At 44.3% G+C, this 1,153,433-nt stretch overlaps 4 protein-coding genes, 2 long non-coding RNA genes and 1 pseudogene across 9 annotated transcripts in view; 5 read left to right on the top strand and 2 right to left on the bottom strand.

Moving 5' to 3' along the window:
* RELA (RELA proto-oncogene, NF-kB subunit) overlaps window positions 1-14,818 on the top strand; it is a 130,705-nt gene extending 115,887 nt beyond the window's left edge. For all 3 annotated transcript variants that reach the window (XM_040409478.1, XM_040409477.1, XM_040409480.1), the window contains 3 exons: window positions 4,287-4,367; window positions 11,681-11,740; window positions 14,061-14,818. In XM_040409478.1, coding sequence (XP_040265412.1) covers window positions 4,287-4,367; window positions 11,681-11,740; window positions 14,061-14,644 — 725 coding nt within the window. In that variant the 3' untranslated portion in view covers window positions 14,645-14,818. The remainder of the gene's footprint in view (window positions 1-4,286; window positions 4,368-11,680; window positions 11,741-14,060) is intronic.
* A 2,145-nt stretch (window positions 14,819-16,963) lies between these two features.
* LOC120980392 lies at window positions 16,964-20,819 on the bottom strand. Its single transcript, XR_005774521.1, has 3 exons — window positions 20,808-20,819; window positions 18,273-18,279; window positions 16,964-17,584 (listed from the first exon to the last, which is right to left on the bottom strand). It is a non-coding gene; the product is annotated as an uncharacterized LOC120980392 (long non-coding RNA).
* A 143,375-nt stretch (window positions 20,820-164,194) lies between these two features.
* Window positions 164,195-164,289, top strand: LOC120981315 (annotated as a pseudogene).
* Window positions 164,290-182,946: 18,657 nt separating this feature from the next.
* On the bottom strand, window positions 182,947-619,922 carry PGGHG (protein-glucosylgalactosylhydroxylysine glucosidase). The gene is made up of 14 exons (XM_040409837.1): window positions 619,777-619,922; window positions 578,193-578,452; window positions 521,401-521,599; window positions 470,096-470,525; window positions 468,273-468,392; window positions 412,975-413,106; window positions 406,532-406,643; window positions 405,737-405,809; window positions 392,759-392,895; window positions 331,499-331,632; window positions 291,069-291,164; window positions 255,551-255,648; window positions 237,871-238,082; window positions 182,947-183,023 (listed from the first exon to the last, which is right to left on the bottom strand). Exons 2-14 carry the CDS (start codon window positions 578,443-578,445, stop codon window positions 182,959-182,961), a joined length of 2,061 nt encoding a protein of 686 aa, XP_040265771.1. The 5' UTR covers window positions 578,446-578,452; window positions 619,777-619,922; the 3' UTR covers window positions 182,947-182,958.
* LOC120980625 lies at window positions 206,420-208,949 on the top strand. Its single transcript, XR_005774556.1, has 3 exons — window positions 206,420-206,429; window positions 208,665-208,671; window positions 208,791-208,949. It is a non-coding gene; the product is annotated as an uncharacterized LOC120980625 (long non-coding RNA).
* Window positions 356,581-357,660, top strand: LOC120980624 (E3 SUMO-protein ligase ZBED1-like). The gene is made up of 2 exons (XM_040409838.1): window positions 356,581-356,891; window positions 357,084-357,660. Exons 1-2 carry the CDS (start codon window positions 356,589-356,591, stop codon window positions 357,564-357,566), a joined length of 786 nt encoding a protein of 261 aa, XP_040265772.1. The 5' UTR covers window positions 356,581-356,588; the 3' UTR covers window positions 357,567-357,660.
* A 140-nt stretch (window positions 619,923-620,062) lies between the features above and the next one.
* On the top strand, window positions 620,063-808,476 carry LOC120980783 (USP6 N-terminal-like protein). 2 transcript variants are annotated; one of them, XM_040410062.1, is made up of 14 exons: window positions 620,063-620,174; window positions 710,019-710,092; window positions 711,412-711,497; window positions 715,998-716,037; window positions 718,447-718,527; window positions 728,723-728,830; window positions 737,873-737,982; window positions 739,106-739,154; window positions 746,529-746,649; window positions 782,182-782,276; window positions 783,933-783,998; window positions 788,363-788,462; window positions 789,480-789,632; window positions 806,301-808,473. In XM_040410062.1, exons 2-14 carry the CDS (start codon window positions 710,027-710,029, stop codon window positions 807,713-807,715), a joined length of 2,490 nt encoding a protein of 829 aa, XP_040265996.1. In that variant the 5' UTR covers window positions 620,063-620,174; window positions 710,019-710,026; the 3' UTR covers window positions 807,716-808,473. The 2 variants fall into 2 exon arrangements, with proteins under 2 accessions (XP_040265996.1, XP_040265997.1); XM_040410063.1 differs by lacking the exons at window positions 620,063-620,174; window positions 710,019-710,092; window positions 711,412-711,497; ... (1 more) ...; window positions 718,447-718,527; window positions 728,723-728,830 and adding an exon at window positions 736,911-736,967 and having other exon boundaries at window positions 806,301-808,476.
* Window positions 808,477-1,153,433: the final 344,957 nt, after the last annotated feature.

Genomic DNA, 1,153,433 nt, shown 5'->3' with positions numbered 1-1,153,433 from the left:
GACACCTATATCTATATGTGAGGGACAATTATTTACTTTGTGATGTTCCTGGGGGTGTTTTTTATGGCCAGTGGAGTAGGGCAATGGTAACTTGCTGAGGCTGCCAGATCGTCAGAGGCAGGGGAACGGGCACACTGGTGGTCACAGGGAGGGAGCGGGCACAACATTGAATCTTTCCGCCCCGCTGCCGTCACTGGTAAGGTTCGCGCATGCGCGATCCCTCACAGGAGCCGCGGAAACCAGAGGAGAGAGAGAGAGGAGGGGGGTGCGGGCACACAAGGCTCTGACGTTTCGTGTACAAGGAGAAGCCTGTGCACGAGACGTCACCAACGGAGCCTGGTGGATGACATCAGGGTCACTTGACTCGCATCGGCCGTTCAGAAACACTGCAGAATAAATAATGAGTAAATTACAAATGTATTTATAATAATGTTATAAGCCACCATAACATAGATATAACTCGGGCAACCCCTATAAGCTGGGATGCACAACACCTCCTAAAAACAATAGTGTGAGATGAATTGAATCTACATCCGCATATTTTCACATTCACCAAAACCAAGTTATCACTGCTAGAACACAAAGGGAGAAAATATTATTGGTCCTTAATGCTTTAAATGTATTTTCACTAATGGGTTAAAAATGAAGTAACCTTTTTGGAGCGTTTTTCCCATTTAAAAGCGACTGTTAGGTTAACCCCTTAGTGACCAAGCCTGTTTGGGCTTTAATGACCAAGCCAAATTTTGGAAATCTGACGTGTCATTTTAGCTTAGAATTACTTTGTAAGGCTGGTTTCATACGGGCGTTGCGGGAAAATGTGCGGGTGCGTTTTTTCAGCGCGAGTGCAAAACATTGTAATGCGTTTTGCACGTGCGTGAGAAAAATCGTGCATGTTTGGTACCCAAACCTGAACTTCTTCACAGAAGTTCGGGCTTGGGATCGGTGTTCTGTAGATTGTATTATTTTCCCTTATAACATGGTTATAATGGAAAATAATAGCATTCTGAATACAGAATGCAAAGTAAAACAGCGCTGGAGGGGTTAAAAAAAAAAAAAAAAAAAAAATTTAACTCACCTTAGTCCACTTGATCGCGGCTCGGCATCTCCTTCTGTCTCCTTTGTTGAATAGGACCTGTGGTGAGCATTAAATACAGTTACAGGACCTTTGATGACGTCACTCCGGTCATCACATGGTACGTCACATGATCTTTTACCATGGTGATGGATCATGTGATGACCGGAGTGACGTCATCAAAGGTCCTGAAACTGTATTTAATGCTCACCACAGGTCCTATTCAACAAAGGAGACAGAAGGAGATGCCGGCTGTGCGATCAAGTGGACTAAGGTGAGTTAAATTTATTTATTTTTTTTAACCCCTCCAGCCCTATTTTACTTTGCATTCTGTATTCAGAATGCTATTATTTCCCCTTATAACCATGTTATAAGGGAAAATAATAATGATCGGGTCTCCATCCCGATCGCCTCCTAGCAACCGTGCGTGAAAATTGCACCGCATCCGCACTTGCTTGTGGATGTTTGCGATTTTCACGCAATCCCATTCACTTCTATGGGGCCTGCGAATATAGAGTATGCTGCGAGTGATGCGTGAAAAATCACTGCTCATCTGAACAGCCCCATAGAAATGAATGGGTCGGTATTCAGTGCGGGTGCAATGCGTTCACTTCACGCATCGCATCCGCGCGGAACACTGGCCCGTGTGAAAGGGGCCTAACTGTTTTGCACATCAAAGTAATTCTGACATTGTTTTCTCGTCACATATTGTACTTTACTTAGGTGGTAAAATTCTACTGATAAAATATGCGTATCTTTATAAAAAAAAAAGTGAAAATTTTCCTATTTTCAACTGCAATATTTCATACATACACAAATACTATTAAATATTTTTATCAGAAATATATTTCCACATCTTTACTTTATTTTGGCTGCACTTACAAAATTATTTTTACATATTTTTATTTTTTATTTAGGAGACTTTTTTAACATAAATTTAAAAATTTTTGAAGTACATATTTTTTCCTGCAACAAGCCAAGTTTGCAGAGGCTTATAAGTGTCAGAATAATAGAACCCCCTAAAAGTGAACCCATTTTAAAAACTAGGCCCCTTAACGTATTTATCTATTGGTGTAATGAGTTTTTTGACCCACTAGTTTTTTAAAGAAATGAATGCTAAGAAGGTGAAAAAAAAAGAAAATCTGTGTAAATTTTTTTTTACACAAAAGTATTAATTTAAAGACATATTTTTCCTACAGAGCACATTATTATTGGTCCCTGATGGTTACTGTGCTGAAGGCAGATCTTCAGCACAGTAACCAGTGCGCATGTCTGCGCCATTTTTTTTATTTTTTATTAGATGTGTTGGGGGGGCACCCTAATAACTTGAGAGACCTTACTGTGAGCGGCGGCCGGCTTTCAGTCTACACATGCGCCGGAGTTACGCCATCTTTCTTGAGGGTAAGGGGGGGTGGGGGTGTGGATCGGGACCCAGCTTAAGGCCAGAAGCGCTGGGAGACCCGATCGCTGCACCGGAGACTTTCTCCCTCCTCTCTTAGATGAGAGGAGGGAGAAAGTTTAGTGCGGGCAGCTCCGCTGCCGGCATTTTCTGTGATCGCCGTGATAAAGTGTATCACAGCAATCACGTGATCAGAGACCGCTTGTCACGGTCTCTGATCACTGCCCCGAGCCCTCAGCTACCTCCGGTAGCTGCGGCCACGGAGCTACAGCGATTGATTTTATCGCTAACTTGGGCTGAAGTGCCGCCGTAAAAAGGCGGGGCTCCAGCCCAAGGCCCCTTAGTGACCGCCGTAAAAACACGTATGGGTGGTCACTAAGGGGTTAAAGGGGGTTTCCAAGATTTTAATGCTGACGACTAGTGTTGAGCGTTTAAATACTGTACGGAGATTCTGCTCTGTATAGTATTCAAAAGTATAAGCTCCTCAAGTGAAATAACTTCAGTGGATAACTTTTAGACATCGATTTATTAAATTGGAAATCCATTTTAAAACAGGTATCCAAAGTCGGCTTAGATACCAGCTGGTACCTCTGTACCGAAGCAGGCTTTGGAGCTAAGTTTTAAAATGGTTTTCAAGTTGAAAAATCAAATCTCGAAGTTATTCACTGAAGTCCTGCGAGACTTCGATGATAACGAATTTGTCTCGCTGGAGCCCATACATTTTAATGCCTTACAGAGACAGATCTCTACAGCATTTAACTGAAGTTTGGAGCGAAGTGACTTTGGATCTAGGATCCGAAGCTCGCTTTGCTCATCCCTACTAGATAGGTCATCAGTATCTGATCGCTGGGGGTCGTACACCTGGGAACCCATTTGATCAGCAGTTTGAGAGGGCATCGGCTCTGCTATGAGCACCGCGGCCTTCTAACAGCTTTTCCTAGGCCAGTGATGTCACATGGCCTATGCGCAGCTCAGCCCCATAGAAGTCAATGGGGTTGAGCATGATACTAAGCACAGCCACTATACAATGTACGGAGCTGTGCATGGTGAGCACGGAGATGGCTGTGGTGCTCACAGGAGCACTTGTGTCTTCTCAAACAGCTGATTGGTGAGGGCCCCGGGTGTTGGACACCCACCAATCACATACTGATTACCTATTCTGAGGATAGGTCAACAGTATTAAAGTCTTGGAAATAATAAGCCTGTCTGCTCCCCTGAGAATTTTAAAAACTGTTGATGTCCCCTTTAAAATATCACTTTACATCACACATATTGTGCATAGTAGATTCAACCAAATTTGACCAGTAAGGCTGCTTTCACACTAGCGTTCAGAGCGGGTCCGTCTGATGTCTGCTCAGACGGATCCGCTCCTATAATGCAGACGTTTGTATCCGTTCAGAACGGATCCGTCTGCGTTATAGTTTAAAAAAAACTAAGTGTGAAAGTAGCCTGAACGGATCCGTCCAGACTTTACATTGAAAGTCAATGGGGGACGGATCCGCTTGAAGATTGAGCCATATGGTGTCATCTTCAAGCGGATCCGTCCCCATTGACTTACATTGTAAGTCTGGACGGATCCGCTCGCCTCCGCACGGCCAGGCGGACACCCGAAGGCTGAGCGCTGGCAGGCGGATGCATTCTGAGCGGATCCGCCTCCACTGAGAATGCATTAGGGCTGGACGGTTGCGTTTGGGGCCGCTTGTGAGCCCCTTCAAACGGAGCTCACGAGCGGACACCTGAACGCAGGTGTGAAAGTAGCCTTATATGTGATAAAACAGAAATGATTTGATGTTTTGCATTTTGTGTATTTTCTAGGTGATCTTCATCATATTGATGAAAAAAGAAAGAGAACTTTGGAAAGTTTCAAGCATATTGTAAAAAAAAGCCCTTTTGCTGGTAAGCATACATTTCTGCATTTGTTACATTCACTGTATGTATAGTAGTGCTGTTGATATGCACTTTCTCCTATGTACAGCATTATTTAATAGCTTAGGATGTATCTGATTGTGGGCTGATTATATATTTTTGACAACCAATAAAAAATATTTTGTGCTCTGATTTCTCGGTGAGAAGAACCTGCAGTTTTCAAGGACTGAGAACCTGACCATACTGCTCTGCCTACATATACAGCTCTGAGCGCTCTCCTTTCTTGCTCAGCCTCTCACTGTGTGAAGTGCAGTAGACTAGAGCCAGGGATTATTTGCAAATTGTTAATTTCTTTGTAATGTCATGTAATGCTATGTACTGCGCCCAGTATAACCATGTATGGATGGCACAGCCAAGTTTAACAATCCTGCCTTAGCCCTTGTAAGATGTTAGGTGTGGACTGGCTCCATCCTTGGCTCTATTCAGTATTGGCCATCTTCTTAGGCCAAAAAAGCTATAGAGACTCACTGATCCTGGCATGATCTACAAACAGAGAGGAGGAGTAAGACTAGAAAAGCTAGAGTCTGCATGGTAGAGCCTTGGAGTCTGTAAGATAACCTGATACCGAAATCTGTTAAGACTTTACTGCAGTGAGGGATTCTGTTAAGACAACCTTGCCAGTTGTATCTCTATAACCCTGTATCCCCAGTGGATTTTACAGCCACCATTGCAAGAGTAGGATTGCCCACTATCGATTCTGCAGGAAGAGACATGAGACAAATAGAAAAGAGAGAGGGCCATAACTCCTAACCTTGTTTAAGTTCGTTATCTGGAAATAATTGCACTGTGTACAGTTGGAGCTGTGTCTTGCTATTGCTGGTTGTAGTGCAATGTTTATTCTGCTACACCTGGCCTGGTTGCTGACTCCTGCACCATACACTGACTAATGCATTCTGGTATGAGAGAAAAAAATGTAGAGGGTTAATCACAAGACTTGGAACCCAATCCAAGAAGTCTATATAATTAGTTGCAGGGCGCCAGAGGAGGAAAGAATAGAAGTAAATAGGGCAAAGAGTTAGGTCGGGTGATTGATAGGCAGCCAAATGTGGTCGGTAGTGTGAACTAGTTCAACACATACATGGAGTAAAGGAGAAAAAAAATTTTGAACTGCCGCCTCTTCCTAAGACCTTTGAAGCGATCCAGGATTGGGAGGAAACTTTTTGGGTGTCTTGAGCTTTATCCCTCAAAATTTCCTCCCAGTGAGTGGAGACCATTATTATTTATTGATTTTATATGGATTATATGCATTTATATTTATTTATATGTATTGGCCCTGCATGGGTCCAAAACATGTTAGTACCATTGTGATTTTTACCACTATTTGATTTTAGTGTACGATACCCACTCAGGATCTGATTGCTCAGGGTGTAATCCCGTTTTGCACCCCTTTTACTGTTATCACCGCGATTAAGTGACCAAGAATTGGTCCTAATTTTCTATACCTCTAGTGTGATTAATATTATTGATCCGTATGGGTTGAATATACATACCTTACAGACATTGTCATTGTTATTTTTCCTGCCTTGACTGGCGCCTCACATTGTGGTCTCTCACTCTATTTTTTTCTCCTTAATGCATTCTGTACATCCTGCCTTGCACCCATACAAACCCTTAACATCACGGGCATCCCGACTACCATCAGGCAGGAGCCCAAACATCAGGGTGTACCTTTTTCTTTTTTCCACTACGTGGCCCAAGGGGTCAACGGTTTGAGACCCCTGCTGTATTTGACTGTTACTGTCTGAGCCATTACTACTTCCATCCTCTGCTCCCGCTCTTCCTGGGCTGCTGCACAAGCTTCAGGCTCTCCCTCTTCTTGAGCTGTCTAGCAGACAGTCTATGTGGGGCATTTGTGAAACTTCTAGAGAGGAGGCAAAGGCAGAACGATCTGCCTCGGCAAGCTATGACCGATACAGAGTGAGAGCTACAGTAGAAAAGACACTACCCCTGAGCCTCCAGCCTGAAGAAAGTCTAGCTTATGTAGCAATGAATGGGACAATCTCTGGATCAATGTGAGGTACAAGACTTGTTCTACCTTTTGTTAGAAAGAGATTGTCGGGTACTATATGATGTCCGAATAAACAATTAAGCTGTACTGGTCTATAATTACTTGGGGAAAAAACATGCATCCCTTTTTGAAAACTGATACCATCATTTTCTTTGCACCAGTTCCTTGGCATAATCTGTGCTTTTACATTAAAAGGGTTGTCTGCTTTTTAAATATTGATGACCTGTAGGATAGTTCATCAATATCAGATTGGAAGGGGGGCGACTCTTGGCACACTTGCCAATCGGCTGTTTGAAGAGAAGACCGGCTTGTGCTGGTTGCGATGGTGCGCAGATGTAATTGCAATCTATCCCATTCACTTCAATGGGACGGCTCCTTCCTATATAAGGAGCCGTCCCATAGAAGTGAATGGGACGGCCTAGGTGTAATTAGATCTGCTCTCTGCTGCGGTTACAATGGTGAGCAGAAGAGAAGTGCTGGTCTAAGCATGGCCTGTCCCACGGCATCTACTGTGTAGACAGGAAGTCAGTTCCTCTATTCATTGCTGAGAGGGCCTTATTGTCAGTCTCGTAAAGATAGAAAATGCTGTGGGATCCAGCAAGTCTCATCAGGGGTTACATGATTTAACTGTGGAAATAAGAGGCTGAAAATACACAATTACATCTATGTGCAGTAGGTTTATTAACTGATTATGTACTGCAAATGGGTATTAAAATGACTTACTGCTCAATGATGTGACCATGTTAACTCAAAAGTACAGTCTCCCTAGACTGTTTTCACTATAATCCAGTGTGATCAATCTTCCACCCCACCAAAACGTGCTTTTGCGCTGCTGGGATCGCCAGTTCTGCAGGAAGAGGAAATCAGGAACAAGATCAGCGGCAAAAGCAAATTTGGATTTCACAGCCGGGCTCCTGCTGCAACCGCCGATCCCTCTAGATGCCACATTCAGTGGTGACAGCAGTATTTAGGTGGATAGACAGAGGGAGGGGCTCCTTCTGTCTTACTACTGGTCCCCACCCAACACAATTGTGTGGTGCTAATTGGTGCTATGGCAGCTGGGGGGTCTAGCATTGTCCCCTAGGGCTGTCATGTAAATATGCCTATTAAATCCTGTCAGAAGTAGAGTCTAATAGGCTGCCTGTCTGTATATTATTGACAGGAATAATGCAGTGCAATACTTGAGTGATCAGTTGAGTGATAAGTTTCCTAGTTGAATTCCGGCAAAGGGAGATTAAATTTTGACAAAATAAAAAAATCCTCCTCTAAAAATGGTTTGTCACAAATGAAAATGAAAAAAGTACAGTGTGAGGAATATGGATTAATATTTACTGTCAGCCATGTCTCCACGCCCACCATTTGCTGAAAGATAGCAGAGGTAGTGAACTCCACAGGAGGGTCCTGCTTCAAAGCCCCAGCCATATGGCAGGGAACTTCTTGCAGGCCACCTTTGTTTACAATTTTACACCCCATTCAGACAGCATGGATCCTGCAGGAAAACCTCCCTGCAGGGGGTCTAAGCCATTCCCCAGTTCAATCAAATCTAGCAGACAGCATGGAACCGGCGATTTATAAGGAATTATGAATCGCCCGGCCATCACAGGTGCAAACCAGATACATATTTGTGTCCCGGTGGCCACGATGCACATGCCCATGGTCTGTTTGGTGAGATGCCAGGGAAGGGAGATATACATATCTCCCCACAGAAACCTAATAACTGTACCCTGCTTGGACTCTACTGGTAGCTGGACCCAGGTGGATCCGTTGGTCCCAGAACCATCTCCCTGTGACCTTCTGGCCTGGAGCTATGAACCCTAAAAGGTTTTGTGGGTCATTTGCTGCCAGTCCAGCAGAGGGGGGGTGGACCCCTCCCCAAAGGCTGGGAGGGGAGGGACTGGCTACAGTTTCAAAGGCTTGTGCCAGCAAGCGGGCGTGTCTTTCTCTGAAAGGGGGTCACATCGTGCCATGTGTTTGGAGAGACCTGGAAACTGCTGACATCACTGCCCTCATGTGACCGCAGCCAAGGACTATTACACAATCATAACCCAAAGGAACATTTATCTACCAGGTAACTGACTTGTACTCTGTGTAATCCTGTTTGTACCATATTACCTGTAACCTCAGACCACTGTATATATTCTTTGTGTGTATAGTGTTATCTAGTGTGCCCTTAAGGCTATTAAATATATAATTTTAGCTTGTGCTGTCTTGTATCTCGATCACGAATCCCCACGTCCGTGTTTCGGCTTATTTATAAGCTACCGCGGGTTGGCTTCTCACCCTATATAATCCCGTTAGCGGACCGGGCTTATATCAAACGAGAAGCTGGTGGCAATATACCCGGGCTGAGAGAGCGCTGTTTCACTGCGGCAGTGAAAAGGCTCTCAGCTTGTTGCCTCTCTGCCCGTGTGGACAGGAGGAGTCTGTGTAAACTGTACCAAGCTGACCTTACATGCTCCTCTGGGAGGGCGTAATGTCGTGTCTTAGTACCCAGTGACCATACTGCGTCCCGTGAGCTCGATGTAGTTGATGTCAAGCGGGCACGAGGGGTGGTATCCCTCACATACAGGTTATCACCATACCCTTAGGGTTCATTCACACGTCTGCATGAATGGGTCCGCATCCGTTCCGCAAGTGCGGACCCATTCATTTCAATAGGGCCGCAAAAGATGGGGACAGCACACCATGTGCTGTCCGTATCCACACTTCCATTCTGCGGCCCCGTAAAAAAGCTAAAGCATGTCCTATTCTTGATCGCAGTCACGGTCAAGAATAGGCATTTCTATCATAATGTCGGCCATGTGCGGTCCCCAAAATGCGGAATGGCCGGTGTCCATGTTTTCCGGCTCTGCAATTTGTGGACCGCAAAACACTTGCGGACGTGTGAATGGACCCTTTTAAGAGTTTTCTGAAAATTAAGTTATTGATTACCTATCCACAGGATAGGTCATAAATATTACAGTGTCACCCCTACTGATCAGCTGCTTGAAAGAGGCTGTGGCCTCCTCATAACATGCCAAGTTCAGCTCCATTCATTGTATAGCAGCTGTGTTTGGTATTGCAGCCTAGGCCCATTCACTTCAATGGGACTGAGCTGCGCCTAGGCCATATGACTGGTGAACATGCTGTCACTGGCCTAGGAAGAGGCCGCAGCTCACTGAAGTGCTGCAGCCTCTTAAAACAGCTAATCTGCGGTGGTGCGGGGAGTCGGAGTCCCACCGACCAGGTATTGATGTATCCTGAGGGTAGAACATTAAAATTCTAGTCCGAGAAAACACTTTTAATGACCTGACCTATAATGTATATCATGTTGTTTAACCCACATGGTCAATGCCAAAAAAAGCTGTAATTAATGTGCCCCAAAATGGTGCCATTGAAAAATACAACACTCCCACAAAAAACATGCCAACATACAGTTATATTGATGGGAAAATAAACGTTATGGCTCTTGCAATGCAAGGATAAAAAATAAAAAAATAAGGATAATATTGCAATATCTTTGGAGAGAACCTGTCATTATGAAATGCAATGCAGTCTACAGGCAGCATGTTATAGAGCAGGAGAAGCTGAGCAGATTGAAGTATCGTTTTGAATGTGTAACTTGAAAATCTAAGGCTACTTTCACATTAGTGTTTTTGCAGGATGTCAGGGTTCAGCTAAAACGCTTCCATTACTGATCACAAAACCGTCTGCGTCCGTTATGAACGGATCCGGTTGTATTATCTTAAAATTAGGCAAGAGTGATCAGTCATGAACTCCATTGAAAGTCAATGGGGAACGGATCCGTTTTCTATTGTGTCAAAGAAAACAGCTCCGTCCCCATTGACTTGCATTGTGGATCATGACGGATCCGTCTTGCTCCGCATCCCAGGACGGAAAGCAAACATCAGCATGCTGCAGTCTAAATATCTGCTATTTTTTATTTCATTGTTTGTAGGGTAGGTGTTTTCAGTGACTGACAGCTATCAATGGTGATGTGTTGGAAATGGGGGGAAAAGTTTCAAATTTTGGCACAAACCAGACCTTGCGCCAAAGGTTATGATTTTTATTTATTTTTTACACCTGAAAACTGGCTTGGAAGCTTAATAGACCTCCCCCATAATTTTATAATCAAAAAGCAAACTAAAATTAAATTTACTGACCTACATTACTTATTGTCAGGTATTACTATATGGAACAACTTGTTCCAGTGTAAATTTTTGAGGGCAAATTTAAAATACATTAAAGGGATAGTCCCAAGAAAAATATTCCACAGTTTTCAAACCAGCACCTGGATCTGAATACTCTTTTTTTCATTACATGCAATTACAAATGTATTATAACCCCAGAGTTAGGCTACTTTCAGACTAGCGGAACGGACCTCCGGCAGACTGTTCCGTCAGGTGAACAGCCTGTCGGATCCGTCCTGCCACTAGTGAAGGTGTGCCCCCGGACTGCCGCTCCATCCCTATTGACTATAATGGGGGCGGGGCGGAGTTCTAGCGGAGGCACAGCAGCGCACGGCGAGGGGCTGCCGGAATAAAACTACGACATGTCCGACATTTATTCCGGCAGCCTCTCATAGTGCGCTGCCGTGCCTCCACCGGAACTCCGCCCCGCCCCCATTATTCGTCAATGGGGACGGAGCGGTAGTCCGGGGGCACATGTTCACTAGTGCCAGGACGGATCCGACAGGCTGTTCACCCGACGGAACCGCCTGCTGGAGGTCCATGCCACTAGTGTGAAAGTAGCCTTAGGCTGCATTCACACGTCCGTGCTGTGTTGCGGACCCGCAAATTGCGGATCCGCAACACACCCGCCTGGCATGCCTATCTTTTTGCGGAGCTGCGGACCCAAAGATCGGGGCCGTGCTCCGCAAATCCGGACAGCACACTGAAAATAGCCTTATTCGATTAAATCTATCTGTATAGCCCCACCTGCTGTCTGCTCAGCTTTTTTTCTCTTCCCTGCTCACTGAGATGGAAGCATATGCGCCGTTCCATCCTTCAACTGCCTCCAGCTGCAGAATACAGGGGACGTGTCCCTTCTCGCGTTGTGATCTAAGCTGACAGCTCGAAATAAATCTAGCAAAGCAATGGATCTATGGATCCATGTGAGGTACAGGGCTGGTTCTAGCTTTGTTTGAATGAGGTTGTCATGTACTATATTATGTATGTTTTCACTTTTTTATATTTGATAGATAACCCCCTTTAAATGTGATTTATCAAAGTGAAAAGTCTTTAGTATGAAATTTGTGAAGCAGACTTATAAACAAGCTCTGATTTCTACTTTTTAGCAGGTGAAGTGAAGAGCCAACGAAAAATTGCTGTTCCTGCACGCAACTTTACAAAGACAGGTGTGTGATTTTGATACATGTAGTTTTCTAGTAGATTTATTGTAGGTATTTAACCCCTTAAAGACGAAACCTATTTTGGCCTTCAGGACATAGACCCATTTTTCAAATCTGACACTTGTCACTTTGTCACTTAACTTTGGAATGCTTTCACTTATCTAAGCGGTTCAGTAATTTGTTTTTCCGTGACACATTGTACTTTATTAGTGGTAAATTTCAGTTGATTTGCCATTTTTGTATTTTTCCACTTTTAAAGCTAGTTTCACACTAGCGTTCAGAGATTTGGCAGGCTGTTCCGGCTAGGAATAACCTGCTGGTGCTCTCTGGTTCTGACATTGCTGAATGCTGCCTGAATGCCCGCCTGCCCTATTAACTATAATGGGAACTGTCCCCACAAATATGCTGAGTTCAGTCTGCAGAAGCGTCAAAGATTCTTAACTGTAAGAACGGCGGGTGGTGATCGGAACTGGGTGCCTGCTGAAATCATGGGTGCCTGCTGAAATCAATCAGCAGGCACCATGTGACCTCCCCCGTATCTGCGATCGCTGCGGATTAACCCCTTCTATGCCGCTGACCGCGGCATAGAAGGGGTTTGTGTTTGAGTGAGCCCATTGAGTCCCCGCGCTGCTGTGGTGGGGACTCTGTCTCAGAAGGCAGCCCGATGCCGTGCAGAGGCTGCCCAATGCCTTGCACGGCATTGGGACCTGCCTTCTACAGGAGCCGAGGAGATCCAGCCTCAGGCTGAGTCTCCTAGGCAACCTGTTAGTGTTTGACTCCGTGTCATACACTTACAGGCAATGCATTACAATACAGATGTACTGTAATGCATTGCAGAGGGCATCGGACCCCCAAAAGTGATCAGAAACAAAGTAAAGAAAAAAAAGTTTAAAAAAGGTTTTTTAATAAAATTAATAAAGTAAAAAGAAAGAAAAACAGGGGGAAAAAATGGCATTCACAAAATGATCCAAACATGAAGTAGACATATGGGGAATGTAAAGTAATAACTATTTTTGGAGGTATTACTATCTATTATAAAAGTAGAGAAATTGAAATTTGCTAATTTTTCCAACTTTTTGGTAAATTTTTAATTTTACCAGTGTCATGAAGTACAATATGTGACGAGAAAACAGTCTCAGAATGGCCTGGATAAGTCAAAGCGTTTTAAAGTTATCACCACATAAAGTGACACATGTCAAATTTGCAAAAAATGGCCTGGTCCTTGAGGTGAAAAATGGTCCGGTCCTTAAGGGGTTAAAAGTAAAATGACATTAATGCTTATGAAAACGTGTAGAAATCTGAGTCTCATTTCCTTCTGGGATTCATGGACTTATGTATTTTTTTCAACCGTATTAACGATGTAACTATGTAATTGGCCGGACAAATACCACTGCATTCTGCTTGTATACTCTGACTAACGATGTGGCTACTTAGTGTGGCTAGCCACTTTGCTTCTTTGCAAGGGAAGGTTTCTCTCTGCTGTAATCTCCTTCACACACTCCCACCAGCTGTAGTGTGATCTCATAACACTTACCCTAAGTTCACACCTGAGCGTTTTACAGCGCGTTCCTACGCGCTGTAAAACGCACAACAAGGAGAAACCAATGCTTCCCTATGGGAATGGTTCTCACCTGGGCGGTTTACAGCGCGTACGATCGCGCTGTAAAACGCCCGACGCTCAAACAAGTACTTGAGCTTCTTTGGGGCCTTTTGTCGCGCGTTCCCGTACATAGACTTTCGGGAACGCGCGACAATGGGCGTTCGCTTGTCTCTGTATGCACGCTTGTAAACGCCCGTACAATCGCGCATACAGAGCGCTCCTTTCAGAACGCTCAGGTGTGAACCCAGGGTTACTAATTCTTGTGTGACCATGCCGCAGAATATCTCCTGTCAGGACAGTGTTTCACTGACCAAAGTGAGACTTCACCGGTGAGAGGAGACTCTGGTCTCAGTGAGACACTGTGCCAACAGAAGGCACAGCGGCGTTCTTAGGGAAGCAAGACTAGTTGGATTATATAAGCAGCAAAAATTTTTGTTTTGGTGACAGGTCCTCTTTAACATGGTTGTGCCAAGATATCAATGTATCCCCTATCCTGTGTGGATAGGGGATAAGCATCTGATTGGTAGGTGTCTGGCCTTTGGGACCTCCACTGTTCAGATTCTATACTCAACCTGTGGGTAGAGGATAAGTTAATATTCTGGCACAGTCCTTTAACTACGGTAGAAGTGACTGTATATGTCCTATTATAGGCTGGGAGTATGCTTGGGGGGAAATTTGGTTACTTTTCACAGTGCTTCTTGACAATAATTATAATCTCTTTCTTAGAACCTTTACAAAGAAACACTCAGATGTCAATGCAGATGACTCCCTCAGGCTCTCAGTACCCAATTCCAATGGTAAAAGTGGATACATCAAATCCAATGACCCCCCTCTTCACTGTAAATGCTAATGATTTCAGCAGCCTGGGATTCTCACCTCTACCTTCTGCACCACAGCCTTCAGCATCAGTCGATGAACGTCTGGACTCTATGTTGGGCTACCCTTCCTTTACAGATGATGGAAATCTCGACCTAGTAAACATGCTGCAGAATGACCCTGACAGCCATTGTGCAAGTCTTAGTTCTATTGACAATAGTGATTTTGGACAACTTCTGAGCGAATCTCAGTCTTCAAGTACTCTTTCACAAGGTCTTCATGAGCCTGGGACTAGCCAGAATACCCTCATGGCTTATCCTGAATCTATTGCTAGGCTCATGGCTGCTGGAACCAGTGAGGAGGCAGGTGGTAGTGAGAATTCAGAAAGGCTTGAGAATGCTCTAATTAATGGGATTTTTGATATGCAGCAGGGAGAAAGTTTAAATTCTTTTTTGGATCTGGACTTTGCATCTTTCATGGGTGCCATGAAATGAAATGTATTCTTATGAAGGCACTATACTCAGCTCAGTAAACATTGTGCAATATACATTCGCCTACCTGGATCTCGTGACAACAGTGGCCAACAGAACGGTATTGGTGTTGTGTTGGTCATACTGGAACTCAGACTGTGCTGGCCCATTAAAATTTGAATGAGTTTGTGAAGAAGTTTTTGCTTTTGAAAAACCACCATACCTTCTGTAAATCATTGCAGAAGCTGGACATTCTTTAAATTTTCAACAGAAGGCACAGTTTTAATCAACTAGGAGGCTTTTTTTGCACTGCTACACCCAAATTTTACCATTTGGAGTGCAGACCTTTGAATAAATATTTCTTAATTACTTTCTGTCTTCATCATCATATCCCTCGAATAAGTTTATTGTATGCACTGGACTTCTACTGTCTCAAACAGCATGTATGATATATGGTATATATCAGTCTTATAAATGTTTGGTGTTCTGATTTGTAACAAACCAGTATATTTCAGTCTCATGATGTAGCCTATTTTTTTTACTTTTTCTAGTTGAAGCTTTTAGAGGTTTACTTATTGAGATTAGCTGAACTTTTCTAAATAAATCACTAGTACTCTTCATATTTATAAAGCTAACCCCAAATGCCGTAACCTTCTAATTGATTCAGATCATGAAATTCAAGTTTAAGCGTTCCCTAACTAGATCTATGGGTATGGTAGCGGCCTCTTTTAAAGGTGTTCTCATCTCACTGTTACTGCGGTGAGAAGACTCCAAACCTTTGCCACCATGCGGCCAGTTAACAGCACTGCGGGCCTGTACTGTGCTGCTTCCGTAGGGACCTATAGTGCATGGGGGCTACCCAAACAACGTAGCACAGCAGGCTATGCTGTTTGCCAACTCTGGAACCAATTACCATAGAGTTTGGACTGAGGTTACAGTGGTTTCAACATACAATGGTTGTCCCGAAACCAATTAATATTTTACCTAAAGGGACCACTGTACATGCTTGTTGACCTACAATCATGTAAATATAAAAACAAATGTAAATATAAATGTTATGTTAATTCAAAGATAAAGGTGATGCATATGACTCATATAATTATTAACAAATAATCCAAATATTTCCTTCAGATATTGGCTGCTTTGGCAGAAAACAATCTACTAGTTTCTGACAGACTGTTTTTCCAGTGTGGAGCCTGCATATTCAGTCTGACCAATCATTGCGGACAGTGTCAAACTCTCTAAGGGGATAGGTCTACCTAGCTTGATGTAGTTCTGCAGCTTCTGGTCTGTCTCCTCTGCATCCTCGCTGGCTTATTTGCGCTATTTTCTCTTTCCCCAATGAGGCTTCGGTCAGAAAACTCTGACCATCGGACCAGCCTGGCTCTGCATGATGTTTTAGGATATAATCATATCTCGAGACCACATAATAGAGTTCATTCCAGGCCAAAGATTTCAGACTGAAACATCTTCAAGAAGAAGGTAGCAACATAGGTCTGGAGGAAGCGGGCCAGAAGATGCTGCACTACATCAAAGTAGAAGAATCCCCCTATTGACAAGCCTGACTGTTCAGCCACGGTGTGCAATTGTTGGACAGCGTTACACTGAATATACAGACTCCATCCCCAGGGAATTTCTGCCCCAATGGTCACCCTAGTGTACCATATAAAGTGGCAAAAGAAAGAGGGGATATAACTTGTGAACAGGAGGTCCAGTTCTAATAAAAAAAAACGCAGTACATGGGGCAACAGTGGCAATAAAACAAGTCTTTAAAGGGATTCTGTCACCAGGATTAACGATATGGAGATATTTATATGTGCCCATTAGTCTTAATGCAGTGTTTCCAATCATCCCTCTGTTTATGACCTGTGTGCCTTATATTCTTATAAAATTCAATCCTATTCATATGTCAATCACCTCTGTCAGGAGCCCAAGAGGTTGTCCCACGATCTCCTGGAGCCCAGCACCGCCCATCGATCCGGAGCCCAGCACCGCCTACTACTTTATATTCAATGCACTATCCTGACGTCATGTGTCTGCGCCCGTGCGGACTACTGGCATCGGCTTCCACTTGTCCGCTGCACATGCGCCAGCTCCCTGGTCAGGATAGTGCAGTGAATATAAAGTAGTAGGCGGTGCTGGGCTCCGGATCGATGGGCGGTGCTGGGCTCCAGGAGATTGTGGGACAACCTCTTGGGCTCCTGACAGAGGTGATTGACATAAGTAAGATCGATTTTTATAAGAATATAAGGCACAGAGGGATGATTGGAAACACTGCATTAAGACTAATGGGCACATATAAATATCTCCATATTGTTAATCCTGGTGACAGAATCCCTTTAATTGGTAAAGCTCACGAAAGGTCCTTTTAAAACATAACTTTTCTTAATATAATTATTTTAATGAATTAAGTATGTTTAAACGTTTTGTGAGGCACGTAACGTACTATAATGTATCACAGTCCATCACACAGGGTTTAGATGGGAAACTGTGTAAGCGGGTTGTGGTGTGTAACACGATCCAAACCACTTGTCATGTTGCCGGGCCACTTGCTAGGTAGGCTGATGCTGTTGAATCAGGTTATGGCTTTTACAGGCCATGGAAGCTGTATCAAGCCATTATTTTAAATGAAAAATTTATTTAGGGTCATTGTAGGGCTAGTTCAGCCACTTTACAAACTACACATTTTATGCATATGTTGATATTTTCTTAAGTTACAATTAAAGGGGCTGTGTTATCTCATACATTGGTGACATCATTGTCTGAGATGAGGCAACTCCTTTAAGTTAATTAATAATTCTGTGAAATGGTGCTTTCAGCAGTGGGTATCATGTATACAGGTGACATCTTTTTTCCCATGTGTTTAACCCTTAAGATGCTATGGCCAAAAGTGACTGCTACAGGATCCCAGGCCTGTCATGTCTGTGCCAGACATGATATATTGCAGTGTATTATGGAAGTAATCTATGTACCCTAGAATGGTGCCATGAAAACTAAACCCCCTCCCACAAAGCAAAAAGAATAAATTATACAACTATACAAGAATGTGTCGAGAAAACATTGGTATTACAGTTATGACGAACTGTATAAAATTTATGTTTTAGGTCTACATATTTCAGTGTTTTGATCTGTGATTTTTATTAGACTTGAGTGAATTGAGCTTCGGACATCAATCCGAAGTAGATTCGTTCAAACACTTTATTTTAATGCTGTCCGGAGACCTGTCTCTATACAGCATTAAAATGTATTGTCTCCTTGGATGCAAAATTAGTTTCAGCCGGTCACGCAAGACTTCGGACTATGAATTCTGCATCTTTAAAAACATTTAAAATTCAGAATCCAAAGTCTGGGTTTGATACCGGCTGATACCTCGATACTAAACCAGACTTCCGATTTGCTATCTCAAAATGTTTTTTAAAGACTCAGAAGGTATTATCAAATTCATTCGCTGAAGTCTCGCGTGACTTCAGCAGAAACAAATTCTGTGATCCGAAGCTCTATTCGCTCAACACAAATTTCTATCAATGATTGGGAGCCAAAACCCGGTGTGGGTAAAAAACACCGAACAGGTGCAAATCTTTCAAATATACCCGATCTCAGTGTATCCTCCACTCCTAGTTTTCGCTAACAATCATTGATGCAAATCACTGACCAAAACACTGACGTGAACTACTCCTTATATTGCATGGTGTACCATGTCAAAACAGATCCTGAAGGCAGTGGTATAAAAATTATTTATACCAAAATATCTGTACCCCTAGGTATTAATATCTAAATGTGGGTAAATGCAAAAAAATATCACCGCATACTGGTCAGATTAAGTGATACATTCTCTGTATACGATGTTTAAATGATCAAATATTGATATGTCCTATTAAAAAAAATAAAAATTCTTTGCATGAGTTGTGCTTTTTCACCTGACTGCAAATGGTAGACTGGTGCTCGTTTCCTAAATATTAAAATACATTTTTCTCAATTAGGCCCCTTTCCGATGAGACTAGTTAAGGGTGTGCAAACAACTTTCAGGATACAAACTGGGTGACACTGCCCAGATTCCTCTTTTAGGTCTCTGATCTCAAGTCAGGTCTTTTCCCCCACTGTCGGTGGTGCTCTGCTCTAAAGTCTTCATATACATATCCCACAAAAGAAAAACACATGAGCGGTGTTGGGGTAAAGACTCCAATGCCGGATGAGCAGTGGATTCCGAATGAGAAAATGTGAGTACACAGCAATGCGCCTGAGTACTAAGTGTTTCTAGATTATTGAAAAAAGGAAGCAGAGTTAGTAACATAGTACATAAGGCCGAAAAAAGACATTTGTCCATCCAGTTCGGCCTGTTATCCTGCAAGTTGATCCAGAGGAAGGCAAAAAAAAATTTTTTACCCACTTTAGGGGAATAAAAAATTCCTGTATATAATATAGCCTGTAAATATTATTACGCTCCAGAAATACATCCAGGCCCCTCTTGAATTCCTTTATTAAACTCCCCATCACCACCTCCTCAGGCAGAGAGTTCCATAGTCTCACTGCTCTTACCGTAAAGAATCCTTTTCTATGTTTGTGTACAAACCTTCTTTCCTCCAGACGCAGAGGATGTCCCCTCGCCACAGTCACAGTCCTGGGGATAAATAGATGATGGGAGAGATCTCTGTACTGACCCCTGATATATTTATACATATTAATTAGATCTCCCCTCAGTCGTCTTTTTTCTAAAGTGAATAACCGTAATTTTGATAATCTTTCAGGGTACTGTAGTTGCCCCATTCCAGTTATTACTTTAGTTGCCCTCCTCTGGACCTTCTCCAGCTCTGCTATGTCTGCTTTGTTTACAGGAGCCCTGAACTGTACACAGTACTCCATGTGTGGTCTGACTAGCGATTTGTAAAGTGGTAGGACTATGTTCCCATCTCGGGCATCTATGCCCCTTCTGATGCAACCCATTATCTTATTGGCCTTGGCAGCAGCTGCCTGACACTGGTTTTTGCAGCTTAGTTTGCTGTTTATTAAAATTCCTAGATCCTTTTCCATGTCAGTGTTAGAGTGTTTTACCATTTAGTATGTACGGGTGACTTACATTATTCCTTCCCATGTGCATAACTTTACATGGTGACCACAGACCACTTCTCAGTTCCTATGCTTCCTGGCTGATGTTTTGGTCACTTTTGAATGCTGGCGGTGCTTTCACTCTAGTGGTAGCATGAGATGGAGTCTACAAACCACACAAGTGGCTCAGGTAGTGCAGCTTATCCAGGATGGCACATCAATGCCAGCTGTGGCAAGAAGGTTTGCTGTGTCTGTCAGCGTAGTGTCCAGAGCATGGAGGCGCTACCAGGAGACAGGCCAGTACATCAGGAGACGTGGAGGAGGCCATAGGAGGGCAACAACCCAGCAGCAGGACCGCTACCTCCGCCTTTGTGCAAGGAGGAACAGGACGAGCACTGCCAGAGCCCTGCAAAATGACCTGCAGGCCACAAATGTGCATGTGTCTGCTCAAACGGTCAGAAACAGACTCCATGAGGGCCTGACGTCCACAGGTGGGGGTTGTGCTTACAGCCCAACACCGTGCAGGACGTTTGGCATTTGCCAGAGAACGCCAAGATTGGCAAATTCGTCACTGGCGCCCTGTGCTCTTCACAGATGAAAGCAGGTTCACACTGAGCACATGTGACAGAGTCTGGAGACGCCATGGAGAATGTTCTGCTGCCTGCAACATCCTCCAGCATGGCCGGTTTGGCATTGGGTCAGTAATGGTGTGGTAGCCCTCCATGTGCTCGCCAGAGGTAGCCTGACTGCCATTAGGTACCGAGATGAGATCCTCAGACCCCTTGTGAGACCATATGCTGGTGCGGTTGGCCCTGGGTTCCTCCTAATGCAAGACAATGCTAGACCTCATGTGGCTGGAGTGTGTCAGCAGTTCCTGCAAGACGAAGGCATTGATGCTATCACTGGCCCGCCCGTTCCCCAGACCTGAATCCAATTGAGCACATCTGGGACATCATGTCTCGCTCTGTCCACCAACGTCACGTTGCACCACAGACTGTCCAGGAGTTGGCAGATGCTTTAGTCCAGGTCTGGGAGGAGATCCCTCAGGAGACCGTCCGCCACCTCATCAGGAGCATGCACAGGCGTTGTAGGGAGGTCATACAGGCACTTGGAGGCCACACACACTACTGAGCCTCATTTTGACTTGTTTTAAGGACATTACATCAAAGTTGGATCAGCCTGTAGTGTGTTTTTCCACTTTAATTTTGAGTGTGGCTCCAAATCCAGACCTCCATGGGTTGAAAAATTTGATTTCCATTTTTTAATTTTTGTGTGATTTTGTTGTCAGCACATTCAACTATGTAAAGAACAAAGTATTTCAGAAGAATATATAATTAATTCAGATCTAGGATGTGTTATTTTTGTGTTCCCTTTATTTTTTGAGCAGTGTATATACCTGGGGGAGAGCCATGGCAGATACAAATATATAGATGTATGCACTGCTTACACACATCCATATATATATATATATATATATATATATATATATATATATATATAGTTATAGTATATACATCCATATAGATGTTTGGGGCACATCTACCTGCATGTACATATACACAATATAATTCTGGGGCATAAATGGACAGTAATAAGCCCACCTGCCTATGGATATATTATACATAGAGATGTATGCTGACAAGGGGGCATACATACATCTCCATGTATACACCCATACCACCTGGACCGACCCATGCAAAAGGGCCAATATACATGCATATATGTAAGGGCATATATACATATATATTTAAACCCAACACTTCCCTCAACAGTCTGGACGGATCCGTCTGACTAACTTTCAGACTTAGAATTTTTTCTGAAAGATAATGCAGACTGATCCGTTCTGAACGGATCCCATCGCTTGCATTATAGGAGCGGATCCGTCTGTGCTGACACCAGACGGATCCGCTCCGAACGCAAGTGTGAAAGTAGCCTTAGATATCTGACTTCTTTATTTGTATTATAAGTTTTATAGATATATATGTAGTGGTTTTATAATACGATGAGAATAAATTAAAGAGGAAATCTGTATGTACATTTATTATCAGATATACGCCAGTATTAACCACTTCCCGCAACTGTAACGCCGAAAGGCGTCATTGCGGCGGCTCCCCCAGGCTACGCTAACGCCAATAGGCGTCATCTCGCGTGAGCCGAGATTTCCTGTGAACGCGCGCACACAGGCGCGCGCGCTCACAGGAACGGAAGGTAAGAGAGTTGATCTCCAGCCTGCCAGCGGCGATCGTTCGCTGGCAGGCTGGAGATGTGTTTTTTTTAACCCCTAACAGGTATATTAGACGCTGTTTTGATAACAGCGTCTAATATACCTGCTACCTGGTCCTCTGGTGGTCCCCTTTGTTTGGATCGACCACCAGAGGACACAGGTAGCTCAGTAAAGTAGCACCAAGCACCACTACACTACACTACACCCCCCCCCCCGTCACTTATTAACCCCTTATTAGCCCCTGATCACCCCATATAGACTCCCTGATCACCCCCCTGTCATTGATCACCCCCCTGTCATTGATCACCCCCCTGTAAAGCTCCATTCAGACGTCCGCATGATTTTTACGGATCCACTGATAGATGGATCGGATCCGCAAAACGCATCCGGACGTCTGAATGAAGCCTTACAGGGGCGTGATCAATGACTGTGGTGATCACCCCATATAGACTCCCTGATCACCCCCCTGTAAAGCTCCATTCAGATGTCCGCATGATTTTTACGGATGCACTGATAGATGGATCGGATTCGCAAAACGCATCCGGACGTCTGAATGAAGCCTTACAGGGGCATGATCAATGATTGTGGTGATCACCCCATATAGACTCCCTGATCACCCCCCTGTCATTGATTACACCCCTGTCATTGATCACCCCCCTGTAAAGCTCCATTCAGATGTCCGCATGATTTTTACGGATGCACTGATAGATGGATCGGATCCGCAAAACGCATACGGACGTCTGAATGAAGCCTTACAGGGGCATGATCAATGACTGTGGTGATCACCCCCCTGTCATTGATTACCCCCCTGTAAAGCTCCATTCAGATGTCCGCATGATTTTTACGGATGCACTGATAGATGGATCGGATCCGCAAAACGCATCCGGACGTCTGAATGAAGCCTTACAGGGGCATGATCAATGATTGTGGTGATCACCCCATATAGACTCCCTGATCACCCCCCTGTCATTGATTACACCCCTGTCATTGATCACCCCCCTGTAAAGCTCCATTCAGATGTCCGCATGATTTTTACGGATGCACTGATAGATGGATCGGATCCGCAAAACGCATACGGACGTCTGAATGAAGCCTTACAGGGGCATGATCAATGACTGTGGTGATCACCCCCCTGTCATTGATTACCCCCCTGTAAAGCTCCATTCAGATGTCCGCATGATTTTTACGGATGCACTGATAGATGGATCGGATCCGCAAAACGCATCCGGACGTCTGAATGAAGCCTTACAGGGGCATGATCAATGACTGTGGTGATCACCCCCCTGTCATTGATTACCCCCCTGTAAAGCTCCATTCAGATGTCCGCATGATTTTTACGGATGCACTGATAGATGGATCGGATCCGCAAAACGCATCCGGACGTCTGAATGAAGCCTTACAGGGGCGTGATCAATGACTGTGGTTATCACCCCATATAGACTCCCTGATCACCCCCCTGTCATTGATTACACTCCTGTCATTGATCACCCCCCTGTAAAGCTCCATTCAGATGTCCGCATGATTTTTACGGATCCACTGATAGATGGATCGGATCCGCAAAACGCATCCGGACGTCTGAATGAAGCCTTACAGGGGCGTGATCAATGACTGTGGTTATCACCCCATATAGACTCCCTGATCACCCCCCTGTCATTGATTACACTCCTGTCATTGATCACCCCCCTGTAAAGCTCCATTCAGATGTCCGCATGATTTTTACGGATCCACTGATAGATGGATCGGATCCGCAAAACGCATCCGGACGTCTGAATGAAGCCTTACAGGGGCATGATCAATGACTGTGGTGATCACCCCATATAGACTCCCTGATCACCCCCCTGTCATTGATTACCCCCCTGTAAAGCTCCATTCAGACGTCCGCATGATTTTTACGGATCCACTGATAGATGGATCGGATCCGCAAAACGCATACGGACGTCTGAATGAAGCCTTACACGGGCGTGATCAATGACTGTGGTTATCACCCCATATAGACTCCCTGATCACCCCCCTGTCATTGATCACCCCCCCTGTCATTGATCACCCCTCTGTAAGGCTCCATTCAGACATTTTTTTGGCCCAAGTTAGCGGAATTATTATTTTTTTTTTCTTATAAAGTCTCATATTCCACTAACTTGTGTCAAAAAATAAAATCTCACATGAACTCACCATACCCCTCACGGAAACCAAATGCGTAAAAATTTTTAGACATTTATATTCCAGACCTCTTCTCACGCTTTAGGGCCCCTAGAATGCCAGGGCAGTATAAATACCCCACATGTGACCCCATTTCGGAAAGAAGACACCCCCAGGTATTCCGTGAGGGGCATATTGAGTCCATGAAAGATTGAAATTTTTGTCCCAAGTTAGCGGAACGGGAGACTTTGTGAGAAAAAAATTAAAAATATCAATTTCCGCTAACTTGTGCCAAAAAAAAAAAATTTCTATGAACTCGCCATGCCCCTCATTGAATACCTTGGGGTGTCTTCTTTCCAAAATGGGGTCACATGTGGGGTATTTATACTGCCCTGGCATTCTAGGGGCCCCAAAGCGTGAGAAGAAGTCTGGTATCCAAATGTCTAAAAATGCCCTCCTAAAAGGAATTTGGGCACCTTTGCGCATCTAGGCTGCAATAAAGTGTCACACATCTGGTATCGCCGTACTCAGGAGAAGTTGGGGAATGTGTTTTGGGGTGTCATTTTACATATACCCATGCTGGGTGAGAGAAATATCTTGGTCAAATGCCAACTTTGTATAAAAAAATGGGAAAAGTTGTCTTTTGCCAAGATATTTCTCTCACCCAGCAAGGGTATATGTAAAATGACACCCCAAAACACATTCCCCAACTTCTCCTGAATACGGCGATACCACATGTGTGACACTTTTTTGCAGCCTAGGTGGGCAAAGGGGCCCATATTCCAAAGAGCACCTTTAGGATTTCACAGGTCATTTACCTACTTACCACACATTAGGGCCCCTGGAAAATGCCAGGGCAGTATAACTACCCCACAAGTGACCCCATTTTGGAAAGAAGACACCCCAAGGTATTCCGTGAGGGGCATGGCAAGTTCCTAGAATTTTTTATTTTTTGTCACAAGTTAGTGGAAAATGCAGATTTTTTATTTTTATTTATTTTTTTCATACAAAGTCTCATATTCCACTAACTTGTGACAAAAAATAAAAACTTCCATGAACTCACTATGCCCATCAGCGAATACCTTGGGGTCTCTTCTTTCCAAAATGGGGTCACTTGTGGGGTAGTTATACTGCCCTGGCATTCTAGGGGCCCAAATGTGTGGTAAGGAGTTTGAAATCAAATTCTGTAAAAAATGACCTGTGAAATCCGAAAGGTGCTCTTTGGAATATGGGCCCCTTTGCCCACCTAGGCTGCAAAAAAGTGTCACACATCTGGTATCCCCGTACTCAGGAGAAGGTGGGGAATGTGTTTTGGGGTGTCATTTTACATATACCCCTGCTGGGTGAGAGAAATATCTTGGCAAAAGACAACTTTTCCCATTTTTTTATACAAAGTTGGCATTTGACCAAGATATTTATCTCACCCAGCATGGGTATATGTAAAAAGACACCCCAAAACACATTCCTCAACTTCTCCTGAATACAGAGATACCAGATGTGTGACACTTTTTTGCAGCCTAGGTGGGCAAAGGGGCCCATATTCCAAAGAGCACCTTTCGGATTTCACAGGTCATTTTTTACAGAATTTGATTTCAAACTCCTTACCACACATTCGGGCCCCTAGAATGCCAGGGCAGTATAACTTCCCCACAAGTGACCCCATTTTGGAAAGAAGAGACCCCAAGGTATTCGCTGATGGGCATAGTGAGTTCATGGAAGTTTTTATTTTTTGTCACAAGTTAGTGGAATATGAGACTTTGTATGGAAAAAAAAAAAAAAAAAAAATCATCATTTTCCACTAACTTGTGACAAAAAATTAAAAATTCTAGGAACTTGCCATGCCCCTCACGGAATACCTTGGGGTGTCTTCTTTCCAAAATGGGGTCACTTGTGGGGTAGTTATACTGCCCTGGCATTCTAGGGGCCCGAATGTGTGGTAAGGAGTTTGAAATCAAATTCTGTAAAAAATGACCTGTGAAATCCGAAAGGTGCTCTTTGGAATATGGGCCCCTTTGCCCACCTAGGCTGCAAAAAAGTGTCACACATCTGGTATTGCCGTACTCAGGAGAAGGTGGGGAATGTGTTTTGGGGTGTCATTTTACATATACCCATGCTGGGTGAGAGAAATATCTTGGCAAAAGACAACTTTTCCCATTTTTTTATACAAAGTTGGCATTTGACCAAGATATTTATCTCACCCAGCATGGGTATATGTAAAATGACACCCCAAAACACATTCCTCAACTTCTCCTGAGTACGTAGATACCAGATGTGTGACACTTTTTTGCAGCCTAGGTGGGCAAAGGGGCCCACATTCCAAAGAGCACCTTTCGGATTTCACTGGTCATTTTTTACAGAATTTGATTTCAAACTCCTTACCACACATTTGGGCCCCTAGAATGCCAGGGCAGTATAACTACCCCACAAGTGACCCCATTTTGGAAAGAAGAGACCCCAAGGTATTTCGTGATGGGCATAGTGAGTTCATAGAAGTTTTTATTTTTTGTCACAAGTTAGTGGAATATGAGACTTTGTAGGAAAAATAAATAAATAAAAAAAAATCATCATTTTCCGCTAACTTGTGACAAAAAATAAAAAGTTCTATGAACTCACTATGCCCATCAGCGAATACCTTAGGGTGTGTACTTTCCGAAATGGGGTCATTTGTGGGGTGTTTGTACTGTCTGGGCATTGTAGAACCTCAGGAAACATGACAGGTGCTCAGAAAGTCAGAGCTGCTTCAAAAAGCGGAAATTCACATTTTTGTACCATAGTTTGTAAACGCTATAACTTTTACCCAAACCATTTTTTTTTTACCCAAACATTTTTTTTTATCAAAGACATGTAGAACTATAAATTTAGAGCAAAATTTCTATATGGATCTCGTTTTTTTTGCAAAATTTTACAACTGAAAGTGAAAAATGTCATTTTTTTGCAAAAAAAATCGTTAAATTTCGATTAATAACAAAAAAAGTAAAAATGTCAGCAGCAATGAAATACCACCAAATGAAAGCTCTATTAGTGAGAAAAAAAGGATGTAAAATTCATTTGGGTGGTAAGTTGCATGACCGAGCAATAAACGGTGAAAGTAGTGTAGTGCCGATTTGTAAAAAAGGGCCTGGTCTTTAGGGGGGTATAAACCTGTGGTCCTTAAGTGGTTAAGACACACTGGTCTTAACAAATGACCCCCATAGTTTTATAAGCTAAGTTTACCTTTTCAGTTTACCTCCTAAATAAGACCATTTTTGGTGGAAACATGTTGGCTTGATGTTTCATTCATATCAGGAGAATCTTTTAACCACGTTTGAATAAAGGTAGACTTTTATGCACGCTGGATATTCCCATTTTAATTTGTACACGGAAAATAAACTAGACTAGAAGAAGATACAAAAGTATATGGTAGGAAATGCACATAGCAATGGTTATTTCCACTAAGGCTGGATTCACATAACAGTTTATTTTTCTGCTCTGACGGATTAGAAGAATGGAAAAGTAAAGGAAAAAATTGATCCTGTATTTTAAGCATCCATTATGCTCAGTTATGCACGTTTGGCATCCGTTTTAGCCCTTTCTGGCCGAGATCCATTATTCTAGATGGAAAAAAAAAGTCCTACATGCAGGACTTAAAATACAGAATCCATTTTTTTTTCTTCTGTTCTTCAGAAGAATCAGAAGAATGGATAAATAAACTGTGATGTGAACCCGGCCTACCCAGAGTAAAGCCTGGATATGTAAAGGCCAAGCTAGGTAGTAACCAGTAGTGATGCGTGAAAGTCCTTAAATTTATTTTGGGTCCTATGCCCTGAAAAGTTGTGTATAACACGCTGAGGTCTCCTAGGACTGTATATCCTTTTCACGGTCTTAAAACCAGGATAGCGTTAGTAATGTCAGGGTGACAACAACATCCAGGGCTATGGGCAATTGGTTGGTAGTCAGTGATTTAAAAAAAAAAAAAAAAGCCAATTTGAAAACATACTGTGTCGGATTTGTTAGGCTTTTTAAAATAAAAAAATGGTCCAGAAATTTTTTGAGGGTCAGATGCTTGCCAGTGAAGTCACATGGTCTATCTACTAAAAGTACACTGTATTGTTGGACAGATTCCAGTATGATTTCTGTGTAAGTGTGACGCACAACAATACGCCAGGTATAGTGTGATAAACTGAACTTAAAGGGGTATTCCAGTAAAGTAACTTAATTTTTGAAAAACTGCATTAAGGCTGCAAGCGGTGACCCAACCAGAACCCATACCTATTCATATAACCCGAGTTTCAATTTACCTTGCAATCCATTTGTCTAGCTCTTATGTGAGCCTGCAACACAGAGTATCATGGTGCTTGATCTTCCCTCACAAAACTTCAAAGACCAATCCCCACAATCCCTAGCTGTCCTGCTGAGTGTTGATATTTACTGATTGGCTCCCTGATATCACGGTCCGGTGACGCCCCCTCTTCTCAGTAATCACCAGCACACTAACACGCCCTTTGTTTCACAAGGTATTCAGCTAGAGAATTGATAGCAACACAAGGAGCATGCTCGACCTAACAAAGGCTCAGAGCTACAGGTCGATGCCATGGTAATTTATGAGGAAATAGTGGGTAGTGGAAGAAGAAAACTACTTTTATAACTACTGAATGGTAAATATGTGAAATTTACATTATTATGTTTTAGACTAATTCGATATCAATAACTACCTATGTTATATTTATGGTAACCCCTTTAAATCTTAAGAAAAAATTGAAAAACTTGGATGGAGTTCAGTGTAATTGCTGTAGAAATGGTGCAGAACAATACACTAGGCACACTGTCGGCACCAGGATTAATACAATATTATTTAGAAAAAACAATAAAGACCAAAGGTGCCCAATTGGTAAAAAACGGTAAACCGTGTCCACCCAATACAACCAAAAGGACACCCGTAGTTGTAACTCGGTACTAGCTTCCGAGTAAAACAAGCGAAAAAACAAGAAAACAGAGCTCATAGTACCAAAAGTAAAAATATAATTTTATTGTAACATGATTAAAAAATATAAAGCAATAAGTGATATGCTGTTAAAAAGTGAATGGAAGCAGAAAAAGAACGCCACCCTGGGATAGCACACGTGTCAAATGTAAAAAATAATGATCAATGGAATAGATTATATACGGTACAATGACCAGCCAATGACCAAAAAATGCAGCATAAATAACATGAATTGTAGAGGTATTTAGATTTTTTGGTATCCAAGAAGTTTTGATTGAAAAAAAGTAAAATATGCACAAACTATCAAGGCAGACTGATCAGAAGAGATGACAAGGATTTCCTTACAATTATAAAGCAAAATAATAGCAATTAGCATATGTACTATATGACTTATATAAAATTACAGAAACAAAAACATAACACAAACCTCAAGCAAGTGATGGAGGTGAGACTCCAAAATATGTAACCATCAGTCATATTCATCATAAGGTCAGGTTATAATAAGGCAACATATGAATATAATAAGGTAACATATGAATCTTGTAGAGTGATGTGTTTGCAGAGGAGTAAGTGGATAGAGATAGACCTGTCCAAGATGTCTATCAGAGCAAACAGTAGCCCATACTACCTTTAGAAGTGGCAAAGTGTAAATTGTTCTGGAAATGCAAAAAGTCTACTGACATCAAAAAGGTTAAGAGCCTCAGTAGATGTTCCACCATTTCACAATGTAGAACTGGGTTGCTATAAGAACTGGCCATCTTAATTGTAAAGGGATATTGTTCACATGAATATCTAATAGAGCTAAGGCCAGAGATGGATAGAGTTTGGAACCCATATATTCTGAAATGTACAGGAGAATTTTTCATAAAGCAAATTCTGATTTACATGACCACCATAATTGATATAGCATGCCTCTAGAGCCGCAATTTTTCCAACACATGACTGAAGCCCCAATTGACTTACCAGCGAAATTGAATCTTTTGAACAGCTTCTATGTAGTTAACAGAGGTGTGTGAAGTTTTACCCAATTTTCCAAAAATGTCCCGGCTGCAGAGAGCCTGTATATTGGTGTACAAAACTGCATTGCAGAAACATGCATAGCTAGTCGGCTGTGGTAGTGAAACAGTTACTGTACGTCAGTATGACAGGCAGTTGACAGGTGTCACTCTTAGAATCACTTCACTGATTTGTTCAGTTACGGGCCAAAACTGACTAAATAACTCGTGTGAACTCAGCCTTACAGGTCAATGTTAGTATCGGGTAAACGCGATCCCTGGATAACACTGGCAGCTCTGGCATGTCGCTGTGAATGCTGCTACTACCCCCCTTCTTCTGCCAGCTCCAGGAACATTTTTGCCACTGCCTGTTCCCTTAGGAGGGCCTGGCACCTGACTGTCGGACATACTAAGTGTAAAATAGCAGTACTGTCAGGGCGCATTTTCACCCCAGAAACAAGGATGAATGGATGTACTTTATATATAAAATAACATGAGCACCATAAAATCTGTAGTATCAAGCCACAATTTCACCCCAATTAAGGATTAAAAGATTGAATTATGTGAAAGAGAACGTGAACACCCTAAAATCTGTAGTATCAGGCCACAATTTCATCCCAGTTACACAATTAAGGATTTACGGATTTACTGATGTATAAAAGAACATGAACACCCTAAAATCTGTAGTATCAGGCTGCCATTTCACCCCTGAATCAAGGATGAATATGAATGATAAAAGAACGTGAACCCCCTAGAATCTGTAGTGTTAGTCCGCAATTTCACCCTAGAATCAAGGATAAACTTGTATATAAAAAAATCTGAACACCCCAAAATTCGTAGTATCAGGCCACAATTTCACTCCAATTACACAATTAAAGATGAACGCATTTATTTATGTAAAAAAGAATGTGAACACCCCAAAATCTGTAGTACCAGGCTGCAATTTCACCCCAATTACACAATTAAGGAGAATTGAATTATGTATAAAAGAACGTGAACACCCTACTGCAATCTCACACCAATTACCTTATCAAGGATTAACAGATTGAATTGTATATAAAGGAACGTGACCACCCCAAAATATGTAGTATCATGCCGCAATTCCACCCCAATTAGACAATCAAGAATTAATGGATTTACTTATGAACACCCCAAAATCTGTAGTATTATAAAAAAAATTAATTAGTGCAGCAAGTTGTAATAGAATAGCTCCTATTAGCCAAGCTTACACTGTTCTTTTGGCCCCTGAACTCTTCCCTATAGTGTGTATAAATCATCCCTATTATATCCCTACACTATCTCTAAGCTGTGCCTGAACTGCTTAATAGTAATATTCTGTGAATAAAGTCTTTCTTAATCACTGTTTCTAGTTTACTGGAAAATGGAGGAGACCTGGCAGGAGGAGACTTTTAGTCAGTGGAGGAAAGCTGCATTTACATGCAGCTATCTCCTCCACTGTATTGGTATGAGCAATGGCTCCTGCCAGGGGCGTAGCTAAAGGCTCATGGGCCCTGGTGCAGGAGTTCAGCTTGGGCCCCCTTCCCTCAGTGCTTTGTGGCCAGGGACAGGGAAGCACATAGCCTTCCTGCTGCCTGAGGCAAAAATTTAAACAGCACCGACGTGCCAAATTGTTGACCTAACTCCTTCCAGCCAGAGGTGTAACTTGATCAGCATGCATTTTCTATAATACCGGTGTCTTCTTACTGGGCACAAAGGTCTTTGGGCCCCCTCAGGCTCCTGGGCACAGTAGTGACTACTACCTCTGCATCCCCTATAGCTACACCCCTGGCTCCTGCCATCATTGGTCCTCGTACAGATTAATTGTTTCTGGACAGCAGACCTTAGCTCACAAATCATGATCTGCTGCCCAGAAAATATAATTTAAGGAGATTATCAATATCCGATCAGCGATGGTCGGATTCCCGGGATTTTGTTGATCAGCTGTTCGAAGAGGCTGCCTTGCTCCGTGAGTGCTTAGGGCTTTTCCTTGGCCAGTGACATCACCATATATCGGTAACATGGCCTAGGAGCAGCTTAGTCCCATTAACGTGAATAATCTGTGCTGTGTAGAGAGAGCAAAAAACTCTAGATTCTTTTCGGGTCCAGTTCAAAGAATTTTAGAAAAAGTTCTGTTTGGACCCGAACTGATTCAGGCTGAACCAAAGTTGCTTCAATTGCCCTGAAAGTTGGTATGTAACCCCCTCTAGCCTCCTAGGACTATTTTTTGGGGAAATTTGATATCTCTTTTAATAAAATTTTTTATAAATTTATTTTCCTTTCTTTCCCCTCCCCAAGCTCTGGAACACAATGACAGCAATAGTAAATGATGACTGAGTGACATTGACATACATAGCTGTAGGTTAACACACTTTTAATGGCAATAACATACAGCATGTTTAAAAACACATGGTGTCAGCACATGTGTTATGATTCTTCATATTCCAAAGGTTCCAAAAATTGTCCCTTATCAGGGGCAGATGATGTTTAAGCACACACAGGGTTATGGTATGAAGAAATAACAAGTGGCTTTTGGGACCAAGGGTCCAAAAATTATGCCTTGACAAGGTCGGAATGCCTGCCCATATGACACGCACAAGTGTTGATTGTCATAAGAAAAAGTGGCTAATTGTGAACGAGCCTAAAAAAATTCTCCCTTATAATTGGAATCGGCTGTGCAGTGTGGATGTGGAAAGGATACGGTACGGATAGTGGCGTGCAGCCGCAATAAGTTGTGGCAGCATAAGCAGAGTAGCTTGGAACATACAAGGCAGTAGGTTGGCTGTCGGTGGGTAGTAGTAGTGATGTTAGTGGCAGATGCTCTGCACTAGATGTCAGCAAAATGCAGCTGTACAGAACGTGATGGTAGGCAGGTTGCAGCAGTGGCGCGATGGCGGCAGCAGCCATACAGAATGTAATGGTAGACAGGTCGAAGTAGTGGTATGATGGAGGTGGAGGTTGTCCATGTGCCTGGCGTGGCACATGGACAAACTGCCCCATCATGTTGATGAGACTGAAATGGCTGCTGCTGCGGCTTCTGCTAATGGTGGCGGCAGGAAGGGGGTGACTCTGCGGGGTTTTGGAGAGGGGTCTCTTTTTCAGACACGCTGGCGGCAGGTTTCTCCTTGCTGTAAGCTGCGTACACACTGTTTCCTGGTAATAACGTAATTTGACCTCCCTTTCTGTGAGGGGAAAACATTCCCCCACTTAGCTGTGAGGGTCTAAAAGCAAAGCTATCCAGTAATAATCAGACTGCTTAATGTCAACAACACACCTGTCACTGCGTAAGCAAGCAAGCATACAAGTCACCGTTCTGGCCAGTGTGCCCAAGGAGCCAGAACTTTCTGGCTCCACCCTCCACTGAGATGTGTGGGTGTCCTGGCTGGTTTCACCATCATCATGGTCCTCTTGATCCGCCACCTCTTCCTCCTCTTGCAGTGGCAGCTCCTCATCTTCATTATCCTCCGCCATGGCAAATTCCCTTTGTGTGTCCAACAGCTATAGGGTGGACAGCAAGATGCATCTGCTGCTCTTCTACTGCTGTGTTCCTGCTGACAAACTTTGTGGCCTCTTGGAATGGCTTCAGCCCCAGACAGGTGTCCTGGATGAGCTGCCACTGCCTGACCTTAAAGCAACACATGCTCCCTGCTGCTAAAGCTGTCTGGTGCATGCCAAAATCGTTCACAGCTTTCCGTTGCTCGTACAGAAGCTCGAGCATGTGCAATGTTAAATTCCAGAGAGTTGGCATGTCGTGGAATAAGCTGTGTAGCAGCAGGTTGTTCTGTTCTACAAGTCCAGGAGAGCGTTCCTCACCATGTAAGAGTGGCTAAAGTGCTTGGACAGTCTCCTGGACTTTGCCAGCACCTTGTAACAAGCCAGTGTACTTATTTAGAAAGCGCTGCACCACTAGGTTGATGACGTGAGGGAGCATGTGTTATTTTACCCAGGTTCAGGGCAGCCAAGATGTTGCGCCTATTGTCACTGACCACCTTGCCCAGTTGGAGTCGGCGGAGTGAAAGTCATGGGGATGTTTGCTGCTTGATGTACTTGAGCAACTGCTTGCTGGTGTGGCTACTCTCTCCCAGGCCATTCAGCATCAACACGGCATAGCAACAGTTGACTTGACACAGGAGATAGGAAGGAGAGATCGTGCAAGCGACTGTGTGCCCTGCTGCTGTTGGTGACGGGAACGTATCCATGGAAGGAGGATGAGGCAAATCCTGACCAGGAGAAGGAGGGAACTTCTGCTGCGGTGGCTGGCTACCAGTTCTGTTTGCCCATGGAATGGGGTGATCCCGCTTCATGTGGTTCAATGTGTTGCCTATGTTTGTGTTTGCCTGCCCTCGTATTAAACCAAACAAACATTGGACACCTCCACACATAGGTATTTTACAAACTCAGTAATTTATTAAAGATGATATCAAAAATATCTGCAACAGCAGACTGTGGTACACAGGGCAAATATCTAAGCAACATTTTTATTAAAGAATGATATCAAACATATAGAACAGCATAATTAAATACTGGAGTAAGCAGCAGATAAGAACAGACAGTAAAGGACTGATGGACCCAGGGGAGGGCCAAGGGGTCGGCCACAGCAAAGATTCTGGCTAAAAATAAAGTGAAAATAATTCTAGTTATAATAATATTAATAAACAAGACTGCCAGCAAGAGGGAACAAAAACAGATCCCCGGAAGAAGCCTTCACAGGTGAAACGGCGTTGGAAGGGTGTGACCGAGGGGCCGACACGCAGCAGCTGGTTGTACACTTTTACTCTTTTTTTGACAGTTTACTTTTGGCTGCCAGCTTGTGGATCCTTGTACCTAGTTTCTTTGAAACAGGTTTATTTAATACTTGGTTTTTTTGCCTCTTGCTGGCAGTCTTTAATAAATTACTAAGTTTGTAAAATACCTATTTGTGGAGGTGTCCAATGTTTGTTTGGTTTAGTGACTATATATTTTGTCCTCCCGACATTTTTACACATGTATATAATTGCCCGGCCTTTCTAATAGGTGTACTGCCCACGTATTAGTTTGCTCTTGCACAAAGCAATGCTTTCGTCTTCCGGCATGGCGGAGAAAAATGCCAGATGGGAGATAATTGCACAGCAGAGCTAGAGGCAGCTGAGCTCGGCTTAGCTCTGGCACGGTTTGGGCCTAACCTACCCACAGCGTCATCACCAGATCCAGAAGCAGATGTCCCCCTGGCTGTTTTTTGTGAGGTACATGGCCTATGCTCTTTAGTGCTGCCACCATCACCCCCTGATTTTGCGTCCTCCTCAGCACCCTGATCCTGGTCCTGTCCAGCACACAATTGTCATCGGAGTCCTCACCCTTCCTTCAGTCTGTGGGATATAATGGTGGGTTCTTTGGCACCCCCCCCCCCCTGCTCTGGCCCGACTGCCACTGTCAGGTGCCACTACTACCACTACCAACACAGCTATGTCTGAGCAGTCTGTACCTGATGAAGGGGTGTTTTCTGCCCCGAAACGCATTGTACCACCTGCTAAACCATTAAATCAAGAGAATGCCAAGAATCAAAGCAAAAGGTGGCTACTTTGAAGAACCTAGAATATGACATATTTTCAGTTGTTTCACACTTGTTTGTTATGTATATACTTCCACATGTGTTAATTCATAGTTTTGATGCCTTCATAGTCATGAAAATAAAGAAAACTCTTTGAATGAGAAGGTGTGTCCAAACTTTTGGTCTGTACTGTATATATGTATATACAAGACATTAAGCCCGTTATAATAACGGGCGCTAGAACAGTAGTGTATAAACATTAGTAGAAACAGTCTATATTAAATAGTAAGATAATTTAACCACATTGTATTTCTTGTTTTATTTTCTTTTGTCAAAAATATTTTGGAAAGAAGTCAAAAGTAAATTAATAATAAAAATAAAATGGAAACGTATATATCACGATACAGTAAGTATAGTTTGTAACAATGTACAATATACAATACCTGAATCAGATATTCAGGAAAAAGGTATTTTTTAACCTCTTGAAATTTTTCTATAAAATTTCTTTATACACAACATTTCTTGTAAATATTCTATCTGAATTTGGCAACAGTTTGCCTTGTTCAGGACCATCTACAACCTTTACAACCACATCTGAAAAAGTTCTAACTCTAGATAATGCAACATATAACTGACCGTGGCAGAATACTGGTTCTGGCAAGTAAATGCCAACTTTTTGTAAGGTTTGCCCCTGAGCTTTATTAATTGTCATGACAAAGGCTAATGCAACTGGAAATTGTCGTCCTCCTAAGGTAAATGGCAAATTTGTGGAGGATGGAGCTAAATCAATACGTGGAATAAAGACCATGTCCCCTTCTGCTGAACCTGTTATTACTTGAGCAATAATGAGGTTTCTTTTCAAGTCTTTAACAAAGAGGCGGGTTCAATTGCACAATCCTCTTTTAGTGTTTATATTTCTGAGGAGCATAATTATTGCTCCCTTTTTAAGGTTCAATTTATGCCTCGGCATTCCTGTTGGAGTTAACTCATTAAGAAACTCAATAGGATAGTTCTGCATATCTTCCTCAGTTGAGTCATCAATTGAGTTTGAGCTAAGGAATGTCACAGTATCTCCTTCCAAAATGTTTAGCACCTCTTCATTTATGCTATCAACATCAGAGTTCTTTGGGCAAAGAATACTTTTTTTGTTATCTTTGAGACATCAGCAACTAAAATTCTTTCTCCAAAAAAGTTGTTGACAATATTTCCTGTACATAAAATTTTTGAAGGGATTTCAATTATTAGTCAACTCAACAAAAATGAAGTATCCAAATACCAATTCATATATCAAAGTTTATTGTCTTATCATTAAAAACACATATACAGTACAGACCAAAAGTTTGGACACACCTTCTCATTCAAAGAGTTTTCTTTATTTTCATGACTATGAAGGCATCAAAACTATGAATTAACACATGTGGAATTATATACATAACAAACAAGTGTGAAACAACTGAAAATATGTCATATTCTAGGTTCTTCAAAGTAGCCACCTTTTGCTTTGATTACTGCTTTGCACACTCTTGGCATTCTCTTAATGAGCTTCAAGAGGTAGTCCCCTGAAATGGTCTTCCAACAGTCTTGAAGGAGTTCCCAGAGATGCTTAGCACTTGTTGGCCCTTTTGCCTTCACTCTGTGGTCCAGCTCACCCCAAACCATCTCGATTGGGTTCAGGTCCGGTGACTGTGGAGGCCAGGTCATCTGGCGCAGCACCCCATCACTCTCCTTCATGGTCAAATAGCCCTTACTTTCAAAGTTTTCCCAATTTTTCGGATGACTGACTGAGCTTCATTTCTTAAAGTATTGATGGCCACTCGTTTTTCTTTACTTAGCTGCTTTTTTCTTGCCATAATACAAATTCTAACAGTCTATTCAGTAGGACTATCAGCTGTGTATCCACCTCACTTCTCCTCAACGCCACTGATGGTCCCAACCCCATTTATAAGGCAAGAAATCCCACTTATTAAACCTGACAGGGCACACCTGTGAAGTGAAAACCATTTCAGGGGACTACCTCTTGAAGCTCATCAAGAGAATGCCAAGAGTGTGCAAAGCAGTAATCAAAGCAAAAGGTGGCTACTTTGAAGAACCTAGAATATGACATATTTTCAGTTGTTTCACACTTGTTTGTTATGTATATAATTCCACATGTGTTAATTCATAGTTTTGATGCCTTCAGTGTGAATCTACAATTTTCATAATCATGAAAATAAAGAAAACTCTTTGAATGAGAAGGTGTGTCCAAACTTTTGGTCTGTACTGTATATATACAAAATGTGGAAACAAAGTAAAGTGCCAACGTGCAATAGTGGTTTTATTAGAGGAATGCTAGCTATTGCACGTTGGAACTTTACTTTTTTTTCCACATTTTGTATATATATATATATATATATATATATATATATATATATGTGTGTTTTTAATGATAAGACAATAAACTTTGATATATGAATTGGTATTTGGATACTTCATTTTTGTTGAGTTGAATAATATATAGAGGAGGTACACCTGTGTACGTACCTGCTGTATTGATCTAGTTGGATAGTATTATAATTCTGTGCTGTTTTCACAGATTATTGATTGATCGCAGTGATGAATCTGGGAGCCAGAGAAGTGGTATGGCTCACTAAAGTTAATGATATTTTTAAAGTGGAAACAAATAAAGTTTTTAATCAAGCTACAGTACATATTAAGGAACAGATGAAAACATACAAAAATCTCTGTCACAAAAAAATTACATTTTGTGGAATAAAGTATCCTTAGAAAACTATAGAGATAAAAACATCAAACCTAGAGGTTTGAGAATACAAAAATTTCAGAGTTTTAGCTTGGAAGATGAAGAATTATGTGAAAAATGGGAAAATTTGATCAATAGATGCTCCTTGGAGATGATTGATCTAATTATGGAAGCCAATAATAGGAAATTACTAATAATGGAGAAAGATCTGGAAGAACTGCAAAACAGATTGATAACCACCTGGAGAGTGGACAAAAATCTAGCTTTCAAGAAGAAATGGGAAAGGCCGTGACAACATGGTAGAAAGAAATTATAGATCAGAAAACAAAAAAATTCTAGAGATGTAGGTGACTACAATAACAAAAAAGTATATAAATGGCAGAAAAAATCAGAGGAAAATCAGTCAAGGATAAGAACATCCTCATTTGCCTCCACTAATTCGGAAATGTCCGAATCTAATGGAGACATCAATCTAGGACAAATACAAAGACCTACCAGGGCCCAGAAAAACTGGCTTAACAATAAAAATCAAGGAGGAAAACGAAAAATGGATGAAAAGATGGAAAATAAAAGCAAAAAGGGGAAGGATGACACACCTCAGGTAATCAATCTATCATCAATACCACTAACCAAAGATCAGATAAATGTATTAAATAAAGGGCTACATTTATCACCTGCCAATAACTTTGATCTCTTCACAGTAACAAAGGATTTACATTTATTTGCGAGAAAATTACTTTAAAAAAAATTACATAACAATAAAAAGACCAATCATGATGGGCTAGACTCAGAAGAAGAAATCAAAGCATTAAAAATCTTAGAAGATTTGGCAAATGAAGAAGATCAGACAAAGGTAAGTGTAATCCCCATGGAATTGAACAAAAAATTCACCAATTTCCCTCCACTTCAACTTTGTCCTGCTATTGAAATTTTTGTTAAACTAGTAAGGGAGGAATTAACGAGACTATCGGGTCAGAAAAGGAAAAAGGAAGATAACTTAAGTAAGAAAGAAAAAGAGGCAATAGATATATAGAAAAATATGAAAGGAGTCTTGATTAAACAGGCCGACAAAGGGGGTAATGTGGTGATCTGGCCAGAGGAAATGTATATACGACAAGCATACAAGATATTGAAAGATAAAAAATGTTACTGAAAATTAGACTCTAACCCGCTATTTATATTTCAGAAAAAACTAGATGACATTCTAGATAAGGCCGAAGAAGATTGCATCATCTCAAACAAAGTCAGTACCTTGCTAACAAATCCATTTCCAAAAATTTCGACCTTCTATATGACTCCGAAAGTTCATTAAAACATCAAAGACCCTCCAGGTAGGCCCATAATAGCAGGAAATGGTGGATTATATGAAAAGATGGGCCAGTTTATTGACCACCATTTGAAACCTCTGGTGAACACACTGCCATCATTTATACAGGACACCACAGCGGCACTGAACAGATTGACAGACATACAAGTTGAAGACAATATGATCTTAGTAACAGCAGATGTAGAGGCTCTATACTCAAACATCAAACATGAAGATGGATTGAAAGCAGTTGCCGAATTTCTGAAAGGTAACGACATGAAGGTGGGTTTCAATTAATTGATTCTGGCCTTGCTTGAATTTATATTGAATCACAATTTTTTTCTGTTTAACCCTTTAAGGACTTAGGACGTATCGGTACGGCATGGGTCCCGAATCCTTAAGGACCCATGACGTACCGGTACGTCATGGCTTTAATTCGAGATTCCGGCGCCGCGGGGGTTAATCGGAACGGGATGCCGGCTGAAATCATTCAACCGGCATCCCGTAACAACGCTGGGGGGGTCATTTCCCCGTATCGACGATCGCAGAAAACCGCAGGTCAATTCAGACCTGCGGTTTGCTGCACTTTTAGCCGATTCTGATCCCCGCGGTCTCTGACCGCGGGGATCAAACTTTAAAATGCCCCAAATAAAGTTTTATTAACCCCTGAATGATATTATGTGGGTGGGTGGTGCAGGAGGGGTGTCGCAGGCGGTGCGATCCCCCGCCCGCCTCCCCTTGAATAATCGTTGGTGGTAAGTGGTTATACCAGGATGTCAGCACATTGCTGACACCCTGGTATAAACGGCTGACATCGGTGATGCGATGTCAGCCGTTTAACCCTTTCCATACAGCGGTCCGTACGGACCGCTGTATGGAAAAGGTTAACAGCTCAGGGAGCTCCCTCCCTCTCCCATCAGGGGGCTGCTGTGCCTTTGCAGCCCCCCGATGGGAGAGGGAGAGAGCCCCCAGACAGCCCCGTCCTTACCCTTCCCCGTCTGCGAAGTTCTGACCAGTACTGAGCAGACGGGGAAGGTTCCCATGGCAACAGGACGCCATCTCAGGCATCCTGCTGTCCATGGTGCTGAACAGATCTGTGCTAAAGGCAGAGATCTGTTCAGACAAAGTGTAAGTAAAATACAGTACAGTACAATATATATTGTACTGTACTGTATTATACAGACATCAGACCCACTGGATCTTCAAGAACCAAGTGGGTCTGGGTAAAAAAAAAGTTAAAGAAAAGTGAAAAAAGTTAAGATTAAAAAAAACACATTTATCACTGAATAAAAAAAAAAAATACACTACACATATTAGGTATCGCCGCGTCCGTAACGACCTGATCTATAAAACGGTCATGTTACTTTCCCCGCACGGTGAACGCCATAAAAATAAAAAAATAAAAACTATGAGAAAATTGAAATTTTGCCCACCTTACTTCCCAAAAAAGGTAATAAAAGTGATCAAAAAAGTCGCATGTACGCCAAAATAGTACCAATCAAACCGTCATCTCATCCTGCGAAAATCATACCCTACCCAAGATAATCGCCCAAAAACTGAAAAAACTATGGCTCTTAGATTATGGAAACACTAAAACATGATTTTTTTTTTGTTTAAAAAATGAAATCATTGTGTAAAACTTAAATAAATAAAAAAAAAGTATACATATTAGGTATCGACGCGTCCGTATCGACTGGCTCTATAAAAATATCACATGACCTAACCTAACTGGTGGTGCAGAAACCACTGTCACTGTGACTGGTGGCTAATACGCTTGGCACTGACTGTTGATGCTGAGACTGCTGTCACTGTGACTGGTGGGTGATACGGCTGGCACTGACTGCTGGTGCTGAGACCACTGGAACTGTGACTGGTGGCTGATACAGCTCGCACTGACTGGTGGTGCTAAGACGGCGGGCACTGTGACTGGTGGCTGATAGAGCTGGCACTAACTGGGTGGTGCTGAGACCACTGGCACTGTGACTGGTGGCTGATAGGGCTGGCACTGACTGCTGTTACTGTGACTGGTGGCAATGATTGATGGCTGGCAATTATTGCTGGCACTGATTGGTGGTGCTGGCTAATACTGCTGGCAGCAGCTGCAGTGTGTATCTGAGAGCAATTTCTGTCACTGTGCATGTAATGGCGGCGCTTCTTATGCACTCTGCTTCTTATGCACTATGCTCCAACTGACACCACACACCATAAGAGGCGGTTATTGGCCAGCGGCACAGTTGTGGGGATGGTGTGATTGGACGGCTCCATGCTGTGGGAGGTCCGTACAGCGTGTGGTGTGCCGTGTGTTTATTGGCTGGCGCAATTGTGGGCGGTCCGGGTGGCGACTTTGATTGGACGGCCGCTCTGCTGTGGGCTGTCGGGGCTGCATGTGATGCGCCGTGTTTTTATTGGCCGGCGGCGCGGTGCTTTGGGCGGTCCCTTTGTGTGTGTGTGGAGTGTGTGCTGATTGGTTTGTGCGCCGCGCATGCGCACTTCACTAAGGCTACTTTCACACTGGCATTTCAGGGTCCGCCTGTGAGATCCGTTTTAAGGCTCTCACAAGTGGCCCCAAACGGATCAGTTTAGCCCCAATGCATTCTGAATGGATGCGGATCCATTCAGAATGCATCAGTTTGGCTCCATTCCTCTCTTGCGGTGCGGAGCTGAACGGATCCGTCCTGACTTACAATGTAAGTCATGGGGACGGATCAGTTTACATTGACACAATATTGTTGCAATTGTAAACTGATCCGTCCCCCATTGACTTTCAATGTAAAGTCAGGAGTCCCTATTAATATACCATGGGATCAGAGTTTTCTCCAATCCGATGGTATATTTTAACTTGAAGCATCCCCATCACCATGGGAACGCCTCTATGTTAGAATATACCATCGGATTTGAGTTAGATCGTGAAAACTCAGATCCGACAGTATATTCTAACACAGAGGCGTTCCCATAGTGATGGGGACGCTTCAAGTTAGAATATATTAAGAACTGTGTACATAACTACCCCCTGCTGCCTGGCAGCACCCGATCTCTTACAGGGGGCTGTGATCTGCACAATTAACCCCTCAGGTGCCGCACCTGACGGGTTAATTGTGCGGATCTCAGCCCCCTGATCTGGTGCTGCCAGGCAGCAGGGGCCAGACCCCCCTCCCTCCCCAGTATTAACAGCATTGGTGGTCAGTGCGGCCCCCCCTTCCCTCCCTCCCCAGTATTAAAAGCATTAGTGGCCAGTTCGCCCCCCCCCCCTCCCTCCCCAGTATTAAAAGCATTGGTGGCCAGTGCGGCCCCCCTCCCTCTCTCCCTCCCCAGTATTAAAAGCATTGGTGGCCAGTGCGGCCCCCCCTCCCTCCCCAGTATTAAAAGTATTGGTAGCCAGTGCGGCCACCCCCCTCCCTCCCTCCCCAGTATTAAAAGTATTGGTAGCCAGTGCGGCCACCCCCCTCCCTCCCTCCCCAGTATTAAAAGCATTGGTGGCCAGTGCGCCCCCCCTCCCTCCCCAGTATTAAAAGCATTGGTGGCAGTGTGCCCCCCCTCCCTCCCCAGTATTAAAAGCATTGGTGGCCAGTGCGGCCCCCCTCCCTCGTATTAAAAGCATTGGTGGCCAGTGCGGCCCCCCCTCCCTCCCTCCCCAGTATTAAAAACATTGGTGGCCAGTGTGGCCCCCCCCCCCTCCCTCCCTTCCCAGTATTAAAAGCATTGGTGGCAGTGGCCACAGGATAACAACCCCCCCATCATTGGCGGCAGCGGAGCAGCATTTTCGATCGGAGTCCCAGTTTAATCGCTGGGGCTCTGATCTGTTACCATGGCAGCCAGGAAGCTACTGCAGTCCTGGCTGCCATGGTTACTTAGCTTATACTTACATGCGCTGTCTGTGGCCGGCCAGCGCTCCTCCTACTGGTAAGTGACAGGTCTGTGCGGCGCACTGCAGTAGCATCCTGGCTGCCATGGTAACCGATCAGAGCCCCAGCGATTAAACTGGGACTCCGATCGGAAATGCCGCTCCGCTGCCACCAATGATGGGGGGGTGTTAGCCTGTGGCCACTGCCACCAGTACTTTTAATACTGGGGAGGGAGGTGGGGGGCTGCACTGGCCACCAATGCTTTTAATAATGGGGAAGGAGGGTGGTCTGGCCCCTGCTGCCTGGCAGCACCCGATCAGGGGGCTGAGATCCGCACAATTAACCTCTCAGGTGCGGCACCTGAGGGGTTAATTGTGCGGATCACAGCCCCCTGTAAGAGATCGGATGCTGCCAGGCAGCAGGGGGCAGTTATGTACACAGCGCAGGTGTGAAAGTAGCCTAATCGGCACACACACACGGACAACAGCCCTGAGCACGGTTGATGCGCCTTGTTTTTATTAGCCGGTGGCGCGGTGCTTTGGGCAGTCCCTGCTGTGTGTGTGGAGTGTGTGCTGATTGGTTTGTGCGCCGCGCATGTGCACTTCACTAATCGGCACACACGCACGAACAACAGCCCTAAGCACGTACACAGGGCTTTTATTAGTATAAATAGGATGCACTATACAAACTTTGAGGGAGCGTATGAACGAGCATCGTTCCAACATAAAACGGAAGATAGTCACACACAGTGTATCTAAACATTTCTCGCTATACCACGAGGGGGATCCAAAAGGCCTAAAAGTGCTGGAATGGGTCCCACAATCCTACAGACATTATCAAGAAAAGAAATGTTCTGGATTTATAAACTAAATACACTTACACCCTTCGGACTCAATGAGGCCCTGGAATATACAAATTATTGATCTCCTTAATCAGGCAAACCAATATTTTGACTAGAGAAAAATGGATAGGTTGGAGTTGAAATGTATAGTTTTTGTTTTATATATATTTATATTATTTTTTTTTATATGTATTTTTATATATATATTTCACTACTATTTATCATAATTTTTAGATTTTTTAATGATTATTAAGTTTTAATGAATTTTTTATATCAATTTTTTACTGTTACTTTCATTTGTCATTTTTTACACTCGTTTCTGTGCTCCTATGTGTCCACATATCATCCCCCTTCTTTTTTTATTTTTTTATTTGTTAAACACCGCTGTCTGGATATAATTGTCATGAAATAAAAGTAGAAATAATAATAATAATAATAATAATAATAATAATAATAATAATAATAAAAAATAGAAATAAAAATAATTTTTATATAATTTTAGGGTAACAATTTTTATGGGTCTTGAGGGAATGTACCCACTCATCTACACTGCGTGCAGAATTATTAGGCAAATGAGTATTTTGACCACAGCATCCTCTTTATGCATGTTGTCTTACTCCAAGCTGTATAGGCTCGAAAGCCTACTACCAATTAAGCATATTAGGTGATGTGCATCTCTGTAATGAGAAGGGGTGTGGTCTAATGACATCAACACCCTATATCAGGTGTGCATAATTATTAGGCAACTTCCTTTCCTTTGGCAAAATGGGTCAAAAGAAGGACTTGACAGGCTCAGAAAAGTCAAAAATAGTGAGATATCTTGCAGAGGGATGCAGCACTCTTAAAATTGCAAAGCTTCTGAAGCGTGATCATCGAACAATCAAGCGTTTCATTCAAAATAGTCAACAGGGTCGCAAGAAGCGTGTGGAAACACCAAGGCGCAAAATAACTGCCCATGAACTGAGAAAAGTCAAGCGTGCAGCTGCCAAGATGCCACTTGCCACCAGTTTGGCCATATTTCAGAGCTGCAACATCACTGGAGTGCCCAAAAGCACAAGGTGTGCAATACTCAGAGACATGGCCAAGGTAAGAAAGGCTGAAAGACGACCACCACTGAACAAGACACACAAGCTGAAACGTCAAGACTGGGCCAAGAAATATCTCAAGACTGATTTTTCTAAGGTTTTATGGACTGATGAAATGAGAGTGAGTCTTGATGGGCCAGATGGATGGGCCCGTGGCTGGATTGGTAAAGGGCAGAGAGCTCCAGTCCGACTCAGACGCCAGCAAGGTGGAGGTGGAGTACTGGTTTGGGCTGGTATCATCAAAGATGAGCTTGTGGGGCCTTTTCGGGTTGAGGATGGAGTCAAGCTCAACTCCCAGTCCTACTGCCAGTTTCTGGAAGACACCTTCTTCAAGCAGTGGTACAGCAGTGGTACAAGTCTGCATCCTTCAAGAAAAACATGATTTTCATGCAGGACAATGCTCCATCACACGCGTCCAAGTACTCCACAGCGTGGCTGGCAAGAAAGGGTATAAAAGAAGAAAATCTAATGACATGGCCTCCTTGTTCACCTGATCTGAACCCCATTGAGAACCTGTGGTCCATCATCAAATGTGAGATTTACAAGGAGGGAAAACAGTACACCTCTCTGAACAGTGTCTGGGAGGCTGTGGTTGCTGCTGCACGCAATGTTGATGGTGAACAGATCAAAACACTGACAGAATCCATGGATGGCAGGCTTTTGAGTGTCCTTGCAAAGAAAGGTGGCTATATTGGTCACTGATTTGTTTTTGTTTTGTTTTTGAATGTCAGAAATGTATATTTGTGAATGTTGAGATGTTATATTGGTTTCACTGGTAAAAATAAATAATTGAAATGGGTATATATTTGTTTTTTGTTAAGTTGCCTAATAATTATGCACAGTAATAGTCACCTGCACACACAGATATCCCCCTAAAATAGCTAAAACTAAAAACAAACTAAGGCTACTTTCACACTAGCGTTCGGGTGTCCGCTCGTGCGCACCGTTTGAAGGGGCTCACGAGCGGCCCCGAACGCATCCGTCTGGCCCCAATGCATTCTCAGTGGAGGCGGATCCACTGAGAATGCATCCGCCTGCCAGCGTTCAGCCTCCGCTCCGCTCAGTGAGCGGACACCTGAACGCTGCTTGCAGCGTTCGGGTGTCCGCCTGGCCGTGCGGAGGCGAGCGGATCCGTCCACACTTACAATGTAAGTCAATGGGGACGGATCCGCTTGAAGATGACACAATATGGCTCAATCTTCAAGCGGATCCGTTCCCCATTGACTTTCAATGTAAAGTCTGAACAGATCCGCTCAGACAACTTTCACACTTAGAAAATTTTCTAAGTTTTAATGCAGACGCATCCGTTCTGAACGGATGCGAACGCCTGCATTATCGGAGCGGATCCGTCTGATGAAACATCAGACGGATCCGCTCCGAACGCTAGTGTGAAAGTAGCCTAAAAACTACTTCCAAAAATATTCAGCTTTGATATTAATGAGTTTTTTGGGTTCATTGAGAACATGGTTGTTGTTCAATAATAAAATTAATCCTCAAAAATACAACTTGCCTAATAATTCTGCACTCCCTGTATATATTTGGGTCTCCCCCTTTTTCTCACTAATTTATTGCCCCCCATATGCGAATACATTGTTGTATCAAGTCACCCATATGCATCCCATATATCCAGCAGCAAATTTATATATATATATGGATCTGCAGGGGGGTCCATATGTATACACTTATGTTGTACATATGCTGCTTAGATCCCATATATACAGGTAGTTCTTACCTTTATATGTGGTGATTTCCACTGATATTCTTCATATGTTTTATATATACTTTTTATATATTTTCCATACTGATTTATAGTTTTATATACAGCAATCCATAGACCTATACATATTTACATATGTCTTTAGAAAGTCATATAGGTGAGACTTTCCAATCGTGTTGTCATTTACCAACATCTACGATCGATGCGATCAGCTTCTGTACACAGTGAAGGATGTGCTTCACTGTTGATACGCACAGGCTCCTCCCCTGGGCTGCTCTCCTCCCGAGTGCGTTCCACTGTTGGAGCGCACCCGAGCGGATATGACGCCATTGACAGCCAAGGACGCAGCCGGCATGTGTTCTATCTGCAGCCGACATGCGTTTCACTGGACCGGAAGTTGCGGAATACACGCGACTTCCTGTTTTTCATGCGTTCCACTTGACCGGAAGTCGCGGAATACATGCGACTTCCTGTTTTTCAAGAATCAGAAGCACGGAATGGGATGTGTTGGATACATAGGAGCATATAAATATGTGAGTAATGTATGTGTAATGTTTAATAGTCTGCTCCTGAGGAAGGGGTCTTTTATGTACACCCCGAAACGCGTTGAGCCCTGTTTATTGATTAAAGAGAGTGAAGAGAACCTGGCCGGTGGGGTACTGTGTCAGGCGTCTTGAGCTTAACCTGTTTGACAGCCCCCCAGTGAAGTGAGTAGCAACTTCCAAAGTGTGTGTTCTGTAATATAGATTCTTCATTTATGATTTTGCGTGCTGACTTCAACCTCTAAGATACTTTAAGCGATCTTGGCCGGGGGGATACTGTCTCAGGTGTCTCGAGTATAACCTGTTTGACAGCCCCCCAGTGAAGTGAGTAGCAACTTCCAAAGTGTGTTTTTATAATACAATTCCCCATTTATGACGCCAATAGTTCTTAAAAGTACTGTATAGAGAAATATCTATTATATTTTTTTACCACTGATTCTTATCATTGATGTTTTTGGGGATTAGGTGCTTTTTGTGTAGCTGTTAATTAAGAAGGTCGATAACATTATAGACCAAAATTTTATATGCACTTTTTCTCCTGACTATCAAAGCGTTTAGCCTGCTGCTAACACTATTTTTTAGCAGCCTCCCCTATTGTTATTGTTTTTCTTTTTTAGAGATTTATACGTTAATAATCTACCAATAGTCCTATTACCGTTGGTGCCTTTTGAGTGGGATATTCCTTGTCTAAAGGTCTTCCTAACCACCTCCTTTATTGTTTTGTTTGTTTTACTGTTATATATAGCCATAGGTAAGGACATGGTTGATGGTGTTAACAAACAGTAGGGGAGATATCTCCTTTGTGCCAGAAAAGTGGTGTTAAAAAGTTGTATCTGCGACTTTTTAACTGCAACTTAAAAATAAAAATAAAAAAAGGTCGCATTTGCCACTTTTCACCGTCTGCGCCACGTTTCTGAAAGGAGGCATAGCCAAGGCGGGGAAGAGGATGTTGTGAGCTGCCCCAACAAATTTATCTTCATTTAGGCCAGTTTTCTGGCACAAATGAAGCCAGAAATCTCCGGCAGCTCTGAGCTGTCGTAGATTTCTGTTTAGGCACACGGACAGCAGGAGGATGTGCCTGATTTATGACAAGGCGTGTGCCTCGTCAAATATTAGGCGCAACCTCCAGCAGCGCAAGGGATATTAAGACAGGCGCAGAAAGCACCACTATTGATAAATCTCCCCCAGTGTGTTTAAAAACACACTGCACCATCGTTTGTGTTATGCTTTTTCATATTAAAAAGCTTTCAAAAGTAGCCATATGGCATGTAACATGATGGTAGACAGGCAGACAGCGGCAGTGCCATGATGGCAGCAGCAGCCATACAGTACAGAACATGATGGTGGGTAGACAGCAGCAGCCATATGGTACTGAACATGATGGTAGGCAGGCAAACAGCAGCAGTGGCATGATGGGGGCCCCGTAAGCAAGGGCAAATCTATTTATCAGTGTCAGCTAAAGTTGTGTAAACATACTCACAGATCCATTAGGGTACTTTCACACTTGCTGACAGGGTGAACAGCCTGTCGGATCCGTCCTGCCGCAAGTGTGAAAGTACCCTAATGGATCTGTAAGTATTTTTACACAACTTTAGCTGACACTGATAAATAGATTTGCCTTTGCTTACGCTATTTCGCCATGCTGCCGCTCCACCCCCATTGACTATAATAGGGACGGGGCGGAGTTCCGGCGCAGCGCGGCGGTGCGCGGCGAAAGGCTGCCGGACTAAAAGTCCTGCATGTCCGACTTTTTAGTCCGGCGGCCTCTCACCGCGAACTGATGCACTGCGCCAGAGCTCCGCCCCGTCCCCATTATAGTCAATAGGGACGGAGCGGCGGTCCTGCGGCACGGCGAAATATCGGAAGGACGGATTCGACAGGGTGAACAGCTGTCACGACTGTGACTAATCCAGACAGGTCTGGGAGGAGAAGGTCGCAGCGACTTGCTACTCGTGATAGCTTGTGAGTTTGCTCCGTGGTTCAGGGTATGTCATCTGGGTTTTGCCTTGTGAACCTTTTTGTCCTGACTGGGAGTTTGTAGGCATCCTTCTCAGGTGAGTCCTGTCTGCCACTCCCAGCTACTATATTAGTTTCACTTTCACTTGCAGTCATTGCCAGATATAGTCCTTACTTCCAGTTCTATTCTGACCTTTGAAGGAGATCGTTTGATGGTGTTGCTGTGGAGCTCTTGTCCGGCGTGGACTGTCGTGATTGGGATCGCCTTCTCTGCTCGTGACTGGATAAGTCTATCTCTGATATAGTTTGTTTGTTGCTGTCTTCCCCTGCTGTTCTCCTAGACATGAGTGATGGTGACCAGTGCTCCCATCGGCCTTTCCCCACTCTAGGCTTGTTAGGGTGACTGAAGGTTTTAGGCATCCTGCTCGCCGCACAGGTTCACACCCCGTCTAGGGTATCAGGGCAGACAGGTGCCAGCTTAGGGTTAGTCAGGGGTGGCCATACTATTCCCATCCGTAGATAAGGGTCCCCCTTCCCCTCCATCTGGTGCGACACGACTGCTGCTCGGGTAGCGGTCGTGACAACAGCCTGTCGGATCCGTCCTGCTGCAAGTGTGAAAGTACCCTAATTTATTCATTTTGAGAAAAGTGATACTTAGTACTCTGACGGAGGACAACTTTTTCCGTTTGGCTGTTACAATGCCACCTGTCATGCTGAAAACCCTCTCTGAGACTTGAATCTATTTCCACAGTTTTTTGTCAGTGGTTTCTCTACAAACTTCCAGTCAACCGTCGAGTATTCAGTCAGGCTTGACCACATCGACATATTCAGTCCCTCATACTATCCAAGCGGCAGGAACATCTGGGGTAAAGAATACATCTATTGCACCTCTTTTTTTTAGGGCAGCTGAGGATCCAACTACGGGATCCAGAGAGTTGGGGCTACAACAAGTAGGTTATTAACCTGTCCGCTCACAAAATTATATAGTAACAGATGACCCTTTTCCCCAGCACCACAGTGCAATATGTTTACCTGGATTAAAGACATAATCTTTTTGCACGGAAACTAGCCTTACATAAAGCACACCTACATTCTGAACATGATGTGAGAAAAGTCTATGAAAATACAGGAAGATGCAAGTCTATACAGGGGCGTAGCTAGAAATGCATGGGCTCCATAGCAAAAAAAATGCCCCCCCCCCCGTGCCATCCACAGATCCCCCTCCCCTAAATAGTGCCATCAACAGATCCCCTTCCCCTAAATAGTGCCATCAACAGATCCCCTTCCCCTAAACAGTGCCATCCACAGATCCCCCTCCCCTAAATAGTGCCATCCACAGATCCCCCTCCCCTAAATAGTACCATCCACAGATCCCCCTCCCCTAAACAGTGCCATCCACAGATCCCCCCTCCCCTAAACAGTGCCATCCACAGATCCCCCTCCCCTAAACAGTGCCATCCACAGATCCCCCTCCCCTAAACAGTGCCATCCACAGATCCCCCTCCCCTAAACAGTGCCATCCACATATCCCCCTCCCCTAAACAGTGCCATCCACAGATCCCCCTCCCCTAAATAGTGCCATCCACAGATCCCCCTCCTCATAACAGTGCCATCCACATATCCCCCTCCCCTAAACAGTGCCATCCACATATCCCCCTCCCCTAAACAGTGCCATCCACAGATCCCCCTCCCCTAAATAGTGCCATCCACAGATCCCCCCTCCCATAAACAGTGCCATCCACAGATCTCCCTCCCCTAAATAGTGCCATCCACAGATCCCCCTCCCCTAAACAGTAACATCCACAGATCCCCCTCCCCGACGCTCACATGAGTACATTTATAAACTAATCAGTAACTACTTTAACTTTAATCATTGACATTGCTGATCTGTTTACTGGGATATCTTACTCTGTCTTAGCTCCGGTAACAGCAGGCAGTGCGGGAGGGCGGTGCTCACTCACTGACGTCACGCGCCTGCTCCTCCCACTAGGCGGCGCAGGCGCGTGACATCAGTGAGTGAGCGCCGCCCTCCCGCATTGCCTGCTGTTACCGGAGCTAAGACAGAGTAAGATATCCCAGTAAAGAGATCAGCAATGTCAATGATTAAAGTTAAAGTAGTTACTGATTCGTTTATAAATATAATCCTGTGAGCGGCGTGGCCCTTGTATATTCTAACCCCCAGGCAAGCGTCCCTGTCACCATGGGAACACCTGGGGGTTAGAATATACCATCGGATTTGAGTTTTTACGATCTCACTGAGCTTGTGAAAACTCAGACCTGATGGTATATTCTAACCCCCAGGCAAGCGTCCCCGTCACCATGGGAACGCCTGGGGGTTAGAATATACCATAGGATCTTCTGAGTTACTCAGTGGCCTGGCTGGAGCCTCCCCAGCCACTGTGTCGGCTCGGCCCTGCGTGCGCCCTGCTCCAGTCCTGACTCCTCCCCAGCCAGGCCCGAGCCGCGGACCGCCCGCGCCCTGCCCACTACACTAGTCTAGTGTAGTGGGCGGGCGGTCCGCGGCTCGGGCCTGGCTGCCTGTGTGTGGTGTGTATGTAAATAAAAAAAAATAAAAAAAATCGTAGGGCCCCATAGCCACTGCTATGGTTGCTATGGCGATCCTTACGCCACTGAGTCTATACATCCGCCCTACAGTGGGGAGTTTGCTAAATATCAGGCTGATTAATTTAATCAATACTACGCGGAATAAAGTTATACATTACCCGAGAATGCAGATGATGTGCAGAGACTAAGGAAAGTCAGCTCCAAAGTCTGTCCTGGTCATTGGGATCTTTCTCCTGGGCCTTCTTTGTTTCTCTGTGTTTCCCTCGTTCCCTCTGTCTTTTTCCTGTTGCTCTGTGTGTGTGGTTTACGATCACAAACTTATCAGTTAGACACACCTTCCTAATTTTGAGTTTTCCAATCATTGTCGGCTAGGCGTCTAACTATGATAATGACTGTGATGTCATTGTATTACCCAAAATGCATTTCTGATGTTGGTGTAATGTTACTCATTTACCCCTAGGTGACACTATTACCTAAGCAATTAGTATCATCCTAGTATCATCATCAAGGGTTAAATATCTAAGTTTGACTTTATCTCACATTCTACACACATGACATATGGAACCTTAAATCAGAGCTGAGAGATTCATTTTGACACAAAAATTAACTAAAACACAGACTTTTTGGTACCATTTGGATGTTTCTCACACTTGTTAAATTATGTTACAGATAATAATATAATGGACATTGTACTCTCATAGATATCTGTGCCTCCTCTGCTACTCCAATGGGTGATTGATGGTTAGTTAAAATAACACATCTTTCCCTAGCCAGAGACTCATTAACAATGTTTATAATTAACCTGTTCTCAACATACTCTAGGAATGTATGCGTTCCTACTGAGAAATATATATATGATAACAGATACATAAATGTCCTTAATAATATGTAACAATATAAAACAATACATAGGTCCTATTGATTTTTTTTACACAAAAACTAGGTTAATTATACGTGTATATAGATATTGCAGATTTTCGGCTTTATTAATAGATACCAAACTGTAGAGGTAGTTAGCACCAGCTGCGTCTAGAAAATATCCTTATCTTAGTAATAAATCTATAAGAAGACAAGAATGCCTTTTCTCAGACTGGTACATCCATGAGAAGAAATCTTATGAACACTGTCCTTCCCATGAACTTCTCTCGGCCATCTTTAAAATACATAACATATAACAATATGGCCTCTTATAGGTCTAATCAAATCCACTATAATTAGGATATTTAGATATAGATATTATATACTTATGAAAAAGCACAACAAGTAGAACTGTTCCCATGGCCCATATTTATCAGATGGATACTTTCTCAAGATATACATCCCCAGGATGGTTGGTTGGTTGGAGGTATTCCATTGTCAATATTAAAGGATGACAACCCAGGGGCCCCCCTTTGTCTGTGGGATATTTTTGACATGTTTTGAGATGGGTTTTTCTCCATATTCTTGCTACTTAAATGAATTCTGGTTACAAGAGGTTTTCCCCTTTTATCTTTCCTTTGCATCCCCTCAACTGGTTTGTATCCCCAGCTGACTCCTGTATTGGTAAGTACATCTGACCAGGCTGCACAATAGTCATTATTGGTCCTGATAACACATTGTCACGATTCTATAGGAGATAGTGCAGCCCTAAGCTCCACCCACTCCACTATCCCTACCTACTTGCACGGTCCGTCCTAACCGACGGTGTGCAACTGTTTGGCAGTCCCTAGCTTAAGTACATGCAGGGGTCTACAGTGAGGGAACAAGGTGGGAGAAAACTAAGTCTAACAAAGAAACATAAGCTACCAGGCTGGGTAGTAACCAAACAAGCAAATAACCAACCATAAGCAAAACCAGAATAAAATGGAAGCTGAGGTCAAGTGTAAGGAGGTCATATCAGTACAAAGGAATAACACAGGATCAGGGTCAAATACAAGCTGAGGTCAGGAGCGAGGAGATCACGTCAGTACAAAAGGATAATACAGGATCGAGGTCAAAATACAAGTCGAGGTCAGGAGCCAGGAGGTCACATTAGAACAAAGGGATTACGCAGGATCAAGGAGTCAAATACAGGCCGAGGCCGAGTTCACAAAATGACACATGCTGGAAAACGCTAGTGGATAAATAAGACCAATCACAGGCAACTTATGGCCAGACTGAATGATCACATGAGGTGGCCAGCGTCACGTGACCCTGCGTCAGCCCCAGCCAAAACCCTGAGCGCCGACTCATCCGTGCGCTCGTTCCTGCCCCGCTCATTGCCTAGGGGATGGAGGACGCCGGCCGCGCTGAGGAAGCGTGCACCGCCGGGTCCTCCCCACCCCCTTGTTGCCAGGGAGATGAGGACGCCGGCCACATCCGACGCCGGCTCTTTCTCAATTTTATCAGCGGGACGACGGCGGTGCTGCAAGGAGGGAGCGCACCGCCGGTTTCCTGTTACACACATACATAATATTGCAGTGAAGCAAAATCAAACATCCGACTGTCATGGCATCTGCAATCAGCAACATCACAGAAGTCAAATTCAAATACTTGGATTGGCTCTGTAACATTTACCCAGAAGACCCATGTACCCCTTGAGGCGTCTGAAGCCCAGTATGAGCATTAAGTCGTAGATGTTCCCACAAGACCCACACCCCCTCCCAACAGGAAGACCAAAAAGGATATCATTCTTAGCAGGCCTCTGTATGGGGGACTGGAACCTTCTTGCAGTGGGAGGCGTGTGTCCAGGTCTTCTTCCCCTCGAGTTTCTCTGAAGTGGGGGTAGTTAGCAGAACCTGGAATGGGCCATCAAATCTGGGCTCTAGAGTCTTTCTGACGTGCCTTTTCACCAGAACCCAATCTCCTGGTTGAAGGGTATGACTTCCAGGAATCTGGCTGGGATATGGAAGTGAAGAAAAGACTCCGAAATGTAGGTCAGTCAGATGTTTACACAGAGCAGCTACATAAACAGACAAGCAATCATGTTGTAAAACAAGTTCTTAGGGAAAATACTGTCCTAACTTGGGGGCACTCCCAAACAGAATCTCAAAAGGGGACACCTTCTTTTTTCCCCTAGGGGGATGTCTGACACTGAAAAGGGCAATTGGAAGAGTCTGCGGCCATGGTCTTCCAGTCTCTTGAGCCATTTTCAGCATTTTTTAGTTTTATTGTGCCGTTCCGTCTTTCCACTTTGCCGCTGCTTTGTGGTCTGTACGGGGTATGGAAAGCAAGGTTGGTCCCCAGTGCGGCCCATATCTCCTGGGCGGTACTATATGCTATATACCTGTACCTGTTGAGAAAGGCTTGCATGCCGAAACGCGTCCTGGTTGTAGGACTCTTTACTTTCATGAAAAAATAAAAAGAAGCTTATTCACAAAGACACAGCAGCTGGGATTCCAACATGTATGCCGAGGCCACTCTATACCTTTCCTTGTACCAGACAGCTTCCAATGAATGTAGTGAGAGCAGGCCACAGCTTTATACAGAAACTAATTAAAATCAGCCTATGGGGCAGACAGGCTAATCAGGAGTGCACCTCCCAGTGCGCAGGAGCACGCTGCCATGGCAAAGACCTAGAGAAAAAAAGACAATGCAACAGCACCCTGCAAATCTGATAAAGTACAATAATGCCATAGTCACAAAAATTATAGTGCTAATGCTACGCTTATTTATAAAGTGAGATGCTTGGCAAATGCATTTTGTGCAAAACCATCTGAGCTCGTCTGCCGAACATCAAGGCGATCTCTGTAAGACGGGTCCTAACACTAAATACTACCTGTTATGCGCCATAATGGCCGCCATAAAGTTCAGGGAGTGTTGGATCCACATGCATGCTGGGTCCACTCTGCCTTTTACCATTTTTGGTGCCATAATGGCCTCCATTACAAGGGATGCAGGTACCAACATGCATATCGAGCCCACTCTATACCTTTCCTTGTGCCAGACAGCTTCCAATGATTGTAGTGAGAGCAGGCCACAGCTTTATACTGAAACTAATTAAAATCAGCCTATGGGGCAGACAGGCTAATCAGGAGTGCACGACTCGCTGGAGTGGCACATCTCCAGCATTGTAAATCTGCAAAAAAAAAAAAAGAAAGGGGGTTAGTCAGCACCTCCCAGTGCGCAGGTGCACGCAGCCATGGCAAAGAGCTAGAGAAAAAAAGACAATGTAAATATTTAATAGCAAGCTCCATCTTGTAATGATTTCTTCACTAACAGCAGCACAGCATACATCACATATGAAACATCAAGGAGGCGAGTTCTCTTCAGTAGGATGGAACCTTCGTGCTTTGGAGAAGATAAGGCGTTGTCTGAGAGTTGGAGTATATAGGAGTCATCTTGCAGCATTAAGAATGATATCCACATCTCCATCAGTATAGTCGGTCCAACATATGAAGGGTGGAATTCCAACAGGTGGAAACATCGCATATCAGCCTATGTTGGGAGATGCCGTTCTGCCGCTGCAGCTCAAGGAGGGTGTGTTTTGCGATGTACGAGTGGCTGAAGTGCATGCAAAGTTTCCAGGCCATTTTTAGGATGTCTTGCAGATGGGTGGAAGACTTCAGGAACCGCTTGACAATCAGATTGAACACATGTGCCACGCAGGGCGCATGGCTCAGGCTTCCTTGACGCAGCGCCGACACCATGTTCTTCCCGTTGTCGGTTAGCATGGGTCCACTTTTCAGTTGTAACGGAGAAAGCCAGGTTTCAATTTCTTGATGCATCACATGAAGCAGTTCCTCCCCTGTGTGACTCCGTTCGCCAAGGCAAACCAGGTACAGAAAAGCATGACACCGCTGAGCCCGGCACATGTGGTATGCTGGAGGGGCACTGTGACTTGTCCCTGCAGTGGAGGCTGAGGACATAATGGAGGATGAGGAGGCAGAGGCGGACATTGTTGCAGGACCAACGGCGTGACAACGTGGACGCGGAAGCGGCGTGACCTGGCCAAGTTGCTGGTGTGGCTGTGCAGGAACCACATTCACCCATTGGGCCGTAATGGACATGTACTGTCCCTGACCGTAGTTACAGCTCCACACGTTGGCGCTGCTGTGCACTTTGGCACCCACAGGCTCAAGGACTGGCACACCTTCTGTTTGACATATTTGTGCAGGGCTGGTACTGCCTTTTTCTCAAAGAAATGACAGCTTGGGACACTCCACCTCAGCTTGGCACAAGCAATCAGTTCTCTGAAAGGTGCAGAGTCCACCACTTGAAAAGGGAGGGACTGCAGCACCAGTAACTTGAACAGGAGCACATTGAGCTTCCGCACCATTGGATGCGTGCATGCATACTGCTATCTCTTGGCAATCCCTTCAGTGATCGATTGCTGACGGAATAACTGAAGGGGAGTAGGAGGAGGAGGAGCAGGAGCATCTGGACCAGCAGAAGATCGGACTGACAGACAGCTCCCTGAGGTGGTGGAGCCTTATCTGGTTGAAACCGGGTGCGTGCCACTGGGTGATGCAGCGGTTGCTACAGCAGGCTGGACCACCACATCGGAGCCACGATTCTCCCAGGCCACTTTATGGTGACACTGCATATGTTGACGCAGGGCCGTGGTGCCAACATTGGCACCCTGGCCACGCTTAACCTTCTGCCCACATATTCTACATATGACCATGTTAACCTCCTCCGGTGGCTTAACAAAAAACTGTCAGACCGCCGAGTAGGTGATTTTCCCCCCAACATTCCGCACTGACTGACTGCTACCGCTGCTGCCTCCGTGGACCCCTGCACCAGTACTTCACGAGCAGGTAGGCTGCTGCGAAGCAGGTGGTCTACCCTGGGCACATTTGGCTCCCGACCTCTCACTGCTGCCACCCTGCTGACTCCCAGCCATGCTACCACCTTGCTGGCTCAGCTGTTGCCTCACGGGCAAGCTGCCACCCTCTTCTCCTGATGATGATGAAGCCCCTTCTGCACTCGGCTCCCAAGTACGATTGGCTTCATCATCATCGAGTAGTGTCTGCACGTCACTGATGTCCTCCTCAATGGTCTCTGGGTCAGGAGCCTGACTGCTCACAACACCACCTCCCACGCCACTTTCCTCATGACTACTTGCCCGCCTAGCGGAGGAAGCGGCAGAGGTCTTCTCCAGATCTTGGCTGGGCGGTAGCTGCTGACTCTCCTCTAGTAGATCGTCCGCTCTGTATAGTGGAGCTGAGCCCACAGCATACAATACTTCTGTGGCTGAGGGAACAGAAAAAGACAGAGGCAGGTTGAGGACTGGTGAGGGCACAGGGCCTGCTCCCGGGCCATGCCAACTAAGGGTTGTCTCTGACGAACCCACTGACTGTTGGCTGGGGGTGTCTGATGTCACTTGGGATGAAGTGGATGACCGAGTTAACCAATCAAGAACCACTGGGTTGCTGGTCAAGACACGACCTCTAGATGACACCGGGAGCTCAGGCCTCTCGCTTCGACTCCTGCTGCCCCCCCACTTACTCTACTGCGACCTCTGCCAGAAACATTTAGGCCTCTGCCACTCCTCTGTGCATGGCCTGGCACTTCTCTGTCTGACATACTTTTAGCTGAACTAAATGAATTAAAAGCAAATTAAAACACCCCTAAAAGCGACAAATATATTTTTCTTTTTGTACTGAAATAGGCCACTAAACACTTTCACCACAAATAATTGCAACAGTGAAGTGCATATATTTTTTTCTTTTTGTACTGAAATAGGCCACTAAATGCTTTCACCACATATAAGAGTATATATATATATATATATATATACACTCACCTAAAGAATTATTAGGAACACCTGTTCTATTTCTCATTAATGCAATTATCTAGTCAACCAATCACATGGCAGTTGCTACAATGCATTTAGGGGTGTGGTCCTGGTCAAGACAATCTCCTGAACTCCAAACTGAGTGTCAGAATGGAAAAGAAAGGTGATTTAAGCAATTTTGAGCATGGCATGGTTGTTGGTGCCAGACGGGCCAGTCTGAGTATTTCACAATCTGCTCAGTTACTGGGATTTTCACGCACAACCATTTCTTGGGTTTACAAAGAATGGTGTGAAAAGAGAAAAACATCCAGTATGCGGCAGTCCTGTGGGCAAAAATGCCTAGTGGATGCTAGAGGTCAGAGGAGAATGGGTCAACTGATTCAAGCTGATAGAAGAGCAACGTTGACTGAAATAACCACTCGTTACAACCGAGGTATGCAGCAAAGCATTTGTGAAGCCACAACACGCACAACCTTGAGGCGGATGGGCTACAACAGCAGAAGACCCCACCGGGTACCACTTATCTCCACTACAAATAGGAAAAAGAGGCTACAATTTGCACGAGCTCACCAAAATTGGACTGTTGAAGACTGGAAAAATGTTGCCTGGTCTGATGAGTCTCGATTTCTGTTGAGACATTCGAATGGTAGAGTCCGAATTTGGCGTAAACAGAATGAGAACATGTATCCATCATGCCTTATTACCACTGTGCAGGCTGGTGGTGGTGGTGTAATAGTGTGGGGGATGTTTTCTGGGCACACTTTAGGCCCCTTAGTGCCAATTGGGCATCGTTTAAATGCCACGGGCTACCTGAGCATTGTTTCTGACCATGTCCATCCCTTCATGACCACCATGTATCCATCCTCTGATGGCTACTTCCAGCAGGATAATGCACCATGTCACAAAGCTCGAATCATTTGGTTTATTGAACATGACAATGAGTTCACTGTACTAAAATGGCCCCCACAGTCACCAGATCTCAACCCAATAGAGCATCTTTGGGATGTGGTGGAACGGGAGCTTCGTGCCCTGGATGTGCATCCCTCAAATCTCCATCAACTGCAAGATGCTATCCTATAAATATGGGCCAACATTTCTAAAGAATGCTATCAGCACCTTGTTGAATCAATGCCACGTAGAATTAAGGCAGTTCTGAAGGCAAAAGGGGGTCCAACACCGTATTAGTATGGTGTTCCTAATAATTCTTTAGGTGAGTGTATATATATATATATATATATATATATATATATATATATAAAAAGAGAAAATGATGGCGGCACTGGAAAAAAAAGCAATGTGGGTGCTAAGTCCAGGGATGTAGCTGCTTACCCCAAATGAATAGTGATGAAAAACGGACAGCACTCCAAGTAAAAAGCAATGGTGTTTATTCACCCATGTGGATGGCAACGTTTCAGCTCATACAAGAGGCTTGAAAAAGGCTCTTGTATGAGCTGAAACGTTGCCATCCACATGGGTGAATAAACACCATTGCTTTTTGCTTGGAGTGCTGTCCGTTTTTCATCACTATGTATTAAGGCAGATTGCCTGGATTTGTGGGAGGGGCTGAGGTCCGCCTCCAGCCTATTTAGGGCACTCCCCTTACCTGGCTCCTGCATCATTGAGGTCTGAGCTTTGGAGAGAGGAGGTCGCTTGTGGAGTGTCTGGAGAGTTGCCTGCGAGTCGCTGAATTCCTGGGAGTTTTTTCGTTGCCATCAGTTCTGGATTTGGAGCATTTCGGTTCTATTTTTCCGGCTTTACTCAGGTTCACTGTGGGTCACGTTTGCCCGTTAAACTGCGAGTCATCTATACGGTACAGCCGGGGCCTCACGGTTGCCCCCTGTACCGGTTCAATTCATTTCACCAAACGCTGCACCAATGTCACTGTTTTCTCATACAAGTCACCAGTATTTCATTTCTGTCACGCCTTGTTCAGGCACAATTTGTCTACATGGTACCACCATTCCGGTCAGCACCCCTGCGGCAAGCATGCAGTCGGTTCCTGGGCAATCCCCCATTTCTGTTCATTTCGTTTCACCGAACGCTGCAAATGTCACAGCTTTCTCGCCCAGGTCACCAGCATTTCATTTCTGTCATGTCTTGTTCATGCGTAAATTTATCTACACCGTATCACCACTCCGGTCAACACCCCTGCGGCATGCAGGCAGTGGTTTCTGAGTCATCCACACGGTACAGCCGGGGCCTCACGGTTGCCCCTGTACCGGTTCATTTCTTTTTCATCATACGCTGCACCAATGTCACGGTTTTCTTATACAAGTCACCAGTATTCATTTCTGTCACGCCTTGTTCATGCGCAATTTGTCCACACCGTACTACCATTCCGGTCAACACCTCTGCAGCATGCGGCATGGTTTCTGGCCTAATCCCCCATTTCTGTTTCATTTCATAGACGCTGCGCTAATGTCACGGCTTTCTCACAGTCACCAGCATCTCTTTTTGTCATGTCTCGTTCAGCAATCTTCCCACAGGCACAACACTGCGGTCAGCACCCCTGGGGTCCAGGCTCGTTCCCCATTTCTTTTTCAGTCCATATCACCCCACAATCATCCACATTCATGCCCCCCCCCCCCCCCTCCTCATGTTCATGTGCACGGCTGCAGGAGCACAAATGCGTATGAGTTATTTCATACGGTACAGCAGGGCCTCACTTCATCAATGCGCACCAATGTCACGGTTTTCATGTAAGTCACCAGCATTCATTTCTGTCACACCTGTTTCATGCATATTCATTCACAAACCGCACCACCATTCCGGTCAACAGCTCTGGCAGCATGCGACCAATGGTTCGTGGATTAAATCCCCCCCTTTTTTTTCCATGGTTCTTTTCACACACACTGCATCCATGTCACGGCTGCTCGCAGCAATCACCGGCAGCTCATTGCTCATGCCTATTCTGGCGTCTCCCCACAGGACCGTCACTCCGGTCAGCCCCCTGATGGTTCCAGCCCCATTCCCCATTTCTGGGTTTCACCCCTCAAACATCCAACATTCATGCCCTCCCCCCCCCTCCACACCAGGCGCAAGCTGTCGTTTCATGAACAACCGCCATGATCCTCCCGGTCGTGTATATGTACCATATGCATTAGCACATTTCATCACACTATTTTATGTCTACCCTCCCCCTTTCTTTTTTCAGGCGATCAACCTATATTGTATTTTGCACTACCATGTATCCGGAGAATTTTTCTTACCACCAGGTACGTTCACCTGCTCATTAACAAAAGTCTTCCTTACATTTCGAATAATCCCGTTAGGGTCAGCGTGCTAGCTTTAGGGGCACCATCATCCCACTAGGTTACCCCCTTCTTGGCTTCGCCAGCAGTTAGTGGTCCCGCGAGGCTGACACCCCGCCTCAAACGTACAGAGGCACCCGCCCAACGCGCCACCTCGTTAGTAAGCCGCCTCGCGTGTTGCATAGAGAGGGCCTCACCTGTCACTCCCTTCCCCTAGTCCTGTCTTACAGTCACCGAGAGGCCAACGCTCCTGCCACTACCACAAGTGGCCTCAGTAACCCCTCGCGCCAAATCATAGGTAGAGCCTCTCAAGCCACTTGGCAATTAGCAGGGCCTCATCTGTCACCATGCAAGTATAATTTTTTCGCCGTCCGGCCTAGCTAGCCAGCACGATCCTGTGTTTCCCCAAGCTAATCAACTGTTTTGTTTTACTATATCTCTGGAAGGGAAAGAGAACTTCTCCCTACCTGGCACCCCTGCTAGATCCGTCACTGCTACCCAGGGAGACGGTCTAGCCAGTCCAGCACCCATCAGATCCTGGGCAATCCCGCACATAACGACGGAGTCAAGGTGACGGCATGTTCCCTTCCCCGCAGAGCAGAGCTTTTCCGGCTGCTGCGCACGCCAATCGATAACAGGGAGGCAGGGGAGGACCTAGCCAGTCCAGCACAGGGGATATACATACCATGCTGTCCTCCCTAAATGTCATCCATGTCTAAAGTCAACGCCAGGTTGGAGAGGCTGGAATCGGTCACTGCGACCCTCTCCTTGGCGGGGCCACCACCGGCAGCGTCACCAGCCGGATTGCCAGTGATCACGTCGACCGTTAGCCTGGAGGACCAAGAAGTCAGCCCGACGCACATAATACCGGAGGAGGAACCGGGGGTACCCATCGCCACCAAGAAGACAGAAGGGCCAGACACGGTCATCACCTTTCCTGGGTACCCAGTTGGATTCAGCCAGTTTGCCATCCGGGAAGATCCAGGACATTCTCGCCCACATAGGCAACTACCTTCAACTCAGCACCGGCAACCGCAAAGAACTGCAGTCCCTGCTGGGCTCCCTGATCTTTGCCATGCGCATCCACCTCAGTGTCGCTCATTTATATCACGGCTCCTGCACCTCTCCCCTTTTCCTACACGACTCGCACAGGTTGTCCCTGGATGCCCACGCTGCAGGCAGGTCTGGGCATGTGGGGGAGATTTCTGTCCACCTGGAATGGCGGGAGCTTGTTTCTCCCTCAGCCGTCGGACTCTTCCCCCTCTATCTGGTCAGATGCGGCATCTACCACAGGCTTCGCGGCCATTTTTGGGAACGATTGGCTGTGGGGCAGCTGGCCTCCTGCGGTCCGGGGTTTGGAAGGATTCTCCACTGCCTCAGCGCTTTTCAAGATCTACCCCATCGTGGCGGCGGCCGTAGCATGGGGTCATTCATGGGCAACATGTCGGTCCGGTGCTATTCAGACAACCATACGACCTGCCAGTTCATCAACAGGATTGTTCCAAATCTCTCACAATCGTAAGGTTTCTGCGGAGACTTCCTTGGTTGGCCGCTTGCAATATTTTCTTCTTGCATTGTTTCCATGTCCCGGGGGTGGGCAATACGGCAGCTGACAGTCTGTCTCGCGTCAAATTTCAGGAATTTCATCAAGCTCTCCCATCAGCGTCACCCACGGCCTCCATCACTCCATCATTTCAAACAGCTCATTCTGGATTAGAAGGCATCATGCGGCATAGCCAGTCTTTGTCCCGCTTAGCACTATCAGACGATACACATAGAACATACGACAGAGCGTTCACACTATTCAACAGGTCCTGTTGGAACACAACATCACGCACCCTTTTTGTCATGACGTCTCTTCCGGGGTTGGCTTCTTTTTGCCACCTCAAACTCATGTCATACAACACCATCAAACCATATCTCACTGGCATTTCAACATCATATGCAATCATACACCCCAATAACATCAGCTTCATGTCCTCGCACCAGATCAAATCCATACTCAGAGGTATTCAGGAAACGGAACCCGCACGTCCAGCCCAGAGGCTACCCATAATCAATCATATCTTCAAAGCATTATCCGACTTACTGGACGCCACGCCTCTGGAAACAGATACCAACTCCATCATCAATACGGCATTTACTTGACCTTCTACGGATTCCTGAGTTCCGGGAAATTCACTACAGCCTCCACGACCCGAACCTCACCTTGTCTTCTTGTCTCCCACTTGTCAAACACATGGTTCACTACATCCTGTCCTTACCTCACTCCAAGAATAGTCAGCACTTACCCGTCAACATTTCATATTACCCCATGCACAACAGATGGTGTCCAGTCAGGGTCCTGGATGCTCACAATCAGCGTCACAAGTTCTACCCTCTCAACCGCTACTTCAACTACATGGTTCGGTACTCACCACCACCACCACCTTCATGACCCATGTCGGGTCATCCCTCACACAACTAGGCCTCAACGCAGCCAACTACTCAGGGCACTCCTTTCGCATTGGAGCCATGTCCACGGCCTCCAGTGCCAACATCCTCACTCATGGCATCAGGGGATTGGGGCGCTGGGAGTCATCCGCTTACGCGCAATACATTCCCCAATCCAACACAAGAGTTTAAGAGTGGCTTTCCAAAACATGTCGGGTTAAGCTATTGATACATCAATTGGCTACAATAAACTGGTTATTTCCATTTTTGCCCTCTTCTTTCTCAGGCCTACCTCATCCTCGGTTTCGGCACACCACAACCGACTGCACTCATTCCCTGCTTTCCCAGGGCTCTTCACTGTACTACCGTAAGCCCCTTACACAAGTATTAAGGCAGATAGCCTGGATTTGTGGGAGGGGCTGAGGTCCGCCTCCAGCCTATTTAGGGCACTCCCCTTACCTGGCTCCTGCATCATTGAGGTCTGAGCTTTGACCCTCCCACCACTCCACTCATTTACAACTCATTTCTTCCATATCTTTTCCTTGGGTAGGCCCTCTTCTTTCTCAGGCCTACCTCATCCTCGGTTTCGGCACACCACAACCGACTGCACTCATTCCCTGCTTTCCCAGGGCTCTTCACTGTACTACCGTAAGCCCCTTACACAAATATATATATATATATATATATAAAATACATCCGTGTGTGTGGATATGTACATAGGTGTACAGGGTGTGTATGTGTGTATATATAAAATGTGTGTGAAGATGGAGAAATATCTATCCATTCTCATTTACATCTCTATATCGATCTAGATCTACTGTGGTAATGTGTACCTCAGCTGGGTGAGATAACTGAAATCCAGAAAGCTGCAGTGGTTTCAGCAAAGTTTAGTTTGCTGAGACAGGTTTGCTTAGATTCTGTACTGGGTTTCTGCTGTTTTAAAAAGACCCAGGGCTAATGTCTGTGATTGACCATAATGCCGATTGCAGACAGATGCCATGGTCTTTTGTAACCACAGAATCTGAAGTGGCTTTCCCCAAGAGTGCTGTACCACATATAGTGGTCCGCAATGCACAGGTACCAGCCGAGTGCAGGCAGTTTGCAGATGTAGACCCATTCACTTCAATGGGTCTGCGATCCGCACGATACGTTCCGCACCACAGAAAGATAGAACACGTTCTATTTTTTTGCGGTGCAGAAGCACAGAGAGAAATCCTTTGGAAGCACTTTGTACTGCTTCCATGGGCTTCTGATCGGTGCCACCGCTACATACCACTCTGTATCTAGCAGATTGCAGACCCATTCAAGTCAATGGGATGTTTGCTGTCCGCAATACAGGAACGGGTGCATGAGCCCTTAGACTAATGCTAATTCACAGCAGTCTATAGGAGAAGCAATCTAAAGAACGCATGTTCAGATCCCTTAGTAGGGCTTTTAAATAAGAAAGGATTTTTAAAATATTAAAATTAAAATCATCCCTCTTTCTCCAAAATAAAGATAAAAATAAATATAAAGTAAAAATATAAATAATCTTTGGCACCGCCACTTAAAAAAAAAAAAAGCTATCACTATTAAAATATGTATCCCATAGGGTAGATGGTATAACTGAAAAATAAAATCCAAATGACCAATAAAAAAAAATAAAAAAGAGAATAAAATACACTCCAAAGTGGTGTAAACAATAAAACTACAGATCACAACGCAGAAAATTAGCCCTAATTCATCAATGTACACATAATTCTAAAACAGAAATGGGGATCAGAATATGGAGATGCAAAGAAAAGAATATATTTTTTTGAAATGATCTTTTTCAGTATTAAAAGAAAAAAATTGCAAATGTGGTATCACTGTAATTACACTGTCAGATGAATTTTTTACAATACACCCCATCTCTATTTTACAGCTTTACACCACAGTAAATTCAAAAGTAGATGGTGCCAATAAAAAAATACTATTTGTCCCGCAAAAACAAACAAGCCCTCATACAGGTATTTGAATGGAAAATTATAAAAGTTATGGCTCCGGGAAGGCCAAAAGTAAAAGTTGGAAAATGGCCTGGTCCTGAAGGGGTGAAAGGGGTTGTACTTCCATATATATTCATGATCAGGGGCGGACACTGGCCACAGAGGGCCCCTGTGCAAAAAATGTGCCTGGGCCCCCCAACCCCACATATAGAAATAAACATAGGCCATAGCTAAAGATTAATACAATGAGGTGTGGCAGCAGAAGGGACCCCAATTTATCATCTTCCCCCAATCCTACAGGGAGAGGTGATCAGTCGCATCAAAGATAGTGGAAACCCTTTAGATTCTGTGGTGCGTATTAATGTCCTCTTAATGCTCCTACATAGTAATTTTTGCCCCTTTGTGCCAGCACACAGTAGTAATATCCACATTGTGCCCCCTCCACAGTAGCTATGGACAGATATGTACCCCCTGGCAGTAGTTATGCCAGATATCTGCCCCCTTACAGTAATTATGCCCAGATATGTGCCCCTCACAGTAGTTATGCCCAGATACGTGCCCACCACAGTAGCTATGCCAGATTATTTGCCCATCACAGTAGTTATGCTAGATTATGTGTCCTTCACAGTAGTTATGCCAGATATGTGCCCCCTCACAGTAGTTATGGTAGGTTATGTTCCCCCTCAAAGTAATTGTGACAGATTATGTGCCCCCTCACAGTATTTATGCCCAGATATGTGCCAACTTCACAGTAGTTATGCCAGATATGTGCCCCCCTCCCAGTAGTTATGGCCAGATATGTGCCCCTCACAGTAGTTATGGCCAGATATATGCCCGCTCACAGTAGTTATGGCCAGATATGTGCCCCCTCACAGTAGTTATGGACAGATATGTGCCTCCTTTACAGTAGCTATGCCCAGATATTGTCCCCCCCTTAACAGTAGTTGTGGTCATGGCTACGGCAGAGAGCTAGTGCCCCGAACGTGCCGAGACCTGAGAGAGGAAACCAACCTGCCTAAACTGATATGGCTGGAGAGGTGCCCTTAGCCATGCCGCGGGTAAGCCTAAAAGGGGGCATACCCTGAGGAGTATGGAAAGAAAAGGGGAGGGAGGGTGGGGCACCGAAAACGCCCGCACATGAGGAGAGGGCGTGCCTCCTTTTAAGAGCGCCTACGCCCCTCCCACAAATGCAGGCTGACATGTCAGCCTTAAGCTACTTGTGGTCATGGCTACGGCAGAGAGCTAGTGCCCCGAACGTGCCGAGACCTGAGAGAGGAAACCAACCTGCCTAAACTGATATGGCTGGAGAGGTGCCCTTAGCCATGCCGCGGGTAAGCCTAAAAGGGGGCAAAAATACATATGAGTAGGGAGAGAGAACCTCTGCCACTGACCAAGTTACAAAACCAAACTGTGGAATGCCTGGGATATCTTGGCCTGAGGGTAGGTATGTAACGTAGGAAGCCTGAGGAGCGCCAGCGACCCATTTGCGGATGACGTGGCCGGGGACGTTGTGCTTGAAGCCGCGGATGCAGCTCCAATACGGAAGGAGTGTCCTGAAATGGTCTTGGGGTTAAAACCCAAGCCCGCCGCCAGAGTGCGAACGTGGGAGATGAAACTGCGAGGCCGTGCGGGCCGAGACCTGGAACGGGAGCAATGGGCGGTCAGGGGCGGAGTCCCCCAGAGCTGCCAGCCAGCTCCTGAGCACCTTGACCGGGCACCATGCGTTGGTGGACTGGAAGAACTTCACCTCCACTGGTGATCCCACCTGTGAGGTTGGAAGTGAGGAGCTGTGAGGAGAAATGGTCGTCGGGCCATACCAGCTGACCCCCGGTTAAACCCTTGGACCTGACTGAACTGTGGGTGAATTCGCTGTGTCCTAAGAACCCGCGGAACTAAAGTACATGGCAGCCTTTATGACAGTGCTGGAAGGAGCCCAAAAGGAAGACCATCTAGGGAGGTGGAAAGCTTCTAAATAATCCCCTGACACAGCCTGCCTGCTCGGGACGACCGCGTGACTACTCTCCTGAACACCCCCTAACCGTTTGGGACAGAAAAACCGACCTACTTTCGGGGTCTTCCAACATGGAGAAATGTTGGACTTCGGCCAAATATGGTGTTAAAGGATAGTTGTGGAACAGGATGGCCTGGATCTTGAGGACACATCAGCTGGGGGTGAGCCCTGAAACATGCATGAAGGGGCCCTACATTCGTTGTAATGACAAGCAGTTTGGCTGCGACAGGGAATGAAAAGCGAGGGAGCAGTCTTGGTAGCGTACGGAACCCTACCTGGGGGAACGGGCCCTAGGGGCTAGAGTGGACTGGGCAGGTGGCAGCCCCCCGTAGGACTTGACGGCCAAGAGGCTGGACTGGACGTCCGAAACCAAGGAGGCGACGGAGTTCATCCCGGCATGTAGCTGCGCCAGGGACACCTGAAGGGTGGACATGGAGACTTGCTCCAAGTCCGGGGCTGCTGGTTCAACCATCAGTAGCCGATACAGCTCTGCTTTACGGCGGAAGCAGGGTATTGGAACCCTCTCCGGTTAAGCTCCGTAACCAACTTCAGAATTGACCAACTCCTTAGGGCCGCTTGGATGCGGGTGTTTCCGGTACAGATAGGCCTTCTTCGATGTTGGAAATGCGACATACTGCAGCTGCAAAGTGACAAATAGAAAATAACATTTGACCAGGAAGCCCCGTACCTTGCAAGCGACACCCGAGACGTGAATGGTGGTTAAAGGAGGACTAGCGAGTGTCTAGTGCTCTGAACGGCGGGACCATGGACTAAGCGTGAAATGACGTGAGAAGGCTAACCGTACTTGGCCCCAGACAGGAAAAAGAAAACTGAAGAGAAAACAAACATCAAACCTGAAATTGTACCGGAGAAAGGACTACCGAATCGAGTCTAAAACATGACAGGTGACAGAAACAGTAAATTAACAGTGTGAACCTGAAGTGACAGGTAACAGAAAATAAATGATACCACGTAAGACTTTGAGTGATCCGGACCCTTATGTACGCCTGAGCGCGATAACCATGGCATGAGAAGTGACGAACGTGGACCCTAAACGAAAGAGGCAACGAAAACTGGAAACGTACATCGATGCGCAGCCGGTGGCAGACACGGCGTGACATGAACGTAAGCCTGAAGCGTGACAGGCAACACCTGAAAAATAAAAAACACGTAAACCTGAAGCGCAACAGCAGCAGATAATTGATTGAAACGTGACAAATTGAAAACGTAAGCCTGAAACGTAACAGGCAACAGATAATGAAAATAACACGTAAGCCTGAAGCGTAATAGGCAACCTAAGATAAATTAGAAACGTAAGCCTGAAACGTAACAGGCAACAGATAACGAAACTAACACGTAAGCCTGAAGCGAGACAGGCAACCTGAGATGAATTAAAACGTAAACCTGAACGTAACAGGCAACAGATAATGAAAATAACACGTAAGCTTGAAGCGTAACAGAAACAGATGATGAATTGAAAACGTGAGCCTGAAACGTGACAGGCAACAGATAAAACATGGCAAAAAGATGAGATTGAAACGTGCGTTTGAAACGTGACAGGCAACAGATGATACACTGAACAAAAAACGTGAGCTTGAAACGTGGCAGGCACCCGACATGGTGAGATGTGCACGTGAGCCTGAAGCGCAAAAAGTGGCAATGGTAATAAAGCGTGAGTCTGAAACATGACAGGCCAATGATTGAGAAAGGAACGGACGCCTGAACAGAACAGGCCGTGGGAGGCAAGAGGCGTGAGCCTGGCCGTGACCGCCAATTGATACATAGGCCTGACACGTGACAGCAACAGCCTGTCGTGGACAGGTATGACAGAGAAACAAAACATGGTGACATGAACAAGAAGTGACCTGGGACGTGACTGGAGACAACCTGGTGACTACGACGTGACCCTGACGCGGGTGACAAAGGAATAGGAAGTTGCATAGCAGCGAAGCCTGGAAGACCGCGAATGTGTGGTAGAAAATGAAGCAGTCGCCGGAAATGTCCGTGGATGTAGAGAGTGGAAAGCGATGGTCGGCAAACGGGACAAATGAGCGCAACCTGGCTGACGAGCGCAGCCAGAATGGCGCAGCACCCGGGGACTGCAAAATAATTGGTAACGTGAGGGGGAGACTACGCAGACCGGAACGCGCCAATGCGTCCCAACCGTGACATGGGGAACCATCATTTATTTTTTTTTATTTTTTTTAAAGACTTCGATGCTGCTGCTTGACTGTGTGGAGAGAATAAAAACTTTGGGTGTGACTGGAGTGAGAAGGACTAAAAAACCAGCACCTACCTGTTTGAACCCTGAGTGGGGAATTTTATGACCTCTGTAAGGATGCATGGATCCCTGGTTGAAGATTAACGGCAGAGTACACAGGGTCTGCAACAATAATTTTTTATTTTTTTTTATTTTTTGGAAAAAGAACACAAAACTGGGGTCGTACTGTAGAAAATAATATTGATCGAATCTGGAAAAAATGACAGCGACAAAGAATAGTGATTAACAGCATGAACCTGGCCTGTAACCGGAAATGGATGAAAAAACGTAAACCTGAAGCGTAACGGGGAATAAATACATAAGAGAAACGTAAGCCTGACACACGTGACAGGCCACGGACGTGGTACGGTGGATACGTAAGCCTGAAACGTAACAGGCGACAAAAATAAAAGAAAAACGTAAGCCTGAAGCGTAACAGGCAACATAATACATTGGGAACGTAAGCCAGAAACGTAACTGGCAACAGAAAAGAAAAACGTAAGCCTGAAACGTAACAGGCAGCAGACATGATAGATTAGAAACGTAAGCCAGAAACGTAACTGGCAACAGAAAGGAAAAACGTAAGCCTGAAACGTAACAGGCAGCAGACATGATAGATGAGAAACGTAAGCCAGAAACGTAACAGGCAACAGACATGATATATTAGAAACGTGACCCTGAAACAGGCACTGACGGCAAATAATACGTAAGCCTGAAGCGTGACTGGCAACAGGTATAGTCTGGGAAAACCGTAAGCCCGTGGCGACATGGGCAACAAATGGTAAGAATGATGCGTAAGCCTGACACGGAACAGGCCACAGACATGTTGGAGCATGAAAGACATGCGTGAAACATGAAGAAAACCCGGCAATGAACATGGTGGGATGACATGGAAGCAAACCCGCCGTGTGACTGGTGACAGAACGGTGACCGAAAATAAGTATTTACCGAACAACGTCCGCAGATGTAGCAGAATGGAACAGGCGGTGGTCGACACGGGCGGAATTTGTTTGAAAACCTTGGCAGACGATGGATGGCAAGCACGGCAGAGTAAACAGAGTCTGCAACAATAACCAGTGGCGTGGGGGGGGGGGGGGGGTTGGTGGCCCCTGCTACGCCATTACTCGACCCTTGACCCAGAGAACTGCGAGTCCCTGTGATCTAATGAGACTGTGTGTGTGGGAGCTGACGTGTGAGGTGGCGGAACCGCTGCCGTGGGGTGTGGAGGGTTAACTGGTCTGCTGCTTTAACAAGACAGGGGAGGGCACGTGGGAGCTAGCGGTGTGCCATGACCCTGGCAAGCAGCTATGCTATGTATGTGCTGGCGAGGGCCTGTGGTGGGGCTTATTATGACGAACCAGTGTGTAGACCAATGCTTTCAAGTGTGTTTTTTTTTTTTTTTCAAACTTTATTGATGGTAAACAGCAGCCGGCCGCCGGCCAGTAGCTGCGTGGGAAGAAACGGCACCCCTGGGTCTGGACGGACCCGCCCGTGGGGAGAGCGCCAGGACCAGCCAGACAAGGGGGGTGTGAGCTGCTGCGGCGGCCGGCGCCAGGAAGAGAGCCCGACAGCAGAGGCCGGCCGGGACGCAAGCTCCGTCGTCAAGGCAACGGAAGCGCTGCCCGGCGTCCCGCGAGATCTGCTCAGGGCGGCGCCTGAGCGAGGACGTGCCGGCCGTACCACCCGGGATGCGAGGTGGGTAGCGAGCGGACCGGACCGGGGGGGGATGGGTGGACATGCCGGAGAGGGGTGCGGGAGGAGCGTGAACTTACCCAGGCAGCTGAGCGGGAAGTGTTGGAGGGGAACCCTCGGTAAACTTGCCTGCACAGCAGCACAGCAGCACAGCAGCACAGCAGCACAGCAGCACAGCAGGACGGGGCGTGACGTCAGGCGGGAAAAGGCACCGCACCGAAAACGCCCGCACATGAGGAGAGGGCGTGCCTCCTTTTAAGAGCGCCTGCGCCCCTCCCACAAATGCAGGCTGACATGTCACCCTTAAGCTACTTATGTACAGATATGTGTCACGACTGTGGTCATGGTCGTGACTCAGGATCCGCATGCAGTTGCCTGCGGTTTGGTTTTATTGTCAACCACATGGTGAGGGCTGTTGGTATGTTGCCTCACGTGTGGTTGCCGCTGGCAACATGATTTGGTACTTGGCAGTATAGCAGCCTGAACTGTTGCTAGGCAGCTTGCTGTCAAGTGCATGCGGTTACACCTGGTTGGGTGTGTGTGTATGTATGCACTTTGTATGTCTGGTGTGAACGAGGTTTATGTAGGTGTGCACTGTGACACTTCCCTTCACTGTGGCTGTCTGTGGCAACGTTTGGTATTGTGTACATGTGGTGGCAGTGTCTCGGCCTTCTGGCTGACTCCCAGGACATGGTTGCCACGCATGTCGTTGCCTGCGGTAACAGCTGCGGTGTGATGTTTATTTGGACACTTCCCCTTTAAGTGGCTTTTTCCCTTGCCTGGTGTAGGAAGGGTTAACTCCCTTCTTAGTTTGTGAACACTGGGTGTGGCCACTTGGGGCTATTTTGCTCCTGCTGGATGCCAGACTCTGAGGGGTACTTCAGCCATGGTTAGCTGAAGTCATCCTCCTGGCTAATACCATCTGTCAGTGAGGGCCACCCTTGTGGTCATAAATTATGTTATATGGTGTTATGAAGGTGTGTGTGTGGTCTCATTGTTATTGCATCTTATGGTCCTGGGTTCCTGTGTGATGTGTGGTGTGTGCTGTCTTCATTTGTGTTCTGGACAGCAGCACTTGCACATGGGTTCCAGGCTTTGTTGTCTGTGGCAGGTGAGTGTTGTGTTTGTTGCATTTACCTGCCATTGCCATAAGTTGTTTCTGTTCCCCTCGTAGCTTGGCCACTTTAAACTCCTGTTTCTCCGCCTTCAGGAGGAACGGGCTGTCTACCCAGCTCCTAGTTCAGGGATCGGCGGAGGGTCAGAAGGGATCTGAGGTTCCGGAGCATGAGCCCTCCTACCTTCAAGGGCGGCTCATGCAGCTAGGAGTCAGGGTCAGATTAGGGATGCGCTAGGAGGTGACCTGCTCCCTAAGGCCTCATGCACACGACCGTTGTGTGCACCCGTGGCCGTTGTGCCGTTTTCCGTTTTTTTTCGCGGACCCATTGACTTTCAATGGGTCCGTGGAAAAATCGGAAAATGCACCGTTTTGCAGCCGCATCCGTGATCCGTGTTTCCTGGCCGTGAAAAAAATATGACCTGTCCTATTTTTTTCACGGCCAACGGTTCACGGACCCATTCAAGTCAATGGGTCCGTGAAAGAACACGGATGCACACAAGATTGGCATCCGTGTCCGTGATCCGTGGCCGTAGGTTAGTTTTTATACAGACGGATCCGAAGATCCGTCTGCATAAAGCTTTTTCAAAGCTGAGTTTTCACTTCGTGAAAACTCAGAACCGACAGTATATTCTAACACAGAAGCGTTCCCATGGTGATGGGGACGCTTCTAGTTAGAATACACTACAAACTGTGTACAAGACTGCCCCCTGCTGCCTGGCAGCACCCGATCTCTTACAGGGGGCCGTGATCAGCACAATTAACCCCTTCAGGTGCGGCACCTGAAAGGGTTAATTGTACTATCATATCCCCCTGTAAGAGATCAGGGCTGCCAGGCAGCAGGGGGCAGACCCCCCCCCCCCTCCCCAGTTTGAATATCATTGGTGGCCAGTGCGGCACCCCCCCCCTCCCTCTATTGTAATAATTCGTTGGTGGCACAGTGTGCGCCCCCCCCCCCCTTCCTCCCTCTATTGTAATAAATCGTTGGTGGCACAGTGTGCGCCCCCCATTGCCCCCCCCCCCCCCCCTCTATAGCATTAACAACGTTGGTGGCCAGTGTGCAGCCTCCCATCTCCCCCCCCCCTCCCCCCCATCATCATTGGTGGCAGCGGAGTTCTGATCGGAGTCCCAGTTTAATCGCTGGGGCTCCGATCGGTAACCATGGCAACCAGGACGCTACTACAGTCCTCGTTGCCATGGTTACTTAGCAATAGTACAATAGTAGAAGATTAATACTTACCTGCTGCTGCGATGTTCGTGTCCGGCCGGGAGCTCCACCTACTGGTAAGTGACAGTGACAGGTCTGTGCGGCGCATTGCTAAATGAACCGTCACTTACCAGTAGGAGGAGCTCCCGGCCGGACACGAACATCACAGCTCCCAGGTAAGTATGAATCTTGTACTATTGCTAGTAACCCGCTGCCACCAATGATCGGGGGGGGGGGGGGGGGGGGGCGCAAGATGGGAGGCCGCACACTGGCCACCAATGTTGTTAATGCTATAGAGGGAGGGGGGCCAATGATTGCCACCAACGATTTATTACAATAGAGGGAGGAAGGGGGGGGGGGGAGGCGGGGGGGGGGGCCACACTGTGCCACCAACGAATTATTACAATAGAGGGAGGAAGGGGGGGGGGCGCACACTGTGCCACCAACGATTTATTACAATGGAGGAAGGGGGGGGGGCCGCACTGGCCACCAATGATATTCAAACTGGGGAGGGGGGGGGGGGGTCTGCCCCCTGCTGCCTGGCAGCCCTGATCTCTTACAGGGGGATATGATAGTACAATTAACCCCTTCAGGTGCGGCACCTGAGGGGTTAATTGTGCTGATCACGGCCCCCTGTAAGAGATCGGATGCTGCTAGGCAGCAGGGGGCAGTCATGTACACAGTTTGTAGTATATTCTAACTAGAAGCGTCCCCATCACCATGGGAACGCCTCTGTGTTAGAATATACTGTCGGAAATGAGGTTTCACGATCTAACTCATATCCGACAGTATATTCTAACATAGAGGCGTTCCCATGGTGATGGGGACGCTTCAAGTTAAAATATACCATCGGATTGGAGAAAACTCCGATCTGATGGTATAAAAGGGACTCCGGACTTTACATTGAAAGTCAATGGGGACGGATCCGTTTGAAATGGCACCATATTGTGTCAACGTCAAACGGATCCGTCCCCATTGACTTGCATTGTAATTCAGGACGGATCCGTTTGGCTCCGCACGGCCAGGCGGACACCAAAATGACTTTTTTTTCATGACCGTGGATCCGCCAAAAATCAAGGAAGACCCACGGACGAAAAAACGGTCACGGATCACGGACCTACGGACCCTGTTTTTGCGGACCGTGAAAAAAAACGTTCGTGTGCATGAGGCCTAATTCTGTGGTCCTGGCCAAGTAGCGACCTTCCATCTTCTGGCATCGCACGGCTGAGGGTTTCCCCCATCCTCAGCCGTGACAGTATGTGCCCCTCACAGTAGTTATGTCCAGATATGTGCCCCCTCACAGTAGTTATGTCCAGATATGTGCCTCCTTTACAGTAGCTATGCCCAGATATTGTCCCCCCTTCACAGTAGTTATGGCCAGATATGCGCCCCTCACATTAGCTATGCCCAGATATGTTCCCCTCACAGTAGTTATTGCCAGACATATGCCTCCTCACACAGCGCCTCTTTATAACATCAGCAGAACCACTTCCAGTTTAGGGGTTATTAAGACCGGTGTCTAAAACACCAGTCTTAATAAATGACCCCCTGCATGTCTGGGCAACACTTTTAACCCATTTACACGACACGGACCATATGTATTTTATGATCTGCAAATTACGGATGACACCCATGTGCCATATGCATTTTTTTGCAGACCTATTAATTAGCCTGCATGTTGCGGACCAGTATAGGACATGTCACATTTTCTATCCTTTGCGGAACAGACATACGGATGCGGAAAGCTAATGATTTCCATGTGCTTTCTGCATCTGTATGTCCGTTCTGCACAAGATGGAAAATGTTACGTGTCCTATATTTCTCTACAAAATGCGGACTGCAGACCCATTTAAGTTAATGGGTTTGCAAAAATATACAGATCGCATATGAACGGCATACATATCTTGCAGATCCGCGGACCGCAAAATACATTGTTAATGTAGCCTCACAGTATGTGGGTATTGGACAGTCACAGGAGGGCCAGAGAGGGACAGGTGGGATGGGTGGTGTAAAAAACAACAACATGCCAAGTCAAGTTCAGTGTCTGGCAGAGACTGTGATCACTGGGGCAGCCTCCGGTCCTCACTCACTTCCTCCTAAGTTGCTGCAGGCCTCACACATTAAAGGGTTTCTACCACCAGATTTTCACCTATTTAGCTGTCTGACACTAGCGATGCTGTACCTAACCATGTTCAGGTATTACCTTTGTCTGGAGCCGTTAAGCTTAAAAACATAGTTTTATTTATATGCAAATGAGCCTCTAGGTGCTATGGGGGCGTTCACCTGAATGGAGTGAGTACTTTTATTACACTGCACTTGCGAGACGACAAGCAGTGTAATGAAGAGGAAGCAGCGCTCGCATGGAGCACTGCCTCCTCTTCATCCAGCTGATTGGCAGGGATGCCAGTTTTCAGGCCCCCACCGATCAGATACTGATGACCTATCCTGAGAATATGTCATCAATAGATCTGGACGGTCCCTTTAATCCTTTCAGGACCAAGCCATTTTTCACCTTTCTGCCCAGGCCATTTTTTGCTAATCTGACATGTCACTTTATGTGGTAATAACTTTAAAACGCTTTTACTTATCCAGGCCATTCTGAGAGTGTTTTCTCATCACATATTGTACTTCATGACAGTGGTAAAATTGAATCAAAATATTTCATTTTTATATATGAAAAAATACCAAATTTACCAAAAATATGAAAACATTTCCAAAACCCACTTTTTAAGGACCAGTTCAGGTCTGAAGTCACTTTGTGAGGCTTACATAATAGGAACCACCCAAAAATGAATGGATTTTAGAAACGACACCCCTCAAGGTATTTAAAACAGATTTTACAAACTTTGTTATCCCTTTAGGTGCTCCACAAGAATTAAAGGAAAATGGAGATGACATTTCAGAATTTCACTTTTTTGGCAGATTTTCCATTTTAAATAATTTTTTCCAATAACAAAGCAAGGGTTAACAGCCAAACAAAACTTAATATTTATTGTCCTGATTCTGAATTTTACAGAAACACCCCATATGTGGTCGTAAACTGCTGTACGGGCAAACGGCAGGGTGCAGAAGGAAAGGAATGGCATATGGTTTTTGGAAGGCAGATTTCACTGGGATAATTTTAAGCTGCTATGTCACATTTGAAGACCCCCTGATGCACCCATAGAGTAGAAACTCCAAAAAAAGACACCATTTTGGAAACTAAGGCATAAGGTGCCAGTTTTGTTGGTACTATTTTAGGGTACATATGATTTTTGGCTGCTCTATATTACACTTTTTGTGAGGCAAGGTAACAAAAAATAGTTTTGGCACAGTTTTTATTTTTTGTTATTTACAATGTTCACCTGACAGGTTAGATCATGTGGTATTTTTATAGAGCAGGTTGTTATGGACGCGACAATACCAAATATGACTACTTTTTTGGTTGTTTGTTTCAGTTTTACATAATAAAGTATTTTTGAAAAGAAATGTATTTTTTTGTGTCTCCATATTCTGAAAACCATAGATTTTTTTTTTTTTTTGGGTGACTGTCTTATGTAGGGGCTCATTTTTTTCGGTATGAGATGACGATTTGATTGGTACTATTTTAAGGTGCGTATGACTTTTCGATTGCTTGGTATTACACTTTATGTGATGTAACGTGACAAAAAATGGCTTTTTTACACACTTTTTATTTTTATTTTTTTACGGTGTTCACCTGAGGGATTAGGTCATGTGATATTTTTATACAGCAGATTCTTACGGTCGCGGCGATACCTAATATGTATACTTTTTTTTATTTATTTATAGTTTTACACAATAACAGCATCTTTGAATTTAAAAAAAAATCATGTTTCAGTGTCTCCATATTCTGAGAGCCCTAGTTTTTTTATTTTTTGGGTGATTGTTATTTTTCGCGGCATGAGATGACGGTTTGATTGGTACTATTTTGGGGTGCATATGACTGTTTGATCGCTTGGTGTTGAACTTTTAGTGATGTAAGGGGACAATTTTTTATTATTTTATCTTTTTTACGGTGTTCACCTGAGGGGTTAGGTCATGTGGTATTTTTATAGAGCAGGTTGTTTCAGACGCGGCGATACCTAATATGTATACTTTTTTTTTTTTTTTTTTTTACATTTAACACAATAATATTTTTGAAACAAAAAAAAATCACGTGTTAGTGTCTCCATAGTCTGAGAGCCATAGTTTTTTTTAAAAAATTGGGCGATTGTCTTAGGTAGGTGCTTTGTTTTTGTGGGATGAGGCGACGGTTAAATTAGTACTATTTTGGGGGGCATACGCCTTTTTGATCGCTTGGTGTTGCACTTTTAGTGGTGCAAGGTGACAAAAAAAAGATTTTTTTAGCACCGTTTTTAATTTTTTTTTTTGACGGTGTCCACCTGAGGGGTTAGGTCATGTAATATCTTAATAGAGCCGGTCGATACGAACATGACGATACCTAATATGTGTACTTTTCTTTTTTTACCAATTTTTTTTACTTTATTTTGGGAAAAGGATGCTTTTAATTTTTTTGTAAAACGTTATTTTTTTACTTTACTTTTTTGTCCCACTCTGCGAGTTCAACTTTTGGGGGTCTGATCCCCTTTACAATGCATGACAATACTTCTGTATTGTAATGCATTGGCTGTAAGTGTATTACCAGTGTAATACAGGGAGCTGGATCTCACAGACTGTCACGGAACGCAGCTACGATGCCTAAGGAAGGCATCGGGCTGCCTTCCCTGCCATCGGGTCCCCGTCACGGAGCATTAACCCCTACACAGCCACAGTCAGCGCTGACCACAGCACGTGCGGACTTCAGACATGTGCGCGGGGACCCAATGGCCACCCCGCACATGTCTGAAGTCCGCACGTGCTGTGGTCAGCGCTGACTGTGGCTGTGTAGGGGTTAATGCTCCGGCATCGGGTATTTCACTGATACCAGCACATACAGCAGGGGTCTGGCTATCAGTAACTGTCGGACCCCTGCAGCGGATCGGGCGGGGACAGCTCCTGCACCCGCCCGATCAGAGCGCTCGTTAAGTCATGTCCGTTTGCACCGTACATGTACGTCGCTGGTTATTAAGGGGTTAAATATATTTTATTTTTAAAGTTAACACATACGCACACTATATTTATATATATATACACTGCTCAAAAAAATAAAGGGAACACTTAAACAACACAATGTAACTCCAAGTCAATCACACTTCTGTGAAATCAAACTGTCCACTTAGGAAGCAACACTAAGTGACAATCAATTTCACATGCTGTTGTGCAAATGGGATAGACAACAGGTGGAAATTATAGGCAATTAGCAAGACACCCCTAATAAAGGAGTGGTTCTGCAGGTGGTGACCACAGATCACTTCTCAGTTCCTATGCTTCCTGGCTGATGTTTTGGTCACTTTTGAATGCTGGCGGTGCTTTCACTCTAGTGGTAGCATGAGACGGAGTCTACAACCCACACAAGTGGCTCAGGTAGTGCAGCTTATCCAGGATGGCACATCAATGCGAGCTGTGGCAAGAAGGTTTGCTGTGTCTGTCAGCGTAGTGTCCAGAGCATGGAGGCGCTACCAGGAGACAGGCCAGTACATCAGGAGACGTGAAGGAGGCCGTAGGAGGGCAACAACCCAGCAGCAGGACCGCTACCTCCGCCTTTGTGCAAGGAGCAACAGGAGGAGCACTGCCAGAGCCCTGCAAAATGACCTCCAGCAGGCCACAAATATGAATGTGTCTGCTCAAACGGTCAGAAACAGACTCCATGAGGGTGATAGGAGGGCCCGACGTCCACAGGTGGGGGTTGTGCTTACAGCCCAACACCGTGCAGGACGTTTGGCATTTTCCAGAGAACACCAATATTGGCAAATTCGCCACTGGCGCCCTGTGCTCTTCACAGATGAAAGCAGGTTCACACTGAGCACATGTGACAGACGTGACAGAGTCTTGAGACGCCGTGGAGAACGTTTTGCTGCCTGCAACATCCTCCAGCATGACCGGTTTGGCATTGAATCAGTAATGGTGTGGGGTGGCATTTCTTTGGAGGGCCGCACAGCCCTCCATGTGCTCGCCAGAGGTAGCCTGACTGCCATTAGGTACCGAGATGAGATCCTCAGACCCCTTGTGAGACCATATGCTGGTGCGGTTGGCCCTGGGTTCCTCCTAATGCAAGACAATGCTAGACCTCATGTGGCTGGAGTGTGTCAGCAGTTCCTGCAAGACAAAGGCATTGATGCTATGGACTGGCCCGCCCGTTCCCCAGACCTGAATCCAATTGAGCACATCTGGGACATCATGTCTCGCTCTATCCACCAACGTCACGTTGCACCACAGACTGTCCAGGAGTTGGCAGATGCTTTAGTCCAGGTCTGGGAAGAGATCCCTCAGGAGACCGTCTGCCACCTCATCAGGAGCATGCACAGGCGTTGTAGGGAGGTCATACAGGCACGTGGAGGCCACACACACTACTGAGCCTCATTTTGACTTGTTTTAAGGACATTACATCAAAGTTGGATCAGCCTGTAGTGTGTTTTTCCACTTTAATTTTGAGGGTGACTCCAAATCCAGACCTCCATGGGTTGAAAAATTTGATTTCCATTTTTTTTTTTTGTGTGATTTTGTTGTCAGCACATGCAACTATGTAAAGAACAAAGTATTTCAGAAGAATATTTAATTAATTCAGATCTAGGATGTGTTATTTTTGTGTTCCCTTTATTTTTTGGAGCAGTGTATATATATATATATATATATATATATATATATATATATACATACACACACACACACACACAATATACATACTTTTTTAATTTTTATATATAATATATATACACTCACCTAAAGAATTATTAGGAACACCTGTTCTATTTCTCATTAATGCAATTATCTAGTCAACCAATCACATGGCAGTTGCTTCACTGCATTTAGGGGTGTGGTCCTGGTCAAGACAATCTCCTGAACTCCAAACTGAATGTCAGAATGGGATAGAAAGGTGATTTAAGCAATTTTGAGCATGGCATGGTTGTTGGTGCCAGACGGGAAGGTCTGAGTATTTCACAGTCTGCTCAGTTACTGGGATTTTCACGCACAACCATTTCTAGGGTTTACAAAGAATGGTGTGAAAAGGGAAAAACATCCAGTATGCGGCAGTCCTGTGGGCAAAAATGCCTTGTGGATGCTAGAGGTCAGAGGAGAATGGGCCGACTGATTCAAGCTGATAGAAGAGCAACATTGACTGAAATAACCACTCGTTACAACCGAGGTATGCAGCAAAGCATTTGTGAAGCCACAACACGCACAACCTTGAGGCGGATTGGCTACAACAGCAGAAGACCCCACCGGGTACCACTCATCTCCACTACAAATAGGAAAAAGAGGCTAAAATTTGCACGAGCTCACCAAAATTGGACTGTTGAAGACTGGAAAAATGTTGCCTGGTCTGATGAGTCTCGATTTCTGTTGAGACATTCAAATGGTAGAGTCCGAATTTGGCGTAAACAGAATGAGAACATGTATCCATCCTCTGATGGCTACTTCCAGCATGATAATGCACCATGTCACAAAGCTCGAATCATTTCAAATTGGTTTCTTGAACATGACAATGAGTTCACTGTACTAAAATGGCCCCCACAGTCACCAGATCTCAACCCAATAGAGCATCTTTGGGATGTGGTGGAACGGGAGCTTCGTGCCCTGGATGTGCATCCCTCAAATCTCCATCAACTGCAAGATGCTATCCTATCAATATGGGCCAACATTTCTAAAGAATGCTATCAGCACCTTGTTGAATCAATGCCACGTAGAATTAAGGCAGTTCTGAAGGCAAAAGGGGGTCCAACACCGTATTAGTATGGTGTTCCTAATAATTCTTTAGGTGAGTGTATATATGGTTTATATACACATATAATTATGTATCTACTGTAAATATAACACACATGTATATATATTTATATACTGTGTGTTTATCTACATATATATTATTTATTTTTGTAAAATCTAGGCTCCACCCACTTTTTGTTAGCCCCACCCTTTTGGGTTGGGTCAGCGACCAGAAAAAATAAATTCAAATGCCTACTGTACAGAGGGGCTCAGGAGGGTGTTATGTCAGGGAACTTCAGGGAAGCACATCCTTCTTCTCCACCAACTGCTGATTTCTTTCACACTCGGAGGGCACCAGTGATGGGAGAAAATTGTACATGTTCTGCTCTTACAGGTGGGCGAGAAGTGTGCAGACGCAGATAGACTGCACAGATGTTCTGGCATGGATGAGCTTGTTGTGAAGCTCCTCTATGTCGCGTGTAGCTATGGACGGATTCGGCTGCAGGGCAGAGCGGGCTCAGAGGGCGTGGCTTCAGATAATAGAAAGGCAGATCTGCTTAATGACATATATTAGGAAATTAACTTTTTCCCTGCCTCCAGTAGTAGCAAATACTTGGATAGTGGCCAAGTCCTTTAAGGTAAAACAAGGAACTTGCAGTTTATATAGATAGAATACTCAGTAGGACAGGTCAATCAATAAAAGTTCCACAAACAAATGTCTATTATATATCCAATTCATCCAACAGTTAGACTGCTCCATTTAATTCATAATGTTGTATCCAAGTATCGATTAATAGCGCTTTGAAATATCCAAATGTCAATTCATAAAATGTCCAGATATCAATTCATAAAATATCCAAATACCAATCAATAAATGACAGTTCATAAAAAAAATGTAATAAAAATGTCACTTCTAGGCACTGTTCATAATTGCATGGGGTTTATATATGGTTAGGTTTAAAAGTCAGTAGTTTTAATGATCCGAGGTTAGTTAAATGGTTATTCCCATTTCATAGGTCATTGTTTATGACTATCAATCATTATTCACGGTTCTTCATAGTTATTAGTACATAATGCCATACCTCTAAGATAGTGTTTGATTAGATTTTATCGTGATCCAGGCTTCTATGAGAGCAATCCCTGGTTAAGAGGTTCGTATCTCGCTCCCCGGTAGCGGCGTCCGGCTCCTTGCATCTTAGACTTAGACTGTAGATTGCCTATGTTCGGTGTGTCACGTGGCGTCCCACTTGTCAGATTCACAGGCCGAGCCTCCGATTCAGCACGCTGTCTCGGTGTAGCTACAAGTCTTATGAGGGAAGTTTCAATTCAGGTTTTATTGTTTCTCCGTGTTATGGGAATATCCTTTTAAGTTATTATAGTTCTGTCATACGCGTTTCGGAGCGCCCTGCCCCTTCATCAAGTGGCTAATTTTCAAACCCCATACATTTGCGCCTTTTATAGTCCAAATAGAGGTGGAGCAACATTTGGATTGGATTTTGGGAACAATGGATGTAAACTCACTGTATACAATAATAGATCACACACAAGGAATCAACTCTATGAAAAATAGATATTAACAGAATGGTAAGATCCACAAAGATCAAATTGACTTTATAGCAGAAGGTGTGTAATATATACTTTCACACAACTATTTTTACTATGGCTCAGACTTCTATTTACAAACAAGGGGTACCGCCATGGGCACCAAGTTTTCCCCCAGCTATACCAACTTATTCATGGCACAATGGGAAAATGAAGTTATTCTCCCAAGGCTGGGGGAGAGCCTGGTGCTCTGGCGAAGATATATAGATGACATCATATTCATCTGGTGTAAATCAGAAGGCGATTTAAACCAATTCATACAAGAGATCAATATAAATGACAAAAACCTAAACTTTACCAGAAACATAAGCAAAGAAAAAGTTGACTTCCTGGACTTAACAGTAAAGAAACAAAATCATAACCTAGTCTGTAATACATTCCAAAAGTCTGTTGCAAAAAGGTGGCTAACAAATATACCTACAAGCCAATTCAGACGTTTAAAAAGAAATTGTACAAATAAAGATCAATTTGAAACGGAAGCGCAACAATTAAGTGAGCAATTCTCAACAAAACAATACCCTCCAGAAATAATTGACATATCACTCAAAAAAGTAAGAACTATGGAGAGAGACTCTTTCTTTACAGAGGATAAAAACACAAAAAAAATAGATGACTCTACTTATTCTTCCTAGTAATAGTCATTATAAAAAGATAGAAAGAATATTAAAAAGACACTAGCACTACTTCTTAGAAGATAAAATAATTGGTCCCACACTAACCTCACTACCAAAAATAACTTACATAAAAGCACTGAATTTAGGTTTAAAAGTCGCCCTTCATACAAAAGAGCCAGAACAGGAGAAACACATAACTGGTTGAACCCAAAAGGATTTTTTAGACTACCAATGTACACTCCACACAAAATATTTTCAATTTAGATATCAAAGATCACTTGACATGTAACTCAACGGTATTTAGATCCTACAATGCCCTTGTAATAAACAGTATATCGGCAGACCCAAACGTGTGTTCAAGAAAAGAATATCAGAACATATTAATAACATCAGCAAGGACTTTGAACAACACTCTTTATTAAAACACTATAAAGAAATCCATAACCAAGATTCATCAACACTTACCTTTAGAAAAAGTGAGAAGATCATGGAGGGGTGGGGACCATGTAGCGTCTATGTCAAGACTGGAGTCCAGAAGGATTTTTGAATTCGAGACACGGATCCCCAATGGTTTAAATGCGGAAATGGAGCTCTTTGGGTTTCTTTAGTACTGGGTTGGGTGCCTTTCCAGGACGTGACATCGAGGTCAGGCTGTCTACCAGCACCTCAATCTCATTTCCGGGGGAAGGGGGACCCTTGTCTTCACTCCGAGTACTCCTGTATCTGAATATAATCTAGATGAGAAAAGAGAACACATATTGCATTGACATAAAAGGAAAGCTGGAACATAACATCATTATCTCAACCACATTTAATCACCTTAAGGACTTGGCCATTTTTTGCAAATCTGACCAGTGTCACTTTAAGTGCTGATAACTTTAAAACGCTTTGACTTATCCAGGCCATTCTGAGATGTTTTTTCGTCACATATTGTACTTCATGACACTGGTAAAATGAAGTCAAAAAAATTCATTTTATTTATAAAAAAATACCAAATTTACCAGAAATTTGTAAAAAACTGCAAATTTCCAAGTTTCAATTTCTCTACTTCTATAATACATAGTAATACCTCCAAAAATTGTTATTACTTTACATTCCCCATATGTCTACTTCATGTTTGGATCATTTTGGGAATGATATTTTATTTTTTGGGGATGTTACAAGGCTTAGAAGTTTAGAAGCAAATCTGGAAATTTTTCAGAAATTTTCAAAAACCCAATTTTTAGGGACCAGTTCAGGTCTGAAGTCACTTTGCGAGGCTTACATAATAGAAACTGAAAGGAATCCATGTTCTTTATTATGTCAAAATCAATTATGCTTTTTGCTGAAGTTTTGTTTCTATGTTAGGTACTAACTCTGATTGCTGTGAAACTAATATACTGTAAGGTTTCTATTCTCTGTAACCCTGAATCTTATCTCTTTGGCACTACTCCCGGACAATATTCCTAATATGGAAGTTCCATTTTTGTTTCTATTTCTCTGACTGCAGAATGATACGTGTTAATATGATAGGTTAAATACATAACATACGATGATATGCTAATAAAGAGGGTAAAGCCCCCTCTATATAACCTGTGTGCATTAAAAATAAACCTCAGAGTGTTCATTCAGTACATCACTGTTGTGTCTTTCATTACCTACTGAGTGAAGCGCTCTCCTGACGTCAGAAAGGGACTCAAACCAAGCCGATACTAGAAGTTTGGTGCCAGGGGTACCAAGTGGGACGTTGAGATTCCTATCAGTTTGGGGGCTCGTGTCCGGGGATCGAGAAGGTTTTCCTCGTGTTCGGTAAGGAAGGCATCTGTTATTGTCCTCTGGCCGATCCGAGGACCACGTCTCGATCTAGTAAGTAGAACCTACAACTTCTAGTATAATTACTGTATCAGGGATGCAGGGTACAGACTCCGGGAGTCTGGGGGAGTGACCCGGGGACTCCGGGAGTCCGCCGTGAGGATCACTCAGAGAAAATATAGTGCGCACTACATAATATTGTCTCAGGGAGACAAGGATGGAGCTTGGTTTGACTCTTTTAACGTTGTTTTAAAGTATAAGATTATTAGAGTTGAGATAAGGATACTGATGTCCGGGTGGTAAGTGTACGGACTGAAGTTCACTATTTGCATAGAGTTTTAAGGACATTGCATTGTTGTTTTACTGTGTTGCGGAGGTCTGCAATACGCCCCACCCCCGGCTGGGAGCAATCCATTAACCCGCAGATAGGTGAACACAAGCGGCAGACCAAAGCAACAAATTATATGTTTGATGAGACACTCTGATATTTTCTGATCAGACCTGAGTCCTTTGCCTAGTTGACAGCATTAATTTGTCGAATCCTTAACGCTTCAGTACAGCCAGTCCTAGGAAAGTGCATCATTAAAATATCAGACGGAATGGGGTCACAAGGGTCTAAAACAAATCATCCCAAACCTGAGACGGGAGAAACATGCAAAGTTTATGTTGCACGGTGTAGTCCCACAAATTACTTCCTATTTAACCCATGGGTGGATAACTTAGCTGGATGGACTGAGTTCATGCAAGCTGCTAGCCCCTTTTCCCAGGGACGGCGATAATAGCCCGTACCACATGGACATGATAAAGGGTCTTTGTCTGGAAGACAAAGAAGCATGGCCACATTTTGACCATGACCCGTCCTAGGATATGGATTACATGATACAAAGGAGTAGGGAATCCTGCAGAGTAAGTGTAATATTATATGTGTAATATTATTATAGAAGACAAAAATTGTTCAATAATTTTCTTTCCCCAGCAGTGTAATGTGAGAATCCAGTTTTTAACAAGAATTATTATATATGTACAACATTAACTAAGAACACCTGACATATAAAATGATTTGGGTTTAACAAAATGACTTTATGATTATAACATGTATATTGTCTTACAGCGACAGACCATCAGCAATTCTGTGTGTGGTGTGGCTGTTTCCCGGAAAGCTGTGTTTGTCTGTGCTGCAAGTTTTGGGATGAAACAAAGACAATTGTGTGATTAGGTTGGAAGACAAATGATTCAGTGGAATGTGAATGGGTGTGGCTCTGAGTTGTAGTGGAGTTGAAAGTGTGAAAGAGCCCTAATGGATGCTTTAGGAGAGCTGTGTGTGCAATTCAGTTTTTATGTGTAAGGGCGTGGTTATGAGCTGTTTTGTGAAGATGAGTACATGAAATGTATATGAATGTGTATGGAGTACGATATTTGTTTTCATATAATATGCGCATTGAGAATTTTATTTTTCTTGGAAGTTTTTGGTTTTTATTGGTGCCAACAGCATTGATCAAGCTGTACATTTTTTTTTATCGAAGTTAATGAAAAGTTTCTTATGGGCCCTTTGTGTGTTCATGTCTGTATTGTCAGATCTGTTTGTTTCAATGTTTGAAGTTACGTGTTACATGTTAAGTGTTGTGCTTCACATCAGAGCTCTGTCCTCATGGACAGCTGGGACACTAATGACAGACAGAAGGTGGCCCACAGCGTCCGACTAAAAGGGGTGGACTTAGATGACTCAGAGTAGGATTCATGGTAGATAGCAGTGCAACCTCAAGTGTGTTAAGTAAAGATTTGTTCATTAAGCTTGACTTACAAGTGTCAGCCAAAAATCAGGGCATAAGAGTACACTCAGATCTCATTCCAATCTCTACACCAGTACCACTGATTCTTGCAAACATACAGAACCACCCAGAACTTAACAACATTAACCCTGCATTATGGTCTTCAAATGAATATGACACAGGATTCATAGATTGCACACCTTACAAAGCTACTGTAAAACCAGGTGTCATTTCAGTGTTCCAGAAACAATACCTACTGCCAAAAGAGAAACTCGATGGACTTAGGCCAATGATAAAAGAATTCCTACAAAAGGGAATCCTGGAAGAGGTGATTTCACCCTACAGCACGCCCGTGAATCCAGTGACAAAGGCAGATGGTACTACCCGCTTTGTACAGGATTTAAGGGCCATCAACAACATCCTTGTGCCTATAGCCCCTGTTGTACCTGACATCACTCAATTACTATCTGCCATTCCAGCAGACGCTGTTTGGTTCAGTGTGATAGATCTGAAAAATGCATTCTTTTCTATCCCAGTTGACAAGAAGACCAGACTACATTTTGCTTTTTCCTTCGAGGGGCGACAACTAACCTGGGCAAGAATGCCCTAGGGATGTGCTGATTCACCTGTAGTGTACAGCATAGTCCTCCAAGCCACGTTAAAACCATGGCACCCCCCCCAAGGTTCCGTGTTGTTGCAATACGTGGATGATTTACTGTTGTGCAGTATGTCAGTGGAGGCCAACATTGAGGATGGTATATCACTGTTACAATGGTTGTTTGAATGTGGACACAAAGTGTCATTAGGGAAAATGCAATGGTGTAAACAGCAAGTCGAATACTTGGGGTTTGTCCTCAAAAGGGGGAAAGGAGGATCAGTCCAGGAAGAGTTCAGTCTGTAGCGGGCTTGGTCACCCCGCTCTCCAAGAAGGAAATGCTATCCTTCCTTGGAATGATAAACTACTGCAGACAATGGATCCCAGACTGTTCCTACTATGATAATATCTTGAGACAGGCAACACTGCAGGACAAACCTGATTTAATAAGATGGTCTTCAGAAATGTACAATGCATTTGATTATCTGAAATGTTCATTAATGTCAAGTCCAGGATTGGGCCTCCCTGACTACAAACTTCCACATGTTTGCACGACAAAATTGTAAAACCATGGATGGTGTACTGACACAAGAACACGGAGGCAAGTTGTATCCTTGTGTATTTTTCTCAAAGGTAATGCCCACCCCTGTTCAAGGGATGCCGGCATGTCTGTGTTCTCTTGCAGCCTGTGCTATGATGGTAGAGTTGGCAACTCCTTTCACAATGTGACGTTACACCATTTTTGCACACTACACATGATGTTATAGACCTACTCAAGGGCATCCACACTCAACACAGCAGGCAGCTGAGCTCATTGCACTCACTAGAGCATGTATTCTACATACTGATAGATCTGTCACCATTTATACTGATAGTAGGTATGCACATGGGGTAGTGTGGGACCATGGTATGATTTGAGGAGAGGATTCACGGCAGCAGATGGTAAGGATCATGTCTCACAGGGCAATGCGCTGGCAGATAAGGTGGCGAAACGAGTGGCCAAATGCAACCCCACAGGTCCGTGTAACCATTGGGAGATGCCATGTTTGGCATCTCCAACCCCTGAGATGTTGCAAATGCTTACTGATCTTCAAAGATATTCCACTGAACAGGATCAGCAAGACTGGTGTTATCCAGTATTGCAGAAAAATCCTAAGACAGGATTAGTCTGCAAAGAGGGGGTAGGATATAACAGCATTGAGAATCCTTACAGATACTCATGGGAAGGCCTTTCCCCACCCCCTGGGCAAGACGCCCAATGATAGTGCAGGAAGGTGATCTTGATTTAATTAGGGAAGAATATGTCACCAAATTGATACAGGTTCTTAATAAAACTGAGGAAAAAATTGCTTGTAAGTCTCCCTCTCTTCCACAGGAACCCACCCACCCATACAGGGTGGGGGATGAGGTAGTTATCAAAACACTGAAGAAAGGAAAATCCCAAGGTGACTTCGCATATGGCCCACCCACTATCGTGGTTGCAGTGACCAGAACAGCTGTGCTGACTGAACAGTCTCCAACTTGGATCCACGCCACCCGAGTGAAGCTTGTGAGAACAAGAGAGGAGGCAGGAACGGAGGCAGACAGCCCTGACCTCCAACAAGGCCCAGAGGTACTAACGGGGGCAGACAGCCCTGACCTCCAACATGATGAGCTCCTCACCCCTTTCTGGGAAATGGTTGAATGTACTGACTAAGATTGCTTCAATAATCTTGTTGATTTTACCAATTAGTAGTAAGGGAGAAGTAGCCGCAACTAGCAAGGGCGGCGTCATCACCTTTTGGTATAATTCATCTAACACTCACGTAGCTACCTACACCTTTTGCCTTTGTGATATATTGAAAACATGTTCATATTATAACTATTGTTCCAACGACTATGTAGAAGGACAGGCCTATATATGTGTAACAGACTCATACTGGGGAAAAGGTTGTGGATACTGGGGATCAGTAGGGTGGAATACAGGGACAAAATGGGGATATAAACCAGAAAGCGCCCTCAAAAGGAGGGATAAAAATGACACTCCTTGAGAGAGGGACGTGTTATGTGGACACCTCCTCATTGAATTATTGCAAAAAAAGGTCAGCGGAAATGAAGATTGTATTGACAATAGACAACCCTGGTAAATATGATGAAGGAGATTATGTATTGGGATGGTACTTCCATAAAATGTGGGGAGACTTCTCAGGTAACACAAATGTTCAAACTTAGAGATATGTATAAGTCTAAGGAACACCAGCCCATCACAGGTGTCCCCAAAAACCCACTAGCCCCGCATATAGTTTCTCTAAAAAACCTAAGGGCCATATCTAATCCCACATATGAGGATACTTTGGCCATGGGGATGGGTTTTTCTGATGTTAATTTGTGGCTGGAGTGGATGAAATATAGTGCAGCCTCTGTGAATAAAAGTAACTGTTACATATAGAAACATAGAAACATAGAAACATAGAAACATAGAATGTGTCGGCAGATAAGAACCATTTGGCCCATCTAGTCTGCCCAATATACTGAATACTATGGATAGCCCCCGGCCCTATCTTATATGAAGGATGGCCTTATGCCTATCCCATGCATGCTTAAACCCCTTCACTGTATTTGCAGCTACCACTTCTGCAGGAAGGCTATTCCATGCATCCACTACTCTCTCAGTAAAGTAATACTTCCTTATATTACTTTTAAACCTTTGCCCCTCTAATTTAAAACTGTGTCCTCTTGTGGTAGTTTTTCTTCTTTTAAATATGCTCTCTTCCTTTACCGAGTTGATTCCCTTTATGTATTTAAAAGTTTCTATCATATCCCCTCTGTCTCTTCTTTCTTCCAAGCTATACATATTAAGGTCCTTTAACCTTTCCTGGTAAGTTTTATCCTGCAATCCATGTACTAGTTTAGTAGCTCTTCTCTGAACTCTCTCTAGAGTATCTATATCCTTCTGGAGATATGGCCTCCAGTACTGCGCACAATACTCCAAGTGAGGTCTCACCAGTGTTCTGTACAGCGGCATAAGCACTTCACTCTTTCTACTGCTTATACCTCTCCCTATACATCCAAGCATTCTGCTGGCATTTCGTGCTGCTCTATTACATTGTCTTCCCACCTTTAAGTCTTCTGAAATAATTACTCCTAAATCCCTTTCCTCAGATACTGAGGTCAGGACTGTGTCAAATATTCTATATTCTGCTCTTGGGTTTTTACGCCCCAGGTGCATTATCTTGCACTTATCCACATTAAATTTCAGTTTCCAGAGTTATTAACATTCTTCTAGTTTTCCTAAATCCTTTTCCATTTGGCGTTTCCCTCCAGGAAAATCAACCCTGTTACATATCTTTGTGTCATCAGCAAAAAGACAAACCTTACCAGCGAGGCCTTTTGCAATATCACTTATGAAGATATTAAACAAAATCGGTCCCAGTACAGATCCCTGTGGAACCCCACTGGTAACATTACCTTGTTTTGAATGTTCTCCATTGACTACAACCCTCTGTTGTCTGTCACTCAGCCACTGCCTAATCCACTCAACAATATGGGAGTCCATGCTCAATGACTGCAGTTTATTGATAAGTCTTCTATGTGGGACAGTGTCAAAAGCCTTACTAAAATCTAGATATGCGATGTCTACTGCACCTCCACCGTCTATTATTTTATTCACCCAGTCAAAAAAATCTATAAGATTTGTTTGACATGATCTCCCTGAAGTAAACCCATGTTGTTTTTCATCTTGCAATCCATGGGATTTTAGATGTTCCACAATCCTATCCTTTAATAGGGTTTCCATTAATTTGCCTACTATTGATGTCAGACTTACTGGTCTATAGTTGCTCGATTCCTCCCTACTACCTTTCTTGTGAATGGGCACGACATTTGCCAATTTCCAATCTTCCGGGACGACTCCTGTTACTAATGATTGGTTAAATAAATCTGTTAACGGTTTTGCCAGCTCACCACTAAGCTCTTTTAATAATTTTGGGTGTATCTCATCAGGCCCCTGTGACTTATCTGTCTTCACCTTAGACAGCAAACTTAGAACATCTTCCTCTGTAAAGATACATGCATCAAACGATTTAATAGTCATTCTTTCTAGTGGAGGTCCTTCTCCTTTTTCTTTTGTAAAAACTGAACAGAAGTATTCATTAAGGCAGTCGGCTAGCCCTTTATTCTCTTCTACATACCTTCCGTCCTTTGTTTTTAATTTAGTTATTCCTTGTTTTAATTTCCTTTTTTCATTTATATATCTGAAGAATGTCTTATCCCCTTTTTTCATAGACTGAGCTAGTTTTTCTTCTGCCTGCGCTTTAGAAGTTCTTATAACTTGCTTGGCCTCTCTCTGCCTAATCTTGTAGATTTCCTTATCTTCATTGCTCTGGGTTTTTTTATAATTACAAAATGCTAGCTTTTTATTTTTAATGATTTGGGCCACTTCTGCTGAGTACCACATTGGTCTCCTCCTTTTTTTGCTTTTACTGACGAGTCTAATGCAATTTTCTGTTGCCTTCAATAATGCACCTTTTAAGTAGTCCCATTTCTCCTGGACTCCATGTAATCCGTTCCAGTCTGATAAGGACTCATTTATGACTAATTTCATTTTTGAAAAGTCTGTTTTTCTAAAATCTAAAACTTTTGTTTTTGTGTGGTGGGACTCTTTCACAGTTCTTATATTAAACCACACTGACTGGTGATCACTAGATCCCAAGGTTTCGCCTACAATGACATCATATACTGAATCCCCGTTTGTGAATACCAAATCCAAAATGGCCTCCCTCCGGGTTGGCTCCTCAACCACTTGTTGTAGAGATAACCCCAGTAGGGAATTTAGAATATCTGTACTCCTGGTAGAACTTGCTATTTTGGTTTTCCAGTTTATATCTGGAAGATTGAAATCTCCCATAATGATAACTTCTCCTTTCATTGTCATTTTAGCTATTTCATACATATGCGGTGCTGCCAAGCCACACCTAGGTACCGTACCCCTAGTGTTACCAGAAAGTGTTGAAGAATGTTTTTTGACTCTTTTTTGTTAATATGTCTTATAACCACAGTGCATGTACAGAATGGAAATCAAAATACCCTCTTTTGTTAAAAAAATCCTCGCCCAGGGGCAGGCATCCAGGTATATCCAGGTAACTACACATGTTACAAGGGGAGTACACATGGGAGGGATGTACAGAATTTCACCAAAGGTTATTGTCACAAATACAGCAATCTGAACATATCCCTCACTCAGAACCAAGTGTACTCCATAGGAGATGTGTACTGGATCTGTGGAGATGGAAAGATAAGATCCAGACTGGAAGGTGCCTGAAAAGGTGAATGTGCGCTTGCCAAAGCTATAATGAACATGCACATTTTTACTGAATCAGATATTATAGACAAAGGGGTGCTAAAGAGAAACAAAAGAAGCACCCCCCTTTCAAGTTTTGATCCCCATGTGTATATAGATGCAATAGGTGTTCCAAGAGGGGTCCCAGATGAGTTCAAAGCTAGAGATCAAGTAGCTGCCGGATTTGAATCAATATTTCCAATCATTACTGTGAATAAAAATGTGGATTGGATAAATTACATATACTACAATCAGCAAAGGTTTGTAAACTATACCAGAGATGCATTTCTAGGGGTAGCAGAAGAACTACAAGCAGACTCAATCATGACATTCCAGAATCGAATGGTGTTGGATATGATTCTTGCAGAGTAGGGCGGGGTGTGCCGAGTATTGATTGATCCAACCTCCTGCTGCACATACATACCAAATAATACTGGCCCCACTGGTAAGGTCACAATAGCTATAAAGAAGCTTAAAGATCGGTCAGTAGAACTGAAAAAGAACTCAGGTATAAATGATCCATGGGATCAATACTTTGGGTGGTTCACAAATTGGAAACAAGGTCTCATGCAACTAGGGATTGTCATACTAATTGTAATTGTAGTAATAGGTGTAGTAGCATTATGTGTTATTCCCTGTGTGAGACGAATGCTAGAAAAAGGGCTCTCAAATATGTCATTATATCAGACTACTGTACCCCAGGAGGATCGAAGCCCAGATGGGTATAAGAATTACCTAATATCATATAGAGAAAAAAAGGACAAGAAAGGAAAGAACCATGTAGTGTGATACACTAAAGGTTCTTAAGAGGGGATTTGAAAGGAATCCATGTTCTTTATTATGTCAAAATCAATTATGCTTTTTGCTGAAGTTTTGTTTCTATGTTAGGTACTAACTCTGATTGCTGTGAAACTAATATACTGTAAGGTTTCTATTCTCTGTAACCCTGGATTTTATCTCTTTGGCACTACTCCCGGACAATATTCCTAATATGGAAGTTCCGTTTTTGTTTCTATTTCTCTGTCTGTAGAATGATACATGTTAATATGATAGGTTAAATACATAACATACGATGATATGCTAATAAAGAGGGTAAAGCCCCCTCTATATAACCTGTGTGCATTAAAAATAAACCTCAGAGTGTTCATTCAGTACATCACTGTTGTGTCTTTCATTACCTACTGAGTGAAGCGCTCTCCTGACGTCAGAAAGGGACTCAAACCAAGCCGATACTAGAAGTTTGGTGCCAGGGGTACCAAGTGGGACGTTGAGATTCCTATCAGAAACCACCCAAAAATGACCCCATTCTATAAACTACACCCCTCAAGGTATTCAAAACTGATTTTACAAACTTTGTTAACCCTTTAGGTGTTCCACAAGAATTAATGGAAAATTGAGATACAATTTCAAAATGTCACTTTTTGGGCAGATTTTCCATTTTAATAATTTTTTTCCAGTTACAAAGCAAGGGTTAACAGCGAAACCAAACTCTATATTTATGGCCCTGATTCTGTAGTTTACAGAAAGACCCCATATGTGGTTGTAAACCGCTGTACGGGCACACAGCAGGGCGCAGAAGGAAAGGAATGCCATACGGTTTTTGGAAGGCAGATTTCACTGAGAGTAGAAACTCCAAAAAAGTGACCCCATTTTAGAAACTACGGGATAGGGTGGCAGTTTTGTTGGTACTAGTTTAGGGTACATATGATTTTTGGTTGCTCTATATACACTTTTTGTGAGGCAAGGTAACAAGAAATAGCTGTTTTGGCACAGTTTTTATTTTTTGTTATTTACAACATTCATCTGACAGGTTAGATCATGTGATATTTTTATAGACCAGGTTGTCACGGATGCGGCGATACCTAATATGTATACTTTTTTTTATTTATGTAAGTTTTACACAATGATTTCTTTTTTGAAACAAAAAAAATTATGTTTTAGTGCTTCCATAGTCTGAGAGCCATAATTTTTTCAGTTTTTGGGCGAGGGTAGGGTATGATTTTTGCGGGATGAGTTGACGGTTTTATTGGCACTATTTTGGGTTGTGTGTGACTTTTTGAACGCTTGCTATTACACTTTTTGTGATGTAAGGTGACAAAAAACTGTTTATTTAGCACAGTTTTTATTTTTTATTTTTTACGGTGTTCACCTGAGGGGTTAGGTCATGTGATATTTTTATAGAGCCGGTCGATACGGACGCGGCGATACCTAATATGTATACTTATTTTTTATTTATGTAAGTTTTACACAATAATACCATTTTTTTTTTTTTTAAATCAAATCGTTTTTATTAAACAATAGATACATAATAAAACATAAAACAATACGTTGTGTTTTCTTTCCTTTACATTATCCACCGTGTGGAATCAGTGAACAACAGTAATCATAAATATATCACCACTCAGTTTTAACACGAATCCATACAATACGTGTACACTTGCTAAAACAAATATTTTAGACATAGAATTACCATAACTTAACCCTCCCAACCTCCCTCCCCCCCTTACCCTGCCCCAACCCCCCCAACCCTAACAGCTGGTCTTGACCGTCACAAGTCTATATAACCACATGGGTATGAGATAACCATTCACTCCACATTTTATCAAACTTCTGAGGACACCCTCTCTTCACATACACCCCTTTTTCAAGTATCAGCATGTCATGCACCTTCCGTTCAAACTCACTCAGTGTGGGCGGACTCCCCTGGATCCACCTCATAGCAATCAGTTTCCTGGCCACATATAGCAATCTCCCCACAGCGACCTTAACCGGTTCAGTCCCTCCAATTTCAGACACATACCCCAGAATACACACCTTAGGATCTTTTTGAATTTTCAATGTCAGTTTACTATTAATCATATTTCTAACTCCCTCCCAATAATTACCAACTACTGGACAAGACCACAGCATATGCAACAAGTCTGCACCATCTTCCATACACTTTGGGCACTTGTCATCACTTCTTACTCCTATCTTTTTCAGGAACACCGGTGTTTTGTACACTCTATGTATGATAAATAGTTGGGACAGTTTGCCCTGTTCACTTAAGGACACCTTGGGGACTGCTTCTAATATATCTTCCCACTTATCCTTAGACATATCTCCCACGTCAGCCTCCCATTTTTTCATTCTTGAAAGCGGATATCCCTCTAAAAATTTTTCCAGTAAAAGAGCGTACACCTGTGATATTAACCCTCTTTTTCCCCCACCTGTCGGAAGAACAAGCTTATGAACCACCTCCATTTGAGCTATCTCACATCCTTTCCGCAACGTGACCTCAAGGGCATGCCTTATTTGAAGATATTTATAGAACCACTCCCTTGGAATATTAAATTCCTGCTGCAGGTTTTGAAATGACTTACATATCTTGTCCTTAATTAATTGTCCAATTCTCGTCACTCCATAAGTTTCCCAGTTCCTAAGTCCTGGTATGGCAACTAGTTCTGGCAACAAGTGGTTCTTTCCAATAGGAGAAAGTTCACTAATACCTCCAACTCCTCTTAGCAGCTTCACTTTTGCCCAAACTTTTTTCATAAGTTCAATAAGAGGGAGTTTATCCCTCCCTGCATGCATTCCTGAGCCTTCTAGAATGCCCATGAGGTCACGACTGCCCAGCCAATGCTGCAATATCTGCCCAGTCATGTCCGGTGCTTGAAGATCAATCCATCCCTTAAAATGCTGACATTGGGAAGCCAAAAAATAAATCCATGCGTTAGGGACAGCCAGGCCCCCTTCCGACTTAGAATACTGTAATGTCTCCAGTTTGATCCTAGCCTGTCCATACTTCCAAGTAAGATCTCTAAATATAGAGTGAATTTTCTTGAATCTATCCAGAGGGATCCAAACTGGAGCATTATTCAGTATATATAGCAACTGGGGCATCATAACCATTTTTAAAAGGTTAACTCTACCTACCACCGAAAGAAAGAGTCTACACCATGACCTCACTTTAAGCCTAAAAGTAGCCAGCAATGGGGACAGATTAAGTTCTTCAAAATCCGATAGCCTCGGTGTTATATGTAATCCCAGATTTTTAAATTTATCCACCCAGGGCAACAAACTATCTACTTGTCTGCCTGCCAGGGCCTGCCCATCAATTGGCATCAAAGAGGATTTTTGCCAGTTTATCCGCAGTCCAGAAAAGCTACCAAATCTGTCAATCAATGCCATGGCCGCATCCAGAGACGCACCAGTATTGCCCATGAAAAGTAGAGTATCATCAGCGTACATAGCCACTTTATTGTGCAGCCCACCGTATCTAAACCCCTCTATACTTGTTGATAAACGAATATGTGCCGCTAGCGGCTCTATTGCAAGAGCAAACATTAAGGGCGACAGTGGGCATCCCTGCCTGGAGCCCCTGGCAAGGGGAAAACAGTCTGACAACCCTCCATTAGCTCTAATTCTCGCCTTAGGACTAGAATACAGAACCTGTACCCACTGAATGAACCGCTCACCAAAGCCCATAGTTCTCAGGACCCCCCACAAATACCTCCATTCCACACTGTCAAACGCCTTAGCGGCATCAAGCGCAAGCAAGGCCCTGTCTCCACTGTTATCCGCCGGAATATTTAAACTAGTGTACAGCCTACGAAGATTAATAGCCGTCGATTTCCCTGGCATAAACCCCGTCTGATCCGGGTGTACTATGGTCAGAATTACTTTGGACAGCCTGTTCGCCAACACCTTCGCCAGGAGCTTAACATCAGCCGTGAGAAGTGAAATTGGCCTGTAGGAATCCGGTATTTTAGGATCCTTTCCAGGTTTAGGTATAACCACAATTATAGCTTCCTGCATCGAATGTGGTAACGAACCTGCCTCCAATGAGTGCTCAAACACCTTAAGTAATTCAGGGAGTAATATCCCCTGCAGCTTTTTGTATACCTCTACTGGGAGGCCATCAGCTCCAGGCTCCTTACCACTTGCCATGTCCCCAAGTGCAGCTTCCAGTTCCTCAAGTGTAATCGGCTCCTCTAGCCTTTCTCTATCCTCTTCTGACAGCACCGATAACTGCGCCTCCCCTAGGAAATCATTCAGGGCCTCATCAGAACTCGATCCAGTGGAAGTATATAGAGATACATAAAAGCTTTTTAAAATATCTAATATTCCTTTCGTGTCCTGGCTACTGTTCCCCATGTCATCTCTCAATTCCTGAATGCAAGAGGAGCCCCTCTGGGCCTGCGAGACCACCGACAACAAATGACCTACCTTCTCTCCTTCCTCAAAAGATCTCTGACGATAAAAGCTTCTCTTTCTATCTGCGGCCTGGACCAAATGACATCTCAACTGCTCCTGGGCTACCTCCAGCGCCTCACTACTAACCGTGGTGGGGGATCTACTAAACTCTCTCTCAGCCTCAGCCACTAATACATGCGCCTTGACATCCGCCTCCCTGGATCTGGATTTATGCTTGTTAATTTCTTTCATCAGAACTCCCCTCAGGAATGCTTTCATGGCGTCCCATACACCTGGTATCGAAGCCGACCCTGTATTGATATCGAAAAATTCCTTAATTTCCAGAGAAATCCCAGACAGGTCACCCAACACATTCAGCCAATGAGGATTACACTTCCACAGCCTCGGTCCCTGTCTGAGCACCCCCAGGCACAAGTCAATCTGCACCAGAGAATGGTCCGACAACGACCGAGGATGATAAACGACACCCTTAACTAGTGGTAGCATTATGTCGTTAACAAGGGCCAGATCTATACGCGATAGCGAATGGTGCGTGGCGGATCTACACGAGAATTCACGCTTATCTGGGTTACGCAATCTCCATACATCCTGTACTCCTACCTCACCCAAAATATTCCTGAGAGCCGCACTCCCCGGTGAACCACCTGCTCCCTCCACCCGGCATCTATCTAGGGAGTCATTCAGCGTGCAATTAAAGTCCCCAACCAACAGCCACGGCAACCCAGGGAAGTCCGCCACAAAGCCCATGATCTCTCTTATTAACGGAGAAGCAAACGGCGGAGGCACATACACAGACACCAACACCACCTGTATTCCATCCACCTTACACACAACACACACATATCTACCCTCAGCATCCACACAATCCTGCATATGTTCATACCTAATACTCCTATGCACAATCATACTTACACCTCTAGAATGAGAGGAATGAGTTGAATGTAACGCATGAATCACCCAATTTTTACTCATCCAGTGTAAATTTTCTCCAGTCAAATGCGTTTCCTGAAGGCAACATATAGCCGGCTGAAACCGCCCCAAATACTGAAAAATACACTGTCTTTTCCGTGCATCAGCCATCCCTCTCACATTCCAGCTTAAGACTCTAATCACCTGTGACATGGTAAAACTTCAAACCATATTTGAATCTCACAGCCCACTCAGATAACATTCGCTAATAGTTCAAGACCTTAACCCTTCCCCCCAACCTTCTCCCTGCCCCCCCACCCCCCTCCCTCCCTCTTGTAGTCAGGTTACTGTAACAGGGGATCACTGTCCCCTCAGTATCCACTTCACACATTAAAACAGGGCAATCCGAGAGCAACCTGCCCCCCAACCTACAATAAACATAACAGTTTATAACACATTCCCTCAGGTAGAGAATCCTCCCCACATCTGAGAAATACATCTTACTATCATTACCGCCTGCTCCCTCCTCAGGAACTACCATGTGGTAGCATTACATAATACACTCCCTAACTGGTGCAACATTTAAAGCAATCCTATAGTGCAAATGCATATATAAAGTGAACATAAGAAACATATATCTGCCTCCTTCAAGTGTCCAGGGCACCACTTCTCAATTGTCGCTCGTGGACGTCCAGCCACTGCGCCGCCTCCTCCGGATCTTCAAAAAATCTGGTGGATCCCAATGCCACCACACGCAGTTTAGCAGGAAACAGCATAGCGTACTGGACTTGTAGAGCTCTCAGCCTTTTCTTTATATCCATAAATCTGCTTCTCCTCCGCTGCACTTCGTTGGAATAATCCGGAAATATGGACACTTTAACCCCATTCAGGACCATCTCCTCATTGTCCCTTGATTGCCGCAGGATAGTGTCCCGGTCTTTAAAATGGAGTATCTTCGCCAGTATGGGACGGGGAGGTCTGCCAGGCGGAAGCGGCCGCATGGGGACTCTGTGCGCCCGCTCCACCGCATATAATGAGGATAGACCTTTTTCATGAAATAGTTGGTGCAACCATTTTTCCACAAATTCAGTGGCATTATCCCCCTCCGTCTTCTCTGGCATACCCACAATCCGCAGGTTATTCCTTCTGGACCTGTTCTCCAGATCATCTGTTTTGGCGTATAAGGCAGCTATATCTTTAGCAGTTGTTTTTGCCGCCATTTGCAAGGGCTGAATAACGTCCTCAATAGTGGACACCCTCTTCTCCAATTCAGAGTGCGTTCTGTGATTTTGTGTAGGTCATGCCTAATTAAAGACACATCCGACCTCAGGCTGCCAACCTGTACTGTAAGCACCTTCAGTGTGCTGTTACAACTGGCCACAGCGGCCATAATATCTTTTAGAGTAGGCTCTGCATCAGTCACAACTTTAGGGCCTACCGCGTCTTTTGCCGGCCGTGCAGGGGTTAATGGCGGCCAATTCACCGCATCTAGGGCCTCCCCATCAGTGGATTCATCCTCCTGTCCAGAGGAGATATGAGCGTCCATCTCCTTCTCCTCAGCCCAGTCTCCCCCAGCACTATCCGTGCGAGCAAACCTGCTCAGCTTTGCGGCCGCAGTCTGTCTCAGCTTGGGCTGTAAGGCCGGCCCCTCTTCTTCCTCGGCGCCATGCCGGCTCACCTCTGGCCTGTCATATCGCGGCCCTTTACCGGACTTCCTCGGCATGTCGGCTCTCAGAAATTTAGCACAGCACCCTCCTGTCGCCTCTCAACCATCAGGTAGGAAAAGATCGGCGATATAGGGGGTTGCTACCACTCTAAAGTCAGGATGTCTGCAGGAGCTCAGTGCGGTGCGACCTACTCCATGCGCTCTCAGGCCACGCCCCCAATAATACCATTTTTGAAACAAAAAAAAAATCATGTTTTAGTGTCTCCATATTCTGAGAGCCATAGTTTTTTCTGTTTTTTGGTGATTATCTTAGGAAGGGTCTCATTTTTTGCGGGAAGAGATGACTGTTTGGCACTATTTTGGGGTGCATATGACTTTTTGATCGCTTGCTATTACACTTTTTGTGATGTAAGGTGACAAAAAATGGTTCATTTAGCACAGTTTTTATTTTTTATTTTTTACGGTGTTCATCTGAGGAGTTATGTCATGTGATATTTTTATAGAGCCAGTCGATGCGAACGCGGCAATACCAAATATGTATACTTTTTTTTATTTATGTAAGTTTTACACAATAACAGCTTTTTTAAAACAAAAAAAATGATGTTTCAGTGTCTCCATATTCTGAGCCATATTTTTTTTTATTTTTTGGGCGATTGTCTCAGGTAGGGGCTCATTTTTTGCAGGATGAGGTGACGGTTAGATTGGTACTATTTTGGTTGGCAAACGCCTTTTTGATTGCTTGCTGTTGTACTTTTTGTGATGTAAGGTGACAAAAAAAATTGTTTATTTAGCACAGTTTTTATTTTTTATGGTGTTCATCTGAGGGGTTAGGTCATGTGATATGTTTATAGAGCCGGTCGATACGGACACGGCGATACCTAATATGTATACTCCCCCCCCCCCCCCCCCCCCTACTTTTTACCAATTTTTTTTTAACTTTATTTGGGGAAAATGACGTTTTTGTTTGCTTTTACTTGAAACTTTGAATTTTTTGGGGGGAAAACTTTATTTTATCAACTTTTTTTTTTGTCCCACTTTGGGACTTGAACTTGTAGGGGTCTAAACATTTACAATGCATTCCAATACTTCTGTATTGGAATGCATTGGCATGCATTGGCTGTATGAGTAATACTGTGTGTATTACTCATACAGCTTCCGGCCTGTGAGATCCAGGGGGCTGGATATCACAGGCTAGTCACCAGAAGGCAGCGCGATGCCTTCCTTAGACATCGTGCTGCCTTTCATGCCATAGGGTCCCCCCACAGCCCCATGGGGACCCGATGGCACCACCACCGCCGCCGCAACTTAGAAAAGCCGCAAACCGCAGGTCTGAATTGACGACACGGGCATTTAGCCGAGGTGCCTGCTCAATGATTTGAGCAGGCACCTTGTTCCGATCACCGCCCGCCGGTGATCGGAACAACACATGACGTACCGGTACGTCATGGGTCCTTAACCCTTTCATGACCAAGGGTCATTGATGCCCCAATGTCCAGGTCAAAATTTACAGTTCTGGTATGCACTGTTTTAAATAATAATATCTTTACAAGTGCTTTGCATATCATAACTGTTTTGACTTTATTTTTCCAAGACACATAGGGTAAATATTTTATTGACTGATTTAATAAATTACTGTGTTTTTTTTTTTATTATGAGCAGAGAAATAGTGAAAAAAGTCTTTTTTTTTACTTTTTTTTGTTAATTTGGCAACTACTCTCCCTTGATTAGTAGTACAAATGCAAATATTGATACCAAAATATATTACCTTACTGATCAGGACATATAGAATATCTGAATTGTGTACGTCGCCCACTCCCAGGGCACTTTATGGCGCCCAGAAGTAAAGGCATACCTTTCACCTTTAAAGTGCAATTTTTTCCATAGGCCATCAGATAGCAGCATGTTGTCTTTGCAGTGGCCCTATGCAACCAAAACATAAAAAATCACCCAAAAAGGACACTACTGGGTAAAATAGACATCTTAAAGTATTCAACGAGGGGTATATTGTAAAAATGCCATTTTCCATTTTTTTCCACTTTTTGTTGGAAAATGGAACAAAAAATAAAAAAATAGCATTTTTTCACTCTGCTGCTAATTTAGCCCAAATTACTGCAAACATGCTGCAAGCAATCAAGAAAAAGCACCCCAATATCAATGCAGGAAACTCTCCTGCACAAAATGACACCCCAATTGTGTACGTCGCCCATTCCCAGGGCACTTTATAGCGCCCAGAAGTAAAGGCATACCTTTCAGCTTTAAAGTGCCATTTTTTCCATAGGCCATCAGATAGCAGCATGTTGTCTTTGCAGTGGCCCTATGCAACCAAAACATAAAAAATCACCCAAAAAGGACACTACTGGGTAAAATAGACATCTTAAAGTATTCAACGAGGGGTATATTGTAAAAATGCCATTTTCCATTTTTTTCCACTTTTTGTTGGAAAATGGAACAAAAAATAAAAAAATAGCATTTTTTCACTTTGCTGCTAATTTAGCCCAAATTACTGCAAACATGCTGCAAGCTATCAAGAAAAAGCACCCCAATATCAATGCAGGAAACTCTCCTGCAAAAAATGACACCCCAATTGTGTACGTCGCCCATTCCCAGGGCACTTTATGGCGCCCAGAAGTAAAGGCATACCTTCCAGCTTTAAAGTGCCATTTTTTCCATAGGCCATCAGATAGCAGCATGTTGTCTTTGCAGTGGCCCTATGCAACCAAAACATAAAAAATCACCCAAAAAGGACACTACTGGGTAAAATAGACATCTTAAAGTATTCAACGAGGGGTATATTGTAAAAATGCCATTTTCCATTTTTTTCCACTTTTTGTTGGAAAATGGAACAAAAAATAAAAAAATAGCATTTTTTCACTTTGCTGCTAATTTAGCCCAAATTACTGCAAACATGCTGCAAGCTATCAAGAAAAAGCACCCCAATATAAATGCAGGAAACTCTCCTGCAAAAAATGACACCCCAATTGTGTACGTCGCCGATTCCCAGGGCACTTTATGGCGCCCAGAAGTAAAAGCATACCTTTCAGCTTTAGGCTACTTTCACACTAGCGTTCGGAGCGGATCCGTCTAATGTTTCATCAGACGGATCCGCTCCGATAATGCAGACGTTTGCATCCGTTCAGAACGGATCCGTCTGCATTATTACTTAGAAAATTTTCTAAGTCTGAAAGTAGCCTGAGCGGATCCGTTCAGACTTTACATTGAAAGTCAATGGGGAACGGATCCGCTTGAAGATTGAGCCATATGGTGTCATCTTCAAGCGGATCCGTCCCCATTGACTTCCATTATAAGTCTGGACGGATCCGCTCGCCTCCGCACGGCCAGGCGGACACCCGAACGCTGCAAGCAGCGTTCAGGTGTCCGCTCACTGAGCGGAGCAGAGGCTGAGCGCTGGCAGGCGGATGCATTCTCAGTGGATCCGCCTCCACTGAGAATGCATTGGGGCCGGACGGCTGCGTTCAGGACCGCTCGTGAGCCCCTTCAAACGGAGCTCACGAGCGGACACCGGAACGCAGGTGTGAAAGTAGCCTTAAAGTGCCATTTTTTCCATAGGCCATCAGATAGCAGCATGTTGTCTTTGCAGTGGCCCTATGCAGCCAAAACATAAAAAATCACCCAAAAAGGACACTACTGGGTAAAATAGACATCTTAAAGTATTCAACGAGGGGTATATTGTAAAAATGCAATTTTTCATTTTTTTCCACTTTTTGTTGGAAAATGGAACTAAAAAAAAAAAATAGCATTTTTTCACTATGCTGCTAATTTAGCCCAAATTACTGCGAACATGCTGCAAGCTATCAAGAAAAAGCGCCCTAATATCAATGCAGGAAACTCTCCTGCACAAAATGACACCCCAATTGTGTATGTCGCCCATTCCCAGGGCACTTTATTGCGCCCAGAAGAAAAGGCATACCTTTCAGCTTTAAAGTGCCATTTTTTCCATAGGCCATCAGATAGCAGCTTGTTGTCTTTGCAGTGGCCCTATGCAGCCAAAACATAAAAAATCACCCAAAAAGGACACTACTGGGTAAAATAGACAATACAAAGTATTCAACAAGAGGTTTATTGTAAAATAACTTTTTCCATTTTTTACACCTTTTGTTGGAACATGTAACAAAACTGAATTTTTTCACTATGCTGCTGATTTAGCAAACTACAAAAAATAAATAAATACTAGTATTATGTACTAAAAATACCAAAAGAGAACAGCAATATTATATATATTTTTCTTCATCAAGAAAATTTAAAAGCGTGCCCGTGTATACACTTTAAAACAGTTTCCAATACACAGTGCTGGCCGAGATGGGCAGTCAGGGCAAAAGTATCTTGTGTCTCGTCTGATGCCTCTTTTTGAGCAGACACGGCACCTCCTTTGTGGATGTCTTTGGTTTTGTGTTGGGGGTATAGCTGCAATAAAGTGCCTTTCAACTAAACTCCTTATTTCTTCTGCTTCCAGTGGGAGGGTGGGGCCTCTAATGGGGTACATTAATTTCTCAATAACTATTTCTTTTTTTTTTTTTTTTATGTTGAATCACACACATTAGAAAATGACAGTCGGACCAAGCCGACTGACATCATTGAACATAATCCAACAATACACATACAATACCACAGTCAGTGTTTGATATTCAGCTTGCGGTGACAATAAAGCACCTTGATTCATCTGACAAAAAATCATATAGAAAAACACAGGCCAAGAAGACATGGCCTCTGCATGAAATTAAAAGACAAATCAACAATCAACAACATAAATGAAGAGGGGGAGCACAGGACAAGGATACAAAAGGGAATAGGGGGGACAGAGAGTTAAGGTAGAGGTGGAGGGAGGAGTGGAGAGTACATTGGTGTCCAGACGAGACTCTCAGGCCAGCAAATTCCGGTACTCCGTTGAGTCTTGGAAGGTGAACCAGGGGGTCCACATAGCAACAAAAGCCCTGTTACTACCTTTCATAGAGGCTGTAAGTTCCTCCATTCTTCGTATCTCTTCAACCTTCTGAATCCACATTCCCATAGAGGGAGGAGAGGCAGACTCCCACCTCGCAGGGACACAAGCTCTAGCCGCTATAACCAGGTGGCGCAAACAGGATCTCCGAAATAAGATCAACGGTAAGTCCGAGAGAAAGAGCAACAAAAACTCTGGTGTGTTAGGAATAGAAAAGGGAAAAATGGAAGCCAGAGTCCCATGAACAGATTCCCAGAACGGTCTGATTTTATCACAATGCCAGAAAATATGCAGGAGAGAACCTGGGTGGGAGTCGCAGCGCCAACATAGAGGAGATGCCGACGGGAACATTCTCTGGAGACGAGTTGGGACATAATACCATCTCGATAGCAATTTGTAACTGGCCTCCTGATACTTACTGGCAATGGATGATTTATGGGTAAATTGGAAAATCCTAAGCCACTGGTCGGAGGAGATATCCTTCTGCAAATCCTGAGCCCACTTGGCCGAATAAGAGGGGAGATAGTCCGACCCCGGCGTTACCAATGCCTTGTATATTTCTGAGAGAGAATGCCAATAAAGGCCGGAGCCGATACAATTTTTTTTAAAAGGAGTGAGTGCCCTGTCAGACCCCTGAGAGGGGGGGATAGAGGAAAGGAAGTGGTGAAGTTGTCTGGATCTCCAAGGACCTAGAGGGCAAGGGTCCATCTGTCCTAAAATTTCCGAGTAAGTGAGCCTCCTACCGGAGGTTCTAAAGAATGGTGCCCGACACCTGCCGCTCAATCTCCACTGAGAAAACGGTCCCCCAGAGTTACCTGCCGGGAAGTCCGGATGTCCCAAGACAGGAAACATTGGGGAGGGCGTAGGGGAGATAGTAGAGATCTGATGATACTTACGGAACTGAGTCAGGGTAGGACCTATGAGAGGATGAGAGGAGAGGTCACTAGGAACCCTCCCATCAGTCCATGGCAGTAGTGCCAAAGGGGTCCGGGAAGAAAATTGCTCAATAGAGATCCATTGTTTGAACATGGTGTGTCGGGACCAATCTACTACACGTTGAAACATTGAGGCTGCATAATACTTCCTTAGATCAGGGATCCCCAAACCCCCCTTTTCCTTTGGTACATGTAATAGGGATCTAGATATTCTTGAGCTTTTCCCCGCCCATAGAAATTTAAAGAGGTCACGATGTGCAATAGAAAAGAAGCTGGCCGGAATGTGGACTGGAAGGGTCTGGAACAGATGCAACAGACGTGGAAGGACATTCATCTTAAAAATGGCACACCTGCCGAACCACGTGTAAAGGCCTTTGGACCACCTCTTAAGATCTTCTCTGATCCGACTCAAGAGGGGGGTAAAATTTCTTGGGAATAGCTCTCGTAAGTCTTTGGGGATCATCGTGCCCAAGTATTTAATGACGCCTCCCGTCCAGCGGAAAGGCAAGGAGCTCGCCAGTTCAGCCTCAAGGGTGGGTGGAATGGAGACATTAAGCGCTTCAGACTTTTGCAAGTTAATTTTCAGATTGGACAAGTTATGGAATACTTTGAATTCCTCAATTAGGTTGGGGAACGTAACCCTAGGCTTGGTGATCATAAACAGCAGGTCATCTGCATATGCTGCTATCTTAAACTCCCTATCTCTCACCATCAGACCGGAGATATCAGGGTTTTTCCTTATAGTCCTCAGAAGTGGTTCTAGCATGAGGACAAAGATTAGAGGCGATAAGGGGCAACCCTGGCGTGTACCATTCCTAATCTCAAAAGGAGGCGAGAGGACACCATTAACCTTTGTGGCTGCCGAGGGAGAAGAATATAAGGAGCGGATCCATGTCAATAGAGAACCCTCCACACCCACATGGTTTAATACTGCAAATAACCATGGCCATCCAACCCTGTCAAAAGCTTTTTCGGCATCCGTGGACAGGAGACATAGGTTGGAACGTTGGATCTTGGCCAGATGGATCAAGTTCAAAACTTTTGTGGTGTTGTCTCTCGCCTCCCTTGAGGGAATGAAACCAACCTGGTCTAAGTGTATCAGGTCCGCCAGGAAAGGGGTCAGGCGGGTGGCCAGGACTTTTGCGAAAAGCTTAATGTCTACATTAAGTAGAGATATGGGCCGGTAACTGGCACAAGCGGTCGGGTCCTTACCTTCCTTATGGATAACAGTAATGTGTGCATGCGACATATCTTTAGGCAGAGGGACTCCGGAACTTAATTTATTCAAGGCATTGGTAAGAGGAGTACTCAGAAGGGGGAGGAATCTCTTATAATAAGAGGCCGGTAGGCCGTCGGGGCCTGGAGCCTTACTAGGCTGCATTGACTTCAAAGCCTCCTCAATCTCATCAGCGGTGAACGGACTGTTTAAACCCTCAAGGGCCTCACTCGGCAGTTTTGGTAAACCTGACCTAGTCAAATAGGAGCTCATGGCCGAGTCCAGGGCCTGATTCTTTTGACTGGACTGAGGAAGATTGTAAAGGTTCTGATAGAAGTGGGAGAAAGCCTCTGTGATAGAGTCAGGGTTGTGCAATACCGGTCCCCGCGGTGGAGTAATGCGTGGAATGTAGTTCCTTGCCCTTTGTTCCCGTAAGGATCTAGCCAAGAGTCTACCACACTTATTGCCATATTCAAAAAAGTGTCTCCTACCCTGCGAAAGGAGGTGTTTTGTACGAGTGTCTAGTTTATCTCTAAGCTTGCACCTTGCCTGTGTGAGCTCAGTTCGAACAGACTGAGCATGGGAGCGTTTGTGTATCTGTTCCAACTCGGAAATGTCCTTCAAAATCTGGGAGATTTCCAAAGCCCTCTCCTTTTTACGCCGTGCCCCATGTCTGATGAACTCCCCTCTGATCACGCACTTATGCGCAGCCCACACCATAAGGGGGAGGCATCGTCTACTAGGTTTTCCTCAAAGTAGTGCGAAAGGGCCGAGTCAATACCCTGCGCCACTTCCAGATCCTGAAGTAAGGACTCATTAAGACGCCATCTCCACGATCTAGGCGAAGGCAGAGGGGATTTCAGAGAGACATGTAGCATGGCATGATCTGAAAATGTAATTGGGTCAATAGAGGAAGAGGCAATGAGGGGTACTGCCGAGTGTCTAAGCAAAAAATAATCCAATCTGGAATATACATCCCTAGGGTTGGAATAAAATGTGAAGTCCCTGACCTCAGGGTTAATCACTCGCCACGCGTCCACCAGCTGATGAGAGTGAAGCAGGCTCCTGAAACGGCGAGTGTATGAGTAAGGTAGATGAGAGGAGCCCTTAGAGACATCCACCAATGGGTCCAGGGCTACATTAAGATCCCCTCCGACCAGAAGCGTGCCCTCAGCAAAGCTCTCCAATTTGGACAGTATTCCCGTGAGGGCTCTCAATTGTTTCGTGTTGGGCAAGTACACATTTGCCAGGGTATACAACTGGCCCCCTATCTTTCCCTTAAGGAACAAAAATCTGCCCGTATCATCAGAGCTAGAGTCTAGAAACTCCCATGGGGCGGATCTAGCAATGAGGATACTCACACCTCTCGATTTAGAATCACTATAGCAACTATGGTAAGCGTCAGGATAACGGGGGGAGCTAAATTTCGGCATAGTATCCCTGCGGAAATGAGTCTCCTGAATGAAGGCAATCTGTACCTTTTTACTCCATAGGAGCCGAAGAATGAAGGAACGCTTCTCAGGGGTGTTCAGCCCGTTAGCATTAATGGATGAAAAAGTGATCTCCGACATGGTCTGGACCTATGAAAAACAAAAAGCCGGGGTGGGGAGAATATATAAGGGGGGGGGGGGGGGGGGGGGGAACAAACACAAGGACGGGTAAACACCACTAAGGAATAGACAAACAAGTGCAAACACGCCTGTAGGGCGAAGTATCAGAACCAGCTATTCCGGTTCAGATAGAATTGTAAATCAAACAAATCTAACAGTGGAGAAAGCAATCCACTATGCGACTCTTGGGTGGCCCCCGAAAAGAGCCAACCAAGACTCACGGACCTAGTGGGGGGTGAGGAAGAGCACTCCGTACAGCTGCCCTTTCCCCCGGCCCGGTAAATAAAGCAACAACAATAACAAGTAAGGGGGAGGGTACAAGGAACAGGCCGCCGCCCCTGAACCATAGGGTACCAGCGACAAGAACGTCTAGGCAGCATCCTGCTCCCCGCACCATCCCCCACACTGGCACAATCTCAGGTATTGTAGTTGAAGAGCAGGGGATATAATCAGCCCCTAAGAACTAGAGCAATTTGAACCCAGGAAGTCCTCTATCCAGGCGAGTGTGGGACTGAAGGACGAGCTTGGCGGGGACCATCAGGCAGACGTGGGGGAGGACCCCCCATTGGGATTGAGAGAACTGGGACATCTAGCTAGTCCGGTAGGGAGATGAGAGGACAGTCCAGGAATCGACTGAGCTCACCCGCTTGGTCTGGGGAGTGTAAAGCAAACGAAACACCATTCTTGCGGATGATTAGATGAAAAGGGTGACCCCAGCGGTATGTGGCCCCAGCATTTGTGACAATCTGCAGAAGGGGTTTGAGCGTGCGTCTCATGAACAAAGTTCTCCTTGATACGTCCGGTAGAAGTTGGATCTGGCATCCTCTGAAAGGGATAGGACCCTGTCTCCAGGCCCGTTGCAAAAGGTCCTCCTTTTCCCTAAAAAAGTGAACTCTGCATAGGACGTCACGGGGGGTGGAATTCTCTGATCGTCTAGGGCCCAGAACTCTATGAACCCTGTCAAGCTCGATAACAGACTCCTCCGGCTTGTCAAGAAGCGAATTAAATACCGCAGACACCACCTTTCTCAGGTCGGCAGACGGAACCTCCTCCGGGATCCCACGAATTTTAATGTTGTTACGCCTGCCCCTGTTTTCTTGGTCATCTATCTGTAGTAGCAGGTGTCTGTTTAAAATCTGTTGTGATGAGACCATCTTTTCCACATCAGATAAACGGGCTTGTAATTCTGATGAAATTTGGGCTTGTGAAGTCACCTTGGTGGTTATAGATGTTAAGTCCGCCTTGACCTCCACAATAGCCTGGTCATGTTTGGCCTCAACCCTCTGTATGATTACCTCCAAGTCTGCTTTAGTCAGGAGTTTGGCGGGTTTGCCCTGGGAAGAGGAGGCAGATGACGATTCCCCGGATGAGTCAGGGGCAGCTAACGGGTGAAATATAGCTGGAGTACAGGGTAGGTCAGGCGAGTGAGTCTGGGTAGGCCGGTCACTCCTAAACATTGCCTGTGCTCCACTCGGGGCCTGTAAATCTGGAGCGTGTAACCAGGGCCCTTGCATGGTAGTGGGCTCCCCCGACTGTGAGGCAGGGACTCCCAGGTGACCGAGAGGGTGCTTTGGGGCTGCTAAGGCATTGGCTGGTAGCCTAGGTGGGAATTCCCGGCCTGTCGCACTCACCGGAGCCAGAACGGAGGTCCCGCCAATGTCCTTAGACCCATAGGCCGACGCAGGAAGCGGCGCTTGTGGATTGTCTCCAGGCGCGGCAGAAGGTAAGTGAGCCCGCTGTTGTGTAGCTTGTGGGAAAGGTCCTGGTGGTGCAGGCGACACCGGCGCCTCCATCTCTTTCGGATTATCCGCCGCCATCTTAGGCCAAGAAGCCGCCTGGACATATGATCTCTTGCCCGGCCCGTACGTATGGTTCACCGGCATAGAAGATACAACCGGCCAGTCCTCAGACTGTGAGAGCGGTGGCGGAGATTCCGCTTGTGGCTGCAAGGAGCCTCCATCTCCCGGCAGCGAGGGAGCGATCTGCAGCGCGGCCTCCTCTTCCATCGGCGCCATCTTGGAGGGGACTGGCGCGGAAGCCGACGTGGCCGTAAAATATCTAGCAATATTAGGATCCGAGGACATAAAGGTAGACCTACGGCGGCCCGAACGTCTGACCATGTTTTTTAGGCCAGTAGCATTTGAATCGTTGCTCAAAATCTCGGTTATAAGGGCGTGTTCACCGCTGCATGCTCAGGCCACGCCCCTCAATAACTATTTCTTGATAGCAAAGAAATGTTTGTGTTCCACCAGACTTTTTGCACAGCACATAAGAATTGTACATTGTCATCTGTAGCAAATAGATAGATAACTTTTTATACCATACATAGGACTTGCGCATTACCTCTAGTGGCGTCGCTATGTTGTTCTTTGCCCCCCCGCTGATTCCCCCAGGTGAATACTAATGAGCGCTTCCATTATGGAAGCGCTCATTAGAACCGAGGGTCCAGGAAGTGGTGAACGCTCTGTACTTACCACTTCCTGGTCCTCGTCTGTCGGCTGTGCAGGGCTGCGCACAGCGTGAGGGCGCTCTGTGACCTCACGCTGTGCGTGCCAGTTCAGAGCACAGTCGACTGAGGAGAGGCAGGCGGCGTCCAGGAGCAGGAGAGGTAAGTGTTTTTTTATTTTATAAAAAAATGTGGCTGCTGGGGGCATAAGGGGGCTAATGATGAGAGGCATATGGGGGCTAATGATGAGAGGCATATGGGGGCTAATGATGAGAGGCATATGGGGGCTAATGATGAGAGGCATATGGGGGCTAATGATGAGAGGCATATGGGGGCTAATGATGAGAGGCATATGGGGGCTAATGATGAGAGGCATATGGGGGCTAATGATGAGAGGCATATGGGGGCTAATGATGAGGCATATGGGGGCTAATGATGAGAGGCATATGGGGGCTAATGATGAGAGGCAGCATATGGGGGCTAATGATTAGAGGCATATGGGGGCTAATGATGAGGCATATGGGGGCTAATGATGAGAGGCATATGGGGGCTAATGATGAGAGGCATATGGGGGCTAATGATGAGAGGCATATGGGGGCTAATGATGAGAGGCATATGGGGGCTAATGATGAGAGGCATATGGGGGCTAATGATGAGAGGCATATGGGGGCTAATGATGAGAGGCATATGGGGGCTAATGATGAGAGGCATATGGGGGCTAATGATGAGAGGCATATGGGGGCTAATGATGAGAGGCAAATGGGGGCTAATGATGAGAGGCATATGGGGGCTAATGATGAGAGGCATATGGGGGCTAATGATGAGGTATATGGGGGCTAATGATGAGAGGCATATGGGGGCTAATGATGAGAGGCATATGGGAGCTAATGATGAGGCATATGGGGGCTAATGATGAGAGGCATATGGGAGCTAATGATGAGGCATATGGGGGCTAATGATGAGAGGCAGTATATGGGGGCCAATGATTAGAGGCATATGGGGGCTAATTATGAGGCATATGGGGGCTAATGATGAGAGGCATATGGGGGCTAATGATGAGAGGCATATGGGGGCTAATGATGAGAGGCATATGGGGGCTAATGATGAGAGGCATATGGGGGCTAATGATGAGGCATATGGGGGCTAATGATGAGAGGCAGCATATGGGGACTAATGATGAGAGGCAGCATATGGGGGCTAATGATGAGGCATATGGGGGCTAATGATGAGAGGCATATGGGGGCTAATGATGAGGCATATGGGGGCTAATGATGAGAGGCATATGGGGGCTAATGATGAGAGGCATATGGGGGCTAATGATGAGGCATATGGGGGCTAATGAGAGGCATAATAAGTGTCATCCACAGATGCGCCCATTACAGTGTGTCTTCACAGATCCACCATAACAGTGTGCCTGCGCACTGACGAGAGACAGAAAGAAGGGGAAAGAATCCGCGGAAGCAAGCAGAGGACGGCACAGCAGACGACTGAATAGCTTCTTTTGTAAGTAAATAGTTTTATTATAAATGTATCCCTGCATACCGCAATTCTCTCGTATTTTGTAATCTTATTTATATATACTTATTTTGTTTTTGCCCCCCCATTTTTGACTGTGGTATCTTTGTGCCCCCCCTATATATTGTTCCTAGAGTCGCCACTGATTACCTCGTATGGTTTAAGTACTTGATCAGACAGGTCAGTGCCCCCAATGTACTTATTGTATTCTAGTATGCAAGTCGGTTTTTGCTTATCGGTGGTTGACCCCCTTTCTCTTACTGGCACTGTGGCTTCTGTGTGAATCGTACTTAGCATAAGTACATCTTTTCTGTCCTTGTAGCGTAGTGCCAGCAGGTTGCCACTACGAAGGGCATCAGATTGTCCTCTTTGTACTTTTTTTGCCAGCAGGGATTGTGGAAAACCTCTGCGATTTCTCCTGAATGTTCCACATGCTCCCGTATTTGCTTCTTGCAGGCTCTGAAAAAGGGGAATACTTGTGTAATAATTGTCTATAAATAATTTGTATCCCTTTCGTAACAGTGGACCCATTAGTTCCCAGACAACTTTTGCATTTGTTCCTAAACCAGCTGGGCATCCTTGGGGGTTTAATTCGCTGTCCCTCCCTTGGTACACTCGAAATGCTGAAGTGTAACCTGTTGTGCTTTCACACAACTTGTAAAGTTTGATGCCATATCTGGCCCGCTTGGATGGAAGGAATTGCTTGAAATGTAACCTTCCTTTAAATTTTACAAGTGACTCATCAACTGAGACATTTTCAGAGGGGGTATAAACCATTAAACATTTTTCTGACAGATAATCTAGAAGCGGCCTAATTTTATATAACCGGTCATAATCCGGAGAAGAATTTGAGGGGCACTGACTGTTGTCATTGAAATGGAAGAACTTGAGGAGTATTTCATATCGCTGTCTGGACATAACAGTTGCAAAACTTGGGGTGCTATGGATGGGACTTGCCTCCCAATAAGACCGTATTGTAGTTTTTTTTACGATACCCATTGAAAATGTTAAGGCCAAAATTTTTTTCATTTCTTCCACATTTGTGGGTGTCCATTGTCCAGGCCGGGCATAGTAAGAGGAGGGGTTATTTGAAATATATTGAGCACCATATAAATTTGTCTCTTTTACAAAAAGCTCAAAAAGGTCGTCCGGTAAAAACAGCTGAAAAAACTGTAGTGGGTCAAATCCAGTTACATCCACTGTAATACCTGGTACAGCATTAAATTCTGGGACAAATGGGATGCCTGTACTTGGGGGTTGCCAATTCAGAGATGCAATTTGAGGGAGCGTTTCAGGCACTTGTGCCTCTCTGCTGGAAGTTGGTATAACTCTGCTGGTGCTAGGCGTGTCTGAACTTGGTGCACTTGTAGTGGTGACATCTCTGCTGGTGCTAGGCGTGTCAGAATTTTGTGGTTTGGTGGTTCTGCACCTCTTTGATAATCGTCCAGCGTGCACACTACTGTCAGAGCTCTCTGTGTCCCTCTCCTCAAAACCACAGAAACTGACATCACTATCAGCGTTATCAGACAGCTCACTGTCTAAGCACAGCAGTTCGTAAGCCTCATCTGCAGTGTACTGTTTCTGAGATATTTCTGCAATAAAATTTTTAAAATAACTATCAGTGAACACACTATTATTTATTCTCCATTTAACTATATTAGGATGGATTAAAACAGAAAGTGTTCCTTTTGTTTTCCGTTATACCAATTCTGTTATTTTTCATTATAACCATGTTATACGGAAATCAAAACGCTTATGTGAGTAACCCCCCCCCCCCCACTTGCAACCTAATTAGCCCTATGTGACTTTTGGTCAGTTATTTCCATTAGTTATTGTGAGCCAAAACTAGGTGCAAATCTTTCCATCATACCTTATCTCTGAGTAAGCGTCACTACTAGTTTTGGCTCATAAAAACTGATGAAAATCACTGATCAAATAACTGAAGTGTGAACTCAACCTTACAGTTCTGGAATGTATTGTATACAGTAACACTGACAGCATTATGCAAGGGATACACTGCATCATAAATCAATATAATGCTATGTGACCCCGTCAGTGCTGGAAGGTCAGGATGGGTGCTCTCGCTGACACGTGCTGAGAGACCAATGCGTGGAGCTCGCTTGTGTAAAAGGGATGCAACACAGGTGTCATGCAGATATAAATTTTGTGGCGGATCTTTGTTTTGCGGACTGCAAAATTCATACGGTCATGTGCATGAGCCGCAGCACATCCAACTTTATGGGTGAATAAAGGACACTACTCTTTTCACTGAAATTGGATATTGTGCGGCTTTTTTTTCTTCTCTAAAGCCTCATTCACACATCAGTGTTCCATGCAAGTGTGCAGGATGCCATCCGTGTTTCGTGGATCATTAGAACGAAAAAACTAAGACAGATCCTTTATGGATGCATCACTGACCACATTTTCACGGATTTGAGCACGGACACGGATGTGTGAATGAGACTTAACTGTCAGATGGTTGATCCCACCTAAACTGCTGTCACTCTGTCTGTCACTTTTTTTCCATACCTGCCTAATCAAGTTAGTAAAAAAAAAAATATATTATATATATATGTATTAAGGCAATTTGCCTGGATTTGTGGGAGGGGCTGAGATCCACCTCCAGCCTATTTAAGGCACTCCCCTTACCTGGCTCCTGTACCGTCCAAGGTCAGAACTGCTTGAGAGAGAGTCGCTTGTGGAGTTACTGCAGAGTTACTGGCGAGTTGCTGAGTTTCTGGAAGTTTCGATTGCCATCGGTGTTCTGGATTTGGAGCATACCTGTTCCATTCGTCCTGCTTCACCCGGTTTCACTGTGGGTCGCGTTTTCCCGTTAAACTGTAAGTCATCCACACGGTACAGCACGGGGCCTCACTGTTTTGTCCCCTGTACCAACTCATTTCATTTCACCACCAAATATATATATATATATACAGGGTGGGCCATTTATATAGATACACCTTAATAAAATGGGAATGGTTGGTGATAATAACTTACTGTTTGTGGACCATTAGTATATGTGAGGGGGGAAACTTTTCAAGATGGGTGGTGACCATGGCGGCCATTTTGAAGTCAGCCATTTTGTATCCAACTTTAGTTTTTTCAATAGGAAGAGGGTCATTTGACACATCAAACTTATTGGGAATTTCACAAGAAAAACAATGGTGTGCTTGGTTTTAACGTAATTTTATTCTTTCATGAGTTATTTACAAGTTTCTGACCACTTATAAAATGTGTTCAATGTGCTGCCCATTGTGTTGGATTGTCAATGCAACCCTCTTCTCCCACTCTTCACACACTGATAGCAACACCGCAGGAGAAATGCTAGCACAGGCTTCCAGTATCCGTAGTTTCAGGTGCTGCACATCTCGTATCTTCACAGCATAGACGATTGCCTTCAGATGATACGAGATGTGCAGCATCTGAAACTACGGATACTGGAAGCCTGTGCTAGCATTTCTCGTGCGGTGTTGCTATCAGTGTGTGAAGAGTGGGAAAAAAGGGTTGCATTGACAATCCAACACAATGGGCAGCACATTGAACACATTTCATAAGTGGTCAGAAACTTGTAAATAACTCATGAAATAATAAAGTTATGTTAAAACCAAGCACACCATTGTTTTTCTTGTGAAATTCCCAATAAGTTTGATGTGTCAAATTACCCTCTTCCTATTGAAAAAACAAAAGTTGGATAAAAAATGGCCGACTTCAAAATGGCCGCCATGGTCACCACCCATCTTGAAAAGTTTCCCCCCTCACATATACTAATGTGCCACAAACAGGAAGTTAATATCACCACCCATTCCCATTTTATTAAGGTGTATCCATATAAATGGCCCACCCTCTGTATCTCCCCTTCCCCTGACCTCAGATCGGGGAGCCGCCGCTGGGTTATGTGTGCAGAGTAAGCTGCCCTAACTCAATAAGATATATGTAAAATCAGCAGACAAAAAACCTGATCTTTGAAATAAAGGAGAACTCACTTGTGTATAAAATTAACCATCATATCACGTGCAGCACGAAAGGAGTAATATACTACATGTCCCTGCCAGAAAATATATGTAGGTAGGACCAAACGATTGTCACATTTCTCGCTTGCAAGTCACTTGCCATATTTCATGTCTGTCATGCCTTTCTTGGATTATGCATAAGGATACGACTGCACAGGAGCTCCGCTCCAGTCACCAACCCTGCAGTAAGCCAGCCCAGGTTATTGTTTCCTGTGCATATTACCTCCCATTCTAGTTCTCATTCGGTCCACCACCCTGCAAACTCACATACAACGTGCCCCCTTTTTCTTGTTAAGCAGCCATGGCCAGAAAGTTCACACACTTGCTTACATGACCCATCGGATGCTCACAGGCAACACAGGCCACACTGCATACACCCTCCCTTCATGGACATCACCGCTGGGCACGCGCCGCTGCTTCAGGTCCCCCCCTCTGCCTCCGGTCCCGTTCCGCCACTCCTCCTACCACGCTGCCGATGGCACATGCGCGGTGTCCCGGCAGCCGTCCGCCGGCGCGGCTGGTGCGGGGAGCCGCCGGCAGGTCTGTCCGGCCTCCTGACTAGCCAGCGGAGCTCCGGACCAGGCAATCAGCAACATGCCTCCACCCACATAGGCAGCACAGTCCGTGGGGGCATCCAAGCCTTGATCGCTTCCAAACAACCACTTCATGTTAAGCATCCCTCCAACATCAGGTCAAGCAGCTCCCCAAAACAATAAAACAGAAACCCGCCACATCACCCTCATGGTCACATGGTCCACGCAAAAAAAAAAAAAAAAAAAACCCCGCCATATAGTCCCATGGTCACACATTCAACTACGTATTTAAAAAAAAAAAAAAAAACGCCATAGTCACACATTCCAAAAAAATAAAATTAAAATAAATAAAAAACACATGGTGTGGCGCCTACGTAGACCATGCGGTCACACGTTCACGACGGTCTTTTCAGCCCACATGCGAAGCCTCATTTCTCACTTCTCGATCCAACCAGTCACACGCGCAAGCATGTACTTGTTTTCACACCCACGTTCATGATCCCATCAAGGTCATGTGTCCGTTCGCACCACAGTCCACACTCATCTTAACACTTTCTTTTAACCCCTTTTAGGCGGTCTAGCATAGACATATTTTTCTCTACACATGTGTTCTGTGAATTTTCTTACCACCAGGTACGTACACCTGCTCTCACGATTTGCATTTCTTTTAATTTCTAGGCCTATAAGAGTGAGGCACCACTCACATCCAGTGCTGCATTCACCCACTTGTTCTTACATCATGCGTTTTACCCTGCTTCCACTAATGCTGCATTTCTTTTCATTTCTAGGCCTACAATGTTCACAAGTTGGTTATTCGTTTGTCACGACAAGGGTCTTCTCTTAGCGAGCTGCAATGCCTCTGGCTCTTGTTTTCTCCATCAGTTCAATTTCACGGTTCGCGGTTGATTAATGTTTCGGTTGTGCACGTGGTTCGGATCACTACTGTCCATGCATTTTCCATCAGGTCTGGCTCATGGTTAACTACTTATCATCACCGTGAGGTCATCCAGTTCAGTCCCTTGGCTTCGGGGGCCCGGTGACCGTTCTTCGTGTTGTCCATTAGGGGTACCATACGGTTGTCGGCGGCGCAGTGTCTCAAGTTCATTATCGGAGATAGTCATGGTTATGCGAGTCCTATTGGTGCCGCATAAGAGAAAAAAAAAAATCTGCCATTAGTCGCCCACGCATGGCTTCTCCGTTTTAGTTTTACACACAGAACTCTGCCATTGGTCTCCCACGCGTGGCTTCTCCTGTTAGTACGCACATACGACTCCACCATTAGTCGCTCCGTTCAGTTGTATACATACGGCTCCGCTATTTGAGTCTCACGCATGGCTCCGCCATTAGAGTCTCTCAGGCATGGCTTTCTCAATTTTGGTGTGTCACATACAACTCCGCCATTAGAGTCTCTCACACATGGCTTCTCTGTTTTAGTGTTTCACATATGACTCCGCCATTAGAGTCTCTCACGCATCACTTCGCCGTTTAGTTTACACACATTACTCCGCCATTACAGACTCTCACGCATTTCTTCGCCGTTTTAGTTTACACATACAACTCCGCCATTAGAGTCTCTCACACGTTACTTCGCTGTTTACTTACACACATAACTCCGCCATTAGAGTCTCTCACACATGACTCCGCCATTAGAGTCTCTCATGCATGGCTTCTCCGTTTTAGTGTTACACACATGACTCCGCCATTTAGTCTCACGCATGGTTTCTCAGTTTAGTGTCACGCACATGACTTTGCCAGTAGAATCTCTCACGCATGGCTTCTCCGTTTCAGTGTTACACGTATAACTCCGCCATTAGAGTCCCTCACGCATCACTTCGCCGTTTAGTTTACACACATTACTCCGCCATTACAGACTCTTACGCATTTCTTCGCCGTTTTAGTTTACACATACAACTCCGCCATTAGAGTCTCTCACGCGTTACTTCGCCGTTTACTTACACACATAACTCCGCCATTAGAGTCTCTCACATATGACTCCGCCATTAGAGTCTCACGCATGGCTTCTCCGTTTTAGTGTTACACACATGACTCCGCCATTAGTCTCACGCATGGCTTCTCCGTTTAGTGTCACGCATATGACTTTGCCTGTAGAATCTCTCACGCATGGCTTCTCCGTTTCAGTGTTACACATACAACTCCGCCATTAGAGTCTCTCACGCATTACTTTGCCGTTTTAGTTTTACACATATGACTCCGCCATTAGTCTCACGCATGGCTTCTCCGTTTAGTGTCACACACATGACTTCGCCAGTAGAATCTCTCACGCACGGCCCTGCCATTAGAGCCTCTCACGCATGGCTTTTCCGGTCTAGTTTTACACATATGACTCCGCCATTAGAGCCTCTCACACATGGCTTCTCCGCGTTAATTTTACACACATGGCTCCACCATTAGAGTCTCTCATGCATTGCTCCGCCATTAGAGTCTCTCACGCATGGCTCCGCCTTTAGAGTCTCTCACGCATGGCTCCGCCATTAGAGTCTCTCACGTATCGCTTCCCCATTTAAATTCTACACACATAACTCCGCCAGTTGAGGCCGGCTGCATGGTCCCACAACCAGTAGGTTCCATGTCTTTTCTGCCTTCAGACCCGCTCGCATGGCTCGGTCATCTGTGGCTTGCAATACAATTATCTTGTGGTGACTCGCACACGTTATTTTGCGCCATTAGAGTCTCTCTCACGTTATCGTTTTCTCTGACTTTTATTTTCTAGGTTGTCAGATTCCTCCTGGAACATAACATCACGCACCCTTTTGTCATGTCTTCTCTTCTGGGGTTTGCTTCTTTCTGCCACCTTAAACTCAAATGTCATACAACGCCATCATACTCTATCTCACTGGCATTCAACACCACATGCTAATCTTACACCCTAATAACATCAGTTTCATGGCCTCTCACCAAATCAAAACCATACTCAGAGGTATTCAGAAAGCGGAACCCGCACGCACAGCCCAGAGGCTACCCATAGACAATCATGTCTTCAAGGCGTTATCCGACCTACTAGACGCAAGGCCTTTTGACACAGATACAAACTCCATCTTCAAAACAGCGATATACTTGACTTTCTACGGATTCCTAAGGCCGGAAGAATTTACTACATCTTCCACGACCCAAACTACGCCTTTTCTCCTTGTCTCCCACTTGTCAAAACACATGGATCGTTACATCCTGACCTTACCTCACTCCAAGAACAGTCAGCGCATTCCTATCAACATTCCGTACTACCCCACGCACAACAGATGGGGTCCAGTCAGGGTTCTTGATGCCTACAGGCAGCGTCATAATCTTCTACCCTCACAGCCATTTCTACAGCTGCAAGTTCTGTACTCACCACCACCACCTTCATGACTTATGTCAGGTCTTCCCTCTCACAACTAAGCCTCAACGCGGCCAACTATTCAGGGCACTCCTTTTGTATAGAGCTGCATCCACAGCCTCCAGTGCCAACATCCCAACTCATGTCATCAAAACATTAGGGCGCTGAAAATCATCCGCTGACTCGCGATACATACCCATCCAGTTCAGGAGGTCAGGGTTGCTTTCAAAACATGTCTGGTTGAGAAATACGTGTATTGTTTGTCTGCAATAAACTTGTTCTCTTCATTTTTGCCCTCTTCTTTCTCAGGCCTACCTCATCCTCGGTTTCGGCACCACAACCGACTACGTTCATTACCCTATTTCCTAGGGCTCCTCACTGTACTATTGAAGGCACCTTACACAAGTATTAAGGCAATTTGCCTGGATTTGTGGGAGGGGCTGAGATCCACCTCCAGCCTATTTAAGGCACTCCCCTTACCTGGCTCCTGTACCGTCCAAGGTCAGAACTGCTTGACCCTCCCACCACTCCACTTATTCACACTCATTCCTTTCCATATCTTTTCCTTGGGTAGGCCCTCTTCTTTCTCAGGCCTACCTCATCCTCGGTTTCGGCACACCACAACCGACTACGTTCATTACCCTATTTCCTAGGGTTCCTCACTGTACTATTGAAGGCGACTTACACAAATATATATATATATATATATATATATATATATATATATATAAAATTAGGGCAGCACTCTCAGTGTAGGAATAAATCGTGTGCCTTACCAATTATCTGCTGTATAAAAAAGATAAAAAATCAGCGTCACATGCAGATAAAGTGAAAAAAGTGGCGTCCTTTATTCACCCAAGTAGCGATATTTCAGTTCTCTTACTGGTACTAAGCAGATTATATAAAAGAACTGAAACATCACTAAAGGACGCCACTTTTTTCAATTTACCTGGATGTGACACTGCTTTTTTTTCATATACTGTATAGATATCAAATGGAAAATTCAAGGCAGCACAAAATTGTAACCAAAGTATGGATTGCCCGTAATAAGACGCAACCCACCGTCTTGAAATACAAAGAAGAAAAGACTGCAGCACTTTTAAATCGGTGAAAAAAATGTGAGGTCCTTTATTCACCCATGCAACGTTTCAGTCCGCTTTCTGGGACCGTTCTCAATTTTGTGCTGCCTTGAATTTTCCTTTTGATATATAAATATGTACACAATATATATGAAGAAAAGCTGCGTCACATCAAGATGAAGTAAAAAAAAAAGTGGCGTCTGTTATTCACCCAAGTGGCGATGTTTCAGTTCTCTTACTGGGGCTAAGTGGATTATCTTCCAGTAAAAGAACTGAAACATCACTAAAGGACACCACTTTTTTCAATTTACCTGGATGTGACGTGTATACATATATATATATATATATATATATATATATATACCCTTATAGAAATATCTTTTCATTTTTTTATTTTTTTTTTATTTTCCTACCTGACTAATCTGGTTGGGGCAAATGATAGATAATATGGAGATAATAATCTATCTACACTCACCTAAATAATTATTAGGAACACCTGTTCTATTTCTCATTAATGCAATTATCTAGTCAACCAATCACATGGCAGTTGCTTCAATGCATTTAGGGGTGTGGTGCTGGTCAAGACAATCTCCTGAACTCCAAACTGAATGTCAGAATGGGAAAGAAAGGTGATTTAAGCAATTTTGAGCGTGGCATGGTTGTTGGTGCCAGACGGGCCGGTCTGAGTATTTCACAATCTGCTCAGTTACTGGGATTTTCACGCACAACCATTTCTAGGGTTTACAAAGAATGGTGTGAAAAGGGAAAAACATCCAGTATGCGGCAGTCCTGTGGGCAAAAATGCCTTGTGGATGCTAGAGGTCAAAGGAGAATGGGCCGACTGATTCAAGCTGATAGAAGAGCAACGTTGACTGAAATAACCACTCGTTACAACCGAGGTATGCAGCAAAGCATTTGTGAAGCCACAACACGCACAACCTTGAGGCGGATGGGCTACAACAGCAGAAGACCCCACCGGGTACCACTCATCTCCACTACAAATAGGAAAAAGAGGCTACAATTTGCATGAGCTCACCAAAATTGGACTGTTGAAGACTGGAAAAATGTTGCCTGGTCTGATGAGTCTCGATTTCTGTTGAGACATTCAAATGGTAGAGTCCGAATTTGGCGTAAACAGAATGAGAACATGTATCCATCCTCTGATGGCTACTTCCAGCAGGATAATGCACCATGTCACAGAGCTCGAATCATTTCAAATTGGTTTCTTGAACATGACAATGAGTTCACTGTACTAAAATGGCCCCCACAGTCACCAGATCTCAACCCAATAGAGCATCTTTGGGATGTGGTGGAACGGGAGCTTTGTGCCCTGGATGTGCATCCCTCAAATCTCCATCAACTGCAAGATGCTATCCTAGCAATATGGGCCAACATTTCTAAAGAATGCGATCAGCACCTTGTTGAATCAATGCCACCTAGAATTAAGGCAGTTCTGAAGGCAAAAGGGGGTCCAACACCGTATTAGTATGGTGTTCCTAATAATTCTTTAGGTGAGTGTATATATCTATATACTATGTATAAAGATATATAGAGAAGTGTTACACTGTGTCTTCTTCTTCTTCAGTCCTCCTTCACTGGATCGCTGTGAAGTGAAGGAGGAAGGAGGAGAAGGGGGGCTGAAATAAGGACAGGAGTGCTGTGTCATGTAAACATTTGACCACCACAATTGGACAATCGTGGTGGTCAACAGAAACTATTCTGCCCAGAAACCGATGCTATAGGCTCGGTTATCCCTGGGCAGAAGAAGGAAGCAGGGGAAGATCTTAGGTATGTCTTTATTTCTTAGCGATGTCCAGGAGGAGGCGGGAGGAGGAGGGAGGAGGCGGAGTGAGTCGGAGGCAGGCTGAGGCTGAAAAAAAAGCAAGGGGAGCGCCGGTTCATGTAAGCCATACGACCACCACGATTGGACAAAAATCGTGGTGGTCAACAGATACTATTCTGCCCAGAAACCGATGCTAAAGGCTCGGTTATCTCTGGGCAGAAGCAGGAAGCCGGGTACATTGCGGGGAAGCGCTGCATAGAGCAGTGAAGCAGCGCTTCCTCTAATTAAATCTCCCGACGTCTATACATGTGATAACTGCATGGGGCATGTGTAGTTATCACGTATATAGACGGATTGCGGACGGGAAAGGGTTAAGGACTCGGGAACCATGCCATACCGATACGTCATGGGTCCCTAAGGGGTTAAACACCCAAGAGACTGCATACTTGTCCAAATAGGTATGGGGGGAATAGTATAATGGAGAAAAAGACGAAAAGTTGGAAACGCATCAAAAAACAATTTTTTTTACATTTTTATATCTTTATATATTTTTTTATATGTTTTTGAACTATTTACTCTTATTTATGGATCCAGAAGAGAAAAAAAATGAACAGAATAATTTGTCCAGATAGGTATGGGGGAATAATAAATTGGAGAAAAAAAGAAAAATTGGAAGCGCATAAAAAACGCAACTGCGTCCTTTATATATCCCTCATCATTTCTGTATGTTTTTTTATGTTAAGTTGTCTGAATCTAGAAAAGAAAAAGACTAATAGAATAACAAATAATAGATGAGGACACATTAAAGTTGCGTTAGTGATGCGTTTTTATCAAATTTTATATCCGTTTTATATGATTTTTACTTACATACATTTATGTAGAGATAAAAACTCTGACATTATACACAGAGTTATCTATATAATAAGCGACATTATTGAAGCTAATCTACTCTCTTAGAGGATGGAAACAATATACACTGCTCAAAAAAATAAAGGGAACACAAAAAGAACACATCCTAGATCTGAATTAATTAAATATTCTTCTGAGATACTTTGTTCTTTACATAGTTGAATGTGCTAACAACAAAATCACACAAAAATAAAAAAATGGAAATCAAATTTTTCAACCCATGGAGGTCTGGATTTGGAGTCACACTCAAAATTAAAGTGGAAAAACACACTACAGGCTGATCCAACTTTGATGTAATGTCCTTAAAACAAGTCAAAATGAGGCTCAGTAGTGTGTGTGGCCTCCACGTGCCTGTATGACCTCCCTACAACGCCTGTGCATGCTCCTGATGAGGTGGCGGACGGTCTCCTGAGGGATCTCCTCCCAGACCTGGACTAAAGCATCTGCCAACTCGTGGACAGTCTGTGGTGCAACGTGACGTTGGTGGATAGAGCGAGACATGATGTCCGAGATGTGCTCAATTGGATTCAGGTCTGGGGAACGGGCGGGCCAGTCCATAGCATCAATGCCTTCGTCTTGCAGGAACTGCTGACACACTCCAGCCACATGAGGTCTAGCATTGTCTTGCATTAGGAGGAACCCAGGGCCAACCGCACCAGCATATGGTCTCACAAGGGGTCTGAGGATCTCATCTCGGTACCTAATGGCAGTCAGGCTACCTCTGGCGAGCACATGGAGGGCTGTGTGGCCCTCCAAAGAAATGCGACCCCACACCATTACTGACCCAATGCCAAACCGGTCATGCTGGAGGATGTTGCAGGCAGCAGAACGTTCGACACGGCGTCGCAAGACTCTGTCACGTCTGTCACATGTGCTCAGTGTGAACCTGCTTTCATCTGTGAAGAGCACAGGGCGCCAGTGGCGAATTTGCCAATCTTGGTGTTCTCTGGCAAATGCCAAACGTCCTGCACGGTGTTGGGCTGTAAGCACAACCCCCACCTGTGGACGTCGGGCCCTCATATCACCCTCATGGAGTCTGTTTCTGACCGTTTGAGCAGACACATGCACATTTGTGGCCTGCTGGAGGTCATTTTGCAGGGCTCTGGCAGTGCTCCTCCTGTTCCTCATTGCACAAAGGCGGAGGTAGCAGTCCTGCTGCTGGGTTGTTGCCCTCCTACGGCCTCCTCCACGTCTCCTGATGTACTGGCCTGTTTCCTGGTAGCGCCTCCATGCTCTGGACACTACGCTGACAGACACAGCAAACCTTCTTGCCACAGCTCGCATTGATGTGCCATCCTGGATAAGCTGCACTACCTGAGCCACTTGTGTGGGTTGTAGACTCCGTCTCATGCTACCACTAGAGTGAAAGCACCGCCAGCATTCAAAAGTGACCAAAACATCAGCCAGGAAGCATAGGAACTGAGAAGTGATCTGTGGTCACCACCTGCAGAACCACTCCTTTATTGGGGGTGTCTTGCTAATTGCCTATAATTTCCATCTGTTGTCTATGCCATTTGCACAATAGCATGTGAAATTGATTGTCATTCAGTGTTGCTTCCTAAGTGGACAGTTTGATTTCACAGAAGTGTGATTGACTTGGAGTTACATTGTGTTGTTTAAGTGTTCCCTTTTTTTGAGCAGTGTATATACTAATATGGAGATCCAGTCCACCCCTATTCTATCTATCTGAATGAAAGAAAAAATGTTGCTCCCGCTCTATTAGGACTATAAAAGGTGCAAATGTATGGGGTTTGAAAATTAGCCACTGATGGAGCAGGGCGCTCCGAAACACGTATGGTGGAACTATAATAATTTAAAAAGATATTCCCATAACACGGAGCAACAATAACCCATGAATTGAAATTTCCCTCATAAGACTTGTAGCTACACCGAGACAGCTCGCTGAATCGGAGGCTCGGCCTGTGAATCAGACACGTGGAACGCCAAGTGACACGCTGAGCAACATGTGACACGCCGAACATACTGTAGGCAATCTACAGTCCGAGAAGCAAGGAGCCAGACACCGCTACCGGGGAGCGAGATATGAACATCTTAACCAGGGATTGCTCCCACAGAAGCCTGCATCACGGTAAAACCTAATCAAACACCATCTTAGAGGTATGGCATTATGTACCCTATGTAAAAAAAAGAGGTAAATAACTATGAATAACCGTGAATAATGATTGATAGTCATAAACAATGACCTATGAAATGGGAATAACCATTTAACTAACCTCGGATCATTAAAACTACTAACTTTTAAACCTAACCATATATGAACCCCATGCAATTATGAACAGTGCCTAGAAGTGAAATTTTTTATTCCAATTTTTTATGAACTGCCATTTAATGATTTGGTATTTGGATATTTTATGAATTGATATCTGGATATTTTATGAATTGACATTTGGATATTTCAAAGTGCTATTAATCGATACTGCTTTGAAGGAAGTAAGCTGGCAGCAGGAGCGCGTCCTTCCTTACTGCGCCGAATACTAAACGGGACGGCGCAGGCATGGGATTTGCAGGAATGGACACTGAGGAGAACTCGAAAGTCAATCAACTGGACCTGGGCATGCCAAAGGGTGCGTAGAAGCAACGCCCTAATAGCACCTAGAGGCTCTTTAGCATATTTTAAAAGTCTTTATTTTGAGAACGGCGGCAGCCAGGGAGTTATAAAGCATACTGTTATGTACTGCTGACATCTATTAGCTATCTATCTTTCTAGCTACCTATCTATAGTTTATCTATCCATCTATTTGTTTTCTATCTATCTACTTATCTATAGTCTATTTTTCCATCTATCTATCTATCTATCTATTATCTATCCTTCTATCTATCTATCAATTATCTATATTTCTATCTACCTATCTATAGTCTATCTTTACATCTATCTGTTATCTATCTTTCCATTTATTTATCTATCTATCTATGTATCTATACAGCCATATACCCCATCTATCTAAAGTCTATCTATCAATGTATCTACCTATCTATCCTTCTATCTAACAATTATCTATCTATCTTTCTAGCTACCTATCTATAGTCTATCTATCCATCTATCTGTTTTCTATCTATCTACTTATCTATAGTCTATTTTTCCATCTATCTATCTATCTATCTATTATCTATCCTTCTATCTATCTATCTATCTATCTATCTATCAATTATCTATATTTCTATCTACCTATCTATAGTCTATCTTTACATCTATCTGTTATCTATCTATCTTTCCATTTATTTATCTATCTATGTATCTATACAGCCATATACCCCATCTATCTAAAGTCTATCTATCAATTTATCTACCTATCTATCCTTCTATCTAACAATTATCTATCTATCTTTCTATCTACCTAGCTATAGTCTATCTTTCTAGCTATTTCTATCTATCCATTTTATCTATCAATCTATTTTTATCCAGACAACTGTCTATCTATCTATCTATCTATCTATCTATCTATCTATCTATCTATCCAACTATATATTATCTATGTATATATACATCCATATACCCCATCTATCTAAATTCTAGCTATCAAACATCTATTTATCTATCTAACTGGCTGTCTTTCTATCTTTCTTTCTATCTATTATCTATCTAACAAATGTATCTGTATATCTATCTAACTGGCTGTCTTTTTATCTATTTTGCCTATCAATCTACCCATTTATCTAACAATTTATCCATTTATCTATTTCTAACCATCTAGCTACTATAACAGGGCTAGCTATCAAACATTTATTTACATTTCTATCAAACATCTATTTATCTTTCTACCTATCTAACTGTCTGTCTTTCTATCTATTATCTATCTTTCTATCTATTATCTATCCATCTTTCTATCTAGTATCTATATGTCTTTCTATCTATTTAGCTATCTATTTATCTAGCTTCTAATATCTATCTAACTTCCAATCTTTCTATCTATTTTCCTATCAATCTATCCTTTTATCTAACAATTTATCCATTGATCTGTCTTTCTATCTATCTTTCTATCAATTTTTTCTATCTATCCAGCTATCTAACAATTTATCCATTTATCTATCTATGATCAATTTATCCGTATATCTGTGCCAATATAGACAGACAAACCCCACCACTTGTGTCAATACACAATTTGAAATGTTTACACAATACAAAATTTCAAAAATGTTGTACAATATGCTGTAAAAATGTCAAAATGATCAATTTATCCGTATATCTATCCCAATCTAACGTTTCAATAGATAAATATTTTATCTATCTATATACCTATCAATCTATATAACATTTTATCCATTTATCTATCTATCTTTCTATCTATTTCTAACCATCTAGCTACTATAACAGGGCTATCTATCAAACATCTATCTATTTACATTTCTATCTATCAAACATCTTTCTATCTATCTAACTGGCTGTCTTTCGATCTGTTTTGCCTATCAATCTATCCAGTTATCTAACAATTTATCCATTTATCTATCTATCTATCTATCTATCTATTTCTAACCATCTAGCTACTATAACAGGGCTATCTATCAAACATTTATTTACCTTTCTATCAAACATCTATTTATCTTTCTACATAGCTAACTGTCCTTCTATCTATTATATATCTAGCTTTCTTTCTATCTATTATCTATCCATCTTTCTATCTATTATCCATATGTCTTTCTATCTATTTTAGCTATCTATTTATCTAGCTTCAAATATCTATCTAACTTCCAATCGTTCTATCTATTTTCCTATCAATCTATCAATTTATCTAACAATTTAGCCATTGATATGTCTGTCTATCTATCTTTCTATCAATTTTTCTATCTATCCAGCTATCTAACAATTTTTCCATTTATCTATATATGATCAATTTATCCGTATAGCTGTGCCAATATAGACGGACAAACCCCACCACTCTGTCAATACACACAGCAATGTTGCAAAGTTGTATTCATTTGAAATGTTTACACAATTCAAAATTTCAAAGTGTTGTACAATATGCTGTAAAAATGTTAAAATGCTCAATTTATCCGTATAGCTATCAATCTTTCTATCCTTCTATCAATCTATCTATTTATCTTTCTATCAAACATCTATTTATCTTTCTATCTAACCATCTATCTAGCCACTATCTTGCTAGCTATCACATATCTATTTATCTATCTATCTATCTATCTATCTATCTACATATCTAGCTATCTACCTATTTGACTATTTATCTAACAATTTATCTAGACATCTATCTATCAATTTATCTATGAACAATCTAACTATCTGCCTATCGATCTATTTTATCTATCTTATCTATCTATGTATCTAGACATCCATATACCCCATCTATCTAAATTCTATCTAACCTTCTATCTATCTATCTATCTATCAACTATCTATCTATCTAGCTATCTTTCTATCTATAGTCTATCTATCCATCTACCTGTTTTCTAGCTATCAATATCTATCTATCCACTTATCTGTAGTCTAGCTTTCCAGCTATCTATATTTATAGTGCTTGATATTAAATGTTATATTGCTTGATATTAAATTTATATTGCTTGATATAAAATTTATATACTGTTGTGCACTGTCACAGATGTCCTAAGACATAACCTACACAACCAACCCCCAACACTCTGTGTCAATACAAACCTTAGTATTTCTCGGGGCCAACCATCACCACCACTCTGTGGCAATACACACCGCAATGTGGCAAAGTTGTATTCATTTAAAATGTTTACACAATACAAAATTTCAAAAATGTTGTACAATATGCTGTAAAATGTCAAAATGATCAATTTATCCGTATATCTATCTAGCACAATCTAACGTTTCAATAGATAAATATTTTATCTATTTATCTATCAATCTATCTAACAATTTATCCATTTATCTATCTATCATTCTATCTATTTCTAAGCATCTAGCTACTATAACATGGCTATCTATCAAACATCTATCTATTTACCTTTCTATCTATCAAACATCTATTTATCTTTCTATCTATCTAACTGTCAGTCTTTCTATCTTTATTTATATCTATTATCCATCTTTCTATCATTTATCCATTTATCTAACAATGTATCCATTATCTGTCTTTCTATCTAGCTATCTAACAATTTATCCATTTATCTATCTATGAGCAATTTATCCGTATATCGGTGCCAATATAGACAGACAAAACCCACCACTCTGTCAATACACACAGCAATGTTGCAAAGTTGTATTCATTTGAAGTGTATACACAATTCAAAATTTCTAAGTGTTGTACAATATGCTGTAAAAATGTCAAAATGATCAATTTATCCATATAGCTATCTATCTTTCTATCCTTCTAGCAATCTATCTATTTTATCTATCTATCCATTCTGTCTTTCTATCTATCTTTCTATCTATTATCTATCTTTCCATTATCTTTCCATCTATAACATATCTATTTATATATCTATCAATTTATCAATCAACAACCTATCTATCCATACAACTATTTATCTAGCTTCCAACAGCTATTAATTTATCTAACTATCTATTTATGCATATATCTATGTATACGTATATCTATTTATAAAGCTTCTCATATCTTTCTAACAACATATCTTTCTATCTAGCGATCTATCTATAACACGGCTATCTAACACGGCTATCTATCAAACATCTATTTATCTTTCTATCTAACTGTCTAGCTTTCCACTATCTTTCTATCTATCACATATCTATTTATCTAACAATTTATCTATCAACAATCTATCTAAATATCGGCCAATTTATTTATCTAGCTTCTAATATCTATCTAACAGCCTATCTTTCTATCTATCTTTCTATCAATCTATCTATATATCGACCTATCTATTTTAGCTGTCTTTCTATCTATCTTTCTATTATCTATCTTTCCATTATCTTTCTATCACATATCTATTTATCTATCTATCAATTTATCTATCCATTTATCTTTATATCTATCTTGCCATTAAGCTGTCTATATATCTACCTATCTGTCCACTTTCTATCTATCCATAGATAGGGTTTTACGGGACGCCGATCCGGGTGATTTCATACAATTGCATTTAGACGGCGGCAAAACGTTTGATTCGATTTTTTCTAATAGGTCTTCTAGAGATGGATTTAGAGTCGAAACATTTTTGGACAATATCGCTAACGCTTTACAGAGTAACGCGTATAGTCGGATTATTGATTGTAAAAAACAACATTTATACGATTTTAATAATTCCGATAATAACGTCTGTCTGGCCCCCCACCACGGCGACACCTGACAATGATGCCAACTAGTTTAAGTGTATTACCGGCTATGCACTCCGCGTTACTCTGTAAAGCGTTAGCGATATTGTCCAAAAATGTTTCGGCTCTAAATCCATCTCTAGAAGACCTATTAGAAAAAATCGAATCAAACGTTTTGCCGCCGTCTAAATGCAATTGTATGAAATCACCCAGATCGGCGTCCCGTAAAACCCTATCTATGGATAGATAGAAAGTGGACAGATAGGTAGATATATAGACAGCTTAATGGCAAGATAGATATAAAGATAAATGGATAGATAAATTGATAGATAGATAAATAGATATGTGATAGAAAGATAATAGAAAGATAGATAGAAAGACAGCTAAAATAGATAGGTCGATATATAGATAGATTGATAGAAAGATAGATAGAAAGATAGGCTGTTAGATAGATATTAGAAGCTAGATAAATAAATTGGCCGATATTTAGATAGATTGTTGATAGATAAATTGTTAAATAAATAGATATGTGATAGATAGAAAGATAGTGGAAAGCTAGACAGTTAGATAGAAAGATAAATAGATGTTTGATAGATAGCCGTGTTATAGATAGATCGCTAGATAGAAAGATATGTTGTTAGAAAGATATGAGAAGCTTTATAAATAGATATACGTATACATAGATATATGCATTAATAGATAGTTAGATAAATTGATAGCTGTTGGAAGCTAGATAAATAGTTGTATGGATAGATAGGTTGTTGATTGATAAATTGATAGATATATAAATAGATATGTTATAGATGGAAAGATAATGGAAAGATAGATAATAGATAGAAAGATAGATAGAAAGACAGAATGGATAGATAGATAAAATAGATAGATTGCTAGAAGGATAGAAAGATAGATAGCTATATGGATAAATTGATCATTTTGACATTTTTACAGCATATTGTACAACACTTAGAAATTTTGAATTGTGTATACACTTCAAATGAATACAACTTTGCAACATTGCTGTGTGTATTGACAGAGTGGTGGGTTTTGTCTGTCTATATTGGCACCGATATACGGATAAATTGCTCATAGATAGATAAATGGATAAATTGTTAGATAGCTAGATAGAAAGACAGATAATGGATACATCGTTAGATAAATGGATAAATGATAGAAAGATGGATAATAGATATAAATAAAGATAGAAAGACTGACAGTTAGATAGATAGAAAGATAAATAGATGTTTGATAGATAGAAAGGTAAATAGATAGATGTTTGATAGATAGCCATGTTATAGTAGATAGCTGGTTAGAAATAGATAGAAAGATAGATAGCTAAATGGATAAATTGTTAGATAGATTGATAGGTAGATAGATAAAATATTTATCTATTGAAACGTTAGATTGGGGTAGATATACGGATAAATTGATCATTTTGTCAGCTAGATGGTTAGAAATAGATAGAAAGATAGAAAGACAGATAGATAAATGGATACATTATTAGATAAAATGGATAGATAGAAAGATAAATAATAGATAGAAAGAAAGAAAGAAAGATAGAAAGACAGACAGTTAGATAGATAGAAAGCTAAATAGATGTTTGATAGATAGAAATGTAAATAGATAGATGTTTGATAGATAGTCATGTTATAGTAGCTAGATGCTTAGAAATAGATAGAATGATAGATAGATAAATGGATAAATTGTTAGATAGATTGATAGATAAATAGATAAAATATTTATCTATTGAAACGTTAGATTGTGCTAGATAGATATACGGATAAATTGATCATTTTGACATTTTACAGCATATTGTACAACATTTTTGAAATTTTGTATTGTGTAAACATTTTAAATGAATACAACTTTGCCACATTGCGGTGTGTATTGCCACAGAGTGGTGGTGATGGTTGGCCCCGAGAAATACTAAGGTTTGTATTGACACAGAGTGTTGGGGGTTGGTTGTGTAGGATATGTCTTAGGACATCTGTGACAGTGCACAACAGTATATAAATTTAATATCAAGCAATATAAATTTAATATCAAGCAATATAACATTTAATATCAAGCACTATAAATATAGATAGCTGGAAAGCTAGACTACAGATAAGTGGATAGATAGATATTGATAGCTAGAAAACAGGTAGATGGATAGATAGACTATAGATAGGTAGATAGAAAGATAGCTAGATAGATAGATAGTTGATAGATAGATAGATAGATAGAAGGTTAGATAGAATTTAGATAGATGGGGTATATAGATGTCTAGATACATAGATAGATAAGATAGATAAAATAGATCGATAGGCAGATAGTTAGATTGTTCATAGATAAATTGATAGATAGATGTCTAGATAAATTGTTAGATAAATAGTCAAATAGGTAGATAGCTAGATATGTAGATAGATAGATAGATAGATAGATAAATAGATATGTGATAGCTAGCAAGATAGTGGCTAGATAGATGGTTAGATAGAAAGATAAATAGATGTTTGATAGAAAGATAAATAGATAGATTGATAGAAGGATAGAAAGATTGATAGCTATACGGATAAATTGAGCATTTTAACATTTTTACAGCATATTGTACAACACTTTGAAATTTTGAATTGTGTAAACATTTCAAATGAATACAACTTTGCAACATTGCTGTGTGTATTGACAGAGTAGTGGGGTTTGTCCGTCTATATTGGCACAGCTATACGGATAAATTGATCATATATAGATAAATGGATAAATTGTTAGATAGCTGGATAGATAGAAAAATTGATAGAAAGATAGATAGACAGACATATCAATGGCTAAATTGTTAGATAAATGGATAGATTGATAGGAAAATAGATAGAACGATTGGAAGTTAGATAGATATTTGAAGCTAGATAAATAGATAGCTAAAATAGATAGAAAGACATATGGATAATAGATAGAAAGATGGATAGATAATAGATAGAAAGAAAGCTAGATATATAATAGATAGAAGGACAGTTAGCTATGTAGAAAGATAAATAGATGTTTGATAGAAAGGTAAATAAATGTTTGATAGATAGCCCTGTTATAGTAGCTAGATGGTTAGAAATAGATAGATAGATAGATAGATAAATGGATAAATTGTTAGATAACTGGATAGATTGATAGGCAAAACAGATCGAAAGACAGCCAGTTAGATAGATAGAAAGATACATTTGTTAGATAAATGGATAGATAGATTGAAAGATAGATAATAGATAGAAAGAAAGATAGAAAGACAGCCAGTTAGATAGATAAATAGATGTTTGATAGATAGAAATGTAAATAGATAGATGTTTGATAGATAGCCCTGTTATAGTAGCTAGATGGTTAGAAATAGATAGAAAGATAGATAGATAAATGGATAAAATGTTATATAGATTGATAGGTATATAGATAGATAAAATATTTATCTATTGAAACGTTAGATTGGGATAGATATACGGATAAATTGATCATTTTGACATTTTTACAGCATATTGTACAACATTTTTGAAATTTTGTATTGTGTAAACATTTCAAATTGTGTATTGACAGAGTGGTGGGGTTTGTCTGTCTATATTGGCACAGATATACGGATAAATTGATCATAGATAGATAAATGGATAAATTGTTAGATAGCTGGATAGATAGAAAAAATTGATAGAAAGATAGATAGAAAGACAGATCAATGGATCAATTGTTAGATAAAAGGATAGATTGATAGGAAAATAGATAGAAAGATTGGAAGTTAGATAGATATTAGAAGCTAGATAAATAGATAGCTAAATAGATAGAAAGACATATAGATACTAGATAGAAAGATGGATAGATAATAGATAGAAAGATAGATAATAGATAGAAAGACAGACAGTTAGATAGGTAGAAAGATAAATAGATGTTTGATAGAAATGTAAATAAATGTTTGCTAGCTAGACCTGTTATAGTAGCTAGATGGTTAGAAATAGATAAATGGATAAATTGTTAGATAAATGGGTAGATTGATAGGCAAAATAGATAAAAAGACAGCCAGTTAGATAGATATACAGATACATTTGTTAGATAGATAATAGATAGAAAGAAAGATAGAAAGACAGCCAGTTAGATAGATAAATAGATGTTTGATAGCTAGAATTTAGATAGATGGGGTATATGGATGTATATATACATAGATAATAGATAGTTGGATAGATAGATAGATAGATAGATAGATAGATAGATAGATAGATAGATAGATAGACAGTTGTCTGGATAAAAATAGATTGATAGATAAAATGGATAGATAGAAATAGCTAGAAAGATAGACTATATCTAGGTAGATAGAAAGATAGATAGATAATTGTTAGATAGAAGGATAGATAGGTAGATACATTGATAGATAGACTTTAGATAGATGGGGTATATGGCTGTATAGATACATAGATAGATAAATAAATGGAAAGATAGATAGATAACAGATAGATGTAAAGATAGACTATAGATAGGTAGATAGAAATATAGATAATTGATAGATAGATAGAAGGATAGATAATAGATAGATAGATAGATAGATAGATAGATGGAAAAATAGACTATAGATAAGTAGATAGATAGATAGAAAACAGATAGATGGATAGATAGACTATAGATAGGTAGCTAGAAAGATAGATAGATAATTGTTAGATAGAAGGATAGATAGGTAGATACATTGATAGATAGACTTTAGATAGATGGGGTATATGGCTGTATAGATACATAGATAAATAAATGGAAAGATAGATAACAGATAGATGTAAAGATAGACTATAGATAGGTAGATAGAAATATAGATAATTGATAGATAGATAGATAGATAGATAGAAGGATAGATAATAGATAGATAGATAGATGGAAAAATAGACTATAGATAAGTAGATAGATAGAAAACAGATAGATGGATAGATAAACTATAGATAGGTAGCTAGAAAGATAGATAGCTAATAGATAGATATAATTTAGATAGATGGGGTATATGGATGTATAGATACATAGATAGATAACAGATAGCTGGATATAGCCAGATAGTTGGATAGACCTATGCATGTACGGGGATACGTTTCTCTGTGCTAACCATGCACAGACTGTGTCCTGTTTTATATCGGCGGGTCCTGTTGTAAAACACATGTTGCAACTATTAGCACATTCATTAGTTGCTGTCTCTCTTCAGCATCCTGTTTTAGCACTAACAGTAATCTGAGAAGAATGTCTGCGGGGTGTTGCCCTCTGTAGTAAGAAGCTGGCAGAAGTGGTAAGACCTTAATGGACAAATACTCTTTATAACAAACCATATAAGGCAATATAAACTTAATATCAAGCAATATAAAATTAATATCAAGCAATATAAACTTTATATCAAACAATATCAAGCGATATAAAATTAATATCAAGCGATATAAACTTTATATCAAACAATGATATAAATTCCTATCAAATTCATATCAAACTGGGTAGCTTTATATCAAAACTTAAATGTTGTAAACGAGTTATGAGATGATATAAAATTACAAAATTTATTTATAAAACAGCCATGTGGCAATGTCCAGATGTTTTAATGAGCATGTCTGTAGAAAAGTCATTTAGACCCGTATCGATTACAAGAATGCAGTCTGTGGCCTATCCTAAAAGCTGTGCTTTGATGTACTTGACAGGTGTCACGACCTTGTAGGGCAGCTCCGGGGACATGGGTCTGGTAAATCATTAATTAAGCAATATGTTTACAGACATTTGTGATATGCAGTTTAGCAGGCATCTGAGAAGTGCCAATATAAACTAATATCAAGATATATAAACCTAATATCATGCGATATAAAACTAATATCAAGCGATATAAACTTTATATCAAGCGATATAAAAGGGGGCGTGTAAAAGGGGGCGTGGTACCTGTCACTTTGACGAAACATATACCCTCTTACTACTCAGAGCTGTATAATGGCTATTTGGATCCCTAAATAATCTTTCCGTGCACTTGTAAATCTCTTTTCTAGCACTGTCCCTAGTGCCTTCTGACGTCTCTTCCTGCACTAAGATGCTGTGAAATGATTCCTCCCTATCCTTTCCCTGCACTTATAAATCATTTTTTCATATTTTTTTTTTTCACAATAGAGTTTTTCCTATTGCTGTCCCTAGCGCCTTCTCACGTCTGTCCCTGCACTCAGAATGCTGTAAAATGTCTGAATCTAAGATGGCCACCATATTTATAGGGCTCTGACATCACAGGGTTGGCTGGCTGCGGATTGGCTGCATCCCGCCTTCCCAGACTTCCTTTCTCCATGTCTTCACACGTGCAGCAGCCATTTTAGGAAAAATGTGATTCGTTACAAAGAAGCGTGAGCAAATTCGCATTCGTTGCAAATTAAATTTTTCCTGAAATATCGTATCTATCCATAATGTCAATGTACAATGCCCCATCTGCTAGAGTATTGATAAACGACACATGGTCCCTGTCCTTTTCTATCCGCAATGGTACTTGGAAGGGATGCCTTCTTCCCCCCTTGCTCTTTGTCCTTACTATTGAGCCCCTGTTACAAGCATTTAGACTAGATAACAGGATTGAAGGCATCACTCTCAATCACCACCAACATCAGTTGGTGGCCTTTGTAGATGATTTATTATTAATATTTACAAACCCTTATGTGGCTTTTCCGGCTGTCGCCAACATTCTTGACCATTTTAGTTCCCTGTCCAATTTTAAAATAAACCTAAGTCACAAGTGTTAAATGTTACACTGATGGCCTCAGCACCACAGGCTCTGGAGAGGTCCACTCCGTTTGTATGGTCCAATAAATCCATCAAATTCCTGGGCATTAATGTCACCTCCCAACTTGGACATCTCTTTCGCGAAAATTTCCAAGAGTTACCATCATCTATCAAAAAGATTATTAACTCCTGGGACGTACCGTTTATTTCATGGTTTCGATTGAGGGCTTTAATCAAGACCTCCCTAAATTCTATTAATATATACAAACCTTTCCCATTTACCTTCTGCGTTCTTACTTTTTACAGATTAAAAGTATACTAACCAGGTTTTTGTGGCATAATGGAAGACCCTGTTTATCCCACTCTCTTATTTCCCAACCATGTTCAAAGGGAGGTTTAGGAGTCCCTGATTTCCACATCTATTACAAAGCAGTATAGGGGATAAGAGGGTTGGAGTGGCTTAGAAGTGATGAGGAGAACAAGCTACTATGTCTGCCCCTCTCAGATTGCTCCTGTTAAAGGGGTTGTCTCACTTCAGTAAGTGGCATTTATCATGTAGAGAAAGTTAATACAAGCCACTTACTAATGTATTGTTATTATCCATATTGCTTCCTTTGCTGGCTGGATTCATTTTTCCATCATTATACACTGCTCGTTTCCATTGTTACAGAAAACCCTGCAATCCATTAGTGGTGGTCGTGCTTGCACAAGATAATATCCAATATATATGCAACATTGTTGGAGCACAGTAGTTTTGTCAGAATATTTATACTGCTTCCGATAAACAGCCTAATTTATTTATGTAAACAAATTAGGATCTATAATAGGAAATTCCAATTTGTTTTTATTAACAAAAAGCTCACAAGAGCTCTTGATATGCGTTGAATCGAAGACGAAAAGAACCCAGTTGTAAACAAAATATATACAGTTGCAAGAAAAAGTATGTGAACCCTTTGGAATGATATGGATTTCTGCACAAATTGGTTATAAAATGTGATCTGATCTTCATCTAAGTCACAACAATAGACAATCACAGTCTGCTTAAACTAATAACACACAAAGAATTAAATGTTACCATGTTTTTATTGAACACACCATTTAAACATTCACAGTGCAGGTGGAAAAAGTATGTGAATCCCTAGACTAATGACATCTCCAAGAGCTAATTGGAGTGATGTGTCAGCCAACTGGAGTCCAATCAATGAGATGAGATTGGAGGTGTTGGTTACAGCTGCCCTGCCCTATAAAAAAACACAAACCAGTTCTGGGTTTGCTTTTCACAAGAAGCATTGCCTGATGAGAATGATGTCTCGCACAAAAGAGTTCTCAAAAGACCTATGATTAAGAATTGTTGACTTGCATAAAGCTGGGAAGGGTTATAAAAAATATCTCCAAAAGCCTTGCTGTTCACCAGTCCACGATAAGACAAATTGTCTATAAATGGAGAAAGTTCAGTACTGCTGCTACTCTCCCTATGAGTGGCCGTCCTGTAAAGATGACAGCAAGAGCACAGCGCAGACTGCTCAATGAGATGAAGAAGAATCCTAGAGTGTCAGCTAAAGACTTACAAAAGTCTCTGGCATATTCTAACATCTCGGTTAGCGAATCTACGATTTGTAAAACACTAAACAAGAATGGATTTCATGGGAGGATACCACAGAGGAAGCCACTGCTATCCAAAAAAAAATTGCTGCACGTTTACAGTTTGCACAAGAGCACCTGGATGTTCTACAGCAGTACTGGCAAAATATTCTGTGGACAGATGAAACCAAAGTTGAGTTGTTTGGAAGAAACACACAACACTATGTGTGGAGAAAAAGAGGCACAGCACACCAACATCAAAACCTCATCCCAACTGTGAAGTATGGTGGTGGGGGCATCATGGTTTGGGGCTGCTTTGCTGCGTCAGGGCCTGGACGGATTGCCATCATTGAAGGAAAAATGAATTCCCAAGTTTAGGTCTCATGCACACGACCGTTGTGTGCATCTGTGGCCGTTTTGCCGTTGTTTTTTTTCGCGGACCCATTGACTTTCAATGGGTCCGTGGGAAAATCGGAAAATGCACCGTTTTGCAGCCGCATCCGTGATCCGTGTTTCCTGTCCGTCCAAAAAATATGACCTGTCCTATTTTTTTGACGGACAACGGTTCACGGACCCATTCAAGTCAATGGGTCCGTGAAAGAACACGGATGCACACAAGATTGGCATCCGCATCCGTGGCCGTAGGTTACTTTCATACAGACGGATCCGAAGATCCGTCTGCATAAAAGCTTCGTGAAAACTCATATCCGACAGTATATTCTAACACAGAGGCATTCCCATAGTGATGGGGACGCTTCTAATTAGAATATACTACGAACTGTGTACATGACTGCCCCCTGCTGCCTGGCAGCACCCGATCTCTTACAGGGGGCTGTGATCCGCACAATTAACCCCTCAGGTGCTGCACCTGATGGGTTAATTGTGCATATCATAGCCCCCTATAAGAGATCAGGGGCTGCCAGGCAGCAGGGGGCAGACCCCCCTCCCTCCCCAGTTTGAATATCATTGGTGGCCAGTGTGCGGCCCCCCCGCCCCCTCTATTGTAATATCATTGGTGGCCAGTGTGCGGCCCCCCCTCTATTGTATTAATATCATTGGTGGCCAGTGTGCGGCCTCCCCTCCCCCCCTGATCATTGGTGGCAGCGGAGATTCCGATCAGGGACCCAGTTTAATCGCTCTGGGGCTCCGATCGGTAACCATGGCAACCAGGACGCTACTGCAGGCCTGGTTGCCATGGTTACTTAGCAATATTACAATATTAGGAGCATCATACTTACCTGCTGGCTGCTGCGCTGTCTGTGTCCGGCCGGGAGCTCCTCCTACTGGTAAGTGACAGGTCTGTGCGGCGCATTGCTTAATTATCTGTCACTTACCAGTAGGAGGAGCTCCCGGCCGGACACAGACAGCGCAGCAGCCAGCAGGTAAGTATGATGCTTCTAATATTGTAATATTGCTAAGTAACCATGGCAACCAGGCCTGCAGTAGCGTCCTGGTTGCCATGGTTACCGATCAGAGCCCCAGAGCGATTAAACTGGGACTCCGATCGGAATCTCCGCTGCCACCAATGATCGGGCAGGGCGGGGGAGAGGGGAGGCCGCACACTGGCCACCAATGATATTACAATAGAGGGGGGGCTGGGGGGGGCCGCACACTGGCCACCAATGATATTACAATAGAGGGGGGGGGCCGGGGGGCCACACACTGGCCACCAATGATATTACAATAGAGGGAGGGAGGGGCCGCACACTGGCCACCAATGATATTACAATAGAGGGGGGGCCGGGGGGGGGGGCCGCACACTGGCCACCAATGATATTCAAACTGGGGAGGGAGGGGGGTCTGCCCCCTGCTGCCTGGCAGCCCCTGATCTCTTACAGGGGGCTATGATATGCACAATTAACCCCTTCAGGTGCGGCACCTGAAGGGTTAATTGTGCTGATCACAGCCCCCTGTAAAAGATCGGGTGCTGCCGGGCAGCAGGGGGCAGTCATGTACACAGTTCGTAGTATATTCTAACTAGAAGCGTCCCCATCACTATGGGAATGCCTCTGTGTTAGAATATACTGTCGGATCTGAGTTTCACGATGTAACTCAAATCCGATGGTATATTCTAACATAGAGGCGTTCCCATAGTGATGGGGACGCTTCAAGTTAAAATATACCATCGGATTGGAGAAAACTCAGATCCTATGGTATATTAACTCCTGACTTTACATTGAAAGTCAATGGGGGACGGATCCGTTTGAAATTGCACCATATTGTGTCAACGTCAAACGGATCCGTCCCCATTGACTTGCATTGTAATTTAGGACGGATCCGTTTGGCTCCGAAAAGGCCAGACGGACACCAAAACGACTTTTTTTTCATGTCCGTGGATCCTCCAAAAATCAAGGAAGACCCACGGACAAAAAAACGGTCACGGATCACGGAAAAACGGAACCCGTCGTGTGCATGAGGCCTTATCCAGACATTTTGCAGGAGAATTTAAGGCCACCAGCTGAAGCTCAACAGAAGATGGGTGTTGCAACAGGACAACAACCCAAAGCATAGAAGTAAATCAACAACAGAATGGCTTAAACAGAAGAAAATACGCCTTCTGGAGTGGCCCAGTCAGAGTCCTGACCTCAACCCGATTGAGATGCTGTGGCATGACCCCAAGAAAGCGATTCACACCAGACATCCCAAGAATATTGCTGAACTGATCTGCAACTACAGGAAATGTTTGGTTGAAGTTATTGCTGCCAAAGGAGGTTCAATCAGTTATTAAATCCAAGGGTTCACATACTTTTTCCACCTGCACTGTGAATGTTTACATGGTGTGTTCAATAAAAACATAGTAACATTTAATTATTTTAGTGTTATTAGTTTAAGCAGACTGTGATCGGTAACAATAGTATTATAATAATCAAAGATATGCAATCAGGAAACCCTAAACAACCCAAAGAATATGACTCTAGTCAATAATGAAAATAGATTTCTTAATAATAACCCAATGAGACAATTCCTTAACTTTCTCCCATGTATCAGATTAAAGAATGGAATGATGGGTGGATCTGAATGGATCAAAAAGTGGCTCTCCAGAAATGAGTGGATCCCCCTGGATGGCTGGATAGGTGGTAGTGGTAGTCGTCCCTTCTCCCCACTTATGCAGCCTTTTTATCCCATTTAGAAGTGGGATTGGTCAAGTTGATCAGTAACTATTAACATCAGCGAAGTTACTCCACCCACCTATTTTGCAACACCTGTCTTAATGTCCCCTACCATTAGATGGCACTACAGATCCATGTAAAAAGATTTTTCAATTACAGCTATTTTCCATTTTGTCTTTTAATTTGAAGTAGGGATAATCTTTAACTGAGATTTTAGACAGAATTTCTAAAACAATAGAATGCAAACATGAATGTGCATTAGAGATTTAGCCCTCTATTCCCACAGACATCTTAAGTATACACTCCCACACATGACTAAGGCCTTTTCCATTCATAAGGAGAAAAACAAAGTCGTATAACACTTGTCCTTATTGTCTCTGTGAAAAAAAAGTATGGCTTTTTCAGCATTTTGCAGTCTGTTTTTCATGGATCTGTTGTTCCGTTTTCTGTTTCCGTTGTGTTTCCGTTTCTGTTCCGTTTTTCCATATGGCATATACAGTATACACTACAAGAGAATTTAGACCAGAACCTTCAGAAATCACAGGTGCATATCCATAAAGCAAACACGATTATAAAAAATAAAATGGCTGCACACCATTATACATACAAACAATATAGAGCTAAGATATGGGGGTCATTCTAAATAAAAGTGGTACAATACCGACTATAAATGAGTTAATAGAAGCTCTTAGCGCACATATTTGATCAAACGTGTGTCGGGCCCATCTACCAGGCGTCAAGGTGGCTTCAGCAGATGGGTCCCTAACACTAATATACTGCCTCACTTTGGACTTACCTAAGCCTACAATATTCAGGGCAGTGTAGGAACCAGCTACATACGTACTCTGCTCAGAAGTCCCAGGTAGATGGGCGTGTTCAGTCTAAAAGAGGCGCTACCCTCAATATATACAAGAGAATTTAGACTAGAACCTTCAGAAATCACAGGTGCATATCCATGAAGCAAACATGATTATAAAAAATAAAATGGCTGCACACCATTATATATACAAATAATAGAGCTAAGATATGGGGGTCATTCTAAATAAAAGTGGTACAATACCGACTATAAATGAGTTAATAGAAGCTCTTAGCGCACATATTTGATCAAACGTGTGTCGGGCCCATCTACCAGGCGTCAAGGTGGCTTCCACAGATAGGTCCCTAACACTAATATACTGCCACTCTTTGGACTTACCTAAGACCCACCTAAGCCTACAATATTTTATTTAAAATGACCTCCATATCTTAGCTCTATTGTTTGTATGTATAATGGTGTGCAGCCATAATCATGTTTGCTTCATGGATATGCACCTGTGATTTCTGAAGGTTCTAGTCTAAATTCTCTTGTAGTATATATTGAGGGTAGCGCCTCTTTTAGACTGAACACGCCCATCTACCTGGGACTTCTGAGCAGAGTATGTATGTAGCTGGTTCCTACACTGCCCTGAATATTGTAGGCTTAGGTAAGTCCAAAGAAAGGCAGTATATTAGTGTTAGGTACCCATTTGCGGAAGCCACCTTGACGCCTGGTAGATGGGCCCGACACACGTTTGATCAAATATGTGTGCTAAGAGCTTCCATTAACTCATTTATAGTCGGTATTGTACCACTTTTATTTAGACTGACCCCCATATCTTAGCTCTATTGTTTGTATGTATAATGGTGTGCAGCCATTTTATTTTTTGTATACAGTAATTACATAGAAAAAATTGGGCTGGACATAAAATTTTCAATAGATGGTTCCGCAAAAATGGAACGGATACGGAAGACATACGGATGCATTTCCGTATGTGTTCCATTTTTTTTGCGGACCCATTGACTTGAATGAAGCCACGGAATCTGATTTGCGGGCAATAATAGGACATTTTCTATCTTTCAACAGAACAGAAAAACGGAAACGGAATGCATACGGAGTACATTCCGTTTTTTTTATGGAACCATTGAAATGAACGGTTCTATATACTGGCCCATAAACGTAAAAAAAAAACGGCCATGTAAAAGAGCCCTAAGAATGTGTACCTAATTAACTCTACACCATTCTGTGACACAGTGCAACTATAAATGAATATAATATAATTACCACACTTCTAGGTATTTAAAACATACAATTTTAGGACATATCATATAAAAACCCAAATACATTCATATGATGATTAATATAAACATTACAATGAATAATACAATTATATCCTCCTTCTATTCACTGGGAATAACCAAAACTCATCACATTCCCTCCATTTGGTTACCTATCTACAGACTTTTATGTGTTAAACCCCCTTCTCTCAAGAGAATACTTATACGTACATTTCTGCACAAATCCTTAATCTCGGGGTTAGGGATTCTAAGTCCAAAAGGTTTGAACTCATATTGCCCTTTTGACAAAACTAGACAAGATGGCTTCTTCTAATGTTCATTTCCATATACAGTCAGGTCCATAAATATTGGGACATCGAAACAATTCTAACATTTTTGGCTCTATACACCACCACAATGGATTTGAAATGAAACGAACAAGATGTGCTTTAACTGCAGACTGTCAGCTTTAATTTGAGGGTATTTATATCCAAATCAGGTGACCGGTGTAGGAATTACAACAGTTTGCATATGTACCTCCCACTTGTTAAGGGACCAAAAGTAATGGGACAATTGGCTTCTCAGCTGTTCCATTGCCAGGTGTGTGTTATCCCCTCATTATCACAATTACAATGAGCAGATAAAAGGTCCAGAGTTCATTTCAAGTGTGCTATTTGCATTTTGAATCTGTTGCTGTCAACTCTCAAGATGAGATCCAAAGAGCTGTCATTATCAGTGAAGCAAGCCATAATTAGGCTGAAAAAAACAAAACAAACCCATCAGAGAGATAGCAAAAACATTAGGCGTGGCCAAAACAACAGTTTTGAACATTCTTAAAAAGAAGGAACACTCTGGTGAGCTCAGCAACACCAAAAGACCCGGAAGACCACGGAAAACAACTGTGGTGGATGACCGAAGAATTCTTTCCCTGGTGAAGAAAACACCCTTCACAACAGTTGGCAAGATCAACAACACTCTCCAGGAGGTAGGTGTATGTGTGTCAAAGTCAACAATCAAGAGAAGACTTCACGAGAGTGAATACAGAGGGTTCACCACAAGATGTAAACCATTGGTGAGCCTCAAAAACAGGAAGGCCAGATTAAAGTTTGCCAAACGACATCTAAAAAAGCCTTCACAGTTCTGGAACAACATCCTATGGACAGATGAACAGATGAGACCAAGATCAACTTGTACCAGAGGGATGGGAAGAGAAGAGTATGGAAAAGGAAAGAAACTGCTCATGATCCTAAGCATACCACCTCATCAGTGAAGCATGGTGGTGGTAGTGTCATGGCGTGGGCATGTATGGCTGCCAATGGAACTGGTTCTCTTGTTTTTATTGATGATGTAACTGCTGACAAAATCAGCAGGATGAATTTTAAAGTGTTTTGGGCAATATTCTCTGCTCATATTCAGCCAAATGCTTCAGAACTCACTGGACGGCGCTTCACAGTGCAGATGGACAATGACCCAAAGCATACTGCAAAAGCAACCAAAGAGTTTTTTAAGGGGAAGAAGTGGAATGTTATGCAAAGGCCAAGTCAATCACCTGACCTGAATCCGATTGAGCATGCATTTCACTTGCTGAAAACAAAAAACTGAAGGGAAAATGCCCCAAGAACAAGCAGGAACTGAAGACAGTTGAAGTAGAGGCCTGGCAGAGCATCACCAGGGATGAAACCCAGCGTCTGGTGATGTCTATGCGTTCCAGACTTCAGGATGTAATTGACTACAAAGGATATGCAACCAAGTATTAAAAAGTGAAAGTTTGATTTATGATTATTATTATGTCCCATTACTTTTGGTCTCTTAACAAGTGGGAGGCACATATGCAAACTATTGTAATTCCTACACCGTTCACCTGATTTGGATGTAAATACCCTCAAATTAAAGCTGACAGTCTGCAGTTAAAGCACATCTTGTTTGTTTCATTACAAATCCATTGTGGTAGTGTATAGAGGCAAAAATGTTAGAATTGTGTCGATGTTTATGGACCTGACTGTATCTATATAGGCCTTATACAATGGACTCTTTTTATATCCAATAGTTCTAACAAATCTCCCCCCCCCCCCTTCCTTTTCTACATTAGTCAAGTATCAACTTTAGACTTAACTGGGAAAAAGGTCAGAAGAAATATCAAGTCCATCAAAATATATATTTTTAATTTGAAGGAGGTTGCCCCTTGTCTATCCATTATGATGAAAAAAACGGTATTGTCTTTCTTGGAACTCTGTCTATTAAATCTTTCATATTAGTCTTTTATTAGTATCAAAATGTTAGATCCTGGAAAGGTTCCTTTTAATGGATATCCAGGATCCAAACTTCGCAAAAGACTTCCTGAGATAAATTTTCCTTTTCCTTTTCCTTCAATACGAATCCCGGAACATCTGTAACATGACTCCTGATGAAGGATCCGGTTCGCTGACAGGTTCTGTCCCAAACGAGGCACCAAGGATTAACACTATCCAGACGACATCTGTAGCCTTGATGGTCATCATCGTCTTGGCGGATCACGTCTTCGGCGGATCACGAGAGTCACTTTTTCTATTAAAGAAATTGAGAGTATGATTATATATTCTTAATAATTGATATTTACAGTTTCTGGTTATACTAATGAGAAACATTTTGTAACCAAACACAAAATCTGAAAATCTGTAAGCTGAGCGAAATCATAATGTAAATTATTTATCACATTTTAGTGAGATCCTTATTAATTCTCTTCTTCAGCATTACCTTCCATTATTCTCAATTGAGACCTAGGATGACAAACACGTAATTGATTGACATGGACCCATTTCTCTACACAGCCATCATTTTTGTCAATTTTCACCTTATATACCACAGGTGAGATTTTATCGATGATGTCATATGGACCTTTCCATGATGGGAGAAATTTATTTTCTTTCACTCGATCCCAAGCAAAATTATAGAGATATACTTTATCACCTACCTCATACTCCTTTTAAGTGGTTTTAAGATCATAATACGTTTTATTACTTACTGCTGTTACTAACGCTTGTTGAAGATGCTGACGGAGATTCTCCACATACTGATATGTTGTGGCTGCCTTGATCAAATTCTGATCCGATGTACGATACAACAGATGTTGTGGAAGTATCATTCTCCTACCCGTCATCAACTCAAAGGGCGACATCTTGGTAGCCGTACTCAGAGTTGCAATAATAGCCATGAGCACTAATGGTAACTTCACGTCCCAGTCTTTACCTGATTCTTTAACATACTTCTTCAGGACATTGACAATGGACTGGTTATAGCGCTCAACGAATCCACTAGAGGCTTGATCATAAGCAATATGCAGTCTCCGTTTTACACCCAAAATCTTCCACATTTTAGACATTACCTCACTCACAAAGTGTGATCCACGGTCTGAATCGATCCTCAAAGGTAACCCAAATCTGGAAAATACTTGGTTAATAAGTAAAGCGGCACATGTCTTGGCTGTGTTATTACAAGCCGGTAAACACTCTACCCACTTGGTAAATACACAAGTGACTGTTAACATATTTTTTTTTCTTTGGGATGACCTGGTAACAGGACCTATAAAATCTATCTGTATATCGGACCATGGCAGTGAAAAACCCTTTTTCTGAAGTGGGGCGCGATATGTTGGACCTTGAGGTTGGAATTGAGCACAAACCAAAAATTATTGACAGTAAATTTGGACATCTTTCAACATATGAGGCCAATAAGCATAATCACGTAATGATTCATAAATAATATTCTCCCCACGATGACCAGCTGTAGTTGCATCATGGGCATGTTGTAACATTAGGCCTTGAAACGGAGTAGAAACTTCCCACTGTCGGATACGATTTTTTGAGGTTCTCATCAATAAACCATCTCTAATACTAAATTGAGATTTAGTTTTCACAAGTAAATGGAGAGCTTCTTTTTGTGCATAATCATCCTCCGATATGGGATTACTACTACTAGGATCTTCAATATGTTTATAGAAGATTCCAAGTATAGGATCTTCCTTTTGACTCTTAATTAGATTCTCACTTGTAGACTCTTGACTCCATTGAACCACATTCTTTGCCGACTGTTCCCTAGCTTGACACCTAGTGACAGCTTCAATGGGTATCATTTCTAATAGATCATCTATGTCTACATGATCACCATTTATGTCACCTTGTTTGGCATGTTTATCGGCTAGATCATTACATTCTTTGTCCATGTTTTGGGTTTTAGAATGACCTTTAGTTTTCTTCAAATAAATGATTAAACTATTATCTTAGACTAACTTGTCTATGGCACAACATAACTTGGTATGTTTCATTGGTTTGCTATTGGACCGTAACATGTTATTCCTTTTCAAGGTAGGCATATATTGGACAAAACTGTTCCGTACATAATTGGAATTGGTGACTATGACAAATTCTTTAATATTGTGCTCTAGAGCAATTTGAACAGTCTGGTATACAACGGCTAATTCTGCTACTTGGCTATTTTTAGCACCAATACTGTATCCTACTGAGACATTGGGGAAGTCATCTGTCTAAGTAACTCCAATTCATGCCACTAGTTTCCTTTCATCTCCTACGGTGGTGTGATAAGCACAACCATCAATGTATATGCAGGGAAGTAAAGGAAAATAATATTCATCATATGTTTTGTAAAGGGAAGATTTTTGTTCCTCTAGGAAATCATCTACTAGCTCTTCCTTATGAGAATGAGTGGCACAATCATGAAGTTCGGCTAGTCCAGTGGTCGGCAAACTGCGGCTCGCGAGCCACAAGCGGCTCTTTAGCCCCTCAAATGCGGCTCTTACAGGTGACCTGTGTGGCGGTGCTACTAAGTTTTCTAACTCCGCTACTGTCGAGCAGTCCGGACTCATATGGAAAGGAGGGGGCCCCCCGCGGGCGGCTGCTCTGAGCCCCGCTCTGCCTGCCTCTTTAAGAGACTCGACGAGCAGTGGCTGTGAGTGAGCGTGCTGCGTCTGTCTGATGTTGCCACAGCTCCGCCCCCGGAGCAGAGAAGAAGAACCAGCGGCAGCCAGCCACAGCCCACAGACTCTGCCAGGGAAGGCCCGCGGCCCGCCGCCCACACACAGAAGACTCTTCTGAGACTGTGACAGGAGGCAGCCAAGTTCCAACAGTTACTGGTAGGTAGGTTGGTTAATTATAACAACTTAGTTACTGAATCCCATTCCCACCATCTCACCCGTCCCAGTAGTGCCAACCAGTGTACTCTGTAACTAGCCCGTCCTGGTTCTGTTTGGACTGGACTGGAGAAATGTGCATGGGGCGGGGGGAGTCATGAGAGAGATGTCTGTGCATGTGCTGGCACTGCTGGAGAAATGTGCCATGGGGCCGCCCTGGTTCTGTTTGAACTGGAGAAAGGTGCATGGGGGGGTGAATGACTCAGAGTCATGAGAGAGATGTGACAGAACCAGGGTGGCCCCATGGCACATTTCTCCAGCAGTGCCAGCACATGCACAGACATCTCAGATTCATTAAGAAGTGGCCAAAGGAGGAAAAAGGCGCTCATAGAGTGAGTAGGTTCAGAACAAGCTTCCAAATACAGGAAGAGTGGTACTGCTCACCTGTTATTGTTGCACCTAATGTTTGGTGCAACTATACTGGAGGCGAGTAGGAGTGGTTTAGGTGTTGCTGGTTGGTGCTGCCGGTTACGTCCGTGTTCACCTTTGGCGGGGGCCAAGCCGCCATCTGGGTCAGTGTATGAAGTATATATCCACTGGACTCTGGGGTCGAGTGGAGGGTGGACCATAGGCGCAAAACACAACCAGAGTTTGTTTCAAACCAATAGGTTTTTTTAATTGTTTTTGTTAAAAAACCTATTGGTTTGAAACAAACTCTGGTTGTGTTTTGCGCCTATGGTCCACCCTCCACTCGACCCCAGAGTCCAGTGGATATATACTTCATCTATCTCAGATTCATGAGAGAGATGTCTGTGCATGTGCTGGCACTGGCACTGCTGGAGAAATGTGCCATGGGGCCGCGGCCGTCCTGGTTCTGTTTGGACTGGAGAAATGTGCATTGGGGGGGGCCCTTATTGTTTTTCGCCCAGGGCCCCATTTCACCTAGAACCGGCCCTGCCTGTGGAACGCATTTGCGTTCCGCAAAGCTGGAGAGAGCGTGTACATCTCATATCACCCATATTTCATCCCACTATTATCATTACACAGGTAGCTGGAGTAATCGAAGGTGTACACACCTCCTTCCAAACGTCGGAATGTGCTGCGTCACAACAGGAAGTGACGAGGGTAGTGAAAGGTAGTATAAGAAATTTTGGCTCTTAAAAGAAATTTCAATCAAGGTTTTGTTGATATTTGGCTCAGTTGACTAAAAAGTTTGCCCACCACTGGGCTAGTCCTTGGGCTACCAAACACTTCTTATTTTGTTTGTACCGGACTTCCAATGGCCATCCTTGTAAAGACAAGGTCCAAGTAGTGATTCTGATATTTGACAAATTAACATCCCTGATTGTGTCACTTAAATATTGTAGGGGTTGTTGTACCGTTTCGATGTTGATTTTCTCACCCTGAATATAACTTCTAAAGTTCTGAAGTGCCCAGACTGTGGCTAATAAAGCTTTTTCACAGTCATTAAATTTTACTACTACAGGTGACAGGGACTTACTAGCATAAGCAATAACTTTATGCAATTTATCTTGTTTTTGACATAGTACAGCACTGATATTGAGGTTTGTAAACCCAGTTTCCAGATAAAAGGGTTTACCCCCCTCAGGATAAGCTAGACATGGGGCTTGGGTGAGTTTTCTTTTAAGCTCAATCATGGCTTGCTCCTGATCTTCCCCCCATTTCCATGATATGCCTTTCTTCAGTAAAATCAACAATGGTTTACTGATTTCAGCATAGCTGTCAATAAACATATGTGAATAATTCATCATACCCAAAAATGACCTCCATTCACTGACACTGGTAGGCGTTTTAGACTTCATCAAAGCCTCCACCTTTTTCTTTTGGGGATTTAGGCCTTCAGAAGTAACCTCATGTCCCAAGAAGTTGACCTTAGTACGACACCATTGGGCTTTCTGTAAAGAGATTTTAACACCTGCCTCTCTCATCTGATTAAGCACATGTCTAATCTCTTGGACATGCTTCTCAAATGAGGTACTTTTCATCAAAATGTCATCCACATAGTTCAAATTTCCTCTTTCAGTTGCATCAGGCATTGCCTTATGTAAAAACACAGCGAATTCGTGACCTGAGTTAATATAACCAAACGGTAGTCTGGTCCAGGCAAACTGCTACTTACCAAAAGTAAATGCCAATTTATATTGGTCTTCAGGACTTACCTTGATGGTCCAATATCCCTGAGCACAATCTAGTGTGGTAAAGATCCTGGCACCTTGCATTTGTACCAAGCATTGGTCAATATATGGCACGGGCCAGCCGAATATATATACTCGTTTATGGAGCTGTCTGAAATCAGCACATAAACGCCATTGACCATTTGGTTTAAGGATACCAAAAATAAGATTATTATAAGAACTATGCACCGGTCTTATAATACCTCTTTCCTTGAGATTCTTTATTATTTCCGCTAACGAATCATAAGAAGTTAGTGGAAGTCGATATTGCTTGATAGGAATCTTTAGCAAAGGCATCCTTGAATTCTAAGAGAACTTCTTTTAATTGTTGGCGCTCTAGGTCATTGGAGCATCCATCCGATAAGGATATTTGCTGCTGGACCATCTCCAGGAAACCTGGAAAAACTTCAGGTTCGCCTATCTCATAGGCTTCCTCAAGCCTGTCAGTGAGGTCATGATTTGACTTACCAACCTTTTTGGCAAACTCACAATATTCCTCAGTTTCTTGATCATTAAGGGTATGATCAAAGGTGAGAGAGGATTCCTCCACCTTGCAGGTACCTTCTTCAGGATTAAAAGGAAATACTGAACTAATGGTGAACAATCCTTCAGGAGAAGAATAGAATGTTTGTTCAACCATTTACTCCTCGGTAAGTTAGGCCAATAATTAAATTTTGAAACCCAAAGGTATAAGAATTTGAATCTAAGGCCATACCAATTATAGTGTCTTTAGATAATTGGACTTCAGTTGGCATACCATTATTAACAATTATTTGGGTTTTACAGGGTTGTAAATTCACCATAGGCGTAGAATTTACTTAAATTCCTGTTGGATAGGCATAAGAATTCTTTAACTTTTGATACCTGAATGGGTAACAAGAAATTACTAGTAGTACCTGGAGGGATACTAACATCTTCTGGTACTAATATACTGGATGCATATGGCAGTATCTGGGATGATTTGAGGGCTTCACGTTCATCCATAAAATTATCAGGATTTCCTTTTAATCTTGTCCACAATGTGGAATTCACCATATCCACTTGTATGGCAAAACAATGTAATATATCGTTGCCAATGTAAATAGGATACTGTTTTCTTGGTGTAAATTCAGTTGAGCCCTTTTAGCTCTCCCCAGGTCATTAACTCATATGGGAAATAACACATCATCCACCTTTTCAATCCCCAATAGGAATTGTTTATGATCACTGAACCCAATAGGGTCAGAAGATTCTGGATGTAGATGAATTGTGAGAACATCACCTTCCAAGCAAACATCTCTAACTCTTTCAGGAGATACACATATGGTGTTGTCCTCCTGTCCACCTACAGTGGAGGTTGAGGTTGCTTGTAAGAATGAGACATCGGGACACTGGCTATTTCTGAAGTGGATCTCAATAGAATCCGGCCTTTCCTCTATCACATGGCAGTTACGCAGACTGTGATAGGATTGGGATTGTTCATAATTAATGGGGCTTCTCATCTGGGACCAGATAACCTCATTGATAAGATCAACAATGGGATTTAATCTTTTGAGGAAATCGATGCCAAATGATTAAACGATCAGAGGGCATATCCACTATCAATGTGGAATGGCTGATTACCTTATTTCCCACTTTGAAATCCAGCCACACCTTACCCAAAACCTTGAGGGCAGTACCTAAATCACTTACAAGATTAGCATTAAAACGGTTTAACTTATACCTTTCAGAAGATACATCCTGTAATTGTTGAAAATACTTTTGAGATAATAAGGTCGCTTGGCTATCTGTATCTATTAAAGCCAGTATTTGTTGAAAATTTTCAAACAATTCCACCTTAATAAAATATCAGTGTTCTATTTCCTGTAAGGCAGTGTTTCCCAACCAGTGTGCCTCCAGCTGTTGCAAAACTACAACTCCCAGCATGCCCGGACAGCCTTTAGCTGTCCGGGCATGCTGGGAGTTGTAGTTTTGCAACAGCTGGAGGCACACTGGTTGGGAAACACTGCTGTAAGGAACACAAATATTTTGAATGACCCATGAAATTGTTTTCCTGTTCTGCAGGCATTCTTACCATTGACCCTCCTTTCTATTCTGTACCAGCAGGATTGCATGTCATTCTTTGCACAGCTGGAGACTTTGCAGGCTGTAAAATAGAATCACAAACACGTCGCCCATCCCCCTTGCCATGTGGCTTTGTAAGGGGGTAAATTCTCTTCAGGGATACTGACATTTGTGTTCTTTTGCTCACTTTTGCTTACATTTAGATCATCAGCCTTTGCAAGATTTGACAAGCTTACCTGCTTCCCCCCATTTATAATTGGGGAGTGCTTTCTACAAAAGTAGCTGCCCTTAAAAAAGGATTTTTGGGGTTAGCAGTGATAGCTTTGGATAATTCTTCCATCCGTTGCATCATTACTCCAAACTGGCTCTGGATTTGATCCATTCGATCATATAAATTACCTCTACTTTTCCCATAACCTTTTGGAGGTTGATTTTGGAATTTAGATGATTGAGATTTACCTGAACCATTTTGAACCCTTCCCAGCCCAAGTTGGAATCTCCTGAAATTCCCTCCTTTCCAAAGATACCAGAGAGGTTATCGCCTATTTCTAAACTGACTCTTTTTATCTGGACTTTTGGCTACATTGGGCACCTTATTATTATCTGGCCTAGGCTGAACTATATTTGGCTGGGGCGGCCTGGATTTCTTTACAACTTCAGCGTAACTCCTCCTAGGGGCCTCAAACTGTCCCTGATCCCTTTTAATATGCGTCTCAGCTATTTCATCCAGTTTTTTAAAACTCCTATCTGGGGACTCCTCGCTATTTAGTAAAGCGGCATACAGGGTTGTACTCTCTGTAGGCAACCAATCCAAAGTTTTTCTGGGATGGTAATCCCTGGCCAATATAAATTTTATTTTATTGGAAAAAGCATCATGAAACAACTGGATGAATTCATGGCTTTCAAAATTAGGATCTCTCTCAGCCAGGCTATAGGCATTTTTGAGAACGGACAAAAATTCCATAGGACTTTGGTTAGGCCGACATTTCAAGGTAAACATGGCCCCCTATAGGGACCAAACTCTGTCTTTATCTTTGACACTACCTCTGACCAGGTATCTTTGCCCATATCTCTGAGGGAATTAAAGAAGTACCGATGCTTTGGCACAAATACCCTGGAAAGAAATTAAATTCTTCTATCATGTTCTAAATGTAGAGTGTTCATCGCCTCTTCATAGGTTTCTATATAATTAATTATAGAAGGTGTTCCTTTCTTAGTAAACATCCTCACAGTCTCTCTTAAAAATTGTATCACTTTGATTATATCAACCATAGGTTGATAGATCTTACTATCACGCTCATGGGACAACCTTTTGGAGAACTTAGGAGGAGAGATGGGTTTTAATTTATGAAGAAAACATTCCTTAATGAAAGTCGGTTCTTCTTCTTTAGAGGGGCTACTATAACCACTTTCTACATCTGATTCCCCCCTGGAAGGTTTAACCTTTACTCTGCTGGTGGATTTTTCCTGTCTTAACCACAGAGGAGCTGGATCCCGGCTATATATCTCTTTTTGCAATTTTTTACTATCATTATACATCCTTTTGCATTCCTTTTCTAGATCTGATTTTAACTTTTTAAACTGATATTTCACTAGAGGCTTCACCTAATTTCCTTTCAAGAGTGTGAATTATTTCTCTATTCTGGTTATCTCTGTCACCATATTCTGATAATTTAGCAGACAATTGTGCTAATTCACCAGAAATTGTGGCTTCCTTAATTTCAATCCCATTATCTCTTTTTGTAATTGTTAATTTTCATCAGCCTGTTGACCTTTTTTATTTTTGCCTTCTCTAATTGTTTGGCCAATTCACAAATCAAATACATAAATGCAGGCCAAGATTGAAGTACCAATAGGTCCTTCTATTTCTTATGTTTAGCATGAGCAATGTGACAGATAATCAGCAAACCTGGATTCCTTAGACCAAACATCATTTACATATTCTGCAACTTTCCTCTCCAGACCAATTACCCATTCCTTCATATTCTCCTTTATTCAAGATAGATTGGATATAAACGATATCACATGATATTTTACCACTTCTTGAGTTTCATCACTATGCATATCAGTCCTAACTTCTACACTAGCCTGAATGGCTTGGCTAGCCTCACTGTTGTCTCCAAGCATTTTAACTTTGCACTATCAACTATTCTTTAAACGGTTATATAAAAATATATATTTCACACAACAAATTTTGTTTCAATTACAAGCAGATCTCAGCAATGCCTCCAAAATGTGTCAGAATATTTATACTGCTTCTGATAAACAGTCTAATTTATTTATGTAAACAAATTAGGATCTATAATAAAGGAGATTCCAATTTGTTTTCATAAACAAAAAGCTCACAAGAGCTCTTGATCTGCATTGAATCGAAGACAAAAAGAACCCAGTTGTAAACAAAATATATATTTACTAATAACAATTCAGTGCAAAAGTCAAAATAATATAAAAATTGGTGACAATTAAATAATAATCAATTATAAAATCGGTAAAAATAGTATTATAGTAATCAAAGATATGCAAACAGGAAACCCAAAACAACCCAAAGAATATGACTCTAATCAATAATGTAATTAGATTTCTTAATAATAACCCAATGAGACAATTCCTTACCTGTATACTTGATTTCTCCCAGCCACGGATGTATCAGATGTCCATCATATTTTCATGTATATATATATATATATATATATATACACTGCTCAAAAAAAATAAAGGGAACACTTAAACAACACAATGTAACTCCAAGTCAATCACACTTCTGTGAAATCAAACTGTCCACTTAGGAAGCAACACTGAGTGACAATCAATTTCACATGCTGTTGTGCAAATGGGATAGACAACAGGTGGAAATTATAGCCAATTAGCAAGACACCCCCAATAAAGGAGTGTTTCTGCAGGTGGTGACCACAGAGCACTTCTCAGTTTCTATGCTTCCTGGCTGATGTTTTGGTCACTTTTGAATGCTGGCGGTGCTTTCACTCTAGTGGTAGCATGAGACGGAGTCTACAACTCACACAAGTGGCTCAGGTAGTGCAGCTTATCCAGGATGGCACATCAATGCGAGCTGTGGCAAGAAGGTTTGCTGTGTCTGTCAGCGTAGTGTCCAGAGCATGGAGGCGCTACCAGGAGACAAGCCAGTACATCAGGAGACGTGGAGGAGGCCGTAGGAGGGCAACAACCTGGCAGCAGGACCGCTACCTCCGCCTTTGTGCAAGGAGGAACAGGAGGAGCACTGCCAGAGCCCCAAAATGACCTCCAGCAGGCCACAAATGTGCATGTGTCTGCTCAAACGGTCAGAAACAGACTCCATGAGGGTGATAGGAGGGCCCGACGTCCACAGGTGGGGGTTGTGCTTACAGCCCAACACCGTGCAGGACGTTTGGCATTTGCCAGAGAACACCAAGATTGGCAAATTCGCCACTGGCACCCTGTGCTCTTCACAGATGAAAGCAGGTTCACACTGAGCACATGTGACAGACTCTGGAGACGCCGTGGAGAACGTTCTACTGCCTGCAACATCCTCCAGCATGACCGGTTTGGCATTGGGTCAGTAATGGTGTGGGGTGGCATTTCTTTGGAGGGCCGCACAGCCCTCCATGTGCTTGCCAGAGGTAGCCTGACTGCCATTAGGTACCGAGATGAGATCCTCAGACCCCTTGTGAGACCATAAGCTGGTGCGGTTGGCCCTGGGTTCCTCCTAATGCAAGACAATGCTAGACCTCATGTGGCTGGAGTGTGTCAGCAGTTCCTGCAAGACGAAGGCATTGATGCTATGGACTGGCCCGCCCGTTCCCCAGACCTTAATCCAATTGAGCACATCTGGGACATCACGTCTCGCTCTATCCACCAACGTCACGTTGCACCACAAACTGTCCAGGAGTTGGCAGATGCTTTAGTCCAGGTCTGGGAGAAGATCCCTCAGGAGACCGTCCGCCACCTCATTAGGAGCATGCACAGGCGTTGTAGGGAGGTCATACAGGCACGTGGAGGCCACACACACTACTGAGCCTCATTTTGACTTGTTTTAAGGACATTACATCAAAGTTGGATCAGCTTGTAGTGTGTTTTTCCACTTTAATTTTGAGTGTGACTCCAAATCCAGACCTCCATGGGTTGAAAAATTTGATTTCCATTTTTTTTTTTTTGTGTGATTTTGTTGTCAGGACATTCAACTATGTAAAGAACAAAGTATTTCAGAAGAATATTTAATTAACTCAGATCTAGGATGTGTTATTTTTGTGTTCCCTTTATTTTTTTGAGCAGTGTGTGTATATATATATATATATATATATATATATATATATATATTCAACTATATGTGACTAGAACTAAAACAGTTCTTTGGAGATGATACGGTAATATGATTTATCTCCCAATACTGAAAAAGGTACACTTGATACTGCAGGTACAAGACCCCAATTCAGTATGTATCCTACACACAAAATATAGTTGATACAATATATACATATAAAAATAATGAAATGAATGTATAGAAATTTATACTATACCAGAGAATCTGACTGGATGAGATCAGAGTCAAAGTTCAGGAATATAGACTGGTCTGGTCCTATTTGTCCCCATATTGTTGTGGCCTCCTCGGATAGATTGAAGAATGGAATGATGGGGGGGATCTGAATGGATCAAAAAGTGGCTCTCCAGAAATGAGTGGATCCCCCTGGATGGCTGGATAGGTGGTAGTGGTAGTCGTCCCTTCTCCCCACTCATGCAGCCTTCTTATCCCATTTAGAAGTGGGATTGGTCAAGTTGATCAGTAACTACTAACATCAGCGAAGTTACTCCACCCACCTATTTTGCAACACCTGTCTTAATGTCCTCTGCCTTTAGATGGCACTAGAGATCAATGTAAAAAGGTTTCGCAATTACAGCTATTTTCCATTTTGTCTTTTAATTTGAGGTAGGGATAATCTTTAACTGAGATTTTAGACAGAATTTCTAAAACAATAGCATGCAAACATGAATGTGTATTAGGGATTTAGACCTCTATTCCCACAGACATCTTAAGTACACACTCCCAAACATGAGAAAGGCCTTTTCCATTCATAAGGAGAAAAACAAAGTCGTAAAACACTTGTCCTTATTGTCTCTGTGAAAATCCATTGTTTGCTTTTGAACACTTATGTTCACAATCCCCCTTCAAGAGATCTTCTAAGAATGTGTACCTAATTAACTTTACACCATTCTGTGACACAGTGCAACTATAGTGGAAATTCACCTTATTCTAACACTAAATGAATATAATATAATTACCACACTTCTAGTTATTTAAAACATACAATTTTAGGACATATCATATAAAAACCCAAATCCATTCATATGATGATTAATGTAAACATCACAATGAATAATAAAATTATATCCTCCTACTATTCACTGGGAATAACCAAAACTCATCACATTCCCTCCATTTAGTTACCTATCTACAGACCACATTTTATGATGAGTCTCTGCAAATGCATGAAGACGTTTATGATGCGTTAAACCCCCTTCTCTCAAGAGAATACTTAGGCCCCTTCCACACGGGCGAGTTTTCCGTGCGGGTGCAATGCGTGAGTTGAACGCATTGCACCCGCACTGAATCCGGACCCATTCATTTCTATGGGGCTGTGCACATGAGCGGTGATTTTCACGCATCACTTGTGCGTTGCGTGAAAATCGCAGCATGCTCTATTTTGTGCATTTTTCACGCAACACAAGCCCCATAGAAGTGAATGGGACTGCGTGAAAATCGCAAGCATCTGCAAGCAAGTGTGGATGCGGTGCGATTTTCACACACGGTTGCTAGAAGACGATCGGGATGGGGACCCGATCTTTATTATTTTCCCTTATAACATGGTTATAAACAATAGGGCTGGAGGGGTTAAAATAAATAAAAAAATAATTTAACTCACCTTAATCCACTTGTTCGCGCAGCCCGGCTTCTCTTCTGTCTTCTTTCTTCCGGACCTGGGTAAAGGACCTGTGATGACGTCACTGCGCTCATCACATGGCCCGTCACATGATCCATCACCATGATAAAAAGATCATGTAATGGACGATGTGATGAGCGCAGTGACGTCACCACAGGTCCTTTACGCAGGTCCTGAAGAAAAAAGACAGAAGAGAAGCCGGGCTGCGAAAACAAGTGGATTAAGGTGAGTTAATTATTATATTTTTTTTTTAACCCCTCCAGCCCTATTGTACTATGCATTCTGTATTAAGAATGCTATTATTTTTCCCTTATAACCCTGTTATAAGGGAAAATAATACAATCTACAGAACACCTAACCCAAACCCGAACTTCTGTGAAGAAGTTCGGGTTTGGGTACCAAACATGCCGATTTTTCTCACGCACGTGCAAAACGCATTACAATGTTTTGCACTCGAGCGGAAAAATCGCGCATTTTCCGGCAACGCACCCGCATCTTATCCGGGCAAAAAACATGACGCCCGTGTGAAAGAGGCCTTATACAAACATTTCTGCACAAATCCTTAATCTCTGAGTTAGGGATTCTAAGTCCAAAGGGTTTGAACTGATATTGCCTTTTTGACAAAACCAGACAAGATGGCTTCTTCTAATGTTCATTTACATATATCTATATTGGCCTTATACTATGGACTCTTTTTATATCCAATAGTTCTGACAGTTTCTTACTGAATGGCAGTGAGATCTGGGGACTTCCTTCTCTCCCAGAGAACAGAAATACCGTCTGGTGCTCACTCCCAAAATGATGTATGCGACTGCAAGAAAGCTACTATAAGATTTTAACACGCTGGTACTACACCCCTGAGAGGTAACATAAATTATTCCCGTTTGCTAGCCACTTGTGCTGAAGATGTGGGAAACAATTGGGTTCTTTTCATCATATATGGTGGCTATTTGATGGGGTGAAAATGGTGTCAGATGAGAGACGCCTGGGACATCACCTGTGTGCAGTGGTCAGAACATTAGAGGCCACTGGAAATCAGAATTTCCACCCTCCCTTTTATAGTGGCAACTCAAATGTGACCAGGTTTATAGATTACAGCAAATAGCGCACTGTGTTATGGTTACACCTCATCTATTTCATAGGGTTTGGGCCCCTTGAAGACAGTATAAACATCTTGCCTTGACAGAGTCGTCGAAAGATATCATAACCCCATGGCAATCACCTTCCCTTATGGTGAGTTAAATGTACTAAAGATATATGTTCTTGGCTGACCATGGACCTATAACTACCCCCCTTTTCCTCACCGTCTTCTCTTCTATCTTTGTTATCATGGTTCAGTCTCTTCATGGTACTATACTAGATAGGAGTAAATTGCTATGTCTACTGTACTGGTTACTTATTGATAATCACACAATCCATATCGCTTGTGTGAAAGAGTCCTAAGCTATAACAAATGTGTGTACTTGGAGTACATACACTGCTCATTATTTCAGAACAGGTGGTTTACGGGTGACATATGCCAGTGTATGTCTATACATTGGCATATGTCAGAGACTTAATCGTAGTAATACATTGGGAAATAATCAGACATACAATGCAAATGCAGTGTGAAAAGGACCTTTATTAAAGGGAGATTGTCACCTACTTTGGACATATTAAACTGTTATCACTGTCCTGTAGGCAACAAACAGTTAACAGATCTTACCTTTCTTATTTCTGTATGTTTGGCGTTGAATAAACAAAGTTTGAAGATATATGCAAATGAGCTGCAAGTGCCCAGGGGCGTTCCTCTCTGAATTCAAGTGCCCATGTTCTCCTGAGAATGCCGTTATCACTCTTCCCATGCTTCAAATCCCACGACAGCTCGCGCCGGTCCCGAGCATGCGCTGTACACTGTGCACTGTTGGCAGCTTCATCAGTAAACTGATCGCTTCTCGGCCTTTATGGCTAAGATCAAGTGTAGTATCTGTTCTCATCAGTCTGCCTTGACTTGCCGGCCCAGGTCCATGTGGTTACCCCCTGCACTCTGCCTTTGAGCATCGTCGATTAAATTCAGCTTCGGCTCACTGCTGCTATTGGGTGTAGGGCTATTCCCAGAGAACAAGAGTGCTCTGGTCTCTGACCTCCCCTTGGCCTGTGGCTTAATAGTCTTGGTGTACAACGTTAGACAGTGCTTACTTGGAGCTTGACAGCCGAAGACTACTATTAGAAGATTTTCTCTGACGGCGATCAAGGAGAAGACTTTGTGAAGACTCCACGAGGAACCCCGACGACGAGGACTGAAGACTCCGGCCTCGGGGAACCCCGACGAGGAAAAGAAGCTCGGCAAAGACCTTCCCCAGAAGAAGCTCCGCCCAGCAAGAAGGAATCTGCATAGCCCCGCCCCCTGTGGCAAAAGGGACACTTTGCGAAGATTTTCCAGGGAGAGCAAGGCAGGAAGAAGCCATGGCCTCAACCTCAACCTCCAAGCCTCCCAAGAACAAGAAGATTTGTACAGAAGGAAGAAAGGCCACGGAAGATGCCCTCCAGGACCCTTCAGCTTCCACTTCATCGGCTACTGATCTGGCGGCGCCCCTTTTTCCCGAAGCAACAGGAAAGCCAGAAGCCCGGCCCCTCAGCCCTGGAGCCTTGGATGAGGCAGACCGTCATCCTGAAGATGAAGGAAGTGGACGGGAGAGTGCCGCACATGAGCCAGGATGTGTTTGGCAAGAAGATGGTCCTGAAACAGGGATTCGCAAAGCCAGAAGTGGTGAGCATCCATTCGTTCTTTACAGGGATGTTCTGGATCACTTTTGCTTCCGTGGCCATCTCTAAAAGATACTGGGAGATGGTGAAAGCAGCGAGACCGAAATCCCCTTTCAGGCGCTTTGTGGGCAGCTGCCCCGTACAGAGGGAAGAAAGGAGAGTGATAGTCTCTATGCGGAATCCACACATCCCAGGCAAGGATATCATCACCTTTCTGAAGCGGTTCTGCACCGTGGTGAGGGATCCCACCCACATCTTGGACGGAAACGGATTCTGGACTGGCAAGTGGTCTGTCATTGTCCATCTCAACAAAGACCCTTCAGACCCGGATGGCGTACAGCACCTGCCACAGTCATTTTCCTTGGGCAACTCTTCGGCCCTCATCTACTACCCCGATATGCCACAGATGTGCAGGAAATGCAGCAAGAAGGGCCACCAGATGAAGGACTGCAAGGAGGAAGCTTGCAGGATCTGTCATGTGGCAGGACATGACTTCAAGGACTGCCCCAAGAAGACGTATGCAATCTGTGTGGTCTGGTCTCCCGCTCCTTCGTCACCACCATTGAGGATTCCCATACAACTGCCCATTACCTCAGTGGCACCTTCCACTGCCCCCAGCCCAACCCACCCCATTGCCACCACTGCAGCAGCATTAACCTCTCCTCTAGCTCAGGTGTCAGCCAAAAAAAAGGGGAAAAGAAAGGTGAGGAACAGCCCAGCCGCTGACCACTCCAAGAAAAAGATGGTCGAGGCAGTGGAAATCCCCCTGCCCGAAAAAGAAGAGGAAATGGAGCAGCAGGTGGAAGAACCGGCAGCCATCGAGGCCCCGACAAGCAAAACCTCCACACCACAGAGAGCCTCGACGAGACCAAAGTGGAGGTAACAGTGGCCAGCGTTGAAACCATCAAGCCGCAAGAAGTCCCCCAGAAATCCGAAGCCCTAGACGAGATTGCAGAACAGTGCCGGCTGTTGGAGAGGTCACTCACAGACAGCGGGCAAGATGAAGAGAAGCCGCCGGACGAGTGGTAACTAAGATGTATTGTTTCCGCTAACCTCTTTCTTTCTCTTACATGATGGCAAATTTTAAACTTTTTTCCATCAATGTTAGGAGCATTAGGCTCCATTCACACATCCGCAATTCCATTCCGCATTTTGCGGAATGGAATTGCAGACCCATTCATTTCTATGGGGCCACACGACGTGCAGCCCTGATCCGGAATTGCGGACCCGCACTTCCGGGTCCGCAATTCCGATCCTGAAAAAAATAGAACATGTCCTATTCTTGTCCGCAATAGCGGACAAGAATAGGCATATTCTCTTAGTGCCGGCAATGTGCGGTCCGCAAAATGCGGAACGCACATTGCCGCTGTCCGTGTTTTGCGGATCCGCAAAACACACACGGATGTGTGAATGGACCCTTAGGGTTAGGTCTAGACGTCAGCCGGTACTAACCTTTCTTACTTCACAGGTCACCGACGTGTTTATGTTGCAGAAGTGTACTTTGCCCCCCTCTGTCAGACAACCATCCGGCCAGGGAGTGGTTCCACGGCCCCTCCTACTGGTCCGGTGGTGGCGACTGTAAGTCGGCTGGGGTTGCCATCCTCCTCAGGGGCAGACTTCTTGTCGTAGACGGCTCCTGGGCGGGAGAGCCTGGTAGGCTCATCAACATGTATGTTAGTGACTGGAGCTCTTCCAGGACCTCCAACTGCAACTCACTACCACTAGGACCGTAGTGATAGCCCGGGATTTCAACTGCCTGATCGAGGAGGACGGACGCAGCTCCGGGACGTCAAGCAAGCTTGATGCCACTTCCAAACTGCTCATTGAGATGGTGACAGAAGCGTCCCTGCAGAATGTTGTGGGCTCCATGGGGAAAGGCTCCATAAATTATACCTGGTGCCGACCCGATCTCTCGGGCAGTCAGGCTGCGTAGGCACTCTATGGTAGAAACATAGAAACAACACGGGTTTCCTGGAAGCTGAACTGCGCCCTATTGAATCGTGAGGACGTGCTTGCGAAACTTAGAGAGGTCTACATAGCCTGGCAGAATGACAAATGCTTGTTTAAACGGACTAGTGACTGGTGGGAGTATGTTAAAGTCCAGTTTCGTTGTTTCTTTCAGGCCAAGCAACATCATCAGGCGTGTGAGAAGAGGGCCTTCAGAGCGCTGCAGCGTGAGTTGCGATCCCTGCAAGACCTTCACCGGTGCGGTTGGAACGTTAGAGAGGAGCTGGAGGAGACCAAAAAGAGGCTGAAAAGGCACTTCGAGGAGGAATCCAGGCGAATCGTCTTCCGTTCCACAGTGGAGAACCTGGAGAAGAGTGATAAGTGTAACTCATTCTTTTTTACGCCGGCCACACGCCCCTGAACAAACTTCGAGACAAAGACGGCAATATGCGTTCGGGGAAAGAGGAAGTAATGGGAGTAGTCACAGACTACTACAGCGACCTCTACTCCCTGAAGAACACCGACCAGACGGCCGCCGATAAATTCCTGTCAGGTTTCACTAACCACCTTGACCCTGCAGGTACGGAGGCAATGGATGACCCTCTGACGGTGGGGGAGGTGCTCTCTGCCGCTAGATCCTTTAGGTTCGACAGGACCCCGGGCAGTGACAGCCTCCCAGCGGAGCTCTATGTATCGCTGGAGGATCTGATCTGTCCGGACCTGCTGGAACTCTATGAGGAGATGGCGGTGGAGGGTAGAATGCCCCCATCATTGAGGGAAGGAATGATCACAATCCTGTATAAGCGGAAGGTGGAGAGATGTGACTTGAAAAACTGGCGTCTCATCTCTCTCCTAAACATGGACTACAAGATCCTCGCCAAGGTGCTAGCCAACCGGCTGAAGGTTGTCATCAGCAGAATCGTCTACCCAGACCAGACCTGCGGCATTCCTGGCCGCAGGATTGCAGACAGCCTCACCCTCATGAGAGACACGGTACAATACATCAAAGACCGCCGTGTGCATGCGGCCCTGGTCAGCCTTGAGCAGGAGAAGGCCTTTGACAGAGTGTCTCATGAATTCATGGGCAGGGCTTTACGCAAGCTGGGTCTTGGCAGGAGATTCTGTTCGTTTGTTTACCTGATGTACCTTGATATTTGCAGCACGGTGCTGGTGAACGGCTGGAAGACTGACCCTTTCCTATCCTCTCTGGGGTCAGACAAGGCTGCTCTCTTTCACCTCTCCTTTTTGTTTGTGAGAATCCTTATAGAATCCTTCGCAGAGGCTATCCGGCAGAGCGGAGAGATCAGAGGGATCACCGCACCAGGACTGTCATGCCCCACTCTGACGATGTGCGGAGGTCAGCCAGGATTGCAGCACGAGTCTAGTATTGTTTTGATGCTGTGCTGGATCCGCCTCGCATCAGGTGCACTGGGTGGAGTCATTAGTTTAAATAGTCTCCAGCTAAAGTGCTCTGAGCGGATTATACTCATCATTGTGGTCTTGGAAGCTAGGAAGGAAGGTTGGCTGTTTGTTCCTGCTCTCAGCAGATAAGTGTCTTTTCTTGTTTGGTTGTTTATGTCATCTTACCCATCCAGGTTCTGTGCGAGCTGGCAGCTCCTTTCTCCCCACTTCCCCATCTCAGGGAGTTCAGGGTTCTGTTAGTATAGGCTGGTGGACACAGCAAATCTACCATCAAGATTTGTCTGTGGGCTGAGCATTAGTGGTGTCCCGGAGGTTCTGGTGGACAGGCATAAATTAGGAGGTGACCCTTCCCCTGTCTCTCGTCCAGAGCCTGGTTGGTGTGTTATCTGTTTAACTGTGCACGTCCGCCGTGACATTATAATCCGCCATACTGTGACTGCCATTTCTCAGTGTTTACGTGATGGCATCAATTGAAGCACTGGTTGACCGCATGCAGGGTTTGTCCCTGGAGGTTGCGGATCTACGTAGTACGGTCACACAGTGTCAGAGGGTGTTGGCTTCAGGTACAGGTCAAATTGTTGGGGAGCCTAAAGTCGCTCTTCCGGAGAAATTTGCAGGGGGTACTGATGATTTTTTCCGTTTCAAGGAATCATGTAAGTTGTACTTTCATTTGTGCCCATTTTCATCAGGTAATGAGGATCAGAGGGTGGGTATCGTCATGTCTTTGCTGAAAGGGGACGCGCAATCCTGGGCTTTTTCCCTGCCGCCCGGTTCTCTGGCTCTCCGGTCGGTGGAGGAATTTTTTAAAGCCCTGGGATTGATTTATGATGACCCAGATCGAGTTTCAATGGCAGAGTCAAAATTACGTAACTTACTACAGGGTAAACATACTGCTGAGGTTTACTGCACAGAGTTTAGGAGGTGGGCTACCGAGTCGGGTGGAATGACCCCGCGTTACGTAGCCAGTTTTGTCAGGGGTTATCTGAAAGGTTGAAGGATGCTCTGGCTTTTCATGAATACCCTGATACTTTGGAAAATGCAATGTCTTTGGCGATACGTTTGGATAGACGTATCAGAGAGAGGGGTAAGGGTCCCTCTGTGCAGGGGATTCCTCCCGCGTGTAGTTTTGTTCCACCAGCTGCCCAGAGAGATATTGCTTGTTATTCTGGCCTAGGAGAGGAACCCATGCAGTTAGGTCAGATATCTTTCCATTCGGATAGTAGAGACTTTTGTAAAGCGCACAATTTATGTTTCTTTTGTGAAAAGAGGGGTCATTTTGTTTTTTCTTGTCCGTATGTTGAACCACAGGGGAGAGTGATAAAGAAAAAAGAAAAAGAAAAAAAAACCTCCCTCACACTTGGTAGTATGGATGGTGTGGTAGAGCAGACTGGTATGCAAGTTCCCTGCAGTTCCCGTTTTCTCCTTTCAGCTATGGTGGCGCTAGAGTCTCGAAATGTGTTTGTTGATGTTTTTAGTGATTGTGATGCTGGGGTAAATTTAATTGACTTTCTGTTTCTTGAGGGTTTGGGACTAAGTATTTGCACGTTCGAGAACGAGATTCGTGTTTTTGCCATTGATTCTTCCCCTCTTTCTCAAGGGAGCCTTACTCACGTTGTTCATGATATTCATTTAAGGGTGGGTGATTCACATGCTGAGATTATTTCCTGTTTCGTCATGAAGGATTTGCCAGCTCCAATAGTTTTGGGGTTGCCATGGTTGTCTAAACATAACCCAATTATAGACTGGCAGGCGAGACAAATCATTGGTTCGAGCAAGTTTTGTTCGGATAATTGTCTTGTCACATCTATTTCTGAAGTGTCCGTTACGGCCTTGCCTCAGTATCTCTCAGATTTTTCGGACGTGTTTGCGGAGGGTTGGGCTCAGGATCTGCCCCCTCATCGTGACTATGATTGTCCTGTGAATCTCATTCCGGGGGCTAAGTTGCCTAAATCTCGGCTCTACAACCTCTCTCAACCCGAGAGAGAGGTCATGCGAAAGTATGTCGCCGAGAGTTTGGCAAAGGGTCATATTAGACCATCTAAGTCTCCAGTGGCTGTAGGTTTGTTCTTCGTGAAGAAGAAAGATGGATCACTGAGACCGTGTTTGGATTTCCGGGAGCTGAATCGTATTACAGTCCGGGATCCATATCCCCTGCCTTTGATCTCTGATCTTTTTGATCAGATTGTTGGAGCCAAGGTGTTCTCCAAGCTGGATTTGAGAGGAGCATACAATCTGATCAGGATCAAGGAGGGGGATGAGTGGAAAACGGCCTTCAATACGCACGAGGGTCATTTTGAGAACCTGGTAATGCCTTTTGGGTTGACGAATGCGCCAGCGGTATTTCAGCGATTCGTCAATGATATTTTTCATCATTTGGTGGGGAGGTTCGTAGTAGTCTACCTTGATGACATTTTAATTTATTCTCCTGATCTGAAGACCCATCAGGATCATGTGAGACAGGTTTGACAATCCTGCGGGAGAATAAGTTATACGCCAAATTGGAAAAATGTTTGTTTGCGGTGCAAGAGGTTCCATTTTTGGGATACATGCTTTCTGATTCTGGTTTTCGTATGGACCCCGAAAAGGTCCGGGCGGTTCTGGAGTGGGACCGACCGGAGAATCAGAAAGCTTTGATGCGATTTTTGGGGTTTACGAATTATTATAGAAAATTTATTTTGAATTATTCCACGCTAGTCAAACCTCTTACTGATATGACCAAGAAGGGCGCTGATGTCTCTGTCTGGTCGGATGAGGCATTGCAGGCCTTTTCGGCTATTAAGGAGCGTTTTGCGTCTGCTCCCATTCTGGTGCAGCCGGATGTATCTCGGCCATTCGTGATCGAGGTTGATGCATCAGAGGTGGGGGGTTGGGGCGGTGCTTTCGCAGGGTCCTTCTCCTGGCAAGTGGGTCCCATGTGCCTTCTTCTCCAGGAAGCTCTCGGTCGCTGAGAGGAATTATGATGTTGGAGATAGGGAGTTGTTGGCGATCAAGTTGGCCTTTGAAGAATGGCGTCACTGGTTAGAGGGGGCTTCTCACCCCGTTACTGTGTATACAGACCATAAGAATTTGGCTTACCTGCAATCTGCCAAGCGTTTGAACCCAAGACAGGCCAGATGGTCATTGTTTTTTACCAGGTTCAATTTCGTGGTTACCTTTCGCCCAGGGGTCAAGAACGTCAAGGCAGATGCCTTGTCTCGCAGCTTCCCTGGGGGAGGTGATTCAGAAGATCCAGCGCCGATTTTGGCGGATGGAGTGGTGGTCTCCGCTCTGTACCCTGAATTGGAGATGGAGGTGTTGGGAGCTCAGGAGGGGGGCTCCTGGTTCGTGTCCCCCAGGGAGGTTGTTTGTTCCTGAGGGCCTACGATACAAGGTGTTAAAGGAACATCACGATACTGTTCTCGCTGGACATCCTGGTGGTAAGTCCACCTGTGATCTGGTGTCCCGGAGGTTCTGGTGGCCAGGTTTGCGTAAGAGTATTGAGAATTACGTGGCAGCTTGTGAAACCTGCGCTCGGTCTAAGGTTGCTCATACTCGACCGCCTGGTTCACTTCTTCCATTGTCTATTCCATCTCATCCTTGGACACATTTGTCCATGGACTTTATTACGGACCTACCGAGTTCCTCCGGGAGAACAGTGATTTTGGTGGTAGTCGATCGTTTCAGTAAAATGGCTCACTTTATACCACTAACAAGTCTGCCTAACGCTAAGACTCTTGCGCAGATTTTTGTGGATAATATTGTTAAATTGCACGGTATTCCTTCGGATATTGTCTCTGATAGGGGCACGCAGTTTGTCTCCAGGTTTTGGAGGGCGTTCTGCTCTCGACTTGGCATTCAACTTTCTTTCTCGTCGGCTTTTCATCCACAGTCGAATGGTCAGACGGAGCGTACCAATCAAAACCTGGAGACCTACTTGTGGTGCTTTGTGGCTGAGAATCAGGAGGACTGGTCCTCATTCTTGCCCTTAGCAGAATTTGCATTGAATAACCGTAGGCAGCCATTTTTTGGCTCATATGGTTTCCATCCTCAGTTTGGTACCTTTTCTGGGTCTGGTTCCTCCGGGATGCCAGAGGAGGAGAGATTCTCTTCTGCCTTATCCTCTATCTGGCGGGGGATTCAAGGGAATTTGGAGAGGATGGGTGAGAGGTATAGACGAATGGCTGACAGGAGACGTGTGACTGGTCCGGACCTGTGTGTGGGTGATTTGGTGTGGTTGTCCACTAGGAATATCAAGTTGAGAATGCTATCTTGGAAACTGGGTCCAAGATTTGTTGGTCCATATAAGATTTCTGCTGTGATCAATCCTGTGGCATTTCGACTTGATCTGCCGCAGACTTGGAGGATCCACGATGTCTTCCACAAGTCTTTCAAAAAAAAAATATGTTAAACCGGTGGTACCATCGCCATTGCCTCCTCCTCCTGTTCTAGTCGAGGGAAACTTGGAGTTCGAGATCTCCAGGATTCTCGACTCAAGAGTTATGCGGGGTTCCCTCCAGTACCTGGTTCACTGGAGGGGACACGGTCCTGAGGAGAGGATGTGGGTTCCGGCGTCAGAGGTCAACGCCAGCCGTCTGGTGAGGGCCTTTCATAGGTCCCATCCGGATAAGGTTGGTCCAGGGTGTCCGGAGGTCACCCGTAGAAGGGGGGGGGTACTGTCATGCCCCACTCTGACAATGTGCGGAGGTCAGCCAGGATTGCAGCACGAGTCTAGTATTGTTTTGATGCTGTGCTGGATCCGCCTCGCATCAGGTGCACTGGGTGGAGTCATTAGTTTAAATAGTCTCCAGCTAAAGTGCTCTGAGCGGATTATACTCATCATTGTGGTCTTGGAAGCTAGGAAGGAAGGTTGGCTGTTTGTTCCTGCTCTCAGCAGATAAGTGTCTTTTCTTGTTTGGTTGTTTATGTCATCTTACCCATCCAGGTTCTGTGCGAGCTGGCAGCTCCTTTCTCCCCACTTCACCATCTCAGGGAGTTCAGGGTTCTGTTAGTATAGGCTGGTGGACACAGCAAATCTACCATCAAGATTTGTCTGTGGGCTGAGCATTGCAGGGAAAGAGGTCAGTGATAAATTAGGAGGTGACCCTTCCCCTGTCTCTCGTCCAGAGCCTGGTTGGTGTGTTATCTGTTTAACTGTGCACGTCCGCCGTGACAAGGACCTGGACACTACGAGGTCAAGTTCTCGCTGTACATGGATGACGTGACCATCTTCTGCGCTGACCGGCGTTCGGTGACTGCACTCGTCCAGACCTGCAAGGAGTTTGGACAAGCTTTAGGAGCCAAAGTCAACTGTGGCAAGTCAGAAGCCATGCTCTTCGGGACTGGCAACTGGCTTCTTCTCCCCCCTTCCCATTTACCATCAAATCGGACTTCATCAAGGTTCTGAGAGCCTGGTTCAGGAAGGAAGGCGCAGCCCTCAAGTCTTGGGAAGAACGCTTGGCCAAAGTCAATCAAATAATCGGACTAAGGAACCTCAGATTGAGGGCAAAGCACTCGTCCTGCGAAATGAAGTTTTGCCTGTGCTACAGTAGACCACACAGGCATGGCCCCCTCTTGCCACCGTTTCCAGGGCCACCCCCAGGACAGTGTTTCGCTTCGTCTGGGGATTTAAGATGGACAGAGTGAAGCGAGCAATCAAGTGCAAAGAGCCCCGCAAGGGCGGAAAGGGCATTCCGGACCTGCCCACTTTACTGCGGATCGCCTTGTGACAGCGTTCGTCAGACTCTGAGAACTGCCAACAGCTCTGCGGGCAAGGCTATGTCTCGCTTTTTCCTCCTGCCCCTCTGGAGGGGCCTGTGCTGGGACAAGTGGGACAGCTCCATCTCTTACAACTGGCTCGCTCCCTGGTTCTACGGAGATGTCGTCAGGTTTGTGAGGGAACATCAGCTAGAGGGCCTCAAGCCCGACTTGTGGAAACCAAAGACTATTCACAAACTCATCAGAGCAAAGGATGCGGTTGAGTCAATTTCAGGGATCCATGACGACACCGTAGAGACAGTTTGGACTAATGTGTCGTCAGACAGGTTAAACAACGGGCACAAGGACTTATCATGGATTGCCATACAGGGAGGACTGCCAATTCGGTCTTCATGCACGCCCGCAACCTGTGCAAAACCCAGTACTGACCCAGGTGCCCTTCATGAAGGAAACATTGTACCACCTGTTTTGGGAGTGCCCCTTTGCGCAGGGCCTGCTGGATGCCCTGGAACATGAACTCAAAGACTCTGTGCCCAGGAACAGCCTGCAATACACTTCGGTGCTGTACGGACTATTTCCTGGGACTCATACTGTTGGAGCCATCCAGGAGGCCTGGCGCCTTATGAACTGCTTTAAGGACGCTATTTGGTTTGCTAGGAATTGGCTCATTCTTAGGAGGGAGAACAAGTCCGTCCTGGACTGCCGCAGACTTATCCACAGCCTGCTGCGGGATTACAACATCTTGGACGTCGACGACAAAGAAGTGGACTAAACCCCTTTCCTTCCCCCTTTCCCCCGTTTGTTTCTGTCTTCTCAATAAAGCCGAGGGCATGTGATTTCCCCTCCCTACCCCCTCCTTCCCACCCCCCTTCCCTCATCACTGTCTAAATGCTTTGTTGGAAGGATTTGTGATTCATTAGGTATGCTAGTGTAGCATTCATTGGGATGTATAGTCTAGGTTAGCCTGTGCATTACATAACAATGCCATGCTCGCAAAGATGACCAAGTAATTTATTAAGTGCTTACTCGTGGCCTGTGCTGCGTCACAGTACTAAAGTATGTATGTATAACTATTGATTGTAATAAAGGTGTTTTCAATCAAAAAATCTGTAAACTGACTGTGCATGCCCGCGCCCAGCTCTGATGCAAACTGTCGCAGGATTTCAAAGAGCAGAGTCCATGATGTCAGGGTACTGGGTTGGCTTACATTGAAATATGGGAGGAGCGATAACTGAATTCTCAGGAGAACATGGGCACTTGCATTCAGAGAGGAACGCCCCTGGGGACTTGCAGCTAATTTGCATATATCTTCAAACTTTGTCTATTCAACATCAAATATACAGAAAAAAGAAAGAAAGGTACAATCTGTTAACTGTTTGTCACCTACAGGACATTTATAACAGTTTAATATGTCCAAAGTAGGTGACAGACTCCCTTTAAAAAATTTTTTTATGTAAGCATGTAAAACCCCAAAATGACAGTAATGTGGTGTTGGTCACTGGGGATCGAGAGAAGGCAGAGCTCCTAAATGTTTTTTTTATTTTTTTTAGCTCTGTATATATGAAGGGAATTGTAGCTATTGTATTGCATAAAATCAGACATCCTTTGTAGTGGCAACAATGCCTTTGATATGGATTAACAGATTGTCTTTAATAAAATATTTTTTAAAGTAAAAATAAAATGGGTAGGTGTCATAAACAGGTGACATGACTGTAGTGTCACAAGTCATAAACCGGGTTAATTTCTGCAGGAAAGGCCATAAAACTTTGTAGGTGCTGGACCATGGGGCCAGAGGGGTGGGGATCTGTCTTTTGGCCAGTAAAAGTGTGAGATTTGGGGGTACTCTCTCTCCTTGGAGAGAGAGACCCTTAATCGGCGTGAGGAGACTTAGGCCCCTTTCAGATGAGTGAGGGTCACGCGTCCTGAACTTGCAGCACTGCCGGGGTCGCATAGCATTATATTGATTTATGATGCTATGTAACTCTTAGAGGTCTGGAATGTACTGGATAACACTGGCATAAGGCCTCATGCACACGACAGTGTTTTTTCACTGTCAGTGATTTGGCTTCAGTGGTCAGTGTCCGATTTTGCTTCAGTTGTGTTTCCTTGTGTCTTCCTTTTTTTTTGTCTGACAGGGGAAAAAAAAGGAAGGTTAATGAAAAGTGTAATTTTATTGCACCAAGGTCTTGTAGAAAAAAAATGGACGCGGACACAGATGACATACCAGTTGTGCATCCTTTTTTTTTGACGGACCCATTGACTTGAATGGGTCCGTCCTCTGTTTTCCACTGACAAGAATAGGACAGGTTATATTTTTTTGATGGACTGGAATCACGGATGACGGACGCAGAGAAAAAACGGAGGGCTATCAGTTTTTTTTCACAGCTCCATAGAAATGAATGGGACCTCCGCTTAACTGTGAAAAATGACGGAACGGACGCACACAATGGTCGTGTGCATGAGGCCTAATGCTGAGAAAAATTATGTTTTAAGATTTGCAAATGAGCCTATAGGAGCAACGGGGGCATTGATGTTACACCTAGAGGCTCAGCTCTCTCTGCAACTGCTGTGTCCTCTGCACTTTGATTGACAGGGCCAGACAGTGAAAACATATAGTACATGACAATACCTTCCTAAAAAAGCTAGAACCAGCCCTGTACTTTACATGGGTCCAGAGATCTCCACATTCACTGCTCCAATTGCTCTGCTAGATTATCTTCAGGCTGGCAGCTCAAGTGGAGTGTCCTTTCTGCTACAATTCTCCCTTTGTGACTTCCACAGCTTCTAACAGAACAGGTAAAGATTTAGGCCTCCTGCACACGAATGTGTGCTTCCCGTTGCTGTATTGCGGACCGCATTTGCAGATCTGCAATACACGGGTGCCGTTCTGTGGGCATTCCGGATCACGGATCCGGACCCATTCACTTGAATGGGTCCGCAAATCCGGAGATGCGGAATGGAAGCACGGAATGGAACCCTGCAGAAGCACTACGGAGTGCTTCCGTGGGGTTTCATCCCGTACTTCCCTTCTGCAAAAAGATCGAACATGTCCTATCTTTTTGCGGAACGGCCGGATCGCGGACCCATTCAAGTGAATGGGTCCGCGATCTGCTGCGGCTGCCCCACGGACTGTGCTCGTGCATTGCGGCCCACATTTTGCGAGCAGCAGCACGACCACGGGGTGCACACGTTCGTGTGCAGGGGGGCCTTAAACTGAGCACATTTGACCAGCTCAGTGAAAAGGACAAAAAATAAGGAAAAGGACAAAAAATAAGGAAAAGGACAAACAGGTGGTGTTATACAGATACATTTTATTGATTAGCTCATTGGCTATGCTAATTTTTTTATTAAATGCAATTAGAAAAGTATTCAGATATATCAGCTGGTTCGAAAAAAGTTGAATATGTTTTGTGACACAACCCCTTTAAGTTTATGCTTCCATGATATACATTTTTCTTTCTTTTGGGATTTGGACCTGGACTACACTAGAAGTTTTTCTAGTGCTACTGACTGATTTTAATGAATGAGTGACAGCCACAGTCCACAAATATGCATACAGCATTCTTGTAATCTGTTCCAGCAGGGTAGCAGAATAAAGGAATTGCCAAAACTGCCGGGGCCTGCCAGATACCCATTTTACTGTAATGGGATCTGTCACGGTTTGCAGCACATCGTAACAGTTTATAAGGCTGAAAAAAGACATCTGTCCATCTCGTTCAGTCTGTTTTCCTGATAACAGCCTGATATAAAAACCATTTGCTTCACCTCTCATGTAATGTTACCCTTCTGGCTCTTTCACACGAGTGAGTACTAATGTATAGCATCTGGACCAAATCCCATTAATTTCAATGGGTCTGTACACATGAGCGTTGCTTTTCAAACATCCTCTCTGCGTTCAGGAAAAATGGCAGCATGTGCTATATTGTGCATTTTTCACACAGCTCTGGTTCCACAAAAGAGAACGGGGCTTGCGTGATAGACAGAAAGCATACGGATGCAATCCATTTTTCAATGATGGCTGCTGGGAGATGTACATTGTTATTCCTCAGTTTTTCTTCACGTGTGTAAAAAAAAACGCATGCAATCTGGATACAAACTGGACGAAAAAAGTGCACAAACTATGTAATTGCAGAAAAAAAATTGCAGAAAAAAAGATCCTGACACAATCCGTATCACCTGTGTGAAAGAAACAATCCATATCGCTTGTGTGAAAGAGTCCTAAGCAATAATAAATGTGTGTACTTGGAGTACATACACTCCTCATTATTTCAGAACAGGTGGTTTACGGGTGACATATGCCAGTGTATGTCTATACATTGGCATATGTCAGAGACTTCATCGTAGTAATACATTGGGAAATAATCAGACATGCAATGCAAATGCAGTGTGAAAAGGACCTTTATTAAAGGGAGTCTGTCACCTACTTTGGACATATTAAACTGTTATCACTGTCCTGTAGATGACAAACAGTTAACAGATCGTACATTTCACATTCTTATTTTTGTATATTTGGCGTTGAATAAACGAAGTTTGAAGATATATGCAAATGAGCTACAAGTGCCCAGGGGCGATCCTCTCTAAATGCAAGTGCCCATGTTCTCCTGAGAATTCCATTATCACTCCTCCCATGCTTCAAATCCAATGACAGCTCGCGACGGTCCCGAGCAGGCGCTGTACACTCTGCACTGTGGGCAGCTGCTTCAGTAAACTGACTGCGCATGCCCGGGCCCAGAACTGACGCGAGCTGTCGCAGGATTTTAGAGAGCAGAGTCCATGATGTTAGGGCACTGGGATGGCTTACACTGAAACATGGGAGGAGCGATAACAGCATTCTCAGGAGAACATGGGCACTTGTATTCAGAAAGGAACTGTCACGGTACCTTCTGTGACAGAGGTTAGAAGATCAGAGAGACTGACTGCACATGAGGTTAACTGACAGTCTCTTGATTCTCAGTGTTGTTGTTTAGTAATGACCACACCTCTTGTCAGATGCAGCTGGCGGTCATTACCGCTTCCCTATTTAGTTTGGTTTCACACTTCATACCATGTGGTTGATATTCTCTGCTTGGATTTGGAGGAGTTGGTGTGTGGACCTTGCTTGTGTTCCTGCTCATCCATTATCTATAAGATAAGTTGTACTGCTCTTTGTATTTGGTTGTTCCCTTGTGCTTGTTGTTACTAGGCCTCAGGGAGACGCTGGTTCGTTCACCTAGGAAGGAACCAGTAGTCTCATTCCCTTTCACTACCTTTAGGGCATCTCAGGGCTCCTAGGGTTTAGGTTCCGGCGTATGTATTTTCCCACCTTCAGGGTCTATACATACGGACAGGAGTCAGGGCTAGATCTAGGGGTTTTGTAGGAGGTGACCTTTCCCTTCTCCCTAGCCTTGAGGCTTTCTTTGTCCTCTCCCTTATTGTCTTTCTGGTGTCCCTCTTTTCCCCATTATTCATTACAGGAACGCCCCTGGGGACCTGCAGCTCATTTGCATATATCTTCAAACTTCGTTTATTCAACATCATATATACAGAAATAAGAAAGAAAGGTACAAACGGTTAACAGCAGTGGTCCCCAACCTTTTTTGCACCATGGACCAGTTTCATGCAAGACAATTTTCCCAGGGATTGGGTGGGGTGGGGGGTGCTGGTCGGCGTTGACTGATTCATGCGCATAACAAAACACAAGGTGCATATTAATAAGTAAGTAACCTCATCATGTGTACCTCACATTAATGGTAACCCAATGTTGGCCATTATTTGATGAGGTGCTTGGGGCCACTTACTTTTAATGTGAGGTACATAGGGGGTATTAATGTAATAGCACCATATACCTCAGATTAATAATAGATGACCCCATCTTCTCAAATTATGGCTACTGGCAACATTGCGGTTATCGAGTCACATTAACCCCAAATGTTGGATCCAGAGCTATCTGGATCCAAAATTGCTGGATGTTACCGGAATGCCAGCTAGCTCCATTGACTAACCAGTGGTATTTCTCCAGCCGAATCCTGGGTAGCGGCTGGATCTCTGCCAGACTCCAATATAGTCCATGGGAACGGAAGACATTATGGGAATGGAAGACATTCTGGTAACATCTGGCAATGCCGGAAACAGATAGCTCTGGCAGGTTGTTCTCTGTAGAACAACATGCAGGGACTATGCCAGCAGTGTGAAATAGACCTTACTATTATATTGATATCTCCCTGCCTTTATTTCAGGCTGACATAGTAACTATACCTAAATTGGCTGCACAAAACTGACTAGGGTCTAGTGGTCACTGGGCTCTGCTGCACTGCTGATATTTTCAAGGTGACATGGAAGAGGAACTCCAGGTCATTCTCCCGCTCACTCCCTCAGATACTAGCTGAAACTGGATGCCGACAAACCCCCTTCCCCCTCGGGCTGTCATGTTTATTTCCATTGGTGGGGCAGTGAGACCCAACCAATCACTCCCTCACAAGCCCTTTTCAGCTTTTTCATTGGTGCGGCAGTGGGACATAAGCAATCTCTGCCTCACTAGCCCTTTTTAAGCATTTTATTTGGTGGCAGTGGCTGGCCGGCATCACAGTTCGAAGGAAGAAACACTCTCCTTCCTTCCCACTGTACGGCCGCGCGCTGTGTGTGATGTGCGCGTCGGGCGCGCATGTGCCTGGCGTCTCCGCTCCTCTGTATTGCCGCGGCCCAGCAAACAATCTTTCAGGGCCTGGTCCTGGGCCGCGGCCCGGCGGTTGGGGACCGCTGACCTACAGGACAGTGATAACAGTTTACTATGTTCAAAGTAGGTGACAGACTCCCTTTAAAAAAAAATGTATGTAAGCATGTAAAACCCCTAAATGACGGTAATGGGGTGTTGGTCACTGGGGATCGAGAGAAGGCAGAGCTCCTAAATGTTTTTTTTAGCTCTGCATATACAAAAGAAGAGAGGGCATATCATGAGGGTGGTACCACTGGTGGCAATACCTCAAATAACATACTTGCCTGGTTGATTTTAAATATGATTCCTAATATGCTAAAAAAATTAAAAGTGAACAAGGCCCCAGGTCCAGATGGATTAAACCCTAGAGTTCTAAAGGAGCTCCGTTCAATTATTGCTTTGCCTATGTTCATAATATTTACAGATTGTTTAATGACATTATACTAAACGACTGTCGCAAGGTGAATTTGGTGCCCATTTTCAAAAAGGGTGCTAGGTCTTCACCAGGAAATTATAGACCTAAGCTTTACATCCATAGTGGGAAAAATGTTTGAGGGCCTTCTACGGGACTAAATACAGGATTATGTTACTGTCAATAATATAATAAGTGATAGCCAACATGGTTTTAGTAAGAACAGAAGCTGTCAAACTAACCTGATTTGTTTTTATGAGGTGAGTAGAAGCCTGGACAGAAGGAAGGCTGTCGATATTGTGTTTTGGACTTTGAAAAGGCATTTGATACTGTCCCACTCAGACGACTAATGGGTAAATTGAGGTCTATTGGTTTAGAAAATATAATTTGTAATTGGATTGAAAATTGGCTTCATGATTGTATCCAAAGAGTTGAGGTCCATGATTCCTACTCTGAATGGTCCCCGGTTATAAGTGGTGTACCTCAAGGTTCTGTGCTGGGTCTGCTATTATTTAACTAATTCATTAATGACAGAGAGGATGGGATTAATAGTGCTGTTTCTATTTTTGCAGATGACACCAAACTTACAGTCAGTGTAATACAGTCCAGTCTATGGAAGCTGTTAATAAGTTAAAAGCTGACTTGGACAAACTTACTGTTTGGGCCTCCACTTGGCAAATGAGGTTCAATATAGATAAATGTAAAGTTATGTACTTGGAGGCTAATAATCTGCATGCAGCATATGTCCTAGGGGGAGTAACACTGGAAGAGTCGCTTGTTGAGAAGGATCTGCGTGTATTAGTAGATCATAGACTAAATAACAGCATGCAATGCCAGTCAGCTGCCTCTAAGGCCAACAGAATTTTGTCTTTTATTAAAAGAGGTATGGACTCGAGTGACAAGGATGTAATATTGCCACTATAGAAAGCGTTGGTGCAGCCTCAACTGGAATATGCAGTTCAGTTCTGGGCACCAGTCCATAAAAAGGATGCCCTGGAGTTAGAAAAAGTACAGAGAAGAGCAACTAAAATCATAAAGGGCCTGGAAGATCTTCGTTATGAGCAAAGATTAAATGAACTGAATTTGTTTAGCCTTAAAAAAAGATGTCTAAGGGGGGCCATGAATAACCTGTACAAATATATAAACGGACCATACAAAAAATATCAAGGGAAGCTATTCTGTGTTAAACCCCCTCAAAAACAAGGGACCACTTCCTACAACTGGAGAAAAAAAATATTCAGTCATAAGAGGCGACAAGCATTCTTTACAGTAAGATCTGTGAATCTCTGGAATAGCCTGTCGCAGGAGCTGGTCATAGCAAATACAGTAGATGGCTTAAAAAAAGGTTTAGATGACTTTTTAATTCAAAATAACATTGAGCCTTATGACAATATATAGAAATCTTGCTCTACACACCCTTTCTCTTTGGCCCAACCCCTTTTTGAAGGGAAGATGGACATTGATCCAGGGATGGATATAGCAGGATTACAGGTTGGACTTGATGGACTTTTGTCTTTTTCCAATCTTAACAACTATGTAACCAATTTATATTTCTGAACATGCACAACTCCGTGTTAGGCTACTTTCACACCTGCGTTTGTGCAGATACCAGACGGATCCGCACCTATAAATGCAAACTATGGTATCCGTTCAGTACTAATCCGTCTGCATAACTTAGTCAAAAAAAGTCTAAGGGTAAGTCAAACGGATCCGTCCTGACTTTACATTGATAGTCAATAGGGGACGGATCCGTTTACAATTGCACCAATATTGTGTCAATTATTTAACTCCGGAAGTCTTCGGCTGAACCCGGCCTGCTTTGGTTGAAAAGGACACTGGTTCACCTATAGAACAAAAAATAGACATACTTATTTTATCAATCCATCTATTTACAGTCTCATGCAACCATTAGAAAATCAGATTTTAAGTGAAAAAGACACAATCTCTGTCAGGAACAAACCTAAATGGTCATTGTACTTTCAGACAACTTTGCATAAATCAATAGTACAAGTAAATATAAGAAACTATGTAATACATTTTATATGAGAATTGTCATACACACCCCAACATGGTTTTATTGAAAAGTACAGAGCGCCCCACAAAAAATGGGCCCCCACACAGCTCTGCATACATAACTACAAAAATCGTCAGAATATGGCGATGAAAATAAATAAATAAATCTTTTCAAGTTTTTTTTTTGTTCAGTATTAAAACACAAGAAAAACTATACATATGTGGTATCCCCGTAATTGTACTGACCTGGAGAAGAAATGTAACAGGTCAGTTTTACTGCATAGGAAATGGTATAAAAAAAAACCATAAAAATGTGGCAGAATGGTAATTGCAACTGTATATGGTTACATTAGAAATTGCATCTTGTCCAGCAAAAAAAAAAACAAGCCCTCCTACAGCTATATGAATGAAAAAATAAAACAGTTATGGCTTTGGGAGGGTTGGGAGTAAAAAAAAAAGAACATTTTCACAGTCCTGGGGATAAATAGATGATGGGAGAGATCTCTGTACTGACCCCTGATATATTTATACATAGTTATATTTCCCCTCAGTTGTCTTTTTTCTAAAGTGAATAACCCCAATTTTGATAATCTTTCAGGAAACTGTAGTCCCCCCATTCCAATTATTACTTTAGTTGCCCTCCTCTGAACCCTCTCCAGCTCTGCTATATCTGCCTTGTTCACAGGAGCCCAGAACTGTACACAGTACTCCATGTGTGGTCTGACTAATGATTTGTAAAGTGGTACAACTATGTTCTCATCACGGGCATCTATGCCCCTTTTTGATGCAACCCATTTTCTTATTGGGCTTGGCCGCAGCTGCCTGACACTGGTTTCTACAGCTTAGTTTGCTGTTCACTAAAATTCCTAGGTTCTTTTCCATGTAAGTGTTACCCAGTGTTTTACCATTTAGTATGTACTGGTGACTTGCATTATTCCTTCCCATGTACATAACCTTACATTTTCAGTGTTAAACCTCATCTGCCACTTCTCTGCCAAAGCTTCCAATCTATCCAGATCTATCTGTAGCAGTATACTGTCCTCTTCCGTGTTAATTACTTTACACAGTTTAGTGTCATTTGTTTTCCATCTTGCATAACGGGAACAGGTCCATTATGATTCCAATAGACTTCTATTATGATGGATCAAAACGGAATTCCTCTTAAAGGCTTCCGTTTTGACTTCCGTCTTATGGATTCCATAACCGTGATTTGAACACGACCTTACTTGTAACATATCCACCCTGCCATCATGCACCTCAGCAAAATGTCTCGAAGCAGCTGACATATTGGGGCACAATTACTAAAAAGTGTTTGTACCTGTTGTTAGTAAAAAAAAAAAAAAAAAAAATGCTGTTTTAGACAGTTTTATTTTTTTATTGGCATTTCCTACTGAAATTGCACCTGTTTTGGAGGCCTTTCTCCCTCGTTTAGATTTTTTTTTAGACAAATTCGGAACTTTTGTAATATTTTTTCTGACCTATTTATGTAGTCCTGTAGGGCTGTTGTAGTTTTATTAGTTTGTTTTCAGTGGTGTAGTGCGATTTCTTTCTTGCAATAAAAGTCACACTGTCCGGGAGACATGCGACTTTTCTCCACAAAGATGTGACTTTTTTTTAATGCATAAATACATTTAGACCAGTCTAACTGAAAAGAAACCTGTCTAACTGAAAAGCAGCCACCAGAGGTGAGACTAATAAAAATAAGCCAAGTCTAATGCTTTGTGACTTTTAATACTCAGTAAAAGAAAGCCAGCCGAATAATATATGCCTGTCTAATTTTATGGCCAAAAACAGACGAGCTTGATAAATGGGCCCCATTGTGTGAATTAGGACTAACAATATGTGATGCATGCTAACCAATACTTTTTCATAGAGATCACATTGTACTTCCCACATATTGTTTTTTCACATTCAACACGTTATTTTATATATATATATTTGTGGTCAGGGCGCCGGTCCCTGGACGTAGGAGCTAGCGCCACCATCTGGCTTGGAAATGCCGGAAGCCTGTAACGAGGATAGGCCTAAAAGGGGGCCTACCCTTAAGGAAGAGCTAAGAAAAAGGGAAGGGAGGGTGGGGGTAACTGGCTGCACGTCCCGTCCCTTGCACTCCTCGGGTTTTATAGCAAAAGGGGGCGGGGCCTATGCCCCTCCCACAAATACAGGCTGCACGGCAGCCTTAACTACATATATATATATATATAACATATCTGAAAGAACAATTAATGAAATCACCTATAATGTATGTCTCCCCTATTGCTGTCGATATGATCTCTTTTGTGTTACTAATAAATCTATGAGTACATATCCCACAGCATGTAGTACCACATTTATAAATACCCATTGTATGAAGCCAAGTTTTGCTTCTGCCCTTTTGTTATTTTATCTGATTTTTTGACAATAGATCATTCCTGGATGCAGCTATATTTCTAGCTTTTATTTTTAAAATGGGCATTAATGTAACAGCTCCTTTTTAATATATATATATATATATGTAGTTAAGGCTGCCGTGCAGCCTGTATTTGTGGGAGGGGCATAGGCCCCGCCCCTTTGCTATAAAATCCACGGAGTGCAGGGGACGGGACGTGCAGCCAGTTACCTGGCACTTCCGGTTCACGTCTGGTTCCTGCACGTCCCGCTCCTTTGAGTCTCGGTCTGGGTAAGTATTGGTCGGCGTTCGGCTCGTCTCGTTTTTCGTCCAGGTAAGCAGGGTGGTGACCGCACGGCGGGTCGGGTCCTCACCCCGGCGGGGGGGGGGGGGGGGGGGCAGCGCACGGCTGATCATGGTCCTCACTGCGGTACATGGGCGGTGCAGGCACGTTGGGGGGTATGCCGTGGCCGGCAGGCTTCCATGAGGCAGGCCGGGCAGCGCAGGCTGTTTGTGTGCGGGCGGGTGTTCCAGGAGCAGCCGCGTGTGCCGGTTGCTAGGCACGCCCTGCGGCTCCGCCCCTGGTAATGCTCGCGCCGTGTATAGGAACCCCGCCCACAAGTGATAGTATCAAGTACCAGCTTTTCCTGCATGGCTGGAGTATCACATATATACCGACAGTAGATGTGATTTTGACACTATACTGGATATACTATCTTGTGGTCTATATCCTTGCTATACGTGTGATAGTTATCAGGCACCAGCTTTTTCAACATAGCTGGAGTCTCACACATATACTAACGGTAGATGTGTTTTTTGATATTTTATTTCATTTCATCTAATTGTATTATACATATATAGGTTGTATTAATAAATACCTTGTTATATGTGCCCACTGTTTCCATCAGGCACGTTGCTGATCATCATTGGGTCACATTTGCAGAGGCGCATGCACGTCAGCACGTGCACTTGGCTAGGCACGTGGCTGGTTTTTCATGGGAGCTGTTACCCATTCACCTATTTAGTTTTCTGTCTGTGAGTGCCATATTGAATACCTCAAGCTTCTAGATATCTTTACTTTTCCTGCTCTAGAGCGGTGTTGTTGGGCTCTCCGTACGGGAGCAGCAGTGCCTGTGTTCTGTGGGAAAGCTGAATAAAAAAAAAAAAAAACTTTACATTATTGTCTTGCATCATCATATTGCAGTGTCTGCTTCTGGTCGGTTATCTGATGCTCCACTCCGTTTCAAGGATTCCTTACTTGCAGTAGGTGGTACGTCCTGTTTTCTATACGGTAGGGCTGAAACGATTACTCGATTAAATCGAGTAATTCGACACAAAAAAATCCTCGATGCAAATTTTTTGCATCGAAGATTCGTTTGTGTCATGTGACCATGGAGCGGGAGTGAAGCGCTTGCTATTACTCCCGCTCCATGGTCTCCTGCGGCGCTTGGAATACTTACCTTTCCAGCAGGCGGCCTCCGGACACTCCACAGTACGTCCATGGTCCCGCGCTGCTCTGACCTCCTGACGTACGCACGCCGTGACCCGACGCACTGTGTGACGTCAGGAGCAGAGCAGCGCAGAACGATGGAGTGTCGGCAGCGCCCCTGCTGGAAAGGTAAGTGGATGAAACCGAGGGGGTGGGGGCGCAACTAAGGCCAGGCGCCTGGAGTGCACAGCGTCATAGAAACCAGTGACGCTGTGCACTACGGGTGTCAGGAGGAGCATGGCAACAGAGCTGATGGCACAATGGGGGCAGAGCTGATGGCACAATGGGGGCAGAGCTGATGGCACAATGGGGGCAGAGCTGATGGCACAATGGGGGCAGAGCTGATGGCACAATGGGGGCAGAGCTGATGGCACAAGGGGGCAGAGCTGCTGATGGCACAAGGGGGCAGAGCTGCTGATGGCACAAGGGGGCAGAGCTGCTGATGGCACAAGGGGGCAGAGCTGCTGATGGCACAAGGGGGCAGAGCTGCTGATGGCACAAGGGGGCAGAGCTGCTGATGGCACAAGGGGGCAGAGCTGCTGATGGCACAAGGGGGCAGAGCTGCTGATGGCACAAGGGGGCACAGCTGCTGATGGCACAAGGGGGCAGAGCTGCTGATGGCACAAGGGGGCAGAGCTGATGGCACAAGGGGGCAGAGCTGATGGCACAAGGGGGCAGAGCTGATGGCACAAGGGGGCAGAGCTGATGGCACTGGGGGGAACTGATGCACTTGGGCTGATCGCACAGTGGGGAACAAAGGGTGTTGGGGGCTAATGGCAGGGCGTCTGAGTTTTTATAAAGGAAAACAGTATTATTTTTTTCTTATTAGATTACTCGATTAATCGTAAAAAATAATCGATAGAATACTCGATTACTAAAATAATCGTTTACTGCAGCCCTACTATACGGGTATGGTATGTGTCACGGGGGTTTGGCCGCAGGCACTTTCACACGTCCCATATGTGATGTCCGCCGCACCCGTGGCATGTGGTCCCTCGTGGCACGTCCAGGTTGTCATACCCGTCTTTCTCCCTCGTTGCTCGTCTGCTTGAAACGTTCAGGCGCTATTCTGTCGGCCACCCCGGTGGCACATGATTCTGCCTGGAACGTCCAGGTTGTCACTTTGTCTATTGTGGTACGTCTGCTTGAAGCGTTCAGGCTTTGTTGCGTCCGCCACTCCGGTGGCATGTAGTCCTGCCCGGTACTCCAGGTTGTCTCATTGTTTATTGTGGTACGTCTGCTTGAAGCGTTCAGGCATTGTTGCGTCCGCCGCTCTGGAGGCATGTGGTCCGGCCTTGAACCCCAGGTTGTCATTTTGTTTATTGTGGTACGTCTGCTTGAAGCGTTCAGGCAAATGTCACGTCTGCCACTTCGTGGCACGGTGTCCTGGATCCCAGGGTGTCTCGTCATCTCATGTGGTACGTCCGCTTGAAGCGTTCAAGCGGTATTATGTTGTTCACTCCTGGAACGTCCAGGTTGCCATGCTCGTCTACTGTTGCACGTCTGCTTGAAACGTTCAGGCAAAGTATGTCTGCCACGCTGGTGGCACGTGGTCCTGCCTGGAACGTCCAGGTTGTCATATTCATCTCCTGTTGTACGTCTGCTTGAAACGTTCGGGCAAATATTACGTCCGTCACCCCGGTGACACGTGGTCCTACCTGGTACGTCCAGGTTGTCTTACTCGTCTCTTGTTACACGTTTGTCTGAAGCATTCAGGCAATGTCGCGTCAGCCGCCCCGGCGGCATGGTGTCCTGTCTAAGTACGTCCAGGGGTCTCTTTTTTTCACCAATCTTGGCACACATCCGCCCATAGCAGCATGCTTGACCTAGCAGCACGCCCGGGGGGCACGTCATCCTGGTTTGTTGGCTCTTCTGTCCTCAGCATTGTGTGAATTAGGACTAACAATATGTGATGCATGCTAACCAATACTTTTTCATAGAGATCACATTGTACTTCCCACATATTGTTTTTTCACATTCAACACGTTATTTTATATATATATATTTGTGGTCAGGGCGCCGGTCCCTGGACGTAGGAGCTAGCGCCACCATCTGGCTTGGAAATGCCGGAAGCCTGTAACGAGGATAGGCCTAAAAGGGGGCCTACCCTTAAGGAAGAGCTAAGAAAAAGGGAAGGGAGGGTGGGGGTAACTGGCTGCACGTCCCGTCCCTTGCACTCCTCGGGTTTTATAGCAAAAGGGGGCGGGGCCTATGCCCCTCCCACAAATACAGGCTGCACGGCAGCCTTAACTACATATATATATATATATATAACATATCTGAAAGAACAATTAATGAAATCACCTATAATGTATGTCTCCCCTATTGCTGTCGATATGATCTCTTTTGTGTTACTAATAAATCTATGAGTACATATCCCACAGCATGTAGTACCACATTTATAAATACCCATTGTATGAAGCCAAGTTTTGCTTCTGCCCTTTTGTTATTTTATCTGATTTTTTGACAATAGATCATTCCTGGATGCAGCTATATTTCTAGCTTTTATTTTTAAAATGGGCATTAATGTAACAGCTCCTTTTTAATATATATATATATATATATATGTAGTTAAGGCTGCCGTGCAGCCTGTATTTGTGGGAGGGGCATAGGCCCCGCCCCTTTGCTATAAAATCCACGGAGTGCAGGGGACGGGACGTGCAGCCAGTTACCTGGCACTTCCGGTTCACGTCTGGTTCCTGCACGTCCCGCTCCTTTGAGTCTCGGTCTGGGTAAGTATTGGTCGGCGTTCGGCTCGTCTCGTTTTTCGTCCAGGTAAGCAGGGTGGTGACCGCACGGCGGGTCGGGTCCTCACCCCGGCGGGGGGGGGGGGGGGGGGGCAGCGCACGGCTGATCATGGTCCTCACTGCGGTACATGGGCGGTGCAGGCACGTTGGGGGGTATGCCGTGGCCGGCAGGCTTCCATGAGGCAGGCCGGGCAGCGCAGGCTGTTTGTGTGCGGGCGGGTGTTCCAGGAGCAGCCGCGTGTGCCGGTTGCTAGGCACGCCCTGCGGCTCCGCCCCTGGTAATGCTCGCGCCGTGTATAGGAACCCCGCCCACAAGTGATAGTATCAAGTACCAGCTTTTCCTGCATGGCTGGAGTATCACATATATACCGACAGTAGATGTGATTTTGACACTATACTGGATATACTATCTTGTGGTCTATATCCTTGCTATACGTGTGATAGTTATCAGGCACCAGCTTTTTCAACATAGCTGGAGTCTCACACATATACTAACGGTAGATGTGTTTTTTGATATTTTATTTCATTTCATCTAATTGTATTATACATATATAGGTTGTATTAATAAATACCTTGTTATATGTGCCCACTGTTTCCATCAGGCACGTTGCTGATCATCATTGGGTCACATTTGCAGAGGCGCATGCACGTCAGCACGTGCACTTGGCTAGGCACGTGGCTGGTTTTTCATGGGAGCTGTTACCCATTCACCTATTTAGTTTTCTGTCTGTGAGTGCCATATTGAATACCTCAAGCTTCTAGATATCTTTACTTTTCCTGCTCTAGAGCGGTGTTGTTGGGCTCTCCGTACGGGAGCAGCAGTGCCTGTGTTCTGTGGGAAAGCTGAATAAAAAAAAAAAAAAACTTTACATTATTGTCTTGCATCATCATATTGCAGTGTCTGCTTCTGGTCGGTTATCTGATGCTCCACTCCGTTTCAAGGATTCCTTACTTGCAGTAGGTGGTACGTCCTGTTTTCTATACGGTAGGGCTGAAACGATTACTCGATTAAATCGAGTAATTCGACACAAAAAAATCCTCGATGCAAATTTTTTGCATCGAAGATTCGTTTGTGTCATGTGACCATGGAGCGGGAGTGAAGCGCTTGCTATTACTCCCGCTCCATGGTCTCCTGCGGCGCTTGGAATACTTACCTTTCCAGCAGGCGGCCTCCGGACACTCCACAGTACGTCCATGGTCCCGCGCTGCTCTGACCTCCTGACGTACGCACGCCGTGACCCGACGCACTGTGTGACGTCAGGAGCAGAGCAGCGCAGAACGATGGAGTGTCGGCAGCGCCCCTGCTGGAAAGGTAAGTGGATGAAACCGAGGGGGTGGGGGCGCAACTAAGGCCAGGCGCCTGGAGTGCACAGCGTCATAGAAACCAGTGACGCTGTGCACTACGGGTGTCAGGAGGAGCATGGCAACAGAGCTGATGGCACAATGGGGGCAGAGCTGATGGCACAATGGGGGCAGAGCTGATGGCACAATGGGGGCAGAGCTGATGGCACAATGGGGGCAGAGCTGATGGCACAATGGGGGCAGAGCTGATGGCACAAGGGGGCAGAGCTGCTGATGGCACAAGGGGGCAGAGCTGCTGATGGCACAAGGGGGCAGAGCTGCTGATGGCACAAGGGGGCAGAGCTGCTGATGGCACAAGGGGGCAGAGCTGCTGATGGCACAAGGGGGCAGAGCTGCTGATGGCACAAGGGGGCAGAGCTGCTGATGGCACAAGGGGGCAGAGCTGCTGATGGCACAAGGGGGCACAGCTGCTGATGGCACAAGGGGGCAGAGCTGCTGATGGCACAAGGGGGCAGAGCTGATGGCACAAGGGGGCAGAGCTGATGGCACAAGGGGGCAGAGCTGATGGCACAAGGGGGCAGAGCTGATGGCACTGGGGGGAACTGATGCACTTGGGCTGATCGCACAGTGGGGAACAAAGGGTGTTGGGGGCTAATGGCAGGGCGTCTGAGTTTTTATAAAGGAAAACAGTATTATTTTTTTCTTATTAGATTACTCGATTAATCGTAAAAAATAATCGATAGAATACTCGATTACTAAAATAATCGTTTACTGCAGCCCTACTATACGGGTATGGTATGTGTCACGGGGGTTTGGCCGCAGGCACTTTCACACGTCCCATATGTGATGTCCGCCGCACCCGTGGCATGTGGTCCCTCGTGGCACGTCCAGGTTGTCATACCCGTCTTTCTCCCTCGTTGCTCGTCTGCTTGAAACGTTCAGGCGCTATTCTGTCGGCCACCCCGGTGGCACATGATTCTGCCTGGAACGTCCAGGTTGTCACTTTGTCTATTGTGGTACGTCTGCTTGAAGCGTTCAGGCTTTGTTGCGTCCGCCACTCCGGTGGCATGTAGTCCTGCCCGGTACTCCAGGTTGTCTCATTGTTTATTGTGGTACGTCTGCTTGAAGCGTTCAGGCATTGTTGCGTCCGCCGCTCTGGAGGCATGTGGTCCGGCCTTGAACCCCAGGTTGTCATTTTGTTTATTGTGGTACGTCTGCTTGAAGCGTTCAGGCAAATGTCACGTCTGCCACTTCGTGGCACGGTGTCCTGGATCCCAGGGTGTCTCGTCATCTCATGTGGTACGTCCGCTTGAAGCGTTCAAGCGGTATTATGTTGTTCACTCCTGGAACGTCCAGGTTGCCATGCTCGTCTACTGTTGCACGTCTGCTTGAAACGTTCAGGCAAAGTATGTCTGCCACGCTGGTGGCACGTGGTCCTGCCTGGAACGTCCAGGTTGTCATATTCATCTCCTGTTGTACGTCTGCTTGAAACGTTCGGGCAAATATTACGTCCGTCACCCCGGTGACACGTGGTCCTACCTGGTACGTCCAGGTTGTCTTACTCGTCTCTTGTTACACGTTTGTCTGAAGCATTCAGGCAATGTCGCGTCAGCCGCCCCGGCGGCATGGTGTCCTGTCTAAGTACGTCCAGGGGTCTCTTTTTTTCACCAATCTTGGCACACATCCGCCCATAGCAGCATGCTTGACCTAGCAGCACGCCCGGGGGGCACGTCATCCTGGTTTGTTGGCTCTTCTGTCCTCAGCATTGTTGCCTAAAACGTTTAGGCCATGTTTCTCTTTTACCCTTAGGGGCAGGTTGTACGGCCTGACGCTACCAGGTTGGTTATATTCCCGATGCATTTAGATTTTCATACTTGTTCTTTGTTTATACGGCAGCACGTTTGGGGTCTCGGTGCCTGCAGTTTCCCATAAAAAAGGCCTCCACCTCGGTCGGTGGTACGGGCCTCCAGTACAGTATCGTTATCATTTTCACCAAATTCCATAACCAGGTGAGTATCAATTCAGGTTCGTCAGGCCGGCCATAATCTAGGGGCGGTCTTTCTGGTAAAGGCCAAAAAAAAAAAAAGGGTGGGGGGCCATCGGGATGTCCTAGACGCGCCTAGTGTCCGCACAAGTAACAAAGGTTTTGTCCTCAGGTGTTATCCAGGGCGTAGAGTTCTTGCAGCGCGATCAACATGTCCCAGGCCTCAGACATCGACGATGCCTCGTCCATCTCCGGGTCCGTGGTTTTCGGTCTGGCTGGTCATGGATCCCTGAGGAACTGGACAATTCCAAAACTGGTGGCCGAATTAAATAGAAAGGGCATTAGTCACCCGGCTTTGGCCAGGAAAGCCGAACTTTATAGGCTACTGGTATCTAGCCCGGTTCCAGCCAGCGAGCAGCTGGCAGTACCTACTATCCAGTCAGCACTGGCTCAATTAAATGCCACTATGGGGAGTCTGGCTGCCTCGGTAGCGGACATCCAGCACAGGGTCATGGAGCTGGAGTCCAGGGCCTCTACCTCTTCGCAGTCAGTGGCGCCCGTGTCGGCAGTGTCGGGGCCGTTGGCGGGTTCCCCAGGTATGTCTTCTACTCCGCCGGCCATTGTCCCGGCTCATTTTGTGGCGGAGAATATTAGGAGGGATATACTGGCAGGTAAAGAAGTCAACCTGGCATCTATCCTCATAGCTTCGCACGATGCTAGCGAGCACAGAACCATTGATTGCGGGGAGGTGTCAGTGGTGATGAGGTCTAAAGATGCCAGGTTGAATCGCAAGCTGTCTATACCGGAATTTGTTCTCGCATTTAGCTTGTTCAGAGACGTCATCTGCTCGGCGCAGCCCAATAGAAGGGAGGAGCTGGACGCCTATTTGTATCAAGTTACTGATTTGGGTCACAAGTATGGGGGCTCGGCGTTCTATGACTATCACCGGTCCTTCGCGGCTAAAGCCGCAGCCTCCCTAGCACAGTTCCAGTTTATGACTAATTGGGCTGTGCTGGACATGGAGCTTTTCTGCAGGCATTTTGCTGGTCTCCGAGCCCCCACTTGTGGCGCATGCCAGTCTATTTTCCATGCCATGGAATGGTGCCCCAACGAGGCGTCTGCCCATCCGGACAGAGCCCTTCCGGGAACATCGGGTGTCCCCAGGGGCCCGGCCCTCATGGACAAGTTTGGCAGGCATATTGTGTATCTGGGCAAGAGCCAGATATGCAATAATTTCAACTTCGGTCACTGCATGTTCAGCGGGTGCAGGGCCCTTCACGTGTGCACGGTCTGCTTTCGGGCACATCCCAGGTCCACCTGTCCCAAAAAATCTGCCAAGCAGGCATGACTGACTGACGTCAACGTGGATCTCCTGGAGGCGCTCCTGGAAGGTCATGACGACCGGCAGTTCGAGCAACACTTGATCACTGGCCTTTCACTAGGGTTCCACACAGGATTGGTGGCCCTGCCACATTCGAATTGGGAGTGTGAGAACCTCCTCTCTGCAAGACAGGATTCTGAGGCGGTGCAAGCGGCATTATCCTCGGAATTGGATAAAGGCTTCATCATCGGCCCTTTTGACTCGATTCCCTTTGAAGTTTGGAGGGTCAACCCGATTGGAGTGGTGGCTAAGAGAGGCTCAAATAAAAAAAGGCTGATCTACGATCTCTCGGCTCCTCATTCCTCGCACATCCCTAGTATTAACTCTCTCATACCATCAGAAGAGTTCAGCATGAAGTACTCCTCTATCGATGAGGCCATTCAGTTCGTTCTCAAGGCAGGCAGGGGGGCCTGGTTGTCTAAAACTGATATTGCCGATGCCTTTAAGTTGCTCCCGACTCTCCCGCAACTGTGGCAATATTATGGCATCAAATGGGCAGGCAGATACTACTTTGCCAATCGTCTTACGTTTGGCTCGAAAAGCAGCCCATGGCTGTTTGACCGGCTGGCCCAGGCCCTGCACTGGATTCTGGTCGAACATGGGCAGGCTCCTATGTGTATCCACTACCTGGATGATTTCCTGCTGGTGGAACACCCCTCCCGTCAGCCCTCCGGTTTATCCTCCCTGCTGGAGTTGTTTTTGGCGCTTCAGGTTCCTGTCGCCACGGGGAAGACGGTCGGTCCTTCCTCAACGATCACCTCCCTGGGGGTCATTCTGGATTCGGTTAAGTTGGAAGCAAGGCTCCCCGAGGAGAAGTTACAGCAGATCCGGTTAGCCATCCAGGAGGCTGCCAAATCCTGCTTCCTGACCAAAACAAGCCTCCAATCCTTGCTGGGCCGGCTGAATTTCGCCATGAGGGTCATGCCCCAGGGGCGCACCTTCGTGTCTCGGCTCTTGCTGCTCCTGCCATCAGCCCCGGAACAAGACAGTGTCATTCGTTTGGACCAACAGGCCATGGCAGACCTGTCCATGTGGAGCACGTTCATGTCCTCATGGAATGGCGTCAGGTTGTTCATTCCCCCCCGGGACCCGTCCTCTCCCACGGTCTATTCCGACGCGGCCGCATCCAATGGCTTTGCAGCCATATTTGGCAACCACTGGCTGGCCGGTGCCTGGCCGTCCCAGATTATGCTGGACGGGCAGGCCCTTAGGTCTTCTACCTTGTTGGAGTTGTATCCAGTGGTGGCAGCGGCCCATGTGTGGGGCCACGTTTGGTCTAACTCAAGGGTATTATTCATTACCGATAGTCAGGACTTGGTCGACATCATCCGCAATGGCAGAGCCAAATCCCCTAAAATCATGGCTCTTATGCGTAGGCTGGTTTGGTTGTTCATGGTACACAATTTCTGCATTGAGTGCTCCCACATACAGGGTTCCAAGAATACGGCTGCTGATGCGCTGTCCAGGTTTAACGTCAATGTCTTCTTTCAGAACATGCCACTCGCAGACGCAACGGGGGCAGGCGTTCCGGCGTACAGCGACCTGGTGTGGGACTAACATCATTAATCACCAAAGCAAAAGACCTGTTGCACCAGAGCCTGTCTGAAAATACAGTCAGGAACTATCGTGGATGACGTGGATGACGTGTCATTCATTATGGCCTTCATCGCGCATTGCCATGCCAACCTCGGGCTCGCTCACAATACCATCCGCCTGTATTTAGCAGGGGTACAACATCAATTCACGTTGGACAATCCGGCCCGGATCACTTTCTTGACATCACAGGCCATCAAGGCCACACTCCGGGCATTAAGAAAGCTGGTGCAAGCAGGCCGGTGGTCCGGCAACCCATGTCCGGCTCCTTATTTAGGCTATTGTCCTTGGCTCTGGATGGTGATCCTTTTGGGCCCTTGATTAGCACAATCATTAAAGCCGCCCTTTACCTGGGGTTTTACGGGTTCCTTCGTCCAGGGGAATTCACCACCTCCGTCCGCAGTGGCCGTCATCTCCAGAAGCAGCACTTGACCTGGCATCACGACCTGTTTGTACTGAGCATTCCATCTACCAAGACCGCTCAGACAGGGCCTCCAACCCTGGTTTCTTTCTACCCCTCGCACAACGACTGGTGCCCGGTCAAGGTGCTGCGACAGTTGTCTGTGGCTCTGCAAGCGGCAGCAGCAGATAGTCCCCTACTCCCCTTCAAAGGAGGGCCGTTGTCCACGCCCCAGTTCATGTCACATGTGCGTTCATTGGTGGCAGGGTTGGGTCAAGACCCGAAGGGCATCTCGGGACACTCCTTTCGTATTGGGGCAGCCTCTGCGGCATCGAGGCACCAGATACCTCCTCATGTCATCAGGTGCATGGGGCGCTGGAGGTCATCATGTTTTTCTAGATACATTCCGAATCCTCAATCAGAGATCCGTGATGCTTTCTGTTCTCTTGCCCTGTAACAGTGCAATAAAGAATCTGTCCATATGTTTGTCTCCTTTTTGGCCCCTTTTAGGCCTATCCTCGTTACAGGCTTCCGGCATTTCCAAGCCAGAGGTTGGCGCTAGCTCCTACGTCCAGGGACCGTCGCCCTGACCACAAGTAGTTAAGGCTGCCGTGCAGCCTGTATTTGTGGGAGGGGCATAGGCCCCGCCCCTTTGCTATAAAATCCACGGAGTGCAGGGGACGGGACGTGCAGCCAGTTACCCCCACCCTCCCTTCCCTTTTCTTAGCTCTTCCTTAAGGATAGGCCCCCTTTTAGGCCTATCCTCGTTACAGGCTTCCGGCATTTCCAAGCCAGAGGTTGGCGCTAGCTCCTACGTCCAGGGACCATCGCCCTGACCACAAATATATATATATACACATATACACTACTTACAAAAAGTTAGGGATATTTGGCTTGTGGGAGAAATTTCAGGATGAACCTAAAATGCACTCTAACCTTTACAGGTGAACATAATGTGACCTTCTCTAAACTTTTGAATGCACATCTCCAACTGTTCAATGTTTCAGTACTTTTTGCACAAATTGCTATTCTCTAACAAGGAGCTTAACTGCAAAATTGACAAAAGGTGTTTGATCCATGAATCTCCCCAATACATTTTCTGGTCCAAGTGTCACGCCAGACCATTCAAAACCATTTATATCAGCATGGTCTGCGTGCTAGACGACCTGCATCAGCCACTGTTGTCACCAGACGAGCCCTTAATGGTGGTGGTGTTACAGTGTGGGCAGGTGTGTCTAGTCAATACAGAACTATACTTTGTCACTGGAGATCATTTACAAACTTTGTTTCCTTCCTGCGCCAGTGGAGAAGGTACCTAATTTATGACGAGGCTTATTTCGCTTTTACAACTGATCTAGGTGTAAAGGATAGTAAATATGTCAGGCCCAATGTCCCGGCCCCTGCCACAGCTCACAGAGACAGAGACCTTGAATAAATAAATGCAAATACTGATGTGAACACAAAACTATATTAGCCAACAATTTTCCTGTAGATATAAAAGGTCTGCACAATTCCCTTGTTTGGGTGAGATATTCAAGTTGCTTTGGTTGTATCTGTTCTGATATTTATCTATCCAGTCAACTCTCTCTTGGCCAGGAGGAAAAAAATGGCTACTGTAGTTCTCCTAGTAGTCTCCTCTTACTCTGCCATATACTGATACGGATTATGCAGCCTGTGAGGGAATGAAGTCAGTAAACAACAAAGAGCACATATTTTTCAATTTTAGATATAAACTTTAATATTTACACAGTGGTTTAAAAGAAAAGAATAATCATTGTAATACCAAGGATTGTTCTACATGATTTATATAAATATGCACAATACAACCAGGGGTGGACTGAGAACCCTCATGGCCCCCGGGCAAAATAGATCAAGAGCCCCCTTTCAGGCCCCACCCATGTTCCGCCTCCAGCCACACCCATATCCCGCCTCCACTCCCCGGTCGCACTGCGATCGTTAGGCCCCTGATCACTACAGAAATACAGTGCCCCATACCTCTTACATCCAGTGACGTCTCCTTTAATGTAGATGTTCTCTGTCCTCGTCTTCTCCTTTCAGATCAGACCACCATTTTGTCACTATTTTCCGTCTCTGCAGTTTGACAACAACAAAAAAATGATATTCGTTTACTATTTTTTCATCATCCTCCCATCTTCTGGACAAATCATCCTACTACCCCCAATACTGTGCCAATGTGCTCCCCAATACGATACGGCAGAAACAGATAATACCCCTGATAATACTAGTACCACACAGAGCCCCCCATATAAAATACCACTTCTTTGTGGCCTCAGTAGAAACCCTGATAGTGCCCCATAATAATGTGCCAGTAACAAGTGCCTCTCTCCCCCCCATATGCCAGTAACAAGTGCCTCTCCGCCCCATATGCCAGTGACAAGTGCCTCTCTTCCCCCCCATGTGCCAGTATCAAGTGCCTCTCTTCCCCCCAATGTGCCAGTATCAAGTGCCTCCCCCCCAGTGCCAGTATCAAGTGCCTCCCCCATGTGCCAGTATCAAGTGCCCTCCCCCCATGTGCCAGTATCAAGTGCCCTCCCCCCATGTGCCAGTATCAAGTGCCCTCCCCCCATGTGCCAGTATCAAGTGCCCTCCCCCCATGTGCCAGTATCAAGTGCCCTCCCCCCGTGTGCCAGTATCAAGTGCCCTCCCCCATGTGCCAGTATCAAGTGCCCTCCACCATGTGCCAGTATCAAGTGCCTCCCTCCCATGTGCCAGTAACAAGTGCCTCCCCCCCATGTGCCAGTAACAAGTGCCTCTCTTCCCCCACCCCATGTGCCAGTAAGAAGTGCCTATCTTCCCCCATGTGCCAGTATCAAGCGTCTCCCCCCCCATGTGCCAGTATCAAGTGCCTCTCCTCCCCCCATGTGCCGGTAACAAGTGCCTCTCCTCCCCCCATGTGCCAGTAACAAGTGCCTTCCCCCCCATGTGTCAGTCCAGTAATAAGTGCCCCCCCCATGTGCCAGTAACAAGTGCCTCTCTCCTCCCGCCCCCCATGTGCCAGTAACAGATAGTCCGGTATAAAAAAATAAACAAAATTACTTACCTCCGCTGCGATGCAAGCCTCTTCCGGCCTGTGTCCCGCGCTGTACGGTTCAGGCGGCGCGATGACGTCATCGCACCGCCTGCATCGGCCTCTGACAAGGCCCGCAGCCTATCAGAGGAACAGGGAAGGGAGACGCCTCTCCCTCCCCTGCCCCACAGCACAGCCATCTGTATCGTTGTCCTGAGGACGGCGATACAGATGACTATGGAGATGAACGCTTCCACAATGGAAGCGTTCATCTCCCTGTGACCTGCCGCCGCGGGCCCCCTTCCCGGCCGGGCCCTCGGACCGTATCCGAAGTGCCTGACCGCTCAGTCTGCCCTGAATACAACTCTATGTAATGTGTAGGTAAAATTGTTGCCACTTTTTAAACACTGATACATTAAAGGATAACTGTCATATTTTTTATTTATTTGCTAGTTTATTAGAGCTAGGCATGTATACCTGAGTTAGTCTGTCAAAAGATCTGTAATTACCTTATAACAGCTTTCATTAATGTTTCCTGTCCCTTGCCACTGCTCCCTTAAAAGACCGTTGTTATGGCTCATCTGTCTCCCAACTTAATGTAAACAGAAGACACACTGCATGCCTACATTAGGTTTCAGAGTGAGGAGGCATGTCTCTCATTAATCCAATCTGATTGGCTGGAAGGAAGCTGCTGGCTACAGCAAGTGTGCATGTGACCTGAGGGAATGCAGTTTTGGCCTCAGAGAACTGGCAGAGGAGCCATCTTGAAAAGATCCTCATAATGTAGGATTCAAAACAGCCGTAACTAAGGGGAAAACTCAAGGAAAACGGTGGTATGTGAAGAAACTAAAAAGATTGTTTTATGCATAATGCTGCTGCAGCAGTAACATATGATACAATTTTATTTTTTTTTTTAAAACATGACAGTTATCCTTTAAAACATTTGTGGTGGTTTACAGTTGTGTTCAAAATAATAGCAGTGTGTTTAAAAACGTGAATAAAGCTAAAAATGCTTCTAATAGCTTTTATTCACATACACACAAATGCATTGGGAACACTACACATTCTATTCCAAATCAAAACATGAAGAAAAATATATCAAATTTGTGTTGTTCCTCTAAAAAAAATTGAACAGTGAATATTAGACTGTTCAAAAAAAATAGCAGTGTTTGTATTCTTCTTTACAAACTCAAACATTCACTATATAAACTGAAAAATGTTTGAAGATTTTGCTTTCCTTTGAATCACAACTAATATGTAGTTGTATAACTACTGTTTCTGAGAACTGCTGTACATCTGTGTTGCATGGAGTCAACCAACTTCTGGCACCTGTGAACAGGTATTCCAGCCCAGGATGATTGGACTACATTCAACAGTTCTTCTCGATTTCTTGGTTTTGCCTCAGAAACTGTATTTTTGGTGTCACCCCACAAGTTTTCTATTGGATTAAGATCCGGGGATTGGGCTGACCACTCCATAACGTCAATCTTGTTGGTCTGGAACCAAGATGTTGCACGTTTACTGGTGTGCTTGGGGTCGTTGTCTTGTTGGAACATCCATTTCAAGGGCATTTCCTCTTCAGCATAACCTCTTCAAGTATTCTGATGTATTCAAACTGATCCATGATCCCTGGTATGCGATAAATGGGCCCAACACCTTAGTATGAGAAACATCCCCATATCATGATGCTTGCGACACCATGCTTCACTGTCTTCACTGTGTACTGTGCAGGGGCGGATTAAGTGCATGATAGGCCCGGGGCTGTCTACCCAACTTGGGCCCCCTCCCCCCTCCATTTTAGTTTTTTTTTTTTTGTATGAAGAGGCTGCGGTGCTTCATGGGAACCAGAGTCTCTTCTTAGGCCATATGACATCTTCAGACTAAAAAAAAATACCCCAAATTGGGTCCTAAACTGAAAAATTTGGTCGCAAAATTTAAAATACATATAATTGTAATAAAAAAGACATGGAGGAGAATACAGCACCACATACCTCTTACATCCAGTGACATCTCCTGTCATGTAGACCTTCTCTTTCCTCTTCTCCTCCATTTGACCCAGACCACCATGGCAAATTCTTTCAGCCGCATCTCGTCTCTACAGTTTGTAACACAGACATGTTAGATTTCTCAATTTTTCCATCAACCTCCTCATCCTGGTGTCCCCACAGTGTCATCCTGCCACCCCCAATACGGTGCCCGTTGTGCCCCCCAATGCCCCAGGTACTATACTGCTGAAAAAATAGTGACCCTAATAGACATAATTGGGGTAATTTATCAAACTGGTGTAAAGTAGAACTGCATTTCCAAAAGAGCTGTCAAATATGAAAGGTGGAATCTGATTGGCTGCTATGGGCAACTAAGCCAGTTCTGCGTTACACCAGTTTGATAAATTACCCCAAATGTTCCTATAGTGTCCACAGCAGCTATAATGTCCCCTAGAGTGCCCCCAGTAATAATAACACCCAATACTGTGCTCCAGGCAATAATCCCTGTATAGTGTACCCAGAAATAATAGAATTGCCCCTACAGTGGCTCCCCAATAGCAACACCCCCATATAGTAATTTCCACCACACTGCCCCCACATAGTAATCCCCCCATTAGTAATTTGCCCCCACACAGTAATTTCCCCCAAACTGCCCCCATATAGTAGTTTGCCCCCACACAGTAATTTGCCCCACACTGCCCCCACATAGTAATTTCCACCACACTGCCCCCACATAGTAATTTGCCCCTACACTGCTCCATATAGTAATTTGCCCCCACATAGCAATTTCCCCACACTGTCCCCACATAAAAATTACCCCACACTGTCCCCACATAGCAATTAGCCCCACACAATAGTTTCCCCCACACTGCCCCATATAGAAATTTGTTCCCACATAGTAGTCCCTCCCATAATAATTTGCCCCCCACACTGCCCCCACATAGCAATTTGCCCCCACACAGCCCGATCTAGTAATTTGCCCCCACATAGTAGTCCCTCCCATAATAATTTGCCCCACATAGCAATTTGCCCCCACACTGCCCCAACTAGTAATTTGCCCCCACATAGTAGTCCCTCTCATAATAATTTGCCCCCACATAATAATTTGCCCCCACATAGTAGTCCCTCCCATAATAATTTGCCCCCACATAGCAATTTGCCCCCACACTGCCCCAACTAGTAATTTGCCCCCACATAGTATTCCCTCCCATAATAATTTGCCCCCATACAGCCCCCACATTCCCCCCCAATGTACTCGATTTATCTTCCCTAATATGTCCTCCTGTGTGTCCCCCCCCCCCAAAGTAGGCACATGAAATAAAAAAATAGAAAATGAACAAAAAATGAAAAGATAAATACTCACCTATGTCCAGGGCCAGGCGCTTGCTCGCAGAGGAAGGCGGGATGAGTCAGCCGTGTCACAGTGCTGCGTCCCGGCACAGGCACGCGATGACGTCATCACGCACGCCTGCGCCGGGATTTCACTACCGCATAGGCCTCAGGCCTACAAGGCCTGAAGCCTATGGCGGTGATCGGCGACGGGAAAGGAAGCTATGCGCTCCCGTGCCCCGCCGCAGTATGTGGGCGTTCGGGTCAGCGTTGGGCCCCCCATCGGTGCTGGGCCCGGGGCTGCCGACCCGAACGTCCCTATTGTAATCCGCCACTGGTACTGTGGCTTGAATTCAGTGTTTGGGGGTCGTCTGACAAACTGTCTCCGGCCACTAGACCCAAAAAGAAGAACAATCTTACTTTCATCAGTCCAAAAAATGTCTCTTTATGCCAGTCAATGTGCTCTTTGGCAAATTGTAACCTCTTCAGCACATGTCTTTTTTTTCAACAGTGGGACTTTGCGGGGGCTTCTTGCATAGCATATAGCTTGGCTTCACATAGGTGTCTTCTAATTGTAACAGTACTCACAGGTAACTTTAGACCTTCTTTGATCGTCCTGAAGCTGATTGTTGGCTGAGTCCTTGCCATTTTGGCTATTCTTCTATCCATTCGAATGGTAGTTTTTCGCTTTCTTAGACATCTTTTAGGTTTTGGTTGCCATTTTAAAGCATTTGCGATCATTTTAGCTGAGCAGCCTATAATTTTCTGAACTTCTTTATATGTTTTCCCCTCTCCAATCAACTTTTTAATCAAGGTACGCTGTTCTTCTGAACAATGTCTGGAACGACCCATTTTCCTCAGAATTTCAGAGAGAAATGCACTGTAACCAGCATGTACAACATTTGCTGCCTTCCTTCCTTAAATAAGGGCAATAATTGCCACCTGTTTTTTAAAGAATGCATGACCTCACTCATTGAACTCCACACTGCTATTATTTTGAACATGCCCCTTTAAATTAGTGATTCAATTACACAGAATCAGCAGCATGCATGTCATGACTGTTGGGTCTGTTAGATTTCTATTACTCTACTACACCTGCTAGTAAATTATTTGCCATGTAGAAATATCATTTCTACCAAAAACAGTGATTGATCAGGTTAGTGATGTCTGACTGCTATTATTTTGAACACAACTGTACATGTATCTGCTACCTAAGTTTGCAATATCCATTTCTTGACTTTTCACTATTTTTTTGCCTCCAATACATACTAACATGATATAGCACAGTGCTGAAGATACTACTTTCCATTATATACCAGGGAATACTATATTTAATATGCTATACTTTAACCAAAGTGTGTAGCTGGTGCCATGTGATATGATAAATAAAAGGCAGACTATTGAGTTTAGTTTACCATTAGAGATGAGCGAATTTCATATTTTGAAATTCGTTCACACTTCATTTGTTAAAGGTGAATTGCGTTATGGATTCAATTACGACGGACCATAACGCAATTCTATGACGGAATGCATAACGGAATGCCTTTAGAGGCATTTCGTTATTCATTCCTTCATAATAGAAGTCTATGGGCTGCAAAATTGACCCGTCCTGTTTCCGTTATGCAGGGGAGTCCCATCTTTTGCTATATCATGCAGATCGTGGACACTGCCATGATCTGTAGTATAATTACACTACCACCCTCCTCCTCCAGATGTGTTCAGTTTTAATATATATATAAACCATGAACTATATACATGCCACATATGCTAATTTGACAGAACCTGTGGGTGGTCCCATGAGTTGGTAGCCACCCACTGGTGCAGTTTTTTGGCGGTTTTTATGTGTATATGTACCCCACACTGTATAAGCTATTAATGTCAACCTGATGAAGGGAATCTGAACTCCCCGAAACGCGTTGTTTTTACTTGAGTGCATTTTTAATGGAATAAAGAAACCTTTCTACATCCAAGACTGTCTAAATTGGGTTTGAAGCTCCGGGGCAGGATTTCCTTTTTACCTAAAGCACCTTTCGGGAGGGACTGGACATCCCTTCTGAAGGAACCCTGACCTGCGGTAGTACACCCAAGGACCGACTGTTGTGTGACAAGCCTTCAATAGGGTTGTGCCTATATTAGCACAACCCCACAAGGTGATCCTTTAGTGTACACCTTTGTTACCATCTAATTGAATGTACTACTCTATTGTGCGCTTTCTTGAGCCTCAGGCTTGTTCAAACTGGTAGTCAGTCAGGATTTTGGTTAGGGTTTTCACTAGGTGTCCATCTTCCTTCCCTAGTTCTTAGGCCTGATTCCCTGTTTCGCCCTTCCCTCCTATGTTCGGTGTGGTGTTTCCCTCCCACAACCAAGCGTGACAACTGCCCCCTCCTAGCGGAGAGCCTTTTTTTTTTCCTAAGAAGAGGAAACAAAACCCTACGTGCTATAGTCTAACTGTTGAACAGTCAACATTCGTACTCGCATGAGGTTCAGGCTGAGGTGGCGGGCCTATGCATAGCTGTGTTGATGGTGATAGTAGTTGCACTTCTAGCAACGGTGGTTGCACTAGGGCACTGGTAGTGACAGTAGCACTCAGAGGAAATAGAGAAAAGAATTAGGATGGGGACCAAAGAAGCCCATGATGACATCACAGTCTGATAAAAGTGGCGTGGAGGGTAAGCATTATGATGATTGTATGTTGGACAGGATCTGGAAGCTGGTTTGGAGGGCTTAGGAGGAGGTAACATCAGAAGAGGACGGTGGTGGCCATGGTGGCAATAAAGAGCAGAAGCAATGTACGTCCAGAACCAGGCTCACAATGTGCCAGACCCAAGCCAAGCTCGGCTGCTGCTAGCTATGTGCAGAGTGTGTGAATATCTCCAATCTGGCAGTTTTTCTCCGCAGTGCTGGAAGAAAAAAACATTTCTGTGTGCAGGATGAGAATAAGCTGTGGGGGTTAAAACACAAATGTAGCTACCATGGCTCTATTGCAGCATATGAGGCGTCATCACCAGTTACTGTGGGAAATTATAAGTGTTCGCCAGCTACCGCAACCAGAGTGTCCTTCTCCCAGTCTCCTTTGCAGCAGCTAGGCTGCATCCACATGCAGTAGAGTGTCCTTGTCATCGTCATCAGTTACTGCTTCTCCGGGCTCAGACTACTTTTCGTCCTCTGCTCCATAAGCAAGCATCAAAAATGGAATGCGTAGTCAGGAAACAATTATAGACCCCCCCCCTTTACAATCCACTGGAGGACAAGCTTAAAGGGGTTGTCCGGGATTGGGGACATTGCTCTAATAGTACAAGTGTGGCATACACATTACATACAAGCAGGTAGTACCTTTGGCACAGATTTTTGCAGCCCCGTTTTCATCTTTGAAATTCATGGCCGGAAGTTACTGGTTTCTTCTCCTCAGTGACGTACCGGGTCCCTTGCAGGCAAGCAAAGCTTCCTCTTCCGCTGATCAGGGAGCCCGGTGACGTCACTGGCAGTGAATGAATGGTAATGGCTAAATACTATATTCGGGAAGAACCTGCTGACGTCATAACATCACGTGGCACTCCTAGATCACGTGGATCGGAAACAGGAGAGCCGCGCTCTTTTTCACATGAATCATACTATCATGGACCTCGCTAGTGTCAGCAGCGCGGGGAGTGAACTAAAAAACTCCTGCAGTGTTGTAGAAGTACGCGGAACCTACTGATTTAGTAACTTATTTTGTACTGAAACTGTTGGGGATGTGCTGTGAGGGATTGTACACCGGGGGAGGGGGGAGGAGCTGCATGGATGCTGAGGGAGGGGGTATCTTGTATGGGGGGGATTCTGAGGGAGGGGGTATCTTGTTGTATGGGGGGATGCTGAGGGAGGGGGCATCTTGTATGGGGGGGCAGCTGCATGGATGCTGAGGGAGGGGGTATCTTGTATGGGGGGGGGGGTAGCTGCGTGGATTCTTGGGGGGGCAGCTGCGTGGATGCTGAGGGAGGGGGTATCTTGTATGGGGGGGCAGCTGCGTGGATGCTGAGGGAGTGGGTACCTTTTATGGGGGAATGCTGAGGGAGGGGGTATCTTGTATGGGGGGGCAGCTGCGTGGATGCTGCGGAAGGGGGAATCTTGTATGAGGGGGCAGCTGTGTGGATGCTGAGGAAGAGGATATCTTGTATGGGGGGGACAGCTGCATGGATGCTGAAGGAGGGGATATCTTGTATGGGGGGACAGCTGCATGGATGCTGAGGGAGGGGGTATCTTGTATGGGGGGCAGCTGCGTGGATGCTGAGGGAGGGGGTATCTTGTATGGGGGGCAGCTGCGTGGATGCTGAGGGAGGGGGTATCTTGTATGGGGGGGGCAGCTGCGTGGATGCTGAGGGAGGGGGTCTCTTGTATGGGGGGATGCTGAGGGAGGGGGTTTCTTGTATGGGGGGATGCTGAGGGAAGGGGTATCTTGTATGGGGGGGCAGCTGCGTGGATGCTGAGGGAGGGGGTATCTTGTTGTATGGGGGGGATGCTGAGGGAGGGGGTATTGTTAAAGATGAGTGAATTTTATTCTATATTTTTTATCTCTAGGACTGTAATGAGTTAACTTTTTCTTCTCCAAGTGCCCACCCACCCACCCCTCCTCTTTGTTTCAAGACTGGAGAAGAGAGGGGGGGGGGAGCAAAGAGCTGTGCTATGAGAAGTGTCTGATTTCTCATCCTTGTACAGGTGACCCAAAGGAGGTATATAGAGTGTGAAGGAGTGCATAAGCCAATCATATGGCTCGATGATATGTATATATTATTCACTGCCTATAGAGAAGCACCTCTTTGAAGTGTCACATATGACGTATGCAGTATTATTGTTAGAATAGAAGCCATTACAAAATGGCGATGGTAACCAGATGTTTACATTAGTTCACATTCCAAAGTAGGGCCCAGTGCGCAGATGCTGGTGTATTATTTCCTCTCTCTTATCTTTTCTTCCTTTTTGACCAATGAAACAATGTTTAAGCCTCAGTGAGGACTGCCCTCTTCTGAAGATGTATATACGCTTACCCCATGTAATAAAAGTTAGAGATTGCATTGACCATCTATGTGTCAGCGTCTAGTCTCTCAGCCAAGCGTGGATATTAACCCCTGGGGGGGTACATTGATTTGGAACACCAGAGTGTATCTTAAATGCCCTAATTAGGGCGTCTTCATCAAAATGGCGACCACGAAGGGACTCTGAGCGAATGTAGCATCAAACAGCTGACAAGACGGGCCCCTGAGCTTGACGAACGGCAGAGGGGAGAGGATTGCAACCTCAAAGAAAGGTGAGAAAACTTTTTATCTCATCTGCCTTTCTGCTATTTACTTCGTCATGCTCAGATAGCTCAGTCTGCTGTGAGGTGGTACCGATGTAAGTATAGTAGTCGGCTGTAATGCTGAAAGATTGGAGTCTATAGAACCAATAGTCTGAAATTATAGATCACTCTGGTGTGTATATGTTTTGTGTGTGTCTGTAATTTATGTGAGGAGTGAGTTGAGCACAGACGGTAAAACCACAGACAAAGGGAGGGGACAGTAACCTCCTGGTTTGGAAGGGGGCGCTGTAGCGCCGAGGTGTGGGACAAAGTAAACTCCGGCTGACCTGGCAGGGAGACGCGTAGAGCCGTATGACCCTTAAATCCTTGAGATAAGGGAAGACTGTGGAGATATTCTACACCTGACCTCAGGAAGACGCATGGAGCCGTATGACCCTTAGATCCTTGAGATAAGGGAAGACTGCGGAGATATTCTCCACCTGACCTGACCCCAGGAAGACGCGACGGAGCCCGTCTGACCCCTGGAGCAGGGGAAGACGTGCGGGGAGTCCCAGCTGACTAGTCAGACGTGATAGTCAGATTTGAGCCAACCAGAGGGAGGGTGAATCCTTTGTCTGCGGAGGAAAGGGTTAAAGGTGCTAATCACTCCTCTGTTTTGTGTGTGTGTCAGTCTGAAATACTGTTGTTTTGAGATGGGTCAGTCCCACTCACATGAAGAAGGAAAATTGAAAGTTAAAATGTGACAAAGAATGTTAGAGAAAGTGTGGCCCCGGACAGCAGGTGGCCCGGCTGGCAACAGGGATGAACATCTGTAAGAAACTGTGAAGTTAGAGCTTAAAGACTGTGGGCATCAGAACTCCTATGATGTTGAAGGGGGGGGGTTCTAATAGGTGGGAAAACAGAGCAGTGTCAGGATGTTAATTGATGGCATTAGCAAGAAAGAAAGTGCCCCAGTGTCTGCAATTAGAAAGGCGCTTGTGTTAAATGTTCAGAAATGAACTGGTTAAGTTTTGTTACCCTAATGATATGTGTGTGTTTAAATAGGGAAGATCCAAAAGATGGTCAGTTAATGGAAGTGTTGTATCCGTGTGAACTAGAGAGATTCACTTTCCCCTGCCTTCACACAGAAACATTCCTGAGATAAGAGGAGCGGGGAAAGGGGGGAGGGAATCATGCAGAGTAAGTGATGTTATATGTGCAATATTATTATAGAAGACAAAAAAAAAAAAATTGTTCAATAATTTTCTTTCTTCTTTCCCAAGCAGTGTACTGTGGGAATCCAGCTTTTAACAAAATGACTGTATGATTATAACATGTATATTGTCTTACAGCGACAGACCATCAGCAATTCTGGGTGTGGTGTGGCTATCTGTCTCCAGGAAAGCTGTGTTTGTCTGTGCTGCAAGTTTTGGGATGAAAACAGTGTGGCTGGGTTGGAAGACATAAATGATTCAGTGGAATGTGAATGGGTGTGGCTTTGAGTTGTAGTTGAGGCGAATATGTGTGAAGACTGATTATGAGCTGTTTGTGAAAATGAGTACATGAAAACATGAAAAAAAAAAGAATGCTTATGGAGTACGGTATTTTATTTATTTATTTATATATTTTAATAATATGCGCATTGAGGATTTTATTTTATTTTCCTTAGAAGATTTTTGTTTTTTTATTGGTGCCAACAGTGTTGATTAAGCTGTACATTTTTTTAAATTGAAGTCAATGAAAAGTTTCTTATGGGCCCATGTCTGTATTGTCAGATCTGTTTGTTTCAATGTTTGAAGTTACGTGTTACATGTTAAGTGTTGTGCTAAACATCAGAGCTCTGTTCTAATGGACAGCTGGCACATTACTGACGGACAAAAGGAGGACCACAGCGTCCGACTGAAAGGGGTATACTTAGATGACTCAGAGCGGAGGGAGGAGGATAGGGGTGGACATTACAGACAATGACAGCCCTTGTGACCATCCCCTAGTTATAAGACACTCCCCTGGAAGATGAGAAGTCCTGTTTTGTTTTTCCAGTCTATTAATTCCGCGATAGGAAAAGTTGGATACTTCTGTAAGCCAAAATGCAGAGTAACATCAAGCGGCATTGGGTGGTTCAGTGGTGCCAACCATAGGTAGTGTTCCTTTGGCATTGCTTCAGCCCTGATGTCAAACGCCTCATTGAAGTGAGGAAAAAGTAAGTCTGCCACCCTATGATGGGCCTGCAGAGTCTGTGGGACCCAGATCCCAGAAGAGAGAGTGTTGTGCTGTGTGTGGTACTCCTCGTCCACACCACACGAGAGGATTGTATTCTATGTTGACCATGCCCGGATCACTGTCCGTCCCCACAGACACCCATATTTTTTGTCATAAGGAGAACACAAATACAGGGAGGGGGGGGGAGTTAGATCAAGATTAGGAAACAGGGAATCCAGTATCGGCTCTACTTTTAAACATTTTTAGCAGATTCAGTCTGGCCCAATGATATCCCTCACTCTGGGCGATAAAGAAGTAGTCCCGTTTTTGATTGATACTGGAGCAGCCAAGACAGTTGTGCACAAACATGGCCTCCCCTGATTTACTCTCCAAGGACACTAGTCTTTGGGTAGAAGTGGATGGGAAAGTAGTACGCTCCCTTTTCAACAGGAACCATCCATATTAGATTTGCCCCTAACCAAGATGCGCTTGCCCGTTTGCTGGTCAGTGGTAACGCCCCTTGTTGCCTCCTAGGTGCAGATTTGCTTGCAAAAGTACATGCTGGTATCCCATATCAGGAGGACGGCACTGTGAAGCTTACAGGTGCCCTCAACGACCAGGAACTTTGTTTGTTGGCCATTAGTGATAAAATTCCCTGGTCCATGTTTGTATCAGTACTCCCAGAAGCTGAGAAAAGCAAAACCACTCACTATTGGATGGTACATGACCTACATGCAGTTAATGAAGCCACAGTTTCTAACACCCACATCGTGCCCAATACACACACCTTGTTGACTCAGGTTCCCATTACCACCACTCACTCCACTGTGATTGATTTGTCCTTTAGTCCCTACCGCCTCACAGATGAGGTGGTAGATGCTTTTATGCCTAGAACTGGCAATTTTGTGTTCCCCCACACTGAGCCTATCAGATTATTACATTTAGATTGTATTGTTATGAAGTGAGTGGCCATGACTCAGCTGTCCTCACCCAACTGCATGGCCAGCAATAACGCCCCGTAGCATATTATTCAGTCAGACTTAACCCTTTGGCCAGAGGTGCCCCTTTCTGCATCAGAGCTGTAGTAGTTGTACTAGCTATGCTTGATGAAAGCTCTGAGATAGTTCTGAACCACAAAGGGATAGTGATATCCTCATGAACGTACAATCCAAATGATTGTTTTGTTGCTCGTTATTTGAGAATGCAGTGTTCCATTTTGTTGCCTGACAATGTTGCTCTCCAAAGGTGTAATACTTTGGACCCAGCCACCCTGTTGCCTCTGGATCAAGGGGAGAGAGAAGAGTTAAACTTTTCTTCCAGATTCAAAGGAAAAGGCTCCTGACTGTTTGCAGATGATGTCACAAGAGGTAGTGGGATTTGGTAAATCAGCCATTAGGTAATCTAGATCATGTGCTCTTTGTGGATGGATCGAGGTATGGCCAGGATGGCAGGTACTACACAGGTTGGGCAGTGGTGATTAAACGTGATCTACCACACATGTCTGCTCAAGAAGTGGAGCTAAAAGACTCTAAACATGGCTTGCAGATATGCAGATGGAAAAAAGACAACATTTACACTGATTCCAGGTGTGCTTTTGGGATAGCCCATGACTATGGGCCCATATGGAAAGCCAGAGACTCCTTGATCGCTTCAGGTAAACCCATCGAAAATGGGGAAGCAGTGAGGTCTCTGATGGAAGCCCTCTTGTCACTAACATGAGAGGTGATGATAGCAACGAAAGGCCACTGTAAACAGATGCAGAGGAGGCAAAGGGGAAAGCCACGGCAGATCAGGCGGCAAAAATGGCTGCCAAATTACCTAAGCAGACCCCTGTCTTAAGTGGCCACAGTTCAGGTCCCTGAAATAACTCCTCCTGTCTCCCGAAAGTTCTTAAGACCTTACAGAACCAGATGGGGAAGGAGGAAAGGGACTGGTGGATGGAAAAGGGGGGACTACAAATAAGAAGGGAAAACTTTGCCTTCCCAGGTCCCTCTACTCCACGATGGCACAGGCAACCCATGGAGTGATGCACCAGACAAAAAACTGCTATGTGTGATTTAGTACGTAGCATATGGCACGCCCCAGGGTTCAGCACTGTAACAGTCAGACATACTCAAGGATAAATGGTTTGTGCCCAGAACAACGTGGGCAAGGTGGTTAAAAGTACCCAAGAAACACGTCTTGCTTTTTGTATCTGTTTCAACATTTGCAGACTACCTTCAACTACCCAAGGTGGGCATGTATGAGTATGTATTGATATGTGATGACTTGTTTTCAGGATGGCCAAAACCGTACCCAAAGAAGTAAAGAAGATTATGGCCGAAGTTGTGTGCAGGTATGGGGTACTTTAGATCATTGAAAGTGACACAGGTGTTCACTTCACAGGTGAAGTGATGCAAGAGATGATGAAGGTTTTGGGTGTAGGACAGGCCTTACATGCTTCGTACCATCCACAAAGCAGCAGTAGAGTAGGGAAAAGGAACTGAACGGGACACTAAGTTAAAGATTCAAAAAGCCTCAGAGTGCCTGCTGGTAGCCCTCTTTTAGTAAGGTGTACGCCTAACCGTGAGACAGGCCTTTGTCCCTATAAGGTCCTTTTTGGGTCAGCCCCTAGGATAGGATTTTATTTCCCACAGCAGCTTCAGATGCAACATGGTTGTCTGGCAGATTATGTGATCAGTTTTGTACAAGCATTTGACTAAAGTACATTCTCGAGTTTTTGCTTCACTTTCAGGTTTTGATAAAGTACCAGGAACCCACCCACTTGTGTCTGGAGATTGGGTGGTAGAAAAAGACACGTTAGGAAAGTCCTAAAACCCTGGTTTGATGGTCCATTCCGAATGTTGTTGACCACATGCACAATGAAGCTCAAAGAAAAGCATAATTGGATTGATTTCAAGGAAGTGTTGAGACTGGTTTTCCCTTGTGTGACTGTTGATCATGACTCAAAAGAATATGGAAAAATTGTATGAAAACATCGATCCAGAAAATCAGGAGCATTGATGATCTTTCCCTAACTGGCGTTGACATTATATGGGGGGACTGGAGGTCATCTGACTTCCCCGTGCTCAAATCCAGTGTCACGGGAGGCTGTTCGCTAGGTATGGCTTGTCGTGGAAGCTGGTGAATGTCAAAATGAATTTATACTATGAAAAAACGCATGTGTGGAAAATAACCGCACTGAAAACGCATGAAAAAGCGCATGCGATTTCTTTCAGCTGAAAGCTAATCCAGTGATCCATGATTTGGGGCAAGGTGTGGACATAAAAGGCGGAGCAAGACAGGTGTTGCCGTACCACTGACGAAGGGAAAGAGTTCCCGAAACGCGTCTGGGCCGCACACCTGTGACAGAAGTTTCTCCGCACCCTATGCATGGCCATGCAAAGATTACTATAAGTGGAAGAATTTGGATTCCTAGGACGCCGAGTGCAGAATCTGTAAAGTAGCGCTTTGTGTCGTCCAGGACATACATCACCTCCGAAATCCCGCGAGATCCGGGAACAACGCATCACAGCAGCCAACATCCAGACGCCGGAACTACTCTTTGCCATCTATCCACCGCATACGTCCATAGAGACGTCCTCGGGACTTACCAAGAGGAAGGTAGGAACACTACATTTGTATACTGTATGCGACGAGGCATACTATGTGAAAGTGTACGGCAACTTTATTGAAATTACCGGCATCTAAGGACACTAAGGCACGTGTCTGTACAAATAACTGTTTGATTCACCTGCCTAATTGCTACACCAGCGCTGGGACAGCGCATACTAGCCAACGAAACTCATTGATTATTTCAAGTGCGCATGGGACAGTGAAGCGCATGGTTGCCAACAACCCTTCAGGTTGATTATATGCATACCAGTTGTCTTGATTATCAGTGACCGCTACCATTCACTTATCCCTTCATATGGTTTTCGATACTATGTATTTTATTTTTAGATTTTAGATTTTATGGTTGAAATATACACGTGTTATGTATTGTGATTTAATAAATATTAAATTTACTACTTCTGTGGTCCAAGTGCTGAGTGCTCGCCCTGATTTTGATTTTAGCTATATATTTAATACTAGAGGAGGGGTGTTCCTCTATATTGGGCTAGAAGCACCTTATCCAGAACCCCGCCTGAGGTGAGCCACCATTTTCGAGTCTTTAAAATAACTGTTTTACCCGCAGACAAAGGCAAGTCAGTGATAAAATCCATTGACAGATGTGTCCATGGTGTATTGGGAATGACGAGTGGTAATAGAGACCCTGCAGGACGTGTATGCGAAACTTTTGCGCGCGCACAGGTAGAACAAGAAGACACAAAATCCAATACATCCTGACACAACCTTGGCCACCAAAAACGACGAGACAATAGCTCCAAGGTTGCTTTACTACCCGGGTGCCCAGCAAGTGCCGAATTATGATGTTCCTTTAATAATTCGAAACGCAGGTTCAACGGTACAAACAATTTCTCTGAGGGGCAAGATACCGGGGCGTCCCCCTGGGCCTCTAACACCTTCACCTCCAGAGCAGAGTGTACCGCAGAAACAACCACTCCTCTTTGAAGAATGGGTACCGGATCACTCACATTACCCCCTCCAGGGAAACAACGAGATAGTGCATCAGCCTTGGTATTCTTTGCCCCAGGACGATAGGTAATAACAAAGTTGAACCTGGTAAAAAAATAGCGACCACCTAGCTTGTCTAGGGGTGAGACGCTTAGCTGATTCAAGGTACAGAAGATTTTTGTGGTCCGTAATCACAGTGACGGGGTGGACTGCCCCCTCTAAAAAGTGACGCCATTCTTCAAACGCTAGTTTAATAGCTATTTCCCTATTGCCAATATCGTAGTTCTTTTCTGCTGCAGATAGTTTTTTAGAAAAGAAAGCACAAGGACGCCATTTGCCAGGAGACGGACCCTGAGACAGCACCGCCCCCACTCCCATCTCTGACGCATCGACTTCAACAATAAAAGGCTGAGAGACATCAGGTTGGACTAGTACAGGTGCCGAGGTAAACCTCTCTTTTAGAGAGGAAAAAGCAACTTTAGCGGCGTCAGACCATTTAGAAAAATCAGTCCCCTTCCTAGTCATGTCAGTAAGGGGTTTTACAATAACTGAATAATTTTTAATGAATTTCCTATAGAAATTTGCGAAGCCCAAACCTGACGAGTAGTTCCTCCTAGCTGCATAGGCTCGTCTAAGTCCGTACAGACTAACTGCTGCTTGGGAGGGGTGACCAATTGCTCCGGTTTTTTCAACCTGTCCCTAAGGCGTCTATCTATACGGATAGAAAGGGACATAACCGCTTCAAGGGAAAAGGGGGTCTCATATAATGCAAGCGCATCCTTTACCTTTTCGGATAACCCAGAGCAGAACTGACTCCTGAGAGCCGGGTCGTTCCATTGGGTATCCGTAGCCCACCTACGGAAGTCAGAGCAATATTCCTCTACCGGCCGCTCTCCTTGTAGGAGTCTCCGTAATCTTGATTCAGCCAGTGCGACTCGGTCAGGGTCGTCATATATGAGACCCAAGGCCCCGAAAAACTCATCCACTGACCGAAGAGCCTGGGAATCAGTGGGTACAGAGAACGCCCAGGACTGCGGGTCCCCCTGCAGCAGGGAAATAACAACCCCCACCCGCTGTTCTTCATCACCAGAGGAGTAAGGGCGCAGTTTAAAATATAATTTACAGGCCTCACGGAATGTCAAAAACTTGTCCCTTCCCCCAGAAAATCTGTCAGGGAGAGGGACCTTGGGTTCCGCAACAACCTGGTTACCAGTAGCAACCGCTGGGCTTGCGGTCAGTTGTAATTGCTGCTGTTGCTGGAGGACCGACGCCTTCAATCCTGCCACCTCCAAAGACAGGCCATGAAATTGTTTGGACAGAGCAGCAATTTGATCCATACTGGATTCTAAGTAGGTAAAAAAAAAAAAAATTTTTTTTTTTTTACCTACACAAAATAAGGGCCAGATATAATGTAATGACCGGCGTCACACACAGGGAGGGAAAAGGGAAAGCCTTGCCCAAGGGAGAGGGAAAGGTGGTGACCCCTGACTCACCTTGCGGCTGGCACCTGACTGCCCTGACGTCCCTAGACGGGTTCCTCACCCGTGCGGCGATCACGTGCCTAAACCCTGGCTTTCCCTAGAATGAGCCCTAGATAGTGAACGGGCCGGTGAAATTGCTAGTCCGCACCACTGACACTAAGAGGGAAACACCAGGGAGAGGACAGACAATACAGACAAACACATACACCCAGGGCGACCACAGCAGACCACAAAGGTCCAACAGGGATCCGGAGGGTAACGTTCTGGACCAACTACCAGAGAACGCAGCAACACAGCTCCAGAGGGTCAGAATAGAAGTCCAGGCAGGAAGCTCTATATCTGGCAACCAGAGAAGTGTGAGAGGGGAATATAAGGAGGTTAGGAGTGCTGGACAAGGAACAGCTGAGGAGAAGGAGCTACGGATCCCTGAGTGAGCCAAAAAGGGTTGCAAAGCAAACTCAGAAAGTTACCATAAGGAAACAGCCCTATCTTACATAGAGCGCGCAGCCAACCGCTGCGACTTCCTGACCCCGGGTATAACGGAGTGAGGCGTGGTTCTTGACACCCTCGTGACAGCCCCACACGCACCTCACACTGCCCCACACGCTTCTAATACCACAGGCACCTCACACTACCCCACACGCTTCTAATACCACAGGCACCTCACACTGCCCCACACGCACCTCATACTTCCCCACACGCTTCTAATACCACACGCACCTCAAACTGCCCCACACGCTTCTAATACCACACGCACCTCATACTGCCCCACACGCTTCTAATACCACATGCACCTCACACTGCCCCACACGCTTCTAATACGACACGCACCTCACGCTGCCCCATACGCTTCTAATACAACACGCACCTCACGCTGCCAGACACGCTTCTAATACGACACGCACCTCACGCTTCCCCACACGCTTCTAATACCACACGCACCTCACGCTGCCCCACACGCTTCTAATACCACACGCACCTCACACTGCTCCACACGCTTCTAATACCACACGCACCTCATACTGCCCCATACGCTTCTAATACCCTAATACCACATGCACCTCACACTGCCCCACACGCTTCTAATACCACACGCACCTCACACTGCCCCACACGCTTCTAATACCACACGCACCTCATACTGCCCCACACGCTTCTAATACCACATGCACCTCACACTGCCCCACACGCTTCTAATACCACATGCACCTCACACTGCCCCACACGCTTCTAATACCACATGCACCTCACACTGCCCCACACGCTTCTAATACCACACGCACCTCACACTGCCCCACACGCTTCTAATACCACACGCACCTCACACTGCCCCACACGCTTCTAATACCACACGCACCTCACACTGCCCCACACGCTTCTAATACCACACGCACCTCACACTGCCCCACACGCTTCTAATACCACATGCACCTCACACTGCCCCACACTCTTCTAATACCACACGCACCTCACACTGCCCCACACACTTCTAATACCACATGCACCTCACACTGCCCACACACTTCTAATACCACATGCACCTCACACTGCCCCACACGCTTCTAATACCACATGCACCTCACACTGCCCCACACGCTTCTAATACCACATGCACCTCACACTGCCCCACACGCTTCTAATACCACACGCACCTCATACTGCCCCACACGCTTCTAATACCACATGCACCTCACACTGCCCCACACGCTTCTAATACCACATGCACCTCACACTGCCCCACACGCTTCTAATACCACATGCACCTCACACTGCCCCACACGCTTCTAATACCACACGCACCTCACACACGCTGCACCCCACGCACTGATGTGTGTGTGAGATGCATGTAGCGAATGCAGGCTATTAAAGCCAAGTGGTAAAGTACAGGGAGGATCCGCCATATTGGACCGGATTTTATCACTTCACTATAATTACCTCATGTTATTTAGACCAGTAACAGTTTCCTGCATGCTCACCTCTTAGGCCCCGTTCACACCACCACTATTTATTTCTGTTCTGCTCTGTTAGATGAGCAGAACAGAAATGAAGGAAGTTCTGGATGGGGTACGTAAGGGTGGCTTTTTGTCAACATACACAAAAAAACATTATCGGACGCCTCACTGACGCCATACTGTGGCATTCGTCACCAAAGAGTTCCATTGTAAAAAAAGTAAAGCAAAGGTTTGTTGTAGGACTCTGCAGGATGGGAAAAGTGTAGTGTACCACTGCGGCAGTTTTCCATCCTGGAAAAAAAAAGTGGTATAGGCTACCGTATATATTTTTTTTACACTATGGTACTCTAAGGTGATGCCACAGTATGGCATCTGTCTGAGGCACCTGGTAACATATATACATTTTTTGGCGTACATTAAATGTATGACAAAAATGTGATATGAGCCCGGCTTAACAGACAGGGAAGAAGCTGAACAGACCCCGCCGACTATGATGGAGTCCGTTCAGTTTCTGTTTAGGATCTGACTTTATACCAGACAAAAAAGTGCTGCATACATGGCTTTTTTTGTCTGGGATGGAAAAAAGAATCTAGCCAGCAATGGAGGCAATGTGGAGAATCACAATACATTAGAAGGTGGCTTGTATTAACTTTATCTACATCAGGGATGCTCAACCTGCGGCCCTTCAGCTGTTGTAAAACGACAACTCCCACCATGCCCTTCTGTAGGCTGAAAGCTGTATGATGTTCGGGAATGATGGTAGTTGTAGTTTTTCAACAGCTGAAGGGCCTCAGGTTGAGCATGCCTGATCTACATGATGAATGCTATGTCCTGAAGTGAGAGGACCCCTTTAACTGGGTTAGAGGTGGGCTAGGTGAGGATTTAGGGAGTACAGTGTCGGCACGTTTATAATGGTGTACTACTGGTTAGGATTCTGTGGGTGCACTGGGGTAACATGGTTTAGCACTGGCACGGTGTGCTGGAGGGACATAGAGGATGGTGGCATGCTTGAGATGTTTTTTTTTTGTCCATTATGAAAGGTATATGTAAAGCTTGTGGGGTGCTGGTAACAGTGTGGGTGTAGTCTGGGGGTACATGGGGGACCAGTGGGGTGCTGGTAACAGTGTGGGTGTAGTCTGGGGGTACATGGGGGACCAGTGGGGTGCTGGTAACAGTGTGGGTGTAGTCTGGGGGTACATGGGGGACCAGTGGGGTGCTGGTAACAGTGTGGGTGTAGTCTGGGGGTACATGGGGGACCAGTGGGGTGCTGGTAACAGTGTGGGTGTAGTCTGGGGGTACATGGGGGACCAGTGGGGTGCTGGTAACAGTGTGGGTGTAGTCTGGGGGTACATGGGGGACCAGTGGGGTGCTGGTAACAGTGTGGGTGTAGTCTGGGGGTACATGGTGGACCAGTGGGGTGCTGGTAACAGTGTGGGTGAAGTCTGGGGGTACATGGGGGACCATAAGTGTTAGAATATTGCCACTCCTCTGTAGAAGATTACAAATCACTGACATGGGCAAGATTACATTGTTATTGCGGTCCCCAGTGCATGGAACGGGCGGCACATATGTCTCAATATGGGAGCATCTCACCAGATAAAAAAAGGTCCTGTTTGAAAGAGTGTGACGTGCCCTACAATGCTGTTTAGTTTAGTATTTTTAATCCTGCATTTTTTTTTTTTATAGGGATAACCATAATTTGTGGTTAAATAAATGTTATGTTTTAGATGAATAAAATATGTAAACATTTCAAATAATTGTCGTCTTTTTATTTTGATAAATTATCCAGTTTTATTTATTTTTATTTTTTTAAATAACTATATACTTTGGCCGTGCATGTGTCTCCGATGGCACACTCTGGGGGAATTTATCATAAAGAGAATATTTGAAGTCAATTTTGCTTGAGTTTGTGTTGGAGAACTTTATTCCACATTCATCACATGTCACAGGTTGTCTGATAAATGTGGCTTGTTCTTACACCCAACACTTCTTCTAGAGAAGCTCCTCCAGTTTTCCTATTTTTCCCTCCTGGAGTGAGATTGCGACTTTTAAAAAAAGTCTCAATGATAAATCTGGAGTAATAATCATTAACATAGCTAACCACACCCACTTTTCCATCCATATTACAAAACTGGCATGAGTTGTGTAAAAATGCAAAATTTGGCGCAATTAATGGCAAAAAAAGTTGCAAAAGCCATATTTTGCACTTTTTGATGCCAGAATTCTGGAGTGAAGTTCTGATAAATCAGGGCCTATGTATGATGTAACAGACACACGCATTCAACAGCCTTGGTGACCTTTGCTACTAAGGCCTCATGCACACGACCGTTTTGTTTTGCGGTCCACAAAAACGGGTTCCGTTTTTCCGTGATCCGTGATCGTTTTTTCGTCTTCCTTGATTTTTGGAGGATCCACGGACATGAAAAAAAAGTCGTTTTGGTGTCCGCCTGGCCGTGCGGAGCCAAACGGATCCGTCCTGCATTACAATGCAAGTCAATGGGGACGGATCCGTTTGATGTTGACACAATATGGTGCAATTTCAAACGGATCCATCCCCCATTGACTTTCAATGTAAAGTCAGGAGTTAATATACCATAGGATCAGAGTTTTCTCCAATCCGATGGTATATTTTAACTTGAAGCGTCCCCATCACCATGGGAACACCTCTATATTAGATTATACCATCGGATTTGAGTTACATCGTAAAACTCATACCCGACAGTATATTCTAACACAGAGGCGTTCGTTGCTTCTAGTTAGAATATACTACTAACTGTATACATGACTGCCCCCTGCTGCCTGGCAGCACCCGATTTTTTACAGGGGGCTGTGATCAGCACAATTAACCCTTCAGGTGCCACACCTGAAGGGGTTAATTGTGCGTATCATAGCCCCCTGTAAGAGATCAGGGGCTGCCAGGCAGCAGACCCCCCTCCCTCCCCAGTTTGAATATAATTGGTGGCCAGTGTGCGGCCCCCCCGCCCCCCCCCTCTATTGTAATATCATTGGTGGCCAGTGTGCGGCCTCGGTCGGCCCCCCTCCCTCCCTTTATTGTAATATCATTGGTGGCCAGTGTGCGGCCTCCGTCTGCCCCCCTCCCCCCCTCTATTGTAATTTCATTGGTGGCCAGTGTGCGGCCTCCGTCGCCCCCCCTCCCTCTATTGTATTATCATTGGTGGCACAGTGTGACTTGTGACTTTTTGTCACAAGTTAGCGGAAAGGGAGACTTTGTGAGAAAAAACAAAAAAAAATCAATTTCCGCTAACTTGTGCCAAAAAAAAAAAACTTCTATGAACTCGCCATGCCCCTCACGGAATACCTTGGGGTGTCTTCCTTCCAAAATGGGGTCACATGTGGGGTATTTATACTGCCCTGACATTTTAGGGGCCCTAAAGCGTGAGAAGAAGTCTGGAATCCAAATGTCTAAAAATGCCCTCCTAAAAGGAATTTGGGCCCCTTTGACCACCTAGGCTGCAAAAAAGTGTCACACATGTGGTATCGCCGTACTCAGAAGAAGTTGGGCAATGCGTTTTGGGGTGTCTAAGGTATTTCGTGATGGGCAGCGAATACCTTAGGGTGTCTACTTTCCGAAATGGGGTCATTTGTGGGGGGTTTCTACTGTCTGGGCATTGTAGAACCTCAGGAAACATGACAGGTGCTCAGAAAGTCAGAGCTGCTTCAAAATGCGGAAATTCACATTTTTGTACCATAGTTTGTAAACGCTATAACTTTTACCCAAACCAATAAATATACACTTATTGCATTTTTTTTTATCAAAGACATGTAGAACAATAAATTTAGATAAAAATTTATATAGAAATGTAGTTAAATGTAGTAAATTTCGATTAAAAACCAAAAAAGTAAAAATGTCAGCAGCAATGAAATACCACCAAATTAAAGCTCTATTAGTGAGAAGAAAAGGAGGTAAAATTCATTTGGGTGGTAAGTTGCATGACCGAGCAATAAACCGTGAAAGTAGTGTAGTGCAGAATTGTAAAAAGTGGTCTGATCATTAAGAGTGTTTAAGCTAGGGGGGCTGAGGTGGTTAAAGATCAACTAAATCCTAATAACCAGATCAGGGACCAGGTCCTTATGAAGTATAGTATTTAGCCAACTCACTGTGAACTGGCTATATACTATTTCAGTTAAAGACCTGACCACTAGGGGGAAAACCTGGTCCTTACCAGTGATAGTAAATAGCCGACTCAGTGTGAGCTGGCTATTTCCCATCACTGGTAAGGACCAGGTCCTTACGAAGTATAGTATTTAGCCAACTCACTGTGAGCTGGCTAAATACTATTTCAGTTCAGGACCAGACCACTAGGGGGCAAAAAGGTCCTTCCCGGTGAAGGAAAAAGGCCAGCTCACACTGAGTCGGCTATTTACTATCACTGGTAAGGACCAGGTCCTTACGGAGTATAGTATTTAGTCACAACCGTGAATGAATGGCGGTGAATATTGATGAGGGGCAGAGTTACAGCGGCTGGCCGACATCCCGCTAAGCCCCGCCCCTTGACAACCCACTAAGCCCCACCCCTCCAGTCCGGTGAGCTTCAGAATGAATGGAGGTGAATATTGATGAGGGGGCGGAGTTACAGCAGAGCAGAGAGACAGCTGTAACCATCTGATGCTGCGCTGCCCCAGGACCCACAGGGCAGTGCAGCCGGAAGTCAGGGAAAGATAAACATATAAACAATGAGTGGGGGACCGTTGGAGCCACATAGAAGTGTCAATAGCTGAAAATATATGGAGGCACCTTTATTTTGTACATTGTGAGTAAACGTGTTTTTTTTTAAAAACATTTGGTCCCGGACAACCCCTTTAACTCCCAGTTGGCCAAGTTGCTGGTGGTGCGGTCACTATCATACCACTTAGTGGATTGTGTTGCCTTTAGGGAGCTGATGGCGTGCACTTAGCCTCGGAAAATACCTAGCCGACATCATTCCTCCAAAAAAGCAATTTGTGCCTTGTACTGTCACGTGGTGGAGAACGATGGCTGCTCCTTTCAATTATCGCTGTGCGTCAAGGTGCATGCCACCATTGACACCTGAAGCAGCTGTTATGGGCTGGAACAGTACATGTTTTTCATGGCCCACTGAGTTGGGCCTCATTCAGAAGGCCGTATGCTGTCCGCAAAAAAAAACGGATTGCACTCCGTTTTTTTGCTGACCCATAGTCTTCAATGGGACCATTGAGTTCTATGAATTCGAGGACCTCATTTTCAGGACCAGAATAGGACATGTTCTATCTTTACTGGAACTGACATAAGGATGTAGAAAACACACTGATGATGTCCATGTGCTTTCCACATCTGTATGTCAGTTCTGCAAAATATAGAACATGTCCTATTCTGGTCCTCATAATGCAGATCTAAAACCCATAGAACTATGGGACTGCAAAAAAATGTGAATTGCACACGGATAGTAACCTCATTTAGTGGATCCGCCCCTTGTGTGCCATCCAGTGACCCCATTGCCAGTCAGTACCCTTTGCCATCCGCAGTGCAACTTTGCCATCCACAGTGCCCCTTGTGTGCCATCTAGTGCCCTGTTTCCATCCCCAGTGCCCTTTGTGTGCCATCCAGTGCCCCTTGTGTGCCATCTAGTGCCTCCATTGTCATCCAGTGCCCCTCATGTGCCATCCAGTGCCCTTTGTCTGCCATCCACAGTGCCCCTTGTGTGCCATCCAGTGTCCCTTGTGTGCCATCCAGTGTCCCTTGTGTGCCATCCAGTGTCCCTTGTGTTCCATCCACAGTGCCCCTTGTGTGCCCTCTGCCATCCTCATTCCCTCTTTTGCCATCCACAGTGCACCTTGTGTGCCATCCAGTGCCCCTTTGTGTGACATCCAGTGCCTTCTTTACCATCCCCAGTGCCCCTTGTGTGCCTTCCAGTGCCCCCATTGCCATCCCCAGTGCCCCATTGCCATTCTGTGCACCTCATGTGTCATCAAGTACCGACTTTTGTGCCATCCAGTGCCCCCTTTGCCATCCACGGTGCCTCTCGTGTGCCACCCAGTTCCCTTTGTGTGCCATCCACAGTGCACCTCATGTGCCATCAAGTTCCCTTTGTGTGCCATCCAGTGCCCCCATTGCCATCCACAGTGCCCCTCATGTGCCATCCAGTGCCCCCTCTGCCATCCACGGTTTCCCTCGTGTGCCATCCAGTGCCCTTTGTGTGCAATCCACAGTGCCCCTTGTGTTGTATCCAATGCCCCCATTTCCATCCACAGTGAACCTCATGTACCATCAAGTGCCCTTTGTGTGCCATCCAGTGACCCCTTTGCCATCCACATTGCCCCTTGTGTGCCATCCAGAGCCCCCTTTGCCATCCACAGTGCCCCTCATGTGCCTTCCAGTGCTCCTTTCCCATTCACAGTGCCCCTTGTGTGCCCTCTTTGCCATCCTCAGTGCCCCTTTGGCATTCACAGTGCCCCTCATGTGCCCCCTTTGCCATCCACAGCACTCATGTGCCCCTTTGCCATCCACACTGCTCTAGTGACCTGTAAAGCATGCTGTGGCTGATCGCTATGCTGAGACTCATACACAGCGCTTACATTGCGCTACGTATCAGTCAGTACAGGCTTCTCATAGAAGCCTGTACACTGAAAAGACGGCCGGGTCCCGGCGCATGCACAGTAGTGTACATGAGTCGGGAACTGAGAAGGGCAGCAGGAGGCGGTGACGTCAGTGATGATGTTCTGTCTCCTGCCTCAGGCAGGAAAAAAAGAAGACGGTGTTGGACCGAAAGCCTGGAAATCGCGTTTGGAGCGGTCACGAGACTGTGAAGAGGATCCTATGAACGGCTGCTCTGCAGAGGGTAATTATACCTGTAATATACACTGCTCAAAAAAATAAAGGGAACACTTAAACAACACAATGTAACTCCAAGTCAATCACACTTCAGTGAAATCAAACTGTCCACTTAGGAAGCAAAACACTGAGTGACAATCCATTTCACATGCTGTTGTGCAAATGGGATAGACAACAGGTGGAAATTATAGGCAATTAGCAAGACACCCCCAATAAAGGAGTGGTTCTGCAGGTGGTGACCACAGAGCACTTCTTAGTTCCTATGCTTCCTGGCTGATGTTTTGGTCACTTTTGAATGCTGGCGGTGCTTTCACTCTAGTGGTAGCATGAGACGGAGTCTACAACGCACACAAGTGGCTCAGGTAGTGCAGCTTATCCAGGATGGCACATCAATGCGAGCTGTGGCAAGAAGGTTTGCTGTGTCTGTCAGCGTAGTGTCCAGAGCATGGAGGCGCTACCAGGAGACAGGCCAGTACATCAGGAGACGTGGAGGAGGCCGTAGGAGGGCAACAACCCAGCAGCAGGACCGCTACCTCCGCCTTTGTGCAAGGAGGAACAGGAGGAGCACTGCCAGAGCCCTGCAAATTGACCTCCAGCAGGCCACAAATGTGCATTTGTCTGCTCAAACGATCAGAAACAGACTCCATGAGGGTGATATGAGGGCCTGACGTCCACAGGTGGGGGTTGTGCTTACAGCCCAACACCGTGCAGGACGTTTGGCATTTGCCAGAGAACACCAAGATTGGCAAATTCGCCACTGGCGCCCTGTGCTCTTCACAGATGAAAGCAGGTTCACACTGAGCACATGTGACAGACGTGACAGAGTCTTGAGACGCCGTGTCGAACGTTCTGCTGCCTGCAACATCCTCCAGCATGACCGGTTTGGCATTGGGTCAGTAATGGTGTGGGGTGGCATTTCTTTGGAGGGCCGCACAGCCCTCCATGTGCTCACCAGAGGTAGCCTGACTGCCATTAGGTACCGAGATGAGATCCTCAGACCCCTTGTGAGACCATATGCTGGTGCGGTTGGCCCTGGGTTCCTCCTAATGCAAGACAATGCTAGACCTCATGTGGCTGGAGTGTGTCAGCAGTTCCTGCAAGACGAAGGCATTAATGCTATGGACTGGCCTGCCCGTTCCCCAGACCTGAATCCAATTGAGCACATCTGGGACATCATGTCTCGCTTTATCCACCAACGTCACGTTGCACCACAGACTGTCCAGGAGTTGGCAGATGCTTTAGTCCAGGTCTGGGAGGAGATCCCTCAGGAGACCGTCCGCCACCTCATCAGGAGCATTCACAGGCGTTGTAGGGAGGTCATACAGGCACGTGGACCACACACACTACTGAGCCTCATTTTGACTTGCTTTAAGGACATTACATCAAAGTTGGATCAGCCTGTAGTGTGTTTTTCCATTTTAATTTTGAGTGTGACTCCAAATCCAGACCTCCATGGGTTGAAAAATTTGATTTCCATTTTTTTATTTTTGTGTGATTTTGTCGTCAGCACATTCAACTATGTAAAGAACAAAGTATTTCAGAAGAATATTTAATTAATTTAGATCTAGGATGTGTTATTTCTGTGCTCCCTTTATTTTTTTGAGCAGTGTACTTCTCTCCACAGGTAATTAAAGTTCCCCAAAATTAAAGAAGAGGATGGAGAACCCCTTTAATGCTTTTCACAATGAGGCATCACTGCAGCAGCAAAGCCAGTTCATATTGATACTGCCATGTTTGTGTTAGTCTGGTTCTGATACCAGTTGTTTATCCGCCTCCTCCACATCCTCCTCCATGGTCAACTAACCGTCTCCAACAGATGCAGTGAAGAGCTTTGTTCCTATTCCCCCTCCTATCATATGTTTAAAGTGAAGTGTTGCCATGTTGTGTAAGAGCTGATCGGTCTTGGTGAGAGTAGCCACACAGTCAATCAGTTGCTAAAGTGCATCAAACATCCTGCAGGCTGTCTCCCCACCAACTCCAACTGGGCATGGTCATCAGAAACAAATGGCAGGAACATCGTGGCCATGGTACATTTGGGGGAAATGACACATGCTCGCTGCATGGCACACATGATAAATTTAGTCATGCAACCATTTTGGAAAAAAGCACAGTGGATTGCAAAGGCTGTTGGACATATCCAGTAGACTATCCTCACATTTCAGCCATTCTTATGTTGCAAGGAATGCCGTTCTGGACTTGCAGCAACAGAATGGTCTTCCATTCCACTCCTTGATCCACAACGTTCCAACTTGCATATGCTAGAGCATCTGTACGAGCACCATAAAATGGTGAATGATTTTGTTATGCATCAGACCAACTAAATAGGAAGCATATATTGTTTCGAGGTCAGACAGTGGCAGTTCATCAGAGATGCCTGTCGTGTACTCAGACCCTTCAAAGAGGCCACCAGATTGGTCAGTAGCGTCAATTATGGCATAACCTGTCATCCCCCTGATAATTTATCTTAGAGCAGACACTCACACTGATGCAACAAGGTATGGACAAAGAAGAACTTATTATGCATCTTGCTGACCATCCTACAGCTATTGGGGACCAACAGAGAAAATCCAGTGGAGGAGAAAGTGAAGGATGAGGAGCTCCCACTGGAGGGGAAAGAGTTGCTTGTGCAGGAGAATGAGGTTGATGATGATGATGATGACGACGATGACAATGGCCATGATGACCAGTTATCCCATTGGGTCTTTGGGCACACTGGCAAGAATGGCAAGCTGTATGCTTGCTTGGTTAAGTTATGACAGATGAATCATCCAAATGAAACAATCTGATGGTTAGTGGACACCCATTCTAGTGGACACTATCAAAGCAAAATGGGGGAATGTTTTCCTATTGCTGAAAGGGAGACCAAATGGCTTTACTACCAGGATACACTGTGTATACAGCTTGCCACAGCTTTCAGCAAGCAAACATCTGCTGTTTGCGTATCTTACCAGGAGGCCCCTTTCCGCCCCCTCTTGTTACCTACCTCCCGCTGCCTCTGCTTCCACAAGCAGCAGAAGAAGCCAGTTCATTGTCATCAACATAATGGGGAAATGTTTTTATTTGTCATGCCAGGCTGATTCAAATCAGCAATCAGATACATACCACCTGAACACCCAGGTTCAGTCCTAGCTGCCTAACCCTTGAAGTAGTCTCTGATTAACTGCTGCCCCAGGGCAGACATGATACTTTGAAGGCTATGCACACCAGGGAGAGCAGTAAGACATGGTGGGGAAGCACCTATGGAGGCCTCATATTGAGTAAGTGGCACTTAAGAGTGCCTCATGCTATATGTGAGGTACTTATGGAGGCCTCATACTCTGTATGGGGCACTTATGGAGCACCACTATATATGTGGGAACTTAAAGAAGCTTCATACTGCATGAGGGCACCATGTCCTTAGGCAGTTCCCAGTGAAGAGGAAGAGAGAAAACAGTTCCGTGGAGACTGTTTGCCATCCGTCTCAGGCACCTGGCAGGGCTCTGAAGCTGCAATTTTAAAAGGTTTCTACTCTTATCACAGTTTGTGCTGTGCTCTGTCAGCCTGACAGGAGTGAGGGAGGCCTGCTACATTGTCAGCTACTGGCTGTGTAAGCTAGTCATTTCTGTTCCCAGTAAAAATAAATAGATAAAAAAGGCTAATTTATTAATTAAAATATATAAATATATATTTGCACACACTGTGTGAAAAATGTTTACTTTTTATAGTAAAGTCTATTTTTTATACAATTTATATTTTTTATACAATGACACAGATATATACTTTGTATTCATATCTATATGTGTGTATGACTATTAACATTTAATATATACATATAATAGTACAGTGCGTGTGTATATATACGCTAACATACTGTATAATATATATATATATATATATATATATATATACAGTACAGACCAAAAGTTTGGACACACCTTCTCATTCAAAGAGTTTTCTTTATTTTCATGACTATGAAAATTGTAGATTCACACTGAAGGCATCAAAACTATGAATTAACACATGTGGAATTATATACATAACAAACAAATGTGAAACAACTGAAAATATGTCATATTCTAGGTTCTTCAAAGTAGCCACCTTTTGCTTTGATTACTGCTTTGCACACTCTTGGCATTCTCTTGATGAGCTTCAAGAGGTAGTCCCCTGAAATGGTTTTCACTTCACAGGTGTGCCCTGTCAGGTTTAATAAGTGGGATTTCTTGCCTTATAAATGGGGTTGGGACCATCAGTTGCGTTGAGGAGAAGTCAGATGGATACACAGCTGATAGTCCTACTGAATAGACTGTTAGAATTTGTATTATGGCAAGAAAAAAGCAGCTACCGTAAGTAAAGAAAAACGAGTGGCCATCATTACTTTAAGAAATGAAGGTCAGTCAGTCAGCCGAAAAATTGGGAAAACTTTGAAAGTAAGGGCTATTTGACCATGAAGGAGAGTGATGGGGTGCTGCACCAGATGACCTGGCCTCCACAGTCACCGGACCTGAACCCAATTGAGATGGTTTGGGGTGAGCTGGACCGCAGAGTGAAGGCAAAAGGGCCAACAAGTGCTAAGCATCTCTGGGAACTCCTTCAAGACTGTTGGAAGACCATTTCAGGGGACTACCTCTTGAAGCTCATCAAGAGAATGCCAAGAGTGTGCAAAGCAGTAATCAAATCAAAAGGTGGCTACTTTGAAGAAAGTAGAATATGACATATTTTCAGTTGTTTCACACTTGTTTGTTATGTATATAATTCCACATGTGTTAATTCATAGTTTTGATGCCTTCATAGTCATGAAAATAAAGAAAACTCTTTGAATGAGAAGGTGTGTCCAAACTTTTGGTCTGTACTGTATATATCTATCTATAGTGGTAAGGGGAACATAAAAGTGTATGGTAAAGTCCTGGAAGGGGTGTATATCCCACCCAGCTTCCTCAACTGAGTGAGGCAAATAAAATCCAGGAGGTTAAAATTGTCTCAGCAATGTGTAGGTTGCTGAGACAGTTTTGTTAAGTTTATGGGCTGGATTTTATTGGACTGGGAGAAGGTAGACTTGGTAGAGGGACCTCCCCAGTCCACCCCATTCCGGGACAGGTTTTCCCCTAGCCTGAGGGATCCCCAGCTGAAGCCAGCTGGGATCGTCAAGGGGAAATAAAGCACAGTCCAGGCTGTCAGTCCTAGGAGAGTAATTCCTGGAGAAGGTCTGGGAAGATGGCTGTCCCACGTGTGACCTGTGTTCAATAGGTGAGCTAGGATCTTCACTGTATTAGCCAGAGCCCAGACAGGCAGGTGTTTATTTTGGGTTGGTTTATGTTTTGAGCGCTGGATCTTCACCTTACCCAGTGAATTATAACTGGGGTGCCTGTATTGCTGGAGTGTTATAAATAAAGCAACATTTGGACTTTAACCCTGTGGTCTGCAAGAGAATCTGTCATCGCCGCCCTGCCTGAGAGTGTAACCCCTTACAATTGGTGGAGGATGCGGGCACACGTCCCTGCTGGAAAAAAGGCAATAGCAGGTTGCTAAGGGCAACGGCATGACAGTTGATGATTTAATGTCCTGGGTGAAAGCTGCTGCAGCATTACAAAGTTCATCAGATACCATGGAGGAAATGATGAAGATGTTTTTGAAGGCCAGTATGGAGGATAGAAAAAGACACAAAGAAGTCTTACGTGTCCAACAACAGGCCATGGCACAGCAACAGAAGAGGCATGAAGAGGCCTTATATGCCCAACAGCAGGCTCAGACAGAGGCCCAGGCTCGCCAACAGGAAACAAATAGTTTGCTGATGGAGCATATTGCTGCAACAAGAGAGACTGCTGTAACTCCAGCCCCACAAGTGGAGGTAAGCCCCCCAGAGAATGTGAGGAGGGCTGTGCAGCGAGCCTTGCAAAAACTGACACTTGATGATGATATCGAGGCCTACCTGACCGTATTTGAGAGGGTGGCGGAAAAAAAGAGCGTTGGGCGTTACAACGGCGGTTCGTGCCCGGAGGGTCCACACGTGGAGCTACACCATGGACAAGCCTGCCCGATCTCAGGTGTCTTCTACACCGGACCAGATCGTGGAGAAAGTAGTGGTGGATCACTACTTTAGAGCCCTCCCGGTGGAGCTACAATGGTGGGTCAGACATGGAGACCCCAAAACTGCGGATCAGCTCGTGAACATGGTGGAAAGGTTCCTGGCGACTGAGGACTATCTCAGTGATGTCCCTACCGCACCAACACCTCCCTGTGGGTGGTACACCGAGGTACGTATTGGGGTGATTTTGAACAACTTGCACAACTCTTTTATGACCTTTGACATAAAGGGGGTACCCTGGTCTGTGAGAATTTCTTTAGGGATCCCCGTGCGGGAGAACATGAAAAATAATTCCCGGGCAATATTTTTGGGTGCCATATTTCGCAAGGGTACCGCTTTCGGGTATCGTGTGGCATAGTCCAACACAACCAAGATATACTGGTGCCCCCTAGCTGACTTAACAATGAGACCCACCAAGTCCATGGCAATTCTTTCAAAAGGTACCTCAATGATGGGAAGAGGCACCAAGGGACTCCGAAAATGTGAGGTCGGGGCACTTATCTGGCAGGTTGGAAGGAACTCGCAGTACATTTCCACTTGCTTGGCCAGAAAAATTTTAGGCCAGAAAAATTTTAGGCCAGAAAAATCAGATGGGTTGGTCGAGAGGTTTAACAAAACGCTGAAACAGATGTTAAAAAAAAGTGGTAGAAAAGGATGGTCGGGACTGGGACTGCCTCCTACCATACCTTATGTTCTCTGTTAGGGAGGTGCCTGAGGCTTCTACAGGGTTCTCACCATTTGAGTAACTATATGGCAGTCACCCGAGGGGTTTACTCGATGTAGCTAAAGAAACCTGGGAGGCTGAGGCTACTCTCTATAAGAGCGTCATCGAACATGTGGCTGACATGCAAGACAGAATAGCGACCGTGATGCCCATTGTTAAAGAACACCTGCAAAGAGCTCAGGAGGCTCAAAGCAGAATTTATAACAGGTCTGCCAAAGTAAGGGACTTTAATCCCAGGGACAGGGTCCGGATTCTAGTTTCCACTGTATAAAATAAGTTTCTGGCAAAGTGGCAGGGTCCCTACGAGGATGTGGAAAAAGTGGGCGAGGTGAACTATAAGGTGCACTAACCAGGAAGGAAAAGACCCTACCAGATTTACCACGTAAATCTGATCAAGCCATGGAAAGATCGGGAGTCATTAGTGGCCGCACAGACCATGAGTAAGGAGGTGTCACCACCAATTCCTCCGGTAAAATTTTTTGAAGCATTGTCAGTACTTCAGAAACAAGAAGTAAAGGAGTTTCTACAGAAAAATAGAGGAAGGTTTTCTGACCTACAAGGCCGTACCCACGGATAAAACATTCCGTGAGAACTGAGCCCCACAGTAAGGTGAATCTAAAGCCCTACAGGATACCAGAAGCACGCAGAAAAGCAGTATCCTCTGAGGTCAGGCGCATGCTTACAAAAGGTTATTGGCAGATAACATTATTAGATGATGCAAAAGAAAAGACGGCATTCTCCACTCCAGAAGGGCTGTTCCAGTACAGTGATGTCGTTCGGTTTACATGGAGCCCCTGCTACATTTCAGAAAGGCCCTAAGTCAGTAATAATGAAGTGGACCCCCGAGGCAGAAAAGGCCTTTCAAAGCCTAAAGTCCGCTCTCTGTCAACAGCCGATGCTCATTTCCCCAGATTTCAGAAAAGCGTTTCTGGTCCAGACTGATGCATCTCAGACAGGCTTGGGAGTAGTCTTGTCACAGGTGATAAATGGGGAGGAGCACCCAGTGATGTACCTAAATAGGAAGTTGATCCCGGCAGAATAAAATTATGCCATAGTGGAATGAGAGTGTCTAGCCATTAAATGGGCTCTGGAGTCACTTAAATATTACCTGCTGGGTAGGAAATTTCTGTTGGTAACAGATCACGCGCCTTTAACTTGGATGAAACAGAACTGGGAGAAAAAAGCAAGAGTGACCAGGTGGTTTCTCTCCCTGCAAAATTTAAATTTCAAGGTTGAACATAGGCCGGAGAAATTACAGGGGAATGCAGATGCTTTGTCCAGGATACACTGTTGGCTAAAAATATCCTGGAGAAAGGGGGGGGGGGGGGGGGGGGAATATGTGGTAAGGTGAACAGAAAAGTGTATGGTAAAGTCCTGGAAGGGGTGTATATCCCACCCAGCTGGGATCGTCAAGGGGAAATAAAGCACAGTCCAGGCTGTTAGTCTGAGGAGAGTAATGCCTGGAGAAAGTCTGGGAAGATGGCTGCCCCCCTGGCTAGAGAAGCCGAATTCTCTGTGTGATCTGTGTTCAATAGGTGAGTTAGGATCTTCACTGTATTAGCCAGAGCCCAGACGGGCAGGTGTTTATTTTGGGTTGGTTTATGTTTTGTGGTGCTGGATCTTCACATTACCCAGTGAATTATAACTGGGGTGCCTGTATTGCTGTAGTGTTATAAATAAAGCAATGTTTGGACTTTAAACCTGTGGTCTGCAAGAGAATCTGTCATCGCCACCCTGCCTGAGAGAGTGTAAAGCCTTACTATATATATATATACACTCACCTAAAGAATTATTAGGAACACCTGTTCTATTTCTCATTAATGCAATTATCTAGTCAACCAATCACATGGCAGTTGCTTCAATGCATTTAGGGGGGTGGTCCTGGTCAAGACAATCTCCTGAACTCCAAAGTGAATGTCAGGATGGGAAAGAAAGGTGATTTAAGCAATTTTGAGCGTGGCATGGTTGTTGGTGCCAGACGGGCCGGTCTGAGTTTTTCACAATCTGCTCAGTTACTGGGATTTTCACGCACAACCATTTCTAGGGTTTACAAAGAATGGTGTGAAAAGGGAAAAACATCCAGTATGCGGCAGTCCTGTGGGCAAAAATGCCTTGTGGATGCTAGAGGTCAGAGGAGAATGGGCCGACTGATTAAAGCGGATAGAAGAGCAACGTTGACTGAAATAACCACTCGTTACAACCGAGGTATGCAGCAAAGCATTTGTGAAGCCACAACACGCACAACCTTGAGGCGGATGGGCTACAACAGCAGAAGACCCCACCGGGTACCACTCATCTCCACTACAAATAGGAAAAAGAGGCTACAATTTGCACGAGCTCACCAAAATTGGACTGTTGAAGACTGGAAAAATGTTGCCTGGTCTGATGAGTCTCGATTTCTGTTGAGACATTCAAATGGTAGAGTCCGAATTTGGCGTAAACAGAATGAGAACATGTATCCATCCTCTGATGGCTACTTCCAGCAGGATAATGCACCATGTCACAAAGCTCGAATCATTTCAAATTGGTTTCCTGAACATGACAATGAGTTCACTGTACTAAAATGGCCCCCACAGTCACCAGATCTCAACCCAATAGAGCATCTTTGGGATGTGGTGGAATGGGAGCTTCGTGCCCTGGATGTGCATCCCTCAAATCTCCATCAACTGCAAGATGCTATCCTATCAATATGGGCCAACATTTCTAAAGAATGCTATCAGCACCTTGTGGAATCAATGCCACGTAGAATTAAGGCAGTTCTGAAGGCAAAAGGGGGTCCAACACCGTATTAGTATGGTGTTCCAAGTTTAAGACCACTTGAAAAATGGCAAAAAAATCTGATTTAGTATGGCTGGATCTTAACAAGGTTCCAAGTAGAGCTTCAACATGCAACAAGAAGAAATGAGAGTGAGAAAACATTTTTTGAGCATTCAATTTAATGAAAACAACGAATAAACTGAAACAGGCTGTTTTTCAGCTGATCAAAATTTTAGGACCACATGCTTTTAAAAGGCCAAATCTGTGCAAAGATGTGGATTCATTGTCATTTTCTGTCATGTAGTCACACGTTGTGATGGCAAAGGCAAAAAAACTCTCCTTTTTTGAACGTAGTCGGGTTGTTGAACTGCATAAGCAGGGTCTCTCACAGCGCGCCATTGCTGCTGAGGTGGGACGCAGTAAGACAGTCATTTGGAATTTCTTAAATAATCCTGAGGGTTATGGAACAAAAAAGTCAAGTGGAAGACCCAAAAAAATTTCATCAGCACTGAGCTGGAGGATCCAATTGGCTGTCCGTCAAGACACTGGACGATCCTCGACCCAAATTAAGGCCCTTACTGGTGCTGACTGCAGCCCCATAACCATCAGACGGCATCTGAGACTGAAGGGCTTCAAAAACAAAAATCATCTTCAAAGACCTCGTCTCCTTGAACGCCACAGAACTGCTCGTTTGGACTTTGCGAGAGAGCACCAAACATGGGACATTCAAAGGTGGAAGAAAGTTATATTCTATGATGAGAAAAAATTTAACCTTGATGGTCCTGATGGTTTCCAACGTTACTGTCATGACAAGCAGATCCCACCTGAGATGTTTTCTACGTGCCACAGTGGAGGGGGCGCGATAATGGTCTGGGGTGCTTTTTCCTTCAGTGGAACAATGGAGCTTCAGGAAGTACAGGGGCGACAAACGGACGCTGGCTATGTCCAGATGTTGCAGAGAGCATTCCTCATGACTAAGGGCCCTCGTCTGTGTGGTAACGACTGGGTTTTTCAACAGGACAACGCTACAGTACACAATGCCCGCAGGACAAGGGACTTCTTCCAGGAGAATAACATCACTCTTTTGGCCCATCCTGCGTGTTCCCCTGATCTAAATCCAATTGAGAACCTTTGGGGATGGATGGCAAGGGAAGTTTACAAAAATGGACAACAGTTCCAGACAGTAGATGGACTTCGTGCGGCCGTCTTCACCACTTGGAGAAATGTTCCTACTCACCTCATGGAAATGCTTGCATCAAGCATGCCGAAACGAATTTTTAAAGTGATAAACAATAACGGCGGAGCTACTCATTACTGAGTTCATGTTTGGAAGTTGGATTTCTGTTTTGGGGGGGTTGTTTTTTTTGGGAGGTGTGGTCCTAAACTTTTCATCAGCTGAAAAACAGCCTGTTGAATTCTCCAAAAATGTTTTGTCTCACTCCCATTTCTTCTTGTTGCATGTTGAAGCTCTACTTGGAACCTTGTTAAGATCCAGCCATGCTAAATATGATTTTTTGCCCTTTTTATAAGTGGTCTTAAACTTTTGATCAGGACTGTATATATATTTTTTTATTATAAATAAATTAGCCTTTTTTATATATTTATTTTTACTGGGAACAGAAATGACTAGCTTACACAGCCAGCAGCTGACTATGTAGCCGGCCTCCCTCACTCCTGTCAGGCTGACAGCGCACAGCACAAAGCCGAAAACTCTGCCGCAGAGAAATGATTTGTGACAATGTAGCAGGCCTCCCTCACTACTGTCAGGCTGACAGAGCACAGCACAAACTGTGATAACAGTAGATTCCTTTTAAAATTGCAGAGCCCTGCCAGTCGCCTGAGACGGATCACAAAAACAGTCTCCAGGGAACTGTTTTCTCCCTTCCTCTTCATTGGGAACTGTCTGAGCACAGTGCGCATGCTCTAATATGTGCGTTCATGTCTCACTAGCAGTCAGCTCAACCAGGAAGTAGCTGTTACCTCAGGCTGAACAGTTTCTCGGGCTGCTGGTATTGACGCAGCCCGTCCTAGTGAGTGTACATTCTAGGACGTATTTCTGACGCAATGACTTGATGGCAGCCTTTTTAGGGTCCCACAATGATCACTCCCTAGGGAAAACGAGCTTCTTTGATAAATAAAGGTACTTATGAATGTTTTTACTATGACATAATATTTCTTTTTTTAATTTAGTTTAGTTTCCCGGAGAACCCCTTTAAGGGACATCCCTGTGTGCAGAAATGCTTATGGGAACCTTCTACTGTGAGGGGAGCACTTAGGTACCATTTTAGGATAGCACTTAGGGGCCTCATTGTGCATGGGAGGGCACTAAGGGTACATCATACTCTGTGGTAAGGCACTAAGGGGGTATCATACTGTGTCAAGGCACTACGAGGACATCCTTACAGTGTTGGCAAACTAAGAGTGTATTTTAACTATGTGTGGGGCACTATTACTGTGTAGAAGCACAAAGGAGACTGGGCAGTATTGGGCTTGTATGGATAGACATTGGCAGAGGTTAGAGGGTAAACACAAATGCTACCATCGATGCTGTCCCTCCTTTGGCTTTTCAAAAGTTGGGAGGTATGGTTTATACTAGAGCACATGTCTTGGAACTGTCAACATCCAAATAATATCTGGATCTAATATTAAATTATATGTTTTTTTCTATAATCCACTTAAAAACCTCTTAGGCCTCTTGCACACCAAGGTATGTATTTTGCGGTCTGCCAAAAATACGGATGACATCCGTGTGCATTCCGTATTTTGCGGAACTGAACAGCTGGCCCCTAATAGAACAGTCCTATCCTACTCCGTAATGTGGACAATAATAGGACATGTTCTTTTTTTTTGCAATCGCTGATTTTGACTCAAAATGACCTGGGACAAAATCCTCAGCTGATTTACGCCACAAAGGTTTTAGTAAAAAAATATTTTAAGCTGAAAGCTTACAAAAAATAACAATACTGAATCAAATGGAAAGATCCCCAAGCTTTTGCACACGCCAAAATTCACATTTCATTTTTTTGTATAATGATGGTTTGCTACCTTAAGAGGTTATATTAACTTAATTTCAATTAGACGTTCAACAAAACATTGGATTGAACAGGGAGAGCTCAAACGTTTGCATAAAAAATATGGAGAATAGTAAAATGACACTGAATTCTTTTATCATAAAAAAGTATTACAAAGTGTATGATTTCTATACAGTTAGTTAGAATGCACAATTCACAGATAAGACTTGTAACTTGCAGGAAAGGAAAGAAACTATACTTTGCGACTTACCAATATACAGCGGTATAAATGGTGTTAAATCATCAAATGCAATAACCAGTGCATACTTCGGAAAATCAAGAACTGAAGTCAACTCCACTGTTGTGAGTGTCTTTGAAAAAGTGAAATTAACTTTATTACCAAGATAACACACTCCAGTAATGTATAATGCTGTGACATCATCAGTGAAAATGGGATCAAACTCCAGACACTTCTCTGCGATTCTAGATAAAAGACAAAAATTGAAAAAATCAAACGGAGTCATATACGTATATTATAAAAAAAGGGCTGTTCAGACGAATAAAAAATAAAGAGCAATGTTTGTGTTGGCATTATAGAATAAACTTACTAATAAGATTCAATTTCCACTTTTGACTCTGACCCCATTATGCCAAGTGGGCAAGAACCTGAAGAGTTTGACGTTTAATTGTTGCAGTAACACTTGCTGCCTGCCGATCATGTAAAGCTACTTTCACACTAGCGTTAATGTTTTCCAGTATTGAGATCAGTCATAGGGTCTCAATACCGGAAAAAAATGCTTCAGTTTCGTCCCCATTCATTGTTTAGGGGACAAAACGTAACTGAACAGAACGGAATGCTCCAAAATTCTCATACTGGAGAGCAAACTGCAGATCCTTCATGACCCACAATGCAAGTCAATGGGGACGGAGCTGTTTTCTCTGACACAATAGAAAACGGATCCGTCACCCATTGACTTTCAATGGAGTTCATGACGGATCCGTCTTGGGTATGTTAAAGATAATACAACTAGATCCGTTCATAACGGATGCAGATGGTTGTATTATCAGTAACTGAAGTGTTTTTTGCTGAACCCTGCCGGATCCAGCAAAAACACTAGTGTGAAAGTAGTCTTATCCTCCTCCAGCTTCCCCTGTCCCTTACATTGAAGTTGACAGCTTCCTGTCTTGTAGCCACATTTAAGGCTTGTTTCTATAGCAGAGGCATACATAATTTACCTCTTTATGGAGCCTGCTTTGTGCACTGTCACACTTTAACAGTGCACATCTTTATGGAGCCTGCTGCCACAAAGTTGGAATCATACAACTGTCTAAAATGTTTTGTATGCTGTATCATTTATTATCATTGATTGAAAATAAAGAAGTCCTGCCCAAAACCACAAAACCAGACCTATATTATTATGCTACTTGCCCAAAAGTTTTCAGTAGGCACCATGTATTCTGGTGGACATCTTTCTCAGGCATCTAGCAAACTCAGATGTGTGCATCTGACTGCCAGAATCATATGACAATACCATATATAAGACTAGGTTCACATTAGCATTTTTTAAATTCCGGTATTCTGCTCCGGCATAGGAACAGAATAACGAAATTGCCAAATCTGGCATGTGCCGGACATAATGCCTCATGACTCAACGCAAATTTATGATGTTTTTTTAGAAGGGATTTTTATAAATGTGTGAACTACATTTTTTCCGGATTTTTTCCAGCCCAAAAGAAACATCAAAAGCTACATCGTGTTGCATTTTAAATGCCCGTAGCAAAAAAAATTAAAAATTAAAGTGTCCTGCGTTTCATATTTCCCCATATACTGGCAGCTTACATCTAGAGTTCGCCACAGACACTAAGAAAAAGAGACCCACACCGGGACTGCTATCCAGACACAACGTGTAAAAGCAGCGCATAAAACGTGCAAAATCAGGCATTATACAGTTAAAAGTAAACCATACACAAACCTATACACAAAAAAAACCTCCCCCTTGGGTAGTGGGTCAGAGGTCAAAAATAATCCTAAAACTACATAAAATGTAGAAATTCATATTACTTACACGAGTTAAGCTGCCTAAAACATACATGAATAACAATGTAAATAAAAAATAAGAATATAGTTAAAATATGGTGGATAAATAAATAAATTAAAGTAAGAGCGTTCTGTGTGAAAACCAGAAGTAGATGGTCACTGAGGTCCCTTGCGGTATCCAAATTAGGTATTGGGGAATTGCAACTGATTAATTAATAAATAATCCAGTTCCTAAATAGAAAGAGTTTTTATGTACATTAACTTATTAAAGAGAACCTGTCACCGGGATTTTGTGTATAGAGCTGAGAACATGGGTTGCTAGATGGCCACTAGCACATCCGCAATACCCAGTCCCCATAGCTCTGTGTGCTTTTATTGTGTATAATAAACGATTTTATACATATGTAAATTAACCCGAGATGAGTCAGAGCTTGAAAATATGACTCTTCTCTCATCACACAAGTAAGATATGACTCTTTTATGTTAATTTGCATATGTATCAAATCGGTTTTTTTACACAATAAAAGCACACAGAGCTATGGGAACTGGGTATTGCGGATGTGCTAGTGGCCATCTAGCAACCCATGTCCTTAGTTCTACAGGGAGTGCAGAATTATTAGGCAAGTTGTATTTTTGAGGATTAATTTTATTATTGAACAACAACCATGTTCTCAATGAACCCAAAAAACTCATTGATATCAAAGCTGAATATTTTTGGAAGTAGTTTTTAGTTTGTTTTTAGTTTTAGCTATTTTAGGGGGATATCTGTGTGTGCAGGTGACTATTACTGTGCATAATTATTAGGCAACTTAACAAAAAACAAATATATACCCATTTCAATTATTTATTTTTACCAGTGAAACCAATATAACATCTCAACATTCACAAATATACATTTCTGACATTCAAAAACAAAACAAAAACAAATCAGTGACCAATATAGCCACCTTTCTTTGCAAGGACACTCAAAAGCCTGCCATCCATGGATTCTGTCAGTGTTTTGATCTGTTCACCATCAACATTGCGTGCAGCAGCAACCACAGCCTCCCAGACACTGTTCAGAGAGGTGTACTGTTTTCCCTCCTTGTAAATCTCACATTTGATGATGGACCACAGGTTCTCAATGGGGTTCAGATCAGGTGAACAAGGAGGCCATGTCATTAGATTTTCTTCTTTTATACCCTTTCTTGCCAGCCACGCTGTGGAGTACTTGGACGCGTGTGATGGAGCATTGTCCTGCATGAAAATCATGTTTTTCTTGAAGGATGCAGACTTCTTCCTGTACCACTGCTTGAAGAAGGTGTCTTCCAGAAACTGGCAGTAGGACTGGGAGTTGAGCTTGACTCCATCCTCAACCCGAAAAGGCCCCACAAGCTCATCTTTGATGATACCAGCCCAAACCAGTACTCCACCTCCACCTTGCTGGCGTCTGAGTCGGACTGGAGCTCTCTGCCCTTTACCAATCCAGCCACGGGCCCATCCATCTGGCCCATCAAGACTCACTCTCATTTCATCAGTCCATAAAACCTTAGAAAAATCTTGAGATATTTCTTGGCCCAGTCTTGACGTTTCAGCTTGTGTGTTTTGTTCAGTGGTGGTCGTCTTTCAGCCTTTCTTACCTTGGCCATGTCTCTGAGTATTGCACACCTTGTGCTTTTGGGCACTCCAGTGATGTTGCAGCTCTGAAATATAGCCAAACTGGTGGCAAGTGGCATCTTGGCAGCTGCACGCTTGACTTTTCTCAGTTCATGGGCAGTTATTTTGCGCCTTGGTTTTTCCACACGCTTCTTGCGACCCTGTTGACTATTTTGAATGAAACGCTTGATTGTTCGATGATCACGCTTCAGAAGCTTTGCAATTTTAAGAGTGCTGCATCCCTCTGCAAGATATCTCACTATTTTTGACTTTTCTGAGCCTGTCAAGTCCTTCTTTTAAACCATTTTGCCAAAGGAAAGGAAGTTGCCTAATAATTATGTACACCTGATGTAGGGTGTTGATGTCATTAGACCACACCCCTTCTCATTACAGAGATGCACATCACCTAATATGCTTAATTGGTAGTATGCTTTCGAGCCTATACAGCTTGGAGTAAGACAACATGCATAAAGAGGATGATGCGGTCAAAATACTCATTTGCCTAATAATTCTGCACGCAGTGTATACCCAAAATCCCGGTGACAGGTTCCCTTTAAATGTTAGTAAAAAAAAAATTAAATACAGTCAGCGCGTTACGTTCTCTTTCCTCATCTTCTCCATTCAGACCAGACCACATTGATGACTTCATTAAGCTGTGTCTTGCCTCTGCAGACTTTGACATACAGATATATTAGATCCCTCACTTTTCCATCCTCCTCCTCCTCCTGGTGCCCCAACAGAGTTATTCTGCTGCTACCCCCAATATTGTGCCCGCTGTACCCCCCAATACTACTTCACTGCAAAAATAACAGTGCCATGCAGATAGACCACCCCATAGTAACAGTTCTCCCCAAAGTTCCACCAATAGTATTAATTCTCTTTTAGACTGCTCTGATTAGTAATAGTGCCCCCTACAGTACCACCAATAGCAATAATGCTCCCCAAGAGTGCCCCCATTAGCATCAATGCCCGCCATATTGTGCTCAATAAGAAAGGCCCCACTGTACCCCCAGTACTAATAATGCCACCATAGTGTCCTCAGTAGAAATAAGGCATCCCTATAGAGCCCACAGTAGTAATAAGGCCCCTTATAGTTCTCCAACTGTTATAATGCCCCCTATAGCGGCCCCAGTATTTATAAAGCCCCCCTGTAGTAGCCCTAGTCCAGCCTGCAATTAAGTATAAAGTCCCCTTGTAGCACCCCCTTCCCCCGTAGTGACCCTGTATTGCCAGTATGTATAATGCTCTCTAGTAGTTCCTGTATGCATTATTCCCCTTTGTATTATAATGCCCCCTAGAGTGTCCACTGTATTATAATGTCTCCCTACAGTGCTCCAGCCTGTAACGTCCCCTGTAGTTCTGCAGCCTGTAAGGCCCCGGTAGTCCTCCAGCCAGTAATGCCACTCCCTGTAGTGATCCACCCTTTAATACCACCCCATGTAGTGCTCCAGTCTGTAACGCTACCCTCCCTGTACTGCACCAGATTGTAATGCCATCCCCCTGCAGTGCTCCAGCCTGTAATGCTACCCTCCCTATAGTGCTCCAGCCAGTAATGCCACTCCCTGTAGTGTTCCAGCCTGTAATGCCAGCCAATATAGTGCTCCAGCCTGTAACGCTACCCTCCCTGTACTGCACCAGCCTGTAATGCCATCCCCCTGCAGTGCTCCAGCCTGTAATGCTACCCTCCCTATAGTGCTCCAGCCAGTAATGCCACTCCCTGTAGTGTTCCAGCCTGTAATGCCACCCCCTGTAGTGCTCCAGCCTGTAACGCTACCCTCCCTGTACTGCACCAGATTGTAATGCCATCCCCCTGCAGTGCTCCAGCCTGTAATGCTACCCTCCCTGTAGTGCTCCAGCCTGTAATGCCACCCCCTGTAGTGCTCCAGCCTGTAATGCCACCCCCTGTAGTGCTCCAGCCTGTAATGTTACCCTCCCTGTAATATTCCAGCCTGCAATGACACCCCCCTGCAGTGCTCCAGCCTGTAACACAACCCACTGTAGTGCTCCATCCTGGAATACCACCCCCCATAGTTGTCCAGCCTGTAATGCCAACCCCTCCCCGTAGTGCTCCAGCCTGTAATGCCATGCTCCCTGCAGTTCTCTAGCCTGTAATGCCACGCCCCCTGCAGTGCTCCAGCCTGTAATGCCATGCCCCCTGCAGTGCTCCAGCCTGTAATGCCACGCCCCCTGCAGTGCTCCAGCCTGTACTGCCTCCACATATATTAAAAAGAAAACAAAATACCCATCTGACTCCTGTCCTCTTCCAGCCCGACTTGCCACGTCCCAGGTGGTGCAATGACTTTATCATGAACGCCTGAGTCCTGTGCTGTTCTACTGCCTTATAGGCATCAAGTCTACTGGTCTGCGGTCTATGATGCTGAACGGGGGAAGGGGGGGGGGGGGGGTAGTCAAACGTTCCTGTGCCCACCATGTGAATGTTTACATGGGGTGTTCAATAAAAACATGGTAACATTTCATTCTTTGTGTGTTATTAGTTTAAGCAGACTGTAATTGTCTATTGTTGTGACTTAGATGAAGATCAGATCACATTTTATGACCAATTTGTGCAGAAATCCATATCATTCCAAAGGGTTCACATACTTTTTGTTGCAACTGTATCTAATTTATCTAATCAACAGTATCTGCAATTTGCAATATAAGGGACACATCATACAGCAGTTGCATAACCGTCTAAATAAACACGGATCTAATTGCAAACACGTTGCAAACAAATAACTGCAGTAAAATAATCTGTACAAACCAAGTGGCAGCTATTATTATAGGCTTAGTGGCCATTGGGAAAACTGAAAGAGTTTATGGTTTTTGTTTAAATATAAAGATTGAAATGGAACATTAAAAATAACCACCAAAAATTATTTTAAAATATTTGTTAAATATAAAAATGTGATTCAAAAAATAAGTCATTTTCTGATTATACATTCTCTTTAATACAAGGCACTTATTAACACCTTCTACCCCGGGCCAGTTTTCACCTTCCTTTTTCAAATCTGACACGTGTCACTTTATGTGGTAATAACTTTGGAACGCTTTCACTTATTCAAACCATTCTGAGACTGTTTTCTTGCGACACATTGTACTTCATGACAGTAGTAAATTTGAGTCGATATATTTCACATTTATAAAAAAAAAATCCCAAATGCACAAATTCAGTTATAAAGTGATTTTGAAGGGTTCATAAATGAATTGATTTTAGAAACTACACCCCTCAAATTATTCAAAACTGACATTACAAACTTTAATTCTTGTGGAACACCGTTAACAAAGGAAAGTGGTGAAATTTCAAAATTTCATTTTATTTGCAGATTTTTCATGGTAATCAATTTTTTCTTGCAACACAGCAAGGGTTAACAGCAAAATAAACCTCAATATACATTACTCTTTTACTGCAGTTTACAGAAATACCTTATATGTGGTAGTAAAGTGCTGTAGGGGCACATGGCAGTGGTCAGAAGCAAAGGAGCGCCATATGGTTTTTGGAGGCAGATTTTGCTAGAATGGTTTTTAGGCACCATTTTGTATTTGAAGAGACCCTGACATACCCCTACAGTGGAACCCCTCAAAAAGTGACCCCATTTTGGAAACACCCCTCAAATAATTTATTAAGGTGTGTACTGAGCACTTTGACCCCATAAACATTTTACAGAATTTAAAAACACATTGCAGTGAAAATGAAAAGTTTAATTCCTTCCAAATTTTTCATTTTCACAAGGGGTAACAGGAGAAAAAGCACCCCAAAATGTGTTTCCCATTTTCTCCTGAATACAGCAACACCCCATATGTGGTGGTAAACTGTTGTAGGGGCACATGGCAGAATTCAGAACAGAAGGAGCGCCATATGCCTTTTGCAGCACAGATTTTGATAGATTGGTTTACGGGTGGGTTTTGATTTTTTGAGTGATTGTCTTATGTGGGGGTTAATTTTTTGGCGGGATGAGGTGATGTTTTCTTTGATACCATTTTGTTGTACATATAACTTTTTGATCACTCAATATTATGCATTTTGTAAGGCGAGGTGACAAAGACTGTTCTGGCACAGTTTTTATTTATTTATTTTTACAGCATTAACCTGAAAAGGCATATCATGTGATATTTGTATAAAGCAGATCGTTAGGGACGCGGCAATACCTAATATGTGCATTATTTAAATTTTTGTTAAGTTTTACAGTAAAAGCATTTTTGACAAGAAAAATATCTTCTTTTTGTGTTGCTATTCTGAGAGCCATATTCTTTTTATTTTTTGAGCAACTGTCTTAGATAGGGTCTCATTTTTTGCAGGATGAGAGGACGGTTTGATTGGTACCATTTTGGGGTACATATGACATTTTGAACACTTGTTATTACACTTTTTGTGATGCAAGGAGACACAGTTTTTATTTTTTACAGCATTCACCTGAGGGGGCATATCATGTGATATTTTTATAGAGCAGGTTGTTACAGATGCAGCAAAATTCAATACAAATAAGTCACAGGGGCCTGATGGGATACACCCAAAGCTATTAAAAGAGCTCAGCGGTGAACTAGCAAAACCATTAACAGATTTATTTAACCAATCACTGGCAACAGGAGTCGTCCCAGAAGATTGGAAATTAGAAAATGTTGTGCCGATTCACAAGAAAGGTAGTAGGGAGGAATCGGGCAACTATAGGCCAGTAAGCCTGACATCAATAGTGGGGAAATTTATGGAAACCATACTTAAGGAGAGGATTGTGGAACATCTAAAATCCCATGGATTGAACGATGAAAAACAGCATGGGTTTACTTCAGGGAGATCATGTCAAACTAATCTTATTGATTTTTTTGATTGGGTGACTAAAACAATAGATGGCGGAGGTGCAGTAGACATCGCTTATCTAGACTTCAGTAAGGCTTTCGATACTGTCCCACACAGAAGGCTTATCAATAAATTGCAGTCTTTGGGCTTGGACTCCCATATTGTTGAATGGATTAGTCAGTGGCTGAGGGACAGGCAACAGAGGGTTGTAGTCAATGGAGTATATTCAGACCAATGTCTTGTTACCAGTGGGGTACCTCAGGGATCTGTTCTGGGACCCATATTGTTTAATATCTTTATCAGCAAAATTGCAGAAGGCCTCGATGGTAAGGTGTGTCTTTTTGCTGATGACACAAAGATTTGTAACAGGGTTGATGTTCCTGGAGGGATACACCAAATGGAAAAGGATTTAGGAAAACTAGAGGAATGGTCAAAAATCTGGCAACTAAAATTTAATGTGGATAAGTGCAAAATAATGCACCTGGGGCGTAAAAACCCAAGAGCAGAATATAAAATCAGTGATACAGTATCTGAGGAAAGGGATTTAGGGGTCATTATTTCAGAAGACTTAAAGGTAGGCAGACAATGTCATAGAGCAGCAGGAAATGCTAGCAGAATGCTTGGGTGTATAGGGAGAGGCATTACTAGTAGAAAGAGGGAGGTGCTCATGCCGCTCTACAGAGCACTAGTGAGACCTCATTTGGAGTATTGTGCTCAGTACTGGAGACCATATCTTCAGAAGGATATTGATACTTTGGAGAGAGTTCAGAGAAGAGCTACTAAACTGGTACATGGGTTGCAGGATAAAACTTACCAGGAAAGATTAAAAGACCTTAACATGTATAGCTTGGAAGAAAGACGAGACAGAGGGGATATGATAGAAACTTTTAAATACATAAAGGGAATCAACAAGGTAAAAGAGGAGAGAATATTTAAAAAAAGAAAAACTGCTACAAGAGGACATAGTTTTAAATTAGAGGGGCAAAGGTTTAAAAGTAATATCAGGAAGTATTACTTTACTGAGAGTAGTGGATGCATGGAATAGCCTTCCTGCAGAAGTGGTAGCTGCAAATACAGTGAAGGAGTTTAAGCATGCATGGGATAGGCATAAGGCCATCCTTCATATAAGATAGGGCCAGGGGCTATCCATAGTATTCAGTATATTGGGCAGACTAGATGGGCCAAATGGTTCTTATCTGCCGACACATTCTATGTTTCTATGAAACCTAATATGGCTATTTTTTGTTAAGTTTTACACAATGAAAGCATTTTGACAAGAAAAATATCTTGTTTTTGTGTTGCCACTTTCTGAGAGCCATATTATTCTTAGGTAAGGTCTCATTTTTTGCAGGATGAGATGACAGTTTGATTGGTACCATTTTGGGGTACATATGAGTTTTTAATAACTTGGTATTACACTTTTTGTGAGACAAGGTGACCAGGAAATGGCTGTTTTGGCACTGTTTTTCTTTTTTCGACGTTCACCTGATGGGGTGGATCACATGATATTTTTATAGAGCCGGTCAATACAAATGCGGCAATACCTAATGTGTCTATTTTTCTTTTCTTTTTTCTATTTTTTAAATTTTTTATAAGGGTGAGTTCACATCAGCGTTATAGATTCCGTTTTTGTTTTCCGTTATAACGGAAAATTACGGAATCCATAAGACGGGTTTCAAAACGAAAGCCTTTAAGAGGCTTTCAATTTTGACCCCATAATACAAGTCTATGGGCAGCATAACAGATCCGTCTAGTTCCCGTTATGCAGAACGGAATTTTTTTTTCCCAACCATCGGGTCCCCGTCACCGCTGTGCAGGGAACCGATGGGGACTGGGAGGGAGCTCCCTCCACACACCCTGCACATGTCGCGGTCAGCGCTGACCGCGGCACAGCTAGGGTTATTGCACCAGCATCAGTGTTTTAACCGATGCCAGTGCATACAGCAAGGGTACGGCTGTCAGGAACTGCCGGATACCTGCTGCTGATCTGGCGAGCGCGCAGCTCCTGCATCTGCCCGATCAGCAGCACCATACTATTCCAGCACTGTTGGGAAGGGGTTATTGTATTGTAATTGTCCATATTGCCTCCTTAAGCTGGCTTGATTCATTTTTCCATTACATTATACACTTCTTGTTTCCATGGTTATGAGCACCCTGCAATCCAGCAGTGGTGGCTGTGCTTGCTCATTATAATAAAAAGCAACAGCCATTGTGCAATTCCACAGTCTTGGCCATCAGAGATGCTGGCACTTTTTGCCACTTTTTTCCTATAGTGTTCAAGCATGGCCAACTCTGTTGGGTTGCAGGGTGGTCGTAACCATGGAAACAAGAAGTGTATAATGCAAAGGAAAATGAATCAACCAAGCATAGGAAGCAGTATGGATAATAACATTACATTATTAAGTGTCTTGTATTAAAGGGGTTGGTCACTTTCAGGTTATTGTTGATCAATGTGTTTGCAAGATGATTATATGAGAGTTACTAATATAGTTTTTGTTTAAATTCTGCACCATTTTCTATATTTCATGAGATATGTCCCCTTGTTTACAAAGTCTTTTCTGCTGTCCACACAGAGGTCCTGTCCATAAAATGGCTGCTGATGGAGGGTCATGTGACGAGGCAGGTCATGTGACGAGGCAGATCATGTGATGTCTCCTCCATTAAGATACAATGCACCTGAACTAAACTCCCAACAAAACAAGTGCAAATGGCAGGTGAAGGCGATTTGCCTGGTCACATGACCCGTTCATTAGCAGCCATTTTATGGACAGGACCTCTGTGTGGACAGCAGAAAAGACTTTGTAAAGAAGGGAACATACCTCATGAAATATAGAAAATGGTGCAGAATTTCAACAAAAACCAAATTAGTAAGTCTCATATAATCATCTTACAAACACATCGCTCAACAATAATCTGAAAGTGGTCAACCTCTTTAATACAAGAGACTTACTAATGTAATGTTATTATCCATACTGTTTCCTATTCTGGCTTGATTCATTTTTCCTTCACATTATACACTTCTTGTTTCCATGGCTAAGACCACCCTGCAACCCAACAGTGGTGGCCATGCTAGAAAATGGTGCAGAATCTCAACTTTATTAGTAAGTCTCACATAATCATCTTACAAACACATTGGTCAACATTGACCAGAAAGTGGTCAACCCCTTTGACTTTGTCTACATTATAAATGCCGTTTGCTGAAGTGAGTCAACCACTTAAAAAATCTGAAATAATTACAAAATCCACCTCTCTTTTTTTGGTATACCATAAGGTATTGCCCTATGTGCACTGTTTGTTTAGAGACTGTTACATCTGGAGTTGGCATTTTTACTGCAAAACACATAAAAATACGCAGGTGCAAAAACTGACACTAAACCACAAAAGCGCAGAAAAACATTGCTAAGCCTATGTATTACAAGGCCTGTATTACACCAACAGATTATCTGACAGATTTTATGACCAATTATTGGTCATCTGTTAGTGTAATATAGGCCTAAAGGTCACTTTACACGGGATGATATTACAGCAGATTGTGGGGAAGGAAGTGTAAGAAAAAGTGCTGGTCTCTCTGGTGGCAAGGACCATGGGAGTGCACATAGGCTAGTGCTTTTTCCTATAGTGTGCAAGCACGGCCACCGCTGATGGATTGCAGGGTGGTTGTAACGCTGCAACGCTGGCCGCTAGCTAGCACAACAAGAGTGTTTTCCCTTCTCCTGGTCTTCTTTGCAACAGCCAGGCTACATTGACAAGCACTACAGTGTCCTTGTCATTATCACTTACTGCTACTTCTGCTCAAGATGATAACTTCTACTCCTAATACACCCAGTCCCCAGCCATTGATAACGGAATTTGTTGATAGGAAAAAGTCAACGCACCCATCGATCTGCTAGTGCGCAAGCTTAAAGGGGTTCTGCAGTTTCTTTAAACTGATGATCTATCCTCTGGATAGATCATCAGAATCTGATCGGCAGGGGTCCGACACCCGGGACCCCTGCCGATCCGCTGTTTGAGAAGGTAGCGGCACTCCAGCAGTGCCGCGGACTTCTCACTGTTTACCGCTGGCTAAGTGACGTCACGACTAGCATCAACTGGATGAGGATAGATCATCAGTTTAAACAAACTGCACAACCCCTTTAAGTGCCAATTGGCCAAGTTGCTGGAGATGCAGTAACTATTATACCACGTAATGGATTCGGCTGCCTTTAGGTAATGGATGGCGTGAGCTCAGCCTCACTCGAATATACCTAGCTAGCATTATTTCTCTAAAAAGGCCATCTCTGTCTTGTACTGTCACGTGGCAAGAACATGGGCTGCTCACTGCAATTGCTGCTGTGCCACAAGGTGCACCTGGAGCAGCTGTGATGGGCAGGGACAGTACATGTCTTTAATAGCCAATTAGGTTAATGTTTTTCAAGGTGAAGCATCACCGCAGCAATGAGGCCACCTCCATGCCTGTGTTGGTCTGGTTCTCACATGTGGTTATCTGCCTCCTCCATGGACATCCTCCCATCTCCGACATAAGCAGGACAGAATGTCACTTCTGTTCCCTCTCCCTCCTATCCAATGTGTAAAGTGAAGTGTTGCCATGCTGTGTTGAGCAAACTGGCCTGGGTAAAAATAGCCACACAGCCAATCTTTGGCTATAGTGCATCAAACAGCAAATGAAAAAAGTAAACTGAAAAAGTATAGTGGCTTGCAGAGGGTCCTGGCCATGCCCAGGAGACTGTTCTCGCATTTCAGCCATTCTTATGTGGCAAGGAACCCACTACTGGGTTTGTAGCAACAGAATGGTCTGCCATGGCATCACTTGATCCGCAACATTCCAACTCACTGTAAATTCCATTTTTCACATGCTAGCGCATCTCTACGAGTAATGTAAAGTGGTGAATGATTTCATCATGCACCAGACCACCTCAGCAGGTAGCATGCATTGTTTCAAGGTCAGGCACGGGCAGTTCATCAGAGACACGTGTCGCATACTCAGGCAACCAGATTTGTCAGCAGGGACAACTGAACAATGTAATCACCCTCATATTTATCTAAGAGCAGATGCTCACGCTGATGTAACAGTTTACAATTTTTGCTGGCCAGCTTGTAGTTGTTGGGGACCCACATGGACAGTAAAAGTGGAGGATGTTGATTAGGAGCTATCACTGGAGGAGGAGGAGCAGTAGGTGAATGAGTCGCTTGTGCAGGAGATCGAGGCCTTCTGACAATTAACTTGCGTGTATATTAATATGGGAAGGTATTCTGCCCGTTAATTTTTAGATGCTTGTGCAAGCCACTGTTTCGTATGACATTAAGATATGTGTATAAATGGGGCAGCAATTTACCTCCATTAAAGAATAATATTTGGACCCTTAGTCCCAGAAGCCACTGTTTTTCTGAAAACATTTGCCAATTTTGGAAGGTTTCTATATGAAAAGACAAAACACATGCGACAGAGCAGTGTGTTTTTAAATTTAAACATGCTGTTTGTTAACACTGTCAACCAGGCATTTGTTTACCCATACCTATATACTGTATCTCAGTGTCACTCTGACGCTTTTTTTTTATTGCCGTCACTGTGTTAAAGATCTTAACCCTTTGTACCCAGGGCCGGTTTTCACCCTCCTGCCCAGGCCACCATTTTTTGCAAATCTGATATGTGTCACTTTATGTGGTAATAACTTTGGAACACTTTTACTTATTCAAGCCATTTTGAGATTGTTTTTTTGTGACACATTGTACTTCATTGCAGTCATAAATTTGACTCAATATATTTCACCTTTATTTATAAAAAAAATCCCAAATTTACCAAAAATTTTGAAAAATTAGCAATTTAAAAAATTTCTATTTCTCTGCTTTTAAAACAGAAAGTGATACCATATCAAATATTTATTATTACTTAACATTCCTAATATGTCTACTTTATGTTGGCATCATTTTGTAAAAATAATTAAAATTTTTAGGACGTTAGAAGGCTTAGAATTTTAGAAGCAATTCTTAAAATTTTTAAGAAAGTTTCCAAAACCCACATTTTAAGGACCAGTTCAGGTCTGAAGTCACTTTGTGGGGCTTACATAGTGGAAACCCCCCACAAATGACACCATGTTAGAAACTAAACCCCTCAAGTTACTCAAAACTGATTTTACAAACTGTGTAACCCCTTTAGGTGTTCCACAAGAATTAAAGGAAAATGGAGATGAAATTTAAAAATTTCACTTTTTTGGCAATTTTCCATTTTACTATATTTTTTTAACTTTAACACATCAAGGGTTAACAGCCAAACAAAACTCAATATTTATTACCCTGATTCTGCGGTTTACAGAAACATCCCATATGTGGTCGTAAATAGACATAAGGGCACACGGCAGGGAGCATAAGGAAAGGAGCGCCGTATGGTTTTTCGAAGGCAGATTTTGCTGGACTGGTTTTTAGACACCATGTCCCATTTGAAGTCCCCCTGATGCACCCCTACAGTTGAAACTCCCAAAAAGTGTTGGAAAATACGGGATAAAGTGAGTTTTATTGGTACTATTTTGGGGTACATATGATTTTTAATCGCTCTATATTAAGTTTTTTGTTGGGCAAGGTAACAAAAAAATGGCTGTTCTGGCACAGTTTTAATTTTTTTTACAAAGTTTATCTGACAGGTTAGATCATGCGCTATTTTATAGAGCAGGTATATGATATCAAATATGTCTACTTTGTTTCAGTTTTGAAAAAAATGTTTTTGTGTCTCCATTTTCTGAACACCATATTTTTATTTTATTTTTCTTCCGATCGTCTTGTGCAAGGGACTCGTTTTTTGCAGGAAGAGTTGACGTTTTTATTGGTACCATTTTTGGGTACATATGATTTTTTGATAAAAGTAGGGGTCGTTGATCCAGGGAGTTATTCTGATTGCCTGATTGGAGTCGGGAAGGAATTTTTTATTCCCCTAAAGTGAGGAAAATTGGCTTCTACCTCACAGGTTTTTTTTGCCTTCCTCTGGATCAACTTGCAGGATGACAGGCCGAACTGGATGGACAAATGTATTTTTTCGGCCTTATGTACTATGTTACTACTATTACACTTTATGGGGCAAGGTGACCAAAAAAATTGGTTGTTTGGGCAGTTTTTATTTATTTATTTTTACAGCGTTCACCTGAGGGGTTAGGTCATGTGATATTTTTTATAGAGCAGGTCGTTACGGACGTGACAATACCTAATATGTATACTTTTCTTATTTATTTAAGTTTTACACAATAAAAGCATTTTTGAAACCCAAATTATGTTTTAGTGTCTCCATAGTCTGAGAGCCATAGCTTTTTTATTTTTTAGGCCGAATGTCTTAGGAAGGGTCTTATTTTTTGCAGGATGAGGTGACAGTTTGATTGGTACTATTTTGGGGGGCATATGCCTTTTTAATTGCTTGGTGTTTCAATTTTTGTGATGTAAGGTGACAAAAAATGGCTTTTTATGGCACAGTTTTTTTTGTTAGTTTTTACGGTGTTTACCTGAGGGGTTAGATCATGTGATATTTTTATAGAGTTGGTTGTTACGGATGCAGCGATACCTAATATGTCTTTTTTTTTATTATTTCACTTTAACACAATAATAGCATTTTTTTAAACAAAAAAAATGATGTTTTAGTGTCTATATTCTGAGAGCTATAATTTTTATTTTTTTCTGGGCGATTGACTTATGTAGGGGCTTATTTTTTGCGGGATGACATTACGGTTTTATTGGTATAATTTTGGATCACTTGGTGTTGAACATTTTGGATCACTTGGTGTTGAACATTTTGTGATGTAAGATGATAATTTTTTTTAAAGTTTTTATTTATTTTACGGTGTTTATCGGACGGGGTGGATCATGTGATATTTTTATAGAGCCGGTCGTTACGGACGCAGCGATACCTAATATATGTGTTTTTTTCTTTATTTTCCCTCTATTTTTTATTATAAAATCAGGGAAAAGGGGTGTTTTTTTCATATTTTTTATTGAAACTATTTTTTTATTCATAAAAATTTTTTTTTTTTACTTTTTTCTGTCCCACTCTGGAACTTTAACTTTTGAGCGTCTGATCCTCTCTTCAATGCATTACAACACATCTGAGTAATACACTAACAGGTTGCCTAGGAGACCTAGCCTGGGGCTGGATCTCGTAGTCTTCCATAGAAGGCAGATCCCGATGCCTTGCAAGGCATTCGGCAGCCTCTGCTAGGCATCGGGCTGCCTTCTCACCTATCAGATCCCCTTCACTGCAGAGCGGGGACCCGATGGGCTCCTTCACTGACCGCAAACCCCTTCTATGCCACAGTCAGCGATGACCACAGCATAGAAGGGGTTAATCTGCCGGCATTTCTGTAAAAGTAGGAGCCCGGCTATTAGTGACTGCCGGGCCCCTGCCCGATCACCATGAAGCAGTAGTACGTAAAAATGCAGCAAGTCACCAGCCGCCATGACGTACTATTACGTCATGTGTCAGGAAGGGGTTAAAGGGGTTGTCCCATCTCAGACATTGGTGGCATAGTGCTAGGATAAGCCCCCAATGTCTAATAGGTGCGGGTCCTATACTTAGAACAAAGCCAGCAAAGTCCTGGAGGGCGCACCCTGCATGCACGGCCGTCCTCCATTCATTCCTATCGGAGCACCGAAAATAGCCGAGCGCCATTCATTGAAATGAATGGGAAGTGCACCGCACAAGCGTGGCCACTGCTCCATTCACTTCAGAACTCAGCTATTTTGGCGCACCTACAGGAAGGAATGGAGGGCAGCTGCACATGTCTCCTAGGCAACCCTTATGGTCTTTGTGGGATTCGTTCTAGGTATAGGTTCCGCACTTATCAAAAAGTGGGGGCATATCCTAGCAAATTGCAGGCCCCTAACCAAACAGTCCTATCCTTGTCTGTAATGCAGACAATAATAGGACGAGTTCTATTTTTTTGTGGAACGGCAATGAGGATACACGGAAATTGAATGTACACAGAGTAATTTCCGTTCTTTGGCAGCCACATTGAAGTGAATGGTTCCGCATACGAGCCGCAAAAAAAGGAACTTAGGCGGAAAAAAAAATATGCTTGTGTGCATGAGCCCTTAGGGACAACGGGGAACATTTATTAAGACTGTCGTGTTAATAAAGGCCTCTCCATAACTTCAGCGTATCCACCGCCAGTTCTAAATGTAAGACAGCTTTTTCTAAGTCTAAAACAGGTGTAGAAAATTGTGAATGAGATGGGCTTGCCCACAATTCTAGAAAATTTTTAACCGTTGCGCTGCCATTTGCGCCTAATATAGGCGTATTTCAATATAATAAATGATCCTCAATATTTTGTATTTCACTTTGTATAGTACTGTAATTGTCTGTGAATATTGAGTTTAAAAAGAACCCCTTTCTGACCATTTTAACTTTCTCAATTTGGATTGTGAGTATCACTGCAAGTGCTAGAAACAATGTTCTCAATATCTTTACAAAATAGAAAAGAAATTCCATTTACAATTAAACAGCCAGATACAGACCTGAATCCAGTATAACCAAACAGCACAGCCTGTAAAAATCCTCCCATGCCAGTAAGGAAATTGACAGCTCCAGTACCATCAGCATTTTCAGTCCATATCTAGAAACATTAATAAAATGTGTATGGTACACAATATATTGCAGTTAGCCAAGTAATGTTCCTTCAATGCATCTTAAAGAGGTTTCCATGATTAGAAAAAAAATGTCTGCCATCTTTCAGAAAGGGTGCTACAGCTATCCATGGGTTGTGTTTGGTTTTGCAACTCAGCTCTATTAAAGGAGTATTCCGGTAAAGTAACTTAACTTTTGAAAAACTGCATTAAGGCTGCAAGCGGTGACCCAACCAGAACCCATACCCAGGGCCGTCTTTACCGCAGGGCAAAAGGGGCAGCTGCCCCGGGCCCAGTTGCTCCTGGGGGGCCCAAGCAGCATTTTACTTGGATTTTACTTGGGCCCCCTATATTTTGTTGCCGCCGCCGCCCGCCGGCCATCTAACAGCACAAAGTCACGGTCCGGTCTATAGAAATAGACTGAGTGAGGAGGGGGCATGGGGGCCGCGGCCGCTCTGCGCTCCGCTCTGCGCTCCGCTCTGCTGCCTGGCCTCCTGTCTCTTTAACAGAGCAGACCAGTGGCTGCTGGAGCGTGATGCAGCTGAGCTGCCGCACAGGCAGAGAGAGAGGAAGGAAGGCGGAGCCCCAGCCAGCAGCCACAACACACAGCCTGAGCCAGCCAAGCAACTGACAGAACTTACAGGTATTTGGTAGCCCGGGGGGGGGGGGGGGGGGGCGTCCCTGTGTGTGTGTGTGTGTGTGTGTCCCTTTGTGTGTGTGTGTGTGTCTGTCCCTTTGTGTGTGTGTGTGTGTCTGTCCCTTTGTGTGTGTGTGTGTGTCTGTCCCTTTGTGTGTGTGTGTGTGTGTGTCTGTCCCTTTGTGTGTGTGTGTGTCTGTCCCTTTGTGTGTGTGTGTGTGTGTCTGTCCCTTTGTGTGTGTGTGTGTCTGTCCCTTTGTGTGTGTGTGTGTCTGTCCCTTTGTGTGTGTGTGTCTGTCCCTTTGTGTGTGTGTGTCTGTCCCTTTGTGTGTGTGTGTGTGTGTGTCTGTCCCTTTGTGTGTGTGTGTGTGTGTCTGTCCCTTTGTGTGTGTGTGTCTGTCCCTTTGTGTGTGTGTGTGTGTCTGTCCCTTTGTGTGTGTGTGTGTGTGTGTGTCTGTCCCTTTGTGTGTGTGTGTGTGTCTGTCCCTTTGTGTGTGTGTGTGTGTGTCTGTCCCTTTGTGTGTGTGTGTGTCTGTCCCTTTGTGTGTGTCTGTCCCTTTGTGTGTGTGTCTGTCCCTTTGTGTGTGTGTGTGTGTCTGTCCCTTTGTGTGTGTGTGTGTGTCTGTCCCTTTGTGTGTGTGTGTGTGTCTGTCCCTTTGTGTGTGTCTGTCCCTTTGTGTGTGTGTGTGTCTGTCCCTTTGTGTGTGTGTGTGTGTCTGTCCCTTTGTTTGTGTGTGTGTCTGTCCCTTTGTGTGTGTGTGTGTGTCTGTCCCTTTGTGTGTGTGTGTCTGTCCCTTTGTGTGTGTGTGTCTGTCCCTTTGTGTGTGTGTGTGTCTGTCCCTTTGTGTGTGTGTGTGTGTGTCTGTCCCTTTGTGTGTGTGTGTGTCTGTCCCTTTGTGTGTGTGTGTGTCTGTCCCTTTGTGTGTGTTTGTGTGTGTGTGTCTGTCCCTTTGTGTGTGTGTCAGTGTGTCTGTCCCTTTGTGTGTGTGTGTGTGTGTGTCTGTCCCTTTGTGTGTGTGTGTGTCTGTCCCTTTGTGTGTGTGTGTCTGTCCCTTTGTGTGTGTGTGTGTGTCCGTCCCTGTGTGTGTCTGTCCCTTTGTGTGTGTGTGTGTGTCCGTCCCTGTGTGTGTCCCTGTCCCTTTGTGTGTGTGTGTGTCCGTCCCTGTGTGTGTGTCTCTCCCTGTGTGTATCACCATGCCCACAGTGTTCCTATGTCTTGACGCAGCTGCTTCAGAACGTTCTGTGCGGGGCAAGAAGAAGAAGATGGAAGAGGAGGCAGCGCCAGCATGGAGTCCGTGCGATAGACACAGGGAGGCACACTAAGGACGAAGGTAACACTTCCACATGATCTACACTAGTGTTATCTGTGGTTTTACATAGGACTGCAGGTAACACTACTACATTATTTAGCACTAGTGTTATCTGTGGTTTTACATAGGACTGCAGGTAACACTACCACAAGGTTAGCTCACACAGGGCGCCTGAACACCTAAGGCCGGCCCTGGCTGCGCACCCCAGCGCCAAGGGATGACATCACTGATGTAATATGCCTCTTATATGTGGAGAGCGGTGATGTCACTGATGTAATATATGACTTATAAGTGATCTATTACATCAGTGACATCACCACTCTCCACACATAAGTAATATATTACATCAGTGACATCACTGCTGTCCACATATACCGGTAAGTAATATATTACATCAGTGACATCACCGCCCATCACATATATGTGGACAGCGGTGATGTCACTGATGTAAAATATCACTTATATGTGGAGAGCGGTGATGTCACTGATGTAATATAACATTATATGTGGAGAGTGTTCATGTCACTGATGCAATACAGCGCTCCAGATGGCGACCAAAATGGTCGCCAATGCGCCTTAAAATTTGCAGATGGCGACAAGACTTGTCATAGGCTACAGGCCTGAGGTCTATTTGGTAGTGAAATCCCAGCGCAGGCAGGCGTGATGATGTCATCACGCCCGCCTGTGCCAGGACGCGGTAAGGTGTGCGCGTCTGCGTTGCACCATCCCTCGCCGTACCAGCAGCTAGTGAGCGCCAGTGAAAGGACACAGGTGAGTATAAGATTTTCGCTTTTTTTTAAGGTGTGGGAAGGCGGGATCCAGGGGGCCCAAGTAAATTCTTGCCCAGGGTCCAATCAATATTAAAGACGGCCCTGCCCATACCTATTCATATAACCCGAGTTTCAATTTACCGTGCAATCCATTTGTCTAGCTCTTATGTGAGCCTGCAACACAGAGTATCATGGTGCCTGATCTTCCCTCACAAAACTTCAAAGACTACAATCCCCACAATCCCTAGCTTTCCTGCCGAGAGTGTTGATATTTACTGATTGGCTCCCTGATATCACGGTCCGGTGACGCCCCCTCTACTCGGTAATCACCAGCACACTAACACGCCCTTTGTTTCACAAGGCCTTCAGCTAGAGAATTGATAGCAACACAAGGAGCATGCTCGACCTAACAAAGGCTCAGAACTACAGGTCGATGCCATGGTAATTTATAAGGAAATAGTGGGTAGCGGAAGAAGAAAACTACTTTTATAACTACTGAACGGTAAATATGTGAAATTTACATTATATTAGGTAATTATTGATGATAAATTAGTCTAAAACATAAGTTATATTTATTGTAACCAGAATACACTTTAACTTCAATGCAGCTGAGCTGGAATGCCAAACAAAACCCATCGACAGGTGTGGCGCTTTTTTTTTTTTTTTAAGAAAGAGGACAAGCCCTTCAACGAGAATCTGTCATCATAAACTGACCTATTGTTTAAATTAAGTTTCATGTTAAACATATTTTTACAGAAATTTTTTGCAATGTTATTTTTAATTTTCAATGTCCCTATCTCTATTAAAAAAAAGTCCTTGGTTTTTACAGATCACATTTCAACAGTCCTCTCATTATTATCACAGGCAGGATTACAATGACATATCTATATATACACATATCTATATATTTATATCCACCATATTGACAATAGATGATGGTGACATTTTATTTACTCCCCTCTGCACAGGTCTCAAAGTATGCCAAGAAAACTATTCCACTAAAGTCAATGAGTCCCCTCAACTCTACTGTATCTAGGGCCCATGGTGGCTGCTGTAAAGCATATCTCTAAATGCTGTTATCAACAGCTCAGACAAGATGGCAGCCCCCATATTCATGTTCCGGAAATAGAATAAGAAATCTACAATCAGAGAATAAAAACGGATGAGAAAAAAGGAGATGTCTCAATATCTGGTTTTAAATGGCAGAGAAAAAATATATATATCGGTGACACATTCACATACATGTTTTTTTCACTACATTTAACCCCTTAAGGATGCTGCCATTTTTCACAATTTTTAGCAAATCTGAAATCTGTCACTTTATGTGATAACTATAAAACGCTTTTACTTATCCAGGCCATTCTGAAATAGTTTTCTCGTCACATATTGTACTTCATGACAATGGTAAAATTGAGTAAAATAATTGCATCTTTATTTTAAAAAAAAAATTACAATTTACAAAAAATTTTGAAAAATTAGCAAATTTCAATTTCTCTACTTTTATAATAGATAAACCTATAAACGAACGCTGAGAATTGATAAGCTATAAAAATACTATTTTATTGAAGTACATGATTAAAACATACAAAGGAGATGACAGACAAGTGCATGATTGAAAAAAGTGCGGCACAATCCTGGGAGAATTTTTTAGAGTACAAGAAACAAGTGACCTAAACACAAGAGCCTACGGACAGAATGCTGCTGTATAAAATATATATATGCATATAGATGTCCACAATCAATGAGAGTGCGAAATACCATTAAATATAAAGTGCCTGTGCAAACTGCAATATAGGCAGTAAAGAATAGCAGCTCTCAAATATAGATCATTGATTGAATAGGCATCTATTTGATCCAATGCAGCTGATACCATAAATAAAGTGCATGTGCAAGCCAAACTCAGATGGCAAAGGGGTATGGTAAAAACCTGTTCAAGAGGGCTCAACAACAATGGTGTGTGTTAAATAAGCGAAAAAAGGTCACATACCGTATTTTTTAAGATAACAGATCCACAGGAAGACCGCACATGCCGACGCGCGTTTCGATTGAAACCTTCCTCTGGGGGTACGGTCCTCCTACTAGAGAAGATATATTTAAATGGGTGCCCCTCCAATCAGGGCACACCAATCAGACCCAGGAAGAAGTACATCAGCGACTTAAAAAGATTAAAATAGACAAATCGCCAGGACCGGATGGCATACACCCCCGTATCCTAAAGGAATTAAGTAATGTCATAGCCAGACCCTTATTTCTGATATTTGCAGACTCTATACTGACAGGGAATGTCCCACAGGATTGGCGCGTGGCATATGTGGTGCCAATATTCAAAAAGGGGCCAAAAACAGAGCCTGGAAACTATAGGCCGGTAAGTTTAACATCTGTTGTGGGTAAACTGTTTGAAGGTTTTCTGAGAGATGCTATATTAGAGCATCTCAACGGAAATAAGCAAATAACGCCATATCAGCATGGCTTCGTGAGGGATCGGTCATGTCAAACTAATTTAATCAGTTTCTATGAGGAGGTAAGTTCTAGACTTGACAGCGGCGAATCAATGGATATCGTATATCTGGACTTCTCCAAAGCATTTGACACTGTACCGCATAAAAGGTTAGTATATAAAATGAGAATGCTCGGACTGGGAGAAAACATCTGTATGTGGGTAAGTAACTGGCTGAGTGATAGAAAACAGAGGGTGGTTATTAACGGTACACACTCAGATTGGGTCACTGTCACTAGCGGAGTACCTCAGGGGTCAGTATTGGGCCCTATTCTCTTCAATATATTTATTAATGATCTTGTAGAAGACTTGCATAGTAAAGTATCAATTTTCGCAGATGACACTAAACTGTGTAAAGTAATTTACACTGATGAGGACAGTATACTACTACAGAGGGATCTGGATAGATTGGAGGCTTGGGCAGATAAGTGGCAGATGAGGTTTAACACTGATAAATGTAAGGTTATGCACATGGGAAGGAAAAATGCAAGTCACCGGTACATACTAAATGGTAAAACACTCGGTAACACTGACATGGAAAAGGATCTAGGAATTTTAATAAACAGCAAACTAAGCAGCAAAAACCAGTGTCAGGCAGCTGCTGCCAAGGCCAACAAGATAATGGGTTGCATCAAAAGGGGCATAGATTCCCGTGATATGAACATAGTCCTACCACTTTACAAATCGCTAGTCAGACCACACATGGAGTACTGTGTACAGTTCTGGGCTCCTGTAAACAAGGCAGACATAGCAGAGCTAGAGAGGGTTCAGAGGAGGGCAACTAAAGTAATAACTGGAATGGGGCAACTACAGTACCCTGAAAGATTATCAAAATTAGGGTTATTCACTTTAGAAAAAAGACGACTGAGGGGAGATCTAATTAATATGTATAAATATATCAGGGGTCAGTACAGAGATCTATCCCATCAGCTAGTTATCCCCAGGACTGGGACTGTGACGAGGGGACATCCTCTGCGTCTGGAGGAAAGAAGGTTTGTACACAAACATAGAAGAGGATTCTTTACGGTAAGAGCAGTGAGACTATGGAACTCTCTGCCTGAGGAGGTGGTGATGGTGAGTACAATAAAGGAATTCAAGAGGGGCCTGGACGTATTTCTGGAGCTTAATAATATTACAGGCTATAGCTACTAGAGAGGGGTCGTTGATCCAGGGAGTTATTCTGATTGCATGATTGGAGTCGGGAAGGAATTTTTTATTCCCCTAAAGTGGAGAAAATTGGCTTCTACCTCACAGAGTTTTTTGCCTTCCTCTGGATCAACTTGCAGGATAACAGGCCGAACTGCATGGACAAATGTCTTTTTTCGGCCTTATGTACTATGTTACTATGTTACTAATATAAAGTTCATAAATATGGTGTTGAATGGGCTCACTGTCCTATAGCCGTCCTTCTAAGGGGTGGAGGCACAGGTGGACCGTGCGGTGGCCAATCGCACGAGTTCAGATGATGGACCTTCAGTGACGTCATAATCCCGCAAGATGTTTGGCGGTCACGTGATGGCCTGTCACGCGGCCGGCGAAGTCAGGGGGATGAATCACATGATCGCAAGTCGCGATCACATGATCCGCACCAGCACTAAGGCCGGGAGATGGAATGTAAGAAGAAGAGATCACATGATCGCGGATCGCGGTCAAGTGAATAGAATGATTCAAATAGTGGAAATGTTATCCATAGGGGAATAAGATGCATAAATACATCATTTTATATGTGAATTGATACATAAGTGAGCCAAAGGTCACTTCAATAAGTGAATAGACAGAGTGTAATCATAAAGTATATACATAGTGGCATGAACAAATACAATATGTTATATTACATATGAAAGTGAAACTAATTAATGAATATAGAGGTGCAGGAAGAAATGGTGATATGTGAACTATGATGAGAAAGTAAAACCCTGATTGGTAAAGGGGAAGAGACAATAGTGTGACATTTCCATCTTCAATTTTTGATCTTGATGACGCAGATGGTCCGGTAGAGTATACCTGAGGTCCTTATAGAGAAGTGAAAGTAGATATGTTAACCTATATGCAAAAAGACAGCGTTAGTACAAAATCTCTAGTAGGAAGACACAAAAAAAATACATGAACATGAAACCTGTTAAAAAAAGAACAAAAATGTAAAAGGGTTATTTTGGTGAATTAAAAATGTATCTACATGTTCACTGCAGGAAGGGGGCATAAGACAGAGCATCATTGAGGCCTTTCGGTTGCGTGGTTTCCAAGGTCCAAATCCACTTTGTCTCTAGTTGGGCCAGGCGTTTCATCAGGTTACCACCACGCATCCCTAGGTCTATGTGGTCTATCCCACAGACCTTCAAAAGTGAGGGGTCACTATCATGAAAGTTCCTAAAATGTCTCGCAATCGGTTTCAGATCATCCGCATTAGTAGAGTCCTTTGATTTCACAATGTCTCTACATGTTCACGGACTCGTGTTTTTAGTTCCCTGCTTGTCAGGCCGACATAAATTTTTGGGCATGGACAGGTGGCATGGTAAATTACCCCTTTAGTGGAGCAAGAAATGCAATGTGTGATTTTATATGTTTTGGTCTGCGTGGAGTTCATGAACTCTGTGGTCCTCAGGATGTTATCGCAGGCCACACATTTACCACAAGGGGAACAGCCCCATTTAGGCCCTTTAGAGCCAAAAATTGTGCCCTGCACTTGAGGGGCATAATAGAATCTGACCAAATGGTCTCCCAGATTTTTCGCCCTTCTAGGTACGACAGATGGATGTGAGGGTAATATCTTGTCCAAAATTGGATCCGCCCTAAGTATCGGCCAAAATCTCTCCAATATTCCTCGCATGTGTTGCCACTGCGAATGGTAGGGGGTGATATATCTTACCGTATCAGATGTTTCCTTTTTTGGTTTAGGATGGAAGAGATCTTGTCGTGCTGAATGTTTAGCCCGATTGTATGCCCTCTTCACTGATCTCTTACTATATCCTCTTTCTAGGAACTGTTCTCGTAAGATGTTTGATTGGGCCTCAAAATCCTCATTGGTGGAACACACTCTCCTAATCCTAATAAATTGGCCAGTGGGTATTGCTTCGATGGTCTGGGGAGAGTGAGAGGATGATGCATGTAAGAGTGCATTGACGGCAGTCTCTTTTCTATATATATCAGTTTGCAAGCATCCCAACGAATCACGTTTAATTAGAACATCCAGAAATTCTATTTGCTCCATATCATGTTTATAGGTAAGGTGGATGTTATACTTATTATCATTAAGACTATCCATGAAGGACCCAAGAGCATCTGAGGTGCCCTGCCAAATTAAAAAGATACCGTCGATGTACCGGGCCCAAAAAATGACCCGGTCCATCGACATATGCCCATCAGACATAAAGAGCTCCCCATCCCACAGCCCCAGGAAGAGGTTGGCATATGAGGGCGCACAGGCCGCCCCCATTGCCGTCCCCTGGAGCTGTAGGTAGAAAGAGCCGTTAAAGGTAAAAAAAATTATGCGTGAGGGCAAACTGTAATAAATCAATAAGGCAGGCAGAGAAATTTTTGTCACCATTCGTCATGGACAAAAAGTAGGAAACAGCTCGTATCCCATCCTTATGATTGATGCTGGTGTACAGTGATTCGACATCACATGTCACCAGCACTATATCAGGATCGAGATGGATACCGTCGATCTTCTGGAGCAGATCTGCTGTGTCCCGCGTATATGACGGTAAGCAACTATAGACCAGTGAGTCTGACATCAATAGTAGGCAAATTAATGGAAACCCTATTAAAGGATAGGATTGTGGAACATCTAAAATCCCATGGATTGCAAGATGAAAAACAACATGGGTTTACTTCAGGGAGATCATGTCAAACAAATCTTATAGATTTTTTTGACTGGGTGAATAAAATAATAGACGGTGGAGGTGCAGTAGACATCGCATATCTAGATTTTAGTAAGGCTTTTGACACTGTCCCACATAGAAGACTTATCAATAAACTGCAGTCATTGAGCATGGACTCCCATATTGTTGAGTGGATTAGGCAGTGGCTGAGTGACAGACAACAGAGGGTTGTAGTCAATGGAGAACATTCAAAACAAGGTAATGTTACCAGTGGGGTTCCACAGGGATCTGTACTGGGACCGATTTTGTTTAATATCTTCATAAGTGATATTGCAAAAGGCCTCGCTGGTAAGGTTTGTCTTTTTGCTGATGACACAAAGATATGTAACAGGGTTGATGTTCCTGGAGGGAAACGCCAAATGGAAAAGGATTTAGGAAAACTAGAAGAATGGTCAGAACTCTGGAAACTGAAATTTATTGTGGATAAGTGCAAGATAATGCACCTGGGGCGTAAAAACCCAAGGGCAGAATATAGAATATTTGACACAGTCCTGACCTCAGTATCTGAGGAAAGGGATTTAGGAGTAATTATTTCAGAAGACTTAAAGGTGGGAAGACAATGTAATAGAGCAGCACGAAATGCCAGCAGAATGCTTGGATGTATAGGGAGAGGTATAAGCAGTAGAAAGAGTGAAGTGCTTATGCCGCTGTACAGAACACTGGTGAGACCTCACTTGGAGTATTGTGCGCAGTACTGGAGGCCATATCTCCAGAAGGATATAGATACTCTAGAGAGAGTTCAGAGAAGAGCTACTAAACTAGTACATGGATTGCAGGATAAAACTTACCAGGAAAGGTTAAAGGACCTTAATATGTATAGCTTGGAAGAAAGAAGAGACAGAGGGGATATGATAGAAACTTTTAAATACATAAAGGGAATCAACTCGGTAAAGGAAGAGAGCATATTTAAAAGAAGAAAAACTACCACAAGAGGACACAGTTTTAAATTAGAGGGGCAAAGGTTTAAAAGTAATATAAGGAAGTATTACTTTACTGAGAGAGTAGTGGATGCATGGAATAGCCTTCCTGCAGAAGTGGTAGCTGCAAATACAGTGAAGGGGTTTAAGCATGCATGGGATAGGCATAAGGCCATCCTTCATATAAGATAGGGCCGGGGGCTATCCATAGTATTCAGTATATTGGGCAGACTAGATGGGCCAAATGGTTCTTATCTGCCGACACATTCTATGTTTCTATGTTTCTATGTTTCTACCAAAGGCTTTTGACTGTGATCTTGAAATTTACATACATTCTCCAGAAAACCCCCACAGCCTGATATGATCAGCCTACCTGTTGGTTTTGTAGGGCTCTTGTGGATCTTGGGCAAGAGATATAAAGTGGGTATTGAAGGATGTCGTACAGTTAATGCCTCACACAATTGTCGAGATAAAACATCATCAGTTACTGCTGCTTCCAATAAGTCCAGCAGTAGTTGACTGTGTAGGAGGAAAGGGGGTTGAAGGTTAGTTTTTTATAACACACCATGTCCCTCAATTGGCGATAAGCCTCCGTCTCGTACATTTTACGAGGCCAGATAACAATATTCCCCCCCCTTGTCTGCCGGTTTGAAGACTGCGTCCTTCCAGGACCGTAGATTCTTCAAACTTCTGCGTTGATCAAACGTCAGGTTATCATAAGTTCTCTTATCAGTCAATTGTGAAAGTTCTTTGGATACTGATCTCACAAATTTTTCGGAGCATTTTCTAATAATCATAGGAACCTTACCCGAGGTTTCTCTCTGTTCCTCTAATAAACAAAATATTCAAAGTTTCTTCTGTGGGTACGCCTGAGGGATTTTCTTCTACAGGTTTAATGAAATGATCCACATCAGGATTAACCTTTCTGATCACGATCTTTCCAATGTGGACATTTCTGTCCTACAGAAAGTACTTACTTTTTCACCCTCTGCTCCTCTTGATACTTTTACAGCGATAAAAGATCTTCATTTGTTCGGCCGATCACTCATTTTCAAGAGGTGGTTCTTTAAACCTGTAGAAGAAAATCCCTCAGGCGTACCCACAGAAGAAGAAACTTTGAATATTTTGGAGAGTTTATTAGAGGAACAGAGAGAACCCTCGGGTAAGGTTCCTATGATTATTAGAAAACGCTCTGAAAAATTCCCCTCCTTGTCACTATGTCCAGCAGTAGATCTCTTTGTGAGATCAGTATCCAAAGAACTTTCACAATTGACTGATAAGAGAACTTATGATAACCTGACGTTTGATCAACGCAGAAGTTTGAAGAATCTACGGTCCTGGAAGGACGTTGTCTTCAAACCGGCAGACAAGGGGGGGAATATTGTTATCTGGCCTCGTAAAATGTACGAGACGGAGGCTTATCGCCAATTGAGGGACATGGCGTGTTATAAAAAACTAACCTTTAACCCCCTTTCCTCCTACAGTCAACTACTGCTGGACTTATTGGAAGCAGCAGTAACTGATGATGTTATATCTCCACAATTGTGAGGCATTAACTGTACGACATCCTTCAATACCCATTTTATATCTCTTGCCCAAGATCCACAAGAGCCCTACAAAACCAACAGGTAGTCTGATCATATCAGGCTGTGGGGGTTTTCTGGAGAATGTATGTAAATTTCTAGATCACAGTCTAAAGCCTTTGGTAGAAGGCTTACCGTCATATACACGGGACACCGCAGATCTGCTCCAGAAGATCGACGGTATCCATCTCGATCCTGATATAGTGCTGGTGACATGTGATGTTGAATCACTGTACACCAGCATCAATCATAAGGATGGGATACGAGCTGTTTCTTACTTTTTGTCCATGACGAATGGTGACAAAAATGTCTCTGCCTGCCTTATTGATTTATTACAGTTTGCCCTCACGCATAATTTTTTTACCTTTAACGGCTCTTTCTACCTACAGCTCCGGGGGACGGCAATGGGGGCGGCCTGTGCCCCCTTATATGCCAACCTCTTCCTGGGGCTGTGGGAGAGGGAGCTTTTTATGTCTGATGGGCATACGTCGATGGACCGGGTCATTTTTTGGGCCCGGTACATCGACGATATATTTTTAATTTGGCAGGGCACCTCAGATGCTCTTGGGTCCTTCATGGATAGTCTTAATGATAATAAGTATAACATCCACCTTACCTATAAACATGATATGGAGCAAATAGAATTTCTGGATGTTCTAATTAAACGTGATTCGTTGGGATGCTTGCAAACTGATATATATAGAAAAGAGACTGCCGTCAATGCACTCTTACATGCATCATCCTCTCACTCTCCCCAGACCATCGAAGCAATACCCACTGGCCAATTTATTAGGATTAGGAGAGTGTGTTCCACCAATGAGGATTTTGAGGCCCAATCAAACATCTTACGACAACGGTTCCTAGAAAGAGGATATAGCAAGAGATCAGGGAAGAGGGCATACAATTGGGCTAAACATTCAGCACGACAAGATCTCATCCATCCTAAACCAAAAAAGGAAACATCTGATACGGTAAGATATAGGACCCCCTACTATTCGCAGTGGCAACACATGCGAGGAATATTGGAGAGATTTTGGCCGATACTTAGGGCGGATCCAATTTTGGACAAGATATTACCCTCACATCCATCTGTCGTACCTAGAAGGGCGAAAAATCTGGGAGACCATTTGGTCAGATCCTATTATGCCCCTCAAGTGCAGGGCACAATATTTGGCTCTAAAGGGCCTAAATGGGGCTGTTCCCCTTGTGGTAAATGTGTGGCCTGCGATAACATCCTGAGGACCACGGAGTTCATGAACTCCACGCAGACCAAAACATATAAAATCACACATTGCATTTCTTGCTCCACTAAAGGGGTAATTTACCATGCCACCTGTCCATGCCCAAAAATTTATGTCGGCCTGACAAGCAGGGAACTAAAAACACGAGTCCGTGAACATGTCCGAGACATAGTGAAATCAAAGGAATCTACTTAGGGCTCTTTCACACTTGCGTTGTCCGGATCCGGCGTGTACTCCATTTGCCGGAATTACACGCCGGATCCGGAAAAACGCAAGTGAACTGAAAGCATTTTAAGACGGATCCGTCTTCAAAATGCGTTCAGTGTTACTATGGCAGCCAGGACGCTATTAAAGTCCTGGCTGGCATAGTAGTAGTGGGGAGCGGGGGAGCAGTATACTTACAGTCCGTGCGGCTCCCGGGGCGCTCCAGAATGACGTCAGAGCGCCCCATGCGCATGGATGACGTGATCCATGCGATCACGTCATCCATGAGCGTGGGGCGCCCTGACGTCACTCTGGAGCGCCCGGGGAGCCGCACGGACGGTAAGTATACTTCTCCCCCGCTCCCCACTACACTTTACCATGGCTGCCAGGACTTTAGCGTCTTGGCAGCCATGGTACCATTCAGAAAAAGCTAAACGTCGGATCCGGCAATGCGCCGAAACGACATTTAGCTTAAGGCCGGATCCGGATTAATGCCTTTCAATGGGCATTAATTCCGGATCCGGCCTTGCGGCAAGTGTTCAGGATTTTTGGCCGGAGCAAAAAGCGCAGCATGCTGCGGTATTTTCTCCGGCCAAAAAACGTTTCGGTCCGGAACTGAAGACATCCTGATGCATCCTGAACGGATTTCTCTCCATTCAGAATGCATTAGGATAAAACTGATCAGGATTTTTCCGGCATAGAGCCCCGACGACGGAACTCTATCCCGGAAGAAGAGAACGCAAGTGTGAAAGAGCCCTAATGCGGATGATCTGAAACCGATTGCGAGACATTTTAGGAACTTTCATGATAGTGACCCCTCACTTTTGAAGGTTTGTGGGATAGACCACATAGACCTAGGGATGCGTGGTGGTAACCTGAAGAAACGCCTGGCCCAACTAGAGACAAAGTGGATTTGGACCTTGGACACCACGCAACCGAAAGGCCTCAATGATGCTCTGTCTTATGCCCCCTTCCTGCAGTGAACATGTAGATACATTTTTAATTCACCAAAATAACACTTTTACATTTTTGTTCTTTTTTTAACAGGTTTCATGTTCATGTATTTTTCTTGTGTCTTCCTACTAGAGATTTTGTACTAACGCTGTCTTTTTGCATATAGGTTAACATATCTACTTTCACTTCTTTATAAGGACCTCAGGTATACTCTACCGGACCATCTGCGTCATCAAGATCAAAAATTGAAGATGGAAATGTCACACTATTGTGTCTTCCCCTTTACCAATCAGGGTTTTACTTTCTCATAATAGTTCACATATCACCATTTCTTCCTGCACCTCTATATTCATTAATTAGTTTCACTTTCATATGTAATATAACATATTGTATTTGTTCATGCCACTATGTATATACTTTATGATTACACTCTGTCTATTCACTTATTGAAGTGACCTTTGGCTCACTTATGTATCAATTCACATATAAAATGATGTATTTATGCATCTTATTCCCCTATGGATAACATTTCCACTATTTGAATCATTCTATTCACTTGATCGCGATCCGCGATCATGTAATCTCTGCTTCTTACATTCCATCTCCCGGCCTTAGTGCTGGTGCGGATCATGTGATCGCGACTTGCGATCATGTGATTCATCCCCCTGACTTCGCCGGCCGCGTGACAGGCCATCACGTGACCGCCGAACATCTCGTGGGACTATGACGTCACTGAAGGTCCTTGATCTGAACTCGTGCGATTGGCCACCGCACGGTCCACCTGTGCCTCCACCCCTTAGAAGGACAGTGAGCCCATTCGACACCATATGTTTGAACTTAAATTGATTGGTGTGCCCTGATTGGAGGGGCACCCATTTAAATATAGCTTCTCTAGTAGGAGGACCGTACGCCCAGAGGAAGGTTTCAATCGAAACGCGCGTCGGGGTGTGCGGTCTTCCTGTGGATCTGTTATCTTAAAAAATACAGTATGTGACCTTTTTTCGCTTATTTAACACACACCATTGTTGTTGAGCCCTCTTGAACAGGTTTTTACCATACCCCTTTGCCATCTGAGTTTGGCTTGCACATGCACTTTATTTATTGTATCAGCTGCATTGGATCAAATAGATGCCTATTCAATCAATGATCTATATTTGAGAGCTGCTATTCTTTATTGCCTATATTGCAGTTTGCACATGCACTTTATATTTAATGGTATTTCGCACTCTAATTGATTGTGGACATCTATATGCATATATATATTTTATACAGCAGCATTCTGTCCGTAGGCTCTTGTGTTTAGGTCACTTGTTTCTTGTACTCTAAAAAAATTCTCCCAGGATTGTGCCGCACTTTTTTCAATCATGCACTTGTCTGTCATCTCCTTTGTATGTTTTAATCATGTACATCAATAAAATAATATTTTTATAGCTTATCAATTCTAAGTGTTCGTTTATAGGTTTCTCTAGTCTTTTCTGAGTCAAGCTCTCTTTGGTGAGGGGCTCCTATTGTTACGGTATTGCTTTACGCATTTTCTATGTAACCTATTTTCGTATCTAATCATTTTATAATAGATAGTAATACCTCCAAAAATAGTTATTACTTTACATTCCCCATTTGTCTACTTCATGTTGGATCATTTTGAAAATTACATTTTATTTATTTGGGACGTTAGAAGGCTTAGAAGTTTAGAAGCAAATCTTACACAGGACCGTAGGTATAGCTGCTTGCTGCCACTAGGAGATGACACTAGGCTGAAAAGTGATAACTCCTTCCCTGCCGGCTATACCCCCTCCAGCCTGGAGAGAGCATATCAGTTTGTGCCCAAGCAAATAGGAGTAGGAGAAAAAAAACATACGGTAAACAACCAATAACTGACAAATGTCAGTTGGACCGAACCAGGACTGAGGACCATACTGGCCCACCAACCGCCATCATTTGCGGCAAACAGAACCACTGGGTGGGAGCTGTGTCCCCAAAAATCTTGTTTTCTCGCTCGTATCATTGAGGGACATAGGACCATGGGACGTCCTAAAGCAGTCCAAGGGGAGGCTAACAAATCACACGCCCATGTAGAAAAACGCCCCCAAGGATGCGTAATCCACTGCCGCCTGCAAGACCTTGCTGCCCGGAGCAGCATTTGTCGATGCCTAGGAAGGCACCCGGAAAAACTTGAACGTGTGCCTGGAAGACCAAGACACTGCCTTCTACAACTGGAAAGCTAACGCATGGAGTAGATGACCCCGAAAAGCGCCGACTGCCGGTCAGGTAGGGCATACCTCCGCTGGGCGGTGCCTTGCTCTAGGAGCGGAATGTCCGAGCAACCGTCAAACAGATATACCTGGAGAACATCCCTTTGGAGGTCGTCAGCTTTGACAAGGACCTCCAGGAAAAGACCAGGTGAAAGTCTGTACGTCGGAAAGCGCTAGTTATGGACCAACAAACCTCAGAGGCCAAATCACATGGCTGATGAAGAGCCCACTCTGTATAATGCGAGGGAGAAATTAGAGAAAGCCATGTCTGAGATGACTTGGAAAGAGGCGACTACCTTCTGCAAAGAAAGAAGATACTGGGCAGAGCACTGCCTTAGGATAATGACAAAAGAAAACTGTACGTACAAGAAGGCGCTATCAACACCGAAAACCGCCGGGTGGAAGATCTCGCCACCCGGAATGCTGCCTTCCCAGAAATAAAGAAGAGGACGTCCCAGAGGGAGGACCTGTTACTCACAAACACCTCCAAACGATCCACAGGTCGATTGGACGAAGCTGACTCCTGGCCGCAACTGTGGAAGCAGAACCAAAATCCAGATCTGCAGGATCCTCCTCTGGTTAAGAGAACGTCCCCTTAGGTAGCGGTAAATTGGTAGACCAATGCCCCTAGAGCCGTAGAGGCTTGTGGTGAGACTTCTAGCGAGAGAAGCTGCTTGAGAAACCACTGAGGAAAAAATTCCTGAGCCAGGCATGCCCAACTGCAGGCCAAAGAACCAATACCTCAGAGAAAGGTAGAAGTAAAGCCGATGTGAGCATCACCAGCAATGGGAAGCCCAGTCAGTTACTATATACTGACAATGAGGAAACCCTGCCTGGAAAGGCAGATGACCAACATGAAAGAAATATTCTTGCCTGGAGGAGTGCGATAACGATGTCCAACGCCCTCACCGTACCCGGGGAACCCTGGTCACGTGGAAAAGATAGAGATGGGATTCCATAGCCGTACAACCTATGGTTACAGTCACTGCCAGTTCTGTGAGAAGGTCTGTTAGACGTTCTTCTCTACCTCTTGCATGAGGTTCTTTGGTTTGGTTTCACTTTGTCATCTCCTTTCCTTCTCCCAGCTGTCACCTATTTAAACTAATTGTAATAAGTAATATAACAGGGCACTCAAGAAACCGTGACCATGTGGTTCATATGGTTAAACACTTTATTTGCAGTTATAATCAAAATGCTGGTATTGGATGGTATTATCATAAAGATGATTGATATTAGGCAGCAAAAATAAAAATAATTCGATTATCACAATGGATACATCAATTTGTGCAATATACCAGTAATGATAAATATAATAATATGACTTGCAACTATGGATCAATAGTCCCAAAAATATCTTGAATGGGTTGGTCAATCAATAGATCAAAACATAATTGTTACACCTGAGTGTCGATGTATAAAATCAGATGTATAGTAGCAAATGTATAAAAATCAAGTCTCTGTGTCCACCCTCAGTATCAGCAGCGTCCCACCGATACGAGGCAAGTAGCGGCGTCCCGCTACGTAATTACTTGCAAGTTTTAAGCTGGTTACCTTGTCTCTGACCACAGATTGTTAGACTTCCTCTCCCTTGATGTGCGCAGCACAATGTATCAGGAGGCTTTTCCTCGACGGCTCTGTCGTTGTATTTCACGTCACTGCCTGGATTTCCGGCTTACGGCCTCTAAGTAAAGGATTCCGCGATGGTATTATACCGGAGGTTTTTGCAGCAGTGTTAGATCAGAGGTTTCTCGTCGGGAACGATGTCCAGTGGTCGATTTAAGGTGCTTGGATCTTTCAGTATAAATAAGCAGGGGGTGTAGCACCAGACGCGTTTCGGGGTCTAACGTATTGCCCCTTCCTCAGTGGTATGCTTCACCCCTACCATTGCCCCTCTTATATACAGCCTCTTCTATGGTTTCATTGGTCACTCAATTAAACATCCGAACCTGTTTGTTAATTAGCCCAGGTGTTGAAATTACTAATCAAACTTCGTCTCAAAAAATAACTTGTCTTAAAAGGATATTTGTACCTCTTAGCAATGTAATATAGTTGTGTAATTTCACCCACTGGTATAACTAGGAGTTATGTTTCTCCTGAGGAAAAAACGCATGGTTACCCCATGCGTTTTTGATGCGGTTTCCATGCGTTTTTTCATTTTTCTTTCTTTTCATGTCTCTTTCCCTCCACATAAACCATTACTCACATACAGGCATTCTCATATAGTTGTGCTTCATATTAATCAACACAAGTGAGGAACATTACTATAATATAAATATAAATGTATATATATGTATATATATAAAACTTTACAATATTAAGTAGCATATAAAATATTAAAATGGGAAATATACGAATATAAAATTTTGACAAATATAAATAGTTATAAATAGTTATAAAAAAATTATAAAATAGATGTATAAAGATGGAGACCCCTGTGTAGAGGACAAACCGCATGCAATATATCAACATGCGGTTTATCGTCGACACATGGATCCCCATCTGACTCATAAAAATCCAAAGAGTTCAAATTCTGCGTTAAGACCCTTCGGTATCAGGGAATCAAATTCAAATATTCTCTTTGTTTCAAGTCTAGACATTCTCTCTATATGATTGCCTCCTCTCCATTCTTTTTCTACTTTGTCTATGGCAAAAAACTTCATACCTGAGGGATCTTGATTAAAGAAAGAAAATTTACAGGCATTTTTGGAAGATATCAATTCCAATGACAGAAATTTAAAATTCACAGGTACCACAAGTCAGACCAATATAGAATATCTGGACTTAAACATCAAAATTCAGAATCAGGATATGATTTGTAGTACTTTTACCAAACCCACTGCCAGAAATAGTTATATTTTATTTGATAGTTGTCATCTCCCAAGTTGGCTAACCAACATTCCACAGGGACAATTCCGGAGGACAAAAAGGAATTGTACATTAGAAGATCAATTTGATTTGGAAGTAGATAAAATGAGAAGCAACTTTTTGGAGAAAAATTACCCCACCGAGATTTTGGACAAAGCATTACAAGAGGTGAAAAATATGGATAGGAAGTCCTTTTTTGAAGAGAAAACGACACAACAATCTGACACATTAGAGCAAACTGTGCGGATGGTCCTGCCCTTCAGTGATAATTATAAGAAAATACGCCAAATAATGATGAAACATTGGCATTTGTTACAGAAGGACAAGATCATAGGCACATTAATACCACAAAATCCAAAAATCACATTTACAAAGGCCCCAAATTTGGGTTTAAAGGTGGCTCCCACAGTTAAAAAACAACAGCATAATAGGGACTTAACCATTTCAAATTGGATTGGCCTACAAGGCTTCTTTAGGTGTGGCATCTGTGGTAATTGCAGAGTAACATCCTTTTCGAAAAGAACCAACGAATTAGTATCCACTAGTAACAACCACCGCCATTTAATTAGAGACTGTCTGACTTGTAATTCCGACAATGTAATTTACGCTATTGAATGCCCATGTAAAAGAATATACATTGGTAGGACAAAAAGGACATTAAAAAAGCGGATTTCGGAACACATGAACAATATACGGAAGGGAGTAGAAACCCACTCATTATCATATCACTTCAAAATCAGTCATAATCAAGATCCCTCAGGTATGAAGTTTTTTGCCATAGACAAAGTAGAAAAAGAATGGAGAGGAGGCAATCATATAGAGAGAATGTCTAGACTTGAAACAAAGAGATTTGGATTTTTATGAGTCAGATGGGGATCCATGTGTCGACGATAAACCGCATGTTGATATATTGCATGCGGTTTGTCCTCTACACAGGGGTCTCCATCTTTATACATCTATTTTATAATTTTTTTATAACTATTTATAACTATTTATATTTGTCAAAATTTTATATTCGTATATTTCCCATTTTAATATTTTATATGCTACTTAATATTGTAAAGTTTTATATATATACATATATATACATTTATATTTATATTATAGTAATGTTCCTCACTTGTGTTGATTAATATGAAGCACAACTATATGAGAATGCCTGTATGTGAGTAATGGTTTATGTGGAGGGAAAGAGACATGAAAAGAAAGAAAAATGAAAAAACGCATGGAAACCGCATCAAAAACGCATGGGGTAACCATGCGTTTTTTCCTCAGGAGAAACATAACTCCTAGTTATACCAGTGGGTGAAATTACACAACTATATTACATTGCTAAGAGGTACAAATATCCTTTTAAGACAAGTTATTTTTTGAGACGAAGTTTGATTAGTAATTTCAACACCTGGGCTAATTAACAAACAGGTTCGGATGTTTAATTGAGTGACCAATGAAACCATAGAAGAGGCTGTATATAAGAGGGGCAATGGTAGGGGTGAAGCATACCACTGAGGAAGGGGCAATACGTTAGACCCCGAAACGCGTCTGGTGCTACACCCCCTGCTTATTTATACTGAAAGATCCAAGCACCTTAAATCGACCACTGGACATCGTTCCCGACGAGAAACCTCTGATCTAACACTGCTGCAAAAACCTCCGGTATAATACCATCGCGGAATCCTTTACTTAGAGGCCGTAAGCCGGAAATCCAGGCAGTGACGTGAAATACAACGACAGAGCCGTCGAGGAAAAGCCTCCTGATACATTGTGCTGCGCACATCAAGGGAGAGGAAGTCTAACAATCTGTGGTCAGAGACAAGGTAACCAGCTTAAAACTTGCAAGTAATTACGTAGCGGGACGCCGCTACTTGCCTCGTATCGGTGGGACGCTGCTGATACTGAGGGTGGACACAGAGACTTGATTTTTATACATTTGCTACTATACATCTGATTTTATACATCGACACTAAGGTGTAACAATTATGTTTTGATCTATTGATTGACCAACCCATTCAAGATATTTTTGGGACTATTGATCCATAGTTGCAAGTCATATTATTATATTTATCATTACTGGTATATTGCACAAATTGATGTATCCATTGTGATAATCGAATTATTTTTATTTTTGCTGCCTAATATCAATCATCTTTATGATAATACCATCCAATACCAGCATTTTGATTATAACTGCAAATAAAGTGTTTAACCATATGAACCACATGGTCACGGTTTCTTGAGTGCCCTGTTATATTACTTATTACATATCTTTTTTTGATTGAGTGAGTGGTCTCAATTATACAGGAGCACCAGTTTGGGGTCTAGTTTTCCTAGTGCGACATCTTACTAGATTATCTATTTAAACTAATTGTCTCCCTTTATATTCCCTCCCATACTGCCTCACTTTGCGGTTTATACTTCTTCCTGGATGAGTTGTTCACTGCTGGAGGCTCCTACTGCTGATTCCTCAGATAAGTCCTTTTCCTTTATTTGTGTTTCCTTACTGGCTTGATTCTAGGTGACCCTGACTCTGTTCGTATTAAGTGCAGGGAGCCGGTGGTCGTGTCCCCTTACTATTATAGGGTTTTCAGGTGTCACACAGTATAAGGTACGTGGGCATGCAATCGTCTACCATAAAGACCTTTGCATGGGCATAGCAGTCAGGGAGAGCTCTAGGGGTTTTATAGGGCTCACCCATATGCTCCTTAGTTTGTGATCAAGCCAGTCGGATGTTTATTTATAAGTTCCAGCTTTCTGCATCACCATCCGTGACATTATAAACCGCCATAACCGTCTTAAGCATGGATCCGGTTTCAGCCTTGATTGACCGCATGCAAGGTCTTTCGCTGGAGGTAGCAGATCTCCTTAAAACTGTGTCTCAGTTTCAGGTGACCGGTTCTGCTGGCGTTCATGGAGTTTGTTCCGAGCCTAAGATCTCGCTTCCGGATAAGTTCTCCGGGGGTAGTGAGAATTTTGTTCGCTTTAGAGAGGCTTGCAAACTCCATTTTCGCCTACTTCCCCATTCCTCTGGTGATGAGGAGCAGAGGGTGGGGATCATCATCTTGCTGCTCAGGGATAACGCTCAGTCTTGGGCCTTTTCGCTGCCGGTGGGGGCACGGCCCCTCCGATCAGTGGATGAATTTTTTGTAGCCCTGGAGCAGATATATGATGACCCGGATTGTATTGCTCTGGCTGAATCTAAACTGCGTCTTTTATGCCAGGGTAAACAGTCCGCAGAGATAGATGGGCAGCTGATACTGGTTGGAATGATGCTGCACTCCGAAGTCAATTTTGCCATGGTCTTTCGGAAAGATTGAAAGATGCATTTGCTTTTCATGAGAGACCAGCCTCGTTAGAATCTGCCATGTCTCTAGCTGTTCGTATTGACAGTCGTCTTAGAGAGAGAGAGGAGACTACTCCTTCCTGTCATATTCAGTCCAAGGACAGTGGGGCTGTCTCATTCAGTGCGCAGGGGTCTCAGTCTCTCTCAATCCCCTCTGAGGAGGAGGCCATGCAGCTGGGTTTGCTTGCCTCTGATAGCAGAGAATTCATCTCTCAGAGGAGGGTTTGTTTCTGTTGTGGGGGTATAAATCATTTGGCTAATGTTTGCCCCTCTAGGAGATTCATGGAGTTTTCTGAGGGTAATAAAAGAAAAACAAAAAGAAAAAAACCCTCTAAAAACTTTCCTCTTGCTACTATTGGGAAGGTTGATGCGGAAATTGAAGGTTTGCCGTTTACTTGTAGTTCCCGTTTTCTCCTAACTGCCAGGGTGGCGCTAGACAGCAAGAACATTGTTTGTGAGATTTTTGTAGATAGTGGAGCAGCTGTCAATTTCATTGATAATCAATTTGCAATAACGCATGGTTTCCAGGTATGCACTTTGGAAAAGGACATACCTATTTTTGCTATCGATTCAGCTCCACTTTCTCAAAGATCATTTAAAGGGCATAGTTCATAATATCCGTTTGACTGTGGGTGACGCTCATGTTGAGGATATGTCATGTTTCGTCTTAGGCGGATTACCTACTCCTCTAGTGTTGGGGCTACCCTGGCTCACTAAACATAACCCCACCATTGATTGGCAAGCAAGGCAAATAAATGGTTGGAGTGAGTTTTACAGAGAGAATTGCCTCACGGCGTCTCTTTCAGAGGTTTCTACCAAGACTGTGCCATCTTTTCTCTCTGAATTTTCGGATGTGTTTTCCGAGAGTGGTGTCCAGGAGTTGCCCCCGCACCGGGAGTACGACTGCCCTATTAATCTCATCCCAGGCGCCAAACTGCCAAAATCACGTTTATACAATCTCTCCCAACCTGAAAGAGTCGCTATGCATACTTATATCTCTGAGAGTCTGAGAAAGGGATACATCTGACCCTCGAAGTCACCTGTTGCCGCTGTTTTTTTTTTTTGTTAAGAAAAAAGATGGTTCTTTAAGACCTTGTCTGGATTTCAGGGAGCTGAACTGTATCACGATTCGTGACCCATATCCGCTTCCTCTGATCCCGGACCTGTTTAACCAGATTGTTGGGGCTAAGGTTTTTTATAAGTTGGATTTAAGAGGGGCATACAACCTGGTCAGGGTCAGGGAAGGGGACGAATGGAAGACGGCCTTCAATACCCCTGAGGGTCATTTCGAGAATTTGGTTATGCCCTTTGGTTTGATGAATGCTCCGGCCGTCTTCCAACATTTTGTGAACAGCATTTTTTATCATTTAATGGGGAAATTTGTACTGGTGTATCTAGATGACATTTTGATTTTTTCCTCCTGATTTCAAGACTCATCGAGACCACCTACGTCAGGTCTTGCTGATTCTGTGGGAGAATAAATTGTACGCTAAACTGGAAAAATGTGTGTTTGCGGTTCCGGATATTCAATTTCTTGGTTTTCTTCTCTCCGCTTCTGGTTTTCGCATGGACCCTGAGAAGGTCAGCACTGTGCTTAATTGGGAGCTTCCTGAGAATCAGAAGGCGCTGATGCGGTTTTTGGGTTTTGCCAATTATTACAGAAAGTTCATTTTGAATTATTCCTCTGTTGTTAAGCCACTCACTGATATGACTAAAAAGGGGGTAGATTTTTCTTCGTGGTCGGTAGATGCACTTAAAGCCTTTTCTACTATCAAAGAGAGTTTTGCTTCCGCTCCCATTTTGGTACAACCTGATGTCTCTCTAACGTTTATTATTGAGGTGGATGCTTCTGAGGTGGGTGTGGGTGCGGTCTTATCTCAGGGTCCCTCTCCTGCCAAATGGCGACTGTGTGCCTTTTTCTCAAGGAAACTCTCCTCTGCAGAGAGAAATTACGATGTGGGAGATAGGGAGTTGTTGGCCATCAAATTAGCTTTTGAGCAATGGCGCCATGGGTCAGAGGGAGCCAGACACCCTATTACCGTGTTTACTGACCATAAGAATCTGGCCTACTTGGAATCGGCCAAGCGTCTGAACAAGAGACAGGCCAGATGGTCTTTGTTCTTTTTTTAGATTTAATTTGGTTGTTACGTTCCGCCCTGGGGTTAAAAATGTGAAGGCGGATGCCCTGTCACGTTGTTTTCCGGGAGGGGGGAACTTTGAAGACCCGGGTCCCATTTTGGCTGAAGGGGTGGTCGTCTCTGCTCTTTATCCTGATTTGGAGATAGAGGTTCAGGCAGCCCAGGCAGAGGCTCCTGATCTTTGTCCCCCTGGGAGGTTGTTTGTGCCTCTCGCTTTACGACACAAGGTTTTTAAGGAGCACCACGATACTGTCCTTGCTGGGCACCCGGGGAGTAGAGCCACAGTGGATCTCATTGCTCTGAGATTCTGGTGGCCGGCTCTTCGCAAGACGGTTAAGGGTTTTGTGGCAGCCTGCGAGACCTGTGCTCGTGCCAAGGTCCCTCATTCACGGCCATCGGGTTCTCTCCTCCCGTTACCCATTCCTTCCCGTCCTTGGACGCATCTGTCTATGGACTTCATTACGGACCTGCCTCGTTCCTCGGGGAAGACTGTGATTCTGGTAGTAGTGGACCGTTTTAGCAAAATGGCGCATTTCATTCCCTTTCCTGGTTTACCCAATGCTAAGACGCTGGCGCAAGCGTTTGTTGATCACATTGTTAAATTGCATGGCATTCCTTCAGACATCGTTTCTGATAGGGGCACGCAATTTATTTACAGATTCTGGAAGTCCTTCTGTTCTCGCTTGGAGGTTCGGTTGTCGTTCTCTTCTGCTTTTCACCCGCAGTCGAATGGTCAGACCGAACGCGTCAATCAGAATCTGGAGACATATCTGCGCTGTTTTGTGGCGGAGAATCAGGAGGATTGGTGTTCTTTTTTGTCTCTTGCTGAGTTTGCTTTAAAGAACCGTCGCCAGGAGTCCTCTGATAAGTCACAATTTTTTGGTGCATATGGGTTTCATCCGCAGTTTGGGACATTCTCTGGAGAGGGATCTTCTGGTTTACCTGATGAGGAGAGATTTTCTTCGTCTTTGTCATTTATTTGGCAAAAGATTCAGGGTAATCTGAAGAGGATGAGTGAGAGATATAAGCGTGTGGCGGATAAGAGACCTGTGCCTGGTCCGGACCTGAATGTGGGTGATCTGGTGTGGTTGTCTACAAAGAATATAAAACTGAAGGTTCCCTCCTGGAAGTTGGGTCCTAGGTTTATTGGGCCTTACAAGATCTTGTTCGTCATCAATCCCGTTGCCTTCCGTCTTGATCTTCCTCAGACTTGGAAGATCCATAATGTTTTTCACAGGTCCCTTTTAAAACCTTATGTCCAACCCACTGTACCCTCCTCTTTGCCTCCTCCTCCGATTGTTGTTGATGGTAATCTTGAATTTCAGGTCACTAGGATTGTGGATTCTCGCATTATCCACAGTTCTCCCCAGTACCTCGTTCATTGGGAGGGTTATGGTCCTGAGGAGAGGATGTAGGTCCCAGTGGCGGACATTAAGGCCACTCGTCTCGTCAGGGCTTTCCATAGGTCTCATCCTGAGAAGGTGGGCTCTGGGTGTCCGGAGTCCACCCGTAGAGGGAGGGGTACTGTCACCGCCAGTTCTGTGAGAAGGTCTGTTAGACGTTCTTCTCTACCTCTTGCATGAGGTTTTTTGGTTTGGTTTCACTTTGTCATCTCCTTTCCTTCTCCCAGCTGTCACCTATTTACACAAATTGTCTCCCTTTATATTCCCTCCCATACTGCCTCACTTTGCGGTTTATACTTCTTCCTGGATGAGTTGTTCACTGCTGGAGGCTCCTACTGCTGATTCCTCAGATAAGTCCTTTTCCTTTATTTGTGTTTCCTTACTGGCTTAATTCTAGGTGACCCTGACTCCGTCCGTATTAAGTGCAGGGAGCCGGTGGACGTGTCCCCTCACTATTATAGGGTTTTCAGGTGTCACACAGTATAAGGTACGTGGGCATGCAATCGTCTACCATAAAGACCTTTGCATGGGCATAGCAGTCAGGGAGAGCTCTAGGGGTTTTATAGGGCTCACCCATATGCTCCTTAGTTTGTGATCAAGCCAGTCGGATGTTTATTTATAAGTTCCAGCTTTCTGCATCACCATCCGTGACAGTTACTGGTCAGCTAGACCGAAGGGGAAGGTGGTCAGCCATCCAGCTCGAGGAGGGACAGGAAAAGAAACGGGTGCTCTGCCCGGCGTGGGGAGACACGTAGTCCACCCCAGGAATGAGCAGTAAAAAGAATGACCACCATCGGCTTGAGGTGGCGTAGACAGTACTTATATCTGAATAGATGTAGCACCGATGAAAACACGGCAACTATTAGCACCCCAGTCCCGCTTATAACGGTAATCTAATGGTAGACGAGTGCTGCAGGGACTAAGCTAACCAGCAGAGCGCACCGGAAGATAGGTGCTGATCAGCTATGGCAATTACGCCATCGCAAAGCCCGAGTTGACAACAGAATGACAACAGTTGTAAGAGCAACGGACAATTATCGGTAGTGTAAACCATTAAAAGGCCAGGGCTGAAGCCCATTCCCATCTGAGACTGGCACTCTACAGAATCTACTCGTAATGCAATACTCTGCATGAGGAGGAGGCCATACAAGGGAAGACACAAGCGTAATGCTAACACCATACTCCAGCTGCGGAGGAGGCCACACCGTAGAGGTCACCGATTCCAGTGTCAGAAGAATCCGTCACCTGACGAAGGAACTGTGCAGTAGGAACCCTAGTATGTAGTGGTGAGGCAAATACCCCTTGTACAGTAGGAGCTACAGCATGCTCCGCCAGTGTAAAACTGAGGGGAAGGCCTAAGGACACCCAGTATAAGTCTGGTACCATGCTGTCCCAGTTAAGTAGAGCTAGTCTTAAACACTCCACCTAAAAAGGGTGCTGACCAGGAGCAACCGCTGAAGCAGTGCCAGGGTAGAATCCCTACCTGAGGTGGGCTGCCCCACTGCAGTGACTACGATCTCTAGCCCTAGCGTAAAAACTTCCCCTGCTGAGAAGAACACACTGAAGTAGCCATAGCAGAGTGCCAGCAAAACACCCTCACCTAGATAAGGAAGAGTGGTGGACAAAGAATACAGAGTCAGTGAAACATTCAGCTCACTGGATCGTAATCATAATATTTTGTGTAATGGCTTGCACACTACACGTTGTCAAGGACCAATACCATGACCGACCTGAACGGTGGAGGCCCATTGGGATGGGGGGTCTCTAGGACACGTAAGGGTGACCCCCCTGAGAGAACAAAGGTCGACATATTTGCGCGCCCAACTTGCACCGGAAGAAAAAGGAAGGATACAATATGGAAGTAGCCATAGAATCCATTGGCAGTATCCATATAGCACTAGATGAAGAGTACAAGGCACCCACGGTACCGACTGTTTCCACGGCCCACCTGTGAAGAAAGCCAAGGTATCTAGTGTCGTGGCGTAGTTGAATTATAGCATGCAAATATGCTTAGTGATTCTCCCATTAACGGATCGCTTGTAGAAGGGGGTAATGCCACGGAAGTATGGTGAAGGCAAACAACTGATGGAATAGCATGCAGTGGTAGTGCAATCCTCCGGTTAAAGAAGGGGGGTAGCGTGATAATCAGAACCGTATCCAACGGTAGTGTAATTACCCCACCTATGGAGGGAGGTAATGTCTACGGTAAGCACTGCACTCAGTAGTAGTGCAATTACTCCAAATGTGAAGGGGAGAAACATATACAGGAAGTACTGTATCCCGAGGTAGTGCAAGAACCTCACCTATGGAAGGGGTTAATGCACACAGCAGGAACTGAATCCAATGGTAGAGAAATGACGCCCCTTATGGAAGGGGGTAACGCATATGACTATTCCTGTACCCAGTGGGAAGTGCAATTACTGGGGGTAATGCATACAGTAAACACAGTGATAATGCTTTAACGCCACCTATGAAAGAGGCTAATGCATACGGCCAGTACTGTACCCAGTGGAACTGCCATTCCACCACCTACAGAAGGGGGAACACCTATGGCTGGCACTGAGACCAGTGCTAGTGCGGTTAGGGCACCTATGGAAGAAGGTAATCCATAAGGTAAGTACTGTATCCAGTAGTAGTGCACAAGCTGCCTAAGAAAGGGGGGTAATGCATACAATCAGTACTGCTGTCTAGCATGGACTCAATCTCCGAAGATTGAACTGGATTGTCAGTGTCCGAATAACTGATCCCCCCCCCCCTCAGAACCAACCCCTTCAGGAAGGGAGGGTTCTGAACGTGACCCTAGGGAGGAAGGGTGGAGGTGACCGAGGAGGAAATATGTCCTGCTCTGGCCCGCTCGAGCGCAGTTCTACCTCAGCATCTAGCCATGGCAGTTGCAGGCTGCGCCAGAGCTGATATAACAATCAAACCACCCAGCGGGTGGAATATGAACTTCTACAGGACCACTCACCGGACTGTGCAGGCGGTGCTTAATCAACCAAACGACCCAGGAGGGTGGATTGGGAATCCATCAGACGTGCTCCCCTGGATTTGCGCAGGTGGAGTATTATCAACCAAACGGCCCCGGAGGGCGGATTGGGAACTTCCAGAGGTCTTCTATTGTTTTGCGCAGGCGGTGTTTTATCAACCAAACGACCCGGAAAGTGGATTTGGAACTTGAAGAGGTCCTCCATTGGATTGCGCAGGTGGTGACATATCAACCAGACGACCCAGAAGGGTGGTTTGGGAATCCTCCACATGTCCTCCACTGGATTTGCGCAGGTGGAGAGGTATCAACCAAACGGCCCCGGAGGGCGGATTGGGAAACTGTGAGCGATCCTCCACTGTCCGGGATAGGACACGGGCCCCGTCTGGTACCACACCATCAGGGTAGTCCTGCGGTGATGTGGGCTGAGGGGGGCAGGACTACCTGTGATGCCCCCGCTAAATGGACAATAGGCAGGAAGGGGTTAAATTCCTTAAAATCAAGGTATTTGGCCTGCAGAGAGGAAACACTGGATAATCCGATGCTGGTGGCAAAAAGAGTGGCTTACTATGAAGGGTTTCACCAAGCTTTGAGGACCAGAGGCGGAGCTCAGCGGGCTCCTGGGGGAGGGGGAGAGCTAGGCGGGAAGAATTTGCGCCTGAGCGGCGAACCCGCCCCCTCCATATCTGGAATTAAAGTTGCGGCCTTGTAGGCCGCAAAGCCGGGACATAAAGTTCGTCAGTAAAGTACTGCCGGTCGGCTGAAAACAGAGTACTGCCGGTCGGCTGAAAACAGAGGGACTTGGATCGGTGCGCGGGATGTGTCCATGGGGCACAGGAAACGGCGCGGGCCAAGTACAGGTAGGCCCGAAGGGAAGTCGGGGCCTAAATTTTGGGCGCCCGGCCGAACGATTAGCCGGCTGGGGAGCTGAGGGCCGAGAGCGGCGATCTCAGGCGCCCTGGTTGCATACCAGCCGCGGGAGCCCACCCCGCAGGCCAGGAACCATAGGCACAGGCCGCAGGATCTAAGGAACTGATAGGGGAACCCTGGCCCCCAGACATGGACAGAGGCCCAAGACGTACATTGGGGCTGAAAAAACGGAGGGCCCTCCCCAGGGCATGGCCCACCCTGAGGAAAATGTCACCCATTTTAGAACGAGGTGAACAAGGGGGGAGGAGGGCTGAGAATACTGCCCTGCCGCCCCCCCCCCCCCCCCCCCCTTGGTCACCTGCAAAAGCAGGGAGGTCTGCCTTCTACGACACTAAGCTAAAAACTGATATGCTTTCTCCAGGCTGGAGGGGGTATAGCCGGCAGGGGAGGAGTTATCACTTTTCAGCCTAGTGTCGCCTCCTAGTGGCAGCAAGCAGCTATACCCACAGTCCTGTGTCCCCCAATGATACGAGAGAGAAATCACCCATAAATCACCCCATTTTAGAAACTACACCCCTTAAGGTATTCAAAACAGATTTGACTAACTTTGTTAACCCTTTAGGTGCCCCACAAGAATTAAATTAAAATGGGAATGAAATTTCAAAATTTCACTTTTTTTTTGTTGCAGATTTTAAAATGTAATTGACTTGCTGCAACACATCAAGGGTTAAAAGCCAAAAATAACTCTAAATCTATTACCCTGAATCAGGAGATTACAGAAACATCCCATGTGTGCTCAAAAACTGATGTATGGGTGCACAGAATGCTTCAGAGTGGAAGGAGCACTATATGGCTTTTGGAGAGTGGATTTAGCTGGAATATTAATTGGGAGCTATGTCACATATGAAGACACCCTGAGGTGGCCCTACAGTGGAAACCCCCAAAAAGTGACCCCATTCCGGAAACTACACCCCTCAAGGAAAATTTCAAGGTGTGTAGTGAGCACTTTGACCCATTGGGCGTTTCACAGAATTAGCAGAATTGGCAGACATGTATTTTAGGTGCCAAGTCGCATTAAATAAATTCCTGAGGTCCCCAGAAATGAAAAAACCCCAACAAGTGACCCCATTTCGCAAAGAGCACCCCAGTATGAACATTTAAAGTGGTGGAATACGTACTTTTCAGCAAACAGGTGTGTCACAGAAGGCAGAAATACTAGAGAAAGGATTTCAAAGCACACATTTGTAAAAATGAAAAATTACTAGCAGACCCCAATTTTTCACTTTCACAAGGGGTTAAAGGAGAAAATGCACCCAAGTATATGTTCCCCATTTTCTCCCCTTTTTGCAAACACCCCATATGTGCTTGTAGCCTGCTTTATTGGCGCACAGCAGGACTCTAGAGGCAAAGTGCAAACTGGTTTTTGGAGGCCTGAATAAACAGACATGTACACTGCCTGTCCAAAAAAAAAGTCACACACTCTAATATTTTGTTGTACCGCCTTTAGCTTTGATTACGGCATGCATTCACTGTGGCATTGTTTCGATAAACTTCTGCAATGTCACAAGATTTATTTCCATCCAGTGTTTCATTAATTTTTCACCAAGATCTTGCATTGATGATGGGAGAGTCTGACTGCTGCGCAAAGCCTTCTCTAGCACATCCCAAAGATTCTCAATGGGGTTAAGGTCTGGACTCTGTGGTGGCTAATCCATGTGTGAAAATGATGTCTCATGCTCCCTGAACCACTCTTTCACAATTTGAGCCCGATGAATCCTGGCATTGTCATCTTGGAATATGCCCGCGCCATCAGGGAAGAAAAAAATCCATTGATGGAATAACCTGGTCATTCAGTATGTTCAGGTTGTCAGCTGACCTCATTCTTGGAGCACATACTGTTGCTGAACCTAGACCTGACCAACTGCAGCAACCCCAGATCATAGCACTGCCCCCACAGGCTTGTACAGTAGGCACTAGGCATGATGGGTGCATCACTTCATCTGCCTCTCTTCTTACCCTGATGTGTCCATCTCTCTGGAACAGGGTAAATCTTGACTCATCAGACCACATGACCTTCTTCCATTGCGCCAGAGTCCAATCTTTATGCTCTCTAGCATATTGAAGCCTTTTTTTCTGGTTTGTCTCACTGATGAGTGTTTTTTTTATGGCTACACAGCTGTTTAGTCCCAATCCCTTGAGTTCTCTTTGCATTGTGCGTGTGGAAATGCTCTTACTTTCACTATTAAACATAGCCCTGAGTTCTACTGTTTTTTTTCTTCGATTTGATTTCACCAAACGTTTAAGTGATCGCCGATCACGATCATTCAGGCTTTTGTTCCTGCCACATTTCTTCCTCGAATACGATGGGTCCCCACTATCCTTCCAGTTTTTAATAATGCGTTGGACAGTTCGTAACCCAATTTTAGTAGTTTCTGCAATCTCCTTAGATGTTTTCTCTTCTTGATGCATGCCAATGATTTGACCCTCCTCAAACAGACTAACATCTTTTCCACGACCACGAGATGTGTCTTTCGACATGGTTGTTTAAGAAATGAGAAGCAACTTATTGCACCAGTTGCGGTTAAATAACTTATTGCCAGATGAAAGATAATCGCCCATGCAGTAATTATCCAGTAGGAGGCTCATAACTATTTGCTTAGTTAAATCCAGGTGGCGACTTTTTTTTTTTGGACAGGCAGTGTATTTTAGGTGCCATGTCACATTAAATAAATTTCCTGAGGTCCCCAGAAATAAAAAAAAAAACAAGAAGTGACCCCATTTTGGAAAGAGCACACCTGTACGAACATTTTAAGGGGTGGAAAGGGCACTTTTGACCTAACAGGTGTTTCACAGAAATGAATATGTAGTGGTTGGTGAAAAGTGGATATGTAAGCTATGTGGACTAGATCAGAGATATAAGGTGGTAAAACTACAGGGTACATCATGGATGAAATTAAATTAATACTCCATGATGAGTGGTAGATTCTGTAGCACTCTTGCATGCACAGGCCTACATACACCCTGCATATTTTTTGGGTCCTTCCCTTCCTTGCTGTCTGGGGGACTTGACCTGGAAAATGTTGCCCTGGTACAACACGGGCACCATAACTTCTGGAAGTACTGGGACCCTCCCCGGCCTGGCTTTGAAAAATTAGGGCCTTGATAACCACCTCTTGGAACTGAAGGAAAGTTAATCTGTGGCCTGCAGAATGAAATAGCACGTACGCATTGCACATTGCCATCTGTACATTGTGTACGGCAAGCTTTTTGTACCACACTTTTGTTTTTCATGTGGCACTGTAGGGCTTCATAAGTTGATTTGCAAGATCCACCCCTCCCATGTGCCTGTTGTAGTCCAGAATACAAACTGGTTTGAAGGTAGTGGTTGTGGTACCTAGTACAGGAGCAGGGGAGCTGGCATAAGTGTGAATGGTGGTCAGTACAAGGACGTCCCTCTTGTCCTTGTACTTAACCACCAGCATGTTCTCATTGCGGAGAGCCCTACTTTCACCCATTCTCAGTGGTTGCACTACCATGGATCTAGGGAGGCCTCTCTGATTTTTGCGCACTGTGCCACAAGCCACAGTACCTCTGGCAGTTAAGGACCTGAATAGAGGTATGCTGGTATAATAGTTATCCACATAGAGGTGGTAACCCTTATCCAACAGTGGGTGCATTAAGTCCCACACAATCTTCCCACTAACTCCTAGGACGGGGGGCATTCTGGGGTTTCTATCCTGGAATCTTTCCCTTCATAAATGTGGAATTTGTGGGGGCAACAGGAGCAACTCTCACAGAGTTCGTATATTTTTATGCCATACCTTGCCCGTTTGTTAGGCAGGTACTGGCGGAATCTAATCCACCCTTTGAACAGTAATAGCGACTCATCTATACATACATTTTTCTCTGGGTTGTACAACTCAGCAAACTTGGTGCTGAAGTGGTCAATGACAGGCCTAACTTTGAACAGACGGTCAAATGTCGGGTCGTTTTGGGGTGGGCACTGTGCATTGTCATTGTAGTGTAGGATTTTCATAATGGACTCAAATCGCTTCCGGGTCATGGTCTGACTGTAAATTGGAGTCTGGTAGAAAATGTCCAAACTCCAATATTGCCTAACGTTTTTTTTTTTTTTTACTACGCCCATATGCAGCACGAGTCCCCAAAACTTCATCATCTCTGCTGCACTTACTGGGGTCCAACCTAGGGGTCTAGCATATGACGAAGTAGGGTTCTGGAAAATAAATTGTTGGGCGTATAAATTGGTTTGGGCCACCATTAAATTTCCAAAATCTTCAGAGAAAAAGATTGGAAAAAAATCTAGCTCAGTGAAGCCCGCACATTCTATCTGAATTCCTGAGTTGCCCACAAACTCAAGAATTTGGGGCTGATATTCGTCAGGGGGTGGTGTCCATATGGGGTGACTCTGGGGGCTACCTCCTCTGCTATCCTGGGGCACCTTCTAGACGGTCCCTCATCAGTGGATGATGATAATGATGAGGGGGTAGAGGAGTAAAGGAAAGTGGCATCCTCTTCTCCCTTACTGTTAGACTCCGTATCAGAGGCAAGCATGGGGTATGCCTCTTCAGCTGAGTACACTCGTTGGGATGGACGGGCCATTTTTATTTTATTGAGGCTTAACGTGTGAAATAAACCTTTATTTAGTGTGAGGGGTGTGTATGTAGTGTTTTCACGCGTGAAGAGGCTTGTAATAAATTTGAAATATAGAGAAAAGGAGTAGAGAAAAAAAGTTGTAGAAAAACAAAGTATTTTCTGCAAAAAAAGTCTTTTCTGCACATAAAAGTCTTTGCTACACAAAAAAACTATTTTCTTCAAAAAAAAAAAAAAATTGCAGTGCAAACTGAGCAGACGCGATCAGTAATGGACACTACTGATCGGTACTCAGTGATTGCAGAATGCACGCGCGCAGATGGTGCGATGCGCATGCCTGAAGAATACAGCCAATAGCAGTGATGGGGGCTGCAGGGGGGCGGTTCAGCACCATGCTGCCCTTACCTGGCATGGCTGCCTGCCGGTAAGAGCAGGTATGGTGCCGCGATTCCACCCGATCCTTCCCTGGTCCTTAAGTCACGGACATCTCCGCCGTACATGTACGGCGCGGGACCTTAAGGGGTTAACATACACATATACGTTTGAAAAAAAAAGGATACAAAAGCGTAGTACACTATGCCTTTTCATCCTATAAAGTGCAGTAAAAATCTGTATATATTAATGTATACTTCTTTTAGAATGGAACTCTATGGTGACGGATGCCATTGTAAGGCATCAGTTAGAGGCATCTGTTTAACTTATGCGTTTTTTGTATACGTTAAACATAAGACAAAAACATGATGTGAACCCAGCTACTGTGTGCTAAAGACGTCCCCTAAGAAAACCGATTATCTCCTTATTATTAGGCTCATGGTAATTGATGATATTCTATGGCTAAAACGACCCCACTGTAATTGTTTTGAGGATCTACTAGACAGCACGCATGTTAAAATTCCATTCATTTCTTTCATTATACAGAAATTCTAGAGATTTATGAACAAGCTTTGTTCTGACCTTAAATGGGTCTGTTATGTTTGCAAAGCATTTCTTAAACTGCTGGTGTGCCATTTTGGCTTCTTTTAATTCCATATAGCCAATTGAAAACATGCTCTGAAAAAGAAAATAATGTTGCAGCTACATGTTACATATATGTCATCTCAATTTTAATCAGAGGCATTACATGAAAACTTTAGATTATATTTATACAGTAACCGTAAATAGTGTTTGATGGTGAATATAATCAGGCTAAATTTCAAGCTAAAAGTTCTTAAGATGCTGCCCCACAGTCAGTTTTCCTGATGCAGTTTTGGAAGCCAAAATCAAGAGTGGCTCATAAAAGCAGAGAAAGTATAAAGGACAAATACGATTTTTAAAAAAAAAATTTTTATTCTCTTCTAGTTTTGGCTTCCAAAACTGCATCAGGAAACCTAAATGTGTGGTCATAGCCTTACTTACACTACAAGGGTTCTCACTGAGATGACTTTCATCCACTGTTTCACATTTAACTATCTACATTATGGTTCTTTATAAACTCAGTCCTATAAGCCAGCCATGCACTTGCATTCTCTTTCCAGTCTCTTGAGCAGTTGTCTATACTTCTCCTGTGCCTGGTTCATAAAGATCCATCCACACGTCCGCAAAATGGGTCTGCATCCATTCCGCAATTTTTCGGAACGGGTGCAGACCCATTCATTTTCAATGGGGCCAGAATGTGCTGTGCGACTTGCTTCACCATTCCCCTGCCAGCCGCATTGTGCTGTGCTGTCTGCGGCATCATAACATCATAGAATTTCGTCTGCTTGCGCTGAAACCCTGATGACGAATGGTTAAAAAAGGAGATGAAAGAAGGGGAACATGGTGTAAGACAGTATTTACTGTATATTGGAGGCAATATGGGGCATCACTCCATGGGGACACCTAAGGGGACATAATACTGTGTGTGGGGCGACTTAAGGAGGCATCACTCTGTCAGGGCACTAAAGAGGTCATCACTGTGATGGGGGTACCTAAAGAGTCATCATACTGTGAGGAAGCAACGTAAGAGGACATCATACTGTGAGTGGGGGGCACTTAGAGGGCAAGACCGGGTGTGTGTGGGGCTCTTAGAGAGCATGACTGTGTGGGGGACACTTAAGGGGGCATCATATTGGGTGTGTGTGTGGCACTAGGAGGGCATCGCTTTATGTGGGGGCCCTTATTCTGTGTGGTGGCACTTAATATCCTGCTGTGAAAGGAACACTTGGTGGACATCCTACTGTGGGGAAGGCACTTAGGGGGCTCATACTGCATGACTGCATGGGGGTTTATTGAATTATTACCCCCGACACACAGCACCAGGGTAGCCCTTACTAGGGACACCAGACTCCCTGAGTCCAGTAGAGCCTCCGCCAGAGTGTCTCTTACTTCCTCCTGGCACAAGTGATCTAGAGACTCTAGGGTACCTGTTGCACACAGCGACTGACGGTAGCCATAGTTAGTGTCCATGGGCTCAACCCGATGGGGCTCCTGACACCACCAGCAGACTATAGGAGCCAGCCCGCCGTGGGTACATCCCGGGCAGGTTTTATCGGCTCAAATCTCCGGGCCTGGGGTGGAGATTTCCAGGGTTTGCAGACCCCCCTCCCGACAGAACCCTCCTTTAGATTCCTGGTATCTTCATAGCTTTCTACCATCTCAAGGGCATTGCAAGAAGACACCTGACCGATCCAGTGTTGGAGAGGGTATGGCAAAGCCCTCCAGAACATATCAGCCCAGCAGCACATGCTGGTAGGAAAATACCTGTTTTCCCAGACAAAACCTCTCACTGTGTCACACATTATACACTGCTTGTTTTCATGGTTACGACTACCCTGCAATCCAGCAGTGGTGGTCGTGCTTGTACACTACAGGAAAAGGCCGTCCACCAGTAAGGCCAGCGCCTTTTTCTATAGCAGGGGTAGGCGACCTTCGGCACTCCAGCTGTTGTGAAACTACAACTCCCAGCATGCATACTTACTCAGCTCTTCTCTAAACTCCCATAAAAATGAATGGAGCATGCTGGGAATTGTATTTTCTTTTTTTTTTTTTTATAAAAATTTTTTTTTTCCATTTAAACATATCAACTCAGCAATCATATTTCGGTATCCACAGGAGATAATTACATTTTCATTTTCTCCAGAGCCAACTGATTTTTATATACATACAAAATTGTTTTTACTCCCCTTTTACCCACCCACCACCCTTGTGGGGGGAGGGAGAGGGGCAGAACGTGAGAAAAAATAAATAAATAAATAAATATATATATATATATATATAAAAAAAGAAAGAAAAATTAAAAGATAAAAAAATAAATGAATAAAATAAATAAATAAATAAAATTATATATTAAGTTTTCCAACAATCCAGCCCTAAAGTATCCAGTTTTTCCAAACTTCATCAATACTTTTTTAATATGGCCCTCCATCGCCCGTTCTTCCTTAATCAGATTATCAACTGCTTTTCTCCACTGTTCCACTGTCGGAGGATCTACCCCTATCCATTTCTTAAGTATGAGGAGTCTAGCTTGAAACAACACCTTACAGAGAACCGTTCGTATATCTCTATTTAAATTCAGATGTTCGGTTGCCCCTAGTATGCAAATCACAGGATCTTCAGATATTTGGACCTTCAAAATTAAATTAGCAGTCTCTACTATTTCTGTCCAATATCTGAACAATCTTGGGCATCTCCAAAAACAATGTATTAAATCGGCACCCTCTCCCCCACATTTTGAACATTTATCCGAGGTTCTCACACCCATTCTTTTCAATATCCGTAGGGATCGATGCAACCTATGGACTATGAAAAACTGTGAGATCTTATGTGAGCCCCTATCAGAGACTCCAGAATAACTTCTGAGGGCATCTTTCCATTTCTCTTCCATAAAAGATTGAAGTTCATTTTCCCATTTTTTTTGGGCGAGTATTATAATCAGTTTCTTTTTGCCCTCCATCAATATCCTGTATCTTTTTGCGGTTATTCCTCCACTTTCGCCCTCATTAGTAAATTTATACATTATATCTGATTTTTCTATTCTATATCTATCGTCCTGCACAACTGTCCGCAACGCATTCCTAAGCTGAAAGTATTTATACATATCTTTTTGGGGGATCCCAAACTCTCTAACCATTGTATTGAAGTCTTTCAGTTTACCCTGTTCAAATATCTGGCCAAGGTATTTCATCCCTTTTTTCCCCCAATCTATATAGATCTTAATCGTCTGCAGTTCCTTAAGATTTATATTTTTCCAGATAGGTGTGTAGTGCAAAAACCCTTTAATATCTAATATTTTTTTTAATCTCCACCCATATATATTCCAATAGATTTAATATTCTATTCCCTGTATTCTTTTTCCCCAGTGTACCTGATTCCAACACCTCTAAATAGTTCCATTCCTCTTTCCACCCCAATCTATTTATAACCTGTTTACCCACTAAACCATTTAAACTACCTTTTATGTGACCATATTGTGATATTAAATAATAGAAAAACCAATTCGGAACAGCCAATCCACCCTCTCTCACTGGGAGCTGTAGCACTTCTTTCTTTATCCTAGGGATCGCACCTTTCCAGAGAAAATCCCCCATTAAACTATCAAGTAACTTAAAAATATTCTGCGGTAGCCTCAATGGGGCGTTTGAAAGGACGTAAAGTATTTTAGGGAGAAAAATCATTTTTATTAAATTTACCCGACCCTGTATTGACATTGGTAATCTTCGCCAAATATGTATTTTGGTCCTGAGTTCTTTTAATAAGGGGAGTACATTTAATTTTTCATATTCTGCTATATTTACAGAAATTTGTATACCTAAATATTTAAAATTCTCATGTTTCTCGAGCGCATGCACCCTTAAATATCCCTGTGGTTGTATATCACCTAACATCAACATATGTGATTTCCCCCAATTAATGTTTAATCCAGAAAAGGATCCAAACTTATCTATTATATCTATAACTCCATTAAACTGATCTCCAATATTGTGCATAAATAACAAAATATCGTTCGCATACATTAGCAGTTTTTCTTCTCCTCCCTCATACTGAAAGCCTTTAATCTCCCTATCATTTCTTATTATACATGCCAGGGGCTCGATCGCAATAGCGAATAATAGTGGAGAGAGAGGGCATCCCTGCCTAGTGCCCCGATACAGGGCAAGGGGCAGGGACAAGCTCCCGTCCATCATCACTCTAGCCCTAGGGTTGTAGTATATTAGCTAAATCCATCTTATAAATCCCTCCCCTATACCAACCCTTTTTAATACTGCCCACAAATATTCCCATTCAATACAGTCAAATGCCTTTTGGGCATCCAGTGATAGTACCGCTTTCTCCCCCGGTGCTAATCTATTAGCTTCGATGTTTAGGAACAGTCTTCTTATATTTGAATATATCGTTCTACCAGGTATGAAACCTGTCTGGTCTTCATTCATAACTCCACTAATCACCTTCGATAGCCTATCGGCCAAAACCTTTGCCAAGATTTTAACGTCCGTATTTAAAAGAGATATTGGCCTGTATGATCCAGGGTCTAGTTGTTCTTTACCCTTTTTTGGGATTAGGGTAATAATTGCCTCTTTCATGGAGTCTGGTAGGTCACCTATTTTTTTTGCCTCATTCAGTGTTGTTTTTAATTCAGGTACTAACACCTGAGAGAACATTTTGTATATTTCAAAAGGGAGCCCGTCACAACCTGGTGCTTTATCGGATTTTACCTTCCCCAGGACCTCATTTATTTCCGCCATCGATATTTCTTTTTCTAGATATTCTTTTTGGGCCTGAGATATTTCTCCAAGAGATATCCTGTCTAGGTATAGGTCCAGATCTTGTTTTGAGTATTGTATCCTAGATTTATATAGTTCCTTGAAATATTCCAGAAACACTTCTTTAATTCCTTCCGGTGTGCTAATTATTTGTCCCCTTTTATCTTTAATCGTCCCTATCCAGGATTTCCCTCTTTGATTTCTTACTATATTTGCCAAAATTTTACCAACCTTTTCTCCCTCTGAAGTTAAGCGGATCTCTTGAAAAAGTAGTTCTTTCCTACTTCTATCCATTTGATATGCCTTTAACTTTTCTTGTTCTTCCTCCCATACTTTCCTATTATACTCCGTAGGGTATGTTATGCAAGTTATTCTTGCTTCTTGTAGTTTTTTTTCCAATGCATTTCCTACTTCTCTAGTGCTTTTTTTTCCAATAGTTCACCTTTTTAAAGAGCAATCCTCTCAGGCATGCCTTAGCGGTATTGTTATTCACCGAAATTTTTTTTTTAGTTCTTCTATTATACTCTCTTTATCTGGGATCATCGTTAACCAGTGGGAGTTAAACTTAAATGGTAGCAAAGCATTATTTTTAATCAGATCTAATTCCATTACCAGTGCACTGTGGTCTGATAAAGCCATGGGCAAGTACTTTATCTTTATCCTATTTTGGGACATTACATTTTTATTTCCCAGGACCATATCTATTCGTGACCAGGTTTGATGTGTTTTGGAATAACAGGAATACATGGTTTCATCCGGGTTCTGGAAACGCCAAACGTCAACCCAATTGAATTCTTGGACTAGTTTAAAAAAAGTCTACTTTTGGTGCTCCTCCGCCTCTACCAGACATTCTATCCCTGAGTGGATCCATCACCGCGTTGTAATCTCCTATCGCAATCATTTTAGATTCCTGTCTATTCAGCATAAATCTATACAATTGGTACAAGACATCTGGCTTATATGGTGGTGGAATATATATATTTGCAATAACCATTTTAACCCCTTCTACATTACAATATAAAAAGAGGTACCTGCCATAGTCATCAGCCTCATATGCCAAACACTCAAATTTAATCTTATTGTGTATCAAAATTGAGACCCCTCTAGAATAGGTAGTGTATACTGAGTGGTACCCTTCTACTATCCATCTCTTCTCCAACCACCTTAAAGATTCCTTGTCCAAATGTGTCTCTTGGAGGCAGATGATGGCTGGCAAGAACCTCTTCATCCACTCAAGGATAGCATATCTCTTTACTCTCTCACGTAAACCTCTCACATTCAACGAGAGAATCCTAACCATCTAGCAGAGGTGGAGGAGCAAAAAAAATAAAAAATAAAATAAAAAACACGTCCCCCTCTCCCTCCTCCCATAGCTACCCCCCCACCCTAGATAGCCCCCCCCTCTGCTGAACAGCAGTCGGGGCGACTCCATATCTTAGCATATGACTCCTTTCCCCTCCGCCCCCCCCCCCCCGACCTCAAAGGCCCTCCTCATCCGCCCACTCACTAGCCTCCTCCGGAGTCAGAAAAAAAATGGTCCTGGCTTTATATTCCCTTAGTTTTGCCGGGAAAAGTAAGCTATACTTTAGACCTGCCTCCCTCAATCTCTTTTTAACAGCAATATACTCTTTCCTATGGGCCGAATAATCTGGAAATAATCTTATCCTTTCGCCCTGTATCTGATATTTTTCAGAGTTCCTCGCGTCGAATATTATTTTATCACGGTCCTTAGCAAGTAGGCATTTGACCAGTATCTGTCTGGGATATTCCCCAGGAACCCTCTTTTTTGTAGGGACCCTATGTGCTCTTTCAATGGCAAAAAAGGGGGAGAGAGTACCCGCCTTACAATTCTCCCTTATCCAACTCTCCATATATTCAGTACAGTTATCTCCCTCTGCCCGCTCTGGGATCCCTATACATCTTATATTGGATCTTCTTGATCTATCTTCTTGACTTATAAATTTTTGTTCCATCTTGGTATTCATTTCCTTTAAGAAAACTACCTCCTTCTCTAAATTCTTTACCGAATGTTCCAAGCCAGGGACCCTTTTCTCCATCTCATGTAAACGCTGCCTAATTTTCTCCATCTCGTCCCGTATTATACTGACATCCGTCTGCACTGCCCCGATCTGGGACGCTATGTTCCCCATTGCATTCTCCATCCTCGAGACAGCGCAAAATATGTCCATCATCCTTGCATCTATTTCTGTAAATGTCACTGAAGCTCCCCTCTCTCCCCCTCCCCCCATAGCCCCATTCTCGTGGATCAGACCATGGGGCCCTGGCTCTGTAGTTTTTTCTTTTTGTGGGGATCTAAAACCTGGCGAATTCGGAGCTAGAAATTTATTTAAACCCTGTTGTTTGGGCCCAGTCTCTAACCCTGTTACTGATCTCCTACTGCTAGCACCCGTAGGGCCACGCTGTTCCTCCTTTTTCTTGGGTGGCATTTTAAACTCCCTTTCTCTGACCTTCTTTCCCCTCTTTAACCCAAGCCACCACCACTACCGAATTACCAGAATATGAAAAGAAAGCAAATCATAAAGTGAAAACAATTTGTTAATAGCCCAAAAACAAATAAATATCACAAGGGGAGGGGGGGGGGTAAAATAGATGGACAAAAAGTCCAGCAACTAGCTTGTAAATAGTCTCTTAATATCCGGCAAGGACCCTAATCTGGTCAAAGAAGACGTTGTCCGCTTTTTCCAGAACTAGCACTGAATCGTCCCAAATACATCACAAACAAATGTCCATTTTGCTATTGAGATTGCAATTGAGTGAAGATAAGGCTGAAGTTGTTAGTCGTTAGTCCTAGTATAATCCAAGAAGGTTTGGAGGTAGAGATGTTAAGAGGATTAGGGGTTAATACCGTAAAGGGGGTTCTTCAAACGGTTAGTCAAAGTCAAGCTGAGAGTATCGGTATAAGTGTGACTAAGACAACTATCTTACCCTGTAATAAACGACCAGCTAAATACTCCCCCCCAGCCGCTATTTTTTTTTTCCCCCACTCTTCTTTTCCGCCCTCCTTTTCCCCTTTCTTTCTCTTTTTTCTCACTCTTTTTCCTTTTGGACTTTTTTTCTTTCTTTTCCTTTCCTTGCTCTTGCACTTTTTTCCTTTTTCCTTTTTTCCTTCCCCTCTTCCTCTTCGTTACTCTCCTTCAACAATAGTAAAAACACACAACCCCATCGCTTTTTCGACACTGCCTCCGCCTGGTACGCTCTCACTCTAATTTCCAACGCCCCACAAATTTAATCAGAAGAGACATTGTCCACCATTCTAAAAAAAAAAAAAAGAAAAAAAAAGGGGAATGAAAGCGTCACGGATATTCGGCGAAACAAATGTCCGGTTTATACTGTTAAATGCGAGGGTGAAGCTGCTTAGGAGTAAATTAGTCCCTGATTAAGCCGGGAGAGTTTGGAGGTGTTTAGAAAGGAGGTTAGTCCTATAGAAGAAGTTCTTCAGAGGGTTAGGATCAGAGTCCAAAATAGAAGTAGCAATGGGAGTATAAATACGGGAGTATAAATACGGCTGCTATACCATGTTCGACAGCCGACTCAATATCTTCACTCCTCCCTTTTTTTTTTCTGTTTTTACTTCACTCTTTATCTCCCTCTTCCCTCACTTGTTACTTTTTGTCTTCCAACAATACTGAGGACACTTTACATAATAACCTCCACCCTCCGCACTCCAGCTTCCAACCCCTGTATATTCACTCCTTAGGAGGCATCAGTGCAGACATGGAGAAGAGAAAAAAAAAAACAACAAAAACAGCAGGCTCACTCCAGGGGAGAGGATGCAAACAGCCCCGCAAATCCTATACAAGTGCTGCAATCTCCATCTTTCACCCCCAGCCGCTCCAACTCCGTTAGCTCACTGCTATCTCCGATATATGTTTTCTCTGTTCCTCAGCACCAACTGCGTCGGTGACTCACCACCCAAACAGCGACATCTCCATCAGGCGGCTCCGCTCACAAAATGGGGGGCAGAGTGTGATATGTGATTTTAGCCAGTGTGTGCAGTGCGGAGCATGAATACATGACATGACTGATATACTCAGTACACTAGGAGAACGCTCAATATCTAAAGGTAGCGCACTGTGGAATTAACAGAGCGCAAAACCGACTGTGATAATCGCTACAGTGTTACAGTGGAAACTATTAGATAAACAGTCAGGGAGCCCTCCAGTGGTTAAGAGCATATATACAAAGTACCCTATTATATATGCAACAGTGCAGGCACCACTGATAATTTAAAAATGTGAGTTCTAGTTAATTTTTATAGGAAAGAAATAAAAGCTATATTTTAATACTAGTTATCCTGAAGCACGTGTTAACCAAGAGACTACTAATGGTCTTAGTGACCAATTGAAAATGTGAATATATTGAGTCTCAACACGTGCGAGTGGGTCTCATGTAACTAAAATACACATATATACAACACATCTACTTAAAACGGCCAACAGCCACAGCCAACAGTCTCGGCCACCATCCACGGCGACCAGTCTAAGCGACCAGTCAGTGCCAGCAGTCTCAGCCACCAGTTAGTGCCAGCTGTCTCAGCCATCAGTCAGTGCCAACAGTCACAGTGCCAGCAGTCTCAGCCACCAGTCAGTGCCAGCCGTCTCAGCCACCAGTCAGTGCCAGCCGTCTCAGCCACCAGTCAGTGCCAGCCGTCTCAGCCACCAGTTAGTGCCAGCCGTCTCAGCCATCAGTCAGTGCCAACAGTCACAGTGCCAGCAGTCTCAGCCACCAGTCAGTGCCAGCCGTCTCAGCCACCAGTCAGTGCCAGCCGTCTCAGCCATCAGTCAGTGCCACCAGCCACCAGTCGCTGCCAGCAGTCTCAGCACCACCAGTCAGTGCCAGCAGTCTCAGCCATCAGTCAGTCCCACCAGCAACAGTGCCAGCAGTCTCAGCCACAGCCACCAGTCTTGACCACCAGCCACATGCACCAGTCAGAGCCACAGACATCAGTCAGTGCAAGCAGTCTCAGCCACCAGCTGCAGCCAGAGGTCTCAGCTACAGCCACCAGTCAGTGCCAGCAGTCTCATCCACCAGCCGCAGCCAGCAGTCAGTACCAGAAGTCTCAGCCACAGCCACCAGTCAGTGCCAGCAGTCTCAGCCACAGCCACCAGTCAGTGCCAGCAGTCTCAGCCACCAGTCGCAGCCAGCTTTTAGTGCCAGCAGTCTCAGCCAGTAGTCTTAGCCACATCCAGCAGTCAGTGCCAGCAGTCTCACCCACCAGTCAGTGCCAGCAGTCTCAGCCACAATAACCAGTCTCGGGCACCAGTCAGAGCCACAGCTATCAGTCAGTGCAAGCAGTCTCACCCACCAGTCTCCGCTACAGCCACCAGACAGTGCCAGCAGTCTCAGCCACCAGCCGCAGCCAGCACTCTTAGCCACAGCCAGTGCTAGCAGTCTCAGTCACAACCAACAGTCTCGGCCACCAGCCACAGCCACCAGTCTCAGCCACAGTCGCAGCAAGCAGTCTCAGCCACAGCCAGCACTCAGTGCCAGCAGCCACAGTCTTAGCCACAGCCAGCACTCAGTGCCAGCAGTCTCAGCTGCCAGCCACAGCCAGCACTCAGTGCCAGCAGTCGCAGCCAGTAGTCTTAGCCACAGCCAGCAGTCTCAGCCACCAGTCTCACCCACCAGTCAGTGCCAGCAGTCTCAGCCACAGCCACCAGTCTCGGCAACCAGCCACACGCACCAGTCAGAGTCACAGCCATCAGTCAGTGCAAGCAGTCTCAGCCACCAGCCGCAGCCAGCACTCTTAGCCACAGCCAGAGCCAGCCACACGCACGAGTCAGAGTCACAGCCATCAGTCAGTGCAAACAGTCTCAGCCACCAGCCGCAGCCATCACTCTTAGCCACAGCCAGTGCTAGCAGTCGCAGTCATAGCCAACAGTCTCGGCCACCAGCCACAGCCACCAGTCAGTGCCAGCAGTCTCAGCCACATCCACCAGTCAGTGCCAGCATTCTCAGTTACAGCCAGCACTCAGTGGCAGCAGTGTCAACCACAAGCCGCACCCAGCAGTGTTAGACACAGCCACCAGCCACAGTCAGCAGTCTCAACCACAAGCCGCAGCCAGTAGTCTCAGCCACAGCCACCAATCAGTGCCAGCAGTCTCAGCCACAGCCACCAGTCAGTGCCAGCAGTCTCAGCCACCAGCCACAGCCAGTGCCACCAGTCTTAACCACCAGTCAGTGCCAGCAGTCTCAGCCACACACACCAGTCAGAGCCCCAACATTTTTCCTGAATACCTGCACACTAAGGCAATAATAATACTTTCACCTTCTTGTGTTACAGACCCCTGTACAATTTAACAATCTTCTTTAATACACAGACATTTAGATTCATACATTTCCTACACTGGCCCAAATGCGTTGCCAGTGACCAACTGTCTGTGCTCAGTCCTACGCGTAACCGTCGCAAGTGCATGAGGAGCGGCGGATGTGGCGGCGAGGTCCGAGAGCTACGTGGGGGTGGAAGATCCGGGAGGGGGGCCCATAATTTTTTTTTGCTATGGGGCCCAGTCATTTCTAGCTACGCCCCTGGGACTGGGTATTGCGGATGTGCTAGCAGCCATCTAGCAACCCATGTCCTCGGCTCTATACACAAAATCCCAGTGACAGGTTCCCTTTAATGTCTAGCATTTTATAATAGGTCCCCCACACTGCTTCTCTCAAACTCCAATGCATTAGCATTGGAGTCCATGAGAATTTGAACCTATCTGCGGCAGCCTCAGATCATTAAGGAGGAACAAGGCTGCCATGCACAACATCCTGCTCCCCCGAGCTCCACTAGGGTGAAAGGGGCGGGGGGGGGGCATTACAAACTTGGGCCCCCAGATGCTGTTGTCACATTTGCCCACGGCATCTGAGAGGTTAAATGTGTGCGATCTATATCTAAAACAGCATCGGGAAATGTGCGGCCGGGAAAGGGTTAAATTATAAAAAGAAAACCTTCCAAAAAAGTCCCTTTTTTATTGTAGATTTTGAATTTATGTCTGAAGTGAATATACAGTAGTTGGCACACAGCTCAGATGACAAATGCATTTTTACCTTTTTAACCCCTTAGTGACAAATAATTTAAGCCTTAAAGTGGACCTTTCACCACTCCTGACATGTCTGTTTTAATAGCTTCATGCATCCGCTATGTAATAACAATTCCGGAGCATCTATTCTTATGGCTGTATGTTGTGCAATTCCTTTATTATTTCTACTAGAAGTTGTGAATGAATTGCTAGCAGTTTGCAGTAAGGGCACATAGGGGAGGTAACCAGTTGGAGGTGTGTACCTGAACGGTCTGATGGCAGCACTGATTGGATAGAGTAAGTCTGTGCCGGGACACCCCCCCCCCCCCAACTGGTTACCACCCCTCTGTACCCTGTACTGCAGACTGATAGCAATTCATTCATAACTTCTAGTAGAAATAATAAAGTACTGTTACAACATACAGACATAAGAATAGATGCTCCAGAATTGTTATTACATGGGTAATGCATCAAGCTTTTAAAACAGACATGTCAGGAGTGGTGACAGGTCCTCGGTGATACCCTTGATACTTATATTTATTGTTATTTAGGTATTTATTTTTTAATTATATCGAAAGAAGGGTAATTTTAACTTTTTTTATTTTTTAAATATTTAACTTTTTTTTTGTGTGATGATTTTGAAGTTCATATATGAGCCAATAAATTGTTTTTTTAATTTTAAATTTTGTACTATCAGGGATATTTAAAATGGGTTTTGGATTGAAAATTGCTAATTTTTTATCCTGGCCTGCTATCTGGTGGCCAAAAAAAAGAATTGCAGCAGGAACAATATAAGTCTCGTCAGCGAGGCTAATAGTGTTCAGCGCAACTACCAATGCCGCCATTGGCCGCACGGGGTGTCGGTAAGAAGCCCGGAAGCACCAGCTTCCGGGTTTTTATGCATTTAGATGCCATGATCATACTTGATCACAGCATCTAAAGTCTTTAATTACCGCGATCGCCATTATTGCTGGTCACGGTAATTAGGCGCAGGTCTCTGCTGTTTTAAACAGCAGACTTGCTAGCCATGACGTTCGCTGCACATGTGAGCGGGCGCCATGTTCGCACATCGCTCCAGCGCCACGGGTTAATGTAAAAAATAAAAATCAGAAATCATATAGTAAATGACAATCTCTAAGAAAGCTAGAACCAGCCCTGTACCTCACATGGATCCAGAGATCTCCCAATTCATTGCTCTCCTAGATTTATATCAAGCTGTCAGCTCAGGGGGGTGTGTCAATTCCGCTGTAGCTCTCTCCCTATCACAGCTCAGGAGGTGGGTGAGACAGACAAAAACAAAATAATAGAAAACAGCAGATGGCGCTATACACATACATTTTATTGAATAACTCAGTGACTATGCTAATTTTTTAATTACATTCAATTACAAAAGTATTCAGATTCAGGTGCTAGTTTGAAAACTGTAGAATATTTTTCATGGGACAACCCCTTTAACCCCATAGGGACACAGCCTTATTTCACCTTAAGGACCAGGCCATTTTTTGAAAATCTGACCACTGTCACTTTAAGTGCTGATAACTTTAAAACGCTTTGACTTATCCAAGCCGTTCAGAGATTGTTTTTTCGTCACATATTGTACTTCATGACACTGGTAAAATGAAGTCAAAAAAATTATTTTTTTTGCACAAAATAATACCTAATTTACCCAAAAATTGGAAAAATTAGCAAATTTCAAAGTTTCAGTTTCTCTACTTCTGTAATACATAGTAATACCCCCAAAAATTGTGATGACTTTACATTCCCCATATGTCTACTTCATGTTTGAATTGTTTTGGGAATGATATTTTATTTTTTGGGGATGTTATAAGGCTTAGAAGTTTAGAAGCAAATCTTGACATTTTTCTGAAATTTACAAAAACTCAATTTTTAGGGACCAGTTCAGGTCTGAAGTCACTTTGCGAGGCTTACATAATAGAAACCACCCAAAAATGACCCCATCTAAGAAACTACACCCCTCAAGGTATTCAAAACTGATTTTACATACGTTGTTAACCCTTTAGGTGTTGCACAAGAGTTATTGGCAAATGGGGATGAAATTTGAGAATTTCATTTTTTTGTCTAATTTTCCATTTTAACCCATTTTTTCCACTAACAAAGCAAGGGTTAACAGCCAAACAAGACTGTATCTTTATTGCCCTGACTCTGCCGTTTACAGAAACACCCAATATGTGGCCGTAAACTACTGTACGGCCACACAGCGGGGCGTAGAGTGAAAGGTGCGACATTTGGTTTTTGGAAGGCTGATTTTTATGGACTGGTTTATTTACACCATGTCCCATTTGAAGCCCCCTGATGCACCCCTAGAGCAGAAACTCCCTAAAAGTGACCCCATCTAAGAAACTACACCCCTCAAGGTATTCAAAACTGATTTTACATATGTCGTTAACCCTTTAGGTGTTGCACAAGAGTTATTGGCAAATGGGGATGAAATTTGAAAATTTAATTTTTTTGCCTTATTTTCCATTTTAACCCATTTTTCCACTAACAAAGCAAGGGTTAACAGTCAAACAAGACTGTATCTTTATTGCCCTGACTCTGCCGTTTACAGAAACACCCAATATGTGGCCGTAAACTACTGTACGGCCACACAGCGGGGCGTAGAGTGAAAGGTGCGCCGTTTGGTTTTTGGAGGGCTGATTTTTATGGACCGGTTTATTTACACCGTGTCCTGTTTCAACCCCCCTGATGCACCCCTGGAGTAGAAACTCCCTAAAAGTGACCCCATTTTGGAAACTACGGGATAAGGTGGCATTTTTTGGAGGACTATTTTTAGGGTACATATGATTTCTGGTTGCTCTATATTACATTTTTGTGAGGCAAGGTTACCAAAAATTGAAATTCTGAAATGTCATCTCCATTTGCCATTAACTGTTGAGGAACACCTAAAGGGTTAATAAAGTTTGTATAATCAGTTTTGAATACCTTGAGGGGTGTAGTTTCTTAGATGGGGTCACTTTTAGGGAGTATTTACTCTAGGGGGCCATCAGGGGGGCTTCAAAAGGGACATGGTGTCAATAAAAAAGGCCATCAAAATCGGCCTTCCAGAAACCATGTCGGTCCTTTCCTTTTGCGGCCTCCCTTTTACTGATACAGCAGTTTACGACCACAAATGTGGCATTTCTGTAAACTGCAGTATCAGGGTAATAAATATAAACTTTTGTTTGGTTGTTAACCCTTGTTTTGTTACCGGAAAAAAACGGATTGAAATGGAAAAGTGCCAAAAATTGCGTTTTTGGCACCGTTTTTATTATGTTTCTTAACCGTGTTAATCTGGGGGGTTAGGTCAAGGGATATTTTTATAGAGGAGATTCTTACGGACGCGGCGATACCTAATAAGTCTACTTTTTTTTACAATTATTTAGGTTTTTGACTATATTATCCTTTTTGATACAAAAATTAATTTTTTGTATCTCTAAAGTCTAGGTGTCATTTTTTTATTTATTTTTTATCCGATTATCTTATGTGGGGGCTCATTTTTTGCTGGACGAGCGGACGGTTTTATTGGCACTATTTTGGGGGCTATATGACTTTTATCGCTTGCTATTAAATTTTTTGTTATGTTTGGTGACAAAAAAAAATCGTTTTTTGCACCTTTTTTATTTTTTTGACCGTGTTAATCTGGGGGGTTGGATCATGGGGTATTTTTATAGAGGAGATTCTTGTGGACGCGGCGATACCTAATAAGTCTACTTTTTTTACATTTATTTAGGTTTTAGACTATATTATCCTTATTGATACCAAAAAAATAATTTTGTATCTCTAAAGTCTAGGTGTCATTTTTTTATATTTTTTTATCCGATTATCTTATGTGGGGGCTCATTTTTTGCAGGACGAGCGGACGGTTTTATTGGCACTATTTTGGGGGCTATATGTCTTTATGATCGCTTGCTATTAAACTTTTTGTTATGTAAGGTGACAAAAAAAAATCTTTTTTTGCACTTTTTTTTTTTTTTTTTTTCCTTGACCGTGTTAATCTGGGGGGTTAGGTCATGGGGTATTTTTATAGAGGAGATTATTACCGACGCGGCAATACCTAATATGTCTACTTTTAATAAATTATTTTAGTTTTTTTGGGTGTCTCAAGTCTGAGAACCAGTTTTTTTATCCGATGTCAGTGCTAAATTGGGATATAAATTTAGTACTCCATGGAAGTGTGATACTCCCTGAAGCAACCAATAATGCAGAGGCTCGGATGATCGGGGCACGTGTCACATTGAGTTGTGGTGTCCTTCCGTATCCCCTTCCTGTGACACACTCTGCACCTTTTTTGGGTTCGTCCCTTCTTTCCAGTATGGGGGACCACACCTGGAAAGTGTTGGCCAGGGACGATCCGGGCACCTACAGTTCCCGAGGTACTCCGGCCTGCTCTTTCCCGGTCCGAAAAGATCAGAGCCATGAGGACTGCCTCATAGAACTGGAGGAATGTCCCTGTGCTGCCAGCGCTTCGGGATAGTACAAAAGAGTTGTACATGGCAACCTGCACCAAGTAGACCGCAACTTTTTTGTACCATGCCCGTGTTTTGCGCATGGCCTTTATATGGCTTGAGGACTTGATACGAGAGATCAACTCCTCCCATATACCGATTGTAGGCGACGATACAATTGGGCTTGAGGACCGTTGCCGCGGTACCTCGCACAGGGACAGGGGTGATGCCGTTACCATGAATTGTGGACAGCATAAGGACATCCCTCTTGTCCTTATACCTGACCAGCAACAGGTTTCCAGTGGTAAGGGCACGGGTCTCACCCCTGGGGATAGGTACCTGGAGGGGGAGGGCAGGGAGGCCGCGTTGATTTTTCCGCACGGTCCCAGAAGCGAACGTGGATCTGGCGGCAAGGGACTGGAACAAGGGGATACTGGTATAAAAGTTATCCACGTACAGGTGGTAACCCTTATCCAGCAGTGGGTACATAAGGTCCCACACAAGTTTCCCGGTAACACCCAGAGTGGGGGGACATTCTGGGGGTTGAATCCGGGAATCTCGCCCCTCGTATATACGAAATTTGTAAGTGTACCCTGAGGTACTCTCACAAATTTTGTATAGCTTCACGCCATACCTCGCCCGCTTGGAGGGCACATACTGGCGGAAAATGAGTCTCCCCTTGAACGCAATGAGAGACTCATCAACCGCGACCTCCCTTCCAGGTACATAGGCCTCCATGAATTTGGCCCCAAAGTGATCGATGACCGGCCGTATCTTATACAGACGGCCATGGGCAGGATCACCTCGGGGGGGACATGCTGCATTATCGGAATAATGCAGACATTTCCGGATGGCCTCAAACCGGGAGCGTGTCATGGCCGTACTGTAAAGTGGGGTCTGGTATAGGACGTCCCCACTCCAGTACAGCCTGACACTGGGTTTCTTGACCAGGCCCATATGCAGCACGAGGCCCCAAAATGTCCTCATTTCGGCTGCACTGACCGGCGTCCAGCCACCGGGCCTGGCTAAAAAGGAGCCCGGGTGTTGATCGACGAACTGTTGGGCGTACAGATTCGTCTGCTCCACCATCAGATTTACCAGTGGGTCACTGAAAAAATGATGAAAAAAGTCATATTCAGTGTAGCCCACTGTGGAAATCTGGATTCCTGATTGGCCTACAAAATCAGGAATCATGGGCTCGTATCGCTCTGGGCTACACCAGACAAGTTCACCGGCAGGGTGCTCCGGTGGATTTAACTGGTGGGCCGGGAAACCAGTACGAGCCCCAGAGCTGCTCGTACTAGGCTGGGCCACAGGGTCCCTAACATGGCGGTCCCCTTGCTCCGCCTGGCGGCGTCTCAGCCGCCTTGGGGGCTCATCATCATCGCTGGATGATGAGGAGGATGCGGATGACAACAGGAAAGTGGGGTCATCCTCGTCCTCACTGGGACTCTCGGAGTCGGAGGCAAGCTGGGCGTATGCCTCCTCGGCCGAGAACGTCCGGCGGGCCATAGGGGAGTGTGTGTCTGCGTGTATATGTGCGTGTGTGTAACTCTTTATTTTGTGTGCGTGTGTGTGGGGGCACGGGTGTTCACAAACTCACCCTAAAACTAACAGAAAAAAAAAGAACTAAAAAAAGGGCAAAAAATGTGAAAAAAATTCAAAACCGCTGATCAACCGTCCGAAGTTGATCAGCGGTGGGGTGTGCGATGCGCTAACAGTGGCCGGACACTAAGTGCCGGCCACAGTCAGCGTACACCAAAAAAAAAAAAATGCACCCTAAAAAAGGTGGGGGGGGGGGGGAAGTGGCAGCACCCCTGGGGGGTCTAGGGTCACACAATGATTTGAGCAGGCACCGGGTTCCGATCACCGCCCGCCGAGCGGCGGTGATCGGAACCATTCATGACGTACCGGTACGTCATGTGTCCTTAAGAGGTTAAAGGACCAATAACACTTTTCCCACTCTGCATTCCAGTGGTCATAACTTTTTTATTCTTTCTTCCATTTTGCTATATGAGACCTTGAATTTTGCAGGACGAGTTGTATTTTTTTTTTTTTAGCAACTATTGTACACCTAATTTATTAAAAACTTTTATTATTTTATTTTTAGGGGAAAGATAAAAATAAAACTACTCAGCAGAAGATATTAGGAGTAGTGATGGCCTTGAGGTTGGCCCGGTGGTCAGTTCGCGTTCTTTTGCATTGAGCCGAACTTTGACCCATGACACATCCATCAGGTGGGACAGGACAGCCAATTGAGATGTTTCAGCACATGGACACACCCCCACCCTATAACAGAACCCAATATGGCAGCCATTTAACATTCTGTATTTTGTCAGTGTAGGGAGAGGTTGCTTTGTGGAGCAGGGACAGGCTGTTAGGAACACCTAATGCTATCTAATAGGGCCACCAAAGTCCTTTTAAGGACTGGTATAGGTGTGCTATCGATATGTGTGATATACAGAGGGGTGTGATATACAGGGAGTGCAGAATTATTAGGCAAGTTGTATTTTTGAGGATTAATTTTATTATTGAACAACAACCATGTTCTCAATGAACCCAAAAAACTCATTAATATCAAAGCTGAGTATTTTTGGAAGTAGTTTTTAGTTTGTTTTTAGTTTTAGCTATTTTAGGGGGATATCTGTGTGTGCAGGTGACTATTACTGTGCATAATTATTAGGCAACTTAACAAAAAACAAATATATACCCATTTCAATTATTTATTTTTACCAGTGAAACCAATATAACATCTCAACATTCACAAATATACATTTCTGACATTCAAAAACAAAACAAAAACAAATCAGTGACCAATATAGCCACCTTTCTTTGCAAGGACACTCAAAAGCCTGCCATCCATGGATTCTGTCAGTGTTTTGATCTGTTCACCATCAACATTGCGTGCAGCAGCAACCACAGCCTCCTAGACACTGTTCAGAGAGGTGTACTGTTTTCCCTCCTTGTAAATCTCACATTTGATGATGGACCACAGGTTCTCAATGGGGTTCAGATCAGGTGAACAAGGAGGCCATGTCATTAGATTTTCTTCTTTTATACCCTTTCTTGCCAGCTACGCTGTGGAGTACTTGGACGCGTGTGATGGAGCATTGTCCTGCATGAAAATCATGTTTTTCTTGAAGGATGCAGACTTCTTCCTGTACCACTGCTTGAAGAAGGTGTCTTCCAGAAACTGGCAGTAGGACTGGGAGTTGAGCTTGACTCCATCCTCAACCCCACAAGCTCATCTTTGATGATACCAGCCCAAACCAGTACTCCACCTTGCTGGCGTCTGAGTCGGACTGGAGCTCTCTGCCCTTTACCAATCCAGCCACGGGCCCATCCATCTGGCCCATCAAGATCACTCTCATTTCATCAGTCCATAAAACCTTAGAAAAATCAGTCTTGAGATATTTCTTGGCCCAGTCTTGACGTTTCAGCTTGTGTGTCTTGTTCAGTGGTGGTCGTCTTTCTTACCTTGGCCATGTCTCTGAGTATTGCACACCTTGTGCTTTTGGGCACTCCAGTGATGTTGCAGCTCTGAAATATGGCCAAACTGGTGGCAAGTAGCATCTTAGCAGCTGCACGCTTGACTTTTCTCAGTTCATAGGCAGTTATTTTGCGCCTTGGTTTTTCCACACGCTTCTTGCGACCCTGTTGACTATTTTGAATGAAACGCTTGATTGTTCGATGATCACGCTTCAGAAGCTTTGCAATTTTAAGAGTGCTGCATCCCTCTGCAAGATATCTCACTATTTTTGACTTTTCTGAGCCTGTCAAGTCCTTCTTTTGACTCATTTTGCCAAAGGAAAGGAAGTTGCCTAATAATTATGCACACCTAATATAGGGTGTTGATGTCATTAGACCACACCCCTTCTCATTACAGAGATGCACATCACCTAATATGCTTAATTGGTAGTAGGCTTTCGAGCCTATACAGCTTGGAGTAAGACAACATGCATAAAGAGGATGATGTGGTCAAAATACTCATTTGCCTAATAATTCTGCACGCAGTGTACTTGTAATATACTTTCTAACATAGAAAGTATATTATAGTGTATTTGTACTGTGCAGCAGTTGTGTGCGGTTCTCCTGCGATACCCCAACTATATAAAGGAACAAAAGCTATTGGAACAACTAATTGCAACGGGTGTGATATACCTGTAGACCCCCCAAAAAACTGATTGAGGCAGGGGTGTGATATACCTATAATATACTTTCTATATAGTGCATTTGAACTGTGCAGCGTGCGGTTCTGTTGTGATACCGCAGCTATATAGAGGTTCAAACGGTTTTGGAACAACTAATTGCAATGGGTGTGATATACCTGTAGACCCCCAAAAAAACTGATTGAGGCAGGGGTGTTATATACCTATAATATACTTTCGATATAGTGCATTTGAACTGTACAGCAGTTGTGTGCAGTTCTGCTGCGATACTGCAGCTATATAGAGGGACAAACGCTATTGAAACAACTAATTGCAACGGGTGTGATATACCTGTAAAACCTCCAAAAAAACTGATTGAGGGGTGTGTTATACCTGCTTCCACAAAAGACTGATTAAGGGGTTAGATATACCTGCTTCCACAAAATATTGATTGAGGCCTGCAATATACCTGCTTCCACAAATACTGCTCTTCTCTAGGGACTTAGACAAAGGGTCATTTTGAAAATGACAGGCAGAGGAAGAGGCAGGCTGTTCCGCAGGGGTGGTAGGGGTCAGGCAGGTGCACCAAGCCGTAGCCTAAGAGGTAAGTTGGAGAAGGTGTGTGTGATTACTTCAAAGGACGCACCAGAGTTGATCGAGTGGCTCACTCACCCTTCCGCTTAGACCCCCGGTACAAATACAAAATGGCAGACAGGTTACCAGCATTACAGAGGGCTGGCAGAATGCAGCATTTCCAGGCCTTGCTGCAAGAGATGCTGCATTCTGTTGTTGCAGGCGCTGGCAGAGGAATTTCCACCCACAGCGAAACAGGTGAGGGTACCAATCCTACCGCGCCTGCAAGAAGAGGGCGGTTTGAAGATGTGTTGGTCACTACGGATATGAGATCATTCTTGCAACCAACCCATCGACAGCCGCCCTCCGGATCCAGCTTCTCGGAGGAATTCAACACCTGTGACGACCACGTGCAATTGAATTTACTCATGCCAGCTCACACATATCCGCCACCATCCAGAACAAAGAATGGTCCTTGTCTGATGTATATACAGCGGCATAAAAGGCTTTTTCTGTCAGGTTAATGCCTAATTTTTGGGGCCTCTTCTTCAGTGGCCTAGAGTGCAATTGTTATCAAGTGACCGCCTAATGTACCTCCAGCCACAGAATCCCAAGTGCTTTTGTGTCAGGTGAATGCCTAATTTTTGGGGCCTCTACTCCAGTGGCCTACAGTAAAATTTATATCCAGTGAACACCTAATGTACCTCAAGCTACATCAGCCAAAGTTCTTTTGTCCAGTGAATGCCAAATTTTTGGGGCCAGTACTCCAGTGGCCTACAGTAACATTTTTATCCAGTGAATGCCTAATATATCTCCAGCCACATCAGCCAAAGTTCTTTTCTGTCCGGTGAATGCCAAATTTTTTGGGGCTGTACTGGTCTACAGTAACATTTTTATCCAGTGAACGCCTAATGTACCTCCAGCCACATCAGCCAAAATTCTTTTGTCTGGTGAATGCCAAATATTTTGTGGCCTATGCTCCCGTGGCCTAAAATAACATTTCTCTAAGCTCCAGCAGGGCACATTTTTGAGAGTTTCCCTTTAAGACGCATAAAAATGGCCCCTGATTAAAATACATATTTTTTGTGGCAATTTTTGGCAACGATTCCCCCATGGCATATCACCCCCTAGTGCTCCACACAAGTGACTTTTAACCCTTGTGGTTCAGCAATCACTTCAGCAAAGCATACTCCAAGAGGATGCAGCATGGTGGTTCCCCTGCAGTGGAGTCCAGTTCATTGTATAGGGTTTAACCCGAAGATTAAGAGGGCCACTTAGAAAATATCCTTAGTAGAATCCCCAAGCCAAATCTGTTCACCTTACACTGCCGATCCACATCCATTTTGTTACAGTTTACTGCATGGGTCCCATGACTGCCCCATCAACCTGTTTCCAGAAACCCCTCCACCACATGAATGTATCTGCCTGCTGTCTCTGCCTGAGACTCGGCCTGTGTCAGATTATGTCAAGATGAACCTGGAAAGAGGTGCAATCCAGAACTCGATTCCTCTTTGATAAGAAAAAGAATGCTTCCCTGGTCTAAATAAGATCATGGTAAGGAACAAGCACCCTCTGTGTCACGACTGTGACTGATCCAGACAGGTCTGGGAGGAGAAGGTCGCAGCGACTTGCTACTCGCGATAGCTTGTGAGTTTGCTTCGTGGTTCAGGGTATGTCATCTGGGTTTTGCCTTGTGAACCTTTTTGTCCTGACTGGGAGTTTGTAGGCATCCTTCTCAGGTGAGTCCTGTCTGCCACTCCCAGCTACTATATTAGTTTCACTTTCACTTGCAGTCATTGCCAGATATAGTCCTTACTTCCAGTGCTACTCTGACCTTGGAAGGAGATCGTTTGATGGTGTTGCTGTGGAGCTCTTGTCCGGCATGGACTGTCGTGTTTGGGATCGCCTTCTCTGCTCGTGACTGGATAAGTCTATCTCTGCTGTTGTTTGTTTGTTGCTGTCTTCCCCTGTTGTTTTCCTAGATGTGAGTGATGGTGACTAGCGCTCCCATCGGCCTTTCCCCAGTCCAGTCTTGTTAGGGCGACTGAGGGTTTAGGCATCCTGCTCGCCGCACGGGTTCACACCCCGTCTAGGGTATCAGGGCAGACAGGTGCCAGCTTAGGGTTAGTCAGGGGTGGCCATTCTATTTCCCATCCGTAGATAAGGGTCCCCCTTCCCCTCCGTCTGGTGCGACACGACTGCTGCTGGGATAGCGGTCGTGACAGTATATCTGGCCTTTTTAAAAAAAAAAAAAAAAAGTGACATTTCTTTTTTTTTTTTTTTTTGTTGCTTGCTGTTTTGCTTTGTATTTTGTCTGTTCCACTATGGATCCGGTTTCGGTTTTGGCGAAACAATTACAGGGGTTATCCCTTGAAGTGGCAGGATTAAAAGCAACAGTGCTACAGCAGCAATCCTTGGGTTCCACCGTTGCTACGGGAAAGTGGCTTTACCTGATAGGTTCTCTGGAGGGAGAGACCAATTTGTAACCTTCAGAGAAGCTTGCAAATTGTTCTTCAGGTTACACCCTAGATCCTCCGGCGGTGAGGAACAACGGGTGGGCATTGTAATTTCTCTCCTGCAAGGAGATCCGCAGGCTTGGGCTTTCTCCCTACCATCAGACTCTCCGGCCTTACGATCAGTGGAGGAGTTTTTTGAAGCCCTGGGTCTCGTATATGATGACCCGGACAGGGTCTCACTGGCTGAGTCTAAGCTACGTAGACTTCAGCAATAGAACCGGTCTGCTGAACTATATTGTTCCGAATTCCGTAGGTGGGCTACTGATACGTTATGGAACGACTCGGCCCTTAGGAGTCAGTTCTGCCAGGGGTTGTCTGAAAAATTAAAAGACGCGCTGGCAGTATACGAGGTCCCTGGGTCTCTTGAGGCTGCTATGTCTCTGTCCATAAGAATCGACAGACGACTCAGGGAGAGACTATTAAATTTTACGGAGGCCTCTATAGGGCAGGGATCGGTCTGTTATGGTCCAGTCGAACCAATGCAAATAGGGGGCGCCACTAGACGGGTGAATCCTCCTAAGTTCCGCCGTAGGTCAGAGGTTTGTTTTCGTTGTGGGGGGAGGGGTCATTTTGTAAAAGTTTGTCCCTCAGAACCCAAAAGACCACAAACAAAGGAGCCGCCGGAAAACTAGAGTCCCCAGATTGTGCGGAGGAGAACAGTCTGGGCGTATTCGTTTCCTCCATACGCATGTCTCAGTTTTTGTTGTCCGCTACCATTGAGGCGGGCAATAAAACTGAGATCTGTTCCGTCTTTTTGGACAGTGGGGCGGGGGTCAACTTGGTGGATTCACGGTTTGCTCAGGCTCTGGGTTTTACTCCGGAACCGGTATGCAGAACTATTCCTGTGTTTGCCATCGACTCCTCCCCTCTTACTCAGAGAGAGTTAACTCAGATCATCCATAATATCCATCTGCAGGTAGGGGACCTCCATAAAGAGCATATCTCTTGTTATGTCCTGGACGGTCTTCCGGCTCCTATGGTATTGGGGCTTCCCTGGCTGGTGACTCACAATCCAGTGGTGAATTGGCAGGCCGGGGAGATTGTGGAGTGGAGTGAACATTGTAAGGACAACTGCTTGAGTAGTAGGTGCTCTACACTCTCTGTAACATCTTTACCTGCCTTTCTGTCATATTTTATGGATGTGTTCTCTGAGAAGGGTTGTCAGGGGTTACCACCTCATCGTCCATATGATTGCCCGATTAATCTATTACCTGGGGCAAAACTACCTAAAACCCGGTTATACAATCTTTCCGGCCCGGAGAGGAAGGCTATGAAAGATTATATTTCGGAGAGTTTGGGTAAGGGACACATCAGACCCTCTTCTTCACCTGTGGCTGCAGGGTTCTTTTTCGTTAAAAAGAAAGATGGGGGCCTACGTCCTTGCCTGGATTTCCGGGAATTAAACTGGATAACTATCCGAGATCCCTATCCTCTTCCTCTCATTCCCGACCTCTTTAATCAGGTTGCTGGTGCTAAATGGTTCTCCAAAATGGATCTCAGAGGAGCCTATAACCTGGTTCGCATCAAAGAGGGGGATAAGTGGAAGACGGCTTTTAATACTCCGGAAGGGCATTATGAAAATCTGGTCATGCCATTTGGTCTTACTAATGCGCCTGCGGTATTCCAACATTTTGTCAACGATATTTTTAGTCACCTTATCGGGAGATTTGTTGTGATATATCTTGATGACATCCTGGTCTATTCCCCGGATCTGGATACACATAAGATCCATGTGAGACAAGTGCTGCAGATATTAAGGGCCAACAAATTGTTTGCTAAGTTAGAAAAATGTGTGTTCGCCGTAAAAGAACTGCCATTTCTGGGGTATGTGTTGTCAGATTCAGGTTTCCGCATGGATCCAGAGAAAGTCCGGGCGATTATAGACTGGGATCTGCCTGAGAACCTGAAGGCATTGCAACGCTTCCTGGGGTTTGCCAATTTTTATAGAAAGTTTATAAAGAACTATTCCTTGGTGGTGAAACCACTGACGGACATGACCCGAAAGGGATCCGATTTTTCCAAATGGTCACATGCAGCCAAAACTGCCTTTGCATCTCTGAAGGAGAGATTCACCTCGGCCCCTATTCTCCTACAGCCAGATGTCTCGCTTCCTTTTATTGTAGAGGTTGACGCATCAGAGATAGGGGTGGGAGCGGTACTATCTCAGGGCCCGTCCCCTGGTGAATGGCGTCCGTGTGCTTTCTTTTAGAAGAAATTGTCTACTGCAGAAAGGAACTATGATATTGGCAACAGGGAACTTTTGGCTATTAAGTTGGCTTTTGAGGAGTGGCGTCTTTTTTTGGAGGGGGCGGTTCATCCCGTCACGGTGATTACTGATCACAAAAACGTATTATATCTGGAGTCTGCTAAACGTCTCACCCCTAGACAGGCTCGGTGGTCGTTATTTTTTACTAGGTTTAATTTTGTAATAACCTATCGCCCGGGGGCAAAAAATACTAAGGCGGATGCATTGTCTCGAAGTTTTCCTGGAGGGGGTGATGTTGAGGTACCAGAGCCCATTTTGCAAAAGGGGGTGGTAGTCTCTGCATTACACTCAGGTTTGGAGGGGAGGGTGTTGGAAGCTCAGGGGGACGCCCCGGCCTCCTGCCCCTCGGGTAAACTGTTTGTGCCAGAAAATTTACGACTGGAGATACTAAAAGAACACCATAACTCCACACTGGCAGGACACCCAGGTAGTAGGGCAACCTCTGAGTTAGTGTCTCGTCGGTTCTGGTGGCCTAAATGGCGCCAGGAGGTGTTGAATTTTGTGTCTGCATGTGCTACCTGTGCTCGTTCTAAGGTAGATCATACTCGTCCGGCAGGGCGTCTTTTACCTCTGACCATCCCCAACAGGCCTTGGACGCACCTGTCAATGGATTTCACTACGGATCTACCAGTATCAGCTGGGAAGACTGCTATTCTTGTAGTTGTTGACAGATTCAGTAAAATGGTGCACTTTATTGCTCTTGCCGCATTGCCTAATGCTAACACACTGGCTCAGGTTTTTAGTGACCACATCGTGAAGCTTCACGGGGTCCCTTCCGATATTGTTTCGGATCGTGGTACCCAATTCGTTTCTAAATTTTGGAAAGCTTTTTGTTCTCGTTTAGGGGTTCATCTGTCGTTTTCTTCATCTTTCCATCCACAGTCCAACGGTCAGACTGAACGCACCAATCAAAACCTAGAGACATATTTGAGATGCTTTGTTTCCGAAAATCAGGAGGAATGGTCATCTTATTTACCGTTAGCCGAGTTTGCCATTAATAATCGTCGTCAAGAATCCACCGATAAGTCACCATTTTTTGGTGCGTATGGTTTCCATCCTCAGTTTTGTACGTTTAGTGAGGGGGGGCCGTCTGGGATTCCCGAGGAGGAACGATTTGCGTCTTCACTTTCTTCAGTGTGGCAGAGTGTGCAAGAAAGTTTGAAGAGAATTGGTGGTAGATACAAACGTGCGGCTGATAGGAAGCGCTCTGAAGGTCCGGACCTTGGGTTGAATGACTTGGTGTGGTTGTCTACCAGAAATATCAAGTTGAAGGTTCCCTCGTGGAAATTAGGTCTGAGATTTATTGGTCCTTATAGGGTAATTAAGATCATTAACCCGGTGGCTTTTCGTCTGGAGCTACCTCAGACTCTAAGGATCCATAATGTCTTCCACAGATCTCTGCTTAAGAGATATGTAGAACCTCCTGAACCATTGCCACTACCGCCTCCACCGGTGGTTGTTGATGGCAGTCTTGAGTTTCAGGTAGAAAAGATTGTTGATTCACGATATGTTCGCCGCTCTCTTCAGTACCTGGTGCACTGGAAAGGTTATGGTTCCGAAGAGAGAATGTGGGTTCCAGCATCAGAGATAAAAGCGGACAGACTCATTCGGGCTTTTCATAGCTCCCATCCGGAGAGGCCTGCTCTTGAGGGTCCAGGGGCCCCTCGTAGAAAGGGGGGTACTGTCACGACTGTGACTGATCCAGACAGGTCTGGGAGGAGAAGGTCGCAGCGACTTGCTACTCGCGATAGCTTGTGAGTTTGCTCCGTGGTTCAGGGTATGTCATCTGGGTTTTGCCTTGTGAACCTTTTTGTCCTGACTGGGAGTTTGTAGGCATCCTTCTCAGGTGAGTCCTGTCTGCCACTCCCAGCTACTATATTAGTTTCACTTTCACTTGCAGTCATTGCCAGATATAGTCCTTACTTCCAGTGCTACTCTGACCTTGGAAGGAGATCGTTTGATGGTGTTGCTGTGGAGCTCTTGTCCGGCGTGGACTGTCGTGTTTGGGATCGCCTTCTCTGCTCGTGACTGGATAAGTCTATCTCTGCTGTTGTTTGTTTGTTGCCGTCTTCCCCTGTTGTTTTCCTAGACGTGAGTGATGGTGACTAGCGCTCCCATCGGCCTTTCCCCAGTCCAGTCTTGTTAGGGCGACTGAGGGTTTAGGCATCCTGCTCGCCGCACGGGTTCACACCCCGTCTAGGGTATCAGGGCAGACAGGTGCCAGCTTAGGGTTAGTCAGGGGTGGCCATTCTATTTCCCATCCGTAGATAAGGGTCCCCCTTCCCCTCCGTCTGGTGCGACACGACTGCTGCTGGGATAGCGGTCGTGACACTCTGCTCCTAATCCCTGAGCTTTTTGACAGACTCCATACAGCCAGTAGTGTTAATGAAGTTGGATCTCTGAGGGGCTTACAACTTAGTCTGTATACGAAAAGGCGATGAGTGGAAGACAGATTTTTATACTGATGGAAGCCATTATGAGCATCTGTCTATGCCCTTTAGTATGTTCAACACTAACGCTGTCTTTCAAGAATTTTCTAACATCTTCTGATTGATGTGTCTTGGTCTACCTGTACAATTTTCTCTCCAGATCTGACTTCCCGTCCGATTCTGGGCTATAATATCTAACTGTGTTGTTAAGATGCACCCCGAAAAGTTGACCACAGGACTACCAGCCAACCAATGGTCCTTGGGCTTTCCAATTATTACAGGCAATTTATCACTTCTCCACTCAGCAGTTAACTGCAAACGGGTGAACGCTAAGGAATGGTGATCTGAGGCGGAATCGGCATTCCAGACCCTCAAGCAGGCCTCCTTCTCAGTCTCAATTTTGCATTGTCCCGATGCCTCTAAGCAGTTGTTCTTTGAGCTTAGAGGTGGATGTGTCCTCTGTGAGAGCCAGAGCTGTCCTCGCCCAAAAAGGTTCCTCCAGTAAGACAGTAAGATGGTTACTACAAAAACCATCCCAGTGAGTCCTTCTCCCCTGCAGAATGCAATTATTCCATTGAGGACAGAGAACAGCTTGCAATCAAGTTGGCTCTTAAAGAATGGAGACATCCCTGGAGAGTTCCCACCATACTTTTTAATCTATATGGACCAAAAGCATTTGACATATCTGTAATTAGCTCAAATTTTTAATCCTAGTCAAGCACAGTAGTCATTATTCTTTACTTAATTTTACTTTGTTCTGCATTTTCGGCCGGCAGAAAAGAATATCAAGGCGGATGCCTTTTTGCATTCATTTGAGTCGACTGACCATGTAGAGCAGGCATCCTCAAACTGTGGCCCTCCAGCTGTTGCAAAATTACAACTCCCACAATGCCCTGCTGTAGGCTGATACCTGTAGGCTGTTAGGGCATGCTGGGAGTTGTAGTTTTGCAACAGCTGGAGGGCTGCAGTTTGAGGATGCCTGATGTAGAGGAACTTTAGCATATTTTCAACCCCACTCGCATTATCTTTGTCGCTCCAATTCTGCTCAAGGGCATACCAACTGCCAAAACATGTGGCCAAGGGGAGCTGGGATTTAGCTTAGGCTCATTGCTTCAGAATCGTTAGTCATCCAGGTCTCCACAAGGCTGCTAGCCTGACTACTTGACATTACTGGAGGCCTACAATTTAAAAAGGATGTCCAGGATTATGTAGTCGCTTGTTCCATTTGTGCCCAGAACAAGACTCCAAAACAAAAACCTATAGACTCTTACTATCTTTGCCAGTACCTGATGTCCAATGGCAACACCTGGCTATGGATTACCTCACTCATCAACTGTCTTCAACAGGATGCATTGTAATCTGGGTGGTGATTGACAAATTTCCTAAGATGGCCCTAAGGTTAATATAACAAACCGCTGGAAAGAGAGGGCTCCTTCATGAGTAGTCTCCTGCAGGGTATGATTTAGGCCTTTCTTCCAGGAATGGGATAATGGAGGGCAAGTGAAGGATCTTCCCACATAGTATGGGCATTTCCTGGCTTACACTACCCTGGTTCTGAATGTAGTTTGCCGGTGCTGTCTGAGAATGTGGGAAATTGGGACTCTGTCAAGTAAACTCCTCGACAAATGTGTTCTGTTGAACCATTTCCAGAAACTTCTAGCCCTCAGGGACTGCTCAAGTTGGGATCTAGAGGTTGGGTTACAGGTATATTAAACTAAATAAGGATACCATTCAAGTTTTGGGACTTAACTTGGCGCTGCTTTCATGGGAAGCTATATGTGAGGGACAATCTGAAATACAGAAATTCTGAGGATCTGGGTTGTCCCCGGGAGTAGTGCAGTGGCATACTGAAAAGAAATGGACCATTTCTTGCTTTAATGTCCTTTTAATGTAGAGGTGAACAAATGGGTGGGTGCCTCCATTGGCTGGGCTAGGCTTGCTGACCTTTACTATACAGAGTGGGCCTATGGCTCATTCAAATGCTTGAGCAGTTGGGACGATGTACATTATTCTTAGTTAGCTTAATGCCTTAGTCCTACACCTGAAATGCATGATTGTTAGTAATGATGGGTCAGGAAGTCTTCCCTATGGTTGAAGGTGAGCAGGAACATTCTGGGTGACCTGGTAAAGGATCTCTCTCTTATGCATGAGAGACTGGATGCAAGTCGGGCCTCTCTCTTGTGGAGAGGTTTTTCCTTAAGTGTACCTTAGTCTAGTTGTGCTCCTTTCTGGTGTTGTGCTAGTACTGTCACTTTAGACTTTCATTTTGAGAAGTTAGTATAGTAAAGGGTGTGCATGCACTGAACTTGGGTCTAGTTTGGTATAGTATTGCATAGGTTGGGATATTTTTAAAGGCATCCTAAACTCTAATTGTGAGAGCTAAATACTTTGTGATTAAAAAAAATGTGGATAAATAGAATTGTAAAGAAAGCAATAAAATGACAAAAAGAAATCATTTAAATCACCAAAACAGGAGGGTAGCGAGGAAGCACTGAAAAACTATAAGGAAAAAAATTGAATATATAAAAGACAGATAAAAGCAACCAAACTAGAGACAGAGAGAATCATTGCCAAAGAGTAAAACTAATCCTAAAATGTTCTTCAATGATATAAATGGTAAAAAGTATAACTGAAGGTGTCGGCCCTTTACAGAGTGATGGGGGGGTGGGGGAGTTGCAGACTGTGATGAGGAGAATGCAAAGCTTGTAAATATATTTTTTTTCTCCACTGTATTCATTGAGGAAAATAAACTGTCAGATGAAATGCAGAATGTAAAAGTAAATTCCCCATTAAAAGTGCTCCATCTGACCCAGGAAGAAGTGGAGCTGCATCTTAAAAAGATTAAAATAGATAGATCGCCAGGACCAGATGGCATACACCCCATGTACTAAGTGAATTAAGCAATGTCATAGCCAGACTCTTATTTCAGATATTTAACCTCTTGGGGACACAGGGCGTACAGGAATGCCCTGATGTCCCGGTACTTAAGGACACAGGGCGTACAGGTACGCCCTGTGTATTTCCGGTCACCGCCCGCCCCCACTCATTTCCAGGATGGCCGAGTGGTTTTAACAGAGTGTCAGCACATTGCTGACACTCTGCTTGAAACGGCTGACATCTGTGCTGTGATGTCAGCTGTTTAACCCCTTCCATGCCGCTGTCCGTAGGGACCGCTGTATGGAAGGGGTTAATAGGGAGGGAGCTCCCTCCCTCTCCCATCTCCGATTCTTGATGGGATCACAGAGGGAGGGGGCCCCCCTCCCTCCCCATCACCCGCTGCTCTGTTGTGGCAATGGGTGATGGTTACCATGGCAACCAGAGCCTTTACAGGTTTCCGGCTTGCCATGGTAAGGCTAAGTCTGATCAGACTAAGTGTAAAGTAAATATACAGTACAGTACACTATATAGTGTACTGTATTGTATTATACAGACATCAGACCCACTGGATCTTCAAGAACCAAGTGGGTCTGGGTAAAAAAAAAAAAAAAAAGTAAAATGCACTACACACCGCACGGTGAACACCATAGAAAAATAATAATAAAAAACTATGATGAAATTGAAATTTTGCCCACCTTACTTCTCAAAAAAGGTAATAAAAGTGATCAAAAAAGTCGTATGTACGCCAAAATGGTACCAATCAAATAAGCACCTAATCTCGCAAAAAATGAGCCCCTACATGAGACAATCGCCCAAAAAGTAAAATAAATATGGCTCTCAGACTATGGAGAAACTAAAACATGATTTATTTTTTTCTAAAATGCTGTTATTGTGTTAAAGAAAAATAAAAAAACTATACATATTAAGTATCGCCACGTCCGTAAGAACCTGCTCTATAAAAATATCACATGACCTAACCCCTCAGGTAAATACAGTAAACAAAATTAAATAAAAACAGTGTCAAAAAAGCAATTTTTGATTCCATGTCCCATTTGAAGCCCCCTGATGTACCCCTAGAGTAGAAACTCCCAAAAATTTACTCCATCTAAGAAACTACACCCGTCAAGGTATTCAAAACTGATTTCACAAACTTTGTTAACCCTTTAGGTGTTCCACAAGAGTTATTGGCAAATGGAGATGAAATTTCAAAATTTATATTTTTTGTTACCTTGCGTCAAAAAAAAGTGTAAAATAGAGCAACAAAAAATCATATTTACCGTAAAATAGTACCAACAAAACTGCCACCTTATCCAGTAGTTTCCAAAATGGGGTCACTTTTTTGTTGTTTCTACTGTAGGGGTGCATCAGGGGGGCTTCAAATGGGACATGGTGTAAATAAACCAGTTCAGCAAAATCTGCCTTCCAAAAACCATATGGTGTTCCCTTCCTTCTGTGCCCTGCCGTGTGCCCGTACAGCAGTTTACGACCACACATGGGGTGTTTTTGCAAACTACAGAATCAGGGCAATAAATATTGTTTTGTTTGGCTGTTAACCCTTGCTTTGTTACTGGAAAAAATGGATAAAAATGGAAAATTTGCCCAAAAATTTAAATTCTGAAATTTTATCTCCATTTGCTATTATTTATTGTGGAACACCTAAAGGGTTAACTAAGTTTGTAAAATCAGTTTTGAATACCTTGAGGGGTATTGGGTGGTTTCTATTATGTAAGCCTAACAAAGTGACTTCAGACCTAAACTGGCCCTTAAAAAGTGGGTTTTGGAAAATTTCTGAAAAATTTCAAGATTTGCTTCTAAACCTTGTAACATCCCCAAAAAATAAAATGGCATTCCCAAAATGATCCAAATATGAAATAGACATATAGGGAATGTAAATTAATAACTTTTTTTAGGTATTACTATGTATTATAGAAGTAGAGAAATTTAAACTTGGAAATTTGCAAATTTTAAAAATGTTTTGGTAAATTTGGCATTTTTTTATAAATAAAAATGAATTTTTTTTACTCCATTTTACCAGTGCTATGAAGTAAAATATGTGACGAAAAAACAATCTCTAAATGGCCTGGATAAGTAAAAATTTAAAAGTTATTCACACATAAAGTGACACTGGTCAGATTTGCAAAAAATGGCCTGGTCCTTAAGGTGAAAATGAGCCCGGTCCTTAAGGGGTTAAAGACTCAATATTGACAGGTAGTGTTCCACAGGATTAGCGCATATCAAATGTAGTGCCATTATTCAAAAAAAGGTAAAAAAAAACTAAAACTTTGAAACTATAGGCCAGTAAGTTTTACATCTGCCATGAGTAAACTGTTGGAAGTTTTTCTAAGAAGATGCTATCTTGGAGTACCTCAATGAAAATAAGCAAATAACGCCATATCAGCATGGCTTCATGAGACATTGGTCATGTTAAACTAATTTAATCAGTTTCTATGAGGAGTTAAGTTCTAGACTTAGCAGCGAATGAATGGATGTCGTATAATTAGACTTCTCCAAAGCATTCAACACTGTACCACATAAATGGTTAGTAGATAAAATGAGAATGCTCGGACTGGGAGAAAATGTCTCTATGTGGGTAAGTAACTGGTTCAGTGATAGAAAACAGAGGTTATTAACAATACATAATCCGATTGGGTCACTGACATTAGTGGGGTACCACAGGGGTCAGTATTGGGCCCTATTACATAGAAACATAGAAACATAGAATGTGTCGGCAGATAAGAACCATTTGGCCCATCTAGTCTGCCCAATATACTGAATACTATTCTCTTCAGTACATTTATAAATGATCTTGTAGAACGCTTGCACAGTAAAATATCAATTTTTGCAGATGACACTAAACTGTGTAAAGTAATTTACGCGGAAGTGGACAGTATACTGCTACAGATGGATCTGCATAGATTAGAGGCTTGGGCAGAGAAGTGGCAGATGAGGTTTAACACTGACAAATGTAAGGTTATGCACAGGGGAAGGAAAAATGTATGTCACCAATACATACTAAATGGTAAAACACTGGGTAACACTGACATGGAAAATGACCTAGGAATTTTAGTGAACAGCAAACTAAGGCTACTTTCACACTAGTGGCATGGACCTCCAGTAGGCTGTTTCGTCGGGTGAACAGCCTGACGGATCAGTCCTGCCGCTAGTGAACGTGTCCCCCCGGACTGCTGCTCCGTCCCCATTGACTATAATGGGGGCGGGGCGGAGTTTAGGCGGAGGCCCAGCAGCGCACGGCGAGAGGCTGCCCGAATAAATGTCGGACTGGTCGTAGTTTTATTCCGGCAGCGTTATGCCGTGCGCTGCTGTGCCTCCGCCGAAACTCCGCCCCCACTCCCTTTACAGTCAATGGGAATGGAGCGGCAGTCTGTTTAACCGACGGAACACCCTGCCGGAGGTCCGTGCCGCTAGTGTGAAAGTAGCCTTAGCTGCAGAAAACAGTGTCAGGCAGCTGCTGCCAAGGCCAATAAGATAATGGGTTGCATCAAAAAGGGCATAGATGCCAGCGATGAGAACATAGTCCTGCCACTTTACAAATCACTAGTCAGACCACACATGAAGTACTGTGTACAGTTTTGGGCTCCTGTGAACAAGGCAGACATAGTAGAGCTGGAGAGAGTTCAGAGAAGGGGAACTAAAGTAATAACTGGAATGGGTGGACTACAGTACCCAGAAAGATCAAAAATAGGGTTATTCACTTTAGAAAAAAAGACAACTAAGAGACGATCTAGTAACCATGTATAAACATATCAGGGGTCAGTACAGAGATCTCTTCCATGATCTATTTTCCCCAGGACTGTTACGAGCGGACATACTCTGTGTCTGGAGGAAAGAAGGTTTGTACACAAACACAGATGAGGATTCTTTATGGTAAGAGCAGTGAGACTATGGAACTCTCTGCCTGAGGAGGTGGTGATAGTGAATTCACAAAGAGAGATCAAGAGGGGCCTGGATGTATTTTTGGAGTGTAATAATATTACAGGTTACAGTTATTAGATTTCTGGAAAAGGGTTGTTGATCCAGGGAGGTATTCCAATTGCCTGATTGGAGTCTGGAAGGAATTTTTTTCCCCCTAAAGTAAGGGAAAATTGGCTTCTACCTTACAGGTTTTTTTTTTGCCTTCCTTTGGACCAAATTGCAGGATAAGAGGCCGAACTGGATGGACAGATGTCTTTTTTCAGCCTTATAACTAGGTTACTAAGTTACAGATAGGATCTGAATAAACTCTATATTAGGACTTAGGATAGGAATAGTTCTTTTTAGATAGGGATAGATAGATAGATAGATAGATAGGTTCGGAAGGTGGCATGAGTTTTCTGGGAGGCCTACATAGAGCCCTGGACTATGTGAACATGAAGTGACAGGCTGGATTTAGGTGGGTGATGGGGAGTACAGGCTGGCCTTGGATTAACCCCTTAAGGACCCATGACGTAAATGTACGTCATCTCTGGCCGTAAATTAAGGACCAGAGAAGTACATGTACGTCATGGTGATCGGGCGGGTGCAGGAGCTGCGCCCTCCCAATCAGAGGAAGGGGTCCGTCGGTCACCGATAGCCGGACCCCTGCACAGCCGCGGTCAGTGCTGACCACGGCACGTGCGATGTCCGTGCAGGGAAAGCAGCCATCGGGTCCCAGTGCTGCTGTGATGGGGACCCAATGGCATGGAAGGCAGCACAATGCCTTCCTTAAGCATCGTGGCTGCCTTCCGGGAGAGCCTGTGAGATCCAGACCCCTGGATCTCACATGCAGGAAGACTGTAAGTGTATTACAGTGTGTAATACACATGCAGCCAATGCATGACAATACAGAAGTATTGTCATGCATTGTAAAGGAGATCAGACCCCCAAAGGTTGAAATCCCAGAGTGGGACAAAAAAAAAAAAAAAAAGTTTTACAAAAAAAATATTAATAGCAGCAAAGACAGGTGCACTCTGCGGTCTTCCTAAAACCTCAAACTGATGTTAAAATTGAGAGATTAGCCAACATGTCCTACTGTGGAGGACATGTCTGAGCCAATTTAAATGTGCCTGTTTTCCATTCACAGGCTACATTTAGGTGCACTTGTGAGGCCTGGACCATATCAGCCAGTCTTGAGTGGGACTCGCAGACTCCTCCCTCCTCCCATTGCTAGCATGGTTACATGCTGGAGGTAACTCACGCTCCTGTAATTCGCCCACTGGCCCCTTTTATTGCCCATACGGCTCAGGTAGGTGAGTGTTAAGACACAAGCTACTTTAGAAACCTTAGTGCGGTGCTCGGGCTCAGACATGTCCTCCACAGTAGGATATGTTGGCTAATCTCTCAATTTTAACATCAGTTTGAGGGATTAGGAAGACCACGGAATGCACCTGTCTTTGCTATTATGATATTGTTATATTGGTTATCACATCCACATAATTGCTATCTTGTGTAGGATGTTTATTGTGGTACTTGTGGTCCGCTGTGGGCATCCTCCACTCCACTGTATGCATTTTTGCTGGGGATCGCCATTAGCATCGGGCCACAAGTGCAGAATTTGCTCCCCTGTATATATATGCACAACTACATATGGGTTTGAGCACTTCCTGCCTGTTTAACACCACACCATTTTTATCAGTTTGTTTAAATACAAAAACAAATTAAAAGTTTCAAGTAAAAAAATAAAATAAAATAAAAAAAATATATATATATACAGTACAGACCAAAAGTTTGGACACACCTTCAAATTCAAAGAGTTTTCTTTATTTTCATGACTATGAAAATTGTAGATTCACACTGAAGGCATCAAAACTATGAATTAACACATGTGGAATTATATACATAACAAACAAGTGTGAAACAACTGAAAATATGTCATATTCTAGGTTCTTCAAAGTAGCCACCTTTTGCTTTGATTACTGCTTTTGCACACTCTTGGCATTCTCTTGATGAGCTTCAAGAGGTAGTCCCCTGAAATGGTTTTCACTTCACAGGTGTGCCCTGTCAGGTTTAATAAGTGGGATTTCTTGCCTTATAAATGGGGTTGGGACCATCAGTTGCGTTGAGGAGAAGTCAGGTGGATACACAGCTGATAGTCCTACTGAATAGACTGTTAGAATTTGTATTATGGCAAGAAAAAAGCAGCTAAGTAAAGAAAAACGAGTGGCCATCATTACTTTAAGAAATGAAGGTCAGTCAGTCAGCCGAAAAATTGGGAAAACTTTGAAAGTAAGGGCTATTTGACCATGAAGGAGAGTGATGGGGTGCTGCGCCAGATGACCTGGCCTCCACAGTCACCGGACCTGAACCCAATCGAGATGGTTTGGGGTGAGCTGGACCGCAGAGTGAAGGCAAAAGGGCCAACAAGTGCTAAGCATCTCTGGGAACTCCTTCAAGACTGTTGGAAGACCATTTCAGGTGACTACCTCTTGAAGCTCATCAAGAGAATGCCAAGAGTGTGCAAAGCAGTAATCAAAGAAAAAGGTGGCTACTTTGAAGAACCTACAATATGACATATTTTCAGTTGTTTCACACTTGTTTGTTATGTATATAATTCCACATGTGTTAATTCATAGTTTTGATGCCTTCATAGTCATGAAAATAAAGAAAACTCTTTGAATGAGAAGGTGTGTCCAAACTTTTGGTCTGTACTGTATGTACATATATATATATATATATAAATATAAAAATATATATATCCTTTTGCTAAAAGGGGGAAAATACAATAAAAAAAAAAGTAAAAAAAAAAAAAGTAGACATATTCGCCGTGTCCGTATCGACCGGCTCTATAAAACTATCACATGACCTAACCCCTAAGGTGAACACCGTCAAAAAAATAAAATAAAAACTGTGCTAAATAAACAATTTTTTTGTCACCTTACATCACCAAAGGTCTAAAAGTGCAACACCAAGCGATCAAAAAGGTGCATACCCCCAAAAATAGTACCAATCTAACGGTCAGCTCATCCCGCAAAAAAAAAAAATGAGCCCCTACCTAATATAATCGCCCAAAAAAAAAATAATACTATGGCTCAGAATAGGGAGACACTAAAACATAGTTTTTTTGGTTTCAAAAATGCTGTTATTGTGCAAAACTTAAGTATATTGCCGCATCCGTAAGAACCTGCTCTATAAAAATACCACATGACCTAACCCCTCAGGTGACCATCGTAAAAAATAAAATAAAAATGGTGTAAAAAAAGCAATTGCAAAGTGTAATAGCAAGTGATCAAAAAGTCATATGCACCCTATAATAGTACCAATCAAACAGTCACCTCAACCCGAAAAAATTAGCCCGAAAAAATCTTTTCAAAAATGCTTTGTTACGTAAAACTGAAACAACCAAAAAAAGTAGTCATATTTGGTATTGTCGTGTCCGTAACAACCTGCTCTATAAAAATACCACATGATCTAACCCCTCAGGTGACCATCGTAAATAATAAAAAATAAAGTGTCAAAAAAGCAATTTTTTGTCACCTTACATCACAAAAAGTGTAATAGCAAGCGATCAAAAAGTCATATGCACCCTATAATAGTACCAATCAAATCGTCATCTCATCCCGACAAAAATGAGCCCCTACACAAGACAGTTGCACAAAAAACAAAAAAAATAAATTACGGCTTTCAGAATGTGGAGACACTAAAAAAATCTTTTCAAAAATGCTTTGTTACGTAAAACTGAAACAACCATAAAAAGTAGTCATATTTGGTATTGTCATGTCCGTAACAACCTGCTCTATAAAAATACCACAGGATCTAACCTGTCAGATGAATGTTGTAAATAACAAAAAATAAAAACGGTGCCAAAACAGAATTTTTTTTTTACCTTGCCTCAGAAAAAGTGTAATATAGAGCAACCAAAAATCATATGTAACCTAAAATAGTACCAACAAAACTGCCACCTTATCCCGTAGTTTCCAAAATTGGGTCTTTTTTTGGAGTTTCTACTCTAGGGGTGCATCAGGGGGGCTTCAAATGGGACATGGTGTTAAAAAACCAGTCCAGCAAAATCTGACTTCCAAAAACCATATGGCGTTCCTTTCCTTCTGCTTAATGCTGTGTGCCCGTATAGCAGTTTATGACCCCATATGGGGTGTTTCTGTAAACTACAGAATCATGGCCATAAATATTGAGTTTTGTTTGGCTGTTAACCTTTGCTTTGTAACTGGAAAAAAATGGATTAAAATGGAAAATCTGCCAAAAAAGTCAAATTCTGAAATTTCATCTCTATTTTCCATTAATTCTTGTGGAACACCTAAAGGGTTAACAAAGTTTGTAAAATCAGTTTTGAATACCTTGAGGATGTATAGTTTCTAAAATGGGGTTATTTTTGGGTGGTTTCTATTATGTAAGCCTCACAAAATGACTTCAGACCTGAGCTGGTCCTTAAAAAGTGGGTTTTGGAAATTTTCAGAAAAATTTTGAGATTTTCTTCTAAACTTCTAAGCCTTCTAACATCCCCAAAAAATAAAATGGCATTCACAAAATGATCCAAACATGTAGTAGACATATGGGGAATCTAAAGTAATAACTATTTTGGAGGTATTACTATCTATTATAAACGTAGAGAAATTGAAATATGCAAATGTTTCCAAATTTTAGGTAAATTTGGTATTGTTTTATAAATAAAAATAAATTTTTTTGATTCCATTTTACCACTGTCATGAAGTACAATATGTGACGAGAAAACAATCTCAGAATGGCCTGGATAAGAAAAAGCGTTTTAAAGTTATAATCACAAAGTGACACATCAGATTTGCAAAAAATGGCCTGGTTTTAAGGTGAAATATGGCAGGGTCCTTAAGGGGTTAAAAGCTCATGATATGGACATGAGGTAGGGGGCTTGCCTTGGGGCTATGTGTGTGGGTTGAAGGATAGTTAGAAGGGGTAGTTAGTAGTAAGGAAAAGTAGTAGGAATTGTAAAACTGTAAATTGTTTGTTATGATGGGACCTCTTTGTGGACAGCACAAATAACGTGGCCAACAAGCAGACATATCTTATATATAAAAAGGCACAGAATTTCAACAAAGGTTATTTTAATAAGTGCCATACAGCCATCTAATAAATACATTGGCAAACAGAAACCAGAAAGTGGTCAACCCCTGATTGCCCACAACATTTTACTGCACATTTTATGGCAAAATGCATGTAAAACATTAATACTACTGGCTAGACACAATAAACATCCATTACATTTTCCACTGAATCTAGCTTTCTACCTAAAATACGGAGCACACTTTATGCTTGTTGCCAATATTGCTGTATCTTTTTTTATGACACTTTATTGTAGCAGATGTTTAAAAGGAATATAATACAGAGAATGAAATAGAAAATAACTTATTCTTCAAGTAAATGTGGTTGTGGCTGGTTAACTATTAAGCATTTACTGTACTTTAAATCAAGTATTTACCCACGTCATGGCAGGTCCGGCAGAATCTGTAACTCTCTCATAGATTTGAAGATCATTTTTGCGATATTCTTGAGACATTGGAAACATCAGAGGGTAACCAAGCAACACCACATCTGCCTGTTTAACCTCATCACCTGTTTAGATGTAGAAGGCAGGAAGGTAAGAACAAGACACCACAAACCATGCGAAACTTAACCTAAACAATATAAACTCCCTAATGTTTAACTCTCCATGAAGTATAAATACTGCAATAAGTTCAGAATAAAATAAAAGTTCTCAGTTACACTGTCCGTAGATGGCGCTGCAGGTCCCAGGTGAAGCGGGTTACTTTCACACGGTGCGTCAATGTACAGTATTTCAATTAAGGACCGCGCTGCCTCAAATTTCTAGAAGTTGTTCAGCTCAGAGTTAAGCTAGTAAAACCGTATCAATATAGGCAAACATCGATTGTCCACAAGAAGTTGACCGTTTTCCAGGGTGGATAAAAATCTATGATTTTTAACCCCTTAAGGACTCAGCCCTATTTCACCTTAAGGACTTGGCCATTTTTTGCAAATCTGACCAATGTCACTTTAAGTGGTGATAACTTTAAAACGCTTTGACTTATCCAGGCCATTCTGAGATAGTTTTTTCGTCACATATTGTACTTCATGACACTGGTAAAATGAAGTAAAAAAAAAATCATTTTTATTTATAAAAAAATACCAAATTTACCAAAAATTTGTAAAAAATAGCAAATTTCCAAGTTTCAATTTCTCTACTTCTATAATACATAGTAATACCTCCAAAAATAATTACTTTACATTCCCCATATGTCTATTTCATGTTTGGATAAATTTGGGAATGATATAAGTTTAGAAGAAAATCTTGAAATTTTTCTGAAATTTTCAAAAACCCACTTTTTAGGGACCAGTTCAGTCACTTTGTAAAGGCTTACATAATAGAAACCACCCAAAAATGACCCCATTCTAGAAACTACACCCCTCAAGGTATTCAAAACTGATTTTACAAACTTTGTTAACACTTTAGGTGTTGCACAAGAGTTATTGGCAAATGGAGATTAAATTTGAGAATTTCAATTTTTTGGCAAATTTTCCATTTTAATCCATTTTTTCCAGTAACAAAGCAAGGGTTAACAGCCAAACAAAATGCTATATTTATTGCCCCGATTCTGTAGTTTGCAGAAACACCCCATATGTGGCCGTAAACTACTGTACGGGCACACAGTAGGGCGTAGAGGGAAAGGTGCGCCGTATGGTTTTTGGAAGGCAGATTTTGCTGGACCGGTTTTCTTGACACCATGTCCCATTTGAAGCCCCCCTGATGCACCCCTAGAGTAGAAACTCCATAAAAGTGACCCCATCAAAGAAACTACACCCCTCGAGGTATTCAAAACTGATTTTACAAACTTTGTTAACCCTTTAGGTGTTGCACAAGAATTAATGGAAAATAGAGATACAATTTCAAAATTTCACTTTTTTGGCAGATTTTCCATTTAATATATTTTTTTTCCAGTTACAAAGCAAGGGTTAACAGCCAAACAAAACTCATTATTTATGGCTCCGATTCTGTAGTTTACAGAAACACCCCATATGTGGTCGTAAACTGCTGTACAGGCACACAGCAGGGCACAGAAGGAAAGGAATGCCATACGGTTTTTGGAAGGTAGATTTTGCTAGACTGTTTTTTTGGACACCATGTCCCATTTGAAGCCCCCCTGATGCAGTAGAAACTCCAAAAAAGTGACCCCATTTTAGAAACTACGGGATAGGGTGGAAGTTTTGTTGGTACTAGTTTAGGTACATATGATTTTTGGTTGTTCTATATTACACTTTTTGTGAGGCAAGGTAACAAGAAATAGCTTTTTTAGCACCGTTTTTTGTTGTTATTTACAACATTCATCTGACAGGTTAGATCATGTGGTGTTTTTATAGAGAAGGTTGTCACGGACGCGGCGATACCTAATATGTATACAATTTTTTTATTTATGTAAGTTTTGCACAATGATTTCATTTTTGAAACAAAAAAAAATCATGTTTTAGTGTCTCCATAGTCTGAGAGCCATAGTTTTTTCTGTTTTTGGGCGATTATCTTAAGTAGGGTGTCATTTTTTGTGGGATGAGATGACGGTTTGATTGATGGGGTGCATATGACTTTTTGATCGCTTGCTATTACACTTTTTGCGACGTAAGATGACAAAAAATTGCTTTTTTTACACCGCTTTTATTTTTATTTTTTTACGGTGTTCACCTGAGGGGTTAGGTCATGGGATATTTTTATAGAGTCGGTAGATTCGGACGCGGAGATACCTAATATGTATACTTTTTTTTAATTTATGTAAGTTTTACACAATGATTTCACAAAAAAAAATCATGTTTTAGTGTTTCCATAGTCTAAGAGCCATAGTTTTTTCAGTTTTTGGGCGATTATCTTGGGTAGGGTATGATTTTTGCGGGATGAGATGACGGTTTGATTGGTACTATTTTGGCAACATGCAACTTTTTTGATCACTTTTATTACCTTTTTTGGGAAGTAAGGTGGGCAAAATTTCAATTTCCTCATAGTTTTTATTTTTATTTTCTTATGGCGTTCACCGTGCGGGGAAAGTAACATAAAAAGTACATACATATGGGTCCGCACTAGGCTTCAACAGGCAGGCGTTTCACTAACAGGAAGATTCTATAGAGGTTCCACGATGTCACCGGTGCATCTCCAATATGACTCTCGATACCAACCAGCAAAGCTCTCTCCTTACCGAGGAACAAATCATAGTGCAATACCCGGATGTTAAATACACGGTAAGGTTTATTCTACTTACAAACATTGACTTGAACACAGAGTGTAAATATGCCCGCGGAAAGTAACATGACCGTTTTATAGATCAGGTCATTACGGACGTGGCGATACCTAATGTGTGTTGTGTATTTTATTTTTTTCATTTTTATTCAGTGATAAATGTTTTTTTTTTATCTTTTCTTTTTTCACCTTTTTTTTTTTACATTTTTTTGACCCAGACCCACTTGGTTCTTGAAGATCCAGTGGATCTGATGTCTGTATAATACAGTACAGTACACTATATAGTGTATTGGACTGTATTTTACTTACACTTTGTCTGAACAGATCTATGCCTTTAGCACAGATCTGTTCAGCACCATGGACAGCAGGATGCCTGAGAAGGCGTCCTGTTGCCATAATAACCTTCCCCGTCTGCTCAGTTGTGGCCACAACTGAGCAGATGGGGAAGGGTAAGGAGGGGGGGCTCCCTCTGTGACCCCATCCTGTCGGGGGGCTGCAAAGGCACAGCAGCCCCCCGATGGGAGAGGGAGGGAGCCCCCTCTTACTGTTAACCTTTTCCATACAGCGGTCCGTACGGACCACGGTATGGAAAGGATTAAACGGCTGACATCACAGCACAGATGTCAGCCGTTTATACCAGAGTGTCAGCAATGTGCTGACACTCTGGTATAACCACTGGACACCAATGATTTTTCAAGAGGAGGTGGGCGGGGGATCACGATCCCGCCTGCCGCACCGCCCGCCTGCAACATCCCCCCCCTGCACCACCTGCCGGCATAAAATCATTCAGGGGTGCAGGAGGGGGTGAAAAAAACTTTATTTGGGGCATTTTAATCTGCAGAAAGCGCAGCAAACCGCAGGTCTGAATTGACCCCCCCCCCCCCCCGCCCCCGGCGTTGTGACAGGATGCCCGCTGAATGATTTCAGCAGGCATCCTGTTCTGATTAACCCCCGCAATCTCGTTTTAAACTCATGACGTACCGGTACGGTATAGGTCCTTAAAGACTCGGGAAACATGCCGTACCGGTACGTCATGCGTCCTTAAGGGGTTAAAAAAACAAAGAAATCTGATTTTTTATATTTAAATCTGATTTTTTTTTATATAAAATGCTTTTTGAAGAAAAATATATTACCATCCAAAGGTTATTCCATCATGAAATAAAGAAAAGTTGTTTTAATTATGTAGAATAAGGCTGTATATGTTTATTTTTTTTTGTATATCAATTCCTTTAATCCATTCACAATGTCATGCTCTTCCAGAGGTTTTTGTAAGATTATTGGGCAGTTTCTCTGCCTACAAGATATTATCACAGATGCTTGGTTTACTTTTGCAGTTCTCAAAACTGAATTTGACTCAGCAGAGATCACATGCCTCTTCTTCACAGCAAAAATGTTATAACATGAACAGAGTTGAGAAAAAGACCTTAATCCTAACTTCTACAAACCTATGAATACAGAATCAACCCCTTCATTGCTAAGTTTAAAGAATTTCAGTGAATAGAATAGAAACAATATTTTTCTGATTGTTTGGAGTGGAATAGATCTGCACAAGAAGATGTTTAAGCAAATAACATATGCTGTATTGTTATTGTTTCAGTTGAATAAATCTATTTAAATTGTTATTATTAAGGTAAAGATTATTTTTCTCCTTCCTAAGTACAACAGAAAAGTTGTCCAAATATGGATGATTAACCTATTAAACTGGGGATAAAAAAAACTAATATGAAAAGCTGTTATTCTAAAAATCTTCATCTACTTGCATATTATAAGTTATACCAGCAAGAATTAGTCTTTATGTAGAAAACTATGATTTAAATCAAGCCTTTCTGACTAGTGATTTAAATCAAATCCACCCTGCCGTTTTCCAACCGATCTTTCTGTGGATACCAGATAAATGCCAAATGGTGACAAACCACCAACACAAATAAAATAAATTGGTGTTTATTATACTCACAAGAGTAGCAGAATAAATAGAATTTCGTAAAAAAGTGTTGATCCTCATATTACAGCCTGACCTAGGTTTCGCTTCATCAGGGGTGCATACTCCACCCTCCTATGGCTGTAAACCACCCATTCTTTTCCTCCAGGATTACATATATCACATAACATATAGTGAAGCAGGATCATCACATATAAAACCCTTTAAAACATTCCTATTCTAAAACTTCCATGTAAATCTTAAACGTGCCTTACTAAAAACATATCCTCCTAACAAATACTAGTCCACCTTTTTCCTATCTACTAATCTCCAGGTGGTACACACTTTCCCATTCATAACAAGTATTACAATCACGTGGTAAGAATCAACCAATAGGAAGGAACTTACAACTAGCTTTCTTCACAGAGCACACCAGAGCTTTTCGTCATGAGGCGGAGTCTCCCATTGATAACAAGGATTCCGATCACTTAGTAAGAGTAAACCAATTGAAACTTACAACTTACTTCATTCACAGAAGCATACAACGGCTTCAATCCCCACCCTTTTCATTAGTATTATGCATTACGTTTATCCGGCCAACAGTTAGTATCTGCCGGCCGCCACCATTCACAAACCATTAGGAGCACTTCGGGATAAGATGGAAAAGAAAAGGAACCTTACACCAAACATGGTTTAAAGCGTACCTATCATCAACTTTATGCTGCCCATACTAACGGCAGTATAAAGTAGAGACAGGTGAGTTGACTTCAGCGGTTGGTCATTTAAAAGTTAAAAGTAAGTGGTTGCCGAGAACCAACATCACAATTATTGCAGACTGGGCCTGGAATAGAGTCACGGCCACCTGAGAAGAGTCATGGTTATTCAAGAATTCCTGCTCTCCCGCCCACCTGCTGATTGACAGTCTTCTACCTAGTTTTCTCCCTTTCTCTCTAGGAGAGAACTGCCAATCATCAGCAGATGGGCGGGAGAGCAGGAGATTATGAATAACCATGACTCTTCTCAGGTAGATTTGACTCTTTTCCAGGCCTGTGCTGCAATGATTATGATGCTGGTTCTCGGCAACCACTTACTTTTAGCTCATGAGTGACAACGCTGATATCAGCATTTCTGTTACTATTTTATGCTTCCCTCAGTGAGGTCAGCATAAAGTTGATGACAGGTTCCCTTTAACCTCTTCAGGACACAGGGCGTACAGGTACGCCCTTATGTCCTGGTACTTAAGGTACGCTGCGCGGTGATCGGAACCTGGTGCCTGCTCAAATCAGTGAGCAGGCACCTGGGGCAAATACGCCGGGGGGTCCTGTGACCCCCCCGTGTGGGCGATCGCAGCAAACCGCAGGTCAATTCAGACCTGCGGTTTGCTGCGTTTCCGGGTTATTCGGGTCTCTGAAAACCCGATAACCCGGAACAGGATGGTGATCGGTGGTGTGTTTTTACCCCACCAATCACCATCCTTAGATCCTGAGTGGTCATGGTGACATCACATCTCAGGATCGCCTCTGATTGGTAGGAGGGCGGGCCGGCGGGAGATTCAAATCATAGCAGCGCTCCTCTCCTCCTCCTATTGTGTCCGGAGCCTGAGGAGAGAGGAGCGCTCATTTGTGCCCCAGCATCCATCCTTGCCCCCAGGATCCGATCTGTGACCCAGCACCCCCCATCTGATCAGCAGGTAATTAGGGAAAGTATAGGAAAAGGTTGGGCTAGGCAGGGATAATAAAGGGAAAGTTAGTGTGAAAAAAAAGTTTTATTGCATCACCCTAAGTAGGGTGTCTGGGGTCCACAGCACAGCTCTGTGACCCTAGACCCCCCCAGGGGTGCTGCCGCTTGCCCCCCCCCCACAACTTTTTTGGGGCACAGGCATTTTTTTTTTTTTTGTGCGTACGCTGACTGTGGCCGGCACTCTTAGCGTCCAGCCACTGTTAGCTCATCGCACACCCCACCGCTGATCAACTTCTGACGGTTGATCAGCGGTTTTGATTTATTTATTTTTTTCACATTTTCCCCCTTTTTTTAGTTAGTCTTTTTTTTTTCGGTTAGTTTTAGGGATAAGTCCGCGAACACCCATGCCCCCACACACACGCACACCAAATAAAGAGTTACACACACGCACATACACACGCAGACACACACTCCCCTATGGCCCGCCGGATGTTCTCGGCCGAGGAGGCATACGCCCAGCTTGCCTCCGAGTCAGAGGATGACCCCACTTTCCTGTTGTCATCCGCGTCCTCCTCATCATCTAGCGATGATGATGAGCCCCCAAAGCGGCAGAGACGCGGCCAGGCGGAGCAAGGGGACCGCCATGCTAGGGACCCTGTGGCCCACCCTAGTATGAGCAGCTCTGGGGCTCGTACTAGTTTTCCGGCCCACCAGTTAAATGCACCGGAGCCCCCTGCCGGTGAACTTGTCTGGTGTACCCCAGAGCGATTTGAGCCCGTGATTCCTGAGTTTGTAGGCCAATCAGGAATCCAGATTTCCACAGTGGGCTTCACTGAATATGACTTTTTTAGTCTTTTTTATCAGTGACCAACTGGTAAATCTAATGGTGGAGCAGACGAACCTGTACGCCCAACAGTTCGTTGCTCAAAACCCAGGCTCCTTTTTGGCTAGGCCCGGTGGCTGGATCCCGGTCAGTGCAGCCGAGATGAGGACATTTTGGGGCCTCGTGCTGCACATGGGCCTAGTCAAGAAACCTAGTGTCAGGCATTACTGGAGTGGGGACGTCCTCTACCAGACCCCTCATTACAGTACGGCCATGACACGTACCCGGTTTGAGGCCATCCGGAAATGCCTGCATTATTCAGATAATGCAGCATGTCCCCCCCAAGGTGATCCTGCCTATGACTGTATAGGATACGGCCGGTCATCGATCACTTTGGCGCCAAATTTGTACAGGCCTATGTACCTGGAAGGGAGGTCGCGGTTGATGAGTCTCTCATTGCGTTCAAGGGGAGACTCATTTTCCGCCAGTGTGTTCCCTCAAAGCGGGCGAGGTATGGCGTCAATCTGTACAAACTTTGTGAGAGTACCTCAGGGTAAACGTACAAGTTTAGTGTGTACGAGGGGCGAGATTCCCGTATTCAACCACCAGAATGTCCCCCCACTCTGGGTGTTAGCGGGAAACTTGTGTGGGACCTTATGCACCCACTGCTAGATAAAGGTTATCACCTGTACGTGGATAACTTTTATACTAGTATCCCCTTGTTCCAGTCCCTCGCCGCTAGATCCACCTCCGCTTGTGGGACCGTGCGGAAAAATCAACACGGCCTCCCTGCCCACCCCCTCCAGGTACCTATCCCCAGGGGTGAGACCCGTGCCCTTACGAGTGAAAACCTGTTGCTGGTCAGATATAAGGACAAGAGGGATGTCCATGTACTGTCCACAATTCATGGTAACGGCATCACCCCTGTCCCTGTGCGAGGTACCGCAGCAACGGTCCTCAAGCCCGATTGTATCGTCGACTACAATCGGTATATGGGAGGAGTTGATCTCTTTGATCAAGTCTTCAAGCCATATAATGCCATGCGCAAAACCCGGGCATGGTACAAAAAATTTGCGGTCTACTTGGTGCAGGTTGCCTTGTACAACTCTTTTGTGCTGTCCCGGAGCGCTGGCAACACAGGGACATTCCTTCAGTTCTATGAGGCAGTGCTCAAGGCCCTGATCTTTTCGGACCGGGAAAGAGCAGGCCGGAGTACCTCGGGAACTGTAGGTGCCCGGATCGTCCCTTGCCAACACTTTCCAGGTGTGGTCCCCCATACTGGAAAGAAGGGACGAACCCCAAAAAAGTGCAGAGTGTGTCGCAGGAGGGGCATACGGAAGGACACCACTACTCAGTGCGACACGTGCCCCGATCATCCGGGCCTCTGCATTGACGGTTGCTTCAGGGTTGCGTCGGTAATAATCTCCTCTATAAAAATACCCCATGACCTAACCCCCCAGATTAACATGGTCCAAAAAAAAAAACGGTGCAAAAAAAACCTTTTTTTGTCATCTTACAAAACAAACATTTTAATAGCAAGCGATCAAAAAGTCATATAGCCCCCAAAATAGTGCCAATAAAACCGTACTCTTATCCCGCAAAAAATGAGCCCCTACATAAGATAATCGGCTAAAAAAAATAAAATAAATGACTCCGACTTTAGAGATCCCCCAAAAATTTTTGGGTATCAAAAAGGATAATATAGTCTAAAACCAAAATAATTGAAAAAAAAAGTAGACTTATTAGGTATCGCCGCGTCCGTAAGAACACGATAAAAAATAAATAAAAAACGGTGCCAAAATTTTTTGGGCACTTTTACATTTTAATCAGTTTTTTCCGGTAACAAAGCAAGGGTGAACAACCAAACAAAACTTAATATTTATTACCCTGATACTGCAGTTTACAGAAACGCCACATTTGTGGTCGTAAACTGCTGTATCACTAAAAGGCAGGGCGCAAAAGGAAAGGACCGACATGGTTTCTGGAAGGCCGGTTTTGATGGCCTTTTTTATTGACACCATGTCCCTTTTGAAGCCCCCCTGATGCACCCCTAGAGTAGAAACTCCCTAAAAGTGACCCCATCTAAGAAACTACACCCCTCAAGGTATTCAAAACTGATTTTACTAATTTTATTAACCCTTTAGGTGTTCCTCAACAGTTAATGGCAAATGGAGATGAAATTTCTGAATTTCAATTTTTGGTAACCTTACCTCACAAAAATGTAATATAGAGCAACCAAAAATCATATGTACCCTAAAAATAGTCCCAACAAAACCTCCACCTTATCCCGTAGTTTCCAAAATGGGGTCACTTTTAGGGAGTTTCTACTCCAGGGGTGCATCAGGGGGGTTGAAACAGGACACGGTGTAAATAAACCGGTCCATAAAAATCAGCCCTCCAAAAACCACACGGCGCTCCTTTCCCTCTACCCCCCGCCGTGTGGCCATACAGTAGTGTACGCCCACATATGGGGTGTTTCTGTAAACGGCAGAGTCAGGGCAATAAAGATACAGTCTTGTTTGGCTGTTAACCCTTGCTTTGTTAGTGAAAAAAATGGGTTAAAATTGAAAATTTGGCAAAAAAAAAAATTCCCAAATTTCATCCACATTTGCCAATAACTCTTGTGCAGCAAGTATTCCATCAGGGTAATCAAAATAGAGAAAGAAGCAGGTCCCAGTCATATTTGGAAACTAATGATGAGACTTTGACGCAAAATGAGCAAAATTTTCCCCACCAAGCCATAAAGGGAATACAGAGGGAGAACCTAGTAGAACGCAAAGAGAAACTAGAGGAAAAAAAACGAGGACCCCTGTAAAAAGAAGGTTAATAGAGGGAAAAGAGGAAAAGAAAAAAAACTGTCCAATGCCCAAAAAGAGCAAGGAGAAATAAGAGGAGTATTTAAAATGAGCGGCTATAAACTTTCGGATCCAGAAAAGAGAGTACTGGGAAAGGTCTAAAGTTTGCCCCTACGAAAGGACCAAACACATTTGAGATCTTCCTAGATGTGCATAAATACATAAGAAAGCTTAATTTAGAGAAATATACCCTTACTAACCCTATTATGTAAAATACAGATACGTTTAATAATAAGGTCCTACATACCAACCTTAGAGAAAGATCAAAATTCTTCCCTAAAAATAAAGAAAATGAATGCATTGAAGCATTCAAAAGAGGGGTACTAAAGGAACTTGAGAGGAAGGATACTAAACCTAAATACCATAATTTAACATCAGAAGAGAAGATTGCCCTTAAGAGTTTGAAATCTAACCCCCGTATTGTAATAAAATCGGCAGATAAGGGGGAGGGGTAGTTGTGATAAATGTAGAGAAATATGAAGGAGAGTTACGAAGATTACTCTCGGATCAGGAGACTTATCAAATTCTCAAAAAAGACCCTACGGGTTGTTTTAAAGGTGAAATGGAGAAGCTGTTAAAAGAGGGCCATAAAAATTGTATCATTAACAAAAAAGAGTTTTAATATTTGAATGTGAAGTTCCCAGTAATCCCCGTTATATACCAGCTGCCGAAAATTCATAAAAGTTTAACGGATCCTCCCGGGAGACCAATAGTCTCCGGAATAAATTCTCTCACCAGTAGACTTACCGAATATGTAGACAACTTCCTCCAGCAATATGTAGTTAAAACCCCGTCCTACCTAAAAGATACTGGTAGCATTATCGATGTCATTAAAAATCTGGGCACAAGTTGTGCTAACACCTGGCAAGCTACAGTCGACGTAGCCTCCCTCTATACTGTTATACCAAAAAATATGGGAATAGGAGCTGTTAGTGAAAAAAATGATAATGACCCACATATGTCCATAGAACAGGGCAAATTCATTTTCATTTGGTTTAATAATACCTATTACTTACAGCGAACTGGGACTGCGATGGGGCAAAATTCGCCTGCAATTTCACAAACCTCTTCATGGCTTTGTAGGAAAAGGAGACTATGGAACAGATTTTACTTAAAATACTGAAAGGTACACTAATGTTGTGGAAACGCTATACAGTTAACTGTTTGCTGATATGGGTTGGAGAGTGACAGGTTCTAGAAGATTTGATTACTGACATAAATAGGAACGACTGGAATCTAGCATTCACAAGCACTATAAGTTCCACTTCTGTTAACTTCTTAGACTTGACTATCTTTATTCAGAATAATTCTTTTAAGACCAAAACTTTCTTAAAATAGACGGATGTTAATACATATATTGATTTAAAAAGTTCCCATCATACTCCATGGTTAGAAAATATCCCTAAAGAACAATTAAAAAGGATTCATCGCAAATGTACCGATGTATTAGATAACAGAGAACAGAGCAGGGTAATTCAAGATCACTTTATTGAGAAATGATAGTCAAAAGAACAATTAGCCAAATGTAGCAAAAATATAGAAGAATGCAGTAAAGGCAAGATAGAGGAACAGCAGATGAAAGTTAAAGAAAAAGACTTTAGGTTGACATTTTTCACCCAATCTAAGGTACATGCAGGTCTAATAAAAAATGCTGTAAAGAAAAATTGGGCAGTACTAAAGAATGATCCCATATTGGGGACCGTGATTCTGAAACAACCAGATATTAAATATAAAAAAGCTCCCAATCTACGAAACTGCTTAGTTTATAGCTATATCCCTACGGACAATGGCAGCGCAAAGAGGAACAAATTTACATGGTGCGGCTTTTGCCTTCCATGTAAAAATTCAAAAAAAGAAAATAGAAAAAAAGGTGTCCAAACAGTCTGATCTACGAAGAAAGATTCTGATTTTAAAATAAAAGGTGAAATTACATGCGAACACACAGGGGTTGTCTACCTATTGGAGTGCCCCTGTGGCCTCCAATATGTTGGACGTACCAAGAGGAAACTCAAAACAAGAATACAGGAGCACAGTAGGAATATTAAGAAAGGCCTAGAGACACATAGTGTTCCCCTGCATTTTAAAAAAGCACATGGTAAAGATCCCAGTGGATTACTGTTTACTGTAATTGAAAAGGTTAACCAGAAGTGGCTGGGAGGGGATCCACTAATGAAAATAAATCACTGTGAGGTAGAGTGGATTTATAGGCTTGAAATCCTACAACCTCATGGACTTAACATTGAATTTGACCTGAAACCATATTTGGTGTAAGGTCCCTTTTCTTTTCCATCTTATCCCGAAGTGCTCCTAATGGTTTGTGAATGGTGGCGGCCGGCAGATACTAACTGTTGGCCGGATAAACGTAATGCATAATACTAATGAAAAGGGTGGGGATTGAAGCCGTTGTATGCTTCTGTGAATGAAGTAAGTTGTAAGTTTCAATTGGTTTACTCTTACTAAGTGATCGGAATCCTTGTTATCAATGGGAGACTCCGCCTCATGACGAAAAGCTCTGGTGTGCTCTGTGAAGAAAGCTAGTTGTAAGTTCCTTCCTATTGGTTGATTCTTACCACGTGATTGTAATACTTCTTATGAATGGAAAAGTGTGTACCACCTGGAGATGAGTAGATAGGAAAAAGGTGGACTAGTATTTGTTAGGAGGATATGTTTTTAGTAAGGCATGTTTAAGATTTACATGGAAGTTTTAGAATAGGACTGTTTTAAAGGGTTTTATATGTGATGATCCTGCTTCACTGTATGTGATGTGATATATGTTATCTTGGAGTAAAAGAATGGGGGGTTTACAGTTACTTTTTGAGCATATAAAAAGAACGCCCATAGGAGGGTGGAGTATGCACTCCTGATGAAGCGAAAGCGAAATCTAGGTCAGGCTGTAATACGAGGATCAAAACTTTTTTACAAAATGCTATTTATTCTGCTACTCTTGTGAGTATAATGAACACCAATTCATTTTATTTGTGTTGGTGGTTCTTCACTATTTGGCGTTTATCTGGTATCCACAGAAAAACCGGTTGGAAAACTGAACTTCTTGTGGACAATTGATGTTTGCCTATATTGATACAGTTTTACTGGCTTTACTCTGAGCTGAACACCTTCTGGAAATTCGAGGCAGCGCGGTCCTTAATTGAGATACATATAAGTACTGCAATGCTTACAAAACCTAGATCGAGCTTCCTCTGAACAGGATCAAGTTCCATAGCTGCTGGGCGCCTGCTGAAACTGTGGGTCAATGTCTGTGATTAGTAATAATGCCAATTGCAGACATTTACCACTCAGATGCCTTGGTCAAATGTGACCATGCCATCAGAAAGCTGAAAACCTAGAAAACTGCCATATCCTCAAGGGTTAATATTGTAAAAATGGTCCAAATAAGGTCACTTTTGTTTAAGGATCATAAAATTTACACATATAAATATAGTTGCCACATAAATAAGGTTCCATCAGTGCATAGTAATCCCTTAAATTTTATGTACACCTTCGGGGGGATTTTTTATTATTATTATCAATATATATAAAGGACGTATATATGTATGTATATATGTTCCGCGATCACTCAAAAATGAACCATCGATGTCAACGAAATTCGGTATACACATCTCTTGCTACCTGGAAAGAAATCTTGTGGGGGTCTCAGCTCTCTAGGACGTACCGTTCCTGAGATATTCCCCAAAAATTACCTGCATTAGCCAATACAAGCCTGCAAGTCTTTCTCTTCATATCCCAACTGCCATACACACGATCACATGTCCCTTATCAGCCAATAAAAGCTTGAGGGCCCTTAGTCTCCACATACACACAGCTTTACTTCAGGTTTTCAAAACAACTCAGCCATTTGTCTTCACTGCTGTAGGTCAGCTTTAGGCTAGGGCTGCACGAAACATAGGGCACAACTACACTGCTACATGCATCCATCTTGAATAGATTTTTGCGACTGTCGTGTCACAGTTGCAACATGTCGCAGTGCGACACCATAGCCTATCATTATAAAAATTGGTGCACGACATTGGTGCGACAAATGTCGTCATGTAGCCCTAGCCTTAAAGGGGCAGAGCGCTGTGAAAGTCACTATTAAGGGGGCAGGGGCCACTATTAAAGGGGTGGGCACTGTGGAGGTCACAGTCTAAGGGCCGTTTACTGTGTAGGTCACTGTTAAAGGGAACCTGTCACTTCCAAAAACCATCCCAAGCTGCCAGCAGTACCTGAGAGTAGCCAGCAGTGTGTTTCTGGCGATCCTGAAGGCAGATGCAGCAAAAGCTCTGAAAGCGTTCTTTTATCCCCTGCCTGCACGATTTTCTAGTCATGCTTGAAGTTAAGGGGGCAGCGGCCTCCTTGCTTCAAGTCAAGGTAACAGCGCCCCCTTCCCTGCCCCTTCGCCTGTGACTGACGGCCGGCAGATCGGCAAAGCCAGCCAAACTCTGGTGCATAAGCGCTGTCAGTCACAGCGAAGGGGTAGGGAAGGGGGCACGGATGGCGCCGCTGCTCCCTTGCCATCAAGCATGACTAGAAAATTGCACGGGCAGGAGATAAAATAATGTTTTCAGAGCTTTTGCTGCATCTGCCTTCAGGAAGAAAATGATCACCAGAAACACACTGCTGGCTACTCTCAGGTACTGCTGGCGGCTTGGGATGGTGTTTGGAGGTGACAGGTTCCCTTTAAGGGGGCAGGGGCCACCATTAAAGGTGTAGGGCGCAGTGGAGGACACAAGTTGCCACGGGCCACTATTGATAGGGCAGCTGCTGTGGAGGTCACTATTAACCACCTCAGCCCCCAGTGCTTAAACACCCTGAAAGACCAGGCCACTTTTTACACTTCTGACCTACACTACTTTCACCATTTATTGCTCGGTCATGCAACTTACCACCCAAATGAATTTTACCTCCTTTTCTTCTCACTAATAGAGCTTTCATTTGGTGGTATTTCATTGCTGCTGACATTTTTACTTTTTTTGTTATTAATCGAAATTTAACGATTTTTTTGCAAAAAAATGACATTTTTCACTTTCAGTTGTAAAATTTTGCAAAAAAAACGACATCCATATAGAAATTTTGCTCTAAATTTATAGTTCTACATGTCTTTGATAAAAAAAAAATGTTTGGGTAAAAAAAAAATGGTTTGGGTAAAAGTTATAGCGTTTACAAACTATGGTACAAAAATGTGAATTTCCGCTTTTTGAAGCAGCTCTGATTTTCTGAGCACCTGTCATGTTTCCTGAGGTTCTATAATGCCCAGACAGTACAAACACCCCACAAATGACCCCATTTCTGAAAGTACACACACTAAGGTATTCACTGATGGGCATAGTGAGTTCATAGAACTTTTTATTTTTTGTCACAAGTTAGCGGAAAATTATGATTTTTTTTTTTTTTTTTTTTTTTCTTACAAAGTCTCATATTCCACTAACTTGTGACAAAAAATAAAAAGTTCTATGAACTCACTATGCCCATCAGCGAATACCTTGGGGTCTCTTCTTTCCAAAATGTGGTCACTTGTGGGGAAGTTATACTGCCCTGGCATTCTAGGGGCCCAAATGTGTGGTAAGGAGTTTGAAATCAAATTCTGTAAAAAATGACCAGTGAAATCCGAAAGGTGCTCTTTGGAATATGGGCCCCTTTGCCCACCTAGGCTGCAAAAAAGTGTCACACATCTGGTATCTCCGTACTCAGGAGAAGGTGGGGAATGTGTTTTGGGGTGTCATTTTATATATACCCATGCTGGGTGAGAGAAATATCTTGGCAAAAGACAACTTTTCCCATTTTTTTATACAAAGTTGTCATTTGACCAAGATATTTATCTCACCCAGCATGGGTATATGTAAAAAGACACCCCAAAACACATTCCTCAACTTCTCCTGAGTACGGGGATACCAGATGTGTGACACTTTTTTGCAGCCTAGGTGGGCAAAGGGGCCCATATTCCAAAGAGCACCTTTCGGATTTCACTCCTCATTTTTTCCTGAATTTGATTTCAAACTCCTTACCACACATTTGGGCCCCTAGAATACCAGGGCAGTATAACTACCCCACAAGTGACCCCATTTTGGAAAGAAGACACCCCAAGGTATTCCGTGAGGGGCATGGCGAGTTCCTAGAATTTTTTATTTTTTGTCACAAGTTAGTGGAAAATGATGATTTTTTTTTTTATTTTTTTTTTTCATACAAAGTCTCATATTCCACAAACTTGTGACAAAAAATAAAAACTTCCATGAACTCACTATGCCCATCAGCGAATACCTTGGGGTCTCTTCTTTCCAAAATGGGGTCACTTGTGGGGTAGTTATACTGCCCTGGCATTCTAGGGGCCCAAATGTGTGGTAAGTAGGTAAATGACCTGTGAAATCCGAAAGGTGCTCTTTGGAATGTGGGCCCCTTTGCCCACCTAGGCTGCAAAAAAGTGTCACACATCTGGTATCTCTGTATTCAGGAGAAGTTGAGGAATGTGTTTTGGGGTGTCTTTTTACATATACCCATGCTGGGTGAGATAAATATCTTGGTCAAATGCCAACTTTGTATAAAAAAATGGGAAAAGTTGTCTTTTGCCAAGATATTTCTCTCACCCAGCATGGGTATATGTAAAATGACACCCCAAAACACATTCCCCAACTTCTCCCGATTACGGAGATACCAGATGTGTGACACTTTTTTGCAGCCTAGGTGGGCAAAGGGGCCCATATTCAAAAGAGCACCTTTCGGATTTCACAGGTCATTTTTTACAGAATTTGATTTCAAACTCCTTACCACACATTTGGGCCCCTAGAATGCCAGGGCAGTATAACTACCCCACAAGTGACCCCATTTTGGAAAGAAGAGACCCCAAGGTATTCGCTGATGGGCATAGTGAGTTCATGGAACTTTTTATTTTTTGTCACAAGTTAGTGGAATATGAGACTTTGTATGAAAAAAAAAAAAAAAAAAAATCATCATTTTCCACTAACTTGTGACAAAAAATAAAAAATTCTAGGAACTCGCCATGCCCCTCACGGAATACCTTGGGGTGTCTTCTTTCCAAAATGGGGTCACTTGTGGGGTAGTTATACTGCCCTGGCATTTTCCAGGGGCCCTAATGTGTGGTAAGTAGGTAAATGACCTGTGAAATCCTAAAGGTGCTCTTTGGAATATGGGCCCCTTTGCCCACCTAGGCTGCAAAAAAGTGTCACACATGTGGTATCGCCGTATTCAGGAGAAGTTGGGGAATGTGTTTTGGGGTGTCATTTTACATATACCCATGCTGGGTGAGAGAAATATCTTGGCAAAAGACAACTTTTCCCATTTTTTTATACAAAGTTGGCATTTGACCAAGATATTTCTCTCACCCAGCATGGGTATATGTAAAATGACACCCCAAAACACATTCCCCAACTTCTCCTGAGTACGGCGATACCAGATGTGTGACACTTTTTTGCAGCCTAGATGCGCAAAGGTGCCCAAATTCCTTTTAGGAGGGCATTTTTAGACATTTGGATACCAGACTTCTTCTCACGCTTTGGGGCCCCTAGAATGCCAGAGCAGTATAAATACCCCACATGTGACCCCATTTTGGAAAGAAGACACCCCAAGGTATTCAATGAGGGGCATGGCGAGTTCATAGAAAATTTTTTTTTTTGGCACAAGTTAGCGGAAATTGATATTTTTAATTTTTTTCTCACAAAGTCTCCCGTTCCGCTAACTTGGGACAAAAATTTCAATCTTTCATGGACTCAATATGCCCCTCACGGAATACCTGGGGGTGTCTTCTTTCCGAAATGGGGTCACATGTGGGGTATTTATACTGCCCTGGCATTCTAGGGGCCCTAAAGCGTGAGAAGAAGTCTGGAATATAAATGTCTAAAAAATTTTACGCATTTGGATTCCGTGAGGGGTATGGTGAGTTCATGTGAGATTTTATTTTTTGACACAAGTTAGTGGAATATGAGACTTTGTAAGAAAAAAAAAAAAAATTCTGCTAACTTGGGCCAAAAAAATATCTGAATGGAGCCTTACAGAGGGGTGATCAATGACAGGGGGGTGATCAATGACAGGGGGGGTGATCAATGACAGGGGGGGTGATCAATGACAGGGGGGTTGATCAATGACAGGGGGGTGATCAGGGAGTCTATATGGGGTGATCACCACAGTCATTGATCATGCCCCTGTAAGGCTTCATTCAGACGTCCGGATGCGTTTTGCGGATCCGATCCATCTATCAGTGCATCCGTAAAAATCATGCGGACATCTGAATGGAGCTTTACAGGGGGGTAATCAATGACAGGGGGGTGATCAGGGAGTCTATATGGGGTGATCACCACAGTCATTGATCACTCCCCTGTAAGGCTTCATTCAGACGTCCGGATGCGTTTTGCGGATCCGATCCATCTATCAGTGGATCCGTAAAAATCATGCGGACATCTGAATGGAGCTTTACAGGGGGGTGATCAATGACAGGGGGGTGATCAGGGAGTCTATATGGGGTGATCACCACAGTCATTGATCATGCCCCTGTAAGGCTTCATTCAGACGTCCGGATGCGTTTTGCGGATCGGATCCATCTATCAGTGCATCCGTAAAAATCATGCGGACATCTGAATGGAGCTTTACAGGGGGGTGATCAATGACAGGGGGGTGATCAGGGAGTCTATATGGGGTGATCACCACAGTCATTGATCACGCCCCTGTAAGGCTTCATTCAGACGTCCGGATGCGTTTTGCGGATCGGATCCATCTATCAGTGCATCCGTAAAAATCATGCGGACATCTGAATGGAGCTTTACAGGGGGGTGATCAGGGAGTCTATATGGGGTGATCACCACAGTCATTGATCACGCCCCTGTAAGGCTTCATTCAGACGTCCGGATGCGTTTTGCGGATCGGATCCATCTATCAGTGCATCCGTAAAAATCATGCGGACATCTGAATGGAGCTTTACAGGGGGTTGATCAATGACAGGGGTGTAATCAATGACAGGGGGGGTGATCAGGGAGTCTATATGGGGTGATAACCACAGTCATTGATCACGCCCCTGTAAGGCTTCATTCAGACGTCCGGATGCGTTTTGCGGATCCGATCCATCTATCAGTGGATCCGTAAAAATCATGCGGACATCTGAATGGAGCTTTACAGGGGGGTAATCAATGACAGGGGGGTGATCAATGACAGGGGGGTGATCAGGGAGTCTATATGGGGTGATCAGGGGTGATCAGGGGCTAATAAGGGGTTAATAAGTGACGGGGGGGGGGTGTAGTGTAGTGTAGTGGTGCTTGGTGGGACTTTACTGAGCTACCTGTGTCCTCTGGTGGTCGATCCAAACAAAGGGGACCACCAGAGGACCAGGTAGCAGGTATATTAGACGCTGTTATCAAAACAGCGTCTAATATACCTGTTAGGGGTTAAAAAAAACACATCTCCAGCCTGCCAGCGAACGATCGCCGCTGGCAGGCTGGAGATCAACTCTCTTACCTTCCGTTCCTGTGAGCGCGCGCGCCTGTGTGCGCGCGTTCACAGGAAATCTCGCCCATCGCGAGATGACGCATATATGCGTGACTCTGCGCAGGGCTGCCACCTCCGGAACGCGATCCTGCGTTAGGCGGTCCGGAGGTGGTTAAAGGGGCAGGCACTGTGGAGTTTACTATTAAAGGATAACTGTCATATATATATTTTTTTATATTTTTGGATTTGTCTCATTGTATTTACATTAGTGCCCTAGTTTATACTTTTGCCTAGGTACTAAATTACCATGTAATTCCTGCATGTCCGGACCTCCCTCTGGCATTTTAGCTTTGCTGCTAAAAGAGTGATGCTAGGTGTCCTCCATCTCCCAGCTTCTTCATTCAGAAAACGGAGGACGTAGAAGTGGACAGTCCCTCACCCTGCGTGCTCGCTCTCGTCTGAACCAGGAAGTTACTTCCTACATAGAGAGCTGTAAATCACGTTCTAAGCATTACACCAGGTACCCAGCCACGTGTAAAAAATGGAAATATACATAAACCCCTGCACTGACGTTCAGCAGCGCGGCTCCGATCCCCTCAGTGAGTGTTTTGGAGATCGGGCTGTGCTGCTGTGTTTCTGTGACCTGATCTCCTGTTCAGGATAGCAAAGCTGGAGAAAATGTTTATTTCAGACAGGGAGGCAGTCCATCCCCCCACCCCTTCTCTCCCCTGCAATTGAACAGGATGGCCGAGCGGTTCAGTAGATTGTCAGCTGTAACATACAGCTGTAAATCTACTGTAACTGCGGACTTTAGTGGATGTCTGCCGTTTAACCCCTACCTTGCTGCGGTCCGTAGGGACCGCTGTATGGAAGGGGTTAACGTGGAGGAAGCTCCCCCGTCCGCCCTCCCAGCGCTTCGCTTCTCTGCTGCGGCAGGCTCCGGATTCCACATAACAGAAGGAGGGAGCTCTCTCCTTCCACCCTCCCATCAGAGGCTGCTCTGCTGTAGCAGCGTGTGATGGTTACCATGGCAACTGGACGCCATACACAGGCATCCAGCCTTGCCATGGTATGTAAGCTTGACAGGCTCCTGCTAGAGGCAGCAGTCTGATCAGGCTTCCTATGAATGGAAAATACACTGCACTACACTATACAGTGTACTCCAGTGTATTTTAGAACCCTCAGACCCATAACCGGGTGAGCATTTCCTCCGCATGCGGTCCGCAGACAACGGCAATCCCCAGCAAAAAAGGCGTACAATGGAGGATGCCGGGGCGGACCGCATGCACCACAAGAACATCTTACACAAAATGATACATTGTGAAAATGAAAAAATATACATACAAAAATCAGTGCAAAAAATGCACCAAAATGATACGCAACTGACACAACTAGCCAATTCCTCAGGCCGATGTTAAAAGTATCATTTTGTGTAAGATGTTCTTGTGGTGCATGTGGTCCGCCCTGGCATCCTCCATTGTACGCATTTTTTGCTGGGGATTGCCGTTGTCTGTGGACTGCATGTGGAGGAATTGCTCCCCCGGTTAAAGACACGCTACACTGTCTGGGTTTGGAGCATTTTCACCCATTTAGGCCACTTTTTTCAGTGAGTTTTTGTCTTTATGTGTATGGAATGTGCCACTTTATTTTATTGGTAACATTCTTTTGCACCTGGTAGCTTCTGTGTTACATGGTCTGTTGTGGGTGCGGCTCACAGCCTTATCCTACCTCACAGTGCATTGGTGATACCACTATGGAGGCATGTGAGTCTGGCTGTGAGTTGGTTTCTAGCACTGTTCAGACCCTGTTCACACACCACGGGCAGTTGAGTGGTAGGACCCCATGCGTGCTGAGACACCGTGACGTGGTGCATGAGGGGCTTTGAACATCGACCTGAGGAATTGGCTAGTATTGTCAGTTGTAGGGCTGTCGAATATAATCGATGCAGCGATGCATCGCGATTCGACCCCCGGCGATTCTGTTTCGATGCGGTTGCTTTAAAAAATCGATGCATGTTGATGACGTCAGCGTCGCGTCCGCCGTGCAGAGCCGAGTCAGAAAAAAAAGTTTTTTGGCGCCTTCTTTCCCGCCTCCCGCTGACGACAGTGACACCCCCCCCCCCCCCCCCTGTGTCGCACGCGTGAGTCGACTCGTGAGGAGGACTGGAGAGGAGACGGACGTGCAGCATGCAGCAGCACTGAACATAGCGGACCCGTCCTCGTACCCCCAAGAGCGCTCAGAACTTTCTCTTCGGTCGGCTAACTGTGCTGTGCACAAAAGAAAAAAAACAGGCTGTCTTGCGGGGGGACAGAGGAGGAGGAGACCCAGTGGAGAGTGACCCGAGCTAGGCCGCAATCGCCAGTGCCACACAGACAACAGCAGCACGCAGTGACTGCAGCAGCACACAGTAAGTTAGTAAGTTACCCTTCTGCATTTTTTGGGGGGATTTTTATTATTTTTGGGGGGGAGATGATGATCTGCTTCTGCACAATTGCACACTGAGTGTCTGACTGTCTGGCATATCTTTGTATTACTGTGATGCATGTGATCAGTGATCACTCACTAAGACCTCTAACTTAGTTTACAGCATTGCAAAAAGCTGCAAGTCAAATACACTATGTGTATTGAATACACTACAGTCAGTGGCAGCTTTTTGCAATGCTGTAAAGTTAGAGGTCTTAGTGAGTGATCACTGATCACATCATTTACAAAGATATGCCAGACAACACTGTCTGCAACTGTGCAATACTGCTGTTCTTGGGATTGTCATGTGGTTTAAAGCACAACTATTTAACAATATAACATGCCTGCCTGCCTGTTTGGTTACTTAAAAAATAAAACATTTTGACTGTTCTTTGTTCTGTCCCATACATCTTGAACTGGGTATTTTACAATTTTTAATTTTACCCCCCTTTTCACTTTCCAGTTTCGTGATGCAATCAATCAATCAATTGCTATCTTTCTTTTTAGGAGAGGGAGACCAGCCCATCCGTTACCCGGCTCGCAGGACAGGGAGCTAGGCCGCAGCTGCCAGTGCCACACACTCCGAGTCCCTTCATCATCACAGGCAGCAGGAGAGGAGACCCGCAGGTGCCACGTGCCAGCCAGACTCTGCCACCTTGTTGTGACAGGTAGGTGACCATCACACAGATACACCACTCACAGAGACTGCAGCTGGTCACTGCCTGTTACCGTACCTAAAAAAAAAAATTGTCACTTGTGTCACCTCACCTGTCCGTTTTTCCTTCACTCCTCAGGCTCAGTCCAGTCCACCACAGGCAGGAGGAGAATCGCTCCACCACCAGCAGCCAGCAGTGCCACCACCACCACCACCACCAGCACCACCGTCGTCGTTATCATCGTATCATCATTAATCAGGTAGGAAAACTAATAAACATCATCTTTCACATTATATTAAATAACTATGTCATGAAAGGTTTAATGAGTTTAAGTGACAATCACCAGACCATACCATTGCCATTTAATTAATTATGGTTACGTTTATGACTGTAGGTCTGCTGGTCTAGGTCTATATATCTCTATCTCTAATCCATTGAAATGAATGTTCTGTCCTGACCATTTGTCCACTTGTCCAGTGTGACTGTCTTGTCTTAGTGATGAATGATGATTGTTTGATCACAACTTTATTGATACTTTTTGATTTATGGTTTTGCTCATCACTGCCCCAGCCCCACACATGCTGCAGCTGCACTGCAAGGCAAGTGCATTGTGTGTGGGGCAGTAATGATGAGCAAAACCAAAAAGCATCATATTACAAATACAAACAAGGTAAGTATGAACTTGTGAATTGTGAATCAATCACCAAGACAAGACATTCAAATGATGCATAAAACCAGAATTAATGAAATGGGTGGCACTGGCATTATGTCATTGGGGGGGGGGGGGGGGGATGTTGGCGGGACATGTTGTTGTTGTGTTGTAGCAGCCAGTTTGTGATCTCAAATAATGCCAGTGTACCAGATTGGAGAAGGAGAGAGAGTGCGATATAACGTGACCGGCTGTCGCTGACTCTCTGAGACTGTGACCATTGCAATGCCAATGCATTGACCAATGAGTCATGACCACCAGTTGAGTTGACCAACCACCGGCGGCAGACGAGATGAGGGGCCAGGGCGCATTTTTTCTTTTACACATGATGAATAATGATAGTTGACACTTGACAGCGACTGCGACTAACTGCGTGTGTGGGGGGTAGAATAATAAATGAGGATTTTACATATCATACAATTACATACATACTAGAAAGAAACGTGTTACTTTTTCTGTTGATCTCGTGGCAGGCTTTAGGCTTAGTCACTCAAATTTTTTTTTTTTTTTTTTTAAACTGACAGAGTTTGACAACATCATCGTCACGTCAAGACTTGTGTCATCCCTACTCACAAATTCACATAGATGCCTGGCATGCATTGCATTTGCTAGTAAATAAAAATGGCAGAAGTAGAACAAAAGGAACGAGAGATAAAAAATGCACCTAGCTTTTTAAAAGCAAACATCTGGGAACATTTTGGCTTTTATGAAAAAAGTAGGAAGCACGAATTGGACAAGTCATACGCTGTGTGTAAAATCTGTCACACAAAAATTAAATATCTAGGGAATACTACTAATCTGAGAAACCACGTCAGCCGTTTTCACCCAGAAATGCTAAAACCTACCACCACCACCACCACCAAGGAAATGAACCCAGATCAGCCAAGAATTGATGCGATGTTACAGTCAACTTTGCCGCCCAACTCTGAAAAGGTAAAGAGAATAACAAAAGCTGTGGCAGCTTTCATAGCGAAGGACCTGCGCCCTTACTCTGTTGTGGAAAACAGTGGGTTTCGCTACCTTTTGAAGACAATAGAGCCGCGTTACAAGATCCCGTCACGAAGTCACTTTACAGAAAACGTCATACCTGCACTCTACCACGAAACCAAAGCTAAGATAATTGCATCAATGAGCCAAGCAAGTCGAGTCGCAATAACGTGTGATTCCTGGACTTCAGTCACGACAGAGTCTTATGTTACAATAACAGCACATTACGTTAGTAAGGACTGGCAGATTTTGTCGCATGTACTGCAAACGAGAGCCATTTATGAGTCTCACACGGGTGCTCATCTGGCAGAGCTACTTTCTCATGTTGTGGAAGAATGGCAGCTGTCCGATAAATCTGTAGTGCTTGTGACCGACAACGCGTCAAACATGATAGTTGCAGCTCAAGTTGGAAAATTCCCCCATGTGAAATGCTTCGCCCATACACTGAATCTTGCATCCCAGCGAGCGTTGAAAGTGGCCACTCTCTCTAGGCTTCTTGGCAGAGTACGTCGGATATCCACATTCTTTCACCGCAGCACTAGAGCAAGCCACTGTCTAAAAGAGAAACAGAAATGTCTTGGCTTGAAGAATCATAAGCTGATAACTGATGTGGCAACAAGATGGAACAGTGCATACGACATGGTCGAGAGGTTCTTGGAACAACAACCTGCAGTCTGTGCCACCTTGCTGTCTCCAGAAGTCAGAAGAGGAGAGTCCGATCTCTGCACTCTAAACGAAACAGATGTGTCAAATGCAGAGGACACCGTGAGTGCATTAAAGCCAATGAAGGATGCAACCATGCTGATGTCAGAAGAGCGCAATCCAACAGTTTCTCTCATTGCCCCTATAAATGCACAACTTCTCCAGAGCATGACAGACACGATGGGAGACACACCCATGATCCATGAGATCAAGAATTCTATTAGAACAGATCTCCAGAAGAGGTACAGCAGTGAGGCCGAGAAGAAGATCCTTCATACAGCCTCTGCACTGGATCCTCGCTTTAAGGGACTGCCTTTCATCCTCACAGATGAAGAAAGATTGGAGATATTTAAAGGAGTCACTGAGGAAGCTGCATCCTTGGAGGTAATTAAATTAATTTGAAGAATTCCATCATGTTTCTTCTTGAAACGACAGTAGCACAAGCACTACCACGCTTCTGAATCTGATGCGGTGCGGGAACTGTACTGTCCGTTTCCTGTGCTTTTTCATCACCCCATCAGAATCAAAGGCATTGACATTTGTGTTTTTACTTATTGTTTTTTTTCCGTTTCACAGATTACATCAGATGAGAGTGAGAGGACACAAGAGGATCATCAAGTGCCTAGAAGAAAACAAACTCTGGAAGAAGAGGACAGTTCACCCATCGAAGACAACCATTCTCCACCATCTCCTCCCAAAAAGGCCAGATCGCTGCTCGTGAGTTTGCTGGGACAGTCTTTCACTGACACTGAAGGTACAATAGAACCCAAAAAGACCCCCTATGCCAAGGCTGAAGAGGAAATGGAAAACTATTGTAAAGCCCCACCTCTGCCTCTCACTGAGGACCCTTTGAACTGGTGGCGTGAGCATGAGGTCATATTTCCCCTCCTTTCTCGGCTGTCAAAGCAATACTTGTGTATCCCAGGTACAAGCGTGTCTGCAGAGCGGGTTTTCTCCACTGCAGGAGATGTGGTAACTGCAAAAAGAAGCGCCCTCAAACCAGACCATGTAGATCAATTGGTGTTCTTACAGAAAAATCTACATGTTCCCAAATGCTGAGCAGTGTTTTTAATTTTATAGATTTTGTTTATAGCATTGTCTCTGCCACTGAAATTTTTTATTTCTCTGTCTCCCCTGCCAGACTCCCCTTTTCCCTTCCCCTTCCCTTTTCCCCCTTCCCATTCCCCTTTCCCTTCCCCTCCCCTTTTCCCCCTTCCCCTTTCCCTTCCCCTCCCCTTTTCCCTTTCCCTCCCCTGATTATTCTGATTAATCAGAATATATGATATTATTCTAGCTTTTAGCAGCACTGGAGTGGAGAGGAGATGGAGAATGGTTTTCTATTATGCGACTGTCCGTCCGATGCATTTTGTATTTTTACACTGACGTGTTTTTTGGTGTTTTCCCAATGTGTCTGTCATGCTCTGTGAATTTCTGACTCTGTTTAGGGGTTTAACCTTCAACCAAAAGAATTCTGTATTTAATTCCAGACAACTGACGCCCGCCAAGCCACCAGAGGAAGGCAAATCCTTGAAAGAATAAATTGAAACTTAAAACCTGGAGTAAATCTTTATTGGATCACACAAATACACATTCACACAAACCAAAAAAACACACACCGACCTTCTGACATCATGTCTGACTATGGTGGCTGTGCCACATTGCCCGTCCTGTGGCCTGCCCTTTACCATTATGATTCAGTGAGGAGGATGTGTGTTTATTTTTTTTCTGGTATTCTGTGGTGTGTGTTTGTGATCCCATAAAGATTTGTCCAAGGTTTTCAGATTCAGTTGAAAATGTATTCTGTCAAGGATTTTCCAGCTTCCTCTAATGGTGGCATGGCTTGGCTTCAGTTGATGTATCGTGGTAGAGTGCTTGCTGAGTGCTCAGTGCAGGTAACGTTTTCTGTAAAGTGACAACTCTGAGAGCTTATAGCACTGATCTAGACGTACTACCCATCTGGTGCTGGTGGTGGTGCTGGTGGTGGTGCTGGTGGTGGTGGTGGTGCTGGTGGTGGTGCGCTCCTGCTGCCAAAACAATCACGGTGAACCAGGAAGTTCTGCAACACAGACAACTTGAACACACTGTGTGACAGACAGTTCCTGACTGGCAAACATCACAGTGAGTGAACCTATAACACAGTCACTGACTGTGTTTATTATAGGTTCACTGACTCACTGTGATGTTTTACAGTCAGGAACTGAAGGGCTCCTTTTTTTGTAGGTACTGTTTAAAGTGTTTAATATTATATAATATATATTATATGGTAAAACTATTGTAAAACTTATAAACTAACTGCACCAGCCAGGCCAGCACAACAGTTTAATGTTACAGAGACACTGACAGTACTGTTTTAAATAAATACTGTTGTCTGCTGCACTGTTTTGTTCATTCAGACTTTGCTATATGATATGCAGGGAACTTGGTATGATTTGTTTAAATAGCAGATACAAATAAATATTTTTGTGCAATTTCTGACTGATTGAATTAATTTTTTTATGTAAAATTGAAAAACAAGGGGACTTGGGTAATAATCTTGATGCATCGTGATGCATCGCCGAATCGAATCGAATCGAATCGTGGACTTGATAATCGTAATCGCATCGAATCGTGAGACGAGTGAAGATGCGCAGCCCTAGTCAGTTGCGTATCATTTTGGTGCATTTTTTGCAGTGATTTTTATCGCCGTGTCCGTAACAACCTACTCTGTAAAAATATCACCTTACCTAACCCCTCAGGTGAACACAAAAAAAAAAAAACATTTCCAAAAAAGGAAATTATTTTGTTACCTACCATCACAAAAAGTGAAACACTTAGCTCATTGTATATGGTTATGTCCTCGGGTGCAGGCTTTCTGGAGTCAGGTCAGGAGCTGGCTTGGGAGAATTTGGAAAACGGACCTGAACTTAACACCTGAAACTATGCTATTTCACGATTTTGGGTCCTCTCGAAGCCCCACCCCTTTGATAGTGGATGTAGCTTTGTTGGTCTCACTGCGTTGCCTTCTTCAGAAGTGGCTGAAGCCTGAGATACCAGGGACCCAAGAGGTTAAGTCTCAGTTGACGCGTTTAATGTACATTGATAAACTTGACACAGAATCTAACAAAGATAAGAAAACTAAGGGGTTTTTCAAAAAATGGAAAACCTTTATTACAAATAACTTCAAACAAGAGGTCATCAGAGAGATTATGCTGTCATTTCAATATACAGAGTGGTACAACCTGGAGGCCCTCAAAGGCACCTTGGGGAAACTAGCCATTTGATTGATTCGACTTGAGTATACAAGGTCCTATAGTAATTGTCAAAGATCCTGAGGGGAAACATTAGTAATCTGTTGGAATTATGGGGGGGTGGGCAGCATGCGCTGATTTGACCGAGTTGTTTGGGGGAGGGGGGTGGGAGTGGGGTTCTGGGTACTGTATTAAAATTGTAAACGGGTATTGTCACTCTACTCATGTAACTGAAAAGTTTGTAAAATATGTATTTTGGCAACACCAATAAAAATTATTTACAAAAAAAAAAAAAGTGAAACACTAAGGGATCAAAAGGGCAAGTGCCCCCCAGAATAGTACCAATCAAACTGTCACCTCATCCCGCAAAAAATGAGACCCTACATAAGACAATCGGCCAAAAAATAAAAAAGTTATGGCTCTCAGACTATGGAGACACCAAAACATTTTTTTTTGTTTCAAAAATGCTTATATGTGTGTAAAATTTTAATAAATTTGAAAAATATACATATTAGGTATTGCTGAGTTTGTAATGACCAGCTCTATAAAAATATCACATGACCTAACCCCTCAGGGGAACACTGTAAAAAAAAAGTAAAGTATAGTCTGAGAGCCATAGCTTTTTATTTTTTGGCCGATTGTCTTATGTACGGCAGGGCTTGACAAATTTCCTTGGAATCTAGGAGCCAGCTAAAAAAGTTAGGAGCCAGGCGGAGCCGAGTCATAAAATCTATATTGCGATATAATTTTAAGCATGTGCGATATGCGATATATATCGCGATATGTTGTTTTCTATATTTGGGGGGGGTGTTTAAACTTTTTTTTTTTACTTTTTATTTAATAACTATTAGCCTCCTTAAGGGCTAGAACCCTTGTCATATTCACCCTAATAGAGCTCTATTAGGGTGAATAGGACTTTACACTCTCCCTGCTGCCCTGTGCTTTGTGCACACAACAGCAGGGAGCTGACCATGGCAGCCAGCCTATCATGTGCCCTCCAGCCTCTGATCAGTGCCTCCAGCCTCTGATCAGCCCCTCCAGCCTCTGATCAGCCCCTCCAGCCTCTGATCAGCCCCCCTCCAGCCTCTGATCAGCCCCCTCTGGTAACAAACCCACCCCCCCTCCCTCCCCAGTATTAATCATTGGTGGCAGTGGCCACAGGGTCCCCCTCCCCACCCCCATCATTGGTGGCAGTGGGCAGTTCCGATCGGAGTCCCAGCAGTGTAATGCTGGGGCTCCGATTGGTTACCATGGCAGCCAGGACGCTACTGAAGTCCTGGCTGCGATGGTATGTTAGTGAGCAGCATTATACTCACGTGCGCCGCCGGGAGCTCCTTCTTCTCATAGGTCTGTGCGGCGCATTGCTAATGCTATAAGCATTAGCAATGAGCCGCACAGACAGAAGAAGGAGCTCCCGGCGGCCACGGCGCACGTGAGTATAATGCTGCTCACTAACATACCATCGCAGCCAGGACTTCAGTAGCGTGACTCCTGGCTGCCATGGTAACCGATCGGAACTGCTCACTGCCACCAATGCAGACAAACATTCCCGGCACCCGACCTGTGATAGGACGCTGTGATCCGCGCGATTAACCCCTCAACTGATGGGTTAATCGCGCGGATCACAGTGTGAAGTCATAGGGGCCGGGATATGGCCGGCACATTGGTATTCAAGCATTCATTGGTGGCGCAGTGGCCACAGTCCCTCCCCTCCTCCTCCTACTCTGTTCTCATTGGTGGTCAGCGGCAGCTGCGCACAGTGGGGAGGGAGGGACTCCTCTCCTTCTCCACTGTGCCGGCTCAGGAAACCATGGTGCGCGCCGAGAGCGCATCTTTGAAAACGGGCTGACAAATACCCAAGCGCCAGGACCAAATTCCTGGTCGCCATGGCGACCTGGGATTTGTCGAGCCCTGATGTAGGGTCTAATTTTTTGCGGGATGAGGTGACGGTTTGATTGGTACTATTTTGGAGGGCACATGCCCTTTTGATCACTTGCTATTTCACTTGAGGGGTTAGATAAGGTGATATTTTTATGGAGTAGGTTCTTACGGACGCGGCAATACCAAACATGTTTAGGTTATTTTATTTTATTAATTTTTTGTAATTATAAATATGCGTATACGGGAAAATGTTAGACTTTTTAAAATTATTATTATTATTTTTTTTTAGACAGACCCAGTTGGTTCTTGAAGATCAAGTGGGTCTGAGGGTTGTAAAATACACTGGAGTACACTGTATGGTGTAGTGCAGTGTATTTTCCATTCATAGGAAGCCTGATCAGCCTGTCAAGCTTACATACCATGGCAAGGCTGAATGCCTGTGTATGGAGTCCAGTTGCCATGGTAACCATCAAACGCTGCCACAGCAGAGCAGCCTCTGATGGGAGGGTGGAAGGAGAGAGCTCCCTCCTTCTGTTATGTGAAATCCGGAGCCTGCCACAGCAGAGAAGCGAAGCGCAGCGCCAGGAGGGGAGGGGGGACAGGGGAGCTTCCTCACCATTAACCCCTTCCATACAGCGGTCCCTACGGACTGCAGCAAGGTAGGGGTTAAACGGCAGATATCCACTGAAGTACGCAGTTACAGTAGATTTACAGCTGTATGTTACAGCTGACAATCTACTGAACCGCTCGGCCATCCTGTTCAATTGCAGGGGAGAGAAGGGGTGGGGGATGGACTGCCGCCCTGTCTGAAATAAACATTTTCTCCAGCTCGGCCATCCTGAATGGGAGATCAGGGCACTGAAACACAGCAGCACAGCCCGATCTCCAGAACACTCACTGAGGGGATCGGAGCCCAAAGGCAGGGACCCCTGTGATTGCTCCTCTGCCGGGTGCCCTGACAACTCTGCTTACCATTGTTTTTATGTGTCCAGGCTAAACAGCCACTTGCTAAAATGTATGGGCACTGAGGAGGAAGAGGGTGTGAAGTGTGGACAACTCAGGCAGCGCATTCCCGAGATTAGCACAATGCATTCTGGGTAGTGAGGGAAGGCGGGCTAAGCCTCAGGGTGAGGGCTTGGTGGCCATCTTGAGAGGAGAGGCAGAATGAAGTCTGTTGAATAACTACATATGTGAAAATTGAATTTTGAGTTAAAATATGACAGTTATCCTTTAAGGGGGCAGGGGCCACTATTCAAGGGGCATCTGCTGTGGAGGTCACTGTTAAAGGGGCGAGCACTGTGGAGGTCACTGTTAAGGGGGCGGGCCCCTGAGGAGGTCACTGTCAAGGGAGTGGGGTGCTGTGAAACTTACTGTTAAAGGGGCGGACTGCTGTGAAGGTCAAAGTGAAAAGGGAAGGGCTGCTGTGAAGGTCCCATTTTAAGAAGGCTGGGCACTGTGGGTGGGTCAGTGTTAAGGGGTGGAGGGGCTGTGGAGGTCACTGTTATGGGGGATACTGTCGATATCTTTTAACGACACACACAAACATTAAGTGAAATAGATGAAATATACCCATGCGAAGCCGGGTCCTTCTGCTAGTCTTTTATATATATAAAGAAGGACGTATATATGTGTATTAGGGTTGTTTCAATACCAAAATTTTGATTCGGTTTCGATACCATAAAAAAGTATTGGGCTATACTCGATACCATTCGATACCACACCAAAAAAAAAAAAAAACACCAAAAAAAGCTGGTTGCATTACAGCCCATAATAGAACTGTCCGATCCTATTTTTTGGGGGGGACAAGGTGACAAAAAAAAAAAATGGCGAATCACGCAGTGTTTATTTATTTTTTTATATTTTAATAGTTTAGACTTTTCAGACGTGGCGATATGTAATATGTTAATTTATTTATTGTTTATATATTTTATATGTAAAATTGGGAAAGGGGGTGGTTTATACTTAATATTTTGATGTTTTAAAAAAAAAAAAAAAAATTATTTTTTTACTTTTTATTTATTAACTATTTCCACCCTTAGGGGCCAGAACCTGGGATCTTTTAATCCCTTGTCCTATTCACCCGGATAGATCTCTATTAGGGTGAAAAGGATCTTACACTGTCCCTGCTGCCCTGTGCACACAGCAGCAGGGAGGTGACTAAGGCAGCCAGGGCTTCAGTAGCGTCCTGGCTGCCATGGTAACCGATCGGAGCCCCAGGATTACACTGCTGGGGCTCCGATCAGAACTGCCACCAATGAGAAGGGGAGGGGACCCTGTGGCCACTGCCACCAATTATTTCAAATACTGGGGGGGCGCACTGCGCCACCAATTATTTTAGTATTGGGGTTTGAGGGGAGGAGGCCCACTGCGCCACCAATGATAATATAATTAACATTTAATACAGGAGGTGCCTGAGGGGTTAACTGCCGCTAATCTCAGCTCCCCGCCACCACCCGCCTCAGGGATTTGTATTAAAGAGGACCTTTCATCTGGCAAAAAATTCTGAACTAAGTATCATGATATGTACAGTGGCGCACAGGGATCTCACTGCACTTACTATTATCCCTAGGCGCAGCTCCGTTCACCCGCTATGTCCTCCGGTATCTTCAGGGACTAGGTTATACTGGGTGGAGACTGCCCTTGTTCTCCTAGGCGTCTCCTTCTCCCAGGATGTAGCGCTGGCCAATCGCAGCGCAGAGCTCACAGCCTGGAAGAAGGAGACGCCCAGGAGAACAAGGGCAGTCTCTGCCCAGTATAACCAAGTCCCCGAAGATACCGGAGGACATAGCGGGAGAACGGCGCGGCGCCCAGGGATAATAGTATGTACAGTGAGATCCCTGGGCGCCACTGTACATATCATGATACTTAGTTCAGAATTTTTTGCTAGATGAAAGGTCCTCTTTAAACATTTACTTTCATTGGTGGCGCAGTGCGCCCGCCCCTCTCTCCTCATTGGTGGCAGCAGTGGCACAGGGGGGAGGTAGAGACTGCTTCCTTCTCCCCTGTGCTGCTGAGAACACGGAGCGCGCTGAGAGCAGCGCGCTCATGTTCTCTGATACTAGACTGCGCAATAGTGAAGCCTAGTATCAAAAAAAGGCAAATCCTGATATCGAGGTCGATAACAGGCAAAAGTATCGATTGGGTATTGAAAATTCGATACCCAAAACAACCCTAGTATGTATGTATGTTCCGCGATTGCTCAAAAACACAACCATCGATTTCAACGAAACTTGGTATACACATCCCTTGCTACCTGGAACGAAATCTTGTGGGGTCATACGCCCCTACACAGCAGCTGCATGGAGTTTGTATGCTCCAACAGTTTTTGCTACACACATATTGCTCTGTAACTCAAAAACTCATCTATCAATTTCTGCTGAACTTGGTACACATATCACTTACTGTCTGGGAAATAATACTGTTGAGGTAACATGCCGGTACACAATGAGTTTCTGTCTGTCCCCACGTCTGTTTGTCTGTCTGTTCTTTATGTGCGACCAAATGACTAGACCGATCTTCACCAAATTTGTCACACAGGTACATCAGGTGTCCGGGAAGGTTTTAGACCGGGTCACAACTCTCTAGAAAATACCGTTCCTGAGATATTCCCAAAAAATGACCTGCATTAGCCAGTACAAGCCTGCAAGTCTTTCTCTTCATATCCCAACTGCCATACACACTGTCACAAGTCTCTTATCAGTCAATAAAAGCTCGTAGGCCCTTAGTCTCCACACACAGTTTTACTCCAGGTTTCCATAACAATCCAGCCATTTTTTTTCACTGCTGTAGGTCAGCTTTAGGCTAGGGCTGCACGACACATATGGCACTGCCACATGTGTCGCGCGACATTGATGTTGCACCAATGTCGCACGACAATTTTTATAATGATAGTCTATGGTGTTGCACTGCGACATGTGACATGCTGCGACGCAACAGTCACAGAAAAATCCATGTTGGATGGATTTTCTGCGACTGTCGTGTCGCAGCATGTCACATTGCGATACCATAGCCCATCATTATAAAAATTGTTGAAACAAAATGTTGCGCGACACATGTCGTCGTGTAGCACTAGCATTAAAGGGGAAGGGCACTGTGGAGATCACTGTTAAAGGGGCGGGCACTGTGGAAGTCCTTAAAGGGGACAGGGGCCACTATTGAAGGGGAAACTGCTGTGGAGGTCACTGTTAAGGCAACAGGGTACTGTGAGGTCACCGTTAGGCTATTTTCACACTTGCGGCAGTGTGATACGGCAAGCAGTTCCATCGTCGGAACTGCCTGCCGGATCCGCCGATCTGGATGTGACTGAAAGCATTTGTGAGACGCATCCGGATGCGGATCAGTCTCACAAATGCATTGCAAGAACAGATCCATCTCTCCGCTTGTCTTGTATCTTTTTTTCATATTTTTATGAAACGGATCCGGCATTTTGAATGGCAGCTCTGGCACTAATACATTCCTATGGGGAAAAATGCCGGATCCGGCATTCAGGCAAGTCTGCTACGGTTTTATCTTTTGCCTGATCAGTCAAAATGAATAAACTGAAGACATTCTGATGCATCCTGAACGGATTACTCTCCATTCAGAATGCATGGGAGTATGCCGGATCAGTTCTTTTTCGGTATAGAGCCCCTGTGACAGAACTCTATGCCGGAAAAGAAAAAGCTAGCGTGAAAGTACCCTTAAGGGAGCGGGGTACTGTGGAGGTCACTGTTAAGTGGGCGGGCCCCTGAGAAGGTCACTGTCAAGGGAGTGGGGTGCTGTGAGACTTACTGTTAAAGGGGCAGGCTGCTGTGAAGGTCAAAGTTAAGGGGATGGGCTGCTGTGAAGGTCCCATTTTAAAGTGGCAGGGTCAGTGTTAAGGGGTGGGGGACTGTGGAGTTCACTGTTAAAGGGGCGGGGATGGGGTGCTGTAGAGGTCACTGTTATGGGGCATACTGTCGATATCTTTTAACGACACACACGAACATTAAATTAAATAGATGAAATATACCCATGAGAAGCCGGGTCCTTCTGCTAGTTATAGTATTACATATTATAACATATTATTTATTACAGCTTTCATTTTCACTGTACTGTACACTGTTGCTTCTCCTTTTCAATGAATTCCATGGGAAAGCTGCACTGGTGGCTTGATTTATAGCCTTCATCGCTAGTTCATCGACAGATGCGCTTGTTGATGGATTTCAGTAAGAAGGAATAGCAACAGTCTACAATTGCAGTGAAAATGAAGGCTGTAGAAGACAAACTGTTGAATTTTTTTTAATGAAGATTAGTTGGAAAAATATTTTTATCTCAAGTTAAGTAGAATGTAATGATAAGTCCATAACCTTTAAAAAATTCCCAAATGCCCATAGACTATAAACATCTTGGCGGTCCGGACTTATTTCTGAACGGATAACAGGGCACCCCATAAAGAAGGCAGGAACCATTGCACAGTGTCCCTGCCTTCTGGATCGCTGTGTACATAGCGCTGTGTATACAGATCAGGAAGCAATACGCCACTTCCTGTTCCGGCCCTGGTGGTCATGTGACTGTGGGGTCCGGGAGACTGGAGGAGCTGCCAGGTCTACCTTATACCTCGATCAGCCCTGCAGCGAGACTGTACAATACTGTACAGCCTCTCCAGGGCCTGTAGTCCCTCCTATACCTGGGGCTATGCCAGCCTGACTAACAGGAGAAACCAGCAATTACATTTTATCAACCCCTAATCAAGTAATTAAAAAATTGTAAAAAAAAGTTAAAAAAAAAAAGTTATATTTGGTATCGCTGCATCCATAAAAACTGGCTATATAAAAATATGATATGATCTATCCTATCTGGTGAACGCCATAATTTTTTTTATAAAAAATGATGTCAAAACATCTAGTTTTTAGTCACCTAACCTCCTAGAAAACATGATATTAAATAATTAAAAAGTCATACGTACCCCAAAATGGTACCAATAAGAATGTTGCCTCATCCCACAAAAAATGAGCCTTCACACAAGACCATCGCCAGAATTTTTTTTAATAATAGGGCTCAAATAAAATGGCCACCCAAAAACAAGATTTTATTTTTCAAAAATGCTTATTATGTAAAACTGTAAAAAATAAAATAGACATATTTAGTATCATTGCGTCCATAACGACCAGCTCTATAACAATATTGCCAATACAAGGGTGTGGAGTAATTGTGATCCACCGTTTTATCGATACTTCTTGGCGCAAAGATACGACCTCAGATAGTTGTAGATAGTTTCTTTATTGTTTATATAGAGAGGTGACAACGCGTTTCGGAGTTGTAGATATCCTTTTTCATGTCTGGAATTAAAGAGAGACGTCCTCTGTACAGACAGCACGTTTTTCTTAGCGTGACGCAATAAACAATAAAGGAACTATCTACATCTACCTGAGATCGTATATTTACGTCAAGAAGTATCGAAAAACGGTGGATCACAATTACTCTACACCCTTGTATTGTCTTTTCATCGCTCCTCTGGAGGACTGGCAACTCTACAAGCGAGAAGAGAACGATACTGGCAGCACCGACCACTGCCTAATCACACGCCTACACTAGTGTTGTGCCTATGCTTGCACAACTTATTTCTCTTGTCAACTATTTACCCCAAAAAACGATTACCCTAGGGGGCGGAGCCTAGCCGCTGAAGCAGATGGCAGCGAGAATCTTTAGCTCCTCTGCACCCAAGCACTAAAACCCATTTATTTAGCAAGCAACCGGACCCTAAAATGGTGAAATATGGGATAGAAAGGGGTCCCGACCCTGAAGAATCCCCAAATAATCGAAAGACCCAGCATGATATGCAAAGATTTCTCACTAAGAGAGACAACCAGCAGCCCAGAGCGGGTTCCAAGATGGCGGCGGGCCCGCAAGCCACACCACACACAGCGGTGCCACCCGACACAGAAAACAACCCTGACACTGAAAGAGATGAGGTGGAGGACACCAACATCTCCAAATCCTTCTTGACCAGAGCTTTGGAGCAAGCCCTCAAACCAGTGTTAGCCGAACGATCGGTCATCAAGTCGGAACTCTCACACATAGGTAACCGAGTGGAGACTTTGGAATCCACGACCGCAGAAGTCGTGGCGCACTCCACGGCAATGGCAGACCAAATAGCTGTGCACACAGAGGAAATAAACAGAGCCCTCCCCATGATAGAGGACCAGTAGAATCGGAGTAGGTGGAGAAGCATCCGAATTAAGGGGCTCCCTAAAACCTGGGCAGCAGAAGCGCTACATAAAGTGCTGATGAAGGTGTTTGCATACCTCCTGGGCCAGGAGACAGCTCGATCAATAATAAGAGCGCATACACCGGGTGCTGAGATCGTCGCCAAAGCCCTCAGAAAGGCCAAGGGACGTGGTTTGCAGCCTACTATCATATGTGGACACAGCGAGCATCTTTTCGGCGGCCAGAGAAAAATCAAGAATAACCTACGAGGGAGCTGACCTGGCATTCTATGAAGACAGGGTTAGGGAAAAAAGAAGAGGGTTAATCCTGTACTCCTATGGAGGGAGATATAGGATATAGACGCAGGGCGCCAAGGGTAAAGGCCAGAGTGGATATAGATGTATTACAAATGAGAGAACATGTCCTATAGTAGGGCATATAATAAAAGAACAGAAGCCGAAAAAGAGTAAGGCAGCCGAAGGTGTTAAACTATAAGCAGAAACGCTATATAGTGACAATAGAATAGAGGAAATAGAGAAAAAAGATACACCTGATGGCGCCAAACTACTAGCGGATAAAATAGCTGTATGATAAAATCATATGTAAATAGATGCCCCTTACCAATAAATAGTAAGATAATCATTAATCGGTGACCATATGGTAGAACTATCCACCACCCGGTTCCGTTCTACAATCTAATATAGCATGCATAAAACCATATAATTTACTTAAAAAAACATAAAAGACAGGTGGGAAACACCACACTCACTTCACCAGGGAGGGGTGATGTGGGATAAAGCTCAAGACACCCACGACAGCCTCCTCCCTCGCCTGGCTCGCTCGTAGGGTTAGTGGAATATACGGCAGTCCAACGCACTGTACTTCTGGTATAATCCTTTAATAAGATAAGTCAGGTGTAGCTCAACGCGTTTGTGGTAAACTCCTGAGGGACCAATGGTTCATTTGCTTCTTTATTTCAAGCAGACAAGTGCTTCATGCGGCAAGGTAGCAGTTAGCCAGATTCACATACCAGTGGCGACGGCCGTTTCGCACACGAGTGATCGTGCTTCCTCAGGCCACTGGTGGATAGTTCTACCATATGGTCACCGATTATTGATTATCTTACTATTCATTGGTAAGGGGCATCTATTTACATATGATTTTATCATACAGCTATTTTATCCGCTAGTAGTTTGGCGCCATCAGGTGTATCTTTTTTCTCTATTTCCTCTATTCTATGAAGACATTGCTCCTTCCATGCTGGCAAAAAGGCGCCTTCTGAAACCTCTACTGGAAGTCCTCCGAGAAGCCTAGTTACCGTACACCTGGCTCTATCCTTTCGGCATCTCCATCCTCAGAGGACGACGCATACTCATACACACACCGGAGTACCTGAAGAGAGCGTAGCACGCTCTCGACCTACCGTCGGTGGATATTCCATCCTGGCTGTCGGTGTCCCTCCCCACTCATCTACTTGTCTGGAGCCATGGCACAGAGTCACCAAGAAGCAATTCTCAAAGTCAGCTAGACCACAAGCTACAAGGGAGCCACAACCTACCTGAGCCTACAGAAGGCCGGCCCAAGGAGATGGCGACACGAGCTAAAAAGGATGCAAGGTCTGTGAACCTATGAGGGTGGTGGGATGGGGGGCCCAGGACACGTCTGGCTGGAAAGAACTGCCACGAGGCCTATTCGAACCTGGGACCCTTGCCTTGCCGCTGCCTCTGGCTTCTCCGGAGCCCCGCCGCATGGTGATGGCTCTTTCAACAATGTTTGATTGTGGTGCCCAGACCCCACGTTTTATATTTGGGGATTCAAGTTATATGCTTTATGCTTCATGATTTTTCTACTAGTCTCAGACATAGTTATATATGTCACCTCATAATTTTAGTTAAGGCTCAGCACTCAAGGCAGTTCAAAAGGTGGATATCCAGATAATGGTGGGCTATATTTAGTCGAGGTCAGGCCATGTCTGCTCTTTGTGCCCCCTCGCTTTCAAGTAATATTATGTGGCTAAAATGTGCTTTCCGGGACAGCTGGCGGCACGGAACCCAGACATCCCAAAGAGAATGGGTCTCTAACAGGCCATGTTGGGTTACCACTATACCCCCGGTTCGCAAGTTCACTTATTGATTTTATCTCTTATGTAGTGGGTGGAAGTGCTGGGGTCTTGTGCTAGGTAATTGTAAAAAGTACCACCCCAGATCACATCTGTCCCCCCCGACACTGTTCATTGAAATAATAGTATAGACACCGATCACTTAGGGGTGTGTAGCCTATGACCCTCATAGGGCCGCTAAAGTTAAGGCAGCGAAAAGGTGGAACTTTGCTCTGCCTAAGAACCCCTACCTCCTGCGAAAGTTGAAAGAGAAGGTCTCCCCCCCCCTTCAAACCTTAGCTTCACCCCCGATCACCTCCTCTCTCACCCCCCACTCCCTTCTCCCCCCAATCTTTTAGTTAAAAATCTGTTGACTTCACTCCTCCGAGTTCTCCATCTATGTGCTCTACATTCATCCAACCCCCAGATCCTGCTGTGTGTGGTTATATTGCTCGAAACTCAAATGGCCGACATATCGGTTACCACTTTAAATGTAAAAGGCATGAACTCCCCTAACAAGAGGGGCCAGCTCGTAAACTTAAATCACAGATAATTTTACTCCAGGAAACACATTTCAAACAAGGGAAAATACCTAAGGTGCCTTTATACCCATTTAAGCGATGGTTCCATAGCTGCCACCCTTCGTCTGCGTCCAAGGGGTTGTCCATAGGTCTCCATCACTAAGTGCCCTTTACTCTTCATCAACAACTATCAGACGCAGAGGGAAGATTGCCGCTTCTTAAAGGGGTAATGGCCTCCCAAAAAAATCACCCTAGACAATTTTTACGCTCCTATTAGCTCCACAGCCTCATGGCTCTTCAAGGACCTGGACACTGAAGGCATTTATGGAAGGCCCAGTGATACTGGGTACAGACCTTAACCTAGTTCTAGATCCCCTCATAGACTCATCAGGTAAATCTCACATCTCGCAAAAACATCTAAGTAGACTTCACTCTAAACTACAAGCATTGAATCTCAATGATGTCTGGAGACATCTCAACCCCACTACGAAGGACTATTCCTTCTACTCCAACCCCCACGCATCATATCAGAGATTGGATTATGTAGACCTCCTACAGAACTGCAAGCTGGCCAAGATGGGATCCATTACGATCTTGGATCACGCTCTCTGCACAGTGTCTCTTACCCTGGCCTCTCTTACTCGCGAAAACTGGAACTGGAGACTAAATAAGTTCCTGCTATATAACCCCGGCCACTGCGAGCAAATCAGGGAAACTATTTCCTCTTTCTTCCCCATCAATGTTACTGCAGATTGTAAATACCCCGTTGTGTGGGAAGCGCACAAGGCGGTGGTAAGTGGGAGCTTCATTGCATTAGGCACTAGAGTGAAAAAAGAGAAACAAAAAGCCATAGATTCCCTTTTGGCACAAATAGCAACAATGGAAAGGCTTTATAAACGATACGGCACCGTAAAGGTGCGAGCCAACTTAACGTCTGAGACTGGAGCTGAAAAAACTTCTAGCCCAGAATGTAGTAAAACATTTACTCTACTTTCGGCACAAAATATACACCCATGGGAACAAAGGTTCTAAAATGATGACTTCACTGTTGAAAAAAGCTAAACAGACAAAATTTGGGATAAAAAAAGGCATTCTCAAATCAGACACCCCATCGATAGCTAAATCTTTATCGGGAAAGAGCCCTGGACCAGACTGTTACTTGCTAATCTACTACTCAAGAAGTTTTACTTCCCCACCTCACAGCAGTTTGCAAAGGAAAGGCGAACCGTTCCCTAGACAAACGCTTAAATCATGCATCATACTTATACCCAAAGAAGGCAAAGACCCCCTGAGCTGCGGTAGCTACAGACCAATTTCACTACTAAATATTGACTTAAAAATATGGGCAAAAATTTGGGCCCTGCGATTAAACACTGTGATGCCGTTGCTAATAGGGTGCGAACAGACTGGCTTTGTGAAAGGAAGAGAGGGCAGAGACAATGCCCATTGCATTTTTCACTCCATTCATGTGGTCCGAACTAGGAAGCTTCCTTTAGTATTGCTAAGCATTGATGCTGAAAAAGCATTTGACAGAGTAAACTGGGCTTTTTTGAGGTCATCACTCTGTAAATTTAACATTCCAGAAACATTTGGAAAAGCAATCTTCTCGCTATATGATCAGCCACATGCTAAATTGCAAATAAATGGGACCTTGCACACCTTTGAGATAACCAACGGCACAAGACAGGGGTGCCCCCTCTCTCCATCCCTCTTTATTTTGGTGGCAGAGATATTAATCTAATCTATACAAAAAATACAAAAAATACTAAGCAGGTGGCTCACTATGATTTGCCACGACAGGTGCACAAGTTCAGAAAACACCCCTTGGTTCTATTAAGTGAATATGGATTGGATAGAACCGGCACTCAAAACAATCGGAATATACGTGGAAATAGATTAAAATTATTTATTAATCAATAAACGCTAGATAAGCTATATCCTGTGTACATCAGGGTAAAATTCATAAAAATGACATAAAAAGCATATAAAACATATGTGTAAACCAATTGAATATATATCTCTAATGTAGAGAGATCTCAATGCTGAGCACAGCAGGCTGCATCCGTGTCCCCCCCGGTTGGGTGAGGCTATTGGATCGCAGGCGTCTGCGACAAAGCAGAGTTATTGTGTTTGAAATATATTCGGTGGTATATTTGCATACAATAGTACTATGTTTAGGTGGATTCAATAGCATATATCCCACATAGTCCTAATTGCATATGATTGCACCAACGTATAGGATAAGGGATAAAGGATAATCAAATATGGTCTGTATTTTGAACCATGGATGGATTGTCCAGCGCCTGTAGCGGTCTCAGATTCAAAGTCAATTATCCAGCACGTCTGTGATCACAGTACCTGTGCCGCCTCTCATGCAGAAAATCAGTATAGTTCCACTGAACTTGATGTTACTCACTGTGTCCCCGTGTAGGCTCACTCGGTTAGGTCTGCGGAGGGATTTCTACCGTGGCGTCCCACGCTTCAGCCTTTCTCCGCTGTGTTTGTGTCGGGTCCGGTTTGCACTAGGATCCCGTCTCTACTCTCGCGAGAGACCTGTATTGGACCTGTGTTAGCTGTTTCAGCTGTTGCACTTCGGTGAGTCTTACAACACTTCTTGATCTTCTGTAAGTGGATATGTTCTCCGTCCTTTTAGTACATGGCCATGCACCGCTGAGATGATTCTTTCACAGGTAATACGCCCAGACGCGTTTCGAGATATCTTATCTCTTCCTCAGTGGGTATAACCTGTGAACACTAGTCCTGTGTTTTATATACTCTCATCTCAATTAATTGATTACTTTCACCTGTTCCAAAACTTGTGTAAGGAAATAGAGGCTTTGCTTTTCATTAACCTTTTCTTTTCCATATAGTATTTCTATCTTAGAATCCTCTTTCGATAACATTAATAGTATCAAACATCTCTGCATATATATATGTATTCACATATGGCAACTATATAATCAAATATAAAAATAAATAAATAAAAAAGAGTGAATAAACCACTACTCAATAATATAAAATTATATGTTAGCAGACATTTGAAGTCCTACATTGTGGGGAAATGTTTTTATATCACCATCATGTAGTAAATAATTCTCCACCCATATATTCCAATATGAATATCTTGAAATATAGATGTCCATGGTCGTCTCATTAGAGATTTTTGAGATTTTTTACATATCAGTCCTGAAGGGTATAACTCAATCCCCATCCTCTTAAGGGCTGATTAGCTAAATCTCAGAATGCTGTTGAAATTTTATTGTTGCTTTTCGGGATATAGTCCTCATTTTCAATCTATTTTCCTTCTTATATACATCTTTTTCTATAATCTTTGTTCCTTATTTCAATATAATTCATACCTGCGATTTTCCAGCAATTTTTTAACAGTTGCGTTTTTTTATTGCGGTTTTTTTCATGCGGTTTTTTTCTGCGGTTTTTCTGGGGATGCGTTTTTTTCAAAAAAAATTCTTATTTTTATTTTTATATATATATATAGAATGGTTTTGTCTTCCTTCTGTTTAGGGGATTTTTAATTCCATAGATATTATTATATTTTCCATTTTCCTATATCTCAAAATCATTCCTTGTTTTTTCATCTTCATAGTCAATCTTTATTTTCATCTATACTGCTCTAAGTGACTTGCAACTTATAATATAAATAAAACCAAAAATCTCCAAGTCTGAGTTCAACCCCGCAGGGAGGAGGCTGCCAAAATCATAGATTCTTCTGGACTCAGCCCGTGACATTCTCATAATGTGATTACCTCCTCTCCAGTGTATGTCCACCTTTTCCAGGGCCACAAAAGAAAAGCCCTTGGGGTCACTATTATGTGACACTTTAAAGTGTTTGGATAGAGAGTGATTTTCATATCCTTTTCTAATATTATTTAGATGTTCTGTTATTCTCACTCTCAAGGGTCTTTTAGTTCTGCCAATGTATTGTTTCTGGCAGGGGCACTGGAAAAGGTAGACAACACTGGAGGGGTCACATGTCAAGCAACCCTTAATATCCAAACTAAATTGATTTTGAGTGGATTGGACCTTACTTATCTTTTTTGGGAATGTTGAGTTTTTACACCCCGAACATCTCCCACATCTATAAAACCCATTCATATTCAGCCATTTTTGGAGTGTGGGTGCCTCTTTTTTCTTGTGATTAATTATTGAAGGTGCTATTTTTAAACCTAGGTTAGGTGCCTTGGTGAAAGTGATTAGTGGGGAAGTGTGCAACATGGGTCCAATGACCTTATCTCTTAGTAGAAAGTGCCAGTGTTGATTTATGATGTGCCGTATTTGTTTGGATTGTGAACTGTAAGGTAAAATTAATCTCAATTCCCCTTCCTTATTTGTGTTTTTGTGAGTATTTGGCTGAAAAAAGGTCTCTCTCTCTGTTTCTCTTATTTTTACCAGAGCGTCTGTCAGGACTTTTTCGGGGTAACCTTTACATTCAAATTGTTCTTTCATTTTGAGGGCCTCAATTTCAAAATGCACTTCCTCTGTACAATTTCGCTTGATACGGCGAAATTGCCCTGAGGGAATATTTAGTAGCCACTGGGGTAGGTGGCAGCTTGTTAATGGTATAAAGCTATTTTTCGCTGTTGGTTTATAATGGATATTACACCTGTATTTATTGTCACATTGTGTAATCTGGATGTCCAGAAACTCTATAGATATTTCCTTAATTTTGGACAAAAAAAAATCAAATTTTTGTCATTATGGTTCAGGGCCTCTAGGAATTCTTGCAATTGATGTTCATCTTTTTTCCATACAAACAGGACGTCATCTATGTAGCGACGCCATAGGGCCAGGTCCGTCCCCAGTTTGGGGGTGATGTTTTCATGTTCCCACTGTGCCAAAAATAAATTTGCATAACTGGGGGCGAACCTGGTCCCCATGGCCGTCCCACACAGCTGCAAATAGTGATCGCCCTCAAAATAAAAATAATTGTGATGGAGTATAAATTGAATACCCTCCATCAGGAATTCAATTTGTTTAGGGCATAAAGTCCCATCTATTTCTAATTGTGACTTTACTGCTGCTATACCTTGGTCATGTCTTATACTGGTATAGAGAGACTGGACATCTAATGTCCCAATGATCCAGCCTGGTTCTACATCAAAACCCTCTAACGTCCCAACAATGTAGGACTTCAAATGTCTGCTAACATATAATTTTATATTATTGAGTAGTGGTTTATTCACACTTTTTTATTTATTTATTTTTATATTTGATTATATAGTTGCCATATGTGAATACATATATATATGCAGAGATGTTTGATACTATTAATGTTATCGAAAGAGGATTCTAAGATAGAAATACTATATGGAAAAGAAAAGGGTAATGAAAAGCAAAGCCTCTATTTCCTTACACAAGTTTTGGAACAGGTGAAAGTAATCAATTAATTGAGATGAGAGTATATAAAACACAGGACTAGTGTTCACAGGTTATACCCACTGAGGAAGAGATAAGATATCTCGAAACGCGTCTGGGCGTATTACCTGTGAAAGAATCATCTCAGCGGTGCATGGCCATGTACTAAAAGGACGGAGAGAATATATCCACCTACAGAAGATCAAGAAGTGTTGTAAGACTCACCGAAGTGAAACAGCTGAAACAGCTAACACAGGTCCAATACAGGTCTCTCGCGAGAGTAGAGACGGGATCCTAGTGCAAACCGGACCCGACACAAACACAGCGGAGAAAGGCTGAAGCGTGGGACGCCACGGTAGAAATCCCTCTGCAGACCTAACCGAGTGAGCCTACACGGGGACACAGTGAGTAACATCAAGTTCAGTGGAACTATACTGATTTTCTGCATGAGAGGCGGCACAGGTACTGTGATTACAGACGTGCTGGATAATTGACTTTGAATCTGAGACCGCTACAGGCGCTGGACAATCCATCCATGGTTCAAAATACAGACCATATTTGATTATCCTTTATCCCTTATCCTATACGTTGGTGCAATCATATGCAATTAGGACTATGTGGGATATATGCTATTGAATCCACCTAAACATAGTACTATTGTATGCAAAAATACCACCAAATATATATGCAAAAATACCACCAAATATATTTCAAACACACTAACTCTGCTTTGTCGCAGACGCCTGCGATCCAATAGCCTCACCCAACCGGGGGGGACACGGATGCAGCCTGCTGTGCTCAGCATTGAGATCTCTCTACATTAGAGATATATATTCAATTGGTTTACACATATGTTTTATATGCTTTTTATGTCATTTTTATGAATTTTACCCTGATGTACACAGTATATAGCTTATCTAGCGTTTATTCATTAATCTAATCTACTCACTAGGACCCGTTGATAAAAGGGATCCGTTATGGGGAGAGAGATCTTAAGTGCACAGCATTTGCTGACGATCTGTTGTTCCTGATCATCTGGTAGCTCTAAATAACAAACTGGAAGCCTTCAGCGCTATCTCCGACTTTAAGGTTAACACCGCCAAATCTGACATGTTGAACCTTACACTAACTGAGGAAATACTTGCGAGACTGAGGGTCACCTCCCCCTTTCCGATGTCAAAAGGTCCTTTGACATACTTGGGTATACAGATACCACGGGATCTTCGAAATCTCTACAAAGAGAATTACGTCCCTTTGATGGAGAAGGTAAGGGAACTTTTAAAGAAGTATGACATCCCTTTTCTATCATGGATGGGTCGTAAAAACGTACTAAAAGCATATATTTTCCCCAAAATCCTATACACACTCCAGATGGTTCCAATCTTACTCCCTAATACTTTCTTTTCAGAAATTAAAAGGGCTTTCTCGAGATTATTATGGAACAAAAAGAAGCCTAGGATCCCTCATCACTTACTAATCAGAGGGAGAGAGGAAGGGGGCCTAAGTCTACCTGACATCCACTTGTACTATCAGGCCATCCAGTTAAACAGATGGCTTGAACTGGCGGTCCCAAGGAAACAAGATGTAACCAAATTAGCAGAATATTCCGTGGGCCCCTCAATCCTCCGACGTCTGTGGCTCCCCTAAGGCCCCTCACAGGTCTCAGGGACAAATTACCCATTACTGGAGGGTCTATTGGAGAATAGGGCAAGGCTTCACAAAAAACTTTTCCAGGACCCTTCCCCATTGATGCCAGCCAGACCTTTTGGGATCCCCAACTGGAACCTACCATGAACTCTGGGGTTGTTTCTCTGCGACTCCTCTAGAAGAGTTCTTTCATAAACATCAATTTCCGCCAACTGAAGCTCTCCCCCCCACACCTTAGGTAATCGACATCCTTATCTCTATGCCAAGCTCACTTTAAATCGATCTGCCATAGTGCGCTAAAGGAATGTGTAGTAGAAGCCTCGTTGTCTCCCTTCGAAAAAAAACGAATAGACTCACGAATCTTGAAACATAGGAAAGTCTCCACCCTCTACACGCTTCTGAGAGGCCAGGGTGAAACAGATAGACCTTCCTTTCTGACAGAGTGGGAAAATTAGTTCGATTTAACACTGTCGGACAGAGAGGTAAAGAGGATACTGTCCTCTTCCCATGGTTTCTCGTTGTGTATACGCATGCAGGAGGGTCACTATAAACTATTATCCAGATGGTACAAAACTCCTGAGTTTATGTATAACAGGGGAATACTGCCAATCCCAAGCTGCTGGAGATGGGGTGGAGTGGGCTCTTTATCTCATATATGATGGAATTGTTCGGAGATATGCTCCTTCTGGGATGGGATTCAGGGCTATTTAAGTAAACTTTCACGCCAGGAGGTTAGGATCTCCTTGGACATGATAGTCCTAGCGAGACCCAACAAGACATTTATAGCGTCCAAAAAAGATCTGATCACACAGTTACTTTCAATTGCAAGATAACTAATCCCCTTACATTGGCTAGATAAGAACCCCATAACCCCCCCACACCCCTGGGTCCAGGAATGGAAAAAGAAAGTAGATTTGCCAATTCGAGGAGGTATGCAGTTGGATCAACAGAACACACGATAGGTTCCTAAAAACCTGGCAACCGTGGCGGAACAGAACAAATACTTTGTGACCTGGGGAATCCCTCCCTCTTTGCTCCTTCTGCCCCATATACCGATAGAACGAGGCATAAGACCACCGCAGTAACAAAACTCCCCCCCCACCTCTCTTTTCTTCATATACCTTTCACAGGAAACCTAAAGTTGTTTTGAGCTTACTTTCTGTATGTTTGTAATCTACATTTGTAGAGAAAAAATGCTGCTGTGATCATGCTCTTCTAGCACATGCGCGGTACGCTGCCTGTTACAGCGCGATCCTCACTCACCCGCCTGCATTTTGCTGATTGCGGAAATGCGTTATGTTGCTGAATAGCATTGTACAGAGTTTTCTATAATGATATTTTATTCTGTTCCATTGCACTTTGTGTAAATTTGAAAATAAAGACTTTATAAAAAAAGAAAATATTAAAATAAAAACACTTACCCTATGAGCGCCTCTCCCCTTTTTGCCACAATTGCTATAACAATATCGCATGATATACCCTATTAGTTGCCTCCTAAAACATAATACCAAGCAAGCAAAAAGTGTTATGTATGTACCTCAAAATAATATCAATAAAAAGTACTGTCTGTCCTGCAAAAGACAAGCTCTCAGGCATCTACACTGGTAGAAAAATAAAAATGTTATAGATGTTAGTATATGGCGATGTAAAATATGACCGATTTTAATAAAAAGTGATTTTATTATGCAAAAGCAGAAAACATGAAAAAACCTATATGAATTTGGTATCGCCATGATCGTATCAACCTACAGAATAACGTTAACATATTATATATACCACATGATGAAGCTTATAAAAAATATAACTAAAAAACACTGACAGAATTGCGAATTTTGCGCATCTCACCTCTCAAAAAATAAGTTAAAAAGCTATCAGAAAGCCAAATGTACCCCAAAATGGTGCCAATAAAACTATAGCTTTTCCATAAAAAAATTAGCCCCACACAGCTTAACGCCTTAGGGACCCTTGCCGTGCATGTACGTCACAGCTGGACGTGACTTAAGGACCAGGGAAGTACATGTATGGCGTGTTGATCGGGCGGGTGCAGGAGCTGCGCCCGCCTGATCAGCGGCACGGACCCGGCAGTCACTGACAACAGGGTCCTTGCTGCATACGCCAGCATCGGTGAAGACACAGATGCCGGCGCATTCACTCCTTGTATGCCGCGGTCAAAGCTGACCGCGGCATGCAGAGAGTTTGCGGAGGGTATGGGTGCCCTCCACATCTCCATTGGGCACGTGCACTGCTGTGCCGGGGATCTGATGGTAGAGAAGTCAGCCGATGCCTTCCATAGGCATCGGGGCTTGCCTCCTACGGAAGCCTGTGAGATCCAGCCCTTAGGGGCATAAAAACTGACAGCCAATGCAGTACAATACAGGTTGTATTGTAATGCACTGCAGAGGGGATCAGATCCCAGAAGTTGAAGGCCTATAGTGGGAAAAAATAAAAAAAATACAAAAAAAATAAAAAGTTTCAAGTAAAAAATAAAATAAAAAATTCCCAAAATAAAACACATAAAATTGTGAAAAAAAATGGAAGAAAAACTGACATATTGGGTATTGCCGCGTATGTAACATTCGGCTCTATAAAAATATCACATGATCCACCCCCTCACCCGAACGCCGCAGAAAACATAAGATAAAAACAGTGCTAAAAACAACAATTTTTTTGTTACCTCACATCACAAAAAGGCGTTTGCACCCCAAAATCAAACAGTCACCTCATCCCGCAAAACAATGAGCCCCTACATAAGACAATCGGGCAAAAAATAAAAACTATGGCTCTCAGAATATGGAGACACTAAAACATTATTATTTTTTGTTTCAAAAATGCTTTTACTGTGTTAAAAGTGAAAAAAAAAAAAAAAGTAGACATATTAGATAACGCAGTGTCCGTAACAGGTCATGTGATATTTTAACACACCTGGTTAACCCCTCGGGTGAACACGGTAATAAAATAAAAACTGTGTCAAAAAAGCAATTTTTTGTCACTTTACATAAGAAAAAGTGTAATACCAAGCGATCAAAAAGTCATATGCACCCCAAAAAAGTAACAAACAGTCATCTCATACCACAAAAAATGAGACCCTACCTAAGACAATCGCCCAAAAAAACAAAAAAAAAAAAACTATGGCACTAAAACATGATTTTTTTTGTTTCAAAAATGGCATTTATTGTGTAAAACTTAAATAAAAAAAAGTAGACATATTAGGTATTGCCGCGTCCGTAACAAACTGCTGTATAAAAGTATCATATGACCTAACTCCTCAGGTGAACACAGTTAATTTTTTTTTTATAATAAACTGTCAAAAAAAGCCATTTGTCACCTTATAACAAAAAGTGTAATACCAAGCGATCAAAAAGTCATATGCACCCTAAATTAGTACTAATCAAACCGTCATATCATACTGAAAAAATAAAAACTGGCTTTCAGAATAAGGAGACACTAAAAAATCATTTTTTTCAAAAATAATTTATTATGTAAAACTGAAACAAATAACCAAAAAAAGTTGTCATATTTGGTATTGTCGTATCCGTAACAACCTGCTCTATAAAAATAGCACATGATCTAACCGGTCAAATGAACACCGTAAAAAACGAAAACTAAAAACGGTGCCAAAACAGCTATTTTTTGTTACCTTGCCTCACAAAAAGTGTAATATAGAGCAACCAAAAATCATATGTACCCTAAAATAGCAACAAAACTGCCACCTTAGTTTCCAAAATGGAGTCACTTTTTTGGAGTTTCCTTTAATAATTCGAGACGCAGGTTTAACGGTACAAACAATTTCTCTGAGGGGCAAGAGACCGGGGTGTCCCCCTGGGCCTCTAACACCTTCCCCTCCAGAACAGAGTGTACCGCAGAGACAACCACTCCTCTTTGTAGAATGGGTACCGGATCACTCACATTACCCCCTCCAGGGAAACAACGAGATAATGCATCTGCCTTGGTATTTTTTGCCCCAGGACGATAGGTAATAAAAAAGTTAAACCTGGTAAAAAATAGCGACCACCTAGCTTGTCTAGGGGTGAGACGCTTAGCTGATTCAAGGTACAGAAGGTTTTTGTGGTCTGTAATCACCGTGAAGGGGTGGATTGCCCCCTCTAAAAAGTGACGCCATTCTTCAAACGCTAGTTTAATAGCTAATAGTTCCCTATTGCCAATATCATAGTTCTTCTCCGCTGCAGATAGTTTTTTAGAAAAGAAAGCACAAGGACGCCATTTGCCAGGAGACGGACCCCGAGACAGTACAGCCCCCACTCCCACCTCTGACGCATCTACTTCAACAATAAAAGACTGGGAGACATCAGGTTGGATTAGTACAGGTGCCGAGGTAAACCTCTCTTTTAGAGAGGAAAAAGCAATTTTAGCGGCGTCAGACCATTTAAAAAAAATCAGTCCCCTTCCTAGTCATGTCAGTAAGGGGTTTGACAATCACCGAATAATTTTTAATGAACTTTCTGTAGAAATTTGCGAAGCCCAAGAACCGTTGCAGTGCTTTGAGGTTCTCAGGAAGATCCCAATCTAAAATTGCCTGGACCTTCCTAGGATCCATACAGAAACCTGAAGCAGATAATAAATAACCTAGGAACTGTATTTCCTGAACGGCGAAGACACACTTTTTAATTTTCGCATATAATTTATTCGTCCGTAGGACCTGCAGTACCTGTCTGACATGCACCTCATGTGTTTTCAGATCAGACGAATAAATTAAAATATCATCTAGGTATATCACCACAAACCTGCCGATAAGATGACTAAAAATGTCATTAACGAAATGTTGGAAGACAGCAGGAGCATTGGTCAGACCGAAAGGCATGACTAGATTTTCATAATGCCCCTCAGGGGTGTTAAAAGCTGTCTTCCACTCATCCCCTTCCTTGATACGAATCAGATTGTAGGCCCCCCTAAGATCAAGTTTGGAGAACCACCTAGCACCCGCAATCTGGTTAAACAGGTCAGGAATGAGAGGAAGAGGGTAAGGGTCTTGGATGGTTATCCGGTTTAGTTCGCGGAAATCTAGGCAAGGACGCAGGCCCCCATCTTTCTTTTTAACAAAGAAAAACCCTGCAGCCACGGGTGAAGAAGAGGGTCTGATGTGTCCCTTAGCCAAGCTCTCGGAGATATAATCTTTCATGGCTTGTCTCTCCGGACCTGAAAGATTATATAACCTGGTCTTGGGTAATTTTGCATCGGGAATCAGATTAACCGGGCAATCATAAGGACGGTAAGGTGGTAACTTCTGGCAACCCTTTTCAGAAAAAACATCCTCAAAGTCCGAAACAAATTTAGGTAGAGTAGAAACATAGAATGTGTCGGCAGATAAGAACCATTTGGCCCATCTAGTCTGCCCAATATATCTGAATCCTATTAATAGTCCCTGGCCCTATCTTATATGAAGGATAGCCTTATGCCTATCCCATGCATGCTTAAACTCCTTCACTGTATTTGCAGCTACCACTTCTGCAGGAAGGCTATTCCATGCATCCACTACTCTCTCAGTAAAGTAATACTTCCTTATATTACTTTTAAACCTTTGCCCCTCTAATTTAAAACTGTGTCCTCTTGTGGTAGTTTTTCTTCTTTTAAATATGCTCTCCTCCTTTACCGAGTTGATTCCCTTTATGTATTTAAAAGTTTCTATCATATCCCCTCTGTCTCTTCTTTCTTCCAAGCTATACATATTAAGGTCCTTTAACCTTTCCTGGTAAGTTTTATCCTGCAATCCATGTACTAGTTTAGTAGCTCTTCTCTGAACTCTCTCTAGAGTATCTATATCCTTCTGGAGATATGGCCTCCAGTACTGCGCACAATACTCCAAGTGAGGTCTCACCAGTGTTCTGTACAGCGGCATAAGCACTTCACTCTTTCTACTGCTTATACCTCTCCCTATACATCCAAGCATTCTGCTGGCATTTCGTGCTGCCCTATTTCATTGTCTTCCCACCTTTAAGTCTAATGAAATAATTACTCCTAAATCCCTTTCCTCAGATACTGAGGTCAGGACTGTGTCAAATATTCTATATTCTGCCCTTGGGTTTTTACGCCCCAGGTGCATTATCTTGCACTTATCCACATTAAATTTCAGTTGCCAGAGTTCTGACCATTCTTCTAGTTTTCCTAAATCCTTTTCCATTTGGCGTTTCCCTCCAGGAACATCAACCCTGTTACATATCTTTGTGTCATCAGCAAAAAGACAAACCTTACCATCGAGGCCTTTTGCAATATCACTTATGAAGATATTAAACAAAATTGGTCCCAGTACAGATCCCTGTGGAACCCCACTGGTAACATGACCTTGTTTTGAATGTTCTCCATTGACTACAACCCTCTGCTGTCTGTCACTCAGCCACTGCCTAATCCACTCAATATGGGAGTCCATGCTCAATGACTGCAGTTTATTGATAAGTCTTCTATGTGGGACAGTGTCAAAAGCCTTACTAAAATCTAGATATGCAATGTCTACTGCACCTCCACTGTCTATTATTTTAGTCACCCAGTCAAAAAAATCTATAAGATTTGTTTGACATGATCTCCCTGAAGTAAACCCATGTTGTTTTTCATCTTGCAATCCATGGGATTTTAGATGTTCCACAATCCTATCCTTTAATAGGGTTTCCATTAATTTGCCTACTCTTGATGTCAGACTCACTGGTCTATAGTTGCTCGATTCCTCCCTACTACCTTTCTTGTGAATGGGCACGACATTTGCCAATTTCCAATCTTCCGGGACGACTCCTGTTACTAATGATTGGTTAAATAAATCTGTTAACGGTTTTGCCAGCTCACCACTAAGCTCTTTTAATAATTTTGGGTGTATCTCATCAGGCCCCTGTGACTTATTTATCTTCACTTTAGACAGCAAACTTAGAACATCTTTCTCTGTAAAGACACATGCATCAAACGATTTATTAGTCATCCTTTCTAGTGGAGGTCCTTCTCCTTCTTTTTCTTTTGTAAAAACTGAACAGAAGTATTCATTAAGGCAGTCGGCTAGCCCTTTATTCTCTTCTACATACCTTCCGTCCTTTGTTTTTAATTTAGTTATTCCTTGTTTTAATTTCCTTTTTTCATTTATATATCTGAAGAATGTCTTAGTAGCTATGGAGGCGACTAAGCAATTGCTATTTAAGCAATTTTCTCTGCAATGCTCACTCCACTCCAATATCTCCCTGGCCTGCCAATCCACCACTGGATTCTGCGCTACCAACCAGGGAAGACCCAATACCACAGGAGTGGGAAGCCCCTCCAGAACATAACATGAAAGACACTCGTTATGGTGGTCCCCTACCCGAAGGTGTAAGTTATGGACAATGTGAGTGAGGTTTCTCTGAGACAGAGGAGCAGAATCAATAGCGAATATGGGAATAGGTCTCTGTAGCGTACAGAGAGACAAACCCATAGTGTGGGCAAAATGGGCATCTATCAAATTTACTTCTGCTCCACTGTCTAGAAAGAAAGAAATAGTCTCCGTCTTAACACCAAAAACAACAACCGCTGGCAACACAAATTGAGATGTTCGTATGGAGGAAACGTATACCCCCCGGCTGACATCCTCCACACAGCCTGGGGTTAGTAGTTTTCCGACGGTCTCTTGTTTTTGAGAAAGGAAGGACAGACATTAATGAAATGACCCCTCCCCCCCACAGAAAAAACAAACCCCACGCCTACGGCGAGCCTCAGGAGGACGGACCTGACGAGTAGTTCCTCCTAGCTGCATAGGCTCGTCTAAGTCCGCACAGACTAACTGCTGCTTGGGAGGGGTTACCAATTGCTGAGGATTTTTCAATCTGTCCCTCAGACGTCTATCTATTCTGATAGAAAGGGACATAACAGCATCAAGGGAAAAGGGAGTCTCATACAGCGCAAGCGCATCCTTAATCCTTTCGGATAACCCAGAGCAGAACTGACTCCTGAGAGCCGGGTCGTTCCACTGGGTATCCGTAGCCCACCTACGGAACTCTGAGCAATACTACTCTGCTGGCCGCTCTCCCTGTAGAAGTCTCCGTAATTTTGATTCAGCCAGAGCGACTCGGTCAGGGTCATCATATATGAGACCCAAAGCCCCAAAAAATTCATCCACTGGCCGGAGAGCCTGGGAATCAGTGGGTAAAGAGAACGCCCAGGATTGCGGGTCCCCCTGAAGCAGGGAAATAACAATCCCCACCCGCTGTTCTTCATTACCAGAGGAGTAAGGGCGCAGCTTAAAATATAACTTACAGGCCTCACGGAACGTCACAAATTTGTCCCTTCCCCCAGAAAATCTGTCAGGAAGAACAACCTTGGGTTCCGCAACAACCTCGTTACCCGTAGCAACCGCTGGGCTTGCGGTCTGTTGCAATTGCTGCTGTTGCTGGAGGACCGACGCCTTCAATCCTGCCACCTCCAAAGACAAGCCTTGAAGTTGCTTTGTCAAAGCAGCAATTGGATCCATACTGGATTCTAAATAGGCAGAAAAAGAAAAAAGTATATATATTTTTTTTTCTACTTACACAAAATAAGGGCCAGATATAATGTCATGACCGGCGTCACGCAAAGGGAGGGAAATGGGAAGGCCCTGTCCAAGGGAGACGGAAAGGTGGTGACCCCTGACTCACCTTGCGGCTGGCACCTGACTGCCCTGACGTCCCTAGACGGGTTCCTCACCCGTACGCCGATCACGTGCCTAAACCCTGGCTTTCCCTAAGATGAGCCCTATGTAGTGGACAGGGCGGTGGGATCACTAGTCCGCACCACTGACACTAAAGGAAAACACCAAGGAGAGGACAGACAATACAGACAAACATATAATCCCAGGTGGGCGACAACAGCAGACAACAAAAGCCCAACAGGGATCCGGAGGGTAACGCTCTGGAACAACAACCAGGGATCACAGCTACTCAGCTCCAGTGGGTTAGTATAGAAGTCCAGGCAGGAAACTCTATATCTGGCAACCAGAGAAGTGGGAGAGGGGAATATAAGGAGGTTGGGAATGCTGGACAAGAAACAGCTGAGGAGAAGAAGCTACGGATCCCTGATTGAGCCAAAAAGGGTTGCAAGGCAAACCCAGAAAGCTACCATTAAGAATCAGCACTATCTTTATACATAGAGCGCGCAGCCACCCGCTGCGACTTCCTGACCCCGGGTATAACGGAGTCAGACGTGGCTCTTGACACCCTCGTGACAGGTATTCCTCGGTTCTTTTTTTTTTTATTAATATTTGGTTTTTGTCTCCTTCTCCTACTGCTTTTGCATGCACTGAGGTCCACCTGTTGGAGCATGGGGGTATGGCCAGTGGAGGAGGAGCTGTTTTAGCTAATTTTTCTTATTTGCATAGTGTCTCCTCCTAGTGGTGGCTTAAGCTATACCCATGGTCTGTGTCCCCCAATAAAAAAGACGAGAAAAAGATTTTACAGGCGAGTTTCACAAAAAATCTCCTTTTTAACCGCCTCCGGACCGCCTAACACAGGATTGCAGTCCGGAGGCGGTCGATTCAGGCACCTTCACGCGCCGGCGCGTCATCTCGCGAGAGGCGAGATTTCCTGTGAACAGGAACCAAAGGTAAACGAGTGGATCTGCAGCCTGCCAGCGGCGATCGTTCGCTGGCAGGCTGTAGATGCGATTTTTTAACCCCTTAAAAGGTATATTAGACGCTGTTTTGCTTGGATTAACCACCAGAGGACACAGGCAGCTCTGTAAGTAGCACCAATCACCACTACACTACACCCCCCCTGTCACTTATTAACCCCTTATTAACCCCTGATCACCCCATATAGACTCCCTGATCACGCCCCTGTCATTGATCCCCCCCTTGTAAGGCTCCATTCAGACGTCAGTATGTGTTTTGCGGATCCGTGGACCCACGGATCCGCAAAACACATACGGACGTCTGAATGGAGTCTTACAGGGTGGTGATCAATGACAAGGGGGTGATCACCCCATATAGACTCCCTGATCACTCCCCTGTCATTGATCACCCCCCTGTAAGGCTCCATTCAGACGTCCGTATGTGTTTTGCGGATCCACGGATTTCTTTTGGAGTCCATTTTGGAAAGAAGACACCCCAAGGTATTTCGTGATGGGCATAGTGAGTTCATGGAAGTTTTTATTTTTTGTCACAAGTTAGTGGAATATGAGACTTTGTAAGAAAAAAAAAAAAAAAATCATAATTTTTCACTAACTTGTGACAAAAAATAAAAAGTTCTATGAACTCACTATGCCCATCAGCGAATACCTTAGGGTGTCTACTTTCCGAAATGGGGTCATTTGTGGTGTTTTTCTACTGACTGGGCATTGTAGAACCTCAGGAAACATGACAGGTGCTCAGAAAGTCAGTTCTGCTTCAAAATGCGGAAATTCACATTTTTGTACCATAGTTTGTAAACGCTATAACTTTTACCCAAACCAATAAATATACACTTATTGCATTTTTTTTTTTATCAAAGACATGTAGAACAATAAATTTAGAGAAAAATTTATATACAAATGTCGTTTTAAAAAAAAATAAATTACAACTGAAAGTGAAAAATGTCATTTTTTTGCAAAAATTTCGGTCAATTTCGATTAATAACAAAAAAAGTCAAAATGTCAGCAGCAATGAAATACCACCAAATGAAGGCTCTATTAGTGAGAAGAAAAGGAGGTAAAATTCATTTGGGTGGTAAGTTGTATGACCGAGCAATAAACCGTGAAAGTAGTGTAGTGCAGAATTGTAAAAAGTGGTCTGGTCATTAACCACTTCCCATCTGGGCCCTTTGCCCCCTTCCTGACCAGGCCAAATTTTGCAAAACTGACATATCTCACTTTATGTGGTAATAACTTTGGAACGCCTTTATTTATCCAAGTCATTCAGAGATTGTTTTCTCGTGACACATTGTACTTCATGATAGTCATAAATTTGAGTCAAAATATTTCACCTTTATTTATGAAAAAATCCCAAATTTACCCAAAAATTTGAAAAATTCGCAATTTTCTAAATTTCAATTTCTCTGCTTTTAAAACAGAAAGTGATACCTCATAAAATATTTATTATTTAACATTCCCCATATGTCTACTTTATGTTGGCATCATTTTGGAAATGTAATTTTATTTTTTTAGGACGTTAGAAGGCTTAGAAGTTTAGAAGGAATTCTTCAAATTTTTAAGAAAATTGCGAAAATCCACTTTATAAGGACCAGTTCAGGTCTGAAGTCACTTTGTGGGGCCTACATAGTGGATACCCCCATAAATGACCCCATTGTAGAAACTACACCCCTCAAGGTATTCAAAACCGATTTTACAAACTTTGTTAACTCTTTAGGCGTTCCACAAGAATTAAAGGAAAATGGAGATCAAATTTTAAAATTTCACTTTTTTGGCAGATTTTCCATTTGAATCAATTTTTTTCTTTAACACATCGATGGTTAACAGCCAAACAAAACTCAATATTTATTACCCAGATTCTGCGGTTTACAGAAACACCCCACATGTGGTCATAAACTGCTGTATGGGCACACGGCAGGGCGCAGAAGAAAAGGAACTCCACATGGTTTTTTAGATGCCATGTCCCATTTGAAGCCCCCTGATGCACCCTTACAGTAGAAACTCCCAAGAAGTGACCCCATTTTGGAAACTAGGGGATAAGGTGCCAGTTTTATTAGTACTATTTTTGGGTAAATATGATTTTTTGATCATTCATTATAACACTTTATGGGGCAAGGTGACCAAAAAATTGGTTGTTTTAGCACAATTTCTATTTATTTATTTTTACAGCGTTCATTTTTACAGCGTTTTGAGAGATTTTCTTATGTAGGGGCTCATGTTTTGCGGGATGAGGTGACGGTTTTATTGGTACTATTTTGTGGGACATACGCGTTTTTGATCACTTGGTGTTGCACCTTTTGTGATGCAAGGTGACAAAAATTGCTTGTTTTGACACAGTTTTGTTTTTGTTTTTTTTACGGTGTTCACCCGAGGGGTTAGGTCATGTGATATTTTTATAGAGCTGGTTTTTACGGACGCGGCAATACCTAATATGTATACTTTTTTTTATTTGTTTCACTTTAACACAATAATAGCATTTTTGAAACCAAAAAAATGATGTTTCAGTGTCTCCATGTTCTAAGAGCTATAGTTTTTTTTATTTTTTGAGAGATTTTCTTATGTAGGGGCTCATTTTTTGCGGGATGAGGTGACGGTTTTATTGGTACTATTTTGTGGGACATACGCGTTTTTGATCACTTGGTGTTGCACCTTTTGTGATGCAAGGTGACAAAAATTGCTTGTTTTGACACAGTTTTTTTTATTTTTTTTTACGGTGTTCACCCGAGGGGTTAGGTCATGTGATATTTTTATAGAGCTGGTTTATACGGACGCGGCGATACCTAAAATGTATACTTTTTTTTATTTTTTCTATTTTTAACTTTTTTTTTTTCATTCCTTACTTGGGGACTTTTTTTTTTACATGTGAAACTTTTTTTAATTTTTTTATTTTCAACCTTTCATTTTTATTTTTTTTATTTTACACTTTTCGTCCCCCATAAGGTCATACAAGACCTCTGGGGGACATTTACTTCACTTTTTCTTTTTTTTTTTCACTGTTGATTTCTCCTGTAACTGGGGCTGACATAGTAGCCCCAGTTACAGGACAAATGCACCCCTATAGAGGCTGTACAGCAGCAATCCAGCGCTGTACAGCCTCAGAGCAGGGCTGATCGAGGTCTCTGAGAGACCTCACACAGCTCCTGCACACTCCGGTCACGGCGGTCAAATGACCGCCGGGCCGGAACAGGAAGCGCAGAGCGCTTCCTTCTCTGCAGACACAGCGCTCGGTGAGCACTGTGTCTGCAGCGATCGTGAAGGCAGGGACACCTGGGAACTGTCCCTGCCTTGTCTTAGGGTTGCCCTGCTGTCACTGACTGCGGGCAACCCGATCAGCAGCTGCACGATTAGCATGCAGCTGCTATTTCTGACAGGACGTTTTAAAACGTGCTGTCAGAAATAGACGTCCACCCATAGGACGTTTATAGTCTATGGGCGGACGTGAGGCGGTTAAGGGGGTTTAAACTAGGGGAGCTGAGGTGGTTAATTAGGATTACATGACTACACTTTACATATGAAGATTGCTGTGCGCAGGCCCGGTGTACTGGGGTCACCATTTACACAGGGACACTTATGGGGGGGATCTGTGAATGACACATATATAGCATAAGATGCTATATATGTGTCACCCACAGATCCCCCATAACAGTGTCACCCACAAATCCCCCATAACAGTGTCACCCACAGATCCCACATAACAGTGTCACCCACAGATCCCCCATAACAGTGTGTCACCCACAGTAACCCCCATAACAGTGTGTCACCCACAGTAACCCCCATAACAGTGTGTCACCCAAAGTAACCCCCATAACAGTGTGTCATCCACAGTAACCCCCATAACAGTGTGTCATCCACAGATCCCCCATAACAGTGTGTCATCCACAGATCCCCCATAACAGTGTGTCATCCACAGATCCCCCATAACAGTGTGTCATCCACAGATCTCCCATAACAGTGTGTCATCCACAGATCTCCCATAACAGTGTGTCATCCACAGATCTCCCATAATAGTGTCATCCACAGACCACCATTAGTTCAAAACCCACCAAAAGCACACTTTTTGGTTAAAAAAATGTTTCCCTTATTTTCCTCCTTAAAAACCTTGGTGCGTCTTATCATCAGGAGCGTCTTATAAAGCGAAAAATACGGTAATTTATCGGCGTGGACTTAACCATGCAGTGGCCCAAAATTCAAAGAGTGGCCTCATGACAGTGTGGAGGGTGTCCGTAGTAAGACTGTGTTCACATCACTGTTTATTTTTCCGTTCTTCTGATCCGTCAGAAGAAGAGGCCAAAAAGAAGATTGTATTTTGAGCATCCACCTTCACACCGTCAGTATTTAGTCAGCATTTGATCAGTATTGGTAAGGCAAAAACAGGAGTGGGTCCAAAACAGAGATAACATGTGAAATATTTGCATGTCTTCAGTGTTTTGGCTTTCAAATCCTGATGCAAAATACTGACCGTGTAATAGAGGCCTCATGCTCAATTTGCGTGAGTTTGGGCCATTTACCTCTAAAAATTGGTTTTATACATATAGAAAAGAAGTCCAGCATTCAGGACCTTAATGGCCTCTAGCACAATAGTACCTATTTTGCTCCCTGTGTCACCCACTGGTAGGTTACTAATGCAGATGGGGGCTTAATGAAGGCCTTGCGGTTTTCACTTTATGTATGACTATTAGGCTCTGCCAATGGGTCTAATAAGCTGCCTGTCAGTTTTACATTGCATTACGAAAGCATTTTATTTTACTATACAGTATACTGTACGTTCATAAATACCTAGTTTGTAGCCATCATATTCTGGATGGTAATTAATCTTGGAATCAAATGGGATTTTCATTTTTCTTGCTACATCATTCCATAAGTCTGGGATGGGTTGCTGTAGATCTTTAGCCAGTTCCATAGAAAAGTTTAGGCTGGGCAAGAAATAGGGTTATATTAAAATAACGAAAGAATGGTAACACTCATTTTACACTTATCATACTAATATGCAAAAAGACAATCTGTGTTGCCAGCAACTCACTTCTTCTCTGAATGGCTAAAGCAGTCTCACGGCATCAGTAGCAAGGTTGAAGCAGACATATATAATGCTAACTGTAACTACGGTACTAAGGAATGGCTTCTCAACCTGCCTCTCATCTCATTGCAAGGACTATTGTAGTAAATATGCTGTTGTCTTACATGTAAGCTGTATTTAATAAAGAATATTTATCAAACCTGTCTGAAAGAAAAACATTTTGTTGCCCATAGCAAGCAATGCACATCCTTCATATTAGCAGAGCAGTTTAAGAAATGAATGCTGAGCTCTGATTGATTACTATGATTAACACAGTTTTCAGACAGGAGTCCACTACTCAATACCCCTCTTTTCCCTATAATTCTCCTGTACAGGAAGAGGCATATTAAAAAGTGCACTAGTAGTATCAGAGTAGGTGTAGAACTTGTTACATCGCTCCAGTAGTACTGAGTACTGGATGCTCCTGACATGGGTGAATAGCTGATTGCGTTGTGCATCCTTCTTTAAGTAGTAAGGTATGAGAGGAGGTCTATATATCTGGAGGTCTGTGTATTGATACAGTCAATATAAGGGCTTACAAACACAACCGTGTTTATTGTCCACATCCGATACACATTATTTGCCGGTCAGATGCAGACCCATTCACTTCAATGAGGCTGCAAAACATGTGGATAGCACACAATGTGCCTCGTTCTGAGGCACCTATAAATAAATAGAACATGTTCTGCTCCGCAAAATGCGGAATGCACACGGCTTGTATCCGTGTTTTGTGTATCTACAATTTGCCGACCGCAAAAGCGGCTACGGCGTGAGCATAAGCCCTAATATAAATGATGGGAGCAAAAAATAAATATATATATATATACAGTTGCAAGAAAAAGTATGTGAACCCTTTGGAATGATATGGATTTCTGCACAAATTGGTCATAAAATGTGATCTGATCTTCATCTAAGTCACAACAATAGACAATCACTGTCTGCTTAAACTAATAACACACAGATAATTAAATGTTACCATGTTTTTATTGAACACACCATGTAAACATTCACAGTGCAGGTGGAAAAAGTATGTGAACCCCTAGACTAATGACATCTCCAAGAGCTAATTGGAGTGAGGTGTCAGCCAATTGGAGTCCAATCAATGAGATGAGATTGGAGGTGTTGGTTACAGCTGCCCTGCCCTATAAAAAAAACACACACCAGTTCTGGGTTTGCTTTTCACAAGAAGCATTGCCTGATGTGAATGATGCCTCGCACAAAAGAGCTCTCAGAAGACCTACGATTAAGAATTGTTGACTTGCATAAAGCTGGAAAGGGTTATAAACGTATCTCCAAAAGCCTTGCTGTAAGACAAATTGTCTATAAATGGAGAAAGTTCAGCACTGCTGCTACTCTCCCTAGGAGTGGCCGTCCTGTAAAGATGACTGCAAGATCACAGCGCAGACTGCTCAATGAGGTGAAGAAGAATCCTAGAGTGTCAGCTAAAGACTTACAAAAGTCTCTGGCATATGCTAACATTCCTGTTAGCGAATCTATGATATGTAAAACACTAAACAAGAATAGATTTCATTGGAGAATACCACAGAGGAATCCACTGCTGTCCAAAAAAAACATTGCTGCACGTTTACAGTTTGCAAAAGAGCACCAGGATGTTCCACAGCAGTATTGGCAAAATATTCTGTAGACAGATAAAACCAAAGTTGAGTTGTTTGGAAGAAACACACAACACTATGTGTGGAGAAAAAGAGGCACAGCACACCAACATCAAAACCTCCTCCAACTGTGAAGTATGGTGGTGGGGGCATCATGCTTTGGGGCTGCTTTGCTGCGTCAGGGCCTGGACGGATTGCTATCATCGAAGGAAAAAGGAATTCCCAAGTTTATCAAGACATTTTGCAGGAGAACTTAAGGCCATCTGTTCACCAGCTGAAGCTCAACAGAAGATGGGTGTTGCAACAGGACAACGACCCAAAGCAAAGAAGTAAATCAGCAACAGAATGGCTTAAACAGAAGAAAATACGCCTTCTGGAGTGGCCCAGTTAGAGTCCTGACCTCAACGTAATTGAGATGCTGTGGCATGACCTCAAGAAAGCGATTCACACCAGACATCCCAAGAATATTGCTGAACTGAAACAGTTCTTTAACCACCTCAGCTCCCCTAGCTTAAACCCCCTTAATGACCAGACCACTTTTTACAATTCTGCACTACACTACTTTCACGGTTTATTGCTCGGTCATGCAACTTACCACCCAAATGAATTTTACCTCCTTTTCTTCTCACTAATAGAGCTTTCATTTGGTGGTATTTCATTGCTGCTGACATTTTTACTTTTTTTGTTATTAATCGAAATTGACCGAAATTTTTGCAAAAAAAGACATTTTTCACTTTCGGTTGTAAAATTTTTCAAACAAAACTACATTTCTATATAGATTTTTCTCTAAATTTATTGTTCTACATGTCTTTGATAAAAAAAAAATGCAATAAGTGTATATTTATTGGTTTGCACAAAAGTTATAGCGTTAACAAACTATGGTACAATAATGTGAATTTCCGCATTTTGAAGCAGCTCTGATTTTCTGAGCACCTGTCATGTTTCCTGAGGTTCTACAATGCCCAGACAGTAGAAACACCCCACAAATGACCCCATTTCGGAAAGTAGACACCCTAAGGTATTCGTTGATGGGCATAGTGAGTTCATGGAAGTTTTTATTTTTTGTCACAAGTTAGCGCAAAATGATTTATTTTTTTTTCTTACAAAGTCTCATATTCCACTAACTTGTGACAAAAAAATAAAATTTTACATGAACTCACCATACCCCTCACGGAATACCTTGGGGTGTCTTCTTTCCAAAATGGGGTCACTTCTGCGGTATTTATACTGCCCTGGTATTTTAGGGGACCTAAAGCGTGAGAAGTAGTTTGGAATTCAAATGCGTAAAAAATGCTCTGTGAAATCGTAAAGATACTCTTTGGAATTTGGGCCCCTTTGCGCACCTAGGCTGCAAAAAAGTGTCACACATGTGGTATCGCCGAAGAAGTAGGGCAATGTGTTTTGGGGTGTCTTTTTACATATTCCCATGCTGGGTGAGATAAATATCTCTGTAAAAGACAACTTTTCCCATTTTTTTTTATACAAAGTTGTCATTTTACAGAGATATTTCTCTCACCCAGCATGGGTATATGTAAAAAGAACTTAGATGAATGGATTGGCTCACCCTCCAATAACAAGGAATGGGTGCTCCCCCTGAAAAAGATATCCCCGATCTTTTAAAGTAAATAGACTGACTGAATAAGTGGATAAGAGGGGCACACCTACAACTGAAAATCACATGGGACACCAGCCAATACGTATGTGTAACTATTTATTAAGCTATGCAAACAAGAATAGGACAGAGCGGCACTGCATATGTCAGGTAAATCAAGCCGGTCCTGAATGCTGGCTGAGATAACGGCACTGCAGCAAAACACACACTCCGTGTGTGGTGCTCAGCATGAAAAGGTAGAGGCTGAATCAATTGCGACAGTGTAGGGATAACAAGAAGAATATGCGGCACTCACTGGATCCAATGATTGGATTGGCTCACCCTCCAATAACAAGGAATAGGTGCTCCCCCTGAAAAAGATATCCCCGATCTTTTAAAGTAAATAGACTGACTGAATAAGTGGATAAGAGGGGCACACCTACAACTGAAAATCACATGGGACACCAGCCAATACGTATGTGTAACTATTTATTAACACCACAATAAAATAAGGTGAGGATCCACAAAAATGATCACATTAAAACATGCACATTTACTAAAAACATAAAACCATATGGAGGTACTTGTGTTATATTATGTAGCAATAACACTGATGGATGATAACTTTAGATTGACTGGATCATATCGTGTTTGTCTATGTATACAGTCTTTAGAAATAATTCAGATGCACAGGGTCTGATGCGCAATGTCTCTATTAATAGGTGAAAGTTCAGGCTGTAGCCAGTATTTACAAATGCATAGAAAGTCTTTGTAGTTAGTTATCTTCACAGCATGTGTCAATAAGTCTGCTGCTAAACCGTACTGTGTGTGAACACACTACTCACTGTTCTGGTGCGGTGGAGTGACCGATCACTCGTGCTTGGCGTGGCGTCCCACGTGTTGCAGCATCGATGGTCTGAGCTCCGGTCCGCTCTTTTATGCAGGTGAGTAGATTACCGAGGCAGGAAAAACAATATGTTTAGACGCCGGGGTCGAAAGGTAATCAGGACCCGATGTACTGTTCGGCGTTACTTGGTGTCTTTTGATCCAGACAAATATGTAAAAAGACACCCCAAAACACATTGCCCTACTTCTCCTGAGTATGGCGATGCCACATGTGTGAAATTTTTTTGCAGCCTAGGTGCGCAAAGGGGCCCAAATTCCAATGAGTACCTTTTAGGAGGGCATTTTTAGGCATTTGGATTCCAGACTTCTTCTCACGCTTTAGGGCCCCTAAAATACCAGGGCAGTATAAATACCCCACAAGTGACCCCATTTTGGAAAGAAGACACCCCAAGGTATTCCGTGAGGGGCATGGCGAGTTCATAGAAGTTTGTTTTTATTGGCACAAGTTAGCGGAAATTGATTTTTTTTAGTTTTTTCTCACAAAGTCTCCCTTTCCGCTAACTTGTGACAAAAAATAAAAAGTTCAATCTTTCATGGACTCAATATGCCCCTCAGCGAATACCTTGGGGTGTCTACTTTCCGAAATGGGGTCATTTTTGGGGTGTGTTTACTGTTCTGGCATTTTGGGCGGGGCTAAATTGTGAGCAACCCTGTAAAGCCTAAGGCTGGGTTCAGACCTGAGCGTATTTGATATGCGCGTTTAACGTGCGTTTTTGTCGCGCGTTTTTATGCGCGTTTTTTGCAATAGTAAACGCGCGTTTGACGCGCGTTTGTGTGATTGACTGCAGTGTCCTATGGCCACAAACGCACGTCAAAACGCCCCAAAGAAGCTCAAGAACTTGTTTGAGCGTAGGGCGTTTTTCAGCGCGTTCAAACGCGCTGTAAAACGCTCAAGTAAGAACCAGGGCCATAGGGAAGCATTGGTTTTCATGTGTTGAGCGTTTTACAGCGCGTTTGAACGCGCTGTAAAACGCTCAAGTGTGAACCCAGCCTTAAGGTACTCGTTGGACTTTCGGCCCCTTTACGCACCTAGGCTGCAAAAAAAGTGTCACACATGTGGTATCGCCGTACTCAGGAGAAGTAGGGCAATGTGTTTTGGGGTGTATAAAATTTTTTAAAAAGTTGTCATTTACAGAGATATTTCTCACACACAGTATGGGTATATGTCCTATTCACAAAACACATTTCCCTACTTCTCATGAGTACGGCGATACCACGTGTGACACTTTTTTTCAGCCTAGGTGCGCAAAGGGGCCCAAATTCCAATGAGAATTTTTACGATTTCACAGGGCATTTTTTACGCATTTGGATTCCAAACTACTTCTCACGCTTTAGGTCCCCTAAAATGCCAGGGCAGTATAAATACCCCATAAGTGACCCCAAGGTATTCCATGAGGGGCATGGCGAGTTCCTAGAATATTTAGTTTTTTGGCACAAGTTAGCGGAAAATGATTATTTTTTATTTATTTTTCTTACAAAGTCTCATATTCCACTAACTTGTGACAAAAAATAAAATTTGACATGAACTCACCATACCCCTCACGGAATACCTTGGGGTGTCTTCTTTCCAAAATGGGGTCACATGTGGGGTATTTATACTGCCCTGGCATTTTAGGGGCCCTAAAGCGTGAGAAGAAGTCTGGAATATAAATGTCTAAAAAATTTTACGCATTTGGATTCCGTGAGGGGTATGGTGAGTTCATGTAAGATTTTATTTTTTGTCACAAGTTAGGCTACTTTCTCACTTGCGTTCAGAGCGGATCCGTCTGGGGTCTGCCCAGACGGATCCGCTCATGTAATGCAGACTTGGGATCCGTTCAGAACGGATCCGTCTGCATTATATTGTAGAAAAAATTCTAAGTGTGAAAGTAGCTTCAGACGGATCCGTCCAGACTTTACATTGAAAGTCAATGGGGGACGGATCAGTTTGAAAATTGAGCCATATAGTGTCAAATTCAAACGGATCCGTCCCCATTGACTTACATTGTAAGTCTGGACGGATCCGTTTGCCTCCGCACGGCCAGGCGGACACCCGAACGCTGCAAGCAGCATTCAGGTGTCCGCTTGCTGAGCGGAGCGGAGGCTGAACGCTGCCAGACTGATGCATTCTGAGCGGATCCGCATCCACTCAGAATGCATTGGTAGCTGACGGATGCGTTCAGGGCCGCTTGTGAGACTCTTCAAACGGAGCTCACAAGCGGAACCCCGACGCTAGTGTGAAAGTAGCCTTAGTGGAATATGAGACTTTTTAAGAAAAAACAAAAAAACAAAACACAATTTCCGCTAACTTGTGGCAAAAAAAAAAAAATCTTCTATAAACTCGCCATGCCCCTCAAAAGTGATCTTTATAGCGCCGCAGCGATTTTATGGTGTTTTTGCGGAACGGAATTGCGGACCCATTCATTTCTATAGGGACAGACTTTGTCCCGCTCGGATCCGGAATTGCGGATCTGCACTTCCGGGTCCGCACTTCTGTTCCGCAAAAATATAGAACATGTCCTATTCTTGTCCACAATTGCAGACAAGAAAAGGCATTTTCTATATAGTTCTGGAAATGTGCGGATCCGCAAAATGCGGAAAGCACATTGCCGGTGTCCGTGTTTTGCGGATCCGCAAAACACATACGGACGTCTGAATGGAGCCTTACAGGGGGGTGATCAATGACAGGGGGGTGATCAGGGAGTCTATATGGGGTGATCAGGTGTTAATAAGTGACAGGGGTGGGGGGGGGGGTGTAGTGTAATGTGGTGATTGGTGCTACTTACAGAGCTGCCTGTGTCCTCTGGTGGTCGATCCAAGCAAAAGGGACCACCAGAGGACCAGGTAGCAGGTATATCAGACGCTGTTAACAAAACAGCGTCTGATATACCTTTCTGATGCGATTATTTTAACATCTACAGCCTGCCAGCGAATGATCATCGCTGGCAGGTTGTAGTATGCGTGGGCGTTCACAGTAAATCTTGGGTCTCACGAGATGACGCCGATCGGCGTTAGTGTGACCTGAGGGAGTTAGTGTGACGGGAAGAGGTTAAGCAGACTGTGATTGTCTATTGTTGTAACTTAGATGAAGATCAGATCACATTTTATGACCAATTTGTCCAGAAATCCATATCATTCCAAAGGGTTCACATACGTTTTTTTTGCAACTGTATAAGTACAGCCTATGGGTGCACGGCCCACAGGGAAAGGCCAATCCCACAAATGCAAGTTGAGAATAGGGCAGCACTCCAGGATAAAAAATAAAATCACTCTTTTTTCACCCATGTGGCCATGGCGACGTTTTTGGCTACGCACTAGAGCCTTTCTCAAGCAAAGTCTTGTCGCCATTGCCACATGGATGAATAAAGAGTGATTTAATTTTTTATCCTGGAGTTCTGCCCTTTTCTTAAATATATATATATATACACACACACACATACACACTGTGTATGGCCATTGTGCCAAAAAATAAAATGGGTATTTCATTCATTTTTTAAACATTTGAATGCAAAATATAAACTCAACACAAAATTATGAACTCAACACTTTCGTGCTAACTCGCGCTTTGTCAAGCCTCGACAAAGCGCGAGTTAGCGCGAAACAGCTGTTGCCGATTCATACACCTGTGCATTGCTCTACGTCCACCATCTTTTTGTAACAATGAAATAAACTGCAATTCAAGATTGATGGTGAGTGTCGCGGTGCTTTTTTCTATTTATGGATACTATTACATGGACTATATCGCCAGCAGAGCACCACGTTGAGCCAGTGCGATGAAGTGATTTATGTGATCAAACAGACACGTGTGGCAGTGCCGGATGTGATATTTCTTACAATATTTGAGAGTAATGGGTCTTTTGTGTATGTAGAAAATGTTTCAGATCTTTGAGTTCAGCTCATGCAAAATGGGAGCAAAACCGAAAGTGTTGCGTTTATATTTTTGTAAAATGGCTCACTTTCTTACAAAGACTGGCCTTCCTACTGCTGTTTATCTTGCCTATCTGTTCAGACACATTTTTCCATCCGAATGGGTGACTTTAGAACATCCTTTCTGACAATGGATTGCAGTTTATATCCCGGTTCTGGAGGTCTCTCTGTAGATTAGACTTCTCCTCTGCATATCATCCACAGTCCAATGTGAAAGTGGAATCAGATCTTTGCGAATTACCTGCATCATTTTACTTCTTCTTGTCAAGATAACTGGATGTCTTTGCTTCCATGGGGCATATTCTCATATAATAGTCGCTCTGGTAAGCCTATCAGCAAATCTCGTATTTTCATTGTATATAGCCACATCTGCGGATTCCACTACCAATTTCTGTTTTATCCAAAGTACCACCAGCTGATACCAGATCTGGCAAGCATCTAAATCTTCCCAGGTCAAGGCAGCCATCCATATGAAAAGTCTGCTCACTGAAAACAAAGATCTCTACCACACTTCTCTCCAGAAGGCCAGGTTTGGCTGTTTTCCGGAAACATTAATTTGAAGGTACCCATCCTCATTTCTAGGGCCCTTGTGAGGTTCAGGAGCAGATCAATCCCATATATTATAATACACCTGCCAGCATCCCCTCATATACCCAATTCCTCATCTCTCCATAGGGCTAGATTAAGTCTGGTGGAGACCCCATAATTTAAATTTTTAATGGGGCTGGGGGAATGAGTGTGTCCCTGAGCTGTACGCCGTCTCTGCAGCTGCCACACTTCTCTAACATCCATCTGCCACAGTTGCTCTTTATTCAACATGGTGGCTGGTCCATAGTCTGGTGTAAAGTCTCCAATTACTTAGCCCATAGTCCAGTGTAAACGCTGTAGTCAGTCACTCAGTCCATAGTCTAGTGTAAATACTATAGTCAGTCCATAGTCTAGTGCAAACTATACAGTTAGTCAGTCCATAGTCTAGCATAAACCTTGTGGTCTGCGATCACTCAGGATTCTGTGGGGGTAGGGCTCTGTTGGGGAAGTAGGGGCAGGCTGAAAGAGGCACAGGTAACAGTGGTAGCAGAGAAGACTAACTTCATTTGTCTAGGTCCTTGTGGGTGAGAAGGAGACATGATGTCGCTGTGCTGTGTGAGAGTTGTTGGGGGAAATAAAGAGTCCAGTCTCTGGGGGGCGAGGAGCCAGAGAAACTGAAACTGGCATTGGGAAACACGGCCTGACAGGGGTTCAATGGGAGGCAGCGATGGACTGGCCATCGGGAGTACCGGGAGAATCCCGGTGGGCCGATCGAATTATGGGCCGGCTGTCAATCACTGTCATTTTCTGTGTGATTTTGATTCATTTACCTGGCGGCTGGCGTCGGCGGCGCCGTCAGCCAATGACCGGCGTCCATCAAGCTGCGCTGGCCTGCCACTTCCCTCCGACTCCGCCTCCTCCTATGTTTAGAGCGGCCCTGATCACCTCCCAGCGACGTGAGGTATCTCAGGGGTCACGCTCACGGCCGTATGCGGGAGGAGAGGAGGAGTATGGGAGGAGCCGAGCCCGTTCAAGCAACAAGAGGAGGCGGAGCCAGCGCCGCCGAGGAGGAACGAGAAAGTGTACGAGTACAGCGATAATTCAGTGCCACCACCACAGCGTCAGCAAGTAAGGTTAACAACAAGTGTTACCTATTGCCATTAGGTGTGACTTGCAACAACAAACATGTTAAAACACAAGACTAAACGTAAGGGAGGAGCCGAGAAGTTAAGAGACAAAAAAAGGCAAGCACTTGAGGCAGATGCCACTAAATGTGTAAAATTAGATGCATTATTTGCTGGAACGTCCGCAAAAGCTGAGAGCAGTGCGGGCCTGACTGCTATGGTAAGTCAGACATTATTATTTATTCCTTCTTAAACCACATACAGATTTGTGGACTTTATGGAACATATTTAGCCTACAGTTGTGACTTACTATATGTCTATTCTCAGGCTGGGTCCACAATAGAGGAGAGTGGAGAGGAGAGGGAGCATGAGGCAGGCGATGAATGTGAAGACGATAGAGGAGATGAGCAGGAACATGAGTGTAGACAAGAGAGAGAAGTTCTGAAAAAAGACAGAGGATTAGAGAGAGGAGAAGACATAACGCATGAGATAGTAGATGACAGAGGAGATGGAAACATACTTATACTTACAGTGGAATGTTTTTACTTATGTTTTTTTTTGAGTGTGTTTGGGAAAAATAAAGTGGGCCGGTCTGGCTGAAGTCCAGGGCCACTTTATTGTCCCAGTCCATCCCTGATGGGAGGGAGGGGTAGAGTGAAGAAACCACTAGGGAAAACTGAATAACAGCCATTTTCAGAACCAATTGAAGTCAATGGGGCTATTCACATGACCATTTTTTTTTTAACGGCTACTCAACAGTGGCTGTCAGAAAATAGGGCGTCCTATTTTTGCCAGATTTCACAGCCAACCAGACCCCTCTGAACTCAATGGGGCAATTTTTACGGCCGTTTAGACAAGAGTGCACCTGTCTAACAATCATTAAAAACAGGTAAACTAGTGAAAAATGCCCTTTTATAGGGGTTAAAAAAATCACTCACCTCATCCACTAACATGCTCATGGACAGTCGCTCTTCACACTGGGAGCGCATGGCGACATCATCATCATGCTGGGAGCACATGGTGATATCATCACACTGGTAGTGTAAATCAGTATCAAGTGAAGAGCGACTGTCTCTGTGCATGCAAGTGGATGAGGTAATTATTTTTTTTAACCCAAGCAGATCTGGAGGGCTCTAATGGGTGAATTTTTAGTACTGGGAGCCACTAATGGGGCCATTCATAATCCTGGGGGGCACTAATGGTGTATTAATCATCCTGGGGGGAACTAATGGGGTCATTCTGTATACTGTGGTGGCACTATGGGGGCAGTTATTCACTCTGGGGGGGCACTAGTGGGCCATTATTCAAACTTGGGTGCACTATGGGGGACATTATTCAAACTTGAGTGCACTATGGGGGCCATTATTCACACTGGGGGCACTATTGGGGCCATTATTCACGTTTGGGGGCACTTTGAGGCCCATGTGATGTCCAGGGGGCATTATGTATACTGTGAGGACTCTGCAAGGATTGGGATGGACGGACAGAAAATGGATGCAAAATGGCCATGAAAAACTGAAAGTGTGCCCGTTTAAAAAAAATAATATTTATCAATCTTAGACACAGTCTCCCTTCTGGTCTACTCCCTGAGTGGCATTTTGGGGAGGACAGTTCAGATTTTCTATTGCTTCTATTAGCAAACTTAGAAATATGGCTTGGAGAAATTGACAGTGTCAAGAGTTTCACAGCTTGCATGTACGTCACTCCAAGATTAAGCTGCACCCCACCACACTTTAAATTTGGGGGGTCCCAACTGGACAGAGATAACTCTAGGAATGGCAAAAGTTCTTTCCCCCCTTCAAATCAAAAACGCTCCAGGTCTCTGTTTGTCACTGCCCCTTCTAAGTATCCATTTTCCTCCTTAACTCCTTTCTTTTCCTTTAATTATGGAGCGTCCCACTCCTCACCATCCCCTCTTACCGACCAGCAACGTTGGCGACACTGCCAACCCTACCTGGATATCGGCCTAGATCGCACAGGAACCAGGAGGAAGCGGTGACACGAATCAGAGGAAGGAGTCAACGTGGAGATATGTCTTAGTCTACTTTCACACTCACGTTTTGGCTTTCCGTTTGAGAGATCCGTCATGGGCTCTCACAAGTGGTCCAAAACGGATCAGTTTTGCCCTAATGCATTCTGAATGGAAAAAGATCCGCTCAGAATTTATCAGTTTGCCTCCGTTCCGTCTCCATTCCGCTTTGGAGACGGACACCAAAAGGCTGCTTGCAGCGTTTTGGTGTCCGTCTGATGAAACTGAGCCAAACGGATCCGTTCTGACACACAATGTAAGTCAATGGGGACGGATCCGTTTTCACTGACACAATCTGGCACAATAGAAAACGGATCCGTCCTCCATTGAATTTTAATGGTGTTCAAGAAGGATCTGTCTTGGCTATGTTAAAGATAATACAAACTGATCCGTTCTGAACGGATGCAGACGGTCGTATTATCTGAACGGATCCGTCCATTGGGGATCCGCACAAAACACGAGTGTGAAAGTAGCCTTAAATTGGCAGGCGCTGTGACGATCCATGGTCCTCTCCAACACCGCTGACCGCTGGAACAAAGAAGCACTTGGCGAGGACGCAGCAGCAGGTGGGGTAGGCGAGAGGGGAGGAGAGCGCTGCACGTCCCTCTCACGTCATGCCGCCACACTCACTCCACCTGTTTCTCAATGGAAGTCTCCTTATCCCTGGCTGTAGCGCGGGAGAAAAAAAAGCTCACCTTCTCCCTGGCTGTGACACTCTCTGCTGCAGCCAGGGAGAAGGAGACGCCCATTGAGAAACAGGGCAGCCTCCTCCTCCCTGTACTGATGATATTCATTTACATACCAGGCAGGACAAGTAAAAGGGGGGTACAGCGGGGGAACGAAGCGCCGCACAGATAAACTAGTAAGTGACCTTACAGCACTATGCACTTATTTGATAATGTCTGGACCCATGAAAGGTCCTCTTTGAATAAACTCTTCTGGCCATGTGCATTTAGCCTTCAAGTAATATTACATGACAATAATGTATCTAAAGCAAGTATCACCTGATCTGTGCCAGAGCATTTGTATACACGGAGTTATTAACATCACTGTGATATTCATCTGGAGGCATCACACCTAAAGCAGAAAATTAATAATTATACAGTAGATACTTTAAACACTTCTTTTAATAAATAACAAATACATCACAGGCCAGTGGTACACTACCTCAATGCCACAAACTCAACATTTTGTTATGAAATAATAGAACAGGCCTTCAAAGGGTTGTCTTATGACTTCCTCTCCTCAAGATCATGAGCCACAATGGAGAGACATTCTGTATAAGCAACTTCCATTTTGACGGACTCGTGCCACCCTTGTATTACATGATTGGCCATCATCCACTATGTTTGCTCTGCAGCTGCCACAGTCTAGGTGGATCTAGCTTCCAATTATTTTAAGTATTTGCCAGGTGTGCCAAAAGTGAAACCCAAGAGTTCAATTGATCGTCCCAGGGGCACATGTTGAATGGGGTTGCCCAGGATTATATTTTTTCAGTTATCCTTCTAATTCATTAAGAATAAGAGGGCTTTTAAACGTTGATATGTCACCTGAATGCTCTATTTAGAGCAGTATACTACAGGGGCAGGGATGCTTTTCTAGGAGCAAAACTGCCACAAAAAATAATCCAAGAATATACTGGACAATTATTAGTCCTTTGTATTTATGAAGGGAGCGCCCTCATCCTACCTCCTCCTTGCACTCCTCACTGTGATCAGTGGCTGGCTACTGTGAATGCCCCTTCAATGTAACAGATCTTTGGTTGGGAGTACGATACATATACTGTATGACGTGCATACCTTTAATATGATAACTCTGTTCTTCTCCACACCACACAACTCTGCTACACCAGTAATCAGCAATTGAGCTCACCACTTCCCAGCCACCGCTTAAAGAAAAAAAATCTACATCCTGTAAAATAGAAGAAAAAAAGTAAAAAAAAAAAAAAAAAAAGAACAAATAAAACTTCAATACAGAGGTCACACACTAAATATTTTCAGCAGAAAACAAATACTCCTAGCACTTTTATGACACCTACACACATGAATTTGCTCTGGTGTTTTTCCAGCATTTTAAATGCCATAGAAAATGCTACTGTTTTTTTCCTCATATCACATGTGGTTTTTATGGCGGTTTTTAGCAGTGTTTCTTGCAAAACAAATATAGGGGTAGTGTTTTTTGTTCTGGTGAGGTTCTCCATATAGAGAAGGGAATGAAAAAAATGCCTTAAAAAAATTGCAAAAATTCCAACATGCTGCATAAAAAACAAAACAAAAAAAAACAAAAACTGGGAGACAAAAACACCACCAAATAACGAAAAAAAGGCTTGTCTGTCGTGTATTTGGCATTTCCCGTGAACTTTCAGCTAACAGTTAGAGCTGGTGATGCTTTTTAGAACATGCTCTTACATTTAAAGGTATCAATGACACCTGTGGAAGGGTCACTGAGACCCCAGCTTCTGTAGTATTCTTATTTATTTACAAGGGGTTTGCTCTTCTTTTTACATATGAATACAGTCTATGACATATACGTATGATCCCCTATGGAACCACAAGTTTATAGAAATCCACTAATACCGTATACTGTTACTAACCCTCAGGATATCATTAGACATATATAAAACAAAAGGGAGTCCTTTGTTGGTATACCACTGCCTCCCCTGTACTGAAAGGAGGGGTCAACTGCACTCGCAAGCAAAAAAAAAACAACATACTTTTTGTTAATGGGAGTCAATGGCAAACATGTAGGCATATGGTTTAAGCAATCAGTTTTGTTTACTGTTTTAAGTGATCCTACCATGTAGGTGTGAACCTGGCTCTCTAAAACCAACTGGATCCCTAGTTGAAAGGTAAACAGTGACTGCATATTTGAAAGTAGCATTCCACAAGTTTTACTACCTACGGTAAGAGGTGTGCCACAGGTTGTACTACCAAATTGGTATCAAGTTTAAAGAGGACCTTTCCCCACTCCTGACATGCCTGTTTTAATAGATACAGTGGATATAAAAAGTCTACACACCCCTGTTAAAATGTCAGGTTTCTGTGATGTAAAAAAAATGAGACAAAGATAAATCATTTCAGAACTTTTTCCACCTTTAATGTGACCTATAAACTGTACAACTCAATTGAAAAACAAACTGAAATCTTTTAGGTAGAGGGTAGAAAAAATATAAAAATAAAATAATATGGTTGCATAAGTGTGCACACCTTTAAACTAATACTTTGTTGAAGCACCTTTTGATTTTATTACAGCAATCAGTCTTTTTGGGTATGAGTCTATCAGCATGGCACATTTTGACTTGGCAAGATTTGCCGACTCTTCTTGGCAAAAACACTCCAAATCTGTCAGATTGAGAGGTCATCTCCTGTGCACAGCCCTCTTCAGATCACCCCACAGATTTTCAATCGGATTCAGGTCTGGGCTCTGGCTGGGCCATTCCAAAACTTTAATCTTCTTCTGGTGAAGCCATTCCTTTGCTGATTTGGATGTATGCTTTGGGTCGTTGTCATGCTGAAAGATGAAGTTCCTCTTTATGTTCAGCTTTCTAGCAGAAGCCTGAAGGTTTTGTGCCAATATTGACTGGTATTTGGAACTGTTCATAATTCCCTCTAGATTAACTAAGGCCCCAGTTACAACTGAAGAAAAACAGCCCCAAAGCATGATGCTGCCACCACCATGCTTCACTGTGGGTATGGTGTTCTTTTGGTGATGTGCAGTGTTTTTGCGCCAAACATATCTTTTGGAATTATAGCCAATAATGTTCAACCTTGGTTTCATCAGACCATAACATCTTTTCCAACATGCTTTTGGGAGACTTCACATGTGTTTTTGTAAAATGTAGCCTGGCTTGGATGTTTTTCTTCATAAGAAAAAGCTTTAGTCTTGCCACTCTACCCCATAGCCCAGACATATGAAGAATACGGGAGATTGTTGTCACATGTAACACACAGCCAGTACTTGCCAGATATTCCTGCAGCTCCTTTAGAGTTGTTGTAGGCCTCTTGGTAGCCTCCCAGACCAGTTTTCTTCTCGTCTTTTCATCAATTTTGGAGGGACATCCAGTTCTTGGTAATGTCACTGTTGTGCCATATTTTCTCCACTTGATGATGACGGTCTTCACTGTGTTTCATGGTAAATCTAATGCCTTGGAAATTCTTTTGTACCCTTCTCCTGACTGATACCTTTTAACAATGAGATCCCTCTGATGCTTTGGAAGCTCTCTGTGGACCACGGCTTTTGCTGTGGGATGCGACTAAGAAAATTTTAGGAAAGAACAACTAGAGCAGCTGAACTTTATTTGGGGTTAATCAGAGGCACTTTAAATGATGGCAGGTGTATGCTGACTCCTATTTAAAGGGTTTCTACCACCACATTTTGACCTAATTAGCTGTCAGACACTAGCGATCTGCTAGTGTCTGCTGTACCTAACCATGCTATTGTAATTCCTTGCTCTGCAGCGGTTACCCTAAAAAACGTAGTAGGTGCTATGGGGGCGTCTTTTCAGCACCTAGAGGCTCCGTTCACTCACCATTTCTGCCGCCCAGCGAGCTCCAGCCCGCCCCTCTCCTCTAGATTGACAGCCTACTCGCACCTGCGCCGTGTGCTTCTGTATTCGGCGCAGGCGCAGTGACTGTTGGACTGCTCCCTGCGCCGTAATCGGGGCAGGCGCAGTGAAGCTGCCGGCGCAGGGAGACAGTCACTGCGCCTGCGCCGAATACAGAAGCACACGGCGCAGGCGCGAGCAGGCTGTCACTCTAGAGGAGAGGGGCGGGCTGGAGCGCGCTGGGCGGCAGAAATGGTGAGTGGACGGAGCCTCTAGGTGCTGAAAAGAGGCCCCCATAGCACCTAGAGTCTCATTTGCATACCAATAAAACTACGTTTTTTAGGGGAACCGCTGCAGAGAAAGGAATTACAATAGCATGGTTAGGTACAGCAGACACTAGCAGATCGCTAGTGTCTGACAGCTAATTAGGTCAAAATGTGGTGGTAGAAACCCTTTAACATGATTTTGAATGTGATTGCTTAATTCTGAACACAGCTACATCACCAGTTATAAGAGGGTGTGCACACTTATGGAACCACATTATTTAAGTTTTTTTTGTTTTCTTCCCTCCACCTAAAAGATTTCAGTTTGTTTTTCAATTGAGTTGTACAGTTTATAGGTCACATTAAAAGGTGGAAAAAGTTCTGAAATGGTTTAGCTTTGTCTCATTTTTTTACAGCACAGAAACCTGACATTTTAACAGGGGTGTGTAGACTTTTTATATCCACTGTACATGCATTCCCCATGTAATAACAATTCTGGAACATCTATTCTTAGAACGATAAATGTGAGCGATTTCCAGCCACCGGTATTGGTAGAATCCATAAAATTTTATTTTTTCTCCATTAAAAGCAGTTACAAAAGGTAAATACAAAACAGGCCTAACATCTCTCTGACGTGTTTCGGGTACACGCTTGTGGCACCCTTAATCATAGGGTGCTACAAGAAATCGCTTACATTTATCGCTGTGGGAGTGCAGTCCTGCACCATCCGTGCCCTGGAGGTCAGAGCAGAAGCTGGCGTTTGTTATTATAATCTATTCTTATGGCTCTATGTTGTGCCATTCCCTTATTTCTACTAGAAGTTATGAATGAATTGCCAGCAGTCTGCAGGAAGGGTACAGAGGGGTGGTAACCAGTTGGTGGGGGGGGGGGGGGGGGTGTACCTGCACAGTCTGGAAATGACAGCACTGATTGGATAGAGTAAGTGTCACGGATGGTGTTGCAGAAAGCTGGAACTTATAAATAAACATCCGACTGGCTTGATCCCAAACTAAGGAGCATATGGGTGAGCCCTATAAAACCCCTAGAGCTCTCCCTGACTGCTAAGCCCATATAAAGATCTTTATGGTAGAGGATTGCATGTCCACATACCTTATACTATCTGACACCTTAAAACCCTATAATAGTGAGGGGACACGACCACCGGCTCCCTGCACTTAATACGGACGGAGTAAGGGTCACCTACAATCAAGCCAGCAAGTAAACACAAATAAAGGAAACAGACTTATCTGAGGAATCAGGAGAAGGAGCATCCAGCAGTGAACAACTCATCCAGGAAGAAGTATAAACCGCAAAGTGAGGCAGTATGGGAGGGAATATAAACGGAGGCAATCAGTGTAAATAGATGACAGCTGGGAGAAGGAAAGGAGATGAGAAAGTGAAACCAAAACAAAGAACATCATGCAAGAGGTACAGAAGAACGTCTGTCAGACCTTCTCAGAGAGCTGGCGATGACAGTAAGCCTGTGCAGGGACACCCCCCAACTGGTTACCACCCCTCACTGCAGACTGCTAGCAATTCATTCATAATTTCTAGTCAAAATAATAAAGACATACAGACATAAGAATAGATGTTAACTAACATTTGTGCCACAACAAGTTTTACTACCTCAGTGGTGCACCTAAATTTTTAGTCCCTAATTAATATATCCAAAAATGTAATACCTAATTAGTGAGTCACAAATTTAGTACCCAATGCGTGTGTCACAATTTTTAGTACCTGTCACATACACCATTCATTGCACACGACTTGGAAGCAGCTTGAAGCTCTTTCACATCAGCATTTAACTACATACATTGTGGCTGTTTGTATCACCACGTACAAATTCACTGCCAGTGTTCACACAATGTGGCTTTTTATATCACCACATTATATGAACACTGGCAGCGAATAATCTGCAGGTGGTGATATATAGCCACATTGTATGAACGCTGGCAGTGAGTTATTTGAATGAGGCGATACAAATGGCCACATTGTATAAATCCCGCAAGTGAGCAATTTGAATGTGGTAATATAAATAGCCACAGTGCATGAACGCTGGCAGGGAACAATTGATATGTGGTAATACAGACAGCCACATTGTCTGTGCACCTAGTGAATTGAGCAGAAAACTGACAAGTAGTGTTGCGCAGACTTATAATAAACAGTGTGGCTGCCTGATCGCCAATTTGTGATAAGTCCTAATCATCCCCAGTGGCTACTGTGGATGGTGACAGATGGACGTGAGTCTGTTCCATATAACACAATGTGGTAATGATATCCATAAACACACAGATAAATAAAGCACCCACTCAGTCCTCCCAGCAATTCCAAGACTACAAGTGACATATTGCCAGTCCCTGATAGTTTTAATTGTTCATGATCGGTCGTCTGTAGATTTAATTTTAAAGGTACAATTAAAGAATTAGTTTTATATACATTAAACTTTTTTGTTGGGACCCCTAAAAGGGATTTTTTTATCTGGATGACCTTTTGTATAATAAGTGATTTTTCATCCCGAGGGCTCCAACCTAGGGCTCATTTTGTTGTTTATTTTATACCTGCACACATTAGGACATTAGCTCAACTCGAGCCACTGAAGGGGTATTTTTGTACTGGTACACACAAGCATTGGCACACATTATGGGAGACATTGGCTCTACTGGGGGCACTAAAAGGCCGTATTTTTGTACTGACACACAGAACAGGGGTATTTTTTGTACTGGCACACGTTATAGGGGCACTATGAGGACACTGTCTCTACTGGAGGCACTAAGAGGGAGTATTTTTTGTACTGGCACACATTATGCGGGTTACTATGGGGACACTGGCTCTACTAGGGGCAATAAGAGGAGGTATTTTTTGTACTGGCACACATTATGGGGGCACTTTTTGTACTTGTACACATTATAATGCCAGCATCAAACCCTTCTTCTGCCAGAGAGGGGACTGGAGTAGCCAGCCCTAGGTCTCATCTGTATTGTTTTGCACCGGAATTCCTCCAGTCTGGTTTACTACAGACCCTGACTCTGGACTTATTTCCCATTAAATGCACCACACCTTACCATCTCTTCTGGAGAGCAGCAACATGTGGTGACACATTGATGGTGTCCAGGGGACCCAGCGTAGCGTTGTGGACACCCCAAACCCGGCCACTGCACATGCAACACTGTTCATGCAGTGAGCACACTGAACCTGCACTGATGGCCGTTTTCAGATTTTTCAAAAATATTTATTTTGTTAGCTGAAAAAAACATGCTAAATGCTCCCGCACATTATTAGTATAAAACAATAGCATTTCAGTTTCTAAACAAGGGAGCATCTTATACACTGCAGTTTAAAGCTGTACATTACCTTTCTGAAATGTTAAAACACAGTGCTACCTGGCAATACGAAATCTGGATTACCAAATAAAATGAAATAATAGATTGAATTGTACCTTTGACATGTGATAGTACTGTTTAAATGCCATCAAAACATCCCCATTAATGTGAATTTCTTGATCTCCATATATTTTCTCTGGACAAACTTCATGTCCTGTTAATGCACTTTCCCAAGGAAACTTTGCACCCTAAATGATAAAGATAAATAGTACAACATACTGTTTGATTTAGCATCAGTATTTTTTGTGAAAGACATTTCTATTTAATTTTATATTTCTGAAGAGTCAATATTTATAGTTGATAAATGTAACTAAAACATAGGGGCACATTTATCAAGACTGGCGTTTTAGATACCGGACTTAATATACCCCTAAGGCTTAGTTCACATCACCGTTCAGCCTTTCCGTTCTTCTGCTCCGTTTAGGAGCAGAACGGAAAAGACGGATTCGACACATAACTGAGCCGAACAGAACCTAAGGACCTTACAGACTATAATGTCGATTTTGGAACGAAGACAAAAGTTTTGCATTCAGGACTTGAGTCTCCGCTTCAAAAATCTCCCTCTGAGTGGAAACCTAACGGTCCTTAGGTTCCATTCGGCTCAGTTATGTGCCGAATCTGTCCTTTCCGTTCTCCTGCTCCTAAACGGAGCAGGAGAACAGAAAGACTGAATGGTGATGTGAAAGAAGCCTAAGCTGGCAGTGGATCTGCTGGAGTTATGAAGAGCCACTGACAGTTCTAAATGTAACATAGTAACATAGTTTATAAGGCTGAAAAAAAGACATCGGTCCATCCGTATTTTTCGCCCTATAAGACGCACCGGCCCATAAGACGCACCTAGGTTTTTGAGGAGGAAAATAAGAAAAAAAATATTTTTAACCAAAAGGTGTGCTTTTGGTGGGTTTGAACTAATGGCGGTCTGTGCATGACACTATTATGGGGATCTGTGGATGATGCACTGTTATGGGGTGGGGGATTTGTGGATGGCACTGTTATGGGGGGGATCTGTGGATGGCACTGTTATGTGGGGGATCTGTGGATGGCACTGTTATGTGGGGGATCTGTGGATGGCACTGTTATGTGGGGGAGCTGTGGATGGCATTATGATGGGGGGGGGTCTGTGGATGACATTATGATGGTGGGGGGGATCTGTGGATGGCATTATGATGGTGGGGGGGATCTGTGGATGGCATTATGATGGTGGGGCGGATCTGTGGATGGCATTATGATGGTGGGGGGGATCTATGGATGGCACTGTTATGGGGTGGTGGATCAGTGGATGACACTGCTATATGTGTCATCCACAGATCCCCCCATAACAGTCCCATCCACAGATCCCCCCATCATAATGCCATCCACAGATCCCCCCCACCATCATAATGCCATCCACAGATCCCCCCCATCATAATGCCATCCACAGACCCCCCCCCCCCCCATCATTATCCCATTCACAGATTCCTAGGGAGGTACTGTAGTAGGCGGGGAGAGCGCCGGGCTGTGCAGGCACTGTACTCTGGCCCCGCAGCTCAGTATGTACTGTATTATACGTAGTGTTAATCATCAGATCTAAACTGAATAATGATGCGCTCCCCCTGCGTACCGTACTTACCAGTACATGTCACGCTCCTGTAGTAAGCACTAGCAGGCAGGCCGGGCGGCTGTAACTCACTGAGGTCACGTGCCTGCTCCGCCTACTTCATTCATAAAGTAGGCGGAGCAGGCACGTGACCTCCGTGAGTTCCTGGCGTCAGCGGGCCAAAATATCAGCCATATGCGCCTGAAATATGCCTAATATAGGCGTACTTCAGTATAATAAATGACCCCCATACATTTCTGTCTGCATAGTGTTGTAGGTGCCAATTGCTCCAGTATTTGTAACATTTAGTTGTAGTTTTGTGAAGGCACAAGGTACTTGGTGGCACGATCAATGGGGGTAAAATACCACACTGAACACAGGAGGGAAGGGGATCAGTAACTGGGCCTGGAAATTAGGTAAGGAACAGGTCACCTCCTAAACAACCCTAATCCGGGCCCTAACTACCCATCAATATGAATAGATCCTGAAAGTAGGAATATTCATATGCAGGATACCTAGGACCTATTTCCCTATAAGGCCCTTAAATTAGGACCAGAGACAACCCGTTCCTCCCCACATGGACGAATGGAAGTCTCTGTCTCAGGCCCAGATACAAACAACAGGGAATATAACAAACATAATACAATAAGAAAAGACAAGACTTAGCTTAAAGTAGAAAACTGGAAACTCCAGAAGCACAACAGAGTACAACCGGCCAGCTAGTAAGAAGACAGGAAGAAAATCTATAAACCGCACCTCCAAGAGTGAGAAGCAGCTACTTATGGGGAAGGTGAATTACCAACAAGCAATCCCTGAAGCAAGGGGTGTGGTATTCACCAAAACACAGACACAATAAGATCTACAAGGAACAAGTCAATTTAATTGTATAAAAAAGAGTAGCAGGCACTCGCTGTTAACACCTGGATACACTATATTTATTACAATTGGAATTAGTTAAAAATGTCAATGTTACACAATATACGTAAATTACTAAAATATCATATAAGAATGAAATAAAAGGTAATAAAAACTTGGTATCCTTGGTTGGTTCAACTGGATATAAATCAATTATGGCTAGTCTCTGTGTGTTAGTATAACAGCGTTAGTCACAGGTTTCAAATAATTTGCAGCAGTGTTATAGTTCCTTAATTGCAAGGTATTCGTTATGTCCCAAAATAGTCAGGTGGTTCGCACTATTGTGGGTGTGTTGACCCCTGATTTGTTCCTTGTAGAGTATAGACAAATATATATAAGCTATACACAATTTTAGTCCAAGATAACTCACGGTTTTTGCGGGTGCCGGATTTCTGAGGATGTGCCTGGACGCGGCGTCCCGCGTGGTCTATGGCACTGGTCTTACCTCTGAATATGGCTATCCCTTTACAGAGTGTTCCGTGAGGTTGCTTCTTTCTTTTGGCAATCTTCCGTGGTAAACACTATAAGTTGTACTGTGTTCCGACCTTGTGAGTCCGCGGTCCTCGAGGTTCCCGGCGGTATATGCTTCCGGGTATGAAAGCCAACCTCTTCACGTGACTTCAAGCTTTGGTCATATGACACGGAAGTTCCGAACTTTTAAATTCGATAATAGCTTTGTTGATATTTCGAATGCGATGATAACTGCTTCGAAGATGGTTGCTGTGGGGATCCTGTTCTTTCGTGATCACGTTCATAGACGATGGACCCTCTTTTCCAAACGCGTTTCGGGACCTCAAGTTCCTTCATCAGTGAGAGAGGGTCTTTCTCCGGACACCGGCCTTTTATAGGGAATTATGGGTAGTATTTTGAAGTTAACCCTAAAAGCTGGAACACCGGACTGCATCGGAATGGATTATACATAGATTGCCTAAGCTTTTCTATATTCGACCTACTATACACCCTGTACAGAATTAATAGGCAAATGAGTATTTTGACCACATCATCCTCTTTATGCATGTTGTCTTACTCCAAGCTGTATAGGCTCGAAAGCCTACTACCAATTAAGCATATTAGGTGATGTGCATCTCTGTAATGAGAAGGGGTGTGGTCTAATGACATCAACACCCTATATCAGGTGTGCATAATTATTAGGCAACTTCCTTTCCTTTGGCAAAATGGGTCAAAAGAAGGACTTGACAGGCTCAGAAAAGTCAAAAATAGTGAGATATCTTGCAGAGGGATGCAGCACTCTTAAAATTGCAAAGCTTCTGAAGCGTGATCATCGAACAATCAAGCGTTTCATTCAAAATAGTCAACAGGGTCGCAAGAAGCGTGTGGAAAGACCAAGGCGCAAAATAACTGCCCATGAACTGAGAAAAATCAAGCGTGCAGCTGCCAAGATGCCACTTGCCACCAGTTTGGCCATATTTCAGAGCTGCAACATCACTGGAGTGCCCAAAAGCACAAGGTGTGCAATACTCAGAGACATGGCCAAGGTAAGAAAGGCTGAAAGACGACCACCACTGAACAAGACACACAAGCTGAAACGTCAAGACTGGGCCAAGAAATATCTCAAGACTGATTTTTCTAAGGTTTTATGGACTGATGAAATGAGAGTGAGTCTTGATGGGCCAGATGGATGGGCCCGTGGCTGGATTGGTAAAGGGCAGAGAGCTCCAGTCCGACTCAGACGCCAGCAAGGTGGAGGTGGAGTACTGGTTTGGGCTGGTATCATCAAAGATGAGCTTGTGGGGCCTTTTCGGGTTGAGGATGGAGTCAAGCTCAACTCCCAGTCCTACTGCCAGTTTCTGGAAGACACCTTCTTCAAGCAGTGGTACAGGAAGAAGTCTGCATCCTTCAAGAAAAACATGATTTTCATGCAGGACAATGCTCCATCACACGCGTCCAAGTACTCCACAGCGTGGCTGGCAAGAAAGGGTATAAAAGAAGAAAATCTAATGACATGGCCTCCTTGTTCACCTGATCTGAACCCCATTGAGAACCTGTGGTCCATCATCAAATGTGAGATTTACAAGGAGGGAAAACAGTACACCTCTCTGAACAGTGTCTGGGAGGCTGTGGTTGCTGCTGCACGCAATGTTGATGGTGAACAGATCAAAACATTGACAGAATCCATGGATGGTAGGCTTTTGAGTGTCCTTGCAAAGAAAGGTGGCTATATTGGTCACTGATTTGTTTTTGTTTTGTTTTTGAATGTCAGAAATGTATATTTGTGAATGTTGAGATGTTATATTGGTTTCACTGGCAAAAATAAATAATTGAAATGGGTATATATTTGTTTTTTGTTAAGTTGCCTAATAATTATGCACAGTAATAGTCACCTGCACACACAGATATCCCCCTAAAATAGCTAAAACTAAAAACAAACTAAAAACTACTTCCAAAAATATTCAGCTTTGATATTAATGAGTTTTTTGGGTTCATTAATCCTCAAAAATACAACTTGCCTAATAATTCTGCACTCCCTGTAATATAATCGCAAATTAACATACACATTCGATTATATACAGTTGCAAGAAAAAGTATGTGAACCCTTTGGAGTGATATGGATTTCTGCACAAATTGGTCATAAAATGTGATCTGATCTGCATCTAAGTCGCAACAATAGACAATCACAGTTTGTTTAAACTAATAACACCCAAATAATTAATGTTACCATGTTTTTATTGAACACACCATGTAAACATTCACAGTGCAGGTGGAAAAAGTATGTGAACCCTTGGATTTAATAACTGGTTGAACCTCCTTTGGTAGCAATAACTTCAACCAAACGTTTCCTGTAGTTGCAGATCAGACGTGCACAACGGTCAGGAGTAATTCTTGACCATTCCTCTTTACAGAACTGTTTCAGTTCAGCAATATTCTTTGGATGTCTGGTGTGAATCGTTTTCTTGAGGTCATGCCACAGTAACTCAATCGGGTTGAGGTCAGGACTCTGACTGGGCCACTCTAGAAGGTGTATTTTCTTCTGTTTAAGCCATTCTGTTGTTGATTTACTTCTATGCTTTGGGTCGTTGTGCTGTTGCAACACCCATCTTCTGTTGAGCTTCAGCTGGTGGACAGATGGCCTTAAGTTCTCCTGCAAAATGTCTTGATAAACTTGGGAATTCATTTTTCCTTCGATGATAGCAATCCGTCCAGGCCTTGCCACAGCAAAGCAGCCCCAAACCATGATGCCCCCACCACCATACTTCACAGTTGGGATGAGGTTTTGATGTTGGTGTGCTGTGCCTCTTTTTCTCCACACATAGTGTTGTCTGTTTCTTCCAAACAACTTAACTTTGGTTTAATCTGTCCACAGAATATTTTGCCAGTACTGCTGTGGAACAGCCAGGTGCTCTTGTGCAAACTGTCAATGTGCAGAAATGTTTTTTTTGGACAGCAGTGGCTTCCTCTGTGGTATCCTCCCATGAAATCCATTCTTGTTTGGTGTTTTACGTATCGTAGATTCGCTAAGAGGGATGTTAGCATATGCCAGAGACTTTTGTAGGTCTTTAGCTGACACTCTAGGATTCTTCTTCACCTCATTGAGCAGTCTGCGCTATGCTCTTGCAGTCATCATTACAGGATGGCCACTCCTAGGGAGTGTAGCAGCAGTGCTGAATTTTCGCCATTTATAGACAATTTGTCTTACCGTGGACTGATGAACAGCAAGGCTTTTGGAGATACTTTTATAACCCTTTCCAGCTTTATGGAAGTCAACAGTTCTTTATCATAGGTCTTCTGAGAGCTCTTTTGTGTGAGGCATCATTCACATCAGGCAATGCTTCTTGTGAAAAGCAAACCCAGAACTGGTGTGTGTTTTTTTATAGGACAGGACAGCTGTAACCAACACCTCCAATCTCATCTCATTGATTGGACTCCAGTTGGCTGACACCTCACTCCAATTAGCTCTTGGAGAAGTAATCAGTCTAGGGGTTCACATACTTTTTCCACCTGCACTGTGAATGTTTACATGGTGTGTTCAATAAAAACATGGTAACATTTAATGCTTTGTGTGTTATTAGTTTAAGCAGACTGTGATTGTCTATTGTTGTGACTTAGATGAAGATCAGATCACATTTTATGACCAATTTGTGCAGAAATCCATAAAATTCCAAAGGGTTCACATACTTTTTCTTGCAACTGTATATTGTTTACACGTACCCTCTTATATTTTGCACATTCTGACCAGATCTTCACCTACTTTATTATTTTATTATATTAACACAATAATATATTTTAATATGTTTTATGATTGTACAATTAAAATGTGTATGCTTGTATGTATGTAATTGTTGCGGATATCATGGTAAACTGTTGCAGCATGAACATCCGAATATAGTTCAGAATATTCGAATATATATAATCAAATGTGTATGTTCATTTGCGATTATATTATAGTAGGTCGAATATAGAAAAGCTTAGGCGATCTATGTATAATCCATTCCGATGCAGTCTGGTGTTCCAGCTTTTAGGGTTAACTTCAAAATACTACCCATAATTCCCTATAAAAGGCCGGTGTCCGGAAAAACCCTCACTCACTGATGAAGGGACTTGGAGTCCCGAAACGCGTTTGATAAAGGAGGGTCCATCGTCTATGAACGTGATCACGAAAGAACAGGATCCCCACAGCAACCATCTTCGAAGCAGTTATCATCGCATTCGAAATATCGACAAAGCTATTATCGAATTTAAAAGTTCGGAACTTCCGTGTCATATGACCAAAGCTTGAAGTCACGTGGAGAGGTTGGCTTTCATACCCGGAAGCATATACCGCCGGGAACCTCGAGGACCGCGGACTCACAAGGTCGGAACACAGTACAATTTATAGTGATTACCACGGAAGATTGCCAAAAGAAAAAAGCAACCTCACGGAACACATTGTAAAGGGATAGCCATATTCAGAGGTAAGACCAGTGCCATAGACGCCGCATCCAGGCAAGTCCTCAGAAATCCGGCACCTGCAAAAAACGTGAGTTATCTTGGACTAAAATTGTGTATAGCTTATATATATTTGTCTATACTCTACAAGGAACAAATCAGGGGTCAACGCATCAACAATAGTGCGAACCACCTGACTATTTTGGGACATAACGAATACCTTGCAATTAAGGAAGTATAACACTGCTGCGAATTATTTGAAACCTGTGACTAACGCTGTTATACTAACACACAGAGACTACCCATAATTGATTTACCGAAATATCCAGTTGAACCAACCAAGGATACCAAGTTTTTATTATTACCTTTTATTTCATTCTTATATGATATTTTAGTAATTTACGAATATTGTGTAACATTGACATTTTTAACTAATTCCAATTGTAATAAATATAGTGTATCCAGGTGTTAACAGCGAGTGTCTGCTACTCTTTTTTATACAATTACTTATATAAACGCTTGGGTGTAGCATAGTAAGTGCACCGCTACCATTAAGTCAGACGGTGGAGCCACCTCAGTCCAGTCTTCTATTTTCCTACAAGTCAATTTAACCCACATGTTGCCAGTCTCTCTGATCTCCTGGTACCTGCCATGGGAACATCCGTGACAGTACCCCCCTTCTATGGGTGACCTCCAGGCACCCAGGACCGACCATATCCAGGTGAGAGCTATGAAAGGCATTCACTAAACGATTTGCATTAACGTTGGATACCGGCACCCATATCCTCTCCTCCGGTCCATAACCTCTCCAGTGGACAAGATATTGAAGGGATCCACTGAGAACTCGAGAGTCAAAAATGTTTGCGATCTCGAATTCCAAATTACCGTCCACCATGACCGGAGCGGGTTGAAAGGAAGATGGCTGTAAAGGTTCCACATATTTTTTCAACAAAGACCTATGGAACACATTATGAATTTTCAGGGCTTGAGGAAGCTCAAGACGAAAAGCTACAGGATAAAAAATGGCCGTGATATTATATGGTCCAAAAAACCTTGAACCCAACTTCCAGGAAGGTACCTTCAACTTAATGTTTCTTGTGGACAGCCACACAGAATCACCCACACTTAGGTCCAGACCATTCATACGTTTCCTGTCAGCCCCACGTTCATATTTGTTGCCCATATATTTCTCAAGTTATTTAGAATTTTTTGCCATATCGATGACAAAGATGACGAAAAACTTTCTTTCTCAGGGATACCAGAAGTATTAGAACCAGAAAATGTGCCAAACTGCGGGTGAAATCCATAGGCCCCAAAATCGGCGACTCACCAGTGGACTCCTGACTACGATTATTTATGGCAAACTCTGCCAAAGACAAAAAGGAAGACCACTCCTCCTGGTTCTCAGATACAAAACATCTCAAGTAAGTCTCCAGACTCTGATTAGTGCGCTCCGTCTGTCCGTTTGAATAAGGATGAAAAGCCAAAGAAAAGGACAGTTGAATTCCCAGACGAGTACAGAACGCCTTCCAGAACCTGGAAACAAACTGAGTGCCACGATCCGAGACCACGTAAGAGGGAATGCCATGGAGTTTCACAATGTTGTCAACAAATAACTGTGCAAAGGTTTTAGCATTAGGTAGGCCTGGTAATGCAATAAAATGTACCATTTTACTAAAGCGATCAACAACCACCAGAATAATTGTCTTTCCTGACGAATTAGGTAGATCAATGATGAAGTCCATGGATACACGAGTCCATGGGCTAGACGGAATGGGTAACGGAAGTAAAGATCCAGAAGGTCGAGTATGTGTCACCTTGGCACGTGCACAGGTAGTACAAGCTGACACATAGTCCTTCACACACTTACGCCATCCCGGCAACCAGAATCTACGAGATATCAGGTTGGCAGTGGACCTACTCCCAGGATGTCCTGTAAGAACCGTACAATGATGTTCCTTCAACACCTTGTGACTAGAGTTGAGCGAACACCTGAATGTTCGGGTTCAAGAAGTTCGGCCGAACTTCCCGGAAATGTTCTGGTTCGGGATCCGAACCCGACTCGAACTTCGTCCCGAACCCGAACCCCATTGAAGTCAATGGGGACACAAACTTTTTGGCACTAAAAAGGCTGTAAAACAGCCCAGGAAAGTGCTAGAGGGCTGCAAAAGGCAGCAAAATGTAGTTAAATTCCCTGCAAACAAATGTGGATAGGGAAATAAATAAAAATAAAAATAAAATAAATAAAAATTAACCAATATCAATTGAAGAGAGGTCCCATAGCAGAGAATCAGTCTTCATGTCATAGCAGAGAATCAGGCTTCACGTCACCCAACACTGGAACAGTCCATTGTCAGATATTTAGGCCCCGGCACCCAGGCAGAGGAGAGAGGTCCCATAACAGAGAATCAGTCTTCATGTCATAGCAGAGAATCAAGCTTCACGTCACCCACCATTGGAACAGTCCATTGTCAGATATTTAGGCTCAGGGACCCAGGCAGAGGAGAGAGGTCCCATAGCAGAGGATCTGGCTTCATGTCAGCAGAGAATCAGTCTTCATGTCATAGCAGAGAATCAGGCTTCACGTCACCCAACACTGGAACAGGCCATTGTCAGATATTTAGGCCCCGGCACCCAGGCAGAGGAGAGAGGTCAAATAACAGAGATTCAGGCTTCATGTCAGCAGAGAATCAGTCTTCATGTCATAGCAGAGAATCATGCTTCACGTCACCCAACATTGGAACAGTCCATTGTCATATAATTTAGGCCCCGGCACCCAGACAGAGGAGAGAGGTCCCATAACAGAGATTCAGGCTTCATGTCAGCGACTCAGCAGAGAATCAGTCTTCATGTCATAGCAGAGAATCAGGCTTCATGTCACCCACCACTGGAACAGGCCACTGTCAGATATTTTTAGGCCCCGGCACCCAGACAGAGGAGAGGTTCATTCAACTTTGGGTTGCCCTGCAATATAATGGTAAAATGAAAATGAAAATAGGATTGAATGAGGAAGTGCCCTGGAGTACAATAATATATGGTTAAGGGGAGGTAGTTAATGTCTAATCTGCACAAGGGATGGACAGGTCCTGTGGGATCCATGCCTGGTTCATTTTTATGAACGTCAGCTTGTCCACATTGGCTGTAGACAGGCGGCTGCGTTTGTCTGTAATGACGCCCCCTGCCGTGCTGAATACACGTTCAGACAAAACGCTGGCCGCCGGGCAGGCCAGCACCTCCAAGGCATAAAAGGCTAGCTCTGGCCACGTGGACAATTTGGAGACCCAGAAGTTGAATGGGGCTGAACCATCAGTCAGTACGTGGAGGGGTGTGCACAGGTACTGTTCCACCATGTTAGTGAAATGTTGCCTCCTGCTAACACGTTCCGTATCAGGTGGTGGTGTAGTTAGCTGTGGCGTGGTGACAAAACTTTTCCAAATCTCTGCCATGCTAACCCTGCCCTCAGAGGAGCTGGCCGTGACACAGCTGCGTTGGCGACCTCTTGCTCCTCCTCTGCCTTCGCCTTGGGCTTCCACTTGGTCCCCTGTGACATTTGGGAATGCTCTCAGTAGCGCGTCTACCAACGTGCGCTTGTACTCGCGCATCTTCCTATCACGCTCCAGTGCAGGAAGTAAGGTGGGCACATTGTCTTTGTACCGTGGATCCAGCAGGGTGGCAACCCAGTAGTCCGCACACGTTAAAATGTGGGCAACTCTGCTGTCGTTGCGCAGGCACTGCAGCATGTAGTCGCTCATGTGTGCCAGGCTGCCCAGAGGTAAGGACAAGCTGTCCTCTGTGGGAGGCGTATCGTCATCGTCCTGCGTTTCCCCCCAGCCACGCACCAGTGATGGGCCCGAGCTGCGTTGGGTGCCACCCCGCTGTGAACATGCTTCATCCTCATCCTCCTCCACCTTCTCCTCATCCTCGTCCTCCAGTAGTGGGCCCTGTCTGGCCACATTTGTACCTGGCCTCTGCTGTTGCAAAAAAACTCCCTCTAAATCACTTCTAAGAGACTGGCCTGAAAGTGGTAAAAATGACCCCTCTTCCTCCTCCTGGGCCACCTCCTCTTCCATCATCACCCTAAGTGTTTTCTCAAGGAGACATAGAAGTGTTATTGTAACGCTGATAACGGCGTCATCGCCACTGGCCATGTTGGTGGAGTACTCGAAACAGCGCAACAGGGCACACAGGTCTCGCATGGAGGCCCAGTAATTGGTGGTGAAGTGGTGCTGTTCCGCAGTGCGACTGACCTGTGCGTGCTGCAGCTGAAACTCCACTATGGCCTGCTGCTGCTCGCACAGTCTGTCCAGCATGTGCAAGGTGGAGTTCCACCTGGTGGGCACGTCGCATATGAGGCGGTGAGTGGGAAGGCCGAAGTTACGCTGTAGCGCAGACAGGCGAGCAGCGGCAGGATGTGAACGCCGGAAGCGCGAACAGACGGCCCACACTTCATGCAGCAGCTCTGACATGTCGGGGGAGTTGCAAATGAACTTCTGCACCACCAAATTCAGCACATGCGCCAGGCAAGGGATGTGCGTCAAACCGGCTAGTCCCAGAGCTGCAACGAGATCTCGCCCATTATCGCACACCACCAGGCCGGGCTTGAGGCTCACCGGCAGCAACCACTCGTCGGTCTGTTGTTCTATACCCCGCCACAACTCCTGTGCGGTGTGGGGCCTGTCCCCCAAACATATGAGTTTCAGAATGGCCTGCTGACGTTTACCCCGGGCTGTGCTGAAGTTGGTGGTGAAGGTGTGTGGCTGACTGGATGAGCAGGTGGAAGAAGAGGAGGAGGAAGCTGAGTAGAAGGAGGAGGAGACAGGAGGCAAAGAATGTTGCCCTGCGATCCTTGGTGGCGGAAGGACGTGTGCCAAACAGCTCTCTGCCTGGGGCCCAGCCGCCACTACATTTACCCAGTGTGCAGTTAGGGAGATATAGCGTCCCTGGCCGTGCTTACTGGTCCACGTATCTGTGGTTAGGTGGACCTTGCCACAGATGGCGTTGCGCAGTGCACACTTAATTTTATCGGATACTTGGTTGTGCAGGGAAGGCACGGCTCTCTTGGAGAAGTAGTAGCGACTGGGAACAACATACTGTGGGACAGCAAGCGACATGAGCTGTTTGAAGCAGTCTGTGTCCACCAGCCTAAATGACAGCATTTCATAGGCCAGTAGTTTAGAAATGCTGGCATTCAGGGCCAGGGATCGAGGGTGGCTAGGTGGGAATTTACGCGTTCTCTCAAATGTTTGGGAGATGGAGAGCTGAACGCTGCCGTGTGACATGGTTGAGATGCTTGGTGACGCAGGTGGTGGTGTTGGTGGTACATCCCATGTTTGCTGGGCGGCAGGTGCCAACGTTCCTCCAGAGGCGGAGGAAGAGGCCGAGGCGGCAGCAGCAGAAGAGGTAGCAGGGGGAGCCTGAGTGACTTCCTTGTTTTTAAGGTGTTTACTCCACTGCAGTTCATGCTTTGCATGCAGGTGCCTGGTCATGCAGGTTGTGCTAAGGTTCAGAATGTTAATGCCTCGCTTCAGGCTCTGATGGCACAGCGTCCAAACCACTCGGGTCTTGTCGTCAGCACATTGTTTGAAGAACTGCCATGCCAGGGAACTCCTTGAAGCTGCCTTTGGGGTGCTCAGTCCCAAATGGAGGCGGTCAGTAGCAGGCGGAGTCTCTTGGCGGCGGGTGTTCTGCTTTTGCCCACTGCTCCCTCTTTTGCTACGCTGTTGGCTCGGTCTCACCACTGCCTCTTCCTCCGAACTGTGAAAGTCAGTGGCACGACCTTCATTCCATGTGGGGTCTAGGACCTCATCGTCCCCTGCATCGTCTTCCACCCAGTCTTGATCCCTGACCTCCTGTTCAGTCTGCACACTGCAGAAAGACGCAGCAGTTGGCACCTGTGTTTCGTCATCATCAGAGACGTGCTGAGGTGGTATTCCCATATCCTCATCATCAGGAAACATAAGTGGTTGTGCGTTAGTGCATTCTATGTCTTCCACCGCTGGGGAAGGGCTAGTTGGATGCCCTTGGGAAACCCTGCCAGCAGAGTCTTCAAACAGCATAAGAGACTGCTGCATAACTTGAGGCTCAGACAGTTTCCCTGATATGCATGGGGATGATGTGACAGACTGATGGGCTTGGTTTTCAGGCGCCATCTGTGCGCTTTCTGCAGAAGACTGGGTGGGAGATAATGTGAACGTGCTGGATCCACTGTCGGCCACCCAATTGACTAATGCCTGTACCTGCTCAGGCCTTACCATCCTTAGAACGGCATTGGGACACACAAAATATCGCTGTAAATTCTGGCGGCTACTGGGACCTGAGGTAGTTGGTACACTAGGACGTGTGGCTGTGGCAGAACGGCCACGTCCTCTCCCAGCACCAGAGGGTCCACTAACACCACCACGACCATGTCCGCGTCCCTTACTAGATGTTTTCCTCATTGTTACCGTTCACCACAATAAGAAAAATATTATTTGGCCCAATGTATTGAATTCAAATTCAGGCCTTTTTTTTACAGACACCTAACACTATCTGGCTATCTATTTAGGTACCGTATTACACTAATACAGGAACAGCAGTAATGACAGATTTAGCTGAATATAAATTTGAGGCCTATTATTTAGGCACTGGGTGACAGGTATATGTTTACGGACAGAATTAGACTTGGATATGCACAGTAGCGTGTGTGTGAAGTTATTGAGAATGACCCTATCAGCACCTTGAATCTAATATACCCTTTTATGGATAGATTTAAAGTAGGCCTCATACAGCAGAAACCACTAATTTAGGAAATTGCTAGGTTGGGAATTGTATTTCAACCCAGAACAAAAACTGTGCTTTGACGGACACAATATAACTTGACCAGCTACAGCAATAACCACAGATTTAGCTGAATATAAATTTGAGGCCTATTATTTAGGCGCTGGGTGACAGGTATACGTTTACGGACAGAATTAGACTTGGATATGCACAGTAGCGTGTGTGTGAAGTTATTGAGAATGACCCTATCAGCACCTTGAATCTAATATACCCTTTTAATGAATAGATTTAAAGTAGCCCTGATACAGCAGAAACCACTAATTTAGGAAATTGCTAAGTTGGGAATTGTATTTCAACCCAGAACAAAAATATATCCTTTGCCAGACAGCAGACAGTATTACAATTGGCTGGCCACAGCTGAAACACCAGATTTAGGGTACTGCTATTTTGGCAATTGTATTTCACCCCTCAATAAAATAGCAAGCACAGCCAAGCCCCTGATGTAGGATATAGCAAAAAAAATAACCACACTATTGATGGTTAAATGGACTTGGTGGCAGCTTGCCCCTGATGTAGGATATAGCCAAAAAATAACCACACTATTGATGGTTAAATGGACTTGGTGGCAGCTTGCCCCTGATGTAGGATATAGCCAAAAAATAACCACACTATTGATGGTTAAATGGACTTGGTGGCAGCTTGCCCCTATGTAGGATATAGCCAAAAAATAACCACACTATTGATGGTTAAATGGACTTGGTGACAGCTTGCCCCTGATGTAGGATATAGCAAAAAAATAACCACACTATTGATGGTTAAATGGACTTGGTGGCAGCTTGCCCCTGATGTAGGCTATAGCAAAAAAATAACCACACTATTGATGGTTAAATGGACTTGGTGGCAGCTTGTGCTGGCGCACCACAAGCCACAAAATGGCCGCCGATCACCCCAGAAAAAAGTGACTGAAAAACGCTCTGGGCAGCCTAAAAACAGTGAGCAATTGAATAGCAGCAGTTCAATGATCCACAGCTGTAGATCGATCACTGACTTAAGTGTTTTGGAGGAGTTAATCACTGCCTAAAATCACAGTATTATTTATAATTCATTAAAAAAGGACCAATAAAGGGCCTTCAAGATACTAAAGAAAAATACTCAATATGGTTACAACAATTCTAAGTCTTAAAAACAGCATCCGGGTACGTGACAATATTGGAGGGGAAGGGGAAAATAAGAGTCCCTACACTTTCCCTCTTCTTAGAGCCTCAGCCCAGGGAGGACCCCTGATGGTGGAGACCCCCTGTCCACGTTCCTAGGCTAATATCAGCCCTGCATATCCCTAAGGGCCTAGGGTATCGATGGGGCACAATATGCCCCCAAAATGATGCAGGGATATATATTCACAGACTCTGGATGCTATAAAAAAGGTGAATCATACATATACACATATAGTAAGGGTCAACCGTCCGGTCAACCACCCAAACAAACCTCAACGCGTTTCCCCCTAGTAACACTATGGGATCATCAGGAGGTAAATATATTAGTTCGGTAAGATATAAATCAATAACATGTCAATCACTGATGCAGCAGGATATACTGGGGCAACACCAGATTAGACGATCAAATAATCGCTATGCATGATATAATGGTGGAGGACAGAGTAAATCCAAACAGCTTCAAGTACAGCACTGTTGCAGGTTAATCAGAGGTATCACAGTTGCCCTCATATCAGTACTGAAGCCGCAGGTATCGGAGGCCGGGTCAAAATGTGTTCCACATCCTATTGGACAGAAATGATAATACACTGATATCAGAAGAGTGAACCTAATGATGTGTGTAAAGAAGCTGCAGTATAGAAGACACTCACGGCTGAGGGTTTTGATGCAGCTTGATCAGATACGTCACTGTTGTTCCAATGTAGATGGCCTGGATCAAGCCCAAACGGTGATCAACCAAGAGATCACAAAAAAAAAAGTCAGTAATAGATAAACACCATTCAATAACTATAAATATAAGGAATCAGCATGACTCACATTATCCAAGCCTCCTCGTGTTCAGTGCTCCCCGTGCAAGCGAAATAATCGTGTGCCCCCCTCCATATTTAAACTGCTATCAATTAGCGTGCCACATATAGCGTTGGTGGACAGCGGGATTTCCGGTGCTGACGTCAGCATCCGGGCTGTGGAACGCATAGCGTTCCAATGCATGGTTTCCTGTGCCCATAGCAGCATCCGGCTAAGCATACCGATGTCCAGTCACGTGACCTCACAAACTTCCTGCCAGTGGAGCGCAAAGGGAGCGCTTACTTCCTGCTCCCTGCGTTCCACAGACGACGGATTGCGTATTATAGTGCAGGAGGTAGTCAGTCTTATAAAAATCGCATAGCGGGTAATTCGCATAATCGGCAATTCACATGCTAATGATACAATTCGTATGGCGCAGATTAAACGTGCTTCATACCCATTCAATATAGGATATATTGCCCAAGCGATTATAAAATCATATAATCCATAGTCGTGGCTATTCGATATTCAGAATAGATAGCGAATATAGGTAGAAACCGAAATTAAAGAATTCTTTAAAGAACGGTCCACAGTCAGTGGCTGTCTGTAGATAGCGATGCAATATATGTCGCTAATGTCCAATACGATACATACAAATTTAGATGCTTCACGCATCAGGCCAAATTTGGAACACTTAAAAAATTCACTATAAAGCTAGGCCACTTATTGTACACAGAATGGGGGCATTACCAGTATAATACATAGTGCTCATAAAAAACAGGAAAACGTTAGTCTCATTTATGCCCAATGGAGCTTGCGATCTAAAAGATGGATCCATGCGCATTCCTTTTGTAAAAAATTTCTGTCCCAGTCCCCGCCCCTCGGTGAATGTGGAACAAGTTCTAGGACTATCTAGGCATCTAGGGTCCCTCTCCCCCCCCCCCGTGAATTTCGTTAACATGTGAAGCTACTGAGCTACTGGTGTGATGTTCTTTTTAATGACATCAGTCACATGTTCGCACACTCTCCTCCGTACTTCTCAAATAGTCTTGCCTATATAGTCCATGGGGAAAGGACACTGACAGATGTAGATAGCCCCCTTGCTGCGACAGTTACAAAAATCCCTGACTTTAAATGTTTGTTTTGTGACCGCACATGTCACTGTCTTGGAGGTTGATATAAAATTACATGCTTTGCATGATCCGCACTTAAACATACCTGAAGGTTTCCGGTCAAGCCAAGTGCCCTCTCTAATGGGAGGGGTGTAATGGCTGTGGACAAGGCGGTCCTCAAGACTCTTACCATGTTTATAGCTCACACTCGGATTCTTTGTCAAGATGTCACATAGATCAGAGTCCATCTGAAGTATGGTCCAATATCTCTTAAGTGTCCTCATGACATGTTCATTAGCCGAGTCAAAGGTAGATATAATCCTTAGGGATTACTATTTTCATCTCCCCTATGTTTGGGGACCAAGATACTTGTGCGGTCTTGATGTACTGCATTTTTAAAGGCTTCCTTAAGATGTTTCTGAGGGTATCCCCTCTCTCTAAATCTCGTTTGGAGCTTCCTAGCCTCATTATAAAAGGTTTGATCATCCGAACAATTCCTTCGCACCCGAAGATATTGTCCCCTCGCAATCCCTCATTTAAAAGGTACCGGGTGATGGCTATCCCAGTGTAACAAGGAATTCGTAGCAGTCGCCTTCCTGTGGATGTCAGTAGTCAGTCTGTCCCCATCCTTGGTGACACGGACATCCAGGAAGGCAATCGTCTTGGGGTCAATTTCAAATGTGAATTTAAGGCCGATGTGGTTATCATTAAGCTCGGTTATAAATTTATTGAATTCATCAGACCCACCCCTCCAGACCAGAAAGATGTCATCAATATAACGTGTCCAGACAATAATCTTGTCTGACCACCAAGTGGTCTGGTCTGGAAAGACAAAGACGTCCTCCCATCAGCCCAGGAAGAGGTTAGCATATGTAGGGACGCAGGGACTCCCCATAGCCGTCCCCCTGAGCTGGTGGAAGAAACGTCCATTAAATAGAAAAAAGTTATGGGTCAGTATGAATTCAAGAAGCCTCAAGGTAAAAACATTGTGGGTTCTGCAGTGTATTCCACTAGTCTTAAGGAAATATTCCACTGCAGAAAGTCCCCTTTGATGTGGTATAGAACTATATAGGGATTCAACGTCAATAGTTGCTAAGAGACATTCAGGGTCAAGACTAATAGTATCAATTTTATTGAGAAAGTCCATCGTGTCCATTGTATATGCCGGTAGGGACACAACGAACTGGCTCAAAACACGATCAAGGTATATGCCACAGTTCTGGGTGAGGGAATTAACCCCCGAGATTATTGGTCGACCCGTCAACGGATTGGTCCCTTTGTGGACTTTTGGCAATCTGAAAAAAGTAGCAATACATGGATGAGTCGGGAGGAGAAATTCATATTCAGCTGGGGTGATTAGCTTCTCCAATAGGCCTACATCAAGGATTCCCTTTAGTTCTTTCGTGAACTGGGTAGTGGGATTCGATGGCAATATGCTATATACCTCTTTGTCCTCAAGCAAGTCTAAACACATGCGCGTATACAGGGGTTGATCATGGATAACCAGGTTACCCCCTTTATCGGACGGTTTAATGATTAGCGATTTATCCCGTTCCAAGGATTGTAATGCACGAATCTCTGTTTGTGAAGGAATATATTTACTCGGATACACCTTGTCAAGTTGTTCCAAGTCAGAGATCACCATTTTGCAGAAAGATGTCAATGCATTCATAATTAACCGCCTCCGGACCGCCTAACGCAGGATCGCGTTCCGGAGGCGGCAGCTGCAGGCAGAGTCACGCATATACGCGTCATCTCGCGAGACGCAAGATTTCGCTTAAAGTTAGAGGAGTATTTAGTCATCAACCTGCCAGCCAATGATCGTGGCTGGCAGGTTGATGATTTTTAAAAAATCGAATCACAAGCCATCTAACACCTTATATTTATAAATATGATGTGTTAAATGGCTTGTCTGCTCCTCTGCTGGTCCTTTTGGTCGGTTGGTTCCAGCAGAGGAGCAGACATCACAGTGAGTACACCAAACAGCACACTTAGCCCCCAGATCACCCCCCATCACCCCAATTAACTCCTTGATCACCCGTCAATCACTAGTGAAAGGGCAAAAAGTGATCAGTATAAACTGTCACTTTTTTTTTTCCACTAGTATTGACTGTTAGGTTTAGGATAGTTTAGGCCCCTTGGTTAGGTAGTTAGCGATCAGTTAGCGCCCAGCCCACCGCACCGCAGTCACTTATTCGCTGATTAGCGTATTGCTAATCAGCATTTGTACTTTTATAGTATCTGTAAGTGATCAAAACTGATCACAGTCAGATCTATAATAGTATTAGTGTCACCTTAGCTCGTCCTCCACCCAAAACGCAGTGTTTGCCCGATCAGGCCTGATCGGTCGCCCACACGTGCGTTCACCCACGCCCGCCCCGCCGCAGTGACAAAAAATTATTATTTTTTTTTTGATCACTGCACAATAACTTTACAAGCGCTGCGGCGATAAAAAAAATCAGTTTTGATATTTTTTTATCAATCGCAGCGGCCTCCGGTACTTCGCTAGCCTCCCATTTGTAAGACAGGCTTGCTTTTTTTCTTGGGTAGTCTCAGGGAATACCCCTAAATTTAGTAGTCCAAATGTCAAACAGGGGGTATTCTTCTGAAGAGGCCTACAGGCTTCTGACCCAGTCGGATGAGGAATGGGAACCCTCATCTGACGAATCTAGCGGGTCAGAATATGAACCTGTAGAAAGCAGTGGCAGTCTGACCCAAAGTTCGGACGAGGAGGTTGAGGTCCCTGATAGCACCAGGCGTACCCGGCCCCTTGTTGCTAGACCACAGATTGCGCAGGATCCGCTTCAAGGGCAGCAGAGTGGGGCTGGCGCTGTCGGATTACGTGGTGAGGCATACACCAGCAGCGCAGCCCTCCCTGGACCTAGTACCAGCACTGCCGTACAACATGGTGAAGTGGCGAGCACCAGAAGGGCAGTTGAAACTGGTACGGTGGCACGTGCAATAGTTACCCCGTCGCAGCCACCGCACAGACAGGCCCGTAGAGCCCCTAGAGTCCCTGAGGTGCTGGCAAACCCTGATTGGCAGTCCCCAACTTCAGCCGCACCTGTAGTTCCCCCTTTCACCGCCCAGTCTGGAGTTCGGGTTGAGACAGCTCAGATCGGTTCGGCACTGGGATTTTTTGAGCTGTTCTTGACTGCGGAGCTCTTGAACTTAGTCGTGGCAGAAACAAATCAGTATGCCACTCAATTTATAGCCGCCAACCCGGGAAGCTATTATGCCCAGCCTTTCCGGTGGAAACCATTCCAAGTTTCCTCAACATGGGTCTAACCAAAAAGCATGAATTGCGGTCATATTGGTCCACTAACCCAATTCATCACATGCCCATGTTCTCTGCTGCTATGTCCAGGGCACGATTTGAGGCCATCCTGCGTTTCCTGCACTTTAGCGACAACACCACCTCCCGTCCCAGAGGCCACCCAGCTTTTGACAGGCTCCACAAAATTCGGCCCCTCATAGACCACTTCAACAACAAATTTGCAGATTTGTATACCCCTGAGCAAAACATCTGCGTAGACGAGTCCCTTATACATTTTACCGGGCGCCTTGGCTTCAAACAATACATCCCAAGCAAGCGCGCCCGGTATGGGGTCAAATTGTATAAGCTCTGTGAAAGGGCCACAGGCTATACCCACAAATTTCGGATCTATGAGGGAAAAGATCAGACCCTGGAGCCGGTCGGTTGCCCTGACTACCTGGGGAGCAGTGGAAAGACAGTCTGGGACTTGGTGTCACCCTTATTTGGCAAGGGGTACCATCTTTATGTGGAAAATTTTTACACAAGTGTGCCCCTCTTCAGACATTTGTTCCTAGAACAGATTGGCTGCTGTGGCACCGCGCGACCCAGTCGCCGGGGCTTCCCCCAACGGCTCGTTACCACCCGTCTTGCAAGGGGGGAGAGGGCTGCCTTGTGTAACGAAGAACTGCTTGCGGTGAAATGGAGAGACAAGCGTGACGTTTACATGCTCTCCTCCATTCACACAGACACGACAATACAAATTGAACGGGCAACCAGTGTCATTGAAAAGCCCCTCTCAGTCCACGACTATAACCTTCACATGGGATGGGTGGACTTCAATGACCAGATGTTGGCTCCCTATTTAGTTTCCCGACGCACTAGACGCTGGTATAAGAAGGTGTCTGTATATTTGATTCAATTGGCTGCATATAATAGTTTTGTTCTCTACAGTAAGGCTGGGAGAACAGGATCCTTCCTCAAATTTCAGAAAGAGATCATCGAGAACCTCCTGTATCCAGGAGGTTCCGTGGCCCCAACCACCAGTGTAGTGAGCCGTCTACACGTTGCTGGTACCTCAACCCAACCGTCACCCCGAAAAAGATGTTGTGTCTGTAGCAGGAGTGCAATATGGCGTGACACCAGCTATTTCTGTCCTGACTGCCCTGACCGCCATGCCCTATGCTTAGGGGAGCGTTTCCGGAAGTACCACACACAGGTACACTTAGCATAGGGATTGCATCTCACAGGACAGGCACACAGGGCTATTAGGGCCCTTTCACTAACAGCTGCTGCAAACCTCTCCTTTAACCTGGGATAAAGTGCATAATGTACTTCGCCACATCTTTGGGCGATTTGCGCTTTGCACATTGTCCCATGGGGAAGGAGAGGTTTGTCCTATAAAGGTAAAAAAAACAAAAAAAACAAAAAAAACAAAAAAAACACTGGTAAGCAAAAAAGTTAACGTTCTGTTCAAAAAGTTAAATAAAGTTTATATGTTCCGTTCAAATGTTATTATAAAGTTAATAAATTTATTGCGTTGCGGCCTGGTTTTTTCTTTTTTACCTTCCAGGTGGACCAACCGATCGACTAGCTGCAGCACTGATGTGCATTCTGACAGAAGCATTGCGCTGCTGTCAGATTACACAAAAGTCGGTGTATGCGGCGCTGCAAGACGAGATTTCTCCTCTGCAGTAAGGGCTGTTTCACACGAGCGGATGCCGTGCGTGACATCAGCTCCGTGAATGACAGCCAAGACCCGATGCAGACTGCAGAAGCACGGAGCAGTAATATGATTGATAATGCTCCGTGCCTCTCTGTGATCTCTTTACTACGATATCACAGTGACAACTTTATCTCACTGTGATTTCGTAGTAAAGAGATCACAGAGAGGCACGGAGCATTATCAGTCATGTTAATGCTCCGTGCTTCTGCAGTCTGCATCGGGTCTTGGCTGTCATTCATGGAGCGGATGTCACGCACGGCATCCGCTCGTGTGAAACAGCCCTAAAAGATACGTTTGCCGAGGCATATGAGCTGAGGAGGCGGCGGTGTTCATATACTTTGGCAAATACTTTGTATATAAAAAAATATTAAAAAAAATCCCGGCAATGATTTATTCATCCACATCGATTGATGTGAATGGAGAAATCGGGTTTGCCAGGGCATACGGGCTAAGTGGGTATGGATGTTGGGCGGAGCTCCTATGTCCTGGCAGACGCATTTCCCCTCCTTTTTTTTTGGCTGAGATTTTTTTATCCACATTGATCAATGCGAATGAAGAAATCTGTGCCGTTCATTTTTTTCTTTCAGCCCAGAGGCTGAACGGAAAAAAAAAATCTCATTACCCATATGCTCAATATAAGGAGAATAGCAGAAACTCCTAATGCTGGCCATACATGTAATGATTGCGGAGACCCTCAAATGCCAGGGCAGTACAAACACCCCACACCCCACATTTTGGAAAGAAGACACCCCAAGGTATTCGCTGAGGGGCATTATTGAGTCCATGAAAGATTGAAATTTTTGTCCCAAGTTAGCGGAAAGGGAGACTTTGTGAGAAAAAACAAAAAAATATCAATTTCCGCTAACTTGTGGCAAAAAAATAACAAATTCTATGAAATCGCCATGCCCCTCATTGAATACCTTGGGGTGTCTTCTTTCCAAAATAGGGTCACATGTGGGGTATTTATACTGCCCTGGCATTTTAGGGGCCCTAAAGCGTGAGAAGAAGTCTGGGATCCAAATGTCTAAAAATGCCCTCCTAAAAAGAAATTTTGGCCCCTTTGCGCATCTAGGCTGCAAAAAAGTGTCACACATCTGGTATCGCCGTACTCAGGAGAAGTTGGCGAATGTGATTTGGGGTGTCATTTTACATATACCCATGCTGGGTGAGATAAATATCTTGGTCAAATGCCAACTTTGTATAAAACAATGGGAAAAGTTGTCTTTTGCCGAGATATTTCTCTCACCCAGCATGGGTATATGTAAAATGACACCCCAAAACACATTGCCCAACTTCTCCTGAGTACGGCGATACCAGATGTGTGACACTTTTTTGCAGCCTAGGTGGGCAAAGGGGCCCACATTCCAAAGAGCACCTTTAGGATTTCACAGGTCATTTTTTACACATTTTGATTTCAAACTACTTCCCACACATTAGGGCCCCTAAATTGCCAGGGCAGTATAACTACCCCACAAGTGACCCCATTTTGGAAAGGAGACACCCCAAGGTATTTTGTGATTGGCATAGTGAGTTCATGGAAGTTTTTATTTTTTGTCACAAGTTAGTGGAATGAGACTTTGTAAGAAAAAAAAAACATCATTTTCCGCTAACTTGTGACAAAAAATAAAAAATTCTAGGAACTCGCCATGCCCCTCACGGAATATCTTGGGGTGTCTTCTTTCCAAAATGGGGTCACTTGTGGGGTAGTTATACTGCCCTGGCAATTTAGGGGCCCTAATGTGTGAGAAGTAGTTTGAAATCAAAATGCGTAAAAAATGACCTGTGAAATCCTAAAGGTGCTCTTTGGAATGTGGGCCCCTTTGCCCACCTAGGCTGCAAAAAAGTGTCACACATCTGGTATCGCCGTACTCAGGAGAAGTTGGGCAATGTGTTTTGGGGTGTCATTTTACATATACCCATGCTGGGTGAGAGAAATATCTCGGCAAAAGACAACTTTTCCCATTTTTTTATACAAAGTTGGCATTTGACCGAGATATTTCACTCACCCAGCATGGGTATATGTGAAATGACACCCCAAAACACATTGCCCAACTTCTCCTGAGTACGGCGATACCAGATGTGTGACACTTTTTTGCAGCCTAGGTGGGCAAAGGGGCCCACATTCCAAAGAGCACCTTTAGGATTTCACAGGTCATTTTTTACACATTTTGATTTCAAACTACTTTCCACACATTAGGGCCCCTAAATTGCCAGGGCAGTATAACTACCCCACAAGTGACCCCATTTTGGAAAGAAGACACCCCAAGGTATTTCGTGATGGGCATAGTGAGTTCATGGGAATTTTTATTTTTTGTCACAAGTTAGTGGAATATGAGACTTTGTAAGGAAAAAAAAATTAAAAATCATCATTTTCCGCTAACTTGTGACAAAAAATAAAAAGTTCAATGAACTCACTATGCCCATCAGCGAATACCTTAGGGTGTCTACTTTCCGAAATGGGGTCATTTGTGGGGGTTTTCTACTGTCTGGGCATTGTAGAACCTCAGGAAACATGACAGGGGCTCAGAAAGTCAGAGCTGCTTCAAAAAACGGAAATTCACATTTTTGTACCATAGTTTGTAAACGCTATAACTTTTACCCAAACCATTTTTTTTTTTTTACCCAAGACATGTAGAACAATAAATTTAGAGAAAAATTTATATATGGATGTCGTTTTTTATTTTTATTTTACAACTGAAAGTGAAAAATGTCATTTTTTTGCAAAAAAAACCGTTAAATTTCGATTAATAACAAAAAAAAGTAAAAATGTCAGCAGCAATGAAATAACACCAAATGAAAGCTCTATTAGTGAGAAGAAAAGGAGGCAAAATTCATTTGGGTGGTAAGTTGCATGACCGAGCAATAAACGGTGAAAATAGTGTAGTGCAGAAGTGTAAAAAGTGGCCTGGTCATTAAGGCTCCATTCACACGTCCGAAAAATGGGTCCGCATCCTTTCCGCAATTTTGCGGAAAGGGTGCGGACCCATTCATTCTCTATGGGGACGGAATGGTTGCGGACAGCACACAGTGTGCTGTCTGCAGCCGCAATTGCAGAGCGCGGCCCCGATTTTGGGTCCGCAGCTCCGCAAAAAGATAGAGCATGTCCTATTCTTGTCCGCAGCTTGCGGACAAGAATAGGCATTTCAATGGGGGTGACGGGCTGGTGTGTTGTGGACCCGCAATTTGCGGGTCCGCAACACACCATGGACGTGTGAATGTAGCCTAAGGGTGTTTAAGCTAGGGGAGCTGAGGTGGTTAAAGGGAGGGCGCATTCTTTTACTATTCAGTTTCAAATCCTTATAGGGGCCCTGGCCTAGTCCTCGATCCCCCTCTTCTCCGAGGTCCATTAATAATCGGAAATCTGCATAATCACTCTCATTGAGTCCCAGATTCTCACAAGTCTGCCTATTGGAGTGTGTAAAAAATTTGTGCCATTTCAAACGTCTGCCAAATAAATGCAAGTCTTTTGTCCATGTGAAAAGGCAAAAATTGGTGGTTGGTACGAAAGATAAACCTCTCTTGAGTACATCAATCTCTATCGTGCTTAAGCTGCGGGAGGTGAGATTGATTATCTGGAGATCGTTTGGTATACTTTGTCTGCCCTGCCCCGTTCCCGTAACTGGTAAGGGACCTGGGTCTTCTCTAAAAAAGAGGGGGCAGGTTGAGAGAGAGATGGTATATTGGATGACACAGAGGGAGACGAAGACGAAGTGGGGTATGTTGACCCCCGTAACATCCCTCGTCTCCCTCCTCCTCCACGCGGCCATCTTCTACCGCGTCTCCTAAGTCCAAATGAGTTCCCTCCACTATAGGGGCGATGCTGGAACTCAGTGTCTGAGGACTCAGCCGTGAGTGTCTGCTATACTGCAGCTTCTTTATACACATCATTAGGTACTGTCACTGCCAGTTCTGTGAGAAGGTCTGACAGACGTTCTTCTCTACCTTTTGTATGACGTTCTTTGTTTTGGTTTCACTTTGTCAGCTCCTTTCCTTCTGCCAGGTGTCACTTATTTAGACTAATAGTCTTCCTTTCTATTCCCTCCCATACTGCCTCACTTTGCGGTTTATACTACTTCCTGGATGAAGTGTTCACTGCTGGAGGCTGCTGCTGCTGTTTGCTCAGATAAGTCTTTTCTTTTATTGTGTTTCCTTGCTGGCTTGATTCTAGGTGACCCTGACTCCGTCCGTATTCAGTGCAGGGAGCCGGTGGTCGTGTCCCCTCACTATTATAGGGTTTTCAGGTGTCACACAGTCTTAGGTACGTGGGCATGCAATCGTCTACCAGTGAGACCCTTGCATGTGCGTAGCAGTCAGGGAGAGCTCTTAGGGTTTTAAAGGGCTCACCTATATGCTCCTTAGTTTGGGATCAAGCCAGTCGGTCGTTTATTTATAAGTTCCAGCTATCTGCAACTTCACCAGTGACAGGTACACTCTTTTGATATCAGTGTATTATCATTTCTGTCCAATAGGATGTGGAACACATTTTGACCCGGCCTCCGATACCTGCGGCTTCAGTACTGATATGAGGGCAACTGTGATACCTCTGATTAACCTGCAACGGTGCTGTACTTGAAGCTGTTTGGATTTTTCTGTCCTCCACCGTTATATCATGCATAGCGATTATTTGATCGTCTAATCTGGTGTTGCCACAGTATATCCTGCTGCATCAGTGATTGACATATTATTGATTTATATCTTACCGAACTAATATATTTACCTCCTGATGATCCCATAGTGTTACCAGGGGGAAACGCGTCCAGGTTTGTTTGGGTGGTTGACCGGACGGTTGACCCTGACTATATGTGTATATGTATAATTCACCTTCTTTATAGCATCCAGAGTCTGTGAATATATATCCCTGCATCAATTTGGGGGCATATTGTGCCCCATTGATACCCTAGGCCCTTAGGTATATGCAGGGCTGATATTAGCCTAGGAACGTGGACAGGGGGTCTCCACCATCAGGGGTCCTCCCTGGGCTGAGGCTCCAAGAAGAGGGAAAGTGTAGGGACTCTTATTTTCCCTTTCCCCGCCAATATTGTCACGTACCCGGATGCTGTTATTAAAGTCTTATAATTGTTGTAACCATATTGAGTATTTTTCTTTAGTATCTTGAAGGCCCTTTATTGGTCCTTTTTTAATGAATTATAAATAAAACTGTGATTTTAGGGGTTACTCTGCTGGAACTTACATGAATTTTCAACCCCAATATATATTTGTGAAAAAATTAAGCTGCAACATACCTTCAGATTTTTGGGTCGATCCCAGTTCAATACAGCACGGACTTTCTCAGGATCCATTCGAAAACACGAAGATGACAGCAGGTAGCCCAAAAACTGCACCTCGTGTACCACAAAAACACACTTCTCTAATTTTGCGAACAATTTATTATCCCTTAGGATCTGTAACACCTATCTCACATGATTCTGATGTGTCTCCATGTCTGGAGAATAAATAAGAATGTCATCCAAATACACGACCACAAACCTCCCCACCAGGTGATGAAAGAGGTAATTTACAAAATGTTGGAAGACCGCTGGCGCATTGGTCAAGCCGAAAGGCATGACCAGGTTCTCAAAGTACCTCTCAGGAGTTTTAAAGGGGTTGTCCGGGTTCAGCTCTGAACCCGGACATACCCTTATTTTCACCCAGGCAGCCAATAACACACTGCCGGGCGGAAACTTCCGACCGGCAGTGTGTTCGGTGACGTCACCGGCTCTGATGGGCGGGCTTTAGCTCTGCCCTAGCCGTTTTACTGGCTAGGGCAGCGCTACATTCCGCCCATCAGTGTCGGTGAGGTAACCGGGCTTCCTGTCAGCCCCATGGAGAGCCCCGGTACGTCACTGGATGTCCAAAAAATGCCTTTGCCCTGCGCGATTTAGGGCAGGACAAAGGAGAGCATCGGAGCTTGAACTGCTCCGATGCTCAAGTCAGAGGGGCTGCCGGGGTGAAAATGGAGGTATGTCCCCTTTAAAAGCAGTTCTCCATTCATCCTCTTATTTGATCCTAACCAGATTATATGCCCCCCTTAAGTCCAACTTGGAGAACACCTTGGCACCAATAATCTGGTTGAACATATCGGGAATCAAAGGAAGAGGGTAAGGATCACGGATAGTAATCTGATTGAGTTCTCGAAAACCCAGACATGGCCGAAGGCCTCCATCCTTTTTTTTTTTTTTTTTTTTTACAAAAAAGAACCCTGTAGCCACTGGAGACTTGGAAGGTCTTATGTGCCCTTTCTTCAAACTCTCTGCAATATATTCTCTCATGGCGTGCCTTTCAGGTTCAGAAAGATTATACAACCTAGATTTAGGCAATTTAGCCCCGGGAATAAGATTGACAGGGCAATCATATTCCCGATGGGGAGGAAAATCCTGACATCCACTCTCAGAAAACACATCGGCAAACTGGGATATAAAAGAAGGTACAGCCTTAGTAGTAACCACAGAAAAAGATGTATTGAGACAATTATCAATGCAATAGTCCCCCTAATCCAGAATCTCCCTAGCTTGCCAATCGATAGTTGGATTATGGTTGGTAAGCCACGGTAAGGTGCATGGAGACCTTCCAAGACAAAACACGAGATAGCTTCTTGATGAAAGTCACCCACTCTTAATCGGATATCATGCAAAACTTGCGACAAGCACCTCTGAGTAAGAGGGGCAGAATCAATAGCAAATCCAGAAATGTATTTATTTTTTATGTACTTGGTAATAACCCATGCATGCGGACAAACTGAGCATCAATCAGGTTCACCCCGGCCCCGCTGACGATAAATACTTCAATTTCCACAGTTTTTTACTCTAGCGCCACCTCGGCAGTAGGGAGAAATCGGGTACTACCAGCGAAGGACAAATGCACATTCTCTGACTCACCACTCACACCAGTCAGATGGGATTTAGACGTCCCTTTTTGTTTCTCTTTTTGCCGCTGAATGCTTGGACATATATTGATAAAATGTCCCCTTTGACTGCAGGAAAAAAAAAATATATACATCAAACTCCCTGCTTGCGACTCCTACTTTTGCAAGTAGATCCAGGAGTCGCTCCCCCTAACTGCATGGGTTCCTCCCTAGGTATAAGCTCAGGAGTCTCTTCACCCAAAGAGTCAAAGGAATACGGTACGTTATGTAATAGAACGTCCTGAGAGCGGGCCCTTAGATCTCTCTCTCTCTCAGGCATCTTTCAATACGTACAGCCAAAGACATAGTGGCTTCCAAAGACTCTGGATTCTCATGAAAGGCCAATGCATCCTTCAGCCTCTCCGACAAAACTGACAAAACTGGCTATGGAAAACTGGATAGTTTCACTCAGTATCCATGGCCCACCTCCTAAATTCGAAACAATAGATATCGGCAGAACGCTCTCCCTGACACAGGCCGCGTAATTTAATCTTGGCCAGGGAGGTTCGGTCCGGGTCATCATAGATGAGACCTAAAGCTCCGAAAAATGCATCTACTGATCGGAGAGACTGTAATCCGGTCGGCAGAGAAAAAGCCCAAGGCTGGGCATCCCCTTAAAGCAACAAAATAATCACACCCACTCTCTGGCTCTCTTCCCCATATGAGTGTGGACGCAGCTTAAAGTACCATTTGCACGCTTCCCTGGATTCTCATGAAAGGCCAATGCATCCTTCAGCCTCTCCGACAAAACTGACAAAACTGGCTATGGAAAACTGGCTGGGCATCCCCAAAAGCCCAAGGCTGGGCATCCCCTTAAAGCAACGAAATAATCACACCCACTCTCTGGCTCTCTTCCCCATATGAGTGTGGACGCAGCTTAAAGTACCATTTGCACGCTTCCCTGGATTCTCATGAAAGGCCAATGCATCCTTCAGCCTCTCCGACAAAACTGACAAAACTGGCTATGGAAAACTGGCTGGGCATCCCCAAAAGCCCAAGGCTGGGCATCCCCTTAAAGCAACGAAATAACCACACCCACTCTCTGGCTCTCTTCCCCATATGAGTGTGGACGCAGCTTAAAGTACCATTTGCACGCTTCCCTGGATTCTCATGAAAGGCCAATGCATCCTTCAGCCTCCCATATGATGTCCATTTGCACGCTTCCCTGAAACAAATTAAATTATCACTCCCCCCCCCCCCCCCCCCCCGAGAATCTATCCAGGAGAGCCACTTTAGGTTCAGGACAGGTCAGGTAACCACTACTAGGATCAGCCAACAGTGGTCTCTGCATCTGTGAGACGGTCGAGCGGAGGTCAGCTACCTCCAGAGACAGCCCCTGCAGCTGTCCGGTCAGTGCAGCGATAACATCCATGGCTGAACCGATACAGACAACAAAATGACGGTTATTCGGCGGTTTATAATGTCACGATCAGTGTGGGGGGAGAGCGCCACACTGAACACAGGAGGGAAGGGGAACAGTAACTGGGCATGGAAACTAGGGAAGGAACAGGTCACCTCCTAAATAACCCTATTCCGGGCCCTTACTACCTATCAATATGAATAGACCTTGAAGGTAGGAATATTCATATGCAGGATACCTAGGACCTATTTCCCTATAAGGCCTTGGAATGAGGTTAGGATCAGAGACAACCCATTCCTCCCCGCATGGACGAATGGAAGTCTCTGTCTCAGGCCCAGATACAAAACAACAGGGAATATAACAAACACAATACAATAAGAAAAGACAAGATTTATCTTAAAGTAGAAAACTAGCAACTCCAGAAGCACCACAGAGTACAACCGACCAGCTAGTAAGAAGACAGGAAGGAAATCTATAAACCGCACCTCCAAGAGTGAGAAGAGGCTACTTATGGGGAAGGTAAAATTACCAACAGGCAACACCTGAAGCAAGGGGTGTGGCATTCACCAAAAAATAGACACACTATGATCTACAAGGAACTTGTCAATTTAACCCATGTGTTGCCAGTCTCTCTGATCTCCTGGTACCTGCCACGGGAACGTCTCTGTGACAGGTAGGAGGAGAGAATGTATGCCTGTCATGCCCGGCTCTGACGGTGTGCGGAGGTCTGTCAGATTGGCAGCACGTGTCTAACCTTTTGTTTGTTTTGGAATCATGCTGGATCCGCCTTCCTGCAGGTGCTCTGGGTGGGGTCATTGGCTTAAATTGCCTTCAATCCCAGAGGGCCGTGCGTGTTATAGCTTTCTGTCTGGCCTTGGATTCAAGGAAGGAAGGATTGTCTGTTCCAGCTCAGATAAGTTTGATTTCTGTTTGTGTTGTTTGCGGTCTAGGCTATTTGTGTGTCTTCTGCCCCTTCTCCCCTCTCACCATCTCAGGGATTCTAGGGTGTTTGCAGTCCAGGCACGTGGACACTTCATTCCTACCATTAAGGTTTGAAAGTGGGCTTAGCAGCATAGGGAGAGAAGTCAGGGATGTGCTAGGAGGTGACCTGTCCACAGCATCTAGCCTAGACACTTGTGTATTTGGTTGTTTGTGTATCTGAGTTCCTGTCCGCCGTGACATTATAACACGCCATACTGTGACTGCCATCACTCAGCGATTTTGTGATGGCGTCAATTGATGCACTGGTTGACCGCATGCAGGGATTGTCCCTGGAGGTTGCGGATCTGCGTGGTTCGGTCACACAGTGTCAGAGGTTTCTGGCATCAGGTGCAGGTCAAATTGGTGGGGAGCCTAAAGTCGCTCTTCCCGAGAAATTTACAGGGGGTGCGGATGGTTTTGTCTGCTTTAAAGAGTCATGCAAACTGTATTTTCGACTACGTCCATTGTCGTCAGGTGATGAAAGTCAGAGGGTTGGTATCATCATGTCTCTGCTTAAAGGGGACGCGCAATCCTGGGCTTTTTCTCTGCCGTCCGGTTCTCTGGCCCTCCGGTCGGTGAAGGAATTTTTCAAAGCCCTGGGATTGATTTACGATGACCCAGATCGGGTCTCGATGGCAGAATCTAAATTGCGTTACTTACTACAGGGTAAACATACTGCTGAGGTTTACTGCACAGAGTTTAGGAGGTGGGCTACTGAGTCGGGGTGGAACGACCCCGCCTTACGTAGTCAGTTTTATCAGGGGTTATCTGAAAGGTTGAAAGATGCCCTGGCTTTTCATGAGTACCCGGATACTCTAGAGAATGCAATGTCTTTGGCTATACGGTTGGATAGACGTATCAGAGAGAGGTGTAAGGGTCCCTCCGTGCAAGGTATCCCTTCTGCATGTGGTTTTGTCTCACCTGCTGCCCAGGGTGTTTTTACTTATAACTCTGGGGTAGGGGAGGAACCCATGCAGTTGGGTCAGATATCTTTTCGTTCTGGTAGGAGAAACTTTAGGAGATTACATAAGCTATGTTACTTCTGTGGTAAAAGTGACCATCTTGTTTTTGCTTGTCCTTTTGTTAAATCATGTGATGATATGAAAGAAAGAGAAACCGTCCTGACTCTTGGAAGTGTGAATGGAGTAGTGGAACAAGCAAATATGCAAGCTCCCTGTAATTCTCGTTTTCTCCTTCGAGCCATGAAGGCGCTAGACTCAAGAAAATTCTTTTTGTTAAGGGTATTCATTGACTGTGGTGCTGGGCTAAACCTTATTGACTTTCTTTTCCTTCAAAATCTGGGTTTACGTACGTGCACTTTGGAAAGGGAGATTCCGGTGTTTGCAATAGATTCTTCACCTCTTTCTCAAAGGAGTCTCACTCATATTGCACAAAATATTCAGTTAAGGTTGGGTGATTCACATATAGAGCTTATTTCTTTTTTTGTCATGAGGAATTTGCCTGCTCCTTTGGTCCTAGGTTTGCCTTGGTTGACAAAACATAATCCAATTATTGATTGGCAGGCAAGACAAATTATTGGTTGGGGAGAGTTTTGTGCGGAGAATTGTCTTGGCACATCTATCTCAGGGGTGTCCACTGCGGTTTTACCTCAATATCTCTCAGACTTTGCGGATGTCTTTTCGGAGGGTGGGACCCAGGAATTGCCCCCTCATCGTGACTATGATTGTCCAGGTAATCTCAACCCAGGAGCTAAGTTGCCAAAGTCTCGCCTTTACAATCTTTCTCAACCTGAAAGAGAGGTCATGCGAAAGTATATCGCCGAGAGTTTGGCAAAAGGTCATATTAGGCCATCTAAGTCTCCGGTGGCAGTAGGTTTTTTCTTTGTCAAGAAAAAGGATGGATCACTGAGACAGTATTTGGATTTTCGGGAATTGAACCGTATTACGGTCCGGGATCCGTATCCCCTTCCTTTGATCTCCGATCTTTTTGATCAGATTGTTGGTGCCAGGGTGTTCTCCAAGTTGGATTTGAGAGGGGCCTACAATCTGATCAGAATCAAGGAAAGGGATGAGTGGAAGACGGCCTTCAACACGCACGAGGGTCATTTTGAGAATCTGGTTATGCCTTTTGGGTTGACGAACCCGCCAGCGGTATTTCAGCGATTCGTCAATGACATTTTTCATCACTTGGTGGGGAGGTTCGTGGTGGTTTACTTAGATGACATTTTAATTTACTCTCCTGATCTGAAGACCCATCAGGATCATGTGAGACAGGTTTTGACGATCCTTCAGGAGAATAAGTTATATGCCAAATTGGAAAAATGTGTGTTTTCTGTGTAGGAGCTTCCGTTTTTGGGATATCTGCTTTCCGACTCTGGTTTTCGTATGGACCCCGAAAAAGTCTGGGCGGTTCTGGAATGGGACCGACCAGAGAATCAGAAAGCTTTGATGCGATTTTTGGGGTTTACTAACTATTATAGAAAATTTATTCTAAACTATTCCACCATTGTTAAACCTCTGACTGATATGACAAAGAAGGGCACTGACGTCTCTGTTTGGTCGGAGGAGGCATTGCAGGCCTTTTCGACTATTAAGGAGTGTTTTGCGTCTGCTCCCATTCTGGTGCAGCTCAATGTGTCTCAACCATTCGTGGTGGAGGTGGATGCATCAGAAGTGGGGGTGGGAGCGGTGCTGTCGCAGGGTTCATCTCCTGGCAAATGGGTCCCGTGTGCTTTCTTTTCCAAGAAGCTCTTGGTCGCCGAGAGGAACTATGATGTGGGAGATAGAGAGTTGCTGGCTATAAAATTGGCCTTTGAGGAATGGCGTCACTGGTTGGAGGGGGCTTCTCACCCCGTTACTGTTTATACGGATCATAAGAATTTGGCTTACCTGCAATCTGCCAAGCGTCTGAACCCTAGACAGGCTAGATGGTCACAGTTTTTTACCAGGTTCAATTTTGTTGTCACTTTTCGTCCGGGGGTCAAAAATATCAAGGTGCGTTGTCTCGCAGTTTTCCTGGGGGAGGTGATTCAGAGGATCCTGCTCCGATTTTGGCCGACGGGGTTGTGGTTTCCGCCCTGTATCCCGAATTGGAGATAGAGGTGTTGGGAGCTCAGGAAGGGGCTCCTGGTTCCTGTCCCCCAGGGAGGTTATTTGTTCCCGAAGAACTGCGATACAAGGTTTTCAAGGAACATCACGATACTGTCCTTGCCGGACATCCTGGTGGTAAGTCCACCTGTGACCTTGTGTCCCGGAGGTTCTGGTGGCCCGGGTTACGTAGGAGCATTGAGGATTACGTGGCAGCCTGTGAGACCTGTGCACGATCTAAGGTTGCTCATACTCGACCGGCTGGGTCACTCCTTCCTTTATCTATTCCGTCTCGTCCTTGGACGCACTTGTCCATGGACTTTATTACGGATCTGCCGAGTTCCTCAGGGAAAACAGTAATTTTGGTGGTAGTTGATCGTTTTAGCAAGATGACTCATTTTATATCGTTAACTGGTCTGCCTAATGCCAAGACTCTTGTGCAATATTTTGTCGACAATATCGTGAGATTGCATGGTCTTCCTTCGGATGTGGTTTCTGATAGGGGCACGCAGTTTGTCTCCAGGTTCTGGAGGGCGTTCTGCTCTCGGCTTGGCATTCAACTTTCGTTCTCTTCGGCTTTCCATCCACAGTCGAATGGTCAGACGGAGCGTACTAAATCAGAACCTGGAGACCTACTTGAGGTGCTTTGTGGCGGAAAATCAGGAGGACTGGTCCTCATTCCTGCCCTTAGCGGAGTTTGCTTTGAATAACCGTAGACTGGAATCCACAGGTAAGTCGCCATTTTTTGGCGCATATGGTTTTCATCCTCAGTTTGGTACCTTTTCTGGGACTAGTTCCTCTGGGATGCCAGAGGAGGAAAGGTTTTCTTCCACCTTATCCTCTATCTGGCGGAGGATACAAGTGAATTTGGAGACGATGGGTGAGAGATATAAGCGAATGGCTGACAGGAGACGTGTGACTGGTCCGGACCAGTGTGTGGGTGATCTGGTGTGGTTGTCCACTAAAAACATTAAATTGAGAGTGCCATCTTGGAAACTGGGTCCAAGATTTATTGGCCCGTACAAAATATCTGCGCTGATCAATCCAGTAGCGTTTCTACTGGATCTTCCGCAGACTTGGAAGATCCATGATGTGTTCCATAGATCTTTATTGAAAAAATATGTGAGACCAGTGGAACCATCGCCATTGCCCCCTCCTTCTGTTCTGGTCGATGGGAATTTAGAGTTCGAGATCTCCAGGATTCTTGACTCTAGAGTTCTTCGGGGTTCCCTTCAGTATCTGGTACACTGGAGGGGATACGGCCCAGAGGAGAGGATGTGGGTTCCGGCACTGGAGGTCAACCCGTAGAAGGGGGGGGGGGTACTGTCATGCCCGGCTCTGACGGTGTGCGGAGGTCTGTCAGATTGGCAGCACGTGTCTAACCTTTTGTTTGTTTTGGAATCATGCTGGATCCGCCTTCCTTCAGGTGCTCTGGGTGGGGTCATTGGCTTAAATTGCCTTCAATCCCAGAGGGCCGTGCGTGTTATAGCTTTCTGTCTGGCCTTGGATTCAAGGAAAGAAGGATTGTCTGTTCCAGCTCAGATAAGTTTGATTTCTGTTTGTGTTGTTTGCGGTCTAAGCTATTTGTGTGTCTTCTGCCCCTTCTCCCCTCTCACCATCTCAGGGATTCTAGGGTGTTTGCAGTCCAGGCACGTGGACACTTCATTCCTACCATTAAGGTCTGAAAGTGGGCTTAGCAGCATAGGGAGAGAAGTCAGGGATGTGCTAGGAGGTGACCTGTCCCCAGCATCTAGCCTAGACACTTGTGTATTTGGTTGTTTGTGTATCTGAGTTCCTGTCCACCGTGACAATGCCACAGAATGCAACGAGTTTTACACTTTGGAACTGTTTAGGACAAAATAGCTAGTGAAGGCCACTTTAGACTTTGTTGGCTAAGTATAGGTCTCTTTTGCTCCAAAATGCACCAGCCATGAGTTGTGCATGACATAAGTGTGCCATTAAGCAAGTGCCAGCAGAGTTATATGACTGCATTCACTTTTAGAGGTGTACTCATTAAGATATTGATGACCCATTCTCAGGATAGGTTATCAATATCATATTCGTTTGGATGCAACTCCCAGCACACCACTGATCAGCTGCTTGAAGGGGCCAGGATACTTGAGCAAGCCCTGCGTCCTCTTCAGTGTTTACCTGCACACTGTCTACAATGTATTGGTAGTGAAGGGCAATTACAGCTTCCTCTACCATTCAAGTTGTAATTATCTTACACCACCACAAATGTAGATGGCATGCAGGTAAACACTGAAGAGGACAAAGTAGGTCATCAATATCTTTTAGCCAGAATCCCCATGAATGCTGAGGCCATGTTATCCAGTCGGCATTTGCTTATTGGCACATTTGTATTGCACGCAACCTATGCCAGGCACATTTACTGTAGGCACCAAAGAGAAATGAACTACACTAACACAATGTAAAGTTTTATTTATGAGTTTCTATGTCCCAAACTCCCCTAGAGAATAGAACACCTGTCACATTTTGTTGCATACATCCACACCATCCAGAATGCTGTTTTAAAGTGGTTATCCAGTAAAGGACCCATCACTGACATCTTCAAGGAGGCATCACTGACCACCTTTTCACAGATTTAAGCACGGACACGGATGCGTGAATGAGGCTTTAGCTGGGTTGTGGGTTCCACCTCCTCCCCTGAGCTTTGAAGTTTTCTAGTGACCAGCTAGTAACCAGCAAAGGTGTGATCCATTGTCTGACTAATGTACTATACCGTACCTTGCCTGTCTATGGATTCTACTCACTGCCGCCTGCCCTAATCTTAGAACTACTAACTGGACTACTCAGCTTGCCCCAACCTTGGAATAGGCATGTACAATACTCAGCCTGTCCTGACCTTTGACCTTGTTCAGACTACATCTTTTGCCTGATCCCTTGGTGCTTTGTACCGGTGACTCTGACCCCTGTGGGTCAACAGCCAACTACACCAAGACTACTCGAGAAGGTAGCGGCCGGATAGGTTCCACATCCATGTACAGGGGTTAAAGGGTGAATACTAGGGAATTGCCAAGACAACATCCTTAGGTTTAGCCAAAGTCAAACTGGATAGTTGGCACATTTGTCCACACTCACTGACCGTTATAGTAAGCTCAGGCCATGGACCCTGCTGACACAAACCAGAGGAGCCTTACTAAAGTATTCCAGTAAATGGCTCAGCAACGAGAACACCAAAAGCAAATACTGTCATACCTGTGTAATGTTAATGCTCGTCTGAATACCCTAACGACTACAGCAGCCATACCACAGCCCTCTGAAGCAGTTGCAACATCATCACCATCACAAGCAATTTCTGTGGCAGGGTCTGGTCCTCCTCGATACGGTGGAGATCTGTCATGAAAGGGTAGGGAAAAGTGCAGCCATATGCTTCACCCTTACCTCTGTCCCTACCTAATTACATGATCAGTCCTAACTGACGGCCCAGAACTGGACGGCAGTCCCTTCTTAACTAAGTGCAGGGGCCTAAACCAAAAATGGGAACAGAGTAGAAAGACAGAACGAGGAGAAAACTGGAACAGGCAAAACCAGGGCTGGGTCAGGATACAATATCAGATATGAATTCAATGCAAGATAAAACCAGGAAATAATTTCAAAGATAAAGTCAGCAGGCAAAGGCAGGGTCACAACAAGCACAGTCAAATACCAGGAGGCCACGTCAGAGGCAAAATCATTAAGAGGCAATGTCAAAGTAACAAGCAAAAGGTCAATGATCCAGTAATAAACACACAACTAGCTAGGGAGGCACAGAACACCAATCATAGCCAGTAGCTGCCCGTATAAATAGCCTGCGTCAGGAGACATATGATGCCGGAACAGAGCTTGATTGGTCCAGCATCATAGCTCCCTGATAGGTCAAGCAGCCCCAGTGTCAGCAGAGCTAGTTGCTGTAGCAACAGACCAATGTCTGCAATGCCGCCATATTGCGGCCCGACTCATCGCGTGAGTAAGTTTACCTGTCCCAAGCAATGCTGTGGGTTCATAAACTAGTGAACCTAGCACTTCGAGCTGCTGCCTGGTCAGTTCACAACTGACTGCTCCAAAGTGGCTCTTGTGATGTCCCATCTCTCGGGAGAAGCACTAGGGTGGATAAACCTACTGTGGGAAAGGAATGATACGGTCACTAACAACTTCAGAGACTTCTTGGAAATTTTCACTACTACAGCTGCGTCAGGAAAGCCTCTCTGTAGGTCAATACACCATCCAGTTCCAAAAGTTAGCCTCAGAACTAGGTTGGAATAAGAAGTCTCTGGTGGCTAGCTGTGATTAGGGATGAGAGAATCGACTTCGGATGAAACATCCAAAGTCGGCTCGCATAAAACTTTGCTTCAATACTGTATGGAGCGAGCACTCCGTACAGTATTAGAATGTATTGGCTCAGATGAGCCGTAGTTATTACTTCGTGAAGTCTCGCGAGACTTTGCATAATAACTTAATAAATTGATTTCCAATTGGAACCAAACCAAAGTTCGGGAAATGTTTTTTTACAGTAGAAATCAATTTATGACGTTGTTACGCAAAGTCTCGCTAGAATTCACGAAGTAATAACTTCGGCTCATCTGAGCCAATAAATTCCAATACAGTACAGAGCGCTTGCTTTGTACTGTATTGAAATTAAGTTTTATTATGTAAAACTGAAACAACCAAAAAGTCATATTTGGTATTGTCGCATCCTGCTCTATAAAAATACCACATGATCTAACCCAGGGATGCTCAACCTGCGGCCCTCCAGCTGTTGCAAAACTACAACTCCCAGCATGCCCAGACAGCCTACAGCAAGGCATGGTTGGAGTTGTAATTTTACAACAACTGGAGGGCCGTAGGTTGAGCATCACTGATCTAACCTGTCAGATGAATGTTGTAAATAACAAAAAATAAAAACTGTCCCAAAACAGCTATTTTTTGTTACCTTGCCTCAAAAAAAGTGTAATATAGAGCAACCAAAAATCATATGTACCCTAAAATACTACCAACAAAACTGCCACCTTATCCCGTATTTTCCAAAATGGGGTCACGTTTTTGGAGTTTCTACTCTAGGGGTGCACAAGGGGGGCTTCAAATGGGACATGGTGTCAAAAAACCAGTCCAGCAAAATCTTCCTCCCAAAAACCATATGGCGTTCCTTTCCTCCTGCGCCCTGCCGTGTGCCCGTACAGCAGTTTACGACCACATATAAAAATGGATTAAAACGGAAAATCTGGCAAAAAAGTGAAATTCTGAGATTTCATCTCCATTTTCCATTAATTCTTGTAAAAGACCTAAAAGGTTAACAAAGTTTTCAAAATCAGTTTTGAATACCTTGAGGGTGTAGATTCTAAAATGGGGTCACTTATTTGGAGTTTCTGCTCTAGGGGTGCATCGGGGGTCTTCAAATGTGACATGGCAGCTTAAAATTATGCCAGTGAAATCTGCCTTCCAAAAACCATATGGCGCTCCTTTCCTTCTGCGCCCTGCCGTAGGCCCGTACAGCAGTTTACACGACATATGGGGTGTCTCTGTAAACTACAGAATCAGGGAAATAAATATTGAGTTTTGTTTGGCTGTTAACCCTTGCTTTGTTATTGGAAAAAAATAGATTGTAATGGAAAATCTGCCGAAAAAGTGAAATTCATCACCATTTTCCATTAATTCTTGTGGAACACCTAAAGGGTTAACAAAGTTTGCAAAATCAGTTTTGAATACCTTGAGGGGTGTAGTTTCTAAAATGGGGTCATTTTTGGTTGGTTTCTATTATGTAAGCCTCACAGTGACCTCAGATCTGAACTCGTCCTTAAAAAGTGGGCTTTGGAAATTTTCTGAAAAATGGGTTTCTAAACTTCTAAGCCTTCTAACGTCCCCAAAAAATAAAATGGCATTCACAAAATGATCCAAACATGAAGTAGACATATGGGGAAAGTAAAGTAATAACTATTATTAGTTATTACTATCTATTATAAAAGTAGAGAAATAAAAATTTGTAAATTTGCTAATTTTTCGAAAATTTTGGTAAATTTTTATTTATTTTTTTATAAATAAAAATGAAATATTTTTACTCAAATTTACCACTGTCATGAAGTACAATATGTGACGAGAAAACATTCCAGAATGACCTGGATAAGTAAAAGAGTTTTAAAGTTATCACCGCATAAAGTGAAATTTGCAAAAAATGGCCTGGTCCTTAAGGTGAAATATGGCAGGGTTCTTAAGGGGTTAATGTCTAAACTGCTGGCAACAAAAGTGAGTATACCCCTAATTGAAAATGGCCAAATTGTGCCCAATTAGCAGTTTTCCCTCCCCAGTGGCATGTGACTCGTTAGTGTTACAAGGTCTCAGGTGTGAATGGGGAGCAGGTAGGTTAAATTAGGTGTTATAGCTCTCACACTCTCTAGGTGGGTGTCATCAGCATAGAGATGGTACTGAAAAACAAATCTGCTGATAGTCTGAGAGGGCCTACCACTGAACCCTAAGGAACCCCAACAGCAAGAGGAGGGGAAGAAGAGCAAGCAAACGATACACTGAAAGAGTGGTCAGCGACCTAGGAAGAAAACTAATAGAGTGGTGTAATTAAGGCTGATAGATTGAAGCATGGTGAGGAGTAGATGGTTGTCTACAGTATCAACTGCTGCACAGAGATCGAGGATAATTAGTAGACAGTCACTGTTGCTTTAGGCTACTTTCACACTAGCGTTTTGGCTTTCCGTTTGTGAGATCCGTTCAGGGCTCTCAAAAGAAGTCCAAAACGGATCAGTTTTGTCCTAATGCATTCTGAATGGAAAAGGATCTGCTCAGAATGCATCAGTTTGCCTCCGTTCAGTCACCACTCTGCTCTGGAGGCGGACACCAAAACGCTGCCTGCCTGACGAAGCGTAAGTCAATGGGGACGGATCAGTTTTCAGTTTGACACAATAGAAAACTGATCAGTCCCTCATTGACTTTCAATGGAGTGCATGTGGATGCATAATTTTAATGGAAGCATTTTTGCAGATCCATGCCGAATGCGCAAAATATGTTAGTGTGAAAGTAGCCTTAGCTGTCAGGAGGTCATTTGTCACTTTAGTGAGGGCGATTTCTGTAGAGTGTAGACAGGGGAAACCAGATTGTAATGGATCAAGGAGACTGTTAGCAGAGAGATAGCGGATCGGGCGACAGTAGACCAGCTACTCCAGGAGTTTAGAGATGAAGGGAAGATTGGAGACAGGTTTGTAATTAGTTGCAATGGACATGCCAATAGAAGTTTTTTTTTAAATAATAATAATAATAATAATAATAATGCTATGACAGAGAGTGTTTGTAAGAGGAGGGAACAATACCAGAAGAGAGATAGAGAGGTTGAAGATTTTAGTTCGGTGAAGAGTGTCAGCTGGGGAGAGAGACTGGAAGACTGGAGGAGGTGTGGGGGAATATGCTCAGAAGTGCATGTGGTAGGGTGAGAAGAAGAGAGGATCCTATAAATCACAGTAAAGAATAGGTACCCTCTTCCATTGATCCCTGAACTCTGATTGCCTGCATGGCACCAAGATCTTCTCCAAGATGGGTCTACTTGGTACTTACAAACTTATATGGATCCAGCAGGGCAACTAATTGAGAAACGCTTTCAATACTCATTATGTGTCACGACGGGGAGTGAGGGAAACCCCCCACCGTGCGGTGTCAGAGGGTAAAGGGGGTCAGCCTGCCCAAAAGGAGAAATAAGGGAGCAGGTCACCTCCTACCGCGTGCCTAATCCTCTCTCTGACTCCTCACTGTAGGAGCGGACCCCGATGGTAGGACAACTCATACTCAGGATTCCTAGAAACCCTAAGTCGCCCTGGTAATCCCTCACATAGGAGCAGGGGAGAGACAACCTGTTCATCCCAGTCATGTAGGAACAGGGGTCTCCATCTGAGGCCAGGCTGCAAGGAGAGGGGAACACATACAGCTATAGAGATGGCAGGTAAGCGAGACCAATAACACACTTACCTGCCACAGACACACTGACTGGAACCCGTGCACAAGTGCTGGTGTCCACACCAACATTAAAAAGACACAGCACACACCACAACCACACAGGAACCCAGGACACCCATAGCTGCAATAAACGTGAGCCACCATAAAAACATCTATGACCACAAGGGTGGCCCTCACTGGACAGATGGAATATTAAGACCAGGAGGATAGCTCCAGCATACACCATGGCTGATGTACCCCTCAGCTTCAGGCATCCAGCAGAGGCTAAATAGCCCAAGCAGCCACACCCACAAACACATAAACCCAATGTTCACAAAACACTAGGAAGGGAGTTAACCCTTCCAACACCAGACAAGGGAAGGAAGCAACTTAAAGGGGAAGTGCACACACAAGCATAGAAAGCTACACGTTGCCGCAGGCAACAACATGCGTGGCAACCATGTCACGGCAATCACCCAGAAGGCCAAGACACTGCCACCGCATGCACACACAGCAGCACATTGCCGCAGGCAACCGCAAGTGTAGCAACAGTGTCACAGCGCACACCATAGGCCGTGACATTATGGTCATTATAAGTACCTGATTATGCCATTTGGGCTCAGCAATGCCCCAGTGGTCTTTCAGGAATACGTAAATGATATTTTCCAGAACCTCCTATATTCTTCTGTCATTGTCTATCTGGATATTTTGATATACTCATTTGATCCAGTAAATTATCGCCAACACGTCTGCAAGGTGCCCCACAGATTAAGAGAAAACTGTATGCCAAATTGGAGAATTGTGTCTATGAAAGAACCTCCCTCCTGTTTCTACAGTACCATGGCATGCAAAAGTCCATGGTACATCTGGTCAAAATTACTGTGAACAGTTAAGCAAGTTGAGATGAAATGATCTCCAAAAGGTATAAAGTTATAGGGGTTGTCCGGGTTATGAAAAAAAATAATATAGCACTGAAAATCTGATATATAACTGAGCTAAGCAAGTTTTATGCAAAAAAAAAAATATATATTTCCTAATTTCCCTGGTTCTTTTCTGGCCCTTTGTTTACATGCAATAAAAACAATCCTTGCCCCTCCCCCTGCACTGCTAAGGGAGTGGATACAAGAGCTGCCCTGAGTGACATATCTGCCCCTCCCCTCTGCTCTGCTAAGGGAGTGAATACAAGAGCTGCCCTGAGTGACATGTCTGCCTGCTGGGAGACTCTGCAGCATATTGTATGTGTAGGACTACAAGTCCCAGCTGTATAATGACACTGCTAAGGGAGTGGATACAAGAGCTGCCCTGAGTGCTGGGAGAATCAACAGCAACTTGTAAGTGTAGAACTACAAGTCCCACTTGTATAATGACACTGCTAATACACACAGGATCTTCCCCCTACCTTCTTGTGCAATGCTCTCTCTAGTATGTCAGTTCCAGTGCCCAGCATTGTCTCCTCACTGCCTGCAGAGCTAGCCAGTGTGTGCAGCTGAAGGGGTTAAGAATCCTAGCAGAGAGTAGACGGCAGTGAATGGGGGCGTGGCCAGCACAGTGATTTCTCGTTTACAGGCTTGTAAACGACCTTTATCAGAGCAGGGAGAGAAGCTGACATCACAGGTCATGTGACCCTCAGTGAAATCTGAGAAACCAGCCACTGGCGATAAAGTGAGTTAATTGGAAAGCTGTTACATTTGCTTAGTTAGGAAAATACACATTCCCTTTGTATGTTAAGGTAAAAAAATTTTTTCATCTTTTACAATTTTAAAACAGCAAAAAAGAGAAAGGATCCTATGCAAAAGTTTGTGCACCTTGTATGATTAGTAACTAGTAGCACCCCTTTTGGTGAGGAAACACTTTAGCCAGCCAAGTCTTACAATTCTTGTTTGAGGGATTTTCATTCATTCTTCATTGCAAAAGTCTTTCAGTTCTGTGAGATTCCTGGGGACACTGCTCTTTTGAGGTCCATCCACAGATTTTCAATAATGTTCAGATCGGGGTACTGTGAGGGCCATGGTAAAACCTTCAGCTTGTGCCTTTTGAAGTAGTCTATGGTGGATTTTGAAGTGTGTTTAGGATCAGTATCCATTTGTAGAAGCCAACTTCAGCTTTTTTTTTTGAGTTCTGTTTGCTTCAAGAATTTGCTGAAATTTCATTGAATCTATTGTTCCCTCTACCCATTGGCTGCAACACAACCCCAAAGCATGATTTATCCACCCCCATGCTTAATGGTTGGAGAGGTGTTCATTTCATGAAATTCTGTGCCCTTTTTTCTCCAAACATACCTTTGCTGTCACGGCCTATGGTGTGCGCTGTGACACTGTTGCTACACTGGCGGTTGCCCGCGGCAACGTGTTGCTGTGAGAGTATGCGGTGGCAGTTTCTCAGCCTTCTGGGTGATTGCCGTGACATGGTTGCCACGCATGTTGTTGCCTGTGGCAACGTGTGGTTTTGTTTGCTTGTGTGTGCACTTCCTCTTTAAGTGGCTTCCTTCGTCTGCCTGGTGTTGGAAGGGTTAATTCCCTTCCTAGTGTTTTGTTAACACTGGCTGTATGTGTGTGTGGGTGTGGCTGCTTGGGCTATTTAGTAGCACAGCTGCTGCCGAACCTCGGCAAGAACTTTTTTTTCCCCCCATTTCAACAGAAATACAGCTTTTTTTCCCCCCATTTCAACAGAAATACAGCTTTTTTTCCCCCCAACCAGAATTCAAATGTGGGTGTGGGGGTAATAAGCTCAATACAACTTTACAACGCATGTTTTACAATCCAAAGGGTATGGTTTTAAGTCTCAGTGAAAACGCTTGAAATAGTAGTCTGAAATCTGGGATAGGGCATCTGCAGACAATTCATGGGGTTTTTTTTTCCTGTAAAAATATCAATACAAGAAATAGTAGTCCAAAATCTGGGACAAAGCATCTCCAGACCGTTTAAAAGTTGGTGTGTGGGGTGGAAAATTCTCATAGTACGGTAGGTTGACAATTTGTGTTTTACACTAGAGAAAGCTTTTTTCAGAATTTGAATACAGTATATGAATGCACATAGGACATTAGGCCCAAATCTGTTAGTGGCACTAATACAACATTTCCAAAGTTAACTGTAAGTAGCAGTGTTTTCAGTGTGTTTTTAGAAAGGGAAGGACTATTTGTCTTTAAGTTCCAGACAAGACTTGCAAACCGTTCCATACTTTTAGTGTAACTTTGAACATTAGGACAAATGTCAGAAATACGGAAGAGTTCCAGACAAAAGACCCATGGACAGGTCTGGTCCTCCCAGAGCTAGAATGTGGGTAGTAGCAGCATCAGCTATCCAGCCAGAAGTAGTAGTAGGCAGTAGGGGTGGGCGATATGGCCTAAAATTTATATTGCGATATAATTTTAAGCATGTGCGATATGCGATATATATTGCGATATATTGTTTTCTATATTGGGGGGCGGTGTTTCAACTTTTTTTTTTTTACTTTTTATTTAATAACTATTAGCCTCCCTAAGGGCTAGAACCCTTGTCATATTCACCCTAATAGAGCTCTATTAGGGTGAATAAGACTTTACACTCTCCCTGCTGCCCTGTGCTTTGTGCACACAAACCATGGCAGCCAGCCTCTCATGTGCCCCCCCAGCCTCTCATGTGCCCCCCCCAGCCTCTGATCTGCTCCCCCCCAGCCTCTGATCTGCTCCCCCCCAGCCTCTGATCTGCTCCCCCCCAGCCTCTGATCTGCTCCCCCCCAGCCTCTGATCTGCTCCCCCCAGCCTCTGATCTGCCTCCCCCAGCCTCTGATCTGCCTCCCCCAGCCTCTGATCTGCCCCCCCAGCCTCTGATCTGCCCCCCCTATGGTAACTCAAACCCAACCCCCCTCCCTCCCTCCCCAGTATTAATCATTGGTGGCAGTGGCCACAGGGTCCCCCCCTCCCCCCCCATCATTGGTGGCAGTGGGCAGTTCCGATCGGTTACCATGGCAGCCAGGAAGCTACTGAAGTCCTGGCTGCGATGGTATGTTAGTGAGCAGCATTATACTCACGTGCGCTGTGGCCGCCGGTCGCTCCTTCTTCTCATAGGTCTGTGCGGCGCATTGCTAATGCTATAAGCATTAGCAATGAGCCACACAGACAGAAGAAGGAGCGCCCGGCGGCCACGGCGCACTTGAGTATACTGCTGCTCACTAACATACCATCGCAGCCAGGACTTTAGTAGCGTGACTCCTGGCTGCCATGGTAACCGATCGGAGCCCCAGCATTACACTGCTGGGACTCTGATCGGAACTGCCCACTGCCACCAATGATGGGGGGGGGAGGAGGGGGACCCTGTGGGATATGGCCGGCACATTCATTGGTGGCGCAGTGGCCACAGTCGCTCCCCTCCTCCTCCTACTCTGTCCTCATTGGTGTTCAGCGGCAGCCGCGCACAGTGGAGAGGGAGGGACTCCCTCCTTTTCCAGTCTCCACTGTGCTGGCCGGCTCAGGAGAAAATGGTGCGCGCAGAGAGCGCGATCATATCGCGGTCCGGCGATATAGGCGATATGGCGAAAATCCATATCGTGGCCCAAATTTATATCGCATATATCGCCTATACCGCCCACCCCTGGTAGGCAGTTCTGCCTGGCTTTTGAAAGGCACAATTTTATCATGGAGGAGAAAGAGTGTGAAATTGTGGGTTGGATGACTCACTCCTCCTCTCAGTCACAGCAGTATGACATGGAGGTGACCTCTGAGTCAAGCCTTTCAGTGGAGTTGTCTATGTCTTCACTGCCCTTTCCCAGTAGGGCACCTTCTTTTTTTTTTTTCTAAGAAGAGGCAACAAAACCCCACCACGCCCAACAGCAGATAGTCAAGAGAGTGTCCCTGTTGATGACTTTGGTGACAGCAGCCAGTGCTTGGAATGCCCTGAGGAGGAGGTTGAGGAGGAGACAGGGAGCCTCATGCACAGCTGTAGTGTGGTTCTGTGGTGGGGGCAGCAACAGTGGCAAATACAGAGCAGAGAACTGGGAGGAGGGCCAAGGAGCCCACCATGAAATATCACAGTCTGATAAAAGTGGCAGGGAGAGTGAGGACTCCAAAGATAATTATGTGTTAGACAGGACCTGGAAGCCGAATCAGGCTGTTGAGGAGGAGATAACATCAGAGGAGGGCAGCAGCAATAAAGAGCAGGGGTGATGTATGGCCAGAACCTCCCAAAGAACTGCCAGAGCCTAATGTAGGTGCATTAGGCCCAAACCTTGGCAGATCTAAGCCAAGCTTGGCAACCTCTAGTTCTGTACGTGTATCTCCCATCTGGCAGTTTTTCTTCACGCTGCTGGAAGACAGAAGCAGTGTCCTATGCAAGCTCTGCAAGAGGAAAATAAGCCGTGGGCAGTCAAACACAAACATATCCACCACTGAACCACATGCATCCCATGGGAAAACAGAGATGGCCATCAGCTACCACAATAAGAGTTTCCTCATTCTCTAAGCCTCCCTTGCAGCAGTAGGCCAAATACCGACCAGTGTACCTCCTGGAGGTACACTAGTCGGTATTTGAATGTTACACAGGACTGTATTTGGTCTTTTTTATACCTGAAAATCATCTTTTTGATCTGATATCTCCATTTATCTATTGTCTGGAATTTTAGACCTCGTTAACTATGTTTGCACTAAGCACTTTATATTTAAACCCTACTAGTTACAGTATACGTATCTATGTAGTCTGACAATAGATTTGAATGCTGTATTTGACCCAGTTAGCCCTTTTGTTATATGCTATGTGTTAATACCGGGCCACTGTTACCTCTATCATTATATGTACGGTATTTGCCATTGTTGTGACATTTTTTATTATTTATTTCTTTGATGTTTAATAAATTAATAAAGATCTTGTTACCCAGTATCTGGCTACTTTTTCGTGGGGGTTTATTGTACCTTGGTTTGGTGTATTTGATAGTGTTTGGCCCCACATCATTCCAACAACGGTTATTTGTTGGTGATCTATATCTTTTTGGGAGTTTTTAGCACTGTCAATCATGCGTTTACCCACAGCTATATATATCAGTGTCAGTTAGAAAAGATTTAATGATGCTGTCATTGCGTTCAATAGCTTAGTCAGAGGAGAGAAAAAAAGTCATTAAAAATAAATTAATGTTCTCCTAAAAATTATGAGTTGTAGGAGACTAGAGTGTGTTATATACCAATTTCCAGGGCAACTGGGCACACTTTGGGACAAACTGATTTTGGTCCAAACAAAACTTTTAAAGGGAACCTGTCACCTGGATTTTGGGTATAGAGCTGAGGACATGGGTTGCTAGATGGCCGCTAGCACATCCGCAATACCCAGTCCCCATAGCTCTGTGTGCTTTTATTGTGTAAAAAAAACTATTTGATACATATGCAAATTAACCTGAAATGAGTCAGAGCTTGAAGATTGCAATTACTTACCGGTAATTGGTTTTTCCTCTAGCCCTCACAGCAGCACGACAGGAGGATACCCCGCCTCCCCAGGGACAGGAAACAACGTGGAGATCTTTAAAATACTCCCCTCCCCTTACCTGCTCCAGTAAATAACCAAGAAACTCTGGAATGGATGCAACAAAATTAATCTTTATGTGTTATTGCAAAATAAACAAGGATACTCTCCAAGAAAGACAAAACAACTTTTTCCTTCTTTCATCCTTTTCTTCTTTTTTTTTTGTAAAAGTTAGAATAATCATAGGGAGGGAAATTCCCCGTGCCGCTGTGGGGGCTAGAGGAAAAACCAATTACCGGTAAGTAATTGCAATCTTTCCTAACACCCCCACAGCGGCACGACAGGAGGAATAACATAGGAATCCCATATCAGGGGGGGACAACCGCAGATAACACTCTGCGAGCAAATGATAATTCCCTGTTCTTCAACACATCTAACTGATAATGTCTAAAGAAAGTAGAAGGTGACGACCAGGTGGCTGCCTGGCAAATCTGTTCCAACGGAACCTCCGCTGATTCAGCCCAAGAAGTTGCTACAGATCGGGTTGAATGGGCCTTTAAGCCTGCCGGGGGAGGAACCTCCCTTAAGTCATAACAAGTCAGGATTGTCGATCTAATCCATCGACTAACGGATGCTTTGCTTGCCGCGTTACCCCTATTTGGGCCCGCAAACTGAACAAACAGTCTGTCCGTCTTCCTGAGGTCTTCTGTAGCCTTTAGGTAAGTTAGAACAGCTCTTCTTACATCCAGGTTATGGAAGCGTCTCTGCTCCTGACTGCCTGATGGGGATCCAAAGGAAGGGAGGGACACTTCCTGAAGACAATGGAACTTAGAGACCACCTTGGGTAAAAAAGAGGGAGAATGTCTCAGTACTATCCTATCATCCTTGATGGACAAGTACGGGGGCCTGCACGAGAAAGCCTGTATCTCCCCCACCCTCCTAGCCGAGGTGATGGCTATTAAGAAAACCGTTTTAAAAGTAAGCATCTTTAGAGATATCTCAGATAGGGGTTCAAAAGGGCTGTCTGATAAGGCTGCTAGGACTAGATTTAAGTCCCAAGGAGGGACAGTGGACCTCACTATTGGCTGCTTTCTCCGAGCTCCTTTCATGAATCTCCTAACAAGGTCTAAGTCTGCTAATTTTATATCAAGTAAGGCACTCAAGGCTGATATATGGACTTTTATATGCTTACTCTTAGCCCCTTCTGAAGACCTGACTAGAGGAACTCTAGGACCTTAGTGACAATAAGGGGACCTCTGGTATCCCCCCCTGTAAATCTTCTGAAAGACTGCCAGATCCTGTCATAGATCTTAGAAGTCACCTTCTTGCGGCTAAAAAGAATTGTGGAAATTACCGCGTCCGAGAGGCCCTTTCCCTTTAATATTTCCCGCTCAGTCTCCAAGCTGTCAACTGAAGTTGTGTTGTCATGGGATGCCATACTGGGCCCTGGTGAAGGAGATCCGGGATGTTTGGTAGATGCCACACGTCTCCTGCTGACATTCTCACTAGGAGAGGGAACCATGACCTCTTGGGCCAGTAAGGAGCAATCAGGATCAGATTTTGGTTCTCCTGTAGTACCTTTTGCAGCACCTTGGGGATTAACGCAAAGGGAGGGAAGGCGTACAAATTTACTCTTGGCCACGGGTGGGAGAGAGAGTCCACTATATAAGAGGGTGATCTGAATAAGCCAGAGAGCCGAACTTCTCTACTTGTCTGTTTTGACGAGTGGCGAACAGATCTATTTCTGGAAGGAACCATGTTTGTGCTATCTGATGGAATATCCTTGGGTTTAAGGACCATTCCCCTTCTTTCAAGACATCTCTGCTGAGAAAATCCGCCACTGTATTGTCTTCTCCCCTTATGTGAACTGCCGATATTGATAATATGTTCCTTTCTGCCCACTGGAAAATCTCTTTTGAGACCCTTGCCAAGGATGGGCTTCTCGTGCCCCCTTGTCTGTTCAGATAGGCCACCGCTGTGGTGTTGTCTGAGAGTATTCTCACTTCTTTCCCGTGGACTTCTGAGTGAAGGGCCTTCAAGGCCTCCCATACTGCCCTTAACTCCTTTAGGTTGGAAGAGGCTAGGATCTGATTTTCCTGCCAGCCCCCTTGTATTACGGACCTGTCTGAAAAGGCCCCCCAACCGTTCTTGCTGGCGTCTGTAGTGATGGTGACTACGTCTGTTTGCTGCCACGGGACGCCTGTGTTTAGGTTTTGGTTGATCAACCACCAATTTACAGAGTCCTTTACGTATTGAGGGACTCTTACTCTCCGTTCTAGAGAAGCTTTGCTCTTGTCCCATTCTCTGAGCATGAAAGCCTGGAGGGTTCTTGAGTGAGCCTGAGCCCACTTTACTGCAGGGATAGCTGAGGACATTAGACCCAAGATTTTCATTATTGATCTGATTGTCACTCTTGATTTGCTGCGGAACAGCGTAAATTCCTGTTTGATGGTCTGGACTTTTTCCTGTGGGAGGAAGGTCCTCATGAGGCTTGAATCCAGTAGCATTCCTAAAAAGATCTTCCTTTTTTCGGGCTGGAGGTCTGACTTTTCTATGTTTATTAGCCACCCCAGATCTGTTAGGCTTTGCTTCACTATCTCTATTTGTTCTAATAGGAGACTTTCCGATGCAGCTGCTATAAGGAAGTCGTCTAAGTACGGCACAACTAATATGCCCCTTAGATGAAGATCCGCTATCACCTCTGCCATCACTTTGGAGAAGACTCTTGGTGCTGACGTAATGCCGAAAGGAAGGACCTGGAATTGATAGTGGAGTACCACCGAACCCTGTTGTACTGAAAATCTTAGGAACTTCTGATGCTCTCTGCAGATTGGAACGTGGTAATACGCGTCGGTAAGGTCCAGGGTTGCCATAAAGGTGTTTCTCTGTAACAGACTTATGGTGGATTTTATGCTCTCCATCTTGAACCGTTTGTAGAGTAGATGTTGGTTCAGTCCCTTTAAATTTATAATGGCTCTGTATGAGCCGTTCGGTTTTTTGACTAAAAATAAGGGGGAATAATAACCTGTTCCCTGTTCTGCTAGGGGAACTGACACTATAGCTTCTTTTTGTAACAGGATTTTTACCTGATCTAGTATTAGAGCTTGGACTGGATCGGCTTTTTTGGTGATGTGGAACACCTCCTGGGGAAGGGTGGAAAACTCCAGCTTTAGGCCTGATGAGACTACGTCCAAAACCCAGGGGGAATTGGAGATATTCTCCCAGGCTGGAAGGAAGTACTTCAGCCTTCCTCCTACCCTGCATCTGGCGTCATTGCTTTGATGACCTTTGGGAGGAGTCAGAGGGGTTGAATAAAAAACCTCGACCTCTTCCCTAGCGCCACCGGGGGGAAAAATCCTTTCTCTTTTGATCTTGCCTGCCCCTAGATGTGGGAAAAAACAGTCTCTGACGAAAATTCTTTTGTTCTGAGGGAAACCCTTTCTTTCTGTCTGTGGCTTTTTCAAGGATGTCGTCCAGAACTGATCCGAACACCCTATCACCTTCGCAGGGGATGCCGCAGAGTTTGTTTTTGGATGCCGCATCACCTGACCAGGACCTAAGCCACACCGCCCTTCTGGTAGAGTTTGAGAGGGCAGCAGACCTGGCTGCTAACTTAATAGAGTCGACCAAAGCATCGGCCAAAAAATTTGCTGCCTGTTTAAGAACTGGAAGAGAAGCTAAAATATCCTCTCTAGGGGTTCCTGATACCAGGTGCTCCTCCAGCTGACTTAACCAGATAGACATGGATCTGGCTGTATATGTTGCGGCTACGCTAGGTCTAAGGATAGACATGGAAGCCTCCCAAGATTTTTTTTAGTAGAGCCTCACTTCTCTTATCCATTGGGTCCTTTAGGAGACCTAAATGCTCAAAGGGTAAGGCTGACTTTTTTGTAATCTTTGCTACGGGGGCATCCACCTTAGGACATTTGTCCCAAGAGGACGTATCTTCCTCAGCAAAGGGATATTTTCTTTTTAGGACCCTAGATACGCTCGGTCTTTTTTCCACATCGGTCCACTCCTTGTTAATTAACTTTATAATATTAGAGTGGAGGGGGAACACCCTCTTCCTTTTTTCTCCTAAGCCCTTAAACATTAAATCCTGAATAGTTTTGGACTGTTTAGACTCCTCTAGGTTTAGAGTTGCCCTAATGGTCTTCAATAATACTTCGGTCTCCTCAATGGAACAAAGAGGTTTCCCGGACTCATCTTCAGAGGAAAGGGGTTCAGACTTAGAGAGCTCCCCTTCATCAAAGTCCTCTTCCTGATATTCCGACTCTAAAGTCGCGGGTATCTCCGTCATAGAAGTAGAGGGCTTCTGGGACGTAGCAGCTAGCCTTTGATCCACAGCGCTGGTTACTTCATCCTTAATAATATTCCTATTATCCAAAAAGGAAGGGGACTCCTCTGCCACAATCTTTTCCAAACACTTGGCACAAAGGGCTTTTTTATATCCTGACGGTAAGGCCTTTTTACAGATGGAACATTTTTTGACACGCTGGGCCTCTGACTTCTGAACTTCCCTGACCTATATTAGATATAAGTCAAAGAACTTGTTTAATAAAATACGGGGGGCTGTCTAGACTGTATAAAAGGGAGAGGTACAGTCCCTTATCCAGTGCAGAGGTAGAAACCTAAACCCACAGTGAATCACAGCAATAAAGACATTTATCATTCACCTCCAGAGGAGGGTAGCTTACCGGGCTGCCGGTCTTGGAAGGATCCGAGGGTCTGCGCATCGCGTCCTCTCCTGATGCCGACATGCTGTTCCAGACGCCGCCGATTCCCGCCGCTTTTTTGAAATTGAGCAGGGAAGTGACGTCAGATTCCGGCGCCTGTGAGCTCCGCTCACGTGACCCGCGATCCTGTGCTTCCTTCTCGCGATACCAGCGAGAAAGCGCTGCCCGGGGCTGCCTCCACCGGAGGACTTGTGCCTGGGAGACAGGGAGAACCGCACCGCAGTTCCGTGATCCTGCTCCCCTAACGATCTGCCGGCGATCCTGCTGATGGGTAAGAAATCCCACCAGCGCAAGAAAACTCCACGTCTTGCTCCCAGAGGGACAGGAAACAACTGGAGCAGGTAAGGGGAGGGGAGTATTTAAAGATCTCCACGTTGTTTCCTGTCCCTGGGGAGGCGGGGTATCCTCCTGTCGTGCCGCTGTGGGGGTGTTAGGAAAAATATGACTCTTCTCTGGTCACACAAGTAAGATATGACTCTTTTATGTTAATTTGCATATGTATCAAATCGGTTTTTTTACACAATAAAAGCACAGAGAGCTATGGGGACTGGATATTGCGGATGTGCTGGCGGCCATCTAGCAACCCATGTTCTCAGCTCTATACCCAAAATCCCGGTGACAGGTTCCCTTTAACCCCTTAAGGACTCGAGCCGTACATGTACGGCGTTGGGGGACGTGACTTAAGGACCAGGGCCGTACAATCTACGGCAGACTGATCGGGCGTGTGCAGGTCCTGCGCCCGCCCGATCAGCGGCAGGGGTCCGGCAGTCACTGATAGCCGAACCCCTGCTGTATGCACCGGCAAAGGTAAAAACACTGATGCCGGTGCATTAACCCTTTCATTGCCGCGGTCAGCGCTGACCGTGGCATGTGTGGGATCCTGCCGGGTGTGGGGTGGGCATCTGGTCCCTGCGCTGCTGTGACGGGGACCTGATAGCAGGGAAGGCAGCCCGATGCCTTTCTTAGGCATTGTGGCTGCCTTCCGTGAGAGCCTGTGAGATCCAGCCCCCCCAAGATCTCACAGGCAGTGTATTACAGTGAGAAATATAGCCAATGCATTACAATACAGAAGTACTGTAAGGCATTGTAAAGGGGATCAGACCACCAGAAGTTGAAGTCCCAGAGTGCAACACCAAGCAATCAAAAAGGCGTATTCCCCCCAAAATAGTACCAATCTAATAGTCACCTTATCCCGCAAAAAATGAGCACCTACCAAAGACAATCGCCCCAAAAAATAGACACTTATGCGCCTGGCCAGCATCTGCAGGTGCCATTCTGAATTCAACTGTATTGCTGTCCTCAGGACGATGATTCAGTTTCATACTGTGGTGCAAACAGCATTTTGTGCTGCACCGTAGTATTCGGTTTTGCAGAAGCAGTAGTGGCCACTTTTAGGTTTTTTCCAGGGCCACTTTAAGTTCCCAGTCTGCCAATAGCTACCTTAATGGCCACGGCCCCATGATTAGGTGTTTCAGAGTAGGTCTGGCACTGGAACTACACAGCTTTGTTCACTGTTTAATAAAAGGAGCTGGTTAGTACAGCACTGCTCGCATTCATTTCAATGGGAGCAGTGTTGTATTAACCAGCTCCATCTACTACATGGTGGATGAAGTTGTGTAGTTCCATCACCAGAGCTACTCTGAAACACCTGGTTATGGGTTGCAGAGTGGACCCCCGCCAATCAGAAATTGATGGCCCATCCTGAAGAATAATAAAAAAGCATTTGAATGATTATAACCATCACTTCTATACTTACTTTATATCCTTGCTGCTTAGCATTCTGCAATGCTCCCTCAAGTGTTCGAATCCGGTATTTAAGAATATGACGAGCCATCTCTGGGTAAAACAGCAGAATATTCGGATATATCCAAGAGTCCTTGCACAATGCAGACACAAACAATTACAATATTGGTAAAAAAAATAATTAGATTTGAAACAATTATTCACAAACTTGGAAACGGCAAAATCCATACTTAAAGGTGTTGTCCAGGTTCAGAGCTGAACCCGGACATATGCCCATTTTCACCCAGGCAGCCCCTCTGACTTGAGCATCGGAGCAGTTCATGCTCCGATGTTTCCTTTGCCCTGCACTGAATCGCGCAGGAAAAAGGCATTTTCATTAGTTCTGGTGACGACCGGGCTCTCCATGGGGCTGCCAGGCGGAGGCTTCCGCACCGCAGTGAGCCCGGTGACGTCACCGGCACTGATGGGCGGACTTTAGCGCTACCCTAGGTTGTAAAATGGCTAGGGCAGCGCTAAAACCCACCCATCAGAGCCGGAGATGTCACTGAACACACTGTTGGGCGGAAGCGCTGGTAATTGTTGCTGGAGAGCGTCCTGCTGTAGCGGCGCTGCTGTGCTTGCTGCATGTGTGGTGTGCACGTGCAGCAAGCACAGCAGCGCCGCTACAGCAGGACGTTCTCTAGCAACAATTACCAGCGCTGACGAGTATTCCTTCTGAAAGGGACCCTCCAGGAGAGTGCACCAGCGGGCTCACGGTGCCAAGGATACAGACTTGATAAAGGGGTCCTGAGTACCCCGAAACGCGTCGTCTTTTCAAAATAAAAAATCTCGTATCCAAGCTCGGGTTGTGATTTGCGCCTTATGTCCACCGGCTCGCCGCACGAATCCAGTGGATGAAATTATGGGTATGTCCAGGTTCAGCTCTGAATCCGGACAACCCCTTTAAAGGGTGAATGTCACATCCAAAATCTGTTTTAAAATAAGCATATTGCCAGGTAGGGTAGGTGCCCCACAAGTATACCATTCTTGAAAATCCAGGGAAATGGTTCTTTTAATTTTTATGCAAATAAGGTTTTTGATGCACCGTGGGCAGTGCCACTCTATTTGATGCACATGGCTTCCCGTGCATCATCATTACTGGCTTTGAAATATCATCTAGAATCAATCAATAAAGAACAGGTGCTGAGCAACATTACGGCGAGCAATGGTGTACCATTGGAGCGACCCTGCCCAATGAAAAATATTGAATATGTACAAGTTGATTGATTACAGAAATAATACAGTAATGCTCGTAAGTATAAATGTCCTTGTCCATGTCAGTGTGTCCATCCTGAAGGTATTTTGCAAATCAGAAACTCCTTCTCTGGCCTCTGCATGGCTGCCATGTTGTCTTTCACAACCCCACAGCAACCCCCAGCAGCAAACAACAATTGACCTCATGTCTGTTCCTGTCAGTCATATATAGCATGGATACAGACATGCCTTATACATGTAGGTGCTCCTGTCTCTTCATATATGGAAAACTTTAAATTTAGGCCTTAACATACCCACATAGTACTTCCATCTCCCTTGTGTACAAATATAGACTATGTCTGCAATGTGGACTTTTTACATTAAATACCAGTTATCTTATATCACATCATATTTAACATCTACGGTGCGCCCAAAACCTTATGCATAAAAACTAAGAGTAGTATTAGAATAGCTAAAGTATATAGCATTATGAGACTACACACACAAAACAGTACAACTTTCACTAGTCGACCCGCTCCTGCTAAAAGAAGAATTGATCTGATCATAATATACTTGCAAGTGATCTCCAACAATGAAACATACCTGGTCCCAAAATACATGTCCCCAATAATCTTCATTGCGCTGACCATTCGATAAACCCCCAGGACTTATGCCACTGAAGTCTTCATTACATCCCAGGGGTGGTAGGGAGCTTAGTAAATAATACAGACATCCAATGACAGCCTTCTGAAGAACCAGGGAACCTTCCACTTCTATCCGGCTACTTTTCCATATCTGAGTCCATGCTTCTGCATGTGAAGAGAGTAGCTGTCCCTCATCAGCTAGCGAAAGGCCTTCGTCAAATCTTTCCTTTACATCTTTCTCAGTTTCTGAAACTGCTGCAAGGAACACCCATGTTTTTTCCAGCTCTGAGGAAAGGGCCAGACACTGGGGTACTGGAGTATAGATCATATGAACAGTCTTCAGAGGACAGGAAGGAACCTCAGGGGTTTGTGTGCTTCCATAAATGTACCTACAAAACAAAGTACAATAATATTAGTGTTACTTAATTGGATGTGGATCTACTGTGCACTAAACAACCAGGTCACTTCCTCTTGAAGTAGTCTTTGTTCAGTGGTTGCTTACCCATGAGGGCAAGAGACACCGCTGCAGAGCACTGAGGAATCAGCAAAAACTGAAGTGTAGAGAGTAAATAGGCTGCAAGCCACTAAAAAGTCCAAAGGTCAAAGCAGCACAAAATGAGAAACAAGAAGAGGTCAGGTCAGACAAAGAAGGGTGAAATCCAGAAACAGGCAGAGATTTGTACACAGGCAGACTAAAAGGACTATGGCACACCTTTGCAAGAAACTAGCTAACTATGCTATTGCTCAAGCACTCGCGAATGTGGAAAGTGAATTAAATTCCCTGTTGTGGCCAGCTATAGACTTGGGAAAACTAAAGCTGGCCAAATACATTAGATAGAAGTTGTTTGATGGTTGAACAGCAGTTGAACAATTATCTGGTGAACTGTCTGTTCTTAGAAAAAAAGAATATCATACACATTTTAGTCCATATTGACCATTACAGTTGATCAAACTGGCAATACACATTCAATAAAGTCTTGCAATAAATGAAAGATCTTTCTGGGAATGTTCTTTTAAATAAAAATCTTTCGTCCAACCACCGGACGAAAATATTAAACACGGCCAACTTCTTTTCTGACAATAATGGTCTGTCATTGGCCTGCTAATACGATTGTTTTTTTTTTACAGTTATCCTGACAAATGATCGTTTTGGTTGAAATTGTTTATTTTGATGAATTTTAGAATAAGTACATCCAGACTGCAGTATCAGATTTGGCAGTAAGAAGCATTTGTGCAGGGGGGGGGGGGGGAAACATGGCTAACCGACGGAATGTCTGGACATGTTTGAAATCAGCTTCGGCTCCCACTCAGGCTCAGGGGGGGCCCCAACGCCGATCCGAACGCCAGCATACTGCGGCAGGGCATAGGAGCGCACGTTCACAGGATCGCGAGGCAAACAAGTTGATCTACAGCCTGCCAGCAGCGATCATTCGCTGGCAGGCTGTAGATGCGATTTTTTTTAAATCAGAAAGGTATATTATACGCTGTTTTGTTAACAGCGTCTGAAATACCTGCTACCTGGTCCTCTGGTGGTCCCTTTTGCTTGGATCGACCACCAGAGGACACAGGCAGCTCTGCAAGTAGCACCAAGCACCACACTACACTACACCCCCCCCCCCCCCCCCCCCGTCACACATTAACTCCTTATTAACCCCCTGATCACCCCATATAGACTCCCTGATCACTCTTCTGTCATTTATCACCCCCCTGTAAGGCTCCATTCAGACGTCCGTATGTGTTTTGCGGATCCACAGATCCGCAAAACACGGACACCGGCAATGTGTTTTCCGCATTTTGCGGATCCGCACATTGCCAGAACTATATAGAAAATGCCTTTTCTTGTCGGCAATTGCGGACAAGAATAGGACATGTTCTATGTTTTTGCGGAACAGAAGTGCAGATCCGCAATTCCGGATCCGAGCGGGACAAAGTCTGTCCCCAAAGAAATGAATGGGTCCGCAATTCCGTTCTGCAAAATGCGGAACAGAATTGCGGACGTGTGAATGGGGCCTAAGGGTCCCTTATCACCGCCAGTTAGTTAGCTACTTGTTAGGTAGTTAGCGCCCAGCCCACCGCAGTCACTGATTAGTCGCTGATTAGCGTCATCGCTGTCGCTAATCAGCACTAGTACTATATAGTATCTGTAAGTGATCAAGACTGATCGCAATCAGATCTATATCAGTACATTAGGGTCACCTTAGGCTCTACAAAAAACGCAGTGTTCGCCAGATCAGGCCTGATCTTGTGCGCACATTTGCGTTCAGTCCGCCCACCGCAGTGACAGAATTTTTTTTCTGATCACTGCAAAAACACCGTAAAATCGCTGCGGCGCTGTAAAGATCACTTTTGAGCTGATCGATGCGAATGAAGAAATCAGTGCCGTTCATTTTTTCTTTCAGCCCAGAGGCTGAACGAAAAAAATAAATCTCATTACCCGTATGCTCAATATAAGGCCTCATGCACACGACCGTGCCATTTTTTGCGGTCCGCAAACCGCGGATCCGCAAAAAACAAAAGGCACCCGTGTTGACTTCCGCAATTTGCGGAACGGAAGCCGGCAATATAAATGCCTATTCTTGTCTGCAAAGCGCGGACAAGAATAGGACATGTTGTATTTTTTTTGCGGGGCCGCGGAACAGAGCCACGGGTGCGGACAGCTTTTGCGGCCCCATTGAAATTAATGGGTCCGCATCCGAGCCGCCAAAACGGCGGCTCGGATGCGGACGCAAACAACGGTCGTGTGCATGAGGCCTAAGGAGAATAGCAGAAACTCCTAATGCTGGCCATACATGTAATGATTGCGGAGACCCTCAAATGCCAGGGCAGTACAAACACCCCACAAATGACCCCATTTTGGAAAGAAGACACCCAAGGTATTCGCTGAGGGGCATATTGAGTCCATGAAAGATTGAACTTTTTGTCACAAGTTAGCGGAAAGGGAGACTTTGTGAGAAAAAACAAAAAAAAAATCAATTTCCGCTAACTTGTGCAAAAAAAAAAGATGCATGACCAAAACTTGAAGTCTGTGCTATTTCCTCTGTGTTTTTCTCTCATATATCTGGCTAGGCTGGTATCTTTTCCCATGTTGATGCTGCTCAGGTGTCTAGAAATCCTTCTTCTTAGCTCCTGGGTGGTCTTCCCCACATACAGTTTGAGACAGTCACATTTAATAATATACACTACTCCTTTCGTTTTGCAATTAATGTAGTCTATTTTTTCATAATTCTTCCCATCCACTGGATTCACAAATGTTTTTGTGACCTTCATCCGGCCACAGAAAATACAGTCCCCACATGGGTATGATATGCACAATAAACCCCTCAGGTGCGGCACCTGAGGGGTTAGATGTGCGGATCCCAGTCCCCTGTAGGAGATCAGGTGCTGCTAGGCAGCAGTTATTACACAGTTCTCAGTATATTCTAACTTGATGCGTCCCCATCACTATGGGAACGCCTCTGTGTTAGAATATACTGTCGGATCTGAGTTTCACGATCTAACTCAAATCCGATGGTATATTCTAACATAGAGGCGTTCCCATGGTGATGGGGACACTTCAAGTTAAAATATACCATCGGATTGGAGAAAACTCTGATCCTATGGTATATTAATAGGGACTCCTGACTTTACATTGAAAGTCAATGGGGGACGGATCCGTTTGCAATTGCACCATATTGTGTTAACGTCAAACGGATCCGTCCCCATTGACTTGCATTGTAAATCAGGACGGATCCGTTTGGCTCCGCGCGGCCAGGCGGACACCAAAACGCTGCAAGCTGCGTTCGGGTGTCCGCCTCCTGAGCGGAATGGAGGCGGAACGGAGCCAAACTGATGCATTCTGAGCGGATACTTATCCATTCAGAATGCATTGGGGCTGTACGGATCAGTTCGGGGATGCTTGTGAGAGCCTTCAAACGAAACTCACAAGCGGAACCCCGAACGCAAGTGTGAAAGTAGCCTTATATGCTCTATGTAAGCATTTCTTGGAATACCCTCTATTATAGAATCGTGAATAGAGTATGTTGCATTCTTTTTCAAATGCCTCCTCTGTGGAGCAATTCCGCCTGGCTCTTAAGTATTGCCCCATGGGAATTCCCTTTTTGAGGGGTTCAGGATGAAAGCTTTGCCAGTGTAGCAGATTGTTAATTTGAAATCCAAGAAATTGAGGGTGCTCTTGTGTAGTTCGGCTGTAAATTTCATTCCAATTTGATTGTCATTCAAGTGACAAACAAATTTATGAAAAAGTGCTTCAGTGTCATCATAAAAAAATCAATATATCATCGATATAACGACCCCAAAATAAAATGTGATGTGTGTACTTACCATAGGTGTCTGTGAAGACTATACGATCTTCCCACCACCCTAAAAAAAGATTAGCAAAACTTGGTGCACAAATCGTGCCCATAGCAGTGCCAGTTGTCAGTAAATAATATTTGCCATTGAACATAAAATAATTGTGCTCCAACAAAAATTTCAATAGTGCAATAACAAAACAATTGTGCTCGTGATATTGTATCCCTTTCGTGCTCAAATAATATTCCACTGCCTGTATTCCCAGATAATGCTGAATACTAGTGTATAGAGCCTCCACATTGAGACTTGCTATGAAAGTTTATGAATTTACTTGGATCTCTTGCAACCTGACGACAGTATCTTTTGTATCTCTGAGATATGATGGTAGTGATCTTACAAATGGAGAGATGACCTGTTCCACGTATTCGCTGATGCCGTCACATAGACTCTGGTTGCCTAATAGACAATAGGTCTGCCCGGAATAGGTTCCTTTTGCTTGTGAATTTTGGGGATGGCATAAAATGTGGCTATGGTGGGCCGTGGTCTGAACATTACATTATATTCTTCCTTTGTGATTAGATTTTTGTCTTTCACACTTTTTAGCAATTTTTTTAGTTCTAAAACATATTTCTCAGTAGGGTCAGTACTTAACTCCTTATATGTGCTATTTTTATTTAGAAGTGTCATTATCATCTGTTCATAATATTCTCTTTCTAATAGCACAATATTCTCCCCCTTTGTCCGAAGGTTTTATGACTAAATTCTCATTTTCTATTAGGTCTCTCATGGCTCCCTGTTCTTCTGTAGTCAAATTACAGTGCATGTTTTTTTTGGAGGCTTTGATTTTCTGTAAATCTCTAGTAACCACATCTACAAAGGTTTGAATATTTGCGTATTTCCCAAAAGGAGGAGTGAATTTTGACTTTGGGGTCAGTGTGCTGAATGGGGGATTAGGGGCTATTATTTCTCCTTCACTTTCCCTCAGCAAGAGTTCAAGTGTGTGAACTGCTTCTTTCTCACGTTTTTGTATACTTTCTATTTCATGTTCCCTAGAATTGAATTATTTATATAATGCTAGTTTCCGGGCAAACAGATTTATATCCTTAACCCATAGGAAGCAATTAAACTGTGGTGCTGGAGTAAATGATAACCCTTTTTGTAGAAGGCTTATATGCTCAGATTTCAGTTCTATCTCAGTTTTATTGATAATCTGCATCGCTCCCCCAGTGGTCGCATCCTGTACTAGATTCATTCCTAGGTTGGCATCTTTTAGCTGTGTTGTTCTTGGGTTCAGATCTTTTAGTTGTAGCCCCATTTGTCCCTGTCTCTCAACTGTATTCCCATTCCTAAAAAACTCTCTGATGTCATATTTTGGGAGTTGTATTTGTTGGTGTAGCCTATGAGGATGATTGTGGAAATCGTAAATAGTGTGCTGGCATATTTGATACTGGTTCTTGATTCATTACACATGTTGGATTCACAGTGGGGTTCTGGTTTGTGTTTTGAGGCGGATTTTTTGGAGGATTTTTCCTCTGTGAATAGGGCGATCTATTTTTTGCTCTCCTCTTTGTATTTACTTTAGCTTGTGTAGAGCGGCTTTCCACTTCAGATACCTCTGACTCTGATATGTCTGTATACTCCCTCCAATTTTCCCTTATCTTGTATGGGAACATAGCCCCTTGTTTCTTTGGATATATATTTCCAGTATCAAAGTCTTTTTTATCTCTGTTATATTTCCTATGTTTGCGTTCTTTGATTTCTCCCTGAAGGCTCTCAACGTTTTTTTGCAGTCTTTGTTCATACTCAACAAACTCTGATTTGGCTCTAAATATTTGAATCTCCTGAATCTCTTTTTGCAATTGTGATGTTATTTTAACCAGCGATTTTTGTTCGCAGTCTAGGAGATACGCTTGCATGCGTAGAGGGTTTTCGGTTAGTAATGTTTCCCACCCCTTTATAAAGTCACTATCTTCCTGATGGGAATTAGGTGTTATATTAATTTGCATTCCTCTATACACGATCTTTTGTTGGATGTACGTGTCCAAACTGGCTGTTTCCCAAACTGCACGGATGTATCGCTTGTATGTTTTGTTGATTTCTTCGAACGCCTGAGCTACATCAAGACAATATATAGGTAGACTTTCCGTGGAAAATACTCTCCCAGCCTCAGCCAGAAACATTTGTGTTATTGTTTGGTTAGAGAGAAATCCTGCCATCATAGACAGTCCATTTAGTTCTGAATGGTTACTATACTACTGCTCCTCCTGTAGTTATTTTCCTCCAGGTAATAGGGAAATGTGACGGGAGATTTATCCCTCTTATTGAATATCAATTGCCTAAATTTTCCCTTATGGTGTTCGGATGCAGTGTTTTATTCAATAAATCATTTTACTAATGTCCCTAGGACTGCCTTACACCTATTAATCCTACACCTCCTATATCCTAAAACTTAACCTTTATTTGGTAATACTTGTAATATACATCTATAGAATATATTAAAATTGCCAGTAAATCTCAACCAATTAGAATTAGTATCTATATTTCCTATTGGTGATCACCTATCTATGGTTGCCTATCTAGGATTATACATTGTTGTCTTATGTAGGGGCTCATTTTTTTCAGTATGAGATGACGGTTTGATTAGTACAATTTTGGGGTGCATATGACTTTTTGATCGCTTGCTATTACACTTTTTGTGATGTAAGGTGACAAAAAAAAGGCTTTTTTGTTTTTTGTTTTTGTGTTAGGTCATGTGGTATTTTTATAGAGCAGGTTGTAACAACCTGCTCTATAAAAATACTACATGACCTAACACAAAAAAAAAAAGCCTTTTTTTTGTCACCTTACATCACAAAAAGTGTGGCGACACCTTTTTTTTTACATTTAACACAATAAAAGTATTTTTTTTAATATTTTTATTGTTTGGGAGATTGTCCTATGTAGGGGCTCTTTTTGTGACGGTTAGATTGGTACTATTTTTGGGGGCATACGCGTTTTTAATCGTTTGGTGTTGAACTTTTAGTGATGTAAGGTGACCATGGTGGCTTTTTTTTGACACAGTTTTTATTTTTTATGGTGTCTATCAGACGGGGTGGATCATGTGATATATTTATAGAGCCGGTCGTTATGGACGAGGAGATACCTAATATGTGCAGTTTTTCTTTTTTTTTTCTATTTTTCACAATAAAATCAAGGGAAAGGGACGTTTTTTTCTGTTTTGAACTTGAAACTTTGTTTCATTGAAAAGACCTTTTTTTATTTACTTTTTTTTTTTTAACTTTATTTCTGTCCCACTTGGGACTTTACTTTTGGGGGTCTGATCCCCTCTGCAATGCATTTTACAGCGATGCCAGCGGATACAGCAGGGGCCCAGCTACCAGGGACTGCCGGACCCCTGCAGTGATCGGGCGTGCACCGCTCGGGTGCCCACCCGATCAGCCTGCCATGCATGTATGGCGGAATGCATCCTTTTTCTAGAGGTGTATCCCTACTGGTACACCGTGCTATCCGATGGGAGGCACGGCAGACAGTAATAGACCCGGAAGGGTAATACATATTTGTCTACGCACACATTAACCCCTTCACTAACGAGCCACTTTTCACTTTAAATCCCAGGCCAATTTTTGCAAATCTGACATGTGTCACTTTATGTGGTAATAACTCTGGAACGCTTTCACTTATCCAAGCAATTCTGCGATTTTTTTTCTAGTCACATATTGTACCTCATGGTAAAATGGAGTCAAAATATTTCATTTTTATTTATAAAAAAAATACCAAATTTACCAAAAATTTGGAACAATTAGCAAATTTCTATTTCTCTACTTTTAGAATAGAATAGATGGTAATTAGGGATGAGCAAACCCGAACTGTATAGTTCGGGTTCGTACCGAATTTTGGGGTGTCCGTGACACGGACCCGAACATTTTCGTAAAAGTCCGTGTTCGGGTTCAGTGTTCGGCGCTTTCTTGGCGCTTTTTGAAAGGCTGCAAAGCAGCCAATCAACAAGCGTCATACTACTTGCCCCAAGAGGCCATCACAGCCTTGCCTACTATTGGCATGGCTGTGATTGGCCAGTGCAGCATGTGACCCAGCCTCTATATAAGCTTGGGTCACGTTGCGCTGCACGTCACTCTGCTGATTGAAGCATAGGGAGAGGTTGCAGCTGCGACGTTAGGGCGAGATTAGGCAGTGATTAACTCCTCCAAAAGACTTCATTCTGTGATCGATCTGCAGCTGTGGATCATTGAAGTGCTAATATTGACTTGCTCACTTTTTTGAGGCTGCCCAGAGCGTTTTTAGATCACTTTTTTTCTGGGGTGATCGGCGGCCATTTTGTGACTTGTGGTGCGCCAGCACAAGCTATCACCAAGTGTATTTAACCATCAATAGTGTGGTTATTTTGTGCTATATCCTACATCAGCTGCAGGCTGAGCCTGTGTCACCGAAGTGCATTTAACCATCAACAGTCTGGTTATTTTTTGGCCATATACTACATCAGCTGCAGGCTGAGCCTGTGTCACCGAAGTGCATTTAACCATCAACAGTCTGATTATTTTTTGGCCATATACTACATCTGGTGCAGGCTGAGCCTGTCACCCAGCGCCTAAAAAATAGACCTGACATTTCTATTCAACCAAATCTGTACTGTTTTAGCTGGTCAAGTTATTTGTAGTGACCGTAAAAGCACTTTTTTTTTTCTGGGTTGAAAAACCATTCCCAAATTTGCCATTCTCAAAATAACTAGTTTCTGGTATTTGAGGCCTACTTGAAATCTATCCCAAAAAGGATATCTTACATTGAAGGTACTGATAGTGTCATTCAGAAAAACCTAAGACACACGCTACCGTGCAGATAGAAGTCTGATTCTGTGATTAAACCTTAACCTGTCACACAGTGCAAAAAAAAAAACAGGTCTCACATTTCTATTCAAGCAAATCTGTACTGTTTTAGCTGGTCAAGTTATTTGTAGCGACCGTAAAAGCACATTTTTTTTTCTGGGTTGAAAAACTATTCCCAAATTTGCCATTCTCAAAATTGTGGTGAACAGGAACAATGAGGAAAACATCTAATAAGGGACGCGGACGTAGACATGGTCGTGGTGGTGTTAGTGGACCCTCTGGTGCTGGGAGAGGACGTGGCCGTTCTGCCACAGCCACACGTCCTAGTGTACCAACTACCTCAGGTCCCAGTAGCCGCCAGAATTTACAGGGATATTTGGTGGGGCCCAATGCCGTTCTAAGGATGGTAAGGCCTGAGCAGGTACAGGCATTAGTCAATTGGGTGGCCGACAGTGCATCCAGCACGTTCACATTATCTCCCACCCAGTCTTCTGCAGAAAGCGCACAGATGGCGCATGAAAACCAAGCCCATCGGTCTGTCACATCACCCCCATGCATATCAGGGAAACTGTCTGAGCCTCAAGTTATGCAGCAGTCTCTTATGCTGTTTGAAGACTCTGCTGCCAGGGTTTCCCAAGGGCATCCACCTAGCTCTTCACCAGGGGTGGAAGAGATAGAATGCACTAACGCACAACCACTTATGTTTCCTGATGATGAGGACATGGGAATACCACCTCAGCACGTCTCTGATGATGACGAAACACAGGTGCCAACTGCTGCGTCTTTCTGCAGTGTGCAGACTGAACAGGAGGTCAGGGATCAAGACTGGGTGGAAGACGATGCAGGGGACGATGAGGTCCAAGACTCCACATGGAATGAAGGTCGTGCCACTGACTTTCACAGTTCGGAGGAAGAGGCAGTGGTGAGACCGAGCCAACAGCGTAGCAAAAGAGGGAGCAGTGGGCAAAATCAGAACACCCGCCGCCAAGAGACTCCGCCTGCTACTGACCGCCGCCATCTGGGACCGAGCACCCCAAAGGCAGCTTCAAGGAGTTCCCTGGCATGGCACTTCTTCAAACAATGTGCTGACGACAAGACCCGAGTGGTTTGCACGCTGTGCCATCAGAGCCTGAAGCGAGGCATTAATGTTCTGAACCTTAGCACAACCTGCATGACCAGGCACCTGCATGCAAAGCATGAACTGCAGTGGAGTAAACACCTTAAAAACAAGGAAGTCACTCAGGCTCCCCCTGATGCCTCTTCTGCTGCCGCCGCCTCGGCCTCTTCCTCTGCCTCTGGAGTAACGTTGGCACCTGCCGCCCAGCAAACATGGGATGTACCACCAACACCACCACCTGCGTCACCAAGCATCTCAACCATGTCACACGGCAGCGTTCAGCTCTCCATCTCCCAAACATTTGAGAGAACGCGTAAATTCCCACCTAGCCACCCTCGATCCCTGGCCCTGAATGCCAGCATTTCTAAACTACTGGCCTATGAAATGCTGTCATTTAGGCTGGTGGACACACACAGCTTCAAACAGCTCATGTCGCTTGCTGTCCCACAGTATGTTGTTCCCAGCCGCCACTACTTCTCCAAGAGAGCCGTGCCTTCCCTGCACAAACAAGTGTCCGATAAAATCAAGTGTGCACTGCGCAACGCCATCTGTGGCAAGGTCCACCTAACCACAGATACGTGGACCAGTAAGCACGGCCAGGGACGCTATATCTCCCTAACTGCACACTGGGTAAATGTAGTGGCGGCTGGGCCCCAGGCGGAGAGCTGTTTGGCGCACGTCCTTCCGCCGCCAAGGATCGCAGGGCAACATTCTTTGCCTCCTGTCTCCTCCTCCTCAGCTTCCTCCTCCTCTTCTTCCACCTGCTCATCCAGTCAGCCACACACCTTCACCACCAACTTCAGCACAGCCCGGGGTAAACGTCAGCAGGCCATTCTGAATCTCATATGTTTGGGGGACAGGCCCCACACCGCACAGGAGTTGTGGCGGGGTATAGAACAACAGACCGACGAGTGGTTGCTGCCAGTGAGCCTCAAGCCCGGCCTGGTGGTGTGCGATAATGGGCGAAATCTCGTTGCAGCTCTGGGACTAGCCGGTTTGACGCACATCCCTTGCCTGGCGCATGTGCTGAATTTGGTGGTGCAGAAGTTCATTCGCAACTACCCCGACATGTCAGAGCTGCTGCATAAAGTGCGGGCCGTCTGTTCGCGCTTCCGGCGTTCACACACTGCCGCTGCTCGCCTGTCTGCGCTACAGCGTAACTTCGGCCTTCCCGCTCACCGCCTCATATGCGACGTACCCACCAGGTGGAACTCCACCTTGCACATGCTGGACAGACTGTGCGAGCAGCAGCAGGCCATAGTGGAGTTTCAGCTGCAGCACGCACGGGTCAGTCGCACTGTGGATCAGACACACTTCACCACCAATGACTGGGCCTCCATGCGAGACCTGTGTGCCCTGTTGCGCTGTTTCGAGTACTCCACCAACATGGCCAGTGGCGATGACGCCGTTATCAGCGTTACAATACCACTTCTATGTCTCCTTGAGAAAACACTTAGGGCGATGATGGAAGAGGAGGTGGCCCAGGAGGAAGAGGAGGAAGAGGGGTCATTTTTAGCACTTTCAGGCCAGTCTCTTTGAAGTGACTCAGAGGGAGGTTTTTTGCAACACCAGAGGCCAGGTACAAATGTGGCCAGACAGGGCCCACTACTGGAGGACGAGGAGGACGAGGATGAGGAGGAGGTGGAGGAGGATGAGGATGAAGCATGTTCACAGCGGGGTGGCACCCAAAGCAGCTCGGGCCCATCACTGGTGCGTGGCTGGGGGGAAACACAGGACGATGACGATACGCCTCCCACAGAGGACAGCTTGTCCTTACCTCTGGGCAGCCTGGCACACATGAGCGACTACATGCTGCAGTGCCTGCGCAACGACAGCAGAGTTGCCCACATTTTAACGTGTGCGGACTACTGGGTTGCCACCCTGCTGGATCCCTGGTACAAAGACAATGAGCCCACCTTACTTCCTACACTGGAGCGTGATAGGAAGATGCGCGAGTACAAGCGCACGTTGGTAGACGCGCTACTGAGAGCATTCCCAAATGTCACAGGGGAACCAGTGGAAGCCCAAGGCGAAGGCAGAGGAGGAGCAAGAGGTCGCCAACGCAGCTGTGTCACGGCCAGCTCCTCTGAGGGCAGGGTTAGCATGGCAGAGATGTGGAAAAGTTTTGTCACCACGCCACAGCTAACTGCACCACCACATGATACGGAACGTGTTAGCAGGAGGCAACATTTCACTAACATGGTGGAACAGTACCTGTGCACACCCCTCCACGTACTGACTGATGGTTCAGCCCCATTCAACTTCTGGGTCTCCAAATTGTCCACGTGGCCAGAGCTAGCCTTTTATGCCTTGGAGGTGCTGGCCTGCTGGCCTGCCCGGCGTGTATTCAGCACGGCAGGGGGCGTCATTACAGACAAACGCAGCCGCCTGTCTACAGCCAATGTGGACAAGCTGACGTTCATAAAAATGAACCAGGCATGGATCCCACAGGACCTGTCCATCCCTTGTGCAGATTAGATATTAACTACCTCCCCTTAACAATATATTATTCTACTCCAGGGCACTTCCTCATTCCATACTATTTTTAATTTCATTTTACCATTATATTGCGGGGCAACCCAAAGTTGAATGAACCTCTCCTCTGTCTGGGTGCCGGGGCCTAAATGTGTGACAGTGGCCTGTTCCAGTGGTGGGTGACGTGAAGCCTGATTCTCTGCTATGACATGAAGACTTATTCTGTGCTGACATGAAGCCAGATTCTCTGTTACGCGACCTCTCTCCTCTGCCTGGGCCTAAATATGTGACAGTGGCCTGTTCCAGTGGTGGGTGACGTGAAGCCTGATTCTCTGCTATGACATGAAGACAGATTCTGTGCTGACATAAGGCCAGATTCTCTGTTACGGGACCGCTCTCCTCTGTCTGGGTGCCGGGGCCTAAATGTGTGACAGTGGCCTGTTCCAGTGGTGGGTGATGTGAAGCCTGATTCTCTGCTATGACATGAAGACAGATTCTGTGCTGACATAAGGCCAGATTCTCTGTTACGCGACCTCTCTCCTCTGCCTGGGTGCCTGGGCCTAAATATGTGACAGTGGCCTGTTCCAGTGGTGGGTGACGTGAAGCCTGATTCTCTGCTATGACATGAAGACAGATTCTGCGCTGACATAAGGCCAGATTCTCTGTTACGGGACCGCTCTCCTCTGTCTGGGTGCCGGGGCCTAAATGTGTGACAGTGGCCTGTTCCAGTGGTGGGTGACGTGAAGCCTGATTCTCTGCTATGACATGAAGACAGATTCTGCGCTGACATAAGGCCAGATTCTCTGTTACGGGACCGCTCTCCTCTGTCTGGGTGCCGGGGCCTAAATGTGTGACAGTGGCCTGTTCCAGTGGTGGGTGACGTGAAGCCTGATTCTCTGCTATGACATGAAGACAGATTCTGCGCTGACATAAGGCCAGATTCTCTGTTACGGGACCGCTCTCCTCTGTCTGGGTGCCGGGGCCTAAATGTGTGACAGTGGCCTGTTCCAGTGGTGGGTGACGTGAAGCCTGATTCTCTGCTATGACATGAAGACAGATTCTGTGCTGACATAAGGCCAGATTCTCTGTTACGGGACCGCTCTCCTCTGTCTGGGTGCCGGGGCCTAAATGTGTGACAGTGGCCTGTTCCAGTGGTGGGTGACGTGAAGCCTGATTCTCTGCTATGACATGAAGACTGATTCTGTGCCGATATGAAGCCTGATTCTCTGCTATGGCATGAAGAGACTGATTCTGTGCTGACATGAAGCCAGATTCTTTGCTATGGCATGAAGAGACTGATTCTCTGCTGACGTGAAGCCAGATTCTCTGCTATGGGACCTCTGTCCAATTGATATTGGTTCATTTTTATTTTTTTAATTTTTATTTTAATTCATTTCCCTATCCACATTTGTTTGCAGGGGATTTACCTACATGTTGCTGCCTTTTGCAGCCCTCTAGCTCTTTCCTGGGCTGTTTTACAGCCTTTTTAGTGCCCAGAAGTTCGGGTCCCCATTGACTTCAATGGGGTTCGGGTTCGGGACGAAGTTCGGTTCGGGTTCGGATCCCGAACCCGAACATTTCCGGGAAGTTCGGCCGAACTTCTCGAACCCGAACATCCAGGTGTTCGCTCAACTCTAATGGTAATACCTTCAAAAATAGTTATTCTTTTACATTCCCCATATGTCTACTTTATGTTGGTATCATTTTGTATATGTCATTTAATTTTTTTAGGACATTAAAAGTTTAGAAGCCATTTTTCAACAAAATTTTCAAAACAATTTTTCTGAGCACCAATTCAGTTATGAAGTGATTTTGAGGGGCTTAGGTAATGGAAACCACCCACAAATGATCCCATTATAGAAACTACACCCCTCAAATTATTCAAAACTGTTGTTACAAACTTTGTTAACCCTTGAGGTGTTCCACAAGAATTAAAGGAAAATGGAGGTGAAATTTCAAAATTTCACTTTTTTGGTAGATTTTTTTAATGAGAATACATTTTTTTCTTGCAACACAGCAAAGGTTAACAGTAAAATAAACCTCAATATATATTACTCCGATTCTGCAGTTTACAGAAATATCCCATATGTGGCGGTAAACTGCTCTATGGGCACGTGGCAGTGGTCAGAAGGAAAGGAGCGCCATATGGATTTTGGAGGCAGATTTCGATAGAATGGTTTTTAGGCACCATTTTGTATTTGAAGAGACCCTGACGTACCCCTACAGTGGAAACCCTCAAAAAGGGTCCCCATTTTGGAAACTACACCCCTTAAAGAATATATTAAGGGGGGTACTGAGCACTTTGACCCCCTTAGCGTTTTATGGAATTTGGAAACAATTGGCTGTAAAAGTGAAAGGTTTTGTTTCTTCCAATAAAATGTTGCTTTGGCCCCAAAATTTTCATTTTCACAAGAGGTAACAGGAGAAAAAAGCACCCCATAATGTGTTACCCATTTTCTACTGTATACAGCAACACCCCATATGTGGTGGTAAACTGCTGTGGGGGCACATGGCAGGACTCATATGGCTTTTGCAGCGCAGATTTTAATGTATAGGTTTATGTGTGCCATTAGGTTTTATTTGTCTTATGTGGGGGCTCATTTTTTGCAGGATGAGATGGTTTGATTGGTACCATTTTAGGGTACATAAGACTTTTTGATCGCTTGGTATTAAACTTTTTGTGAGGTAAGGTGAAAAAAATGGCTGTTTTGGCATAGTTTTTTATTTTTTATAGCATTCACCTGAGGCGGCAAATAATGTGATATTTTTATAGAGCAGGGTGTTACGGATGCCGCCAAACCGAATAGGTCTATCATTTTTATTTTTGTTAACCTTTACAGAGTTAAATCATTTTTGAACAGAATAAATTTTGTTTTGCGTTGGCATTTTCTGAGAGCCATTTTTTTTTTTTTTTGGGCGATTGTCTTAGGTAAGGGTTCATTTTTTGCGGGATGAGATGACGGTTTGATTGGTACCATTTTGAGGTACATAAGACTCTCTGATCACTTAGTATTAATTCTTTTGTGATGTAAGGTGATAAAAAAATAGCTTTTTTTGCACTTTATTTTTTTACAGCTTTCACCTGAGGTGACAGGTCACGTGATATTTTTATAGAGCAGGTCGTTACGGATATGCATACTTTTATTTATTTAATACTTTCAACCCGAGAGTTTTTAGATTTTTTTTGTGTTTTCGTTTTTTGCTCCTTGCCTTCCCAAAGCCATATTTTATTTGTCTGTTCACATAGCCATATGAGGGCTTGTTTTTGCGGGACAAGTTGTACTTTCAAACGCCACCATTTAATATTGCATTTACATTTACGCCACTAAGAGCTGTGTTTTATGTAAGCAGAGAGGCCAAAATAGGTATTTAAAACAGTTAAATAATGTTCCTACTGTAAATATAGTGATTAGAACTGTATACTGAACCAGGTATACTGTATTTTTCGCCCTATAAGACGCACCGGCCCATAAGACGCACCTAGGTTTTTGAGGAGGAAAATAAGAAAAAAAAATTTTTTAACCAAAAAGGTGTGCTTTTGGTGGGTTTTGAACTAATGGTGGTCTGTGCATGACACTACTATGGGGGATCTGTGGATGGCACTGTTATGGCGGGCATCTGTGGGTGGCACTGTTTTGGGGGGATCTGTGGGTGGCACTGTTATGGGGGGGGATCTGTGGATGGCACTGTTATGGGGGATCTGAGGGGGGCACTGTTATGGGGGGATCTGAGGGGGGCACTGTTATGGGGGATCTGTGGATGGCACTGTTATGGGGAGGGGTCTGTGGATGGCACTGTTATGGCGGGCATCTGTGGGTGGCACTGTTTTTGCGGCGGGGCCGGTGCGGTCACTGTACTCCGGCCCCACTGCTCACTCACTGCTTTATTGCCTAAACATTTTATAATAATAGCTTTCATTGAAGTTCTGATCCCCAGCCCCATCTGTACTACTTACTAAATGTCCTGTAGCAGGCAGAGCAGGGCGGGCGGGCGGCTGGAACTCAGTGACGTCACGTGCCTGCGCCGCCTACTTTATGAATGAAGTAGGCGGCGCAGGCACGTGACGTCAGTGAGTTCCTGGCTGGCCGGCCGTCCGCCCTGCTCTACTACAGGACATTTAGTAAGTAGTAAAGATGGGGCTGGGGATCGGAACTTCAATGAAAGCTATTATTATAAAATGTTTAGGCAATAAAGCAGTCAGTGAGCGGTGGGGCCAGAGTACAGTGACCGCACCGGCCCCGCCGCATTTGCATGACACCGGCCCCTCATCCCTCCCCCGTCCAGCTGATACATCGCAGATTGCAATGTAAAATGACAGCATTCGCCCCATAAGACGTAGGGGCATTTTTCACCCACTTTTGGGGGGAAAAGTGCGTCTTATGGGGCGAAAAATACGGTATGTGTGTTTACTTACAGTTTTACCAATTGCAAACTACAAATACCATACAAACAATTGCAATCATTCAAATTCCATATTGCAATCCAAATTGCATACAACCATACCAGATCATACTCAACCAATCTGCAAATAGTTACTGCTAACTGCATATTGCAAATTGCGACCACATTCAGCAAGTGAACTATTAGTTAGACCTCAGATATAACTCTCAGAGAGATCATAAAGTGCTTAAATGACTAAAAATGACAATACAGATACTGAAGAGAGAAATATATCCACCATTTTATGTTGAATGACAAGATTGAACAGTTGAACCACCATCTTATGCATACCGCCATTTTATGATACTTTATTCAACACATTATGTACAGTCGTGGCCAAAAGTTTTGAGAATGACACAAATATTAGTTTTCACATAGTTTGCTGCTAAACTGCTTTTAGATCTTTGTTTCAGTAGTTTCTGTGATGTAGTGAAATATAATTACACGTACTTCATACGTTTCAAAGGCTTTTATCGACAATTACATGACATTTATGCAAAGAGTCACTATTTGCAGTGTTGGCCCTTGTTTTTCAGGACCTCTGCAATTCGACTGGGCATGCTCTCAATCAACTTCTGGGCCAATTCCTGACTGATAGCAACCCATTCTTTCATAATCACTTCTTGGAGTTTGTCAGAATTAGAATTAGTGGGTTTTTGTTTGTCCACTCGCCTCTTGAGGATTGACTACAAGTTCTCAATGGGATTAAGATCTGGGGAGTTTCCAGGCCATGGACCCAAAATGTCAACGTTTTGGTCCCCGAGCCACTTAGTTATCACTTTTGCCTTATGGCACGGTGCTCCATCGTGCTGGAAAATGCATTGTTCTTCACCAAACTGTTGTTGGATTGTTGGAAGAAGTTGCTGTTGGAGGGTGTTTTGGTACCATTCTTTATTCATGGCTGTGTTTGTGGGAAAAATTGTGAGTGAGCCCACTCCCTTGGATGAGAAGCAACCCCACACATGAATGGTCTCAGGATGCTTTACTGTTGGCATGACACAGGACTGATGGTAGCGCTCACATTTTCTTCTCCGGACAAGCCTTTTTCCAGATGCCCCAAACAATCAGAAAAAGGCTTTATCGGAGAATATGACTTTGCCCCAGTCCTCAGCAGTCCATTCACCATACTTTCTGCAGAAGATCAATCTATCCATGATGGTTATTTTGGAGAGAAGTGGCTTCTTTGCTGGCCTTCTTGACACCAGGCCATCTTCCAAAAGTCTTCGCCTCACTGTGTGTGCAGATGCGCTCACACCTGCCTGCTGCCATTCCTGAGCAAGCTCTGCACTGGTGGCACTCCGATCCCGCAGCTGAATCCTCTTTAGGAGGCGCTTGCTGGACTTTCTTGTACGCCCTGAAGCCTTCTTAACAAGAATTGAACCTCTTTCCTTGAAGTTCTTGATGATCCTATAAATTGTTGATTGAGGTGCAATCTTAGCCACAATATCCTTGCCTGTGAAGCCATTTGTATGCAATGCAATGATGGCTGCACGAGTTTCTTTGCAGGTCACCATGGTTAACAATGGAAGAACAATGATTTCAAGCATCACCCTCCTTTTAACATGTCAAGTCTGCCATTTTAACCCAATCAGCCTGACATAATGATCTCCAGCCTTGTGCTCGTCAACATTCTCACCTGAGTTAACAAGACGATTACTGAAATGATCTCAGCAGGTCCTTTAACCCCTTAAGGACGCAGGGCGTACCGGTACGCCCTATTTCCCGAGTCCTTAAAGAGGACCTTTCACCCGAATAAAGTATGTAAACTCACCATAAAGACGTGTAGAGCGGCGCCCAGGGATCCCCCTGCACTTACTGTTATTCCCAGGCGCCGCTCCGTTCTCCGGTTATAGCCTCCGGTATGTTTGTAGTTAGGCTCCACCCAGTTGAGCCTGCCGAGGTCTGCCTTCACCGATGCTGTAGCGCTGGCCAATCGCAGCGCTCAGCTCATAGCCTGGCTATGAGCTGAGCACTGCGATTGGCCAGCGCTACAGCATAGGAGAAGGAGACCGTGGCAGGCTCAACTGGGTGGAGCCTAACTGCAAACATACCGGAGGCTATAACCGGAGAACGGAGTGGCGCCCGGGGATAACAGTAAGTGCAGGGGGATCCCTGGGCGCCGCTCTACACGTCTTTATGGTGAGTTTACATACTTTCTTCGGGTGAAAGGTTCTCTTTAAGGACTCAGGGCGTACCGGTACGTCCTAACTTTAAATAGGCATTCCGGCGCCGCGGGGGTTAATCGCAACGGGATGCCGGCTGAAATCATTCAGCCGGCATCCTGTCACAACGCCAGGGGGGGTCATGTGACCCCCCTGTTTCGGCGATCGCCGCAAACCGCAGGTCAATTCAGACCTGCGGTTTGCTGCGAATTCTGCAGTTTCTGATCCCCGCGGATCAAAAACTTTTAAAATGCCCAAAATGCTGATTTGCACCCCTGCATGATTTATGTGGGTGGGAGGTGCAGGGGGGGTGTCGCAGGTGGTGCGGGCGGTGCGGCAGGCGGGATCGCGATCCCCCGCCCGCCTCCCCTTGAATGATCGTTGGCTTCTAGTGGTTATACCAGGGTGTCAGCACATTGCTGACACCCTGGTATAAACGGCTGACATCTGTGCAGATGTCAGCCGTTCAACCCTTTCCATACCGCGGTCCGTACGGACCGCGGTAAAGAAAAAGGTTATCTGTCATCGGTCAGGGAGCTCCCTCCCTCTCCCATCGGGGGGCTGCTGTGCCTTTGCAGCCCCCCGATGGAGAGGGAGAGAGCCCCCCGACAGCCCCCCGCAGCCCCGTGCTCACCCTTTCCCGTCTGCGAAGTTGTGGCAGACGGGGAAGGTTCCCATGGCAACAGGACGACTTCTCAGGCGTCCTGCTGTCCATGGTGCTGAACAGATCTATGCTAAAAGCATAGATCTGTTCAGTGTAAGTAAAATACAGTACAGAACTCTATATAGTGTTCTGTACTGTATTATACAGACATCAGACCCACTGGATCTTCAAGAACCAAGTGGGTCTGGGTCAAAAAAAATGTAAAAAAAAGTGAAAAAAGTTAAGAAAAAAAAAATATGTTACTTTCCCCGCACGGTGAACGCCATAAAAATAAAAAAATAAAAACTATGAGAAAATTTAAATTTTGCCCACCTTACTTCCCAAAAAAAGTAATAAAAGTGATCAAAAAAGTCGCATGTACGCCAAAATAGTACCAATCAAACCGTCATCTCATCCCGCAAAAATCATACCCTACCCAAGATAATCGCCGAAAAACTGAAAAAACTATGGCTCTTAGACTATGGAAACACTAAAACATGATTTTTTTTTTTTTAAATGAAATCATTGTGTAAAACATAAATAAAAATAAAGTATGCATATTAGGTATCGCCGCGTCCGTATCGACCGGCTCTATAAAAATATCACATGACCTAACCCCTCAGGTGACCACCGTAAAAAAATAAAAATAAAAACGGTGTAAAAAAAGCCATTTTTTGTCATCTTACGTCACAAATGGAGACACCAAAACATTTTTTTGGTTTTAAAAATGAAGTCATTGTATAAAACTTACATAAATAAAAAAAATTGTATACATATTAGGTATCACCGCGTCCGTGACAACCTGCTCTAAAAAATTACCACATGATCTAACCTGTCAGATGAATGTTGTAAATAACAAAAAAAAAAAACGTGCCAAAAAATCTCTTTCTCTGTTACCTTGCTGCACTAAAAGTGTAATATAGAGCAACCGAAAATCATATGTACCCTAAACTAGTACCAAAAAAACTGCCACCCTATCCCGTAGTTTCTAAAATGGGGTCACTTTTTTGGAGTTTCTACTCTAGGGGTGCATCAGGGGGGCTTCAAATGGGACATGGTGTCAAAAAACCAGTCCAGCAAAATCTGGCTTCCAAAAACCATACGGCGCACCTTTCACTCTACGCCCCGCTGTGTGGCCGTACAGTAGTTTACGGCCACATATGGGGTGTTTCTGTAAACGGCAGAGTCAGGGCAATAAAGATACAGTCTTGTTTGGCTGTTAACCCTTGCTTTGTAGTGGAAAAAATGGGTTAAAATGGAAAATTTGGCAAAAAAATGAAATTCTCAAATTTCATGCCCATTTGCCAATAACTCTTGTGCAACACCTAAAGGGTTAACAAAGTTTGTAAAATCAGTTTTGAATACCTTGAGGGGTGTAGTTTATAGAATGGGGTCATTTTTGGGTGGTTTCTATTATGTAAGCCTCGCAAAGTGACTTCAGAGCTGTAGTGGTCCCTAAAAATTAGGTTTTTGTAAATTTCTGAAAAATTTCAAGATTTGCTTCTAAACTTCTAAGCCTTGTAACATCCCCAAAAAATAAAATATCATTCCCAAAATAATTCAAACATGAAGTAGACATATGGGGAATGTAAAGTCATCACAATTTTTGGGGGTATTACTATGTATTACAGAAGTAGAGAAACTAAAACTTTGAAATTTGCAAATTTTTCCAAATTTTGGGTAAATTAGGTATTTTTTTATGCAAAAAAAATTATTTTTTTTACTTCATTTTACCAGTGTCATGAAGTACAATATATGACGAAAAAACAATCTCAGAATGGCGTGGATAAGTCAAAGTGTTTTAAAGTTATGAGCACTTAAAGTGACACTGGTCAGATTTGCAAAAAATGGCCAAGTCCTTAAGGTGAAATAGGGCTGAGTCCTTAAGGGGTTAATGACAGCAATGAAATGCAGTGAAAAGTTTTTTTTGGGATTAAGTTAATTTTTATGGCAAAGAAGGACTAAGCAATTCATCTGATCACTCTTCATAACATTCTGGAGTATATGCAAATTGCTATTATAAAAACTTAAGCAGCAACTTTTCCAATTTCCAATATTTATGTAATTCTCAAAACTTTTGGCCACGACTGTACATGGACTATCTGCTGCGGAAGCGGCAATGTTCTATATGAAGACAAGTTGAAGTTAATAAAGAAGTTATTTCAAGCATTTGGTGTGCTCTTTAACCCTTTCATGACCAAGGGTCATTGATGCCCCAGTGTCCAGGTCAAAATTTACAAATCTGACATGAGTCACTTTATGTGGTAATAGCTTTGGTACACTTTTATTTATCTGCCATTCTGAGATTGTTTTCCCGTGACACATTGTATGTACTTCATGATGGTCATAAATTTGAGTCAATATATTTCACTTTTATTTATGAAAAAATCCCAAATTTACAAAAATAAATAAAAAATTAGCAATTTTCTAAATTTCTATTTCTCTGCTTTTAAAACAAAGTGATATCTCATAAAATATTTATTACTTAAAGGGAACCTGTCATGTGGATATTTGATTATAATCTAACTAATTATATACAATCATTAACTACTAAAAAGTGTGATTCGTAATGGAAGTGGCAATACCTAATATGCATATTTTTTCTTATTTATTTAAATTTTACACAATAATAGCATTTTTTAAACCCAACAAATGATGTTTTAGTGTCTCCATAGTCTGAGAGCCATAGCTTTTTTTATTTTTTGGGCGATTGTCTTAAATAGGGTATAATTTTTGGCGGGATGAGGTGACTGTTTGATTCGTACTATTTTGGGGGGCATACGCCTTTTTGATCACTTGGTGTTGCACTTATTGTGATGTAAGGTGACACAAATTGCTTTTTTTGACACAGTTTTTATATATTTTTTATGGTGTTTATCGGACGGGGTCGATCATGTGATATATTTATAGAGACTGTCGTTACGGACGCGGTGATACCCAATATGTGTAGTTTTTTTTTAATATGATAAGGCAATTTACTTTTTTCATTTACATTTTTATTTAGTTTTACTTTTATTATTTTTTACTTTTATTATTATTTTTTTAATCAAATCTCACTTAGATCTTGAAGATCCAGTGGGGCTGATGGCTGTACTGTACTTTGCAATGCTCCTGCATTGCAAAGTATAATACTATCAGATATATGAAAGGGAGGGGCACTCAAATATCAAGGAACCCTGGACAGCATGTGTATATAAGTACAATATTTATTATACACCAATAAATCTCATAGGACACTAGAGTCCTATGAGATTTATTGGTGTATAATAAATATTGTACGTATATACACATGCTTTCCAGGGCTCGATATTTGAGTGCCCCTCCCATTCATATATTTGCCATTACTTTCGGAATTGGGTGAACCTTGAGGAGTGCACCTACCCGTAGGGATCTCCCAGGTGAGCCACCATCTTTTAGTTTTTTTTTATAATACTATCAGATTTCCTGTAATTGCAACACCGGACGCCTTAGCAAACCGTCCGGTTGCCATGGCAACCATCGGGCGCTGCCATAGCAGCACGGCAGCCTTGATGGTTGAGAGAGGGAGCCCCCTACCTCTATTAACCCCATGGATGCCGCAGCATTTAAGGGGCTACAGCAGAGTGTTAGCATACAGCTGACACTCGCTGCTGATGGTGGCGGCTCAGGAATGGAGCCGCCGCCATCAAATACAGCACGGGGACCGCATCGGGGGCACAAATGGGGGCAGCGCTGGAATGGGGGGGTAAGGCCAGCATTGAGGGGGGCACAGATGGGGGCAGGATGCATGGATGGGGGAAGGGGGGAACCGCATCAGGGGCAGAGAGGCCAAAATAGGTATTTAAAACAGTTATATAATGTTCCTACTGTTAATATAGTGATTAGAACTGTACACTGAACCAGTTATTTGTGTGTTTACTTAAAGTTCCACCAATTGCAAACTACAAAGTTCACAATCCAAATTCAAATTCCATATTGCAATCCAAATTTCATACAACCATACCAGATCATACTCAACCAATCTGCAAATAGTTACTGCTAACTGCATACTGCAAATTGCGACCAAATTCAGCACGTGAACTATTAGTTAGACCTCAGATGTACCTCTCAGAGATCTAAAAGTGCTTAAATAACTTAAAGTGAGAGTACAGATACTCAATAGAGAAATATATCCTCCATTTTATGTTGAATGACAAGATTGAACAGTTGAACCACCATCTTATGCATACCGCCATTTTATGAATCTTTATGCAACATGTGTTTTGTACATGGACTAGCTGCTGCAGAGGCGGCCGCGTTATATGAAGAAAAGTTGAAGTTAATAAAGAAGTTATTTCAAGCATTTGGTGTGCTCTTTAAACCTGTTTCTATAGAACGGCGCTAGAGGAATTACAGAGTAACAATCTGGTTAGACTAAAAAAGTCAGAGATATCAGAATTCTTCTAATGCCACAGTGCAAAAGGCACTTTATAGTGCTGCGCCTGCCACAGTGTAACTATTGCCCTCAGAGGGCGAAGTGATAGCGCTCCTCAACTTTCACAGTAAAGAGCACATTAGAGCGCCAGCATATACCGCCGCGCAGCAGCTATTCCCTGAGTGAGCAAAAAAAGACACCTCAGCGGAGCTACAATAGAGGCCATAGAACGTGTGCATTAGTCAAACTGCAGCCGACTCTTAAAGTGGCAGAACGGCAAAGGCAAAATAGTCAGAGAAAGAGCGCCAACCCCCTGCGATCCCTAGAGAGAGAAAGAGATGCATGTTGGGAGGCCAAAGTCCAGAGCTAGAGTGCCCGCAACGGTATCCACGAAGAGGCCAGGTACTGCAGCCAGCTAGTTTCCCGCCCACTAGCCCAAAGCCTGCAACAGTGTATCCAAGCCAGAGAATCGCAAGTCATCACAGAGCATAGCAAGTCATCGCAGAGCATCGCAAGTCAGCACAGAGCATCGCATCATCAAGAAAAGACATGTCTCCTTTAAGACTGACATTTGTTCCTGCTCTTCAAAATAAGGTCAGAGCTTTACTTTTATTACTTATCATTGCATATAGGCTTTGGCATAAAGAGACGTTTTTTGTGTCCAGAAATAAGAGACTTTAAAGTAAAAACAAAGGACAGTTTGTAGTATATGGACTCTAAAGTATTTAAAGTGAAAGTCATTTATTTCTGCATTTATCAATTTTGCATTTAAAGTAAAAGGCATCTTATTATTTGTAGTAACTGTAATAACATTGAAAGTAAAATGTCTGAGCATAGTATTACCATGCCACTGTTAGAGGATACAAAGATAGAGTAGAAGTTGAAGAGCAAGGGAACCTGTCTGAGGTAGAAGAGTCTGATGCAGCTGTAGTCTTGCCTCAAACAAATATAGCCCAAACAGATGAACTAATACGTTACCTCAAAGATGCTGGAAAATTTGGAGCAAGAAGCAGCATTAAAAGAGAAAAAGTTCACCCGGATGTATGACAGGTGGAAATCATACATTAAAAGATAACTGTCGTATTTTTATTTTTTTGGAGTATTGGATTGTGGTGATTAATATCACCTTGGTGGCCGTATTTCAACTTTTCACTGTGTATTCAATTACCCCACATTTTTGTTCCCTGTACTGCCTATTTTTACCTGTGCTTAAAAAGGGTTGCTAGGCATGGTCCGTCTATCTGTTGATAGACGGAGCACGCTGCGTGCAAGATCACATTACTGACAGCCCGGGACTAAGTAAATGATTAAAGCTAGGTCCTCCCCAGCAGCTCATAACAGTGTCTGGGCTGTGTGCACTTCTCCCTGTCCCTGCGCTTGGCAGACGCTCCCTCAATCAGCAGAGCAAGAGAATGCAGAGTTGAAGCAGCACAGACCAGGGAAGGGAGATCTGCCATCTGCTCAGTGTATAAATAAAGGCAACATGTGGTAAGAGGACCCCTTTGTGCTGCAGGAGATTAACCCTTTAGGGGGAGGGCTCTGGTTACTGACACTTTTGGGGGGGTTATTGTTACTGGCTAGTGAGGGCAGGCGGGATTTTTTTTATGTAGCTTGATAAAGACTGTATTGTCGAAACGTTGCTGCTGTTATTTTGGTGCAATAAAGAACACTGAATATTGAAGCTATTGGAGTGCAGTGACCTTCTTCATCTCTACATGGTAATTTTGGGGGTCTCTGAGGCCGAGACCTGACGCCACGAGCACCGCCGCAAAATCTCTTGAGTTGACCCAAGAAAGTGGTGCTGTCCTACCACCTATTTTTTCTGGCAGGCGGGATTAGCCTCTGGGTGAGGGCAGTGGCGGCCATCTTAACGGAATAGTGAAATTGCAGTTTTATGCAGACTGGTTGCTAAGGGCTGAATCTTATTAAATATGGGGTAAGTCAGTCTAATAGTAACTGATTCTGGAATATTATGTTATTAGTAACTACATATATGAAAATTGAAATTAGGGTCTAAATGTGACAGTTATCCTTTAAAGACATTTGTAGAAGGCTAAAAAAAAAGTATAAAAAGGAACTTAAATGATATGGTAGAGACGGTAGAAGAATCTGAATCAGAGTTTATGGCAGCATATGTCAACCTGCGGTAGTTTACGACACCTTCCCAGGATATTGTAAGGAACATGGACACATGTACTGCGGCCACTAAAGACTTAGTGAAGCTCATGAGAGAACTTTCATCTGCAGCTAATTAAAATAAAGTTAAAGCAAGAAGTAGAATAAATGAGCTTTTTATGAGAGACTATGCTAGGTCCTTAGGTGGAACCACAATCTCAAATGTAACTTCCTTCGCTAGCAGAAGTGCCACCCACATTTAAGAGTCCTCAAGTACTTCAGCCAAAAGAAAGGAAATAGCTGAACAACTTGCTGTCAAGAGAGGAGAAATTGAGATGGAAGCTGCCATTGAGGCACAGCGCTGTCAAATGGAAGCACAGTGCCATCAAATAGAAGCTGAAATGGAAACACAGTGCCAACAGATGAAAAGTCTGGAAAGGCAGAAAGAAGTTAAGATCATAGAGGCCAGACTCAGAGTACACGAATAGGATATGAATCAGAGTAGTCATAGGTTCAAATCTGTACCAAGTGAAGAAACAGACTCCTACTTTCCTCCACACACCCAGGAGAATGGAAGGAAATAAGTCATTATCCTTCCATCCCTACTCAGAAAAACAAAGAGAGGCCTAGTCCAGTGTTAGGAAAAAGTTTGAAAAGTGTGAATTTACCCTCCATCTCTACCAGAAAAGATAAAGAAAGGGACCTAATTCAGAACTAAGTGACAAAATAGAACCGGATGATTCTATTCCTAGATGCCACGGTGTCACGCCTTGCCCTGTGAGTGTGCGGAGGTCTGTCAGACTGGCTGCACATGTCTGACTTCTCTGTTTGTTTTGATTTGGGTTTCAGCGGGATCAACCTTCCCTCAGGCATACTGGTTTTCATTGTTTGTGAGGCTATTTATCCCTCCTTCCCCCAGTGGCATGTGCGGGTTATAGTTCTTTCCTGGGAGCTTTTGATGTGTGGTGGATCGTCTGCTCCAGCTCTGCTCAAGTCCTCTTCTTTATTTCCCTTTGTTTGTTTTATCTAGGCCTCTAGGGAGAGGCTTGCTTCCTCCTAGTTTGAAGAAGCAGGTTGCCTCTTCCCTTTTCCCTGCTGCTTAGGGTTTGCCCAGGGTGTTTAGGTTTAGGCATGAGGGCATGTGCACATCCACCCTAAGGGTATGCACATGGGCACAGCAGTTTAGGGAAAGCTTTTAGGGATCGCTAGGAGGTAACCCTTTTCTCCCTAGCTTTTGGGCCTAGTCGTTTGTTCTGTTTGTGTTTCCGTGTTTGGTTATTTCCCCGCTTACCTACCTATCGTGAGACACGGCAATGCTCAGGAGAATGTTACAACCATTGTCCCAGCAAGACCACAGAGAACAGTCCTAGATAGACTTCCCTTTCCGGAACCTACTATATTGTTAGTAGACGTACTGAAGTTCATAGAGTGGAAGGCAAGTTTTGAAATTATCATTGAGCATCATTGCTTCAGTCCAGTCGACAAGTTATTCTACCTTCAGAGATATGTTGGTGGAGAAGCACAGAAAGTTCTTGAAGGTAACTTCTATAGAAATGACGAAGAAGCCTACAAGCAAGCTTGGGAAAAATGTAATGCAAAATATGGTCATGCTTTCTTAGTACAAAGAGCTTTTAGAGAGAAATTGAATAACTGGCCTAAAAAAGGTCCTAAAGAACAGTATGGAGACTTCCTGTGAGCATGCAGCAATGCCATCTCACATGTTCAAGGTCTAGAAGTACTGAACGACTATCTAGAAAACCACAGGATGATAGTCAAGCTACCAGAAGAAGTGGCTTCTAGATGGAATCGCTATGTGACTGAACAGTTAGATCTAGGTTAGGACTTCCCAAGTTTTAAAGAGTTCTCTGAGTTTGCCAATGAGAAAGCATGGACAGCATGTAATCCAGTAACATCATCTTACGTCTTAAAATCGTTAGAAGCAAGGCCTGCAAGAGAGATAAGACATGCAAGAGCAACAAGCTTTGCAACCAACGCAGCAGCTTAAGGTCCAAATACCTACGAGAGTAAGTTCAAAGTCACTACTGGGATCAGTAGAGAGACAGAACCGACAAATCTTCAGACTATCTACAAATGTATGTCCTGTGGAGAGAACCACTCCATACACAAGTGCCAACAAATGAAGGAGAAGCCCCCAGATGAAAAGAAAAGGTTTGTACTCGAGAAACAACTGTGTCTTGTTTGTCTAAGTAAAGGCCATGTTACTAAGGAGTGTAAGAAAAAGGCCACATGCAGCGTTTACAAAGGACACAATCCTACACCACTACATGAAGAATGTCCAAAGAAAGATAAATCCTCAATACCTAAAGCTACTGAGGAAGGAAAGAAAGTATCGGTATTCTCTTGCAGAGTGAGGGAAGGAGAAGACAATGGCACATCAATGGTTATACCAGTTTGCATTTCAAATTCTAAAATGAGGAACAAGAAGGTATACGCCTATGCGCTACTGGATGCCCAAAGTGACGTCACCTTCATTGATCAAGAAATCTGCAAGAATTACAAGTTGCTACAGAACCAGTGAAGCTCAAACTCACCACAATGATGGGGAGAGACACATTAGTGAACAGTCAAAGGGTCAAAGGACAGAGTTAGAGGACTACATTTAAACTTCACATTAGATGTACCTCCAGCTTATACAAAAGACGATATACCTCTAGATCGAGATCGCATACCTACCTGTGAAACAGCCAATAAATGAGAGCACCCATCTGTCATATCTCATGAAATGTCTCCGCTGAAGGAGTTTGGTGTTGGACTATCGATAGGTTACGACTGCCCCGAAGCCTTGGTACCACGAAAGGTAATCACGGAAGGAAAGGGTGAACCCAAAACTGTTTAAATTGATCTAGGATGGGGTGTTGTTGGAGGAAAACAGCAGATTGCAAACTCAAGACAGGTTCCAGGATTGTGTCATCGAATATCTGTCCAAGAGTTACCAACGGTAAGTCGAGAAAAAGTAATCAAGATCCTTGAATCCGACTTTGCAGACATAAGTTCTAAAGAAAAGAGTGTATCTCAAGAAGACAAAGTTCGTACACACTCTAGAAGAAGTATTCAGCAGAATCAACAAGGTCATCTTGAAATGCCCTTACCTTTCAGAGAACGACCAAGTCTGCCAAATAACAGAAATCTTGCCCAAACAAGATTGAAATGTTTGAAGAAAAGGATGGGAAGAGATCCCAAACTCAAGAATGATTATTTGAAATTCATGGAAGGCATCCTCGAAGAAGCACATGCAGAGAGAGTTAATAACCAACCTAAAGAAGCAGAAGTGTGGTACATCCCACATCAAGGTGTTTACCACTCAAAGAAACCAGATAAGATTAGAGTAGTATTTGATTGCTCAGCAAAGTACAATGGTGTGGCATTGAATGATCATCTACTAAAAAGGACCAGATCTTACAAACACTCTACCTGGAGTACTCTGTAGATTCAGAAAGTATGTCATAGCGGTCATGTGTGACGTTGAAAAGATGTTCCACCAGTTTCATGTGAAGAATGAAGATAGAGACTTCCTGAGGTTTCTATGGTGGGAGGATGGAGATACAGATACAGAGCCAGCAGAATATGGAATGCAAGTACACTTGTTTGGAGCAGCATCGTCTCCAGATTGTGCCAATTTTGGTATGAAGTACCCGGCCAATCAGAATGAAAAGGATTGCCCGTCAGCAGCAAATTTTCAGAAGAAAAACTTTTACGTAGATGATGGTCTCATAAGTCTAGAGTCCACAGAATCTGCAATCAAACTAGGGAAAGAAAGCCAAGAGTTATGGGCAAGAGGAAACCTGCGCCTTCATAAATTAATCTCAAACAACAGAGAGGTACTGGAATCCATCAGTGACTCTGAACGTGCAGCAACAATAAAGAATGTAGATCTCAATTATGATCATCTTCCAGTTCAAAATTTACTTGGATTGGGATGGAATGTAGAGAATGACATGTTCTTCTTTAAAGTATCTATTGAAGAGAAAGTTGCAACTAGACGTACCATTCTTTCCGCAGTGGCTTCTATATTTGATCCATTGGGATTCTTGGCTCCAGTAATCCTCAGAGCAAAAGATATACTACAAGACTTATGCAGACAGAAGTTGGGATGGGACGAGCCCATACCTGAAAATTTTAGACCAATGTGGGAGAGTTGGATAAGAGACTTACAAAACTTGAGAAAGGTTCTTATACCCAGATGTTCTGTACCTCATGATTTCGGAAAGTACAAGAAAATAGAACTTTATCACTTTTCAGATGCCAGTAGTTATAGTTATGGTCAGTGCTCCTACAGAAAAGATACACTGTTCCCTGGTTATAGGAAAGGCCAGAGTTGTTCCTACCGGTATTCAGACAATACCAAGACTTGAACTGACAGCAGCCATAGTTTCAGCATCAGTAAGCAAGTTTCTGAGAGAAGAATTGGAATTGAAAATAGATGAAGAATATTTTTGGACAGACTCACAAGTTGTCCTAGGATACATAAACAACGAAGCTTGAAGATTCCATATCTTTGTCGCCAACAGAGTTGAGAAAATTCAGGAAATAACAAATCCAGAACATTGGCATCACATTGACACAAAGCATAACCCAGCAGATCATGTTTCAAGAGGCCTGAACATAACAGAATTGAAAAATTCAAACTGGTTCACCGGTCCAGAGTTCGTTTGGGAAAAGGAAATCACGCCCAGTAAAGGTTACACAGAATTGTCTATGGGTGATCCAGAAGTAAAAGTTGTACAAATATTGAGCACTCCTGCCAAGTGTCAAGATGACATACTTGAAAGACTAGCCAGATGTTCAAAATGGAATACGGTCATAAATGTAGTAGCTCAAATTCAACGTTTGGCAAAGGGAAATCAGAAAGAAGGAATTGTTGAATGTAGAAGAATGAATGAAAGCTAAAGAAACAGTCAAAATACTCATTCAACAGAGAATCTACAGTGAAGAGTTGAAGAGACTTAGTCAAGAACCTAAAAGGCTTACAAACAACTACCCATTATACAAGCTTAATCTTGTTCTGCAGGATGGTATACTGAAGGTGGGAGGGAGACTGGAAAATGCATCGTTACCTAGCAGAGTGAAGCATCCAGCAATTACATCCAAAAACTATACCGTCACAAGATTGATTATTGATCACTACCACAACAAATCCTTGCACCGGGGAAGAAGCTTTACCCAAAGCTGTTTGAGAGAAGGCAGTTACTGGATAGTGAAAAGAAACAAAGTTATAACAAAGTATATAAGTAAATGTGTAGTCTGCAGAAAGGCACGTAGACCTACAGAACAACAAAGAATGGCAAATTTACCGCAGATCGTATAAATCCATCACCACCATTTCTTTATAGCGGAATGAATTGTTTTGGCCCATTCATCACCAAACAGAACCGCAAGGAGTACAAGAGATATGGACTAATATTTACATGTCTAAGCTCCAGATCAATTCACCTGGAAATGTTAGAGAATATTTCAACTGATGCATTCTTCAACGCCTTGAGATGTTCAATAGCCATTAGAGGTACTGTCAGAGAGCTTAGATCTGACCAAGGATCTAATTTTGTCGGAGAAAAGAATGAATTGAAGAAAGCTCTAAAAAAGATCAATAAAAGTAACTGAGTATTTGTTAGAGAAACAGTGTGATTTTCACATGAATGCTCCACATGCAAGCTATACAGGAGAAGTTTGGGAAAGACAAATCAGAACTGTAAGAAATGTGTTAATTTCAGTGTTGAAAATTATTCTATGAAGTAATGTTAACATCAACGATCCAACAAGTTTGGACCCTTAACTTCCAACCATCTACTTCCCTTTAAGTCTGATTACATACAGCCACCACCTGGCAAGTTTACCAAAAAGGATTTATATGCCAAAAGGAGATGGCGAAGAGTTCAAAATCTATCAGAACAGTTTTGGATAAGAGTACTTAGCCAATCTGATGTTAAGAAGTAAATGGCAAACACCCAGAAGAAATCTCCAAGTTGGTGACATAGTGTTAGTGAAAGAAGAAGATTTACCTAGTAGTCAATGGAAATTGGCCAGAGTTCTAGAAGTTCAAAAGGATGAAGACAGACTAGTAAGAAGAGTGTTGTTACAAATAGGAAACTCAAAACTTGACAAAAAAGGAAAATGTCTCACTACTCCACTCAAGTTGGAACGCCCTATACAGAAGTTAGTTGTTCTACGAGAAGACACTTGGAAGTTGAGAACCTGATGTAAAATTCCTCAAATTCATGTTCAAGTCCTACCACTAAGAATATAGAAATTATATAGAAGTTCGGGTTTGGGTTAGGTGTTCTGTAGATTGTATTATTTTCCCTTATAACATGGTTATAAGGGAAAATAGTAGCATTCTTAATACAGAAGGGCTGGAGGGGTTAAATTTAAAAAAAAATAATTTAACTCGCCTTAATCCACTTGATCGCGCAGCCCGGCTTCTCTTCTGTCTTCTTCTTTGCTGTGCACAGGAATAGCACCTTTGATGACATCACTGTGCTTATCACATGGTCCAATCACATGGTTCATCACCATGGTAAGGGACCATGTGATTGGATCATGTGATGTGACGTCACCACAGGTCCTTAGCCTGCAGCTCAACATTACAGAAGAAGACAGAGATCCGCAACTACGCGTTCAAGTGGACTCGGTGAGTTAATTTCTTTTTTTTTTTTTTAACCCCTCCATCACTATTTGTACGATATGCGATATATATTGCGATATATTGTTTTCTATATTGGGGGGGTGTTTAAACTTTTTTTTTTTTACTTTTTATTTAATAACTATTAGCCTCCTTAAGGGCTAGAACCCTTGTCCTATTCACCCTGATAGAGCTCTATCAGGGTGAATAGGACTTTACACTCTCCCTGCTGCCCTGTGCTTTGTGCACACAATAGCAGGGAGCTGACCATGGCAGCCAGCCTCTCATGTGCCCCCCCAGCTTCTCATGTGCCCCACCAGCCTCTGATCTGCTCCCCCCCAGCCTCTGATCTGCTCCCTTCCCAGCCTCTGATCTGCTCCCCCCACAGCCTCTGATCTGCTCCCCCCACAGCCTCTTATCTGCTCCCCCCACAGCCTCTTATCTGCTCCCCCCACAGCCTCTTATCTGCTCCCCCCACAGCCTCTTATCTGCCCCCCCCCCCAGCCTCTTATCTGCCCCCCCAGTCCTGGCTGCGATGGTATGTTAGTGAGCAGCATTATACTCACGTGCGCCGTGGCCGCCGGTCGCTCCTTCTTCTCATAAGTCTGTGCGGCGCATTGCTAATGCCATAAGCAGACAGAAGGAGCTCCCGGCGATCACGGCGCACGTGAGTATAATGCTGCTCACTAACATACCATCGCAGCCAGGACTTCAGTAGCGTGACTCCTGGCTGCCATGGTAACCGATCTGAGCCCCAGCATTACACTGCTGGGACTCCGATCGGAACTGCCCACTGCCACCAATGATGGGGGGAGGAGGGGGACCCTGTGGGATATGGCCGGCACATTCATTGGCCACAGTCCCTCCCCTCCTCCTCCTACTCTGTCCTCACTGGTGTTCAGCGGCAGCCGCGCACAGTGGGGAGGGAGGGACTCCCTCTTTCTCCCTCCACTGTGCCGGCGGGCGGGCTCAGGAGAAAATGGTGCGCGCAGAGAGCACGATCATATCGCGGTCCGGCGATATAGGCGAAAATCCATATTGTGGCCCAAATTTATATTGCATATCGCCTATACCGCCCACCCCTAATTCAGAATGCTATTATTTTCCCTTATAACCATATTATAAGGGAAAAAAAATACAGATCGGGTCCCCAGCCCGATCGTCACCTAGAAACCATGAGCGAGAATCGCACAGCATCCGCACTTGCTTGCGATTTTCACGTGGCCCCATTCACTTCTATGGGGCCTGCGTTGCGTGAAAAACGCAGAATATAGAGCATGCTGCGATTTTCACACAACGCACAAGTGATGCGTGAAAATCACTGCTCGTGTGCACAGCCCCATAGAAATGAATGGGTCAGGATTCAGTGCGGGTGCAATGCGTTCAACTTACGCATTGCACCCGCGCGGAATACTCGCCCGTGTGAAAGGGGCCTTAGTTAGACCTCAGATATACCTCTCAAAAAGATCATAAAGTGCTTAAATAACTTGAAGTGAGAGTACAGATACTCAAGAGAAATATATCCACCATTTTATGTTGAATGACAAGATTGAACAGTTGAACCACAATCTTATGCATGCCACCATTTTATGATACTTTATTCAACACGTGTTCTGTATCTGCTGCGGAGGCGGCAGTGTTCTATATGAAAAGTTGAAGTTAATAAAGAAGTTATTTCAAGCATTTGGTGTGCTCTTTAAATCTGCTGTTTCCATAGAACGGCGCTAGAGGAATTACAAAGTAACTGACAGACAGTCTGGTTAGTCTAAAAGTCAGAGATATCAAAATTCTTCTAACGCCACAGCGAAAAAGCACTTTATAGTTCAGCGTCTGCTACACGGGTGTCTGCTAAAAGAAGCAGACGGCCACCCGCGGCTATGACGCCCACAGCGGGCGCCATCTTTAAACACCCGGCCAGCGCCGCACATGTACGGCGCTGGGCGTGAAGGGGTTAAGTTTTACACAATAATATTTTTGAAACAAAAATAAATAATGTTTTAGTGTCTCCATAGTCTGAGAGCCATAGTTTTTTTTTATTATTTTGGCGATTGTCTTAGATAGGGTCTAATTTTTTGCGGAATGAGGTGACGGTTAGATTGGTACTATTTTGGGGGACATACGCCTTTTTGATCTCTTGGTGTTGAACTTTTAGTGATGTAAGGTGACAAAAAAAATTGTTTTTTTTTAGCACAGTTTTAAATCTATTATATTTTTTTGACGGTGTTCACCTGAGGGGTTAGGTCATGTGATATTTTCATAGAGCCGGTCGATACGGACGCAGCGATACCCAATATGTCAACTTTTCTTTTTTTTCCCCTAATTTTACAATTACTTTTAACTTTATTTGGGGAAAACTTTTTTTTACAAAGCATCACAATACTTCTGTATTGTGATGCATTGGATGCAAGTGTATTACATACTGTAATACACTTCAGCCAGCCTGCCTGTGAGATCCAGGGAGCTGGATCTCACATGCTGTCACGGAAGGCAGCCACGATGCCTAAATGAGGCACCGAATGATGAAAATGGAGAAACCAGCACTCGCTCAAATGCAGGCTGCCCGGGAGAAGAGGCCACTCCACAATAATTAATTAAGAAAGACTCCCAGCAGCCGTGTCTTGATGCAGATAAACCACTTTATTCCATAGACGGAAATGGTCCTATAACCAGGACGCGTTTCGGCGATGGGCCTTCATCAACAGGTACATCCAAATGTGATCAGAACAAAATATATATACAAAAGGTACCGCCCACAGGGACGGAAGGCCCATCCCATAAGGGGAGTGGCCACAAAGGAATACAGGATATCAATATAAATCAGCATGCTACAATAGTAAACAAACAAAAAGCGCTATGATCGAAAGACTATCTTACATGTTGTAGACTAATCCCATGATGGATAATTAGGTAGTTGACGTCTGAAAAATAAATAGATCAATTATGATCAGAAAATTAAAAAAAATGTATACAAATTACAAATGCATAACCTCATATTCCCTATTCAGGCCTCTAGGGTGCAATGTATCCAACGTGTGGATCCAAAAGGCTTCTCTCCGTAGGAGAATTTTCTTGATGTCACCCCCCCTACGTGGTCTAATTACCTGTTCCAGAACCTGAAACTTCAGCTGGGCTATGGAATGTCTACATTTCTCAAAGTGGCTTGGTATAGGTAACAACAAATTTTTTGTTCTGATGGTTGATTTGTGCTTATTAATTCTGTCTCTCACTGCCTGCATTGTCTCCCCAATGTATAGCAGACCACAAGGGCATTTGATGAGATAGATCACGTTAGAAGACTCACATGTAAAGAAACCCTTTACTTCAAATGGACGTCCAGTATGTGGATGATAAAATGTAGGGCCCTTTATGATGTGCGAACACTGGAGACAATGCAGGCAGGGAAACGTGCCTTTACGTGGTGTTGACAATAAACTTTGGCGTGATAAGCATTTGGTGCCTCCTATATCTGCACTAACTAACATGTCCCTATAACTAAGGTTCTTTCTATTGCAGATCAGAGGTGGACTCTTAAATTCCAAAACCTCTGGATAGGCCTTTCCCAACAGGTGCCAATGTTTTCTGACGATATTGTCAATCTGTGTATTGAAGGGATGAAATTTGTGTATGAATGCTACCCTGGCGGGGCCCTTTTTATTAGGGTTAATTCTCACAGTAGATTGATCAACACCACTACTAGCTAGTATGTTTGAGGGATATCCTCGTTCCTTAAATCTAGAAGTCATTTCCTCAAGCCTCTGTTTCTGTGTGGATGGATCTGAAACAATCCGTTTCACCCGCTGGTATTGAGATTTGGGTATAGATTTCTTTAAAGAGGGGGGATGTGCACTCGTGTAATATAGAATGCTATTTCTGTCTGTCTCGTTCCTGTAGAGGTCGGTGGATAGCTGACCCTCTTGATTTTTTATGACCAATGTATCCAAAAAGCTGACCATGTCCCTGTCACATGACATGGTGAACTGTAGACCATCACAACCTGTATTTAAATCATCAATGAACATCAACAGGGTCTCACGTGGCCCAGCCCATATGCAAAAAATATCATCGATAAATCTTTTCCAAATAAGCGCATTGTTACTGTATAACTCATTGGTGTAAACACATGTTTCTTCAAATGCAGCCATGAATATATTTGCATAGGGCGGGGCCACGTTTGATTTATATTGATATCCTGTATTCCTTTGTGGCCACTCCCCTTATGGGATGGGCCTTCCGTCCCTGTGGGCGGTACCTTTAGTATATATATTTTGTTCTGATCACATTTGGATGTACCTGTTGATGAAGGCACATCGGCGAAACGCGTCCTGGTTATAGGACCATTTCCGTCTATGGAATAAAGTGGTTTATCTGCATCAAGACACGGCTGCTGGGAGTCTTTCTTAATTAAGGGAGGCATCGGGCTGCCTTCCCTGCCATCGGGTCCCCGTCACAGCAGCGCCCGGCAGGATTTGCATGTGCTGCGGTCAGCGCTGAGCGCGGCTGTGAAGGGGTTAATGCGCCGGCATTGGTGGTTTCACAGCTGCCGGCGCATACAGCAGGGGTCTGGTCATCAGTGATTGACGGACTCCTGCCGCTCCTGCGCCCGCCTAATCAGAGCGCCGTAGTACTACGACACTGGTATTTCTGTTCCGGATATCAGTGCCGTACATGCCGCTGGTATCCTACAGGTTAACTGCGCCCCATATGTAATGATAAATATGTATATACCACCTCCTGCCAATGTTTCAACCCTACAAGCAGATGTAGGATTTGTATCCCTGAAGCTAAAATGTTATGCATGGGGGACTTCAATATGGTGCCACCTGGATAGGTTTAAAGGAAACCTAAATCCTCCTTGCTGGCTGACGTCACAGAGCTGGAGCGCCGAAATCTCGCGATGCGCGAGCTAGCGCATGTGCAGTGTCTGCATCATGTTCATTCCCTGTGCTGGCATCAGCACAGGGAACGAACTACGCATGCGCTAGCTCGCGCATCGCGAGATTTCGGCGCTCCAGCTCTGACGTCAGCCAGCAAGGAGGAGATTCGGAGGATGCGGGCGGTGCTGGGCTCCTTTCCGCTTTACTCATCTCCGGACACAGGACTCATATCAGGTCATTTGCATATTGATCAAAAAGGTTTTTTAACACAATAAAAGAGCAGAGAGCTGTGGGGACTGGGTATTGCAGATGTGCTAGCAGCCATCTAGCAGCCCATGTCCCCAGCTCTATGCACAAAATCCTGGTGACAGGTTCCCTTTAATGCAGAGATGGATCGAGTGATATTGCAACCCTCGCCCACTATGTTGTCCAGGCTGTATGCCGAGATGAGGTGGGTTGACATGTGAAATGAACGTCACCCTCATGTGAAGCGCCATCTAGAATTGACTCTATGTTTGGTACGGCCTCCACATACTTACATCTGGTAGATATCCAATATGGCCATCAGAATCATGCTCCCATGGTGGTTAAATTGAAATTGCCAGCTAGTCTAAGCTCTGTAGCCAAATTACGTACACATCCCTTTTGGATATCTCTTATGACAGTTAATGATTGTATTCCAGATTAACTTAATGTATTTTTAGAGGTGCATGATAGCAATATAGATGACCTATTGCGCTGGGAGACGCTAAAAGCTTACATGCACGGCTGCTTTAAATCTTCCATATCCTATATTAAGAGACACTCACCGCAGGGAGGAGGAATTGGGCCGTCTGTGTGGAGGAACACTATACCTCAAGTCCCACGGAAAGCAATAGATTGGAGTGGCAGCAAATAGGGAGGCAATATCTAATAAATGTTAGGGAGAGAAGGGATTGTAAACTCTTTTTCCTCAATCATCTGAAATGGGCAGCCAGTCTGGTAAAATGTTGGCGCACGTAGTACGCAATAACACAGCAGCTCCACCAGTGCTACGCATACATAATGCGGAGGGTGAGTTGGTAGACGCAGAGGGTATACTGGATAGATTCCAATAATTTTATCAAGACTCGTATAGCTCAGTGATACAATACACTCACTCTGATTTGACCAGTTATCTGCAAGATGTTTAGTATCCAAAATTGCAGGAAAAAGATAGAGAGCTTTTGGATGCGGAGATTACCCTAGAGGAAGTAGAAGATGCTATTAGGGGGCTAACCTCGGGAAAGTCACCTGGCCCTGATGGAATCCCATTAGAAGTGTACTCGAAATACATTGATATTCTTGGACCACAATTGCACAAGTGGCAGCACAACAGAGGGATTGCCTTCCAGAGTCGCTGTATGATGTTTCCATAGTAGTGCTGCTGAAACCTGATAAAAGCCCACTGGAATGCGGCTCCTATAGGCCCATTTCTTTATTTGATATAGACTATAAAATACTTACCAAGATACTGGCCAACAGATTGAATAAAGTAATTGCCACAATCATACATGAGGATCAATCCGGCTTCATACCGGGACGATCAACATCCAGTAATATCAGAAGGGCACAAGTCATTGTGCAGGTGGGGGTTGGAGGAAAGGCGCACTGGGCCTTGGCTTCTTTAGATACAGCTAAGGCATTTGATTCCGTGGGGTGGCCATATCTTTTAGAGGTGCTAAAATGTTTCGGGTTTGGACCGACTTTTATTTCTTGGATATCCATTCTATATAAATGTCCCAAGGCTTGTATCCTGGTAAATGGCTCATACTCAGCACCGTTTGCCCTCAGAGGCATCAGACAAGGGTGCCCGTATTGCACCCATTTGCTGTGGTCATAGAACCCCTTGGCTTAGAATACGCCAGGACACTGTGTTTAAAGGGATATACTTAGGAGAGAGGAAGGATAGGATAGGCTTATATGCTGATGTCTTGATACTCTGCATGGATAGTGTGGAGACCACTTTACTGAGGGCGATAGATCTAATTGATTGCTTTGCATTTCTCGGGGCTCCGTATAAACTGGTCGAAATCGGCCCTCATGCCACTATGGACGACTACCTCGCTAACAGTATTTTAAAACCTCCCGGTAGTAGATTACTTTAAAATACCTAGGAATAATTATCACTAGACCCACTTATATCATTCACTAAGAATATAGCGCCCATTGAAACCTACTTTACTGACAAATTTAGATCTTAGAAAACTCTTCCCCTATCCATAATGGGCACATAATCTAATTAAAATGATCTTGTTCCGTAAAGGTCTCCATCTACTGGAGCATGCATGTACACCTATACCACGCAGCTTTTTCGATCGCCTGCACTCGTTAATGACAGTCTTTGTATGGGGGTCAGCTAGACGTAAGCTTGCCTTACAAAGATCTAAGCAGCAAGGGGAGCAGCACTACCAGATATCTTTCTATACTTTCTGGCTGGCCAGGTGAGATTTCTTGCATTCTGCTGGGTGGTGGCTTCCAAGCTACCTAATACAGAATACTATCTGCCGCAAAACCTGCAGTTATTCACATTATGGCGAGTACTGGAAAGCATTCACTTGTTTGCTGGACGTGCTCTTCCCATACATACGCTGGCACATCAGGTGTGGAACGCAGCAAAGCTACACCACTACAGGGATTTGGCGGACGCCATTCCATTATGGGACAACCCAATGTTCCCTCACTTGCAGAACCATGAAGGGCCGGAAATTTGGAAGGAATACAACATGCACACCCTAAAACATTTCCATGACAAAGGGATCTTATGTTCATTCACATTATGTTCATTTCAAGTGCAACTCTTTAAGTGCACATACCGAATTATACCAGAATTGGACCAGAAGGGGACCACAGGTAATTACAGAAATAATTAATGCAAACAATGTTTCACTTTTTCATCTTACTCTCCCCACTTTTCCAAAACCTTCTGAAATACCCCCACATCCATTCACCCAGCAAGGAACTATTCATCTCTTCCTCCATCTTACCTTCTCACCTGACAGCTTGCACAAACTCGTTTGGCAACATAAAACCCTTCCTTCCCAAACACACACACAGTAACCTCCTGCCCTCTCTTATTCTTATCTATTAACACTTTCTCTGCTTCTCCTTATTGCTGGTGATATCTCTCCAAATCCAGGCCCCCCTCAGCAAATCCCCACTATCACCTCCATGTCCTACTACAAATCTCCTACAAATTTCTGCAACCCCTTATACCTAATAACCATTCCTCTGACCCCTACTTCTTTTGTTCCTCTGGCAGGAGCATTATGGAATGCTCGCTCTGACTGTAACAAACTGTTCTACATTCATGAACTTTTGATCTCTCAAAAACGTTCCTTTCTGGGTCTGACAGAAACATAGTTGACACCCTCTGACACCTCCTCCCCTGCTGCACTCTTATAGTGGATTTCAATTCACTCACACCCCCCACCCCGGCTGCAAACATGGTGGAGGAGTTGGTCTTCTCCTATCAGACACCTGCTCCTACAGCCCAACTCCACTGCCACCCTCCATTACATTCACCTCTTTTTTTTTTTATTCCATCATTTTTATTAAGAATTTTCATATAAAGTACAGCAGAGTGTAACATTACAGAGTAGCGTATAGTGGACACAGCCACGAAAGATCGAGATTATACAAGTTATACAAACGTCAAATAACGTGTAAAATATTATGCCGTAATAAAGGAGGAGTAAAGGACAGTGCACATAGTGAGATTACATGTAAACTAACATCAGTGGCTTCCATAATATCATTGTTATTGAATACGAGTCACAATTTTCGTCATCTCCAATCTTGGATATCAGCAAAGTAGCTATGACATCATTAATAAGCTAAAATGGCCACACTGTTGACACTAGCTAGTTGTCAAATTTCCAGTAATCTAACATGGGAACTACAAATAACGAACACTAATAAGAGATCCGTCTAATAATGAGGCCCAGCAGTAGGAGGGACCTAAGTATGACGACACTAAAGGCGTTTCAGAACTATTCCATTAACAGGAATCTGAACATGTGAGAATCAATCTAGTGGGAAAATCTCGGATGAGCCATCCAGGGGCTCCATGTATGTTCATATTTCACAGGAGAAAGCATTGAGGGTGGAATCATCTTTTCGTACCGACAAGTTGTATTTAAGTCGGTTATCACTTCTGAGATGTCAGGGGGGTTAGGTTTTTCCAGTGGCGAGTTATAATCAGCTTAGCGCTGAGCAGAACATGCCCTATTATGGGTCTATATGAAGGGTGTGAGTGTTGAATGCCCAAGAATAAAAGAGCAAGTTCTGGGGTCGGGGGAATTGCATGCTTGGTCAGTTCTCCTAATAGCGCAAATACCTGTCTCCAGAAGTTAGTGATAATTGGGCACGACCATAGGACATGAAGTAACGAGCCCACATTCCCACATCCCCTCCAGCATAAGGGAGAAGTAGAAGGGTATATTATATGGAGTCTTTGGGGTGTGAAGTACCAATTTAGGAGCGTCTTGACACCCGCCTCATAGTGGGTAACGCATTTAAAATTGGAGGTCAAGAAGCCAATAGTGAGAGACCAGGAATCTTCAGAGAATGCACTACCCAATTCCCGCTCCCACTTCTTCAAAGGTTTGGTTTTAACAAACTTAGCTTTATCACCCATAAAATCATAGATGCGTCCAGTTGCTCCTTTCCTCAATAAGCCCTGGGAGTAATACAATTGGAGGAACCCCAAATGTGTGGGCGGAGGCGCTTTGATAGTGGTCATTAACAAATGTTTAATCCTGAGGTAATTAAATATCTCGCCGGATGGGAGTTGGAACAGTTGTTGAATGATATTGAATGGGAGAATCCCATCAGCAGTAATAAGCTGAGAGACCCTTTCAATACCCTTCTCGCACCATCTGCACAAATTGATATCCTGAAGTACTGATTCCAGGGTATAGGTGTCTGAATGAAAGAATAAGGCATCTTTAGAGTCTGGGGATGTATTGTGGATTTGTAACCAAAGCCTCCCCATATGTTTTATGGTCATAAGGGTAAGGTCAGGGACCTTCCTGTTCCATATAATACCTATTAACAAGTCTCTCAAGGAGCCTCCATTAATTGAATGAGATTCAACTTGATGCCAAGCCTTGGTACAATCTTTTTTCCACCATTCTCTGGCTAGCGACAATCCAATGGCTTTGTGGTAGTCGATGATAAAAGGTAGGCCTATTTGTCCAGCTTTTTTCCGTAGGAAAAGTTGTTTCTGGGCAATTCTGGGTTTGGATGATTTCCATATATATTTGGATAGGGTTGACTGTGCCTTTTTAAAGAATAAAGTAGGGACTGAGATAGGGAGAGCCCTAAAGACATAAATCAGTTTAGGCAGAGTCTGAAATGCCGCCACCCTTCCCATCCACGAAATCTCTTTCATGGAAAATTGGGAAAGGTCAGAGGACATGGTCTAGAGGAGAGGCTCGTAATTTCGCTTGTATAGAAGGGAACAGGGGTACGTAAGCTTAATTCCCAAGTATGGGAGTTCCGAGTCTTGCCAGTCTAGGGGATATCGGGATTTTAACACTGTTATATGTTTTTGGGGAATATTGAGAGGTAGGGCTTGGGATTTAGAGTTATTAATTTTATAGTAGGAAAGTGTGCCAAATTGTGTTATTATGTCAAAGGCAAAGCGTAATGATTGTAGAGGGTTTGACAGGGTAAGGATGATGTCATCCGCATATAGAGATATTCTGTGGTCCCGTCCGCCAATGTCTACACCTTTTTCCCTAATTTTCTTTTTTTTGTGTTTCAGTCTAATCAGGGAGCCTCCTATGAAAGCCTTATGGGTCTGCCACAGAATATACTTATCTGAGACAGAGCCATCATTAAAAGTGAAAAACTCTCGTAGTTCATTAGACAGCTCTTTAAAGGGCTTCTGTCACCCCACTAAAGTGATTTTTTTTTTTGGGGCTAGTTAAATTAGTTATATAGCGATATATGAAAATATAATTGTGTTACTTACATTGATCCAGCAGTTTATTCAAAAAACGAAGTTTTATCATATGCAAATTCGGTCTCTACCAGCAAGTAGGGCGGCTACTTGCTGGTAGCTGCTGCAGAAATCCGCCCCCTCCTCTTGTTGATTGACAGGGCCAGCAGGGATCTCCTCCTCCGGCCAGCCCTGTCGGCATTTCAAAAATCGCGCGCCTGTGTTGATTCGGCGCAGGCGCACTGAGATGAGGAGGCTCGTCTCCTCAGAACTCCCTCAGTGCGCCTGCGCCGATGACATCACCGAAATGGAAGTCGTCATCGGCGCAGGCGCACTGAGGGAGTTCTGAGGAGACGAGCCTCCTCATCTCAGAGCGCCATCTTTAGCCGGGCCCCTTTCAAAGAAGCCGTCCAAGTTCCCGCTTTGCAGCCTAGGAAGCTGCCTTTTAGACTTCCCCATCGTGTCCTGGAGGGTGTCCAGCTTCAATAACGCCAGGGATGCGACGATGGGAGTGCTAGTAGCCCTGGGGAGCTCGCCTATAGTCGCTGTGGTGCAGGAGCTGCAGGATCAAGCGGCCATTCCTCTCAGCGTCCAAGCCACGCCCCCCCCCCCATTCACCTCATTTGAAGTACACTCTGTTTGCATCTACTCTCCCTCCAACCTTCAACTAGCTGTCATTTACCGACCCCCAGGCCCAGCCACCACCTATCTTGACCACTTCAACACCTGGCTACTACACTTTCAGCCAACATCCCCACTATCATGGGTGACTTCAACATCCCTATTGACACCTGCCACTCGGCCGCCTCTAAACTCCTATCGCTCTCTTCCTCCTTCGGCCTATCACAGTGGTCTTCAGCTCCCACCCACAGAGATAGTTACACTCTGAATCTAATGTTTACCCGCCTCTGCTCCCTATCTAACCTTTCTAATTCGGCATTTTCCCCCTTTCCGACCACAACCTACTTACCTTCTCTTCATTAGTCTCTTCTGCTGCTCCCCCAGTCCACACACTAGCACACCCCCGCAGGAACCTTAAACATCTTGACTTTTGCTTGCTTTCTGACTCTGCTCCCACTCTCTACCATCTGTTCCCTCCAAGACCCAGATGCTGCCACCACCCTATATAACACCACCACCAGTACAGCTCTGGACAATGTTGCCCCCCTCACACACAACAAAACCCGAAAAATCAACAGACAACCCTGGCACACCAACCTGACCAAATAACTCAGACAAGCTTCCAGGGCTGCTGAGCGGCAGTGGAAGAAATCCCATTCTAAAGATCAATTTACCGCATACAAGCAACCCCTCCTCATATTTAAAGCCTCACTAAAACAGACCTACTTCTCATCTCTCATATCTTCCCTGTCCCACAGCCCTAAACAACTTTTTAACACTTAACGCCCTTCTCTGTCCCCCAGCGCCCCCACCCTCTCCTCAGCTGAGTACTTTGCCAAATACTTCAAACAAAAGATCGTCAACATCAGAGAAAGCTTCAGGACACAGTCCCCAAGGACCCTCTACAGACCCTCTACACAACTGCTCGGTCCTCTTCTCCCAAAACCAGAAGGGCACAAGTCATTGTGCAGGTGGGGGTTGGAGGAAAGGCGCACTGGGCCTTGGCTTCTTTAGATACAGCTAAGGCATTTGATTCCGTGGGGTGGCCATATCTTTTAGAGGTGCTAAAATGTTTCGGGTTTGGACCGACTTTTATTTCTTAGATATCCATTCTATATAAATGTCCCAAGGCTTGTATCCTGGTAAATGGCTCATACTCAGCGGCCATTCCTCTCAGCGGCCAAGCCACGCCCCCCCCCCCCACATTCACCTCATTTGAAGTACACTCTGTTTGCATCTACTCTCCCTCCAACCTTCAACTAGCTGTCATTTACCGACCCCCAGGCCCAGCCACCACCTATCTTGACCACTTCAACACCTGGCTACTACACTTTCAGCCAACATCCCCACTATCATGGGTGACTTCAACATCCCTATTGACACCTGCCACTCGGCCGCCTCTAAACTCCTATCGCTCTCTTCCTCCTTCGGCCTATCACAGTGGTCTTCAGCTCCCACCCACAGAGATAGTTACACTCTGAATCTAATGTTTACCCGCCTCTGCTCCCTATCTAACCTTTCTAATTCGGCATTTTCCCCCTTTCCGACCACAACCTACTTAACTTCTCTTCATTAGTCTCTTCTGCTGCTCCCCCAGTCCACACCCTAGCACACCCCCGCAGGAACCTTAAACATCTTGACTTTTGCTTGCTTTCTGACTCTGCTCCCACTCTCTACCATCTGTTCCCTCCAAGACCCAGATGCTGCCACCACCCTATATAACACCACCACCAGTACAGCTCTGGACAATGTTGCCCCCCTCACACACAACAAAACCCGAAAAATCAACAGACAACCCTGGCACACCAACCTGACCAAATAACTCAGACAAGCTTCCAGGGCTGCTGAGCGGCAGTGGAAGAAATCCCATTCTAAAGATCAATTTACCGCATACAAGCAACCCCTCCTCATATTTAAAGCCTCACTAAAACAGACCTACTTCTCATCTCTCATATCTTCCCTGTCCCACAGCCCTAAACAACTTTTTAACACTTAACGCCCTTCTCTGTCCCCCAGCGCCCCCACCCTCTCCTCAGCTGAGTACTTTGCCAAATACTTCAAACAAAAGATCGTCAACATCAGAGAAAGCTTCAGGACACAGTCCCCAAGGACCCTCTACAGACCCTCTACACAACTGCTCGGTCCTCTTCTCCCAAAACCCGCTTCTCCACCATTACAGAAGAAAAACTCTCCACTCTACATCTCACAACCTGTGCACTTGACCCAATCCCATCCAACCTCATCCCTAACCTCAGCACAGTGTTTATCCCAGCCCTAACTCATCTCTTCAACCTATCACTAACCTCTGGTGTCTGACCCTCTGCTTTTAAACATACTACCACCCATCCTCAAAAAGCCTTCACTTGACCCATCTTTGTCCAGTTATCGCCCCATATCACTTATTCCATATGCCTCAAAGCTACTTAACCAACATGTCCATTCTGAACTGTCCTCTCACCTCTCCTCCTGCTCCCTCTTTGACCGCCTACAATCTGGCTTCCGACCCCACCACTCGACTGAGACTGCCCGTACCAAAGTCACCAATGACCTACTAACAGCCAAAACCAAAAAACATTACTCTGTCCACCTTCTCCTTGACCTGTCCTCTGCCTTTGCCACTGTTGACCACTCCCTTCTGTTGCAAACTCTCATCTCTTGGCATCACTGACCTGGCCCTCTCCTGGAACAAATCATACCTCACAGACCGGACGTTTAGAGTCTCCCACTTTCGCACCACCTCCTCGTCTCATTCCCTCTCTGTTGGTGTCCCGCAAGGCTCTGTCCTAGGACCCCTGCTCTTCTCCATCTACACTTTTGGCCTGGAACATCTCATAGAGTCCCATGGCTTTCAGTATCACTGTTATGCTGATGAGACACAGATCTACCTCTCTGGTCCAGACATCACCACCCTACTATCCAGAATCCCACAATGTACATCTTCTATATCATCCTTCTTCTTTTCGCTTTCTAAAACTTAACATGGATAAAACAGAATTCATCATCTTTCCCCCAATCTTGCTCAACCCCCCAACAGACCTATCTATCACGATTAATGGCTGCACACTCTCCCCGGTCAACCAAGTCCGCTGCCTTGGAGTGACCTTGGATTCTGCCCTCTCCTTCCGACCGCACATCCAAGCCCTTTCCACCACCTGCCGCCTCCTACTCAAAAAAAATCTCCCGCATTCGCGCTTTCCTAAACTTTGAATCTGCAAATACTTGTACATGCCCTTATCATCTCCCGCCTAGACTACTGCAACATTCTCCTCTGTGGCCTTCCATCTAGCACTCTCGCACCCCTCCAATCTATCCTCGACTCTGCTGCCCGACTAATCAACCTCCCACCCTGTTACTCCTCTGCCTCTCCCCTCTGCCAAGCCCTTCACTGGCTCCCCATTGCACAGCGAATTCAGTTCAAAATACTAACAAATACATACAAGGCCGTCCACAACCTGTCCCCTCCCTACATCTCTGAGCTACTTTCGCGATAAATCCCCACACACACTCTCCGATCCTCACAAGACCTCCTTCTCTCCTCTCCTCTTATCACCTCTTCCCACAATCACCTCCAAGATTTCTCCCGTGCATCCCTGACACTCTGGAACTAGCTACCCCAACATATCAGACTCTCACCTAAAGTGTAACCCTTCAAAAGAAACCTGAAAACCCACCTCTTCAGACAAGCCTACAACCAGTGACCATGCTGCCTCTATACCGCCATGACCAACTTCACCCGCACCTACTGTGTCCTTCTCCCATACCATGTAGATTGTAAGCCCTCACTGGCAGGACCCTCTCTCCTTCTGTACCAGTTTGTAACTCGTCTTGTTTAGGATTAGTGAAATTGTCTGTATTATGAATGTATACCCCTCTTCATATGTACAGCGCTATGGAATAAATGGCGCTTAAATAATAATAATAATCATAATAATAATCATAATAAATACAGGAAAAATCTGGACTCCCGCGTATTTACTTCTATAGATACCTGCAGGTGCGCCATGCTCTTCATGCACAGTTTCGGGATGATAGACATTATAACTAATAATAGATAATAGAAATTTACTGGTATCGTTATTACTATGAACAAACACCTACTTTTATCAATGTATATGGGCTTTTTAGGTGCACTGTGCTTCAAAACAGTGTCTTTTCTGCTGGGTGACATTAGTCATTTGACCTAGAATTTTTAGCCATTTACGGTACGTTATGCAAGTGATTTTGTAAAAGGGTGACTGATAAGTGGATATGGCTTGCTCCTTGGCTAGGATGCAAATAAATTTAAGCATCTCTGATCTATTGTGTTACACAGTGGTTTAGGGATATTTATGGGAGTTATCCAAGTGGCCTCCAGTTTTCACCCTTTCACCCCTATACATGGATCTGGGATTCACTGCAGGGGAACCATTTTGTCACAACCAAAAATTACCAAAGATTTAACTTGACTTATTGGCTAAAAGCATGGCACTTTTGAGAAATGCTTGTGGCTTTTTCTGCACTGCTGTGGTACCTTGAACAAGATAAGACTCTATTTACATCACATCTGAGCCTTCTGTGAGTTTTAAGTCAGAACATACTGTCACATTCAGGGGTTATGAGAAACCACTGAACATATCACAATCTTTCACTGACAATTTCTGAACACAAAATAGACAAAAACAGACAATATCTCCTAACAGCAGCCCCCAACTGGTCGGCAGTCCCCATGGCCGCTATTTGCAGGGACCTAGTCTAAGCACCTGCAGTTAGAACTGCAGGTACCTGACCACATATGAGTACATAGCAGGAACCCAAGAATATAAAATCAGACATGAACCAAGATCAAAGCATAAACCAGAACCCATGTAGATCAAGATCCTCTCAGGTAGCATGGCGTTCATGGGCAGTACAGGACAATGCAGAAGACATATTTGACATTGATGAAAAACCACAAAAGTCAAGGGCAAACACATTGATCAGGATCAGAACAGAATAGCAGGGTACCACTCACACGTAAAGCTGGAAGTCAGGTAATGGCAGAGCACACAAATCCCATCCAACCCAAAAGAAAAAGCAAGATACAAGCTGAAGGAGTTGAGCTGGAACAAGCTCATACCACACAGACAAAGGATTAAAGCAGACCCATAGCAAGCACACAGCTTTCCTAGAGAAAGAAGATAAAATGATCTGGCACACAGCACTGTTTTGACATCCTTTCAGGATGCCGTTTTTTATTGTAGATAGCTGAAATGAATTAAAGCATTCCCACAATGCAGAACACCAGGGTTTAAGGAGGCTGCTAAACTGGATAAATTGAAAACTGCATTCTGAATGCATGTCAGATCTGCACTGTGTGCCAGCACCTTTAGGTAGCGTGCCTACTGGTCTAAATAGCTGAGTAATTAGGCCACCTGAGGTCCAGACACTCAGACCAGGCAAACATTGACACTGGGTTCAGACCTGAGCGTATTCGATATGCGCGTTTAACGCACGTTTTTGTGCGCGTTTTTGTCCATAGTCAACGCGCGTATTACGCGCATTTGTGTGATTGACAGCAGTGTCCTATGGCCGCAAACGCGCGACAAAACGCCCCAAAGAAGCTCAAGAACTTGTTTATGCGTCGGGTGTTTTTCAGCGCGTTCAAACGCGCTGTAAAACGCGAAAATGTGAACCAGTCCCATAGGGAAGCATTGGTTTGCATCGGTTATGCGTTTTACAGCGCGTTCGAATGCGCTGTAAAACGCGCAAGTGTGAACTTAGGGTAAACCTTACATCATACCCAAACACAGGGATCATACACGTCACAGGAAACTGTTCACACACACCCACAACAGTCTGCAGCCAGCGCGCAATTCAGCAGCTAGCCTACATAGCAATGCAGTGTCAGAGAATGGCATTGTGACAAATACTTGTACCGAATAAAAACAGATGAACCTCTTCTGCGGGAGCTGCCAAGGATACCATTTAGATAAGGCGTGTAGTTTAAAATGGGTTTAATTCGTCTACACGTTTCAGGGGTGAATTACCCCCTTCATCAGGACAATAAAAGGTTTTACTGTCCTGATGAAGGGGGTAATTCACCCCTGAAACGTGTAGACGAATTAAAGCCATTTTAAACTACACGCCTTATCTAAATGGTATCCTTGGCAGCGCCCGCAGAAGAAGTTCATCTGTTTTTATTCAGTACAAGTTTTACTTCCACTCCAGCACCCGTACGGTTTTTGGGCGCAGGCAGGAACCCAGGCCGCAGCCAAGCACCCGTTTTCTGGTCGGGATATATACCAGCAAGAGCCTATACAGCTGTTGTGACTACGCATATGCAATAATATTGTCAGCAATACCACACATGAGGCGCCATCCTCTCTCTCTTCTTTCATTGTGACAAATACACCTCAGATGGAAGTTCTGGTTCATGCCACTAAATGGTGGAAAACCAGATACCACATGATATATGTTTGTTTTTATAATACATCTGTGTAGGAAAGCAAAACAGACAATGCTTTCCATACAGTAAAAAAAGTATACTGATCTATTTCTGTGAAATGCGAAAAGGAGATTACTTACCTGTTTGACAGCCTCCTATGTATAGTAAAAGCCATTAACATAATCTGAAGTACCTCATTATGCAGCTCTACAGCCACTGTTGGCCAGCAAAACATTTTAGAAAGTATAAAAAAACACGTGACCAGGTGAATAAATCCATATTGATACTCACTTAGCATTACAGTAGTCAGGGCCTCTCTGGAGATCTAGGTCTTGACTTTCTGCCTTGAAATCAACTTCTAGATTGACACTAACAGGGCTGGAACCTCTTAAGGTAATTATGTTAACCAAAAGATGACTGAGAGAACGGTGGGCAAAGAGGTGCTGGGTAGCCGTAAATGTAGAGCACTGGAGGGTATGGCTAAAAGTTCCTACAAATCACAAAAAAAAGGAATTAAAAAAATGTAATATAATTTTTTTTTCTAATCCTGTAATATTTTATTGGAAACACAGGTCCATCATAAAAGAACATTAAAGGGGTTGTCCTGGTTCTAGATATTGATTACCTATCTACAGGATAAGTCATCAATATCAGATAAGTGTGGGTCTGACTCCTGGGACCGCCAAAATCATCTGTTCCCAGCAGCCAGAAACACAACTTCGTCCACTGTGTGTTGCTGGGTTACTGCAGCTCAGCTCCATTTTACTTTGTGATTGCACCTTTTGTTCAGAATCAAGAATCCTTATTTTTCTGGCACACATTGCTTTGTGTAAATGATCATTCATATTCATACAACAGCAATTATTGCTACATAAATGCAGTGAATTTGGAATAAAAAACTGCATTCACTATATGCACACATACAAGAAGAAAGCTCCATGTTATAAGGGAAAATAATATCCATCCCGATCGTCTCCTAGCAACCGTGCGTGAAAATCGCACCGCATCCGCACTTGCTTGCGGATGCTTGCGATTTTCACGCAACCCCATTCACTTCTATGGGGCCTGCGTTGCGTGAAAAACGCAGAATATAGAGCATGCTGCAATTTTCACGCAACGCACAAGTGATGCGTGAAAATCACCGCTCATCTGCACAGCCCCATAGAAATGAATGGGTCGGTATTCAGTGCGGGTGCAATGCGTTCACCTCACGCATCGCATCCGCGCGGAATACTCCCCCGTGTGAAAGGGGCCTAAGGCCCCTTTCACACGAGCGTGACGGATTAGGTCCGGATGCGTTCAGGGAGCGCTCAGTGAAACTCGCACCATTTTGCAAGCAAGTTCAGTCAGTTTTATCTGCGATAGCGTTCAGTTTTTTCCGTGCGGGTGCAATGCGTTTTGATGCGTTTTTCACGCGCGTGCTAAAAAGCTGAAGGTTTACAAACAACATCTCTTAGCAACCATCAGTGAAAAACGCATCGCACCCGCACTTGCTTGCGGATGCAATGTGTTTTTCACACAGCCCCTCTCACTTCTATGAGGTCAGGGCTGCATTAAAAAAAAACGCAGAATATAGTACATGCTGCTATTTTCACGCAACACAGAACTGATACGTGAAAAACAACGCTCATGTACACAGACCCATTGAAATGAATGGGTCAGGATTCAGTGCGGGTGCTATGCGTTCATGTCACGCATTGCACCCGCACGGAAAACTTGCTCGTGTGAAAGGGGCCTAAGGCTGGATTCACACTGTGTTTAGCACCAAGCTGGACTTTTCGTCAGGGCTATACGTTAACCCCGGGCCCATTTTTTGTTTTGCATTTTCATTTTTTCCTTCCCACGTTCCAATAGCCATAACTTTTTTAATTTTCCATTCATATAGCCATATAAGGGCTTATTTTTTGCTTGATAAGTTGTATTTTTAAGGCGACCACTGAATTTACTATGTCTGTTATTGGAAAATGGCAAAAAAAAGAAATAAAAATTATTTGTGGGGTTAAGGCTACTTTCACACTTGCATTCGGGGTTCCGCTTGTGAGTTCCGTTTGAAGGCTCTCACAAGCGGCCCCGAACGGATCCGTACAGCCCCAATGCATTCTGAGTGGATGCGGATCCGCTCAGAATGCATCAGTTTGGCCTCTGTTCCGCTCAGCAGGCGGACACCCGAACGCAGCTTGCAGCGTTTTGGTGTCCGCCTGGCCGTGCGGAGCCAAACGGATCCGTCCAGACTTACAATGCAAGTCAATAGGGACGGATCCGTTTGACGTTGACACAATATGGTGCAATTGCAAACGGATCCGTCCCCCATTGACTTTCTATGTAAAGTCAGATATACCATCAGATCGGCGTTTTCTCCAATCCATCACCATGGGAACGCCTCTATGCTAGAATATACCATCGAATTTGAGTTAGATCATGAAACTCAGATCCGACAGTATATTCTAACACAGAGGCGTTCCCATGGTGATGGGGACGCTTCAAGTTAGAATATAGAATATACTAAAAGAACTGTGTACATGACTGCCCCCTGCTGCCAGTGCGGCCGCCCCCCCCTGTTTTTAACTCATTGGTGGCCAGTGCGGCCGGCCCCCCCTCCCCCCCGTTTTTAACTCATTGGTGGCCAGTGCGGCCGGCCCCCCCTCCCCCCCCCCTGTTTTTAACTCGTTGGTGGCCAGTGCGGCCGGCCCCCCCCCCCCCCCCCCCTAATTAAAATGACCGACCCACCATCATTGGTGGCAGCGGAGAGTTCCGATCGGAGTCCCAGTTTAATCGCTGGGGCTCCGATCGGTTACCATGGCAGCCAAGACGCTACTGCAGTCCTGGCTGCCATGGTTACTTATCAATTTTAGAAGTATTATACTTACCTGCGATGTCTGTGACCGGCCATGCGCTCCTCCTACTGGTAAGTGAAAGGTCTGTGCGGCGCATTGCTTATAGCACAGACCTTTCACTTACCAGTAGGAGGAGCACCCGGCCGGTCACAGACATCGCAGGTAAGTATAATGCTTCTAAAATTGCTAAGTAACCATGTGTCACGGCTGTATGTGAGCAACAATAGTATACACAGTAAAAAGAGCTACTGACCGGACCCAAACTAGGGAGGATAAAGGGTGACCCCTGTCCGACCCTCAAAGCTCTCCCTATTCTGCTAAAGCACATGCCCGGATCCAAATGGCGGAACGAGGCATGCCCATGTGCCTAAGACTGATGACCACTGTAACCCCTACAATAGTGGAAGGGGCACGGCCACCGGTGCCCTACTCAGTATATGGAGGGAACCGTGGCCACCTCAGATCCAGTCAGAAAATAATCAGGTGCACAACAATGTCTGTACACTTAGCTGAAGGTGTTGCAGCCGCAGAGAAGACGGATCCAAGGACAGCTGGCAATATCCGGAGTGCTTGCTGCAGCAGAACACAGGTCCAGTGAACTGATAGCTACAAGTGAAGATACTAAAGCAAGAGCTACAACTGAAATGAGAACTATAATCCACGCCCTACAATAGGAGGAGGGGTGATATAAAGAGAGGGAAATCAAACGCATGAGGAACAGCTGGGAGGAAGGAAACCAAAAGTAAACAGAGCAGTGAGAACTCCTCCCAGCTCTAGTAGTGAAATCATCACAGGGGTGGAGAAACAGAGCTGTGAGAACGTCCCAAAGCTCTGGTAGTGACAGTACCCCACCCGTAGACTCGGACACCCAGGACCCACCTTCTCAGGATGAGCCCTATGAAATGCCCTGATGAGGCGAGTGGCTTTAATGTCCGACACCGGAACCCACATCCTCTCCTCAGGACCATAACCCTTCCAATGAACGAGGTACTGAAGAGAACCGCGGACAATGCGAGAGTCCACAATTCTGGAAACCTCAAACTCCAGATTGCCATCAACCAAAATCGGAGGAGGAGGCAAAGAGGAGGGTACCGTGGGCTGGACATATGATTTTAAGAGAGATCTGTGAAATACATTATGTATCTTCCAAACCCGTGGAAGATCAAGACGGAAGGCAACAGGATTGATGACTGACAAGATTTTATAAGGCCCAATAAACTTGGGACCCAATTTCCAGGAGGGAACCTTCAGTTTAATGTTTCTTGTAGACAACTACACCAGATCACCCACATTCAGGTCCGGACCAGGCACACGTCTCTTATCAGCCACACGCCTATACCTCTCACTCATCTTTTTAAGATTACTCTGAATCTTTTGCCAAATGGTAGACAAAGACAAGGAAAATCTCTCCTCCTCAGGTAAACCAGAAAGAGCCCCTCCCGAGAATGTCCCAAACTGCGGATGGAACCCATATGCACCAAAGAATGGTGACTTATCAGAAGATTCCTGACGACGGTTGTTCAGAGCAAACTCAGCAAGAGGGAGAAATGAACACCAATCCTCCTGGTTCTCTGCCACAAAACAGCGCAAATATGTCTCCAGATTCTGATTGAGGCGCTCAGTCTGACCATTCGACTGCGGGTGAAAAGCAGAAGAGAAGGACAGCCGAACCCCCAGGCGAGAACAGAAAGCCTTCCAGAACTGGACACAAACTGCGTGCCTCTATCGGAAACAATATCAGAGGGAATGCCGTGCAATTTAACAATATGGTCGACAAAAGCTTGCGCCAACGTTTAGCATTGGGTAAACCAGGAAAGGTACGAAATGAGCCATCTTGCTAAAACGGTCCACCACCACCAGGATCACTGACTTCCCCGAGGAACGAGGAAGATCCGTGACAAAGTCCATGGACAGGTGTGTCCAAGGACGGGAGGGTATGGGTAACGGGAGAAGGGAACCTGAAGGCCGTGAACGAGGGACCTTAGCGCGAGCGCACGTCTCACAAGCAGCCACAAAACCCTCCACCGACTTACGAAGAGCCGGCCACTAAAATCTCCGAGCAATGAGATCTACCGTGGCTCTACTCCCGGGGTGACCAGCAAGAACCGTATCATGATGCTCCTTAAAGAGTTTGTGACGTAGCTCAGGAGGCACGAACAACTTCCCAGAAGGACAACGGGCAGGTGCCTCAGTCTGGGCAGCCTGGACCTCGGCCTCCAAATCGGAATATAGAGCAGAAACAACTACCCCCTCCGCCAAAATGGGACCCAGGTCCTCAGAGTTTCCTCCTCCCGGAAAACAGCGAGAGAGAGCATCAGCCTTCACATTTTTTATCCCAGGTCGGAATGTAACAACAAAATTGATCTGGAGAAGAACAGAGACCATCTGGCCTGTCTCGGATTCATACGCCTGGCCGACTCCAAGTATGCCAGATTCTTATGGTCGGTAAAAACGGTGATAGGGTGCCTGGCCCCCTCCAACCAATGGCGCCATTCCTCGAAAGCCAACTTGATGGCCAACAACTCCCTATCTCCCACATCATAGTTTCTCTCTGCCGGGGAGAGTTTTTTAGAGAAAAAGGCACAGGGTCGCCATTTGGCAGGATAAGGGCCCTGGGACAAAACCGCACCCACACCCACCTCGGAAGCATCCACCTCAACAATAAAAGGTAAGGAAACATCGGGATGCACCAAGACGGGAGCAGACGCAAAAATCTCTTTAATCTTAGAAAAGGCTGCAAGCGCCTCTCCGACCAAGAGGAAAAATCCGCCCCCTTTTTTGTCATGTCAGTGAGGGGTTTGACAACAGAGGAATAATTCAAAATGAACTTTCTGTAATAGTTCGCAAAACCCAGAAAGCGCATCAATGCCTTCTGATTCTCAGGAAGCTCCCACTCAAGTACAGCACGGACCTTCTCCGGATCCATGCGAAAACCAGAAGCAGAGAGGAGAAACCCAGAAATTGAATCTCCGATACCATAAAAGACATTTCTCCAGCTTGGCGTACAATTTATTTTCCCGCAGAATCTGCAGAACCTGAAAAAGATGATCCTGATGGGTCTGAACATCAGGGGAAAAAATCAAAATATCATCAAGATACACCAATACAAATTTCCCCATTAAATGGTAGAAAATACTATTAACAAATGCTGAAAGACGGCCGGAGCATTCATCAGGCCGAAAGGCATAACGAGATTCTCGAAATGCCCGTTAGGGGTATTAAAGGCCGTTTTCCATTCATCCCCCTCTCTGACCCTGACCAGGTTGTACGCGCCTCTCAAATCCAATTTGGAAAACACCTTGGCCCCAACAATTTGGTTGAAGAGGTCCGGGATCAGAGGAAGGGGATAGGGATCGCGAATCGTGATACGGTTCAGCTCCCTAAAATCTAGGCAAGGTCTCAGAGAGCCATCTTTTTTTTTAACAAAAAAAAACCCCGCGGCCACAGGTGACTGAGGGACGAATATGCCCCTTCTCGAGACTCTCGGAGATATAAGTTCGCATTGCGATTCTTTCCGGTTGTGAGAGATTGTAGAGGCGTGCTTTTGGCAGCTTGGCGCCGGGAATGAGGTTAATGGGACAGTCAAACTCCCGGTGAGGAGGTAGCTCCTGAACACCGCTCTCGGAAAACACGTCCGAGAAATCAGAGAGAAATGATGGCACAGTTTTAGTAGACACCTCTGCAAAAGTCGCTGTGAGACAATTCTCTCTACAAAAATCACTCCACTTATTTATTTGCCTTCCTTGCCAATCAATAGTGGGGTTATGTCTAGTGAGCCAGGGTAACCCCAAAACTAGAGGAGAAGGCAATCCGTTAAGGACAAAACAAGATATATCCTCCACATGAGTGTCACCTACAGCTAGCCGGATATTGTGAACAATGCCCTTCAGAGATCTCTGTGAGAGTGGAGCAGAGTCAATAGCAAAAACAGGTATATCCTTTTCTAATGTGCAAACCTGAAAACCATGCATGGTTACAAATTGAGTGTCAATAAGATTGACGGCTGCTCCACTATCGACAAAAATCTCACAAGAAATGATTTTGCTCTCTAGCGCCACCCTGGCAGACAGGAGAAAACGGGAACTGCAGGTCAGAGGAAAAGCATCAATTCCTACATTAACTTTGCCCAAAGTAGCAGATGAAGCAGAACTTGATGATTTACCTTTTGAGGTTTTTCTCTTATTATCGCTCTTAGTACAGTTCAAGAATCTCCTAGACGGACAAACATTTGCCAAATGACCTATGCCCCCACAACAAAAACACACCATACTCTGAGGACTAAATCCTCTTTTATCAGGGGCAAGTCGACCTAGCTGCATGGGCTCCTCCTCAGAGGGGAGCGAGACAGGATGAGGCCCCTGCACACTGAATGAGTCCGCACCACTGCCCCTAGACTGACAATGGCTGGACAGAGAGGTCTCGTTTCTTTCTCTTAGACGCCTGTCAAGGCGTACCGCCAATGACATGGCAGACTCTAAGGACGTTGGTCTCTCATGGAAAGCAAACGCATCTTTCAATCTCTCTGAGAGACCATGACAGAACTGACTCCGGAGTGCAGCATCATTCCAACCCGAATCAGCTGCCCATCTCCGAAATTCAGAACAATAAAGCTCCGCAGACAGTTTGTTCTGGCATAAAACACGTAAGTTAGATTCGGCCAGAGCAACACGATCCGGGTCATCATAAATCTGCCCCAGGGCCACAAAAAATCTTTCCATGGATCGAAGGGAGGGATCCCCTGATGGCAGCGAAAAAGCCCAAGTCTGAGCATTACCCCTGGGCAGGGAGATGACAATCCTCACCCTCTGCTCTTGATTACCAGAGGAGTGGGGACACAAGCAAAAATGGAGTTTGCATGCCTCTCTGAAGCGAACAAAATTCTCACTGCCCCCGGAGAACATTTCCGGAAGTGAGACCTTTGGCTCGCAACAGACTCCATGAGCCGGAGCAGAGCCCAATGCTTGAAGCTGAGTCATAGATTGACGGAGATCCGCTACTTCCAAAGAAAGACCCTGCATGCGGTCAACCAGGCCAGAAAGCGGATCCATGTCAAAAAAGGACGGTTTTGGTGGATTATAATGTCACGGCTGTATGTGAGCAACAATAGTATACACAGTAAAAAGAGCTACTGACCGGACCCAAACTAGGGAGGATAAAGGGTGACCCCTGTCCGACCCTCAAAGCTCTCCCTATTCTGCTAAAGCACATGCCCGGATCCAAATGGCGGAACGAGGCATGCCCACGTGCCTAAGACTGATGACCACTGTAACCCCTACAATAGTGGAAGGGGCACGGCCACCGGTGCCCCTACTCAGTATATGGAGGGAACCGTGGCCACCTCAGATCCAGTCAGAAAATAATCAGGTGCACAACAATGTCTGTACACTTAGCTGAAGGTGTTGCAGCCGCAGAGAAGACGGATCCAAGGACAGCTGGCAATATCCGGAGTGCTTGCTGCAGCAGAACACAGGTCCAGTGAACTGATAGCTACAAGTGAAGATACTAAAGCAAGAGCTACAACTGAAATGAGAACTATAATCCACGCCCTACAATAGGAGGAGGGGTGATATAAAGAGAGGGAAATCAAACGCATGAGGAACAGCTGGGAGGAAGGAAACCAAAAGTAAACAGAGCAGTGAGAACTCCTCCCAGCTCTAGTAGTGAAATCATCACAGGGGTGGAGAAACAGAGCTGTGAGAACGTCCCAAAGCTCTGGTAGTGACACCATGGCAGCCAGGAATGCAGTAGCGTCCTGGTTGTCATGGTTACCGATCGGAGTCCCAGCGATTAAACTGGGACTCCGATCGGAACTCTCCGCTGCCACCAATGATGGGGGGTTGGTCATTTTAATTAGGGGGGGGAGGGAGGGGGGGCCGGCCGCACTGGCCACCAATGAGTTAAAAACAGGGGGGGAGGGAAGGGGGGCTGGCCGCACTGGCCACCAATGAGTTAAAACAGGGGGGGAGGAGAGGGGGCCGGCCCGCACTGGCCACCAATGAGTTAAAAACAGGGGGGGAGGGGGCCGGCCGCACTGGCCACCAATGAGTTAAAAACAGGGGGGAGGGAGGGGGGGGCCGCACTGGCCACTAATGAGTTAAATACAGGGGAGGGAGGGGGGTCTGCCCCCTGCTGCCTGGCAGCACCTGCCAGGCAGCAGGGGGCAGTCATGTACACAGTTCTTTTAGTATATTCTAACTTGAAGCGTCCCCATCACCATGGGAACGCCTCTGTGTTAGAATATACTGTCGGATCTGAGTTTTCACGAAGTGAAAAATCAGATCTGAAATAAACAGTTATGCAGACGGATCCGTTCTGAACGGATGCAAGCGTTTGCATTATAGGAGGGGATCCGTCTGTACAGACACCAGACGGATCCGCTCCTAATGCAAGTGTGAAAGTAGCCCTTAATTGAAACAATAAAATAAATAAATTCCGCCCAAGGTTTTGGGGTTTTGACATCAGGGCGTTCACTATGCGCTAACATTAAAATGACGTCTTTTCTGCGACTCACTACGAATACGGCGATACCAAACCTGTATAGTTAATTTTTATTTTTTTTTTTACTTCCTCGGGATCAAAAGCAGGATAACAGGCTGAACTAGATGGACAGATGTCTTTTTTTAGCCTTATAAACTATGTCACTAGTTTAAAAAAATAAAACCTTGAATAAAAATAAAAATTTTCTTTACTTTGCCATTTTCTGACAGCCATAACTTCTTTATATTTCTGTCCACAGAGCTGTATGCTGGATTGTTTTTTGCAGGATGAAAAGTCATTTTTATTGGTACCATTTTTGTGGTACATATGTGACTTTTTGATCATTGTTCTTCAATTATTATTATTATTATTTTTTTTGCGGGGGAGAGGTGGCTAAACATTTATAATAATAACTTTTAACCCCCATAGGGGGCTAGAATCTAGGATCTTTGGATCCCTTGTCCTATTCACCCTAATATAGGTTCTATTAGGGTTAATGAGATTTTTACACACTCCCTTGCTGAGCTATGCCTCATGCACAGTTTAGCAGGGAACTTACCATGGCAAGCCTGGAAGGCTTCATAGGCTTGCTTCAAAGCTTCCAGGCTGCCATGGTAACCAATCGGAGAGCCATGATTTCACTGTGGGGGCTCCAATCAAAGGGCAGAGGGACCCTCATCACTTTGCGTTGATCACAACATCTGAAGGATTAAATGACTGGGTTCGGTGTGATCACCGTTCGATGGCATTGCGGCCGGGTGCCTGGTGTCTTATACAGCCGACATATGCTGTGTATAGAGCAGGCTTACTGCAGCAGCTCGCTCCATACATTACCTCAGCCACCGTGATGTACCAGCACTTGACGGTGGCTGAAGGGGTTAAACACAAGAAAACAATATTCATACATATAACGCAATGTAAATTTTCACTTTGGACTCCATTTGACCTTCTGTCCATTTGCTTCTTTGTTTAGACTAAACTATTCTGTCCAGCGAAAAAGTAAATAAAAACAAAATGGATCAAGTGGGATCCACAAGTGAATCCTTCGAACTGTTTCCCTCAGTGAACTGAATGTACTAGCCGTGCTATACATATTTTTTGTCCGTGTCCATTCCCTAAACAGAACCATTCACTTCAATGGGGCGGCAAAAAAAACGGAAATGACTGTGTGCATTCCGTGTCAGTATGTCCATAAAAACAGAACATGTCCTATTATTGTCCACATTTTGGACAAGGATAGAACTGTTCTATTAGGGGCTGGCTGTTCTGTTCGGCAAAATGCAGAATTCACACGGCCGGTATCCATGTTTTGCAGATCAGCAATTTGCGGACTGTTATAATAAACCTTAACTCTCCATACAACAAAGCCTAATGTAGGGAGACATCATAGATAGTGTCCCAAATTGATGTGGATAGCCAACTAGGGACACCATGCACGTTAATAAAGAACACCATCCACAGCAATAAGGAAGACTATGGCAATGATGTTTAGGTTTTGATCAGGTTTTCTAATGCAGTTTTTGAAGCCAAAGCCAGATGTGTATTAAAAAAATAGGTATCTGTTCTTAATACTTTCTCCCCTTTTAGGTCTACTCCTGATTTTGGCTTCAAAAAACTGTACCAGCATCCTTAAAGGGAACCGGTCATCAACTTTATGCTGACCTCACTGAGGGCAGCATAAAATAGTAACAGAAATGCTGATTTCAGCGATGTGCCACTCATGAGCTAAAGTAAGTGGTTGCTGAGAACAGCATAATAATCATTGCAGCCCGGGCCTTGAAAAGAGTCAAATCTACCTAAGAGAAGAGTCATGGTTATACATAATCTCCTGCTCTCCCGCCCATCTGCTGATGATTGGCAGTTCTCTCCTAGAGACAAAGGGAGAAAACTAGGTAGACGACTGTCAGTCATCAGCAGGTGGGCAGGAATTTATGAATAACCATGACTCTTCTCAGGTGGTTGGAAAAAACCCCACAGATTTGTAGGGATTCCAGAGGTAGGAACCTCACCAATCACGAGAACGGGGCCCTGTACCCTGTAGATCTCCCCTGAAATGGATGGAGCGGCCAGTCGGAAAAGTCCTAGATGGAGTCCACAGGCAGAATCTTTTAGTCACAGCAGAAAGCAGATTTTGCTATGGAGGACTTGACAAAAACGAGTATTACGTAGTACTATGTACTATGACATTTCCCCTGAAGCAGCCACAATAGAAATTACCATAGTGAATCCATATAATTGATTACAATATTTATTTCCCTTACTTATATAGTGCCAAGACATGCCACAATTTTTTTTACAAACATTATCGTTATTTGCGGTCCTCAGTGGGGCTCAAAATCTAATTTCCTATCAGTATATCTTGTGGGGAGGAAACCAGAGTACCCAGAGGAAACCCATGCAAGCACAGGAACAACATACAAACTCTGTGCAGATGGTGACAGTGCTTGGATTCAAACCCAGAACCCCAGTGCTGCAAGACCATAGTGCTAACTGTGCCACCCGATGAACAAAGTCAGAAAACATTGACTTCTTGGCTAAATTTGTTTTTCCAGTTCATTCCGGCTGTGGCAAGTTATCATAATCAGAGAGACAGCCGAGAATAATTTCACTCAGCTATTTCTGTACGCCGATAGGGATAATTGGAGTGGCAGTGCACACGCCTGACCTGCTGCTCCATTCATATCAAGGGGCCCCCGACAGTTACAAGTACCCTTCTTGTCATCAGTAGGACCCCCACTGATCTATTAGTTATCACCTATTCTGTGGATTAGGAATACCATGACACCAACCATATTTCAGGTATGCACGGCAGCAGAGTACCGCTTGGGATGCAGCAGAAAACATGGTTTTAAATGTATGCAGTTAAAAGAACTTTAATGTCTTCACATTTCACTCACCATTATAAATTAAATTGCCTTTAGCTTTAGGAATTTAAAGCCATGTGAATGTCCACGTTGACACAATTTCCAGATGCACCCCCTGTGCACCTTGGCTGCAAATCATCTGGAACATGAAAACCCAGCAGAGGCGGGCGGGGGGGGGGGTTGGTTTAATTAATCCAAGAATCTGTCATATTTAAACGTGGCTTTCAGAACTAGCGTATAGAGCAGGGGTACTAAACTGGCAGACCACGGAAGCCAGCTGTTCAGACCCAATACTGTTTATCCAGGAAAGTAGCATGGCCAAGTAAACCGCTCGCCACCCACTACTTTCTTTTTCATCATGAACCTGGGAGGACTTCAGTAAAAGACGGACGTCTCTTCCATTGCTGTACTAGCTTCTAAGTACTAGCTTCCTTCTTATAAAGGAAACAGGTTATTGGCTATAACCAAAGACAATTACCTTTCCCAACTGGTTTAGGGCCCGACTAGAGGGACGGCCATACTAGACTTAGTATTAACCAATAGACGTGACAGAACAACAGATGTGCAGGTCAGGGGACACCTGGGAAATAGTGACCATAAAGTAATAACCTTCTAACCTGTTTCTTCAGGGAGGAACAAAAATACCAAACCTAAAAAAAAATAAAAAAATCTAAATTTAGCCAACTGAGAGGGGCCATAGGCCTAACCAACTGGGGAAAAGTCCTCAAAAATAAAAATACAGGGGGGCGTGGCTAACTGCCGACATGAGCGGCCTGCATCTGATCTGCGCTACGGCTCCCGATTATCATCCTGATCAATCCTGAGTGCTGATACGGCTAATCTGACAAAACGCAGGGTGTATAACACCACGAGATCCCACGGAATCTAATAATGGGACCCAGCAAGGCTCAAGCAGCGGCAGAACGCCTTAAAGAATTTGCGCACCAGGACAACCAACATGGCGCCGTGACAGTCAGTACACCTCGCACTCAACATACCCGCGATCAAGCGGCACAACAAGCAGCTAGTGATGAATCGGAGGCGCCTGAGCTTTCACCGAAAGAGGCGCATGAGCAGCTTATGTCAGCAATCCTGTCCTGCCAAACTTCCCTCACTACCAAGATTGACGAGGTACGTGTGGATGTAGGCCTTCTCAGACAAGATGTCCAGCAACTTAGAGAGCGGTTGAGGGGAGCGGAAGAGAGGATCTCGGAGCTAGAGGACCTTACCTGTCCCATACCTGCCAAGATTCATGCCCTGGAAGATTCGGTTCTCCTTATGGAAGCAGAAATGCGACGACTTGGAGAACAGGGCCAGAAGAAATAATGTGCGCATACTAGGCCTACCCGAAAGAGCGGAGGGATCGTCGGATCCGCAGCCTTCCTAGAGACTTGGTTCAAGTCCACTTTCCCTGAGGCGGCCTTTTCTATGGCATATGCAGTAGAGCGAGCCCACAGGGTTCCAGCTCGCCCACCACCACCTGGGGCCCCACCTAGACCTCTGTTAGCACGCATGTTGAATTGGAAAGATCGGGATCTTATCCTCACCCATGCGAGGAGGAAGCAGACCATCATGCACGAAAATGCCAAGGTATCCCTGTTCCCCGACTTCTCCGCCGAGCTTCAAAAGAAGAGAGCGACGTTTGTTTCTGTCAAGAGAAGGCTCCGTGACATGAACTTACCATATTTCATGGCTTACCCGCCAGGCTGCGGGTGGTGGAAGGAAAAAAAAAAAAAAAAAAAAAAAAAAAAAAAAAAAAAAAAAATCGCACTTCTTCACCGATCCCAAAGAAGCGGATGATTGGGTCGCTAGGAAATCGCGCAGACTGGCGCAATCTTGAGGTGCGGTATGACACCAACACCTCACTCTTCACCTGAAGATTCTACTATCAGGGTGTTACATCAGTGATGGCGGTGGAGATTCGTCAGTTGAATCAGACAAAGTTATACTGTAATGGACTCCGCAATAATTGTGCATAGCAAAATCGTAGTGAGTTTCTCTGTTCCCTATGTACATCATTGGTTAGTTGTCAGCACGATGTGTATTATGCAAAGGGAGCTGGTCAGATACCTGCATAGACTTCCATCACCTTGTAATATGCAGGTCCCTGACTACTCAGCCACAGGGAAGTTACTTTCCAGCATTTGGCACTATTTACTTTATTTCAATGTTAATTTTTGGCATGATTTGTTTTATTTTAAGTTCACATACTCTGTTTGGGCACAATGTGGTAGATCACTAAATGTAGACAGACCTTTATATGTGATGGGCGATTCGATACGGAAGGGTTATCTGGAGCTACAGCTGAAGGGTAGATTCGTATTTAAATATCAGTCGCGTACAACATGGCCGCCCTAGTGTTAATGTCCTGGAATGTGAGGGGGCTGGGTAATCCAGGTAAAAGGATGTCGGTTTTTGCACATGTCTGCAGATATACCCCACATATACTTATAAGAGACCCATTTGACGACCGAAACAGCCGCTAGGCTTCAGAAATCATGGGTTCAGTGGTCATGTCACTCTACGGCACATCACATTCTAGGGAGTGTCTCTCCTAATCAACCGCTCTGTTAGATGGAAACCGCACACGGTTGAGACTGACCCGGATGGAAGGTACATCTTTGTTTATGCACACGTGAATGGTGCTCCATTTGTGATTCTGAACATTTACTGTCCCCCTCCAGCTGATTTGACAATTCTGCAGACTGCAGCCATATTTGTGGCTCAGTATCTGCAAGCTAAGCTATTATGTGCAGGGGACCTTAACATGGTCATGAATCCACGGGTGGACCGCTTTCATGCTTGCCTGACTTCCTCAGTCCACAGCCCACCCACTTTGTTGTCAGCCTGGATCGAGGAGATGGGGTGGCTAGATTTGTGGAGAGAGAAACATTCAGGATCTGTGGAATATTCCTGTTTCACTCCTTCCTGCAGAGCCTTGTCCAGGATCGATTACATATTTGGATCCTCTGATGTATACTTAGAGATATCAACTATTTCTCATGGCCCCCAAAGTGTGTCTGATCCTGCACCCTTGATAGCACAGTTTAATATTCCACAGGCATTAAGTCTTCGTTTGAAAACGAGAATACACCCCTTCTGGCTCACCCTCCTAACAGACCAAGATAGAATCCCAGACCAACTGCAAATATTCTTAGAGGTACAAGACGCAGATATGAATACCTTACTTTTATGGGATACATTGAAGGCGTATTTAAGAGGATGCCTTAAATCATCCATCTCTTATATTAAAAAAGACGCCCGGAAAAAGGACTCCTCCCTCAATGTCAGTGTCAAGGAAGCCGAGACTAGGTTTGTCTTGGATCCATCTGAAGCAAATAGACAGGACTGGTTACAGAAGGGAAGGATGTATTTGGTTCATCTACATGAAAAAAGTAATCGTAAGTTATTTTTCTACAAACAGCAGGCCTTTGAGATAGGAGATAAGGCAGGTAGAGTACTAGCCCATATAGTCCACATAAATACATCCGCTCCACCAGTCTTATGTATACAGGTTCCAAGTGGTGAGGTCAGAGACTCCGTTCCAGATATTGTATCGGGCTTTGCTGACTTCTATCGTGAGTTATACCAGTCACGGGTGACATACTCGGAGATGGAACTTGGGCACTATTTAGACGAGATAACATGCCCAACACTATCGATAGAAGACAGCAATTTGCTAGAGGAGGATATAGCCCTAGAGGAGATACAGGAGGCAATTAATGGTCTCGCGAATGGGAAATCTCCTGGTCCTGATGGGCTGCCACTGGAGATATACTCCAAGTATGTTGATATTCTCGGGCCTCAATTGAAGGAGATTTTCAAGGAGGCATGGCGGCTGAGCAAGCTACCGGATTCCTTATACGAAGCATCCATAGTAGTAATTCTTAAGCAGGACAAAGATCCACTGGATTGTGCCTCATACCGGCCGATATCCTTACTAAATTTAGATTACAAAATCCTGAAAAAAATCCTGGCCAATAGGTTGAACAAAATAATGACTGGCTTAATACATGTTGATGAAACTGGGTTTATACCTGTGTTGTAGAAAATATTAATAGTTGTAATCCGCTCGCATCAAAGTTTGTGTAAGGAAGAAGGGTGAAAACTCTTTTCCCTCAGCCGCGGTCAGAGACAGATCCAGGTGTTACCATTTTAATTGAAAATTCTGAGCAACTCCTCCTCCTACCTGGCTCGCCAACTGATGTCGCCGTGTGCTCCTTTGTCTCGTTCTCACAACCGAAAACGACCGCCAGAAGTAGTGTGCGTCGTGTAGTGTGCGTCGATGTGTGCGCAATTCCTCCAAAATAACATCACAGAGACGTTCTCAAGTAGGTTCCAATAATGTGCCTGCCTCCCAGCGGCTAGGCGTGGTTTATTTATACCAGAAGATGGGAGGTGGTCTTACAATCATGACCAATGAGGAGACAGGTTATGGTATGAAGTGATTGGCTGGCAAAGATGTGAATGATTGCGCGAACTTATGTTTGCGTGTTCACACACATATTCGCGCCCTTTCCATTGCCGCGCTTTTCCTCGTGGATGAAGAAACCCCCGCTGGACGGTCCCCATCCCTCCCCCCTCAGCTGGCGCCATGACACTGGTATCCTGCAGTAATACCAGGCCGGGCACAAATCAGCTACAGGTCGGGACGACCAGACCATTGTGTGAAAGTCTCTGCGCAGATGCGAACGAATCTGCGCATATCCATAGGATAGATGGTGACCATACAGCGAACAATAATTTTTCCACAACACCTGGAAGGTCGACCTCCAATAACATCCGTAGGGCAAAAGTTATAGCCCAAATTGGAACCCATCATGATAGACAATGGGCGATGGCTTCTTTAGATATGGCCAAAGCCTTCGACTCACTGGAATGGCCGTATCTAATGAAAGCATTGGAGAAATTTGGCTTTGGACCTAGATTTTTACATTGGATCCGGATAATATACAGGAATCCAAAGGCCAGTATCCTGGTCAATGGCACGACCTCCTCCTCCTTTGCCTTGCAGAGGGGTACGAGACAGGGTTGCCCTCTCTCTCCTCTATTATTTGCAATCGCCATTGAACACTTGGCTCTACGTATTAGTCAAGATTAGACATTTAGAGGGGTGGCGCTAGGGGAGAGAGAGGACAGAGTAGGCCTGTATGCAGACGACCTCATACTGTTTATGAGTGAGATGGACACTTCTCTGCCACGAGCAATCGCCATCATAGAACAATTTGGGCACTTCTCAGGGTTACATATTAATTGGGCTAAATCGGCCTTGATGCCGCTGTGGCGCTCAGATTGGCCCAGGGTCTTGCTTTGAACACACTTCAGAGAACCAAGGTACAAGGCGGAGCGGCGTTGCCAAACTTTCATTTGTATTTCCTCGCAGGACAACTGAGGTTCCTGGCTAACTGGGTCAATGGGGAACCCCTACAGAATATGGAGTATTATTTGCAACAATACCTGGGTCTATCCAACTTATGGCCAGTACTAGAAAAGGTTGGATCCCTATCGGGACAATTGTTGCAGATTCATAGGTTAGCACAGCAGGTTTGGAGAGATTCCAAACTACGACAATATCAGGATTGGGCTGACACCATACCTCTGTGGGATAACCCATTATTCCCCCACCTACAGGGAATAGAGGGGACACACACCTGGGCAACATCCGGGATAGCTGTATTGCGAGATCTATATCATGATGGAATATTATGCTCCTTTTCACAAATTCAAGAGCAATTTGGGATAGTACGTACCCAGTTTTTTAGATACCTACAGATCAGACATGCCCTTCAGGAACAATTTAGGGATGGAAACAGGGCCATTTACTCTTACCCTCTAATAGGGGTTATCAAGTCACAGGGGCCTAAAGGTATAATATCTGTACTCTACACTTACCTTTTAGGGAATCATATGTCAGTACAGCCCATACTAGCCGAGACCAGATGGAAAGGGAACATTCCACATCTCTCGACAGAGGATTGGACAGAGGCATTGGAGGCTGTCACTAACGTGTCTCCATCGATCAATAACAGACTAATCCAGTTGTTTATGCTGCACCGCAGCTACCTAACCCCCACTAGATTGCACAAGATGGGGAAAATGCCCCAACCCAGTTGCCTAAGATGCTCTCATAATGGCGCTGATTTTTGGCATTAAATGTGGGAATGCGCGCACATTAGATCATACTGGCAGGAAATGCTTGGGGTACTCTCATCATTGGGTATAGGTCCAATACCATTATGTCCCAAAGTATGCTTATTGGGTATTCTGGATAATGATGGTTGGTCCCACTACAATAAAATATTCTTGAGTGAAACTCTGTTTCTAGCCCGTAAGGTAATTGCTCTTAAATGATGGCAGATGATCCACCTACATTAGGGATCTGGAAGAGGCTAGTGAATCAAGTAATACCCTTTGAAAATGTGATTTACATGAATAGGAAATGCCCTGACAAACTGCAGAAGGTGTGGGGTCTCTGGTGTGAATCACATTTAACCACTTCAGCTGGATCCGCGGTCTCCAAAGGGGGAAAAGGGGCATAGATGCCCATGATGAGAACATAGTCCTGCCACTTTAGGCCCCTTTCACACGAGCGAGTTTTCAACGCGGGTGCAATGCGTGACGTGAACGCATAGCACCTGCACTGAATCATTTCATTTCATGAGCTTTTTTTTTTTCACGCATCAGTTCTGCGTTGCATGAAAAACAAAACATGTTTTATATTCTGCGTTTTTCACGCAGCCCTGGCCTCCCCATAGAAGTGAATGGGGCTTCAGTGAAAAACGCATTGCATCGGGAAGCAAGTGCGGGTACAATGCGTTTTTCACTGTTGATTGCTAGATGTTGTTTGTAAATCCTCAGTTTTTTTATCATGCACGTGAAAAACGCATCAAAACGCATTGCACCCGCGCAGAAAAAACTGAACGCAATTGCAGACAAAACTGACTGAACTTGCTTGCAAAATGGTGTGAGTTTCACTGAACGCATCCGGACCTAATCCGTATCGCTCGTGTGAAAGAGGCCTTACAAATCACTAGTTAGACCACACATGGATTACTGTTTTACAGTTCTGGGTAGGGATCGACCGATTATCGGTTTTACCGATATTATCGGCCGATATTGAGGATTTTGAACGTTATCAGTATCGGCATCTATTTTGCCGATATACCGATAACGTATTGGGAACAAGCCCCCCAGTATTAATCATTGGTGGCACAGTGCGCCCCCCATCCCAATAGTAAAAACATTGGTGGCGCAGTGCGCCCCCCCCACCCGGTATTAATCATTGGTGGCAGTGGCCACAGGATCCCCTCTGCCCTCCTCCTCCGATCGGAGCCCCAGCTGTGTAAACCTGGTTACCATGGCAGCCAGGACGCTACTGAAGCCCTGGCTGCCATGTTCAGCTCCCTGCTTCTGTGTGCACAGAGCACAGAGCAGCAGGGACAGTGTGATGTCCTATTCACCCTGATAGAGATCTAACAGGGTGAATAGGACAAGGGTTCTAGTCCCTAAGGGGGCTAAAAGTTAGTAAAAAAAAAAAAAAAAAAACAAAAATATTAAGTATAAATGAAAAAGAAAGATTTACAAAAAAAATTAAAAAAAATACACGTTAACAATAAACATTAATTTTCAGCAGATGTGTAGGAAATTTTTTTTTTATCAAAAATGAAAATTCCCAGAATATCGGTATAAATTATCGGCCATCGGCCTGAAAGTTCACAAATTATCGGTATCGGCCCTAAAAGATCAATATCGGTCGATCCCTAGTTCTGGGCTCCTTTGAACAAGGCAGACATAGCAGTGAGACTATGGAACTCTCTGCCTGAGGAGGGGATGATGGTGAGTACAATAAAGGAATTCAAGAGGGGCCTGGATGTATTTCTGGAGTGTAATAATATTACAGGATATAGCTACAAGAGAGGGGTCGTTGATCCAGGGAGATATTCTGATTGCCTGATTGGAGTCGGGAAGGAATTTTTTATTCCCTTAAAGTGAGGAGAATTGGCTTCTACCTCACAGGGTTTTTTTTGCCTTCCTCTGGATCAACTTGCAGGATAACAGGCAGAACTGGATGGACAAATGTCTTTTTTATGTACTATGTTACTGGAGAGGGTTCAGAGAAGGGCAACTAAAGTAACAACTGGAATCGGTGGACTACAGTACCCTGAAAGATTATCAAAATTAGGGTTATTCACTTTAGAAAAAAAAGACGACTGAGGGGAGATATAATTACTATGTATGAATATAATCAGGGGTCAGTACAGAGATCTATCCCATCATCTGTTTATCCCCAGGACTGTGTCTGTGACGAGGGGACATCCTCTGCATCTGGTGGAAAGAAGGTTTGTACACAAACATAGAAGAGGATTCTTTACGGTAAGAGCAGTGAGACTATGGAACTTTCTGCCTGAGGAGGTGGTGATGGTGAGTACAATAAAGGAATTCAAGAGGGGCCTGGATGTATTTCTGGAGTGTAATAATATTACAGGCTATAGCTACTAGAGAGGGGTCGTTGATCCAGGGAGTTATTCTGATTGCCTGATTGGAGTCGGGAAGGAATTTTTTACCCCTTCAGTAGGGAAAATTGGCTTCTACCTCACAGGGTTTTTTTGTCTTCCTCTGGATCAACCTGCAGGATAACAGGCCAAAATGGATGGATAGATGTATTTTAAGCCTTATAGACTATGTTACTATGTTATATAGTGCATGACAATATCTTTGTAACAAAGCTAGAACCAGCCCTGTACCTCACACGCGTCTAGAGATCTCCAACTGTTCTGCTAGATTATCTTCAGCCTGGCAGCTCAGGGGCTGTGTCCTTTCCGATGCAGTTCTCTCTCTGTAACTGCCACAGTACATATGGCTGGTAGCAGTTGAAAATTTTAACTGAGCACATTCAGTGAGACAGACAAAAAAAATAGGGAAAAGAACAAACAGCAGGTGGTGCTATACAGATACATTTTATTGAATAAAAAAATAAAAATAAACTGTGGCGCTCACGAATATAACATCGTTTTTGGATTTCTTCCTTTTTAAAAGCATTTACATGGGTGCACGGAGCATGTAGATTTTTTTTTTACAAAGCCTATTGAATGGGCAATTTTTGAAGTTCCCTTGGAACCGAGACCTAAAAAACGACAACACATTGCAAAATGGGTGTCACGATAACAACTACCGCCACACACAAATAGGGAAAGTGCAGCCCTAAAACTGCATAGTGTATATTGTGCATACTGTATGTGACAGAGGGGGCAGTGACTGCATAGTGTATATGTGAGAGTGGGGGGCAGTGACTGCATAGTGTATATGTGACAGTGGGGGGGGGCAGTGACTGCATAGTGTATATTGTGTATATGTGACAGTGGGGGGGGCAGTGACTGCATAGTGTATATTGTGTATATGTGACAGTGGGGGGGGGCAGTGACTGCATAGTGTATATTGTGTATATGTGACAGAGGGGGCAGTGACTGCATAGTGTATATTGTGTATATGTGACAGTGGGGGGGGCAGTGACTGCATAGTGTATATTGTGTATATGTGACAGTGGGGGGGGGGCAGTGACTGCATAGTGTATATTGTGTATATGTGACAGTGGGGGCAGTGACTGCACAGTGTATATTGTGTATATGTGACAGTGGGGGCAGTGACTGCACAGTGTATATTGTGTATATGTGACAGTGGGGGAAGTGACTGCATAGTGTATATTGTGTATATGTGACAGTGGGGGCAGTGACTGCATAGTGTATATTATGTATATGTGACAGTGGGGGCAGTGACTGCATAGTGTATATTGTGTATATGTGACAGTGGGGGCAGTGACTGCATAGTGTATATTGTGTATATGTGACAGTGGGGGCAGTGACTGCATAGTGTATATTGTGTATATGTGACAGTGGGGGCAGTGACTGCATAGTGTCTATTGTGTATATGTGACAGAGGGGGCAGTGACTGCATAGTGTATATGTGAGTGGGGGGGGGGGGGGCAGTGACTGCATAGTGTATATTGTGTATATGTGACAGTGGGGGCAGTGACTGCATAGTGTCTATTGTGTATATGTGACAGAGGGGGCAGTGACTGCATAGTGCATATTGTGTATATGTGAGAGTGGGGGGCAGTGACTGCATAGTGTATATTGTGTATATGTGACAGTGGGGGCAGTGACTGCATAGTGTATTTTGTGTATATGTGACAGTGGGGGCAGTGACTGCACAGTGTATATTGTGTATATGTGACAGAGGGGGCAGTGACTGCATAGTGCATATTGTGTATATGTGACAGAGGGGGCAGTGACTGCATAGTGTATTTTGTGTATATGTGACAGTGGGGGCAGTGACTGCATAGTGTATATTGTGTATATGTGACAGAGGGGGCAGTGACTGCATAGTGCATATTGTGTATATGTGACAGTGGGGGGCAGTGACTGCATAGTGTATATTGTGTATATGTGACAGAGGGGGCAGTGACTGCATAGTGTATATGTGAGTGGGGGGGGCAGTGACTGCATAGTGTATATTGTGTATATGTGACAGAGGGGGCAGTGACTGCATAGTGCATATTGTGTATATGTGACAGTGGGGGGGGCAGTGACTGCATAGTGCATATTGTGTATATGTGACAGTGGGGGGGGCAGTGACTGCATAGTGTATATTGTGTATATGTGACAGTGGGGGCAGTGACTGCATAGTGTATATGTCACAGTGGGGGCGACTGCATAGTGTATACTGTGGTCGAGGCTACAGGATGCGGAACCCAACTAACAAAGCCTAACTAAGAACTAAAGATACCATCTAGCTAAACTGGCTGGTGGTGTGCCCTTAGCCATGATCGTGCGTAGGCCTATAAGGGGGCATACCCGAGGAAGATAAGTAAAAAAAAAAGAGGGGAAGGGGGGGGGGGGGCACTGGAAACGCACGTGCACCGGTGTGTGGTAGCCTGGGGGATATAAAGGCCCTCCGCCCCTACCACAAATGCAGGCTGAGTACACAGCCTTCCCTATTTGTGGTCGTGGCTACAGGATGCGGAACCCAACTAACAAAGCCTAACTAAGAACTAAAGCTACCATCTAACTAAAATGGCTGATGGTGTGCCCTTAGCCATGATCATGGGTAGGCCTATAAGGGGGCAAAAATCAAAACCAGGTAGTAAATATGAAAATGCTTTATTTAGCAGAAAACAAATTTACAAAGCCAAGCAAGTAAAAGCTTTAGCAATTTCGGCATGTGCGTTTGGCACATAACGAGCAAAGCAGGAAGATTGCCAGCGCCCCATTTTTCTGATGATGTGAGCGGGAACACCATGTGCTGAGGGTGAGGATGCTGCTCCGATACGGAAAGAGTGTCCTGATATACGTTTGGGGTCATAACCGAGACCAGAAGCTAAGGAGCGAATATGAGTGACAAATTGTGAAGTGCAGTTATTAAATGGAAGCAACGGGGTATCTGGAGAGGAGCCATCCAAAACAGGCAGTAAGCACTTTAGGACCTTGACGGGGCACCATTCATTAAAAGTCTGGAAATAATTTACATTAGTTGGCGGCCCTACTTGTGAGGTTTTGGTGGAGAAAAGATACAGCGTGAAATGATCACTGTGCCAAACTAATTGGCCTTAAGCCAAACCTGTAACTCTAGGTGAAGTGCTAGTGAATTCCCTGGGTCTTAAGAAACCATAATAGCTAAGGAACATAGCAGCTTTGACAACTGTACTGATATAGGGCCCAAAAGGATTGCAATCTAGTGAATTTGAAAGTTCTCTGAACAGCTCCCCGGACACCGGCTGTCTGCCAGACCTGGACGCGTGGAGCTTTTCTGAATGCCCCTTAAAGTGGCTTTGACCGCTTGTGAAGCAAAAAACGACCCACAGTCCCGATGTTCTAAGATGTGATAATATTAAACCCCTGCCAAATAAAGCTTAATCGTAAATAGCAAAAAAGAAGAAGGGGCACACTCAGATGGGCGCACTTGAAAGAACAATGATGTACAATTTAGTAAAGCCTAAAAACATATATTCCCCTAAAAACAGACATACATAGAACGCAGGTTCTATAAGGATAAAAGACCTATATGCAGATAAAAATGAGTCCCGTGCATCAATGCACCAGTCCCAGGGTGATTGCTATAGCATATATGCCAGCTGTATATAATTAAAATGAGGCCCGTGCTGATGAATAGGAGAGATGGTACATATATGCCGGCTACATAGCACTAGAAATACAGCACGTGCGTCAGTGTACCGCAGCCAGCTATATATCAATAGAAATACAATGTAATGGTGATGGCTGTATAGCACTTGATGCCAATCTCAAATGACTTCTGGTCGTTCCCAGTTAAAGTCCGATCCATGTATGCGGCAATATTCACAGTTAGTGACACAGCATCACTTTCAAAAGTCACCTGATAAGTTCACAATAACATAATGGGTGCTCCCCCTTAGCCGCGTCTTACCCGTCTTCACTGCCTCTTTGCAGCGCTGATTCCAGGCGGCCGCACACCAGCGGTGTCCCACGTGGTGTGCTAGACCTCAGCGTGGCGTCCCACGTGACCTGGTTGCTTAGGAGACCAGGTAAAGCTGAGATGACGTCACAAATAGACGACCGCTTACTCAGGATCCGGACAAAGCTGATTCTCCATCTTATTTTCTTATTGCAGATATTATCTCTGTTAGATTGGTAAGTGCAACGCTCACTCCTCACGCCAGACGCGTTTTGAGGTGCTGTACCTCTTCCTCAGTGGCCAACTGAGTGAGCGTATCCTCACTCTTATATATGGGACAAATACTCCCATAATGCTTCACATTGTCATGCATTACTAAAATCTGGAATGGACCAGGGTCATATTCCTTCTTACTATCCTACTCCCTAAAAACCTGGTGTAGGATCAGCCCATACTGATACCATCATATTATAAAAAACTCATTAACTTCCATGCCTCCATAAATAAAACATATATAAAAAATAAAAAACATATATAAAATTGTATATAGAAATTGCGTATAAAACATACAATACTATATTCAACTAGAGTTGTTGCGATACCAAATTTTTGATTCGGTTTCGATACCATGAAAAAGTATTGCGATACTCGATACCATTCGATACCATTCGAAAAAAATAAACAAAAAAAGCCACGTGCATTCCTCATTTTTAAAAATGGCGAATCGCGCAGTTTTTATTTTATTTTTTCTGTTCCGGCATTCACCACCTAGATTTTTTTTTTATATTTTAATAGTTTGGACTTTTCTGACGTGGCGATGTAATATGTTTATTTATATATTTTATATGTGAAATTGGGAAAAGGGGGGTGATTTATACTTCATATTTTAGTGGTTTTTTTTTTTTTCACTTTTTATTTAATAACTATTTCCCCCCTTAGGGGCTAGAACCTGGGATCTTTCATCCCTTTTCCTATTCACCCTGATAGATCTCTATCAGGGTGAATAGGACTCCACACTGTCCCTGCTGCTCTGTGCTTTGTGCACACAGCATCAGGGATGTTACCATGGCAACCAGTCCTGGCTGCCATGGTAACCGATCGGAGCCCCAGGCTTACACAGCTGGGGCTCCGATCAGAAGCTGCCACTGCACCACCAATGAGGGGGAGTGGAGACGTCCCTGTGGCCACTGCCACCAATGATTTTAATACTGGAGGGTTGAGAGGGGCCGGCGCACTGTGCCACCAATGATTTTAATGGGATGGGGGGATTGAGGGGGGGGGGCACACTGCACCACCAATGATTTTACCCCTTTATACAGGAGGCGGGTACTAGCAGATCAGCGGCAGTTAACTGCCGCTGATCGCAGCTCCCTGTCAGGGGCAGGGTGCCGGCAATGCGATTCTGCTGCCGGCACCCGCCTCCTGTATGTGTTAAAGACTGACTACTGTATATGAGTCCAGACTTTCACTATTAGGCCACACAGAGCGGCGCCCAGCGATGTCTCAGCACTCACCATTTAGTCCTGGGCGCCGCTCCGTTCGCCCGCAGTGCCCCATTACTGTCTCCTCTCCTGCTCCGCATGCTGCTGATTACTATCGGAGCGATGGGAGGAGACATCAGCTTCACTAGTGGGCGTTCCTTCTCCCTGGCTGTAGCGCTGTCCAATCGCAGCGCAGGGAAAAGGAACGCCCACTAGTGAAGCTGATGTCTCCTCCCATCGCTCCGATAGTAATCCTATCATTGGGGGCGCAGTGCGCCCGCCCCTCTCTTCTCATTGCCGCCCCTCCTCCACCCCCTCTTCTCATTGCCGCCCCTCCTCCACCCCCTCTCTTCTCATTGCCGCCCCTCCTCCGCCCCTCTCTTCTCATTGCCGCCCCTCCTCCGCCCCCTCTCTTCTCATTGCCGCCCCTCCTCCGCCCCTCTCTTCTCATTGCCGCCCCTCCTCCGCCCCTCTCTTCTCATTGGTGGCAGCGGCAGCAGCACAGGGGGAGGGAGGACAGCTTCCTTCTCCCCGTGCTGCTGAGAGAGAACATGAGCGCGCCGATAGCAGCGCGCTCATGTTCAGAGATACTAGACTGCGCAGAAGCGCAGCCCAGTATCGAAAAAACGGAAATCCCGGTATCGTATCGATACCGGGACAAAAGTATTGATTGGGTATCGAAATTTCGATACCCGCAACAACCCTATATTCAACCATATATCATCTAAAAATAGGATTTGGAGAAATACGCAAGGTCACACAGTAACCTACCAAAAAACGCACCACAAACGCATAAGCATAAAACCTGCGTTTCTAGTGCGATTTGACCCTTTGTCACAAATTTCAAAAGGGGTACTATGAGTAGACAAACACATACTGCCACATATAGGTAGCTATCCTGGAAACGCTGGGAAGACACACCAATATTCATCCAGCGTATCAGTATAGGAACCACAAAATAGGATAGGATCCCGAATACACATTGTTTGTCAGGAACCCGCTGAAAATGGAGATCCCAGGTCCAGAGGAGAGAATGGTGCCGCTGAGTTGTCCATAAATAAAACTTGATCGTGTTATATGACAGATGAAGCTCCTTGTGACAGTAAGCTAGGAAAGCCATGATATACGTGGTGAGATTGACGTTGCTTCAAGGGTGGAGCCGTGCAAATTGCTTAAAAGCAGTATTGACTGAAAGTGACTTAAGGATGAGAGACTTGGTTGCCAAGAAATGCCTTCTTAATCCATCAATTCCCTGGATGCTGGTGGGGAAACTCCTGTTTGGTCTGCTTCTGGCATCGCCTGAAAGAAAGTGGGGAAATTGAAACGTGACAAAGCGTCCGCCGCGATATTTAGAACTCCCTGAATATGTTGACAAGAGAAATGGAAATTAAAATGTAGGGCAAGCCAAACCAGCTTTCGTACAAATGGCATGATTTGTGGAGATTTAGACCTGCCTTTGGAGAGGATATCAACAACTACCTGATTGTCCGTGATGAAGGCAACTGAAGAGTTTTCCCAATGCCTACCCCAAACTAGCGCAGCAGCGATTATAGGATAGATTTCGAGCAACGGGGAGGATTTTAAAGACTCTTTTAACAAAAAGAGTTCAGGCGGCCAATGACCGGCAAACCAATGTCTGCCGAATATCGCCGCAAACCCACCGGATGCGGTCGCATCAGAAAAGACCGTGGGAGACGCCGGACTCCACTGTGGCACGAATAAGGAAACCCCGTTACAACCAGACAAGAAGAAGTCCCACATGACAAGATCAGCAGAAGCCTCATTGTCTAGATGGATCAAGGAATCCTGATCAGGAGCTGAGGGGAGAAGTTGCAGTAATCTGGATATGAAAGCCCTGCCTTGAGGCATAACCTTGGTAGAGAAATTTAGCATCCCTAACAATGATTGCAGCTCTAAGGCTGCGTTCACACGGGCGAGATTTCCGCGCGGGTGCAATGCGGTAGGTGAACGCATTGCACCCGCACTGAATCTGGACCCATTCATTTCAATGGGGCTGTTCAGATGAGCGATGATTTTCACGCATCACTTATGCGTTGCGTGAAAATCGCAGCATGCTCTATATTCTGCGTTTTTCACGCAACGCAGGCCCCATAGAAGTGAATGGGGTTGCGTGAAAATCGCATGCATCCGCAAGCAAGTGCGGATGCGGTGCGATTTTCACGCACGGTTGCTAGGTGACTGTCTATACACTGTATTATTTTTCCCTTATAACATGGTTATAAGGGAAAATAATAGCATTCTGAATACAGAATGCTTAGTAGAAGGTCAATTGAGGGTTAAAAAATAAAAAAATTAACTCACCTTGTCCTCTTGTTCGCGTAGTTCTCCCGGTCTTTAGTTCTTTAAAAAGATGAACTATGGGCTAAAGGACCTTTGATGACGTAAGATCACATGGTCCATCACCTCGGTGATGGACCATGTGATTGGAGCATGTGATCTTACGTCATCAAAGGTCCTTTAGCCCATAGTTCATCTTTTGAGAAGTAAAGAAGAGACCGGGACTTACGCGAACAAACGGAGAAGGTGAGTTAATTTTTTTTATTTTTTTTAACCCTCAACTGATCACCTACTATGCATTCTGTTTTCAGAATGCTATTATTTTCCCTTATAACCATGTTATAAGGGAAAATAATAACATCTACACAACACCGAACCCAAACCTGAACTTCTGTGAAGAAGTTCGGGTCTGGGTACCACAGTCGGTTTTTTATCACGCGCGTGCAAAACACATTGCACACGCACGATAAAAACTGAACAACGGAACGCAATCGCAGTCAAAACTGACTGCAATTGCATTCCTACTCGCGCGGGTTTGCCGCAACACACCGGGACGCATCCGGAACTAATCCGGACACGCTCGTGTGAACCCAGCCTAACAGTTTAAAATCCTGGAGGTTACAGATTTAACGATGGTTTCTTTGATTTTCAACAAATCTTCTGGTAATCCTAGAAAGGTTACCAAAGAGGAAGGGCCTTCGACCTTTGACAGAGCAACTGGCATTTAAAGCGGAGAAAATCTGTAACACACTGTGCAACTTGTCTGGATCATGACTAGGTGGCTCTATTAATGAGAAATCGTCCAGATAATGGATAACCATAGGGCAGCCGCCATGGTTAACCAAAATCCAGTGGAGGGCCTGAGCAAATTGATCGAAAAGCCACGGGCTGCTTTTGGACCCAAAAGTTAAAAGGATTAGCGAAGTAATACAGACTTGACCATTTGATCCCGTAAAACTTCCATAACTGTGGGTGGATTGGAAGCAACTTGAATGCATCAGTAATATCAGCTTTAGCCAACTATGACCCCTTACCTGCCTGAATGATAAGCTGGATAGCCTCGTCAATAGATGAATATTGCATAGAGAATTTTTCTGAAAGAGTAAGAGAATTAATGCTTGGAATACCGGAGGCATGAGGCACAGAAAGATCGTAAATTAAACGTTTTTTAAGTGAAAATGTCTTACTTACAAGACCGATGGGGCTGACTCTCCAAAAATCAAAAGGGGGTGTAGAAAAAGGCCCTAACAAGGAGCCCTTTTGCAATTCAGGCTGAATTAGTACCTCAACTGAACCCGGGTCACTGAGAGCGGAAAGGAGTTTTGGACCTTCCCAGGTGGATTAAGGGAGAGCTACCAACCCAGTGTGAAAGCCTTCCCTAAACCCCGAAACTAGAAACTAAACAAAATTAGCATCATGATGTTCTGATAGGAGGGAAGCTAACAAATCCACGTTAACCCCGGCTAGTCAGGTGCTCCTGGATGACCGTCGCGGACAAGCGAACTGAGGATGTGCCCTGAAACAAACACAGCAGATGTGAAGGGCCCTAAACTTATTATAGTTACAAACAGAAACATTGTAATTATTGCAAACCTGAGTTTTGCCTAAAAAGATTATAGGTCTGCCTAGTTTGTCTACTGATGGGATGGGTTTGGGCGGAGCAGGAGGGGCCGGAACAAATCTACTCTGGGAGGTAGGAACCAGGTCAGGACACCATTCGGAAGAATGGAGAATGGATTCCCAGGTGGTGCATGCAGGGGCCTTGAGTCCTGCAAAGTGCCTGCAAAACGACTCCACGTCCATGACAGCCCAGTTAGTGACGTGCTGAAACTGGGCTAAAGCGGCGGCAGCTTTAGCGGAGAAGGAACGATGATAATCATAAAACGCGTACCCACCATATTTATGGCCCAGATCAGTCACCCTGTATAAATATCTAACTCCTGCCGTCTACTGGGCTGCGCAGAACAAATGATATCCCTAAAAAGGCTAAACACTAACACAAACTCTGGGATAGTGAGCTTCTTGTTAAGCCGAGCATCTCTAGATTTGAGGACGATGGAGACATCGCCGAAGGCAATGGTTTTATTATCAAGCGAGTCGTGGGTGGCAATAAGAAAGGACACGAGATTAACATCTTTACCTGCCAAAATGTCCTTCTTAATATTGTCAGGAACAAAATGCAACGGGGCTATATCTGGAGTGAAGGAGACCCTATCTGGAGAGAGAGAGTGAGGAGCGCAAGTGCCTGGGATGGGTGAAGTTTGACGGGGACCGGATCCCTGGCTTCTACTCCGAGTAGCCTGTTTTGTAAATCGGAAACCGAGCTGGACATGTTATCGATGGTGGAATGTAACTGCGCGAGTGAAAGTTGAATAGTTGACATGGTAACTTGTTCAGCTGACGAAGCGGATGAGTCTGAGACCAAAAGCCTATACACAGTTTAGCCTTCCGGGCAGATGCAGAATGACGAATCCCTCTTCTATTCAATTCAGCTATTAGCTTAGGAATTGTCCAGCTCCGGAAGGAGAAGTTGCTGGCGTGATCCGCAGATATTAGAATAGAAAAGAACCTGAAAACCTGAGCACCGAAGAACAGTGGTAGAGCTGAAAAGGAAAACGTGATCCTGATTATGTGAGAAAGCAAGCCGACGGCGTAAGATTGTGACAGACTCTGCCAAAAACAGGGTGGATTTGATTTAAATCAAACTGATTTAAATCACGATTTAAATCACTAGTCAGCAAGGCTTGATTTAAATCATAGTTTTCTACATAAAGACTAATTCTTGCTGGTATAACTTATAATATGCAAGTAGATGAAGATTTTTATAACAACAACTTTTCATATTAATTTGATTAGGTTGATTCTGCATTCATAGGTTTGTAGAAGTAAGGATTAAGGTCTTTTTCTCAACTCTGTTCATGTTATAACATTTTTGCTATGAAGAAGAGGCATGTGATCTCTGCTGATGCTGAGTCAGTCAAATTCAGTATTGAGAACTGCAAAAGTAAACCAAGCATCTGTGATAATACCTTGTAGGCAGAGAAACTGCCCAATAATCTTACAAAAACCTCTGAAAGCATGATATTGTGAATGGATTAATGGAATTTATTTACCAAAAAAATTAAACATATACAGCCTTATTCTACATAATTAAAAAAAACTAATCTTTATTTCATGATGGAACAACATTAGGATGGTAATATCTTTTCCTCAAGAAGCATTTTATATTAAAAAAAAATCAGATTTAAATAAAAAAAAAAAATCAGATTTTTTTGATTTAAAAAAATAAATAAAAATCATTGATTTTTATCCACCCTGGACAAAAACGGGCATGCGAAAAGAAAAGCGACGGCAAGAGAAGGACGGGCCTCTGGTGTAGTAAAGGTGAATTTTTTTTTTTTTTACGAAATACGATAAAGCACCAGCCGAATGGCCGTGGCAAGTGACCCAACGTGAAACCTGAAACACACAGTGAACCAGGTGATAGGTGAAACAAAATACTGAGGTGACAACGAAGAGTGTCTGAAGAATGTAACAGGCAATGTAGACAATTTAAGACAATGTAAGCCTGAAGAACGTGACAGGCGATAAATTAACTAAAAACAACTAAAGGCCTGAAGTATGAGGAAGCAAAGGGTTAATTTAAACTACGTGAGCCTGAGAAACGTGACAGGCAAATATCAACTTAGCAACGTAAGCCTGAAGAACGTGACAGGCAAATGAATACTTTTCAGCAATGTAACCTGAAAACGTAACAAGCAAAGATTTAACATAAACATGCGCCTGGGCAACATAAACCTGGGGAGTAAAACAAAATAACGTAAGGTTCTTATATATTAGTAGGTAACTTTCCCGTTGCTAGGGATGTTGCTAAGCTCAGACAAAGATATTGCAGCCTTCTCATTGTCCCGCAAGCAAGAAGGGAGATATCAATATATTCTAAATACTCGCAAACCCCCAAAGTGCCGACACTCACGACCAAATATTTGCGCCCAACACTAATCTTAACACACTACACCTATTATATCTCGTACCTCCCATGCCACTGCTGGATATACTATATATCTTGACACACTGCATGCATTGTACCTTGTACCTCAGATATCCGTACACTGTTGTATATAATATATATATGTGAGAATTACACAAGACTCTGTGCAGAAAGATGAGAAGGCGAGCGAACCAGCCAGATAAAAATAATAAACCAGATAATAGAAGACCAATAAAACTGGCCAGAGAAACATAATATATAAAAATCTCACCGCTGCGATAAACCAACACAAAACTCTGCCCATAGCCCTGACTAACTGAGTGGTGAATGAAGCGGAGCAGTTCCCGCGAGATCACGTGATAGCTCGGGAATAGTCCAGCTGACGAGGAAAAACTCCGCCGGTGTCCGAAGTCCCCCAGACTGTAGTGCGCCCGGCCCAGGATTTCGAGCCGAAAAACGAGGGGAAAGGGGAACAAGGTAAAAAACAAACACATACTTACCAATGAGGGAGGCAGGACCGGTTTACACCTAAACAAACCCTGCTTACCCTTTAGACACGCTAGGAGAGAGTCCATACTGATGTCGTGCAGGAAACGCCACAGGCACCGGAAACGCACGTGCACCAGTGTGTGGTAGCCTGGGGGATATAAAGGCCCTCCGCCCCTCCCACAAATGCAGGCCGAGTACACAGCCTTCCCTATTTGTGTATCTGTGACAGTGGGGGGGCAGTGACTGCATAGTGTATATTGTATATATGTGACAGTGGGGTTGAGTGCATAGTGTATATTGTGTAAATGTGACAGTGAGGGGGCAGTGAGTGCATAGTGTAGATTGTGTATATGTGACAGTGAGGGGGCAGTGAGTGCATAGTGTATATTGTGTATATGTGACAGTGAGGGGGCAGTGAGTGCATAGTGTATATGTGACAGTGAGGGGGCAGTGAGTGCATAGTGTATATGTGACAGTGAGGGGGCAGTGAGTGCATAGTGTATATGTGACAGTGAGGGGGCAGTGAGTGCATAGTGTATATGTGACAGTGAGGGGGCAGTGACTGCATAGTGTATATTGTGTATATGTGACAGTGGGGGGGCAGTGACTGCATAGTGTATATTGTGTATATGTGACAGTGGGGGGCAGTGAGTGCATAGTGTATATTGTGTATATGTGACAGTGAGGGGGCAGTGACTGCATAGTGTATATTGTGTATATGTGACAGTGAGGGGGCAGTGACTGCATAGTGTATATTGTGTATATGTGACAGTGGGGGGGCAGTGACTGCATAGTGTATATTGTGTATATGTGACAGTGGGGGGCAGTGACTGCATAGTGTATATTGTGTATATGTGACAGTGAGGGGGCAGTGACTGCATAGTGTATGTGTGACAGTGGGGGGGCAGTGAGTGCATAGTGTATATTGTGTATATGTGACAGAGGGGGCAGTGAGTACATAGTGTATATTGTGTATATGTGACAGTGAGGGGGCAGTGAGTGCATAGTGTATATTGTGTATATGTGACAGTGGGGGGGGGCAGTGAGTGCATAGTGTATATTGTGTATATGTGACAGTGGGGGGGCAGTGACTGCATAGTGTATATTGTGTATATGTGACTGGGGGGGCAGTGAGTACATAGTGTATATTATGTATATGTGACAGGGGGCAGTGACTGCATAGTGTATATTGTGTATATGTGACAGAGGGGGCAGTGACTGCATAGTGTATATTATGTATATGTGACAGAGGGAGCAGTGACTGCATAGTGTATATATGACAGTGGGGGTGACTGCATAGTGTATATTGTGTATATGTGACAGAGGGGGCAGTGACTGCATAGTGTATATTGTGTATATGTGACAGAGGGGGCAGTGACTGCATAGTGTATATTATGTATATGTGACAGAGGGGGCAGTGACTGCATAGTGCATATTGTGTATATGTGACTAGGGGGGCAGTGAGTACATAGTGTATATTGTGTATATGTGACAGTGGGGGGCAGTGACTGCATAGTGTATATTGTGTATATGTGACTGGGGGGGCAGTGAGTACATAGTGTATATTATGTATATGTGACAGAGGGGGCAGTGACTGCATAGTGTATATTGTGTATATGTGACAGAGGGGGCAGTGACTGCATAGTGTATATTGTGTATATGTGACAGAGGGGGCAGTGACTGCATAGTGTATATGTGACTGGGGGGGCAGTGACTGCATAGTGTATATTGTGTATATGTGACAGAGGGGGCAGTGACTGCATAGTGTATATTGTGTATATGTGACAGAGGGGGCAGTGACTGCATAGTGTATATGTGACTGGGGGGGGCAGTGACTGCACAGTGTATATTGTGTATATGTGACAGTGACTGCATAGTGTATATTGTGTATATGTGACAGAGGGGGCAGTGACTGCATAGTGTATATTGTGTATATGTGACAGAGGGGGCAGTGACTGCATAGTGTATATTATGTATATGTGACAGAGGGGGCAGTGACTGCATAGTGTATATTGTGTATATGTGACAGAGGGGGCAGTGACTGCATAGTGTATATTATGTATATGTGACAGTGGGGGGGGGCAGTGACTGTATAGTGTATATTGTGTATATGTGACAGAGGGGGCAGTGACTGCATAGTGTATATTGTGTATATGTGACAGAGGGGGCAGTGACTGCATAGTGTATATGTGACTGGGGGGGCAGTGACTGCATAGTGTATATTGTGTATATGTGACAGAGGGGGCAGTGACTGCATAGTGTATATGTGACTGGGGGGGGCAGTGACTGCACAGTGTATATTGTGTATATGTGACAGTGACTGCATAGTGTATATTGTGTATATGTGACAGAGGGGGCAGTGACTGCATAGTGTATATTGTGTATATGTGACAGAGGGGGCAGTGACTGCATAGTGTATATTATGTATATGTGACAGAGGGGGCAGTGACTGCATAGTGTATATTGTGTATATGTGACAGAGGGGGCAGTGACTGCATAGTGTATATTATGTATATGTGACAGTGGGGGGGGGGCAGTGACTGCATATTGTGTATATGTGACTGGGGGGGCAGTGAGTGCATATTGTGTATATGTGACAGTGGGGGGCAGTGACTGCATAGTGTATATTGTGTATATGTGACTGGGGGGGCAGTGAGTACATAGTGTATATTATGTATATGTGACAGAGGGGGCAGTGACTGCACAGTGTATATTGTGTATATGTGACAGAGGGGGCAGTGACTGCATAGTGTATATGTGACTGGGGGGGCAGTGACTGCATAGTGTATATTGTGTATATGTGACAGAGGGGGCAGTGACTGCATAGTGTATATTGTGTATATGTGACAGAGGGGGCAGTGACTGCATAGTGTATATTGTGTATATGTGACAGAGGGGGCAGTGACTGCATAGTGTATATGTGACTGGGGGGGCAGTGACTGCATAGTGTATATTGTGTATATGTGACAGAGGGGGCAGTGACTGCATAGTGTATATTGTGTATATGTGACAGAGGGGGCAGTGACTGCATAGTGTATATGTGACTGGGGGGGGGCAGTGACTGCACAGTGTATATTGTGTATATGTGACAGTGACTGCATAGTGTATATTGTGTATATGTGACAGAGGGGGCAGTGACTGCATAGTGTATATTGTGTATATGTGACAGAGGGGGCAGTGACTGCATAGTGTATATTATGTATATGTGACAGAGGGGGCAGTGACTGCATAGTGTATATTGTGTATATGTGACAGAGGGGGCAGTGACTGCATAGTGTATATTATGTATATGTGACAGTGGGGGGGGGCAGTGACTGCATAGTGTATATTGTGTATATGTGACTGGGGGGGCAGTGAGTGCATATTGTGTATATGTGACAGTGGGGGGCAGTGACTGCATAGTGTATATTGTGTATATGTGACTGGGGGGGCAGTGACTGCATAGTGTATATTATGTATATGTGACAGAGGGGGCAGTGACTGCACAGTGTATATTGTGTATATGTGACAGAGGGGGCAGTGACTGCATAGTGTATATTGTGTATATGTGACAGAGGGGGCAGTGACTGCATAGTGTATATGTGACTGGGGGGGCAGTGACTGCATAGTGTATATTGTGTATATGTGACAGAGGGGGCAGTGACTGCATAGTGTATATGTGACTGGGGGGGCAGTGACTGCACAGTGTATATTGTGTATACAGTATGTGACAGTGACTGCATAGTGTATATTGTGTATATGTGACTGGGGGGGGCAGTGAGTGCATAGTGTATATTGTGTATATGTGACTGGGGGGGGCAGTGAGTACATAGTGTATATTATGTATATGTGACAGAGGGGGCAGTGACTGCATAGTGTATATTGTGTATATGTGAGTGGGGGGGCAGTGACTGCATAGTGTATATTGTGTATATGTGACAGTGGGGGGCAGTGACTGCATAGTGTATATTATGTATATGTGAGAGTGGGGGGCAGTCACTGCATAGTGTATATTATGTATATGTGACAGAGGGGGCAGTCACTGCACAGTGTATATTATGTATATGTGACAGAGGGGGCAGTGACTGCATAGTGCATATTGTGTATATGTGACAGTGGGGGGGGCAGTGACTGCACAGTGTATATTGTGTATATGTGACAGAGGGGGCAGTGACTGCATAGTGTATATGTGACTGGGGGGGCAGTGACTGCACAGTGTATATTGTGTATATGTGACAGAGGGGGCAGTGACTGCATAGTGTATATTATGTATATGTGACAGTGGGGGGGCAGTGACTGCATAGTGTATATTATGTATATGTGACAGAGGGGGCAGTGACTGCATAGTGTATATTGTGTATATGTGACAGTGGGGGGGCAGTGACTGCATAGTGTATATTATGTATATGTGACAGATGGGCCAGTGACTGCATAGTGTATATTGTGTATATGTGACTGGGGGGGCAGTGACTGCATAGTGTATATTATGTATATGTGACAGAGGGGGCAGTGACTGCATAGTGTATATTATGTATATGTGACAGAGGGGGCAGTGACTGCATAGTGTATATTATGTATATGTGACTGGGGGGGCAGTGACTGCATAGTGTATATTATGTATATGTGACAGAGGGGGCAGTGACTGCATAGTGTATATTATGTATATGTGACAGAGGGGGCAGTGACTGCATAGTGTATATTATGTATATGTGACAGAGGGGGCAGTGACTGCATAGTGTATATTATGTATATGTGACAGAGGGGGCAGTGACTGCATAGTGTATATTATGTATATGTGACTGGGGGGGGCAGTGACTGCATAGTGTATATTATGTATATGTGACAGAGGGGGCAGTGACTGCATAGTGTATATTATGTATATGTGACTGGGGGGGCAGTGACTGCATAGTGCATATTGTGTATATGTGACAGTGGGGGCAGTGACTGCATAGTGTATATTGTGTATATGTGACAGAGGGGGCAGTGACTGCATAGTGTATATTGTGTATATGTGACTGGGGGGGCAGTGACTGCATAGTGTATATTATGTATATGTGACAGAGGGGGCAGTGACTGCATAGTGTATATTGTGTATATGTGACAGAGGGGGCAGTGACTGCATAGTGTATATGTGACTGGGGGGGCAGTGACTGCATAGTGTATATTGTGTATATGTGACAGAGGGGGCAGTGACTGCATAGTGTATATTGTGTATATGTGACAGAGGGGGCAGTGACTGCATAGTGTATATTGTGTATATGTGACAGAGGGGGCAGTGACTGCATAGTGTATATTGTGTATATGTGACAGAGGGGGCAGTGACTGCATAGTGTATATAGCTTATATGTGACAGTGGGGGGGCAGTGTCTGCATAGTGTATATTATGTATATGTGACAGAGGGGGCAGTGAGTACATAGTGTATATTGTGTATATGTGACAGAGGGGGCAGTGACTGCATAGTGTATATTGTGTATATGTGACAGTGGGGGGGCAGTGTCTGCATAGTGTATATTATGTATATGTGACAGAGGGGGCAGTGACTGCATAGTGTATATTGTGTATATGTGACAGTGAGGGGGCAGTGACTGCATAGTGTATATTGTGTATATGTGACAGAGGGGGCAGTGACTGCACAGTGTATATTGTGTATATGTGACAGAGGGGGCAGTGACTGCATAGTCTATATATGACAGTGGGGGTGACTGCATAGGGTATATTGTGTAATGCGTATATGTGAAAGGGGGGCAGTGACTGTATATTGTGTATATGTGAGTGGGGGAGACTGCATAGTGTATATTTGACAGTGGGGGGGGGGGGGGGCAGACAAAAAAGCGAAATCACTCCCTACTGGTGTTTACATTGCATAAGTTCACATTATGTTTCATTTTCCATTCTTCTGATCTGTCAGAACAGAGAATAAAAAATAAATAAAAAAATAAAATCCTTTATTTTCCATCCGTTGTAGCCATTTTCGTGTGAGATCTGTTTTTTTAGATGGTAGGAGAAGTCTTCCACACAGGACTTTTCCTCCAGCTCAAAATAAAAAGATTTTTTTTTCTTTTCCTATTTTCTGTTCTTCTGACAGATCAGAAGAATGGAAAACGAAACGTGATGTGAACCTGATCTTACTTGTAAATTATACCTGCCTAATGAAAAGGATCATTGTTTGTATTGGACCCACCAACGAGCATTATGACCATGCCTAACGGTTTGCTGACCCCGCCTACTTGGTCTGACCCCACCTTCTACTAGTCCTGCATACAACATGGGCCATTTGCATATTTTCCAGGGCCACTTTGAATCCCCAATCCGCCCCTGAATACAATATCAAAACGCCAGAAGCCAAAACTGTAGTCACAAAGTCCAATCCAGAAATCAAAAGCAAATGGAGTCTGCAATAATCAGAAGGAACAGTAGAGGGAGTGAGAGTACCAGAAATTCTCAGGCACATGTACAGTGCAGGTGCCAGTCTTTTATGACAGAGAAGAGGCAGCTCACGGCAGCCACCTTATCAGGAGCATGCACAGGCGTTGTAGGGAGGTCATACAGGCACGTGGAGGCCACACACACTACTGATCCTCATTTTGACTTGTTTTAAGGACATTACATCAAAGTTGGTTCAGCCTGTAGTGTGTTTTTCCACTTTAATTTTGAGTGTGACTCCAAATCCAGACCTCCATGGGTTGAAAAATTTGATTTCCATTTTTTTATTTTTGTGTGATTTTGTTGTCAGCACATTCAACTATGTAAAGAACAAAGTATTTCAGAAGAATATTTAATTAACTCAGATCTAGGATGTGTTATTTTTGTGAGCAGTGTATATATACACAGTTGTGTTCCAAATTATTCAACCCCCACTGAAATTGAGTGTTTTGGCCAGTTTGACATTGATTTTGATCATTTCAGTCATCTTGTTTACAATTAAATCAAAGAGGCACTTGTAAGTCAGACAAATATAACATAACATTTATAATGAAATAACCACAAATGTCTTTTCTGTGCTCACATCATTATCAGTTTTATTCAACCCCCAAGTGACATTCAATCTTAGTACTTAGTACAACATCCTTTTCCAGTTATAACAGCTTTTAAACGTGAAGCATAGCTTGACACAAGTGTCTTGCAGCGATCTACGATCTACTGGGCAAAAGCCTCCAGTTCAGTCACATTCTTAGGCTTGCGCGCTGCAACTGCTTTCTTTAACCGCCTCCGGACCGCCGAACGCAGCGACGCGTCCTGGAGGCGGTCGATTCATTCCTCCTGGACGCATATACGCGTCCTCTCGCGAGACGCGAGATTTCCTGTGAACGCGCGCACACAGGCGCGCGCGTTCACAGGATCGGAAGGTAAGCGAGTGGATCTCCAGCCTGCAAGCAGCGATCGTTCGCTGGCAGGCTGGAGATGCGATTTTTTTAACTCCTAACAGGTATATTAGATGCTGTTTTGATAACAGCGTCTAATATACCTGCTACATGGTCCTCTGGTGGTCCCTTTTGTTTGGATCGACCACCAGAGGACACAGGCAGCTCAGTAATATGTAGCACCAAACACCACTACACTACACCCCCCCCTGTCAATTATTAACCCCTTATCACCCCATATAGACTCCCTGATCACCCCCCTGTCATTGATCACCCCCCTGTAAGGCTCCATTCAGACATTTTTTTGGCCCAAGTTAGCGGAAATTTTATTTTTTTTTCTTACAGAGTCTCATATTCCACTAACTTGTGTCAAAAAATAAAATCTCACATGAACTCACCATACCCCTCACGGAATCCAAATGCGTAAAAATTTTTAGACATTTATATTCCAGACTTCTTCTCACGCTTTAGGGCCCCTAAAATGCCAGGGCAGTATAAATACCCCACATGTGACCCCATTTCGGAAAGTAGTCACCCCAAGGTATTCGCTGAGGGGCATATTGAGTCCATAAAAGATTGAAATTTTTGTCCCAAGTTAGCGGAAAGGAAGACTTTGTGAGAAAAAACCAAAAAAAAAATCAATTTCCTGCTAACTTGTGGCAAAAAAAAAAATTCTATGACCTCGCCATGCCCCTCATTGAATACCTTGGGGTGTCTTCTTTCCAAAATGGGGTCACATGTGGGGTATTTATACTGCCCTGGCATTTTAGGGGCCCTAAAGCGTGAGAAGAAGTCTGGGATCCAAATGTCTAAAAATGCCCTCCTAAAAGGAATGTGGGCCCCTTTGCGCATCTAGGCTGTAAAAAAGTGTCATAGTGGTAAGTGGTATTGCCGTACTCAGGAGAAGTTGGGGAATGTGTTTTGGGGTGTCATTTTACATATACCCATGCTGGGTGAGAGAAATATCTCGGTCAATGACAACTTTGTATAAAAAAAAAATGGGAAAAGTTGTCTTTTGCCGAGATATTTCTCTCACCCAGCATGGGTATATGTAAAATGACACCCCAAAACACATTGCCCAACTTCTCCTGAGTAGGGCAATACCACATGTGTGACACCTTTTTGCAGCCTAGGTGGGCAAAGGGGCCCACATTCCAAAGAGCACCTTTAGGATTTCACAGGTCATTTTTTACACATTTTGATTTCAAACTACTTAGCACACATTAGGGCCCCTAGAATGCCAGGGCAGTATAACTACCCCACAAGTGACCCCATTTTGGAAAGAAGACACCCCAAGGTATTTCGTGATGGGCATAGTGAGTTCATGGAAGTTTTTATTTTTTGTCACAAGTTAGTGGAATATGAGACTTTGTAAGAAAGAAAAAAAAAAAAATGAAAAAATCATCATCATTTTCCGCTAACTTGTGACAAAAAATAAAAAGTTCTATGAACTCACTATGCCCATCAGCGAATACCTTAGGGTGTCTACTGTCCGAAATGGGGTCATTTGTGGGGTGTTTGTACTGTCTGGGCATTGTAGAACCTCAGGAAACATGACAGGTGCTCAGAAAGTCAGAGCTGCTTCAAAAAGCGGAAATTCACATTTTTGGACCATAGTTTGTAAATGCTCTAACTTTTACCCAAACCATTTTTTTTTTTTACCCAAACATTTTTTTTTTTATCAAAAAGACATGTAGAACAATAAATTTAGAGAAAAATGTATATATGGATGTAGTTTTTTTTGCAAAATTTTACAACTGAAAGTGAAAAATGTCATTTTTTTGCAAAAAAATCGTTAAATTTCGATTAATAACAAAAAAAGTAAAAATGTCAGCAGCAATGAAATACCACCAAATGAAAGCTCTATTAGTGAGAAGAAAAGGAGGTAAAATTCATTTGGGTGGTAAGTTGCATGACCGAGCAATAAACGGTGAAAGTAGTGTAGTGCAGAAGTGTAAAAAGTGGTCTGGTCATTAAGGGTGTTTAAGCTAGGGAAGCTGAGGTGGTTAAGTCCCACCAAAGGTTCTCAATCGGATTTAAGTCTGGTGACTGCGATGGCCACTTCAAAATGTTCCAGCCTTTAATCTGCAACCATACTCTAGTGGACTTGGAGGTATGCTTGGGATCATTGTCCTGTTGAAAGGTCCAACGTCTCCCAAGCCTCAGGTTTGTGACGGACTGCATCACATTTTCATCCAATATCTCCTGGTACTGAAGAGAATTCATGGTACCTTGCACACGCTGAAGCTTCCCTGTACCTGTAGAAGCAAAACAGCCTCAAAGCATGATTGACCCTCCGCCATGCTTCACAGTAGGCAAGGTGTTCTTTTCTTCATAGGCCTTGTTCTTCCTCCTCCAAACATAGCGTTGATCCATGGGCCCAAACAGTTCCAATTTGTTTCATCAGTCCACAGAACACTATCCCAAAACTTTTGTGGTTTGTCCACATGACTTTTGGCATACTGCAGTCGACTCTTCTTATTCTTTGGAGACAGCAAGGGGGTGCGCCTGGGAGTTCTGGCATGGAGGCCTTCATTACGCAGTGTGCGCCTTATTGTCTGAGCTGAAACTTCAGTACCCACATCTGACAAATCTTTTTTCAGTTCCTCAGCAGTCACACGGGGACTTTTCTCCACTTTGCGCTTCAGGTAGCGCACAGGAGTCAAAGTCAGCATCTTCTTTCTGCCACGACCAGGTAGCGTTTCAACAGTGCCCTTTGCCTTGAATTTGCGAATGATGCTTCCTATGGTGTCTCTTGGTATGTTTAACATCTTTGCAATCTTCTTATAGCCATTGCCCTTCCTGTGAAGAGAAATCACCTCTTCTCTTGTCTTCCTGGACCATTCTCTTGACTTCACCATGTTTGTAAACACACCAGTAAATGTCTAGAAGGAGCTGAGTATCACAGTCCTTTTAAATCTGCCTAATTGGTGCTTATTATGCTTGATTGCTGCTCCTTGACATCCACAGGTGTTTTCAATACCTGATCGAAAACACTTGACTGAACCTCTGTTCTTAAGAGTGGTAGTCTTTAAGGGGTTGAATAATTGTGTCAATGAAGAAATCACAAAAAAAAACCATTTAATACTGTATTACAAAAATAATTGATGTCATTTTAGTTGCATTTGGTTCTTTAAAAAGTCCTTGTAAGATTTCATTCTGAACACAATTACAAATGTACACTAAATTCCCTAAAACCCTTTACAGCATTGGGGGTTGAATAATTTTGAACACAACTGTATATATATATTTTCTGGAAATGCCCTGTCCCACATTTCAGACTACTATTACTGGTGGTTTCACTGAGATTTAAAACACTACCTTCTGGAAAACATATGCTGTATACTTTTATTGCTATTTTCTAAGAAAAAAATAAAATAAATAAAAATTACATATACAGTCAGGTCCATAAATATTGGGACAGACAATTCTAACATTTTTGGCTCTATCCACCACCACAATGGATTTGAAATGAAACAAGATGTGCTTTAACTGCAGACTGTCAGCTTTAATTTGAGGGTATTTACATCCAAATCAGGTGAACGGTGTAGGAATTACAACAGTTTGCATATGTGCCTCCCACTTGTTAAGGGACCAAAAGTAATGGGACAATTGGCTTCTCAGCTGTTCCATGGCCAGGTGTGTGTTATTCCCTCATTATCCCAATTACAATGAGCAGATAAAAGGTCCAGAGTTAATTTCAAGTGTGTTATTTGTATTTGGAATCTGTTGCTGTCAACTCTCAAGATGAGATCCAAAGAGCTGTCACTATCAGTAAAGCAAGCCATCATTAGGCTGAAAAAACAAAACAAACGCATCAGAGAGATAACAAAAACATTAGGCGTGGCCAAAGGCGTAGCTAGAAATGACTGGGCCCCACAGCAAATTTTTGAATGGGTCCCCTCTCCCCCAGTAATTTTTTCGCAACCCCTTCCTTTCATGCTGCCCCATTACTGTGGCTAGTAAAGATCGCTCTCTCAGACCAGGCCCGGCAGCTGTTCTATCCGTTTCTTACACTGTCTATACTGTCACTGTATATAATTTCATTGTGTAATACTTTTGAGGGGGCCCTGACAAAATCTTATAGCCCTCCTCCACCTGGATGGGCCCCTTCTGGGTCAGGGCCCCAAAGCAGCTACTTCCCCTATAGTTACGCCCCTGGGCGTGGCCAAAACAACTGTTTGGAACATTCTTAAAAAGAAGAAACGCACCAGTGAGCGCAGCAACACCAAAAGATGAAACCCAGCGTCTGGTGATGTCTATGCGTTCCAGATTTCAGGCTGTAATTGACTGCAAATGATTTGCAACCAAGTATTAAAAAGTGAAAGTTTGAATTATGATTATTATTCTGTCCCATTACTTTTGGTTCCTTAACAAGTGGGAGGCACATAAGCAAACTGTTGTAATTCCTACATCGTTCACCTGATTTGGATGTAAATACCCTCAAATTAAAGCTGACAGTCTGCAGTTAAAGCACATCTTGTTTGTTTTATTTCAAATCCACTGTGGTGTATAGAGACACAAATGTTAGAATTGTGTCGATGTCCCAATATTTAAGGACCTGACTGTATATAGCCTGGAACTGTCTGGAGATGCCCTGTTCCAGATTTCGGACTACTATTTCAGGTGTTTTCAGAGATTTAAAACGTTACCCTCTGGATTGTAAAACATGTATTGTACACCTGTATTGAGCCTATTCCCCCTACACCAACACAAACTATGGAAGGGGGGGGGGGGGGGGGGGGGAGATGTATTTCTGTTCAAATAGGAAAAAGAAATGTTCTTGCAGGTAGCCGCTAGAAGTCACTGCCTCGTCTCCTCAATCCTAACACCCTGGCTGAAAGCTTTCTATGCCTTCCAGGGCAAGCCTCAACCCCCCCCCCCCCCCCCCCCTCCCCTCAGGGTCATGTGAGAATCTTTCTTCATCCCTTGTGGTTTTCCCACCAACATGTGCAGTAAAATGGAGCTGGATTCGTCTGAAGTGAATCTGAAAAGCTTTGGTTCATTTTGCAGATACATTTTTGAGAAGTTTGTAAAAAAATCCGGTTTGTTACAAACTAATTTGCTCATCTCTGCTCGAGATAAATTCTCTATGTTTGTAGTTGAGAGGGCACACAACATTCCCATGCTTCCTCTACCAAGAGCTCCTCCAAGAACCTTCACTGCAAAGTTTCTCAAACTACCAGCGCCAAGATGCTGTCCTGTTGCGGGGCTTAGGCTACTTTCACACTTGCGCTTGATCGGATCCGTTCTGAACGGATCCGATCATATTAATGCAGACGGAGGCTCCGTTCAGTACGGATCCGTCTGCATTAATAACTTAGAAAAATTTCTAAGTGCGAAAGTAGCCTGAGCGGATCCGTTCAGACTTTCAATGTAAAGTCAATGGGGGACGGATCCGCTTGAAGATTGAGCCATATGGTGTCATCTTCAAGCGGATCCGTTCCCATTGACTTACATTGTAAGTCTGGACGGATCCGCACGCCTCCGCACGGCCAGGCGGACACCCGAACGCTGCAAGCAGCGTTCAGCTGTCCGCCTGGCCGTGCGGAGGCGAGCGGAGCGGAGGCTGAACGCCGCCAGACTGATGCAGTCTGAGCGGATCCGCATCCATTCAGACTGCATCAGGGCTGGACGGAAGCGTTCTGCTCCGCTCGTGAGCCCCTTCAAACGGAGCGCACGAGCGGACAGCAGAACGCTAGTGTGAAAGTAGCCTTAGTTATGGAAAATGTTAGAATGATGGTTTTTCTGGACTTCTCAATTGAATTCCAAACACAGAGGTTGCAGTTTGTTTACATTAAAGGGGTCATTTACCAAGTACAGAAAGTTACTAATATATTGTTATTATTCATATTGTTTCCTTTGCGGACTAGATACATTTTTATGGTCTGTAGGACCATAAATCCCTTTAGGGGTCCCTAACTAATATTTAAAATCTTATCTTTATTATTTAACTACAAAAAAACATAAGAAATATAGGGGAAAAAAGAACACAATTAAAATTGTCAGTTACCAATGGAGTGTGAGATAATTATTGTTGCAGAAAGGTAGTGGATATAGAGCGATGTTACACTGACCTCCATAAACACAAATGGAGGTAACAGTATAATTACACTAGCAAAGTGTGTCTACTTGCGAATTGCTACAATAGTGTCAGCACGAAGGGGTGGCAACACTGTTAACTAAATTGTTGCCCTCAGTGTTTGGGCTAGACAGTGGTAGCTCTTGCATCCTCTCGACACAAATACTTTGAAAGTGTGATTTTGTGAATAGGACACGCCATGGTGCACAAATGAAACTGAAATACTCGCGTCTATATCAATCTCAGGACGAGTTGGATACAAAACACCAACTTATGCCCCCACAGGATAAATGTGAATACATATATGGAACAAACATTCCCATGCACTCTGCAATCCACAGACACTAATAGGCTATTAATGGTTGCAGCAAGCAACCAGCAGCAACAATAATTATTTCACACTCCATTGGTAACTGACAATTTTAATTGTGTTCTTTTTTCCCCTATACTTCTTATATGTTTTTTTGTAGTTAAATAATAAAGATAAGATTTTAAATATTAGTTAGGGACCCCTAAAGGGATTTATGGTCCTACAGACCATTAGAATATAATCAAATAATAACCCGAGGGTCTCTAAAAGGGACCTTGTTGATAACGTTAGATACATTTTTCCATCACATTGTACACTTCTCCAGTGCTTTTTTTTTTATATATACTGTGCAAGCACAGCCACCAATGGTAAAATTTAAACTGTGTGCCTGGCAGGAAGCGCTATTATACAGCAGCCGACCCAGTTAGGAAGCAGGTCCTCACTTCCTCAGTATATATAAAAAACAAACACAGGGTCCGCGCTAGTGACAGCAAGTCTCAGAGGTAACACAAATAGAATTTATTATCGGTGCTCTGCCCCGCAGCTCTCCACCTCCAACTGCTGCAGCATTTGTGTCTGTTGGGGGTTTACAGACACAGACGCTGCTGCAGCAGTTGAAGGTGGTGGAGGAGGAGAGCTGCGGGGCAGAGCACAGATAATCAACTAGATTTGTGTTACCTCTGAGACTTGCTGTCACTAGCGCAAACCCTATGCTTGTTTTTTTTTTTTTTTTATAGCAGCCACCAATGGGGTTTGTATGACGTTTTGATCACTTTTTATTTAATTTTTCATGGAGGCAAAGTGATGAAAAAACATAGAATCAACTTTGTTTCTTCCTATTACACCATTACCCGTATGGGATAGGTTTTTTTTACATTTTAATACTAGGGGCATTTTCGCATGTGGTGATGCCCATGATGTTGATTTTTATTAAGTATTTTGGATTTTAAAAAAATGGGGGTGACTGGAAGTTTTTGATATTTTTTAAAACTTTCTTTTTTTTTAGGTCCCCTAGACCACAACATGCAATCATCAGCTTGCAATTTAAATAGAGTAATGTAATTTTCTCCATTACCCTATACATAGATCACTATATTACAATTCAGTGCTGCCACTTGCTGGCCTGAATTGGAATCTACAAGTAATGAGTCTGGAAGCCTAGTACTTACAAGGAATGCCTTCCCCGATCTCCGCCCTGGGGAGGTGTTTCTACATGTGAAGCATTTGACAACACCATCTGAGGGTTTAAGCATCCGCAATCAGCATTACTGCCAATTGTGCACATTAGCTGCTGGCATAAGCTGTATGAAACAGCAGGCACCCGCTAGCTATGGCTCCCCATCTTTAAAGATCAGCACTGGTCATTACAGCTCCCATCTCACCTGGTTATTGACCTGGAAAGAGTTAAGACTGTGGAATTACTAGTAAATCCATTTTCTGAGCTCTACTATTGTCCTTCCCATTTCCTGTTTTTGTAGTGGTCGGGAGTCAGGTGGTGAGGGTGGCCATTTTCTGGCTACTTGTGACCAATGTGTATGTAAGATGACAATATGGCAATTGCTAATATAGCTTTTGTTGATATTCTGTGCCATTCACTGTATTTCATAAGCCATGTCCCCTTGTTAGGCAAATCTTCTGTACTGTCCACAGAGAGATCCTGTCTATAAGATGGACACTGATTGAGGGTCATGTGATCAAACAAATCCCCTCCATGTGATGTTTCCTGCATTCAAACACACAAGACATCACATGGAGGCGATTTACCTGGTCATATGACCCTCAGCAGCCATTTCATTTTACGGACAAGACCTTTTTGTGGACAACACAAAAGAATTGGAAATCAAGAGGGCATAGCTTATGAAATATAGACAATGGTGCAGAATTTCAACAAAGGCTATTAGTAAGTGCCATATAAGAATCTTGTAAAACACACTGTTAATCTGTAACCAGAAAGTGGCCAACCCCTCTAAATGTCTGCCTTTGAGTAAACAAGGAAGAAGAAGTTGTACATGAAAGATTCTGTCTAGATCTAAAAACAGCTAAGCATTGTTGTCCAATTGTAGATTTGGTTCGCTGTTTGATCCTTCTGTTGCAATGGAGTTTGATGCCTATACTCTGTACACTATGTGGTATTTGGAACATTTAATATATCTTTATTGTTAATTAAAAATAGTAATGCACTTCTCATTCACCCCCCAAAAAATATCAATGGTTAGTTAATAGGCTGTATGTACCCCAAAAATTATTCTATTAAAAAATAAGATTCGGGCCACAAAAAACAAGACCATATATAACTATGCTGACAGAAAAATAAAAAATAAAAAGTTATGGCTCGAGGAATGTAGCAACAAAAATATTTTTTTCCCATGAGACACACTATTGTTGTGAAAAAGTAGTAAAAAAAAAATAAAATACATAAAATATTATAGAGAGATGTAAACCTCCTGCCACTCTGGAGAATGTTGCTTGGAGTCGGGTTCCCACCCCATATAATAATAAAGAGAAAACTCCAGCACTGTGCGTCAAAGCTTGTTTATTTGGAATGCGGCGTCGTAACAATGTGACGTTTCGGCCAACAAAGGCCATTATAAAACTAGTGCCGCTGTCAGGAGAAGCGCCAATCTGTGCTGTGCTGCAAAGTAATAGGGCGCAGTCCTATCCAGAGTGTGGACACACGCTATTACTTTGCAGCGCAGCACAGATTGGCGCTTCTCCTGACAGGAACCCGTGCCACGCTGAGATACCTTGACGGTGGTACAAAAGGGCTCCGATGTGTTCCTGACTGGAATACATTGGCTAAAGTCTCAGTTCTTAACATCAGCTTGAGGGGTTAGCCAGTGTTATCAGTTGCATATCATTGTGGTGCACCTTTCGCAGTGATTTACAGATAGTGATACATCATAAAATAGTTATTACTTTACATTTCCCATATGTCCACTTTCATGTTTGCATCATTTTATAAATGTAATTTTATTTTTTAGGATCTTATAAGGCTTAGAATTTTAAAAGCAAATTTAAAATTGTTTAAGAAAATTTCCGAAACACTTTTTTTTTTAAGGACCAGTTCAGTTATGAAGTCATTATGTGGGGCTTACATAGTGGAAACCACCCATAAATGACCCCATTGTAGAAACTACCTCCTCAAGTTATTTCAAAACAGATTATACAAACTTTGTTAACCCTTTAGGTGTTCCACACATCAAGAGTTAACAGCCAAACAAAACTCAATGTTTATTACCCTGATTCTGCGGTTTACAGAACCACCACATATGTGGTCGGAAACCGATGTATGGGCACACGGCAGGGTGCAGAAGGAAAGGAGCGCCATATGGATTTTGGAGGGCAGTTTTCATTGGGATAATTTTAAGTTGCCATGTGAATTGTAAAGACCCCCTGATGCACCCCTATAGTAGAAACTCTCAAAAAGTGAGCCCATTTTGGAAACTACGGGGTAAGGTGACAGTTTTATTGGTACTATTTTGGGATACATATGATTTTTATTAAACCTCATGTTCTATTTTTTATAGAGCAGGTTGTTAGGGACACAATAGTACCAAGTATGTCTACTTTTATTTTATTTTGTTTCAGTTTTCAGGGCTCCAGACTAAAAAAAATATCTAGTAGCCATTGGCTCCTGAACTGAAAAATTTAGGAGCCAAATTAAATTTTGGTATCGTGACAACGCTATTCCGATCAGATCGGCGTAGGGTTGTTTCGATACCAAAATTTTGATTCGCTTTCGTCACCATAAAAAAAGTATTGCGAATCGCATGGTTTTTATTTATTTATTTCTGTTACGGCGCTCACCGCATAGGAGATATTTTTAAATAATTTAATAGTTTGGACTTTTCGGACGCAGCGCTATGTAATATGTTTATTTATTTATTGTTTATATATGTAAAATTGGGAAAGGGGGGGGGGGATTTAAACTTAATATTTTAGGGTACTTTCACACTAGCGTTTTTCATTTCCGGCATAGAGTTCCGTCACAGGGGCTCTATACCAGAAAAGAACTGATCAGGCATATCACCATGCATTCTCAATGGAGAGCATTCCGATCAGGATGCATCAGGATGTTTTCTCCCCGGTGAAAAAAACTGAACACTTGCCTGAATGCCGGATCCGGCATTTTTCCCCATAGGAATGTATTAGTGCCAGATCAGGCATTCAAAATATCGGATCCGTCCTTCTGGTCTGCACATGCACAGACCGGTGAAAATGTGTAAAAAGATACAAGACGGATCCGTCTGTTCGCATGACAAGCGGAGAGACGGATCCATTCTTGCAATGCTTTTGCGAGATGGATCCGCATCCGGATGCGTCTCACAAATGCTTTCAGTCACATCCAGATCGGCGGATCCGGCAAGCAGTTCCGACGACGGAACTGCCCGCCGGATCACACTGCCGCAAGTGTGAAAGTAGCCTTAGTGTTTGTGTTTTTTTTACTTACTATTAGCCTCCTTAGGGGCTGGAACCCTTGTCCTATTCACCCTTAGGCCCCTTTCACATGGGCGAGAGGTGAACGCATTGCACCTGCACTGAATCCGGACCCATTCACTTCTATGGGGCTGTGCACATGAGCGGTGATTTTCACGCATCACTTGTGCGTTGTGTGAAAATCGCAGCATGCTCAATGTTGTGCGTTTTTCACGCAATGCGGGCCCCTTAGAAGTTAATGGGGCTGAGTGAAAATCGCAAGCATCCGCAAGCAAGTGCGGATGCGGTGCGATTTTCACGCATGGTTGCTAGGATGAAAGTCTATTCACTGTGTTATTTTCCCTTATAACATGGTTATAAGGGAAAATAATAGCATTCTTTAATACAGAATGCTTAGTAGAAGGTCAGTTGAGGGTTAAAAAAATTTAAAAAATGAACTCACCTCCTCCAATTGATCGCATAGCTGCCAGTCTCCTGTTTTTTCTTCAGGACCTGTGGTGACATCACTGAAGAAAGAACAGGAGACCGGCAGCTATGCGATCGATTGGAGGAGGCGAGTTAATTTTTATTAATTTTTTTAACCCTCACTGGCACTGCACCACCAAGGTTTATTATACTGGGGTGTTGGGGGGTGCGGCGAACTGAACCACAAATGTTTATTACACTAGGGTGTTGGGGGGGCGGAGGGGGCGCCACCAATGAAGATAACTGACCTGTTAATACAAATACAGGAGGCGGGTGCCGGAATCAAATAGCCGGCACCCGACCTCTATGACAGGGAGCTGCGATCCGCTGCAATTAACCACTCAGGTACTGCATCTGAAGGGTTAACTGCCGCTGATCACAGCTCCCTGTCATAGAGGTCGGGTGCCGGCTATTTGATTCCGGCACCCGCCTCCTGTATTTGTATTAACAGGTCAGTTATCTTCATTGGTGGCGCAGTGGCCACAGCCCCTCCCCTCCTCCCGTCTCTCTTCTTATTGGCGGCGGCAGCACAGGGGGGAGGGAGAGACTCCTCCACTGCGCTGCTGAGAAGAACATTGGCGGCAGGGCAGAGAACTATCAGCTCCTGTGCCCCGCCGCTGTATTCAACTGCAGAGCGGCGGGTCTAGTCGCAAATGGCGACAAGACTAAAGAGTCTTGTCGCCATTTGTAAATTCTAAGTCGCATTGGCGACCATTTTGGTCGCCATCTGGAGCCCTGGTTTTACATAATAAAGCATCTTTGAAAAAAAATCATGTTTTTGTGTCTCCAGATTCTGAAAGCCATATTTTTTTTTTCTGCCAACCATCCTGTGTATGGAGATTTTGCGGGAAGAGTTGACGTTTTTATTGGTACCATTTTTGGGTACATATAATTTTTTGATCAGTCAATATTTCACTTTTTCGGGCAACGTCACCAAAAGATGGCACAGTTTTTATTAATTTTTTTACAGCATTCACCTTAGGGGGTATATCATGTGAGCAGGTTATTACGGACGCAGCGATACCTAATTTGTCTATTTTTAATATTTATTTTGGTTTTACACAAAAGCATTTTTAAAAGAAAACCAATCATATTTTTGTGTCTCAATTTTTTTTTTTTTTCGGACGATTATCTTATATAGGGGCTCATTTTTTGGGACATGAGGAGACAGTTTGATTAGTACTATTTTGGGGTACAAATGACTTTGATCGCTTGGTATTACACTTTGTGTGATGTAAGGTCACAAAAAAATAGCTTTTTTGGCACAGTTATTTATTAATTTTTTTTTACAAGGTAGATTATGTGATTTTTTTTATAGAGCCGGTTGTTACGGATGCGACGATATCTAATAGGAAAATGCAAATGTGATCGCACACTGCATCCAGCACTCTGCCCTCCATGCTGGATGAGACATTGGTTTATATTTTGGCCAAAGCATAGTAAGCCACTCACCGCGTCAAGGTCGTCTCAATTGAGTGGTCCTTAACTCTTGTTCCTACCTGTTCATGGGCCATGACAGCCACATAAAATCCAGGGAATGCAGGTCAGCATGCAAGCCAAGTACACTTTGCTTGTAACCCAGTCCGGTGCCATTACAGCTTTCATCGGATCCAGGGATGCAAGTACCAACATGCATGCTGAACCCACCATATACTTCTCCTGGAGCCAGATGGCTAATGGTAGGTTCTATATAAGCAGACTCAGTTTTATACTGACTTTAAAACCAGCCTCAAGGACAGATTAACTGGTCAGGTGTGCTTGACTCAAAGGAGATCGCCACGCAGACCAACATAAAAATAAAAATAAAAACCTCTTATAAATGCTAAACAAGTAAATATAATAATACTGGCCCTCTAAAAGATAACCATTAGAATATAATTGCAGAGGACAAAGGGAAGGCAGAGTTATTAAACGTGTACTTTTCATCTATGTTTACCAGTGAATTGCCAATACCAGATATCATTCAGGATGCATTAATCAAGTTTCTCTGCTAAATATCAGTTAACACAAGAAGTGCAGCTGCATCTGAGCAAATTACCGAATTTGACACACCTAGGTTTTAAAGGAGAAAAATAAGAAAACAAATATCTTCAGACGCCCAATGTTAATCATACCTCATCTCAGAACTCCAGTCAGACTACCAATGTTAATCAGACATCAGATCAGAATTCCAATGTTAATTAGACCTCAGCTTAGGGTTGAGCGGTAAACCGGTGTCCACGATATACCGCGGTATTAAGAAACGGCGATATAGCGATATCCCCGTTTCCAAATAACCGCGGTATCTGGTGACGTCATAGGAGTGGTCATATGCGTGCCCCTACATCGTGCATCAGCCCGCCCCTACATCGTGCATATTACTTCCTGCAGCGGCCGCCCCCGGCTCCTCCTCGCTCCCATATTCAAGTCTCCGAGCACAGGAGCGAAGCGCGCAAAGTCAGTCAGCAATCCGTGCCCAAACCAAAGTGGGGGAAGAGGAGTGAGAGACCCTAACGGCCCAGGTGTCAGAAATAAAGGTTGTACTGTCTGTGTCTTCTGCGGCCCTGGTCCTGCCTGCAAGCTGAACTGCACATGGTGATGGCATCCATACAGGAGCAACAAGACGACATTACTGTATGGGGGCCACAAGACATTATTATACTGATGGCGGAGGGGTTACAAATTGTTGTCCCATACAGTATAATGTCACCTTGTGGCCCCCTTACAGTATAGTTCCCGAGTCCAGACAGTATCATGTCTCCTGGTGGCCCCATGCAGTATAGTGACTCGTGGCCCACTGCCTGCCCATTCAGTATATAATGTCTCCTTGTGCCCCGCTGCCTGCCCATACAGTATATAATGTCTCCTTGTGGCCCCCATACAGCATAATATGTCCTTGTGGCCACCATACAGTATAATATGTCCTTGTGGCCACCATACAGTATAATATGTCCTTGTGGGCCCCATACAGTATAACGTCTCCTTGTGGCTGCCCCCATACAGTGTAACGTCTCCTTGTGGCTGCCCCCATACAGTATAACATGTCCTTGTGGCTGCCCCCATACAGTATAATATGTCCTTGTGGCCCCCATACAGTATAACGTCTCCTTGTGGCTGCCCCCCTACAGTATAACGTCTCCTTGTGGCTGCCCCATACAGTATAACGTCTCCTTGTGGCTGCCCCCATACAGTATAACGTCTCCTTGTGGATGCCCCCATACAGTGTAACGTCTCCTTGTGGATGCCCCCATACAGTGTAACGTGTCCTTGTGGCTGCCCCCATACAGTGTAACGTCTGCTTGTGGATGCCCCCATACAGTGTAACGTCTGCTTGTGGATGCCCCCATACAGTGTAACGTCTCCTTGTGGCTGCCCCCATACAGTATAACGTCTCCTTGTGGCTGCCCCCATACAGTATAACGTCTCCTTGTGGCTGCCCCCATACAGTATAACGTCTCCTTGTGGATGCCCCCATACAGTATAATGTCTCCTTGTGGATGCCCCCATACAGTGTAACGTGTCCTTGTGGCCCCATACAGTATAACGTCTCCTTGTGGCCGCCCCCATACAGTGTAACGTCTGCTTGTGGCTGCCCCCATACAGTGTAACGTCTCCTTGTGGCTGCCCCCATACAGTATAACGTCTCCTTGTGGCTGCCCCCATACAGTATAACGTCTGCTTGTGGATGCCCCCATACAGTGTAACGTCTGCTTGTGGATGCCCCCATACAGTGTAACGTCTGCTTGTGGCTGCCCCCATACAGTGTTACGTCTCCTTGTGGCTGCCCCCATACAGTATAACGTCTCCTTGTGGCTGCCCCCATACAGTATAATGTCTCCTTGTGGATGCCCCATACAGTATAACGTCTGCTTGTGGATGCCCCATACAGTATAACGTCTGCTTGTGGATGCCCCATACAGTATAACGTCTGCTTGTGGATGCCCCCATACAGTGTAACGTCTCCTTGTGGATGCCCCATACAGTATAACGTCTCCTTGTGGCTGCCCCATACAGTATAATGTCTCCTTGTGGCCCCAAGTGTTTTTTTCTTCTAAATGGGCATTTATCGCGATATATATAGTTATCGCGATAAATTTCTTAATATTGTTATCGTGGGAATATTTTTGATATCGCCGAACCCTACCTCAGCTCAGACCAGCCCCCCAATGTTAATCAGACCTCTACTCAGACAAAAAATAAAAAATAATAATCAACTCACCTCTCCTGCTCTGCACCACTACGGAGATCCAGCACGCTTCCTTCCTTTGCTGTGACCTGACATCGCACAGCGATGACCTTGCGACAGCACAGCATGCGGTGCCAACAGAAGACCAGGGATGGAGTAAGTGCTGCCAGCACAAGAAGCACTGTATTCACAGCTCCCTGGTCCTACTGTACTAATGAGTGCTTCCACAATGGAATCGCTCATTAGTATTCGCCCTATAAGGCGCACTGCCATTTTCCCCCACTTCTGTGTATTTTATAGGGTGAAAAATACTGTTAATATTGATAAAGACACCAGCCCAGATGGCATTCATCAAACGGTGTTGAGGGAATTGATCTCAGTAATTGATAGAGATGCATAAATCTGTGCGTGGTCAGTTCAAATATTGCAGACAAGAATAGGACATGTTCTAATTTTTTTCAGGAACCGCGCACCGGAAATGCGGATGCGGACAGCACAATGTGTGCTGTCCACATCCTTTCTGTCCCCATTGAGAATGAATGGGTCCGCACCCGTTCTGCAGAATTGCGGAACGGATGCGGACCCATTCTACGGACGTGTGAATGGACCCTTAAAGTAATCAAACTGTGAAATGCCCTAACTCAAGATGTAAAAATGGCAGATATGTAAACGTTTACAAAATGGCTAGACACTTATCTAATAGCAAATAGTATTATCGGTTATAGTTAATTTAACAATTACTGTTGGATGATTGAAAATTGGATTTGTGGTTGGACAACCCCTTTAATGTATCTATGGTTTTGCAAGTGAACAACTGTTTTAGCTGAAAAGCTGCATGGACATTAAAGAGGACCTTTCATGGGTCCAAACATTATAAACTAAGTATTAGGATACGTAGGGCATAGTGCAGGGATCTAACTGCGCTTACTATTTTTTCTGGGCACCGCTCCGTTCGCCCGCTGTGGCCCTCGTTGTATTCTCCTGCCTGGTATGCTAATTTTAGCATGGGAACAATGAGGAGGAGACTGAGTCTTTCTCTGTGGGCGTTTCCTTCTCCCTGGCTGTAGCGCTGTCCAATCACAACAGAGAGCGTCACAGCCAGGGAAAAGGGGAGTTATTTTCTTCCTTGGCTGTGACGCTCTCTGCTGTGATTGGACAGCGCTACAGCCAGGGAGAAGGAAACGCCCACGGAGAAAGACTCAGTCACCTCCTCATTGTTCCCATGCTAAAATTAGCATACCAGGCAGGAGAATACAACGAGGGCCACAGCGGGCGAACAGAGCGGTGCCCAGAAAAAATAGTAAGCGCAGTTAGATCCCTGCACTATGCCCTACGTATCCTAATACTTAGTTTAGAATGTTTGGACCCATGAAAGGTCCTCTTTAACAATCAATCTGAACAACAATTGGACAACAGTGCTTACCTGTTTTTATATCTAGACAGAATCTTTCATCTACAACTTCTTCCCTGTTTACACAAAGAGAGACATTGAGAGGGCTTGGAACATTTGCTCTGTGACAATCCCCCACTGAACCATTGTAGATGCCATTTACATGCAAGATCTCTCCATAAGCTCTTGTGCCCAGATACCCATTAGCCATTGTTGCAATGAGTCGGGTGTCGGAAGGTAATGATTTGCACGAGAATATCCAAGGATCAGATTCCAAATCAGTCATTTTTTACCTGTAAAGAAACATGAAAAAAATATTAGCTGCATAAACAACATAGGGCTGAACAGGGGATTTTTACTTAAAGAGTTTTCTGGGAAATATTCTCAGTATAGGTCATCGATATCAGATTTGCAGGGATTGAACTGTCAGCACCATTGCTGATTAGGCTACTTTCACACTCGCGTTTGGCGCGGATCATTCATGGATCTGCACAGACAGATCCGTTCAGATCCTACAAACATCTGGAGGACGGATCTATTGTCTATTGTGCCAGATTGTGTCAGTGAAAACTGATCCGTCCCCATTGACTTACATTGTGTGTCAGAACGGATCCGTTTGGCTCAGTTTCGTCAGACGGACACCAAAACGCTGCAAGCAGCTTTTTGGTTTCCACCTCCAAAGCGGAATGGAGGCAAACTGAGGCATTCTGAGCGGATCCTTTTCCATTCAGAATGCATAAGGGCAAAACTGATCCGTTTTGGACCGCTTGTGAGAGCCCTAAACGGATCTCACAAACGGAAAGCCAAACCGCCAGTGTGAAAGTAGACTTACTTGTTTGAAGGGGCTGCACTGCTAAGATGAGCGCTGTGGCTTCTTCATGGTGCACCAGGCACAGAGCCATTTATTTTACTGTGGCTGTGCTTGGTACTACAGCTCAATCCCATTGAGAACCAATCTGTACTTTACAACTTTCATACCTGCGTTCCGGTGTCCGCTCGTGAGCTCCGTTTGAAGGGGCTCACAAGCGGCCCCAAACGCAGCCGTCCAGCCCTAATGCATTCTCAGTGGAGGCGGATCCGCTCAGAATGCATCCGTCTGCCAGCGCTCAGCCTCCGCTCAGCGAGCAGACACCTGAACGCTGCTTGCAGCCTGGCCGTGCGGAAGCAAGCGGATCCGTCCAGACTTACAATGGAAGTCAATGGGGACGGATCCGCTTGCAGATGACACCATATGGCTCAATCTTCAAACGGATCCGTCCCCCATTGACTTTCAATGTAAAGGCTACTTTCAGACTTAGTTTTTTTTCCAAACTATAATGCAGACGGATCAGTTCTGAACGAACGGATACAAACGTCTGCATTATAGGAGCGGATCCGTCTGAGCAGACATCAGACGGACCCGCTCTGAACGCTAGTGTGAAAGCAGCCTTACTGGTCGCATCTGTCCTCACTTTTCAGCTCAGGCTTTTTTTTTTAACTGCAAAAAATACAATTTTTTTTTCCTTTTTCCTAAATTGTATATCAAATTACAAACCCCTGTGAATAAATAAAATGAATACATACTTTTTATTTGCTGAATGCACAGGAGACCCAACATATAGGAAAGATTCTAAACCAGAGCTTGAAACTTAGTCCCCATTGTAATGACCTCAAAGGTCCAAATCTGACATATATTCAGATCCTCTGTTTAAGGGCTCATGCCCACAAACGTAAGGGCTACGAGCCCATACTGTGGACAGCAATTTGCAGTCTGCAATGCACAGGCACCGACCGCGGGGCAGCTGTATGCGGACTCATTCACTTGAATAGGGTCCGTCATCCTCATCCGACACGCCACACCACAAAAAAGTAGTGCATGCACTACTTTTTTGCAGTGCGGAGGCACGTACAGTAAACCCACGGAAGCACTCCATAGTGATTCCGTGGGCCTCCGTTCTGCATCTCCCGGATTGCGGACCCATTCAAGTGAATGGATCCGCGATGCGGGATGCACACGGCCGATCCTCGTGTATTGCGGACTCGCCGTATGCGGTCCACAGCACGGGCCCCTTACATTCGTGGGCATGAGCCCTACGTAACAGGAAGTAAGAAAAAAGGGATCCATGAGGCTCTCTTTCTTTGGGAACTAGAAAGGTACAAACAAAAGATCTTCACTGTCAGAAAAAAGTTTTTTGCTAGCTTTTTCTTATGCTTGAGAGGCTCAGTTCCAGTCTTTCTAAATAGAGTATCCCGGTCGTCTGTGACACCACTCGAGCCACCCCCAGAGCTGATGGATGAAGCCAATTTTGGAGGAGGCAATGCTTGGCTACCAGTAAAATAATGTGGGCTGTAGAAGGAATCGAAGGAACTCTTCCTCCCTCATCTCTAGTTGGGGACTATAGGTGGAAATGGCCATTGTGTTCTGCACTGGCCCTCAGAAAGTGCTAACTGCCTTCAGGAGCACCCCACCTCTTTCCAGAAGTCCAGCAATCTAGGGTAAGACCATAATACATGATCTAATTCTGTAGCCGGTTGACCACACCTCGGGCACTCAGTTAACCTATCTGGTCTAGCTGGAGGGCGTGGTAGACTGAAAGCGAAAATAGCATGGTGAATGATTTTCAAATGCGTTTCACTCCATGTTTTGTTCTTGAGAGCCAACACTCCCCTCCTGGCCTAACTGTTAACATCTCTGATGTTCAACATAGATTCCCATTTTTTAAACATTGTATTGGGGTAAAGACTGGGGAGTCTGTCTCTAAGTTTATTGTATTATAGAAATACACTAGGTTTTTGGGATTTGGATATGAAAGTGTTAGTAGCACCCTCTTTAGACAAGTCATATAGTACGTTTTTGCAGTACGACCATGCCTGCAGGATATGCAGGTAATTGGTATCCTCCAGCCCAAATCTAGAGGTTGTCGCTGAAGGAATAGCCCATCATGGCTCCAGTGGATGAAATTGTATTTTTTTGCTTTATAAGACACACCTGATGGTAAGACGCACCCCAGGTTTTAGAGGAGGAAAAAAAAGGAAAAAAACATTTCTCATCAGACCCACATATGAATTCCTCAGATCAGACCACCATATCAGATCCTCTGATCACACCCATATCAGATCCTCAGATCAGACCACCATATCAGATCCTCTGATCACACCCATATCAGATCAGACCCCCATATCAGGACATCATATCATATGATGTATCAGGACATCACATCATATCAGACCCCCAATCACAACCCCATAAGACCTCAGATCAGACTTCCATGCTAGTGTCACGACGAGGTGTGGGAGGGAACACCACACCAAACACAAGGGGGGGGAGGTATCTGGCCTAGAAGCTAGGGGGAGGAAATGGTCACCACCTAATGAATCCTAACCCTAGCCCTGACTGCTAACCGAATGAAGGGACCTCAGTGGTAGGACCGTTTATTCACTGCAACCAAAAGCCTGAATGACCCTGTAATGCCCTGAGGTAGTGATAGGGCCTAAAGATGACCCATCCTTAGGCCTCTTTCACACTACCGTTTATTTTTTTTCGGTTTTGCGGGCAGTTTTTTGCGTTCCATATACGGAAACATTCATTTCAATGGGTTTGCAAAAAAAAAACAGAATGTACTCCGTATGCATTCTGTTTCCGTATCTCCGTTCCGTGCAAGGATAGAACATGTCCTATATTTTGGCCGCAAATCACGTTCCGTGGCTCCATTAAAGTCAATAGGTCCGCAAAAAAAACAGAATGCATATGGAAATGCATCCGTATGTCTTCCGTATCCGTTCCGTTTTTTGCGGAACCATCTATTGAAAATGTTATGCCCAGCAATTTGTTCTATGTAATTACTGTATACTGTATATGCCATACAGAAAAACGGAACGGATAAAACGGAACCGAAACGGAAACAAAAAATGGAACAACGGATCCGTGAAAAACGGACCGCAAAACACTGAAATAGCCATACGGTAGTGTGAAAGAGGCCTTAGGCCTAGTTCACACGGTCGTTTATTTTGCGAGTGTACGGGCCGTTTTTTTGTGTTCCGTATATGGTCCGTATATGGAACCATTAATTTCAATGGTTCCGCATTAAAAACGGAATGTGTTCCTTAAGTACAAAAAAACCGCAAAAAACTATAAAAGCCATACGTTCGTGTGAACTAAGCCTTAAAGAGGACCTTTCACCATAATAAAACCTCTAAACTAACTATACAGACATGTAGAGCGGCGCCCAGGGATCTCCCTGCACTTACTGTTATCCCCGGGCGCCGCTCCGTTCTCCGGTTATAGCCTCCGGTATCTTCATAGTTAGGCTCCACCCAGGGGAACCTGACGCCGTCTCTTTCTCTTATGCTGTAGCACTGGCCAATCACAGCGCTCAGCTCATAGCCTGAGAGGTTTTTTTTTCTCTCAGGCTATGAGCTGAGCGCTGCGATTGGCCAGCACTACAGCATAGAAGAATGAGACGCCGGCAGGTTCCCCTGGGCGGAGCCTAACTATGAAGATACCGGAGGCTATAACGGGAGAACGGATCGGCGCCCAGGTATAACAGTAAGTGCAGGGGGATCCCTGGGCGCCGCTCTACATGTCTGTATAGTTAGTTTAGAGGTTTTATTCTGGTGAAAGGTCCTCTTTAAGCTGAAGGAACAGGGGTCTTGACTCAGACCAGATACCAGAAGGCGGGGGAAACAACACAAAACAAATACAAAGGAATGAGACACTTAACTCCTGAAGTAGAAGAAAGAGCAGGAACACCAGAGGAGACAACACACACCAGCTCTTCCACTTGCAACTGAATCTGTACACCGCAAGGAGTGAAGGGGGTAGCCAGACTTAAATAGTAATGACCACTATGCTGCACCTGACTAGAGGTGTGGTCATTACCATCAACAAGAAAGTGAAATTAAAAGAGGCTGTCTGATGACATCAGGTGCAGACAGCCTCTCCGACCTTCTAACACCTAGCCTGGGAGTGACCGTGACAGTAGGGTTGTTGCGATACCCAATCAATACTTTTGTCCCGGTATCGATGCCATACTAGGATTTCCATTTTCTCGATACTGGGCTGCGCTGCTGCGCAGTCTAGTATCTCTGAACATGAGCGCGCTGCTGTCAGCGCGCTCATGTTCCCTCAGCAGCACAGGGGAGAAGGAAACAGTCTCTCCCTCCCCTCTGTGCGGCTGCCGCCGCTGCCATCATTGAACGGAGAGAGGGGCGGAGGAAGGGCAATGAACGGAGAAAGGGCACAAGCGAAAGACCCGGGCACATACCTTGCACCCCCACAGTCACATGTTGTGGATCTGGATGATGTCATTACGCAGTGATAACCATTGATCTAGGGTGCAGCAACCTTTTTCACTCCAGCGCTGCTGTGAAACTACAACTCCCAGCATGCACACTCCCAAAGAAGTGAAAGGAGGATACTGGGAGTTGTAGTTTCAGAACAGCTGGAGTGGCAGAGGTTGCTGATCCCTGATCTAGAGGCTGTCATTTTGTGTTATGCTTGATCTTGCTATAAAGAGGAGTTTGTCTTCCATGACCCATTGCATCTCATGCCACCAGATAATGCCACAAAATTGCCACCACCACTGTGGTTATTGGATTATACAGAGGGACTGTATGTCCTGGAGGCTGTGAATGGCCACATGCAGTCCTTGTAGCACCATGTGCTGCCGCATTATAGAAGAAATCCTTATAGCACACAATGGGCCAGATTTATCATTGGTTCAAGTCAGAATAATGGAGTGAAAAAGTCGCAAATTATTGCGCAATCGCTTAAACTGAGCAAAAATGTGCGACTTTTATTGGCTCTGCACTATGCTCACCAGTTTTCTGAAAGTGGGCGTGTTTTCTTATGTAAATTAATCTCTAGACAGATTTACTATTGCAACTATTTAAAAAGTCGCAAAAAAGTCGCAAAAAAAGCACAATTTCACTTCAGTGAGGACCATGCTTATCTAATGCGACTTTTTAATAGAACATGCAACTTTTTCGTAACGACGTGCGACTTTTGTAAAGCTGCTTACTGACGGATAAACTGCTACCGTCAAACCACATTTATTACAGTCTTAAAGGGCCGATCATAAATCTGACTTGGCTAAAACTCACTTTAGCCATTTGTTAAAGTGGAGTGAGCTGTCAGAGTCATGATAAATCTGGCCCTATATCCCTAGTTCAGATTCTGATGGAACATGCTGCAATGAATCCTTGATGGATTCATAAGAAAGCTGACAAGTGACCTAGGTAGAGGTCTACGGGTGACAGGTCGGTCCGTTATGGAGGTCTCTTGTTGGCGTGTCCAGCGCTGAGACCCCCACTGACTTCTATAAGCAGGAGTCTGAAGTGTTCAGCCACTTTTCCTCACTGCTGAGCGCCGTAGTGAAGACGGTCCCCTAGACCTTCTATTGAGGCCATCTTCAATACCGCACTCAGCATGGAGGAGAGACGGCGCTCGGCTGAGCACTTCAGACTCATCATTAGAGAGTAGTGTTGAGCAAACTTGTGTTTTAAATTCGGAGTCTAAAGTTCGGGTTCGGGTTATCGAAGTATCCCGTTATGGATTCCGCTACCACGGACCATAACGGAATTTATAATCCATAACGGGATACTTCGATAACCCGAACTCGAACTTTAGACGCCGAACTTAAAACACAAGTTCGCTCAACACTATTAGAGAGGAAAACAAGGCACTCAGATCCAGGACCACCACTAAATTTCACAACAAGGCCACTTACCCCGCCAGTGAGGATCGTGCGCCTCCTTCCTCCTCATTTCAGAGCGGTGTGCCATAAGCTCCGGCAGCCGCTCAAACTGACCAATAACAAAGCTCCTCACTGTAAGGAGCCTTGTTATTGCTTGTTTCAGGCAGCAGCAACATCACTGCGCTGCCTGTGCCGTTCACAGCGCTCACTGCGCGGATAAATGGCAGGGAAAAGTCTAAGGCGTATCTGTACGCCTTAGGCTGAGTTCACACGGGCGAGTATTCCGCGCGGATGCGATGCGGGGGGTGAACGCATTGCACCCGCACTGAATACCGACCCATTCATTTCTATGGGGCTGTGCACATGAGCTGTGATTTTCACGCATCACTTATGCGTTGCGTGAAAATCGCAGCAAGCTCTATATTGTGCGTTTTCCACGCAACGCAGGCCCCATAGAAGTGAATGGGGCTGCGTGAAAATAGCAAGCATCCGCAAGCAAGTGCGGATGCGGTGCGATTTTCACGCACGGTTGCTAGGAGACGATCGGGATGGAGACCCGATCATTATTATTTTCCCTTATAACATGGTTATAAGGGAAAATAATAGCATTCTGAATACAGAATGCATAGTAAAACAGCGCTGGAGGGGTTAAAAAAAAAATAATAATAATTTAACTGGTGATGGATCATGTGATGACCGGAGTGACGTCACCACAGGTCCTGTTCCTCCACACAGCTAAGATGAAGACAGAAGGAGATGCTGGCTCCGCGATCAAGTGGATTAAGGCAAGTTAAATTTTTATTTTTTTATTTTTTAACCCCTCCAGCGCTATTACAATGTTTTGCATTCACGCGGAAAAATCGCGCATGTTCCCGCAACGCACCCACACATTTTCCCGCAACGCCCGTGTGAACTCAGCCTTAGGCCTATTGCACACGACCGTATGGCTTTTTCAGTGTTTTGCGGTCCGTTTTTCACGGATCCGTTGTTCCGTTTTTTGTTTCCGTTATGTTTCCGTTTTTCCATTCCATTTTTCCGTATGGCATATACAGTATACAGTAATTACATAGATAAAATTGGGCTGGGCATAACATTTTCAATAGATGGTTCAGCAAAAAACGGAATGGAAGACATACGGATGCATTTCCGTATGTGTTCCGTTTTTTTTGCGGACCCATTGACTTGAATGGAGCCACAGAACGTGATTTGCGGGCAATAATAGGACATGTTCTATCATGTTAAAACGGAACGGAAAAACGGAAATACAGAAACGGAATGCATACGGAGTACATTCCGTTTTTTTTGCGGAACCATTGAAATTAATGGTTCCGTATACGGAACGCAAAAAACGGCCAGTAAACGGGAAAAAAAAACGGCCTTAGACTTTCCAGGGAGTAAAATGGCCTGAACAGGCGTCTATGACCTCTGCTCAGGGGTATTAACCCCTTAAGGACCGGGTCATTTTTCACCTTAACCCCTTAAGGACACAGCCTTATTACACCTTAGGACCAGGCCATTTTTTGCAAATCTGACCAGTGTCACTTTAAGTGCTGATAACTTTAAAACGCTTTGACTTATCCAGGCCGTTCTGAGATTGTTTTTTCATAACATATTGTACTTCATGATGACCTAATTTAACAAAAATTTTGAAAAATTTGCAAATTTCAAAGTTTCAGTTTCTCTACTTCTGTAATACATAGTAATACCCCTAAAAATTGTGATGACTTTACATTCCCCATATGTCTACTTCATGTTTGAATTTTTTTGGGAATGATATTTTATTTTTTGGGGATGTTACAAGGCTTAGAAGTTTAGAAGCAAATCTTGAAATTTTTCAGAAATTTACAAAAACCCAATTTTTAGGGACTACTACAGCTCTGAAGTCACTTTGCGAGGCTTACATAATAGAAACCACCCAAAAATGACCCCATTCTATAAACTACACCCCTCAAGGTATTCAAAACTGATTTTACAAACTTTGTTAACCCTTTAGGTGTTGCACAAGAGTTACTGGCAAATGGGGATGAAATTTGAGAATTTCATTTTTTTGCCTAATTTTTTTTTTGTGTCTCCATAGTCTAAGAGCCATAGTTTTTTCAGTTTTTGCGCGATTATCTTAAGTAGGGTCTCATTTTTTGCAGGATGAGATGACGGTTTGATTGGCACTATTTTGGGGTGCATATGACTTTTTGATTGCTTGCTATTACACTTTTTGTGACGTAAGATGACAAAAAATTGCTTTTTTTACACCGTTTTTATTTTTATTTTTTTACGGTGGTCACCTGAGGGGTTAGGTCATGTGATGTTTTTATAGAGCCGGTCGATACGGACGCGGCGATACCTAATATGTATACTTTTTTTTTATTTATGTAAGCTTTACACAATGATTTCATTTTTGAAACAAAAAAAATCATGTTTTAGTATTTCCATAGTCTAAGAGCCATAGTTTTTTCAGTTTTTGGGCGATTATCTTGGGTAGGGTATGATTTTTGCGGGATGAGATGACGGTTTAATTGTTACAATTTTGGCGTACATACGACTTTTTTGATCACTTTTATTACCTTTTTTGGGAAGTAAGGTGGGCAAAATGTAAATTTCATCATAGTTTTTTATTTTTTATTTTTATGGCGTTCACCGTTCGGGTAAAGTAACATACCCGTTTTATAGATCAGGTCGTTACGGACGCGGCGATACCAAACATGTGTAGGGAATTTTATTTTTTTCATTTTTAATCAGTGATAAATGTGTTTTTTGATTTTTACTTTACTTTTTTTTTGACCCAGACCCACTTGGTTCTTGAAGATCCAGTGGGTCTGATGTCTGTATAATACAGTACAGTACAATATATAGTGTACTGTACTGTATTTTACACTTTGTCTGAACAGATCTATGCCTTTTAGCACATGTCCTGTTGCCATGGGAACCTTCCCCGTCTGCTCAGTAGTGGTCAGAACTGCGCAGACGGGGAAGGGTAAGGACGGGGCTGTGGGGGGGCTGTCTGGGGGCTCTCTCCCTCTCCATCGGGGGGCTGCAAATGCACAGCAGCCCCCCGATGGGAGAGGGAGGGAGCTCCCTGAGCTGTTAACTTTTTCCATACGGACCGCGGTATGGAAAGGGTTAAACGGCTGACATCACATCGCAGATGTCAGCCGTTTATACAAGGGTGTCAGCAATGTGCTGACACCCTGGTATACCCACTAGACGCCAACGATTATTCAAGGGGAGGCGGGCGGGCGGTGCGGCATCACTATCCCCCGCCCGCCTCCCCTTGATCCCCCGCTCTGCCCGCACCCCTCCCCCTGGACCTCGGTCAGGGACCGCGGGGATCAGAAACTGCAGAAATCGCAGCAAACCGCAGGTCTGAATTGACCTGCGGTTTGCCGCGATCGCCGACATGGGGGGGTCACGGGACCCCCCCGCGCATTTAGCCTAGGTGCCTGCTCAATGATTTCAGCAGGCACCGGGTTCCGATCACTGCCAGCCGCACGGCAGTGATCGAAAATACACAGGGCGTACATGTACGCCCTGTGTCCTTAAGTACCAGGGCACAAGGGCGTACCTGTACGCCCTATGTCCTTAAGGGATTAAGGACCAGACTGATTTTTGCAAATCTGACATGTGTCAATTTATGTGGTGATAACTTTAAAACGCTTTTACTTATCCAAGCCATTCTGAGACTGTTTTCTCATCACATATTGTACTTCACGACAGTGGTAAATTTGAATCAAAATATTAAATTTTTATTTATAAAAAAAAATACCAAATTTACCCAAAAATTTTAAAAATCAGCAACTTTCTATATTTTATTTTGTCTGCTTTTAAAAACAGATACTTCATATAATAGAGATAAAGAATAGCCAGCAGCACTCCAGGAGATAAAGGCAAAACGGTGGTTTATTAGACCCAAAGTCAAACAAGCGACGTTTCGACAGCTTATTGCTGTCTTTGTCAAGCATTGACAAAGACAGCAATAAGCTGTCGAAACGTCGCTTGTTTGACTTTGGGTCTAATAAACCACCGTTTTGCCTTTATCTCCTGGAGTGCTGCTGGCTATTCTTTACCTCTAGCTTATTGGACCTAGGTGCGGGTTCACATTTGCCGGACGTGCACCCCTCGTTTGCACAGTGTGCTGCCTCCTCATTTTTTCAATCTACTTCATATAATAGTTATTACTTTACATTTCCCTTCATGTTTGGATTATTTTGTGAATGCCATTTTATTTTTTGGGGACGTTAGAAGGCTTAGGCCTCTTTGACACGGGCGTCCCGGATTTGCTCTAGATGTGTCGTGTGTGCATTGCAAGAAAACCGCACGAGTAGGTACGCAAATGCAGTCAGTTTTGACTGCGATTGCGTTCCGATGTTCAGTTTTTATCGCGCGGGTGCAGTGCGTTTTGCACACACGTGATAAAAAACTGAATGTGGTACCAAGACCCGAACCCGGACTTCTTCACTGAAGTTCGGGTTTGGGTTAGGTGTTCTGTAGATTTTATTATTTTCCCTTATAACATGGTTATAAAGGAAAATAATAGCATTAATACAGAATGCTTACTAAAATGTGCCTTGAGGGGTTAAAAAATAAAATAAAAAATTAACTCACCTCAGCCTGTTGTTCGCGCAGCCAGCATAGTCTTCTTTCTTCATCTTTCAGGACCTGCAAAAGGACCCTTGATGACGTAATCGCGCTCATCACGGTGATGTCAGCGCAGGTCCTGCTGAATGAAGATAGAAGATCCTTTTATCTTCATTCAGCAGGACCTGCGCTGACATCACCACACTCACCACGTGGTGAGCGCGATTACGTCAAAGATCCTGAAAGATGAAGAAAGAAGACCATGCCCGCTGCGCAAACAACAGGATGAGGTGAGTTCATTATTATTATTTTTAACCCCTCAAGCAACATTTCAGTAAGCATTCTGTATTAATGCTATTATTTTCCTTTATTTTCCTTCCAGGTTATAAGGGAAAATAATACAGTAAATTGACTTTTATCAATTTACTAACATCATCTCCTAGCAAACATGCGTGAAAATCGCATTGCATCCGCAATTTCTTGCGGATGCTATGCGATTTTCACGCATCCCCATTCATTTCTATGGGGCCTGTGTTGCTGGAAAAACGCAGAATATAGAACATGCTGCGATTTTCATGCAACGCACAAGTGATGCTTGAAAATCACCGCTCATCTGCACAGCCCCATTGAAGTGAATGGGACTGGATTAAGTGCAGGTGCAATGCGTTCACCTCATGCATTGCACCCACACGGAATTCTCGCCCGTGTGAAAGGGACCTTAGAAGTTTAGAAGCAATTCTTGAAATTTTTCAGAAAATTTCCAAAACCCACTTTTTAAGGACCAGTCTGAAGTCACTTTGTGAGGCTTACATAATAGAAACCACCCAAAAATGACCCCTTATTTTAGAAACTGCACGCCTCAAGGTATTCAAAACTGATTTTACAAACGTCGTTAACCCTTTAGGTGTTTTACAAGAATTAATTGAAAATGGATATGAAATTTCAGAATTTCACTTTTTTGGGCAGATTTTCCATTTTAATCATTTTTTTCTGCTAACAAAGCAAGGATTAACAGCCAAACTTAATATTTATTGCCCTGATTCTGTAGTTTACAGAAACACCCCATATGTGGTTGTAAACTGCTGTACGGGCACACGGCAGGGCGCAGAAGGAAAGGAACGCCATATGGTTTTTGGAAAGCAGATTTCACTGGGATAATTTTAACTTGCCATGTCACATTTGAAGACCCCCTGATGCACCCCTAGAGTAGAAACTCCAAAAAAGTGACCCCATTTTGGAAACTACGGGATAAGGTGTCAGTTTTGTTGGTACTATTTTAGGGTACAGGTGATTTTTGGTGGCTCTATATTACACTTTTTGTGAGGCAAGGTAACAAGAAATAGCTGTTTTGGCACAGTTTTTATTTTTTGTTATTTACAACGTTCATCTGACAGGTTAAGCTACTTTCACACTGGCGTTTCTGGTTCCGCTTGTGAGATCTGTTTCAGGGCTCTCACAAGCGGCCCAAAACGGATCAGTTTAGACCCAATGCATTCTGAATGGATAAGGATCCGTTCAGAATGCATCAGTTTGCCTCCGTTCAGCCTCCATTCCGCTCTGGAGGCGGACACCAAAACGCTGCTTGCAGCGTTTTGATGTCCGCCTGACGATGCGGACCCAAAAGGATCTGTCCTGAATTACAATGTAAGTCAATGGGGACAAATCCGTTTTCACTGACACAATATGGTGCAATTGAAAACGGATCCGCCTCCCATTGACTTTCAGTGTAAGTCAAAACGGATCCGTTTGCATTATCATGAACAAAACGGTAACGCAAACGGAACCGTTCTGAACGGATACAAGCGTTTGCATTATCGCTGTTATGGGGGAGATCTGTGGATGACACATATAGCATAAGATGCTATATAGTGTCATCCACCATTCCCCCCCCCATAACAGCGCGTCATCCACAGATCCCCTCCATAACCGCGTGTCATCCACAGATCCCCCCCCATAACAGCGTGTCATCCACAGATCCCCCCCATAACAGCGTGTCAACCACAGATCCCGCCCATAAAAGCGTGTCATCCACAGATCCCCCCATAACAGCGTGTCATCCACAGATCCCCCCATAACAGCGTGCCATCCACAGATCCCCCCATAACAGCGTGTCATCCACAGATCCCCCCCATAACAGCGTGTCATCCACAGATCCCCATAACAGCGTGTCATCCACAGATCCCCCATAACAGCGTGTCATCCACAGATCCCCCCATAACAGCGTGTCATCCACAGATCCCCCCATAACAGTGTGTCATCCACAGATCCCCCCCATAACAGCGTGTCATCCACAGATCCCCCCATAACAGCGTGTCATCCACAGATCCCCCCCATAACAGCGTGTCATCCACAGATCCCCCCCATAACAGCGTGTCATCCACAGATCCCCTCCATAAAAGCGTGTCATCCACAGATCCCCCCCATAAAAGCGTGTCATCCACAGATCCCCCCATAAAAGCGTGTCATCCACAGATCCCCCCATAACAGCGTGTCATCCACAGATCCCCCCCATAACAGCGTGTCATCCACAGAGCCACCCATAACAGTGTGTCATCCACAGAGCCACCCATAAAAGTGTGTCATCCACAGATCCCCCCCATAAAAGCGTGTCATCCACAGATCCCCCCCATAAAAGCGTGTCATCCACAGATCCCCCCCATAAAAGCGTGTCATCCACAGATCCTCCCCATAAAAGCGTGTCATCCACAGATCCCCCCCATAAAAGCGTGTCATCCACAGATGCCCCCCATAAAAGCGTGTCATCCACAGATCCCCCCCATAAAAGCGTGTCATCCACAGATCCTCCCCATAACAGCGTGTCATCCACAGATCCCCCCCATAACAGCGTGTCATCCACAGAGCCACCCATAACAGTGTGTCATCCACAGAGCCACCCATAACAGCGTGTCATCCACAGATCCCCCCCATAACAGCGTGTCATCCACAGAGCCACCCATAACAGTGCCATCCACAGATCCCCCCATAACAGTGTCATCCACAGATCCCCCCATAACAGTGTCATCCACAGATCCCCCCATAACAGTGTCATCAACAATTTGTTTTAATATGGCCTTTGAACATAATTTTTCAAGTAAAATCATATAAACCCCTTTTTTTGGTCATTTTGGTGTTTTTTCCCGATTAATCTATGAAATTATCGACAACTAATTGTTAGCTGCAGCCCTAGTCAGATCACTAATTTGCAGTCAACCTTTCAGATCTTCTAACACCTGTCACAGGTGTGACACTTGATGGACTTTTGTCTTTTTCCAACCTTATCAACTATGTAACCCCAAGATACATAATGTGAGATTTAGCGATTGCAAAGGGCAGGTTCCGTGGCGGAGTCCCTATGTTCGACTTCCTGAGACAGTGGTAAGAACTCGCATTTCAAGATATGAAGCACAGCTCAGCAGGGAGCATGTCAAAATCCCATTCACCCTAATAAAATCTCTATTAGGCCTCTTGCACACGACCGTGTGCTGACCGTGCCCATGCTGCGGAGTACGGACAGCAAATTGCAGTCCACAATGCACGGGCACTGACCGTGGGGCAGCCGCATGCGGATCGCGGACCCATTCACTTGAATGGGGTCCACGATCCGTCCGTTCCGCAAAAAGATAGAACAAGTTCTTCTCTTTCGCGCAACGGAAACACGGAACGGAACCCCACGGAAGCACTCCATAGTGCTTCCGTGGGGTTCAGTTCCGTATCTCCAGATTTGAGAACCAATTCAAGTGAATGGGTCCGCATCCGTTATGCGGAATGCACACGGCCGGTGCCCCGTGTAATGCGGAACCGCCATATGCATCCCGCATTACGGCTACGGGAGCACTACGGCCATGTGAAAGAGGCCTTAGGGTGAATGGGACAAGGGATCAAAAGATAAGATGCGGGTGCGTTGTGGGAAAATGCGTGATTTTTCCGCGCGAGTGCAAAACATTGCAATGCGTTTTACACGCGCGTGATAAAAATTGGCATGTTTGGTAACCGAACCAGAATGCATAGTACAATAGGGCTGGAGGGGTTAAAAAAATAATAATTTAACTCACCTTAATCCACTTGTTCGCGCAGCCCGGCTTCTCTTCTGTCTTCTTTCTTCAGGACCTGGGTAAAGGACCTGTGGTGACGTCACTGCGCTCATCACATGGTCCATCACATGATCTTTTACCATGGTGATGGATCATGTGACGGGCCATGTGATGAGCGCAGTGACATCATCACAGGTCCTTTAGCCAGGTCCTGAAGAGAAGCCGGACTGCGCGAACAAGTGGATTAAGGTGAGTTAAATTTTTTTAAATTATTTTTTTAACCCCTCCAGCCCTATTGTACTATGCAGTCTGTATTCAGAATGCTATTATTTTCCCTTATAACCATGTTATAAGGGAAAATAATAATGATCGGGTCTCCATCCCGATCGTCTCCTAGTAAAAACGTGCGTGAAAATCGCACCGCATCCGCACTTGCTTGCGGATGCTTGCAATTTTCACGCAGTCCCATTCACTTCTTGCGTTGCGTGAAAAACGCACAAAATAGAGCTTGCTGCGATTTTCACACAACGCACAAGTGATGCGTGAAAATCACCGCTCATGTGCACAGCTCCTTAGAAATGAAAGGGTCCGGATTCAGTGTGGGTGCAATACGTTCACCTCACGCATTGCACCCGCGCGAAAAACTCGCCCGTGTGAAAGGGGCCTAAGGAATTCAAAAGTTATTGTAAAATAAAGTTTAAAAAAAATATTAAAAGTTTAAATCACCCCTTTACTTAATTTTACAATAAAAAATATATAAACATAAAAAAATAAATAAACACATAATGTATTGCCCCATCCGAAAATGTCTGAAACATTAAAATATTTAAAAAAAAATCCTGGTTGGTGAACTCCGTAACGATTCAATTTTTTTGTCACCTTTCCCCCTCAAAAAATTGAACAGTGATCAAGAAGTCGTATGTACCACAAAAATTGTACCAATAAAACTACAGTTCGTCCCAAAAACAAGCCTGCATACAGCATCGTGGATGGAAATATAAAAAAAAGTTATGGCTGTAAAAATATGGCGATGCAAAGAAAATATAGATTTTTTTTCAAATGTTTTATTTATTTTTAACCCTTTCTACCCCGGGCTAGTCTAATCTGACATGTAACTTTATGTAATAATAACTTTGGAACACTTTTATTTATCTGCCATTCTGAGATTGTTTTCCCGTGACACATTGACAATTTTCAAAATTTCTATTTCTTTGCTTTTAAAACAGAAAGTGATACCTCATAAAAAATGTATTACTTAACATTCCCCATATGTCTACTTTATGTTGGCATCATTTTGTAAATGTCATTTTATTTTTTTAGGATGTGAGAAGGCTTAGAATTTTTGAAGCAATTCTTAAAATTTTTACGAAAATTTCCAAAACCCACTTTTTAGGGACCAGTTCAGGTCTGAAGTCACTTTGTGGGGCTTACATAGTGGAACCCCCCCTCATAAATGACGCCATTGTAGAAACTACACCCCTCAAGCTGCTCAAAACTGATTTTACTAACTTTGTTAACCCTTTAGGTGTTCCACAAGAAATAAAGGAAAATGTAGATGAAATTTCAAAATTTCACTTTTTGGCAGATTTTCCATTTTAATTAATTTTTTTCTTTAACACATCAAGGGTTAACAGCCAAACAAAAGTCAATATCTATTACCCTGATTCTGCGGTTTACAGAAACACCCCACATGTGGTCTTAAACTGATGTAAGGGCACACGGCAGGGCGCAGAAGGAAAGGAACGCCATATGGTTTTTGGAAGGCAAATTTTGCTGGACTGGTTTTTAGATGCCATGTCTCATTTAAAGTCCCCCTGATGCACCCCTACAGTAGAAACTCCTAAAAAGTGACCCCATTTTGGAAACTAGGAGATAAGGTGCCAGTTTTATTGGTACTATTTTGGGGTACATATGATTTTTAATTGCTCTATATTATGTTTTTTGTGAGGCAAGGTAACCAAAAAATGTCTGTTTTGGCACTGTTTATTTTTTTTACAACATTCATCTGACAGGGTAGATCATGTGCTATTTTTTTTATAGAGCAGGTTGTTACGGACACAATGATATCAAATATGTCTACTTTCTTTGTTTCAGTTTTACATAATAAAGCATTTTAGAAAAAAAAATCATGTTTTTGTGTCTCCAATTTTTGAACGCCTTATTTTTTATTTATTTTTTCTGCCGATCGTCTTGTGCAGGGGCTTGTTTTTTTAAGGAAGAGTTGACGTTTTTATTGGTACTATTTTTGGGTACATTCATATTTTTGATCATTCATTATTACACTTTATGGGGCAAGGTGACCAAAAAATTTGTAATTTTGGCACAGTTTTTATTTATTTATTTTCACAGTGTTGACCTGAGGGGTTAGGTCGCATGACATTTTTATAGAGCAGATCGTTTCGGACGTGGCAATACCTAATATGTATACTTTTTCTTATTTATTTAAGTTTTACACAATAATAGCATTTTTGAAACCCCCCCAAAAAAAATCATATTTTAGTGTCTCCATTGTCTGAAAGTGATAGCTTTTTTTATTGTCTTAGGGTACTTTCACACTAGCAGAAAAACTGACCCGACAGGCTGTTCACCCTGTCGGATCCTTCCTGCCGCTATTTAGCCGTGTCGCCGCTCCGTCCCCATTGACTATAATGGGGACGGGGGCGGAGCTCCGGCGCAGCATGGCAGTTCGCGGTGAGAGGCCGCCGAACTAAAAAGTCGGACATGCAGTACTTTTAGTCCGGCGGCCTTTCGCCGTGCACTGCCGTGCTGCGCCAGAGCTCCGCCCCATCCCCATTATAGTCAATGGGGACGGAACGGTGGTCCGGCGAAATAGTGGCAGGACGGATCCGACAGGGTGAACAGCCTGTCGGATCCGTCCTGCCGCTAGTGTGAAAAAAGCCTTAGGTAGGGTATCATTTTTTGCGGGATGAGGTGACGGTTTGATTGGTATATTTTTGCTGGGCATACGCCTTTTGGATCGCTTGATGTTGCAATTTTGTGATGCAAGGTGGCAGAAATGGCTTATTTTTTTTTTATAGGGGTTAGGTCATGTGATATTTTTATAGAGCTGGTTGTTATGGACGTGGCGATACCTAATACGTATACTTTTTTCCATTTATTTCACTTTAACACAATAATAGCATATTTGAAACAAAAAAAAATATGTTTTAATGCCTCATATTCTGAGAACTATTTTATTTTTATTTTTTGAGCGATTTTCTTATGTAGGGGCTAATTTTTGGGCGGGATGAGGCGACGGTTTTATTGGTATCATTTTGTGGGACATAAGCTTTTTTGATTTCTTGGTGTTGCACTTTTTGTGATGTAAGGTGGCAAAAATTGCTTTTTTGACAGTTTTCATTTTATTTATTTTATGGTGTTTATTGGACGGGGTGGATCATGTGATATATTTATAGAGCCGGTCGTTACAGACGTGACGATACCGAATATGTCTGTTTTTTCTTTTTTATTATAAAATCAGGGGAAAAGGGGCATCTGTATTGTAATGCATTGCCTGTTAGTGTATTACACAGAGTAAGGCCTCATGTGCACGGCCGTTGTTCTGGTCCACATCCGAGCAGCAGTTTTGGCGGCTCGGATGCGGACCCATTCACTTCAATGGGGCCGCAAAAGATGCGGACAGCACTTAGGCCTCTTTCAGACGGGCGTTACAGGAACACCCGCGATTTTTCCGCACGAGTGCAAAACATTGTAATGCGTTTTGCACTCGCATGAGAAAAATCGCGCATGTTTGGTACCCAAACCCGAACTTCTTCACAGAAGTTCAGGCTTGGGATCGGTGTTCTGTAGATTGTATTATTTTCCCTTATAACATGGTTATAAGGGAAAATAATAGCATTCTGAATACAGAATGCATAGTAAAACATCGCTGGAGGGGTTAAATAAATTAATAAAATAATTTAACTCACCTTAGTCCACTTGATAGCATAGCCCGGCATCTCCTTCTGTCTTCATCTGATCTCTGTGGAGCAACAGGACCTTTAGTGACGTCACGCCAGTCATCACATGATCCATTACCATGGTGATGGATCATGTGATGACCGGAGTGACAGAAGGAGATGCCGGGCTACGCGATCAAGTGGACTAAGGTGAGTAAAAAAAAAAAATTTTAACCCCTCCAGCGATGTTTTACTTTGCATTCTGTATTCAGAATGCTATTATTTTCCCTATAACCATGTTATAAGGGAAAATAATAATGATCGGGTCTCCATCCCGATCGTCTCCTAGCAACCATGCGTGAAAATCGCACCGCATCCGCACTTGCTTGCGATTTTCACGCAACCCCATTCATTTCTATGGGGCCTGCGTTACGTGAAAAACGCACAAAGAGGAGCATGCTGCGATTTTCACGCAACGCACAAGTGAAAATCACTGCTCATGTGAACAGCCCCATAGAAATGAATTGGTCGGTATTCAGTGCGGGTGCAATGCGTTCACCTCCCGCATCGCATCCGCGCTGAATACTCGCCCGTGTGAAAGGGGCCTTAGTGTGCTGTCCGCATCCATTGCTCTGTTCCGTGGTCCTCAAAAAAATGATAACCTGTCCTATTCTTGTCTGCGCTTTGCGGACAATAATAGGCAGTTATATTAATGGCTGTCCGTGCCGTTCCGCAAATTACAGAATGCACACGGACGCAATCCGTGTTTTGCGGATCTGCAAAACACACAACGGTCATCTGCATGTAGCCTAATACTCTAACAGGTTGCCTAGGAGACCCAGCCTGAGGCTGAATCGCCTGGGCACCCGTAAAAGAGTATTACACTCACCGGTAATCCGGTTTCCTGGAAGTCTCCATGACACCAAGTCCTGAGATTGACTTCCTTCTGATTGGACAGGAAAAACACAGAGAGGTTTAAAACCCCACCCCCTCCTCACATCGCCAGTGTATTTTAACGAAGAACCCCAGGATGAAAGGATAATAGCTGATAGCAGAACAAAAAAAAAAGGGTGGGATGTATGTGGTGTCATGGAGACTTCCAGGAAACCGGATTACCGGTGAGTATAATACTCTTTTCCCCAGTCGTCTCTATGACACCAAGTCCTGAGAAAAATATCAAAGATACTATTAGGGGGGGACCACTCTTTTCCAGGTCGCTGCCCTGCAAATTTGTTGTAATGAAGCTGAAGCTGTTTCCGCCCAGGAGGCTGCCATGCCTCTTGTTGAATGTGCTTTTAGAGAAGCAGGGGTATCTTTCCCTTGGGCTTTATATGCTTCGGAGATGGCGAGTCTTATCCATCTAGAGATGGAACTTTTTGTTGCTTTTTTCCCCTTGTTGGGACCTGAAAACTGGACAAAAAGATTTTTGTCTACTCTCCATTGTCTGGTAACTTCCAGGTATTTTAGGACCGCTCTCCGAACATCTAATGTGTGGTAGGAGATTTCTTGTTCATTTTTTGGATTGTCACAAAACTAAGGAAGAACAATGTCTTGTGACCTATGGAAGGTCGAAACCAACTTTGGGAGAAATGCCGGATCCAATTTGAGAACTAATTTGTCCTGGAACACTGAAAAAAACGGTTCTTGGATGGACAAGGCCTGTAGCTCACAGACTCTTCTGGCAGATGTTATTGCCACCAGGAAAATAGTTTTGACAGTAAGCCATTTGATGTTGATAGTGTCCAAAGGTTCAAACGGATCAGAGGTTAGGCCCGCCAGTACCGTATTAAGATTCCATGGAGCTACCATGTTTTTAATCGTAGGTCTGATCCTATCTGCTGCCTTAAGGAATCTAGTTATCCAAGGATGCTCTGTTAGCTTGGTATTATATAGGGCTCCTAGAGCAGATACCTGGACCCTAAGGGTATTAGGGGATAGCCCTAAATCTAGGCCTTCCTGAAGGAATTCCAGTATTAGTGGGATTTTGGCCGTGAACTGGTCGAAGGTTTCCTGACCATTCGGCAAATTTCCCCCATATTTTTAAGTACTTGTCATTCGTGCTTTGTTTCCTACTCAGGAGTAAAGTGTTCACTACTTTCTTGGATAACCCTAACTTTAATAAGTTGGATTCTTCAGAATCCAGGCTGTTAACTTTAGTATTTTTAGCTCTGGGTGAGTAATAGGCCCCTGACTTAGAAGGTCCGGCCTCAGCGGTAGAAGGAGAGGGGCTTCTATGCTGAGGGCTCTTAACAGCGAAAACCAACTTCTCTTGGGCCAAGAGGGAGTTATCAGAATTAGCGTGCAATTCTCTTTCAGAAATTGCAGTACTCTGGGGATAAGTGGAAATGGAGGGAACGCGTAAACTAAATTTGGTTGAAGGCGTCTACTGCCAGAGGATGATCCCTGGGATTGAGGGAGAAGAACTGATTTAACTGACGATTCTTCCTGGATGCAAACAGGTCCACTGTCGGTCTGCCCCATTTCTTTGTGATTAGATGGAAGGTTTCCGGGGCTAACATCCATTCTCCAGGGTTTAATGTGTGGCGACTCAGGTAATCGGCCTGAATGTTTAAAGACCCCTTCAGGTGTACCGCTGCAAGAGACTGTATGTTCTCCTCTGCCCAGGAGAAAATTTTGTTTGCTAGGTCCTGCAGTGGATGATATCTTGTGCCTCCCTGGTGTTGGATGAAGGCCACTGCTGTAGCATTGTCCGAATATATTAGGACGTGACGACCCACTGACAACCGACTTGTGTGTTTTAGTGCCTCCCAAATTGCCCTCAGTTCTTTGAAATTTGAGGATTGACGTTTTACGTAGTTCTTCCATCTTCCCTGGTAGGAGTTTCCCTGGACTACCGCTCCCCAACCCTGGAGGCTTGCGTCTGTCGTGATTACTAGGGGTAGTTCTTGTGCCCAAAATATCCCATTCTTTAGGTTGGTTTCGTAGAGCCACCAATTCAGTGACTTTTTTACTTTTGGATCTAAGAGTATTTGTTTCTCTAGAGTCGATTGTGATCTGTTCCACTTGGCTAAAATGAATTTTTGGAGTGGCCTTAGATGAAACTGTGCCCAGGCCACTGCTGGGATGCATGCTAAAAGACTTCCTAATACTTTCATGGCTTGCCGGACGGAACAGAATTTCTCTTTCTTGAAATTCCTCAAGGTTGTTTGAAGTTTCCTTATTTTTTGAGGTGGAAGGAAGGATCTTTGGGAAACTGTGTTTAAAGGGATTCTGTCATGAGATTTGAGCCCTATAAGCTAAACATATGGCCAGGTCCGTACTAATAACATGAATCCTAAACTGCCCCTATTAAACCTGCTTGTGGCTCTATTAGCCCAAAAAACTGGTTTTTATAAGCTGTCACTCACCTACCTAAGGTGCCCAAGGGGTTTTACGTTAACCCAGGGTGCCCGCCCGCACCCCTCGCTGTCTGGTGCCCAGCGCCGCCTTCCTCACCTCAGCCCCGCCTCCGCAATCCTCCCGTCCCTCTGCTAGATCCGGCGCCTGCGCACTAGGCTCAGCCTGATGCGCCGCGGACTCCTGGCAGCGGCTTCGTTGAGCGAAGTGCGCATGCGCATCAGGCTGAGCCTAGTGCGCAGGCGCCGGATCTAGCAGAGGGACGGGAGGATTGCGGAGGCGGGGCTGAGGTGAGGAAGGCGGCGCTGGGCACCAGACGGCGAGGGGTGCGGGCGGGCACCCTGGGTTAACGTAAAACCCCTTGGGCACCTTAGGTAGGTGAGTGACAGCTTATAAAAACCAGTTTTTTGGGCTAATAGAGCCACAAGCAGGTTTAATAAGGGCAGTTTAGGATTCATGTTATTAGTACGGAACTGGCCATATGTTTAGCTTATAGGGCTCAAATCTCATGACAGAATCCCTTTAAAGTTATACCCAAAAAAATCTTCTGTCTGTCCGGAATTAAATCAGATTTTTCCCAATTGATTATCCAACCTACGCTCTGTAGATGATCCAGGACTAACCTGAGATGGATTTCTAGGGTAGCTATGTTGTCTGCAACTACTAACAGGTCGTCCAGATAAGGGATCACACAGATTGCCTTTTGTCTCAGGTTTGCTATGGCTTCCGCCATTACCTTTGTAAATACTAGAGATGGGACGGGGGATTCGTCGAATCCACGAATCCCTCGAATCTTGCTGGATTCGTGGGATTCGTGGACTCGAATCCCGACGTAATTTGCCAGAAACGAATCTGACGAATCCGGTGGGAGGGACTGGGAGGCGGAGCTGGGGGCCGGTGCGTTCACTGTGCTCCGGCCCCTCCGCTCCAGTAGTTATAAAATGTGTAATTGTGATTAATAATCATGCTGCCCCCTCTGTCTGTAGTATTACATGATTCAATAAATCTTACTTACAGGGCTACTGCTATCGTAACAGGCCGGCCGGGCAGACGAGCGGCAGCGTCACTGACTGACGTCACCTGCCTGAGATGCCTGCTTCATTCAGAAAGCAGGCGGCTCAGGCAGGTGACGTCAGTCAGTGACGCTGCCGCTCGTCTGCCCGGCCGGCCTGTTACGATAGCAGTAGCCCTGTAAGTAAGATTTATTGAATCATGTAATACTACAGACAGAGGGGGCAGCATGATTATTAATCACAATTACACATTTTATAACTACTGGAGCGGCAATGGGGGGGGGGGGGGGTCTGTGGATGACACTGTTAAGGGGTGGGGGGTGGGTCTGTGGATGGCACTGTTATAGGGTGGGGGGGTCTGTGGATGGCACTGTTATAGGGTGGGGGGGGTCTGTGGATGGCACTGTTATGGGGTGGGGGGGGGGGGTCTGTGGATGGCACTGTTATAGGGTGGGGGGGGTCTGTGGATGGCACTGTTATGGGGTGGGGGGGTCTGTGGATGGCACTGTTATGGGGTGGGGGGGTCTGTGGATGGCACTGTTATAGGGTGGGGGGGGGGTCTGTGGATGGCACTGTTATAGGATGGGGGGGGTCTGTGGATGGCACTGTTATGGGGTGGGGGGGTCTGTGGATGGCACTGTTATAGGATGGGGGGGTCTGTGGATGGCACTGTTATAAGATGGGGGGGGGGTCTGTGGATGGCACTGTTATGGGGTGGGGGGGTCTGTGGATGGCACTGTTATGGGGTGGGGGGGTCTGTGGATGGCACTGTTATGGGGTGGGGGGGTCTGTGGATGGCACTGTTATAGGATGGGGGGGGTCTGTGGATGGCACTGTTATGGGGTGGGGGGGTCTGTGGATGGCACTGTTATGGGGTGGGGGGGTCTGTGGATGGCACTGTTATGGGGTGGGGGGGTCTGTGGATGGCACTGTTATGGGGTGGGGGGTCTGTGGATGGCACTGTTATGGGGTGGGGGGTCTGTGGATGGCACTGTTATGGGGTGGGGGGGTCTGTGGATGGCACTGTTATGGGGTGGGGGGATCTGTGAATGCCAGGGGGAGAGGTGAGAGGCACTATGATACTACTGGCACATTGGGGGGAGGCACTATGATACGAGCACATTATGGGGGGAGATGGCACTATGATACGGGCACATTATGTGGGGAGATGGCACTATGATACGGGCACATTATGGGGGGAGATGGCACTATGATACGGGCACATTGGGGGGGAGATGGCACTATGATACCGGCACATGGGGGGGGGGGAGAGAGGCACTCCGCACTTGATACTGGCACATGATTAGGGGGGCATCTATGGGGACACTTACTGGCACATTATTGGGTGGCACTGTGGGGCCACTTCTTATTGGCACATTATTGGGGGGCACTATGGGGGCATCTACTGAGGCCACAAAGAAGGGCTATTTTATATGGTGGGCTCTGTGTGGTACTAGTATTATCAGGGGTATTATCTGTTTCTGCAGTATAGTATTGGGGAGCACAGCGGAACAGTATTGGGGGTGTTAGGATGATTTGTCCAGAAGATGGGAGGATGATGGAAAAGTAGTAAACTAAGATTTTTTTTTTTTGTCAAGCTGCAGAGACGAAAAATGGCTGAAAACTGGTGGTCTGGTCTGAAGGTCTGAAAGGAGAAGATGAGCAAAGAGAACATCTACAAGAGATGTCACTGGATGTAAGTGGTATCTGGCTGTATTACCCTGTATGTTCTGTAATGATAGGAGCAGGGGTCATCGCGGTCATATAGGGTGCGACCGTGACTGGGAGGTGGAGGTTCAGACAAACTGACGCGGTCTGACTTTGTTTCTTACACCGTGCGTTCACACAATTATGTACAGGATTCGTAGGATTCGAGATTCGAAAGATTCGATATATTCGCGAACCTTTTCGGATTCGGATTCGAAAAAAATTGGATTCGTCCTACCTCTAGTAAATACTCTTGGGGCTGAAGAGATTCCAAAGGGGAGACACTTGAACTGAAAGTGTTGAATGCGTCCCTTTAATTCTATCGCAAACCTTAGGAACTTTCTTGATGACATGTGTATTGGGACATGATAGTAGGCATCCCTTAAGTCTATAGTGGTCATCACTGCATCCTTTTTTAAAAGCTTCTGTGCCGACTTTAGCGTTTCCATTTAGAATTTTTGGTATCTCACATATTTGTTTAGGTATTTTACATTTATTAGCACTCTTGATTTCCCGTTTGTTTTTTTTATAATAAAGAGACGGGAATAGAATCCCATTCCTATCTGATTTTCTGAGACGGGTTCTATTGCGGCCAAGCTTAATACGTTTTTGATGTCGTCCTTTAAGGTACCAACTTGACATGGGGGAAGGGTAGTGACGACAAATTTCTGTGGAGGGGGAGAGAGTAGATCTATTATGTAACCCTCTTCTATAATATTTAGTATCCATGCACTGCTTGTTATGTGCTCCCAAGATTTTTGGAAGGAGCTGAGCCTTCCCCCCACTGGTATGGCATCATTGCTTGGTGTTAGAGGTGGAGCTGCTCTATTTGGATTGAAGAGGAAATTTCTTCCCCTACCTCCCTTCGCATAGCTCCCCTACCGGTCTTTCCTTTATCTCTCTTATTTTCATGCTGAAAATATCGGTCACGAAAGGGCTGCCTTTTTTGTTTACCTTTCCTCTGGGAAACCCCTTTTTATATTGGTCGCATTCTCTAGAATTTTATCTAGGTCTTCTCCAAAGACATATTGACCGTGGAAAGGGAGCGCGATTAATATTATTTTTAGACGTAATGTCTCCTGACCACGCTTTAAGCCATAACGCCCGTCTCGCTGTATTGGATAGAACAGCTGTTCGGGCAGACAGTTTAACTGTTTCTGCTGCTGCGTCTGCTAGAAAAGAAGTTGCCATCTTTAACAGAGGCAAGCTCTCCAAAATTTGGTCCCGAGGTGTCTTATTGACTATATGTATCTCCAATTGTTCTAGCCATAAGTTTAGTGTTCTGGCTACACAAGTTGAGGCGACACCTGGTTTGAGAAGGGCCGCCGTCGTCTCCCAGGTCCTTCTTAAGAGATTCTCCGCTTTCCTATCTAGAGGATCTTTCAGCTGTGCTGAGTCCTCAAAGGGTAGAGCCGTATGTTTTGCCACCTTGGCTACTGGTGCGTCTACTTTAGGTATAGTCTCCCAGTCAGTGCAGTCCTCTGGGCTAAAAGGGTAGCGCCTTTTAATTCCCCTTGTAATAAAGGATCCCTTGTCTGGTTTCTCCCACTCAGAACGTATCAATTTCTGGACACTATCTGGTACTGGAAAAACTGTTATTTTCCTTTCTCCTAATCCCCCGAAAATTTATTGTTGGGTTGATTTAGCCGTTTTTGGCATCTGCATCTGAATGGTAGCCCTAATGGCCCTGATAAGCTCGTCGATGTCCTCTGAATTAAACAAAAAACGTTTGTAATCACCCTCCTCGTCCGAGGATGCGGGGAGTTTTTGTACCGACTCGGAGTCTGAAACCGCCAGGCCCTCAGAATCCGAATCCACATTAAGTGACCGATTACTGGGTGTCTTGAGGAGGAGTAATTATTGGGGGAGTTGGTTCCTTAGCCGATAAGGCCAGCTGAACCTCCTCTTTAACTACTTTCCTAATATCATCAATCAGGCCGGAAGATTCGGCTTTGACGACACTGGACGTACATTCTTTACACAGGGGTTTAGATCCTGTGTTAGACAGTCGTTTACAGCAGATACCACATTTCCTATTCTTTTTAGTGGTAGTAGCCGAATCCTTTTCTCCCTGAAAAGGTACGGGAGGAAAGGATGAGCAGACTGAACCAGCAATACATAACAGCAATACACTGCGTGCAGAATTATTAGGCAAATGAGTATTTTGACCACATCATCCTCTTTATGCATGTTGTCTTACTCCAAGCTGTATAGGCTCGAAAGCCTACTACCAATTAAGCATATTAGGTGATGTGCATCTCTGTAATGAGAAGGGGTGTGGTCTAATGACATCAACACCCTATATTAGGTGTGCATAATTATTAGGCAACTTCCTTTCCTTTGGCAAAATGGGTCAAAAGAAGGACTTGACAGGCTCAGAAAAGTCAAAAATAGTGAGATATCTTGCAGAGGGATGCAGCACTCTTAAAATTGCAAAGCTTCTGAAGCGTGATCATCGAACAATCAAGCGTTTCATTCAAAATAGTCAACAGGGTCGCAAGAAGCGTGTGGAAAAACCAAGGCGCAAAATAACTGCCCATGAACTGAGAAAAGTCAAGCGTGCAGCTGCCAAGATGCCACTTGCCACCAGTTTGGCCATATTTCAGAGCTGCAACATCACTGGAGTGCCCAAAAGCACAAGGTGTGCAATACTCAGAGACATGGCCAAGGTAAGAAAGGCTGAAAGACGACCACCACTAAACAAGACACACAAGCTGAAACGTCAAGACTGGGCCAAGAAATATCTCAAGACTGATTTTTCTAAGGTTTTATGGACTGATGAAATGAGAGTGAGTCTTGATGGGCCACATGGATGGGCCCGTGGCTGGATTGGTAAAGGGCAGAGAGCTCCAGTCCGACTCAGACGCCAGCAAGGTGGAGGTGGAGTACTGGTTTGGGCTGGTATCATCAAAGATGAGCTTGTGGGGCTTTTCGGGTTGAGGATGGAGTCAAGCTCAACTCCCAGTCCTACTGCCAGTTTCTGGAAGACACCTTCTTCAAGCAGTGGTACAGGAAGAAGTCTGCATCCTTCAAGAAAAACATGATTTTCATGCAGGACAATGCTCCATCACACGCGTCCAAGTACTCCACAGCGTGGCTGGCAAGAAAGGGTATAAAAGAAGAAAATCTAATGACATGGCCTCCTTGTTCACCTGATCTGAACCCCATTGAGAACCTGTGGTCCATCATCAAATGTGAGATTTACAAGGAGGGAAAACAGTACACCTCTCTGAACAGTGTCTGGGAGGCTGTGGTTGCTGCTGCACGCAATGTTGATGGTGAACAGATCAAAACACTGACAGAATCCATGGATGGCAGGCTTTTGAGTGTCCTTGCAAAGAAAGGTGGCTATATTGGTCACTGATTTGTTTTTGTTTTGTTTTTGAATGTCAGAAATGTATATTTGTGAATGTTGAGATGTTATATTGGTTTCACTGGTAAAAATAAATAATTGAAATGGGTATATATTTGTTTTTTGTTAAGTTGCCTAATAATTATGCACAGTAATAGTCACCTGCACACACAGATATCCCCCTAAAATAGCTAAAACTAAAAACAAACTAAAAACTACTTCCAAAAATATTCAGCTTTGATATTAATGATTTTTTGGGGTTCATTGAGAACATGGTTGTTGTTCAATAATAAAATTAATCCTCAAAAATACAACTTGCCTAATAATTCTGCACTCCCTGTACATAACATGTGCCTGAGAACAGGCTACTCACAGTCCCTGGATTTGATGCAGGCTCGGTTCCAGAGTCCGGCGTGAGGGAGGCACTTATCTCGACTCCAGGGGTGCACCTCGAAAAGAGGAAGCCGCGCTATGCAGGGCGCCATTCTACAGGACCTGTGGTGTTTTATAGTGTCCTTTACCTTCCAGGACCTGTGGCGCATGATGATGATGTCAGGACGCTTGCTCTGCCCCCGGCGTCTGACGTCACCCGCCTGCCGGCCGGAAGGGGCACATCTCAGTGCCGATCCGCCGTATCTTCTATTTCCCCCTGCATTAAGCCCTCCTGGGCCGCCGCAGAGGGAATCTTCGCAGGGGGCATACCGTTATGCGCCCGAGCCCAGGCCTAACCGTAGGGAGGAGGGAGAGCTGCCCTGCAGATCCGACCTCGGCCTGAAGGAGGAAGAACCAGGTGAGCCCCTTAGAGCTCCATGTACCTCTCCTGCTTCCTATCCTGATGGGACAGGAAAAACACTGGCGATGTGAGGAGGGGGTGGGGTTTTAAACCTCTCTGTGTTTTTCCTGTCCAATCAGAAGGAAGTCAATCTCAGGACTTGGTGTCATGGAGACGACTGGGGAAAAGGCAGGTCCCGATGCCGTGCAAGGCATTGGGCAGCCTCTGCACGGCATCGGGCTGCCATCTCACCGATGCCGATGCATACAGCAGGGGTCCGGCTAAAGGGAACAGCCGGTCCCCTGCAGCTGATCGGGCGGGCGCAGCTCCTGCACCCGCCTGCTCAGCGGGCCGTAATAGTACGGCACCGGGCGGCAAGTCACGTCCTGCTGCGCCGTACTATTATGGTGCTGGTCCGGAAGGGGTTAAAGTATTAAAACAAAACAAAAATCTATACGTTTTGTATCGCCATATTTGTATTAAGCTACAGAATAAGCCAGTGTAAGGCTACATGCACACGACCGTATGTGTTTTGCAGTCCACAAATTGCGGATCTGCAAAAAAAAATGCCATCCGTATGCCATCCGTTTTTTTTGCGGATCCATTGTAACAAAGCCTAAAACGGACAAGGATAGGACATGTTCTATTTTTTGGGCGGGGCTACGGAATGGACATACTGATGCAGGCAGCACACATTTTTTGCGGACCATTTGAAATGAATGGGTCCGCATCCTATCCACAAAAAAATGGAACGGACACGGAAACAAACAACGTTCGTGTGCATGTAGCCTAAGGCTATGGTTACAGGGCGATATAGGTTGCGCCACAACAAGTACAACTACACTGCAACAACATGTTATGCAACATTTTATAATGCTAGTCTATGGTGTTGCACTGCGACATGCAACATGCTGAGACTGCGGAACGACTTGGATGGGTTTTTTGCAACTGTTGTGTCACACTAGCGGCAGGACGGATCCGACAGGCTGTTCACCCTGTCGGATCCGCCCAGCCGCTATTTTGCCGTGCCGCCAGACGGGGCGGAGCTCCGGCGCAGCACAGCAGTTCGTGGTGAGAGGCCGCCGGACTAAAAAGTCGGACATGCAGTACTTTTAGTCCGGCGGCCTTTCGCCGTACACTGCTGTGCTGCGCTGGAGCTCCGCCCCCGTCCCCATTATAGTCAATGGGGACAGAGCGGCGGTCCGGCGAAATAGCGGCAGGACGGATCTGACAGGGTGAAAGTAGCCTAAATGGGAGGAAATGCTCAAAAACCCCAAACACTGTGGCGTGTTTATAACCGGGGGAGCAATTCCTCCGCATGTGATCCGTTGCTAGGGGCAATCCCCAGCAAAAATGCATACAATGGAGGATGTCGGCAGCAGACCACATGCACCACAAATGGCATCCTACACAAGATGGGATAATGTGTGGATGTGAATATAAAAATACGTAAATCACTGCGAAAGGTGCACCTCTCAGTAGGTAGCTTAGTGGTAGGAACCCATGCTACGCGAGATACCTTGACGGTGGTGCAAAAGGGCTCCGTTGTGTTCCTGACTGGAATACATTGGCTAAAGTCTCAGTTCTTAACATCAGCCTGAGGGATTGGCCAGTGTTGCTAGCCTAAATCCACCTTTTGCCCAGCAAGCTCAAGTCCTGCAGTTTAAAGGGGTTCTGCAGTTTTTTTAAACTGATGATCTATCCTCTGGATAGACCATCAGCATCTGGTGTCGGACCCCCGCCAATCAGATGCTGATGATCTATCCAGAGGATAGATCATCAGTTTAAACAAAGTGCAGAACACCTTTAATTTATAGCACCTGAGACATTTAAGGCTACTTTCACACTTGCGTTCAGGGTTCCGCTTGTGAGTTCCGTTTGAAGGCTCTCACAAGCGGCCCCGAACGGACCTGTACAGCCCCAATGCATTCTGAGTGGATGCGGATCTGCTCAGAATGCATCAGTTTGGCACCGTTTGACCTCCGTTCCGCTCAGCAGGCGGACACCCGAACGCAGCTTGCAGCGTTTTGGTGTCCGCCTGGCCGTGCGGAGCCAAACGGATCCGTCCAGACTTACAATGTAAGTCAATGGGAAGGATCCATTTGACGTTGACACAATATGGCTCAATTGCAAACGGATCCGTCCCCCATTGACTTTCAATGTAAAGTCAGGAGTCCCTATTAATATACCATCAGATCGGAGTTTTCTCCAATCCGATGGTATATTTTAACTTGAAGCGTCCCCATCACCATGGGAACGCCTCTATGTTAGAATATACGATCGGATTTGAGTTAGATCGTGAAACTCAGATCCGACAGTATATTCTAACACAGAGGAGTTCCCATAGTGATGGGGACGCTTCAAGTTAGAATATACTAAAAGAACTATGTACATGACTGCCCCCTGCTGCCTGGCAGGTGCTGCCAGGCAGCAGGGGGCAGACCCCCCTCCTCCCTCCCCCCCCCTGTTTTTAACTCATTGGTGGCCAGTGCGGCCGGCCCCCCCTCCCTCCCCCCCTGTTTTTAACTCATTGGTAGCCAGTGCGGCCGGCCGGCCCTCCCCCCCCCCTAATTAAAATGACCGATCCCCCATCATTGGTGGCAGCGGAGAGTTACGATCGGTAACCATGGCAACCAGGACGCTACTGCATTCCTGGCTGCCATGGTTACTTAGCAATTTTAGAAGCATTATACTTACCTGCGATGTCTGTGACCGGCCTGGCTCTCCTCCTACTGGTAAGTGAAAGGTCTGTGCGGCGCATTGCTTATAGGGGTGTCGGACCCCCGCCGATCAGATGCTGATGATCTATCCAGAGGATAGATCATCAGTTTAAACAAAGTGCAGAACACCTTTAATTTAGAGCACCTGAGACATTTAACCCCTCCCCTTTTTAATTCTTTCAGGACATGGCCTATATTTATTTTTGTTTTTCCTTCCCCACCTTCCAAGAACCATAAGTTTTTTGTTGCTTTCTGTCCACATAGCTGTACAAGTGCTTGTTTTGTGCAGGACAAGTTTTATTTTTTTTAATAGCACTATTTATTTTACCATGTAAAACAAGAAAAATTATTTGTGGGATGAAATTGGAAAAAATGCCAATTCCACCAAGGGTTTTTTGGGTTTTGTTTTTACGACATTTACAATAAGCTAAAAATGGCATGACAAACTTCTTCTGTTGGTCAGTATGATTATGGCGATACCAAAATTATATCGTTTTTATTTTGTTTTATTGCTTTAAGAAAAATAAAAACCTTTGAAAAAAACATTTCTTTTCATCGCCATATTCAGGCAGCCATAACTTTTTATATTGCCGTCTACAGCAGTGTGAGCTGTAGGTCTTACTGGTACCTTTTTGGGGTACGTAAGATTTCTTGATCACTTTTTATTATTATTTTTTTACAGTTACCGCGTTCTTCACACAGGAAAATATACGTTGTAATAGTTCAGGCATTTTCAGACACAGCGATACCTATTATATTTTTTATTTATTTTTATATGTAAAATTGGGAAAGGAGGAGATTTAAATTTATTTTATATTTTTGTGTTTGTAATTTTTAGTCCGTTTACGGATATGAATATGCGATCTTCTGATTACTTGTCCCATAGACTGCATTAGAATAATATTGCAGTCTATGGAATTGTCACATCCTACCTGAGAGGGCATGCCTCGGGTATGGCTTTCAGGCAGTCTGCCATGAAAGGCCTGAGAACCTCTACAAAGGCCCCTTGCTGTCATGGCAACTGATCAGAACCCTGCAATTTCACTGCAGGAGATCCAATCGGAGGAGAGAGGAAGCCCCTTCCCTCTAACCCCTCAGATGCTGCGGTCGCTATTGACTATGACATCTGAGGGGTTAAGTGACCGAGTTCGACGTTATCGCTGATTCCAATCATTATAGGTGGCTACCAGCTGTATTACACAGCCAGCACCTGCCATGTATGTGGCGGGCTCAGCGTGTGAGCCAGCTCCATATACTCGGATGGCACCACAAAGTACACGTTTCTTCCATGGAGATCCATTTTTTTGCCATCCCTATTCCATAGACACTGCTCAGCTGCAAGTTAATTTCCACAGCGTCTCCCATCAGTGGTCAGTGAAACACGGCCCAAACACAGATGCTTGCGTGTTGTGTTCGGGATTTTCATGGACTAGAATGGGCGTGTTATTTCGGCATCACTGATCAAAGTGGTGCACGGGTCCGTGATTTTTTTCACGGACCATCCGTCATTAACCACTTAAGGACCACAGGTTTATACCCCCCTAGTGACCAGGCCCTTTTTTACAAATCGGCACTCGACAACTTTAGCGGTTTATTGCTCGGTCATGCAACTTGGCACCTAAATGAATTTTACCTCCTTTCCTTCTCACTAATAGAGCTTTCATTTGGTGGTATTTCATTGCTGCTGACATTTTTTGTTATTAATCGAAATTTAACAATTTTTTTGCAAAAAAAATGTCATTTTTCACTTTCAGTTGTAAAAGTTTGCAAACAAAACGACATCCATATATAAATTTTTCTCAAAATTTATTGTTCTACATGTCTTTGATAAAAAAATAATGTTTGGGTAAAAAAAAAAATGGTTTGGGTAAAAGCTATAGCGTTTACAAACTATGGTACAAAAATGTGAATTTCCGCTTTTTGAAGCAGCTCTGACTTTCTGAGCACCTGTCATGTTTCCTGAGGTTCTACAATGGCCAGACAGTACAAACACCCCACAAATGACCCCATTTCCGAAAGTAGACACCCTAAGGTATTCGCTGATGGGCATAGTGAGTTCATAGAACTTTTAATTTTCCCAGTCGTCTCCATGACAGCACAAACTGAGATTGCCTTCCTCTGATAGGACAGGAAAAAGCACACAGAGAGGTTAAAACCCCACCCCCACCCCTCATCGCCAGTGTTTTTTCCTGTCCTGACAAGGAAGGAATGCCAGAGAGGTGCTGGGAGCTCTTCTGGGTTCCCTAGTCCTTTTTTTCTTCGTTTTTTACCTTTTTTCTTCTCGCCCTGCTACGGCAGGGGGTCATCCGTTAGACCGGAGGTCGGTTCCGGGGTCCGGCTCTTCCCTCCTCCAGGTGCGGTCTATGCCCGGGTCACCCTCATTCATGGTGACCCCGGCGAAATTCCCTCTGCGGCGGCCCAGGCGGGCTTGAAGCAGTGCGGTAGGGCGGCTGGAGCGACGCTATGACGCGCTTCCCTCCAGTCGCCAGGTGATGACGTCGGACGCCGGGAGGCGTGGCCAGCGTCGTGACGTCACGGAGGCCGCAGCCGGCGCCAAATTCAAAAAGGGACACCGATTCGGACCGCTCTGAGGCCTCTACGATTCACCCTACCTGCTGACAGCATCGTAAGTGGACGGGAGCTGAGAGGATGAGCGCCCCTACCACCACTGGCTCGGGTCCTGAGCCCCCTACCACTCTGGGCGGTGTGAGTAGCCTGCTGGCACCTTTTCTTATTGCATATTTTCCCTGCAGTGGCTGACCCTTTCCTCCCTTGTGTGTTGCAGGGAGAAAAGGAGTCTACCTCCTCTGTTAAATCCAAACCCAGGAAGTGCGGCGTCTGTTCTAAGCGCCTTCCTTCCTCAGGGTCCAAGTTACTGTGTAAGGACTGCACCTCTACCGTGGTGAAGGCAGAGTCCTCTAGTTTTATGGAGGAGATCAAGACTCTGGTCAGAACGGAGGTCCAATCAGCGTTGGCCGCTAGGGACCCCCCTGCCTCCCCTATACCCCAGCCCTGTCAGGGCCACAGACCACCCTCCTCCAGAGGCCTGGACTACTCCGGGAGTGACCTGGACTCGGCCGACTCTGTTTTGTCAGATGCGGGGACTTCGGCTAGATCTCAGGAATTGGAGGAAAGTAGTGAGTACAGGAGATTCCTCTTTAACCCAGAGGATATAGAAGAATTGATCCGAACCATCAGGGCTACTATTAAGATGGAGGTCCCTAAGAGGTCCAAGTCAGTCCAGGAGGAGATTTTCGGGGGTTTAGGGGAGAGGCACAAATCAGTGTTCCCGGTCCCGGACAATATCCAGAAGATGATACGGGCAGAATGGGAGAAGCCAGAGAAGGGTTCCTTTATCCCACGGGGCCTCAAAAGGCGATACCCCTTCGACGAAGCGGACTGTGCCGACTGGGAGACCATTCCCAGGGTGGATGCTCCCGTCGCTAAGGTAGCGAAACGTACGGTCCTTCCGTTTGAGGACGCAGCGCAGCTCAAGGACCCCCTAGATAGGAAAGCCGAGAGTCTGCTCAAGAGAACCTGGGAAGCTACAGCAGCTCTCCTAAAACCGGGGGTAGCAGCGACATGTGTGGCTCGTACACTCGCGGTGTGGCTTGAACAACTAGAGCACCATTTAGCGAATAAGGCCCCTCGGGAGGAGATCCTGGATAGTATTCCTCTTCTGAAGAAGGCTACTTTCTTCCTTGCCGATGCCGCTGCAGAATCGGTTAGGCTTTCTGCCCGCACGGCGGTTCTGTCCAATACCACCAGACGGGTACTATGGCTTAAAGCCTGGTCGGGCGACTCCGTATCGAAAAACAGGCTGATATCCCTACCCTTTCACGGTCAGTACGTGTTCGGGTCCGACCTGGACAAAATCCTTGAGAATGCCACGGACCGTAAGAAGGGCTTTCCAGAGGACAAATCCAAGTCCAGGAGACAGTTTTTTCGGAGGCCCCAGCAGGATCCCAGGGCCGATAGGAGGAGCCGCGAGGGTCGCGGATTTACGAGAGGCGGGAGAGGAAAAGGTTTTTTCCTTAATCCCAACAGGGGAGATCCCTCTCCCTCTTCATCAAAACAATGACATCATCCCGGTCGGAGGAAGGCTCAGCTCCTTTCTAGGGGTTTGGGAGCAAACCATCACGGATCCATATATATTAGGCATCGTAGAACATGGCTACACTATAGAACTGGATTCCCTTCCTCCGCAGAGGTTCGTCCTGACCAAGCTCACCAGGGGCCTCGAGTCTCCCTTATCCGAGGGCGTAAGAAACTTATTACGCCTGGGGGCAGTAGAAAAGGTACCCGCCAGAGATTTGGGGAAGGGTCACTATTCCCCCTTATTCCTGGTCCGGAAATCGAATGGCAATTTTCGGACCATCATAAATTTGAAACCCCTGAACAAACACATCACCTACCACAAGTTCAGGATGGAGACAGTCAAGTCAGCGGTGAAGCTCATCAAGAGAGGGTCTATGATGGCTACAATAGACCTCTCCGACGCATACTTCCACATCCCAATACAGGTCCGTTCCAGAAGATATCTGAGGTTCGCGGTGGAGCAAGGCGGGACACTTTGCCACTTTCAGTTCAAGTGCCTCCCGTTCGGCATATCATCGGCACCCCGCATATTCACCAAAGTGATGGCGGAGGTCGTAGCCTCCCTAAGCAAGGAGGGGATAATAATCGTCCCTTACCTAGACGACCTGCTAATAGTAGCAGAATCCTCAGATCTCCTTCACAGACACATCCAGGTGGTTCTCTCGCGCCTCCAGAACTTGGGCTGGTTGATCAACCGGGAGAAGTCCGACATGTTCCCAGACCATCGGAAGGTATTCCTGGGTATTCTCTTGGATTCAGTTCTTCAAAAATCTTTTCTCCCTCCGCTAAAGGTACAGAAGCTGAGGTCAAGGGTCCTCCACTTCACCAAACAGTCCCGTTGCTCAATAAGGCAGGGCATGGAAATGCTGGGCCATCTCACCTCCTGTATCCCCGCGGTAGCCTGGGCCCAATTCCATACGAGGCCTTTACAGAAGCTGGTTCTAAAGCAATGGAATGGGTATCGATCATCCCTGGACCAGGGGCTGTCAGTGTCCCGGGAGGTAAAGGCTTCACTGGGCTGGTGGCTCAAGGCAAAGAACCTGGAATCGGGAGTTCCATGGAGGCAGGAAAGTGTGTTTTCCCTCACGACGGACGCCAGCTCTTGGGGCTGGGGGGCCCTCACGGCTTCGGAGACTTTCCAGGGGATTTGGTCCGAGGACCAGAGAGAGATGTCCTCCAACTACAGAGAGCTCCGTGCGGTGTGGGAAGGCCTCAGGTCCATCCAAATACAGGCCAAAAATCGCCACGTTCTGGTCCATTCGGACAATTCTACAGCGGTGGCTTTTATCCAGCACCAAGGAGGAACAAGACACGGTCATCTCCAGAGGCTCTCAGACCGAATCTTCCTTTGGGCAGAAAAGAATCTACAATCCCTTGCGGCAGTACATCTAAAGGGATCCCTGAATCTCCAGGCGGATTACCTCAGTCGGCAAAGTCTGGATCCAGGCGAGTGGTCTTTGTCCCAGATCGCTTTCCAACAAATTCGGGACCGTTGGGGGAATCCCATCCTAGACCTGTTCGCATCAGCAAAGAATCGCAAGGTTCAGAATTTCTTCTCCCTCAATCGGAGAGACCCATGTGTGGCAATAGACGCTTTTACCCAGAGCTGGACGACTGGCCTTGTCTACGCCTTTCCCCCGATACCAGTAATCCCAAGAGTGCTCCAAAAGTTTCAGTCCGAAAGGTGCAGACTGATTCTGGTGGTCCCATTCTGGCCCAGGAGAAGCTGGTTCGGGCTCCTCAGGTCCCTCAGCCCGGAAGATCCCATTCGTTTCCGGCCGGAGGAGGGTCTTCTAACCCAGGGTCCCATACCGCACCCCAATACCAACCTCCTCAAGCTGTCCGCTTGGATTCTGAGCAATCCCTCTTGCTAGGGCTAGGGCTCTCTGAGAGAGTAGTTAAGACCCTCTTACTCAGTAGGAAGTCTAACACCTCCAAAGCGTACCTCAAGGTTTGGAGGAAGTTCGCCTCCTGGGGAGGAGTCAGGTTCAACCAGTCCACCCCTAATATCCCGCTTATCCTGGAATTCCTCCAGGATGGGCTGGATTTGGGTCTTGCTCCTAACACATTGCGAGTTCAGGTGTCTGCCTTGGGGGCCCTCTATAATACCAGCCTCTATGAGGTCCCCTGGGTAGCAAGATTCCTGAAAGCGGCAGATCGACTAAAACCCAGAGTCAGGAATATGGTCGCACCATGGAACCTCAACACTGTCCTTTTAGGGCTGTCAGATGTTCCGTTTGAGCCTCTGCTCTCCCTATCTATTAAGTGGCTCACTCTGAAAACCATCTTCCTAGTGGCCATATCCTCCGCAAGGAGGGTTTGCGAGCTCCAGGCCCTGTCCATACAGGAACCCTTCCTCAAGGTGCTAGACGACAAGCTCATTTTCAAATTAGACCCCTGTTTTCTCCCTAAGGTGGTCTCCTCCTTTCATAGGTCGCAAGATATAGTTATCCCGTCTTTTTTTCCTAATCCTAAAGACGAGCAGGAATCTAGATTCCACAATTTAGACGTTAGGCGTTCAGTTCTTCATTATTTGCACGCCACGGAGGAATGGCGTATCGATAAAAATTTATTTATCCAATTTGCAGGTCCAAATAAGGGTAAGAAGGCAGCTAAGAGCTCTATATCCCGCTGGATTAGATGCACCATTTCTGAGGCCTATAGAGCTTCTGGCAAGGAGGCTCCTACATCCCTTAGAGCCCACTCGGTTAGATCGGTCTCCACTTCTTGGGCTGAGAGAGCCTCTGCTTCGTTAGAACAGATCTGCAGGGCAGCTACCTGGAAGAGGGCCCACACCTTCACCAAGCATTATAGGGTGGATGTGTTTGCTGACGAGGACTTGGCCTTTGGACGTAAAGTCCTAGGTGCTGTAGTCCCCCCCTAAGTTACTTTGTTAGTTCTCAGTTTGTGCTGTCATGGAGACGACTGGGGAAATGAGTATTACACTCACCGGTAATCCGGTTTCCTGGAAGTCTCCATGACAGCACAACTTTGTCCCGCCCTTGTTTTTTTCTCTGTCAATAGACTATTTGGCTAGCTTTATGTTCTACCCCTTGTCCTAGTCCTGTTATAATACACTGGCGATGAGGGGTGGGGGTGGGGTTTTAACCTCTCTGTGTGCTTTTTCCTGTCCTATCAGAGGAAGGCAATCTCAGTTTGTGCTGTCATGGAGACTTCCAGGAAACCGGATTACCGGTGAGTGTAATACTCATTTTTTGTCACAAGTTAGCGGAAAATGATGATTTATTTATTTATTTATTTTTTTCTTACAAAGTCTCATATTCCACTAACTTGTGACAAAAAATAAAAACTTCCATGAACTCACTATGCCCATCACGAAATACCTTGGGGTGTCTTCTTTCCAAAATGGGGTCACTTGTGGGGTAGTTATACTGCCCTGGCATTCTAGGGGCCCAAATGTGTGGTAAGAAGTTTGAAATCAAAATCTGTAAAAAATGGCTGGTGAAATCCTAAAGGTGCTCTTTGGAATGTGGGCCCCTTTGCCCACCTAGGCTGCAAAAAGGTGTCACACATCTGGTATCTCCGTACTCAGGAGAAGTTGGGCAATGTGTTTTGGGGTGTCATTTTACATATACCCATGCTGGGTGAGAGAAATATCTTGGCAAAAGACAACTTTTCCCATTTTTTTATACAAAATTGGCATTTGACCGAGATATTTCTCTCATCCAGCATGGGTATATGTAAAATGACACCACAAAACACATTGCCCAACTTCTCCTGAGTACGGCGATACCAGATGTGTGACACTTTTTTGCAGCCTAGATGCGCAAAGGGGCCCACATTCCTTTTAGGAGGGCATTTTTAGACATTTGGATCCCAGACTTCTTCTCACGCTTTAGGGCCCCTAAAATGCCAGGGCAATATAAATACCCCACATGTGACCCCATTTTGGAAAGAAGACACCCCAAGGTATTCAATGAGGGGCAAGGCGAGTTCATAGAAAAAAAAAAAATTTGCCACAAGTTAGCGGAAATTATTATATATATTTTTTTTCTCACAAAGTCTCCCTTTCCGCTAACTTGGGACAAAAATTTCAATCTTTTATGGACTCAATATGCCCCTCAGCGAATACCTTGGGGTGTCTTCTTTCCGAAATGGGGTCACATGTGGGGTATTTATACTGCCCTGGCATTTTAGGGGCCCTAAAGCGTGAGAAGAAGTCTGGAATATAAATGTCTAAAAAATTTTACGCATTTGGATTCCGTGAGGGGTATGGTGAGTTCATGTGAGATTTTATTTTTTGACACAAGTTAGTGGAATATGAGACTTTGTAAGAAAAAAAATTATAATGTCCGCTAACTTGGGCCAAAAAAATGTCTGAATGGAGCCTTACAGGGGGGTGATCAATGACAGGGGTGATCACCCCATATAGACTCCCTGATCACCCCCCTGTCATTGATCACCCCCCTGTAAGGCTCCATTCAGATGTCCGTATGTGTTTTGCGGATCAGATCCATGTATCAGTGGATCTGTAAAAATCATACGGATGTCTGAATGGAGCCTTACAGTGGGGGTGATCAATGACAGGGGGTGATCACCCCTGTCATTGATCACCCCCCTGTAAGGCTCCATTCAGACGTCCGTATGTGTTTTGGCGTTAGTGTAGCCTGGGAGAGCCGCCGCAATGACACATTTAAATCTGGGTATGTGTGCTGTCCGTAGAAAATGCGGTCACTGATGTGTGCTATCTGCATTTTCACACGTCAGTATTTACTGTCCGGGTGTCAGTGCAAAAATCACAGACCCATGCCCGTGATGCCAACCAAACACGCTGTCTATGGGTCCATGAAAATCAAGGACACAACACTATGGCTACTTTCACACTTGCGTTTTGGGCGGATCCGTCATGAACCTGCAAAGACGGGTCCGTTACAATAATGCAACCGCATGCATCCGTCATGAACTCCATTGAAAGTCAATAGGAGACGAATCCGTTATCTATTGTGCCAGAGAAAACATTGTGTGTCAGGACGGATCCGTTTGGCTCCGCTTCGTCAGGCGGACAGCAAAACGCTTCAGGCAGGGTTCTGGTGTCCCCCTCCAGAGCAGAATGATGACTGATCGGAGGCAAACCGATGCATTCTGAGCGGAGCCTTTTCCATTCAGAATGCATTAGGGCAAACTGATCCGTTTTGGACCGGTTGTGAGAGCCCTGAACGGATCTCAGAAACGGAAAGCCAAAACGCCAGTGTGAAAGTAGCCTATGGCGCCTGTGTTTGGGCCGTGTTTCACTGACAAGAGATGCTCTGGAAATTAATTTTCAGCTGAGCAGTCTGTGGAATACGGATGGCACAAGGAAGGCAAAAGAGAGACCGACGCACGGACCAAACACGGATTCCTATTTTTATTTTTTTTACAGGGAAATCAACCTGACTGTGGTAAAGCATTTTCTAGGCATTACCTGTGTGTACGGTGCTGAGTGTCAGTACTTGTCACAGGGGCGGGGGCGGTACTGTGTGTCCACACGAGCCGCTCTCCTCTACAACGTCTCTCGAGCACAGGAAGGAAACCTCCGTTTCCAGATGTTTTCGGGAAGCACGTGACGCGGGGAGTATGGTGGCCGTCCAGTGCCTGCTCCGTGCACTCTGACAGGGACACCGGCTGGAGCGCGCCTCTATACTCAGCACCATCCCGGTGACGCGGAGCTTACTGCCACACGCCAAGTCTGACAGTGCGCATGCTCCAGCCTGACAGCGGGGGCGGGGCTCGGTGTCGGGCGCTTTTCACTGTCAGCTGGAGCTGAGCCTGGAGCTGCTGTCCTGACTGACCATCTATGTGACCGGGATTGACGGCTCAGAGGTAGGAGCTGAGTGATGGGTGCCCTCACAGTGTCTGCACGCCGCCCGGGCGCTCCTTATCCCTAGTGATGTGGATGCTGCTCCGGGTACCTGAGCGTGACAATGGGCAGCCGTGCCCGCGCTGTGTGGTACATAGCTGCCCCGTGTTCACGATCCGATGGGCGCTGCTGGGTTCTGGGCCCCGGGGCTTCTATCCTCAGAGGATGTGTATGTGCTGATGGCAGGGCGCAGTGCTTGCAGCTCACGCCTGCTCTTTAGCTACTTGTGGATGAGACATTGCTTGCTGTGCGCCATTTTCCGCCCCGCGGTCTGATGCGCCATAGCGCACGCTAAAAAGTGGCCGAAAACTTTCAGGAATCTCTCTCTTGAGGCAACTTGAAAGACAGCCCCTTTTCCTGGACCAGCCATCAGTGATGAGGGGGTTAATCGCAGGAGGAGAGAAATCCTGGATGTGTAACCTGCGGTTAGTGTGCGGTTCGCTCAGTGGACCTTACTGCATGAGCCTTGTGCACACACAGGCGTACAGTATGTACTGCGTTATTACCTGCGGCAAATAGTCATGAAGTAAAACTGCAGGAGGATGTGGAGGAGCCGAGGTAACAGGCCCAGTAGCCCACAATGCAGGCTTCTTTCTCATTTGCTTATGTTGCCGGACTTCTACCTCTAGTATTCCCACAGTTACTACTCCGCTATTCCTCCTGGCGTCAGAGGACTTTCCTTCTGTATGCTTTCTGTGGATATTATAAATGTGTGATAGATGACGGGCCCACCCATGTGCCTGGATCAGAGCCCCGCACTAGAGATGGTTGAGATGACGGGCCCACCCATGTGCCTGGATCAGAGCCCCGCACTAGAGATGGTTGAGATGACGGGCCCACCCATGTGCCTGGATCAGAGCCCCGCACTAGAGATGGTTGAGATGACGGGCCCACCCATGTGCCTGGATCAGAGCCCCGCACTAGAGATGGTTGAGATGACGGGCCCACCCATGTGCCTGGATCAGAGCCCCGCACTAGAGATGGTTGAAATGACGGCCCACCCATGTGCCTGGATCAGAGCCCCGCACTAGAGATGGTTGAGATGACGGGCCCACCCATGTGCCTGGATCAGAGCCCCGCACTAGAGATGGTTGAAATGACGGGCCCACCCATGTGCCTGGATCAGAGCCCCGCACTAGAGATGGTTGAAATGACGGCCCACTCATGTGCCTGGATCAGAGCCCCGCACTAGAGATGGTTGAAATGACGGCCCACCCATGTGCCTAGATCAGAGCCCTGCACTAGAGATGGTTGAGATGACGGGCCCACCCATGTGCCTGGATCAGAGCCCCGCACTAGAGATGGTTGAGATGACGGGCCCACCCATGTGCCTGGATCAGAGCCCCGCACTAGAGATGGTTGAGATGACGGGCCCACCCATGTGCCTGGATCAGAGCCCCGCACTAGAGATGGTTGAAATGACGGCCCACCCATGTGCCTGGATCAGAGCCCCGCACTAGAGATGGTTGAAATGACGGCCCACCCATGTGCCTGGATCAGAGCCCCGCACTAGAGATGGTTGAGATGAGGGGCCCACCCATGTGCCTGGATCAGAGCCCCGCACTAGAGATGGTTGAGATGAGGGGCCCACCCATGTGCCTGGATCAGAGCCCCGCACCAGAGATGGTTGAGATGAGGGGCCCACCCATGTGCCTGGATCAGAGCCCCGCACTAGAGATGGTTGAGATGACGGGCCCACCCATGTGCCTGGATCAGAGCCCCGCACTAGAGATGGTTGAAATGACGGGCCCACCCATGTGCCTGGATCAGAGCCCCGCACTAGGGATGGTTGAGATGACGGGCCCACCCATGTGCCTGGATCAGAGCCCCGCACTAGAGATGGTTGAGATGACGGGCCCACCCATGTGCCTGGATCAGAGCCCCGCAATAGAGATGGTTGAAATGACGGGCCCACCCATGTGCCTGGATCAGAGCCCCGCACTAGAGATGGTTGAAATGCATAGTTTCCAGCTCTATTACATTTCGAGGGGTGTCCCCGTGTCAGAATGGACCATCCTCCTCCCGCCTGGTTACGGTGGTCGGGACTATGAGAAGATTGGGCGGTCCGTGCTGCGCTGCTAGCTCCCATACACATGTGTAGAACAGATCTCGGAAGCTCCATGTGTTTTGGGGTCTGTGGCCAGTCTGCAGTATGGTCAGTACGACGTGTTCTGTAATTTGCGGGAGGGACATATGGATGCGGACAGCACATGGGTGACATGCGTGTGCTGCCCGTTTCTTTTGCGGACCCGTGTGCTCTGCACGTCGTGTACATGAGGCCTTACTGTTACACTGTAGACCGGTGTGTGAACATTTACAGTCTGCAGACAGGGGATTGAGCGCTGCATGCTGCTGGGTCACCTCGGCATGGCCTCCATCACAGATTTCGGGAGAAATGGCGGACAGATCCAGCATGCTGCACACTCTATGATCAAGTCACGTGACAGATCCCGCTGTTCGTTGTTCTGCTCCTACAATGTAACCTTGTCCAAATAACATATCACAAGTTTCATGTGGTACTGTTTTACGACATCACATGTACAGTCACATGACCAACGGCGTACATGTACGAGATTACATGTACAGCGGTAGGGTCCAGAGCTGAGCCCGGGCATATCGCCACCGATGCTCTCCTTTGCCCTGCGCTGAATCCGATGACGTACTGGGCTCTCCATAACGATTGCTAGGCGGAAGCTTCCACCCAGCAGTAAGCCTGGTGACGTCACTGCCACTAATGGGCCGGCTTTAGTGCCGCTGACATCACCGGGAGCACTGCTGGGCGGAAGCCTCTGCCTAGCAGTGTGCCGCTGTAGACAAGGCGCAGAGCAAGGAAGAGCATCGGAGCATGAAATGCTCCAATACTCATATTAGGGGGTCGGTGAAGATGGGGATATATCCGCTCTGAACCCGGACAACCCCTTTAAACAGTAAAAATCAGTGGCTTCTTTCTTCCTGAAATAGCGCCACTGCTGTCCCTGGGTGGTGTCTGGTATTGCAGCCCAGCTCCATTGAACTGGACGGGGCTGAGTTGCCACACAACCTGTGGACAGGGTGGTGATGTTTCTGAGAAAGCAGTACTTTAACCCCTTTATTACCTGCCGTGTAATAGTACATTGTAGTGAGAGGACCTTTCCTGTGTATTATTACTCTAGGTGCGCACAGTGCGGATTTGTACGCAGAAAATCCACATGAACGGCATAAAAAAACACAAGAAAATTCGCACATAAATCCACACAATTTATCATGATTTTAGTGCAATTTTTTTATGAGCTTTTCCTGTTTCTTAACCCCATTAAGGACTGAGTAAAACCACTGTACATAAGGTACGGAATCGTACAATTGACATGCGGCAAATTTCACAGCCTGTTATCGCCAATTTGCAACATTGCAATCTATTCACTGATGGCAAACAAGGTTATTCTGCATTCAAAAGCCCTTCAAGGCTTTGAAGTTGTCTAGCGGTCCTTTAGCGACACTCTTCAATCAGTATAAATGTTTCCTCAGATACCACAATAAAATCCTTTCGGCCTCTTGCACACAAACCTTATTATTTATTTTTTCTGTTTCCGTTCCATTTTTTGCGTTCAATATACAGACCGTATACGGAACCATTCATTTCAATGGATCTGCAAAAAAAATGGAAGGTACTCTGTATGCCTTCCGTTTCCGTATTTCAGTTTTTCCGTTCCATTCAAAAATAGAACATTTCCTATTATTGTCCGCATAACGGACAAGGATAGTTCTGTTCTATCAGGGGCCAGCTGTTCCATTCCGCAAAATACGGAATACACACGGACGTCATCCGTATTTTTTGTGGATCCATTTTTTTTGTGGACAGCAAAATACTGAAAAAGCCATACAGTCGTGTGCAAGAGGCCTTACAGGCAGAAGTATAGTCTCTTTTCCACAAATAAGTTCTCAACTATTTTCTCTGTTAGAAAGTCTTTTGGTTAACCCCTTCCCAGCTTTTGCTGTACATGTGCAGTGCAGCGGGAAGTAAGTTCCTGACTAATGCCCTACATGTACAGCACCCTGATTGGGAGGGCACAGAGACAGGGGCCTGGCAGTTACCGACAGCAAGGACCCTGCTGTACACCCAGGTATTGTTGAAAACAACAATGCTGGCGGATTAACCCCTTAGATGCCACCGTCAATGCTTACCACCACATCTAAGGCGTTTACAGATGGAAGTGGCTCCGTCTCTCAACTCATGATCTCGTCGTATGATCACAGGCTGCCAATGGTGTTATGGTGGCTAGAGGACTTACAAAGGTCTCAGGGCCTGCCAGCTAAGGAAGCCGATGAAGCCCAGTCCCCATGCAAGGCCTAATAGGCAATTGTTAGTGTGAAATAACCGATTGTGTGTATTGTACTGCATTGAACCAGTAATCAAACCCTCAAAAGCTGAAGTGGGACAAAAATTGTAAAAAATAAATAAATGAACTTTGATGTAAAAAAGTGCCTCCTTTCCCCCATCAATCCTTTTAACTATAAAAAAAATTTAAAAAAAAGAGACATATTTGGTATTGTCGCATCCATAACGATTGGCCTTATAACAATTTCACATGATCTACCCATCAGGTGAACGCAATAGAAAATATAACAAAAATGATGCCAGTACAGCCAATTTTTGGTTACATCGCCTCCCAAAAATCGCAGCGGAGCACCTCAATGGGGAAGGGGCAGCTGTGTTGGGGAAGAAGATGGCTAGAAGGTTGGAGGAGTGTTTAAACTAGGGACTGGGGGGGAGGGTAATTACACTATAGAAGGGGAAGATAGTGCAGATAGAGATCGGGGGCAAGGTAGTGGGACTGGGGGAGGAATGGAAGGAGGGACTAGAACAGTTCAGAAGGAAAGGTGTAGGGTAAAAAATATACATAAACCTCTCAAATGTATGTATACTAATGCCAGAAGCCTGACTAATAAAACTGGTGAACTGGAATTAGTGATGTGTGAGGAGGACTATGACATAGTGGGAATAACTGAGACATGGCTGGATGAAAGCTATGACTGGGCAGTTAATGTACAAGGTTACAGTCTGTTTAGAAAGGATCGTCAAAACCGGAGAGGGGGAGGGGTCTGCCTTTATGTAAAATCTAAAACCCACAGTCCGGGAATATATAAGTGAGGGACATGAACATGTGGAGTCACTGTGGGTCTCGGCACGCCCCATCTGATCCTGAGTCGGCACAGTGGAGAAGGAGGGAGTCCCTCCCTCCCTACTGTGTGTGGCTGCCGCTGAGGGGTTAATTGTGGCAGATCACAGCGCGCAGTAATTTCTCCTCCGGTTAAATTAAGGGCTCATTCCACCAGAGCATTGGCGGCCTCTTGGGCTGAAGGCGCTGCTGCTCCTTATCTGGAAGACATTTGTCGGGCGGCCACTTGGTCTAACCCTACTTTATTAAGCACTACAAATTTGATATCCTAGCCAACCAAGACTTATCCTTTGGTAGAAAGGTGTTGTCGGCAGTTGTCCCCCCCCCTCTTGATGTTTTCTCTGTTATTCCTCCAGGTGGTGCCGTTGTGGGGGGGGTGGGGAAAAGATGATAATTACCAGTAATTTGATTTTCCTTTAGCCTCCACAACGGCCTGAGGAATTCCCGTCCATTTTGCTCCTTATGAATGGTTTTTATCTGTATACTCTTTTCTTGTGCAATAATTTATTTTGTTGTATATTGAACCTTATTAAACTGTGGCAGTCCTAGGTTATTAACTGGAGACGGTAAGAGGGAGTGGGCCTTTTATTGACCTCACAATTGTTTCCTGTCCCTGAGAAGGCGGGGAAACCCTCCAGGTGTTGCCATTGTGGAGGCTAAAGGAAAATCAAATTACCGGCAAGGGTAATTATCATCTTTCCACAGCACCCCGCCTCCTTAACAGTGACCTCTACAACACCCCGCCTCCTTAACAGTGACCTCTACAACACCCCGCCTCCTTAACAGTGACCTCTACAGCAATCTTCCCCTTAACACTGACCTCCATAGCTGACTGTCCCTTTTACTGTGACCTCTCGCGCTGTTCAGTATTCCGCGCAGGCGCGGTGAGGAAGCTGGCAGCCTGCGAGCCTCTTTCCCTCACCGGGCCTGCGCCGAATGCTGAAGGGGGTGAGATTTCACCAGAGCACAGGGCTGGCAGACAGATGCGAGCTCTGCCTGGCCCTGTCAATCAGGACTTGGAGGGAGGCGACAAAGGTGGGAGAACGGAGCCTCTAGGAGCAGGAACAACGCCCCCTCCCCCCCCCCCTGCTCCTAGAGGATAATTAGCATATTATAACAGTTAGATTTCTGGAGTAACGGGGCATAGATAAAAGTAGGAATAGGCTAGTTAGCGTTACCTGACATTAGCACATCGCAAATGTCAGCTAGCTTAATAGGGTTAAATCTGGTGACAGAAACCCTTTGAGGCAGAAGCATCTTAACAAATCAGGCGCATCACTGCCCTGCCATGTGCCAGAAACTGAAGTGTATGCCAGCTACAGGCTGGTATAGACTTCGGCTATAACTTTTTCACCTCTTTCTGGCAAAAGTTATAGTCCATGCATCCACGCCCCCTTTTTCTCAGCACTTCTGAAAAGTGCAGAAATGCTCAAAAAGTTGCAAATTATGGTGCACCAATTGTGGCGTATAGGCCTTGATAAAAGTACTCAATATGTTGTGCCCATTGTGTGCCATAAAGAGGTTGTGCCACCTCAGACATTGGTGGCATATTGCTAGAATATGTCACTAACAACAGGTTTAGGTCCAAGAGGTGGAACCCGCACTGATCTCTAGAATGTAGCCCCCAAAGGGAACAAGGGCAGTGCAGTATGCTCTCCGTTCAACTTTTATGGGAATTTTGAAAATATTTTCGGATCTCCACTAGAAATTGATAGAAGGTGTAAACGCATGTGTGGCTATCCTCCTTTCACTTTGGGGGTCCTTTTTTAGACACAGGTGTGGGTCCCAAAGGTGGCATATTCTACTAATATGCCACTAATCTTTGAGGTTTGGTTTATGGGCGCCATGTTGTTTTTGTACAACCCCTGGGGTAGTACAGCCATTTTCTGAGAACATAACATTTTTATTTTTATATTTTTTCTGTAAAGGGAACTGTGTGAGGGCAGGATGAGTTGCCATTATCATTGGTACTATTTTGGATAAATATGACTTTTCGATCACATATTGTTCCACCTTTTGGGAATCGGGATGAAGAAAAGACAACAATTTCGCCATTGTTTTTTGGATTTTGTTTTTATGGTGTGCACTGTGAAGGAAATATGACATGTTAACTTTATTCTGCTGGTCAGTACGATTACAGTAATGCCAATTTTATGTACATTTCTTTACGTTTTGTAGCTTTTACCCAATGAAAGCATTTTTGTAAAGAAAAATACATTGTATTTGTTTTACCATTTTCTGAAAGTCATATATATTTTTTTATTTTATTTTTCTGGTGATGGTCTTGTGTGAGGGCTCATTTTTGCGGGATGAGGTGACGTTTTCATTGGTACCATTTTGGACTACATACAACTTTTGGATCACTCTATATACAGGTCATCAAAAAAAATTACTGTTCTGACACCGTTTTTATTAATATTTTTTATGGCTTTCACCTGACAGAGCAGATCATGTGATATTTTTATATAGCCAGTTTAGGACTATAGCCGAATAGGACTTTTATTTTTTTTTTTAAATTTTTTATTTTTTTTTTTGAGTAGCAAATGACTTGATAAGGGAAATTGTACAGCAGTTTTACACTTTGTAAGGCCTGAGTCTTCCATAGCAGCCATCGGTACCCCTTGACTAAATGGTACCAATTAAAACTACAATCCATCCTGAAACAACTCTGTAGAAGAAAAAAATTATGGAGGACTGGAGAGCACGTACTGCCATCATGCATAGTGCTGGACACACAGGATCAACCCCAAGTGTCATGGTGTGGAGTGCCATTAACTACCATGGCTTTTCCCATCTGGTATTTATGGAGAGAACATTCATCAGCATTTGGTATGTCCAGGACATTGTGAAACCAGTCCTCCTGCTGACTCCATATTGGTATAAGTATTACAGGGGAAGGGGGGCTGATGGCACTGGGGGACACAATGGCATGCAGGGGCTGGGGATACAATGGCATGCAGAAGTATTGGAATGCATTCAGACCCCCAAAAGTTGAAGTCCCAAAGTGGGACAAAAAATAAAGTGAAAAAAAAGTTTCCCCCCAAAAAAATTAAGTTAAAAGTAATTTCCCCCAAATAAAGTTAAAAAAAATTGGTAAAAAATTGCCGCGTCCGTAATAACCTGCTCTATAAAAATATCACATGACCTAACTCAAACATAACAAAAAATAAAAACCGTGCCAAAACAGCTATTTCTTGTTAACTTGCCTCACAAAAAGTGTAATATATCAAAAATCATATGTACCCTAAAACTGCCACCCTATCGCGTAGTTTCTAAAATGGGGTCACATTTTTGGAGTTTCTACTCTAGGGGTACATCAAGGGGGATTTAAATGGGACATGGTGTCAAAAAACCAGTCCAACAAAATCTGCCTTCCAAAAACCGTATGGCATTCCTTTCCTTCTGCGCTCTGCCGTGTGCCCGTACAGCAGTTTACGACCACATATGGGGTTTTTCTGTAAACTACAGAATCTGAGGCATAAATATTGAGTTTTGTTTGGCTGTTAACCCTTGCTTTGTAACTTGGAAAAAATTATTAAAATGGAAAATCTGCCAAAAAAGTGAAATTTTATCTCTATTTTCCATTAATCCTTGTGAAACACCTAAAGGGTTAACAAAGTTTGTAAAATCAGTTTTGAATACCTTGAGGGGTGTAGTTTCTAGAATGGGGTCATTTTTGGGTGGTTTCTATTATGTAAGCCTCACAAAGTGACTTCAGACCTGAACTGGTCCTTAAAAAGGTGGGTTTTTGAAAATTTCTGAAAAATTTCACGATTTTCTTCTAAACTTCTCAGCCTTGTAACATCCCCAAAAAATAAAATGTCATTCCCAAAATGATCCAAACATGAAGTAGACATATGGCGAATGTGAAATAATAACTATTTTTGTAGGTATTACTATGTATTATAGAAGTAGAGAAATTGAAACTTGGAAATTTGCTAATTTTTCCAAATATTTGGTAAATTTTGTATTTATTTTTTTTTTATAATTAAAAATGTTGTTTTGTTTTTTTTACTCCATTTTACCAGTGCCATGAAGTACAATATGTGACGAAAAAACTATCTCAGAATGGCCTGGATAAGTCAAAGCGTTTTAAAGTTATCGGCACATAAAGTGACACTGGTCAGATATGCAAAAAATGGTCTGGTTCTTAAGGTGAAAATGAGCAAGGTCCTTAAGGGGGTTGTCTGGGTTCAGAGCTGAACCCGGATATACCCACAATTTCACCCAGGCACCCCCCATGATGTTGGCATGCCCTGCGCAGGATCGTGCAGGCCAAGGGCTCTTTTATTTACCATAACACGCTGCCGGGCGGAGGCTTCTGTCCGGCAGTGTGTTCGTTGACATCACCGGCTCTGATGGGCCGGCTTTAGCGCTGCCCTAGCCGTTTTATAGGCTATTGCAGCACTAAAGCCAACCCATCAGTGCCAGTGATGTCACCGGGCTCACTGCTGGGCGGAAGCCTCCGCCTGGCAGCCTTAAGGAGAGCCCGGTTCGTTACCGAAACTCCAGAAAATGCCTTTGCGTTTTAGCACAGGATATAGGAGAGCATCAGAGCATGAACTGCTCCGATGCTCAAGTTAGAGGGGCTGCCTGGGTGAAAATGGAGATATGTCTGCTCTGAACCCGGACAACCTCTTTAAGTCCTTACACAGTCTGACCCTAGTTTGGTTGGACTATGTCAGAACAGTCTAACATTGTACCAGTGTTATTAAATATAGAATGAATGCACCAAGACATACAGTATTTTTTATGATGGATCCTCTCCACTGTACTAACTCTCTAGAAGAAAGGGAAGGCCTGGGCCCCAGATGCTATTGACCTATGGTTTTAACTGAAATTGATGCCGTTGTGCTTTTTCTCTTGGTTCACAATGGGTTTTTATAGAGCACCCTTGATGTCAGACATGCACCTTTCCCTCCTCTAGTCTTATTCTAGAAGTGACGATGAGAATATCCTATTTAAGATAGGAGTTTCTAAAACTGGGAACACTGGAAGCCATGTCACATTAATAGACTACTAAATCAAGAACTGAATGCTCGCCATGTACGTTTTTCTTTGCCATTTTAAGAGTTTGAGCTAAAACACCGTTTCAGTCCATGTTTTTACTGGATGTGTGGCCCTTATTGTATGTTAAAGGGGTTGTCCCATCTGAAACATTTATAAAATATCCACAGGATATGCCATAAATATCTAATAGGTGCGTGCAGATGCTTCCTCTGGGACTCGCTCCTATCCCAAGAATTGATATTTACAAATGGTCCTAAGGACCAATAGTTGTCTCTTAGTTACATGTGCTACCAGTAATCATTTCCTAAAACGTAACATTTATTTCCTGTCATAAAATCATTTCTCTCTAACTTAAGTGTACAGTAATTTAAAACTATCAGTTGTGCCAACGAAATGACTTCTATTTGCCCTATAGAAAATGCCAGCACTGTTTGTTGGCAGGGAGGCTGTGACGCAGTATATGTTCGTATCGCTTTTGTCTAAGACTCTTCTAGACTATACAATTAGTGCAGTGCAGGCAGATCTGAAGTGCACACGCTGTTTAAAAACATTACACAAGCTGCCCCCGACATGTTTCGCCAACTCATTGGCGTCTTCAGGGGTTTCGGGCAGTCTGCTAGTGAAGGAAGGGGCGGGAACCAGACTTTAAAACGTCCCTATCGTGATGTCACTGCCCTGATGGCTAGCCTCACTTCCTACCTTAAAGATACGAAAGATTCACTAACCAAACTCCAGGAAATGCAGGTCCATAAGACCACTATGATTGCCAGTTTGGATGTAGAGGCCCTCTACACATGATATGATATGACAGGCAGTAAAAGACTATTTAAGCACTAAAAGCACACAACTATTTTGTTTTGTCACTTCTTGGGTTTTTACTAACACATAATTCTTTTATTTTTGATAGTAAATTTTATTTACAGATCACCGGAACAGCAATGGGGACGATTTGCGCACCAAGTTTTGCTAATTTATTTTTAGGGTGGTGGGAGGGAAGGACGGTATTTACAGAAGAACACTATGAATTCACTAAACACATTTCATACTGGGGTCGATTTATCGATGATATATTAATTCTGTGGGAGAGCACTGAAAAACACCTATGATTTTGTGGGAAAACTGAACAATAATACATTGGGCCTCAAATTTACTGCTGAAATAAATAAAAGTACGTTGAACTTCCTTGACTTAACAATCAGCCTGGTGATGTGATGGTAATGTAAAAACTGAAGTATACAGAAAACCTACATCCACAAACAGCCTTTTCCATTGGGAGAGCCACCACCCATCTACACTAAAGAAAGGCATCCCAATAAGACAATACTTACGAGCAAAGCGTAACTGTTCCCCAAATGAAGGCTTTGGGCGAGAATGTGAACTGCTATACAGTAGGTTCAGGGCGAGAGTCTACCCTAAAAAGGTGCTGCACAAAGCATATAATAGAGCAAAAAATACGAACAGGGCCAATCTACTCCAAAATGAAAAGCATAAGACTACAAATGAAAATAATATAGTACAATTAAGGTGAAACATTTTGACATTCAACATGATAAAATCAGGAATATCCTAAGACGACTTTGGCACATTTTGCTGTCAGATGAGGAATTAAAAGAAATATTTCCCCCAAATTCGGCTATTGCCTACAGAAGGGGCCAAAATGTAAAAGATAAACTAGTACATAGTTACTTTATACGGCAATTAAAAGACGCATGAATACATGGGTTGCCACAAAGAGATCCTATCCCTGTGGCGATTGTATGTTTTTTCAGAAGATGATACCAAGGAAGGATTTTGAGAATCCATTGGATAATAAAAAAATATCAAATAAAAGAGTACATAAACTGTAAATCCACAGGGGTCATTTATGCCATTCAATGTAGTTGTCCTAAACTATATATAGGTAAAACTATACAAGAAATTAGAAGACGTATATCCAAACATTTTCCGCTGTATTAAACCGATTCTGACACGACCCTTTCTAGACGCGTACAAACTACACATAATGGCAATAGCCAGAGCCTCAAATTTTGGGGGATTCAGAAAATGACATTAGGCCCCAGAATGGGTAATTTGGATAGAAAATTACAACAATGAAGCAAGATGGATTTACTGTCTAAAAAGTTTAGTTCCACATAGACTAAATGAAGGTTTCACGTATGCATCTTTCCTCTGACAACTGAGGCCCAAATAGACTGATTAAATTCCATATAGGGTAACAAATAAACTATATAACTCTATCTATCAAACAAATATTATAAGACAACAGTAGGGACGGAAAATAGAACCTAATAAAAGCTATAAATATAGAATACAGAAAAGAGACTTACCTTGAGACCCCTTTAGTGATGTCACCTCCCTGTAGAGACGGATCATCCTCTATGTTGCAGTTTCCTCTGCCTGCGCAATTTTGTGGATGGAGCTATATGTCACATAAGGAATACAACATCAAAACAAGCCAATTATGGTTTATATAGTAGGAATTTGTGCCTAAGTCTGAAATGTGATCCTGTTACACATAAAAATCTCGGCGTATGCGTAGAAATGGCACTATGCCAGCTAAGCCATAAACAAGATAATGATATGCGCGATGCAGTATAAAATCGCTAGTATATCTGAAGTTATGGTATGACGTAAAGAATATCTTGCCCACTGCAGTAATCAACAACTATCGACAGGCGCGGTAGTGTGCAAAAATGTATAAGTATATAGGCAAGCGCACAAGATACTGGTACCTTACCATCTTGAGGCTAAGTTTTGGAGTATGCGTAGTGACAACATTCCATCAGCCAAGTAGTATAAGTTCCGACGCATGCACAGCAATAAGTTTCCAGCACAACTAAAGATAAGTCCTACGACATGCGTAGTGCAAGATAATAGTGTCCTCGTGTATTCTAAGTGGGTAATTCCATCCTCGCGTAAATAAAAGTCCAATGATATGCGCAGTATAGGCGGATGAGACTATCTTTGTCTAAGTTCTAGCGCATGGGCAAAGACACCAAGTGCAGATTGGAGCGGAAGGATAAGTATAAGTATATGGGCATGCGTACAAGGTACAGGCATTTTACCGGTTTCAGGCTGTCCTGGAGTATGCGCAGTGACAACACTCCACCAGCAAATTAGTATAAGTTCCGACGCATGCGCAGAAAGAGGTTTCCAACATAATGAAAGATAAGTCCCATGACATGCACAGTGTAAGACAATAGTGTCCTCATATTCTAAGTTCAAGCAGAAACGCAATAGGCAATTCTACCCCAGCATTAACATAAGTCTAACGACATGTGCAGTAGAGACAGATGAAATGATCTGTGTCTAAGTTTTAGCGCACGAGCAGAGGACACCAAGCGATGATTGGAGCGCAAGGAAAAAGGAGTGGGCAAGAAGCATAGTAGGTATTCCGACCACCCTCTGATAGGCTAGTAGAATCAACATAGTAAAGTAGTTACTGTCTAGCTATCATTGCAGTGACATCACGATAGGGAAGTTTTAAAGTCTGGTTCCCGCCCCTTCCTTCACTAGCAGACTGCCCGAAACCCCTGAAGACGCCAATGAGTTGGCGAAACATGTCGGGGGGGCAGCTTGTGAATTGTTTTTAAACAGCGTGTGCACTTCAGATCTGCCTGCACTGCACTAATTGTATAGTCTAGAAGAGTCTTAGACAAAAGCGATAGGAACATATACTGCGTCACAGCCTCCCTGCCAATACTGCACTGTGAACAAACAGTGCTGGCATTTTCTATAGGGCAAATAGCAGTCATTTCGTTGGCACAGCTGATTGTTTTAAATTACACTTAAGTTACAGAGAAATGATTTTATGACGGGAAATAAATGTTACGTTTTAGGAAAATGATTACTAGTAGCACATGTAACTAAGGCCTCATGCACACGACCGTTGTGTGCATCCGCGTCCGTTCCATCATTTTTCACAGTTTAGCCGAGGTCCCATTCGTTTCTATGGAGCTGTGAAAAAAAACTGATAGTCCTCCTTTTTTTCCCCGCGTCCGTGATTTCAGTCCGTCCAAAAAATATAACCTGTCCTATTCTTGTCAGTGGAAAACGGAGGACGGACCCATTCAAGTCAATGGGTCCGTCAAAAAATACGGATGCACAACTGGTATGTCATCCGTGTTCGCGTCCGTGTCCGTTTTCTTCTACAAGACCTTGGTGCAATAAAATTACACTTTTCATTAACCTTCCCTTTTTTTCCCCCTGTCAGACAAAAAAAAAAGGAAGACACAAGGAAACACAACTGAAGCAAAATCTGACACGGACCACTGAAGCCAAATCACTGACAGTGAAAAAACACTGTCGTGTGCATGAGGCCTAAAAGACCACTATTGATCCTTAGGACCATTTGTAAATATTGATTGCTAAAGTGTCTTAACATGTGTGAATGGCTCAGTTTTGGCAATTGATATCCCAAGAATTGGGCCCCATCAAGCTGTCTGAAAATGGAGAGGAGGCCGTACATGCACAGGTCTCTCCATTCACCTAATTAGTGCATCTAAGAATAACAGAGTCAGCATGCTCAGCTATTTTCAGAAGTACTATTCCAGTAAATGGATAGGGCCGCATATTCGCAGCCACTTCTCCATTCCTGGTCATAAATGTTCCAGATGGGAATACTCCATTAAAGGGGTTATCCAACAAAGATACTCTACAGTTTTCAAATCAGAACCTGGATCTGAATACTTTTGTAATTACCTGTAATTAAAAATGTAGTATAGCCAGTGAGTTATTCTATAAAATGTGTCTGTATAGCGCCACCCGCTGTTCGTTCTTTTTCACATTTCTTTGTCCTGCTCACTGTTCAAAAGAGGTAGGTCTTCCCAGGTAGTTGTAGACCAGTAAGCAATCTGCAATAAGCATGTTATAGAGCAGGAGGAGCTGAGCAGATTGATATATATTTTTGTGAGAAAAGATTCAGATAAACTTGTAATTTTATACATGTACAGTACAGACCAAAAGTTTGGACACACCTTCTCATTCAAAGAGTTTTCTTTATTTTCATCACTATGAAGGCATCAAAACTATGAATTAACACATGTGGAATTATATACATAACAAACAAGTGTGAAACAACTGAAAATATGTCATATTCTAGGTTCTTCAAAGTAGCCACCTTTTGCTTTGATTACTGCTTTGCACACTCTTGGCATTCTCTTGATGAGCTTCAAGAGGTAGTCCCCTGAAATGGTCTTCCAACAGTCTTGAAGGAGTTCCCAGAGATGCTTAGCACTTGTTGGCCCTTTTGCCTTCACTCTGCGGTCCAGCTCACCCCAAACCATCTCGATTGGGTTCAGGTCCGGTGACTGTGGAGGCCAGGTCATCTGGCGCAGCACCCCATCACTCTACTTTATGGTCAAATAGCCCTTACTTTCAAAGTTTCCCCAATTTTTCGGCTGACTGACTGACCTTCATTTCTTAAAGTAATGATGGCCACTCGTTTTTCTTTACTTAGCTGCTTTTTTTTCTTGCCATAATACAAATTCTAACAGTCTATTCAGTAGGACTATCAGCTGTGTATCCACCTGACTTCTCCTCAACGCAACTGATGGTCCCAACCCCATTTATAAGGCAAGAAATCCCACTTATTAAACCTGACAGGGCACACCTGTGAAGTGAAAACCATTTCAGGGGACTACCTCTTGAAGCTCATCAAGAGAATGCCAAGAGTGTGCAAAGCAGTAATCAAAGCAAAAGGTGGCTACTTTGAAGAACCTAGAATATGACATATTTTCAGTTGTTTCACACTTGTTTGTTATGTATATAATTCCACATGTGTTAATTCATAGTTTTGATGCCTTCAGTGTGAATCTACAATTTTCATAGTCATGAAAATAAAGAAAACTCTTTGAATGAGGTGTGTCCAAACTTTTGGTCTCTACTGTATATACAGTCTTGTGAAAAAATTAGGACACCCTTTGAAAGCATGTGGTTTTTTGTAACATTTTTAATAAATGGTTATTTCATCTCCGTTTCAACAATACAGAGAGATTAAAGTAATCCGACTAAACAAAGAAAACTGAAGAAAAGTCTTTTCAAGATCTTCTGTAAATGTCATTCTACAAAAATGCCTATTCTAACTGAGGAAAAAGATAGGACACCCTTGCCCCTAATAGCGAGTGTTACCTCCTTTGGCTGAAATAACTGCAGTGAGACGGTTCTTGTAGCCATCTACCAGTCTTCGACATCGGTCTGAGGAAATTTTACCCCACTCCTCAATGCAGAACTTTTTCAGCTGTGAGATGTTTGAGGGGTTTCTTGCACGTACAGCCCTTTTCAAGTCACCCCACAGCATCTCAATGGGATTCAAATCTGGACTTTGACTTGGCCATTCCAGGACTCTCCATTTCTTCTTTTTCAGCCAATCTTTGGTTGATTTACTAGTATGTTTTGGGTCATTGTCATGTTGCATGGTCCAGTTCCGCTTCAGCTTTAATTTTCTAACTGATGGTCTCACATGTTCTTCAAGCACCTTCTGATACACAGTAGAATTCATCGTGGATTCTATGATGGTGAGCTGACCAGGTCCTGCTGCAGCAAAGCAGCCCCAAACCATGACACTTCCACCTCCATGCTTCACAGTTGGTATGAGGTTCTTTTCTTGGAATGCTGTGTTTGGTTTACGCCAAACATGTCCTCTGCTGTTGTGTCCAAATAATTCAATTTTGGACTCATCTGTCCAAAGAACATTATTCCAGAAGTCCTGGTCTTTGTCAACTTTATCGCTGGCAAATGTCAGTCTGGCCTCGATGTTTCTCTTGGAAAGCAAAGGTTTCCTCCTTGCACACCTCCCATGCAAGTTAAACTTGTACAGTCTCTTTCTGATTGTAGAGGCATGTACTTCTACATCAACAGTAGCCAGAGCCTGCTGTAGTTCTCGAGATGACACTTTAGGGTTTTTGGATACCTCTTTTAGCATCTTGCGGTCTGCTCTTGGGGTGAACTTGCTGGGGCGACCAGTCCTGGGCATGTTGGCAGTTGTTTTGAAAGCCCTTCACTTGTAGACTATCTTCCGGACAGTGGAATGGCTGATTTCAAAATCTTTTGAGATCTTTTTAAATCCCTTCCCAGACTCATAGGCTGCTACAATCTTTTTTCTGAAGTCCTCTGACAGCTCTTTTGCTCTCACCATGGTGCTCACTCTCACTTCAACAGTCAGGAGCACACCAAACTAAATGTCTGAGGTTTAAATAGGGCAAGCCTCATTCAACATGCAGAGTAACGATCTACTAATTATGTGCACCTGGTGTGATATACCTGTGTGAGATCTTAGCCAATTTAAGAGGGAATACATGTGAGGGTGTCCTATCTTTTTCCTCAGTTAGAATAGGCATTTTTGTAGAATGACATTTACAGAAGATCTTGAAAAGACTTTTCTTCAGTTTTCTTTGTTTAGTTGGATTACTTTAATCTCTCTGTATTGTTGAAACGGAGATGAAATAACCATTTATTAAAAATGTTACAAAAAACCACATGCTTTCAAAGGGTGTCCTAATTTTTTCACATGACTGTACATAGTTACATACATAGTTAATACGGTTGAAAAAATACATAAGTCCATCAAGTTCAACCAAGGGATTTCTCTGCTTTTTCTAATTTAAGACCACCCCTGTGTACACACATACACAGAGAACACCTCCTATGTCGGCAAGGCTTCTTCACCATTAGAACTGTGAATCTGTGGAATAGTCTACCTCAGGATGTGGTCACAGCAGGAACAGTGGACAGGTTTAAAAAGGGCTTGGATTAATTCTTAGAACCAAATAACATTAATGCTTATGAAAATGTTTAGAAATCTGGATTTCATTCCCCTTTCCTCCAATTCACATCCACCTATACCTTGGATGAAGTTGATGGATTTAAAGACTATGTACACCTCGGGGGCATTTTTTTTAATTAATTATTGCATTATGCTCATTTTGAGCAAAATCTTTTCTTTTTTTTTGCTCTAGTAGCACCCTTTGGATTTTCTGTCTGTTCTATCAGACCAGGAGCAGACAGACTCCTTATCTCTGCTCTCTGACCTTTTTATAAGCACTCATTAAAGCTCAGTTCTTATATTATGGATAAGAATGTGGCTTAAATAAGTGTTTATGACCTCTTAGTAATTTAGAGATAAGGGTTATTAGATGAGGATTACAAAGAGAAAGTACCAGTCACACAGCTAAAAAAAAAACTGTTAACCCTTTGTGACGGAACAGCTCAATATTTTTAATAAAGGCCAATTGAAAAATTTATATTTAGGGCAAAAATCTGTAACATGCAGTCATAAAAAATTGCCTCCGAAGGTGTGCATAGCCTTTAAATCTATTTTGAACCGCTGGAACTATTTGGTATTTATATCGCACAGCGTGCAAGCTGTAGTCTGGGCCTCCAGAATGAATTCCACCGATGTGCTGAGCGTCAGACTCTAGGGCCCATCTAGCTCTGCGGCTATTTGTGAGGAACTTTTTCCTATGATGGAGGAAGAGGTTACATGGGCTGATTGCAATTCATCTTGGGAGATGCATGCTTAATGAGCAGCTGCCCAACCACAAAAAGTCAAGCAAGTCCTCCATATATGTTAGTAAAACAAACTTTTCGGGAGATAACCACTTCTAAACTATAATGAGTGTCCAGTTGTCTGTAAACCATTTTCCCTTAGAAGATGATGACCTTTTCTTTGAGCCTGCAGGTTTGAGAGTCTCATCTTTGTGAACTGTAAAAAAGTTGTGAGTAGACGGTAATTCTCAGTGTAAAACCACAGTGTAAAACTAGAAGCATAACTAAAGTCTTTTGGTTTTTAGCAACATCCTGTTAAGGAGGAAACAGCAGCTCAAAATATTCATCTAAGGTATGTACAGAGCTATGGTTTCAGAATTAACCCTTGGCAATACTAGTCATGAGTTCACCAGATCCGGGTGCTTTATCTGGCAAGCTGCGAGAAAGCCACGGTGCTCACAAGAGAGCTGGTGCCTTCTCAAACAGCTGATCAGCAGGGTTCCCGTGTGTCGTATCCCCACTGATCAGATACTGATGACCTATCCAGGGGTTAGGTCATCATAATTAAAATCTTGGAAAACCCTTTTACAACTTCAAAATCCATTGGGTATTAAAAGCTTGTACTTTATTCCATCAGAATTAAAACGTACACAAAAATCCAAACACTTGCCCCATCACGCTATTTTTCTCATAGCGTAGTATGGAAATAGATGCAGATAGAGGCAGCACTATTGGCACCAGCCTACTGATCGTACAGTTGTCCATTGCCTTTGGTAGGCGAAAGCAGATGACATGATGGACTGGAATCTGACTACTTTCTATCTGATATTAGTGACGTATCCTACAGATAGATCATCAGTATCTTGGTCGTAGAAAACTTTTTTTTTTTTTTTTTCTTTGTGCGTTATTTTTTGCTTGCATTTTTCCATGGTTTTTAGACAAAAATACATCAGCTCCAGATGTTGCATGAAAGCTTATAGGAAACATTAGGGCTGTTTCAGACGAGTTTGTCCAGTGCGGAAATCAGGCCGAGTGTGTGTGATTCTCTGTTATGGACACTGCTCCTTTCATAGAAGTGCATGGCATTGTACTGATTAATAATGCTGTGTGTCTCTGCATGACCTGTATCTACTGAATTATAGTGAAAGCACTGTGTTTGTCTCCCATTTTTTATTTTTATTTTTTACGTCAAAAAATGCATGTGCAATGCTAGTAATGCTTATTGCGTATTGAGCGAATCGAAGCATCCGAAGTGAAATTCGATCTGAATTTCCTTGTGCTATGTGGTAAAGAATAATTTTTCCTAAAGTGGCGGCTAGAGTTATCTTAGAATGGGAACAAAAATATAAAAAATACAGTATTTTCGCCCTGTAAGACGCACCTAGGTTTTAGAGGAGGACAATAAGAAAAAAACAATTTTTCATTAGACCTCAAATCAGACCACCAATCAGACCTCAGCACACAGCCCCATTCCGACCCCCAATGTTAATAAGACTCCAATAAGGACCTCATATCAGATCTCTGTTCAGACCCCAATGTTAATGACCCCCAATCAGACCTTAGATAAGAGTCCCAATATAAATGAGACCCCCCCCCCCCCCCCTCAAATTTAGACCTGAGATGAGACCCCGATGCCGCAGGGCAAAAAAAATAAAAAATCAACTTGCCTCTCCTGCTCCGGCCGATCCTAGCATTCAGCTCTCCTTCCTGCCGTGCGCTGTGCTGTGACCCAACTCAGAACGTCCTCATGATGATGTCACCACATGATCACATTGGGATCGCTCGGTGACATCATCACGCTCAGCACAGGTCCTGCAGCAGGTGTTTTCCACTCAAGAGAACAGTGGGCTGCCTCTGCACGAGCAAGTGGATGAGATAAGTGAAATATATATTTTTTAAAACCAAAAATGCCATATTGCAGTAGCATATTACCGTTTTTTTAACGGCCGTTAGACGGGTGCACATCTGTCTAAATGGCCGTTAAAACCGGCCCATTTATTGATAGGCTGAATAGGGTTTTAACACAGCGATTCATGACAAATTTAATAAATAACTAATCAAATTTTTTGTAAAAATTTGGCAAAGCTGCTGAATCGAATTGTTCAAAATTTCGTTCATCTCAATTTACTACAGCTCTACAATAAAAGTGACATCATAGGGAGGCAAACACTTTAAACACTTAAAAAAAAAAAAAAAAATGGCCAGGCATAAAAAAAGACATTAACCGCCTCCGGACCGCCTAACGCAGGATCGCGTTCCGGAGGCGGCAGCTGCAGGCAGAGTCACGCATCTATGCATCATCTCGTGAGACGCGAGATTTCCTGTGAGCGCGCGCACACAGGCGCGCGCGTTCACAGGATCGGAAGGTAAGCGAGTGGATCTCCAGCCTGCCAGCGGCGATCGTTCGCTGGCAGGCTGTAGATGCGATTTTTTTATTTTTTTATTTTTTTTTTTTTTAACCCCTAACAGGTATATTAGACGCTGTTTTGATAACAGCGTCTAATATACCTGCTGCCTGGTCCTCTGGTGGTCCCTTTTGCTTAGATCAACCACCAGAGGACACAGGCAGCTCAGTAATAACTAGCACCAAACACCACTACACTACACCCCCCCCTGTCACTTATTAACCCCTGGTCACCCCATATAGACTCCCTGATCACCCCCCTGTCATTGATCACCCCCTTAAAAGGCTCCATTCAGACGTCCGTATGTTTTTTACAGATACATGGATCGGATCCGCAAAACACATACAGACGTCTGAATGGAGCATTACAGGGGGGTGATCACCCCATATAGACTCCCTGATCACCCCCCTGTCATTGATCACCCCTCTGTAAGGCTCCATTCAGACGTCCGTATGTTTTTTACGGATCCACGGATACATGGATCGGATCCGCAAAACACATACGGACGTCTGAATGGAGCCTTACAGGGGGGTGATCAATGACAGGGGGGTGATAACCCCATATACACTCCCTGATCACCCCCCTGTCATTGATCACCCCCCTGTAAGGCTCCATTCAGACATTTTTTTTTGGCCCAAGTTAGCAGAAATTATTATTATTTTATTTTTTTTCTTACAAAGTCTCATATTCCACTAACTTGTGTCAAAAAATAAAATCTCACATGAACTCACCATACCCCTCATGGAATCCAAATGCGTAACATTTTTTTGACATTTAGATTCCAGACTTCTTCTCACGCTTTAGGGCCGCTAAAATGCCAGGGCAGTATAAATACCCCACATGTGACCCCATTTCGGAAAGAAGACACCCCAAAATTTTTGTCCCAAGTTAGCGGAAAGGGAGACTTTGTGAGAAAAAGCGAAAAAAAATTAATTTCCGCTAACTTGTGCCAAAAAAATAAAAATTCTATGAACTCGCCATGCCCCTCATTGAATACCTTGGGGTGTCTTCTTTCCAAAATGGGGTCACATGTGGGGTATTTAGACTGCCCTGGCATTTTAGGGGCCCTAAAGCGTGAGAAGAAGTCTGGGATCCAAATGTCTAAAAATGCCCTCATAAAAGGAATTTGGGCCCCTTTGCGCATCTAGGCTGCAAAAAAGTGTCGCACATCTGGTATCTCCGTACTCAGGAGAAGTTGGGCAATGTGTTTTGGGGTGTCATTTTACATATACCCATGCTGGGTGAGATAAATATCTCGGTCAAATGCAAACTTTGTATAAAAAAATGGGAAAAGTTTTTCGTGATGGGCATAGTGAGTTCATGGAAGTTTTTATTTTTTGTCACAAGTTAGTGGAATATGAGACTTTGTAAGAAAAAAAAAATCATAATTTTCCACTAACTTGTGACAAAAAATAAAAAGTTCTATGAACTCACTATGCCCATCAGCAAATACCTTAGGGTGTCTACTTTCCAAAATGGGGTTATTTGTGGGGTTTTTCTACTGTCTGGGCATTGTAGAACTTCAGGAAACATGACAGGTGCTCAGAAAGTCAGAGCTGCTTCAAAAAGCAGAAATTCACATTTTTGTACCATAGTTTGTAAACACTATAACTTTTACCCAAGCCATTTTTTTTTTTTACCCAAACATTTTTTTTTTTTATCAAAGACATGTAGAACAATAAATTTAGAGAAAAATTTATATGTGGATGTCGTGTTTTTTTTTTTAAAAAAAATTACAACTGAAAGTGAAAAATTTCATTTTTTTGCTAAAAAAAATCTGTAAATTTCGAATAAATAACAAAAAAAAGTAAAAATGTCAGCAGCAATGAAATACCACCAAATGAAAGCTCTATTAGTGAGAAGAAAAGGAGGTAAAATTCATTTGGGTGGTAAGTCTCATGACCGAGCAATAAACGGTGAAAGTAGTGTAGTGCAGAAGTGTAAAAAGTGGTCTGGTCATTAAGGGTGTTTAAGCTAGGGGAGCTGAGGTGGTTAAGGGTACTTTCACACTAGTGTTATTCTTTTCTGGTATTGAAATCTGGTAAAGCATCTCAATAACTTAAAAAAAACGAATCAGTTTTGTCCTAATGCATTCTGAATGGAAAATAATCAGTTCAGTATGTATCAGGATGTCTTCAGTTCCGTTTCTTGTATGGTATTTGACTGGACAAAATACTGCAGCATGGTGCTGTATTTTTTCTGGCCAAAATCCCGGAACAATACCGCACTTGCGGTATGTATTAATGCCGGATCCGGTACCAAGTGTTCTGGAAATTGCTGCGTCGCCGGATCTGGTTTTCAGGTGTGCGCATAGGAGGAGTGGGTTTCTCTTTTGTTCATTGAATTTTTTTTTATACCGTATCCATTATTCCGGATGAGACTGATCCAGTATTTCAACGGATCCGGGAAAAAAAAGCTTTCCGTTTTGTTTGTATATGGCTTGCCGGATTCTAACAACGCTAGTGTGAAAGTACCCTAAGGCTACTTTCACATCTGCGTTTTTAAAGGTTTTGAGATCAGGCAGAGGAACTCAAAACCCGAATTAGAAGGATCCTATACAACCTGATGGTTCCGTTTTGGCCGAATCCGGTTGTATTAAATCAAAATTGAGCAAACCTGATTATGCATGAAAATCATTGTAAATCAATGGGCGCCTGATCCGTTTTTTTTTTTTCTGTAACGAAAAAGAAAATGGATCAGGCACCATTGACTTACATTAATTTTCATGTCTGATCAGGTTTGTTCAATTTTGTAAACTGGACACAAAAACGCTGCTTGCAGAGGTTAGGCTACTTTCACACTAGCGTTTCTATTTTCCTGTATTGAGATCCATCATAGGGTCTCCATACCGAAAAAAATGCTTCAGTTTTGTCCCCGTTCATTGTCAATGGGGAGAAAACGTTACTAAACAGAACGGAATGCACCAAAATGAGTTCCGTTCTCTTACCGAAGAGTAAACCGGAGCATGCTGCGGTTTGCTTTCCGTCCTGGGATGTGGAGCAAGACAGATCCATCATGACCCACAATGCAAGTCAATGGAGACGGATCAGTTTTCTCTGACTTAAATACAAGCAGTCTCTAATCTTTGTGGTTACTTATCGGCGCTGCAGATCCACCAAGCGACGTGGGTAAAGTTCGCTTCACAGTCAAAGTTCCAATAAATGTTGATTGCGCTGCCTTATGAGTGTGGAGTTCCAATCCCAGATCCTTATTCCAAATGTGCAGTTGTTTCACCTTGTAGCCAAACAATCGGTTACCAGAGGCTGGTGCACTCGCGTACACCTGCACCCTAGAGGGAAGTTATAACACAAATAGTGAAGTTCCACCAGGTAGTTCCGCAATTAGCAGGTTTTATTCTACTTACAAAAGGACATAAAATTTCAGCCTTAAAATCAATATGTTTTCATCAAAAGTCCACCCAACCCGGGTTTCGCCAGTTCAGCTTCGTCAGGGGCGATGGTATCCTCCCTCACAGGTGTGGTATTTATTGAGCCAAGATCCCTTCCATGGACCGCCTATTAAAACAAAACTTTTTTTCTTCCTTATTTGGATGCTCATCAGGACTCAAGCAATAATAAACATATTTCCTAAAGCCCACAAGGGCTAGCGGTATTCTGACACAAAATAAAACAATTCATCAACTTTTCAGAGCATATACAGGTTCTTTTCAAAAAATTTGCATATTGTGATAAAGTTCATTATTTTCTGTAATGTACTGATAAACATTAGACTTTCATATATTTTAGATTCATTACACACAACTGAAGTAGTTCAAGCCTTTTCTTGTTTTAATATTGATGATTTTGGCATACAGCTCATGAAAACCCAAAATTCCTATCTCAAAAAATTAGCATATCATGAAAAGGTTCTCTAAACGAGCTATTAACCTAATCATCTGAATCAACTAATTAACTCTAAACACCTGCAAAAGATTCCTGAGGCTTTTAAAAACTCCCAGCCTGGTTCATTACTCAAAACCGCAATCATGGGTAAGACTGCCGACCTGACTGCTGTCCAGAAGGCCATCATTGACACCCTCAAGCAAGAAGGTAAGACACAGAAAGAAATTTCTGAACGAATAGGCTGTTCCCAGAGTGCTGTATCAAGGCACCTCAGTGGGAAGTCTGTGGTAAAGGAAAAAGTGTGGCAGAAAACGCTGCACAACGAGAAGAGGTGACCGGACCCTGAGGAAGATTGTGGAGAAGGACCGATTCCAGACCTTGGGGGACCTGCGGAAGCAGTGGACTGAGTCTGGAGTAGAAACCTCCAGAGCCACCGTGTACAGGCGTGTGCAGGAAATGGGCTACAGGTGCCGCATTCCCCAGGTCAAGCCACTTTTGAACCAGAAACAGCGGCAGAAGCGCCTGACCTGGGCTACAGAGAAGCAGCACTGGACTGTTGCTCAGTGGTCCAAAGTACTTTTTTCGGATGAAAGCAAATTTTGCATGTCATTCGGAAATCAAGGTGCCAGAGTCTGGAGGAAGACTGGGGAGAGCGAAATGCCAAAATGCCTGAAGTCCAGTGTCAAGTACCCACAGTCAGTGATGGTCTGGGGTGCCATGTCAGCTGCTGGTGTTGGTCCACTGTGTTTTATCAAGGGCAGGGTCAATGCAGCTAGCTATCAGGAGATTTTGGAGCACTTCATGCTTCCATCTGCTGAAAAGCTTTATGGAGATGAAGATTTCATTTTTCAGCACGACCTGGCACCTGCTCACAGTGCCAAAACCACTGGTAAATGGTTTACTGACCATGGTATTACTGTGCTCAATTGGCCTGCCAACTCTCCTGACCTGAACCCCATAGAGAATCTGTGGGATATTGGGAAGAGAAAGTTGAGTGACGCAAGACCCAACACTCTGGATGAGCTTAAGGCCGCTATCGAAGCATCCTGGGCCTCCATAACACCTCAGCAGTGCCACAGGCTGATTGCCTCCATGCCACGCCGCATTGAAGCAGTCATTTCTGCAAAAGGATTCCCGACCAAGTATTGAGTGCATAACTGAACTTAATTATTTGAAGGTTGACTTTTTTTGTATTAAAAACACTTTTCTTTTATTGGTCGGATGAAATATGCTAATTTTTGGAGATAGGAATTTTGGGTTTTCATGAGCTGTATGCCAAAATCATCAATATTAAAACAAGAAAAGGCTTGAACTACTTCAGTTGTGTGTAATGAATCTAAAATATATGAAAGTCTAATGTTTATCAGTACATTACAGAAAATAATGAACTTTATCACAATGTGCAATTTTTTTTAAAAGAACCTGTAACCCTCTATTTTCCATTCATAAAAAAGTTACGTAGTGACACTCCGATCACATGGTTCCCCAGAGCCAATCACAGCCCACTATATTCTATTCATTCATAATAAACGACAACAGGTATCCAATAACAGCGGCAATATACCACCCCCAACTTGCAGTTTTTCCTCATTTTACTTAACGCTTCAAAGAAGCCCGGCTATTACCTAAGCAGGTCCGTAGCGACAGCGATATAACCCCTAACAACATATTGATTTTAAGGCTGAAATTTTATGTCCGTTTTCTCTGACGCAATCTGACACAATAGAAAACGGATCTGTTCCCAATTGACTTTCAATGGAGTTATTGATGGATCCTTAGGCTTGGGCTACTTTCACACTAGCGTTTTTGCTGGATCTGGCAGGGTTCAGCAAAAACGCTTCCGTTACTGATAATACAAACATCTGCATCCATTATGCCAAGACTGATCAGTCATGAACTCCATTGAAAGTTAATGGGGGACAGATCCGCTTTCTCTGATACATAGAAAACGGATCCATCCCAATTGATTTGCATTGTGGGTCATGATGGATCCATTTTGCTCCGCATCCCAGGACGGAAAACAAACCTCAGCATGCTGCAGTTTGCTCTCCGGTATGAAAACGGAATACATTTTGGAGCATTCAGTTCTGTTTGGTTAATGAATGAGGACAAAACGGAAGCGTTTTTTTCTGGTATTGAGACCCTATGACGAATCTCAATACCGGAAAATATTAACGCTAGTGTGAAAGTAGCCTTAGGCTACTTTGACACTAGCCTTTTTTGCGGATCCGTCATGGATCTGCAAAAATGCTTCCGTTACAATAATACAACCGCATGCACCTGTCATGAACGGATCCGGTTGTATTATGTTTCAATAGCCATGACGAATTCGTCATGAACACAGATCTGTTTTCTATTTTGTCAGAGAAAACTGATCCGTTCCCATTGACTTACATTGTTTGTCAGGACGGATCCGTCTTGCTCCCCACCACATTGCGGACAGAAAAACTCTGCTTGCAGCGTTATTCTGCCAGCTATGGGAGTGCAACCAAACGGAATGGAATGCATTTTGGTGCGTTTCGTTCAGTTTTGTCCCCATTGACAATGAATGGGGACAAAATTGAAGCGTTTTCATCCGCTATTGAGACCCTATGACGGATCTCAATAGCGGAAGTGAAAACGGTAGTGTGAAAGTAGCCTTATCTGGCAGGCTGTTTCGGCAGGTAAACAGCCTGCTGTATCCATACTGCCGCTAGTGCATGCGTGCCGCCGGAAGTCCGATCCAGAACCATTCACTATAATGGGGGCTGGTCGGAGGTCCGGCCACAGCACGGCTAACGTGCTGAGAGGCGGTCGGAATAAAACTACGACATGGCATTTACCTGCAGAAGAAGGCTGTGAAAGTAGCCTAAGTGGTAAAGTACACTTAGGCCTCATGCACACGAGCGTTGTGTGCATCCGTGGCCGTTGTGCCGTTTTCCGTTTTTTTTTTCGCGGACCCATTGACTTTCAATGGGTCCGTGGAAAAATCGGAAAATGCACCGTTTTGCAGCCGCATCCGTGATCCGTGTTTCCTGTCCGTCAAAAAAATAAGACCTGTTCTATTTGGTCTAAAAATAAGACCTATTCATAGTGATGGGGACGCTTCTAGTTAGAATATACTACGGGGGGCCGGGGGAGGCCGCACACTGGCCACAATATTACAATATTAGTAGCATCATACTTACCTGCTGGATGCTGCTCTGTCTGTGTCCGGCCGGGAGCTCCTCCTACTGGTAAGTGACAGGTCTGTGCGGCGCATTGCTTAATGATCTGTCACTTACCAGTAGGAGGAGCTCCCGGCCGGACACAAACAGCGCAGCAGCCAGCAGGTAAGTATGATGCTTCTAATATTGTAATATTGTTAAGTAACCATGGCAACCAGGCCTGCAGTAGCGTCCTGGTTGCCATGGTTACCGATCGGAGCCCCAGAGCGATTAAACTGGGACTCCGATCGGAATCTCCGCTGCCACCAATGATCGGGGGGAAGGGGAGAGGGGAGGCCGCACACTGGCCACCAATGATATTAATACAATAGAGGGAGGGGGGGGGGGCGACGGAGGTCATCACATGATCTTTTACCATAGTGATGGATCATGTGATGACCGGAGTGACGTCACCAAAGGTCCTGTTCCTGTAATTAATGCTCACCACAGGTCCTGTTCAGCAAAGGAGACAGAAGGAGATGCCGGGCCGCGATCAAGTAAACTAAGGTGAGTTAAATTATTATTATTATTTTAACCCCTCCAGCGCTAGTTTACTATGCATTCTGCATTCAGAATGCTATTATTTTCCCTTATAACCATGTTATAAGGGAAAATAATAGTGATCGGGTCTCCATCCCGATCGTCTCCTAGCAACCGTGCGTGAAAATCGCACCGCATCCCCACTTGCTTGCGGATGCTTGCGATTTTCACGCAGCCCCATTTACTTCTATGGGGCCTGCGTTGCGTGAAAAACACAGAATATAGAGCATGCTGCGATTTTCACGCAACGCACAAGTGATGCGTGAAAATCACCGCTCATGTGAACAGCCCCATAGAAATGAATGGTCCGGTATTCAGTGCGGGTGCAATGCGTTCACCTCACGCATCGCATCCGCGCGGAATACTCGCCCGTGTGAAAGGGGCCTTAAGCTTCTAATAATGATAATCTTTATATAGCGCCAACATATTCCGCAGAGCTTTACAATCATACATTACATGACAACAAACAAGTCCACAATTAAACAAAGAGGAATGAGGGCCCTGCTTACAAGAGCTTCCAATCTATGAGGAGATAGGGATGACACAAAAGGTAAAAAGTGCTTGTTTTGTGCAATGGTCCAGCTATCTCGAAAAATAAAGGAATAGATATAAAGAGTGCATGGGATGTGGTGGGTAGTGTTTGGTGATGGATCAAGCAATGAAGGTGGGAGGGGTGGTGGTGGAGTAAATGCAGAAGAGTTAGATTAGGGGATGTGATAAAACACCCTAGAAAGATGTTTTTTTTAGGGATCTATTAACCCCCTTAGGGACCGGGCTCATTTTCACCTTTAAAGAAGACCTTTCACTAGAATAGAAAATCTAAACTAAGCATACAGACATGGAGAGCGGCGCCCAGGGATCTCCCTGCACTTACTATTATCCCTGGGCGCCGCTCCGTTCTCCCGGTATAGCCTCCGGTATCTTCATATGTTCGGCTCCACCCAGTTGAGCCTGCCGGCGTCTCCTTCTCCCATGCTGTAGCGCTGGCCAATTACAGCGCTCGGCTCATAGCCTGAGAGTTTTTTTTTTCTCTCAGGCTATGAGCTGAGCGCTGCGATTGGCCAGAGCTACAACCTGGGAGAAAGAGACGCCGGCAGGCTCCACCCAGTTGAGCCGAACATATGAAGATACCGGAGCCTATAACGGGAGAACGGAGCGGCGCCCAGGTATAACAGTAAGTGCAGGGAGATCCCTGAGCGCCGCTCTCCATGTCTGTATGCTTAATTTAGATTTTCTATTCTAGTGAAAGGTCCTCTTTAAGGACCAGGCCATTTTTTGCAAATCTGACCAGTGTCAATTTATGTGGTGATAACTTTAAAAAGCTTTGACTTATCCAAGCCATTCTGAGATTGTTTTTTTCGTCACATATTGTACCTCATGACACTGGTAAAATGGAGTAAAAAAAATTATTTTTATTTATAAAAAAAATACCAAATTTAACAAAAATTTGGAGATTTCCAAGTTTCAATTTCTCTACTTCTATAATACATAGTAATACCTACAAAAATAGTTATTACTTTACATTCCCCCATATGTCTACTTCATGTTTGGATCATTTTGGGAATGACATTTTATTTTTTGGCGACGTTACAAGGCTTAGAAGTTTAGAAGCAAATCTTGAAATTTTTCAGACATTTTCAAAAACCCACTTTTTAACCTCTTTAGGACACAGGGCGTACAGGTACGCCCTGATCTCCTGGTACTTAAGGACACAGGGCGTACCTGTACGCCCTGTTTATTTCCGATCACCGCCGCGTGGCGGGCGGTGATCGGAACCCGGTGCCTGCTCAAATCATTGAGCAGGCACCCGGGGCCAATGCGCCGGGGGGTCCTGTGACCCCCCCCCGTGTAGGTGATCGCAGCAAACCGCAGGTCAATTCAGACCTGCGGTTTGCTGCGTTTCCGGGTTATTCGGGTCTCTGAGGACCCGATAACCCGGAACAGGATGGTGATCGGTGGTGTGATATTACACCACCAATCACCATCCTGCGATTTTGAGAGGTGATGTGACATCACCTCTCAGGATCGGCTCTGATTGGTAGGTGGGCGGTTCAAATCATAGCAGCGCTCCTCTCCTCCTCCTTTTGTGTCCGGGGAGCAGAGGAGAGAGGAGCGCTGCCGCTGCATGTTGTCGCATCTCAGCACACCCCATCTGTGTTCAATCAAGGCTTGGGAAAGGTTGGGTTAGGCAGGGATAATAAAGGGAAAGTTAGTGGAAGTAGAAAAAAAAAAGTTTGTGATTGCATCACCCTAAATCGGGTGTCAGCTGTGTGACCCTAGACCCCCCCCCAGGGGTGCTGCAGCTTGCCCCTCTGCCCCCCTCCACAACTTTTTTGGGGCGCGGGCAGTTTTTTTTTTTTTTTTGGTGTGCGTACGCTGACTGTGGCCGGCACTCTTAGCGTACGGCCACTGTTAGCGCATCGCACACCCCACCGCTGATCAACTTCGGACGGTTTTATATATATATTTTTCAATTTTTTTGCCCCTTTTTTTAATTTATTTATTTATTTTTGTCTGTTAGGTTTAGGGTGAGTTCGCGAACACCCGTGCCCCCACACACACGCACACTGAATAAAGATTTACACGCACACACACACGCAGACACACACTCCCCTATGGCCCGACGGATGTTCTCGGCCGAGGAGGCATGCGCCCAGCTTGCCTCTGAGTCCGAGAGTCCTAGTGAGGACGAAGATGACCCCACTTTCCTGTTGTCATCCGCGTCCTCCTCATCATCTAGCGAAAATGATGAGCCCCCAAGGCGGCGGAGACGCCTCCAGGCAGAGCAAGGGGACCGCCATGCTAGGGACCCTGTGGCCCACCCTAGTACGAACAGCATGTCGCCCCCCCAAGGTGATCCTGCCTATGACCGCCTGTACAAAATCAGGCCGGTCATCGATCACTTTGGGGCCAAATTTGTACAGGCCTATGTACCTGGAAGGGAGCTCATTGCGTTCAAGGGGAGACTCATTTTCCGCCAGTATGTTCCCTCAAAGTGGGCGAGGTATGGCGTGAAGCTGTACAAACTTTGTGAGAGTACCTCAGGGTACACTTACAAGTTTTGTGTGTATGAGGGGCGAGATTCCCGTATTCAACCCCCAGAATGTTAACAACGTTTGTAAAATCAGTTTAGAATACCTTGAGGGGTGTAGTTTCTAGAATGGGGTCATTTTTGGGTGGTTTCTATTAAGTAAGCCTCACAAAGTGACTTCAGACCTGAACTGGTCCCTAAAAATTGGGTTTTTGAAAATTTCTGAACAATTTCAAGATTTGCTTCTAAACTTCTAAGCCTTGTAACATCCCCAAAAAATAAAATATCATTCCCAAAATGAAACAAACATGAAGTAGACATATGGGGAATGTAAAGTAATAACTATTTTTGGAGGTATTACTATGTATTATAGATTTAGAGAAATTGAAACTTGGAAATTCGCTATTTTTTACTTCATTTTTGGTAAATTTGCTATTTTTTTTATAAATAAAAATGAATATTTTTTTACTTCATTTTACCAGTGTCATGAAGTACAATATGTGATGAAAAAACTATCTCAGAATGGCCTGGATAAGTCAAAGCGTTTTAAAGTTATCACCACTTAAAGTGACACTGGTCAGATTTGCAAAAAATGGCCTGGTCCTTAACTCCTTAAAAAAAACCTCTCAGGCTATGAGCTGAGCGCTGCGATTGGCCAGCGCTACAGCATAGGAGAAAGAGACGCCGTCAGGTTCCCCTGGGTGGAGCCTAACTATGAAGATACCGGAGGCTATAACGGGAAAACGGAGCGGCGCCCAGGTATAACAGTAAGTGCAGGGGGATCCCTGGGCGCCGCTCTACATGTCTGTATAGTTAGTTTAGATGTTTTATTCTGGTGAAATGTCCTCTTTAAGGACCAGGCTATTTTTTGCAATTCAGGTCTGAAGTCACTTTGTGAGGCTTGCATAATAGAAACCACCCAAAAATGACCCCATTCTAGAAACTACATCCCTCAAGGTATTCAAAACTGATTTTACAAACGTCGTTAACCCTTTAGGTGTTCCACAAGAGTTAATGGCAAATGGAGATAAAATTTCTGAATTTCATCTAATTTTCTATTTTAATCCATTTTTTTCCAGTAACAAAGCATGGGTTAACAGCCAAACAAAACTAAATATTTATTGCCCTGATTCTGTAGTTTATAGAAACACCCCATATGTGGTCATAAACTGCTGTACTGGCACACAGGAGGGCGCAGAAGGAAAGGAACGCCATTTGGTTTTTGGAAGGCAGTTTTTGCTGGCTTGGTTTTTAGACACCATGTCCCATTTGAAGCCCCCTGATGCACCCTAGAGTAGAAACTCCAAAAAAGTGACCCCATTTTGGAAACTACAGGATAAGGTGGCAGTTTTGGGTACTATTTTAGGGTACATATGATTTATTTTTTTTGTGAGGCAAAGTAACAAAAAATAGAAATTCTGAAATTTCATTTCCATTTGCCATTAACTCTTGTGGAACACTTAAAGGGTTAGCAAAGTTTGTAAAATCACTTGTGAATACCTTGAGGGGTGTAGTTTCTTAAATTGGGTCACTTTTTGGAGTTTCTACTCTGAGTGCATCAGGGGGCTTCAAATGGGACATGGTGTAAAAAAAACAGTTCTACCACCAGCTCAGGGGCACCACGATGGGGAGTCCGTGTGCCCCGTCGTATGCAAACTTGTTCCTGGGCTGGTGGGAGAATACCCTGGTATTTAAGGATGAACTCACATCGCAAACACAGCAGGTCCAAATGTTGGCACGCTTTATCAATGACATATTTGACATCTGGAAGGGGATGTCCAGAGTCGTTCTCAGCATGGGCCAATAGTCTGAATAACAATGTCATTGGTCTGCGCTTTGCCTCAGAATGCCATTCAACTCAACTTCCTTTCCTTGACATCTGTGTCATCCAAAATCCCAATGGTACACTTGATACTTCGATTTTTCGAAAAGCCAACCTCCACTAATTCCCTTTTAAGGTGGGAGATTCGCCATCCCTTCCCTTTAAAAAAAAAAAAAAGGGATCCCCCCGAGGCCAATACTTACGGCTAAGGAGAAATTGCTCTAGGCATTCTGATTTCTTGAGACAGGCTGACGACTTAAAAACCAGATTCATTGATCGTGGCTATCCCGTTGGCATTTTAACATCAGCCTATCGGGCAGCCCTAAACTGTGAACGTACTTCCCTACTTACTCCTAAAAAGAGACAACTTGTGGGGAGTAACTGTGAAGGCAACACACAGGAAATACGTCTCATTAGCACCTTTAATGGGTCCTCTACTGCAGTTAGGGAGATAATTTCAAAACACTGGCATATACTCAGGATGGACCCTGAGATCTGTAAAGTGATAAAGGAGCACCCTAGCATCGCATACAGGAGAGGAAGGAGTGTTCATGACTGGATGGTCAATAGTCATTTCACACCAGCACCTACCAACAAAACGTGGCTAGAGAGAGGCGTTCATGGTAATTACAGATGTGGGGGCTGTGTAGCGTGCAGGTACATGAAGTGTGCCAAAACGTTTAGGAGCAATAATACTCGCAAGACGTACACAATCAGGGATCTGATCAATTGTAAATCCACAGGGGTGATATATAAAATCACCTGTGACTGTGGTAAAGAGTATGTCGGTATGACAACAAGGGAATTAAGAAGGAGGATCGGCGAACATATCGGTGACATGAAAAATGCCAGGCACACCTCTGTCTCGCGCCATGTAAGAACGGAGCATGGTGGAAGGACAGATTGCCTCTCATTTATGGGTATAGAAAAAATCTAACCAGGGGCAAGACGTGGCGACTTTGAGAGGATAATCCTCCAGTGTGAGGCTAAATGGATCTTCTACTTAACCCCTTAAGGACTCAGCCCTATTTCACCTTAAGGACTTGGCCGTTTTTTGCAAATCTGACCAGTGTCACTTTAAGTGCTCATAACTTTAAAACGCTTTGACTTACCCAGGCCGTTCTGAGATTGTTTTTTCGTCACATATTGTACTTCATGACACTGCTAAAATTGGGTCAAAAAAGTTAATTTTTTTGCATAAAAAAATACAATTTTTACCGAAAATCTTGAAAAATTAGCAAATTTCAAAGTTTCAGTTTCTCTACCTCTGTAATACATAGTAATACCCCCAAAAATTGTGATGACTTTACATTCCCCATATGTCTACTTCATGTTTGTAGCATTTTGGGAATGATATTTTATTTTTTGGGGATGTTACAAGGCTTAGAAGTTTAGAAGCAAATTTTGAAATTTTCACAAATCTTCAAAATCCCACTTTTTATGGACCAGTTCAGGTTTGAAGTCATATTGTGAGGCTTAGATAATAGAAACCTCCCAAAAATGACCCCATTCTAGAAACTACACCCCTCAAGGTATTCAAAACAGTTTTTTCAAACTGTATTAACCCTTTAGGTCTTCCACAAGAGTTAATGGCAGATTGAGAAACAATTTAGAAATTTCTATTTTTTGGAAAATTTTCCAATATAATCATTTTTTTCCAGGAGTAATACAAGAGTTAACTGCCAAACAAAACTCAAAATGGGTTGCCCTGATTCTGTAGTTTGCAGAAACACCCCATATGTGGTCGTAAACTACTGTTTGGCCAAACGGGAGCACATAGAAGGAGGGGAACACCATATGGGTTTTGGAAGGCAGATTTTGCAGGACTGGTTTTGTTTATACCATGTCCCATTTGAAGCCCCCTGTTGCACCCCTAGAATAGAAATTTCAAAAAAGTGACTCCATCTAAGAAAGTACACCCCTCAAGGTATTCAAAACTGGGTTTACAAACTTTGTTAACCCTTTAGGTGCTCCACAAGAGTTATTGGCAGATGGAGAAACAATTTAGAAATTTCAATTTTTTGGAAAATTTTCCAATATAATCAATTTTTTCCAGGAGTAAAACAGGGGTTAACTGCCAAACAAAACTCAAAATGGGTTGCCCTGATTCTGTAGTTTGCAAAAACACCCCAAATGTGGTCGTAAACTACTGTTTGGCCAAACGGGAGCACATAGAAGGAGGGGAACACCATATGGGTTTTGGAAGGCAGATTTTGCAGGACTGGTTTTGTTTATACCATGTCCCATTTGAAGCCCCCTGTTGCACCCCTAGAATAGAAATTTCAAAAAAGTGACTCCATCTAAGAAAGTACACCCCTCAAGGTATTCAAAACTGGGTTTACAAACTTTGTTAACCCTTTTAGGTGTTCCACAAGAGTTATTGACAGATGGAGAAACAATTTAGAAATTTCTATTTTTTGGAAAATTTTCCAATATAATCAATTTATTCCAGGAGTAAAACAAGGGTTAACTGCCAAACAAAACTTAAAATGGGTTCCCCTGATTCTGTAGTTTGCAGAAACACCCCATATGTGGTCGTAAACTACTATTTGGCTAAACGGCAGGACATAGAAGAAGGGGAACGTCATATGGTTTTTGGAAGGCAGATTTTGCTGGACTGGTTTATTTACACCATGTACCCTTTCAAGCCCCCTGATGCACCCCTAGAGTAGAAACTCCATAAAAGTGACCCCATCTAGGAAACTACGGGATAAGGTGGTTGTTGTTTTGGGACTATTTTAGGGGTAAATATGATTTTTGGTTGCTCTATATTACTCTTTTTTGAGGCAATGTAACAAAAAAAAAAATTTAAAATTGTTTCTACATTCGCTATTTAGTTTTGTGGAACACCTAAAGGGTTAACATAGTTTGTAAAGTAACTTTTGAATACCTTGAGGGGTGTAGTTTCTTAGATGGGGTCACTTTTTTGGAGTTTCTAGTCTAGGCTACATCAGGGGGGGCTTCTAATGGGACATGGTGTCAAAAAAAAAACTGTCCATCAAAATCTGCCTTCCAGAAACCGTATGGAGTTCCCTTCGTTCTATGCCCTGCCGTGCGGCTATATAGCCATTTACGACCACATATGGGGTGTTTCTGCAAACTACAGAATCAGGGCCATAAATATTGAGTTTTGTTTGGCTGTTAACCCTTGCTTTATTACCGGCAAAAAGGATTCAAATGGAAATTTTGCCCAAAAATGGGTGTTTTGGCACCGTTTTTATTTTATATTTTTAACACCGTTCATCCGAGGCGTTTGGTCAAAAGTTATTTTTATAGCGACGACTTTTACGCACGCGACGATGCCCAATATGTATGGCTCTCAGACTTTGGAGACACTAAGCAGGCATCCTAAAAACTGCGGCCCTCCAGATGTTGTAAAACTACAATTCCCACCATGCCCTGCTGATGGCTGTAGGTTGTCTGGGCATGCTGGGAGTTATAGTTTTGCAACATCTGGAGGGCCGCAGTTTGAGGATGCCTGCTCTAAAACTAATATTTTTTTGGGGGAAAAAAATTGTTTCCGTGTCTCCAAAGTCTGAGAGCCATAGTTTTTTATGTTCTCTAGTGGACTGTTGGGGATTATAAAAATTTAGTACTCCATGGAAGTGTGATACTCCCTGAAGCAATTGATAATGCAGAGGCCCGGATGATCGGGGCACGTGTCACATTGAGTAGTGGTGTCCTTCCGTATCCCCCTCTTGTGACACACTCTGCATCTTTTTTGGGTTCGTCCCTTCTTTCCAGTATAGGGGACCACACCTGGAAAGTGTTGACCAGGGACGATCCGGGCGCCTCCAATTCCCGAGGTACTCCGGCCTGCTCTTTCCCGGTCCGAAAAGATCAGGTCTTTGAGGACTGCCTCATAGAATTGGAGGAATGTCCCTGTGCTTCCAGCGCTTCGGGATAGTACAAAAGAGTTGTACATGGCAACCTGTACCAAGTAGACCGCAACTTTTTTGTACCATGCCCGGGTTTTGCGCATGGCATTATATGGCTTGAGGACTTGATCAGAGAGATAAACTCCTCCCATATACCGATTGTAGTCGACGATACAATCGGGCTTGAGGACCGTTGCCGCGGTACCTCGCACAGGGACTGGGGTGGTGCTGTTACCGTGGATTGTGGACAGCATAAGGACATCCCTCTTGTCCTTATATCTGACCAGCAACAGGTTTCCACTGGTAAGTGCACGGGTCTCACCCCTGGGGATAGGTACCTGGAGGGGGTGGGCAGGGAGGCCGCGTTGATTTTTCCGCACGGTCCCACAAGCGAACGTGGATCTGGCGGCAAGGGACCTGAACAAGGGAATGCTGGTATAAAAGTTGTCCACGTACAAGTGGTAACCGTTATCCAGCAGTGGGTACATAAGGTCCCACACGAGTTTCCCGGTAACACCCAGAGTGGGGGGACATTCTGGGGGTTTAATCCGGGAATCTCGCCCCTCGTACACACTAAATTTGTAAGTGTACCCTGAGGTACTCTCACAAATTTTGTATAGCTTCACGCCATACCTCGCCCGCTTTGTGGGAATATATTGGCGGAAACTGAGTCTCCCCTTGAACGCAACGAGAGACTCATCAACCGCGACCTCCCTTCCAGGTACGTAGGCCTGCTGAAATGTGGCCCCAAAGTGATCGATGACCGGCCGTATCTTATACAGCCGGTCATAGGCAGGATCACCTCGGGGTGGACATGCTGCATTATCGGAATAATGCAGACATTTCCGGATGGCCTCAAACCGGGGACGTGTCATAACCATACTGTACAGTGGGGTCTGGTATAGGACGTCCCCACTCCAGTATTGTCTGACACTGGGTTTTTGGACTAGACCCATATGCAGCACGAGGCCCCAAAATGTCCTCATCTCGGCTGCACTGACCGGCGTCCAGCCACCGGGTCTAGCCAAAAATGAGCCTGGGTTTTGAGCGACGAACTGTTGGGCGTACAGATTCGTCTGCTCCACCATCAGATTCACCAGTGGGTTACTGAAAAAAAAAAAAAAATAGTCAATTTCAGTAAACCCCACTGTGGGAATCTGGATTCCAGGATTGCCAGCAAAATCCGGAATCTCAGGCTCAAAGTCCACTGGGGGACACCAGCTAAGTTCATCGGCAGGGGGCTTCGGTGGACTTATTTGGTGGACCGGGAAACCAGTACGAACCCCAGGGCGGCTCGTACTAGGGTGGGCCACAGGATCCCTAGCATGTGGGGCCCCTGGCTCCGCCTGGCGGCGTCTCCGCCGCCTTGGTGGCTCATCGTCATCCGATGATGATGAGGAGGATGCGGATGACAAAAGGAACGTGGGGTCATCCTCATCCTCACTGGGGCTCTCGGAGTCGGAGGCAATCTGGGCGTATGCCTCCTCGGCCAAGAACATCCGGCGGGCCATGGGTGTGTGTGCGTGTATGTGTGCGTGTGTGGCAAACTTTATTATATGTGCGTGTGTGTGGGGGCAACGGGTGTTCGCGTACTAAATAAGGAAAAAAAAGGGGCAAGTGTTAGAAAAAAAAAAAAAAAGTTCAAAGTTGCTGATCAGCGGTACAACGCTGATCAGCGGTGGGGCGGGCGATGCGCTAACAGTGGCCGGACAAAAAAAGTGCCGGACAGTCAGCGCACGCAGAAAAAAAAAAAAAAAGTGGTGGTAAGGGGGCTGGTGGTGAAAGGGGGGGGGGGCTGGTGAGGTGGGGTGGGGGGGCTGGTGGTGGTGGGGGGCTGGTGGTGGGGGGGGGGGAAAGGGCAGGGGGGGGCTGGGGTCTGATAGATGGATCAGAAAGAAAGAAAAGTTTAGTGTAAAAGTTTTTTTTTTTTCTAACTTTTCCCTTCTTTCCCTTCCTAACGGTGCCTCTCCCTCACTGACCCTAACCTACCTGGGTGGCGATGGGTGCAGGAGGGTGATGGATTACGATTAGGGGGACTCAGGAGCTGGACGCTGGACGGTGCTGCACGGTCAGGGTGCTGGACAGGAAGAGGAGGGGAGAGAGGAGCGCAGGAAGTTTGAATCTCGCGCCTCTCTCCCCTGCACCAATCAGCACCCTGGACAGCGGCGTTCAGCACCAGGGCCAGCACCGCCTCTCCAAATCCTCGGACTGCGATAGGTGGTGTATAATTACGCCACCGATCGCAGTCTTTTTCCGGTTCATCGGGTCACAGGACACCCGAATGGACCGGAAACGCAGAAAACCGCAGGTCTGAATTGACCTGCGGTTTTCTGCGATCGTCGATACGGGGGGGTCAAATGACCCCCCCCCCCCCCCTGCATTGTTACGGGATGCCGGCTGAATGATTTCAGCCGAAATCCCGTTCCGATTAACCCCTGCGGCGCCGGAATAGCAAATTAAAGCCATGACGTACCGGTACGTCATGGGTCCTTAAGGATTCGGGAACCATGCCGTATTGGTACGTCCTAAGTCCTTAAGGGGTTAAAGACCACCCACCCCCTAGGTCTCAATGAGCAGTTAAACTTCAGTAGCTTTATCTAAGATCATGTGCGTCTGCTTCATTGCTGCATGTACTTTTTGTCCTTTATTTTAGGACACTAAGTTACCATCTCCTTTTTGTAATATGTAATACCGGTATTTTGTAATGTACTCGGCGATTCTGCCTTTTAAATTTATTATAACAAAAGAAATGGCGATTCTGCCAGTGCTTACCAGTTGCCATACATCATTGGCAGCATTTGTGGGTGATTGTGTGTGTGCGCGCCGCTTGGTTGCTAAGCTGCGGGCGACGCTCACACACTGGTTCCCACCCCACTTCCGGCAACCCGCGATCACGTGATGCTTGCTTCCGGTGCCGTGGAGCGGACGCGGACGGCGTGCGTTCCAAATGCGAACCACGAGTTTCGCATTCTGAAAACCAGGTGAGGCGGGCAATTGGGGGTTAGATTAGCCGGAAACTTAGTGTATTTAAATGGGGGAGTTGGCGCAACTCGGCGCTCTCCCAAACTACCACATTTGGAGGTGAGACACAGGGGACACTTCCCTACACCTGCATTTGGACGCTTGCTATCAAAGGTCCATATAGAGAATACGACGTGGAACCTGCCTTAGTCGATTATAGTAAGTAGATATTGACATTACGATCTATTAGCTAGTTGTGTATATATAGTCCGTCATATAGGACTGATAGTGACCATTGTTTTGTGTACTTTTTGTTTCAGTTTTCGTTAGCATTTCCCTAAGTTCATTGAAGTCCCCTGATGAGTTCTGGTAATTCGGGACGAAACATGGCATGTAGGGCTCTGTACAATAGGGTATAATAGGGAATAGGCCCCAATACAGGGGCGGGTGCTCTGTGTCTGGTAGGCAGGTGTACTGTTTAGTCCCTAACCCTCCATTTAGGTAGGGCTGTTACCTCAGGGCATTACAGGAGATTCCATCACTGCCGTTTACCACCTGAGTGCTGGTCACAACTGTCCTTCTGTCATCCAGGAAAGGACCATCACGCCATCAGGTGTGGATCTCTCTACTGAATTGGGTAAGTTTCACCCTTTTTCTCTTTTTCTCCATTTCATCTTATAGAATGAGTAGGTGGCGTTCTCATTTATTTGTGTCTTGTCTCACAATGTGGTTCACTCTAAACCTATTTTAAAAACTACATAGTAAAAGTTATGTTTTAAGATACCCAGTTCACATGATATTCTGAAAAAAACAGTCCAGCAAAAACTGCCTTCCAAAAACCATATGGCGTTCCTTTCCTTCTGCGCCCTGCCGTGTGGCCATACAGCATTTTACGACCACATATGGGGCATTTCTGTAAACTACAGAATCAGGGCAATAAATATTAAGTTTTGTTTGGCTGTTAACCCTTGCTTTGTTACGGGAAAAACTGGATTAAAATGGAAAATTTGCTTTTTTGGCACCGTTTTTATTATTTACAACGTTCATCTGACAGTTTATCATGTGCTATTTTTATAGAGCAGGTTCTTACGGACGCGGCGATACCTAATATGTATACCTTTTTTTATTTATTTAGGTCTTACACAATAATATCATTTTTGAAACCCAAAAAATCATGTTTTGGTGTCTCCATAGTTTGAGAGCCATAGTTTATTCAGTTTTGAGGCGATTGTCTGAGGTTGGGTATCATTTTTGCGGGATGAGATGACAGTTAGATTGCCACTATTTTGGGGTGCATATGACTTTTTGATCGCTTGCTATTACACTTTTTGTGATGTAAGGTAACAAAAAATAGCTTTTTTTGACACTTTTTTTTTTTTTTACAGTGTTCATCTGAGGGGTTAGGTCATGTGGTATTTTTATAAAGCAGGTTCTTACGGAAGTGGCAATACCTAATATGTATACCTTTTTTTTTTTTTTTTTTCGGTTTTACACAATAATATAATTTTTGAAACAAAAAAAACATGTTTTAGTGTCTCCATAGTCTGAGAGCCATAGTTATTTTATTTTTATATATTTATTTAATTTTGGGCGATTGTCTTATGTAGGGTATCATTTTTTGCGGGATGAGGTGACCGTTAGATTGGCACCATTGTGGGGGGCATGCGCCTTTTTGATCACCTGGTGTTGCACTTTTAGTGACGTAAGGTGACAAATGTTTTTTTAGCATTTTTTTTTGGGGTTTTCACCTGAGGGGTTATGTCATATGATATTTTTATAGAGACGGTCGTTACGGACATGGCGATACCTAATATGTATGCTTTCTTTTAGTTTTTTTTTTGTTCTACACAATATCATTTTTGAAACCTAAAAAAAATCATGTTTTAGTGTCTCCATACGACTTTTTGATCGCTTGCTATTACACTTTTTGTGATGTAAGGTGACAAAAAAAGGCTTTTTTGACACCGTTTTTATTTTTCTATTTTTACGATGTTCATCTTAGGGTTTATTTTTACGGTGTTCATCTTAGGGTTTAGGTCATGTGGTATTTTTATAGAGCAGGTTCTTAAGGACGCGGCGATACCTAAAATGTCTAAAAAAAGCATTTTTGAAACAAAAAAATCATGTTTTAGTCTGAGAGACCTATTTTTTTATTTATTTTTTTTGGGCCGTTGTCATGTAGGGGATAATTTTTTGCGGGAAGAGGTGACTGTTTGATTGGTACTATTTTGGCGTACATACGACTTTTTTGATCACTTTTATTACCCTTTTTGGGAAGTAAGGTGGGCAAAATTTACATTTCATCATTTTTATTTATTAAGGCGTTCACCATGCGGGGAAAGTAACATGACCGTTTTATAGATCAGGTCGTTACGGACGCGGTGATATCAAACGTGTAGGGAATTATATAATTTTTTTAATTTTTAATTTTTTTTTAATCGGTGATAAATGTGTTTTTTTTATTTTTACTTTTTTTTTGCACTTTTTTTTTTAATTTATTTTTTACTCAGACCCACTTGGTTCTTGAAGAGCCAGTAAGTCTGATGTCTGTATAATACAGTACAGTACAATATATAATATGTACTGTACTGTATTTTCACTTTACAAAGACTGATACAGACTTCTGCCTTTAGCAGAAGTCTGATCAGCGCCATGGACAGCAGGAAGCCTGTAAAGATGTCCGGTTGACATGGTAACCATTACTCGCTGCCACAACAGAGCAGCAGGTGATGGGGAGGGGGCCCCCTCCCTCTCCCATCAGGGGCTGAAAAGGCACAGAAGCCCCCGATGGGAGAGGGAGGGAGCTCCCTCCCTGTTAACCTCTTCCATACAGCGGTCCCTACGGACCGCGGCATGGAAGGGGTTAAACGGCTGGCATCTGTGCCAGCACAGATGTCAGCCGTTTCAAACATTGCTGACACTCTGCTAAAACCGATCGGCCATCCTGAGAGAGGGGGCGGGCGGATGATTGCGTGCCTGCCCGCCCCCCCCCCCAGCACCGTGCACACTCCCGCACTGCCGCAACACCCGCAGTGAAGTTTCTGATCCCCGCGGTCTACTTCCGAAAGCGCTGCAAACCGCAGGTCTGAATTGACCTGCGTTTTTCAGCGATCGCCGATACGGGGGGGGGGGGGTCACAGGACCCCCTTGGCATTGACCCAGGGTGCCTGTTGATTGATTTCAGCAGGCACCCAGTTCCCATTGCCGCCCGCCGCGTGGCGGTGAACGGAACTACACAGGACGTACCTGTACGCCGTGTGTCCTTAAGTACCGGGACATCAGGGCGTACAGGTACACTGTTGGGGCTCCGATCAGACACTGCCACCAATGAGGAGGAGGGGAGATGGGACCCTGTGGCCACTGCCACCAATGATTTTAATACCAATGATAACCTTTAATACAGTAGGCGGGTGACGGCAGCAGGTGCGGCACCTGAGGGGTTAACTGCCGCTGATCGCAGCTCTCGGTCAGAGGCAGGGTGGCGGCTATGTGATTCTGCTGCCGTCACCTGCCTCCTGTATTAAAAGTTAAAGACAACCTTTCATGGGTTCGGACTTTAAGTAGCAGGCTACATAGAGTGGCGCACAGGGATCTACCAGCACTTACTATTATTCCTGGGTGCTGCTCCGTTCGCCCGCTGTGGACCCCATTACCGTCTCCTGCTCCGTATGCTAATTACTACTAGCGCTACAGCCAGGGAGAAGGAACGCCCAGGAGAGAAGCTGATGTCTCCTGCCCATTGCTCCGATAGTAGTAATTAGCATACAGCGCGGGAGACGGTAACGGGGGCACAGCGGGCGAATGGAGCGGCACCCAGGAATAATAGTAAGTGCAGGGAGATCCCTGGGCGCTGCTCTATGTATCCTGCCACTTAAAATCCGGACCCATTAAAAGTCATCCTATCATTGGTGACGCAGTGCGCCTGCCCCTCCCCCCCCCCCTTTATTGGCAGCGGCGGCACAGGGGGAGACACTGCTTTCTTCTCCCCTGTGCTGCTGAGGGAACATGCTGCTGTCAGCGCGCTCATGTTCAGAGATACTAGACTGCACAGCCCAGTATCGAAAAAATTGAAATCCCGATATCGTGTCGATACCGGGACAAAAGTATTGATTGGGTATCGAAATTTTCGATACCCGCAACAACCCTGGTTCGAACTATGGTTGGTGGATATCAGTCTTAGATTATTTGCAGAGTGTAGAGCATAGGTAGGGTGGTAGAGATGAGTGTAGAGATATAGGAGTGTGCATCCCTATGCAGAGGAGGAGTTTAAATTGAACCCTAACTGTATGGGTAACCAGTGCAATAATTGGCACAGGGTGGAAGCATCAGAGTTAGATGAGCCAGGATGAGCCTGGCTGCTACATTCAAGGGAGACTGGAGAGATTAGTCAGAAGGAGATTTGATTACTGAAATGCACTGCTATGGCTCACAGAATAACCACTGTTTTAAAACATAACCTTTAATTCTTGAATGATAAAACCAAGTCACACACAATAAAGAGAAAATAAATAAAAAAATTCAAAAGAAATATAGCAGAAGACTATTCCGGTGAAATGTCATTGTAGGAAGGTATAGTGGAAATAAATCCTAATCCAGCAGTTAGGTATGAAAAAGTCTCAAAGGGTTGGGTAAAGCAAAACTACTTCCAGCATTTCGTATAACCCATTAAAAATTATATACTTTAATTTCGATCCTTTAAAAATTGGATACATACACAAAAAGGAAGATATTAACTGAGGGTCCTCTCAGATATATTGCCACACTAAGCATCTTAAGGCATACCAAGGGATAAGGGGTAACTGTCCCTATTTTCTCTCCCTGGTCTAATACTCAGCCCAGGGATGACCCCTAATGGTGGGGACTCCCTGTCCTCGAACCTGGGCTGATCTAAACCTCACACAGCCCTTACACGGTGGTCCTAAGAGGGTAGGGAGGTAAATAAATTGGTGCTTACAAGTGGACAGATACAGAACAAAAAAAAAATACAATACTACATATAGCTACCCTAATGATATAGGGCCTATTGATGAACTGTGTATACAACCCTCGTGCTGTTGAATACATAAATGTCAATAATACCCCGGCGCGTTTCCCCCACTCTGTGGGATCATCAGGGGGTCAATACACTGTGGATTCCGGATATCTATGTAATATTATGATATCCTACAGTCATGTGAAAAAATTAGGACACCCTTTGAAAGCATGTGGTTTTTTGTAACATTTTTAATAAATGGTTATTTCATCTCCGTTTCAACAATACAGAGAGATTAAAGTAATCCGACTAAACAAAGAAAACTGAAGAAAAGTCTTTTCAAGATCTTCTGTAAATGTCATTCTACAAAAATGCCTATTCTAACTGAGGAAAAAGATAGGACACCCTTGCCCCTAATAGCGAGTGTTACCTCCTTTGGCTGAAATAACTGCAGTGAGACGGTTCTTGTAGCCATCTACCAGTCTTCGACATCGGTCTGAGGAAATTTTACCCCACTCCTCAATGCAGAACTTTTTCAGCTGTGAGATGTTTGAGGGGTTTCTTGCACGTACAGCCCTTTTCAAGTCACCCCACAGCATCTCAATGGGATTCAAATCTGGACTTTGACTTGGCCATTCCAGGACTCTCCATTTCTTCTTTTTCAGCCAATCTTTGGTTGATTTACTAGTATGTTTTGGGTCATTGTCATGTTGCATGGTCCAGTTCCGCTTCAGCTTTAATTTTCTAACTGATGGTCTCACATGTTCTTCAAGCACCTTCTGATACACAGTAGAATTCATCGTGGATTCTATGATGGTGAGCTGACCAGGTCCTGCTGCAGCAAAGCAGCCCCAAACCATGACACTTCCACCTCCATGCTTCACAGTTGGTATGAGGTTCTTTTCTTGGAATGCTGTGTTTGGTTTACGCCAAACATGTCCTCTGCTGTTGTGTCCAAATAATTCAATTTTGGACTCATCTGTCCAAAGAACATTATTCCAGAAGTCCTGGTCTTTGTCAACTTTATCTCTGGCAAATGTCAGTCTGGCCTCGATGTTTCTCTTGGAAAGCAAAGGTTTCCTCCTTGCACACCTCCCATGCAAGTTAAACTTGTACAGTCTCTTTCTGATTGTAGAGGCATGTACTTCTACATCAACAGTAGCCAGAGCCTGCTGTAGTTCTCGAGATGACACTTTAGGGTTTTTGGAGACCTCTTTTAGCATCTTGCGGTCTGCTCTTGGGGTGAACTTGCTGGGGCGACCAGTCCTGGGCATGTTGGCAGTTGTTTTGAAAGCCCTCCACTTGTAGACTATCTTCCGGACAGTGGAATGGCTGATTTCAAAATCTTTTGAGATCTTTTTAAATCCCTTCCCAGACTCATAGGCTGCTACAATCTTTTTTCTGAAGTCCTCTGACAGCTCTTTTGCTCTCACCATGGTGCTCACTCTCACTTCAACAGTCAGGAGCACACCAAACTAAATGTCTGAGGTTTAAATAGGGCAAGCCTCATTCAACATGCAGAGTAACGATCTACTAATTATGTGCACCTGGTGTGATATACCTGTGTGAGATCTGAGCCAATTTAAGAGGGAATACATGTGAGGGTGTCCTATCTTTTTCCTCAGTTAGAATAGGCATTTTTGTAGAATGACATTTACAGAAGATCTTGAAAAGACTTTTCTTCAGTTTTCTTTGTTTAGTTGGATTACTTTAATCTCTCTGTATTGTTGAAACGGAGATGAAATAACCATTTATTAAAAATGTTACAAAAAACCACATGCTTTCAAAGGGTGTCCTAATTTTTTCACATGACTGTATATTCAATAGATGTCCAAAAAAGATAGTATGGGGACCATTCATTGATAGCAGGGGGAAAGATTACAATCAGACGGATTAGGGTAAGGTACATGTCAAGATCGTAAGCCAATTTCGCTGGAATCCCATGTAGGTATCTGTGGAGGAAAAGTAGAAATGGTATAGAACCAAGCATGACCCATGCATAGCCTCCACCAGTGTCCACAGTTAAAAGGTAAGACTCACAGTCTCAGAACCAGCATCAAGGGTCCAGTAGTTTCTTGAATGGCCTCAAACAAGATAAATTACCTAGACTGTAGAGGATAAAACATTCCTAGTCACCAGTCACAATCAAGATAGTGAGGACTAGAGGGGGATAGGTATCCCTACTTACAGTTAATTCTCCGTCCCAGGGTTCAGGCACCCCATTTCCTTAATAGGCCCATACATGTTTGCGCCAGGTGCCCCCTTTATATACACACACTCACCGCTTTTAAGTTTCCCACCCAGAGTCATCAAGACGCGACCGCGTCCACTTCCTGTTTCCGTCACTTCCGGTCTATGGGTATGACCACTTCCGGCCGGTGGAACGCAGAGCAGCGCTCAGCTCCGAGCCCGCTGTTCCGGTCACATGTTTCCGATCGATGGAACGCAGTCAAATAGTCGGACCAGGAGGGTTTGTACTTGTTCTGATTAGTGGGGAGAAAGCATAGGACATTGGGTATATCGAATACCTTAGTCACGCGTACAGACCAGCCTCCCAGATATAAATATAGTCTATAGGTGCCCAGTACATAGATGTATTAGTAAAGATGACCAATATAGATGATTGGCATGGTGGAAAGAATACTGAGATATACTTGTAAGATGAGGTGATATATGAAACCAAGGTCTCACATCACCCATAAATTATATAAAGGGTGTAATTATTATCAAATGAAAAGGTAATAATCATTGATTATGATAATACTTAATTTTGGATGCTTCCCGCATCCGGCCAGTTACGGGATATTAAAATTACACAAGGCCCGGCAATATCAGACAGAGAGAAGAAAGAGGAAAAGGAAAAGGGCACACGTTGTTTATATCGTCACAGTCAGAGAAAACAGGAGAATGTCAATCTCTCATTTATCCCGAGGGGGGACTGGGACCGGAACCGACGTAACTAATCACGAAGTGATGGCTGTCTTGAAGAGATACTGGCCCATTTTGCGGATGGATTCCGAACTGTCCGATATCCTTACTGATCACCCCTCAGTTACGTACCGTAGAGGGAAAAGTCCATAGTCACTTCACACCCCCCGCGAAGAAGGGGACATGGCTGGATCAGAAACCCATAGGTGTCTTCAGATGTGGTTTGTGTAAGGCGTGTGAATACATTTCAACTGCCAAGACTATTACGTGCTCTGTAACCAAACAGATTTTTCAGGTCAGGGATTTTGTCAACTATAGAAGCAAAGGGGCAATCTACATCTGCCAATTTTCGTGTCCTATGGACTATATAGGCAAAACAGTGAGAGAACTCAGGAGGAGGGTCTGTGAACACGTTAATGACATAGTGAAAAATAATGTCACACCCGTGGCATCACATGTTAATTAGTGTCATGGGGGGGACCCGAAATGCATAAGATTCTCAGTTCTCGAGTTGGTACCACCATCCCACCGGGGGGGGGGGGGGGGGGTGACTGGGATAGGAAGATCCTCCAGAAGGAATGTGAATGGATCCATCGGTTCCGGTCCCAGTCCCCCCTTGGGATAAATGAGAGATTGACATTCTCCTGTTTTCTCCAACTGTGACGATATAAACGTGTGCCCTTTTCCTCTTTCTTCTCTCTGTCTGATATTGCCGGCCCCGGTGTAATGTTAATATCCCGTAACTGGCCGGCTGCGGGAAGCATCCAAAATTGAGTATTATCATAATCGATGATTATTACATTTTCATTTGATAATAATTACACCCTATATAATTTATAGGGTGTTATGGGTGATGTGAGACCTTGGTTTCATATATCACTTCATCTTACAAGTATATCTCAGTATTCTTTCCACCATGCCAATCATCTATATTAGTCATCTTTACTAATACATCTATGTACTGGGCACCTATAGACTATATTTATATCTGGGAGGCTGGTCTGTACGTGTGAATAGGGTATTCGATATATACCCAATGTCCTATGCTTTCTCCCCACTAATCAGAACAAGTACAAACCCTCCTGGTCCGACTATTTGACTGCGTTCCATCGATCGGAAACATGTGACCGGAACAGCGGGCTCGGAGCTGAGCGCTGCCCTGCCTTCCACCGGCCGGAAGTGGCCATACAGAAGAAAATCTCTACAGTAAAGGATTAACTATTCTTATCGTTGAAAGCTGCACCAAAGGAAATTGCTGAACAGAGTGGCAACTCCTGCGATCTTTGGAACTCCCGCGAAATTTAAACCAGCTTGCTGTATGGAGCGACTGAATAAGCCGGCAAATATTTAAAGCTCCATTGAAGCAATAGGGAGAAAGCAGACGCTAGACGGTAAGCCAAACATCGATTTAAAGTTTTCTTCAATTCAAAGCTCATATCGAGCTTAAAAGGATATGCTATAAGAGACTTTTCACATTATCAGGATTCCTGTGGACACTTTATGAACATATTGCACTCCCAGTGAATACACCTACAGCATTTTCAGTGACATTCAGTTTCCCAAATTGGGATAGAGCGCTAGAAGATAATACCCCCTCTTCCCAAATAACAGCATATACTTGAAGTTTTTTGGTGAGATATATACTATTGAATTTATCGACACTATTGAGTCATATGATGATAGTGTTGATCATATCTACCACAATATATGTGACTGTAATGTTGTATATTATTGCTACATTGTTCTTATAAATTTTATTACTTGTATTTTATGGGGATTTAATAAATATTTTCTGCACATGTCAATCTGGTTGCCAAGTGTATGAGTGCTCGCTCATTTTCCTATTACTACATTTGCCTTTAAGAGAGGGTGGGGTGATTCCCTCTATATGAGCTTGCAGCACCATACCTTAACTACTTGCTAGTGAGCCACCACAACCTACCACAATTTATTTACTTCCCTACCCTCTTAGGACCATCGTGTAAGGGCTGTGTGAGGTTTAGATTAGCCCAGGTTCGAGGACAGGAAGTCCCCACCATTAGGGGTCGTCCCTGGGCTGAGTATTAGACCAGGGAGAGACAATAGGGACAGTTTCCCCTTATCCCTTGGTATGCCTTAAGGTGCTTAGTGTGGCAATATATCTGAGAGGACCCTCAGTTAATATCGTCCTTTTTGTGTATGTATCCAATTTTTAAAGGATCGAAATTAAAGTATATCATTTTTAATGGGTTATATAGTGGACATACCATAAGCATAGCTCACTGTCCCCATTGATGTCCCTATTTCTGCCACCCTACTTACAAACGGAATAGCCGCCCGATAGGGGCGATCCCGTGTCTCATGCCTCCTAGTGGCCCTAGGAAGCCCTGGCACGGGGAATTATTCCAACAATGTGGAATGATGGTCCTCTATGTAGACCTGGACTAATATAAGTTACCGAAAATAAAAACGAATAAAGGTACCCCGAGCGGGGTGACAAGAACCACCCAATTGCGTACAATAGAGAAAATGGTGATGTTAGTGAAAGCAAATTTGAAGAAATAACCCTAAAAAAAAATTTAACCGTACTTTATTTCAGGCTCCTCAGGGGACATTTAAACACCAAAGTAACCTGTCACCTTTAAGATTACAGGGAGTGCAGAATTATTAGGCAAGTTGTATTTTTGAGGATTAATTTTATTATTGAACAACAACCATGTTCTCAATGAACCCAAAAAACTCATTAATATCAAAGCTGAATATTTTTGGAAGTAGTTTTTAGTTTGTTTTTAGTTTTAGCTATTTTAGGGGGATATCTGTGTGTGCAGGTGACTATTACTGTGCATAATTATTAGGCAACTTAACAAAAAACAAATATATACCCATTTCAATTATTTATTTTTACCAGTGAAACCAATATAACATCTCAACATTCACAAATATACATTTCTGACATTCAAAAACAAAACAAAAACAAATCAGTGACCAATATAGCCACCTTTCTTTGCAAGGACACTCAAAAGCCTGCCATCCATGGATTCTGTCAGTGTTTTGATCTGTTCACCATCAACATTGCGTGCAGCAGCAACCACAGCCTCCCAGACACTGTTCAGAGAGGTGTACTGTTTTCCCTCCTTGTAAATCTCACATTTGATGATGGACCACAGGTTCTCAATGGGGTTCAGATCAGGTGAACAAGGAGGCCATGTCATTAGATTTTCTTCTTTTATACCCTTTCTTGCCAGCCACGCTGTGGAGTACTTGGACGCGTGTGATAGAGCATTGTCCTGCATGAAAATCATGTTTTTCTTGAAGGATGCAGACTTCTTCCTGTACCACTGCTTGAAGAAGGTGTCTTCCAGAAACTGGCAGTAGGACTGGGAGTTGAGCTTGACTCCATCCTCAACCCGAAAAGGCCCCACAAGCTCATCTTTGATGATACCAGCCCAAACCATAGAAACATAGAATGTGTCGGCAGATAAGAACCATTTGGCCCATCTAGTCTGCCCAATATACTGAATACTATGGATAGCCCCCGGCCCTATCTTATATGAAGGATGGCCTTATGCCTATCCCATGCATGCTTAAACTCCTTCACTGTACTCAAACCAGTACTCCACCTCCACCTTGCTGGCGTCTGAGTCGGACTGGAGCTCTGCCCTTTACCAATCCAGCCACGGGCCCATCCATCTGGCCCATCAAGACTCACTCTCATTTCATCAGTCCATAAAACCTTAGAAAAATCAGTCTTGAGATATTTCTTGGCCCAGTCTTGACGTTTCAGCTTGTGTGTCTTGTTCAGTGGTGGTCGTCTTTCAGCCTTTCTTACCTTGGCCATGTTTCTGAGTATTGCACACCTTGTGCTTTTGGGCACTCCAGTGATGTTGCAGCTCTGAAATATGGCCAAACTGGTGGCAAGTGGCATCTTGGCAGCTGCACGCTTGACTTTTCTCAGTTCATGGGCAGTTATTTTGCGCCTTGGTTTTTCCACACGCTTCTCGCGACCCTGTTGACTATTTTGAATGAAACGCTTGATTGTTCGATGATCACGCTTCAGAAGCTTTGCAATTTTAAGAGTGCTGCATCCCTCTGCAAGATATCTCACTATTTTTGACTTTTCTGAGCCTGTCAAGTCCTTCTTTTGACCCATTTTGCCAAAGGAAATGCACACCATAATTATGCACACCTAATATAGGGTGTTGATGTCATTAGACCACACCCCTTCTCATTACAGAGATGCACATCACCTAATATGCTTAATTGGTAGTAGGCTTTCGAGCCTATACAGCTTGGAGTAAGACAACATGCATAAAGAGGATGATGTGGTCAAAATACTCATTTGCCTAATAATTCTGCACTCCCTGTATCGATTAAACTAAAAAGAGAGAAAAAATTGTGTCAGATAACAGGGGCACCGTAACCGTTACTGAGATGATAACGGACAGCTAGATAGCTGATAGCTAAATCAAAGAGTCAGTTTGTGCATTTCAATTTCTTACACATTTTTTTTAGCCCATGAAATTACTGGCTCCTATAACCTCCAAAATCTGCTTGTGAGCCTTAAGGATCTGTATTCATATGGCTAAAGATGATCTATACCATCATTTGAATTTTAGTTTTTTACAGATCCATATTAACTGAGTTCAATATCTTTATTTCTGAGAAACAATAGTTTCATTCTCACGAGAACAAGTACAAAAAGGATAACCTCCAGCTTTTTTCCATTACTCCATGTTTAACAAATTTCAAATACTTCTGGCCTGTCTCCCAGGTTCTTCAGTTCTAAACGTACATTTACATGTTTGCTTTCTTTTAAGCATGCTTATGTTTAGGCAACATGTTTAATAATAGAATATTTTGTCATAGTTTGCCTCCTTTAAAAAGAGATTTCTAAAAAAAAACACAACACTATTTTCCACTGAAATGTGAATCTATTTTTATAGGGGGACATATCATATTGGTTTCAAAATGGGATATTTTTAAAAACATCCTAAACTCTCATTGTGAGAGATACATGCCTTTATGGAAATGAGAGTCAGGAACAAGAAAAAATGTGAATAAATAGAAATATAACAGGGCCAATAATTGACAAAAAGAAAGCATTTAAACTGCTAAAATAATGGGAAGGTTGTGAAGAACTACTAAAATTACTATAAGGAGAAAAAAAAAGTAGGATTAGTAAAAGACAGAAAAAAACAATCAAGTAGGAGATGCTCATTGCCAAAGAGAGTAAAATTAACCCTAAAATATTTATATAAATGCTAAAAAGTTTAAACCTGAAAGTGTTGTCCCTTTTTAATGTTTTCGTTTTTCTTCCTTGAGCCATAACTTTTTTTTTATTTTTCCATTCACATAGCTGTATTAGGGTTTATTCTTTTGCAAGGCAAGTTTGGACTTTTTAATGCCACAATTTAATATGGCATACAATGTAGTGGGAAGCTGAAAAGAAAAAAATTCCAAATGGGGTGGAATTGAGAAAGAAAATGCAATTCTTCCACCGTTTTACAGGTTTTGTTCCCATGGTGTTTCCTTTGTAGCAAAACTGACCCATGCCCTTCATTCTATAGGTCAGTACGATACCACATTTGTATAGGTTTTGTTATGTCTAAGAAGTAGTGTAAAAATAAATGTAAACTTTTAATAGAACGGGCGCTTTCGGACGCGGTGATACCCATGATGTTTATATTTTTGTTATTTATGTATTTATTTTTATTGTACGGAAAGGGGGATATTTAAAGAGGACCTTTCACCGATTATTACAGTATGAACTAACTATACAGACATGTAGAGCGGCGCCCGGGGATCTCACTGCACTTACTATTATCCCTGGGCGCCGCTCCGTTCTCCCGCTATGTCCTCCGGTATCTCCGTTCCCTAAGTTATGGTAGGCGGAGTCTGCCCTTGTTCTTCTGTAGCGCTGGCCAATCGCATTGCAGAGCTCACAGCCTGGGAGAAAATAACCTCCCAGGCTGTGAGCTCTGCGCTGCGATTGGCCAGCGCTAGAGCAGAACAAGGGCAGACTCCGCCTACCATAACTTAGTGACTGGAATCTCCGCCTACTATAACTTAGTGAGCGGAGATACCGGAGGGCATAGCAGGAGAACGGAGCGGCGCCCGGGGATTATAGTAAGTGCAGTGAGATCCCTGGGCGCCGCTCTACATGTCTGTAAACTTAGTTCATAGTGTAATAATCGGTGAAAGGTCCTCTTTAAACTTTTTATATTTTTTATATATTTGTGTTTTATGATTTTGAAGCTCGTATCTGAGCCTACAAAACTTTTTATTTAAATTTTTTATATATATTCTTTTTATTCTGAACCCTCATGGGTCTTTTAGACCCATAATTTAGGAAAAATGCTCATTTGTTATGTTGGCCTGCCACCTTCTAGTCAAAATAAGAATTGCAGCTTCAATACCCTGGGTCTCTTCAGAGAGACCCAGCGCATTGAAACCAATTACTGGCATCCTCATTGGCCGCAGAGGATGCCGGTAAGAAGCCTGGAAGCTTGTTTTTCCCTACGCCTCCACAACGGCAGTAAACATGGAGATTATCCCGCCTTCTCAGGGACAGGAAAACAGCTTTGTGGACCAGCCCATATAAGGCCCCCTCCCTCTTACCTCTCCAGTTGTTTTCCTGTCCCTCAGAAGGTCAGGACTTGCCGGATGGATTAGTCACGCGCCCAGCCTTTTCGGTTTGTTATCCCGGCTCTGGCCGGAGGGCTGAGGCAGGGGATAGGGTCGCGGAACTGTATTAAAGTTCCTCCTTCCCTGTGGTTTAAGCCCAGGGTTGCTGGCCACCCCGGGCTATGGACCCGCGTCCAGTGCGGACCGGCCCTGTTCTGCGAGCCGGGGGAGCGTTCCTGGGCCTTGGATCGCTCCCCACATCTTCCCCTATGCGCGCGCGCCGGCGGTTGGATCCTATGTGACGTCGGTGGCCAGCGCGTGACGCGAGGGGGGGGCGGAGCATATGTCGTCATCATTGGGAACCAGGAAGTAAAGGAACGCGGCTGCCAGCGTTTCAATGCAGCTCCTGCGCTCCTCTCCTGAGAAAGATGTCCCAGCAAGCTGACGATTCGCCCAGGCGGCCCACAGATACCTCCAGGCCCTCTAGCCCGGTAAGCCTCCTCCCGTTACTAAACAACAGGTTGCCTTATCCTGTCTGGGGGTCTCCTTGGTGGTGGTTCTTTACCCTTTTTTTTTAAAGAGACTAAGGATAAACTTTTCCTCTCCAATTTTGTGTCTCTCAGGGTAAAGAATCCTCAAAGAAAGATCCAACTTTGAAGAAAAAAAGCGTAATGTGCAAGAAATCGCTGTCTAGTACATACAAGAAATCCTTGTGCCAGAAGTGTTGTGACAAGGTTGTGTCAGAGGAGACCCCATCTTTAATAGAAAGTCTTAAAACCATAATCAGAGAAGAAGTGGGTGCAGCTGTAGAAGCTAAGTTATCTACATTGTCTCCCAGACCATCTACCTCAGGAGCCATAGTCTCTAGTGTGCAGGACTCTGACCTAGATGAAGGTGAAATTTCCTCTGGGTCTGATTCTGATATTTCAGATCAAGCAGGCGGTAAACCTCTCTGTTCAGTTGAGGAGACGGATTCCCTACTGAAAACAATTAGGGCTTCAATAAACCTGGAAGAACCCAGAGAACCCCTTTCAGTACAAGACCAATTGTTTGCTGGATTAGGGGACAAGAAAAAACGAGTTTTTCCCGTCCACCCTAACATCCGGGCATTAATACACTCAGAATGGAGAGACCCTGAGAAAAAACAATCCGCCTCTAAGTGGTTAAAAAGAAAATACCCTTTCGCGGAAGAAGATTCTGTGGCCTGGGATAAGACCCCTAAAGTAGATGCCCCAGTAGCAAGAATCTCCAAAAAAACTGCCCTTCCATTTGAAGACCTCGGTCTTCTTAAAGATCCGATGGACAAAAGATGTGAAAGCCTCCTTAAAAAGATGTGGGAATCTTCTACGGCCACTCTAAGACCAGGGATCTCCGCAACTTATACGGCAAGAACCCTGGGCCTTTGGTTGGGACAATTGGAGGAACATCTAGAGTCAGGCACTCCACGAGAATACATCTTAGCTTCTATACCAATGCTAAAACAGGCCGCTAATTTTATGGCAGACGCATCAGCAGATATAGTGAAGCTTTCAGCCAGATCTGCTGCCCTCTCTAGAAGAGCAGTATGGTTACGCACCTGGTCCGGTGACACAGCCTCCAAAAACAAGCTGTGCACTCTTCCATGTGAGGGGGATAGGGTGTTTGGTACGGCCTTGGACGACATTCTAGAGAAAGCTTCAGATAGGAAGAAGGGCTTTCCTACAGAATCAAAAAATTTTCAACAAAGGCGGTCCTTTCGGTCCCAGAAGCGAGGTAGGCCGGACCAAAAAAGAAAGGACACTAGACCAGCTTGGCAGTCCAATAGGGGTAAAGGCAGAGGGTTCCTGTTTAACCCTGACAAATCGGCCCACACCTCTTCTCAATGACGCCAGAGGCGTAGTGGGAGGAAGACTGTCCCAATTCTATCCTGCTTGGGTAAATATCCAGGCCTCTCCATGGGTTCTGTCAGTCATAAAGAACGGGTACAGTCTAGAGTTAAAAACCTGCCCACCAGACAGATATATGGAGAACCCTCGTCTGGGGGAAATAAGCCAGCAAACTATGGATCATCAGTTGAGACTTCTGCTGGAGAAAGGGGCCATCATCCCAGTCCCAAAGCAGGAACAGAGGAAAGGGTTTTACTCCCCGATCTTCTTGATAAATAAACCAAACGGCTCGTTCAGATTAATAATAAACCTGAAGATGTTAAACAAATACATCATATACAAAAAGTTCAAAATGGAAACCATAAAGACAGTCATCAGCCTGATCCCAAAGAACGGCGCCATGGTAACATTAGATTTGGCAGATGCCTACTACCATATACCCATCAGAAAGGAAGATCGGAAATTCCTGAGACTGGCGACATGGTTCAAGGGAGAGCTGTGCCACTTCCAGTTCCGGGTACTTCCGTTTGGTCTCAGCTCAGCCCCAAGGCTTTTTACAAAGGTCATAACAGAGGTATCAAAGTTCTTTCACCTAAAGGAAATTCTATTTTTTCCGTATCTAGACGATTTCCTAATAGCAGCCCCATCATCGTATCGGTTACTCCTGCAGCTCCAGACAATCCGGACCACACTTACCAACCTGGGGTGGATAATCAATACAGAAAAATCCTGTCTCCTTCCCTCAACCCAGATAAGCTTTCTAGGAGTGCTGTTAGACTCGGAGAAAATGATCTCTTTTCTTCCTCTGCAGAAACAAGATTTCCTGATCACGACAGTCAGAAGATTTCAAAAACAAGGCTCGGTCTCTTTCAGAGATATAATGGTCATCCTGGGTCTAATGACATCCACTATCCCTTCAGTAAAATGGGCACAGTTCCACTCAAGGACCCTCCAATCATTCCTCTTAAGAACCTGGGACAAGAAACAGACATCCTTAAACAAGAAGGTAAAAATCCCTCAGGCAGTAAAGACATCCTTGAATTGGTGGGCAGATCGGAAAAACCTTTTGAAAGGAGTACCCTGGAGACCATCAGACCAGGTAGTTATTACTACAGACGCCAGCCAACAAGGATGGGGAGCCCACATGGAAGGGAAACTAGCTCAAGGCCAGTGGGGTCTCGTTCTGCAAAATGCCTCCTCCAACAAGAGAGAATTGTCCGCGGTTTGGGAAGCCCTGAAAACATTTGCACCCTCCCTCCTTCCTCAGCCGAGACCAGCTAAACGCAGGAGAGTGGATGCTAAACCCCCAGGTATTCAAGCAGATCTGTTCCAGGTGGGGAACACCCGAAGATCGACCTGTTCGCCAGGAGAAAGAACAGACAGGTTCCGAATTTCTACTCTCTTGCAGTAGAAGATCAACCCTTAAGAGTGGATGCGCTTTCGGTACCCTGGCCACCAATCCTGTTATATGCATTCCCACCATTCTCCCTCATACAGCGGGTCATAGCAAAGATTTTGGAAGAAAGAGTACGAATCATCCTGATCACTCCATTTTGACCCCGCAGATTATGGTTTCCAATCCTGAAGATTCTGGCAGGAGAAGAATTCTGGATCCTTCCCCCTCGCCCAGACCTTCTACTTCAGGGTCCGGTTTCTCATCCTCAAGTCTCTCAACTCCGTCTGACGGCCTGGAGGCTGAAAGAAATATCCTGAGGAACAAAGGTTTCTCCGGGAAAGTGATCTCCACCTTACTACTTGGTAGGAAACCGGTCACCTCGAAAATATATCTAAGGGCCTGGAAATCCTTTCTACTTTTCGGGGAGAACAAATACGACCCATCAGGAGAACCTCAAATGTCCCTCATACTGGACTTTCTCCAAGCAGGGTTGGATAAAGGCCTCGCAGTAAGTACATTGAAAGTTCAGATAGCAGCCTTGAGTGTATTTATGGACTGTAAACTGGCTAACATGGAAATAATAAAAAGGTTTTTTAAGGCAGCCATCAGGATTCGCCCTAGGTTAAGATCCCTAGTGCCTCCCTGGGACTTAAACTTGGTACTGTCCAAGCTTATGTACCCTCCATTTGAGCCAATTACTGATATATCCTTAAGAATTCTTACTCTTAAGACATAATTCCTGCTAGCCATCACTACGGCCAGAAGAGTAGGCGAAATACAAGCCTTTTCTATCCTGCCTCCATACCTTTCTGTTTCAGACGACAGGATCACGCTAAAACATGCTCCTGAATTCCTTCCGAAATTAGTCTCTAAATTTCACTGCCAACAGGAAATTATCCTTCCCTCCTTTTGTTCTCAGGTAAAGAATGAAAAAGAGAGACTTTTTCATAACCTGGACGTCAGGAGATGTATCCTCCAATACCTGGAAGCCACTAAGGAGATTAGGAAGACTAATCAACTTCTAATTCAATACCTAGGCATGTTGAAGGGGAAAGCTGCCAGCAAGACTTCAATATCAAGATGGATCAAGTCCTGTATCTATCTAGCTTACCAGACAGAGGGTGTTCCTCCTCCACCGTTTCTCAAAGCTCACTCTACCAGGACCCTAGCCACATCCTGGGCCGAGGGTGCTTCAGCTTCCTTAGAGGACATCTGCTGTGCAGCCACATGGTCCAATCCATGTAAATTTTTTAGACATTACAAGTTAGATGTTTCTGCAAATAGGGATTTAGCCTTTGGGCGGAGGGTCCTATCTGCAGTGGTCCCACCCTAGGCTATTCTCCTATGTTACTTCCTCCATGTTTACTGCCGTTGTGGAGGCGTAAGGAAAAGACTTACATTACTCTTACCGGTCATCGTTTTTTCCCTTTAGCCTCCAACGGCAGGAGGAATTCCCCCCCCCCCCCCCCCAAAAAAAATAATAATAATCTATGTATTCATGCTTATATGTGTATATTCTATTGGTGAAATATATATGTTCTTCTAATCCTATAAGTTGGAGCAGACTGGCTCTGATATTTGTTACTTTTGTTCTTTATTAAACCTTCCTTGCATTTATCTCTGAGTACTAGGTTACTAACTGGAGAGGTAAGAGGGAGGGGGCCTTATATGGGCTGGTCCACAAAGCTGTTTTCCTGTCCCTGAGAAGGCGGGATAATCTTCATGTTTACTGCCGTTGTGGAGGCTAAAGGGAAAAAACGATTACCGGTAAGAGTAATGTAAGTCTTTTTCACCCTTTAGATGCCATGATCTCACTTGTTTACGGCATGTAAAGGCTTTAATGACTGCGATCTGCATTATTGCTGGTATCTGTCATTAGTCGCGGGTCTCTGCTGTTTGAAACAGAGGAGACCCACCAGCCATGATGCTTGCTGCATGCGCTAACGGGTGCCATGTTTGCACTTTGCTCCAGTGAGCAGGTTAAGGAGTTATGAGTGAGGAGTTATAGAGGGTAATGAAGAGAGAGTGAATTTAATAAATATTTTTTTCTCCACTGTGTTCACTGAGGAAAATGAAATGTCAGATGAGATGCAAAAGTGAGTGCAAAAGTAAACTCCCCATTTAAAGTGGCCTGTCTGACCCAGGTAGAAGTGCAGCAGAGTCTTAAAATGGACCAAACACCCCCGTATTCTAAGAGAATAAAGTAATTTAATAGATATTAGTTCTGATATTTAAGGACTATATAATCATAGGGTCTGTTTTATGTCACGGCCTCGGGGTTGTGCGTGTGACACGTTGCCATGCATGCCGGTTGCCAGGGGCAACGCATTGATGTTGGCTTGTATGTGCTTTTTTCCCCTTCTCCTGGTTCCTCCCCTGTCTGGTGCTTGAGGGGTTAACTTCCTGGCTGGGGGTGGCCACGAGGGGTTTATCTCCTGTGGCTCCCTGGCTGGGGTCAGTTGTACTTCAACGGTCGTTGGTGCTGGAGCTCTGCTCCAGTCCAGGGTGATCCATCTGCCCAGTCCTTGAGGGCCACCTAGTGGGACATACTGTCACGGTGGGGAGTGGGGGTAACCCCCCACCGTACAATGTCTGAAATTATAGGGTAGCAGCTAGGCCTGGAAACAGGGAAAAGGGAGTTGGTCACCTCCTATAGCGTCCCTAATCCAGATGAGGTTTAACACTGACAAATGTAAAGTTATGCACATGGGAAGGAATAATGCAAGTCACCTGTACATACCAAATGGTAAAACACTGGGTAACACTGATATGGAAAAGGACCTAGGAATTTTAGTGAAGAGCAAACAAAGCTGTAGAGAAACCAGTGTCATGCAGTGCTGCCAAGGCCAATAAGATAATGGGTTGCAGATGCCTGGGATGAGAACATTATCCTGCCACTTTGATAATCACTAGTCAGACCACACATGGAGTACTGTGTACAGTTCTGGGGTCCTGTGAACAAGGCAGACATAGCAGAGCTGGAGAGGGTACAGAGGAGGGCAACTAAAGTAATAACTGGAATGGGTGGACTACAGTAACCTGAAAGATCAAAATTAGGGTTATTTCGTTTAGAAAGCGCCAGGAAGACAACAAACCGTTCGACGATCCCGGTCTTTGTGACAGACCACCCTATCTGTACCCCTAATAATTGAGTCTCCCACTACCAGCAGCTTTCTGACTTGCCCTGCTCTCCTGGTCCCCTGCTTACTGGAGCTGACATTCCACTGTCTGGCAGAGGAAGGGTCTGGCTGCAGCAGTGCTCTCCCTGAACTGACATCTTCCTCATCTGCCAACCTTGCAAACTTGTTGGGGTGTGTCAGATCAGGGCTAGCCTCCCTGGCACTCTTCCCTCTACTCTGCTTTCTAACTGTTACCCAGCTAGTTACCTCACTTTCTGGAAGCCGCCTCTCTACCACCTTCCCCCACATCTACCCCATAGAGTGCTTGCTCAGTGAGCAGCAAACTCTTTTCCAAATTGAAACTCGCCCAGTTAGATAATCGATGTGCGATTCCAAAGGGGCATTTTGCTCACATTTTGAACAAAGATATGCACCCTCAAACGGCTGTTCCAGGACTGCATACATTAGACAAGATGTGCACTGGACTGCGCTGTCAATAATCGAACACATACTAATGGGTATTACGCAAGAAAAGAGAAAAAATACAATATGGTGCAGTGATAAGAATCTAAATTACTGTAGTCCCTGAATCTCAAGTCACGTAATCACACACTTAATACAAACACACACTTGAAATCAAACACGCGAACGCTTACAAACTCGCGTTGTTTGTCTGCTTGTATAAGTGCAGCTCTCAAACCAGACTGCTTTTTTTCCTCTGGATTCAAAGGGATTGTTGGCTCCTAGATAGCCCCTTTAAAACTTTGGCCGGTTAATGTTTTTTATTGTTGAGATCTTCAAATGATTGCCAAGTATTTCCAACTGTAGAGGTAATTCTCCAATATGGTATACTGTAGAAAAACTACCACTGTTAATTCGACAGACTCTCTGTTATAATTACTGTTTCTGCAATAATGAGGCCTGGTCCACACTTTTTTGTCCAGATAGTCCCTTGGTGCTGATACACAGTCTATAACTGTTCTTCCTAACTCCCCCATACACAAGAACACTTGGCTGGGCCGAGCTTGCAAGCGTTATTTGGGAGAATGAATAAGCTGGACTTATCTCCTGTCAATTTTAAGAATCAAGGATGATGAAAATCAACATGCCTGATCCCTTCTTACACCCAACATCTGCTGTCAGCACACCCCAGTACACATTAGATGGTTTTCCGGTCATGCTAACTTAGGTTTTGCGGACTGTTGTTATGCATTTGGGCACCAGATATTTATTACTTCAGTTATTCAGAAAACTTAGGAACTCTAAACAAGGACATTTGTCCCACTAGACCTGTCCTTACAGGTGTATGCCACGTAAGACAATGTTCACACAGCAAAACACGCAACAGAAAAGTCAATGGCCGATCAGAAGGGAGCCGCCTCGGAGAACTTGTCATTTTCAGAGGTTTTAACACTGCCATATACTTATCAGTGTATTGTAGCCCCCTCCTATTGATTTCCATCCGGAAAGCAGCCTGAAAACTCTTCAGGTCATTGACATGCCACTTCTCATACAGCTCTGTGAAAATACATGCCCTTATGGACTAGGGGTTGTATTTCCCATTCAAATCGATGGGAAGCTGTTTGGTAGTGTTTTGAACATGTATTATGCAGAGTAAAATGCCTGTTTTACATAACCAAATACACCATATTTTTTAGCGGTGTGAACATAGCCTAAAAGTTAAAAGGCTGGTTCATGTGACTGATCTGCCTCCCAATCTACTTTGAAATCTGGCACTGATCAGAATAGGTTTTCAGCCTCTTAACCCCCAAAAGTCACATAAAAACTTGAAAAACTCTCTAGGAAATATCACTTCACATTTTTATTGTAGATTTCGAATGTGTGTCTCAAATAAATATAGCATAGCACAACATAGCAACATAAGGCAGTGACAAACGCTCCGATGTCAGCAGTGTGCCATTCATGAGCTAAATGTAAGTGGATGCCAAGAGCCAGCATCATAATCATGGCATCATGGACCTGGGAAAGGGCTCATGAGATCCGGCTCTCCCTGCCTACCTGCTGATGATTGACAGTCACGATCAGGTGGGCAGGGAGAGCAGGAGCTGACTAATAACCAGGACTCTTATCAGGCAGCCGTGACTCTTCTCCATGCCCCGACTGCAGTGAATATAACAATATTTCAGGAACCTCATACTTTTAGCTCACGAAAGACTCCCCGCTGACATCAGCATGCCTATCAATGCTTTAGGCCTCTTTCACACGGGCGTCACGTTTTGGCTCCGGATGCGTCCCGGGTGCATTGCGGCAAACCCGCACGAGTAGGTACGCAATTGCGTTCCGTTGTTCAGTTTGTATTGCGCGGGTGCAATGCGTTTTGCACGCGCGTGATAAAAAACTGAATGTGGTACCCAGACCCGAACTTCTTCACTGAAGTTCAGGTTTGGGTTCAAGGTTGTGTAGATGTCATTATTTTCTCTTATAACATGGTTATAACAGAATGCTTAGTAAAATAGGTCTGGAGGAGTTAAAAAATAAAATAAAAATTTAACTCCCCTTAATCCACTTGTTCGCACAGCCCGGCTTCTCTTCTGCCTTCATCTGTGAGGAAAAGGACCTGTGGTGACGTCACTGCGCTCATCACCATGGTGATGGATCATGTGATGGACCATGTGATGAGCGCAGTGACATCACCACAGGTCCTTTTCCTCACAGATTAAGGCAGAAGAGAAGCCGGGCTGCGCGAACAAGTGGAATAAGGTTAAGAGTTAAAAAAAATATATAATTAACCCCTCCAGCACTATTTTACTAAGCATTCTGTTTTAAGAATGCTATTATTTTCCCTTATAACCATGTTATAAGGGAAAATAATAAAGATCGGGTCTCCATTCCGATCGTCTCCTAGCAACCATGCGTGAAAATCGCACCGCATCCGCGCTTGCGATTTTCACGCAGCCCCATTCACTTCTACAAGTGATGCGTGAAAATCACCGCTCATGTGCACAGCCCCATAGAAATAAATAGGTCCGGATTAAGTGTGGGTGCAATGCGTTTACCTCACGCATTACACCCGCGCGGAAATCTCGCCCGTGTGAAAGAGGCCTTAGGGCTCATGCACGCAAATTTAATTTTTTTCCCGTGTCCGCTCTGGTTTATTTCTGGCCCGTATCCGGAACCATTCACTTCAGTGGGATGCAAAAAAAAAAAAAAACAGAAATGACTCCGTGTGCATTCTGTGTCTGTATGTCCGCATGTCCTATTAGTGTCCGCATTGCGGACAATGAAGGACTGTTATATTATGTGCCAGAAGTTCTGTTCTGCAGAATGCGGAATGCACACGGCCGGTATCCGTGTTATGAGCCCTTATGCTGCCCTCAGTGAGGTCAGCATGAAGTTAATGACAGGTTCCTTTAAAGTGGATTTTAACCCCTTATTGATATAACAGATTTTAGCCTTAACGAGAGTCTGTCACCATTAAAAATGCAGTGTAAGCTACCGGCTAGATGTTATAGAACAGAAGGAGCTGAGCTGATTGATTATATCGTTTTCTGGGAAAAGATTCAGTATAACATGTCATTTATGACACAGATTCTCCTCTTGGCTTGTATTGTAGTATTGTGCAGTTTGTTAATGTGGATGCGCATTTGCTGTTATGCTACTCTGCTGAAGTCATTATGGTGGAAAAGGTGAATATTATCGCCTGGGTAATGCTTTCAGGCGGTACGCTGTTTTTTCTACTTTTCAACCAGCAATCACCTGCCTCTCTGACATACCTATTAGAGGAGAGGACTCGGGTATTATGAAAATCATGTGTTACACATGCATATCACTTGACATACTCCACACATTACTTGGTTCCATATTTAGATTTCACACTGGTACAATTCCACCTACCGTCTCGTACATGTCTTTAGCCAAGTTGCTGTATGAAGTGGGTGTATGTGATGTATGGAGACTCAGACACCCTGATATGAGACAATACTCCCGTTTTTCACTCACATCGCTTGCTATCTCAGATAGACTTGGATCATTCTCTTCTTTGTGTCCAGCTGTTGAGTTGATGGGCGTGGGAATAAAATATGGCAGCTGAACCCTTTGGGCTACATATGGTGGATATTGGACTAGTTTGTCTTTGAAGAGCAGAGTTTTTAGTTTTTTTTTAATGTCCTAAACTTGGGGTCTGCCTTAATTCCCATGGTTTGGGACAAAAAGACGGCTCGAAGGGACTGAATACTGAAAATAAATTAGTTCTCATAGATCCAACAGTAGGGGCCTAGCTACTGCTTTAAACACAAATGAGTGTTAGGCCTCTTTCACATGAGCGTTTCCGGATGCGTTGCGGCAAACCCGCGCGAGTAGGTACGCAATTGCAGTCAGTTTTGACTGCGATTGCATTCCGTTGTTCAGTTTTTATCGCTCGGGTGCAATGTGTTTTGCACGCGCGTGATAAAAAACTGAATGTGGTACCAAGACCCAAACTTCTTCACAGAAGTTCAGGTTTGGGTTCAAGGTTGTGTAGATTGTATTATTTCCCCTTATAACATGGTTATAAGGGAAAATAATAACATTCTGAATACAGAATGCAAAGTAAAATAGGGTTGGAGGGGTAAAAAAAAAAGTTAAAAAAAAAAAATTCATTCACCTTAATCCACTTGTTCGCACAGCTGGCATCTCTTCTGTCTTCGTCTGTGAAGAATAGGACCTTTGATGACGTCACTGCGTTCATCACATGATCCATCACATGATGGATCATGTGATGAGTGTAGTGACATCATCAAAGGTCCTATTCCTCACAGATGAAGACAGAAGAGATGCCAGCTGTGCGAACAAGTGGATTAAGGTGAATAAATTATTTTTTTTTTAATTTATTTTTTTACCCCTCCAGCCCTATTTTACTTAGCATTCTGTATTCAGAATGCTATTATTTTCCCTTATAACCATGTTATAAGGGGAAATAATGATCGGGTCTCCATCCCCGATCGTCTCCTAGCAACTGTGTGTGAAAATCACACCGCATCCGCACTTGCTTGCGGATGCTTGCCATTTTCACGCAGCCCATTCACTTCTATGGGGCCTGCGTTGCGTGAAAAACGCACAAAATAGAGCATGCTGCAATTTTTCACGCAAGGCACAAGTGATGCGTGAAAATCACCGCTCGTGTGAACAGCCACATAGAAATGAATGGGTCCGGATTCAGTGCGGTTGCAATTCGTTCAACTCACGCATTGCACCCGCGCGGAAAACTCGCCCGTGTGAAAGGGGCCTTAGTTATCCATCACTAGAGGTAGAGAACAGTTGGCGCATATCGCAAGGTCTTTTGAATGAACATTCAACTGCAAATAAAGGTTTGGTTTAGTTTTTTTGTTTTTTTAATTAAACAAATACTTTCAGAGAAGATAATACTGAACACTTTTTGGCAACTATTCTAAAAGCTTGGGATGCTTCTTCACATGTTGCTGATTTTAGATCCCTTGAGGGTATGACAGTAACTGGAGATACCGATATTCTGAGTATCTTTTATGATTACTTTAAGGAGATCTGTCACTCTAAGGTGGGTCTGAGTAGATACTTATATCTCCGCTATACCATTTTCTGCTTTGACAAATACAGTGACAGATCTTTGCCATTAAAGGGGTTTGGGACAGCCCTACAGACTTTGACTAGCGACAAAGCTCCTGGCTTGGAATGCTTTCTGGGAGAATTGTATAAGAAATAAAGGGAAATCTTATTACCCCAACTGCTATCTGTCTTTCAAGTAGGGTATTCTTCCCCACATCTATGAGGGATGCAATAATTGTAGTCCTTCCTGAGCCAGAAAAAGATCCTGCCTCTACTGATTCCTATAGATCAATATCCTTTTTGACCACTGAAGTGAAAATACTAGCAAAGGCTTTTACCAATAGATTAGTAAAGATGATCTCCCAGGTGATCCATGAGGATCAATAAAAGTTCATGACCAGCAAATCCACTGCTATATATCTAAGACTATTTCAGAATTTGCAGGTGGGACTTTCAAGGCTTTAAAGGGAACCTGTCACCTGGATTTTGGGTATAGAGCTGAGGACATGGGCTGCTAGATGGCCGCTAGCACATCTGCAATATCCAGTCCCCATAGCTCTGTGTGCATTTTTTGTGTAAAAAGAAACTATTTGATACATATGCAAATTAACCTGAGAGGAGTCCTGTCCCTGACTGATCTCACATACAGGACTCATCTCAGGGTAATTTGCATATGTATCAAATCGGTTTTTTTACACAATAAAAGCACACAGAGCTATGGGGACTGGGTATTGCGGATGTGCTAGCGGCCATCTAGCAACCCATGTCCTCAGCTCTATACCCAAAATCCAGGTGACAGGTTCCCTTTAAAGCCTTGAAAGTCCCACCTGCAAATTCTGAAATAGTCTTAGATATATAGCAGTGGATTTGCTGGTCATGAACTTTTATTGATCCTCATGGATCACCTGGGAGATCATCTTTACTAATCTATTGGTAAAAGCCTTTGCTAGTATTTTCACTTCAGTGGTCAAAAAGGATATTGATCTATAGGAATCAGTAGAGGCAGGATCTTTTCAGTGGGGCCGCAAAAGATGCTGTCCGCATCCGTTGCTCTGTTCCGTGGCCCCGCTGGAATCACAAGGGGGTGATAGAGAGGAATGTATTCTCCTGTATGCTGTCAACATACTTTTGTATATTGGAGATTTGAAAACTTCCATAGACACTATTATATCTCATAGAGTTGTGATATCTGCAAGTTGTGAAGGTGGTGGTGTATTCGTGTGATGGAGTATACTGAAGGTAATCTGACCCCACTATTGGGCCTCATGCACACGACCATTGTTCTGGTCCGCATCAGAGCTGCAGTTTCTGCTGCTTGGATGTGGACCCATTCACTTCAGTGGGGCCGCAAAAGATGCTGTCCGCATCCGTTGCTCTGTTCCGTGGCCCCGCAAAAAAAAATATCATGTCCTATTCTTGTCCGTTTTGCAGACAAGAATAGGCATTTCTACAATGGGTCGCCTGTTCCGTTCCGCAAATTGCGTCCGTGTTTTGCGGATCCGCAATTTGCGGACCGCAAAAGAATGGAACGGTCGTGTGCATGAGATGAGGCCTTAGTGAAATTTGCTAAAAAACTGATGCATGGTGTTGTTTGCCATTATCTCTAGGGGGACTATTGGGAATCTGAATACAGCGGTTATTATGCCACAACTTTTACATGTTCTGCACAATGCGCCAATATGGATTCCCCCTAAGTTCATTTATGACATTCAATAAATCCTTAGGGCTCTGCTATAGAAAAACACTTCAGTAGAAGAAGGTATGAAACTCTATAGAGGAGCAAATTATCTGATGGTCTTGTACTTCCTAACCCCCATAGCTTTCAAACTGCAAAAGCTCAGAGGTTGGGGTAATAGATGGTTTGGGACTTAATGGCAAGCTAGTGGCTAAGGAAATGGCCTTTAGTTCTCCAATCGCGGCTTTGGAGACTGCTTGCAGGGAGGTCAGCACTCTTCCTACTTGAACACAAGGTGAGGTCTAAGGTTAAAAGGGTTTTCCAAGATTTTTTTTTTTTACTGATGACCTATCCTCTGGGGGTCTAACCCCCGGGACCCTTGCCGATCAGCTGTTTTGAGAAGGTAGCAGCGCTCTTGCAGCTTACCAAGCACAGCGCCCCCTGCGTGTCAAAGCAGCTGTGCTCTGTATCGCGCTCAGGGGACTGAGCTGCTCCTCGGTCATGTGACATATGAACGTGTGGTCACTGGCCTAGGAAGAGCAGAGAGAAGGCCGCTTCCATCTCAAACAGATGATTGGTGGGCGTCCGGGTGCCAGACCCCCACTGATCAGATACTGATGACCTATCCAGAGGATAGGGCATCAGTATAACAATCTTGGAAAACCACTTTGAGATGTCTGGTATTAACAATCTTACACCCCTGGTAAAGAATCTAGGTGTACCTGAAATCTTTGGAGAGATTTTCTCCATGGGGAAAGAAAGGACTACTTTTTGGCTCAGTTACATGTGAACAAGGTGTTTAAAACATTTCAGCAGTTGCAAAGTGAATTTAATATGCCCAATCGGAGCCGTTAAGACATGCATTGGAGGATCAGGCTAAATCTATGGCTTTGGATATATCATCCCATATCCTCTTTTTACCTTTGTTACGATTCTGGGGAAATCATGAGGGCTATTTCAAAGATATGCCTACTTTTGCAAAGCTTTCCTTTGAATTTGACGCTATTTAGGGGCGATGGATTTACACACCTCATCTTCCGAGTCAATGGTTACTTGGCTCTAGGCTTCATATTTTCCAGTCCCTTGTAAATAATACATCTTAAGGACCTATAAAACCTGCCCTCTTATGGATGTGAAAGGAAGACTGAAATTTGGATGTATGCACCCTTATAGGTGGGAACAACAGATTCTCCTGATTCTACTGCTTTCCAGTTGCTGGGAGGTACATGTTCCCCCGCTTATATCATCTAGGATCTCCTAAATATTGTACTAGTCTTTACACCTTGGGATGTTGTATGTCACAAATTGCTATCCATGTACCATGATCGGTCTCTTGAACGGGGAAGGGGTGGAGTTTTGTTGCATTGTTTTATACTGATATATATATGACAACAGTTTTTCTCCTTCTTACTTTACTGTCTTTTCATTTTTGTAAATGTAAAAATACAAATATTCCATATTCATATGATCATGAATAGGAATGCTATTGTTATACCGTGTGTACACAGTTATACCTATTCTCCCCTTGCATTTTAAATTACTGCGAGAGATGTCCGATTTTTGTGGTTTTTGCCAGTTACAAGTTTTTTAACATAGACGGTTATGTCATGAGAATTGTATTCTGCACAATAAGCACAAATGAGATAAAACTCAGCCTGTTTATATCTCCACCCCTTCTGGTGTCCGTAAAAGACTTACACATTGGGAATCATCCCACACACATTTCTCTCCAATGATTCATTCTGTCTACGACCCCCCTCTTCAAAGTGTGGTCCTGGTTAACCATTTACATGCTAAGATTCTGGGAGGCTGTGAAATGTTACATTTTGCTTTTTGAGTAGCTAATAGTTCAGCTTATAGTGGACTTTACTACGTAGGCATAACATTTTAATATCATTTTTTTCAGTGTTCCTTTCTAAGCATGTAAATCTTGGCCTTGTCCATTTTGGTTATCTTGTCCAAGTTAAACTCTCTCGCTGTGAGTATGCTTGCTTTACACATAGTGACATGATTAGATAAGGTCAAGTTATAAGGGGAGATTTATCAAAACTGGGGTAAAAGAAAGCTGGCTTAGTTGCCCATAGCAACCAATCGGCTTCCACCTTTCATTTTTCAGAGCTCCTGTTAAGATAATTGGAGTAATTTATTTTATTTTTTTAATTCCCCTAGCTGTTGAGGCACCAGCAGAAAAGGGTTGAGAAGGCCTGCCCTTGCCACCACAAGATCACCTTGAAACTAAATATTAAACCCCAAAGAACGCAAGGTTTTAACACCTTGTTCTACCATAGACAAGCCCATAAAATATGAACTTGCTCAGATAGATTCTACTTCATCTCCTCCTGCATGTAACTAGCCAATAGATGGACATACCAAAGACAAGACTCACAGATATCAGACAAGGTATGCCAGAAAAGTCTGAACTTGCTATATAAGTAAATACGAGAGTTGTAGATTTGCGACTTGTTTCCAAAACAAAATACTGAAATATACAATGCATTCGGAAAGTCTTCAGGCCCTTTCGCTTTTTTTTTCACATTTTGTTATGTTGCGGCCTTGTGCTTAAATAAAAAAAATCTAGTTTTCCCCCATCATGCTGCACTGAATGCCTTAGGCCTCATGCACACGACCGTTGTGGGCATCCAAGGCCGTTGTGCCGTTTTCCGTTTTTTTTTGCGGACCCATTGACTTTCAATGGGTCCGTGGGAAAATCGGAAAATGCACCGTTTTGCAGCCGCATCCGTGATCCGTGTTTCCTGTCCGTCCAAAAAATATGACCTGTCCTATTTTTTTGACGGACAACGGTTCACGGACCCATTCAAGTCAATGGGTCCGTGAAAGAACACGGATGCACACAAGATTGGCATCCGCGTCCGTGATCCGTGGCCATAGGTTACTTTCATACAGACGGATCCGAAGATCCGTCTGCATAAAAGCTTTTTCAGAGATGAGTTTTCACTTTGTGAAAACTCATATCCGACAGTATATTCTAACACAGAGGCGTTCCCATAGTGATGGGGACGCTTCTAGTTAGAATATACTACAAACTGTGTACATGACTGCCCCCTGCTGCCTGGCAGCACCCGATCTCTTACAGGGGGCTGTGATCTGCACAATTAACCCCTCAGGTGCTGCACCTGAGGGGTTAATTGTGCATTTCATAGCCCCCTATAAGAGATCAGGGGCTGCCAGGCAGCAGGTGGCAGACCCCCTCCCTCCACAGTTTGAATATCATTGGTGGCCAGTGTGCGGCCCCCCCCGCCCCCCCCCCCCCTATTGTAATATCATTGGTGGCCAGTGTGCGGCCTCCCCTCCCCCCCCCCCCCCCCCGATCATTGGTGGCAGCGGAGATTCCGATCGGAGTCCCAGTTTAATCGCTCTGGGGCTCCGATCGGTAACCATGGCAACCAGGACGCTACTGCAGGCCTGGTTGCCATGGTTACTTAGCAATATTACAATATTAGAAGCATCATACTTACCTGCTGGCTGCTGCGCTGTCTGTGTCCGGCCGGGAGCTCCTCCTACTGGTAAGTGACAGGTCTGTGCGGCGCATTGCTTAATGATCTGTGGCCGCACACTGGCCACCAATGATAATACAATAGAGGGAGGGAGGGGGGCCGACGGAGGCCGCACACTGGCCACCAATGAATGATATTACAATAGAGGGGGGGCCGGGGGGGGCCCGCACACTGGCCACCAATGATATTACAATAGAGGGGGGGCCGGGGGGGGGCGCACACTGGCCACCAATCATATTCAAACTGGGGAGGGAGGGGGGTCTGCCCCCTGCTGCCTGGCAGCCCCTGATCACTTACAGGGGGCTATGATACGCACAATTAACCCCTTCAGGTGCGGCACCTGAAGAGTTAATTGTGCTGATCACAGCCCCCTGTAAAAGATTGGGTGCTGCCAGGCAGCAGGGGGCAGTCATGTACACAGTTCGTAGTATATTCTAACTAGAAGCGTCCCCATCACTATGGGAACGCCTCTGTGTTAGAATATACTGTCGGATCTGAGTTTCACGATGTAACTCAAATCCGATGGTATATTCTAACATAGAGGCGTTCCCATGGTGATGGGGACGCTTAAAGTTAAAATATACCATCGGATTGGAAAAAACTCCGATCCTATGGTATATTAACTCCTGACTTTACATTGAAAGTCAATGGGGGACGGATCCGTTTGAAATTGCACCATATTGTGTCAACGTCAAACGGATCCGTCCCTATTGACTTGCATTGTAATTCAGGACGAATCCGTTTGGCTCCGCACGGCCAGGCGGACACCAAAACAACTTTTTTTTCATGTCCGTGGATCCTCCAAAAATCAAGGAAGACCCACGGACGACAAAACGGTCACGGAAAAACGGAACCCGTTTTTGCGGACCGCAAAAAAAAATGGTCGTGTGCATGATGCCTTAGATGAAGCACCTTTGTCAGTGATTACAACCTCCAGAGCTCTTGGGTATAATGCCACAAGGTCTTCACACCTGGATTTGTGGATTTTCTGCCATTTATCTCTTCAGATCCCCCCATGCTCTTTCAGGTTGGTTAGGGACCATTAGTGCTGAGTCATTTTAAGGTCTCTCCAGAGATGTTCATTTGGGTTCAAGTTCGAGCTCTAGCTGGGCCACACAAGGGCATTCAGAGTTGTCCCTAAGCCACTTGTTGTCTTGGGTGTGTGCTTAGTGTCATTGTCCCAGTGGGAGGTCCTGAATGCTCTGTACTTTGATCAAGGTTGAGGAAAAATGAATGGAGCATTCTCCCTTCAGCCAGCCGCTGGAAAAACACTCCACAGCCTGATGCTGCCACCACAGTTCTTCAATGTATGGATGCATTTGGGCAGTTGATTAACAGTGTCTGGTTTCCTCCAAACAAAACGCTTAGAATAGAGGCCAAAAGTTCTATTTTAATTTGATCAGAACAGAGAATCTTGTTTCTCAGATTCTGAGAATCCTTGAGGTGTTGTTGTTGTTTTTTTTTGTTGCAATCTCCAGATGAGCTTTCATGTGTCTTTTTACTTAGGAGAGGCTTCTTACTGGCCATTGTGCCATTAGGCTCCATTCAGACGTTCGTAGAATGGGTCCGCATCCGTTCCGCAATTATCCGGAACGAGTGCGAACCCATTCATTCTCTATGGGGCCGGAAGAGATGCGGTGAGCACACTATTTGCTCTCCGCATCCGCATTTCCGGAGAGTGTCTCTGATCTTCTGGTCCGCAGCTCCGCAAGAAAATAGAGCATGTCCTATTCTTGTCCGCAATTGCGGACAAGAATGGAGCCTAAAGTGGAGTGGAGTGCTGCAGTGATGGTTGACCTACTGGAAGTTTCTCCCATCTGCACACAGGATCTTTAGAGCTGAGCCAGATGACCACTGGGTTCTTGGCACCACTCTTACCAAGGCCCTTTTCCCATTTATGGCCATGCAAAATGTTAGAATTTTAGAAGTTGTTGCAAATCTATTAAAAAGGAAAAAAAACTGTTTCTACTTTCTAGTTATGGGCTGTGAGTGCAGATTAATTGGAGAAACTTAATTTTTTTTTTTTTTTTTTTTTTTTCTATTTTAGCACAAGGCTGCAACGTAGCAAAATGTGGAAAAAAGCAAAATGGTCTGAAGACTCTTCAAATGCTTTTTAAGTTACATTTTACTCCTGACTCCTGGGGAACATTTAATAAATCAGATACGTCAGTTTTGTGGCTGAGAAATGTTGCAAGCCATTTCAGTTGTGGCATTTTCTGAGACATTTGGTGAGGCTCGACAGTTTTTAGAGTGGTCTATGTTTGAGAGATGATAGTGAGATCAGACCTGAATCATGCCAAATTTACCATGTGCGACTTTGGCCAAAGTTGCATCTCCACACCAGAATCCCCCCCCCCCCCCTCTCCAGGTTTACTTTTACACACAATTACAATATTACAATAACTTTTGCGCACACACAAAGCAAAAACAGAGTTAAAAACGACACAAAATTAACCACATTTTATAAATGTCCCCCTTTATTTTTATTTTACTTCCCGTTCCAGGTTTCCTTGTGTCTGAGTAAATTAACCCTTTCTCTACCAGCGGCGTACATGCATGACGCCTGCTCACGCGTGCAGGGGACATCATCGCCAGCAAGTCTCTGCTGTTTCAAACAGCAGAGACCTGCGGCTAATTACCACAACTGGCAATAATTAAATGCTTTAGATGCCGTGATCAAGTGAGATCACGGCACCTGATTGGCCTAAGTGCTAAGGTTTTTGCGCAATCTATGAAGAAATTCAAAGCATTAATGCTGCAATTCTTATTTTGGCCACCAAAAATGACAATTTCTTAGCATTTTTCTAATTTCTTATGTTGGCCTGCCATCTGCAGACCAACATAAGAAATGAGCAAAATGCTAAGAATTTGTCATTTTTTTAAATCCCTTATAGGTCAAAATTAAAAATTAAAAAACATAATTTATAAGGTCATTTATGAACCTTAAAATGATGATAAAAAAAAAGTTATTAGTTAATAGTAAATATATAAAAAATAAATACGTTTAAATCGCCCCGCTTTCCGTATAATAAAAAAATAAAAATAACATCCTCAGTATCATCGTGACTGGAAACACCCATAATATTAAAATCTAAAAAAAAAATACAATACGGCAAATGGCGTAACGGAAAAAAAAGGGTCAAAATGGCCGATTTGCCATTTTTTCATTGCTTCTCTTACCCAAAAAATGAAATAAAATGTGATCCAAAAGTCATGCACACTCCAAAATGATATCAATAAAATTATGAATTGCCCCACAAAAAAATGAGCCCCTAAACAGTTCAGTAGACTTAAAGGGGTTATCCCATCTCAGACAATGGGGGCATATCGCTAGGATATGCCCCCATTGTCTGATAGTTGTGGGTCCCACCTCTGGGACCCGCACCTACAAGGAGAACGGAGCAGAGAAAGATGAGGAGGGCGCACTGCGCATGCGCAGCCACACTCCATTTATTTCTATGGAGCCGCCGAAAATAGCCGAGCGCTGGCTCAGCTATTTACGTCGGCCCCATACAAATGAATGGGAGCGGTGGCCGTGCATGCGCGGTGCGCTCCCATTCACTTCATTGGGAGAGGTGGGGAGCTGCGCCTGGTGGTGGACGGATCCTGGGAAACCTGGGGTCCTCCAGCCACAACTCTCCCTGGCTCCGTTCTCCTTGTAGGTGCAGGTCCCAGAGGTGGGACCCGCACCGATCAGACAATGGGGGCATATCCTAGCGATATGCCCCCATTGTCTAAGATGGGATAACCCCTTTAAGTATTAAAAAGTTATGGGGGTCAGAATATGGTGATGTAGAAAAAAATTATAATAATTCTCAAAGTTTACATTTATTTTTACACTATTTACACATAAACACCTATACATATGGGGTATCGTTGTAATCATACTGACCCAGACAATAAAGGGCATGGGTCAGTTTTGCCATAAACTAAACGCCGTGGGAACAAAACCCGTAAAACAGTGGAGTGATTGCTTTTTATTTTCCAATTCCCCCCCATTTGGAATTTCTTTCCTGCTTCCCACTACATTTTATGCCATAATTAATGGTGGCATTAGAAAGTACAAATTGTCCCGCAAAAAATCAGTCCTCATACAGCTATGTGACTGGATATATAAAAAAGTTATGGCTCACGAAAAATAGGGAAGAAAAATGAAAACGCAAAAACGAAAAGAAAAACTCCGGTAGTCAAAGGGTTAAAAATTCCTCCGAACAACTTCCTCACTGTGCAGTTTAAAAAAGTGGGAAGGAGCCAAGCAGCAAAATGTTTAGAGTGTTTAGAGGCTGCCTCTTCTTGAATAAATCAAGACATAGTAATTATGTTAGACCACATCGCCTGAGCTCTTTCCACAGCCGAGGTTTTAGGATAATGACCTTTTTAGTGGTAGAAAGGTTCTATTCTAAACAAGATGAGACTTGCACATACAACTGCACCTAATATAGCGCCATGACAGCAACAATTTCAAGGGTTAACCCCTTTGGGACACAGCCTTATTTCACCTTAAGGACCAGGCCATTTTTTGCTAATCTGACCAGTGTCACTTTAAGTGGTGATAACTTTAATCATCCAACAATAAAAATGATGTAAACATCTCATTATCAACATTTATCGTCATATTTTCCTTTAACCCCCCCCCCCCCCTGCGATGCGTCTTCCTTCACCACCACTCCTCCGCTCAAGACCGAGGTGTAGTGGTGACGAGTGAGGAGCCGAGAAGTTATATAAATTCCAGTCTCCCCAAATTCCAATCCATTCTTTCTCCGTATTTCTCTGCCTATACAGGATATATTCATACCTCTTAGTAGTATTCACCAGGTTTAACCATGTATTCATAGTGGGATTGTTTTGTGAGAACCAAGAGCGTGCTATCAGAAGTCGTGCCAAAAACATTATCTTAAATAAAAGATTTTTTTTTATGTTGTTGACAACTCACCTTGGCCAACTCACCCAGTACCCAACATTCAGCGGAGAAAGGGATCTGCACCTTCAGTTTTCCCTCAATGTGTTTATGGATATCCCCCCCCCCAATAATGTTTCAGCTCTGGACAAGACCAGAACATATGCAAGTAATCTTCAGGGACATCACACCTAGGACAGTTAGGCCCCTTTCACGCGGGCGAGTATTCCGCGCGGATGCTATGCGTGAGGTGAACGCATTGCACCCGCACTGAATACCGACCCATTCATTTCTATGGGGCTGTTCACATGAGCGGTGATTTTCACGCATCACTTGTGCGTTGCGTGAAAATCGCAGCATGTTCTATATTCTGCGTTTTTCACGCAACGCAGGCCCCATAGAAGTGAATGGGGTTGCGTGAAAATCGCAAGCATCCGCAAGCAAGTGCGGATGCGGTGCGATTTTCACGCATGGTTGCTAGGTGACAGTCTATTCACTGTATTTTTTTCCCTTATAACATGGTTATAAGGGAAAATAATAGCATTCTGAATACAGAATGCAAAGTAAAATAGGGCTGGAGGGGTTAAAAAATAAATTAAAAAAATTAACTCACCTTCTCCTCCTGGTCGCGTAGTTCCCGGTCTCTTCTTTACTTCTTTAATGATGAACTACCGGCTAGGACCTGTGGTGACGTCAGCTCACATGCTCCAATCACATGGTCCATCACCACGGTGATGGACCATGTGATTGGAGCATGTGATCTGACGTCACCAAAGGTCCTTTAGCCCATAGTTCATCATTAAAGAAGTAAAGAAGAGACCGGGAACTACGCGAACAAGAGGAGAAGGTGAGTTAATTTTATTTATTTTTTTTAACCCTCAATTGATCACCTACTAAGCATTCTGTATTCAGAATGCTATTATTTTCCCTTTATAACCATGTTATAAGGGAAAATAATAACATCTACACAACACCTAACCCAAGCCCGAACTTCTGTGAAGAAGTTCGGGTTTGGGTACCAAACATGCGTGATTTTTCTCACGCGAGTGCAAAACGCATTACAATGTTTTGCACTCGCGCGGAAAAATCGCGGGTGTTCCCGCAACGCACCCGCACATTTTCCCACAACGCCCGTGTGAAAGAGGCCTTAGAGTCTTTCCTAATCCCACATTTATTAAGCCAGAGAGATGCAACATAAAGTCTATGTAGAATATTAAACTGCACCACTACGTGACTAAAATTATGTGAAACCAATTTTAAATTCAAAGTTACCGTCTGCTGGTCATCCAAATGGATCATTGGACACTCATTTTGCCAAGTCCTCTGACCAGCAGAGGAAACGCCTCCAAATCAAGTTATTAATACAATTTTAGAAAGATGAGAGATCTTCATCTTCTGTTCCAGAAGTGGTGATAACTTTAAAACGCTTTGACTTATCCAGGCCATTCTGAGATAGTTTTTTTGCCACATATTGTACTTCACGACAGTGGTAAAATGAAAAATTTAACAAAAATTAGTAAAAAATTGCAAATTTCCAAGTTTCAATTTCTCTACTTCTATAATATATACCTCCAAAAATAGTTATTACTTTACATTCCCCATATGTCTACTTCATGTTTGGATCATTTTGGGAAGGATATTTTATTTTTTGGGTATGTTACAAGGCTTTGAAGTTTAGAAGCAAATCTTGAAATTTTTCAGAAATTTTCAAAAACCAAATTTTTAGGGACCAGTTCAGGTCTGAAGTCACTTTGCGAGGCATACATAATAGAAACCACCCAAAAATGACCCTATTCTATAAACTACACCCCTCAAGGTATTCAAAACTGATTTTACAAACTTTGTTAACCCTTTAGGTGTTCCACAAGAATTTATGGAAAATAGAGATACAATTTCAAAATTTCACTTTTTTGGCAGATTTTCCATTTTAATATTTTTTTTTACTTTTACAAACCAAGGGTTAACAGCAAAACAAAACTCCATATTTATGGCCCTGATTCTGTAGTTTACAGAAACACCCCATATGTGGTCGTAAACTGCTGTACACGCAGGGCGCAGAAGGAAAGAAATGCCATACGGTTTTTGGAAGGCAGATTTTGCTGGACTGGTTTTTTTGACACCATGTCCCATTTAAAGCCCCCCTGATGCACCCCTAGAGTAGAAACTCCAAAAAAGTGACCCCATTTTAGAAACTATGGGATAGGGTGGCAGTATCGTTGGTACTAGTTTAGGGTACATATGATTTTTGGTTGATCTATATTACACTTTTTGTGAGGCAAGGTAACAAGAAATAGCTGTTTTGGCACCGTTTTATTTTTTTGTTTACAACATTCATCTGACAGGTTAGATCATGTGGTATTTTTATAGACCAGGTTGTCACAGATGCGGCGATACCTAATATGTATACTTCTTTTATTATTTATGTAAGTTTTTTACACTATGATTTCTTTTTTTAAACAAAAAAATCATGTTTTAGTGTTTCCATAGTCTGAGAGCCATAATTTTTTCAGTTTTTGGGTGATTATCTTGGGTAGGGTATGATTTTTGCGGGATGAGATGACTGTTTGATTGGCACTATTTTGGGGTACATGTGACTTTTTGATCGCTTGCTATTACACTTTTTGTGATGTAAGGTGACAAAAAATGGTTTCTTTAGCACAGTTTTTATTTTTTACTGTGTTCATCTTAGGGGTTAGGTCATGTGATATTTTTATAGAGCCGGTCGATACGGACGCGGCGATACCTAATATGTATACCTTTTTTTTATTTATGTAAGTTTTACAAAATAACAGCTTTTTTAAAACCCAAAAAAATGCTGTTTTAGTGTCTCCATATTCTGAGCCATAGTTTTTTTTTTTTTTTTGGGCGATTGTCTCAGGTAGGGGCTCATTTTTTGCGGGAAGAGGTGACTGTTAGATTGGTACTATTTTGGTGGGCAAACGCCTTTTTGATCGCTTGATGTTGTACTTTTTGTGATGTAAGGTGACAAAAAAATGGTTTATTTAGCACAGTTTTTATTTTTTACGGTGTTCATCTGAGGGGTTAGATCATGTGATATGTTTAGAGAAACAAGTCGATACGGACGCGGGAATACCTAATATGTATACTTCCCCCCCCCCCCCCTATTTTTTACCAATTATTTTTTTACTTTATTTGGGGAAAATGACATTTTTGGTTATTTTTACTTGAAACTTAATTTTTGGGGGGAAAACTTTATTTTTTCTACTTATTTTTTCACTTTTAATTTTTGTTCCACTTTGGGACTTTAACTTTTGGGGGTCTAATCCCTTTACAATGCATTCCAATACTTCTTCATTGGAATACATTGGCTGTATGAGTAATTACTCATTACTCATACAGCTTCCGGCCTGTGAGATCCAGGGGTACAGGCTCGTCACCGGAAGGCAGCGCGATGCCTTCCTTAGGCATTGCGCTGCCTTCCATGCCATCGGGTCCCCCCTACAGCCACATAGGGACCCGATGGCACCGCCCGTCGCCACCGCAACCGCAGGTGAAAACCTGCGGTTTGCGGCGATCGCCGGCACAGGGGGGTCACGGGACCCCCCCCCCCCCCCGTGCATTTTAGCCAGGGTGCCTGCTCAATGATTTGAGCAGGCACCTTGTTCCGATCACCGCCCGCCGGGCGGCGATCGGAAATACACATGACGTATCGGTACGTCATGTGTCCTTAAGTACCAGGACAACATGCCGTACCGGTACGTCATGTGTCCTGAAGAGGTTAAATATTCCGAGACGAGGTATTTAAACATTCAATGTCTATTTTCTGGTCTGAAGTTTCTGGATTCTGCATTGTGATGAATTACAGATTGGGAGAAAAAGGGGAACTTGGGAAATACCCAAACCAATGTGTATATTTGACACAAGCAGTAATTCTGTGTTGGCATCTGTACAAGCATAGACCAGCGTGACTGTTCATCAGTGGTGGATACGTGTGCCCAGGCTCGGACTGGCCCACAGGGGTACAGGGGAATCCCCCGGTGGGCCCCTAAGCAAGGTAGGCCCCTAGTCTCCCACCCCCTGCACAAGTGGCACATAACACATTAGATTTACTGAACTACATACATATATTCAATGTACAGCACCTCAACCAGCCTATGTTTATATAAAAAACTTAAATTATTATATTCAAATGTATCCTTATAGTGGGCCCCCAAAATACATTTTACTGGTGGGCCCTAGGTACCCCAGTCCGACACTGCGTGTGCCTGTAGCTGAGCGTTGTGAAGCTGGAGGACTGCACCGTGCTTCGCCTTATGCACCTGATTGATAGGACCAGCACTGTAAATGTCATCACGCCTGTCTGGCCCTGTTAAAGTGGAGAAGGAGCAGCAGTTGCAGAGAGAGCTGAGCCTCTAGGAGTAACTGCAACACCCCTATTGCTCCTAGAGGCTCATTTGCATATATTAAACATTTTTTTTCCCCTCAGCAATGCAGGCACATATGAACATGGGACCAACACAGATGCCAAGTGCACATCCAACAGATCAGCCAGTTTCATAGGTACAAATCTGCTGACGGATTCCCTTTAATATGTGCATCCATGTACCAGTATATACAACCTATTCTTTGCCTCCTCATTGGCTGTTGTATTTAGCAGCACAGCAGGTAATGAAAACTGAAATAGATGTTTACTTGCAAAACGACCAATAGGGTAGATGAGTGAGTGCACTCATATAGTCAGAGTAGAGGCTGCACCACTAGTGACTTTCGAGCACCAAAGTGCTCGGGTGCTCTGGCCGAACACATCGGGATGCTCGGGTGCTCTACCGAGCACTTGAGTATAATGGAAGTCAATGGGAGAACCCGAGCATTAAATCAGGAACTCCCTGCTCTGAAGAGGGGAGGGTGCCTGGTTCATTCGAAAAGGTCAGAAATTGATGGAATCACCACCAAAATGGTTCGGGAACAGCATGGGGAGAATGTCTCGATGCATCTTGGACTCCCAGGTCACTGCTGGGAACCATGTTGTCCGAGTAGTACGCCACTTTTACAGACTGACAATAATACGCACAAAACCAAAAAAAAAATCAGTTTTAGAGGAAAAATTGTTAAGAAACATTCTTTCCTGTATATTTACTTGTATATAAAGTGCAAGTGCTGCAAAAAATTACAAGGAAACGACACTTCAAAACACACTTTGTTACACATAAAGGAGGGCATCATACACACCCTTGAAATATTATGATTGGTGACCCTCAAAAACATTTGGAGCAAGGACCTGCTGATCTGACCATCTAAAACATTAGGGGCGAGGGCCTGCTGCCTCAATGGGGACTCTAGATAACCTCTGGGCCATTGCAAGTCCCTGTGACGGCGACGATCCATTTGGATATCTGCCCTATCAACTTTCGATGTTCTTTTCTGCGCCTACCATGGTGAGCATGGGTAATGGGCAATCAGGGTTCGATGCTGGAGAGGGAGCCTGAGAAAGGGCTACCACATCCAAGGGAGGTCAATGGCTGAAATTTGATTGGCTGTTGTTGCCTTGCACCTTTTTTTCCTAATTGTGAACCACCCAGAGAGGGTGTGTCAAGTTATTAAAGCACAAGCATCCCAGGCATGCGGCAATTACCCACTCCCGACTCGGGGAGGTAGTGACGATAAATAACAATACAGCACTTCTAAGCAGCCCTGTTATTGGAATGAGTACACTTTCTGTTAACGAGGATCTATTGGAGGGCAAGTCTGGTGCCAGCAGCCAACTTGCTCCTGGCCTCCACAATGTTTACCCAGTGTGCCATCATGATGAGGATTGTGTTGACCAGACTCTTGGCTACTGAGACTGGAGCAAAAATCAAAGGTAAAGCATAGAGGTCAGATCAATATATATCTGCGCTCTGGATCATCTGGGGTATATGCAAAATTCTGGAAAAATAATCCTAAAACATAACATTTATTAGTTAATGCAAATAAAATCCTAATTAGTGTGTGCAAAAATTCTGTATACAGGGATAAGCATGGAGGTGAACCGCTAGATGGAGTGGTCCACAGTTATCCCGGTATCAGAAACAAAGATAATTAAAGTGCACGGCGGCACTATGGTGGTAACCAGTGTGTCCTACCGGTACCCAGGGAAGGTCGTCAGGTGCTCCACCACACGATATTGTAGCAATTGTTCATCCTGTATGGATGGTTGGATGAATAACAGGGTATGAGAAAATTCAAGTCAGACTAATGCATGTAGGGTCCCTAGGGTGATCCCTACGGCTGTCTAAACACAAACCCTAATGCTATAGATATGGTAGCAACCTGACCACAGGGCACTCGTCCTTAAAAGGACGACCCCGTCCGGAACCTGTCCCTGTTCTGGAATACTAAATGTCCCTAAATATGCATAGGCAAATCCCAAATTGGGACTAATAAATGTTATGTTTTAGGATTATTATTTCAGAATTCTACTGAGACTGGACTTGTAGGTGAGGGTCTGCTGCCACTTTGTTGACTCTAGATAACTTCTAGGCGATCGCATGTCCCCGTGACGGCGACAATCTATTTTTCAACTTTGGAGCAATTTTTCAACAAGGACCATCTGGTATAGCACAGTTTTGCTTGTCCTCTCCACCAGAAGAATGAGAGATGAGAAGTTCTCTTTGTAGCGGGGGTCGAGAAGGATGAACGACCAGTAATCTGTGTTGTCTAAAATGCGTATAACGCACTTCGTGGGAAAGGCAGCCTAACATGAAGTCAGCCATGTGTGCCAGAGTACCAACAGGCAAGACTTTGCTGTCGTCATCAGAAGGTGAGCTGACCCTGTAAAAGATTGTAGTTGAGGGCCTGAAGCTGAGCTGACCCTGTAAAACATTATATGCGAGGGCCTGCAGGTGAGCTTACCCTGTAAAACATTATATGCGAGGGCCTGCAATTGAGCTGACCCTGTAAAACATTATATGCGAGGGCCTGCAGGTGAGCTGACCCTGTAAAACATTATATGCGAGGGCCTGCAATTGAGCTGACCCTGTAAAACATTATATGCAACGAATAAGCATGTTGATATGATGGATGAGAAAAGGAAGATTTAACCATATACCCTTTTTTTGAGGTAGAAAGTGTGCATGGGAATACAGTGCATTCAGTACATTAAACAACACATTTAAAGTGCCTTTGTTCATCCGCTTTCCTCTGGTGGAGTCGAGAAGTCATGGTCAATCCAGGCCTTGTTCATTTTTATATGAGTCAACCTGTCAGCATTTTCAGTTGACAGGCGGATACGCTTATCTGTTATAATGCCACCAGCAGCTCTAAATACCCGCTCAGACAAAACACTGGCGGCAGGGCAGCACCTTCAAGGTGTACAGCGCCAGTTCATGCCACGTGTCCAGCTTTGACACCCAGTAGTTGTAAGGCACTGAAGGTTCACTGAGGACGCTGACACTGTCTTCTATGTACTCCTTCACAATCTTCCAAAACTTTTCCCTCCTTGTGACACTAGGCCGCGCATCAGGGTGAGGGTGCTGGCGGGGTGTCATGAAACTGTCCCAGGCCTTGGAGAGTGTTGCCCTGCCTCTGTTGAAACTGCTGTGTGTTCCCCTTGTCTCCCCTGTTGCCCAAGGAAGTATGGACTCTGCCGCCAGCGTTGTCAGATGGAAATGTTTGGAGCAATTTTTCAACAAGGATCTTCTGGTATTGCACCGTTTTGCTCGTCCTCTCCACCTGAGGAATAAGAGATGAGAAGTTCTCTTTGTAGCGGGGGTCGAGAAGAGTTAACACCCAGTAATCCGTGTTGTCTAAAATGCGTATAACGCGCGGGTCGCGGGAAAGGCAGCCTAACATGAAGCCAGCCATGTGTACCAGAGTCCCAATAGGCAAGACTTCTCTGTTGTAATCAGGAGGATCACTCTCAATCTCCTCATCCTCTTCTGCCCACCCATGCTGAACAGATGGAATTAAACTTCAATTGGTACTACCCTCTGTAGCGGACGCAACCGTCTCCTGCTCCTCCTCCTCTTCATCGTCCAATTCGCGCTGAGAAGACGGACGGACGGAGGGTGGTCTGGCTATCACCCTATGTAATGTCTTCTTCCCCCATTTCCACCTCTTCCACATGCAAAGCGTCATCCTTAATTGTGAGCAGCGAGCGTTTGATTAGACACAGAAGTGAGATGGTTACAATGATAATAGCGTTATCGCCGCTCACCATCTGTGTTGATTCCCCAAAGTTTCTTAAAACGTCAGACATCCATGCCCACTCCTCGCTTATGATTAGCAGAAGCTGACTGGAAAGGCAACGACCATGTTGCAGCTGGTATTCCACTACTGCCCTCAGCTGCTCACAAAGTCTGGCTAACATGTGGAATGTGGATTTCCAGTGCGTGCTCACGTCTCACAACAGCCGGTGAGCTGGCAATTTCAAGCGCTGCTGCAGCATTGACAGACCGGCTGAAGCTGTCGATGACTTGCGGAAATGTGCACACACGCGGCGCACCTTCACCAGTAGCTCAGGTAAATTGGGGTAGGTTTTGAGAGATCGCCGAACCACTAAGTTTAAGACGTGAGCTAGACATGGGATGTGTGTGAGCTTTCTGAGCTCCAAAGCCGCCAAGTTACGGCCATTATCACACACAACCTTGCCTGGTTGTAGGTTGAGTGGGGAGAGCCACAGCTCAGTCTGGTCTCTTATCCCCTGCAACTAGGGGTGCACCGAAATGAAAATTCTGGTCCGAAACCGAAACTGCCTTTTTGCCCAAATACTTTTAAAATACTTTTTTTTAATGATTTTATTAATAATTCTTTTTCATGAATGAAATTCATCTGTGGGTGGCGCTGTTATGGAGAGGGGGATCTGTGGGTGGCGCTGTTATGGAGAGGGGGATCTGTGGGTGGCGCTGTTATGGAGAGGGGGATCTGTGGGTGGCGCTGTTATGGAGAGGGGGATCTGTGGGTGGCGCTGTTATGGAGAGGGGGATCTGTGGGTGGCGCTGTTATGGAGAGGGGGATCTGTGGGTGGCGCTGTTATGGAGAGGGGGATCTGTGGGTGGCGCTGTTATGGAGAGGGGGATCTGTGGGTGGCGCTGTTATGGAGAGGGGGATCTGTGGGTGGCGCTGTTATGGAGAGGGGGATCTGTGGGTGGCGCTGTTATGGAGAGGGGGATCTGTGGGTGGCGCTATGGAGAGGGGTATCTGTGGGTGGCGCTATGGAGAGGGGGATCTGTGGGTGGCGCTGTTATGGAGAGGGGGATCTGTGGGTGGCGTTGTTATGGAGAGGGGGATCTGTGGGTGGCGCTGTTATGGAGAGGGGGATCTGTGCACTGTTATGGAAAGGGGATATGTGCACTGTTATGGGCATAACAGTGCACAGATCCCTTTCCCCATAACAGTGCACAGATCCCTTTCCCCATAACAGTGCCATAGACCGATCCCCCTACCCATAACAGCCCCGGCCCTGCTGCTCACAGCATCACTCACTGCATCTTTATTTTACCTTACAATCGTGACGCTCCAGTAAGAACTCTGCAGGCAGAGCGGAGGGCGGCGTAACGTCACTTACTCACGTGACGCACCTGCTCCGCCCACTTTATGAATGAAGGAGGCGGAGCAGGCGCGTCACGTGAGTAAGTGACGTTACGCCGGCCTCCGCTCTGCCTGCAGAGTTGTTAGTTACTGGAGCCTCACGATTGTAAGGTAAAATAAAGATGCAGTGACAAAGTAAACCGCCCGCCCGCAGATGGTGGGTGGCAAATCCCACACTCCATATTTTCGGCCGATATGTAACAATATCGGCCGAAGTGGATTAGGTGCATTTTCGGCCGATATTTTCGGCTGCCGGAATTTCGGTGCACCCCTACCTGCAACAGCTCTGCGGTGGTGTGCTGTTTGTCCCCTAAGCATATCAGCTTCAGCACGGCCTGTTGACGCTTACCCACAGCAATGCTACACTGCTTCCAGCTACCGACTGATGGCTGACTGGTGCTGCATGCCGATAATTCGGAGGTGGATGTGAAGGCGGAGGATGAGAAGTGGGGGTTGAAGCCACTAACGTAGGTGCTCCGGGGGAAACCCTGATTGAATTAGGGCCCGCAATCCTCAGCGTCGGTAGCACCTGTGCCATCCCAGGGTACGACTCGCTCCCGGCCTCCACAATGTTCACCCAGTGTGCCGTCACGGAAATGTAGCATCCCTGGCCAAATGCACTTGTCCATTTGTCCGTGGTTAAGTGGACCTTCCCAGTAACTACGTTGGTCAGTGCACGTGTGACGTTTCGGGACACATGTTGGTTTAAGGCAGGCATGGCACACCTTGAAAAATAGTGGCGTCTGGGGACAGAGTACCGCGGGAAAGCCTCTGACATCAGGCTGCCTCAGTGTCCACATGCCTAAATGGCAACATTTCCAGGACCAGAAATTTTGAAAGGTGCGCATTTAGTGCCATGGCATGTGTCTGGGTATTTGCGCTTGCGTTCAAATGCCTGGGGTAATGACATTTGACGCTGCGCTGGGACACGGAAGTAGATGTGGTCGCTAATGGTGCTTGCGAAGGTCCAAGTGCAGTGCAGGAGGCATCCTCACCTGCGTCTTCGACAGGCGATTGGCCAGCACGTACCATAGTGGAAGAGGAGGCAGTGGTGTGACTCGCAGACACAGATTGTGGACCCAGGCGTTCGTCCCAATTATTACGGTGCTTGGATTCTATGTGGCGGATCATGCTTTTGGTGGTGAGGTTGCTAGTGTTCACGCCCCAGCTCATTTTGGTGTGGCACAGGTAGCAAACTACTATTCTTTTGTCGTCCGCACTTTCCTCACAAAAGCGCCATACTGCGGAATAGGGATCGACCGATTATCGGTTTTACCGATATTATCGGCCGATATTTAAGATTTTGACAGTTATCGGTATCGGCATCTATTTGCCGATATACCGATAACTTATGGGGAACACAGATCGCGCTGCTCTCAGCGCTCTCTGTGTTCCCTCAGCAGCACAGGGGAGAAGGAATCAGTCCCTCCCTCCCCCCTGTGATGCCGCTGCCGCCAATGAAGAGACGGATAGGAAGAGGAGGGGAGGGGCTGTGGCCACTGCGCCACCAATGATGTTAACTAACTCATTCATTCAAATTGAACAGGAGGCGGTGCCGCGGATCGCAGCTACCGCTCATAGAGGTCGGGAGCCGGCTATGTGATTCTGCAGCCAGCTCCCGCCTCCTGTATATGAATAAATGAGAGATTTATCTTCATTGGTGGAGCAGTGCGCCCCCCAGTATTATTCATTGGTGGTGCAGTGCGCCCCCCAAGCCCCCCAGTATTAATCATTGGTGGCTCAGTGCGCCCCCCACCCCCGTATTAAAAACATTGGTGACTCAGTGCGCCCCCACCCAAGCCCCCCCAGATTTAATCATTGGTGGCAGTGGCCACAGGATCCCCTCTCCCCTGCTCCTCCGATCGGAGCCCCAGCAGTGTAAGCCTGGGGCTCCGATCAGTTACCATGGCAGGCAGGACGCTATTGAAGCCCTGGCTGCCATGATAAGCTCCATGCTAAAAAAGAAAGATTAAAAAAAAAAAAAATACACTAACAATAAAAAATATTAATTTTCAGAAGATTTGTGTAGGAATAAAAAAAAATAATGAAATTTCACAGAATATCGGTATAAATTATCGGCTATCGGCCTGAAAGTTCACAAATTATCGGTATCGGCCCTAAAAAATCAATATCTGTCTATCCCTACTGCGGAACACCTACCCTTTGGCAAGGGAGATTTACGCAAGGGGGTGCTCCGTGGAACAGTTGTGGGCCTGTTTGGTGTGGCCCGCCTTCTCCCTTTTGCCACCCCACTGCCTCTTCCAGCCTGTTGCAGTGCTGCAGATCCTTCCCCCTCTGTACTGTTGTCCTCGCTCGGCCTTCCCCCTTTCCCAGGTTGGGTCAGTTACCTCATCGTCCACCACCTCCTCTTCCTCACTCTGATCATGCTCTTGATTTCTTGAACTAACCACAACCTCAGTGATTGACAACTGTGTCTCATCCTCTTCATCAACCTCTTGACAGTGATTGCGGTTGACTCATTGGCAATTGTGTCTCCTCATCCACCTCATTAAACACTAATTGCCGTTCCCCACCGTCATGTTCTTGTGACTGTGGATGCTCAAGAGGTTGGGAATCAGGGCACAAGATCTCATGTCCTTCTTCAAGCGTGCTTGGCAAGAGGGCCAAATCAAGTAATGGCGATGAAAAGAGCTCCTCGGAATTTCCGAGAGTGGGATCACTTGTTTGGCCAGACTCTCCATGGTGGGAAGAATGAGGATCAGGGAGAGGATTCTGTTGACCAGACTATTGGCTACTGAGACTGGACTTGGTAGAAGACACCCTGCTGCAATCCAACCAACCACCTGTTCGCACTGGTCTGATTTCGAGAGTGGTGTCCTGCGACGCCCTGCAAACTGGGACATGAAGCTAGGTATCGTGGATGATTGTTTTTCTTGTGCTCTGGCAGCAGGCAGTTTCAACGCTCCCAGGGACACGGCCTCTGCGTGAACCATCAGCATCACGACCACTTCCCCGTCCCTTACTGCTCGCCTTGCGCATATTAAATATTATATGCACTCTTGACACACAAGATGTGGCATGGATGTCACAGTTCACAGCAAGCACAGTATATGGAAAAAGGATGTAAAAAGGAAAATAGATTTGACTTATATTTTTCCTATCTCTGGCCCTGACACACAGAAGGTATTGCACAGATCCCACTTTATTTTTATTGATGACCTATCCTCAGGATAGGTCAGCAATATCAGATTGGTGGCGGTCTGACACCCGGCACCCCCGCTGGTCAGCTATGTGAAGAGAAGGCCGTGGTCCTTTTGAGCACAGCCTTTCCTTCATTGTTTACCTGCTCGCCATAGAAATCACAGCGGTGAGCAGGTGTAATTATATCTCAGCCATCCCATTCTTTTCTATTGGATGGCTCCTTCCTATGCAAGTGGCCATTGGTGCAGTATCATCTGTAAAGTGTAGACACGCACATTTTTATAAAATGATAACCTTCTATTCTTTTTTTCAGGCTCTGACATGAAGAAAGACATTGAAGCTTTAATAGCACAGGAAAGAGCCGACATAATCAGCAAATATGAGCGGGTATGCACAAGTCTTTTATGCCTGATACTAGAATGCGGTCAGGAGTCCGGCCTGACAGCTGCTGGGGCACCACCATTTTCCTATTGTTCCCTGCAGTAACATGTAGACAAGGCTAATTTGGTTTTCAATAGTTGTGGCAGCATTCACTGATATAAATAAGTACTTGCGGCCATCGTGCTAGACGGAAAGCCTTCTATTAATATTGTTACTTTGTTGGTGAGGTATCTTTCATGTCTTATGATGTGTAGAAATGATCGCTGCCAATGTATCTGGTGCTGTGCTTCAGGCTCTTGGATATGTCTGATAAAGCTTTGCATTCTTTGTATGGTTTCCATTCTCTCAGAAGGGTAACAGGTTTTTTTCTTGAAGTGAAACCTGTGACGTTATAAAGCACATGCCTCTTGATTGACCTCTTGTTCTTCAAAGCTATTGCTGACTTCATTTGCAGAGCAGGGCGTCAATCAATCCAGCATTTTAACGAGCTGTGGCATCATGGTCTTAGTTTCCTCTGCATATCTAGTGATGGGTTCCAGTTAAAGGAAGCCATTATTTTATACTTTACCTGGAGCTGCCATTAAGGGGAAATGTAGTATTACAGAGTGGTTCTCTGTCCTGACTGATAGAGGGGTGGGGGTGGGGGGGGGTCTTTTATGATGTCCATATACATTTATAGGGCATTTGGATAGGGGTTGTCTTCGCCATTTTTGTGTGCACCACTGCTATGCATACCTATGTATTAGGCTACTTTCACACTAGCGTTCGGAGCGGATCCGTCTGATGTTTCATCAGACGGATCCGCTCCGATAATGCAGGCGTTCGCATCCGTTCAGAACGGATGCGTCTGCATTAAAACTTAGAAAATTTTCTAAGTGTGAAAGTTGTCTGAGCGGATCCGTTCAGACTTTACATTGTAAGTCAATGGGGAACGGATCCGCTTGAAGATTGAGCCATATTGTGTCATCTGCAAGCGGATCCGTCCCCATTGACTTACATTGTAAGTGTGGACGGATCCGCTCGCCTCCGCACGGCCAGGCGGACACCCGAACGCTGCAAGCAGCGTTCAGGTGTCCGCTCACTGAGCGGAGCGGAGGCTGAGCGCTGGCAGGCGGATGCATTCTCAGTGGATCCGCCTCCACTGAGAATGCATTGGGGCCAGACGGACACCCGAACGCTAGTGTGAAAGTAGCCTTACCGTGGTTGCCGGCTGCAAGCAGTTTGTGTGTAGTGTGATGTCGCCCTCGCTGTCTAAAACTGCATGATCAAACCTTAGTGTGTAACCACATGGACCCATTCTGATGATTTTCACCTTCTTTTCTCAGGGAAAGCAGCCGGGTGCTGAAATTGACCCATGGGAAGATGCTGATTTTGCACTGTACAAAGTTACTGACAGATTTGGATTCTTACAGTAAGTACATCCAGCTGTTTAATGGTATCTTTGCCACCTCTGTTCAGATAGGCCATACTGTAATTTACAGGTGGTAACTGCGGTCAGGACAGCCGGCTGAATGTGATGCATGCAGGGCAAGGCTGGTGTGTTAAATAAAGATCTTAAGGGGGTTTTCCCATCTGGGAGACATTGTATATTTCTAGGACATGCCATCAGTGTCAGATCCCATCTCTAGAACAGGGCCCCCAAAGTGAAGGCAGAGCAGCCATTTGAGTCCTGAAAATAACCAAGCACTGGCAGTCCCATATCAGTGAAGAGAGCAAGCCACGCGGTGTGTGCTGTGCGCTCAGCTCTACTTTAGGGGCCCCTTTTGGAGAAGGGAGGAGATTGATGGCATATCCTAGCAATAAGCCAATGTCACAGATGGGATTACCCCTTTAAAAAAAAAAACACAGCTTTTTTATGTGACTTTTAAAATTGCATCAGCATTTTTATTTTTGCCAAACAAGACGACTATAGGGGTAGATTTATCAAAACTTTCTACCAGTAAAACGGTCTTTGTTGCCCATAAGCAGCCACTTACAGTCAAACTTTCCTCTCTAAAGTTGCTCTGGAAAACTGAAACTTTGGTGTGATTGGTTGCTATTGAAGCGGGCCGCTAGGGAGTGCTTTGTGGATGGAAGTGGTAGTTGTGGCCCAGAGGGTGGTGGTGGTCTCCACTATGGTACTCCTTAGGGCCGTGCAGTGACCGGAGGGTGCACCCTTTCTTCCCTCGGTGCACACCTTGATATCGGGGTTCCTGCCTGTTGTTTGGGTTGCCCTTGATGTTGAATGTTTTGCTGGATGCAAGGCATGACCAGTGAATGATGGCGACAATAATCAGGCCAGTTGTTTGCAACAAATAAACTCTCTTTACTATGTTGATGATAGGGATTGTAGTACATATAGCAGCAAAAGGCACAGTTCCACAGTATGTCACAGTGCAATATTCCCTCAATAGCAGCGTATGAACAGCAACAATGATGGCACTCCCTCTCAAAGGACACTTTGCAGTATCTCAGCAGAACCACATGCGTGCATTTAGATTCTTGTTTTCAGGGGTTGTCTCACTTCAGCAAATGGCATTTCTCATGTAGAGAAAGTTTAATACAAGAAACTTAATAATGTATTGTGATTGTTCATATTGCCTCCTTTGTTGGCTGGATTTATTCAATTTCCCATCACGTTATACACTGCTATTTTCCAGGAGAACCGCAAGAGTGACCACCACTGCTGAATGCAGGGTGGTCGTAACCAAAGAAACAAGCAGTGTATAATGTGATGGAAAAATGAAGGACTTAGGGGGTCATTTATCAAGCTGGTGTAAAGTAGAACTGGCTTAGTTGCGCAGAGCAACCAATCAGATTCCACCTTTCATTTTCCAAAGGAGCTGTCTAAAATGAAAGGTGGAATCTGATGGTTGCTATTGCCATCTAAGCCAGTTCTACCTTAAACCAGTTTGATAAATGACACCCCCCCCCCCCCCCAAAAAAAAAAAAAAAAAACGAGGCCAATACTTTGCTGTCTGAGTCCAGTGCATCGCCTTGTGGGTTCTATAACTTTCTCCTTCTCTCCGGAGTCCTCTTGTGGGATGTCTGCCTGCTGCGCAGTTGTAGGCTCAGAGATTATGGTTCTTTGAACTTGCGCCTAGTTGTCCAGGAGGTTGAATAGACATTTCTTTCCCCCAGGCTGCTTCAGAGTAGACTACCTCAACACTAACTAGTGAAGGGGTGGACCTAGTCCATCTCCGGACAGCCTATCATAATTTGCCAACTTGTTGATCATATGTTGTTCATACAATGCCATTAAAGGGGTATTCTGGTTGTTAGAAGTATTCCCTTAACCTTAGTAGATACGGGGTCCGCTTCTCTTGATTGGTGGGGGTCCCGATGGTAGGATAGTGGATAACTTCTTAAAATCGGAATAACCCTTTAAATGCACTTTAGTATCAAATCAAAACAGTTAACTCAAGAAACATTGCATTAACTCTGTCAATAGTAATTAACCCTTTGCAGTAGTCCTTCTGGGGTACTGCACTATTCCACAGCATTTTACAGCTCTTAGAAAGTGGATAAGATTTTAAGAAATCTTAAGTGCACTCTATGAAAAAAATCTACAGTGTAAATTCACCAGTGGTGCGAATTTTAAATACACAACATGTCAATTTATGCTTTGGATTTCTTCCGGCAAATCCATAAGAAATCTGCATTGTGTTGGGTATTTTTCTGTTGTAAATTCCGCCCCATGTTTTCATATACATCAACAAATAAAGCCTGTTTAGGCTATTAACCTCGCTTGTCCCAGAAATTGGAACTTTACTTTTATTAAATCTGCTAAGAGTTTCTAAGTGAAAAGAAAGTGAGCTACGGAAAGGGTTAAAACTATCTGATGCCCTGTTAGTACTGCAGCATGCTTTATTTGTTGATTAATAATAAACCCTTCCCAGATAGGGTCAAGTATTTTGTTAGCAATGTTTTGATATACTGTACCTGTCACTATATCTCAGAATATTACTATAACTGCAAGCAATCCCAAGAAAAAAATGTCCTCGACTTGTCCAAAGCTCCAATACAAAAATATATCAAAACACAAATCCCTCTCACCATCAAATCCATCAAAGAAAATAGCCGTTTCAGCAATATACAATATTACTGCAGGTTTACCGAGGGTAAAGCTGTATATTATTGCTGTAGCATAATTCTAAAGGATATCTGGTGTAGTAGCTTTTTAAAGTGAAACTGTCACCGTGAAATACAGTACAATCTGCAGGCAGTTATAGAGCAGAAGTAGCTGAGCAGATTAATATCGAATTTTATGCATTTTTATCTTATTCATCAAAATCTCAGCTCTTTTTGAACTCGGTAGCCAAGTGGGCAGTCCTGTAAGTGACTGACAGCTATCTGTGTATACTCACTTGTACATTGAATGCGATCAGTCACTGATAAGACTGCCTACTTGGGTACTGAGCTCAGAAAAAGCTGTGAATTAGGGTACTTTCACACTTGCGTCAGAGGATTCCGGCAGGCAGTTCCGTCGGCGGATCGGCAATCCGGAAGCAAACGGATGGCATTTTCGGTCTGATAAATGCATTGAAATACCGGATCCGTCTCCGGTTTCATCCGGTATTTTTTGCGCATGCGTGGACCGGAAGAACGGATCCGTCAATGCAGCAACTTTAATTCCGGATCCGGCACTAATACATTTCAATGGAAATTAATTCCGGATCCGGCATTCTGGCAAGTGTTCCGGATTTTTGGCCGGAGTAAAAACTGCAGCATGCTGCAGTATTTTCTCCGGCCAAAAAACGTAAGAGGGACTGAACGGATGCATCCTGAACTGAATGCTCTCCATTCAGAATGCATTAGGATAAAACTGATCAGATTTTTTCCAGTATTGAGCCCCTGTGATGGAACTCGATACCGGAAAAGAAAAACGCTAGTGTGAAATTACCCTCAAATGTATAAATTACAGTTTCACTGAATTGTTGCCCATCAACTACAGGATGATTCAAAAGTCGCAGGACACTCTTTTGTTTCAGAAACGAAAGGGAAAATGAAATATCTGATTTATCCCAGCAAGTAATAGATGAAGGGGGTCTATCTTTTAGATTATGTCTGGAACATGACCGCCATCTTGAAAGCCGCCATCTTGCGTTAAGGGCAAATTTTTCCAACGGGAAGGGGGTCATGTCGTATATCAGAAGACCAGAATTGTCTCAGATTTCTGTAGCCATAATTGCAATATCTCTTGTGGTTCAAAGGTTATCAACACAAAGTTGCAACAAAAACTGGGAACATTGCCTGTGATGCACAGCTATTTGACGTGTTCAATGTGTTGTCCCTGGTGCTGAACAAAGAACTTTGAATTTTTGAACATTCTGTGTTGATCACTTTTAAACCACAAGATATATTGCAAATTTGATTGTGGCAATCGATTTCTGAGAAAATTCTGGTCTTTTATATGCTATGTGGTCCCTTTCCCACTGAAAAGATTTGCCCTTCATCAAATATGACAGCTTTTAAGATGGCGGCCATGTTCCGGTCATAGCCTAAAAGGCCCCGTCAAGCATTACTTGCTGGGGTATTCAAATATTTCATTTTCCCTTTTGTTTCTGAAATAAAAAGAAGTCCTAAGACTTTTGTCTCACCCTGTATATATCAATCTGCTCAGCTTCTCCTGCTCTATAACATGCTGCCTACAGACTGCACTGCATTTCATAGTGACAGGTTCTCCTTAAATATACACAGAGCTCTGCTGAACCACGGAAGGGCTGATCTTTGAGGTTATGGACCCTCAAGATTTAGGTTCAGCTGACACTGCTTATGGAAATCGGATAGAAGATGAAAATCACTCTCTTCCCAAAGTAGGATGACTACATGGCACTTACGTCATGTGATAGGATGTGTCTTTCACGTTCACATGATCTCACAGCAGTATTACCCATCAGCTGATATATTTGTTTCTTCTGATTTTATGTAGTGAGCAAGAATTGCCTTCACGAACTGCTGTTGAGGAGAAGGTAGGGGAGATCTGAAATTATCATTTTATTTTTTATTTTTTTACTAATTATCCAGACTTCTTAGTAGGAATCCATGAAAGAAATCTGCAGCAAACCTAAGTAAATAAGTCCAATATACTGTAATAATAGATCTTCTTCCAACCCGAGGCAGTTGTTTTCAGGTACAAACGTACAGCTGGAATATGGAACAGAAATACGGCTTTATGCCACTCTATTTGAGGACAGATAAAATAGTGACAGATCCTGATTCCAGGGTTCATTTACATGAGCAGATGTACACGGCAATGATCGGGAATGATTCATTTGTTTCCAATCGCTCGCTTGTTCTGTTGCATTCACATGCAGCAATCATTCCCTCTGCATGTGGATGAACAAGCGCTACCGTAGTCGTTTATCCCATAGAGATTCATTGTCTTCAGCGCATCCCTGCTACAAACGAGTTTAGGCGCTGCATAAAAGATGTGATTACCTGACAAGTCATTTGTCTGTTGATTTCCGTACCTTTTATATGGCGCAGTAATCATGAATAGTGTTGATCACGAATATTCGAATTGCGAATTTTTATCGCGAATATAGGTACTTAGAAAATTTGCAAATATTTAGACTATAGTGATATATATTCGTCATTTCAAATATTCAGGATTTTTTTTATTGCGTAATGCAAATTTTTATAGCAAAATTTTTAAAACATGATTCCTCCCTGCTTCTTGCTTGTGAGCCAATGACTCATTGGCCCACAAGCAAGAAGGAGGGAGGAATCATGACTTTAAATTGGAAAAATGATGAATATTCTAAAAAACAAATATATAGCACTATATCGAATATATTAGTTTTTTCGAATATTCGTAATATTCTAAAACAAGAATATATAGCAATATAGCGAATATTCGAAAAAGAAACTAATATAGAGCAATTTAGCTAATATAGTGCTATAATCGTCTTTGTCTAATAGTTGTAATTTTTTTCTCATCTGAAGTTCAGATTGGAAAAAAATTACAACTATAAAAAAAAAAAGATTATAGCGCTATATTAGATAAATTGCTCTACATTCGTTTTTTTTTTTAGAATATTCGCTGTATTGCTATATATTCTTGTTTTAGAATATTACTAATATTCGAAAAAAAATATTATATTCGATATAGTGCTATGACTCATTGGCCCACAAGCAAGAAGCAGGGAGGAATCATGTTTTTGCTCGGCAATTGAAAAATTTGCGATAAAAATTAGCATTACGAAAATTTGCATATTACGCGATCATTAATTTGTCGATTTTTCGAGTAAAAAAAATAGTTGAATAAATATTCGAATTCCCGAATATTCTACAAAATATTCGCAAAATATTGCAAATTCGAATATGACCCCTGCCGCTCATCGTGAATCATGAACAAGCCCTCAAGCTAAGGTTCTTTTCCAATAATTGTCCTGATCCTTGGCCTGTGTAAAAACCCTTACTTAAAGCGGTTCTGTCACCAGATCACCCCTATTAGGCCTGTTTCAGACGAGCGAGTTTTCCACGCGGTTGCAATGCGCGACGTGAACGCATAGCGCCAGCATTGAATTCTGACCCATTTATTTCAATGGGTCTGTGTGCATGATCGTTTTATTTTTATCAGTTCTATATTCAGCTTTTTTCACGCAGCCCTGGCCCCAAGGAAGTGAATCGGACTTCAGTGAAAAACTCATTGCATCCGGAAGCAAGTCCGGATGCAATGTGTTTTTCACTGATGGTTGCTAAGAGATGTTGTTTGTAAACCTTCACTTTTTTTATCACACGCGCGAAAAACGCATCAAGACGCATTGCACTCGTGCAGGAAAAACTGAACGCAATCACAGACAAAACTGACTGAACTTGCTTGCAAAATGGTGCGATTTTCCCAACAACTGTGGCGCCAACAGCGAGGAAGAAGGTATTATTTTAAACTGCAGGATCACCCCTACCAGGCTAAGTGCCTTGTTTAATAGGGGTGATCTGGTGACCGAGCCGCTTTAACAACATGCAGTAGTTTCCATCACCGTTGATCATGTCCAGCGACAGCTGAGCACTGAGTCCTCATGTTTATTAGCTGCCTCAGCCCCCAGCAGCTGATTGACAGCTTTCTCCCTATACCGTGCATAGTGCTGGCATTCAGCAGGACACAAACATCATTGAGAGGTCACCAGTTCTTTCCCAGTGCTGCATCACTGGTTTTGTGGGAACTAGTGCATATTGCCATCTAATTGACCCAAGGCTGGAATTGGGATCTCTGTCACTACTGTATGCGTAGCTAGAGCAGAATAAACCTGGTGACAGATTCCGACTCCTATTGTTTATATGATGTGTTACTTTTTAGCCTTTCTCTCTCCTACAAGTTTTCAACAGTTCTATATGTGGTTATCTCATTATCTGACTTTTTATTTTTAAACAATCAGCAAAAACTGCAGGAAATTGAGCGCGTGGACAAGTGGCTGAAGATGTTAAAGAAGTGGACAAAATACAGGAACAGTGAGAAGGTGTGCGCAACACAGCGGAAAAGCACGTCAGTCTTTTGGCTATGCTTTATTGGCCAGTATTAAAACTGAAATACTGACAGCAGTGTTGGACTGGGGTGCCTCTTTCTGGGGTCCCACTGTAATGTGAGATAATATATGCATGTAGCCACATGCAAATATTATCTCACATGGTGGCAGGCAGCAGCATGAAGCTACAGGATAATGGAGTGTTGGGTCCCTATAGCAACTTCCTCTGCCTCAAAGTCATCTCAGCCATCTGATGCATCTTTAAAAATAAACTGGGTAGTTTATTAAATATATGAACATAGGGACAGGGACTAGGTGCCCACCAGGGGATTTATCTGTTCCTCTGTGGGCCAGTCCAAGCCTAACTATCGGTAGACAGACATTGTGCACAGTAGTCCGTAAAATTATAATACTTTATATAACTACAGTGCCCCTGGTTAAATTAATGACAAAGCTGTGAACTACACATTATGGGGGACATTTATTAAGGCAAATGTTTTCCACACTGGTCTTAAGTCCCTCTGCGCTGCTTAAGGATGTGTCAGATTTACAGTATGTGGAGGCACAGGTGCTTCCTCCAGCAGGCCAACAGACTTAGAACTGCACTAATGCTCTTGCTGACAACAAAAATAATTCACCAAGATGGAGTTGCTGGAATCAGATGAAACTTTGTGTGTGAATCCAGTGATTACAACATTAGAGTGAAAGGAAAGGTTTATTGGGGAAAACAATAATTTAAAGGAGTCTCTAGTATCCTGTTGGGCCGCCTTTCGCCTGTATACAAGATGAGATTTCGTTGGGCATGGAGGTATACAGGTATTTGATGGTATCCTGCGCCACATTTGCCCACAGATTTTGCAGTAGGTTGCTGAATTTGGCATCCCAGCTGGTCCCATAAATGCTGGATTGGTGATAAATCTGGTGACCAGGACAAGTGATGCAGTCTGGCAAAGACATTCCTGGGTATACCTCTTATACCCTGTATGAGGGTGACCATTAACTTTAGTGATGATCGAGCACCAAAGTGTTCGGGTGTTCGGTCCGAACACATCGCGATATTCGTGTGCTCGGCCGAGCACCCCAGTATAATGGAAGTCAATGGGAGACAGCTAGGCACCCTCTGCTCGGATGAGGGGAGGGTGCTTGGTTCATAGGAAAAGGTCTGAGAGTCATGGAAACACCTCTAAAAAATATCAGGAACAGCAGGAAGACCATGTCTGGATGCATCTTGGACACCAATGTCGCTGCTGGGAACCATGTTGTCCGAGTTGTACGCCACTTTTACAGACTGACCCAGAACGCCCAAAACCCCGCCCCCACAAAAAAAAAATCCTTTTTAGAGGAAAAATTGTTAGGAAACATTCTTTCCTGTAGATTCAATTGTCTAGTGTAAGTGCTGCCAAAAATTACAAGGAAAAAGAGATACAGCCTCTATATCACATAAAGGAGGGCCTCATTCACATGGTGCTACAATTGTTCAGGTAGTGGGACTCCTACACTCGTACAGCCTTTGCACTAAGTAATAGGCCTGCCAAAAATTACAAGGAACAGGCACTCCAATGCACATTTTATTACACATAAAGGAGGGCATCATGCACACTCTTTAAAAATTATTAATAGTCTGCTGCTGACACTCAAAAAACATTAGGAGCAAGGGCCTGCTGGTTACCCTCTAAAACATTACGGGTGAGGGCCTGCTGCTCAGCTGACCCTCTTAAACATTATGGTTGCTGGTGAGCTGACCCTGGAAAACATCGGAGGTGAGGGCCTGAAGGTGAGCGAACCCCATAAAACATTGTAGTGAGGGCCTACAGGTGAGCAGACCGTATGAAACAATGGGGGTGAGGGCCTGAAGGTAAGCGAACCCCATAAAACATTGTAGTGAGGGCCTAGAGATGAGCAGACCGTATGAAACATTGGAGGTGAGGGCCTACAGCTGAGCAGACCGTATGAAACATTGGAGGTGAGGACCTACAGGTGAGCGAACCCCATAAAACATTGTAGTGAGGGCCTTATGGTGAGCAAACTCCATAAAACATTGGAGGTGAGGGCCTACAGATGAGCGAACCCCATAAAACATTGTAGTGAGGGCCTAGAGGTGAGCAGACCGTATGAAACATTGGAGGTGAGGGCCTACAGCTGAGCAGACAGTATGAAACATTGGAGGTGAGGGCCTACAGCTAAGCCGACCGTATGAAACATTGGAGGTGAGGGCCTACAGCTGAGCAGACCGTATGAAACATTGGAGGTGAGGACCTACAGGTGAGCGAACCCCATAAAACATTGTAGTGAGGGCCTTATGGTGACCAAACCCCATAAAACACTGGAGGTGAGGGCCTACAGGTGAGCGAACCCCATAAAACATTGTAGTGAGGGCCTACAGCTGAGCAGACGTATGAAGCATTGGAGGTGAGGGCCTGAAAGTGAGCAAACCCCATAAAACATTGTAGTGAGGGCCTACAGCTTAGCAGACCATATGAAACATTGGACGTGAGGGCCTACAGCTGAGCAAACCCCATAAAACACTGAAGTGAGGGCCTACAGGTGAGCAGACGTATGAAGCATTGGAGGTGAGGTTCCTGAAGGTGAGCGAACCCCATAAAACATTGTAGTGAGGGCCTACAGGTGAGCAGACCGTATGAAACATTGGACGTGAGGGCCTACAGCTGAGCAAACCCCATAAAACACTGAAGTGAGGGCCTACAGGTGAGCAGACCGTATGAAACATTGGAGGTGAGGGCCTACAGGTGAGCGAACCCCATAAAACATTGTAGTGAGGGCCTTATGGTGAGCAAACCCCATAAAACATAGGAGGTGAGGGCCTACAGCTGAGCAGACTGTATGAAACATTGGAGGTGAGGGCCTACAGCTGAGCAGACTGTATGAAACATTGGAGGTGAGGGCCTACAGCTGAGCAGACCGTATGAAACATTTTAGGTGAGGGCCTACAGCTGAGCAGACCGTATGAAACATTGGAGGTGAGGGCCTACAGCTGAGCAGACCGTATGAAACATTGGAGGTGAGGGCCTACAGCTGAGCAGACCGTATGAAACATTGGAGGTGAGGGCCTACAGGTGTGCGAACCCCATAAAACATTGTAGTGAGGGCCTACAGCTGAGCAGATGTATAAAACATTGTAAATATTAGAACAGAGATGTGAGGTGGCACTGCAGCAAATCTCATCCAGGTGAGGGGTGGTACACTGTGAAAACCAGTCAAGTTAAAGCAATATAACGAGGTGCTCTGCTATTAAGTAGTAAAAAGTCCAAGCAAATAACGGTATGATCCAGAGATGAGAAACAATAGCGGCACTCACCGATTGCAGTAGTAGTAACTTCTTTATTTTCACAATCAAGATAGGTTACACGGGCTGGGGCGGACATACAGCATTGAGAAACTGAGTGATCAGCTGGCGACGGCCGTTTCGCGCACTTGCGCTTCTTCTGGCCTCTGACCTCATCGCGCTTGCTATGCGCTCCTTTTAATGCGTCCATGTTGCCTAGGCAACCACGGACGCTAAAACATCCTCATCCAAACCTAGGACGAGGAGGGTAAGAACAATCTATTCCCTGACACTAGCAATACATATATCTATAGCATAGACCTCTAGCTGTTATAAGAAGACACTTAGATCGTTGCGATCATTTAATCCTAAGGGACCCGTAGCGGCAGTGCGAATGATCCACTCCGCCTCCCTCTGAAGGAGGAGGCGGTGCCTATCTCCACCTAGAGCTGGAATCGGAATATGTTCGCCCCAGCACGTGTAACCTATCTTGATTGTGAAAATAAAGAGGTTACTACTACTGCAATCGGTGAGTGCCGCTATTGTTTCTTATCTCTGGATCATCCTGTTATTCCCATAAAACGTTGTAGTGAGGGCCTACAGCTGAGCAGACCTATGAAACATTAGAGGTGAGGACCTACAGCTTAGCAAACCCCATAAAACACTGAAGTGAGGGCCTACAGGTGAGCAGAAGAAATATGAAACATTGTAGTGAGGGCCTGAGGGTGAGCGAACCCCATAAAACATTGTAGTGAGGGCCTACAGGTGAGCAGACTGTATAAAACATTGTACTGAGGGCATATATACTGTATGGAACAGGAGGAGGAGGATGAGTAAACAAGATTCAAACATATACCCTTTTTTGGAGGTGAAAAGGGTGCATCTGAATCTTGTGGATTGAGTATATTGTAAAGCATACATTTAAATTGCGTGTTTGTTCCTCATTAGCTCAGCGTTCCTCTGGTGGAGTGGAGAAGTCGGGGGCAATCCAGGCCTTGTTCATTTTTATCTGAGTCAACCTGTCAGCATTGCCAGTGGACAAGCGGATACGCGTATCTGTTATGATGCCACCAGCAGCACTAAATACACGGCAGGGCAGGCCAGCTTGGACACCCAGTAGTTGTAAGGCACTGGGTCTGACACGGTCTGCTATGTATTCCTTCACCATTTTCCAAAACCTTTCCCTCCTTGTACCACTAGGCCACGCTTCAGGGTGAGGTTGCTGGCGGGGTGTCATGAAAGTGTCCCATGCCTTGGAGAGTGTTGCCCTGCCTTTGTTGGAACTGCTATGTGTTCCCATTGTCTTTCTTCCCCGGTTGCCTAAGGAAGTACGGACTCTGCCGCCAGCATTGTCAGATGGAAAATTCCAGAGCAATTTCTCAACAAGTACCTTCTGGTATTGCACCATTTTACTCGTCCTCTCCACCACAGGAATTAGAGATGAGAAGTTTTCTTTGTAGCGGGGGTCGAGAAGCGTGAACACCCAGTAATCCGTGTTATCTAAAATGCGTACAACGCGAGGGTTGCGGGTAAGGCAGCCTAACATGAATTCAGCCATGTGTGCCAGAGTACCAACAGGCAAGTTGTCGACATCAGGATGACTCTCCATCTCCTCTTCCTCCTCCTCCTCTTCGGCCCATCCACGCTGAACAGATGGAATTAAAGTTCCATGGGTACTAGCCTCAGTAGCAGAGGCAACAGTCTCCATCTCCTCCTCCTCTTCACGGTCCAATTCGTGCTGAGAAGACGAACTGTGGGTGGTCTGGGTATCACCCTGTGAGATGTCCTCCCCAGTTCCTCGTCTGCCACATTCAGAGCGTCGTCCTTAATTGTGAGCAGCGATCGTTTGAGTAGACACAGCAGTGGAATGGTTACACTGATAATAGCGTTATCGCCACTAACCATCTGTGTGGATTCATCAAGTTTTTTTTAAACCTCACACAGGTCTGACATCAATGCCCACTCCTAGCTTGTGAATAGTGGCAGTTGACTTGAAAGGTGATGACCATGTTGCAGCTGGTATTCCACAACTGCCCTCTGCTGCTCACAAAGCCTGGCCAACATATAGAACGTAGAGCTCATGTCGCACAACAGTCGGTGAGCTGGAAGCCGCAAGCATTGCTGCAGCGTTGACAGGCTGGCTGAAGCTGTGGACGACTTTTGGAAATGGGCACATATGCGGCGCGCTTTCACTAGTAGCTCTGGCAAATTGGGGTATGTTTTGATAAACCGCTGAACCACTAAGTTTAAGACGTGGGCTAGGCATGGGATGTGTGTCAGGTTGCCGAGCTCCAAAGCCGCCACCAAGTTACGACCATTGTCGGACACAACCATGCTTGGTTGTAGGTTGAGTGGAGAGAGCCACAGCTCGGTCTGGTCCCTTATACCCTGCCAAATCTCTGCAGTGGTGTGCTGTTTGTCCCCTAAGCAGATCAGCTTCAGCACGGCCTGTTGACGCTTACCCACAGCAGTGCTACACTGCTTCCAGCTACCGACTGATGGCTGCTGGAGGTGGAAGTGGAGGAGGATGAGGCAGAAGAGGAGAAGTGGGGGTTGGAGCCAGTAACATAGCTGCTTGAGGAGACCCTGATGGATGTAGGGCCCGCAATCCTGGGCGTGGGTAGCACCTGTGCCATCCCAGGGTACAACTCACTCCCGGCTTCCACCACATTCCCCCAGTGCTGTCAGGGAAATCTAGCGTCCCTGGCCACCAGCACTTGTCCGTGGTTAAGTGGACCTTCCCAGTAACTGCGTTGTTCAGGGCACGGGTGATGTTCTGGGACACATGCTGGTGTAAGGCGGGCACGGCACACCGTGAAAAATAGTGGCTGCTGGGGACTGCATACCGAGGGACCGCGGCCGACATCTGGCTGCGGAAGGCCTCAGTGTCCACAAGCCTATATGGCAACATTTCAAGGGCCAGTAATTTTGAAAGTTGGCAATTAAGTGCTATGGCCTGTGGGTGAGTGGGTATTTGCGCTTGCGTTCAAATGACTCTGCTATGGACATTTGGACGCTGAACTGGGACAGGGAAGTGGATTTTGTTGCTGTTGGTTCATTCGAAGGTCCAGGTGCAGGGCGAGAGGCATCCGGGCCTGCGTATTGGACAGCACGTAACACAGGGGAAGAGGAGGCAGTGGTGTGACCCGCAGACCCAGATTGTGGACCCAGGCGTTCGGCCCACTTAGTAGGGTGCTTGGATGCCATGTGATGGATCATGCTGGTGGTGGTGAGGTTGCTAGTGTTCATGCCTCGGCTCATTTTGGTACTGCACAGGTTGCAAACTACCATTCTTTTGTCCTCTGCACTTTCCTCAAAAAAGCGCCATACTGCGGAACACCTACCTACCTTGCTAAGGTTGATTTACGCATGGGGGTGATCGGTGTAACGGTTGCGGGCCTGTTTGGTGTGGGCCGACTTCTCCCTTTTGCAACCCCACTGCCTCTTCCATCCTGTTGCGGTGCTGCGGATCCCTCCCCCTCTGTACTGCTGTCCTCGCTCGGCTTTTCACCTTCCCATGTTGGGTCAATGACCTCATCGTCCAACACCTCCTCTTCCACTTCCTCACTCTGATCATCCTCCTGTCTTGACCTAACCACAACCTCCGTGATTGACAACTGTGTCTCATCGTCATCCACCTCGTGAACTAATGATTGACGTTCACCACCGTCATCTTCTTGAGACTGTGAAGGCTCAAGAGGTTGGGAATCAGGGCACAATATCTTAGGTCCCTCTTCAAGCATGCTGGCCGCGAGGGCCAAATCTAATAGTGGAGCTGAAAAGAGCTCCTGGGAATATCCGAGTTTGGGATCACTCGTTTGGCAGGCCTCTCCATGGGGGGAGGAAGGATGATCTGAGCGAGGAGTTGGCTGACCAGACTCTTGGCTTACAGAGACTGGACTTGGTGGAAGAGAGGGTGGTGCTTAGCCGACTGGAAGCATTATCGTCAGCAAGCCAACCGACCAACTGTTCGCACTGGTCTGACTTGGACAGTGTTGTCGTGTGCCGCCTAGCTAAGTTGGACATGAAGCTGGATAACTTTTTTTTTTTTTGGTGCACTGGCAGCAGGCACAGTTTCATTGTGCCCAGTGCCACGACCTCTGCCTGAACCATCAGCATAATGCCCACTTCCCAGTCCCTTAGTGCTGGCCTTCTTCATATTTATGGATTTTTTACTGGTTGTGATGCTGTTTTTTTTTTTGTTTTTTTTTTATTGTCCACAAAAGACAGTTTTCAGATACAGGGCAGTATATGACACAGAACAGCACAGATTTTGGACAGTATTTTAGCCACAGATTATTGTAATCTGCAGTACAGACACTGTTTTATGATGTTGTTTATATTTATGACTATATTATTCCCAATATATGGGCCTGAAGCGCACAGACGGTACAGAAATGCAATGCACTGCGATTAACGGTTTAAACCGCAGACAAGAAAATTGGGTGCTGATTTACTGAAATGATTTTCAATTTCTCAAAATATATGGGCCTGAAGCACTCAGACGGTATAGAAATGTAATGCGCTGCGATATACGGTTTCTGCCGCAGACAAGAAAACTGTGTGCAGAATCAGTGAAATTTGTATATATATTGATTTTCACTTTTTCCCAATATATGGGATTGAAGCACTCAGACGCTATAGAAATGCAATGCGCTGCGATAAATGGTTTAGTGCAGACAAGAAAACTGTGCAGATTCAGTGAAATTTGTATATATATTGATAACTTTTTCCCAATATATGGGATTGAAGCAGTCAGACAGTATAGAAGTGTAATTCGCTGCGATAAACTGTTTCTGCCGCAGACAAAAAAAACTGGGTGTTGTTTACACGGATATTCTTCCTATCTATGCCCCTGATACACAGAAGGTATAGCACAGATGTCAGAAGTCACTGCAGACACCTTCTATTTGTAAATAAAAAAAAAAAAAAAAAACTTTAAAATTGCTGCCAACACACACAGTAGTCCTTAAAAGGACTTTTGGGTCTTTGAAACGTCTTGAGAAAGAGTAATTTGCTCACAATCTCCCTACACTGTCTGTCCCTTCCTAACAGCAGCTCTCCCCTGACTCGCAATGAGCCGAACCCGCGTGACCGGGTGCTATATAGCACCCGATGATGTGTTGCGGCCAGCCAATCACTGTAATGCCAGTAGAAAACATGGTTAATGGCATTACAGTGATGGCAATACTTACCAGCATGTTTATTGGCTGCATAGATGACGCCAAACGTGCGGGGAGGATGCTCGAGCATGGCGCTCGAGCACATGTGGTACTCGGCCGAGCGCTCGGATCTGCCGAGTATAGCGATGCTCGAGCCGAACCGGTACTCGGCTGAGCATGCTCGCTCATCACTAACTAACTTCTAAAATATTGTCAGTTGGAAGCCCTGCCATGAGAGGCAACACCTGTGGGCACAGAACGTCCTGCACATATTGCTGAGCTGTTAGTGTCCCTCATGTCACTACTAGGGGGTGACTGAATGTCATGTGCGATGGCTCCCCAGATAATCACACAAGCAGTCGGGCAGTGTGTTTTTCCACAGCAAAGGCAGAATGGAAGCACTCACCGCCAGGCTTCCATAATCGAACCAGACAGGATATGTAATGGGTGCTGTGACACCAAATTTTATTCTGCTTAGCTCCTGGAAATGGTCTGGGAAGAGACAGGAGTGTGTAGAGAAAGTGCCACTTATGATGGATGGCGGACAATTAAACTGTGGGAGTTGCTTGTGCTTGTCAGCAGATCAAATGATCCTCTACTGAAGGTTTGGGCCATCCAGAGCCTGATTGCCATGTGGGTATGCCCTCACATAACCACAGCTCCTAAACTGCTTCTAGGTCAGAACGGTCTAGATGGCTGGCAGTTTGTTTTAACAATCATCCTACATCTCTCAGTCCAATGATGTGACCTCTCTTAGATTGTCAACTGGGCAAAATGTCTTTAATTGTGTCGTAGAGGCATGTCTAACAGTCAAGGATTTCTCACCAAGAGGTACACTACTCAATAGTATACTCTGAGGGCATTTTTAGGGTCCATTCACACGTCCGTTGTTTTTTGCGGAACAGATCTGGACCAGATCTGGACCCATTCATTTTCAATGGGTCCTGAAAAAAAATCAGACATTGAGCTGTCCGTTTTTTTTCAGGACCCATTGAAAATGAATGGGTCCAGATCTGTTCCGCAAAAAACGGAACAGATCAGGAAAGAAACAACGGACGTGTGAATGGACCCTTATAGGTAAGAGGGGGCAGCATTTTTACACACTCATGTGACAAGACCCAGGTTACCACACCTGTAGTTTTTTACATATCTGCCTGACACATATCTGCATGCCGTGTTGAGGAGCAATTTAACGTATGTGTCTTGGTGCTTTTTTTATATTTTTTTGTTTAGTCAATGAGTGTATGTGTACACACACACACACACACACACACACACACACACTAGACATATATAAACACAACACACATTTCCACTTACCTTTTCTGCAGGAAGTCAGCTCCACCAGAACAGTTTTGTGTCGGTGTCTGCAGCCTCCCTATCCCTCCTGTTTGTCCCAACTGATGTGCACTGATCATGTTGTAGCCTCCAAGAAGCTTCTGCAGGAGGGTGAGGGAAATTCAGAATCTTCATGTGCGGTTCCTGCAGACTGAGGAGAGTGGCAGGGGCTATTTGGATGGGCCTCTTCTCGTGCTTCCTGCTCTACTAGTGCAGACAGGGAAGCTTTATTTCATTAGGATGGAGGACTCATCGGAGGATCCACTAGTAGTCCACTTTGACCCTAAGTATATGTACACACATCCCTGAGATCTCCATTAAAGGAGCAAATTTCAGTTACATGTGTTCTGGATAGGTTTTACGTTTTTTGCTAATCCTTTTTATATGACTTTTATATTGTCTATAGATGTTCCGCAGAGTTTATAAAGGAATTCCTTTGCAAGTCAGGGGCCAGGTATGGTCACTGCTTTTGGATGTTGAAGTGACAAAGTCTGTGAATGAGGGTAAATATGAGGTAGGTTCCTCTATTTCCATGTCATGCTCAAGCTTGATTATTTTAACATAATGATATTTTTACAAAAGTCTTAAAGGGAACCCGTCACCTGGATTTTGGGTATAGAGCTGAGGACATGGGCTGCTAGATGGCCGCTAGCACATCCGCAATACCCAGTCCCCACAGCTCTCTGCGCTTTTACTGTGTAAAAAAAAACTATTTGATACATATGCAAATTAACCTGAGAGGAGTCCTGTCCCTGACTGATCTCAGGGACAGGACTCCTCTCAGGTTAATTTGCATATGTATCAAATCGTTTTTTTACAATAAAAGCGCAGAGAGCTGTGGGGACTGGGTATTGCGGATGTGCTAGCGGCCATCTAGCAACCCATGTCCTCAGCTCTATACCCAAAATCCAGGTGACGGGTTCCCTTTAAGTTAACAGTAACATTACAGCAAGGGGTTTACAGCGGAACACATGAATAAAATTGGTTAAGATTTGTGTTGCATTTTGTGGTTTAGCCTTTACATGGGTTATAGCGCCAGTGAATTGCCTAAATAGCAGTCCTATACTTTATATCTGCGTTTTGGTGTGAAGGATTAGACCAGTATAAATTGCAACAGAAGGATTTGTCTCATTACCTTATTTCTCCTGATGCATGTATTACAGTGTACCAGAATCCTGTACAGACTGAACAGGATAGTTTTTATTTTGATATGAACTTGCATAAGATCTTGTTATTTTCATTAAAGTAGTTGTCCCACCATAAGAACATAAGCCACGGGATAGCTGCTACCCAGCTGCTGGGAACCCCACAATCGTGGAGAATGGGGTTCCAGAGTGCATAGAGTGATGGTTATGCATATTTGCTGCTGTTCCATTCAACTTTACAGGACTGCTGAAGAGAAGATAACCTAAACAAATGATGGAGCTCACAAAGTACAAATAAAGAGTATCATATTTTATTAATCACAAAGTACACTGCTCAGAAAAATAAAGGGAACACAAAAATAACACATCCTAGATCTGAGTTAGGCTACATTCACACGACCGTATGGGTTTTGCGGTCCGCAAATTGCGGGTCCGCAACACACCAGCCCGGCACCCCCATTGAAATGCCTATTCTTGTCCGCAAGCTGCGGACAAGAATAGGACATGCTCTATCTTTTTGCGGAGCTGCGGACCCAAAGATCGGGGCCGCGCACCGCAAATGCGGATGCGGACAGCACACTGTGGGCTGTCCGCATCCATTCCGTCCCCATAGAGAATGAATGGGTCCGCACCCGTTCCGCAAAATTGCGGAACGGATGCGGACCCATTTTGCGGTCGTGTGAATGGAGCCTTAATTAAATATTCTTCTGAAATACTTTGTTCTTTACATAGTTGAATGTGCTGACAACAAAATCACACAAAGATAAAAAAAATGGAAATCAAATTTTTTAACCCATGGAGGTCTGGATTTGGAGTCACACTCAAAATTAAAGTGGAAAAACACACTACAGGCTGATCCAACTTTTATGTAATGTCCTAAAGACAAGTCAAAATGAGGCTCAGTAGTGTGTGTGGCCTCCACGTGCCTGTATGACCTCCCTACAACGCCTGTGCATGCTCCTGATGAGGTGGCAGACGGTCTCCTGAGGGATCTCCTCCCAGACCTGGACTAAAGCATCTGCCAACTCCTGGACAGTCTGGGGTGCAACGTGACGTTGGTGGATAGAGCGAGACATGATGTCCCAGATGTGCTCAATTGGATTCAGGTCTGGGGAACGGGCGGGCCAGTCCATAGCATCAATGCCTTCGTCTTGCAGGAACTGCTGACACACTCCAGCCACATGAGGTCTAGCATTGTCTTGCATTAGGAGGAACCCAGGGCCAACCGCACCAGCATATGGTCTCACAAGGGGTCTGAGGATCTCATCTCGGTACCTAATGGCAGTCAGGCTACATCTGGCGAGCACATGGAGGGCTGTGCGGCCCTCCAAAGAAATGCCACCCCACACCATTACTGACCCAATGCCAAACCGGTCATGCTGGAGGATGTTGCAGGCAGCAGAACTTTCTCCACGGCATCTCCAGACTCTGTCACGTCTGTCACATGTTCTCAGTGTGAACCTGCTTTCATCTGTGAAGAGCACAGGGCGCCAGTGGCGAATTTGCCAATCTTGGTGTTCTCTGGCAAATGCCAAACGTCCTGCACGGTGTTGGGCTGTAAGCACAACCCCCACCTGTGGACGTCGGGCCCGCATATCACCCTCATGGAGTCTGTTTCTGACCGTTTGAGCAGACACATGCACATTTGTGGCCTGTTGGAGGTCATTTTGCAGGCCTCTGGCAGTGCTCCTCCTGTTCCTCCTTGCACAAAGGCGGAGATAGCGGTCCTGCTGCTGGGTTGTTGCCCTCCTACGGCCTCCTCCACGTCTCCTGATGTACTGGCCTGTCTCCTGGTAGCACCTCCATGCTCTGAACACTACGCTGACAGACACAGCAAACCTTCTTGCCACAGCTCGCATTGATGTGCCATCCTGGATAAGCTGCACTACCTGAGCCACTTGTGTGGGTTGTAGACTCCGTCTCATGCTACCACTAGAGTGAAAGCACCGGCAGCATTCAAAAGTCACCAAAACCTCAACCAGGAAGCATAGGAACTGATAAGTGGTCTGTGGTCACCACCTGCAGAACCACTCCTTTATTGGGGGTGTCTTGCTAATTGCCTATAATTTCCACCTGTTGTCTATCCCATTTGCACAACAGCATGTGAAATTGATTGTCACTCAGTGTTGCTTCCTAAGTGGACAGTTTGATTTCACAGAAGTGTGATTGACTTGGAGTTACATTGAGTTGTTTAAGTGTTCCCTTTATTTTTTTGAGCAGTGTATAAAAGACAATGTCATTTTAAAAGGAAAGGTAGCAGAGAGAAACACCATCCTGGCAGAGCACAGGCTAAATATATTAATATGTTTATAAGCTCTTATGTAAGAGATTTTATACGGGTATGTCCCATACATAAATAATGTAGCAGTAATAGATATCAGGTACCCATAATAGTTACCAGTCAAAATGCTAAATAACAATAATATAATATCAGGGAGCGAAATGACATGCTCAACTTTGCATGGAAAAACCTGGGACCTGTTGCACGGAACTTACCCAGAGCATTGTGCCCACAACCAGGGTAGCGCCATCCTGTTTGTGGGCACAGTGCTCTGGGTAAGTTCCATGCAACAGGTCCCAGGTTTTTCCATGCAAAGGGGAGCATGTAATTTCGCTCCCTGATATTATATTATTGTTATTTAGCATTTTGACTGGTAACTATTATGGGTACCTGATATCTATTACTTCTACATTTATTTATGTATGGGACATACCCGTATAAAGTCTCTTACAAAAGAGCTTATAACATATTAATATACAGTGGGGCAAAAAAGTATTTAGTCAGCCACCAATTGTGCAAGTTCTCCCACTTAAAAAGATGAGGCCTGTAATTTTCATCATAGGTATACCTCAACTAAGACATAATGAGAAAAAAAAATTCAGAGAATCACATTGTCTGATTTTTAAAGAATTTATTTGCAAATTATGGTGGAAAATAAGTATTTGGTCAATAACAAAAGTTCATCCCCATACTTTGTTATATACTCTTTGTTGGCAATGACAGAGGTCAAAAGTTTTCTGTAAGTCTTCACAAGGTTTTCACACACTGTTGCTGGTATTTTGGCACATTCCTCCATGCAGATCTCCTCTAGAGCAGTGATGTTTTGGGGCTGTCACTGGACAACACGGACTTTCAACTCCTTCCAAAGGTTTTCTATGGGGTTGAGATCTGGAGACTGGCTAGGCCACTCCAGGACCTTTTAAAATGCTTCTTACGAAGCCACTCCTTCGTTGCCCGGGTGGTGTGTTTGGGATCATTGTCATGCTGAAAGACCCTGCCACGTTTCATCTTCAATGCCCTTGCTGATGGAAGGTTTTCACTCAAAATCTCACGATACATGGCCCCATTCATTCTTTCCTTTACAAGGATCAGTCGTCCTGGTCCCTTTGCAGAAAAACAGCCCCAAAGCATGATGTTTCCACCCCCATGCTTTACAGTAGGTATGGTGCTCTTTGGATGCAACTCTGCATTCTTTCTCCTCCAAACACGACGAGTTGAGTTTTTACCAAAAAGTTCTACTTTGGTTTCATCTGACCATATGACATTCTCCCAATCCTCTTCTGGATCATCCAAATGCTCTCTAGCAAACTTCAGACAGGCCCGGACATGTACTGGCTTAAGCAGGGGGACATGTCTGGCACTGCAGGATTTGAGTCCCTGGCGGCGTAGTGTTACTGATGGTAGCCTTTGTTACTTTTGTCCCAGCTCTCTGCAGGTCATTCACTAGGTTCCCACCCCCCCGTGTGGTTCTGGGATTTTTGCTCACCTTTCTTGTGATCATTTTGACCCCACGGGGGACCCCAGATCGAGGGACATTATCAGTGGTCTTGTATGTCTTCCATTTTCTAATAATTGCTCCCACAGTTGATTTCTTCACACCAAGCTGCTTGCCTATTGCAGATTCAGTCTTTCCAGCCTGGTGCAGGTCTACAATTTTGTTTCTGGTGTCCTTCGACAGCTCTTTGGTCTTGGCCATAGTGGAGCTTGGAGTGTGACTGTTTGAGGTTGTAGACAGGTGTCTTATACTGATAACAAGTTCAAACAGGTGCCATTAATACATGTAACGAGTGGAGGACAGAGGAGCATCTTAAAGAAGAAGTTACAGGTCTGTAAGAGCCAGAAATCTTGCTTGTTTGTAGGTGACCAAATACTTATTTTACCAAGGAATTTATCAATTAATTCATTAGAAATCCTACAATGTGATATCCTGTATTATTTCCCCCCATTCTATCTCTCATAGTTGAAGTGTACCTATGATGAAAATTACAGGCCTCTCTCATCTTTTTAACCTCCTCCCGTCTGCCCATACGATATAAACGTCCTATGGGTGGACCTCTATTTCTGAAAGCACGTTTTAAAACGTCCTTTCAGAAATCGCAGCTGCACGCTAATCGTGCAGCTGCTGATCGGGTTGCCCGCTGTCAGTGACAGCAGGTTAACCCTTAGAGAAGGCAGGGACAGTGCCCAGGTGTCCCTGCCTTGTAGATCGCTGTATACACAGCGCTCACCGAGCGCTGTGTATGCAGAGCAGGAAGCGCTGTGCGCTTCCTGTTCCGGCCCGGCGGTCATGTGACCGCCAGGAACGGAGAGTGCAGGGGCTGTGTGAGGTCATCCACAGACCACGATCAGCCCTGCACTGAGGCTGTACAGCACAGTATTGCGCTGTACAGCCTCTCTGGGGGTGTATTTCTTCTGTAACTGGGGCTACTATGTCAGCCCCAGTTACAGGAGAAATCAACAGTAAAAAAAAAAAAAAAAGTGAAGTAAATGTCCCCCAGAGGTCTTGTATGACCTTATGGGGGACGAAAAGTGTAAAAAAAAATAAAGGGTTGAAAAAATAAAATAAAAAAAAGTTTCACATGTAAAAAAAAAAAAGTCCCCAAGTAAGGAATAAAAAAAATAATTTAAAAATAGAAAAAAATAAAATAGACATATTTGGTATTGCCGCGTCCGTAAAAACCAGCTCTATAAAAATATCACATGACCTAACCCCTCGGGTGAACGCCGTAAAAAAAAAAAAGTGTCAAAACAAGCAATTTTTGTCACCTTACATCACAAAAGGTGCAACACCAAGTGATCAAAAACGCGTATGTCCCACAAAATGGTACCAATAAAACCGTCACCTCATCCCGCAAAAAATGAGCCCCTACATAAGAAAATCTCTCAAAAAATAAAAAAACTATAGCTCTTAGAACATGGAGACACTAAAACATCATTTTTTTGGTTTCAAAAATGCTATTATTGTGTTAAAGTGAAACAAATAAAAAAAAGTATACATATTAGGTATTGCCGTGTCCGTAAAAACCAGCTCTATAAAAATATCACATGAGCTAACCCCTCAGGTGAACACCGTAAAAAAAAAAAATGTGTCAAAACAAGCAATTTTTGTCACCTTGCATCACAAAAGGTGCAACACCAAGTGATCAAAAACGCGTATGTTTCACAAAATGGTACCAATAAAACCGTCACCTCATCCCACAAAAAATGAGCCCCTACATAAGAAAATCTCTCAAAAAATAAAAAAACTATAGCTCTCAAAACATGGACACATTAAAACATAATTTATTTGTTTCAAAAATGCTGATATTGTGTAAAACTTTAATAAATGAGAAAAAGTATACATATTGGGTATCGCCATGTCCGTAACAATCTGCTCTATAAAAATGTCACTTGACTGAACCCCTCAGGTGAACGCTGTAAAAATAAATAAATAGAAACTGTGCTAAAACAACCAATTTTTTGGTCACCTTGCCCCATAAAGTGTTATAATGAATGATCAAAAAATCATATGTACCCAAAAATAGTACTAATAAAACTGGCACCTTATCCCCTAGTTTCCAAAATGGGGTCACTTCTTGGGAGTTTTTACTGTAAGGGTGCATCAGGGGGCTTCAAATGGGACATGGCATCTAAAAACCATGTGGAGTTCCTTTTCTTCTGCACCCTGCCGTGTGCCCATACAGCAGTTTATGACCACATGTGGGGTGTTTCTGTAAACCGCAGAATCTGGGTAATAAATATTGAGTTTTGTTTGGCTGTTAACCATCGATGTGTTAAAGAAAAAATTGGATTAAAATGGAAAATCTGCCAAAAAAGTGAAATTAAAAAATTTGATCTCCATTTTCCTTTAATTCTTGTGGAACGCCTAAAGGGTTAACAAAGTTTGTAAAATCGGTTTTGAATACCTTGAGGGGTGTAGTTTCTACAATGGGGTCATTTATGGGGGTATCCACTATGTCCTTAAAAAGTGGGTTAAGTGGTCCTTAAAAAGTGGGTTTTGGCAATTTTCTTAAAAATTTGAAGAATTGCTTCTAAACTTCTAAGCCTTCTAACGTCCTAAAAAAATAAAATGACATTTCCAAAATGATGCCAACATAAAGTAGACATATGGGGAATGTTAAGTAACAAATATTTTATGAGGTATCACTTTCTGTTTTAAAAGCAGAGAAATTGAAATTTAGAAAATTGCGAATTTTTCCAATTTTTGGGTAAATTTGGGATTTTTTCATAAATAAAGGTGAAATATTTTGACTCAAATTTATGATTATCATGAAGTACAATGTGTCACGAGAAAACTTGGATAAATAAAGGCGTTCCAAAGTTATTACCACATAAAGTGAGATATGTCAGTTTTGCAAAATTAGGTCTGGTCAGGATGGGGGCAAATGGCCCAGATGGCAAGTGGTTAAGTGGGAGAACTTGCACAATTGGTGGCTGACTAAATACTTTTTTGCCCCACTATCTATCTAGCCTGAGCTCTGCTAGGATGGTGGGTTTCTCTCTGCTACCTTTCCTTTTAAAATGACATTGTCTTTTATACTATGTGATTAATAAAATATGATACTCTTTATTTGTACTGTGTGAGCTCCATCATTTGTTTGGGTTTTGTTCGTGCTCTAGGAGCTTGTACTTATATTCTTTTATAGTTCCCCCCCCCCCCCCCCCCCCCCATTTAGCCACAATACATATTGATGTACCACTAGTAAAGTTTTGGCCTGTGGGCCACTTTTGGTCTTTTTTCGGTATTTACTGAAGAGAAGATGAGTACAGTGCTCAGCTATCACCCAACGGTCAGACTCCCACTGATCCTTATTACTTATCCTGTGGTTGGATTATAAGGTCCTATGGTGGGACAATCCCTGTAAGGTCACGTTCACACGACATTATTTTTTTATTACTTGTGAGCGAAAACCAGGAGTGGAACCTACAGAAAGAAGAGTATACTAGAAACAGTTTTACCTCTTTAGTGGTACCCTTTTCTGGTCTGACTACTAAATACTGCAGACATTTTTTCACCACAATATGCATATGTGGGGTTAAGAGTAACAAGAACGATAAACTGGTCACTTTCTACATAAGCGTTACAATATTTAACCACTAGTTATTCTTTGCTAAAGTGCATTCTCGTAACTAAATCACCCCAGTGTTGATTATGGACTTATTTCTGCAGGAATTTCTGTCTGAAATGTCATACTTGTAAAGTCTGTTGTATAAAGAATGGCTAGGTAAATATCTCTCTGCTGAGGAACCATCATTTTGAATCTCCCAAATAATTTGTTGTTGTTGCTTCCCTTGGGATTAAAGGAGTTGGCCACTGTAGGTAAAATGTTAGCAAATATGTGACAAACAGGAATCGAGGAAATTCTCCCCTATTTTTGCCCCCTTAGCAAAAACATCCGTCCATACTTAATGCCGCTTCCATCCAGAAAGTGGTCAAAGATGGCAAGGCTACATGCTGTCTAACATTCTTATTGAAAATACACTGCGCATGCTCTAATTTCCTGGGCATTTAGCAAGCACAGACCGATGACTTTTGTCTTGTGCTGGTCATGGATGTCCAGAAAACTAGCCATGCACGTGTGAAACTGACAATTTTACATATACTGTGTATTCACAGTTTATTTTTAATACATATTCAGTAATTCCTCCCAGTGATAGGTGAATCTTGGCCACACATTTGTGAACATTATGCTTAGAGTGGTCAACCTTTTTAAATTACGCACCTGAAAAATTGACAAAGACTTAGTCTTTAAGAGCTCTTAAAGATATGCCTCTATGAATAGACAACTCCTGCCACATAGCCTATTACACAGACCAGAGATCTGCTACGAAGTGGATCATACTCATGACTACTTGACATGATCATGGTCATCCACTGATTACAGCTGCAGGAGAGATGTGTAGTTGCAATTATCTTTAACTGATCACTAGGGGTGCTGAATTTGAAAAAGGATTCTCCATACTAGCCAACATGTTTTAAGATATCCATTAGAAATTTATTGTTGTAGACCACTTGTAGAAACATTATTGTCCTGCCATTGGCTTATCTCCCCTGTGTTACTGGAGGGCCCAAGGAAAGTGAATGAACTGTATAACACTCCTTTTTACATTTTGCTTTTCCAATCCCTAGAAAATGAAAGAGCTGGCCAAGATGTATTCAATGGAAATCAAACAGATTGACTTGGATGTGAACCGAACATTTCGAAATCATATTATGTTTAGGGAGCGATATGGAGTCAAGTGAGTAGCAACCACCGCAGTGATGAAACCGCGTAGGAATGGTGTATCTTTTTGGTGTAATCAAACACTGACTGTACATTAACATCAGCTCTAGACTCTGCTCAAAACAAAACAAAAAATTTTTTTTGGGGCTCCTACCAAAATTTCAGTTTATTACAACTTTAAGAAACACAAAGCATGTAGCACTTCGCCTCCCCCATAATTGTTTTGTGTGGCTGTTATCAGTGTATACAAGTTATCAATTTCACCTGGTGTTATACAGTAAATGCTAATGGATCAGTCTTCCTGGTCTCAAAAATGTATAGAACAGTTACTTTTTCAAGTGTGGCCAATTACCTTACAATATATACTTCAGTTCTGGTCATGTTAGTCTTTTTAAATATATAAGTTCTTAGATGGCAGAATGCACGTGAGTATCTAAATGGCTGATCCTAGATTTTGATGGTAGCTGCTAATTTACCTAATCTTTCAACAAACTCTGCGTTAATCAATAGTACAGTGTTTGTACATGAGGAATAACACTATTTCTGGCCACTATATCACTTGTGTCTAGCATTTTTAGCAGTTTTTCTCTGTACATACTGAATATTTAGTTTGCAGATCTCTCAGACAAGGTGGGTGGAGACCAGCTGCCATCCACTGCACACAGGAAGTAGAAGAGAAGCTGCTTCTTAAGCTTCTCTTACTCAGAAGTATGCTCCAGGATCATGAAGGACATTACAGATGGCAGCACTCATGCTGCTGCTCACCCCTCCCATGTGCATAGACTTGTATTGACATGTGTAATATGATCCTCCTGTGGAGTTGGTCCATCTCGAGGCAGAGTTCAAAGCATTTTTTCAAAGTGAAAAGCAATTACCAATTGGGATGGGTGGAGATTAACAAATTGAAAACATGAAAACTAGATGTTTTGCACTAATAAAATATAATACAAAATTTATTGTGGTCGATTGTATTATGGATTTATATAAAGTTGTGTGGAAGTTCTCTTTAAGAAGAAGTCTGTATATGACGTGAGGAGTGATGTATAGTGCTGTCTCTTTCTTATGTACTGTGTATAGCAAAGTCCCTCAAAAAGTGGGTTTTGGGATCACTGAATAACTGTATAACTATTTATTCCCAGGCAGAGGGCCTTGTTTGATGTATTATCAGCATATTCTGTCTACAATACGGTAAGTTAATAATGGATCTAATGTAATATATAGAATTATCATTCTCATATATCCCATTAGGCACAAGCCTAAAGGTGGCACTACAGCAAAGGATGCCTGCTACTTGGGGTCAGATAAAAGTTTTGGACTGTGGCAGTCAGTGCAGTAATACAATAAATACAGTGTCACTTTATTCCGTGAGCACTGATGGCATAATAACTCCATTCAACTGCATAGTGAAATGTAGTGTGTCCATAGTGAAGTTCCAGCTCACCTGAATTTTGATCAACCCCTTGTGCACGGAACAAAATAGGTAAGACCTTGGTATCACCTTGGAATCAAACGTAGAGTATCTGTATTGTAGGTACTGGAAATATCCCTAGTCCTATTGGATCACATTATGTTGCAGGGCTACTTTTGTGCTGGACACTAATCTGAATTTTCTTATATTGTGTCAGACCACAAGCTCTCATGTCATAACCATATTTAAAAAAATCTTAGTTTAGGATAGTTTGAGCCAGAGCATACCATTTTGTGTAGCCTGTGACTTTTGTCTGTGACACTTTGCTTAAAAACATCCCACCTGTTGTTACCTATCTGATCTACCTGATGTACATACATCTCCATACTGTTTTGCAGCTACAGATGCTAATGTACTACAGTTACAGAATAGATATTTCTAGGCATTAGTGACATTACTTAGTGTCAAAACCAGGCAGTCAAGAACCATGTCATTTGCATTTGTGTCTAGACCATACAACAAGCACCTGACTCTAAAATCAGCTTCTGGACTTACACCAGCGCAATATCACTGCTGCTTTCATATTTCATTCTGAAACTTTCTTTGTTCTTGCTAGTAACAGGTTGCTAAATTCTAAATAAATGTATGTATATTGAATTTATTTGAGATAATTTTGCTTACTTTTTAATACAATAATAGGAGAGCAATTTCTACCTTCTGTTATACCTCGTTTCTTCTCCCACATTATGTATGTGTTTACATGATTGTTAAGGGGGATATTATTAATTACCAATATTTGTCAATACCAATAATTAATATTCCTAAATAGGCGTGAGTCATCTACTGTGCCCCCGCCTATTTATTCCCTTAATATAATGTAACATATGCACCCTCACCTTGCCTGCACGCTGCGCTGAAAGCCAACTGCCTACGCCTTACTGTACTATAATAATGGACCAGACACTGTGCCCTTAAATAATAAAATATTTATTACACAATAGTCTACTAATACACTATATCTATATATATATATATATATATATATATATATATATATATATTGATCAATGGTTATAGATATATATACATATAGACGCACACATCACGGTACAGTAAGATTACAAACCTAACTACACTAGACAATACACAATTCCCAATTCTCAACCCACACACTATCTATACAATACACTTACATACATTCATTAGCAGCATCCCACCCGCCTGGCTACTCACTGTCCCTACGGGGTAGAAAGGGTATTTAGCCATGAGTACAGGTTCAGGGAATACAGGGTCAATACAGCCCAGCAATGCAAGGGTTAAAGCGGGGCTGTAAACCACACAATCCCTGCAATGTAGGGATAATCACAGTGCAGGGGATGATGGACATAAAGGGGTTAACCGAAGGTTGGACATAAGGGGTTACCTGGGTCAGGGGTATTGGGGCTATTACAGGGGACCAGGATATCAAGGGTAAATGCAGCCCAGCAAGGGTATGCTGGGGCTGCACACAGGGAATGCCAAAGAACTGGGGAGCAGGGATTGGAGGGGTTAAGGATATGGGCAGAAGGTGTTAGCAGGGGTAAAAGACCTGCAGGACAGTGCAATAGGGGTTAATGATACTCTAGGGAGTTACGCTCGTCCCAGGACAGATCCTCGCTTGCCTGGGGATGGTTCTCCCTCATCCATGGGGCTGCATGCACTCCACTTCTCCCTCTCCTCTACCAAGTGTGCCTCTCTTTTTCCTCAAATCCCAAGAGTCCTCCCCCCTAGTCCCAAAATGCTGGAAGTAGGGGGGATGGAGCTTAGCCATGGGGCAGAGGTGTGGAAACTGGTTCATGATGTCTCTGGTTAGAAAGCCCCCTGACAAACGGTGCCAGAGTCTTCAATCTTTGTCCTGAGGTGACCAGCAAACGAGACCATCCTACTGTTTAGGGCCTGAACAAAAGAGGACTAGATACTGATCAGCTGTTATCCTACAGGCTATCAGCACAAGTTTTTCTCTAAACATGGGGGATGAACTGTTGATAAGAGTTGATAGGGAATTGAATCTAGGGAATATTTAATTCACTTCCCTCTACATATACAGTACAGACCAAAAGTTTGGACACACCTTCTCATTCAAAGAGTTTTCTTTATTTTCATGACTATGAAAATTGTAGATTCACACTGACGGCATCAAAACTATGAATTAACACATGTGGAGTTATATATATAACAAACAAGTGTGAAACAACTGAAAATATGTCATATTCTAGGTTCTTCAAAGTAGCCACCTTTTGCTTTGATTACTGCTTTGCACACTCTTGGCATTCTCTTGATGAGCTTCAAGTAGTCCCCTGAAATGGTTTTAACTTCACAGGTGTGCCCTGTCAGGTTTAATAAGTGGGATTTCTTGCCTTATAAATGGTGTTGGGACCATCAGTTGCGTTGAGGAGAAGTCAGGTGGATACACAGCTGATAGTCCTACTGAATAGACTGTTAGAATTTGTATTATGGCAAGAAAAAAGCAGCTAAGTAAAGAAAAACGAGTGTCCATCATTACTTTAAGAAATGAAGGTCAGTCAGTCAGCCGAAAAATTGGGCAAACTTTGAAAGTAAGGGCTATTTGACCATGAAGGAGAGTGATGGGGTGCTGCGCCAGATGACCTGGCCTCCACAGTCACCGGACCTGAACCCAATCGAGATGGTTTGGGGTGAGCTGGACCGCAGAGTGAAGGCAAAAGGGCCAACAAGTGCTAAGCATCTCTGGGAACTCCTTCAAGACTGTTGGAAGACCATTTCAGGGGACTACCTCTTGAAGCTCATCAAGAGAATGCCAAGAGTGTGCAAAGCAGTAATCAAAGCAAAATGTGGCTACTTTGAAGAACCTAGAATATGACATATTTTCTGTTGTTTCACACTTGTTTGTTATGTATATAATTCCACATGTGTTAATTCATAGTTTTGATGCCTTCTTAGTCATGAAAATAAAGAAAACTCTTTGAATGAGAAGGTGTGTCCAAACCTTTGGTCTGTACTGTATGTATATATATATATATATATATATATATATATCCACAGATGCTTGGGGCACATCTATAAACATATACACACACATACACTGCGTGCAGAATTATTAGGCAAATGAGTATTTTGACCACATCATCCTCTTTATGCATGTTGTCTTACTCCAAGCTGTATAGGCTCGAAAGCCTACTACCAATTGAGCATATTAGGTGATGTGCATCTCTGTAATGAGAAGGGGTCAAAAGAAGGACTTGACAGGCTCAGAAAAGTCAAAAATAGTGAGATATCTTGCAGAGGGATGCAGCACTCTTAAAATTGCAAAGCTTCTAAAGCGTGATCATCGAACAATCAAGCGTTTCATTCAAAATAGTCAACAGGGTCGCAAGAAGCGTGTGGAAAAACCAAGGCGCAAAATAACTGCCCATGAACTGAGAAAAGTCAAGCGTGCAGCTGCCAAGATGCCACTTGCCACCAGTTTGGCCATATTTCAGAGCTGCAACATCACTGGAGTGCCCAAAAGCACAAGGTGTGCAATACTCAGAGACATGGCCAAGGTAAGAAAGGCTGAAAGACGACCACCACTGAACAAGACACACAAGCTGAAACGTCAAGACTGGGCCAAGAAATATCTCAAGACTGATTTTTCTAAGGTTTTATGGACTGATGAAATGAGAGTGAGTCTTGATGGGCCAGATGGATGGGCCCGTGGCTGGATTGGTAAAGGGCAGAGAGCTCCAGTCCGACTCAGACGCCAGCAAGGTGGAGGTGGAGTACTGGTTTGGGCTGGTATCATCAAAGATGAGCTTGTGGGGCCTTTTCGGGTTGAGGATGGAGTCAAGCTCAACTCCCAGTCCTACTGCCAGTTTCTGGAAGACACCTTCTTCAAGCAGTGGTACAGGAAGAAGTCTGCATCCTTCAAGAAAAACATGATTTTCATGCAGGACAATGCTCCATCACACGCGTCCAAGTACTCCACAGCGTGGCTGGCAAGAAAGGGTATAAAAGAAGAAAATCTAATGACATGGCCTCCTTGTTCACCTGATCTGAACCCCATTGAGAACCTGTGGTCCATCATCAAATGTAAAATTTACAAGGAGGGAAAACAGTACACCTCTCTGAACAGTGTCTGGGAGGCTGTGGTTGCTGCTGCACGCAATGTTGATGGTGAACAGATCAAAACACTGACAGAATCCATGGATGGCAGGCTTTTGAGTGTCCTTGCAAAGAAAGGTGGCTATATTGGTCACTGATTTGTTTTTGTTTTGTTTTTGAATGTCAGAAATGTATATTTGTAAAAGGTTGAGATGTTATATTGGTTTCACTGGTAAAAAAAAATAATTGAAATGGGTATATATTTGTTTTTTGTTAAGTTGCCTAATAATTATGCACAGTAATAGTCACCTGCACACACAGATATCCCCCTAAAATAGCTAAAACTAAAAACTACTTCCAAAAATATTCAGCTTTGATATTAATGAGTTTTTTTGGGTTCATTGAGAACATGGTTGTTGTTCAATAATAAAATTAATCCTCAAAAATACAACTTGCCTAATAATTCTGCACTCCCTGTATATACAAAACCGGGGGTATGAATGGGCAGCAATATGCCCACATACATACTGTCATGCTGACATAAGTGTATATACCTAGACATGTGTGCAAATACATACACACATATCTATATATACACACACTTGCATATACCTGGGGCATCACATACAGGGGACATACATATGTCCCCACTTGCCATACAGGGCCAATATATACATGGCCATACAGGAAATATATATCCCTATTGGCCATATAAAGGGGCCCATATACATATATACACATATCAATAATACTGCACGAATCAAAGGGAGTCTGTCAGCAGTTTTCACACTGCAGCGATATATAGGAGACCTGGAAAGCTGTTTAGACAGGGTCTGTCACCTCTCTCCTAGCCCTGTGAAGTACAGTACTACATGAATAGTACTGCTGCCCCTGACTCCAGATTTCTAATTTGTATATCCATACTCTCACCAGTTCCTTTATTGTGCACCTGCAAACATGACGAGGACTTATGAGGATGCACATATAATGTAGAGGACTCCAGGTTGAGTCCTCTCAATGTATTCCAGTGCTGGTTTGTGTGTGCACAGTGTGGGAGCAGGGGTGAGCATGGTCATACAACTTAGTGGTCCAGAGTCAGGGGCAGCAGTATTATTCATGTAGTTCTGCACTTCACAGGGCTTGGGGGAGGTGACAGATTCCCTTAAAGCATATTTTTGTATATAGTTTTTTGTCGGCATCACTGTGACAGAAGTTTTAATTTTCATGGATGCTTCCTCAAGTGCCTCCTTTGTACTAAAGTGTTTCCAGCTCTCTGCAGAGAGCGGTTTCACAACCCCTCCCGTCTGCTCTTCAGTAAGGCTACTTTCACATCTGCGTTTTTGCTGGATCCGTCATTGATCAGCAAAAACGCTTCAGTAAGGATAATACAACCGTCTGCATCTGAAGGGATCCGGTTGTATTATCTTTAAAATAGCCATCCGGATTCGGCAGTAAAACCATTGTAAGTCAATGGGGGGCAGATCGGTTTTCTTTTGTGTCTGGGAAAATGGATCCAGCACCATTGACTTGCATTGTGTTTCATGCCTGATCCATCTTGCTCCGCATTCCATGATGCACTCAAAAACGCAGTTTGAAGTGTTTTTCTATCCACCGAACGGAATGCATTCTGGTGCACTCCGTTACGTTCAGTTCAGTTTTGTCCCCATTGACATTGTTTGCCTCTTTTTTCCAATGACGGATCTCAATACCGGGAAGAAAAGGCGCGCTAGCCTTAGTGCTGTAGCAGGCTACTGGTTGGATGCTACAGTGGTCACTCACAAGTAGGGTGGACAGGTGGAGGAAGACTTGCTAGATAGAGCCCAAGAGTGTGAGGGACATCCTTCCAGCCACTTGCAGAAAAAAAATCTGTCCGTGATCCTGCTAATGAAATGATAAAAAAAAAGGACGCTTGAACAGCTTTCCAGCAGGTAGCTGAACAAATAGCAGGTGGTACTATACAGATAAATTTTATTGAATAACTCAGTGGCTACACTAACTTTTTTATTACATATTGCTGACATATCGCCAGCACACCCGTCCTTAATAAAAAAAAAAAAAAAACAGGTGTGCTGGTGATATTTTAGAAATATGCACCACAAGTAATTTTGTAAATCTTTGTGAACAAGATTTTGAGATCCAATGTGGGCACTTCTACTGGGCAGAGCCATTTTAGCTCTGTGTTAAAGAGGTTGTCCCATGAAAAATATTCTACAGTTTTCAAACCAGCACCTGGATCCTTTCATAATTGCATATAATTAAAAATGTAACATAGCCAATCAGTTATTAGTTAAAATGTATAGCTCCACCTGCTTTGTTTTGTTTCTTATTTCTTTGCCCTGCTCACCGATATGGCCGCACATGCTCAGTTTCATCCTTCAGCTGCCTCCTGAGTTGATAGGGAGAGCCTGGACACGCCCCCTGAGCTGTGATAGGGAGAGCCTGGACACGCCCCCTGAGCTGTGATAGGGAGAGCCTGGACACGCCCCCTGAGCTGTGATGGGGAGAGCCTGGACACGCCCCCTGAGCTCCAGCAGAATAGACACTCGCCTTGAGCTGCCAGCTTGATATAAATCTAGCAGAGCAATAGATGGGACTATCTCTGGATCCATGTGCGGTACAGGGCTGGTTCTAGCTTTGTTAGAAACCGATTTCCATGTACTACATAATGTCTGATTTTCATTTCATACTTTAATCATAAGATAAACCCTTTTAATTAGGAAGCACAGTGGTTCAGAAATTAGTGAAAGAAGTGTTGCCTTGCAGAGTGAGTTTAAATCAGACCTGGGCCAACAACAAGTGCAGTTTGTATGTTAGAAGTATGTTTGCATTGGCTTCCTCCAGGTACTAAACACACTGATGGGCTTCTTATCAAATATTGTATGTTTAAGCAGGCCCCATTAGGGCAAGGGATGCATAATGGTAAACACAAGTTATGCTGCTCTGCAGAATATGTTGCAGTGATAGAAATAGAAATGAAATGTTTTGCTTCCCAACAACACCTTCTGTATACTGGTGTGTGCAACTGGGACTAATAATGCTGTATGTTAACTCCACAGGAAGTCAGTTATTGTCAGGGGATGAGTCAAATTGCTGCTGTGCTGCTTATGTATCTGAACGAAGAAGATGCTTTCTGGGCTCTAGCGCAACTGTTGACCAACCAAAGGCATGCAATGCATGGTGAGTTCATCCATGAAGTGTGAAAATATGTTCTCTTGTTTTACAGAATTTACAAATTATTTTTCTTTTGCTCTAAAAATCCTTTATTTAAATATGAACTGTCACTTCTCCTGACATGTCTGTTTTACTAATAGTTTGATTTCTCATGCTGTAACGATTCTGGAGCATCTTTTCATATACCTTTTATGTTCCATTCCTCAGTTATTGCTCCTAGAAGTTTATGAATACGTTACAAACTGGGTGTTACCAGTTGGGTGTGTGTCCCTGCCACAGTATGACACTGCCCAATCAGTGTTGCCAATGTCAAATGGTGCAAGGACACTACCACCCCTCCCCCCCCCAATTGGTAGCACCCAGTTGTAGATTCAACTTCTAGTAGCAAGTCTTAGACCTTTGGCAGAACAGAGAGCGCGAGTAGGGTGGTAGACTGAGACGAGCGAGGATATGTATGGAGGTGCAGCACTGTGGAGAGCTTTGTGGGTGAGAAGTTTGAACTGTGTTCTGTGGTGGATGGGCAACCAGTGAAGGTCAGTTTTTGAGAGGTTCAGTTTCAGATAGAGACAGGACATTATGTTGTATAGTTGGGTGTCATCAGCATAGAGATGGTACTGAAAAACAAATCTACTGATGGTCTGTCCGATAGGGGCTTTGTAGAAATGGAAAAGGAGAGGCCCTAACTTAACCCTGAGGAACCCCAACATCAAAATCATGAGAATAAGTAGTAGTATCAGTGAATGATACACTAAAGAAGCGGAGAGAGCAGTGTCCTTACGGCCAGTTGAGTGGAGTATGGTTAGGAGGAGTTTGTGGTCTATCATATCAAATGGTGCACAGCGATCCAGAAGAATCAGTAGAGAATAGTTGACATTCCTTTTTGCTATCAGGAGATCGTTAGACACTTTAGTAAGGACCGTTTCTGTAGAGTGGAGGGGCTGAAAGCCAGATTATAATGGGTCAAGAAGAGAGTTTGCAGAAAGATAGCTTATTAATTGAGAGTAGTTGTGGTTTTCCATGAGTTTAGAGATGAATGTGGTTAGAAACAGGTGAGTAGTTAGCAGCAAAGTTCGGGTCAAGAGATGGTGGTTTTGTTTTTAGTAGTGTGATTATAACAGAATGTTTGAAAGTGGACAGAAAGATGCCAGAAGTGAGGGGTTAAGTATTGTAATTAGTTTATTAATGACAGCCGGGGAGAGAGACTAGAGGAGGTGTGCTGAAATAGGATCACTGCTTCTTCTGTTATAGGGTCAAATGAGGAAAGAGAATGCGAGGAAGTATGGGAGAGAGTAGGATCAAAGCTTCTTGGGGACTGGGAGATTTTTCCTGCTGAATGTTACCAATCTTATATCTGGAGTAAGTAGCCAGGTCTTCAGCATAGAGGTCAGTGATGAGCACATGCGCTTTGGGGCTTAGAAGGGAGTGAAAAGTATAAAACAGTTGTATTGGGTTATTTGAGATTGAAGAGATGAGAGGAGGATGGCTGAGTTGTGGCTCTTCAGCATAAATTCCATAATGGAGGAAATCTGCACATATTCATGATTTTCTCTATAAGTGTTCAGCGCACTTAGAGCTCTGCTGGAAAAAAAAACGTGTTTCAAGTCTGTACCAGGGCTGCCGCTTTCTACGTCGAGAAGGTCAGATTGTAATTGGAACTTCGTCATCCAGGGTGGTTTTGAGGGTATGGTTGTAATGATTGGCAGCTATATCTGGACAAGAGATGGAAGAGATTAGGGCAAAAGATAACTGTAGAGTGTCGGTGAGTTAATGGTGTGTAGGTTTCTGTATGTGTGAAAGGTAGGAATGTCATGAGAAGCGTGAGAGGTCTGTATAGTAAAGGAAAGAAGATTGTCAACTCACCCTTCCCACTTTCTGACTACAAAGTCAGAGACTGAGCAGAGGCGGAAGAAAACTAGATAAAGTGTATTGTCGTCTTTGTGCATGGTAGTGGAAGTGAGTTGTGAGAGGCCAAAAGAGGAGGTTATAGAAAGAAAGTGAGATGCTGATGGGTACGTAGGATAGTCAGTGGGGATCTTAAAATCACCCATAAGAGTTGGTAATTCAGACGATAGGAAGTGGGGAAGCCAGGCAGCTTAATGATCCAGAAGAATGATCTGGTGGGGGGAGACTGGGGGCTGTGCACATAAGCTATAATAATATTCTGCAATAGTTACCTATTACAATGTATTTTACCAGGGAGTCCTACCTGTGGCAAGGCCTAAATAGGCTTCCATACTTGGCAGATATTCGGGCTGTCACGCCCTGCCCTGTGGATGTTCTTAGGAGATCTGTCAGAGTTGCTGCACGTGACTCGATCTGACAGTTTGGTTTGTTGTGGGTTTCTACAGAATCCCACCTCCTCCCAGGTGTTCTGTAGGTAATTGGTGAGGCTATTTATTCCCTATAGCCTTTGCGGGTTATAGTTCTGCCTTGTGTGAGCTCTGGAAATTTGGTGGATCGTCTGCTCCAACACATCTCTAGATAAGTCCTTTTTCCTTCTGTGTCTGTTTTTACTAGGCCTCTAGGGTGACGCTAGCTTCTTCGGTTGTTGAAGGAGCTGGGTGTCTCTTTCCCTCTTCCTTACAGCTGAGGGTTTGGTTCAGTGTGTTATAGTCTTAGGTATGTGGGCACGTGCATATCTACCATCGAGATATGCACATGGGTAGGGATGTCCCGATACCGATACCAGTATCGGTATTGGGACCGATACCGGGCATTTGCACGAGTACATGTACTCGTGCAAATGTCCCCGATACCACTGCCGATACCTGTGCGCCGCTTCTATGTGTCTGTGTCCGTCCGCAGCCTGCCCCTGCACCTCGCACAGCTAACAGCTTCAGAGGCAGCAGCAGGCACTGTGTAATAGGAGCCAACAGTGGAAGCTAGCTCCGCCCCGCCCCGCCCTCCAACCAATCAGAGACTCACAGCACAGGGAGCGTAGTGCAGGGACTCAGAGAATCGTCTGACAGTTTATTAGTTAAAAGAATCTAATGAGTCACCGACTGTGTCACCGAGTCCCTGCCAGGCTTCCTGCTCTGCGGCTCCCTGTAAGTCCGTCCGGGGGAAGGGGGGGGCATTATTAGCATAGCATGTAGTGGAGCTGGGTGTGTACAGGGTGCATGTAGCAGAGCAGGAATTCTGGCAGGGACTCGGTGACACAGTCTCTGACTCATTAGTTTCTTTTAACTAATAAACTCTCAGACGATTCTCTGAGTCCCTGCAATAACTATACATTGTAATTACATCAGTCTGCTCCACTGCATTCACTGCAGCAGAGCTGTGTTTGCCAGGAGCGAGTCCCTCCAAAGGTGATAGTGTCTGTCTTCTATGGCCCTGGTCCTTCCCTTCCTGCTTGCAAGCTGCACATTGATCTCTAAAAGCAGGCATTAGGGCAAGAAGAAATATACATTACTGTATGATGGCCACAAGACTATTATACTGAGGAGGGGGGCTTCAAAAATTGTTTTCCTGACTCCTTACAGTAGCGTCTCCTTGTGGCCGTCCCATACAGTATAACGTCTCCTTGTGGCCGTCCCATACAGTGTAACGTCTCCTTTTGGCTGCCCCCATACAGTATAATGTCTCCTTGTGGCCGCCCCCATACAGTGTAACGTCTCCTTGTGGCCGTCCCATACAGTGTAACGTCTCCTTGTGGCTGCCCCCATACAGTATAATGTCTCCTTGTGGCCGTCCCATACAGTGTAACGTCTCCTTGTGGCTGCCCCCATACAGTATAATGTCTCCTTGTGGCTGCCCCCCATACAGTATAACGTCTCCTTGTGGCTGCCCCCATACAGTATAACGTCTCCTTGTGGCTGCCCCCCATACAGTATAACCTCTCCTTGTGGCTGCCCCCCATACAGTGTAACGTCTCCTTGTGGCTGCCCCCATACAGTATAATGTCTCCTTGTGGCCGCCCCATACAGTGTAACGTCTCCTTGTGGCTGCCCCCATACAGTATAATGTCTCCTTGTGGCCGCCCCATACAGTGTAACGTCTCCTTGTGGCCGCCCCATACAGTGTAACGTCTCCTTGTGGCCGCCCCATACAATGTAACCTCTCCTTGTGGCTGCCCCCATACAGTGTAACGTCTCCTTGTGGCCGCCCCCATACAGTATAACCTCTCCTTGTGGCCGCCCCCATACAGTGTAACGTCTCCTTGTGGCCGCCCCATACAGTATAACGTCTCCTTGTGGCCGCCCCATACAGTATAACGTCTCCTTGTGGCTGCCCCCATACAGTGTAACGTCTCCTTGTGGCTGCCCCCATACAGTGGTGTCTCCTTGTGGCTGCCCCCATACAGTATAATGTCTCCTTGTGGCCCCCATACAGTATAACGTCTCCTTGTGGCTGCCCCATACAGTGTAACGTCTCCTTGTGGCCGCCCCATACAGTGTAACGTGTCCTTGTGGCCGCCCCATGCAGTGTAACGTCTCCTTGTGGCCGCCCCCATACAGTGTAACGTCTCCTTGTGGCCGCCCCATACAGTGTAACGTGTCCTTGTGGCCGCCCCATGCAGTGTAACGTCTCCTTGTGGCCGCCCCCATACAGTGTAACGTCTCCTTGTGGCCGCCCCATGCAGTGTAACGTCTCCTTGTGGCTGCCCCCATACAGTGTAACGTCTCCTTGTGGCCGCCCCCATACAGTGTAGCGTCTCCTTGTGGCCGCCCCCCATACAGTATAACGTCTCCTTGTGGCCGCCCCCATACAGTATAACGTCTCCTTGTGGCCGCCCCCATACAGTATAACGTCTTCTTGTGGCCGCCCCCATACAGTATAACGTCTTCTTGTGGCTGCCCCCATACAGTATAACGTCTCCTTGTGGCTGCCCCCATACAGTGTAACGTCTCCTTGTGGCCGCCCCATACAGTATAACGTCTTCTTGTGGCTGCCCCCATACAGTATAACGTCTCCTTGTGGCTGCCCCCATACAGTATAACATCTCCTTGTGGCTGCCCCATACAGTATAACATCTCCTTGTGGCCCCCATACAGTGTAATGTCTCCTTGTGGTTGCCCCATACAGTATAACGTCTCCTTGTGGCCCCCATACAGTGTAATGTCTTCTTGTGGTTGCCCCATACAGTATAACGTCTCCATATGGCTGCCCCCCATACAGTATAACGTCTCCTTGTAGCTGCCCCCATACAGTATAACGTCTCCTTGTGGCTGCCCCCATACAGTATAACGTCTCCTTGTGGCTGCCCCCATACAGTATAACGTCTCCTTGGAATGTTATAGTTCTGTTTTTGGGCCTTTTGGTTGGTCAGTGGTCAGAAAATACATGTGTGTGTATTTTATTGTTAAAATTAGTATCGGTAATTGGTATCGGTGAGTACTTAAATAAAAGTATCGGTACTCGTACTCAGTCTTAAAAAAATGGTATCGGGACATCCCTACACATGGGCATAGCAGCTTAGGGAAAGTGTTTTAGGGATTGCTAGGAGGTGACCCCTTTGTTCCCTAGTATTTTGGGGCCTAGTCAGTTGTTTTGTTTGCTTTGCCGTGTTCTGTTTCCTTCCCTTATCTTACCTACCGTGACATTATAACCTGCCGTACCGTAATTTTTTCCCTTGCTGTTTGCAAAATGGAAACTATTAATGCTTTGGTTGATCACATGCAGGAATTGTCTTTGGAGGTAGCTGACCTTCGCAATTCGGTTGCACGTTGTCGGAGTACTTTGGCGTCCGGCGCCGCCGGGGGAAACCAGGTCTGCCTGGAACCTAAGGTCGCTCTCCCTGATAGGTTATCCGGGGGAAGTGATAACTTTGTTTGGTTCAGGGAGTCCTGTAAATTGTATTTTCGTCTGCGTCCCATTTCATCTGGAGACGAAAACCAAAGAGTAGGGATTATTATTTCTCTGCTAAAAGGTGACTCTCAGTCTTGGGCTTTTTCTCTGCTGACTGGTTCACAGTCCCTCCGGTCGGTGGATGAATTTTTCGGAGCCCTAGGCCTGATTTATGATGACCCAGACCGGGTCTCTATGGCTGAATCTAAGTTGCGCAGCTTGTGCCAGGGAGAATGTACTGCTGAGTTGTATTGTGCTGAATTTAGAAGATGGGCGACTGACTCAGAGTGGAATGATCCTGCACTCCGTAGTCACTTCTGTCAGGGGATATCTGAGAGATTAAAAGATGCCCTTGCATTTCATGAAAAACCTGATTCTTTGGAGGCGGCCATGTCTTTGGCCATAGGGATTGATGGACGTCTTAGGGAGAGGTGCAAGGTTTCCCTCGGGCAGGGGGTTCTGTCTGGTGGGGAATCAGTCCCTCCTGTCCCTCGGGGTACTATGACACTTGAATTAGGGGCTGGAGAGGAGCCTATGCAATTGGGTCAGGTTACTTCTTGCTCTGGTAACATAGGAATTTTAGGAAGCTGACTAGACTGTGTTATTTCTGTGGTAAAGAAGGTAATTTCGTTAATGCGTGCCCTTTTATTAAACCTCAAAGTGGTATTGAAAAACAAATAGGGGATTCCTTAAAAGAAAAAAAAAAGCTCCCTTAATCTTGTTAGTGTGAATGGGGAGTCAGAGCAGGCATATTCGTATCCTACCTGCAGTACCCGATTCCTCCTGCCTGCCATGGTGACGCTAGATTCTGGAAATGTTGAGTTAAAGGTATTTGTTGACAGTGGCGCAGGGGTTAATCTTATTGATTTTCAATTTCTTCAGAGTCATGGTTTTAAAACTTGCGCATTAAGAAAGAGTTACCAGTGTTTGCTATAGATTCCGCCCCCCCCCCCCCCCCCCTCGCAAAGATGTGAAACTCATATTGTTCAGGATATTCATTTGAGGGTGATTCTCATGTTGAGTTCATTTCTTGTTTTGTTATGAAAGGTTTGCCTGCTCCGATGGTTCTGGGTTTACCATGGTTGATAAAACATAACCCTACCATTGACTGGCAAACAAGACAAATCAGTAATTGGAGTGAATTTTGTATGAACAAATGTCTTAGTGCCTCTATTTCGGGGGTGTCCACTAAGGTTTTGCCTCAGTTTCTTTCGGATTTTTCGGACGTTTTCTCGGAGGTTGAAGCTTAGGAGTTGCCCCCTCACCGAGAGTATGATTGTCCGGTCAATCTTATCCCCGGAGCAAAATTGCTAAAATCTTGGTTATATAATCTTTCTCAACCCGAAAGAGTAGCTATGTGGGAGTATACTGCCGAGAGTTTGGCAAAGGGACATATTAGACCATCTAAGTCTTCTATGGCCGCTGGCTTCTTTTTCGTAAAGACTATTTATTATTCCTCCCTCTCCCTATAGCCTTTGCGGGTTATAGTTCTGGCTTGTGTGAGTTCTGGAAGTTTGGTGGATCGTCCGCTCCAACACATCTCTAGATAAGTCCTTTTCCCTTTTACCTTCTGTGTCTGTTTTTACTAGGCCTCTAGGGTGACGCTAGCTTCTTTGGTTGTTGAAGGAGCTGGGTGTCTCTTTCCCTCTTCCCTACAGCTGAGGGTTTGGTTCAGTGTGTTATAGTCATGTGGGCATGTGCATATCTACCATCGAGATATGCGCATGGGCCTAGCAGCTTAGGGAAAGTGTTTTAGGGATTGCTAGGAGGTGACCCCTTTGTTCCCTAGCATTTGGGGCCTAGTCAGTTGTTTTGTTTGCTTTGCCGTGTTCTGTTTCCTTCCCTTATCTTACTTACCGTGACAGGGGTCTTTGCAAGGCTTCTGGCTGATATTGAGTGCTGGCCAGGAGGTGTGGGGAGAATAAAAAGACAGGGCATCATACAGTGCAGCCAGTGGAGGAACTAACATGCTAGTTAGAAAATTATTACACAGTCAGTAGTTGCATTCATTCACATCAATTTCATGGTTAGCTTCACTAAAGTATAATTGCTTTTCATAAAGCATAAGATTTGTACATTATGATTTTAAAGGGCTGGTTACAGAACTACTGTAGATCATTCTTTCTAAAAGTTAATAGTGCCTTTATTACCTCTTGATAGAATTGTAATACACTATTATTTTTATCCTAAGGATTTGTTCACGTCTGTGCATTTAGGTCGGTTGGGTTTGTCAGGGAGCCTGGCTGCGCTGTTTTGTCCAGCTTTTTTGATGAAATCTGTGATGGAGATTCAGTAAATGCAGATGTGAAAAAAGCCTTAGTGCTGCATACATTACCTTTCTTCAAGCTTAGGTTAGTTGATTCTAAATAGAACCTCTCAAGGTAATATGATGGGTAAATAGTTACATTTAGGATCCTTAGGGACTGTGGCGAAACCAACCTCGCTACTGGGTTTCGGAGGGGCCTGGCTACCAGCCTCTTGCCTCAGGATTATGGCCCATACTAACTTTAAAGGAGAAGACAGACCGGCCGCACAGCTTAAATCTGTCTTTGGAATTGTATTTTATGTTATGTGAGGGTACCCAGATAGTTAATTTTATTGTATTCGTGTAGTCTGAGTGCCATTCACCTAATAATATGCACTCACACTTGAGCTATCTGGGGATATGTTAAATGTCTGTGTTTACTGTAAGCGTTGTGACATTGCATGTTTAAATGGTGATTTCTGTCCTGTTGTCCGCACATGTCTATTGGTGATTTCCCTTTGTCTTGAGAGATAATTGAATTACTCCTCGGTTGTCTCCAGGGCAGAGAGGAGGAAACCATGATGCATTGTGGGGATGTATTGTGTCTGTGTATCCTGAATTGCTGCATATCTGTCCTGTGTCACAGTCTTCCTTCTGGTCCCCTAGGGGCGTGTCCACCAGATGGGGACCTGCATAAATACGGACGGGTAGCCCTCAATAAAGGGGTTCCTGTTTTATCCTTCATCATGTTGAGGCTGGTGTTTGGGTAACTGATCGACACTGGGGGATTGCTATACGCTGAAGATTTGCTATACTCCCCTGGCTATAACTACTAGCTCTTGTAAGAGCTGTTCCTGCTCTCTGGATTTAGGAGAGGTTCACCCACTGGAGCCTGGAGCCTTGTCGTAGGTCGAGGGTGGGTAGGAGACGGTGAGACCTCAACCAAGCTTCGGCGGTTCGTGGGGTCTGCAGTGCTTACGGTGTCAAGTGGAGTGCTTGGAGTCCTCGGGAAGCACTAGGAGCATCTATCAACGGAGGTACCCGGTCGGGGTGCTAGGAGATCCGTTACAGGAACAATAAGGATTCATTGGCCACTGCTATCTTTAGCCACTGATGACTGTCTTCATAAAAATAATTGTGTTGCCAGTTTTAGAATATCTAAATTGCTTTTCACAAGTTACTGAGACATGAGCATAACATCCTTCAAAGTCCTCTAAATTAGGAAAGTTCTTTCTAATGTCTAGCAGCAAGGGTATAGGGTAGTACTAACTGTACCGTGCCTTTGCTCATGTATAATACTGCTCCAGATTTGTGTTTTGTTTGTTTTAATCCATTTAATTAATTTCTTTATTTTTTGTCAGCTTTGGATTTTACAGTTATTTAGTATTAATCTACAGAAAATTTCTGGTCATATAATATTATATAATATGTATGTGTTATAGTCCACAGCTGCATTTGTAAGGCTTAAAGGGGTATTCCGGTTGTTAGAAGGCACGGGTTGGAAGCCTGGGGAAGCAATACGAATCGCTCTTGTGAGCTTTCAGGTCTGTGCCTTCGCACCACAAAAGATAAGACATGTCCTATGTTTTGCCGTATGGATTGTGGACCCAGTCAATGGGTCCGTAGCACAGACTGCACACAGCTCGTACCCATGCATTGCAGACCATTCATCTGCATGAGCTCCTACTCTGATTCTCTAGTTTACAGAAACACCCCTTTTGTGGTCATAAACTGCTGTGTGGGCACATGGTAGGGTGCAGATTTTGGAGGGCACATTTCACTAGGATAATTTTAAGTTGCCATGTGGCATTTGAAGTCCCTCTGATACACCCCTATAGTAAAAACTCCGAAAAAGTGACCCCATTTTGGAAACTATGGGATAAGGACAGTTTTATTGGTACTATTTTTAGGTACATATGGTTTTTGATCACTAGATATTATGGAAAAAAATGGCTGTTCTGGCACAGTTTTTCTTTTATGTTTTTTACAGCGTTCAACTGATAGGATAGATATTATTATTTTATAGAGCAGGTCATTTCGGACGCAACATTCACAAATGTGTGTATTTATTTATTTTTGTTTCAGTTTTGCATAATAAAGCATTTTTGGGGGGAAAAAATCATGTTTTTGTCTCTCCATTTTCTGAAAGCCATATTATTATTTTTTTATTATTTGTCTGCCGATCGTCTTGTGTAGGGGCTCATTTGTTGTGTGAAGAGTTGACATTTTTAATGATGCTCTTTTCCCCAGTCGGCTTCATGATGGCACACTCGGAGAGATTGACTTCCTCTGATAGGACAGAAAAACGCACAGAGAGGTTAAAAACCCCACCCCTTCCCCTCATCGCCAGTGTTTTTTCCTGTCCTGCCAGGAAAGGAAGACCAGAGAGGTGCTAGGAGCTCTATGGGTTCCTGGCAGTGTCTGTACCTCAGCAGACTTTTCTTGTACAGACCGGAGGTCTGCTCCTGCGGCACGGCTCTCCCTCCTCCTGTATGGTCTGAGCGCGGGCACCTGGTGATGTTGGTGGCCCCGGTGAAGTTCCCTCCTGCAACAGTCCAGGTGGGCTATATGCGGAGTCGCAATGGCGGCTGGAGCAACGCTAGGACTCGCTTCCCTCCAGCCGCCGGGTGATAACGTCAGACGCAGAGGGAGCGTGGCTTGCGTTGTGACATCACGCTGGCGCTCGTCCCGGCACATACCCAGTGAATAAAAGGGGCAGAATGCCGGCTGAAGATGGCGCCCAGCGTTTGCACCCCTGCTTGTGCCTCTGGCAATCTTTGTGGACCTGACCTGCAGAACATGAGTGCACCTACCACACTTTGCTCAGGATCGGAGCCCCCCACTACCCAGGGTCCAGTGAGTAGCCTGTGTCAGGCACCCCTCATCAATTATCTTACCCTGTAGTGGTTGACCCTTCTCTCCCTTATATGTTTCAGGAAGAAAAGAAGTCTTCCTCTTCTGTTAAAGTTAGGGCCAGGAAGTGCTGCTTTTGTCTGAAACCTCTGCCCTCTTCCGCTTCTAAACCGCTGTTCAAGGTATGTACTGCATCGGTTGTGAAATCAGAGTCCTCTACCCTGTTGGAAGACAATCAAATCTATGGTTAGGGAGGAGGTTCAGTCAGCCCTGGCCTCACAAAGGAGAGAAACTTCGCCTGCCCCCAGGCCCCCTCCCCCTAGACTGGGAACTTCTAGAGATCTTATTAGTGTGGGAAGTGATTCAGATTCAGTAAATCCTGATCTTTTGTATCCTGAGATCTTAGATATGACACAGGAGTCCGATGAAGATAACGAATATAGGCGGTTTCTGTTTAACCCTGCAGACATCGAAGAGTTAATCAGAGCTATAAGGCCCACGGTCAGGATGGAAATTCCAAGGAAGCCCAGAACAGTTCAGGAGGAGATATTCGGGGGTCTGGGGGAAAGGCAGAGGTCTGTGTTTCCTGTGACGGGTAACGTACAGAAGCTGATTAAAGCTGAATGGGACAAACCTGAGATGGGTTCCTTCATTCCCTGGGGCATTAAGAGGAGATATCCCTTTGATGAAACAGATTGCACAGACTGGGGGTCCATCCCTAGAGTCGATACTCATGTGGCCAAGGTCGCGAAACACACGGTCCTTCCTTTCGAGAATGCCACACAGTTGAAGACCCTATGGACAGGAAGGCGGAAAGCCTTCTTAAGAAGACATGGGAAGCCAGGGCAGCACTTTTAAAACCGGGGTAGAGGCGACATGTGTGGCCCGTACCTTAGAAGTGTGGCTAGAGCAGTTAGTTACATTTAGTTAACAAAACTCAGAGGGAACAAATCTTGGACAGCCTTCCCCTACTAAAGATAGCCACTAGCTTCCTAGCAGACGCCTCAGTGAAGTCCGTAAGACTATCTGCCCGTACGGCAGTCCTGTCTAACAGAATTAGAAGGGTCCTTTGACTGAAGCCCTGGTCGGGGTATATGACGTCCAAGAACAAGTTGATTTCTCGTCCGTTCCATGGCCAGTAGATCTTTGGTCCCGACTTGGATAGAATCTTTGAAAACGCCACCGACCACAAAAAAGGTTTTCCTGAAGAGAAATCTAAAAACAGGAAGCAGTTTTTTCGTAACAAAACCCAACCTCAGGATACCAAAACAGAGGAAAATCAGGGAGGTGTGGAGTTATACAAAAGGGGGGAAAGGAAGAAATTTCCTCTTCAACCCCAATAAAGGGGATCCTTCCCCTTCCTCCTCTAAGCAGTGACGCCATCAGGGTTGGGGGAAGCTCCTTCATAAACACCTGGGAGCAAGTAATCGCAGATCCTTTTATTGTCAACATTATAAGAGAAGGTTATGCGATAGAGCTAGAATCTCTTCCCCAACAAAGATTCAGCTCAATACCACATGAGACCCCTGCAAGATCTGATCCTCAGGAAATGGAACAGGTCTCAGCTAACTCTGGACCAGAAGATAGATCTACCCAGGGAGGTAAAAATCTCTTTACAATGGTGTCTCAGAGACAAGAATCTAAAGACGGGGGTCTGCTGGAATCGGGAGGAAAATTCTCTTGACAACAGATGCCAGCTCTTGGGGCTGGGGCGCCCTTGCAGCTGGAAATTCCTTCCAGGGGACTTGGTTCGAATCTCAGAGGAGGATGTTATCCAATTACAAGGAGCTTCGGGCAATTATGGGAAGGTCTAAAAGCAGCACAGACCCAGTCAAGAAACCGTCATGTATTGGTCCACTCTGACAACTCCACAACAGTGGCTTTCATCCGTCATCAAGGGAGTACCAGCCGTGGTCATCTAAAGAGTCTCTCAAGACAGATATTCTCGTGGGCAGAGAAGAATCTAAAATCCCTTAACGCGGTACACCTAAAGGGCTCCCTCAATCTAAGGGCAGATTTTCTCAGTCGGCAGAGACTAGATCCAGGCGAATGGTCTCTTTCTCACACAGCCTTTTGGAAGATCCAGGTTCAGTGGGGCAGTCTGTGTCTGGATCTATTCACCTCAAAGAAAAACCACAAGGTTCCTCATTACTTCTCCCTAAATCCAAGGGATCCCTGCATGGCGGTAGACGCCTTCACTCAGGATTGGACGTCTGGTCTCGTCTATGTCTTTCCACCAATCCTGATGATCCCGAAGGTCCTGCAGAAATTCCAGACCGAGAAGTGTACCCTAATCCTGGTGGTCTCCTTTTGGCCCAGATGGGGCTGGTTCGGTCTTCTGAGATCCCTCAGCCGGGAGGAGCCAATCCTATTTGCCCCGATGGAGGACCTCCTAATGCAGGGCCCAATCAGCCATCCGAACCCAAGGCTTATCAAACTATCAGCCTGGTTACTGAACAGTCCATCATCCAAGGTCTGGGTTTATCTCAGAGGGTGGTAGGTACCCTAAAGCTCAGTAGAAAGTCCAATACCTCCATAGCATATCTAAAGGTGTGGAAAGGGGGGGGGAGGGCAGGTTTACCCAGTTCACTCCCAATATCCCTCTCATTCTGGATTTCCTCCAGAATGGGTTGGATATGGGTCTCTTCCCAAACACTCTAAGGGTGCAGGTGTCCACCCTGCTTGCCCTCCACAACACTAGTCTTTATGATGTTCCCTGGGTTTCTAGGTTTTAGAAGCCTAGAATTAAGAATTTAGTAGCCCCATGGAACCTGAATACAGTCCTTTTTTTAGGCTTGTCAGATTCCCCGTTAGAGCCCATAGATGCTCTGTCTATCAAATGGGTTACTCTTAAGACGGTTTTCCTGGTAGCGATATCTTCCACTAGGAGAGTTTGCGAGCTTCAGGCCCTATCCATCTAGGAGCCATTCCTTAAGGTCCTAGAGGATAAGTTAATATTTAAACTGGACCCCAATTTCCTCCCTAAGGTAGTATCCACCTTTCACAGGTCCCAAGATATTGTCATTCCCTCGTTCTGTGCCAATTCCAGGAATGATCAGGAAACGAAATTCCATAACTTAGAAGGGCAGTTCTTTGTTATATAGACGCTACTAGAGAATGAAGGATAGGCAAAAATTTATTTGTGCATTTTTTTGGCCCTAATAGACTTAGGAAAGCAGCTAAGAGCTCCATATCCCGGTGGATAAGGAGTGCTATTACGGAAGCGTAAAGAGCCTCCTCCTTCTTTTGGATCCCATTTAGTGAGAGCAGTGTCTAGCTCCTGAGCCGAAAGGGCCTGTGCCTCCCTAAAGCAGATTTGCAGGGCGGCCACTTGGAACAGGGCCCATACTTTTACTAAACATTATAGGCTGGATGTATTTGCCAATGAGGATATGGCCTTTGGACACAAGGTCCTGGGTGCTGTAGTCCCTCCCGGAGTTGTTTTCACTTTGTTAGTTCTCCGAGTGTGCTGTCATGGAGACGACTGGGGAAATGAGTATTACACTCACTGGTAATCCGGTTTCCTGGAAGTCTCCATGACAGCACATATATTCACGCCCTTTTATTTTCCATAAATTTCTTTTGGTTCTACCCTTTATCCTGGTCTCCGTTAAAATACACTGGTGATGAGGGGAAGGGATGGGGTTTTTAACCTCTCTGTGTGTTTTCCTGTCCTATTTGAGGATGTCAATCTCTCGGAGTGTGCTGTCATGGGAACTTCCAGGAAACCGTATTACTGGTGAGTGTAATACTCATTTTGGGTACATACAGCTGAAACCAGAAGTTTACATACACTATATAAAAAGACACATACGCATGTTTTTCTCAATATCTGACATAAAATCAGAATAAACCTTTCCTGTTTTTGGTCAATTAGGATTACCATAATTATTATTTTTTGACAAATGCCAGAAAAATGAGAGAGAGAATGTTTTAAGGCATTTTTATTACTTTCTGAAAAGTCAAAAGTTTACATACATTTCTTTTGATGTTTGGTACCATTGCCCTAAAACTGTATGACTTGGATCAAATGTTTTGGATATCCTTCCATAAGCTTCTCACAGTAGTTGATCGGAATTATGGCCCATTCGTCCTGACAAAACTGGTGTAACTGAGCCATGTTTGTTGGTTGCCTTTCTCGCACCTGCCTTTTCAGCTTTGCCCATACATTTTTTTAAAATAGGATTGAGATCAGGGCTTTGTGATGGCCACTCCAAAACATTGACTTTATTATCCTTAAGCCACTTTGTAACCAGTTTGGCTGTATGCTTCTGGTAATTGTCCATTTGGAAGCACGTACAATCCAAATGTTTTTTTGCGTATTGCACGCAGACCCATTCATTTCTATGGGTGCAGGTCCCACCTCTGGGACTTGTCCCTATCTCTAGACTGACGCCCCCAAAGTGAAGGATAGTACAGTGCGCATGCTGTCCATTCACTGCTTTGGGAGTTTTGAAACTAGCCAAGCTCGGCTATTTTCAGAAGCCCCATAGCCATGAATGGAAAGCGCACGGCACATGCACAGCCACCTCTCCATTCACTGCAATGGGACCGGCTTGTCTATTTTTTGGAACTCCCATAGTAGTAAATGAAGGGTGGCTACACTTAAGGTGTGCTTGCACTTCGAGGGTCTTGTTCTGGAGATAGGTATGGGTCCCAGGGTCTTAGCCATATGCCATCAATTTCTGATTTGCAAATATTCTTTTTAGTTTGCAAAGTTGCATCTGAACACACCATAAGACTTCTGGAGCAATGTTCTTTGGAGACCAAAGTGGAGATGTTTAGCCATAATGCATAGCACCATGTTTGGAAAAAACCAAACCCGGCACAAACGCCTCATACCAGCTTTCAAGCACAGAGGTGGAGGGTGATGACTTGGGCTTTTTTTGCAGCCACAGAACCAGGAGACCTTGCAGTCATTTGAGTCGGCCGTAAACACTTCTGTATATCAAAATACTTTAGAGTTGACTGTGAGGCCATCTATCCAACAGCCAATGTTTAGCCAAAACTGCGTCATGGAAGTTTTGGGGAGCTGCCTCTTCTTTAGAAAGATTTTTTTTTTTTTTTAAATCTCCCTTTTTTTAACTAAATATTCTTAAAGAATCGGCAGCTCTCTGAAACCATTTTTTTTCCCTTTGTACTTCTAATTCATTTTAATTGGATCTGGGACTTTGCAGAGGGAGCAGCCGGCACGCTGAGGAGATTGAGGCACACATATTTGCAATAGGCCCATATTCCTTTCCTTCTGGTGATCGCATACCTACCAGTTTGAGTCTCTGTTTATTATGGATTTTCTGCCATAGAATGTCAGCTCCTTTGTATCCTATGTCTAATACCTTGTAGCAGTGTTGAATGTTCGACTTGAATCATTCCTTCCCCCTGCCTCCATCGCCAATTTACTACTGTACATCAGAGTCCCATAGGATGTACTCCAGCTGTCAGACATTTATGGCTTGTCATACAATAAATATACCACCTATAGAGATGCCAAAATGCTACATGCAATTTGATATAAAAATTAAAGGCCATCTGTCAGCAGATTTGTACCTATAAAACTGGCTTACCTGTTACATGTGCACTTGGCAGCTGAAGGCATCTGTGTTGGTCCCATGTTCATATGTGCCCACATTACTGAGAAACATGAAGTTTTAATATATGCAAATGAGCCTCTAGGATCAACGGGTGCGTTGCCATTATATACCTTGAGCAGTGGTTCTCAACCTTTCTAAAGCCGTGACCCCTTAATACAGTTCCTCATGTTGTGGTGACCCCCAACCATTACATTTTTTTCCTTGCTACGTCATAACTAATTTTGCTACTGTTATGAATTGTAATGTAAATATCTTATATGCAGGATGTATTTTTATTGCTACAAATTGAACATACTTAAAGCAGAGTAATTAATCACAAAGACATCCACAGTGCCATCCACAGATCCCCCCTAAACAGTGCCATCCACAGATCCCCCCCTAAACAGTGCCATCCACAGATCCCCCCCTAAACAGTGCCGTCCACAGATCCCCCCCTAAACAGTGCCATCCACAGATCCCCCTCCCCTAAACAGTGCCATCCACAGATCCCCCTTCCCTAAACAGTGCCACCCACAGATCTCCCCCCTAAACAGTGCCATCCACAGTTCCCCCCCTAAACAGTGCCATCCACAGTTCCCCCCCTAAACAGTGCCATCCACAGATCCCCCCCTAAACAGTGCCATCCACAGATCCCCCCCTAAACAGTGCCATCCACAGATCCCCCCTAAACAGTGCCATGATGGCACTGTTTAGGGGAGGGGGGAGATCTGTGGATGGCACTGTTTAGGGGAGGGGGGATCTGTGGATGGCACTGTAGGCGGATCTGTGGATGGCACTGCCATTCACAGATCCCCCTACAGTGCCATCCACAGATCTCCCTCCCCGACGCTCACAGCAGTATATTTATAAACTAATCAGTAACTACTTTAACTTTAATCATTGCTCATTGCTGAGCTCTTTACTTGGATTATAATTTATTTGGATATAGGATATCTTACTTTGTCTTAGCTCCGGTAATAGCAGGCAGTGCGGGGGGCGGCGCTCACTCACTGACGTCACGCGCCTGCTCCTCCCACTAGGCGGCGCAGGCGCGTGACGTCAGTGAGTGAGCGCCGCCCCCCGCACTGCCTGCTATTACCGGAGCTAAGACAAAGTAAGATATCCCATATCCAAATAAATTATAATCCAAGTAAAGAGCTCAGCAATGAGCAATAATTAAAGTTAAAGTAGTTACTGATTAGTTTATAAATATACTGCTCTGAGCGGCGTGGCCCTGTATATTCTAACCCCCAGGCAAGCGTCCCTGTCACCATCGGAACGCTTGGGGGTTAGAATATACCATCGGATTTGAGTTTTTACGATCTCACTGAGCTCGTAAAACTCAGATCCGATGGTATATTCTAACCCCCAGGCAAGCATCCCCGTCACCATGGGAACGCCTGGGGGTTAGAATATACCATCAGATCTTCTGAGTTACTCAGCCGCAAAACAAACACCGGCTCTGAGTTACTCAGCCGCAAAACAAGCACCGGCCCCTAGGTTGAGAACCGCTGACCTAGAGCCTCAGCTCTCTCTGCAACTGCCGTGCCCCATGCACTTTAATAGGTCCAGGCAGTGAAAACGTCCCAACACCTGTCGCTGTGAATCAAAGGGCAGTTTCAGTGAGAGTGGAGCCTTTAGGCCAGTGATGGTGAACCTTTTACAGACTGAGTGCCCAAACTGCAACCCAAAACCCACTTATTTATTGCAAAGTGCCAAAGCTGCAATTTAACCTGAATATTCCAGTCTAATATAGTATATCTTCCATGTAGTTTATCATTTAGCTATACTAGCCTGCCTATAGTCAATGTGCTGCCTGTGCTGTTTATAGTGCGCCCTGCGCTGATGAATGGCAGGAAAAGTCTAAGGCCTATTGGTACACCATAGACTTTTTCCAGGGTTTGGGTGCCCACAGAGAGGGCTGTGAGTGCCACCTCTGGCACCTGTGCCATAGGTTCACCACCACTGCTCTAGGAGTAATAGCAAGCCCTCCATTGTTCCTAGTGGCTCATTTGCATATATTAAAATGTCATTTTTCTCAGCAATGTGGGCACATATGAACATGGGTTCAATGCAGATGTCTTCAGCTGTCAAGCGCACATGTAACAGGTCAGCCAGTTTCATAATTAAAAATCTGCTTACAGATGCCCTTTAGTATCTTTATTAATACCAATATGAAACAATTGCCTAAAATCAAGAAGAAAAAAAAAATCATGAGTCCACATAGAAGATGAAAAAGACGAGTGGGACACCTGCTTTGCAAAAAAGTTACTACCATAAATTGCAAACAATCAATCATCCACAGACAAGTGGTGCTATGTTGATGTGTCCCCAGCAGTCAAGTGCTCACAGTAAGGGCTCGTTCACATGACAAATTGCGGATCCGCAAAACACAGATGCCGCCCGTGTGCCTTCCGCAATTTGTGCAACGGAACGGACGGCCCTTATTGAAGTGAATGGGTCCGCACCCGAGCTGCAAAATGAGGCTCTGATGCGGAACCAAACCTTGGTCGTGTGAATGAGCCCTAAATCACATGTAGAGAGTTAATAATGTAACCTTGGACCTCAGGAACACCAGTAAATTAGGGTTTAAAAACAGCCTTGTATAGGTTCCAGCCAACCCCATTTGAAGCTTTCAATAGAGAAACGCATCTTGAGGGGTGGAACCCTGGTGTGGGTGTACCATTGGCCTCTACTATTGTATGTACATTGGGACCGGAGTGGTGGGGAACTTTTATTGTTGGGTATTTTATATGTATATTAGTCTCAGGATTACTAATTGTTTACTATATACCCATTTGGTATTACCTGCTTGTCTCCTGTTCCCTGTTTCTAAATACAATGGTGAAGGTAATGTATAATAGTAACTGTTTTTGCCCACAAGGTGTCCCACTTGTCTTCCTCATCTTCTTTGTGGACTTTATGAAGTTATACTTTTCTTATGTAAATTACTTTAAATATGTATTAATAAAGTTATGAATATGTATCTATAGGTGGCATATTTGTTAGTTACGCATACAGATTTGGGCTATTGCATATGTAATTATTAATTGGTGTTGTGTATACTCTACAAGATGCCATGTATGTTTTTGGCTGGAAGGCCCCATTAATAACCTAAGCTCTCCAATCTGATGTAAACCAGCTGATACCTTAAATTAAATAAGTGATTATTAAGTGAGTCTACCTATTATAGAATACATAGCAATCACACTGATATGTTTAGCCCCTTAGAGGGGGTATCCCATGACTAAAGTAAAAAATATCAGACATCATATAGTACATGACGTCCTCTTTTTAACGAATCTAGAACCAGCCCTGTACCTCACATGGATCCAGAGATTGCCCCATTGATTGCTCTGCTAAATTTATATCAAGCTGAAATCTCAAGAGGAGTGTCTTTTCCATATCATCACCATGACGGCCACAAGGAGATTGACCCTTGACCTCTGTAGGGGCAGGAACAGAGAAAGGTTAAAACGCCCCCTCCTCCACCATACACCAGTGCTTCCTGTCCCTACAGAGACCAAGGCAGAGAAAGGTCTCCCTGTGTGCCAGGGAGATGAAGAAAGAAGTTGGCGTTTATTAATGTGGATCTCCTGGTGAGGAGAAGGGTGCTGTGGCACTTATCTTGAACCACAGGACCCGCAGTGCTCCCTGCTCGCTGGCGGTCTAGTACCAACATTGGGCAGGAGAGAGACAGGAGGGCTCGCTCTGGTAGATCCAGAGCCTGCTCCCGGGGTAGCGCCCTCCTCCTGGCCCTGGTGGCTTAAGCTGGAGAGAGTGCCCAGCGCATTAGCGTATTGGATCAGGTCACTTCCGGTGCGTCCAGAAAGTGACGTAGGAGGCGGGCGACAAAACGAGGAAGCTGCGTGCGACTGATCTGAGGTCTGGTGTTCAGGATGTCAGGCCCAGAACCACAATCGCCCAGAGAGCTTGATGCTCCTACTCGGCCTCCTGTAAATTCCCGGTGGGGATTGTTCTTTTTCTATGGCACTCATTGGGGTCAGGATTCACCCTTTATATTATTCAGGGTCTCATCTGATTATTGCGCACAGCGGTGGGAGAGAGTGCCCAGCGCATTAGCGTATTGGATCACGTCACTTCCGGTGTGTCCAGGAAGTGACGTAGGAGGCGGGCGACAAAACGAGGAAGCTGCGTGCGACTGATCTGAGGTCTGGTGTTCAAGATGTCAGGCCCAGAACCACATCTGATTATTGCGCACAGCGGTGGTGCACCTATTCCGCAATACATATGTCCATCCGTCTAAATTTTTTGGTCTGTTCTCGCCTCATAGGTATCTAAGGAGGCTCAGAAGAAACAAAAAAAAAACGGCAAAATGCATTTCATGTTTTAAAAGGTTACCAGACGGATACCCCTAAAAGATCTGCAAAGAATGCATTTCTAATATACTCCGGGAGGAACGTGTGTCTCTAAGGGACGAGGTTTTCTCCATGATCCAGGAGGAGGTCAAGGCTTCATTATCCCAGATATCGGAATCTGACCAGGGACCCTTACCTCCAAAGAGGCAAAAAATAATTCCACCCTCCTCTTCTGATTCTGAGTGCGTGGGTGACGATGCTTCCTCTTCCAGGCAGTGAGAGGATGAGTACCCTCTTTCGGAAGGAGAACTCCTCGAGGGCAGTAAAAAATTATATTTTGCCTCTGAGGAGATGTCGGATCTCCTAAAAGCTGTAAGAGCCACCATGGGGGTGGAGGACATTCAAAAACCTCACTCTATTCAGGAGGAGATGTTCGGGGATCTAAGGACCAAAATAGCCAAAGTGTTCCCAATTAATGAAAACATTAGGGATATGATCTTAGAGGAATGGTCAGGCCCTGAGTAGAGACTAGAGCGATCCAGAGAATATAAGAACTGTCTATTGTTTGATCTGGCAGAGTCCAAACAATTTGACAAGATCCTTAAGAGAGACGTGCAAGTGGCCAAGGTCAATAAAAAAAATTACTCTGTGCTCTTTGAGGATGCATCACAATTGAGAGACCCCATGGAGAGGAAAACAGCTTATTACGCAAATCTTGGGAAGCCTCTATGTTTAATCTCAAATCTAACATCGTTGCGAGCTCAGTAGCGAGCTCCATGTACCTCTGGCTGAACGAACTAAAATCCCATTTGACGAATAAGACACTCAGGGAGGAGATAATAAATTATTTCCCCCTACTTAAATCTGCAATGGCCTTTTTGGCAGATGCTTCCGCAGAATCCATTAGATTTTCTGCCAAAGATGCAGGTCTTTCTAATGCGGCACGTCGTGCCCTTTGGATGAAATCCTGGTCCGGGGAACAAAACTTCAAAAATGAAATTATGTTCTATCCTTTTTTCAGGTGATTACGTCTACGGGCCAGTCTTAGACAAGATACTTGAAAAGGCTTCTGACAAAAAGAAGGGATTTCCTGAGGATAAAACTTATAGGAGGAAAGTGCCCTTTTGTTCCTTTCCTGGACAAGAGAGATCCTACAGAGGGAAAGGGAAGTCAGGCCGCTGGAGTTATCCCAAAGGAGGTAAAGGGAAAGGATTTCTCCTTAACCCCAGAGTAAACCCAGCGATAAACAATGATGCCAGAGTGGGGGGAAGAATGAAGAATTTTCTATCTGCCTGGGAAAATATAACTTCAAATCCCTGGGTTCAGGAAGTAGTCAGAGCGGGCTACAAGATAGAATTTTTTTTTTCAGTACCCCCAAGGAGATTTCTGATATCCAATCTGGGGTCGAGGCAAGCTCAGAGCGGCATTTGGCAAAGTATCAAAGACCTCATAGGGCTAGGTGTCATAATTCAGGTCCCGGTCTCAGAACAAGGTCAGGGATTTTACTCCAGTCTCTTTCTGGTAAAAAAAAAAGTATCATTCCATATGATTTATAAACCTGAGATTTTTCAACAAGTACATTACTTACCGGAAATTCAGGATGGAATCCTTGGGATCTCTAATTCCTCTAATAAATTTCTATAATTTAAAACAGCATTTCTGATTGCAATCAAGTCTGCAAGGAGGCTGGGTGAGATACAGGCGATTTCAATTAGGGAGCCCTATTTCAGAATCCTGGAAGATAGGATAATACTCAGACTAGATCCGGGGTTCCTTCCCAAGGTAGTATCTGACTTCCACAGAGATCGGGAGATCATCCTCCCATCTTTTTGCAATAATACAAAAAATAGCAGGGAGAGTTCTTTTTACACCCTAGATGTTGGACAAGCGGTTCTAAAATACTTGGAGGTCACAAAAAACTTTAGATAGTCCAATAGTCTTCTTGTTCAGCCCTCAGAGAAGGGAATAGGTTGTCTAGATCTTCCATTGCTAAACAATTTCCCATTGTTATACCACTCAGGGTTTTTCTTGTCCAACTAACCTAAAAGCTCATTCAACCAGAGCTATGTCCTCTTCACAGGCTGAAAGAGCAGGTACCTCCTTGGAAGACATTTGTAGGGCGGCAACCTGGTCCAGTGTAAATACCTTTTATAAAGCATTACCGCTTAGATTTTTCAAAAACTGCTGATCTGTCTTTTGGACGTAAGGTCCTTCAGGCAGTAGCCCCCCCTTGATATTATCATTTTGGATATCTCCTTGTGGTAGTCATGGTGATATGGAAAATCAGAACTAGACTTACCGGGAATTCGGTTTTCATGAAATCGCCATGACTGTCCATTATTCCCTACCTAATTTAATTTTTTGTGTGGAGGTATGAAGCAATACCTTCTATTTGTATAATACGTTTATATAGTTGCCTCCACCTTCACTCTGATAATTTTGGAATGCACTGGTGTATGGTGGAGAGGGGGGGGGGGGGCGTATTAACCTTCCTCTGTTCCTGCACCTACAGAGGTCAAGGGTCAATCTCCTTATGGCCATCAGGGTGATTTCATGGGAGCCGAATTACCGGTAAGTCTAATTCCGATTTTCTGCTGCAGCTCAAGGGACATGTCCATGCTCTCCCTGTCATAACTCAGGAGGCAGTTGAAGAATGAAACTGAGCATGTGCGGCCTTCTCAGTGAGCAGGTCAAAGAAATAAAAACAGAGCAGGTGGCACTATACAGATACATTTTATTAAATAACTCAGTGGCTATACTGAATATTTAATTACATGCACTTACAAAAGTATTCAGATCCAGGTGCTGGACGATGGATTGATGTTAAGGGGATGTATAGACTGGCTCACAAGTAGGGTTGTCACGATACCAAAATTTTGACTATTTCGAAACCGTAAAAAAGTATTGTGATACTCGATACCATTCGATACTACGCGAAAAAATAAAACGCCAAAAAAGCCATTCCATTTTATGGAATGTCCGGACCATAATCGAACAGTCCTAGCCTGTTTTTTGGGGGACAAGGTGACTAAAAAATGGCAAATCGCGCAGTTTTTCTTTTTTATTTATTTTCTGTTACGGCGTTCACCGCATAGGAGATATTTTTTTCATATTTTAATAGTTTGGACTTTTCGGACGTAGCAATATGTAATATGTTTATTTATTTATTGTTTATATATTTTATATGTAAAATTGGGAAAGGGTGATTTATACTTAATATTTTGGTGGTTCTTTTTTTGTTTTTGTTTTTTACTTTTTTTTTTTACTTTTTATATGATAACTATTTGATACTGCCACCAATTATTTAATACTGGGGGGATCGGGGGGGTGGGGTGGGTGTACTACGCCACCAATGTTTTTAATAGTGGCGGGGGGGAGTGAGAGGGGAGGGGCTGTGGCCACTGCCCACCAATGAAGATAACTAACGTTTAACCCCTTAGTGACCACCCATACACCTTTTCACGGCGGTCACTAAGGGGCCTTAGGCTGGTCTGGGGAGCGGGGACCTGGCTCTCATGAAAGCCGCAGCCCTGCTGTAACAGCCCCGACTGGCAGGAATGCCGATCCGGGCTGTTTAACACTTCACATGCTGCAGACAATGGGGCCCGCCGCATGTAAAGTGCTGACAGAGGGAGCGGACTCCCTCTGTCTCCCATCGGCACCCGCAAATATGATGGCGGGGTGCCGATGTGTGTGAAGGCTGGCAGGGGTGTGATGTAGGCCCTAGACCAGCCTTCAGTAATTTCCAGCAGGCCTGTTGGTCAATGTTGGAATAGCATTGCCATTAAAATGCAATGCACTGTAGGGATAGTTCATTGCATTTTTAAAAGCAATCAAAATACTGTCTATTATAGTCCCCTTGTGGGACTGTTAAGTGGTAAAAAAAAAAAAAAAACATTAAAATAAAAAAATCGCGTTTTTTCAATTGAAAATACGCTTTTCAATGAAAAAAATTGCAAAAAAAATCTCCCCCATATGTTTAGTATTGCCGCATCCGTAACGACCCAGACTACATAAATGTCACATAAATTATCCCCTACGGTGTAAGCCGTAAACAAAAAAAATAAAAAGACAGAATTGCTAATTTATTCTTAGTTGCCACAAAAAAAAACTTAATAACAAGCGATCAAAAAGCGTCATTTACTCCACAATTATACAAATTAAAAATACACGTTGTCTCGCAAAAATCAAGCCCTCACACAACTCCATAGAAAGAAAAAGAAAAAAGTTATGGGTCTTGGGAAGCGGCAATGCAAAAACATTTTTCTTTTAACCCCTTGGCTGAAAGAGTTTTTTTTTGCGTTTTTAATTTTTCTTTCCTGTTTTTCCGAGAGCCATAACTTTTTTATATTTTTGGTCACATAGCTGTATGAGGGCTTATTTTTTGAGGGACAAGTTGTACTTTCTAATGCCACCATTAATTATGGCATAAAATGTAGAGGGAAGCGGGAAAGAAATTCCAAATGGGGTGGAATTGGGGAAAAAAAAACGCAATCCCTCCACCGTTTTACAGGGTTTTTTTTCCCACGGCGTTTTGTTTAAGGCAAAACTGACCCATGCCCATTCTCTGGGTCAGTAAGATTACAACGATACCCCATATGTAGTTTTTTTTATGTCTAAATAGTGTAAAAATAAATTTCGACTTTGAGAACATTTAAAATTTTTTTTTTTACATCACCATATTCTGACCCCCATAACTTTTTTTTTATACTTATGTCTACTGAGCAGTTTAGGGGCTCATTCTTTGTGGAACAATCTGTACTTTTTATTGATACCATTTCGGAGTGTGTGTGACTTTTTGATCACATTTTTTGGGGTTGGAGAAGCAAGGAAAAAATTGCAAATCAGCCATTTTGACCCTTTTTTCCGTTATGCCATTCGCCGTACTGGATATATATTTTTTTTCTATTTTAATTGTATGGGCGTTTTAAGTCGTAGTGATACCCATGATATTTACAGATGAAACTCGAAAAATTTGAATATCGTGCAAAAGTCCATTTATTTCATTAATGCAAATTAAAAGGAATTGCATTAATGCAGCTTAAAATTTGAATTTTGTGAAAAGGTTCAATATTCTAGGCTCAAAGTGTCACACTCTAGTCAGCTAATCAATCCATACCCCCTGAGCAAAGGGTACCTCAAAATTGATACTTTGGGGTTTCATAAGCTGTAAGCCATAATCATCCAAATTATAACAAATAAAGGCTTAAAATATCTCGCTTTGCATGTAATGAGTCTATCTCATATGTTGGTTTCACCTTTTAAGTTGGATTACTGAAATAAATTAACTTTTCACAATATTCAAATTTTTAGAGTTTCACCTGTGTGTGTGTGTGTGTGTGTGTGTATAGTTATTTAGGTATTTATTTTTTAATTATACGGAAAGGTGGGTGATTTTAACTTTTTTATATATATTTTTTTTATATTTTTTTACTTAAAAAAGTGGGATCATTGTGCCTCATATACGAGTTTATTCATTATATTTTTTAATTTTTTATTTTGGTTTATCAGGGATTTTATATTTGCCATTTACAGTCAATTTTGCTCATTTCTTATCCTGGCCTGCCATTTGGTGGCCAAAATAAGAATTGCAGCATGAACACTTTCAGCCTTAGGCCAAGTTCACACAAACGTATGGCTTTTATAATTTTTTGCGGTCCGTTTTTCACGGATCCGTTGTTCCGTTTTTGAGTTCCGTTGTGTTTCTGTTCCGTTTTTCCGTTCCGTTTTTCCGTATGGCATATACAGTGTACAGTAATTACATAGAAAAAATTGGGCTGGGCATAACGATTTCAATGGATGGTTCAGGAAAAAACGGAACGGAAATGGAAGATGCATTTCCGTATGTGTTCCGTTTTTTTTGCGGACCCATTGACTTGAATGGAGCCACGACCCGTGATTTACGGCCAAATATAGGACAAGCTCCTATCTTTCAACGGAACGGAAATACGGAAACGGAATGCATACGGAATACATTCCGGTTTTTTTGTGGAACCATTGAAATGAATGGTTCCGTATACGGAACACAAAAAAACGGCCCGTACACCCGCAAAAAAAACGTTCGTGTGAACTAGGCCTTATCAGCAAGGCTGAGAGTGTTCAGCCCAACTACCGATGCTCGAATTGGCCACATGGGGCAACAGTAGGAAGCCCGGAAGCACGAGTTTCTGGGTTTTTGTGCATTTAGGTGCTGTGATCTCACTTGATCACGGCATGTAAAGCATTTAATTACCGTTATTGGCATTATTGCCAGTCACGGTAATTAGCCGCAGGTCTCTGCTGTGTGAAACAGCATAGATCTGCCGGCCATGACACCCGCTGCACGTGTGAGCGGGCACCATGTTTGCACTTCGCTCCAGCGCCATACATGTACGGCGCTGGTAGCGAAAGGGTAAAAAAAAAGGGGTTTTATTGCAAAAAAAAGTTGTAAAACGTCAAAAAAAATTGATATATGTATTTGGTATCAGTGTAATCGTATTGACCCAGAGAATAAAGATATTATGTTATTTATACTGAAAAATTAACGCTGTAAAATTTACGTAATTGCATAAAAACGCAGTGGCAGTATTGCTGTTATTCCCATCAACCTCCCAGAAAGAGTTAATAAAAGTTAATCAGAAAGTTATGTGTACCCCAAAATGGCGCCATTAAAAATTAAAACTTGTCCCGCAAAAAACAAGCCCTCATAAAGCTATATAGACGGAAAAATAAAAAAGTTGTAGCTCTTGGAACGCGGCGATGAATAAAGAAAAGCTCTTGGTCAGTAAGGCCCAAAACAGGCTGGTCACTAAGGGGTTAATACAAATACAGGAGGCGGGTGCCGGCGGCAGAATCACATACCCAGCACCCGACCTCTGACAGGGAGCTGCGATTAACCCCTCAGGGTTAACTGCAGCTCCCTGTCATAGAGGTCGGGTGCTGGGTATGTGATTCTGACGCCGGCACCCGCCTCCTGTATTTGTATTAATGGTTTAGTTATCTTCATTGGTGGGGCAGTGGCCACAGCCCCTCCTCTTCCCCTCTCACTTGTCATTGGTGGCACGGGGGGAGGGAGAAGACTCCTTCTTTCATGTGCTGATAAGGGAACATGGAGTGCGCTGAGAGCAGCGCATGTCATGTTCTGTGATACTGGCAAATCCCGTTATCGAATTGATACCGTTACAAAAGTATCGATTGGGTATCCATAATTTGATACCCAGTGCAACCCTACTCGCAAGCTGATCCTGTTCTACAAACCAAGTCCTATCTTTTAGCGGAACGGCCGGATCGCGGACCCATTAAAGTGATGAGGGTCCGCGATCCGATGCGGCTGACCTACGGCCGGCGATCGTGCATTACGGCCCGCTATTTGTGGGCCGCTGCACAGGCACGGGTCACACACGTTCGTGTGAACTCGGCCTAACTCTGATACTGGTCATTTAACCCCTCAGATGCAGCAGTCAGTAGCGACGCTGGCCTTAGACAGAGGGCATAGGCTTTGTCTGTTCTTTGATTGGAGCTCCTACAGCAAAATTGTGGGGCTCTGATCTGTTTCTATGGCAAGCTGGGGCCTGGTGAAGGCTCCCAGGCCTGTCATAGTAAGCTGCCTTTTAACCCCTTCAGGACCTCAACCGTACATGTACAGCGGAAGTCTGGTCTTTAAACATGGCGCCTGCTCGCACATGCAGCAGGAGCCATAGCCGCCGGGTTTCTGCAAATTTAAATAGCGGAGACCCACGGCACATGTATGCAATCAGCCATAATGCTGATCGTATATATTTTTCCTTTCAGATGCCGTGGTCAAATGTGACCACGGCATCAGAGCAGTCCGGAAGCGGAAGCCGCGCTCTTCTGCTCCGGTAACAGCGTTCTCCGGTTGAGATCGAATACAGCACTGTATTGTTATATTGCAAATGAAGTGTTCAATGATGGCTATATAGCCATCAATTAATACAATGGGCAATCTAATGATTGGCAGTTATTGTCACCTAAGGGGACTTAAAAAAAAAAGTGAAAAAAAGGTTTTTACAAATATAAAAGTTCAAATCACCCCCCTTTCCTTAAAATTAAACTAAAAATACTTAACCAATAAAAAAAATAAACATCATGGGCATCGCCACGTGCGAAAATGCCCATACAATCAAACTATAACAATATTTATGGCAAATGGTATAACGGGAAACAAAATAAAAACATCCAATTGGCCATTTTTTGTCACTTAAACTCCCCAATCATTTTTTTTTATAAAAAGTGATCAAAAAGTCGCACACACTTCATATTGGTATCACTGAAAAGTACAGATCGTCCTGCAAAAAAGGAGCCCTCACACAGCCCGTACACATAACTACAAGAAAGTTATAGGGGTAAGAATATGGTATATATTTTTTTTATCAAAGTTTTATTATTTTTTTTAAATTATTAAAACGCAAGAAAAATTATACAAGTGTGGTATCGTTGTAACCGTACTGACCTGAAGAATGAAGATAACAGGTATATTTTACCACATAGTGTACGGTGTAATTTTTTTTTATAAAAACCATTTGTCAGAATTTTTTCCCTATTCTACCCCATTTGGAAAAATAAAATCCGCTTCCCGTTACATAGTATGCAACCGTAAATGGTGCCATTAGAAAGTACAACTTGTCCCGCAAAAAATAATCCCTCATAAGGCTATATGAATTGAAAAATAAAAAAGTTAGGATTATGGGAAGGTGGGGAGTGAAAAACTAAAATGCTAAAATGGAAAATCTCAGAATAGTACTAATAAAAGCTGCAGCTCATCCTGCCAAAAACAAACGCTCACACCGTTCTGTAGATAAAAATATAGAAACTTATAGCGATGTAAAAATTATTTTTTCAAACGTTTTCATTTCTTTACAGTAGTGAACATAACTGTATAAATGTGGTATTGCTGCAACCTTATTGAACCACAGAATAAGAGTGCACAATTAATGCCGTAAAAACACAAAAAAACTTGACAGAATTTCAATTTCAACTCTCAATGTTTTCCCTTTTTCAAATATAGCATTGGAAATTAAATGGTTCTGTTAAAAAATATATAGTAAAAACAGAAATTTGGTAAAACGGAGCTCAAAAACCTGCTCAAACGGGTTTCGTTACACTCCGCAAATAAGGACATAAATCAACAGTTATGAATCTAATATGGACCCGGTGCGCAACAGGTAAACCTAAAATAGTCCAAACTCACCACTAAAAAATATAATCGTGGCGAACGTGGGTAAGGGCCCTATATATTGTGAGTTTGTTGGGGAGGCGCTGAGGTTCATTTTAATGAACAATGTTTTCCAATTTGGTGACGATTGGTTCAGACAGAAGCTGGGCACGGCAATGGGAACCCCCGTCTCCTGCACTTTTGCTAATATGTACCTCGCCAGACTGGAAGACAGGTATATTTATTCTGTCACTAACCCTTTTCTTTCTAAATTGAAAGTTTACCTACGTTTTGTAGATGACGTTTTTGTAGTCTGGGAGGGTACAGAAAAAGAGTGCAAAGAATTTGTTGATTATGTGAATAAAAATGACATGGGCTTCATCATGAATTTTGGAGGAAATAGGTTGGAGTTCCTGGATGTGGCTGTCCTGGTGGAAGGCGACGAGTTGGTCACGGAGGGCTTTCGTAAGCCCACGGCGACCAACTCCTTGCTCCACCATGACAGCTTCCATCCACGGAGTGTCAAAAAGGCCGTACCATACGGGCAGTTTATTAGACTGAGACGCATCAACAGCAGAAATAGTGGTTATCATAGACAGGCTGATGATCTCAGACAACGCTTAGTAAAAAGGGGTTACCCTGAAGAAGCACTAAGCAGAGACATGAAAAGAGTGGAGGAGAATTTCTCACAGGAATGCCTTTTGAATAGTGGTAACAAGAAGAAAGACAGGGGTATAGACCAAATCAAGGGTGCTAGATTTGCGTTCTCCTTCAAATACAGTCCAATGGCGGATCGCATCCGGTCTGTCATATTTAAAAATTGGGACGTTTTGAGGAGGGACGCAACTCTCAATAAGTTAACAGGACAGAGACCCCTCATCTCCTTCAGAAGGAGTCACACTATCAAGGATAAACTTGTTAGGAGCAGGCTACAGAAAGAGAAGAGCAAGAATTGGCTAAAAAGTAACTTGCCAAAAGGCAATTACAGGTGTGGAAATTGTTCACTGTGCACTAATAATTCACAGAAAAAGAGTATTGAATTTGCTGGTATCCGGCATACTGTCAATACCTTTATTAACTGTCGCAGTACTTATTTAGTATACCTATTATTGTGCACATGTGGACATCTCTACATCGGTAAAACTATTAGATGCCTGTTCGAACGAGTAAGGGAACATTTTAATTCTATCAAGACAGGGAAAGGTTGTCCAAGGTTTATAGAACACATCAGAAGTGCCCATGATAGTGATACGAGTTGTGTCTCTTTTTCTGGCCTGGAAACCGTATCTGCCGTCTCCTCCTGCAGAGAGAGGCTAATTGGATATTGCGAACACAAGCCCTAGGGGAATTGGGACTTAATGATAGGAACGACCTAAGTCCATTTTTGGAACATCTTAATATGTCAAGCTTTCTGTTGCTTATTCTGCGTATGGTCCTTGGTTATTGCACGTACATTCTTTTTATATTGTGTCTGTATGTATCCCTGTCCCAGTCACCCCCTGGATGCGGACGCGGCTTGATCTGTCAATTTTCATGACAGCTGCCTGCGCCAGTATTTAAGAGGAGTGATGTGTAGACACGCATTGACGCACAGCCAGAAGAAGGGCATTTGGTGCGAAACGGCCGCCGCTGATCAATGCGTGTATTTTGAATTGTCCGCCCCCTGCCTGATGTAGCATCGGAATAATAAAGTTGCTGAATTGATTACACACGGGTGAGTGCCGCTGTTTTGTTCCGTTCTACAGTACCTTGTCACTAAAAAATATAACTTGTCCCTAAAAAAAAAAAAAAAAAAAGTTAAAAAGGTATTGATCTTGAATTGGGAGAAGGCAAAAACGAAAATGCAAAAGCAAAAATTAGCCCATTCTTTAAGGGGTTAATGTAGAATTAACAAAGTGTTAAATGATGGTTTTGTAGAGGGAGCATTATGCAAAAAGAGTATGATTATATCCTGATACAAAATCTATTAGTTCCTATATTTTATTCCCTCTGCAAAATTCCTAAGTGCTGATTCCCTCTGCCCATGAGGCCAGTTGTAGAGGGGATTGGCTCTTTAATGAAAACCTGTCAGTGGCTGGATTTCCTTCCCAAGCAATTAGTCGTTGTCCAGCAGATCTCCAAGCATGTCTTGGAAGTCTTAGGCCCCTTTCACACGGGCGTTGCGGAAAAATGTGCGGGTGCGTTGCGGGAACACCTGCGATTTTTCCGCACGAGTGCAAAACATTGTAATGCGTTTTGCACTCGCGTGAGAAAAATCGTGCGTGTTTGGTACCCAAACCCGAACTTCTTCACAGAAGTTCGGACTTAGGATCGGTGTTCTGTGGATTGTATTATTTTCCCTTATAACATGGTTATAAGGGAAAATAATAGCATTCTGAATAAGGAATGCATAGTAAAATAGCACTGGAGGGGTTAAAAAAAAAATAATAATAATTTAACTCACCTTAATCCACTTGCTCGCGTAGCCCGGCATCTCCTTGTGTCCCCTTTGTTGAAGGACCTGTGATGACGTCACTCCGGTCATCACATGATCTTTTACCATGGTGATTCACCATGGTAAAAGATCATGTGACGTACCATGTGATGATCGGAGTTACGTCATCCCAGGTCCTTGAACTATAGTTAATGCTCACCACAGGTCCTTCAACAAAGGAGACACAAGGAGATGCCGGGCTACGCGAGCAAGTGGATTAAGGTGAGTTAAAAAATTTTTTATTTTTTTTTAACCCCTCCAGTGCTATTTTACTTTGCATTCTGTATTCAGAATGCTATTATTTTCCCTTATAACCATGTTATAAGGGAAAATAATAATGATCGGGTCTCCATTCCGATCGTCTCCTAGCAACCTTGCGTGAAAATCGCACCGCATCCGCACTTGCTTGCGGATGCTTGCGATTTTCACGCAACCCCATTCACTTCTATGGGGCCTGCGTTGCGTGAAAAACGCAGAATATAGAACATGCTGCGATTTTCACGCAACGCATAAGTGATGCGTGAAAATCACCGCTCATGTGAACAGCCCCATAGAAATGAATGGGTTAGGATTCCGTGCGGATGCAATGCGTTCACCTCCCGCATCGCATCCGCGCGGAATACTCGCCCGTGTGAAAGAGGCCTTAGGCTACTTTCACACTTGCGGCAGAGAGATCCGGCAAGCAGTTCCGTCGCCGGAACTGCCTGCCGGATCAGGCAAAATGTATGCTAACTGATGGCATTAGTAAGACTGATCAGGATCCTGATCAGTCTTAAAAAATGCCTGATCAGTCGAAAAAATGCATTGAAATGCCGGATCCGTCTTTCCGGTGTCATTTTTTCACCTTTTTTTCAGTCTGCGCATGCGCATACCGGAAGGACGGATCCGGCATTCCGGTATTCTGAATACACTAATACATTCCTATGGGAAAAAATGCCTGATCCGGCATTCAGGCAAGTCTTCAGTTTTTTTTAGCCGGAGATAAAACTGTAGCATGCTACGGTTTTCTCTTTTGCCTGATCAGTCAAAACGACTGAACTGAAGACATCCTGATGCAAACTGAACGGATTACTCTCCATTCAGAATGCATGGGGACATACCTGATCAGTTATTTTCCGGTATAGAGCCCCTGTGACGGAACTCTATGCCGGAAAAGAACAACGCAAGTGTGAAAGTAGCCTTAGCACAGTATAAGGCTACATGCACACGACAGTTGTTTTTCTCTGCCTCCGTTCCGTTTTTGTTTTTTTTGCGGATAGGATGGGGACCTATTTATTTCAATGGGTCAGCAAAAAAATGCTGATAGTTCATCCGTTTGTGTTCTGCGCCCGTTGTCCGTGTTTCCCTTCAGCAAAAAAAATAGTGCATGTCCTACTTTTTTCACATTTGCGGACAAGGATAGGCATTTATTACAAGGGATCTGTGGAAAAAAACGGATCCTCCAAAAAAAAACGGATGCCACATCCATTTTTTTTGGCAGACACACAATTTGCAGACGCAAAAAACAACGGTTGTGTGCATGAGGCCTTATGGGAAGATACATACTGTTGGCTAATGTGTGACATAGAATCCTGATATGCCTCCACTCCTCATGACTTTGCGTTGACTCCTTTCATATAATTTATTTTCTCCAATTATCGCCATGTCTTAAAAATTATTATTTTTATTGTATTACACTATTTACTGTCCTATAATTATTTTGTTTGAAAACGCTTCTATATTCAGCTAATTTGGGGCATTGGTGGTGCCAAGTTTTCACCATCGCTTGCAAACATCTATTTAGCATGGTGGGAACATAATTTGACTTATCCATTCAGAACCCTTTTGACCAAAGCATCCTCTGGTATGGCTGCTACATTGGCATGTCATCAGTGTTTGATCATCTAATGCGGTGGCCATACCAGAATTTTACAAGTCTTGCAATTTCAAATACTCATTCAGTTGTCACCATGAGGATATGGGAGTGTGGCACTAGGGGGACTGGTGGGTAATAGTACCATCCCAGTCTCGCCTGTTCTTGGAGAAACCCTTTTTAGCGCCAATAGTGGTAGGTCAGTGTCAAGCTACTTAGGTATATAGTGGATCTTACATCAACATAACATTTGTAAAAGAGTATAATAAAAGAAGACGTGTGGATATATATAAAAAAAAATAATAATAATTATAATATATAGGATAAAAAATATATAAAAGATTATACACACAGATAGGAACACTACATTCAGTCTCAAGTGCCTAAGAGAACGTATTCTGCAGTGTCATACATGACATAGTGTGGTGTAGTAGGGTGAATTGGTTGTATCAAATAGGTAAAATCTGTTTAAAAGGATACGAGTACATATAATAAAATACTGTAGTATCGTAAGTTCATTTACTGATGAAGGGACGTGCCTGTCCCGAAACGCGTTGAGCCGGATTTTTACATGTATTGCAATAAAGACCTTTGAAGAGAAACACCCGTGTGATTGACTGCCTTCATCCGTTAAAACTCTAGAAGCGATCCAGGCTGGGGGGGGGGGGGTGTTTGGTTTACAGGTGTATTATGCTTATCCTGGTAAACCGCCCCCCTCGTGAAGTGAGTAAATGAACCTATGAAGTGATTCTAAAACCATTTTTGCAAAACATCGATGGGGTTAAAATGCTCTCTACACCCCTTGGTAAATTCTGTTCACTGTGCGGTTTCTATAATGGGGTCAATTCTTGGTAGTTATTTCACCTCTGAGCATCTGCAGTTGTCCGCCAGTGTTGTATAAATCACCAAGCCAGGACTCAAATGTACATGGTGCTCTTTCTCTTTTGAACTCTTCAGTGTGCCCAAGCAGCAGTTTATGACCACATGGGTACGATAAAATATGGGGTGCTTTTTCTCTTGTTACCCCTATGAAAATGAACCATCAACCTGAGTTTGTATGTTCTCCCTGTGTTTACATGGGTTTCCTCCACAACTCCCAAGAGATAATGATAGATAATTTAGTTTGTGAGCTCCACTGGGGACTTTAAGTGACGACAATGATTGTAAAGCTCTGCAAAATGTTTTGGCACTATATAAGCAAATAAAATAAATAATAAAATCATATTGTGCACAGATTTGTGAATCATTTTGTCATATGACTAACATCTGTGTCTTCTTTTCTTGGAAGGGTTTTTCATCCCTGGCTTCCCCAAACTTAAAAGATTTCAAAGTCATCATGAACAAATTCTCAGCAAGCTTTTCCCCAAGCTAAAAAAGCATATGGTAACATATTTGTGATATGGTTCTTATGTAATGATTTTGGGATTTTTGTTTATTTTTCTTCAGTTAAAAAGGTTCTGCGTAAATAAAACTGTCAGAATGATGAGAAATGCGTTTTCTTGATGCGGTATAAAAAGGGATGCAAATGATCCCTTAACCAGCTCTTCCTCTAATGCCACAGATGTAAGGCAGCTATCCTATAAGTCAATGTTTGACCCTTTAAATATGCCTTGAAACATAACTTATTAAATAAGCCAGCACCTCATCTGCAGACAGCTGTTTCGGGCTGAATCCCGACTTGGGCCTCTCACCCAGTTAAGCCAGTGCGGTATAGTAATAATACCTAGTGAATGATCTCTTCACTGATTGGAGGTTTGTATTGTAGTCTAAAACAGTAAATAGAGGACAGTGGGGAGGAAGGGGTGCGGGTGCAGCTTCTCAGTGGTTGAAGCAGCATGAGAGAGGAGGGGAGCAGAGATATCGAACTGGCTCACAGCACTGCTCTTACATAAAACAAGGATGTGCCATTTCTGGTTAGCAGCCATGCCGAGAAAATATGCCTTTACAGAAACCATTAGAGTGAAGGTAAATGATCTAGAGTGTGTATGTTAGATACAGCAAATGCATATCTTTAGCTGAGCAGTTATTTTCAATCTCTTCCTGACTAAATTTGTTTTGTTTGTTTTATTTGTTATTCACTGTCTTCCCAGGGCCATACATTTTTGTTTTTCCATTCACAACTGTATGAGTTTTGTTTTTTGTTTTTTTGTTTTTTTGTCAGAACAGGTTGTACTTTGTAATGGCATCATATAAAAATTTCATACGGTGTAGTAGGAACTTGGAAAAAAAAATGCAAATCCTCTCTAGTTTTATGAGTTTTGTTTGTTTTGAGGAGAGATGGTGGTCTACAGTGTCAAATGCTGCAGAGAGATCAAGGAGAATTAGTAAAGTGTAGTCACTGTTGTTTTTAGCTCATTTGTCATTTTGCTGAGGGCACTTTCTGTAGAATGGAGGACGCGAAAACCAGATTATAATATATCAAGGAGATAGTTAGACCAGAAATCACGAAGGAGGTGACAGTAGACCAGATGCTCCAGGAGTTTAGAGATAAAGGGGAGATTAGAAACAGCTCTGTAGTTAGCTGCACAGGATGGGTCATGAAAAGGTTATTTTTTTTTTATAATGGAGTTATGAAAGTGTTTGAAAAGAAGAGTGGGAGATAACAGAATCCAGGGCAAGGGCTCTTTTATTTACAATAACATACTACTGGCCTGAGGCTTTAGCCCAGCAGTGTGTTCGGTGACGTCACCAGCTCTGATGGGCGGGCTTTAGTGCTGCCCTAGCTGTTTTACAGGCTAGGGCAGCGCTTAAGTCTGCCCATCAATGCCGGTGACGTCACCGGGCTCCCTGAGCAGCGGGAAGAAGAGGCTTCAGCCCTCCTTCATAGAACTCCGGAAAATGCCTTTGCCCTGCGCGATTTAGCACAGGGCAAAGGAGAGCATTGGAGCATGAACTGCTCCGATTCTCAAGTCAGGGGGACTGCCTGGGTGAAAATGGGGGTATATCCGGGTTTAGCAACACTAAGCATGAATGAATGGCTCCTCATAAATTTTGTTTTTGGTTTTTAACATCCTAAAACCTTGTGGTTGTATTTTATAGGACAAAGAAGACATGTCCACTGGAATTTATACAACAAAGTGGTTTCTGCAATGCTTCTTAGATCGGGTAAAGACTATAAACCTACTCTCTACTTTTACATTTAATGATCCTGTCTTATGAAATTAGGGTTGTATCGACTAGGGTTGTATCGGGTATCGAAACATTGATACTTTTTCAATACTTTAATACCCGGTTTGCTTCGATACATGGATTACCCATTTTTGACACTAAGCTATGCTATTGTACTTTAGTCTAGTCTGTGCCTCAATGACATACGTAAACACTGTTATAGACCAGGTTTCCATAACAACCCAGCCATTTTTCTTTACTGTTAATGGGACACTGTGGAAGTCACTGTTTTGGCCTACTATTGGATGTCACTGTTCTCATTACTGTTATGGGTCACTGTTATTGCACCACTGTTATGGGGCACTGTGGATGTCACCATTGTGGGATCACTGTGGATATATTTTAACTATAAATACAAACAAACGAAATAGACCTGTGCGAAGCCTGGTTATTCTGCTACTCTTCAACAATATTTACCCTTTTTCTTTGTTTCTCCCAGCTTAGCTGGAGCCATAACCTTTTTCATCTTATCATTCATATAGCCTTTTGGGGCCTTTTTTTTCATTTTTTTTCCGTTCCAGGCACAAGTTGTAATTTTTAATGGCACCATTTACAATTGCATATAATGTAATGGGAAGCTGGGAAAAAATATTCCAAATGGGGCTAAAAAAAACACCATCACTCCACAGTTCAGTTTTATGGGTTTTGTTTTTATGGCGTTCTCTATGCGGTAAAACTGCCACTTTCATTCTCTGGGACAGTACTAGTGATGAGTAGTGATGAGCAGCAGGTGTCATATTCGAATTCGCGATATTTCTCGAATATTTCGTAGAATATTCCCAAATTCGAATCTTCGTTAGGAGTAGTGCTGATTGCGAATTTTCGGAATGAGAATTTTCGTAATGAGAATCAAATGGTGATGGGGACGCTTGTCGGGGAGGAATATTCAAAAACAAGAATATATAGCGAATATTCAAAAAACAAATATAGAGCAATTTAGCTAATATAGTGCTATAATCTTCTTTGTCTAATAGTTGTAATTTTTTTCTCATCTGAAGTCCAGATTGGAAAAAAATTCCAACTATTTAAAAAAAAAAGATTATAGTATTATATTAGCTAAATTGTTCTAGATTCGTTTTTTTTTTTCTAATATTCGTTATATTGCTATATATTCTTGTTTTAGAATATTATGAATATTCGAAAAAACTAATATATAGCACTATATCGAATATACAGTTGCAAGAAAAAGTATGTGAACCCTTTGGAATGATATGGATTTCTGCACAAATTGGTCATAAAATGTGATCTGATCTTCATCTAAGTCACAACAATAGCCAATCACAGTCTGCTTAAACTAATAACACACAAATAATTAAATGTTACCATGTTTTTATTGAACACACCATGTAAACATTCACAGTGCAGGTGGAAAAAGTATGTGATTCCCTAGACTAATGACATCTCCAAGAGCTAATTGGAGGGAGGTGTCAGCCAACTGAAGTCCAATCAATGTGATGAGATTGGAGGTGTTGGTTACAGCTGCCCTGCCCTATATAAAACACACACCTGTTCTGGGTTTGCTTTTCACAAAAAGCATTGCCTCATGGGATATTTTTATCGAGCAAGTCGTTACGGACATGGCAATACCTAATATGTATACAATATATATACACTGCTCAAAAAAATAAAGGGAACACAAAAATAACACATCCTAGATCTGAGTTAATTAAATATTCTTCTGAAATACTTTGTTCTTTACATAGTTGAATGTGCTGACAACAAAATCACACAAAAATAAAAAAATGGAAATCAAATTTTTCAACCCATGGAGGTCTGGATTTGGAGTCACCCTCAAAATTAAAGTGGAAAAACACACTACAGGCTGATCCAACTTTGATGTAATGTCCTTAAAACAAGTCAAAATGAGGCTCAGTAGTGTGTGTGGCCTCCACGTGCCTGTATGACCTCCCTACAACGCCTGTGCATGCTCCTGATGAGGTGGCGGACGATCTCCTGAGGGATCTCCTCTCAGACCTGGACTAAAGCATCTGCCAACTCCAGGACAGTCTGTGGTGCAACGTGACGTTGGTGGACAGAGCGAGACATGATGTCCCAGATGTGCTCAATTGGATTCAGGTCTGGGAAACGGGCGGGCCAGTCCATAGCATCAATGCCTTCATCTTGCAGGAACTGCTGACACACTCCAGCCACATGAGGTCTAGCATTGTCTTGCATTAGGAGGAACCCAGGGCCAACCGCACCAGCATATGGTCTCACAAGGGGTCTGAGGATCTCATCTCGGTACCTAATGGCAGTCAGGCTACCTCTGGCGAGCACATGGAGGGCTGTGCGGCCCTCCAAAGAAATGCCACCCCACACCATTACTGACCTAATGCCAAACCGGTCATGCTGGAGGATATTGCAGGCAGCAGAACGTTCTCCACAGCGTCTCCAGACTCTGTCACGTCTGTCACATGTGCTCAGTGTGAACCTGCTTTCATCTGTGAAGAGCACAGGGCGCCAGTGGCGAATTTGCCAATCTTGGTGTTCTCTGGCAAATGCCAAACATCCTGCACGGTGTTGGGCTGTAAGCACAACCCCCACCTGTGGACGTCGGGCCCTCATATCACCCTCATGGAGTCTGTTTCTGACCGTTTGAGCAGACACATGCACATTTTTGGCCTGCTGGAGGTCATTTTGCAGGGCTCTGGCAGTGCTCCTCCTGTTCCTCCTTGCACAAAGGCGGAGGCAGCGGTCCTGCTGCTGGGTTGTTGCCCTCCTACGGCCTCCTCCATGTCTCCTGATGTACTGGCCTTCCTCCTGGTAGCGCCTCCATGCTCTGGACACTACACTGACAGACACAGCAAACCTTCTTGCCACAGCTCGCATTGATGTGCCATCCTGGATAAGCTGCACTACCTGAGCCACTTGTGTGGGTTGTAGACTCCGCCTCATGCTACCACTAGAGTGAAAGCACTGCCAGCATTCAAAAGTGACCAAAACATCAGCCAGGAAGCATAGGAACTGAGAAGTGGTCTGTGGTTACCACCTGCAGAACCACTCCTTTATTGGGGGTGTCTTGCTAATTGCCTATAATTTCCACCTGTTGTCTATCCCATTTGCACAACAGCATGTGAAATTGATTGTTACTCAGTGTTGCTTTCTAAGTGCACAGTTTGATTTCACAGAAGTGTGATTGACTTGGAGTTACATTGTGTTGTTTAAGTGTTCCCTTTACTTTTTTGAGCAGTGTATATATAAATCCAATATATTATTTTCCTTTAAAATAACACCAAACCTGTTCCCACTCCCCAAAAAGGGTTCATATTTGGACCAATTGTTAAAAAACCATTACTTCTTCTAAAATAACTCTGGTGGCAGATGCCTGTCGGTATTTATATACAAACAGGGATAATTTTTGGACAGCTATTTAATTTTAAATATCGTATAAAAATCCATCAGTGCCGTGTATATTTAAACAGACTGTTACCACCAGTTACCATCCGTTTACACATAGCCATACAAGTTGCTGTCACTTTGACATTACTAATGAGATCTTGGCATTAAAGAGCTTGAAAGGGGTTGGATACAGTCCTCATACAGGAGACATCAGACATAACTTTTCAGGTCACTTTTGATTTGGGCCGAATCAAATGTGAAGTCCAGTTTGATCAAATCTTACCCCAAATTACCCTTGGTGAGTTTTGACCCCTGCTGACCAGCTGTAGCTTAGGACTGCGGCTTTCTCAAACAGCTGATCAGTCAGGGTCCAGAGGATAGCTTAGGTCATCCAGAGGATAGATTCAGAGGATAGGTCATCAAAATAAAAAAGTGAGAAAACTCCTTTAGAAATTGATAATATATATTAAGAAAAGCTCTACCAGCAGACTACTGGAGCCCAGCCTATCAGTTACCAACTGATAAAAAAGCAAATTTAGAATAATTTAGGCTGTCTCACAGTATTTTTGCGTACATGAATTTATTACTCATTAAAATACACTTAAAAATAATGTCAACATATCAGCATAATTCCATGTATAGACATAAACAATGCGGAGCTCTCGCACAACCTATACGACTAGAAATTGAGGTGCTTGTATGGAACATGGATGTAGTTTGTAAACAGCCCCTACCCCCCATTAGAGCATGTACTTATCCTTTATAATGTTAATGGTTTCTGCTCATATGTATACCATTTTTTATTTTTGTTCCTTTTCTTTTTTTTTTTTTTTAAGTAATAGAAGCAATGTCACAAGAGTGATATAACTACCTATTATATAATCATGAAACACATTGTTTATGCCTCCTTGAATATAATTTTTTTTTCTTCAAAAGAGTCACAGATAACATTTTTTTTTCAGACACCTTTTACACTGACCCTGAGACTGTGGGACATCTATATTTTGGAGGGCGAGCGAGTGCTTCCTGCCATGGCATACACTATACTGAAACTGCACAAAAGTAGGACATGATTTGTATTTATAGGCCAGATGAAACTTCTAGAGGGTTCTGCACTACATTGTGAACTGGTTGTTTTGTTAGAGTTTAAAGGAAATTTGTAAATTTACAGGTACCCCTAGTTATTCCTTTTGTAAGATATAAAAAAAAAACTAAATGTGTAAAAATCTCTAATACACTATAATTGCCCACATTTACTAATGGCAGTGCATTTACCATAGATTTTGGTGTAAAGTGAAGAAGAACGTGGTGAAATTTGGATCCTCTAGGTTTAGAGAAAGTTTCTTTGCCTTGTCTGGAAAAGGGTTGTAACTTACTGTACCTGCAAAGGATTTGGCTTAACGGGGAAGGGTTGTGACCTAGGAAGCAATGTTTTATGCCAAACGTATGCCACGGGTCTAGTTTAAAATTTTGTCCCATCGTAAGCCAGCTAATAGTTGGTATAGCCTTAGACCTCATGCACACGACTGTTGTGTGTATTGCGGATCCGCAAAACACGGATGCCGTCCGTGGGCATTCTGCAATTTGCGGAACGGCGCGGACAGCCATTAATTGAACTTCCTATTCTTGTCCGCAAAACGGACAAGAATAGGACAGGTTATATTTTTTTGGCGGACCACGGAACGGAGCAACGGATGCGGACAGCACACTGAGTGCTATCCGCATCTTTTGCGGCCCCAGTGAAGTGAATGGGTCTGCATCCGAGCCGCAAATACTGCGGCTCGGATGCGGACCAAAACAACGGTCGTGTGCATGAGGCCTTAGACTGAGGCGTCTAGCCTTGCGTCAGATTTTTCTTCTGGCATGAAGCACTGTAGTAATTCTGTTGCATGTCTGGACAGCCTGTCAGGTTTACACTATCTACAGGCTTAGTGAACCTTCCACAATGTCTTCACCAGGTTCTTTTTTTACATTATTTTCATATTTACCGCTGTAGTGCCGATAGCCTTTTCTCATTTTATTGCATTGTGCTTCAGTGACAATATGCTTCCTTTACTTATTTCCTTTTATTGTGGACAGAGCGACTTCTCAAGATGTCCATGGAGGACCTTCGGGAGTTCCTGCAAGAAAAAATAGCGCAGTCTTTGAGCTATGATGATGATATTGTGGTTGAACAGCTGCAGACATCTATGGCTGAATTGAGAAAGATGAAACTAGAGCTGCCACCACCAGGTAAAATGATCTTGCACTGTTGCTTTTTGCAGTTTATTTTTATTGTTTTTTTTCAGTATTGTGTCATGTCTGTGATTCTAGTTAACAATTATTGACTTGTTGTTTATGTAATAACCCTCACTCTGCCAGATTTCCATCAAGTACCATTAGCAACCTAGCTGCTTCCATTTTCAGGCCATATGCCAGTGTTAGCCAACTGGCCTTAAGAGAAGCCTATCCCCAGAGTTCGGGCTATTAAAACAAAGCCTTGTTGCTGTAGTCCCTATAAATACTTTTTTGTGTTTTTACTGACTTGCCGCCCGGCATATGAAGTCAGTGCATGCTCTGCCAAGTGGAATGCCAAGCAAGGCAGAATGCGCTATCAGTGAGGACATCGTGACTGCTCACCACTGCAGCATTGCCTCTTTTTTTTTTTTCACTTATCCTAGCAATATGCCCCCATTGTCTGAGATGACACAACCCCTTTCAAGGTGTTATCCAATACTGTAACCCACTCCCCCACAATGTCAGGCCTTTCATACAGAGAATACTTACCTAGTCCCTGATCGTTGCATCTCCCCGTAGTACAGATCCAATAGCAGGCTGTGCCGCTGACCCGCTCCCCTTGCATCACACGTGACACAATGGGGCAGGTCACAGTTGCGGCCTGCTATTGGCTGCACCCCCTGTCGCAAGATGTTATGATCTGCACAGGGGGAGATGCAGCGATGGCTGTGGAGTGATCCGGAAGGACAAAGGTGTCGAAGACCAGGTAAGTTTTCTGTGTATGAGGGGCCCGGGCATTGTGAGAGAGGGAGTTAACAGCTTTGGATAACCCAATAAAAGACTACCTGTCACCTCTCCGGACATGTCCATTTTAGTAACTACTTGCATTCGCCATGAAATAACAATTCTGGAGCATCTGTTCTTATGACTCTGTTGTGCCATTTCTCTATAAATCAATTGCCAACAGTCTGCAGTGAAGGTACTGCTGGGTGTTACCAGTAGCTAGTGTGTTTGACTCTGTCCAATCAGTGCTGCTAGTATCAAACTGTGCAGGGACTCCCCCCCCCCCTTCCCAAATGGTAACACCCATCTGTACTTTAAAGGGAGTCTGTCATCAGCATTTCACTTTTGTAACCCTTCCCATAGCTCCCTAGCATGCTTACATTTAATAAAATCGTTACCTCTGGCATCAATCCTGGACTTATAGAACCATCAAAAACGATCTTTATAACTTATGCAAATGAGGGCTCGCAAGTGCCCAGGGGCGGCGTTACACTCGTAGGTGCCCTGCTTGCTCAGCCTTTTCATTGCGTCCCCCCGCCCCTTCTTTCCCTTTGACCGCCTTTCTACTAACTTGTTATTCCAACGAGATCCCGCGCCTGCGCAGTCAGTCAGTCGGCTGGCGCATGCGCACTGCGATGCCCATTCCTTGTACGACATCACAGTAACTATTGCGCATGCACAAAAAGTGTAATAGCAAGCGATCAAAAAGTCATATGCACCCCAAAATAGTGCCAATAAAACCGTCATCTCATCCCGCAAAAATCATACCCTACCCAAGGTAATCGCCTAAAAACTGAAAAAAACTATGGCTCTCAGACTATGGAAACACTAAAGCATGTTTTTTTTTGCTTCAAAAATGAAATCATTGTGTAAAACTTACATAAATTAAAAAAAAGTATACATATTAGGTATCGCCGCATCCGTGACAACCTGGTCTATAAAAATATCACATGATCTAACCTGTCAGATGAATGTTGTAAATAACAAAAAGTAAAAAACGGTGCCAAAACAGCTATTTCTTGTTATCTTGCCTCACAAAAAGTGTAATATAGAGCAACCAAAAATCATATGTACCCTAAACTAGTACCAACAATACTGCTACCTTATCCCATAGTTTCTAAAATGGGGCCACTTTTTTGGAGTTTCTACTCTAGGGGTGCATCAGGGGGGCTTCAAATGGGACATGGTGTCGAAAAAAACAGTCCAGCAAAATCTACCTTCCAAAAACCGTATGGCATTTACTTTCCTTCTGCGCCCTGTCGTGTGCCCGTACAGCTGTATACGACCACATATGGGGTGTTTCTGTAAACTACAGAATCAGGACCATAAAAATGTAGTTTGGTTTGGCTGTTAACCCTTGCTTTGTAACTGGAAAATTATTAAAATGGAAAATCTGCCAAAAAAGATTTTCCATTAATTCTTGTGGAACACCTAAAGGGTTAACGACTAGAGTTAAGCGAACACCTGGATGTTCGGGTTCGAGAAGTTTGGCCGAACTTCCCGAAAATGTTCGGTTTCGGGAACCGAACTCGACCCGAACCCCATTGAAGTCAATAGGGACCCAAGCTTTTCGGCACTAAAAAGGCTGTAAAATAGCCCAGGAAAGGGCTAGAGGGCTGCAAAAGGCAGCAAAATGTAGGTAAATCCCCTGCAAACAAATGTGGATAGGGAAATGAATTTAAAAAAAATAAAAAATTTAACCAATATCAATTGGAGAGAGGTCCCATAGCAGAGAATCAGGCTTCATGTCACCCACCACTGGAACAGGCCTCTGTGAGATATTTAGGCCCCGGCACCCAGACAGAGGAGAGAGGTTCCATAGCAGAGAATCAGGCTTCATGTCATAGCAGAGAATCAGGCTTCATGTCACCCACCACTGGAACAGGCCATTGTCAGATATTTTTAGGCCCCGGCACCCAGACAGAGGAGAGAGGTCCCATAGCAGAGATTCGGGCTTCATGTCATAGCAGAGAATCAGGCTTCATGTCACCCACCACTGGAACAGGCCACTGTCAGATATTTTTAGTCCCCGGCACCCAGACAGAGGAGAGAGGTCCCATAGCAGAGAATCAGGCTTCATGTCACCCACCACTGGAACAGGCCACTGTCAGATATTTTTAGTCCCCGGCACCCAGACAGAGGAGAGAGGTCCCATAGCAGAGAATCAGGCTTCATGTCATAGCAGAGAATCAGGCTTCATGTCACCCACCACTGGAACAGGCCATTGTCAGATATTTTTAGGCCCCGGCACCCAGACAGAGGAGAGGTTCATTCAACTTTGGGTTGCCCCGCAATATAATGGTAAAATTAAAAATCTGCACAAGGGATGGACAGGTCCTGTGGGATCCATGCCTGGTTCATTTTTATGAACATCAGCTTGTCCACATTTGCTGCGTTTGTAATGACGCCCCCTGCCGTGCTGAATACACGTTCAGACAAAACGCTGGCTGCCGGGCAGGCCAGCACCTCCAAGGCATAAAAGGCTAGCTCTGGCCACGTGGACAATTTGGAGACCCAGAAGTTGAATGGGGCCGAACCATCAGTAAATACGTGGAGGGGTGTGCACACGTACTGTTCCACCATGTTAGTGAAATGTTGCCTCCTGCTAACACGTTCCGTATCAGGTGGTGGTCCAGTTAGCTGTGGCGTGGTGACAAAACTTTTCCACATCTCTGCCATGCTAACCCTGCCCTCAGAGGAGCTGGCCGTGACACAGCTGCGTTGGCGACCTCTTGCTCCTCCTCTGCCTTCGCCTTGGGCTTCCACTTGTTCCCCTGTGACATTTGGGAATGCTCTCAGTAGCGTGTCTAACAACGTGCGCTTGTACTCGCGCATCTTCCTATCATGCTCCAGTGCAGGAAGTAAGGTGGGCACATTGTCTTTGTGCCGGGGATCCAGCAGGGTGGCAACCCAGTAGTCCGCACACGTTAAAATGTGGGCAACTCTTCTGTCGTTGCGCAGGCACTGCAGCATGTAGTCGCTCATGTGTGCCAGCCTGCCCAGAGGTAAGGACAAGCTGTCCTCTGTGGGAGGCGTATCGTCATCGTCCTGCGTTTCCCCCCAGCCACGCACCAGTGATGGGCTCAAGCTGCGTTGGGTGGCACCCCGCTGTGAACATGCTTCATCCTCCTCGTCCTCCAGTAGTGGGCCCTGTCTGGCCACATTTGTACCTGGCCTCTGCTGTTGCAAAAAACCTCCCTCTGAGTCACTTCTAAGAGACAGGCAGAGTCTGTCCAGCATGTGCAAGGTGGAGTTCCACCTGGTGGGCACGTCGCATATGAGGCGGTGAGCAGGAAGGCCGAAGTTACGCTGTAGCGCAGACAGGCGAGCAGTGGCAGGATGTGAACGCCGGAAGCGCGCACAGACGGCCCGCATTTTATGCAGCAGCTCTGACATGTCGGGGTAGTTGTGAATGAACTTCTGCACCACCAAATTCAGCACATGCGCCAGGCAAGGGATGTGCATCAAACCGGCTAGTCCCAGAGCTGCGACGAGATTTCGCCCATTATCGCACACCACCAGGCCGGGCTTGAGGCTCACCGGCAGCAACCACTCGTCGGTCTGTTGTTCAATACCCCGCCACAACTCCTGCGCGGTGTGGGGCCTGTCCCCCAAACATATGAGTTTCAGAATGGCCTGCTGACGTTTACCCCGGGCTGTGCTGAAGTTGGTGGTGAAGGTGTGTGGCTGACTGGATGAGCAGGTGGAAGAAGAGGAGGAGGATACAGGAGGCAAAGAATGTTGCCCTGCGATCCTTGGCGGCAGAAGGACGTGCGCCAATGAGCTCTCCGCCTGGGCCCCAGCCGCCACTACATTTACCCAGTGTGCAGTTAGGGAGATATAGCGTCCCTGGCCGTGCTTACTGGTCCACGTATCTGTGGTTAGGTGGATCTTGCCACAGATGGCGTTGCGCAGTGCACACTTGATTTTATCGGACACTTGGTTGTGCAGGGAAGGCACGGCTCTCTTGGAGAAGTAGTGGCGGCTGGGAACAACATACTGTGGGACAGCAAGCGACGAGCTGTTTGAAGCTGTCTGTGTCCACCAGCCTGAATGACAGCATTTCATAGGACAGTAGTTTACAAATGCTGGCATTCAGGTCCAGGGATCGAGGGTGGCTAGGTGGGAATTTACGCTTTCTCTCAAATGTTTGTGAGATGGGGAGCTGAACGCTGCCGTGTGACATGGTGGAGATGCTTGGTGACGTAGGTGGTGGTGTTGGTGGTACGTACTCTGTTTGCTGAGCGGCAGGTGCCAACGTTCCTCCAGAGGCGGAGGAAGAGGCAGAGGCGGCAGCAGCAGAAGAGGTAGCAGGGGGAGCCTGAGTAAGTTCCTTGTTTTTAAGGTGTTTACTCCACTGCAGTTCATGCTTTGCATGCAGATGCCTGGTCATGCAGGTTGTGCTAAGGTTCAGAACGTTAATGCCTCGCTTCAGGCTCTGATGGCACAGCGTGCAAACCACTCAGGTCTTGTTGTCAGCACATTGTTTGAAGAACTGCCACGCCAGGGAACTCCTTGAAGCTGCCTTTGGGGTGCTCGGTCCCAGGTGGCGGTGGCCAGTAGCAGGCGAACTCTCTTGGCGGCGGGTGTTCTGCTTTTGCCCCCTGCTCCCTCTTTTGCTACGCTGTTGGCTCGGTCTCACCACTGCCTCTTCCTCTGAACTCTGAAAGTCAGTGGCACGACCTTCATTCCATGTGGGGTCTATGACCTCATCGTCCCCTGCATCATCTACCACCCAGTCTTCCTCCCTGACCTCCTGTTCAGTCTGCACACTGCAGAAAGACGCAGCAGTTCGCACCTGTGTTTCGTCATCATCAGAGACGTGCTGAGGTGGTATTCCCATGTCCTCATCAGGAAACATAAGTGGTTGTGCGTTTTCCTCATTGTTACCGTTCACCACAATAAGAAAAAAATTATTTGGCCCAATGTATTGAATTCAAATTCAGGCCTTTTTTTACAGGCACCTAACACTATCTGGCTATCTATTTAGGTACCGTATTACACTAATACAGGCACAGCAGTAACCACAGATTTAGCTGAATATAATTTGTAGGCCTAGTATTTAGGCCCTGGATGAAAGGTATCCCTTTTACGGACAGAATTAGACTTGGAAATGCACGGTAGCGTGTGAAGTTATTGAGGATGACCCTATCAGCACCTTCAATGTAATATACCCTTTTATGGATAGATTTAAACTTGGCCTGCTACAGCAGAATCCACTGATTTAGGGAATTGCTAATTTGGGAATTGTATTTCAACCCAGAAAAAAATATATCCTTTGCCAGACAGCAGACAGTATTACAATTGGCTAGCCACAGCTGAAACACCAGATTTAGGGTACTGCTATTTTGGCAATTGTATTTCACCCCTCAATAAAATAGCAAGCACAGCCAAGCCCCTGATGTAGGATATAGCAAAAAAAAAAACACACTATTGATGGTTAAATGGACTTGGTGGCAACTTGTGCTGGCGCACCACAAGACGCAAAATGGCCGCCGATCACCCCAGAAAAAAGTGACAGAAAAACGCTCTGGGCAGCCTAAAAACAGTGAGCAATTAACTAGCAGAAGTTGAATGATACACAGCTGTAGATCGATCACTTCAGTAAGTGTTTTTGAACAGTAAATCACTGCCTAATCTCTCCCTAACAGCAGCAGCTGCATCCTATCCCTACACTGATCAGAGCAGAGTGACGTGCGGCGCTACGTGACTCCAGTTTAAATAGAGGCTGGGTCACATGCTGCACTGGCCAATCACAGCCATGCCAATAGTAGGCATGGCTGTGATGGCCTCTTGGGGCAAGTAGTATGACGCTTGTTGATTGGCTGCTTTGCAGCCTTTCAAAAATTGCCAAGAAAGCGCCGAACACCGAACCCGGACTTTTACGTAAATGTTCTGGTCCGTGTCACGAACACCCCAAAATTCGGTACGAACCCGAACTATACAGTTCGGGTTCGCTCATCCCTATTAACGACATTTGTAAAATCCGTTTTGAATACCTTGAGGGGTGTAGTTTCTTAGATGGGGTCACTTTTATGGAGTTTCTACTCTAGGGGTGCATCAGGGGGGCTTCAAATGGGACATGGTGTCAAAAAAACTAGTCCAGCAAAATCTGCCTTCCAAAAACCGTATGGCATTCCTTTCCTTCTGCGCCCTGCCGTGTGCTCGTACAGTAGTTTACGACCACATATGGGGTGTTTCTGTAAACTACAGAATCAGGGCCATAAATATTGTTTGGTTAGGCTGTTAACCCTTGCTTTGTAACTGGAAAAAAATTATTAAAATGGAAAATCTGCCAAAAAAGTGAAATTTTGAAATTTTATCTCTATTTTCCATTAATTCTTGTGGAACACCTAAAGGGTTAACAAAGTTTGTAAAATCAGTTTTGAATACCTTGAGGGGGGTAGTTTATAGAATGGGGTCATTTTTGGTAGTTTCTATTATGTAAGCCTCGCAAAGTGACTTCAGACCTGAACTGGTCCCTAAAAATTTGGTTTTTGAAAATTTCTGAAAAATTTCAAGATTTGCTTCTAAACTTCTAAGGCTACTTTCACACTACCGTTCGGAGCGGGTCCGTCTGATGTTTCATCAGACGGATCCGCTCCTATAATGCAGACATTTGCATCCGTTCAGAACGGATCCGTCTGCATTATAACTTAGAAAAATTTCTAAGTGTGAAAGTAGCCTGAGCGGATCCGTTCAGACTTTACATTGAAAGTCAATGGGGGACGGATCCGCTTGAAGATTGAGCCATATGGTGTCATCTTCAAGCGGATCCGTCCCCATTGACTTCCATTATAAGTCTGGACGGATCCGCTCGCCTCCGCACGGCCAGGCGGACACCCGAACGCTGCAAGCAGCGTTCAGGTGTCCGCTCACTGAGCGGAGTGGAGGCTGAGCGCTGGCAGGCGGATGCATTCTCAGTGGATCCGCCTCCACTGAGAATGCATTAGGGCCGGACGGCTGCGTTCAGGGCCGCTCGTGAGCCCCTTCAAACGGAGCTCACGAGCGGACACCTGAACGCAGGTGTGAAAGTAGCCTAAGCCTTGTAACATCCCCAAAAAATAAAATATCATTCCCAAAATGATACAAACATCAAGTAGACATATGGGGAATGTAAAGTAATACCGTATATACTTGAGTATAAGACAAGTTTTTTGGCACATATTTTTGTGCTCAAAAAGCCCCCTCGTCTTATACTTGAGTCTAGGTCTGTATTATGGCAACTTACATTGCCATAATACAGACCATGACATGTTGGGGCCGGAGAAGCTGTTACTTACCTTTTACAGCTGCTCCGATCAGCTCCCAACACGTCCGCGCGGCACCTCTGTTAAGCTCCCAGTGTAAATCTTGCGAGACACGCGGGCCGCAAGATTTACACTGGGAGCAGACCGCGAGATTTACACCGGCAGTAAGTACCGGCCCCTGCACAGCCTCCCCTCCCCCTGGACATCCCCCTCCCCCTGGACAGCCCCCCCTCCCTGTCCAAGTATGAAGTAGGGAGGGGGGGAACAAAAAATAAAAAATAAACAACCTGATAAATATAAAAAATAAAAAAATAAAATAAATAAATGCCCAGTTGATGGGAGTCTGACTCCCTGTATTTAATGCAGAGTGCGTGTGTATATAATGCACACACTCTGCATTAAATACAGGGAGTCAGAGTCAGGCTCCCATCAATCTGAATCACCCTCTTGCAGATGTGTGTATATAATGTAGAGTGTGTGCATTATATACACATACACTCTGCCTTATAGCTGCATTTCCCACCCTAGTCTTATACTCGAGTCAATAATTTTTTCCCATTTTTTTGGGGTAAAATTAGGGGCCTCGGCTTATATTCGGGTCGGCTTATACTCGAGTATATACGGTAACTATTTTTGGAGGTATTACTATGTATTATAGAAGTAGAGAAATGTAAACTTGGAAATTTGCAATTTTTTGCACATTTTTGGTAAATTTGGTATTTTTTTATAAATAAAAATGTATTTTTTTTTACTTCATTTTACCAGTGTCATGAAGTACAATATGTGACGAAAAAACATTCTCAGAACGGCCTGGATAAGTCAAAGCGTTTTAAAGTTATCACCACTTTAAGTGACACTGGTCAGATTTGCAAAAAATGGCCAAGTCCTTAAGGTGAAATAGGGCTAATAACTAAAAGTCTCATGACAGATTTCCTCTAAAGGGGGTTTCCATGATTTTAATATTGATGGTCTATCCTCAGGATAGGTCATCAATATCAGATTGACTGGAGTCCAACACCCAGCATCCCCGCCGATCAGCTGGTTGGAGAAGGCTGCGCTGCGTTCTCTTCAATGTTTACCTGCTCACCGTTGACTTCGCAGAGGTGAGCAGGTGTAATAACAAGCCGTTCCAGTACCTTCTATGGGACGACTATTTCATATTCAATTGTATACTACATAGCTGTCCCATAGAAGTAAATGGGACAGCTTGTAATTACACCTGCTTGCCACCATGATGTCGAGGGTGAGCAGGTAAACAATAAGGGAAGGGCTGCATGGCTTTCTCTTCAAACTGCTGATCAGCATGGGTACTAGGTGTTGGACTCCTGCCTGATATTGATGACCTATTCTGTGGATAGACCATCACTATTAACCATCTCCCGACCGGGTTATTCCTCCTTGACGCATCGGCGCGTCATCTCGCGAGACGCGAGATTTCCTGTGAACGCGCGGACACAGGATCGCAAGGTAAACAAGTTGATCTACAGCCTGCCAGCGGCGATCATTCGCTGGCAGGCTGTAGATGCGTTTTTTTTGTAACCCCCGAAACGTATAGCAGACGCTGTTTTGTTAACAGCGTCTGATATACCTGCTACCTGGTCCTCTGGTGGTCCCTTTTGCTTGGATCGACCACCAGAGGACACAGGTAGCTCTGTAAGTAGCACTACACTACACCCCCCCCTGTCACTTATTAACCCCTGATCACCCCATATAGACTCCCTGATCACCCCCCTGTCATTGATCACCCCCCTGTAAGGCTCCATTTAGACGTCCGTATGTGTTTTGTGGATCCGCACATTGCCAGAACTATATAGAGAATGCCTTTTCTTGTCCGCAATTGCGGACAAGAATAGGACATGTTCTATATTTTTGCGGAACGGAAGTGCGGACCCGGAAGTGCAGATGCGCAATTCCGGATCCGAGCGGGACAAAGTCTGTCCCCATAGAAATGAATGGGTCCGCAATTCCGTTCCGCAAAATGCGGAAAACAGAATTGCGGACGTGTGAATGGGGCATAAGGGTCCCTTATCACCGCCAGTTAGCCACTTGTTAGGTAGTTAGCGCCCACCGCACCGCAGTCACTGATTAGTCGCTGATTAGCGTCATCGCTGTCGCTAATCAGCACTACTACTATATAGTATCTGTAAGTGATCAAGACTGATCGCAATCAGATCTATATCAGTACATTAGGGTCACCTTAGGCTCTACAAAAAACGCAGTGTTCCCCCGATCAGGCCTGATCTTGTGCGCACACTTGCGTTCAGTCCGCCCCACCGCAGTGACAGAAATGTTTTTTTTTTCTGATCACTGCAAAAACACCGTAAAATCGCTGCGGCGCTATAAAGATCACTTTTGAGCTTTTTGGATCTTTATTAGCGATCGCAGCTTTTTTTATTTGCACATTTTTTGGCGGAGATTTTTTCATCCACATTGATCGATGCGAATGAAGAAATCTGTGCCGTTCATTTTTTCAAAAAAAAAAAATCTCATTACCCGTATGCTTAATATAAGGCCTCATGCACACAACCGTGCCGTTTTTGCGGTCCGAAAACCGCGGATGCGCAAAAAACGGAAGGCGCCCGTGTTGACTTCCGCAATTTACGGAACGTGCGCCGGCAATATAAATGCTTATTCTTGTCCGCAAAGTGCGGACAAGAATAGGACATGTTATATTTTTTTAGCGGGGCCGCGGAACGGAGCCACGGATGCGGACAGCACATGGAGTGCTGTCCACATCTTTTGCGGCCCCATTGAAATGAATGGGTCCGCATCCGAGCCGCCAAAACGGCGGCTCAGATGCGGACCCAAACAACGGTCGTGTTCATGATGCCTAAGGAGAATAGCAGAAACTCCTAATGCTGGCCATGCATGTAATGATTGCGGAGACCCTCAAATGCCAGGGCAGTACAAACACCCCACAAATGACCCCATTTTGGAAAGAATACACCCCAAGGTATTCGCTGAGGGGCATTTTGAGTCCTTGAAAGATTGAACTTTTTGTCACAAGTTAGCGGAAGGGAGACTTTGTGAGAAAAAACAAAAAAAAATCAATTTCCACTAACTTGTGCCAAAAAAAAATAATCTTCTATGAACTCGCCATGCCCCTCACGGAATACCTTGGGGTGTCTTCTTTACAAAATGTTGTCACATGTGGGGTATTTATACTGCCCTGGTATTTTAGGGGCCCTCAAGCGTGAGAAGTAGTTTGGAATCCAAATGCGTAAAAAAATGCCCTGTGAAATCCTAAAGGTACTCATTGGAATTTGGGCCCCTTTGTGCACCTAGGCTGCAAAAAAGTGTCACACATGTGGTATCGCCGTACTCAGGAGAAGTAGGGCAATGTGTTTTGGGGTGTATTTTTACATATACCCATACTGTGTGTGAAAAATATCTCTGTAAATGACCACTTTTTAATTTTTTTAATACAAAGTTGTCAATTTACAGAGATATTTCTCTCACCCAGCATGGGTATATGTAAAAATACACCCCAAAACACATTGCCCTACTTCTCCTGAGTACGGCGATACCACATGTGTGACACTTTTTTGCGGCCTAGGTGTATAAAGGGGCCTAAAGTCCAACGAGTACCTTTAGGCTTTACAGGGTTTCTCTCAATTTAGCCCCGCCCCAAATGCCAGAAAAGTAAACACACCCCACAAATGACCCCATTTCGGAAAGTAGACACCCCAAGGTATTCACAGAGGGGCAGAAGTTAGCAGAAATGGAAACTTTTTCATTTTAATTAATTTTTTCTCAGAAAGTGTCATTTTACGCTAACTTGTGAAAAAAAATTAAATCATACATGAAATCACCATGCCCCTCCGCGAATACTTTGGGGTGTCTTCTTTCTAAAATGGGGTCATTTGGGGGGTATTTATACTATCCTGGCATTCTAGCACCTCAAGAAACATGACAGGTGCTCAGAAAGTCAGAGCTGCTTAAAAATGCAGAAATTCAATTTTTTTTACCATAGTTAGTTTGTAAATGCTATAACTTTTGCGCAAACCAATAAATATACACTTATTGGATTCTTTTTTATCAAAGACATGTAGCACAATAAATTCTGATACAAATGTAATTATATTTGAACAATTTAACCAGAGAAAGTTAAAAATACACTTTTTTTGAGAAAATTGCGGCCTATTTTGATTAATATCGGAAAATCGAAAAATCTTAGCAGCAATCAAATACCACCAAAAGAAAGCTGTATTTCTGAGAAGAAAAGGAGGTAAAATTCATTTGGGTGGTAAGTTGTATGACCGAGCAATAAACCGTGAAAGTAGTGTAGTGCAGAATTTTAAAAAGTGGTCTGGTCATTAAGGGGGTTTAAGCTGGGGGGCTGAGGTGGTTAAAATCCAAGAAAGCCCCTTTAAGAGACACACTAATGGCTGGCCTACAGCAATGGGCATGCCATCACAGAAGTACTTTACCAACAAAAATGCAAAGATAAACTTACTCCATTTTTCGAATAGAATAAAACTGACGAAAATAAAGGTTCAGTATGTCCCCTATGTATCACTTATGAGACAATTTATTTACCCTGAGATCCCACATTTCCCAAATTTGTCAGGGCAGCTCAATGCTGAATAAGTGGACTTGTTTAACGGAAGAGTTCAACTCCCTAAGATTGTCCAGGTGGGTTTGTATGTTGGTTTGGTATTCTTCCAGTTAAAATGGATGTTTTGTCTTTTTCACACTAATCACTTTTCTTAGAACCATTCTGTTTACAGTATACAGAAGGCAGACATTGGGATTTAGAGGCTATATTAGACAAACTTTAATGTCAACCTGTCATCAACTTTATGCTGACCTCATTGGGGGCAGCATAAAACAGTGACAGAATTGCTGATTTCAGTGGTGTGTCACTCATGAGCTAATAGTAAGTGGTTGCTGAGAACGAGGATCCTAATCATTGCAGCCCAGGGCTTCAAAAGAGTAAAATCTATGGAACTTGAGAAGAGTCATGGTTATTCATAATCTCCTGCACTTTCACCCATCTGCTGCCCATTGGCAGTTCTCTCCTAGAGAGAAGGGGAGAAAACTAGGTAGAAGACTGTCAGTCGTGGGCAGGGAGAGCGGGAATTTATGAATAACCATGATTCTTCTCAGGTGGCCGGGACTCTTTTCCAGGCCCAGTCTGCAATGATTGTGATGTTGGTTCTTGGCAACCACTTACTTTTAACTTTTACATGACAGACCGCTGAAGTCAACTCACCTGTTTCTACTTTATGTTGCCGTTAGTATGGGCAGCATAAAGTTGAAGACTGGTTCCCATTAGATTACAAGTAGACCTGGGGGAATTCAATTTCTCCTTGTGGTAACTACCAATTTGGCTTAGGGAGTATTATAGGCCAGACCTCTCATCCAGCCAAACCAGAAGCCTGTTCTGCACTAGCAAGAGCAAAAACAGTTTTTTGCTCTTGGCAGTGCAGGTTAGGTGTCTTTTTCTTACTAAAAAGATTTTTATTTATTTATCTGAAATCCGAAGTCGTTGCTCTAAGGCTGGGTTCACACCTGAGCGTTTTACAGCGCATTCCTACGCGCTGTAAAACGCTCAACAGGCAAAAAACAATGTTTCCCTATGGGCATGGTTCTCACCTGAGCGTTTTACAGCACGAACGCGCTGTAAAACCCTCTACCCCCCAAGAAGTACAGGAGCTTCTTTGGGGGCGTATTGTCGCGCGTATTGTGGCAGTTTTTCACTGGATTAATCACACAAACGCGCGTACTACGCGCGTTTCCAAAATACAAAAACGCCCCAAAATACGCCTCAAAAACGCCCTATAAAAACGCCTGTAAAAAGCGCTTATCGAATACGCTCAGGTGTGAACTCAGCCTAAAGCATGTTTAAAAAGCCAGATGTTGAAGTATAGCTTAAGATTCTATAGTAGCCTGCTGTCTATTTTCACTCTGTTCCATCCGGCTCCTTATCTCTGCTCTCTGACATTATAAACACTCATTATAGCTCAGTTCTTAACTTACTAACAATAATGTGTCTTTTAGTCTTTAATGACTTTAGTAATTTAGAGATAAGGGTTACTAGATGACCAGCACACAGTGAAAGTAGGAGTCGCACAGCTAGAAAAACAGTTAACCCTTTCTGACAGAACAGCTGAATGTTTTTTTTAAATAAAGTCCAATTTAAAAAAGATTTTTGCTGAAAATGGGTAAAATGCAATCACAAAAAATTGCCCCTAAAGGTTTGCATAGCCTTTAACTTTTATTTAGAACTAGCAGATGGACCCGGCTTTGCACGGGTATATTTCATCTTTTTCATTAAATGTTTGTGCGTGTCTTTAAGATATAGACAGTATCCACTATAGCAGTAACATCTACAGTACCTCGCACCCTTAACAGTGACCTCCACAGCCCCCTACCACTTAACACTAAACCTTCCCCCAACAGTGCTCCGTCTCCTTAAAATGGGACCTCCACAGCAGCCCACCCCCTTATCTTTGACCTTCACAGCAGACTGCCCCTTTACAGTGAGTTCTACAGCACCCCACCCCCTTGACAGTGACCTCCACAGGGGCCCGCCCCCTCAACAGTGACCTCTACAGCACCTGCCCCTTAACACTGACCATAGGACCTCCACCATTCCCAGCCCCTTTTACAGAGACCTCCACAGTGACTGCCCCTTTAACAGTGACCTCCACTATACCCCGCTCCCTTAACAGTGACCTCCACTGTACCCCGCTGCCTTAACCATGACCTCACAGTACCCCGCTGCCCCTTTAATAGTGGCTTCCACAATCCCCTCCTCCCTTAACAGTGACCTCCACAGAGCTCCGTTTCCTTAAAATGTGACCTCCACAACACCCCCGCCCCCTTAACGGTGACCTTTACAGTACCCTGCCCCTTAACACTGACCTCCATAGCGGACCGTCCCCTTAACTGTGACCTCCACAGCGGCCGCCCCTTTTAGTGATCTCCACAGTACTCCATCTCCTTAAACAGTGATTTCCACAACACCGCGCCCTTTAGCAGTGGCCTCTACAGCAATCTGCCCCTTAACACTGACCTCCATAGCGGACTGTGACCTCCACAACAGCCTGCCCCTAGGTTGGCTAGAGGTCTGGTTTTTAGCCGGATAGTCTGGCTTTCAGACTGTCCTTTTGAACAGCACACTCTCAGACAGCAGCACTGTGCTGTCTGAGCGTCAGCTGCAGGCACAAAGTCACCCTACCTCCTACCCCTGCAGCTGACAGAAGTTCATTTTTACCTTCATATTTTTCAGTCCTGTTGGCTTTGGGAGGGGCGTGGCTTAGCGGGACCGGGAGCGGGCCCGAATGGCCAACCTAAGCCTGCCCCTTTAACTGTGACCTCCACAGCACTCCGCTCCCTTAACAGTGTCATCCACAGCATCCTGCCCCTTTAAAGCTGACCTACAGAAGTGAAGAAAAATGGCTGGGTTGTTATGGAAACCTGGTGTAAACCTGTGTGTATGTGGAGAGTAAGGGCCTGTGAGCTTCTATTGGCTGATAAGGGTCATGTGACCATGTGTATGGCAGTTGCGATATGAGGAGAAAGACCTGCAGGCTTCTATTGGCTAATGTAGGTCATGTGATGTGCCATATTTGCATTTTTGGGGAATATCTCAGTAACGGTACGTCCTAGAGAGCTGAGACCCAGTCTAAAACCTTCCTGGACACCTGTTGTACCTGTGTGCCAAATTTCGTGATTGTAAATGCTACTGTGCGGATTCCTTTAGCAGACAGACATACACACATACACTCAGCTTTATATATTACAGTAGAAGTGTAAAACTATGCCAACTGAAACATAACTTCAATCTTGCTAAACGTATGGCACAGTAATTAGTCTAAATCTGCCTTTAGGGTGCGTGCACATGAATGTATTATTTTTTTCCGAATACGTATGTCCGTTCCATGGCACCCACGAAAAAATGGAACTTGACCTATTCTTGTCCATTTTACAGGACTGTTCTATAGAGGGGAGGACGTTCCGCAAAATGTGAAACACACATGGCCGGTATCCGTGTTTTGTAGACCGCGTGTGCATGAGCCCTTGGGCTGAGTTCACATAACAGTTTAGCTTTCCTTTCTTCTGATCCATGAGAAGAACAGAATGATTTTTTTTTTAAAACAGACCTAGTATTTTGAGCATCAGTTATAATCAATTATGATCAGTTTGTGTCACTTCTATCAGAGATCAGTTATTATTGACAGGATAAAAAGTCCTGCATTTAGTACTTTTTCTCCCGTCAAAAATAACTGATCTCTGACAGAAGTGACACAAACTGATTATAACTGCTGCTCTAAAAAAAAGATGGATTAGTTATTTTTAGTGCAAACCGATGCTAACTGAGCATAACTGATACTCGAAATAAAGGATCTGTTTTGTTTTTTGTTTTTTCTGATGACGGATCAGAAGAACAGAAAGCTAAACAGTGATGTGAATGCAGCCTAATCCAGTTTGTTTGTATGGTGTCTCTTGTCAAAGACTGCCCGATGGGCTTGCCATTCCAAATGTGACAAAATATTTCCTGACCATTTTAATCACTGTTGTTTCTGTCAAAATGACTCATCATGGAACACCTAGAGTTTATAGTTGGTTTTTTTAAATGTTTTTTTGTCCTTTATACTAAAATTAAATGTAACTTTCTTTACATTTTGTCATTTAATCTTAGGAAAGGCTGAAGAGTTCCCCAAAATGACCTTGGGTCTGGATATACCTGTTCACCTGCTTCCTGTTAAAGCAGCAGTAGAGTCATTTGTACTGGATAGAACAGATGTTGGCAATACAGCACAAAGCTCTAAGCCTCCTGGAGATGTTAATGTGAATAATTCAAAAGCAGATAATACAAACATGAACATCATATCGGCTCCACACCAGAATGGTAGTTCAAGACCCATGACTGAAGACACTAAAACTGTCGAGTCACAGCCAATAAAACCAGATTGCCTCAAGATGGTGGAGCAGCACAAAGAAGAATCTGATGCAGAAAATGGAAATGATCCTAAATCTAAAGTCGGTGCCATTGGTGAAAGTCATCCAGACTGTGTACTAGAGCATAAGGAATGCAAAAAAGTTTTTTCTAAACTAAGTATTGTAGATGAACAGCAAGTGCAAAGTTCACTTGTATCTACTACGAAATCTGAAAGCTTTAATGCACCAGATGCAAATAGCCACATTATGGATTGTACTCATGATTGTAAGGAAAAAAACATTCATCCTGCTTTTAGAAATACTACATTTAAGTGTCAATTTAAGCAATATTTGCTAAATGAAGAAAAAGGAGATATTACCCTGGCCTCAGATTCTGAAGCAAGTCTGTTCCAACCATGTTCTCTGGAAGTAACACCTTTACAAACCGATGACATTACTTCTTATGAAACTTTGACCGTTACACAAGAAACCGAACGCAGTTGTGCTCCAACAAGACAACCAGTCTCGCTTCTGCCCCCAGAAATAGACATTAGAAGATGTTCTTCACAGTATGATCAAGAAAAATTGACACCTTGCCCTAGAGACTCATCCTTGGGTGAATTGGAAACAGAAATATGGCAGTCAAACATATGCAATGCCCTTGACTTGTCCACAGAGCAGCCTAATGACTTGGACAAGCAATTCATACCTACCATGGCATGCCACCAAGGAGCCTTAGGCAGTGTTCCTACAATGCTTACACAATCTGATCTGCAAGAAAAAAGGAGTTCTCTTACAAAATTATCCCCATCATTAACACACGCATTTACCGCCTATCAAGTCATTAAAACAGTTACTGAAATTCAGGTGTCTCATGTCAGCCATCAAGACCTCCAGGATGTCAAGCAAGTAGCACATCCCTTGTTTCATAGCCTCAAACTCATGCTTACACGCAGTAACCATACTCAGGAAGAACAAAATGATGGGGGTCATATACCTGTAACTCAAGGTATAAATGGCCCCATGAGTACATGTACAAATTTTCCAACTTTGCAGCAAAAATCAAGTCCAAAGCAATCGGGAAAATATCCTCTTATTCATAAAACGCTTTCCAATGACCGTTTGTACCCAACCAGTCAAATTGTGTCTCAGATGTCTAAATCTGTTACCTTCTAAACAAGAGAGATGCATGCTCCCCTTTGTATTTGCAGCATTGTGGTTTGTGGTGTATTAGCCATTTTTATGCAGGACATAAAAATAGGCCCAGTCGATAGCACAGACTTATAAAGAAAAATATTCACTGCACTGGTTCCATTTTAACAATTTTTTACATTTTTTTTATATAAACACAAAGTGCTTATTATTCCTGTTGAATATTTTATTTTCATTTACCCCTTAAAGTCTTGCACACGATCATATATTGTTGTCTCTAAGAAATGTGTAAAGTTATTTAAATGAATCCACTCCAAGACTCTTCATATATTGGTTGTGACCTGTAGGAAAAGTCCAGATCAGAGGTGTAGACTAATACACCTGTAAGACGTAAACATCCAAATATATGTAAGCATGTTGTCCATATGCCAGTATCAACTGTTCAGGTAGTTAGTATCTGCTGCAAAAATGTTTTTAAAGAAATATGTTCGTAAATACAACATATGAACTGTCTGGCATTGTGGCGCATATACAAATTTTTATACTAATTTTTGTGTTTTTGGTGATTAAATGGGGCTTTATTTTTGTCATTTGTATTCTAGCATTTTTTTGTTTTTATTTTTAACAGCCCCAAGTGCAACTAAAATACTTTTTAAAAAGCTGTCCCCTTTCCGTAATGGTTGTTTTGATAAAGGGGGATATATAGTTTACATACAATGGGAACAGAGGTGTGGTGTGTTTTTTTTTTTTATTCATTTTTGTTTAAACTTTTTAACCCTCAAAAAGTCATACAAGACCTTTGGGTGGGGGGGGGGATTTTAAATTAAAAAGGGACATTTATGAAATCTGCAACACAGAGATCGCAATAACGCCTGTACGCGCGTCTTAGACACCTGTTTAGGCCAATTTACTCCATTAAAAAAGATTCTTGCATATTTTTCTGCATGGTCTTTTTCCAGTTAGGACCACTGTATTAGCAGCCTGCCAGGTCCAGCACACAAGAAGCCCCACCCCTCTCCGGAGAAGCTCCGCACCTCACTGACATCTCCCTCACCAGGAGCAGCTCCAGACTAAACAGCACATTATGTGTACAGGACCTGTTGTGATGTCACAGTCATTTGATCCATCACCTGTATGGGAGGAGTTAAGAGAACACATGAGGCTCCGTGTAGGACTGTGCTGGGTATGAAGGTTCCTTAGGGGACTATGTATAAAGCAGGGCTATGTAAGCATATTGTGGAGTTTTCTATGTGCAATGGGTCATGTCTCAGAGCCGTGTGTACAATGGGCCATGCCTCAGAGCCGTGTGTACAATGGGACATGCAGCAGTGGGCCATGTAGCAGGGCTGTGTGTGCAGTGGGCCATGTAGCAGGGCTGTGTGTGCAGTGGGCCATGTAGCAGGGCTGTGTGTGCAGTGGGTCATGTCGCAGAGCTGTGTGAGCAAAGGGCCATGTAGCAGTGCTGTGTGTGTAATGATCATGTAGTAGAGCTCTGTGAATGCTCAATATGTAGCGGAGCTACATATTGAGCTTTGTTATTAGTAAGGAGGCTTCTGGTTTGTCAATTTGGGCAGCTGCCGGACAATTTGCTGAGACACTGTGGAGGATGCCTGTACAGTTGCGCCGCCATCTTCACCAATACTGCTAGTGGAGGCCTGGTGTGGTAAGCAGCCTCTTTTAAGAGGTGCTGTGCGCAGTGTGGGCACTAGTAGATCTATAAGCCCCTAGGTGGGGTGACCGGTTCTGTTATAGTAACTGGGCAGTTATAGCCAAATAATTACAGAGTAGTCTTGGGAACACTTCATGGCTCTGTTATGGGGGCACTACATATAGAAGCATTGTGTATCTGGTAGTGTTATGTGGGCACTGAGTATGACGGTGTTATATGGGCACTGTGTATGGCAGTGTTATGTGGGCACCGTGTATGGCAGTGTTATGTGGGCACAGTGTATGGCAGTGTTATGTGGGCACCGTGTATGGCAGTGTTATGTGGGCACCGTGTATGGCAGTGTTATGTGGGCACCGTGTATGGCAGTGTTATGTGGGCACCGTGTATGGCAGTGTTATGTGGGCACCGTGTATGGCAGTGTTATGTGGGCACCGTGTATGGCAGTGTTATGTGGGCCCCGTGTATGGCTGTGTTATGTGGGCGCCGTGTATGGCTGTGTTATGTGGGCGCCGTGTATGGCTGTGTTATGTGGGCGCCGTGTATGGCTGTGTTATGTGGGAGCAGTGTATGGCTGTGTTATGTGGGCACCGTGTATGGCTGTGTTATGTGGGCACCGGTCTTATGTTTAGTGTATGATGTTGGATAAATGTAAAATTGCCTACATTTTCCATTTCTGCACGGAAAACATTATAGAGGAGACTGGTAATGGTTTCCCTGCATACATAGCAACCTCGTAACTTTATGTAGGACTATGTATTATATATCTGAATTACCGCAAAATTCGTATTCCTGCTCGGCTAAAAATACTTCTCAAAAATGGTAAGAGGAATATTTTTACGCTTCTGAAAAAAATGTAGTGTGACCTCTGCTGCTACATCAGTAAACATAAATATGAACAGGCTATGGTGCTTTGTGAGGCGTAGGCCTCTTCCTAGACCATGTGTAGTGACGTTTGTTGGTCACATGGCCTAGTTAGAGCTCATTTAATGGACAGCTGTGTGCTTTGTACGCTGTAAAAAGACTGCAGCGTTCACTAGACCTCCAGTGAACACTGCGGCTTCCTCAAACAGCTGATTGGCGGGGTGACGGGAGTCAGACCCCCGACCATCTCATATTAATGACCTATCCTAATGGTAGGTCGTCAATATGAACATCCCAGAGAACCCCTTTAAGTTGCCCTAAATATTGAATTGAACAAAGGGTATGATCTTGGAATGTTCCAAATACATGATAGTAACATAGTTTGTAAGGCTAAAAAAAGACCTCCGTCCATCCAATTCAGCTTGCTATCCTGCAAGTTGATACTACACTCCAGAAATGCATCCAGCCCCTTCTTGAACTAGATGCACCACTACTTTCAATCCTCTACAAATTTAGTGGGTTTATACAATCTCTTAAAGGGGTTGTCTGGGTTCAGGGCTGAACCTGATATCACCTCTTCTGTATTTACTTAGTATGTATGAGAGGAGCATCTGACAGTGAGCTCGGTAACGTCACCAGCATAGATAGGCAGTGTATAGCGCTGGGTACTATGCAAAAAGAGCCTATGGCAGGTCTATACACCGCCCATCTGTGTCGGTGATGTCACCAGGCTCACTGCTAGGTGGAAGCCTCTGCCTAGCATAGTGTTTTGAAACCCTGAACCCGGACAACCACTTTAAGTCTGCCAGTAGTGATGAGCGGACTGGTGGGTGTCTGGGCTCAAGGTGTTCAACCAAACTTTGTTTCAAAATTCAGTTCGGGTTCCGAACTTGACCCCGAACAACAAACCCCATTGAAGTCAATGGGAACCTGAACTTTGAGGCTGAAAAATGGCTGTAAAAAGTTATAGAAAGGGCTAGAGGGCTGCAAAAGATTCCAAAATGGGGGTAAGAACAATACAATTGCCCTGCAAAAAATGTGGATAGGGAAATTACTTAAAATAACATAAAATACATAAAAACAAAAAATAATCTTGAAGCAGGAGGCGCAGGTCCAAGTGCAGTATCAAGTCGAGGAGGCTGTGGACATGGCGGTGTAGGTGGAAGAAGAAGCCAACCCTTTTTTTTTTTATGGTTGCTAAGAGCCACACAGCATGACAGTTTGGTGTTTGTATAAACTGGGTAAAAAAAATTGTCTCCATTTAAGAGCTCATACGTCCCGTTTACAGTTACTATATATTAAAACAATTTTTCTCCTACTGCAGTTAGGGTCCATTCACACGTCCGTTGTTTCTTTCCTGATCTGTTCCGTTTTTTGCTGAACAGATCTGGACCCATTCATTTTCAATGGGTCCTGAAAAAAATCAGACATTGAGCTGGGTTTTTTTCCAGGACCCATTGAAAATGAATGGGTCCAGATCTGTTCAGCAAAAAACGGAACAGATCAGGAAAGAAAAAACGGACGTGTGAATGGACCCTTAGATGGATGCCAAAGGGGTGTCCTAAATGAAAAAAAAATTGCCAGAGTGTCACAGACACACTCCACAGAAGAATTTCCTACTACAGTTAGATGGATGCAAAAGTGGTGTTCTTAATTAAAAGAAAAAAAAATTGGCTTAGTGTCAGACACACTCCACAGACGAATTTCCTTTCCTACTACAGTTAGATGCAAAAGGGGTATGCTTAATTAAGTTTATTTAGTTTTGTTTTTAGCTACTGTAGGCCCCAAAACATTAGAAAATGGCAAAGAGAACGCACATAGTGAGCTGCAGTATAACAATAGCTGGGGAGGGGGGTAGAGAGGCTGTCCCAGATAGGCCGGGACAGATGGCACGCTTTGGCAACTGGACGTACATGTGAGGAAAAGGCGTGGCGAAAAGTGGGCATGCACCAGGCGGTGGTGGTATGCAGATTGGGAACCTGAAGAGGAGCATTTTGGTGAGGGCAGTGCAGTGGACGGATGATCTTCCTGTTTTGTCAGACCTACATGCCTCCTGTAATGGGGCTGGGGCCTGGAGGCTGTCGTCTTGAGAAGTGTTCTGCTATGGTGGCCTCAGCGGCGAACCCTTTTCTCTCAGTCTAATGGTCTCCTACGTCCCCTATCTGGGGACCATATATTAAAAGAATTTCCTCTCCTACAACAGTTAGATATATGCCAAAGCAAATTTCTTAATTGAAAAAAATATATTTGCCTGAGTGTCACAGACACACTGCACGGAAAAATTTCCTCAACTACAACAGTTAGACGGATGCAAAAGGGGTGTTCTTATTTAAATAATTTTTGGGGGAAACGCAGAAAGTGCGCTGGAGTAGAACAATGGCTTGTAGCAGTCGGTATATATCTACATTTTTTTCCTTTTTTTTTTTTTACCTTTGTTTTTTTAAATTACTGTAGACCCCAAAGCATTAGAAAATGGAAAAGAGAACACACAAAGTGCGCTGGAGCATAACAATGGCTAGGTGCGGCCGGTATATTTCTCTACCCTGGCCAAGGAATGGACAAGTTCTGTGGGATCCAGGCCTGGTTCATTTTAATGAACTTGAGCATGTCCATCTTGAATGTAGACAATGGAAGGGGTTGTGCTAAACACACGTTCGGACAATACACTGGCCACAGGGCAGGTAAGCATCCCCAAGGCGTAAAGGGCAAGCTCAGGCCATGTGCCCAATTTGGAGACCCAGAAGATAAATGGGGCAGACCCATCAGTCAGTATGTGCAAGGGTGTGCACATGTACTGTTCCACTATGTTGCTGAAATGCTCCCTCCTGCTAAGACGGTCCAAATCAGCTGGTGGTGCTGGATGTTGTAGCGTGCTAATAAAACTTTTCCAAATTTCGGCCATGCTAACCCTCCCTTTTGAGGTGCTGGCAGTTCCCCAGCTGCATTGTCGACTTCCTCCTCCTCTGCCTTCGCCTTCTGCTTCCACTGAGCTCCCACTGTCAGGTGGGAGTGCCATCAGTAGCGTTTCTATCAGCATGCGCTTATACTCGCTCATCTTCTGATCACGCTCCACTGACGGAATTAAGGACGGCACGGTTAGTATGTGGGCATCTCGGCGGTCGTTGTGCAGGCACTGCAGCATGTAGGCGCTCATGTGTGCCAGACTGCCCAGAGGAAACGTCAAGCTGTCCTTGGTGGGAGGTGTATCGTCTATCTTCTGTGTCCTCCCAGCCATGCTCCAGTTATTTGGGTGCCACCCTGCTGTGAAAGCGGATCCTCCTCATCCTCTGGCTGGACAATTGTGTACCTGGTCGCTGTTGGTGCAGGAACCCACCTTCTGAACCACTTGTGAACGACTGGCTTGATAACTGTGGGAATGATCCCTCTTCCTCCTGTGCCACATCCTCTTCCATCATTGCCCAAAGCATTTATTCAAGGAGACATAGAAGTGGCATAGTAACGCTGAGGACGGTGTCATTGGCACTGGCCATGTTGGTGGAGTACTCGAAACAGCGCAACACGGCACACGTCCTGCAAGGAGGCCCACTCGTAGTGAAGTGGTGCTGTTCGACAGAGTGACTCATCCATGTGTGCTGCAGCTGAAACTCCACTATCGCCTGCTGCTGCTCGCACAGTCTCTCCAGCATGTGCGTCGCATATGAGGCAGTGAGTGGGAAGGCTGAAGCTACACTGCAGTGCAGACAGGCGAGCAGCAGCAGGGTGAGGCCAAAAGCGTACACACACAGACCTCACTTTTTGCAGCAGCTCTGACATATCAGGGAAATTTTTCAGGAACCTCTGCATCACCAAGTTCAGCACATGCGCCAGGCAAGGGATGTGCGTCAAACCAGCTAGGCTCTGTTGTCGTTTCCCCCTGGCTGTGCTGAAGGTGGTGCAGGTGTTGCACTGACGTGATGTGGAGGAGGAGGCGGCACCGAGAAACCTCCACCTATCCTCAGTGCTGGTAGGATGTGTGCCAAACTGCTTTCCGCCTCGGGTCCAGCTGCCATTACATTTACCCAGTGGGCAGTTAGGGATATATAACCTATGCTTACTAGTCCACATATTGGTGAGTATGTGGACCTTGCCACTGATTGTGTTGCACAGTGCACAGCTGATTTTTTTCGCCACTTGTTCATGCAGGGCAGGGACGGCCTGCCTGGAAAACTAGTGGCGGTTGGGAACCACGTACCAAGGGATAGCTGCCATCATGAGGTTTTTATAACTGTCAATCTCCACCAGACGGAATGGCAGCATTTCAGCAGCTGTACTCCTTCTGGGCCGGATCCGGGTCCTTGACACGATCAGCTTCACTTGGCTGCAGTTCTGGTCGCAAAGGGTTGATTCCACGCTTGGATGTTAATGGATTCTTTCTCTCACATACTTTTCCAGTCTGCAACTAAGATGGAAGCCAGCTTCCTTCCTCTAGACACACAGCCCCACCTCCTATGAATATTTAAATCTGAGCAGTCTGTTTAGCTGTGTGGGCAAACAGTGACCTCTTGTGGCCAAACAGCTAAATAACAGTGTTCATGCAATAAGAGCTGTTTCACAATCTCACAGGTGACTGGGTGGAAGACAATGTGAAGGAACTGGAGGCACTGTCAGCCATCCAGTCTACTACCTCCTCTACTTGTTCTGGCCTCACCACTTATAGAGCGGTATTCGGGCCTATAAAATGACGCAAAACATCCTGTCACCTGCGTGCACCAGAGGAAGATGTTTAATTTGGGCACATGGCTGGCATAGATGGATAACGTCCTCTCCCTGCAGCAGGAGCTTCACCAGCAGCACCATGGCCACGTCCCTTATTTGATGCTCTCTTTAGTTTTTTTATGGTCACCCACAAAATTAGTTGACAGACAAACAATTGTATTTCTATGTCACGGGTGCAAATAAGGTGTTTTGCACCCCAAAAAATGCCAGTAGGTCACCGACAGAATGAACAGATTAACTATTGTATTTCCATCTCATGGGTGCAAAGTAGGTGCATCTACCTCCCCCCCCCCCCCCCCCCAAAAAATAAAAATAAAAAAATAATGGGTTTGTCACTCACAGAACTAACAGACAGATTAAGTATTCTATTTCTGTGTGACAGATCCAAAGGTGGGGCTTTGAACTGCAAAAATTTGCATTATGTCACCGACACAATTAACAGACTGATAAACAATTCTATTTCTGTGTGACGAATGCAAAGGTGGTGTTTTGAACCCCAAAAATGGCTATAGGTCACCCAGAGAATTAACAGCCAGATGAAGTATTGTATTCCTGTGTCACTGATCCGGCATTTATGCATGCATAGTTTGGTTCTCATACACTTCTATGGTATGGTACACCTACTTGAGTTGACTCCAACTACTCATGTTGGCCTTACCTGTCAACTTGGGCCTGGCTATTTTTTTTTTTCCAGGGCCACTTTAAAGTGCATTTGTCAGCAGATTTGTACCTATGAAACTGGCTGACCTGTTGCATGTGCGCTTGGCAGCTGAAGGCATTAGTGATGAGCGAGCATGCTCGGCCGAATACTTGTTCGGTTCGAGCATCGCTTTGCTCGGCCGAGTACCACATGTGCTTGAGCGCCATGCTCGAGTCTCCTTCCCGCACGTTTCGCGGCTGCTAAGTACTGCCATCACTGTAATGCCAGTAGCCATGTTGGCTACTGGCATTACAGTGATTGGCTGGCCGGAACGCGTCATCGGGTGCTATATAGCACCCGATGACGCGAGTTCGGCTCATTGCGAGTCAGGGAAAGCTGCGCTTAGGAAGGGACAGATAGTGTAGGGAGTTTTTGATCGCATTTTATTCAAGTGAATAACGTTTCAAAGACCCAAAAGTCCTTTTAAGGACTATTGTGTGTGGTTGGCAGCAATTTATTTTAGCAAATTAGTACTCAAATTTTTTTTTTTACATACTTTGCAAAATAGCGATTCTTTTTCTATATAGGGGGGGTCTGCAGTGACATGTGACATCTGTGCAATACCTTTTTTGTCTCAGGGGCAGAGAGAGGAAGAATATTAGTGAAAACAATCATTTTTCTCCCATAATCTATTCACATTTTTTCTGTAAACTGTGTCATCCGTGAGTTGTTAGATCTGCGCTGCAATACATTGTGTGGTTGTCAGGGCCAGATATAGGGAAAAATATAAACTACATCAGAAACCAGTGTCTACTGCAGATTCCAATAATCTGGGCCTAAAATAGTGTCCATATTCTGTGTGCTTCTGTGACATACAGTTGCAATTGTGGAATGATATGGATTTCTGCACTAATTGGTCATAAAATGTGATCTGATCTTCATCTAAGTCATAACAATAGACAATCACAGTCTGCTTAAACTGATAACACACAAAGAATGAAATGTTACCATGTTTTTATTGAACACACCATGTAAACATTCAAAGTGCAGGTGGAAAAAGTATGTGTACCCTTGGATTTAATAACTAGTTGAACCTCCTTTGGCAGCAATAACTTCAACCAAACGTTTCCTGTAGTTGCAGATCAGACGTGCTCAACGGTCAGGAGTAATTCTTGACCATTCCTTTTTACAGAACTGTTTCAGTTCAGCAATATTCTTGGGATGTCTGGTGTGAATCGCTTCCTTGAGGTCATGCCACAGCATCTCAATCGGGTTGAGGTCTGGACTCTGACTGGGCCACTCCAGAAATCATATTTTCTTCTGTTTAAGCCATTCTGTTGTTGATATGCTTTGGGGAACACCCATCTTCTGTTGAGCTTCAGCTGGTGGACAGATGGCCTTAAGTTCTCCTGCAAAATGTCTCGATAAATTTGAGAATTCATTTTTCCTTCGATGATAGCAATCCGTCCAGGCCCTGACGCAGCAAAGCAGCCCCAAACCATGATGCCCCCACCACCATACTTCACAGTTGGGATGTGGTTTTGATGTTGGTGTGCTGTGCCTCTTTTTCTCCACACATAGTTTTGTGTGTTTCTTCCAAACAACTCAACTTTGGTTTCATCTGTCCACAGAATATTTTGCTAGTACTGCTGTGGAACATCCAGGTGCTCTTGTGCAAACTGTAAACGTGCAGCAATGTTTTAGTTTTTTTTACAGCAGTGGCTTCCTCTGTGGTATCCTCCCATGAAATCCATTCTTGTTTAGTGTTTTACGTATCGTAGATTCGCTAACAGGGATGTTAGCATATGCCGGAGACTTTTGTAAGTCTTTAGCTGACACTCTAGGATTCTTCTTCACCTCATTGAGCAGTCTGCACTGTGCTCTTGCAGTCATCTTTACAGGACGGCCACTCCTAGGGAGAGTAGCAGCAGTGCTGAACCTTTTTCATTTATAGACAATTTGTCTTACCGTGGACTGATGAACATCAAGGCTTTTGGAGATACTTTTATAACCCTTTCCAGCTTTATGCAAGTCAACAATTCTTAATCGTAGGTCTTCTGAGAGCTCTTTTATGCGAGGCATCATTCACATCGGGCAATGCTTCTTGTGAAAAGCAAACCCAGAACTGGTGTGTGTGTGTTTTATATAGGGCAGGGCATTAGTCCAGGGGTTCACATACTTTTTCCACCTGCACTGTGAATGTTTACATGGGGTGTTCAATAAAAACATGGTAACATTTAATTCTTTGTGTGTTATAAGTTTAAGCAGACTGTGATTGTCTATTGTTGTGACTTAGATGAAGATCAGATCACCTTTTATGACCAATTTGTGCAGAAATCCATATCATTCCAAAGTGTTTGCATACTTTTCTTGCAACTGTATACTGTCCTGCATCCAAAAACTGAGTTTGTTTTGCAAATTCCAAAGATCTGGGCCTAAGCTAGTGCCCATATTCTGTGTGTTAGTGACATATACTGTCCTGCATCCAAAAACTGTTTCTTTAGGGCAAATACCAATAATCTGGGCCTAATCTAGTGTCCATATTCTGTGTGTTTCTGTGACATGAAACTGTGCCTGCTGCCAGTGCACCAGAAAAAAAAAAAAAAAACATTCACCGTACCCAGCTTCATGTCCAACTTAGCTGGGCGGCACAGGACAACACTGTTCAAGTCGGACCAGTGTGAACAGTTGGTTGGTTGGATTGCTGAAGATAATGCTTCCAGTCGGTTAAGCACCACCCTCTCTTCCACCAAGTCCAGTCTCTGTAGCCAAGAGTCTGTTCAGCCGAATCATTTCTCTGATCATCCTTCCTCACACCATGGAGAGGCTTGCCAAACGAGTGATCCCACACTCTGATATTTCGAGGAGCTCTATCCAGCGCCACTATTCCATTTGGCCCTCGCACCCAGCACTCTTGAAGAGGGACTTGAGATATTGTGCCCTTATTCCCAACCTCTTGAGCCTTCACTCTCAAAAAGATGACGGTGGTGAACGGCAATCATTCGTTCACAAGGTGGATGATGATGAGACACGGTTACCAATCACTGAGGTTGTGGTTAGGTCAAGTCAGGAGGATGAAAAATAATTGTGGAGCCCCAGTTATGGGTCTTCAACACAGTGAAAGCCAGATATCCCTCAAAGGAAGGAAAATCGAGCAAAGGGGTGTCCCCATTACAGAGATCACCAAATCCCCATATTAAGTGGCCTCTATGTCAAGATCCCGCTTTTTTTACAAGCTTTAAGTATGTGACGGGGAAGACCTAAGCCAGTTATCCATCCACAGACAGCTGTTTCGGGGTGTTGCCCCTCATCAGTGTGGAGTAGGATTCTGGCTAACCGGGAGCAATGCCGGTGGAGACTACTCAAACAAAACAATGGCTGATCTTAGGGAGACCAGCTACAGAAAACACTGTGGAGCCTCATTTAAGAGTCTCGACACAGCAATCCAAAGTGCAAAACTCCCTGGGAAACAGTAATATGCAAAATAATTGTGGAGCCCCAGTTATGGGTCTTCAACACAGTGAAAGCCAGATATCCCTCAAAGGAAGAAAAACCGAGCAAAGGGGTGTCTCCATTACAGAGATCACCAAATCCACCATATTAAGTGGCCCCTATGTCAAGATCCCGCTCTTTTACAAGCTTTAAGGATAACTGGCGTAGGTCTTGCCTCCATGCATAAATTTACCTTGACAAGGGGTAGGTGTTCCGCAGTATGGCGCTTTTTTGAGGAAGGTGCAGACTACAAAAGAGTGGTAGTTTGCAACCTGTGCCGTACCAAAATGAGCCGGGGTGTGAACACTATCAACCTCATCACCACCCGCATGATCGGCCACATGGCATCCAAGCACCCTAACAAGTGGGCCTGGGTCCACAATCTGGGTCTGCTGGTCACACCACTGCCTCCTCTTCCCTTGTGTTAGGCACTGCTGGCCAATCCCCTGTCGAAGGCGCAGGCCTGGATGCCCCTCGCCCTGCACCTGGACCTTCGCATGAATCATCAGCAACAACATCCACTTCCCTGTCCCAGCGCAGCGTCCAAATGTCCATAACACAGTCATTTGAACGCAAGCGCAAATGCCCACCCACCTACAGGCCATAGCACTAAATGCGCAACTTTCGAAATTATTGGCCCTTGAAATGTTGCCATTTAGGCTTGTGGACACTGAGGCCTTCCGCAGCCTGATGTCGGCGGCCGTCCCTCGGTATGCAGTCCCCAGCCGCCACTTTTTTTCACGGTGTGCCGTACCCGCCTTAGGGCTCTTTCACACTTGCGTTGTCCGGATCCGGCGTGTACTCCACTTGCCGGAGTTACACTCCGGATCCGGAAAAACGCAAGTGTACTGAAAGCATTTGAAGACGGAACCGTCTTCAAAATGCTTTCAGTGTTACTATGGCACCCAGGACGCTATTAAAGTCCTGGTTGCTATAGTAGTAGGGGGGAGCGGTATACTTACAGTCCGTGCGGCTCCCGGGGCGCTCCAGAATGACGTCAGGGCGCCCCATGCGCATGAATGACGTGTCCAATGCGATCACATGATCCATGCGCTTGGGGCGCCCTGACGTCACTCTGGAGCGCCACCGGGAGCCGCACGGACGGTAAGTATGCTGCTCCCCCGCTCCCCGCTGCACTTTACCATGGCTGCCAGGACTTTAGCGTCCCGGCAGCCATGGTAACCATTCAGAAAAAGCTAAATGTCGGCTCCGGCAATGCGCCGAAACGACGTTTAGCTTAAGGCCGGATCCGGATCAATGCCTTTCAATGGGCATTAATTCCGGATCCGGCATTGCGGCAAGTGTTCCGGATTTTTGGCCGGAGCAAAAAGCGCAGCATGCTGCGGTATTTTCTCCGGCCAAAAAACTTTCGTTCCGGAACTGAAGACATCCTGATGCATCCTGAACGGATTTCACTCCATTCAGAATGCATTAGGATAATCCTGATCAGGATTCTTCCGGCATAGAGCCCAGACGACGGAACTCTATGCCGGAAGAAAAGAACGCAGGTGTGAAAGAGCCCTTACACCAGCATGTGTCTCAGAACATCACCCATGCCCTGACCAACGCAGTTACTGGAAAGGTTCACTTAACCACGGACACATGGACAAGTGCTGGTGGCGAGGGACGCTACATTTTCCTGACCGCTCACTGGGTGAATGTTGTGGAGGCCGGGAGTGAGTTGTACCCTACCCAATTGCGGGCCCTACGTCCATCAGGGTCCCCGCCAGCAGCTATATTACTGGCTCTAACCCGGACTTCTCCTCCGCCGCCGCCTCCTCCTCCACTTCCACCTCCAGCAGCAGTCAGCCATCAGTCGCTAGCTGGAAGCATTGTAGCACTGCTGTGGGTAAGCATCAACAGGCCGTGCTGAAGTTGATCTGTTTAGAGGACAAACAGCACACTGCCGCAGAGCTGTGACAGGGTATAAGGGACCAAACCGAGCTGTGGCTCTTGCCACTCAACCTACAACCAGGTATGGTGGTGTCTGACAATGGCCGTAACTTGGTGGCGGCTTTGGAACTCGGCAACCTGACACACATCCCATGCCTAGCCCACGTCGTAAACTTAGTGGTTCAGTGGTTTATCAAAACCTACCCCAATTTGCCAGAGCTACTAGTGAAGGCGCACCGCGTGTGTGCCCATTTCCGCAAGTTGTTCACAGCTACAGCCGGTCTGTCAACGCTGCATCAGCGCTTGCGGCTTCCAATTCACCAATTGTTGTGCGACGTGAGCATGCGCTGGAACTCTACGTTCCACATGTTGGCCAGGCTTTGTGAGCAGCAGAGGGTAGTTGTGGAATACCAGCTGCAACATGGTTGTCGCCTTTCGAGTCAACTACCACTATTCACAAGCGAGGAGTGGGCATTGAGTTAAAAAACTTGGATGATTACACACAGCTGGTTAGTGGCGATAACGCTATTATCAGCGTAACCATCCAACTGCTGTGTCTACTCAAAAGATCGCTGCTCACAATTAAGGATGACGCTCTGAATGTGGCAGATGAGGAAATGGGGGAGGACATTACACAGGGTGATAGCCAGCACACCCTCAGTTCGTCTTCTCAGCGCGAATTGGACCATGAAGAGGAGGAGGAGGAGCTGGAGACAGTTGCCTCTGCTACAGAGGGTAGTACCCATGGAACTTTAATTCCATCTGTTCAGCGTGGATGGGCAGAAGAGGAGGATGAGGAGATGGAGAGTCATCCTGATGTTGACATCGACGTCTTGCCTGTTGGTACTCTGGCACACATGGCTGACTTCATGTTAGGCTGCCTTTCCAGCGACCCTCGCGTTATACGCATTTTAGATAACATGGATTACTTGGTGTTCACCCTTCTCGACCCCTGCTACAAAGAGAACTTCTCATCTCTCATTCCTGTGGTGGAGAGGACAAGCAAAATGGTGTAATACCAGAAAATCCTTGTTGGAAAATTGCTCCAAAATTTTCCATCTGACAACGTTGGCGGCAGAGTCCGTACTTCCCCTGGTCTCCCTTCCTCAGTTGCCTAAGGAACACACAGCAGTTCCAACAAAGTTAGGGCAACACTCTCCAAGGCATGGGACATTTTCATGACACTCCTCCAGCAGTCTCACCCTGAAGCGCGCCCTATTTGTACAAGGAGGGAAAAGTTTTGGATGATGGTGAAGGAATACATAGCAGACCGTGTCAGCGTCCTAAATGATCCTTCAGTGCCTTACAACTACTGGGTGTCCAAGCTGGACACGTGGCACGAACTTGCGCTCTACACCATGGAGGTGCTGGCCTGCCCTGCCGCCAGTGTTTTGTCTGAGCGTGTATTTAGTGCTGCTGGTGGCATTATAACAGATAATTGTATCCGCTTGTCCACTGTTAATGCTGACAGGTTGACTCAGATAAAAATGAGCAAGGCCTAGATTGCCCCTGACTTCTCAACTCCATCAGAGAACAGCTGAGCTGATGATGAACATAAAGGCAATTTCAATCTATCATTTATAATGTACTCAATCTACTGTAGTGTATTCCCATGCACCTTTTCCACCACAAAAAAAGAGTATATGGTTGAATCTTGTTCTCTCCTCTTCATCCAGATTGTCTATATTCCATCCACTCCAATTTTTTAATAGGGTCAGCTTAGCAGCAGGCCCTCACCCATAATGTTTTAGAGGGTCAGTTCAGCAGCAGGGGATGGAGATGGAGCCTCATTCAAAAATTTGCTGTGGGGCCCAGTCAATTCTAGCTATGCCACTGATGCAGGCCACAAAAGCAAGTTGGGTTTATTGATTACAAAACCTTAATTAAATTGTGGGTCTGGTGATCGGTTTAAGGCCTTTTAAGCAGCAGCATGGTGATAAAAATGAGTGGCAAGGTGACATGGTGTGGAGATGGCAGCATGAGGAGGCCACATAGTGGCACAATGACTGTGAATGAGTCTGGATAAAAGACTAAGGCCACAGATTGCTTAGAGAGATGCAGATGGAAACAATCTGTGGAGCTGTATCAAGTTCACCTGCAGATTAATGCAGCCATCAAATTCAAGTTGCGTTTGTTGGTTCCACCTCAGCTCACCAGCAGGCCCGCACCTAAAATCTTTTACTGGTTCAGCTCACCAGCAGGCCCGCGACTTTAATCTTTTACAGGGTCAGCTCACATGCAGGCCCGCAACTTATGCTGCCTTGCTTTGAAATAGTAGCCGTTTATCAGGCTCCCTCTCCGGCATGGAACCCTGATTCTCCGTTACCCGTGATCACCATGGTAGGCACATAAAAGAACATCGAAAGTTGATCAGGCAGAAGTTATCTAGAGTCAACAAAGCGGCAGCAGGGCCTCTCCTGTATAACGTTTCCTCATCCAAAATACCGCAGTGACATTCCCTGTAATGTTTTATTACTTATTCCAATTACAGGGCATCTTAAGAGTCCTGTATTGTTGTTATTTATCGTCACTACCTCCCAGAGACGGGAGTGGGTAATTGCCGCGCGCCTGTTTCTGCTTTAATAACTTGACCCACCCTCTCCACCCAATCAGATTTCAGCCATTGACCTCCCTTGTATGTGGTATCCCTTTCTCAAGCTCCCTCTCCGGCATGGAACCCTGATTCCCCATTACCCGTGATCACCATGGTAGGCGCAGAAAAGAACATCGATAGGGCAGACATCCGAATGGATTGTCGCCGTCACGGGGACTTGCAATCGCCCAGAGGTTATCTAGCGTCACCAATGCGGCAGTAGGCCCTCGCCCTTAATGTTTTAGATCGTCAGATCAGCAGGCCCTTGCTCCAAATGTTTTTCAGGGTCACCAGCAGGCCATCAATCATAATTTTTCAAGAGTGTGTATGATGCCCTCCTTTATGTGTAACAAAGGGTGTATTGGAGTGCCTTTTCCTTGTAATTTTTGGCAGCCCTTTCACTTAGTGCATATGCTTTATGAGTGTAGGAGTCCCACTATATGAACAATTGTACCACAATGTGAATGAGGCCCTCCTTTATGTGATATACAGGTTGCATCGGAGTACCTCTTCCTTGTAATTTTATTGCAGCATTTTATATACAATTAAATATACAGGAAAGAATGTTTCCTAACAATTTTTCCTGTAAAATTAATTTTTTTGGGGAGGTTTTGTGCGTATTTTTGTCAATCTGTAAAAGTGGCGTACAACTCGGACAACATGGTTCCCAACAGCGACCTGGGAGTCCAAGATGCATCCAGACATCGTCCCCATGGTGTTCCCGATCCATTTGGGTGGTGTTTCTGTCACTTTCTGACATTTTCCAATGGACCAGGCACCCTCCCCTCTTCAGAACAGGGGTGCCTGGTTGTCTCCCATTGACTTCCATTATACTCGGGTGCTCGGCCGAGCACACGAATATAGCAATGCGTTTAGCCCGAACACCCGAATACTTTGGTGCTCGATCATCACTAGAAGGCATCTGTGTTTGTTCCATAGTCATGTGCCGCATTGCTGAGTGATGTTTTATGATGTTTTAATACATACAAATGAGCCACTAGGAGCAATGGGGAATTTCCGGTACACCAAGAGGCTCTACTTTCTCTGCAACTGCCGTGCCTTCTCTGCTTTGATTGACGGGACCAATCAATGACAAAGTTAGAGGTAGGTGGAACATCCTTAAAAATGATTTTAGGGATTTAGGACACAAGCTTAGGGCAAGGACCTCCAGGGTAGTGTTTTCCAAACTACTACCTGTACCACGAGCCACACCAAAAAGGCAGCGGGAGATTAGGGAGGTTAACAAGTGGCTCAAGAACTGGTGTAGGAAAGAGAGGTTAAGATTCCTTGAGAACTGGGAAGACTTCTGTTGCCTACATGCTCTATCGTAGGGATGGGCTGCACTTCAATGGGGAAGGTGCAGCTGTTTTGGGGGAGAAGATGGGTAGAAGGTTGTAGGAGTGTTTAAACTAGAGACTGTGGAGAGGGTAATTACATTATAGTAGATATGTAGTATAGATAGAGACCTGGGGCCAGGTAATGAAACTGGGGGAGAAGTGGATGGAGGGGCTATAACATTCGTATACTAATGCCAGATGCCTGACTAATAAAAAAGTTAGACCTGGCTGGATGAGAGCTATGACTGGGCGGTTAACGTACAGGGTTACAGTCTTTTTAGAAAGGATCGTCAAAACCGGAGAGAGGGGTTTGTCTTTATGTAAAGCCTTGTCTAAAGCCCACACTCCGGGAAGATTTAAGTGAGATAAATGAACATGTGGAGTCATTGTGGGTAGAGATACATGGAGGCAAAAATAATAATAAAATACTGATAGGAGTTAGTTATAAGCCACTTAATGTACCAGACCCCACAGAGGAGATAGGTGAGGCGGAAAGTCATTTTGAGGTCATTATTATGGGGGACTTCAACTATCCAGATATAGACTGTGAAACTGAAAGCTCTAGATCTCATAAAGGAAACTGGTTATTGGCAATAACCAAAGACAACTACCTTTCCCAACTGTTTCAGAACCCAACTAAAGGCACGGCCATACTGGAGGCCTTAGTACTAACCAATTGACCAGAACAATAGATGTGCAGCTTGAGGAACACCTGGGAAATGGTGACCATAAAATAATAATCTTCCAATTGCCATTTAAAAGAGTGTTTGCTCAGGGAGGTACAAAAAATACCAAACTTCAAAAAGCTAAATTTGACCAGCTAAGAGAGGCTATAGGCGGGTTTGCATTGACGTTATAAAATTCCATTATAGGTTCCGTTATAACAGAGTTATAATAGATGTTTAGGGCGGAATGCAAATTGGAAGCCTTAAACCCCTTCGCTACCAGCGCTGTACATGTACGGCACAGGAGCGAAGTACAAACATGGCGTCTGCTCGTGCGTGCAGTGGGCACCATGGCTAGCTGGTCTCCGCTGCTTTAAATTTTGTTTGTAAAACTTTTTTTTTTCACTTAACTTTTTTTCACTTAACTCTGGGACTTCAACTTTTGGGGGTCTGATCCCCTTTACAATACATGACAATACTTCTGTATTGTCATGCATTGGCTGTAAGTGTATTACACACTGTAATATACAGACTTCCTGCCTTTGAGATCCAGGGGGCTGGATCTCACAGGCTGTCACGGAAGGCAGCCACGATGCCTAAGGAAGGCATCGGGCTGCCTTTCCTGCCATCGGGTTCCTGTCACAGCAGCGCGAGGACCTGACGGCTGCTTTCTCCCTGGACGGACATTGCACGTGTCGCGGTCAGCGCTGACCGCAGCTGTGCAGGGGTTAATGGGTTGGCATCGCTGATTTCACCGATGCCGGCGCATACAGCAGGGGTCCGGCTATCCCCTGCCATGGACCGTGCAGGCGCAGCTCCTGCACACGCCCGATCAGCGCGCCGTGCATGTACGGTGCTGGGCGAGAAGGGGTTAAGGACTCTATATTGATAGGGAGTGTTCCACAGGATTGGCTCTTAGCAAATGTGGTGCCAATATTCAAAAAGGAGTCAAAAACAGAGTTTGGAAACTAGGCCGGTAAGTTAGGCTAGTTTCACACTAGCGGCAGGGGACTTCGGCAGGCTGTTCCGGCGGGTGAACAGCCTGTTGGATCCATCCTGCCGCTAGTTCACGTGTGCCCCCGGACTGCCGCTCCATCCCTATTGACTATAATGGGGGCGGAGTTCCGACGGCAGCGCACGCCGAGAGGCGGCTGGACAAAAAGTACAGCATAGATCATCAGCCTCTGATCGGCGGGGATCCGACACCCGGGACCCCCGACGATCAGCTGTTTGAGAAGGCAGCGGCGCTCCAGGAGCGCCACAGCCTTTTCACTGTTTACCGCTGGCCCAGTGACGTCACGACTAGTATCAACTGGCCTGGGCGGGGATAAGCTCCATTCAATTGAACAGAAAATCTGCCTGTGGGATGCCAAATTTAGATCGTAGAGTGTCAAATGGCTTTAAGTGACCAGGGAAATAAAACAAATAACCTTGTCCCTCCAAACAGTCAGGTCTACATCAGAAAGGTCTAATTCTAATAGTTGGATAGGTGCTCTTTGCACTAAAGGGATATTCTCTGAGGTACCCCAGGCATGAAAGGTTTTCCAATGGTGTATTGAAGCATCTAATAACTAAGGTAACAGATTGATTTTGTAGGGATGTTCTTGCAGACCATTGATTAGCAGAACCCACAGGTCTTTGGTCTTTGTCAGACTGTGCTCTGTGTCTAACCAAGGTTAGTCCTTCTTTGTTGACCACCAGCTGTATAGGTGTTGTACTTGTATGGCTAAAAAATAATCTGCTATGTTTGGGATGCCAAGGCGTCCAGCTTTTTTGTGTCTTGAGAGGGTAGTCGCACAGGTTCTAGGTTTTGTCCCGGCCCATATGAGCTGGTTAAGAATTCCCTGGGCTTTAAGAAAAAATGGCTGAGGTACTTTTATAAGGACCGTTCTAAAACGCAGTTTTGGAAGAATCTGTGATATTTGGTGTTGTGATCTGCCAATTATTATACCACATATATCCGGGTGGCTACAGATTGCCTGAGCCAGTGGCTCCATAGCAATCACGAACGTAAGGGGGGACAGCAGGCATCCCTGACGGGTCCCGTTAGTAATCGGGAACTCGGCGGACACCTCCTCTTTTACAAATACCTTGGCTGTTGGGGAGGAATAAAGTGCTCTAATTGCCAGGATAAAGGGCTCACCCAGGCCCATATGCTCTAGAACCAAGAAGGCGAAGAACCAGCATATGCGGTCAAACGCCTTCTCGGCATCCAGTGTCACCAAGACCGCCTCCAATCCCGTACGCTCAATATGGTCTATAAGGTTTAGAGCTCTCCTAGTATTGTCAGTGATTTGTGTACCCTTTATGAAACCTTCCTGGTGTTGTAGAAAATATTAATAGTTGTAATCAGCTCGCATCAAAGTTTGTGTAAGGAAAAAGGTGAAACTCTATTCCCTCAGCCCCAGTCAGAGATAGACACGTGTTACCATCTTGATTGAAAATTCTGAGCAACTCCTCCTTCTCCATGCCCAGCCTGTACTTTTATTTACTAACAAAAGGTGTAAAAGGGGCTGGCCCAAGACAAGGATACAGGAAGTGATAACATGCAGGAAGTGATGCCAAAGGACAGGGCGGGGCAATCAATGTGGCCAGGCAGACAATGCACACGCCCCATCCCTGTATAAGGAAGGATGAGTCATGTCCATTGTCTGATCAGCCAGGTGGCCGCCCACCCCCCATCACTGTCAGCATGGACCTCATTCAATACTGCTCAAAGGTGATCAGTATCTAATAAAGATCATTCTACTGGTTCCCATAGGTTTGAAATTATCTGCGAGACATTGCTACGGCTATTGTCAGTATACAGTACTAGTATACCGACAAGGCAGATATGCATGTCTTAAAAGCAGATATGTCTCCAAGCCCATGAGAAGGTTTTCATACTGACGGTTTTACCACTGGTCCCGATTCAGCCAAAGTACCCTCTGCTAGAGCGCTCTTTGGTTAAATCAGACACAGGGAGACAGATGACAATCTATAAAAACACACCCACATCCTAAAGTAAAATGTCCGCATAATAAAATTTCCACAACACTGGTCCCTCCCTATCAGCATGGGGAGCATAAGCATTAATGTTTACTTTTAAGAAATCATCTAAACCCTTTTTAAAACTGTCCACTGTTCCTGCTGTGACCACGTCCTAAGGAAGTCTATTCCACAGATTCACTGTTCTTACAGTAAAGAAGCTTTGACGCTTCTGGAGACTGAACTTTTTCTTCTCCAGTTGGAGGCAGTGCCCTCTTGTCTTTTGAGGGCATTTCACATGGAAAAGTTTTTCACCATATTTTTGTATGGCCCATTTATATATTTTTATAGGTTAATCACGTCCCCTCTTAGACATCTCTTCTCAAGACTAAATAAATTCATTTATTTTAATCTTTTTCCATTACTAAGACCCTCCATGCCCCTTATCAATTTAGTTGCTCTCCTCTGTACTTTTTCCAGCTGCAGAGCGTCCTTTTAATGGACTGGTATCCAGAACTGAACTGCATATTCCAGATGAGGCCGCACCAACTCTTTGTAAAGTGGTAATATTACATCCCTGTCCCGTGAGTCCATGCCTAGTTTAATGCATGACAATATCCTGGTGGCCTTAGAAGCAGCTGATTAACATTGTATGCTGTTATTCAATCTATGATCTACAAGGACACCCAAATTATTTTCTATAAGTGACTCCCCCAGTGTTACATCTCCAAGGACATATGAAGCACAGAGATTATTTTACCAAGATGCATAATATTACATTTATCCACATTGAACCTGATTTGCCAAGTTGATGCCCAATCACTCAGTGTTCAAGTCAGTTTGTAGTTTAGGGACTGCTTCCATAGACTGTACAGTACTACATAGCTTAGTGTCATCTGCAAAAATAGGAATGGTGCGATTAATCCTGTCCTCGATATCATTAATAAATAAATTAAATAATAGAGGACCCAGCACTGAACCTTGGGGTACACCACTTATAACCCTGGACCATTCTGAATAGGAATCATTGACCACAACTCTCTGGACACTGCCCTTCAGCCAGTTTTCAATCCAATTAAAACTATACTTTCCAAGCCTATAGACCTTACTTTACTTATTAAACGTCTGAGGAACAGTATCAAAAGCCTTTTCAAAATCCAAAAACACTACATCCACAGCCGCCCCTCTGTCCAGGCTACTACTCAACTCCTCATAAAGACAAATCAGGTTAGTCTGACAACTTCTGTCCTTGGTAAACCCATGTTGGTTATCACTTATGGGTATCATCAGATGTCAAAGGAAGGAGTAATCTATCACTGTGCACGTTAGAGAGTGTCGGCAATTTTAAAGTAGAGAGGTACTGATTGATATGGGAAATGGGAGCTTTTTCTACCTACCCCGAAGTTATACAGGGATTTATAGTATTGCATAAATTGAAAAACTCTAACTTTATGACCTCTAGTAGGATGGAATAGATATGGGATACTGGTTTTGGCAGCCCAATTTTCTCCCCAATAAATAATAGCGGAGAGATTCTAGTGCCCACTTGATAGCCAGGCTCTCCACTATGCTATACCGGGTCTCAGCTGGGGTGAGCTTATGGCTGAGGAAGACAACGAGATGTACTTCCCGTTGACTTCCTGAGACAGTACAGCACCGAGGCCTACTTCAGAGGCATCAGTCTGTACTATAAAATACCTTTTAAAGTCGGGCATCGCCAAAACCGGGGACCCGCACAGGGCCGACTTCAAAGCGGAGTAAGCCTCTTACGCCCGATCATCCCAGTGAACCATCATTGACTTGTGTCCCTTTAAGAGTCCTGTCAAGGGCGCTGCTATAGTAGCAAAGTGGGGAACAAACCTCATGCAATAGCCCACCATTCCCAGGAATGACTTTATTTGCCTAGTGGTGACAGGTCGGGGCCAATTCCGTATTGACTCTATTTTGTTCACTTGGGGGTTTGATGACTTCGCGCCCAATGACATACCCCAGGTACTTAGTCTCTTCTAACCCTATCGCACATTTTTTTGGGTTAGCGGTTAGGCCAGCTTTCCGAAGGGAGTCCACTACAGCCAGAACTTTGCGTAAGTGACTTTCCCAGTCTGGACTGTGGATGACAATATCTTCCAGGTACCGACGATGTGGACGAAGCATGTTCATTAGTCGCTGAAAAGTGATGGGGGCGCCATGCAGACAAAAGGGTAACACCTTTATATTGATACAGCCCCTCAGGTGTGATTAAGGCAGTTTTCTCTTTGGCAGCCTCCGTTAAGGGCACCTGCCAATACCCTTTCGTGAGGTTGAAAACAGAAAAATACCGGGCTTGTCCTAACCTCTCGATGAGCTCATCCACCCGGGGCATGGGATACACATCGAATTTGGAAACCTTGTTAAATTTTCGAAAGTCATTACAAAACCGCAACATCCCGTCCGGCTTGGGTGTCAATACTATAGGACTGACCCACTCACTTTTTGACTCCTCAATGACGTCTAACTGCAACATTAGCTGCACATCCTCCGATACGGCTTGTCGCCGAGCTTTGGGCACCCGGTATGGTTTTAATCTGACTTTTGCCTGAGGCTCAGTGACAATGTCATGCTGGATTATGCAAGTGCGTCCAGGGAGGTCTGAGAACACATCCGTGTTCCGACTAATGAACTCCCTGGCCTCCTGAGTCTGTTTAGAGGAGAGGCTGTCAGCAATTTTTACTGTGGCAGCTGCCTCTCTTGAATCAGACAGAGGGGCCGGTACCTCTTCTCCTAGAAAACCCTGCCACGGGCTGTCTTCTGTACAGGTTTCCCTATCTTTTCACGGTTTGAGTAAATTCACATGATAAACCTGCTCCGGCTATCACCAACCTGGCTGGTGTACCTTGTAGTTTACATCTCCAATTTTCTCAAATACCTCGTAGGGCCCCTGCCACCTAGCCAGGAACTTACTGTCCATGATCAGCACCAGAACCAAAACCCGATCACCCGGGTTAAAGATCTGAATTATAGACCGGACTCTGGGCTCGCTGAGCTGCCTCCATATGCTCCCTAACAAGAGGCAACACTGTCTCTATCCGATATTGAATCTTGGTAACATACTCAATGACACTTATATGTGGAGTGGGTTGTTGTTCCCACGCCTCTTTGGCCACTTCCAAGAGACCGTTAGGGTGTCTGCCATATAGCAGTTCTAAGGGCGAGAACCCAGTAGAGGCCTGGGGTACCTCTCGCACTCTGAACATGAGATAGGGCAGAAGAAGGTCCCAGCCCTTCCCATATTTAGACACTACCTTTTTAAAAAAAAAATGTATTGTTTGGTTAAATCGTTCTACCAGACCGTCCGTTTACCATCCGCAAGTTGTTTTATGTGAGGCAACTTACAGAGTTCCCTCATCACCTTGGACATAAAAGGGGTCCCTTGGTCGGTCAGAACCTCTTTAGGTAGTCCTACTCTGGAAAACATCTCCATTAACTCCTTAGCTATGAGTTTGGCCGATTGTATGTCGCAGTGGCACCGCCTCCAGGTACGGAGTAGCGTAGTCTAGTGTGACTAAGATGTGTTGATGCCCTCTGGCGGACTTCGGTACTGGGCCTATGAGGTCCATAGCTATTCGGTCAAACGGTACTTCGATAATTGGGAGCGGTACTAGGGGACTACGGAAATGTGGCTGGGGGCTAGTTATCTGGCAGGTAGGGCAAGACTTACAAAAATCTTCCACTTCTTTGAATATGCTGGGCTAGTAAAACCGCTGTAGAATACGATCCTGAGTTTTCTGCAGCCCCAGGTGACCCCTGAGAATGTGTTGGTGGGCTAGATCTAACACAAGCTTGCGATAAGCCTTGGTAACCACCAACTGTTCAATAGGATCACCCCATAGTTGGTTTACCCGATAGAACATATCTTGATAAACCACAACATCCCGATGTTGGGCGGTACCAAAATTATCCCCAGTGACATTGAGGTCTGCCAATTCAGGACCTGGCGGCAAGTCCTCCACGTCTCCCACCATCACACTTAGAAGGGAGTCCAGCAGAGCCTCCGCCGGAGTGTCTCCCCCTTCCACCTGGCACAAGTGATCTAGAGACTCTGGGGTACCTGTTGCACACAGCCTCCTGGCATATAGCGACTGACTGTAGCCATAGTTAGTGTCCATGGGCTCAACCCGATGGGGACAGTCAGCCCTTACATGGCTAGGCTCCTGACACCACCAGCAGACTATCGGAGCCAGGTCTGCCGTGGGTACATCCCGGGCGGGTTTTATTGGCTCAAATCTCTGGGCCTGGGGTGGAGATTTCCCAGGTTTGTCGACCCCCCTCCTGACAGAACCTTCCTTTAGATTCCTGGTAGCTTTGTAGCGTTCCTCCAGGTCCACCATCTCAAGGGCATTGCCAGGAGACACCTGACAGATTCAGTGCTGGAGAGGGTATGGCAAAGCCATCCAGAACATATTGGCTAATAGTCTATCCAGCATAGCCGGGGGACTCAGCACATCAGGCTGTAGCCACTTTTGCAAGAGGTGGAGTAAGTCATAATAATGGGTCCTCGCAGGCTCAGCCAGCTTAAACCCCCACTGATGTACCCGTTGGGCCCGGACCAATACATTCACCCCCAGTCTTGCCAAAATCTCACCCTTTACCTTTTGGTAGGCGGCTGCGTGATCGTCCAGCAAGTCGAAATACACCCGCTGGGAATCGGATGCCAGGAATGGAGCGACGACCTCAGCTTAATGGTCACGTGGTAGCTTTTCCCTGATGACCACTTTTTCGTACATTGCCAGGTAGGTTTCGATGTCGTCTGCGGGGGACATCTTATGAATTGTGGCACGGACTGCTTTCCGGGCATCGTGGACGTTACAGGTTGCTCCAGCTGTCTACAAAGCCATCACGTGTTGTAGCAGCAACTGGTTAGTCTCCTGCTGCTGCTTATTAGCCTCGCGTTGCTGCAGGTTTGTCTCTCGCTGCTGCAGATTAGCCTCCACGAAGGCCTTCACAACAGCCTCCATTTTGTCGTGGGGCACTGGTTGTAATACAGCTGAATTAATGTACGACATACAACCGTGCCTGAAAAATGCAGAAACCAAAAATATTGGCATTCACGCCAGCCTCACTGCTCTTGCCCACATCCTCCACCAATTGTGGGGACTCGCACAGGATTCACACTTTAGGCAAGTGACAAAACAAGCAGTCATATTCAAACAAAAAATCACCTTGCGGTGTTGGTTGTAATTCACACCATGCGGCAATTCTGCCTCAAAGAGTCATTGCTGATGGCAGCACCAACCTGTTTTCTCGCCAAACAGGTAACAAGCCTTAATTCAGACACAAGGCTCCCAGATTCCAACACAGAGACATGGCTTCTGAGCCCCACTGCCTATTTATGGACAGCCAAGTGCTGCCAAAACCCGGACCGGCATTTAAAATCCGATCCGGTATTTGACCTCACCTGGCTGTAAATCAGCCTAGCAGCACATGCTGGGAGGAAAATACCTGTTTTCCCAGATCAAACCTTTCACTGTGTCACACCACATATATGACTGCTTTTGCGGGCTGTTCAAGCCCTTAACATTCAGGGATATTCATTTGAGCACCATAATAAGTATTAGGACAGCTAGGCTGACTGGCAGAGTTTTCAGAACTCAAGCAGCTTAATTTCCCATAGGGAGAAGAATGGCAGGAGAGTGGTGGACCTCAAATAGTAACAGGTTCAAAGCAGAGTGTAATCATCATGGCTAAAGAGCCCATAACTATAAGATTCAATAACAAAACAACAGAATAAATCCATATTTGATGATGGAGAAAACAAGTCCAGAGTGATATTCTGGATCTCAGCTGTCTGGGGCTAAAGAGTTCGGTCAGGTACCAGAATCTAAGTGCATTGCCCGGTACCTATTGCAGAAGTCATCTCAGTGCTTAGTTCCTCGACGGGCTGTAACTATATGCCATTCCGGATCCAGACAGTGGGGTGAGGCTCTGGGTCAGGGGCGTAGCTAGAAATGCATGGGCTCCATAGCAAAAATTTTCATGGGGGGGCCCCCCCCAATCTCCCACCCCCACATCTATGGGGCCTCCCACCATCCCTTCCAGAGCTCCCACCCAAACACCCATCCTAGATGTCCGGTGGCCTCTCACTGCGCAGTGCCGTGCTGCGTCGGAGCTCTGCCCCATCCCCATTATAGTCAATGGGGACGGAGCAGCGGTCCAGCGAAATAGCGGTAGGATGGATCCGACAGGCTGAACAGCCTGCCGGATCCGTCCTGCCGCAAGTGTAAAAGTACCCTTAGTCTGTCATATAAAGAGGGAGGGGGGGAAGATACCCCAGAACTAGACTGTGCCCCCCAAAAGAAGAAAAGGGCGCCCTCCCTATCACTGCTGGCATCTCTTTTTAACTTCAGATCATCAGACTCTCGCTTACTAATTACACACACCTCTGTAGTGTCCACCATCAGACAGGGGAGGGAAGAAACCCCAGTTGGGGGGCACACTCTAGTTCTGGGGTTTCTTCCCTCCCCTGTCTGATGGTGGACACTACAGGGGTGTGTGTGCTGTAAATTTGTAATTAGTGAGAGTCTGATGATCTGAAGTTAAAAAGAGCTGCCTGCATACCTGCAATCATGAGGAGGGCACGGGGGCCCCTGCCACCTTGCTTCTCTTGGGGGCCCCAAGAGAAGGAAGGGGGCAGGGGCACCCGCGCCCTCCTTCACTTCAGGTCTGCAGGCAGCTCTTTTTAACTTCAGAATTCAGATTATTATTATCAACATCATCATAATCTTCTTAGTTCTAAGTTCTCACAATTCTTTTTCACTTAATCACTAACTTTTAGAGGCACACTGGCACAGTCAGAACAGCAACAGCTGTTACAGCAGGCACTGGGCAGCCGCAGGCACAGTCACAGAGGCAGCTCACAGTGGAGTGGACGCCGGAGTGGAGACCACTGACCAGTTGAGGAGGAGGAGGCAGGAGCACCGGCCGGAAGCAGACTGGAGAAGGGTCGGACCGGTCACCGCTGAGGCACAGGCTGGCAGCAGTGAGACTGACACTCTCAGTCAGACTCTGACACTGCTGCAGCGGGAGTTGAGACCACTCCCTCCTAGACTCCAGGACCAGGTAGTACACACCCCGTGACCCTGGCCCGACCCCCTCCACCGCAGCCTATCTCATCTGCTGCCAGGCCCCGTCGTGCCCTCACTGAACTGCTCTCTCCTGACTCCTTCTCCCCGAGCCACGGACTGGCTGGCTAGTGTATGTAAAAAAAAAAAAAAAAATCAACAGGCCCAGGCGGGCCCCCAGTGGCGTAGGGCCCCATAGTCACTGCTATGGTTGCTATGGCGATCCCTACGCCACTGCTCTGGGTGACTCCGCATCAGAAGCGGTATGAATGTTCCAATAGTCCAGCAACCAGCTTCTACCGAGGAGATACTGTGTTGAGTGATCAGTATTTTTACTGGAAACTCCCACCGGTAACACATTGGTAACAGAAGATCCCAGCTTGGGTACACACTTTATTACAAGTTTAACTCAAAATATATGATTAGCTCCTAAAGCAAAATTTACAAAACTGCATGCAATAGTTCTGATGTCCAACCACTTATTTAATTAAACTAGTTAGCATGATTTGTGCTCGGTTCGGCTATCAGAGACGAATCTGAGAGCGTAATGACAATGCATACCTACCTCTAAACAAGCAGTAGAATTGTGCCATAACTGCTGTAGGAAGAGAAACCTAAAGAGGGCCTCTCTTATACTGAACATCCGAAAAAGTGGGAGGGTGGGTAAGCTTTCGCCGTCGAGAACCCATGCCAGGGGGGGGGGGGGGGTTTATATAGTGTAATAAGCCTCCCCTCCCACAAATACGGCAAACATATTTGCCTTTCACTTGTGCTCGGTTCGGCTATCAGAGACGAATCTGAGAGCGTAATGACAATGCATACCTACCTCTAAACAAGCAGTAGAATTGTGCCATAACTGCTGTAGGAAGAGAAACCTAAAGAGGGCCAAAAAGAGAACCCAGAGCTTACCAATGCACAAATAGATTTATTAATAATTATCTTAACCGTTTCTGAAACGCCATTGACAGCTCATTATGCATATTTGGAATGTAACGCACATAACATGAAGATTTCCACCTGCCTAGTTTTTTGATTACGTGAACTGGTATACCGTTACTGGAGGCGGCGGATGCTGCGCCCATTCTAAAGGAATGACCGGTAATAGACATTGGATTAACCCCAATATTGGCTAAAAGAATACGTATGTATTTAAGAAATACCGATAGGCTGAGGGGTTTCCTGTCTACGAAGAATGGTGCAGAATCATCTGGTCTGTCTGAGATGAATGTTAACCATTCATGGATAGCACTAATAGGGCACCATTTATTGCTTGCGTGAAAATATTTGACCTCTACTAATTCCCCTGGTTGTGCAGTTTTAGAGTGAGATAACGTTAGGACATAACAATCCCTATCCTGACTGAAATGCTTCTTCCTTAAGTAGGTAGAGGAAGCTGAACCACACGTGAACTCCCCTAGTCTACGGAAACCAAAAAAGCCCACATATAACGCTGCTTTAATGGCAAGGCTGGTACCATGCCCGAAGGGTTTCTTATCCAGAGAATCGGAAAGCAACTTGAACGTTTGACCTGATAGAGGTTGCCGTGTGACATGACTTTTAACCGATTTCTTCTGAATACCTTTCAGAACTGCCTTAATAGGATAAGCTGAAAAAAGTGATGGTTCCTCAGGGCGGAGTAAATAGAAAAAGTGCTGGATTCCTGCCAGATATATTTTAATGGTGCTATATGCTAATTTTAGCTGAGAGTGGCAAAAGCCAATGAATGCCATTATATAGGAAATGTGGCCAGTTCCCTCCGGTGGGTAACATTCATTGAACTTCATAAACCAAGCCCATGCCGTATTGTATAGTCTAAGCGTATTACTTGATAAAGATTGGCGCATGAGCCTGCGTGCTGTTTCGAGATGGTGCACTAATCAATCCTCAGTTCTGCGTACCGTGGTATAATCGACAGCATTGAGTCTGCCTCTGGGAAAACCTGGAAAAAAAGAGGGAAGTTGAAGCGGGATAATGCATCTGCTGCCATGTTTTCATGACCACTTATATGCGAGCACACGAAATTAAACTTATGTTGTAATGATAACCATACCAACCTCCGCACAAAGGACATAATTTCTAATGCAGCTGATCTACCTTTAGCTAGAATCTCAACCACTACTGCGCTGTCTGTCAAGAATAGGACTGTTTTGTTCCTCCATTCCGCCCCCCAGACCTGCGCCGCTGCCACTATAGGATAAATCTCCAAGAGAGGGGAAGACTGCTTAAACTTGGAGGAGTTACCAATCTCTGGAGGCCAAGAATCAGCTATCCAATGGGAACCATGGATAGCAGCAAACCCTGTTGCAGCAGCCGCGTCGGAGTATACCACTGGCGATTGATTGGATACCGACGAAAAAAATAACGAAACCCCGTTCAATTGAGACAAAAATTTGTCCCACATGTTTAAGTCTGCCTTGGCTTGCTGGTCTAAACGGATTGGACTATCTTGCTCCGGTGCTAAGGAGAGTAATCTCAACAACCTAGATATAAATGACCTGCCCTGTGGGATTATCCGTATTGCAAAATTCAGAATCCCCAGGAGAGATTGCAATTCTGTTTTAGAAATTACCGCCGAGCGGGTAACGTTAGATACCGCCTCCTTAATTCTAACTAGTTTATCAGCTGGTAAACTAGCTTCCATTTTTTGCGTGTCTAACTGTATGCCTAAAAAGGTGATTCTAGTGCTGGGCCCCTCCACCTTGTTAGCTGCGACCGGGACTTTAACCCCTTAAGGACACAGCCTTTTTACACCTTAGGACCAGGCCATTTTTTAAGTGCTGATAAGAGTCATTTTAAGTGCTGATAACTTTAAAACACTTTGACTTATCCAGGCCGTTCTGAGATATATTGTACTTCATGACACTGGTAAAATGAAGTAAAAAAAAAAATTTTTTTTTGCACCAAAAAATGCCTAATTTAACAAAAATTTGGAAAAATTTGCAAATTTCAAAGTTTCAGTTTCTCTACTTCTATAATACATAGTAATACCCCCAAAAATTGTGATGACTTTACATTCCCCATATGTCTACTTCATGTTTGAATTATTTTGGGAATGATATTTTATTTTTTGGGGATGTTATAAGGCTTAGAAGTTTAGAAGCAAATCTTGAAATTTTTTAGAAATTTACAAAAACTCAATTTTTAGGGACCAGTTCAGGTATGAAGTCACTTTGTGAGGCTTACATAATAGAATACGTTGTTAACCCTTTAGGTGTTGCACAAGAGTTATTGGCAAATGGGGAGTTTTTTTGTCAAATTTTTCATTTTAACCCATTTTTTCCACTAACAAAGCAAGGGTTAACAGCCAAACAAGACTGTATCTTTATTGCCCTGACTCTGCCGTTTACAGAAACACCCAATATGTGGCCGTAAACTACTGTACGGCCACACAGCGGGGCGTAGAGTGAAAGGTGCGCCGTATGGTTTTTGGAAGGCTGATTTTTATGGACTGGTTTATTTACACCATGTCCCATTTGAAGCCCCCTGATGCACCCCTAGAGGAGAAACTCCCTAAAAGTGACCCCATCTAAGAAACTACACCCCTCAAGGTATTCAAAACTGATTTTACATACGTCGTTAACCCTTTAGCTGTTGCACAAGAGTTATTGGCAAATGGCGATGAAATTTGAGAATTTAATTTTTTTGCCTAATTTTCCATTTTAACCCATTTTTTCCACTAACAAAGCAAGGGTTAACAGCCAAACAAGACTGTATTTTTATTTCCCTGACTCTGCTGTTTACAGAAACACCCCATATGTGGCCGTAAACTACTGTACGGGCACACAGTAGGGCGTAGAGTGAAAGGTGCGCCGTTTGGTTTTTGGAGGGCTGATTTTGCTGGACTGGTTTTTTGACACCATGTCCCTGATGCACCCCTAGATTATAAACTCCATAAAAGTGACACCATCTAAGAAACTACACCCCTCAAGGTATTCAAAACTGATTTTACAAACTTTGTTAACCCTTTAGGTGTTGCACAAGATTAAATGGAAAATAGAGATACAATTTCAAAATTTCACTTTTTTGGCAGATTTTCCATTTTAATATTTTTTTTCCAGTTACAAAGCAAGGGTTAACAGCCAAACAAAACTCATTATTTATGGCCCTGATTCTGTAGTTTACATAAACACCCCATATGTGGTCGTAAACTGCTGTACGGGCACACAGCAGGGCGCAGAAGGAAAGGAATGCCATACGGTTTTTGGAAGGCAGATTTTGCTGGACTGGTTTTTTTGACACCATGTCCCATTTGAAGCCCCCCTGATGCACCCCTAGAGTAGAAACTCCAAAAAAGTGACCCCATTTTAGAAACTACGGGATAGGGTGGAAGTTTTGTTGGTACTAGTTTAGGGTACATATGATTTTTAGTTGCTTTATATTACACTTTTTGTGCGGCAAGGTAACAAGAAATAGCTTTTTTGGCACAGTTTTTTTTTTTTGTTATTTACAACATTCATCTGACAGGTTAGATCATGTGGTAATTTTATAGAGCAGGTTGTCACGGACGCGGCGATACCTAATATGTATACAATTTTTTTTAATTTATGTAAGTTTTACACAATGATTTCATTTTTAAAACAAAAAAAATGTGTTAGTGTCTCCATAGTCTAAGAGCCATAGTTTTTTCAGTTTTTGGGCGATTATCTTAAGTAGGGTCTCATTTTTTGCGGGATGAGATGACGGTTTGATTGGCACTATATTGGGGTGCATATGACTTTTTGATTGCTTGCTATTGCACTTTTTGTGACGTAAAATGACAAAAAATGGCTTTTTTTACACCGTTTTTTTTTTTTTTTTTTTACGGTGGTCATCTGAGGGGTTAGATCATGTGATATTTTTATAGAGCCGGTCGATACGGACGCGGCGATACCTAATATGTATACTTTTTTTTATTTATGTAAGTTTTACACAATGATTTCATTTTTGAAACAAAAAAAATCATGTTTTAGTGTTTCCATAGTCTAAGAGCCATAGTTTTTTCAGTTTTTGGGCGATTATCTTGGGTAGGGTATGATTTTTGCGGGATGAGATGACGGTTTGATTGTTAAATTTTTGGCGTACATGCGACTTTTTTGATCACTTTTATTACCTTTTTTGGGAAGTAAGGTGGGCAAAATTTCAATTTCATCATAGTTTTTTATTTTTTATTTTTATGTGCTGACTTTTGCTGGCCTTGAAGTAGTTAACCGCACTGAAAGAGGTGGTGACAGAGAAAGGGAGCTTCTGAGAAGAGAAACTATATGGTTCCTACGCACGGATGCATTTGGTCCGCTGGGACTAAATGAAAAAATAGATATGAGCGTATTTTTGTAATGAACCACTCTTGCTTATTGTATTTTCGTATTTTGATTTGTTCTTATTGGTTTATGTATGTTCACATATGCACCTTACATCATTGAAGAGGTCCCGCCTGACTGTAATCCCTGCCCTCCCTCTTGAGAGGCCAGGTGTTGATTACTTAGTAATTAAGCAAATTACTGCGATGATGCGGCTTCCTGTGCACTATAAGAAGGTGCCGTGACCTCTTCAGTGTTGGAAAGCCAGAAGAAGCGCATACACGCGCGAAACGGCTGTTGCTTACTTGCTGCTGTATCTGCAACCCTTGCACCCCCCTCCTGCCATGGAATAAAGTTACCTGCATATCAACGGTGAGTGCCGCTCGTTTTGTTTTCTTCTTTTTCTTTTTATCATTTATGGCGTTCACTGTTCGGGTAAAGTAACATGACCGTTTTATAGATCAGGTCGTTACGGACGCGGCGATACCAAACATGTGTAGGGAATTTTTTTTTTTTCATTTTTAATCAGTGATAAATGTGTTTTTTGATTTTTACTTTATTTTCACTTTTATTCACTTTTTTTGACCCAGACCCACTTGGTTCTTGAAGATCCAGTGGGTCTGATGTCTGTATAATTGTCATGGTCTTACCTTCTTGCTGTTCTCCTTCGTTTGACATGTGCTGGCGGCCATCTTGGTTTCTGGGTTTCTTGTAGCCTTCCACCCTGCGGCTCCTCCTTCCCACTGGGAGGAGCTGGATGCCTAGCTCATATATATAGGAGGTCTGTGGCTTCAGTTCCTTGCTTGGTCCTCTTGTGTTCACATGCTTCTAAGACTGCTGCTGCTTCTGGTTCCTGATCCTGGCTTCGTCTGACTACCCTGCTGGTTCCTGATCCTGGCTTCGTCTGACTACCCTGCTGGTTCCTGATCCTGGCTTCGTCTGACTACCCTTCTGGTTCCGACCTCTGGCTTCGCAAAGACTCTGCTCGGTTTCACCATCCGTTTGGACTTTTGCTTTACAGCTTTATTTTCAATAAAGCCTTCTTATTTTCACTTATCTCTTGTTGTACGTCTGGTTCATGGTTCCGTGACAATAATACAGTACAGTACAATATATATTGTACTGTACTGTATTTTACACTTTGTCTGAACAGATCTATGCCTTTTAGCACAGATCTGTTCAGCACCATGGACAGCAGGACGCCTGAGACGGCGTCCTGTTGCCATGGGAACCTTCCCCGTCTGCTCAGTACTGGTCAGAACTGCGCAGACGGGGAAGGGTAAGGAGGGGATCTGTCGGGGGGCTGTCTGGGGGCTCTCTCCCTCCCCATCGGGGGGCTGCAAAGGCACAGCAGCCCCCCGATGGGAGAGGGAGGGAGCTCCCTGCGCTGTTAACCTTTTCCATACAGCGGTCCGTACGGACCGCTGTATGGAAAGGGTTAAACGGCTGACATCGCATCACAGATGTCAGCCATTTATACCAGGGTGCCAGCAATGTGCTGGCACCCTGGTATACCCACTAGACGCCAACGATTATTCAAGGGGAGGCGGGCGGGGGATCGCGATCCCGCCTGCCGCACCGCCCGCAACCCTCCCCCTGCACCTCCAACCACCATAAAATCATTCGGGGGTGCAGGGGGGATGAATAAAACGATATTTTAGGCATAAAAAGTCCGCGGGACCGCGGGGATCAGAAAATGCAGAAATCGCAGCAAACCGCAGGTCTGAATTGACCTGCGGTTTGCCGTGATCGCCGACATGGGGGGGTTACGGGACCCCCCCCGTGCATTTAGCCTAGGTGCCTGCTCAATGATTTGAGCAGGCACCGGGTTCTGATCACTGCCAGCCGCACGGCAGTGGTCGAAAATACACAGGGCGTACATGTACGCCCTGTGTCCTTAAGTACCAGTGCACAAGGGCGTACCTGTACGCTCTATGTCCTTAAGAGGTTAAGATCCTCAAAGACTGTCTGCAGGATACGTAAATCTTGAGGAACCTGCCACGACGGTTCAATTAATAAAAAATCGTCCAGGTAATGTATGACATGATTTACCCGGAATTTATCAGTCAGCACCCAATGTAAGGCCTTCGCGAATTGGTCAAACAACCAAGGGCTAGATTTTGAGCCGAATGTCAGTTTATTAGAAAAATAATATAAATCTTGCCACTTGATACCATGCCAACTCCAAAGCTGGGGTTGCAAGGGTAATAATTTAAAGGCGTCAGTAATATCCGCTTTTGACAGCCACGTATTGTACCCTAAAGATAATATTACCTGAATGGCCTCGTCTATAGAGGAATATTTCATGGTAAATTATTCTGATGGTATTAGAGAATTCAGGCTGGGGATGGATGATGAATGAGGCGCTGACAAATCGTAAATTAGCCTTTTTTTTATTAGGATTGAATTTCCCGGACACAACCCCGACCGGATTGACACGCCAGCACTCAAATGGTGACTGTCTTAGTGGACCTATCAGATAACCCCTATCAAGTTCCTGCTGAATTAAAGCTGACACTAACTAATGGATTTTTATCTGCCGAACATAAATTGTTACACTCGTAAGGGATTTGCGGGAGTGCCATGAAACCCGTGTGAAACCCATTAGCTAATCCATCCAGTACGAACTGTACCCAACCTGGCTCTGGGTGATCTGACAGCAATAACCTGAGCAAATCTATATTTACCACCCCTAGTCATGCAGTTTTGGCGTCTTTCTGTGGACAAGCCGCCCTTGGGTGAGCCCTGAAGCATATAGAGCACAAGTGCAATAATCTACATTGATTGTAATGGCAATTCGCAAATTTAAAATTATTACATAGTTGTGATCTGCCCAAGAACCTAATAGGTCATCCTAATTTGTCCACTCCTGTTGCCATCTTACTAGTGAAAGGGAACTGGAAATTCTTCATCTGCTGAGATTCCACCAACACATTGCCACTAGAGCACCATGCAGTCGTATGGGAATAAGAACTGCACAGTGAACAAGCCGGAGCTTTCAGGCCTGCAAAGTGTCGGCAGAATAGTTCAGTGTCCATTTTAGACCAGTCAATCTTCTGGTTGAATTGGGATAAAGCAGCAGCTGCTTTGGCAGCAAATGACCTGTGGTATTCGTAAAATGCTGTACCCCCATACTTATACCCAAGTTCTACAACCTTATAGAGATATAAATCGAGTTCCTCCCTTCTCTGGGGACTGACTGAACATACTGTATAACATCTCGAAATAGGCTAAAGGCTAATACAAATTCAGAAATAGTAAGCTTCCTATTGAGCCTGACATCTTTCGACTTTAAAACCACTGACACTTCCCCGCATGCAATTGTTTTGTTGTCTGGCGTTTCATGGGTAGCGATAAGGAGCGTAGCTAAGTTGACATCCTTACCCTCTAAAATGTCCTGCCGAACATTGCTCGGGATAAAATGCGAGGGCGCGATGTCAGGAATACTTATAGGAGCCGCCTGGGATTCCTGTTGAACCCCCTGAGTGGCCAGGAGACTGGGCCCTACCAGAGAACCTGAGATGACCTTATTTTCTACGGATTCCAGCCTAACTTGCACATCTGATAATGAGGTAGCCATGGAATTAATCAAAGTGTGCAATTGCGTGAGGGATGTCTGAATCGTGTTCATTGAGACTACATCCTGATTTGGCCCTGCAGACTCTGAACGTAGTAGTCTATAAAGTTCTGCCTTCCTGGCTGAGGCGGGAAATGGGATCCCTCTTCTTGTTAATTCCGTCATCAGCTTGGACACGGTCCATGACCTGAAGGTAAGCCCTCCTCTTTCGGACTGCAGATCAATGCTCCCGTGACAGCTAGGAGTGTCCTCGATTTCTGAGATATTTGACATCTTGCACTACAATGGTAATGAAAAAAGAGAACTTAACCATTGTACCCGAAGAACCTAACTTATGAAAATGGACCGTCACCATACGCCCGCCACTAACCTAATATTAATGTGGAACTATTGAAAAGATCCCTGAATGAAACGAACCACTCCCCCGAAGACAGGGTGAAACAGCTATAAACCCCAGCTGGTGCTCTCGAACCATGAAACCGGTGCCTAACCAGTGAGCTGTAACCGTGAAGGAACAATTGATGCCCCTGAAGTCGTGACGGGACAATGAGTCTGATATGTGGAGTCCCAGTGCGTAGTGCCTGAAGTTGTGTCAGGACTTACTGAGTCTGAAGGCGTGACAGACTATGCGTAAACCCTGAAGTCGTGTCAGGACTTACTGAGTCTGAAGACGTGACAGACTATACGTGAAGCCTGAAGTCGTGACAGGACTTATATGTCTGAAGACGTGCCAGACCGAACCCACTGTCTGAAGTCGTGACAGGTCTTAAAACTGCAGACGTGGCAGCACGTACCCTTGCCTGAAGGCGTGACAGGACTTACATCGAGTCTGTAGACGTGACAGACTTCTTGCTTGATAATCGGAACTTAAAGATGCGCGGGTCCTATGCCGTAGTAGAAGCGTATACTGCAATGAAAATATATATTCATTTATCCCCCCCTTTTTTTTTTTTTTTATCTAAATATCTCCCACCCTCCCCCTTATATTATATATATATATATATATATATATATATATATATGTATATATATATATATATATATATATATTTTTTTTTTTTTTTTTTATTCCTAACAGGAGACTAAATATCTACCTATGCTCCCAAACATATATATCTAAAAATTTCTTTTTTTTAAAAAAAATTTATACTACAGTATCTCCCACCCTCCCCCTTATATACACTGCTCAAAAAAATAAAGGGAACACTAAAATAACACATCCTAGATCTGAATTAATTAAATATTCTTCTGAAATACTTTGTTCTTTACATAGTTGAATGTGCTGACAACAAAATCACACAAAAATAAAAAAAATGGAAATCAAATTTTTCAACCCATGGAGGTCTGGATTTGGAGTCACACTCAAAATTAAAGTGGAAAAACACACTACAGGCTGATCAAACTTTGATGTAATGTCCTTAAAACAAGTCAAAATGAGGCTCAGTAGTGTGTGTGGCCTCCACGTGCCTATATGACCTCCCTACAATGCCTGTGCATGCTCCTGATGAGGTGGCGGACGGTCTCCTGAGGGATCTCCTCCCAGACCTGGACTAAAGCATCTGCCAACTCCTGGACAGTCTGTGGTGCAACGTGACGTTGGTGGATAGAGCGAGACGTGATGTCCCAGATGTGCTCAATTGGATTCAGGTCTGGGGAACGGGCGGGCCAGTCCATAGCATCAATGCCTTCGTCTTGCAGGAACTGCTGACACACTCCAGCCACATGAGGTCTAGCATTGTCTTGCATTAGGAGGAACCCAGGGCCAACCGCACCAGCATATGGTCTCACAAGGGGTCTGAGGATCTCATCTCGGTACCTAATGGCAGTCAGGCTACCTCTGGCGAGCACATGGAGGGCTGTGCGGCCCTCCAAAGAAATGCCATCCCACACCATTACTGACCTAATGCCAAACCGGTCATGCTGGAGGATGTTGCAGTCAGCAGAACGTTCTCCACGGCGTCTCCAGACTCTGTCACGTGTGCTCAGTGTGAACTTGCTTTCATCTGTGAAGAGCACAGGGCGCAAGTGGCGAATTTGCCAATCTTGGTGTTTTCTGGCAAATGCCAAAGGTCCTGCACGGTGTTGGGCTGTAAGCTCAACCCCCACCTGTGGACGTCGGGCCCTCATATCACCCTCATGGAGTCTGTTTCTGACCGTTTGAGCAGACACATGCACATTTGTGGCCTGCTGGAGGTCATTTTGCAGGGCTCTGGCAGTGCTCCTCCTGTTCCTCCTTGCACAAAGGCGAAGGTAGCGGTCCTGCTGCTGGGTTGTTGCCCTCCTACGGCCTCCTCCACGTCTCCTGATGTACTGGCCTGTCTCCTGGTAGCGCCTCCATGCTCTGGACACTACGCTGACAGACACAGCAAACCTTCTTGCCACAGCTCGCATTGATGTGCCATCCTGGATAAGCTGCACTACCTGAGCCACTTGTGTGGGTTGTAGACTCCGTCTCATGCTACCACTAGAGTGAAAGCACTGCCAGCATTCAAAAGTGACCAAAACATCAGCCAGGAAGCATAGGAACTGAGAAGTGATCACCACCTGCAGAACCACTCCTTTATTTGGGGTGTCTTGCTAATTGCCTATAATTTCCACCTGTTGTCTATCCCATTTGCACAACAGCATGTGAAATTGATTGTCACTCAGTGTTGCTTCCTAAGTGGACAGTTTGATTTCACAGAAGTGTGATTGACTTGGAGTTACATTGTGTTGTTTAAGTGTTCCTTTTATTTTTTTTAACAGTGTATATATATATATATATATATATATATATATATTACCAGGAGACTAAATATCTACCTATGCTCCCATACATATATTTTTATTCAAAAATTATTATTATTATTTTTATTTTTTTACCTGATATAATCCTTTAATGATGATCTGACATAACTTATGATCCCACCGACCGAGATGCTTGTTAACCTATAAAATTCATGATATTGTAGAACCAGTACCTCCTGAGTGTAGCCAATAACCTAATGCTGTATATATATGAATCTATATATGCCCCATTTTATATCTCTCCCCCCTTTTTTTTTTTTTAAAGATACCCCCATACATATGTACAAAATGCTTGTACATACCCCAACCTACATGCCCACACATTCCCCCTCTCTCTTTTTTTTTTTTACACTTCAATCATGCTGCCCTCTACAAATGAGCCAGTGAACATGCGGACTTGCCCCAAACAATATAATCGTGATGTGGTGAGTGCGGCAGAGTAATTGCGATGCAGAGGCACCTGACACGTGCGCCCTTAACACAGGCGCTGATGCCGACATAAATCCACTACACATTTACGAGTGGCGGCGCCGCTGAGCATATGCCCGCCTCACCTCGCTACTACTGCCCATAACAAAAACACAGAACATCGGCCAGAGCCTCCCTCCCCCCAACCCCAGCCCCAATCCTACCGCCGTCCTCAGGGCGCTGCTCCCTGCAATCGAATGCGGAATACAGCCACGCCGCGATACCGGAAGTGCCTCTCAGCTGTGAGTAGCGCTGCTCCTAAGCCTTCGCCGTCGAGAACCCATGCCAGGGGGGGGTTTATATGGTGTAATAAGCCTCCCCTCCCACAAATACGGCAAACATATTTGCCTTTCACTTAACCATGAAAGACAAATTGGCCAATTTAAATTCTAGTGGTTTTGAATTATCCCATTGTTCCCTTAAAGAGGTTATCCAATAAAATATACAGATGACTTATCCTTAAGATAGGTCATCATTATCACATTAGCGGGGTTACAAGTGCTAGCATCCCCACCCCACCATTCAGTTGTTTTAGGGAGCCACTGAGCTCACTGGAGCTATGGTGAGCAATGCAGGCTCCTGGCAGCTTTCCAAGGACCCAACCAAAGAAGAAAAACCAATAACCCCATTGAAAAATGAGAGAACACTCATATAAAATATATGTAGTTTATTAAGACAAAAAATAATAAATATAGAATAACACGAAGGCACAAGGTAAAAGGGGATGGGACGCCCCGTGTAGCGGGACCGTGAACCCCCACCCTCACATATACCAGACTAACAAGGAAAAAGTGTCATAAAACACTAAGTGTAGAACCGCATATTAATGGGAGAACTGTAGATTCGCCCAGAGTAACATATAAACATATGTATTGCACACATGTAAAAGATCAAGAAGGTCACACATAACAGACTTGCCAACCACTGGTAACATTAGTGGCCATCACGTAAATACAGACAGCCAAATCACATCACTGAATACGGGTGAAACAAGAGTGGTATGTGTAAGCAATGACACTACAATAACATACTAGACATGTATAAAGCAAGACATAAATTACCCATGATATGCGGGAACATAGGGTGTATGACCAGAGCTGCACCTCGACGCGCGTTTCGCCGAGAAAGGCTTCGTCAGGAGGCAAAGATTACACACAGGTGTCCGTCTTTAAATAGTGTGGTCCACAACCGGCATTTGATTTTGCTCATGCGCCCAGTGATTGAGGATGTAACATCATAGAAGCGCGCCACCCGCCATCCGGAGACCAGACGAGACACGCCCATCGCGTCACATGGCCAGGCAAGGAGGAGGGAGCCGCGCTGAGAATGCGCAGCCACGCCCCCCCCCCCCGTCCGATCACATGACACGAGGGCGCGCGTCAGCCGGCTCCCATGGAACCAGGTATAGGAGCGCCCCCATAATGTCACTCCACAGCGCACCAGTGCGATGCGCAATTGCCAGGTGGAGATAATAGATGGAAGACAAGATGGGGCAAATATCGTAAATATCTTCTAAACAATACAGCATACAGGGGTAACAGTAGATAAAAAGCATAATACTCGAAAAGTAACATAACAAGTCTCAGGTGCAATATATCTCCCATTACAATACATGTCATATCTAGGCAGCTATTAAAATCCAATATTTATAAAATTATAAAGAATAATAATAATAAATAAATACAAAATAAAATTATAAAGTATTGTCAAGCAAGCGGGGATATATTTCCCCTCTCAATCATACCACATGATGCGTAGCTGAGAGTGACCTATACTATAAGTGACAAGCTTTCAATATACCCTCATAATAGGTACAGTGATATCATAAAACAATATAACATGATCATGGTGTGAAAATAAAAAAGTTGATTAATTCAATAATTGAAAATTGATATGCAGGAATGAAAAACAATCAATAAAAATAATTGAAAATTTCTCATCCCCCCTATTCTTATTCCATATATAATTTAATATATTACATATACCAAATACAATTCATATATAAAGTGCAATACATGTCACAATATCAGAACACAAAGTGTAAACTATAAATCCAGTCCACATTATAAAAATAAAGAATACTAAAATAAATACAGTGAATATAATATGTGAAAACAATAAAGTGCATAGTGCAATACGGCCCTGAGACCATAGCCACAGAGCATATCCCTACAAAAATAATAAATGCTAGGTACATAATAAACGCCAATGCCCCAACTGCATCATGTGGTCGCCAAATATTAACAAAAAAGGTTATACATGTGTGTAGGTATTGGGATGTTAATGGATATCCATTGCTCCAATAGCAGTTTTTCTTCTCTAGGCCCGAGTCTCACATGTCTCCAGTAGAACCACACAAAATCGCAGCAGAATTAGATATACTATGGAAAACAAATAACAACAATAAATACATAATAAGGGGACAACCAACAATAAAAGTTAAAAAACACGATTTATAGAAAAGACTTGAAGCTAACTGTCTCGTTTAAACCTCTAGGGATCTCGCTCTTGAGTAGAACAATCCATTTTGTCTCCAGCTGCAGGAGACGCTTCTTAATATCACCTCCACGACAGCCCATGGAGACCCTATCAATGCCCCTAACCTGTAAACCTCGGGGGTCACAATTATGTTTATCCCTAAAGTGTAGGGCTATAGGTTGAAATTGGGTCAACTCATCATATTCGGTTGTAGCTGCTTGGCGGATCTTACTTGCATGTTCAAATATCCTAACACGCAACTCCCTAGTGGTCATCCCAACATACAAGAGATTGCAAGGACATGTAATCAGGTATATCACAGATGCAGTTCTGCATGTGATATGATGTACAATATGATAATCCCGTAGACCCTCAGAGTCCAGGAATGTGGAGGTCCGAACCATGTATCTACATGCCTGACAGTTGTTACATGGGTAAGAGCCCCATTTAGGGCCCTTACTCCCAAAGATGTAGGATGGCGACGGGGATACGTAGTGACTGTTGGTAAGCATATCACCCAGGTTTTTGGAACGTCGCCACGTAACCTGGGGATAGTCTCGAAGTGTCGCCCGCAAATCATTATCTGAGAGCAGTATGGGCCAGTAGTTGGTAAGTATTTCGCCTATTTTACGCCACTGCATATTAAAAGGCGTAATGAACCGACAGCTGGTATTATCGTTCTTTTGTCTATTGCTTGCCAGGAGAGAGTCCCTATTTGTGTATTTGGCACGTGCATAACCCCTCTTAATGTCACATTTATTATATGCTCTATTTTGAAACCTCCTGGACAACTCCCCAGACTGGGCCCCAAATCTCTGATCGCTTGAGCAGACACATCAAAGGCACAAAAATTGGCCCACCGGAATGGCCCTAACCGTCTGTGGGTAATGTGAGGACTTGGCATGTAGGAGGGTGTTAGTGGAAGTCGGCTTCCTATATAGATCCGTGGAGACCCGACCGTCCCCCTCCTTGCTGATCAGAATATCAAAAAACTCCATCCTATCCTGACTGTAGTGCCATGTCAGTCTGATGTTAAGGGTGTTGTCATTAAGTCGCTGGAGGAAGGTCAGAAGCTGCCCCTCGGTGCCCTGCCAGATAAACAGTACATCGTCGATATACAGCGACCACGAGACCACAGAGCCATAATCCGCGCACAAGTCGCCCCCATCGCTGTTCCCCGGAGCTGTAGGAAGAGGCGGTCCTTAAATGTAAAATAATTGTGTTTCAAGATAAAGTCCAGAATCTCAATCACAAACACACAGAGTCCATGAATGTGGAGGTCCAAACCATGTATCTACACGCCTGACAGTTGTTACATGGGTAAGAGCCCCATTTAGATTCCCTTAATAAGTGCTCCAGGACTTTGATTGAGCTCTTGATTGGGCTTGATCGGGGGTCGCTTGAGCAGACAGAGAAAGAAATTGACACAGTCAAGGCGAAGTTACAGGAGATTCTCACTAAAGAGGACTTTTATAACTTTGATACCACACTTGGGGCAGATCTGGATACCTGGGAAAGGAACATTCAGGAACAGAAATCTAAGAAGTTTCAAAGGGACCTCACGGACTTCCAGTCCAATAGAGTGTATAGGTGGCAACAAAGGCTTGATAGGAGTGGGTCGGTTACAGCATCCCTATCGGGAATCTCATTGACATCTGATGAGACATGTGGAGAGCCTTTTTTTAGGAACGCGGGGGGTGCTAGAAGGTGGAACAGACAGAGCCGGATATCAACATACACCGAGCACCCCCAGACCAAACATGAGAACCAGAAATGTGGAGGCAACCGGCAAACGGTACAGGAAGAACTGAAGGTAATTAATTTATCCACACATAGGCTAACTGACACACAGGTCCAGGTCCTTCAAAATGGGCTTACGTTCGCCCCTTCAGGCAGATTTGCTTATTTTATGGCCGTGAAGGACTTGGAGCTGTTTGGTAGGAAGCTCCTTTTCAAAAAATACTTTGCGAAGGGCTCTACCATACCTCAATTTACTACTGAGGTAGAGAAACAGGCACTCTGTGATTTGCAGGCCCTACTTGATGAACAGGAGGTACCATCATCCCCCAGTAGGTCACCTCTGCACCCGTGCCGTCGATCACATTTCCCCCAAAAATATTTGTGTCCAAATGTAGATATTTTTGTTAAGCTGGTCAAACATGACTTTGAACAACTGGCGGGTTATTCAAGCCGTAAAAATTTGACTCGTGACCAATACCAGGCAATTAAAGAGTTGCGTGGTTTGAAGGATATCGTTATTAAACCTGTGGACAAGGGGGGAAATGTTGTGATCTGGCCAGCACAGATGTATGAGAAAGAAGCATTTAGACAGTTAGGGGACAAGGAATGTTACAAACGACTAGACAGCAATCCCACCACCACATTCAAGGTTGAACTGGATCAGATTTTAGACTCTGGGGTTGAAAACAATATACTCTCACCATGACTTAAGGAGGGTCTGGTGGTTGACCACCCGGTGACACCTACCCTGTATCTTCTGCCCAAAGTTCACAAACAGTTACAAACCCCCCCTTCCCAGGTGCCCCATTGTGTCCGGGGTGGGGAGTCTTTGTGAACATGTGAGACCCTACCGTAGAGACCCTACCTTCCTATGTCAGGGACACTTCTGATGTATTGAGGAAACTCAATGGGGTGTCGCTAGAGGGGGACATGTGGTTGGTCACATGTGATGTTGCGGCCCTCTACACGTCGATATGCCACGACCACGGGATCAGAGCCTGCCAATATTTTATGCAAATGTCAAATATAGATCCAGAGACTACTGTGTTTGTGATTGAGATTCTGGACTTTATCTTGAAACACAATTATTTTACATTTAAGGACCGCCTCTTCCTACAGCTCCGGGGAACAGCGATGGGGGCGACTTGTGCGCGGATTATGGCTCTGTGGTCTCGTGGTCGCTGTATATCGACGATGTACTGTTTATCTGGCAGGGCACCGAGGGGCAGCTTCTGACCTTCCTCCAGCGACTTAATGACAACACCCTTAACATCAGACTGACATGGCACTACAGTCAGGATAGGATGGAGTTTTTTGATATTCTGATCAGCAAGGAGGGGGACGGTCGGGTCTCCACGGATCTATATAGGAAGCCGACTTCCACTAACACCCTCCTACATGCCAAGTCCTCACATTACCCACAGACGGTTAGGGCCATTCCGGTGGGCCAATTTTTGTGCCTTTGATGTGTCTGCTCAAGCGATCAGAGATTTGAGGCCCAGTCTGGGGAGTTGTCCAGGAGGTTTCAAAATAGAGCATATAATAAATGTGACATTAAGAGGGGTTATGCACGTGCCAAATACACAAATAGGGACTCTCTCCTGGCAAGCAATAGACAAAAGAACGATAATACCAGCTGTCGGTTCATTACGCTTTTTAATATGCAGTGGCGTAAAATAGGCGAAATACTTACCAACTACTGGCCCATACTGCTCTCAGATAATGATTTGCGGGCGACACTTCGAGACTATCCCCAGGTTACGTGGCGACGTTCCAAAAACCTGGGTGATATGCTTACCAACAGTCACTACGTATCTCCGTCGCCATCCTACATCTTTGGGAGTAAGGGCCCTAAATGGGGCTCTTACCCATGTAACAACTGTCAGGCATGTAGATACATGGTTCGGACCTCCACATTCCTGGACTCTGAGGGTCTACGGGATTATCATATTGTACATCATATCACATGCAGAACTGCATCTGTGATATACCTGATTACATGTCCTTGCAATCTCTTGTATGTTGGGATGACCACTAGGGAGTTGCGTGTTAGGATATTTGAACATGCAAGTAAGATCCGCCAAGCAGCTACCACCGAATATGATGAGTTGACCCAATTTCAACCTATAGCCCTACACTTATAATTGTGACCCCCGAGGTTTACAGGTTAGGGGTATTGATAGGGTCTCCATGGGCTGTCGTGGAGGTGATATTAAGAAGCGTCTCCTGCACCTGGAGACAAAATGGATTGTTCTACTTAAGAGCGAGATCCCTAGAGGTTTAAACGAGACAGTTAGCTTCAAGTCTTTTCTATAAATCGTGTTTTTTAACTTTTATTGTTGGTTGTCCCCTTATTATGTATTTATTGTTGTTATTTGTTTTCCATAGTATATCTAATTCTGCTGCGATTTTGTGTGGTTCTACTGGAGACATGTGAGACTCGGGCCTAGAGAAGAAAAACTGCTATTGGAGCAATGGATATCCATTAACATCCCAATACCTACACACATGTGTGTGGGGTTTTTTGGCTGCTGCTCTTTGTCCTTTATAACCTTTTTTGTTAATATTTGGCGACCACATGATGCAGTTGGGGCATTGCCATTTATTATGTACCTAGCATTTATTATTTTTGTAGGGATATGCTCTGTGGCTATGGTCTCAGGGCCGTATTGCACTATGCGCTTTATTGTTTTCACATATTATATTCACTGTATTTATTTTTGTATTCTTTATTTTTATAATGTGGACTGGATTTATAGTTTACACTTTGTGTTCTGATATTGTGACATGTATTGCACTTTATATATGAATTGTATTTGGTATATGTAATATATTAAATTATATATGGAATAAGAATAGGGGGGATGAGAAATTTTCAGTTATTTTTATTGATTGTTTTTCATTCCTGTATATCAATTTTCAATTATTGAATTAATCAACTTTTTTATTTTCACACCATGATCATGTTATTGTTTTATGATATCACTGTACCTATTATAAGGGTATATTGAAAGTTTGTCACTTATAGTATAGGTCACTCTCAGCTATGCATCATGTGGTATGATTGAGAGGGGAAATATATCCCCGCTTGCTTGCCAATACTTTATAATTTTATTTTGTATTTATTTATTATTATTATTATTCTTTATAATTTTATAAATATTGGATTTTAATAGCTGCCTAGATATGACATGTATTGTAATGGGAGATATATTGCACCTGAGACATGTTATGTTACTTTTCGAGTATTATGCTTTTTATCTACTGTTACCCCTGTATGCTGTATTGTTTAGAAGATATTTATGATATTTGCCCCATCTTGTCTTCCATCTATTGTCTCCACCTGGCAATTGCGCATCGCACCGGTGCGCTGTGGAGTGACATTATGGGGGCGCTCTTATACCTGGTTCCATGGGAGCCGGCTGACGCGCGCCCTCATGTCATGTGATTGGACGGGAGGGGGGCGTGGCTGCGCGTTTTCAGCGCGGCTCCCTCCTCCTTGCCTGGCCATGTGACGCGATGGGCGTGTCTCGTCTGGTCTCCGGATGGCGGGTGGCGCGCTTCTATGATGTTACATCCTTAATCACTGGGCGCATGCGCAAAATCAAATGCCGGTTGGGGACCACACAAAAATGTCACCGGCTCACAGGTTTTCTGAAGCTGTAACCTTTTTTTTAGTGAGAAGCATGTATCCTTTTTCCTTCCTTACTGATCTGGGAAGTCGCTGCACCTGGTATGGACCGTCAAATATTGGGTCCAAACTTTTTCTCACATGCCTCTTTACCAGCACCCAGTCACCGACCGTAGGCTGTGACTTCCTGTCAGCTCTGCTCGATCAGTCGAGCACGTGGTAATGAATTTGAGACAAAACTTGCTCGAGTGCACTGACATTTGCTGTTAAAACCCCATGATTGTTCGGCATTTAATGTGTGAAATAACACCCAGTCTTAGCTGGTCAAGCAGTATCTGATATGGTGTCAGCTGTGTTTCTTAGTTTGGTGTGTTTCTCATGGAGTACATAGCAACCAGTAAACCGTACACCCAAGATATATCTGCTTCTTCTATCATATTTTGCATTTTCAGCCTCTCAACCTTGCCACTACTCTGTGGGTGATATGGGGTATGTAAAGCCTGCTGAATTCCCAGGTCCTCTAGTATGTGGCCTAGAACTTTTGCTCTGAAATGAGTATATCTACCACTCTTTGTCGCTTCACAGAGTTCTTTCGTACAGACCATTTCTGACATCGACTTCTTGGTCACTGTTTTAGCAAGGCAAGGCTTCCAGCCACCGAGAGAACAGATCACACAGACAAGTACATACCCATATGTTCCAACCTTGAGTAACTGTGTGAAGTCAATATGCAGTCGCTGGAATGGCTTACAATGTCTTATTCATGCACTTGAGTGAGGTTTTTGATGGTCTTACCTGGATTATGTAGGGCACATATAGTGCAGGCTGCCACAAATGATGTGGCTGCCTCATTGAACCCTGGCACCACCCAATGGCTGTTTGCTGTGCTTACCATTATTTATTTGGAGCAATGAGTGGTCTATGCATCATTATGGGTAAAAGGGTCCTGGGAAGACAAATCTTTTATACCAAACACCATACATCAACAACACAATTTTCCTTGATCTCTCCCATGATCTATTTATGCCCATGACTGTGAAAAGGGGACATCCTCTACATCTAGAGGAAAGAAGGTTTCTACACAAACATAGAAGAGGATTATTTACGGTAACAGCAGTGAGTCTATGAAACTTTGCCTGCGGAAGTGGTGATGGTGAATTCACTAAAAGAGTTCAAGCGGGGCCTTGATGTATTTATGGTGCTTAATAATATTACAAGTTATAGTTACTAGATTTCTGGACAAGGGACGTTGATCCAGGGAGTTATTCTGATTGTCTGGAACGATTTTTTCCTCCTAAACTGAGGAAAATTGGCTTCTACCTCACAAGTTTTTTTGGCCTTCCTCTAAATTAGCTTGCAGGATAACAGGCTAAACTGGATGAACAGATGTTTGTTTGTTTTTTCAGCCTTACAAACTGTTACTAGTACTGGGATCAATCTACAAAAAAAACAAAAACTGAAATTCTGCGTTAGGGATTGGAATTTCAAATGCATTCCCAAGCTCTTGCATTTCAGTTTCCACCACTTCAAGACAAACATGATAAGCATATGGGTTATGAAACGGAAAATAATTATGTGATATTGGGTCCTCCCATCTCAAGTCCTCTTTCTGGTCTTCCATTTTCTGCTCTGCTGCCTCTAGAGCTTTCCTGTATTTTTTCTCTCATTCTTTTCTCTGCTCTTCCCACTTCATGTATCCCCTCTTCTGAAAATTGCAAAAACGGGTCACATTTAAAGGGGGTTTTCCTATCTTGCTAATTCATCACCTGCAGTCAGCTCTGCTGTTCACTTCCTGGATTCCTGCTGCTAAGGCTGGGCGTGCTTAGGCAGTTTGAGTGAAGGCCTGCCATGCCTCATTATGACATCACACTGAGAACTCAGTTCTTACCTGCTGAGTATGACTCATCAGTCTGATGAGTATGACTCATCAGTCTGGCAGCCTGCAGTGTCTGTGAGGCCCCTCCCCCCTGCTGGGGAATCGTCACTCAGAGAGCTGTGATAAGTGAGCTCAGTGTACAGTAACATGTGGCTGTCATGCACAGTTTTACACACAAAATCTCTGTCTTATCTTTTACAAACCCATTCTGGGCAGCAAAAACTATAATTCCATATTATACATTAGCTCAAAAGCTTGTCAGCTAGTAAATGTATAGTGCTTTTGACTCCCATAAAACATGACCATCCCCCACCCACCAGCACTGATGCAGATTTGTTTCCATTACAGCTGTACTCCAGTTGTGTATAAACCTTACACTATGTATCTTTATAGATGCCTATACAGCTCAGCTACATGTATCTTCTCCAGTCCCCTAACATCACTTTGGCTGAATAGCTTCCTATACAGCTCTGCTACATCTCTATTCTACTCCCCCACTAGCACTCTGTCTGAAAAGCTTCATATACAGCTCTGCTACATCTGTCTGTTTATCTCTTCAACCAGCACTGTGGCTGAACGGCTTCATATACAGCTCTGCTACATCTGTTTCTCTCTTCCACCAGCATTGATGCTGACCCGCCACATATACAGCTCTACTACATCTGTCTATTCCCTTCCCCATTAGAACTGTGTCTAAACAGCCGCATATTCAGCTATGCTACATTGTGTGTTTCTCTCTTCCACCAGCACTGTGTCTGAACAGCCGCATATTCAGTCTGCTACATCTGTTTCTCTCTTCCACCAGCATTGATACTGACCCGCCACATATACAGCTCTGCTACATCTGTCTAATTTCCTCCCCCGCCAATCATATGGCTTTGTAGGTCTAGCTTCTGCCCTGCTGGATGTCATAGATTAAAACCTACCAACTCATACTAGTAAAGTAACTTGTTACATAAGAGTACACAGTACTGCTGCATTTTCAGAAAGCAAAGATGGGTATGCAACGTAGCTCCTTTTTTTAGTCATTGTAGTATTTGTGAGTTTCTGTCTACTATATACAGCAGTGTTGTATTTGCAGCTATATCTAGACCACCAAATTGCTGGTGGGGGAGGTGAATAGACCAATGTAGTAGTTAGTGTAGTATATGAAGCGGTTCAGTCACATTGCAGGTGGAGAACAAGAGAAGACAGAAGTAGCAGAGCTTTATATGAGATGAGTTGGCCACCAAGCTTGTGGGGGAGGGGAAGACAAACAAGTATTAGTGATATCCACAGTGCTTGTGAAATTGTATTTCCAGCCAGTCAGTCACACTGCTGATGTTAGAGTGTACTTTCTTCTGTCAAGATACATAGCTAGTACTAGAAATACAGCGGTATAGCATCTGCCATAGTAATAATTATTCTATTTGGCATAGCTTTTACTCCACCAATAGGCGTGAACATCCTTGAACAATCAGTTTTATAATATATATATATACAGTTGCAAGAAAAAGTATGTGAACCCTTTGGAATGATATGGATTTCTGCACAAATTGGTCATAAAATGTGATCCGATCTTCATCTAAGTCACAACAATAGACAATCGCAGTCTGCTTAAACTAATAACACACAAAGAATTAAATGTTACCATGTTTTTATTGAACACACCATGTAAACATTCACAGTGCAGGTGGAAAAAGTATGTGAACCCCTAGACTAATGACATCTCCAAGAGCTAATTGGAGTGAGGTGTCAGCCAACTGGAGTCCAATCAATGAGATGAGATTGGAGGTGTTGGTTACAGCTGCCCTGCCCTATAAAAAACACACACCAGTTCTGGGTTTGCTTTTCACAAGAAGCATTGCCTGATGTGAATGATGCCTTGCACAAAAGAGCTCTCAGAAGACCTACGATTAAGAATTGTTAACTTGCATAAAGCTGGAAAGGGTTATAAAAGTATCTCCAAAAGCCTTGATGTTCATCAGTCCACGGTAAGATAAATTGTCTATAAATGGAGAAAGTTCGGCACTGCTGCTACTCTCCCTAGGAGTGGCCGTCCTGTAAAGATGACTGCAAGAGCACAGCGCAGACTGCTCAATGAGGTGAAGAAGAATACTAGAGTGTCAGCTAAAGACTTACAAAAGTCTCTGGCATATGCTAAAATCCCTGTTAGCGAATCTACGATATGTAAAACACTAAACAAGAATGAATTTCATGGGAGGATACCACAGAGGAAGCCACTGCTGTCCAAAAAAAACATTGCTGCACGTTTAAAGTTTGCACAACAGCACCTGGATGTTCCACAGCAGTACTGGCAAAATATTCTGTGGACAGATGAAACCAAAATTAAGTTGTTTTGAAGAAACACACAACACTATGTGTGGAGAAAAAGAGGCACAGCACACCAACATCAAAACCTTATCCCAACTGTGAAGTATGGTGGTGGGGGCATCATGGTTTGGGGCTGCTTTGCTGCGTCAGGGCCTGGACGGATTGCTATCATTGAAGGAAAAATGAATTCTCAAGTTTATCAAGACATTTTGCAGGAGAACTTAAGGCCATCTGTCCACCAGCTGAAGCTCAATAGAAGATGGATGTTGCAATAGGACAATGACCCAAAGCATAGAAGTAAATCAACAACAGAATGGCTTAAACAGAAGAAAATACGCCTTCTGGAGTGGCCCAGTCAGAGTCCTGACCTCAACCCGATTGAGATGCTGTGGCATGACCTCAAGAAAGCGATTCACACCAGACATCCCAAGAATATTGCTGAACTGAAACAGTTCTGTAAAGAGGAATGGTCAAGAATAACTCCTGACCGTTGTGCACATCTGATTTGCAACTACAGGAAACGTTTGGTTGAAATTATTGCTGCCAAAGGAGGTTCAACCAGTTATTAAATCCAAGGGTTCACATACTTTTTTCACCTACACTGTGAATGTTTACATGGTGTGTTCAATAAAAACATGGTAACATTTAATTCTTTGTGTTATTAGTTTAAGCAGACTGTGATTGTCTATTGTTGTGACTTAGATGAAGATCAGATCACATTTTATGGCCAATTTGTGCAGAAATCCATATCATTACAAAAGGTTCACATACTTTTTCTTGCAACTGTGTATATATATATATATATACAGTCATGTGAAAAAATTAGGACACCCTTTGAAAGCATGTGGTTTTTTGTAACATTTTTAATAAATGGTTATTTCATCTCCGTTTCAACAATACAGAGAGATTAAAGTAATCCGACTAAACAAAGAAAACTGAAGAAAAGTCTTTTCAAGATCTTCTGTAAATGTCATTCTACAAAAATGCCTATTCTAACTGAGGAAAAAGATAGGACACCCTTGCCCCTAATAGCGAGTGTTACCTCCTTTGGCTGAAATAACTGCAGTGAGACGGTTCTTGTAGCCATCTACCAGTCTTCGACATCGGTCTGAGGAAATTTTACCCCACTCCTCAATGCAGAACTTTTTCAGCTGTGAGATGTTTGAGGGGTTTCTTGCACGTACAGCCCTTTTCAAGTCACCCCACAGCATCTCAATGGGATTCAAATCTGGACTTTGACTTGGCCATTCCAGGACTCTCCATTTCTTCTTTTTCAGCCAATCTTTGGTTGATTTACTAGTATGTTTTGGGTCATTGTCATGTTGCATGGTCCAGTTCCGCTTCAGCTTTAATTTTCTAACTGATGGTCTCACATGTTCTTCAAGCACCTTCTGATACACAGTAGAATTCATCGTGGATTCTATGATGGTGAGCTGACCAGGTCCTGCTGCAGCAAAGCAGCCCCAAACCATGACACTTCCACCTCCATGCTTCACAGTTGGTATGAGGTTCTTTTCTTGGAATGCTGTGTTTGGTTTACGCCAAACATGTCCTCTGCTGTTGTGTCCAAATAATTCAATTTTGGACTCATCTGTCCAAAGAACATTATTCCAGAAGTCCTGGTCTTTGTCAACTTTATCGCTGGCAAATGTCAGTCTGGCCTCGATGTTTCTCTTGGAAAGCAAAGGTTTCCTCCTTGCACACCTCCCATGCAAGTTAAACTTGTACAGTCTCTTTCTGATTGTAGAGGCATGTACTTCTACATCAACAGTAGCCAGAGCCTGCTGTAGTTCTCGAGATGACACTTTAGGGTTTTTGGATACCTCATTTAGCATCTTGCGGTCTGCTCTTGGGGTGAACTTGCTGGGGCGACCAGTCCTGGGCATGTTGGCAGTTGTTTTGAAAGCCCTCCACTTGTAGACTATCTTCCGGACAGTGGAATGGCTGATTTCAAAATCTTTTGAGATCTTTTTAAATCCCTTCCCAGACTCATAGGCTGCTACAATCTTTTTTCTGAAGTCCTCTGACAGCTCTTTTGCTCTCACCATGGTGCTCACTCTCACTTCAACAGTCAGGAGCACACCAAACTAAATGTCTGAGGTTTAAATAGGGCAAGCCTCATTCAACATGCAGAGTAACGATCTACTAATTATGTGCACCTGGTGTGATATACCTGTGTGAGATCTGAGCCAATTTAAGAGGGAATACATGTGAGGGTGTCCTATCTTTTTCCTCAGTTAGAATAGGCATTTTTGTAGAATGACATTTACAGAAGATCTTGAAAAGACTTTTCTTCAGTTTTCTTTTGTTTAGTTGGATTACTTTAATCTCTCTGTATTGTTGAAACGGAGATGAAATAACCATTTATTAAAAATGTTACAAAAAACCACATGCTTTCAAAGGGTGTCCTAATTTTTTCACATGACTGTATATATATGTATTGAAGGCTGCTTGCAGCCTGTAATTGTGGGAGGAGCGCACTTAGCGTATTTAAACCCCCTCCTACAAGCAGGAGGGCAGCCGGTTCTTGCCTGTTTTGCTCCTTGATCCAGCGCCAGACGTTACTTCCGGTCGCGTCTCCCGTCGGTGCATCTCCCCGCAGCCCGTTCGGGCTGCCAGCCGCGTTCTTGTTGTAGGTGTAGCCGCTCTGCGGCCTGGTCGGACGCACCGCCACCGGCACCTCATGTTCCCTGTTCTGGGGGTCCAGGCTTGGGGGCGCACAGCTGCCCGTCAACCCCCGCACTGCCTGCCGCCGCGGCTGCTCCGGTGAGTGCATCGCTGCCAGCCGCGATCTTGTGTAGGTATAGCCGCTCTGCGGCCTGGTCGGACACGCCGCCACCGGCACCTCGTGTTCCCTGTTCTGGGGGTCCGGGCTTGGCAGCGCACAGCTGCCCGTCAACCCCCGCACTGCCTGCCGCCGCGGCTGCTCCGGCGAATGCTCATCGCTGCCAGCCGCGTTCTTGTGTAGGTATAGCCGCTCTGCGGCCTGGTCGGATGCGCCGGCACCTCGTGTTCCCTGTTCTGGGGGTCCGGGCTTGGCGGCGCACAGCTGCCCGTCAACCCCCGCACTGCCCGCTGCCGCGGCTGCTCCGGTGAATGCTCATCGCGGCCCCCCCCCCCCCCCCCCGGGTACCGATCCCTCCGGCACATGCGCCGCGAGTTGGCCGGCGGGGACGGCTCACAGCAGTTTCGGGACATGATTCTTTCTGCAGAGGTGTTCCCACTGGTAATGTGGGCGGCGGCATTCTGGTGTTCCTTTCAGGCCTTCCTATCGCATTTGCCTTGAGATGATCTGCTGAGACTACATAACTGATGACTTGAATGCCCTGGACGGGCTGCCGGCTTCTGGCTGTTGGCCTGCTGCCTGTTAACCCCCGCACTGCTGTTGTGAAAAAAAAATAAAATAAAAATAAATAAATAAAAAATAAATAAAAAGGAACCTTTGATTCGATACCATGCTGTTCTGGCTGTTGGCCTGCTACCTGTTAACCCCGCAATGCTGGTAAAAATAATAATAAATTGATAAGTCCCTGCAGCCACTAGGTGTCATTTGTCCTCTGACTTGTTCAGGGGCAATGTAATCCCCGTTTCGCTCAGGCATGACGTGCTCCCTGAGGTGCTCGGGCGCTAGTAATCCCGTTATTCACTCCATGAGTTAAGGTCCCCAATCCGCTTTGCAATGTTCCCAGTACCACCCAGGAAAAAGGGCTTTCCTGAAGCGCTCCGGTGTATGTCTTCCTGGAGTCGCTCGGGGGCAATGTCTCCCCGATTCGTTCTGGTCCCGAATCGCTCAAGTGCAATGTCTCCCTGAATCGCCCAAGTGCAATGTCTCCCTGAATCGCTCAGGTGCAATGTCTCCCTGAATCGCTCAAGTACAATGTCTCCCTGAATCGCTCAAGTGCAATGTCTCCCTGAATCGCTCAAGTGCAATGTCTCCCTGAATCGCTCAGGTGCAATGTCCCCGTGAATCGCTCAGGTGTTATGTCTTCCCGGATCCCCGAATCGATCAAGTGTCATGTTTCCTCAAACACAGGTGTCATGTTTTCCCCAAGTCGCAGGTGTCATGTTCCTGGAACCGCAGGTGTCATGTCTTCCCTGATTCAGTCAAGTTTGTCTTCCCTGAGTCGCTCAGGCGTCGTGTTTGTCTCCAAATTGCAGGTGTCATCTACCCAAGAATCACAGGTGTCATGTCTTCCCTGATTCGCTCAAGGTTATGTTTTTCTCCAATTCACAGATGTCATGTTCCCAAAGTCACATGTGTCATGTCTTCCCTGAGTGGCTCAGGGGTCAGGTTCCCTGAATCGCTGGGTTGCCTCCCCTTAGTCACTTAGGGGTGACGTTCCCTGAATCGCTCGGGTCTGGTGTGTTCCCTGAATCGCTCGGGTCTGGTGTGTTCCCTGAATCGCTCAGGTCTGGTGTGTTCCCTGAATCGCTCAGGTCTGGTGTGTTCCCTGAATCGCTCAGGTCTGGTGTGTTCCCTGAATCGCTCAGGTCTGGTGTGTTCCCTGAATCGCTCAGGTCTGGTGTGTTCCCTGAATCGCTCAGGTCTGGTGTATTCCCTGAATCGCTCAGGTCTGGCGTGTTCCCTAAATCGCTCAGGTCTGGCGTGTTCCCTGAATCGCTCAGGTCTGGCGTGTTCCCTGAATTGCTCAGGTCTGACGTGTTCCCTGAATCGCTCAGGTCTGGCGTGTTCCCTGAGTCGCTCAGGTCTGGCGTGTTCCCTGAATCGCCCGGGGGTCATGTTTCCCTGAGTCCTCAGGTGCCATGCTCTCCCTCATCCGGGTTTGTTTTCCTTCCTCTTCCAGGTCGGTTGTTCCCAGATTGCACATTTCCCTGAACAGTCTGATTATGTATTCCCCTGATTCACTTAGGTCAGGTGGGCCTGATCCGCTCAGGCTTCTGTTTCCCTGGTCTTCCAGTGGGTAGGTAGGGGCCAGGTCCGACCTGGTCCAAGGTACTGCCCGACCCACCCAGGTTCCATCATCTTCATGAAGGTGGGTGTCATTGCCTGTTTCGCTTAGGATTCCATGTTGCCTGAACTGCTCGGGATTCAGTGCACCGCCGGAGTTACGCGGGTTTCCATGCATCAGCCTGAAGCGCTCGGGGGTTTGTTCAGCAACGTCCGGCTTGTTCCTGGTGGCCCGATTAGTGTCTGGATTCCCGTTCCGCAGGTTGTGGCATGCAGCGCGACTTGGGCTCTGATTCTGGCTCTCCAGGGTCACCCAGCAGTTGGCCATGGCGTCCAGGCTGCATCCTGGTTCTCCGTCGCCTCTTTCCAGTGCCACCAGATCGCACCTTTCTCCGGGTATCGTACCAACGCAAGCTTATTTTCATGTAAGCAGGGCCTCAGGCCACCGGAATTTCGATCCATCCTCAATTGTGTCGCAGCGCTCCTCCGTGCCCGGTCACTCCACGGTGCCAGGTTTCAGGTAAGTTCCAGCCGGGTGGCGGCAGGATGCTTCTCCGCAGCTCAGAGCCTTCCTTCATTCATCACAAACCTCCATTCCTAGGTCTCCGGTATTGCCGGAGAGTTGGCAGCGCTGTTCGTTGATTCGGTTGGGTTGTGATCCTTTCTATACCATGTTCATTCCGTTTCCTTATGATTCTCAGGTTCGGGGGTTTGGGCATGATCCAGGTATTTCCTAGATTAGCTCAAAAAATTCACGTATTACCCTTCACCCAGGTCTATTTCCCCGGAGTCGCGCGGGTTGCGTGTTTCCTGGATCGCTCGGGTTCATGCATTTCCCTGAATCGCTCGGGTCCATGTTTACCTGGATCTTTCGGGTTCATGTTCCAGAGGCGCCCAGGTTCATGTTCTGGATCGTTCGGGTTATGTATGTGCCCAAGTCACTCAGGTTCACGTTTTCCCCCCTGAATCGCTCAGGTCAGGTGTTTCCCTGAATCGCTCAGGTCAGGTGTTTCCCTGAATCGCTCAGGTCAGGTATTCTCCTGAATCGCTCAGGTTTGGGTTTCCCTAAATCGCTCAGGTTTTGTATTTCCTCTCTCTTTCAGGTTGCCGGTATTTCCAGGTCGTATGTTTTCCTGATTTCCCCAGGTTACGTATTCCCTGAATCACTCAGGTTCTGTATTTTCCTGTCTCTTTCAGGTCGGCGGTATTTCCAGGTCGTATGTTTTTCCTGATTCACCCAGGTTACGTATTCCCTGAATCGCTCAGGTCTTTTTGCCCATAGGCTGTTCGCATCTGCATGATTCTCTCAGCTCTTTTCCCGCAGGTGGTTCGCATTTGCCTGAAACACTCAGGTCTCTTCCCGCTGGTGGTACACATTTGCCTGAATCATTCGGGATCCGATACATTTGCCTGAGACGCTCTGGGTTTTCCAGCAGTATCCATTGGTTTCTGTTATCCGGTTCGGGTTCCGCATTTTTGAATCCCTGATTGCATTGGATCCGGGTCATCACGGGGGTTTGGACATGGTCATCCATTATCTCGACAACTATGGTTACATCAGGTATTGTACTCTGCTCCCACTCAAGCGGCATTCTTGTGTTCTTTGCTATCATGGTTTGCTCAATCTTACCTGGGCGGTCTGCACCCTGATTCCTGATCAGGGGACCTCAGGGCGTCCCCTCGGGCTGGGCTAGTTGCTCCAGCTTTTCGCCAGGCTTGAGGCATCAGGCCCCTCAGCGTTAGCGCGGCGGTCCGGGCACATAGGCAATCAGTGTCGGGCGGTTTCCGCTGGTTGTCTGTAGGCCTAGACGGTCTCCCTTTTGGCCAAACAGCAAGCCTCATTACAAGCGGCCATGTACCTCGGGTTCTATGGGTTCCTCAGACCCGGGGAGTTCACCTGCAGCGCCATCTCCCGGGCTACCCTGCTCAGGCGACATCCCGCCTGGCACTCCGACCACTTCATCCTGTCCATTCCGTCCTCCAAGACCAATCAAATCGGTCCTCCCATGGAGGTGGAGTCTTTACCCTACGGCCAACTGTTGGTGTCCTATCAAGGTGCTCCAGGAGCTCCTGGCCTCCCTCCATCTCCCGCTCAGACGACCCGTTGCTCCCGGTCAACGGTAAGCCCCTGTCTTCAACCCTGTTCATCTCCAACATCCGCACCCTGGCCGCAGGGTTGGGTTCCAACCCTAGCATGGTATCCGGGCACTCCTTTCGCGTGGGGGCCGCGTCCGCAGCTTCTAGTCACCAGGTACCGGCGCACATCATCCGCAAGATGGACCGTTGGAGGTTGTCCTGCTTCGCAAGGTACATTCCGAATCCACGGGCTGAGATATCCAGAGCCTTGTTCCTTGGCATTGTAGGCCTCAATGCTTCAATAAATATTCCATACCCTGCAACGTGCCAGTTCTCTTTTGCCCACTTATTCAGGCCTTACCTCGTCACTGGCGTCGGGCACACTCCAGCCAGTCAGGTCAGGACGGCACGTAGGCATGCCTATTCTGTTCCTCGCTCAGCTCCTCCCACAAGTATTGAAGGCTGCTTGCAGCCTGTAATTGTGGGAGGAGCGCACTTAGCGTATTTAAACCCCCTCCTACAAGCAGGAGGGCGGCCGGTTCTTGCCCCTCCCTCCCATCCCCTTCTTCTTACTCTCCTCTTGGGTGGCCCACTTATTCAGGCCTTACCTCGTCACTGGCGTCGGGCACACTCCAGCCAGTCAGGTCAGGACGGCACGTAGGCATGCCTATTCTGTTCCTCGCTCAGCTCCTCCCACAAATATATATATATAAAAATATAATAATACACATGATAAACTTAAAGGTTTCTGAATTTTACATTTTGATTTTGAAAATCAAAGTTTGTAATTTGAATAATTTGAATTTTTTTATATTTTTAAGGCACCTTGTAATACTGTCACCGGGATTTGATGTATAGAGCTGAGGACATGGGTTGCTAGATGGCCGCTAGCACATCCGCAATACCCAGTACCCATAGCTCTGTGTGCTTTTATTGTGTAAAAAAAAACAATTTGATACATATGCAAGTTACCCTGAGATGAGTCCTGTCCCTAAGATGAGTCCTGCGTGAAGGAGCCCAGCACTGCCCCGCATCCTCAGAATCTCCTACTTGCTCCCCAACGTCAGAAAGCTAGAGCGCTGTAATCTCGCGATGCGCGAGCGCAGTTCGTTCCCAGAGGCTGATGCCAGCACAGGGAAGGAACACTATGACGACACTGCACATGTGCTGATCCCATAGAAGTGAATGGGAGCATACTGCGCACACGCGTCCGACGGTACCATTCATTTCTATGGGGCCTACGGAAATAGCCAAGCCAGTGATCTGCTATTTTTGTTGTCCCCATAAAAAGGAATGGAGGGCAGTTGTGCATGCGCATCACGACCTCCGTTCATTTCAAAGCACCATTCTCATTGTAGATGCGGGTCCCAGCGGTGAGACCCGAAACTATGAGACAATGGTGACATATCATAGAGATATGCCTCCATTGTCTGAGATGGAAATACCCCTTTAACCAATGGCTGATTGTTTCCATAGGTGGGAACAATCAGCCATCGTGGGGATATATCTTAGAGATATTTGCCTCCAGTGTCATCTATTGGAATATCCATGTAACAAGAGTATGTGGTGTAACAGAGGTCACATAGTGGGTATCAATACCAATAAGTTGCATATTTGACTTTCTCTGGATAAAAAGCCTTTCACACATGTTGGTACACCTCATGACATAAAAAAAATCCAATATAGAACCAAAAATTTAGTTTTAATAAATAACTTTACTGTAAACATTATTAACATGTATTTTTAAATATAAACTTTAATTCTACAAGCTAATAAAGCATATTATTTAACAATTGTTATTTTTTAATTGCTTTACCAAAATTTTTATTTTCAAAAGAGATGTCTTTGAACCAAGTTCTCTTTTGGTGGCCTTTCAATTGGTGCAATATTTTTTGGTAAAGTAGGCATGGCTGATTGCCATGCTAAATCTATTTTTCCTTCAGCAAAGTCAAGAATTCTAGATAGTATTGGCTGTAGAAATTCTTGAGAACGAGGTTCTTACAGGATTTTCACCACCCAGGCTTTTCGCGCCTTACTGTACTTGAATCTGTATCTCTTCTGTGGCTCCTCACCCTCTGTGTCCAAAAATTATTTTAAAATAGCCTGGACTCTGCCCACATTTGAATTGTGGTCCAAAACAGCTAGCGTGGTTCTAGCAACCATGGCATCATAATAAAAATGTACCCTTTTTGGACGATACTTGAGTACACTTTAATGGAAAACCTCCAATTCACCGGTGTGGCAAAAAAACAAAGATGTTCAATGTCCTTCAGAAGTGACTGATTAATAATAATACTTTTTAGTTTTGCATATGCAGTGGAGTCGTCGGTATGCCACTTTGTATCCTGTATACCGGTTTCATGATGGCACCTTGAGTAATGATTCCCATTCATGAATATTTATTACTTGTAAAATGGACTTCCATCTGGCTATCAATTCAGCTGGGTCTGCATCACAGTTTGTTGAGCACCACCAAAGATGATTTTTAATTGATGGTATCCATGGTGACAGTGAGGCACAATGTTTTGTTTTTGAAGCAGATGCCATACATCGAATTGATGCCTGATACAGGGATATTCTTCTCTTATTAGTTTGCGTATGCCTACATGCCGATCTGTTGCCACTATTCGCACATTGATATTGCGAGGAATAACTTGGTCTATAGTTTCTTTGAAAGCTTTTTTCTCAAGGCTTACAGAATTAGCCGGTGGAATAATCTGTTGTACACTGAAATCCACTATCTTGCTAAGTTCTGTCTCCATCATTGTATAAATACAATATTTGGCAGAAAAACCAGGGCTGTCGGGTTGACCATCCCCTGCCAAGCATACCGGTCTCCTTCCCAGTGTGGATATTATTTCAGCACAATCTTTTTTCCACTCTTCACTTATCATAGGGAATATATACTTTGGCTGGTTCCGGTAATGTGTAGACTGTGATATCATGGACACATTGATCAGCTGAAAGAAATTTTTTATTTTCTTGAAATGGCTACCGCTTAGAACAATAGCACTGGACAATATAAGGTTGCCAGCCACAATTCGATTTAATCTCGGCTGGCTGGTCCACAGTTGTTCAATGTGTCCCCGTACACATTTGACATCCAAGTTTATTGCCGATCCTATCTCTCTGATCTTCATATGCGTAAGTTTAGAACCACAGGTTTTTCTGTATTGGCATAGTATCATAGAGACCAAACTTTAAAGGCAACTTTGAAAAACAATACATTTTTTATCTGCAACAGGGTCTTTTTGATCGCCACCGATAATATCCATTTGATCAGGATCTCTAGTTACTTCATCTAGTGGTTCGATCTCATCATCAAAGTCATCAATAAATGCATTTTTTTCAAAGGTGACATATTTGTGATTTGGATTCTTTTCCAATTTTTGGCTGCACTCAATGGGGTTGACGAAAAAATAGTTGGCGATCCGTCTATGGCTTCTGTGTCTTCATGCAGGGAATCATTATTGCTATTTTCTGATCAGTTTGAATGTTCAACATCTTCTTCAGAAGAGAGTTCACTGTGCCCATTATCCGAACTGTCTGTTTCATTCAAGTGTGCTTTCTCTGTTTCTGTTGCTGGTTTTTCAGTGATGGTAACTTTTCTTTTACAAAATTTTGAAGCAGGTGCCTTCCCAATTTTGACCTTGTCCACCAATAAACAGCATTGTGTTCCACGTTGACGATGCCTAATTTTTTTGGTCTGATTAGCAATATTTACTTTTTTAACAAAACTGGTATGTCCCTACCTACTTGCACCACTCGCCCTAGGTGACGGAGCGCAACTGGGCGACAGTCCCTAACGTACTAAGTTGAAGCAGAGAGAAAGAGACAGCAGGGAAGAGGACAGCCACTGAGAAGTAACAATAAGCGGACAAGAGGTAGAACAAAAACGGAAGGCGAGGCGGGTCAACTAGCCGAGGTCAGTCCAGGAGGTCACGTCAGAACAAGGGAAGAGGCAAAGACAAATCCGTAAACAAGCCGAGGTCAAAATCCGAGAGGTAGCGTCAAGGTACAGGGAGCAGGCAGAAGAGGTGTCAAGAGGCGGATCGAGGTTCAATTCCAGAGGTAGCTTAATAACAATAAAGTACACAGCCTATAGGATGAAAATCACAGGCAACCTGTAGCCAGCAGGCCGCCTGTATTTATAGTGGGGAGTGAGGGTCATGTGACGTGGCCAGCGTCATATGACCGACAGACAGACAATTCGAGTGACCAGCTCGGCGCTCAAGGCAGACCTAGGAGCAGGGAGCCTCCCAGCTAGCAAAGCCGCCCTGGGAACGAGGCCAAACACAGATCCAAAGCTAAGCAGCAGGTCTGCGGCTGATGGGAGACCGAGTGTGCCTTCGGCGCCCCGTTACAGTACCCCCCCTTTTACGAGGGGCCACCGGACCCAAGCATTGTGGACGAGGTTTATCAGGGTGTTCCCGGTGAAATTTATTAATTAACCTGGAAGCATGCATCCTAGACATAGGTATCCAGGACCTCTCCTCAGGTCCAAAACCTTTCCAGTGGACCAGGTATTGAAAGGAATTTCTAATCTTTCTGACATCTATTATTTTAGAAATAATGAATTCCTCCTGACCCTCAACCTCCACAGGTGGAGGAGGTTTTTCAACCGGAACCACTGGTGACACATATTTCTTAAGTAACGACTTATGGAACACATCATGTATACGGAGGGAGTCGGGTAGCTTAAGTCTAAAAGATACTGGGTTAATAAGCTCAATAATATTGTATGGTCCAATGAAACGCGGTAAGAATTTCTTAGAACATTGTTTCAAAGCCAGATTTTCAGTCGACAACCACACCTTATCGCGAGTACAAAATTTACCCCCTTGGAACGTCTCTTATTGGCATGTTTACACTGGGTTTCCTGGGCCTTTTTCCAGGTTTGATTGAACCTGTGCCCAGACTGTGCACAGTCTAGAGGTAAAAGAATCTGCCTGCGGGTTGAGTGAGGATACAGACGGATTAGAACTAAAGTGAGGATGTAAACCACTGTTACAAAAAAAAGGAGACACCCCCGTGGAAGAATTAACCCGATTGTTGATGGCGAATTCTGCCAACGGGGAGTATCTCACCCATAGGAGTTGATTATGCGATACATAGCACCTTAGAAAAAGCTCCACTGCCTGATTTAACCGTTCCGTCTGCCCATTAGTCTGTGGATGGAAAGCAGATGAAAAGGACAAAGAGATGTTGCATCTTCTACAAAAAGCCCTCCAAAAGCTAGAAACAAACTGAACGCCTCTATCAGAGACTATATTCTCAGGGACACCATGCAGACGTACCACATGTTCAATGAACAAGGATGCTAAGGTCTTTGCATCAGGGAGCTTACTTAAAGGAACGAAGTGCACCATCTTGCTAAACTGCGTACAATAGTCCTCCACAGGACGATTTTCCTGAGTGAGGGCCTTAAGGTTGGATTCTGCCACAGAGGCTCGGTCAGGTTTATCATAAAGAACCCCTAACGCCTGGAAAAAGAGGTCCACAGGGCTAAGACAAGGGGAATCTGGTGGTAAAGAAAAGGCCCATTCCTGGGGGTCCCCTTGAAGCAAGGAAATGATAATACCAACCCTCTGTGGGTCAGGGCCGGAGGAGTGGGGTAGTAGTCGAAAATAAATTTTACAGCTTTCCTTGAAAGCTAAAAAACTTCGGCGGTCACCCGAAAACCGATCGGGTAATTTAATGTGAGGTTCCACCTGAACGGTGGCGGGAGCAAGAATAGGGGGAGTTCGGACAGTCTCCTGAACTTGTAGTCTCTCCCCAAGTTCCTGTACCATTTGAGCAAGACCCTGCACATGTTCTGTGAGGCTCTGTATAGGGTCCATGCTGAATTTGGGCCTGTGATTCTGTCACGGGTAGAGTCACGGGAATCAAGATAGAGCGGAGGTGCACCCCCTGAGCTGCCACCCGGTCCCCTGTCCCTGCCTACTTGCACCACCAGCCCTAGGTGACGGAGCGCAACTGGGCGACAGTCCCTAACCTACTAAGTGCAAGCAAAGAGAAAGAGACAGCAGGGAAGAGGACAACCACTGAGAAGTAACAATAAGCGGAGAAGAGCAGGGCCGTCTTTACCGCGGAGAAAAAGGGGCAGCTGCCCCGGGCCCAGTTGCTCCTGGGGGGCCCAAGCAGCACTTGGTGACCGACAAGACTTTTTAGCCTTAGCTGCCGAATATTGTGGCAGGGCATGAGAGCTGTGCGCTGCGCACCCCAGCTGATGTAATATATTACTTACTGGTATATGTGGACAGCAGTGCTGTCACTGATGTAATATATTACTTATGTGGACAGCGGTGATGTCACGGATTTAATATATTACTTATAAGTGATATATTACATCAGTGACATCACCACTCTCCACATATAAGTAATATATTACATCAGTGACATCACCACTCTCCACATATAAGTACAAACCGGATTCCAAAAAAGTTGGGACACTAAACAAATTGTGAATAAAAACTGAATGCAATGATGTGGAGATGGCAAATGTCAATATTTTATTTGTAATAGAACGTAGATGACAGATCAAACGTTTAATCTGAGTAAATGTATCATTTTAAAGGAAAAATACGTTGATTCCAATTTTCACGGTGTCAACAAATCCCAAAAAAGTTGGGACAAGTAGCAATAAGAGGCTGGAAAAAGTAAATTTGAGCATAACGAAGAGCTGGAAGACCAATTAACACTAATTAGGTCAATTGGCAACATGATTGGGTATAAAAAGAGCTTCTCAGACTGGCAGTGTCTCTCAGAAGCCAAGATGGGTAGAGGATCACCAATTCCCACAATGTTGTGCAGAAAGATAGTGGAGCAATATCAGAAAGGTGTTACCCAGCGAAAAATTGCAAAGACTTTGCATCTATCATCATCAACTGTGCATAACATCATCCGAAGATTCCGAGAATCTGGAACAATCTCTGTGCTTAAGGGCCAAGGTCGTAAAACCATACTGAATGCCCGGGCCCTTAAATCTCCGGGCCCTTAAACGACACTGCACCACAAACAGGAATGCTACTGTAAAGGAAATCACAGAATGGGCTCAGGAATACTTCCAGAAACCATTGTCAGTGAACACAATCCACCGTGCCATCCGCCGTTGCCAGCTGAAACACTACAGTGCAAAGAAGAAGCCATTTCTAAGCAAGATCCACAAGCTCAGGCGTTTTCACTGGGCCAGGGATCATTTAAAATGGAGTGTGGCAAAATGGAAGACTGTTCTGTGGTCAGACGAGTCACGATTTGAAGTTCTTTTTGGAAATCTGGGACGCCATGTCATGCGGACCAAAGAGGACAAGGACAACCCAAGTTGTTATCAACGCTCAGTTCAGAAGCCTGCATCTCTGATGGTATGGGGTTGCATGAGTGCGTGTGGCATGGGCAGCTTGCATGTCTGGAAAGGCACCATCAATGCAGAAAAATATATTCAGGTTCTAGAACAACATATGCTCCCATCCAGACGTCATCTCTTTCAGGGAAGACCCTGCATTTTTCAACAAGATAATGCCAGACCACATTCTGCATCAATCACAACATCATGACTGTGTAGGAGAAGGATCCGGGTACTGAAATGGCCAGTCTGCAGTCCAGATCTTTCACCTATAGAGAACATTTGGCGCATCATAAAGAGGAAGGTGCAACAAAGAAGGCCCAAGACGATTGAACAGTTAGAGGCCTGTATTAGACAAGAATGGGAGAGCATTTCTATTTCTAAACTTGAGAAACTGGTCTCCTCGGTCCCCAGACGTCTGAGTGTTGTAAGATGAAGGGGAGATGCCACACAGTGGTGAAAATGGCCTTGTCCCAACTTTTTGGGGATTTGTTGACACCATGAAATTCTGATTCAACATATTTTTCCCTTTAAAATGGTACATTTTCTCAGTTTAAACTTTTGTTCTGTGATTTATGTTCTATTCTGAATAAAATATTAGAAGTTGGCACCTCCACATCATTGAATTCAGTTTTTATTTACGATTTGTATAGTGTCCCAACTTTTTTGGAATCCGGTTTGTAATATATTACATCAGTGACATCACCGCTGTCCACATAAGTAATATATTACATCAGTGACAGCACTGCTGTCCACATATACCGGTAAGTATAATATTACATCAGTGACATCCACGCTCTCCACATATATGTGGAGAGTGGTGATGTCACTGATGTAATATATCGCCTATATGTGGACAGCGGTGATGTCACTGATGTAATATAACATTATATGTGGAGAGCAGTGATGTCACTGATGTACTATATCATTATATGTGGAAAGTGGTCATGTCACTGATGCAATACAGCGCTCCAGATTGCGACCAAAATGGTCGCCAATGCGCCTTAAAATTTGCAGATGGCGACAAGACTTGTCATAGGCTACAGTCCTGAGGTCTATTTGGTAGTAAAATCCCAGCGCAGGCAGGCGTGATGATGTCATCACGCTCGCCTGTGCCAGGACGCGGTGAGGTGTGCGTGTCTGTGTTGCACCATCCCTCGCCGTACCAGCAGCTAGTGAGCGCCAGTGAAAGGACACAGGTGAGTATAAGATTTTCCAATCAATATTAAAGATGGCCCTGGACAAGAGGTAGAACAAAAACGGAAGGCGAGGCGGGTCAACTAGCCGAGGTCAGTCCAGGAGGTCACATCAGAACAAGGGAAGAGGCAAAGACAAATCCGTAAACAAGCCGAGGTCAAAATCTGTCACCGCCAGCTCTGTGAGAAGGTCTGGCAGACGTTCTTCTCTACCTGTTGTATGATGTTCTTTGTTTTGGTTTCACTTTCTCATCTCCTTTTATTCTCCCAGCTGTCACCTATTTGCACTGATTGTCTCCCTTTATATTCCCTCCCATACTGCCTCACTTTGCGGTTTATACTTCTTCCTGGATTATGTTCACTGCTGGAGGCTGCTTCCCCTGATTCCTCAGATAAGTCTGTTTCCTTTATTTGTGTTTCTTGCTGGCTTGATTGTAGGTGACCCTGACTCTGTCCGTATTAAGTGCAGGGAGCCGGTCGTCGTGTCCCCTCACTATTATAGGGTTTTCAGGTGTCAGATAGTATAAGGTGCGTGGACATGCAATCGTCTACCATAAAGATCTTTGCATGGGCATAGCAGTCAGGGAGAGCTCTAGGGGTTTATAGGGCTCACCCATTTGCTCCTTAGTTTGGGATCAAGCCAGTCGGATTTTTATTTATAAGTTCCAGCTTTCTGCAACACCATCCGTGACAAAATCCGAGAGGTAGAGTCAAGGTACAGGGAGCAGGCAGAAGAGGTGTCAAGAGGCGGATCGAGGTTCAATTGCAAAGGTAGCTTAATAACAAAAAAGAACACAGCCTATAGGACGAAAATCACAGGCAACCTGTAGATAGCAGGCCAGCGTCACATGACCAACAGACAGACAAGTCGAGCACCGAGTGATCAGCTCGGCGCTCAAGGCAGACCTAGGAGCAGGGAGCCTCCCAGCTAGCAAAGCCTCCCTGGGAACGAGGCCAAACACAGATCCTCGCTCCCGAAGCTAAGCAGCAGGTCTGCGGCTGACGGGAGACTGAGTGCGCCTTCGGCGCCCAGTTACATTGTCCTCCTTTGATGGCTGACTCGGAGTATCAATTTGAACATCCCTATCTGTTACGGTAGCAGTCAATGGAAGGTGTAGTTGGATCGTGCTTCCAAGCAAATTAATTTCCCCAGTAAAAATTACGTTGTCAGTTGAAATAACAGCATCAGACCGAACTTGTATAGTAGGCATAGTTGCAACCTTTCTTTTCTTAGGTCTCCTTCTCACAGACGCCGTAGTCTGTAACGTGGGCATTCTTACAGCTGCAGCTTAATTTTCTCCACTCAATGTCTCTTCTGAAATATGTGCAGAAGGGGTAGCAGGTCGCGAGTCAGAACTCAGGAATGATTCCGAGGTTGATTGGCTTTCTTCCGCTGTCCCTTCATTTTTATCTGACGAATCCTTAGTACTGTCAAGTTTTGTTGGAAAAATGGTGGGAATGGTGTCTGGACGTAATTTTTTGCGTAAGCCACCTTCTTCGTAAGAAAAAAATTCGAAGTGCTCAGAGCACAATTGGTAATTGTCATGTGTTTTTTTGGGAATCCATTATTTTTTCAACCCATTCTTCTACATTGGGAAAATGATCGGAAGCCTGCTCTATAAATTTTTGGACAATTACCCAATCTTTTGGAAAAACATGCAATATAATATTTTTGCATTTGTCCCACCAGGTGTGTGTACTACCATTTATTATGCACGAGGGCATGGTTGCATTTCCCAAATTAGTTATCTATAACGGAAAAAGAAACAAACAAATAAATTTGAGTCTGTCTCGGTCACATATACATCCATAATAGTCAGTGCCTGTCACATAAACATCCATAATACTTAGTGTCTGTCATATATACATCTATAATAGTTAGTGTCTGTCAAATAGACATCCATAATAGTGTCTGTCACATATACATCTGTAATAGTCAGTGTCTGTCACATATACATCTATAATAGTCAGTGCCTGTCACATATACATCTATAATAGTGTCTGTCACATATACATCCATAATAGTTAGTGTCTGTCACATGTGCCTCCATCAGCCCCCCAATATGCCTCCATCAGCCCCCCCTATGCCTCCATCAGCCCCTCCATATGCCTCCATCAGCCCCCAATATGCCTCCATCAGCCACAAATATGCCTCCATAAGCCCCCCATGTGCCTCCATCAGCCCCGTAAGTGCATTCATCAGCCCCCCATATGCCTCCATCAGCCCCCATGTGCCTGCATCAGCCCCCCAAGTGCCTCCTTCAGACCCCATATGCCTACATCAGCCCCCATATGCCTACATCAGCCCCCCCAATTGCCTCCATCAGCCCCCCATATGCCTCCATAAGCCCCCATATGCCTCCATAAGACCCCCAAGTGCCTCCATCAGCCCCCCATGTGCTTCCATCAGCCCTAAGTGCCTTCATCAGCCCCCCAAATGCCTCCATCAGCCACCAATATGCCTCCATCAGCCACCAATATGCCTTCATCAGCGCCCAGTGCATCCATAAGCACCCAATATGCCTCCATCATCCCCCCAGTGCCTGCATCAGCCCCCAGTGCCTCTATCAGCCCCCCATATGCCTCCATCAGCCCCCATATGTCTCCATCAGCCCCCCAAGTGCCTACATCAGCCCCCATATGCCTCCATCAACCCCCCCCCCATATGCTCCATCAGCCCCCAGTGCCCCTATTAGACCCCAAGTGCCTCCATAAGCCCCCCAAGTGCCTCCATCAGCCCCCATATGCCTCCATCAGCCCTTATATGCCTCCATCGGCCCACATATGCCTTCATCAGCCCCCCAAGTGCCTCCATCAGCCCCCCAAGTGCCTCCATCAGCCCCCATGTGCCTCCATCAGCCCCCCATATGCCTCCATCAGCCCCCATCTGCCTGCATCAGTCCCAAAAGTGCCTCCATCCTCCCCCAATATGCCTCCATCCTCCCCCCATATGCCTCCATCAGCCCCCCATATTCCTCCATAAGCCCCCAATATGCCTCCATAAGCCACCAATATGCCTCCATCAGCCCCCAGTGCGTCCATCAGCCCCCAATATGCCTCCATCATCCCCCCAGTGCCTCCATCAGCCCCCCATATGCCTCCATCAGCCCCCATATGTCTCTATCAGCCCCCATATGTCTCCATCAGCCCCCATATGTCTCCATCAGCCCCCATATGCCTCCATCAGCCCCCCAAGTGCCTCCTTCAGACCCCATATGCCTACATCAGCCCCCCCAATTGCCTCCATCAGCCCCCCATATGCCTCCATAAGCCCCCATATGCCTCCATAAGACCCCCAAGTGCCTCCATCAGCCCCCCATGTGCTTCCATCAGCCCTAAGTGCCTTCATCAGCCCCCCAAATGCCTCCATCAGCCACCAATATGCCTCCATCAGCCACCAATATGCCTTCATCAGCGCCCAGTGCATCCATAAGCACCCAATATGCCTCTATCATCCCCCCAGTGCCTGCATCAGCCCCCAGTGCCTCTATCAGCCCCCCATATGCCTCCATCAGCCCCCATATGTCTCCATCAGCCCCCCAAGTGCCTGCATCAGCCCCCATATGCCTCCATCCACCCCCCCATATGCTCCATCAGCCCCAGTGCCCCTATTAGACCCCAAGTACCTCCATAAGCCCCCCAAGTGCCTCCATCAGCCCCCATATGCCTCCATCAGCCCTTATATGCCTCCATCGGCCCACATATGCCTTCATCAGCCCCCCAAGTGCCTCCAACAGCCCCCCATATGCCTCCATCAGCCCCCATCTGCCTGCATCAGTCCCAAAAGTGCCTCCATCCTCCCCCAATATGCCTCCATCCTCTCCCCATATGCCTCCATCAGCCCCCCATATTCCTCCATAAGCCCCCAATATGCCTCCATAAGCCCCCAATATGCCTCCATCAGCCACCAATATGCCTCCATCAGCCACCAATATGCCTCCATCAGCCCCCAGTGCGTCCATCAGCCCCCAATATGCCTCCATCATCCCCCCAGTGCCTCCATCAGCCCCCATATGTCTCTATCAGCCCCCATATGTCTCCATCAGCCCCCATATGTCTCCATCAGCCCCCAAGTGCCTCCATCAGCCCCCCAAAAGCCTCCATCAGCCCCACATATGCCTACATCAGCCCCCCAAGTGCCTCCATCAGCCCCCAAGTGCCTCCATCAGCCCCCATGTGCTTCCATCAGCCCCCCATATACCTCCATCAGCCCCCATATGCCTCCATCAGCCCCCCATATGCCTCCATCAGCCCCCCAAGTGCCTCCATCAGCCCCACATATGCCTCCATCAGCCCCATATGCTTCCATAAGCCTCCAAGTGCCTCCATCAACCCTCCAAGTGCCTCCATCAGCCCCCCAAGTGTCTCCATCAGCCCCCATATGCTTCCATCAGCCCCCATAGGCTTCTATCAGCCCCCATATGCCTCCATTACCCCCATATGCCTCCATGAGCCCCCTATGTGCCTCCGTCAACCCCCCAAGTGCCTCCATCAGCCCCCAGTGCCTCCATCAGCCCCCAGTGCCTCCATCAGCCCCCAGTGCCTCCAGCAGCACCCCAAGTGCCTCCATCAGCCCCCAGTGCCTCCAGCAGCACCCCAAGTGCCTCCATCAGCCCCCAAGTGCCTCCATCAGCCCCCAAGTGCCTCCATCAGCCCCCAAGTGCCTCCATCAGCACCCAAGTGTCTCCATCAGCCCCAAAGTGCCTCCATCAGCCCCCATATGCCTCCCTAAGCCCCCATATGCCTCCATCAGCCCCCCAAGTGCCTCCATCAGCCCCCAAGTGCCTCCATCAGCCCCCCCCCAAGTGCCTCCATCAGCCCCCATATGCCTCCATCAGCCCCCCCAAGTGCCTCCATCAGCCTTCCATGTGCTTCCATCAGCCATAAGTGCCTCCATCAGTCCCCCATATGCCTCCATCAGCCACCAATATGCCTCCATCAGCTTCTCCATCAGCCCCCAGTGCATCCATAAGCCCCCAATATGCCTCCATCACCCCCCCCCCCAGTGCCTTCATCAGGCCCCAGTGCCTTCAAAAGCCCTCCATATGCCTCAATCAGCCCCCATGTGCCTCCATCAGCTCCCATATGCCTCCATAAGCCCCCCAAGTGCCTCCATCAGCCCCCCCATGTGCCTCCATCAGCCCCTCCAGTGCCTCCATCAGCCCCCCATATGCCTCAACCAGCCCCCATATGTCTCCATCAGCCCCCATGTGCCTCCATCAGCCCCCCATATGCCTCCATCAGCCCCCCATATGCCTCCATCAGCCCCACATATGCCTCCATCAGCCCCCATATGCCTCCATCAGCCCCCATATGCCTCCATCAGCTCCCCAAGTGCCTCCATCAGTCCCCCCATATGCCTCCATCAGCCCCCCATATGCCTCCATCCGCCACCCCAGCGCCTCTATCAGCCCACCATATGCTTCCATCGGCAATCCGAGTGCATATGGCAGCAGGCACTTACCGAACTTCTTTGTACTCCCGATCACGTCCACTCTCCTGCACGCTACGATCCTCTCTCCCCAGCTCTGTATCAGAAGTGGCGTGAATGAAGAACTGTGCATGCGCGGCAGGCAGCGTGCGCGCTTATGAGAAAAAGACCGGCCGCCTGGGTGAAAATAAGGTCCTGTCTGTGCAAGCGCGGCCCATAGATGCGGGCTGAGGAGAAGGCCGTATCTATGCGAAACACAAGGTAAACTAAGGGAATTATGAATGCGATTATTTGAACATGGGTGCATTTTTAGTAATAACATCAAATTTGAAAAATGATGGATGGCATTCATTTTATCAAATGAAATATGATCTTGAAGATGGGAATACCCCTTTAAAGTATATTAAATCTGGCAATAAAATTATAAAAAAGATCAAAATAAAATACTGTACATCCAAATAACACATAATATAAAAAAATAATAAGAAGTCACAAAAGCCTCATTGATGTTATCTCAAATATAAATTCTGTTTCAATATAAAATAATGTATAAAATAGTACTGTTGATGCTAATAATATTCCCAGATAGCGGACTTCGTAGGTTGTTCGCCTTCTGTGCATATTGCACTGTCCTGTTACATAGGAGAGATAAACTCTACAAGCCTATAAATAGAGACGCTTATTACACTGGCCAATAATTATTTAAAATGCTGCATGTACTGACTCTCCTGGGACAACAAAACTTGTCTCTCCTGCTGATCGGCATCCGCCAAGCTCTAGCACATCTGCACAACTAGCAGGCACCTATAGGTAATGTCTTGTTTTCCTGTCAGCTGAACTCCCTGATGTTAAGAGACATCTGTAATGAAGAGCAGGAAGCATTCCTGGGGTCCACTTAAAATGAAAGAGTCAAAAGAGACTTTTCTTTTCCAAACAGCAGATGGCCAGAGACTATGGTTAGGTGCTAAAGGCGTTTGGAGGTGGGGTTGTCTCTAACCCTTTCCACAGTAGCACAGATCAATGTTAAAATGTTCTGTCCCTTCACTGGTCCCAGTGGCAACAATATAGCTGGGTTCAGAACCATGCACTGTTTGATGGTTATGCTTGATAACGTTCACAGTACTACTTGTACTTTGCCAGCTTAGAAATGTTTGGTTCTGGCCTGCATGAGTATTTCCTGGACGGTATGTGGAACTTGAATTCATCAGGTGGTCCAAGACTTTATCCTTTAGTGTGGGTGCTGCTGCTACAGCCGTCCCTCACAAAATAGAACACTTAATTATTGGGTCCAAATGTAATGAGTTGTAATCTGATGGTCTGTTCTTGTTTCCATGGAGCTGAGTTAATATCCCATCTTTGATATACACCAACCGTGTGGCAAAACAGGTAAAAAGGTTTATTGTAGTCAGGTAAACCCAAGGCTGGGACTGAAAGTATGTCCTTCTTAAGGCTATGAGATTACCGATAATACCTAAAAATATTACTATACATATAAGGGGTCTAGCTTAAGTAGACTATCAATTTATAACAAAATGCTAATAACCATATAAAGTAGGAAATACATAATAAGTAAAAATGGCATTTATTGAATAATACATAAAATTAACAATGCATCACATGAAATATTTAAGGCCAGATGGAATAAAGACCCCCAAAAAACTGCTACAGGATAAGAACCTATATAGGGTAAATGAACTAGGCCAGTATATTTGTACAGGTATAACTTATCAAATATGTCAGTGAATATCCCAACTAGTAAAGGTCCAATAGTAACATAGGAGGCCAATTGTAACTCAAGCAGTTACCAATTATGTATAATAGGCAAATAACCGCAAGGAATCTGTCTTAAGTTTAATACATTTGGAGTAAGATGTCATTGGTGAATGACAATAATCTATACTGTTATATAGCCATATATATACACAGTCCGGATAGGTTGGTAGTCAGTAACCAACGCACATATAGTAATGCAATGTAAACATACTACTCATAGTTAAAAAAATACAATATGGCTGCACAAGTAAATAAACTAGCCCACAAAAAGACATAAAGAATAATAAATATGTTTGTATACCCATGATCTACCCTGTATAGCAGAACCCATTTTGCCACAAGATTGGCTTTGTCAGTCAGTAAATGTAAATTTACGAGGCAGTAAATGTAAAACAAATGGGGTAATATATAGGCCACTAAAAAGACATGATGGCGCATACCTGTGATGATGCAGCCAGACCCAACGGTGAATTTCGCGTCACATAGTCACGTGGGAATGCGCAGCGCGCCGCAACCAGCCATGCACCTTGTGTCCCACGTGACAAGCAGTCACGTGAGAGCTATGGGTCTCCGCAGCACATATATTGCGCACTAGCCCAGATGTAATATATCTACTGATATTAAATAACAAGGGAAGTGGAAGAATCAATCTGATGTACAACATAACACAGGGAAAGAAAAAAAGAAAATATATGTATATAGAGCACATTAAGAAGCAACACATGGTAAATATATTGACCATCGCCAAATATGTGTGTACATTAAAAAGTGCAATAAAAGATGACAAGTGCAGTAAATAAATAATAAAAAATGTATACCATTCATAAAATATACACTGCTCAAAAAAATAAAGGGAACACAAAAATAACACATCCTAGATCTGAATTAATTAAATATTCTTCTGAAATACTTTGTTCTTTACATAGTTGAATGTGCTGACAACAAAATCACACAAAAATAAAAAAATGGAAATCAAATTTTTCAACCCATGGAGGTCTGGATTTGGAGTCACACTCAAAATTAAAGTGGAAAAACACACTACAGGCTGATCCAACTTTGATGTAATGTCCTTAAAACAAGTCAAAATGAGGCTCAGTAGTGTGTGTGGACTCCACGTGCCTGTATGACCTCCCTACAACGCCTGTGCATGCTCCTGATGAGGTGGCGGACGGTCTCCTGAGGGATCTTCTCCCAGACCTGGACTAAAGCATCTGCCAACTCCTGGACAGTCTGTGGTGCAACGTGACGTTGGTGGATAGAGCGAGACGTGATGTCCCAGATGTACTCAATTGGATTCAGGTCTGGGGAACGGGCGGGCCAGTCCATAGCATCAATGCCTTCGTCTTGCAGGAACTGCTGACATACTCCAGCCACATGAGGTCTAGCATTGTCTTGCATTAGGAGGAACCCAGGGCCAACCGCACCAGCATATGGTCTCACAAGGGGTCTGAGGATCTCATCTCGGTACCTAATGGCAGTCAGGCTACCACTGGCGAGCACATGGAGGGCTGTGCGGCCCTCCAAAGAAATGCCACCCCACACCATTACTGACCCAATGCCAAAAAAAAAAAAAAAAAAAAAAAAAAAAAAAAAAAAAAAAAAAAAAAAAAAAAAAAAAAAAAAAAAAAAAAAAAAAAAAAAAAAAAAAAAAAAAAAAAAAAAAAAAAAAAAAAAAAAAAAAAAAAAAAAAAAAAAAAAAAAAAAAAAAAAAAAAAAAAAAAAAAAAAAAAAAAAAAAAAAAAAAAAAAAAAAAAAAAAAAAAAAAAAAAAAAAAAAAAAAAAAAAAAAAAAAAAAAAAAAAAAAAAAAAAAAAAAAAAAAAAAAAAAAAAAAAAAAAAAAAAAAAAAAAAAAAAAAAAAAAAAAAAAAAAAAAAAAAAAAAAAAAAAAAAAAAAAAAAAAAAAAAAAAAAAAAAAAAAAAAAAAAAAAAAAAAAAAAAAAAAAAAAAAAAAAAAAAAAAAAAAAAAAAAAAAAAAAAAAAAAAAAAAAAAAAAAAAAAAAAAAAAAAAAAAAAAAAAAAAAAAAAAAAAAAAAAAAAAAAAAAAAAAAAAAAAAAAAAAAAAAAAAAAAAAAAAAAAAAAAAAAAAAAAAAAAAAAAAAAAAAAAAAAAAAAAAAAAAAAAAAAAAAAAAAAAAAAAAAAAAAAAAAAAAAAAAAAAAAAAAAAAAAAAAAAAAAAAAAAAAAAAAAAAAAAAAAAAAAAAAAAAAAAAAAAAAAAAAAAAAAAAAAAAAAAAAAAAAAAAAAAAAAAAAAAAAAAAAAAACAAAAAAAAAAAAAAAAAAAAAAAAAAAAAAAAAAAAAAAAAAAAAAAAAAAAAAAAAAAAAAAAAAAAAAAAAAAAAAAAAAAAAAAAAAAAAAAAAAAAAAAAAAAAAAAAAAAAAAAAAAAAAAAAAAAAAAAAAAAAAAAAAAAAAAAAAAAAAAAAAAAAAAAAAAAAAAAAAAAAAAAAAAAAAAAAAAAAAAAAAAAAAAAAAAAAAAAAAAAAAAAAAAAAAAAAAAAAAAAAAAAAAAAAAAAAAAAAAAAAAAAAAAAAAAAAAAAAAAAAAAAAAAAAAAAAAAAAAAAAACTGGTAATGCTGGAGGATGTTGCAGGCAGCAGAACGTTCTCCACGGCGTCTCCAGACTCTGTCACATCTGTCACATGTTCTCAGTGTGAACCTGCTTTTATCTGTGAAGAGCACAGGGCGCCAGTGGCGAATTTGCCAATCTTGGTGTTCTCTGGCAAATGCCAAACGTCCTGCACGGTGTTGGGCTGTAAGCACAACCCCCACCTGTGGACGTCGGGCCCTCATATCACCCTCATGGAGTCTGTTTCTGACCGTTTGAGCAGACACATGCACATTTGTGGCCTGCTGGAGGTCATTTTGCAGGGCTCTGGCAGTGCTCCTCCTGTTCCTCCTTGCACAAAGGCAGAGGTAGCGGTCCTGCTGCTGGGTTGTTGCCCTCCTACGGCCTCCTCCACATCTCCTGATGTACTGGCCTGTCTCCTGGTAGCGCCTCCATGCTCTGGACACTACGCTGACAGACACAGCAAACCTTCTTGCCACAGCTCGCATTGATGTGCCATCCTGGATAAGCTGCACTACCTGAGCCACTTGTGTGGGTTGTAGACTCCGTCTCATGCTACCACTAGAGTGAAAGCACCGCCAGCATTCAAAAGTGACCAAAACATCAGCCAGGAAGCATAGGAACTGAGAAGTGGTTCGTTGTTCACCTCCTGCAGAACCACTCCTTTATTGGGGGTGTCTTGCTAATTGCCTATAATTTCCACCTGTTGTCTATCCCATTTGCACAACAGCATGTGAAATTGATTGTCACTCAGTGTTGCTTCCTAAGTGGACAGTTTGATTTCACAGAAGTGTGATTGACTTGGAGTTACATTGTGTTGTTTAAGTGTTCCCTTTATTTTTTTGAGCAATGTATAATATATATTCAATAAAAGATGACAAGTGCAGTAAATAAATAAAAAAAAATGTATACCATTCATAAAATATATAATATATATTCTGAAGTGTATAATGCCATAATTTCATTGTATTAAATAAAAAGAAAATAACAATGATAATTGATATAGACAATGTGAAAATAAATGCAATTGTGAAACAACAATAAATTATTGTTTACTAGCAATAGTGCTTGAGAGTGCTCTAGTTGATGGAACAGCCAATAAAAGTTATCCATGATGTCGCCCTACATGTTTTCATCCAAAATCTTCCGTGGATGGATATCCATCCCCTGGAAATAGATCAGCATAAGATATGTCAATAAAGACTAAAAAGAATGATAAACAATAGACAAAAAATAAAAATAAATTACCCCAAGAGAATTAAGAGCGTAAAATTTACAAAAAGTAACTGACAGATTCATTCAGCCCTAATGGCATAACTGTTTTGAATATCGTGATCCATTTAGTCTCCTTTTGTAGGAGCAATTTCTTAATATCTCCCCCTCTACATCCCAAAATGACTTTGTCTATTCCCCGAACACATAAGCCTTTCGGATTACACTTGTGTTACATAGTTACATATGGTAAATACGGTTGAAAAAAATACATAAGTCCATCAAGTTCAACCAAGGGATAGGTGGGGACGCAAATCCCAGAAGGAAGCGAGACTAAGATTTCTACACATTTTCATAAGCATTAATGTTGTTTACTTTTAAGAATTCATCTAAACCCTTTTTAAAACTGTCCACTGTTCCTGCTGTGACCACGTCCTGAGGAAGTCTGTTCCACAGATTCATTCTTCTTACAGTAAAGAATCTTTGACGCTTCTGGAGACTGAACTTTTTCTTCTCCAGTTGCAGGCAGTGCCGCCTTGTCTTTTGAGGGCATTTTGCATGGAACAGTTTTTCACCGTATTTTTTGTATGGCCTATTTATATATTTGTATAGGTTAATCATGTCCCCCCTTAGACGTCTCTTCTCAAGACTAAATAAATTAAATTCTTTTAATCTTTTTTCATAACTAAGACCCTCCATGCACCTTATCAGTTTAGTCCCTCTCCTCTGTACTTTTTCCAGCTGCACAGCATCCTTTTTATGGACTGGTGCCCAGAACTGAACTGCATATTTCAGATGAGGCCGCACCAATGCTTTGTAAAGTGGTAGTATTACATCCCTGCCCCGCGAGTCCATGCCTTGTTTAATGCATAAAATGAGGAAAAGAGTATATAGTACAGTGGCTGAAACCTCCTATACCACCTGGATACACAACCCTTGCGGCCTACCCTTGGTCGCAGTGAAGAGAATAAATAGATAGATAGTCAGGGGGCACTCGATTCTCTGGAGCAAATGGATATTCGATGTAATATTAGAGTTGTAATATAATGAATTTATTCGATCAATAATATACAGTACAGACCAAAAGTTTGGACACACCTTCTCATTCAAAGAGTTTTCTTTATTTTCATGACTATGAAGGCATTAAAAGTATGAATTAACACATGTGGAATTATATACATAACAAACAAGTGTGAAACAACTGAAAATATGTCATATTCTAGGTTCTTCAAAGTAGCCACCTTTTACTTTGACTGTTGGAAGACCATTTCAGGGGACTACCTCTTGAAGCTCATCAAGAGAATGCCAAGAGTGTGCAAAGCAGTAATCAAAGCAAAAGGTGGCTACTTTGAAGAACCTAGAATATGACATATTTTCAGTTGTTTCACACTTGTTTCTTATGTATATAATTCCACATGTGTTAATTCATAGTTTTGATGCCTTCAGTGTGAATCTACAATTTTCATAGTCATGAAAATAAAGAAAACTCTTTGAATGAGAAGGTGTGTCCAAACTTTTGATCTGTACTGTATATATTTAAAAATTACAATTTCATCCACATTAAATCACAAATCACAATTTATAAAAGGCGCCAATACAATATCATACATAATCTAATCAACATAAATAAAATTCTAAATGGGACACTAGGTAAAACACTGATGAATAAAAAAAATATATATGCATACAATCTTGTGTTATGACAACTGTTCAGAGAACTCCTAATAATGTCACTGGCTTGCAAGTCGAGGATTATTATTGCTGTCCTCACACTTTAGCCATAATGGACCAGTATGTTTTAGTCCTGAATACCGTAAAGTGATTGCAAGTCCACAAGGGGTTAATGGTGCAGTCTATACAACAAGGGTTAGCAGCACTATATAGTTGCAAAGTGTCAGTATATACCCCCTATGGTTGTAAATGAGTACCCAAGTTGGTGTGGTATTCCGTCACTTATAATTCGGACCAACGATCTAATCAAGGCATCCAAGAGGTGAATGAATACATATATTCGGTACGTATGTTCAATACGTTATACATATATTCAGTACATCGATTTGGTACGTTACCCTTTCAAACGCCACATACGATAATTTGATCCTCCTAGACAGGATTCTATCTTCATGCGGTCAGGACGCCAGCTTGGTATATAGGACCTTCCTATTGGGTCACGTGTCCTCTGGTCAGGTGATCAACTTTATTCACGTGATCCAATGTGGGGCGGAGTTTGCAGATGGTATCGAAGGCTATAGCAGCTTGTGGCAGCTTATAGCAACTTGCAGTTCTTGCAATAATAAGGCGCGCGCCTGTTTGTTCGTCACTCCGCTGAAATAGGTAAATCCTTAGAAGTATTTTTAAAGTCTTTTTTTCTCAAAGGGCCATACAATATGTCGGCTTCCCTGGGTCCCGTAGCTGCTTAACACCAAATGCGTTTCGGGGTCTGAACTTGCCCCTTCCTCAGTGGTTGAGCAGCATACTGAAAAGGTTCTCCTTATATAGGGGGGATCTTGTTTTAATAGGGCGGTGTCTCAATTTGTCACGAGGGTATCGAGAACCACGCCTGACTCCGTTATACCCGGGGTCAGGAAGTCGCAGCGGTTGGCTGCACGTTCTATTTAAGATAGGGCTGTTTTCCTTATGGTAGCTTTCTGGGTTTGCTTAGCAAACCCTTTTGGCTCACTCAGGGATCCGTAGCTCCTTCTCCTCAGCTGTTCCTTGTTCAGGACTCCCAGACCTACTTATATTCCTCTCTCACACTTCTCTGGTTGCCAGAGATAGAGCTTCCTGCCTGGACATCTATTCTGACCTTCTGGAGCTGTGTTGCTGCGTTCGCTGGTAGTTGGTCCAGAACGCTACCCTCCGGATCCCTGTTGGACCTTTTTGGTTTATTGTGGTCGCCCACCTGGGTGTATGTGTTTGTCTGTTTTGTCTGTCCTCTCCCTGGTGTTTCCCTCTTAGTGATAGTGGTGTGGACTAGCGATCCCACCGGCCTGTTCACTATCCAGGGCTCATATTAGGGAAAGCCAGGGTTTAGGCACGTGATCGCCGCACGGGTGAGGAACCCGTCTAGGGACGTCAGGGCAGTCAGGTGCCAGCCGCAAGGTGAGTTAGGGGTCACCACCTTTCCCTCTCCCTTGGGCAGGGCTTTCCCTGTTTTCCTCCCTGTGCGTGACGTCGGTCATTACATTATCTCTGGCCCTTATTTTGTGTAGGTAAAAAAAAAAAAAAAAAAAAAAAATTTTACCTACTTAGAATCCAGTATGGATCAAATTGCTGCTCTGTCCAAACAATTTCATGGCCTGTCTTTGGAGGTGGTAGGATTGAAGGCGTCGGTCCTCCAGCAACAGCAGCAATTACAACTGACTGCAAGCCCAGCGGTTGCTACTGGTAACCAGGTTGTTGCGGAACCCAAGGTCCCTCTCCCTGACAGATTTTCTGGGGGAAGGGACAAGTTTTTGACATTCCGTGAGGCCTGTAAGTTATATTTTAAACTGCGCCCTTACTCCTCTGGCAATGAAGATCAGCGGGTGGGGGTTGTTATTTCCCTGCTGCAGGGGGATCCGCAGTCCTGGGCGTTCTCTTTACTTACTGATTCCCAGGCTCTTCGGTCAGTGGATGAGTTTTTCGGGGCCTTGGGTCTCATATATGATGACCCTGACCGAGTCGCCCTGGCTGAATCAAGATTACGGAGACTCTTACAAGGAGAGCGGCCAGTAGAGGAGTATTGCTCTGAATTCCGTAGGTGGGCTACGGATACCCAATGGAACGACCCGGCTCTCAGGAGTCAGTTCTGCTCTGGGTTATCCGAAAGGGTTAAGGATGCGCTTGCATTATATGAGACCCCCTTTTCCCTTGATGCGGTTATGTCCCTTTCTATCCGAATAGATAGACGCCTTAGGGACAGGTTGAAAAAACCGGAGCAATTGGTAACCCCTCCCAAGCAGCAGTTAGTCTGTACGGACTTAGACGAGCCTATGCAGCTAGGAGGAACTACTCGTCAGGTCCGTCCTCCTGAGGCTCGCCGTAGGCGTGGGGTTTGTTTTTTTTTGTGGGGAGAGGGGTCATTTCATTAAGGTCTGTCCTTCTTTCCTCAGAAACAAAAGACCGTCGGAAAAACTACTAACCCCAGGCTGTGTGGAGGATGTCAGCCGGGGGGTATACGTTTCCTCCATACGTACATCGCAATTTGTGTTGCCAGCGGTTATTATTTTTGGTGATAAGACGGAGACTATTTCTTTCTTTCTAGACAGTGGAGCAGGGGTAAATTTGATAGATGCCCATTTTGCCCGCACTTTGGGTTTGTCTCTCTGTACTTTACAGAGACCCATTCCCATATTCGCTATTGATTCTGCTCCCCTGTCTCAGAGAAACCTCACGCACATTGTTCATAATTTACACCTTCGGGTAGGGGACCACCATAACGAGATGCTTTCAGGTTATGTTCTGGAGGGGCTTCCCACTCCGGTAGTGCTGGGTCTTCCCTGGTTGGTAGCGCACAATCCAGTGGTGGATTGGCAGGCCAGGGAGATATTGGAGTGGAGTGAGCAGTGCAGAGAAAATTGCTTAAATAGCAATTGCTTAGTCGCCTCCATAACTACCCTACCTACATTTATTTCGGACTTTGAGGATGTTTTTTCTGAAAAGGGTTGTCAGAAGTTACCACCTCATCGTCCTTATGATTGCCCGGTTAACCTTATTCCCGGCGCAAAATTACCCAAGACCAGGTTATATAATCTTTCGGGTCCAGAGAGACAAGCCATGAAAGATTATATCTCCGAGAGTTTGGCTAAGGGACACATCAGACCCTCTTCTTCACCCGTGGCTGCAGGGTTTTTCTTCGTTAAAAAGAAAGATGGGGGCCTGCGTCCTTGCTTAGATTTTCGCGAATTAAATCAGATAACCATCCGAGACCCATACCCTCTTCCTCTCATTCCTGACCTGTTTAATCAGATTGCGGGTGCTAGGTGGTTCTCCAAACTTGATCTTAGGGGTGCCTACAATCTGATTCGTATTAAGGAGGGGGATGAGTGGAAGACAGCGTTTAACACCCCTGAGGGGCATTATGAAAATCTAGTTATGCCTTTCGGTCTGACCAATGCTCCTGCCGTCTTTCAACATTTCGTTAATGACATTTTTAGTCATCTAATCGGCAGGTTTGTGGTAATATACCTAGATGATATTTTAATTTATTCGTCTGATCTGAAAACACATGAGGTGCATGTCAGACAAGTACTGCAGGTCCTACGGACGAATGAATTATATGCTAAAATTGAAAAATGTGTCTTCGCCGTTCAGGAGATACAATTCCTGGGTTATTTTTTATCTGCGTCAGGTTTCCGTATGGATCCTAGGAAGGTCCAGGCAATTTTAGATTGGGATCTTCCTGAGAACCTCAAAGCACTACAACGGTTCTTGGGCTTCGCGAATTTCTATAGGAAATTCATTAAAAATTATTCACTTATTGTAAAACCGCTTACTGACATGACTAGGAAGGGGACTGATTTTTCTAAATGGTCTGACGCCGCTAAAGTTGCTTTTTCCTCTCTAAAAGAGAGGTTTACCTCAGCACCTGTACTAGTCCAACCTGATGTCTCTCAGCCTTTTATTGTTGAAGTCGATGCGTCAGAGGTGGGAGTAGGGGCGGTGCTGTCTCAGGGTGGGTCTCCTGGCAAATGGCGTCCTTGTGCTTTCTTTTCTAAAAAACTATCTGCAGCAGAAAAGAACTACGATATTGGCAATAGGGAACTATTAGCTATTAAACTTGCGTTTGAGGAGTGGCGTCATTTCTTAGAGGGGGCAGTCCACCCCGTCACTGTGATTACGGACCACAAAAATCTTCTGTACCTCGAATCAGCTAAGCGTCTCACCCCTAGACAGGCTAGGTGGTCGCTATTTTTTTACCAGGTTTAACTTTGTGATTACCTATCGTCCTGGGGCAAAGAACACCAAGGCTGATGCACTATCTCGTTGTTTCCCTGGAGGGGGTAATGTGAATGATCCGGTACCCATTCTTCAAAGAGGAGTGGTTGTTTCTGCGGTACACTCTGTTTTGGAGGGGAAGGTGTTAGAGGCCCAGGGGGACGCCCCGGTCTCTTGCCCCTCAGAGAAATTGTTTGTACCGTTGAACTTACGTTTCGAATTATTAAAGGAACATCATAATTCGGCACTTGCTGGGCACCCGGGTAGTAAAGCAACCTTGGAACTATTGTCTCGTCGTTTTTGGTGGCCAAGGTTGCGTCAGGATGTATTGGATTTTGTGTCTTCTTGTTCTACCTGTGCGCGCGCAAAAGTTTCACATACACGTCCTGCAGGGTCTCTATTACCACTCGTCATTCCCAATAGACCGTGGACACATCTGTCAATGGATTTTATCACTGACTTACCTTTGTCTGCGGGTAAAACAGTTATTTTGGTAGTAGTGGACAGGTTTAGCAAAATGGTACACTTCATTGCGTTACCCGCACTACCTAATGCTAAGACTCTTGCTCAGGTATTCGTCAGTGAAATCGTGAAGCTTCACGGGGTCCCCTCCGATGTTGTTTCGGATCGGGGTACCCAGTTTATTTCTAAATTTTGGAAAGCTTTTTGTTCCCGTTTGGGGGTACACTTGTCCTTTTCCTCAGCTTTCCATCCTCAGTCGAATGGACAGACTGAGCGTACCAACCAAAACCTTGAGACATATCTAAGATGTTTTGTGTCTGAAAACCAAGAGTTGTGGTCATCATATTTACCGTTAGCTGAGTTTGCCACTAATAATCGTCGTCAGGAATCCACTGGCAAGTCACCATTTCTTGGTGCATATGGTTTTCATCCCCAATTCTGTACTTTCAAAGAGGGGGGGTCTTCTGGGGTTCCCGAAGAGGAACGGTTTTCGTCATCTCTTTCATCGGTATGGCAGAAGGTGCAAGCTAATTCGAAAAATATGGGAGGTAAATACAAATGCATGGCTGATAAGAGACGGTCGCCAGGTACAGACCTAGGAGTGAATGACTATGTGTGGTTGTCTACTAGGAATATTAAATTGAAGGTTCCCTCTTGGAAACTGGGTCCTAGGTTTATTGACCCTTACAAAATTGTAGCCATCATCAACCCTGTGGCTTTTCGCCTGGAGTTACCTCAGACTTTTAAAATTCATAATGTTTTTCATAAGTCGTTACTCAAAAAATATGTTCCACCTCTAGAACCATCACCGCTGCCACCCCCTCCTGTTGTCGTGGATGGTAACCTAGAATTTCAGATATCCAAAATTGTTAATTCTCGTCGGGTCCGCCGCTCTCTTCAATATCTGGTGCATTGGAGAGGTTACGGTCCCGAGGAAAGAATGTGGGTTCCTGCGTCTGAGGTAAACGCCGACAGGTTAGTTCGGGTTTTTCATGCCTCTCATCCTGAGAGACCTGGTCCTGAGTGTCCGGAGGCCCCTCGTAGAGAGGGGGGTACTGTCACGAGGGTATCGAGAACCACGCCTGACTCCGTTATACCCGGGGTCAGGAAGTCGCAGCGGTTGGCTGCACGCTCTATTTAAGATAGGGCTGTTTTCCTTATGGTAGCTTTCTGGGTTTGCTTAGCAAACCCTTTTGGCTCACTCAGGGATCCGTAGCTCCTTCTCCTCAGCTGTTCCTTGTCCAGCACTCCCAGACCTCCTTATATTCCTCTCTCACACTTCTCTGGTTGCCAGAGATAGAGCTTCCTGCCTGGACATCTATTCTGACCTTCTGGAGCTGTGTTGCTGCGTTCGCTGGTAGTTGGTCCAGAACGCTACCCTCCGGATCCCTGTTGGACCTTTTTGGTTTATTGTGGTCGCCCACCTGGGTGTATGTGTTTGTCTGTTTTGTCTGTCCTCTCCCTGGTGTTTCCCTCTTAGTGATAGTGGTGTGGACTAGCGATCCCACCGGCCTGTTCACTATCCAGGGCTCATATTAGGGAAAGCCAGGGTTTAGGCACGTGATCGCCGCACGGGTGAGGAACCCGTCTAGGGACGTCAGGGCAGTCAGGTGCCAGCCGCAAGGTGAGTTAGGGGTCACCACCTTTCCCTCTCCCTTGGGCAGGGCTTTACCTGTTTTCCTCCCTGTGCGTGACGTCGGTCATTACACAATTGTTCGGGAATTCATGAAAATCCGGGCTGGAATTGGTCCATTAGAGGGCCATAGCTGTCATATAGAGGCCTATAACCTCCACCCATTGGCATTCTTCCATATTTACATACAACTATACCTTACTGCAAATTGTACTGGGAACATATAGGGACACCAAATACAGGGTGGGCAATTTATATGGATACACCTTAATAAAATGGGAATGGTTGGTGATATTAACTTCCTGTTTGTGGCACATTAGTATATGTGAGGGGGGAAACTTTTCAAGATGGGTGGTGACCATGGCGGCCATTTTGAAGTCGGCCCTTTTGAATCCAACTTTTGTTTTTTCAATAGGAAGAGGGTCATGTGACACATCAAACTTATTGGGAATTTCACAAGAAAAACAATTCTGCTGTTTTTAACGTAACTTTATTCTTTCATGAGTTATTTACAAGTTTCTGACCACTTATAAAATGTGTTCAATGTGCTGCCCATTGTGTTGGATTGTCAATGCAACCCTCTTCTCCCACTCTTCACACACTGATAGCAACACCGCAGGAGAAATGCTAGCACAGGCTTCCAGTATCCGTAGTTTCAGGTGCTGCACATCTTGTATCTTCACAGCATAGACGATTGCCTTCAGATGATACGAGATGTGCAGCACCTGAAACTACGGATACTGGAAGCCTGTGCTAGCATTTCTCCTGTGGTGTTGCTATCAGTGTGTGAAGAGTGGGAGAAAAGGGTTGCATTGACAATCCAACACAATGGGCAGCACATTGAACACATTTTATAAGTGGTCAGAAACTTGTAAATAACTCATGAAAGAATAAAGTTACGTTAAAACCAATAAGTTTGATGTGTCACATGACCCTCTTCCTATCGAAAAAACAAAAGTTGGATTCAAAATGGCTGACTTCAAAATGGCCGCCATGGTCACCACCCATCTTGAAAAGTTTCCCCCCTCACATATACTAATGTGCCACAAACAGTAAGTTAATATCACCAACCATTCCCATTTTATTAAGGTGTATCCATATAAATGGCCCACCCTGTAGATGAAGATGTAGTAGTGTGCAAAAAACATCTAAGATCATCGTATCTATGCAGACTATTCTTTCTGCATTATTTTTCAAATAATTTCGAAATGATTTTGATTTTTCTTGCAGTTTTTTCGGCGATTTATCTATGACTATTTTTGCACCTTACTTCACCTCGTTACTATTTGTACTTCCTTCTCGATTTTTATTCACAATTTTCTCCAACTTTAGACTCTCCTAAAACATTCTCCATATTCTTATTTTCATATTTTTATATGCATAACAATTAAAATACTAAAAGGGATACATTCTTTTAAAAAAAAGTTGAAAAAGTAATCCTAAAATGAGAATAACTACTCATATATGGTGGGGTGACTATATTATTACTAACTTATAAAAAAGAATCCTAATATGGATATTAAAACTACTGGATATAGTAGAATGATAAAAACAAAGGCTATGTTGACGAGTGCAACACCCTCATAGGATGTCTTTGTACGGGTGCAGTGACATATGTACGTATAGGTTGCTTGTAGTTGTGAACATCTGATGTTGTAATGGGGCAGCTGTTGGGCAGGAAGGGGGGGTCGAGGTGCTGATAGACAGCCAGACTGTCGATCCCTCATTGCCAACCGACAGCTACCCCTAGATGCTCACAAAAAGCTGAACAATTCAAATTCTGCATTTAAACCGTGTGGTATAATTGTATTAAATTCAAAGATCCTCCTTGATTCGGTCCGCGACATTTTGGCGATGTGATGTCCGCCTCTCCATGGTTTCTTGACTTTTTCAAAGGCCGCAAACTTCAGCAAGGAAGGATCTTTGTTGTGAAACTCCTTAAATTGTGATGATACAGAATGAGCATCAAATTCCTTTTTGATTTTAGCTATATGCTCCGATATTCTTGTTCTCATGGACCTCTTAGTCCTGCCTATATATTGCCTCCGGCAGGGACATTCGAGTCAGACCATCCTTTATAGTGAATGTGAATGAATTCTTTGTTGACTGGATGCATGTAGTTTTCTTGGGGAATTTAGTAATACGACAATTACTGCACCTCCCACATCTGTAGAAACCCTTAAAACTAAGCCAATTTGAGTCATTACGATTGAGTCAGATACAATGATCTTAGATGTTTTTTGCACACTACTACATCTTCATCTATTTGGTGTCCCTATATGTTCCCAGTACAATTTGCAGTAAGGTATAGTTGTATGTAAATATGGATATATGGAAGAATGCCAATGGGTGGAGGCTATAGGCCTCTATATGACAGCTATGGCCCTCTAATGGACCAATTCCTATTAAAACAAGATCCCCCCTATATAAGGAGAACCTTTTCAGTATGCTGCTCAACCACTGAGGAAGGGGCAAGTTCAGACCCCGAAACGCGTTTGGTGTTAAGCAGCTACGGGACCCAGGGAAGCCGACATATTGTATGGCCCTTTGAGAAAAAAAGACCTTAAAAATACTTCTAAGGATTGACCTATTTCAGCGGAGTGACGAACAAACAGGCGCGCGCCTTATTATTGCAAGAACTGGAAGTTGCTATAAGCTGCCACAAGCTGCTATAGCCTTCGATACCATCTGCAAACTCCGCCCCACATTGGATCACGTGAATAAAGTTGATCACCTGACCAGAGGACACGTGACCCAATAGGAAGGTCCTATATACCAAGCTGGCGTCCTGACCGCATGAAGATAGAATCCGGTCTAGGAGGATCAAATTATCGTATGTGGCGCTTGGAAGGGTAACGTACCAAATAGATGTACCGAATATATGCATAACGTATTGAACATACGTACCGAATATATGTATTCATTCACCTCTTGGATGCCTTGATCGGACACGTTGGTCCGAATTATAAGTGACGGAATACCACACCAACTTGGGTACTCATTTACAACCATATATACTGACACTTTGCAACTATATAGTGCTTCTAACCCTCGTTGTATAGACTGCACCATTAACCCCTTGTGGACTAGCAATCACTTTACTGTATTCAGGACTGAAACATACTGGTCCATTATGGCTAAAGTGTGAGGACAGCCATAATAATCCTCGACTTGCAAGCCAGTGACATTATTAGGAGTTCTCTGAACAGTTGTCATAACACAAGATTGTATGCATATATATATTTTTTATCCATCAGTGTTTTACCTAGTATCTCATTTAGAATTTTATTTATGTTGATTAGATTATGTATGATATTGTATTGGCGCCTTTTATAAATTGTGATTTGTGATTTAATGTAGATGAAATTGTAATTTTTAAATATATATATTATTGATCGAATAAATTCATTATATTACAACTCTAATATTACATCGAATATCCATTTGCTCCAGAGAATCGAGTGCCCCCTGACTATCTTGTTTAATGCATGACAATATCCTGGTGGCCTTAGAAGCAGCTGATTGACATTGTATGCTGTTATTCAATCTATGATCTACAAGGACACCCAAATCCTTCTCTATAAGTGACTCCCCCAGTGTTACATCCCCTAGGACATATGAAGCACAGAGATTATTACTACCAAGATGAATAACTTTACATTTAGCCACATTAAACCTCATTTGCCAAGTTGATGCCCAATCACTGAGTGTTCTAGTTTAAGGACATCTTCCATAGACTGTACAGTACTACATAGCTTAGTGTCATCTGCAAAAATAGAAATGGTGCTATTAATCCTATCCTCAATATCATTAATAAATAATAAAGGACCCAGCATTGAACCTTGGGGTACACCACTTATAACCCTGAACCATTCTGAATAGGAATCATTGACCACAACTCTCTGGACACGGTCCTCCAGCCAATTTTAAATCCAATTACAAACTATACTTTCCAAGCCTATAGGTCTATAATTACCTGTGGAGGACCTAGACCCTTTTTGAACATGGGCACCACATTTGCCTTGCGCCAATCACTTGGCACTGTACCAGTACCTAGAGAATCTTTTTTTTTTAAATTCAGATAATTTTTATTGTTTTTTCAAGAAAAATTGTCAGGACGCTATCTTCATGCGGTCAGGACGCCAGCTTGGTATATAGGACCTTCCTATTGGGTCACGTGTCCTCTGGTCAGGTGATCAACTTTATTCACGTGATCCAATGTGGGGCGGAGTTTGCAGATGGTATCGAAGGCTATAGCAGCTTGTGGCAGCTTATAGCAACTTCCAGTTCTTGCAATAATAAGGCGCGCGCCTGTTTGTTCGTCACTCCGCTGAAATAGGTCAATCCTTAGAAGTATTTTTAAGGTCTTTTTTTCTCAAAGGGCCATACAATATGTCAGCTTCCCTGGGTCCTGTAGCTGCTTAACACCAAACGCGTTTCGGGGTCTGAACTTGCCCCTTCCTCAGTGGTTGAGCAGCATACTGAAAAGGTTCTCCTTATATAGGGGGGATCTTGTTTTAATAGGAATTGGTCCATTAGAGGGCCATAGCTGTCATACTGAAGTCCTCTAACATTAGTAGCCATCCTTAACGCTTCCGCTAATGGCTCCACCGCCACCGCAAAAAGAAGAGGCGACAGTGGACACCCCTGTCTAGTTCCCCTAAACAGCATGAACGGATTAGACAGGTCCCCATTAACCCTCACTACCGCTCTAGGGCAAGAATAAAGAAGCCGTATCCATGATATAAATTCAACTCCAAAGCTCATCTTTTCAAGTACCAGCCATAAGTAGCGCCATTCCACGCTGTCAAACACTTTGGCCGCATCAAGAGATGCGACCGCCGCGGTCGAGGCGTGGACCTGTGCTGCTTGAATATTCAGAAACAGCCGTCTGATATTTACTGCCGTCGACATATTTGGCATAAAGCCAGCCTGATCCTGGCATATTAAGGTCTTTATCACAGAGTTCAGACGATTAGCTAACACTTTTGCTAACAATTTAATATCAACTGGAAGCAAAGAGATGGGTCTATATGATTCAGCTTCTAGCACATCTTTACCTGGCTTGGGCAACAACACCACAACCGCTTCATTCATAGAATCCGGGAGCCGGCCCCTCTGCTTGGCATCATTACAAACCTCCAGTAATTGAGGGAGAAGAATGTCTGAATAACGTTTATATATCTCAGCCGGTAGGCCATCCTTACCTGGGGCTTTGTTATTGGACATTGTACTGAGAGCTACCTCCAACTCCTGAACAGTGATGGGACCATCTAATAGTGCCTTGTGCTCATTTGATAAGGTATGTAATTTCAGGGGCTGCAAGAACTGGCCTATTTCCCCATCTGTGACTTTCAGCTTAGATTTTTTAAAGCTGGGAATAGAATGAATACATGACCTGGAGCAGATGTGGTGATTCGGTTTGAACATTACCATACGAATCTCTCAAAGTTGCAATATATGTGGACTGTAATTGGGCTTTAGATATCAATGACAAAAGTCTACCCGCTTTCTCCCCTTCTTCATAGAAGGTTTGCTTTTGAAAGAATCTTTTATTTTTTGCCTGCATCAGTAACCTGTCATTAAATTTCTGTTGGGACTCTTTTCATTTCTCTCTAGTGACATCTTGTGGATTCAAGATAAAATTTTCCTCTGTTGTTTCTACTTCCATAATTAACTTTCTCGTGTGCGCCCTAGATTCACTCTTTTTCTTGTTCACTTCTGCCATAAGCAGACCTCTCAAGAAGGCTTTCATGGCCTCCCAAACTACTAATTTAGTAGCAGATGGTAAATTAATCTGGAAGAACTCCTCAAGTTTTTCGCCAATTCCGCCGGCATCTGGTAGGAGAGGTAACCAGTAAGGATTAAACTTCCAACCCCCACACCTATTGCTCCTTGATGTACGGAGATCTAAAACCATTACTACCGGTGAGTGATCCGAGATCTTACGCGGCAAATATTTTACATCTCCCACATACTGCCCTAACAGTTCATTTCCAAGAATGAGGTCTATCCTAGATAAGGAATTATACGTACTAGAGCAACATGAAAATTGTTTTACTACTGGGTTTTTCAGCCTCCAGAAGTCTAACAGCATGGCTTCCTGCATCAGAACACCAAACAACGTCATTCCTTTCCCTTGAGGGCTTTGGCCCAATCCCATTCTGTCTAGGTCATGGTTAAGAACATTATTAAAGTCTCCCATCAGCAGAACCGGAATGTCAGGCATACCTGCTATAAACTGTAGAATACTATTAAGCACCACTGACGAGTATGGCGGTGGAACATACACTCCCACTAGGACACATGTCGTTGCAAAAATTGTACAGTGCAGGCAGATAAATCTCCCCCCGTTATCTACCTTTTTAGCAATACAATGAAATGCAATTGATCTGTGTATCAGTAGACTCACCCCCTCGCATATGACGAGAATGTGGCATGATAGCAATGTCCTGCCCACCTAGGGGTAAGCAATTTAGTCTGATCTGAGGTGAGATGAGTCTCCTGCACACAACATATCACAGGCTGATATTGACTCAGACAGTCCATAACCGCCCGTCTCTTGATCGCATCTTTAATTCCCCTCACATTCCAGCTAATAACGTTTACCTTCCCTGCCATATTTGACTGTCATACAATATGCACCCCTAGCACTCAGATTAATAGGAGTAAGAGAATAGACATAGTAATAAGACATTCCATATTTGAACCACAGACCTCTACTTACACCTTCATATACAGTGCGTGCACTTGGGTTAAACATATCCCCCCCCCCCCCCCCCACAACTAGCCCTCTCAAACATTTCAAAACTATTACTTAAAGGGTTTCTATCACTTCGTATGACATAATTAGCTGTCAGACACTAGCGATCCGCTAGTGTCTGCTCTGGCCAACCATCCTAATATAACAGCTTTTGGGGCAGCCGTTTTGCTAAAAAAATAACTTTTATAAATATGCTAATGAGCCTCTAGGTGCTATGTGGGCGTCATTAGCACCTAGAGGCTCCGTCTACCTTCATACACAGCCACCGCCCAGCGCGTCCCTCCAGCCCGCCCATCTCCTGCTGAATGCGATCCTCCGTGTGACGCAACAGACGAATTCTCGCGCATGCACCGTGCGCGGCTGTATTCGGCGCATGCGCAGTGAATGTCTGACCGCTTCCCTGCTCAGACATCTCCACTGCGCCTGCGCCGATGACGTCATAATGCTCCAAGGAACAGGCGCAGTGGAGATGTCTGAGCAGGGAAGCGGTCAGACATTCACTGCGCATGCGCCGAATACAGCCGTGCACGGCGCATGCGCGAGAATTCGTCCGTTGAGTCACACGGAGGATCGCATTCAGCAGGAGATGGGCGGGCTGGAGGGACGCGCTGGGCGATGGCTGTGTATGAAGGTAGACGGAGCCTCTAGGTGCTAATGACGCCCACATAGCACCTAGAGGCTCATTAGCATATTTATAAAAGTTATTTTTTTAGCAAACCCCTGCCCCAAAAGCTGTTATATTAGGATGGTTGGCCAGAGCAGACACTAGCGGATCGCTAGTGTCTGAGAGCTAATTATGTCATACAAAGTGATAGAAACCCTTTAACACAGCGACCATCTCACCAGCGAGCCCCACAATAACACCTAATACAGGCCAGTGGGAGAAAAGGGTGTAAAACCCGCTGCCGAAATCAGTCGCATGCCAAGTACCACCTCCAATTACTTGGATAAGAGGTTGAAGAGCGCCAAAAAATAACAAAAAATAAATAAAAATAACTGCGCTCGCGCAACCTTAGTAAGTGGGCTCAGATTAGAACGGACCTTGGGCCTCCCTCTCAATGCCCCCCGGACAACTATAAGAAAAACAGTTAAGGAGTGGTTATACCTGCCAATCAATGCTTCCAGCAAAATAGTATAGTAATATACCTGCTCACATACTCACAGCACGCACACCACCACATTCTGACACTCGTATCCCAATATCAGAAGACCACATCATCAAAACAGAATAACCTGAGCCTGTAAATAGAGTGGTAGTCCCTCTAGTGTGAATCAGCCTTGTTCTGCCGCCAGCTGCCTTTCATGTCGATCAGTCCACTTTGCTGCCTCTTTCGGATCCTCAAAAAAGTGAGTGGTTCCTAGTGCGGCAACTCGTAGCTTGGCCGGATACATCATGGAGTAAGATACGCCAAGTGCTCTTAAGCGCCTTTTTACATCAATAAATCTGGCTCTCCGCTTCTGAACCTCTTGTGAGTAATCCGGGAATAATGCCACTTTATGACCATCAACAGACAGGTCTGGCTTATCTCGAGCTTTTCTTAGGATAATGTCCCGGTCTTTGAAGTGTAGGATCTTAATCAGGACTGTTCTGGGTGGAGCACCCGGTGGTAAGGGTCGCATAGGGACCCTGTGAGCCCTCTCCACGGCAAACAAGGGGGTCAATACATCTGCACCAAAGTTCTCCCTTAGCCAGGATTCGAAAAATTCTGACGGATTCCCGCCCTCTACTTTCTCTGGTGCTCCCACCACCCGCACATTATTTCTGTGAGATCGATTTTCGAGATTGTCTTGCTTTGCGGTGATAACATCCAATCTCCTGGAGTAGTCCTTCACATTATTGGTTAGAAGTGTTATAGCGTCCTCCATTTCACCCACTCGGCCTTCCAAAGCTGTAGTGCGGTCCGCCAACTTTCTCATATCGTGTCGCACTATGGAGACATCCTCCTTAATGGCCCCCACCTGCATAGTAAGCGTATTAAGGGACTTGCCACATTTTGCTATGGCTTGCATAACATCTTTTAACATCGGCTCCTCCGTGTCTGAATCTGGCGGTTCTGAGGGCGGATATTCGTGTGCACCTGCCAGCGTATCATATCGATTAGAGCAGGCCGCCGGTATAGTATCCGGGCCGTGCCCTTCCACATCAGAGTCTGCATCAGACATGTCCTCTGCCCCCCTCAGTTTCCTAGGGGTACCTTTTCCAGAGGCCACCGACGCTGGTCTGGCATATTTCCCCAGCTTGACCGCAGCTTCTTTCTGGAGCTCCGAGACACGGCCTGAGCGTCCTGGAGTGCTGCCGGCGCCATCTTGAGCCTCCTTCTCCGGCCCACGCTGCTCCTTCTTACGGGTCATGCTGACCTACTATGTCCACCCCAGCAGTCCAGAAGGGTTCCCTGATGACTTTCCGTCCAGGTATAAGTAATATTACTTTGATAGCAGGATTTTAATAGGATCTTATGTCCGAGGTAGCGGAGGAGCTCTGCAACCCACGTCCGCTCACATACTCCGCTAGGCCACGCCCCCCTAGAGAATCTTTAAAAATTATAAACAGGGGCACAGCAATGACTGAACTGAGCTCTTTAAGAACTCTTGGGTGTAATCAATCTGGACCTGGAGCCTTGTTCACATTTACCTTATTTAACTTATCTTGGACCATATCTACAGATTTTTACAGATTTTATTAAGCCCTTTGTAAACTTCAAACGCTACAACTGACCCCTCAGATTTGTATTTTTTAAATGCACTTTTTTTGTCTTTTATTGCCCTTTTTACAGTAGCTGTAAGCCATGGGGGGGGGTTAATTTTAGCCGTTTATACTTGTTACCTAAAGGAATACATTTTTTTGTGCAACTACGTAATGTGGATTTAAAGCTCTCCCATTTATCCTCAGTATTATGTGACAGTAGCTGCTCCCAGTCTATGCCCTGAAATGCTGCCCTCAACCCAGGGAAATTTGCCTTATTAAAAATTCAGTATCATTGCTCTGCCTGAGAGAGTTTTCTTTTTATAGTGTAGGGGGAATATAATTACATTGTGGTCACTATTACCTAGTGTTTTTCGAACAGTAACATTTCCAACAAGCTCTGCATCATTAGAAATGACCAGATCCAATAGAGCATTGCCCCTAGTGGGAGCTTCTACAAACTGGCCCATAAAGTGGTCCTGCGGCAAGTTGAGAAATCTTCTCCCCTTTGCAGTTGAGGCAGACCCCAGTCAATGTCTGGGAAGTTAAAATCTCCCATTATGACCACTGTGCCAGCCTGTGCAGCCCACTCCATTTGGTTATACAGTTGCGTTTCTATCTTCTCTGTGATGTTAGGGGGTCTATAGATTACACCAATTATTTTTTTCCCAGTGTTTATTTCCCTTTGAAATTCCACCCATAAGGTTTCAACATCCTCACCCACAATTGCCTCTTTCACACTTGTCTTCAGATCACTCCTCACATACAGGCACACGCCACCGCCTTTTCTATTGACCCTGTCTTTACTAAATAGTGTAAAACCCTCAATAATTACAGCCCAGTCATGCGAAGAGTCCAACCATGTCTCAGCCACACCAACTACATCTATGTGTTCTTCTAGTACCATAGCCTCCAGCTCCCCCATTTTGCTAGCTAGACTTCTAGCATTTGTGAAAATACATTTTAAATTACTATTATCTGTAAAGTGAATATCTGGGATTTTTGGTTTACATTGGTTGATGATTGTACGTAACAGGTTCTTGTTACCAGCAGTTCTATTTTTCATCAGTGCATAGTTCTGCCCAGTCTTCTCCCTACTTTCCTCACTAACTCCAGCCCCGTCTAAATCCCCATTGTCCCCTCCTATATCCCACTCTATCTACACTATCTACCCCCTTATTAGTATGATCCCCCACCCTCCCCTCAGATCCTGGTATAAAAGCTCCTCCAACCATCTAACCATTTCCCCCCCAGAGCAGTTGCACCCTCCCCATTAAGGTGCAGCCCGTCCCTACTGTAGAGCCTGTAACCGACCGAGAAGTCGGGCCAGTTCTCCATGAACCCAAACCCTTCCTTGCTGCACCAGCTTCTGAGCCACATATTTAACTCCCTAAGCTCCCGTTGTCTCTCTGGTGACGCTTGTGGCACTGGTAGTATTTCTGAAATCACTACCTTGGAGGTCTTGGACTTGAGCTTCTTTCCTAGTTCCCTAAAATCATTTTTAAGGACCTTCCATCTCCCCCTGAATTTGTCATTGGTGCCAATGTGTACCATGACCACCGGGTCTTCCCCAGCCCCATCTAGCAATCTGTCAATCTGATCCGCAATATGCCGAACCCGAGCACCCGGAAGACAACACACTGTTTGGCATTCATGGTCTCGGCGACAGATGACCCTGTCTGTCCTCCTAATAATAGAGTACCCTACCACCAGCATCTGTCTGACCTTTGCTGCACTCCTTTTCCCATCCTTCCTGCAGTGGTCATCCTCCGGGTTGCTAGCATAAAAGCCCTGCTGCAGTGTTGCTGGCCCTGGGATTTCATTCCTAATATCAGCCAAACAGGCATATTTACTAGGGCGTTCCAGCTCAGGACTAGCCTCCCTGGCACTTTTTTCTCTACCTCTTCTTCCTACATTAACCCAACTGCTGACCTGATAGTCCTGATCTTGCCCTCCTACTCCCACCTCCATTTCACTGAACCCAGTCAGTGCCTGCACAGTGAGGTCTAAGCCTGTCTCCAGTTTTGCAATGCCCCTAAGTATTTCAAGCTGCTTATTTAGATCCAAGATCTGGGTTTCCAAATATGCAACGTGATTGCATCTAATGCAAATGTGTTCACCCTCGAATGGCTCTTCAAGGCATGCATACAAGGCACAGGACACACATTTAGAAAACCTATAAAACCTGACCTACCAGGACCATATATATATTCATATAACTCCTACAATAAATACATGTGTACCCAGACCATTTGGAGTCCAAATAATCATACATAATCAAATCCTTTATTAAATACCAGAGTTAAAACATACATAAGAGTCCACTATACAAGGTGTTTTAAATTATGAATCAGCCGGCACTCGACCTTGTATATGCGCTGCAGCGGGAAGGAGCGAAACTCCACGTCTAATTCAAAAGGAAATCCCAGCAGTCGTCAATTGTAAATAAGGATATTCTTTTTATTGCTCAGTCATAATAGTATGTCTTATGACGAGTTTCGGCTATGGCAGCCTTCATCAACAAAGGATACATGCAAGTGTTCAATACCATCTTATATAGCAAGTATACAGGTGATTCACTGGTGACGTCAGACGCCCAAATCAAAAGCGGCTGAGATTGCACCAATCAACAGCTTAGTTTCACAATATGCAAATCAAGAAACACAAACCCTGACAATTCAATGAATAATTAAACAGAAACTTTTTCAAATAGATGAGGCTACCGTATCCATCCGCAGCATCAACGAGAAAATGTCTATAAAATAATATAATACAGTGATCGAAACAAAAAATCATAAGCGCATGACTTCATAAACACGATTCAAACCTCTAGGTTGTAAGGTGTCTAAAGTGTGAATCCAGTAAGCTTCTCTCCGTAAAAGGAGTTTTTTTAATGTCACCACCTCTCCTAGGTCTCTTGATCTGTTCTAAAACCTGAAACCTCAATTGTGATACTGTGTGTCCACATTTATCAAAATGATAAGGTAATGGTAACAATAGATTCTTCGTTGTAATTGTGGACTTATGTTTCCCTATCCTATCCCTAATCGCCTGTATGGTTTCACGTATGTAGGCCAAACCACAAGGGCATTTTATCATGTAGATAACATTAGTTGATTCACATGTAAAAAAGCCCCTGGATTTAAATGCTTGTCCCGTGTGTGGATGATAAAACTCAGTGCTCTTAATTATATTGGAACATTGGAAACAGTGGAGACAGGGAAATGTATCCCTCTTCACTGTTCCCAATCTGCTCTGTCTCATGATAATTCTAGGGCTACCCAAGTCTGCATGTACCAATTTGTCACAAAAACAGTTTTTTTTTTTTTTGCAAATCAGGGGAGGATTTTTAAATTCCTCCAATCCTAGATATGCTTCAGACAATATGTGCCAGTGCTTCCTCACTATTCTGTCAAAACCTGCATTGAATGGATGGAATTTCCGCACAAATGGAATCCTTTTTTGTTGTTTAACCCCTGCTACGACGGAGGACTGTAGATCAGATTTTTTGTCAAGAACTGATCTGGGATATCCCCTCTCAATGAATCTATCAGTCATTTCATCCATCCTTGCAGTCAGTTTCTCAGAATCAGTGACAATACGCTTAATACCCTGAAACTGAGACTTGGGTATCGCCTTTTTTAATGAGGGAGGATGAGCACTAGTGTAGTGCAATATACTGTTCTTGTCTGTATCTTTACTATACAGATCAGTGGTGAAGTGGCCATTTGTATTTCTCATAACAGTTGTATCCAAAAAGCTTACTTTAGACTCATCCACCGTAATAGTGAAATTTAAGCCTTCACAAACCTCATTGAGATAGTCAAAGAAGGCGAATAAGGTCTCACGTGGCCCCGCCCACACGCAAAAAATGTCGTCAATGAATCTTTTCCATGTTAAAACATTTTTCAAATAATATTCTGTTTTGTAAATATGTGCTTCTTCAAAGGACAACATAAATGCGTTAGCGTATGGCGGGGCCACATTCGACCCCATCGCGGTCTCACGGCGCTGCAAATAATAAGTATCTTCAAACATAAAATGATTTTCAAATAATACCAAATGTAACAGCTGAATGAAAAAATCTTGCTGAACATCAGAATAATCGCTGGTTCGCAAAAAATCAGTCACTGCTGTTATCCCTAGTTCATGGTCTATTGATGTGTACAAACTTACAACATCAATGGTAACTAACCAGCTATCTGAAGGAATGGTGCCCAATTCTGCAATTGTCCTCAAAAAGGCGGGCCGCAAGCATACACGCAACATCGACAACGAGGGTTACTCAGCCGATACAGACACGCTCCCAGGTAGGACAAGTTCCCTTATCATAAATTTGTCATCGAAAAACTTAAACCCCGAACAGATGAAAACACTACAGAAAGGCCTGACATTTAGTGCGACCTCTGTTTTCGATACCTTTCAACTTGATATAGATTTGCAACAGTTTTTTCGAAGGATCAGACTGAAAGCCCATTTCGCAGAACCTGAAGTGAGGGATATGACATCCAAAAGATTAGATGTTTCGGTTGAAGGGCGCCTGAACCTTGCCGATTTAGGCCTCCATTTAAAGAGCACATTCATGCCACCGAAGTTATATCATCCAATAGAGACATATGTACAATTTGTTTCAAGAGAGGCTGATATGTTGTTGCATTCTATTAAACGGGAAGAGTTGCGGATGACACATAATATAACTGTTCAGGAGAGATCAGCAATTAAATCACTCATGGAGGATAAAACCCTGATCCTAAAACCTGCGGACAAAGGGGGCTCCATAGTCATTATGGATAGAAAGAATTACATTGATGAAGTAATGCGACAATTGTCTGATACAAATACCTATGAGGTATTACAAAGAGATCCTGTCTTCTCCATTAAGAAGAAGATTATTGCTTTGGTGGATCGATATAGAGACATTGGCATATTAGACGAACGTTTGCAAAGCTTTCTTATCAACCAATCACCTGTGACTCCGGTCCTATATATATTACCGAAAGTACATAAAACTTTGATTAACCCACCTGGACGCCCCATAGTCTCTTCGATGGATTCGATTTTATCCCCATTATCGATTTTGTTGGAGAAAATCCTAACCCCATTGATTAGGAACACACGATCGTTCCTTTTGGACACGTCCGATTTTTTGAGGACAATTGCAGAATTGGGCCCCATTCCTTCAGATAGCTGGTTAGTTACCATTGATGTTGTAAGTCTCTACACATCAATAGACCATGAACTAGGGATAACAGCAGTGACTGATTTATTGCGAACCAGCGATTAATCTGATGTTCAGCAAGATTTTTTTCATTCAGTTGTTACGTTTGGTATTATTTGAAAAAAAAATTATGTTCGAAGATACTTATTATTTGCAGCGCCGTGGGACCGCGATGGGGTCGAATTTGGCCCCGCCTTACGCTAACGCATTTATGTCGTCCTTTGAAGAAGCACATATTTACAAAACAGAATATTAGTTGAAAAATGTTTTAACATGGAAAAGATTCATTGACGACATTTTTTGCGTGTGGGCAGAGCCACGTGAGACCTTATTCACGTTCTTTGACTATCTCAATGAGGTTTGTGAAGGCTTAAATTTCACTATTACGGTGGATGAGTCTAAATAAAGCTTTTTGGATACAACTGTTATGAGAAATACAAATGGCCACCTCACCACAGATCTGTATAGGAAAGATACAGACAGGAACAGTATATTGCACTACACTAGTGCTCATCCTCCCTCATTAAAAAAGGCGAAACCCAAGTCTCAGTTTCAGCGTATTAAGCGTATTGTCACTGATTCTGAGAAACTGACTGCAAGGATGGATGAAATGACTGATAGATTCATTGAGAGGGGATATCCCAGATCAGTTCTTGACAAAGTAAAATCAGATCTACAGTCCCCTGTCATAGCAGGGGTTAAAAAACAAAAAAGGATTCTATTTGTGCGGAAATTCCATCCATTCAATGCAGGTTTTGACAGAATAGTGAGGAAGCACTGGCACATATTGTCTGAAGCATATCTGGGATTGGAGGAATTTAAAAATCCTCCCCTGATTTGCAACAAAAAAAACCCCTGTTTTCATGACAAATTGGTACATGCAGACTTGGGTAGCCCTAGAATTATCATGAGACAGAGCAGATTGGGAACAGTGAAGAGGGATACATTTCCCTGTCTCCACTGTTCCCAATGTTCCAATATAATTAAGAGCACTGAGTTTTATCATCCACACACGGGACAAGCATTTAAATCCAGGGGCTTTTTTACATGTGAATCAACTAATGTTATCTACATGATAAAATGCCCTTGTGGTTTGGCCTACATACGTGAAAAAATACAGGCGATTAGGGATAGGATAGGGAAACATAAGTCCACAATTAGAACGAAAAATCTATTGTTACCATTACCTTATCATTTTGATAAATGTGGACACACAGTATCACAATTGAGGTTCCAGGTTTTAGAACAGATCAAGAGACCTAGGAGAGGTGGTGACATTAAAAAAACTCCTTTTACGGAGAGAAGCTTACTGGATTCACACTTTAGACACCTTACAACCTAGAGGTTTGAATCGTGATTATGAAGTCATGCGCTTATGATTTTTTGTTTCGATCACTGGTTCTTATCACTGTATTATATTATTTTATAGACATTTTCTCGTTGATGCTGCGGATGGATACGGTAGCCTCATCTATTTGAAAAAGTTTCTGTTTAATTATTCATTGAATTGTCAGGGTTTGTGTTTCTTGATTTGCATATTGTGAAACTAAGCTGTTGATTGGTGCAATCTCAGCTGCTTTTGATTTGGGCGTCTGACGTCACCAGTGAATCACTTGTATACTTGCTATATAAGATGGTATTGAACACTTGCATGTATCCTTTGTTGATGAAGGCTGCCATAGCCGAAACGCATCATAAGACATACTATTATGACTGAACAATAAAAAGAATATCCTTATTTACAATTGACGACTGCTGGGATTTTCTTTTGCACTATACAAGGTGAACTTACATAAATGAGGGAACACTGGAAAAGGCTAGCTATAGGGCTCTATATATCAAGGTAAATCAGTGCCATAGTAATGCATTAGAACATCATAGTTCACAAAAACAGAGGTTTTGCTAATAAATAAATAAAGACCTGAATATACTAATGAAAGTAAATAATGAACCATGTACTGCCCAAAAATATCCCTGCCATACCAGTGTCCCTCACTTACCCAACGCGTTTCGCCAGACGGCTTTGTCAGGGGAAGTGAGGTACAGTGAGATGGTTGTCTATATATACCTTCACAAATTAAAGAGTCTGCGAGTCACCTGAATGGGTCACCTGGGTGCCAAGCGTAGTATAATGCAAAATTTGCCATCATCCTAAGGCACCACTTCATATCCCACCATCCACTTCACCCGATTGCATCACGTGACCCTCAGGTCAATACTCCTATTCGTTATGCGGGAAAACGTCACACTATCGCAATGGTTTCAAAGTATTGCAAGTACTAAGAGTCGGCCTAATAAAATACCCACTTTAAAGATGGCTGCCGTGTCTATTGTGCACATGCCCAAAGCAAGACTGGAATGCCCATAACCTAAATGGATCGCTCACCTTGCATCGGTGTATCACATGATCAAACACAGGATCGCTGGAGCATGTAAGTCCCCCAAAGTCTTAATCTGAAAAATTGGGCATTTTACAGGTAGCCCATCTAGCATCGGCATATCACGTCACATCATCATGTGATTGCCACAACGGGTAAAAATATAACTATAAAAACTAACATTTTGCATATAACTCCTCTTGGATACACCATGGTGAACCCAAAATGAATACAGAAACACAAACTCCCACATATAATTAAAATTCTATACACCCCAACTAAAAAAAATGTAGCCTGCTACCAATCTCCATCTACATCGTTACTCAGTGGTTCCTATCTCATAACCTAAAGTCCCTGAACCCTTATATATACATGATTATCATTCAATAGAATACATATTTATATGAGATTAAACACAAAATGCATAATTTTTACGTGATAGATAACACATGATTAAGTGACTGATAAAACACATAATTGCATAAACACAAAATCAAAACTACAATTACATGATTATAATGTGTTGTGAATTAAATACCAAAGACTGTACCATGCATATGCTTTTACGTAATAAACCCCTAAAAATTAAATGTGTGTATAAATATCTCAATGCGCAATATGTCCCTCAAACTCTTGGATCTCCTGGAGGAAGCAATAGATGGCTCTGATGGTAAATTTTTGCTTAGAACCTTATCAGTTAGCAGAATCGGCCAGTACTTCCTCAATATTTCAAGAACATTTTCGGATCTGGAATTAAAAGTAGTGATAAATCTTACCACTTCCGAACTTTTTTTTGCCATTTTCTCTTTCGCAGCAAGGCACCACGATTGGCTTACATTGCACGACCCTGTGCCTTTTTAATAATCCTATTACAGATATAGTAGAGTTAACACACATGCTTTATGAGACGTATTATCTAAACTAAGTGTGTTAAGCAAACTTCTTCAATTGTGGGTATTTTATTAGGCCGACTCTTAGTACTTGCAATTGCTTGATACCAGTGCGATAGCGTGACGTTTTCCCGCATAACAAATAAGGTTATAGATAGAATACTGGAAGACTGGCACTCTCAACACATGGAGTCATATGGTTTAAATGCAAATCACAAAATTTATTAATAAGTACATAAAAGGTTAAAAGTAAGAAATGTGTACATGCATACACTAGCAATATATTATCACAATATGGTGCCAAGGATGACAAATAATATCAAGGTCATATATTCACTTATTTCGTATTGCAAGTCCTTTTTATAATAGTTCACCAAAATGTTTATAGAAAAGGATAAAAATGGGAAAAAGTAAGGGTCCTCCTTCTTTCTCTCGTTAATAGAAAAAGATCCAATGATATAGATGTTCCAGTTGTAATAAGCTTTAGGTATAGTGTTGCTTTTTATATTTTAAACAGATTTTGTGGTTTGGCACTTTGAAATATATCTGGTAACAACCCACTATGTGGGCTTACCTTTGTGTCGGTCAGTCCCTCTGATGTTTCAATATGTATTTGATGACAACCCACTATGAGGGCTTACCTTTGTGCCGGACCGTCACTCTGATACTTTAAAGTATGTTTGATAACAACCCACTGTGTGGGCTTACCTTCTCTTCGTGCCGGTCGATCACTCGGATGTTTAGGGGCTTGCTGAAAGCCGGCGTCCCGGCTGTTGCTTGGTCAGCGTCCCACGTGAAGTCAAAGACGAGTTCGTCGTTCAGGAAGTGACGTATCGGCACTTGAGGTTTTGCTCTTTGGTTTTTTATTCCGATTTTCTAAGGCTTAAACTTTGTTGCAGCCGATCGGATTTACAGTGCACTGTTATCCCGCACGATGTAGGGGATATCTTCTTATGAGTGGGTCATATCTGGATCTTTGATAGGATCACTGGAAACCAAACGCGTTTCGGGGACACCTCTCCCCTTCTTCAGTGGCAATGACCCTGCTCCATATTTGGTTGGTTTTTATACTCTTAATTGGAAAATTCCAAAATCAGACATGGAGTATATTGACTTTATTTCTTTCAATTTTGAATGTTTTGAATGTCATTTTTTCTTTTTTCTTTTTTCACATATACCCTCAGTATTTTTTCTCATTGGGTCTTCCATACATTAACTTATTCTTCAATTTTTCCATTTGCGTTTTTATTGCGTTTTAGATGCGTTTTTTATTTGACACATGCGTTTTTTTGCCAGAAGTTGCAACTTTCCTCAAGTTATAAGATCCTTAAAGGATTTTGTTGCATTAACTTTAGTTAAGCTTTTATGATGTTTTTTATATATTATTTTCAAGATACATTCAATTGATATCCAATTGAGTTATTTGTCATCTCTCACCATGTATTATATAATGTTAACTATCATTTTTATCAAAACACATTATTTAAAATTATTTAAAATTATTTAAAATTATAAGAATCCATTTAAAATGCGAGTTGCATATACATTGTGATTCTCCATGTTTATCTTAGTTCTATACATTGACATTGTGTATGATATCATATTCGGATCATTCAGAGTATATGGATGTCATCAGAAAGACATTCATCCAATAACAAATGTTATATGGATTATCCACCGATCAACAGGATAAGGAGGTTGAGTCCGTTTTACTTTTCGGAGTTGTAGTAATAATTTTTCTTGAGATTATAAGCCTTTTCCTAAGGCATATCATGTTGGATGAAGAAAGGGGTACAAATGCTCCTCCTTACAACTTGAGACACAGAACCTCACCTCAAGAGCAGAGGAAACCCACTTATGCGAAAGCACACTTACGGAAACACGAATACAATACACAGAAGAATTATGCACAAGACAATCAGCAACAACATCACAAACAATATCCTTCAAAACCACAAAGACACGAAGAGGAAAAAAGAAAATTAGAGCACAGAAGACACTATTAGATACGGATTCAAATAATATAATTAATCTCAGCACTATTAATCTTAGTTCACAACAGATCACACTACTAAATAATGGATTGAAATTTGCCCCCACCACTAAATTAAATAAGTTCAATGTTTACATAGGTATTCAAAAATTTATCAGAAAATTATGTTTAAAAAAATATTTTCTAAAAAATCCGGTAACTATCAGCAATGAAAGAAATGACCCATTTACACATACTCAACTAAAGTGCAAATCAAAAAAATTTCCTAGAACAGAAATAGGCCGTGAAATGATGACTTTTCAAAAAAATGTGGAAACAGATCTAGAACGGATGAAAGAAAAAAACTACAGTATAAATAATTTAACTAGAGGAGAAATTAAAGCCCTACAGGAACTTCAGAAAGAAAACAACATAATAATTTGACCTGCTGATAAGGGCAGTGCCATAGTTATTTGGGGTCAAGAACAATACCACAATGAGTGTATGAAACAACTTGCAGATCAGTCTACATATAAACTGATCAAAGTAGATCCCTTGGTAACATTTAGGGCCTCCCTATTAGAATACTGCGACAGAGGACTACAGCAGGGAATCCTGCAAGATCACGAACACAAATTCATTATGGGCACACCGGGGAGATTGCCAATATTTTATTGTCTACCAAAAGTACATAAGGACCCGAGCAATCCCCCCGGCCGCCCCATCATATCAGGAATAGGTTCCCTGACATCTAATCTGTCGCAGTATCTGGACACCTTACTCCAGCCATTTGTCAAAAAAACTATGTCCCATATTAAGGACACTACGCAAATAATTAAAGAACTAGAGGGTTTGGACGTCCAATCAGAATGGATTATAAACACACTGGACGTCCAATCCTTATATACCGTGATAGACCATGAGCATGGAGTTGAGGCCCTAAAAAACCAATTAAAAGGGGACAACACCTTAAAATTGGAACAGATAGACTTTATTGTGGAGGGAGTTGACCATATTTTATGCCACAACTATTTTATGTTCGAGGAGGATTTTTATTTACAGTTGAGGGGCACCGCCATGGGAACCAGGTTCGCCCCCAGTTATGCCAACTTATTTTTGGCCCAGTGGGAACAAGAAAACATCAGTCCCAAACTGGGGGGGGGACCTGGTCCTATGGCGGCGCTATATAGATGACATTATCTTTATTTGGCGCAAAGATGAGATCAGTTTAGCAAAATTCTTGGAAGATCTTAACAACAACAAATACAATCTGTGTTTTACAGCTGGATTAAACACAGAAAAAGTAGATTTTCTAGACATCCAGATCACTAGAAAAGGAAATAAATATGTTTGTAACACCTATCATAAACCCACAGCAAAGAATGGATTCATCCTTTTCTCAAGCTGTCACTTGCCGAATTGGCTTATGAACATCCCTTTCGGACAGTTTCAACGTATTAGAAGAAACTGTACGGAAGAAACCCAATTCGAAGAAGAAGCCTCTATAATGAGAACACAATTTAAAGAAAAACTTTACCCAGAAAAATTATTGGGTGAGGCATTAGACAAAGTGAGAAAATTGGATGGAACCACTTTCTTTGATGAAACTAAAATGCAAAAACCGAATCAAAATTCGGAATTTAGGATGATCTTACCGTACAATGCTTGCTCCAAACAGATAACTGGAATTATAAAACGTCATTGGCATCATTTCCTCCATGATAAGACTATTGGCCCATTACTTCCAGCAAATCCCCTGATAACTTACACTAAAGCGCCTAATTTAGGCATTCAGATAGCACCAACCGTTAAAAGAAAACAGAAGAAAAATAATCAAAATTGGCTAAAACCGGATGGCTTTTTTAGATGCGGATCCTGTATGGGGTGTAAAAAAACTAAATTCCCTAAAAAAACAGAAAAAATCTCCTCAACTCAGAATGCATTTACAATGACCATCAAAGGTTTCTTAACGTGTAACTCCTCCAGCGTGATCTATCTGATCCAGTGCCCATGCAATAAACAATATATCGGGAGGACTAAACGACAACTTAAGGTACGAATGTCCGAACATCTCAACAATATAACTAAAGGTTGTGAAAATAATGCTCTATCGAGGCATTTTAAGGAAATTCACAACAAAGATGGCAGAGGCTTATCCTTCCTAGCACTGGAGCAGATAGAACACGACTGGAGGGGCGGCAATCATATTGAAAAAATGTCAAGGGCAGAATCGAAACGAATTTATGATTTTGGAAGTCTCATACCAAGAGGATTAAACGCAGATCTGGAGATTTTTGGCTTCCTTTAAGATTCTGGGACATTTGCCTCTCTCTGATGGGTAATCGCATGTTTAACTGTTAATCAGTACTGCGATTCTCCCTCGGAGACAAGCATTTGTACCCCTTTCTTCATCCAACATAATATGCCTTAGGAAAAGGCTTATAATCTCAAGAACAATTATTACTACAACTCTGAAAAGTAAAACGGACTCAACCTCCTTATCCTGTTGATCGGTGGATAATCCATATAACATTGGTTATTGGATGAATGTCTTTCTGATGACATCCATATACTCTGAATGATCCGAATATGATATCATACACAATGTCAATGTATAGAACTAAGATAAACATGGAGAATCACAATGTATATGCAACTCGCATTTTAAATGGATTCTTATCATTTTAAATAATTTTAAATAATGTGTTTTGATAAAAATGATAGTTAACATTATATAATACATGGTGAGAGATGACAAATAACTCAATTGGATATCAATTGAATGTATCTTGAAAATAATATATAAAAAACATCATAAAAGCTTAACTAAAGTTAATGCAACAAAATCCTTTAACCCCTTAAGGACTCAGCCCTATTTCACCTTAAGGACTTGGCCATTTTTTGCAAATCTGACCAGTGTCACTTTAAGTGCTGATAACTTTAAAACGCTTTGACTTATCTAGGCCGTTCTGAGATTGTTTTTTCGTCACATATTTTACTTCATGACACTACTAAAATTGGGTCAAAAAAGTTAATTTTTTTGCATAAAAAAATACCATATTTACCAAAAAATTTTTAAAATTTGCAAATTTCAAAGTTTCAGTTTCTCTACTTCTGTAATACATAGTAATACCCCCAAAAATTTTGATGACTTTACATTCCCCATATGTCTACTTCATGTTTGTAGCATTTTGGGATTGATATTTTATTCTTTGGGGATGTTACAAGGCTTAGAAGTTTAGAAGCAAATCTTGAAGTTTTTCAGAAATTTACAAAAACCAAATTTTTAGGGACCACTACAGGTCTGAAGTCACTTTGCGAGGCTTACATAATAGAAACCGCCCAAAAATGACCCCATTCTATGAACTACACCCCTCAAGGTATTCAAAACAGATTTTACAAGCTTTGTTAACCCTTTAGGTATTGCACAAGAGTTATTGGCAAATGGGGATGAAATTTGAGAATTTCATTTTTTTGCCTAATTTTCCATTTTAACCCATTTTTTCCACTAACAAAGCAAGGGTTAACAGCTAAACAAGACTGTATCTTTATTGCCCTGACTCTGCCGTTTACAGAAACACCCCATATGTGGCCGTAAACTACTGTACGGGCACACAGTAGGGTGTAGAGTGAAAGGTGCGCCGTTTGGTTTTTGGAGGGCTGATTTTGCTGGACTGTTTTTTTGACACCATGTCCCATTTGAAGCCCCCTGATGCACCCCTAGAGTAGAAACTCCATAAAAGTGACCCCCATCTAAGAAACTACACCCCTCAAAGTATTCAAAACTGATTTTACAAACTTTGTTAACCCTTTAGGTGTTGCACAAGATTTAATGGAATATAGAGATACAATTTCAAAATTTCACTTTTTTGGCAGATTTTCCATTTTAATATTTTTTTTCCAGTTACAAAGCAAGGGTTAACAGCCAAACAAAACTCATTATTTATGGCCCTGATTCTGTAGTTTACAGAAACACCCCATATGTGGTCGTAAACCGCTGTACGGGCACACAGCAGGGCGCAGAAGGAAAGGAATGCCATACGGTTTTTGGAAGGCAGATTTTGCTGGACTGTTTTTTTTGACACCATGTCCCATTTGAAGCCCCCCTGATGCACCCCTAGAGTAGAAACTCCAAAAAGTGACCCCATTTTAGAAAGTACGGAATAAGGTGGCAGCTTTGTTGGTACTAGTTTAGGGTACATATGATTTTTGGTTGCTCTATATTACACTTTTTGTGCGGCAAGATAACAAGAAATAGCTTTTTTGGCACGTTTTTTTTTTTTTTGTTATTTACAACATTCATTTGACAGGTTAGATCATGTGGTAATTTTATAGAGCAGGTTGTCGCGGACGCGGCGATACCTAATATGTATACAATTTTTTTTATTTATGTAAGTTTTATACAATAACTTCATTTTTAAAACCAAAAAAAGTTTTAGTGTGTCCATAGTCTAAGAGCCATAGTTTTTTCAGTTTTTGGGCGATTATCTTGAGTAGGGTCTCATTTTTTGCGGGATGAGATGACGGTTTGATTGGCACTATATTGGGGTGCATATGACTTTTTTGATCACTTTTATTACCTTTTTTGGGAAGTAAGGTGGGCAAAATTTCAATTTTCTCATAGTTTTTATTTTTTTATTTTTATGGTGTTCACCGTGCGGGGAAAGTAACATGACCGTTTTATAGATCAGGTCGTTACGGACGCGGCGATACCTAATATGTGTAGTGTATTTTATTTTTTTTATTTTTATTCAGTGATGAATGTTTTTTTTTTTATCTTAACTTTTTTCACTTTTTTTACTTTTTTTTTGACCCAGACCCACTTGGTTCTGAAAGATCCAGTGGGTCTGATGTCTGTATAATACAGTACAGTACAATATATATTGTTCTGTACTGTATTTTACTTACACTGAACAGATCTATGCTTTTAGCACAGATCTGTTCAGCACCATGGACAGCAGGATGCCTGAGCAGGCGTCCTGTTGCCATGGGAACCTTCCCCGTCTGCCACAACTTCGCAGACAGGGAAGGGTAAGCACAGGGCTGAGGGGGGCTCTCTGGGGGCTCTCTCCCTCTCCATCGGGGGGCTGCAAAGGCACAGCAGCCCCCCGATGGAGAGGGAGGGAGCTCCCTGACCGATGACAGTTAACTTTTTCCATACAGCGGTCCGTACGGACCGCGGTATGGAAAGGGTTAAACGGCTGACATCTGCACAGATGTCAGCCGTTTATACCAGTGTGCCAGCAATGTGCTGGCACCCTGGTATACCCACTAGAAGCCAACGATCATTCATGGGGAGGCGGGCGGGGGATCGTGATCCCGCCTGCCGCACCGCCCGCCTCCCGCAACGCCCCCACCGCATGCGACACCCCCCCACACCACCCGCCGGCATCAAATCGTGCAGGGGTGCAGGGGAGGGTGAAAAATATTGATTATAGGCACTCAAAAGTTTCTGATCCCCGCGGTCAGGGACCGCGGGAATCAGAAACTGCAAAAAGCGCAGCAAACCGCAGGTCTAAATTGACCTGCGGTTTGCTGCGATCGCCGACACGGGGGGGTCACATGACCCCCCCTGGCGTTGTCACAGGATGCCGGCTGAAGGATTTCAGCCGAAATCCCGTTCTGATTAACCCCTGGGGCGCCGGAATACTGATTTCAAGTTAGGACGTACCGGTACGCCCTGAGTCCTTAAGGACTCGGGAAATAGGGCGTACCGATACGCCCTGCGTCCTTAAGGGGTTAAGGATCTTATAACTTGAGGAAAGTTGCAACTTCTGGCAAAAAAACGCATGTGTCAAATAAAAAACGCATCTAAAACGCAATAAAAACGCAAATGGAAAAATTGAAGAATAAGTTAATGTATGGAAGACCCAATGAGAAAAAATACTGAGGGTATATGTGAAAAAAGAAAAAAGAAAAAAGAAAAAATGACATTCAAAACATTCAAAATTGAAAGAAATAAAGTCAATATACTCCATGTCTGATTTTGGAATTTTCCAATTAAAAGTATAAAAACCAACCAAATATGGAGCAGGGTCATTGCCACTGAAGAAGGGGAGAGGTGTCCCCGAAACGCGTTTGGTTTCCAGTGATCCTATCAAAGATCCAGATATGACCCACTCATAAGAAGATATCCCCTACATCGTGTGGGATAACAGTGCACTGTAAATCCGATCGGCTGCAACAAAGTTTAAGCCTTAGAAAATCGGAAGAAAAAACCAAAGAGCAAAACCTCAAGTGCCGATACGTCACTTCCGGAACGACGAACTCGTCTTTGACTTCACGTGGGACGCTGACCAAGCAACAGCCGGGACGCCGGCTTTCAGCAAGCCCCTAAACATCCGAGTGATCGACCGGCACGAAGAGAAGGTAAGCCCACACAGTGGGTTGTTATCAAACATACTTTAAAGTATCAGAGTGACGGTCCGGCACAAAGGTAAGCCCTCATAGTGGGTTGTCATCAAATACATATTGAAACATCAGAGGGACTGACCGACACAAAGGTAAGCCCACATAGTGGGTTGTTACCAGATATATTTCAAAGTGCCAAACCACAAAATCTGTTTAAAATATAAAAAGCAACACTATACCTAAAGCTTATTACAACTGGAACATCTATATCATTGGATCTTTTTCTATTAACGAGAGAAAGAAGGAGGACCCTTCCTTTTTCCCATTTTTATCCTTTTCTATAAACATTTTGGTGAACTATTATAAAAAGGACTTGCAATACGAAATAAGTGAATATATGACCTTGATATTATTTGTCATCCTTGGCACCATATTGTGATAATATATTGCTAGTGTATGCATGTACACATTTCTTACTTTTAACCTTTTATGTACTTATTAATAAATTTTGTGATTTGCATTTAAACCATACGACTCCATGTGTTGAGAGTGCCAGTCTTCCAGTATTCTATATATATTTTGTAACCGTGAAGGGTGATTCACACAGAGACTAGAGCACCTCTTAGTGGTTACGAGTGGGTGTAGCTATTTCCTATATCTTCCCTCTTTAAACTTTATCTTCACCCAATAAGGAAATTTAGCTCCCCACATCGCAGCCATGGACATATGGAGCCATATGGAAAGCAAAATACAAAAAGCAGAGACCTTCATGTTCAATGGAATAGAAGAAAATTCCTATTATGAAACTGGAGAGATATCTGTTTCGGATACATTCAGAGAACTTGAATGGATTATGCAAAAACAACTTAGACAAATTTGGGAGATACGATCCCTAAATCAATATTTGACTTATGATAAAATTGCAAAAGGACTACAATTAACAAAGACACCTGCACAGGATCTATTAGGAGATGAGTTCGATAAAGAATAGCGAGAGCTTCTCATGAAGCAGTCACGGGAACTTGTAGAATTAATTATAAAAAGGAGATCTGAAATTTTGGCGAATTTATCCCAGAAAATTTCTGAATTGAAAATTATATTGGATAAATTACCAAAAAATGAGATATATAATATGTGGCAGGAGAGACTTTGCAAAAGTCTAGATAAAATGGAACAAGAAATTATATTGAAGAAGGCCAAAAAACATAAAAATACATTCAAGCCCTACGGTAATGAAAACCAGACAAACAGAGTGGATTTAATAAGAGAAACACATGATTATGCACGGGAAGAAACTCCTGAACATGACAGGTATAATATATCCACTCAAAATCGCTACGAAACCTTGACACAGCATTCTTTTTTAGATCAAACTCCCCCCCATCATCCACCGAGAATCCGGCGGAGAGGGTCACGTTCACCGGAACAAAACATTCCAACACAAACCCCACACAGACCTCCTTACAACTTGAGACACAGAACCTCACCTCAAGAGCAGAGGAAACCCACTTATGCGAAAGCACACTTACGGAAACACGAATACAATACACAGAAGAATTATGCACAAGACAATCAGCAACAACATCACAAACAATATCCTTCAAAACCACAAAGACACGAAGAGGAAAAAAGAAAATTAGAGCACAGAAGACACTATTAGATACGGATTCAAATAATATAATTAATCTCAGCACTATTAATCTTAGTTCACAACAGATCACACTACTAAATAAAGGATTGAAATTTGCCCCCACCACTAAATTAAATAAGTTCAATGTTTACATAGGTATTCAAAAATTTATCAGAAAATTATGTTTAAAAAAATATTTTCTAAAAAATCCGGTAACTATCAGCAATGAACGAAATGATCCATTTACACATACTCAACTAAAGTGCAAATCAAAAAAATTTCCTAGAGCAGAAATAAGCCGTGACATTATGACTTTTCAAAAAAATGTGGAAACAGATCTAGAACGGATGAAAGAAAAAAACTACAATAGAAATAATTTAACTAGAGGAGAAATTAAAGCCCTACAGGAACTTCAGAAAGAAAACAACATAATAATTTGACCTGCTGATAAGGGCAGTGCCATAGTTATTTGGGGTCAAGAACAATACCACAATGAGTGTATGAAACAACTTGCAGATCAGTCTACATATAAACTGATCAAAGTAGATCCCTTGGTAACATTTAGGGCCTCCCTATTAGAATACTGCGACAGAGGACTACAGCAGGGAATCCTGCAAGATCACGAACACAAATTCATTATGGGCACACCGGGGAGATTGCCAATATTTTATTGTCTACCAAAAGTACATAAGGACCCGAGCAATCCCCCCGGCCGCCCCATCATATCAGGAATAGGTTCCCTGACATCTAATCTGTCGCAGTATCTGGACACCTTACTCCAGCCATTTGTCAAAAAAACTATGTCCCATATTAGGGACACTACACAAATAATTAAAGAACTAGAGGGTTTGGACGTCAAATCAGAATGGATTATAAACACACTGGACGTCCAATCCTTATATACCGTGATAGACCATGAGCAGGGAGTTGAGGCCCTAAAAAACCAATTAAAAGGGGACAACACCTTAAAATTGGAACAGATAGACTTTATTGTGGAGGGAGTTGACCATATTTTATGCCACAACTATTTTATGTTCGAGGAGGATTTTTATTTACAGTTGAGGGGCACCGCCATGGGAACCAGGTTCGCCCCCAGTTATGCCAACTTATTTTTGGCCCAGTGGGAACAAGAAAACATCAGTCCCAAACTGGGGGGGGGACCTGGTCCTATGGCGGCGCTATATAGATGACATTATCTTTATTTGGCGCAAAGATGAGATCAGTTTAGCAAAATTCTTGGAAGATCTTAACAACAACAAATACAATCTGTGTTTTACAGCTGGATTAAACACAGAAAAAGTAGATTTTCTAGACATCCAGATCACTAGAAAAGGAAATAAATATGTTTGTAACACCTATCATAAACCCACAGCAAAGAATGGATTCATCCTTTTCTCAAGCTGTCACTTGCCGAATTGGCTTATGAACATCCCTTTCGGACAGTTTCGACGTATTAGAAGAAACTGTACGGAAGAAACCCAATTCGAAGAAGAAGCCTCTATAATGAGAACACAATTTAAAGAAAAACTTTACCCAGAAAAATTATTGGGTGAGGCATTAGACAAAGTGAGAAAATTGGAGAGAACCACTTTCTTTGATGAAACTAAAATGCAAAAACCGAATCAAAATTCGGAATTTAGGATGATCTTACCGTACAATGCTTGCTCCAAACAGATAACTGGAATTATAAAACGTCATTGGCATCATTTCCTCCATGATAAGACTATTGGCCCATTACTTCCAGCAAATCCCCTGATAACTTACACTAAAGCGCCTAATTTAGGCATTCAGATAGCACCAACCGTTAAAAGAAAACAGAAGAAAAATAATCAAAATTGGCTAAAACCGGATGGCTTTTTTAGATGCGGATCCTGTATGGGGTGTAAAAAAACTAAATTCCCTAAAAAAACAGAAAGAATCTCCTCAACTCAGAATGCATTTACAATGACCATCAAAGGTTTCTTAACGTGTAACTCCTCCAGCGTGATCTATCTGATCCAGTGCCCATGCAATAAACAATATATCGGGAGGACTAAACGACAACTTAAGGTACGAATGTCCGAACATCTCAACAAAATAACTAAAGGTTGTGAAAATAATGCTCTATCGAGGCATTTTAAGGAAATTCACAACAAAGATGGCGGAGGCTTATCCTTCCTAGCACTGGAGCAGATAGAACACGACTGGAGGGGCGGCAATCATATTGAAAAAATGTCAAGGGCAGAATCGAAACGAATTTATGATTTTGGAAGTCTCATACCAAGAGGATTAAACGCAGATCTGGAGATTTTTGGCTTACTTTAAGATTCTGGGACATTTGCCTCTCTCTGATGGGTAATCGCATGTTTAACTGTTAATCAGTACTGTGATTCTCCCTCGGAGACAAGCATTTGTACCCCTTTCTTCATCCAACATAATATGCCTTAGGAAAAGGCTTAGTTATAATCTCATGAACAATTATTACTACAACTCCGAAAAGTAAAACGGACTCAACCTCCTTATCCTGTTGATCGGTGGATAATCCATATAACATTGGTTATTGGATGAATGTCTTTCTGATGACATCCATATACTCTGAATGATCCGAATATGATATCATACACAATGTCAATGTATAGAACTAAGATAAACATGGAGAATCACAATGTATATGCAACTCGCATTTTAAATGGATTCTTATAATTTTAAATAATTTTAAATAATTTTAAAAATTGTGTTTTGATAAAAATGATAGTTAACATTATATAATACATGGTGAGAGATGACAAATAACTCAATTGGATATCAATTGAATGTATCTTGAAAATAATATATAAAAAACATCATAAAAGCTTACCTAAAGTTAATGCAACAAAATCCTTTAAGGATCTTATAACTTGAGGAAAGTTGCAACTTCTGGCAAAAAAACGCATGTGTCAAATAAAAAACGCATCTAAAACGCGATAAAAACGCAAATGGAAAAATTGAAGAATAAGTTAATGTATGGAAGACCCAATGAGAAAAAATACTGGGGGTATATGTGAAAAAAGAAAAAATGACATTCAAAACATTCAAAATTGAAAGAAATAAAGTCAATATACTCCATGTCTGATTTTTGAATTTTCCAATTAAGAGTATAAAAACCAACCAAATATGGAGCAGGGTCATTGCCACTGAAGAAGGGGAGAGGTGTCCCCGAAGCGCGTTAGGTTTCCAGTGATCCTATCAAAGATCCAGATATGACCCACTCATAAGAAGATATCCCCTACATCGTGCGGGATAACAGTGCACTGTAAATCCGATCGGCTGCAACAAATTTTAAGCCTTAGAAAATCGGAAGAAAAAACCAAAGAGCAAAACCTCAAGTGCCGATACGTCACTTCCGGAACGACGAACTCGTCTTTGACTTCACGTGGGACGCTGACCAAGCAACAGCCGGGACGCCGGCTTTCAGCAAGCCCCTAAACATCCGAGTGATCGACCGGCACGAAGAGAAGGTAAGCCCACACAGTGGGTTGTTATCAAACATACTTTAAAGTATCAGAGTGACGGTCCGGCACAAAGGTAAGCCCTCATAGTGGGTTGTCATCAAATACATATTGAAACATCAGAGGGACTGACCGACACAAAGGTAAGCCCACATAGTGGGTTGTTACCAGATATATTTCAAAGTGCCAAACCACAAAATCCGTTTAAAATATAAAAAGCAACACTATACCTAAAGCTTATTACAACTGGAACATCTATATCATTGGATCTTTTTCTATTAACGAGAGAAAGAAGGAGGACCCTTACTTTTTCCCATTTTTATCCTTTTCTATAAACATTTTGGTGAACTATTATAAAAAGGACTTGCAATACGAAATAAGTGAATATATGACCTTTGATATTATTTGTCATCCTTGGCACCATATTGTGATAATATATTGCTAGTGTATGCATGTACACATTTCTTACTTTTAACCTTTTATGTACTTATTAATAAATTTTGTGATTTGCATTTAAACCATACGACTCCATGTGTTGAGAGTGCCAGTCTTCCAGTATTCTATATATATTTTGTAACCGTGAAGGGTGATTCACACAGAGACTAGAGCACCTCTTAGTGGTTACGAGTGGGTGTAGCTATTTCCTATATCTTCCCTCTTTAAATAAGGTTATAGACCTGAGGATCACGGGATGCAATCGGGTGAAGTGGATGGCAGGATATGAAGTGGTGCCTTAGGATGATGGCGTCTTTTGCATTATACTGCGCTTGGCACCCAGGTATGATTCACAGACTCTTTAATTCCTGAAGATATATATAGACAACCATTTCACTGTCCCTCACTTTCCCTGACGAAAGTGTCTGAAAAAACGCGTTGGGTAAGTGAGGTAAACTGGTATGGCAGAGATATTTTTGGGCGGTACATGGGCCATTATTTACTTTCATTAGTAGATTCAGGTCTATATTCATTTAATAAAACCTCTGTTTTTGTGAACTATGATGTACTAATTAGTTAAAATGGCACTGATTTGCCTTGATATATAGAGCCATATAGCTAGCCTCTTCCAGTGTTCCCTCATTTATGTAACTTCACTTTGTAATGTGGACTCTTATGTATGTTTTAACTCTGGTATTTTATAAAGGATTTGATCATTTATGATTGGACTCCAAATGTTCTGGGTACACATGTGTTTATTGCAGGAGTTACAGGACACACACTTAGTAGCATTGTCCATGGAGCACATTTTTAGATGGGGATAAACAGTAAAGAAGGAAAACAGTAAATATGAGTTAAGATTTCGACCCTGTCTGCTGTACTTGGAGGACTAGCTAGAATCAAACCAACAATACACAAGGAAAATCTAGCAAACCTTAAAATATTTAGCCATAGGTTGTAATTTGGCTTCCACTCCAATTGATTGTGCAGATCTGATTTTGCTCACGTGTTCAAGAACACAGACCCTAAGTTCCCTTGTTGTCATGCCAACATACACCAAATTACATGGGCATATGGCAAAAAAAAAATTACTGCCGACATGTAATATGGTGTACAATCTTGAATTCACTTGTCCCCAACGCATCATAGAACATAATACTTCTTAACTTATACTGGCAGGCAGTACAAACACAACATGATTGCCAAACCAGTTCCACATTGTTGGTGGGACATAATGGCTACTAGTCAAGGTGTCCCCCAAATTCAGTGATCTTCTCCAAGTAATCAGAGGATACGCAGACAGGCAATTCCTCAGATCTTGATCAGACAACAAAATCGGCCAATACTTGCTAATAATAGTATGCGTTTTTCCCCATTGTGAATTGAAAGATGTTCTAAATCTTGGTTTTAAATATGAGGTCATTGTATCCCTATTTTTACTCACCAAAAGCAAATCACATTTAGAATTTTTAGCTCTAAAATAGTTATTCTGATGTCTCTTTGGTTATAGCCAAAAATGAGTATAATGCCATCAAACAAAAATTAGATGGGAAAAGCTATGTTTCAATCTATATTTATCACTGAAACTAAAAAAAGTTTGCAAGGTCACTCCAGTAGGAGGGTGGAGTAGGAAAACAGGAGTAAATTTTCTAGATAAAGGACAAATTTATTACACAACCAATGGCTGATCATAATAGGGGCATTTGGGTCGACAGCCCTCGGCCCTACACCTCTTTGGGACCCACTGCGCCCACATGTGCTTGCAAACAATTAGAAAGGGGATAGAGAACTCACTGCAGTGTACAGCGTTATCCACAGAGATAGGCAGGCATTTAGGATGAGTCAAGGAGTCCATCCAATAAAAGCAAACTTTCCTGCCTGCGGCTTTGCCGTGCAAGGCCTGTCACTCCCAATGCAGAGAAGCACTGATGTTTTTTCTCTAGTTTCCAGTCTCTATGTATGGACGCAAACAGTGCTCAGCCGGGTCATGCAGCCCGGAAAGACAATGTAACAACCAGTCAGCCACACACACAGAGGAGGCTAAAACTAACCTTGCTTGCTCAACCAGAACATGTGAGCACACTTCCAGGCCCCCTGCCCCCTTCCTGGCTGGTGAGTTAAGTACTTGGGAGAAGCATGTGTGCTGTTTTTCAGTCAGTGGCTAGTCTGCAGCATCTCTCCTTGTAACTGAAGTTCAGGGGTCATGACAGCTAGTCATGCCCTGTGTTTAACCCTTTGAACCTTTCCTCCTGCAGACTGAAGGAAGTGCATCAGTAAGAAGTCCCAGGCATCCTTAAAGGGGTTGTCTCATCTCAGACAATGGTACCCGCACCTATCTCCTAAACAGAGCCCCGAAAAAAGTCCCTCCGTTCATTTCTATGCGGCCGTTGAAAATAGCCGAGTGCTGGCCCATAGAAGTGAATGGGAGCGGTGGGCAGTCATGTGCAGTGCATTCCCATTCACTTCTATGGGGAGAGCAATTGGTGGTGGCTGGACCGGAGTCCTCCAGCCACCACCTTGCGGGGCTCCGTTCCCGATATAGGTGCGGGTCCCAGCGGTGGGTCTAACACCTATAAGACAATGGGGGCATATCCTAGCAATATGCCCCCATTGTCTGAGATGAGACGACCCCTTTAAAGTATTTATATACCCTCCTGATTACCGGAGGAAAGCCAGGGTCTTTGTTATTGTTTGCTTTCTTTTGTCTGCAGGAGGGAGGGTGAACAGGGTTAAGGGTCCTGCTACACAGTGACATATGTCGCAGAAATGTCATGCAACATTTTTTGTAATATTTTGTAATGGTAGTTAATGGTGTCACAATGTGAGATGCGACATACTGTGACTGTGACAGTTAAAAAAAAAATCCATTCAAGTCAGTTTTTTTTTTGCGACATCACAGTCGTTAGCATGTCATATTGTTCCACCATTAATTATTATTACAAAAAATGTTGCTTGACTTTTCTGCGGCAAAAAGTCGCCATGTAGCCGAACCCTAACCTCATCAGCAGTCCATCCTGGGATTCAGCAATGAAAGAATAATACTATGTTTGGCCTTGTTCACATCTGTGTTGCACTTTCCATTCTTTTGATTTGTCAGAAGAACAGAAAAATTGAAAAAGTGTATGTTTTATACCTCATTTGTTTGAAGGTGTGCTTTAGTGCATCCATTAGTGCATCAATTATGCTCCAATCTGTCATGTACACGCTTTTTATGGTGGAAAAAAAAGTCCTGTCTGCAGGACTTTTCTTTCCGTCAAAAATAATGGAAGCATGATAGATTGCAGCTTTCTTTTTTATATAAATGTATGAATATGTTCCGTTTTTGCATCTATCAATTGTTAGATCCATATAACGAGTCCATTTTCTTTTCACTTTTTTTATTTTTTTATTCTTCTGACATACCAGAAGAAAGAAAAGCTCAATGCAGATGTGAACACGGCTTTAAATGATTAAGTGATTCCATTAGGTGACTCTGCACAATTCCCATTAAATACTGTGTAGTATGTCATCTGGGTCTAAGGGTGGCTGCAGATGATGTGGATTACGCTAATACAGGGGAATACCACTTCACAGAAGGTGTAGAATTATATGAACAATTGACATGCAGGTCAATTTCCATACCTTCTGAGGAGTGGTTTTCCTCATAGTCTTCAATGGCTTTATTACTATAAACAGAACAAATGCACGAAAATCTGCAACAAAAAATGCATAAAAACACACAGAAACCCCAACCAAAAATGCAATAAATAGTGAGGATTTATGTATGTTTTTTGTGCAGTTTTAGTTTAGGTTTCTTGCAGATTACACAAAACACCACAAATAAATCAGTCTATCGTGCAGGGGTGTTGCTAGGGTCTCAAAAGATACGGGGCCCAAGCCCCAATGCATATGGCCCAATTCTCTAAGTGGACCAACAGCCCCCCCCTTCCCCCGCAAACACTAGCGCTGAAGACATTTTAGACATTTTACTGTACTTGCTATACAGCAGCACATACCTCTCACATCCAGGGCCTCCAGGTGACATCTCCTCTGATGTACAAACCGGATTCCAAAAAAGTTGGGACACTATACAAATCGTGAATAAAAACTGAATGCAATGATGTGGAGGTGCCAACTTCTAATATTTTTTTCAGAATAGAACATAAATCACGGAACAAAAGTTTAAACTGAGAAAATGTACCATTTTAAGGGAAAATATGTTGAATCAGAATTTCATGGTGTCAACAAATCCCAAAAAAGTTGGGACAAGGCCATTTTCACCACTGTGTGGCATCTCCCCTTCTTCTTACAACACTCAACAGACGTCTGGGGACCGAGGAGACCAGTTTCTCAAGTTTAGAAATAGGAATGCTCTCCCATTCTTGTCTAATACAGGCCTCTAACTGTTCAATCGTCTTGGGCCTTCTTTGTTGCACCTTCCTCTTTATGATGCGCCAAATGTTCTCTATAGGTGAAAGATCTGGACTGCAGACTGGCCATTTCAGTACCCGGATCCTTCTCCTACACAGTCATGATGTTGTGATTGATGCATAATGTGGTCTGGCATTATCTTGTTGAAAAATGCAGGGTCTTCCCTGAAAGAGATGACGTCTGGATGGGAGCATATGTTGTTCTAGAACCTGAATATATTTTTCTGCATTGATGGTGCCTTTCCAGACATGCAAGCTGCCCATGCCACACGCACTCATGCAACCCCATACCATCAGAGATGCAGGCTTCTGAACTGAGCGTTGATAACAACTTGGGTTGTCCTTGTCCTCTTTGGTCCGGATGACATGGCGTCCCAGATTTCCAAAAAGAACTTCGAATCGTGACTCGTCTGACCACAGAACAGTCTTCCATTTTGCCACACTCCATTTTAAATGATCCCTGGCCCAGTGAAAACGCCTGAGCTTGTGGATCTTGCTTAGAAATGGCTTCTTCTTTGCACTGTAGAGTTTCAGCTGGCAACGGCGGATGGCACGGTGGATTGTGTTCACTGACAATGGTTTCTGGAAGTATTCCTGAGCCCATTCTGTGATTTCCTTTACAGTAGCATTCCTGTTTGTGGTGCAGTGTCGTTTAAGGGCCCGGAGATCACGGGCATCCAGTATGGTTTTACGGCCTTGACCCTTACGCACAGAGATTGTTCCAGATTCTCTGAATCTTCGGATGATGTTATGCACAGTTGATGATGATAGATGCAAAGTCTTTGCAATTTTTTGCTGGGTAACACCTTTCTGATATTGCGCCACTATCTTTCTGCACAACATTGTGGGAATTGGTGATCCTCTACCCATCTTGGCTTCTGAGAGACACTGCCACTCTGAGAAGCTCTTTTTATACCCAATCATGTTGCCAATTGACCTAATTAGTGTTAATTGGTCTTCCAGCTCTTCGTTATGCTCAAATTTACTTTTTCCAGCCTCTTATTGCTACTTGTCCCAACTTTTTGGGGATTTGTTGACACCGTGAAATTTTGAATCAACGTATTTTTCCTTTAAAATGATACATTTACTCGGATTAAACGTTTGATCTGTCATCTACGTTCTATTACAAATAAAATATTTACATTTGCCATCTCCACATCATTGCATTCAGTTTTTATTCACAATTTGTTTAGTGTCCCAACTTTTTTGGAATCCGGTTTGTAGATCTTCTCTGTCATTATCTTCTACATTCGGTCCGGATGACTTCTCTCAGCTGCTCCTAGTCTCTGCAGAGTGTGACACACAGACATCTTAGCTTCCTCACTTTTCTGTACCCCCAAATACTATCCTGTATAAAAATTAGTGCCCCCCCCATAGTAACAGTACTCCTCACTCCTCATAGTCCCACCAATAGTAATTCCCTTCTAGAATGCCCCCATTAGTAATACTGCCTCCTACAGTGCCCTCAACTGGAGATAATGCTCCCCAAGAGTGCCCCCATTAGTAGAAGAGCCGTCCAGTATGAATAATGCCCTTACAGAGCCCCCAGTAGAAATAAGCCCCCCTATTGTTCCTCCAGTGGTAATAAAGCTCTCTACAGACCCTCTACAGTAGTAATAAGGCCCCCATAGTGCTCTCAGTAGAAATAAGGAAGATCTATAAGTCCCTCCTATAGAGCCCCAAGTAGTAATAACGCCTAATGTCCCCTGGATTTAAAATGCCCCCCCCCCATGCCCCCAGTATTTATGATGCTCCCTACTGTTATAATGCTCACCCTGAAGTGCCTCCAGTATTTAGTTTCCTCTGATTAGTGTCCTCAAAAATTATAATTCCTCAATCCCTCCACCATAGAGTCCTATGTAAATTACATCACACCATCTCTCCAACCCCCTCCAATATACAGTCCCATGTAATTAACATCCCTCTCTATCTACAGCCCCCTCCAATATACAGTCCCATGTAAATAACATCAGACCATCTCTCCTGCCACCTCCAATATACAGTCCCACATAAATAACATCACCCCCTCCCCAGCCCCCTTCAACATACAGTCCTATGTAAAGAACATCACCCCCTCCCCAGCCACCTTCAACATACAATCCCATGTAAATAACATCCCCCCCTCAATATTCTGTCCCATGTAAATAAGATCACCCCCTCCCCAGACACCTTCAAAATACATTCCCATGTAAATAAAATCACCCCCTCCCCAGCCACCTCCAACATGCATTCCCATGTGAATAACATCACCCCCTCAGCTTTCAGTCCAATGTAAATTACATCACTCCACCCCAATGTCCCATGTTAATAACTTTCCTCCCTTCAGCCGTAACATACAGTCCCAGTTACATAACTACAACTCCCAGCATTGCTCTGCCTCTCCATTCACTTACCTCTCCTCATGTAGAGACCTCACCACAGCTTCTTCCTCTTCCCAGGACTTCTCTTCACTGCGGTCCTCTGCTACACTGGTCACATAATGGTGACATCATCACAGGTCCTTTTCAGCTACTGCATTAAGAACTGATCACATGGACTGTGATGTCATCACAGGTCCTTTAGCTCTTGCAGTGCATTAGATTCAATTGTATTGCCGTCCTGGCAGGCAGGACATTCGGGGCCCAGGCCCCGAATGTTTTAATCTAGCGACGCCCCTGCTATCGTCGGTTTTATTGTGGCTTTTTGGTGTATGTATACAATCCCATTGAAGTCTATGAGGAAAACTTCTCTACAGAAGGTGCGGAATCACACAAAAAAATCCACACTACAGGTCAATTAATGCACAGAAAAAAAGCAGAGTGTACATGATATTTGTGAAATCTCCTTCACTTTGCTTGTAATGGATTAGGCTGCAGTTTTTCGGCATGAAATCCACGCAGAAAAAACAGTGTAATCCTCATCAGTAGCCAAGAGTCTGGTCAACAGAATGCTCTCCCTGATCCTCCTTCCTCCCACCATAAAGAGTCGGCAAACAAGTGATCCCACATTACGGATATTCTGAGGAGCTCTTTTCAGCGGCATTCCTTGATTTGGCCCTCTCGCCAAGCATGGTTGAAGAGGGACAGATCTTGTGCCCTGATACCCAAACTCTTAGGCATACACAATCACAAGAATATGACGGTGGGGAACGGCAATTACTGTTTAATGAGGTGGATGATGATGAGACACAGTTGCCAATAACTCAACAGCAATTACTGTATCAAGAGGTTGATAAAGAGGATGAGACACAGTTGTCAATCACTGAGGTAGTGCTAAGGTCAACAAGTTGGGAGGATGAGCAGAGTGAGGAAGTGGAAGAGGAGGTGGTGGACGATGAAGTCACTGACCCAACCTGGGAATTTGGAAAGCCGAGCGAGGACAGCAGTACAGAGGGGGAGGGATCTGCTGCACCGCAACAGGCTGGAAGAGGCAGTGGGGTGGCAAAAGGGAGAAAGTGCGCCACACCAAACAGACCTGCAACTGTTCGCTGGAGCACCCCCTTGCGGAAATCTCCCTTGCCAAGGGGTAGGTGTTCCGCAGTGTGGCGCTTTTTTTTCGAGGAAAGTGCGGACGACAAAAGAATTGTAATTTTCAACCTATGCCATACAAAAATGAGCAGTGGCGTGAACACTAATAACCTCACCACCACCAGCATGATCCGCCACATGGCTTCAAAGCACCGTAATAGGTGGGCCGAACGCCTGGGTCCACAATCTGTGTCGGCGGGTCACACCACTGCCTCATGTTCCCGTGTGTTACGTGCTGGCCAATCCCCTGTCACAAGCGCAGGCCCGGATGCCTCCCTCCCTGCACCTGGACCTTCACAAGCACCATCAGCGACCACATCCACTTCCGTGTCCCAGCGCAGCAAACAAATGTCCTTATCCCAGGCAATTGAACGCAGACGCAAATACCCACCCACAGGCCATAGCACTAAATGCGCAGCTTTCCAAATTACTGGCCCTGGAAATGTTACCATTTAGGCTTGTGAACACTGAGGACTTCTGCAGCCTGATGTCGGCGACCGTCCCGCCTTACGCAGTCCCCAGCCGCCACTATTTTACAAGGTGGGCAGTGCCCGCCTTACACCAACATGTGTCCCGTTACATCACACGTGCCCTGACCAACGCAGTTACTGGGAATGTCCACTTAACCCCGGACACATGGACAAGTGCATTCGGCCACCCTGATTGCACAGAGGGCAGTATAGGAATACCAGCTGCAACATGGTTGTCGCCTTTCCAGTCAGCTTCCGCTATTCACAAGCGAGAAGTCGGCATGGATGTCTGACCTCTGTGAGGTTTTAAGAAACTTTGAGGAATCAACACAGATGGTGAGCGACGATAATGCTATTATCAGCGAACCATCCCAGTTCTGTGTCTACACAAACGCTCGCTGCTCACAATTAAAGACGACGCTTTGCATGTGGAAGAGGTGGAAATGAGGGAAGATATTACACAGGGTGATAGCCAGAACACCCTCAGTTCGTCTTCTCAGCGCGAATTGGACGATGAAGAGGAGGAGGAGCAGGAGATGGTTGCTTCCCCTACAGAGGGTAGTACCCATGGAAGTTTAATTCCATCTGTTCAGCATGGGTGGGCAGAAGAGAAGGAAGAGGATGAGGATATTGAGAGTGATTCTCCTGATGACGACTGTGAAGTCTTGTCTGTTGGTACACTGGCACACATGGCTGACTTCATGTTAGGCCGCCTTTCCAGCAACCTGCGCGTTATACGCATTTTAGACAACACAGATTACTATGTGTTCACCCTTATCAACCCCTGCTATAAAGAGAACTTCTCATCTCTCATTCCTCTGGTGGAGAGAACGAGCAAAACGGTGCAATACCAGAAGATCCTTGTTCAAAAATTGCTGACAACGCTGGCGGCAGAGTCCGTAGTTCCTTGGCCAACTGGGGAGGGGAGACAAGGGAAACACACAGCAGTTCCAACAGAGGCAGGGCAACACTCTCCAAAGCCTGGGACAGTTTCAAGAAACCCCGCCAGCGCAACCTCGCCCTGATGTGCGGCCTAGTGTCACAAAGAGGGAAAAATTTTGGAAGATGGTGAAGGAGTACATAGCAGATCGTGTCAGCATCCTCAATAAACCCTCAGTGCCTTACAACTACTGGTTGTCCAAGCTGGACAAATGGCACGAAATGGCGCTCTACGCCTTGGAGGTGCTGGCCTGCCCTGCCACCAGCGTTTTGTCAGAGTGGGTATTTAGTGCTGCTGGTGGCATTATAAAAGATAAGCGTATCCGCCTGTCAACTGAAAATGCTGACAGGTTGACTCTTATAAAAAGGAACAAGGCCTGAATTGAACGACTTCTCGACTCCACCAGAGGAAAGCTGATGAACATAAACGCACTTTAAATGAGTCGTTTATAATGTACTGAATACACTGTATTCCCATGCACCCCTTCCACCACAAACAAGGGTATATGGTTGTATCTTCCTTTTCTCCTCCTTTTCCTCTTCCATCATATCAACATGCTTATTCGTCGCATATAATGCCTTCGCATATAATTTTTTACAGGGTCAGCTCACCAGCAGGCCCTCACCTACAATGTTTTACAGGGTCAGCTCACCAGCAGGCCCTCGCATATCAATTTTTATAGGGTCAGCTTACCAGCAGGCCTGCACCTAAAATCTTTTACAGGGTCAGTTCACCTGCAGGCCCGCACCTAAAATTTTTCACAGGGTCAGCTCACCAGCAGGCCCTCGCATATAATGTTTTACAAGGTCAGCTCACTAGCAGGCCCTTGCATATAATTTTTTACAGGGTCAGCTCACCAGCAGGCCCGCACCTAAAATCTTTTACAGGGTCAGCTCACCAGCAGGCCCTCGCATATAATGTTTTACAGGGTCAGCTCACCAGCAGGTCCTTGCATATAATTTTTTACAGGATCAGCTCACCAGCAGGCCTGCACCTAAAATCTTTTACAGGGTCAGCTCACCAGCAGGCCTGCACCTAAAATCTTTTACAGGGTCAGCTCACCAGCAGGCCCTCGCATATAATGTTTTACAGGGTCAGTTCACCAGCAGGTCCTTGCATATCATTTTTTACAGGGTCAGCTCACCAGCAGGCCCTTGCATATAATCTTTTACAGGGTCAGCTCACCAGCAGGCCCTCGCATATAATGTTTTACAGGGTCAGCTCACCAGCAGGTCCTCGCATATAATCTTTTACAGGGTCAGCTCACCAGCATGCCCGCACCTAAAATCTTTTACAGGATCAGTTCACCAGCAGGCCCTCACGTATAATGTTTTACAGGGTCAGCTCACCAGCAGGTCCTCGCATATAATTTTTTGCAGGGTCAGCTCACCAGCAGGCCTTCACCTACAATCTTTTACAAGGTCAGCTCACCTGCAGGACCGCACCTAAAATCTTTTACAGGAATTCTCCCTGGATGCTTGGTCGCTGCCGCGTTCTATGCAAGAAGCACTAATTGTAGTCATACCAAAGCCTGGGAAGGATCCCAAGTATCCGGATTCTTACAGGCCATGTAACGGTCGCGTACACACACACACAGGGGGGAGGGAAGTGACCACCGCGCTCTACCCTTACCCCTGGCCCTGCCTACTTGCCTCGCGAGTCCTAATGACAGGGGACAACGGGACGGCAATCCCTAGCTTGGACTAAGTGCAGGGATGACAGACAGACAAACAACAGAACGAGAACGGACCGAGTCAATACCAGGAAAGCTACAAAGTACAAATGGAGCAAGCAGAGAATTGTCAGGAGAAGCCGGGGTCATAAATACCAGGAGAGTCGTGTAGTACCAAAGGAGTCAGCAGAGGATCGTCAGGAGGAGGCCCGGGTCAGAATACCAGTAGAGCAGCAAAATACACAAGGAGCAGGCAGAGGATCGTCAGGAATTCAGCAGGAGGTAAGTACGCCAGGAAAGACAAAACCACAGGTGGAACCTAAATTAACAGGCAACCTGTGGCCAGCAGGCTGCCTGTATTTATAGTGGGGAGTGAGGGTCATGTGACGTGGCCAGCGTCACATGACCGACAGACCAACCAGTCGAGCACCGAGTGTTCAGCTCGGCGCTCAAGGCAGACTTAGGAGCAGGGAGCCACCCAGCTAGTAAAGCCGCCCTGGGAACGAGGTCAAACACAGATCCTCGCTCCCGAAGCTAAGCAGCAGGTCTGCGGCTAATGGGGGACCGAGTGCACCTTCGGCACCCCGTTACAGGCCAATATCGCTGTTGACAGTGGATGTAAAACTGCTGGTGAAAGTGTTGGCGACACGGTTGTCTAGGTTGATTCTCACCATAGTACATCCAGATCAAACAGGCTTTATGCCCGGCAAATCTACTGCCATTAACCACTTAAGGACCACAGTTTATACCCCACTAGTTACCAGGCCCTTTTTTACAAATCGGCACTTCACAACTTTAACGGTTTATTGCTCGGTCATGCAACTTGGCACTCAAATGAATTTTATCTCCTTTTCTTCTCACAAATACAGCTTTCTTTTGGTGGTATTTGAGTGCTGCTGACATTTTTCCTTTTTCCGATATTAATCAAAATAGGCCGCAATTTTCAAAAAAAAGTGTATTTTTAACTTTCTCTGGTTAAATTGTTCAAATATAATTACATTTCTATACAAGTTTGTGTCAGAATTTATTGTGTTACATGTCTTTGATAAAAAAAAATCCAATAAGTGTATATTTATTGGTTTGCACAAAAGTTATAGCGTTTACAAACTATGGTACAAAAATTAGAATTTCCGCATTTTGAAGCAGCTCTGACTTTCTGAGCACCTGTCATGTTTCTTGAGGTGCTACAATGCCAGGATAGTATAAATACCCCCCAAATGACCCCATTTTAGAGAGAAGACACCCCAAAGTATTCGCGGAGGGGCATGGTGAGTTCATGTGAAAAAAAATGTAATCATACAAGTTAGCGGAAAATGACACTTTCTGAGAAAAAAATAAAATAAATAAAGTTTCCATTTCTGCTAACTTCTGGCAAAAAATAAATAAATCTCCCACGGACTCACTATGCCCCTCAGTGAATACCTTGGGGTGTCTACTTTCCGAAATGTGGTCATTTGTGGGGTGTGTTTACTGTTCTGGCATTTTGGGCGGGTCTAAATTGTGGGCAACCCTGTAAAGCCTAAAGGTACTCGTTAGACTTGCAGCCCCTTTACGCACCTAGGCTGCAAAAAAGTGTCACACATGTGGTATCGCCGTACTCAGGAGAAGTAGGGCAATGTGTTTTGGGGTGTATTTTTACATATACCCATGCTGGGTGAGAGAAATATCTCTGTAAATTGACAATTTTGTATAATTTCTTTTTAAAAGTTGGCATTTACAGAGATATTTCTCTCACCCAGCATGGGTATATGTAAAAATACACTGCAAAACACATTGCCCTACTTCTCCTGAGTACGGCGATACCACATGTGTGACACTTTTTTGCAGCCTAGGTGCGCAAAGGGGCCCAAATTCCAATGAGTACCTTTTAGGAGGGCATTTTTAGACATTTGGATTCCAGACTTCTTCTCACGCTTTAGGGCCCCTAAAATGCCAGGGCAGTAGAAATACCCCACAAGTGACCCCTTTTTGGAAAGAAGACACCCCAAGGTATTCCGTGAGGGGCATGGCGAGTTCATGTAAAATTTTATTTTTTGTCACAAGTTAGTGGAATATGGGACTTTGTAAGAAAAAAATAAATAAATATCATTTTACGCTAACTTGTGCCAAAAAAAATTCTATGAACTCGCCATGCCCCTCACGGAATACCTTGGGGTGTCTTTTTTCCAAAATGGGGTCACTTGTGGGGTATTTATACTGCCCTGGTATTTTAGGGGCCCTAAAGCGTGAGAAGAAGTCTGGAATCCAAATGTCTAAAAATGCCCTCCTAAAAGGAATTTTGGCCCCAAAAAAGTGTCACACATGTGGTATCGCCGTACTCAGGAGAAGTAGGGCAATGTGTTTTGGGGGGTCTTTTTACATATACCCATGCTAGGTGAGAGAAATATCTCTGTAAATGACAACTTTTTACATTTTTTTTATACAAAGTTGTCAATTTACAGAGATATTTCTCTCACCCAGCATGGGTATATGTAAAAAGACCGCCCAAAACACATTGCTCTACTTCTCCTGAGTACGGCGATACCACATGTGTGACACTTTTTTGCAGCCAAGATGCGCAAAGGGGCCCAAATTCCAATGAGTACACCTTTAGGATTTCACAGGGCATTTTTACGCATTTGGATTCCGTGAGGGGTATGGTGAGTTCATGTGAGATTTTATTTTTTGTCACAAGTCAGTGGAATATGAGACTTTGTAAAAAAAAAATAAAAAAAAAATCCTCTAACTTGTGCCAAAAAAGAAAAAAATCTTCTATGAACTCGCCATGCCCCTCAAAAGTGATCTTTATAACGCCGCAGCGATTTTACGGTGTTTTTGCAGTGATCAGAAAAAAATATATTCTGTCACTGCGGTGGGGCGGACTGAACGCAAGTGTGCGCCCAAGATCAGGCCTGATCGGGCGAACACTGCATTTTTTGTAGAGCCTATAGAGGTTAATATCTGGAGATTGTACACCAGTTTACAGATTCCAAGGGGAGGATAGTGATGATAGAGCTGTGCTGGCGCTTGACGCTGCTAAGACGTTTGATAGTATTCAATGGAAATATCTTTGGACGGTGCTGAATTGTATGGGCTTTGGTACTCAATTTATTAGATGGGTCCAAGTGCTCTATTCCACTCCACGAGTACAGATTAGAGTCAACGGAGGAATATCTGACTACATTAATTTGCAAAGAGGTACTAGACAGGGTTGCCCACTGTCGCCTCTATTATTCGCCCTAGCGATAGAACCCCTGGCAGCGTCGATCCGCAGGTCACAGCAAATCAAGGGATTCCAATATGGCTCTATACAAAATAAAGTCGCTCTATATGCGGATGACACCCTGTTATTTTTGAGGGATACTAATTCCTCTCTGAACGCTGTTATGTCCCTTATTGATAAGTTTGGGGGGTTTTCTGGTCTTACCATTAATTGGCAGAAGTCAGCACTGATGCCTATAGATGGTCAGGACTTATCGAGCATGCCGAGTACTGGTGTGGTACCATGGGTGCCGAAAATTAAATATCTGGGAATATATGTTACCCCTAGAATTTTGGATTTTGAGGAGCTTAACCTGAATCCGCTAGGTTTAGGCTCAAGGTCAGGACATGGTGCCGATTATTTCTTTCTGTAGTGGGTAGAGTAAATCTACTGAAAATGGTGTTGATGCCACAATTACTGTATATATTAAATAATGCTCCGATCTGGATACCTTTGGACAGGTTCCGGAGGATCAACACTATTTTTAGGGAACTGATATGGAAGGGCAGTAAGGCACGGATTAAGCTGGAGACGCTGCAGACGGGCATGGATTAAGTAAGGCACGGATTAAGCTGAAGACGGAGGGGGGACTGGCGGTGCCCAACTCATGGCTTTATTATCTTGCTGCATAGAGCCAACATTATCAGGGATGGATGGAGGGCAACCTTCAGGAGACTACGTGCTAAATATTACAACAATGGCTAGGTAAAAGAGACTTATGTGTATCCTGGAAGGAGCTGGGGTTACTTTAAGGAAAGAGAAATTGCCATTGATAGATCTCATGAAGAAAACGTGGGCCAAAAATAAACAACTGAGAGGAATAGGAGGTGTAAGTGAACTCTCGCCAATTTGGAATAACAATATACTGCCGGAGTTCTTACACTTCTTTAATTCTAAGAAATGGGAGACCAGAGGGGTGTGGAGAATAGGGAACCTACTTGAGGGAAATGTCTTTAAGTCGTTCCAGGATATGCAGGAGGTATTTAGTATCCTGCGTAATTGCTTTTATCCGTACCTCCAACTTAGACACGCGTATGAGACCACTATAAGGACTGGCTGCTTAGTAGCTAAAGTGGAGGCAGTTCAAAAGCTAATTTTGATGGGAAGTAACAGGAGAGGTTTGATATCCCAAGTACAGTACAGACCAAAAGTTTGGACACACCTTCTAATTCAAAGAGTTTTCTTTATTTTCATGACTATGAAAATTGTAGATTCACACTGAAGGCATCAAAACTATGAATTAACACATGTGGATTTATATACATAACAAACAAGTGTAAAACAACTGAAAATATGTCATATTCTAGGTTCTTCAAAGTAGCCACCTTTTGCTTTGATTACTGCTTTGCACACTCTTGGCATTCTCTTGATGAGCTTCAAGAGGTAGCCCCCTGAAATGGTTTTCACTTCACAGGTTTAATAAGTGGGATTTCTTGCCTTATAAATGGGGTTGGGACCATCAGTGGTGTTGAGGAGAAGTCAGGTGGATACACAGCTGATAGTCATACTGAATAGACTGTTAGAATTTGTATTATGGCAAGAAAAAAGCAGCTAAGTAAAGAAAAACAAGTGGCCATCATTACTTTAAGAAATGAAGGTCAGTCAGTCAGCCGAAAAATTGGGAAAACTTTGAAAGTAAGGGCTATTTGACCATGAAGGAGAGTGATGGGGTGCTGCGCCAGATGACCTGGCCTCCACAGTCACCGGACCTGAACCCAATCGAGATGGTTTGGGGTGAGCTGGACCGCAGAGTGAAGGCAAAAGGGCCAACAAGTGCTAAGCATCTCTGGGAACTCCTTCAAGACTGTTGGAAGACCATTTCAGGGGACTACCTCTTGAAGCTCATCAAGAGAATGCCAAGAGTGTGCAAAGCAGTAATCAAAGCAAAAGGTGGCTACTTTGAAGAACCTAGAATATGACATATTTTCAGTTGTTTCATACTTGTTTGTTATGTATATAATTCCACATGTGTTAATTCATAGTTTTGATGCCTTCATAGTCATGAAAATAAAGAAAACTCTTTGAATGACAAGGTGTGTCCAAACTTTTGGTCTGTACTGTATATGCTCTGTTGTTGGAGAAATTCCTCGCTGCTCATCCATTGTTGAGGATGATTAAATGGGAAAGGGATGTGGGAGAGATTCCAGGTGGTCAATGGGCTGATATACTGGAAGCAGTGCCAAAGGTGTCCCTGAGTGAGCAGGGCAAGCTGTCACCACTCTTTATCCTACACAGAGTGTATAAAACACTGGTGTTTTTGCATAAGGTTGGATGTAGGGCTGATGCAAGATGTCCTAGATGTTCGGAAGAGCCAAGTTTTCTTACTTGCCTTTCTATACTCTATGAAAATAATATATATGCATGTAATAGAGAAATCTCTATGTCTTTATGTTACCATGTAATTTTACGCTGTAGTGTAATTGTAAGATCTAGAAAAAGACAATGACACGTGAATATTGTTTTAAAACTTTACTTTATTTGTAACAATAAAAAAGATTTGATTTAAAAAAAATCTTTTACAGGGTCAGCTCACCAGCAGGCCCTCGCATATAATGTACAGGGTCAGCTCACAAGCAGGCCCTCACATATAATTTTTTACAGGGTCAGCTCACCGGCAGGCCTACACCTACAATCTTCTACAGGGTCAGCTTTATCTGCAGGCCCTCGCATATAATAATTTAGAGGGTCAGCTCATCATGTTTTAAAGGGTCAGCTCAGCAGCAGGCCCTCAACTGTAATTTTTTAGAAGGTCAGCTCAGCAGCAGGCCCTCGATCCAAATGTTTTAGAGGATGGTGCATGGTGGTGCATGATGGGCTCCGATATTTTCCTGACAGGAATATATTGGCAAAAGTCTCTGCTTTTAATATCTGCATTTATGACTAGCCAGTATAGTCAGTGGCATATCAGTTTGGTGCATTTTTTCTGTGATTTATATGATTATATTTTCATCCGCACAATGCTTTGTTTTGTGTAGGATGCCTTTGTGGTGCATGTGGACTGTGCCGACATCCTCCACCGTATGCATTTTTTTTGCTGGGGATGGTTGTTTGCTGCGGTCCACATGCGGTGGGGCTGATCCCCCAATGAAAAACACGCTACAGTGTTAGGGGTTGATCAGCTCCCCCAGAATTGCCACTATATTTCTGTGTTTGTGTCTTGTTTTATATGTAGTGTATGTGCCTTTACCTGGCATTCAAATACTCCTGCCGATGTATGACATGTAATATGGTGTACAAACTTGAATTAACTTGTCCTTAACGCATCATGGAACATAATACTTCTTAACTGGCAAGCAATACAATTACAACACGATTGCCAAACCAGTTCCTCATTGGTGGTGGGACATAATGACTACTAGTCAAGGTGTCCCCCAAATTCAGTGATCTTCTCCAAGTAATCAGAGGATACGCAGACAGGCAATTCCTCAGATCTTGATCAGACAACAAAATCGGCCAATACTTGCTAATAATAGTATGCGTTTTGCCCCATTGTGAATTGAAAGATGTTCTAAATCTTGGTTTTAAATCTGTGGTCCTTGTATCCCTATATTTACTTACCCAAAGCAAATCGCATTTAGAATTTTTAGCCCTCAAATTTTTATTCTGATATCTCTTTGGTTATAGCCAAAAATGAGTAAAAGGCAATCAAACAAAAATTGCCTCCAAAGGTGTACATAGCCTTTAAGCTGGTTGACTGCTGCTTTCTATTCTTGTCAGTGGCAGTGGGCCTTTTTCAGCCCTAAGAGGTCATAGCTAGTGATGAGTGAATTTCTTGAAAATTCGATTCGGCTGATTCGCCGAATCTCACCCCAAAATTCGCTTTGTGATGAATTACTTCGCCACGAAGCGCATTTTTTTGTAAGTAGCGGGTGCAATGACAGGGAGCTGTGATAGCGCTGCCCCTGTCATTGTACCCCTCAGATTCCGCATTCATACATGATCACGGCATCTGAGTGTACAAACAGTGTGAAATTAACATGAAAAAAATCATTACATCAAACGCGTCCATTTGTGCGCGATGGCCGGCCGCTGCCATCTTGTTTGAAGATCTCGGCCAAAATCACGTGCGGCGCGAGATTACGCCATCACGCCGGCCGGCGTGGTGATGTATGACGTCATCATGCCGGTCGGTGTGATGATGTAATCTCACGCCGCACGGGATTTCAGTCGAGATCTTCAAGCAAGATGTAGGCTGGCGGCCCTTCGCGCGGAAATGGAGGCGGTAAGTTTGAATTTCAGGATTAATGGATTCGCTGACACGAAGCACGAGGAAATTCGGCTTCTAGACTAATCAAATAATTCCTGAAATTGGGATCAAATTCCACTTCGTGGCATTCGATTCGCTCATCTCTAGACATAGCATCATAAAAAACCTACAGCTCAATAGTGGAACTGGGTATCCATCTCCTACATTAGCCCGTCGGCCCAGAAGGGCCCTTAGTTGCTTTAGTTGTCTGTGGGATAGAGACCTGTTGTATACCATTTACCCTTTCTAAGGACAGATGTCTAACATTGTATGACAAACAATGGCCAAGAAATGTGACTGTTGTTTGCAGAATTGTAGCTTGTTTGGATGCTTCACATCCAATTCTCTGCTAAAGATTTCACTAGGGGCAGAGTGTCCTTACTTCACTGTTCCATAGATGGACAGCAGAGGAGCAGATCATTAACATACTACAAAAGGGTGGGATGAATTGGAATTAAAGTTCTAAACAAGCAAACACAACTTTCCCAAAGTTGTGATACAGATTAAACATTTGGACCCTGATTTATCATATCTTAAGTCCAGAATTCTGATTTCAAAGTTGCCAAATGAGGCTATTGAGACTTTTTGGGCTCACTTGCTCAAAAATTTAGCGACTTTTAGCATTTTTACACCATTCACTCTAGTTTTGAAAAATGGATGGGAAAAGCTATGTTTCACTCCATATTTATCACTAAAACTAAAAAAAGTTTGCAAGATAACTCCAGAAGGAGAGTGGAGTAGGAAAACAGGAGTAACTTTTCTAGATAAAGGACAAATTTATTACACAACCAATGGCGGATCATAATAGGGGCATTTGGGTCGACAGCCCTCGGCCCTACACCTCTTTGGGACCCACTGCGCCCACATGTGCTTGCAAACAATTAGAAAGGGGATAGAGAACTCACTGCAGTGTTGTCACGACCGCTATCCAAGCAGCGGTCGTGTCGCACCAGACGGAGGGGAAGGGGACCCTACCTACGGATGGGAATAGTATGGCCACCCCTGACTAACCCTAAGCTGGCACCTGTCTGCCCTGATACCCTAGACGGGGTGTGAACCCGTGCGGCGAGCAGGATGCCTAAACCCTCAGTCACCCTAACAAGCCTAGAGTGGGGAAAGGCCGATGGGAGCACTAGTCAGCATCACTCATGTCTAGGAGAACAGCAGGGGAAGACAGCAACAAACAAACTATAACAGAGATAGACTTATCCAGTCACGAGCAGAGAAGGTGATCCCAATCACGACAGTCCACGCCGGACAAGAGCTCCACAGCAACACCATCAAACGATCTCCTTCAAAGGTCAGAATAGAACTGGAAGTAAGGACTATATCTGGCAATGACTGCAAGTGAAACTGAAACTAATATAGTAGCTGGGAGTGGCAGACAGGACTCACCTGAGAAGGATGCCTACAAACTCCCAGTCAGGACAAAAAGGTTCACAAGGCAAAACCCGGATGACATACCCTGAACCATGGAGCAAACTCACAAGCTATCGCGAGTAGCAAGTCGCTGCGACCTTCTCCTCCCAGACCTGTCTGGATCAGTCACAGTCGTGACAAGTGTACAGCGTTATCCACAGAGACCAAGCCAAGACGCCAAGACCAGGCAGTTAGGATGAGTCAAGGAGTCCATCCAATAAAAGCATGGCTAACTTTCCTGCCTGCGGCTTTGCCGTGCAAGGCCTGTCACTCCCAATGCAGAGAAGTACTGATGTTTTTTCTCTAGTTTCCAGTCTCTATGTATGGACGCAAACAGTGCTCAGCCGGGTCATGCAGCCCGGGAAGACAATGTAACAACCAGTCAGCCACACACACAGAGGAGGCTGAAACTAACCTTGCTTGCTCAACCAGAACATGTGAGCACACTTCCAGGCCCCCTGCCCCCTTCCTGGCTGGTGAGTTAAGTACTTGGGAGAAGCATGTGTGCTGTTTTTCAGTCAGTGGCTAGTCTGCAGCATCTCTCCTTGTAACTGAAGTTCAGGGGTCATGACAGCTAGTCATGCCCTGTGTTTAACCCTTTGAACCTTTCCTCCTGCTGACTGAAGGAAGTGCATCAGTAAGAAGTCCCAGGCATCCTTAAAGGGGTTGTCTCATCTCAGACAATGGTATCCACACCTGTCTCCTAAACAGAGCCCCAAAAAGTGGTGGAGGGCGCACAGTGCAGAAGAAATTATTTGTTCCAATAGCGTTTGTCACTCTGTGTAGCTGAGGTAACGCAGCAAAACCGCAGACAACTGCTGCACTACCTAAATGCACTATATAGAAAGTATATTATTGGTATATCACACCCCTGCTTCAATCAGTTTTTTGGGGGGCAACTGGTATATCACAAAAGTAGAAATTATTTGTTCCAATAGTTTTTGGCACTCTGTGTAGCTGCGGTATCGAAGCAGAACCGCACACATCTGCTGCACAATACAAATGCACTATAATATACTTTCTGTAGTTGCTACAGCAGTCAGGGTGTGTACCGATAGTTAGTCAGGAAACAGGTTGATTCGTGCCCGTACCACAGCTGCTGCCTGCACATGTCTATCAAGCGGACATTTGGTTGCCTGGTGAGCTGCTAGATATGGACAAATGTTTATCAACCTGATCTTCTGGTACACATCTAGTTAGCCTTCCAAGTTGATTCGTGCTCAATGCTCATATCCCAGCACTGCCTGTGAACGTCGATCCAGTTTGGACGCACACGTTTTTGTTGGCAGATTGTCTGAGGTGAAAAGATGTTTATCAACTTGAGTGAGGTGGGGGATCACATGTAGCAGGGGTGCAGGGACGTAGTGAGTTTAATTGTCCCTGAATACCTACCCTAGGTGCACAGTACATTTCGATTTTTAGTATTAATCTGCACCACTGTGACCACGCAGCTGGGTCTAACAGCGACACAGCGGACCAGCATGTGTGTCAATATTGGTCACTGAGTGGTGTAGATTTATTCTTTGAGGGGTTTGTTTTTTGGGGTGTTCTTCCTTGTTTTTGTTTATCCTTTGTTTTAAGGCATATTCAATAAAGATTAGTTTTAATCATAGCACTCCTCCATTGAATAGTAGTAATAGTGGGAGGCATATACGTTCAATTCAGTGATAGCTGGAGAGAGGTTTATTCATAGCCTCTCTGCTCGGTCCCTGTCAGCTCCACAGTCCAGGGTTTCAAGCCTGCAACTATTCTACCTAGAGGTGAGCAATTAACTCCTATAGATCGCTCCTCCGGAGTGACCAGTGTCCAAGCTGCATTCAGCCAAGTATCCAAGGGATTACTACAATTTATTCAGGACAAAGGATCAGCAAGACAGCCATTACTTGAGGGCTTACTAGGCACCTTTGTACCAGGTGTAGGAGACAACTTCATGCATCCCGCACCACCAGTTTAAACCCTGAGGGCAGTTTAGGCCAACTGTCAGAACAACATTGGAATAGAGATTGAAGGATTCAGAAAAGCACCTCCAACCAAGATTAGAATAAGGCAAGAGTTTTTACCAGTTTAAGACTTTCATACTTCATAAGCCTAGTCTGAAGCAGTAGCTTTCATATTCATTACAAAGAGCCTGTTTCCACTAAGGATTTGCATTCTCCTTCCCCCCATATGCATGGGAGACTGTATTTAATATCTGGCGCTACCAAGAGACTATTATTGCTAAGCTCATCAAGAGAATGCCAAGAGTGTGCAAAGCAGTAATCCAAGCAAAAGGTGGCTACTTTGAAGAACCTAGAATATGACATATTTTCAGTTGTTTCACACTTGTTTGTTATGTATATAATTCCACATGTGTTAATTCATAGTTTTGATGCCTTCATAGTCATGAAAATAAAGAAAACTCTTTGAATGAGAAGGTGTGTCCAAACTTTTGGTCTGTACTGTATATATGTAGAAAACTGGACAGCACTCCAGATAAAAATAAGTGGTTTATTCACCCATGTGGTGTAGGCAACATTTCAGCTCATACAAAGAGCCTTTTTCAAGCAGCCTTTGTATGATCTGAAACGTTGCCTAAACTTTTCTTTAGAGTTTAAAGCAGTTTCAGCACTATAATAAAATAATTTACTTACAAAACAAGCTATTCAGTCGTCTGCTGTGCTGTCCTCTGCTTGCTTCCACGGCTCTTCCCCTCCTTTCAGTCTCTCCATAGTGCACAGGTGCACTGTTATGGGGGATCTGTGGATGACACAGTGTTATGGGGGATCTGTGGATGACACACTGTTATAGGGGATCTGTGGATGACACATTGTTATGGGGGGCCTGTGGATGACATATGACTGAGGAGGGCTGTCAGGGGACATTATACAGGGGTAATTTAACTGAGGGGTATCAGGGTAAATTATACAGGGGGTAATATAACTACGGGGTATCAGGGTACACTATACAGGGGTAATATAACCCTGGAGGGCTATCAAGAACATTATACAGGGGAAATATAAGTAATATTACCTCTGTATAATGTCCCCTGATAGCCCTCCTAAGTTATATTACCCCTGTATAATAATTTCCCCATATACCCCTTAGTTATATTACCCCTGTATAATAATGTACACTGATGCCCCTTAGTTATATTACCCCTGTATAATAATGTACACTGATACCCCTTAGTTATATTACCCCGCCCTGTATAATTTAACCTGATACCCCTTAGTTATATTATATAACTGAGGGGTATCAGGGTACATTATACAGGGGTAATATAAGTGAGCAGGGCTATCAGGGACATAATACAGGGGGTGAGGGGTAAGATAAGTTATATTACCCCTGTAAAATGTCTGATAGTAGCCTAGCCCTCCTCAGTTATATTGCCCCTCATGTACCCTGATACCCCTAGTTATATTACCCCCTGTATAATTTACCCTGATATCCCTCAGATATATTATATAACTGAGGGATATCAGGGTAATACAGGCGACAACAGAGGATTCGTAGCACTGTGGGACAGGGGGGGTACATACTTCTTTTTTTATATGCCCTCACCTCACCAGCTAGCAGGCGGCCAGGCGCGCAGGGTACTCAGATGCAGCACGCACTCCCTCTCTGCCTCCGCCGGGTCCGGGACTCCGCCCCCCTATTTGAATACTAGCCACCGCCGGCAGCCCACAGCCAAGTATTGTAAATGAATTGACAGTGCGGCGGGCGGTGGCAGCCAGCAAAACAGACAAGGGGAATCAGCTGGGGGGCAGTGCGCACGGAGGTGACGAACCTATTAGGGTGTGCCCAGGCACACCCGGAACACCCCGTGCGCACGCCTATGGTTGTGTACTGTTGCCCTGACTACGACGGCCGGCACAGCCGCACTGTCCGCACACGCAGGCTGGGGGCGGGCCGCGGGCGGGTCGGGTGGTATCCATAATCCAATGATCTGTTGTTCTGTTGCCCTGACTATGAGTCCGACGAGCGCCGCGGCCGCCGGCTGGCACACGCAGGGTGGGTTCAAGTAAGTGAGAAAAAAAAAAAAAAAAGCATTCATTCATTCTTCCGCCCTGCGCAGGGTGCGCCCTAAGGCAGCCGCTTGGTCTGCCTTATGGCAGCGCCGGCCCTGGCATGACCTCAAGAAAACGATTCACACCAGACATCCCAAGAATATTGCTGAACTGAAACAGTTCTGTAAAGAGGAATGGTCAAGAATTACTCCTCACCGTTGTGCACGTCTGATCTGCAACTACAGGAAACGTTTGGTTGAAATTATTGCAGCCAAAGGAGGTTCAACCAGTTATTAAATCCAAGGGTTCACATACTTTTTCCACCTGCACTGTGAATGTTTACATGTTGTGTTCAATAAAAACATGGTAACATTTATTCTTTGTGTGTTATTAGTTTAAGCAGACTGTGACTGTCTATTGTTGTGACTTAGATGAAGATCAGATCACATTTTATGACCAATTTGTGCAGAAATCCATATAATTCCAAAGGGTTCACATACTTTTTCTTGCAATTGTAGGTAAAATCACCAATGGTGGTGTGAAATATATATAAATATATATATTAAGAATGAGCTATTACTCACTTTACAGAAGGAAGGGGGGGGGGGGTTACTCGGATAATCATAAAACACTGGTAAACCAGCCTGGATCGCCTCTAGATGGTAAAAGGCAGCTACAGTCAGGAAGCTTCTTTTCAACTTTCTTTATTTCAATAAATAAAATCCAGCTGAACGCGTTTCGGAATCATATGTCCCTTCATCAGGAGTAGCCTGATACCTACCATAGATTCGAAGTCCTGAAAAAGAGAGAAATGTTTTTGGATCTATAAATTATGCACAACTAACCCAGAGGGTCTGAATAAGATTATGGAAACCATTCTGTGAAAGTTATACCTGCAACAATAACCATGAAGGATCCTTTTCATAGCCCATATAGTATAGCCTTTTTGTATCCTAGTAATATTATCTCAGGTAAGATAATTATACCTATTGCAACTAGGGATAAGCGAAACCATTTCCCAAACTCAGGTTCGGTTCCAAGTGGTACCTTGGAACTGAACCCGAGTTCGGGAAATGGTTTTACATTAGAAATGAATGTATGAAGTTATTATGCAAAGTCTCGTGAGTCTTCGCGAAGTAATAACTTCGGCTCATAGAAGCCAATACATTCTAATACTGTACGGAGCATTCGCTCCGTACAGTATTCAAACAAAGTATTATGCGAATCGCTCATCCCTAATTGCAACATGTGTTACTCTTTTTTCCTATTTATTTCTCAGGATTCTGGCACCCTCTAGTGGTTTCGATCTGGAAATTCCTATCTAAACACTATAGTATCTTGCTCTGCAAATATAATCTCCTTTGGAGATTATATTGTATTTAATATTTTTTATTAATTTAATTAATTCAAAATTTATCAAGTAGTCTGCATCATCTTAGGGAATGTATATGTTTTTTTTAGCCCCCTGATTGTATCTTCATCTATATTTTCTGTTCTATTATGTTTCATTTATTTCCTTTTAAACCTATAATAAACTTACATGTCCGGGCTCCAGCTGCGCTTTTCTCAGCCTCGGCATGACCACACTGGGAGAGACGAGCAGCTGAGCCACGCCCCTTGGTGATGTGACGGTATTCCTAGTAACAGGATGCAATGCTCTGTTTCTCCCCGCAGTGCTAGGGGAAATTAGCAGTGGGCTGATTGCTCAGCTGCTCTATTACTGTGTACTAGTATTTCTGACTAATGGAGCGCTGAGTAAATGGACCTATCAGGTTCTGATCCAGGGACTTGAAGGTCTTTTTAAATTCCCTTCTGGCCATATACCATTACCAGTGATAGTCTTGTTTGGCTCACTAGCTAGGTTCCTTGTTCCCTGTTCCTGCTTGCATACTGATTCTTCTGTGCTTCTGACCCCCTCTTGTCTTCTGACCACCCTGTGTCTCTTGTTTGGTACTGCATAGCCCGTCTGGTTCTGACCCATTCCCGTACGACTCTGCTTTGGTGTTTGTTTGTCTGTTGGTGTTTGTTTCTGCACTTATTTAGAGTAGGGACCATCGTCCAGTTGCGGTTCTGCCAAGCAATTAGGTAGGGAAAGCGGGCTGGGTTCTAGCTTAAAGGGGTTATCCAATATCATAAACTGCCCCCCCCCCATGTGCCAGGCCCCTCACAGGGAATATACTTACCCCGCTCCATGCGCCACTCCTGGTCCCTGCACCGCCGCTGTTGCTTCTCCCCGTGCACGGTTGAAAACATCCAGTTTCGGGGGGGAGCAGCCAATGGCAGGTGGGGACAGGGATGAGCCTCCCTAGCATCACCCGCAATGCTAGGGAGGCTTATCCCCATCCCCGCCTGCCATTGGCTTCTCCCCCCCCCCCCCACACCGGATGTTTTCAACCGAGCACTGGGAGATGCAGCAGCGGGGGTCAGTTTATGATATTGGATAACCTCTTTAAGGCTCACTGTCCTTGTCTGTCCCTACCTACAAGCATTACAAAACCATTGAATGAATTAAGAATGTCACATGATTTGAAGCATGTTCCCTGTTTTTCTTGGGTGCGAATTTCATCCTTTTAAATTACTGTGTTACCGGTAATGTTGGTCTGACTCTGACCAAGGGGCCTGTCTGCCCCAGAAACATGTTATTCTATCTAATAAAGAATCTCTAACTTACACAACACTCTCTGTTCATCCACTGAGATGAGCAGCGCTTATATATTTGTATTGTACTCCTGGAGTGTAGGAGAAAACTAGAAACCCACACAAATACAAGGGGAACATAACATCATGCAGAAGATGTTCTTGGATTTGAGCCAAGGACCCCAATGCTGCAAGGTAAAAAAGTTCTAACCACTAGTAGGGACATACATTGCCATTCATCATTTCATCATTTTTTCTTTTAGTGAATATATTTTATGATAAGTGTATTTTATGATATTGTATTTTAGAGTCATTTAGTAGTATCACGTTATTATATTAAAATCATAGTATAATTTATCTGGGTGAATCGATACCTTCATATGTGTTCCCTTATGTAGAGAGTGCCCCTCTCATCCCCCTTTTATACATTGCCATCCATCCATCACCATGTGTCTAGTACATTCCAATGTACGTCAGTCATCATTTGGAAGGGAAATGTGAGTTTAATTATGAGTCATGATAAATGATGTAACTATGCTGTAACCTTATTTTTTCAACTGACATGAACTATGTAGAAGGAACATGTACAGTATTAGTTGACCTTGTTACACACCAGGTGAAGATCACCTATGTCGTGTCTGTATGTATCCGCTGTGGAATGCTTTTATTCTCAGTCATACATTGCGTTCTGCTTGTGTACAAGATCTGTGAATAAATGGCTGCATGTCACATTTTCAATATCTCTTATTTTGGTGTGATGATAAAATCAAAAACTGTAATAAAACTCTGTCAAGCTGCACTAATACAGTGAGGATATTTGGAACCTACTTGTCTATAAAACTATTCTCCTAAGTGCAGAGTGCACAACTTAAGACAATAGCTATACTATAATAACAAATACATATTCTTTCCCAAAAGGACAGAAACTGAGAAACCTATAAACACAAAGAGACTAAAGGACATTTTTGGATATATACTCTTCATTGTTGAGAGACCTGAAACTGACATAATGTTGATTGCAGCTACATACTGTGAGTGGCATAGTTTACAAGAGTGTTTTTGATTTCCAGCTATTACAACACTTATTATGAGTCATAATTAATCTTGAACAATGCCTGACAGGGTGGGGTTTCCCCTTTATAAATGCCAAGTCTATTGCTAAGTCATCCTAACTTCATTTTTAGGTCTAGATAGATATTTGAACTTTACTTTAAACACATTCCCACTTGTATAAAATATAACTTTAATAGATACTCAAAAAAAATATATATAGATAAGCTCAGATCAAGCCCATATAGAGTGGGTCTTACATGCAGATACAAATGGTACACTTATTATCTCAAAACTGTAAAACTGATTGCTTAGTTGAAATTACTCACAGTTTGTTGAAATCTCAGCACTTTGATGTAGATGTACGGCCACCTTAGGATCACGGATGAGGATCTCGAGTAGGTAAAATCTTCAAGATGCCGATAGGGGGTCAGGAAAGAGCAAAACAGAAAATACCTATACTCTACCTATAAGCCCCTCCCTAAACTTCAGCCCAGGGACATTCCTTTGTGGTAGGGGTTCCCTGTCCTCGTACCTAGCGTGTAATTCCCTGTTTACCCTATATATCAAGGTTAAATAGATAAATAATGGTAGGCTATATCAGCTGCTGAGAATTTCATTAGCAGTGTACCACAAAAAGGCTAAACCAAATAATATTAATTAATATATACTTAATGAAAAAAAAATCCAGAAGCAGCGTTTCCCTAGTCACTAGTACAGAGACTGGTTTGTCAGGGGATAAAGTAACAAAATTTACTTAGCTGGAGTCTCCAGATAAAGACTCTCACAGTGGTGCCTACAATCAGGACCCGCTAGGAGACTTAGGCTAGGAGACACCTGACATCAAGAACCCTGCATCCTAGCCCAAGTCTCCTAGTGGGTCCTGTTTGTAGGCACCATGTTAGAGTCTTTATCTGGAGACTCCAGCTAAGTAAGTTTTGTTACTTTTTGTGGTACACTGCTAATGAAATTCTCAGCAGCTGATATAGCCTACCATTTAGGGAGGGGCTTATAGGTACAGTATAGGTATTTTCTGTTTTGCTCTTTCCTGACCCCCTATCAGCATCTTGAAGATTTTACCTACCCGAGATCCTCATCCGTGATCCTAAGGTGGCCGTAAATCTACATCAAAGTGCTGAGATTTCAACAAACTGTGAGTAATTTCAACTAAGCAATCAGTTTTACAATTTTGAGATAATAAGTGTACCATTTGTATCTGCATGTAAGACCCACTCTATTTCGGCTTGATCTGAGCTTATCTACCTTTTTTTTTTTTTAAGTATCTATTAAAAGTTATATTTTATACAAGTGGGAAGGTGTTTAAAGTAAAGTTCTAGTTGATGCTCCCCCATATGGTAATCTACCGCCGAGGCGGTTTGTTTTTGCTAGATAGATATTTAAAATTTATTTTTGGTCAACAGGGGCTAGTGTATCTGATACATACCTCCCAACTGCCCCGGATCTGGTGGGGCAGTCCAGGATTTTGGTGGTGGTCCAGGAACGGCTGTGGTATGACCTGCTCTCAGCTGTCTCTCACCCATAGGACGCAGAGACAGTTGCCTTTAATGGTGAAACAGGGAGCTGCCCACTCCCTGCTTCACCATTCAGCTCAGCTGCCAGTGCTCCACAGCATCAGGCCAGATGCGGTCAGACATCCCACTATCCCTCTGCTGGCATGTATAGGAGGAGCAGTCCAGGTTGGGAATCATCCTGTGTTCCTCCTACACAGCCCAGCACCCAGCAGCACAATGTGTATCATGTGCTGATGCTGATGGTGCAGGGTGAGCTGTGATGATCATCGGAGGAACTACAGTAGGTGAGAATTTACTGTTTGTTTGTTTTTTCTTCCTGTGAAGGGTACACATATCTGGGCACAACTAGTGTAAAGGGGGCACATATCTAGGCATAAATATTGTGAGTTAGAGGCGTGGCCTGGTATGAACAAACTTGCTATGCACTGCACATATTGTCCCTCTTTGTGCTTTTCAAAAGTTGGGAGGTATGCTGATACTCTGGAATAAGTACTCTGGGGCAGCACAAGAGATACGGATGTAGCAGAGTTAACGCTCAAACTCTTAACTTTCTTAACTCATCATGATATCCCCAAACAAAAGCCATTGAAAAGCAAATAAAGATGTTGGCTTAACACAACTAGTTTAGTTAATACAGTCCTGATCAAAAGTTTAAGACCACTTGAAAAATGGCAAAAAATCATATTTAGCATGGTTGGTTCCAAGTAGAGCTTCAACATGCAACAAGAAGAAATGGGAGTGAGACAAAACATTTTTTGAGCATTCAATTTAATGAAAACAATGAATAAACTGAAACAGGCTGTTTTTCAGCTGATCAAAAGTTTAGGACCACACTTCCAAAAAAAAATAAACCCCCCCAAAACAGAAATCCAACTTCCAAACATAAACTCAGTAATGAGTAGCTCCGCCGTTATTGTATATCACTTCCAAAATTTGTTTCAGCATGCTTGATGCAAGCGTTTCCATGAGGTGAGTGGGAACATTTCTCCAAGTGGTGAAGACGGCCGCACAAAGGCCATCTACTGTCTGGAACTGTTGTCCATTTTTGTAAACTTCCCTTGCCATCCATCCCCAAAGGTTCTCAATTGGATTTAGATCAGAGGAACACGCAGGATGGGCCAAAAGAGTGATGTTATTCTCCTGGAAGAAGTCCCTTGTCCTGCGGGCATTGTGTACTGTAGTGTTATCCTGTTGAAAAACCCAGTCGTTACCACACAGACGAGGGCCCTCAGTCATGAGGAATGCTCTCTGCAACATCTGGACATAACCAGCGGCTGTTTGACGCCCCTGCACTTCCTGAAGCTCCATTGTTCCACTGAAGGAAAAAGCACCCCAGACCATTATGGTGCCCCCTCCACTGTGGCGCGTAGAAAACATCTCTGGTGGGATCTGCTTGTCATGCCAGTAACGTTGGAAACCATCAGGACCATCAAGGTTAAAACATTTTTCATCAGAGAATAAAACTTTCTTCCACCTTTGAATGTCCCATGTTTGGTGCTCTCTTGCAAAGTCCAAATGAGCAGTTCTGTGGCGTTCAAGGAGACGAGGTCTTTGAAGAAGTTTTTTGTTTTTAAAGCCCTTCAGTCTCAGATGCCGTCTGATAGTTATGGGGCTGCAGTCAGCACCAGTAAGGGCCTTAATTTGGGTCGAGGATCGTCCAGTGTCTTGACGGACAGCCAATTGGATCCTCCGGCTCAGTGCTGATGAAATTTTTTTCGGTCTTCCACTTGACTTTTTTGTTCCATAACCCTCAGGATCATTTAAGAAATTCCAAATGACTGTCTTACTGCGTCCCACCTCAGCAGCGATGGCGCACTGTGAGAGACCCTGCTTAAGCAGTTCAACAACCTGACCACGTTCAAAAAGGGAGTTTTTTTGCCTTTGCCATCACAACGTGTGACTACCTGTCAGAAAATGACAATGAATCCACATCTTTGCACAGATTTGGACTTTTAAAGGCATGTGGTCCTAAAATTTGGATCAGCTGAAAAACAGCCTGTTTCAGTTTAATCGTTATTTTCAATTAATTGAATGCTCAAAAAATGTTTTGTCTCACTCCCATTTCTTCTTGTTGCATGTTGAAGCTCTACTTGGAACCTTGTTAAGATCCAACAATGTAAAATATGATTTTTTGCAATTTTTTACCACATCTGTACCAGTAGTAAGGAGAATATTGCAGATATCAGCAGCTAGCATTCAGGAGTAATGCTAAAGACCCTTATGTCACAGCTCCATATGTATGAAATAGCACTCTCAGATTGCTGCTGGGCAGATTAACCCCTTCACGCATTCGGGCGTAACAGTACATCTGAATCACATGTAATTTAGCACATTCGGGTGTACAGTTACGCCCTAGCTCCAACCTGTCACTGCATCGTCAGTCGCGGTAACAGGGAAGCAATCACAACTGTCTCTGACAGCTGCCCAGTATAGCTTGCAGGCACAGGACCAATCATACTGGTCTCAAGCCGACGATAGTTGTGATTTGCCAGTCAGTGCAGACTGGCCAATCACAGCACTGAATGCTGGATTTGCCAGCATCTCCAGCTCTGCCGAGCTCCATTCTGTCATGGAGCTTGTCAAAGAAGGAGATTGCTGCTGCAAATCCTGTGAAGAGACTCTGTGTGAAAAAAAATAGTGAAACATACAGTACAGACCAAAAGTTTGGACACACCTTCTCATTCAAAGAGTTTTCTTTATTTTCATGACTATGAAGGCATCAAAACTATCTAGGTTCTTCAAAGTAGCCACATTTTGCTTTGATTACTGCTTTGCACACTCTTGGCATTCTCTTGATGAGTATCAAGAGGTAGTCCCCTGAAATAGTCTTCCAACAGTCTTGAAGGAGTTCCCAGAGATGCTTAGCACTTGTTGGCCCTTTTGCCTTCACTCTGCGGTCCAGTTCACCCCAAACCATCTCGATTGAGTTCAGGTCCGGTGACTGTGGAGGCCAGGTCATCTGGCGCAGCACCCCATCACTCTACTTCATGGTCAAATAGCCCTTACTTTCAAAGTTTTCCCAATTTTTCGGCTGACTGACTGACCTTCATTTCTTAAAGTAATGATGGCCACTCGTTTTTCTTTACTTAGCTGCTTTTTTCTTGCCATAATACAAATTCTAACAGTCTATTCAGTAGGACAATCAGCTGTGTATCCAGCTGACTTCTCCTCAACGCAACTGATGGTCCCAACCCCATTTTTTAAGGCAAGAAATCCCACTTATTAAACCTGACAGGGCACACCTGTGAAGTGAAAACCATTTCAGGGGACTACCTCTTGAAGCTCATCAAGAGAATGCCAAGAGTGTGCAAAGCAGTAATCCAAGCAAAAGGTGGCTACTTTGAAGAACCTAGAATATGACATATTTTCAGTTGTTTCACACTTGTTTGTTATGTATATAATTCCACATGTGTTAATTCATAGTTTTGATGCCTTCAGTGTGAATCTACAATTTTCATAGTCATGAAAATAAAGAAAACTCTTTGAATGAGAAGGTGTGGTAATAGGACCTGCTATTACCCCCCCCCCCCTCCCCCCAGTATGGGATTTCCAAGTTTCCCTCACAAACTAAAAGATATTGCTGCACCCTGAATTCCTTGAGGGTGTTGTCTCCAAAATGGGGTCATGTCATGTAGGTTTATTTTTTAGATTTAGCTCTAAACCTTTGTAATTATCAACTAGTGCTGTATAAGTGACCAAATTATGCCTCACATTTGCTTGGTGCTCTTTCACTCCTGAGCCTTGTCTTAGTTCCAGACAACAGATTAGGGCCACATGTAGGGTGTTTATAAAAGCAGGAAACACAGTATAATAATTAGGGAGACGATTTTTCACAGTGGCACAAATTGGGCACAACATGTTGGATACTGAAATAGCATATCTGTGGAAAAACTTCAATATTCATTTTTCACCATCAGCTGCAGATTCATTTCTGCAACACATATGTGGGGTCAAAATGATCACTATGCCCCTAGATGAATTCCTTGAGGAGTGCAGTTTCCAAAATGGGGTCACTTTTGAGGTTTTTTCACTGTACAGATACCTCTGGGTCTCTGCAAATATGACATAGTGTCCCAAAAGTATTGCAGCAAAAATCTGCGCCCCAAAAGCCTAACAGCTCTCCTTCCCTTCTGAACCTTGCTGTGTGCTCATACAGCAGTTTATGACCACATATCGGGTATTGCCGTATTTAGGAGAAAATGCATTACAAAATATGGGGTGCATTTTGTCCTGTTACCCTTGTGAAACAGCAAAATATGGGGCTGAAACAACATTTAATTGCAAAAAAAATTAATTTTTCATTTTCACAGCCCAGTGTTGATAAATTCTGTGAAACACCAGTCGGGTCTGCAGCGTGCCAGTCCGCAGGGGTAGAACGTGTGAGGTTCACGGTGGGCCGAAGTATACAAACAGTTCATCGGTTACTCACGGTTTAGCAGACGCCTCCCTGGGCCAGCAGTGCAGTGAAGGGGAGAACAGCACTGTATTATCCGGGGCACGCTCGGTTACAGGGGACACCGGCCAGGTGGTGATTGAGGTGCCCTTGATGGTGATTGGGTTTCTGAGGGCTTGTGCGTCTGGGCCCCTGAATTAGGTGGTGTCGTGACGCCAGCACCTTGATGGTGCAAAATGTTGAGAGTGGTAGTAGTATGAAGTTAGAAGAATGAGGCAGGTTTAAATCTAACTGGAAATTTTACTATAACCAGGTTCTTGATAACAGTTTACATCCAGTAATGAAACAGTCTCTGATACACATGCAAGTTGGATGTGAAGAATCCCAGTAACAGGCTGTGCTGGTAGTAATGTGTCAGGCTAGGGTAGTTAGTTAGGTAATCACTGATATTCAGCTCTTTGCCTTGCTTCAGTCTCAGTTGAGGTAGTTCAAGTCCTAATCTTCTACTCACAAGTGATGCAACAGAAACTTTATCTGTCCTTAGAATAACGGTGAGGCTGCCGGAAGCTAATAAGTCCTTCACCTAGATACAAAGGCGCCTAGAGCCTAGAATCATGGCTTTGTCCTTCCTTTGTCTTTATCCAATAATAAACTTGACCAAAATTTACTTGCTACTCCGGAAGAGTGAATGGTAGAATATAGACTTTCCCTCTGCCTATCTTCCTGGCTTGATACTGAGATCCATGATGGCTCCTCTGTGCCGTGGAGCCCAAGAGAGAGCTGAGAGGAGAGGAGACCTCTTTTTCCTCCTCCACACTCTGAACCCAACCACTACATCTTCCCAACTCCCCTAACTAGGCCTGAACTGTCCTATATATACTGTGGTGCTATCCCCATCTAGTGGTGGAATTTATGTAGTGCAACTGACAGCCTGGTAACAGGGATTTCACATAAGGATGAAACATAGCATGATATTCCAGATGACAAAACAAGCTTTCGCAGTGCCCACGTACGCTAGTGGGACGCTGAATACCCCTTTGTTTAATATGTGTCGCCCTCGACACATTCTTGACGAAGTCTCCTGAAAGACATAAAAGGGGAAAGCATGCAAACAAGCATACAGGTATAAATAACAAACAGCATGAAAATTGACATTACAAAAATACACTTTATAAAAAACAACAAATTATGTGGTTCACAACGCAAAATGGGATGGGGGGCGGCGTTCTTCTGATCGTGACACAAATGGGCGTTGATCTCACAAACATAATGTAAAGTCCATGGCAAAGTCCAACCAAGTCTTTAATATATAAAACTTTTAAGTGCAGCATAATAAGAAAAGTGCAAAAAGTCGGTTGAAATTGCAAACATAAGAATTGCACATAAACAATCACAGAAAAATGTCTTTCTGGGTAAAATGACTTAAACATATTAATAGCCCTGTTACATAACCCTCGTCAACATGAAGAGGGAATAGGAAGGGAAAACTTGCGCAAAACAGGTGCAACTAGGGCAAAAAACAGAGGTTATTTGACAGGAAGTGAATGAAATGTTAAAGGGCCAGTAGGCTGTACAGTGGCCTAGGAAACTGCTACTTTCTCTGGGGAAACTGGCATCAGTCTATACTGGGACAAAAACACTGGCTCCATTGGACACAGGTGTTTTAGAATGGCCTACAGGCCTTCTTACAGGTAGGTATCTTGTTCATCCGGTTCACCTTCTTCCTGTGAATCCCCCACTTGTCCGGATTTCCGGCTTTGAGGAACAGCAGGCCACAAAATGGTACCATCAGGATGCAAGATGCGGACTGGTATCTCACTTGGTGTAGGCTTGTGGACGTGGGGAAACTGATATTAGAGGAAGATAGGCACACGAGGCAGCTGGTCCAGGCAGACCAGGAGGTACCTGAGAAAGGTACTAGAGGTACAGGCGTAGTCAGCAGGCTGAGTCGTTACCAGGAGTAAAAGTGCAGGACCGACGGATGAAGCAGAAGCGAAGTCAGACAGGCAAAGGTACAGGTTTCTAATTCACAGTATATTCACTGTATGTTCATGTTTTAAGCTATACACGCCCCCTGACCCCAATGAAAGTAATTGGGTCACGGGGGTTACTCCCACCCATGTGATTATCTTGTGAGTATTTATAACCCCACTATTTGGTGTATATGCATGCTTGACAAAGGCTGTTTTGAGCCGAAACGTTGCATCTGGATTAAAATCCATCACTTTGGACGTGCTGTCTCCAGTTTTTTATGTATGGATTGGGGGTATTTTTACCACCCCCTCGGAGACATGCACCCACCGCACCGCTACTAAGGAGTACTGTTCACCCTTCTTTTCTCGCTAATTGGATGGTAATTATCGTGGACGGGCAACCTACCTATTTTGTGAACGAATGGCAATGACAAATATACAGGCTTCCGGAACCTTTGCATATTCAGAAGAAGATGTTCAGAGATTATAGGTAGAGATAGTGGCAATGCCACTTTCCTATCTACTCCATCTATTGAACTTTTGGAAAGAAAATGGGAATCCAAATCAAAACTTTTGATTTCTCTACAACTCCATAGGGACACTTTGATTGAATATCACAGAACTCAGAGATTACCAAGAGGATTAAGATCAAGACTACACCCAACTCTATTCCCGGATAGCATCCACTTTAGAGCCAAATTTGAGCAGATATCAAATAAATACTCACTGGATCTGATACTCCTCAATATTGAATTTCTACAAGAAGAAATTGCAAATCTTAACATCAAGATTCAAGAACTAGAGACACAATTTGGCGAATTTATTAGTCAGTGATCTAGCTGTGTTCAAGGAGCGTATTCAAATCCACTTGGACAAACACCAAGCAGAAACTGAAGAGACAAAGAGGCAGAAATGGCACCGGGACATAGAAGATTACAAACGGGGGAATATATACCGATGGCTACAGAGGGACCAACCATCAAGGAGAAGACCAAGAAGGAAGGGAAGAAGAGGAGCAGGATCAGCAACAGTGGACTCAGATTCGTCAGACCCAGCGACTTCTTTTTTAGTCTTGGGAGAAAGGACGGGACAACAGGCAGACACCGTCCATGGAGAAGAGGAGGACAGAAACATAGGAGGCAGAACAAGTCAAGGGATACAAGCAAAGAAACCACTGTACAGGCGATATCCAGCACGACAGAAGAGAACAACCTAGTAGTAAATCTATTATCTTATACCTTGACGCCCAGTGAGACAACACTTCTCAACAAAGGTATGTCTTTTGTCCCGTTTCCTAAAACAGACTGGTTTACTACAGAAATAGAATTAAAAAAGTTTTTTAGATTGATGCGACTTAAGGCATTTTTTGCAAATAGGACTGTATCTGAGAATCCAACAGTAATTGAGGATGCCACACGAACACAGGCAGTTACTTTAAAAAAAATGTGGACTGAAAAGTAAAAGTACATTTACACCACCAACAACGGATCATAGTGTGGAAACCTACATCAATATAGTTACAACGCAGGTACAAGAGTTGAAACAAAAATGCACACAACAAATAACCCAGGGGAACCTAACTAGAGAGGAAGAAAAAGCTATAGGAGAATTGAAAAGGAATAAGGCTATTACATTGAAATTGGCCGATAAAGGCGGTGCTACCATCGTACAGAATACAACTGACTATGCGGCTGAGATCAACCGCCAACTATCCGATCCGGCAGTATATGAATTACTCATCTGTGATCCTAAATTCACTATCATGAAAGAAATAAACAATACTTTGAATGAAGCATTGACCAACGAAGTGATTGATCAAAGCCTCTTTGAATACTTACATGTAACGGATCCGATGACTCCAGTCATATACTGCTTACCCAAAATACACAAACGGTTAGACCATCCGCCGGGACGCCCGATCGTATCAGGGAACGATTCCTTTTTCACACCTTTAGCAACATTTTTGGACAAAATGTTGAGAAGGTTTGCTACACAATCAGGTTCGTATGTAAGAGACACCACGGACTTCTTAAACAAACTGAAGGAACTGAGGATTACATCTACTGCTATTCTGGTCTCTTTCGATGTAGTAAGTCTTTACACATCTATTTCCCACAGTAAAGGGACACAAGCAGTTAAACATGCATTAGAGGGATCTGATTATCCCCCAAATCTGAATGAATTTTTACTTGACATACTTAACATTGTACTAACGAAGAACTATTTTCTGTTCCGTAATGACTTCTACGCACAGCGTCGGGGGACTGCCATGGGGTCCAACGTGGCGCCAACTTATGCGAACATCTTCATGAACCATTTTGAGGATGAGGTAAGATACAAACATGGACAGTATGAGCATTTACAATGTTTTTGGAGATACATTGACGATGTGTTTGCCATCTGGAACAGTGACATACCAGCATTGCATGATTTCCTGAGGGATATCAATCTAGCCGATCAAGAACTACAATTCACGATGGTATATTCACCTTCCAAACTACAATTCTTAGATTTCCTTGTGTAGAGAACCATTGAAAACACCCTCACTACTGATTTATTCACACAGGCGACGGATAGGAATAATCTATTGGAATTCCAGAGTTTCCACCAAAGAAAGTTGGTCAATACGCTACCGAGATCACAACTCATGAGAGTGAGAAGAATAGCGAGTGATGAAGCACTATGCGCAAAAAGGATGGAGGAGATGAAGGATAAATTCCACAAAAGGGGCTACCCAGACCCCCTGTTAAACAAGCACAGTAAAGATATAATGCAAATGACAAGAGGACAACTGCTTACCAACACCGCCAAAAAAGATTTAACTGGGGTACCATTTGTGAGCACCTATGGATACCCTAGTAACAGAGTCGGACAGATTATAAGAGAAAATTGGGACATCATTCGGAGAGGCCATCCTGATATAGAGGCATTCAAAGAACACCCTATTATGGCCTACAAAAGACCCAAGAACTTAAAAGATCTTCTGATTAGATCAGACATAGGCTCAGTAGAGGGACTGACACAGACCTATTTAGCCCCCCGGAAAAAGGGCTGTTACCCATGTCTAAACTGCAGTAACTGCAATGCCATGCAAAAAGGCTCCCATTTTAACCATTCTCATACAGGCAAACAATATAGGATTAACCATTTCCTTACTTAGAGAGTAGACAGTAGAAACTTTCCTTTTGGAAGATTTTTTTCTTCCATCCACCCAAAGGACATTCATCCTTGACTCAATAGATTTTATATTAAATCACAATTACTTCAAATATAGAGATCAATTCTTTTTGCAAAAATGCGGCACGGCGATGGGGACAAAATTCGCCCCTGCATATGCAAATTTATTCATGGGGGCATTTGAGAGAAATATAGGCTTACCGGACACCAAGAATATCATATTTTACAGACGCTTTATAGATGATATTATCTTTATATGGCAAGGTGACCGTGAGTCTTTAGATAATTATATCTCAGGACTAAACTCCAACAGGTGGAACCTTACATTTACGACACATGTAGACAAGGAATCGGCCATCTTTTTAGATTTAGAAATATACAGTAGAGCTAATCACATAATGACGAAAACACACTTTAAAAGTGTAGATTCTAATAGCTTTCTAGACTTTAAGAGCAGTCATTATAAGCAATGGAAAAGGAATATTCCCTACGGCCAGATGAAAAGTGTCAGGAGAAACTGCTCAGATGAATCGGCCCTTAAAGAGCAGCTTCTGGTTCTACAAAATAGATTCCAACAGAAAGGTTACCCATCAGGCCTCATTCAGGATTCCCTGAATAGAGTACTGAAGGAAAACCAGAAGGAGTGTCTACAACCAAAAAAGAAAAAAGAGAGCTCAAGACCACCAGGGCCAAACTTCATTACGAGATATAACTCAAGTTTTAATAATATTAAAATGATCATGAAGAAACATTGGGCGATTTTATGTAAGGATCCTATTATAGGCAAACATCTGCCGAGCCACCCAACTATCACATACCGCCGAGCACGCACTCTGAAGAGCCTCTTGGCACCGTCTTGCCCAAAAAATTCTGACTCTAATCATGGAGTCCCCAAAAGCAACTTTGATTCATCACAAAGTAAAGATAAAATTGGATCATATAAGTGTGGCTCCAAGCGATGCAAATGTTGTGACACAATTCAAGATGATATAAGTGAAACTAAGATCAATAATAGCGGAGAAGTCATTAAACTTAAGTATCCGATGAATTGTGGCACAAGAAATGTGATCTATATGTTGGAGTGCCCTTGTGGCCTCCAATATATTGGCCGCACCACACAAACCCTCAGAGAGAGACTCAATCAGCATCGCTCTAATATCAACCGAGGTTACTTAAAACACAGTGTCTCAAAACACTTTTCCATCAAACACAATAATGATCCCAGTAAGTTGCTACTGACACCAATAGATTGGATTCCTTATTCATACGCCCAATTATGCAAGAAAGAAATGTTTTGGATCTTTCGTTTTAATACTCTAGCCCCCTTTGGACTTAATGAGTCGCTTGAATATTGCAACTATTGAATTTGTTACATCCCCACTCCATACGATAAGAGACACCATTAGGTACCCGTAGAGGTAATTTCATATATACATCAAAATTGGGACTATATTCATCCAACCTTTTACTCCCCTTTAGTACCTAGATATAGGAAATTATACAAGATGCCAATAGACTAATGAATTAACTTTACATTAAAATGAGCGACGAAATTAATGAATTATGATTTTACGTACTCATCCGATCAAAAGATATGGGATACTTCTACTTTTTGTATTAACTTAGGGAGTCCTTCTTCCTAATATATTAATGCTTTCTTAATATATCAATGCATTTTTATATATATATTGATGTACTTTTAAGTGTATACTACTGTCCCTACTGGCAGATCTGCTATATATTTTTCAATATTTTTCTATATACATTTTTCTATATATTTATATTTATACTCTTATGGATCTACATATTTATATACTAATATTTACTATATTTATTACTACTATATTTATTACTACTATATTTATTATACTATATATTTTTAATGTGTATGCTTGGGGTATGCGATTTTATATGCCCCAGGACATTTATTAATTGATAGTTTATACATATCTTGTAGTGACTTGTAAGTGACCAAGCATATCATTCAAAGTCCCTTCTCTTATAAGAAAAACCGCCCATAATATTTAAATTTAATTTTAATTACAGCTATTTATTCCCTTATGCTTCAACATATAGTGCCTTCATCGATTCTTCCCTCCCTGTAGGCAGCGGTGCGTTCCTGTCTGGGGCGCATCGCATGGTCCAAGTATTATAGCCACTCCCCTCTGCAGGAAGCCGGTGTTGTGCGCTCCAGGCTGGAACGCATCGTATATCCAGAGGATGGGGGCCGTTCCTCCTGACAGGAAGTTGGGGCGGTGCGTTTCAGCTTGGAGCGCATCATGTGATAGTGGGCCATACAGGAAGTGTATCGGCTGTTGTGCGCTCCAGGCTGGAGCGCATCAATATAAAATCTATTACCCAGCAAGCAAATTATGGGTGCGTTCCAGAGTGGAACGCACAGCGAAATTGGGGGCAAATTACTACAGTCAGAGGTTGTAGACCTCGGGCTGATACATTTGCTTGGGGTAAAACATTATATGATTAAAGACTAAAGAATATAGTTAGTGAATCTCTGCCACATAATAACATTGAGTTACGGCCCCCCACCAACATACTTCCTGTTTCGGCCCTGGAGGTCATGTGACCAGGAAGTTATCGCCCACAATGAGAAGCCACATGGAACCAAACAAACAAATGATATGCAATCTCCCTATTTAACCGTGAGTTTTTTCAGTGTTTTGTTATGCTTATATTTATGCTCTTGATAAAGGGGACTTAGTTGTAATCCCCGAAACGCGTCGAGCTTTTTTATTGGAATAAACAAGCATCCTTGGTTTGAAGCCCTCAAGTTTCCTTTCATTACGAGGACGGGGTGTGTATCCATCTTACAGGCGACCTCGGCGAGGGAGGTAAGGAGGACAGGTGTCTTGAGCTTATCCTGTTCATCCTCCTCCCTGGTGAAGTAAGTCCCTTGACTCAATTTATTTTAATAATATTATTCCATCACAGTATGGTATGTTTTCTATATAGCTCTATCCTAGCACCAATAGAACTGCTATTTGAGCGGTTGTGAATAATCTGTATACTGTTCTTTACTGCCACCCTTGTAATATCGGTCATGTGTAACTGGCGCCCCACTATACTGTATTAATTTCCTTACTTGCCAGACGTCGTATGTGATATATACATTGCAGTGTCCGTGTGGTCTCCTTTATGTTGGGGAGACCATAAAGGACTGTAGAGAACGTATCACGAAACATAAATCCACTATACGGAACAAGAATGTGGAACAACCAGTTCCCAGACATTTTATACAGGCTAAACACAACATTAGCCAACTACGCTTTCAGATTATTGACCACATTCCCAGACAGAGGAGAGGCGGAAATAGGGAGAAACTCCTGAAACGCTGTGAACTTAAATGGATTTACGAATTGGATACGTTGACACCAAAGGGCATGAACATTGACTTTTTTATTAACCCCATTTCTTTGATATTTACAGTTTATTCAAGATACTTTTATTCAGGATAGTTTATTCAAGATCTTTTACAGAGTCAGCTCACTAGCAGGCCTTCACATACAATTTTTTACAGGGTCAGCTCACCTGAAGACCCTCGCATATAATGTTTTATAGGATCAGCTCACCTGCAGGCCATCACCTACAACCTTTTAGAGGTTCAGCTCAGCAGCAGGCCCTCACCTACAATTTTTTACAGGGTCAGATCACCAGCAGGCCCGCTCCTTAAATCTTTTACAAGGTCAGCTTACCAGCAGGCCCTCGCATATAATGTTTTACAGGGTCAGCTCACCAGCAGGCCCTCACCTATAATCTTTTACAGGGTCATCTCACCTGAAGGCCCTCGCATTTAATTTTTTAGAGGGTCAGCTCACCCGCAGGCCCTCACCTACAACCTTTTAGAGGGTCAGCTCACCAGCAGGCCCTCACCTACAATCTTTTATAGGGTCAGCTCACCTGCAGGCCCACAACTAAAATCTTTCACAGGGACACCTCACCAGCAGGCCCGCACCTAAAAATTTTTTCAGAATCAGCTTACCAGCATGCCCTCGAATATAATATTTTAAAGGGTCAGATCACCAGCAGGCCATCGCATATATTTTTTTCAGGGTCAGCTCACCAGCAGGCCCTTGCCTACAATTTTTTACAGGGTCAGCTCACCAGCAGGCCCTCGCATATAATGTTTTACAGGGTCAGCTCACCAGCAGACCCTTGCATATAATTTTTTACAGGGTCAGCTCACCAGCAGGTCCGCACCTAAAATCTTTTAGAGGGTCAGCTCACCAGCAGGCCCTCGCATACAATCTTTTACAGGGTCAGCTCACCTGCAGGCCCGCACCTAAAATCTTTTACAGGGTTAGGTCACCATCAGGCCCACACCTAAAATCTTTTAAAGGGTCAGCTCACCAGCAGGCCCTCGCATATAATGTTTTACAGGGTCAGCTCACATCCTGCCCCTTACTTACAAGCTTTTAGAGGGTCAGATCACCAGCAGGCCCTCACCTACAATGTTTTAGAGGGTCAGCTCACCTGTAGCCCCACACCTAAAATCTTTTACAGGGTAATCTCACCAGCAGGCCCTCACCTACAATGTTTTATAGGGTCAGCTCACCAGCAGGCCCTTACCTACAATCTTTTACAGGGTCATCTCACCAGCAGGCCTTCACATACAATCTTTTACAGGGTCAGTCCACCTGAAGACCTTCGCATATAATGTTTTAGAGGGTTAGCTCACCAGCAGGCCCTCGCATATAATGTTTTACAGGGTCAGCTCACCAGCAGGCCCTTGCATATAATTTTTTACTGGGTCAGCTTACCAGCAGGCCCTCACCTACAATCTTTTACAGGGTCAGCTCAACAGCAGGCCTGCACCTAAAATATTTTACAGGGTCAGCTCGCCAGCAGGCCCTCGCATATAATGTTTTACAGGATCTGCTCACCAGCTGCCCCTCGCATATAATTTTTTTATAGGGTCAGCTTACCAGTAGGCCCTTACCTACAATCTTTTACAGGGTCAGCTCATCAGCAGGCCTTCACATACATTCTTTTACAGGGTCAGCTCACCTGAAGACCTTCGCATATAATGTTTTAGAGGGTCAGCTCACCTGCAGGCCCCCACCTACAACATTTTAGAGGGTCAGTTCACCAGCAGGCCCTCACCTACAATATTTTACAGGGTCAGCTCACCTGCAGGCCCGCACCTAAAATCTTTTACAGGGTCAGCTCACCAGCAGGCCCTCGCATATAATGTTTTACTGGGTCAGCTCACCAGCAGACCCTTGCATATAATTTTTTACAGGGTCAGCTCACCAGCAGGTCCGCCCCTAAAATCTTTTACAGGGTCAGATCACCAGCAGGCCCTCGCATATACTTTTTTCAGGGTCAGCTCACCAGCAGGCCCTCACCTACAATTTTTTACAGGGTCAGCTCACCAGCAGGCCCGCACCTAAAATCTTTTACAGGGTCAGCTCACCAGCAGGCCCTCGCGTATAATGTTTTACAGGGTCAGCTCACCAGCAGACCCTTGCATATAAATTTTTACAGGGTCAGCTTACCAGCAGGCCCTCACCTACAATTTTTTGCAGGGTCAGCTCACCAGCAGGCCCTCGCATATAATCTTTTACAGGGTCAGCTCACTGACTGCCCCCCGCATATAATTTTTTAGAGGGTCAGCTCACCAGCAGGCCCTTACATACAATCTTTTACAGGGTCAGCTCAGCCGCAGGCCCTCACCTACAATCTTTTATAGGGTCAGCTCACCTGAAGACCTTCGCATATAATGTTTAGAGGGTCAGCTCACCAGCAGGCCCTTGCATATAATTTTTTACTGGGTCAGCTTACCAGCAGGCCCTCACCTACAATCTTTTACAGGGTCAGCTCACCAGTAGGCCCGCACCTAAAATCTTTTACAGGGTCAGCTCGCCAGCAGGCCCTCGCATATAATATTTTACAGGGTCTGCTCACCAGCTGCCCCTCGTATATAATTTTTTTATAGCGTCAGCTCACCAGCAGGCCCTTACCTACAATCTTTTACAGGGTCAGCTCACCAGCAGACCTTCACATACATTCTTTTACAGGGTCAGCTCACCTGAAGACCTTCGCATATAATGTTTTAGAGGGTCAGCTCACCTGCAGGCCCCCACCTACAACCTTTTAGAGGGTCAGATCACCAGCAGGCCCTCACCTACAATCTTTTACAGGGTCAGCTCACCTGCAGGCCCGCACCTAAAATCTTTTACAGGGTCAGCTCACCAGCAGGCCTGCACCTAAAATCTTTTACAGGGTCAGCTCACCAGCAGACCCTCACATATAATGTTTTACAGGGTCAGCTCACCAGCAGGCCCTCGCATATAATTTTTTACAGGATCAGCTCACCAGCAGGCCTTGGCCTACAATCTTTTAAAGGGTCAGGTCACCTGAAGGCCCTCGCATATAATTTTTTAGTGGATCAGCTCACCAGCAGGCCCTCACCTACAACCTTTTAGATAGTCAGCTCACCAGCAGTCCCTCACCTACAATCTTTTACAGGGTCAGCTCACCAGCAGGCCTGCACCTAAAATCTTTTACAGGGTCAGCTTGCCAGCAGGCCCTCACATATAATATTTTACAGCATCAGCTCACCAGCTGCCCTTCGCATTTAATTTTTTATAGGATTAGTTTACCAGCAGGCACTTATCTACAATCTTTTACAGGGTCAGCTCACCTAAAGACCCTTGCATATAATGTTTTAGAGAGTCAGCTTACCTGCAGACCCTCACCTACAACCTTTTAGAGGGTCAGTTCACCAGCAGGCCCTCACCTACAATCTTTTACAGGGTCAGCTCACCTGCAGGCCCGCACCTAAAATCTTTTACAGGGTCAGCTCGCCAGCAGGCCCTCGCATATAATGTTTTACAGGGTCTGCTCACCAGCTGCCCCTCGCATATAATTTTTTTATAGGGTCAGCTTACCAACAGGTCCTTACCTACAATCTTTCACAGGGTCAGCTCACCAGCAGGCCTTCACATACATTCTTTTACAGGGTCAGCTCACCTGAAGACTAGAGATGTCGCGAACAGAAAATTTTCTGTTCGCGAACGGCGAACGCAAATTTCTGCAGATGTTCGCGAACGGGCGAACCGGGCGAACCGCCATAGACTTCAATAGGCAGGCGAATTTTAAAACCCACAGGGACTCTTTCTAGCCACAGTAGTGATGGAAACGTTGTTTCAAGGGGACTAACACCTGGACTGTGGCATGCCAGAGGGGGATCCATGGCAAAACTCCCATGGAAAATTACATAGTTGACGCAGAGTTGGATTTTAATCCATAAAGGGCATAAATCACCTAACAATCCAAATTTCTTTTTGAACAACGTGGTTTAAAACATCCAGTGTGTGTATACGATCAGGTATGATGTTGTATCGATCAGGTAGTGTAAGGGTTACGCCCGCTTCACAGACATTGACAGACCAAACTCCCCTTTTAATGCACCGCAAACAACCGCAAACAGTCCATTTGCCCAACCGCAAACTCACCATTTGTACAAGGTTGGATACCAAGCTAGCCATGTCCCGTTGATGTCATTGAAGGTTTCTTCGTCCACCCAGCCACGTACAATACCAAGGGTCACGGAAAGGTGAAGTGAATTGATTTTTCGAACGGGGAGATGGTTAAAAAAAACGCTGGCTCCCTCCCCTTTGTTTGAATCCACGGTCACTGCGTCTGTGCCGAGCAATTTACTGTCCCACCCGATATGAGTGGTATTTTCTGTAGTTCTCTCTTCTCATCAGTTTAATCCCTGTTACGTCCCCAATCTGGGGTCCATTTATTAAATAGATTTTTCGAACGGGGAGATGGTTAAAAAAACGCTGGCTCCCTCCCCTTTGTTTGAATTTACACCACGGTCACTGCGTCTGCGCCGTGCAATTTACTGTCACACCCGATATGAGTGGTATTTTCTGTAGTTCTCTCTTCTCATCAGTTTAATCCCTGTTATGTCCCCAATCTGGGGTCCATTTATTAAATAGATTTTTCGAACGGGGAGATGGTTAAAAAAAAGCTGGCTGAGATGACATTAAAATCAGATCAGTTTGGGGGGGCGTGGCCTGACCGAGCTAGATGGCGGCTGCTTGAGAGCGGAGCTCCCGCCACTAGATTCCCTATAGCCTATCTAATAGCACTACCCGTGAGCAGAAATGAAGATCCAGCCAACGGATTCTGCTAGAACCTCCACAGATCAGAAGCGGGATCTTCCGCAGCAACCCGACATGGAGAAATACTTCCAAAAATCGGCTCCCCAGACATCAGCACGCGCAGGCAAGATGGCGCAGAAGCGGCATGGGGAGGACGACGCATCCGGAGACCTGAGCCATGAGGTTCAACATACTGAAATGGCAGAGGTATCCTGGAGACGAGTCAGCATTACTCACCTGAAACTTTCTGGAGGAAGCACTGCACAAAGCGCTTGCCCCGATTGCAGCAGACCTCGCTACCATCAAGGCGGATGTACGCCATATAGGAGACAGAGTGGAGGCTTTAGAGCAGGTGGAAGAAGCTATGCTGACTTTTGATACGGCGGTTAAAGACACCCTGGGGGCACACACTAGAGCTATGAACAGCTTACTCCTACAGATGGAAGACCAAGAGAATAGGAGCCGAAGGTGCAACATCAGAATTAGAGGGTTGCCAGAAGCTGAGGAGAAGGAGGATCTGATGAGCACTATGGGCCTACTCTTCACTTCACTACTAGGGCCTGAAAGGGCTGAAGGAGTCAAAGTGGAAAGAGTGCATAGAGCCTTGCGGCCAAAACCCGGCTCAGCGGAAAATCCTAGAGATATTATCTGCGGTTTGCTGAGCTACAGGGACACAGAGGATATCCTGCAAAAAGCAAGGGCTAAAGGAGAAATACACTTACAAGGGAGAAGCATTCAAATATACCAAGATCTAGCGGCCTCCACGCTTCAGAAGAGAAGGCTACTTAAACCGCTAACGGATCTTCTCCGGTCCTCAAAACTGCCTTATAGGTGGTTGTTCCCATTTGGCATTTTGATTACGGCGGGAAACCGCCGGTTTACAGTCAGGACACCTGCGGACTTGACACCATTTTGGAAGATGTCAGACCTGACACCGGTGGACATCCCTTCTTGGCTACCTGTGCCCTCAGAGGAAGAGCTTCCACCATTACCTCAAGCCTCTCCCTGGCAGAAACCGAAGCAACAGAGAACCGGCCGCAACAGGAAGATGGCGATCAGGGATATAGACACCTGAAGCAGAAGACGTCAGGGGACGTTTGCGATCCAGTGAGCATAAGGGGACAGTGTTGATTGAAATACTTTATTAATGCAATTCCCTTCTCTCCCCCCCCCTCCTTCTCCCTTCTTCTCCCTTATGCTCATATTTGCTCTATATATGCTCTATATATGCTCTTTATATCCTAATATGTGTGCATATGCTTATGAAGCTATTATTCAATACTTCCACAATGTAAAAGTACGCTAGGCAGTGTTATTGCCCTCATGGCAGTACTATGTTTGGGTAGATAAAACTCACCTTTACTATCTGCAAACTAGGCTAATAGGAGAGTCTAGGCCGATCAGGGTTTACTGATGTTACTTAGTTCCCTCCCCCCTACTACTACTAGGAACTCATTGAGGGTTTCCTATCCTGTTTTAAGTATGCAGGTTTCATGCTCAGTTAATAGCTATTTTCAACAAATGTTTGGTGCTCCACCTTCTGGTCATACTTATGCTTGCAAGGAGTTTTGTATCATTATATTGGCATATGAATGGCACCTTTAGTTTTAAATATCGCCACATACAATGTGCACGGCTGAAACAATCCAATTAAAAGGAGTCGTGTATTTCGAGGTATTAAAAAAGCAGCAATTGATGTTATTATGCTGCAAGAAACTCATTTTACGGCCCGACATATTCCTAACCTGAGTAGCACTTCCTTCCATCATTGGTACCATTCTTGCTCCGATAATGCCGCTTCCAGGGGAGTGAGCATAGGGATTAAAAAGAATGCTCCATTCACTCTATGCTCACAATTGGCAGATCCTGGAGGCAGATACCTACTGCTGAATTGCGAGATAGGGCATGCTAAGTATACGATATGCAATCTATATGCACCGAACATAAAAACAGTCCACTGGCTCATTGAAACTTTAGATAAAGTAACCGCGTTTGCCTCTGGTGGGTTAATTATTGGAGGAGATTTTAATTTGACCCTGAATCCGTTATTGGACTCCTCATCCAAGAAATCGGCTATATCGTTTAGGGCACTGAAGTCCTTACAGACTCGCCTGCGGGATATTCATGTAGTGGATGTTTGGAGATCGGTTCATGGGGACAAAAGGGATTATACCTTCTATTCAAATCCACATAAATCGTACCAGAGACTGGATTATATTATGATCCAAGACACCAGTCTGTCATTGGTAAAATCGGCCGATATAGATTGCATAGCGATTTCTGATCATGCAATGGTACAATGTGCCTTACAGGTCCCTAACACAAGAGGGAAGGAATGGTCATGGAGATTGAACCATACGTTATTGGACACCCAATCTGAGGTAAATACTATCACTAAAAAACTGCAGGAGTACTTTGACCTCAATGTAAACACCGCAACCACACCTGCTATTACGTGGGAAGCACATAAGGCGGTTATGCGAGGCGAATTTATAGCTTTAGGGGCATATCTAAAAAGGGAAAGGACTAAGCAACTGACTGAACTACTGTCCCGTATCTCCCAAGTGGAGAGAACCCAAAAAGATCTTTGGCAATTAAGGATCTTGAGACACTTATAAGGCTCAGACAGGAACTTAAGGCACTGTTAAATGTTAAGGCGGCAAAAGCCTATTTAAGGGTAAAGCACAAACACTATATACATGGGAATAGGGGCAGCAAAGTCTTGTCCGCCATGATCAAAAAACGAACTGAGCAGACATTTATTAGGCAAATGGTGACTCAACCAGGGAAGACCACAGTGGACCCTGGAGAAATTTCCAATGTGTTCACTAAATATTATCATGAACTGTATAATCTGCGGAAGGGAGAGACTATTGAGGAACAGCTAGTTAGGCAAGGGAGGACAGATACCTTTTTGCAGGAATTAGGTTTGCCGTCGTTGTCTGCAGAGGAAAGTGAGAATTTAATTGCCCCAGTAACGCTACAAGAGGTAGAGAAAGTCCTAAAATCAACACCAAAAGGGAAAAGCCCAGGACCTGACGGACTGACGGTAGCGTACTATAAAAAGGTTTTCCCAATATTAGGCCCTCATATTGTATCTCTCTTTAACTCACTGTTAAATGGAACCCCACTACCTAAGCAGGCACTAGAAGCCCATATTACAATTTTACCAAAGCCGGGGAAGGACCCTAACCTGCCTTCTAGCTACAGACCAATTTCATTGCTTAACGCTGATGTTAAGTTGTGGGCAAAGGTCTTGGCCTACAGGATATCCCCTCTTCTCAAGAACCTGGTCTCACCTGAGCAGTCAGGCTTTGTGGGTGGAAGGGAGTGCAGGGATAGCACCTTTCGGGTTATAATGGCACAACAATATGCTTTGTCACATGGCCATAGTATCACGCTGTTAAGCACTGATGCTGAAAAAGCGTTTGACAGAGTGGACTGGCAGTTTATGGCGGCCTCTCTTCACAGGTTTGGTTTTCCTCCCCAATTTGTGACTGCTGTGCTATCCCTGTACTCCTCCCCCACGGCAAAAATCCGCGTAAATGGTATTCTTTCCGCCCATTTTGATATAAGGAATGGGACACGGCAGGGCTGTCCATTGTCGCCAACTCTGTTCATCCTTTGTTTAGAAACCTTCCTGCAAGCGATAAGACAGGATAACGAGATACAGGGACTTAAGGTAGGTCAACAGATGCATAAAGTTGCGGCGTTCGCCGATGATATGCTCCTGTTGCTATCAAATCCTAAAGCTGCATTCCCTGCATTATTGAGGCAACTAGATAAATTTGGGAATTTGTCTAACTTTAAAATAAATTTAGCTAAATGTGTAGCATTGGGGGTTAACACTCCGCAGTCTACTGTGACTCATCTTAAAGCACACTACCCCTTCCAGTGGAAAGTGGAGAGTTTAGATTACCTTGGAGTTCAAATAACGAAGCACCCGGATCAACTCTTCTCCCAGAGAGCATTAAGCTGCAACTAAAAGAACTTAAAATTCCTTTTCTGACATGGTTAGGGAGAATTTTTTTTTATTAAAACGTATATTTTGCCCAATTTACTATACTTAATGCAGACTTTACCAATAGCTCTGCCCTGTCAATTTCTAGGCCAAATAAGAAGAACCTTTACCTCGTTCGTGTGGAATCAGGCTAAACCCAGGATTGCTTATAAGCAATTAATACTTCCCAAACATAAAGGTGGGTTTGGATTGCCAGATGGGAATAGTTATTATAGAGCAATTCAAATAAGGTTACATTCTGAGATCATAAATCTAAAAGTGGATAAGATGGGCTGTCAAATAGCGAGGAAGCTGTTGGGACCCAGAGGGATAGCTAATTTGTGGGCCGTTGGTCAAAAACACCAGAAGGGTCATAAGGTTCCTACAATACTTAAAGGGGTGGCTGACTCTTGGCATAAAATGTCGGAATTTTTGCATCCCACCGGTTGTATCTCCCCCTTGACGCCCATCAAATTTCTACCTTACCTGGTTAGGGAGGACTTCAGTGACGAAATGGGAATATGGGCTGCTTTGGGGGACGTAGCAATAGGAGATCTGTTAGTAAATCGTGAGATCCCAGACCTGTCATCTATGAAGGACAACTTCCGGCGGGTACCCTGGACCTTGTCACAATACTCGCAATTTAACAACATATGTCGACAATATTTGTGCACTACATCCAGTAACTATGTCCCTTCGTGGTATGATGGGATATGGTCACAGGCAGCCGGTAGGAAGGGGGCAATCTCCCGGATTTATAATAAAATTATGGAAATAGGTTCGGGGGCTAGACCTAGATTTATCGACCAATGGGCTTCTGAAATGGACATCACGATTAGTGATGTTACCTTAGAAAGCATATTAAAACACTCACACGGCTACTCGCGCTGTATAAAAATACAAGAGAATGCTTTTAAAGTTATCACTAGGTGGTATAAAACTCCGGATAAGTTACATATCATCTCGCCTGCCTATTCTGCTAACTGTTGGAGATGTGGGGAAGACAGAGGGACCATGTTCCATATTTGGTGGACCTGTCCAAAAATCAAAAAGTTCTGGGACATGGTGTCGGAGAAGGTGCAAAGTATATGTAAGATCAAATTTCCTATCACCCCCTCAGTAGCTATACTAAATATGCCAGACAGCAATTATAAACTGACAGCACATTCTTTGGTGGCACAACTAATAGCAGCCGCAAAATTACTAATACCAAAATATTGGTTGTCAAAGGAAGTGCCGACTTTAAGAGAATGGATGTATAAGGTTCAGGAGATATGCCAGCTAGAAGAAATGACAAGTTGGGAATCCTTGTCTCATGATAGGTTCCTGGTGTACTGGAGTAACTGGAAAGAGTGGTATAATTCCGCTTCGATATCTGATCCGTGAGAGAAGAAATGGCCCAAAAACCTGAGTCTAATAGAAATGGGAAAGATTATGGCCCAGTGGAATAAAGGCTTAATTGGGGAGTTAGATATGAAAACTGTATTAGTACGGGTAGAAAAAACAAAAACAAAAGAAGTTCACAAAAGGGATATATCGCAGTGTACATTGTACTTTAGATAGTAGGCGTATTTTTTCAAGTGCCTCTATAAAGGTGTCAATTTTCATACAGGAGTAATTTATGCACTTTATTCACTTTAAGAGTCTAGATGTGATGATTGAATCCTTGCATGTATAACTGCATTATTCATGTAACCAGAAATGTTGTTATGGAGCTATTATTGTTTTTGTGGTTTTCACTTGTACTTGTCGTACGATGGAATCTCAATAAATAAAGATTTGATAAAAAAAAAAAAAAGCTGGCTCCCTCCCCTTTGTTTGAATTTACGCCACGGTCACTGCGTCTGCGCCGTGCAATTTACTGTCACACCCGATATGAGTGCTATTTTCTGTAGTACTATTCTCATCAGTTGAATCCCTGTAACGTCCCATATCAGGGTGGGATTGCCTTTTGTGAAAAAAAATTTAGGCTTGGTACCTTCGACTGCCTTCACAGTGACAGACCAAACTCTGATACACCAAACTGAATTGATTTTAGGAACCGGGAGATGGAAAAAGCAGCTTGGTCGGTCCTCTTACTCCCAAGTTGGGGCACTGCGCGTGCACGGAGCAATGTGCTGTGACACCCTATATGAGTGGTGTCTTAACTAGTACTATTCCTATCAGTTTAATCCCTGTTACGTCCCCTATCCGGGGACATGTGTCGAATTGATTAACCCTTGTCAAATTAACGAACCATTACGACATCCTGGAATAATTTAGTTCTGAGCTTTGTACTTGCTTTGTATTAGAATTGATGGGGATTTTTTAAATTGTCTGCATTATTTCTAATAAACTATTAAGAGACTTTATTATGATTTTTTTATTTTATGTATTAAAAACCCACCCATACATCTTAAAAAAATAAAATAAAAAAATGTAAGTTTTTTCTATGAAAAATTATCCAGCCGATCGCTTTTGGTCTGATCATAATGAAGCAACGGCCTTATCATCTGGGGTGTGGCAACATTGCCAACACACTCAGAGGTGATGATCGCTTCATTGTGATACGCAAGCCCCTTCACCACAACAAGGTAACGATCACGAAGGGGAATTGACACTTGTATGTGCCTTTTTTTTTTGTTTTGTTTTTGCAGCCACAGTGCAGCACCAGAGGCCAGAAAAATTAGGCATGTACACATGCCTGAAAAATAATGTTATTGTTGCAGCCGCTGTTGTAGCAGCGGCCGGAAAAATGTATGTTTTCAAGGCAGAAAGGTGACTAAAACATTGCAGCTTGAATCCTAGTTGGTGGCGGAGAATTCACGAAAGTCATCCGGTATGCAGACATTAAATACAGCAGTATGGGGACCATTTTGAGGCCAAGGCATGTCATCAGGCCTTTTGTTAGTCAAACGTATCCCCCACTGTCAGTCCCTTCGGGATCCATGCCTCATTCATCTTAATGAAGGTGAGGTAATCAACACTTTTTTGACCGAGGCGACTTCTTTTGTCAGTGACAATGCCTCCTGCTGCACTGAAGGTCCTTTCTGACAGGACACTTGAAGCAGGGCAGGCCAGAAGTTCTATCGCAAACTGGGATAGCTCAGGCCACAGGTCAAGCCTGCACACCCAGTAGTCAAGGGGTTCATCGCTCCTCAGAGTGTCGATATCTGCAGTTAAGGCGAGGTAGTCTGCTACCTGTCGGTCGAGTCGTTCTCTAAGGCTGGATCCCGAAGGGCTGTGGCGATGTGTAGGACTGAAAAAGCTCTGCATGTCCTCCATCAACAACACATCTGTAAAGCGTCCTGTCCTTGCTGCCGTGGTCATAGGAGGATTACTTTCACCTCTTCCCCTGTTAGATTCCCGTTGTGCTGTGACATCCCCTTATAAGCTGTGTAAAGCATATTTTTTTGTTTTGAACTGCTGCATCCTTTCTGACTTACGGTAAGTTGGTAACATTTCCGCCACTTTCTGCTTATACCGGGGGTCTAGTAGCGTGGCCACCCAGTACAGGTCGTTCTCCTTCATCCTTTTTATATGCGGGTCCCTCAACAGATATGACAGCATGAAAGACCCCATTTGCACAAGGTTGGATGCCGAGCTACTCATTTCCCGTTCCTCGTCCTCACTGATGTCATTGACGGTCTGTTCTTCACCCCAGCCACGTACAACACCACGGGTCCCAGATAGGTGACAACAACGAGCACCCTGGGATGCCTGCTGTGGTTGGTCTTCCTCCTCCTCAAAGCCACATTCCTCCTCTGACTCCTCTTCCTCATACTCCTCTTGCAGCGTTGCCGCAGGTCCGGCAAGCGATGATGACAAGGCTCTTTCTGGTGGTGATGGTGACCACAACTCTTCCTCTTCACGCTCATCTACAGCCTGATCCAGCACTCTTCGCAGGGCACGCTCCAGGAAGAAAACAAATGGGATGAGGTCGCTGATGGTGCCTTCGGTGCGACTGACTAGGTTTGTCACCTCCTAAAAAGGACGCATGAGCCTACAGGCATTGCGCATGATCGTCCAGGAACGTGGCAAAAAAATTCCCAGCTCCGCAGAGGCTGTCCTAGCACCCCGGTCATACAAATACTCGTTGACGGCTTTTTCTTGTTGGAGCAGGCGGTCGAACATTAGGAGTGTTGAATTCCAACGTGTCGGGCTGTCGCAAATCAAGCGCCTGACTGGCATGTTGTTTCGGCGCTCAATGTCTGAAAAGTGCGCCATGGCCGTGTAGGAACGCCTGAAATGGCCACACACCTTCCTGGCCTGCTTAAGGACGTCCTGTAAGCCTGGGTACTTAGACACAAAGCGTTGTACGATGAGATTCAACACATGTGCCATGCATGGCACATGTGACAACTTGCCCAAATTCAATGCCGCCAACAAATTGCTTCCATTGTCACACACCACTTTGCCGATCTTCAGTTGGTGCGGGGTCAGCCACTGATCCACCTGTGCATTCAGGGCGGACAGGAGTGCTGGTCCGGTGTGGCTCTCTTCTTTCAGGCAAGTCAACCCCAAGACAGCGTGACACTGTCGTATCCGGGATGTGGAATAGCCCCTGGGGAGCTGGGGGGATTCAGTTGATGTGCAGCCAGACACCACAGAAGAAGAGGACTCAGCCGAGGAGGTTATGGAAGAGGATGGAGTAGGAGGAGTAGAGGAGGTGGCAGTAGGCCTGCCTGCAAGTCGTGGCGGTGTCACCAACTCCGCTGCAGAGCCACGCATTCCATGCTTGCCAGCCGTCAGCAGGTTAACCCAATGCGCAGTGTAGGTGATATACCTGCCCTGACCGTGCTTTGCAGACCAGGTATCAGTGGTTAGATGGACCCTTGCCCCAACACTGTATGCCAGAGATGCCATGACTTCCTTTTCAATCACTGAGTAGAGGTTTGGGATTGCCTTTTTTGAAAAAATAATTTGTCCGGGTACCTTCCACTGTGGTGTCCCAATAGCGACAAATTTTTTGAAGGCCTCAGACTCCACCAGCTGGTATGGTAAAAGCTGGCGGGCTAAGAATTCCGTCAAGCCAGCTGTCAGACTCCGGGCAAGGGGGTGACTCTGTGACATTGGCTTCCTACGCTCAAACATTTCCTTTACAGACACCTGACTGTAAGCAGATGAGATGGAACTGCTGAAGGTGAGAGGCGGAGTGGCGGGTGGTTGAGAGGGGGTAAGGAGGACAGCAGTGGTTGACGTGGCTGAAGATGCTGGACCAGGAGGAGGATGGTGGCTTTGAGCTTGTGTGCTGCTTCTACTCGTCATCATGTGTTGATCCCATAGGCCAGGGATGGCCAACTTGCGGCTCTCCAGCTGTTGCAAAACTACAACTCCCAGCAAGCCCAGTCTGCCTACAGCTATAAGCCTACAGCAGGGCTTGGTGGGAGTTGTAGTTTTACAACAGCTGGAGAGCCGCAGGTTGGCCAGCCCTGCCATAGGCGTTTGTGATGTGCGATCATGTGCCTTCGCAAAGCAGTTGTACCTAGGTGGGTTTTGGATTTCCCACGACTCAGTTTCTTTTGGCACAGGTTGCAAATGGCATCGCTGTTGTCAGAGGCAGACACACAAAAAAAATGCCACACTGCTGAGCTTTGCAATGACGGCATTCTACTGGTGGCAACAGCATGCGTTGATTGGCGTGCTGTCTGGCTGACCCCGGGTGCTGATACATGCTGTTTGACTGTGCCACTAGCTCCTTGCGACGACCTCCCCCTGCTTCCAACTCGTCTCCTCCTTCTCTCTGTCTCCCCTTGTGAACTTTCCCCCTCTTCTTCTTCTCCTCGAGCAGGCACCCACGTGGCATCCACGGACACATCGTCATCATCAACCACTTCACTTGTATCTGACACCTCAGCAAAGGAAGCAGCAGCGGGTACAACATCATCATCATCATTACACTGTATGTCCATGTGTGTAATGCTGCCTGACTGAGACATATCCCTGTTATCTCCATCCTCTGGCAATAATGGTTGCGCATCACTAATTTCATCCAAATGATGTGTAAATAACTCCTCTGAGGGATCAAGTGAAGCGGCTGTGGTGGTAGTGGTGGTGGGGGCGGCGGGCGGGAGAGTGGTAACTTGAGAGCAGGTGACCAAAGCTGAGCTGGAGGAGGATGGTGCGTCAAGGTTCTTAGCGAAAGCTGTTGAAGATTGGGTGTCCTGTGTAAGCCAGTCAACTATTTTCTCTGAATTTTTGGGGTTCAGGGTACATGGCCTCTGAACACTGGGCATTATTCCAGGGCCAGTAGAAATCACAGCACCACGAACACGACGGCCCCTGCGGCGTGGCCTGCCTCTGCCTGTCATTTTTTATTAGATAAGTGGTACTATGCGTGCAAGGTACTGTGCCACCCTATATAAGTGGTGGGCAGTGGGCACAGTACAGTCTGTGTGGGCCTGACACACACAGGCTTGCAAATGTGATTAGATCACAGAAAAATATTAAATAGAATTTTTATTTATCTGCGAGGTATTTGTGAGTGAGTGACACCCTGTAACGGTATAAGTGGAGGCCTAGCCACTAGCCAGTGGCCACAATACAGTCTGTGTGGGCCTGACACACACGGGCTTGCAAATGGGATTAGATCACAGAAAAAAATTAAATAGAATTTTTTTTATCTGCAAGGTATTTGTGAGTAAATGACACCCTGTAACGGTATAAGTGGAGGCCTAGCCAGTGGCCACAATACAGTCTGTGTGGGCCTGACACACACTTGCTTGCAACTGTGATTAGATCACAGAAAAAGATTAAATAGAATTTTTTTTTATCTGCAAGGTATTTGTGAGTGAGTGACACCCTGTAACGGTATAAGTGGAGGCCTAGCCAGTGGCCACAATACAGTCTGTGTGGGCCTGACACACACTTGCTTGCAACTGTGATTAGATCACAGAAAAAGATTAAATAGAATTTTCTTTTATCTGCAAGGTATTTTCTGTCACACCCTGTATGAATGGTGTGCACACAGTACTGTCTGTGACTGAGCCTGCAGCCTCTCACACACAGGCAGGCAACTGCAATATATATATATATAAAAATAACAAATAAAGCAGACTGATGTACCAGCCCTGAAAAGAGGTTTTTGGGGTGCTGTCAGGACGCTGTCCTTACAGCAGATGAGTCTGTGGACACAGAACAATGCCCTAGCTAACGCTTTCCCTATTGAATCAGCAGCAGCAGCACTGTCCCTCCTCTCACTGAGAATGCAGATTCCAAATGAATCTAAAATGGATGCTGTCCAGAAGGTGGGAGGGTCTGGGAGGGAGGGTCTGCTGCTGATTGGCTGGAATGTGTCTGCTGACTGTGAGGTATCTGTGATGATGTATAGGGGGCGGACCGAACATCGCATATGTTCGCCCGCCGCGGCGAACGCGAACAAGCTATGTTCGCTGGGAACTATTCGCCGGCGAACTATTCGGGCCATCACTACTGAAGACCTTCGCATATAATGTTTTAGAGGGTCAGCTCACCTGCAGGCCCCCACTTACAACATTTTAGAGGGTCAGTTCACCAGCAGGCCCTCACCTACAATCTTTTACAGGGTCAGCTCACCTGCAGGCCCGCACCAAAAATCTTTTTCAGGGTCAGCTTACCAGCAGGCCCGCACCTAAAATCTTTTACAGGTTAGCTCACCAGCAGGCCCTCGCATATAATGTTTTACAGGGTCAGCTCACCTCCTTCTCCTTACCTACAACCTTTTAGAGGGTCAGCTCACCTGCAGGCCCTCACCTACAATCTTTTACGGGGTCAGCTCACCTGTAGGCCCGCACTTAAAATCTTTTACAGGGTCAGCTCACCAGCAGGCCCGCACCTAAAATCTTTTACAGGGTCAGATCATCTGCAGGCCCTTGCATATAATGTTTTAGAGGGTCATCTCACCTGCAGGCTCTCACCTACAATTTTTTACAGGATCAGCTCACCTGCAGGCCCACGCATATAATGTTTTACAGGTTCAGCTCACCTGCAGGCTCTCGCATATAATTTTTTAGAGGGTCATCTCACCAGCATGCCCTCACCTACAAGTTCAGTCTCACTATCCAAGAGTCTGGTCAACACAATCCTCACCGCCTAGGGTCGCATAACTAGTTATCACAGAGAATTCTCGTTCGTTATCGGAATTATTTAGACAAATCGCTCCACCAACTAAGAACGTGCATGCACCACCACCCACAGAATCGAGAAAGAGCTATCAATCTGTCAATCCTTTCCGTGTCCGGGCTGGGTGAGGTTTCCCGTGTTGATTCCCAGGTGGTACCCTTCCGTCAATTCCTTTAAGTTTCAGCTTTGCCACCATACTCCCCCAGGAACCCAAAGCTGCTCAGCAGGTCATGGGAATAACGCAGCCAAATCGCTGGTCGGCATCGTTTATGGTCGGAACTACGACAGTGTCTGATCGTCTTCAAACCTCCGACTTTCCTTTTTGATTAATGATAACATTCTTGGCAAATGCTTTCACTTTGATCCATCTTGCGCCGGTCCAAGAATTTCACCTCTAGCGGTGCAATACAGATGCCCCCGGCCGTCCCTCTTAATCATGGCCCCAGTTCCGAAAACCAACAAAATAGAACCGGAATCCTATTCCATTATTCCTAGCTTAAGTATTTAGGCGACCTGGCCTGCTTTAAACAGTGTACATTTTTTCAATGGTCAGCTAAGCAGCAGTCACTCAACCATAATGTTTTAGAGGGTCAGCTCAGCAGCAGGCCCTCCACCATAATTTTTTCCATGGTCAGCTCAGCAGCAGGCCCTCGCCCCTAATGTTTTACAGGGTCAGATCAGCAGGCTCTTGATCCAAATGTTTTAGAGGGTCACCAGCAGGCCATCAATCATAATTTTTCAAGGGTGTGTATGATGCCCTCCTTTATGTGTAACAATGAGTGTATTGGAGTGCCGGTTCCTTGTAGTTTTTGGCAGCCCTTTCACTTAGTGCATAGGCTTTATAAGTGTTGGAGTCCTACTACATGAACAATTGTACCACAATGTGAATGAGGCCCTGCTTTATGTGATATACAGGTTTTGTGGTCGGGGCTATGTGTGAAAGAACCTACCCCCTAACGTACGCCCCAACAGAACTAGCGGCTTGAGTTGTGCCATAACCGCTTCCGTCGAGAGTACACCTGAAAGAGGGCATACCCTGTAGTAGAGTGAAAGGAAAAGGGCGGGCTGGGAGGGGAACACTGCTGCCGTCCGTCCCCTCTGGAGAAAGGTACGTGCCAGATATAGGGCAGGGCGCCCCTCCCACAAATGCAGGCCAATTAATCGGCCTTAATACTTGTGGTCGGGGCTATGTGTGAAAGAACCTACCCCCTAACGTACGCCCCAACAGAACTAGCGGCTTGAGTTGTGCCATAACCGCTTCCGTCGAGAGTACACCTGAAAGAGGCCAAAAACCCAGCATGAAAATACAAAGCGTGTTCATTGACGTATCACAACGCCAAATTCTGAAAGGCACAAGAAATCTCACTAACGGGGTTCGGAACATATCAGCTGTAACAAGACGAGCGCCACCGGCCCAACTTACGGATAATGTGTGCTGGCACCTGATTCCTGAAGCGGCCGAGGCTGCCCCAATCCTGAACGAATGCCCTGACACCGTGAGGGGGTCAAAACCTAGATTGACCGCCAGTATACGCGCATGCGCTATGAATTGGGAGGTGGACAACGCTGCTGTCCCGAAGGGTAACAGTGGGGTGTTAGTGCCGCGACCGGCCAGTGCCCCTGACAATCCCTGCAGGACGTGGACCGGACCCCATTTGTGAGACGTGGGGAAGAATTTGACCTGGGTAGGGGGACCTGACTGGGAGGTCTTGGTCATTTAGACCACAGTACGGCCTGTCCAATGGTTACCCTAAAAATGCGCTGCTGCCACCACGGGATACAGGTCCCTAGCCTCCGTTGACTGGAAATTCCTGTGGCCTCGCCAAACTCCTCCGGCCACGCCCCATTCAGCCAATGGGGGCCAAAAATAGCAGCGAAACCAGTGCTGACCCCGCTGTTGGAGAATATGACGGGGGAGTTGTGGGAGACCGCCGGGACAAACATGGACACGCCATTCCAATGATTCAAGAAGTGGTCCCACATGCTCAAATCCGCTTGCGCTTGACTGTCCAGGAACACTGGACTATCCTGACAGGGAATGACTGAGACATCGCTGCATGATAGCTATGACAGGGGGAATAACTGAGACACGGCTGGATGATAGCTATGACAGTGGGAATAACTAAGACACGGCTGGATGATAACTACGACAGTGGGAATAACTGAGACACGGCTGGATGATAGCTACGACATTGGGAATAACTGAGACACGGCTGGATGATAGCTATGACAGTGGGAATAACTGAGACACGGCTGGATGATAGCTATGACGGTGGGAATAACTGAGACCTGGCTGGATGATAGCTATGACAGTGGGAATAACTGAGACACGGCTGGATGATAGCTATGACAGTGGGAATAACTGAGACACGGCTGGATGATAACTATGACAGTGGGAATAACTGAGACACGGCTGGATGATAGCTATGACAGTGGGAATAACTGAGACACGGCTGGATGATAGCTATGGCAGTGGGAATAACTGAGACACGGCTGGATGATAGCTATGACAGTGGGAATAACTGAGACACGGCTGGATGATAGCTATGGCAGTGGGAATAACTGAGACACGGCTGGATGATAGCTATGACAGTGGGAATAACTGAGACACGGCTGGATGATAGCTATGACAGTGGGGATAACTGAGGCACGGCTGGATGATAGCTATGACAGTGCGAATAACTGAGACATGGCTGGATGATGGCTATGACAGTGGGAATAACTGAGACATGGCTGGATGATAGCTATGACAGTGGGAATAACTGAGACACGGCTGGATGATAACTATGACAGTGGGAATAACTGAGACACGGCTGGATGATAGCTATGACAGTGGGAATAACTGAGACACGGCTGGATGATAGCTATGACAGTGGGAATAACTGAGACACGGCTGGATGATAACTATGACAGTGGGAATAACTGAGACACGGCTGGATGATAGCTATGACAGTGGGAATAACTGAGACACGGCTGGATGATAGCTATGGCAGTGGGAATAACTGAGACATGGCTGGATGATAGCTATGACAGTGGGGATAACTGAGACACGGCTGGATGATAGCTATGACAGTGGGGATAACGGAAACATGGCTGGATGATAGCTATGACAGTGGGAATAACTGAGACATGGCTGGATGATAGCTATGACAGTGGGAATAACTGAGACCTGGCTGGATGATGGCTATGACAGTGGGAATAACTGAGACACGGCTGGATGATAGCTATGGCAGTGGGAATAACTGAGACACGGCTGGATGATAACTATGACAGTGGGAATAACTGAGACACGGCTGGATGATAGCTATGACAGTGGGAATAACTGAGGCACGGCTGGATGATAGCTATGACAGTGGGAATAACTGAGGCACGGCTGGATGATAGCTATGACAGTGGGAATAACTGAGACACGGCTGGATGATGGCTATGACAGTGGGAATAACTGAGACATGGCTGGATGATAGCTATGACAGTGGGAATAACTGAGACACGGCTGGATGATAACTATGACAGTGGGAATAACTGAGACACGGCTGGATGATAGCTATGACAGTGGGAATAACTGAGACACGGCTGGATGATAGCTATGACAGTGGGAATAACTGAAACACGGCTGGATGATAGCTATGACAGTGGGAATAACTGAGACACGGCTGGATGATAGCTATGACAGTGGGAATAACTGAGACACGGCTGGATGATAGCTATGGCAGTGGGAATAACTGAGACATGGCTGGATGATAGCTATGACAGTGGGGATAACTGAGACACGGCTGGATGATAGCTATGACAGTGGGGATAACGGAAACATGGCTGGATGATAGCTATGACAGTGGGAATAACTGAGACATGGCTGGATGATAGCTATGACAGTGGGAATAACTGAGACCTGGCTGGATGATGGCTATGACAGTGGGAATAACTGAGACATGGCTGGATGATAGCTATGACAGTGGGAATAACTGAGACACGGCTGGATGATAGCTATGACAGTGGGAGTGGTACGAAAACCTACCCTGAGGAATGACGCGCATCGCAAAATTTACATGCCTAACAACGACTGCAGTTCCACCTTGGTGGTGACCCTACCAGTGACGAAACTGTGAATGACTGCGCGGACCCTAACCAACTTGTCTTCCGGCAACCTAGCTGACATGCTCTCTGTGACTGAAAAGCAAGCAAAAAACGGACCGTCACTACCACTGTTCAGCAACAATTTGACTACCACCCGTGCCTAGATACCACCACCGCCACTGCAGAAACCGTCATGCAAAGGTAACTGACCCTGGTGACCACCTGACAGCTGAGGTACGGAGAAAGAGGAGACGTGTGACAGTGGAAAAGAAATTGGAGACAAAGAAGGAGGACCTTACCGGAAACAGGACACGATGCTGACATGAGAAGAACACAAGGAACCAACCGTGGAGATAGACCTGTCCGCACGAATTAAGCAGAATAAGTATTTTTTATTTTATTTTTTTTAACAATGCTTGCGCCTGCGTTCAGGTGGCCCGAAGCTGGGTGACGAGACACGATTGTCAGATTGCCGGGGTTCTCACGGAGTTGGCTGAACGGCTGACGTGCATATGCCAAAAATAAAAACACAGCTATCTATGTAGCAAGCAAATTGCGACAAGTGTATGAAGACAGGCAAATGAGAAACCTGCCCATCTGAAACAGAACAATGGAATAAAATGCCATACAATGTGAAGGGTCTGGCGTGCCCCTGCTGGCCTACGTCTAGGGGCGCCTGTTACTGGGGGTACTACCCCCAACAACTCATCACCATCACGCTGTATGGCATTAACCCCCTACCTAACTGACAGCACGGCGGCCCGTGCCAGACTTTGCCCCCCATATAACAGTCATGGTGATTATACAAAATTTGTCTTGACAGAAAAGTTAAAAACAGCTTGGCTGTGATTAATCAGGCAGATTGAAACTCCGCCCTCAAAGACTAGCCTTCTCATTGACATTCCCCCCCCTCCCCCCGTCCTTACTCCCTTACAAGCCTCCCCCAATGCAGAAAGATAGAGCCTAATGCGAGTAGCCCCAGCAAATATACGAACAGAGTCCCGCTGACTCCTGCTACCTGTGTGCAAGTCACGTGGGAGCGGGGCGTGCTGCCAGACTGCCGTTCCGGTGTGGGGATGTCCCTCTCATACCTTAGAGGGACCGACCCCACCGACCGGACTAAGGAGCCGACACTGCGCTGAGGCAGCAGCTACTCACGCGCCGCACGAGGAGGAACAGGACGCCGGACTGCAGGAGGAAGCGCCGACCGGAAGTGACGCTCTGTCGCCTAGAAGATGCTGACGCCGTCGGCTGTAACAGGAACACTGCTGCCGTCCGTCCCCTCTGGAGAAAGGTACGTGCCAGATATAGGGCAGGGCGCCCCTCCCACAAATGCAGGCCAATTAATCGGCCTTAATACGTATCAGAGTGCTTCTTGCTTGTAATTGTTGGCAGCACCTGCACTTTATGTGCAAGTAAATCTACAGGAAAAAATGTTTCCTAACAGTTTTTCCTCTTTGGTTTTGTGCGTATTATTGTCAGTCTGTAAAAGTGGCGTACTACTCGGACAACATGGTTCCCAGCAGCAACCTGGGAGTCCAAGATGCATCCAGACATCCTCCCCATGCTGTTCCAGGACCATTTCGGTGGTGTTTCCATCAATTTCTGACCTTTTCCTATGAACCAAGCACCCTCCCCTCTTCAGAGCAGGGGGTGCCTGGTTTAATGCTCGGGTTCTCCCATTGACTTTCATTATACTCGGGTGCTCAGTAGAGCACCCGAGCATCCCAATGTGTTCGGCCAGAGCACCCGAGCACTTTGGTGCTCGATCAACACTACTAATTAGCGATTCCATAACGTTGATTAGGGCAGCCAGATACTGTGTGCAGTAGCCTTAGTCCTCCTGAATGCTCCAAGACTGCCACAGATATATTCCTATGGAGACCCTGCCGGTGGTAGGGCTTCATAGGAGCATAGTGAATTTCTCAGTAAAGATAGAAGTGATCTAATAATTGTATGTCCAATTTCTCTAAGGGAACTTTTAAAAAATGTAAAAAAAATATGTTTTAAAACTAAAAAAAATTCATGTCACCCCTTTTCCCTTAAATAAAAATCCAAATAAACATTAAAAAAAATAATCTGTGTACATTGTACAGAAACAGCAAACAAAATCAAATTGGCTGTTTTTTGGTCATAAAACTTTTATTTATATAAATTGGAAAAAAAATTCCAGCTTCCCACTACATTGTAGTGGGAAATGGTGCTATTAGAAAGTACAACTTGACAAAAGTTAAGAGTCCTTTACATGCAAAGAAGTAGACATTAGGATGTATTGGTGTATTCTTGATAAGATAGTGGTAGGCCCCTTTTTTTACTGGGCCCCTGTGCAGCTGCACTGGCTGGGGATATCCCCCCCTGATCTGGTTATTGGTTCCAAAGTCAAATCAAGTTGACCCTTGGGGCCCTGTTTTACTAAAGGGGTTGTCCATTCTTTCCCCATTCTGCTCTGCACTGAATCACATAGGGCAAGGGCTTTTTCTAAAGTTCTGGTGACGTACCGGGCTATGCTATACGGAGGCTAGGGAAGTGCTAAAGACCGCCCATTAGTGCTGGTGACGTCACCAGGATCACTGCTAGGCAGAAGCCTCCACCTAGCAGTGTAAAAAGGTAAACAGACAGTCCTCGTGCGGCACAATGCATTGTAGGGCAAGGGGGAGCATCGGAGCATGAAATTATCTGCTGCTCAACTCAGAAGGCCTGAATGGGGGAAGAAGGGGTTATGTCCGGATGACCCCTTTAAGTGTCCACTATTGTGTGAATGCTGGGGCCTTCCGGAGGATCCTTTGGCACTCTGGTTGTCAGTCTAACCCTTATAGCAAAATGCCATCTTTTACAGTGCCTTTGAAAAGTCTTCAGACCCTTTCAATTTTTTTACAGCAGTGATGGTGGGTGGCAGCAGTGATGGTTGTCCATCTGGAAGATTCTCCCATCTGCAAACAGGATCTTTGGACCTCAGCCATTGGTTTCTTTTTGGTCATCATTCTTATGAAGGTCCTTTATCCCCAATTACTGTACTTAATTTGGTGGGGCTGCCAGCTCTAGGAAGAGTCATGGTTTTTCCAAATGTCTTCCGTTTAAGAATTATGGTGGCTGCTGTGCTCTTGGAAACTTTCTTTACAGCAGAAATTATTTTGTACCCTTCTCCAGATCTGTGCCTCCACATGGATTGGTTTTTGCTTTCATATGCATTGTCAGCTTTTAGACCTTATCTAGACAAGGCTGTGTCTTTCCAAATTAAGTCCTAGCCAATGAATTGATGTAGAAACATCTTTAAAATGATCATGAGAAATGGGAGGCCCCTAGTGTCAAGTGTCATAGCAAAGGGTCTGAATACTTATGTCCATGCAAAATATTAGGGTTTCTTTTTTTAATAAATTTGTGCTTTCACATTCTCATTACAGGTTATTGAGTGCAGATGCATGGGGGGAACACTTGAATTTTTTATTTTATTTTAGTATGAGGCCACAACAGAACAAAATGTGAAAGGGTCTGAAGACTTTCCAAATGCATTGTAATTGGGAAAACCCTTTTAGTAAAACTATTGACAGTATATGCTATTCAGCCAAAGCACTTTGTACTTGGTTACCTGATCTCATAAACTGACACAAGTTGAACTATTAATGAAAACACAATAAAATTCCTTTAACTCAACATTAATGGGCCATGATAGATAATGAATTATCAAATATTCAGGATTATCGGACGGTTATAGAAAAATACAGGTATATGGAACAAACTTGTAAGGTTAAAGAACATCCAGAAAGAAAACCAAGAATAAAATGTTACTCATCCTTTACTTCGTCAGTCTTCTGGTTTTGTCAATTTCCAGATTATACTGCAGTTCTGTGCTGGATTATCAGACCTTCTGGATCATCAAAGGCAGAATTAAAGGAATATACTGTAAATGGATCTGCATACCAAACATTGCTTTCAAATGTTGGCAGCTATTTTCATTTCAATAAGCACTGTGTGGATGCGAATGAGTGATGATCACAATGAATCCTTTCACTTTGTAGTTACTAGTTTTAAACTTTCACTTTCTGGAAGTGACTCATAAAATGTGAATGCAGGAAGATTACTCAGAGTCAAGCAATTCAGTGGAGAAATGGATCCCACAGTCTCCCATGTCTTCTCCAGTGAAGATGCAATGATATATGACAGTTGGAGGCAGTTATAGCAGCTTCTCCCTCTTTTATCAATCTAGAGAGGAGTAGATGTGTAAGTGTCTCATGTTGAGGTTAAACAAAACTGCACTGTTTACTTCTATGTTACATATAGCATACACTTATATTAGTGTTCAGAAGTGATTGCTGCATCTGCTTCATTGTATTTTCTCAGCAGTTTTGGCATTTGTTTACAAGGACCATTTTTCCTCCAGGAGGATGTAGGTTGTTTTTCTCCAGGAGGATGTCTGGTGTTCTGGATAGGATGCACTAAAACATACTAACATTGCAGCTGGTAAATTTGGGACACAAAAGCCTCAAGAATGCCCTGTCACGAGGGTGTCATGACCTATCGCTGACCCTGTTGTGCCTGGGGTTAGAAGGTCGCAGCGGGTGGCTACACACTTGGTTTCTCGAGGGAACGCTCCATGACCTAATGGTGAGAATGGATTCTGGTCCAGGTTTTCCTGCTTAGGTTTGCGATCCCTTTGTCCCATTTAGGAATCTTCAGCTTTTCCTTTCAGATGTTCTCTGTCAGCCACTACCAGCTACTATATATTCCCCCTTTCTGCTTCCCTTGTTTCCAGATATAGACCTTCCTTCCAGATCTTCTATTCTGACCTCAGATGGACAACTTTTTCTGTGGAGCCCTTGGAACTGGAGATGTTTGATCTCCGGTTCACTCCTGTTGCTGTCTCCTGTTGTTGTCTCCCTTCGGGGATTGTTGATTGTGTTTGTGTTGTTTGTCCTTTCCCTGTTGTTACCCTAGGTGTCAGTGGTGAGGAGTAATTCTCCCACCGCCCTATTCACTACCTAGGGCTTATTTCAGGGTAAGCTAAAGACGAGGCAGGTGATCGGCGTACGGATCAGCAGCCCATCTAGGGACGTCAGGGAATCAGGTGCCAGTGCCAGGTGAGCTAGGGGTCACTACTCCTCCCTCTCCCTAGTGGAAGGGTACTCCTCTTCCCTACCCTCTGCGCTGCACGTCTGTTACCTGACATCTCAGATGTGATATGCCCTAAATGCCCTAATCCCACCCAGGACTTATCACAAATCCCACCCATTTCTGTTCCAGGACTGCCTCAATTTGCCATGACTGTCTTTGAAAATTAGGGACAATTCATGTAAATTCAGGACTATTGGCAATATGGTTAATTCTGTCTGTAGAGAAGGCACTATAACATGGATGATCAATGTCCACATCTGCACTCAAAATAAAAAGGAGTAGAAACTATGAGGGCTACTTCTGTACTAGGGCCTCAGGTACAGATGAGTGAATCAATTGTAAACTAATCGGAATAGTCACAATTTTCACAAAAATTCTTCTTACAAATGAATCCAAAGTTTTAGCGATTTCATTTTGATGAATTAAGCAAAATGGCACCCGCCATTTTAATTTTGAAATTCAGTACTAGTGAGGGAAACAGGGAAGGTAACATGAAGACAGAGGATCACATGACCCTGGGCATGGCCCGTCCAGCACGCTTGCCCATAATGCTTTGCAGTCATAACTGCTGAAGCAGTTCATAGCTTCATGTGTTGCACTGCGCAAGACAAGAGCTTTTAAAGAAAGAGTATTTTTTTTATGTGCAAGAGCCAGCCTTTCTTGTCCAAAAACCTGTTGTAAAGATTCTACAGTTCAAAAGTGTGCAACAGGCATACAAAGCATTCAGAAAATCTTCAGACACTTAAAAAAAAATCAAGTTTCCCCCTATAAATCTGCACTGAAAGGAGAACGTGAAAACAGAATTTTTGAAATTTTTACAAATGTATTAAAAAGGAAAAAGAAACATTTTGCATGGACAAAAGTATTCAGTATGAAAATTTAGCTCTGGGGGCCTTACATTTCTTTCGATCATCTTTGAGGTGTTTCCACACCTTAACAGTAGTCCACCTATGGTAAATTCAGTTGATTGGACATAATTTGGAAATCGCTGTTTATATAATATCTTTCAGCTGACAATGCATAACATAGCAAAAACCAAGCCATGAGGAGGAAAGAACAACTCAAAGCCAGGATTGTGTGGAGGCACAGATCTGGAGAAGGGTACAAAAAAGTTCTGCTGTACTAAAAGTTCCCAAGAGCACAGTGGCCTCCATACTTCTTGAATGAAGACGTTTGGAACAATACGGACTGGCGGCCCCACCAAACTAAGTAATCGGGGGATGTAGACCATAGTAAGAGAGGTGACAATAAGAATCCAATGGTCACTCTGGCTGAGCTTTAAAGATCCTGTTTGCAGATGGGAGAAACTTCCAGAAGGTCAACCATCACTGCAGCATTCCACTAATCTGGGCTTCATGGCAGAAAGAAGAAAGAAGCCTCTCCTCAGTAAAAGATACATGAAAGTCGGCGTGGAGTTTCCAAAAAAGCACTTAAAGGACTATCAAACTGAGAAAAATAAACCAATATTAAACTTTTTAACCTCAATTCTAAGCATCATATGTGGAGTAAACCAGGCACTGCTTATCACCTCCCCAATACCATCCTTACAGTGAAGATTGGTTGTGGCTGGGGGTGGTCTTTTTCAGCGGCTGGGATGGGAAGACTGGTCAGGGATGTGGGAAACCTGAACTGAGCAAAGTACAGAGATATTTTTAATGAAAACCTGGTTTTACTGATCTGGACCTCAGACTGGGCCTAAGGTGCACCTTCCAACAAGACAATGACCCTAAGCACACAGCCAAGACAACACAGAAGTGGCTTAAAGACAACTCTGTGAATGTTCTTAAGCGGCCCAGCCTCAGCCCTGACTTGAACGCAAACATCTCTGGAGAGACCTGAAAAAGGATGTCCATTAACGGTGCCCATCCAACCTGACAGAAAATTCCCATATCTACCGTATTTTTCGCCCTATAAGATGCACTTCCCCCCCCCCCAAAAGTGGGGGGGAAATGGCAGTGCGTCTTATGGGGCGAATGCTGCAGTTTACACTGATACACCACTGACCGCATGCTGCACAGCGCGGTCGACGGGTGTATCAGTGGGGATGGAGGAGGGGCTTGGGGCCGGCATCTAATTTTGAATGGCAGCGGGGCCCGGTCCAGTCACTGTATTCTATTGCACCTGGCCCCGCTCACTGTAGTAATCCTATCTATAACTGTAGGCATTGTATAACTATAATCTTCAATACAATCCATTAATCTTCACTTACTAACATCCGTATTAGGCAGGAGGCCGGGTGGTCACTGGCAGCGTAGCTCACTACGCCACCTTATGAACGAAGCAGGCTGCGCGGGCGCGTGACGTAGTGAGTTACGCTGCCAGTGCCCTCCCGCCCTCCTGCCTGATATGGACGTTCGTAAGTGAAGATTAATGGATTATATTGAAGATTATTATAATTAAACAATGCCTACAGTTATTGATAGGATTACTACAGTGAGCAGGGCCCGGTGCAATAGAATACAGTGACTGGACCGGGCCCCACTGCCATTACAAAACTAGATGCCGGCCCCCACCCCCTGTATTGGGGGTCATTCACACTACACAGGGACACTGTTATGGGGGGATCTGTGGATGACACATAGCATAAGATGCTATATATGTGTCATCCACAGATCCCCCATAACAGTGCCATCCACAAATGCCCCCATAACAGTGCCATCCACAGATGCCCCCATAACAGTGCCATCCACAAATGCCCCCATAACAGTGCCATGCACAGATGCCCCCATAACAGTGCCATCCACAGATGCCCCCATAACAGTGTCATCCACATATCCCCCATAACAGTGTCAGCCACAGATCTCCATAACAGTGTCAGCCACAGATCCCCCATAATAGTGTCATCCTCAGACCACCATTAGTTCAAAACCCACCAAAAGCACACCTTTTGGTTCAAAATATTTTTTTTCTTATTTTCCTCCTGCGTCTTATGGGTCTGTGCGTCTTATATGGCGAAAAATACGGTAAGTGCGCAAATATTCTGCCTTCATTCCCAAGAATACTGGAGGTCGTTATCACTGCCAAAGGTGCTTCAATATGTTGATGCAATAGTTTTTCCAGTTCTAAAAATTTGCAAAGATTTCTAACATCCTGTTTCACTTTGCTATTATACGGTATTGAATGCAGAATGAAGGGAACAAACTAGATTTTGTTTTACCTTTCAACCAGGGCCGATTCTAGGTGAAATTGAAAATGCAAATCCCTCCCCTTCCCCCGAGAGTGCCAAATTCTTAACCCCTCCTTCCCAGTCCTACTATTAAAGAAATATGTGGATGATCATTAGATACCGTGATATCACACAGACAGTAGAATACAGTACCGCATGCATATTACATCCCATGATGTCTCCTCTGATTTAGATGTTCACTTTTCTCAACTTCTCTATTAGAATCAGACTGCCATGATTACATCTTTCAATTGCGTCTTTTCTCTGCAGTTTGGCACACAGATATCTTAGGTTCCTCACTTTTCCATCATCCTTTCCTCCTGATGCCCAAACATGGTCATTCTGCTGCTATGCCCAATACTGTGGCTGCTGTGGTCCCCAATACCCACGAACACAATAGTGCAGAAATAATAGTACCATCCAGATAGTAGACACCCATAGAAATAGTTGTCCCTTGTTAGTAATAATGCCCCCTACAGTACCTCCAATAGCAATCCCATTAGAAGTAATGTCCTCATTATTGTGGCCAATAATAATGTCCCCACAGTACTCCCAATTTTAATAAGGCCCCCAGCAGTAACACAGTGTCCCTAATAGTTATATTGACCCCTATAGTAGCCCCACTATTTATAAAACCCTGATGCAGTGCTCCGTGTAGTTGTAATGACCCACTGTAGTGCACCTTGTATTACAATGCCCACTGTAGTGCCAGTACATACAATATGCCCCCCTCTAGTGACCATATGTACAGTTGCAAGAAAAAGTATGTGAATCCTTTGGAATGATATGGATTTCTGCACAAATTGGTCATAAAATGTGATCTGATCTTCATCTAAGTCACAACAATAGACAATCACAGTCTGCTTAAACTAATAACACACAAATAATTTAATGTTACCATGTTTTTATTGAACACACCATGTAAACATTTACAGTGCAGGTGGAAAAAGTATGTGAACCCTTGGATTTAATAACCGGTTGAACCTCCTTTGGCAGCAATAACTTCAACCAAACGTTTCCTGTAGTTGCAGGTCAGACGTGCACAACTGTCAGGAGTAATTCTTGACCATTCCTCTTTACAGAACTGTTTCAGTTCAGCAATATTCTTGGGATGTCTGGCGTGAATCGCTTTCTTGAGGTCATGCCACAGGATCTCAATCGGGTTGAGGTCAGGACTCTGACTGGGCCACTCCAGAAGGCGTATTTTATATTATATTTCTTCTGTTTAAGCCATTCTGTTGTTGATTTACTTCTATGCTTTGGATCGTTGTCCTGTTGCAACACCCATCTTCTGTTGAGCTTCAGCTGGTGGACAGATGGCCTTAAGTTCTCCTGCAAAATGTCTTGATAAACTTGGGAATTCATTTTTCCTTCGATGATAGCAATCCATCCAGGCGCTGACGCAGCAAAGCAGCACCAAACCATGATGCCCCCACCACCATACTTCACAGTTGGGATGAGGTTTTGATGTTGGTGTGCTGTGCCTCTTTTTCTCCACACATAGTGTTGTGTGTTTCTTCAAAATAACTCAACTTTCGTTTCATCTGGCCACAGAATATTTTGCCAGTACTGCTGTGGAACATCCAGGTGCTCTTGTGTAAACTGTAAATGTGTAGCAATGTTTTTTTTGGACAGCAGTGGCTTCCTCTGTGGTATCTTCCCATGAAATCCATTCTTGTTTAGTGTTTTACGTATCGTAGAACAGGGATGTTAGCATATGCCAGAGACTTTTGTAAGTCTTTAGCTGACACTCTAGGATTCTTCTTCACCTCATTGAGCAGTCTGCGCTGTGCTCTTGCAGTCATCTTTACGGGATGGCCACTCCTAGGGAGAGTAGCAGCAGTGCTGAACTTTTTTCATTTATAGACAATTTGTCTTACCATGGACTGATGAACAGCAAGGCTTTTTGAGATACTTTTATTAGCCTATCCAGCTTTATGCAAGTCAACAATTCTTAATCGTAGGTCTTCTGAGAACTCTTTTGCGCGAGGCATCATTCACATCAGGCAATGCTTCTTGTGAAAAGCAAACCCAGAACTGGTGTGTGTTTTTTTATAGGGCAGGGCAGCTGTAACCAACACCTCTAATCTCATCTCAGTGATTGGACTCCAGTTTGCTGACACCTCACTCCAATTAGCTCTTGGAGATTTCATTAGTCTAGGGGTTCACATACTTTTTCCACCTGCACTGTGAATGTTTACATGGTGTGTGCAACATGGTGACATTTAATTCTTTGTGTGTTATTAGTTTAAGCAGACTGTGATTGTCTATTGTTGGGACTTAGATGAAGATCAGATCACATTTTATGACCAATTTGTGAAGAAATCCATATCATTCCAAAGGATTAACATACTTTTTCTTGCAACTGTATGATACACTCCTGTACTATAATGCCCCCCGTAGTGCTTTGGATTGTATTATAATGCCCCCCTGTAGCGTTCTGGCCTAGTGTCAAAAGTAGCCAGTGTGAAACATCAAGGGGTCAGACAAAACCATAATCGGACGTAAGCTGAGGTTAGGGCAGGCAGAGTTCCCCGTAGGGATAGTATAGTTGGGTGGACTGCTGTTATATGTGTGTTAGTAAGTGTAATTGTAGTTAGATTCTGGGGACGACTTAGGACTGTGTTAGCATAGTTAGGACCGTATTAGTGTGTTGTTATAGTGTGTTTACATATACCGCTGGGTGCTGCTATAAATATATATATCTATTCCCATTGATATGGATATATATAATCATAAGCAAAAATTAGACTGTAACGTGTAGTGTGTTAATAAATACCTTTTATTTAAGCACAGTGTGTAGTCTTTTGTTGTAGTAGGCGCCGCAGCAATACCCACAGGTAGTTCAGTATAGAGTAGGGTAATCAGTATTATTTATTTAATAGGTAAAAATAGGCGGAGGCATCAATAGACGACTCATGCTTATTTATGAATATTCAATATTGAGATTTGCATACATTTCAATAATTTATATTTCCCTTAACACATTTTAAAATTAGAATTTTGTGAAAAGGTTCAATATTCTAGGCTCAAAGTGTCACACTCTGGTCAGCTAATTAATCCATACCCCCTGAGCAAAGGGCACCTCAAAATTGAGACTTTCGGGTTTTATAAGCTATAAGCCATAATCATCCAAATTATAACAAATAAAAGCTTGAAATATCTCGCATTGCATGTAATGAGTATATCTCATATATTATTTTCACCTTTTAAGTTGCATTAATGAAATAAATGAACTGCACGATATTAAAATTTTTCGAGTTTCACCTGTATATACAGTATAGATATATATATAATCAACCATACATTCATAGAACTGAACTCAGTTTTTTGGAGATGATACCGTAATATAAGAATAATTTTCAACAGTATGTATAAATCTCCCTGGATTGGAAAAAGTTAGAATGATACTGCAATTACAAACTAGCCATATTACAAAACAGATTCTACACCCAAAATATGGTTAATTGAATATACACTGCTCAAAAAAATAAAGGGAACACTTAAACAACACAATGTAACTCCAAGTCAATCACACTTCTGTGAAATCAAACTGTCCACTTAGGAAGCAACACTGAGTGACAATCAATTTCACATGCTGTTGTGCAAATGGGATAGACAAAAGGTGGAAATTATAGGCAATTAGCAAGACACCCCCAATAAAGGAGTGGTTCTGCAGGTGGTGACCACAGACCAATTCTCAGTTCCTATGCTTCCTGGCTGATGTTTTGGTCACTTTTGAATGCTGGCGGTGCTTTCACTCTAGTGGTAGCATGAGACGGAGTCTACAACCCATACAAGTGGCTCAGGTAGTGCAGCTTATCCAGGATGGCACATCAATGCGAGCTGTGGCAAGAAGGTTTGCTGTGTCTGTCAGCGTAGTGTCCAGAGCATGGAGGTGCTACCAGGAGACAGGCCAGTACATCAGGAGACGCGGAGGAGGCCGTAGGAGGGCAACAACCCAGCAGCAGGACCGCTACCTCCGCCTTTGTGCAAGGAGGAACAGGAGGAGCACTGCCAGAGCCCTGCAAAATGACCTCCAGCAGGCAACAAATGTGCATGTGTCTGCTCAAATGGTCAGAAACAGACTCCATGAGGGTGATATGAGGGCCCGACGTCCACAGGTGGGGGTTGTGCTTACAGCCCAACACCGTGCAGGACGTTTGGCATTTGCCAGAGAACACCAAGATTGGCAAATTTGCCACTGGCGCCCTGTGCTCTTCACAGATGAAAGCAGGTTCACACTGAGCACATGTGACAGACGTGACAGAGTCTTGAGACGCCGTGGAGAACGTTCTGCTGCCTGCAACATCCTCCAGCATGACCGGTTTGGCATTGGGTCAGTAATGGTGTAGGGTGGCATTTCTTTGCAGGGCCGCACAGCCCTCCATGTGCTTGCCAGAGGTAGCCTGACTGCCATTAGGTACCGAGATGAGATCCTCAGACCCCTTGTGAGACCATATGCTGGTGAGGTTGGCCCTGGGTTCCTCCTAATGCAAGACAATGCTAGACCTCATGTGGCTGGAGTGTGTCAGCAGTTCCTGCAAGACGAAGGCATTGATGCTATGGACTGGCCCGCCCGTTCCCCAGACCTGAATCCAATTGAGCAAATCTGGGACATCATGTCTCGCTCTACCCACCAACGTCACGTTGCACCACAGACTGTCCAGGAGTTGGCAGATGCTTTAGTCCAGGTCTGGGAGGAGATCCCTCAGGAGACCGTCCGCCACCTCATCAGGAGCATGCACAGGCATTGTAGGGAGGTCATACAGGCACGTGGAGGCCACACACACTACTGAGCCTCATTTTGACTTGTTTTAAGGACATTACATCAAAGTTGGATCAGCCTGTAGTGTGTTTTTCCACTTTAATTTTGAGTGTGACTCCAAATCCAGACCTCCATGGGTTGAAAAATTAGATTTCCATTTTTAAATTTTTGTGTGATTTTGTTGTCAGCACATTCAACTATGTAAAGAACAAAGTATTTCAGAAGAATATTTAATTAACTCAGATCTAGGATGTGTTATTTTTGTGTTCCCTTTTTTTTTTGAGCAGTGTATATATGTGCAAATATATTATTTTCGTTCTCCTATAAAATATAGGAAAGTTTATAATATACCAGTGTATCGGCTAGCAGAAATCAGTTTCAAGGTTCGGGACTATAGACTGATCTGGTCCAATTTGTCCCCGGATGGTTGTGTCCTCCTTGAAAAGATTGTGGAATGGTGTTCTCAAGGAATGGGTGGATCCCCCTGGATGACTGGATAGGTGGTCCTAGTTCATCGGATGGTTCTGTTGATTTCCTAGTATATCAGATGGATCAGATGGGATCATATGGCATCCCCTCTATCAGCTCATCCCACCTTTTTATCCCATTCAAAAATGGGATTGGTCTGGTTTTATCATTAACTAGTGACATCACAAATGTTAATCCCCCAACTATTTCGGAATACATGTCTTCATTTTACTCTACCCCTAGATGGCACTAGGGCTCTATGTAAAAAGTTTTGACAATTATAACTATTTTCTATATTTTCCTTTTTCATTTAAAGAAGGGGTATTCTTTAACTGGGATTTTAGACAGAACAATACTATGTAAACATAAAGGTGTATCCAGGATTATACCTCTATTCTCAAGGACTTGTAGGTACACAACTCCTAGACATGACTAAACACCTTTCCTATTCATTGTGAAAAAACAGGATTCAGGTGATAGTTTACCCTTTGTCTTGATGAAGACATAGTTTGGTTATGGACATCTGTATTTACAATCCCCTTTCCCAAGATCTTCTGAGAAACAGATAATTAACTTCACACCAGTCTCTGATATAGCACCCTGAAACTACATTGGAATTTCCACCTCAATTCTAACACTAAATGAATATCAGATCCAGAGAAAAGAAATAATAGCGGCACTCACCAATTGCAGTAAATTGCTCCTTTATTTCACTTGAAGAATGAATAACAAGAGCTCGGGCGGACAAGAGCGTGAAAGAAACTGAGTGATCAGCTGGTGACGGCCGTTTCGCGCACCTGCGCTTCTTCTGACCTCTGACCTAGTCGCACTTCCTATGCGCTCATTTAAATGCGTCCACGTTGCCTAGGCAACCACGGACGCTAAAAACATCCTTGTCCAAGATTAGAACAAGGAGGGTAAGAACAATATATTCCCTGACAATCGAGATGCATATATCGCGTGCATAACCCTCTAGCTATAAAAAGACACTTAAATCGTTGCGATCATTTAGTCTGAGAGGACCCATAGCGGCAGTGCGGATAATCCACTCCGCCTCCTTCTGAACGAGGAGGCGGTGCCTATCTCCACCTAATACTGGAACAGGGACGTGTTCCAGGGCTGCAAATTTTAAGCATTTAGTGTTATGATCATGCCTATTACAGACATGATCAATAAGCCTGGGGCAACCTTTGCCTGACCTCACTGAGTTTATGTGCTCCCTGAATCTCTCATACATAGGGCGAATAGTCTTCCCTATGTGGAAAGACCCACAGGAGCACAACACCAGGTAAACCCCATATTTTGTCGTGCATGTAGCGAATTGTTTAACTGTATGCTTAATACCTGCAAAAAATAAATATTTGCCCTGATGGATATATTGGCAAAAGGAACAGTCTCCACGTTCAGTAAGTCAATTACTGGTTTTATTTTCCTTGAGCCTACTTCTCACTAACTTATCCTTTATTGTGTGGCACCTTTTAAAAGTAATGTGATTTATTTTGTGTTAAATCCTGGAGCCCCTCCTCATTCTTGAGGATGTCCCAATTTTTGTGTATCACCTGTCTGATAATGTCCGCTAAAGGACTGTATTTGAAGGCAAATGCAAACCTGTGACCTTTTTTCCAGAATTATTGAAATTACTCTTTTTAGTAATTTACCCTGTGTGAATTTGCCTGCTCTCTCTAAAGCTGTATCCAGTTCTAATTCCGGGTAACCTCTATGTAGAAATTTCTCTTTTAATTCCTGGGCCTGCTTTCTATACACTGCTTCTGTGCTATTAATACGTTTCAAGCATATGAACTGTCCATAGGGGACCGCCTGTTTCACGCTACGTGGATGATAACTGTCATGATGGAGCAGTGAATTAGTGGCAGTAGGTTTTCGGAAACCGGCGGTGGTGAGAGTGCCCTCATTAATTATCACACGAACATCGAGGAAATCCAAAATGGTGCCCCCAAAGTTTAATGTGAATTTCATATTAATTTGGTTATGATCATTTAAAAACTGAACAAACTCCTCACACAACGGCCTCAAACCCTGCCATACCATAAAGACATCATCCATGTAGCGCAAAAACAGCTTAATATGTTGCAAGTATGGATTTGAGGTAGAAAAAACATAGCGGTCTTCAAAGACCGCCAAGTATAAATTGGCGAATGTACAGGACACTGGTGTCCCCATGGCCGTACCATAGATCTGCTTGTACCAGCATCCCCCAAAGGTGAACACATTATTACTGAGCACGAAATTAAGTGCTTCCCGGACAAAGGTACAATAGATAGCGCTCTTGTCAGTTTTGCTCAAAACCTTAATGACAGCCTGGACACCCTCCCCGTGTGGTATACGGGTGTAGAGGCTTTCCACATCAAGGGACACCAAATTAAAATCTTCCTGCCACTGGAAATCCTTCAGCGCTTCCAGAAAGGCATTGGTGTCACGCAGATATGTAGGGGCATGTAACAAGAGCGGTCTCAAGAGCCAGTCCAGGTATTTCGATAAAGGTTCTGTCACTGACCCTATCCCCGCCACAATAGGGTGGCCAGGGGGTTGGGTCAGTGAATTGTGAATCTTAGGTACGAAGTACCAAGTGGGTTTCTTGGGGGATGGTGGCACAAGCCGGTCCATGATACGGGCTTGTTGTACTTGAATCGTAGGAGCGAGATCATTCCCAAGCTTGGAGTAAACAGAGGTATCTCCCAGCTGTCTGTGTGCTTCTTGCAGGTAATACTCCCTGGTTAGAAGGACAATATTGCCCCCCTTGTCTGCCGGTTTCACCACAACATCATCCCTGTTAGCCAGCCATTTGATGGCAGAAAATTCCTCCTTAGTAATGTTGTTCTCCATTGTAGGATACACTAGAGCTTTTACATCTTTTAATATTTGTTTGTGGAAGATGTCGATGCTACTCCTAGCAGGCAAAGGGGGGGGGGAGGGGGAATATGTGGACTTTATGCCTCCCTCGAAGCGACCTGCTTCTGCAGTGGGGGCAGAAAGACCACATAAGTCAGTGTCAGCTAAAAATTCTAAACAGGCAATTTCCATTTCATCATAGGTCTCATCAAGTTTAAACCCCAGCACATTGGTGTGGGCTGGGACTTCACCCTGTCTTTTTGACTCCTGTTCAGACGGGAAATTACTATACATTTTGTGCAGTTGTAATTTACGTATAGCTCTATAAAGGTCTATTTCAAATGTTACTGGATTAAAGTTTTCCACCAAACTGAACCCGAGCCCTTTATTAAGGGCGCTGGTTCAGGAAGGTGTTAGTTGGAGTGCAGTCAGATTGATTACGAGGTTATCTTCTGATATATTGTCGGGGGACGGTGTCATTGACGCCATGACACCTGCTTCTTGTTGTGTGCTGATTTCCTTGCGGGCCTCCTTTCTCCCTTTTCTCCCCCTTCTTGTGCTGCGTCTAAAGGGGATGCATTCTGTGCTGTACTTCGTGTGTTGTTGGTATCATCAGACACGCGGGTATCACTATCAGTTGTCCAGTAATCACTTTTGGTTTTCCTCTGTGGACGTCTTCTTCTTTGCTTCCTTTTGTTCCAGTCAAATATTTTTCCACTATCGTATTCGCATTTGTCTCTCAAAAATGTATCTTTCTTCTTTTCCTTAATATCAGTTTGTGTGATGACTAGTTTTTAGTTGTCTTTTTTCAAAGGTAGCCAATTTTTTTTCAGTTAGTCTTGTTACTAGTTCACTTTTAGCCTTTATCAGATCTTCACAGATTTTATTGTACTCCTGTTCTTCCCGTTTTAATACCAATGCAATTATCTGGGAGGAGAAGCTCATATGTAGATTCTTCCATTCTGCTGCAAACGTTTCATCCTCCTCATATTGGAGTAACTCCTTATAGACCCTTAGTCCTCTGGGGACTCTGCCACTCGTATTGTATGATTTGAGTGAGTTGACTGTCCAGAACAATCGGACCTCTTTATCAGCGAGGTTATTGACTCGCATTTCCAGAGCCTTGGTTCTCAATGATCGCAATGTGTCTTGGGAATTGCACTCAGTAAAAAACGCGTCCGCCCCTTCTCTGCCCAAATTTAGACTGGGTAACTCCTCTTCAGTTGCCATCCCGTTTTCTGTAACCCGTGAGGGCTTGTAATTCGGCGTGCTCTGCCTCCAAGTAAAAGAACAAATCGATGCAGCATACAAAAGAGTGTAAGGCGGCACTGCTGAAACCCAGTCAGATAATGCAATAAACGGTGGTGCTCTGCTATAAAAAGTCCAAGTAAACCAAAGTACGATCCATAGAAAAGAAATAATAGCGGCACTCACCAATTCCAGTAAATTGCTTCTTTATTTTACTTGAATAATGACTATTCGCCCTATGTATGAGAGATTCAGGGAGCACATAAACTCAGTGAGGTCAGGCAAAGGTTGCCCCAGGCTTATTGATCATGTCCGTAATAGGCATGATCATAACACTAAATGCTTAAAATTTGCAGCCCTGGAACAGGTCCCTGTTCCAGTATTAGGGGGAGATAGGCACTGCCTCCTCGTTCAGAAGGAGGCGGAGTGGATTATCTGCACTGCCGCTATGGGTCCTCTCGGACTAAATGATCGCAACGATTTAAGTGTCTTTTTATAGCTAGAGGGTTATGCACGCGATATATGCATCTCCATTGTCAGGGAATATATTGTTCTTACCCTCCTTGTTCTAATCTTGGACAAGGATGTTTTTAGCGTCCGTGGTTGCCTAGGCAATGTGGACGCATTTAAATGAGCGCATAGGAAGCGCGACTAGGTCAGAGGCCAGAAGAAGCGCAGGTGCGCGAAACGGCCGTCGCCAGCTGATCACTCAGTGCTCTCGCGCTCTTGTCCGCCCCAGCCCTTGTTATTCATTCTTCAAGTGAAATAAAGAAGCAATTTACTGCAATTGGTGAGTGCCGCTATTATTTCTTTTCTCTGGATCGTACTTTGGTTTACTTGGACTTTTTATAGCAGAGCACCACCGATTATTGCATTATCTGACTGGGTTTCACAGTTCATCGCCCCATACCTGTGTTCGGTTTACAGCAGTGCCGCCTTACACTCTTTTGTATGCTGCACTAAATGAATATCCCTTTATCAAGTTTCTAGTTATATAAAACACCCAATTTTAGAACATATCATATAAAAACTCAAAATCCATTCATATAAGGATTAGGGTTGAGCGAACCCGAACTGTAAAGTTCAGGTTCGTACCGAACTCTAGGATTTTTGGACCCCGGACCCGAACCCGAACATTTCCGTAAAAGTTCGGGTTCGGCTGTTATGGGACGCAGGCGGCGTCCGGCTGCGCTTCCTGTTTCCCGGCATCTCCGTTGTCATGGTGACGGAAAGAGCAGTCGGCGTTACCCGTCACCATGGGAACCAAGAGGGGCTGAGCACCGAGCTGGGCACTCGGCGCTCGGCTACAGGCAAGGAGGATGGGTCATGTGATGCTGGCCACGTCACATGATCCCTTTCCTCCACTATTTAAAACAGGCAACCTGCTGGCCACAGGTTGCCTGTGATTGCGTCACTTAGGCTGAGTACTTACCTGCGTTACTGCATTGTTTGACCTCTTGGATTTGACCTTTGTCCGTCTTCTGACCTGCCTACTGCCTGCTTCCTTAGTATTGTCGCTACCTCCTGGATTTGACCTCGGCTCGTTCTCTGATTAGTCTCCTGCGTTTCCCTTTGTACTGACTCAACCTCACGGACTGACCTTGGCTCGTTCTCTGATTAGTCTCCTGCCTTTCCCTTTGTACTGACGTGACCTCATGGACTGACCTTGGCTAGTTGACCCGCCATTGCTTTCACCACCTGTCCCACCGTCCGGATTCGGCACGCATTTGCCGTTCTCTGCCTCAGCTGTTCGTTTCCTTCTCTGTCTCTGTCCTCTCCGCTCTGCACTTACGTAGGTCAGGGACCGCTGCCCAGTTGCGCCCTGTCGCCTAGGGTGGGTAGTGCAAGTAGGCAGGGACAGAGTTGGGGGTGGCAGTCAGGGGGCGCACTTGCTCTCTACTTTTCCCCAGCGTGACAGAATCACAGGGCCTAATTAGCATGGACCCTCTACAGAGTCTCACAGAGCACGTGCAGAGTCTGGTGCAAATTGTTCAGGAGTTAGGGGAGAGGTTGCAGGCTCAGGAATCCGCCAGGACACCCCCTATTCCTGCTCCCGCCGGCCTTCAAGTGGAACCGCATGTAAAATAACCCGATCGATTCTCGGGTGACCGTAGGAGCTTTTTAACCTTTAAAGAGAGTTGCAAGCTATATTTACAACTGCGGCCCCACTCCTCTGGTCCTGACCAGCAGAGGGTTGGGATAATTATTTCCCTGCTTGAAGGGGACCCCCAGGAATGGGCCTTTTCCTTGCCACCTGCTTCCCCTTGTTTGAATTCAGTTGATGCCTTTTTCCAGGCGCTAGGGGTTCTCTACGATAAGCCTGACCGAGCGTCTGTGGCTGAATCCAATCTAAAGGCCCTTAGCCAGGGGGAACGACCCATGGAAGACTACTGTACCCAGTTCCGCAAGTGGTGCGTTCCCTTGGGTTGGAGAGAACCAGCGCTCAAATGCCAATTTAGAGCAGGGTTGACGGACAGGTTAAAGGATATGCTGGTCTGTTACCCTAGTCCTGATTCTTTAGAGGAGACCATGACTTTAGCTTAAGATTAGACAGACGGATTAGAGAGAGACAGCGGGAACACTTGTTTTCTCCACATAGCCTTCCTAAACCTGAAGTTTCCCCTATGGAACCCAAGTCAGAGGCTCAGATGGACGAACCAATGCAGCTCTGGATGACGCGAAGAGAACTACGTCATCGTTGGGGCTCCTGCTTCTACTGTGGCGATTCCGACCACTGGGTCCGTCAGTGTCCCAAGGTTCCTCTTTCCGGAAAATCGTCCAAATCAGAGGGATCCAAGGACAAGGTACTCCCGGAGGTGGTAAGAAGAAAGCTGTTGTTGCCTGTCTCAATTACCTTTGGGGTTTTAAAGGGGTCAGGTAGTGCTTTTGTGGATTCAGGATCAGCATTTAGTTTTATTGATGTAAATTTTGTGGAATGGGTGGGGATCCCAGTACTAAAGTTGTCCACTCCAATCCATGTGGTCGCTATTGACTCTACCCCCCTGTTGGGGGGCACAGTCAAACTCCTTACTCCCGAGATTACCCTGTCTGTAGTGGTCTGTCACTCAGCATTTAGTGTTCTTTCTTTGTTTTAGAAAATCTTCCTGTTCAGGTGGTCTTTGGCATGCCCTGGCTTCAGCTACATAACCTGGTCATTAACTGGAATTCGGGTGAGTTGGAGAAATGGGGTCCCAACTGTAGTTCCTGTTTAACTGTAGTGCAGGCAAGGGTTTCTCTGGATTCCATTCCTCACTTTATTGCTGATATCCATGATGTCTTCTCCACTTCCTAGACAGATACTCTCCCTCCCCATAGATCTTATGACTGCACTATTGAGTTGAATCCTGAGTGTAGATTTCCTAAGGAGCGGATTTACAATCTTTCTGGCCCTGAGCACAGTGCCATGAGAGAATATATTCAGGAAGGTCTTAAGAAGGGGCATATTAGGCCCTCCACCTCTCCCCTGGGAGCAGGGTTCTTTTTCGTTAAGAAAAAGGACGGTGGTCTCAGACCCTGCATTGATTATAGAAACTTAAATAAAATCACTATTAGGAATCAATATTCCATCCTGTTGATTCCTGATTTATTCAACCAGGTCCTGGGTGCTTCTTGGTTTTCTAAACTTGATTTGAGGGGGGCTTATAACCTTATTCGTATTAAAGAGGGAGATGAGTGGAAGACTGCCTTTAACACTCCAGAGGGACACTTTGAGTATCTGGTCATGCCATTCGGTCTCTGTAATGCCCCAGCAATTTTTCAGAATTTCATGAATGACATTTTTAGAGAGCTTATTGGCAAAGTGATGATTGTTTATCTAGATGATATTCTTGTCTTTTCACCTGACTGGGAGGCCCATGTTTTTCACATCAGATTGATCCTTAAGATTCTCAAGGAGAATCACTTGTCGGTTAAGTTGGAGAAATGCGTGTTTGGAGTACAAGAGATTCCCTATCTCGGGTATATTCTTACTCCACATTATTTTAAGATGAATCCCAGTAAGGTTCAGGCCATTCAAGACTGGGTAAGACCATCCTCCTTAAAGGGGTTATCCGAGTTATGGGAAAAAAAATTAAAACCCATATGTCCACCTTCTCATGGTTCTGTTATTGCTGTGTTTACATGCTGAGGAGGCGTATAACAACAATGCCTGAGTTCTCCCTCATGAATATTTGTGGGCGTGAACAACCTGACCTTCCCCTCACCCTGCTCTGCACAACCTAAGTTTGCATTTTAAAAAACAGTCACATGATCATCTCCTAGCTCACACAGGCAGATCTTCCTGTCACATTGCAGATACAGCTACGGCTCAGATACAGCTACGGCTCAGATACAGCTATGGCTCAGATACAGCTACGGCTCAGATACAGCTACTAGCCGTAGCTGTATCTGAGCCGTAGCTGTATCTGAGCCATAGGATGCAGCTACGGCTCAGATACAGCTACGGCTAGGATGCAGCTACGGCTCTATCTATAAGATGGACATATAGCTGTATCTAAGCTATTGCTGTATCTAAGCTATCACTGATTCTAAGCCACCGCTGTATCTAAGCTACAGCTGTATCTAAGCTACCGCTGTATATAAGCTATCGCTGTATCTAAGCTATCGCTGTATCTAAGCTACCCCTGTATCTAAGCTATCGCTGTATCTAAGCCACAGCTGTATCTAAGCTATCGCTGATTCTAAGCTACAGCTGTATCAAAGCTACAGCTGTATCTAAGCTACAGCTGTATCTAAGTTACCGCTGATTCTAAGCTACAGCTGTATCTAAGCTACAGCTGTATCTAAGCTATCGCTGTATCTAAGCTATCGCTGTAGCTAAGCTACAGCTGTATCTAAGCTATCGCTGTATCTAAGCTATCGCTGTATCTAAGCTATCGCTGTATCTAAGCTACCGCTGATTCTAAGCTATTGCTGTATCTCAGCTACCGCTGTATCTCAGCTACCGCTGTATCTAAGCTATAGATGTATCTAAGCTACCTCTGTATCTAAGCTATCGCTGTATCTAAGCTACAGCTGTATCTAAGCTATTACTGTATCTAAGCTACAGCTGTATCTAAGCTACAGCTGTATCTAAGCTATTGCTGTATCTAAGCTACTGCTGATTCTAAACTATCGCTGTATCTAAGCTACAGCTGTATCTAAGCTATTACTGTATCTAAGCTATAGATTAGATAAAGATATATCTTGGATGCAGATATAGATATAACTATAGCTATATCTAAGCTATATGATGGACAATTATTTCCTTTTTTCCCCAGGGGGGGTATTAACATTATAATGGGGACTTGTTGAGGGGGCCAGGGCTGTAATAACAATCCCCAGAAGCGGGAGGGGAACGTGTAAACTGGCCCAAGTGAGGGAAGGAGCCAGACACATACCCTGCTGCTGGTGCTGCTGGAGAAAATCTATCACCTCGGCTCTGGTAAGTATCGCACATGAGCGATCGCTTACCATCACCGAGGCTGTGTGAGGAGAGGGAGAGAGGGGAGGGCACCAAAGGCTCTGACGTCTCGTTTACAGAGCCGGGCCACTCCCTCAAGCAGGGAGACGGCTGTAAACGAAACGTCATCAGCAGAGCAGAGCCGAGGCAGTGTGAGGAGAGCTGGAGGGGGGAGGGCACCAGAGGCTCTGACGTTTCGTTTACAGAGCCTGGACACTCCCTCAAGCAGGGAGAAGCTTGTAAACGAGACGTCAGTGCCTGAGCAGGGTTGATGACGTCGGGGGTCACATGACCCAAATGTGAACTGGCTAAACAGAGCAAAATAGCTAATGTAAGTGATTTACAAAATTGTTTCATATAATACTATAAGAGTTATTAGCATAAATGTATTTAACTCGGATAACCCCTTTAAAGGCACTTCAACGCTTTTTAGGATTCTCCAACTTTTACCGTAAATTCATTTAAAAAAATTCTGTCATTGCCAAGCCCCTCACTGATCTAACCAAGAAGGGGTCCGATCTTGTCAACTGGTCGTCTGAAGCCTGTCAGGCCTTTGAGACTCTTAAGACTTGTTTTCAAATGGCCCTAGTTTTGATTCAGCTGAATCCTGAGGAACCGTTCGTGGTGGAAGTGGATGCCTCGGAGGATGGCGTGGGGGCCAACCTCTCCCAGGGATCCTCCAACTTCACAAATTTAAGACCCTGTGCCTTCTTTTCTCGCAAATTCTCTCCCACATAGAGAAATTACGATATTGGGAACCACGAGTTACTGGCCATTAAATGGGCATTTGAAGAGTGGAGGCATTTTTTAGAAGGGGCCAAACACTGTGTTACTGTTCTCACGGATCATAAGAATTTAGTGTTTCTTGAGGCGGCCAAACGCCTCAATCCTAGGCAAGCAAGGTGGGCCCTCTTCTTCACATGTTTTAACTTCTCTGTTACTTTTAGACCAGGAAGTAAAAATATTAAAGCAGATGCCTTGTCTCGAAGTTTTAATGCCGTCCAACCTCCTGACACCCCTCCCGAACCCATCTTGCCGGCAAGCATCATTGTGGCAGCGGTATCCTCGGACCTTTTCTCAGAGATCCAACGGGCTCAGCAACTTGCTCCTCCACAGACACCTCCAGATAAGTTGTTCGTTCCTGGTCATTTTCGTTTTCGACTTTTGGGTGAGTGTCATGACTCTGTTCTGTGCGGTCATCCAGGCATTGCTGCCACTAAGGAGTTGCTGTTGAGGTCTTTCTGGTGGCCCACTTTGTCTAGGGATGTGCGATCTTACGTTTTGGCTTGTGAAGTATGTGCTAGATCTAAGACCCAGAGGACACCTCCCGCTGGTGAACTGCGACCTCTACCCATTCCCTGTAGGCCATGGTCACACATTTCCATGGATTTTATTTCTGATCTGTCCCCCCTCCGAGGTGAGGTCAGTGGTTTGGGTAGTGGTCGACTGTTTTAGCAAGATGGTGCTTTTTGTTCCTTTAAGTAAGCTCCCTGATGCGAAAATCTTAGCATCCTTGTTTATTGAACATGTGGTACGCCTGCATGGTGTTCCTGAAAATATCGTCTCTGATAGGGGTGTTCAGTTTGTTTCTAGGTTCTGGAGAGCTTTTTGTCAAAGATGCGAGATCTCTTTGTCCTTCTCATCTGCCTTCCATCCAGAGACTAATGGGCAGACGGAACGGTTAAATCAGGCAGTGGAGCTTTTTCTGAGGTGTTATGTTTCGCACAATCAGCTTTTATGGGTGAGATACCTCCCGTTGGCAGAGTTTGCCATCAACAATTGGGTAATTCGTCCACGGGGGTATCTCCTTTTTTTTGTAATAGTGGTTTTCATCCTCGTTTTAGCTGTAATCCCTCCGTGTCCTCACTTAACCCGCAGGCAGATTCTTTCACCTCTAGACTGTGCACAGTCTGGGCACAGGTTCAAGCGAACCTGGAAAAGGCCCAGGGGATTCAGCGTAAACAGGCCAATAAGAAACGATCCAAGGGAATAGATTTTGTAGTCGTCGATAAAGTGTGGTTGTCGACCAAGAATCTTTCTTTGAAACATTGTTCCAGGAAATTCTCTCTGCGTTTCATAGGGCCATATGATATTACTGAGATTAACCCGGTGTCTTTTAGAGTGAAACTACCCGACTCCCTTCAGATTCATGATGTGTTTCATAAATCGTTACTCCTGTGGAGGTTGAGGGCCAGGAGGAATTCATAATCTTTAGGATCATTGATGTTAGAAAGGTTAGAAATTCCTTTCACTACCTGGTCCATTGGAAAGGTTTTGGATGTTCCTGGTGAAACTTAGCAATTAACCTGGAAGCATACATCCTGGACATAGGGTACCTATGTCCAGGATGTATGCTTCCAGGTTAATTGCTAAGTTTCACCAGGAACATCCGGAGAAGCCCCTTCCGCGATTGTTGGGTCCAGAGGCCCCCCGTGGAGGTGGGGGTACTATTATGGGATGCAGGTGGCGGGCTTCTGTTCCCCTGCACCGCCGGCGTTCCCCGATCTCACTGCAGCACGGACGCTTGCTGCGTCCGGCTGCGCTTCCTGTGTCCCCGGCGTCTCCATTGTCATGGTGACGGGGGATGTGGCGTGCCCAGCCGCACTCCTCCTGCAGGAGCAGTCGGCGTTACCCGTCACCATGGGAACCAAGAGGGGCTAAGTGCTCGGCGCTCGGCTACAGGAAAGGAGGATGGGTCATGTGACGCTGGCCATGTTACATGATCCCTTTCCTCCACTATTTAAACAGGCAACCTGCTGGCCACAAGTTGCCTGTGATTGCGTCACTTAGGCTGAGTACTTAACTGCGTTACTGCATTGTTTGACCTCTTGGATTTGACCTTTGTCTGTCTTCTGACCTGCCTACTGCCTGCTCCCTTAGTATTGTAGCTACCTCCTGGATTTGACCTAGACTCGTTCTCGATTAGTCTACTGCCTTTCCCTTTGTACTGACGCGACCTCACGGACTGACCTCGGCTCGTTCTCTGATTAGTCTCCTGCCTTTCCCTTTGTACTGACGCGACCTCACGGACTGACCTCGGCTAGTTGACGCGCCATTGCCTTCCCCAGCAGGGGGTACCTCCGCATTTGTTTACCTCCCTGTCCCACCGTCCGGATTCGGCATGCGTTTGTCGTTCTCTGCCTCAGCTGTTCGTTTCCTTTTCTGTCTCTGTCCTCTCCGCTCTGCACTTACGTAGGTCAGCGACCGCCGCCCAGTTGGGACCCGTCGCCTAGGGCGGGTAGTGCAACTAGGCAGGGCCAGAGTTGGGGGTGGCAGTCGGAGGGCGCACTTCCTCTCTACTTTTCCCCAGCGTGACATCAGCGATTTATTGACGCTTTTTGAAAGGCTGCAGAGCAGCCACTCAACAAGCGTTTAACTCTGTGCCCTTAGAGTCCATAACAGCCATGCCTACTAATGGCATGGCTGTGATTGGCCAGTGCAGCATGTGACCCAGCCTCTATATAAGCTGGAGTCACGTAGTGCTGCACGTCACTCTGCTGTGCTTAGTTTAGGGATAGGATGCTGCCGCTGTGAGGGAGAGAATCGGAAAGAATCTTTAATCTGAAGTGCTTGTTAACTCAGCGATCTACATAGATTTAGTTTTGTGGGTGCAGTGCACAATTTTTTTACCCTGCCCTGAGCCCTGTGACAGAGAAAAATAACTTTTATCTGTTAGTTAGGTGGGCGGCGGCGGCCATTTTATGCAAGCTCAGTGCACCAGCACAGCATATGTGCTTTTGTGACATTCAAATCCACGCTTGAAATACTGCAATAATAATCTGGGTTTAAAAAAACACCCATTTTTGGCAATATCCTACATCTGGTGCCTTTGCAGCATTTTCTGGGTTTTAAAAAACACCCTTTTTGGGCAAAATACTCAATTTTACAGCCCTTGCTACATTTGTCATTGTGAGATACACTCTTTAGATACTGCTGTCATATTCTGTTAGTAAAAAAAACACCCATTTTTGGCAAAGTACTTAATATTGCAGCCTTTGCAGCATCTGTGATTGTTAAAAACAAGCTTGAAATACTTCAATAATTTTCTAGGTTTTAAAAAAATACCCATTTTTGGCAATACCCTCCATCTGGGGCCTCTGCCGCATTACTCAGTGTGCAATTTAAGCTAGAAATACAGCTATAATTTTCTGGGTTTTAAAAAACACTAAATTCTACAGCCCTTGCTGCATCTGTACATGTGAAAGTCAAGCGTTATATACTGCTGTCATATTCTGTTATTAAAAAAACACCCATTTTAGGGCAAAGTACTTAATATTGCAGCCTTTGCTGCATCTGTGATTGTTAAAAACAAGCTTTAAATACTTCAATAATTTTCTGGGTTTTAAAAAACACCAATTTTTGGGCAAAATACTCAATTTTACAGCCCTTGCTGCATCTGTCAGTGTGAGATACACGCTTTAGATACTGCTGTGCTAGTCTGGTATTAAAAAAAAAAACATTTAGGGCAAAAATCCTAATTTTGCAGCCTTTTCTGCATCTGTCATTTTGAGATACACCCTTTACATACTGCTGTGCTATTCTGGAATTAAATAAACACCCATTTTGGGCAAAAATCTTAATTTGCGGCCTTGTCTGCATCTGTACGTGTGAGATACACGCTTTAGATACTGCTGTGCTATTCTGGTATTAAAAAAATACCCATTTAGAGCAAAAATCTTTGCAGCCTTTGCTGCATATTTCATTGTGCATATTTTGCGTGCCTGTTCCTGGGGCTGTGGGAGAGGGAGGTGTTCCTCGCGGAGGTATATGGTGATATTGGTGGGGTCCAGATGTGGGCCCGCTACATTGACGATATATTCGTCGTGTGGCAGGGCCCACAGTCTGTATTCACCAAGTTTGTGGGATCACTAAACTGTAACAATTGGAATATCACACTGAGGTCCAGGATTGATAAGACACACCTCGACTTTCTTGATGTACAGATTCAAGTAGAGGAGTCTGGAAAGATATCCACCGACTTGTTCCGCAAGGCAACATCTACCAACTCAGTCCTACATGCGCACTCCTGTCACCCACACAACCTTATTCGCAGTATTCCATACGGCCAGTTCTTGAGAGCCAGGACAATCTGTTCAACGGACGAGGCATTCAACAGACAGTCCCGGGATCTCCACAAAAGGTTTTCTGATCGTGGTTATTCAGAGGCGAATATTGTACAGTGTCATCAGAAGGCGAAACAAGCACAAAGAGATCCACTGCTGGTATACAACCGTAAACGACACAATCAAGTTGATAAGGTACGGTTTATCACCTCGTATAACCCACAGTGGAAATCTATTCGAGACACATTAGCAAAGTATTGGGAGATTTTACAACTAGATCCCACCTTGGTAAAAATACTACCTACCCGTCCGTCCATTACGTACAGACGCACCAAAAATCTAAAAGATCTTTTGGTAAACAGTTATCACCCAGGTCATCAGATCAAGCTGAACCCTGATTCCAAAGGTACCAAATGGGGATGCACCCCATGTGGGAAGTGTGTTGCATGCTCCAATATTGACAGGACCTCCACCTTCAGTAATCCATTTACGAATAGCAAACAATATACTATCACACATACTATCACCTGTAATACACCAGGTGTGATATATGTGGGGATGTGTCCATGCCAACGCATTTACGTTGGATTGACATCCAGAGAACTTAAGAGAAGGACACGTGAACACATTTTGGGCATTGAAGCTGAAGACGAAAAAGACATCACTTTGTTAAAAACTATCCCTAAACATTTTAAACTGTTCCACGACTGCGACAGCACGCAATTTAGAATCCGTGGTATTGACAGGGTATATATTACACTACGTGGTGGTAACTGGAGGAAGATCTTGGCACAAAAAGAAGTACGTTGGATCCACGAATTAGATAGTATGACACCCAGGGGATTAAATGAGGATATATCGTTTGCCCCTTTCCTGTAATAGATGATTCCATACAAATTTTGAGTTCCCTTGGGGTACCCCTGCGCATCCCGGGACATTTGTTTTTAATTTCATTGTCTTTTATTCCCCTGTTTTTAACATGTTGTGCTTTCTTTATTTATCTTTAGTATTACCTATGACACCTGTTGGAGCGGAGGATCATACCAGTGGAGATATGGCTATGTATATTTCCCTTTGGAAAATATTTTGCTCAAACTTCCCTTGGACCTAATAATATCATGATTTCTCCTGGCCACACGACTATAGAATAATTATGACAGTTTTTTGATATCATTGATCCATATGTAATCATCACCTGTCCTTACATCTCCTTTCCTTATCACTTCACTGTGCACCCTTCTCACCCTTTTCACAGTTGTTTCCTTGTCTTTGATCATTACTTTGGTTTCCCATGGTTCAAGTCTTAGGGCACATGTATTATTAACTGTCAACGTCTTGTAGTTTTATATGTAAATATAATATTCAAGCTTCTTAACCTGGGTGTTTATGGTTAACACTCAATAGCTGTATACAACTATATAATGTCTCTGCACATAGCACTTTACGTCAAGTGAGCTTCTGTTTGGAGCACTGGCATTTTTGCCACTGCTCCCTTATATTTATGAATGTACATATTGTATCTTACACAACGGGTTTGATTATAATCATGTGATATAACATCGCAGTGTGGTGAGGTGTTTTTTCACATGTCTACATTGCGACATTGCTGCTCGCTGTCTATTAGCATAATGTGTGTCTAATCCTGTCTTTACATTTTTTACGTTTTGTATTTCTGTATTATTGATTAGACTGTCTTTTATCTGCTGGCCGGCTATGCCTTATTATGGTATATAAAGTGTCTTACTATATTATGTACACAAAGTACCTGTGAATGATTGGAGGAAGCTGCGGGTTTGCACTCTTGATAGATCTGTGGCGCCGCAATCATGTGTTATACCGCGTGACCGCCCCGTCACACTGGCCCCGCCCTTGGCGCTTGGGTTAGGTGTTCCCCACTGACTGCGGGCCTATGGTGGGGGCGTTTCTCCCAGGTGTCTTTGACGCTGCGGTCATGTGCTTGTTCACGTGACCCTCGCGTCATACTTCTTCCGCCCTGCTCCGATGCGGCCCTGCCGACTATGCGGCGTTGCTATTGCGGGCTTTGTAACGCAATGGCTATGCCGCTCCTGCCACTTCCTCCATATGACCTCACAGGCCATGGATTGGCCTTTTCTCTCTAGCATGGGCATGACCCTTGATGTGCTTCTGACGTGGCGGTCATGTGCTTGGTCACATGATCGCCGCGTCGGTTTAATTCCGCCCCCATACAGGCTTGCATGTCACTGCCGATTGGTCCCTAATACTTGGAGCTCCAATACCATTGGTGCAGGTGCCATTAGGTATTTTAATTGTAATTACTTTTCCACGCACCTGTGTGGGCACTATATAGGGGAGGTGTTTCCTCATAATTCCATATCCCCGGAAGAAGCCAGGTCACTGGCGAAACGGCATTGGGCCAGGAGGCGGCCGAGAGATCGACACAACACTCAGGGTATGCTTATTCTGTTCTTTCACCAAGCCTTATTGTCCTCACATTTGCCTCCATTGCAGTTTGTTTGAGGCTTTTTTGCTCTGAGGCGTCTTGGTGTTTTCCATCTTCCATACTTTTTCCCTGTGTTTTGGTGTGCCGACCTCCCGGCCCCTCCTTGGGTCCTGTTCCTTATCCCTGTGTCTCACCTTTGTGCTGCCTTTTATCATTATGTATGCATGTATAATCTATTTGAAGGTGTGGCACCTTTTCTTGGGGGCGGTTGCAGGCCTGTGAAGACAATCAGTGAAAACAGGTGCACCTTCGCCTTTAAAAGGTCTAATTTTTAATGTCTTACTGTGTCATGAGGAAGGGCTGGAATTGTCTCTGGTAGCCCGAAACGCGTAGACAAGACTGTTATTTTTGTAACTGATGGATGAGATTTTACCGCAAGCAAAATAAATTTACATTCCTTTATCAAAGTGGAGCTGGATTCCTTCAACCTTTTTTCTGCATATAACTGCCCGTTACCTGACTCGGGTCATCCGTGCTCACAGGAGAAGGAGGGGTAGATGAGAGCTGCTGAACTTTCCTTTTTCTTCACATACTGCAAGTCAGGATTGCGCGCACTCCCTGCCTCGGCTGTTTAAGCGGTTGTTCATAAGGGTGCGTTTTATGGCACATGTTTCGCTCCGTCCCCTGGGGGACGATAAAGATAGACTACAGCGAATGAATGCTATTTATGATACACCCAACAAATCCATCCAGGAGAATTTACAACTAACCATGTCAACGTCTTCACTTGAAAATCTTATGTCTAGAGAGCTCCGTACATGGTGGGATCTTACCTCCTTGAAAAAATATACGGATAAAGGAATGATCCCTAGAGGGCTCAGACTAAAGAAAAAACCTACCACCATATATTTGGATACCTTTCTGAAGGAGTGGAAAGTCATCTTATCAGAGTGTTCTCTCAAATTGATGGACTTGATCATAACTAATGAAAGTCAAGCTCTTGAGGAATTCAGGGAAAACATCCAAAAAACGCAGGAAACCCTGTGCGTATATATTAATAATCCCGAATTCACCAACTTGGATAACAAATTAAAAGATGATCTTCAAAAAATGGAGGATGATCTCATAAAATTCAAGCAAAGGAAATATAATCGTGATTTGCTTGATTATGAGTCCAATCAGGTGTATACATGGACTGATCCTAAACAGAATACACCTCGCTCCATATTAAAAAAGTTGCGCAACAAAAAGAAAAGAAAAAATCCTCAAAGGGTCCCCTTCAGCTCAACGGATTTGGACTCTGAACAGGATCTTACCTCTTCACTGACGCAGACCTCACAAAGTCAAGAGACTGTTTCACATAAAGCGGTTTCAAAAAACGGAGGGCGGGTCGAAAACATGGAAAATCGCCGGTATCCAGTGAGATACAAAAAGGACAGGATGAACTTGAAGTGATTAATTTATCCTCCTCCATATTGTCAGTTGATGATATTAGCATACTTAAGAGAGGTTTGACCTTTTCTCCCACCTGCCAATTTGATTTGTACAGGACGCCTCTGGATGTTAACAGGCTGGCCCGTGCCCTCACTCTCCGTCTGCATTTTCAGGTGGGTGGTATTGATGCCTGTGCTGTGGAGACTGGGGTCGCTGATCACCCTGTTGCGTCCACAAGTGATCCCTCTACTTATGATGCCGTAAGTCTCCAAAATACAAGATATATGAGCTTTCATGAAATGATGCATGCATGTGAACTTCAGGAGTCGAACACAGTCCTGGGTGATCTGGAATTGAACAACAGGTCAATGTACTTTCATACAAAGAATCGTGATTTCTATCCGATTCAATCCAGATCCCCAGCACTGGATCGATACCAAGAACTGGTGGAACATGATTTGGTTTTGTTGCATGATCAGATCAATCAGAATCCTGGGGGTTGTAACAATGTCACCAAAAAAGAAAAAAAGGCACTACAAGACATGAAATCAAGGGTGGATATTGTATTAAAACAATCTGACAAAGGGGGTGGGGTTGTCGTGTTGGACAGTGGTCTCTACAGGACCCTCATTGAGTCCATGCTCAGTGACACCACAGTATATGTCACTCTCAGCGACAACCCCCTCCCCTCTTTTCAGAGGTAATTGAAGGATATCCTGGATTTAGGGACTAAATTAGGTTTCCTGACCAATAAGGAATCAGAATATATTTATATTATGTCTCCCATTATCCCAGTGTTTCATGCACTCCCCAAAACACACAAAAATGTTTTTCCACCTCCCCTTAGGCCAATTGTAGCGGACATTGGATCTTTTTCTGAAAGAATGTCACAATGGGTTGATTCCATACTTCAGCCGCTCATACCATTAATACCAGGTTTTCTCAAGGACACTGCGTCCGTGTTGCAAAACAGTTGAAAATATTGTATGGTCCCCGAATTATGTATGGATCACAGCGGACGTAGTGTCTTTGTACACAAATATTCCTCATGAATTGGCTATAAAAGCCCTAACCTGGTTCATAAAAATATATGGGAACATTACTGCAGGTTTGCAGGAATATGTCTTGATTGTGGTGGACTTCCTCCTCAGGCGCAATTTCTTTATGTTCAACTGCAAATTTTATCTTCAGGTATCGGGGGTGTCGATGGGGGCCAAATTCTCTCCCTCCATTGCCAATATTTTCATGGCATGGTGGGAGAGGTGTTTTCTCTTCATCGACACCCACCCTTTCTGGCACCACATCAGGTGGTATGGCCGTTACATCGATGACCTGATCCTAATCTGCACGGGCGATGTGGCGGCCATACCATCCTTTTGTGGTTACATTAACTCCTGTATGGACACCATTTCTTTCAGTGTCCACCATGACATACGGGAGGTTTCTTTTCTGGATTTGCACCTGAGGGGGGATCCCTCCACCAATCAAGTTTCCACCTGTACCTATAGAAAACCTATGGCAGGGAATACCACACTGTATGCGACATTCTGTCACCCAAAACATGTAATAGCCAACATACCCAGGGGTGAAATAATACGTGCAAGAAGGAATTGCACGGAAGAAAACAGCTTCATGGATGAAGCTAGAAACATTTCCCATAGATTGGGTAAAAGAGCTTATGGCATAAAACAGGTAGAGGATGCTATACGACAGGTCTCAACCATTGAAAGGGGATCCCTCCTTTACCCTAGACAGGAAAAATTATTGCATAAAGAGGGTTCCACCTGTCAAACAGGCACAAACATAAATAAAAATTTAAATTAAAATTACAATACTAATGGCAGTGGTAGGAAAAATAATTTTTTTGTGACTCAATATACCCGAACTTCGCCCCCGAACCCGAACCCCATTGTAGTCATCGGAGACCCGAACTTTTCGGCACTAAAAAGGCTGCAAAACAGCCCAGGAAAGGGCTAGAGGGCTGCAAAAGGCAGCAAAATGTAGGTAAATCCCCTGCAAACAAATGTGGATAGGGAAATGAATACAAATAAAAATAAAATAAATAAAAATTAACCAATATCAATTGGAGAGAGCATATGTCATAGCAGAGAATCTGGCTTCATGTCACCCAACACTGGAACAGGACACTGTCAGATATTTTTAGGCCCTGGCACCCAGACAGAGGAGAGAGGTCCCATAGCAGAGATTCAGGCTTCATGTCATAGCAGAGAATCAGGCTTCACGTCACCCAACACTGGAACAGGACACTGTCAGATATGTTTAGGCCCCGGCACCCAGACAGAGGAGAGAGGTCCCATAGCAGAGAATCAGGCTTCATGTCATAGCAGAGAATCAGGCTTCATGTCACCCACCACTGGAACAGGCTATTGTCAGATATTTTTAGGCCCCGGCACCCAGACAGAGGAGAGAGATCCCATAGCAGAGATTCAGGCTTCATGTCATAGCAGAGAAACAGGCTTCACGTCACCCAACACTGGAACGGCCACTGTCAGATATGTTTAGGCCCCGGCACCCAGACAGAGGAGAGAGGTCCCATAGCAGAGATTCAGGCTTCATGTCATAGCAGAGAATCAGGCTTCACGTCACCCAACACTGGAACAGGCCATGGTCAGATATGTTTAGGCCCCGGCACCCAGACAGAGGAGAGAGGTCCCATAGCAGAGAATCAGGCTTCATGTCATAGCAGAGAATCAGGCTTCACGTCACCCAACACTGGAACAGGCCACTGTCAGATATGTTTAGGCCCCGGCACCCAGACAGAGGAGAGAGGTCCCATAGCAGAGAATCAGTCTTCATGTCATATCAGAGAATCATGCTTCATGTCACCCAACACTGGAACAGGCCACTGTCAGATATGTTTACGACCCGACACCCAGACAGAGGAGAGAGGTCCCATAGCAGAGAATCAGGCTTCATCTCATAGCAGAGAATCATGCTGCATATCACCCAACACTGGAACAGGCCACTGTCAGATATTTTTAGGCCCCGAAACCCAGACAGAGGAGAGGTTCATTCAACTTTGGGTTGCCCCGCAATATAATGGTAAAATGAAATCAAAAAGAGGATTGAATGAGGAAGTGCCCTGGAGTACAATAATATATGGTTAAGAGGAGGTAGTTATAAATGTCTAATCTGCACAAAGGATGGACAGGTCCTGTGGGATCCATGCCTGGTTTATTTTTATAAACGTCAGCTTGTCCACATTGGCTGTAGACAGGTGGCTGCGTTTGTCTGTAATGACGCCCCCTGCCGTGCTGAATACACGTTCAGACAAAACGCTGGCCGCCGGGCAGGCCAGCACCTCCAAGGCATAAAAGGCTAGCTCTGGCCACGTGGACAATTTGGAGACCCAGAAGTTGAATGGGGCCGAACCATCAGTCAGTACTTGGAGGGGTGTGCACACGTACTGTTCCACCATGTTAGTGAAATGCTGCCTCCTGCTAACACGTTCCGTATCAGGTGTCTTCCTATCACGCTCCAGTGCAGGAAGTAAGGTGGGCACATTGTCTTTGTACCGGGAATCCAGCAGGGTGGCAACCTAGTGGTCCGCACACGTTAAAATGTGGTCAACTCTGCTGTCATTGCGCAGGCACTGCAGCATGTAGTCGCTCATGTGTGCCAGGCTGCCCAGAGGTAAGGACAAGCTGTCCTCTGTGGGAGGCATATCGTCATCGTCCTGCGTTTCCCCCCAGCCACGCACCAGTGATGGGCCCGAGCTGTGTTGGGTGCCACCCCGCTGTGAACATGCTTCATCCTCATCCTCGTTCTCCTCGTCCTCCAGTAGTGGGCTCTGTCTGGCCACATTTGTACCTGGCCTCTGCTGTTGCAAAAAACCTCCCTCTGAGTCACTTCTAAGAGACTGGCCTGAAAGTGCTAAAAATGACCCCTCTTCCTCCTCCTCCTCCTCCTGGGCCACCTCCTCTTCCATCATCGCCCTAAGTGTTTTCTCAAGGAGACATAGAAGTGGTATTGTAACGCTAATAACGGCGTCATCGCCACTGGCCATGTTGGTGGAGTACTCGAAACAGCGCAACAGGGCACACAGGTCTCGCATGGAGGCCCAGTCATTGGTGGTGAAGTGGTGCTGTTCCGCAGTGCGACTGACCCGTGCGTGCTGCAGCTGAAACTCCACTATGGCCTGCTGCTGCTCGCACAGTCTGTCCAGCATGTGCAAGGTGGAGTTCAGGGCCGGACTGGCCATAGGGCAGACCGGGCATTTGCCCGGAGGGCCGGGCCGAACACAATCAGTCGGGCCTGCCGGCTGAGTTTTTTTATTTTTTTATTAATGTGGCAGCAGCAGGGCAGGAGTGGAGATGAGCGCTTCCCAGTGGCGTAACTATCAGGGAAGCAGCTGCTTCGGGGCCCGAGCTCAGAAGGGGCCCGGGAGCAGTCACTGTTCTTCGTCACCCCCGGCGCCTATCAGAGCAGCTGACTTCTCCTGCACCGGGTCCAGAGTCCTGCACTTGCACTCTGTCACTGACCAGGCTGACATCAGTGACATTGCTCCGCCTCTCCCCTCCTTAGTTCTTCTTATGATGGACAGTGACCAGCAACAGGACTGCCCGATGTGGGCGGAGCTAGAATAGCCCCACCCCCTTTTCTACCCCACGATTCCTGCAGCCTGAACCTTCCCTGCCCACCATGCTGAACATCAATTGCATTGCCACAACTGCACCAGTGATGTGAGTAGCAGGGGAACTACTACGGTTATATTCAGCTTTCCCAGACTGTGCACATGTGACATGCAGTACAGTAGGAAAGCTGGGTGAATTATATCATGAAATGATATCCAGCTTCCCTGCTATCCTGCATGGCACAAGTGCAGAGGCATTAGAGTATGCGGGAGAGGAACAGCAGGAAAGCTGGGTGTCTATATATGTGTATTGTATATGTGTGCGTCCATGTATGTGGTGACTGTGTGCATGAATGCATCCATGTATGTGGAGAGTGTGTGTATGAGTGCATCTATGTATATGGTGAGCGCATGTATGAGTGCGTCCATGTATGTGGAGAGTGCATCCATGTATGTGGAGAGTGTGTGTATGACTGCGTCCATGTATGTGGAGAGTGTGTGTATAAATGCGTCCATGTATGTGGAGAGTGTGTGTATGACTGCGTCCATGTATGTGGTGACTGTGTGCATGAATGCATCCATGTATGTGGAGAGTGTGTATGAGTGCGTCCATGTATGTGTGGAGAGTGTGTGTATGAGTGCATCTATGTATATGGTGAGCGCATGTATGAGTGCGTCCATGTATGTGGAGAGTGCATCCATGTATGTGGAGAGTGTGTGTATGACTGCGTCCATGTATGTGGAGACTACGTCCATTTATGTGGAGACTGCGTCCATGTACTTGGAGAGTGCGTGTATGACTGCGTCCATGTATGTGGAGAGTGCGTGTATGACTGCGTCCATGTATGTGGAGAGTGCGTGTATGACTGCGTCCATGTACGTGGAGAGTGCGTGTATGACTGCGTCCATGTACGTGGAGAGTGCGTGTATGACTGCGTCCATGTACGTGGAGAGTGCGTGTATGACTGCGTCCATGTACGTGGAGAGTGCGTGTATGACTGCGTCCATGTACGTGGAGAGTGCGTGTATGACTGCTTCCATGTACGTGGAGAGTGCGTGTATGACTGCGTCCATGTACGTGGAGAGTGCGTGTATGACTGCGTCCATGTACGTGGAGAGTGCGTGTATGACTGCGTCCATGTACGTGGAGAGTGCGTGTATGACTGCGTCCATGTACGTGGAGAGTGCGTGTATGACTGCGTCCATGTACGTGGAGAGTGCGTGTATGACTGCTTCCATGTACGTGGAGAGTGCGTGTATGACTGTGGAGAGTGCGTGTATGACTGCGTCCATGTATGTGGAGAGTGCGTGTATGACTGCGTCTATGTATGTGGAGAGTGCGTGTATGACTGCGTCCATGTATGTGGAGAGTGCGTGTATGACTGCGTCCATGTATGTGGAGAGTGCGTGTATGACTGCGTCCATGTATGTGGAGAGTGCGTGTATGACTGCGTCCATGGACGTGGAGAGTGCGTGTATGACTGCGTCCATGTATGTGGAGAGTGCGTGTATGACTGCGTCCATGTATGTGGAGAGTGCGTGTATGACTGCGTCCATGTATGTGGAGAGTGCGTGTATTACTGCGTCCATGTATGTGGAGAGTGCGTGTATGACTGCGTCCATGTATGTGGAGAGTGCGTGTATGACTGCGTCCATGGCTGCAGTATGAAAGGTACAGAGGCTAAAATACTTGTGGATATGAAGGGGGGGGGGCACTATGGGGCCCTATATACTGGCACAATATGGGGGGGGGGTCGGCACTATGGAGAAGAGGGGAAGCACTATGGGGCCATATATACTGGCACAATATGGGGGGGCCTATATACTGTGGCACTATGGAGGCACTATGGAGAAGAGGGGAAGCACTATGGGGGCCCTATATACTGGCACATTATGGGGGGCACTATGGAGAAGAGGGGAAGGAGCACTATGGGGCATCTACTGGGGGCCCTATATACTGGCACACATTATAGGTGGGCACTATGGAGAAGTGGGGGACAAGAGCACTATGAGGGCATTATATAGGGGCATTTAATACTGGCATCCATTTTGATGCCACTATGGGGAAGGGAGGAAAGTAGCATTATGGGGGTATCTATGTGGGGCAGTCTATAGGGGCATTTTATAGTGCCACATTATGGAGGGCACTATGGAGACGGGGAAGGAGCACTATTGGGGTATCTTCTGGTGGGACTATATAGGAGTATTTTATACTAGCACAAATTATAAGGTCACTATGGGCACCTAAGCACAACTGGTGGCACTAAGTGTTTTTTGTAGTGGCACACAGTACGGGTCATTGGAACACATGAGGGCACTCTGGGGACATTGGCTCTACTGGGGGCACTAAGAGGAGGTATTTCTTTTTTTTACTGCCACACAACGGGGCATTTTTTGTACTGGTGCACATTATAAGGGGGGGGGTGTTCTACTGTCACCCATTATAAAGAGAATTATTACTATCGGGGCATTATGGTGAGCTTTATTACTACTGGGGGACTATGGGAGCATTATTACTTGTGGGACACAATTACTGTTGGGGGCACTGTAGGAGCACTATTACTACTAAATGCACTCTGGCAAAGAAATAATTACTATTGTTGGGACTTTGGGAGCACCATTACTTTGGGGGCACCCTGGCACAGCATCAGCTTGGCACAGTTCTTTTTGCAGTATAGTTTTGGGGAGCACAGCTTCTCAGTATTGGGGGTGCATGATGGGATGTTAATTGGAGGATGATGGAAAAGTAGGAAACTAAGATCTGTCAAACTCTGCAGAGACGTGAGATGGCTGAAAGAAATCATCATGGCGGTCTGGTCTGAATGGAGAAGATGAAGAAAGAGAACATCTACATCAGAGGAGACGTCACTGGATATAAGAGGTATGTGGTGCTGTATGAGGCTACTTTCACATCTGCGTTAGTGATCCTGGCAGACTGTTCTAGCTGAGAATTCACTGGATCCGGCACTGCTGGATGCAGACAGAATGCCCGCCAGCCCCATTAACTATAATGGGGTACGGCAGAGATCCGGCCACAATCTGGGAAAAATGCAGAGAATCAGCGGGACATAAACCGCTGCATGGTGTGCTTTGTGTCCAGTCGATTTCTTGCATTTTCTGCCGGATTAGGTGGCCGGATCGTACTAAGACCCCTAATGTCACCTGGGGACCCCCAAAGAAGCTTGTGTGTTGGCTGAAGCCTTCCTATCTTACTGGTGGCTGGCCCTGCCTCTCAATTGTGCTTCTGGTTTTGGCTCCGCCCCTAGACTGCAAGGGGGTAGGGCCTGTTGGGGGTCATGTGATTGGGCTGCTCAGTCAAAAATGCCCGGGCCTATTTTTTGTCCCAGTCCGGCCCTGGTGGAGTTCCACCTGGTGGGCACGTCGCATATGAGGCGGTGAGCGGGAAGGCCGAAGTTACGCTGTAGCGCAGACAGGCGAGCAGCGGCAGGATGTGAACGCCGGAAGCGCTCACAGACGGACCGCACTTTATGCAGCAGCTCTGACATGTCGGGGTAGTTGTGAATGAACTTCTGCACCACCAAATTCAGCACATGCGCCAGGCAAGGGATGTGCGTCAAACCGGCTAGTCCCAGAGCTGCGACGAGATTTCGCCCATTATCGCACACCACCAGGCCGGGCTTGAGGCTCACCGGCAGCAACCACTCGTCGGTCTGTTGTTCAATACCCCGCCACAACTCCTGCGCGGTGTGGGGCCTGTCCCCCAAACATATGAGTTTCAGAATGGCCTGCTGACGTTTACCCCAGGCTGTGCTGAAGTTGGTGGTGAAGGTGTGTGGCTGACTGGATGAGCAGGTGGAAGAAGAGGAGGAGGAAGCCGAGTAGGAGGAGGAGGCTACAGGAGGCAAAGAATGTTGCCCTGTGATCCTTGGCGGCGGAAGGACGTGCGCCAAACAGCTCTCCGCCTGGGGCCCAGCCGCCACTACATTTACCCAGTGTGCAGTTAGGGAGATATAGCGTCCCTGGCCGTGCTTACTGGTCCACGTATCTGTGGTTAGGTGGACCTTGCCACAGATGGCGTTCTGCAGTGCACACTTGATTTTATCGGATACTTGGTTGTGCAGGGAATGCACGGCTCTCTTGGAGAAGTAGTGGCGGCTGGGAACAACATACTGTGGGACAGCAAGCGACACGAGCTGTTTGAAGCTGTCTGTGTCCACCAGCCTGAATGACAGCATTTCATAGGCCAGTAGTTTAGAAATGCTGGCATTCAGGGCCAGGGATCGAGGGTGGCTAGGTGGGAATTTACGCTTTCTCTCAAATGTTTGTGAGATGGAGAGCTGAACGCTTCCGTGTGACATGGTTTAGATGCTTGGTGACGGAGGTGGTGGTGTTGGTGGTACATCCTCTGTTTGCTGGGCGGCAGGTTCCAACGTTCCTCGAGAGGCGGAGGAAGAGGCCGAGACAGCAGCAGAAGAGGTAGTAGGGAAAGCCTGAGTGAGTTCCTTGTTTTTAAGGTGTTTACTCCACTGCAGTTCATGCTTTGCATGCATGTGCCTGGTCATGCAGGTTGTGCTAAGGTTCAGAACGTTAATGCCTCGCTTCAGGCTCTGATGGCACAGCGTGCAAACCACTCGAGAACTGCCATGCCAGGGAACTCCTTGAAGCTGCCTTTGGGGTGCTCGGTCCCAGATGGCGGTGGCCAGTAGCAGGTGGACTCTCTTGGCGGCGGGTGTTCTGCTTTTGCCCACTGCTCCCTCTTTTGCTAAGCTGTTGGCTCGGTCTCACCACTGCCTGTTCCTCCGAACTCTGAAAGTCAGTGGCACGACCTTCATTCCATGTGGGGTCTAGGACCTCATCGTCCGCTGCATCGTCTTCCACCCAGTCTTCCTCCCTGACCTCCTGTTCAGTCTGCACACTGCAGAAAGACGCAGCAGTTGGCACCTGTGTTTCATCATCAGAGACGTGCTGAGGTGGTATTCCCATGTCCTCATCATCAGGAAACATAAGTGGTTGTGCGTCAGTGCATTCTATGTCTTCCACCGCTGGGGAAGGGCTAGGTGGATGCCCTTGGGAAACTCTGCCAGCAGAGTCTTCAAACAGCATAAGAGACTGCTGCATAAGTTGAGGCTCAGACAGTTTCCCTGATATGCATGGGGGTGATGTGATAGACTGATGGGCTTGGTTTTCAGGCGCCATCTGTGTGCTTTCTGCAGAAGACTGGGTGGGAGATAATGTGAACGTGCTGGATCCACTGTCGGCCACCCAATTGACTAATGCCTGTACCTGCTCAGGCCTTACCATCCTTAGAATGACATTGGGCCCCACCAAATATCGCTGTAAATTCTGGCGTCTACTGGGACCTGAGGTAGTTGGTACACTAGGACGTGTGGCTGTGGCAGAACGGCCACGTCCTCTCCCAGCACCAGAGGGTCCACTAACACCACCACGACCATGTCCGCGTCCGCGTCCCTTACTAGATGTTTTCCTCATTGTTACCGTTCACCACAATAAGAAAAAAATTTTTTGGCCCAATGTATTGAATTCAAATTCAGGCCTTTTTTTACAGGCACCTAACACTATCTGGCTATCTACTTTGGTACCGTATTACACTAATACAGGCACAGCAGTAACCACAGATTTAGCTGAATATAAATTGTAGGCCTAGTATTTAGGTGGTGGATGACAGGTATACGTTTACGGACAGAATTAGACTTGGAGATTCACGGTAGCGTGTGTGTGAAGTTATTGAGAATGACCCTATCCGCACCTTCAATCTAATATACCCTTTTATGGATAGATTTAAACTTGGCCTGATACAGCAGAAACCACTGATTTAGGGAATTGCTAAGTTGGGAATTGTATTTCAACCCAGAACAAAAACTGTGCTTTGACTGACACTAAATAAATTGACCAGCCACAGCAGTAACCACAGATTTAGCTGAATATAAATTGTAGGCCTATTATTTAGGCGCTGGATGACAGGTATACGTTTACGGACAGAATTAGACTTGGAGATGCACGGTAGCGTTTAAAGTTATTGAGAATAACCCTATCAGCACCTTCAATGTAATATACCCTTTATGGATAGATTTAAACTTGGCCTGCTACAGCAGAAACCACTGATTTAGGGAATTGCTAATTTGGGAATTGTATTTCAACCCAGAAAAAAATATATCCTTTGCCAGACAGCAGACAGTATTACAATTGGCTAGCCACAGCTGAAACACCAGATTTAGGGTACTGCTATTTTGGCAATTGTACACTGCTCAAAAAAATAAAGGGAACACTTAAACAACACAATGTAACTCCAAGTCAATCACACTTCTGTGAAATCAAACTGTCCACTTAGGAAGCAACACTGAGTGACAATCAATTTCACATGCTGTTGTGCAAATGGGTTAGACAACAGGTGGAAATTATAGGCAATTAGCAAGACACCCCCAATAAAGGAGTGGTTCTGCAGGTGGTTACCACAGACCACTTCTCCGTTCCTATGCTTCCTGGCTGATGTTTTGGTCACTTTTGAATGCTGGCGGTGCTTTCACTCTAGTGGTAGCATGAGACAGAGTCTACAACCTACACAAGTGGCTCAGGTAGTGCAGCTTATCCAGGATGGCACATCAATGCGAGCTGTGGCAAGAAGGTTTGCTGTGTCTGTCAGCGTAGTGTCCAGAGCATGGAGGCGCTACCAGGAGACAGGCCAGTACATCAGGAGACGTGGAGGAGGCCGTAGGAGGGCAACAACCCAGCAGCAGATGTGACAGACGTGACAGAGTCTGGAGACGCCGTGGAAAACGTTCTGCTGCCTGCAACATCCTCTAGCATGACCGGTTTGGCATTGGGTCAGTAATGGTGTGGGGTGGCATTTCTTTGGAGGGCCGCACAGCCCTCCATGTGCTCGCCAGAGGTAGCCTGACTGCCATTAGGTACCGAGATGAGATCCTCAGACCCCTTGTGAGACTATATGCTGGTGCGGTTGTCCCTGGGTTCCTCCTAATGCAAGACAATGCTAGACCTCATGTTGCTGGATTGTGTCAGCAGTTCCTGCAAGACAAAGGCATTGATGCTATGGACTGGCCCGTCCGTTCCCCAGACCTGAATCCAATTGAGCACATCTGGGACATCATGTCTCGCTCTATCCACCAACGTCACGTTGCACCACAGACTGTCCAGGAGTTGGCAGATGCTTTAGTCCAGGTCTGGGAGGAGATACCTCAGGAGACCGTCCGCCACCTCATCAGGAGCATGCACAGGTGTTGTAGGGAGGTCATACAGGCACGTGGAGGCCACACACACTACTGAGCCTCATTTTGACTTGTTTTAAGGACATTACATCAAAGTTGGATCAGCCTGTAGTGTGTTATTTTTATGAGCAGTGTATTTCACCCCTCAATAAAATAGCAAGCACAGCCAAGCCCCTGATGTAGGATATAGCAAAAAACAACAACACACTATTGATGGTTAAATGTACTTGGTGGCAGCTTGTGCTGGCGCACCACAAGACACAAAATGGCCGCCGATCACCCTAGAAAAAAGTGACTGAAAAACGCTCTGGGCAGCCTTAAAACAGTGAGAAATTAAATAGCAGAGGTTGAATGATACACAGCTGTACATCGATCACTTCAGTAAGTAAATCACTTCCTAATCTGGCCCTAACAGCAGCAGCTGCATCCTATCCCTACACTGATCAGAGCAGAGTGACGTGCAGCGCTACGTGACTCCAGCTTAAATAGAGGCTGGGTCACATGCTGCACTGGCCAATCACAGCCATGCCAATAGTAGGCATGGCTGTGATGGCCTCTTGGGGCAAGTAGTATGACGCTTGTTGATTGGCTGCTTTGCAGCCTTTCAAAAAGTGCCAAGAAAGCACCGAACACCGAACCCGAACCTGGACTTTTACGAAAATGTTCGGGTTCGGGTCCGTGTCACGAACACCCCAAAATTCGGTACGGACCCGAACTATACAGTTCGGGTTCGCTCATCCCTAGTTATGAGAAAGTACATCTGGATTAGTGAAAATGCTCCCCCACCCTACCATTTGTATATTTGGGCAGTCCCTCTCACAGGCCTTTTGCCCTGGTGATTGTGTCTCAGAAAAACCGTGACTTAAATAATAATTTATATACACTGTTCAAAAAAATAAAGGGAACACAAAAATAACACATCCTAGATCTGAGTTAATTAAATATTCTTCTGAAATACTTTGTTCTTTACATAGTTGAATGTGCTGACAACAAAATCACACAAAAATTTAAAAATGGAAATCTAATTTTTCAACCCATGGAGGTCTGGATTTGGAGTCACACTCAAAATTAAAGTGGAAAAACACACTACAGGCTGATCCAACTTTGATGTAATGTCCTTAAAACAAATCAAAATGAGGCTCAGTAGTGTGTGTGGCCTCCACGTGCCTGTATGACCTCCCTACAACGCCTGTGCATGCTCCTGATGAGGTGGCGGACGGTCTCCTGAGGGATCTCCTCCCAGACCTGGACTAAAGCATCTGCCAACTCCTGGACAGTCTGTGGTGCAACGTGACGTTGGTGGATAGAGCGAGACATGATGTCCCAGATGTGCTCAATTGGATTCAGGTCTGGGGAATGGGCGGGCCAGTCCATAGCATCAATGCCTTCGTCTTGCAGGAACTGCTGACACACTTCAGCAACATGAGGTCTAGCATTGTCTTGCATTAGGAGGAACCCAGGGACAACCGCACCAGCATATGGTCTCACAAGGGGTCTGAGGATCTCATCTCGGTACCTAATGGCAGTCAGACTACCTCTGGAGAGCACATGGAGGGCTGTGCGGCCCTCCAAAGAAATGCCACCCCACACCATTACTGACCCAATGCCAAACCGGTCATGCTGGAGGATGTTGCAGGCAGCAGAACGTTCCCCACGGCGTCTCCAGACTCTGTCACGTCTGTCTTATGTGCTCAGTGTGAACCTGCTTTCATTTGTGAAGAGCACAGGGCGCCAGTGGCGAATTTGCCAATCTTGGTGTTCTCTGGCAAATGCCAAACGTCCTGCACGGTGTTGGGCTGTAAGCACAACCCCCACCTGTGGACGTCGGGCCCTCATATCACCCTCATGGAGTCTGTTTCTGACCGTTTGAGCAGACACATGCACATTTGTGGCCTGCTGGAGGTCATTTTGCAGGGCTCTGGCAGTGCTCGTCCTGTTCCTCCTTGCACAAAGGCGGAGGTAGCGGTCCTGCTGCTGGGTTGTTGCCCTCCTATGGCCTCCTCCACGTCTCCTGATGTACTGGCCTGTCTCCTGGTAGCGCCTCCATGCTCTGGACACTACGCTGACAGACTGTCACGGCTGTAAGTGAGCAACTATAGCATACACAGAAAATAGAGCCACTGACCGGACCCAAACTAGGGAGGATAAAGGGTGACCCCTGTCAGACCCTCAAAGCTTTCCCTATGCTGCTAAGCACATACCCGGATCCTAATGGTGGAACGAGGCATGCCCGCGTATCTAAGACTGATGACCACTGTAACCCCTACAATAGTGGAAGGGGCACGGCCACCGGTGCCCTGCTCAGTATATGGAGGGAACCGTGGTCGCCTCGGATCCGGTCAGAAAACAAACAGATACACTACAATGTCTGCACACTTAGCTGAAGGTGCTGCGGCAGCAGAGATGACGGATCCAAAGACAGGTGGCAATATCCGGAGTACTTGCTGCAGAAGAACAAAGGTCCAGTGAAAAGATAGCATACAAGTGAAGATACTCAAGCAAGAGCTACAACTCAAATGAGAAATATAATCCACACTCTACAAAAGGAGGAGGAGTGATTTAAAGGTAGAGAAATCAAACATAGGAGGAACAGCTGGAAGGAAGGAAACAGAAAGTAATGACCTCATCCCAGGGGCGGAGAAACAGAGCAGTGAGAACTCCTCCAAGCTCTGGTAGTGACATCATCACAGGGGTGGAGAAACAGAGCTGTGAGAACGTCTCAAAGCTCTGGTAGTGACAGTACCCCCCCCCCCCTCTACGGGTGGACTCCGGACACCCAGGACCCACCTTCTCAGGATGAGCCCTATGAAATGCCCTGATGAGGCGAGTGGCTTTAATGTCCGACACCGGAACCCACATCCTCTCCTCAGGACCATAACCCCTCCAATGAACGAGGTACTGAAGAGAACCGCGGACAATGCGAGAGTCCACAATTCTGGAAACCTCAAACTCCAGATTGCCATCAACCAAAATCGGAGGAGGAGGCAAAGAGGAGGGTACCGTGGGCTGGACATATGGTTTTAAGAGAGATCTGTGAAATACATTATGTATCTTTCAAACCCGTGGAAGATCAAGACGGAAGGCAACAGGATTGATGACTGACAAGATTTTATAAGGCCCAATAAACTTGGGACCCAATTTCCAGGAGGGAACCTTCAGTTTAATATTTCTTGTAGACAACCACACCAGATCACCCACATTCAGGTCCGGACCAGGCACACGTCTCTTATCAGCCACACGCTTATACTTCTCACTCATCTTTCTAAGATTACTCTGAATCTTTTGCCAAATGGTAGACAAAGACGAGGAAAATCTCTCCTCCTCAGGTAAACCCGAATGAGCCCCTCCCGAGAATGTCCCAAACTGCGGATGGAACCCATATGCACCAAAGAATGGTGACTTATCAGAAGATTCCTGACGACGGTTGTTCAGAGCAAACTCAGCAAGAGGGAGAAATGAACACCAATCCTCCTGATTCTCTGCCACAAAACAGCGCAAATATGTCTCCAGATTCTGATTGAGGCGCTCAGTCTGACCATTCGACTGCGGGTGAAAAGCAGAAGAGAAGGACAGCCGAACCCCCAGGCGAGAACAGAAAGCCTTCCAGAATCTGGACACAAACTGCGTGCCTCTATCGGAAACAATATCAGAGGGAATGCCATGCAACTTAACAATATGGTCGACAAAAGCTTGCGCCAACGTTTTAGCATTGGGTAAACCAGGGAAAGGTACGAAATGAGCCATCTTGCTAAAACGGTCCACCACCACCAGGATCACCGACTTCCCTGAGGAACGAGGAAGATCCGTGATAAAGTCCATGGACAGGTGTGTCCAAGGACGGGAAGGTATGGGTAACGGGAGAAGGGAACCTGAAGGCCGTGAACGAGGGACCTTAGCGCGAGCGCACGTCTCACAAGCAGCCACAAAACCCTCCACCGACTTACGAAGAGCCGGCCACCAAAATCTCAGAGCAATGAGATCTACCGTGGCTCTACTCCCGGGCTGACCAGCAAGAACAGTATCATGATGCTCCTTGAAGAGTTTGTGACGTAGCTCAGGAGGCACAAACAACTTCCCAGAAGGACAACGGGCAGGTGCCTCAGTCTGGGCAGCCTGGACCTCGGCCTCCAAATCAGAATATAGAGCAGAAACAACTACCCCCTCTGCCAAAATGGGACCCGGGTCCTCGGAGTTTCCTCCTCCCGGAAAACAGCGAGAGAGAGCATCAGCCTTCACATTTTTGATCCCAGGTCGGAATGTAACGACAAAATTGAATCTGGAGAAGAACAGAGACCATCTGGCCTGTCTCGGATTCATACGCCTGGCCGACTCCAAGTATGCCAGATTCTTATGGTCGGTAAAAACGGTGATAGGGTGCCTGGCCCCCTCCAACCAATGGCGCCATTCCTCGAAAGCCAACTTGATGGCCAACAACTCTCTATCTCCCACATCATAGTTTTTCTCTGCCGGGGAGAGTTTTTTAGAGAAAAAGGCACAGGGTCGCCATTTGGCAGGAGAAGGGCCCTGGGACAAAACCGCACCCACACCCACCTCGGAAGCATCCACCTCAACAATAAAAGGTAAGGAAACATCGGGATGCACCAAGACGGGAGCAGACGCAAAACTCTCTTTAATCTTAGAAAAAGCTGCAAGCGCCTCCTCCGACCAAGAGGAAAAATCCGCCCCCTTTTTTGTCATGTCAGTGAGGGGTTTGACAACAGAGGAATAATTCAAAATGAACTTTCTGTAATAGTTCGCAAAACCCAGAAAGCGCATCAATGTCTTCTGATTCTCGGGAAGCTCCCACTCAAGTACAGCACGGACCTTCTCCGGATCCATGTGAAAACCAGAAGCAGAGAGGAGAAAACTTAGAAATTGAATCTCTGATACCATAAAAACACATTTCTCCAGCTTGGCGTACAATTTATTTTCCCGCAGAATCTGCGGAACCTGAAAAAGATGATCCTGATGGGTCTGAACATCAGGGGAAAAAATCAAAATATCATCAAGATACACCAATACAAATTTCCCCATTAAATGGTAGAAAATACTGTTAACAAAATGCTGAAAGACGGCCGGAGCATTCATCAGGCCGAAAGGCATAACGAGATTCTCGAAATGCCCGTTAGGGGTATTAAAGGCCGTTTTCCATTCATCCCCCTCTCTGACCCTGACCAGGCCTCTCAAATCCAATTTGGAAAAAACCTTGGCCCCAACAATTTGGTTGAAGAGGTCCGGGATCAGAGGAAGGGGATAGGGATCGCGAATCGTGATACGGTTCAGCTCCCTAAAATCTAGGCAAGGTCTCAGAGAGCCATCTTTTTTTTTAACAAAAAAAAAACCAGCGGCAACAGGTGATTTTGAGGGACGAATATGCCCCTTATCGAGACTCTCTGAGATATAGGTTCGCATTGCGATTCTTTCCGGTTGTGAGAGATTGTAGCAGCTTGGCGCCGGGAATGAGGTTAATGGGACAGTCAAACTCCCGGTGAGGAGGTAGCTCCTGAACACCGCTCTCGGAAAACACGTCCGAGAAATCAGAGAGAAATGATGGCACAGTTTTAGTAGACACCTCTGCAAAAGTCGCTGTGAGACAATTCTCTCTACAAAAGTCACTCCACTCATTTATTTGCCTTCCTTGCCAATCAATAGTGGGGTTATGTCTAGTGAGCCAGGGTAACCCCAAAACTAGAGGAGAAGGCATTCCGTTAAGGACAAAACAAGATATATCCTCCACATGAGTGTCACCCACAGCCAACCGGATATTGTGAACAATGCCCTTCAGAGATCTCTGTGAGAGTGGAGCAGAGTCAATAGCAAAAACAGGTATATCCTTTTCTAATGTACAAACCTGAAAGCCATGCATGGCTACAAATTGAGTGTCAATAAGATTGACGGCCGCTCCACTATCGACAAAAATCTCACAAGAAATGACTTTGCTCTCTAGCGCCACCCTGGCAGACAGGAGAAAACGGGAACTGCAGGTCAGAGGAAAAGCATCAATTCCTACATCAACTTTGCCCAAAGTAGCAGATGAAGCAGAGTTTGATGATTTACCTTTTGAGGTTTTTCTCTTATTATCGCTCTTAGTACAGTTCAAGAATCTCCTAGACGGACAAACATTTGCCAAATGACCTATGCCCCCACAACAAAAACACACCATACTCTGAGGACTAAATCCTCTTTTATCAGGGGCAAGTCGACCTAGCTGCATGGGCTCCTCCTCAGAGGGGACCGAGACAGGATGAGGCCCTTGCACACTGAATGAGTCCGCACCACTGCCCCTAGACTGACAATGGCTGGACAGAGAGGTCTCGTTTCTTTCTCTTAGACGCCTGTCAAGGCGTACCGCCAATGACATGGCAGACTCTAAGGACGTTGGTCTCTCATGGAAAGAAAACGCATCTTTCAATCTCTCTGAGAGACCATGACAGAACTGACTCCGGAGTGCAGCATCATTCCAACCTGAATCAGCTGCCCATCTCCGAAATTCAGAACAATAAAACTCCGCAGACAGTTTGTTCTGGCATAAAAAACGTAAGTTAGATTCGGCCAGCGCATCACGATCCGGGTCATCATATATCTGCCCCAGGGCCACAAAAAATCTTTCCACGGATCGAAGGGAGGGATCCCCTGATGGCAGCGAAAATGCCCAAGTCTGAGCATTACCCCTGAGCAGGGAGATGGCAATCCTCACCCTCTGCTCTTCATTACCAGAGGAATGGGGACACAAGCAAAAATGGAGTTTGCATGCCTCTCTGAAGCAAACAAAATTCTCACTGCCCCCGGAGAACGTTTCCGGAAGTGAGACCTTTGGCTCGCAACAGACTCCATGGGCCGGAGCAGAGCCCAATGCTTGAAGCTGAGTCATAGATTGACGGAGATCCGCTACCTCCAAAGAAAGACCCTGCATGCGGTCAACCAGGCCAGAAAGCGGATCCATGTCAAAAGAGACGGTTTTGGGTGGATTATAATGTCACGGCTGTAAGTGAGCAACTAGAGCATACACAGAAAATAGAGCCACTGACCGGACCCAAACTAGGGAGGATAAGGGGTGACCCCTGTCAGACCCTCAAAGCTTTCCCTATGCTGCTAAGCACATACCTGGATCCTAATGGTGGAACGAGGCATGCCCGCGTACCTAAGACTGATGACCACTGTAACCCCTACAATAGTGGAAGGGGCACGGCCACCGATGCCCTGCTCAGTATATGGGGGATACCGTGGTCGCCTCGGATCCGGTCAGAAAACAAACAGATACACTACAATGTCTGCACACTTAGCTGAAGGTGCTGCGGCAGCAGAGATGACGGATCCAAAGACAGGTGGCAATATCCGGAGTACTTGCTGCAGCAGAACAAAGGTCCAGTGAAAAGATAGCATACAAGTGAAGATACTCAAGCAAGAGCTACAACTCAAATGAGAAATATAATCCACACTCTACAAAAGGAGGAGGGGTGATTTAAAGGTAGAGAAATCAAACATAGGAGGAACAGCTGGAAGGAAGGAAACAGAAAGTAATGACCTCATCCCAGGGGCGGAGAAACAGAGCTGTGAGAACGTCTCAAAGCTCTGGCAGTGACACAGACACAGCAAACCTTCTTGCCACAGCTTGCATTGATGTGCCATCCTGGATAAGCTGCACTACCTGAGCCACTTGTGTGGGTTGTAGACTCCGTCTCATGCTACCACTAGAGTGAAAGCACCGCCAGCATTCAAAAGTGACCAAAACATCAGCCAGGAAGCATAGGAACTGAGAAGTGGTCTGTGGTGACCACCTGCAGAACCATTCCTTTATTGGGGGTGTATTGTTAATTGCCTATAATTTCCACCTGTTGTCTATTCCATTTGCACAACAGCATGTGAAATTGATTGTCACTCAGTGTTGCTTCCTATGTGGACAGTTTGATTTCACAGAAGTGTGATTGACTTGAAGTTACATTGTGTTGTTTAAGTGTTCCCTTTATTTTTTTGAGCAGTGTATATTTAAAATCTTCATTCTTAATGGTATCTTCCCAAACAGTGTCGGACTGGGGTACCTAGGGCCCACCAGTAAAATTTATTTTGGGGCCCACCGTACGGATACATTCGAATATAATAAATAATCTAACATGTTTTTTATATGAACATAGGCTGGTTGAGGTGCTGTACATTGAATGTAGTGCAGTAAATCTAATGTGTTATGTGCCACTTGTGCAGGGGTTTGGAGACTAGGGGCCCACCTTGCTCAGGGGCCCACCGGGGGATTCCCCTGTACCCCTGTGGGCCAGTCCGAGCCTGTTCCCAAACCTCTCGTTTAACGGAGAAGAATTATCTATTTCTAGCAGTGATTTATCATCCAGACTAAAAAGTGCAGAGCGAAGCTGAAAATACCTAAACCAAGATAGATTCTCTACACTATGTGATAATTAACGCCTTATTTAGGCTTGGTTCACACCTGAGCGTATTCGGTATGCGCATTTTACAGGCGTTTTTATCAGGCGTTTTACAGAAGTTTTTGAGGCGTATTTTGGGGCGTTTTTGTATTTAGGAAACGCTCGTAATACGCGCGTTTGTGTGATTGACAACAGAGGCATCCAATGAAAAACTGCATTGAAGTGTCCAATGAAAAGAGACTTCCTGCAGAGCTATTTCCTGTGTGTTTTCCTGTGTGAGTAGAGTGTGGAACAGTCTGTTAACATGGTTCTCCGCAAAAGACGGCAAACAGCAGCTATAGTAGCAGCAGTGCATATTATGCGTTTGAGGAGAAGGAGACTGAACAGGCGACGGTTCTGAGTCCATCCAGTGATTGCGAACCGACAGCAGAGAGGACAATTCTGGGCGATGTACAAAAGCCTTCGTGCACATGAGGAGAATTTTTTTTCCTACACACGGATGTCCATAAACAGGTTAGTACATATATAAAGCTTATTGTTGTGGTGTCTATTATGGTAGCATGCTACATTAGTTTTTTTTGTCTAACAATTTTTATTTTAAACAGCTTTGATGAGCTCCCGGGATTGATGTCCATCCATTTGGAACGGCAGGAGACATTCATGAGGGACAGCATAGCACCAGTGGAAAGACTGCTCATAACGTTGCGGTAAATAATCTTGTGCTGAAGGTTGTGACCTATGTTTTTTTTGTAGGGGGTATGGCATGTGCGACTGCCAGAAATATGTGTAGCATAACCATACCTAGTTTAACCACATTCAAATAAACGCCCAACCCCCCGAAATATAACCAAAAAGACACCAACGTTTGAGAGTTAAATATTAATAAAATATTAATAAAATTAACAACTGCAAAATTTCTAGAAAACAAAGTCTCAAAACAAAGACAAGGTGCACAGCATTTTTCATCCTCAACGTGGTTAAACACCCTGGAGGGCAAAATGAAAAAGGTGCCTAGAGTGACAGATCAAAAATCTCACAAATTTTGGTAATGGGGGAAGGCAAAGTCTGGCTCGTCCTCCTGCAATTCCTCCCTCATTCCACGTGAGTGGGCACCAAGCTGCGTTTGTGTGCGTGGCTGCCATGTGTCATGATGTGGGTATGTTTGAGATGTGTGTGTGTGTGTATTTGCATGGGTGGTGCATGTACAGGTGCAGTATGCAGATGTGTGGTACCTTCAGGTGGAATGAAGGAGTCGAGACAGCGTGTTAATGCTTCCTGTGCTTCTGTCTGTCGACTCCTGGGCACCATTTTCATTTTGTCCTCCAAGCTGAGGAGGAAATGGGCCTCGCTCGATAGCCTTGGGACCGGATGGGCCATGGCATCCAGGCACTCTATCAGCCGGTCCTCATCTCGTTCCGACCTCTTTCTTCTTGTTCTTGGATTGGCCCTACCACTGGTCGGTTCCTGGGCAGGTGGGGAAGTAGGTGTGGGGTTCGTGATGGTGATGTTGGATTTGGTGGCGTTGTATTAGCAGGCCCAATAGAGACGCAGGCGTTGCTTTCACTGGTGACCTCCTCATCTTCCTCATCCTGCCTCTCAGTAGCATTCCAGCTACTGTCAGTGCTGTAAAAAGTAAAGTATATATAAGTACGTGCAATATAGGATTATGAATGTACTGTCACACATAACCCTCACAAACATTCATATAGAATTTACCTACCTACGCATCTCTGAGCAGGGCACCAGAAAAGTCAATTGCTCAGAGTGGATATAGCTTGCTGGGGCCATTGCAGCAGCTCCACTTCTATACTCCCGCTCCTTTCGTCGGTGCCGCATGAAGGCATCCTTCAGGCTTTTCCATTTTAATTTGAGGGTATTTACTGTTGAAAAAAGATATAAACATCAATTAATTAAATTTATTTTTCTTTTTCAATATCTTAGGTAATTAGCAACTGGACAGTCATTGGTCAGTCTGCACTATGCCTTCATGATTGGTAAATCGACAGCAAGCGACATCATCTGGGAAACATGCAGTGCCATATGGGATGTCCTTCATGCGGTTGTGATGTCCAAACCGAACAATGATGAGTGGCAGAAAATTGCCCAAACATTTTACCAAACATGCAATTTTCCTAATTGTGTGGGGGCGCTAGACGGAAAGCATATCCGCGTGATAAAACCCAAGAGGAGTGGCAGTAGATTTTTTTAATTATAAGAAATACTTTTCCATGGAGAGTACAAAATACACCGGCGTCCGTTGTATCACACATGGAGCCACCATTAGGGACAAGTTTGCGGCCTATTTCATATCAGCGGAGGGGGAGGTGCCATGGCAATTGCAAGCTATACAAGCTTAATTATTATAATAAAGACTTTGCCTTCTCTTTGTTCTGTGGTGCATTGTGTACTTGTATTTTGTATAAATAAAGTTGATTTTAGACTAGACTGTTGTTAACACTTTTTTTTTTTATAATGACAATTAACATCTAGCAATTATGGGCACACCCACTCTCAAATTGCGTTGTTTCTGAGAGAATTTTTAAGTTATTTCTGAGTAGAACTCAGACTGCTTATGTCACAACCATCCACCACACAAAATGGAGGCTGGTGGTGACATCAGCAGTTTAAGTTCTACTCAGAAATCATATAAAAATACCCTCAGAAACAACGCATGCAGTTTAGGCAACTTTCACACTTGCGGCAGGACGGATCCGACAGGCTGTTCAGCCTGTCTGATCCGTCCTTCTGCTATTTTGCCGTACCGCCGGAACGCCGCTCCGTCCCCATTGACTCTAATGGGGAAGGGGGCAGAGCTCCAGGGCAGCACGGCAGTGCACGGCGAAAGGCCGCCAGACAAAAAGTCCTGCATGTCCGATTTTTCAGTCGTGCGGCTCTCACCGTGCACTGCCGTGCTGCGCCGGAGCTTATAGTCAATGGGGATGGAGCGGCGGTCCGGCGGCACGGCAAAATAGCGGAAGGACGGATCAGACAGGCTGAACAGCCTGTCGGATCCGTCCTGCCGCAAGTTGCCTAAACTGCATGCGTTGTTTCTGAGGGTATTTTTATATGATTTTTGAGTAGAACTCAGACTGCTTATGTCACCACCAGCCACCACACAAAATGGAGTCTGGTGGTGGCATCAGCAGTCTGAGTTCTACTCAGAAATCACATAATACCCTCAGAAACAACGCATGCAGTAACTGTGCATATACTATATATACTAATTATCACACGTGGAGAAATATTGAGCCATAAAAATACACATAACAAGTCTGTACCTTTTGCCTCTTTCACTTGCTTGGTCGAACTATCCCATTCTGACCATATCTTCTTTCCAATGGCTTCCCACGCCTGCTGCCTGATTCTCCTGTTCTTGTACTGGGGATCCTGCATGTCGTACAGGAATCGCCTCTCCTGTACCAGCCGAATCAGGGTCTCGCTGTCAATGACTTGATCCTCCATCTTGTCAGCTGTGAAAAATGTGGCTGGTTACTAGGGCTGCACGATATGGGAATTTTTTTCTATTGCGATTAGGACCCTAAAAATTGCGAGAACAATATGCGATGCAATATTTTAAGGGAATTGTGCTAGAGGTCTATTTGCTTGGATTTTCCCATATGAGCCGCTGACGCGGCTGGGTATGACATAGTTATGGGGGATCTGTGGAGGACACTGTTATGGGGGATCTGTGGATGACGCACTGTTATGTGGGGGATCTGTGGAGGACACTTATGGCGGACCTGTGGAGGACACTGTTATGGGGGATCTGTGGAGGACACTGTTATGGGGATCTGTGGAGGACACTGTTATAGGGTGATCTGTGGATGACGCACTGTTATGTGGGGGATCTGTGGAGGACACTTATGGGGGACCTGTGGATGACACTGTTATGGGGGATCTGTGGAGGACACTGTTATGGGGATCTGTGGAGGACACTGTTATGGGGGGATCTGTGGATGACACACTGTTATGTGGGGGATCTGTGGAGGACACTTATGGGGGACCTGTGGATGACGCTGTTATGGGGGATCTGTGGAGGACACTGTTATGGGGATCTGTGGAGGACACTGTTATGGGGGGATCTGTGGATGACGCACTGTTATGAGGTGGATCTGTGGATGGCACTGTTATAAGGGATGTGTGCTATGACACATAGGGCCATGAGGGGGGCCAGCATAAGACACACATATAGCATCTTATGCTGGTCCCCCTCATGGCCCTATGTGTCCCCTCATGTGTCCTAAACTGCGCACATAACTGGCTTTGTGTGTAAAGTATTTTACTACTGTCTGAAACAAGCTCTCTCCTATTGATAAAATGGCCAGCCTCTGTACTTACTTTCACTATGAATGCACGCTCTCTCTATTGATAAAATGGCTAGCCTTTGTACTCTCTTTCAATATTAATGCACGCTCTCTCTTTTAAAATGGCGAGCCTCTGTACTCTCCTCACTCTGAATGCACTGCAGCGAGCGGGAGCGAGCAGGCCGGCCGGCGCGTGACTGACGTCACTTAGTAACGCTCCTGCTTCCTTATTAGTGGGAGGAGCGTTACTAAGTGACGTCAGTCACGCGCCGGCCGGCCTGCTCGCTGCAGTGCATTCAGAGAAAGTGAGTACAGAGGCAGCCAATTTTATCAATAGGACAGAGGCAGCCAATTTTATCAATAGGACAGAGCTTGCCAGTAGTAAAATACTTGATATATCGTGCAGCAGGACGAAACGCGCGTACGTACGCGTGTTTTTTACAAGAAACGCCCATTGTCGCGCGTTCCCGCTGAAGTCTATGGGCGGGAACGCGCGACAATACGCCCCAAAGAAGCTCCTGTCCTTCTTGGGGCGTAGGGCGTTTTACAGCGTGTTCGTGCGCGCTGTAAAACGCTCAGGTGAGAACCATTCCCATAGGGAATTATTGGTTCTTGCCTGTTGAGCGTTTTACAGCGCGTAGGAACGCGCTGTAAAACGCTCAGGTGTGAACCCAGCCTAAATTTCTCCGTTCTTAACAACCTGTGCCATATAAAGGATTCCATTCTTTTGCCAGAATTGATCCCTTGCTATACCATCTAAAGTCTGCAAGTGGATATTGTGCCAGAGAGGCGTGAATATAAGTGACCCCTTAACCCCCAACCATCCTCTAGTAACAGCTCACATTTTCGATAGTAATTTCGTAGTCCCTTTATGACCCCAGTCCCTATTAATCAGTAGCCCAGATTCCAGAAGCGTAAATATATTATTATGTGCAGAGCTTCTTACTAGGCTATTTAAAAAAGTACTATTTGGCCATTCATTGCACATAAATAGCTGAGCAGCAATAAAGTAGCCTTTAAAGCATGGGAGATTTAAACCCCCATGCTCCAGCGGCTTATATAAATATTCTAATTTGAGTCTCACTAGTTTTCTTCCCCAAATCAAATCATTAATTATTCTTTCCATTAATTTGAAATATTTATCCTCTATCCAAATAGGTATATTCCTCAGGACATAGAGGAATTGGGGTAGAATTACCATTTTAACCAGTGAAACTCGGTCAGCTCTAGATAAAGGAAGTCTCAACCAAATCCCTATTTTTGCCCTAGTTTTTGTTATCAATGGGGTCAGATTAAGATGTACAGAATTTTCAACCTTGGGACATATCGTCATACCCAAGTATTGAAAAGTATCAACAACATCTAACTGGGTTATCAAGGACTCCTTTTGGGACACCGGGTCTATTGGCATCAGAATGGTCTTTGACCAGTTTATATCCAGGCCTGATACTTCACCAAATAGTTTAACCATGCGGATAATTTTTGGGACAGTTATCTCTGTATTATCTGCGAAAAAAAGGACATCATCCGCGTATAAAGAAATACGATCTTCCACTCCTAATGTTCCAAATCCTTTAATTTGGACATCCTGCCTAATAGCCAAGGCCAGGGGCTCAATATAAATATCAAATAGAAGTGGAGATAATGGGCAGCCCTGGCGAGTACCTCTATTTAGATCAATACTGGCAGTAAGGCTCCCATTGAGACTCAACTTGGCCGTAGGGGATCTATAAAGTATTTTGATCATATTTATAAATCTCTCCCCAAAGCCCATCCTCGCCAAAACCCTCCATAGGAACCGCCACTCCACCCTGTCAAAGGCCTTGGAGGCATCTAAAGACAGGATGGAGCGAGCAGACCCCCCCCCAGGAGCCTGTATATTGGCAAAAAGCTGATGAAGATTATGGTGTGTACCTTTGTTTTTAATTAAACCGTTCTGGTCCGGATGGACAATGGAGGAGATAACCCCAGAAAGTCTTGTGGCCAAGATCCTCGCCAGGAGCTTTACATCCGCGTTCAACAGTGAGATCGGTCTGTAGGATCCCAAATCTGTGGGGTCCTTACCTTTTTTTGGAATTAATATTATTACAGCTTCCATCATTGAACCCGGCAGGTTCCCCTCCTCCACCGATTCAGCAAGGACCTCCAACAATCTAGGAAAAACATCCTCTTTATATTTACCATAAAATTCATATGAAAGTCCGTCTGAACCGGGGGTGGAGTTACCCGAACATAGCTTAATTGCACCTTCCAGCTCCTGAATAGAGAAATCGGCATCAAGTACCTTCCTTTGAGCCGAAGTGATAGTAGGAAATACTATACCATCAAGATAAGAGTCCATCATTTCATCCGTGATCCTACAATCGGCTCTATAAAGGTCTAAAAAGTAATCAAGGAAGGCCTTCTCTATGGAGTCTTGTCCCCTAACCATTCTCCCATTCTTCCTGACTCGAAATCACTCTAGATAGGAGTTTCCCCGGTCACCCCAATTCAGTAAAATATTTTTGCCCTTTGAAGAATAAACTCTGTTGTGCCTTCTCCAGCAAGAAGTATGCTTGTGCAGTCTTCTGCATATTTTTCCTATTTTCCTCAGTCCTATTTATATAGAAAGATTGTGTGGCTGAGGAAGCTTGTTCTTTTAAATTTTTTTCATTTTTCCCATACTCCTTTCTAAGGTTTGCAATGTAACTGACCATTATTCCCCTCATATAGGCCTTAAAAGTATCCCATACCATCTGGATTTTAGTTGACCCATAGTTAGTTACCCAAAATTGGTTTATTTCCTTTTGTATTATTTCATGATTCTTTATTAGTGATAGCCAATAAGGATTTAATCTAAAAGGAGCCCTCTCTATTTGCTTATCCTGGGCCGGGCAAAGTTCAAGGAGTATCGGTAGATGGTCCAAAAGTGACTTAGTCTCGTACTTCATTCGTGTTACATATCATAGTAACATAGTACATAAGGCCGAAAAAAGACATTTGTCCATCCAGTTCGGCCTGTCATCCTGCAAGTTGATCCAGAGGAAGGCAAAAAAACCCTGTGAGGTAGAAGCCAATTTTCCTCACTTTAGGGGAATAAAAAATTCCTTCCCGACTCAATCAGGCAATCAGAATATCTCCCTGGATCAACGACCCCTTTCTAGTAGCTATATCCTGTAATATTATTACACTCCAGAAATACATCCAGGGCCCTCTTGAATTCCTTTATTGTACTCACCATCACCACCTCCTCAGGCAGAGAGTTCCATAGTCTCACTGCTCTTACCGTAAAGAATCCTCTTCTATGTTTGTGTACAAACCTTCTTTCCTCCAAACGCAGAGGATGTCCCCTCGTCACAGTCACAGTCCTGGGGATAAATAGATGATGGGATAGATCTCTATACTGACCCCTGATATATTTATACATAGTAATTAGATCTCCCCTCAGTCGTCTTTTTTCTAACGTGAATAACCCTAATTTTGATAATCTTTCAGGGTACTGTAGTTGCCCCATTCCAGTTATTACTTTAGTTGCCCTCCTCTGGACCCTCCAGCTCTACTATGTCTGCCTTGTTCACTGGAGCCCAGAACTGTACACAGTACTCCATGTGTGGTCTGACTAATGATTTGTAAAGTAGTAGGAATATGTTCTCATCACGGGCATCTATGCCCCTTTTGATGCAACCCATTATCTTATTGGCCTTGGCAGCAGCTGCCTGATACTGTTTTTTGCAGCTTAGTTTGCTGTTTATTAAAATTCCTAGATCATTTTCCATGTCAGTGTTACCGAGTGTTTTACAATTTAGTATGTACGGGTGACTTGCATTATTCCTTCCCATGTGCATAACTTTACATTTGTCAGTGTTAAACCTCATCTGCCACTTATCTGCCCAAGCCTCCAATCTATCCAGATCCCTCTGTAGTAATATACTGTCCTCTTCAGTGTTAATTACTTTACACAGTTTAGTGTCATCTGCGAAAATTGATATTTTACTATGCAAGCCTTCTACAAGACCATTAATAAATATATTGAAGAGAATAGGGCCCAATACTGACCCCTGAGGTACTCCACTAGTGACAGTGACCCAATCTGAGTATGTACCGTTAATAACCACCCTCTGTTTTCTATCATTGAGCCAGTTACTTACCCACTTACATATCGTACATATTTTTTTATTAATCTCCCCAGTAAGATGTGTTTCTATCAAGCATACAATTGCTGGGAGATGTATACGCATCATATCAAAAACCGCTTGTCTCTTTCTTCTGTCCCCCAAACCCCTAACATTCCAGGTAAGAATTCTGATAGACATTATGAGCAATAATAAAAAACAAACAAAAAAACCACATGCATCCCCGCCCATCCCCCCCCCCCCCCTCATACACGTAATCCACCACATATTGCAGCAGATTTCTCACCTATGACCATCCCTCCCGTACTCCCCCCCCCCCTGCTCGGCACCTTCCCGCTAGAAAAAGAAAGAAAGTGGAAAATATAAACACCCTCTGATAATTATTATTCCCAGCCAACCCAACAACAGTTAGGTCACATATTATATTGTTCAAGCCAATCCGCGGCTTTATCCGGAGTGTAAAAAATAAATAAATGGTATCTTTAAAAATAATCCGGAGTTTTGCTGGGAAAATAAGTGAGTATTTAATATCCCTTTCTCTTAGCCTCTTTTTAACAATCATAAACGAACGTCTCTTTTCCTGGATATCCTTTGAAAAATCAGGAAAGAAGGCCAATCTGTTCCCATCATATAGAACGGGGGGACATTCCCTTGCCCTTCTTAGTACCATATCTCTGTCCCTTGAAACCAGCATCTTAACAAGGAGTGTTCGTGGTTGTCTCCCAGGGATTGGTTTCCCACCTGGGACCCGATGGGCTCTTTCTACCATAAACTTAGGTGAAAAAAGATCCCTCCCAAAATTCTCCAGGATCAATGTCTGTATAAATTGGGTAGGGTTCTTATCTTCCATACCCTCTGGAACCCCCAAAATTCTCACATTATATCTTCGTGATCTGTCTTCGAGGTCCACCACCTTTCTTTTGAGAAGGTTAAGATCTATCTTCACGGAGGACACCTCGGCATTTATTTTTTGGGATTCATTCTGCATTATAACCAAAGAACTCTCCACATTGTTAACTCTATCTCGGATTTTTGACAAATCGTCTCTAATCAGTCCCACATCGGCTTGAATGGACCCAAGTTGGGTTGTAATGCCTTGTATTAAATCCCCATTCTGTTTTACTGCCATTAGTATTTATTTTAGCGAGGTAGAGTCGACGTTAAACATATCTTCTCCCTCTGTTCCCCCTTCCCCTTGGGGGTACCCAGAAGCTTTTTGTGGCTCTGCTTCCGACACCTCAGCACTGTCAGTTCTTTTGGAACTAATGTCCTTCTGACCACCTCTAGTATTAACCCTTGGGGACCTTAGGAATTGGTCTATTTTTGTTCCTTCAAAGGGTTTAGTGGCCGGTTTCTGGGCAGAGAGATCTGTGGAGCGCCTACTAGCTTTTGGGGCCATTCCGCGTTCCTCTTTTTCCTTACTTCCCCCTCTTCTTTTTTTTTCTTCTCTCTTCCTCCTCCTCTCCCTTCTTTTTTTAATATATGTCTTTATCTCTTTCTTTCTCTCGTTCTCCCTCCTTTTTTTCTTTTTTTCCTTCTTCCCCCACTTCTTTTCTTCCCTTTCTCCTCCTCTCTTTCTCCCTCCTCTCTTTCCTTTTTTTTTCTCTTTTCTTTTTCTTTTCTCTTCTTTTTTCTTTCCTTTTTTTTCTCCCCCCCCTCCTTTCTCTTTCTTTTTGCTCTCCTGCCCCCCCTTTTTCCTGTTTCCTTATCTTTGTCTCCTTGTCCTCCCTTAGTAATAATCCATATGAGATGTAGGTTGAGTGTAGATTAGTATCCTTCAGTTAGCTTTGGTTACTGTGTTACTTTGTTAGTTGATTAGTAAGAGAATAGAAGAACCAAAGAAAACAGCAAAAAAAAAGGAACCGTCTCACCACTTTCCACATGAAGGCCGGACAATCATGGAAACATTAGGCATTGGAAGAACAACCGGGTGACAGAAGAGGAGCCAGGGGCACCGCGAGACAGCCAACACAGCCGGAGAGGATCACCAGAAGAAACAGCCGACCAAGCTCTGATGACACCACCACAGGCAACCCGGAGAGGAGCAGGAGGCACAGGACACAGCCGGAGCAGACCGTCAGGAGGAGCAGCCGACCAGGCACCGACGGACACTGCAGGCAGCCACAGGGCACAGAGAAGATCCACCAGGAGGAGAGGAACGCCGCACCAGCGGGCACAGGGAAACCGGAAGTCGCCAGCAGGCTAACCCAGGGGGACCGCGAACCAAGCCGCCAAGCCAAGAAGGCAGAGAGGAGGGAGCCGAGGCAGAGGCAAATGCACGGAGCGAAGCGGAGACCAGGTAAGAAGTCCACAGTCTGGGTAAGGCAAGGTGAGGAGGGGACACACTTGGAGGCACACTTGGAAGCAGAAACAGGGGCGCACCTGAAGCGGGGACCGGGACTACATCACGAGCCCCCGGGTCTATGGAGAGGGGGAAAGGCCGCAGAGATGCTCAGAGGAGCGGGGGAAGCCGAACCACGGAAGGAGGAGGGGAGAGCGCGACATCCTACTCCTAAGTCATCACGTCATCGCCTTTGCTGCATATGTCATTGTGAGATACACCCTTTAGATACGGTTGTTCTATTCTGCTATTAAATAAACACCCATTTTGGGCAAAAATCTTAATTTGCGGCCTTGTTTGCATCTGTGCTTGTGAGATACATGCTTTAGATACTGATGTTCTATTCTGGTATTAAAAAAACACCCATTATCGGCAAACATCTTAATTTGCGGCCTTGTCTGCATCTGTACGTGTGAGATACATGCTTTAGATACTGCTATGCTATTCTGGTATTAAAAAAAAAAACATTTAGGGTAAAAATCTTAATTTTGCAGCCTTTGCTGCATCTGTCATTGTTAGATACACCCTTTACATACTGCGGTGCTATTCTGGTATTAAATAAACAACCATTTTGGGCAAAAATCTTAATTTGCGGCCTTGTTTGCATCTGTGCGTGTGAGATACATGCTTTAGATACAGCTGTTCTATTCTGGTATTAAAAAAACACCCATTATGGGCAAACATCTTAATTTGCGGCCTTGTCTGCATCTGTGTGTGTGAGATACATGCTTTAGATACTGCTGTGCTATTCTGGTATTAAAAAAAACACCCATTATGGGCAAACATCTTAATTTGTGGCCTTGTCTGCATCTGTGTGTGTGAGATACATGCTTTAGATACTGCTGTGCTATTCTGGTATTAAAAAAAAAAACATTTAGGGCAAAAATCTTAATTTGGCAGCCTTTGCTGCATATGTCATTGTGAGATACACCCTTTAGATACTGTTGTTCTATTCTGCTATTTAAAAAAAAACACCCATTTAGGGCAAACATCTTAATTTTGCAGCCTTTGCTACATCTGACATTGTGAGATACACCTTTTACATACTGCTGTGCTATTCTGGTATTAAATAAACACCCATTTTGGGAAAAAAATCTTAATTCGCGGCCTTCTTTGCATCTGTGCGTGTGAGATACACGCTAAAGATACTGCTGTGCTATTCTGGTAGTAAAAAAACACCCATTTTGGGAAAAAATCGTAATTTGCGGCCTTGTCTGCATCTGTATGTGTGAGGTACACCCTTTAGATACTGCTGTTCTATTCTGCTATTAAAAAACACAGATTTAGGGCACAAATCTTAATTTTGCAGCCTTTGCTGCATCTGTCATTGTGAGATACACCCTTTAGATACTGTTGTTCTATTCTGCTATTAAAAAAAACACCTATTTAGGGCAAGAAACTTAATTTTGCAGCCTTTGCTGCATCTGTCATTGTGAGATACACGCGTTAGATACTGTTGTTCTATTCTGTTATAAAAAAAAACACCCATTTTGGGCAAGATCCAAAATTTTAGAAATATGAGGAGAGCGTAAAATAAGGGACGTGGCCAGGTCATGGTGCTGCTGGTGGAGCTCCTGTTGTAGGGAGAAGACGTGGTCGATCTGTGGCAGCTACACGCACAAGTGAAACACCTTCCTTAGGTGCGAGTAGGCAACAGAATGGTGAGGCCAGAACAAGTACAGGCGATAGTAGATTGGGTTGCTGACAGTGCCTCCAGTTCCTTTACATTGTCTCCCACCCAGTCTCCTGCTGAAAGATCCGAGTTGGCACCTGCAGCCGATGTCCATCAGTCTTTCACCTCACCCCATTGCAAATCAGCCAAGCAGTCTGAGCCCCAAGTCATGCAGCAGTCTCTTCTGCTTTTTGATGACTCTGTTAGCAGGGTTTCCCAGGGCCATCCACCTAGCCCTGCCCCAGAAGTGGAAGAGATTGAGTGCACCGATGCCCAACCACTTATGTTTCAAGATGAGTACATGGGAGGACCATCGCAGCACGTCTCGGATGATGACCAAACACAGGTGCCAACTGCTGTGGCTTTTGAAAGTGTGCAGCCCGACAAGGAGGACAGGGGTGAAGACTGGGTGGAAGATGATGTGGAGGACGATGAGGTCCTCGAAACCCCACATGGAATCAAGGTCATGTGAGTGACCTGTGTAGTTCGGAGGAAGAGGCGGTGGTCGCACAGAGCTACCAGCACAGCAGAAGAGGGAGTAGGGTGCAAAAGCGGAGCGGCCGTCCCCTAGACAGCACACCTGCTACTGCCCACCGCAGCAAGGGACCGAGTACAACAAAGCCAGCTCCAAGGAGTTCACTGGCATGGCAGTTCTTCAGACACTGTGCTGATGACAAGACACGAGTGGTTTGCATGCTGTGCAATCAGAGCCTGAAGCGAGGCATAAACGTTCCCAACCGGAGCACAACCTGCATGACCAGACATCTAAGTGCAAAGCACGAGCTGCTGTAGGGTAGACACCTCAAAAACCAAGAAAGGTCTCTGGCTCCTCCTGCTTCCTCTTCTGCTGCAGTCTCAGCCTCTTCATCCACCTCTGGAGTGACAGTGGCACCTGCCACCCCGCAAATAGAGGATCTGCCAGAGACACCACCACCTGGGTCACCAAGCATCTCTACAATGTCCTACAGAAGCGTTCAGCTCTCCATCTCCCAAACACTGGAGCGGAAGAGGAATTACCCCCCTACCCACCCACGATCCCTGGCCCTGAATGCCAGCATTTCAAAATGACTGTCCTTTGAAATGCTGTCATTCCGTCTGGTGGAGACAGAGAGTTTTAAAAGCCTTATGGTGGTGGCTGTCCCACAGTACGTCGTGCCCAGCCACTACTACTTTTCCAGGCATGCCATCCCTTCCTTGCACAACCAAGTAGTGGACAAAATCAGGTGTGCACTGCGCAACGGCATCTGTGGCAAGGTCCACCTAACTACAGATACGTGGACCAGTAAGCGCGGTCAGGGAGGTTATATCTCCATAACAGCACACTGGGTAAATGCAGTGGCAGCTGGGCCTGAGTCGAATAGTGGTTTGGCGCATATCCTTCCACCACCGAGGATTGCAGGGCGCTTCAGTTTGCCTCCTGTTGCTTCCTCCTCCTACTCCGCTTCTTCATCCTCTACCGCCTCCTCATCCGGGCAGCGTAACACCTTCACCACCAACTTCAGCACAGCCAGGGGTAAACGACAGCAGGCACTTATAAAACTTATCTGTTTGGGGGACAAACCCCACACCGCGCATGAGCTGTGGTCGGGCCAACAGACTGATGAGTGCTTGGCGCCAGAGAGCCTCAAGCCCGGCCTGCTGGCGAAATCTCGTAGCAGCTCTGGGACTAGCCGGTTTGACGCACATCTCTTGCCTGGCGCATGTGCTGAATTTGGTGGTTCCTTAAAAATTACCCCGATATGTCAGAGCCGCTGCATAAAGTGCAGGCAGTCTGTGCACGCTTTTGGCGTTCTCACCCTGCTGCTTACCTGTCAGTGCTGCAACGTAACTTCAGCCTTTCCGCTCACCGCCTCATATGCGACGTGCCCACAAGGTGGAACTCCACCTTGCTGGCCAGACTGTGGGTCGCTCTGCGGAACAGCACCACTTCACCACCAATGACTGGGCCTCCATGCGAGACCTGTGTTCCTTGTTGCGCTGTTTTGAGTACTCCACCAACAGGGCCAGTGCCGATAACGCCGTTCTCAGCGTTACTATCCCACTTCTATGCCTCCTTGAAAAAACGCTGCTGGCGATGATGGAAGAGGATGTGGCACAGGAGGAGGAGGAGGAAAAGGGATCATTTCATAGGGTTTCCGGCCAGTCATTCACAAGTGGCTCTGAGGGTGGGTTCCTGCACCCACAAACGCCAGGTACACAATTGCCCAGCCAGGGCACAGTTCTGGAAGATGACGAGGTTGAGGATGAGGAGATGGAGGAGGAGGAACCGTGTTCACAGCAGAGTGACACCCAAACCAGCTCATGCATCACTGCTGCGTGGCTGGGGGGATACAGAGGACACAGACGATGCACCTCCCACAGAGGACAGCTTTTCGTTGCCTCTGGGCAGCCTGGCACACATGAGCGATTACATGCTGCAGTGTCTCCACAACGACCGCTGAGTTGCCCACATTCTAACTTGTGCTGATTACTGGGTAGCCACACTGCTGGATCCCTGTTACAGGGACAACGAACCGTCCTTAATTCCGTCATTGGAGCGTGATCCTAAGATGCGCGAATACAAGTGCATGCTGGTAGACGCGCTGCTGGTGGCATTCCCATCTGAAGGTGGGGGCACAGTGGAAGCACAAGGCGAAGGCAGAGGAGGAGGAAGAAGGTCGCCAATGCAGCTGGGGCACCGCCAGCACCTCATAAGGCAGGGTTAGCATGGCCAAAATTTGGAAAAGCTTTGTCAGAACGCCACAACAACCAGCACCACCAGCTGATATGGAACTTCTTAGCAGGAGGCAGCATTTCACCAACATGGTGGAGCAGTATGTGTGCACACGCCTACACATACTGAATGACGGGTCTGCCCCCTTCAACTTCTGGGTCTCCAAATTGGGCACATGGCCTGAGCTTGCCCTTTACGCCTTGGAGGTGCTGGCCTGCCCTGAACGTGTGTTTAGCACGGCAGGGGGCGTCATCACAGACAAGCGCAGCCGCCTGTCCACAGCCAATGTGAACAAGCTCACGTTCATTAAAATGAACAAGGCATGGATCCCACAGGACTTGTCCGTACCTTGTGCAGAATAGACATGTATACCGGCCTTAACCAGCCATTGTTATACTACAGCGCAATTGCTCATTGCTGTATTTTGGATGTTTCACTCTCTTTTGGACTGTACCCTAATAAAAAAAAAATAATTAAACCAAAAAACAGTGTTGGCTACCTCATCCTCCTCCACCGCCGCTTCCACCTACACCGCTACGTCCACCACCTCCTCAAACTCCTACTCCATATGGAACTCCACCTCTATTTTTTTTAATTTGTACGCATTTTATTTTATTTATTCACTAATTTTTCTATTACATTTTCGGGTGAAATTCACCAATTTTTGGGTGTGATATACCACTGCTATACCTAGTAGACAGGTAAAAAAAAAAACACATTAATTTGGCTGTTACATTTTTGGTTGAAATTTACCAATTTTTGGGTGTGATATACCACTACTATACCTAGTAGACAGGTAAAAAAACAAAACATTAATTTGTCTGTTACATATTCGGGTGAAATTCACCAATTTTTGGGTGTGATATACCCCTGCTGTCACAGCCAAACAGCTGAGAAGCGCTCACAGGAGCTTCTCAGATCCTCCTCCTTGAATTTCTTTGTTTTGGTTTAGTTTCTCATCTCGTTAGTCTATCTCAGCTGTCATGCAGTCAGACTGATCGCTACCCTTTAAGTTCCTCCCCATAATGCAGTAGTGTGCGGCTGATACAACTTCCTGGAGTGTGTGTGCATGCTGTTCCCAGTTCCCAGTTCCCAGTTCCCAGTCCTCAGTCGTCAGTCGTCTGCAGATAAGTGCTGTTTATGTATTTATGTTTTTGTCTTTTCTGGATCCAGGTGACCCTGACTCCCTCCGTGTCAGTGTAGGGAGCCGGTGGTCGTGTCCCTTCACTATTGTAGGGTCTTCAGGTAATAGATAGCCGAGGAACGTGGATATGCGGCCATCCACCTTTGGGGTGTTCGCATAGGCTGAGCAGTGAGGGAGAGCGGCAGCTCTATTGCAGGGGTCTCCCTTTGTTCCTTAGTTGTGGATCCAGACAGACATTGTTTATATGGTATTGTCTTGTTTCCTGTACACCATCCGTGACATTATCAGCCGCCAAAACCGTCTCAAGCATGGATCCGGTTTCACTTTTGGCTGAACGCCTCCAGGGTCTTTCATTGGAGGTAGCTGATCTCCGTAGGATTTTTTCTCAGTTTCAAGTGACCGGTTCAGCTTGCGTTCATGGAGTTTGTTCTGAGCCTAAGATCTCGCTCCCGGATACGTTCTCTGGGGGTAGTGAGAATTTTGTGCGTTTTAAAGAGGCTTGCAAACTCCATTTTCGCCTTCTTCCCCATTCTTCTGGTGATGAAGAACGGAGGGTCGCTATGCGGCCTTATATCTCTGAGAGTTTGAGAAAAGGACACATACGACCCTCGAAGTCACCTGTTGCCGCTGGTTTTTTCTTTGTTAAGAAAAAAGATGGTTCTTTAAGACCTTGTCTGGATTTCAGGGAGCTGAACAGTATCACTATTCGTGATCCTTATCCGCTTCCTCTGATCCCGGACCTGTTTAACCAGGTTGTTGGGGCTAAAGTCTTTTCCAAATTAGACCTAAGAGGGGCATACAACCTGGTTAGGGTCAGAGAAGGAGACGAATGGAAGACGGCTTTCAATACCCCTGAGGGCCATTTTGAGAATTTGGTTATGCCTTTTGGTTTGATGAATGCCCCAGCCGTTTTTCAGCATTTCGTCAACAGCATTTTTTATCATTTAATGGGAAAATTTGTATTAGTGTATTTGGATGACATTATGATTTTTTCTCCTGATTTCAAGACTCATAAGGAACACTTACGTCAGGTCTTGCTCATTCTGCGGGAGAATAAATTATATGCGAAACTGGAAAAATGTTTGCGGTTCCAGAAATCCAATTTCTGGGATTTCTTGTCTCCGCTTCTGGTTTTCGCATGGACCCCGAGAAGGTCCGCACTGTGCTTGAGTGGGAGCTTCCTGAGAACCAGAAGGCGCTGATGCGTTTTTTGGGCTTTGCCAATTATTACAGGAAATTTATTTTGAATTATTCCTCTGTTGTTAAACCACTCACTGATATGACCAGAAAGGGGGTAGATTTTTCTTCCTGGTCGGTAGAGGCGCGTAAGGCCTTTTCTAATATCAAGGAGAGTTTTGCTTCCGCTCCCATCCTAGTACAACCTGATATTTCGTTACCCTTCATAGTTGAGGTTGATGCTTCTGAGGTAGGGGTGGGTGCGGTCTTGTCTCAGGGTTCCTCTCCTGCCAAATGGCAACCGTGTGCCTTTTTCTCAAAGAAACTCTCCTCCGCAGAGAGAAATTATGATGTGGGAGATAGGGAATTGTTGGCCATCAAGTTGGCTTTTGAGGAATGGCGCCATTGGCTAGAGGGAGCCAGACACCCTATTACCGTGTTTACTGACCATAAAAATCTGGCCTATTTGGAGTCAGCCAAGCGTCTGAACCCGAGACAGGCCAGATGGTCTTTGTTCTTTTCAAGGTTTAATTTTGTTGTTACGTTCCGCCCTGGGGTTAAGAATGTGAAGGCAGATGCCCTGTCACGTTGTTTTCCAGGAGGTGGGAATTTTGAAGACCCGGGTCCCATTTTGGCTGAAGGTGTGGTGGTCTCTGCTCTTTTTCCTGAATTGGAGGCAGAGGTGCAGGCAGCCCAGTCAAAAGCTCCTGATCTTTGTCCTCCTGGGAGGTTGTTTGTGCCTCTCGCTTTGAGACACAAGATTTTTAAGGAACACCACGACATGGTCCTTGCTGGGCACCCGGGGGCAAGAGCCACACTGGATCTCATCGCTCGGAGATTCTGGTGGCCTGCGCTTCGTAAGTCGGTTGAGGGTTTTGTGGCAGCTTGCGAGACTTGCGCTCGTGCCAAGGTCCCTCATTCATGGCCATCAGGTCCTCTCATTCCTTTGCCCATTCCTTCCCGTCCTTGGACACATCTGTCCATGGACTTCATAACGGACTTGCCTCGTTCCTCGGGGAAGTCTGTGATTCTGGTGGTGGTGGACCGTTTTAGCAAAATGGTGCATTTTATCCCTTTCCCTTGTTTGCCCAATGCTAAGACGCTGGCGCAGGCATTTATTGACCACATTGTCAAATTGCATGGGATTCCTTCAGACATAGTCTCTGATAGGGGCACGCAGTTTGTTTCCAGATTCTGGAAGGCTTTCTGTTCTCGCTTGGGGGTTCGGTTGTCATTCTCTTCTGCTTTCCATCCGCAGTCGAATGGCCAGACAGAGCGCGTCAATCAGAATCTGGAGACATATCTGCGCTGTTTTGTGGCGGAGAATCAGGAGGATTGGTGTTCTTTTTTGTCCCTTGCTGAGTTTGCTTTAAATAACCGTCGTCAGGAGTCCTCTGATAAGTCACCATTTTTTGGTGCATATGGGTTCCATCCGCAGTTTGGGACTTTCTCGGGAGAGGGCTCTTCTGGTTTGCCTGATGAGGACAGATTCTCCTCGTCTTTGTCATCTATTTGGCAAAAGATTCAGGATAATCTAAAGAGCATGAGTGAGAGATATAAGCGTGTGGCGGATAAGAGACGTGTGCCTGGTCCGGACCTGAATGTTGGTGATCTGGTGTGGTTGTCTACCAAGAATATCAAATTGAAGGTTCCCTCCTGGAAGTTGGGTCCTAGGTTTATTGGGCCTTACAAGATCCTGTCTGTCATCAATCCTGTTGCCTACCGTCTTGATCTTCCTCAGACTTGGAAGATCCATAATGTTTTTCATAAGTCCTTATTGAAACCTTATGTTCAACCTATTGTACCCTCGCCTTTGCCTCCTCCTCCGATTATGGTTGATGGAAATCTTGAATTTCAGGTCTCTAGGATTGTGGATTCTCGTCTTGTCCGCGGTTCCCTCCAGTACCTCGTTCATTGGGAGGGTTATGGTCCTGAGGAGAGGATGTGGGTCCCAGTGACGGACATTAAGGCCTCTCGTCTCATCAGGGCTTTCCATAGGTCCCATCCTGAGAAGGTGGGCCCTGAGTGTCCGGAGTCCACTCCTAGAGGGAGGGGTACTGTCACAGCCAAACAGCTGAGAAGCGCTCACAGGAGCTTCTCAGATGCTCCTCCTTGAATTTCTTTGTTTTGTTTTGGTTTCTCATCTCGTTAGTCTATCTCAGCTGTCATGCAGTCAGACTGATCGCTACCCTTTAAGTTCCTCCCCATAATGCAGTAGTGTGCGGCTGATACAACTTCCTGGAGTGTGTGTGCATGCTGTTCCCAGTTCCCAGTCCTCAGTCGTCAGTCGTCTGCAGATAAGTGCTGTTTATGTATTTATGTTTTTGTCTTTTCTGGATCCAGGTGACCCTGACTCCCTCCGTGTCAGTGTAGGGAGCCGGTGGTCGTGTCCCTTCACTATTGTAGGGTCTTCAGGTAATAGATAGCCGAGGAACGTGGATATGCGGCCATCCACCTTTGGGGTGTTCGCATAGGCTGAGCAGTGAGGGAGAGCGGCAGCTCTATTGCAGGGGTCTCCCTTTGTTCCTTAGTTGTGGATCCAGAGAGACATTGTTTATATGGTATTGTCTTGTTTCCTGTACACCATCCGTGACACCTGCTCTACCTAGTAGACAGTTAACATTTCACTAATTTGTCTGTTACATATTCGGGTGAAATTCACCAATTTGTGGGTGTGATATACCCGGCTGTACCTAGTAGACAGTTAACATTTCACTAATTTGTCTGTTACATATTCGGGTGAAATTCACCAACTTTTGGGTGTGATATACCACTGCTATACCTAGTAGACAGGTAAAAAAAAAAACACTAATTTGTCTGTTACATTCTTGGGTGACATTTGACCATTTTTGCCGTGATTAAACCCCTGCTCTGCATAGGTGACAGGGAATTAAATTTCAAAAATTCTTCTTTAATTGATGCGCTCCCCCTCCTTTCATTCAATGCTTAACCTTCAATAACTTGTCCCACATTTGCGCTTCAATAATTTGTCCCACTTTTCTGCTCGATCATATTTAATTGAAAAAAATGTACCTCCCTTGGATGTGGTCTCTCTTTCTCACGCTCCCTCTCCGGTATTGTTATTTATCGTCACTACCTCCCCAAGTCGGGAGTGGGTACTTGCCGGATGCCCCCTCCTTTCCTTCGACTCTTCTGCTTTAATAACCTTTCCCATTTTTCCGCTCGATCACAATTAAATTTCATCCATTGATCTCCCTTGGATGTTGTCTCTCTTTCTCACGCTCCCTCTCCGGCGTGGAACCCTGATTCGCCGATAACCGTGATCAACATGGTAGGCTCAGAAAAGAACATCGAAAGTTGATAGAGAAGATATCCAAATGGATCGTGGACGTCACAGTGACGTGCGACATGGTGGGGCAGTATGTGTGCACACACCTACACGAACTGACTGATGGATCTCCAAATTGGGCACATGGCCTGATCTTGCCCTTTACGCCTTGGAGGTGCTGGCCTGCCCTGCAGCTAGTGTATTGTCTGAACGTGTGTTTAGCACGACTGGAGGGGTTATCACAGGTTATATTTACCAATGTTTTGGGGTGTACCCTAATTTAAAAAAATAAAAAATAAATTTAAAACCAAAAAGCAGTGTAGGCTACCTCCTCCTCCACCGCCGCTTCCACCTACACTGCCACATCCACCTACACTGCCACATCCACCGCCTCCTCAACCTCCCACTCCATATGGCTAGATGCAATAAACAGATGGCTCACTATGGACAGTCACGACTGGTGCTCAGGTCAGAAAATAACACCCCTTGCTCTCAATAATAATATAGTGTAAAAGTTTGGACCGGCACTCAAAACATTATACGAGAGATGTGGAACCAGACAAATTTATTTAAACACAATATATCTAGATACTGACTGTCTAATATACAATCTATCGATAATAAATGTTGATTATAAAAAATCGATTAAGACACGAATCGATCAAATAAAATCGAATACCTAAAATATAAAATAAACGTCAATAAAACATTCTGAATCGATTGCTATTAAGGTTTCTTAGGGAGATTTGTATATATAGGTGAAAGTCCCAGTACAAAGGCTCGTGTATATAGGTAAGTCCCAGTAGCAGATATCTGATGTCAATCTGGATATGTAGGACCTCTAATCTTTGTATATGGGGCACAATTTCGCCTGAATTTCAAGCTTTCATAGTCAATCGGTATTACCCGCTTTAAAGAGTGAATATACACTTTTGTTACTCACGTCCCATTGCGCTGATCAAAAGATTATTTTTCTACGTGTGGAAGTTTTTTCAGGTGGCGTCCCACCGTTCACATCACGATCCAGCAGTGTTGGTTTCTCTTTGCAGCGTCTCTCGGGATCTCGTCCCAATTCTCGTGAGACTTAGTCCGTCTGTAGGTTTCGTGAGTGAGGCGATATTTTGCTCCTTGGTAGTAGGATTTAATACATGGCCATGTATGATTCGCAGTCGAATTAACGCACAGGTATTCCGTCCAGACGCATTTCGAGATAGCTTATCTCTTCCTCAGTGGGTCACCTGTGGTCTGAACAGCTCTACTTTTATACTCTCCTCATCCATCCTTAATTGTTCACATCGGGTTTCAACATGTGTTAGTAATTTAATTGAGTGGTTAGAATGCCCGATTTTTTCAAAGAGAGGGTATCCGAATTTTTAGAGGTATCCGATTTTTTATTATTCGTTCTCCATAGTTACAGGTATTATACCAAACTTATCGGGTACAAAAGGAAAAATATATATCGTATCTGCATTGAGAGTGATGGTTTTGAATAATTTCTACGGTATACAGTTCTACATTCAAATATTCTGTAATTCTTGCGTTGTTCACGCCTCTCGAACTTATCCCAAATCGATTTATGGGCCGATATTTTTGCCGTTAATCGAACACATTCATGCTTTTCGATTTTCTCGATCTTCTATTTTTCAACTCATCCCTTTATAGTAATGCGTTTTTGCTGCGTTTTTTTTTTCAATGTATCTGCGTTTTTTATACTATATGTGCAGAAATTGTTGCTTGGTGTTCTGTATGTGGGATTTTTTCAAAAACATAAAGTGAGTCTATTTAATGTCGTTTGAGGTGAATAAGTGACATAAAATATGTCAAAAGTGTACTCGTGATTTTGGAATGTGAATAACACTACATTAATTGTTTATGCGTGGCGGTGTCACTTATAGTGATATGCTTGAACCCTGGATGGGTTATTATCAATAGTCGTGTAAGGATTATATATCATCTCTGTGGTGATGAGTCAAAGGTTCAATTGAACCCAAAGATCTCTAAGTCAGAATTCAGACCTGCTGGAAGAAGGCTACCAAAGTCATAAATTCTCCTAGACTCGGCTCGCGACATTTTCATAATATGGTTGCCTCCTCTCCAGTGTACGTCTACCTTCTCCAGTGCCACATAAGAGATGCCCCTGAAGTCACTATTGTGTGCAATCTTAAAATGCTTCGACAACGAATGATTTTCGAAGCCCTTCTTTATATTGTTCAGATGTTTTTTTTACTTTCAGGGGTCTCTTAGTTCTGCCAATGTACTGTTTCTGGCAGGGGCACTGGACAAGGTAGACGACACTGGAGGAATCACATGTAAGACAACCCTTAATGTCTAAGACAAAATCATTCTGAGTGGATTGGACCCTAGTGGGTTTTTTCGGGAATGTTGTATTCCTACATCCCAAACATTTCCGACACCTGTAGAAACCGTTCATGTTTAACCATTTTTGGAGTGTGGTACCATCTCTCTTTGTGTGGTTTCTAATGGAGGGTGCAATCCTTAACCCTAAATTAGGTACCTTGGTAAATGTAATGTCACGGCCAGGCCCATGACCGTGACTTCTTACCGCATGCAGTTGCCGGCGGTTTTGCATGGGTCTTCAACCACGGGTGAGGGCCCCTTGTCTGTGGCCTCACTTGTGGTTGCCGCGGGCAACCAGTGTTGGGGTTTAGCAGCAGAGTAGCCTGAGCGTCGCTAGGCAGCTTGCTGCCCTGGCATGCGGTCTCACCTGACGTTCCTTTTGTTAGGTGTGTTTGTTGTGTGCACTGTGTTGTAAGTTATTGTGTGCACTTTCCCTTTATGTATGTTTGTTTTCCCTTCTGTGTTACTGGAAGGGTTAACTTCCTTCCCAGTGTGTGTGTGATGTCACTGGGTGTGTCCAATCCTTGGGTGTGGCCACTGGGGCCTATAAAGACCCTCTCTCTTGCAGAGCTCAGGGGGTTGCTTCAGCATGCTTGCTGATAGCAGCCTCCTGTGTTTGTTCATCCGCCAGTGAGAGCCACCACTGTGGTCATACTGTCACGGCTGAGGATGGGGGAAACCCTCAGCCGTGAGGTGCCAGGTGTTGATGTAGCTACTCGGCCATGAAGCCACAGGACAGGGAGCAGGTCACCTCCTACAGCGTCCCTACCCTGACCCTAACTCCTAACCTGCATGGGCCGACCTTTAAGGTAGGAGGGCCCATGCGCCGGAACCTTGGAGCCCTATCTTACCCTCCGCAGATCCCTGAGCTAGGAGCTGGGTAAGGCAACCTACTCCTCCTTGACACGGAGGAGCAGGAGCCTCAACGGCCAAGCTGTTGGGAAAAGGGGGACAGAAACAGCAATACGGAAATGGCAGGTGAACAGACATTCAACAACCTGCCACAGCCCTGCTGACTGGATCCCTAAACAGGCAGGGATCCAGAACCGTTATGCTGCACAAAGACATATGAAAATCCCAACAGACAAACTTGCTACAACACACACATAAAGAGATAGGCATACATAAAACCTTAACTTAAATCTCAAACTATGAACTATGACCACAGTGGTGGCTCTCACTGGCGGATGAACAAACACAGGAGGCTGCTATCAGCAAGCATGCTGAAGCAACCCCCTGAGCTCTGCAAGAGAGAGGGTCTTTATAGGCCCCAGTGGCCACACCCAAGGATTGGACACACCCAGTGACATCACACACACACTGGGAAGGAAGTTAACCCTTCCAGTAACACAGAAGGGAAAACAAACATACATAAAGGGAAAGTGCACACAATAACTTACAACACAGTGCACACAACAAACACACCTAACAAAAGGAACGTCAGGTGAGACCGCATGCCAGGGCAGCAAGCTGCCTAGCGACGCTCAGGCTACTCTGCTGCTAAACCCCAACACTGGTTGCCCGCGGCAACCACAAGTGAGGCCACAGACAAGGGGCCCTCACCCGTGGTTGAAGACCCATGCAAAACCGCCGGCAACTGCATGCGGTAAGAAGTCACGGTCATGGGCCTGGCCGTGACATGTAATCAGGGGGGAGGTATGGAGCATAGGGCCAATGGTCTTGTCTCTCAATAAGAAATGCCAATGTTGGTTAATAATATGGCGTACTTGTTTGGCTTGTACACTGTATGGTAGGATCACTCTGAGTTCTCCTTCTTTTGTCTCTCCCTTTTGTATCCGTGGTTGAAAGTATGCCTTCCTATCAGTTTCCCTTGTTTTTTCTAACGCCCCCTCTATAACTTTTTCAGGGTAATCTTTACTTCTGAATTGCTCCTTCATTTTTGAGGCTTCTGCCGCAAAACTCGTCACCTCGGTGCAGTTCCGTTTTATCCGCCGGTACTGTCCCGAGGGAATATTCAAGAGCCACTGTGGTAAGTGGTAACTTGTGAAGGGTATAAAGCTGTTTTTTTGCAGTCGGTTTGTTGTAGGTGTTACAGATGTATTTATTATCCCGTCTTGAGATCTTTATATCCAAGAATTCCGTATACTCTTGCCCCACCTTGGGCACAAAGCTTAGATTCATATTATTAAGATTTAGAATGTCTAGGAAGGACTGTAGCTTATGTGCATCTCCACCCCACACAAAGAGGACATCATCAATGTAGCGACGCCAGAGGACAAAGTCCGTCCCCAGTCTGGGACTGATGATGTCATGCTCCCATTGTTGGCATAACTAGAGGCGAACCTGGTCCCCATGGCCATCCCACAGAGCTGCAAAAAATAACTGCCCTCAAAGAAAAAGTAATTGTGGTGGAGTATAAATTTTATCCCCTCCATCGGAAAATCTATCTGTTGAGTACACATAGTAACATAGTACATAAGGAAGAAAAAAGACATTTGTCCATCCAGTTCGGCCTGTTATCCTGCAAGTTGATCCAGAGGAAGGCAAAAAAAAAAAAAAAAACCTGTGAGGTAGAAGCCAATTTTCCCCACTTTAGGGGAATAAAAAATTTCTTCCCGACTCCAATCAGGCAATCAGAATAACTCCCTGGATCGTCGACCCCTCTCTAGTAGCCATAGCCTGTAATATTATTACACTCCAGAAATACATCCAGGCCCCTCTTGAATTCCTTTATTGTACTCACCACCTCCTCAGGCAGAGAGTTCCATAGTCTCACTGCTCTTACCGTAAAGAATCCTTTTCTATGTTTGTGTACAAACCTTCTTTCCTCCAGACGCAGAGGATGTCCCCTCGTCACAGTTCTGGGGATAAATAGATGATGGGATAGATCTCTGTACTGACCCCTGATATATTTATACATATTAATTAGATCTCCCCTCAGTCGTCTTTTTTCTAAAGTGAATAACCCTAATTTTGATAATCTTTCAGGGTACTGTAGTTGCCCCATTCCAGTTATTAATTTAGATGCCCTCCTCTGGACCCTGTCCAGCTCTGCTATGTCTGCCTTGTTTACAGGAGCCCAGAACTGTACCCAGTGGTCTGACTAGCGATTTGTAAAGTGGTAGGACTATGTTCTTATCACGGGCATCTATGCCCCTACTAATGCAACCCATTATCTTATTGGCCTTGGCAGCAGCTGCCTGACACTGGTTTTTGCAGCTTAGTTTGCTGTTTATTAAAATTCCTAGATCCTTTTCCATGTCAGTGTTACCGAGTGTTTTACCATTTAGTATGTACGGGTGACTTGCATTATTCCTTCCCATGTGCATAACTTTACATTTGTCAGTGTTAAACCTCATCTGCCACTTATCTGCCCAAGCCTCCAATCTATCCAGATACCTCTGTAGTAGTATACTGTCCTCTTCAGTGTAAATTACTTTACACAGTTTAGTGTCATCTGCGAAAATTGATACTTTACTATGCAAGCCTTCTACAAGATCATTAATAAATATATTGAAGAGAATAGGGCCCAATACTGACCCCTGAGGTACCCCACTAGTGACAGTGACCCAATCTGAGTGTGTACTGTTAGTAACCACCCTCTGTTTTCTATCATTGAGCCAGTTACTTACCCACATACAGACGTTTTCTCCCAGTCCGAGCATTCTCATTTTATATACTAACCTTTTATGTGGTACAGTGTCAAATGCTTTGGAGAAGTCCAGATATACGACATCCATTGATTCGCCGCTGTCAAGTCTAGAACTTACCTCCTCATAGAAACTGATTAAATTAGTTTGGCATGACCGATCCCTCACGAAGCCATGCTAATATGGCATTATTTGCTTATTTCCATTGAGATGCTCTAAGATAGCATCTCTTAGAAAACCTTCAAACAGTTTACCAAGAACAGATGTTAAACTTACCGGCCTATAGTTTCCAGGCTCTGTTTTTGGACCCTTTTTGAATATTGGCACCACATTTGCCATGCGCCAATCCTGTGGGACATTCCCTGTCAGTATAGAGTCCACAAATATCAGAAATAAGGGTCTGGCTATGACATTACTTAATTCCCTTAGGATACGGGGGTGTATTGTGATTTGTCTATTTTAATCTTTTTAAGTCGCTGTTGTACTTCTTCCTGGGTCAGACAGGACACTTTTAATGGGGAATTTATTTTTACATTCTGCATGTCATCTGACAGTTTATTTTCCTCAGTGAATACACTGGAGAGAAAAATATTTAACAGTTTTGCTTTCTCCTCGTCGCTCTCTGCGACTCCCCCCTCATTACTCTTTAAAGGGCTGACACCTTCAGATTTATACTTTTAACATTTATATAATTGAAGAACATTTTAGGGTTAGTTTTGCTCTCTTTGGCAATTAATCTCTCGGTCTCTAGTTTGGCTGCTTTTATTAGTTTTTTTACATGTTCTATTTTATTCCTTATAGTTTTTCAGTGCTTCCGTGCTACCCTCCTGTTTTTATGCTTTCTTTTTGTCATTTATTGCTTTCTTTACAGTTCTATTTATCCACATTGGTTTCTTTTTGTTCCTTAACCTTTTATTCCCATACGGTATGTACCTCTCACAATGATATTTTAGGATGTTTTTAAAGATATCCCATTTTGTGGCTGTATTTTTATTTTTGAGGACTTTGTCCCAGTTAGTTAGGCCTATGGCCTCTCTTAGTTGGCTAAATTTAGCTTTTTTGAAGTTTGGTATTTTTGTTCCTCCCTGTATGAACGCTCTTTTGAATGATAATTGGAAGGTTATTACTTTATGGTCACTATTTCCCAGGTGTCCACCAACCTGCACGTCTGTTGTTCTGTCAGGCCTATTGGTTAATACTAAGTCCAGTATGGCCGTCCCTCTAGTCGGGTCCTGAACCAGTTGGGAGAGGTAATTGTCTTTGGTTATTGCCAAGAACCTGTTTCCCTTATGAGATATACAAGATTCAGTTTCCCAGTCTATATCTGGGTAGTTGAAGTACCCCATAATAACCACCTCATTATGATTTGCCGCCTCGTCTATCTCGTTTAGTAGTAGATTTTCTGTGGGTATATTAGGTGGTTTATAGTAAACTCCTATTAGTAATTTATTGTTGTTTTTAGCTCCATGTATCTCTACCCACAGTGACTCCACATGTTCATGTCCCTCACTTATATCTTCACGGAGTGTGGGTTTTAGACAAGACTTTACATAAAGGCAGACCCCTCCCCCTCTCCGGTTTTGACGATCCTTTCTAAACAGACTGTAACCTTGTACATTAACTGCCCAGTCATAGCTATCATCCAGCCATGTCTCAGTTATTCCCACTATGTCATAGTTCTCCTCACACATCACTAATTCCAGCTCCCCAGTTTTACTAGTCAGGCTTCTGGCATTAGTATACATACATTTGAGAGGTTTATGTATATTTTTACCCTACTCCTTTCCTTCTGAACTGTTCTAGTCCCTCCTTCCATTCCTCCCCCAGTCCCACTACCTTGCCCTCGGTCTCTATCTGCACTATCTTCCCCTCCTATAGTGTAATTCCCCTCCCCCAGTCCCTAGTTTAAACACTCCTCCAACTTTCTAGCCATCTTTCTCCCCAGCACAGCTGCCCCTTCCCCATTGAGGTGCAGCCCGACCCTACGATAGAGCCTGTAGCCCATAGAGAAGTCAGCCCAGTTTTCCAGGAACCCAAACCCCTCCTTCCTACACCAGTTCTTGAGCCACTTGTTAATCTCCCTAATCTCCCACTGCCTTTCTTGTGTGGCTCGTGGTACAGGCAGTATTTCGGAAAATACTACCTTTGAGGTCCTTGCCCTAAGCTTTTGACCTAAATCCCTGAAATCATTTTTAAGGACTCTCCACCTACCTCTAACTTTGTCATTGGTTATGATATGGACCATGACCGCTGGATCTTCTCCAGCCCCTCCCAGTAATCTGTCAGCCCGATCCGCGATGTGTCGAACTCTAGCGCCAGGAAGACAACTGTTCGGCGATCACGGTCTTTGTGACAGATTTCCCTATCTGTTCCCCTAATAATGGAGTCTCCCACTACCAGCACCTGTCTGGCCTGCCCTGCTCTCCTGGTTCCCTGCTTACTGGAGCTGACATTCCCCTGACTGGCAGAGGAAGTGTCCGGCTGCAGCAGTGCTGTCCCTGGACTGACATCCCCCTCATCTGCCAAACGTGCAAACTTGTTGGGGTGTGTCAGATCAGGGCTGGCCTCCCTGGCACTCTTCCCTCTACCCCGCTTTCTAACTGTTACCCAGCTAGCTACCTCACTTTCCTCAGCCTCCTCACATGGTACTATTTGTCTCAAGTTGGGACTTTACAGTTAACATTCCCAGGTCATGTCAGATACTGGTATAGAGGGACTGGACGTCCAGAGTTCCCATGGTCCAGTTGGGCTGGACGTCCAGGCTCTCCAAAACACCAATGATCCCCGTGGTGTCTTTAATGTATGACCCAGTTCTCCTCACCACAGGTTGTAATAAGGTGTCGATATACTGGGAGAGATTCGATGTGAGTGACCCTATTCCAGATATTATCGGACAACCTGGAGGATTTTCCAGGCATTTGTGTATCTTGGGCAGACAGTAGAAGATGGGTAATCTTCCCTGTGTGCCCAAGATAAAGTTGCAATCTTGTTCCGATATGATCTTATCTTTCAAGCCAACATCACAGTAGTTGGTCAGGATTTTCTTGAACTCCTGTTCTGGATTTCCCTTTAATCTCTGGTAAGTAGTGGTATCCATCAGCTGTCTCAGACATTCCTTATTGTATTGTGTAGTATCTAGGACCACTATTGCCCCTCCCTTATCTGCAGGTCTTATTGTTAGGTTCTCTTGTTTTTGTAATTCTTTTATAGCTCTGATTTCCCTCCCTGTCAGATTACTTCTTTGGTTATGTTTATCTTAAATTTTTCTAAGGTCATTCTCAACTGATCTTTGGAATGTTGCCATATCATGGCTGATCTTATTCTTTGGGAATTTTTTTGATTTATTTTTTAACCCTGTATGTTTTATTGTTTTATTTATCTCTCTTTAGGGTTCTAATCTTATAGGGTTCTTTTGATAGTACTTCTTCAGACACAATTTCCTCATAAATTTTTGTAGCCCAATATATGTGTCGAATTTATTTAGTTTCATTGTTTTTGCAAACTTTAATCCCCTATCTAAAAGTTTGATCTGTGCCTCTGTTAGTATAGTGGAACTCAAGTTGACTATAGAATCAGAATCAATCCCTAGTGTCTCCTTCTGTTTCTCTCCCTTCTTCCTCTGTCCTCTTCTTGTCTGACTGCGTCTTGGTTTGGGTATTGATAAGATTGACTTACATGTGCTCGTTTGTGGGGTTGGTGATGTTGTGTCGGGGAAAGATTCCTTTGTCTTAGGTTGTATGGATGTGTTAGAGGGGTATGGTGTACATGGTCTCTCGGTGGGGTCCGTGTGTATTGTATCGATCTCGGTGAGGGGGGTGATCTGTGTCGTATCCGTGGTCTGTGATGAGGGGGGGTCCTGTCTAAAAATACTGTTCTTGTAGGGTTTCATATCTATTCTGTACTGGTATACTGTAGCCATCATTCCCATTTTTTCCATTGGCACCCACTATTTCCCTTTGTGGGGCTTCTTCCCTATCTACAGGTGATGACCGTTGTTTGGCCTGTGTATAGTTGGAGCCCGATCTAGGGTGATTTTTATATTTTGGGGTTTTCTTATTCATTATTTCCAATTCTATCGTATCCAGACCTTTACAGAGTCTTTCTTGCCATTCCTCAAATTCTCTGTCTTTCGGGAGTTTATCAATTACTTTTTTAATTTTTTCTATCTCCATAGCCAGATGTTCTAATATTTACATTGTTCTCTTAATAATAACCTGTATAAGTGTAATGGATTGTGAGAGCAATAGAGCCTCCTATTCTTTATTAAATGTTTCACAGCACAAATCTTGTGCTGGTATTTTGGAAAGCATCAACCCTTTGGGAATTTTTCTTTGTTCTATGAATTGTTTAAGTGATCGCACCTCCCAATGTTGTCTTAAATGTTTTTGTAATAGATGTTCTAGTTCTCTGAATGTGTTGGACATAGATGGCGTGTTGTTTGATTCACCATTACATAGTAACCCTTCAAAGTTATATTCCTCAGCTGTTTTTCGTTTGGTTTCCACATAAATCCAAATGTCCATGATTAATCCAAAGGAGCTCTATCCGTTATAAATGGGGCACACAAAATTTCACTAGATGCAATAAACAGATGACTCACTATGGACAATCACGACTGGTTCTCAGGTCAGAAAGAACCACCCCTTGCTCTCAATAATAATATAGTGTAAAAGTTTGGACCGGCACCCAAAACATTATACGAGAGATGTGGAACCAGACAGATTTATTTAAACACAATATATCTCAATACTGACTCTATATGGACCTCGTCCTCCTAGATCAAGATTATTATTTTTTATTTTTACGTATTTTTTGTTATTTAAAGTCATTTCCCTATCCACATTTGTTTGCAGAGCATTTGCCATGCACTTAACCACATTTTGATGCCATTTGCAGCCCTCTAGCCCTTCCCATGACATTTTTAGTGCCATTTTAGTGCTCAAAAGTTCGGGTCCCCATTGACTTCAAAAGGGTTCGGGGTCAAGCTCGGGTCAAGTTCGGGTCCCGAACTCGAACAATTTTGTGAAGTTCGGCCGAACCCGTCGAACCCGAACATCCAGGTGTCCGCTCAACTCTAATGAGGATTAATATAAACATTACAATGAATATTAAATTATATTCTTTTTTAACTCACAGGGAATAACTCAAAATTCGGCATATTCCCTTATTTGAGTAAATGCATTTTTATTATATCTGTGAAACCTTCTTCTTACAAAAACAGACTGTGTAAACACTTTTGCAAAGATTACTAATCTCTCAGTTAGCCTTTGAGAGCTTTACCTTACCTTAACCTTTTAAAACTAGACAAAATGGACCCCCAATGTTCATTTTTACATATTTAGACAGGCCTTTTCAATACGTATATTTTTATGCTCAATAATCCTGACAAATCCCCCCCCCCCTTCTTTCCACGTTAGTCAAGGATCCCCTTTAGACCTAACTGGTAAAAAGGTCAGAAGAATTATCATGTCCATCAAAATACACATTTTACTTTGAAAGAGGCTGCCCCCTTTCTATCCATCCTGATGAAGGAACTGCATTGTCTTTTCCGGAACTCCGTTCATCAAATTTTCTGTGTCAAATTGCTTTGGCATGCAGGTTAGAGCAGCATTTGGCCCAAATCACGCCATCATTGTCGTGAATTCTGTTCATCTGCGCAATATACCAGTTTGGTACCTTTCCCAAGCCAAAATTGGGATATACAGTAGTTCCGTATAATGTATATCTTTGTATCCAACTTCACAAAGATTTCCTTCTTTAAATTGTTCTCCTATGTCAATACAAATCCTGGAACATCTGTAGCATGATTCCTGCTTAAAAAAACAAATTCGTTGACAGGTTCCATCTTGAACTGGACATCACGGATCCCCACCATTCGCATGATATATGGACCTTGGGTTGTCATCATTGTCTTGGCAGATCAATGTTTTGGTTCAGACTGTCATTTTTCTATTAAAGAAAATGAGATTATGAATACATGCTTTTAATAATCAATATTTATGTTTTTTTTGCTTAGGTTATGTTGGGATGTCTGAAAACTCATCACAAAATCTGACCATCTGTAAGGTGAGAGAAGATCATAATGTCAATCATCGATCACATTTTATCGATATCCTTATTAATTCTCTTCTTCAGCATCACCCTCCAGTATTCTCAATTGAGATCTAGGATGGCACACTCGTAATTGATTTACATGGACCCATTTTTCTATGAAACCATCTTTTATATCAATTTTCACCTTGTAGACTACAGGTGATATTTTATCGATGATACCATACGGACCTTTACATGACGGAAGGAACTTTTTCTCTTTTACCCGTTCCCGGGCAAAATTATAAAGATACACTCTATCCCCTACCTCATATTCCTTCTTGGTGGTTTTAAGATCGTAATAAGTTTTACTACTTACGGCTGCTTTCTCAAGGTTCTTTTGCATGAAAGCAAACACTTGTTGAAGATGTTGTTGCAGATTTTCCCCATACTGATGTGTCGTGGCTGCATTGATCAGGTTATGATCTGTTTTGCGATACAACAGATGTTGTGGAAGTACCATTTTCCTACCTGTAATCAGCTCAAAAGGCAACATCTTGGTAGCAGTACTTGGAGTGGCTCTAATAGCCATGTGCACTAACAGTAACTTCACTTCCCAATATTTACCTGATTCTTTAACATACGGTACTTCTTCAGGACATTGACAATGGACTGGTTATAGCGCTCAACAGTTCCACTAGATGAGGGATGATAGACAATATGTAACTTCCTTTTTACACCCAAGATCTTCCACATCTTGGACATTACCTCACTTACAAAGTGTGATCCACGGTCTGAATCGATCCTTAACGGTAACCCAAATCTGGAAAATACATGGTTAATAAGTAAAGCAGCACATGTTTCGGCAGTGTTATTACGAGCCGGTAAACACGCTACCCACTTGGTAAATACACAAGTGACTGTCAACATGTATTTGTTTCCTTGGGATGACCTGGTAACAGGACCTATAAAATCAATCTGGATATCGGACCACGGTAATGAAAAACTCTTTTTCTGAAGTGGGGCCTGATGTGTTGAAATTGAGCACACAACAAACAACCTTGACAGTAAATTTGTACATCCTTCAACATATGAGGCCAATACGCATAATCACGTAGTGATTCATAAGTAATCTTTTCCATCCCTAATTTTGTCACTTTGTAAATATTGTAAGGGTTGGTGTGCGTTTCAACGATGATTTTCTCACCATGAATATAACTTCTAAAGTTCTGAAGTGCCCAGACTGTGGCTAATGAAGCTTTTTCACAGTCATTACACTTTACTTCTTCAGATGACAAAGACTTACTTGCATAAGCAATAACCTTATGCAATTTATCCTGTTTCTGACATAGTACAGCACTAATACTGAGGTCTGTAAACCCAGTTTCCAGATAAAAGGGTTTATCCCCTTCTGGATAAGCTAGACATAGGGCTTGGGTGAGTTTTTGTTTAAGCTCAATCATGACTTGCTCCTGATCCTCCCCCTATGTCCATGGTACACCTTTCTTCAGTAAGGTCAACAATCGTTTACTGAGTTCAGCATAGTTGTCAATAAACTTATGTGAGTAATTCATCATACCTAAAAATGACCTCAGTTAACTGATATTGGTAGGTGTTTTAGACTTCAACACAGCCTCCAATTTCTTCTTTTGGGGATTCAGGCCTTCAGAAATAACCTCATATCCAAGGAAGTTGATCTTGATACAACACAATTTGGACTTCTGTAAAGAGATTTTAACACCTGCCTCTCTCAACTGACTAAGCACATGCCTAATCTCTTGGATATGTTTCTCAAATGAGGTACTTTTCAACAAAATGTCATCGACATAGGTCAAATTCCCTCTTTCAGTGGCATCAGGCATGGCTTTACGTAAGAACACAGCGAATTCATGACCTAAGTTTATATAACCAAATGGTAGTCTGGTTCAGGCAAACTGCTCTTTACCAAAAGTAAATCTTCAGGACTTACCTTGATGGTCCAATACCCCTGAGCGCAATCTAGTGTAGTAAAGATCCTGGCGCCTTGCATTTGTACCAAGCATTGGTCTATATATGGCACGGGCCAGCCGGACAGATATACTCATTTATTGAGCTGTCGGAGATCAGCACATAAACACCATTGACCATTTGGTTTAAGAATTCCAAGAATAGGATTGTTATAAGAACTGTACACCAGTCTTATAATACCTCTCTCCTTGAGATTCCTTATTATTTCCGCTAGCGAATCATAACATGCTAGTGAAAGATGATATTGCTTGATATAAACGGGAGGTGCCATTGGATCAGTCTAAATTCTGACAAATGTGTATGTCAGTCAGACCGCAATCATAGGAATCTTTTGCAAAGATATCCTTGAATTCTAAGAGAACTTATTTTAATTGTTGGCGCTCTAGGTCATTGGAGCATCCATCAGCTAACAATATTTGCTGTTGTACCATTTCTAGGAACCCTTGGAAAACTTCAGGTTGACCTATTTCATAGGCTTCCTCCAGCCTGTCAGTGAGGTCATGATTTAATTTACCAGCCTTTCCAGCACGATATTCCTCGGCTTCCTGATCATTAAGAGTATGATCAAAGGTCAGGGAGGATTCCTCTACCTTGCAGGTAGTACATACTTCAAGATCAAAAGGATATACTGAACTGATGGTGAACAATCCTTCAGGCGAGGAATACAAATGTTTGTTCAACCAATTGTTCCTCTGTGAGATACGATTCAGGTATCAGGCCAATAATTAAATTTTAAACCCAAAGGTATAATAATTTTAATATAATGCCATGCCAATAATAGTGTTTTTAGACAAATGGACTCCATTTGGCATACCATTATTCACAATTATTTGGGTTTTGAAGGGTTGTAAATTCACCATAGGGGTAGGATTTACAGAAATACCTAATTGTTGCATTCTGTTTGTTAGGCACATTAATGCATCAGAATTTTTTTATTTTTAGCTTTTTGATGCCTGAATAGGTAACAGGAAATTATTAGTACCTGGAGGGATAATAACATTTTGTGGTACCAATACACTGATTGGATATGGCAGTGTCTGGGATAATTTAGGAGCTTTATGTTCATTCATAAAACCATCAGGATTTCCTTTAAAACTCATCCACAATGTGGAATTCACCATATCAACTTGTATGGCAAAACGATGTAATATATCGTTACCAATGTAAACGGGATATCGGGGCTCATTGATTACCAGGAATAAATGAGTTGCCGATTTACCTGTAATGGAAATGGATAACATACATTTTGCAATAACATAATGATTATCAGAGTCATCAGCCACATCATGAACCCAGTTATCCTGAGGATTTGAATACCTAATTACCTTGGGATTGGCTATTTGTTTTAGCAGGTCCCTACTAATATAACTGTTCTCATGGCGTAAATTCACTTTAGCCTTTTTAGTCCTTCCCAGGTCATTAATCTTCAATGGGAAAAATATCTCATCATCTACCTTTTCAATCCCCACTAGTAATTTTCATGATTACTGAACCCAGTAGGGTCAGTAGATTCTAGATGTAGGTGAATCGTGAGAACATCACCTTTTAGGCAAACGTCTTTAACTCTCTCAGGAGATACACATATGGTGTTATCCTCCTGTCCAGCTACAGTGGAGTTCGGGGTTGCTTGCAGGAAAGAAACATCAGGGACTTGGCTATTCCTCAAATGTATTTCAATAAAATCCGGCCTTTAATCTATCACATCGCCGACTGTGATAGGATTGGGACTGCTCATAATTTATGGGTTTTCTCCCCTGGGACCAAATTACCTTATTAATAAAATCAACAATGGGATTTAACCTTTTGAGAAAATCGATGCCAATCATTAAGCGATCACGGGGCATGTCCACTATAAATGTGGGATGGCTGATTACTTTATTTCCTACTTTGAAATCCAGCCACGCCTTACCTAAAACCTTGAGGGCGGTACCTGAAACGCTTACAAGATTAGCATTAAAACTTTTCAACTTATACCTCTCAGAAGATATATCCTGTAATTGTTGAAAATACTTTTGAGATAATAAGGTTGCTTGCCTACCTGTATCCAATAAAGGCAAGATTTGCGGGAAATTCTCAAACAAAGCCACTTTGATAAAATATCGATGTTCTGTTTCCTTTAACCCCTTAAGGACTCAGCCCTATTTCACCTGAAGGACTTGGCCATTTTTTGCAAATCTGACCAGTGTCACTTTAAGTGCTGATAACTTTAAAATGCTTTGACTTATCCATGCCATTCTGAGATTGTTTTTTCGTCACATATTGTACTTCATGACACTGGTAAAATGAAGTAAAAAAAATTCATTTTTATTTATAAAAAAAATACCAAATATACCAATTTTTTTTTTTTATTGCAAATTTCCAAGTTTTAATTTCTCTACTTCTATAATACATAGTAATACCTTTAAAAATAGTTATTACTTTACATTCCCCATATGTCTACTTCATGTTTGGATCATTTTGGGAATGATATTAAATTTATTGGGGATGTTACAAGGCTTAGAAGTTTAGAAGCAAATCTTTAAATTTTCAAAAACCCAATTTTTAGGGACCAGTTCAGGTCTGAAGTCACTTTGCAAGGCTTACATAATAGAAAACACCCAAAAAATTACCCCATTCTAGAAACTACACTCCTCAAGGTATTCAAAACTGATTTTACAAACTTTGTTAACCCTTTAGGTGTTCCACAAGAATTAATGGAAAATAGAGATACAATTTCAATATTTCACTTTTTTGGCAGATTTTCCATTTTAATAATTAGTTTCCGGTTACAAAGCAAGGGTTAACAGCCAAACCAAACTCAATATTTATGGCCCTGATTCTGTAGTTTACAGAAACACCCCATATGTGGTCGTAAACCGCTGTACGGGCACACAGCAGGGCGCAGAAGGAAAGGAATGCCATACAGTTTTTGGAAGGCAGGTTTTGCTGGACAGTTTTTTTTGACACCCATGTCCCATTTGAAACCCCCTGATGCACCCCTAGAGTAGAAACTCCATAAAAGTGACCACATCTAAGAAACTACACCCCTCAAGGTATTCAAAACTGATTTTACAAACATCGTTAACCCTTTAGGTGTTCCACAAGAATTAATGGAAAATAGAGATACAATTTCAAAATTTCACTTTTTTGGCAGATTTTCCATTTTAATAATTTTTTTCCGGTTACAAAGCAAGGGTTAACAGCCAAACCAAACTCAATATTTATGGCCCTGATTCTGTAGTTTACAGAAACACCCCATATGTGGTCGTAAACCGCTGTACGGACACACAGCACGGCGCAGAAGGAAAGGAATGCCATACGGTTTTTGGAAGGCAGGTTTTGCTGGACTGGTTTTTTTGACACCATGTCCCATTTGAAGCCCCCCTGATGCACCCCTAGAGTAGAAACTCCAAAAAAGTGACCCAATTTTAGAAACTATGGGATAGTGTGGCAGTATTGTTGGTACTAGTTTAGGGAACATATGATTTTTGGTTGCTCTATATTACACTTTTTGTGAGGCAAGATAACAAGAAATAGCTGTTTTGGCACCGTTTTTATTTTTTGTTATTTACAACATTCATCTGAGGGGTTAGGTCATGTGATATTTTTATAGAGCCGGTCGATACGGACGCGGCGATACCTAATATGTATGCTTTTTTTTTATTTATGTAAGTTTTACACAATAATATAATTTTTGAAACAAAAAAAAATCATGTTTTAGTGTCTCCATATTCTGAGAGCCATAGTTTTTTCAGTTTTTGGGCGATTATCTTAGGTAGGGTCTCATTTTTAGTGGGATGAGATGACGGTTTGATTGGCACTATTTTGGGGTGCATATGACTTTTTGATCGCTTGCTATTACACTTTTTGTGATGTAAGGTTACAAAAAATGGTTTATTTAGCACAGTTTTTATTTTTTATTTTTTACGGTGTTCATCTGAGAGGTTAGGTCATGTGATATTTTTATAGAGACAGTCGATATGAACGCGGCGATACCTAATATGTATACTTTTTTTTATTTATGTAAGTTTTACACTATAACAGCTTTTTTCAAATAAAAAAATGATGTTTTAGTATCTCCATATTCTGAGCCATAGTTTTTTTATTTTTTGGGCGATTGTCTCAGGTAGGGGCTCATTTTTTGCGGCATGAGGTGACGGTTAGATTGGTACTATTTTGGTGGGCAAATGCCTTTTTGATCGCTTGCTGTTGTACTTTTTGTGATGTAAGGTGACCAAAAAATTGTTTATTTAGCACAGTTTTTAATTTTTACGGTGTTCATCTGATGGGTTAGGTCATGTGATATGTTTATAGAGCCGGTCGATACGGACGCGGCGATACTTAATATGTATACATTTATTTTCCCCCTATTTATTACCAATTTTTTTTTACTTTATTTGGGGAAAACTACGTTTTTGTTTATTTTTATTTTAAACTTTAATTTTTTTGGGGGGAAAACTTATTTTTTTTACTTTCTTTTTTGTCCCACTTTGGGACTTGAACTTTGGGGGGTATATTCCTTTACAATGCATTCCAATACTTCTGTATTGGAATGCATTGGCTGTATGAGTAATACTGTGAGTATTACTCATACAGCTTCCTGCCTGTGAGATCCAGGAGGCTGGATCTCACAGGCTCATCACCGGAAGGCAGCGCGATGCCTTCCTTAGACATCGCGCTGCCTTCCATGCCATCGGGTCCCCCCCACAGCCTCATGGGGACCCGATGGCACCGCTGACACCCGCCGCAACCGCAGGTAAAAGCCGCAAACCGCAGGTCTGAATTGACATGCGGTTTGCGGCGATCGCCGATACGGGGGGGTCACATGACCCCCCCATGCGTTGTGACAGGATTCCGGCATCCTGTTCGGATTAATCCCCGCGGCGCCGCAATCGCGATTTAAACTTAGGACGTACCGGTACGCCCTGAGTCCTTAAGGATTCGGGAAATAGGGCATACCGGTACGCCCTAAGTCCTTAAGGGGTTAAGTAACATAAATATTTTGAAGGACCCGTGAAATTGTTTTCCTGTTCTGCAGGCACTCTAACCCTCGACTTCTTCTCCTTCTCTTTGTTAGCAGGATTGCATGCCACCATCTGCACAACTAAGGACTTTGTGGGCTGAAAAATAGAATTACAACTAGGTCGCCCCCCCCCCCTTCTTGCCCTGCTGCAATGGAAGGGTTAACTTCTTTTCAGTGATACAGATATTTGTGTTATTTTTCTCATTCTTGCATACAGTTGGATCCTCAGCAGTTACAATATTTGACATGCTCCCATGCCTCTCCCCTTTTATACCTGGGGAGGGCCCTCTACAGGATGAGCTGCCCTTAAAAATAGATTTTTGGGGTAAGCAGTGATAATTTTGGATAATTCTTTCATCCATTGCATCATTACTCCAAACTGCCTTTGGACTTGATCCATTCGATCATATAAATTAACTCTATTTTTCCCATAACCTTTTGGAGATTAATTTTGGAATCGGGAGGATTGAGATTTCCCAGAACCATCTGACTCAGAACCACTTTGAACCTTTTCCGGCCCACGTTGGGATGTCCTATAATAACCCCTCTGGTATCTTTGGAAAGGAGAGAACCGCATATTTCTAAACTGATTATTTTTATTTTCGTCTACATTGGGCACCTTATTATTATCTGTCCTAGGTTTCACTTTATTTGGATGGGGAGGCCTAGAACTTTTCACAACCTCAGCATAACTCCTCCTAGGGGCCTCAAACTGTCCCTGATCCATTTTTAGGTGGGTCTTTGCTATTTCCTCATTCAGTTTTTTAACTCTCTTATCTTGAGACTCCTCGTTAGTTTGTAAAGCGTCAAATAGTGTTGTACTCTCTGTGAGTAAACAATCCAGAGTTTTTCTAGGATGGTAATCCCCGGCCAGAATAAATTTGATTTTATTGGGCAAAGCGTCATAGAATAATTGGATGAAATCATGGCTTTCATAATTAGGTTCTTTGCAGCCGTAGCTGACTTATAAGGACCAAATTCAGTTTTTATTTCTGCTACTACTTCAGCCCAAGTATTTATACCCATATAATTAAAGAAATACCTGTGCTATGGCTCAAATACCCAGGAAATAAACTCAATTTTCTCTTGATCACGTTCTAGGTATAAGGTTTTCATTGCCTCTTCATAAGTCTCTATATGATTAATTACAAAAGGCGATCCCTTTTTTGCAAATTGACCCAGCGTTTCCTTTAAAAACGTGATCACTTTGGTGGTATTTATCATAGGCTAATAGGTTTTCTGTGACAAACTTTTAGAAGACCTAGAGTTTGAGATAGGTTTTAACTTAGGAAGATAACGTTCTCTCAGAGATATTAGCTCCTCACCTTCAGAGGGGCCACCATATTCACTTTCTGCCTCTGATCTCCATATTGAATGTTTAACCTTCACTTTATTAGCAGACTCTTCCTGTCTATTCGGCAGATATGATAAATCTTGGTCATCTATCTCGTTCTGTAACTTTTTATTGTCATTACACAACTTCTTGCATTCTTTTTCTAATTCTGATTTTAATTGTTGACACCCTGCCAATTCTCTAGAGACTTGATCCAAATCTCTTTCCAGAGTTCTTATCATTTCCTTGTTCTGAATATCTCTGTTGTCATATTCTGATAATCTAGCAGACAATTGTGCTAATTCACCAGAAACCATGGTGGCCTTAATTTAAATCTCACTTATTTCTTTCTGTAACTGATCTATTTCATCAGCCTGTTGATCATTTTTATATTTCGCCTTTTCTAACTGTTTTGCTAATTCACAAATTACAAGCATAAATTCCGGCCAAGATTGAAGGATCATCAAATCCTTGTTCTTTTTGTGTTTAGCTTGAGCAATGCTACAGATATAATCAGCAAACCTAGATTCCTTACCCCAAACATCATCAGGGTACCCTGCAACTGTCTTTTCTAGAATAGCTCCCCAGACTCTTAAATCCTCTTTGATCTGTAATCTATCTTGAATATGCAGTAACACATGATCTTTCATTGCTGCTTGCCTTTCTTTATGATGCATATCAGGCTTTGCTTCTGCACCAGCCTGCAAGGCGTTTCTTGCCTCATCATTGTGTTCAGACATTTCCCACTTTTCACAATACAAGTATCACAATGACCATATCAAATATATATTTTGCACCCCAAATCTTTGTGTCAACTAGGCAGATCTCAGTAGTGCCTCCAATTATGTGAGAATATTTATACTACTGATTAACAGTCTATATTCTTTATGTAAATAAATTAGGATCTTTAAGGGAGGAGATTCTAATTTATTATCATAAAGACCAAGCCAATAAGAACTTGTGATCTGCGCTAAGTTTGACGACAAAAAGAAGGCAGTGGTAAATCAAAATATATATTTATTAAAATAATAATAATACATTGCAAATTAATCAAATATAAAATCGGTGACAATAAAATTATGAAAATTCATTAATGATATGCAACCTTTTAAGAAAGCCAGAATAAGCTATAGGATATACATATATTCCTTACAATTCCTTATTTTGATAATACCCTACAATATTTTTTAATTTACTTTGATACCTGATTTCTCTCAGCCAACAGATGTCTCAGATTACACTCAAGTCAGATTTATATTGTTATCTATATATATATATATATATATATATATATATAGTACAGACCAAAAGTTTGGACACACCTTCTCATTCAGAGTTTTCTTTATTTTCATGACTATGAAGGCATCAAAACTATGAATTAACACATGTGGAATTATATACATAACAAACAAGTGTGAAACAACTGAAAATATGTCATATTCTAGGTTCTTCAAAGTAGCCACCTTTTGCTTTGATTACTGCTTTGCACACTCTTGGCATTCTCTTGATGAGCTTCAAGAGGTAGTCCCCTGAAATGGTCTTCCAACAGTCTTGAAGGAGTTCCCAGAGATGCTTAGCACTTGTTGGCCCTTTTGCCTTCACTCTGCGGTCCAGCTCACCCCCAAACCATCTCGATTGGGTTCAGGTCCGGTGACTGTGGAGGCCAGGTCATCTGGCGCAGCACCCCATCACTCTCCTTCATGGTCAAATAGCCCTTACTTTCAAAGTCTTCCCAATTTTTCGGGCTGACTGACTGACCTTCATTTCTTAAAGTAATGATGGCCACTCGTTTTTCTTTACTTAGCTGCTTTTTTCTTGCCATAATACAAATTCTAACAGTCTATTCAGTAGGACTATCAGCTGTGTATCCACCTGACTTCTCCTCAATGCAACTGATGGTCCCAACCTCATTTATAAGGCAAGAAATCCCACTTATTAAACCTGACAGGGCACACCTGTGAAGTGAAAACCATTTCAGGGGACTACCTCTTGAAGCTCATCAAGAGAATGCCAAGAGTGTGCAAAGCAGTAATCAAAGCAAAAGGTGGCTACTTTGAGGAACCTAGAATATGACATATTTTCAGTTGTTTCACTGTTGCTTGTTATGTATATAATTCCACATGTGTTAATTCATAGTTTTGATGCCTTCAGTGTGAATCTACAATTTTCATAGTCATGAAAATAAAGAAAACTCTTTGAATGAGAAGGTGTGTCCAAACTTTTGGTCTGTATTGTATATATATATATATATATATATATATATATATATAATATTAACCATACATTCATAGAACTGAACTCAGTTCCTTGGAGATGATACCGTGATATAAGAATCATTTTCAACAGTATGTATAAATCTCCCTGGATTGGAAAAATTTAGAATGATACTGCAGTTACAAACCAGCCTTATTCCAAAACAGATTCTACACCCAAAATATGGTCAATTGAATATATATATACACTGCCTGTCCAAAAAAAAAGTCGCCGCCAGGATTTAACTAAGCAAATAGTGCCTCCTATTGGATAATTACTGCATAGGCGATTATCTTTCAGCTGCCAATAAGTTATTTAACCCCAACTGGTGCAATGAGTTGCTTCTCATTTCTTAGACAACCATGTCGAAAGACACATCTCGTGGTCGTGGAAAAGATTTTAGTCTGTTTGAGAAGGGTCAAATCATTGGCATGCATCAAGCAGAGAAAACATCTAATGAGATTGCAGAAGCTACTAAAATTGGGTTAAGAACTGTCCAACGCATTATTAAAAACTGGAAGGATAGTGGGGACCCATCGTATTCGAGGAAGAAATGTGGTGGGAAAAAAATCCTGAATGATCGTGAGGTGAAATCAAATCGAAGAACAACAACAGTAGAACTCAGGGCTATGTTTAATAGTGAAAGTAAGAACATTTCCACACGCACAATGCGAAGGGAACTCAAGGGATTGGGACTGAACAGCTGTGTAGCCGTAAGAAAACCACTAATCGGTGAGGCAAATCATAAAAAAAATGCTTCAATTTGCTAGGGAGCATAAAGATTTTAGACAGAACTTCTAGAACAATAGTATGTAAACATAAAGGTGTATCCAGGATTAGACCTCTATTCTCAAGGACTTGTAGGTACACAACTCCTAGACCTAACTAAACACCTTTCCTATTCATTGTGATAAAACAGGATTCAAGCCCTTTGTCTTGATGTTTTAGAACATATATAAAAACTCAAAATCCATTCATATGAGGATTATTATAAACATTACAATGAATACTAAATTATATTCTTTTTTACTCACAGGGAATAACTAGTGTTGAGCGAACAGTTCGAGCATAGTTCGGGTCCGTACCGAATTTTGGGGTGTTCGTGACACGGACCCGAACCCAAACTTTTTCGTAAAAGTTCGGGTTCGGGTTCGTCGTTCGGCATGTATTTTGGCGCATTTTGAAAGGCTGCAAAGCAGCCAATCAACATGCATCATACTACTTGCCCTAAGATGCCATCGCAGCCATGCCTACTATTGGCAAGGCTGTGATTGGCCAAGTGCAGCATGTGACTCAGCCTCTTTATAAGCTTGTGCGCACGTCGGGACGTGCTCACTCCCGATGTGAATAGAACAGGGATAGACGCAGCTGATGCTAGGGCGAGAATAGGCAGGGATAATTGAATAACTGGAAGCAAATTTCTCTCCTCCACCTGTGATTCATCTGAACAACTGCAGCTGAGCTGCTTTTTTGATAGGGATTGGCTATTTTTAGAGTGGCCAGAGTGATTTTTCCATCCACATGTACCTGGGCTGACCGCCGGCCGCCATTTTGCGACTTGTAGTGCTGCAGCAGAAGCTGCCACAGTGTGCATTCCAAAGCTCCAAACAAGTCAGACATCTACACCTGGGATTCAGACCAATAGCGATTTAGCAGCACAGTCCAAGGCTATTTTTTTTAAAGGTTGTGCAGACCATTTTGTGGCACATGTTACTGGGCTGATAGGCGGCGGCCATCTTGGGACTAGTGCTGCAGCACAATCTCTCCCAACGTCCATTAATCACTTGTAATAGTGGTCTGTGCCATAGAAATCCTACATCAGGGACTTGGGTGTGCTTGTGTCACCCCTACTAATACCAGTCCACCTGTAATCCATACAGTGAAAAGCCATAAAGTATTCCAGTGAGGGAATTTTTTTTTTATTTAAAAAAGGCCAAGTTAGTTTATCTGGCGTTCAATATACTAGATACAGTTAGGCCTGCGTTTCATACATCTGGAATTAGCAAACTAATGTGCTGGGGTTGGGAAAACATATATGTACCCATACTAGAATCTGTCAAAGAAAGCGGTACTCACATATAACAGTCATTCCATCTGTAATCCATACAGTCAAAAGACTGAAAGTATTCCAGTGAGGGAATTTTTTTTTTATTTAAAAAAGGCCAAGTTAGTTTATCTGGCGTTCAATATACTAGATACAGTTAGGCCTGCGTTTCATACATCTGGAATTAGCAAACTAATGTGCTGGGGTTGGGAAAACATATATGTACCCATACTAGAATCTGTCAAAGAAAGCGGTACTCACATATAACAGTCATTCCATCTGTAATCCATACAGTCAAAAGACTGAAAGTATTCCAGTGAGGGAATTTTTTTTTTATTTAAAAAAGGCCAAGTTAGTTTATCTGGCGTTCAATATACTAGATACAGTTAGGCCTGCGTTTCATACATCTGGAATTAGCAAACTAATGTGCTGGGGTTGGGAAAACATATATGTACCCATACTAGAATCTGTCAAAGAAAGCGGTACTCACATATAACAGTCATTCCATCTGTAATCCATACAGTCAAAAGACTGAAAGTATTCCAGTGAGGGGATTTTTTTTATTTAAAAAAGGCCAAGTTAGTTTATCTGGCGTTCAATATACTAGATACAGTTAGGCCTGCGTTTCATACATCTGGAATTAGCAAACTAATGTGCTGGGGTTGGGAAAACATATATGTACCCATACTAGAATCTGTCAAAGAAAGCGGTACTCACATATAACAGTCATTCCATCTGTAATCCATACAGTCAAAAGACTGAAAGTATTCCAGTGAGGGGATTTTTTTTATTTAAAAAAGGCCAAGTTAGTTTATCTGGCGTTCAATATACTAGATACAGTTAGGCCTGCGTTTCATACATCTGGAATTAGCAAACTAATGTGCTGGGGTTGGGAAAACATATATGTACCCATACTAGAATCTGTCAAAGAAAGCGGTACTCACATATAACAGTCATTCCATCTGTAATCCATACAGTCAAAAGACTGAAAGTATTCCAGTGAGGGGATTTTTTTTATTTAAAAAAGGCCAAGTTAGTTTATCTGGCGTTCAATATACTAGATACAGTTAGGCCTGCGTTTCATACATCTGGAATTAGCAAACTAATGTGCTGGGGTTGGGAAAACATATATGTACCCATACTAGAATCTGTCAAAGAAAGCGGTACTCACATATAACAGTCATTCCATCTGTAATCCATACAGTCAAAAGACTGAAAGTATTCCAGTGAGGGAATTTTTTTTTTATTTAAAAAAGGCCAAGTTAGTTTATCTGGCGTTCAATATACTAGATACAGTTAGGCCTGCGTTTCATACATCTGGAATTAGCAAACTAATGTGCTGGGGTTGGGAAAACATATATGTACCCATACTAGAATCTGTCAAAGAAAGCGGTACTCACATATAACAGTCATTCCATCTGTAATCCATACAGTCAAAAGACTGAAAGTATTCCAGTGAGGGGATTTTTTTTATTTAAAAAAGGCCAAGTTAGTTTATCTGGCGTTCAATATACTAGATACAGTTAGGCCTGCGTTTCATACATCTGGAATTAGCAAACTAATGTGCTGGGGTTGGGAAAACATATATGTACCCATACTAGAATCTGTCAAAGAAAGCGGTACTCACATATAACAGTCATTCCATCTGTAATCCATACAGTCAAAAGACTGAAAGTATTCCAGTGAGGGGATTTTGCTTATAAAAAATAATATATTTCATTGTGGTGCGAGTTGAATCGCAACAATGAAGAAAAATACTATTAAGGGACGAGGACGCGGTCGTGGTGGTGTCCGTGGAGCCTCTGTTGCTGGTAGAGGACGTGGCCGTTCGGCCCCAGGCGCACACAGTAGGGAACGAACTCCCTCAACTAGCCGGCAGAATGTACCGCAATATCTCGTGGGGCCCAATGCCGCTCTTAGGATGGTAAGGCCTGAGCAGGTACAGGCATTAATCGATTGGGTGGCCGACAGTTCACCACATGGTCTTCCACCCAGTCTTCTGCGGAAAGCGCACAGGTGGCACCTGAAAACCAAGCCCATCAGTCTGTCACATCACCCCCAAGCATATCAGGGAAACAAGTTATGCAGCAGTCTCTTCTTCTGTTTGAAGACTCTGCTTCCAGGGTTTCCCAGGGGCGTCCACCTAGCCCTTCCCCAGTGGAGGAAGACATACCATGCACTGACGCACAACCACTTATGTCTCCAGATGAAGAGGACATGGGAATACCACCACAGCAGAGTCACCGACTCTCTGATGATGACGAAACACAGGTGCCCACTGCCGCGTCTTTTTGCAGTGTGCAGACTGAACAGGAGGAGGTCAGGGAGGGAGACTGGGTGGAAGACGATGCAGAGGACGATGAGGTCTTAGACCCCACATGGACTGAAGGTCGTGGCGATGACTTTCACAGTTCAGAGGAAGAGGTAGTGGTGAGACCGAGACAACAGCGAAGCCAAAGAGGGAGCAGGGGGCCAAAGCAGACGAGCCGCCGCCCCCAGAGTTCGCCTGCTACTGGACATCGCCAACAGGGACCCAGCCCCACAAAGGCAGCTTCAAAGAGTTCCCTGGCATGGCACTTCTTTAAACAATGTCCTACCGACAAGACCCGAGTGACTTGCACGCTCTGCCATCAGAGCCTGAGGCGAGGCATTAACCTTCTGAACCTCAGCACAACCTGCATGACCAGGCATCTACATGCAAAGCATGAACTGCAGTGGGGTACACACCTTAAAAACCAGGCACTCGCTGAGGGTCCCCCTGCTCCCTCTACCGCTGCTGCCTCGGCTTCCGCCTCGAGAGGAATGTTGCCACCTGCCGAGCAGCAAACAGAGGATGTGCCACCGACACCACCACCACCGCCACCGTCAACTAGCGTCTCCACTATATCACACAGCAGCGTTCAGCTCTCAATATCTCAAACCTTAGAGAGGAAGCGCAAATTCCCCCCGAGTCACCCTCGAGCCCTTGGCCTGAACGCCAGCATTTCTAAACTGCTGGCCTTTGAAATGCTGTCATTCCGGCTGGTGGACACAGACAGCTTCAAACAGCTGATGGCCATGGCTGTCCCGCAGTATGTGGTTCCCAGCCGCCACTACTTCTCCAAGACAGCCGTGCCTTCCCTGCACATGCAAGTGTCCGATAAAATCAAGTGTGCACTGCGCAACGCCATTTGTGGCAAGGTACACCTAACCACAGATACGTGGACCAGTAAGCACGGCCAGGGACGCTATATCTCACTAACTGCACACTGGATGAATGTAGTGGCGGCTGGGCCCCCGGCGGACAGTTCCTTGGCGCACGTCCTTCCGCCCCCTAGGATCGCAGGGCATCATTCTCTGCCTCCTGTAGCCTCCTCCTCCTACTCGGCTTCCTCCTCCACTGCTTCCACCAGCTCATCCGGTCAGCCACACACCTTCACCACCAACTTCAGCACAGCCCGGGGTAAACGTCAGCAGGCCATTCTGAAACTCATATGTTTGGGGGACAGGCCCCACAGCGCAAAGGAGTTGTGGCGGGGTATTGAACAACAGACCGACGAGTGGTTTCTGCCGGTGGGCCTCAAGCCAGGCCTGGTGGTATGCGATAATGGGCGAAATCTCGTGGCAGCTCTGGGACTAGCCGGTTTGACGCACATCCCTTGCCTGGCGCATGTGCTGAACTTGGTGGTGCAGAGGTTCATTCACCACTACCCCAACATGTCAGAGCTGCTGCATAAAGTGCGGGCCGTCTGTGCGCGCTTCCGCCGTTCACATCCTGCCGCTGCTCGCCTGTCTGCGCTACAGCGGAACTTCGGCCTTCCCGCTCACCGCCTCATATGCGACGTGCCCACCCGGTGGAACTCCACCTTGCACATGCTGGAGAGACTGTGCGAGCAGCAGCAGGCCATAGTGGAGTTTCAGCTGCAGCACGCTCGCGTCAGTCGTACTGCCGAACAGCACCACTTCACCACCAATGATTGGGCCTCCATGCGAGACCTGTGTGCCCTGCTGCGCTGTTTCGAGTACTCCACCAACATGGCCAGTGGCGATGACACTGTTATCAGCGTTACAATACCACTTCTATGTCTCCTTGAGAAAACACTTAGGGCAATGATGTTAGAGGAGGTGGCCCAGGTGGAGGAGGAGGAGGAGGATGAGGGCTCGTTTCTAACACTTTCGGGCCAGTCTGTTCGAAGTGGCTCAGAGGGAGGTTTGTTTAAGCAGCAGAGGACAGGTTCACAAGTCGCCAGCCAAGGCACTGTACTGAAGGACGAGGAGGAGGAGGAGGAGGAGGTGGAGGGGGACGAGGATGACGCAAGTTCACAGCGGGGTGGCAGCCCAGGCCCATCACTGGTGCGTGGCTGGGGGGATACGGTGGACGATGACGATACGCCTCCCACAGAGGACAGCTTGTCCTTACCCATGGGTAGCCTGGCCCACATGAGCGAATATATGCTCCAATGCCTGCGCAACGACAGCAGAGTTGCCCACGTTTTAACGTGTGCAGACTACTGGGTGGCCACCCTGCTGGATCCCCGGTATAAAGACAATGTGCCCACTTTAATTCCTGAACTGGAGCGCGACCGTAAGATGCGCGAGTACAAGCGCACGCTGATAGAGGCGCTCTTGAGAGCATTCCCACATGTCACAGGGGAACAGGTGGAAGGTGAAGGCAGAGGAGTGGCAAGAGGTCGCCAACGCAGCTGTGTCACGGCCAGCTCATCTGAGGGCAGGGTTAGCATGGCAGAAATGTGGAAAAGTTTTGTCTCCACGCCACAGCTATCTGCACCGACACCTGATACGGAACGTGTTAGCAGGAGGCAGCATTTCACTAACATGGTTGAACAGTATGTCTGCACACCCCTCCACATCCTGACGGATGGTTCGGCCCCATTCAACTACTGGGTTTCGAAATTGTCCACGTGGCCAGAGTTAGCATGTTATGCCTTGGAGGTGCTTTCCTGCCCGGCGGCCAGCGTTTTATCTGAACGCGTATTCAGCACGGCAGGGGGCGTCATTACTGACAAGCGCAGCCGCCTGTCCACAGCCAACGTGGACAAGCTGACCTTCATAAAGATGAACCAGGCATGGATCCCACAGGACCTGTCCCTCCCTTGTGCAGAGTAGTCCTTATTAACTGCCTAAAACATGTCTTGTTGTGCTACGGGCCACTTCTTTATTTGATACAAATTTTATGAAACCCACAGTTGAATGAAACTCTTCTCTGTCTGGGCGCCGGGGCCTAACCAGATGAAAGTGGCCGGTTAAACTAACGGGTGACATGAAGCCATAGCCTCTGCCATGCTACCTCTGTCTTCTGTCTGGGTGCTGAGGCCTAAGTCAAATAAAGCGGTCTTCTGCTGTGCTGGGGGATATGAAGCTAATCTCTGACCTCTCTCCTCTGTCTGGGTCCAAAGGCCTAAATCACTGAAAGAGGCCTTCTCCTGTGGTGTGTGATATGATGCCAGAATATGTGCTGTGGGGCCTCTCTCCTCTTCCTGGGTGCAGGGGTCAAATAAACTAAATTGTGGCCTACTCCTGTGGTGGTTGATATGATGCCTGATTCTCTGATGTGGAACCTCTCTCCTCTGTTTGGGTGAAGGGGTCAAAGTAACTAAATGGTGGCTTCTCCTGTGGTGGCTGATATGATGCCAGAATATGTGCTGTGGTGCCTCTCTCCTCTTCCTGGGTGCAGGGGTCAAAGTAACTAAATGGTGGCTTCTCCTGTGGTGGCTGATATGATGCCAGAATATGTGCTGTGGGGCCTCTCTCCTCTTCCTGGGTGCAGGGGTCAAAGTAACTCAATGGTGGCTTCTCCTGTGGTGGCTGATATGATGCCAGAATATGTGCTGTGGTGCCTCTCTCCTCTGTCTGGGTCCAAAGGCCTAAATCACTGAAAGAGGCCTTCTCCTGTGGTGTGTGATATGATGCCTGAATATGTGCTGTGGTGCCTCTCTCCTCTTCCTGGGTGCGGGGGTCAAAGTAACTCAATGGTGGCTTCTCCTGTGGTGGCTGATATGATGCCAGAATATGTGCTGTGGTGCCTCTCTCCTCTTCCTGGGTGCGGGGGTCAAAGTAACTCAATGGTGGCTTCTCCTGTGGTGGCTGATATGATGCCAGAATATGTGCTGTGGGGCCTCTCTCCTCTTCCTGGGTGCAGGGGTCAAAGTAACTCAATGGTGGCTTCTCCTGTGGTGGTTAGTATGATGCCAGAATATGTGCTGTGGGGCCTCTCTCCTCTTCCTGGGTGCAGGGGTCAAAGTAACTCAATGGTGGCTTCTCCTGTGGTGGCTGATATGATGCCAGAATATGTGCTGTGGTGCCTCTCTCCTCTTCCTGGGTGCGGTGGTCAAAGTAACTCAATGGTGGCTTCTCCTGTGGTGGCTGATATGATGCCAGAATATGTGCTGTGGGGCCTCTCTCCTCTTCCTGGGTGCAGGGGTCAAAGTAACTCAATGGTGGCTTCTCCTGTGGTGGTTAGTATGATGCCAGAATATGTGCTGTGGGGCCTCTCTCCTCTTCCTGGGTGCAGGGGTCAAAGTAACTCAATGGTGGCTTCTCCTGTGGTGGCTGATATGATGCCAGAATATGTGCTGTGGTGCCTCTCTCCTCTTCCTGGGTGCGGGGGTCAAAGTAACTCAATGGTGGCTTCTCCTGTGCTGATTGATATAAAGCTGATGGTTGTGCCATCTGACATGGTTGCCAGGGTCTGATTCAATGGGGGCCTACTCCTGTGGTGGGTGATCTAAATGCCTGATTCTCTGCTGTGAAACCTCTCTCCTCCGTCTGGGTGTAGGGGTCAAAGTCTTTGAAAGTCGCCTTCTCCTGTGCTGATTGATATGAAGCTGATGGTTGTGCCATCTGACATGGTTGCCGGGGTCCCATTAAATTGTGGCCTACTCCTGTGGTGGTTGATATGATGCCTGATTCTCTGATGTGGAACCTCTCTCCTCTGTTTGGGTGAAGGGGTCAAAGTAACTAAATGGTGGCTTCTCCTGTGGTGGCTGATATGATGCCAGAATATGTGCTGTGGGGCCTCTCTCCTCTTCCTGGGTGCAGGGGTCAAAGTAACTCAATGGTGGCTTCTCCTGTGGTGGTTAGTATGATGCCAGAATATGTGCTGTGGTGCCTCTCTCCTCTTCCTGGGTGCGGGGGTCAAAGTAACTCAATGGTGGCTTCTCCTGTGGTGGCTGATATGATGCCAGAATATGTGCTGTGGTGCCTCTCTCCTCTTCCTGGGTGCGGGGGTCAAAGTAACTCAAGGGTGGCTTCTCCTGTGGTGGCTGATATGATGCCAGAATATGTGCTGTGGTGCCTCTCTCCTCTTCCTGGGTGCAGGGGTCAAAGTAACTAAATGGTGGCTTCTCCTGTGGTGGTTGATATGATGCCTGATTCTCTGCTGTGAAACCTCTCTCCTCCATCTGGGTGTAGGGGTCAAAGTCTTTCAAAGTCGCCTTCTCCTGTGCTGATTGATATAAAGCTGATGGTTGTGCCATCTGACATGGTTGCCAGGGTCTGATTCAATGGGGGCCTACTCCTGTGGTGGGTGATCTAAATGCCTGATTCTCTGCTGTGAAACCTCTCTCCTCCGTCTGGGTGTAGGGGTCAAAGTCTTTCAAAGTCGCCTTCTCCTGTGCTGATTGATATGAAGCTGATGGTTGTGCCATCTGACATGGTTGCCGGGGTCCCATTAAATTGGGGCCTACTCCTGTGGTGGGTGATCTAAATGCCTGATTCTCTGCTTTGAAACCTCTCTCCTCCGTCCGGGTGTAGGGGTCAAAGTCTGTCAAAGTCGCCTTCTCCTGTGCTGATTGATATAAAGCTTATGCTTGTGCCATCTGACATGGTTGCCGGGGTCTGATTCAATGGTGGCCTACTCCTGTGGTGGGTGATCTAAATGCCTGATTCTCTGCTGTGTAACCTCTCTCCTCCGTCTGGGTGTAGGGGTCAAAGTAACTAAATGGTGGCCTACTCCTGTGGTGGGTGATATGATGCCTGGTTCTCTGCTGTGGGACCTCTCTCCTTTGTCTGGGTGCTGTGGTCAAAATAATAGTAAGTGACCTTCTCCATTGGTGGGTGACTTGAAGCCTGATTCTGTGCTATGGGACCTCACTCCAATTAATATTGTTTAATTTTTATTTATTTTATGTTAACTCATCATTTCCCTATCTACATTTGTTTGCAGGGGATTTAACTACATTTTGCTGCCTTTTGCAGCCCTCTAGCCCTTTCCGGGTGTGTTTTACAGCCTTTTTAGTGCCCAAAAGTTCGGGTCCCCATTGACTTCTATGGGGTTCGGGTTCGGGATGAAGTTCGGGTCGAGTTCGGATCCCGAACCCGAACATTTTTCGAAAGTTCGGCCGAACTCGTCGAACCCGAACATCCAGGTGTTCGCTCAACTCTAGGAATAACTTAAAATTCAGCATATTCCCTTATCTGAGTAAATGCATTTTATTATACCTGTGAAACCTTCTTCTTACAAAAACAGACTGTATAAACACTTTTGCACAGATCACTAATCTCTCAGTTAGTCTTTGAGAGCTTCACCTCACCTTAACCTTTTAAAACTAGACAAAATGGACCCCCGATGCTCCCGATGTTCATTTTTACATATTTAGACAGGCCTTTTCAATACGTATATTTTTATGCTCAATAATTCTGACATACGCCAGAGTCCTACTGCAAAGGGTCAACTAACACCTAAAGAGTTAATGCAAAGTTCTTCAGTAAGGCTACTTTCACATATGCGCTTTCCCTTTCCGCTATTGAGATCCGTCATAGGATCTCAATAGCGGGGAAAAATACATCTGTTTTGTCCCCAATCATTGTCAATGGGGAAAAAACTGAACTGAACAAAACTGAGTGCACCAGAATGCATTTGTTGCGTCCCCATCGCGGACAGAATAAAGCCTCATTCACACGTCAGTGTTTCATGGACGTGTGCTGTTCGTGTTCTCCACGGACAGCACACGTCCCCATTCATTTGAATGTGTATATTCACACATCAGTGTTTTAGCACGGTCCATGGATTGATGTTTTTAACATGGATGCATGCTATATTTTGTCCGTGCTCACGTATCCATCACGCCCATTATGGTCTATGGGTCAGTGAAAACCACGGATGCTATTTGTGTTGAATCCGTGTTTCACGGATCATTAGGAAGAGATGCTTTGAAAATTATTTTTCAGCTGTTCAGTGTTAGTGAAACACGGATGCCACACAGACAGCAAAAAATGGACACACGGACCCAACACGGATCCTTCACGGACAGCTTCACGGATGCATCACTGACCACCTGCTCACGGATTTGAGTACGGACACGGACGTGTGAATGAGGCTTAACATTGCAATCAGTGTTTTTCTGTCCGCGATGTGGTGACGAGCAAGACGGATCAGTCATGACACACAATGTAAGTCAATGGTGGTGGATTCGAACACAAAAGAAAAGGGTCGTATTATTATGACAGAAACATTTTTGCTGATCCATGACAGATCCAGCAAAAACGCTTGTGTGAAAGCAGCCTTACAGGTTTTGTCTCATCATGGACAATGGGGTCATATCACTAGGATATTGTAACGGGGCGCCGAAGGCGCAGTCGGTCTCCCATCAGCCGCAGACCTGCAGCTTAGCTTCGGGAGCGAGGATCTGTGTTTGGCCTCGTTCCCAGGGCGGCTTTTGCTAGCTGGGAGGCTCCCTGCTCCTAGGTCTGCCTTGAGCTCCGAGCTGATCACTCGGTGCTCAACTTGCCTGTCTGTCGGTCATGTGACGCTGGCCACGTCGCATGACCCTCACTCCCCACTATAAATACAGGCAACCGCCTGGCTACAGGTTGCTGTGATTTTGGTCCCTTAGGCTGTGTATTATTATTATTATTTAGCTTACCTTTGGATTTGACCCTTGATCTGCTTCCTGCCACCTCTTCTGCCTGCTCCCTGAACCTTGACGCTACCTCTCGGAATTTGACCTCGGCTTGCTTTTGGATTTTCTCTTTGCCTCTTCCCTCGTACTGACATGACCTCCTGGACTGACCCCGGCTAGTTGAACCGCCTTGCCCTTCTGTTTTTGGTGGTACCTTGCTTTTTCCACCTCTCTGTCCGCTCGAGTGCTACCTCTCATTGGCTGTCCGCTTCCCTGCTGTCTCTATCTCTCTGCTTGCACTTACTCAGGTCAGGGACTGTCGCCCAGTTGCGCCCCGTCACCTAGGGCGGGTGGTGCAAGTAAAAAAGTGGGGGGTTGAGTCAGCACAACCTGCCTGCAGGTGCAGATCACTATGGCGAAATACATATACAAACGGAAAATGCAAATGTGATCGCACACTGCATCCAGCACTCTGCCCTCCATGCTGGATGAGACATTGGTTTATATTTTGGCCAAAGCATAGTAAGCCACTCACCGCGTCAAGGTCGTCTCAATTGAGTGGTCCCTAACTCTTGTTCCTACCTGTTCATGGGCCATGACAGCCACATAAAATCCAGGGAATGCAGGTCAGCATGCAAGCCAAGTACACTTTGCTTGTAACCCCGTCCGGTGCCATTACAGCTTTCATCGGATCCAGGGATGCAAGTACCAACATGCATGCTGAACCCACCATATACTTCTCCTGGAGCCAGATGGCTAATGGTAGGTTCTATATAAGCAGACTCAGTTTTATACTGACTTTAAAACCAGCCTCCAGGACAGATTGACTGGTCAGGGGGCGGGTGGTGCAAGTAGGCAGGGACAGGGGACTGGGTGGCAGCTCAGGGGGTGCACCTCCCCTCTATCTTTATACCCGTGACGCTACCCCCTGACAGATATGCCCCCATTGTCTTATAGGTGCGGGTCCCACCGCTGGGACCCGCACCTATATCGAGAACGGAGCCCCGCAAGGTGGTGGCTGGAGGACTCTGGTCCGGCCACCACCAAGACTGCTCCCCATAGAAGTGAATAGGAGCGTACAGCGCATGCATGGCCTCCGCTCCTATTCATTTCTATGGGGCCGACGGAAATAGCTGAGCCAGCACTCGGTTATTTTTCGCAGGCCCCATAGAAAATGAATGGGGGGTGGCTGAGCATGTGCAGTGCGACCTCCTTCACTTGCAGGGCTCCGTTCTTGATATAGGTGCAGGTCCCAGCGGACCCACACCTAGAAGACAATCGGGACATATCCTAGTGATATGCCCCCATTGTCCATGATGAGACAACCCCTTTAAATGTTGAGATCTATTGTATTTAATGTGGACTCAATAGCAAAGTATTAGCAAACTAACAGTTATTAAGGGTTTGTCTCACTTGAGCAAGTGGAATAGAGAAATCCAATACAAGGCACTTACTAATGTATTTAGTTGTCCATATTGCTTCCTTTGCTGGCTGGATTCATTTTTTTATTACATTACACACTTCTCTTTCCATGGTTATGACCACTCTGCAATCCAGGAGCATTGGCTGCGCTTGTACATTATAGGAAAAAGCACTAGCCTCTCTGGTGACCAGGACCACAGGAATGCGCATAGGCTGGTGCTTTTTCCTATAGTGTGCAAGCACAGCTAACGCTGCTGGATTACACGGTAGTCGTAACCATGGAAACGAGAAGTGTATAATATGATGGAAAAGTGAATCCAGCCAGCAAAGGAAGCAATATGGACATGGAGGCACATCTCACCTTCCCCAAAAACATCAAAAACGTAATATATAATAAATAAGACATTACAATCTGTGTTGGATGAATAATCGCCGCAATGCTTTATTATGGGTTACCTTAAATAAACAGCACCAGAATCAATTATCATAAATATAAATAATTCCACATTAAATGAATAATTAAATAAACCCATAAGCATAATCAATTACTGAGAACTACATCCACCCAGCTACCTGAGTGATTCTGCCCACTAACTCAGCAAAGCGACATATCTTTATCTTTTTTTTTTATATAAAAAAGGGGGGGGGGGCATGGCAATGCTCCTCTTCTTCTTCAAACTGGCCCCGAACCACTGGAACACCTGAAATCTAAAGGGGACAAGCTTCCCGCCGTATGTATAACAAATCACAACGCTGGATTTTTCCCCCAGGAACCGCCAGCACCAATCAGCGTTGAGGATTCTTCAGCCGCCAACTACATCAAAAACCGGAATAAGCCAGTTACCTCAGCACCAAACTCAGGTATCTTCTGCAAATAAAAAAGCAGAGGGGGTGGGAGAAGAAGGCCATTCCATGGAAATATATGAGGTGCCTGTGCCCCCATGAGTCCCCCAAGCTAAACGCTCTGGGAGACTATTCATGGAGGCACATCTTACCTTCCCAAAAACATCAAAAACTTAATATATAATAAATAAGACATCACAATCTGGGTTGGGTGAATAATGTCTGCAATGCTTTATTATGGGTTACCTTAAATAAACAACACCAGAATCAATTCTCATAAATAATTAAATAAATATAACTAATTCCACATTAAATAAATAATTAAATAAACTCATAAGCATAATCAATTACTGAGAACTACATCCACATTTAATGAGGCGGGACCCCCCACCAGCATTGCAGCCATCTCTCGATTACAGATTGCACGCCCAAATTGTAAATATCTAGTCCAATCTCTGAAAGATGGACATTGTCAGACCTAAAAAGACCAGATAATGATCCATCTAAGTCTGAGTGTCTGTATGAAAAACCACCTAATAAAGGAAGAAACTTTTCCATTGCCCTATTGATCCTTTTTCAATTTTTTTCAAGAAATAACTGGTCCCTGGTTGACCAAACCAGGCGAGGCACAATTTCTGAGAAAATCAGATTAACCTTTGGCAACATACCTTTTATTAATGCCAAATCTCTCTTCATTTCCCAAATTAATTCACAGGTTTTTACCTTACCTAAATCATTACAACCCAAATGAATAATTAAAAAGATTAGGCAACGGCCACCTTGAACAAAGTTTACGAATTTCAATGACCAGCTTCTTCCAACACAGGCCTCTAACCCCTAACCAAAAAATAATAAACGCTGAAGAATCAAAAGATAAATTTTCTGAATAGACTCTCTTTTCTGCTCTCTCCTGAGCCCAAAAAAACCATAAGAATGGCCCACAATCCATATAATCACTTAGTTTCCTGCAAAAAGAAGATTAATTTGTCTGAAATAAGCAGCTCAGGCCTGATATATAATCTAAATCTCCTAGAATCCCAACGACCAATATTTGTAACTACCGACTCGTCTAAACCCCATTTAGCTGCCTCTGTAGCTGCCCTAATTCTAAAGGAATGAGAGGATATATTAAAGAAACTAAGCTCCAGAGCTCCCAAACATTTTTTAAGGACTGAACAGAATTGAAACTAAGTCAAAGGTGAACCATCTTTATGGATCAAAAGTGGGCCAGGCCCAGCTGGCCGAACATCAAACCATAATCGAATAGTATCAACCGGGCATAATTTAGACCCTACCCAAGAATTTTGACAAATTACTCGGCCCCTACCAAGCTGGTCAGTTTTGGAACGACTCAGGAAGATCTCAACAATTTTACCCCTCAAAGATACCTCAGAAATGGAATAAAGAACTTCAAATTCCACTCAACAACGCGCAAACTAACTAAGCAATAAAAAGCATATTAACCACTTACCATCCGGGCCATTTGCCCCCTTCCTGACCAGGCCAAATTTTGCAAAACTGACATATCTCACTTTATGTGGTAATAACTTTGGAACGCCTTTATTTATCCAAGTCATTCAGAGATTGTTTTCTCGTGACACATTGTACTTCATGATAATCATAAATTTGAGTCAAAATATTTCACCTTTATTTATGAAAAAATCCCAAATTTACCCAAAAATTTGAAAAATTCGCAATTTTCTAAATTTCAATTTCTCTGCTTTTAAAACAGAAAGTGAAACCTCATAAAATATTTATTATTTAACATTCCCTATATGTCTACTTTATGTTGGCATCATTTTGGAAATGTCATTTTATTTTTTTAGGACGTTAGAAGGCTTAGAAGTTTAGAAGCAATTCTTCAAATTTATAAGAAAATTGCCAAAACCCACTTTATAAGGACCAGTTCAGGTCTGAAGTCACTTTGTGGGGCCTACATAGTGGATACCCCCATAAATGACCCCATTGTAGAAACTACACCCCTCAAGGTATTCAAAACCGATTTTACAAACTTTGTTAACCCTTTAGGCGTTCCACAAGAATTAAAGAAAAATGGAGATCAAATTTTTAAATTTCACTTTTTTGGCAGATTTTCCATTTTAATAAATTTTTTTCTTTAACACATGGATGGTTAACAGCCAAACAAAGCTCAATATTTATTACCCAGATTCTGCGGTTTACAGAAACACCCCACATGTGGTCATAAACTGCTGTATGGGCACACGGCAGGGCGCAGAAGAAAAGGAACTCCACATGGTTTTTAGATGCCATGTCCCATTTGAAGCCCCCTGATGCACCCTTACAGTAGAAACTCCCAAGAAGTGACCCCATTTTGGAAACTAGGGGATAAGGTGCCAGTTTTATTAGTACTATTTTTGGGTACATATGATTTTTTGATCATTCATTATAACACTTTATGGGGCAAGGTGACCAAAAAATTGGTTGTTTTAGCACAGTTTCTATTTATTTATTTTTACAGCGTTCACCTGAGGGGTTCAGTCAAGTGACATTTTTATAGAGCAGATCGTTACGGACGTGGCGCTACCTAATATGTATACTTTTTCTCATTTATTAAAGTTTTACACAATAATAGCATTTTTGAAACAAAAAAATTATGTTTTAATGTGTCCATGTTCAGAGAGCTATAGTTTTTTTTATTTTTTGAGAGAATTTCTTATGTAGGGGCTCATTTTTTGCAGGATGAGGTGACGGTTTTATTGGTACCATTTTGTGGGACATACGCGTTTTTGATCACTTGGTGTTGCACCTTTTGTGATGCAAGGTGACAAAAATTGCTTGTTTTGACACAGTTTTTTTTTTTTTTTTTTACGGTGTTCACCCGAGGGGTTAGGTCATGTGATATTTTTATAGAGCTGGTTTTTACGGACGCGGCAATACCTAATATGTATACTTTTTTTTTATTTGTTTCACTTTAACACAATAATAGCATTTTTGAAACCAAAAAAATGATGTTTTAGTGTCTCCATGTTCTAAGAGCTATAGTTTTTTTATTTTTTGAGAGATTTTCTTATGTAGGGGCTCATTTTTTGCGGGATGAGGTGACGGTTTTATTGGTACTATTTTGTGGGACATATGCGTTTTTGATCACTTGGTGTTGCACTTTTTGTGATGCAAGGTGACAAAAATTGCTTGTTTTGACAGTTTTTTTTTTGTTTTTTTTTACGGTGTTCACCCGAGGGGTTAGGTCATGTGATATTTTTATAGAGCTGGTTTTTACGGACGCGGAAATACCTAATATGTATACTTTTTTTTTATTTGTTTCACTTTAACACAATAATAGCATTTTTGAAACCAAAAAAATGATGTTTTAGTGTCTCCATGTTCTAAGAGCTATAGTTTTTTTATTTTTTGAGAGATTTTCTTATGTAGGGGCTCATTTTTTGCGGGATGAGGTGACGGTTTTATTGGTACTATTTTGTGGGACATATGCGTTTTTGATCACTTGGTGTTGCACTTTTTGTGATGCAAGGTGACAAAAATTGCTTGTTTTGACAGTTTTTTTTTTGTTTTTTTTTACGGTGTTCATCCGAGGGGTTAGGTCATGTGATATTTTTATAGAGCTGGTTTTTACGGACGCGGCAATACCTAATATGTATACTTTTTTTATTTTTTCTATTTTTAATTTTTTTTTTTCATTCCTTACTTGGGGACTTTTTTTTTTTTACATGTGAAACTTTTTTTTATTTTTTTATTTTCAACCTTTTATTTTTATTTTTTTTATTTTACACTTTTCGTCCCCCATAAGGTCATACAAGACCTCTGGGGGACATTTACTTCACTTTTTATTTTTTTTTCACTGTTGATTTTTCCTGTAACTGGGGGTGACATAGTAGCCCCAGTTACAGGACAAATGCACCCCTATAGAGGCTGTACAGCAGCAATCCTGCACTGTACAGCCTCACAGCAGGGCTGATCGAGGTCTCTGAGAGACCTCACACAGCTCCTGCACACTCCGGTCACGGCGGTCACATGACCGCCGGGCCGGAACAGGAAGCGCACAGCGCTTCCTGCTCTGCATACACAGCGCTCGGTGGGCGCTGTGTCTGCAGCGATCTAGAAGGCAGGGACACCTGGGCACTGTCCCTGCCTTGTCTTAGGGTTGCCCTGCTGTCACTGACAGCGGGCAACCCGATCAGCAGCTGCACGATTAGCGTGCAGCTGCACTTTCTGAAAAGACGTTCTGGAACGTCCGTTCAGAAATAGACGTCCACCCATAGGACGTTTATATCCTATGGGCGGACGTGAAGCGGTTAACTGTCTCCAAATCATACACATACCAAGAAATGCAATTTAAAATAACAACCAGATGGTACAAGATCCCTACTCTCATGCACAGAATAAATAGTGAAATTTAAGATAGATGCTGGAGATGTAAGGAAGAGTTAGGAACATATCTGCATATTTGGTATACCTGTCTGCAAATCGCTCCTTTCTGGGAATCACTCAGCAAAACAATGGGGGAGATCCTCAGGCAGGAGGTTACGCTCTCGGAAAAGTTAATACTTTTCAACATCTATGATGTGAATCAAGTTGGCTTCAAATCTGAGTTAACCACACAATTCCTAAATGCTGCTAAGCTCCTTGTACCTAGAAAATGGCTGCAAGAGGACTCCCCTACTATCCAAGAATGGATGTCGGAAATCCACAAAATCTATAGCTTTGAGAAACGGAAATGGACAATAGCGCAAAACACTCAGCAGTTTGAAAAGATTTGGACTAAATGGACAGAATACATAGCATCAAACAACTGTAATCTGCCTTTTGCCTGATAATTTAACAATGCTGTTTCCTTTCCCAAATGTATTCATGTGTAGTACAAACGCATAATGTAATATCTGTGACAATCTGATAATCTGACTGGTATTCCCTCCCCTTTACCCTTATCTCCCCCCCCACTTCTCCACCCCCTTTCTCCCACCCTCCTATCCTCCCCCCTCCTGCCCCCCTTCTACCCTTTTATTCATGTTTAAAACACAACCTCTTACGAGTTTATATAATGAAAAAAATAAATAAATGTGATTATTGTATCTATTTTTGTATCAATCTTAAGCACATGTGGAGTGCTGTAACTCCACTGTCTGTTTATATATATAATTTCCCTTAAATAAACAAAAATTACAAGAAAATTCCAATCCATTACAAGAAGTCCGACTATGAGCAACCAAACTCACTAATACGCAATGCCGCAAAAAATGCTAAAATGAAGGCTGTACGAAACAATAAGATCTCAAAATTGTCAAAACAAATGCTAGGTAAGATCCCATACAACTTCTCCAACAATCCAATAGAGATAGGTCTCATATTATCCACTCTACTACTACTTCTCCCGATATCCTGTAATGACCGGCATCACGCACAGGGAGGGAAAAGGAAAAGCCCTGCCCAAGGGAGAGGGAAAGGTGGTGACCCCTGACTCACCTTGCGGCTGGCACCTGACTGCCCTGACGTCCCTAGACGGGTTCCTCACCCGTGCGGCGATCACGTGCCTAAACCCTGGCTTTCCCTAAAATGAGCCCTAGATAGTGAACGGTGGGATCGCTAGTCCGCACCACTGACACTAAGAGGGAAACACCAGGGAGAGGACAGACAATACAGACAAACACATACACCCAGGTGGGCGACCACAGCAGACCAAAAAGGTCCAACAGGGATCCGGAGGGTATCGTTCTGGACCAACAACCAGAGAACGCAGCAACACAGCTCCAGAGGGTCAGAATAGATGTCCAGGCAGGAAGCTCTATATCTGGCAACCAGAGAAGTGTGAGAGGGGAATATAAGGAGGTTGGGAGTGCTGGACAAGAAATCCCTGAGTGAGCCAAAAGGGTTTGCAAAGCAAACCCAGAAAGCTACCATAAGGAAACAGCCCTATCTTACATAGAGCGCGCAGCCAACCGCTGCGACTTCCTGACCCCGGGTATAACGGAGTCAGGCGTGGTTCTTGACACCCTCATGACATATCCTTTTTAATAACTGTTTAATAGGGAAATAAGCAGATAATGGTTTGTCTCCAAACAATTTTTGAAAAAAACAAAACTCCAGCTACTGACCTAGAAATAGAAGAATAAGACAATTGTTTTTCCATTAAACTTGCAACAAATAATAAACCGCAACTCACAACATCTAAACTACCATTAACAAAAAGTGAATTACAAAAAAGTATCCAATCACGCCATGCGGCTGAGTATGCAGCTAATGTTTTAGGAGCAACAGAGCGTATGATGCCTTCAGAAATTAATCCCATAACAGATCCCAAAGGTGAGGAGGACAAGGGATTCCTTCCTCTTCTGCTTGTGGCAATAACTCCCAAAACTTCAAAAACTGAAAACGACATAGAGAAACAGCTATATTATTATTTCCTTCTAAGTACCTTGCTTTAATCCATATATTCAGCTCCAAACAACATAGAACCAAATCTCTTAACAGCTTAACTACCATGTCACATTTTGACGATAAGGTGTTAATTGCAAACAGAACCCCTTTATTGTCTGTCCTTAATAATATTCTCTTATTACAAAATTCAGAACACCAAATTACTATAGATACTACAACCGGAAACAGCTCCAATAAAACAATATTTTTTGTCACACCACTAGTCACCCAAGAATTTGGCCGAGCTTCAGCAGACCATTTCCCAGCCCAAAACGCACCGTAGCCACAACTTCCCACAGCGTCAGTAAATAAACCAAGAGAATCTGACTCTAAGAATTACTCCTGCCAACAACTTGATCCATTAAAGTTATCAAAAAATTCCAACCAGATTGCCATATCATCCTTCAAACCTTTTGTCAACATAATATGTGAAGTAGGCGACTTAAGTCCCCTCATAGAAAAATATAGGCGCTTTGAAAAAACACGGCCTACCTGAATAATTCTACAAGCAAAATTTAAAGAACCCAACAACTACTGCATTTTCCTCAATGTACATTTCTTCTTTCTCAACAAACAAACTAATAGCCATCTCATTTTGTTTAATTTCTCAACCGGTAAACGAAACTCCATACTAACTGTGTCAATCATAATACCTAAAAATTCCAGACAATGACAGGGTAACACCGTTTTTTATTTTGCTACTGGAATCCCAAATAAACTACATAACTCTAAAAACCTGCTTAACAAAGTAGAACATAAAACAGAATGAGGAAAACCTACAAATAAAAAGTCCTCAAAATAATGTAATATGCCTCCAGGAGGAACTTGCGACTGAATCATCCAATCAATAAATGTGGAAAAAGATTCAAAATAGAAGCAAGATAACGAGAAACCCATTGGGACGCATTTGTCAAAATAGATACTGCCCTCAAATTGAAAGCCCAAAGAGTTAAAACCTGAAGGAATGACTGGGAGTAAGCGAAAGGCTGACTTAATGTCAGCATTGGCAAGCAGAGCTCCTGTACCAAAACGCCTTAGTAAAGACAATGCGTTATCAAACGAAGAGTATTCTACTGAAGCATTAGACTTATCCACAACGTCATTTAGCGAACTTTTCTTAGGGAATGACAAATGGTGAATAAGTCTAAATTCTCCCGGTTCCTTCTTTGGAACAATCCCCAATGGTGACAATCTAAAATTTAAGAAAGATGGGTTAGATGGGTTAGAAAATGGACCGGCAATTCTACCCAGTTCCAATTCCTTCTATAATTTAAATCTAACTACCTCCTTAAAAAGACTTACAGATTTTAAATTATCCACCTAGTAACAACCTTCTCCCAGGAATTCAGGAACTTCAAATCCAATATTAAGACCATCAAATAATAATTTGCCTGATCTGGGTACTGACTTATCCAAGGAAGCATTTCTGAAAGCCTTACTGGCATCCACGCTTTTAGAAAACTGATCCCTGGTACTTGGCTGTTGGTGGTTGACTTGAGAGTTCCTTTTAAAACAAAGCACCATTGGATGCATACCACCACAGAAGGAACATTCATGCTTATATCTACAATTAGATAACCATTTATATGAAGACTCTTTAAATGCAAAACATACCTCTTTTCTGAAATTGGATTGTGGGTTATCCGGTGATTTCGCTGGCAACGATTTTTGTGGTAACATCAGATAAACCAACAATCCAATATCTTTCACTCCCCATCTCAGGGACAGCTGTATCGCCAATTTTTGGCGAAACATTTTGTCATATTAAAACCAAGCCATCCTGCAAATATTGCGGTAGGCCTCCAAAATAATATCTAAATGTTGAAACAGACCACTAGAATATTCTGGGTGTTTTTCACCAAGGACTGCAGCATAAATGCTAAATGCTTGAATCCAATTATTCAATGACTTAGGAGAAAAACGTCTCCTACCATCTTCACTTTTTTCATCTTTCTTTTCCTTCCGCACTACATGTTCCTTTGCTGAAGGCAGCAATGACAATACTTCAATCAATTCCAAACGCCAAATTTTTTCTTTAATACTACTACTTAAATGAAAAACAAGTGGCGATATTTCACATACCATCACCTCCTTCATCAGATCTCATTAACACCAATACCTTTTTCCAACCATTAGAAATCCAGACATCAGATGCTGGATGAACCAATCGCCTACCAGCTACCTCAGCCAGCAGATTAAAGGTGTTCTGCACTTTGTTTTAACTGATGATCTATCCTCTGGATAGATCATCAGCTTCTGATCGGCGGGGTCTGACACCCGAGACCCCCGCCGATCAGCTGTTTGAGAAGGCAGCAGCGCTTCAGCAGCGCCGCGGCCTTCTCACTGTTTACCGCAGGCCCACTGACGTCACGACTAGTATCAACTAGCGTGGGTGCGGCTAAGCTCCATTCAAGTGAACAGAGCTTAGCCCCGCCCACGCTAGTTGATAGTAGTCGTGACGTCAGTGGGCCGGCGGTAAACAGTGAGAAGGCCGCGGGGCTCCTGGAGCGCCGCTGCCTTTTTAAACAGCTGATCGGCGGGGGTCTCAGGTGTCAGACCCCCGCTGATCAGAAGCTAAAGATCTATCCAGAGGATAGATCATCAGTTAAAACAAAGTGCAGAACCCCTTTAACCAGACCTGACAGTAACAGGGACTCAGACGAAGACGACACATGAAGGTTTTCACCATCAGTAACTCCCTCCTGGACCAGTCTAGAGGATGTTACTTGCCTAGCTCTTCTATGGGGGCCAGGAGGTGGCTCAACCACAACCTGTGGGAACCCCTCAACTGGCTGCCCCATCGGCTCTTCCATTGATCCTCCCCCTGTAGTAAATTCCTGGCTGTCCTCCTTCTCCCCTGCTTGTGTGGGCCGGTGTTTTTCTCTGTAGAGGCCAGCCCTCTCCCTGCTGCCAAGCCGGCCACTCTGTGTCCCCGGCTTGTTGATCCTGGAGGGCCTGCTTCTCCGTCTTCCTCCAGCAGATGGCACTGCTTCATGACCAGATATGCCGGCGCCCCGCCTCGGGAGGAGGATTATAAGTGCTCCTAGTGCTTTTGGCTCTTTTACAAGGGAGCGCAGCCAACTCCCCCCCCCCCCCCTCTGCTGACAGGCAACTGAATCTTCACTGCCCGCCTCCGGCGCAGCGCTGCTTCCTTCTTCTGGCTCCATCCCCGATGTCGGCAGCTGTACAAGGCATCTCCGCAGCCAGTCTTCTCCGCCAGCAGCTTCTGCCTTCTCAATCAGCTGGAGCAGCAGGACATCCATGGTGTAGGTCCAGCAATGCTCCTCTTCTTCTTCAAACTGGCCCCGAACCACTGGAACACCTGAAATATAAAGGGGACAAGCTTTCCGCTGTATGTATAACAACAAATCACAACGCTGGATTTCTCCCCCAGCAACTACCAGGACCAATCAGCGTTGAGTATTCTTCAGCCACCAACAACATCAAAAACCGGAATAAGCCAGTTACCTCAGCACCAAACTCAGGTATCTTCTGCAAATGGAAAAGGTATAGAGCTGCACCAATGCGTCAAGGGTCACGATGTTGTGCTCACAGTCAAATAGAATCACCCTTTCTACACAAGTTAAAAAATCTAAAAGTAAAAACTGGGCACTCACTGACAATGGAGAAAGATTAAGAACAATTAATTTATTTCAACACTGAACAAATAAAATAAAATAAAATAGGGTACAATATATAGCAGCAGTCCTGTATATTACTTCAGAAGAGGGTCTCTAATGTGCAGAAAATCACCAGCAGCATGTCATACTCCCAAAAATCGATAAAATCAATAAATCGATAGACATTGAATAAAATCGATTATTACTTGAAGCAGTTCGAAAGTCTGTGCAAGGTAAGTGAATCAACAGAAGATAAACAGGGACCAAAGGCTAATTGCATCAGAAACATGTATCTAGGTACATAAGAATAACGTTCAAGGATATTTGTGTGAGGAAATAGGTTCGTAGGATTAAGAAAAGTTCACACGAGTTAGCGGCGTCCCGCTACTCTAGACATACAAATTGCGTCCTAATTTCCAAATACTCTTTCTTAATAAATTATTTTTGCTGGTTTCCTTCTCATATAATATCGAAGACAATCTTGAACAATATGGCATGCGATATATGTTATTTTCATGAGAGATATATAACACACTTAAGTGTACTTGTTTAACTCACGATTTGACGTACTCGTTACTTCTTTTTCCTACGCTTAGCTAGCACCGCACTTTGACCTTGGTTCGTGTTCCGGTGCCAGTTCACTTAGGACTGAAGCTTTCTTGCACGTAGATAAGTCTATATTAAGGAAGTAGGGAAGCTTCTTTCCAATGGTCTTCAGCAAATAAAAGAACGGGAAAAAGAGAGGGGGGGGAGAAGAAGGCCATTCCATAGAAATATATGAGGTGCCTGTGCCCCCATGAGTCCCCCAAGCTAAACACCCTGGGAGACTATTCAATCACAATAAATTAGTGTTATGTTAACTTTTTGCATTAACTTTCTCTACATGATAAATGCTACTTGCTCAAGTGAGAAAACCAGTTTAATAAATTGGTAGACTGTTTAGGTTGCCATGTGATTTACTGTAATGACCGGCGTCACGCACAGGGAGGAAAAAGGGAAAGCCCTGCCCAAGGGAGAGGGAAAGGTGGTGACTAGAGTTGAGCGAACACCTGGATGTTCGGGTTCGAGAAGTTCGGCCGAACTTCCCGGAAATGTTCGGGTTCGGGTTCCGAACCCGACCCGAACTTCGTCCCGAACCCCATTGAAGTCAATGGGGACTCGAACTTTTGGGCACTAAAAAGGCTGTAAAACAGCCCAGGAAAGAGATAGAGGGCTGCAAAAGGCAGCAACATGTAGGTAAATCCCCTGCAAACAAATGTGGATAGGGAAATGAATTAAAATTAAAATTAAAATAATAAAAATGAACCAATATCAATTGGACAGAGGTCCCATAGCAGAGAATCTCGCTTCACGTCAGCAGAGAATCAGTCTCTTCATGCCATAGCAAAGAATCTGGCTTCATGTCAGCAGAGAATCAGTCTCTTCATGCCATAGCAGAGAATCTGGCTTCATGTCAGCGCAGAATCAGTCTTCATGTCATAGCAGAGAATCAGGCTTCACGTCACCCACCACTGGAACAGGCCACTGTCACACATTTAGGCCCCGGCACCCAGACAGAGGAGAGCGGTCCCGTAACAGAGAATCTGGCCTTATGTCAGCGCAGAATCTGTCTTCATGTCATAGCAGAGAATCAAGCTTCACGTCACCCACCACTGGAACAGGCCACTGTCACACATTTAGGCCCCGGCACCCAGACAGAAGAGAGAGGTCCTGTAACAGAGAATCTAGCCTTATGTCAGCACAGAATCTGTCTTCATGTCATAGCAGAGAATCAGGCATCACGTCACCCACCACTGGAACAGGCCACTGTCACACATTTAGGCCCAGGCACCCAGGCAGAGGAGAGAGGTCCCGTAACAGAGAATCTGGCCTTATGTCAGCACAGAATCTGTCTTAATGTCATAGCAGAGAATCAGGCTTCACGTCACCCACCACTGGAACAGGCCACTGTCACACATTTAGGCCCAGGCACCCAGGCAGAGGAGAGAGGTCCCGTAACAGAGAATCTGGCCTTATGTCAGCGCAGAATCTGTCTTCATGTCATAGCAGAGAATCAGGCATCACGTCACCCACCACTGGAACAGGCCACTGTCACACATTTAGGCCCCGGCACCCAGACAGAGGAGAGCGGTCCCGTAACAGAGAATCTGGCCTTATGTCAGCGCAGAATCTGTCTTCATGTCATAGCAGAGAATCAGGCTTCACGTCAGCCACCACTGGAACAGGCCACTGTCACACATTTAGGCCCAGGCACCCAGGCAGAGGAGAGAGGTCCAGTAACAGAGAATCTGGCCTTATGTCAGCGCAGAATCTGTATTCATGTCATAGCAGAGAATCAGGCTTCACGTCACCGACCACTGGAACAGGCCACTGTCACACATTTAGGCCCCGGCACCCAGACAGAGGAGAGCGGTCCCGTAACAGAGAATCTGGCCTTATGTCAGCGCAGAATCTGTCTTCATGTCATAGCAGAGAATCAGGCTTCACGTCAGCCACCACTGGAACAGGCCACTGTCACACATTTAGGCCCAGGCACCCAGGCAGAGGAGAGAGGTCCCGTAACAGAGAATCTGGCCTTATGTCAGCGCAGAATCTGTATTCATGTCATAGCAGAGAATCAGGCTTCACGTCACCCACCACTGGAACAGGCCACTGTCACACATTTAGGCCCCGGCACCCAGACAGAGGAGAGCGGTCCCGTAACAGAGAATCTGGCCTTATGTCAGCGCAGAATCTGTCTTCATGTCATAGCAGAGAATCAAGCTTCGCGTCACCCACCACTGGAACAGGCCACTGTCACACATTTAGGCCCCGGCACCCAGACAGAGGAGAGAGGTCCTGTAACAGAGAATCTGGCCTTATGTCAGCACAGAATCAGTCTTCATGTCATAGCAGAGAATCAGGCATCACGTCACCCACCACTGGAACAGGCAACTGTCACACATTTAGGCCCAGGCACCCAGGCAGAGGAGAGAGGTCCCGTAACAGAGAATCTGGCCTTATGTCAGCACAGAATCTGTCTTAATGTCATAGCAGAGAATCAGGCTTCACGTCACCCACCACTGGAACAGGCCACTGTCACACATTTAGGCCTCGGCACCCAGACAGAGGAGAGGTTCATTCAACTTTGGGTTGCCCCACAATATAATGGTAAAATGAAATTAAAAATAGTATTGAAGGAGGAAGTGCCCTGGAGTAGAATAATATATTGTTAAGGGGAGGTAGTTAATATCTAATCTGCACAAGGGATGGACAGGTCCTGTGGGATCCATGCCTGGTTCATTTTTATGAACGTCAGCTTGTCCACATTGGCTGTAGACAGGCGGCTGCGTTTGTCTGTAATGACGCCCCCTGCCGTGCTGAATACACGTTCAGACAAAACGCTGGCCGCCGGGCAGGCCAGCACCTCCAAGGCATAAAAGGCTAGCTCTGGCCACGTGGACAATTTGGAGACCCAGAAGTTGAATGGGGCCGAACCATCAGTCAGTACGTGGAGGGGTGTGCACAGGTACTGTTCCACCATGTTAGTGAAATGTTGCCTCCTGCTAACACGTTCCGTATCAGGAGGTGGTGCAGTTAGCTGTGGCGTGGTGACAAAACTTTTCCACATCTCTGCCATGCTAACCCTGCCCTCAGAGGAGCTGGCCGTGACACAGCTGCGTTGGCGACCTCTTGCTCCTCCTCTGCCTTCGCCTTGGGCTTCCACTGGTTCCCCTGTGACATTTGGGAATGCTCTCAGTAGCGCGTCTACCAACGTGCGCTTGTACTCGCGCATCTTCCTATCACGCTCCAGTGTAGGAAGTAAGGTGGGCACATTGTCTTTGTACCGGGGATCCAGCAGGGTGGCAACCCAGTAGTCTGCACACGTTAAAATGTGGGCAACTCTGCTGTCGTTGCGCAGGCACTGCAGCATGTAGTCGCTCATGTGTGCCAGGCTGCCCAGAGGTAAGGACAAGCTGTCCTCTGTGGGAGGCGTATCGTCATCGTCCTGTGTTTCCCCCCAGCCACGCACCAGTGATGGGCCCGAGCTGCTTTGGGTGCCACCCCGCTGTGAACATGCTTCATCCTCATCCTCCTCCACCTCCTCCTCATCCTCGTCCTCCTCGTCCTCCAGTAGTGGGCCCTGTCTGGCCACATTTGTACCTGGCCTCTGGTGTTGCAAAAAACCTCCCTCTGAGTCACTTTGAAGAGACTGGCCTGAAAGTGCTAAAAATGACCCCTCTTCCTCCTCTTCCTCCTGGGCCACCTCCTCTTCCATCATCGCCCTAAGTGTTTTCTCAAGGAGACATAGAAGTGGTATTGTAACGCTGATAACGGCGTCATCGCCACTGGCCATGTTGGTGGAGTACTCGAAACAGCGCAACAGGGCACACAGGTCTCGCATGGAGGCCCAGTCATTGGTGGTGAAGTGGGTCTGATCCGCAGTGCGACTGACCCGTGCGTGCTGCAGCTGAAACTCCACTATGGCCTGCTGCTGCTCGCACAGTCTGTCCAGCATATGCAAGGTGGAGTTCCACCTGGTGGGCACGTCGCATATGAGGCGGTGAGTGGGAAGGCCGAAGTTATGCTGTAGCGCAGACAGGCGAGCAGCGGCAGGGTGTGAACGCCGGAAGCGCGAACAGACGGCCCGCACTTTATGCAGCAGCTCTGACATGTCGGGGTAGTTGCGAATGAACTTCTGCACCACCAAATTCAGCACATGCGCCAGGCAAGGGATGTGCGTCAAACCGGCTAGTCCCAGAGCTGCAACGAGATTTCGCCCATTATCGCACACCACCAGGCCGGGCTTGAGGCTCACCGGCAGCAACCACTCATCGGTCTGTTGTTCTATACCCCGCCACAACTCCTGTGCGGTGTGGGGCCTGTCCCCCAAACTTATGAGTTTCAGAATGGCCTGCTGACGTTTACCCCGTGCTGTGCTGAAGTTGGTGGTGAAGGTGTGTGGCTGACTGGATGAGCAAGTGGAAGAAGAGGAGGAGTAAGCTGAGTAGGAGGAGGAGGAGACAGGAGGCAAAGAATGTTGCCCTGCGATCCTTGGCGGCGGAAGGACGTGCGCCAAATTGCTCTCCGCCTGGGGCCCAGCCGCCACTACATTTACCCAGTGTGCAGTTAGGGAGATATAGCGTCCCTGGCCGTGCTTACTGGTCCACGTATCTGTGGTTAGGTGGAGCTTGCCACAGATGGCGTTGCGCAGTGCACACTTGATTTTATCGGACACTTGTTTGTGCAGGGAAGGCACGGCTCTCTTAGAGAAGTGGTGGCGGCTGGGAACAACATACTGTGGGACAGCAAGTGACATGAGCTGTTTGAAGCTGTGTGTGTCCACCAGCCTAAATGACAGCATTTCATAGGCCAGTAGTTTAGAAATGCTGGCATTCAGGGCCAGGGATCGAGGGTGGCTAGGTGAGAATTTACGCTTTCTCTCAAATGTTTGTGAGATGGAGAGCTGAACGCTGCCGTGTGACATGGTTGAGATGCTTGGTGACGCAGGTGATGGTGTTGGTGGTACATCCTCTGTTTGCTGGGCGGCAGGTGCCAACGTTCCTCCAGAGGCGGAGGAAGAGGCCGAGGCGGCGGCAGCAGCAGCAGAAGAGGCCGAGGCGGCAGCAGCAGAAGATGTAGCAGGGGGAGCCTGAGTGACTTCCTTGTTTTTAAGGTGTTTACTCCACTGCAGTTCATGCTTTGCATGCAGGTGCCTGGTCATGCAGGTTGTGCTAAGGTTCAGAACGTTAATGCCTCGCTTCAGGCTCTGATGGCACAGCGTGCAAACCACTCGGGTCTTGTCATCAGCACATTGTTTGAAGAAGTGCCATGCCAGGGAACTCCTTGAAGCTGCCTTTGGGGTGCTCGGTCCCAGATGGCGGCGGTCAGTAGCAGGCGGAGTCTCTTGGCGGCGGGTGTTCTGATTTTTCCCACTGCTCCCTCTTTTGCTACGCTGTTGGCTCGGTCTTACGACTGCCTCTTCCTCCGAACTGTGAAAGTCAGTGGCACGACCTTCATTCCATGTGGGGTCTAGGACCTCATCGTCCCCTGCATCGTCTTCCACCCAGTCTTGATCCCTGACCTCCTGTTCAGTCTGCACACTGCAGAAAGACGCAGCAGTTGGCACCTGTGTTTCGTCATCATCAGAGACGTGCTGAGGTGGTATTCCCATGTCCTCATCATCAGGAAAAATAAGTGGTTGTGCGTTAGTGCATTCTATCTCTTCCACCCCTGGGGAAGGGCTAGGTGGATGCCCTTGGGAAACCCTGGCAGCAGAGTCTTCAAACAGCATAAGAGACTGCTGCATAACTTGAGGCTCAGACAGTTTCCCTGATATGCATGGGGGTGATGTGACAGACCGATGGGCTTGGTTTTCATGCGCCATCTGTGCGCTTTCTGCAGAAGACTGGGTGGGAGATAATGTGAACGTGCTGGATCCACTGTCGGCCACCCAATTGACTAATGCCTGTACCTGCTCAGGCCTTACCATCCTTAGAACGGCATTGGGCCCCACCAAATATCGCTGTAAATTCTGCTGGCTACTGGGACCTGAGGTAGTTGGTTCACTAGGACGTGTGGCTGTGGCAGAACGGCCACGTCCTCTCCCAGCACCAGAGGGTCCACTAACACCACCACGACCATTTCCACGTCCGCGTCCGCGTCCCTTATTAGATGTTTTCCTCATTGTTCCCGTTCACCACAATTTTGAGAATGGCAAATTTGGGAATGCCTTTTCAACCCAGAACAAAAAGTCTGCTTTGACGGTCACTACAAATAACTTGACCAGCTAAAACTGTGCAGATTTGGTTGAATAGAAATGTCAGGTCTATTTTTTAGGCGCTGGGTGACAGGCTCAACTTGCCCCTGATGTAATATATGGCCAAAAAATAACCAGACTGTTGATGGTTAAATGCACTTCGGTGACACAGGCTCAGCCTGCAGCTGATGTAGCATATGGCCAAAAAATAATCAGACTGTTGATGGTTAAATGCACTTGGGTGAAACAGGCTCAGCCTGCACCTGATGTAGTATATGGCCAAAAAATAACCAGACTGTTGATGGTTAAATGCACTTCGGTGACACAGGCTCAGCCTGCAGCTGATGTAGGATATAGCACAAAATAACCACACTATCGATGGTTAAATACACTTGGTGATAGCTCGTGCTGGCGCACCACAAGTCACAAAATGGCCGCCGATCACCCCAGAAAAAAAGTGATCTAAAAACGCTCTGGGCAGCCTCAAAAAAGTGAGCAAGTCAATAATAGCACTTCAATGATCCACAGCTGCAGATCGATCACAGAATGAAGTCTTTTGGAGGAGTTAATCTGCCTAATCTCGCCCTAACGTCGCAGCTGCAACCTCTCCCTATACTGATCATAGCAGAGTGACGTGCGGCGCTACGTGACTCCAGCTTAAATAGAGGCTGGGTCACATGGTGCACTGGCCAATCACAGCCATGCCAATAGTAGGCATGGCTGTGATGGCCTCTTGGGCCAAGTAGTATGATGCTTGTTGATTGGCTGCTTTGCAGCCTTTCAAAAAGCGCCAAGAATGCGCTGAACACCGAACTCGAACCCGGACTTTTACGAAAATGTTCGGGTTCGGGTCCGTGTCACGGACACCCCAAAATTCGGTACGAACCCGAACTATACAGTTCGGGTTCGCTCATCCCTAGTGGTGACCCCTAACTCACCTTGCGGCTGGCACCTGACTGCCCTGATGTCCCTAGACGGGTTCCTCACCCGTGAGGCGATCACGTGCCTTAACCCTGGCTTTCCCTAAAATGAGCCCTAGATAGTGAACGGGTCGGTGGGATCGATAGTCCGCACCACTGTCACTAAGAGGGAAACACCAGGGAGAGGACAGACAAAACAGACAAACACATACACCCAGGTGGGTGACCACAATAGACCACAAAGGTCCAACAGGGATCCAAAGGGTAGCGTTCTGGACCAACTACCAGAGAACGCAGCAACACAGCTCCAGAGGGTCAGAATAGATGTCCAGGCAGGAAGCTCTATATCTGGCAACCAGAGAAGTGTGAGAGGGGAATATAAGGAGGTTTGGGAGTGCTGGACAAGGAACAGCTGAGGAGAAGGAGCTACGGATCCCTGAGTGAGCCAAAAGGGTTTGCAAAGCAAACCCAGAAAGCTACCATAAGGAAACAGCCCTATCTTACATAGAGCGTGCAGCCAACCGCTGCGACTTCCTGACCCCGGGTATAACGGAGTCCGGCGTGGTTCTTGACACCCTCGTGACAGTACCCCCCTCTCTACGAGGGGCCTCCGGACACTCAGGACCAGGTCTCTCAGGATGAGAGGCATGAAAAACCCGAACTAGCCTGTCGGCGTTTACCTCAGACGCAGGAACCCACATTCTTTCCTCGGGACCGTAACCTCTCCAATGCACCAGATATTGAAGAGAGCGGCTGACCCGACGAGAATTAACAATTTTGGATATCTGAAATTCTAGATTACCATCCACGACAACAGGAGGGGGTGGCAGCGGTGACGGTTCTAGAGGTGGAACATATTTTTTGAGTAACGACTTATGAAAAACATTATGAATTTTAAAAGTCTGAGGTAACTCCAGGCGAAAAGCCACAGGGTTGATGATGGCTACAATTTTGTAAGGGCCAATAAACCTAGGACCCAGTTTCCAAGAGGGAACCTTCAATTTAATATTCCTAGTAGACAACCACACATAGTCATTCACTCCTAGGTCCGGACCTGGCGACCGTCTCTTATCAGCCATGCATTTGTATTTACCTCCCATATTTTTCAAGTTAGCTTGCACCTTCTGCCATACCGATGAAAAAGATGACGAAAACCGTTCCTCTTCGGGAACCCCAGAAGACCCCCACTCTTTGAAAGTACAGAATTGGGGATGAAAACCATATGCACCAAGAAATGGTGACTTGCCAGTGTATTCCTGACGACGATTATTTATGGCAAACTCAGCTAACGGTAAATATGATGACCACAACTCTTGGTTTTCAGACACAAAACATCTTAGATATGTCTCAAGGTTTTGGTTGGTACGCTCAGTCTGTCCATTCGACTGAGGATGGAAAGCTGAGGAAAAGGACAAGTGTACCCCCAAACGGGAACAAAAAGCTTTCCAAAATTTAGAAATAAACTGGGTACCCCGATCCGAAACAACATCGGAGGGGACCCCGTGAAGCTTCACGATTTCACTGACGAATACCTGAGCAAGAGTCTTAGCATTAGGTAGTGCGGGTAACGCAATGAAGTGTACCATTTTGCTAAACCTGCCCACTACTACCAAAATAACTGTTTTACCCGCAGACAAAGGTAAGTCAGTGATAAAATCCATTGACAGATGTGTCCACGGTCTATTGGGAATGACGAGTGGTAATAGAGACCCTGCAGGACGTGTATGTGAAACTTTTGCGCGCGCACAGGTAGAACAAGAAGACACAAAATCCAATACATCCTGACGCAACCTTGGCCACCAAAAACGATGAGACAATAGCTCCAAGGTTGCTTTACTACCCAGGTGCCCAGCAAGTGCCAAATTATGATGTTCCTTTAATAATTCGAAACGTAGGTTCAACGGTACAAACAATTCCTCTGAGGGGCAAGAGACCGGGGCGTCCCCCTGGGCCTCTAACACCTTCCCCTCCAGAACAGAGTGTACCGCAGAAACAACCACTCCTCTTTGAAGAATGGGCACCGGATCACTCACATTACCCCCTCCAGGGAAACAACGAGATAGTGCATCAGCCTTGGTATTCTTTGCCCCAGGACGATAGGTAATCACAAAGTTAAACCTGGTAAAAAATAGCGACCACCTAGCCTGTCTAGGGGTGAGACGCTTAGCTGATTCGAGGTACAGAAGATTTTTGTGGTCCGTAATCACAGTGACGGGGTGGACTGCCCCCTCTAAAAAGTGACGCCACTCCTCAAACGCAAGTTTAATAGCTAATAGTTCCCTATTGCCAATATCGTAGTTCTTTTCTGCTGCAGATAGTTTTTTAGAAAAGAAAGCACAAGGACGCCATTTGCCAGGAGACGGACCCTGAGACAGCACCGCCCCCACTCCCACCTCTGATGCATCGACTTCAACAATAAAAGGCTGAGAGACATCAGGTTGGACTAGTACAGGTGCTGAGGTAAACCTCTCTTTTAGAGAGGAAAAAGCAACTTTAGCGGCGTCAGACCATTTAGAAAAATCAGTCCCCTTCCTAGTCATGTCAGTAAGGGGTTTTACAATAAGTGAATAATTTTTAATGAATTTCCTATAGAAATTCGCGAAGCCCAAGAACCGTTGTAGTGCTTTGAGGTTCTCAGGAAGATCCCAATCTAAAATTGCCTGGACCTTCCTAGGATCCATACGGAAACCTGAAGCAGATAAAAAATAACCTAGGAATTGTATCTCCTGAACGGCGAAGACACATTTTTCTATTTTAGCATATAATTTATTTGTCCGTAGGACCTGCAGTAATTGTCTGACATGCACCTCATGTGTTCTCAGATCAGACGAATAAATTAAAATATCATCTAGGTATATTACCACAAACCTGCCGATTAGATGACTAAAAATGTCATTAACGAAATGTTGAAAGACGGCAGGAGCATTGGTCAGACCGAAAGGCATAACTAGATTTTCATAATGCCCCTCAGGGGTGTTAAAAGCTGTCTTCCACTCATCCCCCTCCTTAATACGAATCAGATTGTAGGCCCCCCTAAGATCAAGTTTGGAGAACCACCTAGCACCCGCAATCTGGTTAAACAGGTCAGGAATGAGAGGAAGAGGGTATGGGTCTCGGATGGTTATCCCATTTAATTTGCAAAAATCTAGGCAAGGACGCAGGCCCCCATCTTTCTTTTTAACGAAGTAAAACCCTGCAGCCACGGGTGAAGAAGAGGGTCTGATGTGTCCCTTAGCCAAGCTCTCGGAGATATAATCTTTCATGGCTTGTCTCTCTGGACCCGAAAGATTATATAACCTGGTCTTGGGTAATTTTGCGCCGGGAATAAGGTTAACCGGGCAATCATAAGGACGATGAGGTGGTAACTTCTGACAACCCTTATCAGAAAAAATATCCTCAAAATCCGAAATAAATGTAGGTAGGGTAGTTATGGAGGTGACTAAGCAATTGCTATTTAAGCAATTTTCTCTACACTGCTCACTCCACTCCAATATCTCCCTGGCCTGCCAATCCACCACTGGATTGTGCGCTACCAACCAGGGAAGACCCAGCACTACCGGAGTGGGAAGCCCCTCCAGAACATAACATGAAAGCATCTCGTTATGGTGGTCCCCTACCCGAAGGTGTAAATTATGAACAATGTGGGTGAGGTTTCTCTGAGACAGAGGAGCAGAATCAATAGCGAATATGGGAATAGGTCTCTGTAGCGTACAGAGAGACAAACCCATAGTGCGGGCAAAATGGGCATCTATCAAATTTACCCCTGCTCCACTGTCTAGAAAGAAAGAAATAGTCTCCGTCTTATCACCAAAAACAATAACCGCTGGCAACACAAATTGCGATGTACGTATGGAGGAAACGTATACCCCCCGGCTGACATCCTCCACACAGCCTGGGGTTAGTAGTTTTCCGACGGTCTTTTGTTTCTGAGGAAAGAAGGACAGACATTAATGAAATGACCCCTCTCCCCACAAAAAAAACAAACCCCACGCCTACGGCGAGCCTCAGGAGGACGGACCTGACGAGTAGTTCCTCCTAGCTGCATAGGCTCGTCTAAGTCCGTACAGACTAACTGCTGCTTGGGAGGGGTTACCAATTGCTCCGGTTTTTTCAACCTGTCCCTAAGGCGTCTATCTATTCGGATAGAAAGGGACATAACCGCAAAGGGGGTCTCATATAATGCAAGCGCATCCTTAACCCTTTCGGATAACCCAGAGCAGAACTGACTCCTGAGAGCCGGGTCGTTCCATTGGGTATCCGTAGCCCACCTACGGAATTCAGAGCAATACTCCTCTACCGGCCGCTCTCCTTGTAATAGTCTCCGTAATCTTGATTCAGCCAGTGCGACTCGGTCAGGGTCGTCATATATAAGACCCAAGGCCCCGAAAAACTCATCCACTGACCGAAGAGCCTGGGAATCAGTAGGTAAAGAGAACGCCCAGGACTGCGGGTCCCCCTGCAGCAGGGAAATAACAACCCCCACCTGCTGTTCTTCATTACCAGAGGAGTAAGGGCGCAGTTTAAAATATAATTTACAGGCCTCACGGAATGTCAAAAACTTGTCCCTTCCCCCAGAAAATCTGTCAGGGAGAGGGACCTTAGGTTCCGCAACAACCTGGTTACCAGTAGCAACCGCTGGGCTTGTGGTCAGTTGTAATTGCTGCTGTTGCTGGAGGACCGACGCCTTCAATCCTGCCACCTCCAAAGACAGGCCATGAAATTGTTTGGACAGAGCAGCAATTTGATCCATACTGGATTCTAATTTTTATTTTATTTTTTACACAAAATAAGGGCCAGATATAATGTAATGACCGGCGTCACGCACAGGGAGGAAAAAGGGAAAGCCCTGCCCAAGGGAGAGGGAAAGGTGGTGACCCCTAACTCACCTTGCGGCTGGCACCTGACTGCCCTGACGTCCCTAGACGGGTTCCTCACCCGTGCGGCGATCACGTGCCTAAACCCTGGCTTTCCCTAAAATGAGCCCTAGATAGTGAACGGAACGGTGGGATCGCTAGTCCGCACCACTGTCACTAAGAGGGAAACACCAGGGAGAGAGGACAGACAAAACAGACAAACACATACACCCAGGTGGGTGACCACAATAGACCACAAAGGTCCAACAGGGATCCGGAGGGTAGCGTTCTGGACCAACTACCAGAGAACGCAGCAACACAGCTCCAGAGGGTCAGAATAGATGTCCAGGCAGGAAGCTCTATATCTGGCAACCAGAGAAGTGTGAGAGGGGAATATAAGGAGGTTTGGGAGTGCTGGACAAGGAACAGCTGAGGAGAAGGAGCTACGGATCCCTGAGTGAGCCAAAAGGGTTTGCAAAGCAAACCCAGAAAGCTACCATAAGGAAACAGCCCTATCTTACATAGAGCGTGCAGCCAACCGCTGCGACTTCCTGACCCCGGGTATAACGGAGTCAGGCGTGGTTCTTGACACCCTCGTGACATTGACTGGTTCTGCCCCCTGGTTAGTAGTTAGTGTGAGTCTAGTCTGAAAAGAAGCTACAGGAGAGACGAGCGTGCTGAGAGTTCCTGCATGGAATAGGCCCAAGCTTAGAGAACGTTTGTGTGACAAACCACCCGCCAATCCCGTTGTACTATGCCACAGTTGCCATACAGGTCTCGTTCACTAGAGACTTCTGGAGGCGAATCCACTGTGAGCACAGTAGACGTTTAAGATTGGTTGGTGTGCCCATATATGATACAATCAGAAAAATAAAATTATCGATTTCACGCTGGAAATCAGATTAATTTGCTGCCACCACTCTTCGTATTGAATCGGGGAGAATAGACCCCAGTAGCTAATCCTAAAGGGAAGAAACTGTTATTTGCAACCTAGCTAACCAATTAGCAATTTATAAAAAAAATAAGACTATGCGGTAGTATGTCTCTTCTGAGGACAGAGTTCTGTTCTGCAATTATTAGTTTTTTTTTTCTAAAAACTATACACAAAAAATATATACATTAAAACTGACAGATAAATATACCTGCCAGTCGAACAGATTGGTTGGATAGAAATAGGTAAGAGGTGGAAGGGAATAGAATGTCTGTACGTTCAGAATTACTGTGGTAGTGTCCAGTAAAAGATAAAGTCTTTGTAAGGAATAATCCAAGATGGCGGGGTGCCCGTGTCCAGCGGGCGGTCGTGATGTTAGGTGAAGGACCCAGGACCTGAGTGTGTCACTGTTTTTACCCACTCTGAAGCGGGGAGTGGTTATGACACGTACAGGTCCAGCCTTGTGTAATTGGAACAGGGACAGTCCTTTTTGCCCCATAGGGAGAAAATCTGGCAGAATCTTTGCTTTGCCCGTTTCTCCGTACCGTAAGTCAAATCAAGAAATAGAGTTGATATTGATAATCAGTACAATTTTACGCATCATCTGATACCAAATATGACTGGACGACAGTACAATGTGCCTGAGAACCGTTATATATCAGAGCGGGAATCTCTGATTTGCCCGCGGGTTTCCTGGAAGGTGGGTTATAATAATCTGAACAATTCCGGAAGAGATTATTCATTTTGTATTTTCCTATCCTATGAAATATGAGGGAAATATGGGAAAATATGAGATCTATGGAATGGAGGGTGACTGCAAGGTCACCTTTCTCCCTGTATCCTCCAGCTGTCTGATATAGATCTGTCCTTTCTTTTGAAGCTTTCTGACGAGGCTTAAGGTGTGAGGCTTCCTGCTGGGGTTGGAGCCGCTCCGACTACAGAAAGGGAGTTTTTATGAGGTTCTGTCAGGAGAATACCAGATTGATGGGTACTTGACCTGGAATGGGGGCAGGAAGAGTCTTTGGCAAGGAGGTGATAATTGTACCTCTGATCTGTGAGCTGTGCTAGCAAGGTGAATTACTTTGGGTTGAAAAAAGATTTTAACTGGTTGTGTGCAGGCGAAGGCTCTGGTGATTTTAAAACCGGACGCATTCGCGATTTCTTCGTGTTGCTGACATCGTGAATTGTCAAACGTTTGTCTCTCAGATTACAGCTTCCAAGGAAGCAACAATGCTACCAAAGTACCTCTCACAGCAAGGTATTGTGCATGTTAATAGATGAAAGACTTTGCTGTTGTGGAGAAGGAATACCTCTAAAGCAACCCCGATACTTTGAGATGGATTGGCCACTTGTACCAAAATTTCTGCACCCTTCAAGCCAGGAACTGTAGAAGAAGTTAACCTCACTGCATACCCATGGTTCTGCTGACAGACTGTAAATAATTTTTTAGAGCGAAATCAAGGGAGTACTACTACTATCATAATTGTTGCTGCTACACATCTATTGAGAAAGGATTGCACTGTGATCTACCTTTGAACTGTGCCTTTTGCTGCTATTTATACTGCTGCTCATATCAAATTCAGTAAAGAGAATACATATTTATTTCAAACAACAGGCCTGGTTATTGTCTCCACCATTCAATTATCTTGCATCTGCACTTCTGCCTTGCACTCATCCAAACCTACTGCATCAAGGGCACCCCACAACAGGCAGGATCCCCAATACTTGAGTGTGCCCCGAGAAAAGAAAGGGTGCACTAGTCACTGCACAGCCCCAGGGAGTGCCAGAGGGAGATTGCCACTGTGACTGTAAATACTACTACCACCAGCATATCAACTACCCCTCCTCTCATCCTCTCCGGGTAGCTGCTCATTCCTGCCTTCTCCATTGCTGTATGTACAGTGCTCAAAGAGTGCAGTGTAAGCAGATCAGGAAGTGGCAGTGTCACTGCTCTAGTCCTAACAGTCATGTGATCGCCAGGGAGTGGGTATGTGCATGAGCTGCTAGGCTAACTCTGCAGTAAGGTTGAATAGCCTTGTACAACCTTTCTGGGAGCTGTATTCTGCTATAAAGGGGGCCAATATGTCAGCCGCTGTTACAGGAGAAATCAGTATTTAAAAAATTGTAAACTTAAGATGTCACCCAAAGGTCTTGTATAATCTTATTGGGTATATAGAGTGTAAAATAAAATAAAAATCTAAAAAATAAATAGTTATTTAAAAAAATGCTACCACGCACCACATCGCATCATAAGCTATATATCCCTCTATATCATCTTCTTTTATTTTTATTTTTTTACATTTCCTCAGTAAAAAAAAAACTGTGATATAGGTCGACCCAGCAGCTCTGCCATGCGGGCAGCATCTAGTGATCATGTGATCACCAGGTCCTATAGATGCAGCTGTATTGCTGCTGCCTCTATTCACTTTTTTGGCGCTATGTATGATGGAAAAGCTCAGAACCACATAAGTATGTATGGCACAGAAGCAGATTAAAAGATAACATTTTGATTGGCATTACAGGAAGCTAAGGCCTCTTTCACACTTGCGTTGTTGGGATCCGGCGTGCACTTCCGTTGCCGGAGGTGCCCGCCGGATCCGGAAAAACGCAAGTGTACTGAAAGCATTTGAAGACGGAACCGTCTTCCAAATGCTTTCAGTGTTACTATGGCACCCAGGACGCTATTAAAGTCCTGGTTGCCATAGTAGGAGCGGGGAGCGGGGGAGCGGTATACTTACAGTCCGTGCGGCTCCCGGGGCGCTCCAGAATGACGCCAGAGCGCCCCATGCGCATGGATGACGTGATCCATGCGATCACATGATCCATGCGCTTGGGGCGCCCTGACGTCACTCTGAAGCGCCCGGGGAGCCGCACGGACGGTAAGTACACTGCTCCCCCGCTCCCCGCTACACTTTACCATGGCTGCCAGGACTTTAGCGTCCCGGCAGCCATGGTAACCATTCAGAAAAAGCTAAATGTCGGCTCCGGCAATGCGCCGAAATGACGTTTAGCTTAAGGCCGGATTCGGATCAATGCCTTCCAATGGGCATTAATTCCGGATCCGGCCTTGCGGCAAGTGTTCCGGATTTTTGGCCGGAGCAAAAAGCGCAGCATGCTGCGGTATTTTCTCCGGCCAAAAAACGTTCCGTTCCGGAACTGAAGACATCCTGATGCATCCTGAACGGATTTCTCTCCATTCAGAATGCATTAGGATAATCCTGATCAGGATTCTTCCGGCATAGAGCCCCGACGACGGAACTCTATGCCGGAAGACAAGAACGCAAGTGTGAAAGAGCCCTAATAATGACCCACAATGTCTACCTAGACATTGTTGTAAATTACACCAAAATGTGGTACAAATTTGATGTACCTTAGTGCCTTGCTCATTAAGGGGTTTGGATTACCTGGAAAGGGATGTGGCTTAGTGGAGAAAGGAGCATGGCCTAATATGTGACATTTTTCTCTAAAACTGCACCACAACTCTGTTGTAAAATTCTGACTCAGAGTAAACCAATCTGTAGTTGATATGAAGTTAGACTAAAGTGTCTAGTCTTCCCCAGATTTATCATCCAGCATTTTGATCAATTTGGTGCATTTCTAGGCAGCCTGTGATGTTTATTTATTGAATCCTCTGCATTGTGCATTATTGTGCAAAATGTTCAGTGAGTGGTTGTAAACTGCCCCTGAAAGGAGTTGTCCGGGTTCAGAGCTGAACCCGGACATACCCCCATTTTCACCCAAGCATCCCCCCTGACTTGAGCATCGGAGAAGTTCTTGCTCCGATGCTCTCTTTTGCCCTGTGCTAAATCTCGCAGGACAAAGGCATTTTCTGGAGTTCCCGTGACGAACTGGGCTCTCCATGGGGCTGGCAGGAAGCCCGGTGACGGCACTGATGGGGGGGCTATAGCGCTGCTCTAGCCAGTAAAACGGCTAGGGCAGCGCTAAAGCCCACCCATTAGAGCCAGTGACATCACCAAACACACTGCTGGGTGGAAGCCTCCGCCCGGCAGTGTGTTATTGTAAACAAAAGAGCCTTTGCCCTTTGTGTTATTGTAAACAAAAGAGCCTTTGCACCCTTTAAAATACAGTAAATGATTGATATATGACCTTAATGAATTTACATTAACTTTATATCTTTATATGTTCTGAATTACAGATATTACATCCCGTATGAGTTGTAATTGTAGATAATATGAATGTCAAGCTCTGTGCTATATTAGTACATATATTTTAGCAAATTGAATTGTACATCTGTAATCTATCTTACATAAATGTTAATATGGAAAAAGAACCACCAATAGATACATGCAATGCAGCATGGGTGCTGAGGGCAGCCTGGTCTGTCAGCATGATGGCTAGAACTTATGCTTCTCCTGTAGTATTCATGTTCTCCCCGTACATCTGAGTGGCCCCAACACCCTGAAATCTCATTAGAGATGCTGTGACAAAATGCACTGAATGACTGTTGCCCTTATAACTCATTGCCTTGTGGCTATGTTGCCAGATTTCCCTTCCTTTCCCTGGTTTCTCTTCTCTTTACTCATCTACCTTGGCACAAGATAAAAAAAAATCAGAAGTGTATAGAGGATTCCTCTGCTGTGAGGGAAGAGGGACCCTCATCATAGTGGAATGTGTTTCTTATCCAGGAGCCCAAAAGGGGATTTTTACACTGAGCTATAAAAACACCACTGGAATTTGTAACAAACCATAATTTAAGGTACTACAGCAAATCTAGAAACCACAAGTCAGTTATACAACTGTAATATCACAAGCATTGCGACTTTTCTATATCATTACATAGAGCACATATGAGATCTCTCCACTTTGCACTCAACAGGTGATGATAGACCCCACCTTCCTAATATTATATACAACCACGTGCCCCCAAAACAGCCATAACCTTTTGAGGCATGGCCTCTGCAACAAGACCTTTGGAGGTTTCCTGAAGCATCTAGCACATAGACATTAGCAGCTGATGTTTTAAGTCTGCTAAACTATGATTTGGGCCCCCATGTATCAGACTTTCATTTACCACAGATACTTGATCAGATTCAGATCTGGTGAATTTATAGGCCAAGTCACCACCTTCTCATGTCCCTGAAATCATTCCTGAACAATTTTGACAGTGCAGTATGGTGCATTTTCCTGTTGAAAGTGACCATTGTGATTGAGGGGATTTGTCTGCAACAATGTTTAGGTAAGTTGTAAGTGTTGAGCTAACATCCATAGGAAAACCAAAACCCAAGGTTTCCCAGCAGAACATTGCTGACACCATCCTCTATATCTTTTTCTTCTAATGCTGATGCCTTTTATTCTCTAGGTAAGTGACGTACATACACTCACCTAAAGAATTATTAGGAACACCATACTAATACGGTGTTGGACCCCCTTTTGCCTTCATAACTGCCTTAATTCTACGTGGCATTGATTCAACAAGGGGGTGATAGCATTCTTTAGAAATGTTGGACCATATTGATAGGATAGCATCTTGCAGTTGATGGAGATTTGAGGGATGCACATCCAGGACACTAAGCTCCCATTCCACCACATCCCAAAGATGCTCTATTGGGTTGAGATCTGGTGACTGTGGGGGCCATTTTAGTACAGTGAACTCATTGTCATGTTCAAGAAACCAATTTGAAATGATTTGAGCTTTGTGACATGGTGCATTATCCTGCTGGAAGTAGCCATCAGAGGATGGATACATGTTCTCATTCTGTTTACGCCAAATTCAGACTCTACCATTTGAATGTCTCAACAGAAATCGAGACTCATCAGACCAGGCAACATTTTTCCAGTCTTCAACAGTCCAATTTTGGTGAGCTCGTGCAAATTGTAGCCTCTTTTTCCTATTTGTAGTGGAGATGAGTGGTACCCGGTGGGGTCTTCTGCTGTTGTAGCCCATCCGCCTCAAGGTTGTGCGTGTTGTGGCTTCACAAATGCTTTGCTGCATACCTCGGTTGTAACGAGTGGTTATTTCAGTCAACGTTGCTCTTCTATCAGCTTGAATCAGTCGGCCCATTCTTCTCTGACCTCTAGCATCCACAAGGCATTTTTGCCCACAGGACTGCCGCATACTGGATGTTTTTCCCTTTTCACACGATTCTTTGTAAACCCTAGAAATGGTTGTGCGTGAAAATCCCAGTAACTGAGCAGATTGTGAAATACTCAGACCAGCCCGCCTGGCACCAACAACCATGCCACGCTCAAAATTGCTTAAATCACCTTTCTTTCCCATTCTGACATTCAGTTTGGAGTTCAGGAGATTGTCTTGACCAGGACCACACCCCTAAATGCATTGAACCAACTGCCATGTGATTGGTTGACTAGATAATTACATTAATGAGAAATAGAACAGGTGTTCCTAATAATTCTTTAGGTGAGTGTATAACCAGCTTGTCAGCATGATGTCAATGGTTCGTTAGACCAGCTCACAAACTTCAAATGATCCATGGTCCAGTTCTGATACAGCCTGCAGAATATAGGCTTGTCTAATAAGTTAAACCACTGCTTCACTGAGATATTGCAGGCCTGCTCAACTTGGAAATCACTGATCGATTCATTGAACTGAAGATGAGCTTAAAACTTGAAATCAGTTAAACCTTATTGATATGCACTAAACATTCTGAGAGGGTTCAGAGAAGGGCAACTAAAGTAATATAACTGGAATTGGTAGACTACAGTACCCTGAAAGATTATCAAAATTGGGGTTATTCACTTTAGAAAAAAGACGACTAAAGGGCAATCTAATAACCATGTATAAATATATCAGGGGTCAGTACAGGGATCTCTCCCTTCATCTATTTATCCCCAGGACAGTGACTGCGACAAGGGGACATCCTCTGCGTCTGGAGGAAAGAAGGTTTGTACACAAACATAGAAAAGGATTCTTTACGGTAAGAGCAGTGAGACTATAGAACTCTCTGCCTGAGGAGGTGGTGATGGTGAATTCACTAAAAGAGTTCAAGAGGGGCTTAGATGTACCGTATTTTTTGCCCTATAAGACACACTTTTTCTCCCCAAAAGTGGGGGGGAAATGGCAGTTTCGTCTTATGGGGCGAAAGGTACTATTTACACTGATACACCACCGACCGCATGCTGCACAGCGCGGTCGGAGGTGTATCAGCGAGGAGGGAGGAGGGGCTGGGGGCCGGCATCTTGTTTTGTAATGGCAGCGGGGCCCGGTGCAGTCACTGTATTCTATTGCACCGGGCCCCGCTCACTGTACTAATCGTATCTAACTGCAGGCAATGTTTAACTATAGAATATCTTCAATCCAGCAGCCTGTACTTATGTCCGTAGCAGGCAGGAGGCTGGGTGGGCGGGCACTGGCAGCGTAACTCACTACGTCACACGCCTACTCCGCCCACTTTATGAATGAAGCAGGCGGCGCGGGCGCGTGACGTAGTGAGTTACGCTGCCAGTGCCCGCCTGCCCAGCCTCCTGCCTCCTGCCTGCTACGGACATAAGTACAGGCTGCTGCATTGAAGAATTTCTATAGTTAAACATTGCCTACAGTTAGATATACGATTAGTACAGTGAGCGGGGCCTGGTGCAATAGAATACAATGACTGCACCGGGCCCCGCTGCCAATACAAAACTACTGTAGATGCCAGCCCCCACCCCCTGTATTGGGGGTCATTCACAATACACAGGGACACTGTTATGTGGGGGATCTGTGGATGACACATAACATAAGATGCTATTTATCTGTCATCCACAGATCCCCTCATAGCAGTGTCATGCCATCCACAGATGCCCCCATAACAGTGCCATCCATAGACGCCCCCATAACAGTGCCATCCACAGATGCCCATAACAGTGTCAACCACAGACCCCCATAACAGTGTCAGACACAGATCCCCCATAATAGTGTCAGCCACAGACCCCCATAACAGTGCCATCCACAGACCCCTATAACAGTGCCATCCACAGACGCTCATAACTGTGTCAGCCACAGACCCGCATAACAGTGTCAGCCACAGACCACCATAACAGTGTCATCCACAGATCCCCCATAACAGTGCGTCATCCACAGATCCCCCATAATAGTGTCATTCACAGGCTACTATTAGTTCAAAGCCCACCAAAAGCACACCTTTTGGTTCAAAATATTTTTTTTCTTATTTTCCTCTTCAAAAACCTATAGGGCGAAAAATACGGTATTTCCAGAGTATAATAATATTACAGGTTATAGTTACTAGAGATGGGTCATTGATCCAGGGAGTTATTCTGATTGGCTGATTTGGGAATTGTTTTCCCCTAAAGTGAGGAATATTGGCTTCTACCTCACAAGTTTTATTTTTGCCTTCCTCTGGATGAACTTGCAGGATAACAGGCCGAACTGGATGGACAGATGTATAACTGCTACTCTATGAAATCTACTTAAAAATGTTCTGCGTATCCCAAAATATCAATCCTGCTTTTAGTTGCATCAGTAGCTACATGCTGTGTACATAAACCCCAGGAGGACAGAAAGGGTATAAAAGCACTTCTGCCTACTCTACTAACTGTTCCATAACAGCTACAGTAAAACTTATATTGGTGGTCGTGAAGGGATTGAAAAATGTATCTTTATTATATATCTTGCTATGGCGGTACTAATTATGAATGTGTTAATGTTTCTACGTGATTTACTTTTTATCAAACTTGTTAATGGCATTTAATAAATTTGTTGTATCATATGGTCCTTCTGAATCCAATTCCATAACAGGGAGCTAATTTAACCTTACTTTTTGTTTCGTTAAACATACATTTTTTTTCTCTACATTAAAATGTAAACCAAAATGTGGTTCTGCAGTAGTTCTGGAGCTGGAACTACATAGCTCCTTCCATTGTGTAGCAGACAGAGCTGGTTGTTTCAGCACTGCTCCCATTCGCTTCAATAGAAGCAGCAATGCAGTAACCAGCTCCATCCACTGTACAATGAATGCGCACCCAGGTGTAAGCACTAGGGGCACTGTAGCAGACCCAGGGGCCATGTGGTAGGTTCTAGGGCATGGGAGGGCACTGTTATTAGCCACATTGCTATCTATAAGACACCCTTTGTTAAAGAAAACTATGATTTTACAGTTTTTACAGGGATAATGAGGGTTTAAATTATAAATACTGTAGTAGAATTTACAGAGGTCAACTCTGATTCCTAGATATATATTATGTCCTATCATATAACATACTATTAAAGACCAACTTTCCCAACACCTCCTTCTTTACCCTAGATTCTCACTAGTAAATCACAATCAGGCAGTTTTAAGTTAATATTTATCAAAATGACAATTGCAAGTATCCAAGTCAATTCTTCAGAAATATTAGAAATGTTTCCAGTCAACATTTCCCAGTTTAACATTTCAAAAAAAAAAACTGCCCCTTTCATCCCATACAACAGCTGGCAATTACAAGCACATTGCCTCTCCCTATTGCGCCAGTCTCGCCTCTGCCACTTTAAGACAAAGAGCTCTCTTAGGTGACAGCTAGCTGAGTCACAATTACGGGAAATCAGATAGACACACGTGATAGTGAGACAGCAGAAATAGACAGCTGGGAGTGGCAGAGCCCGAGTATCAGGAATACAGAGGAAGGGGGAGGGAATGTAAAGAAGGAGACTTGGGAATAGTAAGAGAGGGGAAGGAGAGGCAGGCACAGTGGATGCAGGGAATTTGGGAGGAAAAAATATCTTACTGCCGAACAACAAAAAGCTTTCACAACATTGTGCTAGCCCACCACATGGACAGGACAAAGCTGTGTACACAAAGTCACAAGGACAATGCCACATTCACTTCTCATGACATTTTGGCAGTGTTGTGCCCACTGAAACGTTTTCTATTGTAATGATTCTGCATGGTTTTCTATCACTCAGAGAGTTAAATCTTATATTGTCTAGTCCTGAGACTAGACTGAACTATGCCAGGGGAGGACAAAGACAGCAGAGGGCTCTTATGCTTACGTTCTGGTACCGGGTTCCCTCACACAGAAGCTCCCGCAGCTGTTAGCCAGGGGTGTTGGGAGTCCATACAAGCATAGAAATGTATATACTGTACATATTTAAAGGGAACCTGTCATCAACTGATCAGTTGTTTGAGAAGGCAGCGGCCCCCGCAGTAGCACCCCAGCCTTTTCTCAGCTCACCAGGCATAGCGCTGTACATTGTATAGGGTCTGTGTCTGGTATCACAGCTCAGCCCTATTCACAATGGGGCTGAGCTGCGCCTAGGCCACTTGACCGATAAACGTGACATTACATGACCTAGGCGCTATGCTGCAAGAAGGCCGGGGAGCTACTGTGAGCGTTAGTGTCTTCTCAAACAGCTGATTTGCAGGGGAGCCCTGGTGTCAGACTTCCACCAATCAGATACTAATACATATACAGTATCAATGACTAGATATGATGTGCAACCATAGAGAATTGCATTATTAAATATGTCTGTTTTCTGTTAGATGGGCACTGAAAATAAGCACATCAATGGGTATCCCACTGGTGAGACCCCTTCACTGTGATCTGTGAGGAAACATGAATACAAGTGTCGTGATGAATTTCACAGTGCTCATAAATTCAATGTACTGTTGTTTAATCCACAGACATTTTGAATCCATCCTGTTGAAGATTAAGTTAAGTTACTTTTATCCGTTCTCATTTCCAGCTAAGTGATTGAGGTCATAATTTAGAGTATGTTTTCTAAACAGACAATCCCTTTAAAATAAAGGTTTGGAAAAAGTACAAGTGTTTAGGCTAGGATTGCGACTGCAATGCAAAAGATCCAGACTTGCACTTTTTATTTCATTGACCTCAATGTAAGTTGTGTGCGACACAACTTGCCTGCAACTTGGTTGTGTTTTTACAGCCAAACTGCAGTTCTAAAATAGTCATGTGACTAGTGATGAGCGGCAGGTGCAACATTCGAATTCGCGATATTTTAACAGGTCTGACTACTTATTAGTGCACTAAGTATTGTTTTGAACGTGTGACATCACAGCACTATGCATGTAGCATGTACAGTCAGGTCCATAAATATTGGGACATCGACACAACTCTAACATTTTTGGCTCTATACACCACCACAATGGATTTGATATTAAACGGACAAGATGTGCTTTAACTGCAGACTGACAGCTTTAATGTGAGGGTATTTACATCCAAATCAGGTGAACGGTGTAGGAATTACAACAGTTTGCTTATGTGCCTCCCACTTGTTAAGGGACCAAAAGTAATGGGACAGAATAATAATCATAAATCAAACTTTCACTTTTTAATACTTGGTTGTAAATCCTTTGCAGTCAATTACTGCCTGAAGTCTTGAACGCATAGACATCACCAGATGCTGGGTTTCATCCCTGGTGATGCCCTGCCAGGCCTCTACTGCAACTGTCTTCAGTTCCTGCTTGTTCTTGGGACATTTTCTCTCCAGTTTTGTCTTCAGCAAGTGAAATGTATGCTCAATCGGATTCAGGTCAGGGGATTGACTTGGCCATTGCATACTATTCCACTTCTTTCCCTTAAAAATCTCTTTGGTTGCTTTTGCAGTATGCTTTGGGTCATTGTCCATCTGCACTGTGAAGCACCGTCCAGTGAGTTCTGAAGCATTTGGCTGAATATGAGCAGATAATATTGCCCGAAACACTTCAGAATTCATCCTGCTGCCTTCTCCATACTTTTCTCTTCCCATCACTCTGGTACAAGTTGATCTTGGTCTTAACTGTCCATAGGATGTTGTTTCAGAACTGTGATTTTTTTTTAGATGTCATTTGGCAAACTCTAATCTGGCCTCCCTGTTTTTGATGCTCACCAATGGTTTACATCTTGTGGTGAACCCTCTGTATTCACTCTGGTGAAGTCTTCTCTTGATTGTTGACTTTGACTCACATACACCTACCTCCTGGAGAGTGTACTTGATCTGGCCAACTGTTGTGAAGGGTGTTTTCTTCACCAGGGAAAGAATTATTTGGTCATCCACCACAGTTGTTTTCCGTGGTCTTCCGGGTCTTTTGGTGTTGCTGCGCTCACTGGTGCGTTCCTTCTTTTTAAGAATGTTCCAAACAGTTGCTTTGGCCACGCCTAATGTTTTTGCTATCTCTCTGATGGGTTTGGTTTGTTTTTTCAGCCTAATGATGGCTTGCTTCACTGATAGTGAGAGCTCTTTGGATCTCATCTTGAGAATTCACAGCAACAGATTCCAAATGCAAATAGCAGACGTGAAATGAACTCTGGACCTTATATCTGCTCATTGTAATTGGGATAATGAGGGAATAACACACACCGGGCCATGGAACAGCCGAGAAGACAATTGTCCCTTTACTTTTGGCCGCTTAACAAGTGGGAGGCACATATGCAAACTGTTGTAATTCCTACACCGTTCACCTGATTTGGATGTAAATACCCTCAAATTAAAGCTGACAGTCTGCAGTTAAAGCACATCTTGTTCGTTTCATTTCAAATCCATTGTGGTGGTGTATAGAGCCAAAAATTTTAGAATTGTGTCGCTGTCCCAATATTTATGGACCTGGCTGTATGTATGGACAGCTACACTATATCACTATCTAACCTACACTGACTATCTGTATTATATATGTAAGCTAACTAACTAACTATCTAATGTAATTAAACAGTAAAGCACAGATCACAGCAATGACACTGCTGTCTCTCTCAGAACTCCATAAAACTACAGAAAATGGCTGCTGGGGATGTTATTATATAGTAAGGGGTAGGCAACTTTCCTATTGGTTGCTAGGGATGTTGCTAAGCTCAGACAAAGACACTGCAGCCTTCTCATTGGCCCACAAGCAAGAAGGGAGATTACTGATGAAAAAAAAATTAGAATATTCAAAATTACGAATATATATCACTATATTCTAAATATTCACTAATTCTCAATGTGCCGATATTCACGATTAATATTCGCAATTCGAATATTCGAGCCCAACACTACATATGACAGCAAGCTTCAGACAAGGCGCATATATGTTTTCGTCTTTTCTGTGACCTGCTGTTGTGTGACACATTTTGCTGTGTTCCCCTAGTCTTAATAGTAAATACGTGCAATATGTGAACATATCGTAAACATACATCAGATTTATCATCCAGCATCAGCCACTGGGATAAATTTGGCATATTTTAGACTGTCTAGTCTAAGGGTGCCTTCACACGCTGTGGATTTTGTTGCAGAATCTTCCGCGACTGAAAATAAGTTGCATTAATTTAAATGGGGCGGCAAACACATGGATTTCTGCAAGCCTCATTCAGGTTAATGGACCTGATTTTTAATAGCAGAAAATTCTGCAACAAAATCTGCAGCATGTGAAGGCACCCTAAAGGAGAGATGTATCATCTCCCTTGCGCCACAAAAGTGGCGTTAAAAAGTCGCACTGGAACTCTTTAAATAATTGTTGCATCTATCAGTTTTACGCTTCCCTCCCCACTTTCTCTAAAGGGGCTGAGGCAAGGAAAAGGGGCATGGCAAGCAGCTCCATCAAATTTATCTTCATTTATGCCAGTATTCTGGCACAAATGAAACCAGAACTGTATATCATAGATAGAACTGAGATATCATAGAGTGCCTAATTTATGACGAGGCGTACTTAGGGGGAGACTTATCAAGACAGGCGCTTTCTGTGCCAGTCTTAATATCCCCTGTCGGAGATATCAACCACATTTATTACAAGGCCCAGGCCTGGTCATAAATTACTCCTATCCTCCTGCAATCCATGCACCTAACCAGAAATATATACGACAGTTCAGAGCTGCTGTAAATTTCTGGCTTCGTTTGTACCAGAAAACTGGCGTAATTGAAGACACATTTGTCTCCGCTATTTGCACACTCCTTTGCCAAGCCCCCTTTTGGAAAAGTGATGAGGATGACATAAAAAGAGGCACCTGTGACCTTTTTTTTAATTTTATTTAAAAAGTTGCAAACACAGAGCTTGTGACTTTTTAAAACTACTTTTCTGGCGCTAGGGAGATGATAAAACTCCCCCGTAATATCAATAAGGGCTCATGCAGAAGGCCGTTGTTCGGCCATTCCATGCATTAGGGACCGCAATTTGTTGTCCCCAATGCACAGGAAACATCCGTGCGGTTTCTGCAGACAGATGCAGACCCATTCAGCTTCTATTTTGCAGTGCGGAGGCATGGAGAGAAACCCCACAAAAGCACTCCATAGCGCTTCCGGGGGCTTTCGTGCCTTCATTCCGCACTGCACCTTCTGGGCTCGGCTGAAGAAAGGCCATCTGCATGAGCCCCAAATATGCCTCACTATGTTTATTTTTTTTAAATCTACATAATAGGTATCTCCAAAACTTATGAATAATAACTTATTTTACTATTACATTATTTTAATTCAGAAACTAAAGCTGTAAAGACTAAAGCTGTGTATATGTGCTCCGTAATGCTGTGCAGCACCGCTCATTCAGCAGAATATAAGGTCTTGTGCATCTGTGTCAATATAATGATAACCATTGGATTCTGGGGTAGACGTAATGTTTTTGTACCATCTTACAGCAACCTCATCTTTGCTATTGTAACCTGTCAATCAGACAGGTATATGTAGAGCGTCATGTCAGCATAGTATGATAATAGCGTGCTTACTTGGTTGATGAATTTGACACTGTAACATCATCAAATGTATAACACATAGATAGAGCCAAGTAACCACTTCTTGTTTTAATTCTCTACCATGAGTATATAGACATAATGCATCAGAAATATGGGGATCCAACCAATACCAAGATACACACTCCAGGCCTTGGAAAAGAACAAGAGTGCAGTGTCCCTTTCCATACACATAAAAGGGAGTGACAGAGACAACTTTGTCTGCATTACCCCATTTACAGTAAATAGGACAGGTGGATACAGACGAGTAGTATTTGAGGCCTCTCATTTTAGTGGGGGTCAAAGAGGTCAAATTATCTTATAATTGACTTTAGTTACTTCTCAAAAAGGAAAAATGGTATTGTATGAGATAATGAAGTGCAGCGATTCTGGCTACATCATGCCAGTAGCATTGTAACTGGCATGCATTATATGCCCTAGCATAGTCTGTGCTAGCATTAATGGCATGCAGTGATTCGCCATTACTCCCTTCCCCCCTTATGCTGGTGTTAACCTGAATTCAGCCGTCCCTGGGTAGCTGATGTCATCATTTAGTGGTTTGTATTACCAAATCAGTCATTGCTATGTACGGTATCTAAGGATGTGTTAATATCATGTTTTGATCCTATAAATATATGTTGGGAAAAAAGGATGCAAAAGCATAGTACACTACACTTTTCCATCCTGCAGGAGCCATGAAAAAAACACATACAGTACAGACCAAAAGTTTGGACACACCTTCCCATTCAAAGAGTTTTCTATATTTTCATGACTATGAAGGCATCAAAACTATGAATTAACACATGTGGAATTATATACATAACAAACAAGTGTGAAACAACTGAAAATATGTCATATTCTAGGTTCTTCAAAGTAGCCACCTTTTGCTTTGATTACTGCTTTGTACACTCTTGGCATTCTCTTGATGAGTTTCAAGAGGTAGTCCCCTGAAATGGTCTTCCAACAGTCTTGAAGGAGTTCCCAGAGATGCTTAGCACTTGTTGGCCCTTTTGCCTTCACTCTACGGTCCAGCTCACCCCAAACCATCTCGATTGGGTTCAGGTCCGGTGACTGTGGAGGCCAGGTCATCTGGCGCAGCATCCCATCACTCTCCTTCATGGTCAAATAGCCCTTAGTTTCAAAGTTTCTCCAATTTTTCGGCTGACTGACTGACCTTCATTTCTTAAAGTAATGATGGCCACTCGTTTTTCTTTACTTAGCTGCTTTTTTCTTGCCATAATACAAATTCTAACAGTCTATTCAGTAGGACTATCAGCTGTGTATCCACCTGACTTCTCCTCAATGCCACTGATGGTTCCAACCTCATTTATAAGGCAAGAAATCCCACTTATTAAACCTGACAGGGCACACCTGTGAAGTGAAAACCATTTCAGGGGACTACCCCTTGAAGCTCATCAAGAGAATGCCAAGAGTGTGCAAAGCAGTAATCAAAGCAAAAGGTGGCTACTTTGAAGAACCTAGAATATGACATATTTTCAGTTGTTTCACACTTGTTTGTTATGTATATAATTCCACATGTGTTAATTCATAGTTTTGATGCCTTCAGTGTGAATCTACAATTTTCATAGTCATGAAAATAAAGAAAACTCTGAATGAGAAGGTGTGTCCAAACTTTTGGTCTGTACTGTACGTTAAACAGTTTTTTTTGTTTTCTTTTTATAATGGAACTCTCTGATGACGGATGCCACTCTACAGCATCCATCGGAGACATCCATTTACCATATATACACCATGTACATATGTTAAATGTGGGACACAATTCTGATGTGAACACAGCCTTAGTATGCAAAAATTGATGCTAGTATAATATAATGTGCAACTCGTAACTTTTTCAGTGTGAATACTGCAGAATTCTATAATCGTTTTGCAAAACTGCTTTGTGTAGTCGGTGGCAAAATTTGCACAGCATCTTTTTATGCAATGAAGGATGTGGCACATTAGTAACAATGGGAGAGGTCAGAATGAGTCAAGCTTCAGATTCTTCAAGTTCAACTGAGTTTAAATACAAGTGCCAGATTTTTTAATTGATGTAAGAGGCAATGTCTAATAGTAGCGCTGTATGAACCAGGCCAGTGAGGGTTGGAGCCATAGACTTCATTCAGCATTTTTATACATGTATTATACCTTAATGTTGTTAATGTAAGCACTATGGGACATTTGGTCATTTCTGGTAAGTTTGTATATCCAATGTAGTGTTGAACGAACACGACTGTGAATTTTAATATTTTCAACCAACATGTGAATATTCTATGTAATTTTATTTTACCCAAAAAATGGGTGGATGGTTTTCTGGATATAATATTTTGATGTCACTCCATGTATTTTACTTCCTGCTCTGGCTTTTAACTCCCTCCTTTCTTTGGACTTTTGCATGGCAAACAGCCTTGCTTGACTTTCTCACTCATTGTTCACCGAGTCCAGAAAGGGAAGGGGATGAGTGACTGAATTAGAGCATCGCACATTATACTAGTAAGTGCAATGCTCTCCCGTGGGCATCTTATCTAGGCCTCAAGAGAACAATAGATCTGTCATCCCAATTCAACAATCTATTATTTTACTACAGACAGCAGCTTTCCCTCACAGCAACAGTAAAATCACAGTAGTTTTATCTCTTTCCGCTGACTGCTACAGAAATAAAATTTTCTGTATTTAATTTTCAGTGGCATAGTACTATTAAAATGAAAAAGAAAAACAGCAAAACATTCTTAAATTTTTTTTTTATGAATCTTGAGTTTAAAAAATGCTCCTTTCTGATGGAAGTGTCCCTTAAGGGTAGAGTGTGTAGCAACATTTCATATAATGTATTTAAACGGTGTCACAATGCAACATGCTGCAACTGTGACACAACAGTCACAAAAAGATCCAAGCCAGATTTTTTTGGTGACTTTCACAGTCGCAGCATGTTGCATTGTGACAACATTGAAATACATTTTATGAAATGTCACCATGAACCCATACAATTTTGTGTCGCGTGACACACGTCACCATGTAGCCGTACCCTTTAACTAGTTGATAAAAGAAAACAATAGATTATGCAGCAATAGAGATGGGCATTAACTAATGCCAACTGATGCAAGTGTCTGGATATTTCAATGTATCAAGACCACTTGGAAAAATGGCAAAAAATCATATTTTACATTGTTGGATCTTAACAAGGTTCCAAGTAGACCTTCAACATGCAACAAGAAGAAATGAGTGTGAGACAAAACAATTTTTGAGCATTCAATTAATTGAAAATAACGATTAAACTGAAACAGGCTGTTTTTCAGCTGATCCAAATTTTAGGACCACAGGCCTTTAAAAGGCCAAATCTGTGCAAAGATGTGGATTCATTGTCATTTTCTGTCAGGTAGTCACACGTTGTGATGGCAAAGGCAAAAAAACTCTCCCTTTTTGAACGTGGTCGGGTTGTTGAACTGCATAAGCAGGGTCTCTCATAGCGCGCCATCGCTGCTGAGGTTGGATGCAGTAAGACAGTCATTTGGAAATTCTTAAATGATCCTGAGGGTTATGGAACAAAAAAAGTCAAGTGGAAGACCCAAAAAAATTTCATCAGCACTGAGCCGGAGGATCCAATTGGCTGTCCGTCAAGACACTGGACGATCCTCGACCCAAATTAAGGCCCTTACTGGTGCTGACTGCATCAGACCATCAGACGGCATCTGAGACTGAAGGGCTTCAAAAACAAAAAACGTCTTCAAAGACCTCGTCTCCTTGAACACCACAGAACTGCTTGTTTTGACTTTGCAAGAGAGCGCCAAACATGGGACATTCAAAGGTGGAAGAAAGTTTTATTCTCTGATGAGAAAAAATTTAAAGGGCTTCTGTCACCCCCCAAAAGTCATTTTTCATTTTTGGGCTAATTAAAATCCTTATAGTGCGATTATTCAATATATAGTGCTCTTACCCTTATCTGTTGTCTAGTTTCTTTAAAAACCGCACTTTTATAATATGTTAATTACCTGGCTACCAGCAAGTAGGGCGGTTACTTGCTGGTAGCCGCCGCATCCTCCTTTCAAAAAACGCCCCCTCCTCTTGTTGATTGACAGGGCCAGCGAGCGCTCTCCTCCTCTGGCTTGCCCTGTCTGCGTTCTAAATCTCGCGCCTGCGCCGTGCCAGTCTTCAGTCGGCGCAGGCGCACTGATAGGAGGACGCTCGCTCGGCCGCTCCTTCCTCAGTGCGCCTGCGCCGGGTGTAGATGTGACGCGAGATTTAGAACGCAGACAGGGCCAGCCAGAGGAGGAGAGTGCTCGCTGGCCCTGTCAATCAACAAGAGGAGGGGGTGTTTTTTGAAAGGAGGATGCGGCGGCTACCAGCAAGTAACCGCCCTACTTGCTGGTTGCCAGGTAATTAACATATTATAAAAGTGCGGTTTTTAAAGAAACTAGACAACAGATAAGGGTAAGAGAACTATATATTGAATAATCGCACTATAAGGATTTTAATTAGCCCAAAAATGAAAAATGACTTTTGGGGGGTGACAGAAGCCCTTTAACCTTGATGATCCTGATGGTTTCCAACGTTACTGGCATGACAAGCAGATCCCACCTGAGAGGTTTTCTATGCGCCACAGTGGAGGGGGTGCCATAATGGTCTGGGGTGCTTTTTCCTTCAGTGGAACAATGGAGCTTCAGGAAGTGCAGGGGCGTCAAACGGCCGCTGGCTATATCCAGATGTTGCAGAGAGCATTCCTCATGACTGAGGGCCCTCGTCTGTGTGGTAACGACTGGGTTTTTCAACAGGACAACGCTACAGTACACAATGCCCGCAGGACAAGGGACTTCTTCCAGGAGAATAACATCACTCTTTTGGCCCATCCTGCGTGTTCCCCTGATCTAAATCCAATAGAGAACCTTTGGGATGGATGGCAAGGGAAGTTTACAAAAATGGACAACAGTTCCAGACAGTAGATGGCCTTCGTGTGGCCGTCTTCACCACTTGGAGAAATGTTCCCACTCACCTCATGGAAACACTTGCATCAAGCATGCCGAAACAAATTTTTGAAGTGATAAACAATAACGGCGGAGCTACTCATTACTGAGTTCATACAAAACTAATCGATAAAGGTGGATCTACTGAATGGAGGGAATTCTGGCTAGGTGCACGATCAAATGTAAGCCCCCGTTTACCAAATGAGATACGTTTATGTAAATAGATCGGCACTCACAAATATGGGGGTCATGAAATTCAATAATAAATTTAAATTAAAATGTATTCACTAAAATTCCATATACATAAAACTTGCACAATACGTATTGGCCAATACTCAAAAACGGATTCAGAAGGATTGTACAAATAATCAGTCAAACTGAGTGGTTCTTGAAACAGCTTCTTAAATCAAATCATAGGCTCATGTACAAAAACTCTGGTTGAATCCGAACATGCACATATTAATCATAAAACTGGAGATTCTTCAAACATTATACTGGATATGTCAGTTATTCAGGCATCACACTCCATACATCAATGGCTATGTCTCTTTAAACGAACAGGACCAAAGCAGCTGGAGGATTTTCAAATAGCTACACAAGTTCGTTATAAGAGCTTAATAAAGCAAAAGTTCGATAAGGACTTGATAAAGCAAAAGTTCGATAAGGACTTGATAAAACAAAGGTTCAGTGTACGCACTTGTTTAAACTCCCCTTAGGCTGGGTTCAGACCTGAGCGTTTGGGATGGAGCGCTCTGTATGCGCGATTGTATGCGCGTTTACAGACGCGGCTCCAGAACAAGCGAACGCCCATTGTCGCGCGTTCCCGCTGAAGTCTATGTACGGGAACGCGCGACAAGACGCCCCAAAGAAGCTCCTGTACTTCTTGGGGCGTCGGGCATTTTACAGCGCGATCGTACGCGCTGTAAAACGCTCAGGTGAGAACCCTTCCTATAGGGAAACATTGGTTCTTGCCTGTTGAGCGTTTTACAGCGCGTAGGAACAGGCTGTAAAATGCTCAGGTCTGAACCCAGCCTTTTTGAATGATCGTAGTTGTTCATCGATCAAAATTTGCGTGATGTATTTATGTGAACTTTTTGATCCAAAAAATTTGATATAGACACTTAGTGTAGCAACGTTCATGAGGTGCAAAAAATTAGATATAGACACTTAGTGTAGCAACGTTCATGAGGTACTTACGATTTTTCAGCCTTGAGATTCAATTTGTATATTCCAAGGCATCCGAATTACCACATGGTATTGGCGTATGTAGCGTTCTTTTCCCGAATATCCGGGGTGTATTATCGCGAGATTACCTCCGTGTCTCACTTAAACTTTTGATCAGGACTGTATAAGAGTTGGGGATTGGGATAAAATGGATATTTAGATTGAAAAGTGTCACCCCCAGGGTCTTAATGAATACCTTTCCTTCAAACCTTTCTTATGAATCTTGCATTTATTCTGTTGATATCAGCCTGTTTGTGTACATGCTATACGTCAGATGTACAACTGACACCAATGACATTCAGGGGTGTATATCTATATACTGCTTGAACTTCAACCAGGCTACTGAGGGGATGACACATATCATGTGACCTGTTCCCCTGCGAGATAACATACCGTGAATATCTGGACATCGCAGCAAGGTGGCGGACACCAACTCATCTGCTCGTGGTATATTGAGATATCCAGACACTTGCATCAATTGGCATTAGCTAGTGCCAATCTCTATTCTTGTACAATCCTACTGTACCTTTGACACAGACTTCTGATCAGAATCCTGCTGGGGACGGGCCTTCTGGTCCCCAAAGCAGCTACTCTGCCCCTCGTTATGTCTCTTCCAACATACCGCGAAAAAGTCTGTCCTCTCTCTCCTAGACTTCATTGTGGCAACCAGTCACATCCCCAAGTAGTGTCCTTATCATCATCAGCTTCTTCTTTTCCTGTTCAGTCTCCTCCTCCTTGTCCTCATCTTGGAGGACATCCATAACACAACATGTGGCCATTAGTAAACTTTTCTCAACTAGCAATTAGCTTATGTGCAAGCTTCACTCCCACCTGGCCAAGTTGTTGGCAATTCAGCTGCTGCCTTACCACTTAGTTGTGGTAAATGTGGTGCACTTCCACGCCTTTGAGTAAATTTTATTTTTCTGGGTTGGGTGGTGTGCTGGGACTCTTGGCCAGGCAGGCAAGGGTACCGATGTTATCTGAAAAATTTTAATCATTGGTCTGTAAATGTAGCACACCACTGCGCCTTCATGTAATTTAAATTTTTATTTGAGTTATAGCCTGGGTGGTGTTCTGGGACTCTTGGCCAGGCAAGCAAGGGTTCCACTGCTATATGGAATATTTAACTCTCATTGGTCTGAAAATATGTGCACTTCCACCCCTTTGCCTAAGCTAATTTTTTCTGGGCTCTGGCCTGGGTGGTGGGACTCTAGGCATATGCGTGTAATTTGAGTAGGCCTTATGACCCTGTTAAGGCATAATGTTTGGATGCTTAGTCCCCCAACAATAAAGTCACGGAAAATAATGCACTAAAACAATAGATGCAAACATAATATATGGACTAAGCCCTCACTCTAGTGATAAAATCTGAGACTCTTAGCCAATATATTTTGATCAAAACAGATCTGTGCCCACCTACCCACGCCACGGTGGTCTCAGTCAGGCAGTTCCTACTCTAAACCTACATATGCCATAGACAGTGGCGTACATAGCAGGGTCGCAGGGGTCGCAGTTGCGACCGGGCCCGGCACTCCAGGGGGCCCGGCCGCCTGTGGACCCCCCCAGGCCGCTGGCAGGGGCCCCTCTGTACTCACATGTAATGGAGCGCTCTGATGGGGCCTGGCATGAAGTACAGTGGCAATTTCGGGCCCCATCAGAGCGCTCCATGCCTCCATTACATGTATAATATGGGGGTAGGGGGGGGCCGGAGGGTCAAGGAAGAGGGGGGGGGGAGCGCACACTCACGCACATCCGGCTAGGCAGTTCCGTTTCCCTAGTGAAGCAGGGAAACCTCTCTGCTCCCTGCTTCACTGATCTTCAGAGCTCAGGAGCTCCCCCTGCTGGCCCCAGATCGCGCTGCTGGCTGTGGGAGGAGAGCTGAAAGCCCGGCAATCTGCCTCCTCTCATCAGGGAAGAAGGTAATGGGTATGTGTATTTTTTTTTTTTTTTTAATGCTGCAGACGGGGAGCAAGGGTAGGGGTGTTTGATGGGTACAACTAGAGTGAGGGGGCACAAAAGTTGGCAACTCTACTGAGGGGCACCTAATCTGTCATAACTAATTTGAGGGGGCACCTAATCTGCCATAACTAATTTGAGGGGGCACCTAATCTGCCATAACTACTGTGAGGGGGGCACATATAAAGGCATAACTATGAGGGGGCACATATGAAGGCATAACTACTGTGACGAGGCATGTAATCTGGCATAACCACTGTGAGGGGCACATATGTGGGCATATCTAATGTGAGGGACACATAATCTGGCATAACCACTCTGAGGGGGCACATATCTGGGCATATCTACTTTGAGGGGGCACATAACTGGGCATAAATACTGTGAAGGGGCACATAATCTGCCATAACTACTGTGAGGGGCACATAATCTGGCATTACTACTGTGAGGGGCACATAATCTGGCATTACTAGGTGAGGGGCACATAGTCTGGCATTACTACTGTGAGGGGGCACATAACCTGGCATTACTACTTTGAGGGGACACATATTTGGCATAACAACTCTGAGGGGACACATATTTGGCATAACTACTATGAGGGGGCACATATCTGGGCACAACTTCTGTGACAGGAACAAAGGTGGGCATAACTACTGTGAGGGGCCACAAGGTGGGCATTAGTACTGTGTGGTTACATTTAGGGGAAATGTCTTAGATTACCCTGCTATACATTGGCATGGCTCAGTCTTACAGGCCAGCACAGCACCCCTTGCTGGTGATTTCACAGGGGCAGTCACCATCCCTTCCTTATGTGACTATTCTTTTTTTCTCACCACAGGGACCTTGTTCGGGCTCCAGCGGACATCACGCCGATGCCAGCGACACTCTGGATGAGGTAGGACCAGATTTTATTAGGACTGGGTGAGTGTAGCCATGCATTAGGCTTAGGGCTCTTTAACACGAGCGGATCCCGTGCGGGTAATCCGCTGCGTGAAAGAGAGCCAAGCCCCATTCTGGACAGCAGAGACACGGAGCATTAACATGATTGGTAATACTCTGTGCCTCTCTGTGATCTTTTTACTACAAAATCACAGAGACATAAAGTTGTCACCGTGATTTTGTAGTAAAAAGATCACAGTCAATCATGTTACTGCTCCGTGTCTCTGCTGTCCAGAATGGGGCTTGGCACTCAGTCACGCCGCGGATTACCCGCACGGAAAGAGCCCTTAGTAAGAAAATCTGCCGGTTCTTTGTAAAAATGTTTGCACTGTGGCCCATAACACTATAATTACAACACTAGTAGGGGAGGTAGTGGGGGAAGGGGGCTTGGAGGCAGGTTGGGGGGGCGACAGGGAGGGGGCCCCATAGATCAGTTTCACACCGGGGCCCCATGGATTGTGTGTACGCCACTGGCCATAGAGGCATCGATATTCAGGAGAGCAGACCCTGCACATATAGTGTGTTGCTCCTAGTTACCTCAGTGTGCACCAAGCAACCGATACATATATGGTACATATAGCTGTGGTAACTAGGAGCAGCACACTATATGTGCAGGGTCTGCTCTCCTGAATATATATTTTCCATGACTTTATAAATGTAGCCATGCACATCCGCATATTTACTATTATATTGTGCAGGATATTTGGTATATTTTTTCCGTGATTTTTTTTTTTGTGCCCCAACAGGCCACTGTTTTTTTCCCATAACATCATCTGCCCCCGATAAGGGACAATTTTTTGAAGCTTTGGAATATGTAAAAGCATAACACATACGATGGTGCGGTATGTTTTTGAGCACACTGTTAACAACATCAAACATGCGTTTACCCATAGCTATGTAAGTCAGTGTCACTCTAACATGATTTGCTATTGCTGGTATTGTAGTCTAGAGCTGGGGGAGTTTTAGGAGACTAAAGTGTGCTATATACCAATTTTAAGGGCAATTGTAGCTACTTTGGTTTGAGTAGAATTGATTAGGGTCTGAACCGAACGTTTTGAAAAATTCTGCAAACGTGAACCAAACCAAACATCAAAAGTGACCATGGAATTGTGTGCTGAGCTCGCTCCATACACAGCAGCTGCCGGCTGTATAAAACAACAGTCACTTCCTGTCATCTATAGAACAGTCCTATCCTTCTCCATAAAACGGACAAGTATAGTACAGTCGTAGCCAAAAGTTTTGAGAATGACAAAAATATTAGTTTTCACAAAGTTTGCTGCTAAACTGCTTTTAGATCTTTGTTTCAGTTGTTTCTGTGATGTAGTGAAATATAATTACACGCACTTCATACGTTTCAAAGGCTTTTATCGACAATTACATGACATTTATGCAAAGAGTCAGTATTTGCAGTGTTGGCCCTTCTTTTTCAGGACCTCTGCAATTCGACTGGGCATGCTCTCAATCAACTTCTGGGCCAATTCCTGACTGATAGCAACCCATTCTTTCATAATCACTTCTTGGAGTTTGTCAGAATTAGTGGGTTTTTGTTTGTCCACCCGCCTCTTGAGGATTGACCACAAGTTCTCAATGGGATTAAGATCTGGGGAGTTTCCAGGCCATGGACAAAGTTTTGGTCCCCGAGCCACTTAGTTATCACTTTTGCCTTATGGCACGGTGCTCCATCATGCTGGAAAATGCATTGTTCTTCACCAAACTGTTGTTGGATTGTTGGAAGAAGTTGCTGTTGGAGGGTGTTTTGGTACCATTCTTTATTCATGGCTGTGTTTTTGGGCAAAATTGTGAGTGAGCCCACTCCCTTGGATGAGAAGCAACTCCACACATGAATGGTCTCAGGATGCTTTACTGTTGGCATGACACAGGACTGATGGTAGCGTTCACCTTTTCTTCTCCGGACAAGCCTTTGTCCAGATGTCCCAAACAATCGGAAAGAGGCTTCATCGGGGAATATGACTTTGCCCCAGTCCTCAGCAGTCCATTCACCATACTTTCTGCAGAAGATCAATCTGTCCCTGATGTTTTTTTTGGAGAGAAGTGGCTTCCTTGCTGGCCTTCTTGACACCAGGCCATCTTCCAAAAGTCTTCGCCTCACTGTGCGTGCAGATGCGCTCACACCTGCCTTCTGCCATTCATGAGCAAGCTCTGCACTGGTGGCACTCCGATCCCGCAGCTGAATCCTCTTTAGGAGACGATCCTGGCGCTTGCTGGACTTTCTTGGACGCCCTGAAGCCTTCTTAACAAGAATTGAACCTCTTTCCTTGAAGTTCTTGATGATCCTATAAATTGTTGATTGAGGTGCAATCTTAGTAGCCACAATATCCTTGCCTGTGAAGCCAGTTTTTATGCAACGCAATGATAGGTGCACGCGTTTCTTTGCAGGTCACCATGGTTATCAATGGAAGAACAATGATTTCAAGCATCACCCTCCTTTTAACATGTCAAGTCTGCCATTTTAACCCAATCAGCCTGACATAATGATCTCCAGCCTTGTGCTCGTCAACATTCTCACCTGAGTTAACAAGACGATTACTGAAATGATCTCAGCAGGTCCTTTAATGACAGCAATGAAATGCAGTGGAAAGGTTTTTTTGGGATTAAGTTAATTTTCATGGCAAAGAAGGACTATGCAATTTATCTGATCACTCTTCATAACATTCTGGAGCATATGCAAATTGCTAATATAAAAACTTAAGCAGCAACTTTTCCAATTTCCAATATTTATGTAATTCTCAAAACTTTTGGCCACGACTGTACATCTGGATCCATAGTACATATGGATGTTTGCAGCCCCATTGAAGTAAATGGTGGACAAAAACCACAGTTGTGTAGTAATGATAAATGAAATTGTGCCATTAAAAAATACAACTTGTCCTGCAAAAAAGCTCTTATATGGCTGTGGCTAAATGCTATGACATTTGGAAGACAGGGAGATAAAAACAAAATGCAAAAATCAAAACTGGCTGTGTCTTTAACCCCTTCAGTCCCCGAGGTTTTTTAATTTTACTATTTCATTTTTCACTCTTTGCCTTTCCAGGGCTATAACTTTTTTATTTTACTATTCACACAGCCATATGAGGGCTTGTTTTTTTTACAGGACAAGTTGGACTCAAAAAAATTCCATATGGGGTGAAATAAAAATAAAATAAAAACAATACTGCCACAATTTTATGGGATTTGTTTATACGGCAGTAAAACTGACCTGTTACTTTCTTTCTCCAGGTTGTGGCCTGTGACTCACCTCCTCACCTCCCTCCTCCATACATTAGAGACAGTAGATAAAACGTACAGAATGTGGCAGCTGGCACTGGCCACCCCAGAGGGGCAACTTCTGGAGAGGTATTTTGAGCTTTTAGGGGGAAGCATATTCTGCTGCACTGAAGTATTTGGTTCTGCTGGGCAGTATTTTGTGCTACACTGTGTTATTTGGTTCTGCTGGGGCAGTATATTGTGCTGCACTGTGGTATTTGGTTCTGCTGCGGCAGTATATTGTACCGCACTGTGGTATTTGGTTCTGCTGGGGCAGTATATTGTTCCGCACTGTGGAATTTGGTTCTGCTGGGGCAGTATATTGTACTGCACTGTGGTATTTGGTTCTGTTGATGCAGTATATTGTTCTGCACTGTGGTATTTGGTTCTGCTGGGCAGTATATTGTACTGCACTGTGGTATTTGGTTCTGTTGATGCAGTATATTGTTCTGCACTGTGGTATTCCTGGTCTCACTTACTTGTTGCTCGGCCTTCTGTCAATTTAGATTCACCTACAACATGGGACCTCTTTTAGGCTAGGGCTACACAGTGACATATGTTGTGCGACATATTTTGTAATGCTAGCGACATGCACTGCGACATGCTGCGACTGACATGACAGTTGCAAAAAAATCCATCCAATCTGCAATATAGAAAACACAAGAACATACACATAATCTGCCCCAATGTCTGCTCACCAAATCACCCGGCTGATGGGGTGGACTGGGAACTTAAAGTGGCTCTGGAAAAGAACCTAAAAGTGGCCCCATGTAGTAGGTGAGTCCAAATTGACAGAAGGCCACAAGTAGGTGGGGCCAACAATACCGTGGTGCAGCACAAAATACTGCCATGTCACCATCCTGAGGACGGCAATACAGTGGAATTCTGGAGGGGACCTGTGGCTGTTGGTGTCACGGCGGACAGGATATATGATACACAGAAAAGTAAACAAACAAGTTTCTAGGCGAGAAGCTAGGAATAAGGTCACCTCCTGACAATCCCTATCAGCTCTCCCTATACTGCTATGCCCACATTTAGACCCATAAGGTGGGAATAATGTGTCCTCGTGTCTGGGCTGAAAATACCCTAAAATCCCTAAGATGGTGAAAGGGGAATAGGGAAAGCCTGCTCCCTCAGGACCTGGAGGGGACAGGCATAACTCAAACAGCCTAGACAGCAAACCACAAGAAATCAGAAACAAACTTATCTTTTCTGAGCAGGAACAGCCAATCCTTCCTTCCTTGCTTCCACAGAGCCAGACAGAAGCTATAACCCGCAAGGAACACTGGGAGTGGGTGTGATTTAAACTGAAACCAACGACCCCACCCAGTGCACCTGAAGGAAGGCGGAACTAGCTCAAATCCAAAACAAAACAAAAAGGCTAGACACGTGCTGCTAATCTGGCAGACCTCCGCACATAGCCTGAGCAGGGCATGACAGTACCCCCCCTTCTACGGGTGACCTCTGGATACCCCGGCCCAACCTTATCCGGGTGGGATCTATGAAAAGCCCTCACCAGTCGGCTGGCACTAACATCCTGGGCCAGAACCCACATCCTTTCCTCAGGGCCGTATCCCCTCCAGTGTACCAGATACTGAAGGGAACCCCGAAGAACTCTTGAGTCAAGAACTCTGGAGATCTCGAACTCTAAATTTCCATCAATGAGAACAGGAGGAGGAGGCAATGGCGATGGTTCCACCAGTTTCACATATTTTTTCAGTAAAGACCTGTGGAACACATCATGGATCCTCCAAGTCTGTGGAAGATCCAACCGAAACGCTACTGGATTGATCACCGCAGATATTTTGTACGGTCCAATAAATCTTGGACCCAGTTTCCAAGATGGCACTCTCAATTTAATGTTTTTAGTAGACAACCACACCAGATCACCCACACACAGGTCCGGACCAGTCATACGTCTCTTGTTAGCCATTCGCTTATACCTCTCACCCATCTTCTCCAAAGTCACTTGGATCCTCCGCCAGATAGAAGACAAGGCGGAAGTAAATCTCTCCTCCTCTGGCATCCCAGAGGAACTAGTCCCAGAAAAGGTACCAAACTGAGGATGAAAACCGTATGCGCCAAAAAATGGCGACTTACCCGTGGACTCCTGCCTACGGTTATTTAAAGCAAACTCTGCTATGGACAAGAATGAGGACCAGTCCTCCTGATTCTCAGCCACAAAGCATCTCAAGTAGGTCTCCAGGTTTTGATTGGTACGCTCTGTCTGCCCATTCGACTGCGGATGAAAAGCCGAAGAGAATGAAAGTTGAATGCCAAGCCGAGAGCAGAACGCCCTCCAAAACCTGGAGACAAACTGCGTGCCCCTATTAGAAACCACATCCGAAGGAATGCCATGCAATTTCACGATATTATCAACAAAAATCTGCGCAAGAGTCTTGGCATTGGGCAGACTGGCTAACGATATAAAGTGAGCCATTTTACTAAAACGGCCAACAACCACTAAAATTACTGTTTTCCCGGAGGAACTCGGCAGATCAGTAATAAAGTCCATAGACAAGTGCGTCCAAGGACGAGACGGAATAGACAAAGGAAGAAGTGAACCAGCAGGTCAAGTATGAGCAACCTTTGACCGTGCACAGGTTTCACAAGCTGCCACGAAATCCTCAATGCTCTTACGTAACCCGGGCCACCAGAACCTCCGGGACACAAGATCAAAGGTGGACTTACCACCAGCATGTCCAGCATCGTGATGTTCCTTGAATACCTTGTATCGCAGTTCATCAGGAACAAACAACCTCCCTGGGGGACAAGAACCAGGAGCCCCCTCCTGGGCTCCCAACACCTCCATCTCCAATTCGGGGTACAGAGCGGAGACCACCACTCCATCAGCTAAAATTGGAGCAGGATCCTCAGAATCACATCCCCCAGGAAAACTGCAAGACAATGCATCTGCCTTGACGTTCTTAACCCCCGGGTGAAAAGTAACCACAAAATTAAACCTGGTAAAAAACAGTGACCATCTGTCCTGTCTTGGCAGATTGCAGGTAAGCCAAATTCTTATGATCCGTATAAACTGTAACGGGATGAGACGCCCCCTCCAACCAGTGACGCCATTCCTCAAAGGCCAATTTGATGGCCAGCAATTCTCTATCTCCTACATCATAATTCCTCTCGGCGACCGAGAGCTTCTTGGAAAAAAAAGTACATGGAACCCATTTGCCAGGAGATGAACCCTGCGACAGCACTGCTCCAACCCCCACTTCTGATGCATCAACCTCCACCACGAATGGCTGAGACACATCGGGCTGCACCAGAATGGGAGCAGACGCAAAACATTCCTTAATAGTCGAAAATACCTGCAGTGCCTCATCCGACCAGACAGACGTCGGCGCCCTTCTTAGTCATGTCAGTCAGAGGTTTTACAATGGTAGAATAGTTCAAAATAAATTTTCTATAATAATTAGTAAACCCCAAAAATCGCATTAAAGCTTTTTGATTCTCCAGTCGGTCCCATTCCAGAATCGCCCGGACCTTTTCAGGGTCCATACGAAAACCACAGTCAGAGAGCAGATATCCCATAAACGGAAGCTCCTGCACAGAAAACACACATTTCTCCAATTTGGCATATAATTTATTCTCCCAAAGGATCGTCAAAACCTGTCTCACATAATCCTGATGGGTCTTCAGATAAGGAGAGTAAATTAAAATGTCATCCAAGTAAACCACCACGAACCACCCCACAAAATGATGAAAAATGTCATTGACGAATCGCTGAAATACCGGTGGCGCGTTCGTTAACCCAAAAGGCATAACCAGATTCTCTAAATGCCCCTCATGCGTGTTGAAGGCCGTCTTCCACTCATCCCCTTCCTTGATTCTGATCAGATTGTAGGCCCCTTTTAAATCCAACTTGGAGAACACCTTGGCTCCAACAATCTGATAAAATAAAATCGGAAATCAAAGGAAGGGGATACTGATCCCGGACCGTAATACGGTTCAATTCCCAGAAATCCAGACAAGGTCTCAGCGATCCATCCTTTTTCTTTACAAAGAATAAACCTACTGCCACCGGAGACTTAGATGGCCTAATATGGCCTTTTGCCAAACTCTCGGCAATATACTTCCGCATGACCTCTCTTTCAGGTTGAGAAAGATTGTAAAGCCGAGACTTTGGCAACTTAGCCCCTGGGATGAGATTAACTGGACAATCATAGTCACGATGAGGGGGCAATTCCTGAGCCCCACCTCCCGAAAATACATCCGCAAAATCTGAAAGATACTGAGGTAGAGCCTTAGTGGACACACCAGAGATAGATGTGCCAAGGCAATGATCCGAACAAAATTCACTCCAACCAATGATCTGTCTTGCTTGCCAATCTATGATGGGAGCGGGCAAGTCTTTCATGACAAAACAAGACATAAACTCAACATGTGAATCACCCACCCTCAACAGAATACCATGAGC

The sequence above is a fragment of the Bufo bufo genome, chromosome 10 (assembly GCF_905171765.1).
Source record: "Bufo bufo chromosome 10, aBufBuf1.1, whole genome shotgun sequence".
In the NCBI taxonomy this organism is placed as follows: Eukaryota; Metazoa; Chordata; class Amphibia; order Anura; family Bufonidae; genus Bufo; species Bufo bufo.
Note: the sequence above shows the minus strand (reverse complement) of the source record. Positions and strands in the feature narration are given on the sequence as shown.

What these genes read in the sequence shown, in the direction of transcription:
- LOC120980624 (XM_040409838.1), top strand. Translation starts at nt 356,589, where the DNA reads ATGAAGGATGCAACCATGCTGATGTCAGAAGAGCGCAATCCAACAGTT. An exon ending in AGGAAGCTGCATCCTTGGAG is followed by an intron (nt 356,892 to 357,083) that starts GTAATTAAATTA and finishes TCCGTTTCACAG; the next exon opens with ATTACATCAGATGAGAGTGA.
- PGGHG (XM_040409837.1), bottom strand. Translation starts at nt 578,445, where the DNA reads ATGACTGATTTGGAATCTGATCCTTGGATATTCTCGTGCAAATCATTA. An exon ending in GACATGTATTTTGGGACCAG is followed by an intron (nt 468,393 to 470,095) that starts GTATGTTTCATT and finishes GCATTGTGCAAG; the next exon opens with GACTCTTGGATATATCCGAA. An exon ending in TTTGGTTATACTGGATTCAG is followed by an intron (nt 238,083 to 255,550) that starts GTCTGTATCTGG and finishes TCTTTTATCTAG; the next exon opens with AATCGCAGAGAAGTGTCTGG.
- LOC120980783 (XM_040410062.1), top strand. Translation starts at nt 710,027, where the DNA reads ATGAAGAAAGACATTGAAGCTTTAATAGCACAGGAAAGAGCCGACATA. An exon ending in AGGGAGCGATATGGAGTCAA is followed by an intron (nt 737,983 to 739,105) that starts GTGAGTAGCAAC and finishes ATTTATTCCCAG; the next exon opens with GCAGAGGGCCTTGTTTGATG. An exon ending in CCAAAGGCATGCAATGCATG is followed by an intron (nt 746,650 to 782,181) that starts GTGAGTTCATCC and finishes TTTTCTTGGAAG; the next exon opens with GGTTTTTCATCCCTGGCTTC.